At 44.3% G+C, this 1,119,215-nt stretch overlaps 3 protein-coding genes and 1 non-coding gene across 11 annotated transcripts; 3 read left to right on the top strand and 1 right to left on the bottom strand.

Moving 5' to 3' along the window:
- Nucleotides 1-75,975: 75,975 nt before the first annotated feature.
- SEMA5B (semaphorin 5B) lies at nt 75,976-729,537 on the top strand. Of its 5 annotated transcripts, XM_033946985.1 has the most exons (24): nt 183,035-183,146; nt 231,476-231,536; nt 313,213-313,365; nt 402,036-402,248; nt 432,185-432,284; nt 438,205-438,250; nt 526,920-526,982; nt 554,584-554,682; nt 556,298-556,511; nt 566,584-566,869; nt 596,703-596,838; nt 602,155-602,362; nt 625,250-625,457; nt 658,455-658,572; nt 661,925-662,106; nt 672,653-672,796; nt 679,799-679,946; nt 685,915-686,140; nt 687,273-687,491; nt 688,739-688,909; nt 691,754-691,903; nt 694,103-694,147; nt 700,405-700,610; nt 728,264-729,536. In XM_033946985.1, exons 4-24 carry the CDS (start codon nt 402,077-402,079, stop codon nt 728,417-728,419), a joined length of 3,297 nt encoding a protein of 1,098 aa, XP_033802876.1. In that variant the 5' UTR covers nt 183,035-183,146; nt 231,476-231,536; nt 313,213-313,365; nt 402,036-402,076; the 3' UTR covers nt 728,420-729,536. The 5 variants fall into 5 exon arrangements, with proteins under 5 accessions (XP_033802878.1, XP_033802873.1, XP_033802876.1 ...); XM_033946987.1 differs by lacking the exons at nt 183,035-183,146; nt 313,213-313,365 and adding an exon at nt 75,976-75,996; XM_033946984.1 differs by lacking the exon at nt 313,213-313,365.
- On the top strand, nt 329,880-329,986 carry LOC117361682. Its single transcript, XR_004539717.1, has one exon. It is a non-coding gene; the product is annotated as a U6 spliceosomal RNA (small nuclear RNA).
- A 38,294-nt stretch (nt 729,538-767,831) lies between the features above and the next one.
- SLC49A4 (solute carrier family 49 member 4) lies at nt 767,832-906,271 on the bottom strand. Its single transcript, XM_033944637.1, has 9 exons — nt 905,652-906,271; nt 883,182-883,275; nt 850,515-850,780; nt 839,909-840,038; nt 825,181-825,289; nt 821,199-821,266; nt 801,689-801,816; nt 781,327-781,509; nt 767,832-768,732 (listed from the first exon to the last, which is right to left on the bottom strand). The coding sequence occupies exons 1-9, from the start codon at nt 905,932-905,934 to the stop codon at nt 768,617-768,619; spliced, it is 1,377 nt and encodes a 458-aa protein (XP_033800528.1). The 5' UTR covers nt 905,935-906,271; the 3' UTR covers nt 767,832-768,616.
- Nucleotides 906,272-906,327: 56 nt separating this feature from the next.
- Nucleotides 906,328-1,022,744, top strand: HSPBAP1 (HSPB1 associated protein 1). Of its 4 annotated transcripts, none has more exons than XM_033944634.1 (8): nt 906,328-906,821; nt 953,293-953,457; nt 965,618-965,802; nt 994,158-994,294; nt 994,803-994,974; nt 1,016,958-1,017,041; nt 1,020,768-1,020,878; nt 1,021,386-1,022,744. In XM_033944634.1, the coding sequence occupies exons 1-8, from the start codon at nt 906,749-906,751 to the stop codon at nt 1,021,908-1,021,910; spliced, it is 1,452 nt and encodes a 483-aa protein (XP_033800525.1). In that variant the 5' UTR covers nt 906,328-906,748; the 3' UTR covers nt 1,021,911-1,022,744. The 4 variants fall into 4 exon arrangements, with proteins under 4 accessions (XP_033800525.1, XP_033800524.1, XP_033800526.1 ...); XM_033944633.1 differs by having other exon boundaries at nt 906,329-906,821; nt 953,293-953,478; nt 1,021,386-1,022,741; XM_033944636.1 differs by lacking the exon at nt 906,328-906,821 and adding an exon at nt 941,704-941,816 and having other exon boundaries at nt 953,293-953,478; nt 1,021,386-1,022,743.
- Nucleotides 1,022,745-1,119,215: the final 96,471 nt, after the last annotated feature.

Here is a 1,119,215-nt window from a genome sequence, read left to right on the forward strand (position 1 = left end):
CAGCAGAGCAAACAAGAAAGAGGGAATCCAAGGGGTTCACAGTGGAAAAGACTTATGGATTTTTTTTTACCAGAGGATCACGGGAAAAGGACAGAGACTGTGAGTGTGAGAATACCTGAGAGACACTGCTGTAGCAAATCAGATTTGAATGGAAAACAGAACCTTTATACCTGACGACTGTCGAAACCGAAGGAAATTGTAAATAGTTCATTTCGAAGCCTACAATCAAATTAAATTAAAAGTTACTGTTTTCAGTTACCCTTTGATTCTGGCAGTGGGGTAGTAAGTGTAAGAGGTGTCCCCCACACCCGTTCCTGCCACGCGTGTGCGCTTCTTCCCCGTACCTCTTTAACATGCCTGACGCAAGCAGGAACCCCCAACCTGCTGTTCATGACAGCGTCGGCTCTTCCTCTGACATCACTTAGAGCAGTGTTCTTCAACCTTTTGACACCTATGAACCGGCAGAAATAAAATAATTATTTTGTGCACCGTCACCGGTCCACGAACCAGCAGTTGAAGAACACTGGGTTAAGTGGTGGGCCAGACCCCACCCAATCTCCACCCCCATAATAGTAACACCCATTTTTTCCATTCATTTTTCATATAGAAACATAGAAACTGACAGCAGAAAAGGGTCACGGCCCATCTAGTCTGCCCTTACCAATGTCCCACCCCCTAACTCCCTCCGTGAACAAATCCCACGTGCCAATCCCATTTTTTCTTAAAATCTGACACGCCGCTGGCCTCAATTACCTCTAGTGGAAGACTATTCCAGCGATCAACCACTCTTTCGGTGAAGAAATATTTTCTGGTGTCACCATGAAATTTCCCACACACACAATATAAGTGTATTAACAATACATAATAGTTAACCACAAATTAAACTACGCAAAGAATGCTGTATCCTTCTCAATATTCATTCCTACCAGAACACAGATATACGGGACCAAAAACTAAAAGTACTAATATGTACGAACAAACCCTAAGATGCAAGACTGCATGCAGTACAACCCCAGAGGAAAAGAAACAAATGCATTTCTTCCTCAACAGACAGCAGATGTAAATCTATCACCAAATTCAAAAATAAAATAATTCCCCCTACCGTTATTGGCTCCCTCCCTCCATGCTGTGCCTTGCCTTCTGGCCTGCCCCCCCCCCCCCCCCGGTGTTATCTTCGGGCCGGCTCCTTCTTCCTCAGTGCTGCAGAGCACAAAGCCGTGGGCAGCAGCTCCTCGCGCGTCCCGCACCTCATCTGGAAGCCTTCCCTCTGATGTGACGTCAGAGAGAAGGCTTCTGGGTCAGGCGCAGGAAGTGCATAGGAGCCTCTGTCCACGGCTTTGTGTATTGCAGCACTGAGGAAGAGGGAGCCGGCCAGAAGACAACGCCACATCAATCGTACCGTGTACTGGCGGGTGAAGAGCGCTGTCGGGCCTGATGCATGTGCCGGTCCTGTGGACCAGCAGGAAATTTCAGCGGACCGGCAACGGTCCACAGACCGGCGGTTGAAGAACACTGACTTAGAGGAAGAGCCAACGCTGGCACGAGCAGCAGGCTGAAGTTGTTGCTTATGCCGGGGACGCTAAAGAGGTACGGGGGAAGGGTCGTGCATGGGGAAGGAATGGGGGGGGGGGCAGAGAGGAGGACGAGTGCCCTTACCAAGACAGCGCGCTTAATATACCACTGGACTCTGGCTTGAAATCTTCAACTGCAATTGTGGCAAGAGACCGAGTGTGGTGATTTATTTTATTTACAGTGTTCCTTCACTAATTCATGGTATTCTCTGACTGCCTCTTCCTGTACTAAAGTCAGGCTTCACCAATCAGGAGCTGCGTGTCAAAGCAACTCCTAATTGGTGTAGCCTTACTGTAGTAACAGGAAGAAACAGTTGGAGCATACTACGAGTGATTTTCTGCACCCACCGGCGCTCCAGCTGCCCTCTCCTGCCTCTCCTTTTTCAAAATTTGTGGGGGTTCCTAGAACGGAACCCCCATGAATATCAGGGGAGTACTGTATGTATTTTTAAAATTTATCAAACGCCTACTCCTAGGCATTACAAAAGTACCATTCACAAAATGGAGCACACAAGGCTTATACAAACATCTGAAATTACAGACCATTCCATGTAGACTAGGAGTGTCCAACCTTTGGTTTCCCTGGGCCCATTGGCCGTAAAAAAATTTTTCCAGGGCTGCACAAACGCTGCAGCAAGACAGAGGAGGGAGCCGGCAAGACGGTAAACACCCGGGGGCAGCAGAGGAAAACACTGCATTGCCCTCGACCGGGGCCGCACAAAATACTTCACGGTGCCGCAGGTTGGACACCCCTGATGTGGACAATGGGTTCACAGATCCTCACATCACACTCATCCTAAAACCAGCATTGATCATAACATCTTTTATTAGGAATGCCTCTATAAAAAGTGTAGTTTTAAGCATTTTTTTTTTAACTTCTGAATATCAGATAGAGCCCTTTGCGGTCCAGTTAGTTTGTTCCACAGCGTTACTCCCATGATTGAAATAGAAGAGGTTCTCGTACTCTCATAATGTATTTTTGAAAAGTCCATCAGTGACAATCGTATCGCACCCTTTGATCTCAAAGTTCTGAGCGGTCGGTCGATAGCCATAATTTGTGATAGATACCAAGGAATCCCACGGTAAACCAAAGTTAATGTCTTGAAAATAATACGCGATCGCACAGGTAGCCAATGTAGTTTCTTCAGCCAAGGTGTTATCATGTTCAAATTTTCTAACCCCACAAATTAACCTTGCGGCAGCATTTTGGATCATTTGTAATGCTTTACACTGTACTGTTGAAATCCCTAAATAAAGGGCATTGCAATAGTCCAGTTTCGATAAACCTTTCGTCTGTACCACTGGAGTAATTCTGGCCCTGGACCCTGCCCATCTCAAGCGACTGTAAGAACTGCCCCACTTATATATTACTTTTGTGAACCCTGGTCATGGGTGACCTGACCCCATAGATCTGACCAGAACCCACAGACCACATGTGGATGGAGTCAGAGTTTAAAAAAAAAATGACGCTTAACATGGCGCACGAGGATTACAAATCTTGGAGAGATGTGAGGTCGCTGAAACGAGCAACCAAAAGAATATAAATTGCTGACTTGCCTGGAAGAGGTGAATCGAGTGGAAGGACCACGGTGGTTCTTTTGCCGAGGACTGTATCAGTGGGATGGAGAATGGGTGGGAAGACAGATAAAGATGGCACCCATTCCTGCCGACAGGAAGTGGCAGGGATGAGAGGGTGGCATTGCCTCTTAGATTTCAATACATGTGGGAGCGGTGTGATGACATCACTGGAGTGTGTGGAGAGGGTTCTGGGGAGAGTGAGGAGAGTATAGACCAGAACCACACCCTAGATTGCAAGTTGCACAGGGAAGAGAGTAAGAAGAGTGCAAGTGATGCAGCTGAAATAGATTGAGTTATCATGACGTATCGGTTAATTGCCCCTGTGGAGATCTCAGATGAGAATTGAAGCCTAGTGGGATGCGTCTTATGCAACGGGTGTGGAACCCGGGGAGCCAAATTAGCAATTCGACTTTGCTGCCAGAATTGTCAATGAAAGTTTTTCCAATGCGAGGGAGCAACTGGGAGCAGGAGCCCCTCTTGGAGAGGAGACGACACATCAGGCTTGGAGACTGGGGAGGAAGCTTGCGGGGAAGTAGTGAACCCAGACCTGTTCCTTCAACCGACCTGGAAGGTGTGATTCGGGGGATCATAATTTTGCAGCGGGGCTCTTGGTTGTTTTAAAAACTTCCTGGATGCCATTGTGCCTCTGCCTTTATCCTCAGCGTGATTGTGCCGCTGTCAGTGGAGTGGGGCTTATTGAATTTTTGCTTCTAGCTCCCGGACCAGAGAATTAATTGGTTCTTTCATTTCTCCCTCCCGAAGAAGATATCGAAACAGGGCCTTGTCGAGCGGAGATATGGTGCCGATATGAATTTGAAAACATGAAACGGAAAACTCAGCTAAGTTCTCTGATTGATTGACTTTGTAACGTTTTTGTTCATGATCTTTTTCTATCGACTTTTTATTTATCGAAGATTGGAGATATAATGGTGCTTTGATATTCCTGAACTTCTATATGACTTCCTGAAATCTTAGAATCGATGAGTTTAATAACTTCTGAAATTATTTATTTATGAATTTGAAAATTGACTGTTCTTACACAGATTTTGGAGATTTTTTGTCATTGAATTTTTTTTTGGGGGGGGGTTTAAACACTTATTTTTTCCTTTTTCCAGCACTGGGTGCAAATTTGCACTTTATAGTTATTTATTGATCACTTATTAAATGCTTTTACAAACATAAGGGTATTATGATGTACAGGGCAGGGTTTATTTAGACCCTCGGCTCTGGTGCTAGTCACCCATGAATACCTGCCTGGGGCTTTTGGTCACTCGTAGGGATATAATTGAGCCCATACTGAAACCCCTTTATTTAATGATTGAACTTGCAGTGCAACCGCCATCTTAGTGTTGGATTTAAAGGGGAAAATCATACCAATTTTTTGGATTTGAGTCTCTATACTATTGGTATTTATAGATTTGGGGATTTTTGAAGCCTGAAGGAGAGAGAAGCCATACTGAGGGCGCGGAAGAGGCAGGGGTGTACCTATGGCATTGGTGTACCCTAGACTGCCATTGCCGGGAGCAACTGGGAGCCTGTATAACCCTGAATCGGCTGAAAGAGGGACAATTGGCCCAGATATCAGGGTGATGAGTTCCCACCAGCCCTTGGGGCGTCCAGAGTAATGACTGGAGGGATTCCTGCAGTGATCCCATTGCATTTATTGGGAAAGTTGACCAGATCACCATTTGAGGGTGCCTCAAGATTTAGACAAGATTTGGGGACCTTGAGGTATATCCCTAAGGATTTGGAGACAGGACTACCACTGCCCGAGACAGTTTTCCGGTTCCTGTGCTTGGCACTGGGGAAAGTGGACCCAGCTGTTTCCTAAAGAGTTGAGCACAGAATGGGCAGTGAGGAGCCCAGATGTGGACCGCTTAATCCAGGATGCAGAAGCTGGCCTGGCTCATGCAGAGGCTGAGGGTACACCCAAGGAGATAACCTGGAGGTGGGGAGGGGGGACAGCTCATGGACATGCATCTGCCAGTGGAGTACTTGCGAGACTCCTGGGTGAAATCGGGGAGAACTGGCAAAGACAAGCTGAGCAGAGCTGAGCGCTATCTCAGGCGCCCGGTGTGGGACCTGTGGAAGTTATGGTATCCATATGTCTCCTTACAGGTGATGGGCATGGTGATGGAGGGTTAGGGTGAAACCTGGATCTTGGAAGAAATTTTACATTGAATGAGGCCCAATCCGGCTTGCAGGGCCTACAGCCCTGAAGACCACAGTTTACTGGGGGGGGGGGGGGGGGTGTCATCCAACAGCAGTGGCCCATCTATCAGGCAAAACTTAGTGGAGGTGGTGAACAAGTTCCACTCAAAAAAGTACTATAGTGTGACAGGTTTCTCCCTGGGGGGGCAGGGTCATAGTGAGGAAACCACGATCCCTTGTGATACGGCTAGATCAGAGTGTGAATCAACCCTATAGTATTACAGGGGGAAGCAGACAGAACTGTCTGTTATTTCAGAACTAAAGTAAGCAGTGTTATGGACCAGGGGCCTAGGTACGGATGGGCCTGGCCCACCCAATCTTGGCAAAGGCCCGGCAAGTCTCTCCCACGTCTAATGTCTGCACAGCTGCAGTGAGTCGGCCTCAGCCTCCAGTGTGGAATGCATCCACAGCACTCGAACGCAGACTCTCTTTGCTGTTTTCACTGGGGCCTGGGTGGAGCTGCTCAGTCCCTCTTTGTTTCTCCGGCAGTTGCTGAGTCCCGACGCGGTTGCACTCCCCACAGTTGTGAGCTCTCCCCATTTCTAATTTCAGGCAGACCTGATGGGCCACAGTGAGCGGAGACTAACCTAAGCAAGCACACTCTGCACAAATAAATAAAACAAAACCGCATAATGCTTGCTGATGGGCTTTGGTGGGGTTGGTCTTCGGAGACTGCCAAGATTTTTTTTTAATGTTTTATATTTAACTAGTCTTTAAGCCCGTTACATTAACGGGTGCTAGAATATGTATGTGTGTGTGTATTTCTTTCTTTCTCTCTCTCTTTCCTTAGCCTGTTTCTGTATTTCTTTCTGTCTTTCTTTTTCCTCGGCGGTCCACCAACACCCCTTGCCTGCTCCCCCTGTACATTCTCCCTTCCTTTTTCTTCCCATGTGTCCATCACCACCCCTTCACTGGTCCCCATATCCAGCAGCAGCCCTTCTCCCTTTGTTTTAACTCCCTCCCCCTGTCCAGCAGCACCTCTTTCTTGCTCCCCCTGTCCAGCAGTAGGCCTCCCTTCCTTTTTTTGCCCCCCCACCCCCTCCATCAGCACCTCTTCCCCTGTCCAGCAGTACCTCTTTTCTGTTCCCTCTGTCCAGCAGTAGGCCTCCCTTCCTTTTTTTGCCCCCCGTCCCTCCCCCGTCCATCAGCACCTCTTCCCCTGTCCAGCAGTACCTCTTTTCTGTTCCCCCTGTCCAGCAATAGGCCTTCCTTCCTTTCCCCCCCATCCATCAGCACCTCTTCCCCTGTCCAGCAGCAACCCTTACCTCCACCGACATCTGCCTAAAGCCGCCACGGCCTGAAGACACCGACAGCCTCTGCAGCCTGCTCCCACTCCTTCCTCGCCGTCCGTCCGTCTGTCCCCCCGGGAAGCTTCGTTTCCGGCTTCGGCAGCCTCCTGTCTACGGGCCGGCCGCCCGCGCTGCAGCTCCTCTCTTGATCCCCGCCTGGTGCGGTTCGAGAGAGGAGCCGCGGCGGGTGGGTGAGGAGGGTGAGAAGATCCTGGCAGGTGCGCCTGTGCCCCCCCTCCCCCTCCGAATCAGCGGCAGACTGCAAACCGCCAAATGCTCCACAGTCACCCGCCTTCAGCCACCGCGCGCGCGCCTCCAGCCCCCGCATGCGCGCCTCCAGCCCCCGCATGCGCCCTGAGGTTTAGAATGTTGCCACAGAAGCACACCTCAGGGCGCCAGCGCTCACAAATTTTCAAGAGCGCATGCGCCTCTAGCATTTTATTATTATTGATGTTGGTGGGTTTCTAGGTAGGGGTAGGCTCCACAGTGCCCACGATAGTTTTATTTTAATGTTTATAGTTAATGTTGAGATGTTTGCCATTATAGTAGGGGATACTACATAAGTCTATCTTAAACTTGATCAGACTATCTGCTCATACCATAACCTCTAGCAAAGCGTTCCAGAGCTTAACTATTCTCAGAGTGAAAAATTTTTTCTTCCTATTGGTTTTAAAAGTATTTCCCTGTAACTTCATTGAACGTCCCCTAGTCTATGTAATTTTTGACAGAGTGAAAAATCGATATTATGATATTGTATAATTTTTGCCTGGGGGGATGGGAAATTTACGTTTGTCCTTTGTTTAGCAACAAAAGAGCGATCAGGATAATTTGTATGTAGCTAATGTGTAAACCGCTTAGTTTTATGCGGTATATAAATTATTAAATAAATAACTCTATATTGTTCCTATGTATAAATTGGAAACCGCTTTGCTTATAAAAGCGGTATACCAAGTCCTAAATAAACTTGAAACATGATACTTTTAAGTTTTGGATTCTGTTACCAATAAAGTGTGGGCCTTGCCGAGCTCCATAAAGTTTGTTGGTTTTGGTGTTTTAAACTCTGAACTCCTAAGTCCACCCTTTGACTCTGGCTTGAATTCTTCAACTGCAATTTAGGCAAGAGACTTGAGTGTGGTGATTGGAACCCGGGATTATAATTCTCCGTCCTACCAGAATACATTACATTAGTGATTTCTATTCTGCCAATACCTTGTGGTTCAAGGCAGATTACAAAAGAAGTTATCTGGACATTTCCAGAGGAATTGAAGAGTAGAGCGAGATGCTTCAGAGAATTGGGATGGGTCTTGCGGTGTTAGTTTGTCTTCAAGGATGTCTTGAATAGGATGGTTTTTATTTCTTTTTTAAACGATTTGTAGTCTTGAGTTGTTATCAGTAAATTGGAAAGTTGGTAGTCTAGTTTTGCTGCTTGTGTGGCTAGAAGGCTATCGTACAGTTTTTTTCGTTTGACACCTCTGATTGGGGGATGAGTGGTCCTGCTCTGTGCCCAGCTCTTGCGACAATAAGAACTGCCCCACTTATAAATTATTTTTGTGAACCTTAGTCGTGGGTAACCTGACCCTGAAGAAAGGGCTGGAGCCCATAGACCGCATTCAGGTGGAGCCAGGGTTACATTGGGAAGAGGCAGGGTGGTGACAGGGGAACGGGAAGGAGATGTAATGAGATACCGATCTACTGCCATGCCTCTCCTCTCAAATGTCATTATCCTAGAAGAAAGCCTAGTTTGCGTAGCGGCATGGCCTGTCCTGGAGGAAGGGGAGGAAAAGGGACTCAAAGAGCAGGAAGGATAAACCTAGGGAGAGGGAAACAGAAAAGAAAAGAGCAGAAAATAAAAAAGGTGATGTGGGATGCCTTATGGAAGAGGAAGAGTGGGATGAATGATCAGGATGGAGGAGCGAGAGGATCCACTCAACACACACAGCCTGATGTCATCCGAAGAACTCAAATCTACACACAAGCATCTGATAAATAAATACGTCTTAATGCTGATCCTTTCACTCACACGCCTGCCTCCCCAAAGCCCTCCAAACCCATCACTCCAAATTCATTGTGATCTCCTCACGGACAACCCCCACCCCTTCCAGTCTCCTCATTCTATTTTCCTCAGATCTTCTGATTCTCTCGCTAGAACCCTCTTCATCACGCCACCCACACTAATTCTCCTACTCTCTTCAGTTTCTTTGCAACTCATATCCGTCTCTTTTCCCCCTCACACTCCCTCCCATATTTCCTCCAATTCCCTAGAACACCTTTCAGTCTTCTGACTTATTCTATGCTCTCCCCCAACCTCTTCACTCCTTTAGCCTCTCTCTCTGTCTCCCCCACCAAATCCCAGATATTCTCTCAATTATGCTATCTGCTCATATTACTCATGCTATGTCATCCGTTTCTTCTCCCTTTCTATCCTTTCTCCATTGCTATCACTAAACCCCTCCCCCCCACACACACACACAATTGTTCAGATCTTGAAAGAGGACAGTGGCAAATGCAGCGCCTTGGACTGCTTCTTTTTTCTACTGGAGCCTGAGTGTCATGGCTTGAATTACTAAGTACGATTACATTTTTGCTTTCCTGACTATTCTTCCAGCTTCTCTTCTCTTTTCCAGATATTTCTGCCTGTTTTCCTCTTTCTACAATCTTTTGTAGTTCATAAAGGCTAACCTATTTTTCTTTACATTTTCAGCTACTATTTTTGAGAACCAAAGCAGCCTTCTCTCTTTTTTTTTTTTTGTACTTGCCTCTCAGTGGAGGTGGTAGAGACAAAAAAATATATTTGAATTTAAGAAAGCTTGGAACAAGTATATTGGATCACTAAGAGAGAGAGGAAGGGATAGTAGATGATACAGATAGGCAGACTAGATAGGCCATATGGTCTTCATCTACCTTCATTTTTCTCTGTTTTCTCTAGGCATGAAGAACAGAGAAGGTGGCCATGGAGTAAGGCACTGCATTGCTTTTTTTTTCTGAATCCCTAGGTGGTATAGATAGCAGAGTGAGAAGATTGTATGAAAGGTAGAAGAGAAGGTATCTTGCTTTCACCATTTCCACCTCTGTAGCTTCTGCTTCGACCAGTCTCCAAGTTTTAAGTGTTATTTAAAATTTGATTTGACCACCTATCAAACTTTCTAAGCGGTTTGCAATTCTAATAATTGGGAAGGACATACAGTGTATTTAAATGATGAAAGACCAAACATGATAACAAATTGACAAACTTGTAGCAACAAGGGGAAAGGTGGGGGAGGAACTCCAGTGATTATAGGACAGAAAACAAGAAAGGTAATAACAGTGGGAAGGGACAAAGTTGGTTTAGGATTCCTAAAATAATGCTAAAATTGGGCTCTTGCAGAATTTTAAGGTTCAAAAGCGTCTTTGAATTTAAAAACCTTTCAGTTTACCCTTAAATCTATCTAAGAATTTTTCCTCCCTCAATGTTGCAGGCAAGGAATTCCAGATTAGGGGGGCTGTGACAGAGAAAATAGTAGATCGCCTCGTGACGGGATAGACAGTAGATTTTGATCATCAGATCATAATGATCTTAAGGGGGGCAATTGAACTTTAAACGTTAATAGAGCTATTTTATAGGTAATTCTGTGGCTGACGGACAGCCAGTGTGCATTCTTCAAAAGTGGTGTAACGTGATTGATTTTTTTTTTGATTTGGTGATAATTTTTATTGTGGTATTTTGGATAATCTGAAGCCATCGTAATTCTTTTTGTGCAATACCCTTGTATAGGGAATTACAATAATCGAGCTTTGAAATTATTAGAGTGTATCAGAATGGTTAGAGAGGACGGATCGAGGAAATTTGCCAATGATCTTTTCATGCGTAGTCTGTAGAAGTTGCTTTTGATGACTGCACTGATCTGTTCGTGATAGCTTAATTTATGGTCAATGATGACGTTCAAGATTTTGACAGAAACGACTTTTTGTAGAGGGATACCATCAATGCATATTGGTGAGGAGAGGGAAAGTTCGTCCTTCCATGGTAAAAGCATAGATTTGGTCTTAGGGATGTTTAGAGACAGCATATTGTCACATGGCCATTGATTTATTTTAGCTAATTTCTGATTGATGTTTGTTATCTCTTCGATGTTATTTGTATTTATTGGGTGAAGAAGCTGAATATCGTCCGCATAAGCAAATACCGAAAACCTGATGGATTGACTCAGTGTTAGTAGTGGGGCCAAAAAAATGTTGAACAGAAAGGAGAGTGGGGGGCAACATGGATCCTTGTGGTATACCATAGTTGTATTTGAAGATGAATTGTTGAAAATTACCTTGGAGGACCTCTCTGAAAAATAGGAACGAAACCATTGTAGAACTTAGTCGCTGAATCCTATGGAAACGAGTTTATTTAGAAGTAAGCGGTGATCTACAGTGTCAAATGCTGTGTCCTGGCCTGTAGCAACACCACAAGCACCATCCAATTCTGCAGCAGTGGACAAATTGTGCAGCCCTTAGCATGGCTGCAGAATCGCAGTAGCCCTGGTGCCCTGATTGAGTTAATTCAATTTAAAAATAAAGCTTCATATACGTCTTGTTTGTTGATTTATTTCTAAGTGGAATAAAACTGTAGCCACACTCCCACATCCTATACTTTCAGAACTGTGCTCAAATAGTTTGCACAGTTGGATAACAAAGGGAAAGACAATTATGAATGGTTGATAATTAGAACACATTTATACATACAGCTCTGCTAGTACAAAGAAATCTTAAGACAATCCTTGTCACTCACAGTACCCCCAGGGTCTCTAACAAAAGAGAAGAGAAAAGCACAGGGCTGTGTATATTCAGTTTTTTTGTTGGGGTGGTTGTTTTTTTTTTTTGCATGATGATAGTGCAGAGTTCCAGAAGTCGAATTGCTCAATAGAAAGACTGAATCTTAGTAGGCTGCAATACCTTTTATTCAATCAGCATGTTTATAAAGATTATGTAGTCCTCAAGATCACAGGAATTCCTTTTTCAAGTGCGACACACAAAAAAGCTTAAGTACGATTACATTTTTTAATGTTGCTCCGTTAAAGGTATCGCAGCTTATTAAGATTCAAAACAACCTTTGATTTGTGAGCCCTTCTGTTCCGGCTGTCCAGGGCTGGTGGAGATGTTTCGGAAACAGAGGGGTGGAGAGGGAGACTCAGTAATTACACAACAGTGACATCTAACGGCCTTAACAAGGGCTCAAGTGTATCAGGTTCCTGAAGAAGCTCAGATCTGTTGCCTCTAGCCATGGACTATGATTGCAGTGACTGGGTTAAGAGTGAGGTGGGGGGAGAAGGTTAAAAGGGAGTGAACTTCAGGTGGTTGTGACCGAAGGCTCCTTTAATGCCATTTCTTTTCATTTTAAAGCATATTTATATTTTACTTAACCATCACCAGCTCAAGGCACAATCTGAAACAAATAACAGCACAGCAAACCACGGTAACACACATTGTAAACAATAAAATCAAATCATAAAAAGACAATAAAATAGACTTGTAAAATAATCTTTTTTTTTTTTTTTAATAAATTCTTTATTCATTTTCAAAATTACATTAAATGAATATATATATTCAAACACATTAACAATAAATATATCATTTTACCTTCTTTCATTTGTACAGTACATAAATTTTTATCCCTCCCCCTTCCCACCCCTCCCAACCATATATTCCATAATCTTATAAAAAAAACAAAAAAAAAACCATATTAATAAAATATTCCTCACCCTACCCAAATTAATTGATACATTAAAGGGAAACATTTTCAACTAATCCTTACAAAATTCTGCTAATGGTTTCCAAAAAATCCTGAAATTTCTTGAAATACCCTCTTTGTACTGCAATAAATCTTTCCATTTTATAAATATGGCACCAAGATGTTGGCACTGCCATCTAGAAGCAGGAACTTTAGATCATTTATTGTTTCACTGCTCCATATATTATGAATTTTTGGAAATCAATTTGGGACCAAATGAATGATTTATTAGATAACCCAGTGGCATTATCCTATGATACTGTGATTTTTGGTATGGAAATGAGAGCAAAAAGTCAGATTTCTGCGAACAACAATAAATTGTTACTTATAATGACTGGGGTTGCCATTCAGCAAATTACATATAATTGGAAGGATTGGAAGAGACTAAATTACAGTTTTTGGTTGTAAAATAATCTTAACACAGAAAAATTTTTTAAAACCCCCCCAGAAAGAATGGTAAACTTACGGAGGTTTTGGGCCAAAACATCCAGGACTTGGCATGAAGAGTTGTTAGGAACCAGGACAGCTCCTTCGTCATTCATTTGGTAACTTTGTTGTTATTAGGAATGGAGGTATCGTGTAGGCCTGGGGACCTGGGTTCAATTAACACTCTATTGCCCCCAGCTACAAAATAAGTGCCTATGGGCTCCTTTTACGAAGCCGCGTTAGCAGCTTTATCGCACGCACATTTTTAGTGTGCGCTAACCCCTGCGCTAGCTGAAAAACTGTCGCCTGCTCATGAGGAAGCGGTGGTGGCTGGCGTGGCCGTCAAATTAGCGCATGCTATTACGTGCGTTAAACCGCTATCGTGGCTTCGTAAAAGGAGCCCTTTATGTAAACCACTAATGATTGTAACCACAGAAAGGCAGTATATTAAGTTCCATCCCCTATCCCTAGGGTTACCGTACGGCTCCAGAAAAAGGAGGACGGATTGAGACATCCGGGCTTTACTTCTACTGAAACAAATGGAAGTAAAACCTGGATGTCTCAATCCGTCCTCCTTTTTCTGGAGCCATGTGGTAACCCTACCTATCCCCACTATTTCCTAACCGGTCCAGGGTGTCCATTTGCCCCTGCATTCCTGCTCCTGCGTTCCTCGTTGTTGGCTGCACTTCTGAGGTACAGTGACATGAAACAGAACCTTAAGAATACACAAGGAATTGGAAGGATTGGAGGAGATTAAATTATAACTTTTGGTGGAATTCTTTATGCCATATCTATAAAATGGAAAGATTTATTGCTTTACAAAGGAAATACTTTAAGAAATTTCAGGATGTGTGGAAACCATTAACAAAATATTGTAAGGATTAAGTAAAATTATTTCCCTTTTAATTATCAGTTCAGGATATAGGGAGGGGGTATTTTATTATTACATATATTATATAATAATGGAATATATGGATGGGAGGGATGGGAAAGGGGAAGGGATAAAAAATTTTTATATAATGTACCAATGATTGTTTATAAGTGATATATTTATGGTTACTGTGAATGAATATATTTTACACTTAATGTAATTTTGAAAATGAATAAAGAATATTACAAAAAAAAAAAAAAAAGAATACACAAGGAAAATGTCAGTGGCATAACCCACTTTGTTTCATGTCACTACGAAACAAAAACAAAATTTGTTTATTTGGGGGATTTTTTAGGGGTAGGGGAGGGGTTACATTTGTTGTCAATAATTTGCACTCTTTAGAAAAGAACGCATGCTTTTATGCACTTTTAAGACTGCACAATCTCCCAAGATTTTCTTGGCAAGTCCCAATAACAAGTGAACACCTCCTTGAGACTAAATGGGTCAGACTACCCAATTAATCCTACAACCAAAATCCTTGGCGTCACACTGGACTGAAGCCCGACTTTTGAAGATTACACTAAAGCTCAAGTCAAAAAAAAAAAAAGCTTTCTCACTTTATGGAAACTTTGTACCATTAAACATTACTTCGATTTCTTTTCCTTTCAACTGCTGCTTCAATCCCTGATCTTAAGTACCTTAGATTACTGCAATATGATATACTTGGGATCTCTCAAGAAAACCATCAAAACGATTGAGAATCATCCAAAATGCTGCAGTCCGTCTCATTTATGGCCTCAAGAAATCAGACCATGTAAGCCCGTATTACAAAAAAAACTACACTGGCTGGCTGTGGAAGCAAGGGTCATTTTTAAGTTTGCTTGCCTTTGCTTCAAATTCCCAGGCACAACTAACACATACAGTACCTACTTGTTCGCTTTTCCATCCCTAAAGGGCTGCACCTACAAGAGATACCTCGATAGAACACTATCATTCCAAGCAGGCAAATGGAACTAATGTTTAACCAACTTCATCTCAAACGCACTTTCGTACCAAACGTTTAGGAAGTCAATCAAAACTTATCTCTTTGACAAATTTCTCTGACCCTCCAACCCTTGATGTACTTCCAAAACACTTCCAGATAAACTTGACCAAACTCTCTATAATGTCATTGTCTATATACAGTCTCTTCCCCTGTAAACTGCTTTGAACTGTTTGTGGTATGGCGGTATATAAAAATAAAGTTATTATTATTGTGTACATGTGCGAATCTAGAGAATGACACGGTGACAAAATTCATCACCGTTCCCGTCCCTGCGGATAACCACGGGAAACCATCTTCATGTCATTCTTTAAGGAGAGAGGGAAGAATCAGAGTATGAATGGCCACAACCACTGACCCTCAGGCTTTGCTTTGAAGAATGCTGATGTAGAAGGACTGAGGTTGAAACAGACACTACAGAATGACAGTCTCTGGTATCCAGAGCAGATATTGTGATGTCATAATGCCTCATTCCACCAGTGCCTAAGAGCCAATCACATCAGTGATGTCACAATGGCTTCATTATCCTTGGCTCACATAAGAATCAGAGTATGAATGGCCACAACCACTGATCCTCAAGCTTTGCTTTGAAGAATTCTGGTGTAGAAGGACCGAGGTTGAAATAGACACTAGAAAATGACATGGGATTATTTCCCGCGGTTATCCGCGGGGACGGGAACGGTGATGAATTTTGCCACCGTGTCATTCTCTATGTGAATCATCGCATATGCATGAACAGTGCACCTTTTTTTTTTTTTCCAAAAAACGTGCACTCTGTGCGAAAAGGGCCTGATTCTACAAGTGTCGCCTACAATTAAGAGAAGCTGGAAGAGTAGTCAGGAAAGCAAAGATGCCGCTGTACTTAGTGATTCAAACCATGATAGGGGCTGAGTAGTGTGGAGCATAGGCATGATTCTATAAACGTTAGGCCCACTTGATAGAGTTGCACCTAGCAGTGCCTAAAGTGGGCCTAGGCATCCTAACCTTTGGCATATCATATTTATACCGGCGTTTTCTTGGCCTAAATGAGTGTGTCATAAGAACATAAGAATTGCCGCTGCTGGGTCAGACCAGTGGTTCATCGTGCCCAGCAGTCCGCTCACGCAGTGGCACCTTAGGTCAAAGACCAGTGCCCTACTTGAATCTAGCCTTACCTGCTTATGTTCTGGTTCAGCAGGAACTTGTCTTGAACCTTGTCTTGAATCCCTGGAGGGTGCTGACATGGACTCTCTTTCATCTTGCCCCTACTGTGGAATGTGGCCGCGGGCGTATGCCCAAAGGGGCACGCCACACCCCATTGGAGCTTCTGAGGAGCCAGGAACTCTACTCTCCAATACTGCTGAGGAAGTGTTATTTCTAGCTTCTGGACCCCTGTGGTCAAAGGCCTCATAGATTAACACATGAAAACTGTGAGTTCTAGCTCTCCTGCTGAAGCCTCAATCGTGTTGGGTGAATTAACTTCCCCCCCCCACCCCCATCCCAACCTATTATATTTTTGGATGGGTCACAGTGTCCTGAACGGAGCGCTCTTTCTTCCTTAGGTGGAATACTTGCACCAGAGATATCCCGTCTTATTTCTTCTATCTTCATCGACAAGACTAATGTTTCAGTTCCATTACCAGTAAAGTTATCACCTGTGGCTAGTTTGGATACTATCACCACATACTTTAAAAAATGTCTAGGCTGTTGTTCCTAAAATAGACTCTACCCTTCAAGTCCAAAATAGGCACCTACATTACAAATGTCCACAATCTGACCCCTAACCACACCTACCTTCTAGTAAGCATCTTGGACTAGTGGATGCTAAGAAGTATGATGGGGGGAGAGGGGCAGCAGAGCCATGCTCAACCAGGTCTGGTCCAGAAACCAGGAACCTGAGAGTGTCTGTTAGGCTCAACCTCACTCTGCAGTCATGAACCTGGGAACGCCAGAATGAACAACCTACCACCTACTAGAGGCAGAGAATATACTAGCATGTTCCACTGAGCACCGGCAGGTTATACCTATGAGCTCATTGGAAGAGATCAGGTTTCTCTACCTCCATCTGTTGATAGGAGAGGGACAACACCCATTTGTTCAGAATGGTATGGTCAAATGACCAGCCGGCTTATATTCAGCACTATTTAACTGGCTAGAAATGGTGCTGACTAGTTAAATAGTACTTAACCAGTTAAATGTTATTGATTGATTGATTGATTTTAGATTTATTAAAATATTTTCTGTGGAGAGATTCACCCAAAGTGGTTTACAATTCATTGAATAGTAATCAGGTACTCTTAAGTAGTTTCCCTATCTGTCCCTGCATGTGAATATTCAGCACAAGATAGCCGATTACCTTCATTGAATATTCCTGATTAGCAGTTAAAAGTTAAATTACTATACTGTGCGATAACTGGCAATTTATTTCACTGAGCATAAATAGCAGTCCTATCTTTGGCCACTATAAATTTAACTGGCCAGCATTGAATATTGACTTAGCTAGTTGACCTTTTAGCAGCCAAAAAAACCACAGATATTCAATGCTGGTCACCCGAAACAGCCAGGCATTGAATGTCAACACCGACCGCCAGAGTTAGCTGGCCTGCCTTCGGTCTCAAAAATATAACTTCATCAAGTGTCCCCTAGTCTTTGTAATTTTTGACGGAGTGAAAAATCGATCCACTTGTACCCGTTCTACTCCACTCAGGATTTTGTAGACTTCAATCCTATCTCCCCTCAGCCGTCTCTTTTCCAAGCTGAAGAGCCCTAACCTTTTTAGTCAGTCCATTGGGCCGCAACAAAATTGGTTAGTGGTCTTTGTCATTAAGCTTAGGGGGACAGACTTAGAGACCTCAATATGTATGCTCTGGAAGAAGGGCGGAAGAGAGGGTATATGGTAGAGACATTTAAATATCTCCGTGACATTAATGGACAGGAGGTGAGTGTGTTTCAAATGAAGGCAAACTCCGGAAGGAGGGCATAGGATGAAGTTAAGAGGTGATAAGCTCAGGAGTAATCTAAGGAAATACTTTTTTTTACCGAAAGGGTAATAGATGTGTGAAATAGCCTCCCGGTAGAGGTAGTGGAGAGAAAGACAGTGTCTTGGTTCAAGAAAGCGTGGGATAGACATGTGGGATCTCTTAGGGAGAGAAGGAGATAGTGGATGATGCAGATGGAAACAATGAATATGTATGAGATAGATTTGCATGCACTGCCTCTTTGATATGCAAATCTATCTCCTGTATATCCAGTGTGGATATCCTGAAAACCTTGACTGGCTGCATGTGCCCCGAGGATTGGATGGAGAAGCAATGATCTAGGTTACTAATTATTTGTCAGCTTAAGTAAAGGCGATAGATATCCCCATAACATTAGAAATCCGACTGCCATCTACCTCCTGGATTCCAAAACACACTTGGGGGGAGGAGGTGGAAGGGAGGAAATGGTGACAAAAGAAGAATGAATTGGGGGACAGCACAAATTGACCCCAGCTTTCTTGCCTCCAGTTTCTGCACTTCACTATTGGAAGTTAACCACCGAGTTCACATTGAGAGACTTTGAGAACCGTACCACGGGCTTTTCTTCTCTTCTAAAGAGTCCTCTTGAAAATGCAGGCGCTTGCCAAATGTTTTTGTGCCAGATCAGTCACTGAGTGCTGTACCTATAATGAGCTCTGAAAAGACCCCGCTTTTATAGATGCCAAGGCTGCAGGCTCTCAGTGCCTCTTATCATGACTGCCAAACTCTCTTCTCTACAGCTGTAGCTAAGTGACGCAAGCGCTCATGACCTCACCTCAGCTGTTTACTCTGGACAGAGGCTGGCTGGGCCACCGAAGCATCCTGCCTGTGTAGAGATGGGGCTGAGGAAGGAGCAGAAACCTCTGGTGGTAAATACCAGGTTTGTTGCAGAGAGGCCATCATAATCCTGCTGCGGTGACTGTGATATTCTCCTTGGAGCATATGGTCTTACCCAGTGGTCTCTCATCCAGGTATTGAGGAAGACAGTTCCCAAGATCTAAGAGCTGTGAGATTTAAGATAGGAGAATCTGGTACCACTGAAAAATGAGAAAGTGCCAGTCTAGTGGCATCACTGCATCCTTCCATGCAGAATGTCCAAGTTCATTTTTTCAAAATGTTTATTTAATATTTAGCTTACACCTTTCCAGCAGGGCTTAAGGCAAGTTACATTCAGGTATTTCCCTGTCTCTAAAGAGCTCACAATTAAGTCTGTACTCGAGGTAGTGGAGAGTTAAGGAACTTGCCCAAGGCCACAAGGGATCTCAGTGGGACTTGAACGTTGATCTTTCTACCGTGTTTCCCCGAAAATAAGACAGTGTCTTATATTAATTTGGAGTCCAAAAAACGCATTAGGCTTTATTTTCGGGGGATGTCTTATTTTTTTTTCATGTACAACAATCATCTCTCCCTTCCCCTCTTCCACCCCAATTCTTCCTCTTTCCTTTCTCCCCCTCCCCCATTGTGCAGCATCTTCCCTCCCCTCTCACCCACACCCTTATGTAGCATCTTTCTATGCCTCCCTCCCATCCCCCTGTGCAATAGAACCCCACTGACCCTCACACTGTGAGACTGACATACCTCCGCTCCGCGGCCTCCAAAAACAGCAGAGGTGGCAATGCTCTGAACGGGCTGCTTCGCAACCTTCCCTGCCGGGGCCTTCCCTCTGCCGCATCGGTGATGTGGCAGAGGGAAGACCCCGGTGGGGAAGGTTGCTGCCGCTGCTGCTTCAGGAGGCCTCAGAGCGGAGGTATGTCAGGTCTCACTGGGGTGGGGGTTGCTGAATTGACAAGTCCGATTTTTTCGGCGAATCGGGCGGGGATGGAGTCAGGGTGTGTCAGGACATTCGTGGGGGAGGGGGCTTTGGGGGGTCAATCTGAACTAGGGCTCATTTTGGGGGTAGGGCATATAGGAGCATCTTTAAAAAATTTTTCGGGACAATCGTGCGCCAGTTACCAGCATGCCGACAATCGAGCGTTGACAATTTGGCACAAGATACAAGCGCGCCACGGGAAAACTTAGTTTTAAAGAGCTCAGATGGGGGGCGTGGGGGGAACCCCCCCCCACTTTACTGCATACTGTTCGCGCTGCCATTGGGGGGTGTGGGGGGTGCAACCCCCCACATTATAGAGAAAACGGAACTTTTCCCCCCAAAATTGGAAAAAGTTCAGTTTTCTCTATAATGGAGGGTTCCAACCCCCCCAACCCCCCCAACAGCAGCGCGAACATTATGCTGGTGTCTTACGCTGAATTGTCTGTCCTCCATTGTCGGCGCGCTGGTGTCTCATGTGCAACTGACTATGAACCTATTTTTGGGATAGGTCTTATTTTCAGGGAAACAGGGTAGTTCATTAGCTGCTGTCCTAATCCCTAGACTCCACATCTGCTTTTTGAGCCAGCACACAGTGGCGGCAGCGGTCAGAGTCCCTAGGCAGAGAAAGAGCTTCAGCCAGCATATAACATGGTGTCTAATGGCAGTGGCATCATGAGGGTGAGAGGCGCCCCTCCATCTGCTCCTTCCCCCCCTCCTGCCACGCACATGCGACCCTCCCCAATACCTCTTTAATGTTCCCGGCGTGAGGAGGAACAGCCGACGCTGGCGCGAGCAGCAGGTTGGGGTTGCTGCTCGCGTCCCAAACAATAAAGAGGTATGAGGGAAGGGGTGCGTGGTAGTGGGAAGGGGCGGGGAAGGAGCGTGAGGCAGAGAGGAGGACGTGTGCCAGCCCCCACCCACCCCGTTCCCACCCAGCCCTCACTACACCACTGTCTAATGGCTAGACTCAGAGTCCATAGTTGTCAGTTTCCAAAGGAAGTCTGCATCTCCTAGGTGAGGACTGGCTAAATACGTAAGGAGGAATCTAGGTAGTTGTCGGGGTTGGGGTGATAGCAGAAGTGTTTTCCATTTTAGATTTAAATACTCACTTTTTAAAAATCCACTCTGAAAGCCCGTTACAAGCAGGTATACAAGTTACTTCCCTGTTCAAGAGGACTTGCAATCTAAGTTGTACCTGAGGCCACGGTAGGTGAACATAAGAACATAAGAATTACATAGTAGCATAGTAACATAGTAGATGACGGCAGATAAAGACCCGAATGGTCCATCCAGTCTGCCCAACCTGATTCAATTTAAATTTTTTAATTTTTTCTTCTTAGCTTTACCCCAGCAGTTCGCTCCTGCGGCGTCCCTTAGGTCAAAGACCAGTGCCCTAACTGAGACTAGCCTTACCTTACCTTAGCCTTACTTTCAAGTTTCAAGTTTATTTAAATTCTTTGATTTTCTCGCATACTCCAAATCCAATGCGATTTACATAAGTTAAGCATTAGGTTAAAATAAAAACACACAAACATAACTATTAGTACTAATTATAATAACACATTTAGGGAAATCGGGACCGACAACAGCTGGCTTAAATACAATTCTAAAAAAAAAAACCAAAAACAGGAGAGAGTGACTTGAATTGCCCAAAGTTCCAAGGGGAAATCAGTGGGAAAAGCAATATTTGAACTCCGCTTCTTAGCCTTCAGGTCTCCTCTCTCTCCTTCTCCGCTCAGATCCAACAAACCGCTGAAACCTGTCACTTCCTCCTCTATAATATTACCAAACTCCAATCTCTCCTGAGCATACTACCAAGGTGTCAGGTCAAAAGAGCGCCGGGACAAAGACGCGCGCAGACAATTGAGCGCAGCGCGGAGGTGCGCGCCGAAGAAAATTATTGTTTTTAGGGGCTCCGATGGGGGGGCGTGGGGGGGAACCCCCCACTTTACTTAATACAGATCGCGCCGCGTTGTGGGGGCATTGTGGGGGGTTTGGGGGGTTGTAACACCCCACATTTTACTGAAAACTTCACTTTTTCCCTGTTTTTAGGGAAAAAGTTAAGTTTTCAGTAAAATGTGGGGGGTTACAAGTTACCCCCCAAACCCCCCACAACGCCGCCGCGATCTGTATTAAGTAAATTGGGGGGCTCCCCAACAAAACCCCCCGTCAGAGCCCCTAAAAACAGTCATTTTCTTCAGCGCGCGCCTCCGTCTTGCGCTCAGTTGTCGGCGCGCTCCTTTACTTTCCGCGATTATGTCTATGAACCCACTACCAAAACCCTTATTCACGCTCTCATCACCTCTCGCTTAAGACTATTGCAACGTTCTTCTCTCAGGTCTTCCGCTCAACCATCTCTCTCCTCGTCAATCTTTTCAAAATGCTGCTGCAAGACTCATATTCCGCGAGAGCCGCCACCCTCGCATTACCCTTCTCCTCAAGTCACTGCATTGGCTCCCCATCCGTTTCCGAATACAGTTCCTCTTCCGTCCCTTCCAGATTCTATATGCTAGGTGTTCAACCCCTTCCCGCAATCTGGGAGTTGCAGAAGTCCAAACACTTTTCTGAGCATGTGCTCAGGTAGGAACCTTAGAGAGAGAGTTAGAGCCCCTTACAGTTTTCAGTTTCTAGAAGCAATCCGTGCAGAAGTCTTTTGATCTGCTCTGCATCTTTTCCTTATTTTTTTTTTTTCGCTTGAAGTTAATTTTTTCTTGGTGGCTTCAGTGCTGTGGATCCCGTGTCCGCTGCTGGAGGAAAGGATGCAGTCCCATGGAGTCGGACTGCTGCTTCATGTTTTTGAAGTCTAAGAAACCCTCTGTTTTGGCTTCTTATGCCACAGCCTAGAATGCTTTCCACAATGCTGTGCCAAGGTCCAGGTAGAACCTGTGCAGGCTCTCATTCTGGTAGTTCTGGCTTTCCTTCAGGCAGGCTTAGATAAGGGTTTAGCTATGACCTCCCTTAAGGTTCCGGTAGCAGGCTTTTCGTGCTTCCAAGCACATAGGGGTTCCAGTTCGCTTACTGCTCATGCCAATGTGTCCAGGTTACTGAAACCTCCGTGTCATCCTTTCCCTATGTGTCATCCTTTCCCTATGTGGAATCTTGACATTGTTCTGCAGGGCCTTGTGGCAGATCCTTTCCAGCCACTGAAGGATGCTTCTCTTCTGGATCTGATGATCAAGACGGTCTATCTGGTCACCATTGTCTCATCACGGCGTATTTCGGAGCTTTAGGCTGAAGCAGGGGTGATTCTCTGTACTGTATCTTATTTTCTATCAATGGTGGTTTCCGATTTCTATGTCAACCAGGAGGCTCATTTGCCTGTGTTTCACTCCACAGGATCAGAGTGAAAGGATTGGATCTTAAGCTATTAAGACGTCAGGAGAGTCTTGCTCCATTATTTGGAGATGACTAATGACTTTTGGCTGTCTGATCTTCTCTTTGTCCTGATTAATCCATCTCGGCGAGGTAGGCCGACTTCTAAGTCCTTAATTACCCATTGGATTTGCATGATCATTTTGGCGACTTACATTGCCTCTGGTAAGCAGCCGCCAGTTTCTCTTACGGTCCACTCAGCTAGATCTGTTGCTGCCTCGTGGATGCAGTCTCGTGTGATTCCTCCAGATGACATTTGCAGGGCGGCTACTTGATCCTCTCTTCATACCTTTAACCAGTTTTCTGAGTGGATGTGGCGGCTCGCTCTGATGCCACTATTGGGACCTCAGAGTTGTGGGCAGGCTCTTCTGTCCCTCCCTAGATGCCGCCATTGCTTTGGTATGTCACCTAGAGCAGCGTTTTTCAACCTTTTAACACCTATGGACCGGCAGAAATAAAAGAATTATTCAGTGGACCAGCATTAGTCCGTGGACCGGCGGTTGAAGAACACGGGGCTAAGTTGTGGGCCAGACCTTGCCCATCTCTACCCAATCTCCACCCCAGACCCTGCCCCCATAATAATACTAATTGCACCTTGCACGTCCCGTGCCTCATCTGGAAGCCTTCCCTCTGACGTTGCAATGTCAGAGAGAAGGCTTCCGGTTCAAGCGCAGGATGGCCGTAGGATCCACTCCCCGTGGCTTTGTGCACTGAATCAGTTAGGAAGAGGGAGCTGGCTCGATTGCATTGATCGCACCTTGGACCAGCGGTTGAAAAACCCTGTTTTGGGCCTGATGCATGTGCTGGCCCTGTGGACCGGCAGGAATTTTCGGTGGACCGGCACTGGTCCATGGACCGGTAGTTGAAGAACACTGACCTAGAGTATGGAATCCGGAAGGGACGTAACAGAATGGAAGATTAGGACCCTCCCTCTCTGTGTAAGCTCAGTTGTTCGCAATCACCTGCTTTCTCTCTGCCTCGGTTATTCTCCTCACAGGCTTCGGAATCTTCCAGCCAGTCAACAGATCCTGTGGGCAGTTCGCTCTTTTGTGAGTAAGTATCTTGCCGATGGCTTTTTCATGTGGGTGCTCATTGCATACAGCAGGTTAGTTCTCCATTGTTCCTCAGTGTCTTTTCTGTGTTGTCTTTTGCCTTTTTATTACTTGTTTTTATGTTTTGCAGAGCTGATCCTAACAGAAATTGTTTATTTTGCTGGGGAGGTTTCCCTCTGCCCCCTTATTTCTCATGGTTTGGTTCCGGTATGGTTGCTTGGCTTTGGGACTGAACTGTGGGGGACCCTCTCTCTCCAAGGAAGGACGAGCACATGCTCAGAAAAGTGTTTGGATTTCTGCAACTCCCTGATTCTGGGAAGGGATTGAACACCTAGACCACAGTTCTTCAACCGCTGGTCCGCGGACCGGTGTTGGTCCGCAGAAAATTTTTGCCGGTCCGCACAGGGCCGGCGAGATCAAGTCGGCAGTTAAATTTCCTGCCGACTGCAGTTCCTCCCAGCCTCAGGCGATCAAGACAGGCTGCAGACGTCGGGGCCTTCCCTCTCTGAGTCTCGCCTGTTCGGAAACAGGAAGTTGAAACAAAATAGGTGGGACTCAGAGAGTGAAGGTCCCAACGTCGGCAGCCTGTCTTGATTGCCGCCCCTGCCGAGTTGCTGAAGAGGGCCGCGGAGAGAGCTGCAGCTTCAGGTGCAGGTGGAGGGAGATGGTCAGCGTGTGCGAGCAAGATCCTGGGGAGCCTTCACAGTGACTTCCTCCCCTCCCACCAGCTCTCCTACTTGCCAGGGCAGTGATTTACCGGCAACGTCCTGCAGGCAAGTACTGAGAGCTGCTGGAAGGGGAGACAGCCACTGTAGGAGGCAGGGAAGCTGCTGGATAAAGGGAGAGCTGTTACTGGACTTGGAGAGAGTTAGAAGGAGAGATGCTGCTGGGAGGGGAGGAGGGAAAGGGATGGGAAGAGAGTCAATGTTGGATAGAGGGAGGAGGGAAGGGAGAAGAAGGAGAGATGCTGCTGGGAGTGGAGGAGGAAAAAGGATGGGAAGAGAGTTAATGTTGGATAGAGGGAGGAGGGAAGGGAGAAGAAGGAGAGATGCTGCTGGAAGGGGAGGAGGGAAAGGGATGGGAAGAGAGTCAATGTTGGATAGAGGGAGGAGGGAAGGGAGAAGAAGGAGAGATGCTGCTGGGAGTGGAGGAGGAAAAAGGATGGGAAGAGAGTTAATGTTGGATAGAGGGAGGAGGGAAGGGAGAAGGAAAAAAAGGAAGGAGGGAAGGGAGAAAGAAAAAAGGAAGGAAACAGTTGGCAGGGAGATTACAGGAGGGGAAGGGGTCAATGTGGAATGGAGAGATCAGATGAGGGAAAGGGGAGAGAGAGGAATGAGAAAGTAGAGAGACTGATGCTGGAAAAGGGGTCAGCAGAGAAATGAAAGAGGGATAAAGATGCTAGATCTGGTGTAGGAGAGATAAAAATGAAGAAGGCAGTGAAGCTGGAATGAATGATGTAAAAAGGAGAGAGGAGGAACAGGCTGGATGGAAGGGAAGAGGGGCATAGAAAGAAGTCAGATACATATGGAAGGGGGAGAGGGCAGACATTGGATGGAACGGGCAGATGCTGGAAGGAAAAGAGTGAAAAGAAGATGAAAGCAGAAACCAGAGACAACAAAAGGTAGAAAAAAATAATTTTATTTCTATTTTGTCATTAGAATATATCAGATTTGAAATATATATCCTGCTAGAGACATAACTGGGGACTGCAGTATTCTGTTAGCATGATATTTCTATGTAGCATTCTATAATAACTTGGCTTGTTCAGTTTTCTTGATAGTAGAGGGGATATATGTGAAGGGGAGGGGAGACAGGGGTTTTGCTGGTCCGTGCTCTGTATATTTGTATTTATAAAATCACAATTGTTCAGAATATTGTTTCTTTTTATACTTTAATAAAATATGTTCAATATAAAATCATAATTGCGGCTTGTGCAGATGGGATCAGATGGTTTGTGGGGACCGAGCTCGCGGAGATGGGGCGTAAACGGGGGTTTTAAATTTTAGTCCTAGTAGTTTGCCGGTCCACAAAATAATTCTTTTATTTCTGCCGGTCCACGGGTGTAAAAAGGTTGAAGAACACTGACCTAGACTATAAAATCCTACAGGGGCTAACAGAAAGATTATCGAAGTTAAAAAAAACATTCCTGACTTACAAATGCATTAACTCTGTAGCCCCTCAATATTTCTCCTCACTTATCTTGCCCTATGCTTCCCTCCCCCCCTCCCCCCGTGAACTCCGTTCATCTGGTAAGTTCCTCTTATCTGTACCATTCTCCTCCTCTGCCAACTCCAGACTCCGTCCCTTCTTTCTTGCTGCGCCACATGTCTGGAACTGTATCCAGTCAAAAGTGCGCGAAACAATATCGTGCAGACAAACCCGCCCAGACAATCGCACGTAGGACGTCAGCGCACTGGATTTCAACACTATTTTAAAGCGCTCCGAGGGGTGTGTGGGGGGGAACCCCTCACTTTACTTAAAAATGTTGGCGCTCCCGTTGGGGGGGGTCGAACCCCCCATTACAGAGGAAACAGCCTTTTTCCCTGTTTTTAGGGAAAAATTACTGTTTCCACCCCCCAACCACCCCCAACAGGAGTGCCAACGTTTCTAAATAAAGAAGGGGTTCCCCTGCCCATGCCCCCTCAGAGCGCTTTAAAATAGTGTTGAAATCCAGCACGCTGATGTCCTGCACGCAATTGTCTGGGCGGGTTTGTCTCTCTATTGTCTGGAACAGGCTGCCGGAGTCAATATGTCATGCTCTGTCTCTAGCAGTATTCAAATCCAAGTTAACCTTTTTCAAAACTGCTTACAACTCTTAACTCCCACTGACTGTCAGATTCCTATACCCATCATATTATTCCTTCTGCTAGAAACTCCCCAACCCTGAGATGTGCTGTCTGTCTGTCCAAATTAGATTGTAAGCTCTTCTGAGAAGGAACCTTCTATTGAATGTTACATGTACAGCGCTGTGTACACCTTTCAGCACTATAGATGTTATAAATAGTAGTGTCAGTAGTAGTTACAAACAGGGCAAATGAGCCAGTGAGGCACTGGCTGAGAACACTGAAGGTTAAGGGTGGGCAAAGCCCGTATCATTGCCCTTCACAGTGTCAGGAACATGTTGATTTGCTCCTGCTGTTCTCAGTGAAATAGCCACGGGGGATCAGGGAGGGGGGGGGGGGTTCTGGAGCATCTTCAGGGCCTTTGCCCCCAACTTTGGGCTCAGGGCCCTCAAACATACAGTACCCTGAATGGCCAAAAAACTCTGTAGCCAAAACCTCTGTTTATTTATTCAATTTTCTATACCGTTCTCCCAGGGGAGCTCAAAACGGTTTACATGAATTTATTCAGGTACTCGAGCATTTTTCCCTGTCTGTCCTGGCGGGCTCACAATCTATCTAATGCACCTGGGGCAATAGGGGGATTAAGTAACTTGCCCAGGGTCACAAGGAGCAGCGAGGGTTTGAACCCACCACCCCAGGGTGCTAAGGCTGTAGCTTTAACCACTGCGCCACATACTGTACTTATAGTCTACCAACTCCTAGTTAAGGCTCAAAGCGGATTACAGAAAAATAAAAATACAGTAAAACCTTGGTTTGCGAGCATAATTCGTTCTAGGACTTTGATGGTAAGATAGGACTCAATAGGAAACCAAGGTGGCATGGGGGCCCCTTCTGGTGATTTGGACAGGTCGTGACCTGTTTGGGCCGCCGCGGGAGCGGACTGCTGGGCAGGATGGACCTATGGTCTGACCCGGCGGAGGCACTGCTTATGTTCTTATGTTCTTATGAGCATGCTTGTAATCCAAAGCACTCATATATCAAAGCGAATTTCCTCAATTTGATCCACAACCCAAAAACTTTAATACAAAAATACTATATGACCTCACTCATTCAGAACACTCTTGCAGCGTCCGAGAGAGAAGAGCCATCAGCTCATTTGTGATGATGTGACGCGTGTATACTGTTTTGTATTGCAAGACTTTGCTCGTTTAGAACAGTCACTACACTCTTGCAGCGTCCGAGAGAGAAAAACCATCGGCTCAGTTGTGATGATGTTGACGCGTGTATACTGTATGTACTCGTATTGCAAGACCTCGCTCATTTAGAACAGTCACTACACTCCCATAGAGTCAGGGGAGAGAAGAACCATCGGCTCAGTTGTGATGATGTTGACGCGTGTATACTGTATGTACTCGTATTGCAAGACCTCGCTCATTTAGAACAATCACTACACTCCCATAGAGTCAGGGGAGAGAAGAACCATCGGCTCAGTTGTGATGATGTGACGCGTGTATACTGTATGTACTCATATTGCAAGACCTCGCTCATTTAGAACAGTCACTACACTCCCATAGAGTCAGGGGAGAGAAGAACCATCGGCTCAGTTGTGATGATGTTGACGCGTGTATACTGTATGTACTCGTATTGCAAGACCTCGCTCGTTTAGAACAGTCACTAAGCCCACGCAGCATCCGAGAGAGAAGAACCATCGGCTCAGTTGTGTATATTGTATGTACTTGTATTGCAAGACATTGCTTGTATATCAAGTTAAAATTTAATAAAATGTTTTGCTTGTCTTGCAAAACACTTGCAAACCAAGTTACTTGCAATCCAAGGTTTTACTGTACTAGGAAATAAAAGATATTTTAATAAATACTTTCTAAACAAATAAACCTTTTTGAAAAACCTACCCTGATATTCAGCTGACAGCAGGCAGCGCTTTGACTGCCTATCACTGATGTTAAACCCGGATTATCAGTGCCGGGTTATTTCCAGAGATTCAACGTCAGCTAGTGTATGGCCTGGTTAAGGCAATACTCAGATTTGACCAGCCATGGCTTAATAAGGCATAGATAAGGCTACATAAAAAGCACGTCTATTTGCCCACTAAGTCTAGCTACTTAAGTTCTGAATATCGGGACTTAAGTGGCAACATCCCTAATATTGCTGGCTTTTTATTTTTGTATGTGTGCTAACCAGGCGTTTTCAGTGGCATTTAACTGGTTTAATGGCTCACATTTATAATAATAATAGTTTATATACCGCAGGACCGTTAAGTTCTATGTGGTTTACAAAGATTAAAAGATGCTACAAATTGAGTAGAATTAACAAAGTTAAAAGCTAGCTTAACTCATTCCCTCTAAGCCCCAGTTCCTTCCCTGTCACTTGGCATGCCTGGCAACTAGGCCCTGGATAAATGCCACTGAAAATGAGTGGCTTAGCCACTGAGACATGAGTTAACTGGTCGTTCCCAGCCGTTTTACTCATGCTGAATCTTTGTCACTTAGTTCTCAGCTGAATGGGCAAGTAAAACCAGGTTTGGACGGCTCAGTAAGGTAAAGATACCGTGTTCCCCCCCAAAATAAGACCTACCCCAAAAATAAGTCCTAGTTAAGATCTCTCCCTCCCATCCCTTTGTGCACCAGAACACCACCAACCGTCTTACATACCTCCGAAGACTCAAAACCGGTGGCAACACTCTGAACGGGCTGCTTCACTGCCTTCCCCGCCGGGGCCTTCCCTCTGCAGCATCACTGATGATGTCAGTTATGTTGGTGGTGTTCTGACGCACAAAGGAATGAGAGGGAGGGATAGGTATAACATAGTGGGAGGGTCAGTGGGGTTCCGGTGCACAAAGGGATGGGAGGGAGGGATAGGTATAACACGGTGGGAGGGTCAGTGGTGTTCCGGTGCACAAAGGGATGGGAGGGAGGGATAGGTATAACACAGTGGGAGGGTCAGTGGGGTTCCAGTGCATAAAGAGATGGGAGGGAGAGAGGGATAGGTGTAACATGGCAAGTGTCAAGGGTAGATACCGTGTTTCCCCAAAAATAAGACATTCCCTGAAAATAAGCCCTAGTGCGGTTTTTGGAGCACAAATTAATAAAAGGCCCTGTCTTATTTTCAGGGAAACATGGTACCTATAGTACGTTCTTATATCTTACGCTGGACCAAGAGGGAAAATACATGAGGCATGATTCTCCGGCTCAAGATAGGCGAGGAAAAGATGGAAAGGAAAATAGACCAATCAAATATTCTGGACTTACACCTTTGGATATTTTAAAAATCAAACAGGTCAGTTTAAAAATAATGCAAGCTTGAATAGGTAACCAGTGTCATTTTATTAAGGAAGGGGGTAGCTCTATGAAATTTCTTTAAACAGAAAATCATTTTGGCTACTGTAATTTGCATCATTTGCAATCTTTAAAAGTGATTGAGCAGAGAGATCAATATAAACCACTGCTCACAAATAAAAAGATGTTTCCATCAGGCTGCTACCTGGGATAGAGAGTTCAGTCGTATGATAGCTGGTTCAGAAAATTGTTGAAGACTTATTTGTTCGTATAAGTTATAGACGCTTCACATTTGTATTTCACAGTGATTGTTCAGTTTTTCTTCCTTTCTTAACCACATAGAACTTCAAGGTATTGCATTATACAAATACATTTTTTTGGTTACGTTAAGTAATCTAAATGAAATAGAATAATGGCTTGAAATAGATTAGAAAATTGTATTTCTTCAATTTTCTATACCCAAGGGAGCTCAGAAGGGTTTACATGGATTTATTCAGGTACTCAAAGCATTTTCCCAGCCTGTCCTGGTGGGCTCACAATCTATCTAATGTACCTGGGGCAATGGGGGGGGATTAAGGCCCAAATTCTGTAACCAGAGCCTAAAGTTAGGCACCCATTTCGGAGGCTCCCAACTAGATAGGCGCCTATCTAAATCGAATAACAAGCTCAATTAAGCTTTTTAATCAGCACTGATTGAAACATAGGCGCCTATCAAGAAAGCGTGATTCTGCAATAAGGCGCCTCTAAAATTTAGGCGGCCTACAAAAAAAATAGGCGCTATGCATGTTAGGCGTGGCTACATGATAGGCGCCTTGTTGCAGAATCACTGCTCTTTAGCGTGCTTAAGCGCTCAGCTAGGCGTCTAACTTTTAGTTGTGCCTAGAACTGGCCTATTTCTTGGGGGCCTCCAAAATAGGTTCCACTCGGCGCGATTCATTAAACAGCACCCAATTCTACTTGAATCGCGCTGAACAGTGCCTCATTAGGCGCTTCGTATAGAATTTGCGCTTAAGTGACTTGCCCAGGGTCACAAGAAACAGTGCGGGTTTGAACCCACAACCTCAGGGTGCTCAGGCTGTAGCTTTAACCACTGCACCACACTCTCCTGGTGAAAGGTCACTTGGACACACAAAGTCAGAGGCATGAAGAAAGTACAAGAGGTTTATTACAGCATGCCGGACTCTAGTGCAGTTAACAGCCTGCCTACTAGAGTGTTAGAATCAGGAAATGCATGGACTTTTATGCCCTTTTCACTAAACATATGCAAACTTAATATATGCAAAAACTACAATTTTTATTTGTTACTTCTATAATTTTTCTACAATTATTATTGGTCCTAAGCCAGCACTTATGATAGGTTCAGGGATACAACTTATAGTCCTATAGGAAACTAGCTCATTTCTCTGCTTATCTAAATCTTACAGTTCTAAATATTAAATGTACAGAAGGGCAGGGTACATCATGGCTCAAACTCTTATCTATTTAGCTTACAATGTGGTAAGGTAGGGACATACATTTTAGGCAGATGAGGTCAGTAGATTGTACACTGTTTTCAGCTATGTAGGCCAGAGCAATATTTTAAACAACAGTTAACCATTTCATGACCATGGTGTTAGTTCATGGTCTAAATAACACCATGAACTTTAAAAATCTGTTCAATCTGTAAAGTTAAACCATCAAAAAGAGATAACTTTTTGGGAACTGAATCTCCATTATGAGTCAAACCAAAGTAATTTAGTTTTGTCTTTATAGTGCTTGAAACCAAATGGAACACTTTGGCTTTCGATCAATCTAATACAATTAAGAACCCTTGGCAAAGTTAAGTTGTAAATTATCATCGGCTTCCATTAAGAGAAACATGTCATCTGGGTAAGAGTAAAATTTAGCACCAAATGCATAAAAAAACTGAACAAAATGAAGTCATATATATATACATGGTATATAAAATAATATTGGAAAAGACGGGGAACCTTGAGGAGCTACTCCAAACTAGAACTAATACTATTAATTACCTCTATAGAGCTACCAGATGTACGCAGCGCTGTACAGAATCACAAAGAAGACAGTTCCTGCTCCAAAGAGCTTACAATCTAAACATTGCACTACTTCTCGACTTATTACATTACATTAGTGATTTTTATTCCGCCATTACCTTGCGGTTCAAGGCGGATTACATAAGAATTGTCATGATATTAAGAAGTACATAAGGAATAGTTTGAACATTTTCTAATTTGCTAAGGAGTAGATAGCATTTCAGGTGAAGCTTGGGACAGATCTGGTAGTGTTATATTGGTTTTATGTATTTTTTGAAGAGTAGGGTTTTTGTTTCTTTTTTGAAGGTTTTGCAGTCTGTGGTCGAAATCAGCAGATTGGTGAGTTGTCTGCCCAGTTTCGCTGCACAAATATTTATTATGAAAAATGGAGAGAAAGAGAGACTTAGCCTGGAACGCTTTGCCGATCTATTTGAGAGAAGAAAGAATTTTAGATAAATTTAAGAGTAATCTTAAAGGATTCCTTTTTAAAAATGCTTTTATTGATTAATTGATCTTTATATTTTATATTCTAACTTCTTCAATCATTTTAAAATCCCCTGCCTTTCCCCATTGTTTTTATCCTTAAATGTTTCTATTATATTGAAATGTATTTCTACTCCTCATCTTACCTATTGTTTTCAAGTTTGTCTAGTTATGTTATGTATACTTCGGATATTTTAATGTGTCTTAAATTGTTATAAATATATATAATTTTGTAATTGCTGATGTACATCGCCTAGAACCTGGAATAGGCGATTAATCAAATTTTATAATAAACTTGAAACTTGAAACTTCAGGTCCTCAAAAGGTATATTTGACCTTCATGAGATACATAAACCTGATGTCTGTTAGAAGTCTCTCCGTTGTGTGCACAATATGCAAATCATCTCTCGGAGAGAGAAAGAGATCACGATTACTGCGGATGGGCAGACTAGATGGGCCATTTGGCCTTTATCTGCCATCATGTTTCTATGTTTCAAAACTGCCCTGGATTATCATTTATTGTGAAACAAGGAACTGGTCACTTCTTTTACATCACAGAACTGAAAGGGCACTTAACTCGATGTCCTGTTGGGGACTGCTTCCATTTCACCAATCTTAAATTGGCTTCATCGAGAGATACGTTCTTGAAGCGCCCGAACAAGTTATTTCATCTGTTAAACAATAGTTAAGAGGTTCTTTCTGTAACCAATATTGCAAAATGCATTTGTGACCAATCATAAAGGGCTCCTTTTACGAAGCTGCGGTAGCGGCTTTAACACGCACGACATTTAAGCACACGCTACCCCCACGCTAGCCAAAAAACTACTGCCTGCTCAAGAGGAAAAAGGCTGTTTCCTCTGTAATGGGGGGGGTTCGACCCCCCTTCCCCATGGGAGTACCAACATTTTAAAGTAAAGTGGGGAGGTTCCCCCCCCCCATACCCCTCGGAGCGCTTTAAAATAGCATTGAAATCCAGTGTGCTGACGTCCTGCGCATGATTGTCTGGGTGGGTTTGTCCGCGCCCAATTGTCTCACGCGCTTTTGACTGGATACGATTCCAGACATGTGGCACAGCAAGAAAGAAGGGATGGAGTCTGGAGTTGGCAGAGGAGGAGAAGGAGCCAAAGTTATTGGCACCGGAGGAACCAATTTCATCGTTTTATTTGAGGTTTGGGAGGTTCATAAATTTCCTAGATGAACTCGTTTTTTTTTTTTTAAATTTGGGACCCTTATATACAAAAATTATCCTCTAGAGCAAGAAGTATGATTCTTAATGCTTTACATTGAAGCTTTATAAACATTCTTTGCATTTTAATACCTGGTACTTGGTGTAACCTTTAATTCTGGGGTAGGGGTGGGAATAGGAGGGATGATAGTAATATGGGGGGAAGGGAAGGGGGTAGTAAACAGGGGGAGTGTATGTAAGGTAATTTGGAAATTTATTTTGAAGGAATGATAGACATATGTTTGAAAATTAATATTGTGAATATAAATGTAATGACTATTTTATTGTATTATATTATTGTATATTTATTGGGTTCCTTCAATAAAATGTTATAAATTAAACTAAACTAAACCTTGGGTTTATATACCGCACCATCTCCACGAATGCGGAGCTCGGCACGGTTTACAGGAAGAAGGATGAGAGAGGAACTACAGTGGAGAGATTAAAGAGTTAGGTGTAAAGGGGAAGGTGAGAGGCCTAAGAGGGGGGAAGTGTTACAGTTTTGAGAATAGCCAGGTTTTTAGGTGTTTGCGGAAGAGTTGGAGGGAGCTTGAGGTTCGGAGTGGGGAGGTGAGGTTATTCCAGATCTCAGTGATTCTAAAGGGGAGGGATGACCCAAGTTTGCCTGCATGGGAAATACCTTTTATGGAAGGGAAGGATAGTTTAAAAATTTGGGAGGATCTGGAGGAAGTAGGGGTTGGGGAGTTCCAGGATAGAGGGATAACGGCAGGAAGGATGCCATGTAGGATCTTGTAGGCCAGACACGCACATTTGAAGTGGATCCTGGGGATTACTGGGAGCCAATGGAGCTTAGACAGGAGTGTTGAGACGCGATCAAATTTGCTTTTCGCGAAAACAAGCTTAGCTGCAGCGTTCTGAATCCGCTGAAGTCTGTGGAGGCTTTTCTTGGTTAGGCTGAGGTAGATAGAATTGCAATAATCCAATCTGGAGAGGATGATGGATTGTACTAGGACTGCGAAGTGTTTTTGGTGAAAATAGGGTCTGACTTTCCTTAGCATGTGAAGGCTGAAGAAGCATTTCTTCACCAGGGATTGGAGATGTTCGTTGAAGGATAGAGAAGAGTCTAAGGTGACACCCAGAACTTTGCTTGAGAACTCGAGCTGTAATGGGGGGCCGCAGGACAATGGGATGGAGGAAGGTAGATGGTCTAATATTGGGCCGAGCCAAAGGAGTTTTGTTTTGGACTCGTTTAGTTTCATATGCATTGTGAATGCCCAGGATTGGAGGTTCTTTATGCATGAGGATATGTTCGTGGAGAGGTTAGTGAGGTTCGAGTCGGTCTCAAGGAGGACGAGGATGTCATCAGCGTAAGTGTAAAGAGTTTCAAGGGGGGATAGTTGGAGTAGTTTCAGGGAGGACATGTAAATGTTAAAGAGGATTGGGGAGAGGGGTGAGCCTTGTGGGACACCACAAGTCGGGGTCCAGGGGGAGGATGAGGTGCCGCTCATGTTAACCATGTAAGAGCGGGAGCGCAAGAATTTGGAGAACCAATCAAGAACTATGGAGCTAATGCCTATCTCGGAGAGTTGGAAAATTAGAATGTCGTGGTGGACAACGTCAAAAGCTGCGGAGAGGTCGAATTGTAGAAGGACAGCAAACTTGTTACGAGAATGCAGTTGCTGAACCTTAGAGATTAGAGAGGCCAATAGGGATTCAGTGCAGAAGTTGGGTCTGAAGCCATATTGGTAAGGTAAGAGGATGGAGAATCTTTCTAAGTAGGAAGAGAGCTGGGTAGATATGATAGACTCGAGCAGTTTGGTGAGGAGAGGGATATTTGCTATTGGACGGTAGTTGGATGGTATGGAGGGGTCTAGGGCAGCTTTTTTCAGTAAAGGGGTCAATGCGATGTGTCCCATTTCAGTGGAGAATAGGCCTGATAATAGGGCAGAATTTGTGAGTTTGGTAAGAGATTTGATGGCCTGTGCAGGGATTTTCTCAAATAGGTAGGAGGGAAATGGGTCCAGGATGCAGTTGCATGATTTTAACTTGAGGCAGAGTTTAAGGGTCTGAGAATCAGATTTGAGCTCGAAGCCAGTCCAGGATCTGTCGGCAGGGATGGGGTTGAGAGCAGCTAGGGTGGGGTTGGGTTCGGGGGGCACCAGAGAATTGTAGGAGATTGCGGGCGGGAAGGAGCGCCTTAAGGTAGAGATCTTATCATTGAAGAATTTTGCTAGGACCTCGGCTGAAGGAGATGAGGGAAGGGTGGAGTCATTTTTAGTGGTTAGGGAGCGCCAAATGTTGAACAATGTGCCATTCTGAACAATAGTTAAATCCTATAATGTAAAAAATCCAATTAAGAATCTTAGCAAAATGGGGATTTCCAATCAGCAGATAGGCCATCTTGCATTTTAACTTTATAATAAAATTCAAGTAAACCGTTCTGAGCTCCCTTGGGAGAACGGGATAGAAAATAGAATGAATGAATGGCTATTAATCCAAAATTCTCTTAACCAATTTAACATATAACCTGTGATAACTAGAGAATTTAATCTTACATAACAGAATGTTGTGTTTCACTGCGTCAAACGCTGCTGTAAAATCAAACGGTAAAAGAATCGCAGCGCTGCCTCTGGAGAGAACAGATCTGGCCTTTGTAACCGGTGCCAATAAAAATGGCGTGGTTGAGTGAAGTGTTCTAAATCCAAATTGCAGTGGGCCAAGACGATTATAGCTTCCCCCAAAATCGGCCAGTGATTCTACTTCCATGGTTTCAGCTAGTTTAGCAAGCATTAGAATGCTAGTTACAAGTCTGTAGCTCAGGGCTGCCCAAGTCCGGTCCTCGAGATCTACTGGCAGGCCAGGTTTTCAGGATATCCACAATGAAGATGCATGAGAGAGATTTGCATACCAAGAAGGCAGTGCAGGCAAATCTCTGTCATGCATATTCATTGTGGAGATCCTGAGAACCAGTAGATCTCGAGGACCGGACTTGGGCAGCCCTGCAGTGTAGCTAATTGGTTGACACGCATCCAGGGTGGCATTCTTGAGAGCAGATGTCAACGTGATACCTCCGAATGTAGTAGAAAAAGGTCTGGTCTTTAACAAGCTGTTTTGGAAGGAAGCAAGCTATTTAACAATTTGATTAAGAGGATGAACCATTAGGTAAGCTGGACAGTTATCTGAAACAGTGGTTCCCAACCCTGTCCTGGGGACCACCAGCCAGTCAGGCTTTTGGGATAGCTTTAATTAATATGCATGGGGTACATTTGCATGCCTGTCACCTTCATTATAGGGCAATCTCTCTCATGCATATTCGTTAGGGCTATCCCGAAAACCCGACTCTCTTTTGGTCCTCCAGGACAGGGTTGGGAACGACTGATCTAAAAGACAAGAGGAGGAGGAGGAGTGCCAGTGTCAATGGCTGGAAAGTAGGTCACCGCCTTATTTGCACCAGGGGAGGTTCAGGCTGTGGAACTCTTTAGCTGGCGGGGCTCGAGCATCCCCAACAGCAGGGGTGTCCAATGTCGGTCCTCGAGGGCCGCAATCCAGTCGGATTTTCAGGATTTCCCCAATGAATATGCATCGAAAGCAGTGCATGCAAATAGATCTCATGCATATTCATTGGGGAAATCCTGAAAACCCGACTGGATTGCGGCCCTAGAGGACCGACATTGGACACCCCTGCCCAACAGCAAAAGTAAAATTTTTAACGGAGGGAAGAGAACAGAGAGGAATGGATGGCCTCCCCCAGTCTACCCTAGAGCTTCCTCCCCTCCAAAAAAATTGGGCTGCTGGCTATGCCCCTGATTATTTTGCTGGAAACACAAAGGGGCGGATTCTGTATAGGACGCCCTGTCTCAGAAGCTGCCTAAGCAGCTTTTGAGAATCGCACAAGGGCGTCCTATAGAGAATCGCCTAAGCCCGTCTAATAACCCGATTCTCTAACCGACATCCATTTCACAGGTGCTGGTTAGAGAATTGTGTTGCCACTGAGCAGGAATGCTAATTTTTATAAAGGGTTCCAGGGAAGATCTGGGAAAATTAAAGAGTCATAGGATAGGTGGCAAAGTTTAATTGTGGATTAGGAATTGGTTATTGGATAGAACACAGAGGGTAGGGTTAAAGGGGAGGGGTAAGAAAGGGGGAGAGATGCTTGGCTGGGGAAGGAGTGGAGAGAGAGATAGTGGACCAGGGAAGGGAAGAGGGAGTGATACTGGACCAAGAGAGGAAGGGGGGGGGGAGAGAGAAGCCAGACCACAAAGGGTGGTTAGGGGGTCAGGGGGCACAGGAGGAAGGGAAGAAAGGGGAAAGAAGCCGGACATAGGGAAGGAGGGGGATAAAGAAAAGCAGAAGAGAGATACTAGGACTAAAGTATACTCGGACAACAAAGTTAGAAACTTTTTTTTTTTTTTTTTTAAGAATTTATGAATTGTTATTATCGTTGGGAAATGTGCACCCTCCCTCCCCCTTCTCCCAATCCCCACTACTATGGGTGTAATGGTGTTATAAGAGGACCCATTTTAATTTTTATGCCTGGAGCCCATTCAGGCCTAGGTATGTCACTGTAAGTAGAAGTGAAATCCAGCTATCAGGAGAGGGGGTGGAAATAAAATAACAGAAGAAAGAAAGAAGGAAAAAGACGAACTGGAAGGATCAATGTCAGAGATGTCGGGGGAGGAAGCATAGAAGAAAAGAGCAGAAAATGGAAATGACATCCTAGAAAAGGGCTTAGGAAAAAACAGACAAGAAAAGGTAAAAACAGACCAGGCCCAACTGGGAAAATAAAATGATCAAAGAGCAGAAGTACTTTCCAAAGTTTGGGCCATTTTCATATGAACCCCAACATCTGTGTATTTTGTACCGCCAGACTGGCCCCAAGATGGCAACACAAAAGCAACAGACAGCCGGGGTGAGAGGCACCCAAGACTCAGAAGAGAGTGCAGGGAGACACTGAACCAGTAGAGGGCAGAAGATCCAATTGCTGTTTCATTTAACAGTAACATTGGTAGGTATTTAAAAGTTTTCACAATTAGTGTAAGGCTTTAAGCTGGCTGGGAGTTGTTTCATTGTCATTTCTTTTCAAGAATTCCACTGCTTGCCTGAGTATTCTTCATTTGATTATGGAACTTAGCTAAATAAATAATTACTATTCGGTTTTACCACCCTACCCTGCCGCCTTCATCTGTTTCCCTGTGCACTGCCAATAAATGTAGAATTACAAAATAAAACTAGATTATTATTCAGGTCTGGGATTATGGTTTATTTCCAGTCCTTCATTTGAAAGCTTCTGTGTAGCAGGAAAATAATCCTCATTGCTTTTAAAGGGAAAGGCAACAGCAGAAAAAGAAATCACAGAAAGAGGAACTGTTTTGTCAACAGAATGTACTGGTACAGAACTGCTGGCCTCACTGTGTTTTCTCCTGTGGGCTTAGCAACAGCAGTACCATTGTGACTGTACAATCAGCCCTCAAGGTCCACAACCCACTAGGGTTTCCAGGATTTCCCCAATGAGTAGATTTAAAGCAGGAGTGTCAAAGTCCCTCCCCGAGGGCCGCAATCCAGTCGGGTTTTCAGGATTTCCCCAATGAATGTGCATGAGATCTATTTGCATGCTAATAGATCTCATGCATATTCCTTGGGGAAATCCTGAAAACCCAACTGGATTGCGGCCCTCGAGGAGGGACTTTGACACCCCTGATTTAAAGTGTCTTCACTCAACGTGTAATTAAACTCTGGAATTTGTTACCATAGAATGTGATAAAAAAAAATTAGCACTGCAGAGTTTAAAAAAGATTTGAATCATTTCCTAAAGGAAAAATCCACAAGCCATTATTAAGATGGACTTGAGAAAGTTCACTGTTTATTCCTAGGCTAAGCAGCATAAAATCTGTTTTACTCTTTTGGGGATCTTGCCAGGTACTTGTGGCCTGGATTGACCACTGTTGGAAACAGGACATCACTGATGAGTTTGGCTCTTAGGCATTGCTGGAATGAGGCATTATGACGTCACAATCTCAGCTCTGGAATGTTGCTACTCTTTGGGTTTCTGCCAGGTACTTAGGACCTAGGATGGCTACTGTTGGAAACAAGATAGTGGACTTGATGGACCTTCATTCTGTCCCAGTATGGCAACTCTTATGTTGTTAGGATTTTATGATTTGCATGCAGTGCCTCCATCATATTCAAGTAAAGTACATATACATATTCACTGTGGAAATCCTGAAACCCCGACTGGGTTACGGACCTTGACATTAAGTATCCCTGTCATAGAAGTTCTGAAAGACTTTTTACAGGATTGTTGGGATGAGGATGCTATAGAGAAGATGCCCTTGGTCCTAAGCAGGGAGGACAGACTACTACTGCTATGGTACTACTGATGTCTGGACAAATAAAGCTAAAGGTATCCCTTATGGCTGGTTCACCCAGGCATGTCATATTAGATGAAGGGGATAGAGAAAATATGAGAAAGAGAAGGGGGAATTTAAAAAAAATAAGATTCCCTTAATGTTTCAAGTTTATTTAAAATTTCTTATACTGCCTAATCAAACCTTCAAGGCGGTGTACAAAAATACCAAAACAGTGTAACAAATAGAGTCAGAGTGTAGTCAAAGACAAATTTGGGAAAAAGACAAATTTTTAAAGACATTGACGAAGGGGAAGAGGGGTGGAACTACAACTGATGGAAAGAGAAAGAACATTTAAGGAAAAGAACAAAAGGAAGGGAGACTGGAGTTAAAAATCTTTCCAATCTGGTTTGTCCTGAAAAGGGCAGTTTAAGTAACAAGGACATCAAGGAATAAAAATGTCTTTAACTTCGCCTTAAAATTGGCAAGACTTGTTATTTCGCGTAAGTGATTTGGAATACTATTCCAAAGCAAGGGGGCACTAACGGAAAAAATTGTAGCCCTCATTGTACTGATATACTTCAACGAGGGAATAGTTAAAAGGTTGTGAGCTGTGGATCTTAAAGTCCTAGATTGATTATATGGAACTAGCTTTATAGCCCGTTACATTAACGGGTGCTAGAATGTATGTGTGTCTGTCTTTATTTTTTTCTCTCTCTGTCTCCTTAGCCGCTTTCTGTATTTCTGTCTTTCTTTGTTTTGGCTGTCCATCACCACCCCTTGCGTGCTCCCCCTGTCCATTCTCCCTTCCTTTTACCTCCCCTTATCCAGCAGCAGCCCTTCTCCCTTGTTTACCTCCCCCCTGTCCATCAGCACCTCTTCCTGCTCCCCCTGTCCAGCAGTACACCTCCCTTCCTTCCCCCCATCCATCAGCACCTCTTCCTGATCCCCCTGTCCAGCAGTAGGCCTCCTTTTTTTTCCTCCCTATCCATCAGCACCTCTTCCTGCTCCCCCTACTCCCCCTGTCCAGCAGTAGGCCTCCCTTCCTTTTTCCCCACTGTCCATCAGCACCTCTTCCTGATCCCCCTGTCCAGCAGTAGGCCTCCCTTCCTTCCTTTCCCCCCCACCCCCTGTCCATCAGCACCTCTTCCTGATCCCCCTGTCCAGCAGTAGGCTTTCCTTCCTTTTTCTCCCCTGTCCATTAGCACCTCTTCCTGCTCCCCTTGTGCAGCAGTAGGCCTCCCTTCCTTTCCCCAACCCCCACCAAAGCAGAATCTCCCCTCTGTCTATCCCCCCCCAACAGTCCAGCATCTCCTATCAATCCATCCTCACCTCTGTCTGCCGTTCACGGGGTCCAGCTCCGGCGCGTCGTTCGCGCACAGCAGCAGGAGCAGCGTCACCAGCAGCAGTGCCGCCATTGGGAGCCCTTCTCGAGGGAGCAGGACAGGTTGCTGAGGAGCTTTGGGGGCTGCTGAGATGGCAGAGACGGAGCGGCCGAGCTGAACTGGCATTCCCCACCCCTCCCCGGTGCCAGCGACGCTCTCCCTCTCAGCGAGCCGGGCTGTAAAAAAAGGAGACTGTGACGTATAAGCGCGCATGCGCACTCGTGCCGTTGCAACGGAACAGGGAACATGCGGCGCGAGTGCGCATGCGCGCTTAACTTTTTATTATTATTGATAAGTAGGTTGTTAATAAATTCAGGTTGATTATTTGCTCTGGTTTTAAAAGTAAGTAAAAGGATTTTGTAAGTGATCCTATGCTCTATTGGAAGCCAATGAGCTTTCTGTAAGAGGGGAGTGACATGATCATACTTTTTTGCATTGAATATGATTTTTACTGCGGTGTTTTGTACTATTTGAAGTCTTCTTATTTCCTTTTTTTGTAATGCCTTTGAGGAGGGCATTACAGTAGTCTAAGCATGAAATGACAAGTGAATGGATTAGTGCATGGGAGCAGGCTACCGCAGCGTTTTGCGGCATTTTGCCTGTTTGCGCATTTTCAGACGGTGTGTGTCATGGGCAGAGAATGGGCATTCCTATGTTACACAATGAGTGCATTATGATTATCAAACACTAACCAGATAATGTAGAGTTAAAGTGGGAACACTTAGGCCCAGATGATATAAATGGCGCCTGCAGTTGGGCGCCTAGCCCATCTAGGCACCTACCTTAACTATTCAATTAGGTTTAATTGGCACCATCTGATTGCAGGTCGCCCTCTTCGCCAGGTTCCTTCGATCTTCCCAAACATAATGTCCTTCTCCAACGACCTTTCTCTTCTGACAGTGTGACCAAAATACGACAGTTGTAACTTCGAGTGACATAGCCGGTTTGATCTCTTCCAGAACTGACTTGTTAGTTTTTCTGACGGGCCATGGCACGCATAAAATCCTTCTCCATCACCAAAGCGCAAATGAGTCAATCTTCTTTCTGTCTTGTTTCCTTAGTATCCAGCTTTCGCATCCGTAATTGACCACTGAGAAATTAAGTATGTGGACAAGTCTGATCTTTGAAGTGTTGCCATATTCCCTTGCCTTTGAATACTTTGTTAAGGGCCATCATTGAAGAGCATCCCAGTTGAGGATTTCTTCCCTGCTAGTTGCCTCTTTGTTTACAAAAGAGCCCGGAAGATTGAAATTCTTTACAACTTCTATTCTATCGCCTTCAAGCTCGAAATCTTCATCATTTTCCGTGTTCATGATCTTCGTCTTCTTTATGTTGAGTTCTAATGCCATGTCGTGACTTTCGGCTTTGACTTTTCTCAGTAGATACATCATGTCGTCTTTGCTGCTGGTGATGAGCGTTGTATCACCTGCTTAGCGCAGGTTTGTTTATATTTCGACCACCAACTTTGAAACCAACGCTCTCCTCTTCCAAGTTTCAAAGTTTCAAGTTTATTGAGATTTTGATTTAAACGCAATATCAAGTATTTTCAATGCGTACAACAATAATAATTTGGGGGGGGGGGGGGACAAATAAAACAGTTTAAAACCATATACATACAATTTTATCCATAATTACATTAAAGATACGTAAAGAATTAGAGGTTAAATTACATTTGATTTAAAATAAACAATTAAAATAGAATAACAATTAGGGAAGAACAATTTTTTATGAAGACTTAGTCTAAGAGTAATTGTTAAGGAGAGACCTGATCTAAAAGTGAAGAGGAGAATCAAAAGGATTGTCTGATCTAAGATTCATAAGCATCTTTATAAAGATAGCTTTTTAAATTACTTTTAAATTTTTCTAAGGAGGTTTCAGCTTGCAAATAGATTGGAAGTTTGTTCCAAAGCTGAGGTCCGAAAATAGAAAAGGTTGTGGTTCTTCCGGTGCCAATTACTTTCAATGATGGAATGGTCAACAAATACTGATCTGTTGATCTAAGAGATCTAACTGGGGAGTAGGGTATTAAATATCGATATAAGAATATTGGAGTATTAGTTTTCTGAATTTTGAATGTTAACAATGCGATTTTAGATGTTATTCTATGTGAAATAGGTAGCTTTTCTGAAGATGGCTTCGCTGTAAAGGTTGAACAGGTAAGATGACGGTGTCAGGTCAAAAGCGCGCCGGGACAAAGGCGCGCCCAGACAATTGAGCGCCGCTCAAAATTACTGTTTTTAGGGCTCCAATGGGGGGGCATGGGGGGAACCCCCCCACTTTACTTAATAGACATTGTGCCGCATTGTGGGGGCATTGTGGGGGGTTGTAATCCCCCACATTTTACTGAAAACTTCCCTTTTTCCCTGTTTTTAGGGAAAAAGTTAAGTTTACAGTAAAATGTGGAGGGTTACAACCCCCCAAACCCCCCATAACACCGGCGCGATGTCTATTAAGTAAAGGGGGGGGTTCCCCAACAAAACCCCACCGTCGGAGCCCCTAAAAACAGTAATTTTGAGCGGCGCGCACCTCCACGCTGCACTCAATTGTCCGGGCACGCCTTTGTCTTTCGCACCATTGTCTATGAACCATGATGACAAGATGCATGCTTGCCTGACACCATGTTTGATTGGAAACCATATTCTGTTCTCACTGCAGCTTCTTGATGTTCATAGAGGCTCTTTATCAGCTGAGTTATGTGTTTGGGTATTCCCATTTGTGCTAGAGTTCTCCGTAGTATATCATGATCCACGCAGCCAAAAGCCAAGAAAAACCCTGGCGTAAATGGAAGGGCACTTAAGGTTTCAGTTCCTGCTAGGCATGTTTCTATAAATGTTGTCTAGCAGATGATTGACAATTGAAGTCAACAGCACCTACAAATTAAGCACTGTTTAAATTGTAGAATCAGGGCCTTAGCTCATTCTAAATAAGAGGTGGTAAATTCTCCCACATTAATTTTTTGTGGGTACCGTGTACTAATGGAAATATTAATGTAAAATCTGCAAATCAAGAAAAATCAATCAATAAATGCCCTAAAAATTGTTCTGCTAAATCTGGGCACTGCATTTTAGTAAAAGTCTGCACAAGATATTTGTTGGGGTTTTTTTTTTTTCCTCTGAGTATTTCCTAAAGGGGAATATTTTAAGAGAAAGATGGGTTAAGAAGTCGTTTTCTGATTTGATGGTTGAAAAAAAAAAAAAGATGCATCCCAGTTTAAAGAAAGTTTTACAAATGCTAGATGCAGGCTCCTGTACACCCTGAAGTCTTGCAGACTGGGCATCCTTACTGCTGTCTGCATTCATTTAAGGGCTTCCTTCAAAGAGTTAATATAATAATTATTACTGTGACTGGTGGCACAACCTTAGGCTTGAACAGGTTTCTACATGAACTTAGATGAAGCCCTGTTGGCCAGAATGCTAGAAAGACTCCATTAAGTTAAGCAAATGCTACAGAAATGTAAATACCTTGCTGGAATTTTCATTCTGATTTGCTGACTTAGCTAACACTGACAGCAATTAAAGACAAATTCCAAAGGTTTTAAGATTCTGTTCTCTCAATCCCTGAAGTTTCCTCACATTATTCCTTCTGATCTCTTTGTTCATTTTTAATTCTTGCACATGCTTTTTCCCCTGCGTGTTCTGTCTGTGGTCCAGGTGTCTCATGTTTCTTTTTTTATGCTGTTTCTGTTCAGTGGGTGTGTACAGAGGGGGGGGAGGAGGGGAGGTGCTGAAAGGTTCTCAGCCCAACCAAGAAGAGAATGACGTGGATATGATTAAATCAATGATGTAAAACAATGTCGAAAACATAGAATTATGTTTCTGCAAATTGGCACTTAACGAAATATAATGCTCACAATTTAGAGTTGGTTGGTTGGGCTGAGAACTTTTCAATAACCCCTTGTATATAATAAAAGTGAGTCAAGTATAGGAGAATCAAGCCATTGTGACATCACTGATGAGGTTGGCTCTTATTGGTGGAATGAGGCATTATGACATCACAAGCTCAGCTCTGGTTACCAGACACTGAAAAATCTTCACACTACCAGGGGGGGGTGTGCTGAAAAGTTCTCAGCCCAACCGAGAATGAGGTGTATTTGGTTGAATCAACGATCTACAACACTCTTTCCAGTTACAGCGGCAAAATAACGCTCAGAATTTAGGAAGTTGGCTGTGTGGGCTGAGAACTTTTCAGCGCCCCCTCATAATAGCCTAAAGCTTGTCTTCTCGTGTTTGCTGATGAGCCAATAAGAACTTTTAAAATGGCTTTAATGATCAAACATCAGATTGGGCTGGAGCTCGTCAGGGTTATCCAAAATCCGGACAAATGCTGGGTTTTGGAAAGTCCATCCGGGAGCCTATAAAAAGAAGACATGTCTGGGTTTCCCCGGACTTCTGGTAACCCTAAGCAGTGTATAAATACTACAATAAATAAATAAATATATTCATTATTGCCACCTATCCAAGTTTTCAGGTTTATTAGTACTTTCTATCCCGCACTTTATGGTAAAAACCTTCTCGGCGGCTTACAATTCTAAATAGTAATTTAGGGGATGTGCCAATTAAAGACTAGATAGCGAGGGCAAATAATTAAATTACATTCATTAAAAAAAACATGATTGCCACCAGCTTTAAATGTTGAGCAAAAAATTTTCTCTGCATTAAATGCACTGACTTAATATTTTCCAGACTAAAATGCAATGGAAATGGTTAAAAAAAACAAAAAAAACCTCGGCAGTTTTCCTTAAGGTACAGAAATAAAATACTGAGTAATTCTTTTCACGGAGAGGGTGGTGGATGCCTGAAATACCCTCCCAGGGAAGATGGTGGAGACAAACCCAAACAGATAGATTTCAAACACCCATGGGATAAGCACAGAGAATCCCTATCTAGAAAGAGGATAGAGTCAAAGCAAAACTTAAAAGAGTTTCACACTTTAAATAGGGCAGATTGGATGGACCATTCAGGGCTTTATCTTAGGATTTCCAGACATTCAGGAAAACCTGGACATGTTCTTTTTGACGGACTTTCTAAAACCTGACTTTTGTCCAGCTTTTGGAAAGCCCCAACAAGCTCTGGCAGCAACTGGAAGGTCTCTGAGCATACAGAGATGATGCCACACACATCCACACATGCTCCAGGCCCTCCAGACATGGCTGGAGCTCATCTGGAAGAAGAGAGGAGGCTTTATGGGGGTGGGGCTGGAGGTAAAACTGGGCGGGGCTTGAAGTAGGACAGGCAGGGTCATATAAATATGGTAAGCCTACTTTATCTGCCATCTCTAAACTCTGCCTCAGACTGAAATCCTGCAAATGCATCTTAGATCCTTTCCCATCCCACCTTTATGAAAACATTCCTGCACAGGCCATCTCCTCCCTTACGAGACTCATTAACTCTGCTCTACTATCAGGCTTGTTCTCCACAAAAATGGGCCACATTGCCTTGTCACCTATTCTGAAAAAAGCCAATCTCAACCCCTCCCTACCATCAAACTACCGTCCCATAGCAAATATCCCTCTACTTACCAAACTTCTAGAAACCATAGTTGCTACCCAGCTCTCCTCCTATCTCGAGAGATTCTCCATTCTTCACCCCTACCAACATGGCTTCAGACCCTGCTTTAGCACTAGTTTCCCTAATTTCAAAGGTACAACAACTACACTCACATAACAAATTCGCTGTCCTACTACAATTCCTGTACCTAGAAGCCCACAACATCCTACATCCATCCCAATCTGGATTCAGAACTAACCACAGTACAGAAACTCTCCTGGTATCTTTACTAGATATAGCCCGAAGACACCTCAGCCAAGGAAACAGATTGCTAATCATCCAACTTGATCTCTCAGCGGCTTTCGATCTAGTGGACCACTCCATACTCCTCCAGATTCTAGACGCAATAGGAATCTCAGGTAAAGTGCACAACTGGTTCCAAGGCTTCCTTAAAACAAGAACATATAGAGTCAAGTCAAAAGAAATACTATCAGAACCATGGTCTAACCCCTGTGGAGTACCACAAGGCTCTCCCCTCTCTCCCACACTTTTCAACCTATTCATTGCTTCCCTAGGCAGCACCCTAGATGCCCTAAACATAACATCATTCAGCTATGCGGACGACATAACCATCCTCCTTCCATTCGACATCCACGACCCCATCTCCACAGGACGCCTGAAAACTACAATGGAAACAGTAGAAAAATGGATGACAAATCATAAGTTGAAGCTGAACACGGACAAAACTAAATTCCTACTACTAGAGAAGGACAAAAAACCATCCCTAACTGAACTGGAAGTAAACTCAATCAAGTACCCAATACAGAGTTCCCTCAAAATCCTGGGAATACAACTAGACAGATGCTGCACTATGCAAACACAAATCCATAAAACCATCCAAAAAGCATTCTTCACAATGCGAAATCTGAGAAAAATAAGAAAATTCTTTAATAAAGACCAATTCAGAATCATTGTCCAATCCCTCGTACTAAGTATGGTAGACTACTGCAACAGCCTTTACCTACCTTGCCCAATCAACACAATAAAAAAAACTACAGACCGTCCAGAACACAGCCCTCAGACTCATATACTCACTCAGCAAATACGACCACATTACCAATGCATACTTAGAATCTCACTGGCTACCAATAAAAGCAAGAATACAATTCAAACTCTACTGTCTCCTATTCAAAGTAACCCACGGCGCGGCACCCAGCTACCTAAACAACCGCTTTCACTACTATCTCTTATCCAGAAGAAGGAGAACACAGAACATTTTCACCTACCCTCCTCTCAATGGTACCCGACGTAAGAAACTTTATGACAACTTACTAGGGACACAGGCAGCTAATATTGACTCCGATATCTCAAAATTACTGATCGAAATTACAGACATAAAAGAGTTCCGAAAAGAAATAAAAACACTACTGTTCAAAAAATATCTCCCATCAATATAAACCGCCATCTAATGAGTTCCCAACCAATTCCTTGGGAATAGAATCTCTTTATCCAACCCAAACTAAATACCCCCACTGTCCATATCATCAACATTAATTACCCAACACCATGCAATCATCAAAACAATAAATACACTTCCACTTATAGGCATATGATGCTACTCTCCATCCGAAGAAACTTGACTCATCTCATGTAACATCTTTTGTAATCTAGAATATATTGTAATTCTTATTCTCCACCAGTTATAAATTGACTCAGTTGCTATGTAACATCTCCTGTGATATTGAATGTACTGTAATTCTTCACTATTACCTGTAATTAACACTTCTCCTGTAATGTAATTCTACTGGAAATGCCCAGATATCTTCCTTATTGTAATCCGAGGCTATGTTATCTCTGCTGCGATGTTGAATGTATTATAACTCTTCACAGTTACTTGTAATCTACTCTTCTCCTGTAATGTAAATCTACTGGAAATGTCCAGATTCATCTTTATTGTAATCCGCCTAGAACCGCAAGGCACAGGCGGAATAGAAATCCCTAATGTAATGTACAATTCGATCTTTCCGCTGCTTTTGATGTCGTCCATCACGACATACTACTTTACCAACTTTCCGAGATTGGAATCGACTCCACCGTCCTAATGTGGTTCTCAAACTTCTTACGCTCCCGTTCCTACACCGTCAACACAAATGGCACCATGTCCACTCCTTGGACTCCATCTTGCGGTGTCCCTCAAGGATCACCCCTTTCCCCTATTCTCTTTAACATCTACATGTCCTCCCTGAAACTCTTTCAACTATCCCCCCCTGGAAACAATCTACACTTATGCAGATGACATCCTTGTCCTCCTTGAGACTGACCAGAACCTCACCAACCTCCACGAAAACATTACAGCTTGCATAATGAGACTCCATGCCTGGTCCCTCTCGGTACAGATGAAACTAAACGAATCTAAAACAAAACTACTCTGGCTCGGCCCAAAATTCGAACACCTGCCCACACTTTTCACACTACCCACAGGCGATACACTACAGCTCGAGTTCTCATGCAAGGTCCTTGGTATCACTATCGATTCCTCTCTCTCCCTCAATGACCACCTCAACTCCTTGGCAAAATCATGCTTTTTCAGCCTTCACATGCTGAGGAAAGCTAGATCCTACTTCAGCCAACAACACTTTGCCATCCTTGTCCAATCCATCATCCTCTCCAAACTAGATTACTGCAACGCCATCTACTTAAATCTATCAAAAAAAAGTATTCTAAGACTCCAGCTAATCCAGAATACTGCAGCCAAACTGATCTTCTCAAAACGCAAGTCTGACCATGCCTCCCAACTCCTTGCCAAACTTCATTGGCTCCCAATAATCTCCAGAATCCATTTCAAATGTTCCTGCCTGGCTTTCAAGATCATTCACGGAATCCTGCCTCCTCTTATCCCACTGTCTTTCAACTCCTCCAGTCCCGACTCCTCCAGAACTGCCCAAAGGCTTAAACTAGCCTTCCCCTCTCCACGCGGCATCCACTATTCCGGCAAACTGGGAAAATCCCTTCTCTTCAAAATCACAGGTCTTTGGAACGACTTCACCACTCTGCTGCGGAACCTGAGCTCCCTTCAGTTATTCCGCAAACAACTGAAAACCTGGCTTTTCAGCAAATTGTAGCTCTATCCTTCCCCCCTTTCTCTCCCCCCTTCTACACATAAGTTCATGTAATCCTTTTTCTTCTTCTCTACCCACTATTTTAAGTTCTTGTAAACCGTGTCGAGCTCCATTCTCATGGAGATGATGCGGTATATAAACTTAAGGTTTAGATTAGATTAGATTAGATCATTTACTATATTAATAGGCTAGTTTTTTTAGCCCGTTGTGTAGTTATGCAATTCTTTCTTTCTGTCTGTCTTTCTCTCTCCCTGCCCCCTTTCTTTCTGTCTCTTTCCCTGTACCCCTGTCTGTCTTTCTTTCTTTCTGTCTCTCTCCCTACCCCTGCCTGTCTGTCTTTCTTTCTGTTTCTCTCTCTGGCCCCTTGTCTATCTGTCTGTCTTTCTTTCTGTCTCTCCCCCTGTCCAGCAGCACCCCTTCCCTGCTCCCCCTATCCAGCAGTAGCCCTTCTCCCTTCCCTGCTCCCTGTCCAGCATCCTCTAGGCTGAGCAGCCTCGGGGCTTTTGCTAGGCTGGCCCACCTCACATTATCAAAGTGGGTTGGCCCAGCAAATGCCCTGCAACTGCTTGATGAAACTACGGCTGCTGCCGCTGCTGGTCTGGAAGTGAGAAGAGAAGAAGAGGCGTCCTGACAGCGGCAGTGTAGTCAGAAGGCAGAAAGTCAGCCGGCATTGGAGATCGGGGCAGGAAATCAGCTGAGGCAGACACTGTGCATGAGTAACACGGAAGCACGGATCACGAAGCACGAACGCACGGAGATTGAAGTGTGCATGCGCGCTAAGGGTTTTTTTTATAGCGGATGTATTAGATATACTCCTAATACTGCAACAAGTCCTCCAACTGCACTGTTGCCAGTGGGGGGAATAGTGCTTCAATATTGTGTGTTTTCCTTCTAAAGGTAGGGTTACCAGATTTTACATTAGTAAAATCCAGACCCCTAGACCCTCCCCCAGGTCTGCCCAGTTCCACCCATCCCTGTCTTGTCACGCCCCAGCTCTGCCCTCAGCTTCGCCCCCAGCCCCACCCCCGCTGCCTGTTTGTCGGGCAGGAAGGCATCTGTACATGCACGGATGCAATGCGAAGACATCACGCACATGCACGCGTGTGCATGATGTCACTACGTTGCATGCGTGGATGCCCCCTCCCGAAGCAATTACTTTTCCAAACCCAAAGTGCCGGGTTTTGAAAAGCCATCCAGACCCCCGGACATGTCCTCAAAAGGAGGACATGCCGGGGAAATCTGGACGTCTGGTAACCCTATCTATAGGGTTAGGCAGACTCCCTGAAGTCCTGCAAAACTTGCCTGTCTCTCATTATTGAAAATGTGATAGTGAAACAGCACCCCCTGCTGGCATGACTGTAGATGGAGGACTCCGGCTTAGCTTAGAGAGAACAGTGCATTCAGTGTCTCTGCTCCTCCTCCTCCCACTTATCATTTAGCCAATAATATCCACCTGTGTTTTATACTGGTATTTATACTGGACATGTCAATTCCTTCCCTTTTTTCACAGACCATTTTCTCCACATTATGCAGGGTTGCTACTCTTGAAAAAGAAAAAGATGACTGAGGAACTACGGCATGGAAGTAGCTGTAAAGGGTTCAGGGGCAGCCTGCGGTTCTTCTGATGTGAGGTTTCTCAGATCAGATACTCAGCTCATCTCCTTGTCAAATATGTTTATGTTTAATTAACATTTGATACACCGCTTAAGCATATTACAGATCTAAGCGGTTTACAATAAAATGCAGGTACTTAGAACGTCCCGAAGGCTCACAATCGAGCTAAAGTACCTGAGTAAACAATTATTAAAATAGAAAAGATATAACAAAATTCCAAGAATGGTGAGGGAAAGGTACAATTCAAATACTACTATGAATTATTTCTATAGCGCTACCAGACACACAGAGCACTGTACAGAGTCATAAAGAAGACAGTCCCTGCTCAAAAGAGCTTACAATCTAAACAGCCAAGACAAACAGGATGTCATGGATACAGTTAAGGGGAACGGTTAATCAGCTGACTGGGTTGGAGGGCAGAGGGGAGTACAGGACAATCAAGCCATTGTGACATCACTGAGGAGGTTGGCTCTTATTGGTGGAATGAGGCATTATGACATCACAATCTCAGCTCTGCTTCCCAAAGACCGAAACTCTTCACACTACTACTACTACTATGAATTATTTCTATAGCGCTACCAGACACACACAGCGCTGTACAGAGTCATAAAGAAGACAGTCCCTGCTCGAAAGAGCTTACAATCTAAACAGCCAAGACAGACAAACAGGATGTCATGGATACAGTTAAGGGGAATGGTTAATCAGTTGACTGTGTTGGAGGGCAGAGGAGTAGGGTTAAGGATTGAAGGTTATATCAAAAAGGTGGGTTTTCAGTCTGCTTTTAAACAAGGAAGGGAAGGGGCTTGACGGACAAACTCAGGTAATTTATTCCAGGCATAGGGGCAGCTAGATGAAAGGAACAAAGTGTGGAATTGGCAGTGGAGGAGAAGGGTACAGCTAAGAGCGGCTTATCTGAGGAACGGAGTTCTCTGGGGGGTGTTTAAGGAGAGAGAAGCGAGGGGCAGCAGAATGAACACACTTGTAGGTCAGCAATAAGATCTTGAACTGTGTGCGATGGCAGATGGGGAGCCAGTGAAGTGATTTAAGGAGAGGGGTGACACGAGCATAGCAAGGTTGGTAGAAGATGAGTCGCGCAGCAGCGTTTTGCACGGATTGCAAGGGGTAGAGGCGACATTGCGGGATACGTATCCAAAAGGATTTATCATTGCTCCCACAGTTTTGTTGATGCTTTTTTTTTTTTTTTAAATTGCCTGCCCTTGTTTCATATTGTTCTACTGTATAGAAGTCCGGGAGGCGGGGGTGGTTCCGGGTTTTAAAAAAATCGTGAATAACCAAAGTCACGAGTCTTAAAAGCGTGAATCGGGAGGGTGAAGTGTATTTTATATTAAAGTTTTTGGGTTGTGGAATGAATTGCCTCAGTTTCCATTACTTCCTATGGGGAAATTCGCTTTGATAAATGAGTGCTTCAGGAATGAATTATGCTCGCAAACCAAGGTACCACTGTATTTTTTTAAAAAAGTGTCTTCGGTCCATGTTGGAGGTAATTTGTGAGTTTACAATGCCTCCAAGAGCCCTGTCAGTTTGGCTCAGCAGATATTTTAAACATTTTTCTGGAGTGTTCAGAATATTCTTTGGACTCACTTTCTCAATTATTAGACATCTGTAGGAATTGAAAATGTATTTATTCAATTTTCGATACTTTCTCCCAGGGGAGCTCAGAATGATTTACATGAATTTATTCAGGAACTCAAACGTTTTCCCTGTCTGTCCCGGTGGGCTCACAATCTATCTAATGTACCTGGGGCAATGGGGGGATTAAGTGACTTGCCCAGGGTCACAGGGAGCAGCGTAGGTTTGAATCCACAACCTCAGAGTGCTGAGGCTGTAGCTTTAACCACTGCGCCACTCTAGAAATCAAAATGTAGCAAAAGTGAACCACGTATAGGGCAATCAAGCCACTGTGACATCAGCTCTTATTGGTGGAATGAGGCATTATGATGTCACAATACCAGCTCTGGTTATCAGAGGCTAAACCTATTCACACTATTTATTTATTCAGTTTTCTATCCTGTTCTCCCAAGGGAGCTCAGAACAGTTTACATGAATTTATTCAGGTATTCAAGCATATTTTCTTGTCTGTCCCACAATCTATCTAATGTACCTGGGGGCAAGGGGGGGATTAAGTGACTTGCCCAGGGTCACAAGGAGCAGCGTGGGTTTGAATCCACAACCTCAGGGTGCTGAGGCTGTAGCTTTAACCACTGCGCCACTCTAGAAATCAAAATGTAGCAAAAGTGAACCACATATAGGGCAATCAAGCCACTGTGACATCAGCTCTGATTGGTGGAATGAGGTATTATGATGTCACAATACCAGCTCTGGTTATCAGAGGCTAAACCTTTTCACACTATTTATTTATTCAGTTTTCTATCCTGTTCTCCCAAGGGAGCTCAGAACAGTTTACATGAATTTATTCAGGTATTCAAGCATATTTTCTTGTCTGTCCCACAATCTATCTAATGTACCCAGGGGCAAGGGGGGGGATTAAGTGACTTGCCTAGGGTCACAAGGAGCAGCGTGGGTTTGAACCCACAACCTCAGGGTGCTGAGGCTGTAGCTTTAACCAAAGCGCCAGACTGCTTCATTTATGCTGGAAATGAATTCTGAAATCTGAATCCCTTTTGGAAGCTTCATTTTGAGGCTAGGCCCCTATTTTCCCTGGTATTTTAAAAGTCCTCAGAACACGCAGGGAGTTTTTCTTTCTCTGCAATGACTGAAGCACATTTTCTTTCTTAGCTTTTCTTGTAAATGTTTGACAATGTTTCAAGGGGCTAGTTATATTTTTTTTGGGGGGGGGGGGAACCCCAATCAGTTGAGGATTTTTCTCCATCTTCAATTGATTGGGTTCCCAGAGTAAAGCACCAGCTGAAGCACCTGATCCAGTCTCAAGTGCGCTTTTTTGGCGGTTTGACAAGTCATTTTATTTGTCCCACATTCTTTCTTTGCTTTTTTTCTTGTAATGTTTTTATAGGGGGGGGTCTTTTCTACTCATTTTTCTATAATCTTCCTTCTCTCAATTTCCTTTTGTCTACTTCTTTTTCCCTTGCGAGTTTAATGAGCATTGGGCTTTTTTATCCTCGGCGTGAACTGGTAATAATGGAAATGTTCCATAAATGAAAATTGTATTAAAAGTGACTACACTTCTGCCTCCATATTCGCGGTTTCAGCATTCGTGGTTTCGATTATTCACGGGTTTTAGCTTGCTGGCTCCTCCCCCAAACTATATCAGCTTGCATAGAGAAATCGCTGATTCCAAGCGTTTACAGAGAAAATCGCCGATTCCCAGCACTTTCTTCACCGTGTTTTGCCTCTCCTTCAGGAACAGGCCAGGTCTCCCGCCATGTTATTCGCGGTTTCATCATATTCACGATGGTTTTTAATAGAAAACAGCGAATAACATATGAAAAAGTTATTTGCAGTTTTTCTGTATTGGCGGTTCTGTTAATCCCCTATCACAGCGAATATGAAGGGAGAAGTGTACAGCCGCTCCTGCAATTCTCTTGCTGTGCCAAACCCTTCCAGGCTGCCACGAAAAAAGCATGGCAAACAAGCCTGCAAGGAGAACACGGGTAGTGCTCCCTAATAGCACAGAAGAGAGGTTGCAAGTGACCAAGACGTAATTAATTAGAACTCTTCAGCTCCTCGGCATCTCTCCTCCCTCTCTATACTCCACCCCGGAAGCTCCATCTCTCTTGTCGATGCCCTTCTCTTTTACTTCCAACCTCCAATCCATCCCTTCTGCCTTGCTGCACTTTATGCTTGGAACAGTGGTACAATATGGGGAGGGGGACGGTGCCACCACCAAGATGCTGTTTTGGTGGTGGCACCGGCATCTCTCCTCCTCTCTGACCCCTCGCCCTTCCCTTCCCTTTGACACCCCAAACACCTCCCCCCTTGCCTTCCAATCCCCCCGACCCCTCCCACAAAATCCTGGTGGTCTAATGGGCTGGAGGGTTTCGGATCAGACTCGCCCCAGCTTGAGAACCCTCCATCTTGACACCGCCCCCTACCTTTCATCGAAAATCAGGCAGGATAGATGCCCACTCCCTCCTGCATTGAAGGGCTGCCTCTTCATAATGGTGGTCCCTCCCTCCTCCCAGTTAGATCTGAGCCAATCAGGACCTAAGCCCCCCCCCCTACATACCGGTAATGCATTAGGAGGAGGAGACTTAGGCCCCTTCCAGTGCATCCAGGATACACCAGAAGAGGGAAGGGCTACCATGTTGAAGAGGCATCCCTTTAAGGCAGGAGGGAGTGGGCAAAATCGCATCAGGAAGGGGCATCCACGGATGCAACGCAGTGATGTCATGCATGCGTGGATGCCTTCTAGGGGCGGGGGGGGGGAAACTGGGCAGTCCTGGGGGCGTGGCCATGATTCCATATTTTCCAGAAGGAAAATCTGGTCACACTAACCTTGCACCCATCATTCCAGTTCTTAATTTTGTTCTGCTTTTTCTTGAATCTACCCCCAAATGGTTAGACGAGGCCTTCTCAGGTAATGCTAATTCAATGGCTCCCAAAGCAGATTTTGTGGCAAGTCAGCTGTTGCCTGATAGAAGAGTGGAGGTGGGTGAGAGCCTCGGCTGCCACCTGTGGACGGTCTGTCCATCCTGTCCAAGCCCTGTGCTTTGTCTTTCAGTTGGCAAGAGGAGATAGCAAGCTGCACGTTATACCTATTGCATCCACCACACAAGTCCCATCTGTGTGATTTTTTTTAATATACATCTATTTGTGTGTGTGTTGGGGTGTGTATGTTAGTGTGTGTGTGTTGTGTGTGGTGTGTGTGTGTGTGTGTGTTGGGGTGTGTGTATGTGTGTGTGTCTTGGTGTGTGTGTGTGCATTGGGGTGTGTATGTGTGTGTTGTGTGTATGTTGGGGTGTGTGTGGTGTGTGTGTGTGTTAGGTGTGTGTGTGTTGGGGTGTGTTTGTGTGTGTTGGGTAGGTGTGTGTGTCTTGGGTGTGTGTTGGGGTGTGTATGCGTGTGTTGGGTGTGTGGGTTGGGGTGGGTGTGTGTGTGTTGGGTGTGTGTGTGTTGGGGTGTGTATGTGTGTGTTGGGTGTGTGTGTGTTGAGGGGAATGTTGTGTGTGTGTGGTGTGTGGTGAGAGTGTCTTGGGTGTGTGTGTGTTGGGGTGTGTATGTGTGTGTTGGGTGTGTGTGTTGTGGGGGTATGTTGTGTGTGTGTGTGTGTGGTGTGTATGTCTTGGGTGTGTGTGTTGGGGTGTGTTTGTGTGTCTTGGGTGTGTGTGTGTTGGGGTGTGTATGTGTGTGTTGGGTGTGTGGGCTGTGTGTGTGTTGTGTGTGTGTATGTTAGGTGTGTGTGTTGGGGTGTGTATGTGTGTGTTGGGTGTGTGTGTTGAGGGGGTATGTTGTGTATGTTTGGTGTGTGGTTTGTGTGTCTTGGGTGTGTGTGTATTGGGGTGTGTTTGTGTGTGTGTTGGGTGGGTGTGTTGTGGGGGTATGTTGTGTGTGTGTGTGGTGTGTATGTCTTGTGTGTGTGTGTTGGGGTGTGTATGTGTGTGTTGGGTGTGTGTGTCTTGGTGTGTGTGTGTGTGTGTGTTGAGGTGTGTATGTGTGTGTTGGGTGTATGTGTATTGGGAGGGTGTGTTGGGGTGTGTGTGTGTGTGTGTTGGGGTGTGTGTGTGTTGGGGATGTGTGTTGTGGTGTGTGTATGTGTGTGTGTCTTGGTGTATGTGTGTGTTGGGGTGTGTGTATGTGTGTGTCTTGGTGTGTGTGTGTGTTGGGGGGGGTGTTGGGGTGTGTGTATGTGCATGTGTCTTTGTGTGATGTGTGTGTGTCTTGCTGGGTATGTGTGTGTTGGGCTGTATATCTGTGTGTTGGGTGTGTATGTGTTGAGGGGGTATGCTTTGTGGGTGTGGTGTGTGTGTGTGTCTTGGGTGTGGGTGTCTTGGGGTGTGTATGTGTGTGTTGGGTGTGTGGGTTGGGGTGTGTGTGTTGTGTGTGTGGGGTGTGTGTGGGTGTATTGGGGTGTGTTTATGTGTGTTGTGTGTGTGTTGGGGGATATGTTGTGTATGTGTGTGTGTGTTGTGTGTGTCTTGGGGGTGTGTATGTGTTGGGGTGTGTATGTGTTGGGGTGTGTATGTGTGTGTTGGGTGTGTGTGTTGGGGGTGTGTGTGGTGTGTGTGTGTTAGGTGTGTGTGTTGGTGTGTGTGTGTTAGAGTGTGTATGTGTGTGTTGGGTGTGTGTGTTGGGGGTGTTGTATGTGTGGTGTGTGTCTGTTGGGGTGTGTGTGTATTGGGGTGTGTTTGTGTGTGTTGGGTGTATGTTGGGGGGTATGTTGTGTGGGTGTGGTGTGTATGTCTTGGGTCTGTATGTGTTGGGGTGTGTATGTGTATGTTGGGTGTGTGTGTTGGGGTGTGTGTGTTAGGTGTGTGTGTGTTGGGGTGTGTGTGTTGGGATGTGTATGTGTGTGTTGGGTGTGTGTGTTGGGGGGTGTTGTGTGTGTGGTATGTGTGTGTGTTGGGTATGTGTGTATTGGGGTGTGTTTGTGTGTGTTGGGTGTGTGTGTTGGGGGTGTGTGTTGTGTGGGTGTGGTGTGTATGTCTTGGGTGTGTGTGTGTTGGGGTGTGTATGTGTGTGTTGTGTGTGTGTGATGGGGTGTGTGTGTGTGTTGGGTGTATGTGTATTGGGTGTGTGTTGGGGTGTGTGTATTTGTGTGTTTCTTGGTGTGTGTGTGTGTGTTGGTGTGTGTGTGTGTTGGGGTGTGTGTTGGGATGTATGTGTGTGTGTGTTGGTGTGTGTGTGTGTTGGGGTGTGTGTTGGGGTGTATGTAAGTGTGTGTTGGGGTGTGGGTGTGTGTTGGGGGTGTGTGTGTGGTGTGTATGTCTTGGGTGTGTGTGTGTTGGGGTGTGTATGTGTGTGTTGGGTGTGTGTGATGGTGTGTGTGTGTGTAGGGTGTATGTGTATTGGGTGTGTGTGTTGGGGTGTGTGTATGTGTGTGTCTTGGTGTGTGTGTTGGGGTGTGTATGTGTGTGTTGGGTGTGTGTGTTGGGGTGTGTGTGTGTTAGGGTGTTGTGTTGGTGTGTGTGTGTGTATGTGTGTGTTGGGGGTGTGTGTTGGGGGGGTGTTGTGTGTGTGGTGTGTGTGTGTGTTGGGGTGTGTGTATGTGTGTGTGTCTTGGTGTGATGTATGTGTCTTGGTGGGTATGTGTGTGTTTGGGGTATGTATCTGTGTGTTGGGTGTGTGTGTGTTGAGGGGTATGCTTTTTGGGTGTGGGTGTGGTGTGGTGTGTGTCTTGGGTGTGGGTGTGTTGGGGGGTGTGTGTGTGTTGGGTATGTGGGTTGCGGTGTGTAGGGGGTGTGTTTATGTGTATTGTGTGTGTTGAGGGATATGTTGTGTGTGTGGGGTGTGTGTGTGTGTGTGTGTGTTGGGGTGTGTGTGTGTATGTTGGGGTGTTTATGTGTGTGTTGGGTGTGTGTGTTGGGTATGTGTGTTGGTGTGTGTGTTGGGATGTGTATGTGTGTGTTGGGTATGTGTGTTGGGGGTGTGTTTGTGGTGTGTGTGTGTTAGGTGTGTGTGTGTTGGGGTTTGTTTGTGTGTGTTGGGGGGGTTGTGTTGGGGTGTGTGTGTGTAATACATTATTTGCCTAGAGCCTAGCAGAGGGTTAATCTTCCTCTGGTGGTATCTATGTTCATATTTATTAAAGCAACTTCTGGTTAAAATTAACTCAGCAACCTTTATAGGACATCCTAATTACTATAATGCATTAAATTCCGGAGCTCAGAAGCATCAGATTATGTGCTTACAGCTGGTGAAAACCACTGCCGCCTGGATATTGAAAGGACTTAAATTATCTGATCATATCATACTGGCCTTTTAGGGAATTGCACATGTTACTGATGGCATATAAAGTTCGATTTAAAAATCAAGGTCTCCAATGCACAGCTTCAGGAGTGAAGGAGTCTATTGGTTAGTGCAGTGTGACCCGCGAATCAAGGGAACTGGGTTCGATTCCCGCTGCAGCTCCTTGTGACCCTGGACCACTCCCTTAACCCTCCTTTGTCCCAGGTACAAAATAAATATTTTTATGTAACGTGCAAGCCACTTTGCATACATACACACACAATCATTCATGGCATTCAAACCTTATTACTTTCCACCTATTTTTAATGGGCAACCATACTTTATCGAGAGTACACCAACATGGTAAACTGATCTGTTCCGGCATTAGCCAACACATGGCCTGTCTTAGCATAAAAACACATAAGAACATAAGAATTGCCTCTGCTGGGTCGTGCCCAGCAGTCCGCTCACGCGGCGGCCCCCAGGTCAAAGACCAGTGCTTTAAATGAGTCCAGCCTCACCTGCATACGTTCCAATATAGCAGGAACTTGTCCAACTTTGTCTTGAATCCCTGGAGGGTGTTTCCCCCTATAACAGCCTCCAGAAGAGCGTTCCAGTTTTCTACCACTCTCTGGGTGAAGAAGAACTTCCTTACGTTTGCATGGAATCTATCGCCTCTCAACTTTAGAGAGTGCCCTCTCGTTCTCCCTACCTTGGTATTCGTAAAAAGCGTGGTAGATTTCCTCCTCCATATTCTCTGGTAAGCTGTAAAGTTCTAAAGGCAATCCTCAGCTGTTTATTCTGCCAGATGAATTTACTAATCTCCTTGTCCAAATCCTTGTCCACTTCTCCCTCCGTATTCGTCGTTTCAGCAACCGCGGTTTCGATTATTCGCGGTTTTCGGTATGCTGGCTCCTCCCCCCCCATTACATCACTGAAATCGCTGATTCACACCTTTTACAGAGAAAATCGTTGATACCCAGCATTTAAAGATAAAAACGCTGATTCCCAGCACTGCCTGAGGAGGGACCTGGTGCTCACTTATTCTCTTTTTCCCCTCCTCCTGCACTGCATGCAGTACATGTACTGGACGATGAGGAGAAAGACACCTACCGAGTAAGAGATAATTCCTGTACAGTACTCTATACACTGTGTTATTCAAAAGTTGCAATAAATGTTTTCAACTTAAATGGCCAATCTCGCCTTTTTTGTTCTTCGCGATTTCTCCTTATTCGCTATGGGTTTCACTATGAAACCGCGAATAACAAACGAAAAGTTATTCGCATTTTTTTCAGTATTCGCTGTCTTGCTATTCCCCTATCACCGCGAATATGGAGGGAGAAGTGTACACTGTCGATGAGAAGTAGATAGGGAATCGCATTTAAATAATATAAGATTGTAGGAGCTATGGTCATTCTAACAGTTTCCCCACCGAGATCGCCATTTTGGCGTTAACTTTTTGACTAAATCTTTGACAGTAAGTAATAGTTTCCTTTCATTTGCTCTAAGTTCAAATTTGCTTATGTAGGACAGTGACAAATGAACTGCAGGAGGACATAATTTGAGGTTGAGGGGTGGTAGATTCAGGGGCAATGTTAGGAAATTCTACTTTACGGAGAGGGTGGTGGATGCCTGGAATGCGCTCCCGAGAGAGGTGGTGGAGAGTAAAACTGTGACTGAGTTCAAAGAAGCGTGGGATGAACACAGAAGATTTAGAATCAGAAAATAATATTAAAGATTGAACTAGGCCAGTTACTGGGCAGACTTGTACGGTCTGCGTCTGTGTATGGCCGTTTGGAGGAGGATGGGCAGGGGAGGGCTTCAATGGCTGGGAGGGTGTAGATGGGCTGGAGTAAGTCTTAACAGAGATTTCGGCAGTTGGAACCCAAGCACAGTACCGGGTAAAGCTTTGGATTCTCGCCCAGAAATAGCTAAGAAGAAAAAAAAAAAAAAAATTTAAATTGAATCAGGTTGGGCAGACTGGATGGACCATTCGGGTCTTTATCTGCCGTCATCTACTATGTTACTATGTTACAAAGAGGGGATGCAGGGAAAAAGAGGAGAATGGGAAAAGAGCAAGAAAAGATAAGGAGAAGGGAGAGGGAGAATGTGGGGTGGACGGGCTGGGGAGGAGAGGAGAGCTGAACACCAGCTTGAGGTATGGAGTGGAGGGGCCAGGGCAGGAGATAGTGGGGTGTAGATGAGCTGTAATGAACAGGGGAGCTGTGCTTCCCTAACCTTTCTTTTTTGCCACAGACTCTTCCCTTGTCTATATCACCTGTTTTGCTCTGAACATTTAAGAACAGGCTGGCCATTTAAGCCCATGACCTCTGCCTTGCTTTGATTTTTATGATTTTCTGGGGGAATGACAGGGGAGAGCAGAGAACATCGAGTTCACATACCCCACTTTCACTTTGAAAAGCTGTTGTTTATCCTTCTAGCCTCAGGTGCTAATTACAAGATACTCAATGTTGCTTTAACGCCGTCGCTAAACCTAGGGTTGCCAGATTTCCTCTTTGAAAAAAAGAGGATGCCTGGCCACGCCCCATTCCACACACAGCCCTGCCCTGTTCTGCCTCTGGCTCCGTCCCATTCTCCTAGCCCCACCTCCCCACAAACCTCCCCGAGCTTGAAAGCCGCATTTGAAAGCCTTCGCACGTGTGCGGACATTGATGCAATGATGTCACACGCACATGCTTATGATGTCATCATGCTGACGGCCACACATGCGCAAAGGCTTCCAGACGCGGCCTCCGAGCTCAGAACTTCCAAAACCCGGACAAACTGCCGGGTTTTGGAAATCCCACCGGACGCCTGGACAGTCCTCTACGTCTGGTAACCCTAACTAAACCTGCTCCATTCAGTTTAGCCATGCATGTATTTTAGCCTCAGCCCATGCCATAGACTCAGGACTGTCCTCCTTTCCTACTTCAGTGAATCCTATTAGAGAATGACATGATAACAAAATTCATCACATTTCCCGTCCCCGCGGATAACCGCGGTAAACAATCTTCATGTCATTCTTTAAGGAGAGAGGGAAGAATCAGAGTATGAATAGCCACAACCACTGATCCGCAAGCTTTGCTTTGAAGAATGCTGGTGTAGAAGGACTGAGGTTGAAACAGACACTACAGAATGACAGTCTCTGGTATCCAGAGCAGATATTGTGATGTCATAATGCCTCATTCCACCAGTGCCTAAGAGTCAATCACATCAGTGATGTCACAGTGGCTTCATTATCCTTGGCTCCCATAAGAATCAGAGTATGAATGGCCACAACCACTGACCCGCAAACTTTGCTTTGAAGAATGCTGGTGTAGAAGGACTGAGGCTGAAATAGACACTAAAAAATGAAATGGGATTATTTCCCGCGGTTATCCGGGGGGGACGGGAATGGTGATGAATTTTGTCACCGTGTCATTCTCTAAATCCTATCCCCCCTGCCCTGGGGAGGAGGGAGAACAGGTGCAAGGCCCAAGCTCATCTGACTTTCCCTGGTCAGGTGGTATAACATATTGATTTCTCATTCTTACCCAAGGGAATTGGGCTTCCTCTCCCGGAGGCTCCCCCTGGTGCTTAAGTGGGGAAACTACAGAAGGCAAATAGGTATTTATCTTTCCTTTTAGGGGAGTGATCCTCCAGAATTTCCCTTGCATGCCTACCATATCCTGAGTCTTCAGGGGCCACTGAGGAGAAGGGGCAGTTCGGGTGCCCCTGTATATTTCTCACATATATGTATTCAGCAGTGCTATAAACATTTTATTAAAGGTGTGACCTAATTTTATTAGAGGTCTTTTATGCATGTTAATTAGCATTTTGTGTAGAAAAAAAAGCTCTAACTTCAAAACCTAAAGGCAGCATTAAGTTCAAGTTCATTTTTATGTGCTGTTCACAGTCTCCAAGTTTCCCAGCGTATTCAAAATTTCTTATACCGCTCAATCATCCATCCATACACCAAAATCAGTGTTAAAACTAGACAAAAGGTGACGACGGGGGAAGATAGTATAAAAGGCATGAGACCAAGAGAAACAGGAGCGAGAGGCAAAAAGGGAGAACTACAAAAATGTTGAAGGAAAAGAAAAGAAATAAGGGTCAAACAATAGATAAGAAAGTGAACTCTGTAGGGAGAGAAAGAGAAGATGAGCCCTTAAAAGGGCCTGAAATAGAAATGTTTTTAATTTTGTCTTCATTTTGTCTTCAAATGGGGGTGCAGATGTTTCTTCACGCAGATAATGGGGTACTTTAAGCAGTGGCGTAGTAAGAAGGGTGAAGCAGTGGCGTAGTAAGAAGGGTGAGGCAGGGCGATCTGCCCTTGGTGCAGTTTTCTTCAGGGTGCCGACACCCCCCCCCCTCATTCCCACTCCTCCCCTGCCACACGTGCGCCTCGTCCCTTTCCCCATACCTTTATAACTTCAGTGCGAGCGGCCATTGACTCGCTGCCTGCGTCAGCTTCGGCACTCTCTCTGGTATCGCTTCTAGGACCCACGCCACGGAAGTGACATCAGTAAGGCTAGTCTTATGGTCTCATTGGTTGGCTATTTTTCTTGCACTGTTGTTGCGCTATGGGATTTGCACCGCCAGTAGATCGCCGGAGCTTTGAGCATCAGCCCTTTAGTATTTATTCAATTTTCTCTACTGTTCTCCCAGGGGAGCTCAGAACGGTGTACATGCATTTATTCAGGTACTCAAGCATGTTTCCCTGTCTGTCCTGGTGGCCTCACAATCAAGTTTCAAGTTTCAAGTTTATTTATATTTAATGGTTCGCTTAATAATTCTAAGCGAATAACATAACAGTAAATATTGGGATAAAAACAGTTAAAAATATTATTATAGCTTAAAAATATTATTAACTTAAAAATAAAAAAACATGGTCATGACAAACTAACACTACAGACAATACTGGAATGGTTGGAAAAAACATAGGGGGATAAAAGTTACAAAATTGTTGTTTCCCCGCAGGTAAGAGAAGAAAACTGGATAGGGTAGGATAGAACACTGGGGTTGGGGTATAAGTAAAGTAAAACCTTTTCACATTTTGATTATTTTAAATTATCGAGGAAAAAATTCCTCTTTAAAGATTGAAAGAAGCTTTAAAAAGAAATGTTTTTAGATTGGTTTTAAATAAAGTGAGGTCTTTGATATTTCTGATATATAAAGGGAGAGTATTCCAAATAAGCGGGGCCTTGACTGAAAAAATATCGTGACAATCTATCTAATGTACCTGGGGCAATGGGAGGATTAAGTGACTTGCCCAGGGTCACAAGGAGCAGCACAACCTCAGGGTGCTGAGGCTGGAGCTTTAACCACTGCACCACACTCTAAGTAACTGTGGAAGTGATAAATGCTGGAGTTATTCTTTGCATGGAATGTCTTTAATTCGATACATCCAGTGACATAGCAAGGGTAGGTGGCGCCCACGCTCCTTCCGCACCTCCACTCCATACTCGTGCCTTCCCTTAGTACCTCTGTACCTCTTTAAATCTTCGCCAGTGCAAGCAGGTTCTCCAGCCTACTGCTCTCACTGTCATTGGCTTCCTCTGATGTCACTTCCTGGCCCCCCCGACCCAGAAGTGATTTCAGAGGCATGTGGGGCAGGGAAGGGAGTGCACGAGTGTGGTGTGTGTGGGGGTGGGGGTGGGGTGGAGAAGTGCCAGTGCCCAGGGTGGTCTGTCCCCCCCCCCCATGAACCCTCACTACGCTCCTGGATACAGCCTTGTCCTTTCCCTCTTCTAACTCTCCCTTTCAGGAGATCCTCCTTCTTCTGTACAATTCCTGACAAACTGCATCTTCTACCATACGAGTAAGAATTTTCTCAGGTCAGATTTTTTTTGAACTCCAGCAAACTAAAAGAAGCTTAGGACAGGAATGATTTGGACATCAAAATTGCTTAGCAAAAGAAAATTGAGGGTCCTCGATGAGCCATTGTTTAGATAAACATAATCATGCCTTTTGAAGGTTTCCATTGATTTTCGAGACAACATTAATGCCTCTTGACAAGGTGGTAACAACGACTTGACATTGATTTGGCCTGAGCAGAGGAAGCTCTTCTGTTCGAATACACTTTTATTAAATGATCATCAGAGCGGGGAGACAATAGGGCGGTTTAGATTTTGTTCCTCTACATCAGGGGTGTCCAATGTCGGTCCTCGAGGGCCGCAGTCCAGTCGGGTTTTCAGGATTTCCCCAGTGAATATGCATGAGATCTATTAGCATACAATGAAAGCAGTGCATGCAAATAGACCTCATGTATATTCATTGGGGAAATCCTGAAAATCCGACTGGACTGCGGCCCTCGAGGACCGACATTGGACACCCCTGCTCTACATCTTTCTTGTAAGCTGTTGGGTCTTTGTATATAGGCTCCTCCTTTTCATTTTTGGGGGTGCTGGTAAGTCTTTGGCTTTACCTGTTTCACCTACTTTTAGACTAACAATACCTTCATCACATCAAAGTTTATTGTTTTGTATGTGTCTGATCTAAATTTCATATTTTTAGCCTGATGACTTACTCCTCCTTTTACAAATCACTAGCACGGTTTTTACCACCGGTCGTGACGCTCATAGGAATTCTAAAACCATGCTACTGTTTTGTAAAAAGCGGGGGTCATTTTTTGGGGCAGATCTGAAGTGAAAATGGTGCAAAACAACAGAGATTTCACTGGAAAAGTGCCAAGTGGTGATGTTATGTTATATGCGATCTTATATCCTGCCAAATCCTCACAAAGCAGAGTTGAAGGAGAGTTACACATAGTATTATCGCTACACAAGCATACTGTAAGTATACGGCGTAAATGAAAATCTGGCTGGGTTCCTAGCGGAGCCTTCTGAATCAGTGGGTTATAAGCAGCATTTTTGTTACACCAAACATACGAGGGGAAGCTGAAACGTTCTCGGCCCAACTTCCTAAATTCTGAGCATTATTTTGGAACTGTAGCTGAAAAGAGTGTCAAGTTGCAGAAATGAAATTCTATCTTTTGCCATCGTTTCAGATCCTTGATCGAACCATATCCACATCGTTCTCTTCTTGGTTGGACTGAGAACTTTTCAGCACCCCTTCCATAGTGTGAAGAGTTTCAGTCTCTGGTGAACTGAGACTGTGATGTCATAATGCCTCATTCCACCAATAAGAGCCAACCTCATCAGTGATGTCACCATGGCTTGATTGTCCTATACTTGGCTCATTTTATTACATAGGAGGAGATGCTGAAAAGTTTTCAGCCTAACCAACCAACTTCCCAAATTCTGAGCATTATTTTGGAACTGTAGCTGGAAAGAGTATTATCTTATTTTGTTGAGTGTCAATTTGCAGAAATTAAATTCAACTGTCAGATCATTGATTGAACCATATCCACATCTTTCTCTTCATGGTTGGACTGAGAACTTTTCAGCAACCCCTCGTACAGTGTAAGATCCGGTCAAGCTAAACCTTTAACAGATTTCTGAAAAAGCCTTGTTTTCAGATTTTTTTTGTCTCAAAACAGAGCATACATACATGGCGGTAGTACAAATCTCTGTAGGAAGTGAGTTCCAAGCTTTTATAGTCCGATTTGCAGTGGGTTGTCGTACATTTTACACCTATCTGAGACGGGAAGGATAAAATCAGAGTCGCAGTGTTCAGCAGCTCTGCCTAATAATTCAGCGAATCTGGAGAAACAGTCAGGAGCATCACCGTTCAAGATCTTGAATGCCAAACAGCATGGCTTACATTCAACTCATTTTTCTACAGGGAGCCAATGTAATTCCATGAATAAGAAGTGCAATGTGGTCAAATCTTTATTTGTAAAATAGGAGTTTCACTGCAGTATTCTGTGTCAGCTGAAGTTTTCTCAAAAGAGTGCCATGATCAGGCCATTAGCAAAGGTATTAGACCCATCAGCACTCAATATACTTATCCAATCTCTGGTTATTTTGAAACTCGACTACTGTAATTCTCTGCTAAAAGTTATCACCCAAAAACAAATAAGGAGACTCCAACTTATCCAAAAAACGGCAATAAAAATCATAACAAATTCAAAAAAAGTGCGACCATGTAACACCTCTCGTAAAAAATGCACATTGGTTGTCAATACCCCATCGAATTACCTATAAAATAGCATTACTTTCATTTAAGATCCGCCAATCTAATCTGTCTATCTTTTTGGACAGGTTACTTATCCCTTATACTCTGCGGTCCTCTGACCAAAATCTTTTTTCAGTACCATCTCTTAAAGTTATCGGCACGAGACGAACAGAAATATTCTCAATAGCTGCGCCTCAATTATGGAATTCTTTGCCAAGATATATTAGAGAAGAATCCGCTCTAGATAAGTTTAAAAGTTTTTTTGAAAACATTTCTTTTTAAAGATGCCTTCGGAAATTAGAATTCACCAATCAAACTTATTTTATATAGGTCTTTTTTCTTTTTTAAAAAAATATATATATGCTTCTGCTTTTAGCCCTTCCACATTGTTTGACCCTTCAACGTTATCTTTCTCAAAAAGTTTGGAGTTCCACCTCCCTTTCCCCATTGTTTTCTGTAGGTCTGTCTATTTTTTGTTAATATATGTGTGAAATGTTCTTATTACCCCTTTTTATATTTGTAATTCGCTTTGAAACTATGTTATAAGCGTTTGCATCAAATTTTAATAAACATGAAACATGAGATATCTTTTCCTAATAGGGAACTTGGCCAAACAAATTTAGGATGATGTGTCGGTTATATTAGGGGTTAAGTGCCTTTCCTACTCCACAGTCAAGAGCTAGGTTGCTGCGTTTCGAACTGGGCATCGGAGCACGGAAGATGAAGAACGTTCTGGGAGACCGACTCGAGTGACAATTCCAGAAAACGTGGATGCCATTCATTCCATATTCCTGGACGGTTGAAGAATATCTGCTAAAAAAAAAAATAGTAGAGACCCTAGAGATATCCTGAGAACGAGTAGGCTATCAATAATAATAAAATGTTAAGCGCGCATGCGCACTCGCGCCGCATGTTCCCTGTTCCGTCACGACGGCACGAGTGCGCATGCACACTTATACGTCACAGTCTCCTTTTTTTACAGCCCAGCTCGCTGAGAGGGAGAGCGTCGCTGGCACCGGGGAGGGGTGGGGGACGCCAGTTCAGCTCGGCCTCTCCATCTCTGCCGTCTCAGCAGCCTGTCCCGCTCCCTCGAGAAGGGCTCCCGATGGCAGCACTGATGCTGGTGGCGCTGCTCCCACTGCTGTGCGCGAGCGACGCGCCAGAGCTGGACCCCGCGAACAGCAGACAGAGGTGAGGATGGATTGATGGGAGATGCTGGACTGTTGGGGGGGATAGACAGAGGGGAGATTCTGCTTTGGTGGGGGTTGGGGAAAGGAAGGGAGGCCTACTGCTGCACAAGGGGAGCAGGAAGAGGTGCTAATGGACAGGGGGGTAAAAAGGAAGGAAAGCCTACTGCTGGACAGGGGGATCAGGAAGAGGTGCTGATGAACAGGGGGTGGGGGGGAAAGGAAGGAAGGGAGGCCTACTGCTAGCAGGGGGATCAGGAAGAGGTGCTGATGGTCAGGGGGGAAAAAGGAAGGGAGGCCTACTGCTGGACAGGGGGAGTAGGGGGAGTAGGAAGAGGTGCTGATGGATAGGGGGGGGAAAAAGGAGGCCTACTGCTGGACAGGGGGAGCAGGAAGAGGTGCTGATGGATGGGGGGGTAAGGAAGGGAGGCATACTGCTGGACAGGGGGAGCAGGAAGAGGTGCTGATGGACAGGGGGGAGGTAAACAAGGGAGAAGGGCTGCTGCTGGATAAGGGGAGGTAAAAGGAAGGGAGAATGGACAGGGGGAGCACGCAAGGGGTGGTGATGGACAGCCAAAACAAAGAAAGACAGAAATACAGAAAGTGGCTAAGGAGACAGAGAGAGAAAAAAATAAAGACCGTTCTAGCACCCGTTAATGTAACGGGCTATAAAGCTAATATTATTCATAAGATTTTAGACATGAGAAAGGTGTCAACCAAATAGGTACCTAAGTGTCTCAGTGCTGACCAGAAGCAAGACCTCCCCAGCTGCCCTCTCCTGCCTCCGATCCACTCATAAACCACATTCACGGTTTTTTGAAATTCACGGGTGTTCCTGGAATGGAACCCCTGTGAATTTCAGGGGAGTACAGTGCTCCCCCGCAAATTCACGGTCCGCAGTTTGTGGTCCCGGTCATTCGCGGTATTTTCCGACCGCGAAGGGGAGGCAGGAGAGGGCATCCGGAGTGCCTGCGAGTGAAGGAAATCACTCGCGGTATGCTCCGACCGCCTCTCCCTGTACTGAAGTCGGGCCTCACCAATCAGGAGCTGCGTGTCAAAGCAGCTCCTGATTGGTGAGGCCCGACTTTAGTACAGGACGAGGCGGTCGGAGCATACAGCAAGTGATTTCCTTCCCTCGCCGGCGCTCCGGCTGCCCTCTCCTGCTGCCCTCTCCTGTCTCCCCTGCCTAAAAAACGTATTCGCAGTTTTTCGACATTCGCGGGGGTTCCTGGAACGGAATATCGGGGGAGTACTGTACTGTATTAGGAAAACATGAAAGCATTTCAGGGATAGGAAGAGGACTGGGTGGGTGGGTGGTTTTTTTGTTTTATTTCTTTATATTACCTTGGAAAGTGGACTAACACAGCCACCACACCATTTCACTCATAATTAATGATGAAATTTGTATGTATATATATATATATATATATATATATATATATATATATATATATATAATGAAGTTGACAGAGAGGAAACTAGAACTTTCAGGGATGCTTATAAAAACATTATATTTAGTTGAAATGGTCAACCTCCTTAGGAGGTGTGGAAATATAGTGCATTTAGTTGCAATAGTAAACCTAGTAGTCTCAAATACGTAGGACGATTGATTTGGAATAAACCTCTGTTTCATCTCTCCCTTCCTCTTCTCCACCCCAATAATTCTTCCTCTCTCCTTTCTTCCCCCATGTGCAGCATCTTTCCTCCTCCCACCCATCCCCCTGTGCAGGGGGACCCCACCAATCCTCCCACCGTGAAACCTGACATACCTCCAAGGCCTCCTAACGCAGAAGCAGTGGCGCGATCTGAATAGGCTGCTTCACAGCCTTCCCCACCAGGGCCTTCCCCCTGCCGCATCACTGATGCAGCAGGGGGATGCATCAATGATGCAGCAGAGGAAAGGTCCCGGCAGGGAAGGCCACAAAACAGCCCATTCAGAGCACTGTCACCTCTGCTGTTTTAGGAGGCCTCAGAGAATGCCAGGTTTCACCAGGGTGGGGGTCGCTGAATCGGTGAGTCCGATTTTCTCAAACAATAAATCGATTTGAATCGATTTACCAATGTGAATTAGTGAATTCATTTGAATTGGCAAATACGGCAGAACTAGTCCCGACCTGGCATCCTCTGACTACCCTCTTTTCGGTTTTCTGAAGGAACAGATGTGAGGCCAACACTACGATACGGTGGAGGATGTCCAGAAAGCAAGTGCGACTATGTCTTCAGGCAGTTGGAATGGAGTTCTACCACAAGGGAATTTTCAAGCTTGCAGAACGATGGGAAGAATGTGTGCAGAGAAATGGCGACTATGTTGAAAAGTGAAGAAAAGTCTGTATATTACGATGATGTACTTGTTTGTACTGTATTATACAACAAAATGGAAAACATAACCTCACGTGTAGTAATGCAAGACCCAAAATGGAGTGGAGAAGGGACACAGTACATCAGCCACAAGGACAATCAATTTATTAAAAGCATATAAATGGGAAAAACATATACAAAAAATAATAATAATAAAAATAACTTTATTCTTTTTATACTGCCATAACCAAAAGTTCTAGGCGGTTTACACTAAAAAGAGCTGGACTATCAGCGAAATACAATAATACAGTAAAAAATACAAATATCTGTAAAATAGAATTTCAATAATAAAACTCTCATTACGTAATAAACTTATCAAACAAAGTGGTCTTAAATAATTTCTGAAAACAGCAATAGGATAACATAGCTTGCTGAATACATTTACCTATCAAAGAGTCTATTATCCTTTTCGTCCTGGAGCCCAACAAGGTCTGTGTTTCGGCTATGAAAGCCTTCCTCAGGGGTGTGCTTATGAAATCCAGTAGATGGCGCCAACGTACACGTAAAGACCAAAAAGAATGCTCTCAATTTGTATATAAAAACTTGCAAATCAAAGTGGTTACTCAGTACCCAAAAGCTAAATGCAAGCGCATCTGCTGTGCCCCTTCCCCACTCTCTTTTGTACTTGTTTTTACTGCATTAATAAATTCTGATTTTTATAAAATTGTTGCTCATTAATTTCAGTATGACCCTCATGTGTATATATATATATATAATCCAGAGACAAACAATCCAGTGAATGGAGACACAGTGGTTCTCCCCATATCCCAAAAAGTTCAAGACCCAGAAGTCATCAAGCAAGGTGTTGGCATCTGTCTTCTGGGCTAAAGACTGAATTTTGCATCTAGATTACCTGGAAAAGGGTGCAACCATCACAGCAAAGTAATACATTGCACTTCTTGACAAACTGAAGTAGCAATTGGTCTCCAAACACTGAGGAAAGCTTTAGAAGTGAATCTTGTTTCTTCAAGCCAATGCTGCTCCTCACAAGGTAGCCATTACACAAACACCAAGGTTGGGAAAGGCCGTGTTGGCCTCTCAACCCCCCCCCCTTTGAAATCTTATCTTCGTTATACCAATTCCTGCTTCTCCTCCTACACCCCACCATCCTTATCAGCATATGTGTCACTTGACAATGTTCCTGCAGAAATCAAAACACAGACACTTCTGTTGGGAAAAAGCAGGCCACGGCTCTGTTTATTGGAAACCAAAATTGGTGCAAACATTAATTGTAGAATAATAACTCCCGAGCTACAACATAAGTGCCATGAGAAACCAAAATAAATAGTCCCCTGGCCCCCAAATCTCAGTAAGAGCCTGGGGGATGGCATGGACCTTCATGCCCCATTTCCGGGTCACCCGACCCAATGGCATAAGCTCCCATAGCTTACTGCCAGCTAGCTGCTGATCGCCGAATGAGCCCAGTAGCTCAGGATCACCAGCCACCACTGTGATATCCCAGGCCCCGGTGTCCATTTACACCAAACCACATAGAAAGAAGGGCGGGAGGGAGGGAAAACCACTTCCGAGGATCAGGAACAGGCCCTGAGCCTCAGAGGTCCCGGCCTTTTATTCTCCTCCCAAGACCCATCGCTTCTGTTCTCCCAATCAATCAGCTCAGTCTCCTAAGGCGGGAAGCTAATCTTCCTGAACGCGCCTCTGCCGGCCCAATCTGCTTCCTTCTACAACACCTGCCCTACCCCTCTTGTACGTCAACAGTTCCCCCCTTCCCTGCACCTACAGCCCAAGCAAGTCACGATTAGTGCCGAGGCCTTCCAGCTCCGTATTATTGACGCCCATCGAGACACGCTCTCGGGCTTTTATAAACTGGCAGATCTTCATTTTGAAGTTGTGACGCACCTGACCTACTCACCTAATTTGACCCCTTCAGACTCTACCTCTTTCCTAAGTTCAAGAAACACTTCAAGGGAAGAAAGTTTTTTCAAGCACTGAGGATGATGCCACATTTGCTGAGAATGAATGGTTTGCAGTAGAGAATGACATGGGGAAAAATATGTCCACGTCACTGCCCCATCCCAGGACCACCGTCCCCTTCACCACCCTGTCCCCGCCATCCCCTTCACTGCCCTGTCCCCGTCCCCGCAGCGTCCACCCTTCCCTCTCACCACCTCATCGCCCTTCAACGGCCCGAGAATCTCCCTCCCTCCCCCTTACCTTCACGGCGCGCTAGTAAAGAAACTTACTGAAGCCGGCCTAGACTGCCTGCCTGTGCCTGCAGTCGCGTGTGTATGGGCGGAAGCTTCTCCTCTGATGCAACTTCCAGAGGAGAAGCTTTTGTCCAAAAATGCGTGACTGCAGGCAGGCAGGCTTCGCCGGCTTTAGTAAATTTTTTTACTAAAGCGCCACGAAGGTAAGAATGAGGGAGATAGATTTGGCTGTAGGTAGGTAGGGAAGGAGGGGGCCGTGTGTGATCGGTGACTGCGTGCCTTCCCTCCCTTAACTGCGGGGACAAGGCCATTCACCGCTCCACGGGGTGGTGGATGGCCTTGTCCCCGTGCCCGCAGTGAGCACTTTTCCCCCCCACTGTTTCAGCGGGTAACTGCCACCGTGTTATTCTCTAGTTTGCAGTACAACCAAAAGAATTTTTCTTGGATGGGTTAAGGAAGTTAGAACAAGGAAGTCATAGTGTGTGGAGCTCTAGAGTAAATCATTTTTGCCAATCTGATAGCTTGCTGTTTCCTTTACAAAGCTAAGGACTTATCAGTACCTTTTTGTACCGTGTGATTTTTCAGGACTATTGAAGGGATATTTAAAAATCAACAACAGGAAAACAGTGTCCCGTTATTGGCTTTCTTTCTTGTTCTTTTCCTTGTTTTCTTTGCAGTCAGAGGGTCATTCTCAGGGAAACCAATTTTTGTGTGCGTGTGAATTTAGGACTGGCCTGTCACTTTACAATCTGTCCCCCTCTTTCTCGTGCCTGAAGTCATAAACAAGATTATGACATCAGATTATTTCATGGCTTCTGCGTTCCAAGCGTTTTCAGTTAAGGTACTTGGCCAGTAGACGTCTGAAAACCACATCGTCGTTCAACAAATGTTTCTAACTACTGACTTTGTGCTGCAGCCTAGGAGTCTCCCTTTCCATTAAACTTCTGTTGATCTTCCCTCGAGTGACCCCGGAGCCTGACCTCCAGTGCAGAAGAGGGACAACAAGTGTAGCACGATGGACACAACCTTTGGAACATCAACAGCATATGCTTTTTAGACCTGGCACTGTCATCTAGATATAGGAACCCTGGATCATTTTTTATTGTCCTATGATACTGAGTTTTTGGAAGTCGATTTAGGGACATAATAATATTTTGGAGTTTGCGATCCCTCTGACGTATGAGGTAGTGGTTTGCGGAACAGTACTGCATGTTAAGCCCCCGTTGGATAGATATAAAGGCCGGCTCTTCTTAATTATGACGGGAACAGCTATGCAGTTGATCACGCGGAAATGGAAAAACTGGGACCGTCTTAATTTCACTTTTTGGTGGGCAAATCTATGTTTAGTGTACAAATACGAAAAAAATGAATGCGGATTTGTCAGGGAACGCAAAAATATTCAAATTAGTGTGGGGTCCATTGGCATCTTTTGTAGAATTGTTGTCGTTTTATTTTTGCTGATATAGTATTTGCACATCCAGGGGTGGGAGGGTGGTAGGTGGGCTATATGTTTATATGATTCTTTGTTCTTTTCTTTGATGGTTGGGAAGGGAAGGGGATATTTTTGGGCATTGATAAACTGTTTCTGAATGTTTATAAGTGCTTAATTGTTATGGTTATGACAGGTATGTTATGATGCACTTTTTGTAAGATCTGAGAATTTAATACAGATTTAAAAAAAAACAAAAAAACCCAAAAACCCCAACAAAAACCATATGCGTTTTTTGGTCTTTGGGAAAACAAACAAACCCATGCTTAAGCCGAAGTTTATTTTCTCCGGCAAAGTTTGACAGCCTTGATTGAGAACGAGCATCCATTGTCCTGGGGAAATAAAATGCAACACGCAAGGAAACAAGAACGATCACTTGTCTTAAGCCTAAGATGACAGTAGGATCACTTAAACCTAGGATCACTTAAGCCTAGACTAGCCTAGATGGGCGACCGATCTCTTTTTTTTTTTTTCTCTTCCCTTCCCTCTCAAGTGCACCACGACGTAGATGGTGGTAAACACTAGGGAAAGACTCGGAAGCCCATCCTATGCTATTGGGTTTGGGTCGGGTTTCTTTGTGCAAATACTCTGCTTGCCAGGCTGTCCCTTGAAAAGAGAGATCGGCTCCTATATAGGCAAAATACTGCCGCTCTGTTCGAGGGGAAGCAAATGCCCGGGTAGGAAAACCCCCCTCCACTGGGGCCGAACCCCAAGAGCAGGCGGGGGGGGGGGGGAAGTTGGAAGGAGTCCGGCGTGGTTCGAGCTCCCGGCAGGTATGTGACTGTCAAGAGGAGGGCGGACAGGGGGCAGGCTGAGACTGCGGCTGCGGCTGCAGGGTCCCTCTCAGCTCCCTCCCCCCCCCTCCTCCCCGAGTCCCTGATAGGAGCCGCTGCAGCCGCTGGACTCGGGAGCGCTCAGTGCTGCCGAGTTCGGCCGGCCGAAAGCAGCGGGGGTTCGGCGCGGCGGCAGCGATTGCGCTTCGGCCGGCTCTGCTCTCCCGGGCCGACTCCTCTCCTTGTGGGCGATCCGGCGCCCCCGCCTGCCCGGGGCTGTAGGTCCGAGGGGGAGTCTCTCCTCTCCCCCTCCCCAGGACTGGGAGACCCAGCGAGGGCTGCAAACTTTACAGGAACTTTCCGCTCAGGTTCGGCTTTTTCTTGGCAGAAGTAGCTGGGTTTCGCCGAAACAAAAGGACTAGTAGAGAACGAAACGGCTGCTTTGGGTGAGTTTTTATTTTATTTTTTTAAATAAATCATCATCTATTTGTTATCATACCCTCTGCATCTCACACCTGTCAACGGGGAGTTAGTTTCCTTGTGTGTTTGGGTTTTTATTACATGTATTCATAGGGATGCAAGCAGGATTATTGGAGAAGGGTTGTGTTTTCCGAGCGATCGCTAGGATATTGCGCGTCTAATTTCTGGCTCAGCCCATTTGACCGAAAAAGAGGGTTTCGGTGTAGGGGGGACGACTACGAAGCCGAATTAGCAAGCGAGGATGTCGGCGGCTCGGGTGGAGTAGACGGCAGAGATTGTGGTTTTCAGATGCTAATGGAGATCTTTGTGGAAGGGGTTGGCCCCCATTAACTTGCAGCTCACGTCCCGGTGAAGATCAAACGCTGAGAGGGTGAAGAAGGAAGCCCTCCTCCCATCCACCCTGTCTGCTTGGGAACTTTTCTCAAGCCCAGATGTTGGATTTGAAAAATACAATGCAAAGAGAAAAAAAGTGCTTCATTTGTTTTCTGCAAAGGGCCATCGAGGAGGCTAATATTTCAAACGAAACAGAGCAGTTTTTTAATTCTTTTCTGGGGTTAAATCATTGTTCATTGAAATATTTGGCTGATGTCGGGTTTTAGCTGCTCTTTCTAATCTCTTTTTTTTAGGGGGGAGGGCAAGGGGCTATAGAGGTTCTTTTTTGATCCTGTATCACACAGTTTGGGATGAGGGAGACAGGGATCCATTCTTGTAGCTATGTAAAAATCCATCTCTAATTTGTTATCTTTAATTATATAGGGGGGGGGGGAGATTTTGAAATTTGGATTGCCATTTGCTCCCCCCTTCCCCAAGAAACAAAATCTCGCTAAAAACAGATTCCAGAGCCTCCGGGATTCAATTAGTGAGCGTCAAGCGGAGCTCATCAATAAAAAAGAAATGGAAATAAACCGAAATCACCAAAAACAGGGTAAAGCCAGGATCTCTCCCCCCCCCCCCCCCATTCCTGTTGGCATCATAGCTCCTCAGGGACAGACAGAACAATGTTAGCAGATGCAAAAAGTGTCCAGTGCCTGGAGACGAAGCACCAACTTTTCTGCTGGCTGCCTGATTTATAAGGGGGAAAACTCTGCCCCTAAAGCTTAGGTCACAGGGGTAGGCAATTCCGGTCCTCGAGAGCCAGAGTCAGGCCAGGTTTTCAGGATATCCACAATAAATATGCATGAGATAGATTTGCATCTCAAGGAGGCAGTGCATGCAAATCCATCTCATGCACATTCATTGTGGATATCCGGAAAACCTGACCTGGCTCCGGCTCTTGAGGACCGGAATTGCCTACCCCTGTCCTAAGGGGTCGCCGAACCTTGGCCTGCAACCTCTGTAATGCGAATATGGAAGTCTATAGATCGGAATGGTGTGAACTAAGCCTGTCTGCTATGCCTGCTGTCCAGCCTCCGATCAGCAGTCTTGTCCCGGAAAGATGCATCATGGTGGCCCTTCTGGCACAGGAAGGGAGAGTCGGGCAACCCCACCACTTCTCAGTGTGTCCTGGCATCTAATGCGATTTAATCTGAGTGCAAAGGTTTTGAGCAAGGCTCCCAGGAAAGAAAGCCATTCCGTTAATTGCGTTGAGATGGAAACATCTGTGCATCCTTTGACTGCTGGCTATGGATCAAACTAAACCTACTCATTAGACAGGTGCCTTTTACTGCTCTTTCCAGCGGCAACAATGTGCTTACGGACTGGGAGAAAGAGCAGGTCAACATTTCCAATGCTGGCAGCAGTACCTAATTTGCAAAAGGTTTATATATATCTATATTATAATAATAATAATAACAGTTTATATACCGCAGGACCGTGAAGTTCTATGCGGTTTACAATGATTAGAAAGATGCTACAAATTGAGTGGAACTTACATAGTTGGAGATTAGTGGCTAACAGTTGAAGAGATCAGTTGAGATGGAAGAGATTGTACAGATCAGCTACCTAGGTACTTCAAGAACAGGTATGTTTTTAGGTGTTTCCTAAATTCACCATAGTTATTTGCGTGCATAATTAGTTTTTTCGTCCTTCTGTGCTATGGGAAAGAGCTTTAAAAAAAACAAACAAACCCCAAAACCCCTCAGTATTTTAAGCAGAAACACCTGCCACTGGTTTGTGTAACAGACAGATTAAACCCGTGGGGTTTTGTCTTGGTAAAAAGTATATTGCACTTGTAAATTTAATTTTCCGGTGTTCTTCACTTAAATTTTACTGTATTGCCATCTCATGCTGATTCTGTCCTGATCTGAGAAAGGTCCTGCCAAGCTAGTCAAGAAATGTGTTTAAATTGGTTGAATAAACCTTATATGCATTTATATATATTAATGTTTTTAATGCATTCAGAATTTTGCAACAGTAAATTAGACAGTCATAAAAGTCAGTTGTCTTAAAATGGAGATTCATTGGGTGGGAGAGGGGGAGGATGTGCATTTATTTTTCTTTTCTGCCAATTGTTTTAACAGAATATATAAATTTATGTACAAAGCAGACCTAGGGCATTTTATCTCAGAGCATGCAGTTGACTTGTTTGGCAGAAAGGGGGCAGCACCAAACCAAGAGCCTGCAACAGTCTTATTGCACTATTTACAAGTACCATATCCTGATGTATCCAGCAGATTACATTGCATTGCATTATCCATAGTTTATATTCCGCCTATACCAAATCTTGGTTTGAGACATATTACAGAGCCAGCAAAAAAAAAAAAAAAAAACTCCAAACAAACCAAACAACCCTGGGAATTACAAATTTGAATTAATAATCATATACTTTTGGATAAAATAATTATAATACTTAACCGGAACAACATAGTTATTCTAACAATTCTAAGATCTTAAGATTGTAATTAATTAGTAATTACATATTTTTTAAATAAAATCGTTTTATAACTTTTATGAAAAACTATATAGTTTACCAGGAAAATGAATGCTGGGTTTTACTAAAAGGCGCTAGAGGTTTTCAGCAAGGACTGGTGAGATAAATGATCTGACACTCATAGGAATTCTATGTCATAGCATTTACCTTGTCAGCTCATGCTAAAAAAACCCCAAAACTCTAGTGCCATTTAGTGAAAGGTGTCCTAAGTGATTAGGCAAGGCATTTTAAAATTTAGCTGCCTGATTTAAAAAAAAAAGTGAAGAAAAAACTCTTTTAGACTTTAAGGGCTCCTTTTATGAAGCTGCGTTAGCGGTTTAACGTGCGTAATAGCGCACGCTAATTTGCCGGCCATGCTAGCTGATACCGCCTCCTCTTGAGCAGGCGGTAGTTTTTCGGCTAGTGCGGGGGTTTAACCAATAGGCCAAGTAGGCACGTGCCTAGGGCCCAAAATGGTCAGGGGGGGGGCCCGATGAAGGAGGGCATCAACATTGTTTTTTTCCAAATGGCGGCCCCTCCTGCATCGATCAGCAACGCGGGCCCCCCCCCCAATCAGCAACACGGGCCCCACCCCGATCGGTAACGCGGCCCTCCCCATCGACGGAAAGTAAGACAAGCAAGCAACGCGGGTAAGAAAAGCAACGGGAACTGTAATTTTGCAAGCGGTGCTGCTTGCCCAAAGCTTCCCTCTGACGCAGCTTCCTGTTTCCGCCTGGTCGCATGGTGGGGTGGGGCGGCGCAGGGGGCCCAGTGTACTTGTGTGCCTAGGGGTCCTCGACAAATTAATCCTGCCCTGAGCGCACGCTAAAAATGTGTGTGCGATAAAGCTGCTAACGCGGCTTCGTCAAACGAGCCCTAAGTCCTTGCAAGAAGGGAGGGATAATGAAAAAAATTGTGAGTTCTGTATTTGCAGTGAAAAACTGTTAACAAAGACATGTAAATTGGAGCCATTCCATGAATGATTTTGAATATTAAGCAGCATAATTTTTTTTTTTTTTTAAAAAGGGTTCTTCTCTCTTTAGAGTAAAAATTGAACATAATAGGGGGTAATTCTATTAAATTTCTTTAAAAAAAAACATATCGACTGGGTAGCTGTGTTTTTGTATAATTTGTAACTTTCTTGTCCGAACCTTAGGACACCCTAAATAAACTATATGACAGTAATCCAACCTAGTGTCTGCATTACCAGTCTGAATTTGTCCTGAAGTAGATATTTCTGAATTCGTCAGAGCTCGGGGCTCAAGGATCTATCGTACGAGGAAAGGCTGAAAAATTTGCGGCTGTACTCACTCGAGGAACGTAGGGAGAGAGGAGACATGATCGAGACGTTTAAGTATATTACCGGCCGTATCGAGATGGAAGAAGAGATTCTCTTTCTCAAAGGACCCTCAGCCACCAGAGGGCATCCGCTCAAACTCAGGGGCGGGAAATTTCATGGCGACGCCAGGAAATATTTCTTCACCGAGAGAGTGGTTGATCCTTGGAACGAGCTCCCGGTGCAGGTGATCGAGGCAAACAGCGTGCAAGAATTTAAGAGCAAATGGGATGCCCATGTGGGATCCCTTAGAGGGTTAAGCCAAGGGAACCTGTCACCAGGAGTGAGATCCCTATGATAGTAGACTTGGGGGTGGGTCAGTAGAGTGGGCAGACCTGATGGCCCTTATCTGCCGTCATCTTCTATATTTCTATGTAACAGAAAGCAACTTCTGCCAAGAGGGCTAATGTGCTCTTCCATGGTTAAATTCTGATCTAGAACTATGCAAAGAATCTTCAAAGAAGACGTCAATCTGCAAAAGGGCGATTCTTTTTTCTTTTATTTATATTTTTCTTATAACAGTGAACAGTGATAAACAAAGCTATCAAGCATAATCTAAAAGGCATCTGCTTTTGACCCAATCAAAAGGAATTTTGGTTTTTTCACTATTCAACTTAAGCTGACTAGCGGTCAACAAGGAGACAATAAGACCGAACAACAAAAGAACCAAAAGGTCCAACTTCGTCTGCAGTGAAAAAACAGACCAGAGCAAACAAACCAAAACTGCAGACTTGTACACGGTGCAGGCAAATTTTATTTTGACAAATAAATCTTAACTAAAAACCTTTTACCAGACAGGGGACCCAACACGGTCCGTGTTTCGGACAACCTTCATCAGGGGTCCATGGTAATAAAGATAAAAAGAAATATATCACAAAAAGAAGCCTGGAAAAATAGCGTTTGGTAGCACACCAGTGAATCTCTGAAATGCACTACAAGTTCGTCACAGTGCATTTCAGAGATTCACTGGTGTGCTACCAAACGCTATTTTTCCAGGCTTCTTTTTGTGATATATTTCTTTTTATCTTTATTACCATGGACCCCTGATGAAGGTTGTCCGAAACACGGACCGTGTTGGGTCCCCTGTCTGGTAAAAGGTTTTTAGTTAAGATTTATTTGTCAAAATAAAATTTGCCTGCACCGTGTACAAGTCTGCAGTTTTGGTTTGTTTGCTCTGGACAATAAGACCGATACATTTTTCAGCCTTTTCTTTAATGCCAGAAATATCAACATAAGCAGGAATTAATACTGTGATGTCCTCAGCATATATAAACACACGCAAACTGGCCTTTTGTGATTTCAGATCCCAAAGAGAGCATGAAAACATTAAACGAAACTGGAGAACGTGTGGATTCATTGAGCAGTCCACTTGTCCGAATGTGATCCATTCATCTTTACCAAATATATCTAACATTGGTTGAATTGGTTAAATCTTGAAATTGGTTCAACATGGTGTTTACGACATTTTGCCGGATTATCTAGCAAAATGTTTGTTAATATATAGACCATCGAGAGCAGCGAGGTCTGAAAATCGTTTGTTACTTGATACAAGGAGAATGAATAATGTTCGATATGTAAGAACTAAAAAAAATCCTGGTTTTCTATAACTGGGCCGCTGGTAACTTAAGATTTTGCAAAAACTTGCTGCAGTTCAGAAAACTCCTTAAAACTTACCTCTTTGCACAGGCGTTTTTCAGTTAATGCTATTAGTTCGAATTATATACCCCTTTCTTTGATGAATAGGGTAAAGTTTCTTAAACTTTGCCCCGCCTTTGTCTGTTTAATTTTTTTTTTTCTTTTTAACTGTATATGGTTAAAACTCTGCATGTAAATTGTGAGCCACTTTGATCGACAGTAGAGAATGACACGGTGACAAAATTCATCATCGTTCCCGTCCCCACGGATAATCGCGGGAAACCATCTTCATGTCATTCTTTAAGGAGAGAGGGAAGAATCAGAGTTTGAATGGCCACAACCACTGACCCACAAGCTTTGCTCTGAAGAATGCTGGTGTAGAAGGACTGAGGTTGAAACAGACACTTCAGAATGACAGTCTCTGGTATCCAGAGCAGATATTGTGATGTCATAATGCCTCATTCCACCAGTGCCTAAGAGTCAATCACATCAGTGATGTCACAGTGGCTTCATTATCCTTGGCTCCCATAAGAATCGGAGTATGAATGGCCACAACCACTGACCCGCAAGCTTTGCTTTGAAGAATGCTGGTGTAGAAGGACTGAGGTTGAAACAGACACTTCAGAATGACAGTCTCTGGTATCCAGAGCAGATATTGTGATGTCATAATGCCTCATTCCACCAGTGCCTAAGAGTCAATCACATCAGTGATGTCACAGTGGCTTCATTATCCTTGGCTCCCATAAGAATCGGAGTATGAATGGCCACAACCACTGACCCGCAAGCTTTGCTTTGAAGAATGCTGGTGTAGAAGGACCGAGGTTGAAATAGACACTAGAAAATGACATGGGATTATTTCCTGCGGTTATCCGCGGGGACGGGAACGGTGATTAATTTTATCACCGTGTCATTCTCTAATCGACAGCGGGTTTTAAATAGATAACAGATCCCCACCTCCATCCCAGGAAGAGCCATGTAGGTCAGCATAAAGAAACGTGATTCAAAACATTTTCTTACCGACTATGTGCAATATAACATCTATTAATTAAAGGGTGTAAGGTGTTTGTAGACATACATTTAAGTACATCCAACAAAAATTAATTTCTGTTCTTCCCCCAACCCATATCCCTGCCATAATCTGTTAAGAGATTGGAAGCCTAGCAGAAATAGTCCTCATTAAATAATGAAAAGTAACATAGTTCTTTGTGAATTCCATATGTTACTTTTATTTGGAGTCAGCTTTACAGAACTGGCCTTAGGTGCAAAGTTCCATGGGTACAAATGAATCTGCTGACCTGGTAAAACAGTTTTCAAAGAAAATTAGCTGATACTTTGTAATGTTTCTGCAGGGCCTGATTCTTGACAACGCATGTCCTGGTGGCAGGCGGTGGCAGACATCCTACTGCCGTTGGGCAGCCAACAGGAACAAATGTTTAAAAAACCCCCCAAAACTCTCCCCGAGGCAGGATGCCCACATTGAAGGCCTCCGCAGTATGTCTAAAGAGACGCATACTGATGCTTAAGCATGCACAAGGCAGGGTGTGACTTTACTTAGAAATGGGCTTAAGCGCAGGTACGCCTCCTCCATAGATGGGAGACAGGGGCCTGAAATGTAGGCCTGAACCGGAAGCTTTCTCTCTGACGTCGCAACGTCAGAGGGAAGGCTTCCGGATGAGACACGGGATGCGCGAGGAGCCGCCGCCCACAGCTTTGTGCACAGAAACGATTGCAGCAGTGAGGAGGAAGGAGTCGGCCAGAAGGTAAAACACCTGGGGGCGGCAGCGAGGAAAATGCTGCATTGCCCTCAAACTGGCGCACAGTCACCGCGGGCCGCATAGAACGGCCACGCGGGCCTCCCACGGGCCTTGTATTTGACACATGTGGTTTAGAGGGCTTGAAGGGAAATATATATCATGAGACAATAAATGACAACAGATGGTCCATCCACTCTGCCAAACAAGGTGACCAGAGTTATATTTGCAACTCTATGTAGGTTAGACCTCTTTATGCCCTGTGTAAAGCATGAAGTTTTGCTTTGTTTTCATCCTATTTCTCTATAGGGATCCTCTGTGTTTATCCATGTATTTTTGACTTTTGGTTTGGTTTCCACAACCTCCACAAGAAAGGTATTCCAGGCATCCACCACCCTTTCCATAAAAAAGTACCATATTATACTCAAATATAAGCTGAGATTTTTGGGCCCAAAAATGGGGGTCTCAGCTTATATTTGGGCCAACGCCCACCCCCACTCCCTCCCAGACTTGTTGCAGGCCTCCACTGCACTTGCCGTAAGACCTGGTGGTCCAGCGGTGGGCTGGGACAGAAGGGATCCCACTTGCCTCCTGTCCCGGCCGACTGTTACAACTTTTACCTCCCTCCCACCTCTCCTGCATACTGTTAAAATCCCCAGTGGTTCATTGGTGAACCAGAGCAGGAGCGGTCTTCCCGCGCTCCTGCCCCATGCAGAGCCGCTAGTGATTGGCTGCCGCGAGTCCTCTCATGGATTAGAGCCCATGATGTTTAAATATAGCCAAATTAATAGTAATGTATTCCCTGTCCCTTTCTGTTCCACCATAGAAACATGACAGCAGATAAAGGCCAAATGGCCCATCTAGTCTGCCCATCCACAGTAACCATTATCTCTTTCTCTCTCCAAGTGATCCCACGTGCCTTTCCCAGGCCCTCTTGAATTCAGACACAGTCTCTGTTTCCACCACCTCTTCCGGAAGACTGTTCCATGCATCTGCTACCCTTTTTGTAAAAGAAAATATTTCCTCGGATTACTCCGGAGCCTATCACATCTTAACTTCATCCTATGCCCTCTCTTTGCAAAGTTTCCTTTCAAATGAAAGAGACTCGACTCATGCGCATTTACATTACTTAGGTATTTAAATGTCTCTATCATATCTCCCCTCTCCCGCCTTTCCTCCAAAGAATACAGATTGAGATCTTTTAAGTCTGTCCCCATAGGCCTTATCACAAACACCACACACCATTTTAGAAGCCTGCCTCTGGACCGACTCCATCCTTTTTGTATCTATTTGAAGGTTCAGCCTCCAGAATTGTATAAAATATTCTAAATGAGGTCTCGCCAGAGTCTTATACAGAGGCATCAATACCTCCTTTTTCCTACTAGCCATATCTCTCCGTATACAACCTAGCATCCTTATAGCTTTCACCGTCACCTTTTCAACCAGTTTGGCCACCTTAAGATCATCACATACAATCCCGCCCAAGTCCCGCTCTTCCGTCATGCATATCAGTTCTTCACCCCCTGAACTGTTTTTGCAGCCCAAATGCATGACCTTGCATTTCTTAGCATTCAATTTTAGTTGCCAAATTTCAGGACCTACAAGGTAAGTGTAGATGCCTCGCTCCATTCTTGGCGTCAGTGTGTGATTTTGTTCTAACGCGGATCAGATGCGCAGTGTTCTTTGCAGAACTGGGGATCACCTCCGGAGCACATACCAGAAGGAGCACATGAACTGTGGCTTAGCGAGGGTGAAAGGCACCCGGGTGCTGGCGCCCCACCCCCATCCACTCTGTCCCTGCCCCCTCCTGCTGCATATGCGTTCCCCTTCCCTTCCCCCAAACCTCTTTAACGTTCCTGGTGCGAGCAGCAACCGCAACCTGCTGTTCATGCCAGCGTCAGCTCTTCCTCTGACGTCACTTCCCAGGTGCAGGTCCAGGAAATTACATCAGAGGAGGAGCTGATGCTGGTACAAACAGCAGGATTTGGTTGCTGCTCGCACCAGGAACGTTATAGAGGTTTGGGGGCAGGGAAGGGGCGTGTGTGTATGATAGTGGGAGGGGGGATGGAGAAGCAACGAGGGGAGGGGGAAGGCAAATAGGACGGGTGCTGGCGCCCTCTCCAAGATTCCTCCAGGGACGGACTGCTCCCTCCCCCTTACTATGCTACTGTGTACACGGACTACAACCAAATGCATTCTGGGAGATAATGGATTGGCATGACCAAAGACCCTAGTCCTACTTCTCATGTGGGGAGTGTGTGGCGCAGTGGTTGAAGCTATAGCCTGAGAACCCTGAGGTTGTGGGTTCAAACCTACCCTGCTCTTTGTGACCCAGGGCAAGTCACTTAATCCCCCCATTGCCCCAGGTACATTAGACAGATTGTGAGCCCACTGGGACAGACAGGGAAAAATGCTTGAGTACCTGAATAAATTCATATAAAATGTTCTGAGCTTCCCTGGGAGAACAGTATAGGAAATTGAATATATAAATAATGTGAAAAGCTTCAGCCTCTGATGACCAGAGCTGGTATTGTGACATCATAATGCCTCATTCCACCAATGCCTGAGAGCCAACCTCATCAGTGATGTCACAATGGCTTGATTGTCCTATACTTGGCTCACTTCTGCTACATTTTAAAGCTACAGTCTCAGCACCCTGAGGTTGTGAGTTCAAACCTTGTGACCCTGGGCAAGTCACTTAATCCCCCCATTGTCCCAGGTACATTAGATAGATTGTGAGCCCACTGGGACAGACAGGGAAAAAAGCTTGAGTATCTGAATAAATTCAGGTAAACCATTCTGAGCTCCCCTGGGAGAACAATATAGAAAATTGGATAAATAAAGAAATGCCTAATGGTCAGTCAGATGGATGACACAGCTGCTGTACAACGCACCAGACCCTTTTCTTCCCAACTGGCACCTTGCACTGGCTAGCAAATGTTTTTAGCTCACTGAAATAACCTTAGACACAGAGTTAATTGACTACACAGGCTATTAGTCAGCTAGATGAGGCAGTTGGTCCAAGTTAAATTCAAGGGCAGATGTTAAACAAAAAAATAATGCCTTACCAAACCCTCTATTTTCACATAAAATAGAGCTGTTTCTCCTTGTATGTATGTAAATGATAATGATGCTCATATATTGAAAAGGACACAATTAATTGGGTAGTACTAGGCCAGTGGTCTCAAATCCGTGGCCCGCCAAGTCCTATTTTGAGGCCCTCAGTATGTTTATCATAATCCCAAAAGTAAAACAGAACCGTTTCTTGATCATCTGTCTCTTTATTATTAAGGGGGTTTGGTTTGTGCACACGTAAGAGTACTCCGTTTGCTTTGCTGTGTGATTTTTCTTTATACTTTATTGAAAATCTTAATAAATATATTCAAACATAAGACTTAGCCAAAAGGAAAGATTTATAAACTATAAGATAGGAGTCTTTGAAAATAGCTCTTGTATAAACGACCCTTTACCGATGGAAAAGCAAACAAATTACAGTTATGTCTTGGGCGTTGTGAATTAATGAATAAAAAAATGATCCACAAGATAATCAGGTGATAACCATGTAAGACTTTATAGCATGTACAACCAAACTTAAATCTGACTCTGGCCTCGACTGGTAACCAATGTTGTCTTTGGCAATAAGGTGTGACAGGATCTGATTTTTTTTCGGATTGAATATTAATCCAACTGCCATGTTTTGTACGATGAAGATTTTTCTGATAACTCGCTAAGTAAACGACACTTCTCCTTCCGAATCCGCGGGTTTATTTCCCGTGAATTTGGTTATTTGCGATATTTTGAGCCGGATTTTTTTTGTCTAGTTTTTAAGAACATAAGAATCGCCACTGGCCGAGTCAGACCAGCGGTCCATCATGCCCAGCAGTCCGCTCACGCGGCAGCCCTCTGGTCCAAGACCAGCGCCCTAACTGAGACTAGCCCCACCAGCGCACGTTAAAGGCTTCCGGACCTCCCCAGACCTTCCCTGGTGGTCTAGCGATGACGCAGGGCAGGAGCGATCTTCCTACGCTCCTGCCCCGTGCAGAGCTGTCATCAAAAATGACTGCCCGTGAGTTCCCGTTGTAGTCTCGTGAGACCACGGGAACTCACGGCAGATATTTTTGATGATGGCTTTGCACGGGGCAGGAGCGTAGGAAGATCGCTCCTGCTCCACATCACCGCTAGACCACCAGGTAAGGTATGGGGACGCCAAGGAGGCAGGAGGGAGGTGGGGGGAGAGGTTCTGGAGGCAGGCGGGAGGCAGGGGAGGGTCAGAGTCGGCCCTAAAAGTTTTTTTAATATTCGCAGGTCGGCTCTGCCCCTAACTCTCGTGCATTTGGAGGGAGAAGTGTATATTGCAGTAATCCAAAATACTTAGAATTGGATTGGATTTATTGCATTTGATATACCACTTGAATTTAGGTTTTAAGTGGTTTACAAAATGGTAGCCGAGCTGAGAAGGGAATGCAAGAACCCAAACACCATAGTTATGGGAGATTTCAACTATCCTGGGATAGACTGGTGTCTTGGAAATTCAAAATGTGCAAGGGAAACGGAGTTCCTGGAAGCAGTCCAGGACTGCTTCATGGAACAACTAGTCGAGGCACCAACGAGAGGATCAGCGACTCTGGATCTGATCCTCAATGGGCTGAAAGGCCCCGCGAAGGATGTGGAGATCATAGGACCACTAGGAACCAGTGACCACAACATGATTCAGTTTAAAGTGCAAGTAGGACTACCTATGGGAAAGAGAACCAAGGCAACATCATTTAACTTCAAGAAAGGGAACTATGATGCCATGAGACAAATGGTGAGAAAGAAGCTCAAAAACAGCTCCAAGGAAACTCGGACTGTGGAGCAAGCCTGGTCCCTATTCAAGGACACAGTAAACAAGGCACAAAACCTATATATACCAAGATTTAGGAAAGGTTCCAAGAAGAATCAGACAAAGGACCCTGCATGGATAACCAGTGAAGTAAAGAAAGTGATAGGAGACAAGAAAAAATCATTTCGGAAGTGGAAAAAGGACAAAACTGAAGGAAACTGGAGAGAGCACAGGAAGCAACAAAAAGAATGTCACCGAGTAGTCAGGAAAGCCAAGAAAGAGTATGAGGAGAGACTAGCAAAGGAAGCAAGAAATTTCAAACCATTTTTCAGATATGTGAAAGGGAAACAGCCAGCGAGGGAGGAGGTGGGGCCCCTGGATGAGGGTGACCGGAAGGGAGTGGTGAAAGAGGAAAAAGAGGTGGCTGGTAGGCTAAACAAGTTCTTCTCGTCGGTCTTTACAATAGAGGACACATCCAGTGTGCCAGAACCGGAAAAAATCTTCAGGGGAGACCAAGAGGGGAAATTATCATGCATGGAGGTAAGCCTCGAAGACGTTCTCAGGCAGATAGATAGATTAAGAACGGACAAAGCTCCGGGCCCAGACGGGATCCACCCGAGAATACTAAAAGAGCTCAGAGATGAAACAGCAGAGTTACTGCAGCATATTTGCAACCTGTCCTTGAGAACAGGGGTAATCCCGGAGGACTGGAAGATAGCGAATGTTACACCGATCTTCAAAAAAGGATCGAGAGGCGACCCGGGAAACTACAGACCGGTGAGCTTAACCTCTGTTCCGGGGAAGATGGTCGAATCAATGATCAGGGAAGGTATCAATGAGCATATAGAAAAAAATAATCTGATGAGATCAAGCCAGCATGGTTTCTGTAAAGGCCGATCATGCCAAACAAATCTACTGCATTTCTTTGAGGGGATAAGTAAGCAATTGGACCAAGGTGACCCAGTAGACATTATATATCTAGATTTCCAAAAAGCCTTCGACAAGGTGCCCCATGAACGCTTACTGAAGAAACTGTGGAGTCACGGGGTGGAAGGGAACGTGTACAGATGGATCAAAAATTGGCTGGCGGACAGGAAACAGAGGGTAGGAGTAAAGGGGCACTACTCTGACTGGATAGGGGTCACAAGTGGTGTTCCGCAAGGGTCAGTGCTGGGACCATTGCTGTTCAATATATTTATTAATGATCTAGAAACGGGGACAAAGTGCGAAGTTATCAAGTTCGCGGATGACACAAAACTCTCCAGCAGGGCCAGAACTGTTGAGGAATGCAAAGAACTGCAGAGCGACCTGAACAAGCTGAGTGAGTGGGCAAATAAATGGCAGATGAGCTTCAATGTGGAGAAATGTAAGGTATTGCACATAGGGAAGGGGAACTCCATGTACAGCTATACGATGGGAGGGAGGGTACTCGGGGGAAGCAGCCAAGAAAAAGATCTGGGGGTATTGGTGGATAACACAATGAAGCAGGCGGCACAATGTGCAGCGGCCTCAAAAAAAGCGAACAGAATGTTGGGCATTATCAAAAAAGGTATCACTACCAGAACAAAAGACGTTATCCTGCCACTGTATCGAGCAATGGTGCGCCCACATCTGGAATACTGCGTCCAATACTGGTCGCCATACCTCAAGAAGGACATGGCAATACTCGAGAGGGTCCAGAGGAGGGCAACGAGGATGATAAAGGGTATGGAGAACCTTTCATATGCCGAACGGCTGGACAGGCTGGGGCTCTTTACCCTGGAGAAGCGGAGACTGAGAGGGGACATGATAGAAACTTATAAAATCATGAAGGGCATAGAGAAGGTGGAGAGGGACAGATTCTTTAGACTAGCAGGGACAACTAAAACAAGAGGTCATTCAGAAAAACTGAGAGGAGACAGATTCATAACGAATGCAAGGAGGTTCTTCTTCACTCAGAGGGTGGTGGACACCTGGAACGCGCTTCCCGGAGAGGTGATAGGACAGAGTACAATTCTGGGGTTCAAAAAGGGACTGGATGATTTCCTGGAAGCAAAGGGAATAACAGGGTACAGATAGAGGTTTACCTTACAGGACATTGAGCGAATAGGGTATGGATATTTTAGGTTAGGTAGGGAACACTTTCAGGTCATGGACCTGGGGGGCTGCCGCGGGAGCGGACTGCCGGGCACGATGGACCCCTGGTCTGACCCGGCAGAGGCAACGCTTATGTTCTTATGTTCTTATGTAAATATAGGCACCGAGCTACTCTGTCCCGAACGGACTCACAATCTAATTAAGCATACAAGAGAAGACATCACTAACATTATGGCGATATATAATAAGAAGGAGGGAAAGAAAGTACCCCGTGGAAAATAAAGAACATTGAAGGCAAAGAAACCCCCCCCTCAAGATTCAAGAAAATAAGTACAGTTTAATCTCGTTATAACGGACCCGCTTATAATGGAACCTCGCCTATAAGGTCCGAGCGCCATTATAAACATACAGAAAATCATTGGATATAGCGGATTCGCATATAACGGACTTTCGGATATAATGGACAAATATTTTGGTCCCCAGAGCCCTTTTAGCTGTAGTTTTATTTGGCTATAATGGGCGTGCAGGCTCTGCCTATAAGGCACGTGGCATGCCGGTGATATAGTATCAAAATGCAGCCCAGAAAAAAAATGGCAGAGTATTTTTCTTTCCAGTACAGTGTTCTGGTTTGCAATCATTTTGTGCCATACCAACGTTTTGCTGAGTTTTGTTCTTGATGTTGCTGATATGGTTGTGCAGTGACTGTTGTTCATCAATTTACGTTGTTTCAAGTTGCCCTAAATAAAGTTTTAAAAAAATGCAACTCTGGATATAACGGACCGTTTTTCCAGGTCCCTTGAGTCCGTTATAACGAGATTATACTGTACTACTATTTTAGCCCGTTACATTAATGGGTGCTAGAATATATGTCTGTCTGTCTGTCTTTATTTCTGTCTCACTCTTCCTCCCGCTGTCTTTCTTTCTGTCTCTGTCCCTGGCCCCCTTTGTCTGTCTGTCTTTCTGTGTATCTCCCTGCCCCTGTGTCTTTCTTCTTTTCTTTCTGTCTCCCTTCCTCCCTCTGTCTGTCTGTCTGTCTGTCCAAAGCAGCATTCCCTCCCCCTCCATTTCCCTCCCCCCACACCACTTCCCTGTGCAGCAGCATTAGCGTTTCCTCTACCCCCCTTTCCCTTCCCACGGTCCCGACTACGAACCTGGCGATTCCAGCAGCGTGTGCAGCAGTCTTCACACGCTGCTTCGGGTCCTTCTATTGCCCTGATTTACTCTGGCACGTCCCTGATGACATCATCAGAGACGCGGCAGAGCAAATCAGGGCCGTAGAAGGGCCCGAAGCAGCATGTGAAGACTGCTGCACACGCTAGAATCGCCAGGTTCGTAGTCGGGTCTGCGGGAAGGGAAGGGAAGGGTGGGGCGGCAAAGGACTCAGGTCCCGGGCGGCGGGGTCATCGCAAGAGCCGGTTTGGAAAGTTGCTGGACTCCTCTCGGCTCCGTTTTTCGGTTTGTCTCGGGGGGGGAGGGGAGGCAGGAGGCGCTCTTTGTACCCCAGTCCCGGCTTGTGGAGGCGATCGTCGGCTGGCTGGGATCGGGCTTGTGGAGGCGATCGTCGACTGGTGACGTACAACGCGCTTGCGCACTCTCGCCTAGCACGACAGATCAGATCTCAGGGAACACGCGGCGAGAGTGCGCATGCGCAGCTAGCATTTTATTATTATAGATTATAGTTACATTATAAGGAAAGATTGTTAGTTTAACCATTCTATCTAAATTTATAAATATGAATAACAGGAAAACAAGAAAGATTAAAAATTAAACGAAAGTCAACTCTTGACAGTTTATAGATCAGAGTTTCATTCCGGCCCAATAGACCAACTGAGGCGTTTGTTCTATCATCCAAGAATGGTGTCAGGTCAAAAGCGCGCCGGGACAAAGGCGCACGCAGACAATTGAGCGCAGCGCGGAGGTGCGCGCCGCAGAAAATTACTGTTTTTAGGGCTCTGACGGGGGCTTGGGGGGGAACCCCCTCACTTTACTTAATAGAGATCGCGCCGCGTTGTGGGGGCGTTGTGGGGGGTTTGGGGGGTTGCAACTCCCCACATTTTACTGAAAACTTTACTTTTTCCCTGTTTTTAGGGAAAAAGTTAAGTTTACAGTAAAATGTGGAGGGTTACAACCCCCCACAACGCCGGCGCAATCTCTATTAAGTAAACTGGGGGGGCTCCCCAACAAAACCCCCCGTCGGAGCCCCTAAAAACTGTAATTTTCTTCGGCGCACACCTCCGTCTTGCGCTCAGTTGTCGGCGCGCGCCTTTGTCTTTCACATGGTTGTCTATGAACCTCAAAGAACGGCTAGTGCCAGATACCATATTTAGCTAGAGATCCATAGAGAAGATGAAAGAGAATAGGTTTCAATAGTTTCCAGAAGGAGGAGTACAATATTTCCTCGAAGCAGTTATGAAGTATGAAATTCCAAAGGCAGGCACCCGCAAATGAGAAGCCTCTTTTCGTTGCGATCGCTTGCATCCAGACACTAAGTATGATCTTCTTTCCTATAACCGCAGCCTTCCGGATCAGCATCTGATGTCCCCGAGCAGACACCCTCAAAGATTCATACCGATCCAGAAGCAAGCCCACCGGCGACATCGGAAGAGATTCACCAAAAAGCCTTTCCAGAAAGCGGAGTACAGCCCTCCAACACCGACAATTTAAAAAAGGGGAGGTGTGTGTGTCACATGACAAGTGCCGTAGTCATAAGAAATCGATGGTCACATGATGAATTAAAACCCGATTAAAAATAATAAATAAATAAATAAATAAATGAGAGGTCTAAAAACAACCGACACACATCGTGAAGATAGTTTAGCTGTCTTACATTGATATATCCGGTGAGCCAGCTCTAGTAGACATTTGGTATTTTCTCGCGGGGCAAATATAATTACTCTGCGGGCCTGAGTGTGACACCCCTGATCTAAGGGGAGGTGGCTGTTTAGGGATAGGAAGCCAGCCTGAATACAGAATTGTGAGAGGAACTGCTGACTGAAGAGTTGGAGAACTTAAGAGACAGGAACACACCGTGGCTTGGGGAAGAATGGAAAGGCTGATTCATTGGAACTGCTAAAATTTTAATTACCAGAGCCTGGGGAGGCTAGTGAAGCTAATTTACATATTTGCTGATCAATACCAACTTGCCTTTCTTTGTTCCTTTTTCTGAGAGGAAAAGAGACACAGGAAGCTCTTAAGGTCTAAGAACATGGAAGGTATTTTGTACAGTTATTTTCAACTCTAAAGAAGTTTATGTTGTGGATTTGAATTTCACCCTGAGGTCAAAAGGATTAGAAACTAATGGGGAATTCATCAGCAGGCACTTATGAATAGCGCACGCTAAAACTAAAGACGCCCATAGGAATATAATGGGCGTCTTTAGCATTTAGCATGTGCTAATCGTTAACGCACGCTAATGTGGTTAGCGCCCAGTGATGAATTCTCTCCTTAATCTACTGGAGAAGGTAAAGAATATCTTGGTTCATTGGTGTTAAGTCCTTAGCCCTGATGGGCTTGTGGCTGGTACATGTCTAAAATAGGCATGTATTTGCAGAATGGCACTTATGTGTACACATATGCACCCAAAAGCCATAATTTCACCAAAGTACATCATAAACCCTATATAACGCGGCTCAAAATAATGCAGGGCCACTTAGAACATGGTCAAGGGGTAGACCCCTTATTTTCTTTTTGCTATTATTATTCTTTGGACCCCCCCATATAACGCGGATTCACTTACAATGCGGTCAAATATCTTGGACTCCAATATCAGCGTTATATGGGGCCTATGGTGTACTTGCATGCCATTATTTTAATCATTTGTGTGTGTACTTAGCACATAAATGTTAGCACCCACTTTAGAGAATTACCTCCTCCCACTTGTATATGTAGCACTCCTAGATTCATCTTCAAGAATGCAAAAAGTTAATAAAATACACATTTCACTGTCATACTGTTTTTGTGCCAAGGGTAATTTTATAAAAACACTTGTTACTGGAGGGGGGGGGGGGGAAGGTGATGCACAAAGCTGCTGTGAGCAGAAATGCAGAGTTAGGCCCAAATTCACTACGCAAACCGATCGTGTACCGATCGGTTTGCGACCCCTTAGCGACCCCGGCCCGATTCACTTACCTGTCTTTCGACCATCCTCCAATCCACGCATGCAAATGAGGGCAAAGGCATGCAAAATAGGCAGGGACGCGATTCACTAAAGAAAACCCTGCAACACCGACTGGACTGGCTGATCAAAAAAAAAAAGCGACTACTGAGGACCAGTCGCTGAAGTCCTTTCCGGCTGCCCTGCCTTCTGCCGCCCTGCTCTCTACCCTGTCAGACCCTATCCTGCAGCCCCGAACACGCTGCCTGCCTTCCTGCCTGCCTACCCTGAACCCGAACACCCTGCCTGCCTGCCCCGACTCTCCCACCCTTCCCCGCACTGCAAGCCCATGGTTTTAACCCATGGGCTTAAGCGGGTTAAAACCACAGGCTCCAAAAAGTTCCTCGATCGCCTATTTTAAAAAAGTCTATGCCGGCCCTGAGATTCAGCATTTTTCAGGTTCCCTGGCTGCGCTCAGTCATTTAAAAAAATAGAAGAAACAAAAAACAATTCTGACGGCCTGGAGGTCCAACGCATGCTCAGACCATCTGCATGTTGGGGTTTGCTGAATTCGTCGGACCTGCCCGGATCGGACCCGATCAGGCAGGTTAGTGAATCCTGGCCTTAGTGAACAGTTTATCTGCTCATTACTGGCCAGTAACAGTAAAAAAAAAGGGTTTCAGTCCTGAAGTAAACTCGTGTGGTAGACAGCGGCAAAGAGAATTTCATCTGCACCGATAGCTACCTTGCAATCACAATGAGAAAAATCTACCGCCAGATCTGAGGTGGTATAAATAGGGTTATCAGATGTCTGGGTGCCCAGGTGGATTTCCAAAACCCAACAGTTTGTCCAGGTTATGGAAGGCCCCGAGCTCAGGGCTGCATATGGAGGGCTTCTGAGCTTTTGTGGTCCCGAGTTCAGGGAAGAAGAGACGAGGTTCATGTGGGAATGGGGCGTGACTGGAGAGGGGTGGGGCAGAATGGGACGTGGCCATGTGTCCTTTTTTTTAAAGGAGAAAATCTAGTAACTCTCAGGTGTAGGAAGGTAAGGAGACACCTCCTTTCAATAAGTTTGTATTGTTTGAAGTTGAGGGACAGGATAAGTTACTGGTAACCGTTTCCATGTGCCTACTCAACTTGGCCCCCAAACATCTCCTCCAGAGTATCCTGCCACGTGCTCCGCCTCGATTGCTTCAGTCCGCAGAACATTTTGATCTGCAAATTCCATCTGCAAGAGATCTGAAGTTAACATCATCCAGAGATAGCATTTTCCATTGTATTGGGCTCAGGGAATGGAATAACCTCCCTGAGCATATTCGCCAACAGCAGAATATACAGAATTTCAAGAGATTATTCAAAAGGCATTTGTTTTGTCAGATAAAATACAGGGTCTGAGATTGAATAAATAAGGAAGAGTAGAGATTGATGATAGCAAGGTGTTGGTCACTGTTGTATTTATTGTCTGGATTGTTTTTTTCCTGTTTGTAGGTGTGTTTGTCATTGATTCGACTTGTCTGTTATATGTAATTTTACATTTTTGTATGTAAGTGTTTAACTCGCCCTGATTAAGGGCGGGGATAAATAAACAACCAACCTGAACTCCATACCGCCAACACAACTTTCTGGATTGGCCATAGCATCCAGTATGTTTAGGGTACTCCCTTAACCTGACCTTCCCTTCCTCTGTTTTTAAAATAAGTTACTCATTTATTTTTACTATAGCCACTTCTCCTGTTGTAATTAGATATACTTGATGGGTGTTATCACCCGGTTTATAACCTATGCTTCCTCGGAAGCTCTTCTATTTGTCTTTGTGTTTTTCTGCTTTCTAAAACCAATAAAAATATTTTGAACTAAAAAAAAAAAAAATAAGTTTTCTGGTGTTTAGTGGCAACCCCCACCTCAACTCCTCCGCCAGACTCCCCAGACCTTGGGCATACCTGGAAAAAAAGGAGGAGGGATGCTGACTCGTTCCTGCCTTTGGTGCTGCCATCTTGGAAAATGGTGGCTGACCCCATTCAGTGCATTCTAGGATACATTTTACAAGATGAAAGCCTGCCCCAAAGCCCACCCATAACATGCCTTCAACACCCCCCCTTGAACTTTGGATGCTCAGTGGGAAAAAAAAGTCTAGCAAGACATATAGAAAGCCATTTTGAAAATGAACACTTGGACATTTTGGCAAGAAAAATGTCCAAGGGTTGATTTTGGATGTCTTTGAGTTCTGAATACGAGCCCCAATATATTTTAAAATTCCTTTTTGCTATTAAATTCATTCAGCTCTTATGTTAGGAATGTGGCAATACAGATATCCAGTGCATATATCTTACCAAGACAGGATGTGTTCCTTTAAGAGATTGTAGGGACTGGACAAGGGTCTAGAACAGTGGTCTCAAACTCGAGGCCCGGGGGCCACATGCGGCCCGCCAGGTACTATTTTAAGGCCCTCGGTATGTTTATGATAATCATAAAAGTAAAATAAAACAGTTTCTTGATCATGTCTCCTTAGCTATAAATGACAATATTATTAAGACTTAGCCAAAAAGAAAGACTTATAAAGTGTAAAGAGTTTTACGTCATGCAAAAATTTTCATTTCTTTAATAAGACATCAACTATTTTTTCTGAGGCCCTCCAAGTACCTACAAATCCAAAATGTGGCCCTGCAAAGGGTTTGAGTTGGAGACCACTGGTCCAGAACGATTCATCAGGCCCATTTCAGTTCAGCTGTTTCAGCGCTGAATTGTCCCATGAAATGTTCTGCGATGAACAGCTTATTAAAAACAAACAATATATCCCCAATTCAGTGATTTCATATATCTACTATTTTCGATCCTCAGCTGGCTCTCCAGGTACGATGTTCATACATCGTTTGAATGAGCCACTTTCGTCATTGGATCATAATTTTCACTTTTTAAAAATTTTTCTTTTTATACTTTATTTATTTCTTCTTGATTATACTTTTATAATTATTCATTGTCAATAATTTCCAAATGAACTTATCTGTTTGTTTCTTGGTTTTTTTAGTGGAGTATAATCAAGAAGAAATAAATAAAGTATAAAAAGTAAAATAAAATAAAAAAAGTGAAAATTATGATCCAATGACGAAAGTGGCTCATTCAAACGATGTATGAACATCGGACCTGGAGAGCCAGCTGACGATCGAAAATATTAGATATATGAAATCACTGAATTGGGGATATATGGTTATAGGTTGATATTATGAATAAGTCCCCTTAAGGAATAGCAATTTAAATGTTTGATTAAAAACAAACACCCCAACCCAAATAGGCTGCCCTCACATGCCAAGCACTTCTCCTCAAACACATTCAGGGATCGAGCTCCCTGGCCCATCCCTGAGTGGCAGCAATGCAGAAACCAGCATCTTTGGAGAGGTACATACCTCCTGCCGAGCCCCCCCCCCCAAGGCTCTTAATTCACCGCTGCCCCAATGAATTGCTCCTGAGGTGAAGACCTATGTCACTGGGAGAGTAGCACATACCCAGCGTTGCCGTGACTGCTGGTGCTAAAGGTCGGTATCGCTGCAGGGTTCTGATACAGAAAGTGGAGGGCGATACAGGTCTATTCCGGAGAGCTCTCTCCATGCTGAAAGCTGCTGCCACTGGGGGAGGAGCACAGCGGATGAATTGCAGGCCCTCCTGAGAAAAAACATGCCTCCCCCCCAAGACGTTTCCCTTTAAGCGACTCAGCGTTCAGGGGTGCGAGGTCCCCCGTACCCCTAAAATTCTACCCTCCCTCTTTCCTCCTACTAGATGCCATGCGATCCGTCACCTCTATCTCAGCTTTCCTTCTCCAGTGTCCCTTCCCCTTTTGGAATGGGACGATTTAGCACGGCCGTTTCAGCACAAGTGCGATGAACCGTCTCATTCCGCTGGACAGCCCTGCTTCAATTTCATTAGTGGAAGTAATTACGCAACTTGAAAGGAAAGTTTGGATGCACTATGGTGGCTTCCTTTGTGAGAAAGCCTTAGGCCTCCTTTTACGAAACTGCGATAGCAGTTTCTAGCGTGGGGAGCCGCGCTGAATAGCCCGCACTGCTCCCGACACTCATAGAGTTCCTATGAGTGTCGGGAGCAGTGCGGGCCATTCGGTGTGGCTCTCTGCGCTACAAACTGCTATTGCTGTTTCGTAAAAGAGGGAGTTACTGTTTGAGGGTTGATGTTCACACAGCCATGGTCCATTTTATGTATCCTTTCTTGCTGCAGTACAAAAGTTGCTGGCCTGCCCACTTCAGACAGGCCCTCTTGCTGAGGATGAGCGTGAATCAAGATAATTCCAGCCTGAAGATGCTCCTAACACAATCTCTTTTGGTAGATCTTATCATTTAATGAAAACTTTTTGTTTTTCTTTTTTCTGGCCGCCTTGTTCTTGGCATGTTTGGTTTGAATGGAGCTCACAGAAGTGCGGCCACCCAGCAATGGCATTTACTGACTGTCGACGGGGCAAAATCTATATAGGCACGTCAACGCCCGTCAAAAGTCATTTGCCACCATGTCTCAATGCATGTCATTTGTTTGGAATTTTTGTGCTTCTCAGTCTGGTTGCGGTGTTAGACACTTGTAAAAGGTAGATAAAGGAAAAAAAAAAACCCCACCGGCATTGTTATCAGTTGTCCAAGTGGAAAAAAAGAAATGACTCAGAACTGCCTTTTCCATTCAGGTGTAGCATAATGCATTTTTGGAACAGAGCATTCGCACTGCTGTTTGGAAAGAGCTTTCTATAATGGTTGATTTCTGGATGAGAAGATGTTTTGTTCAGGGTACAGTTCACGAGTGTGGGGAGCACTTCAAAGTAGAAATTAAGCAGGGCATTTTGTCTAGAAAGTGATGGCTTCTCTGGGGTTGCAAAGGCACTTTGACGTGCCCTTTGTGTAGTCTCTAATTCTAGGAGCTCTCAGAAATATAAACTTGGCTTTCCCACTGTTAAAGGAATAAAAACTATGGCCAATTTTTGTCAATCATTTTCTTTATTATTCATAAAAGTTTGGAATGACCTTCTATAATTTTGAGTTCTCTCTCATCTACCCACTTTTCGTAAAGTACTGAAGACATATTTATTTCAGAAATTTACTAATGATCCTTCTTTTTCAAATAATCAGGAGAACCAAACAAAACTGCAGATTATGTACAAGATGCAGGCAAAAATTTATTGTACCAAAATTAAAATGCAACAAATAATAATAAATAATATAATAAAACCCTTTTACCAATCAAGGGACCCGACACGGTCTGTGTTTCGGACAAACCTTCGTCAGGGGTCCATGGTAAAAAACATACCATAAAAATTTTTTGAAGATAACAACAAAATGCCTGTATGTTGAGTTTGCCGTGTCGGGTCCCTTGATTGGTAAAAGGGTTTTATTATATTATTTATTATTATTTGTTGCATTTTAATTTTGGTACAATAAATTTTTGCCTGCATCTTGTACATAGTCTGCAGTTTTGTTTGGTTCTCCTGGTTGGTTTTTTCTGCAGATTAGGTTGGACTTTCTCCTTGTTTTTCAAATAATCAATCATAAATGATAAAATTCTGGCCTAAAAGGTATAGTTTCTGTTCTAATCTCCTGTATAATTCGGTGTGTAATAGTCCTTCTAAGGACGGTAATGGAAATCTGTTCCTTGCCATAGTCTAGCTTATCTTACATTATTCTAGACTATTTATTTTTTTGCTCCCCTTCCTTTTGTTTTGGTCCTTTTCCCCCTCTTTCTCTTTATACAAATTGTATTTCTGCCCTTCTCCATCCTGTATCGGTAAGTTAATGTTTGTCAGTGCGTTTGATTGTAGCATTATTTATAATTTGTTTTTAACGTACGCTCTTTTTATACTTTGTTTTTGTATTATGTAAAACCACTTTGAATTTTAATAAGGTGGTATATCAAATTTTTAAATAAACCTGAAACCTGAAACCTTTGTTAACTGAGTCGAGCCCTCCTGTTGGGATGAATCGGTATAAAAAAATAAAAGATTAGATTTGGTTTTGGGGAGGTAGCCATTTCTTTGTCTTCCTGGAAATCTTTTACACCCCCAATCAGAAGGTGACCTGATATGTGCATAAGTTTTTTTTAGAGCAGCAGTGTTCCTCCTTATTTCAAAGAACAGTTTGATTTGCATTAGAGAATGACACGGTGACAAAACTCATCACCGTTCCCGTCCCCGTGGATAACCGCGGGAAATAATCCCATGTCATTTTCTAGTGTCTATTTCAACCTCGGTCCTTCTACACCAGCATTCTTCAAAGCAAAGCTTGAGGGTCAGTGGCTGTGCTTATGTGAGCCAAGGATAATGAAACCATTGTGACATCACTGATGTGATTGGCTCTTAGGCACTTTTGGAATGAGACATTATGACATCACAATATCTGCTCTGGATACCAGAGACTGTCATTCTGTAGTGTCTGTTTCAGCCTCAGTCCTTCTTCAAAGCAAAGCTTGTGGGTCAGTGGTTGTGCCCAGTTATACTCTTATTCTTTCCTCTCTCCTTAAAGAATGACATGAAGATGGTTTCCCGCAGTTATCCGCGGGGACGGGAATGGTGATGAATTTTGTCACCGTGTCATTCTCTAATTTGCATGTAATATTCTCATTGGCCCAGATTCAGGAAATGGCACACAACAATTTTATGAAGGGCTCTCCAGGTTGAGTGCCAAATCTGGAGTACATCTTTGGATGCCGGCATCCAACTTAGCATTTGGGCATGGCAATGGCACTATTCTAGAACTCCACCTGCAGTATTTTTGGAATGCCTCTGCCCCTCCCCTGTCTCTCCCCTCCCCCCTTTTATGAGTTGTGCACTATGGGCCAGATTCTGCAAATGGCGCCTATATCGGAAGACTTTTGCATTTGAGCGTTCTCTGACTGAAACTGGTCGAGCAGAGAATTTCTCAAATTAGGTTCTTTATGGCACAGCCCCTCTTTATTTGGTTAACAGATTTTCCTTAGCCTCTTACAGACATAGTAGAAGAGACCACCCTCTGTTTAACTCTCCTACAGTTCAGGGTTGTAAAATTTCTCAATCATACTTTAGCATCTCAAGCATCATATCATGATAAAGACTTCCGAACTAGAGAGTTGCGCGGGGACAGAAATCCCACCCATCCCCGCCCGTCACCGCCAGGATCCTCTCCATCCCCACCCATCCCCGCAAGGAATTACCTCCATCCCCGCCCGTCCCAATAAAAAGCAGCAATTACTTCTGACAGGATCATCAATTCCAGTTTCTTTTGTGTTTTCGCTGCTGTTTTTCTTCTGGAATCTCTTTGGTGGAACCCTTTTTTTGTTTTCTGTTCAGGTAATTAACTTATAAACCCCCTCTTTTAATAAGGCTGATGTGTCCATTATATTATATGGACGAACTCTGCTTCCAAAGCCTTCCATCCCCGTGGGAGTCCCGTGGGTTAGGGGGGATTCCCGCGGGAACCCTGCGGGACCCGCGGGATTCCCGCGATCCCCGTTCCCATGCAGACCTCTATTCCGAACCTTATTGTTAACAGCTCATTGTTATAGATATTTTAGAATACAATTGAAAACTTATCTATTCTACAAGTATGTGACTAATTAATTATTTTTATTTCTTGCATTATGTTTTCTATTGATAATCTTTTCTAAACCGCGTTGAACTAATGGTTATACGGTTAATAAGTACAACGGAATTGAAAAAGAATGTTTAGTCACAAAATTAAAACCAATCAAAAAAAGGATTGGATCCAGCTTTTTTAATATGATTTTTAAAAAAACCAAAACACTCCATTTAACGAGCACTTCAGCAGTGAACAATTATATATAAAGGGAGAATGATGAAAATCAAAAGACAACTGTTCCATAATGCTATATGTGTCATATTGGTGAAAGAAATAAACCTTGGTCTTTGAATTGAATCAGTCAGTTTCATCTCGAGTATCATTGACACTCTTTGGTTTCCAGACTGTGGTGTTTGAATAACAATTCCTTATTGACTTCAGACGTGCCTGTTTCTGTTCTCTGATAAACTGTATCTGTTGGGCTCCCAAGATTTGCTGGTTTCATTCCTTTCAGGATAATTTAAGTTTCAGGCGTCACCCCTCGTTCTCTCTGGTCTCTAGTGAGTGGCTCTGGGTCTTTTGTGTTATTATCCCTGGAAATGATCTCTCTTGCTCCTACCAGGTTTCCTCAGTTCCCTGAGTGCTATGCGCATCATTTTTTTTTCATTCCACGTGGAGTGTCCAGCCTCTCTGCGATATCACCTATGAAAATATAACAACGAGCAACTTCAAATCATTTCGAAAAGAAATCAAAACCCTGCTATTCAAAAAATTTATCTAGCTATCAAAACTCATCCCCTTGTCCATCCCCTCTCTTGTAAATCTCCCCTCAAAGTCTCTCCCACTCCTGTAATTTTCTCTTCAAAGTCTCAATCATGTAAACAGCTCCCTAAATTGTAATTTTCCTGGAAATGTCCAGTTATCCTCTTTTGTAATCCGCCTAGAACTGCAAGGTACTGGCGGAATAGAAGTCACTAATGTAATGTAATGTATAGGACTGATCCTTGAGGCGTTCTACTAGGAAATCTCTTACCCTCTCTTTTACAAAGGTGCACTAAGCATTTTAGCGTGGATGTAGCGCGCAGTAAGGGCTCCTTTTACTACGCTGCATTAGGGCTTTAACGCACGGAATAGCGGGCGCTTAGTTTTGGCCGTGTAGCGCAGGGTTAGCGCATGCTATTCTGCTGCGTGCGCTAAAAACGCTAGTAAAAGGAGCCCTAAATCAACACGTGCGCAAACCGCTAACGCGTCCATAAGATAACATGCATGCATTAGCGTTTAGTGCATGTTTAGCGTGCACTAATATTTATCGCGCGCTGAAAAGCACGAGGGGGTTAGCGTGTACACCACTTGCTACTATGCTGTCTATCACACAGCCAGTTTCTAACCCAGTCTATAACTTTATGATCCACCCTAGACTGCTTGGCTAATTCAAGAGCCTCTTGTAGGGGGTAGTATTTGAAATCAAGGGCTTGTCTTGATTTAATTCTTTGATCACCCAATCAAATAATTTAGAATTGTTTAACATGGTCTCCTTCTAATAAAACCACGTTCTGGATTGTATTTATTTATTATTTATATATTTTAAAAAATTCTATAAATCGCTTAAAATCAAAGCGATGTACAAAATAATGTACATATTTGTACAAAATAATGTACAAAATAAAGACAAACCAAATGTACATTGAACAAAATTATCATTAACATATCAAACTTTATCAAGCTGGAGTTTTTACTTCATCTTGTAACATCACTACATTAACCCACGGGGACAGCATTCAGGCTATACATATTACATGTGTATATACCCCTTCCTCTCTCCTATGGTCTGGCATCTTTCTCCTCTTCTTCCCATAGATTGGAATCTCCCTTCTCTCCCATGGGCTGGCATCTCTATCTCCTTCCCTCCCTCTTCCTGTAGTCTAACATCTCTCTCCTCTCCTTTCTGCAGTCTGGCACCTCTCCTCTCTCCTTCCCTTCCATTCCCTAGTTTGGCATCTCTCTCTCCTTCCCATTCCAGTGGTCTGGCATTTCTTTCTTTCCTCCTTCCAACACCCTTCTCCGGAATCTGACATCTCTCCCTTCTTTGAATAATCTGTCCTCCCTCCCTATGTAACATTTCTCCCTCCCTCCTCTCCAACACTATCATGTCCAACAATTATCCCTTTTCCTTTCTCCGTGTATACCGTCTCTTTCCCTCCCAATCCACACACCTATGTCCAACAATTCTTTTTCTCTTCCCTCACCAACAGCATCTCTCTTTTCCTCCTTTCCCACCACCCCACCTATGCATCGCTTTCCCTCCCTTCCTAACCCCCAGCCCAAGAAGCATCTGTCCTTTCCAACCCGCTCCCAGCCCATGCAGCATCTGTCCTTCCTTGCCTTCCCAAAGCCCTTCCAGTACGTGCAATATTCACAACCCCAGCTCCCCCCCCCACCCCACTGGATCCCTAGTTCCCGACTCCCCATGAACCACCTCCCCACCGCTACAATTTTAAATCTTCAGGCAGCTGGTGGCACAATGAAGTGAGCTTCCCGCTGCCCCGGAAGTGTTATTTCTGCAGCACTTCCTCTTCCCGTATAGGATGCCCATGTGAAATTCACAAAAGCCGCTTAGGTGACTGCTGTTACTGGGCGTCCTATACAGAATCAGGTCCTCACAATTCACAGTTCATGAATAAGATATCACGATAGACTGGAGAAGATTGCTCTCAGGGCTTAGCAGGTACAACACAGAGCATGACTCCCAAGCTATTTTATATAAAAATATAAATAATAATAAATTTATTGATATACCACAATAACTCTTGGTTCAATGCCGTTCACAATAAGAAGTAAAACTGTAAAACACAGTGAATTTACCCAGTTAAACTGAATACACAGGTGATAAAGAATGACATTACTGTATATGGCAGACTTCAGAGGGTGGTGGTTAATGGTACCCTCTCTAAAACATCGGAGGTGACCAGTGGAGTGCCGCAGGGCTCGGTCCTGGGTCCACTCCTTTTCAACATATTCATAGGGGATCTGACTCAAGGGCTTCAAGGTAAAATAACACTATTCGCCGATGACGCTAAACTATGTAATATAGTAAGTTAATGCAGTTTATAGAATTATATGGCGCAGGACCTGCTTACATTGGAAAGTTGGTCCTCAACCTGGCAGCTAGGCTTCAATGCTAAGAAATGTAAGGTCATGCACCTCGGAAGCGGAAATCCACGCAGGACGTACTTCTTGAATGGAGAAACTTTAACTAGGACTTCAGCAGAATGAGATTTAGGAGTAATCATCAGTGCAGACATGAAAACTGCCAATCAAGTGGAGAAGGCTTCATCTAAGGCAAGGCAGATATTGGGTTGTATCAATAGAAGTTTCGTCAGCCGAAAGCCTGAAGTCATAATGCCGTTGTACAGGGCCATGGTGAGACCTCATCTGGAGTACTGTGTGCAATTCTGGAGGCCACATTACAGTAAAGATGTGCGCAGAATTGAATGGGTTCAACAGACGGCCACCAGGATGATCTCGGGGCTCAAGGGTCTCTCGTACGAAGAGAGACTGAACAAATTGCAGCTCTACACTCTTGAGGAACGTAGGAAGAGGGGAGACATGATCGAAACATTTAAGTACCTCACGGGACGTGTCGAAGTGGAAGATGATATTTTCTTTCTCAAGGGACCCTCGGCCACAAGAGGGCACCCGCTCAAACTCAGGGGCGGAAAATTTCATGGCGACACCAGAAAGTATTTCTTCACAGAGAGAGTGGTTGATCATTGGAACAAGCTTCCAGTGCAGGTGATCGAGGCAGACAGCGTGCCAGACTTTAAGAATAAATGGGATACCCATGTGGGATCCCTACGAGGGTCAAGATAAGGAAATTGGGTCATTAGGGCATAGACAGGGGGTGGGTAAGCAGAGTGGGCAGACTTGATGGGCTGTAGCCCTTTTCTGCCGTCATCTTCTATGTTTCTATGTTTCTATATTTGACTTATCCAAGTTATACATATTTATCAAACAGATAAGTTTTTAACGATCTTCTAAAAACCTGGTAAGAAGAAAAGTTTAAAATCAACCCACTTAGTAACATAGTAGATGACGGCAGATAAAGACCCGAATGGTCCATCCAGTCTGCCCAACCTGATTTCAATTTCAATTTTTTAATTTTTTCTTCTTAGCTATTTCTGGGCAAGAATCCAAAGCTTTACCCGGTACTGTGCTTGGGTTCCAACTGCCGAAATCTCTGTTAAGACTTACTCCAGCCCATCTACACCCTCCCAGCCATTGAAGCCCTCCCCTGCCCATCCTCCACCAAACGGCCAAACACAGACACAGACCATGCAAGTCTGCCCAGTAAAACTTTTATTCCATTTTCCTGCCTGAAAATATAAAGTCCTATCAAGAAATCTTTTATATACACAGCCTCTTATTTAGGGGAAGGGAAATTAGGTAGTGCTACGTGAAGAATGACTATTTTCTACCAGTTCAAAGTGATTTGAGAGGTGAGCCAATACAATTTCCTATGAGCGTCTGAGCTGTTACCGCCGCAGCTGGCGCCAAAAATGCTAGTGCAGCTTTGTAAAGGAGGACATTAATCCCGACAGTTTATTACCCAGAGATACTAGATAAACATTAATGAGTGAAGGAGAAAGTGGAGAACCCTGTGGGACTCCCAAAAACAACAGAAAAGGCGACCAGGTGGTACTCAATATCTTTATTCTATGAAGACTCGACACGTACGTGTTTTGTCCCGAAGGCCTGCCTCGGGAACTGGGTTCATCTCCACATCGTACACACATTTTTTAGTGATCATTCTGATTGATGCATTTGGTGAATGACTCAATCAGTATAATTTTATAAGATAGAACAGTCAACATATACTGTATTGATAAAGTATTAAGACTCCTGAGGCAGGCCTTCAGGTCGAAACACGTACATGTCGAGTCTTCATAGAATAAAGATATTGAGTACCACCTGGTTGCCTTTTCTGTTTTCTTTGAGTATTTGCCTTGATAAGGTCTGTTTTCAAACGATTGTGAATGACTACTTGTAACCCATTCTGAGCTTCTGGGAGAACAGGATAAAAATCAAAATAAATACAGTGGTACCTTGGTTTACGAGCATAATTTGTTCCAGAAGCATGCTCGTAAACCAAAATACTCGTATATCAAAGCGAGTTTCCCCATAGGAACTAAGGGAAACTTATTTGATTCGTTCCCCCATCCCCCGAGGCCAGCGGCGCTGTTCTACTCCCCCAAGAACCGGCATTGCTCCCCCCGCTCATGAAGGCCCCCCCGTGTGATCCGCCATCCCCCCGCTCTTTTTGCCCCCCCCCCCCCGCGATCCGTCCACCCCCCTCCCGCCGCGATCTGGCATCCCCCAGGCATCCACCCATCCACCCGAACAAATTCCTTACCCCCATTTGGCACCGACACCAGCACCAACGCACAGGACATACCGGTGCCGGTGCCCGAAGATCTGCCTCCTTCGCGCTGGGCCTTGAGCATCTGCGCATGCTCAAGGGCTTCGGGTTCCCGGTCCCATTGCAAAACACAACCCGAAATTCCAATTGCATCTAGACAGTTGAGCAAAATTCCATGATCAACAAGGTCAAATGCCCTGCTCAAATCAAACAGTAGAATTAGTGCACTCTTTCCTAAACTGAATAGCTTGGCACCCCTTATCATTCGTGCCCTGGCCAGGGCCTCATCTGGTCCACAGGCTGAGCTGGCCCTAGTGATGGCTTTGAAGTTTAGTGGGGATGGGGTGGTAATTGGTCTGAAAGTCATTTGATTTTAGTAAGAAGGTTTTTACAGGCTCAGGGGCTGTGCCAAGTCTGCTTTATGATGACATCAAATGGCTCTCAGATAATATATGTTGTGACTCTGATTGGAAGTCTGTTATGTTTTCTCATGGCTCCAACTAGTGCCCTCTAAGCCCGTTCCTCACCCTGTTTATTTTTACGGACTTTATTCATTTTTCATGGGAAACTGAAGTTCAGTTTATGAGTCTTGTGTTTTCTTTTCTCTCCTCTAGAAAGGAATGCACAAATATAGCTGTAGTGTGTGTGCTGAAACAAGCAATCCTACATGGAACTGCCTAGTGGTACATTTCTGGATTTGGTCCACAATTGCTGCATGGCACATTTTTTCTGCCTAATTTTCCCAGCCTGAGAATTAGCAGATTCTTTCCTCCCAGCCCCCACTCGTCATTAAGAAAAAAAGCCTTTGCTTATGTGGGCTGCCCTTGGTAATACATCATTTGCGTTCCCACAGGCAAGGAATACCGGTGGCAGCTGCCATGGCGCCGGCACCTGCGAAGTAAAACTGCGTCACCGGGGCATAGAAATGTGCCACCGTGCCAGTTGCAGAGGCTCCGTCACAGAGAGTTTACGGAGCTTTGATTAAGAATAAGTGGGTGGTGCAGGCCCTGGTGCTCATGAACAGAATTACAAAAGAAAAGGCCCGAAACAAGTCATCAAGGACCATTATTACATCATTTACCCGCCTTGGCTCCCTTCTGTTCTCCTCGCATCAGCCATGTACTAAGGCTTCATTCATGGGAAAACAGACCCCCCCTCTTTTACAAAGGTGCAGCGAAACACACGCTAAACGCTAACGTGTGCATGTTATCTTATGGACGTGTTAGCGGTTAGCGCATGCATTGATTTAGCGCATGATAAATGCATGCTAAAACGCTTAGTGCACCTTTGTAAAAGAGGACCAGAAACTCGACGCTCTAGCGTTTTTAGCGCCGGCCACAGCGGTAAGACCTCCGACGTTCATAGAGGAGTCTTTTAACTAAGGCGCGCTAATCGATTTAAAATCCAAAATATCACCTTAAGCTGGTCTGTATGGCAGAAGCGTGAGATCTTCACTCTACGAGATCTTCTTACTCATAACAACTGGATGTTCTTTGAGGAAATTTGGAATAAATATATCTACCACCCAACCAGTATAGTACATGGATGCAACTAAAGCAGTGTGTTAGTGCAGCATTTCCAGATTGGAATAAATTAAAGTCTACGCCTGACTTTCTACACCAAAGTATTACTATCACTCCTCCCAAAGGCGGAGGATTACTGTGTCGAGCTCTACTGGTATCTGTATCAATGCTGATGAGTTCCTGGCAACCTGATTTAGATATATCCACTAATGATGAAGTATGGCAAGTGGTGCAGACAAGATTACTGAAATCAATTCGCTCTGCTTCAGTACTTCAATCAACCTACTTTTTTTTTTACATTGGGCTCGCTGGACTCCACAGCAGATTGCCAAATTCTCACATAAAGTTTCTACATGTTGGTCATGTGAGAAATCTGTGGGTACATGATAGTTCAATGTTCTCAGCTCAAGATTTATTGGGAAAGAGTTTGGAATACCATTTCCTTGATATTAACGATCCAAGAGCCGCTGAATCTTAAAATGATTGTTTTAGGACAACAGGGCCTCAAGCAACTCCTTTCGGAGCCCGATGCTCGCTTACTTAACATACTATTGTAGTTGGCCATCAAAACCATTTTGCACTTTTGGAAGAATCTCTCCAAGGTAGAGTTCATGGCATGGTGGAACACTGTATGTATTACTAACAAATATGAAAATGTAATTGCAGGAAAACATCGTTCCACTAGCACATTCCTCAAATTATGAAGCCCTGTTCAAACTTATTGCGCTTTAGACCATTGACAAACAGATTTTCGTAATATATTGCTAATCTTAATTTATATTACTGATAATGCCTCTTGAAAGTTCCATATTTTAATATGACTGTTGTGTATCATATGCTGACAATATATGCTGGTCCCCTTATTCATTTGATATATACATTTTATGTAATTATATAGATACATATATACATAATGATTTGTACATTTGATCTAGTTTTGCCTTATTTATTATCTGTATTTGTATTGTTTTGTACATATGATTTGTTTCTTGTTTTATTTAATATTAGTCTTTAAGCCTGTTACATTAACAAGTGATAGACTAGATGTGTGTGTATGTCTTTCTTTCTTTCTCTCTCTCTCCTTGGCCGCTGTTTGCCTGTCTTTCTTTCTCTCTCTTTCCTCGGCTGTCCACCACCACCCCTTGCCTGCTGCCCCTGTCCAGCAGCAGCCCTTCTCCTTTCTGTTTACCTTCCCCCTGTCCAGCAGCAGCCCTTCTCCCTTCATTTACTCTCCCCCCTATCCAGCAGCACCTCTTCCCTGCTCCCCCTGTCCAGCAGCAGCCCTTCTCCCTTCGTTTAACCTCCTCACTGTCCAGCAGCACCTCGTCCCTGCTCCCCCTGTCCAGCAGCAGCCCTTCTCCCTTCATTTAATCTCCTCCCTGTCCAGCAGCACCTCTTCCCTACTCCCCCTGTCCAGCAGTAGCCCTTCTCCCTTTGTTTAACCTCCCCCCTATCCAGCAGCACATCTTCCCTGCTCCCTTTGTCCATCAATACCTGTCGAGCAGCAGCCCTTCTCCCTTCCTTTTACCTCCCCCCCCCTGTCCAGCAGCACCCCTTCCCTGCTCCCCCTGTCAAGTAGTATCCCTTCTCCTTTCCCTGCTCCCCCTGTCTAGCATCCGCTAGCCTGGGCAGCCTCGGGGCTTTTGCTAGGCTAGTCCACCTCGCATTATCGAAGTGGGCCGGCCTAGCAAATGCCTCGCGGCTGCAAGATGAAACTGCAGCTGCTGCATTTGCTGGTCCGGGGGTGAAAAGAGGCGTCCTGGCAGCGGCAGCACAGGAAGTCAGCCAGCATCGGAGATCGGGGCAGAAGGCAGGCAGCACGCATGTGTGGCACAGAAGCACACATCATGGCGGCAGGGATCATGGCATCGTAAGTGCGCATGCGCACTTAGGGTTTTATTATAGAGGATTTGTACATTTATCTTATAAAATTAATAAAAACACTGGAAAAAAGAAATGCTAAGTTGCCCATAGAATATAATGGGTGCCGTAGCATTGTAGCGTCCGCTAATCTTTAGCTGTAGTGGGAACTGAAATCACAACTACAGGGTGCCGAGACAGCTGGTGTAACCACTAGACCACACCTCCACTCTGCTAATAGCATATAGATCTCTTACTGCCTATGCAGGACTTGTGCAACTTATACACTAGGCACTCCCTACAGGGAGGCACCCACTTAGGAGGTACCCGGATGTATTTTACAGTGCCAGCAGCATTGAATTGCCACCTAAGTGCTTGTTTACACCGGTTCAGGGTCATAAAAATACCTGGGGCTCAAACATATAGGCAAGGGTCAAAGTTGAAAGGGGTTATTAAAACCAGGATCGATATTAAAAAGGGTTTAACCCTCTCTCTTGACTGGGGTACACCCTGCTGAGCTGGCCATCCCCGGATATTCAGCGGCACAAAACCGGATACTGACGCTGAATATCTTCTCTGACTGCTAAAGCATTAACTGGTTAGATTAGGGGTGGTCTGTGCGTGGAGTATGGGAATCCAGCATTTAACCAGTTAGTGGCAGTATTTAGTTTCTTAACTGGTTCAGTTGAGTAGACAAGCTTCCGGGAGTGGAATAAGCTTCTCGGATACTTATGACAGCAAACAAGTTTGAGTAGTTTTAAGAAAATGTTGAAGAAGCCACCTTTTCTGTAAGATGAAATATGGGACTTGATCTATGTTTTTTTGATGTGAGGCGCTGGTAGCCTCTTTGTAATTTTAGGAGACTTTATATTGAAGGAGATGGAAATACCTACATCTTCTTCCTGAACTCTCCACTATAGGCCATATTGCATCTCAAATTTACAAAATTTTCATTAATTCACAGTCTATTGCCCACGTCCCCCTACAAAAATCTTGGGAATCGGGCTTGAATTGCCAACTTCTAGATCGTCAATGGGCAGTTTTACGGTCCAAAACAATTCGAACCATCTCTTCAGCTAATTCAATGCAATCTATGTTCTTCCTCCACCGCAAAGCTAATTGGACTCCACAAAAATTGCATGTTGCAGGCCTACTACCTTCAAACAAATGCTGGTACTGTAAAATACATCCGGGTACCCTACTGCACATGCTCATTGACTGTCCATATATACAAGATTTTTGGATCAAGATTTGGTCCATCATACAAAAAATTTTTAATCTAGATTTGATTTTCTCCCCAAACATATTTATATTTAAATCAGAGGCTCCAAGGTTTAATAGATCAACATCTCATCATGCACTATTAAACACACTCCTTATTATAGCTTTACGACTTATACTATCTAACTGGAAATCGCTAGACTCTCTCAATGAACACTTTTGGTTTCAATCTGTTCTATTACAACACAAATGTGAGAGTTTGATATCTGCTACCATGCCTCATGCCTCTTTCCACCAAAGTTCGTTCAAAATGGGCTGTCTTCAAAGATTATCTAGATTCTCTTTAATATCTTAACCCATTATTAATTTTCATATCTAATGCAAGCCCTTTCTCGCTCTCTTCTTTCTTCTCTCTCCTTTTTAGGCCTCCAGGGGACTCTCTCTCTCTCTCTGCTCTCCCCTCTCTTTTTGCTTTAATTCTTTTCCCACCCTTCCTTTTCCCTCTTTCTTTTTTTAACTCCTCTCCTCCCTTCCTATTTTTCCCAGTTAGTTTTCCGATTTTCACCACAACAACTGGAATTTATTTCCATCATACATTTCTATCCTTTTCTCGTTGTGTAAACAATTTTGTATTTTTACAACACTTTATTGTTCATTGAACTTACCATTGTTATAAAATTCCTTGTTATTCCCTATTTTCTTTGTATTATACTAAAACATTTTAATAAAATTTCATGGAAATAAAAAGGAGACTTTATATTATCATTATTTTGTGCTATTGGTGTTCTATCTGCTGTAATGTATGTCCATTATTGTGACCCGCCTTGGGAAAGGCAGGGTATAAATAAATACAAATAAAGTTAGGACAGCTGAAGGGCAGGCCTAACTTTATTCACTGAATTAACTGGGCGCTGGTCTAAATATCGGCCAGTGCCTGGTTAACTTCTAGGCTGCCACACTAGCCTGGATATTCAATTCTACTGGCTGGACATGCTCTGGCATTGAGGGTCTGGGATTAACTGAGCCTGTGGCTTATTGCCGCGCGATGAATATTGGATCCTCTGTGTCTAAGCACGGATATTTGCCCTTCACACAAAAAAATTATATCTCACAAGCTGTTGCTTAGCACAATATGTTTTCTTCAACAATTGAGAACAGAGTGCTCCTTCACAAGTGCTCCTGTTAAGTTGCCTCCTCGCCGACAAAGCTACGGCTATGGGTCTCCTTTATTGCTTTTTTCACTTTATTTTCTTTCCTGTAAGGATAACAAATTGCCTCTAGAGGGATGCAGATCCAGTGATGGAGAGATTTTCCCTGGAGTCCGTGAATGCCTATTTATCTTGCTGAGAGATCTGAAGGTTCCTGCTCCCCTGGAAGCAGCAATTCATTTTTACTAAGCATTTTGAGATTGGGGGAACCTCCCCCTCGTGTTGGGCTGTGATTCAATGATGGTTGGCCCTCTGGACTAAACTAAACGAAACCTTAAGTTTGTATACCGCATCCTCTCCACAATCGTAGAGCTCGGCACGGTTTAAAGGAACTGGTAAAAAGAAGGAACTCCAAAGTAAGGATTACAGGAACTTAGTATAAAGAAGGTTTAGAGGGACTTAGTATAAAGATGAAATACCACAGAGGGAGGAAGTATTACATTTTTGAGAATAGCCAAGTTTTCAGATGTTTTCGGAATAATTGGAGGGAGCCCAGATTCCGAAGTGGGATAGTAAGGTTATTCCAGAGCTCTGTGATTCAGAAGGAGAGGGATGTCCCTAGTTTTTCTACATGGGATACGCCTTTTAACGAGGGGAAGGATAGTTTGAATTTTTGGGTGGATCTGGTGGTATTAGGATTCAAGGAATTCCAAGATAGTGGAATAAGGGGAGGAAGGATGCCGTGTAGGAGCTTAAAAGTTAGGCAGGCGCATTTAAAGTGAACCCTGGAGATTACTGGAAGCCAGTGAAGTTTGGACAGGAGCGGGGAGACATGGTCAAATTTACGTTTTGCGAAGATTAGCTTAGCCGCGGTATTCTGAATCCGCTGAAGTCTTTGAAGGCTCAAGCACTAAGTGGATTCATTTTCACCAGCTCACACTCTCTGGAACTAAGCCACAGTGGTGCAGTAAGGGGGGAGGTGCAGTTCGCCCTGGGCGCTGTCTTGGTAGGGGCGCTGGCACCCTTCCTCCTCTCTGCCTCCACTACTGCGCATGCATTCCCTTTCCCTTCCACCTCTTTAATATTTGCAGCGTGAGCAACAACCCCAACCTGCTGCTCGCACCAGCGTCGGATCTTCCTCTGATGCCACTTCCTGGACCCATGCCCAGGAAGTGATGTCATAGGAAAAGCCGACGCTGGCGCGAGAAGCAAGTTGGAGTATGGGGAAAGGGAAGAGCCATGCATGCGCAGTAGTGGTGGTGGAGTGGGGAAGGGGTCGGGGGTGGAGACGAGGACAGGTGCCAATGCCCCCACCAAGAGAGCGCCCCAAAATATCCTCCCTCTCAAAGAATCCCTTCATCAGCATCTACTTCCCCCCCGAAGAACCCCCCCTCCACAAGAGCATTTATTCTCCCAACTCGCTCGGAATTTCTTACTCAAGAAACCCCCAAGGTTGTGGCTGCCATTTTGAATCCATCATAGTGGCGCCATCAGCAGCAACTAGAGGTTGCTGCTGCCTGTCCTACACTAGACCACCAAGACCCCTCTGGCCTACCTGAAAGATGCCCTGGTGGCCTAGACCAGTGTTTCTCAACTTGGTCCTGGAGTCCCCTTTGACAGTCAGGTTTTCAAGATATCCACAATAAATATGCATGAAAAACATTTGCATAGAATGGAGGCAGTGTATGGAAATCAAGTTTATGCAAATTCAATGTGGATATCCTGAAAACCTGACTGGCAAGGGGGTACTCCAGGACCGAGTTGAGAAACACTGGTCTAGAATAGGACAGGCAGCAATCCCCAGCTCTCGCTGCTGATTAATTGCAGTTAATAATTTTAATTGCCATTTAAACTTTTGAGCTAGTCACGATAGTTAACTGGGAATTAATTGACAGTCATACTCGGATCTCCTTTGCAAGTTCATCTTTTTAGCATAATTCCTCATTTGCATAAACGGTGCAGCGGCTGGAAATAATCGATCCATGGCATTTCTTTTCCTGTGCTCTCAAAAATGCGTCATCTTAGGGGGTATTCAGATCTGATCATGTTCATGGGTTTTACATCTTCTTTCATCCCACACTCACTCTTGAATATCACAAAAGAGAAACTCAGATTACTGGCCTAAATTCAAAATGAAAAGCACATAAAACTTTAATGAAACACGCAGCCCATGATTAAATAGCTATGATTTCCAGTTGGGCTAGGTTATCAAAGTATCAAATATTTTGTCGCTTAGAATGTGATGACAGAATGTTACCATAAAATCAATATTATCTGTCCCCAGTGCCAGCATTTCCATTATTTACCATTCCATAGTGGTCTCCCCACCATCACAGCATCCAGCATCCCTCCCTATCTCTGAACAACCCCTCCCCATTAAGATGCTCATCATTTCTCTCCTTCCCTCCCCTTATAGTCTTCAGCATTTCTCTCCCTCTCTAAGCCTTCCTACATTTATCATACCTGCCCTCCTCTCCCCTCCTGTATCCAGCTACCCCCAACACACCACCGCTGCTACCTTTCCAGACTAACAGCCGCAACCGTGGCAGTGGCAAAACAAAGATGAAGCCATCGCGAGGTTGCTCCACCCATCCTTGCGGCTGCCTGCTCTACCTGGGAACTGAAAGTAACATCAGAGGGAGGTGGGTCCAGCGTCCCTGAGGATGAACGGAGCAGCCCTACGATGACTTCATCTTTGATTTGTGGCTGCTGCTGGAGAAACAGCAGCAGCGGGGGGTTTGAGTGCGGGCGAGTGGGGTGATCTTCATGCGCCCGGCTCTGATTTTTAGGGGTGCCATGGCGCCTGTGGCTCCCCCCATTCTGACACCTATGGTTTGCCCATTCCTGAGTTGCAGTTACTCAAGGCTGTAGGTAAATCTGGCTCAATGGGTTTGAGTAGTTGCACATCATCGGCATAGATAGACTTTTGTGTCCATTGACCGATGCAGTTCGGCAAGAGGCTTAAGGTAGATATTAAATAAGATGGGAGACAGTATGGACCCCTGTGGCATCCCACAGTTTAGTGCCCAAGGTAATGATATGCTACTGCTGAACAGAACTGATTGGAACCATGCAAATACTGTGCCACAGATATCTGTTTCTGTCAGTCTTGTAGGCCTGATATTATGATCCAAAGTAGGGTTACTAGACGTCCAGATTTCTCCGGACACGTCCAGGGGTCCGGACGGCTTTTCAAAACCCGGCACATTGTCCGACTGGGGGTGTGATTAGGGCATTACAGGGTGGGGATGGGCTGAACTGGGTGGGCCTGGGGACGGTTCTAAGGGGGGTCCAGATTTTCCGATCGAGATCATCAAGAAGGGATATAAGAACTGTCTCTGTTCCATACCCTGGTCTGGAGCCAGATTGACATGGGACTAGGCCATTCGTTAAGTTAAATGTAGACTGTTCGTTCTTTAAGTTTTACCAGGAAAGAAATGTTAGTGACTGGTCGGTAGTTTTCGACCTTGTCCTCATCAAGCGAGCTCTTTTTCAGGAGTGTTGTTGGCAGCTTGCTGTTCCACAAGGGACCTTTGATGGGACTGTCTATAGGTCTTGGTGGAGACCTTTAATTTTGGTGGCAAAATCATTATACATTATTTGCAACTGGGAGGGTTGATTTTGTTGGGGGGGGGGGGCACACACACAAATTGTGGTGCCTAATTCTGGATGCCATGCATAGAATCTGGAGATTATTGGTTAGTTCACGGCTAATGTGAAAGCCATAACAAGGTGACGGTAAGTGCTCCTGTGGTAATCTAAAACGACCATAAATGAAACTAATTAAAAAAAGCTACTATGTGGGGTTTTGCCAGGTACTTGTGACCTGGATTTGCTACTTTTGGAAACAGGATACTGGGCTAAATGGACCATTGGACTGACCCAGTATGGCTATTCTTACATTCTTATGTGAGCCAAGTATACATTATGACATCACTGATGTGTTTGGCTCTTAGGCATTGGTGGAATGAGGCATTATGACATCACAATAAGAGCTCTAGAATGTTGCTACTTTTCGGGTTTCTGACAGATACTTGGGACCTGGATTTGCCACTGTGGAAAAAGGATGGACCTTCAATCTATCCTAGTACGGCATTTCTTATGTTCTTACATAGAAACATAGAAATAGACGGCAGATAAGGGCCCACAGCCCATCCAGTCTGCCCACCTTAATGTCCCTCCCCTACCTTTGCCCTACCTTTCTTATGCTTTTTTTTACGGTTGTGGTACAAATGGACTTAGTAGTGCATGGGAAAGATCTGCATAAAGATCCCAAAAGGAACTGAAAAAGGGAAATTCACTGAAATGTTCCTGTTCTGTTTCCAAAGACGACACATTTCTATATTCTACCCGGTTCTTTCTGGTCCATGTTGCCAGTGTGAACCCATGGCGGGTTTCATGATCTCCCTGGGCAATTCTTGGCCATTCTAGGCGTTTAATCCTACACCTAGTTTTCCTCTAATTCCTCCCTCAGACCACTGCTGTACAGGTAGCGCCTCTAACTATGTGCCCTAGCCAGCCTCTGTCTATGGGCACTGCCTTCTGGCACATTTGTGCCATCTTTAGATCACCAGGCATGTGCGTCCCAAAATCCCTTTCCTTCTCCCTCACCCTCTCCCCCTTCTGTAGTGGTCTGTTGGCAAATATTTAACCTTAGAACATTAAACAGACTATTTTATGAGCACCGAATAAAATGATTTATGTCATGGCACCTGTAATATGAGTTGTGTTCATGATATATTGTTTTGCAGTGTCTGTCCGTTGGTATAAATTACATTTGTTTTAGGAAAATGCTGAACACAATATCTTTCAGCTTTAGTATCTGCATTTCAAAAGCAGGAACCGCTCATTTTTTTCCCCAGTTTATCAGCAGCCTGAGCGTACTGTGCGCTGGCAGGCAGATGGTCTAATCCTCCTTGTACTGTGCTGATTCCACTTGCCGAGTGTTTGAAAAGCTTATTAATTTTCCTCGTTCTTTGGCAGTAAGAGCCTGCTTGGGTTGTTTGTTTTGTTTTTTATGGTCTGGATGAGATTTGTGCAGGTTTCCCGATTGCTGCTGTCTGATTTTTGTCCATTCGTTTTCCTGTGCAAGCAATGATTCAGAAGAACAGCGAGAGTTGTTTCAAGACTGGAAGCTTCACACCGGAACAGCGATTGTGGCTATCCTGCATGAAACTCCTCCGATCTTGGTACGAGGACTTGCCGTGCCACCGGGGCTTGCACACATCTGTGAAGCTGAAAGCTATGCCTTCGATAGTTTCACTACCAGCAGGGCCTCCCAAGGCAGACAGGTTTCAGCTGAGATTAGGGTTACCAGAGGTCCGGATATACCCGGACATGTCCTCTTTTTAGAGGACCGTCTGGGTGACTTTTCAAAACCCAGCACTTTGTCCAGGTTTTGAAAAGCTGTTGGGATCGGGGTTGAGTCTGCTCATGCCCGAAGAGATGAGGTCTGCGTGGGGCTGGGGTTGTGGGGTGGAATGGGACAGGGCTGGGGGCTGAAAGGGGTGGGCCCGGGACAGAACAGGGCAGGGCCACGCGTTCTATTTTTCCAGATGCAAAATCTGGTAACCCTAGCAGAGATGTCAGACTAACGATGTACCACCCATCTGGGCAGCAACAGATGGGAAGTGTTGGAGGCAGAAGCATCGAATTTATACAATCTACTGTATTCTGCCACGAAAACATGATATCATGTTCAAGTCGCTAGGACTCAAACATTTTATTTGTTTATTTCTTCCATTTTTAATCTATACCATTCTCCCAGGGGAGCTCAGAACGGTTTTACATGAGTCAATGGCACCCAACAGAGGGTAGGGATAAATGGTCATTTTTCTCAATGGAGGAGAGTAAACAGTGGAGTGCCGCAGGGGTCTGTACTGGGACCGGTGCTATTTAACTTATTTAAAAATGATCTGGAAATTGGAATGATGTGTGAAGTGATTAAATTTGCAGATGACACTAAACTGTTCAAAGTTGTTAAATTGCACGCAGATTGTGAAAAATTGCAGGGAGACCTTAGAAAGTTGGAAGACTGGGCATGCAAGTGGTAGATTCAATTTAATGTGGACAAATGCAAAGTGATGCACATTGGGAAGAATAACCCAAGAACAGGATTTGGGTGTCATTGTAGACAATAAGATGAAACCTTCGCCTAATGTGCGGTGGCGACCAATAAAGCTAAGAAGATGCTAGGAATTATTTAAAAAAGAATGGTTAACAAGACTAAGAAGGTTATAATGCCTCTGTGTCGCTCCATGGTATGACCTCACCTGGAGTACTGCGTTCAGTTGTGGTCTCCTTATCTCAAGAAAGATATAGCAGCACTAGAAAGGATTCAAAGAAGAGCGACCAAGATGGTGAAGGGGATGGAACTCCTCTCGTATGAGGAAAGACTAAAACGGTTAGGGCTCTTTAGCTTGGAAAAGAGTTGGCTGAGGGGAGATATGATTGAAGTCTACAAAATCTTGAGTGGAATAGAATGGGTACAAGTGGATCGAATTTTCACACCTTCAAAAATTACGACGACTAGGGGACATGCGATCAAGTTACTTGGAAACACTTTTAAAACCAATAGGAGGAAATATTTTTTCACTCATGTTTACCTGTTCCATTCCATTTTACAGGCCACTATCATATCTCCCCTCATCTTCAAGATGAAGAGCCCTATCCTCTTTACCTTTGCCTCAAATGGGAGTTGTTCCATCCCCTTAATTATTTTGATCACCCTTGTTTGTATCTTCAGTCATCTAATGGCGCCAAGACAGAATTGCTCTCCCAGAGTTCAGAACTTAAGTTCTAAGCATGCTTGGCGCCTCCTACCATGACTGCTAAAGTCGTGGCTTGCATTAATTGCTTTTTCAGATCACTCAAAGAAAAGTAGCATATAGGAGGAATTATTTTTTCACTCAGAGAATAGTTAAGCTCTGGAACGCATTGCCAGACGTTGTGGTAAGAGCGGATAGCGTAGCTGGTTTTAAGAAAGGTTTGGACAAGTTCCTGGAGTCTGTTTTTGAGAAAGACATGGAGGAAGCCACTGCTTGTCCTGGATCGGTAGCATGGAATGTTGCTACTCTTTGGGGTTCTAGAATCTTATTACTCTCTGGGATTCTGGAATCTTGCTATTCTTTGAGATTCTGTATGGAATGTTGCTACTCTTTGAGTTTTGGCCAGGCATTAGGGACCTGGATTGGCCACCATGAAAACCTGCTACTGGGCTTGATGGACCAAATTAAGAGGAGGCATTTGAAATATGAAGTGCTTTGATACAAAGTTTAGATCACACACCTCCGGATTTTGCCCAACATCTTTTGAGATGCTACAAACAGCCTTGGTGGTTCTGTTAGTCTTTTGGTGAGCTTAAAAACAGATCAGCTACTCAAGAACCTTTACAGTCCATCCCTGCATTTGCTGGAAGCACGGTCAGTATGCCTCACATTAACTGGAATAAGTAGACAGACTAATTCAGTTCAGTGGCTGTTGCTAATTAAAGTGAAGGACTTGTAATTAGAGTTGGAATCTTAAAACCCATTGCACCGTTGGCCAGAATGGACACGCTAAGGATCAATGGGATAGTAGTATCTTTTGTTCCTTCCTCATTGCCGAAGACCCACCTTTCACTTTCTGTGAATGTTGAATTGGTGTTCCTACAGACTCCAGCAATTTGAAATATTACTAGCCAAATCACTTTTGATCAACTGTGTTTCTATCGCCATAGTATGCTAAAAATGCCTATAAAGTCAAGATAGCTTTAATCAGTTCTAGGATTTGTATGCATTTACTATGAATTATTTCTATAGCGCTACCAGATGTACACATTACTGTACAGAGTCACAAAGAAAGCAGTCCCTGCTTGAAAGAGCTTACAATCTAAACAGCCAAGACAGACATACAGGATGCCATGGATACAGTTAAGGGGAACGGTTAATCTACTGGCTGCGTTGGAGGGCAGAGGAGAGTACAGGACAATCCAGCCATTGTGACATCACTGCTGAGGTTGGCTCTTATTGGTGGAATGAAGTATTATGATGTCACAATACCAGCTCTGCTTCTCAAAGACTGCAACTCTTCACACTACTACTACTATGAATTTTTTCTATAGCGCTACCAGATGTACCCAGTGCTGTACAGAGTCACAAAGAAGACAGTCCCTGCTCGAAAGAGCTTACAATCTAAACAGCCAAGAGACAGACAGGATATCATGGATACAGTTAAGGGGAATGGTGTATCTGCTGGTGCATTGGAGGGCAGAGGGCAGTACAGGACAATCAAGCCATTGTGACATCACTGAGGATGTTGGCTCTTATTGGTGGATTGAGGCATTATGACATCACAATCTCAGCTCTGCTTCCCCCAAATGGAAACTTTTCACACTACTACTATGAATTATAGCGCTACCAGCTGTGCCCAGTGTTGTATAGAGTCACGAAGAAGACAGTCCCTGCTCGAAAGAGCTTACAATCTAAACAGACAAACAGGATGTCATGGATACAGTTAAGGGGAACGCTTAATCTGCTGGTTGGATTGGTGATAAACACATTAAGAAAGATGGATGTGTAAAGTGATTTCTCTCTGCTATGTTAGATGCACCGTAGTCAAATCTGACATATTTGATGTGAAGTTGTTTTTCACCTGTACTTCCACAGAGCTCCCAGCGAAGAGTTTTCCAACATGGAAACAGAAAAGCCATTGATATTTCAAAAGGGTCGTGATTTGTTTTGCCTTTGCATTCTGCTTCAGTTTCTCCTTTTAAATTGTTTTTAGTACTCGGCCTTTCTGTATGGAGAGTAATCCATCTTTCTCACACTTTTCCTTGCTGAACTAATTTACAGAGTGAAAGAAAAATGCATGAACTTCACAGAGTCTGCTTACCCAACTGTACCTTAAGTTAGACATGGAGCATAATTCTCCAACTTCATCTGGTTGCTTTGGGAAATGGATCATTCAACAAATTGGACTGTTCTGTACATGGCTAAGTGGGTTGAGGAATCCCTTGTCTCGGTGTCAGGTCAAAAGCACGCCGGGACAAAGGCGCGCGCAGACAATTGAGCGCAGCGTGGAGGCATGCGCCGAAGAAAATTACTGTTTTTAGGGGCTCCGACAGGGGGGGCGTGTGGGGGGAACCCCCCCACTTTACTTAATACAGATCGCGCCGTGTTGTGGGGGCATTGTGGGGGGTTTAGGGGGTTGTAACCCCCCACATTTTACTGAAAACTTCACTTTTTCCCTGTTTTTAGGGAAAAAGTTAAGTTTCTAGTAAAATGTGGGGGGTTACAACCCCCAAATCACACACAACACCACCGCGATCTGTATTAAGTAAAGTGGGGGGGCTCCCCAACAAAACCCCCCCGTCAGAGCCCCTAAAAACAGTAATTTTCTTTGGCGCGCGCCTCCGTCTTGCGCTCAGTTGTCGGCGTGCGCCTTTGTCTTCCGCGATTATGTCTATGAACCCCTTGTCTCTCATCTTGATTTCTTTTCAGCTCATCCAATGGCTTGCTGCATTAGCCATTCCAAACTTGTTTCCAAAAGCATCGTAGCACCACAGAGCATCTCAAAGAAAAAGTCGAGCACCAAATTTTTAAGTGACATAAGAATAGCCTTATTCGGTCAGACCAGATTCCAGAACCCCAATGAGAGCAACATTCCAGAGCTGAGATTGTGATGTCATAATGCCTCTGTCCACAGTGCCTCAGAGCCAACCTCATCAGCGATGTTACAATGGCTTAATTGTCCTATACTTGGATCACGTAAGAACATAAGAATAGCCTTACTGGGTCAGACCAATGGTCCATCAAGCCCAGTAGCCTGTCCTCACAGTGGACAAGCCAGGTCCCTACTACCTGGCCCAAACCCAACGAGTAGCAAAAGTGTGGTGCAGTGGTTAACGCTACAGCCTCAGTACTCACCCTGCTCCTTGTGACCCTGGGCAAGTCACCAGGTACATTAGATAGATTGGGAGCCCACTGGGACAGACAGGGAAAAAAGTGCTTGAGTACCTGAATAAATTCATGTAAACTATTCTAAATAAATAAATGCTACTGATCCAGGGCAAGCAGTGGCTTCCCCCATGTCTTTCTGAATAACAGACTATGGACTTTTCCTCCAGGAACTTGTCCTAACCTTTCTTAAAACCAGCTACGCTATCCGCTCTTACCACAACCTCTGGCAATGCGTTCCAGAGCTTAACTATTCTCTGAGTGAAAAAATAATTCCTCCTATAAGCTACTTTTCTTTGAGAGATCTGAAAAAGCAATTAATGCAAGCCACAACTTAAGTTCTGAACTCTGGGAGAGCAGTTCTGTCTTGGCGCCATTGGACGACTGAAGATACAAACAAGGGTGATCAAAACAATTAAGGGGATGGAACAACTCCCATTTGAGGCAAGGGTAAAGAGGATAGGGTTCTTCGTCTTGAAGATGAGGGGAGATAAGATAGAGGTCTGTAAAATCCTAAAGGGAATGGAACAGGTAAACATGAATCGATTGCTTACTCTTTCGAAAGTATAAAGACTATGAGACACTCCATGAAGTTACAAATAGGAGAGAATATTTTTTCACTTAGTAGATAGTTAAGGTTTGAAACCTGTTGCCAGAGGATGTAATAAAAGAAATTAATGCAGCTGTGTTTAAAATGGTTTGGATAGATCTAGGGAAAACCACTGCTTATCCCTGGGGATAAATAGCTGGTTTTAAGAAAGGTTTGGACAAGTTCCTGAAGGAAAAGTCCATAGTCTATTATTGAAAAAGACATGGGGGAAGCCTCTGCTTGCCCTGTATTGGTAGCATGGAATGTTGCAACTCTTTGGGGTTCTAGAATCTTGTTACTCTCTGGGATTCCGGAATCTTGCTAGTCTTTGAGATTCTATATGGAATGTTGCAACTCTTTGGGGTTCTAGAATCTTGTTACTCTCTGGGATTCTGGAATCTTGCTATTCTTTGAGATTCTATATGGAATGTTGCTACTCCTTGGGTTTTGGCCAGGTACTAGGAACCTGGATTGGCCACCGTGAGAACAGGCTACTGGGCTTGATAAACCATTGGTCTGACCCAGTAAGGCTATTCTTATGTACTTTATGAGATTCTGCCAGGTACTTGTGACTTGGCTTGGCTATTGTTACAAGTAGGATACTGGGCTTGATGAACCTTTGGTCTGACCCAGAATGGAAATTCTTACAGCCTTGTGACATCACTTGCTTGTGTGCCTCACTCACTCCTGCTTGTTAACAGAAAATAACTTGTTTTGGTATCTTGAATTCTATGTGCCTTCATTTGCACATGGAAAGGAAGTGCACAAAAATTCCAATGGTGTGCCAATGAATCACAAGGGCGGGGCAGGTCTCCCCCATGAAGCCACAAGAGCAGCGAAAATAGACTGCCACCTCTCCAAGATACTGACCAAGACGACCAACTACAAAACATTCAGGAAAGAACTGAAAACTATTCTCTTCAAAAAATTTGTCGAATGATGTAAGAAAAACCTTATAAACCCTTCCCCAGATCCCATCGCTCATGAATTATTTCTATAGTGCTACCATATGTACCCAGTGCTGTATAGAGTCACAAAGAAGACAGTCCCTGCACGAAAGAGCTTACAATCTAAACAGACAAGACAGACAAACAGGATGTCATGGATACAGTTTAGGAGAACAGTTAATGTGCTGGCTGGGTTGGAGGGCAGAGGGAAGAACAGGACAATCCAGCCATTGTGACATCACTGCTGAGGTTGGCTCTTATTGGTGGAATGAAGCATTATGATGTCACAATACCAGCTCTGCTTCTGCCTTGATTCATTGGCTCTTGTAAGATCATTCTATCTAACAACTTTGTAAACTCCCTGGAAATGCCCAGATCAGTTCTTTTTTGTAAACCGCCTAGAACTGAAAGGTATTGGCGGAATAGGAAAACAATAATGTATTATAATGTAGTGAGATTTACTCCCTTTTGGTTTCAGGACTTCAATCGTATTACTTCTGGAAACCAGGATCAAATTGGGAAGCTTTTCTTTTAAAAATGATGTCGGCTTTGAAAAACTATGGGCTCCTTTTACAAAGCCATGGTAGCGAGTCCCACCTATTCAACTTCTGTGGGCTGCGTTGCATTTGCCACACCAGTACTTGCTACAGTGGTTTTGTAAAGAGGGCCCTACGTTTTTCAAAAGTGGAGAGTCATCTCGTAAGTCTGTTCTCCTTGGGAGAATATGTAAGCCTCCTATCCGTTTGAGAGATGTATGGGGAAAAACCATTTTCCTCACCAATCTCTAAGCAGCAGAGGTGAAGCAGATGTTGACCCTAATTCTGGTCTCAGCATGGTGACTACACGCTATTTAAATAATGCAGAAGGTGCACTTTGATTCATTACCTTACTGCCAGGTTGTAAATAAATCCAGTAGTCAGTTTTGTGAGTCAGCGCGGTGCAGGGAAATTTAACCCTTGTGCTGGTCTTAATACAATTGCAATTTGTAAATCAGTCCATTTGTCATTATGACAATAGATTCAAGCTGACCAGTGATGTGATGAAACACAAGAATGTTTATGAGGTAATCCTGATTGTTATAATTCACATTCTGCAGTACAGAAATCTAATGGTCGAGCTTACCCTGGAGAAAATCAAAAGCGATGGCAGTGGTCTCACAAAGGGACCTATGTGTCCTTGAGAATGTTATTGCATAATTTTCCTGGCAGCCAATAGTGTTACAACTTGAAAAGAATCCACACAGCCAATGGCCAAAAACCAACCAATAGAAAACAAGCATTATTTAAATGCATAGTGGGTTGTTGGTTTGTTTGTTTTTTAATTGATTACATATTCCTGGCTCTTCTCTTTCCAGATTTTACTTTCAGGATGGTTCTAGTGCAGGGGTGTCAAAGTCCCTCCTCGAGGGCCGCAATCCAGTCGGGTTTTCAGGATTTCCCCAATGAATATGCATGAGATCTATTTGCATGCACTGCTTTCATTGTATGCTAATAGATCTCATGCATATTCATTGGGGAAATCCTGAAAACCCGACTGGATTAGGCTCTCGAGGAGGGACTTTGGAGACCCCTGAAATAGCACCTTAATTACCATTTACACACGCACTTGCCCTAAGTCAAGGGTAAGGAACTCCGGTCCTCGAGGGCCGGAATCCAGTTGGGTTTTAAGGATTTCCCCAATGAATATGCATTGAAAGAAGTGCATGCAAATAAATCTCATGCATATTCATTGGGGAAATCTTGAAAACCTGACTGGGTTCCAGCCCTCGAGGACCGGAGTTGCCCACCCCTGGGTTAGATGCTACATGCGCATTCAAATAGCACAGGGGTCTCCAAAGTCCCTCCTTGAGGGCCGCAATCCAGTCGGGTTTACAGGATTTCCCCAATGAATATGCATGAGATCTATTTGCATGCACTGCTTTCATTGTATGCTAATAGATCTCATGCATATTCATTGGGGAAATCCTGAAAACCCGACTGGATTCGGCCCTCAAGGAGGGACTTTGGAGACCCCTGAAACAGCACCTTAATTACCATTTACACACGCACTTGCCCTAAGTCAGGGGTAGGGAACTCCGGTCCTCGAGGGCCGGAATCCAGTTGAGTTTTCAGAATTTCCCCAATGAATATGCATTGAAAGCAGTGCATGCAAATAGATCTCATGCATATTCATTGGGGAAATCCTGAAAACCCGACTGGAATACTGCTCTCGAGAACCGGAATTCCCTACCCCTGCCCTAAGTGCTAATCTACAAGGACATGTGTAAATGGTATTGGTTACATCTGTGAGAGGGAGTATAGGTGGGTGGAGTTTGGGCAGAACACGGGTGTGTCTTCCACTGACGCACGCATGACATCTTCTAGAACAGTATAAGATATGCACAGTAAACTTGCCACATTTACACCCACCAATTTATGTCAGCCATTAGCCCGTCTTAAGTGGGCATGGGTACATTTTGGGGCAACAACAACAAAAAAATCACAAAGGCAAACCCCTCCGTAACTCACCACAAAAAATTCCAAAGTAAAGGGGGGGGGAGGGCAGATCCAATGACTTCCAGACACACGGTAAGTACAGCAGCTAGTTTATCCGCATCAAAGTTTTGAGCAGGAAAATCATGACCTCAATGCGGCACTGTGTTTTGGCGGCAAACCGCATGCATCAGGAGTCAAGATATTACATTACATTACATTACATTAGTGATTTCTATTCCGCCATTATCTTGCAGTTCAAGGTGGATTACATCCACACTAAAACAAGAATTACATTCAAAATTTGAAGGAATAGAATAAGCGATGACATAGAATTTTTAAGGTAATAAAACGTTGGGTAAAGAGTTACCCAAGGGAAGTGGAGGTCTTTAGGAGATAAGAATAGGGTGAAATTATGGGTTTTAGATAATGTTTGGTAGATAAAAGAGTATTAGAGAGTTCTAAGAGTAAATAGAGTGTTGGATATTGGGTTGGGATTGGTCGTGCTGGATAGGTTTAATGTGTTTTTTGAAGAGTATGTTTGTCTCTGGTATTGCAGCTCTACGCAAGCCGAAAGAAATCCAAATCGCATTGGGTAAGATAAGCCAACAGGATGGCCCGTTGCCGTATCTGACAAACAGCGTCTAACCGCCAATGCTAGTTTGTGCAAGGGAATCTGGACGCCCCCCTATAACCCACCCGGTTCCCAACTCAACCTGCGCTAAGCAGTTGCACGAGTTTTTTATTATGCTGGTTGGTACTAGCATAAAATCTGCCAACCGATTAGCTCAGTTTAACCCTTTAATTGGCAGACGGTGAAACGGCTGCTTTACGTAACTTTATGTTGAACGAGAGCAATGGTGCCAAGTAACAGTCATATGTAGATGCAGATGTCCCATAAGAGCCATAGAAACACACTCTGCTTCTGAGCTACAATGACAAATAAAGGGTTAATAACATGCCCCTTATTTCGTAGATCAGTGTTCATGAAATCATTTTAGCATGACCTAAATTTAAGGTCCACTAATGAATGCATATCCTTATGGAATACAAAGGAGGAAGTCGAAACAGACTGTTCTGGGGAAGGACAAATCTCGCAGGTGGCAACAGGGGGATTGGACAGAATGACCGGGCAGACTGGATGAGCCAGATGGCTTTTTTTTTTTTTTCTTCCGTCATTTACTACATTACTGTACCGGGGAAATCCTGAAAGCCAGCTCTGGCTGGAAGTCACATGGATTACATTTGGGAAACCCTGGTACCTTGCCAGGGCAGGGAAGGTCTCCAAAATATTCCTTGCCAGTTTTAAAATCTCGCACGCAAGCATTGTATCAATATTTCCAGAGGCCGCCTTGATCTTTCCCCAAGAAAACAGGCCAGTTGTTTTTTTTTTTTAATGCTATGCAATGAATAGCTGAGGAACATATTACCTTTTTCATGAAAATTGGTGTGCATAATTGTAATTGATTGAACCATGTTATTATTTAGACTGTATCATCTTGTTCTTGTAAATGATAAAGTCTGTACATGGCTCAGTCAATTACAATTATGCATGCCAATTTCCATGAACAAATTATAGTCTTTTCTTTGGCAATATACTTTATTGCTGGACTGCACAGTGTTCCCATACTGATTAAGCCCCCTAAAAAAAAAGAAATCCCTGTATATTAAATGTAGGTTTATAGTGATTTAGCAGAGCTGTAGTTTGTGCCTCTGACTCAGAGAATTATCACAAGTGCTGGGCTAGACATGAAGAGAATAAAGAAAAGACAATGTTGAAGAAATTCCTGCTAACAGTGAATAATGCCTCATGTTACTACCATCCAGGGGCATTCTGAGCTCAAAATCCACCTTGTGTAACTCCCCCCTAGTGCTCCTGCATAAGAACATAAGAATAGCCTTACTGGGTCAGGCCAATGGTCCATCAAGCCCAGTAGCCCGTTCTCATGGTGGCCAATCCAGGTCACTAGTACCTGGCCAAAACCCAAGGAGTAGCAACATTCCATTATCTCAGAGTAAGCAACGTTCCGGAACCCCAAATAATAGCAACATTCCATGCAGAATCCACAAAGAGTAAAAAGATTCTAGAACCCCAAAGAGTAGCAACATTCCAGGCTACCGATCCAGGGCAAGCAGTGGCTTTCCCCCATGTCTTTCTCAATAACAGACTATGGACTTTGCTTCCAGGAACTTGTCCATACCTTTCTTAAATCAGCTATGCTATCTGCTCTTACCACATCCTCTGGACGAAAAGTACATAGTCTGTTATTGAGAAAGACATGGGGGAAGCCACTGCTTGCCCTGGATCGGTAGCATGGAATGTTGCTACTATTTGGGGTTCTGGAATGTTGCTACTCTTTGGGGTTCTAGAATCTTTACTCTCTGGGATTCCAGAATCTTGATATTATTTGAGATTCTGTATGGAATGTTGCTACTCTTTGGGGTTCTAGAATCTTTACTCTCTGGGATTCCAGAATCTTGATATTATTTGCGATTCTGTATGGAATGTTGCTACTCTTTGGGGTTCTAGAATCTTTACTCTCTGGGATTCCGGAATTTTGCTATTCTTTGAGATTCTGAATGGAATGTTGCTACTCTTTGGGTTGTAGCCAGGTACTTGTAACCTGGATTGGCCACCGTGAGGGTGGGCTACTGGGCCTGAATGACCATTGATCTGACCAAGTAAGGCTATTTTTATGTTCTTATATGGCTTGTCTAGTACTACCATTGGCTAAATCTAAGAGGCCTGATTACTCTGGCAGATAATTTGACCTTTGATGATTGGCAGGCTGCAAAGAAAACATGAGAAGGAAGAAAGAAAGAAAAGTATTTCCTTCTCTTTAAGGAGCTCCTTTTTATGACTTTTCTTTGTCAGTTTTGCTGGTTGGATTCTATAATTTATAATGCAGAATTGTTTATTCAATATATGGTTTAATTCTGTGAGCTCGAGGACACCTTACTGTTTTCATGGTTGCATTGCTTTATTGTAGTTTATAAGGTAATAGCATGAAATGCACAAACAACTGAGACAACATCATAGCACAAGGCTGATACTAAACCATACAGAGGACACAAAAGCCACCCACAAAAAAAAAAGAGAAAGAAACCTTTAGAGAAATGATAGGTTTCATTTACATGTTTATTAGAATTGCTTTGGAAATGTGGACCTTATGGCTGCGGGGAAACGAAAGATAAATCTTTGCTTACCAAGCTGTGAAAGCAACGGGTTTTGGTAACGTGAACAAAGCCTTTGCAGGTCAAAATGAGACCCTTCTGTCTTCCTGTCTGTTTCTGTGTGTTCGGCACAGTAGGCGCTTCACACAGTGTCTGCTGTATTCATTGCAGAAATGCAATGCCGCTTAAACCTTAGTTTTTTTAAGAACTGCAATGTCAATTTTTTTTCTCTCTCCCTAACCAGAAAATGCTTCCATCTTTCTTGGCTGTTACACTCAAGTAAGCAAGTCAGATACAGGATCTCTTGGCAAAGGGACGTGTCCGACAGAATCTTTTTTGGGTTTTCTTCTAAATACAGTAGGATCCATGTTTCATAAGTACAGTAAAACCTTGCTTTGCGAGCATAATTCGTTCCAGAAGCATGCGTGTAATCCAAAGCACTCTTATATCGAAGCAAATTTCCCCTTAGGAAATAATGGAAACTCAGACAATTTGTTCCACAACCCAAAAACTTTAATACAAAATACTATACGTACTTGTATTGCAAGACCTCGCTTGTTTAGAAGTCACTATGCTCCCGCAGCGTCCGAGAGAGAAGAACCATTGGTTCAGTTGTGATGATGTGACGTGTGTATACTGTATGTACTCATGTTGGAAGACTTCGCTCGTTTAGAACAGTCAAAAGACTCCCGCAGCGTCCGAGAGAGAAGGACCATCGGCTCAGCTGTGATGATGTGACGCGTGTATACTGTATGTGCTCGTATTGCAAGACTTTGCTCGTTTAGAACAGTCACTACACTCCCGCAGCGTCCGAGAGAGAAGAACCATCGGCTCAGCTGTGATGATGTGACGCGTGTATACTGTATGTGCTCGTATTGCAAGACTTTGCTCGTTTAGAACAGTCACTACACTCCCGCAGCGTCCAAGAGAGAAGAACCATCGGCTCAGCTGTGATGATGTGACGCGTGTATACTGTATGTGCTCGTATTGCAAGACTTTGCTCGTTTAGAACAGTCACTACACTCCCGCAGCGTCCAAGAGAGAAGAACCATCGGCTCAGCTGTGATGATGTGAAGCGTGTATACTGTATGTACTCATATTGCAAAACCTTGCTTGTATATCAAGTTAAAATTTAATCGGATGTTTTGCAAAACACTTGCAAACCAAGTTACTTGCAATCCAAAGTTTTACTGTAGTTTCTTTTCTAAGCTTAAATAATTTGCACTGTTTTTTAATAGGCAACGGGGAAGGAAAACTGTCTCTAGGATTAGCAGTATGTGGGTAATTGTATAAGGTGGAGCCTCCAAGCAGATTAATTTCCATATTGATGAGTTCTGGGTAGTTAACAGCATTTTATGAGTATTTGACATGTGTGGAAAGATTTTCTCCTAATTTGAGCAATTGCTCTCTATGCCCCGAAGCAGCCTTAGGGCAAAACATGGTTATTATGAGCTTCTAATGTTTGAATACTGTATATGGTTTTTGGATGTCGTAAATTTATGCCCGTTGGTTCCCTCTTGCATCTTCTCTTTCACTGGATCAAACCTGTTGGGTCCAAATTCAGGATTTCACAGATATATTGTCAGCATTTTAACTAGGGTTACCCGATTTTCCTTCCGGGCCCATGGCCACGCCCCCAGGACTGCCCAGTTCCACCTTTGTCACACCCTGTTCCAGCCCCCAGCCCCACCCCCAGACGGCATGCACAGATGCCCCTTCCCGACGTGATTTTGTCGGGAAGCTTTTCAAAACCCAGACATGTCTGGGGAAATCCGGATGTCTGGTAACCCTATATTTGGCTCTTTTCTCGATATGACTGTCATAAAGGCCACGGTATTGAAGGACTCCTAATTTCCATATTCTATGAATTGCATCATGGATTGGATAAGTGTTCAAGTTTCAAGTTTATTTACAACGTATTATACCGCCTAATCAAGCCTTCTAGGCGGTGTACAAAAATGCCAAAACCCTGCGCCAAATTAATTTGCAATATAAACAAAGACAAATCGGGGAAAATGACAAATTTTTATATACATTGAAGAACGGGAACGAAAGGGAAGAAGGGTTGGAGCTACAATTGATAGAGAGAAAAGGAACATTCAAGGAAAAGAACAAAGAGAAGAGAAACTGAAGGTAAAATCCTTTTCTGAATCTAAGTCGCCCTTAAAAGGCATCAAGGAATAAAAATGTCTTTAACTTCGCCTTAAAATTGGCAAGACTTGTTATTTCACGTAAGTGATTTGGGATACTGTTCCAAAGAGAGGGGGCACTAACAGAGAAAATTGTAGCCCTCATGTTCTGTTCTCCTGTTGGATATTTTAGATATCTCTTTTGATACCATCAATCACACCATTTTGTTGAATCATTTGAGAAGCCTGGGGATCTTCATTTCCTAGTGTATTTCTTTCTTAAGGAGAGTGTGGTGTGAGGTTGTGGGTTCAAACCACGTCCTGCTCCCTGTGACCTTGGGCAAATCACTTAATCCTCCACTGCCTCCAGGTACAATAGATAGTGAACCCACCAGGACCGATAGGGAACATACTTGAAGTACCTGTATGCAAACCGCATTGAGTGTGGTTGTATAACTACAAAAAGGCAATATATATGTCCCAATCGCTTTCCCTTCCCTACTCCCCTCCACACACACTTCAGCAAATTAACTTAGGGAGTGACCACTCAGCTTGGATGATGTTATATGCTGGTGTTCCCCAGGGCTCTTAGCTCTCTGAAATACTATTCAGTATTTCATGACCTTAGAATTACAGGGTTCTAAGTGACAATTTTCAGTATTTTTAACTCCGATGACTTCCGGGTTCTATCTGACATGTAGATGTTACAACACTCGCGAGGATTTATTGCAACTTAACCGTTCCTTCATTTCATAAGAAATTACATGGTTCTATGTACAGAAATTAGTTTATGCATGGGATTACAAGGTTCTAACTGCGAGCCAACGTTTGGTACAATTAGAACCATGTGTTTCCTATTTTTATGCAAAATATTGTCTTTAGAAGTCCAATATCGTCTTTATGCAGAAGAAATTCTATTGCTCTTCCTGCTGAAAACATCCCAGGACTTGATGACATCTACCATTTCCACTTATGTTAGTCCTCTTGAATGTGAAAAAGACAAAAAGCGATGGTAATCTCCATTACACCTGTCCTAAGCAACTAGTATATATTCAGACAGGTTCTCGTTCTAAACTAAACCTTAAGTTTATATACCGCGTCATCTCCACGGAAGTAGAGCTCGACACGGTTTACAGGAATTACTAAAGAAAGGAACTCCAAAGGGAAGGAGAAGGGCTTGGTAAAAAGGAAGGAAGGAGGGGACTAAGTGGAGAGGAGAGGGAGGGAGAGGTTACATTTTAGAGAAAAGCCAAGATTTCAAATGTTTTCTGAAGCGTTGGAGGGAGGACGAACTTCGAAGAGGGGCAGATAAGCTCGATGATCTTGAAGAGGAGGGATGTTTCAAGTTTTCCTGTATGAGTGATGCCTTTTATAATAATAATAATAATAACTTTATTTTGTATACCGCCATACCCATAGAGTTCTAGGCGGTTCACAGCAGTTAATAAGATTACACCCGAAAATAACCTTGGAATTTACAATTTTTTGGAATGTACATGTCATTGAAGTTAACAGGAGTTTAACAATTTTTTTTTTTTTTTTTTTGAGAGTTCAGGTCAATGAAGTCGACATAAAATGCCATCAGTAGGAATATACAAGGAGTGAACCGCCGACTGCAAATTCGCAGGGGAGCACTGTACCGCCTAACCAGCAGTTCATAGCGATTTACACAGTAGGTACTCGGCATACAATAATAACATCATCCATAATAAAATTCTAAGTAACTAATAAAAGCATTAAAATGAATAAATAAGGAAAACACAATATAACTAAAATAAGTATAGGTAAAAAGATTAAAAGTCCATTATGTTGTTTAAATAAGTGGGTTTTAAGATCTTTTCGAAACTGATAGTAAGTAAGAAATGGAGAAACGAGAAGATTGAAGCATGAATTCATTAATCCTGCTTGGAATGCTAAGGTCCGATCCAAAATTTTTTTGTAACGACAAGCATTTGCTGAACTAAGCAAAATAAAACCAACCAGATCTGCAAATATTTTTCTTAGAAATTTAAAAACTAAAATGAGAAACAAGGTAGGCCGGCACTAAGCCAAATAAAACTTTAAAACAAATGCATCCAAATTTAAATAACACTCAAACGGTAGCCAGTGAAGCTTTTGATAATATACACCAAAAGCCTACTGGAGCCTCTAGCTCCTGTTTCTTAATGATTTGATTATATGAATCCTTTTTTAAAGTTCACCTTTCTTCCCTTCTCGCATCTTTCTAACTTCTTTCTTATCTATATGATTGGACAATGTATTCCATTCTGTGTAGTATCCTTAATCTACTTAGTATCTGTATGTATGTACTGATTCTTTTCCTCCGGTGTATCTCTCCGTTATTTAATCTGCCTTGTGCGTCCCACTAGAAGAAGAAATGCATGCAAATAAGAGTGGTGAACTCTAGCTGTTATATGTCTTCTGCAGAGCAGGGTTCAGAATGATATATGTGCACATTAGCTTAGATGACAGAGAATTGATATGACATAGTAATAATTGGTGTGGATGACTCATGCTTGCTAATACAGCATTGGTGGGGGGGGGGGGGGGCGTGCTGAAAAGTTCTCAGCCAAATCAAGAAGAGAATGACGTAGAGGTGGTTCAATCAATCATCTGAAATAATGTCGAAATATAGAATTTCGCTTCTGCATATTGGCACCTAATGAAATAAGATGACATTCTTTTCAGCTACAGTGGCAAAATAACACTCTTAATTTCTGAAGTTGGTTGGTTGGGCTGAGAAATTTTTAGCACCCTCTCATACTATTTGGGTTTCTGTCAGGTTCTTGTAACCTGGATTGGCCACGGTTGAGGACAGGATACTAAGCTACATGAACCATTGGCCTGACCCACTATGGCTATTCTTATGTTCTTATGAAAGCCAAGTAAAGGACAATCAAGCCATTATGACATCACTAATGAGGTTGGCTCTTATTGGTGGAATAAGGCATTATGACATCATAATCTGATCTCACGAGAGAGTGAAACTCTTTGCACTTCAAGGGGCTTCTGAAAAGTTCTCAGCCCAACCAAGAAGAGAATGATGTGTTTATGGTTCAGTCAATGATCTGAAACAATGCCACAGCATAGAATTTCATTTCTGCAAATTGGCACTTAACGAAATAAGTTAACACTCTTTTCGGCTACAGTGGCAAAATAACGTTCCGAATTTGGGAAGCTGGTAGGCTGGGCTGAGAACTTTTCAGCACCCCCTCGTAGTTAACTTGTCAATAAGGCCAGTATCTTCTGATTTCTTGAATTCCTGGGGATCTGTATGAATGGGATTTAATTAAAAAAAAGCTGAACGATGTATACCGTGTGCGATAAAATGTTTGCATGTAAGTAGAAAAGATATGGGATGCACCTGGGAGTGTACGAGGTAACATAAGAGTTTCTGAATGAGGGGGATGGGGGAAGGGAGGAGAAGAAAGTACAGCAAACCTGCTCTATTTTATTTTATTTCTTCCATTTGTATGTTGCACATACCTATACAAGCTCTAGGCGACATTACAGAGGAAGGAGTTAGAAGAGGGTAGGGAGGACTATGGAGGGCAGGAAGGAGTGGAGAGGAGAGAAGCATGTAGAATATTTCACAGAAATTCCTAACTTTACAGATAGGAGCACCATCTATGTAAATGATATGCAAATAAATTTTAGTAATATGTAAAAAGGAATAGAAGGGAGGAACCGTTAAACAATAGAATTCAGTTAATAAAATAAAAAGAACAGGGGTAAAAACAATGGAATAAAAGTTAAAATAATTCATAAACTGGAAGAAAAATTTGAAAACCAAAATCAAATAAGTCTGGCACAAGTTCAATTTCCTGAAGAAGCTCTGTTGCCTCAGCATATTTTAAATAATCCCAACGGCAAAAGTCCGGACAGGACAGATATCAGATAAGTTTGTGCACTAAATCAGAGCTAGTGCTAGTATAGTTCCATGTATCTTTGTTTTAGTGTGCATTTGTTATATGTGCCCTTCTGGATATATGTGGATCTTCAGAGAAAGTTCAGTCTTTTTCTGGAGGAGTAAAAAAAGGGTTCATAGACAATCCCGCTAAAGACAAAGGCGCGCGCCGACAACTGAGAGCAAGACGGAGGCGCGCACCAAAGAAAATGACAGTTTTTAGGGGCTCCGACGGGGGGTTTTGTTGGGGAGCCCCCCCCAGTTTACTTAATAGAGATCACGCCGGTGTTGTGGGGGGTTTGGGGGCTTGTAATCCTCCACATTTTACTGTAAACTTAACTTTTTCCCTAAAAACAGGGAAAAAGTGAAGTTTTCAGTAAAATGTGGGGGGTTACAACCCCCACACCCCCCACAACGCCCCCACAACGCGGTGCGATCTCTATTAAGTAAAGGGTGGGTGGGTTTCCCCCACACACCCCCCGTCGGAGCCGTAAAAATTATAATTTTCTGCGGCGCGCACCTCCGCGCTATGCTCAATTGTCTGCGCGCGCCTTTGTCCCGGCACGCTTTTGACCTGATACCAAAAAAAGTGCACAGTCAAGAGGAGCAAAATGCTTATTTTGGCTGAGTGCGGGAAACTCTGTCTCTAGCTCCCACTTGGATTGCTCACTTTATATTTACACTTAAGGGCCCCTTTTGTTACTAAAACAATAAGCACTTTTTTCCCAGATTCTCTAAATTGTGCCCAAATTTGGGGACCCCAAATGGCTTACGATCCTGAGGTCCGCAAGCAAATAAATGAATGAGTCTTAACAATCAACAATTAGCTGTTGAAGATCGAAGGAACCAGGTCAAGAGGGCGCACGTTGAAAACAACCATGGGGATGACGCTGGAGGACTTTAACGGACTAGCACAAAACCAATCTCTTTTTAGATCTTTAATTCATTAGGTCGCTAGGACTCGAATACGAGTCAATGGCACCTAACTAACCAATTAGCTGTTAACAATCAATTGTTTTCGTGCGCTTTCTAAATCTGAAGTAGTGGATAAATCGCTGTCAGTTTTCAGTAAAGTAGGAGAAGGCAGAAAGATGTATTACCGCAGGGATAGTTTTTATGATTTTATTTTTCTTATTTGTGTCTGAAATTTTGTTAGGTTGTAAATCGTTATTTGTATGCCCTCTTGTATTTTGGATGTCTTTTGTTCTCCACATAGAATTGTAGGATAAGCGGAATATAAATTTTTTAAAATAAATAAAACTAAATCAATAAATTATTGAAGTTCATTGGCTCTAATTTGGATCTAAACTAAACTAAACCTTAGGTTTGTATACCCCGCCATCTCCGCATGCGTGGAGCTCGGCACGGTTTACAGAGATTAGGATGGAAAGGAACTCCAATGAAGGGTTATAGGATAGGAACTAAGAGGGTATGGAGGGGCCAGGGTAACAGAGAGGGGGGAAGTGTTACATTTTGGAAAAGAGCCAAGTTTTCAGGTGTTTGCGGAAAAGTTGGAGGGAGCTTGAATTTCTAAGCGGGAATATTAGGTTGTTCCAGAGTTCTGTGGTTCTAAAGGGGAGGGATTTTCCTAGTTTTCCTGCGCGGGATATACCTTTTGTAGAAGGGAATGATAGTTTTAATTTTTGGGCGGATCTGGTGAAATTAGGGTTTGAGGAATTCCAAGAGAGTGGGATAACGGGAGGAAGGATGCCGTGTAGGATCTTGAAGGCTAAGCAGGCACATTTAAAGAGGATCCTGGAGGGTACAGGAAGCCAGTGGAGCTTGGACAGGAGTGGTGAGAAGTGGTCGAATTTGCTTTTCGCGAAAATAAGCTTAGCCGCGGCATTCTGAATCTGCTGAAGTCTGTGGAGGTTTTTCTTAGTTAGGCTTAAGTAGATGGAGTTGCAATAATCCAATCTGGAGAGGTTGATGTACAAGGACGGCGAAGTGATTTTGATGAAAGCAGGATCTTACTTTCCTCAGCATATGATCTGGCTGCAAGTGATTCGATAATGATCCATGCCCAAATTCTCTCATCTGCAAGCTAAAAGGGGGTGTGGCCATGGGAGGGGCATGGATGGGTCAGGGTCATTCCAAAGAATTATGAGTACACTTCCCCCTCCGCATTCGCGGTGATAGGGGAACAGCAATGCAGCGAATACAGAAAGACCGCAAATAACTTTTTTGTATGTTATTTGTTTTTTTTGTAAACCCCCCCTAAAAAAGACCCAAAACCGCAAATCACCTGACCTGCAAGTGTAGCGATTTGCTCCGTACAACGCTGGGAGCATCGATTTTTCTCTGTGAAGCGCTGGGAGCAGCGATTTCCTCTGTGCAATGCTGGGAGCAGCGATGTCCTGTGACGTCAATTTGGCGGCAGAGCCTGGGAGCGAGAAACCGCGAATAACCGAAACTGCGGTTAATGAAACCGCGAATACGGAGGGGGAAGTGTAGTGCTCTAGAATGTGGGGGCTGCACTGCACACCCAACTCATGCGCCAGGATTTACAGTAGATCTCAGGCGCTGTAAGTCCTCATGCCCAAAGCTGTGTGCTGGAAAATGTGCTAAGTGCTGGAGTGATTTTTGACACTATTTACTGAATCTGACCCTTAATGATAACTTTTTTTTTTTAGCTAGTATGTGGCAAACTGCACCAAAAAATATTTTTGGTGATAGGGGGCACGATAAGGGACAGAGAATGGGCGTAGAAAATGTTTTGCAACTAGTTCACCGCAAATAAAGCGTACGAATTGCCACTTTTGTAGTTTGCTTGGGACCAATTACCATCTCCCAAATAGGAGACACTATGGCACAAATTCTGGTAAACGGCACCTAAAACAGAGGCACCGAAAAACACGGCGTATAGCGCAAGTCAATCCTAAGTTAGTCTAACATTTCCAGGTTTATCATAGCTGAGATGAAACTGGATCAAATACTGGTATTTTAGTATACCTTTCTTCAAATATTTGAGTGTTGCTAGTTTATTCACTCAAATAAAAGGTTTAACCCCCCTTCCCCCCCCAAAAAAAAATGGCACAGCACAAAAGTATAAATGAAAGCAACTGTATGTTTTACAGGAAGACAAGGCTGGTGGTTCGATAAACAAAAGCTAGCTGAATATAAAAAGATGAATGTCAGTTGCATAGTAAATAAATTGATAATTGTTTTCAAGTGAGACAAGATGGACTTGGGGCACACACAGCAGAGGAGACAGGGAAGGGGGAGGGGGAGGGGCGCAGCTCACCCTTACGACGCCCACTGAGTTTATGTTTCAAGTTTCAAGTTTCAAGTTTGCCCATACTTACTCGAAAGGATCCTGGAGGATGAGGTGCACCTAGTCTAATAGTCAGATGGAGCAAGCAGGGCGAGGGTCGTCGAGAGTCCCTGTGTTCGGGCGCCATTTGTAGGAATGCCCCACAAAGGAAACACACACACGCAGTCTTAGAGTCGGGAAGGAGGCGCTCCAAATGAATGGTCCAAATGAATGATTTTTATTGAGAATCATAGTTCCATTAATTACTTAGTTAATGCTCTACAAAGTTATAATTTCATAATGCATTTACAGTGAGGATTAGACCAAGGTAACTTATTGTTTATCTATTTCATGTGTTTCTCAAAGCTATCTCACGTGACATCTGAATACATAATAACAGTTACAATAAAGTGATTCCCAATGTGTCTCAAATCTTACTATCTTTGTTTTAGGGGAGGGTATGTTTCAAGTTTCAAGTTTAATAATTGTTTTGATTAATCGCTTAATCATATTTCTAAGCGATGAACAAATTAAAATTACAGTTTATGGGAAAACAATACATTACAGAACAATACATAATGACATTCGAAATAAAAAATTTAACTTTACAAACTTATATACACAAGGAAAGGAGGGAGATGAAATACAAAATCAATATAGAAAAGTAGTACAAAAAGGGAAAAATGCAAAATGAGCATCAAAAAGACAATATAATATAGTACAATAAAAATAATCTGAGCTGTGGAGAGTTTTGTTAATTATCAAAAGCATCTTTAAAGAGAAATGTTTTTTAAATTCCTTTTGAATTTCTCAAGATTCTGCTCTTCCCTTAAATTAATTGGAAGGGCGTTCCACAACTGAGGTGCGGTGACAGAGAAAATGAATTGTCGTCTTGTATTGATAACCTTAAGAGATGGAATAGTTAGTAAGTTCTGTTCGTTGGATCTCAGAGTTCTGTTTGGAGAATATGGAATTCATAGTTTATAAATAAATGCTGGGGTTTTATTAAGAAGGGCTTTGAAAGTGAGTATGTATAGTTTGTATGTTATCCGATGGGTGACTGGAAGCCAGTGCGCATCTTTTAAAAGGGGTGTTACATGATCAAATTTCCTAGTTTTAGTTATAAGTTTAATGGAAGCATTTTGAATGATCTGTAAGCGTATGCATGTCTGAAACACAAATAGCTCTTCCAAAATAAGTGCCACAATCTGCTCTTGAATCTGTGTAACTCAGGCTGGAACAAATCTGGTGTCCGTCAACTTTTAAACTGTACAAAGTGACTTTTATTGGAACTCGCTGCCATTTTGCTTTTGGAAGGTGCATAAAAGGACTCTGATTTTATTTGACACTTGTGATGTTCTGCTTTAATTTTCAAACTCTAAGAACTGGCAGGTTTTGAGCCCTCGCGCCGCAAGAGTTTATCTTTATTCAGAATGACAGCAATAATGCACTGGCTTACAAACCAGCAGCTTTCAACCACAAAACGATGTCTTTTATTTGCAACGATATTTGCATAAGGAGGTTTTCAATTCCAGGCAGCGATACAGCAGTCCAGTATGCAGGATTCAGGTCACGTTCAGTCCTGGGTCAACTCTCTAGGGAATTCGCCCCACACACAGACAGACAGCGTAACCAATAAGCATGAACAGATCTCCCACTGGGTCTTCCCCTAGACAAATTAATGGTCCATGAATGGCTGGGAACTCTTTCTTGTAAACTCAGTTTCCCAGGGGATGCGTTGCAGGTCTTACCTCATACTGTAGGCAAAACATTTCTGGTTGGTCTCTGCTTGAACTTATCGGAGCCGAGAGCTCGAGAGAAGAGCTCCCGGCTCCTCTGCCCACAAGGTCCAGCCAGAATGCTCTTGCCCTTATAAGAACCGTTTGGGGGGGGTTGGTTTATTTATTTATTAACCGCCTTAATGAAGAGATTCACCCAAGGCAGTGTACGGCAAGTGCAGTTCAACACAGAGCTTACAATTTTAGTTACCAGCATAACAGTAGTAAAAAGACCAAATATAGACATAATGAATAAGGTAAACTCAATGTAATGTAATGTAATTTATTTCTTATATACCGCTAAACTCTGTTAGGATTCTAAGCGGTTTACAGAAAAATAGACAATAGGGTGCTTTAAAATTATAAGTAAAATAGGTACTTAGAAATTCCCTTACTGTCCCGAAGGCTCACAATCTAACTAAAGTACCTGGAAAAATGACAATTAGTAGAGTAATGAAGAAATAAAATAGAGAATAGATGAGAAAAATAAGAAAATAAACATTCTAATCAGAATCAAAATCAGAAAAAAATGAAACTCACCCCCTGTTTTACAAAGGTGCGTTGGACGTTTTAGCACGCGCTAAATACACATGCGTGCTAACCGCGTCCATAGACTAACATGCATACATTAGCGTTTAGCACGTGGTTAACGTGCGCTAAAACGCTTAGCGCGCCTTTGTAAAAGCACCCCTTAATAATAGGACCACCATGAAACAGTTTCAAAAATATACTTATAGCAGCACTGAAATTGAAATGAGCGAGAAATAAGACAATGAGGCTCATTTTCAAAAGAGAAAAACGTCCCCAAAATTACATAAAGCGGCATCTGGACGTTTTTCTTGGTAAAATGTCCAAATCGCTATTTTGAAATCCCGTATTTTAGAGGTTTTGCTAGGCTGGTTGTCTCCAAGGGGGCATGTTTTGGGCTTAGGACTTGGGCTTAGGGGTTCATAGACAACGGCGCGAAAGACAAAAGCGCGCACCAACAATTGAGTGCAGCGCGGAAGTGTGCGCCGCACAAAATTACAGTTTTTAGGGGCTCCGGGGGTTTTTGTTAGGGAACCCCCCAGTTTACTTAATAGACATCACGCCGGCGTTATGGGGGGTTTGGGGGGTTGTAACCCTCCACATTTTACTGTAAACTGAACTTTTTCCCTAAAAACAGGGAAAAAGTTAAGTTTTCAGTAAAATGTGGGGGGTTACAACCCCCCACAACGCCCCCACAACGCGGCGCGATGTCTATTAAGTAAAGTGGGGGGTTCCCCCCCACGCCCCCTGTCGGAGCCCTAAAAACAGTAATTTAGAGCGGCGTGCGCCTCCGCGCTGCGCTCAATTGTCTGGGCGCGCCTTTGTCGCGGCACGCTTTTGACCTGACACCGGGCTTAGGACTTGGACATTTTGCAGTGATTATAATGTCCAGGGCACCATTTAGACATTTGGGGCTAGATTAGTTTTAAAAATGAACAAGGGCTACAAACCGCTTTGAATTGACTCCCCAGTCATTAGCGGCAGTATAGAATCTCACAATAAACAATAAACTGACCAGACGGCCACTGGAGGGGTTAAGACATGACCCCCCCCCTTACTCCCCCAGTGGTCACCAACCCCCTCCCACCACCCAAAGATGTGAAAGAAACAGTACATTCTGGCCTATATTACAGCTTCAGAAGGCCACATCTCAGCAGAGCAGAGGGCCACTCTAGGGGGGTACTGCAGCGAACGCCATGTTAAAATGTCCCAGGTGCAGAACAGACAGGCAAACAGAAGGACACCTTGCCTTGGTATACGGACAGTCAAACAAAGAAAAGGCAAGGGAGGCGTCTTTTCAACCAACGATCTATCTTTATTACAAACACTGGTCCCAACAAGGATCCCAGTTTCGGCGTACAGATGACGCCTTCTTCGGGGGACACTTTACTGAAACGGCGCTGTGATTTATTTCACTTTTGGCAGCGTTTCCAGCGGCGCGGTTTTCTCTGCATTAGTGTAATAAATCACAGCGCTGTTTCAGCAAGTGTCCCCCCGAAGAAGGCGTCATCTATACGCCGAAACTGGGATCCTTGTTGGGACCATTGTTTGTAATAAAGATTGCTCGTTGGTTGAAAAGACGCCTCCCTTGCCTTTTCTTTGTTTGACAAAATGTCCCAGGTGCACATATCACCATAATTTGCTTATATTATATGGTGAGCTCTCCATAACCCACCCAAAACCAACTGTACCTAAAGTTCTCGTCTTCTTAGATGTTGCTTGCTGACTCTACTTGGCCATTTTTCTGTAAACTGCCTAGAACTGGAAGGCATTCGTGGCATATAAATAAATATTTATTTTATATTATGTTGTGTTACATATGTAAAAATGACACCTGTAGGCATAAAGGTTTTGTTGTGGTGTACAGGCGCCTACCGCATGTCAATCAATGGTAGGCGCTGCGTCCAGAACCACGTCTATGTTTTGTACGATGCATTAAATGTAGACCAGCGTTTTACAGGTCTATATTTAAGGCATCTGACTCATGCCTAGGTGCGCCTACGGCTACTTCCGGCATATGCCATGTCTATGCTGGCCTTAGGCATCCATAGGCGTGCCTAGGCGCTTCTGTAGGCGCTAGCCAGATGCCTACATTGTAGGCGTTGTTTGCCGCATCGATTTAAAAAAAGTGTGTCCCAATTAGTACATTAGATGGCAGTAGGATGCCTACCACTGCCTACAATCGGGACGCCGATTTGAGAATCAGGCCCCTAAATGTGCTAAGTGCCATTGAATGTTCAGAGTTAGCACTTGACAAGTGATTTAATCGTCCAGAGGCCTCTCTGATCTGTTTAAATCACTTTGAATATTGGACTATTTATAGAATGGAGGCTAGTGCTTACATGTGTAGCTACCGATTTCTGGTGTCATAATAATAATTTATTTTTTTATATACCGACAAAGCCATAAAAGTTTGAGGCGGTTTACAACAAGAAGTGCTGGACAATCAGGGAATAAAACACAATATAAAATCATCAGAAAAAGTAAAACAGTAAATCCTTAACTTACAAATCGATTAAATAATTTTGTTTTTTCTAATTTTCTAAAACTAAAGTAAGATGAGGAACGCCTAATGATATTACCCAACCATTCATGTAATTTACCTGCCTGGAAAGCACGAGTTTTATCCAAGAATCTTTTAGAACAACAGGCCTTTATTGTAGGATAAGTGAACATATGAATTCTACGAGTAGGCCTGTTAGAACAGTTCAGTTTAAAATGAGAGACCAAATACGTCGAAGCCAACCCAAATATTGATTTAAAACAAAGACAAGAGAATTTGAACAGAACTCTTGCTTCTAGGGGCAACCAGTGTAATTTTTGATAATAGGGTCTTATATATTTCCATTTTTTCAAACCAAAGATCAACATATTAGCATAGTAGATGATGGCAGATAAAGACCTCTGTGGTCCATCCAGTCTGCCCAACGGTCACATTCAACCAACAGTCAACCAACGATCCAGTAATTATTCATTTTTACTTGCTAAATTCCACTATACGATCTTTTTCCCCTCTCCCCTGAGGTAGGAGTGAGATATGTGGCCACAAAATTGAGAATGTTCTCGATTGCTGGGATGTCTCTCTGACACATGTTGTCGGGACAATTTGGATTATGTACTGACTGCCTTAATCTCAAGAAATTGTTAAAGACCAAGGTGCGCTAGCGGTTTTCGCTCACGCACAAGTTTAGCGCACGCTATTGCACGCGCTAGCCGAAAAATTACCGCCCGCTTCAAAGGAGGCGGTAGCGGTTAGCGCACGTGGGTTTCCAGTACGCGCTAAAACCGCTGGCGCACCTTTGTAAAAGGAGCCCCAAGCTGTTTGTTGACGCCTACTTGTGGGGGCAATACAACTTAGGATATGTTTGATCCTTATGAAAGAAGCATTTTCTGCATTGGTTGCTGAAGTCTACAGGTTGACCGTTTCGTGATCATCCATGTTGTGAATAGACTGTTTGTAGGGAGTGAGTGAGGTTTGTTAGTTTTCACTTGGAAATGAGTGGCAAGCAGTCTGTTCGTTTTAAGCTATTGAGATGTAATGATGAATGTTCAATTTTATGGAAACCGCTTACAGAATAGGCGGTATATAAATTTTTTAATTTGTAAATAAATATATGAATGTGGTTTAAAAAAAAAAGTGCTTTCTTGCTCCTGATCCACATTGCTCCTGATCCATATTGCTCATTATTGCTTCTGATCCATATTGCTCCATATTGCTCCTGATCCATATTTTGTTCCTGATCAATATTGCTCCTGATCCATATTTTGTTCCTGATCCATATTGCTCCTGATTCATATTTCTCCATATTGCTCCTGATCCATATTTTGTTCCTGATCCATTTTGCTGGGACACAGGCCATGGAAGTCCAGCCGGCATGGGCTACAGTACCCCTCCACTAGAGTCGCCATCCAATCTGACTCCGGCCTATCCCGATCTGTCTTGCCACGTATTGGACCCAGACTGTAGAAGTCCGTGTGGCATCGGCTTCGCTTCTGGGGCTGCCAATTATGCACCACTCCTGCTCATCAGGCATGTAACTCTAGTGGCCCCATGGCGCCAGCTTCGAGCATTGCTTTTAAGTGAGAAATAAAGTGATTTTCCCAAAGTCACAAGGAGTATCACTGTAAGAAGTGGGATCTGAATACTAGCTTCTCTAATTTGAAGCCTGTTTCCTCTAGCCATTAGGCCACTTCCTCTCTATGGGCTGAGTTTCAAAAAGGGGAATGATAGCACCCCTCTTCAGAAAAGTACTCCTGAGTGCGCTTCAAAATAGACAGATACTTGGTTTAAGATAACAGAATAGATAAAAAGTACGCTTTCGATTTGTAATACGCTTTGAAATTATGACAATGTGTGTACATCAAATTTTAAATAAAACTTGAAACTCTTAACTTTGCTTTGCTATATTTTTTTCAAAAACTGAGTCAAACGTGTTTCCGTAGCAGAGATAAAACTATTGGACGTCAGAGCTCCCAGAGGCAAATAAGATTGTTCATACATGTGGACAGAGTGGAAGGTGTCAGAAGATGTATTTTGACTTTAGCTCCATACCAAGGGCTGTGTGAGTGGTGTAACCATATAGGGCAGGAGTCTCAAAGTCCCTCCTTGAGGGCCGCAATCCAGTCGGATTTTCAGGATTTCCCCAATGAATATGCATGAGATCTATGTGCATGCACTGCTTTCAATGCATATTCATTGGGGAAATCCTGAAAACCCAACTGGAATGCAGCCTTCAAGGAGGAACTTTGAGATCCCTGATATAGGGTACAATTATGGAAGGGTGCAAATATTGCCCCAATCTTACCATTTCCTCTCCTTGGTGACAATGACAATATCACTATGTTTACTTTACAGTATATGTTATATTTTATATCTTTTTCAGTTGTATTCGTTTCGCCTCTTATAAAAATTTAATGAAATGTTTGAGCTAAAAAAACGAAAAGTGATAAGAATCAGAACAACAAGACTGGCTAAAAATCTTATGAGATCTGGAGCTAGGGTAGATGGGATCATCTAGACTCCAGCCAAGCAGGAGAAAGGTATAAACGAACAACACAAGAAAGGCTGGAAGGGAGATAGAATGTGGAACTGGAAGTGGCCATAAACTGACCATTGAGCTCTTTTTATATTGAGAATTAGCCTTAATTGGTTGTCATTTCTGTGTGCCGGGCAGCAATTCTTACTTTTTTCTGTTTTCCTTTTCACGGGGTCATTGTGCTAGTAAGGTTGTCTGCCTAATAGTCATAAATCCTTTTTTTTCTTTTCTCGTATGGTGGATGTTAACTGGGCTTTAAAATAAAGACCTAATGGAACAGGAACATTCCATTAAAAGCAGAATACATTATCAGAAGAATTCCTGATCAGAGGGAGCAGAATTTGTGTCTGGCTCGGCAGGTTTCTTCCTGCACCTCGGGGTTTTTGGCTGAATCAAAAGGCAGAATTGGCCTCTGCTCGGGCTCTGGCACCCCACCCCAGACCTTCATGTGTGGCTTAAGCAGGTTTTTCTTGATATCCTTTTATAACCTTCTCCTAAGTAGCCCGAGCATGACAGGAGCATTCCCCCGACTGAGGGAAATAAATCCTGTTTCCCTCTGGAAGCTGACACATGCTAATAGGTTCTCGTTGGTTGATGGCTGGGGCTCTCTCCCAGTACGAGCTTGATTTTTCATCAAAGGGCCATTTAAATGCAGCTGGCAAAGCTGAAGAATCCTGCTGCTTTTATTCAGAAAATCATGGTTTATAGAGTGGGGCATGCTCAGTTATGGGATTTGGGCTATTCATAGACATGTGCAATGTGAGGGCTTAGTATAAAATTGAAATAGATTTTTTGGCAGAAAGTTATTTATCTGCTTTGGGAATGGCAATATCTTGTGTTTAGCAAATGCAAGTCGGTGGTCCTGGGTATGTGGTGAAAGGCAAATCTCCTGTAGATCGCTCCATATTTTGAATTGCATAACATGCGTGAGCCGCATTATCCCTTTACCAATATTCTGAGTCCATAGGCAGCGGAACGCTTTTTTGTTTGGGGGGGGGGGTCCCACAAGCTCCGCCCTAGACCCCGCCCAATAATAGTACTAATTGTAATACCATTTTTTCCATTCATTTTTCATATATACACACAATATAATCTTATTAACAATACATAATGGTTAACCACAAAATTAAACTACACAAAGCACACTGTATGTATCTCAACATTCATTCATACCAGAACACCTGGCCTTGGTCACACATGCAGAGCACAGATAGCCCCTATGCAAATATAGGACCACAAACTAAAAGTATTAATATATACAAACCAAACCCTAAGATGCAAGACTCTGCATGCAGTACAACCCCAGAGAAAAAGAAATAAATGCATTTCTTCCTGAACAGTGCAAAATATAGACTGCAGATGTAATTTCTCAAAACGGACACAATTCAATCACTAAATTGAAAATAAAATCATTTCCCCTACCTTTGTTGTCTGGTGATTTTGGTTTTCAAACCATCTTTCCTAGCCTCTGGCTACACGTCCTTCTGTCTGTGCTCTTAACTGTGTATCCAGGGCCACCTTATCCATTTGCTGTTTTTCTCTCCTTCACTTTCTGCCATACTTCCATGCTTATTAATAATGACAAGTCTGTGGAGAGTGATCAAACAAATGTTTATAAAAATACTCAGAGATATGAAACTCTGAAGAGAAGGCTGAAAAACCTCCCTTGGAAAAAGAGTTTACCTTCCAGTCATTGTTATTTCATAAAAAATCTTTGATCACTGACTCCAAAGGCTGTATATGAAACGTTTTCAAAGATTCCAAAAAGTCCAACTACTTTTTCTTGTTCTGATGCCTTGCAAACATCACTGCACATTGAAAGCTAATGAAAGTTATACTTAAGTTATAAGCAGGATTGAGGGGGTCCCAATGTGGCCCCGTTTCGATCCCTGCTTCAGGGGACCCGAATGTTGTATGTTCAAACAGGTTCCTGGTTGAAATTCATAATGAATACACTAAGCTTCGTGATTTGCGCCAAGCGATTCTAATAAAAAACAAATAAACATATCATGTCAGGTGTGAGTAAACCAAAGTAATATGCCCACACGAGTACATGTAACTTTTTGTACTACCTAAGGCAAAACTAAAGGAGAGAAGCACAAACTTCGAAACGGCTCAAAAAGCTCCTCGGAGCTGGAACGTTGATGAAGTAACTTCTGAAGATTCAAACCGCCAGACAGGGAGCGATTCACTAGCGTATTTTATCCACAAAACGTCATGATGACAAAGCATGTGATGACGTCATGACGCTGAAAAATTTCTTCCATCAAGGCTGGGGAATGTCTCCAATGTTTGAGATTCAATGAAGGTGAAAAATGAACTAAGAAAGTTGAGAATATATATTTATAACCGAACGCTGATGATATATAATGGATGAATTAGAGGAATGCCAGCCACTCAATCTCATTGTTGAGGCCGTGAGGATGTAATGTATTCAAAGTGTAAATCCACTTTTGTTCCATTCTCCATAGAATTCGTGCTATGTCGCCCCCCCCCCCTCTCGTGACTGTAACAGTATCCAAAATGGAAAATTTCAGATCTGACAAATCATGTTGAAAATCTGTCCAGTGGGCCACCAAAGGGGCTTCCTTCACTTTGGATCTAATCCTACTGATGTGTTCTCCTTTTCTAACTCTAATGTTCCGAATAGTGCAGCCCACGTAGTGGAGGTGACATGGGCACTGTATGATATATACAATCCGCTCAGTGTTACAATTGGTGGCTGAACATCGTGATCTAAACTGAGTCCTGAATGTCATATCAGTCAATCTTACACTGGGCTTACACATTCTGCATTGACCACACGGGCTGTGTTCCCCCAGTGCATTCCTGTGTGGATGACTTAAGAACTGTGAGTGTACCAACAGTTGTTTTAGGTTCCGCTGCTTAGAAAACTCAAACCTAGGGGGTTCTTGAAACTCTGGGTGGTATCTCATGACAGTCCAATGTTGTTTAATAATTCTTTTAATGTGACATGCATGAATAGAATATGGGAGTACACATACCAGTGATGGTGAGTCTTGAAAACTTGAGGGTTTTAGCAGTAATTCTCGGTTGGCATAAAGTGCCCGTTTGAGCGGCAATGAGCAGGAGCACGCTTTGATGCTCCTGCTCGGTGCTCAGTGGCTTCTTTGACTGGCAGTGATTTTTTTTCATAGTTTCATAGTTTATAAAAAAACTTGATTAAACACTTAACATAATATTCCAAACGTTGTACATTTAAAAGGTTAAAAATATAAAATGGGGAAACGAAACAACAAGTAATAGACAAAATCTTTATATAATTAGACATAATTGGGAAAGGATGGTTGTAAACAAGAGGAGAAAAGGGAGAACTACAATTCTTAAGTAAAGTAAACATGAAAGGATAACACAGTAGGGTAAGGAGAAGTAGGAAGTTAGTTTCAAAATTAAAAAAAAAATTAAAGAATTGGAAATCTCATTCGTAGGCATCTTTAAACAAAAAAACATTTTAAATTACTTTTAAATTTGTCCAAACTTTGTTTAGCTCTGATAAAAAGTGGGAGGGAATTCCAGATTAAAGGGGTAGTGACTGAAAAAATGGAGGCTTGACGAGTGCCGATTATTTTAAGCGAAGGAACATTTAGGCTATGTTGCGAGGCGGACCTTAGTGTTCTGGGGGGATCATATGGTATTAAAAGTCTGTCTAGAAAAGTGGGGGCATTAGTCTTTTGAATTCTGAAAGCTAGCAAAGCAATTTTATATGTTATTAAATGGGTAACCAGTGTGCATTCTTTAATAATAGGGTGACATGATCAAATCGTCTAGAATTTGTGATAATTTTTATGGCCGTATTTTGGACGAGTTGGAGACGCCCAATCTCTTTTTGTTGAGGGTTGTTCATTTCTTATTTTTTAATGCATTAATAGTTTAGAACAGTGATGTAGCCAGATAACCAATTTTGAGTGGGCACAACATTTTTTCTCAGCCTCCACCCTCTCCTCACCCCTCCTCTGGCATATCCAAACTCAAAATATAAATACTGTAGCTAATGAGGATCCCTGACGGTGGCCAGAACTCCCTTCTATCAAGCTTGGCAGACAGCAGAAATGTCCATGAGCCATCGATGCCAGACCTCATGACTACAGAGCTTGATAGAAGAGGTCCTTAGCTGGTGATGCTGGGGATCCCCCTTCCCACCAGATACAGCAAAGATCAGGGCTTGTGTTAGAAAATTCTAGGGCCCAAATTAGAAAATAAAGGAGGGGAGCCCCCACTGGATCCCCTCTCCTCCCTGTCTCCTCTCTGATCTTCTCACCTGCCAGTACTATCACACTGACATATCCTCACCAACTACAGAACAAGATCACAAATTAGAAATAAACATATGTAGACAAAATTGAACTGTAAACCCCAAGAAGTTAAACAGCAACACCGGAGAAATAAAAAGGAAAATCCATTTCCTTTTCTAATGAACACAATAGAAAGACATCTGCTATGTAAATTTCCCAAAGCTAACACATTTGAGTTAACAAATTAAAAATAAATCATGTTGGTTACAGTTTCTCTGTTCTGCTCTTCTGCTAATTCTCCTTGAAGCATTTGTCCATTTGTCTTTTCTCCTCACTCCTGTCGTGTTCCAGTCCATCACTACACCTGCCTCTGACATATTGGTCTTTCCTTTTTAGCTCTTCCCTCTCTTTTATCTGTACTGCTTCTCTGTTCACTCAAATTTCACCTCTTTCTCACCTTTCTCCTTCTTTATACTTTCAGCTACTTATCAAATTCTATCTCTTACTCTCACCCATTAGTGCTCCCATTCCTCATCTCACTCCTTCCCCTGCCTTCCATTCCCTTTAATCTAACTCCTTAAAAGGAGATTCATCTCCTTACTTCTAGCACATGGTTCCAAAATTCACAGCAGCTTCCTCCCTCTACTAGCTAAAGCAAGTGCTCCCTATTTTTCCCCTCCCCACTTTCCCTGTCCCTTCCACTCCTCCTTCAGGACCTTCCTGCCCTTTTTATCTTCTTTCCTATCTCCCTTCCATTTGGTCCAGCATTTCTCTCCCTCCCACCCATTGTCCAGCATCTCTCCCATCAATCCCTTCTACCCCTGAATCCAACATTTCCCTCTCTCTTCCCTCCCACTCCTAGACATCTCTCCCATTGTCTACCATCTCTTGCTCTATCCTCCCCCTCCCCCCACTGCATGCAAATCTCTTTCATGAATATTCATTGTGGATATCCTGAAAACCTGACTAGCTTGTGTGCCCTAAGGACAAGGTTTGGGAACCACTAGTCTATAGAATTGTTGTCTTTATTTTTCTCCCTTAGTTCCCATTAATGTGGGTTGGAATGTTTTCTTTAATTGCATATTATATGTATGGCAGAAACCTTTTAAATGCAAATGTTAAAGAGTGGGGAATGTTTCTGGATTTTCTTGCTGCTCTTTTGGCTTTTTAAATCAGCTCTCTGGCACATCTCCATGTCGTTATCACTATATATATATAGAGGGATTAGGCTCTGAATTATTTCATGTTTGTAAGTTTGTAACACTTGCGTCAAGGAATCCATAATTGTGCATTGGTAGAAGTTAACCAATAAAAGTCATTCTAGTCATATTTACGGCTTAAAGCAAGTTCCTTGAGAGGAGAATTAATGATCTTCACAGAAACATTTTATGGCTATTTGGCCACAAGGTGTGATCTGGTTTGATCTTTTATGCACCATAAATCGGTTTAATGTTTGAGTGCGTTCAGCTAGCTCAGGAATTTTAAGGAAGGCTTGGAAATGAGCTATGATGCCTTTCTTGCCAATAAGGACATTGAGCAGGTGCAACATAGAAATGGTAGCTTGGTGGGAGTTCTACCTAATCATTCAGAACACCTCAGCGTAGACAGCACAGACGACTGTGTGCGTCTGCCTGAAGGTTTTAAACTGTAGTGCTTCCAGGGGCATGACGCGGGCAGCTGCAGAAACACTGCTCGGAATTTTAAAGGTACATTTTTAACCAGAAATGCAGGGAAACAACTATAAATATACTGGAGAACGGTTAACACTCGACGGGATACGGTCTTTTCCGTGACAGCTCCCCACATATGGAACGCTTTTGCCTGCACATTTGAGAGAAGAAACTAACCCCCTCTTTTACAAAGGCGGGCTATGCTTTTTATCGCGTGCTTAATAAGATCACGCGCTAAACGCTAAAACTTGCCTGTTATCCTATGGATGCGTTAGCGGTTAGCCCACACGTTGATTCAGCGTGCGCTAAATCCACTCTAAAATGCTTGGTGCGCCTTTGTAAAAGAGGGCCTAACCCAGATAGATTTAAAGGAAATCTTAAATGCTTTCTTTTTAAAGATGCATTTGAACCTTAAAAGCTTCAAGGCCACTAAATTAGGCATATTTTACTGTCATTCCCTTGTATGCTCTCCTTTTCTTTACAAAAACAAAGACGAAAACTGCAGTGATGATGTGCAGGATGTCAAGTCTTTATTGCACCCGACACGATCCGTGTTTCGAAGACAGAAGTCTTCCTCAGGGTCCTAATCTGTAGTGTATCACTACAAGAAAGCCTGATGGATAACAACTGGATAAGGACAGCTACGAATAGCCGGACAAGCATAGAGAACTCCTTCGTGTTGCAAGGCAAAAAAAATGTCTGATGATTTTATTTTTTAAGGTTATCCAATACAGACTTGGCCTCCTGGACATCATCACTGCAGTTTTCGTCTTTGTTTTTCTTCCTTGACTTTGTTCACTGCAGTCCCGCTGGGTTTCTTTTTTGCCTCCTTTTCTTCCTACTTCCCTTTTTGTTCCTGTCACCGCTTTTTTGTCTGTGTTAAAGTCTTTTAATCCCCCCCCAAATATTCTGTTTGTCTCTCCCTTTTTTAATCTAATGTAATCTAAAGCTTAACTTTATATACCGAGTCATCATTCTAAGAAAGCTCAACTCGGTTTACAGCAGTTAAATAAAAACAGAGAGGAGTTACATCGCATTGAATTTATGATAATGCGTTTTAATCAAAAAAATTTTCTTAAACTTGAAACTAGAATAATTTATGACTGTTTTATGTTATAGTTGCAGAGATTAAGGTTCAGGTTAGTCAAAGATCAGAGATGGACAATCCAGGCACCATACATAGATTGGCATGTTTTGAGAAATTCCATGGTCTGAGTGAAGACTGTTGATTTATGGTGACACTTGACAGCTGAGATAGTCCATGGCTTTGATGGTCACATTTGATTGAGGGCAGTGTAGCAAGATTCCCCAGTTGTGCCTCTATACTTTTCAACAGGTGAAAGTTCTGGAGCCTGCTTCTAATAAGAACATAAGAGTTGTCATATTGGGACAAGAATGAAAGTCCATCAAGCCCAACCGTGGCCAACCCAGGTCACAAGTACCTAGCAAGATCCCAAAGAGTAAAGCAGATTTTATGCTGCTTATTCTAGGAATAGGCAGTGGATTTTCTCAAGTCAATCTTAATAATGGCTTATGGACTTTTGTTTTAGGAAATTATCCAAACCTTTTTAAAACCCTGCTAAGCTAACTACTTTCACCTGCGCATGTGTGGATGTCCTCCCAACATGGCCCTGAGCATGAGAATAGGTTGAGAAGGCCGGGGCTGGGGTGTGATTCGGGTGGAACAGGGTGGGGCTGGGTAGAAAAAGGCGGGCCTGTGGGCGTGGCTATAATACGGATTTTGCAATAGTAAAATCTAGTAACCCTATGCAAGAGGGTCTTATGAACCCTGTGCAAGAGGGCCTTATGAAACTGGGTGTCTAGGAATTTGAAATCACAATCCGCGATGAGGTTGTCGCTTGATGTATTAGGCGAAACACGTTATCAAAAAACTCAAGCAAAAGCTCTCTCTGCTGTAGGTCCACGTTTGTGGAATATACTTCCAGGGTCTTTAAGATTACGTAGCGAGAAACTCTCATTTAAGAAACAGTTGAAAACTTATCTGTTTATTAAAGCATTTCATTGGTTTTTGAATAGAAATGTATTTTACAGTTCATATGGGGTGAACTTTTTATTAGCGTTATGCTATTTTTTTTTTTAATATAATTGTTTATTAAAGTTTTAAGCAAAAAGACAATTTGAAACACAATGAAAACTGCAAAAGTCAAATACAGCCATGAGTCATGACATCTCTCATAGACACATGCCATCTAGCGATATACATAAATCATCACGCAAAAGAAGGAACCATGAACACGACTAATACCCCTCCCAGATTGAAACAACCCACCCCCCAAACACCCTCCCACTCAAAACCCCAACCCCACCCCAATCCCCCCTCCCTCCTAACCCAATTCTAGTCCCATGTGGAGTGAGGAAGTCCGCCAAGCCAGACCACATTTTCCGATAGGGTTCCATGCGCATCCGGCGCATAGCAGTCAGTTGAATAGTATCCAAACGATTAAGTAATTGTCCCCTCTCTGGTACTTTAGCTGAGCGCCAACAACCAGCTAAAGCCACCCTTGCTAGGGTCACCACAAAGATAGCCAGACGATGTTCCTGGGGGAGAAACCCCGGGAAAGGCATATTAAGCAAATAGCATTCCATCAAGACCCGGGACATGCTTTCCCTCAATTTGGACCAGTAATTGCCCCACCATGTTCCAATATTCCTTAACCTTGGGGCAAGTCCATCAAATATATCGGAAGGAGCCCACCTGTCCACACCACCTCCAACAGTGATCAGAAAACGCAACCCCAAAGGAAAATAGTTTCACTGGTGTCAAATATCAGCGATAATAAATTTTATAGCGTTATTGATTATATTTGGAAGGAATGGATAGGATGTGCCTGTTGTACTTATGAGGTCCTTTTACTAAGCTGTGCTAAATATATAATATAGAATATAATGGGTGCCTTAGTATTTAGAGCACGATAATCTTTAGTGTGCGCTAAATCGAATAATGCGTGCTAAATCGGTTAGCGTGCCTTAGTAAAAGGACCCCTATGTTTGGGGAGGTTTCAATTATTATATGTTTTCTACTGTAACCCGCTTAGTAGATAGGCGGGGAAGAAACTTTTAAAATAATAAAAAAAAAAATAAACAAATGGCAGATGACATTTGATGTGAGCAAGTGCTGGGGCATGTAGGAAAGAGGAACCCATTATAGCTACATTAGGAGTCACCACCCAGGAAAAGGATCTCGGTGTCATCGTTGATGATACATTGAGCCCTCAGCTCAAGGACAAGGAAAGCAAATGGGAATGGAGAACAAAAGTGAGAATGTTAAAATGCCTTTGTGTTGCTATATGATGAGACCGCACCTCAAATATTGTGTGCAATTCTGTTCACTGCATCTCAAAAAAAAAAACGATATCGTGGAATTAGAAAAAATACAGAGAAGAGCAACAAACATAGATGAGATGGGATGACTTCCCTATAAGGAAAGGGTAAAGCGTCTAGGGCTTTTCAGCTTGGCTCAGGGGAAATATGATAGATGTCTATAAAATATTGAGTAGATTGGAAAGGGCAGATATGAATCACTTGTTTACTCTTTCCAAAAATAAAAGGACTAGGGAGGCATGCAATGAACCTACTAAGTAGTAGATTTTCAAACCAATTGAAAATACGAAGGGGTATTGAAAAATTCTCAGTCCAACCAAGAAGAGAATGATGTGGATATGGTTCAATCTATGATCTGAAACAATGCCAAAGCATAGAATTTCATTTCTGCATATTGGCACTTAACGAAATAAGATAACACTCTTTTCAGCTACAGTGGCAAAATAACGCTCAGAATTTAGGAAGTTGATTGGTTGAGTTGAGAACTTTTCAGCACTCCCTTGTATGTAATAAAAGTGAGCCAAGTATAGGACAATCAAACCATTGTGACATCACTGATGAGGTTGGCTCTTATTGGTGAAAAGAGGCATTATGACATCACAATCTTGGCTCTGGTTTCCAGACACTGAAAGTCTTCACACTACCAGGGGGTGTTGAAAAGTTCTCAGCCCAATCAAGAAGAGAATGACGGGGAAATTTAAATCAATGATCTGAAACAACGTCAAAATGCAGAATTACGTTTCTGCAAATTGGCACTTAACAAAATAAGATCACACTCTTTTCAGCTACAGTTGGTTGGATGGACTGAGAACCTTTCAGCACCCCCTCATAAGGCTGTTGAGGCCCTTACCAAATAGCATCCCCTTGTATCTTAGCAAATATACATGTACATCCGAATTTTGACCACAACTCTGCTTAAACTACACCTTCAGGAATGTAAAAATAGGCCTAATCTTGCAGTGCACTTGCATGCCTCATATAGTTTTATTAAATTCCCCGTAGCTTGAAACAATAGTCTATTAGAAGTGTCAAAATAGTATGATATAAGAGGGGTCTATAGTATAAGCTCCCCTTCACCAACTTCTATAAACAAAATATTTGCAATTCTTCCCGGCCCTCAGAAGTGCCACCAAACGTTCAACAATTCTCATAACATTTGGCTTTATGCACCCACTCGTCACCGGGTCGTTTTTATAAAGATATGTGCATATTATATAAATCATTTTTAAATAGTTTAGTTATAAGAGCACTGCTTAGCTTGGGCAGTGGGTCTGGAGGGATAGAAACGCCAACATGTTTCACCCATCGGGGTTTCCTCAAGGCAATATTCCCTGAGCCTTGGGTGAGGTGACTGCTTGGTGCTTTCCAGCCCTGAATGGAATAATAATAATAATAATAATAATAACTTTATTCTTATATACCGCCAACAATCTTGCGACTTCTATGCGGTTTACAATGAAGATAAATTGCACAGACATCGAATTACAGAGTGTAGCGGTGAATATCTGATAGTAGCAACAATAAAAATAACAACAGTTTATATATTGCAGGACCGTGAAGTTCCATGCGGTTTACAATGAATTAGAAAAATTCCATAAATTGTGAGGAACATTCATAGTTAGACTTTCTTCAGAACCATTCAGTCTGTAGTAGGACGCTAAGATAAGCTTCCCTTCTGAGGTTATACTATAGACCCCTCATATAGTTTTATAACAGTCAAACATGCATGCAGAAATGCTTTATAACATTAGGGTTATTTATGTATTTATTTAATTCGTTTTCTAGTCCGTTAACCCGTTCTGAGCTCTTTGGGGACATCTTGGCATTTAGAGGTAAGCAGTTTGGATGACCAAGCCCAATCAAATGTTACATTGATTGGGTGATCACTACTGGCCTATTGTAACTTGGATGACCCACTCAGGGCCGGATTCTCTAATATCGCTGGTAAAATCCGCCGGGTCACTGTAGTGGCCGTAAATCTAACAATTCAAAAAAAGACGAACCATTCTCAAAGAACCACACATGCAAATGAGGTTCACCAAATTTACATGAGCTCGCGATCGGCACTTGCTCAGAATAGTTCACGGAAAGCGGCAAGGGTGGATAGGAGGGGAGGAGAACTGCCAGCAAGTGCTACAGTACGTCGTTGTCAAAACATAGGCATGCCAGCGCTACTGGATGGAGGGGAGGTGCAATCAGCTTCCAACAAGTGCATATAAGACGCGCCTTTAATACACGTGCTCAAGATGCGTGCTTTTGAGGGGGGGTTTTCCCCATCACTATATTACTATTATTTATGTGTATAGTGTGGTGTTTTTTGTTTTTTTGTTTTAGTTCATCCATTGTAATAGCGTGTTTTAAAAAAATTTTTATCGTGAGCCACAGCCAGAAACGTGCCTGAGATGCACTTTTCACAGTACCGGCTCCCCCGGACCAGCCGTTAATTTGGGTGATAAAATACTAGCACACTAAACTGGCTGGAACCTGTTTAGCGACCATTGTTAAAGGCACGGTAAGTTCTGAGAATCCGGCCCTCAGTGTATTTTTATTTAAAACTTTGTAGCCCGCTCCATCCAATATACTAGGCAGGATAAATTTAACATACATAAGATTACAAAACATACTACCAACAGCACAACATATATACACTTCTCGTATTCGCGGTTTCTGCACTCACGGTTTCACATAATCGCGATTTTTCATCGGGTGACTCCGCCCCCCAAATTTACTTCATGATTAATTTTCCTTTCCTTTTGCTGTAATGTAAAAAAAGTTAAACTTTTAACAATATTCACTCAGCTTCCATGATTTATCCTACAAAATTGAAGTTCAAAATCTTTAACCCTGAAAATCGCTGGTTCACATCGTGGACAGGGAAAAACGCTACTTCCCAGTATCCATAGAGTGAAATGCTGCTTCCCAGCATGCATAGAGAAAATCGCTTGCCTGCTTAACCCTTTCAGGACCATAAGGATCGTAGGCCAATTTTTGTGGTTTTGACGACATTTTCATGGTAAAAAGGGCTTGCAGATGCCAAAAAATAGATATTTTTTTGTGAAATATCATTATTTTTTTTTTTTTTTAAATCACACTTCTGGCTTATGGACAGTGTGGCAAGTGAATCTTCTCGTCAATCTGGCAACGACGCTAATGAATGAATGTCGGAACCAGTTTGTTTACATAAAGGCAGTATCCTATGGAATCCGTACATATCAAATTTAGAACTGTAGACTATCCCAATCAAAATTTATAGGATTTTAAAGTTATGGGACAAATATGTCCCTTGGTCCTGAAAGGGTTAAAGCTTTCTATATTGCTGCTGGCTTGTCCAAAGCTTTCTGAATGCTGCTTTCCTGCCAAAAGAATTCTCAATCGCTGCTGGCCTGCCCATAAACCGCGAATATGAATTTTATATGTTATTCGCGGTTTTATTAACAAAACCGCTATTTTTTACAAAAAACCGCAATTAACAAATACAATTCATATTTGCGGTTTTTCCATATTTGCGGCTATAGCTGGAACGTATCTCCCGCAAATATGGAGGGAGAAGTGTAAGACAATAACATACAGTAGACTGATTATGACCGATGCCATTTTAGCTATCCTGCCAGTGAGGCTCCACTAACCCCCTCTTTTACTAAGGAGCGCTAATCGAATTAGCTCACGCTAAATGCTAACGCGTCCATAGACTAACATGCACGCATTAGTGTTTAGCGTGTGCTAATTTGATTAGCGCTCCTTAGTAAAAGAGGGCCCAAGTTTCCAAGTTTATTTGTAGCTTGATATACCGACCCTCAACGTGTATCTGGTCGGTTTAAAATGCTAAAAATTTAAGTAATAAAATGTAAAATAAAATGAAAATAGGGTGGAATGAGGACAGGACTCTGACAGAGACATTGGCAAAATAGATACGAAAGGTGCTGGGTGGAGGGGAAGATTTAAAAATACTGGACATCAAAAAATAAAATTAAAGGGAGGTAAGAGAGGAAAGGAAAGGGAAGTCGCTTCTTAAAAGTGGTTCTCATGGTTTGTTGGATGCGGTAGGACTGTGTTCTTCAACCTTTTGACACCTATGGACCGACGGAAATAAAATAATTATTTTGTGGACCGGCATTGGTTCACGGACCGGCAGTTGAAGAACACTGGGCTAAGTCGTGGGCCAAACCCCGCCCATCTCCACCCAATCTCCGCCCCAGACCCCGCCCCCATAATAGTACTAATTGTAACACCATTTTTTCCATTCATTTTTCATATATACACACAATATAATTGTATTAACAGCACATAATGGTTAACCACAAAATTAAAATGCACAAAGCACACTTTTCAACATTCATTCCTACCAGAAAACAGATAACCCCTATGCAAATATGGGATCAAAAACTAAAAGTACTAATATTTACAAACAAACCCTAAGATGCAAGACTCCGCAAGCAGTACAACCCCAGAGGAAAAGAAACAAATGCATTTGTTCCTGAACAGACAGCAGATGTAAATCAATCACTAAATTAAAAAGTAAAACAATTCCCCCTACCATTGTTGTCTCCCTCCCTCCATGCTGTGCCTTGCCTTCTGGCCTACCCCTCGGTGTTATCTTTGGGTCGGCTTCCTCTTTCTCAGTGCTACAGTACACAAAGCCATGGGCAGAGGCTCCTCGCATGTCCTGCGCCTCATCTGGAAGCCTTCCCTCTGACGTTGTGACATCAGAGAGAAGGCTTCTGGTTCAGGCGCAGAACCAGAACGTGTAGGAGCCTCTGCCCACGGCTTTGTGCACTGCAGCACTGAGGAAGAGGGAGTCGGCCCAAAGACAATGCCACATCGATTGCACCGTGGATTGGCGGCTGAAGAGCACTGTCTGGGGCCCTGCGGACCGGCAGGAAATTTCTGCGGGCCGGCACCGGTCCACGGACCGGTGGTTGAAGAACACTGCGGTAGGAGAAAGGATCTTATCTGGTATTTTGGTAATCATCTTGAAATAGAAAGATTTTAAGATTTATTTTGAATTTGTCAAGAGAGTTTTCATGATGGAGGTGTGACGGCAATGACGTAGTAAGTGATGGGTGGCCTACCTAAGGGCTTGGCACGCTTCTCCTCTCTGACACCCTCCCCCCTCCCCCCACTCTGCTTTTCTCCTTCAGGCATGCACGCCCCATGCCTTCCCCTGTACCTTTTTGACTTCCCTGGCGCGAGGTTGTGGCTCGTATTGGCATCGGCGCTCTCTCTGACATCACTTCGGGACCCACGCCTAGGAAATGACATCAAAGGGCGAGCCTACACCAGCGTGGGCGTGCTGCTCAAGTTGAAGAGGTTAAAAAGGCGCAGAGAAAGGCAAAGGGGTGGGGAAGAGGGCGGGGGAGGGGCGTGCTCACCCTTACTGCGCCACTGACCAGTGGTCGTGTCTCATAGAAGCTGATACTATGAATTGCCAGAACTAGGCAGAGGAATATATTTCTTAGACACCTGAAAGTAAAATACAGTACAAAGTTAAAAGATGACTTATCAGAAGACTGTACTTGTGAAATAAGAGCTATAAGGGGAAAGGAATTGGGACTTGTACAACCACATTCAAAGTGGTTTACATACAGGCACTTCAAGCATTTTCCCTGTCTGTCCTGGTGGGCTCACAATCTATCTAATGTACCTTGAGCAGTGGAGAATTAAATGAGTTGCCCAGGGTCACAAGGAGCAGCACAGGATTTGAACCCACAACCTCAGGGGAGGCTGAGGTTGTAGCTCTAACCACTGCACCACACTCTCCTCCAATACAATCTCAGAAGCGAGCTAAGTATAGAACAATGAAGCCATTGTGACATCACTGATGAAGTTGGCTTTTATTGGTGGAGTGAGGCATTATGACATCAGGGAAAGGTATTGGGACTTGTATACTGTCTGTTTGTAATTTTACAACCACATTCAAAGCGGTTTTACTTCAAGCATTTTCCCCTCTCTGTCCCAGTGAGCTCACATTCGATCTAATGTACCTGGAGCAGTGGAGGATTAGGTGACTTGCCCAGGATCACAAGGATCAATGCGGGGTTTGAACCCACAACCTCAGGGGGTTGCTGAGGCTGTAGCTTTAACCACCACACCACATTCTCCTCGACAGAGTTCTTTTAACTTAGCCCCTTCAACAGTGTAAGCCTTGGAGGATTTTTGGGTGGAGTAAATGATCTGCTCAGTACTATCAAAATAAAGGTATGACAGTAAGTGAAAGAGGGAAATGGGTGGATTCCCATCAGTGTTCCCTCTAAGCGGGCGGGTGTTGTGAGCAAACTTTTTTCACCGTGAGCCAAAAATATCGGGCGCCAGCAAGTTATGAGCCAACTCGCCCGATTCTCCTCTCGCCGCCCTGCCATCTGCCGTACGCCTCTTCCGATCGTGCGCTGTGACGAGAAACGTGTGCGCTGCGATGTAATATTTTGTGCGCCAGCGCACGCCAGCGCAGCTTAGCGGGAACACTGGTTCAAATGGTTTTATTTATTTCCCCAAATTTATTTTTGTTATACGCATTGAAAATATTTGATATTGCGTTTAAATCAAAATCTCAATAAACTTGAAACGAGTGCCCGTGAGATTGTGGGAGGGTTAAATACTCAAAACTTAGAAGTTTTTGCTACGCCAGCTTTCTGGTATCTTTACATACAGTGGCGTACCTAGCATATGTAACATCCGGGGCCCATCATTTTTTGGCACCCCCCCCCATCTGTAAGAAAAACATGATTTTTAGTAACAAACCACACGTCACACATGAGTACCTAGGAAAAGGCAGCATCTTACATATTGCAGTGAGCAGTACATCAATACACCCATTGTAAAACTAAACAAGCCAGACCAGCACAGATCAATCCTACACCGTCAATCCTAACAGAAAACCATGTCTTTCGAACACACAGAACACAGAAAACACCTTCGCCTAGTAAGGAATATGTAATCACAAACTAACCCCTCCCTCTTTTACAAAACTGTAGTGTGGATTTTAGCTACGGAGGTAACAGCTCTGATGCTCATAAAATTCTGAGCATCAGAGCTGCTACCACCAAGGCTGGTGCTAAAAACGCTTCACAGTTTTGTAAAAGGGGGGATAAAATAAAAATACATAGACAAAGGTTAAATTGAACCAGCAAGAAGCTGGACTCTGCATACAATGCTTCACAGAAACAGTGACACATGTCTCCTAAAGCAATCAATAAATAGAAATTTTTTTCTACCTTTGTCTTCTGTGGTTTCTCCTTTCCTCATCTTCTTGTAACTCTCTTCCTTCCATCCACTGTCTGCCGTCTCTCTTCCCCTATATGGCATCTTCTCTCCTTCTATGCCCCTTCCAGAAACTGTATGCCTCCCCCTTCCATCTCTCCTTTCACCCCATTGGTCTGGCATCTCTCTCCTCGCCTTCCCTCTCCCACACCTCTCCTCATAGTCTGGTATCTCCCCTTCCCTGATTCTCTGGCATCTCTCTCCTTTCCTTTTCTTCCATCTTTCGCTCCCCCTCCATGCTCTCACATCTCCCCCTTCCTTTTCCCTTAGACTGGCATACCTTCCTCCTACGCTCCAAGCCCTGGCATCTCCTTTAATTCCCTCCCTCATCTTCCTTCTCCCTCCAGCTGGGTACCGCAACACTCTTCCCTGCAGCTCTGCACTTCCCCACAATTGCCATGCTTCGGTTCCTCTTCTTCCTTCCTTCCTCCCCCCCCCCCCCCGCGGGACCCTGCGGCACCATCAACTCTTACTCCCTCTAATGTCGGCCCTGCAGCTCCAGACTTCCTCGCACCTTCTCCCCTCCCCCTTTGGATCGCTATTATTTTAAATGTTATAGCCGCGGAGCTGTATCCATCAGTGGAGATGTCTAACCTCGGCCTGCCCCGGAACTCTTACTGCAGCAGCCGCCCGTCTAGGCAGGAACAGGAAGTCACTGTTGCAGTAAGAGTTCCGGGGCAGGCCGAGGTTAGACATCTCCATTGATGGATACAGCTCCGCGGCTATAACATTTAAAATAATAGCGATCCAAAGGGGGAGGGGAGAAGGTGCGAGGAAGTCTGGAGCTGCAGGGCCGACATTAGAGGGAGTAAGAGTTGATGGTGCCGCAGGGTCCCGCGGGGGGGGGGGGGGGAGGAAGGAAGGAAGAAGAGGAACCGAAGCATGGCAATTGTGGGGAAGTGCAATCCCCCCAATGCGTCCCCTTACCTTACCGACGCGTGTGTGCGCTGTGAAGAGAAACTTTGCGCTGCGATGTAATATTTTGTGCGCGAGCGCAGGCCAACGCAGCTTAGCGGGAACACTGAATTTCCCATCCCCCCTCCAAAAGTCATCAACAGGAACAGGCAATGTCTAGGTTACTCATATGGTGTACAAATTCTGAATTCCCTCTATATTCGCTGTGATCAGGGATTAACAGAACCGCCAATACTGAAAAACTTTTTCATATGTTATTCGCTGTTTTCTATTAGAAACCATCGTGAATATGGTGAAACCGCGAATAACATGGCGGGAGACCTGGCCTGTTCCTGAAGGAGAGGCAAAACACGGTGAAGAAAGTGCTGGGAATCGGCGATTTTCTCTGCAAACGCTTGGAGTCAGCGATTTCTCTATGCAAGCTGATGTCATTTTGGGAGGAGGAGCCAGCAAGCTAAAAACCGTGAATAATCAAAACCGCGAATGCTAAAACCGCGAATACGGAGGGAGACGTGTACTACTCGTTTCTTTTCTCATGCATTGGTTTCCTCTCGCTGTCTTAGTGATACAACTGTGTAAAGGCAGGAAAAGATTGCTTTTCTCTAGTCCTACCCTCGGTGTTTGTAAAACTGGGAATTTTGTGCTTTTGCCATGAGCTTGCAAAGCTTTGCCAAGCTGCATTAATCATCAAGCAGAGGTTATGCGAAGGATGTGCTCTGTGTACAGGCCTGCTTATAAATGAAAGACATGATACATCTACATGTAATTTATTGAAGACACTTCACTCCTTATTATTTTAACGGCCTCTTTTACAAAGCCGAGCTAGCGGCGGCGCTGTGCTAATGGCCCCGAAGCCCACAGAGATTTAAAGGACTTCGGGGCTGTTGGCGCACGGCAGCCGCTAGCCCGGCGTTGTAAAAGAGGCCGTGTTGTTGGGTTTCGCAACATATAGAAGTCATTTGCTGTTTAGTTGCAAGAAAGTATGGTCAGAGAATTATCCCATAGATACTGGCATTTGGCATATTCCGATTCCAGAGAAAGAACAACCTCTGTTCGGGTCTTCCCTAGGCTGCCAAAAACAAGGAGGAACACACACAAAAAAACTTGCTCTGCTTCAAGAGGAAGGGAGCGGCAACCTGTTTCCTGTCTGCTCTTAGTTGTTCAGGGTGAAAGTGCAAAAACGCCTTATGAGACTCTCATAAAAGTGGTATCGATGGAAAACACATGAGTTTTATGCCTAACGCACTATAACTTTCACAAAATGTTTTCAGCTTGCTGAAGGTAAAAGTTCATACTAAAATGTCACACCGGGTGGTGGACATATTCGTAATTGCCCATCCATGCAAAAAATTACTGCATGTTAGAAATCTACCGCACCAATTTTTTTAAAATTGCAATTTCAAATAATACAAGTAATACACTTGTCTTTTAGAGAAACAGAGTCTAAACATATATAGGGAACTCCTTTGGATCCTCAAAGAACGCTATCACCATGCCCGTCCCTCGCTGTCCTGGGACTTGAATAGTAGACATGCGTGTCAAAGCAGCTCCTGATTGGTCAGGCCCGACTTTAGTCCAGGAAGAGGCGGTCGGAGCAAACTGCGAGTGATTTCCTTCACTCGCCGGCGCTCCGGCTGCCCTCTCCTGTCTCTCCTGCTAAAAACTGTATTTGCAGTTTTTCAACATTCACGGAGGTTCCTGGAACAGAACCCCCGCGAATATTGGGGGAGTACTGTACTCCAGACGAAGTCGCACCATGGAGCAATACAGGGGCATTATAACATTCTTAGTCTTGTTAACCATCCCTTTTTTAAATAATTCCTAGCATCCTATTTGCTTTTTTGGCCTCTGCCGCACATTTCAATTAGGTAGTTCTTGAAAAAAAATCCTTCCAAGTAATAAGAATAGACCTGGGAAAATTCAATACTCTAAGATTAAGCCTTCTATTATAATTTTCTATCTGTTAGAAGTCTACTGCACTAGTTAGCAAAGGAGATTTTATCCACCAAACCTCCAAGACTTATCCATGAAGAAGTAGAGAAATAGATTATTCTGAGTTTGGGAAGAAACATTAAGAGGACTTTGAGTTACCGTAAACTGGATGACGGGTTGCTACCTCCCATTCTCTTATGACAACCAAGGGGAACGTGTTCCTCGAATTCTCCCACCTCCTGGTAGATTCCTTCCTCTGACTTGGAGTCCCACCCATTGAGCATCCCTTCTTGGCTACCCAGAATCCTCTTAGTAGAGCATCACTTCCCCCTCCCTCAGTCTCCTGCCTTATTTCTGCATGACCCAATGACAACTAACAGTGATTTCACTCTATCAGTTCCAAAATGCATACAGATATGCAACTACATTGAGTATGTTCAGCTGGATCTTCAGAATGCCAGCAAAGTAATGTAACTTCAGCTGGCTGGGTTCGTCATTGATCCTTATGCTGTAGTTAATACCTTTTTTTTTTTCGATTTCAAACAAATCGCTTTTCTTCTTTTTTTATATATTTTTTCTAGAGAATCAGTGATAACTTTTATTTTCTACTATACATCATGAAGGTTTAATATTTGTTTCTTAGTTACATCGGCCGTGGGTGCCTGGTAGGGTGCGGCTGGTGGGGGAGATATCTTCGGTTGCGACTTCTCTGAGGGTTTGGAATCAGACCCGAGCTAGTTTATTGGGGCGTAGGTGGCATTCCTGGTACACACCGTTGAGACATAATCCTGACTTTCCACCGGGAAGGGATAGGGGAGTGTTTACAGACTGGGAGTCTCGGGGCTTAGTCTGTGTGGGACAGTTGTGGGATGCGGTTCTGGGTAGGATTAGACCCTTCACAGAACTCAGGGGCAAGTTTGAGTTTGGGGTACGGGATTTGTTTCCCTACCTACAAGTTCTCCATTATATCAGGACCTCGGGCCTTCTGGGGGACTTAAGGGGTGGTAAGACGCCCTTTGAGCTGCTATTGGGTCCCGTGCTCCGGAAGGGAGTTCTCTCTGCGGTATACAGGTGTCTTAATTGTCGGGGGGCTCCCCTTCCCTACATGAGGGCCTGGGAGGGTGATGGTGGTTCCGCTATTTCCTGGGACACTTGGGGTGACATCTGGTCGGAGATTTCCTCGGCGGGTATAGCTGCTTTGCTGATCGAGAATGGATACAAGGTCCTCTTCCGTTGGTATTATACCCCTCAGGTTGTGGCTCGCTGGCAGGGAGGTGCGAGTGTTCTCTGTTGGAGGGGCTGTGGGGAAGTGGGTACCTACTTTCATATGTGGTGGCAGTGTGGGCAGGTGTGTGGATTCTGGACTGAGGTCTTTGTTCGGGTGTCCCGGATCCTGGATGTCCAGATACCGGCCGATTGGCGACACGCCTTGTTGTTTTGGCATCAACTGGACCTGGCTTGGGGTGACTCTTTGTTTTGTAAGTTGGCATTCACTGCTGCTCGATTAGCCATTGCCTCTTTGTGGAATCAGGCGCTCCCTCCCACGTGGGCCCTGGTGGAGCAACGTTTGCTTAATTGGCAGAACCTTTATCACTTAACGGCCTTGCGACATGGTAAACTACATGGCTATGCTCATGTGTGGCGTAATTTTCGGGCTTCTGTGGGGGTTTGTGGTAGGGGTGGTCAGGGGCTTTGAGTTGGCCTTGGAGTCGGAATGGATGGGCGATGCTTGGGGGGATCCCATAACCATATTCCTTTTCAATTTTTGGTTTATGTTTGGAATTGACTGTCTCTCAACCATATTGAGAGTTGTAGATATTGTGCTTTGTCCCTGGGGGGGGGGGGGGGGGGGTATTGGCTGTGTATTGGGGGATATTCTAGATTGTTCTTATTAGTTTGTAGGACTCGCACATGTCTATGTTGTCGATTGTACTTATGTGTGCTATTTTGGAGTGTGGTACTTTGCTCTATGTATTTTTGTTCTTGCATTTCATGTGCAATTGTTATGTACTGTTTGGAGTGTTTTTCAATAAAAGCTTTTCAATTGAAAAAAAATATTTGTTTCTTAGCTTTTGCAAAGGCACCCCATCCGACGTGACATCCGTTTCGCTCACTTTCATCAGAGCTGAGCCGAATCAAGAAACTGGCGCGCATCTAGCGCTGTGCTGTCCATCCGTTAGTTGCAAAGATAATCAAGAGCATTGATTATCAATAGCAATTGATCAAGAGCATTGATTACCAACGACAGTTAGGCATTGTACCCCATCCTGCAGCTTAGCTTTGTGACTGAGTATGGCATGCATGCTTGCAGATACATCCATGATGTAATCTGTGGCAGAATAGTACCGGTCTGCCTCATTTGAAAAGGATAAAGAAGCCACGTTCAGGGCAATCTGATCCTATGTAGGTCACCAAAAGTTACGCACCAAACTCTGAACGTGCAAGGCAGAGGCACACGTAAATTAAGTAGTTAACGAGATGCTAGCAATCAATAATTAGAGTTAATTGTTAACAATTTGCAGTTACAACTGCGCCTAGATTTCATAGCATGCTATGGGAGGGGCATAGGCGGATCAGGGGGGCATTCCCAGTAATTAATAATAATAACTTTATTCTTCTATACCGCCACAATCTTGCGACTTCTAGGCGGTTTATATTCAAGAGAGCTGGACATTCAGCGAGTTATAATATGCAGATAGTCAGAGGAAATACAGAGTACATCAACTTTAAGAATGCGAAAAAATAAAATATACATTTTGCTAAGAAATTTCCGAGAGGACCTGTTAGGAAAAGGTCGTGAATTACCAAAAATACATCGAAAATTACAATATACAGTTTAAGAATTTTCAGGGGGGACATATTAGAAGACATGTCCCGAATTGCAAAATACGGTTTGATTAGGATTTCAGAGGGGGCATATTGGGAACGAGAAAAGAGAGAAGTGTTCGGTGAAGATTCTGTTTAGGTGATATATTTGTCGAATAAGGCAGTTTTTATGAGTTTTCTAAAAGCGTTGTAGGTCAGTCTAGCTTTATTAATGCAGTTGTCTAGCCAGTGTTGTTGTTTGTTTGCTTGGTACGCGAAAGTTCTATCCAGAAAGATTTTGTATTTACAATTGGTAATGCTTGGGTGTGCGAAAAGATAGCGGTTTCTGGTTTGTCTTATAGGGCTGTAGAATACGAAGTGTGATAGCAAGTACGTAGGAGCTAGTCCCCAAACTAGCTTGAAACATAGGCAGGAGAACTTGAAAATTATTCGTGCCTCGACTGACAGCCAGTGCAGTAATTTGTAGTAGGGGGTGACGTGGTCGCTCTTTTTTAATCCAAATATCAAGCGGACCGCTGTGTTCTGAATAATTCTAAGTTTCCTCACATTAGGCTCAATGTTATAGAAGGTTCATAGACAATGGCCGCGAAAGACAAAAGCGCGTGCCGACAATTGAGCGCAGCGCGCGCCGCCGCGCCGCTCTAAATTACAGTTTTTAGGGGCTCCGACGGGGTTTTTGTTGGGGAACCCCCCCAGTTTACTTAATAGACATCGCACCGGCGTTATGGGGGGTTTGGGGGGTTGTTACCCTCCACATTTTACTGTAAACTGAACCTTTTCCCTAAAAACAGGGAAAAAGTGAAGTTTTCAGTAAAATGTGGGGGGTTACAACCCCCCACACCCCCCACAACGCGGCACGATGTCTATTAAGTAAAGTGGGGGGGTTCCCCCCACGCCCCCCCGTTGGAGCCCTAAAAACAGTAATTTAGAGCGGTGTGGCGGCGTGCGCTGCGCTCAATTGTCTGGGCGCGCCTTTGTCCCGGCGCGCTTTTGACCTGACACCGTTATAGAATACTCTCGATTGGGCGCCAGTATTTGCAACATGTTTCAGCAGGCGCTAATGCTGGCAACCACGGTTAATGTGGATCTTTGTGACTCCTATCTTCGGGCACCATCTATAGAATACCCTCATTGCGTATAAATTAGAAGATCTACGAATGTTCAAGTTCAATTTATTTAATATACCGCAAATATAAAACCAGAGTGCACGTCAAGTCAGGTTGGTTTTTTGTTTTTTTTTTTTTCTTCCTTTGTACAGGAACAGAATGTCATTTTCCGGATGCAAATTTTCAGGTCTGTGAATGTGTGAATTTTTATACCGTTGCGTGTGAAGAAACAGTGTGAATCAGCATCTGATTGCTTGCCTAATTGTCATCCAGCCACAGTAATAAAATGTAAAGTCAGGATTCTCTTTGTCTTTTGCAAGGCACTTTTTGTTTTGAGATTTGTTTTTTCCCCCAGTCAGAAAAAATGATCATTTTTAGCTGCTGCACTCAGGGAACAGAGGTCAGATTGCTTTGGGTGGGGTGGGGGCTGCATAGAGACCGTTAAGAAGAAGTATAACCGCGGGACCTGGAGTGACCTGCCTCTATATAACACATTACCCCCTTTTCACCCTACCTTTTACCTATCTCAAAGAGACAAGACACTTTTGTTGGTAAGACCTGGCCGCAGCCCCGTTTATTGAATATTAACATATTCAGATAACATTTTAACATAAAGCAATATATAAATTAACAGCCATAAATAAGCATTAACAATAACCCATAACAATGGTATCACCATTGTGACCTTGATCCCGAGCTACCATTAGATGTAATAGGCCCCCGACCCCGCCGTCTAAGCAAGGGTCCGAGGGGTGGCATGTCCCACACATGCCCCATTATCCCGGGTCATCCGACCCACCAGGCACAGCTCCCAGCCGGCCCACCGCTCATCCCTTGATGAGCCCATTAGCCAGTAGCTCGGGATACCGCCACCTTGACTTCCTTACTCCCCCCCCAAAACTAGAGGGCGGGCAGGCGGGAAAGCTGCTTCGGAGGACCCAAACTGTTCAGGTCCTCCGCGAGCCTTGCTTTTAACCCCTCCCTCCCCCACAGTTCCTTTCGGCCGCGACAGCCAATGATCTTCCTTCCGATGGACCGTCCCCCTTTTTGGGCACGCTACCCCGACCCCCCCCCCCTTCGGCCTTACTAGTCCGATGGGCGATCCCGCGGGCCACCCAGCCCCGCGTTAAGTTCGCCCATCGAGACTAGCTCTCGGGCTTTTAATTTCTTCATTGGGAAGGTGAAAATTGAATACAGGTCAGAGTAGGAGATAACGCTTGGGTTTTGCTAATGGTCAGTCCTACTTACATAAGCGGGGCATGAGGAAGTTGTACGGTGATGGGACTAAAGTGCTCCAGATAATCGTGTGCGGACAAATGAGCAGAGACAAATGCGCGCAGGACGTCAGCGCTGGATTAAAAGTTAAATTTAAAGCGCTCCGAGGAGGGGTTTGGGGGGAACCCCCCAGTTTACTTAGAAGTGTTGGCGCTGCCAATGGGGGGGGGGCTCTGTAACAGGGGGTCTCCTCCAAATCCCCCAATGGCAGCGCCAACACTTCTAAGTAAAGTGGAGGGGTTTCCCCCAAACCCTTCCTCGGAGCGCTTTAAATTTAACTTTTAATCCATCGCGCCTTTGTCTCAGCTCATTTGTCTGCGCGCGATTGTCCCACGCGCTTTCATCTATGAACCAAGCTGTACACAGGATGAATCTCTCTAGTACAGTCATAAGAACATAAGAATAACCTTACTGGGTCAGACCGGTGGTCCATCTCGCCCAGTATCTTGTTTTCATGGTGGCCAACCCAAGTCACAAGTACCTGGGAAAAACCTAAATAGTAGCAGCATTCCATGCCACCGATCCAGGGCAAGAGGTAGCGTCCTCCTTGTCTGTCTCAAGAGCAGTTTATGGACTTTTCCTCCAGGAACTTGTCCAAACTTTTTTAAAAACTAGCTACATTAACCACTCTTACCACATCCTCTGGCAACACATTACAGAGTTTAACTGTTCTCTGTACGTGCGCAGATGGCCTCCAGACCTCGGGGAAAGAGACAGGAGGTTCTGATGGGGGCAGGGCTGAAAGTGGAAATGGGCGGAGCTGGACGTGGAATGGGGCGGGGCGGAGGAAGAACAAGGCGGAGCCAGGTGCCCTCTTTTTTTTTTAAAAGAGGAAATTTGGCAATCCTCCACTTAATGGAGGATTAAGTGACTTGCCCAGGATCAAGGAGCAGTGCTGGGATTTGATCCCACAACCTCAGGGTGCTGAGGCAGCTGTCAGAATACTTGAGTATGACGGTTGAAAACTTTGCCAGAGAAGTTACTGGCTTTATTTATTTATTAATTCATTCAATTTTCCATACAGTACTCCCCCGGAACTCGCGGTGGTTCCATTCCAGGAACCCCTGTGAATTTTGAAAAACTGCAAATATGGTTTTTTTAGGCAGGGGAGACAGGGGAGGGCAGCAGGAGAGAGCAGCCGGAGCGCTGGCGAGTGAAGGAAATCACTCGCGGTGTGCTCTGACCGCCTCTTCCTGTACTCAAGTCGGGCCTCACCAATCAGGAGCTGCTTTGACACGCAGCTCCTGATTGGTAAGGCCCGACTTTACTACAGGAAGAGGCGGTCAGAGCATACCGCGAGTGATTTCCTTCACTCGCCGGCACTCCGGCTGCCCTCTCCTGCCCGGTCGGAAAATACCGCAAATGACCGGGACCGCAAACTGCGAATTCGCAGGGGAGCACTCTACTGTTCTCCCAGGAGAGCTCAGAACGGTTTACATAAGTTTACTCAGGTACTCAAGCATTTTTCCCTGTCTGTCCCGGCGGCCTCACAATCTATCTAATGTACCTGGGGCAATGGGGGGATTAAGTGACTTGCCCAGGGTCACAAGGAGCAGTGTGGGATTGAACCCACAACCTCAGGGTGCTGAGGCTGTAGCTTTAACCACTGCGCCTCACTCTAGAAATCAAAATGTAGTAAAAATGAACCAGCTATAGGACTGTGAAGCCATTGTGACATCACTGATGAGGTTGGCTCTTATTGGTGGAATGAGGCATTATGATGTCACAGTGCCAGCTCTGGTTATCAGAGGCTGAAACTTTTCACATTATTTGTTTATTCAGTTTTCTATACTGTTCTCCCAGGGGAGCTCAGAATGGTTTACATTAATTTATTCAGGTACTCAAGCATTTTTCCCTGTCTGTCCCGGCAGGCTCACAATCTATCTAATGGAGCTGGGGCAATGGGAGGGATTAGGTGACTTGCCCAGGGTCACAAGGAGCAGCGGGGGTTTGAACCCACAACCTCAGTGTGCTGAGGCTGTAGCTTTAACCACTGCGCCACTCTAGAAATCAAAATGTAGCAGAAGTGAGCCAAGTAAAGGACAATCAAGCCATTGTGACATCACTGATGAAGTTGGCTCTTAGGCATTGGTGGGATGAGGCATTATGATGTCACAATACCAGCTCTGGTTATCAGAGGCTGAAGCTTTTCACACTATTTATTCAATTTTCTATACTGTTCCTCCTGGGGGGCTCAGAATGGTTTACATTCATTTATTCAGGTACTCAAGCATTTTTCCCTGTCTGTCCCGGCAGGCTCACAATCTATCTAATGGAGCTGGGGCAATGGGAGGGATTAGGTGACTTGCCCAGGGTCACAAGGAGCAGCGTGGGATTGAACCCACAACCTCAGGGTGCTGAGGCTGTAGCTTTAACCACTGCGCCTCACTCTCCCCTTTTTGCTTTTGGTGTATGTGTTTCCTGGTTTCAGTGTTGCCCACAAATAGATTTTTACATGCACTCAAAGCTTTAACATGTGCAAAAACAGTGGCTGAAGGTGTATGTGGGTGGCAGCAAAAAAAAAAAAAAAACGCTAAAAGCAAGAACGTCACAAGTGCCTCTATGTAGGGCAAATGAAAATATACACAGCGATACAGGTGATCTGGTAAAATAGATGCATTCTCTTTCTTAGCGCCCCCAGATATATCACTGGGTCATGTTAACTACTGGGAAGAAGTCACTAGATTTGGTGGTATTATGCAGTGAAGGAAATTTATTTTGATTTATTCATGCATTCGATTTTCTATGCTGTTCTCCCAGAGGTGTTCAGAACGGTTTACATGGATTTATTCAGGTATTCAAGCATTTTTCCTTGTCTGTCCCGGCGGGCTCACGATCTATCTTTATGTGAAGAAGAACCACCAAATTATCATTTCTTTTCCATTTTTTAAAACTAATTTATCAGATGGAGCAGTAGCTGACAGAACTATGAAACTCTGGCTTAGAATCAAATAAAAAGAAGACCTTCATTTCTCTTTATACTGGGTAGTCAGTTTGCCAGCAAACAGAACAGAAAAAATATTTCTTTAGAATTTAGAAATTCTTCCGCTTGCTTGGAGTTCCAGCTCGCTTGGGAGTGGCCTCTTTTGGGCTACAGTGGCAAGAGTCTTCATTTGTACATAATTGGGGGCGGGAGCTCCCATATTTTATATTTCTACCAATGTACTGTGGGTTACTGATGATCAAGGCCTTGAGTCAGACATGTAGGTACCCAAGGTCAGCCGAAGAGTATCCAACACTCTAGGTGCTCTCCCACCCCCACCCCAGGACCAGCTCATGGTGTTAAATCCATCCCTATAGCCCAGCATCATACCTTCCCCCCCCCTACCCCTATAGTCTCCCATCTCCTGTTCCCTATCTGCCAACAGTTCAGCATCGCCCTTTTCCTTCCCAAACCCCATCCCCCAGCATAAGTCTCTGTAAAAATGAAATATACACGTTTATATTAATAATGATGCCAATTTTACCATCCCATCTCCTCAAAAGTCCAGCATCTCCTCCTTCTTTCCTCCTTCCAGATATGCTGCTTCCCAGCTAAAGAGATGAGGATTTCAGCAGTGGCCAGTATTGAAGCACTGTTCCCCTCTGAATTGGGAGGTGGGGCAGGACATGATAATGCTTCTGCGCAGGGCTGTGCTTCAAGGCCCTTGCATTTGTCCTGCATCCTCTTTCCTCGAGAGGGGGGGAAGGTAAATGTGAGGAGGTGAGATGCTGCACTTCTCTCCTGCTGCTCCCTTAGGTGGATGCCTGGACTGCCCAGTGGTGTGCTTGCTCAGTAAGTACTAGTGCCGCCTGGTTCGCCGATTCGAAACGATTCGTTGTCCGAGAAAATTGGACTCACCGATTCAGTGACCCCCCACCCCCACCCCTGGTGAGACCTGACATATCTCTGAGGCCTCTGAGGCCTAAAGCAGTAGCATCGCTCTGAACAGGCTGCATCTCAGCCTTCCCCGCTGGGGCCTTCCTTCTGCTGCATCACTGATGACATCATTGGTGACGCGGCAGAGGGATGCCCTAGCAGGGCAGATCATGAAGCAGCCCATTCAGAACGCTGCCGCTGCTGCTGCTGCTGCTTTAGGAGGCCTCGGAGATATGTCAGGTTTTACGGTGGGAGGATTGGAGGAGTCCCCCTGCACAGGGGGATGGGTGAGAGAGGAGGAAAGTTGCTGGGGGGAAAAAGGAGAGAGGAAGAATTGTTGGGGTGGAGGAGAGGCAGGGAGAGATGAAACAAAGGGGTAGAAAGGGGTGAGAGGAGGAAATGGTGGAGGGGAGGGAGAAATGCATGGAGAAGAGAGAGAGGGAGAAATGTTGAACACAGGGTGGAGGGCAGGGAGAGATAGTGCATGGAGAAAGAGAAAGAAATGTTGCATATGATAATGGAGGGGAGGAAAGGAGAATAATGAGGTTTGACCCAGGGCACAAGGCAGGGAGAGAGAGAGATGGTAGACAGTGGGAAAGAAACAAATGTTGGATATGACAGTGGAAGGTAGAAAAAAATAATTTCATTTTCTATTTTAAGATTACAATATGCCAGTTTTGAAATGTGCATCCTGCCAGAGCTGGTGTTAGACAGTGAGCGTGAGCCAGGACCTAACAGAGAGAGAGGAAAAGTATTTTTTATTTTGTTTACACCACAGTGCCGGCATGGGGTTGGAGAGGGCAAAGAGGGGTAGGGTGGGTGGAAAAGCTACAAAATAAACCTGCCAGGACATTTGAAAAAAAAAAATGCCCGATTGGGCAGGAAAGTGAATCGAAAAATTGATTCAGTAGGCTGAATTGAATTAAATAAATTTTCCCTGAATCGGGCAGCACTGTTGAATGATGTCTGGGGTTGCCCTCCTGCCCCGGGGGTACCTTTGTGACATTTCTTGGAGGTGTAGATTGCAGGGTTCTGGCCAAGGAATCAAAGCCAGCTCTGCAGGACAGCAGATGGTGGTGCCAGACTGTTTTGCGTCATTGCTAAGCTAGATCCTCCAATAGCCTCGCACTGCATCCTGCAAGCACACTTTTTGCTTTTCAGTGGGAAAAAGACTTAACGTGACTTCTATTTGTGTAAGTCTCGCACTAAGTTCATGGGAAAATGAATCTGGAAGAGTGACAACCATGCATGGCTTCTGTGTACTGTAAACAGTGCTGGATTCGCATCCATTTGCAAACAAGCGCGGATTTGACTCTTGCTGGACATCTTAATTTTTCTGCTGAAAGCTCCTTCTATCAAGCGTATACTTTTGAAGTTAATAACATTAACAGTTTTACTTGGGTAAAACACCAGCTCGGATCATTGCAAACATGATATGTCTGAGGGGGGGGGAGTAGGGGTCATCATTTTCCTAATTGAAATTGTATTCATGACCTTTTCTGTTTGCAAATGCAAGTTCCTTGCTTGCAAGGGTCCTTTGTTTTTTTTATTTCTGCAAATGTTTGCAGTTCATGAAGGTGTAATAAAAAAAAATTGGTCATTAATATAACAGACTAGGCAGAACACCTCAAGGACTCCCACCCCCATTCCCAGTGAGAATATCTAGAAATAAACAAAAAAAAAACCAGGCACAAATCATTTTCAAGGTTTTTGTTGTTAAACTAACTTAAAAGCGCAATATTGTTACTGGCTGCTTTACACATTGAAGGCCTGGGGTGGGATGGAGTGGGGTGGGGAGGGTGTCTGGAATACTTTAATTTGAGAAAGATGTGCAGCAGTAATTTAGAGCACTGGTCCCCCAACCCTGTCCTGGAGGACCACCAGGCCAATCGGGTTTTCAGGATAGCCCTAATGAATATGCATGGAGCAGATTTGCATGCCTGCCACTTCCATTATATGCAAATCTCTCTCATGCATATTCATTAGGTCTAGCCTGAAAACCGAATTGGCCTGGTGGGCCTCCAGGACAGGGTTGGAGACCACTGATTTAGAGGATTTTAAGTTTTTCAAACAGCACATTGACTTAATGGGATTTTGAAAAACTAACTGAGCTGAAACCATTCATACTTGTGCAGCTAAAAGAGAACACTATTTGGTGATAGATTGGAGAGGATTCTATGCCAGTGTTCTTCAACCACCAGTCCGTGGACCGGTGCCAGTCCACAGAAATTTCCTGCCGGTCCACAGGGCCGGCACGTGCATCAGGCCCAAAACAACGTTCTTCAACTGCCGATCCACGGTGTGATCGATGCGGCGTTATCTTCGAGCCAGCTCCCTCTTCCTCACTGATTCAGTGCACAAAGCCACGGGCAGTGGCTCCTACGCCTGGGCCGGAAGCCTTGACTTCCAGATGAGGCGCGGGACGCGCAAGGAGCCGCTGCCCACAGCTTTGCGCACTGCATCAGTGAGGAAGAGGGAGCCGGCCTGAAGATAACACCGGGGGGGGTGGGGGGTGGTATAAAATGGCCCGGCAGGAGCAGGCCAGAAAGTAAGGCATAGCATGGAGGGAGGGAGACAACAAAGGTAGGGGGGGGGAATGATTTTATTTTTGAATTTAGGGATTGAATTATGTCAATTCTGAGAATTTACATCTGCTGTCAGTGTGCTTTGTGTAGTTTAAGATTGTGGTTAACCATTAGGTGTTGTTAATAAGATTATATTGTGTGTATCTATGAAAAATGAATGGAAAAAATAGTGTTACAATTAGTACTATTATGGAGGCGGGGTCTGGGGTGGAGATTGGGTAGAGATGGGCGGGGTCTGGCCTACGACTTAGCCCAGTGTTCTTCAACCGCCGGTCCACATAATAATTCTTTTATTTCTACTGGTCCATAGGTGTAAAAAGGTTGAAGAACACTGCTCTAGGAGACCCTGGTTGAATTTCAAGGACCAAAATAGAATGTCTTACTAGGCACATTAGAGCTGATAATATCCCTTGATAAGAATTGTTATCATATCATTAGTGGATCACACCTGTTAGGCAGCTGGATTAAATAATGTAGAGATGGCTAAAGTTCAGAGGTGTAGACATAGGGGTACCAGACGTCCATATTCCTCCAGATGGCTTTTCAAAACCCGGCACTTTCCTTGGGGAGATCATGACAAATGTGGAATACCATCCATGTCTCTGGTCTTCATTGGCTGTCCTTCGTTACACCCCACTCTTCTGCTGTTATCAGTAATCTTATGCACCTCCTTATTTTTCAGATGCATAGGAGTCGTCTTTCTTTCAGTGTATTCAGCTGAAATAACACAGCAAAAAGACTCGACTTTATTAAAGATCCTGTAACAGATGTTAGACAAAGGCCCTTTTTATGGAAGCTCTAAATACCAGTATTTACACATATATATTGCAAACATAAGCCAGAATTAACAAGTGAAAATTAGCACTGTGTGTAGATTGCAAGGTAGTTGGTGGGGTGGGGGGTGCATAGTGCGAGCAGGTCTTGGGTGGAACCAAATTCTAGATGTGCATTCTGCATTTCACCAGCAATGCCTGTGAACAACTTAAACGTTTCTTACCAAGATCACATCATAGATAATGAGATACTGAAGAAAAGCAACTCCAGAAGATCACAGGGTCTTGCCACCAAACGGAGAGTTTGGTAGTCGGGACACATTTTACATAGGCAAGACTCATCGTCATCCTAAAGAGGAACCAGAATGGAGATCAGTTAGTGGAGCGAGAAGAAGTGGAAGACCGAAACTCGCCTGGAGAAACACGTTCAAGAGCAGGGGTGCCCACACTTTTTGGGTTTGCGAGCTACTTTTAAAATGACCAAGTCAAAATGATCTGCCAACAATAAAATTTTAAAGAACTACAAAGCACACTGTACGTAGAGAAAATGTTCATTATCATTTATATTCCGCGGGTTTTCAAAGAGATCAAGGCAGATGACTTTATGCAATGTCACCTCAGGAACAACTATACAAAAATAGACAAATATACCCCCTCCCTTTTTACTAAACCGCAATAGTGGTTTTTAGCGCAGGGAGCTGCGCTGAATGCCCTGCGCTGCTCTCGATGCTCATAGGCTCCCTGCGCTAAAAACTGCTATTGCGGTTTAGTAAAAGGGGTCCATAGTGCAAAATATAGGCAGCAGATATAAATTCAGACACATTTTGATCACTAAATTGAAAATAAAATCATTTTTCCTACCTTTGTTGTCTGGTAATTTCATCAGTCTCTGGTTGCACTTTCTTCTTCTGACTGTGCATCCAGTATTTCTTTCCTTCTTTCAGTCTGCTGTATGCTTCCAGACCTCATTCCCTCCACCAGCTTTTTCTTCCTTTCTTCCTGACCCCTCCCCTTTCTTTCTTTCTGTCTTTCTTTCTCCCTGCCCCTCTTTCTTTCTGTCTGTCTTTCTCTTTCCATTCCCCCTTTCTTTCTTTCTTTTTCCCTTCTTTCTGTCTCCCTGCCTGTTCCCAAGCCACTGCCGCCACCATCGGGGAACAGGCCTCCAAACCACTGCCACCCTAAGCTCTCCCTGCTTCCCCACACAGAAGCGTCAGGCCGACCAGATTTCCTCTCCCCGACGTCATATCTGAAGTCGGAGAGGAAGTTCCGGGCCAGCCAGGCAGCGATTGGCTGGCCCGGAACTTCCTCTCCGACACCAGAATTGACGTCAGGTGGGGGAAGTTGGTTGGCTTGGCGCTTCTGAGTCAGGAAGCAAGTAGAACGCGAAGGCAACATGATCGACTCGTATTGCCTTCGCGATCTACCGGTCGATTGCAATCGACCTTTTGGGCACCCCTGCTAAAGAGGGATCTATGTCATGGAGACACTGTTAGGGAGGAGATGGAAACCCCTGAGGCCGATTCAGACAGATGGAGAAAGCTTGTGGAGAGAAGCACGAAAGGAACTAAGAAGAAGAGTTCCCCATATGCCATAATATTTCAGCCTCAGGATTTACAGCTGCTCCTTCATTTGTAGATGTTTTGGAAAAGTCCTTATTTAGCCAGCCATTTATAGGAAGGATTACGTAAGGGAGTTATTCTCCTTATACCACATGATTTTCCTACTCCAAATTAAATATAGATAGTGATTGCAGACTTTGTATTTAAGTAGCAGCAAACACATATTTATTTATTTAATTATTTAATTTATTTAATTAATTAATTAATTTCTTTTCTATCCCGCTGTCCCCAAAGAGCTTAAAATGGCTTACAGGTTAAACATATATATTATATAGTTGACAGGTTACAATTTGATATAATTACATTACATTAATGACTTCTATTCCGCCCGTACTTTGCAGTTCTAGGCGGTTTACAAAAGAATCTAGCTGGACATTTCCAGGAGAATACAATTTAGGATTTTTGAATTGCAAAAAAAAAAAAGATAACTGGACAAGTCCAGGAGAATTATAACTTAGGGATTTGTAATTACAGAACAAGTTTACGATACAAGGTTGTATCCTAACTTGATACAAACTAGGGGTCTAGTACAAAGAATTAGATTTTCCAGGTTACAATTTGCAAATTGGCTGCTATACATATGCATATACCAACATTTACAAGTTGTGAAATACCATGGGAGGGGGAGGGGTTCAAGTTTTCTCCACTGATTTTTTCCACATTCATAATTGTATAATGGATGCCTCCATGGCATGAGCTTCAAATGAACCCGACATAGGCCATGCTTTGGTAAATGCCTGCTTCAGAGGTTCACAATCTCCTTAAATTGTAATACTGTATGCAGTCCGTTGTTTAGAATGGGTACCAATCAGTGGCGTAGCAAGGGTGAGTGGCAGCTGGTGTGGTGGTGCCCCTCCCCTTCCCTCTTCTCTGCTCCTCCCCCCCCCCACTCCTTCCTGACCCCCTTCCCTTTTTAAGCTTCCAGGCGTGAGCAACCTCACAAACTTGCTGCCCGCATCGCATAGGATATCCTTCTGATGCCACTTCCTAGGCGTAGGGCCCGGAAGTGATGTCGGAGAGAAGCAACACAGACGTGGGCAGCAAGTTCATAATGCTGCTAGCATAGGGAAAATTAGAGGTGTGAGGGAAGGGAAGGAGCGCACATTTGCAGCAGCGGAGTCAGAAAGGAATGGGAGAGGGGGCGGAGAAGAGGACGGCCCCTACCACGACCACCCCCGTTTACTACGCCACTGGTACCAATGGATAAGCAGAGCCAGCACCTCAGTGATCTCAAATACTACCATATTTTCTCTTATGCTCTTTTTCATTTTTTTGCTGGTCTTTAATTACTTGTAAACCAAGTCAAGGTCTGTTGGGAGATGACTCGGTGTATAAATAAAAGACTAGATTAGATTAGAATTGTACACTTGTTGGCCTGGACATATCAATTTCAGTTTCTAAGTTCTATCTAAAACTGGACTTCTCAAAATTTGCAGAGGTTTGGTTGGAGATAACAAATATGTGTTCACTCTGATTATGCCACTAGAGATGACTCTAGCCATAGAAGATCCATCGAAAGAGGAGTCAACGTCAACTTAGACGTTGACAGGGATTAAGTAAATTACCGCAAAAGAAACCAACAAACCAAAACAATGAACCACAAAGAATGCAGAGTCCTATCGCAGGGAGAAAATAAGGATAATCAATAGCATAGCCAACGAGATTCACCCTTGGAGAGCGATTCAGCCTTTTCTCTTAACCACGTTTTCAGAATACTCTACTTCAACAGGATTCCCTGTAGTCTTGCTTCCCCAACTATTTTCTTTTTGAAACCAGGAGCGATTCATTTTGCAGTTCAGCTGATATGATGTGATGCTGGTTGTGCCATAACACATGCATCTGACAGATGGCACGGACAGCATCCAAACAGCTGTTGAGCACGAACCCCTATCCCTTATATCTGGAATGGCTCCTTTGGGGATCCCGCTGCCATTAAGTGCAATTAGCCACTTCAGCAGCAGCACCATTCTTGCTTACTAATTAACAAATAGTCTAGTTCCCCAGATCAGCACAGTTCTATATCCTGTTCTATCAAACTATATCTCCCATAGACCAGTGTGTCTCAAACTGTGTGCCACGGTGCAGTGGCGTGCCCCAAAGAGATTCTGGGTGTGCCACGAGAGATTCCAGAACTTTACTTTATTTAAAAAAAACAAAAATTCCCTTCATAAGTATACACTAAAATAGATACATCACGTATTGTAACAGGGAGAGTCCTGCCATACCGGAAGAAACCCTGCAGTGCTCTAAAACTATCCCTAAACCTACCCCTAGAAGCAGGCAGATTAGGGAAACTGCCCTGCAGAATTTATCCCCAATGAAAGACAACCCAAAAGGGACCCGATTATACTTGCCTAGTTCTAATGTAGGAAATGCTAAAAGCAAAAAACTACAAGGACCATCATGCACCAGGCAGGTGATATCAAAACCCACAAAGGAATTAGCTCCTGCAATCAGCTCTGCTGGGGGCAGGGATAATGAGCAGGGAAGCTATCCAGGCTCATCAGCAAGGCACCAGAGAACCACAGGTGTTGTGAGGGGCAATCAGCCCATGCTAGGGAAAAGGGTGTGTTCTCTAGGCCAAGGGAGGCAAAGCAGACCTGTGCCAGCCAGGATTCAGAGGACAGAAACCAGCATTCCCCACAGAAAGCAAGGAGTAAACCTCAGGACTGAAACTTCTAATTATTCTTCTGAAGGTAATAATGAATTTGATACAGAACTGCCAGAAGAAATGTTTACAAATGATGTTGAAATGGAACCTGAGGAGTCATGCTTATTTGAGAGCATGATTACAGAGTAAAGCTTGGGGAAGGTAAAAATGTGTATCTGATAAGGTGGTGTTGCCTCACAAAACTAAGAATTATGGCCTCTAATTGAATTAAGAATACCATGAGTTAATAATCACTGCTTCTGAATTTTCATACTCGCAGGAGAACATTGGGGAACTTGTCCAAGTAGTGCAAACAGGTTGCAGGTTCCAGGACTTGAAATTGAAAAGTTATTTTTGTGTTTTGCTTGAACTTTATTAGTGAATAAAGCATGGTGGGCTAACAGGCTGTTTAGCCACCAATGAGAGTTTTCGTTTTGTATGTTTTGGAATTGCACTACAAGATAAGACCAGAAAATAAAATAATCTTAAAATTCACACTAAACACCTGTACTGGACCTTTTATTTTGAAGCAGACACCCCTCTACCCCTCCATGCCTCATTCAACTGCTTGGCTGAGGCTTGGATGACCCAGGTCAGGGCTTGGGCTACTCCAATCCAGGTCTTACCCGGTCACAGTATGTAAGAGACTGTCAGTGTTATGAGCATCTGTGTGGGTAAGGATACAACCACCCAGACAAGCATTGTTGTTTGACGTGATTGGTCTTGAAATCTAATGGCAAGTAATTTTATTTTTATTTTCTATGTAGTAGTTATCCTAACTTGAGCAACAAAGCAATCAAGGCTTTGTTACCGTTTATCTTCTTATCTTTTTGAACTTGGATTTTCAGCTCTGACATCAATTAAATTGAAAAAAAAAAGAGAGAATGACTACAGATGGTGGATGATGAAATGCGTGTTTGCTTGTTGACTATCGAGCCGCATTTTGAGTTTATTTGCACCCAAGAACAAGCACATCCATTCTATTCTATCTAGTTTCACAATTGTTACAATTACTCAAACATAGCGTATAGAATGTTAAATAAGTAGCTCTCAAGTTTAATTTTTTGTTGGTTTTGTAATTTTATTATTTATTTATTAAGAAATTTATATACCGCATACAACTATGCGGTTTCCATATGACATACATAGAATCTTGTTTCCCTCCGATTATCACGTATAACATAGACATATCAAGACAACATCGTTAGTCATCCCTGTTATAATAGGAATAGAGCACAAATCCGATCAATTCAGAAGTACAAACAAGCTTTAAATCATACTTCGATGTCAGAAAAAAAATTCTTGAAGGCGATTATCAACTGAAATAATACATATTAGCATATAGAAACATAGAAAATGATGGCAGATAAGGGCCATAGCCCATCAAGTCTGCCCACTCCACAGACCCACCCCTAAGTCTGCTCTAGAGACCCCGCTCTAACTGACCCATCCGTAACTTCACCCTCTCAGGGATCCCACATGGGCATCCCATTTACCCTTAAAATCTGGAATGCTTTTGGCCTCGATCACCTGTATCGGAAGCTTGTTCCAATGTTCAACCACTCTTTCGGTGAAGTAATACTTTCTGGTGTCGCCATTAAATTTTCCTCCCCTGAGTTTAAGCGGATGCCCTCTTGTGGCTGAGGGTCCTTGGAGAAGGAAAATATCTTCTTCCACTTCGATACGCATAAGAAGGCATTAGCAAACAACTGAGTTTTCAGCATTTTCTTAAAATTCATCCTCCCCACACAAAACCGCAGGATACCAGGCAAGGCATTCCATAGTTCTATGCCAGCCACAGATATCATTGATGCTCCGATCCACCATGCATAGTTGACCTACCCTCCAAACTTAATTTCATCCCATTTACATCACTAAGCTCTCTTCTCGGTTTATAGATATGGAAGAATTCTTGTAAGATCTTTGGGGAAGCGTGATCCAATGTTTGATGTATAATCGCAACAATCTTAAACTGCGCTCTTTGTTGCCTAGGTAACCGGTGTAGTTTCTTCAACACAGGAGTTATATGGGTACTCCTAGGAGCCCCTGTGATTAATCCTGCAGCGGAGTTGATAAGCATCTGCAAAGCCCTCAACTTCCCTTTCACGACTCCTAGGTATAGTGAATTACAACAATCCACCCTACTCAGGATCAACGTCCGAATCACAGTACGGGAATCGTGTGTTGGTAATATTGGCTTCAATCTATAAAGCATTCGAAGTAGCATGTATTCCACCCTCATTATTTTATATATTAGTTCATATTTTATCATTTCAATTATAATGTGCGGCGAAAAACACTTGCTCCGTTTAATATGCCGGAGTTAAAAATGTTTGAGAGACAGTGCCATAGACACAGAATAGAGAGGCCATTCAGACTGGCGGGGGCAACAAAAACTAGAGGGCACCCAAACAAATTGAAGGGGGATAGGTTCAGAACTAATGCTAGGAAGTTCTTCTTCACTCGGAGGGTAGTGGACACCTGGAATGCGCTTCCAGAGGAGGTGGTAGAGCAGAGTACGATTTTGGGTTTCAAAATGGGATTGGACGAGTTCCTGAAGGAAAAGGGGATTGAGGGGTACAATTAGAAGGTTACTATATAACGCTTTAGAGCAGGGGTGTCAAAGTCCCTCCTCGAGGGCCGGAATCCAATTGGGTTTTCTGGATTTCCCCAATGAATATGCATTGAAATCAGTGCATGCAAATAGATCTCATGCAGATTCATTGGGGAAATCCTGAAAACCCGACTGGATTCTGGCCCTCGAGGACCGACTTTGACACCTGTGCTTTAGAGTAATAGATCACTTACAGGTCATTGACCTGCGGGGCCGCCGCGGGAGTGGACTGCTGGGCATGATGGACCTATGGTCTGACTCGGCAGAGGCGATGCTTATGTTCTTATGATAGATTTTTGTTTTCTGGTCTTGGTGTGGAACACCAGGCAATATAACAGTGTTTTTTCTAGAGCTACATGCAGTAAGGGGCTCATTTTCAAAAGAGAAAAACGTTCCAAAAGTGGCATTTGGACATTGTGGGGTCCTTTTATTAAGGCATGCTAACCGATTTAGCGCGGGCTAGAGTTTAGCGAGCGCCAAATGCTAAGGCGCCCATATAGAATATAACGGATGCCATAGCATTTAGCGCACGCTAAATCGGTGAGCACATCTTAATAAAAAGACCCCTGTGTTTGCTTAAATGTCCAAACTGCCATTTACAGAACACATTTTTAGATAGTTTTCTATGTTGTCTGTCTGAAGCGTGTCTAAGGGCTCCTTTTACGAAGCCGCGTTGGGCGGCTTTATCATGTGCACCTTTTTAGCGCGCGCTAACCCCCCTGCGCTAGCCAAAAAATTACCACCTGCTAAAGAGGAGGTGGTAGCGGCTATCGCGGCCGGCAAATTAGCGCGCGCTCGTAGCTGCGTTAAACCGCTAACGTGGCTTCGTAAAAGGAGCCCTAGATGTCGAGGGGCCACGCCGGGGATGTGGTTTGGGCAGGATTAGAGTGGACTTGTGATTTGGACGTCTCTGTTCAATAATGGAACATTGCAGAAAACGTCCAGGACAAACCTCGGATTCTCGAGGCCTAGACCTGTTTTCCAGCAATGTTGTCGAGTCGAAATGATTCTCATCGCTCCAAATATCTAATTCACTTTCCACCTCATTTGCTATCTGAGACGTAACAGGAATATAATAACAATTGGAACTATTAATCTCGCCGTGTTTAGAGCCCAAATCTCGTTAAGATATTCAATCAAAAGGAGTTTTGCAGTAAGCAATCTAATAACGGGAAAATTAAGAAAATGCTAATCCTGGCTTCTCAGGGAATTCTCTAAAATTTCTAAGTTTTGATGGACAACATAATTATTTTTAATAGCGGAAACTCCAGGAGACTGAAGGGAAGTAAACAAATTCTCCGCCTTCTGGTTGCACTTATCAAGTAAGGAAAATTTGTTGTACAGCTCAACCAATTAAGCAACAGTCTTCTGGGTAAGAGTCTATAGCCGAGCCGCTGTCCCATGAAGTATAAGTGCAGTGTTTTTAATTACCTTCCAAATATCTAATAAAGAAATATCAAGGGAACTCGCAGCAGTTCCAGAAACAATAGGGTTAGGTAAAGTCACCGCTTTAGGAATAAGCACCGATGCCCCTTGAGTTAGTGAGAACAGTTCAGGCATGACTTCAACACAGACTTCTGGGCTGTCAATTGAATAAAAAAAAAAAAAAAAATCAAGGTGATCTCAAGTTGAGCAGGTAACGTCCTTTCAGAGGAGTTTAAAAAGGCACGACTATCATACACCTCAATGGTTTGGGTTCAATCATAGGATGGCAAAAAGGTCTTCAAAGCCATAATTGGGTTCATAGACAAAATTGCGCGAGACAACGGCGCGCCGACAACTGAGCGCAAGGTTGACGGCGCGCCGAAGAAAAGCACTATTTTAAAGGGTTCCGATGGGGGGTGTTGGTGGGGAACCCCCCTATTTTACTTAACAGACATCGCGCTGGCGTTGTGGGGGGTTTGGGGGGTTGTAACCCCCCTCATTATACTTGAAACAAACTTTTTGCCTGTTTTTTAGGGAAAAAGTTCAGTTTTAAGTATAATGTGGGGGACTACAACCCCCCAAACCCCCACAACGGCAGCGCAATGTCTGTTAAGTAAAGTGTGGGGGGGTTCCCCCCACACCCCCCGTCGGAGCCCTTTAAAATAGTGCTTTTCTTTGGCGCGCCGTCAACCTTGCGCTCAGTTGTCTGCGCTCAGTTGTTGGCGCGGCTGTTGTCTCGCGCGATTTAGTCCCGTCGCCCATAAGGTTCATGGACAAAATCGTGCGATTTAGTCCCGTCACCCATAATTGTACACAAGACTTGTAAATGTCCAGCTTTGGCTCATCTGTTTGCCTCCTTATAAAAGTGTAGCTTCTTTGCTTACCACCGTGTTGCTTTCTATCACTTTTCCAAAATAAAGACTAAACGGCACATACTATTTTTTAACTTATCCTTTTAAACCAGCGTCTCTAGCATGCCCCAAACAAGAAAGGAAGCTGCTAAAGAGCTCCTATAAGAGCCCTTGAAAAAGCCCTCGTGCACGAGTCCACCAGATTTCGACCTTTTTCCAAAGTTGAAACAACCTATGCGTGGACATCATTTTGCATCTCTGGAAGAGCTTTTTTTCCCGCCGGTACCCGAGCCATTCGGCAACTGAACAAAATCGGTGTTTTGGATGGAATAATGAAGCTTCCCGGATGTTGGGAGTCAGTCATTGTAAAGCAGGGAGACTATATTGAAGGATTGTAATGAAATACTTGGGAAAAAAAAACAAAAAACATTTAAATTTTTCTTTTTAAAAATAGTGTGCATTATTTATGAAATGACCCTCGTATTTATTGGCAGGAACTCGCAAAATATGCCCAGGTGTGCTGCAGGTTCTTCTCTTTTTTTAACATTTTTGTGAGTGATATAACATAAAGGCTGTTGGCTAAGGTCTGCCTCTTTAATATGGTGGACACCCCTGATGATAGCATGAGGAGGGATTTAGCAGTGATTGAAGAATGGTCCAGAAATTGGCAACAAAGATTCAGTGCTTAAATAAGCAGGGTCATGCATTTGGGCTGTATGAAAACCAAGGGAGCAGTATGGTTTAGGAAGTACTTTTTATTTGAAAAAAGAGCAGGACTTGGGGATAATCATAGCTGATGATCTCAAGGTGTCCAAACAGGTAGAAAAATCAACAGCCAAAGCCAGAAACATGCTCTGGTACACAGGGAGAGGAATGGCCAGTAGAAAAAAAGGTGATAGTGCCTTTGTATAAGTCTCTAGTGAGGCCCCATTTGGAGTACTGTACTCTTCTGGAGACTAACTTAGTACCCCCCATCCTGTTTGAATTCATAATAAAATGTATTGGGACAGACTTATAGACTTCAGTATTTATAGAAGAAAGGCATGAGAAAGAAGCTATTATAGAGACCAGGGCCGCCATCAGAAATTTCTGGGCCCCTTACTGAGCAATCCTATTGGGCCCCCCACGCCCCCCTTCCCCCCCCCCCCCCCCCCCGACACCACCACCACCCCCATTCTTCCATGGGCCGAATACACACATACTTTTCTGCTAATGCTCCACCTAAGCCAGTCCCGTAAAATCTTCTCACGTCCATTGGGTGATTTGGCATAGAGGAGATATTCATAAAAAGAACGTCCGTCAAGATCTTTACTCATAGACTGTGCCATTTGCTTTAAATCATCTTCCATCATTAATCCAAATTGCACAATTCTTTCTGTCTTTGTCCTGAATGGCATCTGGCCACATTGCTGGATCCTTCCAGTCAACAAATTTATGAGCAGGCGCGGAGAACGCATTTTTAAACAAATGTAGTTTATCCTTGTACTCCTTATGTAATTTTAATCATCTATGGATATGTTTGTATGTTTATTGTTCAAATGGTTTTATTTATTTCCCCAAATTAATTTTTGTTATACGCATAGAAAATATTTGATATTGCATTTAATTCAAAATCTCAATAAACTTGAAACAAGTGCCCGTGAGATTGTGGGAGGGTTAAATACTCAAAACTTAGAAGAATAACAATTTACTTAAAGTTTTTGCTACGCCAGCTTTCTGGTATCTTTACATACAGTGGCGTACATAGCATATGTAACACCCGGGGCCCATCATTTTTTGGCACCCCCCCATCTGTAAGAAAAACATGATTTTTAGTAACAAACTACACGTCACACATGAGTACCTAGGAAAAGGCAGCATCTTACATATTGAAGTGAGCAGTACATCAATACACCCATTGTAAAACTAAACAAGCCAGACCAGCACAGATCAATCCTACACCGTCAATCCTAACAGAAAACCATGTCTTTCGAACACACAGAACACAGAAAACACCTTCACCTAGTATGGAATATGTCATCACAAACTAACCCCTCACTCTTTTACAAAACTGTAGTGTGGATTTTAGCCACAGTGGTAACAGCCCTGACGCTCACAGAATTCTGAGCATCGGAGCTGCTACCACCACGGCTGGCGCTAAAAAACGCTCCACAGTTTTGTAAAAGGGGGATAAAATAGAAATACACAGTTTCAACGCTCTAGCTCAGAGGTGCCCAAACTTTTTGAGCTTTAAAATGACCAAGTCAAAATGATCTACCAACAATAAAATTAAAAAACACAAAGCACACTATACGCTGAGAAAATGTTAATTATCATTCCTATTCTAGGTTTTTTTCAAAGAGGTCAAGGCAGATGACTCTATGCATTGTCACCTCAGTAACAACCATACAAAAATAGACAAATATACCCTCCATCCTTTTTATTAAACCACAATAGCAGTTTTTAGCGCAGGGAGCTGAGCTGAATGCCCAGCGCTGCTCTTGACGCTCATAGGCTCCCTGCGCTAAAAACCACTATTGCGGTTTAGTAAAATGGAACCATATTGTAAAATATAGACAGCAGATATAAATTCAGAACTGTGCATAGTAAGTGAAGGGAAGTTTTCATTTCTGGGAATTTACCTAGTTAACTATTAAGTTATTTGGGCAAATTCCTTTGAAAACTGTGGTAATACTGCCTCCACTTTGCTAAATTTAAAATAAAATCATTTTTCCTACCTTGTCTGGTGATTTCATGAGTCTCTGGTTGCACTTTCTTCTTCTGACTGTGCATCCAATCTTTCTTCCCTTCTATCAGCCTGTATGCTTTCTCTCCTCCACTCCTCATTCCCTCCCCCAACTTTTTCTTCCTCTCTCCCTGACCTTTCTTTCTTTTTTTCTGTTTCTCTTCTTTCCTTCTGTTTCCCTGCCTGCCCCCTTTCTTTCTTTCTCCCTGCCGTTCCCCAAGCCACTGCCACTGCTGCTGCCATCGGGGAACAGGACCCAAATGGATAACAGGCCCCAAAGCCGACGCCGACGCATGCTCTCCCTGCTTCGGGCCGATCAGTCTTCCTCTCCCTGACGTCAATTCTGCCATCGGAGAGGAAGTTCCGCCCAGCCAGGCAGCGATTGGCTGGCCCGAACTTCCTCTCCGACTGCAGAATTGACGTCGGGGAGAGGAAGACTGATCGGCCTGATAGATTAGATCGCCAAGACAAAGTGAGTCCTGGGTGATCGACTCACTTTGCCTTGGCGAGCTACTGGCACCCCTGCCTTAGAACACTGCCTAGGACCCTGGGGGAGCCCAGGCCCCCTGTCGGCTCCATGCCCCTGAATGCAGGACTGGTAGTACTGCCCTGATGGCGGCCCTGATAGAGACATTCATAAGAACATAAGAATAGCCTTACTGGTCAGACCAATGGTCTATTAAGCCCAGAAGCCCGTTCTCACGGTGGCCAATCCAACTCTCTAGTACCTGGCCAAAACCCAAGGAGTAGCAACATTCCAGCATCTCAAAGAATAGCAAGATTCCAGAACCCCAATGAGAGCAACATTCCAGAGCTGAGATTGTGATGTCATAATGCCTCATTCCACAGTGCCTCAAAGCCAACCTCATAGAAACATAGAAACATAGAAAGATGACGGCAGAAAAGGGCCAAGGCCCATCAAGTCTGCCCACTATAGACCCTCCCCTTAAGATTAGCTAGTGTTTTGCCCTGACCCTCTTAGGGATCCCACATGGGCGTCCCATTTATTCTTAAAATCTGGCACGCTGCTGGCCTCGATCACCTGCACTGGAAGCCCGTTCCACCGATCAATCACTCGCTCCGTGAAGAAATACTTCCTGGTGTCGCCGTGAAATTTTCCGCCCCTGAGTTTGAGCAGGTGCCCTCTTGTGGTTGAGGGGCCTCTAAGAAGGAAGATGTCATCTTCCACTTCTATACGTCCGGTGACGTATTTAAACATCTCAATCATGTCTCCCCTCTCCCTGCGCTCCTCTAGAGTGTAGAGCTGCAAATTGTCTAGTCTTGCTTCGTACGGGAGACATTTAAGCCCTGAGACCATTCTGGTGGCCATTCTTTGGACCGACTCGATCCTCTGCACGTCTTTGCGGTAGTGTGGCTTCCAGAATTGCACGCAGTATTCCAGATGAGGTCTCACCATGGCCCTGTACAATGGCATAATGATGTACAATGGCATCAGTGATGTCACAATGGCTTGATTGTTCTATACTTGGGACACGTAAAAGCATAAGAATAGCCATACTGGGCCAGACCAGTATGGTCCATCAAGCCCAGTAGCCTATTCTCACGGTGGCCAGTCCAGGTCCCTCGTACCTGACCAATACCCAAGGAGTGGCTACCCCCATGTCTATGGACTTTTCCTCCAGGAAATTCTCCAAACCTTTCTTAAAACCAGCTACGCTATTCAAGTATCTCCATGGCATAAATACACAGGAGTTGAGTTTTTAAATTGAAAGAAAACTCTGCAATGAGAGGGCATAGGATGAAGTTAAACGGTTTTAGGCTAAGGAGTAATTTAGGAAATACGTCTTTACAGAAAGGGTGGTGGATACATGGAATGGCCTCCTGGGAGGTGGTGGAGGCAAAGATTGTAATTGAAATTAATGAAAGCGTGGGACAAGCACATGGGATCTCTTAGGAGGAAGAAGAGATAGTAGATGGTATTGGCTGGGCAGACCGAATAAGCCATATGGCTTTTATCTGCCATTTTTTTCTTGGTTTCTGTTTGGAAGGAGATGGTAAAACTGCATTGCCCTGATGAGGTTCATTATGGCTCTCTTCTCTCAATGCAGTCTAAGTCAATTCCCCAGGTAAGAATATGTCAATGGTACCTTACAGATTATTTTTTGTAGTTAAAAAGAAGGGTGGATGACTAATTGAATGACATTAGACAAGCTCTTTGATCCTTTAAAGGCCTCTTCTATTACATTACAGATTTCTATTCCGCCATTACCTTTCGGTTCTATAAGGCCAGTTAGCTTTATTACCATATATATGAGGCTGACAACTGCAGGAGGAAGTGCCTTGAAAATATGTATTGCAGTGTTAATTCATATCATCTAGTGCAGTGTTCTTCAACCTTTTGACACCTATGGACCGGCGGAAATAAAATTATTTTGTGGACCGGCACCGGTCCATGGACCGGCAGTTGAAGAACACTGGGCTAAGTAGTGGGCCAGACCCCGCCCATCTCCACCCAATCTCCGCCCCAAGACCCCGCCCCATAATAGTACTAATTGTAACACCATTTTTTCCATTCATTTTTCATATATACACACACAGACACACAATATAATTGTATTAACAACACATAATGGTTAACCACAAAATTAAATTACATAAAGCACAATATTCATTCCTACTAGAACACAGATAACCCCATGCAAAAACTAAAAGTACTAATACAGTATGATTCCATTATAACAGACTTCAAGGGACCTGGAAAAACAGTCCGTTATAACCAGAGTTGCATTTTTAAAAAACTTTATTTAGGTCAACTTGAAACACCGTACAATCAATGAACAACAGTCACTACACAAGCATATCGACAACATCAATAACAAAACTCAGCAAAACATTAGTATGGCACGAAATGATTGCAAAAGCAGAACACTAAAAGATGTTCTAAAGCATTATGTCATACTGTACTGGAAAGAAAAATAATCTGTCATTTTTTTCTGTGCTGCATTTTGATACTATATCGCCAGCACGCAACGCGCCTTTTAGGCGGAGCCTGCATGTCTGTTATAGCCGAACAAAACTATAGCTAAAAGCAGTTCTGGGGACCAAATTGTTTGTCCGTTATATGCAAGTCTGCTATATGCGGTGATTTTCTGTTTGTTCATAAAGGCGCACGGCCGGGACCAGCGGACCTCGTCTGCTATAAATGATATTCCATTATAAGCGAGTCTGTTATAACGAGATTATACTGTATATACAAACAAACCCTAAGATGCAAGACTCTGAATGCAGTACAACCCCAGAGGAAAAGAAACAAATGCATTTCTTCCTGAACAGTGCAAAATACAGATAGTAATCAATCACTAAATTCAAAAATAAAACCATTCCCCCTACCGTTGTCTCCCTCCATGCTGTGCCTTGCTTTCTGGCCTGTTCCCGCCTGGCCGTTTTATGCTGCCCCCGGTGTTATCTTTGGGCCAACTACCTCTTTCACACCGACGCAGTGCACAAAGCCGTGGGCGGCGGCTCCTCGCGCGTCCCGCGCCTCATCTGGAAGCCTTCCCTCTGACGTTGTGACGTCGGAGAGAATAATAATAATAATAATAATAATAATTTTATTTTTTATATACCGCCATACCCAGCGAGTTCTAGGCGGTTTACATCAATTCAAAAGGATCTACGTTATCTAGCAGATTTACAAACAAATAAAATAAAACAGTTCGGTAACAAGTAAAAACTGAAATTGACCGAGGATGGGGGAGGATTGTTGAAGACTTGGAAGAGAGGAGCAGAAAAAAAGGGGGGGTGAATGTTGGGGGGGGAGAGGAAAAAGTGAGCGGGTAGGGCCATTAGAGGTCTTGTTTGCTGAAAAGGTAAGTTTTGAGAGATTTTCTGAAGTCGAAGTAGGAGGGGGCTTCGAGGATCATTTGGGCCAGCCATGTGTTGAGCTTGGCTGCTTGGTAGGCGAAGGTTTTGTCTATGAATCTTTTATAGTGGCAGAGTTTTAGTGAGGGGAAGGCGAAAAGTTGAGTTCTACGGGATTTCTTGTTTATGTGATAGAGGTTAAAGTGGGGGTTGATGTAGCTTGGAGTAGCACCATTAACCGATTTGTAGCAGAAGCATGCAAACTTGAAAAGGACTCTGGAATCGAATGGCAGCCAGTGTAGTTGGTGGTAGAAGGGGGTGACATGTTCCCATTTCTTTAGGCCGAAGATGAGACGCACGGCGGTGTTTTGGATTAATTTTAATCTCCTGGTGGTTTTCTTCGTGGCGTTTAGGTAAATGATGTTGCAGTAGTCAAGAGTGCTGAGGATGGAAGATTGAACCAGCAGACGGAAAGCGGAGTCGTCAAAGTATTTTTTTATTGTGCGTAGTTTCCATAGTACGGAGAAGCTTTTCTTGACCATGTGTTCAGTGTGGTTTTCTAAGGATAAATTTTTGTCCAGAAGGCTTATGGTTCAGGCGCAGGACGCGTGTAGGAGCCCCTGCCCACGGCTTTGTGCACTGCAGCACTGAGGAAGAAGGAGCCGGCCCAAAGACAACACCGCATCGATCGCACCGTGGACCGGCGGCTGAAGAACACTGTCTCGGGACCGGCAGGAAATTTTCTGTGGATCTGCATCAGTCCACGGACCGGCAGTTGAAGAACACTGATCTAGTGCACATGTATGGGTTTACGCTTACAGAGGGGTGGGGATTCTTTTACTTGGTATTCATGTATCCTATATAATAAAACCCTAAGCGCACATACGCACTTAGGGTTTCGTGTTCCCTGCCGCTGTGTTTTCTGATCCTTGGCCGGATTCTATTTTAGAACACTCTGGCCACTCCCCTCCTCCTGCCTTCACTCACCAACTGCTGGAGAAGCGCAGGCAAGCTCTCTCCCTGCATGCGTCCTGGCCGCCCCGATTGCCCTCTGTGGCTGTATTCGGCGGAGGCGGCTCTCAGTCCTTCCTGCCAGGCGTTGCCGGAGGAGCGTCTCTAATCTTCCCGCAGTGGACTCGGGGGGGGGGGGGGGGTGCTGACATTGCGCCTTAGAGCCCGGGCATGAGCTGGCCATGGCTCTGGGGGCGGGTCCGAAGGCGGGTCGCTCAACGCAGGAAAGCGTCCCGTGGCTGGAAGCCTTCGTCAGCCCGCTGAACGCAGGTACGGTGCGCGGCCCCCTTTGCTTCTCGCCTCGCTGTGAGGAGGGGGGAAGCCGCGGGCCTTTAAATGCGCTGGGTTTGAAGCTGGGGCAGAATTTGGGGACATGTGAGGGAAGGAGGCTTTACTCTCACCCGTTAATGTAACGGGCTTAAAACACTAGTAGTACATAAGTGCTTTTCAAGAATGTTATTGATTAATAATCTGTTACACTTTCTTTAAGATGTTTTTATAAAATCAATAAAAAATTTAAACACAACCCCCCTCCCCCCATGTATTGCTTATGTGATTGCCTGATTTTAATCAAGTAGAACATGGCTAGAGAAGACCCACAAGTCAGGCTGGAAAGTGATAGCTTGGCATTAACATTCAGTATCTGTGTGGAGCTGACCTTAGTTTAGATGAGACAAATTAGCTTCCACTGACAGATGTTCTTGGCATCAGATAGAAATACTTGTGTAACTTGCTCATCTGCAGTTAAACACAAATGTATCCATGTCAGCAAAAAAAGCATGCACTATAAGCTTATCAACAGGAAACCAAAATATATTTCCATAATATTATGGTGGGCTGGTATACACTTAACTCAGCATTTGGAAGAAAAGCTTAGAGGACAGAGCAGTGTGTGGAGAACTAGGCAGGACGACTAAAAGAAGAAAAAAAAAACTCCTCCATGAGATAAAGAATACCAGAAAACGACAACGGAGTGGACGGCAAACAGAGAGGGTGTTAATGTAGATGACAATCAAAGGTTTATTGGACAACATTGTTAAATGACTATCATAAGAACATAAGAATAGCCTTACTGGGTCAAGCCCAGTAGCCCGTTCTCACGGTGGCCAATCCAGGTCACTAGTACTTGGCCAAAACCCAAAGAGTAGCAACATTCCATACAGAATCTCAAAGAATAGCAAGATTCCGGAATCCCAGAGAGTAACAAGATTCTAGAACCCCAAGGAGTAGCAACATTCCATACAGAATCTCAAAGAATAGCAAGATTCCGGAATCCCAGAGAGTAACAAGATTCTAGAACCCCAAAGAGTAGCAACATTCCATACAGAATCTCAAAGAATAGCAAGATTCCGGAATCCCAGAGAGTAACAAGATTCTAGAACCCCAAAGAGTAGCAACATTCCATACAGAATCTCAAAGAATAGCAAGATTCCGGAACCCCAGAGAGTACCAAGATTCTAGAACCCCAAAGAGTAGCAACATTCCATACAGAATCTCAAAGAATAGCAAGATTCCGGAACCCCAGAGAGTACCAAGATTCTAGAACCCCAAGGAGTAGCAACATTCCATACAGAATCTCAAAGAATAGCAAGATTCCGGAACCCCAGAGAGTACCAAGATTCTAGAACCCCAAGGAGTAGCAACATTCCATACAGAATCTCAAAGAATAGCAAGATTCCGGAACCCCAGAGAGTACCAAGATTCTAGAACCCCAAAGAGTAGCAACATTCCATGCTTTATCAACTCGACATGAGTTGTGTTTTGGCCAACTGGTCTGCATCAGGAGTCAAGAGTCAAACTTGCTGATGGGAGAAATGTAGAAACATAAATCTATTAACTCTTTTTCAGTAGTGATGACAATACACTTCTCCTTCTGTATTCGCAGTGGATGCGGGCGGAACATAGCCGTGAATATGGAAAAAAACGCAAATAACTTCCCCATCTCTCCCTCTCCAGTCCACCAACTCCCCAATGCAAAGTCTAGCTGTGGGCGCCCTGGTCCCTGCTAATGAATGAAGAAGCGAGGTTCAGTTGCTCCCTGGATCCTTCATCTCCTCTGAGCGTGGCTCCACCTGAGCTTCAGACACCCAATGTGGGGAGCCGGGACCTGAGCCCACCCTTTTCCTACACGAGGCAGCGGGAGGGACAGGGGAGCCCGCATCACTGTTGGAGGATTGGAGAACCGAACCAAGCCAAGCTTGAAGCTGCTGTCACTTACCCTGAGTGGCCTGTGCTTCCCTCCTGCTGCTCTTGGCACCGGAATGCCTCTTGCGAGACCTGAGCCCACTGTCACTTAACCCGAGTGGCCCACTGTTCCTTCCTGCTGCTCTTCTTGGTGCTGATAGCAGTCAAGCAGCGATTTTTAGGCTGGGAAGCTGGGATGCAGCGATTTTTGTGGGTGAAAGCACGGAAGTGGCGATTTTCTGAGTGAATGTTGATAAGCGCTTAAACTTTTTTTATCGGTACAGTAAAGAAAAGGAACTTTACTCATGATGTAATTTTTGGGGAGGAGTCAGCATACAAAAAAAAAATCACGAATAAGCGAAACTGCGAGTGCAGAAACCGTGAATACAGAGGGAGAAGTGTACTCGCATTGTAGCAACTTTTAGCTGTGTTGGGCACCATTTTGATATGTTTTCTTCACAGACTAGTTGTCACTACAGGAAAAGACCTAATGGATTTTTGTTTCTAACATTTCTCCATCAGCAAGTTTGACTCCTGATGCAGGCCTTCTGTTTTGGTGGCGATCGGAATATCATGGTTTAAATGCAATAATTATAAATACTTTCATGACTAGCATTGAGTGAGCAAGTTTGTAGGACAGAAATTCCACCAATGACAAATACAACCTGATCAGCAACCGTATGAAAATAAGAACATAAGAAGTTGCCTCCACTGGGTCAGACCAGAGGTCCATCGCGCCTAGCGGTCCGCTCCCGCGGCGGCCCATCAGGTCTATGACCTGTGAAGTGGTTTCTGACCATTTCTATAACCTACCTTTTACTTCTATCTGTACTCCTCAATCCCCTTTTCCTTTAGGAACCTATCTAAACCTTCCTTGAACCCCTGTAGTGTGCTCTGGCCTATCACAGCCTCCGGAAGCGCGTTCCATGTATCCACCACCCTCTGGGTAAAAAAGAACTTCCTCGCATTGGTTCTAAACCTGTCCCCTTTCAACTTCTCCGAGTGCCCCCTTGTACTTGTGGTTCCCCACAGTCTGAAGAATCTGTCCCTGTCTACCTTCTCTATGCCCTTCATCCTAGAGGAATCAAGATACGAAACTGTTCACTCCACAACCTTTCCATACCTGGCAGCCAAATGGTGGAATCCTTTACCAGCGCAAGTAAGGAACATTCCCTTCTACCAAAACTTTTGTAAAGGCCTAAAAACTTATTTATTTGGAAAATATCTTGCTTCCCCTGACAAACAGGTTATGACCAACAGAAAGCAAACAAGACACAAGCCATCTTTATAGATCAGGGTGCCCACACTTTTTGGGCTTGAGAGCTACTTTTAAAATGACCAAGGCAAAATGATCTACCAACAACAAAATTTTAAAAAACACAAAGCACACTGTACGCAGAGAAAATGTTAATTATCATTTATATTCCGTGGGTTTTCAAAGAGGACAAGGCAAGTCACCTCAGGAACAACTATACAAAAATAGATAAATATACCCCCTCCCTTTTTATTAAACCGCAATAGTGGTTTTTAGCGCAGGGAGCTGCGCTGAATGCCCCGTGCTGCTCTCGATGCTCATAGGCTCCCTGCGCTATAAACCGCTATTGCAGTTTAGTAAAAGGGGGCCATAGTGCAAAATATAGACAGCAGATATAAATTCTCAAAACGGACACATTTTGATTACTAAATTGAAAATAAAATCATTTTTCCTACCTTTGTTGTCTGGTGATTTCATGAGTCTCTGGTTGCACTTTATTCTTCTGACTGTGCATCCAATATTTCTTCCCTTCTTTCAGCCTGCTTCCAGACCTCATTCCCTCCGCCAACTTTTTATTCCTCTTTCTTTTTCCCTTCTTTCTTTCTGTCTCCCTGCCTGCTCCCAAGCCATTGCCGCCATTTCGGGGAACAGGCCTCCAAACCACCATTGTCCCAAGCTCTCCCTGTTTCCCCACACAGAAGCGTCGGGCCAGCCAGGCAACGATTGGCTGACCCGGAACTTCCTCTCCGACGTCAGAATTGACGTCGGATGGGGGAAGTTGGTCGGCTCGGCGCTTCTGAGTCGGGAAGCAAGTAGAACGTGAAGGCAACGCGATCGACTCACGTTGCCTACACGATCTACCGGTCGATCACGATCGACCTTTTGGGCACCCTTGCTATAAATGATCAAGCTCTCTACATAATCTATCGTCCCACAAACCAGGAAAGTGACACTCATACCAGAACTCGTAATGTCAAGATTACAACAACAGATATGGCCAATCTTCACTCCAAATTATATACAAAATCATGAGCTTACATGAACACAAACCAAAATATCTATGTCATGAACCCTAATGAAATCATATAAATCTTGGATATGACCAAGCTCTTCTAAATTGTAAATCGCATTGAACTCCTTCTGAGGCATATTAGCGACCCATAAATGCACATGTAATAAAATGTAATATATTGTAATATTACTAGATTGTGTGTTTATCCTCCTATTCCCCTATTAAGATAGAATTAATCTCGGATTTGCCATCAGAGTGTACTAACATACTTGAATCAAATATTGCAATTCAGATCGTTTTCATCATACTTTAGATTAACGTCCTACAAATCTGAGCAAAAACATCTGGATTATAGGTGGTGGTTAGAATAGCAATTTTTCTGGCCCATCTCCATTGTCAAGTTTCAAGTTTGGAATAGAGGTCTGCACGGGAACAGGGATCGCGGGAACCCCCCTAACCCATGGGACTCCCACGTGGACCCCTCTCTAGCCAACGGGACTCCCACGGGGCTGGAAGGCTTTGGAAGCAGGGTTCGTCCATATAATATAATGGACACATCAGCCTTAGTAAAAGAGGGGGTTTATAAGTTAATTACCTGAACAGAAAACAAAAAAAGGGTTCCACCAAAGAGATTCCACAAGGAAAACAGCAAAAGAAACTGTGGAATTGATGATCCTGTCAGAAGTAATTGCTGCTTTTAATGGGGACGGACGGGGATGGAGGTAATTCCTTGCGGGGATGGGTGGGGATGGAGAGGATCCTGGTGGGGACGGGTGGGGTCGGAGAGGATCCTGGCGGGGACGGGTGGGATTTCTGTCCTCGCGCAACTCTCTAGTTTGGAACCTAGGAATATATTTTATTTATAGGGTTTTTTTTCTGGCCTCCTGCTCATTTATACTTCCAGCTTAGTTGGACTCGAGTTTGGGATCTGATGTCAGGGACTGAGGTCATGCACCAAAATTCATTCAGGAACTCTAGGGGCTTTTACAGACACTTCCCCCCTGTTTTACTAAGGTGTGATAACCGATTAGCGCACACTAAACTCTAACGCGTCCATTGACTAACATGCACGCGTTAGCGTTTAGCGCGCGCTAATCGGTGAGCGCACCTTAGTAAAACAGGGCCTTAGTATCAGTCTTAAACAATACTCATTGTTTAGGATTTCCTCCTAAAATCTGTGAACTCTGTCTCTGCAGTGCCTCAGCTCCAGTTGATTCAAGGTCCTCTGCATGGCAGTGCCCGGCACTTACTGCCTGAGTGGCCCCGTTTCCCTAGTTTTATAAAAGCACCCATCTAATAACTTTTGAATGCATCTATATGTACTTTCTCTATGGCACACTTGCCAGGATGCTTTACAGAAGCACAGCAAACCGTAGCTGAGTGAAGTAGTCTAGACTAATTTATTGATTTACGAAGGCCTGGATTCTCTTAAGTAGCCTCCAGCAAAGGTGGGCACCAGAAATGTAGGCCAGGTTTTTCAAGGCCTACGTTTCTGGTGACTAGCTTTGACATGAATCATGGCTCCAGGTTCCTCATGCCACTTCCGGTGTTAGCCATGCCTAAGGTGGCATTAAGCACTGGTAGGCAACTCCAGAGATGCGATTCTGGTGCCATTTGTTTAGGCATTGATAGGCGCCTTGAAATTTTAAGCACTGTTTGAAAAGTCATTTCCCTCTTAACTTAGGGCACCCAGAGGCTCATAATCAAAACTTTGAAACTTCCAAAAACCAGCCTAAGTTGGCACTTGGAACGCCCTAATAGCAGGGACGTCCAAGTGCCGATAATCAAAACCAACTTTCTGGATGTGCAGCGGCACTTCTAAGCTGCTGTGCGTCCAGAGAGCAAAGGGGCGTGTTAGGAGGCGTGTTATGGGCGGGAATTGGGCGGCCTTAAATCTGGACGTACTGCAGCAATAATCAAATCTTTCCCAGAGGGAACTTAGACGTCAGCAGTTAGACCTGTTTTAGTTGCATCTATGTGCCCAAAGCTGCCCAAACTGACCAGATGAACACTGGATGGATTAAAGCATGATCCCCCCCCCCTTGCTCCCCCAGTGGTCATCGACCTTCCCCCCCCCTTCCCACCACCCACAGATGGGGAAAAAATAGCATATTGAGGGCTTGCCAATTCAGGGTCTTAGGCCCCTCCCACTGTTTCCCAAGGTGCATTGATAGGGGGAAGGCCTATCATTCACAGCATGCAGCCCTGTAGGCAGGAGGGAGTGGACTTCCCTCCTGATGATTTTACAGCTTAAGGTACGGGAGTATTGGTTGATGTGGGTGGTATTGCCAGTGCTGTCAGGGGTGTTGGGTGATGTGTGTGTGTGTGGGGGGTGTTGCCAGTGCTGTCGGATGATATGTGTGTGGGCGGGTATTTCCGGTGCTGTCAGGGGTGTCGGGTGATATGTGGGAGGGTGTTGCCAGTGCTGTTGGGGGTGTCAGGGGGTGTCAAGGGATGTTGGGAAGGAGGGGTGTAGTGCGGGGGCTCTCTGTGGAGGAGGCTGAGGGATCGGTGCCTGGGAGGGAGAGAGGAATCTCCCTGCCAGTTCAGCTGATCCTGCAGGGGAAATCCCCCATTAGCTGAGCCAGCAGGAATCTCTGAAACTGGCTCAGCTGATGGGGATCCCCCTGCCAGGATCAGACAAGGTTAGGTACATCTACAAAACTTGTTTTTGTGCAATTTTTCATGTGGGCCAAAATTTAAATAAGAGACATTTGTTCTACTAGATATGTGGACGTCTTGCCCAAAACATCCAGCCTCAGACTTAGGGCTCCTTTTATGAAGCTGCGTTAGCGGTTTTATTGCACGCAACTTTTTAGCGTGTGCTAACCCCCCGTGCTAGCTGAAAAACTACCGCCTGCTCAAGAGGAGGCGGTAGCGGCTAACGCGGCCAGCAAATTAGCACGCGCTGTTATGCGCGTTAAACCGCTAATGCGGCTTCGTAAAAGGAGCCCTTATACATCCTATCAAAAATGCCGCTCCTAAGTTAAGGTGCTGTTTATAGAATTTCCCAAAAATGTAAATTCTGCACTATCTTTACGTTCTAGGCGGATCACAAGTTAACATACAATTTCAGGTGCATAAAATAAAAACATAATTATGAATAATGTCATAAAAATATCATGTCGTGTATTGCACATCCCGGTAAGTCTAGTTTCCTGTCATGTTCCTAGTGGGGAGTAGCCAGTTAATTCCTCCGTAACGCTGATCCCCCTGTTTGTTGCATTATTAGTTAAAGTAGTCTATGACAAGGATGGTCTTTATCCCTTTCTTGACTTTTCCGGTGTCCTTTTCTAGTTTTAATTCCTTCGGAAGGGAGTTCCTCAGTGTGCCATAGAAACATAGAAGATGACGGCAGAAATGGGCCACGGCCCAACAAGTCTGCCCACTCTACTAACCCACCCCCTAATTTCTTCCGTGAAGCGATCCCACATGCCTATCCATTTTCTCTTAAAATCCAGCACGCTGCTGGCCTCAATTACCTGAATTGGAAGTAGAGAGTTGTGCGGGGACAGAAATCCCACCCATCCCCACCAGGATCCTCTCCGCCCCACCTGTTCCAGCCAGGATCCTTTCCCTGCCAGGATCCTCTCCGTCCCCAACCATCCCCGCAAGGAATTACCTCCATTCCCGCTTGGTCCCCATAAAAAGCAGCAATTACTTCTGACAGCATCATCAATTCCACAGTTTCTTTTGTGTTTGCGCTGCTGTTTTCCTTGTGCAATCTCTTTGGTGGAACCCTTTTTTTGTTTTCTGTACAGGTAATTAACTTATAAACCCCCCTCTGTTACTATATGGATGAACCCTGCTTCCAAAGCCTTCTATCCCCGTGGGAGTCCCGTGGGCCAGAGGGGGGGTCACCGTGGGAGTCCCGTGGGTTAGGGGGGATTCCCGTGGGACCCCCGCGGGACCTGCGGGGTTCCCGCGATCCCCGTTCCCGTGCAGATCTGTAATTGGAAGACTATTCCAATTGTCGACCACCCTTTCGGTGAACAAATACTTCCTGGTGTCACTTTGAAATCTCCCACCCCTGAGTTTCAACGGATGTCCTCTTGTCGCCGAAGGTCCTTTAAGAAAGAAGATATCCTCTTCTACCTCAATACGTCCCGTGTACCTCAATACGTCCCGTGACATATTTGAACGTCTCGATCATGTTACCTCTCCCTCTAATATTACATGTTAGTTTCCTGGCTACTGAGTATGAATTTTCTGAGAATGAAATCTGCAGGAGACGTATCAGAACAATAGTGTTAAGGACTCTGGATCCTCTAACACTGTTGAGATGGTTCTTCTCTATCCCCGGACCCCATCCTAAAACAATCCCCCTCTTCTACGAAACTGCGCTAGTAGCTTCTAACGCGGGGAGCCGCGCCAACCGGCTCACACTGCTTCAGACGCTCGTAGACCCCCCGCCTCTTTCACTAAGGTGTGCTAACGATTAGCGTGCGCTAATTGAATTAGTGTGCGTTAACTGCTAACGCGTCCATAGACTTAACATGCACATGTTAGCGTTTAGCGTGCTAAGTGGTTAGAGTACCTTAGTAAAAGAGAGCCAGAGTTCCTACGAGCGTCGGGAGCAGCGTGGGCCATTCAGCGCGGCTCTCTGCACTAGAAACTACTAGCGCAGTTTCGTAGAAGAGGGGCGTATGCCAGTATTTGATAAAATTGTTATTGTAGTTTAGCTTCTCTGTACTCTGGATCAGCAGCAAAGCTTTGCCTGACAACACCATTTATGTTTCAACCCTGGAGAGTTTTTTCTGGATATCTATGATGTATGAGTTGTGTTTCTGGCCTAGAAAAAAAAAAGAAGCCTAACCCCCCAGTTTGAAAGAGCTCGAGTTTCTTTTGGCAAACCTTAACTTTTAAGTCTGTGAAAGCAGTTGCTTTGAATGCACTAGCAAACATTTTTTTAAAAAATACTGCTTCTACCGGAAGGAGATCATCTAGATAGCATCTGGAAACGATAGTTTCAACTTGATGAACTGGAAGCTCTCGGAACATTCGTTCTACTGCGCCTGTGTTTTATAACCTTGTTCTACCCCATGAGCCTAAGCAGGTGGAATGTGGAGACTGAATTTACTACTCTGTCTCTCTATCACTTACCCTGCGCCAGCCATTCATTAAAGAAAGTGCTAGGAGGTGTCTGGAACTCATTCTTAGAGGTTGAACCTCGGCAATGCTCCATGGTGGTTGAGTGGAGCAGTTCATCACCCTCGAGATGGGAAGCTGCTGTCCTGCGATAATCTCCCAGCGATTTGTTTTGGCTTGGGCAACGCCTGGCAGCCTTCCTAGGCGTTACAGCCGTACGGATCTGTTCTCTTGTAATGACAGAGCAGTAGTTATTGGGGGGAGGGGGGCTTGGAGACATCACCAAAGAATGGAATGTGGGAGATTTGCGGTTTTGTAAATAAATGTAGGATTTTCTTTCTTCAGTATATCATTTTGCTATCATTCCCTTTCATTGTCGTCCATCCTTATGCTCAGCACGGGGCAGTATTCTTGTAAATCTCTTTCAAACCAGAGCGATTCCAGATCTCTTGAAACTCATCCGCGCGCAGTGTACTCTCTGCTCCTACAAACTGTCTTTCTAGTTAAGAGGTCTTGGACTTTGAGCCTTTAATGGACAGGGGCATATCGGCTGAGAAAAAGGAGCAGCTGCCTCGATCGTGCCAGCGAGACGCCTCGATTTAATCCAGCCAAATTGCTTATTTATTGTATTTCTTTAAAATGTCTATTACTAGCCGAGTTACAAAACCTCTCCATAAAATCAAAATATTAAAGCAAAGCACAGAAAAAAAAATCCCTTAGGTGCCCTTTGTACTAAGCAGTGGTATGCTTGCTGCCACTTAAAACAGCAATTCATGGCGTGCTTAGGAGCCATGTGCTAACTGTGGGCTTGGCATGTGCCACCCATGCACGGAAAGTAGGTGTGCCCTGCGCTAGTTGGTTGGCATTTGGGCATTGATGTGCGCTGACCAGTTAGTGCAGGTTTAATGTGGAAGCCCATAGAAACATAGAAGATGATGTCAGATAAGGGCCATAGCCCATCAGGTCTGCCCACTCTACTGACCCACCCCCAAGTCTACTATCCTAGGGATCCCACTCCTGGTGACAGGTTCCCTTGGCTTAACCCTCTAAGGGATCCCACATGGGCATCCCATTTGCTCTTAAATTCTTGCATGCTGTTTGCCTCGATCACCTGCACCGGGAGCTCGTTCCAAGGATCAACCACTCTCTCGGTGAAGAAATATTTCCTGGTGTCGCCATGAAATTTCCCGCCCCTGAGTTTGAGCGGATGCCCTCTGGTGGCTGAGGGTCCTTTGAGAAAGTGAATATCTTCTTCCATCTCGATACGGCCGGTAATATACTTAAACGTCTCGATCATGTCTCCTCTCTCCCTACGTTCCTCGAGTGAGTACAGCCGCAAATTTTTCAGCCTTTCCTCGTACGATAGGCGACGGTAAGGATCATGCGCTAATGGCCACACCCTAATTTCTAAATGAACGCCTTTTTATAGGGAAAGCCAAATTGCTGCCATTTTAGAGCTGCGCTAAAAAAAAATGGCTCAGGCACATGGGCAACCCAGGGCTAATAATAGCGCGGGCCGCTTTTTAGCGCAGCTTAGTAAAAGGGCCTCTTACTTCATAATTGATCACTCGAGACAAAAAAAGCTTCAATGTGCAGATGTAGCTTCCAGTTTTTCTTAAAGAAAGAAAATTCTGTAATATTTCTCAAATAATTAGGCCTCTGATTTCCAATGTCGATCTTCTAAGACGTCGGTGTTTAGTCCTTTTGTGAAATATGGAAGAAATGTCTGAACTTGCCGCGTCCTTGACCTACCCAAAACACACCTAGACCCAGTAGCATAGCGAGGGAATTTGCTGCCTGGGGCGGTGGCGCCCGACATCACTGTGCCATGTGCCCCCCCCCCCCACACTCTTCCCCACTGATTGAGCGCTCCACCCTGCCCCCGCATACCTCTTGAAATGTCCGCTGGTGCGAGCGTTTCCACCCACTGCTTGCACCGGTGTCGTCTCCCTTCTGACATCACATCCTGATCCCACGACCAGGAAATGACATCAGGGAGCTGCCGCCTGAGTGAGCAACAAGTAGATGATGCCGCTTGAGCTGGCGAACATGATCGTGGAGGGGGGAGGAGAGGTGCCAGTGCCAGCGCTCCCAGCGAAGATGGTATCCAGGGCGGACTGCCCTCCTGCCCCCCCCCCCTCCTCTTACTATGTCACTGCCTAGATCACATCCCTTTGCCAGCCTCACACACTTGAGTTTGATATGTGCATGTTGTGGCTTTGTAAACGTTTAAGTGATGGTTTATGCAGGTATCGGATATGAATAGGGCTTGTAAAATAAGGTCAAAATATTGATTTACATGGGTAAGTGGACTTTTACGAAATACTAAGAGGATTCATCGAAGGGCAATAAGCACGTTAACATGCACTATCATGATAGTGCGCATTATAGGCGTCGGAACAGGGGCGGCCACAGGGACCATAACCTCCCCAAAATCTGGTGCCTGCATGCCCTCCCGGCTACGAGGGTTTAACATAAAATGATCGGGCAGCTTCAAGGAGCAGGCCTGCCCCCGGAAGTAGAATGAAGACTTCCTGGGGGCAGGCCTTCTTCTGGATGCTACGTGGCGGCTGCCCGATCATTTAAAATTGAAGCTGCCGGACGATTTTGCTGGGGCTAGGGCGGAGTGCCTTGGCCCACCCCCCAAAACCAGACAGCATTCCGCTAACCCTGGTGCGCAAAACTGTGATAGCATGCGCTAACTGCTAAAGACGCCTATAAAAAATGATAGGTCTTTAGCGGTTAGCTTTTTGCTAATACGCTTCTGTCCCTCTGATGAATCTCCCCCTGACTGGCATAAAAGCTTGTGCCCGTAAACCGCATTGCTACTTTTGTGCCCCTTCGGTATATGAAATTTTACAAAGAAATACATTCTAATCTCTTGTACAATTTATTAATATTTAGTTAACCGAGTCGAGCCCTCCTGTTGGAATGAATCGGTATATAAAATCAAAGATTAGATTAGATTAGATCAGTGGTTCCCAAACCTGTCCTGGGGGACCCCCAGCCAGTCAGGTTTTCAAGATATCCCTAATGAATATGCATGAGAGAGATTTGCATACCTGTCACTTCCATTATATGCAAATCTCTCTCATGCATATTCATTAGGGATATCTTGAAAACCTGACTGGCTGGGGGGGTCCCCCAGGACAGGTTTGGGAACCACTGGATTAGATTATTGAGTTGTTTTGAGAATAGGATGTGAAGGCCAGTTGGGTAGGGTTGGTGGTTAGGGTTGTTACCTTTTTTATTATTAACTAGGCAGATTCCAAAAATATGTATAAGGTCAACGGAAGAATGAAGTCTTCCTGACCTGGCACATGACTTTTTGAGCTCTGGGTTAGATCGGTAGCCTGGGAACGGTGTTCAAATCCTGCCTCTCCTGCTGCCAGTAGTTCTGGTCTTATGGCTTTGATTACAAGCAAATTGAAGCAGTGCTTCGTTACACCTGTGTGCAGTGGTTTCCAGCCCTGTTCTGGAGCCCCATCCAAAATAGTCTGGATATCTGTAAAATACTTCGACACCTCATTTCGCCTATTAGTACAATCCTCCATTCTCAGCATCCTGGACTACTGCAACATCATTTTACTTAGGCTCCACAAAGAAAACCATTAGGAGACTAAAATTGATTCAGAACACCGCCGTCCGCCTTATATTCGGCTTGAACAAATGGGAACACGTCGCCCCCTTCTACCATAAATTGCACTGGTTACCATTTGAATCCAGAGTCCTATTAAAGTTCGCATGCTTCTGTTACAAAACAGTATTTGGTATATCTCCAGGTTACCTCAACCCACACTTCAATTTAAACTACAACAATAAGAGCTCCCGCAGAATTCATCTATTCGCTTTCCCCTCTCTAAAATTGTGTCATTTTCAAAAGGTTCCTTGACAAAACCTTCTCCTTCCAGGCGGCCAAACTGAACCCATGGCTAACCCAAATAGTGCTCGATGCCCCCACCTACCTCGACTTAAGAAAACAACTCAAAACACACTTATTCCATGGACAGAACCCTTAATTACACCTTTTTTTTTTTTTTTTTACTTCTTTCTCCCCAATCTGGAATCTCTACCTACTCCTTTTCATTGTACATTCCTAACCTGTTAACTTCAATGACTTCATTGTTTGTATCTTTGACTAACAGATGTGAACCACCTAGAACTCCCTGGGTATGGCGGTATACAAAATAAAGTTATTACTATTATTATTATTAATGAATGCGCATACGTGGACTTGAATACTTTACAGACCAGTATATGCAGATCCGTTTCATACATATTCATGGACACCCCCCTGAAAACCAGACTGGTTACGTGTACCTTTAGGCCTGAACCGAGAATATGAAACGCTGCCTGCCTGTAATTTCGGAAAGCTCTATTCCTGGCTACTTTCTAAATGCTGAAATAATAACCATAACTTTTATTAGGGGGGGGGAGTCACTTTACATTCCTTCTTGCCAATATACAGACTGCAGGACATCACCAGCTATACTGGAAATCAATGCCGACGCCATATCCTGCGACTGGTATTGAATTTCTGGTCTGCTTTTGGCCAGCCAAGACATAGCTAGCTAGGCCAATATTTAGCGGCTAGCTGGCTAAGTATTAATGGCTTGTACCGGTAGCATGGAATGTTGCTACTCTTTGGGGTTCTAGAATCTTGTTAGTCTCTGGGATTCCGGAATCTTGCTATTCTTTGGGATTCTGTATGGAATGTTGCCACTCCTTGGGATTCTAAAATTTTGTTACTCTCTGGGATTCTGGAATCTTGCCATTCTTTGGGATTCTGTATGGAATGTTGCTACTCTTTGGGGTTCTAGAATTTTGTTACTCTCTGGGATTCCGGAATCTTGCTACTCCTTGAATTTTGGCCAGGTACTAGGGACCTGGATAGGCCACCGTGAGAACGGGCTACTGTAGTTGATGGACCATTGGTCTGACACAGTAAGGCTATTCTTATGTTCACCCTTTTAGGCAGCTCTATCTGACTGGCGAGCTGCTGAAGATTAGCGGTGACTGGCTATGTCACATCATATAGCCAATCGTCGTCCAATCCGCTAAGCCAGATACTCAGTGGGAAGCAGCCGCCTATCTGCTGCTGATGCTAACAGTGGCATAGTAAGGGAGGTTGGCGCCTGGGACAGTGGCACCCAGCATCGCCGCACCATGCACCCTCCTCACTCTAACCCACCATACTGTGCACTCCCCACTCTTCTCCGCCATGCTGTGCACCCCCGTCTCCCACCTACCTCTTGAAATGTTTGCCGGTTCAAGCAGCATCTTCTACCTGCTGCTTGCTTCAGCCTTGGCACCCTTCCGACATCACGTCCTGGTCCTGCAACCAGGAAGTGATGTCGGAAGAGAGACGGAGCCATCCCGAGCAGCAAGTGGTAGATGCTGCTCGCGCCGTCAAACTTCTACAGAGGTACGTGGTGGGGCGGAGAGGAGGAGAGGCACCAGTGCTGATGCCCCTGAGAAGATGGTGCCCAGGTTAGTCCCCGCCCCTTTGCTACGCCACTGCCAACTCTGTGCTATTTAGCCAGCCAGGTGCCATTCCTAGCCTGCCAAACAATGCTCAATTTCAGGCCCTTTATCTCTGTTAGGATGAGTAAAATCCGGACCTCTAGACTCGCTCCCAGGTCCACCCAGACCCACCCATCCCCTGATCTCTGTTCTCATCAGGCAGGAGGGCATCTGCGCCCAACGCAATTTCAAGGAAGCTTTTCAAAACCTGGACAAAGTGCCGGGTTTTGAAAAGCTGTCTGGACCCCCGGACATGTCCTCGACAAAGAGGACATGTCCGGGGAAATCCGGACACCCAGTAACCCTAGTTAGGATTATTTTTAGTGACCAATTGCAATTTTTCTCCCCTATCCTCATGGCTGCCATCTCACCCAGGTGAGGTCAGAAAGGTTGACCCCCATCCTGATTGTACCCATAATGCATCTGAATATGTAATCTATCGTGGCGAACCAACCCTGAAGAATACGTATGCGCATGTTTCTGAAATACGACTCTGGAATTTTGTTGTAGCGGGAGTCGCTATAATTAACGAAAAACATTATCTGCAAATATAGACAATGAATAGAAATGCCCCATCTGTCTGCACTGAGAAATCATTAATAAAACAGCAAAATAAGGAATATACTGCAGGGCTGCCCGAGTCCGGTCCGTGAGATCTACTGCCAGGCCAGGTTTTCAGGATATCCACAATGAATATGCATGAGAGAGATTTGCCTGCACTGCCTTCATATGCAAATCTCTCTCATGCATATTCATGAAAACCTGGCCTGTCAGTAGATCTCGAGGACCGGACTTGGGCAGCCCTGGTATACTGTATTAAAAACAGTGACAGAGAAAGGGGAGGGGGGGGGGGAGAATGGAGAAATGTGGTCTTGATATAATAGGCCTTGTAAAGAGATTATCTCCAGTTTTCCTTTCCATCATGTTTTCAGATGAGACCAGTCATCATCCCAATACACAGAAGCAATTTTTCTTTTCAATGGATTTTGTGATTCCAATTTAAACCTCTGTTCTCCCAGGAACACTTTTGAAATGTTTACTTACTGCTTGATTCCTGATGAGAAGTTTGTTTCCTCGCCGTCAAATTGACTTCACAATGTGGTACTGGTTTGGCTGTTTACAGACCAGGCCTCGGCTCAAAACGTACACGCTCATGTTCAAATGCCTGATGTTTTATGGATGTGAAATTTGGGGGCTGATTCAACAAACGGCATGGCGATTGTAGGGGACGGTAGGCGTCCTACCACTGTCTCACCAGCCAATTGGGATGCACGTTAAATAAAAAAAAAAAAAATGGATGCAGCGAATGTAGGTGTCTGTCTAACGCCCATGGAGATGCATAAGGACGCTTATGGATGATCAAGGCCGGCATGGGCATGGTTTCCACCGGAAGTGGCCTCAGGCATCCATAAGCGTCCCTATGCGTCTCTGTGGGCATGAGACATACGCCTTAAGGGTAGGACTGTAAAATGCTGACCTATTATTTAAGGTATCTGTTAGAAAAAAAAAAAAGGCATGATACTCTAAAGCAGTGTTCTTCAACCTTTTTACACCCGTGGACCGGCAGAAAAAAAATAATTATTTTGTGGACCGGCAAACTACTAGGACTAAAATTTAAAAATCCCGTTTCCGCCCCATCTCCGCGAGCTCGGTCCCCACAAATCATCTGATCCCATCCACACAAGCCTCAGTTATGATTTTATATTGAATGTATTTTATTAAAGTATAAAAAGAAACAATATTCTGTAGAATTGTCATTTTATAAATACAAATAATTCAGAGCAAGGATCAACAAAACCCTGTCTCCCCTCCCCTTCACATATATCCCCTCTACTATCAAGAAAACTGAACAAGCCAAATTATTACAGAATGCTACACAGAAATATCATGCTAACAGAATACTGAAGTAACACATGACAGGAATAGTTTTAGGGGAGTGCAACTAGGGCAACTGCCCCCTGGTCAGAGAGCGCCCTAAGCCAGCTGAAAGCTAAAGAAGCACTGCCTGGGTTTTGCAGTCCCCAGTTATGTCTAACACCAGCTCTAGCAGGATATATATTTCAAATCTGATATATTCTAATCACAAAATAGAAATAAAATTATTTTTTTCTACCTTTTGTCGTCTCTGGTTTCTGCTTTCAATCTTTTTTTCACTCTCTTCCTTCCAGCGTATGCCCTCTCTGTCTCTTCAATCCAGCATCTGCCCCTTCCATCCACTATCTGTCCTCTCCCCCTTCCATATGGTATCTGTCTTCTTTCTATGTCCCTCTCCCTTTTCCATCCAGCTTGTGCCCCTCTCTCCTATTTACATGATTCATTCCAGCTTCACTGCTCTCTTCATTTTTATCTCTCCTACACCAGATCTATCATCGTTGTCCCTCTGCTTATTTTTCTGCTGACCCCTTCCTATCATCAATCTCTCTACTTTCTCATGCCTGTGTCTCCCCTTCCCCTCCTCTAATCTCTCTGCCAGCTGTTTCCTTCCTTTTTTCATTCTCCCTTCCCTCCTCCTCCTGTCCAGCAGTAACTCTCTTCCCTTCCTCCCCTCCCAGCAGCATCTCTCCATCTCCCTCTCCAGTAGCAGCTGTCCCTTTTTTTTCCTTGCCCAGCAGCTTCCCAGATTCATTTCCCTCCTCCCCTCCCAGAAGCATCTCTCCTTCTCCCTCTCCAGTAGCAGCTGTCCCTTTTTTTCCTAGCCCAGCAGCTTCCCAGATTCCTTTCCCTCCTCCCCTCCCAGAAGCATCTCTCCTTCTTCTCCCTCTCCAGTAGCAGCTGTCCCTTTTTTTATCTTGCCCAGCAGCTTCCCAGATTCCTTTCCCTCCTCCCCTCCCAGAAGCATCTCTCCTTCTTCTCCCTCTCCAGTAGCAGCTGTACCTTTTTTTCCTTGCCCAGCAGCTTCCCAGATTCCTTTCCCTCCTCCCCTCCCAGAAGCATCTCTCCGTCTCCTTCTCCCTCTCCAGTAGCAGCTGTCCCTTTTTTTCCTAGCCCAGCAGCTTCCCAGATTCCTTTCCCTCCTCCCCTCCCAGAAGCATCTCTCCTTCTTCTCCCTCTCCAGTAGCAGCTGTCCCTTTTTTTATCTTGCCCAGCAGCTTCCCAGATTCCTTTCCCTCCTCCCCTCCCAGAAGCATCTCTCCGTCTCCTTCTCCCTCTCCAGTAGCAGCTGTCCCTTTTTTTCCTAGCCCAGCAGCTTCCCAGATTCCTTTCCCTCCTCCCCTCCCAGAAGCATCTCTCCTTCTTCTCCCTCTCCAGTAGCAGCTGTCCCTTTTTTTATCTTGCCCAGCAGCTTCCCAGATTCGTTTCCCTCCTCCCCTCCCAGAAGCATCTCTCCTTCTCCCTTTCCAGTAGCAGCTGTCCCTTTTTTCCCCTGCCCAGCAGCTTCCCAGACTGATAGTGGTTTTCTCCCCTCCCAGCAGCTCTTCTTACTTCCCAGCGCAGCGATTCACGAAGGCAGCCTCGGGTCCTTTGTTGGGTCGCGCCGCCTCTGAGGAAAGAGGAAGTTGCATCATCAGAGGCAGCCGCGACTCAGCAAAAGCCCCGAGGCTGCCTTCGTGAATCGCTGCGCTGGGAAGTAAAGGAGAGCTGCAGAGAGGGGAGAAAGCCACTGTCGGAGGCTCCCCAAGATCTCTCCGGCCCAGCGCACGCTTCCGATGCTGATCTTGCCGGTCCTGCGCGGACCGGCAGGAAGTTCAAATGAGTCAATCTTGCCGGTCCTGTGCGGACCGGCAAAAATTTCCTGCGGACCGGTACCGGTCCGCGGACCGGCGGTTGAAGAACTGTGCTCTAAAGGACACGGATGCGTGATTGACATGTAATTAGCGGCCGCTGAGATCGGTTTCCTTTAGAGAATTAGGCCCTTAGATGTATGTTTTATTGTAATCTGCTTAGGTCTTAAGTGGACTAGAAATTTTTAAAATAAATAAATAAATTTTTCTACTTTCCAGCAAAGTATCCCATAGGAGTTTTTAAAACATGGTTTCAGCACCTCACAAATATGTTAATTAACACATTAAACACGCTTTTAATTTACTCTAAGATGGAGGAGTACGAAAATCCCTGGTAGCATGTTTAGGGTAACCAGATGTCTTCCTTTTGAGGGATCCGGACAGCTTTTCAAAACCCGACACTTTCTCCGGATGCAGCAAGGTGCCGTTGCTCATGCAGGTAGAGGGGGCGGGGCATGGGGGTTGGGCTGGGCCTGGGGGCGGAACGGGGTGTGGCTGGCCAGATCAGGGCGGGGCCATGGGTCCGGATTTTCCATTTGGAAAATCTGGTAACTCTCAGCTTGGGTGGCTGTGGACTTGACAAATTATAACCCCTCCCTCCTAAAACTCACTGCAGTAGGCACTCTTCAGCACAGAGCAGCATTATAGTTTATTTATGTCCCGCTTTTATACAAAATGGGTCACAGCAAAGCCAAACACAATTATATCATCTTTACACGCAGTACGAACCAAGGACAATCCAGCGACCAGCGCTTAAAGTTACCATAAAAGCTCACTTCTCATACTTCGTCCTGCAAAATAGAAACGTCTTCAATCATTTCTTAAAATTATACAGATTTCCCTGCTCACGTATATATGTAAGAATCTCATTCCATGCTTGTGGTCCTATACTGGAGAACATGCTTTCTCTGGACATTCTCAATCGTATTTACTTATCTGGTGGAATATACAAATCTGCACATTCCATAGTTAAACTGTACTAGGGTTACCGAGCCTTCTGCTGCTAATTATGTCCTGATTTTACTCAATGACACTGAGATCAGGGCCTCCCATACCTGTCCGGGGACCCCCACAATCAGTTGGATTCTCAGGATATCTATAATGAATATGCATCTTTCTTGTGCCGGGTTTCCAACATATGTAACTTATCTCATGCATGTTCATTGCTGATATCCTAAAAAAAGAAAGATCCCCGTTGGGAAGTTAATTTTGAGATAAGTGCTTGATTATTTTGTATAACCACATCAAGGCCTTTTATGTGGAAGAGTTACAAATTATACAATTCACATGAAATCAAAGTGGAGTAGTGAACACAAAAATAAAGAAGAAAAATGAGTATTTATTTATTTATTTATTTAGGGCTCCTTTTTACTAAACTGCGGAAGAGCTACTTATCGTGGGCTGGTGAGGTATTCCTATGAGCGTCGGAGCATTTACCTTGCTGGCCCATGATATGAAGCTCTTCTGTGGTTTAGTAAAACCCAGTGTTAATTAAAAAAAAAACCCTTATATTCCACTTATTCCTAAATGGGTTACAGGAACCCCCCCCCCAAACCGAATCCTAAGATAAAAACACCAATAATACCCCCCGAAAACTGTCTAAAACACAATAAAGTAAAACAATATACAGATAACTCGATTACAGCCTTCATCAGGCAACTTCACTGGCTACCCATCCCATCACGAATAACCTTCAAAACTTCATGCATCATTCACCGTATACTTTACGGAAACTGCGCGGCTCCAGCTCTTTTCCAAGACATGGTCTACTTCCTGTAGAACCCTCAACAGAATAATTCTAAATCTCCCTTCCACAAAAAATCTACAACACAAGCGTGTTTTCCACTCCATGTTCACCTTTCTAGGTGTAAAAACTTGGAATGACCTTACTGAAATGACCAGGAGGGAACCTAACCACATCAAATTCCATAAGAAACTGAAAACTCATCTATTTGACACCTAATCACATGTATTCTCTTCTCCTCCTGTATCTTCCTGCCCTCCATTGTCCTCCCTACCCTTTCCAACCCCTTCCTCTGTAATGTCGCCAAGAGCGTGTATAGGTATGTGCGACGTACAAATGGAAGAAATAAAATAAATAAATAAATAACATTTCCATTAATCACTTGCGGAAAACTTACCCCGATAATTTTACCACGTTGGTGGTTTAAAGAGATGAATTCCATGTATTTGCTTGCACACATCTGATATTTCTTGTTCCGTAAATCAAGCATTCAAGGCATGTGCAAAGAATGTACAAAATTACTCAAAAACAATAAAAATGCATTGCCCGCCTCCAAAAGAGCCTTCATCTCCACCATATGCAATAGTAGCAATGAAACCCTCAATATCTATACTAGCCACCATAATCTTTGAAATATTGCTTAAAGAGCCATGTTTTTTTCTTCTTGAAGTGCAAATTCAAATTCCAGAAATCTGATCCTACGTAACTATAAGTTGACATCCTTGTACATTCTAATAGTATAGAAACATAGAAAAATGAAGGCAAAGAGAGACTATATGGCCTAACCATTCCATCTACTATCTCCTTCTCTCCCTTAGAGATCCAGCGTACTTCTTCCAAAGTTTCTTGAATGCAGATACATTTTTCATCTCCATAGCCTCCACTGGGAGGCCATTCCATGCTCTTTCCGTGAACAGGTATTTTCCGAGGTTGCTTCTAAGTCTGTTCTCTTTCACATTAATCCTATGCCTCCTCATTCCACAGTTCCCCATCCCAGCTGACAGATCCTGGACCACCTTTGAGCTCGTATCTGAATCTCTGCTCCTCAATCTCTGCCTCAAACTGAAATCCTGTAATTGCTCATTGGACCCTTTCCCCTCCTACCTATACGAGAACATTCCCGCTCAGGCTATCTCTTCTATCACTAATCTCATAAACTCCGCCCTTCAGTCGGGCCATTTCTCCCAAGAAATGGGTCATATCGCCTTGACCCCACTACTGAAAAAATCTGACCTTGACCCTTCCATACCATCCAACTATCGCCCAATTGCAAATATCCCTCTCCTAACCAAGATGCTAGAGTCCATCATTTCTACCTAACTTCAGCACCGAATCCCTACTGTCTTCCCTGATTTCAAGGGTTCAGCAACTCCACTCTCGAAACAAGTTCGCTGTCCTCCTACAATTTGACCTTTCCGCTGCTTTCGATGTTGTCCACCATGATATACTTGTTTATCAACTCTCTGAGATAGGCATCAACTCCACAGTCCTAGATTGGTTCTCTAAATTCCTCCACACTCGTTCTTACATTGTTAACATGAATGGCACCTCATCCTCCCCCTGGAAACTGAATTGTGGAGTCCCACAAGGCTCTCCATTATCTCCTATCCTTTTCAATATCTATATGTCCTCCCTAAAACTCCTCCACCTATCCCCCCTTGAAACAATTTACACTTATGCAGACGACATCCTTGTCCTCCTCGAGACCGACTCGAACCTCATCGACCTGTCTAAGAATATATCCTCTTGTATAATGAACCTACAATCCTGGGCCCACACTGTGCAAATAAAATTGAATGAGTCCAAAACTAGACCATCTACCCACCTCCATCCCACTACCCTCTGGCTTCTCTCTGCAGCTTGAGTTCTCGAGCAAGGTCTTGGGCGTCATCATTGATTCCACATTGTCCTTTAATGACCACCTCCAATCCTTGGTAAAAAAAATGCTTTTTCAACCTTCACATGCTGAGGAAAGTTAGATCCTGCTTCCATCAAAAACATTTTACTCTCCTTGTCCAATCCATCATCCTCTCCAGATTGGACTATTGCAACTCTATCTACTTAAGCCTAACCAAGAAAAACCTCCACAAACTCCAACGGATTCAGAATGCTGCGGCCAAGCTCATCTTCGCTAAAAGCAAATTTGACCATGTCTCCCCGCTCCTGGCCAAGCTCCACTGGCTTCCGATAATCGCCAGGGTCCACTATAAATGCGCCTGTTTAGCTTTCAAAATCCTACATGGTATCCTCCCTCCCCGAATTCCTCAAACCCTAATACCACCAGATCCTCCCACAAATTAAAACTATCCTTCCCCTCGCTAAAAGTCATTTCCCACACAGGAAAGCTAGGGACCTCCCTCCACTTCAAAATCACTGAGCTCTGGAACAAGCTTACTTCCCCTCTTCGGAACTTGAGCTCTCTCCAAGTTTTCTGCAAGTTTCTGAAAACCTGGCTTTTCTCAAAAATGTAAGTCTCCCTCCAAATTAGGAATCAAGGAAACTCTTTATCTTAGCATCCCAAGTCCTCTAAATTTTTCTTCACACTTCTACCTCTAACCCTTTGTTGTAGTCCCTTCCTGTTTCTCCTACTGTAAACCGCTCTGAGCTCTACGAACGTGGAGATGATGCGGTATACAAACCTAAGGATTAGATTAGATTATAAAGGGGCATCATTACCTCCTTTTTCTTACTGGCCATTCCTCTCCCTATGCAACCAAGCATCTTTCTAGTTTTCACCGTTGTCTGACACCTTAAGATCATTACATAAGATTACACCCAAGTCCTGATCCTCTTTCATGCTCAAAAGTTCTTCACATCCTAAACTGTATTGTTCCCTCAGATTTTTGTAGCCCAAATGCATTACACTACATTTCATAGCATTAAATTTTAGCTGTCAAATTCTGGACCATTCTTCAAGCTTTACCAAGGCTTTCCTCATGTTATCCACACCATCAAGTGTGTCTACCTAATTGCAGATTTTGGTATCCTTCGTAAAGAGACAGACCTTACCAGATGGCCCTTTAGAAATTTCACTTATTCCTTCCAGTTTCCATTAATTTACTTACCCAGAAGTCAGACTTACTGGTCTATAGTTCCTTCCTCTTTTTTACTTTCACTTTTGTGGAGCGGGATCACATCTACCCTTCTCCAGTCCTCCAGTACCACTCCCGACTCTAGAGAAGCATTGAAAAGGTCAGCCAGCGGAGCCTCAAGAGCCTTCCCTAAGTAGCTTCAGTATCCTCAGATGCACACCTTCTAGCCCCTTTGCTTTGTCCACCCTGAGTTTAGCTAGCTCCTCATGAACACAGACCTCTGAAAATTATTCAGAGTTTACCACATCTCCGCTTCTGACCCTTCTGACCCTTCAGCCGTGAACACGGAAATGAAATATTTGTTAAGCAATTCTTCCTTATCTTTATTATCTTCTATATATTCCTCCCCTTCACCTTTGAGTCTCGCAACTCCATTTTTGCATTTCCTCCTATCTTTGCTGGAAATATTTGATGCCTCATGAAGCATTTCATTGATGTACCTCTCGCTCTCGCAAATGTTTCTCAATCTTGCCACCTCCCATCTAAGTTCTTTCACTTCCTTCATGAGAAACTCGAGCTGAAGACATTTTGCACGTGGAACCAGCCTTTTTCCCTTAATAATTTTTTTTGTCTGCACGGAGGCAGAAACTGTAACCAGGGCAACAGCTTTGGTGACACAATGTTTCCCATGATGTATCTGCCTTCATTTTTCTCTGTTTCTATTTGCTGCCCTCTACCTTCCTCTATCTCCTAGTCCTGTCCCCATCCATCCACCCCTTGGCATGGCCAATATCTCCTTTTTAACTAGTGCACAAACTTCATGTAAACAAGATTCTGTTTCAATAGTACTTGAACTTGATGAAAGAGAAGAGAAAACAGAAAAGCCCACCGAAAGATGGAAGGGACAACAATTTCTGTCCATTTGACCATCATGGCCACAAAGGCTCATATGATTTTAATAAATCTGCAAAATATACTGGACGGCCCAAACAAAAATCTTTAAGACAATGATAACGATTTTAAAATGAACTCTGATTTAAAATTAGAGTAACCGAATCATGTTTCCATGAAGTTTGTGAACTAGTTGAAAAGGAGATGGTGGCCATGCTGAGGGGGTGGATGGATGGGGACAGGACCAAGAGTTAGAGGAAGGTAGGAGGCAGAAAATAGAAACAAGAGAAACATGAAGGCAGATAAAGACTATGGCCTATTCAGTCTACCCATCCAACATAACATAACATAAAAACCTTCTTTTACATTACATTGCATTAGAGTTTTTTATTCCGCCATTACCTTGAAGTTCAAGGCGGGTTACAAAAGAGTTATAAAAGCTGGATTACAAAAGAAGATATCTGGTCATTTCCAGGAAATGATAGAGGAGATCAGGTAGTTTCGGGGAGTCGAGAAGTTGGGAAAAAGGAAGGAATTTGTGGTATTAAGACTTTTTCAGGGATTTCTTGAAGAGTATAGTTTATTTATTTTCTGAACATCTTGAAGTCTGGGGTCGTTATCAGTAGATTGGAGATTTTGTTGTCCAGTTTTGCAGCTTGAGTGGCTAGGAGGCCATCATAGTTTTTTCCATTTAACTTCCTTGATTGGAAGGTGTGTGAATGGAGTATGAGTTTTCGCATAACAGTAAAGATCCATGTAGTTTACAAAAGTAAGGAGACATTCAAGATGGATAGTCAATTACCTATAAATTTAGTGAACAAGTAGGTTTTTAAGTTTTTCCTGAAATGTTGATAAGATTCAGCAACGGAAATCAAGGAATTTAAATCTTTATCCCAGGAAGCTGCTTGATACGCTAAAAGACGTTGGTGGTATCTCTTATATTTACATCCTTTGACAGAAGGGAATGAGAAGAATGTAACTGATCGTCTTGAACGTTTTATACTAACAAAAGTAAATGACTCGACTAGGTAGCTAGGAATAAGACCGAATTGTAATTTATAATAGATGCAAATGAATTTAAACATCATCCGAGCCTCCACCGGCAAACCTTCTAATATCCCTACCTCTCCCTTGTCCCAAGTTTTCATGAATTCAGATAGCGTTGTCATCTCCACTTCCTCCACTGGAAGGAGGTTTCACAAATTCACCGCCCTTTCTCTAAAGAAGTACAGTACTCCCCCAATATTCGCGGGGGTTCTGTCCAGGAACCCCTGCGAATCTTGAAAAACCGCGAATACCGGGGGAGATTGGAGAGGGCAGACAGAGAGGCAGGAGAGGGCAACCGGAGCGCCGGTGAGTGAAGGAAAATCACTCGCGGTATGCCCCGACCTCCTCTTCCTGCACTAAAGTTGGGCCTCACCAATCAGGAGCTGCTTTGAGACACTGCTCCTGATTGGTAAGGCCCGACTTTAGTACAGGAAGAGGCAGTCGGAGCATACCGCGAGTGATTTCCTTCACTCGCCGGCACTCCGGCTGCCCTCTCCTGCCTCTCCAGCTGCCATCCTGCATGGTCATTCGCGGTCGGAAAATACCGCGAATGATCGGGACCGCAAATCACTGATCGCGAATGACTGGGGGAGCACTGTATTTCTTTAGGTTACTTCTGAGTCTGTCCACTTTCACCTTCATCCTATGCCCCCTCGTTCCCTTTCCATTGAAAGAGACTTGTCTCCTGTGCATTTTTGCCCTGTAGGTATTTAAACACCTTTTCTCTAATTTTTCTTCCATTCATTTTTAGGTCCATCTCTGTTATAATTTCTGCTCATAAGGGTGTGACTTGGAGGGGAAAGGTACACCAGAACCCACTCTGAAAAGTGCTAGAAAATCAATGCAAACGCAGGGCTGTCACTCCTTGCCTTGTTGGAATAAAAAAGCGGGACCCTTTTTGTTGTGGCCACATGTCGCTTCTGGGCTTTTTTTGCTACAGTATTTTCTTCTCTAAATCTACGCACCATGTGATCGGTTTTTCCCTATTCTAAATGTGAGAAAATCTCCAGTTCAATGGTTGCCAAGATCACCCTGCAGGTATTTAAACGTCTTTCTCTCCTCTCTCGTTTTTCTTTCAAAGTATAGATTTTGAGATCTTTAAGTCTGTCCCCGTATGCTTTCTGATGAAGACCACTGACTGTTTTAGTAGCTGTCCTCTGGACCAACTCCATCTTGGTTATATCGTTTTGAAGGTGTGGTCTCCAGTATTCTAATTGGGGCCTCGCCAGAAACTTACACAGACGCACTATTGCTTCCTTTTTCCTGCTGACTGTTCCTTTCCCAATGCACTCAAGCATCCTTCTGGCGCTATCTATATTTTTAGATAAAGAGAGTAGTTTTTGTTTTTGCAGATAATGTATTTACCTAGGTAAAAACACCTCTCTCAGATATGAGAGCCCCCCCTCCCATGTACAACCACTTGCTTTTGTCTGCATGAAAATAAGGCGAAGTTAGGTGAGGGGAGGAGAAATACTTAGGATAATTTCCTTTTTCAAGTCACTTCACATCCTTGCCGAGGTCTATTTTGCACAGACAGCAGACAGTGTACGCATAATGTATATGGATACTATGTGCCAACCTAGATTTTTGGGAAGCATAGAGTGCCCATGTAGCTGCCAGCTCGCAGCCATGGGGTTTGATTACCTCCAATGTGTAAGGAATGCTCTTTTCCAGCATCCAGAAGTCAAGCTTTTTTTCTCTTTCTAACTGAAGTGTGAATAACAGAAATGTTAAAGGCATGCATTCTAGTATAGGGTCTGAGAACTTCTTCTGTTGCATTCATGAGATCATTGCCAAAGCTCTCTTTGGTCTTCTCTGACATGCCTTAATGGCTTAATTTGCATCCCTTCTTTGATGCGGTGTGAGCGTCTACATCTGTCACCCACCCTTGCCACATAGTGAACACTGTTGCAGAGGGACTCTTTCTAAATCGCCATTAATTAAGCACCTGCTCTAATTCATATTTCATGCACCAATTTGGGTGTCTTGACATATCACTCATGAAAATGCTGGGCCCATTGATATTTTAATTGGCACAATAACCAGCGTGCCTCCCGAAACCCACTAAATCTTCGCTTGGCCAAATAAGCGGCGAGCGTGATTTATGTGGAGATAAACAGCCTTGGCGCTCATTCAGTCCCGGCCTTGCTTTTAATTCAGCTGCCTAATCAGTAGCCGGCAGGGACATTTACATCACTGTCCCTTCAGATGGCTTGGCACATTACCCAGGGTGATGTGGCTGTCCTTCCTTTCTCATCAGTTCTTCGTGAAAGACATCTTTTTCACTTTTGAAATGCTAATAGACATCAGAAGCCAAGACCTGCCTGCAGGCTTCGCCAGTATCTAAGGAACCAGCGAAGATATGCAGCTTAGAAACAAAGTCTGCTCTCAGATGGAATGCAGGAATACCCACCAGCATCAAGAAAACGAACAACCTAACTCCTTTGGTAAATAGGTATGTTCCGGCTGAAAACATCTTTTTTGCTGTCTCTTTACCGCAGATTTGTTAACTTATCAAATTGCTATATCGCTCCTACCTCTCCTTTGAACATTGCTAGGTTCTAGTTTATTTTCCCTATATTTTTATGCTTTTATATAGTGCTTTCCAAGGCATGCCAAAAGTGTGCATACACTAGGTCCATCTCTGTCATAACTTCTGCTCAAAAAGGGTATGACTTGGAGGGAAAAGGTACACCAGAACCCATTCTGGAAAGTGCTAGAAAATTAATTAAAATGCATGGCGGTTACTCCTGCCCTTGTTGGAATACAAAGCGGGACCCTTTTTGTTATAGCCACATGGCACTTCTGGGCTTTTTTTTTTTTGGTACAGTATTTTTTTCTCTGAATCTATGCATCATGTGATTGGTTTATTGTAAATGTGGAGAAATCTCCAGTTCAATGGTAGCCAAGATCGCAACAGAGATCCTTGCCCGCGTCTGGCTATTCTACAGGACTTGTACTTGGTCAATAAGTGCTCTTCTCAAATACATTAGCTCACCGCATAGATGTAATTAAAAAAAACCCTATTATGCCCGCATTGAATAAGAATAATATTCACACAAAGACCGATGATGACTATCCAACCCCAGTAAGAGCATGAAAAATTATATAAGTAGTGCTTCGGGTGTTTGAGGTCTTGCGACAAATAGGATTGCATACACAGACTGTTCAGACCAAGTATGATTTACATGTTTTTCCTTCTCGTGGTTTGGTATGTTCTACAGGATTACCATAAGTCCTGCAACCCTGTGGTGTGGTTATCCAAGTCCAAGTGGGATGGTGAAGGAACAGCAATCTCTTGTGAAAACAATGACACAGGGGAAAGTCTTGTTCTGGACGTCCAATGAGACAACAGGCCGATCTAGAATTGCAATTCATTGCGATAAGGGAGTCTGCTGAAAATTATTGTGGCGACGATATACCGTAGTTAATTCAAAAGAAACCCATTGATGCCCTTGGAGCTCGTTGTCTTTAATTGAAACGATTGATTTCAGTTCAGCTCATTCATTCTTAAATGACCCATTGACTTTAATTGTGCCAATTCGTTTCTACTGGGTCTATCAAGTTAATTTATTTGTATGAAGTCTATTAATCCCAGTGAGGGCCATTCGATTCCGTAAAACTTATTGATGTTGATGACTCTATTGACATCTATTGTGCTTTAATTTAAAGTGGGAAGTCTTGCTGAAAATAGCTTTGTTGTTGTTGTTCATAGCTCAGAACTTTGGTCTGTTTTCACACTTTTTTATAAGGCCAGGGATGATGAGAAAAATATCATAGAGTGGAAATGTATCTAAGGGTTAGAGCAGTTAGCTGAGAACCCTATTGCAAATCCCATTGCAGCCACTGGGTTGTTTCCTCTAAGCTGAATGGGAGTCCTCCAATTGCATTGCTGCCTGTAGGGGGTGGTGCTTCAGTATTATGTTTTCAATGGCTAGAGACAGACAGGTTTCCTGGAGTCTTGCAGAGCTTGCCTATCCCTCACTATTAAAAAGGTGATCGTGAAACAGCACCCCCCACTGGCAGGACTGTAGGTGGAGGACTTCCACGCAGAGGATCTTGGGCAAGTAACTTCACTCTCCATCGTCTCGGCTACAAACCAAGGGGCCTCTTTACCCAAAATGTGTTACAATTGGGAGTTAATGTGCTTTGATGTTGGATTATCCTGCATGCTAACTCCATGTGTAACCTGGCACTTTTTAGAGTGTTTTCTATTTTTGTTTTATTCAGGTTGTGTGCTAATATTGTTATTAGGACTCGTATGTACCTGCTATGAGCTAATACGGGAGCACGCCTTTTTAGAAGGTGCTAAATGTCCCCACATTAATGTTGCATTATCCAGTTAACATGCAGTACATATAACGTGTTTCGTACTTCACTCATGCCATGTCCCCTCCCAAGACTATTTTTCAAAACGTAATAATGCGCAGATAGGCAAACTCTTGCAAAACACTTTTAACAGGTGGTTTTTGTGCTCTAATTGCACATCAAGGGCCTGATTCTGTAAAGGATGCCAGTATCGGCGATGGCACGTCAGCAACGAATTGGCATCCTTTACATAATCGCGTCTACATTGCTGAACAAATGCAGGCCTACATTTAAGGCATCTGTCTCGCGTCTACGGAGACACATAGGGACACTTAAGCACGCCCATGGCCACTTCCGGGTGAAACCGCACCCATGCCCCCCACCCTGGGCATGCTTAAGTGTCCTTACGGGTCTCCGTAGATGCGCTACCGACGCCTACAATGTAGGCGTCCTTCCTCGCACAATTAAAACAAAAGCGTGTTCCGATTGGCTGCCAGACGGCGGTAGGACGCCTTCTGCCGCCTGCAATCAGGACGTGTGTTTAGAGAATCACGCCCTAAGGGTTTAGCGTTCATAGTTAGAGGACCCTTTAGATTGCAAATCCTCAAGGGGCAGGGAAATGCCTAGTGTATTTGAATGTAGAAAAAGAAAAGTAAACATAAAACCTCCAGAGGCAAGTCAAAGAATAAAGCTCCAAGCTGTTAATTTCTTGTCAGGGCAGCACAACTAAGATCTTTCACAGGACCATGTTTTGGCTAGGGTAGCCTGCATCAGCAATCATAGAGGGAGTGTGTGGTGCAGTGGTTAGAGCTACAGCCTCAGTACCCTGAGGTTGTAGGTTCAAATCCCTCGCTGCTCCTTGTGACCCTGGGCAAGTCACTTAATCCCCTCATTGCCCCAGGTACACTAGATCAGTGTTTTTCAACCTTTTTTGGGCAAAGGCACACTTGTTTCATGAAAAAAATCACGAGGCACACCACCATTAGAAAATGTAAAAAAATTTAACTCTCTGCCTATATTGACTATATATAAAGTAATTCTCTTGAATAGGAATCAAATAAACACAAAGAAAGTATTTTATAATTACTTTATTACGAAATAAAAATTATAAAAATTATAAAATACTTTATTCAGTGCGAAACCTGGGCCTGTTTGGCTGAACACAAAGCTGATATTCTGGCTGGAATGGAAGAAAGACACACACGTAGCTCTTCGTCAACAGCTCTCAGTCTCTCTCTGTATTTGGTTTTTATAGCATACAAAAATAGACAAATATACCCTCCATCCTTTTTATTAAACCACAATAGCAGTTTTTAGCGCAAGGAGCTGCGCTGAATGTCCAGCGCTGCTCTTGACGCTCATAGGCTCCCTGCGCTAAAAACCACTATTGCGGTTTAGTAAAAGGTGACTATATTGTAAAATATAGACAGCAGATATAAATTCAGAACTGTGCATAGTAAGTGAAGGGAAGTTTTCATCTCTGGGAATTTACCCAGTTAACTATTAAGTTATTTGGGCAAATTCCTTTGAAAACTGTGGTAATACTGCCTCCACTTTGCTAAATTTAAAATAAAATCATTTTTCCTACCTTGTCTGGTGATTTCATGAGCCTCTGGTTGCACTTTCTTCTTCTGACTGTGCATCCAATCTTTCTTCCCTTCTATCAGCCTGTATGCTTTCTCTCCTCCACACCTCATTCCCTCCCCCAACTTTTTCTTCCTCTCTCCCTGACCTTTCTTTCTTTTTTTCTGTTTCTCTTCTTTCCTTCTGTTTCCCTGCCTGCCCCCTTTCTTTCTTTCTCCCTGCCGTTCCCCAAGCCACTGCCACTGCCGCTGCCATCGGGGAACAGAACCCACCAATGGATAGCAGGCCCCAAAGCCGACGCCGACGCATGCTCTCCCTGACGTCAATTCTGCAATCGGAGAGAAAGTTCCGCCCAGCCAGGCAGCGATTGGCTGGCCCGAACTTCCTCTCCGACTGTAGAATTGACGTCGGGGAGAAGAAGACTTATCGGCTCGATAGATTAGATCGCCAAGACAAAGTGAGTCCTGGGTGATCGACTCACTTTGCCTTGGCGAGCTACTGGCGCCCCTGCCTCGGGCCCCCTGTCAGCTCCGGGCCCGGCGGCCCTGCGGCACACCAGGCAACATCTCGCGGCACACTAGTGTGCCGCGGAACAGCGGTTGAAAAACACTGCACTAGATAGAGTTTGAACCCACCGGGACAGATAGGGAAATATGATAAAGTACCTGAATGTAAAACCACTTAGGATATAAGTGGTATAAATAATTGAAATAAATAAATAGTTTAATTTTATTTGATATACTGCAGCTATAAAAATAAAATTTAAAATCTAAGCAGTTAAAATAAAAAGATATAACCAGAGGGGAAATAAGAATAAATAAGTGAGGCATTGACGTGGACAACATAAAACAGACTGGAACATATGGATAATACGTAAGGGTTGGTTACAATAATTCCATCCTGGGGGGGATGGTAAAAACATAAGGAAATGGGAAATCGTGTAACATAGTAAATGATGGCAGATAAATAATAATAATAATTTTATTCTTATACTGCCAAAGCCATGCAAGTTCGAGGCGGTTTACAGCAAGAAGCGCTGGACAATCGGCGAAGAGGTTACAATCAAAGTTAACAGTACGATCTTACATGATGAAAGAATTGGAAAGCTATATAGATCTTAGCAGAGCTGTATAGATTCTTAGTTTACAAATCGATTGAACAAACTCGTTTTTACTACAGACCCAAATGGTCCATCCAGTCTGCCCAACCGCACACGCTCTATAAAGTAACATTTTAATTGAAATGGTCCTGTATCTTAGATATTTCTGGGCCAGAAACCCAAGCTGTGCTTAGGTTCTACCTACTGGCAGTCTCCACCAAAGCTCACTTCAGCCCATCTAAACCATCCCAGCCGTCGAAGGATAGGGACAGATTCTTCAGGCTGAAGGGGACAACAGGTACGAGGGGGCATTCGGAGAAACTGAAGGGAGATAGGTTCAAAACAAACGCAAGGAAGTTTTTTTTCACCCAAAGGGTCGTGGACACTTGGAATGCGCTACCGGAGGAAGTGATCAGGCAGAGTACGGTACAGGGATTCAAACAGGGATTGGACGGATTCCTGAGGGATAAAGGGATCGTGGGATACTGAGGGAGGAGCTGGGATGTAACACAAGTATAGAAAGCTAACCAGGTAATAAGTATAGAAACCCAACCAGATCGTGCATGTGCAAGACCAGAGGGTTAAGACTTCGATGGGAAGATAAGACTCAATGGGAAACCAAGGTGGCAAGGGGGCCCCTTCTGGTGACTCAGACAGGCCGTGACCTGTTCGGGCCGCCGCGGGAGCGGACTGCTGGGCGGGATGGACCTGTGGTCTGACCCGGCAGAGGCACTGCTTATGTTCTTATGTTCTAAGCCCTCCCCAGCCCATCCTCAAATGAATGGCCACATACGGGACACAGGCCGTGCAAGTCTGCCCAGTATTGGCCTTAGTTCTTCAATATATACCCATTATTTTCTGTTTTGAGATCCTTATTTATTTATTCGATTTTCTATACTGTTCTTCCAGGAGAGCTCAGAATGGTTTACATGAGTTTATTCAGGCACTCAAGCATTTTCTGTATTCATCCCATGCTTTTTTTTTTAACTCTGTCACTTCTCCACCACCTGCAAGAGAATGAGAAAGGGATTACTGTAAATTAAATCATTGGATGAAAAAACGAGCTATGCACTAACGGCTTGTCAAGAAGTAACAAGCTTTAAGCTGGAATTGAATCTTAAGAATGAAGTTTCTGTTCTGAGATAAAGAGGGAGGGAATTCCATAAAACTGGTGCCATGACGGAGAATGATGAATTTCTATGTGTAACAAACAGTGAAAGTAGGATTGGTCAAAGGTCTCTCCAAATCATGGGTCCCAAAATGCAGATTCTGAATATTAGGGTCATGCTACCTCTTGCATAACAATACTTTGTGATTCTTTGTGTAAAGTGCACAAATTAATAATAATAATAATTTTATTCTTATATACCACCAAAACCATAGAAGTTCAAGGCGGTTTACAGCAAGAAGCGCTGGACAATCAGCGAAGAGGTTACAATCAAAGACAGCAATACAATCTTACATAATGAAGGAATATGAAAGCTATATAGTTCATTAGGGTTACAGTGGAAATGTTATCTAATGAGACTCCAGTCCTTACAACAAAGATTTCTAGAGGGATGTTAGAATAGGTAAGCAAGGTGTAAAATGATTGCAGCAGTTTTCCGGGTCTTGCCGCATCTGAGTGGAAAGAGCCGACGTTTCAGCCATCATACTGTGGCTTTCTTCAACGAACTTTCCCGCCAAAATTCAAATTCATGACCAACAGTCTTTCCTGTTCTCAATGAGATCAGCTCAACAAACTTTCCTGCCCAAAAAATTCAAATTTCATGACCCACAGACTGCCCTGAAAAAAAAGCCACAGTGAAACGTTGGTTCTTTCTACTCAGCCGTGGCAACACTCGGAAAACTGCTACAATCATGATGCCAGTCGCGGAAGCCTAAGAGAACGAAGGTGTAAAATCTTCAAAATTTGACAGTACTTTAAACTTCATCTGGGCACCTGCTAGAAGCCCGTGTAAAGATATCCAAGCTGAAGTGATAAGCTCACAAAAAAGCATCCCTAAGATAAGCCTTGTGGCTGTGTTTTCTATTCTGTGCCAGGCACTCGGAAAGTCAGCAGGCCTCGAATGCTTCCCAGGAACGAGTAGAATTTAAATATAGTAATGTAGACCTGCAAAACCAAGCATCAGCTTGTGGAATAAAAGTTCTTGGCTTGAATGTTGCATATCTTGTTGCTAGAGCAGTGCACTTGGGGGACAATTCAATAAGCTTGCATTCGATTTGTGCGCTGACACTCGGGGCAGGATTAATTTGTCGAGGGACACTGGGCTCCCTGCCCCGCCCCGCCCCACCCCACTATGCGTCCAGGTGGAAACAGGAAACTGCATCAGAGGGAAGCTTTGGGCAAGCAGCACCGCTTGCAAAATTACAGTTCCCGTTGCCTTTCTTACTCACGTTGTTTGCTTGTCTTACTTTCTGTCGATGGGGGGGAGGGGGGGAAGCTGCGTTGCTGATCGATGCTGGAGGTGCCCATCACCATTTGGAAAAAACAATATTGATGCCCTCCTTCATTGGGCCCCCCTGACCATTTCGGGCCCTAGGCACGTGCCTACTTGGCCTACTGGTTAATCCTGCCCTGCTGACACTTAGGGCCCCTTTTACTAAGCCGCGGTAGCGATGCTGCCACTTTAAAAAGCACGGAAGCCCATTCAATTCCTGTGGGCTTCGGTGCGTTTACCGCGGCAACGTCGCATTGATCCTTCAGCTGCATCTATTCAACTGCCTCATCTGCTTTGATACCAATCGGTGAAATTACCGGAATGTTTAGCTGTGTAGTATATTTTTGTTATTACGCTACGCTGTCATAAATTTATCAAGGAAGGTGTTACTGCTAGTAGTAAGTGCTCTGCCAGAGAAGGGCATTCACTCTTTGGAAAGCAGGCACCTTTCCGCTTCGTATTTACTGATTTTAATTAATTTGACTAAGCATAAAGCCAAGCAAATGTGTCAGAACGTAACTGCTGACTTCTGCAAACACTTCTCTCGGAGCGCTGTCTCGCACATGTAGTGTTTGTCTTTTATCTGCTAATTTATAAAAAAAGAAAGCCTTGAACTGCTAGGAGTGTTTCAATGTCGTCTTAGGCGCCTCTAATAGATGCCCACGTGTGCTTCTGTTACAATAGTGTATCGCAAAGAGCTGGTTCAGTCATCTTTGTGTCGCTTGCTGAGGCAGCTGGCCCTCGTGGGTAGCATTTTCAGTTTCCGTCTTCTCCCAGATGATTGACAAGACTGCACTATAAGTCCTAGAAGAAGTGCCTGTTTTGAGCTGAGGGCAGTGTCCAGAGGGGAACTCTTAGGAATTTAGTAAGAAGACGTCTTTTGTGTACTTTTTTGTTAAAAGTCACCCCTTTGTCCTGCTGAAATTTGCATTATGTGTGCTCTGTGCTGGTTCATACATCCTAAGAGCTTTTTTTTTTTTTGCCGTCTCTCTTCTAGGTTGCCACAGGATTATCACCCAGCCTGGTCTGGAAAAGGGCACGCCAGTGATGCCTGGGCGGTAAGTAACTCCGCCTTTCCTTTTTTTTTTTTTTTTTTCTGTCAACTTTTCGTTGAGAGCTAAAACAATTTGCTCTCCTGCTTTTGTGTGCTTCCATGGCTTGGCATTCCAGTTCACTGTTGTTCCGAATTTTTTCGTGCAGACAGTTGTCCAGGTTTCACTTGCACTGCAAGAAGAAATGATGACGTGACTACTTTGGATCTTAGGTCCTTTGTGCACTGTGTGGTACTTCTCTGTGGGATATGATCACAAGTGATGCAACGGTGGTCGGCACCTTAACCTTTAACCTCCAAGGCTCCCCCCCCACCAAGATTTTGCTAAACTCAACAATCGTGATCATCATGCAAACATGCTATTTTTTTTTTTTTAAAAGCAGGTTATACTATGCGCTGATAATTCTTTGAGTTATCTGCTTCGAAGAAGCTGCTTCTATAGGTGATCGCCTAATCATGCCTAGTGCTGGGATTGGCCCTGGATATGGCACTGCGGTCTCTTGCAGATCAGTGTTTAAAATGCCCGTGTCCGAGTAACGGAAAATTCATTAGTAACGAAACGAGAAAAGACAAAAAATGTCTTAAAGGATTTAGTAAAAAAACAGTAGTCAGTTTGGAGGCAGAATGGGGCGGAACCAGTGACGTGCGTCCAGGTTTTCATGTCACTAAACCTACCCATTTCTGCCCATGCCACAGAAAAATTCATTAAAAAATCACTAATACACGGTTAGAACTCGTAAACATGGAAAATACTGCAAAATGCTTTAAAAATGTTTGGGTATTAATCTCCAAATTGTATAAACTTGTGCACCCAAATTTAGGCTTGGTGTGGAAATTTGTGTGCACAATTTATAGAACTTGGGTCAGTTGCACGCACAACTTAAAGTTCATAATTGATTATTAATTGGAATTAACCTCCACTTATTGGCTTTAATCTATGTTAATTTCTGCTAATAGGCATCAGCTAGCAATTGCATATACATCTGAGGTTAGTTGTACAACTTCTAGGGGCATGGATGTGCGCGGGGCATGGGTGGGTCAAGGGTGAGCCTAGGAGTTAGTCATGCAGGTTACAGAATATTAGGATGGGACAAACAGGTGGGGGTGCAAGAGAGTTAGGCATACAAGATGGGTACTCCAGGGAGGGAGGGTTCTTGAGTGGGCAGACTTGTTTGGCCGCCGGCCCTCTTCTGCCGTCATACTCTATGTTTCTAATTGTCAACAGTTAGACATGAGCACTTAAACCAGGCTTTGACATAGCATATGAACTCGCACCTAAAATTAGGCGTGAAACTGTGGACACAGGGTGGTATTCTCTACGGCAGTACCACTCGGAACTACTGTTAAAGAATTTGCATTTAGGCCCCAACTCTGTAAATGGCAACAAGGAACGTGACACATTCTGCTAGATGCACTAAAATCAGCGATCATTTCACAGCTTTAGCGACAATGGCTTTTACCGAGCCGCTGCAGAAAACGGCTCACCGGGTGTTTTTCCCCTCGATCACCCATTTTCCGATCCGGCCATGCAAATTAGCTAAAATCCCGTACAAAGTAGCCACGCAATTGATGCACTAACATCGCTTGGCTATGCAAAAAATCAAAAACAGAGGTTTTAGCTATCAGAAAAAAAAATGACAGGTCTAGACGGTAAATGTGTTATCGACAGGCCTGCCTGTTTGTTTTTTTCATTTCTTTTCAATGGCACAGATATTTTGTGTGTGTTACACACACACACACAATATCTGTCCCATCAAAACAAAGAAAATAAAAAAAGTCCCCCACTGCCGATAATGGCCCTCCCCGATGACTCCTGACAAACACAGCACCGGGAATCCTTCACATGAATGAAAATTAGCAGGAGGGAATGCCCACTCCCTCTTGCCATGCCAATCCCACCCCACAAGAGAAAATTGACAGGAGAGATGCCCACTCCCTCCTGCCAATAGAGCCCCTCAAACTATCCCCTACCCTCCTCCCTTCTTCCCAAGGAAAAAGGGCAGAAATGATGCCCACTCCCTCCTGCCACCGGATGCTCTCCTGAGCCCCCTCCTCCCCCCCCGGGTACCTTTGGCAAATGTTGTGAGCTGGAGGAAAGAATGGTTCTTCCAGCAACGAGGCCTGCCAGTTGAAAATGATGGGCCTTCCCCTCCTCGGTGCACCATGTGATGTATGGGGAGGAATCTAAGGCCTCTCCTCTTGGGGCAGATTTTGTGCATGTGTAACACATGTAATAATAATAATAATTTGATTTTTATATACCACCAAAGCCATGATAGTTCGAGGCGGTTTACAACAAGAGGTGCTGGACAGTCAGCGAAGTAGTTACAATACAAAGAGATCGAAGTAGTTACAATAAAAATTTGAAGAAGTTACAAAGCCTTTGGTTACATAGAGTCACAATGTGGTGATATCGAGTACATGTGAATAAGAGTTCAGGAGAAGGTACAACATCTGTCCATTAAAAAACATAAATAAATAAAGGTTTCCTGCCTCAAACAGCTGAGTGGCAAGAGGCTACTTTCAGGGCTTCCCCTGCCTCTCAGCTGCTCGGGCATCGCTTTGCCAGCTTTCCACACGTGTGAGTCGCACCTAAAATTAGGCGTGAAACTGTGGACGAGGGAGACGGGGATTATGGCGAACCTCCCGAGTAAATCATTTGCGTGCAATCTTTTTGGTACATCGATCGCTCTTCCACAATCGGCCAGAGAATCGGCCAACAGCGAACGAGCTGGTATTGGCAATTATGTTTAGTGCATCCAGACCATAGTGCATGTCAATCTTAAGTTAGGTATCATTTATAGAATCGCACCTAGCGACAAATAAAGTAGACTTAGGCGTTAGTAGACATCCTAACCTAAATACCAACTTCTAAATCCAAAACAGGTGGCTGACTACATGCCAAACAAACACACAATCTGCCCCTAACCAGGCCTACACGATGGAGCAATGGACCACAGATTTCAAACTGAAGCTCAATTCAGAAAAAACTAAATTCTTCATAGCCTCGCCACACGCACAGAATACGACAATATCATTACACATTAACAATCTAAACTACCCCATTCAACCAACGATGAAGATTCTAGGAGTAATACTAGACCAAGGACTAACCATGAAAGATCACATAGACTCCTTAATCAAAAGAGGGTTTTTCACTCTCTGGAAACTTAAGGCCATTAAGGTGTACTTCCACTCTTCAGCTTTCAGAATTCTAGTACAATCCCTAATACTAAACCTCCTGGACTATTGCAACATCACCCATCTGACAATCCCCCAGAAGCAAATGCAAAGACTACAACTGATACAAAATGCAGCAGTCAGGATGATCTTCGGGCTGAAGAAGTCCGATCACATAACCCCCTCCTACCGACTCCTACACTGGCTGCCGATGGAGGCGCGCATGAAATTCAAGCTAGGATGTCTATGCTTCAAGGTATTAAATGGTCTAGCCCCAAAATACATTACAGACCTCTTCTTATTCCCAACCAACAGACATGAAAGAAAAACACACATGAAATTTGTCTCCCCACCGGCTAGAGGGTGCAAATATAAGAGACACCATCAACAACTGCTATCATATCAAGCAGCCATATGGGGTAAAGACCTAGAAAAATTAATTATGCACACAAACAACTATGAAGAATTCAGGAAACACCTAAAAATTTACCTATTCTTGAAATACCTAGGTAACGAACCGGAACATCAACCCCCCCTCGTAACATCACCACATACCTGAACTTGCAAACTGTTAACCCCAACCCCTCAATCACTAAATATGAATACTCTATGAACCTACGGAATATTTCTACTTCTGTGTAAACAACTTGGCACTTCCTGGCCTTGCAACACACAAACTAACGTTAACAATACTAATGTTATCAGATGTACATTGCTATACTCTTTTAGTCGTTGTACGAGATATACACTGCTATACTCTCTAATTCGCTGTATGTAAAACTTCTCTTGATTGTATTTACAGTTTCTTTTATTGTAAACCGCCTAGAAGTCGCAAGATTACTGGCGGTATATAAGAATAAAGTTATTATTATTATTATTACATTCTGGTAGGCGCCTTGGACTAGGCTTCTACCTGAAAGTGGCAGGTGCCTACCATCCAATTAGATTTAATTTAAGCCAATTATGAGGTGCTAATTACTTGTTATCAGCACCAATTAAGCTTTTTAAATATTTAAGGCCCTGTTTTACTAAGCCGTGGAGGTTTCTACTGCAGCCTAGAGCGCGAAAGGCTCTGACGCTGTTCCGAGGCTCATAGGAATTCTATGAGCGTCAGAGCAGCGTCGAAGCATTTAGCACGCCCAACCATGGTAGAAATCTCTACCGCAACTGAGTAGAAAAGGGGGTGGGGGTGGGGGTGGGGGTGGTAAGATAGGTGCCTAGATTGGCTAGGTGTGCCGATCTAATTGCCTAACATTAGGCATCTTTTTTGGATCTGAGCCTTGGTGCAAATCATTCTGGTGCCTAAGTTTTGGCACTCATTTTGAAATCTAAGTGCTTAACCCCTGTTAGTAAAAGGGCCCCTAGCCAGGCAAGAAATAGGCAGTTCCAGAAGTGATCTTGGGTCCAATATTCAGACCATCGGAGAAAGCTGGCTATCTCCCATGGTCGGCAGCAAACCCAGAAATTCAGTGCCGGCTCTGTATCTGGCAACGGGCATTGAATTTCCGTGGGGATTTTTGGCCGTTTAAGACGTAGCCAGCTAAGCTGATGTCCGGCAGCTGGCTGGCTAATTCCTAGTGGCCAAAGAGAGACTTGCTTTTTAGGCAGGCCTATCTGGCTGCTGAACTTAACCAGCATGCAATTGAATATTGGCAGTAACCGACCATGGCTTGCAACAAAGTCAGTTACCGGCCAATCTGCCAAACGGGATATTCAGCGGGAGATAGCTGGGTAGTGTTTTCTCTAGGGTTACCAGATATCCAGGAAGACCCGGACATGTCCTCTTTTTAGCGGACTGTCCGGGTTGTCCGGATGGATTTCCAAAACCCAGCGGTTTGTCTGGATTTTGGAAGGCCTTGAGCTCGAGGCCGCATCTGGAGGACTTCTGAGCATGCACAGATGCGGCATGATGATATAGTGTGCGTGAACGCAGGCGTGTGATGTCATCGCGTCGCATCTATGTTTGCTCTGAGGCTCTCCAGACGCGGCCCAGATTCGGAGAAGAAGAGACGAGGTTTGTGTGGAGGCGGGGCTGGGCAGAACAGGGCGGGGCCATATGCCCTCATTTTTTCATTAAGAAATCTGGTAACCCTATGTTTTTTTTTTTTTTTTTTCTGAACTTACTGGTTATATTTTGCTGCTGAACCCAGCTGCACGGATAGGCCTAAATTTAAGCACCTAATAGGAGGCTAGATCGTGGCCAATTTTTAGCCGAAAACCTATCCGTCTATTTCTGTGTGTTCTACAAAGTTAGACAAGTTCATTCTGAACCAGAACGTACGCTAGTTTCAGTTAGGGCACTGGTCTTTGACCTAAGGGCCGCCGCGGGAGCGGACTGCTGGGCACGATGGACCACTGGTCTGACCCAGCAGCGCCGCGGGAGCGGACTGCTGGGCACGATGGACCACTGGTCTGACCCAGCAGCGGCAGTTCTTATGTTCTTTATTACTTTAAAGAAGAAATTCTAGTTGCATAAAATAAACAAGCAGTGCTCTGACTATTGAAGTCTGATAGCCAGTGAAGTCCCTAATGACCAGGCCTTACACTGATACTTTTCCTGATAAAATATTCAACTCTGGTGTTGAGGCCTTTAAATGCCAGAAGTGATGTGGTGTAGAAAGGAAGCACCGTTCTTTGCAGCCAGGATGTAAAAAAAAACAAAAAACCAAAACAACAACCCACCTCTAAACTGAACTGTAAGCTGTTTTAGCTTGGAGATCAGTTTATCATTCCACGACCATATAAGTTCAGTCGTAAAAACTTGTTTCTATAAACTCCGCTTAATACGCTCATTAACCTTAATTTTAGAAACTGAATCTATCAAAACTCTTGTTCATTCATTGATTATTTCTCATTTAGACTACTGTAACTCCCTCTTCAACGGATTACCACAAAAAGAAATTTGACGCCTTCAATTAATCCAAAACTCGGCTATAAAACTTATCTACAACCTAGGCAAATATGATCATGTCACACCAGCTTTGAAAGATGCTCACTGGCTTCCTGTGACACATCGTATCACATACAAAATTATTCTACTGACATTTAAAATAAAATCTTCACACTTACCATTATTTCTTCACAAACTTCTCATTCCTCAGTACTCCTCTCGAACTCTTAGATCTACAAATCAAAATTTCCTACTAATTCCTTCTATAAAAGAATTTTACTACACACGAAAAATAAATTTTGCGGTATCTGCCCCCACACTTTGGAACTCTCTCCCACAACCACTCCGAGAAGAACAAAATCTCGATAAATTCAAGAAAAGCTTAAAAACATTCCTATTTCATGACGCATTTTCTTCAGTCTAAACTTCTCTTTAATTTCATACTACATCACATTCATTTTTCCCCACCCTATATGTTATAACCCCAACCCCTCTATCTCCTTTTTCTCTCTACAATGTAACTTTACCCACCCTTTCCCCTTTTGCCCCCACTATCTAGTCTGTTATGTTAAAGTCTTGAATGTTCACTACACACTCTAATTTATTTAATATTTTATATTACTTGTACCTCTTTAAATTTCTTTTTTTTTTTTTTCTTTCTTTCTTTTTAAAATTTTATGTAAACCAGCTAGATATTAGCTTGATAGTCGGTATATTAAAACTCCAATAAACTTGAAACTTGAAACTATCCATAGGAATTCTGAAACATTACTGTTTTTGGGCTTGTTAATGTTTTGCACAGAAGTAAAATTCTCACTGGACAGAGTCAAATATATCCACACGCCCCTTACCCCCTCGTTTGCCAAGCTGGCTTATCTTTTTTTCCAGTGTGAGAACAAAAGCTTCCTTCTAGATATCCACAAATGATCAGTCATTTGTGACCCAGGAATTCTGACCGAAATAGAGACCAGTATAATCTTGAAAAATGATTGACTATTTCTTATAACAATTTCTTTCTAAAATACCGGTTTCTGAAATTGCCTTCAACCCTCCTTTTGTCCCACCCAGCTAAAATGTCTGTAAGACACTTGTGTGTGTATTATTTGGCCTTGTACCACATACATAGCTTAGCAGAATGGTTAAAATCACTTCGTTTTTATGTTTTTGGACAGCACACTGTAAAGGTGGTGTGCAAAGCTGACATGGGCTCCTTTTTTATCAAGCCACGCTAGCGGGTTTAGCGTGTCGGACATTTCATCACGCGCTAACCCCCGCGGAAAGCAAAAAAACTAATGCCTGGCCAATGGAGGTGTTAGCGACTAGCGCGGCAGGCGGTTTAATGCGCAATATTCCGTGCGTTCAACCCCTACCGCGCCTTGATGAAAGGACCCCTATGTATTAGAAACATAGAAACATGACGGCAGAAAAGGGCTATAGCCCATCAAGTCTGCCCACTCTACTGACCCACCCCATTAAGTCTGAGTACTAATGACCTAGTTCCTTAACTCGACTCTCGTAAGGATCCTACTAGGGCATCCCATTTATTCTTAAAGTCAATAGCGCTGGTGGCCTTGATCACCTGCTCTGGAAGCTTGTTCCAGTGATCTACAACCCTTTCTGTGAAGAAATACTTCCTTATGTCACTATTGAATTTCCCTCCTCTGAGTTTGAACGGATGCCCCCTTGTGACCGAGGGTCCCTTGAGAAAGAAGATGTCTTCTTCCACTTCGACACGTCCCATGATGTATTTAAATGTCTCAATCATGTCCCCCCTCTCCCTGCACTCCTCTAGAGTGTAGAGCTGCAATTTGTTTAGTCTTTCTTCGTACGAGAGACCCTTGAGCCCCGAGATCATCCTAGTGGCCATCCGCTGAACCGACTCAACTCTAAGCACGTCTTTACGGTAATGTGGCCTCCAGAATTGTACACAGTACTCCAGATGAGGTCTCACCATGGTTCTGTACAGTGGCATTATGACTTCAGATTTGCGGCTAACGAAGCTTCTGTTGCCTTGCTTTGGATGAGGCCTTCTCTACTTGTTTGGCGGCCTTCATGTCTGCACTGATGATTACTCCCAAGTCCCTTTCTTCTGAAGTCCTAGCTAGTGTTTCTCCATTTAAGGTGTAAGGTTTGCATGGATTTCTGCTACCGAGATGCATAACCTTACATTTCTTAGCGTTGAAGCCCAGCTGCCATGTCGAGGACCAGTTTTCCAACGTAAGCAGATCCTGCGTCATACTATCCTGCAGATTGCTTTCACTTACTATATTACATAGTTTGGCGTCATCAGCGAATAGTTACTTTACCCTGAAGCCCTTGGGTCAAGTCTCTTATGAATATGTTAAAAAGGAGTGGACCCAGGACCGAGCCCTGTGGCACTCCGCTGGTCACCTCCGATGTCTCAGAGAGGGTGCCGTTGACCATCACCCTCTGACGTCTTCCACTTAGCCAATCATTGACCCATGCAATTAGTGTCTCACCTAACCCCATCGATTTCATCTTGTTTAATAGTCTACGGTGTGGGACGCTGTCGAAAGCCTTACTGAAATCCAAGTACACTATGTCTAGAGACTCTCCCGAGTCTAGCTTTCCTGTTACCCAATCAAAGAAGCTGATAAGATTGGATTGGCATGACCTACCCTTAGTGAATCCATGTTGACTAGGATCCCTTAGATTCCCCTCATCCAAAATCGTATCTAATTTGCATTTAAGTAATGTTTCCATGAGTTTACACACTATTGATGTGAGACTCACTGGTCTGTAATTCGCAGCCTCCGCTCTGCAACCCTTTTTGTGCAGAGGAACGACGTTAGCTGTCTTCCAGTCCAGGGGGACTCTTCCCATACTTAGGGAGAGATTGAAGAGCATGGTTAACGGTTCCGCCAGGACATCGCACAGCTCCCTGAGCACTCGTGGGTGCAATTCGTCTGGTCAAACCATGTTCAGTCAACAATGATTTGGAAGCAGAATCGCTAAACTAGGGCTACCATATTTGGAGCCTCACAAACCCGGATGCATAGCCCCGTCCCATTCCACCTCATCGTGCTCCACCTCCAGACCTACCCAGTTCTGCCTCAAGTCCCACCTCATTCTGTCTCAACCCTGCCTCCTCAAATGCTTGTCTTCGTCCTCAGCGAGCTCCGGTCGTGTCTGGAGGGCTTCTGGCACATGTAGATGTGTGTGACATCATCACATGTACTCGGAGGCCCTCCAGATGCGGCCAGAGCTTATTGGGGCTTTCTAAAATCCAGACAAACTGCCGGGTTTTGGAAAGTCTGTCTGGGAACCCGGACAATCCTCTAAAAAGCAGACATGTCCAGGTTTTCCCGGATGTCTGGTAGCCCTACAAAAACGTGGTTCTGGCAGGACAGAATGAGCACTCGGGCTCAGATTCTCGGTAGGGCACTGATATCGTCGGACGTCTAAAAAGGGGCCGCCGATCGCCTGATATTTGTGTTTCAGGGCTTCAGGAGTTTTTAAATGTCTGCGCTGGCATTTTCGCACATGAGTCTGCCGGTTACGTGACCAGCACTACACCAGCCACAGCGAGCAGATAAATTTTTGATTTTCTGCTGTGTTTATAATATCTAATGAGAGGGGCGGTAAGACATCATTAGTGTGATGATGATGGTCTGATGGCAGCCTATGTTTGGTTTATCTCACTTCAACATTGCCTTTATATATAAATACCTTTATACCTTTAAATACCTTTATATAAATACCTTTATATATTTATATATGTGTATTTCATTTTTGGATTATTGATTCTGTGATTTTTGTTTGTCTACACATGTATCACAGATAATTATATAGTTGCTTCCTAAGATATATGGTTATAGAAACATGATGGCAGATAAAGGCCATCCAGTCTGCCCATCCGCAGCATCCACTGTCTCCTCCTCTCCCTATTGGCTAAAGATCTTTACATCTGCATTGTGATGTCATAGAACTTTATGGTTATAGAAACATAGTAACTTGATGGCAGATAAAGGCCAAACGGTCCATCCAGTCTCCCCATCCTCACTATTTCCTCCTCTCCCTATTGGCTAAAGCTCTTTACATCTGCATTGTGATGCTGCGATTGTTGCGGGGGAGGGGGGAACGGGACGGTTCCACGATTCTCTAAGCAGGGTTGTTTGACAGATGCCGGTTAGAGAATCGTGCTTTTAGGTGAAAGAATGGCCCCCTCCTTCACCTAAAAAGTCTTGTTTTGGGCCTTTGAGACTTGGGGCAATTTTTTGGTCGTGAATGTGTTCTAAACATACACATGGTGGCAGTCTGGACGATTAAACTTGCTGAACGTTCAAGTAGGTCATATAAAAAAAAATAAAACACATTTTGGACGTTTTTATCGAGAATGGACATTTCCCTGCTACCTACTTTGTGCGTCAAGGGCCTTAGGCCAAAAGGGGACTTAAACGTTGTTTTTGATTATGCTCCTGCACGTAAGCAAACTTAGAAAACACCTAAGAATAACCAAATGGTATACTAAACTCTACTCTACCTGTATATCTACCTAAGAGAGTCCATCTATAATGTACAACTGTATCCTGTTTGTCTAAGCCAGGGGTCTCCAAAGTCCCTCCTCGAGGGCCGAATCCAGTCAGGTTTTCGGGATTTCCCCAATGAATATGCATGAGATCTATGTGCATGTACTGCTTTCAATGCATATTCATTGGGGAAATCCCGAAAACCTGACTGGATTCGGCCCTTGAGGAGGGACCTTGGAGACCCCTGCTCTAAGCATTAGGCATGTCAACCTGTAAGCAGTTCTGAGCTCGTTAGGGAGGACGGGATTGACGGAGACTTCAGTAGTTAAGCACAGTACCGGGCAGAACTTTGGATTCTTGCCCAGAAATAGCTAAGAAAGAAAAAAAAAATTAAATTGAATCAGATTGGGCAGACTGGATGGACCATTCGGGCCTTTATCTGCCGCCATCTACTACGTTACTATATAAAACGAACCAAATAAATAAAGAATTGGTTTGAAGCTACCGAGTCGCGCTCTCTCTGTTCTCTTCAGTCGGCTGTGAGAAGAATGACGGCTCCTACAGTGCACATAAGGGAGTCACTGAAGTGTCCTACAAAGGCAGAGCCATCTTAGGTAGGCCAAGTGACAAGGAAAATACCACCCTCACTGGGCCTCCTTTATACAGGCTGCTGTTAACTGTGAGAAAGATGTTTTTCAGCTGTGCCAAGTGACCACCCCTCTTCCCCTTAACATTTATTTATTTAACAGCATCTGATATCCCACTTCTCAAGTAAATTACATGAAAATGGTTACAACGGAAACAATCGTAACACACATATAGAACCAAGCAATAAACTGGCATCTAATGATTCCAATTACAAAGAGTATACAGCTGGGCAATGCTGGTGGTGGCTGCTGCAATGTTTGTGGTACTGTCCAGTAGGAACTCTTCCCTGCACTTCCTGTCCAGCAGTACCCCTTCCCTGCTCCCCCCTGTCCAGCAGCACCCCGTCCCTGCTCCCCCTGTCCAGCAGTAGCCCTTTTTCCCTTCCTTTTACCTCCCCCCTGTGCAGCATTTCTCTCCCTCCCCTTCCCTGGTTTTCCTTCTCCCTCATTCCCTCTGTCTCCCCAAAAGGATGCTGCTGCAGCATTCCTCCCGCGGTCTCACACAGCTGTCGGCAGCATTTCTCCCCTCCCCCCCATGGTCTCACATAGCCATCGGCAGCGTTTCTCATTCCTCCCCCCTGTTCCCGGGTCTCACACAGCCATCAGCAGCACAGCATTCACAACTCGCTGCTCTTGCTTGCTTCGGTCCTTCGTCACTGCGGGGTCCCACCTACTTTCTATTTCTGTGTAAGCAGGACCCGGCAATGAGGAAGGCCCGAAGAAAGCAGGAGCAGCGAGTTGAAGCCTCCCTCCCTGCCCTATCTTCCTTCAGTGCCGCCCTAGCCAGGAAGCAACTTCCCCTTAGCTGGGGGCTCTAACACTGTGCTTGCCGGCTTCGCTTCTCCTCCCTCCCCCCATCTCTGGTTTCAGAGGAACAGGGTCAGAAAGCCGGCATCGGAGATCAGGAAATCAGCCGAGGCAGGCACTGCGCATGCGCGGGCACGGAGCCACAGATCACAGACCCACCAACTTTGAAATGCACATGCGCGCTAAGGGAATTATTATAGCGGATACTATGTTTGCCATGCTATGTTTTGTCATACAATGCACATCGTACTATGTTACCTTACCATGTTTGTCATATTATACTTTACTATGCTTTGTTAGCTATGTTTTGCCATCTCTGTCAGACAATGTCCTGCCAAATGGACAAATGCAAAAGCACATCACGAAGAATAATCCAAATCATAGTTAGCGGATGCTAGGGTCTATCTTAGGTGTCAGAAGCCAAGGAAAAGATCTGGATGTCATTGCATTGTAGATTCTATGCTGAAATCTTCTGCCCATTGTGTGGCTGTAACAAAAAAAAAAAAAAAAAAGAAAGAAAACAGGGTGCTAGGAATTATTAGGAAAGGGATGTTGAATAAGACCAAGAATATTATAATGCCTCTATATTGTTCCATGTTGAGACCTCACCTTCAATATTGAACTTAAGAATAGCCTTACTGGGTCAGACCAATGGTCCATCAAGCCCAGTAGCATGTTCTCATGGTGGCCAATCCAGGTCACTAGTACCTGGCCAAAACCCAAGGAGTAGCAACATTCCATGCTACTGATCCAGGGCAAGCAGTGGCTTCCCCCATGTCTTTCTCAATAACAGCCTATGGACTTTTCCTCCAGGAACTTGTCCAAATCTTTCTTAAAACCAGCTACACTATCTTTTCTTACCACATCCTCTGACAACTCGTTCCAGAGCTTAACTATTCTCTGAGTGAAATTTTTTTCCTCCTATTGGTTTTAAAAGTATTTCTCTGTAAGTTCGAGTGTCCCCTAGTCTTTGTAATTTTTGACGGAGTGAAAAATAGATCCACTTGTACCCGTTCTACTCCACTCCGGATTTTGTGGACTTCAATCATATCTCCCCTCAGCCGTCTCTTTTCCAAGCTGAAGAGCCCTAACCATTTTAGTCTTTCCTCATACGAGAAGAGTTCTGATCACCATATCTGAAAAAAAAGATACAGTATAACGGAATTAGAAAAAGTTCAAAGAAGAGCGACTAAGATGATAAAGGGGATGGAAGGAACTTCTCTTGTAAGACTACATTGGAAAATTTCATAGGTCCAGATTCACTAACCTGCCTGATCTGGCCCGATCCAGGCAGGTCCAACGAATTTAGGAAAGAAACATATGCAGATCGGAGGAACGCCCCCATCTGCCTGCACGGATCGCTGTTGTGCGATCCGCGCACATGCGCAGATCATCTGTAGATGGTCTGCGCATGCCCGTCAGAACCGCCATCTTTTTTTTAACTTTTTACTGGACCTCTGAGCCGGCTTTTTTATTTTGCCCGTGGTTTTAACCCGCTAGAAGCCCATGGGATAAAACCACGGGCTAGCACTGCGGGGCAGGCAGATCAGCGCAACGGGAGGCAGATTGGGGCAGCAAGAGATCGGGGCTGACAGGGCACAGAGTAGGGTGGCAGAAGGCAGGGCAGCTGGAAAGGGCTTGAGCGACTGGTCCCCAGCAGTTGCTTCTTTTGTGATCGGCCAGCCCAGTCGGTGTGCCTGAAAAATGTTGGTGAATTGCTAGATTTGCATGCCATTTCCCTAATTTGCATGCGTGTATCAGATCGGGTGAGGCCAGAAGGTTAGTGAATCGGGTCGGGGTCGTAAAGGGAATCTAGCCCATACTCTACTAGTGAGGCATACATGGGGAAAGCCACTGTTTGCCCTGGATTGGTAGCATGGAATGTTGCTATTATTTGGAATTTTGCCAGGGACTTGTGACCTGGATTGGCCACTGTGGAAACAGGAAAGTGGGTTAGATGGACCATAGATCTGACCCAGTATGACTATTAGCTGTCTTTTGTCATTTACGGGACACAGACCATAGAAATCTGTCTGGCACTGGCCTTAGATCCTCTGATCTATACAGACCTTTTTTTTCCATTTGCAGGACACAGACTGCAAAACAGGGTAACCAGATGGCTTTTCAGAACCTGGCACTTTGTCCGGGTTTTCAAAAGCTTCTGGTAACGAGCACCGTCGGGACGGCATTCACGCACGCACGGACGCAAAGCGGTGACGTCATGCGTATGACATCATCGCGTCACACCAGCACATGCGTGAATGCCCTTTGACGTCGCTCGTTGCCCATGCAGGTCGAGGCGGCGGGGCATGGGGCGGAGATGGGGGTGGAACAGGGCGTGGCCATCCAGAGCGGGGCGGGGCCATGGGTTTGGATTTTCTGTTTGGACAATCTGGTAACCCTATTAAAACTCCACCTGGCACCAACCTTCGTGTCCTAATCTACACCTTTCTTTGTAGCCGTGTGCAGAACGCAGATCCTTGAAGTCCGATCCAGCCAATGGCCTTAATTCCCAGCTACTCTTGTTCAGCATAATACCTCAATAGCCGTGTTTTGTTACCACCTTCCTTTTTTTTTTTTTTTTTTATATCTTTATTGGCAATTGCAAAGGGACATACAACCAGAGGGGAAACATGGAGAAAGAGTTCAATCAGGGGAATCAACATTCGAGAACCATGATAACAGATGAATCACAGTACAGAGACTTGCTGGCTGGAAGCCCAACACAATTGACATTTTGAAATATCAAAAAACCCCAAGAAAACACATACAAACCCCCAAACACCCAGCCTCAAGTCACAACAAGCATATAGCAAGCATCCCACAGTCATACCATTTGGGCATCCCTTGTGCTTATCCCTCACATTTCTTCCTGTAAACAGCGTTGATCTCTTGTATCTTGTTCACTTTGTAATATCCTGTATCTTATTGTAAACATCTCTTGTACCTGTCCACATTGCAATATCCAGTATCTTATTGTAAACATCCCCCAAAGTACTACAAACAATTGATAAAAGAAAAACGAAAAGCATTCTACTCATCTAAAATTCATACATCCAATATGAGTTCAAAAGGAGTCAACACTAAAGAACTGTTCAACTTGGTTACAAATTTATTTTGATACCACACGTCACAATCAATCCATGCACGACACGAAACTTCCATCAGCAGACGATCTAGCACAACACGTTGACTCAAAAATTATGAACCTAAGGAACAATTGTCCAACAAACAATATACATGCACATCAAATAGCCAACATACATGAAAATGAAATACCAGTGGATATGTTTTGGAACTCCTTTCAGGATCTAGAATGGAATAACTTCATAAAACTCTATAACAAGTATACTAAATCACACTGCATTCTAGATCCCTGTCCCCCTGACATTATGAAAGCAGCCCCATTAGACTTTAAACTAACACTGTGGAGTTATCTGACCAATAAGTTCAAAAATGGAAAATTCCTAACGAATAACGGTCACATTATAATCACAATTCCAAAAAATCATAAACAATCCCTAACATCAGTAACCAACTATAGACCGGTAGCATCCATTCCATTCTTCGTAAAAATAATGGAAGGTTTAGTACATACCCAATTGATGGACTACCTTGATCAGTTCTCTCTACTACATGAAACCCAGTCTGGCTTCAGACCTCTGTTTAGCACCGAGACGGTAATTGCAGCGACCCTAGAATACTTACGCAACTTATTCAGCAAGGGCCATAATGCCTTAATCATGCAATTTGACATGAGCTCGGCCTTCGACTTGGTGGATCATGAGAAATTGTTACAATGTTTAGACGCAATCGGCATCAGAGGTGTGGTATTTGACTGGTTCCGAGGATTCCTTACGACCCGCACCTATCAAGTACGTTTCAACTGCAACCTCTCTAAAACATGGAGAAACCCATCAGGCGTTCCACAGGGGTCTCCATTATCCCCACTACTCTTCAACGTGTATATATCATCACTAGGCATGCAGCTGGCCCAGCGGGGTATAAAATTATTCAGTTATGCGGATGACTTTACAATCATTATCCCATTCAATACTTCTCCCTCCGAAATCACCCCCACGGCAACAGAAGCGCTAAACCTGATGGAACAATGGACCACAGAATTCAGACTGAAGCTTAATTCAGATAAAACTAAATTCTTTATAGCCTCGCCACACCCACCTGTCACTACAACACCACTACACATTAACAATCTCAACTACCCTATTCAACCTACAATGAAGGTCCTGGGGGTAATACTGGACCAAGGTCTAACCATGAAAGACAATGTGGACTCCCTAGTCAGAAAGGGGTTTTTTACTCTCTGGAAACTTAGGTCCATTAGATCATACTTCGACACTTCAGCATTCAGAATTCTGGTACAATCCCTAATATTAAGCCACCTTGATTATTGTAACATTGCCCATCTGGCAATCTCCCGGAAGCAAATGCAGAGACTACAACTGATACAAAATGCAGCAGTCAGGTTGATCTTTGGGTTGAAGAAGTCCGATCACATAACCCCTTCCTACCAACTCCTGCACTGGCTGCCAATGGAGGCACGTGCGAAGTTCAAGCTGGGATGTCTCTGCTTCAAGGTACTATCTGGTCTAGCCCCTAAAGATATAACTGACCTCTTCTCCTTCTCAACCAATAGACATAAGAGAAGAACACACCTGAAGTTCGTTTCCCCACCGGCTAGAGGATGCAAATTTAAGAGACATCATCAACAACTTCTATCGTATCAAGCAGCCTTATGGGGCAAAGACCTGGAAAAACTAATTTCACACACAAACAACTATGGTGAATTTAGGAAACACCTAAAAACATACCTGTTCTTGAAATACCTAGGTAACGAATCTGAACAATAGACCCCATCACAATCCCACCCCCAAATCTGATCTTGTAAACTGTTAACCACTAATCTCTAACTATGAATGTTCTATTCAATTTGTAAAATCTTTCTAATTTATTGTAAACCGCATAGAACTTCACGGTACTGCGGTATATAAACTGTTGTTATTATTATTATTATTATTATTATTATTAATATCTTATGCACACTGTAATATCCTGTATCTTATCCACATTGTAATTATCTTCCTGTAATCAGCTTTGATCTCTTGTACCTGTTCTAAACCCTTTGTTCTGTAACTTGACCCAAAACATCTCGCCTCATATTGCTAACTCCGGTATTCTCATTGCCTGTACCCTCTTGCAAGCTGCCCCAATAGTTGTATTTTCATTGCCGTATCTTCTTACAAACTGCCCCTTCCAGATGTACCCTGTTCCAAGCCAATGTATCTGTTCCAAAGCTTATGTATCTCAAATTCCTGGTTCCAAAGCTTGTAGCTTATATTTTGTTCCAAACATATGTATCTTGTTGTAAACATATGTCTCCTTCTGTTAACACTGTACTTATCTCTCGGCACGACTCTCATTGTAAACCGCTTCGAACTTAGGGTATAGCGGTATATAAGAAATAAAATTATTATTATTTTTGAATCATTTCACTGTTTTTGACTCCACCACCTCTCCTGGAGGGTTTTTCAGGCATCCTCTACCCTCTCGGAGAAAAAGTATTTCCTGACATTATCCCTATGCCTGCCCTGCATCTTCCATTCGTGTCTTCTAGTTCTATACTCCGCACATCTCTGGAAGAGGCTTGTTTGGGCACGGTAAGAAAGCTGGTGCGTAGGAAATTGCGGCGAGAGCACAGGCGAATAAAGAATAAACGGGAGAGAGCATCGATCAGTGGCAGAGATGGTACACGAATGCCTTTTCAGATTAGCTAAACTGATTTCAGTTGTGTCTCTTTCCAGCCGTGAACTTTTTGCATTGTTTGCTGTTTGATTAATTTAAAAGAACACTAAGGGAACATTATTTTAAATGAACTTGCACGCTTCCAGCTTTGTGCTTTCTGATGAATTTTGTGCTTTCAGCCTAATGGAACCTACTTATCTTGCACCCTGCCTGTCCATAAAATGCTAAATTGTCTTCGGTGCAGATGTTTGGCTTGTAGATGTAAAGATCAGGCTTTTACAAATAGGTTTTTAGTTTAATAAGATGAATCCAATTAGCCAGAAAAAGTACTGCCAATATATATATATATTTTTACAAGCGCTGTGTATAATAAGATATTGCTTACCTTGAGCACTTCATCACTGCTCTCAATTTGTCTTTTCTTTTTATTTGGGAGAGGCTAGAATGCCAAAAGATTTATCTTGAAGACGCTCAGGAAAAAAAAAAGGTAGATTGATGCATACTTCTTTTGTGCCAGTTTGCATTTTGATCTGGGTGTTGAGCTGGGAAAATTTCTCATTTTTCTGCTTGCACTGCAGGAAATCATTGCTACCATTCTCCAATCCACAAAAGTGGGACATGTTGTGACTTTAGCCATAATGGAAAAAGGCATTGGTGGCGGGAGGCCTGCAGTGACTAACAAAGAAATGGAAAATTGTACACGCTCGACAGAAGCCTTAGCCTGTATGTTTTCTACACAGAAACCACAAATTGAGCACATTGTTGTAATCATTTCCTTTTATACGATGGGGATCATAATCAAAAAAATATAAAACATCCAGAAAGCATCCTAAATTGGCTCTTGGATGTCCTGGTGATTAGGACATCCAAGTACCAATAATAGAAACAATTTTTCTGGATGTCTAGCGAGGTGTCCTGGCCTCGGTATGTCTGGAGCAGGGGTGGGCAACCCCAGTCCTTGAGGGCCGGAATCCCAGTTGGGTTTTCAGGATTTCCCCAATGAATATGCATTGAAAGCAGTGCGTGCAAATAGATCTCATGCACATTCATTGGGGAAATCCTGAAAACCTGACTGGGATTCCAGGACTCAAGGACCGGAGTTGCCCACCCCTGGTCTAGAGTTTGAGATGGGCATGGTGGAGGTGTGTTACGGGCGGGCTTTGGACGTGCATAAGGACGGATTAGATTTGGGTGACTTGCAGTGACAATTGAACATTTTGCAATACATTGAAAAGGATTAGGTCCCAATTCCTGCCCCATACTTTCTCTCTGTCATTTGGATAGTCAGATGCATCTGGGGACATATTGTAGAGGCAAGAAATGATCTCCGAAACATGTCCGCTTTATTGTCAGCTTTACATCTCTTTTATATCATTTTACATGAATCAGTGTTGTCAGCATGTGACATAAATACAAACCATATATGGACACAGGTCACATGAAGACTGAAGTCCAAAGAGTGCTGTGGCCAGCAGAGCTGCCTTTTTCTTATCTAAAGCTGTTTGGAAATACGGCTTATAAAAACAATTGAAGTCACTTCACAACAAGATAAGAACACATCTTTTCAAACATAAATGTCCTTGTACTATTTCAGAGAAGGAAAAACAAACAGGGTCTGGTTTTCTTACAGCTTCAAAACATAGCCTAAGGAAAACTACCAAGGTACATGATACGTGTCCCTTCATACATCCTGGATGGAACTTAGATGTTCGAAGCTAGAGATGTTTTAGAATCGTCTTAAGTGCTACAAAAGTGCCCAAAACTGACCAGATGACTACTGCATGCATCAAAGTAAGACACCCCCCACACTTTCCCAGTGCTCCCTGACTCCCATCCACCACCAAAAATTAGAACAAAAAGGTAACATACCTGGCTTTACAACAGCAGCAAATTGTATGCGACAGTCTAGTACAGTGGTAGGCAATTCCAGCCGGAGCAAGGTCAGGTTTTCAGGATCTCCACAATCAATATGCATGAGATAGATTTGCATCTCAAGGAGGCAGTGCAGGCAAATCTATCTCATACATATTCATTGTGGATATCCTGAAGACCTGGCTCCAGCTCTCGAGGACTGGAATTGGCTACCCCTGGTCTAGTAGAGCAGCACACAGGTGTCTTAAGTAGCTTTGTGGGTGGGCTAGTGAACCATAGAGAGGAGAAGCCAGGCACTTTAACCACAACATCTATGGTACTAAGTATGAGCCCATCAAAATCAACCCCAAACCTACTGTACCACCTGTAGCAAAAGGGGTGGTACACAGGTGGGTATAGTAGGTTTGGGGGGGCTCACCATAAAGGGGGTTATGGTGAGATATACATCTGGCACCCTATATGTGAAGTTCACAGCGGTGCCCTCCAAGATGCCCCCACTGCTCTGTTGGGATGTCTGTGTGGCCAGTCCATGACTATGCTGGCCCCTCCCATGTCCAAATGGTCTGGTTTAAGACATCTTGAACATGGACATTTTGGTAATTGAAAATGGGCCCGAAAATGTAGACGTCCTTAGGGGTCAAGATGTCTAAATAGGTCATTAAAAAAAAAAAAAATTTGATGTCTAGCTACTTCGAAAATGGATGTTTTTCTGCCTCGATATCTGGACGTCTTGCGGGATGAATCCAAAGTCAGACTTAGACACACTATTGAAAACGCCCTTCTATGCATTTAATTATTTAAAATATTTATATCCTGCATATCCCAAAATCTATGTGGGTTACAATAAAACATACATAGTAAAATAATCAAAGCATACTACTCGCCCACTGAACTAACACTCACAAGTTCAAGTTCAAGTTTATTTAATCTTGATGAATCGCCTATTTAAATTGCTAGGCGATGTACAACATAAAAAAAATATACAAATAAAAATATACAAGTGAAAAAATGCTAGTATTAACATATAAAATAACTTTTACTCACCTATTACTCACTAAAGGACAGCAAACAACAAACCAAAGAAAAGGACCGGTATTCCACAAACAAAATCGAAAGTCTGAAAGCACAAGGAGGAACACGGAAATATTAGTTTATTCAAATGAATCAAATAAAAACAATCTCGGGATTTATATCACATACAATGTTATGTGTAGCTGATGCTTAATGCTAATGAAGTGGGTCTTGGACCTTGCACGCTCTGTGTTTCGGCTACATTCAGGCTTCCTCAGGGGTCCTGAAGCCTTGGTAAACTGAAGGTCTTCATTTTAGTGGTTCCCGGAGGCAGTGGTCCCCCTAATTCTCTGCCTCAGCCAGGGTCCAATATGTCCACCATGAATCCTAGTTGTAATGTCATGGTAGGAGGTATCCTTCCAGGAAGGACTACTGCTAAGGACCAAGGTGCCATATTGGATTCTGGCTGGGAGGGAGCAGAGAGGGGGGGGGGGGGACAGTTCTTAGCCAGAACCACCGAAATACCAATGAAGACCTCCTGTAGGTCCTCAAGATTGGGGAGGATGAGACAGGAAGGGAGAGTGGCACAGTGGTTAGAACTACAGCCTTAGTACCCTGAGGATGTGGGTTCAAACCCTGCGCTGCTCCCTGTGACCTTGAGAAAATCACTTAATCCTCCACTGCCCCAAGTACATTATTAGATAGATTGTGAGCCCACTGAGACTGATAAGGAAAATGCTTGAAGTACAGTACCTGCATATAAAGCACTTTGAGTGTGCTTTTATAACTACAAAAAGGCAGTATCCATTTTCCCAATCCCTCCTCCCCTTCCCTTAATCTCCATGGGGTGGGATCTTTTACCTCAGCACAGCATTCACAACTCGCTGCTCTTGCTTGCTTCGGTCCTTTGTCGCTGTGGGGTCCCAGCAACAAGGAAGGCCCGAAGCAAGCAGGAGCAGCGAGTTGAAGCCTCCCTCCCTGCCCTATCTTCCTTCAATGCCGCCCTATCCAGGAAGCAACTTTGGAACTTCAGAGGGTTTGAAGTAAGGGAGGATGTTGGAGGATGGGGATCTGACTGCACTGCGGAACTCATTTTGACAATAGTGCACGGTACTGACCCATGTGCGAGCTGTCCCAGTCCCTTCTCTGACTCATCCATGGCAGGCCCGGTTCCTGCTCCCGAGAGTTAAGCAGCTAGAATGGCCGTTTGTACCAGGCTGCTGGTTTTAACGTGAAGTAGGATTAGTGTGGGTCTGCGCTGACTTCTACTGTGTGTTAAAACCTACGTTAACTAATACAAGTTTCAAGTTTATTAAAAAAATTTTATACTGCTTATCCAAATTTCTAAGCGGTGAACAGCAATAATAAAAGAGAAATCTTTAAAAGAAACAAAACCAATTAGTGTTAAAATATTATACAATACAGTATCAAGTAAGTAGACTTTAATATAAACACATATACTAACTGGACACAATTGGGAAAGTAGGACTGAACTACAATAATTTAAGATAAAGCACACTTAGGGATAAAACAACAGGTAGGGAAAGGGACTGTAGTTACCGTATTTTCACGCATATAACGCGTGCGTTATACATGATTTTGCAAACCGTGTATAACCATGCGCGTTATATGCGTGAGTGTTATATGCGTTATCCCCCTTTTTTTTTTACATAGTTCCCCCCCCCGACGTCCGATTCACCCCCCCCCCCCCCCGCAGGACCGCTCGCACCTGCACCCCGAAGGACCGCTCGTGCTGGAACACGCACCCACACCCCCACCCCGAAGGACCGCTCGCACCCCCACAGCCTCCCCACTCCCCCCCCATCATGTAGAAGTTTCCTACCGTCGTCCTGCTGCTTCCTCTGCCGGCGGTCCTGCCCCTTCTCTTAGCCCTGTGTCTACGCTGCTTCCTGTTCCGGCGGTCCCACCCCAGAGAAAGGGCGGGACCGCCGGAAGAGGAAGCAGCGTAGATGCAGGGCTAAGAGAAGGGGCAGGACCACCGGCAGAGGAAGCAGCAGGACGACGGTAGGAAACTTCTACATGATGGGGGTGGGGTGGGGAGGCTGTGGGGGTGCGAGCGGTCCTGCGGGGGGGAGAGGAGAGTCGGGGCGGGCGAAAGGAGAGTTGGGCAGCGACGGGAGAGTCGGGGCAGCATGCGCGGTATACAGGTGTGCGCGGTATATAAAAATGTATTTACATAAATTACAGTTCCCCGCGCACTATACCCGTGTGCGCGTTTTACACGGGTGCGCGTTATCTACGTGAAAATAAGGACAGTTTTATCCAAAAGCATCCTCAAATAAAAATGTTTTTGAGTTTTGCTTTAAACTGCTTTATTGAGGTTTCCACACGTAAGTGACAGGGCAATGAATTCCATAGGGTCGGCGCAGTAACAGCGAAATTATTAGATTTCAACGTATTAATTAATTTCAGAGACGGTACAACTGAAATGTTTTGTGATATGGTACGAAGAGATTTAGCGGGGTGATAAGGAGTAAGCAGTCTATCAATAAACTCTGGTTGGCTGTATGAACGAATAGTAAATGTTAATAGTAGAATTTTATAACTGATTCTGTGTTCGATAGGCAGCCAATGAGCATCGATTAGAAGGGGAGAGACATGATCGTGTTTCTTTGTGCCATAAATGATCTTACCAGCAGTATTAGCAGCAGCTTAGCAAAAGGCTCCCTAAGAATTGTTGCAGTGAATCAATGCACTGATTAAAACATTAAGAACACCAAAGGTGCAAATACAAAAATGCAAGTGCAAACCTCAAGGTGAAAACCAAGACTGCACCCTGGAGACGATCACAGAAATGATATAGAAATGATACAGTGACATTAGAGGTGCCGAGGAGGACTATAATAAAAATGATTTTTAAAAAACCACATTAAGAGAGGAATGTAGATCTGAATTGTACATTACATTGACACAGGTTTGTTTGGGTTTTTTTCCATGAAATTTTATTGAGTTTTTAAAAAAGTTACATGAAACAAAGAACAATAACAGAATATCAATGGGTTTTTGTAAAGCAAAGTATTTCTACATTTCTAGAGGCTCACATGCTCAAAATAGAAGTAAACCTTACAGAAGCAAATCTGACAATGTAAACTGAAGATAATTTCGGCTTACTGTTTTCCTGTCTCAAAAACAAAATATTACTATTGCAGATTTGAAATAAACCTCAGCATGTGCTCCAGTAGTCCGACCCCCCCGGGGCTTAGCTTAATCGCAGATTTCCATAGTCTCTATTGAGAATTTGATTTCAAGGTAAGTTCACTGCAGCTTCTGAAAGAGCCCCAGAGGAAACATTTTGGGCTCCTTTTTACAAAGCCGCGCTAGCGGTTTAATGCACGTATAGCGCACGCTAAACCGGCGGCCACGCTAGACGCAACCGCCTCCTCTTGAGCAGGCGGTAGTTTTTCGACTAGCGCGGGGGTTAGCGTGTGATTAAAAGTCGTGTGCGATAAGGCCGCTAACGCGGCTTAGTAAAAGGAGCCCTTTGTCACAGTGATGGGATAATCGCGCGCCAGACGCCAGCGTGCTGACAATCCAGTGCCGACAATTCGGCGGAAGACAGAAGCGCGCGGGGGAAAAAATAATTTTTAAAGAGCTCTGACTGGGGGTTTGGGGTGGCAACCCCCCACACTTTATTGGTTAGTGTTTGCGCTGCCGTTACGGGGGGGGGAGAGTGGGGGGTGAAACCCCCCACATTATAGAGAAAATGGAACTTTTCCCGAAAAAAATCAGAAAAAGTTCCGTTTTCGCTATAATGGAGGTTTCCAACCCCCCCAACCCCCCTCCAACAGCAACGCGAACACTAACCAATAAAGTGGGGGGTTGCCACCCCAAACCTCCCGTCAGTGCTCTTTAAAACTTACTTTTTCCCCACGCGCTTCTGTCTTGCGCCGAATTGTCGGCGCTGGATTGTCAGTGCGCTGACCTCTTGCACTCCACTGTCTATGAACCCTATGTTACCTATCAGATGACTTTCCTGTAGTATCTTTTTTCTTTTTTTTTCACCATATGGAACTTTAATATTTCTATTGCAGAAGCTATTTCAAATAATAGGACTTTTTCTTTTTTAGAGCTATAATGACTTGATAATAAAAAATGCCCCTCAATATAGTCATCATATGGCAACTATGACAAAAGAACCATTTCTCTAGGCTGTCTTCTATGAAAGTAGTTCTAAATAGGTTAGCTTGTATATAGATGTAGGGGACACTGGGGAGCTTGATCCAAAATGGCAGCCAGTAGCATAGCGAGGGAGGTTGGCGCCTGGGGCAGTGGTGCCTAGCATCGCCATGCTGTGTGCCCCCCCCCGCCCACTCTTCCCCGCTGCTTAACGCTCCCACCCTCTGAATACCTCTTGAAATGCTCGCTTGTGCGCGCAGCATCCTCTATCCGCTGCTCATGCCAACCTTGGCTCCCTTCTGACTTCACATCCTGTTCCCATGACCAGGAAGTGATGTCAGAAGGGAGCTGAGGCCGAAGCAAGCAGCAAGTAGAAGATGCCACGTGCCCCGGCGAGCATGTAAAGAAGTACGCGGGGGAGACGGAGAGGAGGAGAAGCGCTGGTGCCCCCTGCAAAAACGGCGCCCGGGATGATCCGCCCCACTCCTCATTATACCACTGATGGTAGCATAGTGCCATGATTCCTATATACTTGGGAAAATTTCCCTCTCCCATAATTATCATTATGCGTTATTGAAGATTAAATTTATGTGATTTAGTAGTTACAGTGGCCAGCTTCAAGCCGATTTGGCCACTCGACTTAGCCAGAGGTCCGAATATTGCGGATAGCTGGGTAAATCATGTGATATAGCTGGCTATATGTTAACCGCTAATATTCAGTGGCCATCTCATCTAATATAATAAAACGGTAAGCCGCGCATGCGCACTTCCTATGCGTGCGTCCGTTTTCCGTGAGCTGTAGCTAGGAAGTGCGCATGCACGGCTTACGGTCTGGCCTCGGAGCGGCAGCTGCCGGCCGCTAGCACCCCCTGCCTTCTCCGTTCGCCTCCCGGCTCCAGCGGCGTGACAGTTTTCAAAGAGGCGCGGCTAAAACTCCTGGCGCTGACTCCCGACTCCAGCCTCCAACAGATGGCTGCTTCACATTGGATCCGGCCGCTGGCAGGTCTCGCGTTGTCCCTCCCCCCGAGGCGGATGTCGACCGCGGCGGCCCGAATCGTACACAAGTGCTTGCATCATTTAAACATACTGGAATACAGAGTTCTCTTTTTGTCACAGGCTAAAGCTTTGGAACACATTGCCTTAGTTTACTTAAGGGGTGGTAGTGGACAGCCAAGGAAAAAAAAAAAATGACAGACAGAAATACAGAAAGCGGCTGAGGAGAGAGAAAAAAAAAATAAAGACAGACACACACACATATATTCTAGCACCCGTTAATGTAACGGGCTATAAGACTAGTATTGAATATTAGCACATAGGCAGCTATATACTATTTAACTGACCAAGGCCATTCCTGGCCTGCTAAATAGCTCTGAATATTGGGGTAGTTTTGTGCTCAACTGATTTTTGTCTGGTAATAGAAGATTGTTTTGTGATATTTAATTTGATGCAATGTGTGCATTTATAATTCTGCAGCTCATGACATTCCCAAAGTGGCATTAGCTCTTGATGCCAAAAAAGCATTCAATGGCATTGAATGGATCATTTGTTCAAAACATTAAAATGGTTTGGAATGGACCAACATTTCTTTAAAAAGTTAAAGATCTTATCTATTGTGTCAGCAGCCTGAGTTTTCGTTAATGAGCCCCTTTCAGACATTATTTGGCTTAGCAGAGGAATAAGGGTTGTCCCCCTTCGCCCGTAGCATTTGAACATTTGTAATGGCTCTAAAATGTCATCCTGATATAAAGGGAATCACCCATCTGGGAACTGAGAGTAAATTTATCCTTATGCTAATGACTAGCTGCTTTTTTTTTTTTTTTTTTTTTTTTGGAAGTAACCTTTATTCTGAGTTTGCTTCAATTAATTCAGCTCTTTGATAGTTCTGGACCAGCTGATCGTGTAGCCAGAAAATCCAAGATAAGGCCACTCATCCTCTAATTCTATATAGAACACCACAAGCCAGGTGCCAAGCCTTACTGGGTCAGACCAATGGTTCATTAAGCTCAGTAGCCCGTTCTCACGGTGGCCAATCCAGGTCCCTAGTACCTGGCCAAAACCCAAGGAGTAGCAACATTCCATACAGAATCTCAAAGAATAGCAAGATTCTGGAACCCCAATGAGAGCAACATTCCAGAGCTGAGATTGTGATGTCATAATGCCTCAGTCCACAGTATCTCAGAGCCAACCTCATCAGTGATTTTACAAAGGCTTGATTGTCCTATACTTGGATCACATAAGAACATAAGAATAGCCTTATTGGGTCAGACCAATGGTCCATCAAGCCCAGTAACCTGTTCTCACGGTGGCCAATCAAGGTCACTAGTACTTGGCCAAAACCAGGCTGAGAGTTGAACTCATGACCTGTGGAAGATCATCGTACGGCTTTAAGCCATTGAGCTATAGCAGCCATGGCAAGCATTTACAAAACGGGTGCCTGCCATGTGCCAATCACTAATGGCCACTGCTTCCAGAATCGTGGCTTGACGGGACCCTAGGCACTGGAAATATAGGCCAGGGTTTCACAGGCTTACAGTTTTGGCGCCTAGGGTCATGTCAGAATCGCTGCCAGTGGCGCATAGTGATGCCAAAGTCCGGCCCTGCCTCTAACCTCTACCGCTTCCAGGCTTCGGCATTACTATGCGTCGCTAGCCACCAGGGAGATAGGCGCCAGCTGGGGAAGCTGCTTAACGGTAGCTATTTTTTTTTGTAAATCACCTTTTAATTGGTTTCAAATGATGCAGTCAATTACCGTGTCACTTGTCACCAATTAAAACAATTAAGTTAGGCAGCAGTAGGACGCCTGCTACTGCCAAACTTTCAGCCACCTGACGAGAATCAGCCCCTAAATGGAAGTTAATGGGGGAAATGATAGATTAATTACTGCACTTAGGTTCTCTTCTACAAGTTAGTGTCTAAATGCTTTAGTGCATAACTGCAAAGGGGCATGAAAGAGGGTGAGTCACACATTTAGATGCCAAACTTATAGCATGCTCTTTCCAAAAATACTAGGCCTAGGGGACATGTGATGAAGCTACTAAGTAGTAGATTTAAAACAAACTGGAGAAAATATTTCTTCACACAAAGTGTAATTAAACTCTGGAATTTGTTACCAGAGAATGTGGTGAAATCACCCCGTTCTGAGCTCTTTGGGGACAACGGAATAGAAAAAGAATTAAATAAATAAAAGTTAGCTTAGCGGATAATTTCCTAAAAGAGAAAATCCATATATCATTATTGAGATGGCTTGGGGAAATCCACTGCTTATTCCTAGGATAAGCAGCATAAAATCTGTCTTACTACTTGGGATCTAGCTGGATACTTGGGACCTGGATTGGCCACTGTTGGAAACAGGATACTGGGCATGATGGACCTTCAATTCTTATGTTCTTGTGTGAGCCAAGTATAGGACAATCGAGCCATTGTGACATCACTGATGAGTTTGGCTCTTAGGCATTGGTAGAATGAGGCATTATGACATCACAGTCTCAGCTCTGGAATGTTGCTACTCTTTGGGTTTCTGCCAGGTACTTGGGACCTGGGTTGGCCACTGTTGGAAACAGGATACTGGGCTTGATGGTTCTTCAGTGTGTCCCAGTATGGCAATTTCTTATGTTCTTCTTAGTAGTTGGTATTCAGTGTTATTTATACTGGCCAGAAATGGCACTGCCAGCCTGAATAGTGCCTAAATGGGAATGTTCAATGTGAGATAACCAGTTATCTCTGGTGAATATTCCTGGTTAACGGCTAAAAGTTAACTGGCTATGGTATGCAGTAACTGGAAAATTTTAGGGTTCATAGACAACTCGGCAAAAGACAAAGGCGCGCACCGACCACTGAGCGCAAGACAGAGGTGGGCGCCGAAGAAAATTACAGTTTTTAGGGTCTCCGACGGGGGGTTTTGTTGGGGAGCCCCCCAGTTTACTTAATAGAGATCGCGCCGCGTTGTGGGGGGTTTGGGGGGTTGTAACCCTCCACATTTTACTGTAAACATAACTTTTTCCCTAAAAACAGGGAAAAAGTGAAGTTTTGAGTAAAATGGGGGGGTTACAACCCCCCAAACCCCCCACAACGCGGCGCGATCTCAATTAAGTAAAGTGGGGGGGTTCCCCCCCACACACCCCCGTCGGAGCCGTAAAAACAGTAATTTTGTGCGGCGCACGCCTCTGCTCTGCGCTCAATTGTCTGCGCGCGCCTTTGTCCCGGCGTGCTTTTGACCTGACACCATTTTTAGTGTTGACCAGCTAAGTTTCGGCAGGATGTTTAGGTCTTACATAACATAACATAACTTTATTTTTCTATACCGCCTTAATCAAAAGAATTCTAGGCAGTTTCCACAAAAGAAAAAAACCAGGACAATCAGTGAAGTTAAAACTGAACCCAGAAAAAACCAAGAGTTTCTTGGCAAGTCCTACAAACAAGTTAACAAATACCTCTTTGAATTTAAACGGGTTAAACTACCCAATCAATCCTACTATCAAAATCCTTGGAGTCATCCTGGACCTGACTTTCGAAGTCCATACTAATGCTCAGGTACAAAAATTCTTTTGTACCCTCTGGAAACTCCGCACCATCAAACACTATTTCGACTTCCTCTCCTTTCGACTGCTGGTCCAATCACTAATCTTAAGCATCATAGATTACTGCAACATTATATACCTGGGATCCTTTTAGAAAACCATCAAACGCTTGCGAATCATACAGAATGCTGCCGTTCGCCTCATTTACAATCTTAAAAAATCAGATCATGTAAGCCCTTATTACAGAAAACTGCACTGGCTGCCGATGGAGGCAAGGATCATCTTCAAATTTGCTTGCCTCTGCTTCAAAACCTTAACAGGCTCTTCCCCTATTTACTTGTCGGATCGTTTTGAATTCTCAGGCCCCTCCCGCACACTTAATGCCTACCTGTAGGCCTTCCCGTCCTTAAAGGGCTGCATCTACAAGAGATTCCTTGATAGATCTCTGTCATTCCAAGCAGGCAAATGGAATAAATGTCTAACCACCCTCATTTCAAATTCACCCTCCTACCATACTTTCAGGAAACCTATCTCTTTGATAAATTTCACTTGACTCCCCCTCCTGCCTTGTATCTCTGATCTACCTCTGGAGATACCTGACTAATCCCGACTTGCTAAGCTAATCTGAATGTCTTGTATGTAACATCGCTGTCTGTGTACAGTCTCTTCCTCTGTAATCCGCTCTGAACTGTTGTGGTACTGCGATATGCAAAAATAAAGTTATTATTAAATGCAAAATAGTAAAAAATCAATACAACCTATTGCATTAAAAAGACATTAAAAATTTAAAATTAATGGAATAAAATTAATTATGTTAAAAATGAAAGCACAGATTAAGAGATAAATTTATCAAATAATACTGTCTTAATTTCTTTTCTAAAAGTGCCATAGGACAGCATGGCTCCACTGATATAATTACGCAACCAGGACTGTTGTTTGCTTGCTTGGAAAGCAAGCATTCTGTCTAAATAAGACCTAAGTTTGCAGCCTAAAATCTTCGGGTAAGCAAATGGGTTGCAATTCCTGGTTACCCTCAAAGGATTATATAGCACAAAATGAGATAGCAGGTATGTAGGTGCCAATCTGTTGGATACAGTTGAACCTCTTATAAAATATTAATGTATTTATATACAGTACATTCAAAGTGGTTTACACGTCTCTCGCTTTCAGCGGGAGCCTCCCACATTCCCTCTGAGGATCTGGGATCTCCTGCTGAGATGGTTTTCCTTCCAGCAGCAGCAAGAAAGGCCTTCATAACCGCTGGTCCCACGGCAGCAGGAAATGGTAGTTTTAGGAAGGCCTCTTTGCTGCCGCTGGAAGGAAAAGCAAGAGTTATGGCAGGAGTTGGGTGGAGTTATGGGTGGAAATGGGTGGAGTCGTGGGCAGAGCAGGGCAGATTGGGGGCAGGCCCTAAATCTCCCACTTAGGAGGTTGCCCCCCTTGGCAGCTCTGGTATTAACTGTGCACTTCTTCCCATGGTGGGTCTCTGCATTGGCCCCTCTGTTAGCAACCAACTGATTAACCGTTCCCCTTAACTGTATCCATGACATCCTATTTGCCTGTCATGTCTGTTTAGATTGTAAGCTCTTTCGAGCAGGGACTATCTTCTTTGTGACTCTGTACAGTGCTGAGTACGTCTGGTAGCACTATAGAAATAATTAATAGTAGTAGTGTGAAGAGTTTCAGTCTTTGGGAAGCAGAGCTGAGCTTGTGATGTCATAATGCCTCATTCCACCAATAAGAGCCAACCTCCTCAGTGATGTCACAATGGCTTGATTGTCCTGTACTCTCCTCTGCCCTCCAACCCAGACAGCAGATTAACCCTTCCCCTTAACTGTATCCATGACATCCTGTTTGTCTGTCTTGCCTGTTTAGATTGTAAGCTCTTTCGAGCAGGGACTGTCTTCTTGTGACACTGTACAGCGCTGCTTAGGTCTGGTAGTGCTATAGAAAGAATTCCTAGTGGTAGTAGGTAGTAGTGTGAAGAGTTTCAGTCTTTGGGAAGCAGAGCTGAGCTTGTGATGTCATAATGCCTCGTTCCACCAATAAGAGCCAACCTCATCAGTGATGTCACAATGGCTTGATTGTCCTGTACTCCCCTCTGCCCTCCCACCCAGCCAGCAGATTAACCATTCCCCTTACCTGTATCCATGATATCCTTTTTGTCTGTCTAGATTGTAAGCTCTTTCAAGCAGGGACTGTTTTCTTTGTGACTCTGTACAGTGCTGCTTACATCTGGGAGCGGTATAGAAATAATTAATAGTAGTAGTAGTAGTTGCTGCAAAACATGCATTTTTTTTGGGGGGGGAGGAGGCAGGACTAGTAAATGGCTCCTGCAAAGGCAGACCAATTTTTTTGTTGTTCTTGCTCAGCCACAGTAAGTGATGATGGAGAAGAAAGAGAGCCGAGTACAGGAAAAGACAGACAGATCTCTGTTAGAAACCGAAAGAAAAGATAAGGGAGTTTGAACTGGAAAGAGTGTGGAGAGGGATTGAAAGAGATAAGAAATTTAAGGACTGAGTGAAATTATTGATTTGTTTTGAATTCTGTGGAGCTTTGAGAACTTTTCTTTGGCGTGTTTCGCTGAGGATACGGAAAGGTTGCTTGAGAGAGAATGTGACTGGAAAGGTTACCCGCAGTACAAAAAGATTATTTTTGTAAGAAGATTGTCAATTTAAAGACTGGTTGTGAGGTAACAGTTTCTAAAGTTCAGTTTTTTTGAAGTCTAGAAGTATAATTGAGATCTGGAAGGAAAGAGGGTTCAAAGGAATATTTTTTTCTGAAACTCTGAAGAGTGTGGATAAGTGATTATCTGCATGGAAAAAATTATTTAACGTGCTAAATGTTTGGAATCTATATATATAAAATCGGAGGTATGTGTGTGTGTGTGTGTGTATGTGCCGCGATCACGCAAAACCGGCTTGACCGATTTGAACGAAACTTGGTATGCAGATCCCTCACTGCCTGGGGTGATATGTTCTGGGGGTCTCGCGGCCCACCTGCACACATGGGCGGAGCTACAAACAGAACATCAGATTTCACCCATTCATGTCAATGGAAAAAATGTAAAAAGCTGCCATTCTCACAGTAATTCACAAACGGCTTGACCGATTTGAACGAAACTTGGTATGCAGATCCCTCACTACCTGGGGTGATATGTTCTGGGGGTCTCGCGGCCCACAACTCTATGTTGCTTGCTCAAGGGTGGGTTCACCCAAGAATTTATATGTTCTTGCTCCTGGAGGTGAAACTAAAAATGTTGTTTATAATCAAGTTTTGTGTTAGTAATATTTCACATTATTATTTGAATATTGTACTTTTTATAAAGCTGTATAATTTCATTCACCACTATAAAGTATCTTTATTTGAATCCATTTACAGTGTTATTGCTATAATTAAATACCCGTGCAACGCCGGGGCATCAGCTAGTTATCTCCTAAAATAGAAAGAAATTTCTGACTGAAACAGGAATTTGTTGTGAGACAGAGAAAAGCAATGGTGTCTCTAGATTAGAAGAAGTTGTTTTAAATCAAGATAGCTTTCCGCCTAATTCTATAGAGGGCGCTTAAAATTGCATTTAATTGAATGAGCCAATTAGACCAATACTTGGGCACTAGTTGCCATTAATTTGAATTTACATGTGTATCTTTCTAGTTGGTACTCAAAGATGCATGCATAATTTTACACACGGATCTAAAAGAGGAGGTATGGGGTGGGGTGGGGCGGGGCATTCTTACAACTTGTGCACAGTGCTATAAGAAATAAGAATAGCCTTAGTGGGTCAGACCAATGGTCATTCAAGCCCAGTAGCCCGTTCTCAAGGTGACCAATCCAGGTCCCTAGTACCTGGCCAAAACCCAAGGAGTAGCAACATTCCATACAGAATCTCAAAGAATAGCAAGATTCCGGAATCCCAGAGAGTAACAAGATTCTAGAACCCCAAAGAGTAGCAACATTCCATACAGAATCTCAAAGAATAGCAAGATTCCGGAATCCCAGAGAGTAACAAGATTCTAGAACCCCAAAGAGTAGCAACATTCCATGCTACCGATCCAGGGCAAGCAGTGGCTTCCCCCATGTCTTTCTCAATAACAGACTATGGACTTTTCCTCCAGGAAATTGTCGAAACCTGTCTTAAAACCAGCTATGCTATCCACTCTTACCACATCCTCTGGCAACGCATTCCAGAGCTTAACTATTCTCTGAGTGAAGATAAAATTCCTCCTACTGGTCTAGAGCAGGTGTCTCAAAGTCCCTCCTCGAGGGCCGCAATCCAGTCGGGTTTTCAGGATTTCCCCAATGAATATGCATGAGATCTATGTGCATGCACTGCTTTCAATGCATATTCATTGGGGAAATCCTGAAAACCCGACTGGATTGCGGCCCTCAAGGAGGGACTATGAGATCCCTGGACTAAAGGGTGGCTATTAAAATGGTCAGCGGTCTTCATCATAAAGAGTACCAGTGATTTAGTGAGGTTGAGAGGCCCCTTCCCCCACCCCCGTCTCTGCCCCCCCGGCCACGCCCTCTTCCCTTCTCCTGTACCACCTCCCTTACTGCTACTGACGAGGACTTAAAGATCTCACTATGTATATTTTGAAGGAAAGTGGGAGAGTAGAGATACGATAGAGATATGATAGAGACGGTTAAATCCCTACATGGCATAAATGCACACGAGACGAGTCTCTTTCAGTTGAACGGAAACTCTTCCCTCTCCTCCCCTCGCCATGCGTGCGGCTCCCTTCCCTCCCCCTTCCCTCTAGTTTTTCGCCTCCGTGAGCAACAATCTTCAATGTTTTCTGCGACCATATCGGCTAACGTCACTTCCAGCTGCTGCACCTAGGAAGTTATGTCAGACTAGATGGGCAGACTAGGTGGGCCATTTGGCCTTGATCTGCCAGCATCATGTTTCTATGAAATGATATAGACTACGAAGTAACGCCTGAAAATACTTTTTCACAGAATGCAGGAGACTAAAGGTGTACCTGAATTCAAGAAAGCTGGGAACAAGTACGATTGGATCGCTAAGGGAGATGAAGGAATAGTAGCGCTAAGGTTGAATGAGGGGGAAAGCAGAAGGAGAGTGTGTCGCAGGCCTCTTTGCAGGCACTGCCCTCTTTGTTTGCAGATACGCTTCGTATATATTCATCAGGCAGATCCTGAAAACCAAGACTAGTTTTGAACAATTACATCTCCAGACAAAACTATTTGCCGCGGCTACAGGGACGCAAGTTGGTTAAAGAAAGGGGCAAGCTGAACTACCTAGGAAGTGACGTCGGAGGAAGAGCCAATGCTGGCACGACCGCAGCTTGGGGGTTGCTGCTTGCGCCAGGAACGTTACAGAGGTACGGGGGATGGGAAATGGCGCACGCATAGCAGAAAGGGCTGGAGCATGTGGAGGTGGGGCGGGGGAGGGGCGAGGGAGGGGTGCCTCTCACCCTCACTATGCTACTGACTCCAGGACCAGCATGGCAAATGCCGACCTAGACCAGAGATCCGAGTTACCTGCTTCCAGGCTTGGAGACTTTGGGCAGTCCTGGTTTTGAATTTGAATCTCAAAACAGTTTGGGACTTGTAGGCCCCGATTCTGTACACTGCGCCTAACTTTAGGCGTGCTTTAGGCATCCGATGTAAGTGGATAATGAGCGATTTAAGGGTCTTAAGCGTTAATTGGGACTTAGACGGAGTTAGGCGTCAGTTAGGCGTTCTTAGAACACAGACGCGAGATAGATGCAGGTTTAGGGAGTAGTCGCGTCTAAGTTTGTAGACGTGGGCATAACAGGGGCTTAAGTGGGCGTGGTTAAGGATAGGTACCACATAGACGCTACTTAGGCGGCAGACCGCGTCTAAACAGCGTGGAAAATGTAGGCGAAGGAAAAGCTGGTCTAAGTGTGGTTTACAATTCTGAAATAAAGAAGAAAAAGGATATAACAGATCTACCTTGTTCTGTCTCCTAGCAGAATTAACTGCCATTCACTACTTATAAGGAGTAGTATAATCAAATCAGAATTGCTATTATTGTATGGCTCATTGTATAGCACAGCGGATTAGAGTGAAGATTAGCATGTAAACATGTCACATTTTTTTCAATATGCACACTGATGTTCTCAGATCAACTCCCACTGAAACTAATATCAATAATAATAAAAAGCTAGAGGCGCATGCGCTCTTAAAAACTTGTGAGCGCTGGCGCCCTGAGGTGTGCTTCTGTGGCAACATTCTACACCTCAGGGCGCATGCGGGGGCTGAAGGCGCGCGACTGTGCTCTCCAAACCTGGCTCCAGCGGCCCTCCACAAACCTCCCGGCTCCAGCGGCATAAGCAGCATTATAAACACGCTGCTTCGCCCTTCTACTGCCGATTTCCTCTGCCGTCGTCTCTGATGACATCATCGGAGACAGATGCGGCAGAGGAAATCGGCAGTAGAAGGCTGAAGAGCAGCGTGTTTAAAGTGCTGCCTACGCGGCTGGAGCCTCGAGGTTTGTCGGCGGTGGGAGGGTCAGGAGCAGGCCAGATCGAGCAGGACAAGGCAGTAAAAGAAGGGGGAGGGGCCGAACGGAGCAGGGAAGAGAAGGTAAAATGCTGCTACTGTTTCTGCACAGGAAAGGGGGGGGGAGAAAGGAGGGAAATGCTGTTGCTGCTGCATAGGGAAGTGGGATGGACATGCTGCTGCACAGGGAAATGGGGAAAAATGACAGACAGAAAGCGGGAGGGAGGGAGGGAGACAGAAAGAAAGAAAGACAGGGGAAGGAGAGGGCCAGAAAGACAGACAGAGAAAGGGGGCCAGAGAGAGAGTCAGCGGGAGAGGAAAAGGGGGCTGCTTTGGGGGGAGGGGTGTGCTTGAGGCAAACAGCTTTGCTCTGGGGGGGAAGACAGAAGGGGCCATGGAGAGACGGGGAGAGGGAAAGGGGGCTGCTTTGGGGGGAGGGGTGTGCTGGGGGGGAGACAGAAGGGGCCATGGAGAGATAGGGAAAGGGGGCTGCTTTGGGGGGAGGTGTGCTGAGGACAGACAGCTTTGCTCGGGGGGAGGAGGAGACAGAACGATACAGACAGCGGCCAAGGAGAGAGATAAAGAAACACAGACAGACAGACACATCTATTCTAGCACCCGTTAATGTTACGGGCTTAAAGACTAGTATTATAAATATCCTTTTAAACATGGTATACTGTGTTTTTTTATTATCCTTTTAATGATGGTATACTTTGGGTTAATTATGTTAAAGCTTACAGTCCTGAAATAATGATAACAAATCAGTAAAAACCACCTTTTTATATATAACATCGTAGGGGCGTCTATATGGTGTTTTTGGGAATGCGTGCCTAACACACGCTTAAGATACGCATAGCGCATTAGAGATGTCTATGCGATGCCTATGTAGTGCCTAAGTAACGCTGATTGGCACTTGCGCTACAAGGACGTCTAAAGCACGCCTAATGTTAGGCGCAGTTTACAGAATTGGGGCCCTAGTGCCTAATCGTGCCCATTGATATCAGTGCCACGAGTTCCGTAATAGGTGGTCAGAAGTCCAGGACCATCCCAAAATCTCCAGCAGTTTGCTATTTCTACTAGGGGACGGTAGAAGGATGAAAAAGAAATGCACAGTGGAACACCCGGAATCTCAACCGCAGGAAACTATTGTGAAAAAGCGGCTGCTTCCGTTGTGTCTGCTGCGGTGGAAATACAAGCAGACAATTTGAGTTTGCCTTACATAAGGGGAGTATTTTTCCAGTCTATTCCTTAGTTGCCAAACTGGGAACAGGGGACAGAACAGAAAACCTTAAATTTTTTTGCTGCTTATAAATTTAGCTTTGTTTAGCACATAGTGTTATTTAGAATAGAGAATGACACGGTGACAAAATTCATCACCGTTCCCGTCCCCGCGGATAACCGCGGGAAACCATCTTCATGTCATTCTTTAAGGAAAGAGGGAAGAATCAGAGTATGAATGGCAACAACCACTGACCCGCTAGCTTTGCTTTGAATAATGCTGGTGTAGAAGGACAGAAGATGAAATAGACAGTAGAAAATGACATGGGTTTATTTCCCGTGGTTATCCGCGGGGACGGGGACGGTGATGAATTTTGTCATTGTGTCATTCTCTAATTTAGAACTCTTGTTGACAGTCATCTAATTTAAGGATATTGCCTACGGGTGTGAATTATTTATTTTATGTATTTATTTATTTTTAAAAAAATTTATACCGCCCAAAAAACTCAGTGGTTTCCAAAATTGACACACACAAAAATATATAATGCAAATACACTAAAACAAAAAAACTCTAAGTCATCATACGTGTAATTACTGCAATAACTGATGCCCCATCGATCAATAGAGAAAGACAGGTTTAGCATATTGTTTCAACAATCGGTAGGGTTTGCCCAAAAGGGTTCCTTTTACGAAGGTATGCTAGGGCCTTAACGCGCGGAATATCGTGCGCTAAAATGCCACGTGCGCTGGCCGCTACCACCTCCTCTTGAGCAGACGGTAGTTTTTCGGGTAGCGCACCATTCCAGTGCTTGCGCTAAAAATGCTAGCGCACCTTGTAAAAGGAGCCCCTAGAGTTACTTTGACAAATGCTGACGACTCCTGCCCTGTGGAAATTAGAACGGCTTCAGAAATGAAGGATGAATTCTGGTGGAATTAGAGTTGACTGGCTGTTATCACTAGCAGGTCCTCTGACTCCTTGACTAGGGGCTCCTTTTACTAAGGTGCGCTAGTGTTTTTAGCGCACGCAGGAAATGACCGCGTGCTACGCTTCTATAACTGATGCTGGCGTTAAGGTCTAGCATGCGTGGCAATGTAGCGTGCGCTGTTCCACGCGTTAAAGCCCTAACGCGGCTTAGTAAAAGGAGCCCGAGATCATCTTTACAGGTGGCCTTGCATCTGGAGTGCTGCGTCCAGTATTGGTCGCCCGTACCTTAAGAAGAATTTGGCGATACTCGAGAGGGTCCAGAAAAGAGCGACACGATTGATAAAAGGTATGGAAAACCTTTGATATGCTGAAAGATTAGAGAAACTGGGGCTCTTTTCCCTGGAAAAGCGGAGACTTAGAGGGGACATGATGGAGACTTACAAGATCATGAAGGGCATAGAGAAAGTGGAGAGGGACCGATTCTTCGAACTTTCGAAAACTACAAGAACGAGAGGGCATACGGAAAAATTAAGAGGGGACAGATTCAGAACCAATGCTAGGAAGTTCTTCACCCAAAGGGTGGTGGACACCTGGAATGCGCTTCCAGAGGGTGTAATAGGACAGAGTACGGTATTGGGGTTCAAGAAGGGATTAGATGATTTCGTGAAGGAAAAGGGTATAGAAGGGTATAGATAGAGGATTACTATACAGGTTTTGGACCTGATGGACCATCGCGTGAGTGGACTGCTGGGCATGATGGACCTCTGGTCTGACCCAGCAGAGGCACTGCTTATGTTCTTGGCTTGATTCATTCTCTCTCTATCTACCTCTACCTCTTCTGAGCATATAACTTTCACCAGCACAGTCCAGGGATGATGGAGGTATTTCCAAAACCCAGCAGTTTGTCTGGGTTTTGGAAGGCCCCCGAGTTCAGGCCGCGCCTGGAGGGCCTTTGAGCATGAGCGGACGTTGACGTGAGTGTATTACGCACATGCGTGTGATGTCACCGGTTGACGTCTGTGCATGCTCAGAGGCCCCGTAGATGCGGCCCCGGGTTTAGTGTGCCGCGGCGGAAAAAGTGTGCGACACACTGCTCTATCCAGTCATCGGTCAGAATAAACTTCACTTCCACATGTGTCAAATATAACAAGAACAACCAAACACCTACTAGGAGTACAGGAGCCACAGTGAAAGGAATTCAGGTGAAAGATGGAAGAGTGAAAATCACATCATTGCTTTCATAAACACTGTGGGCCTGATACTATTAACAGCACCTGATTTGGTAGGTGCCTATGAAAATGGCTTCTACTGTATGTCATTCAAAATTAGACGCTGTTTATAGAATTGGCCCTGTGAATTCCCTCCGAGTCTGCACTGCCTGTTTTGCAGAGCTTGAATATACTATACATTTTTATTTATTTATGTAGGTGTGCCTTAAACCAGTGTTCTTCAACCACCGGTCCATGGACCAGTGCCGATCCACAGAAATTTCCTGCCGGTCAACAGGGCCAGCACATGCATCAGGCCCATAACAGTGTTCTTCAACCGCCGGTCCACGGTGCAATCGATGCGGCGTTATCTTCGAGCCAGCTCCCTCTTCCTAATTGATTCAGTGCATAAAGCCACGGGCAGCGGCTCCTACGGGCATCCTGTGCCTGAACCGGAAGCCTCCTCTCGTACGTTGCAACATCAGAAGGAAGGCTTCCAGATGAGGCACGGGACGTGCAAGGTGCAATTAGTACTATTATGGGGCGGGGTCTGGGGTGGAGATTGGGTAGAGATGGGCGGGGTCCGGCCCATGACTTAGCCCAGTGTTCTTCAACCGCCAGTCCACGGACCGATGCCGGTCCACAGAATAATTCTTATATTTCTGCCAGTCCATAGGTGTAAAAAGGTTGAAAAACACTGCCTTAAACTGACAAGTTGAGAAAGACTTGTCTAATGTGTCTCAGGTCATTCCTGGAGTAGTCTCTTGCCAATCTGGTTTTCAGGGCAGCCAGATTGGCAAGAGACTACTCCAGGCGAGAGACACGTCCTGCAGGCAATCGGTAGGTGCCAGCACTTATCCTTCTCTCTGGCCCTCTTCCCTTCTGGTATCCCCCCACTGTTGTCTCAGGATCCGCCTGGAGGGCCTTCATGCGGACCTCGACGTGATGATGTCACGCATGCGCATGATGTCATCACAGTGATATCCACACCCTTCCAGGTGCCTCGAGCCACAGCCACTACCTTTTGTGTGCCGCAGCTTGAGAAAGTTTGCGGGACACTGGCCTGGTTTGTTCTTGGTCTGTCTTGCCAAAAATCCATTAGTCATGGATGAAAGAATAAACCACAGAATTCTCATTGATGAACCAAAGAAGGATTTTATTGAAGCAATCTGACACAAACTGTGTGTCATCAACAGATTAAAGAATGAATCATAGGAATCTCATTGATGAACCAAGGAAGAATTGTATTGAAGCAATCCAATAAAGACCATGTTTCAGCAATGAATCAAAGGACGAACCACAGGAATCTCATTGATGAATCAAGGAAGAATTGTATTGAAGATATCCAATATAGACTGTGCTTTGGCAATGAATCAAAGGACGATCCACAGGAATCTCATTGATGACCTAAGGAAGGATTTTATTGAAGCAATCCAACATAGACTTGTTTTGGCAACAGATTGAATGATGAACCAAGTTGGCAGGACTGAAGTTGGAGGCCTCCTGCTCATTTAGAGGGAGCAGTGCTCTCTATCATGATGGATTTTCAGATTATCCCACAATGAATATGTGTGCAGCATAGGAACCAGCTTTCCAAAATTATTGAGGGTGCTCAACTCAACAGAAACTCTCTTCCTGGATACATTCAAGGAGTTTATTCAATATTGGTTGTGCTCAAGCACCTATAGAGCTGGCTCCTGTAGTGTGCAGTAGAGGTAAGCCAATGGAGACATCTCATACAAATATATCTCAAGTTTCTTCATTGTGCGTAGCTTGAAAACCAAATTGGTTGGGTGTGTCCCATGGACTGAGCTGGGATCTGCTGCCGCAGAATGGGTAGGGTTACCAGACATCTGGATTTACCCAGACATGTCCTCTTTTTAGAGGACTGTCCAGGTGTCTGAACATCTTTCTAACCCGTAAGGAGTTTGTCTGGGTTTTCGGCTCAGGACTGTGTCTGGGAGGGCCTCCGAGTTTGCGCGATGATGTCACATGCAAGTGGACATGCATGCGACATCATTGTTTCGCATCTGTGCGTGCTCAGAGGCCCAGACACAACCGTGAGCTTAAGAGGAGGTTTGTGTGGGGACGGGGCTGGGGCGGAATGAGGTGTTGCTGGGGGGCGGGGCCACATGTCTATGCTTTTACTTTGTGAAATCTGGCAACCCTAAGAATGGAATGCAACCACGTCCAGTTCATCCTGCGTAGATGAGCATCCAAGAGCACTGTTTTGTAAGTTTAGCAATATTTCAGATCCCAGTTCAATGAACACCAAACTGGGGCCTCCAATAGAATTACAAGCACTCCTCTAACCCCTGTGATATGCTTGAGAAGGGGCAGAATTGTTTGGTAACTTATGGTAAAGCTTCTTTTATTGCCAGGAGCTGAAAACAAAGTATTATTTTTCCACCTACAAATGAGGTGACAGGAACAGCATTAGTGCAAGGATGGATCACAGAGGGTTCTTATTTACGAGTGAAGGTGAAGGTAGGGGTTGGACTGTGGCATCTGTAGCCCCAAATGCTTTATGTCAGGGAGGTAAATCTGTTTGCAGAAACCCAACTGCATTACAGAAGTTCTTAATCAGGCCTTGTAAGTTATAACCGTTGTTCTCTGGACAGAGGACAGGTCCTATAAAGTATAAACCACTGTGGACTGATGTGAGGATTATAAATTAGAAAGTGTGAGGTTTTAAGGTTTGCTTGGTTTTCTGTGATTTACTGAATTTTGCAGCATGTGCTCTGGCATTAATGACATCTGGCTTCGCTCAGATTGATTGCAAGGGAATCATTTGCTGAAATCAACAGGGAATGGGGCTGAGATGGTTCACTAGCTGACTAAAAACAAGTTTTTAATCATTTCTTCTTTGAGGGCTCTTCTATGGCAAGTGGTCTACTGTGGTTGGGGGACACAAGGGTCCTTATTCTATAAAGACTGTCTAAAGTTAGACACCAATATTGGGGCCTAACTTGATCAATAGGCTCAATCTAGGGTTATCAGATTTTCCATCTGGAAAATCCAGACCCCTAGACCCGTCCTCGCTCTCAGTGTCCTAAAATTTAGGCATTCCTAATTTATGCCAGGGTTCTCTTCGCCTAAAGTTAGGTGCCAATATCACTGTTTGCCAGTCACGACGGACCCAGGACTGTTCTTTTATAGTTGATAAAAGCTGTTTTTTATACACTAGCTCTCTGCTACGTGTTGCTTGTGGAAGCTGTTATCTCACCGTAGCTAGAAATATAAGAACATAAGAATAGCCTTACTGGGTCACAGAGGCTAATCCAAGTCACAAGTACCTGGCAAAAACCCAAATAGTAGCAGCATTCCATGCCACCGATCCAGGCCAAGCAGTGGCTTCCTCCATGTCTTTCTCAATAACAGACTATGGACTTTTCCTCCTGGAACATGTCCAAACCTTTTTTAAAACCAGCTACATTAACTGCTCTCACCACATCCTCCGGCAATGCATTCCAGAGCTTAACTATTCTCTGAGTGAAAAAATATTTCCTCCTATGGGTTTTAAAAGTACAATAACTCTGTAACTTCATCAGGTGTCCCCTAGTCCAGTGGTTCCCAACCCTGTCCTGGAGGACCACCAGGCCAATCGGGTTTTCAGGCTAGCCCTAATGAATATGCATGAGAGAGATTTGCATATAATGGAAGTGATAGGCATGCAGATCTGCCCCATGCATATTCATTAGGGCTAGCCTGAAAACCCGATTGGCCTGGTGGTCCTCCAGGACAGGGTTGGGAATCACTGCGCCTAGTCTTTGTAAATCTTGATGCAGTAAAAAATCGATCCACTGGTACCCGTTCTACACCACTCAGGATTTTCTGGCCTTCGATCACATCTCCCCTCAGCCGGTCTCTTTTCCAAGTTAAAGCACCCTAACCTCTTTAGTCTTTCTTCATATGAGAGGGGTTCCATCCATTTTATCATCTTGCCTCTGAGGCAGCCTGGTTGGCGAAAAATGTCAACACAGCATCCAATATGGACAGATGGATAATGCGATTCAAAAAACTGCTTACAAAATATTTTACATGATCTCAATGCCTATTATTATGTGCTCATAGATCAATGCATTTTCAGGAGAATAACCATGAAGCCTTAGCAGGCTACTGGTTCTCTTTGATGTTCTAATCACAGCACAAATTATTTCCATATAATCCAAAGTGTTATATATTACTTCTTTGATCGGGGGAGGTGTGAATGGGGAATGCGTTTTTCTGTGTCTGGTTGTGGTTGCTTGGATGAGGCGGTTGTTCAGATAGGATGGGCTGTCTCCGTTTAGTGTTTTAAATAACATGCAGTAGAATTTAAATTGAATTCTTCCTTGGATTGGTAGCCAATGTGATTTGATGTAAGCTTCTGTGATATGGTCATGTTTTCTTAATGAATAGATGAGTCTCAAAGCTGTATTTTGGATTGTTTGTAGTTGTTTGGTCATAGTAGCAGGGCATGGAAGGAAGAGGATGTTGCAGTAGTCCAGCATACCTAGGATTAGGGATTGTACTATAAGTTGGAATTGTGTTCTTTCAAAGAATTTCCGGACTAGTCTCAGGTTTCTCATGATTGCGAAGGATTTCTGTATTGTCTTATTTATTTGCGGTTGCATGGTACAGCATCTGTCTATAGTCTTCTGTCCATATTGGATGCTGTGTTGACATTATAATTTCAAGACAGTCATCATAGTCTGTAGTTTCCCCGTGTGTATGTTGGGTAAAAAAACATTGTTCCTGGGAGCATCTTGATTAAACCTTGTTTTTATCTCCATATGGTCTGTTAATGTCGTCTGCTCCATATTAGTGGACCAAATGCCTTGTTGTTTTCCTACCCTTGTCCTGAATGAATGTGCATTATCTCAATATTTGAGTGGTGTAGCTACAGGTTAGGGTTAGCAGAGGTCCGGATTTACCCGAACATGTCCTCTTTTTAGAGGGAAAGTACAGACGTCTGGATGGCTTTTCAAAACCCAGAACTTTGTCTGGGTTTTGAAAAGCTTCTTCTTTGGGACTGCATCGGGAGGGTATCCCCCCTCCTGAACAACGAGAACAGATTGAGGGGGCGGGCTAGGGGTGGGGCTAGGGTGTGATGTGGGCATGGCAGGATGGAACTGGGCGGGCCTAGGGGCAGGGCTATGGGTCCAGATTTTATTTAACTAAAATCTGATAACCCTACCACAGGTGGACCAGGGCCCACCACTTTGGACTTAGACCCACCCAAAATTTATTTTCCCTTAGTATGGCTAGCAGGGATCCTCACACCTTACCAGCTGAAGACATCCTCTCCGCCAAAAGAACTTACATCTTGGATGGCTATCGACGCTCTCCCTGAGCTGCTGCTGCTAGTCACAGGCCCCCATGCAGGCTCAGTTTTCACGCATATGCAGAGGCCGGCTACCAGCAGCTGAAGCTCTGGGACAATGCCTGTGGCTGCCCAAAATTTAAGTTCCTTCGGCAGGGAGGAGGTCTTCAACTGCCAGATATGGCGATCCCTACCAGCATAGGTATTTCATTTATATAGGGGGGGGGGAGAGATGAGATGAAATTTTTCGGCCTACCAATTTGGTCTCAGGCCTGACCTAGATTTGCTGTCTGGCTCTGCCACTGGTGCATTGCCATTGAGGATATCTTGAAAAGTAGACTAGGAAGGTTGGTTCAGTACTGAATGTGATTACAGTATTTTGAGACTATTGTTAACATAGCTGTTTCCAGAGGTTTAGGGAAACTGAATAATTTAAAAAATGACTTTGGTAAAAGAATCTTAAGTGGCATTTGTTCTGTGTCTGTCTGAGACCCTGCACTGTAGAAAGAGCTGTCTTTCGTTTAACACACAAGTCCTTTTTTTGGCTCCATGGGCATTAATGCCAGACAAAGAGGAACCCTTTACTTTGGCGAAGGGAAGAGGTGGACCTTTAATCACGTTAAGCCATCCTGCTGGCAAGTAACTCTGTGAGCTCGGCGCTGGAGTTGTCAGGACAGCATCCCACAAGTATCTAGGCCTGTTGTTAGCGGTAGGTGACATCACGGATGACAATAAGAAAAGGACTTGTGAACCTTGAGAATAATAATGATAAAAGAAAAGCCGCTGACAAGTCATAAAAAATGTTTCACGCAGGCTTGTTTTCCAACAGGGACTGCATTCTAGCCATGAGCCTGGCATTCATCAAGACCCTAGTGAGATGTGAAGCTGTGACTTCGTCTGCAATATGCTTTACTTCACAGCGATATCCAAAGGATTTATTACACTTGAGTAATAACATTAAGAGACCGAGCCAAGTTAGAACAAAGTTCAGGGCATTAGGAGCCAATAACTAGCCGCGCAAGAGCAGGCATTTGGGTTCAGGGCACGGAAGTGAAATCCTACAAACAGTGGTGTAGTAAGGGTGGGCGGTGCCCCCTTTCCCCGTACCTTTTTAACTTCTCCTTCCTGCGCGCGCCCGCCCCTTGCCTTCCCCTGTATCTTTTTTTTTTTTACTTCCCCGGCGCGAGGCTGCCGCCCGTGTCAGCGTCGGCGCTCTCTCTGCCATCACTTCTGCGACCCGCGCCTAGAAAGTGACGTCAAAGGGTAAACTGACATCAACGTGGGCGTGCCTTAGGGCCTATTCTATAAAGGGCACCTAGGCTAGGCACTGCTCATCGAGGATGCCTAGCAACGCCTAACCTAAATCCATGCGTAACTTAATTGGATTTTTTGTAATCGGTCAATTGGCGTAGCAATCAACCATGCCATTAAAAACCCAATTAAAAAAAAATTAATTGTTAGAGTTTCACATGGATATCTGTGTGGCGCCTAAGTTCAGGCGCCCTCAGACGCATTACAGCGCCTACCTGAAAAGTAGGCGTGGTAAACTAGGGCAACGCTAGGTGTGCAAGATAGGCGCCAGAAAAACCTGGCTTAATATACCAACTCCTACCTCAACAACGCCTAGCGACATTAAGGATGCCTAGGTACTGCTAGGCATGATTCTATAAAGGACTCCTAGCAGTTGATTGACAGCCATGCGGATCGACGATTAGGTGCCGTTTATATAATCAGGTCCTTACTGCTGCCAGCTCGAACTCTCTTGTTATCGGTGAGTGTGCCATGTACAAAACTAGTGTAAAGTAATACAGTGGTTTTGTTGGTCCACCTGAATGGATGGAAATAGACATGAGCAGTGTTCAAGGCCCAATTAAAAGCCCACCTCTTCGAGAGTGCTTTCGACTCCTAACTCCTCTCACCTTGGGTTCTGCATCCCCAACCCTTTATGTCATGTTTGTCTGTCTAAGTTAATTGTAAGCTCTTCAGAGAAGGGACCATCTATAAATGTCAGCCCACCTCTTCGAGAGTGCTTTCGACTCCTAACTCCTCTCACCTTGGGTTCTGCATCCCCAACCCTTTATGTCATGTCTGTCTGTCTAAGTTAATTGTAAGCTCTTCAGAGCAGGGACCATCTATAAATGTCAGCCCACCTCTTCGAGAGTGCTTTCGACTCCTAACTCCTCTCACCTTGGGTTCTGCATCCCCAGCCCTATATGTCTGTCCAAGTTAGATTGTAAGCTCTTCTGGGCAGGGAGCATCTACAAATGTGAAAATGTACAGCACTGCACACGCTTTTCAGCGCTATATAAATAAGTAGTAGCAGTAGCAGCAAAGAATAACATTAGGTATTTGTGGATATTTTAAAAATTAGGTTAACTTAATACATTTCTTGATGAGTTCTCATTGTTGCTCATTTATTTTTGGACTGAGAAAGAGCGTGTCAACTCCCCAGTCCATTAAGCAAAATAAGCACCTGCTTATGTCCTAATCCTTCCAACTTCTAATACTCTATATCTGTTTCTCATTCCCTCTGTAGCCCCCACCCCCTCTCTGCCTCTTCATTCCTTCATATTTCTCTTCATGAGCAGCAAATATTGATTTGTCCCTTTGTCCTGTATCCTGTGTAGAGAATGACATGGGGGACAAATTTTGAGGCTTTTCAGCTCGCTGCTGGGGAGTGTCTTTGCGCCAGCAGTAAGTGGTGAAGTGGTGTGAGAGCTTCAGGAGCACGATGGGGTCTGGCACACTCGGATGTGAAGCAGTGGAATTATCACCCCTGACGCAGCGAGACGACGCGAAACGGAGGGTTCCCCGTTGGGTGCAATGGCTGCCCGGCTTTGGTGGCAGCTAAGTTCTTTACTAGTTTTTGCGTCTGATGTTATGAGCTGGATTATAGGGTTCATAGACAACGGCACGAAAGACAAAGGCGCGCGCCGACAACTGAGCGCAAGACGGAGGCATGCGCCGAAGAAAATTACAGTTTTTAGGGGCTCCGACGGGGAGTTTTGTTGGGGAACCCCCCCACACACTTTACTTAATAGACATCGCGCCGGCGTTGTGGGGGATTTGGGGGGTTGTAACCCTCAACATTTTACTGTAAACTTAACTTTTTCCCTAAAGACAGGGAAAAAGTGAAGTTTTCAGTAAAATGTGGGGGGTTACAACCCCCCAAACCCCCCACAACGCGGCGCGATGTCTATTAAGTAAAGTGGGGGGGTTCCCCCCCACGCCCCTCCGTCAGAGCCCTAAAAACAGTAATTTTGAGTGGCGCGCACCTCCGCACTGCGCTCAATTGTCTGGGTGCGCCTTTGTCCCGGCGCGCTTTTGACCTGACACCGGATTATAGTGCTTTTGCTCGATTTACCCACCGATATCATCATCTTCTTTTTGGAGGCGTGCTAACTGATACTGCTTTGCAGGCTACTCTAGTAGAGACATTTTTTGCTTCCATGCAGGAGAAGTTATTACAGGAGAAGTTATTGAAGGAGTGGAGGTTTTTTTTTTTTTTGGCCATATGAAGCTGAACGGAGGCCTTTTTCTTTTTCCTTGTTGTGTCCCCTTTGTGTGGTTGACTGCGTGGGTGAATGTGTATACGATTAAGGCCTTGTAGTGTTGCAGAGTTTAGATCATTATTCATATAGGGTTCTGATATTGAGTGTAAAGATTGGTATAAGCGGGCCCTGATCCTTAGATATAGTGATTTAGTGGGACAAATTTTTCCCCATCCCCACAGGAACTCATTTTCCCATCCTGTCCCCGCGAGTTTTGTCCCTGTCCCTGCCTCATTCTTTTAAGCACTGCCTTAACCGCACAAACCTCGAACACTTATAATTTTAAAGTGTTTGAGGCTTGTGCAGATGAGGATGGAGCTTAGGCATTGGTGGAATGAGGCATTATGACATCACAATCTAAGCTCTAGAATGTTGCTACTTATGAGTGTTTGAGGCTTGTGCAGATGAGGACGGAGCTTAGGCATTGGTGGAATGAGGCATTATGACATCACAATCTAAGCTCTAGAATGTTGCTGCTTATGATTCTAAAGTGTTTGAGGCTTGTGCAGATGAGGACGGAGCTTAGGCATTGGTGGAATGAGGCATTATGACATCACAATCTGAGCTCTAGAATGTTGCTACTTATGAGTGTTTGAGGCTTGTGCAGATGAGGACAGAGCTTGCAGGGATGGGGCAGGGACAGGAAAAGAACTCAACAGGACAGGAAAATGAGTTCCCATGGGTTGGGGAAAAATTTGTCCCTGTGTCATTCTCTAATCCTATATGTCTGCCATAATTAGATTGTAAGCTCTTTCAAGCAGGAACCGTCTCGTATGTGTTTAATGTACAGCGCTGTGTGCATCTGATATTGCTTTAGAAATAATAAATAATGGTAGTAAAGCACCAAGGGAAGGGGGCACCATAGAGTTTCCCCCATCATGCCGTTAACTCTTCCACTGCCGTCCGCCACACCTGTTCTCCAACATGAATTTTAGTGTTTTTCTAATCATTACAAATATATGATTTGTTTTGTGCAATCATGATATTTCTCAACACTTAAGTCTTACCCTGCCCTTTTACTAAGCCACAGTAGAGGTTTCTACTGTGGCCTGGAGCGCTAAATGCTCCGACATGTAGAATTCCTATGAGTATCTGAGCAGCATCAGAGTATTTCATGCCCTGGGCTGTGGTAGAAACCTCTATCATGGCTTAGTTTTTTTAAAAAAAAAGGGGGGGGGGGTAATGTCTTATCAGTTAAAAAATGGAAGGGTGTGGGGCTAATGTCTTGTCAGTTAAACAATGGAAGGGGGTGGGGCTAATGTCTTGTCAGTTAAACAATGGAAGGGGGTGGGGCTAATGTCTTGTCAGTTAAACAATGGAAGGGGGTGGGGCTAATGTCTTGTCAGTTAAACAGTGGAAGGGGGTGGGGTTAATGTCTTGTCAGTTAAACAGTAGAAAGGGGTGGGGTTAATGTCTTGTCAGTTAAACAATGGAAGGGGGTGGGGTTAATGTCTTGTCAGTTAAACAGTGGGGGGGTTAATGTCTTGTCAGTTAATGGAAGGGGGTGGGGTTAATGTCTTGTCAGGTAAACAATGGAAGGGGGTGGGGTTAATGTCTTGTCAGGTAAACAATGGAAGGGCTGAGGGGCAGGCATTGTTGGCCTGTGTTTGGGCATCAGTTGGCCTTAATCTGGCCCTGCAGCTCCCTCAAGCTAATGAAGAAATGTATTAAGTTAATCCGATAAAAAGTATCACCTTATTCTTTTCTGTTAACATTTATTTCCATTTATTTCTATAATTGTAGACTGCTAATAACAGTTTAGGTGCTCTTCAGTTCTACAATTTGTTGCTGTTAATTATATGATATACTGTACCACATTTCTCTAAATTAGCAAATGAGTTTACTGAATTGCAATTTCCAAACAAGAACATAAAGCTGTGGTTACAGACCACAGAAGAAGGTGACAAAATATGAAAACTAAGGGGGAAACCTGTGAAATCCAGTAGATAGAGATAACTAAAGGGCACTAAGGCCTGGATTCTTTATAAAGCGCTGATATCAGCGGCTGCCTGAAAAGTAGCCGCCAACTGAATGCCAGTCACGCGATGGCACTGTACAGATAATCGCACCTTCAGGAAAGATAGGGACTACCAGGCCTACATTCCCATTGCCTATCTTTGCCTTGAATCATGCCTATAAGGGAGAGAGCGATGCAGTGGTTAAAGCTACAGCCTCAGCACCCTGAGGTTGTGGGTTCAAACCCACGCTGCTCCTTGTGACCCTGGGCAAGTCACTTAATCCCCCCATTGCCCCAGGTACATTAGATAGATTAACAAAGAAACATAGAACATGACGGCAGAAAAGGGCCACGACCCATCTAGTCTGCCCGCACTAATGGCCCACCCCCTAACTACCTCCATGAAGAGATCCCACATGCCAATCCCATCTTTTCTTAAAATCTGGCACGCTGCTGGCCTCAATTACCTGTTGTGGAAGATTATTCCAGCAGTCAACCACCCTTTCGGTGAAGAAATTTTTCTGGGGTCGCCATGAAATTTCCCACCCCTGATTTTCAACGGATGCCCTCTTGTTGCCGTGGGTCCTTTAAGGAAAAAGAGATCCTCTTCCACCTCGATACAGCCCGTGACATATCTGAACGTCTCGATCATGTCTCCCCTCTCTCTGCGTTCCTCGAGTGAGTACAGCTGCAACTTACCCAGTTGTTCCTCATACGTGAGATCCTTGAGTCCTGAGACCATCCTGGTGGCCATTCGCTGAATTGACTCAACTCTCCGCACATCTTTTTGATAATGCGGCCTCCAGAATTGTACACAGTATTCCAGATGGGGTCTCACCATGGATCTGTACAACGGCGTTATGACCTCGGGCTTACGGCTGATGAAACTTCTACGGATACAGCCCATGATTTGTCTAGCCCCGGATGAAGCTTTCTCCACTTGATTGGCAGTCTTCATGTCTTCGCTAATGATCACCCCCAAGTCACGTTCTGCTACAGTCCTTGCTAGAATCTCACCATTTAGGGTGTAAGTCCTGCATGGATTTTTGCCGCCAAGGTGCATAACCTTGCATTTTTTGGCATTGAAACTTAGTTGCCAAGTCTTTGACCAATGCTCCAGGAGGAGTAGGTCCTGCGTCATACTGTCGGGCAATGAGCTTTTGTCGGGCACTATGCTTTCATCTGTTGTGCGGTTGCCTATGTTGCATAGTTTGGCGTCATCGGCGAATAATGTAATTTTACCTCGAAGCCCCTCAGCCAAGTCTCTTATGAAGATGTTAAATAGGATTGTGAGCCCACTGGGACAGACAGTGAAAAATGCTTGAGTACCTGAGTACGGTAAATTCATGTAAACCATTCTGAGCTCCTCCGGGAAAACAGTATAGAAAATTGAATAGATTAATCGTGTGACAAGTTTCAGCCTCTGATAACCAGAGCTGGTATTCTGATGTTTTAATGCCTCATTCTTCCAGGAACTTGTCCAAACCTTTCTTAAAACCAGCTACGTTCCAGAGCTTAAGCATTCTCTGAGTGAAAAAAAATTTCCTCCTATTGGTTTTAAAAGTATTTCCCTGTCACGTCATCAAGTGTCCCCTAGTCTTTGTAATTTTTGAAGGAGCGAAAAATCGATCCACTTGTACCCGTTCTACTCCACTCAGGATTTTGTAGACTTCAATCGTATCTCCCCCTCAGTCATCTCTTTTCCAGACTGAAGAGCCCTAACCGTTTGTCTTTCCTCTTACGAGAGGAGTTCCATCCCCTTTTCAATCTCGGTCGCTCTTGTTTGAACCTTTTCTAGCGCCACTATATCTTTCTTCAAGTTTCAAGTTTAATAATTATTTTGATTAATCGCTTAATCATATTTCAAAGCAATGAACAAATTAAAATTACAATTTTGGGAAACAATACATGACAGAACAATACATATTAACATACAAAATCAAAAAAATTACCATTACAAACTTATAAACATAAGGAAGGGGGGGGGAGATGAAATACAAAATCATTATAGAAAAGAAGAACAAAAAAAGGAAAAATACAAAATGAGTAACAAAAAAAAACAGTATAATATAGTACAATAAAATAATCTATGCTGCGGTGAGTTTAGTTAATTATCGAAAGCGTCTTTAAAGAGAAATGTTTTTAAGTTACTTTTGAATTTCTCAAGATTCTGCTCTTCCCTTAAATAAATTGGAAGGGCGTTCCATAGCTGAGGTGCAGTAACGGAGAAAATGAATTGTTTTGAGATAAGGAGACCAGAATTGAATGCAATACTCCAAATGAGGTCGCACCATGGAGCGATACAGGGGCATTATGACATTCTTAGTCTTGTTAACCATCCCTTTTTAAAAAATAATTCCCAGCATCCCAGCAGAAGTTAGTTGAGTGAATCCAAGGGGACTATGTGGAAAAGGGATATGTTCAATTGCTCACAGTTACTTCTATTAAAGGCGTTAAATGTATTTTGTCTTTACTTTTTGATTTACCCTCATATAAGCATATATGTGCTCCTATGCACACAAATGCCATAATTCTTCCAAAGTGTTATTCTTACATATACATGTCTCTTAAATCATGCATATATTACAGGTAGATGTAGGTGGACTCTGTGTGGGAATTACACTTAGATGTATATCACCAGAACTTAAAGAGGTGCACACACCAGAAAAGGCTCCTACTAGGCAGCCAGTTATAGAATGTTACCCTATTAAGGTATCTAGGAGAGCATTTCAACAGGTAGACCATCAAGACCTGGAGATTTTCTGATCCCCAAAGCAGCAATAGCTTCTCTGATTTTCTCAACTACATTCAAGATCCTGAAGGGTATAGAAAAGATAGACAGGGACAGATTTTTCAGATTATGGGGGAACCACAAGTACAAGGGGGCACTCGGAGAAATTAAAAGGGGACAGGTTTAGAACAAATGCCAGAAAGTTCTTTTTCACCCAGAGGGTGGTGGATACATGGAACGCGCTTCCGGAGGCTGTGATAGGCCGCAGCACGTTACAAGGCTTCAAAGAAGGTTTGGATAGATTCCTAGAGGATAAAGGGATTGAGGGGTACAGATAGGAGTAGAGGTAGGTTATAGGGATAGTCTGGGACCACTGCTCAGGCAATGGGCCTGATGGGCCGCCGCGGGTGTGGACCGCTGGGCGAGATGGACCTCTGGTCTGCCTCAGCGGAGGCAACTTCTTATGTTCTTATATGGGTTTTCCAGATTATGTATTTTCCTCGCATAATCCCTGCAGGTAATCCTTTATAGATGCATGTGAATAGATTTTGTGGATTTGGACAGATGGCTATAAGAATTCCTAAATCTGTCTTTTAACAAGTTGTGAAGAATTTTCTACTATACCAGAACCAATTAAGGAAATACAGCAATTCACTTTTAGCTCTGAGCAGTTAGGCTAGTGGTTCACTGGTTTGGATTCTAAATTGTTACAGTTTGTTTCCCTGAACTAGTCAGTTTTACTCTAGAATCTGTGCTCGATCTCTGCCATAACCCGTTTATAATCTTGCAAAGCTTCCAAAGATCTGCTCTCAGCATAACACTCCTCAGAGGGCACAAATCTTTCCTATCAACATCTTAGCATTTCCAGGTTGATTTATTTTGTATAGTAAGAAGAGGAGGTTATGTGTTCCTAACGAGCTGCTTCAAAGGCATTCTCTTAATGCTCATTTTCCAAAAACTAAAACTTTATGTGAGATGGAAGCAGTAGGTAGCCGGAACCAATTTTTTTGAGGGAGCTACTCTGCTCTTTCCTGCCAGTGTATAGGTCCCTGTGGACCTTCCCACCTCTAGGCTTTACTCTAGGGCACCTCCAGCTCTTTCTTGCCAGTTTATAGATCCCAAATATATATTGGGAAAAAAAAAAAAAAAAACTGGTACTCTACTAAGAAGAGTGATTAAAGGGAAACATACAGAAGTAAAAAAAAATCACTCAATAGGTGTAATAGTGAAATTAATACTTCTATAACACACACTTAGAATTCAAAAATATACTCAGAGATCCCTGCAGACCCTCCAACCACTAGGTTTTCATTCTCTACTGCACCAGTTCCCCCTTCAGGGCTGGTTAACCTGATCACTCAACTCTACTGCACCAGAGCCCCTATCAGCACTGGTCAGTAGGGGCCTGCTGGGCTTACTGGGAGTTAGGATGAAGCCATCATTCTTCCTCCCAAGGGTTGGACAGCTCCCAAAGGAGCTTCTTGAGTTCTCTGTGCTGGGAGCTGTTCTTTTCAGCACCACAATCCACTCAGAATGTGTGGACAGCTCCCAGCAGCATTTGCAGCTCTATGCAGATTAGCTCTACTCTCAGGCTTCCTCCACAGGCTCCTCTGCTCAGGCTCCCTCCATTGGCCTGGGAGAGGAACTTCACCCTATCACAGTAACACAAAATTCAATGCTCCAACTGTTCAGCCACTGTTTTCTTCTCTTTTGAAGAAATAGTGCACTGATTCCCTGTTCTAGATTCATACCTCTAAGAAAGTACAGAAGCCCTAAGCAACTTGTATCACTTATATTACTTATAGTTTTTTGATGTGAGGCGCTGGTAGCCTCTTTGTAATTTTAGGAGGCTTTACATTATTATTACTATAGGTTCCTAAGATCAACAGCTAATAACCTTTTCTCTATACCGTCTCTGAAGTTTATATACACAATGAGATCTACCATCTACCATCTTCTCTGTCACTGCCCCCTCTCTTTGGAATAGTATTCCAAATTATTTATGCGAAGAATCTAATCTTAATAATTTTAAGACGAAGCTAAAAACATTTCTCTTCTGCGATGCCTTTGAGGCCTAACTGTCCTTTTAAGGGCAATTGAGTAAAAATACTACTGAGCTTACAGCAGCCCTCTCTTGTTTTTTCCTTAATTATTTCTTTTACTTTGCCTTATGTAGTTCTTGCTTGTCTGTGCTTTTAATAGTTTTTAAAAAGTTTTTATAGTTAGAGTTTGGTGACGTAGTGTCACTTCAAACTTTTATTTTAGCTAAAGTTTGTCCTTTGTTTTTACAAATTTGTACACCGCCTAGAAGACTGATTGGGTGGTATAAGAAATTTTAAATAAACTTGAAACTTGTATTGTATGTGATTTTGTTTGTGTATGTATTTTACTGTGACTTGCCTTGGGAAAGATGGGGTGTAAATAAAGAAATACAAAATACTACTTCACTCCTTATGGCACCATGATTGGGCTAACAAAAGCCATTGATTCTCTCACAATACTGGTGCAATGGCTAGGCAAAGTCAAGGACAAAAATATTCAAAAAGGGATGAGTTTTATACCAACCCTAGTTTTCATCCAAAAGAGATTGTATGGAAACTGGAGGGGGGGGGGGAGAGAGCATTTATAAGTTAAAATTCACTACATTACAAGAGCCACTTTCCTATCCACCTAGACCAGAATGTTAGAGGATTGTACAAGGTGATAGTCCCTTTCACCCTCCCCCATAAAAAAAAAAATACTAGAGAAATGCAGTAAACTAAACTAAACCTGCAAATGCAAGCAGTGTTTCACTTCCGGCTCACCACATAATTGTTTCCCACGTATTCACCTTTATAGAACCCCCAGGGACCCCCTGAAGAAGACTTTTTGTCGAAACGCGGACCGTGTTGGGTCCTGTATCCCTAGCGGACTAGGTCCTTTAAGGCTCTTAGGTGGATGATTTATTTTTATGTGGATGGAATTATTTTATGTGGATGATTTCAGTGTACCTTTGGAACTTTGCACTTTCAAATAAAGTCCATTTAGGAACATCGTCACTCCACAGAGTTTTTTTGGTTTTCTCTGGATTTTTTTCTTTGTTGATATTTCGGGGTCAATTCCTTTTGTTTTTTAATAAGTGATACAGAACCAAGTTGCTTGTTCTCTGTTGTATTATTGTTTTTAAGAACATAAGAATAGCCTTACTGTGTCAGACCTTGCAATAAAAATATTGAACTAAAAAAAAAAATTTAATCTTCCTGCAGCCCTAAAAATAATCAATTTTTTTCATTAGCTTATAAAGTTAGTCCGATAAAAAGATACCAGTATCATCTGATTTTTCCTTTTTTTTTTGTTTTATTTCTGTTTATTAACATTTAAAGGTATTGCCACATGTAAGCCACACCGGTACCCATGACACCAGACCAGCGGTCTCAAACATGTGGCCTGTGGGCCGCATGCGGCACCCCAGGGACTATTTTGCGGCCCGCGATCTGTCCTCTCTACTTCACAAGTTTTCCGATTGTGGAGACCTGTAACTGTTAAAGGAAAGATTTATAAACTATAAAGAGTTTTACCTCATGCAAAGTTGTAATTTCTTGAATAAGACATTAACTATTTTTTCTGCGGCCCTCCGAGTACTTACAAATCCAAAATGTGGCCCCGCTAAGGGTTCGAGTTTGAGACCTGGTTCCAGCTGAGCTGAAGTGGAAAGGGCTAGGGGAGTGGGAAGGGCAAGGGAAGGCAGACGCTTGAATCTTGCAGCAGAATCTGTGATTTTTCTGGAGAGCGGTGCTTTTCTCTGAGCCTGTGGGAAGGCTGTTGATTAGCCGTAAGCGGGTTAAAGACCTCTTATTCCTATTGTAAGGGTTCAGGCACCGTGGCAATCTTTCACCCAGTTATAAAAGCGTTCCTTTTATGATGAGCTGCATTTGGTCCATCAGCTCTCTGGTTATAGAGATTGCTTGTATCGCGCTCAGTTTCTTTACGTTTCACCACCGGTCCAGAACATTGCTTAACCCTTTCAGGACCATAAGGATCGTAGGCCAATTTTTGTGTTTTTGACAACATTTTTATGGTAAAAAGGGCTTGCAGATGCCAAAAAATTGATTTTTTTTTGTGAAATATCATTATTTTTATTTAAAAAAAATCACACTTCTGGCTTATGGACAGTGTGGCAAGTGAATCTTCTCGTCAATCTGGCAACAACGCTAATGAATGAATGTCGGAACCAGTTTGTTTACATAAAGGCAGTATCCTATGGAATCCGTACATATCAAATTTAGAACTGTAGACTATCCCAATCAAAATGTATAGGATTTTAAAGTTATGGGACAAATATGTCTCTTGGTCCTGAAAGGGTTAAAGATATCCCAGCATTCTTGGTTCAGGTTCTATGGTTTGGCAATAGGACTGGGATATCTATTTAAGCAACTCTGGGTAGGATTAACATTCTGAGCGTTGATGGCGCCATGGAGCAGTTGGCCTTTTTTTTAAACGCTTTCCACTTGAAGAGGTTTCCTCAGTTTGCAGTGACTTGTCACCAGGGCCAAAGAAATGCTGCTTTACAGTCTTCTGGAGGGAGAGAAGCTTCCAAGGTTATCAGCATGTCCTTTCCGGTGTGATATAAGGCAGAAACGATACTGCACCGCCGCATAGGTGAAGGGGATGCCTATTACACAGTCTTTTCTCTAGGGAGATCACTGATGGGATGATGGTGGCTGTGTTTAGTAAAGTTATTTATTTATTCAATTTTCTATACCGTTCTCCCAAGGGAGCTCACAATCTGGAGCAATGGGGGGGGGGGATTAAATGACTCGCCCAGGGTCACAAGGAGCAGCATGGGCTTGAACCCACAAGCTCAGGGTGCTGAGGCTATAGCTTTAACCACTGCGCCACTCTAGAAATCAAAATGTAGTAAAAGTGAGCCAAGTATAGGACAATCAAGCCATTGTGACATCACTGATGAGGTTGGCTCTCAGGCATTGGTGGAATGAGGCATTATGATGTCACAATACCAGTTCTGGTTATCAGAGGTTGAAACTCTTCACACTATTTATTTATTCAATTTCCTATATTGTTCTCCCAGGGGAACACAGAATGGTTTGTGTGAATTTATTCAGTTACTCTAGCATTTTTTTCCCTACTTGTCCTGGTGGGCTCACAATCTATCGAATGTACCTGGGGCAATGGGGGGGATTAAGTGACTTGCCCAGGGTCACAAGGAGCAGCATGGGCTTGAACCCACAACCTCAGGCTGCTGAGGCTGTAGCTTTAACCACTGCACCACACTCTCTGTGCAGGCTGCGGGGCTGTGGAGACCCTGATTCATGCACTGCTTTCATTACGTGCAAACAGGTCTCGTGCATGGACATGGTGGAAATCTTGAAAACCCTGACTGGATTGTGGCCCTTGCTACAGACATAGGCCCTGATTCTATACATGGTGCCTAAAACATAGGTGCTGAGGAACACGGCACATAGTGCATGGCAATCCTGAGTTAGGCGCCGTATACAGAATTGCGCCTAGGCATGACTATGCATGCCAGGGTTTTCTTGGACTAAACACCGACATGTACCGTAAATTAGGCACCTACAGGTCCTTAAGTCCAATTTAGGTACCTACACACAAAACACATCCAAGATCCACTCAGGAAGTGCCCCCTAACTATGCTCACTTTCTGGTAGGTGCCTTGGAATAAGCGCCTACCTGAAATTCATAGAAACATAGAGTATGACGGCAGAAAAGGGCCATCGGCCCAATAAGTCTGTCCACTCGAATAACCCACCCCCCTAAGCACTTCCTTGAAGTGAACCCATATGTTTATCCCATTTATTCTTAAAAGCGAACACGTTGTTGGCCTCTACTACCTGAAGTGGAAGATCATTCCAACGATCAACCACCCTTTCGGTGAAGAAATACTTTCTAATGTCCCCATGAAATCTCCCACCCCTGATTTTTAGCGGATGCCCTCTTGTCGCCGTAGGTCTGTAAGGAAAAAGATGTCTTCTTCCACCTCCATACGGCCAGTAACATATTCGAACATCTCTATATGTCTCCCCTCTCTCTGCGTTCCTCGAGAGAGTATAGCTGCAACTTAGTTAGACGTTCTTCATAAGAGAGATCCTTGAGTCCTGAGACCATCCTAGTGGCCAATCTCTGAACTGACTCTGTTCTCAGCACATCCTTTTGAACACAGTATTCCAGATGTGGTCTCACCATGGACCTGTAAAGCGGCATCACCACTTTGGGCTTTCGTCTGACGAAACTTCTCCGGATGCAACCCAGCATTTGTCTAGCCTTGGATGAAGCTTTCTCTACTTGATTGGCAGCCTTCATATCTTCACTAATGATTACTCCCAGGTCCCTGTAACAGTTCTAGTTAAGGTCTCACCGTTCAGAGTGTAGGTTCTGCAAGGGTTTCCGCTACCAAGGTGCATAACTTTACACTTCCTGGCATTAAAGCTCAGCTGCCAAATAGTAGACTATTGCTCCAGTAAAAGTAGGTCCTGTGTCATAGTGTCGGGTACGGTACCTCCGCCTACTACATTGCATAATTTAGCGTCATCGGCAAATAATGCAATAAATGCCTACCACCCAAATAATTTACATTTTTGCTAATTATAAGCTCATTATTGCTCACTATTGGCACTGATTAAGCTTTTTAAATAATTAAGGGCTCCTTTTGCTAAGGTGCGCTAGCGTTTTTAGCGCGCAGCTGCACTGCCCAGCGCGCTAACCCCGCGCTACGCGCCAAGAACTAACGCCAGCTCAATGCTGTCCTTAGCATCTAGCGTACTAAAAACGCTAGCGCAGCTTAGTAAAAGGAGCCCTAAGTTAGGTGCCCAAATCGGTGAGGCATGCCGATATAGGTGCCTAACGTCAAGTGCCATTTATAGCAGGCGGCCCCGGTCGAGGGCGATGGCAGTGTTTTCCTCTGCTGCCCCCGGGTGTTTACCGTCTTGCCGGCTCCCTCTTCTGTCTTGCTGCAGCGTTTGCGCGGCCCCATAAACATTTTTTTCGGCCAATGTGGCCCGGGGAAACCAAAAGGTTGGACACCCCAGATTTATAGCATCTGGGCCATACTATATAAGAGAGAGTAACAGGAATTAGAAAACAGGGAACTAACTTAAAAGAAAGTTGCACATGTGAGACAGAAAGGTGCATGAATATTATCTCATCTAGGGAATATCAATGAAAATATAGAAACATTGAAATATGACGGAAGATAAAGTCTACCCATCCGCAGCATCCACTATCTCCTCCTCTCCCTATTGGCTAAGGCTCTTTACACCTACATTATGAGGTCATAGAACTTTATGGTTATAGAAACATTGTAACATGATGGCAGATAAAAGCAAAATGGCCCATCTGCAGCATCCACTATCTCTTCCTCTCCCTATTGGCTAAGGCTCTTTACACCTGTATTGTGAGGTCATAGAACTTTATGGTATAGAAACATAGTACACTATATACTAGGGAGATTCAAATTACCCAATGGTGATAAACTAACAGCTCTATCACTGATCACCTTAAATAAATAATAATAAATATAATATATATAATAAAATTACACTATCAAACTGGCTTCAAATAGTGCTATTAAGTGAACGCTCAGACCCACAACCTGAACTCTAGTGATTTTTCACGGAGCCAGTTGCAAGTGAGACCATCATAGCATGTTCATTGTCTCTGCCCCTTCTCATTCATTACACCTAAAAACTCTACATAGACAAGAAGATTGTTACTTCTTTGTATTGCATGGTGGCAAAAATTCAGCTCTGCAACTGCTCCAGGTACATTCTTAAATTCTAAACTGCTGTCATACTCTCTCAGACCCTGGGTCTGAGCATCCACTTAATAGCACATTTTGAAGCCAGTTTGATAGTGTAATTTTATTATATATATTATATTTATTATTATCCCTTTAAGGTGATCAGTGATAGAGCTATAGTAACATGATGGCAGATAAAGGCCAAATGGCCCATCCAGTCTGCCCATCCACAGCATCCACTATCTCCTCCTCTCCCTATTGGCTAAGGCTCTTTACACCTGCATTGTGAGGTCATAGAACTTTATGCTTATAGAAACAGAGAAATATGACGGCAGATAAAGGCCAAATGGCTCATCCAGTCTGCTCATCTGCAGCATTCGTTATCTCCTCCTCTCCGTAAGAGACCCCACATGCCTATCCCACGCTTTCTTGAATTCAGACACAGTCTTTGTCTCCACTACCTTTACCGGGAGTCTATTCCACGCATCTGTCACCCTTTCTGTAAGAAAGTATTTCCTTAGATTACTCCTGAGCCCATCACCTCATAATTTCATCGTATGTCCTCTGCCCATATATGCGTGTTTCACACTTATAGTTGGTTTCTGAAAATTCAGAGTATCTAAGAGCACTGTAAGCTGATCAATAGCTTTATAACGAGCACATTTCTTGCCAGCAGACACTGCGCTGGAGGGTTCCTGCTTTTTCATGTATTCTGCGTAGGACAATAGGAGTCCTCAGTGGGAAAACTCTCTGTGAATATTCAAGAGGGAGCTTTTGGGAAGCTGATGAGGCCTCTTTTCAAAGCCAGCCAACCGCACACACATTCCAAAGGCATTACCTCATAGCGAGCCCCCCCCCTCCCCCCCTGCGCTACTGTGAGGTGCGTGGGGGCCTCACTGGCTGCCCAGCATTTCCACTTTCTCGGCTACACTTCAGGCAAAGAAATTGAGGTCAGAAGTAGTCTTCACTAAGCCCCATCGACAAAGCTGCCCTTCGGGAAGTAAGTAGTATGGAACAGTCTAAAAGGAGGAAATTAAAAAAACAAATTTGAAATTTGTTTCTCTGTCATCTTTTTCTTCTATGCTAATACTGCCCGTGTTTTATATATATACTAGCGTTTAAGCCCGTTACATTAACGGGTGCTAGAATAGATTAGTCTGATCCAGTATGGCTATTCTTCTTATGTCTTACCCCTGTTTTGAGGCTCCCATTTCCCCTTTTACCTTCCCTAGTTCCACCTTTGCTCACCAACTTAAAAAATCTGTCCCCTTTCTCTGTCCTTCAGCTCCATAGAACTCCCTCCCCATCAACCTTCACTTATTCTTCCAGCTCCTATCTTCAGCCCCTTTCTCTCACATGCCCGTCCGTTTCTCTCACATGTCCCTTTTTGTAGCCCCACCCCCCTTTAAAGCCTCCTTCCCTCACATGTCCCCTTTTTTCAGCCCCAGCTCCAATCCCCTTTTTAGCCCTCCCAGCCCCCTTCTCCCATTTTTTCCCTTTCAGCCTCCAGCCCCAGCCCCTTTTCTCACATGTCCCTTTTGCAGCCCCCTTCTCCCACCTACCCCTTTTTTCAGCTCCTAGTTCCCTTCTATTTGACCCCTTTTGCCTCTGAAATGTGGTTTGGATCCTGGTCCATTCCAAGAACCCCCCCTTTAAAGCCTCTTTCCCTCACATGTCCCCTATTTTCAGGCCCAGCTTCAAACCCCTTTTTACCCCCCCAGCCCCCGCCCCCTTTTCTCACATCCCTTTTTTGCCCCCAGCCTCCTTCTCTTATACGGCAGCGGTTGTTTTTACTTTTCGCGGGTGGGGGGGAGTTGCCACCGTGGTGGTCACCGGCTCCGGGCTCGCAGCATCGCCGAGGGAGGGTGATGGGGAAACCGCAACAGGCTCCTTCTACTGCGCATGCGGAGGCACGAAGGCAAGGAGGCACGGAGTTTCAATCGCACATGCTCGGTTAAGGGTTTTATTATTATGGATTACTTTCCCTTTTTCCTTTGCACTTTTAAGTACAATAGTTTCTCTTATTCAAAGTAACTTATCTGGTTGATAAAAAGAAACAATGAAAAAGAAAATACAGTGGTACCTTGGAATCCGAACGCCCCAGAACTCGAACGTTTTGGAATCCGAACTGTTTTTTTGTATAAATTTTGCCCCAGAATCTGAACTCTGCTTTGGAATCTGAACGCCCTGCACATTGTATGTGTGTGTTTCTGCCCCTAAAATCCAGTGTATTTACTCTTAAAATTTGAGTTTGTGGGACCCAGGAATGGATTAATCCAGTTTCCATTATTTTCAATGGGAAAAATTGTCTTGGAACTCAAACGTTTTGGAACTTGAACTGGGTTCTGGAACGGATTAAGATCGGATTCCAAGGCATCACTGTATATTATTTCTCATCCCCATCAATTGTGTGATTAGAGTAATTTGTTTTCAATTTCATAAGAAATTCTACTTTACGGAGAAGGTGGTGGATGCCTGGAATGTGATCCCGAGGGAGGTGGTGGAGAGGAAAATGGTGATGGAGTTCAAAGAAGCGTGGGATGAACACAGAGGATCTAGAATCAGAAAATAATATTAAATATTGAACTAAGGCCAGTACTGGGCAGACTTGCATGGTCTGTGTCTGTATATGGCCGTTTGGGGGAGGATGGGCTGGAGAGGGCTTCAATGGCTGGGAGGGTGTAGATGGGCTGGAGTAGGTTTTAACGGACATTTCGGCAGTTGGAACCCAAGCACAGTACCGGGTAGAGCTTTGGATTCTTGCCCAGAAATCGCTAAGAAGAAAAAATTTAAATTGAATCAGGTTGGACAGACTGGATGGACCATTCGGGTCTTTATCTGCCGTCATCTACTATGTTATTATGTTACTATGGTGAAATGCATTTTTCTTTTCCTTCAACATCCATAAAAAAAGACGGGATGCTAACTAAAAAAAAACCAACAACCGACCACCACCCCACACCAAACAAATGAGTCCATGAAATATTTTATAATATTCTGAGAAAGTAAGATAAGTATTGGAGTTGTCTATGTGATTCATATTTTCACAATGGCCACCTTTTACTAAACCGCGTTAGAGTTTTTCAGTGCCGGGAGCCGCGCCGAATGCTCCATGCTGCTCCCAATGCTCATAAAGTTTCTATGAGCGTCGGGAGCTGCACGGGGCATTCAGCGCGGCTCCTGGCACAAAAAACCGCTAGCGTGTTTTAGTACAAGGGGGATCAATGTTTTTTGGTTCTTTACGAGGGGGGGGGGTTCTGAAAAGGTCTCAGTCCAACCAACCAACTTCCTAAATTCGGAGCCTTATTAGCTGAAAAGAGTGTTATATTATTTCGTTAAAAGCCAATTTGCAGAAACAAAATTCTACGTTTTGAAATTGTTTCAGATCATTGATTGAAGCAAAAAACAATGTGGAGAAATGATGTTCCTGAGATGGACTTTATTAATATTAAAATAATGTTAAAACTTGACAAACCACATTAAAACCTCTAAGACACAGTCCGCAGAAAAGCTTTGGATCCTGGACCCAACACGGGAAATAAACTGTTCCGTAGAAGCTGTGTGTAGGACATGGGATCAAAGGTCACTCGCCTTTTTGAGCCAGTGTCCTGCACTCAGCTTTTACGGATCAGTTTATTTCCGACTGGCATTTTTATCCACGTATCTTTACCATAGGACTTCATAGGGACCCCTGAAGACATTCTGTCAAAACACGGACCGTGTTAGGTCCAGGGTCCAAAGCTTTTCAGCAGACTGCGTCCTAGAAGTTTTAATGTGGCTTGTCAAGTTTTAATATTATTTTAATATTAATAAAGTCCATCTCAGGAACATCATTTCTCCACATTGTTTTTTGTTTCTTCTTGGATTTGTCTGTGGAGATCATTGGGTCAGATCATTGATTGAACCATATCCACGTCCTCCTCTTCTTGGTTGGGCTGAGAACTTTTCAGCACCCCCTCATAGTGTGAAGAGTTTCAGTCTCTGGTAACCAGAGCTGAGATTGTGATGTCATAATGCCTCATTCCACCAATAAGAGACAACCTCATCAGTGATGTCACAATGGCTTGATTGTCCTATACTTGGCTCACTTTTATTGCATATGAGATGGTGCTGAAAAGTTCCTAGCCCAACCAACCAACTTCCTAATTTCTGGGCGCTATTTTGCCACTGAGGCTGAAAAGAATGTTATTTCATCTTCTTGCATCAATACTTGTGTAACTTAGGTTTACTGACTTACAAATCTTTGTAACATATTTAGTTACAACAAAATGAAAATAGATTAAGATTGAGGGTTATTCTTGCAGGTGACCTTCCTGCTTTTTCTTGAAATCAATTTCTAAAACATTTAGAGGCTTACCTCCCCTGCCCTCCTTTTACTAAACCGCAATAGCGGTTATTAGCGCATGGAGCCGCGCTGAATGTTCTGTGCTGCTCCCGACACTCGTAGGAACTCTATGAGCATTGGGAGCTGCGCAGAACATTCAGCACGGCTCCCTGCGCTAATAACCGCTGTCGCAGTTTAGAAAAAGGAGGGGCTAGTTAAGCTGCATTAAGGCAATAACCCATAGTATTCACTAGTGCTGCCTGATTCATGATTCGAATCGATTCACCGATTCATTTTGGGTGAATCAATTTGAATCGAATTACCCCGCCAAAAAATCGGCCTCCCGATTCTTTGACTGACCCTTCCCACTCGCCCTCTAAAGCAGGAGCGGCAGCGCTGCCTTTTGCTGGCCTGCCGCTCCTGCTTTAGAGGACGAGTGTGGAGGGTCAGTCAGGAAGTGGCTTACCTGCTGGCCTCCCACTGCTGTGCTGTCCTGTCCGTCTTCCCCACTGGCCTCCCGGAATCAATCTTCCTAACTTCAGTAGCCTGCAATAAGATCGCTGGCGCTAGCGATCTTTGCAAGCTGCTGTATGGCTTCGGAGTGTCTTCTCTCTGCCGCGGTCCTACCCCTTCTCTGATGTCAGAGAAGGGGCGGGACCGCGGCAGAGAGAAGACGCTCCAAAGCCGTACAGCAGCTTTCAAAATCGCTAGCGCCAGCGATCTTATTGCAGGCTGCTGAAATTAGGAAGATTGATTCTGGGAGGCCAGGGGGAAAACGCAGGCCTTCCGGAGGGGGGGTGTAGTCCTTCGGGGAGGGGTGCTGCCTTCCTGGGGGGGGGGCGCAGCCTTCCAGGGGAGGGGGGTATAGACCTTCAGAGGAGATAGGCAGGCAGGCCTTCGGGGGAGATGCAGGCCTTCAAAGTGGGGGGACAGACAGGCAGGCAGGCCTTTGAGGGGATGCAGGCCTTCAAAGGGGGGGGGACAGGCCTTCAGGGGGAACAGGCAGGAAGGCCTTCAAGGGGGGGACAGGCAGGCAGGCATGCCTTCAGGGGGGATTCAGGCCTTCAAAGGGGGGGACAGGCAAGCAGGCCTTCGGGGGGGATGCAGGCATTCAAAGGGGGGGACAGGCAGGCAGGCCTTCAAAGGGGGGACAGGCCTTCAGGGGGAACAGGCAAGCAGGCCTTCAGGGGGGATGCAGGCCTTCAAAGGGGGGACAGCCAGGCAGGCCTTCGGGGGTATGCAGGCCTTCAAAGGGGGGACAGGCCTTCAAGGGGGACAGGCAGGCAGGTCTTCAGGGGGGATGTAGGCCTTCGATGGGGGGGACAGGCCTTCAGGGGGAGGTACAGGCCTTCAAGGGGGGATAGACCAGGGTAGGGGGACCCTGGTGTAGAAGTACACGGAGGGAGGGAGGGAAGGGGGGGGGTTCAAAGAGACATGCATATGCCGGACTTTGGGGGGGAAGAAATAATGGGTCTGAAAATAGAGGAGAGGAAGAGAGATGATGGACAATGGGATTTAGGGAGGGAAGGAACAGAAAGGGAGAGCAGTTGGACACAAGGGATGGTGTGGAGGGGGGGATAAAAATACTGGATAGGAGGGTAGTTGGGAAAAGAAAGGGAGAGATGGTGGATCATGGGGTGGTGGGGAAGGAGAGAGAGATGCTGGATGAAAGGGGTAGTTAAGAAAAGGTGGATCTGTGGATGGAGACGAAAAAAAAGAAAGATGCCAGACCTCCGGGGGAGGGAAGAGAAATGGAAGGGGAGGACAGAGATGGCAGATGGATGGTTAGAACCGAGAAAGAAGAAAGAAGGAAACCCTGGCAAGCAAGTTATCAGAAGACAACCAGAGCCTGGGACCAACAAGATTTGAATGACCAGACAACAAAAGGTAGAAAAACTAATGTTATTTTCCCTTTTGTGATTACAATATGTCAGATTTGAAACGTGTATCCTGCCAGAGCTGGTGTTAGACCGCAAACATGAGCTAGGATTTAAGAGAGAGAGTATTTTTTGTTTATTTTGTTTTCACCACAGCGCCAGTGTGGTTAGGAGAAAGCAAAGGGGGCAGGAAAATTGAATCGAATCGAAAAACCAATTCAGTAGGCTGAATCGAATCAAAATTTTTTTTCCTGAATCGGGCAGCACTAGTATTCACCCCTTAATTTGTGTTAAAAGGCTCTAATGCTGGTTTCAGTGCCCTAAAGTTACCCTGCAATACACAGCAATGAGATGGAAATCATGCTTATTATTTTGTAAATTCTATAATGTGGCTGGTGGTGACCATTGGGTGCAAAGGATTGGAGTTATTTTACCATCCTGGGAACACTGGGCTGTAAAGCCACAGCCTGTGCTCCTGGGCCACATCCTAAAGCACCCTCACTCCCCCAAGCACAAAACCCCTCCTGAGGACTTCCTCCCAAATAAGGGGTCTCTCCTAAACAAGCCCCCCAGTCTGAATCCTCCCCAAGTTATTTCAAGATGCATACCAAAATTCTGGATAAGATCCCCGTTTCCTTTCAACTTTTAATTGCTCAAAACAACCGCTTTTATGAAGTGACCTCCCTCCCCTCTCCTTTTTTCTCTCCCTTCCCCTTCCTACCTCCCTTTTACTTTTATTTTGACTTTGATGCAATTTTAAATCTTCCCCACCCTCAGTGCCTTCCGTACCCACTTTGTCCTAATCTGGTTTTCATGTTCCCTTATTTAATTTTTTTTATTACATTTTTTTAAACTATAATTTGTCCAGATATTTGTTTGATGACCGGTATATCAAATTGCAAATAATCTTGGAAACCTGGCCATTTCCCTCTCCTAGCAGTCCTCCCCCTCCCCCAAGAACAGAAAGATCTGGCTCCCTGTACTTCCAAAGGGCCTATTCTTCAGATGTACCTTAAATCCTTGGTTCTTAGTGGGTATGGGCAGTAGCAATTCCCATTCGCACCTGCCTTTTCTGCATGGCACAGTATTACATTTATAGTAGAAGCCACGTGCTCAGACATCCACATTAGAGAATGACACGGTGACAAAATTCATCACCGTTCCCGTCCCCGCGGATAACGGCGGGAAATAATCCCATGTCATTTTCTAGTGTCTGTTTCAACCTCAGTCCTTCTACACCAGCCATTCATACTCTGATTGTGGCCATTCATACTCTGATTCTTCCCTCTTTCCTTAAAGAATGACATGAAGATGGTTTCCCACGGTTATCCGTGGGGACGGGAACGGTGATGAATTTTGTCACCGTATTGTTCTCTGATCCACATCTACCGCAGGCCTCTACTCAGTCTTTATTTGTCTCTCAAGTTAAAAATCAGTATCTGAAAGGGCTTCCCTTTAAAGTTATGGATAAGAAATTATTTGCTTGCAACAGTGAACCTTACTGATGGACTATGCTTATATAACAGCTGTGGAGGTGACATGTAATACCTTCTGGGCCATATAAGCATACCCTGAAAAAAAAAAAAGCCCATTTGGCTGTGATTACAATAAGTTTGTGACCACCAGAGTGGAATTGTCCAAATTAGAGAGATGTTCACTGTAAAAAAGTGTCCTCCAATCTGTCTGATGATATGAAGATCTTTATTGTTCAAAACAATGAGTCGTGAATGTGACATTTAGATGTTTTGAACAATAAAGATCTTCATATCATCAGACAGATTGGAGGATATTTTTTAACAGTGCACATCTCTCTGATTTGGACTATTCCACTCTGGTGGTCACATATTCAGTCTTGTGGTGTTGTTTCACCCAGTTTTTTTCTCTTCAGTACAATAAGTTTAGCATTTGACTTATTTTTTTAATTTCTTGCCTTCCTTCTTTCGAGATGGTGGAAAAATAACTTAACCCAGGTCAGATGGTGTCCCCCCCCCCCCCCACTCCTCAAGATAGGCCAACATGATGAACAGTTATAATTGCCACTTCAAGCTTGTACAATCGACCCCGCTTCTAATTACAGAAAAAAAAAATCATAATTCTTGGTACAGCTAGAGACTGCGCCTTTGCCTGTAATTTACTGTGAATCTGACGTTGTCAGAAAATGATACCATTTGGGCCAAAGCCCAATTTAGTGCGTTATCAGCCTGGTTATTTCTCTAGTGACCTGGCTTTATTTAGTTAGGTTGGATTCCTTATTGAATATCTCTACATTTATATTTAAGAGAAAGGCAATTTAAAATAGTATTGTCGAATAGATACTTTAAAAAAAAAAAATTTTTATTAAAGTTTTCAAGTTTCCATGATCAGAACAATCATGCAAAGTTAACAGAAACAAAAATATAATTTTTAAACATTACGAAATAATTATAAAATAGGAAAAATGTTTCCCCTTTGTTCTGTTATTCGGTCTACAATTATGAGGAGAGAACTTAAAGAAAAATCAGATATAATTAATTCTACCACATAATTAAGCAAACAGATAAGCGAAGCGAAGGGAATAACGGGGTACAGATAGAGGTTTACCTCACAGGACACTGAGCAAATAGGATATGGACTTTTTAGGTTAGGTAGGGAACATTTTCAGGTCATGGACCTGGAGGGCCGCCGCGGGAGCGGACTGCCGGACGCGATGGACCCCTGGTCTGACCCGGCGGAGGCAATGCTTATGTTCTTATAAGCACCTGAGCATAACCTAGCTCACTAACGACAAGCCTACTTCTTTACCCGAAATAAATCTAGACAACTGTGAAGATTCAAAACAGGTATATCTAACTCCTTGAAAATGAACAAGACATTTACAAGGAAATCTGAGTACAAAGTAGCACCCAATTTTAAGACCTGAGGTCGCAAAAGCAGAAATGGTTTCCTCTTCTTTTGAGTTATTCTAGACACGTCGGGGTACATTCTGATTTTTTGACTCGTAAAAAGTTTATCTTTATATTTGAAAAACATCTGTCGTAACCAATCCTTGTCTGAATCCAAAGCTAATTGAACAAAGGGCTCCTTTTACTAAACTGCGGTAGCGTTTTTAGCGCGTTGCTAACCCCTGCGCTACATGGAAAAACTAACGCCAGCAAGGAGCCCAAAGAGTGTAGCTACAGACACCTGTTCTGACTCTGATTTCTCTAGTATATTTGTCAAATCTAAAATATCAAATGCAGGGTCGTCTTCTTCTTCAGCTAACTTCTTCAGCTAACTTCTTCTTTCCAACGGGAGCATAATAAATTTTTGAAACTGGTGGGTAGGATGTTTATGAAACATTCAGAATCTCTGAAAGATATCTCAAACATATCAAGAGCTGAGACTGTCGTTAACTTAGGAAAAAAACAGATACTTTCTAAAACTGTTCATCCCTACCCTTTGCAGTTGAAGCCTGAAGGGAAACCTAGAGCATAAGAACATAAGAATTGCCGCTGCTGGGTCAGACCAGTGGTCCATCGCGCCCAGCAGTCCGCTCATGCGGTGGCCCTTTTGGTCAAAGACCAGAGCCCTAACTGAGACTAGCCCTACCAGTGTACATCCTTGTTCAGTAGGAACTTGTCTAACTTTGTCTTGAATCCCTGGAAGGTGTTTTCCCCTATGACAGACTCCGGAAGAGCGTTCCAGTTTTCCACCTCTCTGGGTGAAGAAGAACTTCCTTACGTTTGTACGGAATCTATCCCCTTTCAACTTTAGAGAATGCCCTCTCGTTCTCCCTACCTTGGAGAAGGTGAACAACCTGCCCTTATCTACTAAGTCTATTCCCTTCAGTACCTTGAATGTTTTGATCATGTCCCCTCTCAATCTCCTCTGTTCGAGGGAGAAGAGGCCCAGTTTCTCTAATCTTTCGCTGTACGGTAACTCCTCCAGCCCCTTAACCATCTTAGTTGCTCTTCTATGGACCCTTTCGAGTAGTACCGTGTCCTTCTTCATGTACGGTGACCAGTGCTGGACGCAGTACTCCAGGTGAGGGTGCACTATGGCCCGGTACAGCGGCATGATTACCCTCTCCGATCTGTTTGTGATCCCCATCATTATCATTCCTACCATTCTGTTCGCCCTTTTCGCCGCCGCCACACATTGCATAACAATAAAACCTTACGTCAAATCATAAAGACTCCTGACGCAGGCCATAGGGCCGAAACATGTACGTAGCAAGTCATTTGAATATGTATAACACGGGGACGGGATGGGAAATTGAGTTCCTGCAGGGACGGGGAAAAATTTGTCCCCATGTCATTGTCCAGTGTATATGAATTCCGAAAGGTGCATGAAAATCATATCAGCTGGGGTAGGAGTGAATAAGCAAGTCCGTATTAGTCCTTGTATATATGAGACCAGCTAGTTGGTTGCTTCTTCCATTAAAGGCTTCAGAGAAGAGACTAACTCCCTCTTCTACTAAACCGCGTAAGCGGTTTTAGCACGGTGAGCCGCACTTAATGGCCCTCGCTGCTCCCAACGCTCATAGGAGCTCAATGAGCGTCGGGAGCAGCGTGGGCCATTCAGCGCGGCTTCCCGCGCTAAAAATGCTAGCGCGGTATAGTAGAATAACAGAGTTTGCACAATATGGGGGCAGTGGTGTTGCGAGGTTGGGTGGTGCCCCTCCCCTGCTCCCTTCTCTGCCTCCCCCAGCTCCTTCTTGACCCCTTGTGCGTGTGCCCCCATTCCCTTCCCGCGTACTCTTTTAATTTTACAGGAGCGAGCAACATCGCGAACTTGCTGCCCGTGTTTTGTTGGCTATCGCTCTGATGTCACTTTTTAGGCCCAGGGCCCAGAAGTGACATCAGAGAGAGGTGACGCTGACGCGGGCAGCAAGTTCGTAATTCTGCTCGCGCAGGGAAATTGAAAAAGGTACAAGGGGGGTCGGAAAGGAGTGAGGGGGGTTGGAATAAAGGAGGATGGGTGCTGGCGCCTGTACCAAGACCATACACAGGGTGGATCGCCCCTTGTTTACTATGCTATTGATTGGGGCACAGAGCTGGCATCTATGGGCATGCTTGGGGGTGGTGTTTTAGGTGGAGCATGATAATATATACTCATATGTTTTGAAATACCTGTATAAATATATAATGTGCACAGTAACAATGTCGGTGCCTTCAACCTAGGCAGGATTTCTGCAGGAGTTGTGCTATTGTTATATAAAGACACATAGGTGCCTGTTTTGTCCTTATAAATTAGGCTCAAACCAGGCACCTTATTCACTTCCAAACCTGGGAAGTCTGTTATAAAATTACCCTCAAGACATGATATCAGCATAAAAATAAACAAACAGTGCACCAGATAGCAAATACATACAGTACAATGATCACAAATAAAGTGGAAAACAAAGAAGAGAGAAAGAGATAATGGTTACTGTGGATGGGCAGACTAGATGGTCCATTTGGCCTTTATCTGCCATCATGTTCCTCTTTTTCTATAACCATAAAGCTCTATGACCTCACAATGCAAGTGTAAAGAGCCTTAGCCTATAGGAAGAGGAGATGCAAATGCTAAGAGCCTTAGCCAATAGGAAGAGGAGGGGATAGTGGATGCTGCAGATGGGAAGACTGGATGGGCCATTTGGCCTTTTATCTGCCATCATGTTCCTCTGTTTCTATAACCATAAAGCTCTATGACTTCACAATGCAGGTGTAAAGAGCCTTAGCCTATAGGAAGAGGAGATACAAATGCTAAGAGCCTTAGCCAATAGGGAGAGGAGGAAATAGTGATGCAGCGGATGGGCAGACTAGATAGGCCATTTGGCCTTTATCTGCCGTCATGTTTCTATGTTAAATGTGCATCGTAGATGCATTTGTATTTTGTTCCATAGAGGAGGAAATGCAGTTTGTTCTTATTTCTCCCATGCCTGGTTTGACTTCTTTGGGTTCCCACTTCAATCTCTGTATTTGATGAAGGTTTTTCCGAGGAGTGATATTTTGTTTGCTTAGTTTTGCTGTAGAAACTCCATAGCAGTCCCACTTATTCTGTTTTACCAGTAGTAGGTGTCTTGGTGTTCTAGGGCCCTATGCAATCTTTGTGGAGCTGCCTGTTCTTAGGTAGGGCGCATGCTGTTTAAATCAGGAATTAGTGCTGTTGTAGGGTAGGTTCAAAGCAGGCATGTTGAGCTAGGATTTTTTTTCAGGTTTTGTATTATTTCACAATGGGGTCTTTTTACTAAGGCACGCTAACTGATTTAGCGCGCCCTAACGATTAGCATGCGCAAAATGCTAATGCGCCCTTTATAGTTTATGGGTGCCTTAGCATTTAGCATGTGCTAATCTTTAGCACATGCTAAATTGGTTAGTAAAAGGACCCCAATGTGCCTGGTTTGGAGAGATTTATGTTGTTATTATGACACGAGAATCGGCATGCATATACATCAGTTATCTCCAACTCAAAGCCTTTGCAGGGCCACATTTTGGATTTGTAGGTACTTGGAGGGCCTCAGAAAAAATAGTTAATGTCTTATTAAAGAAATGACAATTTTGCATGAGGTAAAACTCTTTATAGTTTATAAATCTTTCCTTTTGGCTAAGTCTTAATAATAAAATTGTAACTAAAGAGACATATGATCGAGAAACTGTTTTATTTTACTTTTGTGATTATGATAAACCTACCGAGGGCCTCAAAATAGTACCTGGCGGGCCGCGAGTTTGAGACCACTGATACACATAGGGCTCCTTTTACAAAGCCGCGCTAGGGCCTTAACGCGTGGAACGCAGAGAGAGGGGAGACATGATAGAGACGTTCAAATATGTTACTGGCCGTGTGGAGGTGGAAGAAGACATCCTTTTCCTTACATGACCTACGGTGACAAGAGGGCATCCGCTAAAAATCAGGGGTGGGAGATTTCATGGGGACATCAGGAAGCATTTCTTCACCGAAAGGGCGGTCGATCGTTGGAATGATCTTCCACTTCAGGTAGTCGAGGCCAACAACGTGCCCGCTTTTAAGAATAAATGGGATAAACATGTGGGTTCACTTCGAGGAAGTGCTTAGGGGGGTTGGGTTATCCGAGTGGGCAGGCTTGTTGGGCCGACGGCCCTTTTCTGCCGCCATACTCTATGTTTCTAAATTGCCACGCGTGCTAGCCGCTACCTCCTCCTTTTGAGCAGGCGGTAGATTTTCGGCTAGCGCGTGCTATCTAAATCTTTTATGGTAAATGTGCTAGTTCTGATGTGCACTTGATGGGGGGGGGGGGGAGATAGGTGTTTTGTGGATGCAGAGCATGTTTGTATTTCATTTATAAGACCTGTTGCGTCGGAGCAAAGGTCTCTGAGGGAGATCTTTGCAGTGGATCATGTATTCAAGCATTGTCCATCAGCTATTGTATGTTATTTTATATAATACATGCGAACATAGTAATTCCATTCCGCCAATACCCAGGCTCTGCCCCTGGGAACTTCCCTATGCTCAGATCCACATAAATGCACACATGCTCTTCTTGGCACATGTGTTATGCAGGTGCACATCTGTACAGAAATCGTAAGAGCTCTCTTCTATTTGGGCTCCTTTTACTAAGGTGAGCTAGCGTTTTTAGCGCACCCAGCAGATTAGCGTGCGCTAACCCCACGCTACGCGGCTAGAACTAACACCAGCTCAATGCTGGCGTTTGCGTCTAGCGCGTGCGGCATTGTAGCATGTTCTGTTCCGCGCGTAAATGCCCTAACGCTGCTTAGTAAAAGGAGCCCTTTATTTTAAGTGGGATATAAGTTTGTTAAATAAATAAATAAATAAAATGTTTTACGTGCAAAAAAAAATTCTAAAATCGCTCTTTAAAAGTCCTTCCATAGCGGACAGTGAATTCAATATGAATCATTCTTAACTTGCTGCATCTGCGGTTTCCAGCTGCTTTTTTATTGACCGAGGGAGGGGGAGGGGGGGAGTGGGAGGACATGAGCAGTGAATGACAGTCATTTTCCTTCTCTGGTGTCCTTAGTGGCACGTTGTGACCCCTGAGGTAAAGGCTCCTGGATTAGCAATCATATAGCCTAGTACATACAGTATAGGAGAAATACAACAAAGATTTAATAAAATGCCGAAGTACACACTCTCTCTGCAGTTTATCAAATTCAAAGAGAGTGCACAGGCAGCTGGTGCTGCCTACTGAAAGCTTTCTTTGTGAAATGGAATAAAAAAATTTACCAACGACGGAGCTAATTCTGGCCTTGAGGCACATAGAGCCGATTGTTTAAATCCTTTACTTCCCTTTACCTGGATGGGGAAGACCAAACAGGCTGGCTTTGTCTAATTTCCAGGGATTCAGGCCCAGATTCTCAAAAGTTTAACGCCATCGCTAAACTGTTTTCGGGTGGTTTAGCCTGTACGCAGTTTAGTGGAGTATTATCAACAAGGGATTATCTCCGTGGTTAGAGAGGTTTCTAGCAGTCACCGACACTGACATGCAAATGGGCTCTTCGACATTGAAATGAGCCCTCCGGTAGATTCTTTAAAAAATGCTGAGCCATTTTCAGAAAGCGGCGTCGGCTTTTGGCGACAAAAATAAGCGACTGGGCAAGGGGTGCCGGTCAGTGTCAGAGACTGCTAGAAAGCCCCTGTGTTGTGATGCAGTGGGCACGTGCAAATTTTGCAAATCATCGCTGCTGTCCGCCGACCTCCATATGCATGCACGATTTTTTGAGAATGTCTCCCGATTTTTAGTTTCAGTATCGAAATAGCTGCGATAGCAGACTGTCCCTTTTTAACGCGGGTTTTTGAAAATCCTGTAAAGTGGGAATGGGGGAGTAGCTTAATGGTTGGTGCAGCGGCCTGAGAACCAGAGGAACTGGGTTTGATTCCCCGTGATTCTGGGGAAGTTTTCAGTTTGATTAATCTTAATATACCGCCCTACTGTTTGAAGTTAGTCATTATGTGTCTTACTAATCTATTTTGGTATCGTTTAGTATCCCTAACTTTTAAATTGTTTTTATGTAATTTTTATAATGTACATGGCTTAGAAACCGTATATGCTGGGAGGAGAGAAGCTGATATGCACGGACGGGGAGAGGGACCTTGGGGTGATAGTGTCCGAAGATCTAAAGGCGAAAAAACAGTGTGACAAGGCAGTGGCTGCTGCCAGAAGGATGCTGGGCTGTATAAAGAGAGGCGTAGTCAGTAGAAGGAAGAAGGTGTTGATGCCCCTGTACAGGTCATTGGTGAGGCCCCATTTGGAGTATTGTGTTCAGTTTTGGAGACCGTATCTGGCGAAAGACGTAAGAAGACTTGAGGCGGTCCAGAGGAGGGCGACGAAAATGATAGGAGGCTTGCGCCAGAAGACGTATGAAGAGAGACTGGAAGCCCTGAATATGTATACCCTAGAGGAAAGGAGAGACAGGGGAGATATGATTCAGACGTTCAAATACTTGAAGGGTATTAACGTAGAACAAATCTTTTCCAGAGAAAGGAAAATGGTAAAACCAGAGGACATAATTTGAGGTTGAGGGGTGGTAGATTCAGGGGCAATGTTAGGAAATTCTACTTTACAGAGAGGGTAGTGGATGCCTGGAATGCGCTCCCGAGAGAGGTGGTGGAGAGTAAAACTGTGACTGAGTTCAAAGAAGCGTGGGATGAACACAGAAGATTTAGAATCAGAAAATAATATTAAATATTGAACTAGGCCAGTTACTGGGCAGACTTGCATAGTCTGTGTCTGTGTATGGCCGTTTGGTGGAGGATGGGCAGGGGAGGGCTTCAATGGCTGGGAGGGTGTAAATGGGCTGGAGTAAGTCTTAACAGAGATTTTGGCAGTTGGAACCCAAGCACAGTACCGGGTAAAGCTTTGGATTCTTGCCCAGAAATAGCTAAGAAGAAAAATTTAAAAAAAATAAAATAAAAAAAATTTAAATTGAATCAGGTTGGGCAGACTGGATGGACCATTCGGGTCTTTATCTGCTGTCATCTACTATGTTACTATGTTAATAAACTTGAAACTTAATAATAGTAAAGTTGATATGTTTGTACTACTGTATATGGTATTTTTGTATTACAAAGAAGTTGTGTAATAAAACTGTTAAAAATCTTCTCTGGAAATCCAGGAACGTGTTCCACATTGTTTTGCTTTGGAACATTTTTGTTGAGATTGTGGAACTTTGGACCATTCCTGAGGAGGTTTGGACCGTCTTTTGACATAGGCCACTCCAAAGGTACCCTTTGTCTATGTACGGGTCTACATCAGATAGAGTGATACACAATGATAGGACTGGGCTGTTTGCAATAGAGAATGACACGGTGACAAAATTCATCACCGTTCCCGTCCCCGCGGATAACCACGGTAAACCATCTTCATGTCATTCTTTAAGGAGAGAGGGAAGAATCAGAGTATGAATGGCCACAACCACTGACCCGCAAGCTTTGCTTTGAAGAATGCTGGTGTAGAAGGACTGAGGCTGAAATAGACACTAAAAAATGACATGAGATTATTTCCCGCGGTTATCCACGGGGACGGGAACGGTGATGAATTTTGTCACCTTGTCATTCTCTAGTTTGCAACAACATGAGAAATGTCAACAACATATACCTTGTTATGAACAAACAAAAAGCAAGTAGGAAAAAAAAATCTTGTTTTTGTTATTGATAACAGTGCACACTTTTTTAAAGAATGCACAGTATTTGCAAAGAAGGCACATTCTGGTAATGCATCCATTTGAACCATTGCTTGAACCACTGTGAGTATGCAAATAGTGTATACATTCTTTCCGGACAAATGCGCTCTCTTTGCAAATACTATGAGGCTCACAATATGTATGCATGTAATTTTGTAAACCGCATAGTTTTTATGCGGTATATAAATTTTAAATTAAATAAATAAATAAATAATAATTTTTAAAAAACATTCAAAAAGTGGCCTAAATTGGTACTTGGATGATCAAAGAGGTAGATCGTCCAAGAACCGATAATCAAAGATAATAATAATAATAATAACAGCTTATATACCGCAATACCATGAAGTTCTATGCGGTTTACAAAAGATTAAGCAAAGGTACAAATTGACTGACTTCAAGAGGGGAAGAAGAAAGAGAAGTAATTAGACAGGAAATTCATTGTTGAGGAGAAAAGTGATCAAAAGGACAGTAAGTAGGTCGCTATTGAGAGGAAAGAGATAAGTGGATCAGTTGTCAAGATGTTTTAGGAACAGGTGTGTTTTTAGACGTTTCCTAAATTCCTCATAAGTAGAGGGTGAAAGTAATTGTTCTAGGTCTTTACCCCGTGATGCTGCTTGGTGTGAGATAAGGAATTCATGGTGTTTTTTCAGTTTGCAACCTCTCACTGGGGGGGAAACCAGCTTAGGCCTTTACCCTGCCTCAGAACGCCTAGAGCGAAAAGAGGTGTTTATAGAGGAGGGGAAAGGGTGGGAGGTGGGCCGACCTAGACTTAGTCATACTGTATAACCCACCCGAACTCCCGAATGGCCCCTCCACTACCCGGCCCCCCTAACCCCGAACAACCCCCATGTTACCTTAATGTTGGTCAGATGGACGGTTCCCTAGTCTGTCCGTCTGGCAGGCCCGCCATCCTCGGAATGGCGGGCCTAGGGCCTGATTGGCCGATGGGCCTAAGGCTCCACCCATAGGAGGGGCCTTAGGCACTGGGGCCAACCGGAATTGGGCCAGTTGCCTAAGGCCTCTCCTATGTGGTGGGGGGTGCGCCAGTTACAGGATTCTGTAACTGGTGTTGTTTTTTTGACAGACACTGGTTACAGAATCCTGCTTTTAGGTGAAGTACTGGCCCCTCCTTCGCCTAAAAGGTCTGGATTTGGGCGTTTGGGACTTGGACGATTTTTTTGGTCGGGAATGTGGTGTAGGGATAGATGTAGTGGCAGTCTGGGCGAGTAGATTGCTGAATGTGCAAGTAGGCCATTCTCAAAAACAACCTCAATTTGGATTTTTTTTTTTTTTTTAGAATGGACATTTCCCTTCTGCCAACTTCAGCGTCTACTGACTTAGGCCAAAAGGGGACTTAGACGTTTTTTTTTTTTGTTTGTTTTTTTATTACGTCCCTCCACGTTCTTTAAACAAATATAAATAAATAAAGTGAACATTCCTGGAAATGACACCAAATGAAAACTTTTCTGGCTGTCCATTTCCACTTATTGATTTATTTACTAAATGGTAAGTATCTGCCCTGTGGTAAATGCAGGGCAACTCAGGGCATTTCCCCTCCCACACACACATTGATTTCGGAATCTTGCTACTTTTGGGAATTCTAGAATTTTGCTGCTATTTGGGTTTCTGCCAGGCACTTGTGGCCTGCATTGGCTACTGTTAGAAACAGGATAGTGGGCTAGTTGGACTGTTGGCTATTCTTATGTCTACGCTCGCAGCTGAAAATTTACCTAAGTCTGACCAGGCAAAATTAGTTTGATCAGACTTGGGATAGTCACTCCTGTGATTGCTGGTGTACAGTCAAATGAAAATATTGAAAATCCACATGGACTGGTTAAATGAAAAAAACATGCCCCAGAACTAGGGTTACTATTGAAGAATTGTTGGAACGCCATACTTCACACCAAAATGGAGAAAACAGATCTCAATAACTTTGGCTCCCAGACCCACTAAGTGTCCGTTGGAGCCCGTATCATCATAGGTCTGTAATAAAATTCCACTTAATCATGAATAATAAACTTTCAATCGCGGTAACTTTTCAATTTTTGAAAGCAATTGCGATGTATGTGGTACACATCTGAATGGAGTATTGATTGGTTCTCCCTTGACTTAGCCACTATGAAGGAGCAAAACAGGAGGACCTCTGTTGGGAATACACTGGGGGACGCGTTCCAGTTTAAGGAGATGAACAATTTTGGAACAGAGATTGAGACATGGTGATGCTTGAGAGGGTTCAGAGAAGAGCGACAAGAATGATAAAAGGTATGGAAAACCTCTCCCACGCAGAGAAGCGGAGACTCAGAGGAGACATGATAGAGACTTACAAGATCATGAAGGGCATAGAGAAGGTAGAAAGGAACAGATTCTTCAGCCTATTGGGAACTACAAGAACAAGGGGGCACTCGGAGAAATTGAAAGGGGACAGGTTTAGAACCAATGCTAGGAAATTTTTCTTCACTCAGAGGGTGGTGGACACCTGGAATGCGCTTCCGGAGGATGTGATAGGACAGAGACTACATTAAGGGGATTCAAAGAGGGATTGGACAAGTTCCTGAAGGATACGGGGATTGAGGGATATAGATAGAGGTAGAGATAGAGATAGGACCTTGAAAGGGTATAGATAGAAGAAAAATGGGGATTAAAGGGTTTTAGACAAAGGATCACTTACAGGTCATGGACCTGATGGGCCACTGCGGGAGCGGACTGCTGGGCGCGATGGACCCCTGGTCTGACCCAGCAGAGGCAACTTCTTATGTTCTTATGTTCTTACACCCTATAAGATGTCATGAGCATTGCAGCCACTAGGAGCACTTAAAGCTTTCCTTTGAATAACCATCACATCTAAGAAGTTTTATTGTTGGAGACTTTCAGGAAGAATATAAAATTGAAAAGTTACCAAGTTGTGAATGAAAGTTTATTATTCATGTTTCAGTGCAGTTTTTTGTTTTTTTTTATAGACCTATGAGGATATGGTCTCCAATGGACACTAAGTGGGTCTGGGAACCAAAGTTATTGAGATCTGTTTTTCTCCACTTTGTCTTTATGATTTGGCTCTTGGTTTTGAATGGTCCCCAACAATTCTTCAATAGCAGCACATTTGGATTTTGAATTGATGTTAAAGATTTAACGTCTGCATCTACACAAGTCAGAGTTTCCAGAACTAGGGTTACCATATGGTTCCAGGGAATGGAAGATGGATTGAAACATCTGGGTTTTACTTCTGTTGTGCTCCATGGAAGTAAAACCCAGATATCTCAATCGTCCTCTTCTTTTCTGGAATCATATGATAATCCTACACTGAACTATCTGTAGCCCTGTCCTTTTTATATATTTTAAGAAGATAACTCTGTCTGCCTTATTATTTAAAGTGCAGAAATAAAGCCAGATGGGCAATGATGAGGAGAGGGAACTTTAACCTGGTTAGATTCATCCAGCACAAAGCTCTTCCAAGATGGAGACTTTTAGGCCAGTCCTGGTTTTGAACTCGCATCCCAAAGCATTGTGGTATGTATAGTCCCTGATTCTACTCATTGAAATCAGTGCTGCAGGTTGGAGAATGACACGGTGACAAAATTCATCACCGTCCCCGTCCCCGCGGATAACCGCAGGAAACCATCTTCATGCCATTTTTTAAGGAGAGAGAGTATGAATGGGTACAACCACTGACTCTCAAGCTTTGCTTTGAAGAATTCTGGTGTAGAAGGACTGAGGTTGAAATAGACACTAAAAAATGACATGGGATTATTTCTCGCGGTTATCCGTGGGGATGGGAACGGTGATGAATTTTGTCACTGTGTCATTCTCTACTGCAGGTCGCATAATGAATCAGGATACAATTAGCAAAAAAAAAAATCCAGCACTGGCCTAAAATTTCCCTCCTGGAACTGAGATGAACAGAGCTCGGGCAGCCTGATGGAAATCACCAGTTTAGGAGCGAGTTTCAATTTCCTGGCGATGCTCAGCTCTAATAGCATGCAAATTCTATGCCTGCTGTTTGTGCTGAGTACCACGGTGAAAGGAGGAGGATCTGTGCCTTCCACTTGCGCACAAGAGCTAAGCATTAGGCAGAGTTGAAAGGGGATATATTCCGTACAAATATAAGGAAATTCTTCTTCACCCAGAGAGTGGTGGAAAACTGGAACGCTCTTCCGGAATCTGTTATGAGGAAAACACCCTCCAGGGTTTCAAGACAAAGTTGCACAAGTTCCTACTGAACTGGAATGTACGCGGGAGAGGCTGGACTCATTTAGAGGCCGCGTGAGCGGACTGCCGGGCAGGATGGACCACTGGTCTGAGCCAGCAGTGGCAATTCTTATGTTCTTAGCTCTTGTGCGCAGGCCCAGTACAGTACAGGGCTGTTCTCATTGAGCATTTTTGGCTGCAGCAAGTTCAGAAGTCTTTTGTTTTTTTTTTAGTTTCACAATGTGATTTGGACGCAGCTGTGTGCGAGTGTCCCACGCCTTTGGTCAGAATGCGGGACACTCCACGCATAAAACGTGCACACACAGTTTCTATTCAAGCAAAATTCAAGCTGACAGCACCTACCAAAAAATTTTGACCACTGAAAGGTAGGTGCTTTTGTGTTATGCATTACTCGGAATGCTCATTTTAATACTTGCGAGCTCCTTGTGATGCATTTGCATAGGAAGCTCCGTGGTTGCTACCACGCTCAGTAAAAGCCCCCTAGAACCCTTATTGTGCGTCGGAGGCTGAGCTACAATCAGTCTTACTTGAATGGAAAATACGTGACCGTCAGTAGTGTAGCGAGGGTAGGAGGAGCCTGGGGCAGCTGCGCTTACACGCCCCTCCTCCTCTTCACCTCCCCATTCCCGCACCTTCTGTGCCGACCCCCTGAGCCCTCCTCTCCTCATTCCTTACGCACCATACTCGTGTCCTCTCTTCCCATCCCCGAACCTCTTAAAATTTTCGCCAGCGCGAGCAGCTTCTCCAGCCTTCTGCTTGTGCCGGATTTCCCTCTGATGTCACGTCCTGGCCCCACAACCCGGAAGTGATTTCAGAGGGAGCCAGCAGGCTAGAAGTAGTTGCTTGTGCTGGTGAAGATTTTAAATAGGTCCAGGGGGGGTCAGGGAAGTGAGGGCGCGAGTGTGGCATGGAGGGGGGGCGGAGAGATGCCGGTCCACTCCCCCCATTCCTATGCTACTGGTGACAGTTTCTCTGTGTCCCCAAGAACCCATTTAGCTTTGGGATGTTTTCTGTTTAACCCTTTAATTGGCAGACGGTGAAAATGGCTGCTTTACATAACTTGCTGTTGAACGAGAGAAACCGTGCCAAGTAACAGGCATTTGGAGATGCAGATCTCCCTTAAGAGCCGTAGACTTCTGAGCAACAATGCCAAATAAAGGGTTAAGAAAGAGAAACTTCCCTTGTATATAACATCCCATAGGAGGTTTTTGGCCATCGGGAGCATTTAAAAAGTGCATAAAACAGCTCCTGTGACATAATTTTTAATAGCAATTTCTGCATAACTCCTAGCGCCTTGAGACTCAGTCAGATTAATGATTTAATCGGGAAAAAAAAATCATAGTAAATCTTTCTAGCATTTGGAAGAGAATTCACTTTTAAACTTGGCAAGAGAATTTACTTAAAAAAAAGCACTGATTTGCACCAAAGAGGTCCTGCAATGTTTGTGTCTTAACGACCTTGACAGTGGAACTGACTTCATGGCTGGAGTGTCCCTACTGAATCTATGTGGAAGGCTACTGGTCTTCGTCATAAGACGTATGGGGACACACTCAAAGATCTCAATATGTATACTTTGGAGGAAAGGCGGGAGAGGGGAGATATGATAGAGATGTTTAAATTAAATAAGTATAAATAATGTTACCAGCTAGTGGTAAAAGGCGTGACCGAAAGAGAACTATTAAACTAAAGATTGTGGAGAAAAAGCCTCAACACTAGAAATTTTGACAGCAATTAGATCTGATTATAAGCTGGTCAACCTTTACTTCTTATTGGCATAAAAACCTCCACAAGTTAATGAAAGTTGCTCTCAAATCGGGCAACAGCCCACCACTGTGCAGAGGGCAAAAGAGGGGAAGTGTTTCTACTGAGCTGTACGACATGGAGTTATGTGTGCGCCATCCACGTCGGTCCGCTGTAATCCTACAAGAGCCTTGTCTCGCCGTGACTGGCTGCCTCAGGGATGCCAACAGAAGCTCTCCATACAGCCGTGCACTAACGGCGTCAGATGAAACCCACGTATATAGCAGGAAATAGGAACCAACTTCCGGAGGCCCGGGTAATGTTTAAACTAGGCTGTTTCTGTTACAACGCTGTTTATGGTACAGCTCCTTACTCCTTACTTAGTCAATAGATTTTCTTTAGCATTATACAGACATAGGGGGTCCTTTTATCAAGCCGCACTAGCGAGGTTAGCGCATTGGACCCCCACAGCAAGCAAAATAACTAACGCCTGGTCAATGGAGGCATTAGCGACTAGTACGGCAGGCAGTTTAACGTGTGGTATTCCATGCTTTAAACCCCCACCGCGCCTTGATAAAAAGACCCCCATAGTAGAAGAACTCATCCTTTGTTTAATTTTCCATCTGTCCAGGGTTGTAGGAGTAAGAAATTTCTGAATCATACTTTGGCATCTCAGGCAGCTCTTCATGACAACGAATTCCGAATACTGTTGCTTACTGCCCATTCTTATGGACACTTCAGAAAACAATTGAAGAACCATCTTTTTTCTAAATATTTGACTGCTTAATGAATTATCTTATTCTATGTAACATGTTTACTTTTTTATAACTTTTTGTAAACCGCGTTGAACTTTTGGTTACGCGGTCAATAAGCACAATGTTATGTTATGATCAGAGAGCTCACACGATATGGACGTCTGAAGGAAACCAATCAAAATGAACATAAATACTTTCAAAAAAACTTTCACAAAGTCCGTCATCAAAAAACTCATAAAAAATTCATCCCAAATATGCACACCATTCAATCCGCAGATTAAGGCCATAAAGTGTTTAAAAAGAAAATCCAGCGTTGTTCCTGTTCTTTTTAAACACCTTACCACTACCTCGAAAAAGATTGAGAGCCACTGCAATAGGGAGAGAAGGAGATAGTGGATGCTGCGGATGGGCAGACTGGAAGGGCCATTTGGCCTTTATCTACCGGTATATGATACAGATTGAAATGGTGCAGTACTTAACAGATACAAGAACAGAGATACTCTCAAAAGAAAAAAGATGTCCATGTTGGTCATTTGCTTGATTTGAGAAGGTTATTGGGACTCCCAAGGTATGGCATAAAACATTTTCTCTCTCATTTAACATCATTAGTTTTTTGTGTTTTTTTTGAAAATATTTTTATTAAAGGATCAGTGGGTTTGATATTAAAAATTGGACTTTGCATGGGAGCTCTTTTGCTGTTGATTTGACTATTTTCTTGCTGTAACATCATTAGTTTTAACATCTTTGTAAATGAGAGATCTGATGAATAATTTGCAAAGTAGAATAACTGCTCTGGGTATGCAATTTATTGTCATCAGATGTGGAACATTTTCCAGCCTAAAGAGGGGGGGAGAGGATAATATGCTGAATGAAAATACAGAAAAGGGGGAAGGATTTCTCTGCGCAGAAGTTAGAAGAAGAAAAAAAAAATGCCGATATGCTGTGGGGTGGCAAAACCAACTGATGCACCAAGAAGAGAATTTTCATGTGCCAACTCCAGTTGCATTTTTGCCTTTAATGCTGGGTTGCTTTCCGCTTAGCCCAAATGCTCATGACTGTTTAAAGCAGTGGTCTCAAACTCACGGCCCGGGGGCCACATGCGGCCCACCAGGTACTATTTTGAGGCCTTCGGTATGTTTATAATAATCACAAAAGTAAACTAAAACAGTTTCTTGATCACATGTCTCTTTAGCTATAAATTACAATATTATTATTACGACTTAGCCAAAAGGAAAGATTTATCAACTATAAAAAGTTTGACCTCATGCAAAATTGTCATTTCTTTAATAAGACATTAACTATTTTTTCTGTGGCCCTCCAAATACCTACAAATCGAAAATGTGGCCCTGCAAAGGGTTTGAGTTTGAGACCACTGGTTTAAAGATAGTTTGCTTGCTTCAGAATTTAGGGCAACTCATGTCTCCTGAAACTGGAGTGTCTCTCATCCACTAAAATACCAGTCTTGGAGGCAAGATGGCAGCGGCATGAAAACTGTGAGAGCCGGAGCTCTGTCTTTTCTTGTATTTTCCGCTTACCGGATTTACTTACCGATATACCCCACAGCAAATGCAACGGCATTCTTCGGGCAGACCCCTTCAGGCCCGGGCAATTGCAGATGGACCGGTTTCTCACAAGCTCACCAGTCACCAGTCAGCGTCGGAACCTTGGGATTCGAGACATCTTTGTCCCCCCCCAGGAGCTAGACTACCTCCGAATCCAGCGCAGGACTGTGAGGAACGTGAGATAGCCGGGACCTCGAGTAGCTCGATGCTATCGCGCGGAGGGGGAGACCACACAGCCCAGGACACCGAGTCAACATCCTATTCAAGAGCGGAGACGACCGACTCCTCAAGAGTGACTTTGAAGGTGCTTCAGAGGCTCGAATCTGCTCTTACAAAATCTGCTGACGATACCGCTAAGGTAGCGAGTAAACTTGATGATTTGTCTAACTTAGTACAAAATATTCAGTTAGAAACATCTACGAAATTTGATCAAATAAATAAAGAAATATCTTCATTACAAGCTCTTTCTGCCAATATGGTTAAGGATAGACTTTTCATACAAAATGAAATCGAGCAATTGGAAAATTTCCAATAGAAGATTAAATTTGCGGCTACTAAATTTCCCTAAATTTGCTTTGTCTACACCTACTGAAGTTTTCATGAGATACCTAATGGAAAGCCTTAAAATTCCCTCGGAACCCTCATGTTGGTCTTTAAAATCAAATCTTCCCGTCAACCATCTTTCCTCGACAAACTTCTTATCCCTCTTCGCCCTTCTCGGACCCTCAGATCAGCTGATCAGAATCTACTATCCGTCCCTTCAATTAAGGAATTCTTTTATACCAGGAAAACCAACTTCTCTGTAGTCGCTCCAACTTTATGGAATGCTCTACCATCTCAACTTCGCCATGAAAAAATAATCGATAAATTCAAGACAAACCTAAAACCATTTCTATTTCAAGATGCATTTCATTGCTCCTGAAGCCCTCATCATTAAGTCCATCCCTAATGTTTCACCCCCTTTCCTTCCAACTCTTTTTTTTTTTTTTCTTTCATTCATTCTTTCATTCACCACTAATAATGTACTATTTTTATTTTTAAGTTTAATAAATTTACAATATCAAATGATATCAAAGAAAAAGGTTTCTTATACATAGTTACAACACTTCTACAACAACAATAACAAACAATCCTTTTAAAGCCCACAATATTGGGGAGATACATTTGCATCTTATAAACATAATTTTAAGGAAAACAAAGAAATGGGTTGAATTCAAATGAATCCTAATCATTCCCTACTATATAGGACTGACCTATACAATCTTAGTCCTCGACAAATGATCTTTAGAACTGTTATTCACTAACTCTGAACTTTGTTTATGCCACTTGATCTGTAATACCTTTTAATCATTGTAAACCGCATAGAACTTCACGGTCCTGCGGTATATAAACTGTTGTTATTATTATTATTTAGGCCTCTGCTGAGATCAGCATCTTATAGAAAACCAGGCCCCATATATGGAAAAACTGCCTATAGCCTCCCGTTTTCTGCCAGCCCCAGCTCTAGCCCTGGTCCCAATCAATAACTTCTTTATGTGAGCTGCCCTCCATCCAGTTTTCAGGCAGACACCTAAAGCACTGTTTTAAGTATATTTTTTTAAAAAAATTTGTTTTCTGTTCTTTTCTTTTTTCTTTGTGGTCATGTCCTCTGTTTTCTTACTGCTTTTTATAAATTAAAATTAGGAATTTGCATATGAAATTAGAGGTCTTGATATTGAAAGAGGCCACCTACAGAAAGTTAAGTGTCAGTGCTTAACTTTTTATAAATATACTGTATATAGGGAAAATACTTAAAAGTAATGTGTATTACTATTGAATATTCAACGCTTTGGGTGAAACTCTTCATTAAAAGGTGGTTAATAAAAAAAAATAATAATAAAATTATATATATTATATATATATGGCTCCTTTTACGAAGGCGCGTTAGCGGGTTTAATAAGCGTGACTTTTCATCACGTGCTAACCCCTGTGCTAGCTGAAAAACTACCACCTGCTTAAAAGGAGGTGGTAGCGGCTAGTGCGTCCGGCGGTTTAGCGCGCGGAATTACGCGCACTAAACTGCTAATGCGCCTTCGTAAAAGGAGCCCTTTAGTTGCACTTTTTCAAATAGTACCATCAAATATGTGCATTAAATCAGTGCTCTTAAATCACCGGTGCATGGACCAGTGCCGGTCCACAGAAATTTCCTGCCGGTCCACAGGGCCAGCACGTGCATCAGGCCCAAAACAGTGTTCTTCAACCGCCGGTCCACGGTGCGACTGATGCGGCGTTATCTTCGAGCCAGCTCCCTCTTCCTAACTGATTCAGTGCACAAAGCCACGGGCAGTGGCTCCTGCGGGCATCCTGCGCCTGAACCGGAAGCCTTCTCTCTGACGTTGCAACGTCGGAGGGAAAGCGTCCAGATGAGGCACGGGACGTGCAAGGTGCAATTAGTACTATTATGGGGGCGGGGTCTAGGGTGGAGATTGGGTAGAGATAGGCGGGGTCTGGCCCACGACTTAGCCCAGTATTCTTTAACCGCCAGTCCACAGAATAATTCTTTTATTTCTGCCCGTCCATAGGTGTAAAAAGGTTGAAAAACACTGCTTTAAATGACAACCACATCACTGTTCCTAGGCCTAAATTAGGCCTGCTTTTTTCTCAGCCTAAATTATGGGTATGAACTATATGCAGAGCAGCTGAATTTTGCCCCTCTGTAACTCTTGTGCTGGCCCCAGGCGAGCTGCCTCGACCCGGGATAAATATCAGGCCCAGATTTCTTGCAGCCTTTCAACCTGTCCTAAAGTGGAGCATGATTATAATAATATTGTACCCAGCCTGTGCAAAGGGCCAGGCCCTGCTTCTGAGTGGCTGTTTCACATATGGCCCTGCTTTTCAAGCACCATTTTCAGCCCCTACTGTCTTATGCAAACGAAGGCACAGGGCCCTGCATCCCTTTGCATGTCCATATCCGTGCCTGTGCATTTGGGATACAGAGCCTTGTATATAATTTGCATGAGAAAATAACGATTATAATGGAACACCATGAGTCCAGTTCTCTCCCTGACAATATGGTAACTCGTTGCTGGAATTAACAAGGAACTGCTGCTCCTAAAGACTTTTTCTGAATGTAGTACGCTTAGGCAAGGACCTTGAAGTGACATTTAACAAAAAAAAAAGCAACTTCTCTCATCTCTAGAAATCCATGTTGGTGCATTTTAGTGAAGATAACTTTTGGGTGGGCCTAGCTGAAATTCTGCTTTAAATTGAAGGGCTGTAGGTAGGGTTGCTAGATTTTCCAGTTGGAAAATCCGGACTCTAGAAATGCCCCCACGCCCACCTAGTTCTGCCCATCTCCGCCCTGTAAATTCCCTAATCCCGCCTTAGTCCCATCCCCCGCTGCCTGCTCGTGTCAGGGAGGGAGGAAGTCTGCACATGCGTGGATTTCCTCCCTGCCTGACACGATTTCAGGAAGCTTTTCAAAACCCAGACAAAGCCCTGGGTTTTGAAATGCCCTCTGGACCCCCGGACATGCAGGGCAGGATTAACCAATAGGCCAAGTAGGCACGTGCCTAGGGCCCGAAATGGTCAGGGAGGCCCGATGAAGGAGGGCATCAACATTGTTTTTTCCAAACGGCGATGGGCCTCTCCAGCATCGATCGGCAACGCGGGCCCCCCCCTCGATCGGCAATGCGCCCCCCCCCCCCCAAAATGATGGAAAGTAAGACAAGCAAGTAACGCGGGTAAGAGAGGCAACGGGAACTGTAATTGTGCAAGCGGTGCTGCTTGCCCAAAGCTTCCCTCTGACGCAGCTTCCTGTTTCCATCTGGATGCATGGTGGGGTGGGGCGGGGCAGTGGGCCCAGTGTACTTGTGTGCCTAGGGGCCCTCGATCAATTAATCCTGCCCTGCAGACATGTCCTCAAAAGGAGGATATGTCCAAGGAAATCCAGACGTCTGGATTAGGAATTCATCTGCAAATTCCTAATTCCTAGCTTTGTGTCTACCATCAAATTCAAACATAAATTGGCTTTGAGGCAAGATAAACTGCTTGACCTTAACGAGGATGGCCCAGGACAAAAGGAACGACCATATAACTGTTACCAGCTCCAACAGTGTTCTCTCACCTAGTGCAGGGGTAGGCAATGCCGATCCTCGAGAGCCGGAGCCAGGTCAGGTTTTCAGGATATCCACAATAAATATGCACCAGACAGATTTGCATCTCAAGGAGGCAGTGCATGCAAATCCATCTCATGCATATTCATTGGGGATATCCTGAAAACCTGACCTGGCTCCGGCTCTCGAGGACCGGAATTGCCTTCCCCTGACCTAGTGCAAAGAGGTACAAACATTTCACCGTGGCTTAATTCGGGCCGAAAGAATTCTATTTCTGATCAGCCAGAAAAGTGGCCCTTTTTAAAAAATGGAAAACCAGCACGTAAGAGCTAGGGTTAATTAGAGACGATTCAAAACTGTCTCTATAGTATCTTTACAAATACGGCCTTTTCTTAGGCAGTGTTTCAATTTTTGTTGAACAGTCCAAATTAGGTTGCAAGGGACAGCTGATGCACCGCATTTGTTGATGCCCTCTGAGAACGGCTGCAATAGCAGGGCAGCAGTCTGGGTTCTCTAATTACCGTCTGAAAAAAATAATGACCTAGGTAGACAGGGTCAGGAGTAAGTTATATTGTATATGAGGGGAATGCTATTTTTCACATCTCTGAAATGGCTAGAGATACCAACATCATGTGCCCCCTGCACCTCATTTAGATCAAGAATGAAAATGTACGCTAATCTCTAAAATTGCTTTTTAATTTGATCATGAGAGGAAGGACCAGGGCTGCGCAGAAAGCTCGCACAGACAGCAGAGCGAGGTTAGCCTAATGGTCTGTCCACAATTTTCTGGGTGCACAATAGAGAAAAGGGTTTTGCGCAGATGCTAACCCTGGGCGAAAACTTGGGCTAGACACAGTACACAGCAATGGTAATGAGACTGTTGACTATTTTCCCCTGACGCGCAGAACTGCGCAGGTGCGTGAACGTTTGACGGCTTAGGGCTAGATTCACTAAGCAAACTGATCCTGTACCGATTGGTTTGCGGCCCGATTTTACTCAGGCCCGATTCACTTACCTCTCTGCCGACCATCCTCAGATCCGCGTATGCAAATGAGGGGAACGGCATTGCAAAGTAGGCAGGGATGCGATTCACTAACCGAAACCCTGCAACACCGACTGGGCTGGCCGATCACAAACAAGTGACTGCTGGGGACCAGTCGCTCAAGCCCTTTCCGACTGCCCTGCCTTCTGCCGCCCTGCTCTCCTGCCTGCCCCAAATCTCCTGCTCTCTCCTGCCGCCCCAACTCACCCTGAATCTTCATGCCTGCCGCCCCAACTCGCTCCGAATCTCTCCTGCCCTTCCCGCAGTGCAAGCCCGTGGTTTTAACCTGTGGATTTAAAGTGGGTTAAAACCACGGGCTCGCAAAAAAAGTTTTAAAACCGGTTTAAATAAAATTAAAAAAGGACGCTGCTCTTAAGCATGCGCAGACCATTTACAGATGGTCTGCACAGGCGTCGGGATCGATAGAGAGCGGCCCTAACAGTCGGATGGGGGCGTGATTCCGATTGCTCCTCATTTGCACGAGGGCGATTCGTGAATCTAGCCCTTAGTTTGTTTTTCTGCAGAAGCATTTGCTCCTTTTTTCTTTCCAGAGAGCATCTGTCTATTTATTTGGTCAGTTTTATATCCCTTCCTCCCTAACGAGCTAAGAGCGGGTGACGAGGTTGCCATACATAATGCATGGACAAACAGATTATAAATTTACACGCGTGCAGTGACGTTAGACATACAGAGAGTCAGGTTTAGCATACGATTTGGTCATCTGGCCTCCGCAGAGAGCGGGAGTAATAGCTCCGGCTACGAGCAGTTGCGCCCAGCACTACATGGGGAAGGGGTAAAACATGGACCTCACGGATCTAAACCCTCACATCCTTAAAAATCAGAGGACCGTGCGGCTTGTAGTTAATTCCTGGCTCTGACAGACCTCGGTGACAATTTAGCGCTGACGGATCCGTCTCAGCATAGGGAGGGAAAAGTATTAGGATCCGTCAGCGCTAAAATGTCACTGAGGTCTGCCGGAGCCAGAGACTAGTGCTGGAGCAGCTCTAAAATGAATCCTTTAAACTGGTTTCCTGCAGCCCCAGTAAATTTAAAAATCTGAGGTCCGCGGCTCTGACAGACCTCGATGACATTGTAGTGCTGACGGATCCTAATACTTTTCCCTCCCTATGCTGAGACGGATCTGTCAGCACTAAATTGTCACCGAGGTCTGTCAGAGCCAGAAACTAACTACAAGCCGCACGGTCCTCAGATTTTTAAGGACGTGCGGGTTTAGATCCGCGAGGTCCGTAAGGTCCGCCTTTTACCCCTTCCCCACTACATGCGCTTAGTACAGAACCTTGTGCGCTCTCACTGATTAGTGCACAGGTCCTCTTTGCCCATAATTTGATTCCTGCATCAGCAAGCAAAACGTGAGCGTTACGCTTGCCTTAGAAGCCATGTGGTCAGGCACCGGTGCACAGCTCTAATGCAAGCTTTCTGCGTGGACTCTTTTTAGATCTTCAAGGTATTGGGATTCTGATGTCCGATATGCTAGAGATTAATAATAATAATTTTATATTTTATATACCGCCTATCCAAAAATGGTTCTAGGCGGTTTACAACAAATAAGCACTAGTCATACAGTGAAGAGTACAATTTAAGGAAAGTACAATTCTAAACAATGTACAGTAGTACCTTGGATTACAAGCATAATCCGTTCCAGGAGCATGCTTGTAATCCAAAATGCTCGTTTATCAAAGTGAGTTTCCCCATAGGAAATAATGGAAACTCGCTTTGATGCGTTTACCCCCCCCCCCACGAGAACCGGCATTGCTCCCCCCTGCGATCCGGCACCCTCCCCCCCGCATTCTGAATGTGAACTCTCAGGCCTTGAGCATGCTTAGATGCTCAAGGCCCAGCAGAAGAGGAGGCCGATCTTCGGGCACCGGCACCAAGCACAGAACATGCCGGTGCCGGTGCCCAGATGAGGGTAAGAAATGTCGGGGGGGGGGGGGGCGGATGGCGTCGGGGGGGTGTGTGCCAGATCGCGGGGGGACAGTGCCGGATTACGGGGGGGGGAGGGTGCCGGATTGCAGGGGGGTGCTCGTAAATCAAGCCATGCTCGGTTTCCGAGGCACCGATTTTGCAAATGTTTTGCTCGTCTTGCAAAACACTCGCAAACCGGTGCACTTGTAAACCGAGGTACCACTGTACAATAAATAAGAACTAATCCTACAGTGAAGAATATGATTTTTTTTAAAAGTACAATTTAAAAGAATGGTTCTGAGCGGTTTACAACAAATAAGAACCGAGCATATAGTAAAAATGCAATTTAAAAGGTAATACATTACATAACGGAAGCATAAAATTTTTAAATGAGAAAACCAGTTAGGATACAAATTTTTCAAATAGTTGGGACTTCAATCATTTTCTAAAATCAAGATAAGAAGAGGATCCTAACATAATTTTGCTGAACCAACCACTCAGTTTGGCAGCTTGAAAAGAGAGAGTTCTCTCCAGAAATCTTTTGTAACGACATAATTTAACAGAAGGAAATGTAAACAAACAGACTCTGCGTGGGACCCTTATTTGGGTGATTCAAAGAAAAATGGGAGACGAGGTATCCAGGTGACAAGCCCAAAATTGATTTGTACCAGATACAAGCAAACTTAAAACAAAACGCTGGCCTCAATCGGCAACCAGTGAAGTTTCAAATAATATGGTGTAATATTCTCCCATTTTTTTCAATCCAAAGATCAATCGAACTGCAGTGTTTTGAACCACTCTCAATTTTCTTAAAAGCACCTGCTTAGATAACATTACAATAGTCAAGAATGCTTAAAATGGATGACTGCGCTAACAGATGAAATGAAGCTTCATCAAAGTATTTCTTAAAGAGTGCGAAGTTTCCAGAGCACAGCAAAGCATTTCTTCAATAGTAGGGAGGGGGGAAATGCTGATGCACAAGGCAATGGAGGGGGAGGGAATGCTGATATGGCTACTGTACAGGAAAGTGGACAAGGGGAGATAAATGCTGCATAGGGGCCAGAAAGAGAGACAAATAGAAAGACAAATAATAGGAGGGAGGGAGACAGAAAGAAAAGAAGAAAGATACAAGGGCAGGGAGTGAGACAGAAAAAAAGAAAGACAGACATACATATATTCTAGCACCCGTTAATGTAACGGGCTTAAAGACTAGGTTCTTCAATAATAGATCAGTATGATGTTCGAAAGTGAGATGTTTATCTATAGTCACTCCCAATATTTTTATAGTATAGTCGAGGCCTGTGGTCTGATAGACCTTTACATCATACTCCATGTTGTGGTAGTGTGCACAAGGGTGGGCCTGGAACCAGGACAAACAACAGTCACACAGCAGATTAAGGTAACCCTAGTTAGCAGACATCTGGATTTACCTGGACATGGCCTCTTTTTAGAGGGCGTATCCGGACGGCTTTTCAAAACTCGGCACTTTGTCCGTGTTTTGAAGAGCAGATCGCATCTGCTCATGCGTGGATGCCTTCCTGACTGATGAGAACAGGCTAGGTGGCAGGTCTATGGGTCCAGATTTTACGTAAGTAACATCTGGTCACCCTAGGTTAAGGCGAACCAAATTGTGCTTATTTTGGAGCGTCAGGTAGGGGGTGCTGTTGGAACTCGCAGGTAGAGGAGAGAACGTAAATGAGTTCTTTCATGCATGATGTCCTTCTGTGGTGAGATAGATGACAGAAGCCTATGGGAGACTTTTACAGGTTGATTCCTACACCAACCAGTGCCGGAAAGAAAGTGAGGTCAGGCTAATGCGCTCAGGCACTGATATTTATGTACCCGTGTGAAGAATGGAAACTTCAAGAAGAAGAAAGTTCTAGAAGCTACGCCTGTCCAGGGTCCCCCAGGGAACAATGGAGGCTTGGACTAGGAGAGGGCTAGATAGGCATTTGGTTTATCCAATAGGGTGGTACATAATAGCCAGGGGAAGGTCTTACTAGAAAAAGATACTTTCTGTATAAAAACCCCCATGCTCTGGCAGAGTTTCTTTAGAGAGACTGCGCCATGCTTACAGATGCCAGCACTGTTGGTATGAGGTTTTTTTCTCTCCATTGTATATGTCCAAACTGATTTATTTCTGATTTGACAAATGCTGCTATAATACTTATTACTAGAAAAAAAAGGTATTTGCTTTGGAACATACAATGTAATGTTGTAGAGGTTTTTTTTATTTTTTTTAATCACATTGGATCGATCTCCGGTGAGGAAAAGTAAGCAGCCTTTCCCTTCAGTGGCCTCCTTCTGCATGGCCTCAAAATGCCGTTGGGCTCTGGTTAGCTTCCTAGCTGCCAGCAGCAGTGGCATAGTAAGTGGGGGGGATGAGGGGGTGGTCTGCCCCAGGCCCCATGTTGGTAGGGGTGCCAGCACCCCTCCTCCTCTCCGCCCTTCCACTTCTTCCCCTCACCCATGCCTCTGGTTCAACACCGCGAGCGACGACGTCAACGTGTTCCTCGCCACCGCGTCGGCTCTCCCCTTGACGTCACTTCCGGGTGCCTTGCTGAGGAAGAGCCGCTGGGATGGCGAGGAGCACGTGAAGTTGTTGCTCGTGACGGTGAACAACTGGAAGTAAGGGGGAGGGAAGGGGGTACGTGTGAAAGGAGAGGGGGATGGGGACGAGGGCGGGGGGAGGAACGCCTCTGTCCCAGGCGCCTCTCACCTTCGCTACACCACTGGTCAGCAGTCCCTCTAATCAGCCTGTGTCCAGCTGGGTCCAAGATGTCAAGTTGCAAGGTTCCAAGTCAAACTTGGCCAACCTGACTGTCACGGTCACAGCTCATATGTAGGTGGTGGAAGCCAACGCTGTTTCCCTCTGAGCCTTCAACTTTTATATGTCCTAGTTCCTGCTCTCCTGGTTCCACTTCTCCTGTGTCACGTCCCCCTTGGGCTGGATCATGGATCTTAAAGTGGTTCTCCAAGACAAAAAAAGGGGCAAGAGACTGTGGATTCCAATGATCTTGACAAGGCATTTATTTAATCCTTTGGGACAGTCAGGGAACTCTAAGTACTTTCTCTTCATCTTAATTAATCTTACTTATTGCATTTCTTCTGTTTCTACTGTAAACCGCTTAGAACCTCACGGTACAGCGGTATATAAGAAATAAATTATTATTATTATTATTAAAATCAGAAAAAAACAGAACAATCTCCACTTCATGGTCAATGTTTCGGCTTATCGAAGCCTTCCTCAGGGATCCTAATGGGATAAAATGATGAAGCATGAGGGATTGTGTGCTTCTGTTGATGACTGTGAATAAGTGACCATAAATGAGACCATGAGAGTGAACTCAGTGAGGAATTTATGTTGAAAATGGTGCACTAAAATTTGAGAAAATGTTGGAAAGTAGTGAAGTACCATGCCATGGGTAGTATACATTAGAGATAAATGGGTGCTCTCTTTTGTTTGTTCTTAAGCTTGTTCTGACATTGTGAAGGAGTGTCCTTAAGGGGAATTGTCAACATCCTATAGACGAGGGGTGCCCAAAAGGTCGATCGCGATCGACCAGTAGATCGCGAAGGCAATGCGAGTCGATTCTGGAGCCCATCCCGGGCTCCGTGATAGACTTGCATTGCCTTCGCATTCTACCTGCATCCCGATGCCGTAAATAGGATGCAGAAGATCCGGGCTGACCAGCCTTCCTCTCCCTGACGCCAATTCTAGCTGGCCCGGAACTTCCTCTCTGATGTCAGAATTGACATCGGTGAGAGGAAGGCTGGTCGGCCCGGCGCTTCTGTGTCGGGAAGCAGGAAGAGCTTGGTGTGGCGTGGCATGGGAGCCTGTTCCCCAATGGTTGTGGCAGGGGCTTGCGGGAGGGCAGGGCGAAAGAAAGAAAGGGGGCAGGCAGGGAGACAGAAAGAAAAAAGGGAAACAGAAAGAAAGGGGGAATAGGGAGAAAGAAAGAAAGGGGGCAGGGCGACAGAAAGACAGATAGAAAGAAAGAAGGGGGCAGGGACAAAGAAAGAAAGAGGAGGGGCAAGGAGAAAGGAAGAGAAAGATGGGGGAGGGAATGAGGTCTGGAGGAGAGGAAGCATACAGTAGGCTGAAAGAAGGGAAGAAATATTGGATGCACAGTCAGAAGAAGAAAGTGCAACCAGAGACTTATTAAATCACCAGACAGCAAAGGTAGGAAAAATGTGTCTGTTTTATTTTAAATTTAGTGATCAAAATGTGCCTGAATTTATAGCTGCTGTCTATATTTTGCACTATGGCCCCCTTTTACTAAACTGCGATAACGTTTTTTAGTGCAGGGAGCCTATGAGCATCGAGAGCAGCGCGGGGCATTCAGCGCAGCTCCCTGCGCTAAAAATTGCTATCATGGTTTAGTAAAAAGGGAGGGGGTATGTTTGTCTATTTTTGTATAGTTGTTACTGAGGTGACATTGCATAAAGTCATCTGCCTTGACCTCTTTGAAAAAAAAACAGAATATAAATGATAATTAACATTTTCTCTGCTTACAGTATGCTTTGTGGTTTTTTTTTTAAATTTTATTTTTGGTAGATCATTTTGACTTTGTCATTTTAAAAGTAGCTATAGACTATGGTGCAACCTCATCTGGAGTATTGCATTCAATTCTGATCTCCTTATCTCAAGAAAGATATGGTGGTGCTAGAAAAGGTTCAAAGAAGAGCGACCACGATGATAAAGGGGATGGAACTCCTCTCGTATGAGGAAAGACTAAAACGGTTAGGGCTTTTCAGCTTGGAAAAGAGACGGCTGAGGGGAGATATGATTGAAGTCTACAAAATCCTGAGTGGAGTAGAACGAGTACAAGTGGATCGATTTTTCACTCTGTCAAAAATTACAAAGACTAGGGGACACTCAATGAAGTTACATGAAAATACAGTGGAACCTTGGTTTACGAGCATAGTTCGTTCCAGAAGCATGCTCGTAAATCAAGTTACTCGTATATCAAAGCGAGTTTCCCCATAGGAATGAATGGAAACTCGCTTTGATTCGTTCCATCGGGGGGTGGGGGTGGGGGCGTTCGCGGGGGGTGGGGGGGGTTGCAGTGCCGGTTCGGGGGGTGCGATGCCATTTAGAGCGGGGGGGGAGGTGCTCGCATATCGGAACATGCTCGGTTTGCAAGGCAAAAGTTTGCTGAGTGTTTTGCTCGTCTTGCAAAACACTCGCAAACCGGGTTACTCGCAAACCGAGGTTCCACTGTACTTTTAAAACCAATAGGAGGAATTTTTTTTTCACTCAGAGAATAGTTAAGCTCTGGAACGCGTTGCCAGAGGATGTGGTTAGAGCGGATAGCGTAACTGGTTTTAAGAAAGGTTTGGACAAGTTCCTGGAGGAAAAGTCCATAGTCTGTTATTGAGAAATACATGGGGGAAGCTACTGCTTGCTCTGGATCGGTAGCATGAATGTTGCTACTTCTTGGGTTTTGGCCAGGTACTAGTGACCTGGATTGGCTACCATGAGAACGGGCTACTGGGCTTGATGGGCCATTGCTCTGATCCAGTAAGTCTATTCTTATGTTCTTATATACAAGAGCATTGCCAGCAATAGAAGATAGTTTCTAATGGTATTTTATAAAATCACCATCCCAGCCTTAGTTTATTACGAAAAAGTAAGATAATTTAGGTACTCGTGAAAACCCTAGCTAGGAATAAGATTCAACACAGAGGCAAATGGGATCGTAATTAGGGTCCAGGCAGAGATAGGTATCTGGCCTGGTGCTTTAAAATTACAAAGATGTGCTCGCTTCGGCAGCACATATACTAAAATTGGAACAATACAGAGAAGATTAGCATGGCCCCTGCGCAAGGATGACACGCAAATTCGTGAAGCGTTCCATATTTAAAAAAAAAAAAAAAAATTACAAAGATGGTTTTCCCTTCCATAAAAAACGTTTCACCATTTAATCTTAGCCCTGAATATGATATATCATGTGCTACTTTTTCCAATATGTTTTATGTCTCATGCAGGATGACTGTGTTTTCTCAGGAGAATATTCAAAAGGAAAATAAAGCGCTCACAATTTTTCAGGCATGACTAACCACAGGCCACCATTAATCATGTTTTACCTTTTTCTGGAATATTAAGTAACGCAAATGTTTCAGGTACGCTGTTTCTATTTGCATGCTCTTGTCTACTGGGCTCTAACCTCATAGTACACGCTGGATCATCATTTCATAGGACCTGGGGAGCTGCACTCAGCAGTCCAGGAGAAAAAAAAAGAAAAACCGTAACAATAAGCATTTTCTTTTGCATTCTATAGAAATAATCCAGTCTAGAAGTGCAGACAGGATTTGTTGCAGAAGGGAATATTTTTCCACAGATATGATTGAACCTTTAAAAAAAGAGAATGAATGCATTAGTAAAGAGCTTTACAAATCTGTTCCAGTGACCCTACAGGGAATCAGGTTTTATCTACAGTTAATATGTATGACATAAAGCAACATTGCACTTTTTTTTGTTTTTAATACATCTTTATTAAGTTTCAAATCTTAACCGTGCAGTGCATTAAATCTTAACATATGACAAATCAAGAAATGCACTTTAAAAATACAAATTTTCAAAAAACCAACCATTCTCCCCCCCCTTAATCAATCAAAAATATAAATGCATACAAAGTTCCAATAATCTGGTTATAATAAATAATAGTGCATTCCCACCTCCCTCCCTCCCCCCGGATGCTCTTAACAGGTATTCTCTATATACATAGTAACATAGTAACAGATAAAGACCCGAATGGTCCATCAAGTCTGCTCAACTTGATTCAATTTAAATTTTTTTAATTTTTTCTTCTTAGCTATTTCTGGTCAAGAATCCAAAGCTCTACCCGGTACTGTGCTTGGGTTTCTACTGCCGAAATCTCTGTTAAAACTTACTCCAGCCCATCTACACCCTCCCAGCCATTGAAGCCCTCCCCAGCCCATCCTCAACCAAATGGCCATATACAGACACAGACCGTGCATGTCTGCCCAGTACTGGCCTTAGTTCTTCAATATTTACTATTATTTTCTGATTCTAGATCCTCTGTGTTCATCCAACGCTTTTTTGAACTCAGTCACTGTTTTGCTCTCCACTACCTTTCTCGGGAGCACATTCCAGGTATCCACCACCCTCTCCGTAAAGTAGAATTTCCTAACCTTGCTCTTGAATCTACCACCCCTGAACCTCAAATTATGTCCTCTGGTTTTACGATTTTCCTTTCTCTGGAAAAGATTTTGTTCTACGTTAATACCTTTCAAGTATTTGAACGTCTGACTCGTATCTCCCCTGTCCCTCCTTTCCTCTAGGGTATACATATTCAGGGTTTCCAGTCTCTCCTCATACATCTTCTGGCACAAGCCTCCTATCATTTTCGTTGCCCTCCTCTTCAAGTCTTCTTACGTCCTTCGCCAGATACGGTCTCCAAAACTGAATCACCAATCAGGAGCTGCATGTCAAAGCAGCTCTTGATTGGTGAGGCCCGACTTTAGTACAGGAAGAGGCGGTTGGAGCATACAGCGAGTGATTTCCTTCACTCACCGGTGCTCCGGCTGCCCTCTCCTGCCTCTCTAGCTGTCCTCTCCTAGTAGGCGGTTGGAAAATACCGTGAACCACCGACCGCGAATTCGCGGGGGAACACTGTACCTATATGGCTCAAAAAAGAGGACAGATTGAGATATCTGTGTTCTTCTTCCATTGAAAGCAATTGAAGTAAAACCGGATGTCTCAATCCGTCCTCCTCTTTTTGGGTCAAAACAACATCCACACAAAAAAAGTGAGTTCTAAATACACAACCTAGGAAGGTGATGTCAGCGGGAGAGAGAATTGGGTTGCGAATAGCACGTTGAAATTCTTGTTGTTCATGGCAATGAATAACTAGAGGTATGAGGAAGGGAAGGGGGTGAATGTGTGGCTGGGGGGATGGAGGAAGAAGCGGGGGGAGGGGGAGGGTGGGATGAGGGAAGGGAAGCCATCACGCCGGGCGCCTCTCGCCCTCCCTATGCCACTGCCTTGAGGATACCCTCAATAAAAAGTAGACAAACCTTGATCAGCAGTGTCGTGGCCGTGCAAGGAAAGATATTTGGTGGCTCTCCTTCAGCTCCTTAGAAATGAATGAAGACCACCGACAGAAGGTTAGGTCAGCCTTTTTGTTCTCCTATCTTGATGCAGTTACTTAGTTGGTTAGCAGGCTGAAAATGGCAGCTAACCAGCTAAGTTTGTGCCCTGCCCATGGGCCCACCCATAACTTAGCTTTCAGCGCTATAGAAATGATAAACAATAGTAGTCACTGGCGTAAAAAGGGAGGGGGTGCTGTCTTTGAAAAGGGTATCCTCTGTCCTCCTCTCCACCCCCTTCCTTCCCCCCCCCCCTCCCTGTCACTTGTATATGCCCCTTCCCTTCCCTCGCACCTCTTTAATTTTTCCTGCAGTGAGCAACATTACGGACTTGCTGCCCGAGTCGGTGTCGCCTCTCTCTGACGCCACTTCCGGGCCCCAGTCCTAGGAAGTATCTTCAGTGGGATAGCCGACATGACACGGGCAGCAAGCTCATGCTGTTACGCTCGCCTGGAAAAAAGGGAAGCGGGGTGCAGGCACGAAGGAGGGGGTCGGGAAGGAGCGGGGAGTGGAGAAGAGGGCGGGAGAGGGGCGCTATTTACCCTCGCTGTGCCACTAGTAGTAGGGTACACCGTCCAAAGCGCGCCGTACTTTGGCACGCTGATAATCTCACAGTGACATTTGCACGTAGGACATAGGCACACCACTGCTTCCACCACTTTTAAGCCTTTCCGTTAGTGCTGTGAGGGGGGGTGTGGGGGGAATCCCTCCACTACATTTACAAGTCCTCGTGTTCCCGTTGGGTGGAGGAACCCCCCTCCAAGTATACTGAAAACTCCCATTTTCGCTGTTTGGGAGTTTTTAGTGTAATAGGGATGTCCGTCCCCCCCCCCCCCAATAGTAGCACGAGGCTTGTAAATGTAGTGGCGTGGTTTCTCCCCTTCCCCACACCCCCCCTCACAGCACTAACGAAAAGGCTTAAAAACTGCAGAAGCAGCAGCACACATATGCCCTGCACACAAATGTCGCCACGGGATTGTCGGCGCGCCAAAGTCTGGCTCACTTTTGACGGGTCACCGGTAGTAGTAGCATGATTAGGGGATGGCTGGTTAGAGGGAATATCCAGTGGCACTAGCAAGTACCACTAAATATCCCTGGATAGTCCCGGGCAATTTGAGTATCAGGTCCATTATATTTCGATAAACTGGATCTGCAATATATGCCAATTTATCTCGGGCACATTCATTCTAGATAAGCTCAAAGACTGAATGACTATGGGATTTCCAGGAGGGGTTAGAGAGATCTCAGTTTGCATTTCATAGTAACATAGTAGATGACGGCAGATAAAGACCCGAATGGTCCATCCAGTCTGCCCAACCTGATTCAATTTAAATTTTTAAATTTTCTTCTTATCTATTTCTGGGCAAGAATCCAAAGTTCTACCCGGTACTGTGCTTGGGTTCCAACTGCCGAAATCTCTGTTAAGACTTACTCCAGCCCATTTACACCCTCCCAGCCATTGAAGCCCTCCCCTGCCCATCCTCCACCAAACGGCCATACACAGACACAGACCGTACAAGTCTGCCCAGTACTGGCCTTAGTTCAATATTTAATATTATTTTCTGATTCTAGATCCTCTGTGTTCATCCCACGCTTCTTTGAACTCAGTCACCGTTTTGCTCTCCACCACCTCTCTCGGGAGCGCATTCCAGGCATCCACTACCCTCTCCGTAAAGTAGAATTTCCTAACATTGCCCCTGATTCTACCACCCCTCAACCTCGAATTACGTCCTCTGGTTTTACCATTTTACCTTTCTCTGGAAAAGATTTTGTTCTACGTTAATACCCTTCAAGTATTTCTGAATAAAATATCCAGTCTTCAAAAAACATCTCTTTCCCCCACTGTGTTTTGATTTGTTTTGTTTTGTCATATTCATATTGCACCTAAAGGGTTTTAGAGTTGATTCAGGAAAAGGCTTATGTATGTCTGCTTTTTTTTTTTTTTTGGTCAATAGTAGAGTTTATGTTACAAATTGCTAGGCTACATATTCAGGTAGAAGTTTGAAATCCATAAGACAAACTATTTTCTGTAGTTAACCATGTCAAAATTGTGTTGGCGTCCAACAATGTCTTGCTTTTCAACTTGGCTAGTGGAGTGTATCTCAACTCTTTATAACAGTCACACAGAAAGCGCTTTATTTTCACAAGTTAACGAGCCGGTGAAGTGGTATTCTCTTGGCCAAAGAATTCAGAGAAATTGGGCATGGTAAATTAATGAAGGCTGCCTGACGTATTATCATCGGTGAATGCACATGCCACAAGAATCAATGGGTGACTGAGAAGAGTTAACGGTTATTAAGTGACTGTTAAAAAAGGATGGGTGGGAAGAATCCTCTTCCCGCCCAGTCTTCTGGTTGGACTGGGGGACAGAGAGGAACTGCAGATTGCCTTTGGCCATCTGAGAACCTTCACCGTCTCTTTCGTCTTGCCCATCCCTATCTAGCGATGGTTCCTCACTGGCACTGGCCGATCCACAAGAGGTCAAGACGGAGCGGGAGTCAGGTAAAAGACAATTTACAACTCTTCCTCATTTACTTTCAGTTGTGCAGAGAAGTGTATATATTTCAATACTTTAAGGCTACGTCATATTAAGGAGGCTTTTTATTTTTGCTTATCAATCACCAAACAGGCCAAATAAAGGCCTCGAAACTTATCTAATCTGTCCTTCTGGCATTCTTGAGACACAACTTGTGTTTTCAGTTAAAAGTGTTAGTTTCTAATGCAGTGCTGTTTAGACTAGATCAGGGGTAGGCAATTCCGGTCCTCGAGAGCCACAGGCAGGTCAGGTATTCAGGACATTCACCATGAATATGTATGAGATGGATTTGCATGCACTGCCTCCATGAGATGCAAATCTATCTCATGCATATTTATTGTGGATATCCTGAAAACCTGACCTGGCTCAGGCTCTCGAGGACCGGAATTGCCTACCCCTGGACTAGATTCTGAATGGATTTATTTATTTTTTTTTTTTAACAAAGCATATATATTGTTTACCTCTCCTACCCAGTGAAGCCATGATGAACTTTGACCCCTGCATGGACAGTGCCTGAATATTACCTCTCTCTGTATCATAAGGTAGAATGTCCTCACTCTGCCTGGCCCTATTCAGATAAAGCCGGAACGGTCAAAAAGACTTTTGAGTAACGTTATGAAGAGTTTTCAGTAACACCATGGAGATAATACTAAAAGAGGTTAATTCAATATGGGCACTAGGAAAATGCTTATGTGAAGTCTATTCTTTACAGAAAAGTAGCCGACCGATAGTCAGAGCTATTGAACCAGCCCGGAACGGCGCCAAGTGGTTAAATAGCGCTTAACTGGTAAAATGCAAATATTCAGCGCAAGATAATTAGTTATCTCTGCTGAATATTTGCGATTAGCGGGTAAACGTTAACTGGGTGTGAGATAAGTGGCAATTTTCAGTGCTAAGCGGCTAAGTTCAGTGGCTGAATATTGACTTAGCAGCCAATTCCACCCCCCCTGCGTGAGTGGACTGCTGGGCATGATGGACCACTGGTCTGACCCAGCAGTGGCAATTCTTATGTTCTTATAAAATGTATGTTTGCTTTCCAACTATCGAGTCGCGTTCTGAGTTAATTTGCACAGAAAAACAAGCACATGCATCGCATTGATTAGCAATTCGATTCTATATACTTTAATTTCACCATTGTTACAATTCAAGTTTATTTAAAATTTGTTATCCCGCTTTTCAGATTTCTAAACAGCGTACAATAGTTAAAATATAAAATTTTGGGTTATACAGATTGGTAACAATACACGACATATAGTTACATTAATATATCCATACATAGCTTAAAGAGCTTTAAATAAATAGCTCTCAAATTTTAATTTTTTGGTTGGTTTTGCAATTTTATAATTTATAAAGTGCCGCGAAAAACATTTGCTCTGTTTAGTGTGCCAGAACTAAAAAAGTTTGAGAGACACTGATATACTGTCAAACTCAGGCCCGCAATGTAATTATATTTGGCCCGTGAGAAAATACCAAGGGCTCCTTTTACTAAGCTGCGTGAGGGCATTAACGCGCGCTAAATTGCCCCACGCACTAGACGCTAATGCCAGCGTTGAGCTGGCATTAGTTCTAGCCACGAAGCGCGGGTTTAGCGCACGCTAAAATGCTGAGTGCGCTAAAAACGCTAACGTAGCTCCGTAAAAGGAGCCCCAAATGTCCACTGAGCTGACCCGCAGGGGATGCCAATGTAGGACAGTTTGACTGTCTTCACGACTGTCGACCTTTCACTTTTATTTATTATTTTTTAATCGGGTTTTAATTCATCACGGGGTCCTTTTACTAAGGCGAGCTAGCCATTTTAGCGTCCGCTAAAGGCTAGCGCATCCATAGACTATAATGTACATGTTAGCATTTTGCACGTGCTAAAACAGCTAGGGCGCTTTAGGAAAAGGACCCCCATGTGACCATCGATTTCTTTAGCGTCCAACCTTTTTATTCAGATCTTTGGGCGTTTTTTTGTGCCACTTTTTGCTTATGATTACGGTTGTGACTACGGCACTTATCATGTGACCCTCCCCCCCCTTTTTTAAATTGCCGGCATTTTTCGAGCCGGTTTTACTTTCGACTTGCTCAGCTCAGAGCGCTACAGATTGTCTCTCTCTCCTAGGTAAGAGCCACCATGGCTTTATTTCATTCTTCCTTTTTATTTTTAACATGCACAAACTTATTTTAAGTTATCTTAAATTCCCCTAAAATATTAGCTGATGGTTTTTATGTTTTCTGTAGTCTATTGCAGGGCTAGGCAATTCCAGTCCTCGAGAGCCGGAGCCAGGTCAGGTTTTCAGAATCTCCACAATAAATATGCATGAGATAGATTTGCATCTCAAGGAGGCAGTGAATGCAAATCCATCTCGTACATATTCATTGTGGATATCCTGAAAACCTGACCTGGTTCCAGCTCTCTAGGACCGGAATTGCCTACCCTTGGTCTATTGCCACGTTTGTTAGTGCAGGACAGCTACACTTTTTTCACGCTTTGCAGCAGAGACTTTTTATTTATACATTTTTAAACTTTTCTGCACGCAAGGTTTTGTTATTTATTTTTCACTATTTATATATATTTGTTGTTGGGTTTTAGTGCCCGCGATGCTTCTTTGGCCACTTTTAGGTTTACACTCTTTTAGTCTTGTAGTTCTCTACTTTTGGCTTCCTCAATCGTAGACATTTTTTCAATAAATATCAAGGTTGGCCCACGACTTTGTCCAAGTTTTTCTTTTGGCCCACTGTGTATTTGAGTTTGACACCCCTGCCGTAGAGGGATAAGGTATTTCAATGCTGGCATCTGACAGGGCCCAAGAGTTTTCATGCAACAAAGTGCTGCAAACATGATTTCACAAAACTTTTTTCCCCTAAAAGTACAGTGACAACCTTGATTTAAAAAATGTAGAACAGAAATTGGCTTGCATGCACGCAGTTGTAAAACCTTGAATGTACTTTGATCAATATATAGAATAGTTTTATCTTCCTGTTCACTGCTGAGCTGTACGGCTGCGTCCCTTCCCGTCCCTTTTGTGGCGAGCTTGCGAATTTGACTTTGACCTTCCGCATTGTCCTTGCAGCTTTCAATAATTTTCTTACAAGCCTTGAATTGAAGAGGGAAGCTGGGAGCAGCTGATCTACTTCAAATGATGGTTCATCTCCAGCATGAGCAATGCTTTGTCTGTCCTCATTTCCCAAATGGGAAGAAAAAAAGATTTGTATAAAAATATATAACTAGATAGGAATGATCATGCTTGACCTCTAAAAATAATAAAAAAAAAACAACCAAAAATCCTACAATATGTGAACTGGCTCAGTGGCTACATGTGGAGGTCCCTGCTTTGATTCCTGGAGCTGGTCTTCCACACCCCTGACTGACTGGAGGGGGGTGGGAATCTCAGTTATAGGCATCAAAGCTGACTTCTGGTTATTGAGTTTGGTTCTCATGATACAGGGTTTCCAACCTCAGGGCTGCGATGACCAGACTAGGAAGACTTGGAGGTTGCGTCTTTTGTATAACAGAAAAATCCTTGGGTTGGTGAAGATAAATGCTCGTGGTCTTCATCATAAGGCATATGGGGACAGACTGAAAGATCTCAATCTGTATACTTTGGAGGAAAGACGGGAGAGGGGAGATATGATAGAGATGTTTAAATATCTATGTGGCATAAATGCGCATGAGTCGAGTCTTTTCATTTGAAAGGAAGCTCTGGAATGAGAGGGCATAGGATGAAGTTAAGAGGTGATAGGCTCTGGAGTAATCTAAGGAAATACTTTTTTACAGAAAAGGGTGGTAGATGCGTGGAACAGTCTCCCGGAAGAGGTGGTGGAAAGAAAAGACTGTGTCTGATTTCAAGAAAGCCTGAGATAGGCACGTGGGATCTCTTAGAGCAGTGTTCTTCAACCACCGGTCCACGGACCAGTGCCGGTCCACAGAAATTTCCTTCCGGTCCATAGGGCCAGCACGTGCATCAGGCCCCAAAACATGTGTTCTTCAACCGCCGGTCCACGGTGCGATCGATGCGGCGTTATCTTCGAGCCAGCTCCCTCTTCCTAACTGATTCAGTGCACAAAGCCACGGGCAGTGGCTCCTACGGGCATCTTGCGCCTGAAAAGGAAGCCTTCTTTCTGACGTTGCAAGGTGCAATTAGTACTATTATGGGGGCGGGGTCTAGGGTGGAGATTGGGTAGAAATGGGTGGGGTCTGGCCCATGACTAAGCCCAGTGTTCTTCAACCACCGGTCCACAGAATAATTATTTTATTTCTGCTGGTCCATAGGTGTAAAAAGGTTGAAAAACACTGTCTTAGAGAGAGGAAGAGATAATGGTTACTGTGGATGGGCAGACTGGATGGGCCATTTGGCTTTTATCTGCCATCATGTTTCTATTGCTACTGTGCCTTCCAATATAAGGGCCACACTTTACTGTCAGAGCGGTACACCATATAAGAAAGCAATAAATACTTGCAGAAACCTTTGCAACTCAATCGCTGAAAACTGCCTCGGTGTCTAAGCGAGCCAGCATGGGAGAAGGCTTAGTAGCATTCAAGGATTGTGTTGTGATTCCTGATGCAGGTGGTTTCTTGCCGAAACACGGCACTTTGCCGAGTGCTATACTGAGCCTTTCATAGTTGTTCGGTAAACGCTGCAATTGATCCTGCGCTCTGGGCTCTAGGACTCATTATTTCCCTTGTGGAAAGTCATTGTCTAATTCCTACCTTATGTGTATTTTTTAGGTAAAATTGCTGTACACATGTAGTGGCACCATGGAAGTCATTTATCTGCACGCAGAAAGGGCAGTTCTTTAAAGTCCATTTCCATTTAGTAAAACAAGTTTTACATGTCGAAAAGGCTTTGATAATATGAGTACAAATTGTCATGTTAACAGATAGGTTAATTTTACAATTAGGCCAGTGGCGTACTAAGTGGGGGGGGGTGAAGAGGCAGGCCTCAGTCTCTGCCCCCACCACGCTCGTGCCCTCCCTTCCCCATCCCTTACCTATTTAAATCTTCCCCAGCACAAACAACTACTCTGCCCTACTGCTCGTGCTGGTCTGGATCCCGGTGAAATCACTTCCGGGTTGCAAGGCCAGGAAGTGATGTCACAGGCAAAGCTAATGTCGGCCTGAGCAGCAGGCCAAAGAAGCTGCTTGTGCTGGCAAAGATTTAAAGAGGTGCAAAGGGTGGGAAGGGAGAGTGCAAGTTTGGTGCGGAGGGCGTGAAAGGAGCGGGGGCAGAGAGGAGGGCGCAGGGGGCTGCCACAGTTCCAGGCGCCTCCTCACTAAGCCACTGAATAAGGCAGCTAGGTCTAGAAAGCACATAGGTTCACTTTTGGAGTGAAAATGTAAAACAGCACATCTACTAGACGTGCTGGTTATTTCACCTACTTTTAAGCCTATTCTATAGAGAAAAGAAGGCTCCTCCTACTCGTAAGCAAATAGCCAAAATATGCGTACATTACGATACAATCAATGAAGTCACCTAAGATATAATGTAAATGATCGCACCTAGATTTCTATAATTTATGCATATTACAAGGTACCGCGCCCAGGTCCATCAACTAAGTTCGCACCATCAAATCGCAGCTCATACTCTTCCAATAAGTGATGTTCTGTAAGTGGCCACTTAAGTATATAAATGACCAGAACACCACCATTTACGCATAGAAACATAGACATAGAAACATAGAACATGACGGCAGAAAAGGGCCACAGCCCATCCAGTCTGCCCACCCTAATGGCCCACCCCCTAACTACCTCCATGAAGAGATCCCACATGCCAAATAGAAACATAGAACATGACGGCAGAAAAGGGCCACGGCCCATCCAGTCTGCCCACACTAATGGCCCACCCCCTAACTACCTTCATGAAGAGATCCCACATGCCAAATAGAAACATAGAACATGACGGCAGAAAAGGGCCACGGCCCATCCAGTCTGCCCACCCTAATGGCCCACCCCCTAACTACCTCCATGAAGAGATCCCACATGCCAAATAGAAACATAGAACATGACGGCAGAAAAGGGCCACGGCCCATCCAGTCTGCCCACCCTAATGGCCCACCCCCTAACTACCTCCATGAAGAGATCCCACATGCCAATCCCATCTTTTCTTAAAATCTGGCACGCTGCTGGCATCAATTACCTGTTGTGGAAGATTATTCCAGCAATTCGGTGAAGAAATATTTTCTGGTGTCGCCATGAAATTTCCCACCCCTGATTTTCAACGGATGCCCTCTTGTTGCCGTGGGTCCTTTAAGGAAAAAGAGATCCTCTTCCACCTCGATACGGCCCGTGACATATCTGAACGTCTCGATCATATCTCCCCTCTCTCTGCGTTCCTCGAGTGAGTACAGCTGCAACTTACCCAGTCGTTCCTCATACGGGAGATCCTTGAGTCCTGAGACCATCATGGTGGCCATTCGCTGAACCGACTCAACTCTCCGCACATCTTTTTGATAATGCGGCCTCCAGAATTGTACACAGTATTCCAGATGGGGTCTCACCATCTGGAATACTGTGTACAGTTCCTGCTACCAAAAACGAGGTGTCCTCTTATGGAATTACGCATTCCCCCCAGATTCTATATATGGCGCTTTGAGTTGCATGTGTAAATTTGTGTGCTTCTTCCCCATCCTCCTTGCCGTACACGCACCCCTTCCCTGCCCCATACATAAGAACATAAGAATTGCCGCTGCCGGGTCAGACCAGTGGTCCATCGTGCCCAGCAGTCCGCTCATGCAGCGGCCCTTAGGTCCAAGACCAGTGCTCTAACTGAGACTAGCCCTACCTGCGTACGTTCTGGTTCAGTAGGAACTTGTCTAACTTTGTCTTGAATCCCTGGAGGGTGTTTTCCCCTATAACAGCCCCTGGCATGAGCAGTTTTACCAGCTCACTACCCGCGTTGGCTCTCCCTCCGATGTCGCTTCCCTAGGCGCAGGACCCAGAAGTGTTGTCGGAGGGAAAGGCCGACACTGGCACGAGCAGCAAGTTGGAGTTGCTGCTCACACCAGCGAAGAGATAAAGATATGGTGGGGGAGAAGTGAAGGCGCGCGCGTGGCGGGGGAGGAGCGGGAAGGAGATTGGGGACAGAGAGGAGGAGAGGTGCTGGCACCCTCACCAAGACGGGGGAAGACCAACCCCCCATCCCCTTACTACGCCACTATATACACTTCTCCCTCCGTATTCACGGTGATAGGAGATTAACAGACCTGCGAATACAGAAAAATCGCGAATAACTTTTCCATATGTTATTCACGGCTTTCTATTAAAAACCATCGTGAATATGGTGAAACCGCGAATAACATGGTGGGAGACCTGGCCTGTTCCTGAAGGAGAGGCAAAACACGGTGAAGAAAATGCTGGGAATTGGCGATTTGCTCTGTAACCGCTTGGAATCAGCTATTTCTCTATGCAAGCTGATGTAAATTTTTTTTGGGGGGGGAGGGGAGCGGGAGCCAGCAAGCTAAAACCCGCAAATACTGAAACGGCGAATACGGAGGGAGAAGTGTATTGATGTTCTACTGCTCACTGCAGTATGTAAATTTCTGCCTTTTCATAGGAGTGGATGGGAGGAACACGGTCTGAAACTAAACGTGGACAAAACTGAAATAATGTTTGTAGGAAAGCCCAATGATCAGTGGCCTGAAGAAGTGAGAGCTATTGATGATGTTCTCCCTGTAAATGAGTCTCTGACCATTCTAGGTGTAAGGCTTAGAAACATAGAAACATAGAAATAGACGGCAGATAAGGGCCACGGCCCATCAAGTCTGCCCACCCCAGTGATCCTCACTATCTATCTTTGCGGATAGATCCCACATGTCTATCTCATCTGGCCTTAAAATCCGCCACACTGGTGGCCTCAATAACCCGAAGTGGAAGACTATTCCAGCGATCAACCACCCTTTCAGTGAAGAAGAACTTTCTAGTGTCACAGTGCAGTTTCCCGCCCCTGATTTTCCACGAATGCCCCCTTGTTGCCGCGGGACCCTTGAAGAAGAAGATGTCTTCTTCCACCTTGATGCGGCCCGTGAGATATTTGAATGTCTCGATCATGTCTCCCCTCTCTCGACGCTCCTCGAGTGAGTAGAGCTGCAAATTCCCCAACCGCTCCTCGTACGGGAGCTCCCTGAGTCCCGAGACCATCCTGGTGGCCATTCTCTGGACCGACTCCAGTCTCAGCACATCCTTACGGTAATGCGGCCTCCAGAATTGCACACAGTACTCCAGGTGGGGCCTCACCATGGATCTATATAGTGGCATAATGACTTCAGGTTTACGGCTGATGAAACTCCTGCGTATGCAACCTATGATTTGCCTTGCTTTGGATGAAGCTTGCTCCACTTGGTTTGCCGACTTCATGTCTTCCCTGACAATCACTCCCAAGTCTCTTTCTGCTACAGTTCTTGTCAGGATCTCGCCATTTAGGGTGTAGATCTTGCATGGATTCTGGCTTCCCAGGCTTGATTCTGGTCTTACAATGAAGTCGCTAGTAACTAAGACAGTACAAGCAGGTTTTGCACAAATGCATTTGTTACATCGATTAAAACCCCTGCTATCGCCATATGATTTTCATACAGTAGTTCAGGCTACGGTTGTGTCGAGACTTGATTACCACAATGCCCTGTACCTTGGAATAATAAAAGCAAGGTGCAGGGCGCTCAAAACACAGCAGCAAGATTGATATTTGGATGGTTGAAATATGACCATATTTCACCCTATCGCCAACAATTACATAAGAACATAAGATTTGCTGCTGCTGGGTCAGACCAGTGGTCCATCGTGCCCAGCAGACCACTCACGCGGCAGCCCTTAGGTCAAAGACCAGTGCCCTATTTTAGTCTAGCCTTACCTGCGTACGTTCTGGTTCAGCAGGAACTTGTCTAACCTTTCTTGAATCCCTGGAGGGTGTTTTCCCCTATAACAGCCTCCGGAAGAGCGTTCCAGATTCCTACCACTTTCTAGGTGAAGAAGAACTTCCTTACGTTTGTACGGAATCTATCCCCTTTTAACTTTAGTGAGTGCCCTCTCGTTCTCTCTACCTTGGAGAGGGTGAACAACCTGTCTTTATCTACTTTGTCTTGAATCCCTGGAGGGTGTTTTCCCCTATAAAAGCCTCCGGAAGAGCGTTCCAGATTCCTACCACTTTCTAGGGGAAGAAGAACTTCCTTACGTTTGTACGGAATCTATCCCCTTTTAACTTTAGAGAGTGCCCTCTCGTTCTCTCTACCTTGGAGAGGGTGAACAACCTGTCTTTATCTACTTTGTCTTGAATCCCTGGAGGGTGTTTTCCCCTATAAAAGCCTCCGGAAGAGCGTTCCAGATTCCTACCACTTTCTAGGGGAAGAAGAACTTCCTTACGTTTGTACGGAATCTATCCCCTTTTAACTTTAGAGAGTGCCCTCTCGTTCTCTCTACCTTGGAGAGGGTGAACAACCTGTCTTTATCTACTTTGTCTTGAATCCCTGGAGGGTGTTTTCCCCTATAAAAGCCTCTGGAAGAGCGTTCCAGATTCCTACCACTTTCTAGGTGAAGAAGAACTTCCTTACGTTTGTATGGAATCTATCCCCTTTTAACTTTAGTGAGTGCCCTCTCGTTCTCTTCACCTTGAAGAGGGTGAACAGCCTGTCTTTATCTACTAAGTCTATCCCCTTCAGTACTTTGAATGTTTTGATCATGTCCCCTCTCAGTCTCCTCTTTTCATAGTACATAGTAGATGACGGCAGATAAAGACCCGAATGGTCCATCCAGTCTGCCCAACCTGATTCAATTTAAATTTTTTAATTTTTTCTTCTTAGCTTTACCCGGTACTGTGCTTGGGTTCCAACTGCCGAAATCTCTGTTAAGACTTACTCCAGCCCATCTCCACCCTCCCAGCCATTGAAGCCCTCCCCAGCCCATCCCCCACCAAACGGCCATACACAGACACAGGCCGTGCAAGTCTACCCAGTAACTGGCCTTAGGGAGAAGAGGCCCAGTATCTCTAATCTCTCACTGTATGGCAACTCCTCCAGCCCCTTAACCATTTTAGATGCTCTTCTCTGGACCCTTTCTGTTAGAATCATAATCAATGACTTTTTCCAGCAGTTATTTTGATTCTTTTTCTAAACTTCATAGCTACTTTGATGAACAATTTCTTCAAATCAGCTACCACTTGGTTGCCGTGTTATTAATGGCAGAAAAGCGCCAGCTTAATTTTAAAAATCTATGACATCTAACTATGCTTAACAGGTCAATATCTTTAATGCAATCATAAATTGGTACACATATATACAGTATAATATAAGGGTGTAATCTATTTACCATGCACCAAATTGTGTATTTAATTATATCACCGTAATTAATTTCTGCAGCTTCAATTATCTCTCTTGTGCTTCAAATATATTAGCTTTACCAATGTCTTTTTAATCTTAATAATTGAAGCCCATTGAACCAGATCTACCCACAGCTTTGAGTAAATTGACTGCCGGTCCAACAGCAGCTCAGGAATCGGCAAAAACAAACAAACCCCAATAAACTCTGCCCGAGCCCAAGCAAAACAGATTCTGTGGGTTCCTAACACAAATGGGCAAATATCTGACTTCAAAATACAATTTTGGGAAGTATAAATGCCCCAAAATCCACAGGGCAGGAATCTTGGGATCAGGACTGTCCCGAGCCAGAAACGCACCCCATTCAGCTCCTATCCTGCCCACTGAGTCACAGCCAAGCAAGGAAAGCAATGGACAGGACTCCTTTTCGGAGGCTCTGTATCCCTTGTGCCCTATGCGGCCGCACTACCCGCCCTGCTTGGGATACTCCTAGACTCGTCACTTAACTTTGATCTTGCACATTCAGACAACCTTTAAAACGGTCACCTGCAGCAACCATGAAATCTCTCCATATATCAAAAACATCTGACAACAGTTGTCCAAGCTGTGATAACATTATGATGACTGTATTGCGATGCCCTTGTACGTTGGACAAACCAATAAGAGTTTGTACCACTTCCATCTAATACAGGATACTACGACACAAGTGATAGAAGGCTCTCAGCAGGATGACCACATCATACCCTTCGGCTACCAGTCCTGTACAGGCAGTGGCACCTCCAGATGCTCCTTTCCCATCTCTTCACTGCCGCGTGTGCCGCTTCCCTTCCTTACCTAGGAAGCGACGTCAAAGGAAGAGCCGACGCTGGCGCCACAGCAGGTTGGGGGTTGCTGCTCGCGCCAGGAACGTTACAGAGGTATGGGGGAAGGGAAGTGGTACGCATGCGGCAGGAGGGGGCAGGGAAGGAGCATCTGGAGGTGAGTGGGGAGGGCGGAGACGAGGGTGGGAGAGGGGCACTGCCGTCCGAGGTGCCTCTCACCCTCGCTATGCCATTGTGTACAGCAGGCCAAGTCCGGTCCGCGAGATCTTCTGGCAGGCCAGGTTTTCAGGATATCCACAATGAATATGCATGAGAGCGATTTGCCTGCAATGCCTTCTTGGTATGCAAATCTCTCTCATGCATGTTCATTGTGAATATTCTAAAAACCTGGCCTGTCAGTAGATCTTGAGGACCGGACTTGGGCAGCCCTGGTGTACAGGGCTATCATATTGGCTACCAGTCATTTAATTTACAACTCTATCTTTGATTTTCAAGGTCCTCAGACAAAAGATGAAGTTAGCCTTCTACACATCTTTGAAACCTCAAAGGTCCTCTCAAGGAGCATCACTATCCGGACCCTCAACAAAAGAAAGTGTAGGACGTGAGCTTTCTCAGTAGTACTTCTCACCCTCTGGAACTCTCTCTCAGAAGGACTATGCCTAACTCAAGACTATCTCTCGGGAAGCAGATGAACGCCCTTTAATACACATGGCAAGTGATCAAAATTATCACTTCCTCTGTATCAGGACTAGCTTAATGCACCCCCTGGAATTAAGACCAGTTCCATGTACTTTATTCAGCTATACATGTAATTTGCCTTCAGTTTTGCCACCCATCTGTTTATTTCAACAACTTTGTCCTACCTAGCTCTTCCGTATATGGGGAAAGTTATCAACATGGGCTACTGTTAAGACATGCTATTTTGCTGTTAATTTGTTATTAATAACTAGGTTTCATATCATAAAATGGGACCTATGCTTAACAAGCCATAATGATAGTCCATTCTGATATCTTTGCTCCACATATCTCAACTACACTTGCATAGAAAGAGAAGCATGCTGGCAGATAAAGGCCAAATGGTCTTCCCATCTGCAGCATCCACTATCTCCTACTCTCCCTATTGGCTAAGGCTCTTTACACCTGCATTGTGAGGTCATAGAACTTTACGGTTATAGAAATATTGCAACATGATGGCAAATAAAAGGACAAATGGCCCATCCAGTCTTCCCATCTGCATCATCCATTATCTCCTCCTCTCCCTATTGGCTAAGGCTCTTTACACCTGCATTATGATGTCATAGAACTTTATGGTTATATTGTAGAAACATTGAAACAGACACATGATAGCAGATACAGGGCAAATGGCTCATCCAGTGTTCCCATCCGCAGCATCCACTATCTCCTCCTCTCCCTATTGGCTAAGGCTCTTTATATCTGCATTGTGATGTCATATTTATGGTTATAGAAACATGATGACAAATAAAGGACAAATGGCCCATCCATTCTGCCCATCTGCAGCATCCACTATCTCCTCCTCTCCCTATTGGCTAAGGCTCTTTACACCTGCATTGTGAGGTCATAGAACTTTACGGTTATAGAAACATAGAAACATGATGGCAGATAAAGGCCAAATGGCCCATCCAATCTACCCACCACAGCATCTACTATCTCCTCCTCTCCCTAAGAGATACCACATGCCTGTCCCATGCATTCTTGAACTCAGACACACTTTTTGCCTCCACCTCCTCTGCCAGGAGAACACAGCTACCACCCTTTCTGTAAAAAAAATGTATTTCCTTAGATTACTCCTAAGTCCATTACCTCTTAATTTCATCCTATGCCCTCTCATCCTGGAGTTTCCTTTCAAATGAGAGACTTGACTCATGCCTATTTATGCCCCATAGGTATTTAAACATCTCTATCATATCTCCCCTCTTCCACATTTCCTCCAAAGTAAACATATTGAGCTCTTTAAGTTTGTCCCCATATGCCTTATGATAAAGACCATGATTGGATGACCAGAGAACTGGATCGAGAACATATGCTAAATGTAATTTACTTAGATTTCAGCAAAGCCTTTGATATGGTTCCTCATAGGAGGCTGTTGAACAAACTTGAAGGGCTGAAGTTAGGACCCAAAGTGGTGAACTGGATTAGAAACTGGCTGTCAGACAGACACCAGAGGGTGGTGGTTAATGGAAGTCGTTCGGAGGAAGGAAAGATGAGTAGTAGAGTCCCTCAGGGTTCGGTGATGGGGCCGATCCTGTTCAATATGTTTGTGAGTGACATTGATGAAGGGTTAGAAGGAAAAGTTTGCCTTTTTGCAGATGATACCAGGATTTGTAACAGAGTAGACACCGAAGAGGGAGTGAAAAATATGAAAAAGGATCTGCAAAAGTTAGAGGAATGGTCTAATATCTGGTAACTAAAATTCAATGCAAAGAAATGCAGAGTAATGCATTTGGGGATTAATAATCTAAGGAGCCGTATATGCTGGGAGGTGAGAAGCTGAAATGCATGGACGGGGAGAGGGACCTTGGGGTGATAGTGTCCGAAGATCTCTCGGGTAACTCAATCTCTCAGGTAACTCCAATTTTCATGTATTCTTTACCCATGGAACTCCAATTAGCATGTAACTTTTCTATTTATGCTTCCTGTTATTCGCTGACTGTCCAGCCTTCTTTCAATGTGAACCACCTAGAAGTCGCTTGACTATGGTGGAATAGAAAAATAAAGTTGTTGTTATTATTATTATTATAAAGGCGAAAAAACAGTGTGACAAGGTGCTGGCTGCTGCCAGAAGGATGCTGGGCTGTATAAAAAGAGGTGTAACCAGTAGAAGAACAAAGGTGTTGATGCCCCTGTACAGGTCGTTAGTGAGGCCCCACTTGGAGTATTGTGTTCAGTTTTGGAGACTGTATCTGGCGAAGGATACATAAAGGCTTGAAGTGGTCCAGAGGAGGGTGACGAAAATGATAGGAGGTTTGTGACAAAAGACATATGAGGAGAGACTGGAAGCCCTGAATATGTACACCTTAGAGGAAAGGAGAGACAGGGGAGATATGATTCAGACATTCAAATACTTGAAAGGTATTAACGTAGAACAAAATCTTTTCCAGAGAAAGGAAAATGGTAAAACCAGAGGACATAATTTGAGGTTGAGGGGTGGTAGACTCAAGAGCCATGTAAGGAAATTATTCTTTACGGAGAGGATGGTGATGCCTGGAATGCACTCCCGAGAGAGGTGGTGGAGAGGAAAATGGTGGCGGAGTTCAAAAAAGCATGTGATGAACACAGAAGATCGAGAATTATAGAATAATAGTAAATATTGAAGAACTAAAGGCCCGTACTTGCACGGTATGTGTCTGTATATGGCCTTTTGGTTGAGGATGGGCTGGGAGGGTGTGGATGGGCTGGAGTGAGCTTTGACGGAGGCTTCAGCAGTTGGAGCCCAAGCACAGTACCAGGCAGAGCTTTTGATTCTCGCCCAGAAATAGCTAAGAAGAAAAAAAAAAATTAAAAACTTTAAATTGAATCAGGTTGGGCAGACTAGATGGACCATTCGGGACTTTATCTGCCGTCATCTACTATGTTACTATGTTATCATTTTAGTAGCCTTCCTCTGGACCAACTCCATCCTTTTTTATATCTTTTTTGAAGATGCAGTCTCCAGAATTATAAAGAATATTCTAAATGAGGTCTCGCCGGAGTCTTATACAGAGGCATCAATACCTCCTCTTTCCTACTAGCCATGCCTCTCCCTATGCACCCTCGCACCCTTCTAGCTTTTGCCATCGCCGTTTCAACCTGTTTGGCCACCTTACGATTATCACATACCATCACACCCAAGTCCTTGTCCCCTCAGCTGCCCATTAAGATGTTACAGTCTATGGTAATGACATATCCCTGTTGTATTCTAATGCGTGCCTATTCAGGTATAGCAATTGTGCTGAGCAGATGTGAGTGTTTATCGTCTTTATGTTATTCGGATGTGCTCTCTATGCTGCCAATTATGATCTATCATATGTACCCTACTGTCATAGCTTCATTCTATGATTGTTGGACTGTGCTGTTGAGTTAGGTGATTCTCTGATACTGTAGCACTTTGCTCTTATTTCTAGGATTCAGTTTGTGATCTCCAAGTTTATCTCATTGATTCTACTGTATTTATGCCTTCATTTAATCATTTTATGGTGAATCTCTTCAGAAAGCCAAATAATAAATTCCAATAAACACTTTATAGATTTTTAAAATTTATATTCAGCCTTTAAACTAGGCAGATTATATCCATACTAGTGTTTTAGCCCGTTACATTAACGGGTGCTAGTAAAGCCTCCTTCCCTCACATGTCCCCTATTTTCAGCCCCAGCTCTAAACCCATTTTAACCCCCCCCCCCCCCATCCCTCTTCTCCCATCTGTTCCCTTTCAGCCCGAGCCCCCTTTTCTCACCAGCAGCATTCCCCTCCCCATTCCATTCCAGCACCTCTTCCCTGCTCCCCCTGTCCCTCTTCCCTGCTCTGTCAAAAAACAGAAATGTGCAGCCACCCCTGGATAAGACGATTAACATACCTTTTGTAAAAAGACTTCCACATTGCTGCAAATATTCAGATGCCTGAGCTCTTGAGAGGACAGATCATGGCTTACTTGTGGTTTCTTCCCCCTCCCCCGTTGCCAAGTCGCTGCTAATACTCAGATGCCATCTCTCTGTCTCGCAGCGGGCTTGCCGGCTCCGGCCAGACAAAGTTCATTTTTTAGTTCAAAGCCGACGCTGCGTCTCCTCTCTCGATCCTCGCCAGAGTCGGAAGTCTTCTCCGACACTGGTGAGGTTCGATAGAGGAGCTGCCGCGGCGTCTTTGAACTAAAAAATGAACTTTTGTCTGGCCGGAGCCGGCAAACCCGCTGCGAGACAGAGAGATGCATGGTAAGCACGCTTGCACACTCTGCCGTCCACGGAGCTACAGATCAGGCAACACGGCAGTAAGAGTGCGCATGCGCGCTTAGCGTTTTATTATATTAGATATACACGTATGCTTTCCTTGGATGGATCACTTCATGAACATACCCCCTCTTTTACTAAGGTGCGCTAACCGATTAGGGCGCGCTAATTGAATTAGTGTATTCTAAATTCTAATGCATCCATAGACTAACAGGCACGCGTTAGTGTTTAGTGCGTGCTAATTCGATTAGCTCACCTTAGTAAAAAAGGGCCATAGTTAATAAATCTTAATGAGTATAATAGAAAAGTTTTTCAAGTGATTTATTTGAATCAATTGTTATGTTATACTTGTTGTGAGATGTAAAAATGAATAAAGATTTGAAAAAAAAAAAAAAGAGTATCCTTATTCTTGGTCATCTTACCCCCTCTTTTGCTAAGGTGCGCTATGCTTTGTAGTGCACGATAATCAAGCACTAAACGATAACATGTGCATGTTATCCTATGGACGCGTTAGCGGTTAGCGCACGCGTTGTTTTAGCACGCTCTAAACCCGCGCTAAAACACTTGGCGCACCTTGGTAAAACAGGGCCTTAGTCTTACGCTTCCCTTACCTGAGCACAAAGCTCGTCCACTTAACATTTTGCTGTTTTGGCTGTTCAAAATATTTTACACTGCTGGAAAGATCTGCCCAAGGTAGAAGTCATTCGCGATCGGCGATTCGCGGTCCCGGTCATTCGCGGTATTTTCTGACCGTGAATGACCGGGCAGGAGAGGGGCAGCCAGAGAGGCAGGAGAGAGCAGCCGGTGTGCGGGCACGTGAAGGAAATCACTCGCGGTATGCTCCGACTGCCTCTTCCTGACACGTAGCTCCTGATTGGTGAGGCCCGACTTTAGTGCAGGAAGAGGTGGTCGGAGCATACCTGTGAGTGATTTCCTTCACTCGCCGGCGCTCTGGCTGCTCTCTCCAGTCTCTCCCGCTAAAAACCTTATTCGCGGTTTTTCAAGATTCGCGGGGGTTCCTGGAACGGAACCCCCGCGAATATTGGGGGAGTACTGTATATGTAAACTGCTTTGAATGTGTAACCACAAAAAGGCAGAAATATTTCCTCAGATTACTTCTGGGTCTATCTTCTTTTACCTTCATCCTATGCAGGATGAGAGGCATTTAGGGAGGTGGTGCCCTCTTCTCTGCCCCCCCCCCCACCACCTCTACATGCTCCTTTCCCGCATCCTCCTGCCATGCGCGCACTGCTTTCCTTCCTCCTTACCACCTTACCACGCCTGTGTCAGCTCTAACTCTGATGTCACTTTCTAGGCGCAGGTCCAGGAAGTGATGTCAGAGGAAGAGCCAATGTTGCTCACGCCAGGAACATTACATTCTAGAGCTTCCTTTCAGTTGAAAGAGATTCCCACCTGTGCAATTATGCCATGGAGGTATTTAAATGTTTGTTATTCACTTAGAAACATTTCAATCTCTCTTTTTCTTTTTGCTATGATAGTACTATTTTCAGGGTTCTGACTAGAGAATGAAATGGGGACAAATTTTTCCCTGTCCCTGCGGAAACTCATTTTCCCGTCCCATCTCTGTGAGGTTTTTTTTCTGGCCCTGCCCCATGCTTGCAGGCTCCATCCTCATCTGCACAAGCCTCAAAACTATCAAATCATAAGTGCTTGAGGCTTATGCAGTTAAGGCAGAGCTTATAGGAACGGGACAGGGACCGCGACAAAACTCGTGGGGACGGGAGGGGGAAATTGAGTTCCTGCAGAGATAGGGAAAAAATTTGTCCTCATCTCATTCCATAGTTTTGACTTCATTGCAACTTGGATCAAATATATGTGACTACTGTATTACCCAATAAAAAATCCCCAGCAGACTCCAGCGGATTCAGAATACCGCTGCTAAGCTTATCTTCGCAAAAAGCAAATTCGACCACGTCTCACCCCTTTTATCCAAGCTCCACTGGCTTCCGATTATCTCCAGAGTCCACTTCAAATGTGCCTGCCTCACTTTCAAGATCCTACACGGCATCCTCCCTCCCTTCATTCCTCTTTCTTGGAACTCCTCTAACCCCAATTCTGCCAGATCCACCCCAAAACTGAAACTTTCCTTTCCCTCTCTAAAAGGCGTTTCCCTTGTAGGAAAACTAGGTTCTTCCCTCCCTTTCAGAATCACTCAGCTCTGGAACAACCTTACCTCCCCTCTTAGGAATCTGAGCTCCCTCCAACTCTTCCGTAAACATCTGAAAACCTGGTGATTCTCAAAAATGTAACTCCTCCTCCCTCTCTGGTTATTCCATAGGAAGGCTACTAAAAGGATTGGTGGTCTTTCTTGGAACTCCTCTAACCCCAATTCTGCCAGATCCACCCCAAAACTGAAACTTTCCTTTCCCTCTCTAAAAGGCGTTTCACTTGTAGGAAAACTAGGTTCTTCCCTCCCTTTCAGAATCACTCAGCTCTGGAACAACCTTACCTCCCCTCTTAGGAATCTGAGCTCCCTCCAACTCTTCCGTAAACATCTGAAAACCTGGTTAATCTCAAAAATGTAACTCCTCCTCCCTCTCTGGTTATTCCATAGGAAGGCTACTAAAAGGATTGGTGGTCTTTCTTGGAACTCCTCTAACCCCAATTCTGCCAGATCCACCCCAAAACTGAAACTTTCCTTTCCCTCTCTAAAAGGCGTTTCACTTGTAGGAAAACTAGGTTCTTCCCTCCCTTTCAGAATCACTCAGCTCAGGAAAAACCTTACCTCCCCTCTTAGGAATCTGAGCTCCCTTCAACTCTTCCGTAAACATCTGAAAACCTGGTTATTCTCAAAAATGTAACTCCTCCTCCCTCTCTGGTTATTCCATAGGAAGGCTACTAAAAGGATTGGTGGTCTTTCTTGGAACTCCTCTAACCCCAATTCTGCCAGATCCACCCCAAAACTGAAACTTTCCTTTCCCTCTCTAAAAGGCGTTTCACTTGTAGGAAAACTAGGTTCTTCCCTCCCTTTCAGAATCACTCAGCTCTGGAACAACCTTACCTCCCCTCTTAGGAATCTGAGCTCCCTCCAACTCTTCCGTAAACATCTGAAAACCTGGTTATTCTCAAAAATGTAACTCCTCCTCCCTCTCTGGTTATTCCATAGGAAGGCTACTAAAAGGATTGGTGGTCTTTCTTGGAACTCCTCTAACCCCAATTCTGCCAGATCCACCCCAAAACTGAAACTTTCCTTTCCCTCTCTAAAAGGCGTTTCACTTGTAGGAAAACTAGGTTCTTCCCTCCCTTTCAGAATCACTCAGCTCAGGAAAAACCTTACCTCCCCTCTTAGGAATCTGAGCTCCCTTCAACTCTTCCGTAAACATCTGAAAACCTGGTTATTCTCAAAAATGTAACTCCTCCTCCCTCTCTGGTTATTCCATAGGAAGGCTACTAAAAGGATTGGTGGTCTTTCTTGGAACTCCTCTAACCCCAATTCTGCCAGATCCACCCAAAAACTGAAACTTTCCTTTCCCTCTCTAAAAGGCGTTTCACTTGTAGGAAAACTAGGTTCTTCCCTCCCTTTCAGAATCACTCAGCTCTGGAACAACCTTACCTCCCCTCTTAGGAATCTGAGCTCCCTTCAACTCTTCCGTAAACATCTGAAAACCTGGTGATTCTCAAAAATGTTAACTCCTCCTCCCTCTCCGATTATTCTAGTCCTCTAAATTTTCTCTTCATTTTGCCTCTTCCCTCCCCTGGAGTTCCTTTCTACCCTAACTCTTGTTAACCGTGTCGAGCTTTACGAATGTAGAAATGATGCGGTATACAAACCTAAGGTTTAGATTAGATTAGATTAGATTAGCAGACAACAAGAGACTGTTGTCCTGGTGCGCAAAATAAAGCCACCGTCAATAATTCCAATTTGAAATCCTGAGAGTCAGTATGATCTGCAAGAGAAAAGCTCCAGAGCGTCCATGCTCACGCTCTCCCCAGGAAGAGCGAGAACAATTCGATGTCCCTCTCAGAACTGGTTATTAGTGAGAAAATGTCTTCTTCATCGTAACAAGACAGGAAATGCAAATCTGTAATGAGCACCGCGCACAGGAATTTGCCCCATGTATTACAAATCTTACCAAATGAGTTTAGGGGCTCTAAGTTATTCACGGGCTTAGCTGTTCAGCCTGGCCTTGGAGGATTTTCTCTCATTATGGCTTTTATGCAAATTCTGTCCTCCAAATCTCTCCTGAATCAATTATTACTAGATTAATTTAAACATGTCCACCTGGGGTGCCCGTATATCATGTATCTTGTGGTAAAAAGCGCAACGGATGGTAATGAATTCAGGAGGTGACTGAAACAGATTTCCACTTTGTGGAAATGCGACCTTTTTACATAAAGTCATAAAAAGAAAGAAGTTCCCTCAAGACACCCGACACACAGGGTCATTAACAGGATCAGCAAGGCTTTTAATCACCTTTTAGAAAAAAAAAATTGGTATGCCACACTATAAATATTTAAAAGACAAAATTATTCCCTTTGCTTCGAGGGTCTGGCCTATTAAAATGTTTAATAGACTACTAATTGAAATCTAATGTTTAATTTTAAGCAGCACTCTTTTATTAATGATCTCAAAAATATAATCACCATTACATGATGTTACTATTACAAATGCCCTAAACTACAGAAAAGAAATAATGATATTACAAGGAAAAAATATATTAAATTGAAGAATTCATCTGAACCCCCCTTTTAAATATATTATTAGTCCAATAAGAATACATTCTTTTTAAAAAAAAATTATTTATTAACCATTATTCTGTGCTAGTCCTTTTGAGAATTTGTCATTTGAAACTTGTAATAGCTAAGGAGAAAAAGAAGGGAAAAAAAACCCCAACAAAGTTTTAGATTGAATCAGGTTGGGCAGAAGACTGCCAATCAAGTGGAGCAAGCTTCATCCAAGGCAAGGCAAATCATAGGTTGCATACACAGGAGTTTCGTCAGCTGTAAGCCTGAAGTCATTATGCCATTGTATAGATCCACGGTGAGGCCCCACCTGGAATACTGTGTGCAATTCTGGAGGCCGCATTACCGTAAGGATGTGCTGAGACTGGAGTCGGTCCAGAGAATGGCCACCCGGATGGTCTCGGGACTCAAGGATCTCCCGTATGAGGAACGGCTGGATAAGTTGCAGCTGCACTCACTCGAGGAACACAGAGAGAGGGGTGACATGATCGAGACATTCAAGTATCTCACGGGCCGCATCGAGGTGGAAGAAGATATCTTCTTTTTTCAAGGGTCCCGCGGCAACAAGGGGGCATCCGTGGAAAATCAGGGGTGGGAAACTGCACGGGGACACCAGGAAATTCTTTTTCACTGAAAGGGTGGTTGATCGCTGGAATAGTCTTCCACTTCAGGTTATTGAGGCCAGCAGCGTGCCTGATTTTAAGGCCAAATGGGATAGACACGTGGGATCTATTCACAGAGAAAGGTAGGGGAGGGTCATTGGGGTGGGCAGACTAGATGGGGCGTGGCCCTTATCTGCCGTCTATTTCTATGTTTCTATGACCATTTGGGTCTTTATCTGCTGTCATCTACTATGTTACTATGTAATCATTCTTTCTGCAAGAAACTCCCCAACCCCTATATGTCCTCCAGTCTGTCTGTCTGAAGTAGATTGTAAACTCTTCTGAGCACAGACTGTCTATTATATGTCAAATGTACAGCGCTGCATATGCCTTTCAGAAACTATAAATAGCAGTAGTAGTAGTATTTGTTTTGCATTTGTTAATTTGATTCTACTATGGAACATGAACACGGAAAATGATGAAGATTTTGAGCCCGAAGGCAATAGAATAGAAGTTGTTAAATGATTTCAATCTCTTGGGCTCTTTTGTAAACAAAGAAGCAACTAGCAGGGAAGAAATATACCACAGAATAGCACTGGGTCGCTCTTCAATGAAGGCTTTTGACAAAGTATTCAAAGGCAAGGAAATAACTCTCCAAATGAGGATCAGACTTGTGCACACGCTCATTTTCTCAGTGGACCTTACGGAAACAAGACCGAAAGAAGATCGACTCCTTTGAGCTTTGGTGCAGGAGATAGATTTTAGGCATGCCGTGGGCCGCCAGAAAAACGAACAAATTGATTCTGGACGAGAACAAACTGACTATGTCACTGGAACTTCACCGATGATGAAGTTATGACTGTTATTTTGGCCATACTGTCCGAAGAGAAAGATCATTGGAGAAGGGCATCCTTTTCAGAACTACACTCGTAATGTGACTCATTCCTCTGCCTCCTTCTCTGCATTCTAGCCAATTTTCTCTCTCATCGCATACAGGCCTTACTCCTTTTCCTTTTTCTCAGCAAGTCTGTCCACAGAGTGAATTAAAATGACATACAGCGAATAAGATGATATAAGAGAGCTTTCAGAATGACTAACATTCCCGCCGCCCGTCTACTGACTGGGTAATCAAGGCTTTTCTGAAAGCTCGCCTCACTCCCAGGCTGACAGCTTCTCTCGCCCATGCATTGAAGAAATTAGGCGAAGAGAGCGACCTGCCATCAGATGGCTGAAAATGTTGAGACCAACCATGGGGCTGGTGCTGGAGGACCTTGCCGGACTGGCACAAAGCCAATCTCTTTCTAGATCTGTAATTCATCAAGTCGCTAGGACTCGCGCACGAGTCAATGCCATCTAACTATGGCATCTCCCAACACGGACATAATGGAGCAAATCTATAACAGTAGATTTGGCACCTCAATGCAGTATGAGGTGCCACTAGGCACAATTTATATAATGGAGCAAATCTATAACAGTAGATTTGGCACCTCAATGAGTATGAGGTGCCACTAGGCAGTAGGCAGTATGCAGTATGAGGTGCCACTAGGCACAATTTATAAAATTGTGCCTAGTGGTGATTAGGCCCCAGTAGGCATTAAAACCTTAGGCGTATTGCCATTTAGGTCGGGGTTTTCTTGGCTTAAATGAGGGCACCTAAGTGAAACTATGCCCCAAATCCACCCCGAATCGGACCCAAATCCATCGTAATCATATCTATTTGTCGGTAGGTAACTCAGTGTAGATGCCTACCTCGAAGTTGGGCGCTTAGCGGCTTATTAATTTTTAAGAAATTCGTAATTGGTTTTTTCAATGGCATTTCAATTATCAGCACTGATTATGCTAATTAGAAATTAACTCCCCTTTTCTATTAAACTGCGATAGAGCCGTGCTGAATGGCCCGCGCTGCTCCCGATGCTCATAGAGTTCCTATGAGCTTCTCTGCGCTAAAAACTGCTAGCGCAGTTTTGTAGAAGAGGGAGTAAGTTAGCTCCCTGGATCGGCACTTCCAGCACCGTTTATAGAATCTGCAACTTTTATGTGCACTTGAACACGCAAAGTTATAGAATTACTTTTTATTCCTCTGCTATCCCTTACTCCCGCTCCTCCACCACCACCACCAATATCCCCATGATCCTTTGGGCTTATATTAATCAGAATCAGCGGTAGGATTCTGAAGCCATCAGCCTTGCTTCACAACTGCCTGTGGATTTTCCCTCCGTTTTAATAGACCCTCCTTCCCACCGTTTCTAGGCTGATCAACGCAATAGTGGTCCAAGGTACATGGGCTTTAAAACCAGACAACTGGTGCTGCCCTGAATAATAGCCATGGTTCCTTCTCCTAAACTAAGAATGGAATTCTATATATTACATCTAAAAATCGGTGCTAAAAAAAGGCGCTATTTTATAAATTGTGCGTAAAGTTAGTCGCTCACGCCCAGGAACAGGTGACTATATTTAGGCATGCCCAATATAACAACTGGGTGAAATTCAAACAGAAAAAGTTCCCAAAAGACTATGAACTAACAAAAACAAAAAAGAAAACAAAATGAAAATGCCTTTAAATCACGAAGGTGCTCAGAATCATTGCATGGTAAGAAAGTGACCAAACCAGGGCTGCAACCTTTGTAGGGACTTTCATAGAGTCTATCATAGCACGTGGGAGCGGCGAGAGAGTGCTTGCAGGGAGCGAGGGCAGGCAGGCAGGCTGAACCAGTGAGAGAGGCTCTTAGCAGCGGCGAGAGGAGCAGAGTACATACGGAGAGGTGGAGGAAGGGGCGGAGAGCGTGCAGGGAGACGGAGAAAGGGGCGGAGAGCTCACGGAGAGGAGGAGGAGGCGGAGAAAGGGAGCGGAGAGCATACGGGAGCGGAGGAGACAGAGAAAGGGTCAGAAAAAGTAGCGGAGGAGCTTACAAGGGACGGAGGAGGCAAAGCAGGGGAGCGGAGAGAAGCGCTGAAATCGCCAGAGTCGGAGGAGGAGGCGGACGGGACGCGCTGGTAACTCCGCCCACCCACCCCCGACGTCACAGCAGATCTCCCCCCCATAAAAGGGCTCGAGCCAACGGCGCGTGGCAAAGGCGCTCGCCTTAGCGAGAGCGCCTTTGCGAAGGGCCTCAAGAAGGGCATCAAGGAAGGGCCATCAATTTCAGCTGGTCTCTAAAATCCTACAACTAGCTAATTTACCAATCAACTTCAATCTTTCCTTCTTCCAGGTCTTTCAACTCTCTACTCCTACCTAACCAACAAGCACACCTAACAGGTGGACCACACCAACCACTCTATTCTAACAGGCAAACCACGCTATCATCTATCCTCTAATATTTAATAATATTTAAATTAGTCTGTCCTCTCTAGCTCACAACAGGCAACCTATCAATTAACACACTAATATATCCCTCTGACCTAAACAAACTAACTAATTTATCCCTCCAACCTCAACACATTCTGACCAACACCCCCATTCTGACATATCTATAAAAAAAAAAAAAAAAAGATAAATAAATAATAATAAAAAAACCTTTATATATGGCAGGCAGAACTAGAGGCAGCAAGACTTCAGTCAAGACAGGCAGCTCAGTCACTGAGAGTACCCAGGGGATGGCTACGGTCTTCGTACAGATAGAGGGGGAGCATGGACAGAGGGCAGAGGTCTCTGTACAGACCGAGGCCATCCCCTCAAAGATGTCTTCAGTCTCCACGCAGACGGAACCAATTGATCAGCCAGAGGAAAGCCTTCTGCTAGAGCTGAGGAGTCTGAGAGAAGAGATTCAACGCTTAAGGAGCATCCGTGATGACGAGACCTTCATCGATGGAATAATCCAGGAACTGTCTCAGATCACCGAACGAGAGCCTGACAAGACCATCCTTGAGACACCCAAAGCTTCCAGAACTTCAGACTTGAATCCAACCGTCGGAATTCAGGAAGTCACTGGAGACACTGATTCCTGGCAGCTGGTGACTTCCTCCACAGGAAAACGCAGAAAACCTAATTCTGTTTCTCTCTCTCACATACAGGGCAGCTCTACATCGACACCACATATCCCCCTTAAGAACAGATACCAGCTGCTACAGGAAGGTCCTGACAACGAGGTACAAGAAGTGGTTGAGCAGACGGTTCCGGTTCCAGAGTCCACAGGTCAGCCCACCCCTAGGAAGCGCAGAGTTGTGGTCATCGGGGATTCACTGCTAAGGGGCACCGAGGGACCAATTTGTAGACCAGATCTGCAATCAAGAGAGGTCTGCTGTTTGCCGGGGGCCAGGATCCGGGATGTAACTGCTAGCCTGAGCAGACTCATCAAGCCCCAAGATCACTTCCCTATGATTCTCATCCATGTCGGAACCAACGACACTGCCAGGGGCACCCCGGAGAGCATATCCAAAGACTTCAGAGCCCTGGGAGAGAAGCTGAGGAGGATGGATGCGCAGGTGGTCTTCTCCTCGATCCTCCCAGTGAGGGGCAAGGGCAGTGCCAGGGAGGATCGAGTCCGGAGGGTGAACGACTGGCTGCAGGAATGGTGCAAGGAGATGAACTTTGGGTTCCTGCACCACGGAGAGGCACTGCAAGGACTGCTGGGACCAGACGGGTTACACCTGACCAAGAGGGGGAAGAACGTCCTTGGACACCGTCTAGCCCGCCTACTACACAGGGCTTTAAACTAGGTAAGTTGGGGGAGGGTATGGGCTACCAATACTCTTTAGAGTCTGAACTAAGTAAACACTACATTTCTGGGATACATTACAATTCTGGGTCTAGGGGGAGTACACATAGCAATTCTGGGTCTAGAGGGAGTACACACTGTAATTCTGGGACCAGCGAGAGTGCACACACTGCAAATTGCACTAAAGGAGCTCAAGTAGCCCAAACGGGAATACCCCCACAGGGTACACACATTACCGAGTCTGAGATAGGAGCACACTGTAGTCATGGGGAGTCCGGGATAGGTACACGCTGTAACTCTGGGTCTAGAGAGTGTAAGAGACACGCGAAAAATACTAATGGTGTCCTAGTTGATAAAGAGGGATTATCCCCATTGAGATATAACAAACACACAACATGGAGGGCTATGTACGTCAACGCCCACAGTCTGGGAAACAAGATCCTAGACTTGGAAACAGAAATGAAGAATGCCGACCTGGATGTGGTGGCGATATCTGAGACCTAGCTCACAGACTCCAACGGGTGGGACATGGTCATACCAGGTTACAACTTGCTTCGCCGGGACAGGGAGGGCAAAATGGGAGGTGGGGTAGCATTATATACTAAAGATGACATTAAGGTCACCAGAATCACAGATGTACAGTACACTGGGGAATCCCTTTGGGTAAATTTGGCCAGAGGGAAGGACAAATGCCTGTATCTTGGCGTAGTATACAGACCCCCAAGACATCAAGAAGACCTAGATATGGAATTAATCGGAGATATAGAGAATATCACCTTGCGGGGGGACACAGTATTGGTAGGTGACTTCAACATGCCCGATGTGGATTGGGTCACGCTTACCTCTGCTTCCGGCAGCAGCAGGAAGCTATTAAACTCTCTGCATGGAGCAGGACTCAGGCAACTGGTATTTGAGCCAACAAGGGATCAGGCAATTTTGGACCTGGTACTTACCAATGGAGAAAGTATCACAGAGGTCTCGGTGGGTGAAACTTTGGCCTCCAGTGACCACAATATGATATGGTTCAATCTCAGGAAAGGTTTCACGAAATCTACCACACTTACCAAGGTTCTCAAGTTCAAGGTTACAAACTTCCAAGACATGGGAGACTTCGTTCACCAGGCGCTACAAATCCAAGCAGACACCAACAGCGTGGAGGAAATGTGGTCAACTTTGAAAACCACCATACAGGAAGCAACCAACCTCTATGTTAAATCAGTAAGCAAACGGAGTAGGAACAACAAGCCACAGTGGTTCTCTACGGAGATCTCGGACCTCATCAAAGAGAAGAAAAAAGCATTCATCTCTTACAAACAATCAGGGACACAGGACTCCAGAGAAGATTATCTGACCAAGTCAAGAGCCGTCAAAGCAGCAGTTAGGGAGGCCAAATTCCGCATGGAGGAGTCTCTAGCAAAGAACATCCAGAAGGGAGATAAATCTTTCTTCAGGTATATCAGTGACAGGAAAAAGAACTCGGGCGGGATAGTACGACTCAGAAAACCAGACGGAGACTATGTAGAAACGGACTCGGAAAAAGCCCAACTGTTAAATGAATACTTCTGTTCAGTCTTCACCCACGAGGCGCCGGGAATCGGCCCTCAACCACAGACAAGGATTAAATCAGTAGACCCGTTTAGTAATTTCAAATTTACACCCAGCAGCGTCTACTGCGAGCTGTCAAAAATCAAGGTCAACAAGGCAATGGGGCCCGACAACCTACACCCTAGGGTACTCAGGGAGTTGGGTGATATCTTGGCGGAACCGCTATCCGCGCTCTTCAATCTCTCCCTTAGTACAGGTAACGTCCCGATGGACTGGAAGACGGCTAACGTCATTCCACTACACAAGAAAGGCTCCAGGATAGAGATGGCAAACTACAGACCAGTGAGTCTCACTTCAATAGTGAGCAAACTAATAGAAACCCTAATCAAACGCCAATTGGATAGGATCATGGACGAGGAGAATCTACAGGATCCCCGCCAATATGGATTCACTAAGGAGAGATCCTGCCAATCCAATCTGATCAGCTTCTTTGACTGGGTGACGAGTGAGCTGGATGTTGGTGAGTCCCTGGACATCGTCTACCTAGATTTCAGCAAAGCATTTAATAGCGTGCCACATCGCAGGTTGCTGAGCAAGATGAGTTCTTTAGGTTTGGGCGACACATTAACCAAATGGGTTGGGAACTGGCTTGGGGGTAGGCTTCAGAGGGTGGTGGTGAATGGCACCCCCTCCGAAATGTCGGAGGTGATAAGTGGAGTGCCACAAGGCTCCGTCCTTGGCCCGATCTTGTTCAACATCTATATAAGAGACTTGACAGAAGGGCTCCGAGGTAGAATAACATTATTCGCCGATGATGCCAAACTGAGCAATGTGGTGAGCAAAAGCACAACAGACAAGAAAGCAATGGCAGACGATATGGTGCATGACTTACTTCTGCTGGAGCACTGGTCTAGGTCCAGGCAACTCAGCTTCAATGCCAAAAAATGCAAAGTCATGCACCTGGGAAACCAAAATCCATGCAAGATTTACACCCTAAATGACGAGATTCTGACAAGAACTGAAGCAGAAAGAGACTTAGGGGTGATTGTCAGGGAAGACATGAAGTCTGCAAACCAAGTGGAGCAAGCTTCATCCAAGGCAAGGCAAATCATAGGTTGCATACACAGGAGTTTCATCAGCCGTAAACCTGAAGTCATTATGCCACTGTATAGATCCATGGTGAGACCGCACCTGGAGTACTGTGTGCAGTTCTGGAGGCCGCATTACCGCAAGGATGTGCTGAGACTGGAATCGGTCCAGAGAATGGCCACCAGGCTGATCTCGGGACTCAGAGAGCTCCCGTACGAGGAGCGGTTAGGGAAATTGCAGCTCTACTTGCTCGAGGAACGTCGAGAGAGGGGAGATATGATCGAGACATTCAAGTATCTCACGGGCCGCATCGAGGTGGAAGAGGACATCTTCTTCTTCAAGGGTCCTGCGGCAACAAGGGGGCATTCGTGGAAAATCAGGGGCGGGAAACTGCACAGTGACACTAGAAAGTTCTTCTTCACTGAAAGGGTGGTTGATCGCTGGAATAGTCTTCCACTTCAGGTTATTGAGGCCAGCAGTGTGCCAGATTTTAAGGCCAGATGGGATAGACATGTGGGATCTATCCGCAAAGATAGATAGGGAGGGTCACTGGAGTGGGCAGACTTGATGGGCCGTGGCCCTTATCTGCCGTCTATTTCTATGTTTCTATGTTTCATCCTCAAGCGGTAGAAAGGTATTTAAATATTGGTGAGTGTCTTTTTATACTATTTTTCTTTTTTCTATTAAATGTCCATTTGAAGTGTCCAATACTTAAGTGAAAACTAAGATCCTCAAAATAGGCAAAACTTAGCTGTGAGAGTTTAGGAAGCCAACTTGCTACAGCAGGTACAGGTGGGCTCTAACGCGTTTCGCCGACAGGCTTTTTCAGAGAACCCCTATGCTGGATGGAACATCAAGTTCAACAACTTCCTGATTCTTCACTTCTAGACAGGAAATGCAATCGGTCAACAGGAAATGCAATCGGTTTAGAAGTGAAGATTCAGGAAGTTGTTGAACTTGATGTTCCATCCAGCATAGGGGTTCTCTGAAGAAGCCTGTCGGCGAAACGCGTTAGAACCCACCTGTACCTGCTGTAGCAAGTTGGCTTCCTAAACTCTCACAGCTAAGTTTTGCCTATTTTGAGGATCATAGTTTTCAATTAAGTATTGGACACTTCAAATGGACATTTAATAGAAAAAAGAAAAATAGTATAAAAAGACATTCACCAAAATTTAAATACCTTTCTACCGCTTGAGGATGGTGCTATGATAGACTCTTTGAAAGTCCCTACAAGGGTTGCTGCCCTGGTTTGGTCACTTTCTTACCATGCAATGATTCTGAGCACCTTCGTGGTTTAAAGGCATTTTCATTTTGTTTTTTGTATATTTAGGCCTGGCCATTTCCACCAAGAAAAACATGGTGCCAATGCCTGCACCTAAATCTAGGTGCATATGCTCTTATGTTAGAATTATGTGCATAATTTAAATATCCCCAATCTGCCCATGAGCCACTCATGAGCCACCCATGTCCATGCCCCCTTTTTTGATTCATGCAGAAAGTTTATGTGCTAATTTGTAATTATACTAATTAGCACCAATAATTGCTTGTTAAAAAGCCAATCAGCACTAATTATCTTGTTATTGAATTAAATTGCACACACAATTTTCAGCACTTTTTAGAGACTTAGAGGGCAAGTGTTGCGGACATTGCCGTGTTACACTCCCAACCCCAACAAACCTGGGGTGCAGAAGACCTGGCCTGGCACCCTCCCCATGGCGGTGCACAGTGTTGATACCTGTAGATGACACGAGGAAGGACATAGCAAAGCTCAAAGAATGGTCCACAGTTTGGCAGCTGTGACTTGATGCTGCAAAAAAACACAGGGTTATGCATTTAAGCTGCCAAACCACAAGGGATTTAGGTGGCAAGAACGTTTGTGCATGAAAGAGAAGCGGGACTTGGGGGTGATTGTATGTGAAGATCTTAAGGTGGCCAAACAAGTAGAAAAGGTTACAGTGAAAGTTAGAAGGATGCTTGGTATGGCCAGTAGGAAAATGGAGATATTGATGCCCCTGTAAAAGATATACCGTATATACTCGAATATAAACCGGGATTTGTAGACCAAAAAATTGGCCCAAAAATGGGGATCCTGGTTTATATTCGAGCCAACGCTCTTCCCAGAATTTTTCAGACCGCCGCTGCCACCAGGCCCTGCCCCCCCCTCCTCCCTGCCCTATCCTCATACCTCTGCCGATCCCCGGTGGAGGTGCAGCGGGCAGGAGCAAGCTTTCTGAACTCCTGCCCCGCTGCCGCAGATCGAGTTTCTTCGGCTGCCGAGCAGCACCAGCAGGAGTGTGTTTGGCGCTGCCGCTGGGTGCTGAGCGGCTTCCTTACTGGCTCCCGCAAATTCTCATGAGCGACACTGTAATCCCTCATCTAATTAGTCGATGCCTTTGAAACCTAAGAGCTCCTTTTCCTAAGGTGTACTTGCGGTTTTAATGCGCGCATTAGACGCTAACGCCAGCATTGAGCTAGCGTTAGTTCTTGGTGCGTAGCGCGGTGCCGCGTGCACTAAAAATGCTAGCGTACCTTAATAAAAGGAGCCTTAAGTGTTCTTGTAAGGGCAACACATGCTCTTCCCCAACCCATCAATCATTCCTTAATTATTCTCTCTTTCTCTATAATATTGTAGTTCCAACTTTTTTTTCCTTTTGTTCCGGTTTGTCCTTGGTTAAAGCGTCCTTGGATGTATTAACTATCCCTAAAGAACATAAGAACATAAGCATCGCCTCTGCCGAGTCAGACCATAGGTCCATCGTGCCCAGCAGTCCGCACCCGCGGCGGCCCCCCAGGTCAGTGACCTGTAAGTGATCCTTTACTTAAGACATTTTGTCCTATATAGTACCCCTCTAAATATACCCTTCAATCCCCTTTTCCTTCAGGAACTTGTCCAACCCCTTTTTGAAGCCTAAAATCGTACTCTGCTCTACCACCTCCTCTGGAAGCGCGTTCCAGGTATCCACCACCCTCATAAGTTAAAGATGTCTATTAATTAAGATGTACAACTATCAATTATTTAAGGCTCAAAACAAAAATAATTACTAAATGTATGAAAAAATATGTTTTGTAAGATTTTAGTTATTAGTAGGGAAACATCCAGACCATATGTACCAAAAACCAAAGCTGACAACACATAAACCAAAAATTGAAGCGGAGAAAAAATAAACCTCAATTGAGGAAGGTTGGGACTACACAAGTACCCAACCACTCACTCATCATCACGGGTTTATAAAAAAACTCCGTAAACATATATATGAGAATAATTGCTTCACTCGTTTTCATTCATACAAAATCTTATATAAGTCACTTTTTTTCTTCTTTTCCTCCAAAATTATTGTTGTGTGTAAACGTCAGTATGTAATGATACCGGCCAGAATCCCAAACTTAACTGAAATAATCAGCAAGGGCTACAGCTTAATTGCATTAGTGTAAGAGTTCTTAACAATATGGAGCTCACAGTCACCAATAATATAGAAAAAATACACTCATCTGAAAAAGGCTTTTCACCAAAGGCTTCCAACTCCTATTCCCGACAGAAAAGACTTTCTGTTTCGCCCAACACAGGCTACTTCAGGGGAAAAAAGCCATCTTCTGTTGTCTCCATGCCTCTTACAATTTGTTGGTAGTGAAGCCGACTCCTCTCGAACAGGTACTGGGACTGTGAGACGCGCCCAGCTCGAACAAAAAGCGAACCGGGCGTCATGACGCATCCACTACGTGATGCGTGATAGGCTAAACACAAGCACTACTAAGAAACTTCCAAAAGGGACATGAAATCCGATCTTCAAAAAGAATTCACAATTCCAGAGAGATTATTTTCAAAAAAGGAAAAAGAAACTACTGTTCATAAGTGGAATTCAAAAAAAAGGTTGCCATTCATAAGTAGTATTCAAGCCCAACGGCTCCAAAGTTTGCAAACGATTGATCCACTGTTGTTCCTTCTGCCATAATATTCTTCTACTATCACCTCTTCTCTGGGTTAAGGGCAATTTCTCAATTACCCAACATTTTAAATTTCCAAACTCATGACCCAATTCCATACAATGAGCAACTATAGGAGCTGTTAACTTTCGGGTATTCAAACAGCTCTTATGTTCTGTGATTCTAACAGTTAGTGTACGTGATGTTTGGCCAATGTAGAGTAAATTACATGGGCATTGAATAGCATAAACTACGTTTGTGGACTGACATGAGGACGCCTGATATAAACCAACACTTCTGCCATCCGTTGGATTAATAAATCTAGAAATGGTCATCATTATATCACAATTTGAGCAATGGCCACAAGGTCTGTGACCATAAACCTCATTTAGATCTTCTTCTGTAAATTTTTCTTTAGAAGTATGGCATAACCAGTCACTTAGGTTTTTGTTTCTCAATTGGGAAAAAATAAATCGCTTATTAGTGAAACAAGGAAGAGTTTTTAATAACGGGAGATGTTTCTTATATTTCTTAATTATTCGTGATGACATTCGGGTCTGTTTAATTACACATGGAATTATTGTTTCTTCTAATTGAGGTTTTCTATAATCTAACAACATATCCCTAGGATTGTGTAACGCACGTTTCTTAGCTTTTTTTACTATATTATCCGGATAATCCCTGGACAATAATCTTCGTTCTAATATTTGTGCTTCCTGAACAAACTTTTCCTTAGTATTACAAATTCGGCGATATCTGAGGAATTGAGCAAAAGGAATACTAGCTTTAAGATGAATCGGATGCATACTGTCAAACTTTCTTACTCCTCAACACTTTAAAGTACCTATATTTTACTTGTTACCCAAGATCCATAAAAATACACAATGTCCTCCGGGCAGACCTATTGTATCAGCCCGTGATTCATTGTTAGAAAGGACAAGTAAATATATAGATAAGCAACTTCAGCCTTTTTTGAAATCTATTAAATCATATTTGCAAGATACCACACAGTTCTTAAAAATGCTTAATGAGTTAGAATCGACTTTACCCATGAATTACATCATGGCTACATTTGATGTGTGTTCATTATATACAAGCATTCCGCAAGAGGAAACTCTTCGAGTATTGGAAGCGTTATGGAATTCCCAATCAATTCAGGACAATCTGCAAACTTCTTTTTTGAAAGATCTGTGTGAAATTGCCTTAAAAAATAATTATTTCATCTTTAATGGGGAATTTTTTAAGCAACTGTCGGGGATAGCGATGGGAGCGTCTTTCGCTCCAACAATAGCTAATCTTTATATGTCATGGTTTGAAGAAACTTTTATTTATACATTACCGGAGTTTCACCAGGTCTTGAAATGGTGGAGATTTATAGATAATATTTTCATCATTTGGTTAGGTAATGTACAACAACTCTTAGAATTTAATGAAAAAATAAATCAATGTCATCAATTTATTAAATTCACCATGTCATATAGTAAGGAAAGCATTAGTTTCTTAGATGTTGCTATCCATAGGAAAGATCATAATATTGAGACTTCAATCTATCATAAAAAGACTGACAGAAACACTTTATTGAAGTTTGACAGTATGCATCCGATTCATCTTAAAGCTAGTATTCCTTTTGCTCAATTCCTCAGATATCGCCGAATTTGTAATACTAAGGAAAAGTTTGTTCAGGAAGCACAAATATTAGAACGAAGATTATTGTCCAGGGATTATCCGGATAATATAGTAAAAAAAGCTAAGAAACGTGCGTTACACAATCCTAGGGATATGTTGTTAGATTATAGAAAACCTCAATTAGAAGAAACAATAATTCCATGTGTAATTAAACAGACCCGAATGTCATCACGAATAATTAAGAAATATAAGAAACATCTCCCGTTATTAAAAACTCTTCCTTGTTTCACTAATAAGCGATTTATTTTTTCCCAATTGAGAAACAAAAACCTAAGTGACTGGTTATGCCATACTTCTAAAGAAAAATTTACAGAAGAAGATCTAAATGAGGTTTATGGTCACAGACCTTGTGGCCATTGCTCAAATTGTGATATAATGATGACCATTTCTAGATTTATTAATCCAACGGATGGCAGAAGTGTTGGTTTATATCAGGCGTCCTCATGTCAGTCCACAAACGTAGTTTATGCTATTCAATGCCCATGTAATTTACTCTACATTGGCCAAACATCACGTACACTAACTGTTAGAATCACAGAACATAAGAGCTGTTTGAATACCCGAAAGTTAACAGCTCCTATAGTTGCTCATTGTATGGAATTGGGTCATGAGTTTGGAAATTTAAAATGTTGGGTAATTGAGAAATTGCCCTTAACCCAGAGAAGAGGTGATAGTAGAAGAATATTATGGCAGAAGGAACAACAGTGGATCAATCGTTTGCAAACTTTGGAGCCGTTGGGCTTGAATACTACTTATGAATGGCAACCTTTTTTTTGAATTCCACTTATGAACAGTAGTTTCTTTTTCCTTTTTTGAAAATAATCTCTCTGGAATTGTGAATTCTTTTTGAAGATCGGATTTCATGTCCCTTTTGGAAGTTTCTTAGTAGTGCTTGTGTTTAGCCTATCACGCATCACGTAGTGGATGCGTCATGACGCCCGGTTCGCTTTTTGTTCGAGCTGGGCGCGTCTCACAGTCCCAGTACCTGTTCGAGAGGAGTCGGCTTCACTACCAACAAATTGTAAGAGGCATGGAGACAACAGAAGATGGCTTTTTTCCCCTGAAGTAGCCTGTGTTGGGCGAAACAGAAAGTCTTTTCTGTCGGGAATAGGAGTTGGAAGCCTTTGGTGAAAAGCCTTTTTCAGATGAGTGTATTTTTTCTATATTATTGGTGACTGTGAGCTCCATATTGTTAAGAACTCTTACACTAATGCAATTAAGCTGTAGCCCTTGCTGATTATTTCAGTTAAGTTTGGGATTCTGGCCGGTATCATTACATACTGACGTTTACACACAACAATAATTTTGGAGGAAAAGAAGAAAAAAAGTGACTTATATAAGATTTTGTATGAATGAAAACGAGTGAAGCAATTATTCTCATATATATGTTTACGGAGTTTTTTTATAAACCCGTGATGATGAGTGAGTGGTTGGGTACTTGTGTAGTCCCAACCTTCCTCAATTGAGGTTTATTTTTTCTCCGCTTCAATTTTTGGTTTATGTGTTGTCAGCTTTGGTTTTTGGTACATATGGTCTGGATGTTTCCCTACTAATAACTAAAATCTTACAAAACATATTTTTTCATACATTTATTAATTAAGATGTCCATAAAGATGTCTATTAATTTTAAATTTGTATTATAGTCAATATCTGTTTTTGCTAAAATTGTACACCGCCTAGAAGGCGGGCTAAGAAATTTAAATAAACTTGAAACTTGTCCTAAAGCAAAGAAGAGAATCTTTACACCCTTATTATATAACTTGGCGCCAACAGTTAGGCGTCGAAGACCAGATTCAGTAAAATGACGCTGAAATGTAGGCACCAGGAAAATTTTGCACTAAAAAGTTTCTGGGTCAGAAAGTACAGATTTTTCCGGACGTTACCAAAGAGACTCAAAAACGAAGAAAGCACTTTCTGTTATTAAAATCTGGAGTAATTTCAGTGGGAGGAAAATTCTTCCTTAGATTTCCTTGTAAATGTATTGTTCATTATGGTTCAGATAAATATGTTTCCTTTGATCCGACACACCTAACTAAATTTGTGGCGTTGAAACATCTTGAGAAAGGTGAAATAATGGAAGTAACAACTGAGATTCATGATTAGCTCCCCGCGATTTCAGTTACTTAGATTTTCTTAAGTTTTAGATTATATTGATCTTCCAGATTCTTTTTGTCACTCTATTGAAGTCTTAGACCCAATAATTGTGGACTAGAGATTAGAAACATAGAAACATCGAAAAAAGCAGCAGAAAAGGGCTGTAGCCCATCAAGTCTGCCCATTCCAAGTATCCCCTCCCCTGAATTTACTCCCTTAAATATCCCACGTGAGTATCCCATTTTCTCTTAAAATCCGTCACGCTGCTGGCCTTTATCACCTGGAGTGGGAGTCTGTTTCTATAACCATAAAGCCCTATGACCTCACAATGCAGATGTAAAGAGCTTTAGCCAATAGGAAGAGGAGATGCAAATGTTAAGAGCCTTAGCCAATAGGGAGAGAAGGAGATAGTGGATGCTGTGGCCATTTGGCCTTTATCTGCCATCATAGAAACATAGAAAAAAGCAGCAGAATAGCCCACCAAGTCTGCCCATTCCAAGTATCCCCTCCCCTGAATTTACTCCCTTAAAGATCCCACGTGAGTATCCCATTTTCTCTTAAAATCCGTCACGCTGCTGGCCTTTATCACCTGGAGTGGGAGTCTGTTCCAATGATCCACTACTCTTTCGGTGAAGAAGTACTTCCTAGAGTCGCCATGAAACTTCCCTCCCCTGATTTTCAGCGGATGCCCTCTGGTGGTCGAGGGTCCCATGAGCCAGAAGATATCATCTTCTGACTCGATGTGTCCCGTGATGTTTCCACAAGGAGAAGATGTTAAGATGTTAATATCTTCTATACTGTATTTATTTTCTTTGTCACTATTTGTTTTATTATAATCTTACTGTACAAGATGTTATGCTTGGGAATATTGTATAAAATTATTAATTTAAAAAAAAATAATTTCGCACTAAGGCCCTGATTCTAAAAATGGTGCTTAGGGACGCACTGACAATTTCCACGCGCAGCATAAAAATTTTGTAAATTGGCTTACTTGGTGTGATAATTGAAAACACCAGTAAAGAACAATGAAAAACAATTTGTTTAAGTTCTGTGAGGAAATTGGCGCAGCGCCTACCCAAAAAGCCCACACCCACCCAAAAAGTGGTTATGGCTTAATATACCGACGCCTAAGTTGAGATAGGCACTGCTAGCACAATTCTATAAACAGTGCCTAACTTTGATTGGCATGTGAAGTATACTCGTGGTTTGAACATAAGAAGTTGCCTCCACTGGGTCAGACCAGAGGTCCATCGCGCCCAGCAGTCCGCTCCCGCGGCAGCCCATCAGGCCTATGACCTGTGAAGTGGTCCCTGACTATTCCTATAACCTACCTCTACTTCTATCTGTACCCCTCAATCCCCTTATCCTTTAGGAACCTATCCAAACCTTCCTTGAACCCCTGTAGCGTGCTCTGGCCTATCACAACCTCTGGAAGCGCGTTCCATGTGTCCACCACCCTCTGGGTAAAAAAGAATTTCCTTGCGTTTGTTCTAAACCTGTCCCCTTTCAATTTCTCCGAGTGCCCCCTTGTACTTGTGGTTCCCTACAATCTGAAGAATCTGTCCCAGTCCACCTTCTCTATGCCCTTCAGGATTTTGAAGGTTTCTATCATGTCTCCTCTAAGTCTCCGCTTTTCCAGGGAGAATAGCCCCAGTATTTCCAACCTGTCAGCGTTTGGTCAAACCCCTGAGGTGTTCCCCAAGGATCCCCTCTATCTTCTAAACTCTTCGACTTCTATACGGCCTCCCTCAGCACCCACCTGGACAAACAAGGCATAACCTCCTACAACTATGCAGATGACATCGCCATTCTCGTACCTTTCAATCAACCAAAACTCTCCATGACAGACACAATACACCAAACACTAGAATCAGCAGCGACTTGGATGAAAGATCATAAACTGAAATTGAACCCAGACAAAACTAAAATTCATCCTCCTCAAAAGCAACAAAATACCAACCATAACCAACATTGAAATCAGTGCAATCAACTACCCCATACAGCCCACTCTAAAATTACTAGGAATAACAATTGACAGATGCTGCACCATGCAATCGCAAATCAATAAAACAATACAAAAATCATTCTCAGTCATGAGAAACTTAAGACAAGTTCGGAAATTCTTTGAGAAAACACAATTCCAGCTCATAGTACAGTCCCTAATACCAGGCCTGCTAGACTACTGTAATATTCTCTATCTCCCCTGCCCTGCAACAATAACAAAAGAACTACAAACGATCCAAAACACAGCACTGAGACTCCTCCTTTTCCTTTCCTCTTATCGTATGCATTTAATATGTTAACTTCAATGACTGCACTGTTTCTAATTTGATTAACTGATGGGAACCGCCTAGAACTCCCTGGGTATGGCGGTATACAAAAAATAAAATTATTATTATTATTATTATCTACTCATTGATGAAACATGACCACATTACAGAAGCATATCTCAAATCGCATTGGCTTCCAATCCCAGCAAGAATACAATTTAAATTCTACTGTCTACTATTTAAGACTTTATACGGAGACAGCCCAAACTATCTGAACAACCGCCTCTCTACAACACCTCAACCAAACATAGGAAAACTCCACATCCCATTCTCATACCCCCAATTAATGAGATCAAACGGAAAAAACTATATGATGGCCTCCTAGCCATTCAAGCAGCCAAACTAGACAACCAAATCGCCAATCTACTGACGGCATCCCCAGACTACAAAACATTTAGAAAAGAAATAAAAAGGTGACGGGTCAAAGCGCGTGAGACAGACACGCGCCGACAATTCAGTGCAGGACTTCATCGCGCCGAAGGAAAACCTTCTTTTAAAGGGGCTCTGATGGGGTGTGTGGGGAGAACCCCCCACTCTACTTAATAGGGATTATGCTGGCATTGGGGGCCGTGGGGGGTGTAACCCCCATTATACTGAAAACGTAACTTTTTCCCTATAAAAATAGAGAAAAAGTTAAGTTTACAGTATAATGTGGGAGTTCCAATCCCCCCAAAGCCCCCCCAACGCCAGCGCGATCACTATTAAGTAGAGTGGGGGGGGTTCCCCACCAAGACCCCCCGTTGGAGCCCTTTAAAAGAAGGTTTTTCTTCATCGTGATGAAGTCCTGCGCTGAATTGTCGGCGCTCATTTGTCGGCGTGCGTCAGTCTCGCGCACTTAAGACTATGAACCAATAAAAACCATATTCTTCAAGAAATCACTGAAAAAGAAATAGCACCGCAAATTTCAAATCCCGTCTCTCATTAATGCCATACTCATTTCTTACTCTCCTTGAAAATGACCAGATATCTTTTTGGTAAGATCTTTTTGTAATACTTCCTTGATAAGTTTTTTGTAATCCGCCTTGAACCGCAAGGTAATGGTGGAATAGAAATCCCTAATGTAATGTAATGTGGTAGGTTCTGTTTTCAATGACACCTACCAATTAAATACCATTAATAGAATTAGGCCCTAAATGCTATTCTATAAAGAGAGCTCTGGGGGGTTTTCTTGGTGGAAGGGGGGGGTTGTGTGTGTGTGTTTTTTAATAGGCTGAATGCTAAGATTAAAAAACCTTTTCTGTCCATTTGTTTCTGCTGGCTTAGGAAAAGCTGGTGGGTCAGATTTTGATTGCCTGCACAAAAGAATATCCTTCCAATCTTCAGAGAGCGTCTCAATAAATTTGTGCATGCCTAATTTAGTAGCAAATTAAGCAGTCAGTGCTGATTGCTTGGAAAGTGCCTGCTTTTATCAAAAGTCAGAGTTACAAGGCTCAGAGCAAAAAGGGACACGTTGGGAGGCGCGTGTGCTGTCTGAGTGCCTCAAATCAGAGGTATGTCAGCTCATCCTAAATGAGCAGTTTCTTGTCTTCATCATGTCATGCCTGAATTCCATTGATGACTGGCTCAATCAAAATAGGTTAATTCTCAACCGTGTAAAATCATCTGCTCTTTGGATTTCTGCTCTCTGTAGTCCTCAGTCTCCATCTCCCCAGCCCTCTGCATCAGAGAACTCAAACAGTCCTACTAGGACCACACAAGTCAGAACCCAAACCTATCAAATATGGTATTCCCCAAGGTGCCCTGTTGTCCTCCCTCCTATTTAACCTCTACATCAGACCAGTCATTGATATAGCCCCAAAATACATCAAAATCCACTCCTATGCCGACAACATTCAACTACTCCTCCCACTAGATGAAAATCGATCAGCCCAAATTGCCAACCTCCAACTTTGCCTTTCCGACATGAAAAACTGGATGACAAATAACAAACTGCAGCTAAACGCCACAAAGACCGAACTCTTATGGATTAGAAAGAAAAAACCAAATACACCTGCCCAACACTATCATGGAAATCTACCTCCCTAACAGCAGCAGACTAGGTACGTAGCTTTGGAGTAACATTGGACGTCCACCTGTCCCTATCCATCCACATCTCCCATGTGGTCTCTGCTTCCTTCTACTGCCTCCGCCAACTGAAAAGGATCAAACCCTATATCTCCAAACTGGACCTATCTCAACTCCTCTACACCTATGTTCTCTCCAGGATGGATTATTGCAACTCCATCTTTAATGGAGTAGCAAAAAAGGAACTCATATGCCTCCAGCGCGTCTAAAATGCAGCGATCTGCCTCCTATACAACCTCAATTATCATGACCCCATCTCCCCAGCCCTCCGCACAGAGCACTGGCTACCAATCAACAAAGCTGCACATTCAAGGCTCTTGTAATAGTGCATAAAAGATTCCATGCCACCACCCCAGCCTACATAAGATCCAAGCTACACCTGCATGCCCCTACCCGCCCCCTCCGCTCTAGAGCAGAGAGATGACTGTGCATCTCCCCAGGAAGGTCTCTCCTGATAGAAACCGGAAACCGCCAGCAAACGCTCCTACAGCCACTTCATCCCACAGCTCTGGAACCAACTCCCCCCACAAATCAGATCACAGAACTCATTAATGATCTTCCGAAGAGCTGTGAAGACCTCTCTCTTCAACTAAAGGTCCAGCCGCAAACAATCCCCTCAACTCTCCCACCAACAACCACTAGTTGGTGACCCTCTGGTCCAATCTACTGTATTATCTCCCCAGGAATTTCCTATGAACGTCCCCACCCAAGCTGTCCTTAAGTTACTGTACTGTCCAGCCTTGTCCTTATGTATTGTATGGTATTGTATTGCCAAACGTACTGTCCAATGTAACATACTGTGAATGTTGGCTTGTAACCCGTTCTGAGCTCCCGGGAGGACGGGATAAAAATCTAATTAAATAAATAAATTAATAAATAAATTAACACATATGATACATTACCTAGGAGTCCTTTTTGGCAGTGCTCTTACTTTCAGTTCACAGATTTCAGCTGTGGTTAAATCTTGCTTTTATTCACTGAGATTCATCCGCTTCATTCGGTCCTACATTGACGATATTTCATATGCTACATTACTTCTAAGTTAGACTACTGTAATATCATCTACGCAGGTCTCCCTTCATTCTGTACCAAGAAACTTCAAACTATTCAGCACACTTCAATCTGACTACAGTAATAACACATAAATGTCGGTTTGACCATGTTACCCCTCTATTGAAGGAACATTACTGGCTTCTAGTGAAATATCACATTCAACACAAATTACTTACTTTGACATTAAAGATAATGCATTCTGGTTTATTGGGCAGCTGTTTTATTGGGCAGGAACTTGGTATATACACATTTGCTAGCCTCCTTCCCACACTTCTTGACTGTAGGCAGGCTCTATTTCAGAGTATAGAGCATTTTCAGAGTATAGTGTTTTAATAGAAAAATACAATGGAGATAGGTTTCATAGCTAACACAGCTCACAGATCTCTGGTTAACAACCCCTCTCCCCCTCCCAACATGCATAATAAAAGCACAAGAAAAAGTACAATTTAGGAACATAATAAAAAAACAACAACACCCATTTCTTCAAAGGCAGTTATGGTGGCAAGAACATTACATCAGAAAATAGTTAAGTTCTGGAATGCGTTGCTAGAGGATGTGGTAAGAGTAGTTAATGTAGCTGGTTTTAAAAAGAGGTTTGGACAAGTTCCTGGAGCAAATCTCCATAGGTTGCTATTGAGACAGACATAGGTTGCTACTATATAAGGTTGTTTTGCCAGGTACTTGTGACTTGGATTGGCCTCTGCGAAGATGGGATACTGGGCTAGATGGACCATTGGTCTGACCCAGTGAAGCTATTGTTATGTTCTTATTGGATATTGAATTGTTAGTCAATGCCATACATGGTATATATTTCAATGGTGTTACTTCTGATGTTCTAACCACGTAGGAGCAAATTGTATATGATGTTCTGTCTTAATATAAAAGCAATATGATATTCATAAAAGCTGGGAAAATTAACTCCACCTTTGGATTTGTTGCAATTTAATTTTTCCAGGCTGAAGTAGAGAACTTTATTCTTCCTCAGAGTGGTTTTTAAAAAAAAATTTTTATTTTTTTTTGTTGCCTCCACTGGGTCAGACCGGAGGTCCATCTCGCCCAGCGGCCCGCTCCCGCGGCAGCCCATCAGGTCCTTGACCTGTGAAGTGAATTCTTGACCTTTATAATCAACCTCTACTTCTATAACCTACCTCTGCTGCTATCTGTACCCCTCAATCCCTTTATCCTTTAGGTACCTATCCAAACCTTCCTTAAACCCCTTTACTGTGCTCTCGCCTTTTACAACCTTCGGAAGAGCATTCCATGCGTCCACCACCCTCTGGGTAAAAAAGAACTTCCTAGCATTGGTTCTAAACCTGTCCCCTTTCAATTTCTCCGAATGACCCCTGGTGCTCGTGGTTCCTCGCAGTTCGAAGAATCTGTCCTTATCCACTTTCTCTATGCCCTTCAGGATCTTGAAGGTTTCTAACATGTCTCCTCTATTTTTTTTTATATATATTGACTTGTTAAGGAAAAAAGACAGCATGCTAAGTACGTAATTAATAATGGGTAATATGATCATTTGATAGTGTCCAGGTGACCCCACCAGGACAATTTCACGGGAGACCAACAACTGTTTATCAATTCCATTATGTAGTTGATTTTGTATTCAGTTGTTTCTTCTATTGTAGGTCCAAAATATATGTCCAATGATATCTCCAATTTCAGAACAATTAGAAGGCAATATCTCTGTTTTTGATGTATTCCGTTTATATCTTGACACTCTAGCATATTGCTTAATTGTTTCCATAAAATGTATTATGGAATCAAGTGTAGTGTATATGAAGATATTGCCAGCATATGCCTAAATTTTAACTTCATCATTTCCATGTGGAATTCCTTTCATATTTTTGTTATGACTTATCGCTAAAAGTAATGGTTCCAAGACTATGTTGAATAACAGGGGTGATAGTGGACAACTTTGTCTTGTTCCCCTTGATAGATGAAAAAGTTCTGATAAACCGATTGTTGATTTCTATCCTTCTAGTCAGTTGGCAATGAAGAACTTTAATAAACGGGGTTGGGACATCAAACCAATTGAAAACCTCAAATATAAAAGACCATTCTACCCTATCAAATGCTTTATCGGCATCCAATCCCATTGTTAGGATTTGTTGCTTATTATTGTTATTGGCAAACATTCTACGAGGGGGCACTGAAAAGTTCTCGGGCCACCCAAGAAGAGAATGACGTGGATATGGGTCAATCAATGATTTGAAACAATGTTAAAACATAGAATTTTCTTTTCTGCAAATTGGCACTTAATGAAATAAGAAAACAACACTCTTTCAGCTACAGTGGCAAAATAACACTCAGAATTTAGGAAATTGGTTGGTCGGGTTGAGAACTTTTCAGCACCCCCTCATAGTATTGTCACAGGATAATCTTCTGTTCATGAAGCCATTTTGATCTGGATGTATTATAGTTAGTCAAGAGAACTCGGATATTGTGAAAACCAACAGTAATTAAATAAGACACTTCCACAATAGTAAGATGCACTATGTCAGAGGGTGTGTTAATAACGGGATCCGGAAGGTTCGCCCCCCACATTTCGCCCCCAGCAATTCGCCCCTCACATTTCGCCCCCCACATTTCGCCCCCAGACACATTTCGCCCCCACACATTTCGCCCCCACACATTTCGCCCCCCGGATGTTTTGCCCCCACACATTTCGCCCCTGAGCGTTGGATTATGACCCCCATCTTCTTTCTTCCTCCCTCCCCCCCCCAACGCGGGACCCTGTGGCACCATCAGCTCTTACTCCCTCTAACGCCGGCCCTGCAGCTCCGGACTTCCCCACACCTGCTCTTCCCCCCCCCCCCCCGATCACTATTATTTTAAATGTTATGGCAGCCGCGGCGCTGTATCCATCGGAGGAGACTTCTAACCTCGGCCTGCCCCGGAACTCTTCCTGCAACAGCAACTTCATGTTCCTGCCTAGGCGGGTGGTGGCTGCAGGAAGAGTTCCGGGGCAGGCCGAGGTAGCGTTGGATTATGACCCCCATCTTCTTTCTTCCTCCCTCCCCCCCCCAACGCGGGACCCTGTGGCACCATCAGCTCTTACTCCCTCTAACGCCGGCCCTGCAGCTCCGGACTTCCCCACACCTCAGGCCGAGGTAGCGTTGGATTATGACCCCCATCTTCTTTCTTCCTCCCTCCCCCCCCCAACGCGGGACCCTGTGGCACCATCAGCTCTTACTCCCTCTAACGCCGGCCCTGCAGCTCCGGACTTCCCCACACCTGATCTCTCCCCCCCCCCCCGATCACTATTATTTTAAATGTTATGGCAGCCACGGCGCTGTATCCATCGGAGGAGACTTCTAACCTCGGCCTGCCCCGGAACTCTTCCTGCAACAGCAACTTCATGGCCGAGGTTAGAAGTCTCCTCCGATGGATACAGCGCCGTGGCTGCCATAACATTTAAAATAATAGTGATCGGGGGGGGGGGGGAGAGAGCAGGTGTGGGGAAGTCCGGAGCTGCAGGGCCGACATTAGAGGCAGTGAGAACAGCCAGCTGTGCACTTTGAATTTGTAGCCTGCCGTCGTGTCGGCAAAGAAATCGCCTGCGAGAGGAATAGTCTGACACTCAGGGGCGAAATGTGCGGGGGCGAAATGTGTGGGGGCGAAACATCCGGGGGGCGAAATGTGCGGGGGCGAAATGTGTGGGGGCGAAACATCCGGGGGGTGAAATGTGCGGGGGCGAAATGTGAGGGGCGAATTGCTGGGGGCGAAATGTGGGGGGCGAAACTTCCGTGAACCGTTAATAACACAGTACAGGCTAGATAACCATTTTCAAACGGAGGAAAAAACCTCAGACAAGGGCCCTCCCACCTCCACAATGGTGGAATAACGGTGGTGGAGCATTCACCTCACTGGCTAAAAAACCTCCTTCAAATGAAACAAGCACTGCACTGTGTTATGCTTGACTTGGAAGATGCTGCAAGATAGATGAAAAAATAAATTCAACTTATCTTCCGTTGATCGGTACACCAACGATGGCCAGCGTTTCACAATTCAGCTGCCTCGGGGAGTAACGTACCCGATCAAACTTTAGTTTGGACGCTGAACGCGTCTCCTACATCTTTGGATCCGATCAACGGAAGATAAGTTTAATTTATTTTTTCATCTATCTTACAGCATCTTCCAAGTCAAGCATAACACAGCGCAGTGCTTGTTTCATTTGAAGGAGGCTTTTTAGCCAGTGAGGTGAACGCTCCACCACCGTTATTCCACCATTGTGGAGGTGCGAGGGCCCTTGTCTGAGGCTTTTTCCTCCATTTGAAAATGGTTATCTAGCCTGTACTGTGTTAGTAACACACCCTCTGACATAGTGCATCTTAATGTTATATTATATTTAGTAACCCTTTTTGCATATATCCCCTTCTTTTACGAAGGCCTAGTGCAGATTTTAGCACCGGCAGTGGCGGTAACTGCTCCAATGCTCATAGAATTCTTATAAGCGTCGGAGCAGTTACCGCCGCTGCCAGCGCTAAAACCCATGCGATGCCTTAGTAAAAGAGGGGGATAATTTTGCATCCATATTTATCATGAGAAACCTCAGACAAATCCGGAAATTCTTTGAAAGAACACAATTCCAGCTTATAGTACAATCCCTAATCCTAGGACTACTGGACTATTGAAACATCCTCTACCTCCCATGCCCAACCTTTATGACCAAACAACTACAAACAATTCAAAATACAGCTTTAAGACTCATCTACTCATTGAGAAAATATGACCATATCACAGAAGCCTACATCAACTCACATTGGCTACCAATCCAAGAAAGAATACAATTCAAATTCTTCTGCATGTTATTTAAAACTCTTAACGGAGACAGCCCGTCCTACCTGAACAACCACCTCATCCCAGCATCCACAACCAGACATAGAAAAACACACTCCCCATTCATTCCCCCCCCCCCGACCAAAGAAGTAAAATGATCAAAACTACACGACGGCCTCCTGACCACTCAAGCAGCAAGACTGGACGGCCAGATCTCCAACCTCCTGGTGTCCACCCCAGACTACAGGACATTCAGAAAAGAACTAAAAACCATACTTTTCAAGAAATTCCTGAAACAGCCCTAACCTCACGCTCTCTCAACAACACTAATTATAGACAAAGGATCGACCCTTTACTATCATAGCAAGGACAATTGTAGTTTACAAATCTTCTGCTAAGCCTCCCCGTTCTTAACTACCAAAGAAATGTCAAAAGATCTACTCTCTACCATTCTAGCAATTCTATTGTTATCCCATTGTAACCCTGTTTTATAATTCTTTAGTAAGCCGCCTTGAACCGCAAGGTAATGGCGGAATAGAAATCCCTAATGTAATGTAATGTAATGTAAAACAGACGATAGTTCTGAACATGTGTGGCGTCTTTACCTGGTCTTGGCAAAACAATGACTGTAGCTTTAAGTACCACATACCTGACCGATTGGATTAGGTGTTTGAAGAACTCTAGTAAGTGTGCTACTAAAACATGTTTAAAAGTCTGATAAAATTCTGATGGAATCCATCTGGTCCATTGTTAAATTACGCGATAACCAGAACAGAGCTAGCTAAATGCAACATAAGTACTCGTACATTGCCTGTTGGATAGTTCATCCATGCACAGTGCAGCGCTCAGCTTTTAATCATGTTGCAGCCACGAGGTCAGAAACATGGATGCTCATCCAAGATGGCATCTTGCTGAGAGGCTGGAGAGGTCGGCTTTTTTGGAGCTCCGTGGTGGTGAGCACATTAGTTCTCTTGCTGGGAAAATGGGCAAGAGAAAGGGAATGGCGAAAGTCCTAGTCCTGGTGGTGAGCCAAGTACCGCCGATGAAACAAACTACCTTGGAGGATTACAGAATGTCGACTGGACCCACGTCAGTTGTCTCTTCTGTGCAAGCACAATGCTCACAAAATGTGCATGTGAGTTGTGCTAGTGGCAATAGGATCTTGTTGAGTCTTGAGAATAGAGCGGCCCACCTGCAGCCTGAAAGGAGTCTACTGGATAAAGAGTGTAGGCATGGAAGCTTGGAGGGAACTCAAGCTTCTCTATCGCTGTCCGTGAACCTCTCTCTGATAGAGTTTTCCTCCCCACAGCGAGGCGTGTCAGTGAGGGTATCCACTCCACAGACTTTGGATCCAGCTGAAGCTATGAGTGGGGCATGTTGGGGGAAAGACCCTTCTGAAAGTTCTGCAGGTGTGAAAAATAAGAAGCCAGCTGTTGTAACCTTAGATGTACTTTGGGAGGCTATACAGGACTTAAATTCCTCTTTTTTGAGAAGAGTGGACAAAATGGAAGGTGAAATGAAAAATGTTTCCGAACAAATTGCTTCTCAGTCCCAAGGCTTAGTTCAACAATTGGAGAAAGTAACAACTATGGAGTAGAAAGTGGAGGAGGTACAGAATCTGGAAGTAGCTTTGGTGAAAGATAAGACCTTAACCCAACGAAAGATTGAATGTTTGGAAAATCAATTAAGAAGGAATAATTTGTCAATACTCTATGATTTCTTGCTTTGTACGGCATATTGTTTTCATGCCCTATTAACAATTCCTGTACTTACTATATATTAAAATCAATAAAATCTTTGAACTAAAAAATAAAGAAGAAATAATTTAAGATTTTTAAATTATCCCAAGTCCCCTTTGATATCAGTAGTGGACTTGGTGAGATGATATTTGAAGGAGATCCTTAAGATACTGAATGAAGCACTTCAACCGATTGTTAAAGCTCAGTATGTTTCTGGGAAAGAAACGGGAGGTGCTGGGACATCGGGGAGACCAGATCCAATGGTGAACTTAACTGACTTTCTGGAATCATCTCTTGAAATAGTTACCCAGAGACTAACCCTAATTGTAACATTTGCTTTGGAGCTGGATCACAATAATGTTTCACAGAACCGGAAAGCAACCGAAAACAAAAACACTGTGGAGAAGATGATGTCCAAGAGTTCTCGACCAGGATCGCTTTACTCTCATATTTGACCATCTTAGTTTTTAGCCTTTGATCCACGTTTTTTTTTTGCATTAGGACTTTCAAGGACTCCTGAGGAAGACAGGGTTGTCAAAACACGGACTTCATTGGGTCCATAGTCCCCAATCATTTGGGTCCTAGATATTTCATCATGTGGATTAATTGACTGTATTGTCAATAAAGCCTACATCTTGGACATCATCTTCTCCACAGTGTTTTTATTTTCGGTCACAATAATGTTTTACATTTGTATTTCTGTAATATTAATCAGCAGTTTATGGATTCAAATATTTGGATTTTTCCTGATTTATCTAGAGACACACAAAAGAGGCACCAGTCATTCTTGGCTTATAGACCAAGAATGATTGTTTTGGGGGCCAATTAGGTATTGAAGTTTCCTTGTATTTGTTTTGTTTTGCTTGAGGGTTTAACTTGTACCTTTTTTGACCTTAAACAGCTTTTGGATTTTTTTGTAGCTAAAGAGGAGATTAAGGTGTCTGTGTGGCTCTCCAATGGGGAGGGAATGCTGTGATTGGGCTGAGACAATGTTGCAGGAAAGCCTCCAGAGAATGATTTTTTTCCTCCTTATTGATTATTCTTATGTATCTTGGATCCTATTTCTGACAAATTGTGGACTGTTTCAAGATGATATTTTTTTCCCAATATTTTGATTTCCTTTTCTTATACAGTGGTACCTTGGATTACGAGAATAATCCATTCCAAGAGCATGCTCGTAATTCAAAATGCTCATCTTGCAAAACACTCGCAAACTGAAATTTGACTGTATATAGATAGATAGATAGATATAAATATATATAGATATATATATGTTAAAGACTCAACTCTTTGATAGGCTGGTATCTTAATGCATTCTGCTTCATTTTTTCAATCAAGTTCCTTATATTCAACTTGATGTATTTGATCTGTTCTATGTATTACTTCTTTCCCTGCCATGCCGGTATTTTCTGCATTATATTGCAAATTCTTTCTGTCTTGATCTGTTTTTAAGTCCATTATTCTAATTTGTATTTTATCTGTATCCCATTTATTAGCTCACCTTGTTGTGAACCGCCTAGAACTTTTTTGGTATGGCGGTATATAAGAATAAAATTATTATTATATTACTGAAATGTCATTATCATGGATATATTAAAGAGATTGTAAATTTGAAATGTTAGAAAAAGAAAAGAAAAATGGATGCTCCATTGCAAGATTGCACCATTGAAGAACAACATGAGTAGTGCGCTTTCTTTGGGCAGAGGGAGTGGAAATTCACTGTCGGATATTGACTCGCTGTGGACATAGCACCATGAATCAACGAAAGGTTTATGAGTGGGCAAAAAGGTTTAAAACGGAAAGACCAGGTATAACCAACAAAAGTCATTCTGGTCACCCATCAACATCAGGCACACAAGAGCACATTGACAGGGTGGATGCTTTGGTCCAGTTTGGAGATAACGGTGTCTCAATTGGCTGCAGATTTGGATATCAACTATGGATCTGCATTTGCCATAATGCATGATGAACTGGGGATACAGGAACGTCTGCGCACAATGGGTTCCCAAGCAGCTTACTGATCTGCCCAAGCAACAGCGTGTGGAGGTTGCAACCTAGTTCCTGAGAAGCTTTGAAGAAGATCCAAGTTTTCTGGAGAGAATTGTCACCGACAACGCGAGATATGGGTGGATCACTGCGACCCCGATAACAAAAGACAAAGCATAATGAACAGCCGAAAAACTTCTTTGCAGGAATGCAGAAGCCAGTTGAAACACATGGGGACCATGTGGAAAAATTGCTCACACTTGACTTAAGTGTAGTTTTGCCTTTACTTTTTGATTTATTATTTTATTCATTTTTATATACCGTTCTCCCAAGAGAGCTCAGAATTTTCCCTCTTATATTAATATCTATAGGATGGTTCTTATGGGGGAATTTTCCCAGTTTCCTTGATGGTTTTTTTTCTAATTCGTGTAGTTCATTATTTCTTTCTTTTTTATTATGTGCTGTAAATGAGATGATGCTACCTCTGATATATGCGCTCGGTGACTCACGATGACCTACATTTTCCGCCAGTGAAACAGCTGTGGCTAGCCGTGTCTTCAGCTAGCATATTTTCATGTGTGAGTCCTCGCGAGTGGAATAAACATCCGGGATATTTACGACAGCAATCTAGTTTGAGTAGTTTTAAGAAAACGTTGAAGAAACATCTGTTCTGTAAGATGAAATATGGAACTTGATTTATAGTTTTTTGATGCGAGGCGCTGGTAGCCTCTTTGTAATTTTAGGAGGCTTTACATTATTATTATTTAAATGTTATATTGACATTGGATTTGTTGTATTGTATGTGATTCTGTTTGTACTTTACTGTGACCCGCCTTGGGAAAGGTGGGGTATAAATAAAGAAATACGAAATATGTTTAAAACCATCCAAAAGAAAGACAAGGGAGGTGTCTATTCAGCCAAACAAACAGTCTTTATTGTAAATCAATGGACCCAACAAGGATCCTAGTTTCGGTCAGCCATCTAATCCAAGTGTCTTCTGAGGAAGGCATTGTTTTACACACCGAAACTAGGATCGTTGTTGGGACCATCGATTTCCAATAAAGACTATTTGTTTGGTTGAATAGACGCCTCCCTTGCCTTTCCTATTGTTTGTCTATATCTCAAGGCGAAGTGTTCTTTCCTTCACTTTTTCATTAAAGCCATCCTCCAATAATACGGCAGTATTAAATCGTCATTGATATTCATTAGCAGCTCTGCATATATTTATAAGTTTTAGCATTACTGGAGCATGATCTACTAGAGTTATGTCTTTACTTTCTGATGACTCAATATTTTTGGCCAGAGAATTGCTAATGAGATAAAAATCAATTCTTGTATAAGTTGAGTGTGGAGCAGAGAAAAAAAGAGTAGGCTTTTTTCCATAAGATGGGTGATTCTCCATGGATCAATCAATTTAAACTGCTGTATCAGATCTTGCAGTCTATACCAAGATTTAGGGCTCCTTTTACGAAGCCACTGGCTGCGGCGGCATTAGCTCCGATGCTATAGAATTCCTATCAGTGTCGGAACTAATACGGTCATGGCCGACGATAAAAAGAAGCCTAAAGGGGGGGGGGGGTAGTTTTTTTGAATAATGCAGTTGATTTTCTATCAAGCATGGAGTCTAGCACATTGTTGAAGTCATCGCCAACTATAATTGTAATATCATAATCTCTTACTGGACAATCTGCTAACTCATCATAAAATATGATTGTCTATATTAGGGCCATATATATTTAATAACATAGCATAAATTTTTATTTATATATCACAAAACCCTTCTGGTTCTATGCTGTTTGCAAAAGAGATAAAGCTGACCAATGGCAGTGAGCTACAACATAACTTGGCAAAAATGGTTAACAAGGGAAGAGCACGATAACAAAACAAAACAGCAGGAAAATGTACAGGGTGCAGAAATTTTAAGTAAGCAAAAAAAAAAAAAAAAAAAAACCCAACTAAAACCAAACACATAAAAGTCCATAAAATAGTATCAAACACACGAATATTAGGACCAGAACTTTGAAATTATTATATGGATTTTTATGTGTTTGATACTATTTTATAGATTTTTACGTGTTTGGTTTTTGGGCTCCTTTTACAAAGGTGCGCTAGCGTTTTTAGTGCATGCACCGGATTAGCGCGCGCTATGGTGCATGCTACCCGAAAAATTACCGCCTGCTCAAGAGGAGGCGGTAGCGGCTAGCGCGCGTGGCATTCCGCGCGTTTAAGCCCTAATGTACCTTTGTAAAAGGAGCCCTTAGTGTTTTTGCTTAATTAAAATTCCTGTACCCTGTACATTTTCCTGCAGTTTTGTTTTCTTGTTGTGTACTTGTACTGTAGGCCCTGTTGTTTTTTTGTTTTGTTTTAACAAGGGAAGAGCAACATGGAGGAAACAGCAGGCTACCCCCCTTCCCCCATCAAAGGGTGAACTCACAAATAATACAAAGAAAGACAAGTACAGTGGTACTTTGGATTACGAGCATAATCCGTTCCAGGAGCATGCTCGTAATCCAAAATGCTCGTTAATTAAAAGCAAAGATCCCCATAGACAATAGTGGCAACAGCAACGATTGGTTTCAGAACCCAGGATATGTACCTGTCGGGGCCGGGTGCTGCAGCGCTGTCTCCTCCGTCTGTCATGAAGAACAACCCCACAGTGCCACTTCGGGGGGATGCCTTTAATGTGCCAGCCGCCGGAGAACCTGCAGTGCCGCTTCAGAGGGCCTCCTCCATCTGCCGGCCAGCCCTCCACGTCGGATGCCCCTTGCATGCTGGAAAGCCCCCACCCGAGTCCACGCAGCCGAGCACTGCCCCACCCGCACGCCGTGCACGACATGCACAACACCGATGATTGACGCTGTGCGCGTCACACGCAACGCGCAGGGGGGATGGCACCCGGCTGCGCAGGTCCAGACAGAGGTCCTCCAACCTGCGGAAGGCACCCGACGTGGAAGGCCGGCCGGAAGACGGAAGAGGAATCCCCCAAAGCGGCGCTTCCTGGACTGTAAGTGCTCGTTTATCGGGGCAGTGCTCGGTTTGCGAGTCAAAAGTTTGCTGAGTGTTTTGCTCGTCTTGCAAAACACTCGCAAACCGGGTTACTCGCAAATTGAGGTTCCACTGTATATGACAAAATACAGACACAATAATTAGATGTATATAGATAGTATAAATAGGTAAGATAAAAACAAGAGAACTGATCCAATGATCTCCACAGACAAATCCAAGAAGAAACAAAAAACAGTGTGGAGAAATGATGTTCCTGAGATGGACTTTATTAATATTAAAATTTGGCAAACCACATAAAAACCTCTAGGATGCAGTCCGCTGAAAAGCTTTGGACCCTGGACCCAACACGGTCCGTGTTTCGACAGAATGTCTTCTTCAAGGGTCCCTATGAAATCCTATGATAAAGATACGTGGATAAAAGTGCCAGTCGGAAAAAAACTGTTCCATAGAAGCTGTGTGCAGGACATGGACCGAATAGGTGAGATTCACATATTTAACTCATGTATTGTAACACTTTGACTGAAGCTCAAGCAAACCACTCAGAATTGACTCCCCAGTCATTAGTAAAGGTATAGAAGCTCACAATAAGCAAATACTGATATTGCTTTTCCATTGACTTCCAAGTTGACTTTTATGTTTAAATCTATTTTATTAAGCAACAGTAAGTACAACAGCAATAATAACCATGGAATGCATTTTCATCAAACACCCGCAGAGGACTGGACTCTTATGTCCTCCCCGGACCCACCATACCCCCACCCCCCAACAAAGACAACCCAACCCCCCCCACCCACCCCTCCCCATCCCCCCCCATATACAGAAGACTTGCATGCAGGGAACAGCAGAGACATCTAGAAGCACAGTGTCAGAGATGGAGTCTATTCAAGACCCGGCTACGACTCTCAGGAGGCAAAATGTTCAAATATGGCGTCCAAGTGTGAACAAAGTCTCTGCTCCGGCGTCGGGAAGAACGAGCCAAACGGGCTTCCCAACCCATAAGTTCATGGAGGCGATTCCTCCAATACCAGAATGAAGGTGGTTCAGAAGACAGCCAGCAACACAAGATACATTTCTTCCCCAAAATAAAACATTTACTAAGAAATAATTTTTCATAAGAATTGTACATATACAAGAAGGAAAATTGGCCATCTGCCTCTTGCATCAGCAGGGATGACACTATAATATCTGGTCTATTTCTCACTAATGTTGCCACTCCCAATTTTTTCTTTCTGATGGAGAAAATAATGCTGGTAGAGGCCATTTTGTTTTCAGTCTTATGGATTCACTTGCTGATAAATGCTTTTCTTGCAGCAGTGCTAGGTCTGGTTTAAATTTAGAAACATGATCCAATATTTTCTTACGCTTGATAGGGTCGCTCAGACCGTTCACATTAAACACAATGCAATTCAATTCCATTTTAAATTGTGTAGAATAGATAGATAGATATATTTTTAATATTGATACACATTTCTACTAGGTACCTGTCACCAATTTATTTCATTGTCGATGAAAATAAAAAATACTGCCTGACATGTCGAGTAACGAAAATAACTTTACAAGTAGATCAGACAACCCCCCTCCCCCTATTACAAAACCGTAGCACGGTTTACAGCGCTGGCCGCGGCAGTAACAGCTCTGACGCTCATAGGAATTCTATGAGCACTGGAGCTGTTACTGCCGCAGCTGGCGCTACGATTTTGTTAAAGGAGGGGGGGGAGGAACTAAACATATGTAAGATTAATGGTACTATGCGTAATAAGTGCATATTATTCAACCACCAGTAAGGATCAATATCACCATAGAGGGAGAGTGTAAACTGGCATCATGGAAAATCTTTAGTGAAAATATATATCTTTACTACAATAAATCCACCCCCCCTTTTTTACAAAACAGTAGCGTGTTTTTTTATCGCCGGCCACATTGGTAATAGCTCCGATGCTCATAGGAATTCTTTGAGCATCGGAGCTGTTACCGCCACGGCCGATGATAAAAACCGCACTACTGTTTTGTAAAAAGGGGGTTGGGTAAAAGATATATTTTTTACTTCCTCTGCAGGCGAATGTTATGCTTTTTTCACAATTTTCTTCTTTGGAACTGTCTAGGGGTCATTCTCAACTGTTACAAAAAGCTTCCCTGTTGGCTAGGAAATGTATTCTTTTATTGTGGCCTACCGTTACCATGTGGAGAAATGAGGTGTTTCTTTTGTTAAAATATGAATATTTGGATGTTAAACATGGTGGTCCTGGGCATTGGAGGAGATTTCGGGCTATTTGGGCGCCAGTTTGGGACAATTTATCCCATAGAGCCCGAAGTTCTCTCCTGAACTTTTGACACTGGAGTGCTGGGGGGGGGGGGGGTTGGGAGAGGGTAGGGGGTAGTTGCGGTCTGTTTTGGAGTCTTTAAGGTCTGCGCGAAGAACAACGCGATAGACTTTCTTATCACTTGATTTTTTGGGTTCTATTTCTAAATGTTGTGGTTTTGTTTTGTGTTCAACCATTTCTAAATAAAAAATATTTTTTAAAAAGATATATTTTTGAAGAGACACTATTAATATCTACACAATGATGTAATTGTAAGTAACTGTTATGAGTGTGCTTAGCGCATGGACATCAAGCAGGTTGCTTATTAAAAAAGTGCCCGATTGCATTAAAAGAAAGCATAGTTTCATGTTACCTTAGATGTTTAAAGATTCAAGTTTTGTCGATAGTACTCGATTGAATTTCTTCTAAGAAGTTGACTAGTTCTGTAAGATTTGTAAAGTCTTTAGTTTTATTATTAACCGGGACTCTCATTTCGCTGTATTTGGCGCCCTGTTGTTTCAGACGTGGCTTGTATTCCAAAACCTGCTTCCTCGTTTTCACCTTGTGTTTGCTCAAATCCACTACAAAAAGCAGAGAATTTCCTCCAAATTTGATGGGCGCTTTTGTTTTATATGAGAACATAAGAATTGCCGCTGCTAGGTCAGACCAGTGGTCCATCCTTCCCAGAAGTCCGCTTACGCGGCAGCCCTCAGGTCAAAGACCAGTGCTCTAAATGAGTCCAGCCTCACCTGTGTACGTTCCAGTTTAGCAGGAACTTGTCCAACTTTGTCTTGAAACGCTGGAGGGTGTTTTCCCCTATAACAGCCTCCGGAAGAGCATTCCAGTTTTCTACCACTCTCTGGGTGAAGAAGAACTTCCTTACGTTTGTACGGAATCTATCCCCTTTTAACTTTAGTGAGTGCCCTCTCGTTCTCTACCTTGGAGAGGGTGAACAACCTGTCTTTATCTACTTTGTCTTGAATCCCTGGAGGGTGTTTTCCCCTATAACAGCCTCCAGAAGAGCATTCCAGTTTTCTACCACTCTCTGGATGAAGAAGAACTTCCTTGCGTTTGTACGGAATCTATCCCCTTTTGGCTTTTAACATAATATCAAACACCTGATTATAACAGAGGAAATTTACCTCTATTGGTAGCAGGTATCTGTTGTTGCTTATTTGTCATGAAGGCATGTGGAATGCTGTATTTCAAATTTCTTTTGGAACATAAGACTAGCCTTACTGGGTCAGACCCCAATGGTCCATCTAGCCTAGTAGCCCATCTTCATCGTGGTCAATCCAGGTCACTAGCACCTGGCAAAAATCCAAATACGGTAGTAGCAACATTCCATACTACCGATCCGGGGCAAGCAGTGGCTTCCCCCATGGATTTTTCCTCCTGGAACTTGTCCAAATCTTTTGTAAAACCAGCTCTCGCCACAATCTCTGGCAATGATTTCCAGAGCGTAACTATTCATTGAGTGAAAAAAATATTTCCTTCTGTTGGTTTTAAAAGTATTTCCCTGTAACTTCATTGTGTGTCCACTAATCTTTGTTATTTCTAAGAGTAAAAAAAAAATCAATCCACCTGTACCCATTCTACACCACTCAGGATTTTGTAGACTTCAACCTTGTACACTTCAACCGTATCTCTATCAGCCGTCTCTTTTCCAAGCTGAAGAACCCTAATCTCTTTAGTCTTTCCTCATATGAGAGGAGTTCCATCCCCTTTATTATCTTGGTCACTCTTCTTTGAACCATTTCTAGTTCTGCTACATGAGATAGGGTGACTAGAACTGAATGCAATACTCAAGGTGAGGTTGCACCATGGAATGATACAGGGGCATTCTAACATTCTTAGTCTTGTTAACCATCCCTTTTTAAATAATTCCTAGCATCTTGTTTGCTTTTTGGCCACTGCCGCACATTGGACGGGAGGTTTCAGCACCCAGATCTTTTTCTTTGGTGGACTCTAGCGTCTGGTACCTATGATTTGGATTAGTCTTCTCAATGTGCATCACGTTGCATTTGTCCTCATTAAATTTCATCTGCCATTTGGATGCCCAATCTCCCAATTTCCTAAGGTCTGCCTGCAATGTTTCACCATCTGCATGTATTTTAACAACTTTTTGCAGTTTAGTGTTATCTGCAAATTTAATCATCTCGCTCATCATTCCAATTTCCAGATCATTTATAAATAAGTTAAATGGCACCAGCCACTGTGACACTCCACTATTTACCCTTCTCCATTGAGAAAAATGGCCATTTAACCTCCCCTCTGTTTTCTATCCGATAACCAATTCCTAATCCACAACTGAACTTTGCCATCTATCCCATGACTCTTTAATTTTCTCAGGAGCCTCTCATGAGGAGCTTTGTTAAAAGCTTTCTGAAAATCTAGATACACTATATCAACCGACTCATTTTTATCCACATGTTTATTCACACCTTCAAAGAAGTCTCTCTTATGAGTATGTGACTTACAGTACACTGGAACACTAATGGAAAGAATGCGAGTATTTTCAAAGCACCTATATAGTTTTAATTTTAATAAAGGTTATGGAAATTTGAAAGAAAAAAGAGAATCATTAGAAGCAAAAACGCAATCCGTGTTCTAACATAACATAACTTTATTCTTCTATATCGCCATAATCAAACAATTTCTAGGCGGTTTACACAGAAGAAGGCTGGACAATCAGCGAAATACAGATAATTACAAATACACGTTACTTAACAATATTTAGTATAAAAATTTTTTGTTAACCCTGATATCCACTTTTAGGAAATGAATTTGTCAAACAACGCTGACTTAATTACTTTTCGAAATGCACCATAAGACATCATGACTCCACCGATGCAATTACCCCACCAGGACTGCTGCTTACTTGCCTGGAATGCAAGAGTCCTATCCAAAAAAGTCTTGTATCTTCAGCCAGTAATTTTTGGGTAGACACATACATTAGAACTCCTAGTTGTCCTCATTGGGCTGTATAACGTAAAATGAGTTAGAAGGTAAGTTGGGGCAATTCCCCAAATCAACTTAAAACAGATACAAGAAAATTTGAATAGTACTCACGCCTCTGTCGGGAGCCAATGTAACAGACGATAGAAGGGATTTGTATATTCCATTCTATAACGGAAACTGTAGTGTCCCTGGCACTCTTTAGTATAGAATGAAAGGGGAAAATAGGTAATAGAGTGATACATGTGTGGCCTGCAGGCTAAACGAGGACTTTGCTATTTGCAGTGTTTTCAGTATGATGGTGGAGCTGGTTAAGAGGATGGTGTATTTGAATAACCACTGTGTTTGCATCTAAAGGGAATTCAACTGAGAAGGGAGCATTCTCTTCTAGTTGATTGTCACCACTGGAAGGTACCAAGGGAGGCGTCTGTGGGGTCACTGAGTTATTATAAACGATAGTATTTTGTCTCTCTTCTGCCTCCTAGAAGCTCAGTATACATTAGTCAAAGGCCTGGTGGAGAGTTAAACCTTAAATACCAAAGTTGGCGTTGGGGTAAAGGGCAAAGAGAATTGTCGGTCTTTGTTCCTTTCTGCCAAATGCTCAAGAAAGCACAGGACGCTTGAGAGGCTGGGTCCTGGGAACGGAAATGAGTCCTCGAGTAAAGGGAAAGGAGTTTTCTTTTCGTTTGGCTCCTTTTTGCCTTACTGAGAAAACGGAAGGTATTCTGCCCTTGGTCTACAGCGAATGTAGAGACTCGCTGGCGAACAGGACACGGCGTGGCCGCTGCACCTCCTCGGATCGGGGCTGATAACAGTTCAAAATGAAATGCGATTTCAGTGTAATTAAACTGCAATAAACTGTTTAACACACTGCTAATTAGTATGTGGCTCTGATGGTGTTTAATCAATTTTCAGGCATTAAAACTGCTAGCGTGTTATTATCAGCTAATTGAAAAGCAATGGATTTTACTTGCAGTAAATAATGCACATTTAAATACAAGTGAAACATTTATTAAATTGCAGGCCTTTAAGAAGGGGGTGGGGGATAGAGTACAAACCTCTTGTGTTAAAGGATCTGGATTTGGGGGGCGGGGGCAGGCCAGGAAGGGAGAGAGTGTATGTGTGTGTGGGGGGGGGGGGGGATGGTGAATAGGGTAGAATAGAGATATGATTAAAAAGAATTATTCACTACCAGAATCCTACACTTTTGTAATGTTGTACAGCCAATCGTTTCCTTTCTTTATTCTTTTCTATATGATGGTATTATAGGAGAGATAGAGGTGCAGTGTAGGGCAGTGTTTCTCAACTTCTTCAAGCCAAGTACCCCCTAAGACTAACAAATACCAACCCGCCCCAGACCCGTCCAAGCTCTGCCCCAGACCCACCCAAGCTCCGCCCTAGACCCACCCAACTCCACCCCTGACCCCACCCCCATAATAATAATACTAATTGTAATGCAATTTTTCCATCCATTTTTCTTATACACACAATATACTCTTATTAATACATAATGATAACCACAAAATTAAAAAAACACAAAGTACACTGTACGCAGAGAAAATGGTAATTATCATTTATATTTGGGGGGGGGGGTTCAAAGAGGTCAAGTCAGATGACTTTAAAATATGCAATCAGTAACAACTATAGAAAAATAGACAGATACAGAACAAAATATAGACAGCAATCACTGTTTAAGTCCAAGACGGAAGGAGGCTTAGGCTTACCTTCATTGGAAAATTTGGAAAAGTGTTAAGAAAAAACTTTTACATAGAAACATAGAACAATAGAAACATAGAAGGTGACGGCAGAAAAGGGCCACGGCCCAACAAGTCTGCCCACTCTAATGACCCACCACCTAAATTCTTCCCTGTAGGGAAGAAAGGTAGTGAAAAAGGCTTTTTTATCTCTCCTGTAATATATGCACAAGATTTCACACCAGGCAGAGAACGGGAAATTTTTAAGAAGTGGGAGGTAAAAGGATTAGCATGTTTTGGCCAACTAGTTGAACATGGCGAGGTAAAGGCTTTTATAGATATTCAAGAGCATTTTCAATTAGAAAAGAGAGATCTTTTCCCATATCTCCAGATAAAAAATTATATATTAACATATAAAGCAAAGGACAATGGAGTTTTAGAAAATCTGAATTCGTAAAAAGGTTAGGAGAACCAGTAGCAAAAGGGTGTGTCTCTTGGTTATACAAAATTATAAATAAAGACAAAACAACCAAAACATTATATATGAAAGCATGGGAAAAAGATCTGGGGAAGGAATGGTCCATAGACGAGTGGGGGGTAATTACATCACATCTTTTTCAGACAGCTAGGGCGGCCATCTTAGTGGAAAATGCTATTAAATCGTTAGAACGTTGGTATACTACCCCTGTTCTAATTAGCAAATATACCAAGCAGAGTGATACTAGTTGTTGGAAAGGATGTGGCCAAAGAGGCACATTCTATCATATGTGGTGGGAATGTCAAAGGGTCCAGAAATTTTGGGAGCAAGTATTTGAGTATGTAAGCAAACTTATTCAGACCCCCACTTGAGCTTAATGCGGAAAGGGCTTTGCTGGGAGTAAGAATAGAAGGCTTAACATCTTTTAGATCTAAACTTCTGGACCTGGTATTCATAGCTGCTAGATTAACGTTAGCCCAGCAATGGCGCTAAATGTACCTACTTTTAAGAGATGTAAGGGAACGTTTAAGAATTGTATGTGAAAAATATAAATTATCGGCCCTTTTAACTAATCAATGGGCAAAATTTAATGACATATGGGGGAGTTATATTGAATTGGAAAAAGAAGAACTATCTAATTATTGTGGTTTTGGAACCAGGTTTCTTGGGGGGGGGAGGGTTGACACAATGAATGAATGGGAATGCTTTAATTCTAGCACTGATAAGTTGTATTAAAACAAAAAGAAAAAAAGAGAATCAGCTTGTCTTGCGTATCTGGATGTGCCCCTCCTAGAAAAGGAAAAAGGGGTACAAAGGACACGTGGAACCCTATTTTACATAGAACACAGAGACCTGCTGACACAGATCTTTCTAAAATACCTGCAGGAACGCACGTGTGTTTTGCCTGCATGTGGAAGAGAGGGGCCAACCTACTTGGTGGGAGATTGAGGGTCAGCCCCTAGCCTGCCTCACCCCACCCATCACTCTACCCTGCCCCACTCATTGCTCCGCCCAGCCCCACCCATTGCTCCATCCCTGGCACAGCTGATTGGAGGTCAGAGGCAAAGGGCGTTGCCTCCCCGTGCCATGGCAACGGGAAAGACCTTCCTGAAAGGACATCTTCCTGCTGCAGGTCTTTACCGCTGCCGCAGCACAGGGAGGAAACTCCGCGGGAGATCCCAGTCTGTTGGCAGGAGGACAGGGAAAGACCCGCAAAAGCGGAAGACTTGGGAAATCTGCTATTCGTTTTACATTGAAAAACTTAATGGTTGCACCTGACAGATTCATTTTCCTTTTGGTCTGACCATAGGAGAGAATCACATGCATTGTTTAATTTTCTGTCTTCTCAAGGTTGTAAGAGCAAGGAATCCTCGGAACATACATTTCAGGCCGCTTTCTATGACAGGGAATTTAGGCTGCCGTTGCGTCGTGCTTGCTCTTACAAGCACTTTAGAACTCAATTGAAAACTCATCTTTTTTCAAAATATTTAGCGAACTAATTTAAATCATCCTTAGGTTATGTTATTTTTAATCTTTTGTTCACCGCATTGAACTTACGGTTATGCGGTTTATAAGTACAATGTTATGTTATGACCCAGTAAGGCTATGCTTATGTTCTGATAGTGACTTCTAGTACCTAACAATATTTTGGGAGAAACCTATAAACTTATTTGTCTGCTAGTTTTTCGGGTAACTCTCACTGAAATTTCCATTAAATTGTAAGAACATAAGAAATGCCTGCACTGGATCAGACCCGGGGTCCATCTAGTCCGGCGATCCGCACACGCGGAGGCTCAGCCAGGCGTACCCCGGCGAATACCTTAAGTCACTCGAATCCCTCAACGTGTCCTGCAAGAAGATGTGCGTCCAATTTTCTCTTAAATCCTAGAATGGTGGTTTCCTCCACCACCTCTTCCGGGAGAGAGTTCCAGGCGTTCACCAATCGCTGTGTGAAGCAGAACTTTCTGACATTTGTCCTGGCCGTGTCCCCTCTCAGCTTCAGGCCATGACCTCTGGTCCGAGTCTGAGTCACATTTGCCAATGTGAATAACGCTGATTCTTGCTCACCATCCTTTCCCCCTGCTGGTGAGTGAGCTTGCTCCATTGTATCGATTCCTTTTAGTATTTTAAAAGTCTCTATCATATCCCCTCGCAGTCTTCTCTTCTCGAGGGTGAACAATCCCAGTCTTCCGAGGCGTTCTTTGTAGCTCAAGTCCTCCATACCTTTTCCTAGCTTTGTCGCTTGCCTCTGCACCCTCTCCAGCAGTGTTATATCATTCAGATATGGAGACCAGTGTTGGGCATTCCAAACTTCTTTTGTAAACCGCATAGAATTTCACGGTATTGCAGTATAGAAATAACAATAATAATAACTTTATTTTTGTATACCGCCATACCCCGAAGAGTTCTAGGCGGTTCACATTAGTTAAACAGAGATTACAAGTGGTTACATATCCAATTGATCATAGAGTTGCGAACCGCAAGGAGAGAAGTAGGGGGGGAGAGGAGGGGGATGGGGGAGGGGAGTAGATCAGAAGGGGGGGAGGAGGAGGAAGCAAAGGGGCATTAAGGGTCTTGGTCTCGAAAAAGGTGAGTTTTGACTAGTTTTCTAAAGTCGAGGTAGTTGTAGGCCTTGAGGACCATTTGGGCTAGCCAGTGGTTTAGTTTGGCGGCTTGGAAGGCGTAAGAGTTGAATTTTACGGGAGTTCTTATAGTTGTGGTTGAGGGTGGGGGGTGATGTAGCTTGGGGATAAACCAAATATTGTTTTGTAGCAGAAACAGGCAAATTTGAACATGATTCTGGATTCTATAGGGAGCCAGTGGAGTTTGTAGTAGAAAGGGGTGATATGGTCCCATTTTTTCAGGTCAAATATGGTTTTATGTTTATGTTATGTTATCGCATCAGGTAGAAACAGAAAGAATCCGGCATTATATTCCTCACTAGACAGTTCTGGTCCTTAGTTGTGTAGTCTGGGTTCAGTCCTGCAAAAATTCAGAAAACAATGCAGGAAAGAGAAACTGCAGGCGAAGCCCTTTAGACTCTGACTCACAATATCACGGAAACTCCAGGACGGAAGGCAACAAATTATGTGAGCGGATATTTTTGTATAGTGGAATAGCAGTAGCAGCAGCTTAATTTAGCATTTAATGCACTCAAACACACTTGCCTTGAATTTACGGCTCGTGTTTAGTTTGGCAAGTTTGATTTGTGGGAATCTGAAATGCCAAACCATTCATCCTTGGCTCAAGGCTTCCTCTTAAAGGAAAAAAAAAAAAAAAAAAAAACAACAACCCCACAACAGTAGAACAAAACGCAGACCACTTCTTTTATGTAGTAATGGCCTAGCGCAATTTGTCTAATACCTGTAAAACCTGAATTTATTAGTGTCAAGCATGGTCACGCTGTTGGGAGTAGAGTAATACAGGAGATGTAATACGGCTGTGCTACACATCTTTGATGACTGTGAAAGAAGGCCCTTGCTTGGTCTGTAATGAGGCTTAAATTGTCAACTGTGCACGGACCTTCAAAAATCTTTACTGACGATCAAGGTAGGATTAATTCGTCGAGGGCCCCTAGGCACACAAGTACGCTGGGCCCCCTGCCCCGCCCCACCCCACCCAACCATGCGCCCAGGCGGAAACAGGAAGCTGCGTCAGAGGGAAGCTTTGGGCAAGCAGCACAATTACAGTTCCCGTTGCCTTTCTTACCCGCATTCCTTGCTTGTCTTACTTTCCGTTGATGGGGGGGGGGCCGCGTTGCTGATCGGGGAGGCCCTCGTTGCCGATCGGGGGGGGGCCCTTGTTGCCGATCGATGCTGGAGGGGCCCATTTCGGGCCCTAGGCACATGCCTACTTGGCCTATTGGTTAATCCTGCCCTGCTGACGATGCATATAGGGGTAATTCCATAGAAAGGCCATCAGCATTTACATGCCAGGTTAATATTTAATTACACTTGATAGAGCACAGAATTCAAAACAGGTTAAGGCAGTGCACACAAGAAAATTTAAAATAGGGAAGAAAGGAACTCCAAAATTAAGAGAGAAAAGAACGCATCCGTCCGGGACCCAATCATTGGACGGTTCATAGACAACGGCGCGAAAGACAAAAGCGCACACCGACAATGGAGCGCAGCGCGCGCCGCCGCGCCGCTCTAAATTACAGTTTTTAGGGGCTCCGACGGGGGGTTTTGTTGGGGAACCCCCCAGTTTACTTATTAGACATCGCGCCAGCGTTATGGGGGGGTTTGGGGGGTTGTAACCCTCCACATTTTACTGTAAACTGAACTTTTTCCCTAAAAACAGGGAAAAAGTGAAGTTTTCAGTAAAATGTGGGGGGTTACAACCCCCCACATCCCCCACAACGCCCCCACAACGCGGCGCTATGTCTATTAAGTAAAGTGGGGGGTTCACCCCCCACACACCCCTGTCGGAGCACTAAAAACAGTAATTTAGAGCGGTGTGGTGGCGCGCGCTGCGCTCAATTGTCTGGGCGTGCCTTTGTCCCGGCGCACTTTTGACCTGACACCCATTGGACAATAGCAGAAAGCCAGTGAAGTAGGTACACTCGGTGCCCTAGGTACCAGTCAGCAACAAAATATCAAATGAATATGAATGATTAGAATACTGTGTGAACATACCAGTACATGGGTACTGTAAATGCCAAAAATCTGCTCAAGTGCTGTCCTTTAAATGCACATAATTGTGGAGGCGTGGCCTAATGGTTAGAGTAGTTGCCTCAACACCCTGAGGTTGTGAGTTCAATTCCCACTGCAGCTCCTTGTGACTCTCTGTAAGTCATTTAAGGCCATATTCCATAAATGGCGTCCTGATTGTAGACGACGGTAGATGTCCTACCGCTGTCTAACCAGCTAATTAGGATGCAAGTTTTCTAAAAAAAAACAAAAAAAAAAACAACCCAAGGCAGGCCACCTACAGTGTAGGCATCTGCCGTGGTTGAGAGAGATGCGTAGGGATGCTTAAGTTGCCCAAGGCTGGGCGTAGGCATTGTTTAGTCCGGAAGTGGCCTTAGGCGAGCTTAAGCGGCCTTAGGTGTCTCCCTAGGGTTGTGATAGGTGCCTGAAATATAGGCCATTGAAATGCTGGCCTACATTTCAATTAGATGCGGCCGCTAAACTGATCGCTGCAAGGAAATCACCCTGCCACGATCATCTGAGCGGCCATGGCAGTGAACCCCTGAACCCCATCGCAAGTCAGCTGGCAAGAGGGATGCCCACTCCCTCCTGCTGCCCCTCTCCACAACATCCAATGGAAGTGGCCTAAGATTACAATTGGCCAGATACCTAAAGCCATTCCCAGTGCATCACTGGTGCATGCTTTTTTTTTAATTTATGCGTATCAAATCCCATCCCATTTATCCCTATCACCCAGTGGTGTGCAGTGAGGGCTTTCAGGGGATTCAGTGAATCCCCAGCTCTACGATCTGCTTTTTAATTTTTTGTTTGTTTGTTTTTGTTTACTTTTTGCTTGATGTAGTTTGATTGGTTGAGTAGAGAGCCTGCTAAACCAGTCAAACCACATCAAAGCAAAAGTAAACAAACAAAATAAAAACCCCTGACGGACCTGACAGTACTAATCTGAATTTGATTGGCTGAGCAGCATCTGCCTGTTGCCTGCTCAACCAATCAAGTTCAGAGCAGTGCCCTGAGGGCCTTTAAGGACTGGGGTGAATCCCCTGGAGGCCGTGACCACACACCACTGGTCTTTGTACTACTTTTATTCTGTTAACAAAATTGTAAGAATTATGTTGCATTGTATTTGCAGTACACCGTCTTGGGTGAATCTCTTCATAAAAGCGGTTAGTAAATCCCCCCCCCCAAAAAAAAAATTAAATCAGTGGTCTCAAACTTGTGGCCCAGGGGCCACATGCGGCCCGCCAGGTACTATTTTGCGGCACGCAGCCTCTACTAGTGCTGCTCGTTCTTTGCAGTTTCCTCTGGCTTCCCCCTGGCCTTCCACTCTTACCTTCAGATAATTACCGCGGCCTGCAGAGAGGATTGCCGGTGCTTCAGCGATCCTTGCAGGCTGCCGTGGTCCTCGGCAGCATGTTCCCTCTGCCGCAATCCTGCCCGACGTCAGAGGAGGGGCAGGACTGCGGCAGAGGGAACGTGTTGCGGAGGCCGATGGCAGGCTGCAGTAATTAGCTGAAACTAAGACTGGGGAGGCCAGGGGGTAAGCTGGAGGACGCTACAAGGAAGTGGGGAACATGCAGGTCTTCAGGGGAGGGGGGAAGATTTATAAACTGCAAGGAGTTTTACCTCATGCAAAATTGTCATTTCTTTAATAAGACATTAACTATTTTTTCTGCGGCCCTCCCAATACCTACAAATCCAAAATGCGGCCCTGCAAAGGGTTTGAGTTGGAGACCACTGAATTAAATAGTAGCTGCTGGTTGTTCAGGATATGATGAATATTGTCATGGATGGGGAGATAGTCCATGAAACAGGCACTGAAAGACAAAATTTCCTAAGGCCGAAACATTAATAAAGCTTAGTTTCTCGGTATTTGTTTTTATTACAGGAATCTTCTCAGGCCTGACCTTGGACATTAGATCGGTGGACATGCCTTCCATCATGGGAGTGCCAAGATTAAGGGTTATTTCTCAGACATTGCCAGGCTTGTTACTGCTGACATTTCATCTCTCTACATCGCAGAGTACACAAACGGATTTCTCCGACACCGAGCAGGAGCAGCAGTGCCTCAGGCGAGAACACCCTACAATCACCTTTGAAAGTAAGCTGTCTTCTCTTATCGCCTCTACGAATTTAGGATATGCTCATTAATTCATTTCTGTACTGATCTCTGTTTATTTATATATTTAAAACCATTTATAATCTGCTGTGTAGGCCCATGGAGCATAGCTAAAAACTTATGAAAAAAGCTGAAAAGTTGGCTGGGTTATAGTGTAATTAGTTCAAGAAGCCGCTGATTTGTGTTGATATTATAGTAATGGGGATTGAATGTTTTTCTTTATATGAAATTATGTTTTGTATATGAACATGATATGAAACTGGGGGAGCTTTTTACAAAGATGCAGTAGAAAATAGCCTTAGTGTATCTTTACGCAGGTCAGTCCCACGTGCTAAGGCCATGAAATGGACAATTTTCCATTTCTTTGTAAAAGCCTGATTCTATAAACAGTGCCTTGGCCCTGATTGCGGACACCTAGCTGAGTTCCATGCGGAACTCAAAGGGCTTGATTATAGGATGCCAGTCTCAGCAGCCACCTAAGCGGCAGAGGAGAATCGCACACCGGCGTCCCAAATGGACAGACGCCTAACACCACCTAACCTGCCAGATTTTGTAACCGGCACCCATGCCATAAACGCATTGCTGCTAAGCTAATCGCGGCAAGGGAATCCTCCTGCTGCGATTAGCTCAGTGGCTGCGGCAGGAAAATCCTGCCCCCCCCCAAACAACCCCGGCAGGAGGGATGCCGAATCCCTCCTGCTACCACCCCCCCCCCCCCCAACATCCCCAGAAGGAAGGATGCCCGCTCCCTCTTGCTGGCAGCCTCCTCCAAACACATGACCCCCCCGCCGCCCCCCAGAGCCCACCGGATCCCCCCCCCCCCGGACCCTTTTCATCAAGGCTGGCCGGAGGGATGCCTACTCCCTCTGGCTGGCAGGCCAACCTCTTCAGAATGGCAGGCTTTCCTCTTCCCGGTTTTATATAAAGTAATAGTCTAGCGGTGACGTGGGGCAGGACCGATCTTCCTACACTCCTGCCCCGCGCAGAGCCATGCCGCTGAGTTCCCGTGGTCTCACGAGACTACAACAGGAACTCCCTGTTGTAGTCTCTTGAGACCACGGGAACTCACAGCTTGGCTCTGCACAAGGCAGGAGTGTAGGAAGATCGCTCCTGCCCCGTGTCACCGCTAGACCACCAGGTAAGGTCCATGCGCCGATCGCCCCCACACCACCTCCGATCGCCCCCCCCCTCCGCCTCTGATCACCTCCCCTCGCCGCCTCTGATCTCCCTCCCTCCGCCTCCGATCGCCCCCCTCCGTTTCCAATCGCCCCCCTCCCCCTGCCGCCTCTGATCGCCCCCCCCCCCTCCGTTTCCAATCGCCCCCCCCTCCCCCCGCTGCCTCTGATCGCTTCCCTCCGAGCCCTAGGGCCGTTTTTTTGTCGATGACAACGAGCGATTCTCAGGGGGGCATGGGGAAAAACCGCGGATAATCGAAACCGCAAACATCGAAACCACGAATAGGGAGGGGGAAGTGTACATCAGGTTGAAGTGGGATCAGAGAAATTTGTCCAAGAGATAAGTTTTGATTGACTTCCTAAACGTTTGGAACGACAGTGCGTTTGAGATGAAGTTGGTTAAACATTTGTTCCATTTGCCTGCTTGGAATGAAAGTGTTCTGTCCAGGTATCTCTTGCAGGTGCAACCCCGTCAATTGCACTGACTTCCAGTTAAGGCCCGAGTTAAATTTAAGTTTGGTTGTATTTGTTTTACGGCACTAACAGGCTCAGTTCCTGAGTATCTTCTGGAATCTTTTATTATCACAAACTCTAAACATTCTAGAAAAACTCACTCATTATTTTCATTCCCTGCTACAAAGGGATGTAAATATAAGAAATTCCAGGAACGATTACTATCTTTTCAGGCAGCCTCATGGTCCAAGGATTTAACTCATCTATTTATATTCCCAAACTCGTATCAACAATTTTGACGCACCTTAAAAACGCATCTTTTTAGGGAATCTTTCGGAAGCTAGATATTGGTTGTTTAGTCATTTGTATTACTAGTCTTTGTGAACCACATAGAACTTAATGGTAATTGCAGTATACAAGTGAGTTTTATGTTATGTTATGTTATGTTATGTTATTCAGAGACATGGGGAAAGCCACTGCTTGCTCTGGATTGGTAACATGGAATGTTGCTCCTCTTTGGGGTTCTAGAATCTTGTTACTCTCTGGGATTCCGGAATCTTGCTATTCTTTGAGATTCTGTATGGAATGTTGCTACTCTTTGGGGTTCTAGAATCTTGTTACTCTCTGGGATTCTGGAATCTTGCTATTCTTTGAGATTCTGTATGGAATGTTGCTACTCTTTGGGGTTCTAGATTCTTGTTACTCTCTGGGATTCTGGAATCTTGCTATTCTTTGAGATTCTGTATGGAATGTTGCTACTCTTTGGGGTTCTAGAATCTTGTTACTCTCTGGGATTCCGGAATCTTGCTATTCTTTGAAATTCTGTATGGAATGTTGCTACTCTTTGGGGTTCTAGAATCTTGTTACTCTCTGGGATTCCAGAATCTTGCTATTCTTTGAAATTCTGTATGGAATGTTGCTACTCTTTGGGGTTCTAGATTCTTGTTACTCTCTGGGATTCCGGAATCTTGCTATTCTTTGAAATTCTGTATGGAATGTTGCTACTCTTTTGGGTTCTAGAATCTTGTTACTCTCTGGGATTCTGGAATCTTGCTATTCTTTGAGATTCTATATGGAATGTTGCTATTCTTTGGGCTTTTGCCTGGTACTAGGAACCTGAATTGGCAACTCGACCATTGGCCACTGGACCAAGCTACTGGGCTTGATGGACCATTGGTCTGATACAGTAAGGCTGTTCTTATGTAAAATAACATGTTAAAAAGTGCCAAACATTCATGTGTACACTGATTTTCATGAACTTGAAATGTGCTCAGTTGGTTCTTGGTCCCTTGCTTGCCCAGCTCCCTCCCCCCAAAAAGGAAAATATACACCTCCTCTTCTACAAAACAGACGCTCATGTACTCATAACTGGGATGTGTGTGCTATTCTTTAAGGGGTATGAAGAGTGACACACACCCAAGTTATGCGTGCACGATTGCTTTGTAGAATAGGTGGTGTATATTTTCCTTTGGTGGGGGGAGGTTGCTGGGCAGGCAAGGAAGCGGTTCTCATGTTCAGTAATTTGACCCTTTTCTGGTGGTGCAGATTAAATAACTCCTATGGCCTTTCAGCTGAATCTCTGAAGTGAGTGCAAAAAAAAAAATCCTGAAGGGTCCCTACTTGACCTTTTGTGATTCATTCACGGCCTTAACCTTTCCAAGGGAGAGAACTTACTTATTGCAATTATAGATTGAAATTGTAAAGCTTCTTTGCCAGTATTATTTTATTCAAGCTCTAACATTTAATTAAACGAAGGTAAATTAGCAGAACCATTACATTTACATAGTAATGCGGTGACAGCTCTTGGTCATGTTGAATTAACAAATAAGCCCCGCGTTTTATAATGCGATAGACTAGCTCCTGCAATTTGTCTGAATTTCACTTATAATTAGAGGCTCTGATTCTAGGGATTTATAAACTGGAAATTTAGGTGTTGATTTTCGAGCCAATTAGATGCTAAAAGTTTGTGAATATTGGTGGCTCTGCCTAAATTTTAATGTCTTTTGCAATTAAAATTTTAAAATCTGGTATACACTTTCACTCTGCTCCTCTCGTCATACTCAACATATTTTGTCAAGCCTCCTCAGGATTACCAGCAATCACATTTAAGAGGTGGGGAGGGAGGGAGGAGGGAGCAAGGAACAAAAGAAACGAACTCTCTCAAGCACACACCACCTAACATATCCCTCTAACTAACCTGGCTCCAGAAATGTCACCACTCTGCTCCTGAACCCCACATACGTTTCCCCATTTCTCTTTCCCTCTCCATATTACCAGCTTCACATCTCTCCCTCTCCTCCTCACCTAGTTTGCAGAAGCACAGTGGGGAACATTTACTACTACTGCAAACTAACCAGGTCTAGCAATGATAGAGTTATTCTTTCAGACCCTGAATAACGGCTGCAGAACATGCTTTAGACAAGTGTTCTTCAACCTTTTTACACCCGTAGACCGGCAGAAATAAAAGAATTATTTTGTGGACCAGCAAACTACTAGGACTAAAACCCCATTTACGCCCCATCTCCGCAAGCTCGGTCCCCGCAAACCATCTGATCCCATCTGCACAAGCCGCAATTATGATTTTATATTGAACGTATTTTATTAAAGTATAAAAAGAAACAATATTCTGAACAATTGTGATTTTATAAATACAAATATACAGAGCATGGACCAACAAAACCCCTGTCTCCCCTCCCCTTCACATATATCCCCTCTACTATCAAGAAAACTGAACAAGCCAAGTTATTATAGAATGCTACATAGAAATATCATGCTAACAGAATACTGCAGTCCCCAGTTATGTCTCTAGCAGGATATATTCTAATGACAAAATAGAAATAAAATTATTTTTTTCTACCTTTTGTTGTCTCTGGTTTCTGCTTTCATCTTCTTTTCACTCTTTTCCTTCCAGCATCTGCCCGTTCCATCCAATGTCTGCCCTCTCCCCCTTCCATATGTATCTGACTTCTTTCTATGCCCTTCTTCCCTGTCCATCCAGCCTGTTCCTCCTCTCTCCTTTTTACATCATTCATTCCAGCTTCACTGCCTTTGGACATGGGAGGGGCCAACATTTTAACGGACATGCCAACAGAGCAGTGGGGCATCTTAGGGAGCACTGCTGTGAGCGTCACATAAAGGGTGCCAGGTACACATTTCACCATAACTTCCTTATAGTGTATGGTGAGCCCTCCAAATCTCCCCCCAAACCTATTATACCCACCTGTCTACCACCCCAATTGCCCTTATGGCTGCAGGTATCACCTATATGGCAGTACAATAGGTTTTGGGTGAGTTTTGGTGGGCTCATACTTTCCAACATAAATGTAGTGAGTAGGGTGGGATATGGGCCTGGATCATAAGAACATAAGAATAGCCTTAGTTAGTCAGATCAATGGTCTATGAAGCCCAGTAGCCCATTCTCACGGTGGCCAATCCAGGTTCCTAGTACCTGGCCAAAACCCAAGAAGTAGCAACATTCCATATAGAATCTCAAAGAATAGCAAGATTCCGGAATCCCAGAGAGTAACCAGATTCTAGAACCCCAAAGAGTAGCAACATTCCATGCTGCCGATCCAGGGCAAGCAGTGGCTTCCCCCATGTCTTTCTCAATAACAGCCTATGGACTTTTCCTCCAGGAACTTGTCCAAACCTTTCTTAAAACTAGCTACACTATCTGCTCTTACTGCATCCTCTGGTAACGCGTTCCAGAGCTTAACTATTCTCTTGAGTGAAAATTTTTTTCCTTCTATTGGTTTTAAAAGTATTTCCCTATAACTTCATTGAGTGTTCCCTAGTCCTTGTAATTTTTGACGGAGCGAAAAATTGATCCACTTGTACCCGTTCTACTTCACTCAGGGTTTTATAGACTTCAATCATATCTCTCCTCAGCCGTCTCTTCCAAGCTAACCGTTTTAGTCTTTCTTCTCTACACCGCTGGAAGAACGATGATAGCTGATTCTCTTGCTTTACCCACAGTATTATTCTCTGTTTGCTATGTCTTCTTAGTGTAGAGGCTCTTTTAGTTAACTCTTTTAGTTAACCGCTTTGATTGTCCACAGATATCTAAATTTGGTTCCTTTTTGTTGGAGGTTTAGGAAAGGGGTAACACTTTTACATATACTGTACTCAGTTATGGAACAGAATCTTTAATATAATAGCACCTGTGAACATTACATCATAGAAACATAGAAAGATGACGGCAGAAAAGGGCTATAGCCCATCAAGTCTGCCCACTCTACTAACCCACCCAATTTAGTCTGTGTGCTAATGACCCAACTCTTTAACTCGACCTTCGTAGTGATCCTACGTAGGTGTCCCATTTATTCTTAAAGTCAGGCACGCTGGCGGCCTCGACCACCTGCACTGGAAGCTTGTTCCAGCGATCTATCACTCTTTCCGTGAAGAAGTACTTCCTGGTGTCTCCATTAAATTTCCCTCCTCTGAGTTTGAGCGGATGTCCTCTTGTGGCCGAGGGTCCTTTGGGAAAGAAAATGTCATCTTCCACCTCGACACGTCCTGTGATGTATTTAAATGTCTCAATCATGTCCCCCCTCTCCCTACGTTCCTCAAGAGTGTAGAGCTGTAGTTTGTGCAGTCTCTCTTCGTACGAGAGCCCCTTGAGCCCCGAGATCGTCCTAGTGGCCATCCGCTGAATCGACTCGACTCTGAGCACGTCTTTATGGTAATGTGGCCTCCAGAATTGCACACAGTATTCCAGATGAGGTCTCACCATGGCTCTGTGTGGAATACTGTGTTATCTCCAGCTTATTAAAGATAACTTAGGCTGTCAGGAATCAACTCCATGAACAAGCAGTATAATGACTTTATGGTGAGAATATGAAAAGGGGATTTTGAAACTATCCGGGAGCATAAAACCTTTGAAGTTAAAATGATGAAATATTTTGACACCCACCAGACAGGACTTAACAAAGATGTGGGTTTCCTATCATGTAATAAGCTATACAGTTATACTGCTATCACCCATCCATTTCTCTCCCCATATCCTGGCCTACCCCCCACCCGCACTCCTACCCTTCCCCGTGAAACTTTAATTGTTGCCCATATATATTCTGATATATGTCATCATTTGTCATTTCTGATCTGAAGAAGAAAGTATTGACTTCGAAAGTGAATCGTCTTTTTTTTTTGTTTTCTGTTTGAGAGTGTGGTGTAGTGGTTAGAGCTACGATCTCGGCACCCTGAGGTTCTGGGTTCAAACCCCATTCTGCTCCTTGTCACCCTGGGCAAGTCACTTAATCCTCCACTGCCCGGGTATATTAGATAGATTGTGAGCCGGCTGAGACAGGTAGGAGAAATGCTTGAAGCATTTATAGGTAAATTGCTTTGAATGAGGTTGTAAAAATTACAAAAAGGGAATATAGAGATCCCTTCCCTTCTCTTTCTATGTATTACCTTTACGAGGGGCCACTGAAAAGTTCTCAGCTTAACCAACAAAGTTGGGGCAGTCTCCATCAAGGACTATACGCTTAGAGGGGAATTTTTTGATAGGACGTATGTCTAAGGTTGAATGTTTTGGGCAGGACGTTCACAAACCCCGGAGAAAAAAAATGTCCAATTTCAAAAGCTAACAAAAAATGTAGGAACACTTGTAATGTATAATGTGCATTTTTATAAACAAGGGAAAAAAGACCTCAAAATACCCCTTATATGTGATCAATGAAGTCACAACATTTTCGGGGTGGGTATCATCACTGGTCAAAAACCCTTGATATTTATTTTTTTAAGACAATTTCAAAAGCTGCCAGTAGGAATCCCTGAAACCAGCTCAGCTAATGGGGGGATATCTCTGTCCCGATCAGACAAGGTAGTTGGGTACGTCTATAAAACTTTCTCTTGTGTGTTTTTCACATGGATGTTTTTATTTTTGCAAATGACCTAGGTATATGTTTTGGTTCTTAGGACGTCTACCTTTTTTGGCCATTTTCAAAAATAACATCCACACAAGAGCAAGTTTTATAGGCGTGCCCAACTACCTTGTCTGATCGGGACAAAGATATCCCCCATCAGCTGAGCTGGTTTCAGGGATTCCTACCGGCTCAGCTGAAAGGGATTCCCCTGCCAGGATCAGCTGGAGTCCTATACCACTCCCCCGACCCCTCCATCACCCCCCCATCCCTGCCCTCCATCACCGGACACCCCTGACATCAGAGAACACTTCCTCACATCGGCGACACCATCTGACTTAAGGCAACCCCCCCCCCCCCCCACACACACACACACATCACCCAACACCCCTGTACCTTGCAGTGCAAAATCGGCTGGAAGGAAGCCCACAGCCTCCTGCATATAGGGCAATGTGCTGCAAATGATGGGCCTTCCCCCTCCCAATGCATCTTGCAATGCAGTGGAAAGGGCCTAAGGCCCTGATTTCACCCCCCCCTCCCCGATTCTACTTTTTTTGGTTCCGTTGGAAAAATACAATGGAAAAAGTGGAAAATCGCTGAACTATGTGTATAGCCCTCAATGGAGCCTGCCCCAACTTTGTTGGTTGGGCCGAGATAGGAAATCTGGACCCCCTAGATCTGCCCCCCAGGCACGCTCAGTTCTACCCATCCCCGCCCTGTAACATCCTAATCCTGCCTCCAGCCATGCCCTATCCACGCCCCCTCACTTCCTGCTCTCATTGGGCAAGGAGGAAATCCGCACAATCCTCCCCGCCCGACGTGATTTTAGGAGGCTTTTCAAAACCCGGACAAAGGAGGACATGTCCGGGGGAAATCCAGACGTCTGGTCACCCTAGATCAGGGGTGTCAAAGTCCCTCCTCTAGGGCCGCAATCCAGTCGGGTTTTCAGGATTTCCCCAATGAATATGCATGAGATCTATTAGCATATAATGAAAGCAGTGCATGCAAATAGATCTCATGCCTATTCATTGGGGAAAACCTGACTGGATTGCGGCCCTCGAGGAGGGACTTTGACACCCCTGATTTAGTGCATCTAGCTCAGGGATGGACAACTCCGGTCCTCGAGGGCCGGAATCCAGTCGGGTTTTCAGGATTTCCCCAATGAATATGCATGCGATCTATTAGCATACAATGAAAGCAGTGCATGCAAATAGATCTCATGCATATTCATTGGGGAAATCCTGAAAACCCGACTGGATTGCAGCCCTCGAGGAGGGACTTTGACACCCCTGCCCTAGGCTAAGAACTTTTTCAGCAGCCCCTCGTAAAAGAGGACTAACATGGCTACCACTCCCCTTCATTCAAAACTGAATGAAAAATCCACACTTCCTGTTTGTTAACTTACATTTTTGCTTAATTTAATACTTTCTTTTTGAAGGAGGTTAGACCAGTGGTTCCCAACCCTGTCCTGGAGGACCACCAGGCCAATCGGGTTTTCAGGCTAGCCCTAATGAATATGCATGGAGCAGATTTGCATGCCTGTCACTTCCATTATATGCAAATCTCTCTCATGCATATTCATTAGGACTAGCCTGAAAACCCGATTGGCCTGGTGGTTCTCCAGGACAGGGTTGGGGACCATTGATATATTCCATGGGGGAGGGGGATGAGGCAGTTGCGTACAGTTTCTGCTGCTGCTGCTGTCACTGCCATCTAGATCAGTGGTTCCCCCACCCTGTCCTGGAGGACCACCAGGCCAATCCGTTTTTCAGGATAGCCTTAATGAATATGCATGGAGCAGATTTGCATACCTGTCACTTCCATTATATGCAAATCTCTCTCATGCATATTCATTAGGGCTAGCCTGAAAACCCGATTGGCCTTGTGGTCCTCCAGGACAGGGTTGGGAACCACTAGGTTAGAAGGACAGGCTTACGATTTCCTTTAAATTCTGTTGACGTCCAGAGAGCTAGTCCTAACAGAAAGCATGTTGAATTTAATTATCTCTGACTGTGTGTCTAGGGGGGGGAAAAAAACCTTAGTTTGAGAACGAAGATACATGCCTCACAACCTGTAATTTAAATAATCATAAATGTTTCTTTTAATTGGGCCACCTGCAGTAAGAAATAGAAAATGAAGGCATGATCTGTTATTTCAGGATCTTGATTGACACTGGCCTGACATTGAATATGAATAATATCACCAACCTTCCCTTCCTCCCCCCACGCCATAGTTTCCCTTTTGCTAGAGGACAGAGAAAACACTTGAAAAAAATCTATGCAATGAAGTGTTTTCACCGGCGGTGAGATTTTCAGTGGACGGATGGAGTTGTAATCACGGATCTTGTTGTAAAAGAAGATGGTGGCAGAAAGCAAAGAGGGGGGGGAAAAAAGTGAGTTAAAGTCATCCCGCCAGAATTGATAACTGCAATGTCCTTAGGGAGGGAAATAGGCAGCTCTTTCAGGCATTAATCATAAAGGCTACCTTGTTATAATTTCTTTGCTGCCTGCCAAAGTTACTGAATGCCTCTCTTCTGTCTCCGCTGAGCATTTGGAGCTTATGAAAAACCTCATTATTTATTTATTTATTTTTCATTTTATTAGGTATTTATATGCTGCCTATCAAGTTATCTAAGTGGTTTACAGTCAAGTATGTCAAGCATTTTCCCTATCTGTCGCGGTGGGCTCACAATCTATCTAATGTACCTAGGGCAGTGGAGGATTAAGTGACTTGTCCAGGGTCATAAGGAGCAGCATGGGGTTTGAACCCAGAATCTCAGGGTGCTGAGGCTGTAGCTCTGACCACTAGGTCACTCCTTTCTCCTTACAGTCTACAGTGGTGAAATCAGTTAGCTTAGCCGGGTTTAAAAAAAAAAAAAGGCTTGGCTAATTTCCTAAAAGAGAAGTCCATAGGCCATTATTGAGATGGCTTGGGGAAATCCCCTGCTTATTCCTAGGATAAGCAGCATAAAATCTGTTTTACTTCTTGGGATCCAGCTAGGTACTTGGGACCTGGGTTGGCCACTGTTGGAAACAAGACACTGGGCTTGATGAACCTTTAATTCTTATATGAGCCAAGTATAGGACAATCAAGCCATTGTGACATCACTGATGAGTTTCTCTCTTAGGCACTGGTGGAATGAGGCATTATGACATCACAATAAGAGTTCTAAAATGTTGCTACTCTTTGGGTTTTTGCCAGGTACTTGGGACCTGAGTTGGCCACTGTTGGAAACAGGATAGTGTGCTTGATGGACCTTGGGTCTATCCCAGTATGGCAATTCTTATGTTCTTATGTTTATTAGTTAATGTATTTCTATTTCTGGGATGATGAATTTTATTGATAAGTTTGTTATGATGTATTTGTTTGTTGTGAGATCAGTTTTCAGACTTGGAGGTCAGTGTATTCAAATGCTGGCTTCAACATCTGAAAAATACACACGAGGGATCTTCAAAAAGTTTCTGCACTTTTATTTATTTAAACACTATTTATTAAATCTCTCAAAAGCAAATTACATCACTTCTGCTTAATCACCCTGTTTTGCGGTACATTTTTCCCTACTAACATCCTACTAACACACCCTCTTACCACTTCTCCCACAATTATATGAAAGCGCAGAAACCTTTTGAAGATCCTTATGTATTCACTAGTCTTTAAGCCCTTTACATTAACGGGTGCTAGAATAGATGTGTGTGTCTGTCTTTCTCTCTCTCTCCTTGGCCGCTGTCTGTCTGTCTTTCTTTCTCTCTCTCTCTTTCCTCGGCTGTCCACCACCACCCCTTGCCTGCTCCCCCTGTCCAGCAGCAGCCTTTCTCCCTTCGTTTAACCTGGCCCCCTGTCTGTCTTTCTTTTTGTCTGTCTCTCTGTCTCTCTCCCTGGTCCCCTGCCTGCCTTTATTTCTCTGTTGTTCCATGCCTGCCTGTCTCTCCATGGCCCACTTCTGTCTCCCACCCCCCTCCCAGAGCAAAGCATGATTGTTGTCTGCCCCCCAGCACACCCTCCCCCCCCCCAAAGCAGCCCCCTTTCCCTCTCCTCCTCCATTTCTTACAAGCACGGGACACCTTGCAGCACCCGCATGACACCCTCCTGCCGTTGTAGAGACAAACCACCGCTCAATCCGTGCCCCAATCCAGCGCACATGCCACGCGCCGCCAATGGAATTCGGCCTAGAGGCACACATCAATCATGTCCCTCCTTTCCCTGTGTTCTTCTAGAGTGTAGAGCTGCAATTTGTTTAGTCTTTCTTCGTACGAGAGACCCTTGAGCCCGGAGATCATCCTAGTGGCCATCCGCTGAACCGACTCAACTCTAAGCACGTCTTTACGGTAATGTGGCCTCCAGAATTGCACACAGTATTCCAGATGAGGTCTCACCATGGTTCTGTACAGTGGCATTATGACTCCAGTAATTCAGCATGGCTGAAAAAGGTCCAAATAACATTCTTCCTGCACTCACTAACCGCAGATGTAATAAGGGGCAGTGGTTGGACAACAAATCAGAGGAAGCAAAATTCCTTAATCTATTTCATCCTCTCTAACCTCTGGTTCGCATTGATTTATATTGTAAATAACGTACAAGTGACTGTGACACATCCAGTAGCAATTACTAAAATATTATTAGTCATGATTGCAGTAGCAATTACCAAAACGTTATTTGCGATGCATCCAGGGGCAGTTGCCAGCTAACTACAGATAAAGCGAAGTTATTTGTCAAATGGAAATGTTTCGTCACTGTAGCCGTTGATTTTTGGGACCAATTCTGATGGATGTGCTAGACTCCTGCTAGACGCCTATTAGTATCAAGTGGATCTAAGTAACTATTTACGGATCAATATTCTAAAGCAGGAGTAGGGAACTCCGGTCCTCGAGAGCCGTATTCTAGTTGGGTTTTCAGGATTTCCCCATTGAATAGGCATTGAAAACAGGGCATGCAAATAGATCTCATGCCTATTCATTGGGGAAATCCTGAAAACCCGACTGGAATACGGCTCTCGAGGGCCGGAGTTCCCTACCCCTGTTCTAAAGCAACGTGTCGCAAACTGTCTAAGGCACAGCACACTAATCTCGCGGCCTCGGCTGGAGGGCGCCTGGAAATGCGCAGATGTCGATGCGATGATGTCACGGGAATGCTTGATGTCATCAAGTCAACGTCTACGCATGCGCGGATGTCCTCCAGCCGCAGCCCTGAGCCTCCTATTACCGCCAGTGGAGGGGGGGGTGCTACACAAGGAGAGGTGAGGAGAAGGAGCAGAGGCGCAGGCGCAAAGCCGACTGACTACAGAACGTAGCTCTCACCGCGAGAGGCACGTTCTGTAAGCAGTCATCCGGTGCCTCTCCTCCTCGCCAGCATCTCACGGCACACCTGGAATCTGCTGGGGCACACAGGTTGCGATACACTGTTCTGAAGCATTTATCCGAATAACAGCACCTGCTGTTCAGATAAGCCAGAGGGGAGAGTGTGGCACAGTGGTTAAAGCTCCAGCCTCAGCACCCTGAGGTTGGGGGTTCCAAACCCACGCTGCTCCTTGTGACCCTGGGCAAGTCACTTAATCCCTCCATTGCCCCAGGTACATTAGATAGATTGTGAGCCCACCGGAACAGAGGGAAAAACCTGAATAAATACATGTAAACCGTTCTGAGCTCCCCTGGGAGAATGGTATAGAAAATTAAATAAATAAATATAAATAAATGTGGTAAGTGTGAATAGCGTAGTTGGTTTTAAGAAAGGTTTGGACATGTTCCTGGAGGAAAAATCCACAGTCTGTTATTGAGAATGGGAGAAGCCACTGCTTGCCCTGGATCAGTAGCATGGAATGTTGCTACTCTTTGGGGTTCTAGAATCTTGTAACTCTCTGGGATTCCGGAATCTTGCTAGTCTTTGAGATTCTATATGGAATGTTGCTACTCTTTGGAGTTCTAGAATCTTGTTACTCTCTGGGATTCTGGAATCTTGCTAGTCTTTGAGATTCTGTATGGAATGTTGCTACTCTTTGGGGTTCTAGAATCTTGTTACTCTCTGGGATTCCGGAATCTTGCTAGTCTTTGAGATTCTATATGGAATGTTGCTACTCTTTGGGGTTCTAGAATCTTGTTACTCTCTGGGATTCCGGAATCTTGCTAGTCTTTGAGATTCTGTATGGAATGTTGCTACTCTTTGGGGTTCTAGAATCTTGTTACTCTCTGGGATTCCGGAATCTTGCTAGTCTTTGAGATTCTGTATGGAATGTTGCTACTTCTTGGGTTTTGCGCATGTACTAGTGGCGTAACATGGTCATATTTCTTGGCATTGTGGATTAATTTAATAGCTGTATTTTGGATAATTTGTAGTCTTCGTTTTTCTTTTTGGGAGATGTTAAGTAATAGTGAGTTACAGTAGTCCATTTTAGCTATAATCAAAGAATGAACCAGAATGTTAATCGATTTGGGCTCAAGAAATTTGGCGATTGATCGTTTTAAACGTAATTTATTAAAACATGTTTTGACTATATAAGTGATGTGTTCATGGAACAGTAGTTTGTCATCAATTATGACCCCAATAATTTTTAAAGTGGAGACAGACTCTAGGGGGATGTTATTAAGGACAAATGGGGTCTTCAAGCCTATGTCCTTTTTCCAGGTAAAAATCATGGATTTTGTTTTTTTTTATGTTTAATGCTAATTTGTTTGAATTGAGCCAGGTTTGTATTGTTTCTAGTTTTTTATTTATAGAAAAAATATCATTATTATTTTCTGGGTCAAGAGGATGGATAAGTTGAATATCGTCCGCATATGAGAAAGAACGCTCATCAAATGTGGTAGAAAAATCACTTAACCGCTTCTCAGCTGAGTAATCCTTCAGGCAGCCAACACTGGCAGAAGCAGAATAATCTCCAACCATCACCAGAACCGAAACAATTCCTTTTGCTGCATTTTTCACTATAGTGTTGCTACCATTGCTACTAAGGGATAGGGAAACAAGCTAAAAGAGTTTAAATGAAAAAGAAAAATAAGGAGGTTTTATAAATTATTTATTTATAATGATGATCAAAAAATCAAAACACAAGTATCATTGTAATGCGGATAAGTAAAAGTACAGAAGTAGGAAAAATCTTTACGAAAAGCAATAAATTTATATCCTCCTTCGACCACCATAAGGGGGAGAGTTAAACCTAAGATAAGAAGAAGTTCAATTGTCAAGAAAAAAAAAAAATACAGTAAAACCTTGGTTTACGAGCATAATTTGTTCCGAAAACATGCTTATAATCCAAAACACTCACATATCAAAGCAAATTTCTCCATAAGAAATAATGGAAACTGCACAACCCCAAAACTTTAATACAAAATACTTTAGGTGCTTAATTTGCAAGACCTCACTCATTTAGAACAGTCACTACACACCCGCAGCGTCAGAGAGAGAAGAACCATCGGCTCAGTTGTGAGGATGTGACTCGTGTATACTGTATGTACTCATATTGCAAGACTTTGCTCGTTTAGAACAGTCACTACACTCCCGCAGCGTCAGAGAGAGAAGAACCATCGGCTCAGTTGTGAGGATGTGACTCGTGTATACTGTATGTACTCATATTGCAAGACTTTGCTCGTTTAGAACAGTCACTACACTCCCGCAGCGTCAGAGAGAGAAGAACCATCGGCTCAGTTGTGAGGATGTGACGCGTGTATACTGTATGTACTCATATTGCAAGACTTTGCTCGTTTAGAACAGTCACTACACTCCCGCAGCGTCAGAGAGAGAAGAACCATCGGCTCAGTTGTGAGGATGTGACGCGTGTATACTGTATGTACTCGTATTGCAAGACTTTGCTCGTTTAGAACAGTCACTACACTCCCGCAGCGTCAGAGAGAGAAGAACCATCGGCTCAGTTGTGAGGATGTGACGCGTGTATACTGTATGTACTCGTATTGCAAGACTTTGCTCGTTTAGAACAGTCACTACACTCCCGCAGCGTCAGAGAGAGAAGAACCATCGGCTCAGTTGTGAGGATGTGACGCGTGTATACTGTATGTACTCGTATTGCAAGACTTTGATCGTTTAGAACAGTCACTACACTCCCGCAGCGTCAGAGAGAGAAGAACCATCGGCTCAGTTGTGAGGATGTGACTCGTGTATACTGTATGTACTCATATTGCAAGACTTTGCTCATTTAGAACAGTCACTACACTCCCACAGCGTCAGAGAGAGAAGAACCATCGGCTCAGTTGTGAGGATGTGACTCGTGTATACTGTATGTACTCATATTGCAAGACTTTGCTCGTTTAGAACAGTCACTACACTCTTGCAGCGTCAGAGAGAGAAGAACCATCGGCTCAGTTGTGAGGATGTGACGCGTGTATACTGTATGTACTCGTATTGCAAGACTTTGCTCGTTTAGAACAGTCACTACACTCCCGCAGCGTCGGAGAGAGAAGAACCATCGGCTCAGTTGTGAGGATGTGACTCGTGTATACTGTATGTACTCATATTGCAAGACTTTGCTCGTTTAGAACAGTCACTACACTCCCGCAGCATCAGAGAGAGAAGAACCATCGGCTCAGTTGTGAGGATGTGACTCGTGTATACTGTATGTACTCATATTGCAAGACTTTGCTCGTTTAGAACAGTCACTACACTCCCGCAGCGTCAGAGAGAGAAGAACCATCGGCTCAGTTGTGAGGATGTGACGCGTGTATACTGTATGTACTCATATTGCAAGACTTTGCTCGTTTAGAACAGTCACTACACTCCCGCAGCGTCAGAGAGAGAAGAACAGCGTCAGAGAGAGAAGAACCATCGGCTCAGTTGTGAGGATGTGACGCGTGTATACTGTATGTACTCGTATTGCAAGACTTTGCTCGTTTAGAACAGTCACTACACTCCCACAGCGTCAGAGAGAGAAGAACCATCGGCTCAGTTGTGAGGATGTGACTCGTGTATACTGTATGTACTCATATTGCAAGACTTTGCTCGTTTAGAACAGTCACTACACTCTTGCAGCGTCAGAGAGAGAAGAACCATCGGCTCAGTTGTGAGGATGTGACGCGTGTATACTGTATGTACTCGTATTGCAAGACTTTGCTCGTTTAGAACAGTCACTACACTCCCGCAGTGTCAGAGAGAGAAGAACCATCGGCTCAGTTGTGATGATGATGCGTGTATACTGTATGTACTCGTATTGCAAGACCTTGCTTGTGTATCAAGTTAAAATTTAATCAAATGTTTTGCTTGTCTTGCATACCAAGTTACTTGCAATCCAAAGTTTTACTGTATATAGTTCCTAAGGCCTTAGCATTAATACAGCGATATTGCCTAATTCAGTTGGCTCTATACTTCTCCCTCCGTATTTGCTGTGATAGGGGATTAACAGACCCGCGAACACAGAAAAACCGCAAATTAACTTTTTCATATGTTATTCGCTGTTTTCTATTAAAAACCATCGTGAATAGGGTGAAACCGCGAATGACATGGTGGGAGACCTGGCCTGTTCCTGAAGGAGAGGCAAAACACGGTGAAGAAAGTGCTGGGAATCAGCGATTTTCTATGTAAATGCTTGGAGTCAGTGATTTCTCTATGCAAGCTGATGTAATTTTGGGGGGAGGAGCCAGCAAGCTAAAAACCGTGAATAATCAAAACCGCAATTGCTGAAACCGCGAATACAGAGGGAGAATTGTACTCTAATCTTTAATGATCTTCTTTAAATCAATGAAGGCTTTCAACTGTTCTGGAATGGAAAAAAACATACTTGAAACCAGTCATTTCCAGGCATAAACCAATCTAAATGACGCTCCCAAACTCAACGTCTCTTGCCTATAAGTAAGAAATGCCTTTTTATATTCTTGTGTCACTTTAGTTATATCAGGATATATCCAAACTCGATGGCCATTAAAATTTATTTTCAAATTACAGAAGTACAGTTTCATCACATTAGTCAGGTCTTGTTCAAAGATGAAAGAAGCTATCAAAGCAGATCTTTGAGCGAATTCTAATAAATAATCCTCTAATATTGCTGGAGCATTACTGTATATACTCGAATATAAGATGAGATTTTTTTTGGGGGAAAAAAAATGGCCCAAAAATAGGAGCCTTGTCTTATATTTGGGTCAGGGCCCACCCGCACTACACCTGGACTTGTTGCAGGCTTGTATCGGACCTGCCGTTTGACCTGGTGGGCCGGGAAAGGAGGGATCCCTCCCGTCTCCTGTCCTGGCCGAATCTGAAAATTTTTTCCTCCCTCCTCTTCCCCTCCCCCCTCCGTGTACCTTTATGAATCTCTGGTAATTCAGCAGTGTACCAGCTTTCTGCGCTCCTGCCCTCCTGCCCTGCGCTGAGCCCCTTTGAATGGCTGCCATGAGTTCTTGTGGTCCAGTGGTGTACTGGGCAGGAGTGAGCTTTCTGCGCTCCTGCCCGATGTTGAGCCGCTCTCTGAATAGCTGCCGTGAGTTCTCACGGGACTCATGAGAACTTTTGGCAGCAATTCAGGAAGCGGCTCAGGGCTGGATAGGAATGCAGAAAGCCCGCTCATGCCCGGTACACCGCTGTGCTGCGAGAACTCGAAGCAGCCATTCAGGGAGGGGCTCGATGCGAGGTAGAAGCACAGAAAGCTTGCTCCTTCCCGGTACACCGCTGGACCATCAGGACTTCAAAAAAGTATGCGGGGGGAGGTGGGAGGGAAGTAAAAAAAATTGTCAAAGTCGGCCGGGACAGGAGATGGGAGGGATCCCTCCTGTCCCAGTCCACCACTGGACCACCAAGTCATACAGCAGGGGGGGGCAGGATTCAGGGCAGGGAGATGAGACAGGGTACAGAACCTGGCAGGGAGTGAGGGGGGCTGGGTGCAGATCCTGGCAGGGCTGGGCACAAAAATATTAACCCCCTAGCTTATATTGGAGTCAACCTCCTTTTTTAGGGAAAAAAGGGTACCTCGGCTTATATTATCTTATATTTGAGTTTATATGGTATTTAAATCCAGTTTCTTTTGTTCTAAGGGTTGTACCGAAACTTTCTCTCCCTGTAGATTCTTCTTGGGCATATTCAAATAAAATAATTTGCTCAAAGGAGAAATCATGTCAGAGGAAAATGCAGAACTTTAACAAGGTATTTTTTAAACATGTCCATAGGCAAGATCACTGGATCCATAGGAAAGTTCAAAATCCTAAGATTTAATCATCTGTTGTAATTCTTGATTTGCTCAATTTTCATTAGTAACCACATTTCTAAATTCTTAGAGAGTCTGAACATCGGTATATATCTACTGGAGCTTGTTGGAAAATTCCTGTTTAACTTCTTCCACAGTCTTAGCCAAATTATCCACTTTTAGAAATCAATGAGGTCAATTCAGCGATTGCCTTCCAAACTGAATTAAGAGATACTGCCATGGAGGAGCCAGGCTCTTCTGTTCTTGCTCCCTCACTGCTCATAAACGTCTAGTGTCCAAGAAGTGGCAATTCATCCCCACCAAAGATTTCAGCCAATTGCTCATAATGGACTGCTGCTCTTGCGACAAAACGGCAGTGGACGCTGGGTATGGCTGAAGAGTTGAATCCGGGGGAGATGAGCTGACATCAAGCCCCAAAACCACAGCCATTTCTTTCAGCTGAACTAAGGCAGGGCTTTCGCCCGTGGCTTGTACTTCTATTGCAACAAAAAACATGGTGGACAGGTGATGTATATGGCCTTTTGGTTGAGGATGGGCTGGGGAGGGCTTCAACGGCTGAGAGGGTGTAGATGGGCTGCAGTGAGCTTTGACCGAGACTTCAGCAGTTGGAGCCCAAGCACAGTACCGGGTAGAGCTTTGGATTCTTGCCCAGAAATAGCCAAGAAAAAAAAAATTAAATTGAATCAGGTTCGGCAGACTGGATGGACCATTCGGGTCTTTATCTGCCGTCATCTACTATGTTATTATGATGTTCCTGATATGGACTTTATTAATAATTCAACTTGACAATCCACATAAAAAAATTTTAGGACCCAGTCCACTGGGAGCTTTGGACCTAACACGGTCCTTGTTTCGACAAGAATGTCTTCCTCAGGGGTCCCTGTTAGTCCTAAAATAAGAAATTGTGGATTATCTAATCAGTCCTGATGAACAAGTCCGCAGGAACTCCGCGTGAGTTGGCCACTCCTCGCGTCTTTTCGAAAAGGAGGTTTCTATGTCCATGATTAGAAAGCGTGAAGTAAAGAATATCGTGAGACTTTTATTAAAAACTTCCCTATGCTTCTGAGGCTTTTCCTACCCCCTGTTGTTATAAATAGAAATATTGTTTGATAGCAGTGTTGGTTTACCATTATACAGTGGTTTCTCTTGTGGTGGATTTTTTTTTTTTTTTTTTAATGTTATGTAACACTGTTCAAAGCAGTAGTGAAATGAATGACCATATAGAATCCAGGTGTAAGTGACCTAAGTACACCACTTACAGAATAATGCCTAGCTCTTATGTGCTTAACGTTCAATTACTGTCACCAATCACTCAGGTAACTACTGATATTCCGTAACAAATGTATACTGGCTTATAGAATTGCTTTTCATGTGTTTTGCAACTGCAAACCGAGCAAAAAAAACTTCCACTACAAATGTGTGCTCACAGTAAAACAGGGGTGTCAAAGTCCCTCCTCGAGGGCCGCAGTCCAGTCGAGTTTTCAGGATTTCCCCAATGAATATGCATGAGATCTATTTGCATGCACTGCTTTCGTTGTATGCTAAGAGATCTCATGCATATTCATTGAGGAAATCCCGAAAACCCGACTGGATTGCGGCCCTCGAGGAGGGACTTTGACACCCTTGCCATAGAGCAGGGGTAGGGAACTCCGGTCCTCAAGAGCCGTATTCCAGTCGGGTTTTCAGGATTTCCCCAATGAATATGCATGAGATCTATTTGCATGCACTGCTTTCATTGTATGCTAAGAGATCTCATGCATATTCATTGAGGAAATCCCGAAAACCCGACTGGATTGCGGCCCTCGAGGAGGGACTTTGACACCCCTGCAGTAAAATCTTTTGGGAGTCGATATACAAATATTCAAAGCAATTTAATTGGCAAGAAACAGCTCCTGGCTGGTTAAATCACCTGCTAATTTTCAGAGGCACAAAGACAATTAGGTATGGACCATGGTTGATGCCTGGAATGTGCTCCCGAGGGAGGTGGTGGAGAAGAAAACGGTGACAGAGTTAAAAAAATGCGTGGGATGAACACAGAGGATCTCTAATCAGAAAATAATGATATACCGTATTTGCCGGCGTATAAGACGACTGGGCGTATAAGACGACCCCCCAACTTTTACAGTTAAAATAGAGTTTGTTATATACTCGCCGTATAAGACTACCCCTTCTTCCGATTCGCGACCCCCCCCCCCCCAAGCCGGCAAAAACAGCTTTGCACCGCAGGCCCAGCCGCCCAAGACGAGTCGGAGGCCCCTACCCGCCGCATCCTGCACGTGGGCAGACTCAGCACAAACGCTGCTGATGGCCCCAATCGACACGCTGACCTCCCCGCGCACGCTGACCATCTTCTCTCTGCCTGCACTTTCCCCGCGGCCCTCTTCGGCGACTCAGCAGGGGCAGTGATCAAGACAGGCTGCAAACGTCGGGACCTTCCCTCTCTGAGTCCCGCCTATTTTATTTCAACTTCCTGTTTCCGCATAGGCGAGACTCACAGAGGGAATGACCGCCTGTCTTGATCGCCCGAGGCTGGGAGGAACAGAAGATTTTTGCAAACACCATCGGGGCAGAAAATTTAACGGGTCCATCTCGCCGGTCCTGTGCGGACCGGCAGGAATTTTCTGCGGACCGGCACCGGGTGATGTAAACAGTACCCGGCGTATAAGACGACCCCCGACTTTGGGGAGGATTTTAAGGTACTGAAAAGTCGTCTTATACGCCGGCAAATACGGTATATTGAACTAAGGCCAGTACTAGACAGACTTGCACAGTCTGCGTCACATATATGGCCATTCAGTTAAGGATGGGCTGGGATGGTGTAGTTGAGCTGGAGAGAGTTTTGACGGAGACTCCAGAAGATTCACAGTGCCGGGCAGAGCTCTGGGTTTCTGGCCCACAAATATCTAAGAAAAAGAACAATTTAAATTAAATCATTAAATTAGAGAGAGTGCATGTTTGGGCAGACTGGATGGACCCTTTGGGTCTTTATCTACCGTCATGTACTATGTAAAATTAGCCAGCTGGTGCCGAACTGCAAACCGGCCATTTGAGGAGGGGAGTGTTAATAATAATAATAATAATAATAACAACAGTTTATATACCGCAATACCGTGACGTTCTATGCGGTTTACAAAGATTAAGCGAAGGTACAAGTTGATTGAGCTTGAGAGAGGTGGAAGAATGTGATTAGTAGGACAAGAAAACCATTGTTGAGGAGAAAGGGTTGAGAGGGTCAGTTGTCTAGATGCTTTAGGAACAAGTGTGTTTTTAGACGCTTCCTAAATTCCTCATAAGTAGTGGATGATAGCAATTGTTCTAGGTCTTTACCCCATGTTGCTGCTTGATGAGAGAGAAGGTGTTCATGGTGTTTTTTTCAGTTTGCAACCTCTAACTGGGGGGGAAACGAAGTTGGAATGTGAGCTTCTCTTGTGTCTGTTGGTTGAGAAGGAGAAAAGGTCAGTTATGTATTTAGGGGCAAGTCCGTATAGTGCTTTAAAGCAGAAGCAGGCGAACTTAAACTTTACGCGTGCTTCCATCGGCAGCCAATGCAACTGACGGTAGTAGGGTGTCATGTGATCGAACTTCTTTAGCCCAAAGATTAGTCTGACTGCTGCATTTTGCTAAAGTGTTCCGGGGACAGAGTCAGCTCTTGGCAGTTAAGTGCCAACATGTAGCACTTAACCGCCAGGTTAACGGCATAAATCAGTCCTATCTTTATGTGGTTGTCCGTCGCCGGTTAAGTGCTGAACATTGGACTTAAAGTGGCTATGCGTTAGCCGGTTTGGCAAAACTGGAGATTCAGTGCCAAAGCTCGGACATGACCCAACATTGAATATCTGGGCCTTAACCGCCCAGTAAAATGCTGGTTGCCGCCGACTGAATAATCACTCCCTTGGTTTCCATGTGGTGCACAACGCGGTAATCGATGCTCAGAAGAACACTAGTCTCTTTCAACCTAAAAGCGTTAAGGGAATTGATAAGCAATTGGTTTTATTTTGCCTGAATGCTGCATGTTGGTTTCCCATAATATTTTTTTTTTTCCCAATGTTCGGTCGATGTGACTTGCAATTACAAAGACTCATATGCACTCAGGTGTAAGAGCGTTGACATCAGAGCGCTGGATCGATTCTTCTTTTCCTGCTCTCACCATGGTGATTTTGTTTTAACTTCATAACTAATTACTGCCTTGTTCATGCCCCATAGGGGGAAGGCACTTTCTGGTAATAGAAGTTCTTGAACTTCTCAGGGAAGTTTTATGTGTTGTAGCAGATGAAGACAGAATGAAACAGCAGGTCTTCAAGTGCCTCTAAAAACAGCTGGAGAACGAGGCAGGGGTGGGTGAGAGATGATGAAAACCAAGTTCTCGCAAAAGAAACGCTTGTAATATTTATGCCTGATTTCTTTTTTTTTTTTTAATAATTCTTTATTGTTTTCCATACTTCAAAAGTGCAATGCATGAATATATAACACATAAAATATCAATTATCCCAGGACAAGCAGGCAGCATATTCTCTACATGTGGGTGACGTCATCCACGGAGCCCCGACGCGGACAGCTTTTCAAGCAAACTTGATTGAAGATTTCAAGTTTGCTAGTGCTGCACCACGCATGTGTGTGCCTTCCCGATCCACTAAAGGGCGCATCCCCTCCTCATGGTCCTCAGTTCTTAGTTTTCCGCGGAGCCAGAAAGCCCTGTCTCTCTTCTCTGCGTTCTTCTAAGTGCCTTTCTAGCACCGCGGCTTCTTTATTTTGTTAGGGAATCGCTGTGCGTTGTTGATTTATCGTGTATTTTCTTTGTTTCAAAAAAAAAAAAAAAATAGGATTTTTTCTTGTGATTTCACCGGCAGGCCCTTCTCGGGCTTCAGCCATGCTGCTAGGCCTCGTTTGGCTGCAGATGTGTTTCTTTTTCCCTGGCCTCTCTGGGCTCACCTCGTGTGAGCTGAATGGCCGGGACCCAATTTCCTTTGATCGGATCGATCCCCGGTAAGTATTTATTTCTTTCTAGGTGTGTTACCTTGGTAACGCCGCCGGCTGAGTCTCAGGCATTCCGGGCATCGCGTGCTGTCAGGCCTGCCTCTCAGAGACCTTCGAAGCGTGCCTCCTTTCATGGGAATACTCTTCTCGAGGTTGCCCTCATGGAGTGCACTGCTGCACCTTCATTACCAGTTTCATTGGTACGGTGCCGACTTCTGAACGACTTCGGTGGTCCTCGATGTCGACTGGAGCTTTGTGCCTCGACCTCGACTGGGGCTTTGTGCCTCGACATCGACTGAGGCTTGGTGCCTCGACATCGACTGAGGCTTGGTGCCTCGACATCGACTGAGGCTTGGTGCCTCGACATCGACTGAGGCTTGGTGCCTCGACGTCGACTGAGACTTGGTGCCTCGACGTCGACTGAGGCTTGGTGCCTCGACGTCTACTGAGACTTCGTGCCGTGACGTTGGCTGGGGGCTTCGTGCCTCGACGTCGGCTGGGGCTTCGTGCCTCGACGTCACCGGGGGCTTTGTGCTTCGCCATTGCCTGGGATCGACTGGGGCATTCTCAACTGGGTCTTTGTGCCTCGGGGTCGACGGGTGCTTTGTGCCTTGCCGTCGCCTGGAGTTTTGTGCCTCGACCTCGCCTGAGGCTTTGTGCCTCGACGACGCCTAGGCCTTTGTGCCTTACCCTCAACTGAGGCTTTGTGCCTCGCCGTCGTATCGGGCTTGGTGCCTCGACATCGACTCGGGCTTTGTGCCTCGCCGTCCTCTGAGACGTGTGCCTTGGCGTCGACGGGGGCTTGGTGCCTCGGCGTCGACTGCAGCTTTGTGCCTCGCCGTCGACTGGGGCTATGTGCCTTGACGTCGACTGAGGCTTGGTGCATCACCGTCGATTGAGGCTTGGTGCCTCAACGTCGCCTGGGGCTTTGTGCCTCGCCGTCGACTGGGGCCTTGTGCCTCGCCATCGACTGGGGCCTTGTGCCTCGCCGTCGGCTGGGGCTTCGTGCCTCGACGTCGGCTGGTGCTTCGTGCCTCGACGTTGACTAGGAGCTTCGCGCCTCGACGTCGCTTGGGGCTTTGTGCCTGGACGTCGACTGTGGCTTGTTGCCTCGGCGTCACCTTGGGCTTGGTGCCTCAATGTCGACTGTGGTTTGGTATCTCGCCGCTGCCTGGGGCCTTGTGCTCGATGTAGACTGCGGCTTTGTGCCTCGACATCGTCTGAGGCTTTGTGCTTCGATGTTCTGCCTCGACGTCGACTGTGGCTTGGTGGATGCTTTGTACCTTCGACATTGGCTGCGGCCGTGTACTCCGCGTCGCCTGACGCTTGTGCTTCGACGTCGCCTGAGGCTTGTCCCTTCCCGTCGACTGGGGCTGGGGGCCTCATCGTCGGCTGGAGCTCTGTGCCTCGTTGTTGACGGTGGCTTCGTGCCTCGCGGTCGACCGGGGCTTTGTGACTTGACGTCTTCTGGGGCTTTGTGCCCCTTGGTTGACGGTGGCCGGGTGCCTCGACGTCACCTGTGGCTTGGTGCCGCGATGTCGCTGGGGGGCTTTATACCTCAGCATCGGCTGAGGCTTGGGCCTCGGCGTAGACTGCGGTTTTGTGCCCCGTTATAGACGAGGACTCTGGGCCTCGACGTCTCCGGGTCCTGTTTGGGAGGGTTCCCCGCTTTTTCTCGGTGCATTCCGGGCGGAAGTGCCGGAATCTTGTAGTACGGAGTTTGGTCTCCTGGAGGAGACTCTCTCCCTGCTCGGGCTCTATTGCTCCCGCCAGGCGGCGTCTCGCTTGGCGCAGAGTGTGGCTGGGGATCCGAACCTCCAGGATCATCTCGCCATTTTACTTGCGTGAGTACTGCGTTTCTTGAACCTCTCTTGCGGCGGACACTAACCGCCTCTCAGAACGCGACCGGTCCTTCGCCTATCTGGACGCCTGCAGGTTAATCCCTTCTGCCTTGGCTCCTTCTCCGGCGGGGCCCTCCGGATACCTTTCCTGTGTTATCTCGGCCTCTTTTGCAGCGGCCGTAATAGCTGCAGCAGCGCCGGGTTATGGTCCAGCTGCCGGCTTTGGCGGCTCCTGGCCGTCCTTTGGACTATTCTCGCATAGCCTTTGGACTGCTCTCCTTCTGGGGATTCCTCACCTCCCTTCAGGTGGGGTGTCTCCTTCGGGTCTATGCACCGGGGGGGGGGGGGGGTAGCCTCGCCTCTATCGGTTGGGCGTTCCTATCTGCCCATCTGAGTCTTGTCCGGGCCCTTCCTGCCCTGCACTAGGCTCTTGTCCGGGAGCTGTTCGGCTTCTGTCCGCCCCAGTCTTGGGAGTCCGTCGGGGCGGACTTGAACCCAATTTGCGCTCCTTCTTGTCTCGGCCTCGGGGAGGCCCTTGTTTGTTTATTCCGGGAGGTGGCCCCTCTGTCCTCGGTCCACCTCTGGTCTTTTCGGCGCTGCCTCGGCAGGCCGCCCGTTTGCGCCTGAGTCAGCTGGTGTTTCAGCGGTCTTCGGTCTCGGCTGAGCCGATGTTGATCCTTTTGGGACCATGGGCTTCACGGTTCAGGTCCCGCTGTTCGCCTGGTTTCCTCTTCGTGGTCCCCACTGGACCTGAGCGTCTCAATGGTGGCAGGATCAGGATCCGGCTTCCCAGCACATTTCGGTGCCTCCCTCCTTGAAATGCTTGCTCATTGGGGGGTCACCTCGTCGTATCAGAAGATTCTGACGATGGACTCCTCTGCATAGGCTTAGAGGCCCGCTTCGGGGCCTTCGGACTCAGGGTCTTTGGTCGAGAGCGAACCGTCGCTGCCACATCAGCCGGCTGGAGCGCCGGGCCATTTACACTGCCGTGGTGGATTTTCGCTCTTGGCCGCAGGATTGCAGGGTCCTGGTGCGTAAAGACGTCCAGGTGGCGATGTATTCTGTGACCCAGCCAGGGGGTACGGGTTCCCTGTCACTTTGCAGGGAAACCCTTCGTTATTGGTAGGGGACGTTATGCCGCAACCTCTTTCTTCGGGTGGTGTATTTCCAGGGCGATCAACGTTGTTTGGTGGACACGTTGGGTCGCTTTTCGGCCGCATGAATGTTCGCTCCATTCTCAGACTCTGCGGCAGGTAGTTGTTCGGTGGGGAACTCCACAGGGGGTTCTGTTCTGTTCGCCCCTCATTCAATGGTTGCCTCGATATTGCTCGCGGATGTTCTCCCGGGTTCGCCTCGAGGCGGATGCTTTCTTCTCGATTGGACGGGCAGGTTCCTCTATGCGTTCCCTCCCTTTCCTCTGATTCTCAGGTCTTTGGTTCATCTCCTGTCGGTCTGTGCCACCATGATCTTGATGGCTCCTCTGTGGCCCCGGCAGCCGTGGTTCTCCCTTCTCCCTGCTCAGTGTCAGGGAGCCTCTGCTTCTACCGATGTTTCCTTCTCTGATGTTTCAGTGTTGAGGTTTTCTGTTACATCCCAATCTGCAGTCTCTACACTTATCAGCTTGGTTCCTCACCACGTGCTTCCCTCCTGTTTCTCTCAGTCGGTAGGAATGTTCTCTAGGCCTCGCGGAAGAGCTCCACTCGGCAATGCTATTCCCAGAAATGGCCCAGATTTGCTGCGTGGTGTGCTGAGCACCACATGGATCCGCTGTCTGCCTCCTTGCCTTCAGTGCTGGATTATCTGTTCCACTTGTCTCAATCGGGTCTCGAATCGATTTCTCTTCGAGTCCACCTCTGTGCGTTTCCTGCCTTCTTTGGCCACTTGATGGGCTGCTATTCTCCGTCCATCCGACGGTTTCCCGCTTTATGATGGGTCTCTTCAATGTTCATCCTCCGTCAAGTCCCCTCCGGTGGGTTGGGATCTTATTGTGGTCATGGCGCCATTGGTGAAACCTCCGTTTGAACCCATTGCTGAGGCTCTACTTCCCCTGGCGGGTGGTATTCCTGGTTGGTCTCACGTCTGTTCGTAGAGTCTGTGAGCTGCTAGCTCTGGTTGCGGACCCGTCTTTTGCTGTATTTCATCATGACACGGTGGTCCGGCGTACTCATCCCAAGTTCTTGCCTAGGTGATTTCGGACTTTCATCTCACTCATTCCATTGTTCTTCCGGTTTTTTTTTTTCCGCAGCCCACTCGCCCCCGGGCGAGGGGTGCTTCACACTCTGGTTTGTATGAGGGCATTAGCCTTTTCCCTGCATCCTACTGAGCCTCATCGGACGGCTCCTCCACTGTTTATCTCTTTCGATCCTCGTCCGTGGGGTCGCCCTGTTTCCAAGCGCACCTTATCCAACTGGTTGGCTGCTTCTTTTTCCTTTTGCTACGCTCGGGCTGGTCTCTCGCTGCACGTTCAGGTCATGGGACATTATGTCCGAGAGCTGGCGGCGTCTGTTGTTTTCCTCAGAGCCTTGCATATTGAGGTGCTCTGCGAGCTGCCACTTGGTCTTCGGTTCATACCTTCACCTCTCACTACTGTTTGGATGGTTTTCCCGGCGCGACGGCCATTTTGGCCGGTCGGGGTTCCATGCTCTGTTCTCATAATTGCCAACTTTCCCTCCGTCCCTTTTTGGTTAGCTTGGAGGTCACCCACATGTAGAGAATATGCTGCCTGCTTGTCCTGGGATAAAGCACAGTTACTTACCGTAACAGGTGTTATCCAGGGACAGCAGGCAGATATTCTCGCAACCCTCCCACCTCCCCAAGGTTGGCTTCTTTGCTAGCTATCTGAACTGAGGACCATGAGGAGGGGATGCGCCCTCTAGTGGATCGGGAAGGCACACACATGCGTGGTGCAGCACTAGCAAACTTGAAATCTTCAATCAAGTTTGCTTGAAAAGCTGTCCGCGTCGGGGCTCCGTGGATGACGTCACCCACATGTAGAGAATATCTGCCTGCTGTCCCTGGATAACACCTGTTACGGTAAGTAACTGTGCTTTTAAGCACATCCACTTATAATTATATATATAACCACTCATTTTCTCCCACCTATCCCCACTCAATGATTATACAATAAAACATAGCGACATTTATTTGCCCGGTAACCTTACCCTCTTCATATTAATATCTTCCCACCCTTCCTCTCACCCCAAATGTAACTATTCTAGGACAGAAATATCCCCCCCCCCCCCATTTTGAATGTGTATGAAAGGGTGACTGGTCAAAAGCGCGCGAGGACAAATGCGTGCCGACAACCGAGCGCGGACAACTGAGCGCAGGGCTTAATCGCGCCGAAGAAAACCTGTATTTGAAAGGGTGTGAGAGGGGAACCCCCCCCCCCCACTCTACTTAATAGGGGTCACGCTGCCTCACGCTGCCATGTTGGGGGAGTGTGGGGGGTGTAACCCCCAACATTATACTGAAAACTTAACTTTTTCCCTAAAAAACAGGGAAAAAGTTAAGTTTCCAGTATAAGGAGGGGGGTTACAACCCCCCAAACCCCCCCCCCAACGTCAGCGCGATCTCTATTAAGTAAAGTAGGGGGGTTCCCCACTAACACACCCTGTCAGATCCCTTTAAAATACGGTTTTTCTTCGGCGCGATGAAGTCCTGCGCTCGGTTGTCGGCGCGCCTTTGTCCTCGCGCGCTTTTGACTATGAACCGTATGAAAGTAAACAAAACCTGACTTAGAATCAGAGACCTGCTACAGAGAAGTAACATACGATGCCAACGGACCCCCAAATCAATTTAACCCTTTCAGAACCATAAGGATCGTAGGCCAATTTTTGTGGTTTTGACGACATTTTTATGGTAAAAAGGGCTTGCAGATGCCAAAAAATTGATTTTTTTTTTGGTGAAATATCATTATTTTTATTTTAAAAAAATCACACTTCTGGCTTATGGACAGTGTGGCAAGTGAATCTTCTCGTCAATCTGGCAACGACGCTAATGAATGAATGTCGGAACCAGTTTGTTTACATAAAGGCAGTATCATATGGAATCCGTACATATCAAATTTAGAACTGTAGACTATCCCAATCAAAATTGATAGGATTTTAAAGTTATGGGACAAATATGTCCCTTGGTCCTGAAAGGGTTAAAAAGGATATTGTGCCCTGGACTTTCTGCATTCATTTTCTCATATCCATAACTGGAGCACAGATTGGCCCACCAGAAAGGGAAATTCAGACGATCATAGTTTTTCCAGTTTTGGGTTATCATCCTGGGTCGTTGTGGTTTGGAGGGTTTTATCTGCACTTGGCTATGCTGAAAGCACTCAGAATGTAGTCGGAGTATTGATTGTGAATGATTATGGTACTGACGGGCCTTTAAATATCGAACAGGAAATCCATTAGCATCCCTGTGTCTTCTTTTGAAACGCCTCAGTAACTGCTGGTTTTTTTAATTTTATTTCATGTGGTTTTCTTCCCAGATCTGAAGCCATGGGTGTCAAATTTCACGTATGCAGGTGCAAAGGACTTTTCACAGCTGGCCTTGGACGTCAACAGAAATCAGCTCATTGTGGGGGCAAGGTAAGGCTAAAGTTTCAATCAAAGGTGGATTCATGCTTTGAACTCTTCCTTCAAGCAGGTGACCGGCTGGGAACCCTGTTGTTTGCCTTTGACTAGACAGAGGTCACAAGACAGCAGTTGGCTTTGGGATAACTAAGACAGCATTTAAGGACTGACAAGGTTTTCTTTCTTGGGAGAATGGACCGCATTGTCCTGTTTTTGTGAGCATAGCGTGCAGTTGGCGTTCAGTTTACACTGCTTTCATTGGCATCCTGCAGACTCTTAAACTGTCAAAAAAACAAAAGGAATTGACCCCAAAATATCCACAAAGAAGAAAATCCAGAGAAAACCAAAAAAACTCTGTGGAGTGACGATGTTCCCAAATGGACTTTATTTGAAAGTATCAAAGTTCCAAAGATACACTAAAATCATCCACATAAAATAATTCCATCCACATAAAAGTAAATCATCCACATAAGAGCCTTAAAGGACCTAGTCCGCTAGGGATACAGGACCCAACACGGTCCGCGTTGGGAACATCGTCACTCCACAGACTCTTAAACTGTTGCATCATTGAGGAAGTATTTCCGTGCAGAAGGTTGAAAATCAAGAATAAGAGGTCACACATAACTGGAAGAGCCACGACAGAATAAATGACACATTTTGGTGGGCAAATGTGTGTACCACATATAGATATGAGAGAATGAATGCGGAATGTATGGGGTTTAGTAGTTCATTTAATAAAGTGTGGAGCCCATTGAATATGTTTGTTACCTCGCAATAAGGGTCACGTATCGCTCCTTTTCTTAGATTCCCTTACACATCCAGGGTGGGTGGGTGGGGGGAGGGAAATGTATTTTGAGGATTAAAATGACTTAATCACATCTGTCTTATTGTATTAATAATTGGGAGGAGGATGGGAGAAAAAGATTGTTTTATGTATTACTTGTGTAGTTAATAGTGCGTTTTATGCAGTGTTTTATGTTCAATTAATTGTATTGCACTGTCAAAGTTTGAAAATCAATAAAGATTTAAAAAAAAAGAATAAGAGGGAGGTGCAGCACTGTTACCAGTGATGCTGACTCATGAATGAATGCAGTTGGCCGATGCTGACTCATGAATAAACGTGGTTACCATATAGGCAGCCGTTAAATCACATCGTTGGCAACATGACAGGGCTGAGTAATATTTTCCTAAGTGTTTGCCAGTGTGATAGGCACAAGCACACTTCCCTTCAAGTATCGGCACACATGCAGTCTTTACTGTGAACAGTGGCGCAGTAAGGAGGTGCGGGGGAGGGCAGGGGGGGCGCTGGCACCCATCCTGCTCAACGCCCCTCCTTCCCACTCCCACTCGTACTTTTCCTTCCCCCCCCCATACCTTTTTAACTTCGGCGTGAGTAGCCATGAACTTGCTGCTCGCGTCGGCTTCGGCGCACGCTCTGACGTCACTTCTGGGAGAGAGAGCGTCGAAGTCAGGATGAGACTTATCATTGCCTGTGCACGCAGTGTTATAAAGTGAGCTTGTTCTAATATAGATGCAATGGGAATTTGAAACAATTATGAATACTGTCTCCTCTTTGCATTCCTGCTTGCATTTTAGAAAAGCCTCTAAATCAGCAGATCCTTTTCTAAAACATTGCCAGAATCTCACATATTCTAATGGGGACATCTTGATTCTAATTTTTATGTTGAATCTAAAATAGGGGCTGTATGTGTAACAAATCCACTAAAATGAAATACACTGCCCCCTCCCGATTCGTGGTTTTAGGACTCACAATTTTGATTATTCGCGATTTCCTATATGCCTTGTTCTTCTGTCTTCTTAAGCACACAACTATTATATCTTGTTCTACCATATCTTTGAAAACTAATAACAACTTTTTGAACAAAAAAAACCCCCGGAATCACCCCCACCTCCCTCCCGCCTCCCAGATCTCCCCAGACCTTATCTGGTGGTCTAGCGGTCTTTTGGGGCAGACGCGATCTTTCTACGTGCCTACCGTGTGCAGATCGCTCATCCAAAATGGCTGTCGTGAGTTCCCGTCGTAGTCTCGAGAGACTACGGGAACTCACGGCAGCCATTTGCGATGAGTGATCTGCACGGGGCAGGCGTGTAGGAAGTTTGCACCTGCCTCGAAAGACCGCTAGACTACCAGGTAAGGTCCATGAGGCTGGGGGGGGAAGGCGGGGGAGGGTCAGAGTTGACCCAAAAGTTATTAGGGAATTTTTAATATTCGCGGGCCGGCTCTGCCCCTAACCCCCACAAATACTGAGGGAGGAGTGCAATTCACTAATCACCCACACAGACTGCTTATTTTGGGGCCCTTTCACTAAGTAGCAGTAAGCACTAACACATGCTCAACACTGGTGAAGAAAAGCGGGTCACACTTAGGAGCCACACGCTGAGTGCGGGCTCAGTGCATACCACCCATATGCCAAAAATGCATTTTGTTCTTTTATGAAGCTGCGTTAGTGTTTTTTAATCATTGGCCATGGCGGTAAAAGTTCCGACTCTCGTAGGAATTCTATGAGCGTCGGAGTTTTTTACCTTCACAGCCGGTGATACAAAATGCTAACATGTCTTCATAAAACGGGGGGTTTAGCTTGGGGGGGCACATTTGGGGATGAAGAGTAGGTGTACCCTGCACTATTCGGTTAGCACACAGGCTTTGGTGCGTGCTGATTAGCACAGGATTGGCATGGCAGCCCTTACCATCTACAAAATAGGCGAGGACTCGCATGCTAATGGCTATGCGCTGATTTCCAATATTAGCTTGTGGCAATTAAGGATCCCTTTTATCAAGCTGCGTTAGGGATTTTTATCGCCGGCTACTGTGGTCTGTGAGCATCGGGGCTTTTACCACAGTGGCCAGCGATAAAAAAAAAAACCTAACGCAGCTTGCTAAAAGGGAGCCTAAGGGGGACAGCCTCAGCATGTGGGGTAACCCATGTGCTAAAAATAACGCAGGCCACTTTTTTTTTTAGCACAACTCGGTAAAAGGACCCCCTTTACTTCTTTAAACCACGAGCTCAATTTTTCATCAAAGGCTGTGCTCCTAATTTGTCTCCTAGAAGTCTCAGGTTTTCTGCCGAAGAGTCGCCCGAATTAAGGAGCTTAAAAGAGTTGTGCCCTTAAATGTAGACCTGCCATTCATTTGCCCATGTTTGTAAGCCTAATTTAGGTGTCTTGTGCTTGAAATCAGAGATAAAGTCCTGACTTTTTTCCCCCACCATAAACCCACTACTGTTGACACCCATTTCTTCAGCTCCTAAATTTTCATAGCCAGGTAAAATACATAGTAGATGACGGCAGATAAATATATGTCCATCCAATATGATAAACTTATAGCATAACACATGGGTCAAAGCGGTTAACAGAATTTAAAAAACATAAAATTAGGAAAGGAACTCCAAAATAACACCCCCCACCCCTTTATAAAGATGCGTTAGGCTTTTTTATCGCCAGTCTTGGCACTATTAGCTCTGGCGCTCATACGAGTGTCGAAGCTAATTCTGCCATGGTTGGCGATAAAAAAGCCTAATGTGGCTTCATAAAGGGGGGGGTTTAAAGACTGGAAAGAGTGACATCTGCATACTTGGTCTTGATTTGTCCTTGCCAATTTTGGCACATAGATGACAGAAGTCTTCCCAGCACTGGTCCTCAGTTATTAGAGCTACCCTTGAAGCCCACTCCAAACCAACCCAACTTGTCTAGCCATAATCAGAGCATGGACCGTAGATGTCTGCCCAGTTTTCGGAGTTGTCATCAAAGCACTGCTAAGTTTTGCTTTGCTTCCATTCTCCTTCCAGATAGGAATCCTCCGTGTTTGTCCCGTGCAAATGTAGGAGTTTAGTGAAAATTTGAGACTAAATCTAAGTTCTCCGTCCTAGTCAATGTTCGAAGAGGCCAATTTAGGACCTGTAGCCCTTTCAGGACCAAGGGACATATTTGTCCCATAACTTTAAAATCCTATAAATTTTGATTGGGATAGTCTACAGTTCTAAATTTGATATGTACGGATTCCATATGATACTGCCTTTATGTAAACAAACTGGTTCCGACATTCATTCATTAGCGTCGTTGCCAGATTGATGAAAAGATTCACTTGCCACACTGTCCATAAGCCAGAAGTGTGATTTTTTAAATAAAAATAATGATATTTCACAAAAAAAAAATCAATTTTTTGGCATCTGCAAGCCCTTTTTACCATAAAAATGTCGTCAAAAATTGGCCTACGATCCTTATGGTCCTGAAAGGGTTAAGGGGGAAATTCATCAAGAGGTGCTAACCAGTTTAGCATGCACTAACGATTATCGCATGCTAAGATGGCCCTTAGCATTTAAAGGGAAATTCTATAAATGGCACCCTATGGGCGCCTAAGTTAATAGGAAAATGCCACACGAAATGGCAAGCAACATCGAATTTGAAGTGCCAGTTAGGTTAGGTGCCATCGACTCGTTCGAGTCCTAGCAACTTGATAATGATATCAAGTTCTCATGGCATGAAAGCGCCTACTAGTGCCTAAAGAAAAAGCCACTGGAATCACGTCTCCAGAGGCACCTACCAGCACGTAACACCACTATAGACATGGCTAACACCGGAAGAGGTGTTAGGCACCACAAAACACCTACATAGGCATGATTCACGGCAAAGATAGGCACTGGAAATGTAGGCCTTGAAAACCCGGCGCCTATCTTTCTCAGAGGCGCAATTCTCTAAATGGCACTGTTGTATGATTAAATATACGTGGAAAAATATCTCAGAGGAGAATTTGTATCCAACATTAAATGTACTGAAAATTCCAGTGAAATTCACATACACTCAGAATTGTGTAATTCGACCAAGAGCCTGAGCTCCTAAAGCCAACCCCACCACCCAACCACTGTGTATGGAATGATATTTCATTCTAACTAGACAATTTACACTTTCATATGCTTTTTCAAAAAAATGGCAAAAGAAAAACTTTCACTTAACTTTGGGGGGTAGTAACAGGTCCCGACATGGGCCATGTTTCGAAAATCTCTGTCAAGGAACCCAAAAGTAAGAATGAGTGACTAAGAATGCCAAGCCAGTCAGGCAGGGTGCTTTCAAACGCGTGCTATTCTGTCATATGACGTTCTTATAAGTTGGATGCTACTTAATCGTATTACTGCTATAATTCTTAGTCACCAACTCTTACTTTTGGGATCCTTGACAAAGATTTTCGAAACATGACCCATGTCGGGACCTGTTACTACCCCAAAAGTTAAGTGAAAGTTTTTCTTTTGCCATTTAAAAAAAAAATATGAACAAGTAAATTGTTTAGTTAAAATTAAGTATCATTCCATACACAGTGATTGGGTGGTAGGTTTTGCTATAGGAGCTCAGGTTCTTTGCCGAATTACACAATTTTGAGTGTGTGTGAATTTCAGTGCATTTAGAGCTCCTTTTACAAAAGCGCGTTAACATTTTTAGCGCGTGCTATAGCGCCCGCTAGCCGAAAAACTACCGCCTGCTCAAGAGGAGGCGGTAGTGGCTAGCACGCGTGACATTTTAGCCTTTGTAAAAGGAGCCCTTAATGTTGGATTCTAATTCTCCTTGGAGATCTTTTTTCACGTATATTTAATCTAATTTGATCTCCTGTTTCTTGGTAACAGCTTCAATCCACAGCTCCCCTACTTGCATTTTTTGACTGTTGTATGATTGACACATGATTGGTGGTTGCCAATATTGGCACTGTTTAGAGAATCGGAGCCCTCGAGCGCACTAATCTTCAGCGGGTGCTACATCGGTTAGCGCTCCTTGACGAATTCTCCCCCCCCCCCGGGTCTCAATATTAGGAGTTTCAACCCTTTGAATATCGGCATCATAGCTTTTTAAAAAAAAATGTATTATTATTAAGACAGAGCGTGTATATTTTTACAGTTATACTGAATATAATGTTGTCTTTTCTTTCCAGGAACTACCTCTTCAGACTAAGCCTTAGCAACGTGTCTCTTCTTCAGGTATGTCGATCTCATTTCCCACGTGATTTCCCTGCTGCTGTTTTCCTGGAGGGTTGTGCCAAGGACATTCTCAGAAGTGCTTGATGGGGTGGCAGAATATGGTTTTGATTGTGTGGTTTGCCGCCTTTCAAATGATGAAGAGGTGAATTCCACGCTTGTCCTTTTGTGTAGGTCCTGTACTTCAATGCTCTCTCTTCCTCCCCTCCCCCTCCCTCGGGGTCGGAGTTCTTTTTCAATGGGCAGGTGCCAAAAATATGGCATGTGAAATACACAAAGCAGAGCTGTGTGATGGATAGCTAGTACAGATTTAACTGAAACAATGAAAGAAAGAACTCCTTGGCTTCCACTGGCAGAGGGGTCAGCCATTTTGCAGCTAAGTCCCACTCTTCTTGTCCATCACCACTTCCAGCTTTTGTTAGTCCCTTGTGAGTGTGGAATGCTGAGGAACTGAGTTTTGCTGAATACCTCGGTAGGAAAAAGAAAGAGACAAGAACAAGACCAAACTTGCAGCCGTTCTGTGGGTGAAACTGAACTATTTGCAGATGGTGTTCTGCTTGGTATCACCGCACTGTTCGCAATGGAAAGAGGCACCTTTTTATTTTTGGGAAGAGATTTTCTGCAGTCACCAGAAAGGAAGAGAAAGGTGTGTCCTTTTGAACATTATATTGAGGTGAAGTGGTGTGAGGGCACAAACAAAACAAGCTGCTTTTCAAATACAAAGATATCAGCATCAGTTAGGTGGTCATGCAAGATGCAGCTAAAATTTGCAAGACCATATCGTTACCTGCTGTATTTTTTTTTTTTTTTTTAAATTGGATTTATTCATTCACCTTGTGCTATACCGCTACAATAGACATGCAGAACTAAGCGGTTTACACGTGGAATCTCTGAGAGTGAGGAAGAGATCATGGTTACTGCGGATGGGCAGACTGGCCGGGCCATTTGGCCTTTATCTGCCATTATGTTTCTATGCTCTGATGCTCATAGGAATTGAATGGGCGTCGGAGCATTTACCTCGCGGGCACATGGTGAAAAGCTCTACCACAGTTTAATAAAAGGATCATTTAGGCCTGGATTCTATAATTCCATGCACAACGTTTGGGGGATGCCTCCTTTTCAGATACTTGCTATAAAAGTTACGCGTAGATCTTTATAGAACAGCACGCAGCAAGGTGCACATGCACCTGCCAACCAGAGCCAACTAACTGCAATGATGGTTGTTGGCACCCAATTATCGTTAGTTAATTGTTAATCAGTTCAATTGTGGGTGAATCTCGGGCGCACGCTCCAAATTCAGCACACAACTTTTCGGCACGCACTATAGGGATTTTGGACTTATGCACGCATTTTATCTGACTGAAAATCCACATGAAAACATAGAGGTGCACAAGTGACGTAGTAACATGGTAAATGACGGCAGATGAAGACCTGCTTGGTCTGCCCAACAGTTGTACTCATCAGCCAGGCAGCAATTATCCATTTGACTTGCTAAGCTCCACTATAAGATGTCTTCCCCTCCCCCCCAAGATAGGCATGATCTGTGTTTGGATGATATGAATATGGTACGAAATACGCATCGCTGCTCCTGATCCATCCTGCCATATAGGAGAATAGATTGTAGGAGTCCACCCAGCATCGGCTACACTGCCCCGCTGCCGGAGTCACCGTCAAAGCTAACTCCAGTCTGTCCCCGATCTGGCTTGCCATATATTTATTTATTTATAGGACAAAAACTGTATAAGCCCAGCATTGGTCTCACTTCCAGGGCTGCCCTCTAAACACCACTCTTGTGCGTCATAAGCAAATTGATTTTATAAGCTATGTAATGCTAGGCCAACATTAGTCCAGTGAAGGGATGTGAACAGACAAGAAAAATGTGGTTAGTTTTAATTTCTTTCACAAATATTTCCCATTTTTGTGTTTTTTTTCAGACAGTATCAGAAAGTTTTAGTAAACATAGAATCATGAAGGCAGATAAAGGCCAACTAGCCCATCCAGTCTGCCCATCCGCAACATTCACTATCTCCTCCTCTCCTTATTGGCTAAGGCTCTTAACATTTGCATCTCCTCTTCCTATAGGCTAAGGCTCTTTACACCTGCATTGTGATGTCATAAAACTTTATGGTTATAAAAACATAGTAACATGATGGCAGATAAAGGCCAAATGGCCCATCCAATTTGCCCATCCACTATCTTCTTCTCTCCCTAAGAAATCCCAAATGCCTGTCTCATGCTTTATTGAACTGACACAGTCTCTGTCTCCACTACCTCTTCTGGGAGACTGTTCTATGCATCAACCACCCTTTCTGTAAAAAAATATTCCTCTAGATTACTCCTGAGCCTATCACCTCTTAACTTCATCCTATGCCCTCCCATTCCGATTTAGGAGGTTATTTTACAAGCCTTATCCAAATGGAAATTCTGGCACTTAACTCATATATAGTGAATATATACACGAAAACCAATTTCAGAAAGTTTTTATTTACACATGGAGTTCCACACCACATAGCGATTACAAGATGGTGTGGTTTGGGCAGATGAAAATCTACATGTGTATTTCAGAGAAGATGTGTGAATAGGGAAAAGTTCCATGTCCGCTTATAAACTTGTTCAGTGACAGTCGGGACTTTACTAAAACAATATTCTTGTAGCCCAAACTCCCACATAAAGCACTAAGGAAAGCTAGCACAAAATAACATACACGTCTTTAAAGACACTAACAAAGAGATAGACAGATAGGGTTGCCAGATTTTCCTTTCCTTTAGCCCTGCCCCCAGGCCTGCCTATTTCTGCCCATCCCCACCACAATCACGCCCCCCAAGCCCGCCCTAGCCCTGCCCCTCACCGCCTGCTCTTACTGGGTTTTGAAAAGCCGTCCGGACCCGTGTCAGACCTCCTCAAAAGGTTAGACATGTCCAGGGGAATCCGGACGTTGGTAACTTTAGACAGAGAGAATATTTGGGAGTCTATCCTCCTGGTTGGGTGAAACACCCCCTGAAACCAGAATGGGAACAGAGTCCTATTTGCTGGACCCAGAGTCCAGTCTTTATAATATTCTGTTGCATATTCATTAGCCTATATGACCTTGAGGTCAAAGAATAAACTTTGTTTTGTGCTATTCATGTCTTTCAAGTGTTTCTTTCCCAGTTAAAGTACATCATATCTTTTAGAAATAACAAGGTATATCTTAGCCTTTTTAATTAGATTATGGAAAATCATTGGCAAGGAAATATATAGTCAGGATATCAGTAAAAATAAAACATTATTGCTCACCTGTTCTGACCAAATATTAATTGCAAGGCAAAAGTTTTATCAGAAGACTATAATTGATTTTTGGCTATTGCATCTTTATGGTCCAGGTGCCTGTCGTACATTCTCCATAACCTCGTCGCGTGATATCTTATCAGAGAAATAAAATTGCAAATGTTACGGAACAGAATAATGTGAATTTCTGAGGAGTAGAAGTAGGCCCAAAAAACAGGCCTCAAACAATTAGTTTTTTTATCAGCGAAGAAAGAAAGCTCACAACAAAGGAATGAAGGCCCTAATTAGCGGCATTACCGGATTGTAAGAGCGGACAGCATAAGAAAAAATAACCCCATAGAAATAAAAAAATATGAGTCTTTTAGAGAATTAGGGCCTGATTCTTGAAATGCAAGTCCCGATTGCAGGCGATGGCAGGCGTACTACCGCCATCTGTCAACCAATCGGGATGCACATTTAAAAAAAAAATTGAGCAAGGATGGACGTCTACGTTGTAGGCATCTGTAGTCCATCTACGGAGATGCGTAGGGATGCTTAAGCACATTCAAGGTGGGGCGTGAGCATGGTTTTGTCCAGAAGTGGCCTTGGGCATGCTTTAGCGACCCTAAGCGTCTTCGTTGGCGCAAGACAGACGCCTTAAATGTTGGCCTGCAAAATTCTGGCCTACATTTAAAGCGTCCGTTCAGCGATATAGACACGATTCTCTTTAGGATGCTGATGCGTGATTGACACGCAATCAGCGGCCGCCTCTTAGGCATCTGCCGAGATCGGCGTCCTAAAGAGAATCAGGCCTTCAGTGTACATGAAGCCCATATATGTTATGTTACTGACATCCAAAAGACCCAAGAATATATACATAGGTGTATCAACAGTGCAACACTTCTTACATATATACCCAAAAAGAATCTTTCAAAATAATCACGAGTGGTGTTCATTGACCTTAAGAGTTGAGTTCTTGGGATGTATTTTATCAAATCGATAGTCCCTTCGGGATCACATCAACTTCTTCATTAGGTCACCAAGATTAATAATAATTTTTCAAACTTTTGACTATATTTTTGAAAAGGGTTTATCTTTTATCTTTTCTGTTTCAACATGTTGTTATGAAGAAAAGATAAAAGATAAGTCCTTTTCAAAAATGTAGTCAAAAATTTGACTAATTATTATTGATTTTGGTGACCTGATGAAGAAGTTGATGTGATCTCGAAGGGACTATCGATTTGATAAAATACATCCCAAGAACTCAACTCTTAAGGTCAACTCGTGATTATTTTGAAAGCTTCTTTTCATTACCCCTTTAAATGTTGACAATGTAAGAACGGCAGAGCGGCACAAGTCTTGGTTAACCAGTTAACAGTCACACTGAAGAACTGCAATTGTGACTTGTCCAGATATCGGTACTTATGCAAAGATATGAAGGCCAATATTTAGGCCACGAGAGGTAGCCCGTCAATGTCCCACGGTCAGCGATGAGTCGGATATTCAATGTCGGGCCTTTTCCAGGGACTGGCATTGAATATCCTTTTTTTGGGGGGGGGAGGGTAATACCAACAAGTGGCTAAATCAATGTTCAGTGATGGCTGGTTGTTAATAGTGGCCAAAGATAGGTCTGCTATTTATGTGGCCTGATTTGGCCACTAAACTTAGCCAGCCAGCGCATGAATATTCACAGCTAGCTAGCTGAGTTGTGCAATTAGCAGAGATAACTGGCTATCTTCTACTGAATATTAGTGGTTAGCTGGCCAGACACTATGTAACCGGCCAATTATTGGCTATAATTGGCCTGAATTGGCACCCATTAACCGTCTTTAGTTACTAGTCTATAAGCTGCTCCCGATGCTCATAGGAACTCTGAGTGTCGGGAGCAGCGCAGAGCATTCAGCGTGCCATCCTGCTGTGCTAAAAACAGTTTTGTAAAAGGGTGGGAGGGGGGGATATAAGGTATGGATTCAATGAGGAACAAAACATGTGAATATACATTGTGAGTGTTAAGAATAAAGTAAGGTATGAATCCAATGAGGGATAAGTGAAAACACTGTATAAAAGGGGTGTGGACAAATAAAGATATAAGAAACTATACAAATACTTAAGAACATAAGAATAGCCCCACTGGGCCAGACCAATGGTTCATCAAGCCAAGTAGCCTGTCCTCACAGTGGCCAATCCAGGTCACCAGCACCTGGACAAAACCCAAGAAGTAGCAACATTCCATGCTACCGATCCAAGGCAAGCAGTAGCTTCCCCCATGTATTTCTCAATAACAGACTATGGACTTTTCCTCCAGGAACTTGTCCAAACCTTTCTTAAAACCAGCTACGCTATCCGCTCTAACCACATCCTCTGGCAACATTCCATACAGAAACTCAAAGAATAGCAAGATTCCGGAATCCCAGAGAGCAACAAGATTCCAGAACCCCAAAGAGTAGCAATATTCCATACAGAATCTCAAAGAATAGCAAGATTCTGGAATCTCAGAGAATAACAAGATTCTAGAACCCCCAAGGAGTAGCAACATTCCATACAGAATCTCAAAGAATAGCAAGATTCTGGAATCTCAGAGAGTAACAAGATTCTAGAACCCCCAAGGAGTAGCAACATTCCATACAGAATCTCAAAGAATAGCAAGATTCCGGAATCTCAGAGAGTAACAAGATTCCAGAACCCCAAAGAGTAGCAACATTCCATACAGAATCTCAAAGAATAGCAAGATTCTGGAATCTCAGAGTAACAAGATTCTAGAACCCCCAAGGAGTAGCAACATTCCATACAGAATCTCAAAGAATAGCAAGATTCCGGAATCCCAGAGAGCAACAAGATTCCAGAACCCCAAAGAGTAGCAACATTCCATACAGAATCTCAAAGAATAGCAAGATTCTGGAATCTCAGAGAATAACAAGATTCTAGAACCCCCAAGGAGTAGCAACATTCCATACAGAATCTCATAGAATAGCAAGATTCCGGAATCTCAGAGAGTAACAAGATTCCAGAACCCCAAAGAGTAGCAACATTCCATACAGAATCTCAAAGAATAGCAAGATTCTGGAATCTCAGAGTAACAAAATTCTAGAACCCCCAAGGAGTAGCAACATTCCATACAGAATCTCAAAGAATAGCAAGATTCCGGAATCCCAGAGAGTAACAAGATTTCAGAACCCCAAAGAGTAGCAACATTCCATGCTACCGATCCAGAGAAAGCACTAGCTTCCCCATGTCATTTTCAGTTCATAAAATTATATTGAAAAATTTGAAATACAGAAGGAAAAAGAGCATATCCAATAAAGAAAGGAGGTGATCAACATGTATATCAGAACCATACAAAGCAGATATCAACAATGGGTTTGGAGTAACAATGGATATATATGTGATCAAACCTCTGCATAATAAACAGGTAACCTGGAGTGGGAAATGCAGGCAATTAGTACAATGAGAAGTATCACATAAAAGAATACTGATCCAATGAAGGGGAGGAGGTTTAACCTATGGTGTACTCAACTAAAAGTCAATTAAAGGTCAGTAGCCAAATGAAGGGAAAAAAAGGGAAGGAAAAACCCAAAAGATTTCCCTTCAAGAAGACAAAAGCAGCAAAACAATATAGGAATACAGAAATGTTCCTGAAAAATTCAGAATAGGGACCCAGATTTTATCTCATGGTGACCAATCCAGGGCCCTAGTACCTGGCCAAAACCCAAGGAGTAGCAATATTCCATGCTACCAATCCAGGGCAAGCAGTGGCTTCCCCCATGTCTTTCTCAAAAAAAGACTATGGACTTTTCCTCCAGGAACTTGTCCAAACCTTTCTTAAAACCAGCTACGCTATCCGCTCTAACCACATCCTCTGGCAACATTCCATACAGAAACTCAAAGAATAGCAAGATTCCGGAATCCCAGAGAGCAACAAGATTCCAGAACCCCAAAGAGTAGCAATATTCCATACAGAATCTCAAAGAATAGCAAGATTCTGGAATCTCAGAGAATAACAAGATTCTAGAACCCCCAAGGAGTAGCAACATTCCATACAGAATCTCAAAGAATAGCAAGATTCTGGAATCTCAGAGTAACAAGATTCTAGAACCCCCAAGGAGTAGCAACATTCCATACAGAATCTCAAAGAATAGCAAGATTCCGGAATCCCAGAGAGCAACAAGATTCCAGAACCCCAAAGAGTAGCAACATTCCATATCCACTCTTACCATATCCTCTGGCAAAGCATTCCAGAGCTTAACTATTCTCTGAGTGAAAAAAATATTTCCTCCAATTGTTTTTACAAGTATTTCCCTGTAACATCATCCCAGTGCCTGAATATTGGTGACCTTTTGAGAATTTACCTCTGGAAGTGTGTGTACTGTTCTATTTAGCAAGTGCCTTTATTAGAATAATCCCATAATCATCTGCCTTAGAAACTGAGGCCACCGAGGACGCTCTCTTTAGAAGAAGTCACGGGTAACAACACGGTGGAACATGCGACTAAAATGCAAGTGAAATTTTTTCTAAATAAAAAAGAAGCATATGGACAAAGTCCCAAATAAGAAGAGAATGGCTCTGAAAATTAGCTAAACTAAAGCAACGCAGTGTTGAGGGGAACTTTGTCCACTTCAATTTTCTTTCTTATTTTATGCCATCATTCCTCAAGCCCCCGTGCTCCTAGCTCTTCATCAGGAATGAACATTGCATTTAAAGTCTGCTGATGGCATTCAGAAGCTGGTACACCATTAATGTACCTGAAGTACGCTTCAAGTAAATTGATTTTCTATTTAGAAACCATCTTTTTCTGTATTGTTTTTGCTCTTATTAGCATACTGTAATTTAAGTATTCATCACCATCTGTGGATTTATAGAGCAGGACAAGCTTGATTTGAAGAATCTGAAGTAGAAAACAGGGAACTTTCTCTTTTTTACTGTTTTATAAACTTTTTTCTTGCATAGAGGAAAAGCACAGTTACTTACCGTAACAGGTGTTATCCAGGGACAGCAGGCATATATTCTCACATGTGGGTGACGTCATCTACGGAGCCCCGATGCGGAAGCATTTTCAAGCAAACTTGATTGAAGATTTAAGTTTGCTCTGCTGCTCCACGCATGCGTGCCTTCCTGCTCCACTAGGGGGCGCATCCCCTCGTGGTCTCCAGTTCATTTAACTAGCAAAGAAGCCAACCTTGGGGAGGTGGGCGGGTTGTGAGAATATATGCCTGCTGTCCCTGGATAACACCTGTTACGGTAAGTAACTGTGCTTTATCCCAGGACAAGCAGGCATGATATTCTCACATGTGGGTGACCTCCAAGCTAACTGAAAAGGGATGGAGGGAAGTTGGCAATTTAGGCAAATAGATTTCGCAAAACTGATTGGCCGAACCGGCCATCGCTCCTGGACAGAGAGTCCAGACAGTAATGGGAGGTGAAAGTATGAACCGAAGACCATGTGGCAGCCTTGCAGATTTCCTCAATAGGTGTGGACCTGAGGAACGCTACGGAGGCTGCCATCGCTCGAACCTTGTGTCCCGTTACTCGGTCATGCAGTGCGAGACCAGCCTGAGCGTAGCAGAAGGAGATGCAATCGGCCAACCAGTTGGACAAGGTGCGCTTGGAGACTGGGTGACCTAACCGGTTTGGGTTGAAGGACAAAAACAATTGTGGGACTTTCCGGTGTGGTTGAGTGCGTTGGAGGTAGAAGGCCAACGCTCTCTTACAGTCAAGAGTGTGGAGCGCCACCTCTCCGGGATGAGAGTGGGGCTTGGGAAAAAACACAGGTAAGACAATGGACTGATTGAGATGAAAATCAGACACTACTTTAGGTAAGAACTTTGGATGAGTGCGGAGTACCACCTTGTCGTGATGGAATACCGTGAAGGGTGGGTCCGCCACTAGAGCTTGTAGCTCACTAACCCGCCGAGCGGAAGTGAGCGCAAGCAGGAAAATCACCTTCCAAGTGAGGAATTTTGGATGGCATTTGTCTAGGGGCTCAAATGGAGGTTTCATTAGTTGAGCCAGAACCACGTTAAGGTCCCAAACCACCGGAGGAGGTTTGAGAGGAGGGTGGACATTCAGAAGACCCTTCATGAAGCGAGAGACTAGGGGGTGGAGCGAGAGGGCTTTCCCTTCCAGGGGCTGATGGAAGGCTGCAATCGCACTGAGGTGTACTCTAATGGAGTTGGTCTTTAGGCCGGAATGAGATAATTGAAGTAAATAGTCAAGGACCAGGGGGATGGGGACCGACACCGGGTCCTGGCTGTGAGAGGAGCACCAGGCTGAGAATCTGGTCCACTTTTGGGAGTAGCAGGTTCTCGTTGAGGTCTTTCTAGAGGCCTCCAATATCTCTTGACTGATTGAGACACGGGGAGAGAAGTCAGGGGGAAAGAAACCAAGCATTCAGATGAAGAGATTGAAGATTGGGATGTAACAGCGAACCCTGACCCTGTGATAGTAGAGAGGGAAACCGAGGTAGAGGCAGTGGATCTCTGACACTGAGTTGAAGTAGAAGGGAAAACCAAGGCTGGCGTGGCCAGCGAGGAGCAATCAGGATCAGGGTGGCTTGTACTGTTTTCAGGTGGACAAGCATCCGCAGGATCAGAGGAAACGGCGGGAACGCGTACAGGAACCTTCCCTCCTAGTCGAGGAGGAAGGTGTCGGCCTCGAGCCGGTCCGGGAAGTACATCCGGGAGCAGAAGAGAGGCAGTTTGTGATTGTGGGGGGATGCGAACAGATCTATTTGAGGTGTCCCCCACTGTTTGAACACCTGTCGTAGGGTTTGAGAGTGCAGTGACCACTCGTGTGGCTGGAGGAGGCGGCTGAGTCTGTCCGCCAGACAGTTTTGTTCTCCTTGTATGTACACCGCTCGAAGGAAGGTGTTGTTGGAGATTGCCCATTTCCAGAGGCGCAGGGCTTCCCGACAGAGGGACCAAGACCCTGTTCCTCCTTGTTTGTTTACATAGTACATTGCTACCTGGTTGTCGGTTCGTATGAGGACCTCCCGGTCGTGGAGCAGATGTTGAAAGGCTACAGCTGCGAGATAGATGGCCCGGAGCTCTAGCACGTTGATGTGACAGCGGCGGTCTTCTGCTGACCACATCCCCTGTGTGCGTAGGCCGTCCAGATGGGCTCCCCAAGTGTACTCTGACGAGTCCGTGGTGAGAACCTTGCTGTGATGAGGGGCGAGGAAGAGTAAACCTTTGGAAAGATTTGAAGAGTCGGCCCACCAGCGGAGCGATCTTTGCAAGGAAGGAGTCACTGTCACGGGACGGTCGATCGGGTCCCGGTCTTGACGCCATTGAGAGGCCAGGGTCCATTGAGGGATTCTCAGATGGAGACGGGCGAAGGGTGTGACATGGACGGTGGAGGCCATGTGGCCCAGGAGAGTCATCATCTGTCGAGCTGATACCGAGGTCATCAGTGAGATCCTTCAGCTCAGACTTACTAATGCCTCTAGACGCGGAGGGGGGAGGAAGGAACGGAGGCGAACCGTATCCAGCGTGGTCCCGATGAACTGTAGGGACTGCGAGGGGCGTAGTTGGGATTTTGGGAAGTTTATTTCGAACCCCAGACTTTTTAGGTAGGTAATAGTCTGTTGGGTCGCTGAGATAACCCCTTCCCTGGACGGGGCTTTGATCAGCCAGTCGTCCAGGTAGGGGAATACCTGGAGGCCCTGGGAACGTAAGGTTGCTGCGACCACCACGAGGCACTTGGTGAAGACCCGAGGTGATGATGCTAGGCCGAAGGGGAGGACTCGGTATTGTAGGTGCCAGTCCCCTACCTGAAAACGCAAGAACTTGCAGTGAGTGGGGTGTACTGGGACATGTGTGTACGCCTCCTTCAGATCAAGGGAGCAGAGCCAGTCGCCCTCGTCGATCAGGGGGTAGAGGGTCGGTAGGGAAAGCATCCGAAATTTTTCCCGTACTAGAAATTTGTTGAGGCGTCTCAAGTCTAGTATTGGGCGTAGGTCTCCCTTTTTTTTCGGTACCAGGAAGTAACGGGAGTAGAAGCCCTTCCCCCATTGGTCGGGGGGAACCTTCTCCACTGCCCTGAGGCGAAGCAGGACTCGAGCCTCGGAGAGGAGTAGGGGTAGCTGCGTCCGGTTGGGAGGGCAATTCCTTGGGGGGTTGTCTGGAGGAATGGCCCGAAAGTTGAGAGAGTATCCTGATGAGATCACGCCAAGGACCCATGCGTCCGACGTGACTTGTTCCCAGCGAGGGTAGAAGGCTTTGAGGCGGCCCCCGATGGGAAGGAGACCTGGGACTATGGCGGAGGGGGCCCGCCCCCTTCCGCGAATCCCGTCAAAAGGACGGGGATGGTTTGGAAGTCGCAGGCGGTTGGGACTTGGGCATGGCCCGGTGGTGGGCTTGCGGACGCCTGGGTGGAGGCCGCGAGAAGGGAGGGGTGGATTTTTGTGGGTAGCGGTGTGGAGGGGCCCTGAACGGCCTGGGCGCGGGCGGTTTAGGTTTTTGCCGGATGAGGGAGGCAAACGAGCGTTCGTGTTCGGAGAGGCGTTTTGTAGCCGCCTCGATCGTGTCGTTGAACAGTTCTTTTCCCACGCAGGGTAGGTTAGCCAACCGGTCCTGTAAGTTGGGGTCCATGTCGACCAGGCGCAGCCAAGCTAGTCGGCGCATGGCGATAGCAAAGGCTGCCTCTCTGGAGGAGAGTTCGAAGCCATCGTAGGCCGCGTGGAATAGATGGAGGCGCAGGTTGGAGAGGGACTCTAAAAGCAGGCCAAACGCTCCTTGGCGGGAGGCCGGTAGGTCAGTCTCAAAGGCTCTCAATAGTCCAATGAGGTGTTTGAGGTAGGATGTGAAGGTGAAAGTGTAGCTATGCACCCTAGAGGCCATCATGGCATTTTGATATAGTCTCCTGCCGAACTTGTCTAGGGTTCGGCCTTCTCGGCCTGGGGGGACCGCGGCTGAGACCCGAGATGGGTGGGCCTTTTTCAAGGAGGATTCTACTAGCAGCGACTGGTGGGAGAGCTGTGGTTGTTCGAATCCCGGGTAGGGTACTGTGCGGTACTTGGCCTCCATTTTGGAGGGTACGGCTGTGACCATGTAGGGGGTCTCCAGGTTCCTGAAGAAGGCCTGTTGGAGTACCGGGTTAGGCGGTAAGCGGAGGGACTCCCTGGGCAGTGATGGCATGTCCAGCTCCGCTAGGTATTCCTTAGAGTATCTGGAGTCGGACTGGAGGTCTAAGTCCAAAGCGTGGCCCATGTCCTGGACAAAGCGAGTGAAGGATGGGCGAGATGTTCCCGAGGCCCCGTGCAGGGTCGGTGAACAAGACCTCCGTCGGGTGGAGAAGGATGGGGAGGCTTCCCTCGAGTATCGAGGTTCCTGCTCCGATCCACGCTCCGAGACTGGGGAAGTACTGTGAAAGTGTTCCGGGTCGTAGATCTTCGACGTCTCGAGGAGCCCCTCGGAGACGATGTCGGGGTTCGAGGTACCAATCAATGTCGAATCGGTGACCTCGACCCGGACTCCCTCGGTGAAGACCTACAACCTCGGGTCGGAGTCCCGGTCCGAGGGGGAGTTCGGAGGATGCGCGGGTTGGAGAGTGATAACTCAGCCACCCTTAGCGGTCCCGTACGAGGTGTAGGTGAACGGCCTCGTAGAGTGGGGGAACCCCGGGCCTTCTTGGAGGTACGGCGGTTCGAGGTTTCTGTCGTTTTAGCACGACGTTTTGCACCGCGGCGGTCTGTGGAGGGAGAGCGCCTCGGGTGCCTCGGTGAGGAGTCCGAGGAGGATGGAATGCGGCGAAGCTTGTGCGCTTTTCTTCGAGGTGGCTCGACGCGAGGCTCAGGCTGGTCTGGCACATGCGGGGTCGAGGTCGAGGCCGGTTGCAAATGGGCCATTGCAGCGGACAGCTCCGATGAGATCATCGCTCGGAGTAGGTCCTGGAAAACGGGCACGGACAGCATCGAGGGCATGTCCACTGCCTCGGTGCACTCCACCGGGGGCGACCTCGTATCAGAGTATTCCCGTGTGGTGGAGGCACGGCCCGAAGGCTTGGAGGGCTTCGCCAGGACTGTAAGCATGGGACTTCCGCCATGCATCGCCGGTGTCCCCGAGGCCAGTTTCTTTGCTGGTACAGAGCCTGAAGAGGGAAGAGGGGACTTACCCGGAGCCGAGGTTTTCTGTTGTCCCGAGGACTTCGGGTTTGAGTCTCGAGGCGATGCCGAGGTATTCGGGGCCGAGGTCAAGGCCGGGGCCGAGGCCGGGGCCGACCTCGAGGCCGAGGTAGAGGGTTGGTCCGGGGCGAAAAGATCCGCCATGCGGGCTTTCCTTCGACGGAGGGCCCGGTTCTGGAAAGTAGCGCACTGGGGGCAGGAGTCGGTTGGGTGAGCGGCCCCCCAGGCAGAGGATGCACCGGCGATGCGGGTCTGTGATGGAAAGAAGCCGCTCGCACCGGGAGCACTTTTTAAAGCCAGTCAAAGGCCGGGACATAGAATCGAAACTGGCCGCGGCTCGAATAGCCACGCGGCCATGGGGACCCGGAAGCCTCCGGGTCGGTGAAAAACGAAGCAGGAACAGTTGAAACAAGAAAAAAACTCGCGCACAGCGACTAAATCGAGAAAAACAAGAAAAAATTGCGGTGCTAGAAGGCAGTTGGGGCAGAGCCTGAAAAAACACGACTTCTAGGCTCAGCGGAAAATTTTGAACTGGAGACCACGAGGGGATGCGCCCCCTAGTGGAGCAGGAAGGCACACATGCGTGGAGCAGCAGAGCAAACTTAAATCTTCAATCAAGTTTGCTTGAAAATGCTTCCGCATCGGGGCTCCGTAGATGACGTCACCCACATGTGAGAATATCATGCCTGCTTGTCCTGGGATAATACCTATGCATGGTCGTACTCCATGTGCAGGGTTGGTGCAGATACCTGGATGGTAATTGCATAAAATGCTAGTAAGTTCTGTGACAGATATGTGCACAAGTGACACCTAGTTTTATAATGGAAACATAGGCACACATCTGCTTTCATAAAATTACCTCTTGTGAAGCTCCTGCACAAACTTGTACTTGCTCTGCGGCATGCCTGGCTTTTCCATTTCATTTTCCATGCTTATACAGTAAAACCTTGGTTTGCGAGCATAATTTGTTCCAAAAAGCATGCTTGTAATCCAAAACACTCGTATATCAAAGTGAATTTCCCCATAAGAAATAATGGAAACTCCACAACCCCAAAACTTTAATATGAAATACTGTATGTACTTGTATTGCAAGACTTTGCTTGTTTAGAACAGTCACTACACTTTCGCAGCGTCAGAGAGAGAAGAACCATCGGCTCAGTTTTAAGAATGTGACGCGTGTATAATGTATGTACTCGTATTGCAAGACTTTGCTCGATTAGAACAGTCACTACACTCCCGCAGCATCAGAGAGAGAAGAACCATCGGCTCAGTTGTGATGATGTGACGTGTGCATACTGTATGTACTCGTATTGCAAGACCTCGCTCGTTTAGAACAGTCACTACACTCCCGCAGCATCAGAGAGAGAAGAACCATCGGCTCAGTTGTGATGATGTGACGCGTGTATACTGTATGTACTCGTATTGCAAGGCTTTGATCGTTTAGAACAGTCACTACACTCCCGCAGCATCAGAGAGAGAAGAACCATCGGCTCAGTTGTGATGATGTGACGTGTGTATACTGTATGTACTCGTATTGCAAGACCTCGCTCGTTTAGAACAGTCACTACACTCCCGCAGCATCAGAGAGAGAAGAACCATCGGCTCAGTTGTGATGATGTGACGTGTGCATACTGTATGTACTCGTATTGCAAGACCTCGCTCGTTTAGAACAGTCACTACACTCCCGCAGCATCAGAGAGAGAAGAACCATCGGCTCAGTTGTGATGATGTGACGCGTGTATACTGTATGTACTCGTATTGCAAGGCTTTGATCGTTTAGAACAGTCACTACACTCCCGCAGCATCAGAGAGAGAAGAACCATCGGCTCAGTTGTGATGATGTGACGTGTGTATACTGTATGTACTCGTATTGCAAGACCTCGCTCGTTTAGAACAGTCACTACACTCCCGCAGCATCAGAGAGAGAAGAACCATCGGCTCAGTTGTGATGATGTGACGCGTGTATACTGTATGTACTCGTATTGCAAGGCTTTGATCGTTTAGAACAGTCACTACACTCCCGCAGCATCAGAGAGAGAAGAACCATCGGCTCAGTTGTGATGATGTGACGTGTGTATACTGTATGTACTCGTATTGCAAGACCTCGCTCGTTTAGAACAGTCACTACACTCCCGCAGCATCAGAGAGAGAAGAATCATCGGCTCAGTTGTGATGATGTGACACGTGTATACTGTATGTACTCGTATTGCAAGGCTTTGATCGTTTAGAACAGTCACTACACTCCCGCAGCATTAGAGAGAGAAGAACCATCGGCTCAGTTGTGATGTGTGTATACTGTATGTACTCGTATTGCAAGACCTTGCTTGTATATCAAGTTAAAATTTAATCAAATGTTTTGCTTGCCTTGCATACCAAGTTACTTGCAATCCAAGGTTTTACTGTATCTTTATTATAGAAAATACATTCCTAAGGGCTAGGTCTCGGAGAAACATATGCATTTGCAAAGGGTCTGATTCTGTATATAGCGACCAAAGTTGCGCATGCAAATCTGTTCCTATTGTTGATTTGCATGTGCAACTTAATTGTTTAATGAGCTAGTCAGCGCTAGTAATTGGCAATTGACAAATAATAATTGGCATAGATTAGAATTTTAATGCACAACTTTCTAAGTGTGTTTTATAAAGCAGTGTTTTTCAACCGCTGTTCCGCGGCACACTAGTGTGCCGCGAGATGTTGCCTGGTGTTCCGCAGGGCCGCCATCAGGGCAGTACTACCAGTCCTGCATTCAGGGGCCCGGAGCTGACAGGGGGCCCGAGGCAGGGGCGCTAGTAGCTCGCCAAGGCAAAGTGAGTCGATCACCCAGGACTCACTTTGTCTTGGCGATCTAATCTATCGAGCCGATAAGTCTTCTTCTCCCCGACGTCAATTCTGCAGTCGGAGAGGAAGTTCGGGCCAGCCAATCGCTGCCTGGCTGGGCGGAACTTCCTCTCCGATTGCAGAATTGACGTCAGGGAGAGCATGCGTCGGCGTCGGCTGTGGGGCTTGTTATCCATTGGTGGGTCCTGTTCCCCAATGGCAGCGGCAGTGGCAGTGGCTTGGGGAACGGCAGGGAGAAAGAAAGAAAGGGGGCAGGCAGGGAAACAGAAGGAAAGAAGAGAAACAGAAAAAAAGAAAGAAAGGTCAGAGAGAGAGGAAGAAAAAGTTGAGGGAGGGAATGAGGTGTGGAGGAGAGAAAGCATACAGGCTGATAGAAGGGAAGAAAGATTGGATGCACAGTCAGAAGAAGAAAGTGCAACCAGAAATCACCAGACAAGGTAGGAAAAATGATTTTATTTTAAATTTAGTAAAGTGGAGGCAGTATTACCACAGTTTTCAAAGGAATTTGCCCAAATAACTTAATAGTTAACTGGGTAAATTCCCAGAGATGAAAACTTCCCTTCACTTACTATGCACAGTTCTGAATTTATATCTGCTGTCTATATTTTACAATATGGTCACCTTTTACTAAACCGCAATAGTGGTTTTTAGCGCAGGGAGCCTATGAGCATCAAGAGCAGCGCTGGGCATTCAGCGCAGCTCCCTGCGCTAAAAACTGCTATTGTGGTTTAATAAAAAGGATGGAGGGTATATTTGTCTATTTTTGTATGCTATAAAAACCAAATACAGAGAGAGACTGAGAGCTGTTGACGAAGAGCTACGTGTGTGTCTTTCTTCGATTCCAGCCAGAATATCAGCTTTGTGTTCAGCCAAACAGGCCCAGGTTTCGCACTGAATAAAGTATTTTATAATTTTTCACTATTCTGTTTACTTAATATTTCATAATAAAGTAATTATAAAATACTTTCTTTGTGTTTATTTGATTCCTATTCAAGAGAATTACTTTATATATAGTCAATATAGGCACAGAGTTAAATTTTTTAACATTTTCTAATGGTGGTGTGCCTCGTGATTTTTTCCATGAAACAAGTGTGCCTTTGCCCAAAAAAGGTTGAAAAACACTGCTATAAAGTATCAAGTGTAAATTCTAGTCTGTGAATCTCAAAAGAGGGTGTGGCCAAGGGAGGAGCAAGGGCTGGTCATGGGCATTCCTGTTATAGAATATACTCAATCCACGCATAACTTAGGCGAAGGTCTGCTTTTCATTGGCCTAAATGGGAGTTCCTACTACTACGACAGCTACAACTCATCATTTCAAGACATACGCAGCGCTGTACATCAAAACACAGAAGAGATAGTCCCTGCTCAAAAGAGCTTATAATCTAGTCAAGACAGACAAACTGGAGAAGAAAGTACATCAATACACAGTGCTCAGTTGGGGGAGCCATATACAGCTGCATTATGATGTCATCAAGAATTTTGGGTATGGCCCAGATGCAGTATGATGTCAGACAGCTTCTTCTACTACTAATCATTTCTATAGCGCTACTAGACATACGCAGCGTTGTACATCAAAATAAGCTCATAAGAGCTTACAATCTAGTCAAGACGATAAACTGGACAAGAAGGTGAATCAAAACATAATACTCAGGTAGGGGAATTATAGAGCAGTGTTCTTCAACCTTTTTACACCTATGGACCGGCGGAAATTAAATAATTATTTTGTGGACCGGCAAACTACTAGGACTGAAATTTAAAAACCGTGTTTCTACCCTGTCTCTGCGAGCTCGGTCCCCACAAACCATCTGATCCCATCCGCACAAGCCTCAGTTATGATTTTTTATTTATTTATTTATTTTTATTTTTTATTATTTTCAACTTAAATTTCAAGTATTACACTTGTACAGAAAGCAAGAATAGAATAGATATCAAATACAATAGTAATATAATTCCTAAGTTAACAAATATACTATTTATGCTCAAGTCCACAAATTAAGATCCAAGAATTAAAGAAGCTTGGCGAAATTATATAGAAAAACAGTAATAATAACAAGAAACTGAGAGCTATAGCATTGAGATGGGGTCACAATATCCAAATTATAGGGCTCAAGGATTGTTAACATTCAGACGAGACATAGCCACGAAGTTGGTCAGTTGTGATGGTTCAAAAAACACATATTTAAAAGTACGGTAATATACAATACACTTACACGGGTGTCTCAAATAAAAAGTTGCCCCAGAGATAAAACCCCAGGTTTCAAAAGAAGAAATTCACGGCGGCGCCTTTGCGTCTCCCGTGCCAAATCTCAGTTATGATTTTATATTGAATGTATTTTATTAAAGTATAAAAAGAAACAATATTCTGTACAATTGTCATTTTATAAATATAAATAATAGAGGAAGGATCAACAAAACCCCTGTCTCCCCTCCACTTCACATATATCCCCTCTACTATCAAGAAAACAGAATAAGCCAAAGTATTACAGAATGCTACACAGAAATATCATGTAACAGAATACCACAGTCACACATGACAGGAATAGTGTTAGGGGAGTGCAACTAGGGCAACTGCCCCCTGGTCAGAGAGAGCCCTAAGCCAGCTGGAAGCTAAAGAAGCACTGCCTGGGCTTTGCAGTCCCCAGTTATGTCTAACACCAGCTCTAGCAGGATATATATTTCAAATCTGATATATTCTAATCACAAAATAGAAATAAAATTTATTTTTTTCTACTTTTTGTCGTCTCTGGTTTCTGCTTCCATCTTCTTTTCACTCTCTTCCTTCCAGCGTCTGCCCTCTCTGTCTCTTCAATCCAGCATCTGCCCCTTCCATCCACTGTCTGTCCTCTCCCCCTTCCATATGGTATCTGTCTTCTTTCTATGCCCCTCTCCCCTTTCCATCCAGCCTGTGTCCCCTCTCTACTTTTTACATGATTCATTCCAGCTTCACTGCTCTCTTCATTTTTATCTCTCCTACACCAGATCTAGCATTGTTGTCCCTCTCTGCTTATTTCTCTGATGACCCCTTCCCATCATCAATCTCTCTACTTTCTCATGCCTGTCTCTCCCCTTCCCCTCCTCTAATCTCCCTGCCAGCTGTTCCCTTCCTTTTTTCCTTCTCCCTTCCCTCTTCCTCCTGTCCAGCAGTAACTCTCTTCCATTGTCCAGCAGCTTCCCAGCCTCCAACTTGAAAACCCCGGTGAAAAAAGTGTCCAAATAACAACTTTAAAAATGTTTTTCCTTTCCTTAACACGATTTCTTGTTTCACTTTAAAACAGGGGTGTCCAACCTTTTGGCTTCCATGGGCCGCATTGGCCGAAAAAGATGTTTCTGGGGCCACACAAACACGCAAACGCTGCAGCAAGACAGAGGAGGGAGCCGGCAAGATGGTAAACACCCAGGGGCAGCAAAGGAAAACATTGTATAGCCCTCGACCGGAGCCGTACAAAATACTTCACGAGGCAGGTTGGACACCCCTGCTTTAAAGCTTCCTCAGAAGGAAAGACCTTGCTCCTAAAAGGCAACACTTGATTTCAAAATACAAAACACAAGTTAAAAATAAAAAAAAACATTAAAGCTGGAGAAACTACAGGGGCCACAGATACCGAAGTTCCAATTGACAAGTTGGATCGTATCACATGGCTTACGGCAAGATCAATTTATATTAAGAGGAGACAGCCCAGCAGCCTACCAAACCGTCCATTCCACTTCCCTATTAAGTCCCTCCGGGATCACAGTACCCCAAGCAAAAATCATTCTCTGCTCCTGTTAAGTTAAACAACGAGTAATGTCACCTCCCTGTACAAAATTAAACTTCTTAAGAGCTGCAAACTTCAAATCAGAGAGACTGATGTTTATCCTGCCAATGCAGCACAAAAAGAGCTTCTGTTCTCCCGTCTTATGCAGCTTAAATGCTTTGCAACACGTAATTTTAATTTCCTCTGTTCAGAAAAGAGCGACACGTTTAATGAAAGGTATGGAAAACCTTTCATTTGCTGAAAGATTAGAGAAACTGGGACTCTTTTCCCTAGAAAGGAGGCGACTTAGAGGGGACATGATAGAGACTTACAAGATCATGAAGGGCATAGAGAAAGTGGAGAGGGACAGATTCTTCAAACTTTCGATAAATACAAGAACGAGAGGGCATGTGGAAAAATTAAGAGGGGACAGATTCAGAACCAATGCTAGGAAGTTCTTCACCCAAAAAGGGTGGTGGATACCTGGAATGCGCTTCCAGAGGGGGTAATAGGACAGTGTACAGTATTGGGGTTCAAGAAGGGATTAGATAACTTCCTGAAGGGAAAGGGGATAGAAGGATATAGATAGAGGATTACTATACAGGTTCTGGACCTGATGGGCCACCGCGTGAGCGGACTGCTGGGCATGATTGACCTCTGGTCTGACCCAGCAGAGGCACTGTTTATGTTCTTATGCCCGATGTACATTTTCTGACAGGGACAGAGGATGCAATCAGTGACCCCCCTCAAACAAAAGATTTTACCACTCGAGAGAATCACAATCCTATCAGTCTATAGAGCATGGCTACAATAAATGCATGAACCACAAGGACTGTGACTATCTTTAATCCCAGAAGCTCTCCTTACTTGCCAGCGCAGCAATTCACTAAGGCAGTCTCAGGTACTTTGATGGGTTGCGCCACCTCTGAGGAAAGAGGAAGTTGCATCATCAGAGGTGGCTATGACTCAGCAAAAGCCCCAAGGCTGCCTCAGTGAATCGGTGCGCTGGTAAGTACCGAGAGCTGCTGGGAGGGGAGAAAGCCACTGTCGGAGGCTTCCCATGATCTCGCTGGCCCTGCGTGGACCAGCAGGAAATTACATCTCATCGATCTCGTCGGCCCTGCAGGAAATTGAAGTTCAATCTTGCAGGCCCTGCATGGACCGGCAGAAATTTTCTGTGGACCGGCACCAGTCCATGGACCGGCGGTTGAAGAACAGTGTTATAGAGGGAATAAGACAGATATTGGTGGGTTGGAGTTTGGAATTGTAGGCAGCTTCAAAGAAGTGGGCTTTGAGTCTGGATTTGAACACTGCTAGAGATGGAACTTGACGTATCAAGTCAGGCAATTTTTTCCTAAATACCTAGATCAGGGGTGCCCAATACGTCGATCGCGATCGACCGGTAGCTCAGGAAGGCAACGTGAGTCGATCACAGAGCCCATCCCAGGCTCCGTGATAGACTCGCGTTGCCTTCAAAATCTACCGGCCGATCAGCCTTCCTCTCCCCGATTGCCTGGTGAAAAGACAGCTTCCCTCCCTTCCACTCACTCACTGCCCTCTTGCCCACAAGCAAATTGAACTCAGGCTGCGGGGCTTTAACACTGCGTGCGCTGGCTTCCCTTCTTCAAAACAGGAAGTTATGTCATTCCTGTTTCAGAAGGGAAGCCGGCACGTGCAGTGTTAGAGCCCGTCCCCCCCCTGCCTGGGTTCAGTTCCTCTAACAACGCGTGCAAACTCCGGCCTTGGGGTGCAACACTCTGGTAGCTGGCTGCAGCCGCAGACGCATCCCGCACTGCCACAGCGGCAAGTATTTGGACTGCCGAAGGGGCAGGACGTGGCAGCCATGCTCTGAGCGTCGCCTTCCCTCCCCCGTGGAACGTTTCCATTCGTGTCCGCCCCCAAGGAGAGCACCGTCGAACATAAATGGGTGAGTGCCGTTCTCCCCACATATTTTTCTGTCACCTTCTACCGCTCCAGCATCCCCAGAGCCAGAGAAGGCAAGTGGCTGTGTCCGTTCCTTCACTGGGGCTTCTCCAAAAGGCAGGGCAAGTAGGGATTAAAAATAAAACAAAAAATATTATAATGCATCTATATTGCTTGGCCACTAGTCGGCAAGTCTGAGAGGCCCAAACCGGACATTATAACTGTGGGGTGATGGCGCCCTTCACCTCCAGCCTGTCTACCAAACATGGAGGCGACAGCAGACGCACAGTAAATGCCACAGGCTTCCAAGAGAAGGGAAGGAAAAGAGAAACCAGACCATGGAAGGAGAGAGAAGGGAAGGAGAGAGAGGGGAAGGAGACAGATGCCAGACCAGGAGCAAGGAAGGAGAGAAAATGCCAGATAATGGAGGAGGGAGGGGGAGATAGAAGAGAAGGAGAGGAAAAAGATGCCAGGGCATGGGGGGAGGGACGGGAAATTAAGAAGACAGATGCCAGACCAGAGAGAAAGGTAGGAGAGGAGATGCCAGAGCATGGCAGGGGAGGAAGAGATAGAAGGAAAGGAGAGAGATGCCAGGCCATGGGGTTGAGTAGGAAGGAAAGGAGGCATAAAGAGAGAGAGAAAGAAAGGGCAGGGAGAGAGCAAGAAAAAGTTTAGGGAGGGAATGAGGTCTGGAGGAGAGGAAGCATACAGGCTGAAAGAAGGGAAGAAATATTGGATGCACAGTCAGAAGAAGAAAGTGCAACCAGAGACTCATGAAATCACCAGACAACAAGGTAGGAAAAATGATTTTATTTTAAATTTAGTGATCAAAATTTGTCTGAATTTATATCTGCTGTCTATATTTTGCACTATGGCCCCCCCTTTTACTAAACCACAATAGCGGAATTTAGCGCAGGGAGCCGCTGAGCATTCAGCGCAGCTCCCTGCGCTAAAAACTGCTATTGTGGTTTAGTAAAAAGGGAAGGGGGGTATATTTGTCTATTTTTGTATGGTTGTTACTGAGGTGACAGTGCATAGAGTCATCTGCCTTGACCTCTTTGAAAAAACCCAGAATAGGAATGATAATTAACATTTTCTCAGCGTACAGTGTGCTTTTTTTTTATTTTATTGTTGGTAGATCATTTTGCCTTGGTCATTTTAAAAGTAGCTCGCAAGCCCAAAAAGTGTGGGCACCCCTGACCTAGATGCTAGTCATACTTATGGGTGCTAAGCGTGATTCTGTAAACTGCAGATAACTTCAGAGTTATTTCATAGAACCACACTAAGTGCAGTCATTTTTGGTGCCAATTTTTTAGGTGTCATATATAGAGTTATGGCCCAAAGTGTATATTCATAACTTTAAAAAGGAAACAGAGTAAGCCCAACATACAGTGGCGTACCAAGGAGAGGGGGGCGTCTGCCCTGGGAGCATGCTCTAAGGGGGGGCACAGCCAGCACACTGGGTACAGGACCTCCCACCCTACTCTGCCGCTGCTGCTTTCCCAAACCAGAAGCAGTGGCAGTAAATTTTAATTTCAGCCATCATGGGACCTTCCTGTACCTCCCTTTGGCTGCTGGTTCACCTCCTCTGATGTCACTTCCTTGTTCCAAAACAAAGTCGGCAGCTGCGGGAAGGTGCAGGAAGGTTCCACGATGGCTGCATTTAAGTTCACAGCTGCTGCTTCTTTGAGAAGCATACAGCAGTGGTGGGGAGGTGATGGGGCAGGATAACGGATGGCATTGAGGTAGAGGGAGAGAGAAGGGAACAGGATACTGGTATGGAAGGGTGGTGGAGGGAGAGAGAGGGGGCAGATGCTGATGGAATTGGGGTGCAGGGAGAGAGAGAGAAAGACAGAAGGGGAAGGATACTGTATGAAATTAGATTGGAGGAGAGAGGCAGATGCTAATGGAAGTGGGGTGAAAGGAGAGAGAGAAGAGGACAGACATTGGATGTTAGTGGGGGATGTGAGGGGGAGCAGATGATGAGGGAAGACCATTGCGGTGTGGAGGGAAGGGAAGAAGGTGGATTCCAGACAAATGGGGATGGAGGGGGAGATGGATAGGGGAGACAGACATTTTCTGGAAGGGGCATAGAAGGAGAGAAGATGCCATATGGAAGGAGCAGAGAGAGGGCAGAGAGTGGATAGAAGGAAGAATGTGATGAGAAGATGAGGAAAGCAGAAACTAGAGTCGACAAAAGTAGAAATTTTTTTTCTATTTCTTTATTATTTTGGGGAGGAGTGGGGATAAAATAGTATTGTAGATGAGTTGATAAACCTTTATAAATAGAAAATGGAAATAAGGTGATCCATTTATTAAACTAATTTTAATACATTTTTGACTAATTCAGAGACACCAAAACCCCCTTCCTCAAGTCAGGACAGTATACCATAACAACAGTATACTTTACTGACCCGAGGAAAGAGGTTTTGATCTCTGAAAGTTAATTGAAAAATATATTAGTTCAATAAAATGGTATTATCTTATTTTCTATTTCTGTTTTATTTTTATTTATTAATTTATAAAATGATAATTGCTATTTCTCAGTATTTTCAAATTTACATCTGCTATCTTTATATTTTGCACAATATTAACGGAGATTCATCATTGTTTCTGTGGTGTTGCATTGTAAGCAAAGTTTGGCTTCTTGGTGGTTCAATTTAACTTTTGTCAACATATTTCTATTTTTAGTTTGTGATTGCATATTCCATACTGGGCGAGGGTGTTTCTGTGTTCTGTGTGTACAAAAGACATGGTTTTCTGTTAGCATGGACTGTGCAGGATTGATCTGTACTAGTCTGGGTTGTTTAGTTTTACAGTGGGTGTACACTTCCCCCTCCGTATTCGCGAATTCTGCATCTACGGATTTGGTTATTCGCGATTTTCATTTTTCAGGCTATTTTTAGCCCTGTAAGCCCCTCCCCCCTAAGCCTTACCTGGTGGTCTAACGGGTTTTCAAGCAGGAGTGATCTTCCCCTAATCCTGCCCCTTGCAGATTAAAGGTCTGCACGGGAACCGGGATCGCGGGAATCCCGCCGGGATCCCCTTAAGGTCAATGGGACTCCTGCGAGGACCCCTCCCAGGCCAACGGGACTCCCGCGGAGACCCCTCCAAGGCCAACAGGACTCCCGTGGGGATGGAACTGGGATCTCCCATTCTGAGGTCTACCTAATTTTCAAGATGATACCAGTCCGGCGCCACGGCGGGAATAGCGATTTTGAGCAGTGAGCTCAGCATGAAGGCGCTCAGTCTGCCTACATGCTGAGCTCACTGCATTGCTGCTGATTGGTCGGGCAATGGCATGTGCAAGGCTAGAATAGGAAATCAGCATGTATGAAGTCCACCCTCCCCACCCCATGCATTTACATAACATCCGCCCTCAACCCAGCTGTGGCCAATTGGAAAGAAAGACACGTGACAGGGATCCACCTCCCCTACCTCCGCCTCTTCCCCTTTTGGAGGAAGGCTGAGAAAGTTGAATTGGGGCTTTCCAGTGTGCAGGGAGTACATGAGGTGGGCCGGGAGAGGAACTTCTGTTATTCTTAGAATGCCTTCATTTTCAGCGTTTACAGATTTCCCTTTCGTGCAATAAGGTATCAAGTTAACCTGCGAGGCTGGTGCAGTCAGATTGCGGAGATCTTTATTCGCCTTATGTGTATAATTGGGGGTGGGGAGGGGGCAAATACTATGTCCGACTCACTTCGAGCTTCTTGCATTTCTCAGAGTTATCCTTTGTGCAGTTGTGAGGCACTCACACGCACATTGCGCAAACAAAAGTATGTCTTCGCAGTGTAGAAATTATTTCAGAGGGCTAAGGCAGGGGGAAGAGGAGAACTGGATGGAAGAAGGGTCGATGGACAGCTGAGAATGGCATGCATGGTGATGGTGTAAAGAGAGACAGACTGCAGGAAAGGAATTCCCTGTTAGAATCTCTCATTTAACTTTTTTTTTTTTATGACAGCAAAGAGCGATAGCAAAGAAAAGCTGGCCAGAAGCCCTTGATAAGACATTAGTAGCACACTGCATACTTATGGAGAGAGATAGATAAATGAATGATGGAGTGGAGGGAGTGATGGTATGATAGACAGATTCAGGCTTCTTAGTCAACTTCTTTAAGATCTTAAACAATATGGCCAAATAGTGTCAGATAGGTTAAAGAGTAGCCTAATAGTGCAGAGGCCTGAGATCCAAGGGAACTAGGTTTGATTCCCACTGCATCTCCTTGTGATTCTGGGAAAGTCACTTAACTCTCCACTGTCCCAAATACAAATAAGTACTAAGGGGACAGGTAACTTTTAGGGGGGGACGGGCGGGGACAGTGGGAATTCCTCGTGGGGACGGGCAGGGACGAGGAGAATTCCTCATGGGGACGGGCAGGGACGGAGGGAATTCCTCGTGGCGACGGGCGGGGATGGAGGAGATTCTGACGGGCGGGGACGGGTGGGGATGGGTGGGATTTCTGTCCCCGCGCAACTCTCTAGTGCAGATCTCTTACAGGAAATGGCTCGAGGCAGCCATTTCCTGTGAGCGATCTGCACAGGGCAGGAGTGTGGGAAGATCGCTCCTGCCTGAAAACCTGCTAGACCACCAGGTAAGGCTTAGGGGGGAGGGGCTTACAGGGCTAAAAATAGCCGGGGGAAGCGGAGGATAAGGGCCGAACCAGCCCGAATATTATTTGCGTTTTTTCTATATTCGCAGGCCGGCTCTGCCCCTAACCCCCACGAATACGGAGGGGGAAGTGCATTGATGTTCTACTGCTCTCTGCAGTATGTAAGATGCTGTCTTTTCCTAGGTACACTCTTGTTGTGCGATGTGTGGATTGTTACTAAAAATCATGTTTTTCATATAAAGGAAGGGGGAATTTAAAAAATGATGGGCCCCAGGTGTCACATATATTAGGTACTAGCAATAACCAACCAATAGATATATTGAAAACTAATGTATATAAAGTAAACACTTTCAATTGAAGACTGTTGTGGTATGGTGATGTTACAGTTTTGCAGAAATAGTGAAGAAACAGTAAAGCTCAATGTTCACTCAAAAAGAAGGAAAAAGCCTCAGAACGGGCCCTCCCACCACCACAAAGGTGGATATAACAAGTGGTTAGAAACATAGAAACATAGAAATAGACGGCAGATAAGGGCCCACGGCCCATCCAGTCTGCCCACCTTAATGTCCCTCCCCTACCTTTGCCCTGTGAATAGATCCCATGTGCCGATCCCATTTTGCCTTAAAATCAGGCACGCTGCTGGCCTCAATCACCTGTAGTGGAAGACTATTCCAGCGATCAACCACTCTTTCAGTGAAAAAGAATTTCCTGGTGTCACCTCGTAGTTTCCCGCCCCTGATTTTCAACGGATGCCCTCTTGTTGTCGTGGGACCCTTGAAAAAGAAGATATCTTCCTCCGCCTCGATGCGGCCCGTAAGATACTTGAACGTCTCGATCATGTCCCCCCTCTCTCTGCGCTCCTCGAGCGAGTATAGCTGTAATTTGTCAAGCCGTTTTTCGTATGGTAGATCCTTGAGTCCCGAGACCATCCGGGTGGCCATTCTTTGCACCGACTCCAGTCTCAGCACATCCTTGCGATAATGCGGCCTCCAGAATTGCACACAGTATTCCAGGTGGGGCCTCACCATGGATCTATACAATGGCATAATGACTTCCGCCTTACGACTGACGAAACCCCTTCGTATGCAGCCCATGATTTGTCTTGCCTTGGACGAAGCCTGCTCCACTTGATTGGCAGACTTCATGTCCTCACTGACGATTACCCCCAAGTCTCGTTCTGCTATAACGATAACCTCACAGGCAAAACCTTCATTCAAAATTGAGCACTAAAACACTTGAGCAAAAACTGTGCTTCACATAAAAAGTTTTTTCAGATAGAGGAAAAATTCCACTTATCTCATTGCCGATCGGCACACCAACGGAGGCCAGCGTTTCACCGACAGGCTACATCAGGGTGTGACCCGACCGATCAGTCTGCAGAGCAAAAAGAACAGGAGAACATGTAGTTCCTCGCTTAATTTAAACTTCTTTAAATAAAAATTGAAAACATACCTTTGTGAGAACGTGAAAAAAACGTTTCGAAAGTCCAGAAAGGGCTCCCATGGGGTGGCTCCAAGATTCTGGTTTTAAATCCTCCCGGTGGGGGAAAAACGTCGCCACCAGAAGTACGTCAAAAAATGATGACACGACTGCAGAGACATGATTGGTTCAAACAAAAACAGCTGACAACAGTCCACAACATACCATACCGCAACAGTCTTCAATTGAAAGTGTTTACTTTACATATATTAGGTACGCCACTGCCAAGATGTAAATGTCACATCAGTTTCCGGCACAGCATAATCACATAAGTTAGACTATCAAAAGACATGCTGTTATGTTGTGCAAGTAATATTATCAGAGCAGTTTCACACTACCACAGAGACATTTCTTCTGTTCTGAAGAAACACCTAATCTTTATATCACATTATTATATACACCGGACTGATAACAATAGTAATTGTGCTGGACTCCTGATGCCGAAACACAGTTGTGTTGTCTCCCGTGTTATGACAATATGAGTATTTGTGTATTTCTAATTTCACCGCTCATTTTGGATACACTATGATTATTAATAAATTAATGTGACTTTTTCAGCCTGGACTCTTTTCATTGTTGGACCTTACTTCTTTTCGCTACCTTAGACATGTAGGAGGTAACTTGATAACTGGAAACCTCCTTTTAGGTTCACCCATGCTCCAAAGGGAGAGACGATTCTATCTTGGCACCTAGAGGTCCACAAATCATTATAGAATACTAGTATAACCCAGTATTAGGATACCTAAAAATCCAACATAGAACATTAGAATCGCCATACTGGGAAAGAACGAAGGTACCATCCTGTTTCCAACAGTGGCCAATCCAGGTCACAAGTACCTGGCAAGGTCCCGAAAGAGTTTAGAAATAAGCCGTGGATTTTTTTCCAAGTGTATTTAATAATGGCTCATCGACTGTTTCTTTTAGGAAAACGGCCAAACCTTTTTTTAAAACCTGCTAAGCTAACTGTGAGTACCAAGTTCTCTGGCACTGAATTCCAGAGTTTAATTGCACAATGAGTGAAGAGAGATTATTTTCAGCTTGTTTAAAATTTACTTCTTAGTAGCTTCATTGCAAGCCCCCTAGTATTCTTGGAAAGAACAAACAAGCAATTCATATCTACCCATTCCATTCCACTCAGTAATTTATAGACCTCTATCATACCTCCCCTGATCCTTCTCTTCCCCGAGCTGAAGAACCCTAGCCACTTTAGCTTTTCCTGATAGGACAGTCCTCTTATCTCCTATATCATTTTCATTGCCCTTCTCGTAGATCAAAAGAACATAGCACAAAAACAAAGATGAACCCGAATGTAAAATTGATTCATTCAATTTTCTGTACCATTCTCCCGGGAGAGCTCAGAATGGTTGCGCGCGAATTTTAGGCAACACGGAAGGAGTCGTGAGGATAAGATGTCAATAATTCAGCTACCGGTATACAGTTCATAGTACACTTTATTGGCGGTAGCAATGCGAAGACTCGAAAACTTTGAGTCTTCCCAGTGCTACCACCAATAATGTGTACTTTAAACTGTATACCCAAATTATTAACATCTTATCCTAACGGCTCCTCTTTGTTGCCGTGCTTCTGTCGTTGAGGCCTTTTTGGGCTTTCTCTTCAGTGTTTACATGAATTTTATTCAGGTACGCAAGCATTTTAATCTTAAAAGTAGTTTTTCAATTCTAATTTAATTTAATTCTTATATACCGCTAATAACCGTGAGGTTTCTAAGCGGTTTACAAAAATGATGCATTAAAGATACAAAAAATAAAAACTAAATACATAAGATAGGTGCTTGGAAATTCCCTAACTGTCCCAAAGGCTCACAATCTAACTAAAGTACCTGAAGAAACGGTATGAGAAATAAAAATAAAAAGACAAGAAGTAGAGATAGAGATAGAAATATTCCAACAAGTAATGAATAAATAATTTAAAGATAGAATGAAAATAATAATTAAAGTAAACAAAAAATTCTATCAGTACTCTGGGATGTATACCAAAGATATAATCTGTTATCTTCATCTTATCGTAACTTTACGTTGCTATTTATCCCCAACGGGTCCTGTTGGACATTACCTACTAAAATGTACATATTACATTTTCGCTCAGCAAATTGTATTTCTATACTATTGCCTCCTAAGGTCTCTGATCTCTGTATTTCCTCTGAATATCTACTTATTGTATTTTGCTGAATGTCCAGCACTCTTGATTGTAAACCGCCTAGAAGTCGCAAGATGGTGGCGGTATAGAAGAATAAAGTTATTATTATTATCACACAATTTGCTACTGTTCCGTTTGTCAAATTGCCCCATTCCATCATCTGGGCCAGGGGTGTCCAACCTTTTGGCATCCCTGGGCCGCATTGGCCACAAAAAAATTTTCTGGGGCCACACAAATGCGCAAACGCTGCAGCAAGACAGAGGAGGGAGCTTTCAAGACCGTAAACACCAGGGGGCAGCAGAGGAAAACACTGCAACACCCTTGACCGGGGCTGCACAGAATACTTCCCAGGGCCGCAGGTTGGACACCCCTGATCTATGCTTACAGAGATATAGTTCGGTTTCTCTGACTCATCAGTATTGAATACCATTTCCGGTACTGGTATCACCCCTACATCTTCCTCAACGAAGACCAAAGCAAGGATTAATTTGATCTCTTCACCCTGGCATTGTCTTCCTTAATATAGCATAACATAATTGCAGATTTATAGACCGCATAGCTGTAAGTTCAATGCGGTTGACAAAAATTATGCTATGAAAAAATACAGGAATAATATGATATACAGAAATCTAATTGATCAGAAATTTAGAAAAAAGAAAAGTTTTCAAGAGTTTTCTGAAATGTTCATAAGACATAGTAGATGATGACGGCAGATAAAGACCCGAATGGTCCATCCAGTCTGCCCAACCTGATTCAATTTAAATTTTTTTTTTTTTTTCTTCTTAGCTATTTCTGGGCGAGAATCCAAAGCTTTACCCGGTACTGTGCTTGAGTTCCAACTGCCAAAATCTCTGTTAAGACTTACTCCAGCCCATCTACACCCTCCCAGCCATTGAAGCCCTCCCCAGCCCATCCTCCACCAAACGGCCATATACAGACACAGACCGTGCAAGTCTGCCCAGTAACTGGCCTAGTTCAATATTTAATATTATATTTTCTGATTCTAAATCTTCTGTGTTCATCCCACGCTTCTTTGAACTCAGTCACAGTTTTACTCTCCACCACCTCTCTCGGGAGCGCATTCCAGGCATCCACCACCCTCTCCGTAAAGGTGGTGGATCTATTTAATAATAGACGGAAATCTTTGTCATAGTAAGCTGCTTGGTAGGAAAGACCATGCTCATTTTTCCACTTGGTTATCTAGCGGTCCAACCGATAACAACTTATTGCTTCTAATATACTGTACCTAAAAATTTTTTACTTTGTACTTTTGCCTCTGACGCAATCTTCTTTTCAAGGTCTCTCTTTGCCTTCCTTATCAGCGTTTTGCATTTGACTTGCCTTTCCTTATGCTATTTCCTATTATTTTCAGTTGGAGCCTCCTTCCATTTTCGGAGGGATTTTCTTTTATGCCAACTTTCGTTTTACCTTTCTCCTTTTTTTTTTTTTTTAATACATATCTGGTCTGGGATTCCAGAATGGTATTTTTGAACAACATCCACACCTGATGTAAATTTTTGACCTTTGTAGCTGCTCTTCCAAGATTAATTTTTTTTTACTATTCTCCCCATTATGTCATTATATTATTCTCACAAATGATATTCATATATTCTTAATATCAGAAATTCTGTGCTTCAATTTTTTTTTTTTCTTTAGATGAAAATCATTGAAGCGGTGGCTCATAACTTTAAATAATCCCCTGATGCAGCCAAAGGGCGAAACAGGGCCTGTCGGGATATCTCTTGGTGTAAGGAGATTGAATTGCTTTTTCCAAGCGTAGTTGATTGGTACCGCGCTGGACCTTTAACTGCACGACTGCGGTGATTTTTGCAATATCAGAAGAAATTACTAAGATAAGTGCTTACTTTTAACTTCACCTAAGTGTGATAAATTAAGAATGAAATAGTGAGAAAAGAAATAATGTGAATGGTGAAAATAGTGAAAATTGAAGCGGTGTTACATGAGACCAAGGATGTATTTCTCTATGACAATATTTTTGTTGCCATAGAAGGTTTCACAGGAATTTTCCTGGGAAACACTGAGGTCTCTTCCGCATTTTTTGAATTGAAAAATTGAAGCACATGATTTCTGATATTAAGAATATATGAATATCATTTGTGTGGTGATTAATTTTGGAAGATATTCAGCTTGCATTGTGAGAACAATTATATTATTCTTCCCATTATATATTAGTCTCCATTTTGAAAGTTAAATACTAACATATTGGATTTCCTGTGTGTAATTACTTCAGATGTTATACCAAATATGATCATGTTATAATCAGTGTTCCCGCTAAGCTGCGTTGGCCTGCGCTCACGCACAAAATATTACATCGCAGCGCAAAGTTTCTCTTCACAGCGCACACACGCGTCGGTAAGGTAAGGGGACGCATTGGGGGGATTGCACTTCCCCACAATTGCCATGCTTCGGTTCCTCTTCTTCCTTCCTTCCTCCCCCCCCCCCCCCCCGCGGGACCCTGCGGCACCATCAACTCTTACTCCCTCTAATGTCGGCCCTGCAGCTCCAGACTTCCTCGCACCTTCTCCCCTCCCCCTTTGGATCGCTATTATTTTAAATGTTATAGCCGCGGAGCTGTATCCATCAGTGGAGATGTCTAACCTCGGCCTGCCCCGGAACTCTTACTGCAACAGTGACTTCCTGTTCCTGCCTAGACGGGCGGCTGCTGCAGTAAGAGTTCCGGGGCAGGCCGAGGTTAGACATCTCCACTGATGGATACAGCTCCGCGGCTATAACATTTAAAATAATAGCGATCCAAAGGGGGAGGGGAGAAGGTGCGAGGAAGTCTGGAGCTGCAGGGCCGACATTAGAGGGAGTAAGAGTTGATGGTGCCGCAGGGTCCCGCGGGGGGGGGGGGGGGAGGAAGGAAGGAAGAAGAGGAACCGAAGCATGGCAATTGTGGGGAAGTGCAGAGCTGCAGGGAAGAGTGTTGCGGTACCCAGCTGGAGGGAGAAGGAAGATGAGGGAGGGAATTAAAGGAGATGCCAGGGCTTGGAGCGTAGGAGGAAGGTATGCCAGTCTAAGGGAAAAGGAAGGGGGAGATGTGAGAGCATGGAGGGGGAGCGAAAGATGGAAGAAAAGGAAAGGAGAGAGATGCCAGAGAATCAGGGAAGGGGAGATACCAGACTATGAGGAGAGGTGTGGGAGAGGGAAGGCGAGGAGAGAGATGCCAGACCAATGGGGTGAAAGGAGAGATGGAAGGGGGAGGCATACAGTTTCTGGAAGGGGCATAGAAGGAGAGAAGATGCCATATAGGGGAAGAGAGACGGCAGACAGTGGATGGAAGGAAGAGAGTTACAAGAAGATGAGGAAAGGAGAAACCACAGAAGACAAAGGTAGAAAAAAATTTCTATTTATTTATTGCTTTAGGAGACATGTGTCACTGTTTCTGTGAAGCATTGTATGCAGAGTCCAGCTTCTTGCTGGTTCAATTTAACCTTTGTCTATGTATTTTTATTTTATCCCCCCTTTTACAAAACTGTGAAGCGTTTTTAGCACCAGCCTTGGTGGTAGCAGCTCTGATGCTCAGAATTTTATGAGCATCAGAGCTGTTACCTCCGTAGCTAAAATCCACACTACAGTTTTGTAAAAGAGGGAGGGGTTAGTTTGTGATTACATATTCCTTACTAGGCGAAGGTGTTTTCTGTGTTCTGTGTGTTCGAAAGACATGGTTTTCTGTTAGGATTGACGGTGTAGGATTGATCTGTGCTGGTCTGGCTTGTTTAGTTTTACAATGGGTGTATTGATGTACTGCTCACTGCAATATGTAAGATGCTGCCTTTTCCTAGGTACTCATGTGTGACGTGTGGTTTGTTACTAAAAATCATGTTTTTCTTACAGATGGGGGGGGGGTGCCAAAAAATGATGGGCCCCGGATGTTACATATGCTAGGTACGCCACTGTATGTAAAGATACCAGAAAGCTGGCGTAGCAAAAACTTCTAAGTTTTGAGTATTTAACCCTCCCACAATCTCACGGGCACTCGTTTCAAGTTTATTGAGATTTTGATTTAAACGCAATATCAAATATTTTCAATGCGTATAACAAAAATAAATTTGGGGAAATAAATAAAACCATTTGAACCAGTGTTCCCGCTAAGCTGCGCTGGCGTGCGCTGGCGCACAAAATATTACATCGCAGCGCACACGTTTCTCGTCACAGCGCACGATCGGAAGAGGCGTACGGCAGATGGCAGGGCGGCGAGAGGAGAATCGGGCGAGTTGGCTCATAACTTGCTGGCGCCCGATATTTTTGGCTCACGGTGAAAAAAGTTTGCTCACAACACCCGCCCGCTTAGAGGGAACACTGGTTATAATACTGATATCAAGTGGCCCCATCACCATCTTGGTACCATAGACTTGGAGTAACTGAGCACCCCAAAATAGAAGGATGCAAGTAACTTACAGTTTTCTGTGTGTGATAGCACCACCCATAATACCCCCATGCTTCACCATGTGAATGTCCCCTTGTATATATGTGCTATGCCACCTAAATGCACCCTTACAGTATAGCATTTAACTGTTTTTCTGTGACTTATATGTGTTTGGTGTAGACTAATGATTAGTGCAGTGGGCTGAGAACCTGGGGAACTGAGTTCAATTCCCACTGTGTTTGCTTGTGACCTTGGAAAGTCACTTAACCGTCCATTGTCCCAGGTTAGCACATTTGGGTTTAAAAAAAGATTTGGATAAATTCTTTCCTCCAAGTTCCTGGAAGAAAAGTCCATAATCTGTTATTGAGATAGACTGGAGAATCAATGTAGGTTTTGGTTTTTGAGAATGAGATTGGGGACAGAAACTATGTTGTAGGTTTTATTGTATTTGGTTACTTCTTGTGATTTGCCTTTGATAATGATGTCATTTTGCTCTGAATCATTCTACGGGAGGGCAGGATTCAAATGCAAATGTGCAGGGCTTTCTTTGGGAAAGAAATAATTGGCACAGAAGACGTCCTCCGCCGTCAAAGTTTAAGATGACATAATTGCAAATGGAAGCAGAAAACAATGCTGTGTGAATGATTAGTTCACCGCCGTATTGATTTCAAATCTCTGTTTAGTTTTGACCCTTTTTATGGCTCAACCTCAGAATTGCTGTCTGGGGAGTCGTCAGGTTGGCAGCTCTATTTTCTTTGACTCAGGACCTTCTGGTACTCATTTATACAAAAGTCAGGATCAGGGGCAATCAGGCCGTTTCAGAATGTGCAGCGCCTTCCTTCCCTGCTGGAGAGTTTTTAAAAGTCATAAATGCAATATATGTCAGACTTTTTTTTTTTCCATTGCACTTTTCTTCTGCTTTAACTCTTTCAGTACCAGGGCAAACTTCTATGCAGCATGTACTTCTAGAATTTACACACATCTCTTTATAAAATATGCCTAAAAAGATGCACGCATAAATTCTAATTATTGTCAATCAGTGCCAATAATTACTTGTTATTGCTCAATTATTGGTGCTGGTCGACTCATTATTCAATTAAGTTGCGAGTAAAAATTGGCCACTTGGCCAAATTTGCATGCATAAATCAAAACGCCATATATAAAATTCAGGAAATATTGTTCCTGTCTCCACAGCCTCCAAATATCCCCTCCCTGCCTGACATTGATGAGGACCAGATAGTAATTGACAGTATCTAAAGCAGCAAATAGGTCAAGGAGAATGAGAATGAGGTTAGGTCCTTTAATTCTGGCCATGAAGAGGTCATTGGCGATCTTGTTAAGAGCAGTCCTCATAGAATATAGAAGGCAAAATCCAGATGGCAGATGCCAGGAAATAAAGACAGTAAAAGTAGATTCACCATGTAACATGATTTTTGATCCTGGGCAGTAATTGTAATTTTCTAAGTGCTCATGCCTAAAAAGTACACAAAATATCTGTGCCATTAAAAAAAAGAAGGAAAAAAAAAAATCTGGCAAATGCCCTAACAGCAGTGACAGGAGGCTGCTTCTCCTGTCACTATTGTCAGGGCTCTGCACCACTCAATCGCTCACCGAGCGATTGAGTCGGTGAGTTTGCATGCAAATGATTTGCACCTCCGTGCAAATCATTTGCATGCAAACTGATAGTGAATCAATCGCTGTTTGAAAATCGGCCAGAGAGTTGACCAACAGCGATTGAGTCGCTATCTGTAGTGAATCTGGGAATAAGTGAGTTGCCCAGGATCACAAGGAGCAGCATGGGGTCTAAACCCCCAACCCCAGGGGGCTGAGGCTGTAGCTCTAACCACAGTGCCACACTCTCCTCCAATACAATATCAGAAGTGAGCCAAGTATAGAACATTGAAGCCGTTGTGACATCACTGATGAGGTTGGCTTTTATTGGTGGAATGAGGCATTATGACATCAGAGAAAGGGACTGGGACTTGTATACCGCCTTTTTGTAGTTTTACAACCACACTCAAAGCGGTTTACATGAAGGTACTTCAAGCATTTTCCCTGTCTGTCCCCGTGGGCTCACAATCTATCTAATGAACCTGGGGCACTAGAGGATTAAGTGACTTGCCCAAGGTCACAAAGATCAGCACAGGGTTTGAACCCACAACCTCAGGGTGCTGAGGCAAACATGCATTATAAACGTGAATGTAGACCAGAGCACAGCTAATTCTGAAACAGAGTATTACTATTCTGAATGTAAACCTCTGACCTTACAACTATTACCCATATAGGAAGGGAATACCAGCAGTTGATCGTGGTGGCTGGCCCAAGGAACAATGTTTCCAATTTAGGATGATCAATGACTTGCCATCGATCTCTCTGCAGACTCATTTATATACTTCCATCTCTCAGCCGTTGAGGTTGTAGAAAAAAAACCATATACCTACACAAGCAAAGGATTTCCCAGAGGCAGGAGACTAATACAAGCAGTACAAGCAACAGTGGGGTAGTCACCTTCACATTACGTGTATTACATTACATTAGAGATTTCTATTCCGCCAATGCCTTGCGGTTCAAGGTGGACTACAAAAGAATTACAAAAAGGTATTACATGAGGAAGATATCTGGTAATTTCTAGAGGAGATGAAGAGTGGATGAGGTTGCTTTGGGGAATCGGGAAGGTATTGGGAAGTGGGAAGGAGCTAGCAGTATTAAGTCATTTGTAGGAATTTCTTGAAGAGCAGAGTCTTTATTTCTTTTCTGAATGTTTTGTAGTCTGGGGTCACAATTAGTAGATTGGAGATTTGGTTGTTGAGTTTTGCTGCTTGTGTGGCTAGGAGGCCATCATATAGTTTTGACTTCTTTGATTGGAGGGTACTTGAATGGAATGTGGGTTTTCCTATGTCTAGTTGATGTAGTATGGATGAGACGGTTGTTTACGTAGGTTGGGCTGTTGTCGTTTATGGTTTTAAATAGTAGACAGTAGAATTTGAATAGTATTCTTGCCGGGATTGGAAGCCAGTGTGAGTTGAGATATGCCTCTGTGATGTGGTGGTGTTTCCTCAATGAATAGATAAGTCTCAGTGCTGTGTTTTGGATTGTTTATAGCTGTTTTATCATTGTTGCTGGGCAGGGGAGGTAGAGAATGTTGCAATAGTCTAAAAGACCTAGGACTAGGGATTGTACCAAGAGCTGGAATTGTGTTTTATCGAACTCGTGTATCTGAACTCTTACATCTTACAGGAAACTGGAAACTGTTTTGGCCAAAATCCAGCCAGTGGCGGTCAAAGTTTTTTTTTTTAAATGCCGGCTGCCATAATCTTTGCATCTGGATATTCAGCAAAAGAAAGCAGATAAAGCAGAGTTTATTAAGCTCAATCAATCGTTAAAACAAAACATGTCATATCGGACAATATCCACTAAATATGAAAACTTAAGAAAATGTCCAATAGATACAAATGACAGATAATGAGGACAAATCTATGTTAAGTGAATTTTTTGCAAGATCTCAAACACCCAAGGCACCACTCTCTGATTCCATTCGTGCCCTTACTGGGGTGGTGTTTTCATCATTGGTCTTAGCATGGCGTATGCAACTAACTTTTTTTTGTCTTAAAAGTAATTTTCAACAGGTCTGCATAAATTCTAAAGTGCTATAGAGTGCTGTAAAGGAAAGGCACTTATCTTTATGCCCAATGGCTGCCCAACCGTTTCACCCCTAGTCTCGTCAGGGGCTTTGCCTCCCTTGATGCAGACACCAACCTATTTAACTAAAGAAACCCTCACTTTGGGCTAAAAGATGCCGTTATTCATAGCACCCTTACTTCCTTGTGCAAAAAAGAGAGCTTTTCAACAGATTTTTTTGCCCTCAGAGATGCCACCAGAAGATCACCATATCATATCTTCTGGCTTTATGCACCTAATCGTCATAGGGTCACAATATATAGTGTGTGTCTAATTTATTTATTTTTTAATTTTTTAATTTTTTAATTGTTTAAACCTTAAAACCATAAATATTTTAAAGGAGTTTTTCAATATTGGAATACTTAGCTGGCTGGTGGTTGGTGACTGATAAGAGATTAATCCCTTATCAGTCACCAACCACCAGCCAGCTAAGTATTCCAATATTGAAAAACTCCTTTAAAATATTTATGGTTTTAAGGTTTAAACAATTAAAAAATTAAAAAATAAATAAATTAGACACACACTATATATTGTGACCCTATGACGATTAGGTGCATAAAGCCAGAAGATATGATATGGTGATCTTCTGGTGGCATCTCTGAGGACAAAAAATCTGTTGAAAAGCTCTCTTTTTTGCACAAGGAAGTAAGGGTGAGAAAACGTTGTCACCTGGGTTATATTTATAGATACCTGATCCTTGTGAACAAACTTTATTGTACTATATACGGCCAGATATATCAAGTTATTCATAGCACTGCATTCTGCTGTTTTGGCCAAAATCCAGCCAGCGGTGGTCAAAGTTTTTTTAAAATGCCGGCTGCCATAATCTTTGTATCTGGATATTCAGCGAAAGAAAGAAAGTGGGAAAGGAACCTTTTATTAAGTGCAATCGGTCGTTAAAAACGAAACATGTCATATCAGACAATATATCATGACCAGTCAATCTTGCAGATCCTTGTGGACCCGACATGGCCCGTGTTTCAGCTTCGTAATGAAAATCTGCCTCAGGGGTACAGCTGGTGATCCGGTAGATGGCACAGAAGTACTTCAAAATCAAATAATAATCAGTACTATATGTAGATGTATAAAACATGTATCACGAGTAGAAATATATCGTGAAAGAGCTCACAAACATGATATATTTCCACTCGTGATACATATTTTATACATCTACAGTACATACTGTATACTGTAGTAGTGATTGGTATTTGATTTTGAAGTACTTCTGTGCCATCTACCGGATTGCCAACTGTACCCCTGAGGCAGACTTTCATTACACAGCTGAAACACGGGCCATGTCGGGTCCACAAGGATCTGCAAGATATGTATTTAAAAGATTTATCAACCGCCTATTCCTAGGCGGCATTACAAAAGTAGCATACACAGAATAAAACAGGCGAGACTTATACAGACATCTTGAATTACAACGGAATAGTTACATTTTAGGGAACCGTAATTAAACAAATCCTTACAGCCAGTATTAAACAGCACATCATTTAAGGAAAAGCTTCTAAAAATAGTGCAGCTTTAAACTTCTGCTCATGATATATTGCCTGATATGACATGTATACAATCTGTATACTTTGGAGGAAAGGCGGGAGAGGGGAGATATGATAGAGACGTTTAAATACCTAAGTAATGTAAATGCGCATAAGTTGAGTATCATTTGAAAGGAAACTCTGCAATGAGAGGGCATAGGATGAAGTTAAGAGGTGATAGGTTCTGGAGTAATCCGAGGAAATACTTTTTTTTACAGAAAGGGTGGTAGATGTGTGGAATAGTCTCCTGGAAGAGGTGGTGGAGACAGAATCTGTGTATGAATTCAAGAAAGCCTGGGATAGTCACGCGGGATCTCTTAGAGAGAGGAAGAGATAATGGTTACTGTGGATGGGCCATTTGGCCTTTATCTGTTATCATGTTTTTATACGCTATAGTAGAGTCCCCCAATGGGAAAAAAACCACTAGTATATATATTATCTAAATATTCCCATATACTTAAGAGAAAGTGTATAACACTAATAATTCAACTATACTTAGGAAGAGACCTCAGTAACGGAGCCCACGCACAGTCGTTTTTCATAGACCGAAATTTCAACGTGGTTGTATGCTCCTTTGCTCCAATCATCGGTCTCCTTCCCACGTGTATTCTACCCTATATTCTAACTATCTTATGAATAGAGTATCATTATTTATTCTTAATATTTATTTTTTAATCCTTTTTTTCAACAGTGAAATATCCTAATAATTTTACTTTAAAAATGATCATAATTCATTTAATATAAGTCAGGTGTCTACACTCACTCATTAGAGACCAAACTGACATCATTCATACACTTCTAATTTCAAATTGTTGTTAAACATTCGATATTAGTCTATAATATTTTTGAAAAAAGTACTTAGTACGAGCCTGCCGTTTTCTCAATTTTTGAGAATCAGACGTATATGTACTTCTGATTGTGAGTTTAAAAAACAAGCCACTCACTTAAAGGAAAAGCTCTTACAACGAGGGTATCCCTCTAATATTATAGCCAGGGCTTATAAAAGAGCGTATTATAATCATCGGGAACTTTTATTACAACCGAAGCAGATGACTACCAGCTTAACAGATGACAAGCAGATGACATGTGTACTAACTTACTCAAAGAATAGTTATCAAATTGCACGTTCACTCAGGAAGCACTGGGCGATGTTAAAAATAGCTGGGACATTTAAAGATTACTCTTTAAGAATTGCCTATCGTCGCACCAGGAATTTAAAAGAAATGCTTTGCCCGTCTCAACTTCCTCAGCAACAAACTACTGAAGTTGTAAATTATTCGGGCCATCATGAGTGTGGGGAGTGCTCTTTGTGTAGTATAATGGAATGCACTAATCGATTTATTAACCCAAGAGATAAAAAAGAATATATCCTCAAACATAACTCAAACTGCAAAACTCAGGGTGTGGTTTACGTCCTAAGATGTCCGTGTGATCTGATATACGTTGGTCAGACATCTCGTAAATTTTGCGTCCGACTTACTGAACATAAAAGCACCATTAAAAATCACAATCTAGGTGCTCCGTTGGCGAGGCATTGCATAGCCAAACATCATGAATTTTCAACTTTAAAAGCATTGATTATTGAAGTATTGAAACCAAACATACGAGGGGGAGATTTTAGTAGAATTCTTGCTCAACACGAGCAAAGATGGATCAATCGTTTGAACACCCTATATCCCAATGGATTAAATAAACATATAGAGTGGCAACATTTTTATTGAATATTATGAATGAAGTAACGGGGAATGTTAATAGGCTCTCTATGGCTATCGGTTACGTTGTGACGTTAGTGATCCTTTGCCTGACGTCATCACGTTGCCGTGTTAAATAGAGGCTGTCGCCATTTCGAGTGTGATTGAGATGACTGATAGTGTGTGTTAAACAAGTAAGTAGAATTGTTAGCCTTTAAGGTTTGCAAGGGCTAACTTATGTTTTAAAAATTAATTCTAATATATAAAAATGTATTTTTGTTGTAGTAGCTTGTTATACGTGAGAAACAGCCCTGAAGCAGTAGACAAACATTTAAGTCTACGAAACGCTGGCCACGTTGGTATCACAAGATATACGAGCTCTACTAAAAAATGAAAACTAAAAGTTAAAAAATGAAAGCTAAGTACTTTTTTCAAAAATATTATAGACTAATATCGAATGTTTAACAACAATTTGAAATTAGAAGTGTATGAATGATGTCAGTTTGGTCTCTGAGTGAGTGTAGACACCTGACTTATATTAAATGAATTATGATCATTTTTAAAGTAAAATTATTAGGATATTTCACTGTTGAAAAAAAGGATTAAAAAATAAATATTAAGAATAAATAATGATACTCTATTCATAAGATAGTTAGAATATAGGGTAGAATACACGTGGGAAGGAGACCGATGATTGGAGCAAAGGAGCATACAACCACGTTGAAATTTCGGTCTATGAAAAACGACTGTGTGTGGGCTCCGTTACTGAGGTCTCTTCCTAAGTATAGTTGAATTATTAGTGTTATACACTTTCTCTTAAGTATATGGGAATATTTAGATAATATATATACTAATCATGTTTTTATAACCATAAAGTTCTATGACATCACAATGCAGGTGTACAGTGCCTTAGCCAATAGGGAGAGGAGGAGATAGTGGATGCTGCAGATGGGCAGACTGGATGGGCCATTTGGCCTTTATCTGCAGTCATGTTTCTATGTTTTGTTTTTAACAATTGATTGTACTTAAGAAACTCTGCTTTATCTCAGGTGGATGTGTATGGTTCCTTCCCCACTTTCTTTCTTTTGCATATTTGTCGTGGGGTTGTTTGCCTTGTTTTTCTGGATATTTACCACCAGGCCACATCCGGATACCAGTGCTGAAAAAAAAAACCCAATTATAAAGTGGCCTCTGGCACTTATTCGGTACTATCAAACCAGTACCCTCTATAACTCCCCAGATAAAATTAAAGCATCTTTTTTTTTTTTTTTTTTTTTTTGCTATTTTAACTTTATCCAAGACTGAATTTTTCTGCTAACTGGGTAACTCCCAGCTCCACCTTGCTTCACCCCTGAACCACCCTGACACTATCTAGATAATCCTAAGATGTTGATGTTACCCTCTGCCGCATCACTGATGATGTCATTAGCAACGCGGCGCACGGAAGGCCCCGGCGGGAGAAGGCCGTGAAGCAGCCTGTTTAGAGTGCTGCTGATGCTGCTTTGTGGAGGGAGGTTTGTCGGTCTCGCGGTCGGCAGGGTTCGATGGGAGGGAGAGATGGAAGGATGGGATGGTCAGCGGGGGTTCAGCTGCGTAGCAGGGGGGGCCTGCTCAAGGGTTCTGCTGCAGCTGCATGGAAGGGAGGGATAGAAGCTGGGCAAGGGTTCTGCTGCACGAGGGATGGGAGGGAGGGATAGAAATATGATGTGCACAGTGCAAGGGTTCTGCTGCATAGGGGGATGGGAGGGAGGGAGGGAGGGAGGGAGGGATGCTGCAGGGGGAAGGCACAAGGAGATGGGTGAGAGGGGAGGAAATATGCTGCGCATGTGGGGGAGAGAAAGGAAAAAAGAAGAATTGGGGTGAAGGGGAGGAAGGGAGAGAAGACCATGTACATGAAAAAAAATAAGACCTACCCCGAAAATAAGACCTAGTGTGTTTTTTGAGTCCCAAATTAATAGAAGACACTGCCTTATTTTCAGGGAAACACGGTAGTTCTGAGACAAAAGTTTTCTATTTGCCAGTTTGAATTTCCAGTCTGATAGGCTACAGGCTCCCAGGACCAATTAGTGAGAATGAGAGTTCTGCCTTCAGCGTCCTGTGAAGCCAACATTTGTCTGTTGCTCTGGCAACCCAGCCATAAACCAACATGAACGTTTGTGTTTTTCCAATGCACATTTTATCAGAAATATAAGCTGCTGTGCTTGAAATTGGGTGCTAAAATAGCTCAACATTAGACAATTATTGCAAAAACCTGACTATTGCAACAAAACTGCTTCACATTAACTTTGCAGTATGGGATTGAAAAATATAATGACAGCTTTTCTTCTTTGAAAGTTCACCTCTGTATCAACTCTTACTAAGAGACAGCGGGGGCAATTACAAGGTAAATTCTCCACAAGAATATAAATGTTTTATCTCGGCAAAGGAGGGAGTTGTTTGTTGCACGTTCAACATTGCCCTTTTGTAGGGGAATACAAAGGAGCTCTCTGAAAGCCACTGTTCCCTCTAAGCCAGTGTCTCTGTGCCCCGAAGAGATTCCGGGTGTGCCACGAGAGATTCCAGAATTTTACTTTATTTTTAAAAAAAATTGCACTCAAAAACAAGCACATCTGTCGCATTGATTAGCAATTCTGTTCTAAATACTTTAATTTCACAATTACCCATACATAGCTTAAAGAACTTTAAATAAATACACTCCTCCCTCAATATTCGCGGGGGTTAGGGGCAGAGCCGGCCCGTGAATATTGAAAATCCATGTATAACTTTTGGGCCGACTCTGACCCCCTCACCTCCCTCCCGTCTCCCCCCCCCCCCCCACATCCCAGACCTTACCTGGTGGTTCAGTGGTCTTTCGGGGCAATAGCGATCTTCCTACGCTCCTGCCCCGTGCAGATCACTCTTGAGACTACGGCGGGAACTCACAGCATCCATTTTGGATGAGTGATCTGCACGGGGTAGGAGCGTAGGAAGATCGCTCCTGCCCCGAAAGACCACTAGACCACCAGGGGAGGTCCGGGAGGTGGGAGGAAGGTGGGGGTGATTGTGGTTTTAGGAAATCATGAATAATCAAAATTGCGAGTCCTAAAACCGCAAATCAAGAGGGGGGAAGTGTAACTCTCAAATTTACTTCCCCTCCCCCAGCCCTTTATGAAGCTGCACTAGCTTTTTTTATCACCGGTCATGATGGTATTAGCTTTGAGAATTCCTATGAGCGGAACAGTACCTGGGATGCGCTTGTGCTGAGGAAGGGCAATTTGAAGGGTCAATTTACATGAAAACATTGCTACATGCCCCCATAAATGACTGAAAATTGTTCTCTGAGCAAAATGGAGGTATGAAAATATTGGGAGAAGGACTTTCAAACTGGTGGCAGCAAGGAGTAAATTTCATCTCACTGTCTAAAGAAACCCAAATTGTACAAAAAGCTGAAGAAATCTCTGCGTTGACCTCTATGTGCTGGGGAGTTATAAAATAGAGGTTTATGGTTGGTATAAATAATGTAAAATTGAGGGGGATAATTAGCACCTGCTTTACATGCGTTGTGTTTTCAGATAGATTTTCAGTGGCTGGACCCCGGAATGTAAACAGGTTGGAATTAGTGAGGAGGATTTGGAGTCTGTTGGCAAACATTTGAAACAGTGGATGAATATTGAGGGTTTAATGAGTTGCTGAAGTCTCTTGCTGACGTTAGCCTTTTTTTTTTTTTTTTAAACAATAAAACAATGCCTGAAGTTTTTCATATATATTCATATTCTGAATAAAAACCACAATCCTTATTCCTTACATGCGAGAGGCTGAAGCATTAGTCTTTTGGGGAGGGGGGGGAATGGCAATCTACATTTTGTTATCCTAAAGATTATTTCTTCAGAACCATAGAATCTAACAACCCCTGGGTTCTTTCACTGCGCAGATGGACTTTCTGATGAGTCCTCCAGAGAGCTTTTGGCAGTACACTCTATGATCACACCCACACATAAAAATCGCCTCAAGGACAGAGTGGAAAAAGATTGTGATCCTCTTATGGCAGGTCATATCAAATCTCCAACCTGGAACTGTTTTGAACTTGCAGAGTAGAAGGTAGGGTCTGCCACTGGCTCCAGCTCAGTCCCACTGGAAAAAAAAAAAGGTTTCTATATAACTAGTGTTTAAGCCCGCTACATTAACGGGTTCTAGTAAAGCCTCCTTCCCTCACATGTCCCCTATTTTCAGCCCCCGCTCCAAACGCATTTTACACCCCCTCCCCCAGCCCCCTTCTCCCCCGGTCCAATAGCACCTCTTCCCTGCTCCCCCTGTCCCTCTTCCTTGCTTTCCCGGCCCAGTAGCACCTCTTCCCTGCTCCAGCAGCACCCCTTACCTGTTTCCCCGGTCCAGTATGCAGCGTTGTGAGCATCGCGGCCGGCTTTTGCGAACCTCGTAGGCCGCTCTGCCCCTCAGAAGTGCGTTCCCTCTGACGCGATCGCGTACGTCAGAGGAAACGTTCTACTGAGGTGCTGTGCGGCCTGTGAAGTTTAGTAGGGCCGGCCACGATCTTCACTGGAGCAGCGCCCGACCCTCAGCGGCTCGAAGCCCTCCTCCCGGCAGCCGCCGCCAGCACCGCTGCACGAAGCCCTCCTCCCGGCAGTCGCTGCCAGCACCGCTCCGCACCGCCTCGCCTCCTCAAGCCGCCGAATATGGCCGGCTTCCTCCAGCGGTTGGTGAGTGAGGGCGGGAGGAGGGGAGTGGCCAGAATGTTCCCTGCCGCCGGGTTCTAAAATGGAACACGGCCACGGATCACACACCACAGCGGCAGGGATCACGCTGTTTTCAAAGCGCATGCGCCGGTAAGCTTTTATTATATAGGATGTCCATAGCGAAAAAGGGCAGCACGAGAGAGGAATTCCCAATAACAAACTGGTTTATTTAAATAACAAATCAAATTGTAGTAGGAAAATAAGATGCAAAATCTTGCCTGTAATCCAGATATTCCTTGCTAGGCAGGTTTAAGTGGATTGATGAAACTGAAGAACTATATTAGCTCTTAATTCAGTTGGTGGTTTAAGTTCCTGCCATACCTTGACTTTTTCAAAACTACACAGGAGGAAAATAACTTCAAAAATCAAACCGTGAAAAAATTCAAGAAAATAAACAAAAAACACCTTAATGTAACTTCTTTAAAGTCCTCTTGAAACTCCATATTCCTTATACTTTAATCAGTGGATAGATTGTGCTCAGAGACCTGGAGGAAAAAGGGGACAGAAAGTCCCCAAAAAACCTCACCACCCAATCATTGCAAAACTTCCACACTTTTATATGTGGATGACTTGAAAGATTATATTATTGAAAAAGCACTTATCTTTTGTGTATAGTTCTTTGGCCTCGACGTGCCACGTTTCAAAATTTCTTCAGGACGTCAAATGGTAACAGCGAAAGACTCTTAAGTCTTCCAGAACGGGTGTCAGCCTCTGGTCTAGCTTGCAATTCAGCTTTCAGTGAACTTCCGACATCTGCGGACTTTTGACAGATTCAGCTGTCTTCTCATCGCTATAGCTAACGTCTCAGATGATCATGCAAGAAGCATGTGTTGAGACTAGTGGCGTGGCAACGGGGGAGGGGTTCAGGGGCCTCAGCAGCCATGTGAGGCTCAGGCTCCCTCCAACACTGTGGCAGCCAGTATATGGCTGACGGGGATGTTCAAGCCCCACCAGACATAAGAGTTTTCCAGCAGAAGCCGCTCTGGCCTTGCGCATGCTCAGTTCAAATATGCGCCTGATCACCCACTGCTTCCTTCCGTCATTTCGCCATCCGCGTCCAATCCATCATCCTCTCCAAATTAGACTACTGCAATGCCATCTACTTAAGCCTATCAAAAAAAAGTCTTCAAAGACTCCAGCTAATCCAGAATACTGCAGCCCAGTTGATCTTTGCAAAACGCAAATCTGACTATGTCTCCCCACTCCTGTCCAATCTTCACTGGCTCCCAGTGGTTTCCAGAATCCTTTCATATGCTCCTGCCTGGCTTTTAAGATCATTCACGGCATCCTTCCTCCCCTAATCCCACTATCCTTTAACTCCTCGAGTCCTGACTCCACCAGACCCGCCCAAAGGTATAAACTATCCTTCCCCTCTCTATGCGGTATTCTCTATGCAGGTAAACTGGGAAAATTTCTTCTCTTCAAAATCACAGGTCTCTGGAACGACCTTACTATCCTGTTGCGGAACCTGGGCTCTCTCCAACTATTCCGCAAGCAACTGAAAACTTGGCTCTTCTCTAACATGTAATTCTATTTTCCCCCTTACTCTTCCATTCTATATATAAGCTCATGTAAACCTTTTCCTTTCTCTTCTTATATTTTAAGTTCTTGTAAACTGTGCCGAGCGCCACTTCCGTGGAGAGGATGCGGTATATAAATTTAAGGTTTAGTGTAGTTTAGTTTAGTCAGAGACAGTATCGCACATTAGATAGAAACAGGCTTGCAAGAAAATCACGTGAGGATTGCGTGTGCTACTTTAATGGTGACAAATTGTTCAAAGGACATCTATGACCAGTGGTGTAGTAAGAGAGAGGGGTGGACCGCCCCGGGCGCCATTTTTGCGGGGGAACTGGTGCTGGCACCTCTCCTCCTTTCCAGCCCCCATGTACCTCTTTAAATGTTCGCCGGCGCAAGCAACATCTTACGCTCGTGCAAGATCCCGCAGGAGGTTAGCGGGGGTGGGGAAGAGGGAGGGGGAAAGGGGGGTGCATGGTCTGGCAATGCAGGGCGCCACTGCCCCAGCCACCAACCTCTCTCACTACGCCACTGTCCACGACATCTGTTTTCTTTATATTAATCAGCTGGTCACTCCGTATTCGCCGTATTAACAGGCCCGCGAATACAGAAAAACCGCAAATAACTTTTTCATATGTTATTCGCTGTTTTCTATTTTTTAAAAACCATCGTGTATATGGTGAAACTGTGAATAACACGGTGGGAGACCTGGCCTGTTCCTGAAGAAGAGGCAAAACACGGTGAAGAAAGTGCCGGGAGTTGGCGATTTTCTCTGTAAACGCTTAGAATCGATGATTTCTCTGCGCAAGCTGAAGTCATTTGGGAGGGGGAGGAGCCAGCAAGCTAAAAACCACAAATAATCGAAACCGTGATTGCTGAAACCGCGAATACCTATCTCAAAAACATGACCATGATCCACCCTGAACCACACCCGCCTTTTACTGCACGCTTTAGACTAGGCACCTACTTTTTATATAATCACTATTTGCAAGTCGTGCGCCTAACTTTCAACTGAGACCAGGTAACGTCAATATGAGGTGTTAATTACCCATTATAGGCGCCAATTAAGCCTACTAATCAATTAATTCCCCCCCCCCCCCTTTGTACAAAACCGTAGTGCGGTTTTTAGCACCAGCCGCGGCGGTAAAGCCCCAACGTTCATATGAGCGTCAGAGCTGTTACTGCCACAGCTGGTGTTAGAAACCGTGCTACGGTTTTGTAAATGGTGGGGTAAGTTAGGCGCCAACGTCAGCTAGGTGCACCAATGTAGGTGTCTAACTTTAGGCGGAATTTGTAGAATTTGGGGGTAAGTGCTCTCACATTAATTTTTTTGCAGGTACTGTGCACCAGTGTTCCCCTTAGAAAGCCCTGAACATAAGAACAGCCTTACTGGGTCAGACCAATGGTCCATCAAGCCAGTAGCCCGTTCTCACGGTAGCCAATCCAGGTCACTAGTGCCTGGCCAAAACCCAAGGAGTAGCAACATTCCATACAGAATCTCAAAAAATAGCAAGATTCCGGAATCCCAGAGAGTAACAAGATTCTAGAACCCCAAAGAATAGCAACATTCCATACAGAATCTCAAAGAATAGCAAGATTCCGGAATCCCAGAGAGTAACAAGATTCTAGAACCCCAAAGAGTAGCAACATTCCATACAGAATCTCAAAGAATAGCAAGATTCCGGAATCCCAGAGAGTAACAAGATTCTAGAACCCCAAAGAGTAGCAACATTCCATACAGAATCTCAAAGAATAGCAAGATTCCGGAATCCCAGAGAGTAACAAGATTCTAGAACCCCAAAGAATAGCAACATTCCATACAGAATCTCAAAGAATAGCAAGATTCCGGAATCCCAGAGAGTAACAAGATTCTAGAACCCCAAAGAGTAGCAACATTCCATGCTACCGATCCAGGCCAAGCACTGGCTTCCCCCATGTCTTTCTCAATAACAGACTATGGACTTTTTCTCCAGGAACTTGTCCAAACCTCTCTTAAAACCAGCTGCGCTATCCGCTCTTACTAGAACCTCTGGCAATGCGTTCCAGAGCAATAATGCTGCATTAAATCTGCGTTTTGGCGTGCAGGAAAGACCCACGTTAGAATGTGCTAAGCCCAGATTTTACTGCACTTTAATAAAAGAGACCCTTTTTCAGGACAGAGCAAAATGAGCAGGCCATAGCAAAGGATAACTATCCCCCTCTTTTACCAAGCCGCGGTAGTGGCTGCCACGCAACAAATGCCCCAACGCCCATTATATCCCTGCGGGCGTTGGAGTGGTCACCGCAGCTTTGTAGAAGGAGCCCCATCGGTGTTCCTGAAATTGTTTTGTGAATCGCGTCCTTCCTACTTTGCATGCTGTTCTCCCCTCGTTTGCATGTGTGGATTGGCTCGGATCGGAGGATGATCGGCACAGAGGTTAGTGAATCGGGTCGGTACACGATCGCAAACACGATCAGTGGGCTTAGTGAATCTAGCCCTAAGTTTTATATCTGGGGCGATGGAGGGTTAAGTAACTTGCACAGGGTCACAAGGAGCTTCAGTTCCCTAGCTTTTCACCCCACTGCTCTAGGCATTAGGCTACTCCTCCATTGTTGTAAAAAGCTTTTGTCGTGCCTTTGTTTGTAGTTGGGCGAGTCATTTTTTTTTTTTCTTTCTTTCTTTCTTAACTTGGCTGCACAAAAGCCCTCAGTGGGACTGTGCAGAATTCAGCCGGCCCATCCATGCTGGAAAGAAGAGTGTAAGGAGAGCTTCCCTGATCATATACCCCTCTTTTTTCCCCCTTAACATTTCTGATCTGCATTTGACTTCAAAGAACAGTTCAATAGGACGGATATCCAAAACCAGAAACAAACCAAAAAAAAAAAAAAAGCGAGGGAGACTTTCGAATGCAGGAACACAAAAGCGGCTACTGCCGTGGTAAATTGATTTTGTGCTGAATGTGGACCTGTCCATTCACAGGGATTTGAACCCATCTCTTGCAGGGATCATTGTGCAGGACGTTCAGAGGGGCTCTATTGGAAATCCTATCGCATCTATCAGCAGGGGGTGGGGAAGGTTTCGTGCTGAATGCCGATGTTTGCCCCGTCGCAGCCCAACAAAAGATGGAGATGGGCATCTCTTGGGAGCGCTGAAGCCCCTGAAAGAAGTCTGCGCGTAGGGAGGGGATTTGTGCGTGCCAGGATGAAGACGAATCGCAGCTGTCCCACCCTCTCTTGCGGGCTCCTTTATCAAATAGGCCCACAATCCTTTTGAAATCAGAATCACACGTCTATTCTTGTCTGGCTGCTGCTCTTTAAAGAACAGACCAATCTGGTTGGAGCTACAGTGTGTTTTTTAAACAGGGTTTGGAGATGAAAGTTTAATTTTTTTATTTCTTTTATGTATTCATCCAGCATTTACAAAGCAAGGCAGTGTACAGTCAAAAAACTAGGAACATGACATCCACACAGCATTCAGATCATCTCAAGTAGAATAAGGATTTTTAAAAATTCTACCATACCCTAGAGCAGGGCTGCCCAAGTCCGGTCCTCGAGATCTACTGGCAGGCCAGGTTTTCAGGATATCCACAATGAATATGCATGAGAGAGATTTGCATATCAGGAAGGCAGTGCAGGCAAATCTCTCTCATGCATATTCATTGTGGATATCCTGAAAACCTGGCCTGCCAGTAGATCTCGAGGACCGGACTTGGGCAGCCCTGCCCTAGAGCAATGCTCTTCATTAGTTTTCTAGCAAGAGCCACACTGGCAGAACGGAGTTCATTGTAGAAGCCAAGATCGTCACTGGATAAAGCAGACAGACCACTGGGTAAGGGTTGGGGGTGGGGGAGTCCTTTTCCAATGGCACAGCTGCGCTGGGAGTTGAGGGGGCCTCTGATGGAGCGAATCTGGCTGCTTAGCTGAATTCAGAATAATACGTGTAACTCAAATGAAATCTGTTCCCCCCACAATTTCTCTGTCCTTAAGCCCACCGCCTCCTCTGTATGTTTCCCAGCAGTTATCCCCAAACATAATTTCCTCCAGCTCCATCTCACTCGGTCCCAGTTCTCCATCAGTCCTGTCTCTACCTCCGACCCCCTTCAAGCTAGTTCTCTCCTTCATTTTTTTTTAAATCCCCCTCCTGTATTTGTACCAGAGGCTTGCTGGCAATTCCACCTCTGAACAGCTGATTCTGTTGTTTCGTCAACAGTTTTGGGGACAGTAGGATTTAAGCTACTGCAAACCCTCTACGGAGTTACTGCCATGGCGACCAGTTACGTGTTTTTTTCACACAGGCCTAAGTTTATTTAAGTTTTGGTTTTTTTTATTCGATACATTTCAAATTAGGGAGCCCTGAGGAAGGCATGTTAATCGAAACATGGACTGTTGAGCCTCCCTGGTTTATAAAAAAGGTGGTGACACTAACCGCAACCAATAATTGTTTCAATAAACTTAACCTCCATCTTGTACTCTTGTCTGCAGATTTTCTTTATCTTACGACACCACATGACTCTCGGTGAACTGCATATTGCTGAAGATGACTAAGTACATCTTTGTTTGCAATGTATATGCAATGATTAAGCGTTGGTGAACTATTAAATTTCCATGTTGTATTTGTATTTTCGAGGGTCATTTCATAAAAAACGCACACTATTTTTTTTAATTTACATGTTTTTTTTTTTTGTTTTTTTTTTCAAGTATTTCTTTACAATCCTTCAATATAGTCTCCCTGCTTTGCAATGACTGAGTCCCAACGTCTGGGAAGCTTCATTATTCCATCCAAGACACCGTTTTAGTTCAGTTGCCAATGGGCTCAAGTAATGGCGGAAGAAAGCTCTTCCAGAGATGCAAAACGATGTCCACGCATAAGTTGTTTCAACTTTGGAAAAAGGTCGAAGTCTGGTGGACTCGTGTCTGGACTGTAGGGAGCATGAGGTAACACCTCCCAGCCTTATTTGCGTAATTTTTCAATGACGACATTCCCTATGTGCGGGTGAGCATTGTCGTGAAGAATGAGTCGTCCAGCCAAGAGCAACTGAGGTCGGGTTTTGTACATTTTCTGCGCATTTTTTGAAAAAACTCACGATAATGCATTGCTGTGACACTTCTTCCACATGGAACTTTGTCAGTGATGATGATACCTTCATGATCATAAGCAAAAATCATCTTTTGTTTGACTTTTTATTGAGCTCGTCGAAATTGTTTTGGTCGTGGGGAAGATGGAGCTCTCTACTCGTTGGACTGTGATTTCAGCTCCGGCTCAAAGTCTCTGACCCACGTTTCATCAATAGTTTCAACAGTCTAGACATGAATCCACCAAACTTTGACCTTTTTTCCAAAGTTGAAACAACTTATATGTGGACATCGTTTTGCATCTCTGGAAGAGCTTTCTTTCGTCGTTACCTGAACCATTCGGAAACTGAACTAAAACGGTGTCTTGGATGGAATAATGAAGCTTCCCGGACATTGGGACTTTGTCATTGCGAAGCAGGGAGACTATATTGAAGGACTGTAAGAAATACTTGAAAAAATAAAATAAAACATGTAAATTTAAAATAATAGTGTGTGTTTATGAAATGATCCTCGTATACTGTTGTAAGATTTTTTTTTAATTATATATTTATTCAATTTTCGATAAACTTCCAAGCATATTAATCTTGTACAGATAGTGTGGTTAACCAATTTAAAAAATTAAGGAATAGTTCTTAAACAAACAGCAAAGATACCATACCAAATAAAAAAAATAATATAGTTGCAAATAATTAATCACACTCAAGTCCACTATCAGATCCAAGAATTACAGAGAAACAACATTTCAGGAACCAAAATTATAATGAAGCTTAAATGTCTGCTGCTAAAACCAGGAACCCAAAATTTATTCATGAGTGATTGTTGTTATAGTTCCTTCCTTTTCTGCTCGTTTTTGAGATATAAATGATGTCAAATGGCTCGGATTGAGAAAAACATATTTAAATGAGTTATATCTAACTAAGCATTTGCAAGGATAACAGAGGAAAAAAATTCCTCCGATCTGAATCAGGTTTTAACAAAAGAGGACTCATGACGTCTTTTTTGAGTTTCCTTTGAGACATCAGGAAATACTTGGAATATTCAATCCCAGGAATTCTTTCCTCCTATGCTTGAAGAACATATTCAACAGCCAATCTTTTAACAAATTGTTATAAGATTTTATTATGCGTGGTTTTATGTGGAAGCTGCCTAGAACAATTAGATTGTGCTGGTTACAAGTATTTCAAATACTCGTAAATAAATAAATAAATAAAACAGTAGTAACAAGACAGGAGACACCAGCGCATAGGGATATCAAAACAAGTCGGCCAGAAGTGACAATATTTATTCGCGGAATAAAGGCCAACACGGCCAATGTTTTGACAAATGGTTGCCTGCCTCGGGGGGATTCAATGTAAGTTTTCTCGGTCTGGTGATAAGGTTGGCACATCGCAATCAGCATGATTCTGGTGTCGTAATGGGTTCGTTAGAGCAGCTCATTTAGGGAAAATTTATACCAGATCCAGACTTTTGATGTTGAGCAGGAGTCACGCTACCCATGAGAGGTTTTTTTCCCCCTAAACAACATAGAGCAACACAGTGAGCTGGAAATGTGAATTGCTCACTATAACATCACATAAAATTTAATTTGTATACCGCGATACACCATGAGATTAGCAAAAAATTAACTAGGGACCGTACATAGGCGATTAGTGTACAAATGCAATCGGTACAGTACACATACAAGGAAAAACAGACTAATGATCAATATTTACACACTTTAGGAATAACTATTAAAGTTATTGAATAAAGTGCCCCTGAAGCAGCCAATGCCAGGCGAAACATACCCCCTCTTCTACGAAACTGCGCAGAGAATCGCACTGCTCCCGACACTCATTGAGTTCCTAGTGCAGTTTCGTAGAAGAGGTGGATTGTTGTGCCATGCACCATTACACATTAACATAGTAGATGGCAGCAGATAAAGACCCGAATGGTCCATCCAGTCTGTCCAACCTTACCCTTTCTTTAAATTACAGATTTAATTGAAATTTTCCTTCTTAGCTCTGCCCGGTACTGTGCTTAGGTTCCATCTACTGAATTCTCCATCAAAGCTCATTCCAGCCCATCTAAACCATCCCAGCCGTCGAAGCCCGCCCCAGCCCATCCTCAACCAAACGGCCATATACGGGACACAGATCGTGCAAGTCTGCCCAGTACTGGCCTTGGTTCTTCAATATATACCATTATTTTCTGATTCGAGATCCTCTGTGTTTATCCCACACTTTTTTGAACCCATTTTAATTTAAGTTCTTGTTTTCTCTTCAAACTATGTTTGCTTCAATAATTTCTTTCCTTCTGGAACTAGCAGACCACCTGCCTGTCTGTTGTTTGAAGTAGAGGTTAATAAAATTGCAGGGCGGCTCTTGGTCCTCTCTTCATACTTTTACCTGGTTTTACCGAATGGATGTGGTGGCGTGTTCTGCTGCCATTCAGGACCTCGGTTTTTTGGGCAGGCTCTTCTGTCCCTCCCTAGCTTCCGTGGCTTTGGTTCGTCACCTAGCGCCTGTATAACTGATAAGTAGCAGTAGTAATAAAACACACATACTAAATACAGGTAATTGAAGCTGGTTAGGGGATCAGGAAAAACTCCTCACCCGAATATCACTGGGGGAGTCTAGCCTTGAGCTCCCTGAGTTTCAGATCCATCAGTCATTTAGTGATGTAGGGATTCTATCCAGGAGGAAAAGTCCATAGTCTGTAATTGAGAAAGACATGGGGGAAGCCTCTGCTTGCCCTGGATCGGTAGCATGGAATGTTGCTACTCTTTGGGGTTCTAGAATCTTGTTACTCTCTTGGATTCAGGAATCTTGCTATTCTTTGAGATTCCGTATGGAATGTTGCTACTCTTTGGGGTTCTAGAATCTTGTTACTCTCTTGGATTTTGGAATCTTGCTATTCTTTGAGATTCCGTTTGGAATGTTGCTACTCTGTGGGTTTTTACCAGGTCCTAGTGACCTGGATTGGCCACCATGAGAACGGGCTACTGGGCTTGATGGACCATTGGTCTGACCCAGTAAGCCTGTTCTTATGTTCTTATCTTGGTCTTATGGCTGAGAGGAGAGATATCAACAGTTTGGTGGGACAGTAGGATTTAAGCTACATTGGATTGAGACTGTGTGGTAAAAAGTAGAGCATATGTTTTTGTTATATGTAATATTTGATGATTTATGCTTGCTTTATTGATTTGTTTTAAACTATATATTTTTTGTACTCTGCTTAGGTGTAGGTTTAATATAAATGAGTAAACATAAACTGAATCCCCAATGGGCTGCATTTGCCAGTGTTGGCTGATGCTATACCCTTATTGGCGGAATGAAAATGTCCAAAATGAATACAGGGATTGTAAATGATGGTTTTTCCAGCATATATATAGCTAGGATCTAACAGGCAGGTTTTTAAACAACAATAAAGAAATGGTGAAATTACAGTTCAAGGCTTGATGTGGTGCCATTTGTGTATAATTTCACTGCAAACAAATAGGCAAGTGATTTCCTCTCTACACTGCTGTAATGTTAATAATATTATTATTCGTTCGAGTAATGTTTCTCGACCTGGAAACTCAAGAGTAACTGGTCTGCTCTTCTTTGCTCAGTTTCTGTCTTGAAATGTGATTCTTTGAAACGTATGTGGAATTATTTTTCGAAGAAATGTTTAATCCTCCATGTTTGAAATTAATTTGCACTATAGAATTCTTCTCCTGATCTCTCTCATTCACAATTTAAATATTCATTATCTCTCCAGGCTCCTTGGCAAAACTTCTAGCCATTAAGGCAGACTGCTTGGGCTCTTCACACAGACTTTGTTTTACCAGATAATCTACATTAATTTAAACCTAGCTGTCTCTCTACCTGGAAACACAAGACTAACTGCTTTGCTCAGAAACGTGTGTCTCTGAAAAATACATATTTGACTTCTTGAACACCTCTAGAGGTAGTTTCTACAGCTACATCATGCTCACAGACCTGAGGCCTGTACAAAATGCGGCAATCAGACTCCTAAAAGACCTATGTGCCCGCGGCCCTGTCTCCCAGGCTCTATTGTTGGCCCTAACCGAGACCAGCCCTACCTGCGTTCGTTCTTGTTCAGCAGGAACTTGTCCAACCTTGTCTTGAATTAGAGAATGACACGGTGACAAAATTCATCACCGTTCCCGTCCCCGCGGATAACCGCGGAAAACCATCTTCATGTCATTCTTTAAACAGAGAGGAAAGAATCAGAGTATGAATGGTCACAACCACTGACCCGCAAGCTTTGCTTTGAAGAATGCTGGTGTAGAAGGACCGAGGTTGAGTAGCAACATTCCAGAGCTGAGATTGTGATGTCATAATGCCTCATTCCACCAGTGCCTAAGAGCCAACCTCATCAATGATGTCACAATGGCTTCATTATCCTTGGCTCACATAAGAATCAGAGTATGAATGGCCACAACCACTGACCCGCAAGCTTTGCTTTGAAGAAGGACTGAGGCTGAAATAGACACTGAAGAATGACAGTCTCTGGTATCCAGAGCAGATATTGTGATGTCATAATGCCTCATTCCACCAGTGCCTCAGAGCCAATCACATCAGTGATGTCACAATGGCTTCATTGGTTCACATAAGCACAGCCACTGACCCGCAAGCTTTGCTTTGAAGAATGCTGGTGTAGAAGGACTGAGGTTGAAATAGACACTAGAAAATGACATGGGATTATTTCCTGCGGTTATCCGCGGGGACGGGAACGGTGATTTATTTTGTCACCGTGTCATTCTCTATCTTGAATCCCCGAAGGGTGTTTTCCCTTATAACAGACTCCGGAAGAGCATTCCAGTTCTCTACCACTCTCTGGGTGAAGAAGAACTTCCTTACGTTTGTATGGAATCAATTCCCTTTTAACTTCAGAGAGTGCCCTCTTGTTCTCCCTATCTTGGAGAGGGTGAACAACCTGTCTTTATCTACTTTGTCTTGAGTCCCTGGAGGGTGTTTTCCCCTATAACAGCCTCCAGAAGACCGTTCTAGTATTTCACCACTCTTTGGGTGAAGAACTTCCTTACGTTTGTATGGAATCTATCCCCTTTTAACTTCAGAAAGTGCCCTCTCGTTCTCTCTACCTTGGAGAGGGTGAACAACCTGCCTTTACCTACTAAGTCGATTCCCTTCATTATCTTGAATGTTTCGATCATGTCCCCTCTCAGTCTCCTCTTTTCAAGGGAGAAGAGGCCCAGTTTCTCCAGTCTCTCACTGTACGGCAACTCCTCCAGCCCCTTAGAGTGAGAGATTAGGAAAGCTGGGCCTCTTCTCCCTCGAACAGAGGAGATTGAGAGGGGACATGATCGAAACATTCAAGGTACTGAAGGGGATAGACTTAGTAGATAAAGACAGGTTGTTCACCCTCTCCAAGGTAGGGAGAACGAGAGGGCACTCTCTAAAGTTGAAAGGGGATAGATTCCGTACAAACGTAAGGAAGTTCTTCTTCACCCAGAGAGTGGTAGAAAACTGGAACGCTCTTCCGGAGTCTGTTATAAGGGAAAACACCCTCCGGGGATTCAAGACAAGATTGGACAAGTTCCTGCTGAACCAGAACAAACGCAGGTAGGGCTGGTCTCGGTTAGAGCACAGGTCTTTGACCTGGGGGCCGCCGCGTGAGCGGACTGCTGGGCGCAATGGACCACTGGTCTGACCCAGCAGTGGCAATTCTGATGTTCTTATGTTCTTAATGTTGGGTCTTCAAGGACCTGATGGTAGCATTCAAAGTACCGGGTTACATGACGACCAAGCTCCCTCCTTATGTGCCGAACAGGTCCCTCTACTCCCAGGATGAAATATGCCTCAAAAAAAACTCTGGTCGTGCCCTTCAACTGCAAGCTGCCAAAAAAAACGCTCCTACTCCCACTTCATACAGAGCTACTGGAATCGACTGCTCAAGTTTAAGAAAGCAATAAAAACATACCTCTTTGCCTAACATCCCTGTCCATGACCAATCGATTACAAAGAAACATATATTGGTACTAGATCCCGGTATATGTCGAGTTAGGATAAAAACTTATATCGATAAACCTTGCACCGTATCTATGGCAAATTGTAACCTGTTAACTGCATATTATGTATGTTTAACCTGTAATCCGTTCTGAGCTCTCTGGGGAAACTGAGAATAGACAACAAATTAAATAAATAAGTAAGAAAATATATCCAGAACATTGCCACCAACAACGGACCTGTTGATAGCGCTTTGAAAAATAATTTACATGGTTATGACATCCAGGACCTCTTGAATATACAGCATAACTTTAAGCAGAGGAAAGACTAAGGCCCGGCTTCTATAAACAGTGCCGGTATTGACAGCCACCTAAGAAATAGCCTCCGATTGCAAGTCAATCACGCACTGGCGCCGTTTGTAGCACCTTAAATGTAAGCCGGCATTTTAAAGGCCCAAATTTAAGGCATTGGTCATAGGACATGACCTCCTATCCCATGACTTTCTAATTAGAAACATAGAACACATGAAGGCAGATAAAGGCCAAATGGCCCTTCTAGTCTGCCCATCCGCAGTAACCATTATCTTTTCCTTTCTCGAAGAGATCCCACGTGCCTGTCCCAGGCCCTCTTGAATTCAGACACAGTCTCTGTTTTCACCACCTCTTCCAGGCGACTGTTCCACGCATCTACCACCCTTTCTCTAAAAAAGTATTTCCTTAGATTACTCCTTAGCCTATCACCTCTCATTGCAGAGTTTCCTTTCAAATGAAAGAGACTCGACTCATGTACATTTACATTACGTAGGTATTTAAATGTCTCTATCATATCTCCCCTCTCCCACCTTTCCTCCAAAGTATACATATTTAGATCTTTAAGTCTGTCCCCATATGCCTTATCATGAAGACCACACACCATTTTAGTAGCCTTCCTCTCGACTGACTCCATCCTTTTTATATCTTTTTGAAGGTGCGACTTCCAGAATTGTACACAATATTCTAAATGAAGTCTCACCAGAGTCTTATACAGAGGCATCAATACCTCCTTCCTCCTGGCCATACCTCTCCCTATGCAACCTAGCATCCTTCTAGCTTTCATCGTCACCTTTTCAACCTGTTTGGCCACCTTAAGATCATCAAATACAATCACACCCAAGTCCCACTCTTCCATCGTGCACATAAGTTCCTCACCTCCTCAGAAGTCTTTCATGAAGTACTTTGCCAAATGACTTCTGAAAATCCAGATGCACAATATCAACTGGCTTATCTTTATCTATGAAGAAATGCAGCAGATTGGTGTGGCATGATTTCTTTTGGCTTAATCTATGTTGGCTTTGTACCATTAATCCATGCCTATGCATGTGCTTAATAATATTGTTCTTTATAATAGTTCCTACCATTTAGCCCGACACCAAAGTCAGACTCGGGAGTATAATTTACTAGGGTCACCTCGGGAACCCTTTTTAAAAGTTGGAGTTGCATTAGCCACCATCCAGTCTTCCAGTACCATGCTTGATTTCAAAGATAAATTACAGATTACTAATAACTCTGCATGTTCATTTATAGTTCTATCAGTAGTGCATCTTCTTCGGTAAATACAGACGCAAAAAAAATGTGTTCAGTTTGTCGGCAATTGCTTTGTCTTCTTTTAGTGCTCCCTTTATTCCATGGTCATCCAACGGTCCCATCGCTTCCTTCGCGGGTCGTTTCCCCTTAATATATCGAAAGAATGGCTTGAAGTTCTTTGCCTCCGTAGCTATTTTTTCCTCGTAGTCTCTTTTGGCCCCTTTTACTGCCTTGTGGCACCTGCATTGATGTTGTTTGTGCTTGTTCCAGTTTTCATCTGTTTTTGACCTTTTCCATTCCTTAAATGAAGTTTTCTTGTCTCTGATCGCTTCCTTCACCTCTACAGTGAGTCACGTCGGTTCTTTGTTCTTTTTCCTCTTGGATCCCTTGTTGATACGCAGTATATATAGATTTGTCAGTTCCTCCAACTTATCACCATTAAATGCTATTTCTGGCACAGGTATCTCTTCCCCCCCTCCCCCCCCCCCACACACACACATACATCTTCCTCAGTGAAGACTAAAGCAAAGAATTCATTTAGGCCCAGATTCTATAAATGACGCCTTAAGTTATGTGCCTAGATTGGCGTGCTTAACCAATCTAGGCGCCTAACTTAATTAACTGGCTTAATCGGTACTGATAATTGAAAGCACCATTTAAACCAATTAAAATCCATGAAATTAGCTGCTAGGCGCCTACCACTTTGAGCTAGGCATCTACACTGAGGTGCCTACCAGCAAGTGGGCATGGTTTGGGGGCAGATTTGGGGTGGATTCAGAGCGGAGTTTGGGCATAGTTTGACTTAGGCACGCTCATTTAGGCACGCCACCAGCAAATCGCCTCCACTTGGAAACGATTCAAAAATGTTCATACTCCCACAGCGTGCCCAAACTGTGGAACCAGCTCTCCCCGTCCATCAGGGCAATAGACAAATTGCTTCCCTTCAAGAAGGCAGTGAAAACCCTCGTATTCTCAAGACAGCACCTCTCTGGCCTATGACCCAAACCGCCCAAGACTTGGTGCCCCCAAGCTGCACTTAATGTTCCCCTGTCTTCTGTAACCATGTCATCTACCGTCTTAAATGCTTCTGTGTATGTACCTTTTTTTAACCCATTCTGGGCTCCTGGGGAGGACAGGCTATAAAACTAATTAAATAAATAAATTTAGGCCAAGCAAACCCTGGCCTAAATAGCAGTGCACCTAAGGATTCAATGCCGCGCTCAATAATGCCTAGGAGTTAGGCGCTGTTTATAGAATCAGGCCCTAAGGGGTTGTTTTACTAAGGCACGCTAATGCGTCTTAGCACATGTTAAATGCTGACGCATGCTAATGCATCCATAGAATATAATGGACGCGTTAGCACACGTTAGCATGTAGCACGCACTAAGACACACTAGCGCGCCTTAGTCTCTCTGATATAGCCCTGTCCTCCCTGAGTTACCCCTCTAGATGTCTAATTCTTTTACTGTCTTCTTGCTGCAAATGTACCTGAAAAAAGGTTTTTATTCGATGTTTTTGCCTCCAAGGCAAACTTCTTTTCAAAGTCTCTCTTATCAGTGCTTTGCATTGGACTTGCCATTCCATATGCTGCATCCTGTTATTTTCCATTGGATCCTTCTTCCCTTTTCTGAAAGATGTTCCTTTTGGAAATGTGTGATGAGAAAATTCTGTGGTAGATGTTTTTATAATTTTGGTTTTGTTTTAAGCTTGTAAATAACTCATTTTAATATATTTATTTTGTTTGAAGGTTAATGTGTTTTAGAGTGTTTGTTTGTTTATTTATTTATGTGTATGTATATTTTGTAACATAGAAACATAGAAATAGACGGCAGATAAGGGCCACGGCCCATCTAGTCTGCCCACCCCAATGACCCTCCCCTACCTTTCTCTGTGAATAGATCCCACGTGTCTATCCCATTTGGCCTTAAAATCAGGCATGCTGCTGGCCTCAATAACCTGAAGTGGAAGACTATTCCAGCGATCAACCACCCTTTCAGTGAAAAAGAATTTCCTGGTGTCCCCGTGCAGTTTCCCGCCCCTGATTTTCCACGGATGCCCCCTTGTTGCCGCGGGACCCTTGAAAAAGAAGATATCTTCTTCCACCTCGATGCGGCCCATGAGATACTTGAATGTCTCGATCATGTCACCCCTCTCTCTGTGTTCCTCAAGTGAGTACAGCTGCAACTTATCCAGCCGTTCCTTGTACGGGAGATCCTTGAGTCCCGACACCATCCGGGTGGCCATTCTCTGGACTGACTCCAGTCTCAGCACATCCTTACGGTAATGCGGCCTCTAGAATTGCACACAGTATTCCAGGTGGGGCCTCACCATGGATCTATACAACGGCATAATGACTTCAGGCTTACGGCTGACGAAACTCCTGCGTATGCAACCTATGATTTGCCTTGCCTTGGATGAAGCTTGCTCCACTTGATTGGCAGTCTTCATGTTCTCACTGACGATCACTCCTAAGTCTCGTTCTGCTTCAGTTCTTGTTAGGATCTCGCCATTAAGGGTGTAAGTCTTGCATGGATTTTGGCTGCCCAGGTGCATGACTTTGCATTTTTTGGCATTGAAGCTGAGTTGCCCGTATAGATTTTGTGATATGTGGGATATAAGTGATACAAATAAATAAATAATATCCTTTTCCAATGGAATTACTATCCATGACGATTCCAAGGTATATATTGCATCCTGCAGAACTTTTTGGTCTATTTGAGTCAAGGCCTTCTTAAACATATAGCACTACCACTCCATCAATTTTATTAATTGGAAAGTTGTTTATTGAAAGCTTCTATACCGCTACTAATGACTGAGAAGTTAATTCAGAGCGTTTTACATGAGCTTCTGTAATGGAGTTACAATACATGAGCTTCTGTAAAGGTGTCACAATACCGAATTAGCATTTTCTGGGAAAGCTTTTGATTCTGACATAATGTTATGCACTATCATTTATGCATTAACATTTATGCACGCCTTTTATATGGCGTAAGTGATAACACCTAACCTCCCTCTTTTACTAAGGTGCGCTAATCTATCGAGTAACATGCGCATGTTAGCATTTAGCGCCGCGAAAACCAGATAGCCCACCTTAGTAAAAGAGGGGACCTAAATGTCAACTTACTCTGCATTCTATAGCAGAATCTGGGTCAGTACCCCGCATTGTAGCATCCAGATTTGGGTGTTCCTTTTAGAACTGCCCACCTTGGTGTATTTTCATTCACGTCTACGATTCAGAGTTTGAGAGTTTCCCCATCTACATCGCGATGTGAGCCTGCAGTGAAACAAAAATGGAAATATTATACAGAAAATTCTTGAGCTGGTTTTTACTTATGGGTTCCTCCCCTCCCCCTCCGGAAATATAATATCTTTATTGTCAGACTTTCTACCAGCGTAAATATGTATGAACAGTTTTGCCTTTAGCAATCCAAGCGTATTTCTGCTGTCTACTCTATTCATCTTGCTAGTTTCCGTGTTACTAAGCACGCGGATGGATTTCAGCTCAGTCATTTTTTTTTTCTCTAGATGCGAGATGTTTTCCTCTTTCTTGATTTTAGGAAAAAAATTCTTTGTTGCATCGTGAGATCCGTTTTTCAGCCACTCCATTATATGAAACGTCCTTCCGTCAAGCGGAACGCGAGACCCCATTTTCTCAGAGAATAAGGACATTGATAAAGACGTCAGAACTGAAAAATGTATCCTGGTTGCTGAAGCAAATTAAGATTGTTGGATGCTTTGGGACTTGTACATGAGTCTGCAAAGGAGAAAAGTTGGATCATTTTTTTGTTTGTACAACTTACTCTCCCATATAGGACTTCTGGTCTTACCCTTTAGCATCTGGTACTCGTTAAGGCATCATCATTGCGTTCTCTGTTCATTTCCTTATTTCATTGTCCGTTCCCCCATACTTCTCAGATGAGTCGAGGAACGAGGCCAAGGAAGCATGACGCAGCTCCCTGAAGAGTCAAATCTGAATGACTTCAAGCGTCCCTTGCAAATGCATTTGAAAGTCAACTCCATGACCATTTCCTTTGAGACGGGATGAAGGTTAAATAGAAAGACCTGTAAATGTTGAACTTATGCGAACCCTAGAGCAATAGCAGACCAGCAAACCAATGAGGAATTTTTGGGTATGAAAGGAAAACCAACTAAGGCCTCTATTTGGTTTTTATTCTTATTAATTATTTTTAAGTGAGCAAAACAAATTCTCACACAAAACACTTCTTATTTCAAGTTGGCCCTCGTGGATTATGACTCAGTTTTCAGAAGTGAGTAACTTGAAAGATGCACAATTTTCCTGTTGCTATGTTAATAATGTCTATGCCTGCTTTGGTTTAATCTAACAAAAAAATGTGCCTTAATGGCTGAGGTAACAGTGGCATAGAAAGTCAGTTAATTTTGGGTGGGCCTAAGTCCAAAGTGGATGGGCCTATTCTCACCCCTCCCCCCACCTTCCTGGCCTATGCAGCAACCTCTCTCATTCCCTCCCTTCCCACCTCCCCAGCCTATGTAGTCTCTCTCTTTCCCTCCCCAAGCTCGTGCAACCTCTCTCTTTCCCTGCCTTCCCCCCCCAGCCTGTGCAGAAGCTTCTCTTTCCCTCCCCCCAAACCATGCAGCATCTATTTTCCCTCCCTTACTCCCCCTCCTGAGCTTTGCAGCACTTCTATTTCTTTTCAGGTTACTGGCAGCGGTTCCTACATGCTGCTTCCGGCTGACCCAGAAGCCTTTCCTTTGCCGCAAAATGCAAATATGTCAAAGGGAAGGCTTCCAGGTCAGCCACCGGCAGCATGTAGGAACCAATGCCAATGGTCTGTGGCTGCTGGATAGACGGGCATGAGCCCAAAGTGGACGGGCCAGGCCTGCCCCATGACTATGCCCCTGAACCTTTCAGTGAGTTGCTTGGGGACTTCATTCTGCTCATATTTAGAAGCAGATTCATGTCTGCACATACATAAAATTTAGAATGTGTTAAGGTCTTGGTCCCAATAGGGCAACTTTTATACAATCCATGGCATTTTTTCGGTCTGTAGGCACATTTTCAAAGTGACACCCTGCCATAGTTCCTCCATATACCTGTTTTAAAGGAGGGTGCAGATGTACCATATTTTTCGCGCCATAAGACGCACCTGACCATAAGACGCACCCTAGATTTAGAGGAGGAAAAAAGAAAAAAAAAACCCATTCTGAACCAAATTCTCCCTGCCAGGCTCTGTACGCTGTCCCCCTTCTGGTTGTCTAGTAGTGGACAGGGCACAGGGCAGGCAAGCCTAGAGGCAGGCAGGCCTAGTAGCCTAGTGACAGGCAGCGCCCCCCTCCCCCCCCCCCCCCGAGGCAAGCATGCAGGCAGGCAGGGCCCTCCAAAGTACATAATTTTTCTTCTCTTCTTCACTATCCATGTATACCATTTCCTCCCCTTCCATTAAGTATCACATCTCTATCTTTATTCCTCCCCTTTTCAGCATTATTTCATGTCCCTGTCCCTATGCTCCCTCCTCCTTCAGCATTTCTTTGCTGTCTCTTTCCCTCCCCTGGTTGCCCTGGTTCTTATGCTGGGATTGTCATTTCCTTCCTCCTGTTCTCTTCATCCCCACCCCCCACCCCGAGGCAGGCAGGTAGGTTCCCCCCCCCCATACCCCTTCTGACCTCTCCCCCGTACCTTTAGTTCCTCTGGTGCAGCTTGATGGGCCCGTTCCTCCATGTCCTGCCCGAACGCAAAGGGAGTCAAAGGAGCGGCGGTGGAGGCAGCTGAGGCCCAGATGTGCCACCCAGCACTGCCATGGGGGATAGGAGGGAGGAAAACGGGAGGCCGGAACCAGCTGCCTCTGCTGCCATTTCCGTAGCCGCTCACACTCTTCAGGGCTGCACCGCCATGCTGGGACTCCTAGCATCTTCCGGATCCGATGTCTGCTGCTCGTACCCAGCCCGCGGGGAGTGTGTGGGAAACAGGACTCGCTGTCTCCAGTGGGAGTGCGGTGCGCAAGGCTGCCTGTCTGGTCAGCTGACGTGGCTGCCTACTCTTCCCTTCTGCAGCGGCAGAGCAGCGCACAAGGCTGCCTGCCTGGTCCTGTGCCACTTCCCGCGAGAACGGAAGTATCGCAGGACTAGGCAGGCAGCCTTGTGCGCCGCTCTGCCGCTACAGAAGGGAAGAGGAGGTAGCCATGTTAGATGACCAGGCAGGCAGCCTTGCGTGCTGCTCTGCCGCTAAAGAAGCAGTCGCGTCCAGTGAGTTCGGGCACCAACATTAAAAAAAGGTAACTGGGGGGTGAGGAGGGTTTGGGTATTCGCTCCATAAGACTTACCCTTATTTCCACCAAATTTTTTTTGGGGGAAAAAGTGCATCTTATGGAGCAAAAAAAACGGTACTTGTACAAATTCCACATGGGGCTTTGAAAATGAGAGCCTCATATCATCTTTCCCTCCCCTAACCTTTCATTACGCGTTGTCAGAGGTTGAGGTAAAAGCAGATAGCGTAGCTGGTTTTAAGAAAGATTTGGACAATTTGCTGGAGGAAAAGTCCATAGTCTGTTATTGAGAGAGACATGGGGGAAGCCACTGCTTGCCCTGGATCGGTAGCATGGAATGTTGCTACTCTTTGGGGTTCCAGAATCTTGTTACTCTCTGGGATTCCGAAATCTTGCTATTCTTTGAGATTCTGTATGGAATGTTGCTACTCTTTGGGGTTCTAGAATCTTGTTACTCTCTGGGATTCCGGAATCTTGCTATTCTTTGAGATTCTGTATGGAATGTTGCTACTCTTTGGGGGTTCTAGAATCTTGTTACTCTCTGGGATTCCGGAATCTTGCAATTCTTTGAGATTCTGTGTGGAATGTTGCTACTCTTTGGGTTTTGGCCAGGTAGTAGAGACCTGGATTGACCACCGTGAGAACGGGCTTCTGGGCTTGGTGGACCATTGGTCTGACCCAGTTAGGCTATTCTTATGTTCACCGTTTGCTGCCTTTCTAGATATAAAACTACTCGATACTCTTATCAGCATGAGTACTTTTATTGCAGTGAGGGGCAGTTTTCAGCAGATAAACAGCTATTTACCCATAAATACAGCTTGAAAAATTGTTCTGAAAATAGTTAATTTAGATTGTAGGGATTTTTGTAAGTTGTGTTTGTTACAGTGTGCTGAAATGTATGAGTATTTGAGATTATGTATGTTGTATAGGTTAGTTGCATTTTCTGTAGAAACAGAAACATGACAGCAAATAAAAGCCAAATGACCTACTCAGCTTGCCCATCCGCAGCATTCACTATCTTCTCTTCTCCCTATAGGCGAGGCTCTTTACATCTGCATTGTGAGGTCACAGAGCATTATTGTTATAAGCTAAGGCTCTTAACACTTGCATTGTGAGATCATAGAGCTTTATGGTTACAGAAACATGGAAACAAGATGGCAGATAAAGGCCAAATTACCTATCTAGTCTGCCCATCCTCAGCATCTCCTCCTCTTCCTAAGAAATCCCATGTGCCTGCATTCGGACAGTCTTTGTCTCCACCACCTCTACCAGGAAACTTTTCCACGCATCTACCACTCTTTCTGTAAAAAGTATTTCCTTAGATTGCTCCTGAGCCTATCATCTTTTAATCTCATTCGGTGCCCTCTTACTCTGGAATTTCCTTTCAGTTGAAAGAAATTCACCTCCTGTGTATTTGTGTCACATAGGCAATTAAATGTCTCTATCATATCTCCCCTCTCCTGCCTTTCCTCCAAAGTATACATATTGAGATCTTTAAGTCTGTCCCAACACACTTTATGACCTTAAACTGTACCGTTCCTTCGGGATTTTGCAGCCCAAATGCATGGCCTTGCATTTCTTAGCTGCCAAATTTCAGACCATTCTTCAACTTCGCTAGGTCTTTCTTCATGTCATTCACACCATCCGGGGTGTCTACTCTATTGCCAATTTTGGACTCATCCGCAAAGAGGCAAATCTTACCTGACAGCCCGTCAGCAACATCGCTTATAAAAATGTTAAAAAGAAGAGTCCTAAGAACAGAAGCTTGAGGCCCACCACTGCTAACATCCCTTTCCTCAGAGCGATCTCCATTGACCACTACCCTCTGTCATCTTCCACTCAACCAGTTCCTGACCCAGCCCGTCACTTTGGGGTCCATCCCAAGAGCACTCAGTTTATATATTTGGCGTCTTGTGTGGTACACTATCAAAGGCTTTGCTAAAATCTAAATACACCAAATCTAGTGCATTCTCTCTATCCAATTCTCTGGTCACCCAGTCAAAGAAATTGATCAGATTTATCCGACAAGACCTACCTCTAGTGAATCCATGTTGCCTCAGGTCCTGTAATCCACTGGATTCCAGAAACTTCACCATTCTCTGTTGTAAAAGCATTTCCATTAATTTGCTTACCACAGAAATCAGACTTACTGGCCTGTAATTCCCTTCTTCGTCCTTACTTCAAATTTTGTGCGGAGGGACCACATCCGCCCTTCGCCAGTCCTCCGGTACCACTCCCGACTCTACAGAAGGATTGAAAAGGTCAGTCTGCAGAGTCACCGGAACTTCCTTGAGTTCCTTCAGCTCCCTCGGATGTACAGGTATACCATCCGGCCCCATCGCTTTGTCTACCTTTAATTTAGTTAGCTCCTCACGAATACAACCCTCTGAAAATCAATCACTCCTCCATCCCTATTCACATTTGTTTTCTGTGGTCCCGGATTGTCAGCAGTGAACACAGAACAGAAATATTTATTAAGCAATTCAGCCTTTTCTTTATCAGCTTCTACATATTCCTCCCCTTCACTTTTGAGTCTCACAATGCCACTTTTGCATTTCCTCTTATCACTAACCTATCTAAATGATACCACAATCATCTCATGTAGCTCCTCCTCTATAGGGCCCCACTTCTATCTCTTGTAGTTCTCCTCTCCCTGCCCCATTCCTAGTACATTTGATCTCCCTTCCCTGGTGGTCATATGTCCAGCTCTTCTCCTCCTGCCCCCTTTGTCTCTCCTTGGGTTTAATAGTGAATCAGTTCTCTCTATTATGGGGACCAACTATTCTAGAAATTTGATCATTTCATGGACCGATATTGTGACACAAGACCCAGGTGACAATCAATGCACTTTCAAGTACCACCTCTTGTGCAGACCACCCTTATGAGAGGGTAAAGTGATAAAAGGCAAGAAGATAGATCTCACTCACCAGGCATTGGGGAGACTTAGTCTCTTCAAGCCACTTATATATGGCAACTGTGAGCACCCTGATGCTTGGCTCACCATTTGAGCAACTCAACAGGTGAAGCCAAAGGTGTTCCAGCAACCAACCAGCTCACCCTTCTCAAACATTGCCTTGCTGTGCTCTGAATAAGTTCTCAGAAGTTAGAGTAATTTAATCAATAATTTGTCTAGTGGATTGTGAAATTGAGTTGCGTAAATATTCTAAATTAATTATACTAGAAAGAAGTCTTTAACAGAAAGGAAGGAGGAATATCCATCATCTCTGGAAAAGCTCAGAGCAGCAACCCTCTGAATGATCCTTATGTTATCCTTGAGCTGATTGCTTGATTTGTTTAATGGTAACAATTTATAAACCCCCCCTGGAGAGAAAAAATCTTAAAACTATTCAGTCAATATTTAGTTGTGACTGTCAATGGATTTTTAAACGTCTCATTTTTTCTATTGTAGGTATTTATATACCACCTGTCAAAATTATCCAGGTACTCAAGCATTTCCCCCCTATCTGTCCCAGTGGAGCAATGGAAGATTGAGTGATTTGCCCAGGGTCACAAGGAGCAGCATGGGATTTGAACCCATAACCTCAGGGTGCTGAGACTGTTGCTCTAACCACTATGCCACTCCTTCCTATTCACTATCACTATCTGAAAGTTCTGTATACTAGAAGGTCAGTAGAAAGGAACTATTAGGGGTATTTTCAAAACATTAAAATCTCCAAAAAAAATGGCATAAATCGGTACTTGGACATCCTAATAGCTGGGTATCCAAGTGCAGATTTTCAGAACCAACTTTCTGGACATCTTGCGAGGCATCCTAGTCACTGAGTAAAGAGGAACAAACAAAAAGAGAGGCACTGGAGATGCCAAAACCAACCTACAGTCATAAATGCTTTATTGATCGTTTGTACCAAAGTTCAATGGTGAATCCTTAAAATGCTAAACAAATATAGTCCCGACTAGGATCCAAGTTTCAGCGACACCATCGCCTTCCTCAGGGGACAATTGTAAACTGATGATACGCTGCAAATGGTGCGTATAAACGCGTCAGCATCTTGACTTCAGAAAAGAAGCGCTTCATTTTTGAAGTTGAGATGCTGACGCGTTTACACGTAGCCTGATGAGTGGGCTAGCGAGCCATAGAGAGGAGGACCCAGGCCCATAAGCCATTCTTACCACTACATTTATGGTGGAAAATGTGAGCCCACCAAAATCCTACTATACTGCCATATAGATGCCACCTGTAGCCATAAGGGCTATTGGTGGATAAAGTAGGTCTTGGGGGAGTTTTGGAGGGCTCACTATATATTAGAAGGGGGTTATGGTGAGATGTACCTCTGACACCCTTTATGTGAAGTTCACATCATTGCCCTGTAAGGAGCCCCACTGCTCTATTGATATGTCTATGTGGCCAGTCTGTTACAATGCTGGCCCCTCCCATGTCCAGATGGTCTGAATTTTGGATGTTTTGAACTTGGACGGTTTAGTGGTCAAAATGTTGAATAAAGTTGGACGTCCTAAGGGTTGGACATCCTGGCGGCCGAGATATCTAAGTACGCAATTTTCAAAAAATAAATTGGATGGCTTGCAGTTTTGCCGGTTTCGAAAATGGCCGTTTGTCCACCTCCGATTTTGGTCTTCTTGTGTTTTTGCTAGGTACCTGTGACCTGAATAGGCCACCATGAAGATGGGATACTGGGCTAGATAGACCATTGCTCTGACCTAGTAAGCCTATTCTTATGTTAGCCAAAGTTGAACTTAGACGTCCTATCGAAAATGACCTGCCACGTAATATTTTCACAGCTTTGATATTTTTCATGTTATACAGCCTAAAACCTATGGGGCATATGATTTCCATGGTTAATTACTTTTTTATTGGTAAACATTTCTCATTTTTTTAAAGATGCAATTAGTTCATACCTGAGACTGAAATTGTGCAGGATCATGCAGTTGATATCTCTCTATCTCGTGGTATAACTAAGTCATGTACCCTGCTTTTGGTAACTTTTCACTCAGCAGGTCACACATATAGTCAGACAAGATGGCTGCCATGTTCCCTTCTCTTTTCAACTCTGCTCAACTTTTGCTTCCCCCTTCCCCCATTCCTCTGTGCCTGCACCAAGCTCTCTGCAATTCTAATTTGTTGGATTTTTTTTTTTTTTTTTGGGGGGGGAGGTTTGCCTTTACCTTCTCCATTGGGTTTCCATGGTACAATATCCCCAGTCCATTTTTACAAAGCTCCAAGGAGAACTATAGATCCAGATGACAGCTCAGGACGCTTTTGTCCATAAATAAATAACACTAACCCTACAGAATTCCTCATTATGCGTACCAGTATGCCAACGAGTATTACTAACGGTCAACTGAAACAAACAACCCTGGAGGTGCAATTGTCAACAGCTACCCTCATTTTTAATTGCCAGAAACAAATACCCTCCATGTTACTCTTGAGTAAAAAAAATATCACAGCACTTAAAGCATGCAATCGCTTTTCTTGCTAACATTTATTACCGCAGTCCACAGATCAATTTCAAGAAATACTATTTCAGGAAAAAAAAACCCCAACAAAAGCAAAGGTTTGTTTTCAAAGTCTTTGAAACTCATGTAAAATGTTTCCCATTACGTGGGTCTTGACAGCCTTAACAGGATGAAGTGAAATCCAAAATCAATGGTTAACTTCATAAATCAATAGCCTGGGTAAATATTTTATATCCCACCTGTCAGGATCAAATTTCTCACACACAGAAGAGCTCAAGTTTATGCTGCTTGTTCAGTTTTAAAGTAAACATGATTTGTCTAAGTTCCACTCCATAAATTATATCTGTCATGTCTTCTTGGGGAAAATTTTCCTCTCATGAGCTTTCGTGAAAGCCTGGTAAAAATATTCAGCTATCTAGAAAAGTGAATTTACAGATAAGTGTGAATGTGGCTGATCCATCAGTCAGTATGAATTCATTATTATCAAAATGCCAAGATAGGCTGAGTAACAGTGTTGTACACTGCCAACTGAGGACCTGGGTCTGATTCTTAGGGTCGTCTGGTAAAACCAGAGGACATAATTTGAGGTTGAGGGGTGGTAGATTCAGGGGCAATGTTAGGAAATTCTACTTTACGGAGAGGGTGGTGGATGCCTGGAATGCGCTCCCGAGAGAGGTGGTGGAGAGGAAAACAGTGACTGAGTTCAAAGAAGTGTGGGATGAACACAGAAGATTTAGAATCAGAAAATAATATTAAAGATTGAACTAAGGCCAGTACTGGGCAGACTTGCACGGTCTGTGTCTGTATATGGCTTTTGGTGGAGGATGGGCTGGGGAGGGCTTCAATGGCTGGGAGGGTGTAAATGGGCTGGAGTAAGTCTTAACAGAGATTTCGGCAGTTGGAACCCAAGCACAGTACCGGGTAAAGCTTTGGATTCTTGCCCAGAAATAGCTAAGAAGAAAAAATTAAAAAATTGAAATTGAAATCAGGTTGGGCAGACTGGATGGACCATTCGGGTCTTTATCTGCCGTCATCTACTATGTTACTATGTTGGAGCTCCATGGGCCATCCAAATCTGGGGATGGTGCAGAAGTCGTATTCACAGCCGCTAATGAGGTAGAGGAATCCCAGTCATCATGTCACTTACTGGCTGGATGTGGGATCCATGACTGTGGACTTCAGAAGGAGTCCTGTTGATCATAATGGCTGCGTTAAGTGATTATAGAGGAGTGATGAAGAAATGGAGAATCTCCCAACTAAATTTATGGCACAGGGTATGCAATTGGAGGTCAAAAGAGAGATGTTAATTCTAGGCGTCTGTTTAGATTATGCACTTTCAATGGGAAAACAAATCCTCAGGGTTGTCCAGGGCAGGTATTCGCAACTGTGAACACTTTATCGATTGGAATCGATGCTTCTGCCATATGACTTTTGGTCGGTGGCTAAGGCATCGATGTTAGCACGTTTGGACTATTGTAATATGCTCCATCTAGGTCTACCCAAAGCCAAATGTAAAGCACTACAACAGCTAATGAATTTGACTGTGAGGCTGATTGCAGGAACACCAAGGATGGCGCATATTGCTCCGATATTAAAGATCCTACATTGGCTCCCCATACCGCAAAGAATTTTCACACTCTATGGAAGATATATTAGCCTAGCAGAAAATTAAGATCTGAAGGAGGAATGAAACTGATTTCCATGAAGGAAAACGGTGTTCGATATGTAAGATTTAGAGCAGTGGTTCCCAAACCTGTCCTGGGGGACCCCCAGCCAGTCAGGTTTTCAAGATATCCCTAATGAATATGCATGAGAGAGATTTGCATACCTGTCACTTCCATTATATGCAAATCTCTCTCATGCATATTCATTAGGGATATCTTGAAAACCTGACTGGCTGGGGGTCCCCCGGGACAGGTTTGGGAACCACTGATTTAGAGCATCAGTGCTGGGGTGAAGCTCTGGAATGCCCTCCCTAGAATCCTGAGGATTTGTATTAATTGTCTGTAATTTTAAAAAGATGTTAAACACAATTATTTGTTGATGCCTTTTTATGAAATTGCACTGAAGAATGATTGAGCATCAGTATAGATTGAAGAGATTTTAAAAAAAAAAATTTTTTTTTTTTTTTAGTTCAAATTTTTTATTGAAAATTTTTTCAAACAAAGGCATAACACAAATGTATCGAAACAAACATTCAAAATATCAAAACAGCATTATTTTTAAGGATCTGGAATCCTTGAAATTTACCTAGAGAGTTATATTTAATTGTTGGGTGTGTAGATATTTTTAGTGTTGATTTTAAGTGGAATATACTATATTAGATTTTGACTTTTTTATATATACAGTGGTGCCTCACACAACGAACTTAATTCGTTCCAGGAGCAAGTTTGTTATGCGAAAAGTTCGTTATGTGAAACGCGTTTTCCCATAACAATACATGTTAAAAAAAATAATTCGTTCTGCAGCATAAAATATGCTAAGATGACATAAAAAAAGATAAATTTGTCAAAATGGTGAAAATGGTGGTCTTGCTGAGGTCAAACTCTTTGACGAGGTCACACTGTTTTACCCCACATTCACTCCTTCTAATTATTTCCCGTTTCATTTCAACAGAAATCACCTTCCTGCTTTTTTTAGAAGCCATGATATATAAAAAATATTGAGTTTATCTTAAAAGGACGACTGTATACAGTGAGAGAGGGCAGTTAAGCGCAGTGACTAACGACTGCCTGCAGTGCCTGCGCGGAAGGATGCAATACATCGGCAGCTCGGGCGACTTCGTTGTGTGAAACGAAGTTCGTTGTGTGAAACGAAGTTCGTTGTGTGAAACGAAGTTCGTTGTGTGAAGTTCGTTGTGTGAAACGAAGTTCGTTGTGTGAAACGAAGTTCGTTGTGTGAAGTTCGTTGTGTGAAACGAAGTTCGTTGTGTGAAACGAAGTTCGTTGTGTGAAACGAAGTTCGTTGTGTGAAGTTCGTTGTGTGAAACGAAGTTCGTTGTGTGAAACTCGTTGTGTGAAACGAAGTTCGTTGTGTGAAGTTCGTTGTGTGAAACGAAGTTCGTTGTGTGAATCAAGACATGAAGTTCGTTGTGTGCAGCGTTCGTTGTGCGAGGCGTTCGTTATGCGAGGCACCACTGTATATATAACATGTGCAATGTACTGTCTGATGAAATACGAGGGTCATTTCATAAATAATGGACAGATTGGCAACATTGGAGAGTGGATGATGCAATTGCCGTAAACCTTGTTTCACTTTCACGTCAGTGCTTGAAGCACCAGGACGTGTGCTTAGGAGCTCTGTAGTGTTACATAGTGTGGCTGTGACAAGTGTGGGAAATGAAGACTGCAGATGTCTCGGGTACTGTGTCTGTTGACGATCAGAGGTCGTACATCAAGATTGAAACTCTATGTGGCAAAAACCCAACAGAAATCCATAGTGCGTTATGTGAAGTTTGTGGTGAGTTAACAGTGGACCGTAGTACAACTCGTTTTCGGAGTGGTCGTGTGAGCGTAGATGATGATGCAAGACCCAGGAAGGCCGAAATCAACAAACGCTGAACGATGTATGAAACCTGTGGCTGATGCTCTGAACAAGATCGTCGTGCGACTTGCGAGGAACTTTCTGAAACCACAGGGATTCCACCGACATCAGTATACCACAGAAAAATGTACAAAACCCGACCTCCGTTGCTCTTGGCTGGGCCACTCATTCTTCACGACCACGCTCATGAAGGGAGTGTCATCACTGAAAAACTACATGAATACGGCTGGGAGGTGTTACCTCATGAACCCTACAGTCCAGACATGAGTTCACCAGACTTCGACCTTTTTCCAAAGTTGAAACAACCTATGCGTGGACATTGTTTTGCATCTCTGGAAGAGCCTTGTTCTGCCGTTACCTGAGCCATTTGGCAACCAAACAAAAACGGTGTCTTGGATGGAGTAATGAAGCTTCCCAGACGTTGGGACTCGGTCATTGCAAAGCCTTCCTAGATTCACACTGGCTTCCAATACAAGCCCGCATCCAATTCAAATTATATTGCATGTTATTCAAAACATTAAACGGAACGGCACCCACCCACCTAAACAACCGTCTAAACAGGAACCTCTCAACCAGACAGAGGAGAACCCAATCCCCTTTCTCCTACCCCCCTTTTAAAGGAACTAAACGCAAAAAGATGTATGACAACTTACTAGCAACACATGCAGCTAAATTGGACCCCACCATCACCAACCTACTGACAGCTTCAACTGACCTCAAGGCTTTCCACAAAGAAATCAAGACTGTACTATTCAAGAAATACACCCAAATGTCCTAACCCCTTCCTTTTCCCCTCTTGCCCCCTCTTAGCATCCTTACTTCAAAATTGTTTTAGACCTTACGTCTTTAATTGTATTCCTCTTCCCGGAAAAGTCCAGCTATCTTTTTGATGTACTAGGTCCAACGTCTTTAATTGTATTTCTCTTCCCGGAAATGTCCAGCTATCTTTTTGATGTACTAGGTCCAACGTCTTTAATTGTATTTCTCTTCCCGGAAATGTCCAGCTATCTTTTTGATGTACTAGGTCCAACGTCTTTAATTGTATTTCTCTTCCCGGAAATGTCCAGCTATCTTTTTGTTGTACTAGGTCCAACGTCTTTAATTGTATTTCTCTTCCTGGAAATATCCAGCTATCTTTTTGATGTACTAGGTCCAACGTCTTTAATTGTATTTCTCTTCCTGGAAATGTCCAGCTATCTTTTTGTTGTACTAGGTCCAATGTCTTTAATTGTATTTCTCTTCCTGGAAAAGTCCAGCTATCTTTTTGATGTACTAGGTCCAACGTCTTTAATTGTATTTCTCTTCCTGGAAATGTCCAGTTATCTTTTTGATGTAATCCGCTTAGAACTGCAAGGTACAGGCGGAATATAAGCCATTAATGTAATGTAATGTAATATTGAAGGATTGTAAAGAAATATTTGGAAAAAAAATAGTGTGCATTATTTATGAAATGGCCCTCGTATTATGAATGTTTTATGTGGAAACCGCTTTGGTTCAAGTAGTTTAGAAACTGTAGAAAAATAAATAAATAATAAAAAAGCAAAAAAACAAAACAAAAAAAAAGTCCCTTTGCAAGTATTAATTTATCTGGTTTTATATCCCATCCTTCCAGAAGAGCTCAGAACGGGTTACAAGTTTATATACATAATAAAGTGTAATTTATACAAAGTGATGGCAGGACATTGTCTGACAAAGATAAACATAGAAACATAGAAAATGAGGGCAGAAAAGGGTCACGGCCCATCTAGTCTGCCCACACCAATGACCCACCCCCTAGTTTCCTTCATGAAGAGATCCCACATGCCAATCCCAAACATGCTCCCCCCCCCCCCTTTACAAAACCGAAGTGTGGTTTTTAGCGCCGGCCACTCGTAGGAATTCTATGAGCGTCAGAGCTGTTACCATTGCGTCTGGCACTAAAAACTGCGATATGGTTTTGTAAAAGGGGGGGTCGTAAACAAAGCATGGTAAAAACATAATATGACAAACATGACATGGTGAGACATAGCATTGCATTATATTACATTAGAGATTTCTATTCCGCCATTACCTTGCGTTTCAAGGCGGAATACAAAAGAGTTATAGAAGGAGGGTTACAAAGTAAGATCACTGGTCTTTTCTTGTGAATGTAAAAAGTAGATCAGGTAGTATCGGTGAGATAGGGAGAAGATGGGAAGAAGGAAGGTACTCTTAGTATTAAGCCTTGACGAGCATACTATGGCAAAACAGTGTGGTTAACCTAGTATGACACGCAGGGCAGGATTTATTCTTTGAGGGCCCCTAGGCATACAAGTACATTGGGACCCCCTGGGACTGCCCCGCCCACACTTGACTTGGGTGCCCAGAACATGGTGAGAAAGGGCTGCCAAAGAAAGAAAGGAAATTGTAAATTAACATTGGCTACGTACTAGCAACCAAGATGGTGGCGGAGATGGCTGCACGCGAAGAGCTCTCTTCCTAAGTTACGTCTGGAGAACGCTGCTGTTTACCTACCTGTCCTTGTAATGGGGAAGCAGAAAGGATTGTCTCGGGCTGTGCCTCCAGCGGCCGCGACTCTTCGGCGGCTAGTCCAGACAACCTTACAAGGATTGACTCAGCGCGGAGAGCAGGAGACACAGCCAATTACAAAAGCGACCCTGCAACAAGCGGAGGAGCTTAGCACGGAAGGGGCTTCGCTAAGCCCTGATCAACGTCAGGCCCCTCCCCAGCCCGCATTGGTCAGTCCCACGCTGCAAGCTGTGGTCGGGTCTCCTGGAAGAAAGAGGGAAACGCCAAGACCTGGAGGAACGTCTGGGTGACCATTTTTTAAATAGATTAATGTTGTCGGGTGGGGGCCCGTTGCTGGGGGGAGGGGGGAGAGGTGGGGGCCTGTTGTCTTCTGAAAAAAAATGGCCTGGTAAGTCGTCCTTCAGCGGGCCCCCCCTGACTATTTCGGGTCCTAGTCACTTGCCCACTGGGCCTATTGGTTAATCCGGCCCTGATGACACGACAGTATGATATGTACAGGATAGAACCTAGCACGGTAGGCATGGAACGGCAAATATTGCATAGCACAAAATCAAAAAAGAACTGCAGAAAATATACAAGGTTCAGGAATTTTATTCAAATAAAAGTATAAAAATCAATAAAAACACTGATAACAACAACAACAAGGGCTCCTTTTACTAAGGTACGCTAGCGATTTTAGCACACGCTGCATTTCAGCACATGCTAATCCCGCGCTACGCGCCAAAAACTAACGCCAGCTCAATGCTGGCATTAGCGTCTAGCGTGCGCGCTAAAACCCACTAGCTCAGCTTAGTAAAAGGAGCCCTAAAAGTTGATATCCAAAAATTAGTTCTTGACGTAAGACATTCCGGACCCGACACGGTCCGTGTTTCGAAAAACACTTCTTCCTCCTGTAGAAAATGCTGCTCCGAGAAACCCTGATTGCAGTGTTTGTCGGAGCAGCATTTTCTACAGGAGGATTTATATCGCCTGCGCTCCTAGACCAATTGTTTTTATCCCTACGGTTCTTGGAGAACCTTATGTACTGAATATTTTGGACCCCTGAGGAAGAAGTGTTTTTCAACACATGGATCATGTCGGGTCCGGAATGTCTTACGTCAAGAACTAAAACAAAAAACAAAGAAACCAACAAATCTGCAGTGAAAGGTGAACACCAAAAACAAGAAAAAAAAACCCTGCAAAATGGAATGTACAAGGTACAGTAATCTTTATTTAAAAAGCATGCAAAATTGACTCTCATATACATGGAATACGGACCCAAAACGGTCCGTGTTTCAGAGAAACACTCCTTCCTCAGGGGTCTGGGATGTCCAATGTATCACATGTAGAGAGTGAATGTGGAAAACAACATTGTGTTAAAGTCATCAAAATTTTTGTATCGCAAGCAAGAAATTCTCCTTCTGAGCTGACGTACAGAGTGAGTACAGCTACCGAAAGTATGTCCAGGTTTAGGTCCGCCTGATCTCACCCATAACACACCTCCCAACACGCTCCTTTGATCTCTGGACATACAACTTCTTAGAAGTGCTGCTGTACATCCAGAAAGTTGGTTTTGATTATCGGCGCTTGGACGTCCCTGCTATTAGGACATCCAAGTGCCTACTTAGGCTGGTTTTTGGATGTTTCAAAGTTTTGATTATAGATAGAAACAAAGAAACATGATGGCAGATAAAGGCCTAATGGCCCATCCAGTCTGCCCATCTGCAGCATCCACTATCTCCTCCTCTCCCTATTGGCTAAGGTTCTTAACATTTGCATCTCCTCTTCCTATAGGCTAAGGCTCTGTGCACCTGCATTGTGAGGTCATAGAGCTTTATGGTTATAGAAACATAGAAACATGATGGCAGATAAAGGCCAAATGGCCCATCCGCAGCATCCACTATCTCCTCCTCTCCCTATTGGCTAAGGCTCTTAACATTTGCATCTTCTCTTCCTATAGGCTAAGGCTCTTTACACCTGCATTGTGAGGTCATAGAGATGCCCATCCGCAATAACCATTATCTCTTTCTCTCCCTGAGTGATCCCACGTGCCTATCCCAGGCCCTCTTGAATTCAGACACAGTCTCTGTTTCCACCACCTCTTCTGGGACACTGTTCCACGCATCTACCATCCTTTCCTTAAAAAAGTATTTCCTCAGATTACTCCGGAGCCTTTCACCTCTTAACTTCATCCTATACCCTCTCATTGAAGAGTTTCCTTTCAAATGAAATAGACTCGACTCATGCATATATATATTACGTAGGTATTTAAACATCTCTATCATATCTCACCTCTCCTGCCTTTCCTCCAAAGTATATAGATTGAGATCTTTAAGTCTGTCCCCATATACCTTATGATGAAGACCACGCACCATTTTAGTAGCCTTCCTCTGGACCGACTTCATCCTTTTTATATCTTTTTGAAGGTGCGGCCTCAAGAATTGTACACAATATTCTAAATGAGGTCTCACCAGAGTCTTATACAGAGGCATCAGTACCTCCTTTTTCCCACTGGCCATACCTCTCCCTATGTAACCTAGCAACCTTCTAGCTTTCGCCATCACCTTTTCAACCTGTTTGGCCACCTTAAGATCATCACATACAATCACACCCAAGTCCTGCTCTTCCGTCTTGCACATAAGTTCTTCACCCCCTAAACTGTACCGTTCCCTCGGGTTTTTGCAGCCCAAATGCATGACTTTGCATTTCTTAGCATTCAATTTTAGCTGCCATATTCAGACCATTCTTCAATGTTCGCCAGGTCTTTCTTCGTGTTATTCACACCATCCGGCGTGTGTACTCCATTGCAGATTTTGGTATCATCCACAAAGAACCTCATAGTATTTCAAGTATAGGTATAAATGAAGGCTAGTGATGCCAGATTCCTAGAAGCCCAAAGAATCAGGAGGAAATGCAATTTTTCAAAGCTTTATGGCCCTTATTCTTAATTGATGGTAATTGGCACTAATTAGCAGTTATGCACGTAACTGCCCTGACAGTATTCTATAAATTGTGCGCGCAAAAGCCAAAGTCACAACTGCAAGGGGGCGTGTAACTGGGAGAGGTATTGGCAAATTGGGGCGGGTTTGGCATTTGTGCACATAAGTTCTAGAATACTCAAGTTTCAAGTTTAGTTTCAAGTTTCAAGTTTATTAATTCTTTTGATTAATCGCTTAATCATAGTTCTAAGCGATGAACAATTTAAAATACATTCAAAGGGAAACAATACAATACAATACAATACAAACTTTGAACAATACAATAAGGTTAAGAATTAACTCATCATATTCATAACATAAGGTAAAAAGGGGTAGTGAAATACAATTTAATATAGAAAAGCAGAACAAAAAAGGAAAGGTACATGAGGGAAAAAAATAAAAGCATATTAATAGAATAAAATCAATGACCTGGGTATTAAGAAATTAAATATCAAAGGCATCTTTAAAAAGAAATGTTTTTAAATTACTTTTGAATATTCCCAGATCCTGCTCCTTTCGTAAATAAATTGGAAGAGCGTTCCAAGTCTGTGGTGCGGTTACTGAAAAAATAAATTGTCGTCTTGTGTTTATAATCTTAAGTGAAGGGATAGTTAATAAATTTTGTTCATTTGATCTTAAAGCTCTGACTGGATTATATGGAATTAGGCATTTATATATGAATGCTGGTATTTTATTGAGAAGAGATTTGAAGGTAAGCAAACAAAGTTTGTATGTTATCCTATGGATAACTGGAAGCCAATGTGCATTTTTTAAAAGAGGTGTAACATGATCAAACTTTCTAGAATTGGTAATAAGTTTAATGGAAACATTCTGAATAATCTGAAGGCGTTTAATTTCATTTAATGATATTCCCTTGAAGAGTGCATTACAATAGTCTATTTTAGAGATCACCAAGGAGTGAATTAGAATATTTAATGATGTTGGACATAAGAATTTGGAGATTGAACGAATTTTACGTAATCTATAGAACAGGGGTGTCAAAGTCCCTCCTCGAGGGCCGGAATCCAGTTGGGTTTTCAGGATTTCCCCAATGAATATGCATTGAAAGCAGTGCATGCAAAGCGATCTCATGCATATTCATTGGGGAAATCCTGAAAACCTGACTGGATTCCGGCCCTCAAGGACTGACTTTGACACCTGTGCTATAGAATGTTGTTTTAACGATATTGCTGATGTGATTGTGAAAATTTAATTTGTTATCAAAAATCAATACTATCAAGTTATGTGCCTAACTGGCTACCAGGTTAGGCGCTGCCAGGCGCCTAAATCTTGGCTGCCTAGCCAAGTTCCGCACGGAACTCAAAACTCTTTAATTAGCTTAATTGATATGGTACGTGACCATGCCATTAAAAAATTTTTTAAATGATTAATTATAAGTTCTGCATGGAACTCGGCATAGTGCCGACTGGCGCCTACAAAGAGACAACATACCTGCACCTATTCACACCTATCCACAAAGTGAGGAAGAATCAGCCTGTCTTTAGGGAGGGGGCAATAGGTGTGATATGACTTAGGCATCAGTGGGCATCTGTGTTAGGTGCAAATAAATTAGGCCAGGATAACCCTGGCTTAATATATCAGTGTCTAACATTATGACGCCTAAGGGCGCCTAAGTAGAGTTAAGTGCCGTTAGGCGTGATTCTATAAACATCTAGCGGTTGACAACCACGCTGAATGGTGCCTAGGAGTTAGGTGTGGCTAGTCATCATTTATAGAATCAGGCCCTCGGTGTGTACACAGTGGCGTAGTGAGGGAGGTTGGCGTCCGGGGCAGTGGCGCCTGGCATGGCAGAGCCTTGGGTCCTCCCCTTCCCCACTCTTCCCCACCACATGTACATCCCCCTGTAGACCTCTTGAAATGTTCACCGGTGCCAGCAACATCTTCCACCTGCCGCTTGCACCGGCCTTGGCTCCCTTCTGACGCCACGTTCTGGTCCCGCAACCAGGAAGTGGCATTAGGTGCCACAGGCCGCGATGCTATAAACAGTGCCTAAGTGTGATTGGCACTTGGCCGGTGCCATTTTTCTAGGCGCCATGTATAGAATCAACCCCTGAATTTTCAGAGTTTTTGGGGGGGGAGGGCAGCTAAAATCAGTTAAGCTGATATTTGTCCAGCACCTTTCGTTGTAACCTGCCTCGAAACATCATGACTTATATTCAATAACTCTTTATTGTAACCACTTCGCTGATTGGCCAGCTCATCTTGTTGTAAACCGCCTCGAACTATCATGGCTTTGGCGGTATATAAGAATAAATTATTATTATTATTATTAATTTTCTAACCAACTAAGTTATAGCAGCCAAAGATAGAGCTGCTTTTTATTTAATTATTGGGCTTTTTTCTTTTTTAAAATAAATCTTTAATAATTTTCAAATGTTAACAGTGCCATACAATGAATTTAAACATAAACACTACACAGAACGCACTTTAAATACACAAATAATTCAAAAAACAATCATTTTCTCCCCCTCCTCCTTCCCATAATAGAAGTACATATTTAATTTCAATAATATAGATAATTAAGTATAGCAAACAATAATACATTCCCCTCCCCCCACCTTTATAAAGAGATTCACCCAAGGTGATGTACAGCAGGTATAATACAATTTTGTTAACAGCATAAAAACATAAATACAGTGAATGAGGTAAAGTCAAAATTAGAAAATTGAAACTTATTAATAGGATTACCATGGAACTGTTCAAAAATATACTTATTAATAGCACTGAAATTCAGATAAGAGAGATATACCGGTAATACTTATGATGCATCTAATAAGCACAAATCAGAACATGCAATAACATAGTTATGACGCTAATGTTTTTCTATAATGCAGCTTATCCTTATAATACAGCCAAGGGATCGAATGCAGATATTAGATGCGTTGGGATAAAGAAATGCAGACGTAGCTGGTCAGCCAATGAATATCAGCCATCGACCAATGACCAGGCTAGCCAATAAGGGGGATATTCTATAAACGGTGTTGAAATTTAGGCGCTACCTAAGTTAATTGAGAAACACCATTTAAAACGGCGAAAACAGTTAAAATAAAGCACCTATGATGCCTATATCAAAGGCGTCAGGATCATGCCTACAAAGGCGCTATACGGCACATAATACCGCTAGAGGGGTGGCTAACGCTGGGAGTGCTTATGTAGACTCGATTCACTGCATAAATAGGCGCCAGAAATGTAGGCCTGGGAAACCCTGGCCTACATTTCCGGCACCTACCGTTCCCGGACGCACAATTCTCTCTACGGCAGGGATCTCAAAGTCCCTTCTTGAGAGTCGCAATCCAGTCGGGTTTTCAGGATTTCCCCAGTGAATACGCATTAAAAGCAGTGCATGCACATAGATATGTACATTCACTGGGGAAATCCTGAAAACCCAACTGGATTGCGGCCCTCAAGGAGGGACTTTGAGACCCCTGCTCTACGGCATCTTCGTGTGATTGGCACGAGCGACCACCGATATTGGCACCGTAAAGAGAATCCGAGCCTAACTGCTACTATTCAGCGGCCATCTTGTGCTGAATATTAGTGCGTAGCCAAGTAAGTGCGACTTAAGCGACCAGGAGCTATTCCTGTCTAGTTAAACAGCGCTGAATATCAGGAGAAATATGCTTCTCTTTGCTGGTGAGAGGAGGTCGCACATTTATTTGGAGCAAAATCATCTAGATGGGATTAACTGGCGCCCTGAATACAGCATGAAATGCCAAAACCCAGCCTCCGTAGGGGACCCTTGAAGCATCCAGGGGGCTGTCATTTTCATTGTGCTGCGTCTCTAATTACAAGGCTGATCATAAAAGCTGTTTCGGAGCTGTCTGAACGGATTAGAACACTCCAGGGGTGGCACCTTTGCTCATCCAGTGTATATAACTCGGGGAACAAAAAAAAAAACAAAAAACCAGCAGACTTTTATATCGTATGATGGCTATGTATTACTTTTTTCCTTAAACAAAAAATAAAACAGAGAGCTACAACCAATAAACAACGGGATTCAAAAATAGATCTCAAAGATAAGAAAAAGAAATCCCTAAAGAGTATATACCACAGAAAAATACTATAATATCAGAGCAATGTACTCAAATTGCAAAATTAGAAATATTGTACATATTTGTTAATTTAAAATTTGCAAAAATATCACAAAATTTTCATAGAATAGCATACAAAGAACACCATACAAACACTACAAACAAACCAGACAAGATATAACAACATATAACATATAACAGGCACTATCAAACCAGGCTGGAAAAAGGCCACACAAAAAATCATTGTTCTGATATTATGGTATTTTTCTGAGGTATATACTCTTTAGGGATTTCTTTTTCTTACTTTTTTCCTTGCCATGCCGGTATTTTCTGCATTATATTGTAAATGCAACCTGTCTTTATCTGTTTTTAAGTCCATTATTCCAATTTGTATTTTATCTGTATCGCATGTATTAGCTCACCTTGTTGTGAACCGCCTAGAACTTTTTCGGGATGGCGGTATATAAGAATAAAATTATTATTATTATTAATACTGCATTTATTATCTATCAGGGAGCCGTATTCAGTGCAGATTGGTTCTGTGGGCACAGAATGGGGAAAAAGAGTCTATTTGAATAAGGTTCATAATCTTTCCTTTTGGAACAGCAAAGCAGGTTTTTAATTTGCAAGTAGAATGTGATAACCATGCCCTTTGATAATCGGAGAACCTCGTGTAGCTTTTCCTCAGGAACAATTGCAAAGCAGGAAGCCTTTGAAGTCTTCAGTTATTTCCTAAACTTCTTTGCCTCAGTGACTGGTGTAGGCTTGAAAGAACCGGGTCCTGAACAATTTTCTTGTATTTTAAGGCCAGGCCTATCTGCCAATGTTGTCAGTCATAACCGTTATTTTAACTTGTCACTGTTGGTTGTCTGAAATACAGTGAATAGCGTTGGCATAATTTTAAGAAATTGTTGAAGAAAGTGTTTTCAATCAAGGAACTTAGCAAGTGTGTATGGGTGATTCTGTCTTGTATAGGTAACTTGGAACCCTCATCAAGCACACACTGTCCCGTCCCCCCCCCCCTTCCCCTATGACTATACCGCGATAGGGGTTATTAGCGCAGGGAGCCGCGCTGAATGCTCCACGCTGCTCCCGACGCTCATAGAGTTTCTATGAGCGTCGGGAGCAGTGCAGAGCTTTCAACGTGTCTCCCCGCGCTAATAACCCCTATGGCGGTATAGTAAAAGGGGATATTGTAGCTTTTTTAAATGGCAGTGGCTTAAGATAGGGGGCCCTGTTTGCTGAATTTTAACCACCTAAATTGCTCAGAAAACCCAGAGACGTAGGAAAGAGTTCTTGTCCTTGAGGCCAAGAGCTCTTGTTTTGGGGGCATTATTTCTTGTTAAATTTCCTGCAAAGTATTATGTATCTTACCAAGATAAGAATTTTCTTTTCTTTGAGCCTAAACATCTTTTAGAATTTATTGAATCTGCTTTAGCACCAGATAAGAATTGGATTATGAAGTTGTTCTTTAAAAATAGAACTAAAGAGTTCCTGGGTCAAAAAGTACAGATTTTTCCAGATGTTACCAAAGAGACTCAAAAACGGAGAAGGCAGTTCTTATTGTTAAAACCAGGAGTAATTTCAGTGGGGGGAAAGTTTTTTCTTAAATTTCCCTGTAAATGCATTGTTCTTCATGGTGTAGATAAATATGTTTTCTTTGATCCAATGCACCTAACAAATTTTGTGGCTTTGAAACGTCTTGAGAAAGAAAGAACAACTGGAATAATAACTGACTCATGATTAGAAAACTCCCTTTGATTTCAGCCACTTTGATTTGCTTATTATTGTTATTTTCTTTTTAATTTGTAAGTCACTCTTTGAAAATCTTGGATTCAAAAATTGGGGAGTACAGATTGCTTAAGTGTAAGAGAATATGTTATATGTTTTCTTCTTATTATATATGTTTTAGGATACAATCTTACTGTACAAGATATAATGCTTGATAATTTTTTGTGTAAAATGATAAATAAATAAATAAATTAAAAAAAAAAAGAATTTATTGAATCAAAAGAAAGGTTGGTAGCCATGTCTAATGATGTATGACCTACCATCTGGCTGTAATTCGGGAATCTAATGCCGTGACCTTAAGTTAATTTTTATTTCTGATGGAAGTTTATTTCTTTTCTTGATCCTCATTTTTGTGGACTAAATAAGAGATAGTTAATGTTTCCTTTATATGTTTTATTGAATATAATTTCTGGATCTGTAGCAATTTGCAAATGCAATGCTTGTATTAAAAATTGAAAATCTTATAAATTTAAAAAAAAAAACCCACCTAAATTATAATCAAACTTTGTATTTTCATGCAAATTGAAATCTGTTCCCCCCTCTATTAACTTGTTGGTTGTCTCAAACCCCGAACAGTTGGTCTCTTTACCATATGTTTGCATCGCAAATATAGCACGAAGAATATCACAATATATTTAACACGGCAACAGCTGTTTCTGATTGAATTTCATTCACTGGCTTTAAATATAATAATAATAATAATAATTTTATTCTTGTATACCGCCATACCCAAAAAGTTCTAGGTGGTTCACATTCATTAATTAAGGTCCGCGGTGACACACAAATTTACAAAATTTTAACAAAATTACAAAATTACAGAATTTTAACAAAACTTACAGGCAATGAAGAGGGGGGCGTGGGGAACTCTATAACTGAGATTTAGCAGAGGTAATGGTAAGACAGAAGGTAGGGTTGGTAAGCAATAACGAGAGTGAGACCAAGTGTGGAGAGGGAGGGGGGAAGGAGAGGGAGCAGAAGGAACGGGGGAGAGTGGAAAAGGGGAGAAGTCGGGGGCACGGGGGATTAAGAGCCCTGTTCATATACATATAAATATGTATCTCTGAGCTCTCCCCACCCTCTTCTCATTCCAGTATATATATATATAAATGAAGCATAAGAAGAGTGCATGTTTTAACACTGATTTAAATGAACAAAGTTTATCAGATGATAAAATGCGCACAGCAATTTCTGATTTTATAAGTGCATGTGTGTATGCATGTATAAGTATACCTTAAAACTTTGACGTGGGGTTGGTTACCCAGATGGCTCCAATAAAGGGCGGACGGCTTGAGACATCCGGGTTTTACTTCCACTGAAAGCAATGGACGCAAGGGGAACCGTTAGAGACATCTGGGTTTTACTTGCATCGAAAGCAACGGAAGTGAAACCCGGCTGTCTCGATCCGTCCTCCTTTTTCTGGATCCATACGGTAACCCTAGAACAGGGGTCTCAAAGTCCCTCCTTGAGGGCTGCAATCCAGTCGGGTTTTCAGGATTTCCCCAATGCAAATGCATGAGATCTACGTGCATACGCTTCTTTCAGTGCATATTCATTGGGGAAATCCTGAAAAAGCCGACAGGATTGCGGCCCTCAAGGAGGGACTTTGGCATCCCTGCCCTAGAATATGGCTAGTCCGAGGTGCCTTGTAAATCGCATTGAACTCCTTCTGGGGCATATTAGCGATCCATAAATACTGATGTAATGTAATCTGTACGGAGGAGGGTCCTTGAAGAGACAACAGAATTTCCCGCCTTTCAAAGCTGGGGGGGGTGGAGGGCAGAGTTGGCACCTTCTGAAAAGAACGCACGGAGGTCTGAACCCAGCCTAGCCAGAATGCCAGTCTTTCTACTTGTTATGCACACGCATGTGCGGATTGGCCGAGGAGCAATGGGCCGTGGGCTTGTCATGTGACTTGTGCATTTTCTTTGTTTCCTAGGCAACCGAATGGGGCTCAGATGAGGACACCAGGAGGTCCTGTCAGAGCAAAGGGAAAACCGAGGTAAGACGCAGTTTCACACCAACACAAAGGGAGTCCAAGCGAAGCTCTTTTATTTCCTAAGCTTCGGAAACTTCACACTGGCTGCGTCTGCATTTTATCCATCTGGCACGCTTTGTTGTTCCTTTGTTTACGAGGAACGGCAACAGATATAAAAAGGCCACATTTCAAAGCCCTCGTTTCCCCCCTCCCACCGCTGTTAGATCAGCTCAGCATCAACTTTCGGTGCTGGAAGAGGCATAATTTTGTGACAAGCCGGGGGTCAGCACGGTGGCACTGCTGGGTGGGTAAGCTTTTGATTAGCCTTAAGCGGCACATGTGCGGAAGGCGGCCTTGCCCACTCTATGCGCCTGGTGTAGTGTGACCATATGGCTCCAGAAAAAAGGGGACGGATTGAGACATCCGGGTTTTACTTCCGTTGAAAGCGATGGAAGTCAGGAGAACAGATTGAGACATCTTGGTTGCTTTCAACGGAAGTAAAACCCGGATGTCTCGATCCGTCCCCTTTTTTTTCCTGGAGCCATATGGTCACACTAGCCTAGTGTGATTTGACATTTGCCGGTGACCTCATAGCTCCGAAGAATGTTCCGCTCCAAGAAGTGTTATTTATTGCACTAAATCCTTTATATACTGCCTTTCTGTGGTACAATCAAAGCGGTTTGCATATTAAATTCAGGCAATTTCTCTGGCCCTAGTGGGCTCAAAATCGAAGCTTTTTTTGCCTGGGGCGATGGAGGATTAAGTGACTCGCACAGGGTCACGTGGGGCTGCAATGGGAATTGAACCTGGTTACACTATTACGCTGCGATGTTGGGCTTGAAAAGAGCAGTTCTATAATCTAGGCTACTATTATGTATCACTTATATAGCGCTGAAAGGCGTACGCAGAACTGTACATTTTGACATTTATAGACGTTCCCTGCTTGGAAGAGCTTACAATCTAACTTGGACAGACAAAGATGTGACATAGAGGGTAGGGGATGCAGGACCCAAGGTGAGAGGTGTTAGGAGTCGAAAGCACGCTCAAAGAGGTAGGCTTATAACTGGGCCTTGAACACTGCCAGAGATGGAGCCTGACGTAGGGATTCTGGCAGCTGGCTCCAAGCATACGGTGCAACAAGGCAGAAAGGACGGGGTCTGGAGTTGGTAGTTGAAGAGAAGGGCACAGATTAGGAGGGACTTACCAGCTGAGCGGAGCTCATGGGAGGGGGGGGTGGATCATAGGGGGAGATAAGTGAAGAGAGATAGTGAGGGGCAGCTGAATGAGTGCATTTGAAGGTCAGTAAGAGGAGCTTGAATTGTATTTGGAAATGGATGGGAAGCCAATGGAGTGACTTTAGGGGAGAGGTAACGTGAGTAAAGCGGCTCTCCCGGAATACGAGTCGTGCAGCCGAATTTTAGAGGGACTGGAGGGGAGCGAGATGGCTAAGCAGAAGGCCTGAGAGTAGCAAGTTGCAGTAGTCTAAAGCTCTAGTGTACCAAGGGCAGGGCGGTGCAGGCGGTCTGCCCCAGGTGCTGGCAGTAGGGGGAGTGCATAGAGTGGTGGTGGGGCTGTGGGTCCATATGTCCATGGCTGTTGGTTCTGCTGCCCCTCCCCCTGACCTCAACTTCCTGTTCCGGGGCAGGGGACCAGCAGGGCTGACAGCCACATACCTTCAGACTGCAGCCCTATAACTACTCCGCGCACCTCCTTCCCCTCACTGCCTGAAGGAGGGGCATGCTTTGGTCGGAAGAGGAGGTGCTCTGCCCTGGGGATCCGTTGATCCAAGTGCGCCACTAAATCTAGGCACCCACATTGAAGCACTCCAGGGCTTGCATTAGGGGTGGGCAAACAGGGCAATTGTCCTGGGCGGCCTTTTCACAGGAGGCCCCAAAACTTCCTGATGTTGAAAGAGGATCAGCCTGCATGCAAGCTTTGGGGGCCCCCGTCCCTAGAATCTGCCCTGGGCCCGCTCATATCTAGCACTGGCCCTGATACACACAATGTGCAAGTAAACGTTTTGAATAATAGCACACTAGCAGGGAGTTTCCATGCTAATCTGCAAATGCCAGCAGGATGACCAACTTTTAAGGTACTTTGGGGTCCAGGTGGGCTTGGGGGGATATCTGGGTGGGCTTCGGGGGATGTCCATCCGGGTAGGCTGGGGGGGGGTTCCAGCAGGAGGGATTGGGCATCCCTCCAGCCGGTGATGTTTGCGGGGGCGGGTTCCCCAATTCTCTAACTGACGCTTATGACAGGCGGCGGTTAGAGAATCGTGGTGTTAGGTGAAGGACTGACCCTTCCCATGTCTAAAAGGTCTTGTTAGGGGCGTTTGGGACTCGGACAAATTTTGGGTCCAGAATAGTGTAAAGATAGACATAGTAGCAGTCTGGGCAATTAAACGCCTGGACATACAGGTAGGCCATTCTTAAAAAAAAAAAAAAAAACCCCACCTCATTTTCAATGTATTTTTCGAGAATAGACATTTTCCTGCTGCTGACTTTGGGGGTGTCAGGTCAAAAGCGTGCCGGGACAAAGGCGCGCCCAGACAATTGAGCGCAGCACGGAGGCGTGCGCCGCTCTAAATTACTGTTTTTAGGGCTCCGACAGGGGGGCGTGGGGGGGAACCCCCCCACTTTACTTAATAGACATCGCGCCGCGTTGTGGGGGTGTTGTGGGGGGTGTGGAGGGTTGTAACCCCCCACATTTTACTGAAAACTTCACTTTTTCCCTGTTTATAGGGAAAAAGTTCAGTTTACAGTAAAATGTGGAGGGTTACAACCCCCCAAACCCCCCATAACGCCGGCGCGATGTCTATTAAGTAAACTGGGGGGGGTTCCCCAACAAAACCCCCCGTCGGAGCCCCTAACAACTGTAATTATGTGCGGCGTGCGCCTCTGCGCTGCGCTCAATTGTCAGCGCGTGCTTTTGTCTTTCGCGCCGTTGTCTATGAACCGACTTTGGGTGACTAGTGCCTTAGGCCAAAAACAGACTTAGACGTTCTTTTTGTATTATGCCCCTCTGTGTGTATCACCTAGTGTAAAAGCTCTCCATCTTCTCCACATCTCCTCTCATTCCTGTCACTCACCTGGTTCTACAGAAAACCGAGGGGGTAATATTCGGCCTACAGCCGCTGGCAGTTTTTAAGCCACGGCCCACCATGGGCTGAACTGAGCCCGAATATTCAATGCAGGTCCTTGTCCTGACGCCGGCATTGAATATCAAGGTCGCGGCGGCAGCCACCTGGAAGCTAGCCAGTTCGCGGATAAACTTGGCAGATAAAATTAAAGCAGCTTTTTTTTTTTTTTTTTGTCCTAACTTTTCTTTCTTAATCCGTTAGCAGACGGACTATCGCTGCTCTCCGGTTAACTACCAGCTCCTCTCAACCTCCACTCCACAGGACACTCGCCTTCGTAGGTGGTATAGGGTGTTAATGCAAGGGGTTGTTCACACTGGCAGTGTATGGGAGGGGCACGGACAGGGAGGGCGGGGCTGTAATGAACATGTGCAATACATGCAATACTGCAAGTTACACGCACCCGTGCTGTATTTAGATGGCTGATGTTACACTAGGATCAAAGTGAACTGTTGATTAATTAAAAAAAAAAAAAATGCTTCGCATTATAACATGTTCATCGTTATCATAAATCGTCTGATCAGGACCTTCAGATATATACTAGATGTTTAATGTATTAAAATTTATGCATTATTGGCTGTTAAGGAGGGTTTTTTTCTGACCTGTGATTAAAGTGACCCCATTTGAGCAGGCAGTGTTTGTTCACTTTGCCATTAAGGGGCGTCTGAGGCCTTTTTTCCTGCTCTTTAATTATTTTTTTGCCAGCCTGCTATGTTGTGTATGACGTTTTGGGTTCATAGACAAACCCACGAAAGACAAAGGCGCGCGCCGACAACTGAGCGTAAGACGGAGGCGCGTGCCGAAGAAAATTACAGTTTTTAGGGGCTCCGATGGGGGGTTTTGTTGGGGAGCCCCCCCAGTTTACTTAATAGAGATTGCGCCGGCGTTGTGGGGGGTTTGGGGGGTTGTAACCCTCCACATTTTACTGTAAACTTTACTTTTTCCCTAAAAACAGGGAAAAAGTGAAGTTTTCAGTAAAATGTGGGGGGGTTACAACCCCCAAACCCCCACAACGCGTCGCGATGTCTATTAAGTAAAGTGGGGGGTTCCCCTCCACGCCCCCCACAACGCCCCCACAACGCGGCGTGATCTCTATTAAGTAAAGTGGGGGGGGTTCCCCCCCCACACACCCCCCGTCGGAGCCGTAAAAACAGTAATTTTCTACGGCGTGTGCCTCCGCGCTAAGCTCAATTGTCTGCGCGCGCCTTTGTCCCGGCGCGCTTTTGACCCGACACCGACGTTTTACTTTAATGCACGATATCAAATTTTCCCCACATTGGTAGTTGGTTCCTAACATTATCGTATAGCCATTGAGCATGGCCAACTTTTTCTTCAGCTTGGTAAAAGGACCGCATATAAATACCGTGTTTCCCCGAAAATAAAACCTAGCCCGAAAATAAGTCCTAGCATGATTTTCGGGGTTGGTCTTAATGTAAGCCCTACCTCTGAAAATAAGCCCTAGTCGCCGGCGGCAGCAGTGCTCCCCCCGCGACCCTTCCATCTCTCCCACCCATCCGAATCCGGACCGCGAGACCAAAATACAGTACCTTATAACCGCATCGTCAGCAGCACAGGCCCCATCGCGGATGATGTCATCAGCAACGCTTCAGAGGAACGCCCGGATGTGAGAAAGCCGCGATGGGGCTTCTGATGATGATGATGCGGTTTGTTATAAGGTACTGTATTTCGGTCTTGCGGTCGGGGTTCGGATGGGTGGGAGAGATGAAAGGATCATCAGGGAGAGGGGGGAGTGCAGCGGTGGCAGGGGGGATGGGAGGGATTAAAAAATGCTCCACGGGGGGATGGGAGGAAGGGAGGGATATAGGCCTGCATGGGTTCTGCTGCACTGGGGGATGGGGCGAGGGATAGAAAGATACTGCACAAGGAGATGGGTAAGACGGGAGGAAATATGCTGCACATGTGGGGGGAGAGAAAGGAAATAGGAAGAATTGGGGTGGAGGAGAGGAAGGGAGAGATGATCATTGTACATGAAAAAAAAAAAAATAAGACCTACCCTGAAAATAAGACCTAGCGCCTGCACTGCCTTCTTGGTATGCAAATCTCTCTCTCATGCCTATTCATTGGGGATATCCTGAAAACCTGGCTTGCCAGTAGATCTCGAGGACCGGACTTGGGCAGCCCTGTTGTAAATGAAACAATTCATGCAACTGCATAGATGCTTAGATAACCTTCTTATTCTTTTCAGTAGTAATGGAATACGAAGCAGGTACAAATCACTTACAAATATCTTACTTTGTAGGATGAGATGCATGGGAACCTACAAGAGGAGAATTATTTTAGATCTAAACCTCAGAAGAGTGCAGGACTTGGAGCAAAATGTAATAGTGTGGATCCCCTTGGCAGTAGTGATCATAATATGGTCAAATTTAGCTTAATAGAGTGAAGACACTGAGGAAATTGACTGCATTAGCATTTAACTTTCAAAAGGGCAAATATGATAAAATGAGGAAAATGGTTTAAAAAAAAAAAAAAAAAAAGCTAAAAAGAGAAGTTGCAAATGTTAAAAGTTTAAATCAGGAACAAAACCCAGGAGAAAAGCCTCCACACACGAGTCTAGAACCAACTAACGACAAAGTAGATGGTGTGCAATTTTATTAGTCAAATCACTGTCATGTGCGGTGGCTCGACACGCACGTGTTTTGGCCTCTACGGCCTGCCTCAGGAGCCTTTGTAAGCCAAGAGCGGCGATTGTTTGTACGAACAAGATAATGGTTGATCACAAACACTAAAAAAATTTTGATCATAAAATTTCTGATACGTACTGTATGGTCGAAATTTTTTTAGTGTTTGTGATCAACCGTTATCTTGTTCGTACAAACAATCGTGGCTTTTGGTTTACAAAGACTCCTGAGGCAGGCCATAGAGGCCGAAACACTGTGCGTGTCGAGCCACTGACTGTGATTCGACTAATAAAATTGCACACCACCTACTTTGGACCTCCACTGTTGTTAGTTGGTTCAAGAGTTTAAATCAGGCATGGTGTTGTTTAAAAAATACCATCTTGGAAGTCCTGACAAGATATAGTCCATGTGTTAAAAAAATGTGCAAGGAAGCCCAAATGAAAAGCCTGCACGGTTTCAGGTATGTTAGAAACAGGAAGTGTGTGAGGAATTCAGTTGCATCATCTAATATCATAAAACCCTAAGAAGCGCATGCGCACTCCCACCTGCGTGCTCCCATTTTCTGTGCGCTGAGGGCACCGCAGGTAGGAGTGCGCATGCGCGCGAATCTCTCTCTCTCTTTCTCTCTTCCCCCAAGGCAGATGTCGGCCGCGGCGGGTGCCGGCGACTGCAGGACACGGCGGCTGCAGGCTGCGCTGGCCGAGCACAGAGCCACTAGCAGAGGGTGGCGGTCAGCCCGAGAAACCCCTGATCTACAGGCCGGGCCGAAGTTTAAAGGTGTGAGTGTAGGAGGGGCATTAGAAGCTAGACTGAGGGAAAAAATGATGAAGCACAGGGAAATGGAGGGAGAGGGAATGCTGCGGCTGCTGCACAGGGAAGTAGGGAAGAAGATAGGAAGAAAGACACAGGGGCAGGGGCAGGGAGAGAGACAGACAGACAAAGGGGGCCAGGGAGGGAGAGAGACAGAAAGAAAGATAGCGGGAGGAAGAGAGAGACAAAGAAAAAGACAGGGGTAGGGAGAGAAACAGAAAGAAAGACAGACATATATACTAGCACCAGCGGGAGGAAGGGAGACAGAAAGAAAAGAAGAAAGACACAGGGACAGGGAGAGACACAGAAAGACAGATAGACAAAGGGGGCCAGGGAGAGAGACAGGCAGACAGAAAGAAAGACAGCAGAACAGAGAGAGAGACAGAAATAAAGACAGACAGACATATATTCTAGCACCCGTTAATGTAACGGGTTAAAATACTAGTTAGATCATAAGAGAATAAAAGGAGCACCCAGATAGAACATGACCTTAGTGAGAGACTTAAGGGCTCCTTTTATCAAGGTGCGGTAGGCGGTTAACGCACGGAATACCGCGCTAGTCGCTAACGCCTCCACTGACGAGGCATTAGTTTTTAGGCTTGCCGCGGGGGTTAGCGCGTGATGAAATGTCCAACGTGCTAACCCCCGTAGCGCGCCTTGATAAAAGGAGCCCTAAATGAATTCTTTGCTTCAGTCTTTACTGAGGAAGATGTAAGGGAATTGCTCATGGGCAAGGAGGTAGGGGGGGACCAAGAAAAACTGAATTGCACAACCTTGGAGTAAAAATTGATAAACTTATTATGAGTAAAAAAAAAAAAAAGACTGTAGGTGCAAATAAACCAAATCCTCAAAAATAAATAAAACAAATCCTCAAAAATTCAGAAGGTAGACTTGACACAGTTCTGTGTTTTTGTGCTAGACGCCTGCATCAGGAGTCAACAATCACTGGAATAGTTTTAAACACAAATAACTGTGCTTAGAGGTTAGGTGATCTTCGAAGAGAAATGATCAGAATAAATACTTTCTGCTTCATGCTCATGCAAAAAAAAAAAAAAAAGGTATTTAAAGATGACTATTTGGAAGAACTAAACAAAGCTTGGTGAACATAATAAGCCAAATTGACAAGCTGAAGAGGAGCAAATCACCTGTACCACATGGTATCGTACACCCAAAGTTATGAATAATAATAATAATAACTTTATTTTTCTATATCGCCATAATCAAACGACTTCTAGGCAGTTCACATTGAAAGAAGGCTGGACAATCAGCGAATTACAGAATGCATGAAGAGAAATATTAGAGAATGGAGTTAAATGGGGAAGGAAAATATGAGAGGTTGGAGTTACCTGTGAGATTTCATCAGGGATTGCAGCGGGGAAATAACATAGTGAGAGAAGGTCAACTGTTTAGGTAATAAATGTGTCGAATAGAGTGGTTTTAATTGATTTTCGGAATGCGTTGTAGTGCTGTTTGGCTTCATTCCAGCCAGGATTGCTGTCACATAGTAGAAGCCTATTCTATGACGGCATCTGGTGCACAGGTTCTATTATAGAAAGCTAACATGTCTCCCACAGATACACCAGTCATAAACCTGGAATAACTGGAGTTCCTAAATGCCCTGCCCATGCTCTGTCTTGCATTTAAGCTCTTTAGAAAATGAAATAAATAAATACATAGGTAGGCAAACAACTACAGAATGGAGAAAATCAGGCTCGTTTTCAAAAAAGATAAAGACGTCCAAAAGACTGCATAAGCCAGCACTTGGACATCTCGCCAGTCAAAACACCCAAGTGGGCATTCTCAAAACAGATTTTCTAGACTTCTTTCTTGTTGTTTTGGCTCGAGTGCGTCCAAATCTTAAGGGGGCGTGTTAGAGGTGTGTTTTCGGCGGGGCTTAGGATGGGCTTAGGACTTGGACGCTGGTCAGGCATAATCAAACCTTTAAAAAAGGTTTCTGGACTGTTTTTTTTAAAGACGTTTGCAGCTAGTCCTGTTTTAATAGCGTCTAAATGCTTAAAAAAAAACAGGTGCCCAAACTCACCAGATAATAATAATAATAACTTTATTCTTCTATACCACCACAATCTTGCGACTTCTAGGCGGTTTACAATCAAGAGTGCTGGACATTCAGCGAAATACAATAAGTAGATATTCAGAGGAAATACAGAGATCAGAGACCTCAGGAGGCAATAGTATAGAAATACAATTTGCTTAGCGAAGATGTAATATGTACATTTTAGTAGGTAATGTCCGACAGGACCTGTTGGGGATAAATAGCAACGTAAAGTTACGATAAGATGAAGATAACAGATTATATTTATAACAGTGCTGTAAGTTCAGGTGGAATAGGGAGGGGGGAGGGAGAGCGGTCAATTGTTTAGGTATTTCTGGATGACCACTGGAGGGATTAAGGCTAGCACTGCTCTCTCTAAGCTGAGCAGGATTCCTCCAACTGCACTGCTGCAGGTGGGGGGGGAGGTTGCTTCAATATTGTGCTTTCAATCACTAGGGTCAGACAGGTTCCCGCCCTGCAGAACTTACCTGCCTTCATTAGTGAAAATGTGCTAGTGAAACAGCACCCCCCGCTGGCAGAACTATAAATGGAGGACTCCCGTTCGGCTTAAACACTGGACCCTGCATGCTTGGAAGTGTTCAGAATGCAGCTTCAGGTCTCAACTAAAATCAGTTTGAGTTGGATGCGAATCAATACTCTAAACCACTACTTACAATTTTGTCCAGCGTGCTGTGACTAGTCGTGTTTGCTCCGGAGATATAGAGAGCACAGCTAAAGGGTAAGAAGTGAATTATTTCTAGCTTTCAGAAATGGCATTTCTTTTTCTTATACGCTGAGATCCTCGGGGTCAAGTTGGAGCAACTACTCGTGAGGCCGTATGCAGTGTGCGATGAATTTCTTACAAGTAATTCCTAATGTATAGCTCTCAATAGTCCACCGAAGTGAAATGCTGATCAAAATGTAGCCATCTAGAAGGAACGCAACGCCAGGAAATATGAAAAGATTGGTGAATTCAGTCCTTGTGAAAGGTATTAGCAGAATAGCCCTGGACAAGTGTTTTGTTTATCAACACAAGATGTCCAGACTGGGCAAAAGCAACTTCCCTATACTGCCCTGACAACATGCTTCAGCCTTCTTCCAGAAAATCGGTGGGGGTGGGGGTGGGGGGGGGAGACTTAGGGACCCTTCTACCAAACAGCAGTAAAAAGTGACCTCAGCACATCTGTACATGGGTCATTCCTGCATGCTAAAGCCATTGTTACCGCTGGGATAAATGGCCAGTTTTTCCATTTTCCATATTAATGGCCATGTGCTATTTTTCCCATTAGCACATGAGCTCCTACTGCCACCTATTTACTAGGCTGTAAGGGCTTCTATGCTAACCACACAGTAAGAGGTTAGTGCACGGCCATGTAGGCGCGCTAACCGATTGGGACAGAACACACCCACTCATAAGAACATAAGAATAGCCTTACTGGGTCAGACCAATGGCCCATCAAGCCCAGTAACCTGTTCTCACGGTGACCAATCCAGGTCATCAACACCTGGCCAAAACCCAAAGAGTAGCAACATTCCATGCTACCAATACAGGGCAAGCAGTGGCTTCCCCCATGTCTTTCTCAATAACAGACTATGGACTTTTCCTCCAGGAACTTGTCCAAACCTTTCTTAAAACCAGCTACGCTATCCGCTCTTACCACATCCTCTGGCAACGCGTTCCAGAGCTTAACTATTCTCTGAGTGCAAAAATATTTCCTCCTATTGGTGTTAAAAGTATTTCCCTGTAACTTCATCGAGTGTCCCATAGTCTTTGTAATTTTTGACGGAGTGAAAAATCGATCCAGTTGTACCCGTTCTACTCCACTCAGGATTTTGTAGACTTCAATCATATCTCCCCTCAGCCGTCTCGTTTCCAAGCTGAAGGGCCCTAACCATTTTAGTTTTTCCTCATATGAGAGAAGTTCCATCCCCTTTATCATCCTGGTCGCTCTTCTTTGAATCTTTTCTAGCGCCACTATATGTTTCTTGAGATAAGGAGACCAGAATTGAACGCAATACTCCAGATGAGGTCGCACCATGGAGACATACTGGGGCATTATGACATTCTTGGTCTTATTAACCATCTGTTTTTTTAATAATTCCCAGCATCCTGTTTGCTTTTTTGGCCACTGCTGCACATTGGACAGAAGATTTCACTGTATTGTCTACAATGACACCCAGATCCTTTTCTTGGGCGCTAATCCCCAAGGTGGACCCTAGCATCTGGTAACTGATTCAGGTTATTATTCCCAACATGCATCACTTTGCATTTGTCCACATTAAATTTCATCTGCCATTTGGACACCCAATCTTCCAATTTCCTAAGGTCCGCCTGCAATTTTTCACAATCCGCATGCATTTTAGCAACTTTGAACAGTTTGGTGTCATCTGCAAATTTAATCACCTTACTCATCGTTCCAATTTCCAGATCATTTATAATAAGTTAAATAGCACTGGTCCCAGTACAGACCCCTGCAGCACTCCACTGTTTACTCTCCTCCATTGAGAAAAATGACCATTTAACCCTACCCTCTGTTTTCTATCCAATAACCAATTCCTAATCCCCTGGCGCTAAAGACTAAATTTTGTTTTGTAACATGTGAGTAATGCATGCCAATCCCAGAACTACCAAGGGACGCCTGGGCACGCCCCACACAGGGCTACCAGACGTCCGAATTTCGCCGAACATTTCCTCCTTTTTGAGGACACGTCCGGGGGTCTGGACGGCTTTTCAAAACCAAGAGCTTTGTCTGGGTTTTGAAAAGCTTCTAGCAACGAGTGACGTCGGGATGGCATCTGCGCAAGCGTGGATGCAATGCGGTGACGTCATGTTTATGTATATGACATCATCGCATCACACCAGCGCATGCACAGATGCCATCCCAATGAGCAAGCAGATTGAGGGGGCGGGGCTGGGGAGGCAGAACGGGGCATGACTCGGGCAGAATGGGGCATGGCTGGACAGAACGAGGCAGATGAAAATCTGGTAACCCTAGCCCCACAGTAAGACTTTTTAGCTGAAGTAGGCATGCATTAGTGTTCTCTCAGGGTTTCTGTAGCTGGTATCATGCCATCCGCTTTTAAGAAGCATCATCCCTTCCTCCTTTGTTTTCTCCCTGCCATGCTTTTTTATGTACGGTATTTTATCTTGATGTATTTTACTCTTGCATAACCCTTGATCCTTTTGTTTCTGTACATCTATGTCTTGTCTACAGAATATATATATACTGTATATATATATATATATATATATATATACTAGTGTTTAAGCCTGTTACATTAACGGGTGCTACAATAGATGTGTAAACTTTTAGCACGTAGGGCGCTGAGGCCTTTCTTTCTTTGCTTCCTGCTCCCCCTGTCCAGCAGCACCTCTTCCCTGCTCCCCCTGTCCAGCAGTAGGCCTTCTCCCTTCCTTTTACCTCCCGCCTGTCCAGCAGCACCCCTTCCCTTCTCCCCCTGTCCAGCAGCAGCCCTTCCCCCTTCCTTTTACCTCCCCCCCTATCCAGCAAAACCCCTTCCCTGCTCCCCCTGTCCAGCAGTAGGCATTCTCTCTTCCTTCTACCTCCCCTCCTATCCAGCAGAACCCCTTCCCTGCTCCCCCTGTCCAGCAGTAGGCCTTCTCCCTTCCTTTTACCTCTCCCCTGTCCAGCAGCACCCCTTCCTTGCTCCCCCTGTCTAGTAGTACCCCTTCTCCCTTCTCTGCTCCCCCTGTCCAGCATCCGCTAGCCCTGGCAGCCTCGGGGCTTTTGCTAGGCCAGCCCGCCTCACATTATCGAAGTGGGCCGGCCTATCAAATGCCTTGCAGCTGCTTGATGAAACCGCAGCTGCTGCCGCTGCTGGTCTGGGGGTGAGAAGTAGAGGCATCCCGGCAGTGGCAGCGTAGTCAGAAGGCAGGAAGTCAGGCGTCGTCGGAGATCAGGGCAGGAAATCAGCTGAGGCAGGCACTGCGCATGCGCGGCACTCCGCCACAGAGGCATGGAACACGGAGATTGAAGTGTGCATGCGTGTTAAATGTTTTATTATAGCGGATTATTTTTTTTTAGTTTCTTCTTTTTTACCTTCTTTTAAATTTTTTAGTATTGTAAACCGTCTAGGTACAAGTTGATAGACGCTATATCAAATATGGAATAAACCTGGAAGCTTGATGCAGGCTTCCAGGTCTCGCTGCGTCTTGTCAAGTAGAACTGATGTTTCAGCCATCCTGCCGTGGCTTTCTTCAGGGTAAGCTGCGAGGTCTGCAGTTTGTCTTTATATAGTAGGTCCTCAAACTTGATTGGTTGCGGCTTGAGGTGAACGAGGGAAGAAAGTCCGTTGTTCACCAATTTGAATGTTGGTGGGAAAGACAGGTAGTCACAAATTTGAACATCTTCATACTCACCGGAGACTTTTCCATTCTATGGAAGAAGAGACCAACTGGCTATGAGCATCGGAGCTGTTATTAATGTGGCTGGCGCTAAAAACCACGCTACAGTTTTGTAAAAGGGGGGGGGGGGGCAAATTGTAACCCATTGAATCACTGGTCTCAAACTCAAACTCTTTGCAGGGCCGCATTTTGGATTTGTAGGTACTTGGAGGGCTTTAATGACAATTTTGCATGAGGTAAAACTCTTTATAGTTTATAAATCTTTCCTTTTGGCTAAGGGTCTGTTTTACAAAGCCGCGCTAGCAGCTGCTGTGTGGCAACGGCCCCGAAGCCCTTTAAATCTCTACGGGCTTTGGGGCCGTTACCGCGCAGTAGCCGCTAGCATGGCTTTGTAAAACAGGTCCTAAGTCTTAATAATAATATTGTCATTTATAGCTAAAGAGACATATGATCAAGAAACTGTTTTTTTTTTTTACTTTTGTGATTATGATAAACATAGCGAGGGCCTCAAAATAGTACCTGGCGGGCCGTGAGTTTGAGACCAGTGCATCTAATATAATAAAACTATAAGCGCGCATGCGCACTCTTACCTGCGTGTTCCGTTTTCCGTGAGCTGTAGGGCCCTGCCGGCAAGAGTGCGCATGTGCGCTTCTACTCCCTCCCTCCCTCCCTCTCTCACTGCTGTCGTCGCCCCCTTCCCCCTCCCCGTGCACCCTTTCCCGGTGCACACAAACCCCCACTGACCCTCCCACCGTGAGACGCACAAACCTCACGGCTCCAGCAGCGGCCGCATCACACTAAAGACACTGCTTCGCAGCCTTCCCATGCTCTGATTTCCTCTGCCGCATCTCTGATGACATCATCAGAGACGCGGCAGAGGAAATCAGAGCATGGGAAGTGATGTGGCCATTGCTGGAGCCAGTAGGTTTGACGGTCGTCTCGCGGTGGGAGGGTCAGTGGGGTTGGGTGCACGGCGGCGATAGTGGCCGGGGGGAGAGGGTTCTACTACACAGGGGGATGGCTGGCAGGCAGGTTGGCTTCGGAGGGTGCAGGAGGGACAAAGTATGGAAGGCAGTGAGGGGGAGCAGGGAACAGGTGCTGCTGGATAGGGGGAGCAGGGAAGAGGGACCGGGGAGCAAGAAGAGGAGGCCGATCTTCGGGCACCGGCACCAACGCACAGGACATGCTGATGCCGGTGCCGGTGCCGAGGCCCAGATGACAGTAAGAAGCAGGTTCGGGTGGGTCTGGGGGACTTCAGATTGCGGCAGGGGGGGGGGGACGAATCGCGCGGGTTGGTGCCAGATGGCGGTGGGGAGGGTGCCGGATCGCGGGGGGCGCCACTTGCAAATCGAGGCACGCTCGGTTTCCGAGGCGCCGATTTTGCGAATGTTTTGCTCGTCTTGCAAAACACTCGCAAACCGGTGCACTCGTAAACCGAGGAACCACTGTACTGTATTTTTTACTAATAAAGTTCATTTCAGGAATATCGTCTCTCCACAATGTTTTTTGGGGTTTTCTTGGACTCTTTATTCTCTGTGGTTCGGCCAGGGTCAACTTCTTTGTTTTCGTTTAATGCAAACTAATGCATGTTAAAGCAATTTAACACACATCACTTAATGCAAGCACATAATTTGATTCAAACTAGCAATATTTTTTTAACAACGTGTATTCTGGTGATTTTCTATTGTGAGGGCTCTACATTTGCAAAGGAGTCATGCGATTAAACCCAGGAGGCATTCAAGAATTCAAATAAAAGTTGAAGCGGTCCAAACTGGAGCACTGTGTTCCTTTAAGTATAAAAAAGAGGGAATGAAACAAAGAAACGGACAAGTCCCCATTTGTTGATCCTGATCCTTTCACAATGGCTGTTTTCAAGCTAGATCTCTGCATGCCCGTTCTTGAGGTTCATTAATCCTGCTACCTCCTCAAGGGGTCATAAATGCTGTTATGTAGCATGAGGCATGCAGTCACTTGGAACTCTGGCTTGGCCGACCTTTCCGTGTCTTCTCTAGAGCATCGCCGAGTCCCTGACGTTGGAGGTGCCTTTCATGGGAAAGGATGTTACTGTTTCAAGGCACGGGACTGAGCGAGAGAAAGTTGAGGTGAGCAGAGCATCGGTGCTTGACTGAGCATTGGTGGGGGTCTCAACTCGGTCCCGGAGCATCCCCTTGCCAGTCGGATTCTACGCAAATTTCTTTCATGGATATCCCTTGTTGATATCCTGAAAACCCGACTGGCAAGGAGGTGCTCCGGGACCGAGTCGAGAAACACCGGTTTAGCGTCAAGGCAGTGGCAGAACAGGGTCGCATAAAGGTTTCAGTCCTGTACTTCAAGAGTATTGGCTTCTTTTAACGAGGGGTATAAATTTAAGGGGTCTTCCAGAGGATGTGATAGGACAGAGTACGGTATTGGGGTTCAAGAAGGGATTAGACAATTTCCTGAAGGAAAAGGGGATAGAAGAGTATAGATAGAGGGTTACTATACAGGTCCTGGACCTGATGGGCCGCCGCGTGAGTGGACTGCTGGGTGCGATGGACCTCTGGTCTGACCCAGCGGAGGCACTGCTTATGTTCTTATGTTTTACTAAGGCGCACTAGCCAATTTAGCTCGCGCCAAAATGCTAACGCGCCCATAGAATATAATGGATGCGTAAGCGTTTAGAGCGCGCTAATCTTTAGTGTGTGCTAAATCGGTTAGCACGCGCTAAATCGGCTAGCGCGCCTTAGTAAGAGACCCCTATAATGATGCACTGGCTGGATGTAAGAATCTGTTTGTAGCAGAGCAGTGAGAGTGTGGCGCAGTGGTTAAAGCTCCAGCCTTAGCACCCCCAACCCCCGCTGCTCCTTGTGACCCTGGGCAAGTCACTTAATCCCCACATTGCCCCAGGTACATTAGATAGATTGTGAGCCCCCTAGGAGAATGGTAGATAAAACTGAATAGATAGTGTGACAAGCTTCAGCCTCTGATAACCAGCGCTGGTATTGTGACATCATAATGCCTCATTCCACCAATGCCTAAGAGTCAACATCATCAGTGATGTCACAATGGCTTGATTGCCCTACACTTGGATCACTTCTACTACGTTTTGATTGCTAGAGTGGCACAGTGGTTAAAGCTACAGCCTCAGCACGCTGAGGTTGTGGGTTCAAACCCCCGCTGCTCCATGTGACCCTGGGCAAGTCACTTAATCCCCCCCATTGCCCCCAGGTACATTAGACAGACAGGGAAAAATGCTTGAGTACCTGAATAAATGTACGTAAACCGTTCTGAGCTCCCCTGGGAGAACAGTATAGAAAATTGAATTAATTAATTAAAACAAGCCATAATAAAGTATAGGATTATTTCTATTAAGAGGAAAATAAGAGGAAATGGAAACTAGTACGTAGCAGTGCATTTAATACAAATAGGAGAAACTGTTTTTCCCTCAACATAGCTAAGATCTAGAACTCGTTGCCAGAAGATATAGTAAAAGCAGGTATCATAGGTGGGTTTTAAAAAAAAAAATGCTTTGACAAGTTCCTGGAGGAAAAGTCCACGAGCTGTTATTAAGGTAGACCCAGGGAAAGCCGTTGCTTATCCCTGGGAGTAGGTAGATTGGACCCTTGCTACTTTTGGGAATTCTGCCAGATATGTGCAATGTGGCTTGGGCACTGTTAAAAGAAGGATATTTGGCTAAATGGACCTTTAGAACTAATGTTCTAAATAAGTACTAAATTATGTAAATGCTTCACCAGAAATGCCTTACTCTTGCTGCATCGCTAGTGCTTATGTTCTTATGTAGTATGATTTTCCAAGGAGGTGCCTGACCAAGGAAGGGGCAAAAGATTAGCATTTAGAAGGTACCGGGGATCACAGGAAAGAACGCTGGAAAAACTGAGAGAACAAGGGAAGAAATGAAGACAAAGATGTGAGTGGGAGGGAAGGTTATTAAAGCAATAAGATATGTATTTTCAGGTATGCCAGGAACAGTAAGAAGTAGAGAGGAGGGTGTGTAAATCTGAGAAGAAATTGCAAAAAGATGTCGAGGCAAAAGCAGAAATGCTAAATAGATACTTTGTGCTTGTGTTCACTGAAGGAGAGAATTGAGAAGGATCACAATAGGAGGGTTTGTGGGATTTTTTTTTTACAGTAGATGTCCTACTATTTAGGGTAGAGTGCCTCCTGAAATTTCAGCTGTGCCGCGAGACACTGGGGAGGAGAGGCACCGGCTGACTGCCTATGGGACGCGCCTCTTGCGGCGAGAGGCACGTCCTGAGGGCAATCAGCCGGCCCCAGTGCCTCTCTTTCTCTCCGCACGTCTTCCCTGCCAGCATCCCCCACTGGTGGCTGAGGGCCTTCACGCATGTGTGATGTCAACATCGCACACTTCCGGGATGCCTCGAGCTGCGGCCACTACATTTAGTGCGTCGCGGCTTGATAAAGTTTGCGGGACACTGATTTAGGGAATAGAATGAGAGTGGGGGGAGGGGAGGATTTGGATTTCGCTCTTGTCTATTCAGTAGTTCAAGCTGAGTTATATTCAAATACGGTGGATATTTTCCTGTTTTTCAGAGGCTTACAATCTAAGGCGGTGTCTCGCAAACTATTTCCAGCCATGGCACACTAAACAGGCAGCCGCGGCTTGAGGGCACCCTGGATGCGTTTCCTGGATTCTCAGCCTACTTCTCTAATTACTAGGCTGCTTGGAACTAGTGAAATTAAAAATAGACAAACATGTGGGACCAGATGTGGTTCTTAAACCTGCCCTGGGGGACCCCCAACCAATCAGATTGCGTGAGGCAGATTTGCATATAATAGAGGTGACAGGCATGCAGATCTGCCTCATGCATATTCATTAGGGATGTCTTGAAAACCCGACTGGTTGGGGGGTCCCCCAGGACAGGTTTAAGGAAGTTCATAAGAACATAAACATAGTCGTACTGGGTCAGACCAATGGTCCATCAAGCCCAATAGCCTGTTCTCACAGTGGCCAATCCAGGTCACTAGTATCTGGCCAAAACCCAAGGAGTAGCAACATTCCATATAGAATGTCAGAGAATAGCAAGATTCCGGAATCCCAGAGAGTAATAAGATTCTAGAATCCCAAGGAGTAGCAACATTCCATGTTACTGATCCAGGGCACGCAGTGGTTATCCCCCATGTCTGTCTCAATAACAGACTATGGACTTTTCCTCCTTCTTATAAAAGCAAAGATGAAAAAAAAAAAAAAGAGTAAATTCCAAAACCCCATAAAATACAAATTTCCAAAGGTCCCGAGAAGCTGAAAACAGAAATGTTCAGGAATGTTCTAACAAGTGAAAGAGGTGCTCCATCAGTCTTTGGAGACAAGACTGGTTCTAAAGGACTGGAAAAGGATAAATGTCCTTCATAAGAGGTGGAGATTTATAAGCTAGTTAGCCTCATTTCAGTGCTGGGTAAATTAATCCAAGTTCCCAAGCGGGAGTTTACTCTCCCACCCAACAGAAAATCTTCTGAGTGACTTATATTCTAAAACATAAAAGTATACAACTAAAACTGTAGTTATAACACATGCAGGCATGGTAGAAAAAAGGAAGGGTTTTTTTTCAGTTTCTATCTGGAATGAATTACCTTTAGAATTAAAGATGGCTCCTTCGCCTTTAGAAAGAAGCTGAAAACTTGTCTTTTTACAAGATTGGATCACTCTAGATCAGGGATCTCAAAGTCCCTCCTTGAGGGCTGCAATCCAGTCAGGTTTTCAGGATTTCCCCAATGAATATGCTTGAGATCTATGTGCATGCACTGCATTCAGTGCATATTCATTGGGAAAATACTGAAAACCCGACTGGATTGCGGCCCTCAAGGAGGGACTTTGAGACCACTGCTCTAGATCAGTGGTTCCCAACCCTGTCCTGGAGGAACACCAGGCCAATTGGGTTTTCAGGCTAGCCCTAATGAATATGCATGAAGCAAATTTGCATGCCTATCACTTCCATCATATGCAAATCTCTCTCATGCATATTCATTAGGGCTAGCCTGAAAACCCGATTGGCCTGGTGTTCCTCCAGGACAGGGTTGGGAATCACTGCTCTAGATTGTATTAGTATGAATTGATTTTGCAGTTTTAATTATAACATTGGATTCCTTTTATTACGGTGCGTTAGGGCCTTAACGCGTGGAATAGCGCACGCTAGATCTTAACGCCAGCATTGAGCTGGCGTTATTCTAGAAGCGTACTGCGTTGTAATTTTGTGCGTGCACTAAAAACGCTAGCGCACCTCAGTAAAAAGAGTCCATTGTATTTTAGCCTATTCTGTTTTTTATGGATTTCACTAATTGTAAACCTTTTAGGACCTGTGGGATCAAACGGTCTAGAAACCCTTGGATTAGATTAGATTAGTTCAATTTATAGTTTCAGAGAAGGAATGGGCACTGTCTCTCAGCACATAAATTGAGGTTCCTAAAACAATGGGCAGCTACAAGGGGAGAGTTTGGATGAGGAAAGATCTAATCTAATCTAATCTAATCTAAACCTTAAGTTTATATACCGCATCATCTCCATGAGAATGGAGCTCGACACGGTTTACAAGAACTTAAAATAGTGGGTAGAGAAGAAGAAAAAGGATTACATGAACTTATGTGTAGAAGGGGGGAGAGAAAGGGGGGAAGGATAGAGCTACAATTTGCTGAAAAGCCAGGTTTTCAGTTGTTTGCGGAATAACTGAAGGGAGCTCAGGTTCCGCAGCGGGGTGGTGAGGTCGTTCCAAAGACCTGTGATATTAGTTGCTATGCTTTGGGTTTTAGTACCGGAGCCTAAACTTAAGTTCCTAACTCTATGCAAATAACCTGCAGGCTTAAATTTAGGAAAATTTTACACTAACAATACAGTACTCCTCCAATATTTCTGGGAGTTCCGTTCCAGGAACCCCCGCGAATGTTGAAAAACCGCAAATAAGGTTTTTAGTGGGGAGACAGGGTAGGCAGCCGGAGCGCCGGTGAGTGAAAGAAATCACTCGCGGTATGCTCCGACCGCCTCTTCCTGTCCTAGTCGGGCCTCACCAATCAGGAGCTGTGTGTCAAAGCAGCTCCTGATTGGTGAGGCCCGACTTTAGTGCAGGAAGAGGCATACCGCCAGTGATTTCCTTCACTCGCCGGCGCTCCGGCTGCTCTCTCCTGCCTCTCCCACTGCCCTCTCCTGCCCGGTCATTCGTGGTCGGAAAATATTACGAATGACCGGGACCGCGAATCGCCGACCGCGAATGACCGGGGGAGCACTGTATAGGTATCTAAGTTAGGTTGAAATTTTTCATAAACTCAAGTGCCTAACCCCCTCTTTTTCTAAGGTGCGCTAACTGACTAGCGCGCGCTAAAAAATAACGCATCCATAGACTAACATGCACGCGTTAGTGTTTAGCACACGCTAATAGGTTACCGCACCTTAGTAAAAGAGGGCCTAAGTGAATCTTTGAGCGTTATTTGTAAATTAACGACATGCCCCCCTCATTCACGAGTCACCTAAATTTAAGTCTCTTTTGCACTTAAATTTATAGAATACTGCCATTCACATGGGTAAATTATACCGTTATGTGCATCAATGGCAGGAGTGCACATAAGGCCTGGTCTATTAATACACGTTAAAATGGCGTAGTGCGTAATTGATAGAGGAGCATTCACAGAGAAAAGCTATGAACAGGGCTTAAGTCAGGGCCGACATATATGCACACAGGGGTCGATATTCGTTGCGATTTAACTGATCGTTTTCAGCGGTACTTAAATGATTTGCGCACTGTGCAAAATAACCAGTCAGCGCAGAACTGAAAACCAGCATTTTGGGGGTGTTCCAGGGTGGAGTCAGTACTTGGCAGTTAAGTGCTGATATTCAGCAGTTAAATAGGACCGGATAAAAGTCCGTCCTATCTTTATGGCATAACCCATAGCCAGGATATCGGACTTAACCAGCTATGGTTTTGCCAGCTCCACAAACCCAAAATTTCAGTGCCGATGCCTGGACATGTCCCAGCATTGAATATCTAGGACTAATGCTGGTGACCAGGGCCGGATTGAGATGAAAAGAGGCCCTAGGCTATTCCACTTATGAGGCCCTTTCACCTCCCGTTTTTAAGTTTGTAAATTACCTGAGAGATAATAAAATGCATCATTACTGTGATATATATCAATATGTTAAATGAAACATGTTGTTATTGGTACTAACCTTTATAAAAAATGTGATACGGATAAAAAAAAAAAAAGTCGAAAACACTTATTTGGACATTTATTCTCAGCACTATATATAGTACTTGTAACAATAACTAATCAAACATAACACACAACATTGGGCTTCCTATGTCCATAGTACCCCCAGTGCGTCCTTCCTCACCTCATCCCCCCCTCCGATGCCCGCCTGCTTCCCATCCCCCTTCCATTGAACACCCCCCATGCCATCCTGCCTGCCTGCCTTCCATTAACCCCCCCCTCCGATGCCAGCCTGCCTTATTCCCATCCCCCTTTCACTGAAACCCCCCCACCCCACCCCACCCCTGATGCCAGTCTGGGCCGCCCTGTCCTGATGGATCCACATTTTGCCTCTCTCCCCGCGGGACTGGGCTTTGCCCAGCTGTTTCCGGACTGATGTCTTTCCCTCCCCGATCCTCCTCCCAGGGCAAGAAAAAGAAAGGGAGAAGCCGAGTCGGCGCCCCGTTGCGGCCGGAGCCGGTTCCGATCCCGAAGCATAGAATTTCTCCTTATTTTCGGTTCAGTGTTTTAGTGTTCACTGTTTTTAGAATAGTGTAATTTTTATTTTGCTAACAATTTGAATGTAGGCCCCTCTTGATCTTGAGGCCCTAGGCTGAAGCCTAGTTAGCCTAAAGGAAAATCCGGCCTTGCTGGTGACAATCGGCAAAAAACCCCACAATTTACGGTACACCGTTACTCATGAAACTGTCTCATTTGGGTAGTAACATCTACCTGAGCCGTAGGGCTGTGATAAATGCCAGGGTTATGCATTACCCTTGTAGGATAGACTCACTACCCCCTGGGGGTGATTCTTTACAGATCACCTAAAGTTAATCACCAGGATGGTGCGTGCTAAGTGCTTATTCTATAACTTCATTTGGGTACTAACATTTACCTGAGCCGTAGAGCTATTATAAACGCCAGGGTTATGCATAAATGGCCTTGGAGAATAGACTCACTACCCCCTGGGGGTGATTCTTTACAGATCACCTAAAGTTAATCGCCAGGATGATGCGTGCTTATTCTATAAGTGCAATTGAGCTTGTAATTGCCTTTGTGGAATACTAGGGTAAGTCTGCTTTTATGCAGTTAACTTTAGGTGTCAGCACTCAACGCTGACTCAAAGGACAGTGTGCACTGTGTACGCCCTTCAGTGCTATAGAAGTGTTAACTAGTAGTAGTGGTGCTATAATTTGAACGTAAGTGCTAGGCACACCCCTGCCCCACCTAGATCCATGCCCCCCTTGTGGTTGCGCACTCTTCATTTCATGTGTGCAATTTATAGAATACTGATTAATGGCAGTTGTGCATGTAACTTCTTCTAATTCCAATTCCAATTAGGACCAATTAAGACCTACAACTAAGACTACTAATTCCAATTAGGACCAATTAAGACCAATTATAGTCAATGGGAAGGGTTTATTTCCAAAACCTATTAAGTTCGCTTTCAGGAAAAAAATGAGCAATAAGAACATAAGAATAGCCCTACTGGGTCAGCTCAATGGTCCATCAAGCCCAGTAGCCTGTTCTCACAGTGGCCAATCCAGGTCCCTAGTACCTGGCCAAAACCCAAAGAGTAGCAACATTCCATATAGAATCTCAAAGAATAGCAAGATTCCGGAATCCCAGAGAGTAACAAGATTCTAGAACCCCAAAGAGTAGCAACATTCCATATAGAATCTCAAAGACTAGCAAGATTCTGGAATCCCAGAGAGTAACCAGATTCTAGAACCCCAAAGAGTAGCAACATTCCATATAGAATCTCAAAGAATAGCAAGATTCCGGAATCCCAGAGAGTAACCAGATTCTAGAACCCCAAAGAGTAGCAACATTCTATATAGAATCTCAAAGAATAGCAAGATTCCGGAATCCCAGAGAGTAACCAGATTCTAGAACCCCAAAGAGTAGCAACATTCCATGCTACAGATCCAGGGCAAGCAGTGGCTTCCCCCATGTCTGTCTCAATAACAGACTATGGACTTTTCCTCCAGGAATTTGTCCAAACCTTTCTTAAAATCAGCTATGCTATCTCCTTTTACCATAATTTCATATGGACAAAGAATGTTGTAATCTACCAGTATAATTAATTGTTGAGATGGAAAAGTGTGTTTGTTATTTGCCTGTAACTGTTAAATAGGATTTGTTTCCCAACTCACCTAACTCCAGGTGGATGTTAATCCCAAATCAGTTAAATCTAGCACATTCTAAGGCCGTAACCTACCAGGTGGAATGGCATGCAGTAGTCAATAATGCGGTATGCCAGCTTTGTCACCTGTTTGCATAAACAGGCAGTCGAAAAATGTTTTGCAGTTTTAATCTCCACTAACACGTTATACGATTCATTATCAAGATTTATGTGATGAGACTGGCAGAGAATGAAATGCACAGGTTTCTCAAAAGTTCTCGGCATTTTGTTTACCTATGCAACACATAACTCGTGCAAGATTTTAAACACCGTATACTTGTTAAGTTTTAGCGTTTTGAATGTATATTTATTCCACCTTTTGCGGGAAATGAAAAATATTTATGGGTACATGAAAATTGGATTTTTCTCTGGTGCAACTAATATGGACTTACAGATTTTGGATATCGGCCCTTGAATTGGTTGTTAATGCTAATTACCAGCTAATTGTTAAATTATGTGTGCAACTTTGTGAAGTAAGCATAAAATTGGGTGCAGAACAGGATATTTTATTTATTTTGGATTTTATTCCATCCTCCCCAGAGAACTCAGAACGGGTTACAGCTTAACATACATAAGATACAGTTAACAGGTTACTATTGCCATAGTTATAGTACAAGGTGGTGGTAGTGGGGGGGGTTTCGGTACAAGTTTTTATCCTAACTCGACACCTACTAAGGATCTAATACCATATCTCCGAGAACTGCATTGGCTGCCAGTTGTATTTAGAAATTTTTATTTATTTATTTTTTTAATTCTTTATTCATTTTATAACTTACATCAAGTGCACAGTAAATATTAAACAATTATAATACAACATCACTTGAAAAGTCTTCAATATCATACACCAATAAGATTTAACCCCCACCCCTTCCCAAATTCATATATATTTTAATTCTTTATTAAGCTTTTGAACTAAATGGTCCTGGAGATTAAGTCAGCATCTATGAGTCAAACTTGGATGTTTTTGTTACATAGAGTTTTATGGACCCCTACGCGCTTACAAAAGATAGATAGCACTAGATTTAATAGATGCTGGCATTGTAGAGTAAAAGTTGGGACGTTAGACCACTTAATTTTTTTTTGTCCCTGTGTAAATGCATTTTGGAAATTAATTTGGCCCCAAATTAATGAATTACTAGAAAATCATGTAGGACTTTCATATGATACTATATTATTTGGTACAGCAATGAGAACTCAGAGTCCGATTTCAGCAAAAAATAACAAACTATTATTAATATTGACAGGGGTCGCCATGCAACAAATAACTCAAAATTGGAAGGATTATACCAAATTAAATTATACATTTTGGTGGAATTCAGTCTGTCATATATACAAAATGGAAAAAATAATAGCATTACAACAGGGAAATATTAATAATTTTAAGAAAATTTGGGAACCATCGACTCGCTATTCCAATGATCAGATTTCATAGCACATTAGTAATAGTTATATTAGAGTGGGGAGGGGAATGTATATTATGTGGAAATAAGAATGAAAAAAGGGGAGGGTTATATTTTATATGATAAGATGAATTATTTGTAATCACAATTTTCATGTATTAATTGAATATAATATATACAATTCAAATATTGTAAGAATGCAAAAATCTATAAATAAAAATAAAAAAAAAGTTTTTCAACTAAAAATTGTGCAACAAATAATTCAAACAAGCACAATGGAACTTACAGACTTCAACGTACAATTATATTATCCCCACCCTTCCACCTGATATACAAGTAAAATAAAACCTTAATAAAACTATTCATGAAATCCCTAAATCAAGTTCCCATTCCATTTCCTCCCCCCACCCTCCCCCCCTCCCTGGATGTGTATGTTTCCATGTCTATAAAATAAAACTCATTTATTCCTCCTTACAAAATTTAGCCAATGGCCCCCAAGCATCCATAAAACTCTTGTACAAATACAATACAAAGCAATTATGTTATGTCGTCAATTTTTCTATGGTACGATCCCTGAACTTTTTAAGAGTTTGATGTCTGGGTATCAACCATTAAGATCATTGCGCTCTGAAAGTTCAGCATTGCTAAAAACAAAAGCTAATCCTGAATATGTGGAAACGAATGCCAAGACTTTCACATGTGCAGGGGTTAAGTTGTGGAATAGCCTTGTTGGTCAAATTCGAAAATGTAGAGACAGGAGTTCATTTAGGAAAATGTTAAAATTTCAACTATTTGTAGATGCATTTCTTTGAGCAATTGACCTTATGTGAGGATTGAATCTGTCTGGTTTCTGTTCCTATCTTGTTCTGATTTTTTTTTTTAATATATAATATTTTATGTAACATAGAAACCTAGAAAGAGACGGCAGATAAGGGCCCACGGCCCATCTAGTCTGCCCACCCTAATGTCCCTCCCCTACCTTTGCCCTGTGAATAGATCCCATGTGCCGATCCCATTTGGCCTTAAAATCAGGCACACTGCTGGCCTCAATCACCTGCAGTGGAAGACTATTCCAACGATCAACCACCCTTTCAGTGAAAAAGAATTTCCTGGTGTCACCTCGTAGTTTCCTGCCCCTGATTTTCCATGGATGCCCTCTTGTTGTCCTTTTGTAAACCATTTTAGATAAAAACGGTATAGAAATTTTAAAAATAAATAAATATACATAACTAGTGTTTAAGCCCGTTATATTAACGGGTGCTAGAGTAGACGACTGTCTGGGTTTTTTTTCCCTTTCTCTGTGCTTGGATGCTGTCTGACTGTCATTCTTTCTGTCTGTGTCTCTCCCTTGCCCCCTGCCTGCCTATCTCTCCGTGGCCGCCTTCTGTCCCCCCCCCCCCCCATGATTGCTGTCTGCCCCCAGCACACCCCTCCCCCCCAAAGCAGCCCCGTTTCCCTCTCCCCCTGCCCCCTCTTGTGCCATTCCTGGGTCCCAAATGTAGAGTACGCTGGCAGTTTTCTTCCCTCCACCTTCCGCTTGGAAGGCTGCACTCCCTACTCCCCACAGGAAATACAAAGGGAAAGCCATAGGAGCTACAGCAAAGCCCCTGCTGCCCAGTCTTCTGCCTTCATGGGGACTAAATACTTGAATAGGTTTTCTCAGAGCTTCAATTTCTGTCAATGATTAGCTTAACTGTGAGCCTCTCGATGGATCGCAAAAAAAGGAGGCGGGGGTGGGTACTCCGAGAATATCTGTCGGGGGACTGTCGCCTTTGTGACTCTCTGTAAAGCGCCGAAAGGGAGCCGTTTTCAAAGCCGCCACCGCGGCTCCTCTCATGAGCTGCACTTGCGTCGGAAGATGAGAGAGGAGCCGCCGCGGCGGCAGCAGCTTTGTGGGTCCGTAGTCCGAAGCTCGATCCGACGCGCTTGTGCAGCTTAGAAGGACTGAAGGGGACGGAGAAAAACAAAACAGTAGTTCGCGGATGCTGGGAAGTAAGGCTGGGGAGTCGCGCATGCGCACTCCTGCGGCCACAGACTTACTGATCACGGAAGCACGCAGATAGGAATGCGCATGCGCGGCTAGGGTTTTATTATATAGGATATACAGTTTGCAATATGCCATTGTTACAGTGCAAGGTTTTTCCAATTCATGTTTTTATCCTTAGGGTTACCAGACGTCCGGAGGACATGTCCGAGGGTCCAGACAGCTTTTCAAAACCCGGCACTTTGTCCAGATTTTGAAAAGCTTCTATCAAGTAGCTGTTGGGCAGGAGGGCATCCACGCATGCCACGCAATAACATCATATGCATGTGCCCGCACGTGTGTGTGATGTCATTATGTCGCATCCGCGCATGCCCGGATGCCCTCCTACCCAACAAGAGCAGGCAGCGGGGGGCGTGGATGGGGCATGGCTAGGGCGGGGCTGGGTGGAACTGGTCGGGCCTGGGGGTGGGCCTAGGAGTACGGATTTTCCATTTGGAAAATCTGGTAACCCTATCCTATCTTGACGCCTACTGGGGATCTAATACCAATATACATAATATACAGTTTACAGGTTAAATTTGTCCTAGTTACAGTGCAAAATTTGTCAGTATCAGTTTTTATGCTAATGTGACACATACCGAGGATCTTGAATAGAAATAGAATCAATATAGGGCACCTCAGTGTCGGTGCCGGGTTTTAGAACTGCTCTTCTTGGTGACTAGTTTTCATCAAAAACTGAAATGCAAACCTCTACTCCTTTTTTACTATCTTTTGAGAAAGGCAGAGGAATCTACTGATCGTTCATTAGGTGATAGTTTCCTTAGGACCCAAAGTAAACTTGAAATGATTTTAATTATAGGAGGAGTGCCAGAATTACGTTCGAGTGCTGATCGTTTATGGAAAGAAGGTGTTCACGTGTGGTACCAATGCGTTTTCACCGGTTTGCACGAGCAGGCAGGTGGGTTTCCTCTTTTGTTCTTTGTTTCTGGATAATAGCTGGATGCTATCACGGAATATCATGTCTGGTTGTCGCCACACTATCTGGTTAGTGCCGGCACAGTCTGGGGGTGGAGTCGGAAGTAATCCAGGCAGTGCTGATAGTCAGGGCCATTGCTCATATAATTATCCAAGCAAGAAGTACCTAAGCCCACCTAAAGCCACTTCTAGGCGAAACCACTCCCACGCCTATCCTTGGGCGAGCTTAAGCGGCCTCACGCACCTCCCTAGGCTCGTGAAAATGCCTACAATGTAGGCAGGCTGCCTCGGGGTGTTTTAAAATAAAATAACTTCCGTCCCAATTGGCTGGTTAGACAGCGTTTAAAGAATTTGCAGGCCTTGAGCATGCGCAGATGCTCAAGGCCCAGCCAGAAGAGGAGGCCGATCTTCGGGCACCGGCACCAACACACAGGACATGCCAGTGCCGGTGCCCAGATGACAGTAATCGGCGGGGGGGGGGGGGGTGCCCAATCGCGGCAGGGGGGTGCCGGATCGCGGGGGGAGGGTGCTGGATCGTGGGGGGAGGGTGCCGGATAGTGGGGGGAGGGTGCCGGATCGCTGGAGGGCGCTCGTAAATCGAGCCATGCTCGGTTTCCGAGGTGCCGATTTTGCGAATGTTTTGCTCGTCTTGCAAAACACTCGCAAACCGGTGCACTCGTAAACCGAGGTACCACTGTATTATAGAGCAAGAAGTGATGGGCTTTAGTGGTTTGTTGGATCTGAGCGGAGAAGGAGAGAAAGGAGTCAAAGATGATCCCAAGGGAGGAGGAGAGTGGTGTTCACAGAAATAGAGAATGGGGGGGAGGGGAGTGGGTTTAGGTGTAAAGATAAGGAGCTTGGTCTTAGCCATATTGAGTTTTAGATGGCAATGAGGCATCCAAGCGGCAATGTCAGGCAGGCAGTTTGAGACTCGGACCTGGATTCCTGTAGAGCAGCGGTCTCAAACTCAAAGCTTTTGCAGGGCCACATTTTGAATTTGTAGGTATTTGGAGGGCCTCAGAAAAAAATAGTTAATGTCTTATTAAAGAAATGACAATTTTGCATGAGGTAAAACTTGTTATAGTTTATAAATCTTTCCTTTTGGCTAAGTCTTAATAAAGATATTGTCATTTATAGCTAAAGAGACATATGAGCAAGAAACTGTTTTATTTTACTTTTGTGATTATGATAAATATACCGAGGGCCTCATAATAGGATCTGGCGGGCCACATGTGGCCCCTGGGCCACGAGTTTGAGACCACTGCTGTAGAGATATCTGGTGTGGAGAGAAATATATTTGCAAGAAAATATTAATTGCAGGTAGGTGTGAGTTAAAACAGATAAAACACGGATTGAGGTAAAAAAAAAAAAAAAAAAAAAGAGAGAGAGACAGAGGGAATTAAAATATATATAATCAGAAACATATGAAATATATGAACCAACTAATAATATAGACAAATAGAACAAAATACAGAAAATTAAAAAATTGATAATTGTGAAGTAGTAAAGAAGAAGAAAAAATTCAAGGAAAACAGAGCAGATCTGTCAAAAATGCCCTTTCACTACTGTATCAAACTGCTTCCTTTATTTTAATGCAGGTAGGAAATCTAAGCCGAACGATTGACAAAATAAATGGAGTGGCTCGGTGCCCGTACGACCCTCGACACAACTCCACAGCTGTGATTGCATCACGAGGAGAGCTCTATGCGGCGACTGTCATTGATTTTTCTGGACGGGATCCTGCCATTTATCGCAGCCTTGGAAACGTTCCCCCACTTAGAACTGCACAGTACAACTCCAAATGGCTGAACGGTAACATTGCGAAAGTCTTTGTGCACAAGCGCAGGCAGTGAGATGAACAGAGTGAATTGTACCGAAACCTTGCTGGCTTTCAGTTGGGGATCGGAAATTGGAAGTTGTGAGGATGACGGGCCAGTTCTGCTGATATATAAAGGACAGAGACAGACAGACATCGTTCAGGTCATTTGGGGTAATGGAAGGCGGGGGAATGAGCCAGCTCAAGTGATAAAAAGAAGGGTTGAAATGATGCATTTGGTTGCAGTTAGAATATTGACTTACTCTTCATCTCCTCGGGAACCAAGATATTGGCTGCAATTGGCTGTATCCTGACTTTACGGCTGATAGTAGTTTCAAGTTTCAAGTTTTCAAGTTTATTAATTGGCTTGTTCAATCGCTTAATCGAATTTCTAAGCGATGTACAATAAAATATACATCCATAAGGAAACAAAAACATTACATACACTTAATTAATTATAATATAAACAAAAGGTAAGAGGGGATGAAATACATTTTTTATAGTAAAGAAAGAACATACAGGGAAAATACAAAAGGAAGTTGAAAAAAATAAAAAAATAAAAAAGCTGAATAATTCACTAAAATAACACTTTTATAATAAAATTTAATTAATTTGCAAATGCATCTTTAAACAGAAAGGTTTTTAATTCGCTTTTAAATTTCCCAAACACCTTCTCCTCCCGTAAAAACATGGGAAGCGCATTCCAGATCTGGGGAGCTGTACATGAGAAGATAAATTGTCTTCTTGTACTAATAATTTTTAATGAAGGAATTGATAACAGGTTCCGTTCACTAGATCTTAAGGTTCTTTTAACTGAATATGGAATAAGAAACCTAAATAAAAATGCTGGAGTCTTATTTTCTAATGTTTTAAAAATAATTGTACATAATTTATGCGTAATTCTATGAATGACTGGAAGCCAGTGAGCCTTTTTAAGGAGTGGTGTCACATGATCAAATTTTTTAGATTTTGTTATTAATTTAATAGAAGCATTTTGAATAATTTGTAATCGTTTAATTTCTTGTAAAGCAATTCCTGTAAATAATGAATTGCAATAATCGATTTTAGACATCACCAGAGAGTGAATAAGAATATTAAGTGCTTTGGGACAGAGGAATTTAGAAATAGATCGAATTTTCCGCAACCTATAGAAGGTAGTTTTAACAATACTACTAATGTGATCATGATAATTAAGTTTATTATCAAAAATTACTCCTAGAATTTTAGTATTTTTAACTAATTGAAGAGGAATATTTTGAATCAAAATAGGAGCAAATAAGGAAAAACTTTCCTTCCAAGGAAAAAGCATGATATTTGTTTTTTTGATATTGAGGGCCAATCTGTTTTTGTCCAGCCAATGATGAATTTGCTCGAGTTTTTCATTAATTGTCAAAATTTCATTTATGTTGTTATTGTTTAGGGGCCAGGTTGTGTAATTGGCGCCTAAAGAAAATAGGCACCTATTGCATGTCAATCACAGGCGCTCATTATAGAATCACGCTTAGCGGCATCTCACTTAAAACTTAGGCACCTGTAATGAAGGCCGGGGTTTTAAAGACCTACATTATAGGCGGCCCTGGAGGTGTCTAAGGTCCTCTTTTACAAAGGCGTGCTAAGCGTTTTAGCGCGGATTTAGCGCACGCTAAATCAACGCGTGCGCTAACGCGTCTGTAGGATAACATGCACGCGTTAGCGTTTAGCGGGTGTTTAGCGCACCTTTGTCAAAGTGGGGGTAAGTCTTTCCCCACTCCTAAACATGCCTACTTTGGTAGAATCACGCCTAAGAAGATAGGTGTCTATCTCCCAATTAAATCTTTTTTTTTCCCTATTATATAAGATTGTTGCTCATTATTGAAGCCAATTTACTGACTGATTAGGTACCTAACTTTAGGCGCCTTTCGTAGAATTTCCCCCAGTTTTGCTCACTCTAGCCCACAGTGTTTCGCCAAGGCATGCCTACACGAATGAACATGCTGCATTGCACTCCAGCCACCATGAACTAGGCCGTGAGGGCCAGTGCACACTCATCTTAAAATTGTGTGTGCAAGATTATAGAATTAGGTGGACGGTGTGATGTCATTGGACGTCTAGTTTAATTACTGACCTGGTCATTTTCTCACGGAACTCATAGGAGTCCTTTTACGAACAATAAGCCTGCACTAAATGTCATTCAGCCTATTATACTCCCAGGAGCTGCATGGCGTTTAGGACCAGTTTCTATAAATGGCACCATAGTTAGGCCTAACTAAAATCTGCGCCTAACCTAAATTAAATCAATTGACTTAAATGGAAATCGACCGCGCCATTGAAGTTAATTGAATAATTAATTTGAAAAAAAATTCAATTAAAAGTTAGTCGTGAAATTATGCATGGTGCCTAGCGATACCTAAGTTGAGGCACCTAACAACACCTAATGATGCCTACCTGAAAAGTAGGTGTGATTAGGGGCAGAGAATAGGCGTGGTTGACTTAGGTGTCGCTAGGCTTCCAAGTTAGATGCCATTAAATTAGGCCGATAAAACCTGGCCTAATAATAATGCCAGGACACCTAGTGATGCCTAAGCATGCCTAGACTCCGCTAGGCAGGATTCTATAAACGGAGACTAGCGGTTGATTGGCAACATTGCCATAGCACCATTTATAGAATCTGGCCCTTAGTGTGTGTGCTAATTGTTAGTATGCACTAAGGCAGGGGTGGGCAACTCCAGTCTTCGAAGGCCAGAATCCTATCGGGTTTTCAGGATTTCCCCAATGAACATGCATGAGATCTATTTGCATGCACTGCTTTCAATGCATATTCATTGGGGAAATCCTGAAAACCCGACTGGATTATGGCCCTCGAGGACCGGAGTTGCCCACCCCTGCACTAAGGGCTTGATTCTTTAAAGGATGCCGATCTCGGAAGCCACCTGAGAAGTGGTTGCCAATCGTGTGTCAATCACGCATTGGCGTCCTATAGAGAATCAGGTCTACTTTTACTAACAGACACCTTAAATGTAGACCAGCATTTTAATGGCCTACATTTAAGGTGTCTGTCTTATGCCTACAGAGATACATAGGGACGCTTACAAATGCCCAAGACCACTTCCGGTGGAGGAACGCGCCCATACCACGCCTCGGGCGTCCGTAAGCATCTCTACATGTCTCCATAGGTGTGCGACATACACCTACAATGTAGGTATCCTTCCTCGCCTGCATTTTTTAAAACAATGTGTGTCCTGATTGGCTGTGAGACAGCGATAGGATGCCTACCACCGCCTACAATCGGGACGCCCGTTTGGCGAATCAGCCTCCAAATCTGTTAGTGTGCCTTAGAACCCATAGTCTAGTTTAAAATCTATCCATTGTGGCAAAGTTGGCAAGTAATTTTAACCATGGACTTTGAGAATTAGTTTAATGTGAAAATATAGAAATACTTTTGTCATGAAACTTGCTGCGGGCATTTACGCTTACTTTATGACTGGGTACCTTTTTCATGAAAACATGCATAGATTTGAAAATGCACTATAAACACTATCCCCCTAGTTCTATAGATGGTACCAAAAGTTGTGTGCGTGGCCAAGGTACACGCACAACTTAATTAATCGATTGGCTTAATTGGCGCCAATAATTGACAATTAACACCTCATAAATGATGCTAATTGGGACGAATTAAAAGTTACACGCACAACTTGGAAAGTGCAATTCTGTAAAATGTATGTGCCAGTTGCAGTATGCAAATTTTGAAAAGGGGCGTGGCCAGGGGGGACATTCCTAAAAGTTAGGCGCATGCATAAATTAAGTACAGGTATTTAGGTCTGTTTATAGCTGGTCTAAATGCCTGCTCCTAATGTAAATCAAACAACCGGCTCCGTTATTTTTCAGACCTCCACTTAGTCAAAAGAACATAAATATCATATGAGGAGTCTTAAATGATTTATCAAATTTAGACTTCTTAGCTTCTTAGCTTATAGACCTCAGCGGTACCACCTGTATGCCACTAAACTTTTAGATCATACAGAGCACTGGCACCCATAGTCGTCATCGGCCTCTATTATAAATCTTTTTTATCTATGGCTTTTTAAATATTTAGAAGGTTAGATAGATATACTCATCTTTAGCTACGTGGGTGGGGGTAGGCACTCCGACGTAGACCTACGTTTCGCCCCTAAGGGCTGTATCAAGGAAATCCCCCTTAAAGCCAACAGCTCATGCGCCCCACATTTTAGATTTAATCCAGGAAAATGTAAGCATTGCACAGCGGTGCTAAGCGCAATTCTATACATCTACCTTGTAGAATCACGCTAAGCGCTGTTCTAATCGGTGCCAACGTTTTAGGCACAATATATAGAATCTGGCTTTAAGTGTCTTTGAAAATTGTCATCTCACTGTCCCCCCTCTTGTACAAAAGTGCGCTATGCTTTTTAGCGGGTGCTAAATATTAGCATGCGCTAAACGCTAATGTGGACATTGATTTAGCGTGCGATTAGCCTGCGCTAAAACGCTTAGCGTACTTTTGTAAAAGAAGGCCTGTATTTCTGTTCAACTTAAAATATATAAAGAAGCAAAACAAACAAAAGAACAATTTGTCCTCCGCGAAAGAAATGCCACCAAGCAACAACGGAGCGGACGGCCACAATGAAGGTGCTGGTGTCTGCAAAAACAAGTTTTATTGAACCGGCAATGTTGCAAACATGATTCGGCATGAATTATGTTGTGGCCACCTGGCCTGCATCAGGAGTCAATACTCGCCCCCTCCTTTACAAAGCCACGGTAGTGTTTTTTGCGCTGGCTGCCGAGGTAACAGCTCTGAAGCTCAAATGCGCTAAAAATAGTCGTGCGGCTTTGTAAAGGAGGGGGTAAATGAGAAAAAAGAAATAAAATAATGCGAATAAAAATTAAACACTCTTTAAAAAATGCTATAAACAGCAATCGCTTCAATGGATACATTAAAATTGTGTAAATAAATCGTACATAAATTAGCATATAACAAATATAACCCCCCCCCCCACCGTGGCCTGGAGCACTAAATGCTCAGATGCTCATAGGAATTCTTTGAGCGTCGGAGCAGCGTCGGAGAATTAAGAAAAAATAAGCCAAATACAAACATATGATTAAAATATAAAAAGAATTGAATTACCATGTGTAAATAATAAATGATAAACTATGGACTAATATATAAAACATAAATAAACTATATCTCCCTCCTCAAATATTGCTTACAGCAGGGATCAAACACACCCCACGAAACTAATAAATAGCACTTTTCAGACAAATTGGAGAAAGTCCTTTTTCACTAAATGCACAATTAAACTTCGGAATTTGTTGTTGGAAGAAGTGGTCGAGACAGCATAGTTCAGGGATCTCAAAGTCCCTCCTCGAGGGCCGCAATCCAGTCGGGTTTTCAGGATTTCCCCAATGAATATGCACTGAAAGCAGTGCATGCACATAGATCTCATGCCGATTCATTGAGGAAATCCTGAAAACCCCGACTGGATTGCGGCCCTCGAGGAGGGATTTTGAGACCCCTGGTATAGTTGGATTTAGAACGGGTTTGGGAAGTTCCCATTTTTCTTTTCCCCATTTTTCTTTTTTCCCCCCTTCTTTTCTGCGTAAACATAACCCCCCTTCCTATCGTGTCATTCCTTTTTTTGGGTGGGGGGTGTTTATTAGGCAACTACTGTAACTAATATCCCCTCCCTACCTCTTGTTCCAAGTCTTGCCCAAAGTTTATATGTATGAGGCCCTTAAACAACCATGTTTTTGCTTTTACATATGTATGTACACCGCAGTTAGGCAGTATATCAAAATATAAACTTGATATATATAAATTAGATAAATGTGTGATCATTTTAATATAGAGGTACCACAGAGTTATAATAGAACCCACAAAGTCAAATTCTTACTTTTGCAAAGGATATTACTGCATTAGGCTTACACATGAATGTAACACAGCGGAAATTCTGAAGTAAAAAACTGATTAAGTTTTTTTCTTTTTTAAATTGATTGATTTATCGCCCAATCATAAATTCAGGGCAATGCACAATTCTAAAAACAGTTTACAACAATATACAGGGGAACAAAAAGTTCATATAGCAAATACATGACTTTCAAAACAGACGGGTCCAATAGGGTAAATGGGATAGAAATACAGTAATTGAAGGCAAATGAGACAATCAAGGAAAATAAGAAAAGGAGAGATTTTTGGTTTGGTTTTGTTGTTTTTTCAATGTCTAGCAGTCAAATGCATCTTTAAAAAGAAAGTATTTTAGCTGACTTTTAAATCTGTCAATGTTTCTTTCTACCCTTAAGTAGATTGGTAAGGAATTCCACAACTGAGGGGCCACAAAAGAAAAAAATGTATTGTCTTCGAATATTAATAGTTTTAAGTGATGGAACGGTTAGCAAATGTTGGTCATTAGACCGAAGTGTTCTAGTGGAGGCGTAGGGAATTAGAATCCTGTGTGTGTGTGTGTGTGGCACAGTGGTTGAAGCTACAGCCTCAGCATCCTGGGGTTGTGGGTTCAAATCCAGCACTGCTCCTTGTGACAATGGGCAAGTCACTCGGTCCTCCATAGCCCCAGGTACGTTAGATAGATTGTGAGCCCACCGGGACAGAGAGGGAAAATGCTTGAGTACCTGATTGTAAAAACCGCTTAGATAACCTTGATAGGCGGTATATAAAATCCTAATAAAACTTGAATGTAGAGTTGAGTCTTAAGTGATAACAGACATATTTTGTAAATTATTCTATGTGATACTGGGAGCCAATGAGATTATTTTAAGAAGCGGTGAAACATGGTCAAACTTTTTTGCATTCGTGACAATTAACATAAATGTAACACTGTAGGGATTCTAAAGTGAAAAACCAGATGGTAATAAATAATAATAAGAGAGCAAATAATGATAAATAAATAATATCGTTAAGTCATTGTTGGTTCAATAAAGCTTTGTTTTTGTGCCCGACTTAAAATATTTTCCTATTAGAGGGAGCGCTACTGAAATATTTTGATTTTGAAAAAGTTTAACAACCTGGTTGTTTTCACAATAGTTAATTTGATTTTAGTTGTCGTATAGTAATTTTAAGCAATTCAATATACTTTTTTTCCATCCATCTAATCTAACCAATTTCTGTTTTTATCCCACAGTTTTTACTTGTTATGTTTTTCATTTTTTACGAACTGTAAACCGAGTCAAGCTCCTTGGGGAGTAGATTCGGTATATAAAATGAAGTTTAGATTAATTAATCTGGCATAACAGTGTACATTTTACCAACACATTTGAAAATGATTCTTATGCAGCAAAGGTTTTGATTTGGAACCTTTAAGGGACGGTTGTGTACTGCAGCTCAGGACTTTCTAAACTAAACTAAACTAAACCTTAAGTTTATATACCGCATCATCTCCACAAAAGTGGAGCTCGACACGGTTTACAGGAATTAATATACCGTATTTTCTCGCATATAACGTGCGCGTTATAGGTGGTTTTTACAAACCGCGCATACCCTTGCGCGTTATACGCGTGAGCGCATTGTACAAAATTTTTTTTACATAGTTTCCCTCCCCCCCCCCGACGCCCGATTCATCACCTGGAAGGAGTGCTCGCACTCCCACCCCGAAGGACCGCTCGCACCCCCACCCGAAGGACCGCTCGCACCCCCACAGCCTCCCCCCCTCCCCCATGGAGAAGCTGTCTACCTTGTTTCCGGATGCCAGCCCAGCTGCTTCCTCTGCCGGCGGTCCTGCCCCTTCTCAGAGCCCTGTGCTGCGCTGCTTCCTCTTCAGGCGGTCCCGCCCTTTCTCTGACATCAGAGAAAGGGCGAGACCGCCGGAAGAGGAAGCAGCGCAGCAGGGCTCAGAGAAGGGGCGGGACCGCCGGCAGAGGAAACAGCTGGGCTCGCTGGCATCCGGAAACAAGATAGACAGCTTCTCCATGGGGGAGGGGGGGGAAGCTGTAGGAGGGGGGGCGAGCGGTCCTTCGGGGTGGGAGTGCGAGCGCTCCTTCGGGGTGGGGGTGCGAGCGGTCCTTCAGGGTGGGGGTGCGGGTTCGTGCGAGCGGTCCTTCGGTGTGGGGGTGCGAGCGGTCCTGCGGGGGGGGTGAATCGGATGTCGGGGGGGGCATCAGGCTTTCAGGGTAGGGACAGGACTTCAAGGGGGAAAGGAGAGTCGGGGCGGGCAAAAGGAGAGTCGGGCAGCATGCGCAGTATACGGGTGTGCGCGGTATATAAAAATTTCTGTACATAAATTTGTGTTTTTCATGCACTATACCCGTGTGCGCGTTTTACACGGGTGTGCGTTATCTACGTGAAAATACGGTAGAAAGGAACTCCAATGGAAAGGAGAAGGGCTTAGTAAAAAGAAAGAAAGAGGGGACGTAGTATAGTGGAGAGGGAGGGAGTCCCGTATTTTCACCCATATACCGTGCACCCGTGTAAAACGCGCACACGGGTATAGCGCGCGGGTAACACAAATTTATGTAAAAAAATTTTAATATAGCGCGCACACGCGTATACCGCGCATGCTAAAACCTCCTCCCGCCTACTCCGAACCGGCATCCGTCCCTCCGCTCGCTTACCCGAGAGAGCATTTTTTTTTTCATTCGATTCCGGCATTCCCCCTGCGAACCGGCATCCTCCCCCCCCGCTCGCGTCACCCCCCCCCCGCGATCCTACATCCCCCCCAGCACCGCAAAACATCTCTTACCCGATTGGGCACCGGCACCGGCACCAGCACCAATGCACAGGATGTGCCAGTGCCAGTGCCCGAAGATCCTCCCTCGTTGGGTTGGGCTGGGCTGGGCGGTGCAGTGCGAGAGAGATCCTCCTTCTTCCTGCGCCGGGCTGGACTAGGCTTTGAGCATGCGCAAATGCTCAAAGCCTAGTCCAGCCCAGCGCAGGAAGAAGGAGGATCTCTCCTGCACCGCACCGCCCAGCCCAGACCAGCCTAGCCCAAACCAACGAGGGAGAATCTTCGGGCACTGGCACGTCCTGTGCATTGGTGCTGGTGCCGGTGCCCAATCGGGTAAGAGATGTTTTGCGGTGCTGGGGGGGATGTAGGATCGCGGGGGAGGGGGGTGACGCGAGCGGGGGGGGGGAGGATGCCGGATAACTTTTATTGGTTATTCCTACCCTTAAAATGATTAATACACGAAGGCAATATATTTTTACCGTTACAGCACCACAAACTTGGAACTCTCTCCCACTTTACTTAAGACAGGAGAAAAATTTTGATAAATTTAAAAGCCAACTTAAGAGCTTTCTTTTTAAAGACGCTTTCAATATCTAATTGAAATGCCAATTGCTCTTTATAACTGCCGTTCATTTTGTTTAATTGTGTATTTTACTCCCAATAAACTATTTCGTTTTCCCTTTCCCTTTGTATATTACCCTTAAATGTTCTTCCTTACCTATCATAAAATGTATTTCCCTCCCTTCTATCCTAGTGTTTCCTGTTGTAATTGGTCTATTTTTAAAAGATTTTTATATTTTTTATATATTCTTGTTATTGTTTACCTTATATTTATAGTTTATGTACATCGCTTAGTAACTGTGACAGGCGATCAATCAAATAACGAATAAACTTGAAACTTCGCAGGGGGGATGCCGGATCGGATTGAAAAAAAAAGTTGTAAAACGCGCTCACACGTATAACGCGCACGGTTATGCACGGTTTGTAAAATCGTGTATAACGCGCGCATTATATGCGTGAAAATACGGTAGTTACATTTTAGCGAAAAGCCAAGTTTTCAAATGTTTTTGGAAGAGTTGGAGGGAGGTCAGGCACCGAAGCGGGGTAGTAAAGCTGTTCCAGAGTTCGGTGATCCTGAAGAAGAGGGAAGTCCCAAGTTTTCCTGTATGGGATATGCCTTTTAAAGAGGGGAAGGATAATTTGGAGGTGGGATTCGAGGAGAGCCAAGATAGAGGAAAGAGGGGAGGAAGGATGCCGGGTAGAGATTTGAAGGCTAGACAGGCGCATTTGTAGTGAACCCTGAGGATAACTGGGAGCCAGTGAAGCTTAGACAAAAGCGGGGAGACATGGTCGAATTTGCTCTGTTAAAAATAAAATCCAATGTGTGTCTCGTCTATTCTAGAACCGAACTTTGTGGCAGCATATGACATCGGCTTGTTCACGTTCTTCTTTTTCCGTGAGAATGCCGTGGAACACGATTGTGGGAAGACTGTGTATTCTCGCGTGGCAAGAGTTTGTAAAAACGACATTGGGGGAAGATTTTTGCTAGAGGACACCTGGACGACATTTATGAAGGCAAGATTAAACTGTTCCCGTTCCGGAGAGATCCCATTTTATTACAATGAATTGCAGAGCACCTTCTATCTCCCTGAACAGGACCTGATCTATGGCGTCTTTACAACAAATGTGTGAGTTAACGATTCATTTTTCTTTTGCCAGTCCTGTCGATTTGATACAATCCGTTTGGGAGTTGATTCGCCCTCATCCTTTTGAACGCCAGGAAGTGAATCGCTGATAATTTAGGATTTGACTAATAGTGACTGCCATAATAGAGAGAGAGAGACAAATTCAGATAACTTTATTGGCATGACACTTGGACATTTAAAGCTCCATTTTGCATAGAACGTCTAGGTTGGAAAAAGACCGTACAGGTTGGGATGCTTACAATTTCCTGCATATGGATATGGATAACCAAGAAAAACAATAAAGGAGACCTGTGATGTTCAATCCTTTTATTATATCGTACAAGACTCAACACTTACATGTTTTGGCTTTTATGACCTGCCTTAGGAGTCTGAATTTTGACCTTATGAATTAACTTAATTAACATCACCTATATTGATAGCCTTCTTACTATTATTCTTGCAAAAAGTTAAAAAAAAAGGTAAGAAGGCTATCAATATAGGTGATGTTAATTAAGTTAATTCATAAGGTCAAGATTCAGACTCCTGAGACAGGTCATACAAGCCAAAACTCATACATGCCAAGTCTTGTATGATATAATAAAAGGATTGAGCATCACAGGTTGTCTTTATCTACAGTTTTTTTCTATCTTGGGAAGATAGCATCATCTCCTGTTTCGTTATGGATATGGTTAAAATGCATGTAATATACTACTTTTACTTTACAAAAGGCTTTGTGTTAAGGATTTATTTATTCAAACTATGTATATTATAGTTTATTAATATTTATAGCCCACTCTTATTCAGAGCAGAGAACAATCTTACATACACAATATAAAAAATCTGCCCAAAACAAATCATAACTAAATACAAAATATACAAATGCTCAGTCGTGTTTCCTTACAAAAAAATCCAGAACCATTTCATTGATCATTCGAAATTAAGCAAATGTCTGAAGTAGTAAGTTGAAAGGGGATAGATTCCGTACAAACGTAAGGAAGTTCTTCTTCACCCAGAGAGTGGTAGAAAACTGGAACGCTCTTCCGGAGGCTGTCGTAGGGGAAAACACCCTCCAGGGATTCAAGACAAAGTTAGACAAGTTCCTGCTGAACCGGAACGTATGCAGGTAGGGCTAGTCTCAGTTAGGGCGCTGGTCTTTGACCTAAGGGTCGCCACGGGAGCGGACGGCTGGGCATGATGGACCACTGGTCTGGTATCCAGCAGCGGCAATTCTTATGTTCCGCAACTGTTTCTTAAATCTAGATAGATCAAATCTGCTTCTTTAATTCAACAGGCAGTTTGTTCCATTCATAAGGTCCAGCTATTGAAAAGGTGCTAATACGTGTTTTATTTCATCGGTTCATAGACAAAATCGCGCGAGACAATGGCGCACCGACAACTGAGCGCAAGGTTGACGGCGCGCCGAAGAAAATCACTATTTTAAAGAGTTCTTACAGGGGGTGTTGGTGGGGAACCCCCCCTATTTTACTTAACAGACATTATGCTGGCGTTGTGGGGGGTTTGGGGGGTTGTAACCCCCTCATTATACTTGAAACCGAACTTTTTGCCTGTTTTTTAGGGAAAAAGTTCAGTTTTAAGTATAATGTGGGGGGGTTACAACCCCCCAAACCCCCCACAACGCCAGAGCAATGTCTGTTAAGTAAAGTGGGGGGGGTTCCCCCCACACCCCCCGTCGGAGCCCTTTAAAATAGTGCTTTTCTTCGGCGCGCCGTCAACCTTGCGCTCAGTTGTCTGCGCTCAGTTGTCAGCGCGCCGTTGTCTCGCGCGATTTAGTCCCGCCACCATTTCATCTCCATCGCTGATACTGAGGAAGCACTAAATTCCCAGCTGTTCTGAATGTAAAACATACCCGTTTGTAATCTCTCTTAAGTAGCTGGCGGAATCCTGATAGAGGCCACAATGAACCACCACCAGCAATTTGAAATGGATGCGGTAACCCATTGGCAACCATTTCAGTTGTGTCACATGCTCTTGTTTGCTTCAATCCATATAGCAGGCGAATGGCCAAACTCTGCATGACTTGCAAAGCCGTGTGGCCAAACCCAAATCAACGATGCTGCAATAATCAAAAGTGCCTAAAATCATAGATTGCAGCACCTGTTGAAAGTCAAATTTTAAAATTAAAGGTTTCAATTTGCTCAGCGGCTGAAGTCTGAAAAACAAACTTCGAATCGGGGCCTGAATCTGTGGTCTGAAATTTAAAATTAGAGTCCAGTACAAGACCCAAATTCTTTACTTGCTGTTTTATCTTGTCACCACTCTGTTGCCGGGTATCGGAACTCCACAGCTCTACTAGTGGTTACACCTTGAAATTGCACGGACGTGTGACCTGGACTGGAGTCACCCTGCAGGATTGCACTGCTACCAATTTGGCAACAAAATCAAAACACACCAATGGAGTTTAAATCAAAAATATTTCACTTTTACTTATTCTACATCAAAGTCAGTGGCTCATAAATAAAGATGAAAATGGCAAAAAGCAAAAACTCCAGTAATGCAAAATACAACAGAGAGTCCAAATGAAACAGCACCAAAAAGCAACAAACAGTCCAAACTTTCTCTGAGTACTAATTTAGAAGACTGTCCGGGCACCCGGAGGGATTTCTAAAACCCAGCAGTTTGTCCAGGTTTTGAAAGTCCTGAGCTCAGAGGCCATGTCTGGAAGCCTTTGTGGATGCGCGGCCATCACCTTGATGATGTCATACATACGCATGCATGTGACGTCATTGTGTCGACATCTGTACATGTGCAAAGGCTTCCAAATGCAGCCTTCGAGCTCGGGGAGGTTGTGTGGGGGTTGGGCCAGATCCTTCCTTAAAATAAGACCCCTCCAAAGCAATCTTCCACCCACCCGGAACAAACCCTCATCTGAATGGACTCTTTTAACCTCCCATAGGACCCCCACCCCAGCCTACTTTGGTGTCAGGTCAAAAGCGCGCCGGGACAAAGGCGCGAGCAGACAATTGAGCGCTGCACAGAGGCGCGCGCCGAAGAAAATTACTGTTTTTAATGCTCCAACTGAGGGGGCATGGGGGGGAACCCCCCCCCACTTTACTTAATACACATTGCGCCGCGTTGTGGGGGGTTTGGGGGGTTGTAACCCCCCAAATTTTACTGACAACTTCACTTTTTCCCTGTTTTTAGGGAAAAAGTTAAGTTTACAGTAAAATGTGGGGGGTTACAACCCCCCAAATCCCCCACAACGCCGGCACAATTTGTTTTAAGTAAACTGGGGGTGCTCCCCAACAAAACCCCCCGTCGTAGACCCTAAAAACAGTAATTTTCTTTGGCGCACGCCTCCGTCTTGCGCTCAGTTGTCGGCGCGCGCCTTTGTCTTCCGCGTTGTTGTCTATGAACTGCCTACTTTACAGAAATCCTTGGTCTTTAGTAGGGTCAGCAAGAGCAATTCCTGGTTGGTCCTGCCTTTGCTGGCCCTAGGTTCAAAATGGCGCTGGCAACTCTTAGCAGTACTCTTGCAAAATACAATGGAATGCCGATTATCCGAACTCCAATTATCCGGATGTCTAATTATCCAGATTGCTGCGGGGATCATCAGCCCAGCCCAGCGCCCCTCCCCCCGAACTGGGAAATTTTCCCCAAACAATGATTAGACACTATTTGTTTTTCTTTGGTTTTAATAATTGTTAATAAAAAAAATACCTTCAGCGCACCCCCTCTCCGACAAGAAAAGGCAGCATTCCCCCTCTCTCCCTGAACATGCACCACCAACCCCCTCCTGGACCCAGAGGAAAAACCCCAAGCCTACCTTGCTTCCCTGGTGGCCTAGCGGGAGCACTGGGGCAAAAGCGATCGTACTCACTCCTGCCCATGCTCTGTCAGTGATGAAAATAGTTGCCGAGATTTCCAGCAGCAGTCTTGTGAGGCTACTCATAGCTAAGGTCAGCATAAGTCCCGTTTTGAACGGGACCGTCCCGTTTATGGATCCCCTGTCTCATTGTCCCCACACACAGCTTAAGGATGCCGAAATGTCCCGTTTTCAGGGACAGCGTCCCGAAGCTGTGCGCGGGGACAACGGGACACGCGATTGCTTCCCCACCCTCCCTGCCGTGCCAGACTTAGCCTCCCTCCATCGCCCGATTCAACCCCCCCAGGTCCACTGCTACCACTGCTTACCAGTCTCCCTCCAATGCCGATTCAACCCTCCCCCCCACCCCCCGGTTCGCCGCTACCGCAGCTTACCAGCCTCCCCCCAGCGCTGGGGATCCTGTCCCGTTTTGAGGAAAAAAAAATAAATGATCACGTTATTCATAGACTGCCGAGGTTAGTCTAGATAATTGGCATTTCACTGTATGTTATAAGTTTCACAAGACTACCACTAGAGGTCATTGGTGCCATTTAGAACCTGGTGCTAGCAAGGGCAGGAAAGAATGGGGATCACTCTTTCCCAACCCCGCTAGATTCCAAAGTCTTTTGAGAAGGCAAGCCCAGAGGAGGGGGGGTCTAAAAGTTGTTGGGGGAGCCATTTGAGATTGGAGGGTTCCTTCTAGCTGGGAGGGTCTTATACTGGGGGTGGCCCTGGCCTAGAAGTACCATGCTGTCATATAAGGGGGCAGCCTGGGAACACTGGACCTCAGTTTTCTGGTCTGACATTCCCAAGACATATGTGTAGCGCAGTGGTTAGAGCTCCAGCCTAGCACCATGAGGTTGTGGGTTTAAAACCCCACACTGTTCCCTGTGACCCTGGACAAGTCACTTAATCCCCCATTGCTCCAGGTACATTAGATAGAGTGTGAGCCACTTAGGCTATAAGTCGTATATAAATACTTAAATAAAATAACCCCAGCTTTAGCATGACTTGTGGTGTTCAATGCAAGTTGTATTATAGAATTTACTTAGTAATGTGTTTTGCATGCGTTTACATGCTTTGCACCTCGGTTATTTTTGCGGAAGGCTGGATTGGTAGCTAAGGATATTATTTTGGGGGAATGGGTTTCGGATCAAGCTCCTTCTTATTGGGCTTGGAGAGGGACAGATTCTTCAAACTTCCCAGAAACTACAAGAACGAGAGGGCATGCGGAAAAATTAAGAGGGGACAGATTCAGAACCAATGCTAGGAAGTTCTTCTTCACCCAAAGGGTGGTGGATGCCTGGAATGCACTTCCAGAGGGTGTGATAGGACAGGGTACGGTATCGGGGTTCAAGAAGGGATTGGATGAATTCCTGAAGAAAAAAGGGATAGAAGGGTATAGATAGAGGATCACTATACAGGTCCTGGACCTGATGGCTCACCGCGTGAGCGGACTGCTGAGCAAGATGGACCCCTAGTCTGACCCAGCAGAGGCACTGCTTATGTTCTTATGTTCTAACTGTTTGAATGCTTTGATGTTGCTTTAGAGGGGTCAGGTGTGTCATTTATTGCACCAATCTAAGTTTGGGGTTTTTTTTTGCAGGTATGGGATCCTTATATTCCTTCCTTGTCTCCTAGAACCTGCAGTTGATCGTTAATACTTTGCCTGTTTGATTTGTACTGAGCGGTGAGGGGTTAGCGGCCTTGGGGTGGCCTCTCTCCAGCTTCTCCTTTTTTTCTCTCTTTCTTTCTTCTTTGGGAGGTCCTCTGCATGGACCTTTGGGGCTCATCAGAGTCCAAGGCCCTGAAGATTCTGCTTGGTTTTTGTTCAGATCTCCTTATTTGGATGGGTTGGGCGTCTTGTTCTTTCTCTGCTGTCTTATCGTTGGTAATTCTTTTGTTATGCTTGCAGCATTTTCTACTGCATTCTCTCTTGGTTTAGGTTCCTTTGGCAGCATCTTCCAATTTTGTATATTATGGTCACTGTTGTGCTGGGTGGAGGGTGGGGAGGCGGGGGGAGGGGGATATTGGAATTGGGAGATAATTGCTGTATAGATTTTATTGAACACTTGTATCTTCTGTTCTATTCATTGTCTTTTCTCTATTTCTGGAGTGTTCAATAAAAAATTGCTCCAAGTACATGTTTTGCACCTCATGCTAATAATAAACACCCTGAATTATGATAATATAACTAGCATTAATGCCCTTTACCATGCTTTAAAGTAGCAAATAAGTCATATTATACTGTATTTGTAATGCAACCCGATGATCCCCCCCCCCCCAGACTGCTGTATTTGGACCCCTGTTTTATGTTTAAATCTCTTTATTAAAGAGTCATAAGTCAACATCAAATACTGCATATAAATGTTCAAAACCAATCCTCAGTTACAACGTAACAACAACCAATCCCACCCCCTCCCACCCACCCCGGGAGCAGCAGCAGCAAGTATATAGACCGGGGACATCCCCTTCAAGGAAGGACCCCTCAGTTTTAAAACCAATTCATAATCCAGTAACATTCTGGTAACTGGGAATTCTCAGACTGGTTTTATCTCATTCTTAGTTTAGGTGTCAAAAACCAAACTTTAATCTTTCCAGTCTTCTTCAAGGACTAGACTTACAGGACCCGACAAAGACCTCCAGTAGTAGATTTTGTTTTCTGTTCGTACTTCAAATAAATTGAATCCAGTACTGTCTTAAAGGCTATAAAGCTTCTTCTGTAAATCTCAAAGCAACTCAGTTCTCTTCAAAGACTCTCCCGGAGCTACTTTCACTCCTAAACCCTGGTACTGAAGTAGATGGCAATAGGCCAGAAATTCCACTGCTTTAGCTGGAATTTAACAAGTGCAAATTACTTGCAAGCTTGCCTATTCCTAATGAAGTTTTGAAGCATTGGAGATATTTATGGCAAAAGTTCAGTTTACAGTAAAATGTGGAGGGTTACAACCCCCCAAACCTCCCATAACGCCGGCGCGATGTCTATTAAGTAAACTGGGGGGGGGTTCCCCAACAAAACCCCCCGTCGGAGCACCTAAAAACTGTAATTTAGAGCGGCGCGGCGGCACGCGCTTTTGTCTTTCGCGCCATTGTCTATGAACCGTCACTCCCACCTGCCACCATGCAACCCCCCCCCCCCCCTGACAGCGGGAGAGATGCCCACTCCCTCCCGGGCACTTTGCAACACAGAGAGAATATAAAGTTTAACATACTGCAGCTGCGAGCTCACAGGGAAGTTCTCGCTAGACACAAGCATATGCTGGCCTTAGAAAAGCGTGACATTCGTGCACCGAGAATGAAAGATGAGAAAAGAGTTACCAACCCTGAAGATAGTCATGGATAAGGGGGAAGAGTTTACAAAATCTTGGAACTGCAATTCTTGGCAACTGAATGATTCCATTTATTTCCCCCAGTGCTGAAACTTTGACAAATGAATGGCATTTGTTATTTATTGCAGTCTGTAACATTTTTAATCCACATTTGCAACTCTCATTACTTTTTTTTCCTACAGTACTTTTTTTTATCGCTCCTAAAGTTAATCAAAGGATGATGTTGTCTCAAACTGGATTAATCATGCCCGTGATATAGGTTTGCAAGAGAATGAAAACTTGATCTCTGCAGTTCTTACTCTTCATGCTTGGCCATCTTGTAAGGCGGAGGTTTCTAAGCCTATCTAAGCCTATCCTGAGAGAACCCCAGCCAGTTAGGTTTTCAGGACACTCACAATAAATATTCATGAGTTTGATTTGCATGCACTGGGCAAATCACCTAATCCCCCCCCCCCCCTTTGCCCCAGGTATATTGGATAGATTGTGAGCCCACTGGAACAGGCAGGGGAAAATGCTTGAATACCTGAATAAATTCATGTAAACTGAGCTCCCCTGGGAGAGTGGTATAAAAAATTGAATAAATAAATAATACTCATGTGCCTGTTGTCACTTTTGCGAGAATGTATACATATATTATTCTAAACATTCGAAAGTGTTTCAGTGCCCCTTTGTGTGTTGTTTTGAGGTTTTTTTTTACTGTTAAGAAAGGATTGCATCTTTGATAATTCATTTTCATATAAAATTATCTGATCACCTTTAAGCTCAATGTGGTGGCACAGACTTTCATCTTAAATGAAAACAGAACATACCATGCTTCTCTTTACTGCCCCTTCTGGTAGTCTTATGGAAAGACTGATGGGCATGGAACTTAATGCAGAGCCACTGAGAGCTCCAGTGAATAGAGGTTTTGTCTTTGCCTTGATGTCCGTCAGCAATTTGCAATATACCAAGCTCAAAGTCGGAGCATGCAAGAAAACCTTTGTAAATCAAGCCCCATGAGTTTAATTCAATGACTAATTATTTAGTAATGATACCTCAGGAAAGATAGTGGATTTAGCAGATTCTGAAGAATGTGTTTTCTCAGGGGTTCCAAAAACATTCTCATTTATCATCCAACTAAAGACAGGATTATTTTTCTTTAAACATCCATTAGTAGTTTGTGTGTGTAGTATAGAGTATATAAACAGCAACTTTAAGATATTATTCACACAGATGTAGAATGCTTCGCAAAAGTCTTTACCAGGAACATTGCACGCACTATGACCCTGATTCTGTAACTGGCGCCATAAGATAAGCGGTGATAGGTGCCTTATCGCTACCTAACTTAATTGGTTTAATTGCCTTTAAATAATGAGGTAATTGGCCACGTCATTTAAAAGCAATTAAAAGCCTACATTTCTGGCACCAGAATCTTATCTACTGAGGGCCTACTGGCGCCTAAGATCGATGGAGGCGTGGTTAGGACTGGAAAAGGCGCTGGTCGATGCCTCTGTAGATGCAATTCACATAAAACATAGGCACCGGACCTTCGAAACCCTGGCCTACATTTCCAGAGCCTACGTTTGACCTGGCCGCAATTCTGCAACTGGCACCAATTCTGCAACTGGGTTTTGGGGTGCTCACATTTTCCACAACAAGTGTACCGATTAGAGTGGGATATAGGCTCAGATTCCCATTTGTCCAGTCCACTCCAGGGACCTGCATGCTGAAAGATGGTCATCAATCCTGGTATGTTATCTCACTTTCACCTCTTGGGGGTAGGGAGGGGTTCCGTTATCACTGAAGGATTAAGGAGGACTCATGCCTGTATCCCTCCAGTGATCATCTGATCTGCGATGGATGCCGGTTTTGGAGGTGCCATTCGATACCGGCGTCGGCTGCAGAATCGATGTTGTTCGCTCCTGCCCCGCCCACTTTAGTGACATCAGCAAGGGAAGCCAATAGACGGCTTCCCTTGCGCCTACACTGACAGCACATAAATTGCTACAGTCCTTGCATTACAGCATGATCTAAACAATATATATTCTACTCTTTCAATCTGAAAGAGCAATTGTGACCCGCTGAGTGAAAAGGTACCAAGTGGGATATGTGTCTTATTTATACCACAAGATAGAGGAATATCAGCTGCATAGTCCTGTCACATTTCAACCTCAGATATGGACTAATTATGTCTTTAAAAAATGAGAAACATTTATCAATAAATACCTCACTTTAGATACCTGCAATTTTAGGCTATAGAACATGGAAAACATCAAAGTTGTGAAAAAAAGTACATAGTTCCATTCTGTTGACCCTATAGAATACACTTTTCTAGTCTTTGGGGCTCATTTTCCAAACAGAAAACCATCCACAAATGGCACAAAGCAACAGATGGACACATTTGTCACAAAAATGTCCAAATTGCTATTTTCAAATCTCATTTTTAGACATTTTTCTATGCAGTTCATCTAAATCTCAAGGGAGCATGTTGGAGACGTGTTTTGGGTGGGACTAGGGTAGGCTTATGATGTGAATATTTTTCTGAAATAATGGAACATTGTGTTTAAAAAAAAAAAAAAAGTCCAGGGCAAAAAAATAGCATGTTTTTAGCTAGACCTGTTTCAGTACCAAAAAGATGCCCACCAGACCAGATCAGATGATCACTGGAGGGATACAGGCATAAGTCCTCCTTAATCCTTCAGTGATCACTGAACCCCTCCCTACCCCCAAGAGGTGAAAGTGAGATAACATGCCAGGATTGATGACCATCTTTCAGCATGCAGGTCCCTGGAGTGGACAGGGGTCGGTGCAGTGGACTGGACAAATGGGAATCTGAGCGCATATCCCACTCTAACCGGTACACTTGTTGTGGAAAATGTGAGCACCCCAAAACCCACAAAATACCTACTGAACCCAAATATAGGTGACCCCTACAGGCATAAGAGCTATTGTGGTGGTATCTAGCATGTTATTTCCTATTCTTGGAAGGCTCACCGTACAGTATATGGAGGTTATGAGATGATGTGTACTTGGAACCTTTTAACTGATGTTCACTGCAGTGACCCCCTAGGGGTGCAGCTCTACTCTGCTGGGATGTCTGTGTGGCTGGTCTAGGAAGACTGCTGACCCCCAGGCTGGGTGGATTTAATTTAAATCAAATTGATTTAAATCGCTAGTCAGAAAGGCATGATTTAAATCATGGTTTTCTACAGAGAGGCCCATTCTTGCTGGTAAGAACATAAGAATAGCCATGCTGGGACAGACCGAAGGTCCATCAAGACCAGTATCCTGTTTCCAACAGTGGCCAACCCAGGTCCCAAGTAGTACAACAGATTTTATGCTACTAATCCTAGGAATAAGCAGTGGATTTCCCTAAGCCATCTCAATAATGGCCTACGGACTTGTCTTTTAGAAGAAGGTGGAGGTGGAGCGTTATATGTTAAAGAGGGCCTTGAATCGAATGGACTGAAAATTCTGCAGGAAAAGAAACACACCTTCGAATTCCTATCAGTAGAAATTCCACGTATAAAGGGGGAAAAGGATAGTGATAGGAGTGTACTACTGTCCGCTGGATTAGGATGAACGGACAGGTGCTGAAATGTTATCAGAAATTAGGGAGGCTAACAAACTGGGTAACACAATAATAATAGGTGATTTCAACTACCCCGATATTGACTGGGTAAATGTAACATCAAGGGATGCTAGGGAGATAAAATTCCTTGATGAAATCAAGGACTGCTTTATGGAGCAGCTGGTTCTAGAGTGCATGAATTGGTGTGGGAGGTAATGGTGCTGGGGTTACTTGACCAGATTTGATATAATCCCTGGAATAAGTTTGCACAGAAAATCCAATGCAACAGCACTTCACTTTAACAAAGGAGATTATGATAACATGAGGAGAATGGTAAAAAGAAGCTTAGAGTTGCAGCTGCAAAGGTCAAAAATATACATCAGGAGTGGATGTTATTTAAAAAAACACCATCCTGGAAGCCCAGACTAGATATATTCCATGTATTGAAAAAAGAGGAAGGAAGACCAAACAGCAGCTAGCATGGTTAACGAGTGAAGTGAAGGAAGCTATTAGAGCTAAAAGAGAATCCTTCAGAAAGTAGAAGGATCTGACTGAAAATAATTGTAAATAACACAAGGAATATCAAATCAAATGCAAGGTGCTAATAAAGGACCACTTTTGTGAAGAGGGACCACATCCGCTCTGCTCCAGTCCTGTGGAACCTCTCCTGTCTCTAAGGATTTATTGAACAAATCTTTAAGAGGACTCTCCAGAACCTCATTGAGTGCCCTCAGTATCCTGAGATGGATCCTGTCTGGTCCCATGGCTTTGTCCATCTTCAATTTTTCAAGTTGTTCATAAACACTTTCTTCCGTGAACAGCATGGTATCCATTCCATTCACACGTATAACTTTGCCAGCCAATCATGGTCCTTCTCCAGGATTTTCTTCCATGAATACAGAACAGAAGTATTTGTTTAGCACTTTTGCTTTTTACATTACATTAGTGATTTTTATTCCGCCATTACCTTGCGGTTCAAGATGGATTACAAAAGGAGTTATCTGGCCATTTCCAGAGGAATTGAAGACTAGAGCGAGTTGCTTCAGAAAATTGGGATGAGTCTTGCGGTTTTAGTTTGTCTTCAATGATTTCTTGAATAAGATGGTTTTTATTTCTTTTCTGAACAATTTGTAGTCTGGAGTCATTATCAGTAAATTGGAGAGTTGGTAGTCTAGTTTTGCTGCTTGTGTGGCTAGAAGGCCATCGTACAGTTTTTTTTGTTTGACGCCTCTGATTGGGGGATGCGTGAACGGTTTGTGAGTTCTCTTATGTCTGGTTGAGGTAGTTTGGATTAGGTGGTTGTTTAGGTAGGTTAGGCTATCTCCGTTTATAGTTTTAAATAGTAGGCAGTAGAATTTGAATTGTACTCTTGCTTGTATTGGGAGCCAGTGTGAGTCGAGGTATGCCGCCATGATGTGATCATGTTTTCTCAGTGAATAGATAAGTTTTAGCGCTGTGTTTTGACCTGTTTGTAGTTGTTTTATCATGGTTGTGGGGCAGGGGAGATAGAGTATGTTGCAGTAGTCTAGAACAGTGGTTCCCAACCCTGTCCTGGAGGACCACCAGGCCAGTCGGGTTTTTGGGATAGCCCTAATGAATTTACATGGGAGAGATTTTGCATATAATGGAGGTGAAAGGCACGCAAATCTGCCCCATGCAAATTCATTAGGGCTATCCCAAAAACCCGACTGGCCTGGTGGTCCTCCAGGACAGGGTTGGGAACCACTGTTCTAGACTACTGCAACATACTCTATCTCCCCTGCCCCACAACCATGCTTTAGGTGAAATGCTTCGCTGTTTCTGTGATGTTGCATTGTGTGCAGAGTCCAGCTTCTTGGTGCCTCAGTTTAACTTTTATCTGCGTATTTTTATTCTATCTCCCCATTTACAAAACTGTAGAGCGTTTTTTAGCGTTGGCATCTGAGCTGTTAACACCGTGGCTAAGAACCACACTACAGTTTTGTAAAAGGGGGAGGGGTAGTTTGTGATGACATATTCCATACTAAGCGAAGGTGTTTTCTGTGTTCTGTGTATTCGAAAAGACATGGTTTTCTGTTAGGATTGACTGTGTAAGATTGATCTGTGCTGGTCTGGCTTGTTTAGTTTTACAATGGGTGTATTGATGTACTGCTCACTGCAGTATGTAAGATGCTGCCTTTTCCTAGGTACTCATGTGTGACGTGTGGCTTGTTACTAAAAATCATGTTTTTCATACAGATGGGGGGGTGTCAAAAAACGATGGGCCCCGGGTGTTACATATGCTAGGTACGCCACTGCTGGTTCTGACTGACCCGAATGCCCATAAGAGCAGGAGGATGCTCTCAGTTCTTCCCTCCCTCTGCTCTTCTCTGCAACAGGAATGGAAGAGCTTTTGTTCACTGGCAGATTTTCGCAGTCTTGGTGTCTCAGTCTAAATGAGAGCAGCTTTCTTGTAAGAATTATCGCACATCAGTGGAGAACAGGGATAGATTTACTGCCCCTTGTTATGCAATATCAGCTTAAGTCAGCAGAAATGAGGCTTTTACAGAAACACTAATGCAGTGCGACAAGGTTTGTTATTCCAAAGTTTATTGTAAGACTATGGAGCAGACATTAAGAAGTGTTTTACATCTGATCATTTGGGAAATACCACTGCTAACTATGAATAGATTTAGATTATGTAATATAATATTTCTCAAGCCACTTCTGGAGTACCCTCTAGCCAGCTGGGATTTCAGGACGTCCACAATGAATATGCATGAGAGAGATTTACATATTGCATCCAAATCTTTCTCATGCATATTCATTGTGGATAGCCTGAAAATCAGACTGGCTAGAGCAGGGATCTTCAAATCCAGACCTTGAGCTCCACACCCAGCCTGGTTTTCAGGATTTCCACAATGAATATGCATGAGATCTATTTGCAGGCAGTGGCACAGTGAAGGCAAATAGACCTCATAAATAGTCATTGTGGAAATCCAGAAAATCAGACTGGGTCGATTTGAAGATTCCCTGCTCTAGCAGGTCTGATTTTCAGGCTATCCACAATGAATTTGGCAAAGGTTATATCAAAAGAGGTGGAACGTGGCAGAGGAAAGTTCTGGGTCAGCCAGAGACAGCATAATCCTTAGTGCAGGCAGCCACAAAGACAAGTTTGAAGGGCCACGTGGAGGAAGTGAGAGTGAGAGATGCTGAACCCTGGAGAAGGGATGGAGGGAGGGAATAAAGGGGGGGGGGGGGAGGAGATGGGAAGCCAATGCATGACAGGAATGTTTTGGTGAAGCCAGGGCCTGGGTTCTCTCTTTCTCCCTCTCCCCTGTTCTAACACCTGTGCTTTGTAGACTTTGGCCCAAATTCTGTAACCAGTGCCTAATGATAAGCATCTATTTTGGAAGCGCCCAATTAGATAAGCGCCTTTCTAAATTGAACAACAAGCCCAATTAAGCTTTTTAATCAGCAATAATTGAAACTTAGGTGCCTGTCAAGAAAGAGCGATTCTGTAACAAGGCGCCTCTAAAATATATAGGCGGCCTTCAAAAAGACTTTAAGAATAAATGGGATACCCATGTGGGATCCCTACGAGGGTCAAGATAAGGAAATTGGGTCATTAGGGCATAGACAGGAGGTGGGTAAGCAGAGTGGGCAGACTTGATGGGCTGTAGCCCTTTTCTGCCGTCATCTTCTATGTTTCTATGATGGGTCATTTGGCCTTTATCTGCGATCATGTTTCTAATCAGAAAGTTCTATGACATCACAATGCAGGTGTAAAGAGCCTTAGCCTATAGGAAGAGGAGATGCAAATGTTAAGAGCCTTAACCAATAGGGAGAGGAGGAGAGAGTGGCTGCTGCAGACACCAGAAAGTATTTCTTCACAGAGAGAGTGGTTGATCATTGGAACAAGCTTCCAGTGCAGGTGATCGAGGCAGACAGTGTGCCAGACTTTAAGAATAAATGGGATACCCATGTGGGATCCCTACGAGGGTCAAGATAAGGAAATTGGGTCATTAGGGCATAGACAGGGGGTGGGTAAGCAGAGTGGGCAGACTTGATGGGCTGTAGCCCTTTTCTGCCGTCATCTTCTATGTTTCTATCTTCTATGCATGTTAGGCGTGGGTGTGGCTACGCGTTAGCCGCCTTGTTACAGAATCGCTGCTCTGAAGCGTGCTTAAGCGCTCGCATGGCCGCCTGACTTTTAGTTGGCCTATTTATTGGGCGCCTCCAAAATAGGAGCCGCTCAGCGCGATTCACTGCACACCACCCAACTGTAACTTGAATCGCACCGAACGGTGCCTATATCGGTGCCTAACGTTTGGGTTCTTCTTATAGAATTTGCCCCCTTTATGCTTTAGGCCCTGTTCGCTTCGGCGTCTCAACCGCTTTCATTTTTTTCTCAGCATTTTGATAAAGGCTTTTCCCTCTGAAATGAAGGCAGCACTCGAGACAGACTCTGAACACGTTGCGCCAGTTTCCAGCTCACGATGCCGATCCTTATGCAATCAACCGTGCTGTTAACTTTCCCCTGTTGCTTTATTACATCGACTGTCTTCAGGCCATTTGAGATGCGTATTCCTAAATGTATTTCTTCTCTAACAGTTTCCAGTTCTTGTCATTCTAGAATGATACGTAGCTAATGGATATCTGTACCCCTGAATGCATGCTTTTGCACTTTCCAGCACCGAAGCTTATTTTCCAAGCCATTGACGGTTCATTTAGTACTTCAACTCCCCTTTCACTTTCTGCATTCCTTTCGATATGTCTGCCCTGCAACAGATTTTATACAGTCTGCAAATAAACATATTTCCCCCCTCTAGTCCTTCTGCAGGGCTGCTAATAAAGATGTTGAATTGAGCTCGTTCCAGCACTGATGTATGCCACCATTCACTTTGCCTTCACCACAGCAGACTGCATTCCCCTGTATACATTTATTCATTCAATTTTCTATACCATTCTCCCGGGAGAGCTCGGAGTGGTTTACATCAGTGGTCTCCAACTCAAACCCTTTGCAGGGCCACATTTTGGATTTGTAGCTACTTGGAGGGCCTCAGAAAAAAAAATAGTTAATGTCTTATTAAAGAAATGACAATTTTGCATGAGGTAAAACTCTATATAATTTATAAATCTTTCCTTTTGGCTAAGTCTTAATAATAATATTGTCATTTATAGTAGAGAATGACACGGTGGCAGTTGCCCGCGGGTAGCTGAAAAGGTGGGAGGGGGAAGTGCTAACTGCGGGCATGGGGACAAGGCCATCCACCACCCCATGGAGTGGTGAATGGCCTTGTCCCCGCAATTAAGGGAGGGAAGGTGTACAGTCACCGATCACACACGGCCCCTCCCTTCCTCCTTCCTTAACTAACTACGGCCAAATCTGTCTCCCTCCCTCCCTCCCCCTTACCTTCGTGGCGCTTTAGTAAAGAAATTTACTGAAGCCAGCGAAACCTGCTTGCCTGCAGTCCCATGTGTGTGGGCGGAAGCTTCTCTGAGGCAACTTTTGGTTGCGTCAAAGGAGAAGCTTCCGGCCACACACACGCAACTGCAGGCACAGGCAGGCAGTCTCCGCCAGCTTCAGTAAGTTTCTTTACTAAAGCACCGCGAAGGTAAGGGGGAGGGAGGGAGATTCTCGGGCCGCTGAAGGGCGGTGAGGTGGCGAGAGGGAAGGGTGGATGCTGCGAGGACGGGGACGGGCGGTGAAGGGGACGGTGGGGACAGGGATGGGACGGTGAAGGGGACGGCAGGGATGGGGTGGTGAAGGGGACAGATTTTTTTTTTTCCCCGTGTCATTCTCTAATTTATAGCTAAAGAGACATATGATCAAAAAACTGTTTTATTTTACTTTTGTGATTATGATAAACATACTGAGGGCCTCAAAATAGTACCTGGCAAGCCGTTTGTGGCCCCCAGGCCGCAGGTTTGAAAGCACTGGTTTACATGAATTTATTCAGGTATTCAAACATTTTCCCTGTCTATTCCGGTGGGCTCACAGTCTATCTAATGTACCTGGGTCAATGGAGCGATTAAGTGACTTGCCCAGGGTAACAAGGAGTAGCGTGGATTTGAACCCACAACCTCAGTGTGCTGAGGCCCATTGCACCACTCTAGCAATCAAAATGTGGTAAAAGTGAGGCAAGTATAGGACAATCAAGCCATTGTGACATCACTGATGAGGTTGGCTCTTAGGCATTGCTGGAACGAGGCATTATGATGTCACACTATCAGCTCTGGTTATTAGAGGCTGAAGCTTTTCACACTATTTATTTATTCAATTTTCTATACCATTCTCCCAAAGGAGCTCATAATGGTTGGCATGAATTTATTCAGGCTCAAGCATTTTTCCCTGTCTGTCCTGGTGGGCTCACAATCTGTCTAACGTAACTGGGGCAATGGGGGGATTAAGTGACTTGCCCAGGGTAACAAGGAGTAGCGTGGATTTGAACCCACAACCTCAGTGTGCTGAGGCCCACTGCACCACTCTAGCAATCAAAATGTTGTAAAAGTGAGGCAAGTATAGGACAATCAAGCCATTGTGACATCACTGATGAGGTTGGTTCTTCGGCATTGGTGGAATGAGGCATTATGACATCACAATACCAGCTTTGGTTATCAGAGGCTGAAGCTTTTCACACTATTTCTTTATTCAATTCTCTATACCGTTCTCCCAAAGGAGCTCATAATGGTTGGCATGAATTTATTCAGGCTCAAGCATTTTTCCCTGTCTGTCCTGGTGGGCTCACAATCTGTCTAACGTAACTGGGGCAATGGGGGGATTAAGTGACTTGCCCAGGGTCACAAGGAGCAGCTCTGCGTACTCAGTTGGTTGTTGTTTTTTTATAGCATAATTTTGCTGGCTCTGGTGTGGGTAGCGTCCTGGGCTGGAAATGTCAATGGGTGGTAAGCAGAAGGGATAGGAGCAGTTTCCTCTTCTGGTTCACACATGTTTTCACTCTCTTATCTCCATATTCACCAGTGCCGAAATTAGCTCAGAGCTCCCCATGGTGCCCCTAATCACATGACACATTGCGTGGCCACCCTGTTCACCCTACTTCTACTCTAGCCCTGAGCACTACACCTGTCTCCAAAATCATGAATTAAAATCCTGAGCTACATTTTCCCTGTTGGTACCAAGTTTATGAACATCCTCTTTGAATGTGCTATATTAGGTCTTCTTTGATTTTAAAGAATGACACGGGGGAAAAATTTTTCACCGTTCCCGCCCTGTCCCCATGAACTCAGTCCCCATCCCCGTCCTGCAAACTGTCAGATCTCATCCGCACAAGCCTCAAATAGTTATGACAATATTCTGTATAATTGTCATTTTATAAATACAAATAATACAGAGCAAGGATCAACCAAACCCCTGTCTCCCCTCCCTTTCACAAATATCCCCTCCACTATTGTGAAAACTGAACAAACCAAATTACTACAGAATGCTACATAGAAAAATCAAGCTAACAGAATACTTCAGTCACAGGTGGCAGGAATAGTGTTAGGGGAGGTCAACTGCCCCCTGGAAAGAGAGAGAGCCCTAAGTCAGCTGGAAGCTAAAGAAGCACAGCCTGGGCTTTGCGGTCTCCAGTTATATCTAATACCAGCTCTTGCAGGATACATATTTCAAATCTGAAATATTCTAATCACAAAATATTTAAAAAAATTATTTTTTTCTACCTTTTGTTGTCTGGTAGTTTTATTCTTCAAATCACATTGGTCTCAAGCTTTGGTTTTGGGTTCCTTCTGTCTTCATCATGGCATGGCTGGCTCTTAAAGGTAAACTAGGCACAAGAGGAGCTGGGGAGGAGACGCCAAGTCTGACAAGGGCACAATTTTTTTACCACAGGAGCAAGACTTTTCACCGCTCCCACGAAGCAGTAAAAGGTCTTGTCCCCATTCCCGCGGGGCAGTGAAAGATCTTGTCCCCATTTCTGCAGTAAACCAGTGGCAAATGTCTCCATTCCTGTGGATTTACTGCGGTGACCATGGTTTACCGCGGTAAATGGTCCCCATGTCATTCTCTATTTGATTTCTCTCTGTCTTCCCACCTGCTGGTGTCAATCACATTGCAAATTTGGGATGTCGTCGTAGCCTTAGAATGTGTGCAGCCAGATGGATCCTTTGCTAAGATACAATATCTTAGAGTTGCTTCTTAGGATCTCCTTATTGACAATATGGTCATGATAGGCGACATCAAGGACCCTTCACAATCAGTAGCGTAGCAAGGGTAGGAAATACCTGGGGCACTTCCCCCCTTCCCCCCTCCCCCTTCCTCCCACTTCCCCCCTTCCCCCTCCTGATTCTTACATGCCAACTTCCCCCACCCCCACACATACCCCACGCCACACTCGAAGGCTCCCTTTCCACCCCTCTTTAAATCTTTACCTGCATGAGAAGATTCTCCGGTCTGCTGTTCGCGCTGGTGTCAGCTTTCCCTCCGATGTCACTTTCTGACGCTATGACCTGGAAGTGATTTCAGAAGGAACCAGGCTGGCGCGAGCAACAAGCTACGGTAATTGCTTGTGCTGGCGAAGATTTTAAAGAGGGGCAGGGAAGGGAGCGCATGAGCTTGGCATGGGGGTGTAGAGGTGTTGGCGCCCCCACTAAGACGGCGCCCAGGGCGGCCTTCCCCCCCCTCCTCTTACTATGCCACTGTTCACAATACATTCAGGGGTAGATATGAATCTAGTGCAATACATTTAAAAGGGTTTAACTGGGCAGAAGAGGCTTTTGCCTGGTTAAACCCTGCTAAGCTAGCCAGCTACTAATATTTAGTGGAACGTTACACAGATAGCGCCACTGTTAACTGACCAACCCGTAACCGGGTAGATTAGGGGCAGAGCAGATATTCAGTCCACTAACCAGCTAAGTAATCGCATAAAGTTAGGACAACAAAACGACTGTCCTAACTTCCTCTCCTCCCTCCCCCTTTTTACAAAGCAGTGGTAGCGGCTGCCACACAGCAAATGCTCCAACGCCCATGAAATCCCTAAGGGCATTCAAGTGATTACTGCAGCAGCCGCTACTACCGTGGCTTTGTAAAAGGAGCCTTTTATGTGGCAAGTTAACCGGTCTGAATATCAAATCTGTGCTCGTTTAATTTCTAGGTTAGCTGACATAGCTGGATAGTCGATGCCAGGAGCTGCTCATGTCCCAGCATTGAATAGCCAGGACAACCCATACCAAGAAGTAGCTTACAAGCCACTTACCGCCAAGGGCTGAATATCAACCCCCTCAGTTTTTATGCTATCTAGACAATGACACGAGGGACAAATTTTTCCATCCCATCCTGGCAAGAATGACACGGGGACTCATTTTCCCATCCCATCCCAGCAAGTTCTTTTCCTGTCCTTGCCCCATTCCTGCACGCTCTGTCCTCATCTGCACCAGCTTCAAACGCTTTAAAATCCTAAGTGGCAACATTCTAGACTCAGAGTGTGATGTCATAATGCCTCTTTCCACCAATGCCTAAGCTCCGTCCTCATCTGCACAAGCCTCAAACACTTTAAAATCATAAGTAACAACATTCCAGAGCTCAGATTGTGATGTCATAATGCCTCTTTCCACCAATGCCTAAGCTCCGTCCTCATCTGCACAAGCCTCAAACACTTTAAAATCATAAGTAGCAACATTCTCGAGCTCAGATTGTGATGTCATAATGCCTCATTCCACCAATGCCTAAGCTCCATCCTTATCTGCACCAGCCTCAAACCCTTTAAAATCCTAAGTAGCAACATTCTAGAGCTCAGAGTGTGATGTCATAATGCCTCATTCCACCAATGCCTAAGCTCCGTCCTCATCTGCACAAGTCTCAAAAACTTGTTTGAGGCTTGTGCGGTTAAGGCAGAGCTTACAGGACAGCGACAAAACACACGGGGAAAAATCTGTCCCTGTGTCATTCTCTAATGCTATCTTTGGGGTAATTTTCTGTGTTTCACAGGCATTGATTGCAGTTGAAAGGACAATATAATTTCATAGAGCATAATTTTCTTCATTGTGTTGACTGCTGTTGCCCATATTTGAAATGTTCACTTTAATGTCAATGCAGCCTTGCCAAGGCTACATTTGACATCCCTTGCAATGTTTCCATCACTGGACATAATGCAGCCGAGATAAGTGAACTTGTCTGTGTCTTTGAAAGATCATTGGTTAGCGGTTATTCATGTACAGGCTTGACCATTAACTGGAAAGAAATGATACTGTTGCAGCCGATCATACACCCTGGAGAATACTTGCTTATTGATGTACCCAGATGCACAGAAAGACCTAAGCCTAAGCCAGGGGTGTCAAAGTCCCTCCTTGAGGGCTGCAATCCAGTCGGGTTTTCAGGATTTCCCCAATGAATATGCATGAGCTCTATTTGCATGCACTGCTTTTATTGTATGCTAATAGATCTCATGCATACCGTATTTTTATTTTTTTTTACAAACCGTGCATAACCTTGCGTGTTATACGCTTGAGCGCGTTTTACAAATTTTTTTTTACATAGTTCCCCCCCGACGTCCGATTCACTCCCCCGCAGGACCGCTCGCACCCCCACCCCGAAGGACTGCTCGTACGTACCCGCACCCCCACCCCGAAGGACCGCTTGCACGCACTCCCACCCGCACCCCCACCCTGAAGGACCGCTCGCACCCCCACAGCCTCCCGACCCCCCCCCCCCCTCATCATGTAGAAGCTCCTACCGGTGTCCTGCTGCTTCCTCTTGGCGGTCCCGGCCCTTCTGTGAGCCCTGCATCTGTGCTGCTTCGTCTTCCGGCGGTCCCGCCCTTTCTCTGATGTCTGACGGGTGGGAGTGCGTGCGAGCGGTCATTCGGGGTAGGGGTGAGGGTGCGTGCGAGCGGTCCTTCGGGGTGGGGGTGCGAGCGGTCCTGCGGGAGGGTGAATCGGACGTCGGGGGGGGGCATCAGGCTTTCAGGGTGGGGACAGGACTTCAAGGGGGAGAGGAGAGTCGGGGCGGGGGAAAGGAGAGTCGGGGTGGCCAGAGGAGAGTCGGGGCGGGCGAAAGGAGAGTCAGGCGGCGACGGGAGAGTCGGGGCAGCATGCGCGGTATACATATATGTCGGTTTCCCGCGCGCTATACCTGTGTGCGTGTTATACCCGGGTGCGCGTTTTACACGGGTGCGCGTTATCTATGTGAAAATACAGTATTCATTGGGGAAATCCTGAAAACACGACTGGATTGTGGCCCTCGAGGAGGGACTTTGACACTCCTGGCCTAAGCACTTTGGGTGACGAGGAATGATTTCAAGCTTTCGTTTCTGCAAAAAAAATAGACAACATTGAGATATGTGTAATTCTTTTGGAATCGATCAAAAATAAGCACCTTCAAGCTCAATTACCCTAGGGTTGGCCATTCCGGTTCTCGAGAACCGGAGCCAGGTCAGGTTTTCAGGATATCCAAAATGAATATGTATGAGATGGATTTGCATGCACCGCCTCCTTGAGATGCAAATCTATCGCATGCATATGTGATTAGCTCAGCGGCAACGCGATTCTCTAAGTGGCGCCTGTGACTTGGACGCCGGTTAGAGAATCGGGGTGGTTCGGCGGAGTTAGGCGTCTCCGTTACGACAGACACAAGTCTCAAAAGCCGCTTAGGCGTCTGCTGAGACCAGGTGTCCTATACAGAATCAGGCCCTTAACGCCTCTTTTCAAAGCCCGTTTTGTCTGTTAAAGGCAAAAATCATTCTACGTGAGTTATAAAGGGGTTTCACCCATTCTTCCTTAAGTGGGAAGAAACAAAACTTCTATATTGCTTATGTTTGACTTATTCTTGCTCTACACTAGTGTTTTTCAACCTTTTTACACCTATGGACCGGCAGAAATAAAAGAATTATTCTGTGGACCGGCATCGGTCCGTGGACCGGCGGTTGAGGAACACTGGGCTAAGTCGTGGGCCAGACCCCGCCCATCTCTACCCAATGTCCACCCCAGACCCCGCCCCCATAATAGTACTAATTGCACCTTGCACATCCCGTGCCTCATCTGGAAGCCTTCCCTCTGACGTTGCAACGTCAGAGAGAAGGCTTCCGGTTCAGGCGCAGGACGCCCGTAGGAGCCGCTGCCCGTGGCTTTGTGCACTGAATCAGTGAGGAAGAGGGAGCTGGCTCGAAGATAACGCCGCATCGATCGCACCGTGAACCGGCGGTTGAAGAACACTGTTTTGGGCCTGATGCACGTGCTGGCCCTGTGGACCGGCAGGAAATTTCTGTGGGCCGGCACTGGTCCATGGACCGGTGGTTGAAGAACACTGCTCTACACCACCTTGAGTGAATTCCTTCAAAAAGTCGGAACATTTAAAAAAGAAAAAAAAATAGAGCTGTACCAAGGACTCCTTTTCCTAAGGTGCGTTACGTTTTTAGTACATGCAGCAGATTAGCGCACGCTTACCCCACGCTACGCGGCCAGAACTAACACCAGCTCAATGCTGGCGTTAGCGTCTAGCGCGTGCGGCATTGTAGCGTGCGCTGTTCTGCACGTTAAGGCCCTAACGCAGCTTAGCAAAAGGAGCCCCAAATGTGGCTTTGGTCAGTTGACCTTCCAAGCGCTTTCCGAGTGACGTGAAATACTCTTGAGGTTGCGGCAGTGCACCGAAGTATGACCTCACTCCTATGCCCCCTACTTGAGGATTTGTCCTCGTTGGTGTGTTTTATGCATCTCAATTATTTTCTTTTAACGTCTGTGATTAAAGTGTGGAGGAGATGATGACGGATCAGTATCATTTGCCGTTTCCTTTCATTTGAGCTATTCTGTTGAGTGATTGTTCGCTCTACAGAACAGCGGGTGGCGGAGGGGGGTGGAAGAGACATGAAGAGCCGAGTGGATTGTTTGTCGATGAAATGGGATGTAAGTACATTTAACTGATCGAGCCCCTGGGATTTGGGATAAAGTCACTGTGTCAGGGGATTCTCTTCAGCAGGAGCAGCTTGTCATTGAGAACTTATGTCATACCTTCAGAATCAATATCAAACAATATTAATTTTATTTTTTTAAGAAAGGACTCTAAATGACAGATTGGAAAACGGGGTAATTGAAGCAGTGATTTTATGACATTTTGGAATTTAATTTTTCTTTTCTTTGTAACCGGCGCTGGGAGTGTCACAGAGCTACAGGAAGAACACAATTTATTTCGATGAATTTGCTCAGTCTCTTTGTATAGTGAACCACATAGAAGTGGAAGGTATGGCGATATGCAAATAAATTTTTATGTTATGTTTTATGTTATTAAGGTTCTATTTTGATAAAGATAAGCAATCTTATGTTAAGTTCTGAAACGCGTTGCTAGAGGATATGGTAAGAGCGGATAGCGTAGCTGATTTTAAGAAAGGTTTGGACAAGTTCCTGGAGGAAAAGCCCATAGTATGTTATTGAGAAAGACATGGGGGAAGCCACTGCTTGCCCTGAATCGGTAGCATGGAATATTGCAACTCCTTGGGTTTTGGGCAGGTACTAGTGGCCTGGATTGGCCACCATGAGAACGGGCTACTGGGCTTGATGGACCATTGGTCTGACCCAGTAAGGCTATTCTTATGTGTTTGGAAGAGGTACAGACAGTCCCCGAGTTACAGACGACCAACTTAAGTACAACTTGTACTTAAGAATGTAGTTGCAGCTTCATCTGATTTCACTGAGCAGTATTTCCAGTGGCAAAGATTCCTACACTTGGCCTGTAGCAGATTCAGGAATGATGCATGGCCACATTAAGAACAGTGTGTGGTTGTGCATGCTGTACCTTAGCAGGAACACTGGTAGGGACTGTTGGCCCTTTTGTCAGCTGGGAGCAGAGAGAAGCCACAAGAATCTTAAAATCTACCAGTTCTGAGTTATATACAAATCCGACTTAAGAACAGCTTTAAAAATGTAACTCGTCCTTAACCAAGGGAATGCCTGTACAGTAGCTTTATGCCAGTCTTCAGTATCAGCTCAGAGTGGAGGAATAGTCTAGGATAGAGGTTCTCAACCCAGGCCTTGAGGCCCACCTAGCCAGGGAGGTTTTTAGGGTATCTATAATGAACATGCATGGAAAATGGTAAAACCAGAGAACATAATTTGAGGTTGAGGGGTGGTAGATTCAAAGGCAATGTTAGGAAATTCTACTTTACGGAGAGGGTGGTGGATGCCTGGAATGTGCTCCCGAGAGAGGTGGTGGAGAGTAAAACTGTGACTGAGTTCAAAGAAGCGTGGGATGAACACAGAGGATTTAGAATCAGAAAATAATATTAAATATTGAACTAAGGCCAGTACTGGGCAGACTTGCACGGTCTGTGTCTGTGTATGGCCGTTTGGTGGAGGATGGGCTGGGGAGGGCTTCAATGGCTGGGAGGGTGTAGATGGGCTGGAGTAAGTCTTAACAGAGATTTCGGCAGTTGGAACCCAAGCACAGTACCGGGTAGAGCTTTGGATTCTTGCCCAGAAATAGCTAAGAAAAAAAATTACAAAATTTAAATTGAATCAGGTTGGGCAGACTGGATGGACCATTCGGGTCTTTATCTGCCGTCATCTACTATGTTACTATGTATGAGATAATTTTGCAGGCACTAATGCGTGTGACATCATCCGCGCAAACTCAGAGGTCCTCCAGACACGGCTGGGATGTCGGGGCTTTCCAAAACCCAGACAAACTACCGAGTTTTAGAAAGTCCATCCAGGCACCTAGAAAGTCCTCTAAAAAGAGGACATGTCCGGGTTTTCCCAGATGTCTTGTAACCCTAAGCAGTATTCTCTAAGGGTGTACATAAGTGACACTGCTCATTAATGCAAAGAAACATACACAGGGATGGAGGAGGAGGGGGGGAACCTCCCACTTACATGGTTAACTTACAGAATATTGTAAGTTATGTACATCCCTATTGCATTTAGATGTCAACCAATATGCCAGGTCTGTAGACATGTAAAAATGTAAGGTTCATCGATACTTGGTTTCACTTGTCCTATATAATAAAAGCTTACCACCGCATGCTGTGGTGTGTGATCCGTGGCCGTGTTCCATTTTAGAACCCGGCAGCAGGGAACATTCTGGCCACTCCCCTCCTCCCGCCCTCACTCACCAACCGGAAGCGCAGGCAAGCTCTCTCCCTGCCCACGTCCTCGGCAAGGAACACACCTCCCGCCCTCGCTCACCGCTGCCGCTGCCGCCGCCACTAATGATCCTCCTCTTCAGAGCAGCCTGCGATCGTGGCTGGCTTTAAAGAACCTCGCAGGCCGCTCTCCAACCTCAATAGCATGTTCCTTCTGACGCACGGGATCGCGTCGGAGGGAACGTGCAGAATTTCTCCCTTTCACCCCTTTCTGCCTCTGTTGCATCTCTCCCTTCCTCTCCTCCAACCCATGCCCAACAATTCTTCCTCTCTCCTCTTTCCCCCTGTACAGCAGTTTTCCATCCCATCCAACCCCCTGTGCAGCACTTCCTGACTGACCCTTCCCCCATGCGATCTGACATACCCTCGGGCTTCCTATAGCAGCAGCAGCGGTGGACGGCTGGCTGTGAACAAGCTTTTTGCAGCCTGCCCTGCCAGGGCTTCCCTCTGCCACATCATCAGTGGCATCATCAGTGATGCAGCAGAGGGAAGGCCCCGGCAGGGCAGTCCACAAGCAGCCCGTTCAGAGCGCTGCCTCTACTTTCCATTCATCCATCGCCGCTGCTGGTTTAGGAGGCCCGGACGTATGTCAGGTCTTACCAGGTGGGTGGGTGTAGTGGGGTTGGTTACTAAATTTGGGGGTATGATTTGGGGGGGGGGGGGAATGAATCAATTTGCATCAATTCACCAAAGTGAATTGGCGAATTGGGCAGCACTAATCTGTACTAAAGAAGGAGAATACGATGGGGGACATTTAAATTCTCAAGGAGTGGTACCATCATGAGGCGCAGTCACTGATCAGCTCAGCTCAGCTCTTGCATCCTGCTCCTAATTCCCTCTCTTGTGGTCAATTTAGCAGTGCAGTTCTATAACTAGAGGAAAACGCTTTCATCTAAGGACCTGATCGTTGGTAGCAGCACAACGATTTAGTGTGATGGCTGCAAAATTACATCAAAAGAACAAAGCCTGTCCTCAGCTGGGAAAAGCCCAAATGACAGCCCCTTCTAATCCACCTAGTTATTCCTTCAGCTCTGCGTGGTCAGGAGAGATCATGGCAGAGGTAACAACGGCGTTGGAAGTGATGCTAGCAGCGACATTGCGACGTATCGTAGATTGGGTTGATGTGGTTCATGAAAAACTCGATAGTTTTGGATTAGAACTGGGTGGATACAAGCAATGCACTAGTGACCTGGAGGATAAGCGGCTGACGTCCAAAGCCCTACCATAAAAGCTTTTGGAGAAATATTCAAAGTTTTCTGGCCTAGGTAATGGGTAGGAGGATCACACTTACTCCAAAGGTGTGTTTATTGGACTGAGATGCTTGGAACATACAATCTAAGGATGATAAATTATTTCTGCACCAAACATACTTGAGAGAGTAAAAATACATGATTTCTTGCCCCCTGTCTTATTGGGGGCAAGGAGAAATTGGGGCATGCCTATGGAAGGGGAATGGGTGGATCTGGGGCATTCACCAAAGATGCTTGCAATATTCGAGAATTCAGGGGATCCAAGGCCAGGAACAGGTCATTAAAGACTTTAGCAATTTTTTTTTGTGCCCAAATCTGGCACCATTTACTGAACCTAAAAAAAAGCATCTAAATATTTGCTTCCAAGACTTTACTCACTGATGGTAGTTTGTATTATATTTATCTTTCGTTCTGATATTCTACTACTGCAATTTCAATTATTATTAATTGTAGTGCTACCAGATGCACGCAGCGCTGGGAAGGCTTCTACTGTTCTTTGAAGTAAATGGCAGCAGCCAATGGCATTAATGACTCTAGAGCAGTGGTTCCCAACCCTGTTGTGAAGGACCACCAGGCCGGTCAGGTTTTCAGGCTAGCCATAATAAATTTGCATGAGAGAGATTTGCATCTAATTGAGGTTTCAGGCATGCAATCTGCTCCATGCATATTCATTAGGTCTAGCCTAAAAACCTGACTGGCCTGGTCGTCCTTTAGGACAGGGTTGGGAACCACTGCTCTAGAGTACTGTAAGACATTGAGAACTTCATTTAAAATATAATTACCTCTTGATTTTCCTTCCTCCAATGGCCTGTGCTCCAGGGACTCTGCCCTGCCTGCTGCTGTGTGTGTTCTTGATACACTGCTCTGGAGAACTGCTGGCAGGCTGGCATTCAGCTAGTCGTGGATAGAATTGGTCTATGCCCTCTCAGACTGTCCTGTTAAATGAATCTTAACAGCAACCCAAACTAGAAAATGGTAACTCGGCACTGGTCACTTGTATTGGTTTTATGCACCTGTAGAAACCCCATTAAACCATATTAGCACTGCTATCCGCTATAATAAAATGCTTAGCGCGTATGCGCACTTCAAACTCCGTGGTTCTGTGACTCCGTGCCGCCACATACACAGTAGAAGGAGCCTGTGGCGATTTGCGACGCATGTGGTGGTTTCCCCCAGCGGCGGTGAGGGTTTGCGGCACGTACGGCGGTTTCCCTAGCTGAAAAAGGAGCCAGCTGAATAAGGAGCCTGCGGCAGTTTGCGTGCGGTGGTTTCCCTATCACTCAAGGAGCGTACGGTGGGTCCTGGCAGAGCTGCTTCACAAAACATGGGAGACTGGTCAGATAAGAGCGGGGTAGGGGTCCTGCTGGACAGGGGGAGGTAAAAGGAAAGGAGAAGAGCTACTGCTAGACAGGGGGAGCAGGGTAGGGGTGCTGCTGGACAGGGGAAGAGACAGAAAGAAAGAAAGAAAGAAAGACAGACAGACAGTGGGCAGGGAGAGAGACAGACAGACAGGGGGCCAGGGAGACCGAAAGAAAGACAGACAGACAGGGGGCAGGGAGAGAAACAGAAAGAAAGACAGACAGATAGGGGGCCAGGGAGAGAGACAGAAAGAAAGAAAGGGGGCAGGAAGCAAGAAAGAAATGCCTAAGTCTACACATCTATTCTAGTACCCGTTAATGTAATGGGCTAAAAAACTAGTATGTTAATAAATCCTTTATCATTTATTTAGCCTTAAATACTGCCTTATATGCAGAGTATGTTAAAAACAGTTTACATCATATAAAATAGTTTAACAGAGGAAAAAGAACTCCATAATTTTATTTATTTATTTAAAAACTTAGGCCCTCTTCTATCAAACTGTGATAGCAGTTTATAGCGTGGGGAGCCGCGCTGAATGGCCTGTGCTGCTTCCGACGCTCATAGGAACTCATAGGTTCAACGCGCTAAAAACTGCTATCACAGTTTGATAGAAGAGGGCCTTAATATACCGCCTGGAGTCACAGCGGTTTCCAAATAAACATAAAGCAAAAACAAAAAACAATACAAATCGTTCATCAAAATAATATCAACACATACGAAAATAAAACCTACAAATTCTTCAGTAATGTATTTGATAAAATATTACAAAAATGACCAAACAATGTTAGGAAAGACAAATCAAAAGAATGCGTCTACAACTTGGTTTGCAACATCTTCTTAAAGCCGTAGTGATCGGCACATAATCGTAGGAAAGAAAGCAATCGATAAGAAAACGCATTCCATTCATCTTTTTCCGTGTTTTAGACTCCAGGTCCATCTGGCCAGAAGCATGCTTTATCCAGAATTTTTTTTTTTTTTTAAATAATGATATGACTCTCTCAAGCTCTAATTTTGAAAAGCAGTTTGAAACGTGTGTTTGTGGAGCTGATTTGAATCATGCATAGGACGGTTCTGCCCATATTAGGGGGCAGACAAGGGGGGGGGAAGGGCATTCCAAAGGCACGGTGTCAAACAGAAGACTACACTATGCCTTATGAGTGTCCATTTGGTCTTGGAAGGTCCAGGAAGAATCAACCATATAAGTTAAAAATCAGAATTCTTAACTGCGCAAAGGAAAAATATTGTATCTAGTCTTTTTTTTAATGTTAATATGGTCTTGTATTATAAAACACCTGACGTTTCAAGGACAAACAGTGTTCGGTCTAATAAAACAGCTAAAGTAGTACAAATTTTGACCTGGCTGAGAAGTAAGTCTCTTATTAGTAATTTACATGCCTATTATCCTGTTGGAAATTAATGTCTGTTATGATTGAGGTGCCAATTTCTTAATCATTAAATTGATTTCTTTTTCTCCCTTCTAGGAATAGTATAGCTGCTTCAGCTGTGTGTGCTTTTAATCTCAGCGCCATTACTCAAGCTTTTAATGGTCCTTTCCGATATCAGGAGAATCCAAGATCTGCCTGGCTGCCAACAGCAAACCCAGTTCCGAACTTCCAGGTACACACTGCAGGCTGTTAATTAGCTTCAAGCACTGCTTGGCGTTTCTAGGAATGACCTTAATAGTGCTGATGGAAGATAAAAGTGACTTCATTCCCCCCCCCCCACCCCAACCAAACCGCGATAGTTGCGCAGGCCGGAGCGCTGAATGCTCTGCGCTGGTCCCGATGCTCATAGGAACTTTATGAGTGTCTGGAGCAGTGCAGAGCATTCAGCGCAACGGCCTGCACTAAAAACCGCTATCGTGGTTTTGTAAAAGGGGGAGGGGTTCCTGTGCATTCTGAATACAAACTGGTCAATATTTAACCTATGCCTCTTCCATAGCCTCCTTTTCAGTTGAGCGCTAAGGGTCTGATTCTATAAATGGCACCTACCTTGTGTCTAACTTCTAAACACCACTAAGTGCAGTTGTCAATCAACCACTAGGCGGTGCCTAGGCGTGCTTAGGTATCACTAAGCATCCTTGTGGAAGAAGCAAGTATTTTAGGCCAAGGATTTCCTCGCTTAACCCTTCCCCCCCCCCATTTACAAAACCGTAGTGCGTTTTTTCAGCGCAGGTTTTTCAGGAATTCTATGAGTATTGCAGATGTTACTACCGTGGCAGGGGCTACAAACCGCACTACACTTCCCCCTCCCCATTCGCGGTTTCGGCAATCGCGATTTCACATATTTGCGATTTTTGGGGGAGGGGGAAAGAAAAGGAAAAAACCCATAGTTTAGCCTTCCCCCCAGTGTCTCGGTCTTACCTGGTGGTCTAGCGGGCTTTCGGGGCAGGAGCGATCTTATTACGCTCCTGCCCTATGTAGATCACCAATAGGAAATGGCTGTGGGGAATTCCCGTCGTAGTCTCAAGAGACTACAGGAACTCATGGCAGCCATTTCCTATTGGCGATCTACACAGGGCAGGAGCATAGGAAGATCGCTCCTGCCCCGAAAGCCCGCTAGACCACCAGGTATGGCCGGGAGGTGGTGGACTGCTCCGGATGCCATCTTGATGAGGGCGCCAGCACCTCTGCCTCCCCCCTTCCCACTCCTCTCCTTCTGAGGACCCGGAAATAGTGTCAGAGAGAGCTGACACCGACACGGGCAGCAAGTTCGTGATACTGCTCGCGCTGGGAAAATTAAAGAGGTACGCGGATAGGGAAGGGGCGCACACGCACGACAGGGAGGGTCGGGAAGGAGCGGGTGGGGAGGAGGACGGGTGATGGCACCCCCATCAAGAGGGTGCCCGGGCAGACACCCCACCCCCGCATATTTGAAATTGTAACCAATGAGCAGAAGGCACTTTTCAGTCTAGAAAATTTATGCAGGTAACCACATGGTTACGTGGGCCCATTCTTTTGAAAATTGTCTCTGTCTGTATCCTTTCAGAGGAACTAAAGAAAAGTAGATAGCATTTTACCTGGAAAAAAGATATCGGCCTGAAGTCGCCATTCATTCTTAACAATACCCCAATAAAAATCGTTCCCAAATTAAAAATCTTAGGAGTTATAATCGATGACAAATTAGAATTCAAAGACCATATCAATAATATAGTTAAAATATGTTTTTATAAACTACGCTTGATACGATCTATTGCCAAATTTCTTGAGCCCAAATCGCGTAATATTTTGATCCATTCATTAGTAATAGCAAAAATGGACTATTGTAATTCTTTCCTGCTTAACATTACTCAAAAAGAAAAACGTCGTCTGCAAATTATCCAAAATACCGCTATCAAATTGATTTATAACGTTAGGAAATATGATCATAGAAACATAGAAGATGACGGCAGAAAAGGGCTACAGCCCATCAAGTCTGCCCACTCTGCTTACCCACCCCCTGTCTATGCCCTAATGACCCAATTTCCTTATCTTGACCCTCGTAGGGATCCCACATGGGTATCCCATTTATTCTTAAAGTCTGGCACGCTGTCTGCCTCGATCACCTGCACTGGAAGCTTGTTCCAATGATCAACCACTCTCTCTGTGAAGAAATACTTTCTGGTGTCGCCATGAAATTTTCCGCCCCTGAGTTTGAGCGGGTGCCCTCTTGTGGCCGAGGGTCCCTTGAGAAAGAAAATATCATCTTCCACTTCGACACGTCCCGTGAGGTACTTAAATGTTTCGATCATGTCTCCCCTCTTCCTACATTCCTCAAGAGTGTAGAGCTGCAATTTGTTCAGTCTCTCTTCGTACGAGAGACCCTTGAGCCCCGAGATCATCCTGGTGGCCGTCCGTTGAACCGATTCAATTCTGCGCACATCTTTACTGTAATGTGGCCTCCAGAATTGCACACAGTACTCCAGATGAGGTCTCACCATGGCCCTGTACAACGGCATTATGACTTCAGGCTTTCGGCTGACGAAACTTCTATTGATACAACCCAATATCTGCCTTGCCTTAGATGAAGCCTTCTCCACTTGATTGGCAGTTTTCATGTCTGCACTGATGATTACTCCTAAATCTCGTTCTGCTGAAGTCCTAGTTAAAGTTTCTCCGTTCAAGAAGTACGTCCTGCATGGATTTCCGCTTCCGAGGTGCATGACCTTACATTTCTTAGCATTAAAGCCTAGCTGCCAGGTTGAGGACCAACTTTCCAATGTAAGCAAGTCCTGCGCCATATAATTCTGTAAACTGCATTCACTTACTATATTACATAGTTTGGCGTCATCGGCGAATAGTGTTATTTTACCTTGAAGCCCTTGAGTCAGATCCCCTATGAATATGTTGAAAAGGAGTGGACCCAGGACCGAGCCTTGCGGCACTTCACTGGTCACCTCCGATGTTTTAGAGAGGGTACCATTAACCACCACCCTCTGAAGTCTGCCACTCAGCCAATCATTGACCCATGCAGTTAGTGTTTCTCCTAACCCCATCGATTCCATCTTGCTTAGCAGCCTGCGGTGTGGGACACTGTCAAAAGCTTTCCTGACAGCTTTTGTAACACCATTATTTATTGATCATGTAACACCATTATTTATTGACGCTCACTGGCTCCCTATTAGCCATCGCATATGGTTTAAGGTTATGTTGCTTATATTTGGCTTACAACGAACCCCAGTTTATATCGAAAATGCTAATTCCCCACAGCTCTGCGCGTGCACTCAGATCATCTTTTCAAAATCTATTAGTTGTTCCTTCTCTAAAAATAATAGGCACTCGAAGATCAGACATGTTTTCTGTAATTGGTCCCCAATGGTGGAACTCTTTGCCCCAACATATCAAAAACGAAAAAGATATCTCTTCTTTTAAAAAATCCTTGAAAACACACCTTTTTAAAGATGCTTTTAACATTTAAACTTTCTTGATTTTATGATATTTCTTTTTTTTAATAATTACCCTGTTTCCTTTTGTTTTTTCCCTTATTTGTCTTTCTCGACATAACAGATGTATCTTTTACCCTCCTCCCCTTCCAACTAACGTCTGTCTTATCTTAATCTCAATGTTTATGTATTTTGTATTTATTTTTAATTCTATCCTATTTTATAATTATGTACATCGCTTTGTAAACAGATTCAGCGATTCATCAAATATTTAATAAACCTTGAAACCTTGAATTTTAGGCTACTATTTATCATTTGAGAATAATATGACACTTAGGACTCCTTTTACTAAGGTGCGTGAAATATTAGCACGCGCTAAACGCTAACACGTGCATGTTAGTCTATGAACATATCAGGGTTTAGCGCGCGCGTAGATTTAGCGTGCACTATACATGCGCTAAAATTCTTAGCGCGCCTTAGTAAAACAGGGGGTGAAATCTTTCTAGATTTATATCATGGGCGCCCCACTCTTTGCCATTCCATCTCATTCACTGGGATAGATCATCTTTTACATTTCTGGACTAACTAACCCAAACCTGTCCTACTTATGTCCAATATTTTTAAAAGTAGCAGTAGCAGAGCTAAAATCTTGAGTAATTTAGGCGTAAAAGAATTGGAATGTAAGAATGCTGCAAGTCAGGGTGCTGGGCTGATTCACGCTGTTACATCCTGAGGAATTGGGTTCAGTTCCTGCTGTAGTTCCCTGTGACACTGGGCACTTAAACCTCCATCATCCTAAGTACAAAATACAAGAACATAAGAATAGCCTTACTGGGTCAGACCAATGGTCCATCAAGCCCAGTAGCCCATTCTCACGGTGGCCAATCCAAGGTCTCTAGTACCTGGCCAAAACCCAAGAGTAGCAACATTCCATACAGAATCTCAAAGAATAGCAAGATTCCGAAATCCCAGAGAGTAACAAGATTCTAGAACCCCAAAGAGTAGCAACATTCCATACAGAATCTCAAAGAATAGCAAGATTCCGGAATCCCAGAGAGTAACAAGATTCTAGAACCCCAAAGAGTAGCAACATTCCATACAGAATCTCAAAGAATAGCAAGATTCCAGAATCCCAGAGAGTAACAAGATTCTAGAACCCCAAAGAGTAGCAACATTCCACACAGAATCTCAAAGAATAGCAAGATTCCGGAATCCCAGAGAGTAACAAGATTCTAGAACCCCAAAGAGTAGCAACATTCCATGCTACCGATACAGGGTAAGAAGTGGCTCCCCCCATGTCTTTCTTAATAACAGACTATGGACATTTCCTCCAGGAACTTGTCCAAACCGTTCTTAACACCAGCTACGCCAGGGATCTCAAAGTCCCTCCTTGAGGGCCGCAATCCAGTCAGGTTTTTAGGATTTCCCCAATAAATATGCACTGTAAGCAGTGCATGCACATAGATCTCATGCATATTCATTAGGGAAATCCTGAAAATCCGACTGAATTGCGGCCCTCAAGGAGGGACTTTGAGACCCCTGAGCTACGCTATCCGCTCTTACCACATCCTCTGGCAACGCGTTCCAGAGCTTAACTATTCTCTGATTGAAAAAAAATTCCCTCCAATTGGTTTTAAAAGTATTTCCCTGAAACTTTATCGAGTGTCCCCATGTCTTTGTAATTCCCTTAGATTGTGAGCCCGCCAGAGAAAGAGAAAGCACCTGCATATAATATATACAGCACTGCGTATGTCTAGGAGCATCGTAGAAATGACAATTAGTAGCAGTGATAATTGTGTGCATAATTGTGGGTGAATGCAGCCAAAGATATTCTGTAGGAGAGGCAATGCGGGTTGGATAAAAAATAAAGGTTTGTGTTGCGCAAAAAAAAACAAAAACAAAAAACAAACATACAGAAATTCATTCAGGCCATGAAAACGATAATTTAGGAAAGAAAGTACAAAAGCAAAATAAGAGCCAGGAAGCCAATGTCTCTGAAAGCATAATTCACAGCGGTGCTGTCAATTTCTGCTCCTCCACTGAATGCAATTCATTTGTCTGCCCATGCTCAGTGTGGTATCTTGAACGATGAGAGTCCCAATGAAAACCTGACCGAGAGGAGTCTGCAGGACGCCCAGCGCTTGTTTCTCATGAATGATGTGGTCCAGCCTGTCTCCGTTGACCCTCTTGTCACTCAGGACAGCATTCGCTTTTCCAAGCTGGTGGTAGACATTGTGCAGGGCAAGGATACGCTCTTTCACGTGATGTACATCGGGACAGGTAAGGACTTTCCTGCTCAGTACATGAATCGTACTCGCTATAAATCCTGCTTTGTCAAGTCTAGATAGTAACACAGAAAAATGAAGGCAGATAAAGACCATATGGACCTATCTGGTCTGGGTATCCATGCAATTAGGGTTACACAGACGTCCGGATTTCCCCGGACATTTCTTTTTTGAGGACATGTCCGGGGGTTCAGATGGCTTTTCAAAACCTGGCACATTGCCTGGATTTTGAAAAGCTTCTATCAAATAGCCATCAGGCAGGAGGGCTCTGGATGCCCTCCTGCCCGACGAGAGCAGGCAGCAGGGGGCGGGGCTGGGGCAGAGCTAGGGCGGGAATGGGGGCAGGACTGGGGCATGACGGGGCGGGGATGGGTGGAACTGGGTCTAGGACAGGGATCTCAAAGTCCTTCCTTAAGGGCCGCAATCCAGTCGGGTTTTCAGGATTTCCCCAATGAATATGCATTGAAAGCAGTGCATGCAAATAGATCTCATGCAGATTCATTGGGGAAATCCTGAAACCCTGAATGGATTGCGGCCCTCAAGGAGGGACTTTGAGACCCCTGGTCTAGGAGGTCCAGATTTTCCAAACAGAAAATCTGGTAACCCTCTTTGCAATCTTCTATCCCATCCTCTCCCTTAGAAATCCAATGTGGGTGGGTGGGGGAAGGAAGTGTATTTTGAGGATTAAAATTATGTAATTATAATATTGTAGTCACATAATATGTCTTTTTGTATTAATAATTGGGAGGAAGGTGGGAGAAAATGATTGTTTTATGTATTACTTGTGTGATTAATAGTGCGTTTTATGCAGTATTTTATGTTCAATTAATTGTATTGCACTGTCAAAGTTTGAAAATCAATAAAGATTTATTAAAAAAAAGAAATCTAATGTGCTTGTCCTAAGCTATCTTGCATTCAAATACTTTTTCGTCTCTACCACTCCACCATGCATTCACCATCCTTTCTGTGAAAAACTGCTTTCTGGGGTTACCTCTTAGTCTTCCCCATTCATGTTCATCCTATGCCCCACTCATTCCAGCTCCAGAGTGGTACTCCCTGCTAATTCCAAGCAGAGGCATAGCAAGGTGGGGGGGGGGGCAGATCTCCTCGGGCGCGCAGGCGCCATCATCGTGGGGATGCCAGACCTCTCCTCCTCCCCCCTCCCCCTCCCGCTACTTCCAACTCCTCTCCCAACACGTGTGCACCTTCACCTTAACTGTAGCTCTTCACCAGTGCGAGCAGCAAATCCAACCTGTTGCTCGCTGCAGCGTCAGCTCATCCTCTGATGTCACTTCCATGTTCCGCGCCGAGGAAGTGATGTCAGAGGGAGTGCTGATGCCAATGCGGGCAGCAAGTTGGTGATGCTGCTCATGCCGAGAAAGTTAAAGAGGTATGGGGGAAGGGAAAGGGGTGCATGTGTGTGGCGGGGGGGGGGGCAGAGATGGAGGGGGGGGCCAGAGATGGAAAATACGGCGGATAGGGGCACCACCACCCCGGGCGCCTCTCATCCTTGCTACGCCATTGACTGTAAGAGGCATAAGATAGAGAATGAGACGGGGACAAATTTGTACCCGTACCCGCAGGAAATCAAATTTTCCGCCCCGTGAGTTTTGTCACTGTCCGTGCCCCATTCCTGTAAGCTCTGCCTTAAACGCACAAGCCTCAAACACTTATGATTCTAAAGCGTTTGAGGCTTGTGCAGATGAGGACGGAGCTTAGGCATTGGTGGAATGAGGCATTATGACATCACAATCTGAGCTCTAGAATGTTGCTACTTAGGATTTTAAAGTATTTGAGGCTTGTGCAGATGAGGACGGAGCTTAGGCATTGGTGGAATGAGGCATTATGACATCACAATCTGAGCTCTAGAATGTTGCTGCTTATGATTTTAAAGTGTTTGAGGCTTGTGCAGATGAGGACGGAGCTTAGGCATTGGTGGAATGAGGCATTATGACATCACAGTCTGAGCTCTAGAATGTTGCTACTTAGGATTTTAAAGTGTTTGAGGCTTGAGCAGATGAGGACGGAGCTTAGGCATTGGTGGAATGAGGCATTATGACATCACAATCTGAGCTCTAGAATGTTGCTGCTTATGATTTTAAAGTGTTTGAGGCTTGTGCAGATGAGGACGGAGCTTAGGCATTGGTGGAATGAGGCATTATGACATCACAGTCTGAGCTCTAGAATGTTGCTACTTAGGATTTTAAAGTGTTTGAGGCTTATGCAGATGAGGACGGAGCTTAGGTACTGGTGGAATGAGGCATTATGACATCACAATCTGAGCTCTAGAATGTTGCTACTTAGGATTTTAAAGTATTTGAGGCTTGTGCAGATGAGGACGGAGCTTAGGCATTGGTGGAATGAGGCATTATGACATCACAATCTGAGCTCTAGAATGTTGCTGCTTATGATTTTAAAGTGTTTGAGGCTTGTGCAGATGAGGACGGAGCTTAGGCATTGGTGGAATGAGGCATTATGACATCACAGTCTGAGCTCTAGAATGTTGCTACTTAGGATTTTAAAGTGTTTGAGGCTTATGCAGATGAGGACGGAGCTTAGGCATTGGTGGAATGAGGCATTATGACATCACAATCTGAGCTCTAGAATGTTGCTGCTTAGGATTTTAAAGTGTTTGAGGCTTGAGCAGATGAGGACGGAGCTTAGGTACTGGTGGAATGAGGCATTATGACATCACAATCTGAGCTCTAGAATGTTGCTACTTAGGATTTTAAAGTATTTGAGGCTTGTGCAGATGAGGACGGAGCTTAGGCATTGGTGGAATGAGGCATTATGACATCACAATCTGAGCTCTAGAATGTTGCTACTTAGGATTTTAAAGTGTTTGAGGCTTATGCAGATGAGGACGGAGCTTAGGCATTGGTGGAATGAGGCATTATGACATCACAATCTGAGCTCTAGAATGTTGCTACTTAGGATTTTAAAGTGTTTGAGGCTTGAGCAGATAAGGACGGAGCTTAGGAATTGGTTTCTATTCTAGTGTATAATTATGAAGGGAATATTTAAAAATAAAGTAAAATTTCTGGAATCTCTTATGGCACATCTGGAATCTCATAGGGGCACAACACTGTGCCGTGGCACACAATTTGAGAGACACTGGGTTAGGTAAAGAGGATGGGACTGGTATGCTGCTTTTCCTGTGTAGCTTACACAATGAAAGCATACATCTGGTGGTACTCTGGAAATAATTAATAGTAGTACTTGTTTTGTACCTGGGATAATGAAGTTTTAAGTGACTTGCGCAGAGTCACAAGGAGCCGCTTTTGAGAATCACACACAGGCGTCCTATACGGAATCGCGTCTGTCCTAATGGACAAATGCCTAATCCCGCCTAACCACCGTGATTCTCATGTCACAGACGTAGTTCAGAGATTTGGGTTGCCACTGAGCTGATTTAGGCAAGGAAATCTTCCTGCAGCGATCAGCTGAGCGGCAGTGGCAGGGAACCCCACGAAACCCACCACAAGTCAGCCAGCAGGAGGTTTGTCCACTCCATCTCGCTGCCATCCCCGAACCCCACCACACTGTCCGCGGCAGGAAGGATGCCCAATTCCTCCTGCTGCAAACCCCTAAACAATCCCTGGCAGGAGGGATGCCCGCTCCCTCTTGCTGGTACCCCCTGAACCCCCCACTCCCCCAAAGTCCACCCAGACCCCCCCTCCCCAGACTTTTAATAGGAAGACCGGCCGGAGGGATGCCTACTCCCTCTGACTGACAGGCCTGCATCTTCAGAATGGCGGGCCTTCCCCTTCCTGGTGCATCCTGGAATGCACAAGGGAGGGGCCTAAAACCCTGATTGGCCCAGGTGCCTAAGACCCCTCCCATAGGAGGGGCTTTAGGCACCTGGTCCAACTGGAGTCTTAGGCCTCCTTTCCAGTTCATTCTGAGATGCACTGGGAGTGGCCTAAGACTCTAATTGGCCAGCTGCCTAAAGCCACTCCCATAGGCATCCATCCTGCTACAGACAGTGTGTGTAGGTGTGTGTGTGTGGGAGGGTTCGGAGGTGGCAGTGGAAGGGAGTGAGCATCCCTCATGCCAGCCGACTTACGGTGGGGTTTGGGGGTTTCCTGCCAAGGCCGCTCAGCTGATTGCAGCAGGGAGATTTCCTTGCCATGATTAGTTTAGCGGCCACATCTAATTGAAATGTAGGCCAGTATTTCAATGGCCTACATTTCAGGCACCTATCACGGCCCTAGGGAGATGCCTAGGGCCGCTTAAGCTCATCTAAGTTTCAAGTTTTATTAAAGTTTGTTATATACGCAATATCATATACTTCAATGCGTATAACATTTTTAAAAATAGGGGACAAAACAAAACATTTTTTATACAATTGAATACAAATTATATACGTTCTAATACATAACTGATACAGAAGGCGAGGGGGAAGAACTGCAAAGAAACATTTAGGCCACTTCTAGGCAAAACCATGGCCGAGCTTAAGCATCCCTGCGCGTCTATTTCAACTGCGAAAGACGCTAACAGTGTAGGCGGCCTGCCTAGGGGTTGTGTTTTGTTTTTGTTTTTTTTGTAGAAAGCGTGCGTCCCAATTGGCTGGTTAGAAAGCAGTAGGACACCTACAATTGGGATGCCATTTATAGAATATGGCCCTTAGGGCTCCTTTTACAAAGCCGCACTAGCGGTTTTAACGCACAGACCGGATTAGCGCGCGCTATAGCATGCGCTAGCCGGAAATCTACCACCTGCTCCAAAGGAGGCGGTAGCGGCTAGCGCGTGTGGCAATTTAGCGTGCGCTATTCCGCGCATTAAGGCCCTAGCACAGCTTTATAAAAGGAGCCCTTGATTGTATTTACAGTTTCTTTATTGTAAACCGCTATACTCTCTAATTCGCTGTATGTAAAACTTCTCTTGATTGTATTTACAGTTTAGTTTATTGTAAACCGCCTAGAAGTCGCAAGATTACAGGCGGGATATAAGAATAAAGTTATTATTATTATTATTATTATTATTACAGCAGGATGTCTGAGTTTATTCCACAATTGGTTATTTTAAACTGCATTAGGCAGACATTAGTGTCTAACCCAGCTTAGTAAAAGGGCCCCTAATTTCCTTATATTTAAAAAAAAAATTATTGATACAGGTAACTCATTCCGCATATCTAACACCCATGAAAACACAAATGTATTTATTTATTTGAAGTACTTTTATCTATAAAATATAAAATACTAGTCTTATAGCCCGTTATCTTAACGCAGGGGTGTCCAATGTCGGTCCTCGAGGGCCGCAATCCAGTTGGGTTTTCAGGATTTCCCCAATGAATATGTATGAGATCTATTAGCATACAATGAGTGCATGCAAATAGATCTCATGCATATTCATTGGGGAAATCCTGAAAACCCGACTGGATTGCGGCCCTCGAGGACCGACATTGGACACCCCTGCCTTAATGGGTGCTAGAATATATGTGTGTGTGTCTGTCTTTAATTCTTTCTCTCTCTCTGTCTCTCCTTTGCGCTTTCTGTCTTTCTTTTTCCTTGGCTGTCCACCACCACCCCTTGCCTGCTCCCCCCTGTCCATTCTCCCTTCCTTTTACCTACCCTGTCCTGCAGTAGGCCTCCCTTCCTTTTCCCCCCTGCTCTGGAGCACTGGGACACTGAATGGTACATCTTTATGTAAATACTTGAAACTTGATTTCTCATTCCCTGCAGCCCTCCCCTGTCTGTCCAGTCTAGTCTCTCTATTTTGTTCCCTTCACCTATTCCCTTCCTTCTACCTTGCAGATCTCTCTCTACCTCCTTCTTCCTCTCCCTAGCCCACAGTCGTCAGTTTGGTACTTCTCTGAAATATCCTGCTCAGATGCCGGTGGTACCGCTCCCCACCCGCCACACCCGCGCTCGGTCCTCCTTGTGGGGGGTGCAGCGGGGAACGCGGAAGTCATAAGGGCAGAGTGGAGGGGGGGGAAGAGAAGGCTCCGAACGGGAGAGCCGGCGTCGGTTTGCGTTTTTTCCTTTAGGCAGCCTCGGTCAGCATTAGGGTTTCGCCGGCCGCCAGCGGTAGACATAAAACTTTCGCGTCAAGCCGCCGCGGCCTCCTCCCAGCAGCTGCCACTCCGCACTTCCTTTGCACGGCCTTTCGCCTCGAGAGCAGGGAAGGGCGTGCATGCGCACTTGTCTTGCCTCGCGTGAGGCCAGACCGTAAGCCGCGCATGCGCACTTCCTAGCTACAGCTCACGGAAAACGGACGCACGCATAGGAAGTGCGCATGCGCGGCTTACCGTTTTATTATATTAGATAACAAACTAAAATTAAGAGTAAGGTAAATTTCACCTTTTTTTCTCCTATCTTCCCCTGTTAACCACAGTTTGAAGAAAACAGCGTAAACCAGCAACAGATAAATTCTTAGCTAGATGATCCTTAGCTTATTTCGGAAAAAGCCAGGTGCTTAATTTCTTTTGGATTCCCTTAAAGACAAAATAGGAGGAATTCATCAAGTAGTGTTAGGGTTTTAAAGTGACAGCAAATGGCCCTTACCGTGACTTAAACAGCCCTAACACGGCAGGACCAAAAATAGCGTGGCAATAGTTAAGTCGCCATGCAAATGCATGTTTTACATCTCATTGCTATGCAAATTGCCTAACACGGCTTGCAGTGATATATCGCAGGTCGCGTTAGGGCCCAGACGGGTAGTAAAATAACCCCAGCTCTTTGTGTGTGTGGGGGGTTACCCTCCCCCATGGCCTGAGTCCCCCCATGTAGGGCTCCCTCATGTATAAACTCCCCGAGCCCCCTTGTGGCTATTTTCTTATATGGAAATATGATCCCTAGTAGTCGTCTCACGAGATAGCCACTAGGGGCACCATTTTCTTTGCGGCACCAGAGAGGCCAGGAGTGAGGGAGCATTGCTCCTGGCTGCCCCCCCCCCTTCCCCACTAAATCCCACCGGACACCCACTGGACCACCATAGATTATACAAGTAGTTTACTAGAGGGGTTTTGGGTGACTGGGGTTTGTACAGGGGAGGTTGGAGATTGTGAGGGTTCAGGTCAGGGGGATCTGTACTTTGAGGGGGGTTAGGTTGTGTGTGTGTGGGGGGGGGATTTATCCCAGCAGGCCGGGAACATTGGGCTGTGGTTTTGTGTGGCCCGATGCTCCTGGGCCACAAAAATAATGTTGCTTGCTCACAGGCAGCATTATTCCTATAGGATGGGATTCATCAACCTGCAATACTGGGATATCGCAGGTTGCTGAATCCCGTGGTAAAGAGCGAACCTTTACTGTACCTTGATGAATCTCCCCCTAAATATACAATCATAAGAAAGAAAAGCATATAATAATAATAATAATAACTTTATTTTTTTATATCGCCATAACCAAAAGTTCTAGGTGATTTACACTAAAAAGAGCTGGACAATCAGTGAAATACAATAATACAGTAAAAATTAGAAATATTTATAAAATAGAATTTCAATAATAAAACTCACTAAGTAATAAACTTATCGAACAAAGTGGTCTTAATTAATTTCCAATATCATAGCTTGCTGAATACATTTACCTAACCAAGATTGTTGCCTACCAGCTTGAAATGCCAGGGTCCTATCTAAGAAGGTCTTATATCTACACCCATTAATTTTTGGATAAGCAAATAAGTAGAAGTTTCTAGTTTCTCTTGATGGTCTATGCCAGTGTTCTTCAACCACCGGTCCATGGATCAGTGCCGGTCCACAGAAATTTCCTGCCGGTCCACAGGGCCAGCAGGTGCATCAGGCCCAAAACAGTGTTCTTCAACCGCCAGTCCACGGTGCGATCGATGCGGCATTATCTTCAAGCCAGCTCCCTCTTCCTAACTGATTCAGTGCACAAAGCCACGGGCAGTGGTGCCTAAGGGCATCCTGCGCCTAAACCAGAAGCCTTCTCTTTGACGTTGCAATGTCAGAGGGAAGGCTTCCAGATGAGGCACGGGACATGCAAGGTGCAATTAGTACTATTATGGGGCGGGGTCTGGGGTGGAGATTGGGTAGAGATGGGCGGGGTCTGGCCCATGACTTAGCCCAGTGTTCTTCAACCGCCGGTCCACGGACCGATGCCGGTCCACAGAATAATTATTTTATTTCTGCCGGTCCATAGGTGTAAAAAGATTGAAAAACACTGGTCTATGCAACACAAAATGAGGAAAAGGGTAAGCTGGAGACAATCCCGATATCAGCATAAAGCAGATACTGGAAAATTAGAATAATACTCTTGCCTCCAAAGACTTGAAAATGGCAGTGTTGCTCGACTTTCCCCCTCAGCAGCATAATAGCCCCCACCAACCTGGGGAGCAGAAACCTAGATAGAGAATGAAGCCTTGATCAAGCTTTGCACAGCACTTTCTACCGAGCCACCAGGCCAGCCAAGCCACTCGATCTTTTGTCTTTATAACCAATGTGCATTTCTTTTACATTTACATCTAAATTATTTATCAACCCTCGTTGGCACAACTTATACATTTTATATTTGAATTGGCCTTTTGTTGCTCACACATCCTTTTTTCCTGTTTATAGATGTTCAAGTGCAGGATATTTGGGTTTGTCTTGATTTATTATTTAATATTCAGTCTCACATACTAAAACACTAAATCAGGCTTAAACAGCACTATAAAAGCTGATATAACAGTCTATAAAACATCTTAAAATCATGGTCAGCTGGATATTTTTGCTTACGGTGCTGTGTGACAGTGTTTTCTCCTGCTTCTTTGGTTTCCCAGCTTACTTGTACCCAGCTTCCATTTGACCTGTGGAGCCATCAGCCTTCATTCATAAATATTCAGTAATGCTGCAGGGCTAGTGTTCACATCCCCTAGGGCAGTGTCTCGCAGACTTTTTGAAGCTGTGACACGCTAAACTCAGGGCCTCGTCTGGAGGGCGTGGACGTCCATAGGCGTCGGAACGGGGGAGGCCACAGGAGCCATGGCTTTCCCAAAAATTATCAACCGGAAGTATAGTTCTCCCGACTCCCCCATCTACCACCTCCCCACCGCTGTAATTTAAAATCTTCAGCTTCTCTATTTTACTGTTTTATGACTTCCTACAGGACATGCCTCTTGCCGCGACAGGCACATCCTGTCGGCAGTCTGCCAGTGCCGGCGTCCTGTGGCACATTCAGAATCTCATCACGTCACACAGTGTGCGATAACATTGCCCAAGGAGGGAGTCCATATCATTCAGCAACTGAAGCCGTGAACATTCCCTTCACGGGATCCCCAGCTCCAGTTACAGAGTCCTGATGCAGAATCAAATCCAGGTCTTTTTATAGCAGCACACGCGTCCCACTGAGTGCCTGGCCTTTGACTGATGTATTTGAAGCTCTGAAAACTCATGCATTAGGAGAAAAAGGAACATCTTACCAGGATATCAAATTACTCATTTCATTTACTTCACTGGCTCTCTACCTTTCATCTGTTGTGACCCACCTGACAAGACAATATTCACGTTGCCGTTAGCATGTGGCCATTAACACGAATTAAATGGTAAAAGCTCACGTGCTGATCCTGCATTATGCAGTAATTACATTACATTACATTAGTGATTTCTATTCCGCCATTACCTTGCGGTTCAAGGCGGATTACATCCAAACTAAAACAAAAATTACATTCAAAATTTGAAGGAATAGAATAAGCGATGACATAAAATTTTTAAGGTAATAAAAACGTTGGGTAAAGAGTTACCAAAGGGAAGTGAAGGTCTTTAGGAGATAAGAATAGGGTGAAATTATGGGTTTTAGACAATGTTTGGTTGATAAAAGAGTATTAGAGAGATCTAAGGGTAAATAGAATGTTGGATATTGGCTTGGGATTGGTTGTGCTGGATAGGTTTTATGTGTTTTTTGAAGAGTATGGTTTTAATGTCTCTCCTGAAGGCTTTGTAGTCTGTAGTCGAAGATAACAGAGTGGTGATTTGTCTGTCCAGTTTAGCTGCTTTGTAGATACACTATCTACTGTATTTTCACGCATATAACGCGCGCGTTATACACGATTTTTGCAAACCGTGCATAACCTTGCGCGTTATACGCGTGAGCGCGTTGTACAATTTTTTTTTTTTTCATTCCGATCCGGCATCCTCCCCCCCGCTCGCGTCACCCCCCCCCCCTCGGAGAGAGCGAGACCAGAAGGCTTTGAGCATGCGCAAATGCTCAAAGCCCAGTCCAGCCCGGCACGAGGAAGAAGGAAGATCTCCCTCGCACCGCCCAGCACAGCCCAGCCCAGCAACAACGAGGGAGGATCTTCGGGCACTGGCACATCCTGTGCATTGGTGCTGGTAATGGTGCCGGTGCCCAATCGGGTAAGAGGTGTTTTGCGGTGCTGGGGGGGATGTAGGATCGTGGGGGAGGGGTGGGTGACGTGAGCGGGGGGGAGGATGCCGGTTCGCAGGCCAGAAGAGTAAGCGGGAGTGGGAGGAGGTTATAGCAGCATGCGCGGTATACGCGTGTGCGTGCTATATAAAATTTTTTTTACTGAAATGCTTTGGACCTGCGCGCTATACGCGTATGCGTGTTATACACGTATGCGCGTTATATGGGTGAAAATACGGTAATTAGCGCAGAAGCGCCCACTCTCCAATCCTTCAACACGTCTCTTGTGTGCACAATGTGTGTGTGCAAATGTCAAACTTACCACGCTGCAGGACGCCAGAGCACATCTAACAGGTGTATATTAGTCCCTAATGCAGCTTAGTAAAAGGGTCCCTATGCTAGCGAACTGACTGGCAGGATTTTGCTTCATTTTGTTTTTGGGGTTTTTTTTTGCTTTACCTTTGCCTGAAACTTATATCTGGTTTCAAAGATTATAATTTCTAAAGCCATTTACAAGGTAAATACTAGTTTACCCCTGAAAGTTTTCTACTAATTTCCATCCCTCAATCCAACAAAGGTTGCGTGTGGCACTCGCAACTTCCCCGGCATGTAACCAGATTGAACAAAGATGCGCTTGGTGGCTGTGTTTCTTGCAAGGAGGTTTAATAACAGGAGACGGCATCATGTGATAACTCTGAAGCTATCCTTAGATCATCTGACCATCAATTGATTACAATCCCTTCCCTTCGAATAATTGGAACTAAGAGGCACGACATTTTCTCAGTTGTAGCCCCACAACTTTGGAATACCCTACCAGCTCCAGCAAGGAAGGAAGCTAACCTTATGCGGTTCAAAGGCCTACTTAAGAGTCATCTATTCAAAGAAGCTTTCAACACTTGATTTAATTCCTCAGAGTATCTTTCTAATTCCTTCTCAGAAACAAGTAGTATTGCTCCCTTTCCTTTTGTTTTTTCCCTTATTTGACTTCCGTTCCTATCAAATTTTGTAGTTCCAACCCTTTTCCCCTTTTGTCTCACATTTGTCTGTTACATCTGTCTTCCCTCATTATGCCATTCATTAGATGATGTTTCTTTTAATTGTATCTTCCCTGTTAATGTCAATGGCATTGTTTTATTTTTTTTATGTTTTCGTTCGTGTTTTTCTTGTTTTTTAACCTGTAAATTCGCTTAGAAATTGGACAAGCGATCAATCAAATTGTAATAAAAATTTGAAACTTGACTGCTGCCATCTTGATGAACTCAAAGCACAGTCTCTAATTGGTGTAGTCTAGGGTTACCAGATTTTGTGGAGCCAAAAAACCGACATATGGCCCCCCCCCCCCCACCCCCAGTTCCGCTGCAGCCCCGATGCATTCTGCTCTGGCCCCGCCTCCACACAAAATTCTTCTCCTCTCTTTCCTTGAGCTCGGGGCCATGTCTGGAGGGCTTCCGAGCATGCGCGGAGGTGAAGCAATGATGCGCACGTGCATGCGATGTCATCGAATCACTTCTGCGCACGCTCAGAGGCATTCCAGACGCAGCCCCGAGCTCGGTGCTCGTCGCAAACCTCGACAAACAGCTATTTTAAAAAAATTTCAGGTTATTTGGGAGCCGTTAACAAGATACTGTAAAGATTGAAATTACTGCATAGAATAAATATTAGTTTTTTCCCTTTTGTTCATACACGTCCAGGGTGGAGTGGGGGGGTGGGAATATTTCATGATTTCTTTTGCTTATGAATAATTGTTGGCTATAAGGGAGGGGGGATATTTTATGCAAGTTAGAATTTGATGATATATTAAGTGATGTTAAAGTATAAAATGATTGTATTTTATGTTACACTTATTGTAAGTTTTAAAAATGAATAAAAATTTATTAAAAAAAAAAAAAAAATCTGTCCGGTCACTCCTCCAAAGAGAGGACATGTTCGGGTTTTCCTGTACATCTAGTAACCCTAGTGCAGTCTCCTGTCAATTAAACCTGCTTTCTAATTGGTTGTTTTGGGTGAATCAATTTGGCAAACAGGCTTCACAGTAGGTAATGGGCCAAGCCCACTTCCGCCGTCTCTTGTTAGTTAAACCTTCTTGGGTTTGTCCAGGGTTGAAAGCAGCATATATAGACCGACATTTAAAAAGCAATGGGCCCTATATTCAAAAGAGTTTATTGAGGCATGAGAAGCTCCTGCCCAGTTCAACCCCATTAAGCAACCTGGGAGCAGATATTCAGTGGGCATGAAGGAGCGGAAAACTCCAAACAAAAGACTGGTGAACGCCAGATATTTCACAAACAACTTTCCTTTATTTTCAAATAAAACATCAACTCAAGAGTCTACTATCTTCCCACCAAGTCCCCATTCAAAGAAGAAGAAAAAGTTGAGGAACCCCCGGGATAGACCATTGGACATTTCCGCAATTCTGGAACAATCGGATAAAGAATTGGATGTTTCAGCCACTCTCTTGTTGTCTGTGGCCTTGGCTCCAGGCAAGGATTGGATATTAAAACTTTTCTTTAAAAATAGATCCAAGGACTTCCTGGGACATCATATTCAGATCTTTCCTGATGTCTCTAGAGAGACTCAAAAGAGAAGAAAAGAATTTCTACTTCTGAAACCTGGAGTGACTCAAATAGGGGGTATTTTCTTTTTGAGATATCCATGTAAATGTGTAGTTAGATACTTATCCTTGAAGTACATTTTCATAGAGCCATCTCATCTGATAAGTTTTCTCTCAATGAAACGTCTTGAGAAGGGAATAACTGCGCCTAAGGAAGATTAGCTCTCTGTACTGCAGTAGACATGGCTTTCCTGATAACTTTATTTGACTTATTTTGTTCTACTCTTTTAAATCTTGGATCCAATTATTGAGGACTAGTGTGCGATCAAATTAGATTATCTTCATTTTATGTATTTTTATTTTTAAATTTAATTGTGTATTACTGTACATTTCATATTTCAATTTTGGACTCAGTTTATTATGTTTTGACCGCACTTTGCTGTACAAGATGTATATGCTTGGTAATATTATAAAATTATATAAATAAATAATAATAAAAAAAAAAAAAATCAACTCGACATGTGCATGTTTCGGCCTAACGGCCTGCATTTTGAGTCTTAACAGTTTGTGCAAAAGTAAATGGATTGTCATCCAATGGCTACTCCAACCTCACAAAGGTAGATGAAAAGAAATGCAAGCAGTGTCTCACTTCCGGTTCACCGCACAATTGTTTCCCACGTACTCACCTTTATAGGACCCCCAGGGACCCCCTGAAGAAGACTTTTTGTCGAAACGCGGACCGTGTTGGGTCCTGTATCCCTTGCGGACTAGGTCCTTTAATAATAATAATAATAATAATAATAATAACTTTATTCTTATATACCGCAAACAATCTTGCGACTTCTAGGCGGTTTACAATAAAGAGAAGTGGTTTACAATAAAGAGAAACTGTAAATACAATAAAGAGAAACTATACATACAGCGAATTAAAGGGTATAGCATTGTACATCTGGTAATTCCAACATTAATAATATTAACAACAGTTTGTGTGCTGCAAGACCAGGAAGTGCCATGCTGCTAACACAAATTTAGAAATATTCCATGAATTGAATGGAGTGTTCATGGTTAGTGATTAGGGTTGGGGTTTATAATTTACAGGGTCGGGTATGTGGTGGTATTATGAGGGGGGCTGATGTTCTGGTTCGCTACCTAGGTATTTCAAGAACAGGTAGGTTTTTAGGTGTTTCCTGAATTCGCCATAGTTGTTTGTGTGTGCAATTAGTTTTTCTAAGTCTTTGCCCCATGTGGCTGCCTGGTACGATAGCAGTTGTTGATGGTATCTCTTATATTTACACCCTCTAGCCGGAGGGGAGACAAATTTCAGGTGTGTTTTTCTTTTATGTCTGTTGGTTGGGAATGAGAAGAGGTCTGTAATATATTTAGGGGCTAGACCGTTTAATACCTTGAAGCAGAGACATCCTAGCTTGAACTTCGTGCGTGCCTTCATCGGCAGCCAGTGTAGGAGTCTGTAGGAAGGGGTTATATGGTCGGACTTCTTCAACCCGAGAATCATCCTGACTGCTGCGTTTTGAATCAGTTGTAGTCTTTGCATTTGCTTCTGGGGGATTGTCAGATGGGTGATGTTGCAATAATCTAGGTGGCTTAGTATTAGGGATTGTACTAGGATTCTGAAGGCTGAAGTGTTGGAAGTACGCCTTAATGGACCTAAGTTTCCAGAGAGTGAAAAACCCTCTTATCCCAGGACAAGCAGGCAGCATATTCTTAACACATGGGTGACGTCACCGACGGAGCCCTCGGTACGGACCTTTTTAACTAGAAGTTTCTAGTTGGCCGCACCGCGCGTGCGCGAGTGCCTTCCCGCCCGACGGAGGAGTGCGTGGTCCCCAGTTTCTTCGTTTCCGCGGAGCGAAGAAGACGCGTGTATTTTTTCAACGGCCGTTGAAATCACTTTTTGCCTTCCCGCTCGCACTTTTGTTCTCAATTTTTCTCCTTCTACCTTCGGGTTTCCTTTTTATTTGAATTGCAAAAAAAAAAAAAAAAAAAACTTTGATTTTTCCTTTTTCTTTCGTTTTTGCCCCGGCGGGGCCTGTTGCCATTATACAGGCCTCGGACTTCGATTTTGCGGAGGCTATCTTCCCCTTCATGCCCCCGCAGGTCGGCTTTAAGAAGTGCCAGCGGTGTGCACGCCCGATCTCCGTATCTGACCCACACAATTGGTGTTTGCAGTGCCTGGGTCCGGAGCATCGGGCGGACTCCTGCACCCGCTGTGCCACTTTGCAAAAACGAACTCTTAAAAACCGAAGAATCCAGCAAACCCTTCTCTTCAGCACCGAGTCGGCGATGGATTCCTCACCTTCAACGGCGGTACCGCAAAAATCGGCACCGTCAAGCTCGACACCGACCGACCCCGCATCGGCGCCACTGGCGCCAGGTAAGCCGGCTAAGAAGCCTTCCTCTTCCCTCGAGCGCCCTCCTGCTACGGTGGCGACACCGTCCCTACCGGCATCGCACCGGTCCCGTAAACGCTCCGCCCCGATATCGGTGAGTGCCTCGTCATCGGCCTCCTCATCGCCGGGGCGTGGAGCGGCATCCAAGGAACCGAAGAAAAAGAAAGCGGTTCCGATGCCACCCCTAGATGACCGTATCTCGGCCATTCTACAAACTCAGCTTCAGGAGCAGTTGAAGAAACAACTTGAACAACTGCTACCCTCTATCCTGGCACCGCTCCTTCCGGTACCAGACCGGCCCGAGCCCCGCACCGAGCCCCCGGTGTCCACTCCTTCGGTACCGGTAAACACCTCTATGCCGATCCTTTCAGCCCAACAACTTCATGATGATCCAGTGGTTCATTCTCAACCCACAGTGGATCCTCCTCGGCACCAGGCGGTACGGCACTCTTCTCGGGACCGAGAACGACGCCGATCGTCCTCCCCCGGTACCGTTTCGGTGCGCTCTGGTAAATCTTTGTCCAAGACTCGCCACACCGCACCCTCCACCCCGGTGTCCCGACATGCACCAGAGGTCAGGGACCCTGATTTATGGGAGGAGACTCCCCTCGGTACCGAGGAGGATCCCTCCTCATCTGATGAGGAACCATCGGCACCTGATGCCACCTCTAAACCTGAACAGTCCTCTTTTTCTAAATTTCTGAGGGAAATGTCTGCTGCTCTGTCCCTTCCCCTGGAATCTGACTCCAAAAAGTCCCAAGCCTTTTTAGAAGCCTTAGACTTTGAGCAACCTCCTAAGGAGTTCCTCAAGCTTCCCGTGCATGACATCCTACGGGAGACTTTCTACAAAAACTTGGAAAATCCCCTCACGGTACCGGGTGCTCCCCGTAAACTGGACAACCTTTACCGTGTCATCCCTATTCCTGGATTCGACAAATCTCAATTGCCCCATGAGTCCCTTCTGGTGGAATCCACCTTAAAAAAGACTCAGGGCTCCAGTGTCTATGCCTCTACCCCTCCTGGCAGAGAAGGTAAGACCATGGACAAGTTTGGCAAGAGGCTTTACCAAAATGCCATGCTTGCCAACAGGGCAAACAACTATTCCTTCCATTTTTCCTTCTATCTCAAACACTTGGTCCAACAGCTGTCTGCCCTCCAGAAGTACCTACCTGAGCGCAAGGTCCCGCTATTCCAACAGCACATCTCTGGCCTTCTCCAAATGCGCAAGTATATGGTCCGCTCAATATACGACTCCTTCGAGCTCACCTCTCGGGCCTCTGCCATGGCTGTAGCCATGCGTCGCTTGGCCTGGCTCAGAGTCTCCGACCTGGACATCAACCACCAGGACCGTCTGGCCAACGCCCCCTGTCTCGGGGATGAGCTTTTTGGAGAGTCACTGGATTCCACCACCCAGAAACTCTCTGCCCATGAGACCAGGTGGGACACCCTGATCAAGCCGAAAAAGAAGGCACCGCCTACCCGACCTTATCGGCCACAAACATCTTATCAACGGAGGTTCTCAGCCAGGCCACTCAATCCGCCTCCCCAGCAATCTAGGCGGCCCCGTCAACAGCAACATCACGCTCAGGCTCGATCTCAGGCCTCTCAACCCTCTAAGCCTCCTCAGCCTACTAAACAAACTCAGCCCTTTTGACTCTTCTCTCCAGGGCATAGCCAGTCATCCACCCTTGCTACCTCTTCCACAACCCATCGGAGGTCGTCTCACCATTTTCTCCAGCCGTTGGGAAATCATTACATCGGACCAGTGGGTCCTCAACATCATCCGCCACGGCTACTCTCTCAACTTCCAGACTCTACCTCCGGACAACCTTCCCGTAGAGTCTGCTTCAAACTCATCTCAAACCCCCCTCCTCCTGAGGGAGGTTCAATCCCTCCTCCTTCTCAATGCCATCGAAGAAGTACCTCCAGATCAAAGGGGGCAGGGATTCTACTCCCGCTACTTCCTGGTACCCAAAAAGACGGGAGACCTCCGTCCCATTCTCGATCTCAGGGACCTCAACAAGTGTCTGGTCAAGGAGAAGTTCAGAATGCTCTCCCTTGCCACGCTCTACCCTCTTCTTTCTCAACACGACTGGCTATGTTCCCTGGACCTCAAAGAGGCCTACACTCACATCTCCATCAATCAAAATTCTCGCCGCTACCTGCGGTTCCAGGTACTGCACCATCACTATCAGTACAAGGTGCTACCGTTCGGCCTCGCTTCCTCACCCAGGGTCTTCACCAAGTGCCTTATAGTGGTAGCGGCCTTCCTCAGGTCTCACAACCTCCAGGTGTTCCCCTACTTGGACGATTGGTTGGTGAAAGCACCTTCATCTCAACTCGTGCTACAAGCCACTCATCACACCATCTCTCTCCTCCACCTCCTGGGGTTCGAGATCAACTACCCCAAGTCGCACTTGCTTCCCACCCAGCGACTTCAATTCATTGGAGCAGTTCTGGACACCACGCTAATGAGGGCCTTTCTCCCCTCCGATCGCCAGCGAACTCTGCTCCATCTCTGCCGTCAGGTACTCAGGCACCCCTCCATCCCTGCCCGACAGATGATGGTCCTACTGGGTCACATGGCCTCGACGGTGCATGTCCTTCCTCTGGCACGCCTCCACCTTCGTACACCTCAGTGGACTCTCGCCAACCAATGGTCACAGACTACGGACCTTCTTTCTCATCCCATATCTGTGACATCATCTCTTCAGCAATCTCTCCAATGGTGGTTGAACTCCTCAAATCTTTCCAGGGGTCTGCTTTTTCATCTGCCCCCCCACTCTATGATCATCACCACAGATGCGTCCCCCTACGCATGGGGAGCTCACCTAGGAGATCTACGCACCCAGGGTCTGTGGACCCCACAGGAGCGTCGTCATCACATCAATTTCCTGGAACTCAGAGCCATGTTCTACGCTCTCAAGGCTTTCCAACATCTCCTCTGCCCTCAAGTCCTCCTCCTCTGCACGGACAATCAAGTCGCCATGTACTACATAAACAAGCAAGGCGGTACCGGATCTCGCCCCCTCTGTTTGGAAGCTCTGCGCATCTGGACCTGGGCCACGGACCGCAATCTCTTTCTCAGGGCGGTCTATATCCAGGGCGAACAGAACTCTCTGGCCGACAATCTCAGTCGCATCCTTCAACCCCACGAGTGGACGTTGGACCCCCCGACTCTGCTCTCCGTCTTTGCTCGATGGGGCACTCCGCAGGTGGACCTCTTTGCAGCTCCTCACAATCATCAACTGCCCCTATTCTGCTCCAGACTCTTCTCTCCTCACCGTCTGGCCCCGGATGCATTCCTGCTCGATTGGAGGGATCGGTTCCTGTATGCCTTCCCTCCACTTCCTCTGATGTTGCGGACCTTGTCCAAACTCCGCAAGGACAACGCCACCATGATTCTCATCGCACCTCGGTGGCCTCGCCAACACTGGTTCTCCCTCCTGCTCCAACTCAGCTCCAGGGAGCCCATTCCTCTTCCTGTGTTTCCTACTCTACTTACGCAACAGCATCAGTCTCTGCTACATCCCAATCTGTCTTCGCTCCACCTGACAGCTTGGTTTCTCTCGGGCTGACCTCTCCGGAGAACCTATCTCAACCGGTCCGCCTCATTTTGGACGCGTCCAGGAAACCGGCCACTCTCCAATGTTACCATCAGAAGTGGACCAGATTTTCCTCCTGGTGTCTCCGGCATCATCAGGAACCCACCTCCTTAGCGGTGGAAACTATCTTGGAATATTTGCTCTCTCTGTCCAACGCTGGCCTCAAAACTACCTCCATCAGAGTCCACCTCAGCGCCATCACTGCGTTTCATGAGCCTATTTTTGGAAAACCTCTCACGGCTCATCCTCTGGTTTCCAGATTCATGAGAGGCCTCTTCAACATCAAACCGCCTCTCAAGCCTCCTCCTGTCGTCTGGGACCTGAATGTGGTTCTCTCAGCTCTTATGAAACCTCCGTTTGAGCCTCTTGCCACTACTTCTCTCAGGCTTCTAACCTGGAAGGTGCTTTTCCTAATTGCCATCACCTCTGCCAGGAGGGTTAGCGAACTACATGCACTGGTTGCCGACCCACCTTTCACTGTTTTTCACCATGACAAGGTTGTTTTGCGTACCCACCCTAAATTCCTTCCCAAGGTGGTCTCAGCTTTTCACCTCAACCAGTCCATTGTGCTGCCCGTCTTCTTCCCTAAGCCTCACTCGCATCCTGGGGAACAGGCGTTGCACACGCTGGATTGTAAGCGTGCCCTTGCTTACTATCTTGATCGTACCGGAGCTCACCGAACAGCCCCTCAGCTCTTTTTGTCTTTCGACCCCAACCGTTTGGGTCGTCCTGTCTCCAAACGGACACTTTCAAATTGGCTTGCTGCCTGTATTGCTTTCTGCTACGCTCGGGCCGGTCTCTCACTGGAAGGAACTGTCACGGCCCACAGAGTCCGAGCTATGGCTGCTTCCGTGGCTTTCCTCCGCTCCACGCCCATCGAGGAAATCTGCAAGGCGGCCACTTGGTCCTCAGTTCACACGTTCACTACTCACTACTGTCTGGATGCATTCTCCAGACGGGATGGCCACTTCGGCCAATCTGTGTTACAAAATTTATTTTCCTAATGGCCAACCATCCCACCTCCCTCTTTGTTAGCTTGGAGGTCACCCATGTGTTAAGAATATGCTGCCTGCTTGTCCTGGGATAAAGCACAGTTACTTACCGTAACAGGTGTTATCCAGGGACAGCAGGCAGATATTCTTAAGTCCCACCCACCTCCCCGGGTTGGCTTCTTAGCTGGCTTATCCTAACTGGGGACCACGCACTCCTCCGTCGGGCGGGAAGGCACTCGCGCACGCGCGGTGCGGCCAACTAGAAACTTCTAGTTAAAAAGGTCCGTACCGAGGGCTCCGTCGGTGACGTCACCCATGTGTTAAGAATATCTGCCTGCTGTCCCTGGATAACACCTGTTACGGTAAGTAACTGTGCTTTATGTGGATGGAATTATTTTATGTGGATGATTTCAGTGTACCTTTGGAACTTTGACACTTTCAAATAAAGTCCATTTAGGAACATCGTCACTCCACAGAGTTTTTTTTGGTTTTCTATGTAATATAAATATCACAGTAAAAAACACCAACAATAGCGATCTGCATACTTTTCCACTCCTTCGTGCCCACGTCGTGTTTGTGGATTTGATTCTCCTGTGTTACTCTGACCAGATATTTAGTGACATGTAACTGGTTAGTGCTACTGAATATTGCCGCTAACCAGCCATCTCCTAACTGGTTAGGCTTACGGGTGAGCTGGGAGCGGAGCATGGGCAGAGTTCCTTCTTAGCCAGTTAGCAGCGATTTTCAGTCTGCTAACCAGCTAATTAACATCCCCAAAAATACAAGAAATTCGGATCTTCATAAATTCATATCCACCCCACACTAAAATTGTTCCTGAGAATAGGAGGTTAATGGATAATCAAATATACCACTTTTTGTATTTTAATTGCAAACTAACGCTAACTACTCACCAACCTCAATGCTCACTACTAACCAATTCTCACTACTAACCAAGTGAGCTGTTAGCATTAGCTTGCAATTAAAATACAAAAAGTGGTATTTATGCAGCTAAATTTAACCAGTATATCAAACTTGTTTCCCTTTTAGAAACTAGTCATTGAGGTCCTAGAGATTAAGGTCTACAAGGTCAGCATCTATGAGTCAAACGTGGATGGTTTTGTTACATCGAGTTTTATGGACCCCTACACGTTTACAAAAGTTAGATAGCACTAGATCCAATAGATGCTGGCATTGTAGATTAGAAGTTGGGACGCTAGACCACTTGATTTTTTTTTTGGCCCTGTGTAAATGCTTTTTGGAAACGAATTTGGCCCCAAATTAATAAATTATTAGAAAATCATGTAGGACTCTCGTATGACACTATGAGAACTCAGAGTCCGATTTCTGCAAATAATAACAAGTTGTTATTAATATTGACAGGGGTCGCCATGCAACAAATTACTCAAAATTGGAAAGATTATACTAAATTAAATTATACATTTTGGTGGAATTCAGTTTGTCACATATATAAGATGGAAAAGGGGATAGCGTTACAACAAGGGAATATTCATAATTTAAAAAAAATATGGGGGCCATTGACTAGTTATTCTAATGATCAGACATTTTAGCACATGGGTAGAACATATGTGGGGTTGGGGTGGGGAATGTATATCATATGGAATAGGAATATGGATAAAAAGGGGGTATTTAATTAATCATATAAGAATATTTGATTGTAAATACAAGTGAAATGTGAAAATGGTGTTATTATGTTTAATTCAATTCATGTAAGATTCAAAAATGAATAAAGAATTAAAAAAAAAAAAAGAAACTAGTCATTGATATACTGTCATTGATGAATGAATATTGAGCATAATTTATAGAAAAGGTGCAGTTATCTGGGTTAAATTTAACCAGGCACTGGTCTGAATATTAACTTCCGGTTGACCCAGATAGTCGATAGCAAGAGCTGCGCAGGTCAATCCATGGCTGTGAGTGGCTCCGATGCCGCACAGTGCTGAGGCCTGAATATCGGGCAAAACATGCCTTAATTTTAGGATTACCAGACATCCGAGAAAACCCGGACATGTCATCTTTATAGAGAACGGGCTTTCCAAAACCTGGCAGTTTGTCTGGGTTTTGGAAAGCCCCGACGAGCTCTGGCCGCACCTGGAGGGCCTCTGAGCATGCACAGATGACGTCACACACACCATCGCAGGCTCGAGGCCCTCCAGACCCGGCTGGAGCTCTTTGGGAAAGAAGATGAGGCTTGTAGGGGGCGAGGCTGGGAGCGGGACTTGAGATGAAACTGGGCGGGGCTGGAGGCAGAACAAGGCAGGAATGGGGGCAGGGCCAAGCATATGGGGGTTTGTGAGGCTTCAAATATGGTCATCCTGCGTATTTTCCCTGGTCCCTGCAATAAAATTAGGTGCAATTTGGCTCCAGGATCAGCATCCGTCCACCAAAGCGGTGCCGATCGCGTGTCAGTTGACACAATGGCGCCTTGTATAGAATTGCTGCATGTTACAGATAGGCACCAGAAACGTAGGCCAAGGTTTTCAAGGCCAACATTTCCAGCGCCTATCTGTGATGAAAATCGCGACTGCGGAGGCGCCTACTGATGCCTAAGTGTACTTCCCATGTTAACCACACCTATTTTTCCCTTAGGCACCAGTAAGCGCCTCTGCAGTCATAGTTCTGGCGCTGTTTGTGGAGGCGCCATCTTTTTTTTATTTTTAATGACAGTTTAATTGCTTTTAAAGGACAAGATCAATTATCACATTGATTAAAGGCAATTAAACCAATTAAGTTAGGCGGCGGTAGGGCGGTTACCACCACCAAACTTTCATCAGCTCTTGTAGAATCCGGGCCCAAAAGTCCAGAAGTACTTTGTATTGCAGCCGTTGTCAAAGGGAAAGTATGTGAAAGTGAAAGTATGTGAAAGTGAAAGTATTATTCTCTCTGAAATTCTGGACAAAGTTTTGGGGTAAAGAGTATCCGCAGATTTTTCCACCGAGGCTGCAGTTTGAAAATGGCTCCTTTCCTGTGATGAATATTATAGCGATCTCCTTGCTTCCTCCATCAGAATATGGCACTATTTTGAAGGCGCTCTCCAACGCAAACCGGAGCCTGAAGAGTTGTTATTTAGAGGAAATGCAGATTCTTCCCACTGGTCAACAAGGACAGATCCGAAGCCTCCAAATTCTGCACAGTAACAGATCGCTGTTTGTGGGTTTAAATAATGGTTTGCTGAAAATTCCTCTGGAGAGGTGCTCAACATACAGAACAGAAGGGTAAGCAAATGTACTGCCCAGACCATTTCTTGCAGTCCTTAAGCTTTTATGCATCTGTTGAAAATACTGTGCAACATTAAAATTGTCAACTGACTCCAAATTTTCAGGGCAGGTTGATTTGGTCCTGGCTGATTAGGTCCAGGATAGATAGTAGTTTGACATAGGGAAATCAGAACTACAACTTGTACATATTAAGAACGTAAGAATTGCCATACTGGGACACACCAAAGTTTGTTTCCAAACATCCTGTTTCCAAAAGTGGCCAACTGAGGTCCCAAGTACCTAGCTAGATCCCAAGTAGTAAAACAGATTTTATGCTGCTTATCTTAGGAATAAGCAGTGGATTTGCCCAAGATATCTCAATAGTGGCCTATGGACTTCTCTTTCAGGAAATTATCCAAGCCTGTTTTTAAACCCCCGCTAAGCTAACTGATTTCACCATATTCTCTGGCAACGAATTCCAGAGTTTACTCCTTCTTTGCATGCACAAGATATAATGATGGTAGGTTCCACGTTAGCAACCACTACCAAGTAAAAGGATCTAGGCCACTGTGGACACCACACTGAACACCCACTGTGCAGAGTTTGGGGACAGACAAAAGAACAAACAGGATGTTAGCAATTATTAGGCAGGAACAGGGAATGAAACAAATAGTATAATAATGCCTCTCTATCGCTCCATGGTGCAACCACACCTTGAGTAGTGTGCAATTCTGATCACCACTTCTAAAAAAAAAGGAGGACATAGTGGAATTAGGAAAGGTACAGAAAATGGTAACCAAAATGAAAAATGGAGATGGAATGATTGTCCTAAGAGGGCTTGGAGAAGAGACAGCTGAGAGGAAATACGATAGAGGGCTATCAACTCCCGAGTGGAGTGGAATGGCTAAATGCAAATCAATTCTTTACTCTTTCAAGAAATATAAAGATTAAGGAGCAGGTCATGAAGTTACTAAGTGGTACATTGTAAACAAATCAGAGAAAATATGTTTTCGCTCAGTGCGTAATTATGCTCAGTAATTCATTCCCAGAAGATGTAATAACAGCATGCCTTCTCTGGAGTAGCCACCACATGGTGGCATGTACTCCCTGAAAGGCTTTGCTAAATTCAAGATTATTTCTACTTGAGGAAGCAGGTGAAAGCTTGATTCTTCAACCAAGCCTTTAACGGAGAAGCAACTAACTTGCTAGTCACATATACAGGGACTGGCTGCACATACTAGAGTAGAAAGATTTGCTTATCCATTCCTACCATGTCTGAGATTATATTTGTGCACCTTTCTGACATCACATGCGAGTTTCTTTAAATTAGTCCCCTTATTCTCGAATTCCTGTTACTCTGGTTAGGGGCCAATCGTGGGCTTGTTTTTCATTTAGCTGCCTGTTTTGGACTTAGGACTGATGACATCATCAGTGATGCAGCAGAGGGAAGGCCCCAGCGGAGAAGGCCACGAGGCAGCCCGTTCAGAGCACTGCCGCCGCCGCTGCTGTTTTTGGAGGCTTCGGAGCAGGTCTCACGATAGGAGGGTCGGTGGGGTTCTGCTACACAGGGGGAGGGGAGGGAGGGATAGAAAGATGCTGCACAAGGAGATGGGTGAGAGGGGAGCAAAGTCGCTGCACATGGGGTGGGGGGGGGTGGAGAAAAGAAAGAGGAAGAATTGGGATGGAGGAGAGGAAGGGAAAGATGATTATTGTACATAAAAAAAATAAAATTAAAATAAGACTCCGGTCTTATTTTCAGGGAAACCCAGTAGTAGGCATAAATATGGTGCGCCTAAGGTTCAGACTCCTACTGTTGCCTAAATCCACTTTAGGTTTCACTAGGCACGATTCTATAAACAGCGCCTAACTTTTGCTATGCGCTATGTGTCGCGTTCCTCAGCACCTATGTTTTAGGCATCATTTATAAAATCAGGGCCAAATTGGCTATAATTAAAGGATCTTTCAGGATAACTCAACTGACAACCAATTTGCCATCTCCCTCCCCCCCCCCCCCAGCCACAAAGAATAAGGAAACCCAAGAATAGATGGATTACAGTAGGTTCAGGTAGATTAATACTGTGACAAAGGCGTTCTTCCCATTCATCGACTCTAATTCTTTTGCTGCATTGAAGCAATATGATGCTCTGAAAATAAGAACTAAGGTGGAGCCAGTGACCAAAATAATAACTCATTCCAGAGATATTTCCACCCTACTGTAAGGAATTATACTTATTATTCAGCTGTATACTCCATATACTCTCACATTGATATGTGGTTTGCTTCTAAGGGAACATTGCAAAGAGTCATAAGAACATAAGAATTGCCGCTGCTGGGTCACGCGGCGGCCCTCTGGTCAAAGACCAGCGCCCTAACTGAGACTAGACCTACCTGCGTACGTTCCAGTTCAGCAGGAACTTGTCTAACTTTGTCTTGAATCCCTGGAGGTTGTTTTCCCCTATAATAGCCTCTGGAAGAGCGTTCCAGTTTTCTACCACTTTCTGGGTGAAGAAGACCTTCTTTATGTTTGTACGGAATCAATCCCCTTTCCATTGATGTCGAGGTGCGAGTATGGTCAGATCATTCTCCAGTGGTGATGCATTTGCTTACGGGGCCCTGGGAGGCGCATACACCGAGATGGCGTCTTAATGAAGCCTTGCTCTCAGACTCCTCTAATGTTGCACAACTGGAGAGTATACACAATTCATTGAGCCAGATGAGATAAGTATGCTTTCGTTTTGGGAAGGCAGTCATGCAGGGGAAAATTATTTCCCTCGCTACATATAGGACTTGAATAAAAATTCAGAGGGAGAAAGACCTCAGAGAACATCTTCAGCAGTCAACATCCAAAAAACAGGGAGGAAAGAGCAAATTATTTCTGCAAATTGATTGCATTCGCATGGAGCTAAAAGAACTAGAGCTGGACTTTAAAAATTCTAATTTGCAGAAGCAACAGAAAACATATTATGAATCAGGCAACCAAGCAGAGAAACTCCTGGCACAAAGGTTTCAGCGAAGCAAGATAGGTCCTGGATAGTATGGATAGAAGACCCTTATGGTCATATAATGCAAGATAAGCGAATCTGTCCGCTAAGCCAGTGTATCTCAAAACTGTGTGCCTCCTGAGACTCCAAGTATGCCATGGCATACTGAGGAGGAAGAGAGGCACCGGCCAGCTGACGGTACGGTGCCAGCTATGCGGTACGGTGCCAGCGCTGCCCGATTCACCAAAGGCCTGCATGTTTCCCCCTTCTCTCTAGCGTCCTCTGGCTTCCCCCCTGGCCTCCCGGCCTCACCTTTAAAGCTAATTACATCAGCCTGATCACTGGTAGATAAAATGATTTTATTTTCAATATAGCGATTGAAATGGGTGAGTTTTGAGAATTTATATCTGCTGTGTATATTGTGTGTATATGAAAAATGAATGGAAAAAATTGCATTACAATTAGTAAAGGGGATGGGATTTGGGGGCAGAGCTTGGGTGGGCTTAGGGAGGCTTGTGTTTTGGGTACTCGGTTGATATTTGTTAGACTTAGGGGGTACTTAGCTTGAAGTAGTTGAGAAACACTGCTGTAGGCAATCAGCTGGCGCCAGGGCCTCTCCTTCTCTCAGGCCCTCTTCCCTGCTGGCACCCCCCTACTGGCGTATCAGGGCCCATCTTGAGGGCCTCTGCCCATGGACGGACGTCGACATGATGATGTCAAGCATATGCGTGATGTCATCTCAGCAACGTCCGCACACTTCTGGGTGCCTCAAACCATGGCCACTACCTTTAGTGTGCCCCGGCTCGAGAAAGTTTGAGAGACATAGCGCTAAGCCTTTGTGAATTTTTATAAAGAGTTGTGTATAGAAGACTCTATGCCTTCTGAACAAGATATAGGTGCCTATCTTGAAAGTACAGATCTCCCAAAGTTAACCCCCATGGAAAGTGCCCAACTACACAGGGGGCTCCTACAAGCAATAGGACAACATTATGAGCCTAAAAATTGGGAGTGTCTACCTCTAGCTCATTGGTGGAGAATGGATACAAATGCCCAAATATATATATAAAATGTATTGTACAGGTGATGGACTATGTTGGAGACAATGTGAACAGGAAGGAACATTTCTGCACATACGTATGGTAGCATTGTCCAAAAGCGCAACAGTATTGGGGATCAGATTTTGGTCAGGATGGTTTGTAAAAAATTGGAATGGGCCTACTAAATATAAGACCTAAGGGACTATGAGCAAAGGAGAAATGCTTGTGCATATAGTCACAGCGGGCAGGCTATCTCTTCCCAAAGACCTAGAAGCAATCTGTCGTGCCAACGATGGCACATGTTCTAACCAAACTACATTGTATATACCTGATAACGAAATTACGTTTGAAATAATTTGGCAACTATTCCAGATCTGGCAACAGACACACTGAGGGCTAAAGAACTGAATAGATATTTTTTGTATTCTATGTACTAATTCCTTTTGATACATCTTAGAAATTGTAGAAATTAAGGGTGTTGAACACTGCATTGTTCACACATTCTTATATAACATTAGAGCATGGCCATTAACTAAAATAATGAGAAATTGGTCATTTTACTGCTGTGGTAGAAAGTGGCATAACACTGACCGCCACCAGCTGAATATCGATCCATATCTGAATAGCTATGTGGTTTAATTTAAGACAGAAAAAATGGGAAATAGATAAAGCCTTCTTCAATAATGTTAATGAAAATATTGAACAGAGCTGAAACTTGAGGCACTCCCCTGATGAAATTCCTCCCCACACCACACCGTTCATGGTTTGAATTAGAGAGTTGCACGAGGACGGAAATTTCACCCTTCCCTCCCGACAGCCTCCTGTGGTATATTTCGAAATATTCACTCTTTAACCAATGAGCGTTCCAAGCTTCAGTCTAACATTCCAACTGACGCTCTGTACATTCCAAGCTTCATTCTGGTGCTCTAAATGTCTCTCTCAGTGCATTCCAAAGCACTCGATAAAAGTGCACTTATGCCTCCTTTCAAGATAGTCTTTGCAAACGGACGCCTTGGACCTCCTGCTTCTGTGGTCAGGCAAGGCATGGAGCAGCCTGGACTGGTGGCTGGAGCCTAAGTCCTTGAGCATGGGAATGCCGCTACACATCTCCTAGTGGACATTTCTGATGATGGATGCCAGTCTACTGGGGTGGGGGAGGGGTGGGGCTCATCCCAGGGTAATGAGAGGTGGAGCATGAAGACACCTTCAGCCCTTGCACCTAATGAGGGTTTTACCTGCTGGTCAAGACTACCATTCCTGATTTCCAAAAATAAGATTAGCAATGTAAGAACCTAATCTTTCCAAAGCACTCATCCTGGAGTCGCCAAAGATTTTGACTACACTCCCATGGGAATCCCACGACAACTTCGTCCATCACTGCAAGAATCCCACGCCAACATCTTCCATACCTGTGGGATTCCCACAGTCCCCATTCCCATGCTTCTGTCTAGTTTCAAATCCATTTACCACCTCTCTTTCACAACCAGCTTCTAACCCAATTTTCCAATTTAGGATTCAACCCAACCTAATCTAATATAATAAAACGGTAAGCCGCACATACGCACTTCCTATGCGTGGGTCCGTTTTCCGTGAGCTGCAGCTAGGAAGTGGCATGCGCGACTTACGCTCTGACCTCGTGGCCAGAGTGCGTATGCGGAGGACAGATCGTGAAAGCACAGCCGGCGACTCCCCCCCCTCACTCACTGCCAAAACCACCACCTCCTCCTTCTCGCCGGCTCACCCGCTTTTAAATGCTGTCTTCACCTTGCTTTGCTGTCTTCTGTCCACTGCGGCCCGCCCTCTCTGACTACTTCCTGTTTCTGCTAGGGTTGGCCGCAGTGGATAGAAGACGCCGAAGCCAGCGACTGTAACCGCCGATCTCCGTTCCTCTGTGGGGGGGGGGGGTCTGGGAGGAGAGGGATCGCGGCCACTCAGCGCCCCCACCGAGGAGCCCAGCAACTTTCCGCTGCCCGAGACCCGACTCATTTGCCGCCACCTCTCTTCCCTTACCGCAGGCCCGACTGGCGATTTAAGCAGCGTGTCAGCAGTCTTTACACGCTGCTTCGGGCCCTTCTACTGCCCTGATTTGCTCCGGACAGCCAGAGTAAATCAGGACAGTAGAAGGACCCGAAGCAGCGTGTGAAGACTGCTGCACACGCTGCTTAAATTGCCAGTCAGGCCCGTGGTAAGGGAAGGGAAGGGGGGGCCGTAAAGGAGTCGGGCCCGCGTTTGTAGTCGCGACTGTGGGAAGGGAAAGAGGGTAGAGGAAACGCTAATGCAGGCACAGGGAACTGGTGTGGGGGGAGGGAAATGGAAAGGGGAGGGAATGCAGCTTTGCACAGACAGATAGAGGGAGGAAGGGACACAGAAAGACAAGAAGAAAGACACAGGGACAGGTGCACAGGGAACTGGTGTGGGGGGAGGGAATGCTGCTTTGGACAGACAGACAGAGGGAGGAAGGGACACAAAGACAAGAAGAAAGACACAGGGGCAGGTGCGGGACAGCGGGAGTCACGTCAGGAGGGGTGCGGGATGCCGCAGAGGGAACTTTTCCAATGGGTGCAACTGGGCGGCTGTCGGGAGCCTCTGATCAGGGGCAGAGCAAGGTAAGTGTATCATAGGGATAAGAAGAAGGAGGGGGGGAGAAAAAGGAAGGGACGCCTACTGCTGGACAGGGGGAGAAGGAAAGAGGTGCTGATGGACAAGGGGGGTGAAGAAAAAGGAACGGAGGCCTAATGTTGGACAGGGGGAGAAGGAAGGTGCTGCTGGACAGGGGGGAGGTAAAACAAAGGGAGAAGGCCTGCTGCTGCATAAGGAGAGCTGTGAAGGGGTGGTGGTCGACGCAGGAGAGGTAAAAGGAAGGGAGAATGGACAGGGGGAGCAGGCAAGGGGTGGTGATGGACAGCCAAAGAAAAAGAAAGACAGAAAGAAAGAAAGCGGCTAAGGAGAGAGAGAGAAAGAAATAAAGAGACACACACACACATATATTCTAGCACCCGTTAATGTAACGGGCTATAAGACTAGTTAACTAATAAATGAACTTCTGTGTGGAACATTTTCCAGAAAGCTGTAAAATGACAATCGTTTTCCAGCACATTCCACCTACTTTTTATCCATGGAAATACTTCACAAGAAAGCTTGTTATAAATATTTTCACAGTTCTCCACATTGTTCTAGAACAGGGGTGGACAACTCGAGGGCCGCAATCCAGTCAGGTTTTCAGGATTTCCCCAATGACTATGCATTGAAAGCAGTGCATGCAAATAGATCTCATGCATATTCATTGGTGAAATCCTGAAAACCCAACTGGATTCCGGCCCTCGAGAACTAGAGTTGCCCACCCCTGTTCTAGAATATCTTGGCAAAGATTTGCGAAATAAATAAAAGTATGTTTTTTTTTGCATATCCTTGCAAATTTGATGGCCACATGAGATCCAGTGAAAGAGATTTCGACAGTTGGAACCCAAGCACAGTACAGGGTAAAGCTTTGGATTCTTGCCCAGAAATAGCTAAGAAGAAAAAAATCATAAAATTTAAATTGAATCAGGTTGGGCAGACTGGATGGACCATTCGGGTCTTTATCTGCCGTCATCTACTATGTTACTATGTTAAATCAGTCTCTTTATAAACAAATAAATAGGAAGCTGTACATTGCCCGTTCAGTCAGACTCCCTGGGATACAAAGCCTTGAATCTTTTTAAGAACCTTTATGCACAAGGCAGAATTTTGCACGGTGTTCTCTATGTGTTTCATGCTGCAAAAGACGATATGAATTGTAAACTGTGCTCTGGTGCAAAGATTTATTGCTGGCCTGTAATTGAGCTTGATATACAGCAATTCATAATTCCAGTTAACAAGTCAGGGTTACACTAGCCTTCTATCTCTCCTGTTCCTCTCTTCCCAATCTTGTGACTCTCTGACAAACCTATAAGATAGCTTTGGTTGCAGTGATTTCTTTTTGATTTTTTTTCTAATTGTGGTCAAAAGCCAGATGAAGAAAAATAGCAAGGCCTTTGGAATCCTTTGCCCAGTGCAGAGCTGATGCCCTCTGGGCCAGAACCAGAGAACTGTCCCCCTCTCCCTGCTATTGAGCCTGCGGTGATCAGCAATTTTTTTTAAACACTGGCTGCTGCAAGCAAAAACATCCTTACATTCAGCAAGAGAACAGGAAGAGTCGGACTCTATAAATGCAGCTCAGAAATGGCTACCAGAAAAGATCAGCGCTAAGCGCAATTCTATAAAGGGCGCATGGCCTTTATAAAATAATGCTTACTGCCAGTTCCTGTGTCCAAACTGTAAGCGTCAGACCTTATGCGTGCTGAAACCAGCTGTCTGCTCTGCCAGTCTCCTGACTCCTCTGATGTCAACTTCCTGGCGCCCAAACTGGATACTCTGAACCAGTATTCTATAATTATGAGTGCAACACTTTGTAGCGCCTCTGACATGCCTATGGCCACGCCTTCTTTTGAGATACACGCTATGGGAGTTAGGCGTACTGTCTTATGGAATACTGCGCAGCCAGATGCACGCACAGATTCTAATGGGTTCCAGTTAACTTCATTAATTGGTTGCTGGAGGTGGTGTTATGGTATCATGGTGTTATAATATTTACTGCTTGGTATCATTAGTTACTTCTCAATAACTATTAAAGTTCAAAAAAAATAATTGGCTGTCCAATTATTGATGATTAACAGTTCATTAGGCAGTTAATGTGCACATGCATTTCAGAAGCATGCATGATTTCTGGCACGCGAATCCAGCTGCCATTTACGGATAGTGGCTGCCCTTAAATATCCAGATAGTGTGATGAGCTGGTATTGGTATTGGTACAAAGAAACATAGAAACATGATGATAGATAAAGGCCAAATGGCCCATCCACAGCATCCACTATCTCCCCTTCTCCCTATTGGCTAAGGCTCTTTACACCTGCATTGTGATGTCATAGAACTTTATGATTATAGAAACATAGTAAAAGAAAAACCAAAATACAAGCAGGATATAAAAAAAAATAAAGTATAGCCACCAATAAATATTCTTAAATTATAACCTTTTCTCGGAGATTTTAGATAGAGCATGTATTGAAAAATACGGAGAAAACACCTGTGTTTCCTAAGCATAAAATCCGGAAACTACTAAGACAAGTACAAAGTTGTCATAGATAACACATCCTCGGTCTGAAAAAAACTCTGTTAGAGTTCAATATAAATTCAGATCTTAAATGTTCAAAATCTTCCAAAATAATATGAATAAAATCAAAAAAGACCCGCACTTATCTTATATATCCTCTGGTGTAGGCAAGATCACCGCAGTGAACAAACTCCCGGCGCTGTCTTCTTTCAATATACCATCGCACTGGGAGTAATCTTAGTATTCCCAACAGGCCCTGTTTCGCGGTCAAGCTGCATCAGGGTAATATTCAAAGAACAAAAAACATACAGAAGTAGTGCTATAATAAAAAGCCTGTTCATATCTTAGAAACAGTCCAAAAATATTCACCTTTATATAACGAGCTCCTGTTTCAACGATCTTCATTCAGAAAATGGCGTCTCAGCGTCTGACTCAACTTTTAAAAGGATACTGACTGGCTAATCCACTAGCCAATCCCGGCTCATGGAAGGGAACTGCACCAATCACCAACCCTTTTTCAACATTTAAACAGAATAACTTTATAACCAGCTGGAATGGGAAAAACTTACAGCAATATTAGAAAAAAGCTCGCCATTCCACTCTGGCATTCAGGCCAGTCGGGATACAAGAATGTAGTCTAAAAAGCCATTTTTGTTCCCGGTGTCTTAACATTAGCTTAAAGTCCCCTCCTTTGCTAGAAGAAAAAAATCTCTCAATAACCCAACCCTGCATTTCTTCAAATGAATGGTGAAAATCCACACAATGTTGTACCATGGGTGCCTCCCATTTTCTTACATGTCGAACATGATCGATGTTCAATCAATCTAGTTTTAAACGATCTTGAGGTCTGTCCCACGTATAATAGTTTGCAAGGACATTGCATCGCATAGATAACTCCACTGGTCTCACAGGAAGAAAAAAATCTTAACATATATTCTTTGTCGTCTACTGGATTTACAAATGAAATACACTCTAGTAACGGAGCATATTGAATAATGCCCGCATTTAAAGTGACCCACTACTTCGCCCTGTGTGTTCCGTCCAATTTCCTCAGTTACAGCACCTCTGCTCGTGGGACATATGAGTTCTTGTAAATTCTTATTCCTTGAGTATGCTACAGTCATCTGCACTTCTCTAAAACATGGATGTAAAGACAGGCAATTCCAATACTTTCTCAAGATTTTCTCAAAGAAGCGTGCTTGTTGTGAATACCTAAGTACACATACTATGTTCTCAGTCTCTGGTTCAGGTTTTCTATACTGCAATAATAAATCCCTTTGATTATACAATGCTCTTGTATATGTTTTCCTGATACAAATATCTGGATAACCTCTTTTAGATAGTTTATCAGCTAAGACTTTTGATTGAATCTTAGTCAGTCTTCGTAGAACAGAGTCGGCGATAGCGGAGGAATTGAGAATTTGGTAAACTTTCTTTTAAATGCTGTGGATAGGAACTGGAAAAATCTAAAAATGTATTCCTATCCGTGTCTTTACGGAAGACTGAGGTCAAAAAGTCTTCTCCTTGAATTGTAATTAACACATCTAAGAACGAAGTCTGGTGGACATTAGATATCATTTCAAACTTTATAGTCGGTAGACAGTTATTCAAACAAGAAAAAAATAGTTGTAAATTAGACATCGAATCTTCCCATAAAAGAAAAATGTCATCGATGTACCTACACCATAAAGACACACATGGGAACCACACTGAATTATATATAAATCGTTCCTCAAAATTAGCCATAAAAAGATTGGCTAACGATGGAGCACGCGTAGCTCCCATGGCTGTACCTGATAGCTGTTGATAAAAAGTCCCTTGAAACACAAAATAATTTTTTTTCAAGGATACAGACAATAATTTAATTTAAAAAATCTGAACGTACTTGATGTGGACGTATCCGTTGTTCCAGACATTGTTCTTCTAAAATTACTAGAGCAGAATCTTGAATATTGTATATTGAAAGAAGAGTTTGCTCACTGCGGTGATCTTGCCTACACCGGAGGATATATAAGATAAGTGCGGGTCTTTTTTGACTTTATTCATATTATTTTGGAAGATTTTGAACATTTAAGATCTGAATTTATATTGAACTCTAACGGAGTTTTTTTCAGACCGAGGATGTGTTATCTATGACAACTTTGTACTTGTCATAGTAGTTTCCGGAGTTTATGCTTAGGAAACACTGAGGTCTTTTCTCCGTATTTTTCAATACCTGCTCTATCTAAAATCTCCGAGAAAGGGTTATAATTTAAGAATATCTATTGGTGGCTATACTTTATAGAAACATAGTAACATGATAGCAGATAAAGGCCAAATGGCCCATCGGCAGTAACCATTATCTCTTCCTCTCTCTAAGAGATCTCACATTCCTATCCCAGACTTTCTTGAATTCAGTGTCTGTCAACAGCACCTCTTCCGGGAGACTATTTCACGCATCTACCACCCTTTCTATAAAATAATTTCCTACAAGAGAAGTCCATAAGCTATTATTGAGATGGCTTGGGGAAATCCTCTGCTTATGCCTAGGATAAACAACATAAAATCTATTTTACTCTTTGGGATCTTGTCAGGTCCTTGTGTGATCTGTGTTGGCCACTGTTAGAAACAGGATGCCGGGCTTGATGGATCTTTGGTTTATCCTAATATGTCAACTCATGTTTTTATGTTAGAGAGCATTTAGTTGTTTTGTTTTTTATGTATTTTGGCTGAATATGTCATTAAGGGCTAGCACTGAAGTGCAAACACACGCATGCTAATAATATGAAAGACCAGTATTCGGAGGTGATGAACCTTAATTACCCTCAATTTCTTATTTGTGTAATGATCTTCAGACCCTCAGAAATGCCACCAGATGTTCAAATGTCTTTCTTAACAGCTGGCTTTATGCATCAAGTCTTCACCGGGTCACTTTTAACAACTGTGTTTGCTTACACTATATGCAATATGTTACGCTTTCAACTTAGTAGATTAATTAATATGACTGCTATACTCATACTTAGCTTAGGTGGTAAACGATAAGGGATAAGTACGCCGACATGTTTCACCCTTAGGGGGTTCCTCTTGGCCACAATCCCTTAACTGAAGTTTACAACACTCGACGTGACATTTGAACATCTGGTGGCATTTCTGAGGGTCTGAAGATCATTACACAAATAAGAAATTGAGGGTAATTAAGGTTCATCACCTCCGAATATTGGTTTGATACATATCCTCTTTTATACTTGCATTATATATTTGAAGAGCAAGACGTTAATTTATTATAATGATATGAAAGATGCATAATTGTACCAAACAGAGGGTTTTAAGATACCAGTATAAATCAAATAAGACTTCTTGCATATACCTTTGTATAGTGAATGGTGGTGTTTTTTTGAAACCTCTCTAAGCCTAAATTTCAGGCAGATCAATTGGTAAAATACAATTGAAATATGACCCAGGAAGGATGTACTCTTATCCGAGCTCAGTGAATATATCTGCTGTGTTTACTCTAAGCTTTAGCATACCAGAAAATCAGTTTCCTGACATTAAAATCAAACACTCGCCCTGCTGCTCTGCAATTTGAGTCAACATCTGCTTTCTCTGCCTAGCAAACACGATTTCATTGCTTCTGCTTTCCAAGTTTTCCCAGAAGTTGGGGGTCAGCCAGATGCCTGAATTTCAAAGAATTCAAGATACTAGTGTACAGAGACAGATTTATCGCAGTATCTTTTGCCACCAGAGCAGCAAAACTGGACAGGCAACTCGCAAACCTGCTATCCTCGACCACAGACTACAAAACCTTCAAAAAAAAAGAAATAAAAACCCTACTCTTAAAAAAAGTACATTCAGGGCTCCTTTTACGAAGGCGCATTAGCGGTTTAATGCGCGTAATAGCGCGCGCTAAACTGCCGGCCGCGCTAGCCGCTACCGCCTCCTTTTGAGCAGGCGGTAGTTTTTCGGCTAGCGCGGGGTTAGCACGTGATTAAAAGTCGCGTGCGCTAAAGCCGCTGATGCGGCTTCGTAAAAGGAGCCCTAAACCTTTATAACGGAACCAGACCCCCCCCCCCAAACTTCTCCCAAAACACAATCTACACAGCAAATCCAAAATATTCAAACAACTCATTAGACATTTACTAGTGGCGTGACAATGTATTTCGCAACGTCATGACAATTCTTGTGTAATCCACCTTGAACCATAAGGTAATAGCGAAATAGAAATCACCAATGTAATGTAATGTAAAATTGTTCAAAGTATGAACCTGCCTATGCCTTGGCTCTGTTTGCTTTTAGGGGGTAATTTTATAAAGCAATTTCTACTTGTAAAATAGGGTGTTACATGCAAAAAATTCCAGAGTTATAGGCACCTAAATGTAGGGTTACCTGACGTCCGGATTTTCCTGGACATGTCTTCTTTTTAGAGGAATGTCCAGGTGTCCAGATGGCTTTTCCCAAAACCCGGCACTTTTCCTGGGTTTTTAAAAGCTGTTGAGATCGGGGCCAAGTCTGGAGGGCATCTGCGCATGTTCGGATGAGACGCGGTGACCTAGAAGACATGGATGTAAGATCTGCTCAGAAGCATGTGTAAATCTTAGTACGTTTGAAAGTGCTCTTATTATAAAGTTTCCCCCCAGATTCTACAGTATATACTGCAACCAAAATGACATGTGCCAATCTGTGTGCAATGCTGATTTGCGCACACAACTTAATTGGTTAACGAGCAATTAGAATTTATGCACCCAAATTTCTTTTTTTTTTTTTTTAAATCTTTATTGATTTTCATACTTTAATAGTGCAATACATGAAAGTATAACATATAATACATCGACATAAGCACCTTCAACTTACAATTATACTTAAGCACTCATTTTCTCCCAACCAACCCCCCACTCACCCATTCAATAATTATACCAGAAACACTACAACATAGAGTTCCCCAATAATCTTACCCTAAACAATTTAATAAATCCTCCCATCCTCCCACCCACCCCGAGTGTAAATACTCTAAGATCAGATTAGGACAGAGATAACCCCCCCTCCCTCCCACCCTTCCCTGGATGTGTATGAAAATAAACAAAAAGTGACTTATACAAGACCTGCTATAATAAAGTAACATAAGATGCCAACGGACCCCAAACCAATTTTAAAAAATTACTGTGCCCCAAACTATCTGCATTCATTTTTTTCATATCTATAGCAGGAACACAGACTTGACAACCAAAAAGGTTTTTGACTATTGTCTGGTCCGGTCCTTTCTCTGCTGGACGGGCTCTTGTTCACCACCTGCCTATCTGTTTTCTTGGACCTTGTTTATTTATTTTACATAAGAACATAAGAATTGCCGTTGCTGGGTCAGACCAGTGGTCCATTGTACCCAGCAGTCCGCTCACGCGGCAGTCCTTAGGTCAAAGACCAGTGCTCTAAATGAGTCCAGCCTTACTTGCGTACGTTCCGGTTCAGCAGGAACTTGTCTAACATTGTCTTGAATCCCTGGAGGGTGTTTTCTTCTATAACAGCCTCCGGAAGAGCGTTCCAGCTTTCTACCACTCTCTGGGTGAAGAAGAACTTCCTTACGTTCGTATGGAATCCATCCCCTTTTAACTTTAGAGAGTGCCCTCTCATTCTCCCTACCTTGGAGAGGGTGAACAACCTGTCCTTATCTACTAAGTCTTTTCCCTTCAGTATTTTGAATGTTTCGATCATGTCTCCTCTCAGTCTCCTCTTTTCAAGGGAGAAGAGGCCCAGTTTCTCCAATCTCTCACTGTACGACAACTCCTCCAGCCTCTTAACCATTTTAGTTACTCTTCTCTGGACCCTTTCGAATAGTACTATGTCCTTCTTCATGTACGGCGACCAGTGCTAGATGCAGTATTCCAGGTGGGGGCGTACCACGGCCTGGTACAATGGCATATAACCTTCGATGATGATATTCATCCATCAGCAGTAAACATTTTGCTCACTTCCGAGGGAGTTATTCCCGGATATTTGAAGCCGGACCCTGTGCGGGCTTCAGCTTTGAATATCTTTTTGAGCCAACTACTTAAGCAGCCATGGGGTAGCGCATAAAGTCCCTCTTTTACTAAACCTCAGTAGAGGTTTCTACCGCAGTTCCAGGGCACTAAATGCTCCAACGTTCATAGTGAGCATCAGAGCAGCGTCAAAGCATTGAGCGCTCCCAGCCGCAGTAGAAACCTCTATCATGGCTTAGTTAAAGGGGAGGGAAAGATAGACTTTTATGCGGTCCCATTTACGCACTAAACTTGGCCACTTAAGGGCTGAATAATAGGACTTAAGTGGCCAAACGCTGACTCTGTTCCCAGAACGCCCCCAATATAGCCGGCTTCGAGTTAGGCGCCAACCATGAATTTCAGCAGCACTTAGCTAGTTAAGGGCCCTTTTTATCAAGTCACGTTAGGATTTTTTTTAGCACCGGCCGCTGCAGTAAAAACTCTGACGCTCATAGAGTTCCCGGCTTGCTAAAAGAGGGCCTAAATGCGGCTGAAAGTTAGTGGCTAGCCCTGACCACATGATTTAACAGTTACTGGCTGGCTGAATCGCTTTGAATATCTCAGTGAAACAAGTTCATTCAGCGTGTTACACTTCTCCCTCCGTATTCACGGTTTCGATTACCATATTTTCACATAGATAACGCGCACCCATGTAAAACGCGCACACGGGTATAGCGCGCAAAAAACACATTTATGTACATAAATTTTTATATACCACGCACACCCGTATACCGCGCATGCTGCCCGACTCTCCTTTCGCCCGCCCCGACTCTCCTCTGGAGACCCCGACTCTGTTTTCGCCCGCCCCGACTCTCCTTTCCTCCTTGAAGTCCTGTCCCTACCCTGAAAGCCTGATGCCCCCCCCGACGTCCGATTCACCCCCCCGCAGGACCGCTCGCACCCCCACCCCAAAGGAGCGCTCGCACTCCCACCCCGAAGGACCACTCGCACCCCTACCCGAAGAACCGCTCGCACCCCCACAGCCTCACCCCCCTCCCCCATGGAGAAGCTGTCTGCCTTGTTTCCGGATGCCAGCGAGCCCAGCTGTTTCCTCTGCCGGCGGTCCCGCCCCTTCTCTGAGCCCTGCTGCGCTGCTTCCTCTTCCGGCGGTCTCGCCCTTTCTCTGACGTCAGAGAAAGGGCGGGACCGCCTGAAGAGGAAGCAGCGCAGCACAGGGCTCTGAGAAGGGGCAGGACCACCGGCAGAGGAAGCAGCTGGGCTGGCATCCGGAAACAAGGTAGACAGCTTCTCCATGGGGGAGGGAGGGAGTCTGTGGGGGTGCGAGCGGTCCTTCGGGTGGGGGTGCGAGCGGTCCTTCGGGGTGGGAGTGCAAGCGCTTCTTCCGGGTGATGAATCGGGCGGTTCGTGGGGGTGGGAACTATGTAAAAAAAATTTTGTACAACGCGCTCACGCATATAACGTGCAAGGGTATGCGCGGTTTGTAAAAACCACGTATAACGCGCGCGTTATATGCGAGAAAATGCGGTATTCACGGTTTTTAGCTTGCTGGCTCCTCCTCCCAAATTACATCAGCTTGCATAGAGAAATCGCTGATTCCAAGCGTTTGCAGAGAAAATCGCATCATGTTATTCGCGGTTTCGCCATATTCACGATGGTTTTTAATAGAAAACAGCATATAAAATATTTAAAAAAGTAATTTGTGGTTTTTCAGTATTTGCGGTTTTGTTAATCCCCTATCCCAGCGAATACGGAGGGAGAAGTGTATAGCTTTTTTTCTGGAAAGGGAAGACCTGAGAAGCGAAGCCACCCAGATTAATGAAATTGACCCTAAAGCTGAAAGATAAAAAAGTCGACCGCACACGAACCAGCTCAGACTCTAAATTCCAAAATGCTGCTTTTTCCACGGTGTGCGAGAACGCATTTCATTGTCTGAGATGATGTTTTAAAATGGAGACCGTGGTAAAGAGTTAAGGGATTGCTTGAGCTCTTGCCGCGGTGGCGGCTCTGACCTGTCAGTTCTTCTAATAGGTTTCCTTGCTAAAGCTGATTCAGATGATTGAGTTTTTTTTTTTTATTTCCAAGTGCAAAAGACAAGGTAACTGTTTGTTTTGCAACAGATCCGTTCTTGGCAGCCGCCACTCACACAGCAGTCGCTCTGCTCCTTCTGACTGATGTTCTAAATTGCAGTATTCTGTGCTGGTGATGAACTGATAGCATTGGTGGAGGGGAGGGAGGGTTAAACGGCAGGAAGATAAATGATACTTCATTCATTTGATTTCTGATCCCGAGATATCAGGTTGGTAGGAGACACAGTGTAGGTTAAATTTACTGAACTGGAAACCGGTTGCACTGGGGTAGGCCAATATTCAAAGCATATTATGCGTTCACCAAAAGCTAATGTGTGCATAATTTTTCTTTGAATATTTTCAAAATGTCTATGCTGCTAGCCATACTTACAGCTGTCACACCATACCCTTTCCTTATAGATATGTGCTGGTCTGTTCCCACTCGTTCCCTCTGCTCATTGGAATCTTGTCCCAGTTTAAGAATAGAGGACCAGCTGCCATATTTCAGCCGTCTCTGAGCTGAATTGTTGCGCTTTCTGCTGGAGTATCTGTGATTCACTGAGTTGACGTTCAAGACAGGAAAGGCATATTAAGTAGGCCACCAGTTTATATTACAGAACAGTACCAGTAAAGTGGCCAAGGTCTAACTGGAAGACATTTTAGGTTGCAGAAAGCAGACAACGGGTCAGACAAGATAAAGAACAAACTTTTATTAACATAGCCTTATGGCATAGCCTATGGCAGGCTGCTTCAGGGGAAGCAAGTAAAGGGGATTCTAAAGGCTCACTTCTCCGTAGAGGGAAGGACTGCAGGCACCATCCATTTTTGCCTTCTGCTGCTGTGGTCTGTAACATACAAGAAAAACAAGAGTGGAATTGTCCAAATCGGAATGATGTGCACTTAAACAGCATCCTCCAACTCATATGATGGTACAGAAAATCTTTATTCTTCCAATGATGCAATAATACATTCAATAATTCAATAACTCAATGACTCGACTCGACATGTACACGTTTCGGCCCACAGGCCTGCCTCAGGAGTCTTAGAAGTCAATAATGATGATATTCAGAATGCACTGTGGTCCAAAGAGGGGCACAACCCAAACACAAAAATAGCATGTCCTATCTCCGATGGTACGAATGCATGCACCTGCCACAAGCGTGCCTTCATGTACATGTCGAGTCGAGTCATTGAGTTATTGAATTATTATTGCATCATTGGTTTTCTTGTTTTTTTTCCTTTGTGGTCTGTAACCCAACATAACAGTAATCTTATATACCGCTACAATTTAGACGCAGGCATTTAAGTCTAGTTTTTCATTAGAAACATAGAAACATAGAATATGACGGCAGAAAAGGGCCTTCGGCCCAACAAGTCTGCCCACTCAAATAACCCTCCCCCCCTAAGTTCTTCTTTGAAGTGAGCCCACGTGTTGATCTCATTTGTTCTTAAAGTCAGTCACGTTATTGGCCTCAACTACCTGAAGTGGAAGATCATTCCAACGGTCGACCACCCTTTCGGTGAAGAAGTACTTCCTAGTGTCACCATGGAATCTCCCGCCCCTGATTTTTAGCGAATGCCCCCTTGTCGCCGTAGGGCCTGTAAGGAAGAAGATGTCTTCTTCCACAATACGGCCAGTAATGTATTTGAACGTCTCTATCATGTCACCCCTCTCTCTGCGTTCCTCAAGAGAGTAAAGGTGCAACTTACTTAGTTATTTTTCATAAGGGACATCCTTGAGCCCTGAGACCATCTTGGTGGCCAATCGCTGAACCGACGTGTCAGGTCGTCTAGAAAGAAACACTTTTACAGCACCGTTAGAAGAAAGAGAACTGCGTATGCGCAGGGAAATGACAATTCTATATCAAAAAATTCAAGGGGAAAAAATGGAAATATAACATTTGAGATACTAAGGGCTCCGTTTACGAAGCTGCGTTAGCAGTTTAACGCATGTAATAGCGCATGCTAATTTGCCGGCCGCGCTAGCTGCTACCGCCTCCTCTTGAGCAGGCTAGCGCGGAGGTTAGTGCGCACTAAAAAGGTGCGTGCGATAAAGCCGCTAACGCGGCTTCGTAAAAGGAGCCCTAAGAATTCTTTGTAAAGAGATGAGGTTTTAATAATTTCCTGAAGTTAATGTAAGATTGAGAACTGGAGATCAACTTACCAAAGATCTTTTCCCAAAGGGCGGCTCGGTAAGCTAAACTTCGGCTGAAAAATCTTTTAAATCAGCAACCCCTAACCGCAGGAAAAGCAAAAAAAAAAAATCTTATTTCACGAACAATGGCTACCGTTTGCAAAAAGGAAATACTGTGGATCACACCCGCTTCTTTTGTCTGGACATCTTAGGTTGCCAACAGCCTTGGGTAGCTGCTGGCTAAAAACATACTAGGATGACTTTTGCCTTAACCCGGAACTTACATGACTCATAAATACAAAGCATTTCTGTACTGAGACAGAACAAAGGTCCATCATGCTCAGTATCGTTTTCTTCAACGGTGGCCAATCCACCGGACAGGGTATCAAAACAGTGGGATAGATTCTATGCTTCTTCTTTCAGGAATCAATGGTAGATTTTCCCCTAGTACGGTTAATTGACTTTTCTTCCAAGAACTTGCCCACACTTTTTTTTTTTTAGTTCATATAGTTTATTGAATTTTATATTAATAACCAGTACCAACATTGACGGTGCTTCCAACTTTTTTAAACCCTGCTTGCGTACAGCTTTTAACATAATGTCTGGCAATTAATTTCAGAGCTCAGTTATTTGTTGAGTGAAGAAATATTCTCTTTGACTTGTTTTTAATGCACTGCTTAACTTCTTTGAACTTTTGGAAAGAGTAAACAAGCAATTTGCATCTACCTGTTTCACCCCATTCTTTATTTTATAGATCTCTATTATATTTATTTTGTTTTCTATCCCGGTGTCCCTAAAGAGCTCAGATCGGGTTACAGGTTAAACATATTTGCCATAATTTTAGTACAAGTTTACGATACAAGTTTTGATCCTAACTGTACACATACTAGGGGTCTAATCCTAATCACTAATAATTAAACCCTAATCGTGCATGCGCACTTCTACCTGCGTGATCCGTAGCTCCAGTGGGTGGGCTGGGAGGGGAGAGGGAGGGAAAAGGAAGGGAAGCGGGGCGCAGGCGAGGAACGGGAGGGAGGGAAAGAGACAGAAAGACAGACAGACAGTGGCCAAGGAGAGAGAGACAGAAGGTGAGAAAGTCATACAGGCAGTGGCTAAGGAGAGAAAGAGACAGAAAGACAGACAGACAGCGGCCAAGGAGAGAGAGAGAGACAGACAGAAAGACAGACAGACAGCAGCCAAGGAGAGAGAGACAGAAAGAAAGACAGACATACAGAGAGCAACAGAGGAAGACAGAAAGACAGATAGTGGCCAAGGAGAGAGAAAGAAACAGAAAAACAGACACACTCAGAGGGAGACAGAAAGACAGATAGACAGCGGCCAATGAGAGAGAGAGAATGAGATAGAAAGACACACAGACAGCGGCCAAGGAGAAAAAGACACAGAAAGACAGACAGACACACAGACAGCGGCCAACGAGAGAGAGAGAGAAAGAGACAGAAAGACACACAGACAGCGGCAAAGGAGAGAGAGAGAGAGAGACAGAAAGACAGACAGACAGTGGTCAAGGAGAGACACAGAAAGAAAGACAGACAGACAGTGGCCACAGAGAGAGAGGGAGACAGAAAGACAGACATACAGAGAGCGACAGAGGAAGACAGAAAGACAGACAGACAGCGGCCAAGGAGAGAGACAGAAAGGCAGACACACACAGAGAGCAACAGAGGGAGACAGATAGACAGCGGCCAAAGAGAGAGAGACAGAAAGAAAGACAGCGGCCAAGGAGAGAGAGAGAGACAGAAAGAAAGACAGACAGACAGACAGTGGCCAGAGAGAGACAGAAAGAAAGACAGACAGACAGACACATCTATTCTAGCACCCGTTAATGTAACAGGCTTAAACACTAGTATGCATAATATAAAGTTTACCAGTTACAATTTACCCCAGTTATCCTTACAGTACAAGTTTTATCCTAATTGACATACATAGACAGTTTACAGGTTGGATTTGCCAAGTTACAGTACAAGATTTTGCAAGGCAAGTTTTCTTTACGTGACATATACTGGGTTCTAGTATCAATACAGTATACCTTTCTTTGTAATCCATTGGTCAAGGGCAGGGGAGTTAGGTGAAGAGATATGTTTATATTGCTTTCCTAAAGTTGAGGCATCCTTCAAGGAGTCTGATCTGGGAGGCAGTCGATTCCAGTGGCTCAGTATGAAGTGGGAGTTGGAACGTCGTTTGACGGTTTGCAGTTGCAGGGCACAACCAGGGAGCGTTTTGAGGTATATTTCATCCTGGGAGTAGAGCGACCTGTTCGGCACGTACGGAGGAAGTTGTCTCTTCTTTAAGCTGAAATGCCCTATTCTCGTAGGGCAGGGGTGTCCAACCTGCGGCCCAACGACGTATTGGGCTCCCCTGTTCTAAAAGATATAAAAAGGATGGAGTCGGTCTACGTCATAAGATGTACAGACACAGACTTAAAGATTTCAATATGTATACTTTGGAGGAAAAGCAGGAAGGGGAAATATGATAAGAGATGTTTAAATACCTAAGTGGCATAAATGCGCATGAGGCGAGTCTCTTTCATTTGAAAGGAAACTCTGAAATGAGGAGGCTCAACGATGACATGTTAGCACTAAACATCAATAAAACAAAAACCATGATCTTCCCAAGGAAAGAGAGAATAACCCCATGCCCCAATCCTATTTGACAATCTACCTCTAGACAACGTCTCGTCAATAAAAATTCTAGGGGTCGTTTTCGACAAAAGACTAACTTTTCACTATCATATTAGTACCATAGTTAAATCCTGCTTCTTTAAACTTAAGATGATTCGCTCTATCTCCAAATTCTTAGAGCCAAAATCTTTGAATATTCTAGTCCATTCTCTTGTAATCGCAAAATAGATTATTGAATAGTTTATTTATAGGAATCGCTCAGAAGGAAATGAGATGACTTCAGATTATCCAAAATGCTGCCATAAAACTCATATCAAAGGCTAAGAAATTTGACCCTGTGACCCTCTCTATTACGTAAAGCTCATTGGTTACCTATCAAATAGCTTTATTGACTTTTAAAACATTAACAAAATCTCCTCAATTTAAGAAAAATACTTAATTCCCCACGAACCATCCCGTCTTTTAAGATCTGCGGACCGCAAATTACTAACCGTCCCCTCTTTATGTATAATAAGCGCCAAGCGTCACATCTTCTCAATGGTAGGTCCCAGCTTTGGAACACTCTTCCTACCCCTGTCAGAGAAGAAAATAACTTAGATCGTTTTAAAGATCTCCGTAAACCTCGCTTATTTAAAGATGCCTATAAATATTTAAGTCAAAAATAATAATTAGAAGAGACCGTTTCAACTTATGAACACAAGTTGTTGTCCAAATCACATAGCAACTATTTCTCTGGCATTTGAAGTTTTGCATTTCTCCTTTGGGTTCCTTGAAACAGACCCTCGAAACATGGTCCATGTCGGGACCCGCTAACACATCTTAAAGCTAAGTGGAGTGGTTTTTCCTCTTATTGCCATTGAGAACAAAGTTAATAATCAATAGAGCATGCAGCCTCACTCACTATTTCGTATATCAAAGTCATGCACAGTGATGGGACGGTGGGTTCGGCTAAAGGAGCCACGGCTCTTGGTCGGATTACACAAATCTGAGTGTACTAGTTGTTTAGCCCGTTACATTAATGAGTGCTAGCAGCCCTTCTCCCTTATTTTTACCTCCTCCCTGTCCAGCAGCACCCCCACCCATTCCCTGCTCCCCCTATATAGCAGTAGCCCTTCTCCTTTTATCTCCCCCTGTTCAGCATCACCCCATTTCCAGCTCCCCATATCCAGCAGTAGCTCTTCTCCTTTGCAGGAGCCCTTCTCCCTTCCTTTTACCTTCCCCCCCCCATCTAGCAGCACCTCTTCCCTGCTTCCCCTATCCAGCAGTAGGCCTCCCTTCCTGTTACCTCCCCCCCCCTGTCCAGAATCACCTCTTCCCTGCTCCTCCTGTACTGCAGCACCCCCCTTACCTGCTCCCCCTGTCCAGTCCGGTGATCTCCAGCCATCAGGCTGGCTCCTGCAGGGAGTCTAGTTCCTGTCCGGTCCCCGCCAGGCGTGCGAGCCTGCTCCGCCCCCTCCCGACCTGCCGGGAGTATTTGAATTAGACCCGACGGTTCCTGTTGAGGGAAGCACTCCTCACCGGACTCAGCGGTGAACTCCAGCCATCGGGCCGACATCCGCCTTGTTTTTTTTTGTTTGTTTTTTTAGTTGAAAGACGCGGCGGTGGCTCCTCTCATGATCCCCGCCTGCGTCGGAAGTCCGACGCAGGCGGGGATCGTGAGAGTAGCCACCGCCGCGTCTTTCAAAGAATCGTAAGCCGTGGATGCGCACTTCCTATGTGTCGCTACAGCTCACGGAAAACCGGCACACACTTAGGAAGTGCGCATGCGCGGCTTACCATTTTATTATATTAGATGTGAAAAATTGCATTATTTTACATTCTCGGCATTCATATTTAAGTTTCACTATTTGACTCATATATTGAGATGTCTTGGTTCTAGTTATATTTTATAAATATTTAAGGGCAAATTTTATAAGAAGCGCCCAAAAGTTAGACGCCAATATAGGCACTGTTCAGCGCGATTCAAGTAAAATTGGGCGCTGTTTAGTGATTCACGCTGAGCGGCACCTATTTTGGAGGCGCCCATTAAATAGGCCAGCTCTAGCTATGCGCCTAGCTGAGCGCTTAAGAGCAGTGATTCTGTAAGAAGGTGCGCCTAACATGCATAGCGCCTATTTTTTTTGAAGGCCGCCTAAATTTTTAGAGGCGCCTTCTTGCAGAATCGCGCTTTCTTGATAAAGCGCTTATTTTTCAATCAGTGCTGTTTAAAAAGCTTCATTGGGCTTGTCCTTCAATTTAGATAGGCGCCTAGGCACTGGTTACAGAATTTGGGCCTTAATTCCTCCCTTCGGAGACTCCTGCTCTTCTGCTAAAAGAATCAGATCAACATTCTCCCCTTCCTTTTGTTCGTTCCTTGTTTGTTCTCTTTCCTATACTGATTTTAGTTCTACCCTAATCCCTTTTGTATCATGTTGGTTCTGTTCCTGTTGTAAAACCAAAAATCAAATACTAAAGAAGTGTGAATCAAGTAATAAACAAACAAATTCACTTCCAAAGGTAAATGCTGTGAGAAATCACACAGTAATTTTATGCCATGCCTCAGAGACCGAGTATTCAAGCAGAAACTGCTAGATACAGCTTTCGGTCAAAGTCTCAATCATTGGCCAATGGCATGTACCTATAGTACTAATTAAATTTTATACTTTTTGTATTTTTAAATAATTTTTAAATAGATTGTTTAAATATTTTTCTAAGAAAGATGTAAAAACATCTTGTGTCAGACATCAAACATCTAAACAATTTTTATGATGTTTGATGTCTGACACAAGATGTTTTTACATCTTTCTTAGAAAAATATTTAAACAATCTATTTAAAAATTATTTAAAAATACAAAAATATAAAATTTACTTTGTACTATAGGTACATGCCATTGGCCAATGATTGAGACTTTGACCGAAAGCTGTATCTAGCAGTTTCTGCTTGAATACCATATTTTCACCCATATACCGCGCACCCGTGTAAAACGCGCACACAGGTATAGCGTGCGGGGAACAGAAATTTATGTAAAAAATTTTACTATAGCGCGCACACGCATTTACCGCGCATGCCGACTCTCCACTCACCGCCCCAACTCTCCTCTCGCCGCCCTGACTCTTCTCTCGCCGCCCCGACTTTCCTTTCCAAAGGACCAATCGCACCCCCACCCGAAGGACCGCTTGCACCCTGACAGCCTCCCCCCTCCCCCTCCCGCATGGAGAAGCTGCCTACCGTTGTTTCCGGATGCCAGTGAGCCCAGCTGCTTCCTCTGCCGGCGGTCCCGCCCCTTCTCTGAGCCCTGCGCTACGCTGCTTCTTCTTCCGGCAGTCCCGCCCTTTCTCTGACATCAGAGAAAGGGCGGGACCGCTGGAAGAGGAAGCAGCGCAGGGCTAAGAGAAAGGGCAGGACCGCCAGCAGAGGAAGCAGCTGGGCTCACTGGCATCCGGAAACAACGGTAGGCAGCTTCTCCATGTGGGAGGGGGAAGGGGGGAGAGGCTGTGGGGGTGCGAGCGGTCCTTCGGGGTGGGGGTGCAAGCGGTCCTTCAGGGTGATGAATCGGACGTCGGGGGGGGGAAACTATGTAAAAAAAAATTTGTACAATGCGCTCACGTGTATAACGCGCATGGTTATGCACGGTTTGTAAAATCGTGTATAACGCGCGCGTTATATGCGTGAAAATACGGTACTCGGTCTCTGAGGCATGGCATAAAATTACTGTGTGATTTCTCACAGCATTTACCTTTGGAAGTGAATTTCTGTTCCTGTTGTCCAATTTATGTTGCGCTATTTACTTAAGTTGTTTTGATCTTTTTAATTGTACTTTTACTGGCGCTTTTTATTTTAATTTGTTTCCCCGTTTTTACCTGTATATTGCTTAGACATTGTATAAGCGATACCATCAAATTTTAATAAAAACTTGAAAACAGGTTGCAGAAGTAGCTTCAGAAAATACTTTCATGGAAAGGATGGGGAATGTGTGGAATGGCCTCCAGTGGAGGTGATAAAGACAAAAAGTGTATCTAATTTCAAGAAATCATGGGACAAGTACGTTGGATCTCTAAGGGAGAAGAGGGGTTTGTAGGTGGCACGGCTGTATGGCATGGATAGGCCTTCATTTTTACATGTTTTCTTATTCAGCTATATAAAAAATTACATTCTGGAGAAATGCGCTGCCTGATTATGAGATGCTTATCTCTCACTTTTCATGCTGAGAATTCTAATCACAGGCTCCCGGCAGGAGCAGCTTTGAAGAATAAAAAGTGCCAAAAGTACGCTTGTTCTGTCTCAAGGGCTGAAGGACACACGGCTCCGCAGAGCCATCTCTTCATTCTTCTTCCCTCAACACAGAGAGCCCTCGCTTACAAGACTCTAGTCCCAAAGTGGTCATGTCACAGAGGTGTGGTACATTTGTCTGAAGGCTGACAGATAAATCACTGCTACGATAGACAGTTGTAGCGCCTGTATTCACTGGCTGTTGTACAGTAACTTAATGGAACTGTTCCCTGTATATTAATAGCATGTGCTAACTTGTTGGTGAACAGTCATAAATGAATTAGTGTAGCTCCCTAGTCCTTTATTTGTCCTGTTTATCTGTCTTGAATAGTCTTTAAACTCTGTTGAGCAGGAGCTGTCTTGTTACATGGTTTTGTACAGTATCAGCCTAATTATATCAATTGATCAATTGAGTGTAGTAGATTTGGATTAGACAAAATTTTTAGAAGACTCTCAAGAATTGATCCCAACCCGGGCTACTTTGTTAATTACCTGTGTAAATGAATCAGAAAAAGCTTTAATTTTGAAACTATACAGTGGTACCTTGGATTACGAGCATAATCCGTTCCAGGAGCATGCTCGTAATCCAAAATGCTCGTTTATCAAAGCGAGTTTCCCCATAGAAAATAATGGAAACTCGCTTTGATACGTTCCCACCCCCTCCCGATAACCGGCACCCCCCCCCCCCCCCCCGCTCGCAAAGGCCCCCCCCGCCCGAACAACTTAAACTTACCCCCCCCTGTCTAGTGCAGGCACAGATCGTGTGCCTAGAAGATCTTCTGGCTTCCGCTTCTGCCTGCCTGCCTTGAGCATGCATCTGCGCATGCTCAAGGACTTCTAATTCTCCCTCTCGCCGAGATTCTCGATTGGTGCAAAAAAGTGTCTTTCAACTCATCTGATAAATCCAATGGTCTTTATTAATCCAAAATAGCTCATACATCCAAAGCAACTCAACGACTCGACATGATCATTAATAAAGACCATTGGATTTATCAGATGAGTTGAAAGACACTTTTTTGTGCACCAATCTGATTGGACATTTCCACTTTGCTCTTGCCTGTTTGATTTTTGTGGAATTGTTTCCCCTGTTTTATTGTGGCAGTGCATGCAAATCCATCTCATACATATTCATTGTGCATATACTGAAAACCTGACCTGGCTCCGGCTCTCGAGGACCGGAATTGCCTACCCCTGGCCTAGACTATCAACCTCATCATTCTTATTTATCTATTTCCTACATTTCTACTCTGCTATCTAAAGTTCTAGGTGGATTACAACAGACATACACAGCATTAAATGGAACAATAGACGATAAACTGTTAGTGATAATTAACAAAAACACCGAACGAAGACAGACAGTAGGAACACTCATGAAGACCCCATAGGCATGAAGGAAAAGAATAGTCTTAAGCTTTTTCTTGAAAGATCCAAAGCTGGACAATGTACAGAGAGTTTGCAGGGAAATACTTTTAAAACCAATAGGAGGAAAAAAAATTTTCACTCTGAGACTTGTTAAGCTCTGGAACGTGTTGCCAGAGATTGTAGTAAAAGCAGATAGCGTAGCTGGTTTTAAGAAAGGTTTGGACAATTTCCTGGAGGAAAAGTCCATAGTCTGTTATTGAGAAAGATACGGAGGAAGCCACTACTTGCTCTGGATCGGTAGCATGGAATGTTGCTACTCATTGGGATTCTAGAATCTTGTTACTCTCTGGGATTCCAGAATCTTGATATTCTTTGAGATTCTGTATGGAATGTTGCTACTCATTGGGATTCTAGAATCTTGTTACTCTCTGGGATTCCGGAATCTTGCTATTCTTTGAGATTCTGTATGGAATGTTGCTACTCTTTGGGGTTCCAGAATCTTGTTACTCTCTGGGATTCCGGAATCTTGCTATTCTTTGAGATTCTGTATGGAATGTTGTTACTCTTTGGGGTTCTAGAATCTTGATTCTGTATGGAATGTTGTTACTCTTTGGGGTTCTAGAATCTTGTTACTCTCTGGGATTCCGGAATCTTGCTATTCTTTGAGATTCTGTATGGAATGTTGCTACTCCTTGGGGTTCTAGAATCTTGATTCTGTATGGAATGTTGTTACTCTTTGGGGTTCTAGAATCTTGATTCTGTATGGAATGTTGTTACTCTTTGGGGTTCTAGAATCTTGATTCTGTATGGAATGTTGTTACTCATTGGGATTCTAGAATCTTGATTCTGTATGGAATGTTGTTACTCATTGGGATTCTAGAATCTTGTTACTCTCTGGGATTCCGGAATCTTGCTATTCTTTGAGATTCTGTATGGAATGTTGCTACTCCTTGGGTTTTGGCCAGGTACTAGTGACCTGGATTGGCCACCGTGAGGGTGGGCTACTGGGCTTGATGGACCATTGCTCTGACCCAGTAAGGCTGCTATTATGTTCTTACCTTCTTGGGTAGCCATACTCTTCACATACAGTTATGTGCTGGTCTGTTCATACTCTGATAGTTGTTTATGTGGCAGTGTGTTCCTGGTGTTTCTGCCATTCCTGCTGCTGCTTGTTCAAGATACCGTGGGCGGTGTTATTACACTTTCTTCTATAAGTTTATTTAAAATTTGATCTACCGCTTAAAAAGTATCTAAGCGGTGTACAAAAATATAAAAATTTTTAGTTCAGGGAAATCACATATTAAATCACAAACAGGGACAAAACGTTCATATACATGTGACGAGGAGGGTGAAATACAATTGCGAGGATAGATAAGGTGCTCTTCATACAAAATTATAGATTGGAGTTCTGGATATTACAGATTGGAGGCATCTTTGAACAGAAAAGTTCTTCCCTGAGAGTTGATGGTAATAAATTCCATAGGGCAGGTGCTGTCACTGAGAAGATTGTTTTGCACGTGGTATCATAAAATAAGTGGCGTAAGGAAGGAGTAGTTAAAAGATGGTGATTACTTGATCTAACCTCTTTTATGAAACTGCGATAGCAGTTTCTAGCGCGGGGAGCCGCGCTGAATGGCCCACGCTGCTCCTGACGCTCATAGGAACTCAATGAGCGTTTGGAGCATCGCAGGCCATTCAGCACGGTTCTCTCTGTGCTAAAAACCACTAGCACGGTTTCGCAGAAGAAGGGGGTAAGTGTTCTTGAAGAGCAGTAAGGAATAATCAGCCTATCCATGAATCATAGAGAATGAAAGGTTTTTATTTTGAATGTGAAAAGTAAAATTTTGTAGGTTATCCTGGAGGAAAGTGGTGACCACTGAGATTTTATCAGAAGAGGAGTTACGTGGTCACATTTTTTTCTGACATATTCCTTGGTATAGTGCAGGGGTAGGCAATTCCGGTCCTCGAGAGCCAGAGCCAGGTCAGGTTTTCAGGATATCCACAGAGATGAGATAATATTGCATCTCAAGGAGGCAGTGCATGCAAATCCATCTCATGCATATTCATTGTGGATATCCTGAAAACCTGACCTGGCTCCGGCTCTCGAGGACCGGAATTGCCTACCCCTGGTATAGTGCGTTCCAGTAATGAAGTTGAGAAATTACTAGGGAATGTGGTAGAATGTTGTTTTTTTTAATTTTTATTTTAACCTAATTTGTAACTAAATGTAAATCACATTGGATTTGGATTTTGCGATTAAATCAAATATTTTAAATAAACTTGAAACTTGAATAAAGATGAAGGTTCTAGAACAGTGGTTCCCAAACCTGCCCTGGGGGACCCCCAGCCAGTCAGGTTTTCAAGATATCCCTAATGAATATGCATGAGAGAGATTTGCATATAATGGAAGTGACAGGTATGCAAATCTCTCCCATGCATATTCATTAGGGATATCTTGAAAACCTGACTGGCTGGGGGTCCCCCAGGACAGGTTTGGGAACCACTGTTCTAGAAGATTAGAAATTGACCGGATCATATGTAACCTATAGAACCTATATGTTTATGAGCAAGTCCATCACAACTGACTCTGACTCCTGAGGCAGGCACTTTGCACCGAAACACACTTTTTTTTTTTTTTTTTTTTAAGTGGATGTATAATTAACATTAACCTTGTGTTAGAATTAGAGTGGTCCCCCCTTCTTATTTTTTTTGTGGGGGGTTACTTTATTGTTGTCATCTGGGGGCTTTTCCTCCTAATGCTTGTCTCTTACTCCACATTATGGGCTCCTTTTACAAAGATGTGCTAGCGTTTTTAGCGCATGCGCAGGATTAGAACGCACTATAGCGCACACTAGCTGAAAAATTACTGCCTGCTTAAAAGGAGGCGGCAGCAGCTAGCCTGCCTTTGTAAAAGGAGCCCTATGTGTTGAACGAGTTCATATGTTGATTCCCATCTTAGCATGTTCTCCAAACCCGCTGTCTTTCACTTCACAGATGCTGAGCAAGTAATACTCGACTTTCTTATCTAAATATTGGCGTTCTTTTCTTACTGTAAGAAAGTTTTTAGATTGTAAGCTGCATAGACCTGTCGGGTACAGAAATTGCAGTATATCAAATGTTAAATAAATAAATTCTTTATTCTGTTCTCACTCTGTTCATCGGAATGCTTGTTCCAAATTTAAGATTGGAGGCCAGCTGCCAAACTTCAGCGCTTTGGGGGCGTTTCTGCTGGATTGTTGCATCTTCTGCTTCTCTGTATACCTACATCGTTAACTGAGAATGGTGAAAACTATTTTAAAGAAATGGTCAACAAGTCTGAAAGTGGCAAATATTTTAGAACAGTAAAACTGGTGCAACATTTGTTTAACGAACTAAAGTAAAATTTTTAAGAAAATGCTCTTTTAAATAAGAGATTATTTTGGGCACAGGTGCTCTCTTTAGTCTGGATCTGGGTATATCTTACACTGCTCTTCCTGTGATAGGCACGAGGGATCTCTCAGAGAGAGAAAGAGATAATGGTTACTGTAGATGGGCAGACTAGATGGGCCATTTGGCCTTTATCTACCATCATGTTACTATGTTTCTATACTTCACCACAATAATATATTCCAAAAATCCCACTGCCTTAGAGGAATATAGAGAAAATTTCCAACCAAAAATGGAGAAACGACCTCAGTTTCTTCCAGGGAAAATTCTCACCTGAAAGAACTCTATTCTAGCTGGTCGCCGTACCTGAGAAGGACACGGTACTACTCAAAAGAGTCCAGAGAAGAGCGACTAAGATGGTTAAGGGGCTGGAGGAGCTGCCGTACAGCGAAAGATTAGAGAAACTGGGCCTCTTCTCTCTCAAACAGAGGAGATTGAGAGGGGACATGATCGAAACATTCAAGGTACTGAAGGATATAGACTTAGTAGATAAGGACAGGTTGTTCACCCTCTCCAAGGTAGGGAGAACGAGAGGGCACTCTCTAAAGTTGAAAGGGGATAGATTCCGTACAAACGTAAGGAAGTTCTTCTTCACCCAGAGAGTGGTAGAAAGCTGGAACGCCCTTCCAGAGGCTGTTATAGGGGAAAACACCCTCCAAGGATTCAAGACAAGTTTCTGCTGAACAAGAACGTGCGCTGGTGGGGCTAGTCTTAGTTAGGGTGCTGGTCTTAGACCAGAGGGCCGCCGCGTGAGCGGACTGCTGGGCATGATGGACCACTGGTCTGACTCAGCAGTGGCAATTCTTATGTTCTTATGTGCTTAACTATACAGCTGCATAGAAAAAAACATCCCAGGTGAGAATTTTCCCTGGAAGAAACTGAAGTCTTTTCTCCATTTTTGGTTGGAAATTTTCTCTATATTCCTCTAAGGCAGTGGGATTTTTGGAATATATTATTGTGGTGAAGTATTGGTGTATTCCACTTGTATTTATTATATTGTTTGTACTATGTTTCTATAATCATAAAGCTCTGTGACCTCACAATGCAGGTGTAAAGAGCCTTAGCCTATAGGAAGAGGAGATGCAAATATAAAGAGCCTTAGCCAATAGGGAGAGAAAGAGATGGATGGTGCAGAAGGGAAGGCTGGATGGGCCATTGGCCTTTATCTGCCGTCATGTTTCTATGTTATTCTAGTTGCTTTCCACTGACCCTAACAAACGTCAATGCAACACTTAAGCAAAGATTCTTTGGGATGTGAAGGTAATGGGATTTAGGATTTTTCCAGTGAATGAGCGATAAGATCAACAGGGGGGGACAGTAAAGAATCTATGATATTTTCAAAACCACTCGCAGGTCCTGCAGCTTTAAACAGTGACTGCAGACGTTCTGTCCTGAGTGATTGTATAGAAAACGCCAATGAAATTAAGCAATAAAACTTTAGGCTGGCCAATATGATGAATGATTCCCACTGCCTTAGCTGAGCCCTAGTCCTTTTTATCTACGTCGGGAGAACAATTAGACTGTAAATATGGATTCGGGAGCGGTATTGAATGCCCCAGTGTTCAGGTCAATCAGAGACACAGGAATAATGTTCAGCTGTGGTTTTTTCTTCATCACAGTTTGAACTTTTGCATCATAAAAGAGATCATTGTTCCAACCCAAGGCCTGGGCTAATTGAAAGCCTTTATTATTGGACCACTGGGTAATTTTGCTTGTCTAACCTCTGCGGATGGACAGAATGGCAGAGGACACATGCTAACAGAGGGTGCCTTGTTTGACATTTGGCCCAGTAATAAATTAGCAGAGTGGGATTTGGAAAGCAAATTTTCTTCTTCTGTGTCTCACCAAGTCTGAAGGAATAATATTTGCTGACGTGCCTTTGCCGCTGTGTTATCGAGGTGACATTTCCTTGTTCAAAGATGCGCACCCTCCTCCCCCGGAAAGATCTGTACCAGCGAGCAGTCATGGAATTATTTGGAGCAAAAGACATTTGTTTTATGTTTCTTGAGTTGTAATGAGTGCTGTGATCTTCTGTTCTCCCACAGGATGTGTCTGGCAGCCAGGGACCCCTACTGTGGCTGGGACAGCAAACAGAAGCGCTGTACTACCATCGAAGACAGTTCCAACATGAGTTTATGGACTCAGAACATTACCGAATGCCCAGTGAGTATGATGTGAACCCCGTAACATGGTGGATGAGAGCAGATTAGGGCCAGTTGGCTTAGCCTGTCTGCTGCTTTGGTAGATAAACATAGGAATTCCCTTGCATTTTGCCCACCTTCTGAATCCTGTTCTCTTTTTGTTGGTTGGTTGGTTTTATAATTCTTTTTTTTTTTTTTTAGTTCAACCAAGCATAAACATCAAACAAAAACAGTGTTAAACATGGAGCATAGATTGTGTGGGCAATTCAGGGGCGTTCCTTGAATTTACGCACATAGTTATAGAATAAAGAGGATCTACACCTCATTTAGGCATGAAACTTTGCACCACGTTTAAGTTTGTGCAAATGGCCATACTTAAAGTTAGGGAGAGGGTCTGGGCGTAAACGCTATTTCTATTAACCATGCTATGTATAGTGGTATTAGATCCCTAGTATGTGTCGAATTAAGATCAAAACTTGTATTGAAAAAACCTATGCTGTAACTACTACTGCTATTAATTATTTCTATAGCGTTATCAAATGCACACAGCGCTGTACAGAGTCACAAAGAGTAAGAAAACAGTCCCTGCTCAAAAGAGCTTACAATCTAAACAGCCAAGACAGACACACAGGATGCCATGGATATAGCTAAGGGGAAGGGTTAATCAGCTGGCTGGGTTGGAGGGCAGAGGGGAGTACAGGACAATTAAGCCATTGTGACATCACTGAAGAGGTTGGCTCTTATTGGTGGAATGAGGCATTATGACATCACAAGCTCAGCTCTGTTTCCCAAAGACTGAAACACTTCACACTACTACTACTACTATGAATTATTTCTATAGCGCTTCCAGACGTACGCAGCGCTGTTCAGAGTCACAAAGAAGACAGTCCCTGCTCGAAAGAGCTTACAATCTAAACAGCCAAGACAGACAAACAGGATGTCATGGATACAGTTAAGGGGAAGGGTTAATCTGCTGGCTGGGTTGGAGGGCAGAGGAGTAGTGTTAAGGATTGAAAGCTGCATCAAAAAGGTGGCAAATTATAACCTGTTAACTGTATATTATGTACGTCAACCTGTAACCCATGCTGAGCTCTTTGGGGAGAGCGGGATAGAAAACGAAAGAAATCAATTACCACCTCTTAACTTTAAGCACTATTTATGGAATAGCACCGAGAGAGTTTTTCTCATCACCAATTGTATAAGAGCGGATAGCGTAGCTGGTTTTAAGGATTTGGACAAGTCCCTGGAAGAAAAGTCCATAGTCTGTTATTGAGAAAGACATGGAGGAAGGTTGTCTGTGCAGGATATTCAGATAGTGAAATCTTCCCTTTTTTCCACACCTGTCCGTTATCCAGATTGAAATCTAGGCTTACTGCTAATGACTTTAGATCTGATACAACGATTGGTACTACAAAGAATTGATTGTGGTAATGCATTATCCCCCATTTTACAAAACCGTAGCGTGGTTTTTAGCACTAGCTGCGGTGGTAACAGGTCTCTCATTGAATTCCTGTAAGCATTAGAGCTATTACTGTCGCAGCCTGTGCTAAAAACCAGAGTACGGTTTTGTATGGGGGGGAGGTATATCTTGGTGTTACTAACACCAGGATGAGTGCATTGTAAGTTGTACAAAATGCTGTGGTACAAGTGATCTTGGGTTCCTCAAGATTTGTGGAGGCTACGCTTTTGCTAAAACAACTACATTGGCTTCCTGTGAAAGCAAGTGTGGCATATAAAATTTTGAGAATACACCAGATATTGTATTCTGTTGCACCTTGGTATTTTCATGATGTATTGAAATTATATTGACCAAGAAGACATTTAATATCAGAGGGAGCTATGCTGCTATCTGTCGATGGACTGAGTCAAGTGAGAAATGTAGAAACTTGGTCGGCAGCTTTTCCAATAGCTAGGTTACTCCTATAGAACAAATGGAAAAGTCCATAGTCTGTTATTGAGAAAGACACGGGGAAGCCACTGCTTGCCCTGGATCGGTAGCATGGAATGTTGCTACTCTTTGGGGTTCTAGAATCTTGCTACTCTCTTGGATTCTGGAATCTTGCTATTCTTTGAGATTCCGTATGGAATGTTGCTACTCTTTGGGGTTCTAGAATCGTGTTACTCTCTGGGATTCCGGAATCTTGCTATTCTTTGAGATTCTGTATGGAATGTTGCTACTCTTTGGGGTTCTAGAATCTTGTTACTCTCTGGGATTCCGGAATCTTGCTATTCTTTGAGATTCTGTATGGAATGTTGCTCTTCTTTGGGGTTCTAGAATCTTGTCACTCTCTGGGATTTTGGAATCTTGCTATTCTTTGAGATTCTGTATGGAATGTTGCTACTCTTTGGGGTTCTAGAATCTTGCTACTCTCTTGGATTCTGGAATCTTGCTATTCTTTGAGATTCCATATGGAATGTTGCTACTCTTTGGGGTTCTAGAATCTTGTTACTCTCTGGGATTCTGGAATCTTGCTATTCTTTGAGATTCTGTATGCAATGTTGTTACTCCTTGGGTTTTGGCCAGGTACTAGTGACCTGGACTGGCCAATGTGAGAACGGGCTACTGGCTTGATGGACCATTGGTCTGACCTAGTAAGGCTATTCTTATGTTCTTAAATTACTGGAAATGTTGAGACTTTGTAAGGGAACAGAACAATTTTTAAAAAGGTTTGAAAACCCATCTTTATATTAAAGACTTTTTTGAGATAATGAAAAGGAGAAAGTGTTACCTGTTGGATTGATTTTTAAACTGTCGAATTGTTTTGAATTACGTATGTGATTATAATCTGCTTAGTGTTTTAGCAGAATAGAAATGTTTTAAATAAATAAAATTGTCACGCCCATCTCTAGGTTCCAGTGGAATGCCCAGGATGGCGAAATAAGGGTTGCAGAGCTGCCAGGTGGCCCAGCTTCAAGTTGGGGGGATTTTTGCCAGCCCTGGTGGTAGAACTTGCATCCAGTGCACTGTGGATTGCACAGCCCTAGCTTCTGCCATTTGAAATCAGCCCTGTCGGCCGCCTGGAGTTTGTCTTGTCCTTGTTTAGTCCACAGAATGTAAAGAATCATAGCAGGGTAATGAGCGAGGGGTTATATAACATCATTGTGCAGCTCGGCGGGTACTGCTTACTGAGTAATTGCATCTTGAAAAATCAGGAAGTCTTAAACCTTGATGAAATAAATAGCATTTTACATCCATTGTACAGCAGGCCTGATTAGCAGCGGACATAACTCTTGGGATTTCTCTAGACAAAATCACATTTTCTGCTGGATTATCTCGTTCTGTATATGTGGTCTCTCTGAACCTCCTCTCCCTTTTTCTGGCAGTTGGATCACTTATCTATAAGTAAACAATGTTTTTTTATTCTTTTAATTAGGTGAGGAACCTGACTACAGATGGTGGTTTTGGGCTGTGGTCTCCGTGGCAACCATGCGAACACTTTGACGGTGACAGCTCAGGTTCGTGCACGTGCAGAGCCAGGGCATGCGATAGCCCTCACCCGCACTGTGGAGGTCGTGGCTGTGAAGGACCCAAGATTGAGATCGCCAATTGTTCAAGGTACATTTCTGGGTCTGCCTTTCTAGATGGGAGAAGTCGGAGGGGGGTGGGGAGAAAACACCGAGTAAAGGCTCGGAAAACAAGGGAAATGGAAATAGATTATTATCAAATTTCCTCGGAGCAGAGGTTCTCAACTCAGCCCTCGGGGTACAACCAGCCAGTTTGGTTTTCAGGCTATCCACAAGGACGATGCGTGAGAGAGATTTTGCATGCACCGCCTCCTTGGTATGAAAATCTATGTCATGCATATTCGTTGTGAATATCCTGAAAATCAAACTGTCTGGATGTGCCCTAAAGACTGAGTTGAGAATCGCTGCCTTGGGGTGAGGCAAAAAGAAAAGGTAGGGAAAACACTTCTTTGCAGAGCGAGAGAAGTACTGTAGATGCCTGGAATCACCTACCAATGGAGGTGGGAGAGTACAGGCATGAGAGGGAGTGTAGGATAGATATATGCAAATCCAGTCCTCGAGGACCAAGATCCAGTTTGGTTTTCAGCATTACCAAGTCATGCAGATTAGCCTAATTAATGGCCATATGTGCAGATAATTATCTGGCTGAATGTGGAATGTCAATGTTCTGAAAATGAGGAGGATTTAATTTCAGTGGCAATTTAGATCAGTAGGGAGCAGGGTGACTTTGATTTAAATGAAATGCATTTAAATCATAATTTAAATCACTAGTCGATGAAAGGAATAAATCTGCCTGTTTTACCTTTATTAAAAACAATTGTACAAAAAAAGGAATAATTATGGGGAACGGGATGGGAATCTTGTAAAGATGTACAGATAATTTCCCCTGTCTTTAGGCAGATTTTTAGCAAAGCTCTGTGTTCCAAGTCTGAATGTCAAATATGCCAGCATAACTTATCTGTTTAAAGTTATTCCCAGTATTTCTGCATTCAGGCTTCAACAAGTAAGTTGTACAGATCCAGAGGAGTTCTGTTTAGTCACTCAAAGTTGGTGCTCAGTTTTGCTTTCGGATCTTCAAAGTAATTGGCTTTCAAGATCTGCACCATTGGGAAGGGAGGGAAAGGAAGGAGAGGAGATGTCAGAGCATGGAGGGGGAAGGATGGAAGGAAGGGAAGGAGAGGAGAGAGATTCCAAGGCTGGGAGGAGGGAAAGGAAGGAGACAGATGCCAGACCATTGCAAAGGGAGGGAGGGAGTGAAAGGAAGAAGAGATGCTAGAGCATGGATGGAGAGATGGAAGGAAAGGAGAATAGAGAGATGCTGCGGCATGTGAGGAGGAAAGGAAAGGAGACTGAGATGCCAGACCATCAGGAAAGAAGGGAGGGAGGGAAAGGAAGGAAAGGAGATGCCAGACCAAGGAGGGGAGAAAGATTCCAGGGTATGGGGGGAGGGAAGGGAAGGAGATAGATGCCAAACCATCGCAGAGGGAGGGAAGGAGTGAAAGGAAGATGCTAGAGCATGGATGGAGAGGGAGAGATGGAAGGGAAGGAGAATAGAGAGTTGCTGGGGCATGTTGGGAAGAAAGGAAAGGAGACTTGAGACACCAGACCATCGGGAAAGAAGGGAGGGAGGGAAAGGAATGAAAGGAGATGCCAGAGTATGGAGAGAAAGGGAGAGATGGAAAGGGAGATCCTAGGGCATGGGGGAAGGGAAGCAAATGCCAGACCATGGGGTGAGTTGGAGTTGGAGTGGGAAGGAGGGAAGGGGAGATGCTGGAGCACGGGGAGGAAGTGGAGACAGAAAAAACTGGAAGGGACAAAGAAAGAAGGATGGAATGGAAAGTGAGGAGAAGATGAGGAAAGCAGAAACCAGAGATAAGAAAAGGTAGAAAAAAAAAGTTTTTGTTGCTTTAGAATAAAGTATTATTGTAGCTGTATTGATAAAATTTATAAATAGAAAATGGAAATAAGGTAATCTTTTTATTGGGCTTATTTTTGGAGACCAAAATCCCCTTCCTCAGGCAGTGGTCTACCAAAGGGGAGAGTTACTTAAAAAAAAAAATATTTGGGGGGAGGGGGTGTTAAAAAATGATCGGCTTTGGGTGTCACATACCCTGGGTAAGCCACAAGGAATATGTACTATATGCATTGGCAGCACTGTATAAATTTGTAAACCTACAGGTTTGTCCTTGGGCTTCAGAGATTTCTTTGGGTCAAATATGGCAGACGGTAATAAGAGTAGCAGACGCTGGAGAGCTTTCTGTTTCTCTCTCTCTCTCTCTCGTTTCCCTCCTGCCCTTCAAATGCACTTCTTCCATATCAAAAGGCAGAAAGATGCTTAAAAATATTCTGGAAGCACAATTAAGAGAGACTGCCAAGAAAAGCAGGGTTGCTGATGGACAGGGTGTCAAGACAATGTCTGGGTTTTAAATTCCGCCTGGCTCATAACAGGTCAGTCCAAAATACACAGGCTGGAAATGTTAGCCGCACGTTTTGTAGAAAAAAAAATAAAACAAATGAAAACACTCATTAATTAGGAAAAGTGAAGCAAATGAAGGGATCCTAGTATCACCTTTTTGGCACAGTTTCTTTATTGGCTGTATTTAAACGTGTGGTTTTAAAAACGTGTCACTTATACCCGTGTGTAAAATAAAGACCTGCGTGATTCATCCAGTCTGCCCAACAGTCACATTTATGGGACAAGGATTTGGAACATTTGATCATAGAAACATAGAAAATGACGGCAGAAAAGGGCCACGGCCCAACAAGTCTGCCCACTCTAATGACCCACCCCCCTAATTTCTTCCTTGAAGTGATCCCACATCAGTGGTTCTTAACCTGGGTTCGACCGAACCCCAGGGGTTCGGTGAGTCAGTCTCGCGGGTTCGGCGGAGGTCAAAACATACCTCCGACTCATATAGCGCGCAATCCTTTTCGAGGATGCTGGACATAAAAACGAAGAAAAGGAACAGACTTTGTTGCAAAAATGACACGAGAGTGGCACTTGCCAAGGTAAAGCCGCGCATTTCTGAACTGGTCTCTGAGAGGCAACAGCAGAAGTCACACTGATTTGCAGTAAATTTCATGATTATGTTATTATTATTCGAAATATAGGAGAACTTTTTTGTTTTCAAAATTTATATTATTTTTTCCCTCACTGTATACCTATGTTTTGAATTTGTAAAAATCATATTTTATTTTTCCAATAAAGAAGGGTTCGGTGAACACGCATTTGAAACTGGTGGGGTTCAGTACCTCCAACAAGGTTAAGAACCACTGTCCCACATGCTTATCCCATTTTTTCTTAAAATCTAGCACGCTGCTGGCCTCAACTACCTGCAGTGGAAGATCATTCCAATGATCAACGACTCTTTTGGTGAAGAAATACTTCCTGGTGTCGCTTTGAAATCTCCCACCCCTGATTTTCAACGGATGCCCTCTTGTTGCTGTAGATCCTCCAATTCTTATTTGGAATTTAGGAGGCATTCAAAGATATATCCTTGTTTTCTAAATGCTTGGGTAACTAATTTTCAACCTAATTGCACATCCTACTGTTTGTAAACCGCATAGAATTTCACGGTCCTGTTTTCTAAGGTGTACATGTTCAGTTCATCAAGTCATAAGAAAATAAGAGATGTCATATTGGGACAGAAAGCAGGCTCATCAAGCCCAGCATCCTGTTTCCAACAGTGGCCTACCCAGGTCACAAGTACCTGGCAAGATCCCAAAAAGTAAAACATATTTTATGCTGCTTATCCTAAGAATAAGCAGTGGATTTCCCCACATCCATGTTAATAATGGTTTATGGACTTATCCAAACCTTTTTTAAACCGTGCTAAGCTAACTGCTTTCATCGCATTCTCTGGCAACAAATTCCAGAGTTTAATTACATTTTGAAGTCCCTCCTTATCCTGTAATTCTAGTGGTGCAAACCCCTTACCATTTTCATCGCTTTTCTCTGAACCACTTCAAGTCTTTAGACTATGTCCTTAGCAAGATATGGCCTCCAAAACTAAACGCAGTACTCCAAGTGGGACATCGTCTTTCTCATCATTATCATTCATATATAAAACCACAACAAGAAGGATACAATGACATCATTGCTCAATAACATATGAGTAGTAGGGCCTTATTTAGAAAGGTGTTTTTCCTTTATTTTGTGCTTATGGACATAAAAGAGCTGCGTAGATTCAGGCAACAAGTTTGAACATAAATGCTGGGATTCTAGACATGTACATGCATTTGTGAACACACATAACGATAATCTGGTTATGCATTATCTCATAAGCATGCACCAGTCTTTGATAGCACATACATTGCAGGTGAGCATTGACATAGGTGGAACGTAGATGGAGTGCACAGGTATGCATATAATTTATAGAATGCTATAAGCTGAGCATCGTATTTCCCCCAATCTGGGCACAAGAATTAACAGTCTGTTATTGAATATCTGGGCTTACCGTCAACCACGAACTTAGGCAGACTGTCTCCTGTGGCCTGAACATCGGGTCCACTGTGTAGGTCTCGCACGTTTTTTGAGGGATATTCAAATGACATTGGAATCTCTCTCCAGAGTCTCCCTGAAGTTTGCGCCTCTTCGAATCTCCTCATTTGGTTATGCCAAGCCAGCCTAGGGCAGCTCTTCTCTCAGTACAAATCCTAGCCAACTATGAGGAGAGGCAGCCTGCTGCTGTTCCTGAATCCAGGTTCAGATTTAGGAAGAGGCCACTGCCTCTGGCACCAAGTTTTTAATAACCGCTGGAGCACTGCCTCCGTCCAGGCTTGCTGCTGTAGGCTATAGTCCTCTAATAAAATTAGCAACACGCTGCAGCATTGGAAGGAAAATTGAGCACAGGGCCTCCCAGCCTTCACAGGCCAAACGACTCTACAGCATCTGCCCTGTTCTTTTTGTGGTTGCCATAGCGACAGGAAGCCAGCACTAGTGGGTTGGGCCTGGCAGAGCTTTTCAGCACCATGTTGAATTTTCCTTCTGATGCTGTTTAACAACCATGAAGTAAGGGGGATGTTGGGAGGGAAGGGGGTGGGAGAAGGGCTCATTCTCCTCTTCCTTCCTACCCTGCGGCGGCCATGCTTCTAATCCAGCCTGAATCCTGCTGGGCTCCCTCAGCACCCACCTTGTGCTGGAACCAAAGTCCAACGATTTCCTACATCTCAGTTCCAGGGTATTATATAGTTTCCTTTCAAACCTAAAAGAATAAACCCAGAACCTGGTGACGCCCATCCTATAAACATATACTGATGTTCCTCACTCAAAATGGGAGGACATTTTTACAGCTACCTAACTCGTAAAAATATCCTTGAAGGGTGCTATATATTTCTTTCTTGCATTAAGCTTTTTCCATTGTTCCCATGGTGCAGACCTGGATCCTTTCTCGTCTAGCCCTGGCTATAATTACTTGTGGAGAATGACCTTCTCTTGACCTCTCTGCATTGTCCCCTAAGTTTGCGTGGTAGCCTATAATATATAATGTTAAATTGCATTTTTCTGCAACTATGTTTTCACATGACGCAGCAGGAAATTTCAATTAATGTAGCTGTTTGTCATAATGATATCACACCTTCTGGTAAAATGTCTCTTTCCAGGCACACACACACACATCACTTCTCGTCTTATTGTTCACTTTCACATAATATGACATCATTACTGCATATAGTTGTTCCAGATAGGTGACATGAATGATTTTAATGTAAACCTCCACTGACATAACGGAATCCCTCTTCTTTCACTGAACCTCACAATTGAAAATTATAGCTCTGCAGGGACGAACATGAGCTCACTTTTTTTCCCGACTGCTTTTTGTTTAGATTTAAAATGGAAGCAACCTCTCTCTTTTTGGTGTTTTTTCGTTTACAGTCGGGTTAATATTCAGCCCGGGCAATCACCCCCAGATCCTACATATGGCACCTTTAGTCGTGTTTGCAAATTGACACAAATAGCCAATTTATAAGCACAGCTTGTTTGGTTAATTGGCCTAATTGTTGCTGATAGTTAACCATTAACGCCTCATATTTTATGCTAATTGGCACCAAGTCAAAGTTGCGTGCACAACTCAGCGTGATTCTATAAAAAGTAGGCGCCAGTTCTAGGGTGTAGTGAGGGGGAAAAGGGGGATTGAGGTCATTCCTATGTACATGGTTTTAGAATACATTCAATCATGTACAAAGGAGAGAAAGGGCACAGGATATACAGTTTATTGAAGGGACATAGAAAGAGAGAAGATGCCATAAGGAACAGAGAGAGGGTGGACAGTGGTTGCAAGGGGCAGAGAGAGGGTGGACAGTGGATGCAAGGAGCAGAGAGAGGGTGGACAGTAGATGGAAGGGGTAGAGGGAGAGAGAGAGAGAGAGGGCACAAGCTGGATGGAAGGGGCAAAGAGAGGGCAGATGTTGCATGGAACGGAGGGAGGACAAATGCTGTATAGAAAGAAGAGAGCAAAGAGAAGATGATTAAAGCAGAAACAACAAAAAGTAGAAAGATTTTTTTGTTGCTTTACTTAGAATCAAGTAGTATTGTAACTGTATTGATAAAATTTTATAAATAGGAAATGGAAATAAGGCAATTTTTTGAACTAAACCCTTTTCCTCAGGTCAGGATACCATAACAGTACTGTTCTGAAGAAAGATTTGACCTCTGAAAGCTAATTTAAAAATGGATTAGTCCAATAAAATGGTATTTTCTTATTTCTCATTATTTGTTTTATTTTTATTTGTTTATTTGTAAAGTGGTGATTGTTATGTATCAGTTTTTTCAAATTTACATCTACTGTCTTTATATTTTGCACAGTATTAGAGGACATGTATTACTGTTTTTGGGGTGTTGCATTGTATGCAGAGTCTGGTTTCTTGGCGGTTCAGTTTAACTTTTGTCTACATATTTCTATTTTTAGTTTGTGATTATTCCATATTGGGCGAGGGTGTATCTCTGTTCTGTGTGCATGAAAAGGACATAGTTTTCAGTTGGCATTGACTGTAGGATCAATTGACTGCGGGATCTGTCTTATTTAGTTTTACAATGTATGTGTTGGTGTTCTAGTGCTCATTTGGGGGGGTGTCAAAAAATGATGGGCCCCGGGTGTCACATATGGTAGGTACGCCACTGGGCATGCCTAAGTGTGCCAAGCAATGCACACAACAGATAATATTCTGTAAGCGGCACACATTGCTCATGCTCTGTCCATATATACCCCCTTGTGGTTACACAGTAAGCGATTTTAGCATATACATGAGTAACAACCAATTATTGGTTCCACTGATGCGAACAAGTGCTATTGGTCAATTACTTACACACACACTTGGTACCAAATTACAGAATGAGGAAGATTATTTCTGTGAGGATGATCAGGGGCTGCACTTGACCATGTAATTGTACTGCTGCTAGTTTGGTGGCTCAATATATGTATTTCTTTATTTTATTCCCTGCTGACCTCAGCGAAATCGTCATCACCCCAATCCAAAAAGACCCAAAAGCACCACAAAACCACCCATCTAACTTTAGACCTATAGCCTCAATTCCGCTATATGTCAAAATTATAGAAGGCATAGTAGCTAAACTCCTCACCAATTACATAGATGACCACAACCTACTCCACCCCATGCAATCAGGCTTCAGAACAAACTTCAGCACAGAAACACTACTAGGCTCCCTTATGGATACCGTCAGACAACACCTTAGTACAGGAAAAAAGATGCTTCTCATACAACTGGACTTAACTGCGGCATTCGACTTAGTGGATCACAACATCCTTCTACAGATCTTAGACGCAGTGGGTATTTCAGATAAAGTTTACTCCTGGTTTGAAGGATTCCTAAAACTCAGATCCTACAGTGTAAAATCAAACAAAGAAAAGTCAGAATCCTGGTCAAACCCCTGCGGCGTACCACAAGGATCTCCACTATCCCCTACCCTCTTTAATCTCTACACTGCATCTCTAGGAACGCATCTGGACAATCTGGGCATAACCACCTATAGTTATGCGGACGACATCACCATCCTCATCCCATACGATCATTCCAAACCTACCATGACAGACAAACCTCACCAAACACTTGAAACAGTCACAACCTGGATGAAAAATCACAAACTTAAACTCAACCAAGACAAAACCAAATTCATCCTTCTCGAAAATGACAAGATCCAAACCACAACCAACTTAGAGATAAACGCAATCAAATATCCCATCCAAACCACCATAAAACTACTTGGCATGACCATAGACAGATGCTGCACTATGCAACCGCAAATAAATAAAACAATTCAGAAATCATTCGCAATCATGAGAAACCTGAGACAAGTCCGAAAATTCTTTGAAAGAACACAATTTCAACTTATAGTACAATCTCTAATACTGGGTATATTGGACTACTGCAACATCCTCTTCCTTCCTTGCCCTGCAACTATGATTAGACAACTCCAAACAATCCAAAATACAGCTTTGAGACTCATATACTCATTGAAAAAACATGACCACATTACGGACGCCTTCATCAACTCACATTGGCTTCCAATCCAAGAAAGAATCCAATTCAAATTCTACTGCATATTATTTAAAACCATACACGGAGACAGCCCATCATACTTGAACAATCGCCTTATCCAAGCACCCACTACCAGACACAGAAAAACGCACTCCCCATTCATACCCCCCCCAATCAAGGAAGTAAAAAGAACAAGACTACACGACGGCCTACTAGCCACTCGAGCCGCAAGACTGGACAACCAAATCTCCAACCTTCTGATGACCACCCCAGACTATAGGACATTCAGAAAGGAAATAAAGACCACACTTTTCAAGAAATTCCTGAAACAGCAATAACATCACGACCTCTTAGTAACACCAAAACTGACGATCAATCTAACCATTACTCACTAATAATAACAAAAGAACCTCCACTTTGACCACCTATCAACTCTACTACAAACCACCTCACCCTCAACAACCCGCTAAATGTCTATAAGATCTACAACCTACCTCACTAGCTAATCATTGTAACTCTGTTTTTAATTTAACCTTTTGTAATCCGCCTTGAACCGCAAGGTAATGGCGGAATAGAAATCCCTAATGTAATGTAATGTAATGTATTGTGCTTGATATACCACTGTTCACATTACAGATGAAGCTAAAAAGGTTAGAAGAGAGGAAAAGAAATGGAGAAAAGGAAGACTAAATTTTATCTATGTATTTGTTGCACTTTTATTCCATGCTATCACTTGTTTCTAGGTAGATTGCAATTAAACATGCATAATCTATGTAAAACAATACAATTATAAACCGCTTATGAAGGGGTATATATGATTAAAGAGCCAGGTCTTCAGCAGTTCTTTTGAAAATGGGGTGAGAGAATTCAGTCCTGCGCTCCAGTGGGAGAGAGTTCCATAGGGTGGGGCAATGCAGTTTTGCATATATAGCGGCCTGTCCAAGAGTTTCTTCTGCGTTTTGAGCCATTTGCTGCAATCTCTTAATGAGGTGTAGAGACTGCTGATGGATAATTAACGTCTCAGCCCTTGATAAAGCTTGAGGCGAAACAGGGCTACTGTTGAGCTTTTTTGTGAATGCGAGATAAAGAATGCAGCTGGATTGTTGCTTTTTTTTTCAACCGTTATGGTTATAAATTGTGAGTGATATGGGATTGTGTGTATGAAAACGGTGCAATTCTTTTTGAAGATTGTAATAGTGATAAAATATATTCAGTCTCTTGAAGTTGGGACTTGGAGCAAGATATCTGAGGTCTTTTTCAGTGGCGTAGTAAGGGGCAATGGGGGACTGACCGCCCTGAGTGCCATCGTAGTGGGAACGCCGGCATCTCTCCACCCCCCCACTCCCACACCCAACATGCTCATGTCCTCCCTTCCCCCACCGTATCTCTTTAAATCTTCATCAATGCAAGCAACTTCTCTGGCCTACTACTCGTGTCGGCCTGGATCACTTCCGGGTCACAGGGCCAGGAAGTGACGTCAGAGGGAAAACCAAAGCCGGTGCAAGCAGCAGGCCGGAGAAACTGCTTGTACTGGTAAAGATTTAAAGAGGTATGGGGGGAAGGGAAATTGCAAGTGTGGAGTGACAGAAAGGAGTGGAAGGGTGGCAAGGAGGGCATGGGGGGGCTACACCACTGGTCTTTTTCCCCTACTATCTGAAACTTGTGCAGTCTCTATTGATATGTATAATTGTTAATGCTCTTAGCCTGTTTTCTGGTTATATTCTCTATCCCCCCTCTTCTACAAAACTGCAATAGTAGTTTTTAGCGCAGTGAGGCACTCTGAATGGCCCGCACTGCTCCCGATGCTCATAGAGTTCCTATGAGCGTCGGGAGCAGCGCGGGCCATTCAGTGCAGCTCTCTGCGCTAAAAACTGCTCGCGCAGTTTAATAAAAGAGGGGGTATATTTTTTAAGCTTTGCTAGTAAGATTATATAGTTTATTCCTCTTTAAAACGTTAGTCAGCCTATTCAAGAACCATTTCAGCTCTGGTATGACCAGACAAGATGAAACGTGGCATGGAGCAGTAAGAATAAAGGAGAAACACTGCCCAATACTAGTGTTTATTCTTGGAAAGGGAAAAAGCCAGAATGGGCTTTTCTGAAAGAGCCACTCACTTCTCCCGTTTCCTTCCCCTGCTTCCACAGAAACGGAGCGTGGACACCATGGTCCTCATGGGCTCAATGCAGTACCAGTTGTGGAATTGGCTTCCAGGTCCGGCAGCGATCGTGCAGTAATCCGGCCCCCAGATTTGGGGGCAGAGTTTGTGTAGGGCAGAGCAGAGAAGAACGGTAAGTAGGATCTAGTCAAAAGCTGACAATACACTTCCCCCTCAATATTCGCGGGGGTTAGGAGCAGAGCCGGGCCACGAATATTTTAAAAACCGCAAATAACTTTTAGGGCTGGCTCTGATCCACCCCCACCTCCCTCCTGCGTCCCGGACCTTCCCCAGACCTTACCTGGTGGTCTAGCGGTGACACGGGGCAGGATCGATCTTCCTAGGCTCCTGTCCCATGCAGAGCCGTCATCAAAATGGCTGATGGCTCTGCACGGGGCAGGAGCCTAGGAAGATCAATCCTGCCCCGTGTCGCCACTAGACCACCAGGTAAGGTCTGGGGAAAGTCCGGGATGCAGCATTTCTTCCCCTCCCCCACCAAAAAAAAAAATAGCGAATAAATGAATCCATGGGTACTGAAACCGCGGATTCGGAGGGAGAAGTATATATTCATCCTCTTGTTTCCTTTAATTCTATCATACTGGAGGAGAAATAAGCAGTTATCTTCTGAAAGCTGGATCTGCATTCCTGGTAATAGGCTAATTAGAATACTTTCCACTGACTCTTATTGAAATTAGTCATATTTTGATATTTCCAATGTAGAACAGCTAGGGCATGACCTATAAAGAAAAGAGGTACATATATCATATTTCTTAAAAGATGGGCTGGTACGGAACACCGGGACTGATAGGGAAATATGATAAAATACTTGAATGTAAGCCACTTAGGATATAAGTGGTATATAAATAGTAATAATAATACCCTAATTAACTGTACATGCTTTGGTGAGGACTTAGCGGCATGACCTAGTTTATGAGTTTATCTGAGTTCATGTAGGCGTAGTCTTTTTTCATAGTGCTGGGTTTGTGAAGGTTTTCGAGGCCTTCCTAAAGTTCCATAGATGTGATAGATGAGGGGATGAAGTTCCATAGTTTGGGCATGAAGTGCGAGTAGGCGTGCCTATGGGCTGATTCTGTTTTGAGGGCGCGTCCAGAAGGTAGGGACAGCCATCTTTCTTTCAGGGATCTTAATAGTCGGCTTGGGTTCTAAATTGGTAGTTTGGGAATCATAGAACCTGGTACCAGTTTCTTGAAGGTTTTGAATGCCAGGACTAGGGCTTTGAAGATACGGCGCTTCTTGATAGGCAGACAATGAACCGATGTTAGCGCTGCTCAAGTTTTATAATAGGCGGACTGCCGCATTTTGGACACATTGGAGGCAAGATAGGTTTTTGGCAGATAGGCCTACTAGTAATGCATTACAGTAGTCCATGCGAGACAACACAAAAGTGTATAGTAACTGGGCAAATTCAGGATCTGAGAAGTACACACGGATGCTCTCAGCTGGTGGAGGTAGTAGAAGGAGGTTGACACTATTTGGGAGACATGGTCTATGAGCGATAGACTTGAGTCCAGAAGTATTCCCAGGCTGCAGATGCTATCTTTGGCTGTGAGGGTGTTATTTCCCCAAGAAAGGTGGGGACGAGGGGATATGCAGTTTTATTTATGAACCCGGAGGAGTTCTGTTTTTTATGCATGTGGAGGGGCATAATCAAAAAAAACATCTAAGTCCCCAAAGCCTAAGGCCTTGCCCAAAGGAGGGGCCTAAGGCTAGAGGGCCTATTCCGGTTGGGCCAATCAGGCCCTAAGGTCAGCCATTCCTGGGATGGCTGGCCTGCTGGATGGACGGGCTTGGCACCCGTCCATCCAGCCAATGATTTGAAGGTATGGGGAGGGAGATTTGGGGTGGGGGGTTCGAGGGGGTCGGTGGGGGGTCTCACAGGTTGGGGGGGGCAATTGGGGGTTCGTGGGAGAGGGGGGGGCGAGGGAAGGAGGGCGTCGGATCCCTCCTGCCCGTATCTTACGGGGGGTGGGGGGTAGTGGGTTCAGGGCTCCCTCCTGCCCAATCATAATCAGCGGGGGGGATGGTCGGGTGCTGCGGGGCAAGAAGGCTTGGGCTCCCTCTTGCCCCGATGGAGTCGGGGTGCCACGGGGCAAGAGGGCTTGGGCTCCCTCTTGCCCCGATGAAGTCTGAGTGCCGCGGGGCAAGAGGGCTTGGGATCCCTCTTGCCCCGATCTTAGTCAGGGGTTGGGTAGTCGCCGGGCCAGGAGGGCTTGGGCTCCCTCCTGGCCCGATTGGATCAGCCGGATGGGGTTTTGGCGGGGCAGGAGGGCTTGGGCTCCCTCCTGCCCTGATCATTGTCAACCTGACAATTAGAACTGGACAGATACCAGATGACTGGAAGATAGCGAACGTCATGCCAATTTTCAAAAAAGGATCAAGAGGTGAACCGGGCAACTACAGACCTATGAGTCTTACGTCTGTCCCTGAAAAGATGGTTGAAGCACTGATCAAGGATAGCATAGTCCAGCACTTGGATACACACAACCTGATGAAAGCCAGTCAACATGGCTTCAGAATAGGGAAATCATATTTAACGAATTTACTTCAATTTTTTTAGACCGTGAACGAACAAATTGATAGTGGAGAACCGGTGGACATAATATACTTAGACTTCCAGAAAGCGTTCTACAAAGTTCCACACAAAAGACTTCTCAGGAAACTACAAAGCCATGGAATAGAGGGAGATATACTAAGATGGATAGGCAAATGGCTGGAGAACAGAAAGCAGAGAGTGGGCATAAATGGGAAGTTCTCAGACTGGGAGAAAGTGACTAGTGGTGTACCTCAGGGCTCGGTACTTGGGCCGATCCTATTTAATATTTATATCAATGACCTCGAAGAAGGAACATCCAGTGAGATCACAAAGCTATGCCGGGCAATCAGATCGCAGGAGGATAGCGAGGAACTCCAGAGCGACTTGTGTCAGTTAGAGAAATGGGCAGAAAAATGGCAGATGAAGTTCAATGTGGAGAAATGCAAAGTAATGCATTTAGGCAGCAAGAATAAGGAATACGAGTATAGAATGTCAGGTGCAACTCTGGGTAAGAGCGAACAAGAAAATGACCTGGATGTACTGATAAATAGGACCCTGAAACCGTCAGCACAATGCGGCGGCAGCAAAGAAAGCAAATCGAATGTTGGGCATGATAAAGAAGGGAATCACAAGTAGATCGGAGAGGGTCATAATGCCGCTTTATAGCAATGGTCAGACCCCACTTGGAATACTGCGTCCAACATTGGTCTCCCAACCTAAAGAAGGATATAAAACTGCTGGAGAGGGTGCAGAGATGAGCAACGAAGCTAGTAAAGGATATGGAGAAACTGGAATACGAGGATTGATTGAAGAGACTGGGATTGTTCTCCCTTGAGAAAAGGAGACTACGAGGGGATATGATCAAGACCTTCAAAATACTGAAAGGAATCGACAAAATAGAGCAGAAAAAACTATTTACATTGTCCAACGTGACACGGACAAGAGGACACGGAATGAAGCTAAGGGGGGGACAGGTTCAGGACAAATATCAGGAAATTCTGCTTCACGCAGAGAGTGGTTGACACCTGGAATGCCCTCCCAGAGGAGGTTATTGCGGAATCGACTGTCCTAGGATTCAAAAGCAAACTAGATGCACATCTCCTTTCGAGAGGCATAGAGGGACATGGGTGACTAAAATTACGCCAGGTATACACCGGGCAGGGCCTCCGTGTGTGCGGATCACTGGACTTGATGGACCGAAGGTCTGATCCGGAGATGGTGCTTCTTATGTTCTTATGAGAGATGGCTCATCTCTCCTGCCGCGATAGCGATAGTCAAGTGCCGAGTTTGACGGAACTTGGTGGTATCGCTATCGCGGCAGGGGAGATGAGCCATCTCTCCTGCCGCGATCATTACTTTAGGGGGTAGGCAGGTTGCTGGGGCTGCTGAGCTGATTGCAGCAGCTGCAATCAGCTCAGTGGTCCTTTTCAGCACTTATACCTGTTTTGACTTGGTCTAAGTCAAAACGTATAAGTGCCGACTAGGCAACCTGCCTAAAGTTTTGGTTATACCTGCTGCACACCCAGGTCTAGGTTGGCCCACCTCCCGCCCTTTCCCCTCCTCGGATAAACAGCATTGAAGTTTTTTTATTTGCTCGATTCAATTTAGGCCCAGAGGAGGTAAAGTTGGGCTATCGTCAGTTAAATGAATGGATTTGGATTTGGTGTTTTTTCCCAATGTCAATTACTAATCTGACATATATGTTTAAAAGTAGCGGAGATAGTATAGCACCTTGGGGCACTCCATAGTTGAGTGGTTTTGGTTTGGATGTGGTCTGGCCCAGTGGTACGCTCTGCGATCTTTCTTTTCGGAAGGAGAACCATCCTGGTGCAACATCATGGATTCCGATATGCTTCAGCCTGGACAAGAAATGGGAATGATCTATGGTGTCAAAGGCGGCGCTTAGGTCCAAAAGAATCAGTAATACGTCTTCTCCTTTATCAAGAAATTTCCAGCAGTCATCTATGATGTCTAATATGACTGTTTCTGTGCTATGATATTTCTAAAACCTGTTTGGTAGGTAGAGAGGGAATCTTTTTCCTCTATGAAATCCCGTAGTTGTAGAAGAGCTGCCTTTTCCAGGATTTTGGACAGGAACGGGAGATTTGAGACATGTCTGAAGCTACTTGGTAAATTTCCTAGCTTCATTGTTAGGGAATGTGGTGTGTTTTACACAGAACTGGGATTGAAACATTCCAAATACTTAAGGGAACAGACTTAGCAGATAAAGACAGATTGTCCACCCTCTCTAAGGTAGGGAGAACGAGAGGGCACTCTCTAAAGTTGAAAGGGGATAGATTCCGTACAAACGTAAGGAAGTTCTTCTTCACCCAGAGAGTGGTAGAAATCTGGAACGCTCTTCCGGAGGCTGTTATAGGGGAAAACACCCTCCAGGGATTCAAGACAAAGTTGGACAAGTTCCTGCTAAACTGGAACGTACGAAGGTGAGGCTGGACTCATTTAGAGCACTGGTCTTTGACCTGGGGGCCGCCACGTGAGTGGACTGCTGGGCACTATGGAACACTGGTCTGACCCAGCAGCGGCAATTCTTATGTTCTTATGTCTCCAAACTTCACTCCCATATGGAAGAATTCATTGACTGCTGCTATCAAATAATATTTATTCTTTGTGTGGATGAAACTAAATAAAGAGGTTTCTAAGGCCTTTGGAACATATGAAATTTCTTTTATAGCAAATTTAAAGGGGAGGAAGGGGAGGGTTGTGATGTGCAAAAATGTGACTTTGGTTTGTCTCTTGCCCTCCACCCCAACACTTTTGTCTAGTGTAGTGACACAACTGCTTAAAAACCCAACTGGCTGTATGGTTACCAGGACTAGTTTTGGAAGTCCCAGACTTAAAATACTGGACTAGCTGATAAGGAAAATTAATGAGAAATAAAAGCTGCTTTTGGACAAAGTAGAACTATACAAAGAGGAACAGAGCAATGGAACGGCTCAAGGAGTCTATAAGCCAATTTACCGTTCAGACTGAGCAACAGACCTGCGTGGTTAGTAAGACTGCGTTCATTTAGGATAGGTGACACATACTAAACCAGTGGTCTCAAACCTGCGGCCTGGGAGCCACATGCGGCCCGCCAGGTTCTATTTTGAGGCCCTCAGTATTTTCATCATAATCACAAAAGTAAAATAAAACAGTTCTTGATCATATGTCTCTAGCTATAAATGATAATATTATTATTAAGACTTAGCCAAAAGGAAAGATTTAGAAACTATAAAGAGTTTTACCTCATGCAAAATGGTCATTTCTTTAATAAGACATTAACTATTTTTTTGAGGCCCTCCAAGTACCTACAAATCCAAAATGTGGCCCTGCAAAGGGTTTGAGTTGGAGACCACTGCCTTAACTATATCCATGTATCCTGGGATGCAGAGCTGAGATTGTGATGTCATAATGCCTCATTCCACCAATAAGAGCCAGCCTCATCAGTGATGTCACAATGGCTTGATTGTCCTGTTCTCCCCTCTGCCCTCCAACCCAGCCAGCAGATTAACTGTTCCCCTTAACTCAGTGATCTCAAACTCACAGCCCGCTAGGTCCTATTTTGAGGCCCTCGGTCTGTTTATCATAATCACAAAAGTAAAATAAAACAGTTTCTTGATCATGTGTCTCTTTAGCTATAAATGACAATATTATGATTAAGACTTAGCCAAAAGGAAAGATTTATAAACTATAAAGAGTTTTACCTCATGCAAAATGGTCATTTCTTTAATAAGACATTAACTATTTTTTTCTGAGGCCCTCCAAGTACCTACAAATCCAAAATGCGGCCCTGCAAAGGCTTTGAGTTTGAGATCACTGTACTAAACGGTTAATCCAGACTGCATATTTTATTCATGCAATTAATGCGTTGTTATACCTGCTACTGTTGGTTCAGATATTTGTACTAGAATGCAAATGCAGATGTCTTTCTTCCCCGAGTCTGCCCTGAGAAAATGTGTTTACATGATGAATGGATGATGCTACACGATTTTCATGACTTCCTGTCACTTTTGATTTTCTTATCTTGAAAAAGTGCAGCGATAAAACTGCCTCAAAAAAATTAGATCTATGGCTGTAGGTGGTTGGGGAGGGGGGGGGGGTGTTTGCCAGTAAAAATATCATCAAATAGTATAAATGATCAGAATTATTTTTATAGCGCTACCAGACGCACGCAGCATTTTGTTCCAGCTGGATGTGCCTGGGCTACTTCAGCTGCTCCATGTAGTTTTATATTCTGTGAAAAAAGGAATTGGTATGCCACACCATGATATGGGTCTTTATCTGTTGGGGGATGAGTTGAACCTGGGCACAATAGAGGCGATTTGCTCAGGCCTAGAGAAAGAGGAAAGGTGACTGCTTAAAGTACGGCAGCCCTCAGCAGCCAATCAGCAGTGCTTTCTAGGTCCTAGGGACAGCTAGCATTCCTAGTGCTGGCTGGGCTTGTTTTTTTATAAGGAAAGGGTTTATCTGTCGGTGCTGGGCCTCTTTACTGCAAGTTTATAAGAAATGAGCCATTAGGCTAGTGAGTCTTATAGGATAAGGACTGTAATATTTTCAAACACAGATTGAATTTCTTTTCAGCTTCTGCAATGAAAACATCCCCTGTCCGTTGCCGATATTTTGGTCATCGTGGGGCTCATGGAGCAAGTGCAGCGCCAACTGTGGTGGCGGGATCCATTCGCGACAGAGGTCCTGTGAGAATGGCAACACCTGCCCCGGCTGTGCTGTGGTACGTTATGCGCTAGGTTATTGTAGGAACTTGTCTTGCACCTCCTCACTCTTTTGGTACCCGTTTTTCAAAAGGGACCATCTTCTGCCTCTTGAGAGGAAAAAGGGAGCCAAAAACTAAGAACCTTCTAGTGATATTTGTGGCAATATATTAATTTGTGATGCCAGATGCAGAGAACCACCCAAAATGTGTTTTTTCGTTTTAAAAAATGTGTATTTGAAAGAAAAATGTTAGATTATAAATATAACATTAAAACAAAGTCTTAAATGGAATATCACCTAATGTAGAACACGTGTCCTGTGAAGAATTCCTGTCCTAGTAATCTAATCAGGCAAGTGATACACATTTTGAGATTGTGAGAGCTGTTTACCTAACCCCCTCTTTATCTAAGGTGCGCTAACCAATTAGCGCACGCTAAACGCTAACGCATCCATAGACTAACATGCACGCATTAGCGTTCAGCGCAAGATAAATCAATTAGCACGTGCTAATCGGATTAGCGCACCTTAGTAAAAGAGGGCCTTAGTGTGGCACGTTTTTGCACTTCCCGTGCCTTGACCGCAAAACACAGGGAACGTGCTCAGCATGTCCGCTGCACTTAATTGCAAAGAAAAGTTCTTTTTCCGCATGTTGCGATTATTTAGTTAACCGTCATGCCTGCGTGGTAACAGTTTCTGCTCTAGTGCGCTAGAAAGATGTAATTCGCACACAAAGTTGTGCGGACAAATTTCCAACTAGAAAGCAACTTTCGGCGTGCAAGTTATAAAATAGTGCCTGTTGCTTGCCTTAGTTAATTGTTAAATTAGGTACCAGTTGGCCTTAAGTGCTATTAATAGAACTTAAGTGGCATTAATTTGTGTTAATTGGCACTAAATTTGAAGTTATGTGCCTAACTGCACTTAAGTGCTGTTCTATAAACTTAGGGCCCGATTCTATAAACAGTACCTAAGCCTTAGGCATCTAGGAATGCGGCACTTAGCGCGTGTCAAGTTAGGTGCCATTTATAGAAGTGGACTTAAGTGCCAGTAGGTGCCCTGACCGTAGGCCCAATGTATTTTCACCAGGGTTTTCTTGGTCTAAATACCATCGACGAACTCCAAAACAGGCGCTCTATCTTCCCCTAACCACGTCTACTTTAGGTCTTCACCTGAAAGTGGTAGGTGCCTACCATCCAATTAATGTTAATTGAAGCCAATTATCAGGTGTCAATTGCTTTTTAAATAATTAAGTTAAGGGTCTAGATTGGTTAGGCATGCTGATCTAGGCACCTACCCTTAGGCGTGTCTTATAGAATCTACCAATTAGCGCCTAAATGCTATAGCGCTAAACTATAAAGGGGGCACGCACATGGATGGATTAGGGGCGTGTCTTATATTTACATGTGTAAGCTATAGAATACTATCACTTATGCACATAACTGCCAAGTTTAGATACAACCATTTACACCAGCTTTTGACGTAGGGTAAGTGTTTGCTTCTGCAGTTAGGAGCATACACGCTCACTTATACTCTATTCGGTAGCAGTAATTTCACACACAATTGCTGTTACAGAATTGGTGCTTAGCGCCCATATTTTTCACGTTTAAGTTTTGGTGCGCTTGCTTGAACCTACCTCTAACTGCTTATTACACTTTGCAACATTGATGGAAGTTCAAATCAGGGGAAACCACTGCCAAAGGGGCCTGCTGAACGGTCACAGAACTTACGCAATGAAAAGAATGACAGGGTAGTCGTGTGCATAGGACCCAACTCTATGGGTGATTGAGTACCCCCAATATCGAATAAACTCCTTGTCCAGGGAGATGTCATTTCATTTGGTATAGCACCCCCAATAATTCTGAAAAGTTGACCCCTATGGTCACGTCTACAAAATAGTTAGAGCAGCAAGTTGAGAACTAGATAATGGCACGGAGACAAATTTTTCACCGTCCCCGCAGGAACTCATTTTCCCGTCCTGTCCCCGCGAGTTCTTTTCCTGTCCCTGCCCCATTCCTGCAAGCTCCGTCCTCATCTGCACAAGCTTCAAACACTTTAAAATCATAAATGGCAACATTCTAGAGCTCAGATTGTGATGTCATAATGCCTCATTCCACCAATGCCTAAGCTCCGTCCTCATCTGCACAAGCCCCAAACACTTTATAATCCTAAGTAGCAACAATCTAGAGCTCAGATTGTGATGTCATAATGCCTCATTCCACAAATGCCTAAGCTCTGTCCTCATCTGCACAAGCCTCAAAACACTTTAAAATCCTAAGTAGCAACATTCTAGAGCTCAGATTGTGATGTCATAATGCCTCATTCCACCAATGCTTGTGCAGTTAAGGCAGAGCTTACAAGAATGGAGCAGGGACGGGTAAATTGAGTTCCTGCGTGAATGGGGAAAATTTGTCCCCGTGTCATTCTCTACTAAGAACCAAGGAAACCAGGGTCCAAATCCTGCCCTTTCTGCAGATGCTCCTTGTGAGTTGCTTCACTTCCACTGCCTCAGGTCCCACTTAGATTGTATGGACAGGGCGAAAACTTCCTGCCATGAAATGAGATTTGGCAAAGGCAAGTAATTAAATCCAAGAAACAAAAAGAAGGTGGAGATGCTAGCACTCTTAGTTCCGATGACCTATATTATCAGAGCTGCTATCAATACATGCCCAAATTCCACTCCATACATTGAAGCCTCGGAGCAAACTGCTTAGACCACTGTGCTAATGTAACTGTTGAATTGGACTTCTGAGGAAGGCACCCTGTGCTGAAACATGGGCAGTGTTAGGTCCACAGGGATCTGTCCTTGGGCCTGCTCTATTTAACATCTTTGTGAGTGATATTGCAGAAGGACTGTATGGCAAAGTTTGTCTTTTTGCAGATGATACCAAGCTCTGTAATAGGGTAGATACTCCAGAGGGTGTGGATAACAGGAGGCGAAATCTGGCGAAGCTTGAAGAATGGCAATTGGTAACTTAAGTTTTAATGCTACAATATGCAGGGTCATGCACTTGGGCTGCAAAAATCCAGGAGAACAGTATATTGTATAGGAGGCAAAATACTTCTGTGTGCGGAAGAAGAGCAGGACTTGGGGGTGATTGTATCTGATAATCTCAGGGTGTCAAAACAGGTAGAAAAGGCGATGGTCAAAGCCAGGAGGATGCTTGGGTGCATAAGGAGAGGAATGGCCAGTAGGAAAAAGGAGGTGATAATGCCATTGTATAAGTCTCTAGCGAGGCCCCATTTGGAATATTGTATGCAATTTTTGGAGACCCCATCGTCAAAAAGAGGATGGAGTCAGTCCAGATGGCTGCTACAAAATTGGTTACTGGTCTTTGTATATAAATCCAAGATTTAGCTTAGACTAGATTAGATATGTATACTCTGGAGAAAAGATGGGAAAGGGGGGATATGATAGAGACGTTGAAATATCTCCGTGGCGTTAATGTACAGGAGGCGAGTCTTTTATAAAGTCTTTTATGAAGGAAAACTCCGGAAGGAGAGGGCATATGATGAAGTTAAGAGGTGATAGGCTCAGGAGTAATGTACGAAAATTCTTCTTTATAGAAAGGGTGGTAGATGCATGGAATAGTCTTCTGATGGAGGTGGTGGAAATGAAGACTGTATCTAAATTCAAGATAGCATAGGACAGATATGTGGGATCTTTTAGGGAGAGGAAATAGCATATGTTGTGGATGGGCAGATTGGCTGAACCAGCTTTTATCTTCCGTCATGTTTCTGTGTTTCTACCTTTGTGGAATTTGTGCATATATTGATAGCTGCTATCAAGATCTCTGATAATCAAGGTCAGCTGGAATAAGAATTTATTATTCTATTGTCCATTCATTATGAATTTTTGGAAATCAATTTGGGACCAAATTAACTGTTTATTAGATAACCCTGTGGCATTATCATATGATACTATGCTGTTTGGTATGGCAATGAGAGCAAAAAGTCAGATATCTACAAATAATAACAAATTATTACTTATAATGACTAGGGTTGCCATTCAACAAATTACATATAATTGGAAAAATTGGAATAGATTAAATTATAATTTTGGGTGGAACTCCTTATGTCATATTTATAAAATGGAGAGACTTATTGCAATACAACAGGGTTGTTTCAGGAAATTTCAAGATATTTGAGAGCCATTAACAAAGTATTGTAATGATTAGAAAAATCTTGTTTCCTTTAAATTTACAAGTTCAATTATGGGGTGGGAGGGAGGGTATTTTTATTGTTACATGTTGTATAAGTATTGATTATATGATAGATAAGGGTGGGGAGAGGGGAAATAAGAGAATATTATATGTATCATTGTTGATAATTAAGTGATATATTTATGGTTATTTGTATGGATATGTTATCACACTTATTATAAGTTTAAAAATGAATAAAGATTTAAAAAAAAGAAAAAGAATGCTAGTTTCCCTGCCTTCTTTTTGCTTCTTGGTTACCCTTCACATAGATATTTTTGTCACTTTTATCTCTCTTAATTAATTGAATCCAAAATATTTCTATTTGATTATTCCACATTTGGGTACATTGGCCAAGGTCAAGTAGGAAGTGTTGCTGGTCATCTATGTATAAATGGAGAGACACGGCACGATGTTCAGGCCGCGGGAGGCAGCTTGGCTAGCTTCTGCAGTCAGCGGTAAACCTGAAAATTCAATGCCAGTGATGACATTCAATTTCCAAGGATTTACTGACCGCTGTACACATAGCTGATTAAAAGTCAATATTCATCAGCTGGAGCTAAGTTATATTGGCTAAAGATAGACCTACTAATTATGCAGCTCTATCTGGCCACTAAATTTAACTGGTCAGCCAATGAATATTGGCCCTAGCTGGCAATTTCACGGGATATGGCCAGTGACCAGGCTAAGCACTAATATTCGGCGGCCATCTTGCTCTGAAAATTGGTGCTTAACTGGCTGTGTGCTATTTAACCGGTCCAGAGCCCTTCCAGGTTGGTTAAATAGTGCTGAATTGCGAGCACCTGACTGTTCATAGAGGGAAATATTTATCAAAAACATATTGTAGATAATGATTAGTAGCAGGGAATCATTCAAGCCACATATACACGAATTGCTGGCACAACACAAACTGTATGAAAAATCATAATACAACGGAGAAAAATAAACCTCAATTGTGGAAGGCTGGGACTACGCAAGTGCCCAAACCTATGCACATCATCACGGGTTTATATCAGCACCATTTTGAGAGGAGCCGGCTTCACTATTGTCAGGTTGTAAGAAGCGGGGAGAGATTTGGACACTGCATGGATCCCCTGACGTAGCCTTCCCAGGCGAAACAGAAAGTCTTTTCTGTCGGGACTAGGAGTTAAAAGCCTTTTTTGAAGTTCTACGCCTTCAGATGAGTGTATTTTCTCTGTCATTGTGATTCTTTGCTCTACGCCTCCACAACCGCTTACATAAGTGAAATTGAGCTGTAGCCCTCGCTAATAATTTAGTTAGTTTGGGATTCTGGTCACTCCTTTTTGGACACGATTAATGCATTGAACTTTGTGCACACTGCTTTCACTAAAAAATTTTTGGAAGCAAAATGGATTCTGTATGAATGGAAATTATTTATTTATTTATTTACATGTATACGGAGTTTTTTTTTTATAAACCCGTGATGATGTGCATAGGTTTGGGCGCTTGCGTAGTCCCAGCCTTCCACTATTGAGGTTTATTTTTCTCCGTTGTATTATGATTTTTCATACAGTTTGTGTTGTGCCAGCAATTCGTGTATATGTGGCTTGAATGATTCCCTGCTACTAATCATTATCTACAATACGTTTTTGATAAATATTTACTAGTTATTACGATTGTATTCCTGAATTCTTTTAGTTGTTCATAGAGGGAGCCATAGCAGTGGAGGCGCAATGCTCCATAAACCTAGTCTCTTGAACTCGTGATGCACCTGTTGTGGTGTGCTTCATATTATAGTCCAAACACCTCTTAACATTCACGTCTTTCACACAGGAGTATAAAACTTGCAACCCAGAGACCTGCCCAGAAGTCAGGAGGAACACACCTTGGACTCCTTGGATGCCCATCAATGTCACACAGAGTGGTGCGCGGCAAGAGCAGCGCTTCCGTTATACGTGCCGGGCCGCCCTTGCCGATCCCCACGAACTGCAGTTTGGAAAGAAGAAGACGGAGACTCGATTTTGTCCAAACGACGGCTCTGCAGTTTGTGAAACAGATTGTACGTCCTTGTGTTCCTAGAGGCTGTATTACCCACAATGCCCGGCCTGGATAGACCTTATGAATTGCCATTTCTAAAAGAGTAGCTCCTTCATGGTGGAATCCTCAAGCTGGGCCCAGATAATCACCAAATCAAATCCCAGCTATCTCATATTCAGAAACCAGACTGCTCTACTGCAAAGTATAATGGTCAAGCAGAAAAGCAACCAGTACATTTGCATACCTATATCTGTTGAGATATACTGGACTTCATTTCTTTCCAAACCTGCCCTTTGGGACTCCTCAGCCTGTTAGATTTCAAGTTATCCGCAATGAATAGCCTGAAATAAATTTGCATACATCAAATATCCACTACATACAAATTTAACTCTTGGACCAAACCTGAGGATTCTGCCACTGAAGGAGCACCTCTCCATATCAAGCTATTTTCTTCTTTAGCCCTGGTCACTTATCTCCCTCTCTCTAGCAGGTCAACCTATGATATGTTCTTATAATTAATATTTTAAATAAATTAAATGTGACCTTAAGATTCTCAACATTTACAATCCCATTTTCTGTGGGGAACCATGCCAGTTCAGTTCAGCTGAAACTTCAAGGAAGTCAGAGCACATGATGATGCCACTGGGCATTAGGAAAGCTGACCCATTATTCATAAGAACATAAGAATTGCCAAACCGAGACAGATTGAAGGTCCATCAAGCCCAGTATCCTGTTTCCAACAGTGGCCAACTCAGGTCCCAAGTATCTGGCAGAAACCCAAAGAGTAGCAACATTCTAGAACTCTTATTGTGATGTCATAATGCCTCATTCCACCAGTGTCTAAGAGCCAAACTCATCACTTATGTCACAATGGCTTGATTGCCTATACTTGGCTCACATAAGAATTAAAGGTCCATCAAGCCCAGTGTCCTTTTTCCAACAGTGGCCAACCCAGGTCCCAAGTACCTAGCTGGGTCTCAAGAAGTAAAACAGATTTTATGCTGCTTATCCTAGGAATAAGCAGTGGATTTCCCAAGGCCATCTCAATAATGGCCCATGGACTCTCTTTTAGGAAATTATCCAAGTCATATGCTCAAGCAAGGAAACTAAGTATTCTAACACACCTCCTTGTTATGTTATTTTTGTGCTTTCAGCTCTAGTTGGTGATCTTCTGAAAAGCGGTAAGATAACAACCCGTATCATCAATGGTGGCTGGTCTTCCTGGGGGACATGGTTGTCCTGTTCTAGAGACTGTGAGCTGGGCTTTCGGACCCGAAAGAGAACATGCACAAGCCCAGAGCCTAGAAACGGTGGCCTGCCCTGTGTGGGATCAGCAGCAGAATATCAGGACTGCAATTCACAAGCTTGTCCCGGTAAAATCCTTTTATCCTTCTCTAAGTAGAATAATATACAGTACTTTACTTCTCGCTTTCTCTCCCCTCTCCTTTTATAATATAGAAAACCATAAAAAATAGAAACAGTGAAGTGTGTTGTATTCTCCAATTACTCATTATGGTGACGAGAAAACTAAATGAACTATGTTCAGAATTTTCTAGTGGAACACTTTGCACTGCGTGTCTGATGCTCCTTTTCCCCATGCCTCGTTGCATCCTAAGCTTCTGATTGGACAGTTGCTAACCTTAGCACTATGGAGGAAGCCTGGGAGACGAGGGCATCATTTCACTGAAGGATGAGGCGGAAGAATGGCTGAATAGAAGTTGTTTTGCCAAAATATTGAACCCATTAAAAGTCTCGGGGGTTAGTTCTAGCAGAAAGAAGTAATAATGCTTTAATGTTGGAATTTGTGTGGGGATTTATGCTTCCCTATAGCCGAGGTTAAGAAAAGTAGAGATGTGCTCAACCAGTAGAAAATTTAGGTTGTTCTCTTTGAAATTTATTTTTACTGTTACGGCGCCTCAGACCTGGAATTCACTCCCGCTATACTTAAGAGGAGAAGAATTTGGAAAAATTTAAGAGCCAACTTAAGAGCTTTCTTTTTAAAGATGCATTCAACACTTAATTGAAATGTTAATTTGCTCTTTCGTTAATTGCTCTTTTGTCTACTTTTTATTTTACCTATTTATTTGTCCTTCGATTCCTGTTGTGTTTTACCTTTAATTGTTGATTCTTTCCTATCTAAGATTGTATTTCTATCCCACCTGTCCTATTGTATTCTTGTCTTATCTTAATTAGTTTGTTTTGTGACTTATCCCCTTGTTAATTATATGGTCTATTTTATGTATATTTTAGACAATTTATTTTACTAATTTGTACATTGCTTAGAATTTGGAATAGGCGATTAATCAAATAATAAATAAACTTGAACTTGAAACTTGAAATTCACTAGTTTCCTGTTGCAAGTGTTCCTCTCACGTTCAGGCAGCGAGAGGCAGGATGCTGTCTCATGAATGTAGAGGTTATGGGCTGAGTAATCTCATGAGGGGGGCAGTTCTGTCGTCACAGGCAAGGAAATATTTGCCCACAGAAGTTTGCTTCTGACATTTCTTGACTGTGTGATGCCTGTATCCCACAATGATAGTATGCCTAGGGGTGGAAGACTGAGATAACATAAAGAAAAATCCAAACAGATAAAATAAATAGGCTTTCTTTGGTTGTACAGTGAAAGGCTCTTGGTCTTGCTGGTCTTCCTGGTCCCAATGCTCAACAATGTGTGGTGGGGGGCATTATCAGCGCACACGCACGTGTACGAATCCGGCACCATCCAATGGAGGGGATATCTGTATTGGTCTCCACACAGAGGAGGCACTTTGCAACACTTATCCATGTGAAGGTATGGTTTATTGTCATGCAAATTTAAACTGTTTGCTTCGGTTGTCTAGAAAAACCTGAAGTTGGAAAAACTGCGAATTGACGTTTTTCCCATGAATTTGATTGTGCTTGATCAGAAAATAATTTTTTTTAAAAAATGCCCATCCTGGGATCGCTCAAAGCCACTGATTACATAAAGCTCTGTTTTTCTTAAAATTTGCTATTATTTTTGCTTAATGGAGCAAATTTCTTGGTATTACAACTATAACTTTTATGTTTTCGCACTCAGCAATGATAGATTGATAAAAAGATATTTTATGCAAAAAAAACCCCTAGCAGTATTTTATTAAATGAACCTTCAATATCTGCACTTTATTGTGAAAAATAACTAAAATTTAATATACTTCGCCAATACCTAAACACATGTACTTTTGGGTAGTCATCTACCAATGACGTTCCAAACACTCAAGCATTCAGGGCCATATTCTATAAAAGGTGTCTACATTAGGCATCACTAGACATCCTAATTTCAGCCGCCTAGCAATGCCTAAGTTTGGGAGCCGCACCTTTTATATTTTAATGAGCTTAATTGGTGTGGTAATTGACCATGCCGGTTTTCAGCCGAAAAAAATTAATTAAACTATTTAAGAGTTCAGCACCAAACTCTTAGGATGCCTAGTGACGCCTAAGTGGAGACACTCTCCCATGCCTAAGGATGCTTAATGTTGCCTATCTCAAACAGTATGGGTGGTTATGGGTGCAGACTAGGCGTAGTTGAGTTAAGCATCATTAGGCATCCAACAAAGGCGAGTGAAAAGCTGGCCTAATGGAGCGGTGCCTATGCCTTGGACGCCTAGTGACGCCTAAGTGGAAACACTTTCCCATGCCTAAGGATGCTTAATGTTGCCTATCTCAAACAGTATGGGTGGTTATGGGTGCAGACTAGGCGTAGTTGAGTTAAGCATCATTAGGCATCCAACAAAGGCGAGTGAAAAGCTGGCCTAATGGAGCGGTGCCTATGCCTTGGATGTCTAGGGATACCTACGTTTGCATAGGCGCCGCTAGCAGTGATTCTGTAAATGATGCCCAGCAGTTGATTGACAACCACGCCAAAAGATGCCTATAATGTAGGCACCACTAGGGTTCATTTATAGAATCTGGCCCTCAATGTCATCTTGAAATAGAATAAAGCCTGTGATGCTGTTCAACTGAGGCCTTGTTGCAAGGAGTTGAACAGCATCACAGGCTTTATTCTGAGTATCTCAAAAAGACATTGAATGCTTGAGTGGTATGTATGAATAATGTGACCATACGTCCCATTTTGAACGGGACCGTCCCGTTTTCAGCTCGCCTGTCTCGTTGTCCCCATGCACAGCTTCAGGCCGCCAAAATGTCCCGCTTTCAGAAAGAGCGTCCCGAAGCTGTGCCCAAGCCTTCTATTTCACCAAGCCAACGCCGCACTAACAGATCATCTTCGTGCAGCGACTGTACAAGCCTTTCCTCCCCCCCTCCCCATGTCAATTCTGACGTCGCAGAGGAAGTTCTGGGCCACTCAGGCTCGCACTGCAGGGAAGGCGGCAGAGTCGGGGCAGCAGAGATCAGTCTGGGCGGCAGAGAGCAGGGGGGAGTTTGGATTCGGGGCAGAGAGCAGGGCGGCAATGGAGCTGGGAGAGTGGGAAAGGACTTTTGCGACTGGTCCCCAGCAGTCGCTTCTTGTGTTGATCGGTCAGCCCAGTCGGTGTGCAAAGTTTGTATAGTGAATCGCGTCCCTGCCTACTTTGCATGCCGTTCCCCTCATTTGCATGCGCGGATCGGAATTGGATCAGCACAGAGGAGGTAAGTGAATCGGGCCGGAGTAAAATCGCGTCGCAAAGAGGTTGCAAATCGATCGGTACACGATCAGTTTGCTTAGTGAATCTAGCCCCAAGTGAATGTGGTACGTAATTTATACAATAGCACCCAGCACTTAAGTGTGCATATCAGTGTGCCAGGGCGAGATTCCGGGTGTGCCATGAGACACTGGTGAGGAGAATAAGCACCGGCTGACTGCTTACAGGATGTCCTGTAGGTAGTCAGCTGGTGCCTCTTCACACCTCCTCCAGTTCTTCCTGCCAGCGTGGTAGTTGCAGGCTCAGGGCCTATCTGGAGAGCCTCTGCCCATGTGCAGATGTTGAGGAGATGATATCATGCATGCATGTGACATGATCGCATTGACGTCCACGCATTTCCAGATGCCCTCCAGCCGCGTCCCTGAGTTTAGTGTGCCACAGCTTTAAAAAGTTTGCGGGACCCTGGTGTACGGTTCATAGACAACGGCGCGAAAGACAAAAGCGCGCGCCGACAATTGAGCGCAGCGTGGAGGTGCGTGCCGCACAAAATTACAGTTTTTAGGGGCTCCGATGGGGGGTTTTGTTGGGGAAACCCCCCAGTTTACTTAATAGACATCGTGCCGGCGTTATGGGGGGTTTGGGGGGTTGTAACCCTCCACATTTTACTGTAAACTGAACTTTTTCCCTAAAAACAGGGAAAAAGTTAAGTTTTCAGTAAAATGTGGGGGGTTACAACCCCCCACACCCCCCACAACGCGGCACGATGTCTATTAAGTAAAGTGGGGGGGTTCCCCCCATGCCCCCCCGTCGGAGCCCTAAAAACAGTAATTTAGAGCGGCGCGCGCCTCCGCGCTGCGCTCAATTGTCTGGGCACGCCTTTGTCGAGGCGCACTTTTGACCTGACACCCTGGTGTACACGTTAATTGGTGCCAAAAATGCAGGTAACATTAGGCACCAGCTTATAGATGTGCCCCCTGTAAGTTATTTCTCCTCTTCTTGTGTATCTTACTTTTTATCTCCTCCTGTTGAATCTTAAGGTGGTTGGGCAGACTGGTCAGACTGGAGCCTTTGCAATGAAGATGGAGTCCAGTATCGTAGCCGCTACTGTGAAATTCACAATCCAGGGCCTTCTCAATGCACTGGAAATAGTACACAGTACCGTGACTGCATATTCAACGAAATTCCGGGTAGGTCTAGCCTGCATTTGTGGGAAATGACATGGGAAATGTTAATGACACCACCCCTGAATTTAAAAAAAAAATAAAGTTTTGAAAAACTTTATTATAAATGACAAAAGACTTGAAATAAAACATAAATGTTTGGCCTGCACAATCCTCGCAATACAATACAATAAATTAATTTCTAGACCGCATAACCAAATAGTTCTATGCAGTTTACAAAAGATTACCGTATTTCCCCGCATATAGGCCGTCCCTCTGTATAGGCCACAGAAAAGAGCGGCCGTTGTTTAAAAACCAGAAAATAAGCCGCACCATTGTATTAGCAGTGGCTTATCTTCCGGTACCTCCCCTGCCTTTTAACATCATCCCCCCACCCCCGGTACCTTTAACGAAGCCCCCTGGACAGCAGACAGTGAATCTCCAGCGGTGCAGGGAAGCCGCGATCTCTTCGGCATCCGGCCTGCCCGCTGAATGGCCAACATCAGCTCTCGCGAGAACTGACGTCAGTCACTCAGCAACTGGTGCAGGGGCAGGCCGGATGCCGAAGAGATCGCGGTTGCTCTGCACCGCTGAAGATTTGCCATCCGCCGTCCAGGGGCCTCCAATAAAGGTACCGGGGGTGGGGGAGATGATGTAAAGTCCATACATAGGCCGCTCCATATAACTAGGCCACGCCCAATACATGGGTTTGTAAAACCCATGTATAGACCGCGGCCTATATATGGGGAAATACGATAGTAAAGGATACAGAGGAATCTGAATGTAAGAAATCTAGTTGCCTATGTATTTATTGAAGAGATGTGTCTTCAATTGCCTTCTAAACTGAAGATAAGAAAGGGACTTGAGCACAAATGCCTGAAATCACCATCGAGCAGAGCCTCCCGTTTGTTTCAGGTTTCTCCCTCTCTCTATCTTCCTTCTGCTAACATTTTGAGTCCTCCCACCTTTGTTCCAGGTCTTTCTGTCTCTCTCCCACTCTTTGTCTTCCCCATCCCCAGGGCCTGGCATCTCTCTCTCCTCAGTCCAGGGTGTTTCCTCTCTCTACCCCCTCTAGTCCAGCATCTGTCTTGTCTCCCCCCTCCCTCCCTTTTGGTTCAAGTCTGCTTCCCCTCCCCCCCTCCTCAAGGTCCTTTTCTCTCTCTCTCTCTCCTCCCCCCTCCAGTGTCCAGATCCAGCATCTCTATGGCAATCCCATTCCCACCAGGGCCCTTGTGACATGCAAGGCCTTACCTCCGCTGCTTCCCACACCCAGCGAGAGAGGTCATTTTCCACGCTGTGACTGCCGCTTGTCCAGGACCAACCTTTAAAGCTAATTACAGCAAGCGCCCGGCTTTCTTCTTCCAATGACATGCTTCCTCCTCATGGCCTCACCTTTAAAGCTAATTATGGCAGCCTGCAGAGGATTGCCGGAGCTGTAGCGAACTTAGCAGGCTGCCGCCAGCCTCCGCAGCACATTCCCTCTACTGCGTTCCCACCACTCCTCTGACATCGGGGATGGTCTTGTTCTGGGTGTTTGGGACTTGGACGAAATTTTGGTTGAGAATGTGGTATAAAGGCAGACATACTGGTGGTCTGAATGAACAATAGGCTGGACGTCCAGATAGAGAATTTTCGGAAGGAAAAAAAATGTAGATGTATTTTTCGAGAATGGGCATTTTCCCACTGCCAACTTTGGGCATCTAGTGCTATACAACCCAATCGGACGTAGATGATTATGACCTTCCACAGGCGTGCCTAACAACAGAAGTGGCGTACAGCGCCTACATAGGCATGATTTGCGGCAAAGATAGGCACCGGAAATGGCCTTGAAACCCTGGCCTACATTTCCAGAGGCACAATTTTCGAAATGGCGCCATGGCATGATTGACATGCGATCGGCGGCTCCTTTATAGGCAACCACCGCTATCAGTGCCATTTAGAGAATCCGGGCCTTAGAGTGTCCCCAAATAACGAAAGGGTAATCTTGTTTCCTGAAAGCATTAACGATTCAATTGGTTTGGGCAACGAACTCGCAACCCAATTACTGGTGATAATTACCTCATTTCTCAGTTAAATTACGCACGTAAATTGGGCACCATTTATAGAATCTAGGGGCATGTTTTTAACTAAAAAAAATGTACATTGGCTTGTTAACACAGCTCAGTAAATAGAGCTCCTTATTTCAGTATTACTTTCTTTTTTTTTTGCTTGTTTTGGTTTTTTTAGTGATTCTGCCAGCATCCAGCGTTGATGAAGAAGTGAACTGCAGAGGTAAATTTCCTTCTTTGTCCAGTGTTCTTACTTTGAAACCATCAATCTGTATCTATACTTGCAGCAAAAAGGTGAAGTCTCGGTGACATCCATGTCTGAATTAGACTTCAAGCGTTCGTAATGCCAGCAATTCAATTGCTTTATTTATTTTTTAGTTTCATGTTTTGCTCAGCTCTAGTAGGCCCATTCCTAAAGAGATCCAAGAAATTGGGTTTCTGCTTTATTTTTGCCCGGCATTTACCTTCCCTGTCATTTTTTTTTTAACCCTTTAATTACTTCAAATACTAGCGTGTACCATATCGTGCGTGCAAGGTGGCTAAGTGAGATTTTGAAAAGGAAAACAAATGTCACCACATTTCCAAGTTTCCACGTTTTATTTAAAATTTGATGGATCGCTTAATCTTAATACAAAGCGATGAACAAATCTTTAAAAAATAGTACATCACAATATTCGGGGAGACAGTACAAGTAACACAGACAAGTTACGTAGCGTAAGGGAAATAACAAAAGGAAGGGTAAAAAAAAATGATCAGAAGCTGGAATTAAAAAGTATGTCCTAACTCCATAGAACTAGCAGTCAAAAGCATCTTTAAAAAGAATATATAGGGGGTTAGGGAGGGTAATTTATTTTATTTGGATATAGGAATATTGACAAAATGGGAGATATTTACTTTATATTATAAGAGTATTTGATTGTAATTCAAGTGTTATGAAATAATTGTCTTTTAATATGTATTTTTCACTTGATGTAAGAAATGAAAAGGAATAAAGATTTACAAAAAAAAAAAAAAGAAAGCATTTTAACATGCTTTTAAATCTGTCAATTAGACGTTCAAGTTTCAAGTTTATTGGCTTTTAATATACCGACCATCAGCAAGTATCTGACCGGTTTACAATAAAAATTTGAAAGGAAATATTAAATAAATAGATAAATTTAAAATAATCAAAGTGTACACTGAAGACATTAACTAGACAAACTTGAAAGTGAGGAAAAATGGAAGGATAGGGGGAAAGTTACATGTTAAAAGAAGAAAGGAGAAAGAGGGAAGAGGGTAAAACAAATAGGGTTCTTCCCTTATGTGTATTGGGAGGGAGTTCCACAATTGCGGAGCCACAAAAATGTATTGTCTGCGTGTATTGATGGATTTGAGAGAAGGAACCACCAGCGTCATCAGAAAAGAGGGCAAACCAGAGACGAGTCTTAAAGACATTTGGAGCATTGAGATCAAGCAGCATATTTCTGCAGCTCAATGGCCACGAATTTGGACTTGGAGGATGAAATGTACAATGTCAGCGTCTATGAGAAAAACCTGGTTTTTTTCTGTTACATAGAAGCTTTTGGACCCCTGTGCGTTTACAAAAAAATAGATAGTTCCAGATGTAATAGATGCTGGCATTATCATACAGATATTGGGACATTAGATCCTCTGATACTCAGCTTCTGGAAATCGATATGGGGACAAATCAATGTAATACTTGATTCAGCAATTCCATTGTCATATGAGATGGTGATATGTGGTACCTTATTGTATGTTAAAACCCCCATTTGACCGGCATAAAGGCAGGCTTTTCATAACAATGACAGGGATAGCCATCCAAATGATAACAAGAAATTGGAAGAGTTCTGATACTTTAAATTTTCCTTTTTGGTGGGCAAATTTGTGTTCTAGTTACAAATATGAAAAAATGAATGCAGAATTTTTGGGGAATAATAAGGTATTTACGCTAGTGTGCAGCTTTTGTTGCATCTATTTAAGATATGTAGTTATATATTTATGTCATATATCTCTTTTAAATTAGGTTTCGTTCCCATACACATCCAGGGGAGGGGAGGGGGGGATACTGCATATATATTTGATTTATGTTTACATTTCTGAGTTATACAGGGATGGGGTAATGATGTCTTTTAATTTCTGTAGTTCAAAAGTGCTTTGTAATGGTTTGATATATTTCAGATGTATATATTTATATTGCACTGATCATATTGGAAAATAATAAAATTTATTAAAAAAAAAAAAAAAAAGAAAAGAGGGTAATGGAAACTGACAGTGTGCATTCGTAAGTCCACATTAAATTGGTTAGCTCATCTTAAAAACCTTAAAAGGGTAATTCTGCAGCTCTGGGCCTGCATTTACACATCTCTTGCGAGCGTTAATGCACAAAATCCCGGCAATTTCACGGGTCAGTGTACACTACAAAGGGCAGTGAAATGACTAAGCACTATTCTGTAATGCCGTGTGTTAAGTGGCATACCTCCAAAATTATATAAACATTGTGCAAAATTGCGTTCCCAAATTTAATTGCTTAATGAGCCAACTTGTACCAATAACTGGGCGCTAACAATGATTGGCACTGATGGAGAACGATTTGGATTCACACGTGCTTCCTACTAGGCACTATTCTGTGAAGATCTACATGTACATTTTTAAGTGTGCGCGTGAAGAGGAGTGTGGCCATGGGAGGGGCATGGGCGGGTCATGGATGTGTACTACAGATGCGTACAGTGTTATAGGATGCGGGAGATCTGCGCCTAATTTAGCCACAAGGATCTGCACCAGGTTTCGGTTGGTGTAAATCTCGCCGCCCAAAATTGGGTGTGGAAGTGATCCTGATGCTAAGCGCTAATCTCTCAATGGTAGCTAGCCTTACTGGCCAATCCAGGTCACCAGTACCTGGCCAAAACTCAAGGAGTAGCAACATTCCATACAGAATCTCGAAGAATAGCAAGATTCCAGAATCCCAGAGAGTAACAAGATTCTAGAACCCCAAAGAGTAGCAACATTTCATACAGAATCTCAAGGAATAGCAAGATTCTGGAACCCCAGAGAGTAACAAGATTCTAGAACCCCAAAGAGTAGCAACATTCCATGCTACCGATCCAGGGCAAGCAGTGGCTTCCCCTGTGCCTTTCTCAATAACAGACTATAGACTTTTCCTCCAGGAACTTGTCGAAACCTTTCCTAAAACCAGTTACGCTATCCGCTCTTACCACATCTGGCAATGCTTTGCAGACAGTCAGACGAACATTCTCAACTACTTCTCTATCATTCTTTTTGACTTCCATTCAATTGGGAAAAAATGAAAATACAAAAAAAGGAGACTCACTTTTTGACCCTAGCCCTGGCCCAGGAGACGGGAAGCCTGGACAGATTGCTCGAATGTGTGGGAAGTGGGGTGGAAGCTATAATAGGAAAGAAGGGGGAGAGCAAGGACTGAGTGGGGGAGTTTGATTGGGATCAAGTAGGGGGCTGAGGATTTGGAAAATTTGGTAAGAACTCATGAGAGTGGAGGCATGAAGTTTGAAGGGAGAGGGCTGTAGTATGCATGAGGACATAAGTAAGAAAGAAACTGGGTCTGAGAGATAGTGTGACGATCTGGGAATGGGGGAAAGAGGAAGGTTGAGGGATTGAGCATGAGAGACAGTGACAAATGTGGAAATGGTGGAAAGGGAGCAAGGATGAATATGGACAGGGAAATGGAGGTAGGGTAGGAGGTAGAGAATGACATGGGGACAAATTTTTCCCCGTTCCATACCAGGGAAGAAGGTCAATACAATCAGCGTAAAGGACATGGTGAGATAGAAGGGGCCAGGGTAGGGCTTAGGGGTCTTAGGGTGTGATTCGGGTGAAAAGATTAGTTTTTAGAAGTTTCCTGAAGTTTAAGTAGGATGAAGTGCGTGAGATGATGTGGGCCAGCCAATTATTGTGCTGAGCTGCTTGGAAGGCAAGAGTTCTGTTTAGATATCTTTTGTAACGGCAGGCCTTTAGGGTAGGGTAGCTGAACTGCCCTTACAGCTCAAAAACTACTCACCTGCAACTGCCCCATCTCCCCACAAACTAATCTCCCAAACATTCACACCACCCTTCATATTGCCCCATACCTAAAACCTAATTCCCCTGGCTTTGACCAGCCAACCCCACAAACTGTCCCATAACTGCCTCACCACCGCACAAACTGCCCTGCCCTCTAAAACTACCCCTTGCAACTACCACACTACTCCACATACAGACCCCACACCCAAAATCTACCCTCTACAACTGCCACAGAACTCCAGATATTGCTCCCAAGCCTCCCTAACACCTTGTGCATCTGTCACACCGCCCTCAAACTGCCTCACCCCATAAAACGATCCCCTGTAAAATGCGCCACTCCATAAAAACTAACCCCAACTGGCCCGTCACCAGGTAAACTGCGCTACCAACAAAACCTATGCTCCTGTAGCTATGCCACCACCATGTACACTATCCCAAACCCATCTCTGTATATGGCATAAGTGCTCACACCTTAGTATACACTTCTCCCTCCATATTTGCTGTGATCAGGGATTAACAGAACCATAAATACAGAAAAACCGCAAATAACTTTTTCCTATGTTGTTCACTGTTTTCTATTGAAAACCATCGTGAATATGGTGAAACAGAGAATAACATGGTGGGAGACCTGGCCGTTTTCTGAAGGAGAGGTAAAACACGGTGAAGAAAGTGCTGGGAATCAGCGATTTTTCTCTGTAAACGCTTGGAATCAGCGATTTCTCTATGCAAGCTGATGTAATTTGGGGGGAGGAGCCAGCAAGCTTAAAACCGTGAATAATCAAAACCACGATTGCTGAAACCGCGAATATGGAGGGAGAAGTGTATAAATGCATGTATGCCTTCTTTAAGGGAAGTAGGTGCCTATCCGATCAGAGAGTTAAGGACAGAAAATGCAATGAGACTGACCATTGACAGAGTAAACACTATATCACATGTGTGTATAGGGTTGTTAATGTTCTCCCCGCCATGGGTGTCAAGCTTTGGAATGGTTTGAGCAGGCACATTTGTTTGTGTAAGCCCAGGGATGCTTTTAAAAAAATGTTGAAGACATGTTTGTACGTGTCAGCTTTTCTGTGAAGCAGGAGAGTTCAGGTTCTGGAAGAGTCTCTTGCTTAATGTACGTTTTAGATTTTGTAAGAACATAAGCAATGCCTCCGCTGGGTCAGACCTGAGGTCCATCGTGCCCAGTAGTCCACTCACGCGGCGGCCCAACAGGTCCAGGACCTGTGCAGTAATCCTCTATCTATACCCTTTTCCAGCATGAAATTGTCCAATCCTTTCTTGAACCCCAGTACCGTACTCTGCCCTATTACGTCCTCTGGAAGCTCATTCCAGGTGTCCACAACACGTTGGGTAAAGAAGAACTTCCTAGCATTCGTTATGAATCTGTCCCCTTTCAACTTTTCTGAATGCCCTCTTGTTCTTTTATTATTTGAAAGTTTGAAGAATCTGTCCCTCTCTACTCTCTCTATGCCCTTCATGATCTTGTAAGTCTCTATCATATCCCCTCTGTCTCCTCTTCTCCAGGGAAAAGAGTCCCAGTTTCTCCAATCTCTCAGCCTATGAAAGGTTTTCCATACCTTTTATCAGATGTGTCGCTCTCCTCTGAACCCTCTCGAGTAACGCCATATCCTTCTTAAGGTACGGCGACCAATATTGGATGCAGTATTCCAGGTGCGGGCGCACCATCGCCTGATATAATGGCAGGATAACTTCTTTCGTTCTGGTTGATTGTACACTGTATATAAGTTTTTAAATAAATAAATAAAATGGTGTCTAAATATAGGCACACAGTTATAGAATTATCCCCTAATTGGGTTCAAAGTCTCCATATTAACCATTAGACCAGCACATTTATTTGCTCTAAAGGCCTATGATGTGTTTCTTCTAAGAGTCTTATCACTGTATTCTTTATGAACGTTTTCTTGGACATCTAACCTTGGTTCCTTATAAAGGTATCTTGCTTATTGCTTCTGATGGTCTGCGGTGGTTGGGTTGGTTGGGATGGATTATTATAGGAAAAGGAGATTTGTTCAATTTAGTATTATAAGGTTAAGACTTTTTGTAGGGGTGTGCATTGCTGGATTGGATTGAGGGGTTGAGGGTGAGAATATAATTTTGAATTTGTATTTTGTAATTGTGCTGTAACATACTTTGAAATTTATAGTGAAATGTGTTATCAAATCTTGCTAAATAAATAAATTAGAGTCTGTTAGCCATTTCCAATAATCTGGCCCCATGAGTCCTCTAAATATTTGTTGCATGTTCCTTGTAAAGGACTGTTGTCTATTGACTATAAAACTCTTTCCCGTTCTTCCTTCTACAGATCTATTGTTCGTTCCATCTAAAGATCTTTGGTTCCTTCTACAAACTGTCATTTCTTGGTCTCCCAAGCGATGCGTTTCCATTACTTCTAAAATCTGCTGCTTGTTCCGTCTTTTGCAGGTTTCAGTCTTATCCATCTAATAGCCACTGGCGTTTCCTGCTTCTTTGGTTCCAGTCTTCTCACGTTTGTGATTTATGTCTACTGTCAGCGATGTCAAAGGCAGTCGCAGGAGTCAACGGTCATCCACCCAACTACTCCCAACCATCTTCAATTTAAAGGCAACACGACCCCCAAAAATGAGAAGTATACACCAATGGAATTCAAGGTAGGATATCATACAAAGAACCCTATAGGACTGCTGTTTTTGTAATACTTGGACTCAAGGATTTGGATTTTAGATTTATTGCTTGTCTTTCAAAAATCCAAACTCAAGTCAAATTATTTATTCAAGTATAGGGGCCATTTTCCTGCTCAAATTGGTACGCAGTCTAGTTGTGTCTGACACGGTGGAAGGTAAAGTGACTTACCCAAAGTCACAAAGGGGATAATTCTATATAGGTTGTCTACAGCACCCTGACCTATGCCCCCTCCAACCAGTTCCCTCCTCCCTCCTCTGATGCGACTTCCTGGTTCCAGCAGGAAGCGACTTCATCAGCCAGTTACTGCAAGGAGGGAGGGCCAGTGTCAAAGTAGTAGTATCAGAGGAGGGAGAAATGAAGTACCGCACTACCCCCTCTGATGCTGGCGCTGGCCCTCCCCTCACGTGGCAACTGGCCTATGAAGACATACTCTGCCGGGACTTTTGCAGCAGCATCAAAATAGGGAGGAGAAGAGGTGTTGGTAAGTTAACTTATGAGACAATAACGTCACAGCCCTGGGCATTTGACACCCTTTAGCACCAGCACCCTGAGCCAGAGACTCATCTGGCCCATAGGTTAAGCTGGCCCTAAGTTGCCCACAGTTAGGTATCAGGCTGGGGCAGGTAATGGGTTTGAGGGGCATCCCACCTGCCTATCGCTATTGGGGGGGTGTACTTCAGAGGTTATGGTAAAAGGGAGTGGACATCCTCCTGCCTATTGTGGTTGGGGGGGGGCCCTGCCACAGCCGCTCAGCTGATTATGGTAGGGGAAGTTCTGCCACAAGTTATCCCCAATCAGCTGAGCCAGAAGGACTCCCCAAAGGTACGTCTTTTCAGGGAGCACTGCAAGCTCAACTGATCGGGGATAACTTCTGCTGCCGCGATCAGCTTATGGCTGCTGCGACCTGACTTTGGAATCCTGTGGTGGCATAGATAGGTGGCTGAAATGTAGGCAAGGATTTTCCAGGTCTACATTTCAGCCGCCTATCTTGGCTAAAATTAGGCATGATTTTGTAACCGGCGCTTGACATATGACCAGCAACCGCTTTTAAGGCGGCCACCGACATAGGCACTGGTTATAGAATCTGGCCGTAAGTGTGAATTCTACAGTGGCAGTTTGGCACTGAGCTGCTTTTATATACCGTATTTCCCCGAAAATAAGACAGTGTCACATGAGGGCTTATTTTCAGGGAATATCTTACTTTTTTCATGTACAATTGTCTCTCCCTTAGAGAATGACATGGTGGATGTTACCCGCGCCTAGCTGCGGGTAACCCGCCAAAACGGTGGAGGGGGGAGAGGTGCTCACCACAGGTACAGGGACAAGGCCATCCACCGCCCCATGGAGCGGTGAATGGCCTTGTCCCCGCAATTAAGGGAGGGAACGCGTGTGGTCACCGATCGTGTGCGGCCCCCTCCCTCCTTCCTACCTACCCACCCAAATTTATCTATATCCCTCCCTTCCCCTTACCTTCACAGTGCTTTTTAAGGTTTCAGACTTGTTGAAAGCCGCTGGAACGTACATGCAGTTGCGCTTGTGTGAGCAGAAGCTTCTTCTCTGATGCAACTTCTGGTTGCATCAGAGGGGATGCTTCCGCCCATACACACATGCGACTGCACGAACATCTGGCGGCTTTTAACAAGTCTGAAACCTTAAAATGCGCTGCGAAGGTAAGGGGGAGGGAGGGAGATGCACGGACCGCGCGAGGGATGCCGAAGGACAAGGACAGTGAGGTGGCGAGAGGGAAGGGTGGATGCTGCAGGGACGGGGCGGTGAAGGGGACGGCGGGGACGGGGCAGTGAAGGGGACGGTGGTCCAGTGACAGGGCAGTAACGAGGACAGATTTTTTTTCCCCCATATCATTCTCTACTCTCCCTCTCCTCCACCACATTTCTTCCTCTTTCCTTTCTCCCCCACCCCATAAATGCAGCATCTTTCCTCCCCTCCCTCCAATCCCCCTGTGCAGCAGAACCCCCCCAAACCTCCCACCATGAGACTGACATACCTCTGTTCCGAGGCCTCCTAAAGCAGCAGAGGTTACTATTTGAAAATTTGCTTCAGCGTAGTGTATGATGGTTTCCTGTCTACAAAACGATACAACTTTGAGGTTTACATGAGAATGTGTTTATCTTGCAATTTGGTATGTATTTTTGTGTTGTCTTTTCAAATGCCCGTTAAGCAAGAAATTCAATGAAGTATTCGTTGAAAAAATTGCTTCTTGGACCTTTCAAGAAGTAGCTGTGATATAAAAGTTTTGAAATTGTAACTCTGTTTAATTCTTCCAAAAGATTTTAATTATGCATAGTCCTTCGAGTCACGCAAAAAAAAAATTTTTTTTAAATGGAATTGAGGAAAACCTGAGGTTGAGAGAAAGTCACTGGAAGCCATTTTCTAAAGCTGTCTGTTATAAGTAGCCTTGACTCCCACCTCTATTTCTCCTGCTTCTCTGCTTAATTAGCTCTTCCTTCTTAGTCTGTATTACTTTCAAATAACGTTCAGGTTTGAATCATTGTTTTGCATGGTGCTCAATGCTCAATTTCTTGAGTTTCTCTGTTTTAGTTGCTGTGTCAAACTGAACGTTGCAGGCAGGGTGGTAACCAGTGTTCCCGCTAAGCTGCGTTGGCCTGCGCTCGCGCACAAAATATTACATCGCAGCGCAAAGTTTCTCTTCACAGCGCACACACGCGTCGGTAAGGTAAGGGGACGCATTGGGGGGATTGCACTTCCCCACAATTGCCATGCTTCGGTTCCTCTTCTTCCTTCCTTCCTCCCCCCCCCCCCCCCGCGGGACCCTGCGGCACCATCAACTCTTACTCCCTCTAATGTCGGCCCTGCAGCTCCAGACTTCCTCGCACCTTCTCCCCTCCCCCTTTGGGTCGCTATTATTTTAAATGTTATAGCCGCGGAGCTGTATCCATCAGTGGAGATGTCTAACCTCGGCCTGCCCCGGAACTCTTACTGCAACAGTGACTTCCTGTTCCTGCCTAGACGGGCGTCTGCTGCAGTAAGAGTTCCGGGGCAGGCCGAGGTTAGACATCTCCACTGATGGATACAGCTCCGCGGCTATAACATTTAAAATAATAGCGATCCAAAGGGGGAGGGGAGAAGGTGCGAGGAAGTCTGGAGCTGCAGGGCCGACATTAGAGGGAGTAAGAGTTGATGGTGCCGCAGGGTCCCGCGGGGGGGGGGGGGGGGAAGGAAGGAAGAAGAGGAACCGAAGCATGGCAATTGTGGGGAAGTGCAGAGCTGCAGGGAAGAGTGTTGCGGTACCCAGCTGGAGGGAGAAGGAAGAGGAGGGAGGGAATTAAAGGAGATGCCAGGGCTTGGAGCATAGGAGGAAGGTATGCCAGTCTAAGGGAAAAGGAAGGGGGAGATGTGAGAGCATGGAGGGGGAGCGAAAGATGGAAGAAAAGGAAAGGAGAGAGATGCCAGAGAATCAGGGAAGGGGAGATACCAGACTATGAGGAGAGGTGTGGGAGAGGGAAGGCGAGGAGAGAGATGCCAGACCAATGGGGTGAAAGGAGAGATGGAAGGGGGAGGCATACAGTTTCTGGAAGGGGCATAGAAGGAGAGAAGATGCCATATAGGGGAAGAGAGACGGCAGACAGTGGATGGAAGGAAGAGAGTTACAAGAAGATGAGGAAAGGAGAAACCACAGAAGACAAAGGTAGAAAAAAATTTCTATTTATTTATTGCTTTAGGAGACGTGTCACTGTTTCTGTGAAGCATTGTATGCAGAGTCCAGCTTCTTGCTGGTTCAATTTAACCTTTGTCTATGTATTTTTATTTTATCCCCCCTTTTACAAAACTGTGAAGCGTTTTTAGCACCAGCCTTGGTGGTAGCAGCTCTGATGCTCAGAATTTTATGAGCATCAGAGCTGTTACCTCCGTAGCTAAAATCCACACTACAGTTTTGTAAAAGAGGGAGGGGTTAGTTTGTGATTACATATTCCTTACTAGGCGAAGGTGTTTTCTGTGTTCTGTGTGTTCGAAAGACATGGTTTTCTGTTAGGATTGACGGTGTAGGATTGATCTGTGCTGGTCTGGCTTGTTTAGTTTTACAATGGGTGTATTGATGTACTGCTCACTGCAATATGTAAGATGCTGCCTTTTCCTAGGTACTCATGTGTGACGTGTGGTTTGTTACTAAAAATCATGTTTTTCTTACAGATGGGGGGGGGTGCCAAAAAATGATGGGCCCCGGATGTTACATATGCTAGGTACGCCACTGTATGTAAAGATACCAGAAAGCTGGCGTAGCAAAAACTTCTAAGTTTTGAGTATTTAACCCTCCCACAATCTCACGGGCACTCGTTTCAAGTTTATTGAGATTTTGATTTAAACGCAATATCAAATATTTTCAATGCGTATAACAAAAATAAATTTGGGGAAATAAATAAAACCATTTGAACCAGTGTTCCCGCTAAGCTGCGCTGGCGTGCGCTGGCGCACAAAATATTACATCGCAGCGCACACGTTTCTCGTCACAGCGCACGATCGGAAGAGGCGTACGGCAGATGGCAGGGCGGCGAGAGGAGAATCGGGCGAGTTGGCTCATAACTTGCTGGAACCCGATATTTTTGGCTCACGGTGAAAAAAGTTTGCTCACAACACCCGCCCGCTTAGAGGGAACACTGGTGGTAACCCAAATGACAGCATCAACTGTGCACCGAGCTTGATGTGCATTCACCTCCTCCCCTCCCCTTTCCTTGGATAAACTTTATTTGAATCATGTTTTACACTTGAAGGTGCCTGTCTCTCCCTCTGGCCTCCAATAAATCACCCTCAATAACACTGAATGAGAAATGCTACAGTTCCAATTATATTGTTCTCCTCCCTGTACCTGGTCGCGGTACAATGCCCACGGCACTGCCTCGTGTGAGAAAAGCTTACACTTTTGTGGCTATGACCCCTACATTGCCTTGTTGAGGCTTCAATGATGGGCTGCAAAGTTCAAGCATTAGTCAACTGCTGACACAACACAGCTGAATGAAGAAAATTCGGAGCCATTCTCTTCAGAATCATAATCAGCCATGGCCCTTAAGCTGTAGATTGAACTCTTGTACTCAGTGGGAGCAAAAAAAAAAATGGTAGATCGGATTGAAATATACAATTTGGGGATAATTTGCAAATGGTGTCAGGTCAAAAGTGCGCTGAGACAAAGGTGCGTGCAGACAACTGAGCGCAACGCAGAGGCATGCGCCGAAGAAAATGACTGTTTTAAAGGGCTCCGATGGGGAGTGTGGGGGGGGAAACCCCCCCCACACACACTTTACTTTATACAGATCGCGCCGCGTTGTGAGGGCATTGTGGGGGGTTTGGGGGGTTGTATCCCCCCACATTTTACTGAAAACTTCACTTTTTCCCTAAAAAACAGGGAAACAGTTAAGTTTACAGTATAATGAGGGCGGTTACAACCTCCCAAAACCCCCACAATGCCGCCGCGATCTGTATTAAGTAAAGTGTGGGGGGGTTCCCCAACAAAATCCCCCATCGGAGCCCCTAAAAACACTCTTTTTCTTCGGCACGCGCTTCCGTCTTGCGCTCAGTTTGTCTTCGGCGGTTTTGTCTATGAATCTTTGCAAATGATGCTTTATGTAAAGAAATTTATTTTAACAAATGGGAAATATCTATTATAAAATTTTACAAGCATTCTACAAGCATTGACAAGAGCGTTGGACTTTTCTGCAATCTATCTGTAGACCTTTCTGGAATTAGCATTTGAGTACGGCATGCATATACTCACTTAGTATACATGAACCTAATTGGCTCTCTCTTGGTTAAGGTATAGCTTTATGTGATAGCATTTCCATACAGTTAAGAATTGCTACTACTATTAATTATTTCTAGAGCGCTATCAGACATACTCAGCACTGTACAGAGTCATGAAGGAGACAGTCCCTGCTCGAACGAGCTTACAATCTAATCGATCAAGACAGACAAACAGGGTGCCCAGGTAGGGGTTACAGTTAGTGGAGGATGGTTAGGCAGATCAGATCAACTTTAGGAAAGCAATGAAAACATACCTCTTCACCTAACTCTCCTGCCCATGACCAAATGATTACAAAGAAATGTACATTCTTGTACAATTCCAATTTATTCCGGGACCAGCGGGTTATTTCCTTCTACCCCGCAAGGATCTGTCAGAAACCTCAAACTTCATAGGCTTTTACCCCCTCCCCTTCATACCTCATCACTGAGCATGCTCTCCTGCTCACAAGTCTTTCTTCCTACAAGCTAGGCTGTAGGAGCTTATCTTTTCTGCTCATGTTTTAATTTCATGGTATTTCAGTATTTTTCATTCGCGGTTTTTGCCCTTGTGCTGTGGAGGTTCCTTGCGGGGACATCCTTGACTGCGAGAGATCGCAGACTCTTGGAGAACACCTGCTTCTGGGAGGTTTCCCTGCTTGGCTGTAAGCCCCCTGGACAGCCTGCACATCGGATCAGGGCTCAGGAACCATTCCCTTGGGAGCTTGCTCACCCCAGATTCATCCACTAGTGTGTAGAGTACAGGTTGAGCGGTTCCATGGAGGTGCAACTGGGATCAGAGTCAGACTGTGTTCCTCCACCAGGCATTTCTTCAATGTATCCAAGGGTGACAGAGGTCTCCGGCCGTGATGGTCAGGCTGGTGGGGCAGTCAGAAGACTTGAAAATCCAGTTTCTAAGTTCACTTGTGAACTGTTTCAGCTCTGCCTGCAGTTTCTTTCATTCAGCACATGTCACAATGAGTAAGCCTATATCAGCGATTTGGGGGGGGGGGGGTTAAAAAGGGTGTTTTGGGTGGCTTCCCTGCATGCCCTACCCCTCCTCACCTCTAAAATCCCAAAATCACTGTTTTGGGGGTTCCTGTGATTTTCCCGGGCTATTTTTTAATCACAATCGGCACCTGTGGTGGCCATCTTGAATTTTTCCCGATTTGAATTTAAAGTTATTTTTCATAGTTCCCAGCTTCAGTTTTTCAAGAAAACCTCATATATGATCTCCCCATGTCAGGATGGGATGGATTCATGCCTCATTTGCGGTGGATGGCTGTCGGATGTGCAGCCGTGTTCTACATGTGCTGTGGCCTGCAAAAGGGGTGAGATTTGCCCAGATGTGGTGCCTTCTACATCCAGGGAGGATCTTCAAGCACTTTCTGCCCCAACACCCATGAAAATGGCATCAGGGGCCCCTAGGGAGTGCGTTGGTGACATTTTGGTGAAACGCAAGCACAGCTCCGGCAAAAACCCTCAGAAATCTTCCAAGCATTACAAATCTGAGGGCAGAAGTCAGCTCCTGCAGAATTTTTGAATGTGCTTTATCAGGCATACTTAGTTAAAAGGTCTCTGCCTGTTTCCCTTCCACCGGTTTCTGTGCTGGTCACAGGGACCCCTGCTCTGAGTGACCAGGGTCTTTCTTCTTGCCTTCCTGTGGGGGTACCGGAGAGTAAGTCAGTTGTGCCCACAGTTGCACCAGACACTTTTTTCATTCCTCTGCTTTTGCAGGGCAGCTCTGTGACACCCACGGACGTGGCGAATCTGGTGGTTCTCCAGGATCTGGACCTGTTCAGAGCCTGTGATTATGGGGGAGGACCCCACTTTGCGCAGATTCTTTAAACCTGTGCATCTTGTGGTATTTAATCTCTGAATCTCTGCAGGAATTGAAGCTGCAGATGGAATAGCCGGTCACTGCTGAATGTTCCCTCATGTATGACCAGAGGCCACAATCTGCCTCTTTTCCTGATCATCGTAACATTGTTCAGATTCTTACAGATATCTGGGAGACTCCTGAGGGTCCCTTGAAATGTGTTCGAGTCATGGCGTGGTTTTATCCCATGGCAGATGGCTTTAACCAGTGCTTTACTGGTGGATTCTTCGGTGGCAATGGTCACCAAGTGCACATCCCTCCTCAACAACAGGGGGGGGGGGGGGGGGGAAGGGTCCTGAAGGATGTCTAGGACCGACGTGTGGATTTCATCATTAAGCATCTGTCTGATTCGGCCACAGCTAGTGTTAAAGTGGCGTTGGTCTCTTCTTTCGTGGCTCAGGCATGCCATTCCAAGCTGCACCTTGCTCCTGACACTGTGGTGCTTCATTATTTGGATTTTCTCATCTCTGGAGTGGATCACATGGCTGATGCCTTGTATGACATCTTGAAAGTTTTCACCAAGCTTGGCGCCTATTCTGTTTTTGCTCGCAGAATGCTCTGGATCCGACATTGGTCTGGTGGTTCATCTTCTCAAGCTACATTGAGCCGGTTGCCCTCCAAGGGTCATCTCCTGTTCGGTCAGGGTCTGGATGACTTTATGGTCAGTGTTCAGAATCGTAAACCCAAGGCATTGCCTGGGAGTAAGTCCTGCCATTCTAGGAAGCAAGAATTTGGGATGCAGAATGGAGGGAAAGATGACGAGGGGCACGTTTGGACACAGAAGGGAGGAGGAGGGTCATATTTGGACAGGAAGGGAGGATGAAGGAGCGTGTTGGCACAGGAAGAGAGAAGCAGGGTCGTGTTGGGACACAGAAGGAAGGGAGAGAGCACAAACTTTAAACAAAGGATGGAAGAAAGAAAGAAAGGAGGGAGGAAGCATGAACTTGAGAGATAGGATGGAACAATGGAGGGAGTGAGGGAAAGAGATGCTGAGATGGGGAGGGAATAGAAAGAGAGAATTGTTGGGCATAGGGAGGGAGAAAGAAATATTGGACATGGTGATGGGAGAGGAGTGAGGCACACATGCGAGGGGAAAAGATAGATGAGAAAGAGAAATGTTGGATGTGGTGGAGAGGGAACAGTAAGATGGACGAAGAACAAAAGTAAGTGTAAGCCTCCTATCTTTTCTTTCTATTTAAACTACAGTAGTTTGATTGAAGACTGTTTCTTTAATGTTTTTATAGACTGTGTACTGTACAGGATCCGAGTTGCATACAAATTCAACTTAAGAACGGTTTTTAAAAAAAGGAACTCATTCTTAACCTGGGGACTGCCTGTAAATGAATAAGGTGATGAGCTAGAAAAAGACTTGGACGGCCTTTATGAAGCAGGAGAATACGTTAATTCCCAGTTGCATTGACATGCTGTTGCTTAAGTTCCACCTGCATGGTCCACCCAGTCTACCCAAGATAAACTCCTAGGATATTATAGAGAACTGGTTAATTGGAGCACCTTTGTGTAACCTGGACAAGCCAGGTGTCAGGTCCATCTGTCTGAACACATATGTCCCTTTCCCTTCTGAAACTGGAGCTAGATGTCCATTCCAACTCTATCAAATCAGGATTTGGATGTACAATGTGTCCATACAATGTGGATGTCTAAATGCTGGATTTTAGGTGTCCCAAACATAGAGCTTCTAAAATAAGGACCAATATGTCAATTCCAGTCTAGTCATAGAAGCCTGATAAACTTGAAAGAACATGGTCACAGCTAGCATACAAACAAAACTGCAGACTATGTACAAGATGCAGGCAAAATTTATTGTACCAAAGTTAAAATGCAAAAAATCATAATAAATAAATATAATAAAACCCTTTTACCAATCAAGGGACCCGACACGGTCCGTGTTTCGGACAAACTTTCGTCAGGGGTCCATGGTAAAAAAGGGTCTAAAACATACCATAAAAATTTTTTGAAGATAACAACAAAATGCCTGTATGTTGAGTTCGCCGAGAATCGCTGACAAAAGTAAAGCGTCTCAAAGAAGCAATAAAAACTTTGAGACGCTTTACTTATATCAGCGATTTTCGGCGAACTCAACATACAGGCATTTTGTTGTTATCTTCAAAAAATTTTTATGGTATGTTTTAGACCCTTTTTTACCATGGACCCCTGACGAAGGTTTGTCCGAAACACGGACCGTGTCGGGTCCCTTGATTGGTAAAAGGGTTTTATTATATTTATTTATTATGATTTTTTGCATTTTAACTTTGGTACAATAAATTTTGCCTGCATCTTGTACATAGTCTGCAGTTTTGTTTGTTTCTCCTGGTTGGTTTTTTCTGCAGACTAAGGTTGGACTTTCTCCTTGTTTTAGTTGCCCACAGCTAGCATACATCAAATTTCTGTAGTTATGGGAGCTCTAAATAGATAGCTCATAGCAGGAAAATTCTCAATTTTGTATTCTAAATAATCTAGCAGCTAGGGCAGGGGTGGGTAAACTTTTTGACTTGTGGGCCACGATGGGTTCTTAAATTTGACAGAGGGGCCGGACCAAGAGCATATTTCTATTCCTCCAATCCCCCTGTGCAGCAAAACCCTTGCCCAGCTTCTATCCTTCCCTTCTTCCCTCCCATCCCTCATGCAGCAGAACCCTTGCCCAGCTTCTATCCTTCCCTCCCTCCCATCCCTCATTCAGCAGAACCCTTGAGCACCCGCCCCCGCCGTGCAGCTGAACCCCCGCTGACTCTCCATCCTTCCCTCCCAACTGAACCCCACCGACCATGAACCCTACATACCTCCCTCCAGAGCAGCATCAGGCCGACAGCACTCTAAACAGGCTGATTCACGGCCTTTTCTCGTCAGGGCCTTCCGTGTGCCGTTACTGATTACATCATCAGTGATGCAGAAGAGGGAATTCCCAGGCGAGAGAAGGCCGCGAAGTAGCCTGTTTAGAGTGCTGCTGGCCCGACGCTGTTCTAGAGGGAGGTATGTAGGGCTCGCGATCGGTGGGGTTCAGATGGTCGGCAGGACGGATTAAAAAACTAAACAGGCTGGATATGGCCCGCGGGCTGTAGTTTGCTGAGCTAGGGGTATGTGCTTGCTTTGAAAATGCCCCTCCATGTGTCTGCGTGCCAAAGCCGCTTTCAGCTAGTATTCTGTAATGAATTAGCCATTAGAGAATTATAGCTAAGCGCATCCCAGGGTGGCACCCCCAATGTTTAATAAAACAGTTTAGTTGCCTGTATACTTCCAGGAGGTTCGGAAAATCCAGTTTCCCACTGCCACAAGATTAAATGACAGTTAATACGATATATTTTATATTATATCTTTGACATCTATCTCACAACATCCTGATTTTTCCTTATCAATATACATTTACTCTTGAGCATGACTTTGATTAATGGGTTCTGGCCACATTAAAGCATTTTGCTGACATGCTTTCTGCAGAAAAGATCTTCCATCATGCTTTGTGATAGATAGATGAATCTGAAAGCAGAGGTGAAGTGCACGGTGCTGACTGCGCTTTGCAGTTACTGCAGTTGTCCTAGAAAAGAAAGTGGTAAGATAGGTGAGGTTTGATCCTTGCATTTCTATTCCCTATTTATGTTTCTGAATTAAGTAGCATTAAAGTGATCTATGGATGATACATTGAGACTTATCTGCTTACTGTGCAGCAGCAGCTAAGAAAGCAAATAGGAATTATTAGGAAAGAAACAGAGAACAAAGCGGAGACTATTATAATGTGCAATTCTCAGAAAAGATAGAGCAGAATTAGAAAAGGGTATACAGAAGGCCATCCAAAATGATAAAGGGGATGGGACAGCTTTCTTATGAGGAAAGGCTAAAGAAGTTAGAGCTTTTCAGCTTGGAGAAGAGACGGCTGAGGAGGAGACATGATACAGATCTATTTAATAAATTACTGAGTTTTCTTTCCCAAAATATAAGGACCAGGGGAGTGTAATGAAGCTACTAAGAAGTACATTTTTAATAAATCGGAAAAAAATATTTCTACACTCAACTTTTAATTAATATATCTCTCTCTCTCTCTCTTTTCTCTTTCTTTCTTTTTCTTTCTCTCTCTCTCTTTTTCTATCTGTCTGTCTCTCTTTTTCTCTTTTCTCTCTCTCTTTATTTTTCTCTTTCTCTCTCTTTCTTTCTGTCTCTCTCTTTCTTTCTGTCTCTCTCTCTCTTTCTCTCTCTTTTTCTCTCTTTCTCTTTCTTTCTCTGTCTCTCTCTCTCTCTTTCTCTCTCTCTCTCTCTCTCTTTTTCTTTCTCTCTCTCTTTTTATCTCTCTCTTTTTCTCTCTTTCTCTTTTTCTCTCTTTCTCTCTGTTTATCTCTCTCTCTCTTTTACTGTATACCCTTTATTTTCTGATTAGAGATCCCCCTGTGCTCATCCCATGCTTTTGTGAACTCTGTCACCGTTTTCCTCTCCATCACTTAGGAAGGCTCATACCTGGTTACTTTATATTCCACTAGCCCGTTCTGCCTATGATATTTAACCATTCAGTGCTACTGAACATCAACACAGACCATCCTAGCACTATCCAATTAGTGCCGAGGTCAGTGGCGTAGCTGGTGAGGTTGGGACCTGGGGCGGTGACTCCTGGCATCAATGCACCATGTGCCCTCCAGGCCCCTTGAGTACATCCCGCTTTACTGCCCCTCCCCTCCCCTTGCATACCTCTTGAAATGTTTGCCAGTGCAAGCAGAATCTTCCACCTGCTGCTCGCACTGGCCTTGGCTCCGTTCCGACATCACATCTTGGTCCCTTGACCGGACAGCAATGTCAGAAGGGAGCTGAGGCTGGCACGAGCAGCAGGTGGAATATTCTCCTCAAACACGCCGGGGGGTGGAGAGGTGCTGGTGCCCAGGGCAAACCCCCCCCCCCAACACACACACATACTGCCCCTTACTACACCATCAGCCTGGGTGATCAGGGAATGACACAAACCCAAAACTTACCCAGTTAATGGCAATTTTCATTCCACTAACTGCGTTAATGCCCTTTGAAATCATCAAAAAATGTACTAAGTTGGCCCAATAAAAAGGTGTCATCTTTATCTTTTGTTTCATTTCCATTCATTACATGTAAAAGTACACTAACACAGCCACCACTCCACTTTATCCAAGATGTAAAGGAAAAACTTGTAGCTGCCATGTAACGGGTGTTATCCGAGGACAGCAGGCAGATATTCTCACATGCGTGGGTGACGTCACCCACAGAGCCCCAGTGCAGATAGTGAAAGAGTGATCTGTCACTTTAAATCCTTGAGGTCGCCTGAACCGTGCGTGCGTCAGCCCCTTTATAACTGCCCTGGGCTTCTTGGACATCCGGTTGAGTAACAAAGCTAAGAAGCCAAGTAGGGGAGGTGGGCGGGATTGTGAGAATATCTGCCTGCTGTCCTCGGATAACACCCGTTACAGGTAAGTAACTGTGCTTTATCCCAGGACAAGCAGGCAGCCTATTCTCATATGTGGGACTCACTAGCCGCCAGTGCCGGTATTAGACATGGCTAGGTCCCAGGGCAGAAATTTGGGAGGGAACCCCAAAGCCGACTACCAGCCCATGCCATCTTCAGCTTCCTGAATCAATCTTATAGCGCGGGGAGCATGAGCTGTTTGAATTGAAGGGGATTTCCTTGATACAGCCCTTAGGGGCGAAACGTAGGACTACGTCAGAGTACTTACCCCCACCCGCGTAGTATAAGATGAGTATATCACTTTAATATATTTATTGAAATAATTTAAAAATATTTAAAACTATATAAAATGACTATAAGAGACCAATGACAATTAGGGGTATCGATATTCTGTATGATCTAAAAGTTTAGTGGCATACAGATGATACCACTGAGGTCTGTGAGTTGTAAACTACTAAGATAAACTTACTTAAGATTCTCCTATTGATATTTATGCTGGCGATCTTCAGCTTCCAGCAGGCTTAGGGCTCTCTCTAACCATGGGAAAGTTGCCCTAATCGCACTCCTTGGTCTAACACCATCCCAGGCAGGTGTGATCTTTATATTTTGCACAGTCTAGGAGGAAATGGATCTTTCTATTTCTTCGGTGGTGTACTACGTGGAAGGTGTGGCTTCTTGGGATTTGGGTTTAATTTACTTTTTATCGTTTTTGGATCTTGGGCGGGTCTGGGGCAGAGCTTTTGCCCCTCCCAAACAAGAATAGTGATCCGCTGCCTATGTCATAGGCAGAAAAAGAGTGCTCCTGCGTTATCCAGCTGGTGTATTATGATTATTGCATGCTAACTGAATAATACAGAATTAATGGTGATATTCAGCAATTAGCGTCTCCTAATTAGGAGTCAGTACGTGCTCTCACACATGATCTGCACCCGTCAGTGCTGCATGAAATCTGGGTTTAGCGCACTGGAAAGTCCCACAATACAACAGGTATCTGGCCGGTTTACAATAAAATTATAAAAAGAGAAAAGAGTCATAAATATAAAAAGCCGATGGGTGAACATTAAGAACATAACTTGACTAACATGAAAGTGAGGATAAGAGGGAAAGGAGGGGGAAAGTTACATGTTTTGGAGAAGAAAGGGAGAAAGTGGGAATGGGGAAAAACATATTGGAAAGGGTTGCTTTTTTAAAGCTGTTGGTTAAATAAATTGGAATCAGCGAAGTGAAGGAGAGAAAAAAAAAAAAAAAAAGAAAAAAAAACCAAGAGGAGAGAAATAGAGAAGAAGAAGAGAAGTATAGGAAGGTGGCTTTAAAGACAGGCAAAGGCGTCACGAAATAAGAACGTCTTCAAGTTGGTTTTGAATTTATCTAAATGTTGTTCTTCTCTAAGTTGTTGTGGTAGGGCATTCCATAAAGTTGGGACACATTAGTAAAAGAGCCCCAAGGTTAGCTGAATATCCATCTGTTCGTATCTGAGTCACAGATTTCAAGTGTTCTTTGGAAGGGAAAGCTTTCTAGCCTCGTTGGATTGATTGGGGGGGATCATTACCTCAAACCTCTGCTACTATTTAATGCTTATTAAAGCTCTCTAGTCTCTATGAAAAAACAAAATTCTTCATTGCCTCCCCTCACCTGCTTGACAATAAAACCCCACTATGCATCAATAAACTCAACTACCCTATTCAGCCCACCATGAAAATACTAGGTGTTATTCTAGACCAATGCCTAACAATGAAGGAACAAGTGGATTCCCTATTCAGAAAAGGTTTCCTTACTCTCTGGAAACTCAGAACCATTAAATCATACTTCAATACGTCAACATTCAGAATCCTAGTGCAATCCCTCATACTGAGTCAGCTTGACTACTGCAACATCACCTATCTAGCAATCTCACAAAAGAATATGAGACGTCACGTCTCCAAATAATGCAAAATGCTGCGGTCAGACTTATCTTCGGGCTGAAGAAATTCGACCACGTGACACCCTACTATCGGCAGCTGCACTGGCTACCAACGGAAGCTCGAGTAAGGTTTAAATTTGCCTGCCTCTGCTTCAAAATACTATACGGCCTGACCCCCAAGTACATAACGGACCTTTTCACATTTTCTAATAACAAACTCAAGAGAAACACATACCCAAAACTCATTTCCCCTCCAGTTAGAGGCTGCAAAATGAAAAAAACACCACGAACACCTTCTCTCTCACCAAGCAGTCCTATGGGACAAAGACCTAGAGTCTTCTAGACCAACTGCTTTCGCCCACTACATACGGGGAATTCAGGAAACGCCTAAAAGCATACCTGTTCCAGAAATACCTAAACAATTGACCCGCTCTCCCTCTCCCTCCCCCCTCCCTATTCCACCTGAACTTACAGCACTGTTATAAATATAATCTGTTATCTTCATCTTATCGTAACTTTACGTTGCTATTTATCCCCAACAGGTCCTGTCGGACATTACCTACTAAAATGTACATATTACATTTTCGCTCAGCAAATTGTATTTCTATACTATTGCCTCCTAAGGTCTCTGATCTCTGTATTTCCTCTGAATATCTACTTATTGTATTTCGCTGAATGTCCAGCACTCTTGATTGTAAACCGCCTAGAAGTCGCAAGATTGTGGCGGTATAGAAGAATAAAGTTATTATTATTATTATTATGATCTTGAAGTGGGGGGCAGAAATGTCATCTGTATTAAGAACATAAGAACATAAGAAGTTGCCTCCACCGGGATCAGACCAGAGGTCCATCGCACCCAGCGGTCCGCACCCGCGGCGGCCCATCAGGTCCATGACCTGTCAAAGTGTTCCCTGCCCTAAAAAAAAAACCTATCCTTACTTCTATCTGTATCCTTCAATCCCCTTTTCCTTCAAGAATTTATCCAAACCTTCTTTGAATCCCTGTAGTGTCTTCTGCCCCACCACAACCTCCGGGAGTGCGTTCCATGTGTCCACCACTCTCTGGGTGAAGAAGAACTTCCTGGCATTGGTTCTAAACCTATCCCCTTTCAGTTTCTCCGAGTGCCCCCTTGTACTTGTTGTTCCCCACAGTCTGAAGAATCTGTCCCTGTCTACCTTATCTATGCCTTTCAGGATCTTGAAAGTTTGTATCATGTCTCCTCTAAGTCTCCTCTTTTCCAGGTAGAACAGCCCCAGCTGTTCTAGCCTGTCGGCATATGAAAGGTTTTCCATACCTCTTACCATTTTCGTCGCTCTTCTCTGGACCCCCTCAAGCAATGCTATGTCCTTCTTGAGGTACGGCGACCAATACTGGACACAGTACTCCAGATGCGGGCGCACCATTGCACGGTACAGTGGCATGATGACTTCCTTTGTCCTGGTCGTGATACCCTTCTTGATGATACCCAGCATTCTGTTTGCTTTCTTTGAGGCTGTCGCGCATTGTGCTGATGCTTTCATTGTTGTATCCACCAGCACACCCAGGTCTCTTTCAATGGTACTTACATCTAGCAATGTTCCCCCCATTGTATAGCTGAACATCGGGTTCTTTTTCCCAACATGCATGACCTTGCATTTCTCTATATTAAAACGCATCTGCCACTTTTTGGCCCACTCTTCCAGCTTCGTTAGGTCCCTTTGCAGGTTTTCACAGTCTTCCGTGGTTCTAACCCTGCTGCAGAGTTTGGTGTCATCTGCAAATTTGATAACCTCACATTTCGTCCCTGTCTCCAGATCGTCTATAAATATATTGAACAGGAGCGGTCCCAACACCGACCCCTGCGGAACTCCGCTCGTGACCCGTTGCCAGTCTGAGTATTGGCCCTTCACTCCAACCCTCTGTTTTCTGCCCGCCAGCCAGTGTTTAATCCATCGGTATACATCCCCCTCCACTCCGTGGTTCCACAGCTTCCTAAGCAGCCGTTCGTGGGGTACCTTGTCGAAAGCTTTTTGGAAGTCGAGGTAAATTATGTCTATGGGTTCCCCTTTGTCTATCTGGCTGTTTATTCCCTCAAAGAAATGTAGTAAGTTTGTGAGGCAAGACCTTCCCTTGCAGAAGCCATGTTGGCTCTCCCTCAGCTGCCCATTTTTTTCCATGTGCTCGCAGATGCTGTCCTTAATAAGTGCTTCCATCATCTTACCCAGAACCGAAGTCAAGCTCACCGGCCTGTAGTTTCCCGGGTCTCCTCTTGATCCTTTCTTAAAGATAGGCGTGACATTTGCTATTTTCCAGTCCTCCGGGATCTCCCCAGTTTTCAATGATAGATTACATATTTGCTGGAGTGTTTCCGCTATTTCCTTTCTCAGTTCTTTTAGTACCCTTGGGTGGATTCCATCCGGGCCCGGTGATTTGTCGCTTTTTAATCTATCTATCTGTCGTAGGACGTCCTCATGGCTTACTTCTATTCGCTCCAGCTTTTCATCTAGATCCCCACTTATAATCTCCTCAGGTTCTGGTACATTGGATGTGTCCTCGCTCGTGAAGACCGACGAGAAAAACTTGTTTAACCTGTCTGCTACCTCTTTTTCCTCTCTTACCACTCCCTTTCTGGTTCCATCATCCAACGGTCCCACTTCCTCCCTTGCCGGTTGCCTCCCCTTCACGTACCTAAAGAACGGTTTGAAGTTTCTCGCCTCCCCAGCCAGCTTCTCTTCGTATTCTCTTTTTGCTTCCCTAACCACTCGGTGGCACTCTTTCTGGTGTTTTTTGTGTTCCTTCCGGTTTTCCTCAGTTTGGTCCTTTTTCCATTTTCTGAATGATGATTTCTTGTCGCTTATCGCCTTCTTCACTTCCTTTGTTATCCACACCTTGTTTTTTGTTTGATTTTGTTTGCGCCCTTTCCTAAACCTGGGGATGTACTTGTTTTGTGCTTTTTGCACCATGTTCTTGAGTAGGGACCAGGCTTTCTCTACGGTCTCCATCTTCCGTGAGCTGTTTCTGAGTTTATGTCTCACCATTTTCCTCATAGCTTCGTAGTTCCCTTTTCTGAAGTTGAGTGCCATCGCTGTGGTTCTCTTCACTTTTGATGTTCCCATTTCTAGTTTGTACTGGATCATGTTGTGATCACTGTTTCCTAGTGGCCCTACTACTACCACCTCCTTTGCGGGGCCCCCTAGACCGTTGAGGATTAGGTCAAGAGTGGTATCTCCTCGTGTCGGTTCCTGGACCAGCTGCTCCAAGAAGCAATCCCTCACAGCCTCCAGGAACTTTGTTTCCCTCGCGCTGCTGGAGTGTCCAATGCTCCAGTCTATCCCAGGGTGGTTGAAGTCTCCCATAACCGTCACCCTTCCGCTTTTGCATTCCTGCCTCAATTCTGCTTCCAGGTCATTGTCACTTGTTTCCATCTGTCCAGGTGGGCGATAATAAAGTCCCAATTTTGTGTCGGCTCCCTTTCTTCCTGGTAACTTAACCCATAGCGATTCCAAACCTTCTGCCCTTGTTGCCGTATCCATTCTGGTCGAGTGAATGGAGTCCTTTATGTATAGCGCTATTCCTCCTCCCTTTTTACATGTCCTGTCTTTCCTATAGAGTTTATAACCTGGTAGTACTATGTCCCATTTGTTGTCCTCAGACCACCATGTTTCTGTGATTCCAATTATGTCTAGGTCCTCTTTGTTGGCCATGACTTCCAGCTCTCCCATTTTGGTCCTTAGACTCCTTGCATTGGCGTACAAGCAATTTAAGTTTTGGTTTTTTACTTTCCCTGTTGTTCTTCCTTGTGGGTTGATTCTCTTGTCGTCCCCTTCTTGGGGTGCCAGCCCCTGAGTCCCATTTTGTTCGTCCCCTTCCCATGGTGTGATGTCTTTGTCCTCAGCTGTCTTCCTCATTTCTGCATGTCCTTTTAGTTCCTGCTGTTTTTCCTTCTTTTCGCTCTCTAATTTCACTTGTTCCTTGAACTCCTGTAGTTCGTCTTTGAGTTCTTTTTCGCAATTTTCCCGCTTGCCTTGGAGGCCTACTTTGCATTTTTCCCTTTCAGTGTCTTCCTTAGATATTCCTTCCCGAAGCGTCGACACCAGATCGACTGTCAGCTTTCCCCCTCTCCTCAGTTTAAAGCCTTGTCTATTGTGCTCTTGACGTTATTTGCCAGCATTCTTGTTCCTGTCGTGCTCAGGTGCAGTCCGTCCCTCCTGTAGAGCTTATTCTTACCCCAAAAAGTTGACCAGTTCCTTACAAAGTGGAAGCCTTCCTCTTCGCACCATCTCCTCAGCCATGCGTTTATGGCTTGCAGCTCGGTCTGCCTCCTTACATCTGCCTTCGGTACTGGCAGGATCTCTGAGAAAGCTATCTTCCGTGTCCTCAGCTTCAACTTCCTTCCCAGGGTCTGGAACTGCTCGGTTAGTGTAGTCCTGCTGTAATTTCTTCTGCTGACGTCGTTTGTTCCAACATGGATTATCACCGCTGTCTCCTCTGTCTCCGCTCCTTCCAGGATCCTCTCGATTCTGTCGGTGATGTCCTTCGTTCTTGCCCCTGGGAGACATGTCACTAGCCGGTCCTCTCTCCCTCCTGCTACGTGACTGTCAACTTCTCTCAGGATTGAGTCACCCACTATGACTGCAGATTTCCCCTTCTTCAGTTTCCTTTTTGGTCTTAAATCTGTATCTTTGGTATGGTCCTCTACTTCTCCCTCAGAGTTCTGGTGGGTCTTGGCCTCCTCTCTCTGCTCGGGTATTCCACAAAGTCCTTCTCCCCCAGCGTCTGGTGGATTCCGTCCTCCATCTGGTGGATTCTGTCTTTCATCAGTTGGGTCCTGTCCGACTTGCTGGTGATCCTGTACCCCCACCATCCTGCAGGCCTCCTCGATGAATTTCTCGAGCTCCCTAACTTGCTCCTCAATGTGGCTGTCTCTGGTGGGGTCCTCAGTTGCCCAGCATGGTTCTTCTAAAGCACGGAGCCCCTCCAGCTCCTGGACCTTGACCTGCAGTCTCCCGACCTCATTCTTCAGGCTTTCCAGTTCCTGACACCGACTGCATATGTACGCCTGCCTCCCGGAGGGGAGGTAGTCGTACATATGACACTCTGTGCAGTAGACTGGAAAGCTCCGCTGGGTGCCTGCTGCCTCCATTTCTTCTTCTCCTTTCTTTAGTCTCTCAGTGTGTGTGAGGTGTAAAAGTGGTGCCTGGCGTGCAGCTACCTGAAAAAGAAGAGAAAGAGAATGAGTAAGAGAAGAAAATACCTACAGTTTGTGGTTTAGATGTAGCTGCTGGGCGCCTGGCTCCTTCACAAGGCTCCTTCGCAAAGGCGCTCTCGCTAAGGCGAGCGCCTTTGCTGCTCGCCTTCGCTGCGCGCCGAACGGCTGCGTGCCGTTGGCTCCCCCCCTTTTAAGGGGGAGTCCGGGCGCTCCAACGCTACTGGTGACTCGTGGGGGGTGGGCGGAGCTTTCTCTCGCCGCTACCCCACTCTGCCTGCCTTTGCCTGCTGTTCCTCCCTCGTGTCCTCCTCGCTCTCTCCTAAGCCTCCTCCACGCTCTCTCCTGGTGCCTGCTTGTGCCTGCTACCTCCCCGACTCGGCCCGAAGCAAGTGCCCTGGCGCCGCGGTTCTCCTCCTTTTAAGGGGGAGTCCGGGCACTCCGACGCTACTGGTGACTCGTGGGGGGTGGGCGGAGCTTTCTCTCGCCGCTACCCCACTCTGCCTGCCTTTGCCTGCTGTTCCTCCCTCGTGTCCTCCTCGCTCTCTCCTAAGCCTCCTCCACGCTCTCTCCTGGTGCCTGCTTGTGCCTGCTACCTCCCCGACTCGGCCCGAAGCAAGTGCCCTGGCGCCGCGGTTCTCCTCCTTTTAAGGGGGAGTCCGGGCGCTCCGACGCTACTGGTGACTCGTGGGGGGTGGGCGGAGCTTTCTCTCGCCGCTACCCCACTCTGCCTGCCTTTGCCTGCTGTTCCTCCCTCGTGTCCTCCTCGCTCTCTCCTAAGCCTCCTCCACGCTCTCTCCTGGTGCCTGCTTGTGCCTGCTACCTCCCCGACTCGGCCCGAAGCAAGTGCCCTGGCGCCGCGGTTCTCCTTCTTTTAAGGGGGAGTCCGGGCGCTCCGAAGCTACTGGTGACTCGTAGGGGGTGGGCGGAGCTTTCTCTCGCCGCTACCCCACTCTGCCTGCCTTTGCCTGCTGTTCCTCCCTCGTGTCCTCCTCGCTCTCTCCTAAGCCTCCTCCACGCTCTCTCCTGGTGCCTGCTTGTGCCTGCTACCTCCCCGACACGGTGGCTGTTACCCGAAACGGTGACAAAAAAAAAAGGTCACCGTGAGTATGGGGACAAGGCCATTCACTGCCCTGTGGAGCAGTAAATGGTCTTGTCTCCGCAGTTAAGGGAGTGAGCACGCGCCGTGAACGGGCGTGCGGTCTGGCAGCCCCCTCTCTTTCATCAACCGTCCGGGCATCTCCCTCCCTTCCCCTTACCTTCCCTTCGTGATGATTTCTATAAGGCTATGTGTTCTATTGCAGCCGGAGCCTTGAAGTTGCGTCGCGTGTAGCTGCTGGAAAGGTTTCCTCTGACACAACTTCCTGTTTCCAGTTGCATCAGAGGAGACTTTTCTAGCAGCCTCACGTGACGCGACTTCAAGGCTCCGGCTGCAATAAAACACATAGCCTTATAGAAATCGCCACAAAGGGAAGGTAAGGGGAAGGGAGGGAGGGAGATGCACGGCCGGCGGGAGGGAGCTGCTGGATCGCACGAAGGGGGCTGGGGGGGGTGGAGAGGAGAAGACGCTGAAGCAGCCTGAAGGGAACTGGGGAAGAGAGAGAGGAGAGAAGATGCTGGGAAATGGGAAAGAGAGAGTGGGAAGAAGACGCTGGGAAAGAGGAATATTTGTCTCACTATCCCCTTTTGACTCTTCCCTATCAATCTCCCCTGCCTTTTCTCCTTACCGCCCCACCTACCTTCCCCAATCCCATCCACTTTGGTTAACTCCTTCTACTGAACATTTTTCTTCTCTCTAGGTTTGCGGGGACGGGGCAGTGACAGGGACCGAGCTCGTGGGGACGGGACGGTGACAGGGACCAAACTCGCGGGGACGGGTACAAATTTTTTCCCCGTGTCATTCTCTAATCTGTACGCAGATACCAAAACTCAAAAAGATCGGTATGTAAGCCAGGCAATTCAGGTGTCAGAAAAACAATATGTGAGAAAAAAATGAAAAGAGCCCTCAAATGAATATTTTGCCCAACATAGGTGACTCACTTGTAGAGCTATTTTTCATGTGGCTCCTTTTCAAGCACCCTACAACTTAAAGTGTTCACTTGTGCTCACAGCAATGTGCCATTAAACATAATAGTCAAATCATAAAAATATATAAATCAGACCAGCAAAAACGATGCCTGGATTTGAATGCAAAAATCAATAAGAGAGTCGCTTATCTAGCAACATTATTACTATTGTGGCTTCTCTCAAGGGTAGTCATTAATGTTGATGCTATCAAAAGTCCCACCATATCCTCCAAAACGTCCAACCCTCCAGGATTTTGTTTCAAGAATTGTTTCAAAGACTTGGGTGGTGACAGTTCTTTGTCCTACTGAATGGAATAAACTCCCATTGGACATCTGGATATTGGACAATTTAAAGCTATTTAAAGCTTGCTTGCATCCATATCTAGTGTACGTAGAATAAGATCATTCTTGAAGAATACTGGATCAGTGATTTGTTCTGTCCTGAGTTATAACAATGAGCCAATAATGATCTACTTGAATCTGCAACTACCGTGTTTCCCTGAAAATAAGACAGTGTCTTATATTAATTTTAGGCTCAAAAAAGGCACTAGGTCTTATTTTCAGGGTATGTACATGATCATCTCTCCCTTCCTCTCCTTCACCCCAATTCTGCCTCTTTCCTTTCTCTCCTCCACATGTGCAGCTTCTATCCTACCCTCCCTCCCATCCCTCATGCAGCAGGACCCATGCCCAGCTTCCCTTCCCTCGCTCCCATCCCTCGTGCAGCAGGACCCTTGAGCGAGCACCGCCCCCCTCCCCCAGCACCCACACCTGCCGCGCAGCCGAATCCCTATCTTTCCCACCCTCCCATCGGAAACCCGCCGCGAGCCTTACTTACCTCCCTATGCAGCGTTGGGCCGGCAGCACGCTAAACAGGCTGCTTTGGCCTTGTCCACTCGTGAATTCGGTCTGCCTAGGCATCAGTAATGTGGCAGACTGAATTCACGAGCAGACAAAGCTGTAGCAGCCAGTTTAGCATGCTGCCGGCCCGACGCTGCTTAGGGAGGTAAGTAAGGCTCGCGGCGGTGTTCTAAATAGAGGGAGGGAAGGAAGGATGGAGATTCGGCTGCGGTGGTGGGGGGAGCAGTGCTTGCTCAAAGGTTCTGCTGCACAAGGGATGGGAGGGAAGGAAAACTGCTGGTGAATCCCGGGACTAGGGCTTATTTTAGGAGTAGGGCTTATATTAAGACCTACCCCGAAAATCCTGCTAGGGCTTATTTTTGGGGAACATGGTATGTATTTGTAACTAAAACCTAACTTTATTAATAACTGTACTTGCAGCTCTGTTGTATGTCCATTGTAACTTCCTGGGTAACTGACCCAAGCTCTTGTAATGTAATCTGACCTTGAACTGAATGGATTGAGGTGGAATAGAAAACCTGATTAGCATAACATAACACTTAAAACTGTATGTGTCTTTCAATTTTTGTTGATTGCTTTTAAATATGTTTTCTTGTAACCAGTGCATTTTTTTCTAGCACAAAAGGTGCCAGAACTCAAACACCAAGCCATTCTTCAGGAGTGGGGTGATCACTGAGGGACCTACCTCACAGCAGCCAGGCCCCCTGCAACCAGCCACAGAATCCATGAGGGCTAGAGTCTCAAACTTTGCGTTAAAAACTGATGGGCTGATGTCACAGCCGTTCTTGTAGCGATTTCAAAATAAAACGAGTCATTCTGAAAAAAATGCTCATGCAAATGAGGTTGGCGGAGAATAGCGAAGGTTCACTAAATTTGCACGTGACCATCTCTGGTGATAGCGATGAGCACATGTGCAGAATAAATGCACAAAATAACCCAACCAAATCAAAGATTGGTAGGAGGGATGCCCACTCCCTCCCAGCGCCCCGACATTCCTTCCCCCAGCAGCGGGAGAGATGCCCACTCTTTCCTGCTATGTCGCACAATCACTCAACACTGCTAATTCCCCCACCTCCCCACAGTGGTAGGGATATCCACCCCCTGCCACTGCCAAGCAATACCCCCCAGGCAGCAGGAGAGATGCCCTCTCCCCCCCCTGTGCCTCCGACAACTCCACCCTTCCCCCTTATCAGAAGGTCCTCCCCAGGTCAGAGAGATGCCTACTCCCTCCGGCCAGCAGGCCTGCCTCTTCAAAATGGCAGGCCTTCCCCTGCACTGGGCAGGCTCCTAAGGCTCTGATTGGCCCAGGTTGTTTAAGGACCCTCCTATGGGAGGGGCCTTAGGCATCTGGACCAATCAGAGCCTTATGCCCCCTCCTCAGTGAATCCGGGGAGAGGCCCAAGGCTCTGATTGACATAGATGGCAGTGTGTAAGGAACTATGATCCCCTTTTACGAAGCTGCATTAGGATTTTTTATCGCCGGCTGTGGCGGTGTTAGTTCCGATGCTCCTAGAATTCCTTTGAGCATTGGAACTAATACCGTTGCAACTGGTGATTTTAAAAAAAAACTTAACGTGGCATTGTAAAAGGGGGAGGGGTATATTATGTTATGATAGAGTGAGGATGTTCCATCCAACTATTTCGAAAGGAAGAATAGTCACCTTTATCCATATAAGCAAGCCATTTAATTTAAATTGTCTCCACCTCTACAGATGGCAGTGTTGAATATTTGTGGATTGCTTAACCCTTTCAGGACCATAAGGATCGTAGGCCAATTTTTGTGGTTTTGACGACATTTTTATGGTAAAAAGGGCTTGCAGATGCCAAAAAATTGATTTTTTTTTTTTTGGTGAAATATCATTATTTTTATTTAAAAAAATCAAACCTCTGGCTTATGGACAGTGTGGCAAGTGAATCTTCTCGTCAATCTGGCAACGACGCTAATGAATGAATGTCGGAACCAGTTTGTTTACATAAAGGCAGTATCATATGGAATCCGTACATATCAAATTTAGAACTGTAGACTATCCCAATCAAAATGTATAGGATTTTAAAGTTATGGGACAAATATGTCCCTTGGTCCTGAAAGGGTTAAACACCACAGCAGGCATTTTAAAGAAATGATCAACACAGGGTTTACATATCGACCCATTTAGTGCTAGTGACACCCATTAAAGACCTTTCTACTAAAGAAAAGCACAGGGCATTCACATCATAACATACAAATGTTAGATCACTAGAGATGAAAAAGGTTGGTCCTGAATTTCAAAGATAGTTTTGCATTGGCTGGCAGGCAGCAAATATATCACTTGCTTATCTGTATGGATAAAATTTGACAACGGTAAAAACTGAGCTGGCAATTATCCATGTGAAGGGCATTTCGATATTACGGTGCTCAAAGGAAGTGCAGATACAGACAGAGACTGTGTCTGAATTCAAGAAAGCCTGGGATAGGCATGTGGGATCTCTTAGATGGAGGAGGAGATAGTGGATGCTGCGAATGGGCCATTTGGCCTTTATCTGCCATCATGTTACAATGTTTCTACAGTCATAAAGTTCTGTACTACTACCACCCACCAAGAAAAAGGAGAACACAGAACCTCTTCACTTATCCACCACTCAACGGTACCTGTCGTAAGAAACTCTATGACAACCTCCTGGGGACACAGGCAGCTAAAATAGACTCTGACATCTCTAAATTATTGACCAAAACAACAGACATAAAAGAGTTCCGCAAAGAAATAAAAACACTACTGTTCAAAAAATATCTCCCATCACTCTAACCACCGCCCAATGAGTTCCCATTCAACGACTTCGGAATCACTCATCCATATCATCTCTTTGTCTGTGATCAAGAATGTACTGTAACTCTTCTACACTACACCCGACTTAACTGATCGAGTTGACATGTATTACCTCTGCAAAATGCATTATCTTCTGCTATATGTATTATCTTCTGTAATAAGTAATATCTTCTGTGAAATTGTAATATCATAACTCTTCACTGTTCCTGTAACTTACTCCTATCCTGAAATGTAATTCTACTGGAATGTCCCAGATATTTTCTATATTGTAATCCGCCTAGAACCGCAAGGCACAGGCGGAATAGAAATCCGTAATGTAATGTAATGTAATGTAACAATGCAGGTGTAAAGAACTTTAACCTGTAGGAAGAGGAAATGCAAATGTTAAGAGCCTTAGCCAATAGGGAGAGGAGGAGATAGTGGATGCTGCGGATTGGAAGACTGGATGGGCCATGTGGCCTTTATCTGCCATCATGTTTCTATGTTTCTAAAACCTTTGTAAGCACTGTTCTGTGAGAGCATACGTGAGTGACATTTCCTGAAAATGCAAGGGTGATGCACGGGGGACGTAGGTGTGCATCCCAGTTATGCATGACACACAGGGCCAGATTCTGCAAATGACGCCATTATCAGTGGCTGCCTAAAAAAGCACCGCTGAGCGCATGTCAGTCGCGTGGCAGCGCTGTCTACAGAATCGCGACTTGCATGAAAGAGGTGCCAGAAATGTAGGCCAGGGTTTTGAAGGTCTACATTTCCGGTCCCTACCTCTAGCGCGAATCACATCTACAGAGGCGCCTAACGGCATTTCTGTCGTTGGTCATGCCTGCTTTGGCCGTAGGTGCCTCCATAGCCGTGATTATGGCGCTGCTTCGTGAGGAGGTTACATTTTTTTTATTTAAAAGAGTTCTTAAGTAGATTTTAAGGATGCTGCCACTTAACTTAAAGTGCTGTTTGTCAAATCAGCCCCTAAGGACCAGATGCTATAAACTACATCGTAGGTGCTGCTCAGGACGGTTGTCAATCAACCACTAGGCACTGCTTATAGAATCCCATCTAACGGCGCCTAGGCATACTTCGGCATTGCTAAATGTCCTAGAGGATTTACTTGGCCTAATTTACCAGCAGTAGGTGTCATAAGGCATCGGAAGGCACCTCCAATTAGGTGTCACTAGGCATCTTAAGAGTTCAGTGCCGAACTCTTAATTAGTTATTTTAATTTATTTTTTTTTTGATTGGCCGAAAACTGGTGTAGTCAATTACCATGCCAATTAAGCCAATTTTTTCAAAAAAGTTGGGTGTGGATTCTGAAGTTAGGCACAACTAGGCATCCTCGATTAAGGTGCTTAATGTAGGCACCCTATACAGAATCAGGCCCTCATAGAATACTATAAGAGACCTATGTGCTTGTTGCATTTGGGTACACTCAGTTACACTAGGTCTATGGCTGGTGTAACTGCACGCAAATAAATGTAAGATGCTCAATGCCGAGTTACGTTAGTATGGCTTAATAGAATTTGGGCACCCAGATGCTGTAATAGGGCTCTCACTGCACAGCACTGGGACACCTAAAAGGATGCACTTATAGAATTGTGCCTATAGTGGCTGTTTTCAACTGATAAAAGATACTATAAGTAGCAAACCAGAAGTAAACAAGATAGTTTCTGGTACAGGCGTAAGTAAATGGATAATCACTGCTTAAAAACATATGTAAAAAAAATTTGTATTAACCACATTTTCCCCCCTTTTTACAGACGCTTAATAAGAACAATTTAATTCCGGATGAAAGGACCAACTTTTACCCTTTACAGCAGACCAATGTGTACACTACAACGTATTATCCTGCTACAATGAACAAATATGATTATAGGCCTGAGGCCTCTCCTGGAAGGACCTTCACTAACAGCTGAGAATTTATAGGTACTATAAACACTGGATTATTTTCTGTCATTCATTTTTTTTTCTCTCAGTTGTTTTGTGGACCAAATCAAGAGCTGTTGCTATGGTACACTGGACCCAGTTCTTCTGTTGCATTCCTTGAATGCACGCAACTGGTTAGTTAAGGAGGATGGCCAGATCCGAGGTTATTCTCTGCAGACTTTTCTGGATACCCAGATGGAGAAGGCACTTTGACGTGACTGTGAATATTTATGGTCAGAAGATCAGCAATTGTCTTGAAGCAAAATATACTGTGAAAAACATCTGCTGTCAAATTTTTCCAAGGGACACAATCATAAACTTCGCTTGGCCTTGAGACTATACATCAAAACGCATAATATAAACAAACGAGCAAAAATATGAAACAGATGGCCTGTGTTGCATGCTGGGCCACTATGGACTTCAGTCCTCCTTCACAACTGCAATCACATTTCTGAGTTGAGATTTCCACTACAGTTACTTCTCAATGAGCATTCACAATATAACCTGAAAATTCCTCTTAGCGCAAATTAGCCTAAAATATTTTCTTTTGGGCAGTATTTAGGTCAGCTTCAAAGGTAACGAGAGAAGCTCCTTAAGTACTCACCTCAAAGAAACCTTTATAAGCATTTAGAACCTACGGCAAAATAAAATTTACATAGACGGTGAAAAGCTAAAGTCAAACTGTGGACTCAATTTACAAAATCTTCCATGTAATCTTCTTACCGATGGAGGAGAGAGTCGAGATGCAGAGAATGGTGGCATCCTTCTAAGGACATTCATTCAGACCCTTGCTTTGTGTACGCTGTCTTCAGGCAGATAAAACTTTGATGGCCACTCTGTTCCCTGGGTAAATGCCCATATTTGCTATTTCCAATATATTTTTTATTTACTACTTGACAGAGAGAGAGAGAGAGAAGGGGAATTCAGAGGTTTTTTTTTGTGTGTGGTGGGGGAGGGGTGTCAATATTTTTTTATAGAAATGCCTTCATAGTAAAATGTACCAGAATATTTGCTGCACATTTGCACGTCTTCCAATTAGTATTCCACTGAAGAATGCAGCTCAGTCATTATTTGCCAGTATATTTTCTATTTCTTAGGGCAAAAAAAAAAAATTCTACTAAAACTAATAAAAACAAGTTTTTCTGTAGAGTTCAAGTGTCCAAACGTGGATTGTTGTCATGTGTCTTCCCAAACAGTATGTCGTCGACCAAAAGGCAATACAATGGACTCCTTTTACGAAGGTTCACTAGCGGTTTTAGTGAGTACTTCATTGCCCCGCACGCTACACGCTAACGCCTCCATAGAGCTGGCATTAGTTCTTGGCGCATAGCGCAAGGTTAGCCCGTATGGCAATGCAGCATGCGATAAAAATGCTAGCGCACCTTCGTAAAAGCCCCATGTGTTTAGAAGTTTGTTGAACTAAAAAAAAAAAAAAAATCTATCCTCTTCGCTTGTCCCTTAAATTCTGTCTTGACGCTTTAGCGAGATGAAATCCTTATGACCCTTTGAATTACATTTTCTCCATCTTTTTCCCCGTACTTCAATTCCTATTACAGAGTTTATTTTGGACCTTGTTACCTTTCTTATCGTGAATACCAGAGTGGAATTGTCCAAATAAGAAAGATGTGCACTGGAAAATATGTCCTCCAATACGTCTGATGATATGGAGATCTTTATTGTTCAAACATCAAAGTAACACATTCAATGACTTAATGATAATAATAATAATAATAATAACTTTATTTTTCTATACCGCCATAGTCAGGTGACTTCTAGGCGGTTCACACTGTAAGAAGGCTGGACATTCAGCGAATAACAAGGTCACAATACAATACAATAAGTCAACATACAATACAAGACAAAACAATACAATACAATACAATACAATACAATGAGTGTATACAACACAGTACAATATAATACAACGAGTCTAAATATAATACAATACAATAAGTCTAAAGACAACACCATACATAAGTCTGATACAGTATCGTACAATGAGTCTAAATATAATACAATAGTGAAGAGGGGAAAGTTACAGATTGGGGTTCAATGGGGTTAATGACTCGACATGTACATATTTCGGCCCTCAGGCCTGCCTCAGGAGTCTTAATGATGAAATACAGAGTATACTGGCACTCAACTGGATTCGACTAAAAGGCCAATCAAGGAAGAATACCATATCGCGGATACAGCTAGTGATAACACTAGCTGTATATTTCATCATTAAGACTCCTGAGGCAGGCCTGAGGGCAGAAACATGTACATGTCGAGTCATTAAGTCATTGAATGTGTTACTTTGATGTTTGAACAATAAAGATCTCCATATCATCAGACGTATTGGAGGACATATTTTCCAGTGCACATCTTTCTTATTTGGACAATTCCACTCTGGTATTCACGTGTTTGGGTTTGTGGTGTTGTTTTCTTCTTCTTTCTACCTTTCTTATGTCATAGTTGCAATTTGCTGGATCAGTGATATTTTTGCGCTATGTTGATTACATCACAAAATAGTCTTTAAAAAGTCTATTTGAGTTTAGTGGCTTTGGAATGTATTTACAGGAAGCAGAAACGCTGTGACGACCGGGAAGTGCTGAAAATCTTGTATCCCTGTGGCATCCCTGTGGCAAAGCATAACTTAGGTCTCCTTTTACTAAGCTGTGATAGCGGTTATAGGGCACTAACCACGCGCCAAACTGCTGCACGCGCTGGACGCTAACGCCACCATTGAGCTGGCGTTAGTTTTGGGCGCCTAGTGCGGGGTTAGCGAAAGATACTGAGATTAACTCCAGGCAGATAGATTATTCCACAAAACACCACCTACTGGGTGTGACTAACAAAAAAAGGGGGGTTGACCTATAAAATGGACTATGAGCGAGGTTATTGACAATGGAAGTGGTGGACCTGGAATGTGCCTGGAATGGACCTGGAATGCGCCTGGAATGCGCTTCCAAGAGAGGTGATAGGACAGAGTACAATGTTGGGTTTCACAAAGGGCTTGGATGACTTCTTGAAGGAGAAAGGGATTGCAGGGTATAGATAGAGGGGTACTTTACATGGTACTTCAGGATTAGGGCATAAACAATTTAGGTGGTGGAGAACTTACAGGTCATGGACCTGGGGGGCCGCCGCGGGAGCGGACTACTAGGCACGATGGACCCCTGGTCTGACCCGGCAGAGGCAATGCTTATGTTCTTATAGGTTGGGATATTTTTAGCTGGACCATGAAAAAAGACGTAGGTCTTCAACGTTTGAGACCCCCCCATCATCCTTAGTTCATATGCTGACCGAATAAAAGGTATCACACATTATTGCAATTCCTGTCTCCTTCAGGATTAGTAGAGCTAAGGGCTTTTAATAAGGGACAATTTTATGTAAAAAGGGGACATACTAAAATATATTTAAACTGCAGTAATAATCTCCTGTGATTTGGATTTGGTTTAGACTAGGTCAGTGGTCTCAAACTCATGGCCCGGGAGCCACATGTAGCCCGCCAGGTACTATTTTGAGGCCCTCGGTATGTTTATCCTAATCATAAAAGTAAAATAAAACAGTTTCTTGATCATCTGTCTCTTTAGCTATAAATTATAATATTATTATTAAGACTTAGCCAAAAGGAAAGATTTATAAACTACAAAGAGTTTTACCTCATGCAAAATGGTCATTTCTTTAATAAGACATTAACTATTTTTTTTCTGAGGCCCTCCAAGGACCGCCAAATCCAAAATGTGGCCCTGCAAAGGGTTTAGTTGGAGACCACTGGACTAGATGGAGTCCCTCCCTGGGGACTGCTGACACATTGCTGAATTAGTGTATCGGAAAGACTTGTATGAAACAGAAACTAATAATTCCTAGGTAACCACAGTTATTATCATTTATAGCACCTTGAAACCTGCATCAGAACAGCAAATGAGACTCTCTGTGCCTGCCGTCCTTTTCGTAATGCTTTCAGCGAGCTACCTACACGAGTTCCATGACACTTCAAAAGCCAGCGAGCTGGAACAAGTCTGTGCATCCACTCGAAATAACAACCTGCCCTTCGCTTGCCTGCGAGTGGTTTTAAAGAGATTTTCTTTGACGCTCTTAATTTAGTAAGCATTCTTCATGTCGTGCAGAGATTGGGAAGAGCTTGTTTAAAATATGTCATGCAAATTCAGAGCCGTGAAATCTAAAACTACTGTATACCTCCAGCTCTTAAGGGCTCCTTTTACAAAGGCGCGCTAGCAGGGTTAACGCACGCGACTTTTCATCACGCGCTAACCCCTGCGCTGGCCAAAAACTACCGCCTGCTTAAGAGGAGGCGGTCGTGGCTAGCATGTCCGGCGGTTTAGCGCCCGCTATTACATGCGTTAAACCGCTAAGCGCGCCTTTGTAAAAGGAGCCCTAAAAGCTAGACGTGGATACAAATGCATAGGGCTAGCAACTCCACAAACGTGCCAAACCCATAAAGCAAATCTTGTACATAAACAAAAAAAATCTCGGGGCTTCTTTTACGAAGCTGCGATCGCATTTTTAGCGCACGCGGAATTTTAACGCGCTAAACCCGCGCTACGTGGCTAGAACTAACGCCAGCTCAATGCGGGCTTTAGCGTCTAGCGTCCACGGCAATTCTGCGCACGCTAAAACCGCTATCACAGCTTAGTAAAAGGAGCCCTCAGTCTGCAGGTAAATGATGCGCTTAAGATTTGTAGCAGTAAATTGCTTCAGTGGGTGTCAGGTCAAAACCGCGGAAGACAAAGGCGTGCGCGGACAACTGAGCACAGCGCGGAGGCGCGCATCAAAGAAAATAACTGTTTTTAGGGGCTCCGATGGGGGTGTGTGGGGGGGAACCCCCCCACTTTACTTTATACAGATCGCGCCGCGTTGTGGGGGGTTTGGGGGGTTGTAATCACCCACATTTTACTGAAAACTTCACTTTTTCCCTAAAAACAGGGAAAAGGTTAAGTTTACAGTATAATGAGGGGGGTTACAACCCCCCAAACCACCCACAACGCCGCCGCGATCTGTATTAAGTAAAGTGGGGGGGGCTCCCCAACAAAACCCCCTGTCGGAGCCCCTAAAAACTGTCATTTTCTTCGGCGCGCACCTCCGTCTTGCGCTCAGTTGTCGGCGCGTGCCTTTGTTTTCCGCGGTTTTGTCTATGAACCCTTCAGTGGTGCTTTTCTGCCACGTTGTTGACTAACAGGTTGTCACCAACCCTGAACCTTTTGCAACCTGCACCCTTTTATCGTTGCGGTTGGAGTGGAAGGTGGAACCTCCTACCAATCCTGATCTTAGTACCTTTTTTTTTTTTTTTTAAGGAAAATTACCATTGAAAAATTTTGGCGCTATAAAGTAAGCAGAGACAAGGTGCTGGCATCAGACCTCATTGAAGCACAATTCTGGGAACACAGAGATAGAGGTTGATGCCATCACTTCCTCAAAGCACCCCTATCCACGAGACCATTCATCCTCTTCCTTTCTACCTGAATGTAACTCTCCTTGAGCTACTGGGAAGCCATGGTCTAGGTCAGTGTCTCTCAAACCTTTTTTTGCTCTGGCACACTAAATGGAGCAAATGTTTTTCACAGCACATTATAATTAAAATGATAAAATTGGAAAACCAATAAAAAATTAAATTTGAGAGTTATTTAATTAAAGTTCTTTAAGCTGTGTATGGGTAATTATAACAACGGTGAAACTAAAGTAGATAGAATTACTAATCAATGCGATGGATGTGCTTGTTTATGAATGCAAATTAGCTCAAAACGGCTTGATAGTCAACAAGCAAACGCACTTCATCATCTGCAGTCGTTCTCTTTTTTTTTATTTCATTTCTATCAGAGCTGAAAATCCATGTTCGTAAAGATAAGAAGATCCAAACGGTAACAAAGCCTTGATTGCTTTGTTGCTCAAGTTAGGATTACTACGGCATAAAAAATAAAACTAAAATTACTTGCCATTAGTTTTCAAGGATCAATCACATCAAAGAATGATGCTTGTCTGGGCGGTTGTATCCCTACGCACATCGATGCTCATAACATTAACAGACTCTTGTGTTCACGATGTACAAGTCATCTATTCTCGTGTATACTTATGAAGGGAATTTTTATTTTTATTTTTTAATTTTTAATTCTTTATTCATTTTCAAACTTACAATAAGTGTGACAATATGTCCAAACAAATTAACAATAAATATATCACTTAATAATCATCAATGGTACAAATAAAATTTAAAATTTTTTAAATTCAAGTAAAATTCTGGAATCTCTTCGCGGCACACCACTGTGCCTTGGCACACAGTTTGATAGACACTGATCTAGATCAAAATTCCCTTCCCCCCTTCCCTCTGATGTAAGTTGATGTACGCCAGCATCTAAGAAGGGTCCCAATTCTGAGGATGATACCATATCTACTCTAGGCCACAGAGTACACACCAGGGAGTCCTTGTGGAGAGTCTGGAGATGGGTTTCTATTGACAATGTGTATTGCCATTGTCTGCCTCGATTCCTTGCCTCAACCCCTACAACCCTGACACCAAGATTTGTTTTGCTGCAGCCAATTTTAGAGACTCGAGCACTGCCTGGAGTCTTAACAGAAAAGTGCCAGTTGCCTTACCAATTATAGCAAGTACTTTAGAACATGACGTTTTATTGGGTCATCATGCAACAGAAAAGATATACCTTGTAGAAGCCTTTTTCTGTTAGCCAGTGCCAAACTCAGAATTTCTTCACATTTTAGTGACATGGAGTCTGTCAAAAGGAAGGCGGTCTCTTAGATGTGAAAAATGACCACACCAATTGGTAGGGAGGGTCCAATGTTGTCCAAAAAGGATGATAAGATACTTCTGGATTATCTTTGGAGAAAGATTACCCAGAACATTGTGTTAACATCTGACATAGCCTCCTACCAACTCTTTATAAGGCCATACATGAAAAATTTATGGAACAGAGTAGGGTATCTCTCACTTTCTTCCTCAGGGCAAACATGAAATATTAGATTGCTAGTAGGAAAAGGAAGAAAGGTGGAAAAGAGATGGTTATTCAATTATTGGTGTTTTGGAGCCTCGGCAGTAGGGCTTGGTGCTCATAAACTGTCATGTCTGTGGGCTTCAAAGCTCTGGACACGTCCTATAAGGGCAATAGGGTCAAGGAAGCAGTGGCTCCACATTTCAAACAGTCTTTGCAGCCACCTTTGTTATAAACTTCTCTGCTTCTAGGAAGAATTGAAGAGATGCATCTAGAAAATACTTCTATCCAACCCTGTTTCAAACCCACAACGACAAAAGGAGCCTCAACCTCAGCCCTGGCAGCCAGGGTCCAAATGCACCAGACAGCTAGCCAGTCAAACTGTGGGATTGATCCAGGAAGACACAGCTAGAACCCCAGTATCAGTGCATAAGTTTGAGGAGTTCTGGACTGGTAATCAAAACCAGGAGACTTTGGTAAGCAAGGGAAGTGTGGCAAAGAGACACTGACATTTTGAGGTGTCAATTCTTACCTTGCTTGCTCCAGTGCTGCTCATCTCACCCTATCCAACAGGAAGTCATCAAAGGGGGCAGGATGTGGGAGCACTGTAGTGTGGGCCTACAGAGGAAGGCCTTGTTTCAGCTGTGAGATAGGTTGGCAGCACCTATAGCAGAAGCGGACCCAGGGGAGGAGAGACAACAGCAGGTCTAGAGGGCACCAGCAAGCCTATCTCCATCCTTGCTAGTGATGAAGCCCTTCAAGCAAAAAAGAGCCAAATGAGTCAAATTTCGAGTGCAAAAGCATGACTTTATTCAGCACAAGAAGCAGAGTAAAAATGCTTGGCTCACTCTTGTAAATTTTACAGCAGGATTTTTTCCATTTAAACAAACTGGACTGGAAAACTCCTCTTTCTCCCACCCTCCAAAGACTAGTTTCTCAGCAATTATTTCTGGTAAGGTGGGCTGTCTTGTTGGCTCCTAAGGATGATTATACACTTCTCCCTCCCTATTTGCGGTTTCAGCATTCACGGTTTTGATTATTCACAGTTTTTAGCTTGTTGGCTCCTCCCCCAAAATTACATCGGCTTGCATAGAGAAATCGCTGATTCCAAGCGTTTACAGAGAAAATCGCCGATTCCCAGCACTTTCTTCACCGTGTGTTGCCTCTCCTTCAGGAACAGGCCAGGTCTCCCACCATGTTATTCGTGGTTTCACCATATTCACGATGGTTTTTAATAGAAAACAGTGAATAACATGAAAAAGTTATTTGCGGTTTTTCTGTATTTGCGGTTCTGTCAATCCCCTATCACAGCGAATACGGAGGGAGAAGTGTAGAGTGCGAGAATCTTTCAATCAGGGAAAGCTGAGGCTTTTCATAAACTGAAACCCCTCCTAATTGCCCACCAAGAGCCTCATGGTCAAACTTTTGACCTGAGGATGTACTTCTAAAGGAACTTTCCTTCCTTTTGTAGGGCAGGATGGTTGGACCCATTCTATTAGGTGAAACAAAGCAGGGGTTTTATTCCAAGTATTTCCTGAGCCTAAAAAAAAATCAACATAACTCCATCTCTTCCTAGACGTGAGGACCTTTGAGCCAGTTATAACTGAGGCAGGTAACAGAGGTTCTCCAAGAACAGCAGTGCCTAAATCCTCAGTAAACCCACCCTTTCCCCTAAGGCTCAGCCTCTCTAACATTACGATTTCTGATCGCTTAGTAAAGAACTGAGTTTGTCTCATGTGACGATGGAAGCCTGCGAAGTCCCACACGTTCATAGGAATCCACAACACTCTGCCGGGCCCTATCAGATAATGTCACCCAAACGTCACCCCTGTAGAACACCTGCCGCGTGTAAGCAGCTTTGTTTATTTCTCAAGAGCTCTAAAGAACTTATTAAATGATTAGGTTGGCATTGGCCATATATAATTTATCATTCTTAATCCACTGGCAAGCAATAATTAACTCCCTGTTTCCTAAAATGAGAAGCCCTGAATTACACTGGCTGAATCTGTCTTTAAGAGTGTATTTAAAAAAAACAACAAAAAAACCATGAAAATCATTTGAAATAGTGGGATTATCATTTTTGTCAATACTGTTATGAGACAAAACCTTTGAGTACCCACTGTGTCCTCTTTTCTTTTCGGATGCTCCTCTGATGCCAGCACAGAGGTAGGATTTTGGTGTGACACTTATTCAGAGGAGCAATCGCCAACCCAGGGCAGAAATAGGACATCAAAATGTGGCACTGTCTCTTTAAGAAAAATCACTTTGTTGTGAATGCAAAGGGGATAGAAATTCGTGTTCATTCTTTGCAGTAATCAGATTGAATTTGCTCTTTGTGTAATTGCCAATTTCTTGTTTAATGCTGAGGACCAGAAATTACAGTAAGAAATACCTGGACTTCTATTACTCAAATAACATTTTAGCTGCGAGTGTAATTCTTCAACAATGTTAAAAGCCCGATCAGAAGTCCTGAAATCTCTGTAAGCTCTACAATGCGTGACAGGCTAATGACAATAGCCAATGATGTTCTTGTATTTCCATTCTCATGGGTAATTCACAAGCCTCATCGTCAATGCTGCATTGCCCTTAGGAGATTGAATTCCTACCACAGACCGCTTGGGTCTCTGGTATTCAAGGTCATCCAAATGTGTGTTTAGTGCCCTGGAAACCAATTTTGCTCTTTTTAATAGCTTAATCTTAAATTTTCATTTTAAGATAGAGGCGATAGAATGTGTGACAGGCTGCTGCTGTCTTCAGCGTGATATACTTGAAGGCACGCGCACCGGTTCAAAGACCCAAGATGTCAAAATCCTACAACATCCCTGCACTTGCTTCATCTCCGTTGCTAGTCTTAAGTACCTTTCTGCCAGTGCATGAAACCCACCTGTCATTCTGTGTGGTGACAATGCAAAGAAAGATGAAATTTACTCATATGTTTCTGTACCATAAGAACATAAGAAGTTGCCTCCACTGGGTCAGACCAGAGGTCCATCGCGCCCAGCGGTCCGCTCCCGTGGCAGCCCATCAGGTCCATGACCTGTGAAGTGGTTTCTGACTACTCCTGTAACCTACCTCTACTTCTATCTGTACCCCTCAATCCCTTTTTCTTTTAGGAACCTATCTAGACCCTCCTTGAACCCCTGTAGCTTGCTCTGGCCTATCACAGCCTCCGGGAGCGCGTTCCATGTGTCCACTACCCTCTGAGTGAAAAAGAACCTCCTAGCATTTGTTCTAAATCTGTCCTTTTTCAATTTCTCCGAGTGCCCCCTTGTGCATGTAGCTCCCCACATCCTGAAGAATTTGTCCCTGTCTACCTTCTCTGTGCCCTTCATGATTTTGAAGGTTTCTATCATGTTTCCTCTAAGTCTCCGCTTTTCCAGGGAGAACAGCCCCAGCATTTCCAATCTGTCAGCGTATGAGAAGTTTTCCATACCCTTAATCAACTTTGTCGCTCTTCTCTGGACTCCCTCAAGTACCGCCATGTCCTTTTTGAGGTACGGTGACCAGTACTGGACACAGTACTCCAGATGTGGGCGCACTATCGCTTGATATAGCGGCAAAATGACTTCCTTCGTATTTTTTCTAATCCATTGGACTAGTGCCATAAATCCAGTCTGTAGCTTCTTATTATATCAGAGTATATCTTCTATTTTAAGTAGGTCTCCTATCTTAAGGTCCAATGGATGTTTATACTGCTGGTCCCATTGGCTGTGATTATGTAGTCATCCACCTTAAGGTCAGCAACCATCTCCACTTTTCGTGAAGACACATTGATCCAGTCTAGGTTTTAGTGCTGGGATTTTGTTAATGGGATCTTGCTGGACCTGTCCCTAGTGATCCTGCAGCCTGGTTGTGTAGGATCTCTACAATTTTACGCAAACTGATGTCGTGCACATTCTCTGTAGAGATCCCAAAAACCCAACTGGTTATGGGATTGCCAAGGGCAAATTTGGAAATTGCTGTTTAAAGAAACAGAGACCAAATATGTTCATGTTTGTGTGTACTGGGTGTGTGTGTGTGGTGGGGGGGGGGGGGCTGATTAGAGAGAAACATGAATGAAATCAGGACTGGATTATCCTAGCCTGATAGCCTAAAGTAGGCTTGTACAGTAATCCTATTCTGCATAGTGAAAGATAATTACAAGCAATGATGCCCCAAGGCATCTTCTTCCAGCATGGATACCCAGTGCAGCAAACAAAATTAGAGAATGACATGGGGACAAATTTGTCCCCGTCTCGTGAGTTTCGTCACTGTTCCTTTCCCATTCCTGTAAGCTCTGCCGCATACACAAGCCTCAAACACTTATGATTTTAAAGCATTTGAGGCTTGTGCAGATGAGGATGGAGCTTAGGCATTGGTGGAATGAGGCATTATGACATCACAATCTGAGCTCTAGAATGTTGCTGCTTATGATTTTAAAGCGTTTGAGGCTTGTGCAGATGAGGACGGAGCTTAGGCATTGGTGGAATGAGGCATTATGACATCACAATCTGAGCTCTAGAATGTTGCTACTTAGGATTTTAAAGCGTTTGAGGCTTGTGCAGATGAGGACGGAGCTTGCAGGAATGGGGCATGAAAAGGAAAAGAACTTGCGGGGACAGGGAAAAATTTGTCCCCGTGTCATTCTCTAAACGAAAAGAGGAGAGTCGCCCCCACAGGTTAACAATGGACAAACAGTGGAGATGTCCAGAGACACAGGTGTGCTTAGTGGTAAAAACACTCTGTTTTATTGATATAATAACCACACACACGTGTTTCGGCCCAGACGGCCTGCATCAGGAGTCTACCAAAGAATATAAGATCTTAATTTAGGAGCCTTTATTAAGGTGTTCAGCCTTCTTTGAATATCAGCTCACTGTTGCTATTTCATGTTTTTACTCATGTCTTGAGGCACTTCGATATAGTGTAAATTTTACTCTTGAAACAGGTTCCAATGGATTATACATCTTATATTCTTCGGTAGACTCCTGATGCAGACCGCCTGGGCCGAAACACGTGTGTGTCGAGTCATTATATCAATAATTTCTTTTGTTATTTTCTTATATAATCCTTTGTAAACTGTGTTTAACTTACGGTTACGCGGTCTAGAAGCACGATGTGATGTTATGTTAGTGATTTTACCACTAAGCACACCTGTGTCTCTGGACTTCTTCACTGTTTGTTGGTCTGATACCCAGTGCATGCATACTGTAGTTCTGACTTTTCATGAGAAAATTAGGATTACAGTTTCCTGCATACAATGGAGAAAAATCAGAGTGAAACCTTTTGAAGACCTTGGAAGGTGGCAGATCAAAAAGTGCGCCGGGACCAGGGCGCGCGCAGACAACTGAGCGCAATGCGGAGCCGCGCGCCGAAGAAAATGACTGTTTTAAAGAACTCTGATGGAGGTGTGGGGAGGAACCCCCCCACACTTTACTTTATACAGATCGCACCGCGCTCTGGGGAGCATTGTGGGGGGCTTGGGGGGTTGTAACCCCCCACATTTTACTGAAAACTTCACTTTTTCCCTAAAAATCACGGAAACAGTTAAGTTTCCAGTATAATGAGGGGGGTTACAACCCCCCAAACCCACCACAATGCCACCGCGATCTGTATTAAGTAAAGTGGGGGGTTTCCCCAACAAAAACCCGTCGGAGCCCCTAAAAACACTCTTTTTCTTCGGGGCGCGCCTTTGTCTTCGGCGGTTTTGTCTATGAACCCCTTGGAAAGATGCTAGCTTTTCAGGATTCTAATAAGTAACCCAAGTGACATTCTCTCCTAATCTCACTTTGTGTTACATGCATTCACCTAGAACAGGGGTAGGCAATTCCGAACCTCGAGAGCCACAGGCAGGCCAGGTTTTCAGGATATCCACAATAAATATGCATGAGAGAGATTTGCATCAAGTTTAACCAAAAGTTTAACGATGCTGCCTAGACAGAACTTTATACGAAGCAACTTAGGCAATTTAAAAACAGGTCTAAAGGTCCAGAAGGTGTCCAAAGTGACCACCATAGAGACAAACTACCTCAGTGATCACTGACCTCCACCCACCCACACCGCCATAAAAATCAGAATAACAACTTTACATATCTGCCTCCAGAACATCAGCACCTGCCATTGAAAGCCTAGTAGAGCTGCACAGAGGTGGCTTAAGTAGTCTGGGCAGTGGGCTAGTGAACCAAAGAGAGGAGGACAAGGCCCCTAAGCCACTCTAACCACTGCATTCATAGTGAAACATGTGCACCCCCCAACCCTATTGTACTGCCTTATAGGTGGCACCTGAAGCCATAAGGGCTATTGGGGTGGTAGACAGGTGGGTATAGTAGGTTTTGGGGGTGTTATGGGGGGCTCACCATGACCTGCAAGGGAGTTGTGGTGAAATGTTTATGTGGCACCCATTTTGTGAAGTTCACAGCAGTGCCCTGTAAGGTACCGCACTACTCTTTAGCCATATCTGGGTGTCCAGTCCATCACTTTGCTGGCCCCTCTCGCGTCCAAAAGGTCTTGTTCTAGGCGTTTTTCACTTGGGCGAGTTTTTGGACGAGAATGGAGTATAAATATAGATGACTTAGCGGCTGGATGATCAAAACGGCTGGACGTACAAGTAGGCCCAAAACTGACTTAGACGTATCTTTTGATTGTGCCCCTCTATGCCTTCAACTCTCTGTACATTGTCCAGCTTTGGAGCTTTCAAGAAAAAGCTTCAGTAAAGCCCTGGCCTTTGTTTTGTGGTAGGTGCTGTTAGCCACAATTCGTTAAATGGCGCCGAATATAGAATCTGGCCCTAAAGGTACAACTTCATTCACTAGTTTTGTAGCAGTAAGTACACTTTCCCCATTAATTGGTACATAAAAGGTTTAGAGCTTGGATAAGGTGTGGCGGTAAACAAAGTGTGGGTAAGTGTTTCGAGCTTTAGTTTGAACACACAGAACGGTGAGTATGCTTAATCAGGAAAGCAACGCACGATGGGAACGCAATATTAAGTCACGCATTTTGTACTAATACGCATGGTTGTCTATCATGAAGATCATTAAGGAGGAGGAAGATTATTTATCATAGAGGAAGTGGTTAGAGTTTCAGCCTCAGCACCCTCAGGTTGTGGGTTCGAATCCTACACTGCTCCTTGTGACCCTGGGCAAGTCACTCAATCCTCCATTGCTCCAGGTACGTTAGATAGATTGTGAGCCCACCAGGACAGATAGGGAAAATGCTTGAGTACCTAACTGTAAACAGCTTACATAACCTCGATAGGTGTTATGTATAATAAATACCTAATAATTAAAAAAAATTTAAAAAGCAAACTGTTAGTTCAAGCATAAGCCTGCAGAAGAGAGTGTCAAAGGTTTGGAAGGTTCAAATTATCTTCCTCTTAGCTGAATTTTGCAGCTGAAGTAACAGTAAACCAACACCTGCACAACTGCTCATGGTTGCTGGTTTAAGCGTAGCAGTAAATGATGACAGAAAAAGGCCTGCCCAGTCCATCCAGTCGGTGGCGCAGTAAGGGAGGGGCGGGGACATCGTCAACCTTCCTCCTTCCCGCTCCTCCCCTTGCCTTCCCCAGAGCGAGCAACATTGCTGCCCACGTCGGCATTGACACTCTACACGACGTCACTTTCAGGTCCAGCGCCAAGGAAGTGACGTCAAAGGCATGGCTGCTCACGTTGGAGAAGGTACGGGGAACGAGAAGGTGCACCTGTGCGGGGGGGGGGGGGAGGCAAGGAAGAGAGTGGGGGGAGGGGTGCCACCACCCCGGGTGCTTCTCACGCTCTACGCCACTGCATCCAGTCTCCCAACAGTCACACGCATTAATTCATGATTACATCAACAATGAATGCAGCATAAAACAAAGTTATACTTGATCCTGATCATCCATTTTCGGGCCACAGACCTTATAAGTCCGCCCAGTATTGACCTTACATCCCAACTACTGGAGCTGCCATCAAAGTCCCCTCCAACCTAACCTGATCCGTTTTGCCTTATACAAGACATAGTATAGAAGTTCACCCTATATTGTCTTTACATTCCAACTACTAGAGTTGCCATTGAAGCTCTCCCCAGCACATCCCAATCTGTCTTGCCCTACATGGGACACACACTGTAGAAGCAGCTGGAGATGCCATCTAAGCACTACTCAACACCAACACGTATAAAAAGAAACCTATTCTTAAGAACATAAAAATTGCTGTATCAGGATAGACTGAAGGTCCATCAAGCCCAGTATCCTGTTTCCAACAGTGGCCAACTCAGGTCCCAAATACCTGGTAGATACCCAAATAGTAGCAACATTCTAGAACGCTTACTGTGATGTCATAATGTCTCATTCCATCAATACCTATGAGTCAAACTCATCACTGATGTTACAATGGCTTCATTGCCCTATACTTGGCTCACATAAGATCATAGGAATTGCGGTATCGGGACAGACTGAAGGTCCATCAAGCCCAGTATCCTGTTTCCAACAGTGGCCAACTCAGGTCCCAAATACCTGGTAGATACCCAAATAGTAGCAACATTCTAGAACGCTTACTGTGATGTCATAATGTCTCATTCCACCAATACCTATGAGTCAAACTCATCACTGATGTTATAATGGCTTCATTGCCCTATACTTGGCTCACATAGGAATTGCGGTATCGGGACAGACTGAAGGTCCATTAAGCCCAGTATCCTGTTTCCAACAGTGGCCAATCCAGGTCCCAAGTACCTGGCAGGAACCCAAATAGTAACAACATTCTAGAGCTCTTATTGTGATGTCATAATGCCTCATTTCACCAATGCCTAAGAGCCAAACTCATCGGTGATGTCACAATGGCTTGATTATCCTATATTTGGCTCACATAAGAACATAGGAATTGCAGTATTGGGACAGACTGAAGGTCCATCAAGCCCAGTATCCTGTTTCCAACAGTGGTCACTCCAGGTCCCAAGTACCTAGCTAGATCCCAAGTAGTATAACAGATTTTATTCTGCTTATCCTAGGAATAAGCACTGGATTACCCCAGGCCATCTCAATAATGGTTTATGGACTTCTCTTTTAGAAAATTATCCAAGCTCTTGACTGCCTTAGACATGACATATATACACTGTCACACAGGCCACTCCCAAAGGTGGGAGCCAGAAGATGATTTTGTTGTTAAACTGCTTGTGTTGAGGGCCTACTTAGCTTGATGAACAGATCTGCAGGTGCCTTCCCTGCTGAAGTGCTCCTTGATACGGCCTAATTAATGGAGAGCTGAACTGAGGCGCCCACAGCTCCAACACATTCTAAAAACAAGACTTTTTACATAAGTATTAGAAGCAAAAAAATTTTGATAGATTCTGGCACTCCGCACTTGAAGGGTTCCCCCATCCCCCCACCCTCCCATTCTTAGTCTGCGGCACAACCCTTAGGCGATGTTTTTTCTTTATCTAGAAATGGCAGCACTGATACGTTGAGATTAACACACTCAAAATGCCAGCCCTAACAATTTTGTGTAGTGGGGGGAGGGGCTTGGAACTGGTTAGAATCCACTGGGAGACACTCATTCACACATTTTTCTAGACAGGAAAGCAGGAGTGTCAAATTCTGGTAACTTAAGCCAGAGTTCTTGTAACTGAAGAAATGGAGCATTACAGAATGCAATACTGGATCTTTACGAATAAAATATGTACCTTACAATTTGACTGTGCAAAAAATGGTTTGCCCCATTATGCAAAACCTAAAAGTATTAGTGGACTCTAAAGTGAAGGCTCGTCACCTTTCCTATGCAAATGACCTTGATGGTGTTATTAACATAATATGACCTAGACTGTATTTGCTGCCTTTAGACACTGTGAATTCCTTTTTTCCTCTTTGGTTTGGTTTTCAAGAGGGATCTTTTTTGTTGGTTTTCATTTGGTACTGTGTGTATATGTATATGTATATGTATATGTATATATATATATATATATGTATATATATATATATATATATATGTATATATATATATATGTATATATATATATATATACATATATATATATATATATATATATATATATATATATATATATATATATATATATACACACACACACACACATACATATGTACATTTTTTTTCTTTTTACACACTGTATGATGTAAAATCAATTCTGAATAAAAAAAAACAAAAACAAACAATCTGATATATTTGGAGTTTTTCTTTTATTTATAAATTTCCAAAATAACAATCACAACCAGTTCTATGACATAGGAAAAATTAAGAAAATTAAATAGGAAATTTAAGAGGTCCTTTTACTAAGGCACATCAGTGCGTGCTAAAAATTAACACGCACTAATGCATCCTTAGGAGAAAATGGACGCATTAGCATTTAGCGTGTGCTAATTTTTAACGCATGCTAAGTTGCACTACTGCGCTTTAGTAAAAGGACCCCTAAGTCTTACATAGCAGTTGAAATTTTTGGCCACAAATAGTAAAAAAGGGACTAAGATCATTAAAAAAAAACCAAAAAAACCCACGGAAATAGACAATTAAAGACAGGGAAGGTCTATGCTGCAGATTTCTTCAGTGTGTAACTCTGGGAAGTCACAACTCGGCCCTTCAATTCCTCTTTAGAAACTAAGGGGTCTTTTTAGTAAGGAGCACTAAATGCTAATGCACCCATTATATTCTATGGGTGCGCTAAATTGATTATCGCGCCTTAGTAAAAAGACCCCTAAATTCCAAGAGTTCTTTTGGGTCAAAAAAGAAATAAGATTCATGTTGAAAAGTAACACAATTACAGGGAATTGGGCTTAGAAAGCCGAGACCTGGCAGCTCTTCTGGGTCACTCTATACTAGAGGTTCTCAACTCATTCCTTGGGCCGTACCCAGCCAGTCATGCCCGAGGATGACATGGGGACAAATTTTTCCCTGTCCCCACAGGAACGCAATTTCCCCATCCCGTCGCCATGGGTTATGTCCTTGCCCCTGCCCCATTCCTGTAAGTCAGGGGTGTCCAATGTCGGTCCTCAAGGGCCGCAGTCCAGTCGGGTTTTCAGGATTTCCCCAATGAATATGCATTGAAAGCAGTGCATGCAAATAGATCTCATGCATATTCATTGGGGAAATCCTGAAAACCCGACTGGACTGCGACCCTCGAGGACCGACATTGGACATCCCTGCTGTAAGTAGAGAATGACACGGTGACAAAATTCATCACCGTTCCCGTCCCCGTGGATAACCGCGGGAAACCATCTTCATGTCATTCTTTAAGGAGAGAGGGAAGAATCAGAGTATAATTGGGCACAATCACTGACCCACAAGCTTTGCTTTGAAGAATTCTGGTGTAGAAGGACCGAGGTTGAAATAGACACTAGAAAATGACATGGGATTATTTCCCACGGTTATCCGCGGGAACGGGAACGGTGATGAATTTTGTCACCGTGTCATTCTCTACCTGTAAACTCTGCCTTAACCGCATGAGCCTCGTTTCCCAGCTGCCTATTTTGGGGTGCCCAGTGCCTTAGGCCCATAAGGGACTTAGACCTCCTTTTCAATTATGTCCCTCCATGCCTTTGAAGAGGTTTTCCACCATTAGTTGCACTCTTATTTTTCCCCACTGTTGCTCACTCATGAGATGCATGTGCATTTAGGAACTAGAAAACACTTGCTACATCAGGAATGTGCCCAGGCCAAAATCTACGGTTAATTTTCAGTTTCATTTCGGGGATGGAGGGTTGGGGGGGGGGGGCTTTGCCTGGTTGCACCACTCTGTGATTGGCTAGTCAGTTACTGACTGCAGTCAATCACAGAGCAGCGCAGGACCACCTTTTTGAGGCTATTTTAAACTCCTATTCACCTCTTCAGTACGCTTATGAGTTTTAAGCATTCCTACAATAAGTAATTCCCTAATGCTTATTTATCCTGTTTGTAAGATCTGTCGAGCAGGGATTGTTTTGTGTTTACCGTGCTGCACACATAGGGTTACCATATGGCCCTAGAAAAAGGAGCAAATAAAAAAAAAACAATTCACAAAACTCAAAAAAGAGACACCGATTCCAAAGTAATTTGTTAAAATTTACTGTAAACCTTAAATCTAATTATTTAAAATATTTCAATTATTAATTAATTATTACAGGGAAATGCCTCGGACTTAGGAGTAAATCTTTCCAACTGGAACTATTCAAGAGAAGAATGAACTAATCTCTTGCCTCCTTATAACATTACACGCTAATTCCCCACCTCCCTACCAAAATATTTATTTTACTAGTGTTTTAGCCCGTTACATTTGTTACAGTAACGGGTGCTAGAATAGCCCCATCTATACCCTGACCCTGACTCTGACCCCACCCATGCCCTGCCTCTGTCATGCCCAGACCCTGCCTCCCACTGATCACAGTCCCACCACCTCACCTTTCACCATTTCCTTTGTACCTTTTGACCCTCATAGATCCTCCATTGCATTTATCACCTGACAGGGTCTTTACTTACCCGAGGTGGCAGCAGCAGTCCTGACATACCAACCTTTCCTCCCTCAGTGCCCCAAAGCAGCAATTCCATTTCCATCTCTCCCTTCCCCCTTTCACACCCTCTACCATCTCTCTCTAACCCTGTTTCACCTCTTTTGCCATCTTTTCCTTTCCTGTCCCCCTCTATCCTTCCTCAACACCATCTCTCTCTCCTGCTCCCTCCATACTCCCTGAAGTCTATCTCTCCCTATCCCCTACCATCTCTCCTGGTCCCCCTAGTAGTCCCTCTGTCCTTCTCATCCATCTGTCTCTGTCTCTCCTTTCCTCACTTGAGTCCAACATCTCTCCCTTCTCCCACTCCCTCCCCTGAATCCATCACCTCCTGCCTCTGCGGAGCTCTCGCAGCTCCTCCTCGTCCTCCTTCAGCCATCTCCACTGGCTCCAGGCTCGGTCGCCGACATCCGCCTCGGGGGAGAGATTCCATGTGCGCCAGGAAGGGGGGGGGAGAGGGGCACGACTGCGGCAAACGACAGCAGCGAAGTTACAGTGAGGGAGGGAGGGAGTAGAAGCGCGCAAGCGCACTCTTGCCCGCAGGGACCTACAGTGCACAGAAAACGGGAGCATGCAGGTCAGAGTGCGCATGGGCGGCTTAGGCTTTTATTATATTAGATTAGTTTAATTAATTAAATAACATAACTTTTAATCTAATTTTAATTAATTTAGTAGAGAATCAACATATAACTTATAATCTATTATAAATTACCTAAATTTAATTTAATTTAATTTACCGTATGGCTCCAGAAAAAGGACAGATTGAGACATCTGGGTATGACTTCCATAGAAAGCAATGGAAGTTAACCTGGACGTCTCAATCCGTCCTCCTTTTTCTGGAGCCATATGGTAGCCCTATGAACACATCTAGTAGCACTATCGAAATGGTAAGTAGTAATAAAGGGCCATAATTTAAAAGAGAACCTGGGGAAACAATGGCTCATTCTACGAACATTAAGAAACCTCCTAAAGATAGTCAACAAAAAAAAAAGTAAAAAGAGAAGGAAAAGACCTAAGTAAAAAAAAAAAAAAAAAAATTTTAAATCATCACTAAGGCCCTCTTTTACAAAGGCGCGCTAAGCGTTTTAGCGCAAATTTAGCACGTGCTAAATCAACGCATATGCTAGCCACTAACGCGTCCGTAGGATAACATGCATACGTCAGCGTTTAGCCCATGCTAATATTTAGCGTGTGCTAAAAAGCTTAGCGCACCTTTGTAAAAGAGGGGGGAGGGGTAAAGCTTTGCCATAAGACACTAACCCCCTCTTTTACGAAGGTGCGCTAACTGATTAGTGCACGCAAATCGAATTAACGCTAATGCGTCCATAGACTAACATGCATGTGTTAGCGTTTAGCGTGCGCTAATTCAATCAGTGTGCACTAATCGGTTAGTGCAATGTTTTTCAACCTTTATACACCTATGGACCGTCAGAAATAAAAGAATTATTCTGTGGACCAGCATCGGTCCGTGGGCCGGCGGTTGAAGAAACACTGGGCTAAGTCGTGGGCCAGACCCCGCCCCCATAATAGTACTAATTGCACCTTGCACGTCCCGTGCCTCATCTGGAAGCCTTCCCTCTGATGTTGCAACGTCAGAGAGAAGGCTTCCGGTTCAGGCGCAGGATGCCCGTAGGAGCCACTGCCCGTGGCTTTGTGCACTGAATCAGTTAGGAAGAGGGAGCTGGCTCGAAGATAACGCTGCATCAATCGCACCGTGGACCGGCGGTTGAAGAACACTGTTTTGGGCCTGATGCACGTGCTGGCCCTGTGGACCGGCAGGAAATTTCTGTGAACCAGCACTGGTCCATGGACCGGTGGTTGAAGAACACTGGGTTAGCGCACCTTCGTAAAAGAGGGCCTAAGTACCATTGGATGGATTATGTCACTGTCAACACACACAGTGAGGAATCCACCCTGGGATGGTTCATGGCAGAGTACAGCAGTGGTTAGTCGTTGCCTTCTCCCAGGCAGTGTGTGGCTCCACTATGTTGCTGTCCCCCCAACATGGGGCCCCTCAGCTTACAGCACCTGGTATTCCCAGGTGGTCTCTCATCCAGGTTACCAGCCAGGCCTGACCCTGTAGGCTCTAAGTACCATTACAGGCAGGTAAAAATGACATCACATAACATGAAAATGACAAATGCTAAACAAAAAACTTCTCTCAAAGCAGATTTATATCCTTCGTCCTCATTTTCAATCACAGAAGTGGCAAGACAACGACGGCCAAGTATTTCACCATAAATGGCTGCATCAGAGAAACTGATTTACAAAGTGTTATAGAAATATGTATCAAGTTAAAAACAATACACGTATGACTTACATATCTCTTATTTATGCATAAAGCAGTTGAACTCCGACAAAAAGCATAATTGTTGTGGCCAATCACAGCCATAAACACTTGCCTGATTGACATCTACAGTACATACTGATTCACCAAGATAAAAGTGTTTGGGGGGGAAGGAGTAGCCTACTGGTTAGAGACGTGAGCTGAGAACCAGGATAGCCCAGACCGCCGGTGGCCAAGAAGAATCAAAGAGGTAACAGAGATAGCAAGATACCCCAGTATCTTCGATGGAGATACAGGGCTCTCCATAAACAAAGCATGGCATTCAAAAGAAATTCAGTGTCTGGCAGAATTCAAAAAAAATGTGACCACAGACTTCCCCACCAGAATTTTAAATTGGGTCCAACGGCAGAATTCAAATCTGTGACCAACGAACTTTCCCTCCATATTTCAAATTAGTGATCAATGAACGTACCTGCCAAAATTCAAATTCAACCCACTACATATAAAAGACAAACTGCAGACCTCACAGCATACCCTGAAGCCACAGCAATGATGGCTGAAACGTCAGTTCTACCTGTACAGATGCGCCAGACTCGGAGAACAGCAACAACCCACTGCAACGTCTTGTGATCTTGGGTAAGTCATATAACCTGCTACTGCTTCAAGTACAAACAGATTGAGCCCTCCAGGAACAGAAATATACACTTCTCCCTCTGTATTCGCTGTGATAGGGGATTAACAGAACCGCAAATACGGAAAAACCGCAAATAGCTTTTTTATATGTTATTTGCCGTTTTCTATTAAAAACCATCGTGGATATGGTGAAACAGCAAATAACATGGTGGGAGACCTGGCCTGTTTCTGAAGGAGAGGCAAAGCACGGTGAACAAAGTGCTGGGAATCAGCGATTTTCTCTGTAAACGCTTGGAATCAGCGATTTCTCTATGCAAGCTGATGTAATTTGTGGGGAGGAGCCAGCAAGCTAAAAACCATGAATAATCAAAACCGCGAATACGGAGGGAGAAGTGTACCTACTATACCTGATACAATTCACCTTGAGCTAAACACCAAATTCTTCCCCCTTCTGCTATGCTTGTAAATAAGGATGATAGATGAAGACTCTCCTTTCAGATGAGTTTTGTTTAGGCCTTTTCACTCTTCACATGCTAAATGATGCATTTTTTGCTCAAGGAGATTTTCCATGACCTGTTATTAGTTTGTCAAAGACTTTTAATGATAACTCTTTCCTGAAGGTTTTTATTCACCTCCTATGCTGTAATGGTTAAGTAAAGGACAAAGACTAGTAATTAAGAACTTCAATAGCTGAAGACCAGTAATTACGGAATTTCAATTGATAAGATGCTTTTTTTATCCAGACAACAAAACTAGAGAGAACACTGAGAACTTGGTGGATGAATACAAAGGGATATAAGGTTCAGATTATAAAGACATACAGCTGATGAATGTGATAGGTTAAAGAGGAAAGAGGCCTAGACAAAACTAGAGAGTTGCACGGGGACAAAAAATCCCACCCATCCCCGCCAGGATCCTCTCCGTCCCCACCCGTCCCCGCCAGGATCCTCTCCGTCCCCACCCGTCCCCGTCAGGATCCTCTCCGTCCCAACCCATTCCCGCATGGAATTACCTCCATCCCCGCCCGTCCCCATAAAAAGCAGCAATTACTTCTGACAGGATCATCAATTCCACAGTTTCTTTTGTGTTCGCGCTGCTGTTTTCCTTGTGGAATCTCTTTGGTGGAACCCTTTTTTTGTTTTCTGTTCAGGTAATTAACTTATAAACCCCCTCTTTTACTAAGGCTGACGTGTCCATTATATTAAATGGACGAACCCTGCTTCCAAAGCCTTCCATCCCCATGAGAGTCCCGTTGGCTAGAGGGGGGGTCCCCGTGGGAGTCCCGTGGGCCAGAGGGGGGTCCTCGTGGGTTAGGGGGGATTCCCACGGGACCCATGGGATTCCCGCGATCCCCGTTCAGACCTCTAGACAAAACATGCTGGTCAGAAAGGGGCAGCAGAGGATGTTTGATGGGCACGGTTGGTCTGTTACTCAGGGTAGAGCAGGGCAGCACTCGTGACAGCCAATCTGCTGTGCTCACTCCTACCACTGATAGCAGACAAGAGATCTAATGTCCACTTGAGAGATTCCTCCTCTTTGGGTAGATGAACTTTCCGCCTGCAGGTTGAACACAAACTCCACTGCCACCTTCTACGCCTTTTACAAGACTTGGCAACTAAGTTTCAATGCCAAAAAATGCAAGGTCATGCACCTTGGTGGCAAAAATCCATGCAGGACTTACACCCTAAATGGTGAGATCCTAGCAAGGACTGTAGCAGAACGCGACTTGGGCGTGATCATTAGCGAAGACATGAAGACTGCCAATCAGGTGGAGAAAGCTTCATCCAGGGCTAGGCAAATCATGGGTTGTATCCGCAGAAGCTTCATCAGCCGTAAGCCCCAGGTTATTATGCCATTGTACAGATCCATGGTGAGACCCCATCTGGAATACTGTGTGCAGTTCTGGAGGCCGCATTATCAAAAGGATGTACGGAGAGTTGAGTCGGTTCAGCGAATGGCTACCAGAATGGTTTCAGGACTCAAGGATCTCCCGTATGAGGAACGGCTGGATAAGTTGCAGCTATACTCACTCGAAGAACGCAGAGAGAGGGGAGACATGATCGAGATGTTCAAATATGTCACGGGCCGTATCGAGGGGGAAGAAGATCTCTTTTTTCTTAAAGGACCCTCGGCGACAAGGGGGCATCCGTGGAAAATCAAGGGTGGGAAATTTCATGGCGACACCAGAAAATATTTCTTCACCGAAAGGGTGGTTGACCATTGGAATAATCTTCCACAGCAGGTAATTGAGGCCAGCAGCGTGCCAGATTTTAAGAAAAGATGGGATTGGCATGTCGGATCTCTTCATGGAGGTAGATAGGGGATGGGTCTTTGGTGTGGGCAGACTGGATGGGCCGTGGCCCTTTTCTGCCGTCATTTTTCTATGTTTCTTTCTTTAATTAAGGCACACTAAATGCCAAGGCATCCATTATATTCTATGAGCACCTTAGCATTGAGCGCGTGCTAAATCAGTCATCGTGTCTTAATAAGAGGACCCCATATTGTCTTTCACCTCATCCATTACTCTCTACTGGTTCCCATATCTATTCCAAGCATGCAATCTGTTGAAAGCACTGCCTTCTGCCATCATCTGCACCACTAGGCCATTTCAGGCCTTAAGTCTAAGACCCAGGTCCCCTTTTCTAGTTTATTACCAACTGCTGCAATCGCCACAGCCAGCGTCTGAACCTGGGCTTCGCTGCTAACTTAACTCAGATTTACAACGGGCTCGGATGGAAGAGACGCTGTGTGTGAGATTTCTCTTTCTTGTTTATTCTCTTTAAACTTTTTGGGAAGTTTGGCGTCGTTGATATACAGCTATGCCAACCGTCTGCCTCGGTCCATTTTATATATTGTACATAACAAACATCTCTATTCCATATTAACTAGTTTTATTCTTCTCTTCTTCGTATTCTGTGTATTAAGAGTTCAAATTAAAAAGCTTTCTGGTCTATTGAACACAATGCTAATGAGAAAATCTCTTTCTTCCCATAATGACTTTATACCATTAACTTTTCACTTCCAACCTGAACTAAGTACTCAACTCCCCCAAAATATAATCACCATTTATCCTGTTAATAACAAGTGCTGATACAAAACTGAACCAAGCAGTTTAAAGCAATTATCATCTATAAATCCTTTTGGTATATTGCACTTTTTTTTAACTTGTTTGTTCTGGAAAGCATTAATACAACACTGGAGTGCATATTGGCTCTTAAACAGGGTTGACACAAAAGCAAAAATAGAGAACGGTCCAAACAATGTAAGAAAAAAAACCTATTTCATACCTGTGTATGAAAACCATGAGTAGACGTGCCAAAATGCCTAAATTACTAGAACTGGGATCTCCTATTAATGTTCTATGTGAGAAGGCAACATTTTAGGCAGTGGCCTAGTAAGGAGGAATGGAGGGGGTATGGACTGCTCTGGGCGCTGGCACCTCTCCGCCCCTTCCCCGCCGCGTGTACGTCTTCCCCCCCCCATGCTGCTAACTCTTTGCCAGTGCTAGCAGCAGCTCCAACCTGCTGCTTGCACTAGCCTCGGCTCTCCCTCTGAAGTCACTTCCTGATGGTGGAACCAGGAAGAGACATCAGAGGGAGAGCCCAGGCCGGCACAGGCAGCAGGTTGGAGATGCTGCTCGTGCTGGCAAAATTAAAGAGGTATGAGGGAAGGGGCATGAGCGCACAGTAGGGGGTAGGGAAGGGGCAGGGGTGCCTCCCACCCTCGCTACGCCACTGATTATAGGGTAGTTATCCAAAGGGGTTTAACCAGTCAAAAGAGGCTTCTGTCCAGTTAAACGATGCTTAACTGGGCAGAGTTTGAACTGCTGAATACCTTCACTAACTGGAGACATGATCGAGACGTTCAAATATGTCACGGGCCGTATCGAGGTGGAAGAGGATCTCACAGCAACAAGAGGGCATCCGTTGAAAATCAGGGGTGGGAAATTTCATGGCGACACCAGAAAATATTTCTTCACCAAAAGGGTGGTTGACCGCTGGAATAATCTTCCACAACAGGTAATTGAGGCCAGCAGCGTGCCAGATTTTAAGAAAAGATGAGATTGGCATGTGGGATCTCTTCATGGAGGTAGTTAGGAGGTGGGCCATTAGTATGGGCAGACTAGATGGGCCGTGGCCCTTTTCTGCCGTCATTTTCTATGTTTCTATGGCTGTTTCCTAACCAGCTAGGTTAGGGACGGTCTGGAGTAGAAGTTGGGCGGTGCCCCAACTCAGCCAGCTAGCGGTGATATTCAATCTGTAATCAGCTGAGTAACTGCATAAAGTTTTAGGCTAACCTCTTTGCTGTCTTAAACTTTATGTACCAAGCTAAACTGGGCACCTGCTTGCAATTCAGCCAGTGCTTGGTTAACCTCCGGGTCCGTATACATGCCCTGCTATTAATTTATTTAAAATTATTTGTAACCCGCCTATCTACAAATCTAGGCAAAGAACAATACAAACATACAAAATCAGCAAATAACAAACAACAAAATACAAAAACACGACACATCAAAACATCATAAAACTAAATGTCACTGCACAATCACAAAATATAGCTTCAAAAAGACAATGCAGTGCTAATACAACCGCAGAAACCCAAAAAAGCATAATCTCATACACTCCCACAGCTACTAAAAGCGTGTTCAAATAACACAGTTTTTACTTCTGTTGACTTGACGCAATGAAACCGACAGGGCATTCCATAGAACCAGGCCCTGGACAGATAGCATAGATTTACGAAATTAGAGAATGACAAGGTGAGAAAATTCATTACCGTTCCCGTCCCCGCGGATAACCGTGGGAAAGCATTCCGTGCCGTTCTTTAGTATCCATCTCAAACTCAGTCCTTCTACACCAGCGTTCTTCAATGCAAGGCTTGAGGGCCAGTGGCTGGGCCCATTCAGACTCTGATTCTTCCCTCTCTCCTTAAAGAATGACATGGAGATGGTTCCCCGCGGTTATCCGCGGGGACGGGAACGGTGATGAATTTTCTCACCGTGTCATTCTCTATTACGAATGCCAGTAAGTTTCACAGTTGCTAGAGACGGAATTTCCAATCTTAGGCTACCAGCAGACCGTAACTCATGGGAAGAATGCCATCGGAAAAGCTGGACTGGGTTTAGTTCAGATGGACTGGGTTTAGTTCAGCCCACAGTCATCAGCAACGAGCTGCTTACCATAGCACATTGAATGCCCCATATACAATTATTGCAACATTCTACTTTGCATCCCTAGGCACCAAATCACTCAAAGGAAGCTGAGCTTTCAGGCAGCAGCTTTGTGGTTTAACATGGGAAAAAGAGAGGTCCCAAGAGCGAACTATAGAGAAAAATCTTATTTTCCCACTTGCCTGATAATAAACTGCCCTGAATAAGGAACATCTTACAAGTGGTCATGCTTTATGGCTAGTACGGAGATAAAGCACAGGAGAAGGAACAATTGGCCTTTTTCTGCTGTCAATTATTATATTACTGTGCTTTTTGTTTTATTTTGGAGGGTTTTAGCTCACACTTTTTCAGTTGTAGTTTAAGATAATTTACATTCAGAGATATTTTCCTGTCCGTGCAGGGCTTATAATCAGTTTGCATCTGATGCAATGGAGGATTTAAGGGCTAGGTTCACTAACCCTCCGATCCTTGTGCGATCCGTTTCCATGCAGGTCGACGAATTCACTAAAGGCCTGCGTGCAAATGGAGACGATCGTTGGCACGCCCCCAGCCAACTGCACAGATCGCTAAAGACCCTGACAGCCTCTTGTCACTGTTGTCAGGGCTTCTGTCGGCTTAAAATTTTTTTTTTTTTAAATCAGGCAGATATTTTGCCCCAAACTTTTCCCCGAACCCTACAAAAAATTTGCCCCACATCCTGCTCTCTGCTGCCCCGACTCTCCCGCTCTTGTCCCGAATCTCTCCTGCCCTTCTCCTCACTGGGAGCCCGTGGTTTTAACCTGCGGGTTAAAACCACAGGCTCCCTGGCCTACTAAAAAGGAAAAAGTTAAAAAAAAAAAAAAAGGTCGTGGCTCAGACACATGCCCCCCCCTGTGCCGATGTCCCCCCACTTCGATACTCCATAAAAGGCAGGAGGGATGCCAACTCCCATGTTAAACCCCTCCTGGCCTAGCCGGACTGGGCCCGGCCCTCCTCCCTCCCTGTGACAAAATCTAGACCAGGGCCCACCCATCCCCACCCACCAAAAACCAAACTGCAGGAGGGATGCCAACTCCTTCCTGCCATCCCTCATGAAGAGTAAAGATGGTGGTAACATCTGCTGAAGAAGATTTGGATGCAAGGTTTTTAAGGCTAGAAAAAGTGAAATTGTTGTACTGCGTCTGCAACTGTCCTTCCCAAACCACTGCAGTTCAATGGAGTCAGACGTGGGAAGACATTATTATCTATTATAGATCAATGCAATGCTATTTTTATTGGATTGACAGTCCGATTCAAAAATTGGAGGCATTGCAGAACATGAGTGGCTTAGCCGATATACAGATCCTCTAGATTTTTTTATTTATTGATCTTCTTTTCATGAACAGACTCGCCCAAAGCAGTTTACAACATACTGAAGAGTAATCTTAAGTATTTTCCCTATTTGTATTGGCAGGCTTATGATTTAACTGGTACCTGGGGCACTTGCCCAGAGTCACAGGGATTGAATTTACAACTGCAGGGTGCTGGGGCAGCGGCTCCAACCACTAGGCCAGGGGTAGAGAACTCCGGTCCTCGAGAGCCGTATTCCAGTCGGGTTTTCAGGATTTCCCCAATGAATATGCATTGAAAGCAGTGCATCCAAATAGATCTCATGCATATTCATTGGGGAAATCCTGAAAACCCGACTGGAATAGGGCTCTCGAGGAACGGAGTTCTCTACCCCTGCACTAGGCCAGCCCTCTACTCCCCTCCAATCAGCCTCTCCATTTCTGCTGAGCCTGCACGAGCTACCTTTAAGGCTTGCATTACTTTTAAATTGTGTATCATGAAGTTTCAAGTTTATTAGGATTTTATATACCGCCTATCAAGGTTATCTAAGCGGTTTTACAATCAGGTACTCAAGCATTTTCCCTCTGTCCCGGAGGGCTCACAATCTAGCTAACGTACCTGGGGCTATGGAGGATTAAGTGACTTGCCCAGGGTCACAAGGAGCAGCGCGGGGTTTGAACCCACAACCCCAGGGTGCTGAGGCTGTAGATCCAACCACTGCGCCACTGTATTATCCTTCACGGGTTTCCCCAAGTATTTGGTAAGCCTTGCTAAACCCACTCACAGGCATAGGGACTCTGATATTGTTGAAATAATAAAGGTTGCCCAAGTTCACAATAAGTAGTCTATAACAGTGGTTCCCAACCCTGTCCTGGAGGAACACCAGGCCAATTGGGTTTTCAGGCTAGCCCTAATGAATATGCATGAAGCAAATTTGCATGCCTATCACTTCCATCATATGCAAATCTCTCTCATGCATATTCATTAGGGCTAGCCTGAAAACCCGATTGGCCTGGTGTTCCTCCAGGACAGGGTTGGGAATCACTGGTTTAGACCACAGGTGTCAAAGTCGGTCCTCGAGGGCCGGAATCCAGTCGGGTTTTCAGGATTTCCCCAATGAATATGCTTGAGATCTATGTGCATGCACTGCATTCAGTGCATATTCATTGGGAAAATACTGAAAACCCGACTGGATTGCGGCCCTCAAGGAGGGACTTTGAGACCCCTGCTCTAGATCAGTGGTTCCCAACCCTGTCCTGGAGGAACACCAGGCCAATTGGGTTTTCAGGCTAGCCCTAATGAATATGCATGAAGCAAATTTGCATGCCTATCACTTCCATCATATGCAAATCTCTCTCATGCATATTCATTAGGGCTAGCCTGAAAACCCGATTGGCCTGGTGTTCCTCTAGGACAGGGCTGGGAATCACTGGTCTATAAAACCAGGGCCAGTCTTAGCAACTGGGAGGTACCCTTGGAGCCCCCTCACTTGGCCCTATCCCTCCACACTAGCTCCACCCACTGCCGACAAGAATTTTTTAAATTTTATTTACAAAATTTCAAATAAAGATAAAAGAAGCAGACATGAGCTTGTTGCAACTATCTATCTATTTTTTTAAGCATTGGGAATGTTTTGGGATATTGAAGGAAAAATGGCTGCCATGAAATCAAAAGGCTATTAAATTAAAAAAAAAAAAAAGGGAAAAACCCTGGCTGGAGAGCTCAGACTAGAGAATGACATGGGGACAAATTTTTCCCCATCCCCGGGAGTTTAGTCGCTATCTCTGTCCCATTCCTGTAAGCTCTGCCTTAACTGCACAAGCCTCAAACACTTATGTAGACATTTTTTTTTTTTTTGGGGGGGGGGGTGGACTTATCAATGTGTGCTATTTTAATACAACAGTCAGCATCAGCAAGATGTTATCTCACCGATTTGCCAAACTTCATTCCGTATTATTTACCAATTTTTACAGGTCCTCAGCGGGCCACCACACACTCAAACCATCTCATTGTGCGGGGCTTTATGCTCCCATTCGTCATCGGACCCAGTATACGTTTCACTGTGTATATATTATAAATATTTTTAAGAAATTTTTTAAATATATGCTAAAAGTACTTAGCTTGTAGATTCGACGCTAATCGGGAGGGTAGAAACACTATTCACCAACATGTTTCGCCCGTATAATTCAAAGGGCTTTATCAAGGCTCCCTCTCCCTAAATAAATATAAAGCACATCTAAGTCTCCATAATATCATTATCTAACATATATTATATTAACATACTTTAAACATTTCTGCAGTAATGCTCTAGTTTACTCTTACCATTCAAACTGCTATCTCCAACCATTGCGTCAGAAACGAAGTTTGGCAAATTGGTGAGATAACATCTTGCTGATGCTGACTGATAAATGATAGTATTCTTCATTCAAATTGATTTCATTAGTGCCCAGGTTTACATTCTATTTTAATACAAGTCATGTTATTTTAGCACAGGGGCCTTGCGCAAAAACAAGACGAGTTATTTAACCACAAGCTGTGCTAACAGTAGCACACATTAATTCCCCCCCCCCTTAGTCCTCTTCTGAAAGGGGACGAAAGTGTGTATAAATTTGCCACACCCTTACCCCACCAAAACATACCAAGGCCATTTGATACATTTGGGTCTAATACATGCATATCCCAAGCTTTGTAAATAATTTGTTCACCTTGTATAAATGCCAGTTAAGTCACATGTTAAACCTGATAGAGCTTGTAAAATGCAGGCCATTGTCTCCTATAAAGGCGGCAGCCTAGCCACCTTTATTTGCAGTACTAGCTCTGAAAATTGTCTTACTCCAATAGCCAGATTTTGCTCCATTTATTTCCTCTCACTTTCTGAAGGGAATGCAGTTTATGAGATTGCCCTGTGCGTCTCCTACTTCCCCATCCAATAACTTGTGTTTAGCATTTTTTAAATGTTGGGGGATTTTTGGGGATCCACATAGGTACATGTCTCATGACGTAGTCTCCAACAACTCTGTGTGGATTTCTTGTTGCTTGTTTATTAGGAAATATTTTCATTACAATACAGATTTATATTACAGATTAAAAAAAGGGAAAACCTACTCATCACAAACATAATTAAAAAAAAAAAAAAAATCAGAGTACAGTGAAATAATTCCAATATTTTAAGTCTTTTCTTCAGAATAAGAGAAGTTACATTCCAAGGCAATATGAATTCAGATAATTAACTGGAATCCCTAAACTCATTGATGACTCACAAGGCATATTAATTTGGTCGTACAAAATTATACATGCTCTTATGTGTAATAGAGGTTTGCACGGGAACGGGGATCGCAGGAATCTCCGCTAACCCACGGGACTCCCATGGGGACCCCCTCTGGCCCACGGGACTCCCAAGGGGATCCTCCCCCCCTCTAGCCAATGGGACTCCCACGGGGATGGAAGGCTTTGGAAACAGGGTTCGTCCATATAATATAATGGACACGTTAGCCTTAGTAAAAGAGAGGGTTTATAAGTTAATTACCTGAACAGGAAACAAAAAAAGGGTTCCACCAAAGAGATTCCACAAGGAAAACAGCAAAAGAAACTGTGGAATTGATGATCCTGTCAGAAGTAATTGCTGCTTTTTATGGGGATGGGCGGGGATGGAGGTAATTTCTTGCGTGGACGGGTGGGGACGGAGAGGATCCTGGCGGGGACAGGTGGGGACGGAGAGGATTCTGGCGGGGACGGAGAGTATCCTGGCGGGGATGGGTGGGGACGGAGAGGATCCTGGCGGGGACGGAGAGGATCCTGGTGGGGACGGGTAGGGACGGAGAGGATCCTGGCGGGGACGGAGAGGATCCTGGTGGGGACGGGTAGGGACGGAGAGGATCCTGGCGGGGACGGGTGGGATTTCTGTCCCCGTGCAACTCTCTAATGTGTAATAATTTCTTCCAGAAGGAAATTCAGTAACACATACCAAGGCCAGAATGCACAAACATTTCTGTTATAATTGCCACCAGTGCCAGAATCATCACCATACAACACTGATGTTTCTGGATTTTCCAAATCACTTCTTTTTTTACACAGATTTAGGGCTCCTTTTACAAAGGCGCGCTAAACCTCCGGACGTGCTAGCCACTACCACCTCCTTTTAAGCAGGCGGTAGTTTTTGGCCAGCGCGGGGGTTAGCGTGTGATGAAAAGTTGCGCGCGTTAACCTCGTTAGCGCGCCTTTGTAAAAGGAGCCCTTAGTCAAAACATATTAAATTACCATGCGATGGATTAAAAAAATAATGCTCTATTATAACACAGAACACTCTTATTAGAGATACCAAGAGAAATCGTACAAAAAAAAAAAAAAAGACCATTAAAGTACAACCAAACTCGTAAAACTACTTCTAGGAGTCTGATTTCCAATGTCATGTCCATGAGCAGCAAATTTAAAGTTCCAGATCACACCCCTGGAGAGTTTGAAGCTAAAATGGTGCAACTTTTTTCCTCTTGCATTACACAGCAAACTTCACTACAGCTAAAACCAAAGAGAAGCATACATGTAGCGTAGCCCTTTCAGGACCAAGGGACCTATTTGTCCCATAACTTTAAAATCCTATAAATTTTGATTGGGATAGTCTACAGTTCTAAATTTGATATGTACGGATTCCATAGGATACTGCCTTTATGTAAACAAACTGGTTCCGACATTCATTCATTAGCGTCGTTGCCAGATTGACGAGAAGATTCACTTGCCACACTGTCCATAAGCCAGAAGTGTGATTTTTAAAAAAAAAAATAATGATATTTCACAAAAAAAATCAATTTTTTGGCATCTGCAAGCCCTTTTTACCATAAAAATGTCGTCAAAACCACAAAAATTGGCCTACGATCCTTATGGTCCTGAAAGGGTTAAAACAATGCTCTTCAGTCTTGTGGACATGCAGATAGCCCAGTAATGCTTTCAGCTGCAGGGGTTCCTTGCAATTTGATCTGAAGAGTTAGGAATTGCATGGTATGTGCAGTCTGCAGCAAATAATAGTAGGCTTATTCTGCATGTAATATAGAAGGCAAGAGCTAAAGCAATCACATTTTAGATTAAAAAGAGCTAATTTTTCACTGAAGCTGATGAAACACATTTTGTAAACATACGATACATGTGGACATATATTATACAGTTCAGGAACAAATACTAACTAGTATGAATAAGGTCCATTTTAGAAATCAGTTTAAACACTAATGAAATAATCCTTTGTGCGTTGCAAGGTCAGATCAAGTGTAACCTTCTACCAGTAAACAACTGCTGCCTTTCTACCATCTGTGCTGTGCCAAAAACTTAATGCATTTATGCAGACTACATGCCATAATTGCACATTATTTTAGGGGAAATATCACAGAACAGTTTTTAAAATGACATTTATACTATTTACATATTAGATCTCTAGTTAGAATTTCTGCCATCCAGACGTGTTACCACAGGTTAACGGTTTTTGAGAGGAGTCAGGCGCCCTGAAGAAAAGCAGGTTATACATCTGGACATTAAATTGTTAATACACAGTACCTCTCGTACTCAGGGCAGGATTAACCAATAGGCCAAGCAGGCACGTGCCGAGGGCCCGAAATGGTCAGGGGGGGCCCAATGAAGGCGGGCATTAACATTGTTTTTTCCAAACGGCGACAGGCCCCTCCAGCATTGATTGGCAACGCGCGCCCCCTGTCCCCCATCGACGGAAAGTAAGACAAGCAAGCAACGCGGGTAAGAAAGGCAACGGGAACTGTAATTGTGAAAGCGGTGCTGCTTGCCCAAAGCTTCCCTCTGACGCAGCTTCCTGTTTCCGCCTGGGCGCATGGTGGCTCGGGGCGGGGCAGGGGGCCCTGTGTACTTGTATGCCTAGGGGCCCTCGGTGAATTAATCCTGCCCTGCTCGTACTGTGAAGTTCTGTTTTTATTACTGGCCAGTTTCAAAAACAATTCTTCTCACACACACACACAGTCCATTCCTGGTGGATTTAACAATCAGGTTGGAGCATTAGAAAGAGATGCCATCTTCATATATCTAAAGCTTTTGAATTCCAATTATGGATAAACACAGATAACTAGGAAAAAAAAAGTGAAGTTCAATTTGATCAGAATTTATTTTCTGATCACGATAAAGCACAGGGCGGTGAAACTCGGATGAGCGTACTTGAAGACTGTGATAGCAAAGGAGGTGAGCTTGCCGCTCTTAGAATAACATTAAATATTTATAGAAATGACATGATCATCTCTGCTGGCGCTGGAGAATGGTTTACACTTGAATTACTGATAAAATGATGCAAGGGTTTGAGCAAGTGACATACAGGGGTCCTTTCACTAAGGCACGCAAGCTGTTTTAGCGCGCGCTAAACGCTAACGCGTCCATTATATCCTACGGATGCTTTAGCGGGCGCTAAATCGGCTACCACACCTTAGGGCTCCTTTTACAAAGATGCGCTAGCGTTTTTAGTGCACGCATGGATTAGCGTGCGCTACCCGAAAATCTACCGCATGCTGAAGAGGAGGTGGTAGTGGCTAACGCCCCTTTATAAAAGGAGCCCTTAGTATAAGGACTACACAGAGTCTGTAGCAAAAAAAAAAAACCCAAAAAGAAATGTGGACTAAAGCTAAATTGTGTCATGATGTTAAGGAATCTGCATTAAATATAGCTGGAAAAACTAAGTTTTATTACGTGTCAGCCTGAAGCAGTACGCAGCAGCATATCACCCTCTAGGGACCTCTCTTCCGTTCTCCCATGGGGTAGAAGAACGGGAGTGTCAGGGGTATTCCTCCCATTCCTCTACAGTGGGGATAGGTGGCTGCATCAGTGACTCCTACTCCTCTCCCTGGGCATTTGACTGCATGCAGCCACTGGAGTTGAATCTCACTGCAGCACAGTGCTCTTGCTTGTTACGAGAACATTCCTAAAAATGCTAAATACAGTGGTACCTTGGATTACGAGCATAATCCGTTCCAGGAGTATGCTCGTAATCCAAAATGCTCGTTTATCAAAGCGAGTTTCCCCTTAGGAAATAATGGAAACTCGCTTTGATACGTACCCACCCCCCCCGAGGCCAGCGGCATTGCTCCCCCCCTGCGATCCAGCACCCTTCCCCCCGAGATTCAGCACCCTCCCCCCCCGGCCATTCGGCACCCCCCCACCCGCCGCTTCTTACTGTCATCTGGGCACTGGCACTGGCATGTCCTGTGCGTTGGTGCCGGTGCCCGAAGATCGGCCTCCTCTTCTTGCTGGGCCTTGAGCATCTGCGCATGCTCAAGGCCTGCGAGTTCAAGTTCTCTCCGTGAACTTGCAGGCCTTGAGCATGCGCAGATGCTCAAGGCACCAACGCACAGGACATGCCGGTGCCCAGATGACAGTAAGAAGCGGCAGGGGGGGTGACCGATTGCGGCGGAAGGGTGCCGGATCGTGGAGGGGGGAGAGTGCCGCTCGCAAATCAAGGCACGCTCAGTTTCCGAGGCGCCGACTTTGCAAATGTTTTGCTCGTCTTGCAAAACACTCGCAAACTGGTGCACTCGTAAACCGAGGTACCACTGTACCATGATATAGAGGACATTAGTTACACTCCATTTTCTGGATGCTCTAACTTGACTGACTAGATCCAAACACTTATTTTTATGTTATTGCAACAACTCGTACTTAATATACACACAAATATTTTTCATGCTAAATACATTTGAAAAGGTGCAAACGCCAGGCCTATTTTCTATGAAGAACTCAGACTTGGTACAGTGCTACATTTCAGATGGAGGTAGTGATATCATTGTAGCTGTGACAGACTTGCAAGTCCCGTATTTAACTGTGTTCCTCTTGGTACCAAGTCCTTTGGAACAGCAATGGGGAACATTTCAAATGGTGATGAAAGTGGCTTTTGTTCTAGGTATACGGTTACGTCGGAAATATGCAACGCAGTTACCAGAAGCATGATATAACATTTCAAATTTAGAATGAAAGAACAAACTTGAAATTAAAGCTTTTATAAATTACTGTTACTCTGATGTAAGATTTAAGGTTGGGCTACCTTTAACTTACAAAACACTTGGTTATGCACACAGCAGTACAGGATGTATTCCTTCTCTTTATAGCAAAAATTCCTTCAAAAGAACATATTTCCTCAATCCCAGAAGCCATGTTTTGCATGTTAACTTTCTTTGCTCTTAATTGCTAATCTAGGAATACTTGTTTTCTTTCTCTGAAAATCAAGGTCTCCTGTGTCTTTTCCTCCATCTCTGCCTAAAATATACCTACAATCCTTGCAGAATTCTCTCCCAATTTCTTGTATAGCATGTCTGTGGCCTCAACTTTCCACAATGCAGAAATGTGGCAAACCTAAAAGTGGAAAAACTGATGCACTGGTAGACATGCTTAAATTGTCCCTGAAAGCATGCTATGCAGGGAGGAAGAGTGTCAGGTTCTTAGGCAGAGAGAAAGTTACCCACTATATATTAATTCAAAGGAAATCCCAATTTGGTGAGTTCAAGACGGTTTATAGACAACGGCGCGAAAGACAAAAGCGCGTGCCGACAATTGAGCACAGCGCGGAGGCGTGCGCCGCACAAAATTACAGTTTTTAGGGGCTCCGACGGGGGTTTTTGTTGGGGAACCCCCCCAGCTTACTTAATAGACATCGCGCCGACGTTATGGGGGGTTTGGGGGGTTGTAACCCTCCACATTTTACTGTAAACTGAACTTTTTCCCTAAAAACAGGGAAAAAGTTAAGTTTTCAGTAAAATGTGGGCGGGTGTTGTGAGCAAACTTTTTTCACTGTGAGCTAAAAATATCGGGCGCCAGCAAGTTATGAGCCAAATAAATATGTTGCTTTCTACCACAGAACTTCCTTACGTTTGTATGGAATCTATCCCCTTTCAACTTTAGAGAGTGCCCTCTCGTTCTCCCTGCCTTAGCTACTAAGTCTATTCCCTTCAGTACCTTGAATGTTTCTATCATGTCCCCTCTCAATCTCCTCTGCTCAAGGGAGAAGAGGCCCAGTTTCTCTAATCTTTCGCTGTACGGCAACTCCTCCAGCCCCTTAACCATTTTAGTTGCTCTTCTCTGGATCCTTTCGAGTAGTACCGTGTCCTTCTTAAAGTACCAGTGCTGGACGCAGTACTCCAGGTGAGGGCGTACCATGGCCCGGTACAGCAGCATGATAACCTTCTCTGTCTCTTCAGTCCAGCATCTGCCCCTTCCATTCACTGTCTGTCTTTCCCTGCCATCTCTCCTCCTGCCCCCCCCCACCCCCCAATTTGGTCTAGCATCCATCATCTTCCTTCTGTTCCCCTCATGGTCTGGCATCTCTATCCTTCCCTCCCCCCTGTGGTTTTTAGCATATCTCTCTTCTCATTTCCTCCACTCAGATCTGATCATTCTCTGCTCTCTCTTCCCTTTTCTTCTCTGGTCTTCCTTCTCTATTTTCTGCCTCCATCTAAATTAAATTCTTTCTTACTATTTAGTCCCGTTTCCCTCTTTTCACTGTGTCTACACACAGCTTGTCACCCCTTTCCCTCACCCCTCCATTATCTTACTATTTTCTTCCCCCTTTATTTATCTCCTCCTTCCATCCAGTATGTGTTCTTTCCCCACTTCCATTCAGCATCTGCTCTCCCTTCTCAACTGACATCCATCTGCCTTCTGCTCTCTCTCCCTTCTTCTCACTTCCATCATCTGTCCCCTTCTCTCTCTCTCTCATCTCCTCCATTCCATCATCTGCCCCTTCTCTCTCTCTCTCTCTCTCCCCCCCCCCAACTTCCATCATCTGCCCCCCTTCCCCTCACCTTTGTGGGTCACTTTCTTTCCCCTGAGGGTGGCTCATGTCACAGGGGAAGCTTTGGCCGAGCAGAACCGCTTGATTGACAGTGGAACTTACTTGATTGATGTCGATGCTGGGGCCCGTTGCCGTTTGAAGGAAAAAAAAAAAGGTGGAAAAAAGGAACCTGTAAAGGCGAGAGGAAGGGAAACCTCCAGGACAGCTGCTTTTTGCCCTCCTTCAGCGGCCCAAGAGTTCAGACCAGCAGCGGCAGCTCTGTATGCTTTTAACTTCGGCACAGAGCTGCCCCTAATCAATAGTTTAGCGCGGTTTCATGAGGCAGCCTCGGGGCCTTTGATAGCCGGCCCGCTTCGATGATGCGATGTGGGCCGGCCTAGCAAAGGCCCCGAGGCTGCCTTATGAAACCGCGCTAAACTATTGATTAGGGGCAGCTCTGTGCCGAAGTTAAAAGCATACACAGCTGCCGCTGCTGGTCTGGAGGTGCGGAGACAAGGCAGGAGGCAAACGCGGTGGAAGGCAGGAGTCCCGGCGAAGGCAGGAGTCCCGGCACAGCGACTGCAACAGGAAGTTGCAAGTCAGCTGACGCCGGCCTTTCGTTGCGGCGGGGACCGAATCCTTCGCGGACCGGCAAGATTTTGTTTGCGGACCGGCGGTTGAAGAACTGTGCTCTACACTGTGTGCGCTGTGACGAGAAACATGTGCGCTGCGAGGTAATATTTTGTGCGCCAGCGCACCCCAGCGCAGCTTAGCGGGAACACTGGTTACAACCCCCCACAACGCGGCGCGATATCTATTAAGTAAAGTGGGGGGGTTCCCCCCACACACACCCCCGTCGGAGCCCTAAAAACAGTAATTTAGAGTGGTGCGCGCCTCCGCGCTGCGCTCAATTGTCTGGGCGCGCCTTTGTCACAGCGCGCTTTTGACCTGACACCGTTCAAGACACTGCTTCTTTAAAGTATGCATTTCATATTGAAATAATTTGGAAAAAATTTTTTCATCATTTTGGTATTGGCACAAAGCTTCCACAGTTTAACAAGAAAGGGACATCTCATCTTAAACTGCATACTTGTGCACTCTTATAATCTGTGCAAAAAAAAACCAATTCTAGCCAAAGAATCATTTAAGAAAATAAAGAGTTGCATGAAACCAACACCACCACACCCTACAGACACCGAAAGGACATTTTTCCAGGATAAAAATTCAGTGCAAAAAAGCCCTTTGGATTATTTTTGTTCCTATTAAATGCAAAACCTGAATGGGGTGTTTTTTTTCCCTTATTTAAATTTTCTTTTGAGCAGCTGACATGTTCCGGGATCAGGAGAGGCCCACAGGTGCTTATTTACCACTCTCTGACCTACCTACAGATCAACGGTCAGGCGGGGTGAGAAAAGCACAGAAAATCAATCGGAACTTTGCCAACACGCTCCATTTAAAATGCCCAAAGATTCTGTTTGCCTGCCTGAGCCGTGATGATAAACAGAGTGTGTACAAAATCAAAGGCATAAAGAAAAGAACAACAACTTTTCGTAAAGATGCTTGAATGAAGTTCCTGTGGTCCTCTTCTTTTGTGCAATATATTGATTCACAGTCTCCTTAAATTGCCTATTGGTTTGCTGTAACTACACAGAGACGAGGACATCAAGATAGAGTCTATCATAGGATTCCCTGAAGCACATAATGAAGAGGAGACTGAGTAAACAGGATCCAGCGAGGCACCAGTTCAACCAGGACAACTCTGCGAATGAGAAAACGGAAAATAATTCAAGATTCGGGCAGCTGCAGCAGCATATTTCTGAAGACAAAAGTTATCACTGGTTTCCATGAGGCACAGAAGACAAAAAAAAAAAAGAGCAGAGAGAAACCAGTGCAAATGGAAACAAAATATACAGCTCAAAATTCAATTAAGATGGTTCCGATGCACCAACTCAAAAAGCAGTGATGCCACTACTATTCAAAAATATATCAGAAGCCATGTTGAACCTGGAGAAAACCAGATTATAATAGGTAAATAGAAAATGTTGAATGAGGGTCCTTTTGAGGAAAACCAGATGATCTCAAATGTTCAGGTTCAACTCACTCATCAGATAATTCATACGATTACAATTTTCTGAAGCCAAAGTCATCATTACTGACAAACCCCCCCCCACACACACACATATCAGCATATTAGTAACACCAACTTTATTTTGCAATGGTGAAGTAGCTTAGTGGTTAAAGCAGCAGGCTGAGAACCTTCTATTAATACCCCTTATGACCTTGGCCAAGCCATCTAAGGGGTAATTCTATGCGAAACTGTCCACCGTTAGATGGCAAGAATGTGTGCAAATTCCCATATTCTAGTCATAACCCACATACACCAACACTTGCACATATGTCCCTGTACAAGTCACTGGTGAGGTCTCACTTTGGAGTGCCATGTTCCTTTCTGGAGGTCTAACGCCCAGATTCTCAAAACTTTAATGCTGTCGCTAAACTGTTTTCCGGTGGTTTAGCCAGTACGCAGTTTAGCGGTGGATTATCAAAAGGGATTATCTCTGGCTTTAGCGAAGTTTCTAGCAGTCTCCAATACTGACATGCAAATAGGCTTTTCAATATTGAAATGAGCCCTCCTGGTAGATTCTTAAAAAATGCCATTTCCAAAAAGCGGCATCGGCTTTTGGCGGCAAAAATAAGTGACTAATCCAGGGGTGCTGGTCAGTGTTAGAGACTGCCAGAAAGCCCCTGTGTTGTGATGCAGCGGGAAGAGATGCCCATTCTCTTTGTGCACACTGCGGCAGTGAGGAGGAGGGAGCCGGCCAGAAGATAAAACACCCGGAGGCAGTAATGAAAATGTAAGACACCTACCGGAGGGAGGTACCTAGTTGAGGTACAGAATGAAAAGAGGCGTGTTGGGACTCAAGAAAGAGGGAGCACAAACTTTGGACAAAAGATAGAAGGGAGGGGGCACGAACTTGAGACATAGAATGAAGGGAAGGAGGGAGCCATAGAATGGAAGGAGGGAGTGAGGAAAAGAGATGCTGAGGTGAGGGAGGGAATAGAAAGGGAGATGGTGCACATGAGATGACGAAAAAGGAGAATTATTGGGCAGAGAGGGAGGGAAAGAGAATTACTGGACATGGTGGTGGGAGAGGAGTGAGGTAACTTTAGGCTTTCGAAATGAAGGGTGCCCTGGAATCAAGAGTTGATTTACCATGATTGGGCAATTCGGAGAGTTCCCCATGATGTGATCGCTTTAAAATGTGCATGTAAGGAAGTTCTTCTTCACCCAGAGAGTGGTAGAAATCTGGAATGCTCTTTTGGAGGCTGTTATAGGGGAAAACTCCCTTCAGGGATTCAAGACAAGGTTGGATAAGTTCCTACTGGAACAGAACATATGCAAGTAAGGCTAAACTCAAATAAGGCATTGGTCTTTGACCTAAGGGCCACCGCCGCGTGTGCAGACTGCTGGGCACGATGGACCACTGGTCTGACCTAGCAGCGGCAAATCTTATGTTCTAATAGCAAATACAAATAACTAAAGAATAGTTGGTAGTAGATGGCAATGGAGACAATTACAGAACACACAGGAATTGTATTGGGAAAAAAGACAAGGGAGAGGTCCTTCCAACCAAAAACAAGCCTTTATTTGTTCAAAAACACGGTTCCAACAAGGATCCTAGTTTTGGCGTTATCTAAATGCCTTCCTCAGGGGATACTACAAAACATATAGAACACAAATAAACTATTAAAGCATATTTAAAATACAGGCATAAGATATTGTATGTGAATATGACCTACATGTACAAAATATTAGGCATGGTAAAACCATGACTGATACAAATATGAACATGGAAATAAGGAAATACAATAACTAGGATCCTTGTTGGGACCGTGTTTTTGAACAAATAAAGGCTTGTTTTTGGTTGGAAAGACCTCTCCCTTGCCTTTTCTTGTACTGTGAGTATTCTAAGGCGAGGCTTTCTCTATCTGTCCGTTTGCAGGACTTGTATTGGACATCTTCCAGAGTATATAGCGGCTTACTTATCAAACATTCTTTATTGGTTTCATAGCTCTTTGTTAATGAACAAGGTACATTTTCCTTGTGAACTATTGTTTTGGGGTGGGGAGGAAGTAAGGGGCACATTTGTATTTCATTTATTTAAATCAAACTATCTTTTTCTCATTTCTTTTTTTGTGGTCACTGCACGCTAGGAACAAACATGAACCAACTTATTTTTTTCATGGCTCTATTGCATATTGTTGTCAAATTAATAATGAAATAAAAAGATTTTTTTTTTTTTTAAATCTAGATGTGTACCCAAAATTACAATGTACATATTTCTTTCAAAAATAGAAACTACGAAACAAAAAAACAAGTGAATAAATAGAACCGAGGTCAAGAAACCGGGAATCTAATCTTCAGAAGTCAATAGTGATAATGATGCTTTAAATAAGGTATGAAGAACAGACATTTATGCCAACTTGGCTTATGTGTCATGGTGCATATCTGTGGAAGTATTTGTAGTTTAACATTCCCCCCACCTCTGTCTGACAAGTTCCTGGAGGAAAAGTCCACAAGTTATTGAGAAAGACATGGGGGAAGCCACAGCTTGCCCTGGATCGGTAGCCTGGAATGTTGCTACTCTTTGGGTTTTGGCCGGGTACTAGTGACCTGGATTGGCTACCGTGAGAACGGGTTACGAACTTGATGGACCATTGGTCTGACCCAGTAAGGCTATTCTTATGTTCTTAACTGGGAAGCTGAATACCTGTTTCCAGGAATTAAACCCAGGTCTCTCCTCCTAGCAGTCCACAGCCACTGACCCAGTGGGCTGTCCCATGGGATATTCCTTCTCAATTTTGCAAAAACAGGATAGAATGGAGAGAGGGAAAAACAAAGTGCGCAATGGGGAAGAATGTCAATTCTTTTACTAGTATATCTATGCCAATATTCCTAAGCTTCTGCTAAGCAATATATGCGTTTTCAAGGATAAATATTTATCTCCCCATTCATTCCCATAGAGTTGGTTTATGTAAGGGGTTGTGAACATATTTAAATGAGGTAGTATGACAGTTCAAGCATAGGTAGATTATTTGGACTTCTTGCCCTTAGTCTGATCTGACAATACAGCAAGAACACATTCACTTCCAGGGGACATCAGGAGAGGAGGAAAGGGGAAGGGATAAGAGATACCATCTTTCTGTGGTACAAAGCAGGTTACATACACACACACACATACTGTATAAACCAGTGGCATGCACCCATGACCTTCAGGGGATTCAGTGAAGGCCCCAACTATGACTGCTGACTCCATGATGCTCTGGCTCCTCCTCTGTGCCGGCCAACACAGTCCTGAGTGTCATGCTGGCATCGTGCAGTCTTCTAGTCCAGTCTCTGACATCAAGGGATTCTCTCATGGAAACTGAATCCCCTCAGGCTGACTGCCTGACCAATCAAAGGCCAGCACAGTATTCAGGGCTCTTCCTCCATAGCTTGCTGCCATCCTCCAGCACAGCTACATTGAGGATTCAGAGCCAGGACTGAATCCTAAAGGCATTTTTTGTTTTAATTTGACTAGCAGAACTTTTGAGCCTGCCCCACCAATCAAATTAAAACAAAACAAAAAAACACCTTTGAGATTCACTCCAGACTCTGAATCCTCTAAGTCAGGACACGCTCAAGTGCTGTCAGTGCCTGTGGGTTCGTGCTTACAAGTGACTCAAGGCTTCCTCTTCCTTCACCAATCCAGGTATGGCTTTAAAAAAAAAAATGTGTTCTTGTAAAGAGGAATGAAGGGGATGTAGTTCAGCTTCTCTGCTTTCTCTCTTCTGTATGATGTACAGCAGTGGTCTCAAACCTGCGGCCCAGGGGGGCCACATGCAGCCCGCCAGGTACTATTTTGAGGCCCTCGGTATGTTACCATTGTTCTGGAATGTTGCCTGCCTCACTGCTGTAACCTCACGCAAGCGCTTTCCTGCTTCTGTATGCAATTGTGAGGTGGAGTGGAGAGGACAATCGCATACAGATGCAGGAAAGCGCTTGTGTGAGGTTACAGCAGTGAGGCGGGCAGTGTTCTAGAATGTAAGGTGACCATTGGAGGCAGTGCTGCTTGTGTGTGTGTACGTTGGCAGTTGTGTACCAGCGCTGGAGAAGTGAAAGCTGAAGGCAGTTGCGGACGCGACCACCAGACACTTAAGGCACTAGTCAGATATTGATTCTCCCCTCTACAAAAAAAGCCTAGAGTTCTACACCAAAATCTTGTCTCTTGCAGTTGATATTTTAGAATCTAAATCCCAGTTCTGCTCGAGGTAAAACTCGTTATAGTTTATAAATCTTTCCTTAATTGCTTCTGATAATTTCAGCTATACACAGCTGAAAGCAGTGCAACATGCAGAAAGTGGAAAAACTATTTGAACTTCACTTTCTGCCTGTTGCACTGCTTTCAGCTGTGTATAGCTGAAATTATCAGAAGCAATTAAGGAAAGATTTATAAACTATAACGAGTTTTACCTCATGCAAAGTTGTCATTTCCTTAATGAGACATTAACTGTTGTTTTCTGCGGCCCTCCAAGTACCTACAAATCCAAAATGTGGCCCTGCAAAGGGTTCGAGTTTGAGACCGCTGGTGTACAGAGATATGTTGGAGAAGTGTGTTGGCGTGCTCTGTCTGTCAGTTTCTCTCTCTGTGGCTTGGTATTTTGTGGGTTTCCCGGCTCGGCAGAGTTCTCTTGGGTCCATTTTTAGCTTTTCCTGATTTGCCTCATCTGTCATTACTATGATTCTGGGCAGAAGCATATAAAATGAAGTTGTTTGTGGTTTTTGTACCTGGAATTATTTGGAGCTGCAGGCTTTATTAAATCATGTTATAGCACATGTTCTCATTTGCATGCTAATTCATTTATATCCTCTGGATTGATTTCTTCAATTCATTTTTAACCCGTTAACTCTTCTGATACGGATTGTATTACCACTTGCAGGAAGACAGAGGGGGGAAGATGATGGTACAAGACAGTTCTGTACCTCTGGCCTTCTCTCCTGTTGCCACTCTGAAACAGTGTGACATCTCTCAGCCCCAGCCAACAGCTGATGATAAAGGTTCACTATCAAACCTTACTGCATTCTGTCATCTGTGAAAAATTACCAGCTCATCTCATAGTGCTTAGAATCAGATTATAACCTTCCATTTAAGCATGCTGAAAAATAAAGAGAGACAGACGGCAAAACTCTGAGGAGTTTGGAGACAAAAATCAAACAGAAACGACAGAGGCAACCACACGGACTGTCTATAAAAGAAAGGAGGGATAGTCATAGAAAGAAGTTGAGAAAGTGAGAGAGACAGAAGGAAGACTCTTGAGAAACAGTAAGAGAAAAAGAAGATATATGATGATCAATGGTATATTCTTGAAGGGTAGAAAATTAACATTTGCAGTAGGTGCTCTGGGGGACAGGAGACACTAGAGACTGTCCCTGTCCTGCAAAGAGAAAGCAAATCAATAAGAGGGGCTGGGAGGGATCAACAGTAAGTACAGGAGGGGTTTTTGACTTTTTTTTTGTAGAAGTGATGTGGTTCAGACCCGACATTATTTTCTTTTGATTTTACTTTTGGTTATTTGGGGGGGGGGGGGGAAGATTTTAAATAAAACAAAGTATAATTGAAACGAATACCAATGCAAATGCATACCTACACACCTAATATATATATTCAATATATTTTGTGTTCTATGCATAGAGTGTCATAGTGGTTTGGTATTTTTCAGGATTTCCCCAACAATATGCATGAGATCAATTTGCATGCAGTGCCTCCATTATATGCAGATAGATCTCACACATATTCATCATGGAAATCCTGAAAACTCAACCTGGTGAAGGCCAGAGTTGGACATCCTTGGTTTAGCACATGTACTGAATCCCCTGCTATAAATGCATGCCACTGATATATGCATATAGAGTACACATACACACACACACACACACACACATATATATATATATATATATATATATATATATATATATATATATATATATTTATATTACACACACACAGAGGTACTTTTTCTGTCGTTAGTGGGCTCACAACTGAAGATGATTTTTTTTAGTACGTGGAAAATGAAGGATTAGGGTTACAAGGAATTGCAGTAGGAATTAAACCTGGTTCTCCTGGATCTCAGGTCACTGCACTATTAGGCTGCTACTTCACTGCATACATCAGGAAAAGCATATACTCATGCTTATTGTAATGGAAGTAATAGGTTGCACAATTTAGAACAAGGGTTACTATAAAAACAAATAGAACAAAACACCACTCAGATGGAGAGAAGCTATTATATTAAGATATAAGGGGCCTCCAAGATGCATATTTTTAAACCGGGGCTTTCCTGGCATCACACCCCCACCGTCAGCAGTAGTTTTTTTCTAAATCTCTCCTCTCTCAACTCCTCTTCCCCCTCCGCTTTGGCCAAAAAGCAGATTTTTTAAAACGTTCAATTGATCCTAACAGGGTTCGGAGAATCACCTCCTCCGTAACAATGCGGCTTATAGGCTACTCCTGCCATCGCGTAGTCCTCCAAATATCTTCCTGATTAAGGTGGTTGCTTCCCAATTTTGTTCTTTCCCTCCCCACCCTAGTTCTCTTCTCATCCCTATTCCTAGCATACACACATCCCCGTGTTTTGCGCGTTCTCTCTCTCTCTCTGCCCTTTCCTCAGCACGGTGACAGATCAAAAGCGCACGCCGAGACAACTGAGCGCAAGGTGGAAGCCCACGCCGAAGAAAAACAGTGTTTTAAGGGGCTCCGATGGGGGTTTTTTTTTGGGGGGGGGAACTCTCACTTTACTGAATACAGATTGTGCCGGCGTTGTGGGGGGGTTTGGGGGGTTGTAACCCCCCACATTTTACTGAAAACTTCACTTTTTCCCTAAAAAACAGGGAAAAAGTTAAGTTTCCAGTATAATGAGGGGGATTACAACCCCCAACCCCCCCCACAACACCGGTGCAATCTGTATTCAGTAAAGTGGGGGGGGGGGTTTCTCCACGAACACCCCCTGTCGGAGCCCCTTAAAACACTTTTTCTTCGGCGCGGGCTTCCGCCTTGCGCTCAGTTGTCTCAGCGCGCCTTTGTCGGCGCGTACTTTTGTCTATGAACCCCCCCCAGCACACATCTCCCCAATAGCTTCTCTGTCCAACCTTACTAGATCCAACTATTCCTGCAAGTTTCAAGTTTCTTTATTTTTGATATACCGTCTATCAAAACAAGTGTCTAAACGGTGTACAATATAAAAAAGATTGTAAAGAACAATTAAAATAGGTAAATAAAGCAATATTTTATCAAAAATTAAAAATACTAGACAAATTTAGGTTAACGTACATGAAACAGAAGGAAAGTAGGGGAGGGAAAGGTTGTTTAAAATACATCGATATAAAATTAATTTAAAAAAAGGACGGTAAATGGGGAGTGGCAAAAACATTAGGATGGGAATCACTTTAAAAGAAGCATTAGATGTTTCAAAGCTTCACAAGAGTTAAGAGGCGGAAGCTGATACTAAAGAGTAAAGTAATCTTTAAAGAGGAAAGTTTTGAGTTTGGCTTTAAATTTTTCAAGCAAGTTCTTTATTCGAACGTCTAATGGGAGGGCATTCCACAGAGTGGGGGTGATGACTGAAAAGATGGATTTGCGAGTAGTAGCGTAAATCAGTTCCCGTATTGACGGTATAGAGAGTAGATTTTGATTATTAGATCGGAGGGTCCTGGATGATGAATAAGGGATCAAAAGTTTATCTATGAACGCCGGTTGGTTAGTTTTTTGTTTTCCAGGCGAGGAGGAGTATTTTATAGGTGAGGCGATGAGTGATAGGTAGCCTTCTCTCTCACTGCCCCAAAACTGCCAGGCACACTGTCTGTGGGCGAGTGATGAGGAGAGCAGTGACGTCTTTTCCACGTCTTCCCTGCTGTTGTAAGAAACAGCTTGCTGTACACATCACATTAAGCACATTACAAAGTGTGCGATTTATAAATGTGAGCAAAGAAAAATTGCAGTTGTTCCAAGCCTGACTCCTAGATCCTAATAAACTTTGTCGAGCCCTGCTTCAAACGGAGCAGCTAATTATACTAAGGAAGATTTGTAGTCCAAGAATTTTAGATTTAGATGACCAAGTCTCAAATTTGGGTGACTCCAGTACTATATCATTAATTTAGCTATTTTAATCAAAAAGCCAGGACATAGAGTCTACCTTTTATTAGTATTTTCTCTGGGCCTTTAGGCTATGTGCAAAGATATCATTTTTGTCATGAATGGTCTTTTGCTCATTCAGTATTTCCACAGAATTCTAAACACTGCCTCCAGCTCCAAAATCATATTAGAGAATTCAGCCTTACTGCCTCCATTCAATCTATAATTCATATGGCTAAAGGTAAGGGGGGATTTATGTTCTGGAACACAAGACGTAGCTCTAAGCTTCTTGACTAAAACCTGAGATTAGTTACCCAACAAAAAAAATTCCCTCATCTTTTCCAACACATTATATATGCCCACCACATTATCACCATTTCTTCTAAAATATTCTTCTAAAATAAGCTTTGTTTTCACTTTTACTACTCAGCCTTCCTTCTTTCTTACTCGTGAAAGGCTATTTTTATGCTTGACTGGCTATAATTCACAAACATTTAGAAAGATTCAGGGTTCTTTACATTCATTTAAATCAGCTATTTTAATCCAAAGAATGATGCAAACAGAAGCAAAGTGTGCATTTATACTATCTACTATAATAAAACGCTAAGCGCGCATGCGCACTCTTACCTGCTTGATCCGTGATCTGTAAGTCCGTGGTCGGTAGGAGTGCGCATGTGCACATACAACGTTCCCTCTCTCGCAGACCCCAAAGTGATGTGCGGTCTTGCCGGCTCCCTTACACTTCACGCCCGGCCGGGCGGCAGCTCCTCTCACAAGCTGCACCTGCGTCAGAGAAGGCTTCCAACGCAGGCAGCGATCGTGAGAGGAGTTGCCACAGCAACTTTAAACTTAAAAATAAACTCCGGCAAGAGACTAAGGGAGCCGGCCAGACCGCGGGAAGGGAAGGGGAAAATGCTGCTGCTGATGCACAGGGATGTGGAGGGGGAGGGAAATACCGCTGCTGCTGCACGAAGAAGTGGGGGGGAGGGAAATACTGCTGCTGCACAGGCAAATGGAGGGAGATTAAATGCTGCTTCAGCTTCTGCACAACTTCTGGGGGGAGGGAAATGCTGCTGCTACACAGAGAAGTAGAGGGGGAAGGAAATACTGCTGCTGCTGTTGCATAGGGAAGTGGGGTGGGGAGGGAATGCTGCTGCGGCTGCTGCACAGGAAAGTGGGGGGGGAAGGGAAATGCTGTTGCTGCTGCACAGGGAACTGGGGTGGGGGGAGGGAAACGCTGCTGCACAGGGAAATGGAGGGGGGAGGGAATGCTGCTGCTGCTGCGGCTGCTGCACAGGGAAGTGGGGTGAGGGAGGGAAATGCTGCTGCACAGGGAAATGGAGGGGGAGGGAAATGCTGCTGCTGCACAGGAAAGTGGGTTGGGGAAAATGCTGCTGCACAGGGAAATGGAGGAGAAGGGAATGCTGCTATGGCTGATGCACAGGGAAGTGAGGGGGGAAGAGAAATGCTGCTGCTGCATAGAGGGCAGGGAGACAGATAGAAAGACACACAGACAACGGGAGGGAGGGAGAAAGAAAGAAACATAGACAGCAAGAGGGAGACAGAAAGAAAGGAAGAAAGCCACAGAGGCAGGGAGAGGCAGACAAAGGGGGCCAGGGAGAGAGAGAGACAGAAAGAAAGACAGACAGCGGGAAGGAGAGAGACAGAAAGAAAGACAGACAGACATATATTCTAGCACCCGTTAATATAATGGGCTAAAAGACTAGTTATAAATATAATTCCATTTATTTATCTATCCCGTTATCCCCAGAGAGCTCAAAATGGGTTAACAGGTTGAGCATACATAAAAGACAGTTAACAGGTTATGATTTGCCATAATTACAGTACAGTTTATAGAAGGTTTTTTAAAATCCTAACTTGTTATATACTAGGAGGTACATAATCAAAACAAAAATATGTCTAAAACAGGTTTTAGACATATCTAGATGCATCTTAGGCCTTCTAACTGCCACTGTGCATCCAGAGTGAACAGGGGTATTTTTTGAGGAGTGGTTAGGGTGGAAGGTGGGCGGGATGTAGGCCGACCAAACTTAGTCATCATGCAGCAATAATCGAAAGTTTGCCAAGACTGCCTAGACGGAATTTATACTTTGTGACTTAGGCGATCTAAAAACAGGAATAAGTGACCAGAATATATCCAAAGTGACCAGATAACCACTGCAGGGACAAAGTATAGACCCCTCCCCACACTCCCTCAGTGATCATTGACCCCTCACACTGCCATAAAAATCGGAATAAAAAAAGTACATACCTGCCTCCAGAACATCAGCACCTGGTATAGGAAAGCCTAGTAGAGCTGAACAGAGGTGGCTTAAGTAGTCTGGGGGGTCGCCTAATGAACCATAGAGAGGAGGACCCAGGCCCAAAAGCCACTTTAACCACTGCATTCATGGTGAAAATGTGAGGCCACCAACCCCCCCCCCCAAAAAAAAACCCCTAGTGTATTGCCATATAGGTGCCACCTGCAGTCATAAGGGCTATTCGGGTGGTATAATAGATTTTGGGGGCTCACCATTACTTATAAGGGAGTTCTGGTGAGATATTACAACTGTGCTCTGTAAGGTGCTCCACTACTCTGTTGCCATGTCTGGGCAACCAGTCCATCACATGATAAAGCACAACAAAGTAACATAATAAAAAACAAGCATAAAATGTGCAATGAACAGAGACACATGATTAAAATAGACATGATATAAAGCACAGCAAAATGACATAATAAAACCAAGCATTGAAAGTGCAATAAACAGAGTCACATGATTGAAACAGACATGATAAAGCAAAACATAGTCACAAAATTAAGCCAGGCATGGAATATGCAATAAACAGAATAAAAAATGATAACGACTGATGGAGCACAGCAAAATAATAAGAAATAAAGAAACAACAATGACAACATATGAAGTAGTGAGTTAAACTGGAAAAAAGTGTGCCCAAGTTGGAACGGATATCAATACGCAATACAAACATGTCATGAAACATGAAGCTAGACAGTGAGAGGAACAGTAGTGAAATGTAGTGGTGAGCAGGGCCAGTGTAAGAATAAATGGTGAAACACAGACCAAGAGACAGAACAAGTTATAAAATAATAATAATAATAACTTTATTCTTCTATACCGCCACAATCTTGCGACTTCTAGGCGGTTTACAATCAAGAGTGCTGGACATTCAGCGAAATACAATAAGTAGATATTCAGAGGAAATACAGAGATCAGAGACCTCAGAAGGCAATAGTATAGAAATACAATTTGCTGAGCGAAGATGTAATATGTACATTTTAGTAGGTAATGTCCGACAGGACCTTTTGGGGATAAATAGCAACGTAAAGTTACGATAAGATGAAGATAACAGATTATATTTATAACAGTGCTGTAAGTTCAGGTGGAATAGGGAGGGGGGAGGGAGAGGGAGAGCGGGTCAATTGTTTAGGTATTTCTGGAACAGGTATGTTTTTAGGCATTTCCTAAATTCCTCGTATGTAGTGGGCGAAAGCAGTTGGTCTAGGTCTTTGCCCCTTAGGACTGCTTGGTGAGAGAGAAGGTATTCGTGGTGTTTTTTCATTTTGCAGCCTCTAACTGGAGGGGAAATGAGTTTTGGGTGTGTGTTTCTCTTGAGTTTGTTATTAGAAAATGCGAAAAGGTCCGTTATGTACTTGGGGGTCAGGCCGTATAGTACTTTGAAGCAGAGGCAGGCAAATTTAAACCTTACTCGGGCTTCCGTTGGTAGCCAGTGCAGCTGCCGATAGTAGGGTGTCACGTGGTCGAATTTCTTCAGCCCGAAGATAAGTCTGACCGCAGCATTTTGCATTATTTGGAGACGTCTCGTATTCTTTTGGTCAGAGCAGCTAGCTGAGAATTAGGGCAGAGAATCTAAGGATGCCAATTCAAGCCTCATGGTAGCTTTCTCTAATGTTGTTTTCTTTTTAAATTGAGAGTCCTCCAGGGACAGAAAAAATACCTACTGTGACTTCCTTCACTGTTTCCCATGGAGAGCTGCTCAAAGCACCTTTCTGTAACCTAGATATGCCAAGCAACACATCTAAATAGAGACATCCATCTTTTTGGACAAGGCCACCTCTTTTCTTGTGAAACAGATGCAAAGATAGAAACGGACTCTGGTCAGAACATGATTTATCTTTAAGGTGAAATAGAATTGTTTCTTACCTATATGATATAAGGTAAGGAAAACCAATAGAACTCCCATGAAAACATTACTTAAAAAGGTAACAAATCCACAAGTTATTCCTTCTGGAATTGGGTAGACTGTTTCCACAAACAATTCAAAGAATATCGGTATGCTACTGTTCAGACAGACTCCCAGCAAGATGCAAGACGTATACAGTGTAGCTGAAATCAAAACAGAAAAAGGAGATAATGAGTTTTACAGTTTTATTCTGAAATTTCATTCTACTCTTTTGGGTTTTCTACTGTAGATCAATCATAACTGGCTTCTCTTGGGTTGTAAACCACCATTTTCCAATTAATCTGGGATTTGTTTCCCCCTTTTTCCCTTATACCCCCCTCTCCTAGCCTATTTTCATCCTATCACTGCAGTAATGGGATTTGGCCAGTGGCCACTGCATCAGGATGCCATTAAGTGTCAGCAGTGCACAATGACTGGTATTCCCTTTTCCAGGGGCTGTTCCAGTCGTGCTTTTTTTGGAACATCATTTTGCACTGTTGGTTCAGATGTTAGTGTTACCTCATCTTGATTACTGTAATTCTTTATATTTGAACGTAACATCAAAACTGATCAAAAAATTTCAGTTACTCCAGAATAGTGCAGTTAGATTAATTTTTGGTCTAAAAAGATATGTAAGTGTAGCATTAGCGCAGGGGTAGGGAACTCCGGTCCTCGAGAGCCGTATTCCAGTCGGGTTTTCAGGATTTCCCCAATGAATATGCATTGAAAGCAGTGCATGCAAATAGATCTCATGCATGCGAATTGGGGAAATCCTGAAAACCCGACTGGAATACGGCTCTCGAGGACCGGAGTTCCCTACCCCTGTTTTTAGCGTATAAAAATCTTCATTGGTTATCAGTTGAGAGGCGAATTAAGTTTAAATCAGCTTGCACAATTCATTGTATATTACAGACTGACTCTTCAGATCATCTGATTTTGCTTTTTTCTAATTTGCATTATTTTTCCACCAGATTATGTGGTACTCCTTTTCCACAGATTAAAGGAGTATGGTATAAACAATAGCTTTTTGCTCACGCTGCCATTACAATTTTGAATAATCTACCTGTTTATATTAGGACAGATATCAATTACAGTGGTACCTCGATTTACGAGTGCACCGGTTTGCGAGTGTTTTGCAAGACGAGCAAAACATTCGCAAACTTGGTGCCTCGTAAACCGAGCTTGTCTCGCTGTATGAGCGCCCTCCCCCCGCGATCCGGCACCCCCCCGCGCATACTCAAGGCCCGGCACAGGAAGCAGATTTTCGGACACAGGACATGCTGGTGCCGATGCCGATGCGGAGGCTACACTGGAAGTAAGAAGAGGGTTCAGGTGGGTTGGGGGATCTCAGGTCGCGGCGGGGGGGGTGCCCGATGGCGGCGGGGGGGGGGGGGACGGTTCGCGGGGGGGGAGGGTGCCGGTTCGCGAGGGGGGCCTTCGGGGGGAGCAATGCCGGTTCTCGTGAGGGGGAGCAGCGCTGCTGGCCTCGGGGGGGGAAGGTGGGGGGGGGGAAACATATCAAAGCAAGTTTCCCTTACTTCCTATGGGGAAACTTGCTTTGATATACGAGTATTTTGGATTACGAGCATGCTCCTGGAACGGATTATGCTCGTAATCCAAGGTACCACTGTATTCAAGGTTTCATAAAAATTTGAAAATTTTATATGACTTGTTATAATATTCATGTTTTGATGATATTTTAATTATTGATTGTTTTTGTATCTTCCCGTAGATTTTACGGCCTCTTTGAATGTAAATCACCTTGAACCTTTTTGGTATAGTGCGATTAATAAGTTGTGGATAAGATTAGATTTTCACTATGTATTTTTGGTAATTGATACGACTCTTCCTTATAATGTTTTTTTCTAAACAAAACAAACCCCCAACAACAACCCAGATGACCCTTCTCTTCCATTTCTAAGCAATGAGCGTCATCTAATGGACAGTCATTCTTAATGTCTCTAAAAATGTGAATATTTCAGTTTAATTAGAGAATGATTTCAGGTGAACTCTAGAACTGATGTGAACCATAAACACTGAAATATATGTGTAACAAAAATGATTGGATAGCTTAAATTTTGAATTACAAGCCATAAAATGTAGTTTCCAGGTTCATTTATTGATTAGGGCATAAATCATTTTCTGTGCAAATTGATTAGTAACAGTTTGAAGAACAAATAGTAAAGTTCAGTTAGTAGACAACTTACAAATGTCAATAAAATATTTAGTGATGAAATTTCCAATAAAAAAACACACACTTGCCAACCCAGTTATTTCCAGTCAGATTTATATGCATATAGATCAAGTGTTCTGCTACCAATTCAGAATTAAAGGACCTGCTGCAATGCTATTAGTTGATTTGTTTGTTAAAAAAATTATTATTTCCCCAATTTTGACACATGCTTGGAAATGGAAAAAAAAATATAGCCAACAGCATCCTAAAAAGGTCACTGTTAACATAAGCTTTGTAAGAATATCATTAAGTTATTTAGTTTCAATTGCTAATTTTACTTTGTGCTTTTGCAGATGTCTTGAGTTTAATCACCAATACCACCTCTGCATTGGTGGACCATTGGTCTGATCCAGTAAGGCTATTCTTATGTTCTTATCTTGGTGTGGCTTCTCCCACAATGCATGTGCCTTAATCCATCTAAGTACCAAGCCATTTGGCTAACCAGTTTCTCTACCGCACCTATGGGCTCCCCTAAACTTGTGAACCAAACAATACCTTGAGTTCCAAAATAGAGAATTACATGGGGACAAATTTGTTCTCGTTCCCCCAGGAAAGTTCATCTATCAAAAAACAAGGAAAAGGACCTCAAACACCCAACCCTCACCCTCCAATGAGAGTCTTACTGGGGTATGATTTTTATCATCGGTCCAAAAAACCTTGCTAATTTTTTATTTTTTAACTATTTTATTCATTTAATTTATTAATTGCAAAAATCAAGTGAATTTTTTCCCCAAGATTAAAAACTACCCGTATTTTTTGCTCTATAAGACGCACCCACTTGTAGAGGAAAAACCAAGAAAAAAAAAAATTCTGAACCAAATGGTATGCCCTGTCCCCTGTCCGCCCTCTGGTGATCTAGTGGTAGGCCGGAATAGGGTACAGGGAACATCTAATGGCAGCCAGCCAGAACCCTCCCCCCTCCACTATATCTTTTTTTTTTTTTTTTTTTGTAAAACCTCTATTAGGCAAAACCATAATGCATACAAGTAACATCAATAGAACTCTGGCAGAACTAGTGCTGAATACAACCAAATACAGAATAACAATAACAAGATGAAGTAAAGATCAAGCATAATGTACGGTATCAGAATTCAAGGCATGCCCAATACAAAATTTTTGTTATGGCGAAATCTAAAGTACCCGTCCCCTATGCACAAACCCTCCAGCAAAACAGAGAAAAGCAGCCCCCATGATCCACAAAACCCTCCCATCCCTCCCCTCACTGTGTGGTAGCCAACCCCCGTACCTTTTTTTTTTTTTTTTTTATTATTTTTTCATTTTCAAGATTACATTAAGTGTTAAAATATATTCAATCACATAAATAATGAATACTTCACTTAAAATTAATCATTGGTACATCTCACATATTTTTATATCCAACCCAATCCCATCCCTCCCCTTCATATTTTTAATTATCATAAAATCATTTGATAATAAAATACCCCCCTCCCTACATTTTAAATTAACAATTAATATAAGGGAATCAGTTTTTAAATTAATCTTTACAATATTTCATTAATGGTTTCCACACATCCTGAAATTTTTTAAGATAACCCCGCTGTACTGCAATAAACCTTTCCATTTTATATATATGGCATAAAGAGTTCCACCAGAAGTTGTAGTTCAATCTCTTCCAATCTTTCCAGTTAATTGTGATTTGTTGAATGGCAACTCCAGTCATTATAAGTAATAGTTTGTTGTTATTTGCAGAAATCTGACTTTTGGCTCTCATTTCCATCCCAAATATCACAGTATCATAAGTCAATGCCACTGGGTTCTCTAATAAATTATTAATTTGGTCCCAAATTGATTTCCAGAAATTCATAATGTATGGGCAATGAAACAATAAATGATCTAAAGTTCCTGTTTCTAAATGACAATGCCAGCATCTATTAGACAAAGAACTATCTATTTTTTGTAACCTAACAGGGGTCCATAACGCTCTATGTAATAGAAAAAACCAAGTTTGTCTCATAGATGCTGAAACCGTACATTTCATCCTCCAAGACCAAATTCGTGGCCATTGAGATGCAGTAATTTCATGCTTAATCTCAATGCTCCAAATATCTTTTAATCCAGTTTTTAATTTCTTCTTAGTAAATCCATTTAATAATTTATACCACTGGGCGGCTTGGTGACCCAAGAAGTCTGTTTGAAAACAAAGAAATTCCATACTATAATGATTATTAAGGTTTTTCCATTCAGGGTGCCTGAATGGCATGCTTCAGTTGCATCCATCTAAAATTTTCTGATTTATTAAGTCCAAACTTTTGTTGCAACTGTGAAAATTCAAGCATAGCACCATTAGAAATGACATCATCTAAAATACGTATTCCTGCTATCATCCATTGTTTCCAGACAAGTTTTTCTCCGCCAATTTGAATCTTGGAGTTTACCCATATAGATTGAATTGTAGATTTGTAAATTGGAATAGTTGTTAAATTATTTACATATCTTAGAGTTTTCCATGTATCTGCTAGTATTTTATTGTCTTTATTATAACTAGGCATTTTGATACTGAGAACATGGGATAATCGCAATGGAGACATGAGTTGCCATTCTATCCATAACCAATCTGGGATTTTTTCCATGAGTTCTGGGAGGATCCAATACATACCATGACGCAAAATATAGGCTTGATGATACCTATAAAAGTTTGGAAAATTTACCCCTCCCTCTGAAATTGATCTTTGTAAAGATACCAAAGCTATTCTAGGAGTTTTTCCCAGCCAAATAAATTTTAACATAATGCTATTTAACTTTTTATAAAAGGACCCTTGAAAAGACACCGTTAACATGCCCAACTGATAACAAACCACAGGCAAAATCATCATCTTAATAGTTTGGACTCTTCCCCACCATGAAAGGTGTAAAGGATTCCATTGCTCACACCTTACCTTTTTAAATCCCTCCCTCTCTCCCTAGATGGCTGTCTTGGTATTTTTAACATCCCCCCAGGTACCTTTCTAAAACACAACCCCCACCCCCCCAAACACCTGCCACCATTGTCCAGCGTGATTCCTCTCTCACTGTCTCCTCCTATTTCTTGGTAAGGAGCGCGGAGGTCAGGTGTGAGCTTTCTGCGCTCCTGCCTGGCCCTGTGCTGCTTTCTGATTGGTTGCTGTTAGTTCTCGCACCAAGATTTCCTTCCACTTTTGGGTGGAAAAAAGTACGTCTTATGGAGTGAAAAATATGGTATATTCACATGTTCATGGAAATCCAAAAAGGCACTTAACTTATAGTGGTGCAGGGCAAAAAGGCCCAAAGAGATCCTTCTTGGAATTTGCTAAGTAGTCCTTTTGTAAGTCCCAAAGGACTACATAGCTATTTTTCAGTCAGGTTTGCTTTATAACAGCTCTATTTGCAAAAAAATAAAATAAAAAATTAGCCATGCCTGTTATATGACTATTCTTTTTCTGTGCATTATATTTCCTTTTCTGTGCAATAGACTTGATTGTCAATTTGTGGATTAGGTGGATCAATACTCCTTTTCAGAATCCTCTCTCTTTTAATATATGTTGAAATATGCATTTATATTGCACACATTAAAGGTTTCACTACTACATTGTAAGGGGCATTTTCAAAACAAAGTCTAAGTCCAACTTGGACTTTTCCAACTGAACGTCCAAAGTTGGAGGTACAAAAATGGTCATTTTTGAATGGCAAACTGCTGGATGTCCAAATAGTAACATACATAGTAACATAGTAGATGACGGCAGAAAAAGATCCGAATGGTCCATCCAGTCTGCCCAACCTGATTCAATTTAAATTTTTTTTTTTTTTTTTTTTTTTTTTCTTCTTAGCTATTTCTGGGCAAGAATCCAAAGCTTTACCCGGTACTATGCTTGGGTTCCAACTGCCGAAATCTCTGTTAAGACTTACTCCAGCCATTGAAGCCCTCCCCAGCCCATCCCCCACCAAACGGCCATACACAGACACAGACCATGCAAGTCTGCCCAGTACTGGCCTAGTTCAATATTTAATATTATTTTCTGATTCTAGATCCTCTGTGTTCATCCCACGCTTCTTTGAACTCAGTCACAGTTTTACTCTCCACCACCTCTCTCGGGAGCGCATTCCAGGCATCCACCACCCTCTCCGTAAAGTAGAATTTCCTAACATTGCCCCTGAATCTACCACCCCTCAACCTCAAATTATGTCCTGGACAAGTTCCTGGAGGAAAAGTACATAGTCTGTTATTGAGAAAGACATGGGGGAAGCCCTGGATCGGTAGCATGGAATGTTGCTACTCATAAGAACATAAGAATAGCCTTACTGGGTCAGACCAATTGTCCATCAAGCCCAGTAGCACGTTCTCACGGTGATCAATCGAGGACCCTAGTACCTGGCCAAAACCCAAGGAGTAGCAACATTCCATACAGAATTTCAACGAATAGCAAGATTCCAGAATCCCAGAGAGCAACAAGATTCTAGAACCCCAAATAGTAGAAACATTCCATGCTACCGATCCAGGGCAAGCAGTGGCTTCCCCCATGTCTTCCTCAATAACAGACTATGGACTTTTCCTCCAGGAACTTGTCCAAACCTTTCTTAAAACCAGCTACGCTATCCGCTCTTACCATATTCTCTGGCAACGCGTTCCAGAGCTTAACTCCTTGGGTTTTGGCCAGGTACCAGTGACCTGGATTGGCCACCGTGAGAATGGGCTACTGGGCTTGATGGGCTATTGGTCTGGCCCAGTAAAGCTATTCTTATGTTCCACCTCTCTATGATTATTAGCCCACGTACCAGGCTAAGACATGTGTACAGCTCTACTAGGCTTCCCCATACCAGATGCTGCTGTTTTAGAGACAGGTATGTACCTTTTTATTCTCATTTTTGTGTGGTGGAAGGGGGTCCTTAAGCACTGGGGGGAGTGTGGGGGTGCATGCAGTGGTCATCAGGTCAGTTTAGGCACCTTTGTGGCACTTAGACCTTTCTAAAACTGGTCTAGTTCTAAACGTATAAGTTCCATCCAGGATGTCTTGCAAAATGTTTGATTATCAAAGCAAAACGTCCATATCAAACTTGCTCTTGAGACCTCCAAAAGTCCACCCATAATATGCCTCCACCATGCCCATCTCGTGCTCTGAACTTAGAGAGGTTGGAACACCTCGCTAGACATACAGAAAGACAGTTTCAATTATAGGCACTAGGACGTGTAAGTGCTGATTTAAGATGCTTTCTGGACGTCTATGTGTTTTGATTATGAGCCTGTGTGTTTATTATTCTCACTGTTCTAACTTTGATATCTTAGTGACTTTGATACCAGAACACTTTTTGTTAGATTTGTGATTTGATAAGTCCTGATTCTATTATCTAGTTGTTTTAAATTAATCTAAATTTATTATTCAAATTTCTCTTATAATCTTTTTATTTGATGTTTAATTTTTTATGATTTTTTCATATTGATTAAATATATATACACACATGTTCACGGTTTTACAGAATGTTTATCCTTTGGGGGTCTTTTAGGTTTTTGATATTTGAATACTATAATATATTTTCTATTTATTGGCTCTGTATTTTGATGTCTATTGTGGTTTTATAGAATGCTTATTCAAGAGGGTATTTTTTTAATAATAATAATAATAATTTTATTCTTCTATACCGCCATAATCGTGCGACTTCTAGGCGGTTCACATTGAAGAGAGCTGGACAATCAGTGAGTTACAATATGCAGATAGTCAGTGGAATTACAGTATGCAGAATCTTAAATTGCAGCGAATTACAATATACAGTTTGTTTAGGATTTCAGAGGGAACATATTAGGAAAAAATAGAATTAGAATTAGTGTTTGGTGTAGTTAATGTTTAGGTGATGTATCTGTCGAATAAGGCAGTTTTTATGACTTTTCTAAAAGCAACGTAGGTCAGTCTAGCTCCATTAATGTAGTTGTCTAGCCAGTGTTGTTGTTTGTTTGCTTGGTACATAAATGTTCTATCTAAAAAGGTTTTGTATTTACAGCCGGTAATGCTTGGATATGCAAATAGATTGCAGTTTCTGGTTTGTCTTATGGGTCTGTATAATGTGAAGTGAGATAGCAAGCATGTAGGAGCCAGTCCACAGACTAGCTTGAAGCATATGCAGGAGAACTTGAATATTATTCGTGCCTCAACTGGCAGCCAGTGCAGCAGTCTGTAGTAGGGGCTGACATGGTCCTAGTATTTGATCAGTGTAATATATTTTGTAATACAGTGGTACCTTGGATTACGAGCATAATCCATTCCAAGAGCATGCTCGGAATCCAAAATGCTCGTTTATCAAAGAGAGTTTCCCATAGGAAATAATGGAAACTCGCTTTGATACGTTCCCCCCTCCCCCACGAGAACTGGCATTGCTCCTCCCGAAGGCCCCCCTTCGATCCGGCACCCTCCCCCCGCGATCCGGCACCCTCCTCCCGCCTCGATTGGGCAACCCCCGTCGTGATTGGGCACCCCCCCCACCGCTTCTTACCGTCATCTGGGCACCGGCACTGGCATGTCCTGTGCTTGGTGCCGGTGCCCGAAGATTGATCTCCTCTTCTCCTGGGCCTTGAGCATCTGCGCATGCTCAAGGCCCAGCAGAAGAGGAGGCCGATCTTCGGGCACTGGCACTAAGCACAGGACATGCCGGTGCCCAGATGACAGTAAGAAGCGGCGGGGGGTGCCCAATCGAGGCCGGGGGGGGGGGGTGCTGGATCGCGGTGGGGGGTTGCCGGATCGTGGGGGGGAGGGTGCCGGTTCACGGGGGGAGAGGGTGCCGGATGGCGGGAGGAGGGTGCCGGATCGCAGGGGGGAGCAATGCCAGTTCTCGTGGTGGGGGGGGAACCTATCAAAGCGAGTTTCCATTATTTCCTATGGGAAAACTCGCTTTGATAAACGAGCATTTTGGATTACGAGCATGCTCCTGGAACGGATTATGCTCGTAAAGCACAGTTACTTACCGTAACAGGTGTTATCCAGGGACAGCAGGCAGATATTCTTAACGTATGGGTGACGTCACCGACGGAGCCCCGGTACGGACCTTTATAACTAGAAAGTTCTAGTTGGCCGCACCGCGCATGCGCGAGTGCCTTCCCGCCCGACGGAGGAGTGCGTGGTCTCCAGTTAAGATAAGCCAGCTAAGAAGCCAACCCGGGGAGGTGGGTGGGTCGTAAGAATATCTGCCTGCTGTCCCTGGATAACACCTGTTACGGTAAGTAACTGTGCTTTATCCCAGGACAAGCAGGCAGCATATTCTTAACGTATGGGTGACCTCTAAGCTAACAGAGAGGGAGGAGGGATGGTTGGCCATTAGGAAAATAAATTTTTTAACACGGATTGACCAAAGTGTCCATCCCGTCTGGAGAAGGTATCCAGACAGTAGTGAGTAGTGAATGTGTGAACTGAAGACCAAGTGGCCACCTTGCAGATTTCCTCAATAGGCGTGGAACGGAGGAAAGCCACAGAAGCAGCCATAGCTCGGACTCTATGGGCCGTGACAGCTCCTTCCAGTGACAGGCCGGCCCGAGCATAACAGAACGCAATACAGGCAGCAAGCCAATTGGACAGCGTTCGTTTAGAGACAGGATGACCCAGACGGTTAGGATCGAAGGATAGAAAAAGTTGAGGAGAGGAGCGGTGAGCCCTGGTACGGTGAAGGTAGTAAGCAAGGGCGCGCTTACAATCCAGCGTGTGTAGCGCCTGTTCCCCAGGATGAGAATGGGGTTTTGGGAAGAAGACAGGCAGCACGATGGACTGATTGAGGTGAAAGGCTGAAACCACCTTGGGGAGGAATTTCGGATGGGTGCGCAGAACCACCTTGTCATGGTGAAAAACAGTGAACGGTGGATCGGCGACCAGTGCATGCAGCTCACTGACCCTCCTGGCAGAGGTGATGGCAATGAGGAAAAGCACCTTCCATGTGAGAAGTTTGAGCGAAGCAGTAGCAAGAGGCTCAAAAGGAGGTTTCATGAGGGCTGATAAAGCCACATTGAGGTCCCAGACGACAGGAGGAGGCTGTAGAGGTGGTTTGATATTGAAGAGCCCTCTCCTGAACCGGGAAACCAGCGGATGAGCCGTGAGAGGTTTTCCGAGGATAGGCTCATGAAAAGCAGTGATGGCACTGAGGTGGACTCTGATTGAGGTAGACTTGAGGCCAGCATTGGACAGAGAGAGCAAATAGACCAGTACGGTCTCCACCGCCAATGAGTTGGGGTTGTGATGATGCAGGAGGCACCAAGAGGAAAACCGGGTCCACTTCTGATGGTAACATTGAAGTGTGGAGGGTTTCCTGGAGGTATCCAAAATGCGACGGACAGGCTGAGACAGGTTTTCTGGAGAAGTCAGCCCGAGAGAAACCAAGCTGTCAGGTGGAGGGAAGACAGATTGGGATGTAGTAGAGACTGATGCTGCTGTGTAAGCAGAGTAGGAAATACAGGAAGAGGAATGGGCTCCCTGGAGCTGAGCTGAAGCAGGAGGGAGAACCAGTGTTGTCTGGGCCACCGAGGGGCGATGAGAATCATGGTGGCCCTGTCCTTGCGGAGTTTGAACAGGGTCCGCAACATCAGAGGAAGTGGAGGGAAGGCATAGAGGAACTGATCCGTCCAGTCGAGCAGGAATGCATCCGGGGCCAGACGATGCGGAGAGAAGAGTCTGGAACAGAACTGGGGTAGCTGATGGTTGTGAGGAGCTGCAAATAGGTCCACCTGTGGAGTGCCCCAGCAAGCAAAGATGGAGTGGAGGGTGGAAGGATCCAGGGTCCACTCGTGAGGTTGAAGGATGCGGCTGAGATGGTCGGCCAGGGAGTTCTGTTCGCCCTGGATATAGACAGCTTTGAGGCAAAGGTTGTGGGTTGTGGCCCATGTCCAGATTCGGAGGGCCTCCTGACAAAGGGGACGAGATCCGGTGCCGCCTTGTTTGTTGATGTAGTACATGGCTACCTGGTTGTCTGTGCACAGGAGAAGAACCTGAGGGTAGAGAAGGTGTTGGAATGCCTTGAGAGCATAAAACATGGCTCTGAGTTCCAGGAAATTGATGTGATGTTGACGCTCCTGAGGGGTCCAGAGTCCCTGGGTGCGGAGAACTCCCTTGTGAGCCCCCCATGCATAGGGGGAGGCATCCGTGGTGATGATCATGGAATGAGGGGGTGGATGAAGAAGGAGGCCCCTGGAAAGATTTGAAGAGTTCAACCACCATTGAAGAGATTGCTGAAGCGACGATGTCACAGAGATGGGATGAGAAAGAGGATCCCTGGTCTGTGACCATTGGTTGGCGAGGGTCCATTGAGGTATCCTGAGGTGGAGTCGCGCCAGAGGAACTACATGGACTGTTGAAGCCATGTGACCCAGAAGAATCATCATCTGGCGAGCAGGGATGGATGGTTGGAGGAGCACCTGTCGGCAGAGGTGAAGCAGAGTCCGGTGCCGGTCGGCAGGAAGGAACGCCCTCATTAGATTGGTATCGAGAACTGCTCCGATGAACTGAAGACACTGCGTGGGGAGCAGATGCGATTTGGGATAATTGATCTCGAACCCCAAGAGATGGAGGAAAGAGATGGTGTGGTGAGTGGCTTGCAGCACAAGCGGAGACGTAGTTGCTTTCACCAACCAATCGTCCAAGTAGGGGAACACTTGTAGGTTGTGGGACCTGAGACAGGCCGCTACCACAATCAGGCACTTGGTGAACACCCTGGGTGATGATGCGAGACCAAAGGGCAGCACCTTGTACTGATAGTGGTGATTCTGTATCTGGAATCGGAGGTAGCGACGTGAAGTCTGATGGATTGGAATGTGAGTGTATGCCTCCTTGAGGTCTAGGGAACATAGCCAGTCGTGTTGAGAAAGAAGAGGATAAAGCGTGGCAAGGGAGAGCATTCTGAACTTTTCCTTGACCAAACACTTGTTGAGGTTCCTGAGGTCGAGGATAGGACGAAGATCCCCTGTTTTCTTGGGTACCAGGAAGTAGCGGGAGTAAAATCCCTGACCTCTTTGGTCTGGTGGAACTTCTTCGATGGCATTGAGGAGGAGGAGGGATTGGACCTCCCTGAGGAGGAGAGGAGTTTGGGAGGAGTGAGAAGTAGACTCTACGGGAGGATGGTCTACAGGAAGAGTCTGGAACCTGAGTGAGTATCCGTGACGGATGATGTTGAGAACCCACAGGTCTGATGTGATGGCCTCCCAGCGGCGTAGAAAGATGGTGAGGCGGCCTCCGATAGGTTGAGGAAGCGGCATCGACGGTTGGAGACTGGCTATGCCCTGGAGAAAGGAGTCAAAAGGGCTGAGGAGGTTTAGTTTGAGGGAGAGGCTTGGTCGCCTGGTGAGACTGAGAACGAGCCTGAGAGTGTTGTTGTTGCTGTTGGCGAGGCCGACGAGATTGCTGTTGAGGAGGATTAAGTGGCCTAGCAGAAAAACGACGTTGGTAAGAGGACTGAGGTCTGTATGGTCGTGCAGGTGGAGTCTTCTTTTTAGGCTTAATGAGGGTGTCCCATCTCGTCTCATGAGCCGAAAGTTTTTGTGTCGTGGTATCTAGAGACTCCCCAAAAAGTTCATCACCAAGGCAGGGCGCGTTGGCGAGGCGGTCTTGGTGGTTCACATCAAGATCAGACACCCTCAGCCAGGCAAGGCGGCGCATGGCTACTGCCAGTGCAGAAGCTCTGGAAGTGAGCTCGAAAGAATCATAGATCGAGCGCACCATGAATTTTCTGAGCTGAAGGAGGGTGGAAATTTGTTGTTGAAATAATGGAACCTTGCGCTCAGGGATATATTTTTGCAAAGCAGAAAGTTGTTGTACCAGGTGTTTCAGATAAAATGAAAAATGAAAGGTGTAATTGTTGGCTCTGTTAGCCAGCATGGCATTCTGGTACAGGCGCTTACCAAATTTGTCCATTGTTTTTCCCTCTCTGCCAGGAGGGGTGGAGGCATAAACACTGGAACCATGAGATTTTTTGAGAGTGGATTCTACCAGGAGGCTCTCATGGGGCAATTGGGGTTTATCAAATCCCGGAATAGGGATGACCCGGTATAAACTGTCCAGTTTCCTAGGGGCACCTGGAACCGTAAGGGGATTCTCCAAATTTTTATAAAATGTTTCCCGTAAGATATCATGTACGGGCAGTTTGAGAAACTCCTTGGGAGGTTGGTCGAAGTCCAAGGCTTCTAAAAAGGCCTGGGACTTCTTGGAGTCGGACTCAAGTGGTATGGAAAGAGCCGCAGACATCTCCCGAAGGAATTTTGTGAAGGAGGATTGCTCAGGCTTGGAGGTGGATTCAGCCATGGAGGGTTCCTCATCTGTAGAAGAGGCATCCTCCTCGGTACCGAGTGGGGATTGCTCCCATAAGTCTGGGTCCCTGATGGCCGGCTCAGTATGGCGGGTTTTAGAAAGGGATTTTCCAGATCGCATGGATACGGTGCCGGGAGATGAAGACCGGCGTCGATCCCTGTCCCGGGAGGAGTGTTGCCGATCCCGGTCCCGAGACGACCGGCGTCGATCCTGGGGCCGGGAGGGGTCTTCCGCAGCGCAAGTCTGAAGTGCGGGCTGGGCAGATAAGACCGGCATGGAAGTGTTCATCGGTACCGAGGGGGTGGACACCGGCGGAGTGGTGCGAGGCTCGGGCCGGACCGGTACCGGAAGGAGCGGTGCCAATAGGGTCGGAAGCAGTTCCTGAAGTTGGTGCTGTAGCTGTTCATGCAATTTGTCCTGGAGGATGGCCGAGATACGGTCCTCCAATGGGGGCACCGGTACCGTTTTAGTTTTCTTGGGTACCATCGGTGCAGCTCTACGCTCCGGCGATGAGGAGGCCGATGAAGAGGCACTCACCGAGATCGGAGCGGAGCGTTTACGGGATTTGCGGGACGCCGGAAGGATCGGTGTCACCGCTGTGGCTGGAGGGCGCTCGAGGGAAGTGGAAGGCTTCTTAGCCGGCTTACCTGGCGCTATCGACCCCGAAGAAGGATCAGGTGGTGTCGATGTTGACGGTGCCGATTTAGTCGGTGCCGTCGATGTCGGGGTCGGATCCATAGCAGAACCGGTGCCGAAGAGGAGATTCTGCTGGATTTGTCTATTTTTAAGCGTGCGTTTTTTGAGAGTAGCACAGCGGGTGCAGGTGTCAGCCCGATGTTCCGGACCCAAGCACTGTAGGCACCAGTTGTGTGGGTCCGAAAGGGAGATCGGGCGTGCACACCGCTGGCACTTCTTAAAACCCGGCTGGGGGGGCATGAAGGGAAAGACGGCCTCCGCGAAATCAAAGCCGGAGGCTTGTATGATGGCAACAGGCCCCGCCGGGGCCGGCTGAAAATAAAGGAAAAAAACAAGTTTTTTTTTTTTTTTTTTTACGAATTAGAAATGAACAAGAAACCCGAAGGGAAAAAGAGAAAAAAACAACAAAATAACGCGAGCGGGAAGGCAAAAAAGAAGTTTTCAACGGCCGTTGAAACCACATGAGTCTTCTTCGCTCCGCGGAAACGAAGAAACTGGAGACCACGCACTCCTCCGTCGGGCGGGAAGGCACTCGCGCATGCGCGGTGCGGCCAACTAGAACTTTCTAGTTATAAAGGTCCGTACCGGGGCTCCGTCGGTGACGTCACCCATACGTTAAGAATATGCTGCCTGCTTGTCCTGGGATAATCCAAGGTACCACTGTACTTATGCTCACTAATACTTATGGGGAATTTAGGAGACACCTAAAAACATCTGGTCCTGAAGTATTTAGGCAACTGACCCGTACAATCTTACTCCACAAATAACTGATCCCTACAGCTGTTGGTCACTAGTTTTTAACTTGGTTAGTTCTACTCAATTTGTAGCATTTTTAATCATTGTAAACCGCATAGAACTTCACGGTCCTGCGGTATATAAACTGTTATTATTATTATTCTAGGCATCCTGTTACAGAATTATTATTGTAGAGGGTAATTTCCAGCTGGCATGGTCACTGGATTAAGGAAACTACTATCACTTAATCCATATATACAATGCTATCTGTACAGGTAACTGTGGTGAATATACTATGTTAGCACTACTACTGTAAAACAGATAATTTCTAGGGCTGCTTCTCCCCTGTCCCTAACCCAGCTCCCATCTATGCTAAATGGCCTAAAACTGTCTAATTTAAAATGGCCCGATACAATTTTTAAAAATCTATGGATAAGCAAAATTATGCCTTCGCTAGTAGCCAGTGAAAGAACAATTTGTGTTCAACAAAGACCCAACAGGTTTTGATTTTAAACAAGAATTTGAACACTAAATCAATAGCAAGAGGCTGGAAGCAGAGAAAACTGCTTGAAGAGACTGGCACTGCCTACTAAGCAACCTTTAAAAAGAAAACAAGATTCATAGATCTACAAGTCCCATTCTTTCATTCACTGGGGAAAATGACTGATCGGTGTTTCTGCATATATGCGTTACAATTACTCATAATCCAGGAAGTCATTAAATACCATGCAGTTCAATTCGCTGTACCTATTTCTGGATCATTAGCTGAATAGTCTGGTTATCTGGTTCAACTTCAATAATAACTGCAGGAATGCTGTGAAACATAAGCTGCAAAACTCGCCAATTATTATTATTATTTTTTTTTTTTTTTTACTGGATCTGCCTCTTTCTTTCATTAGGACAAATCCACAGCTGCTTTCCCAACTTGGAGACGCTCATCTCTTTTACAATGATTGCTATGATCCATTGCCTGTGCTTAGAATATCAAGTCTGTTCTAAGCTTACGGTCAATGGTCTGTATCTCTTATGCTTCCTCGATGTTTTCAAACATTTAGGATGGTAAGCAATGCTACACAGTTCTGGTCCTTACGAGCAGGTGGTAAGATTTCACATGCAGAATGTGTTACCAATAATTTTGAGCTTTTTTGTACTCTTGGAACAGTTTGAAATATTATTTTTTTCCCCATTTTGGGGCTGTTGATGTGCTCACTTGCTGATAATTATGATTTACCGCTAAATCCCGATACCTAAATCACCCTTTATCCTTCAGCTAATTTTTCAGAGACAAAAAAGTGCCCTTTCTCTTCCTCTGCCAACTCCAGACTCCGTCCTTTCTGTCTTGCTTTGCCATATGCCTGGAACAAAATGCCTGAATTCCTACAGTGGGCTACATCTCTGGCACTGTTCAAGTCCAAATTAAAAGCTCTCCTTTTTGATACTGCTTTCAACTCCTAACTCTCCTCCTTGGGATCTGCATCCCCAACCCTCTATATCAGTGTTTCTCAATACAAGGACTGCCGGAGGATTATATTGTAAATGCTTTCTGTCTTTATCTGTTTTTAAGTCCATTATTCTAATTTGTATTTTATCTGTATCCTATATATTAGCTCACCTTGTTGTGAACCACCTAGAACTTTTTTGGTATGGTGGTATATAAGAATAAAATTATTATTATTATTATTCCCTGCTTGCCCGTCCGTCAAAGCACCGGCGGAGATCCCTCCTTCCTGCCCACCTCCCTCCCACTGAAGCTGCTGCCTGGGATCCCTGCCCTCTCCCCCCCGAAGCAGACCGGCAGGGTTTCCCTCTGATGTCAGAGGAAAGCCTTCCAGGTCAACGAGGAGGGGGGGTTCACAGTTACCTCCTTGTTCGAGCCGCACTCACTCCTTCTGCCTTCAGTGGCTATTGTTGCAGGGATGCGTAAGCAGCATTCACACGCTGCACGTAGCTGACCTGGAAACTTCTCCAACGTCAGAGCTGATGTCGGAGGGAAGGCTTTAGGGTCAGCCACGTGCAGCATGTGATTGCTGTCTGTGTGTCCCTGGATAGCTACTGAAGGCAGAAGGAGCAAGTGCAGCTCGAACAAGTAAGGGGACATGATCTTTCTGGGACAAAGGGTGAAAGGAGTGGGGGAGGGAAGGAGCACATTGAGGACATTGGAGGAGCATGATTTTGGGACAAAGGCTGGAAGGCAGGGAGGAGAGGGAGGCATGAACTCAACACAGAAAGAAGGGAGTGGGCATGAACATGGGACACAGAAGGGAAGGAGAAAGAGGGCACTAACCTGGGAGAGAGGAGGGAGGGAATAGAAAGGGAGAATTGTTGGGCATGAGTGTGTGAGTGAGAGGAAAAGAGATGGTGCACATGGGGAAAGAAGAAAGAAGAAAATTAGACGTAGAAAGAGAGGAGTGAGGTAGAGATGTATGGGGAATAGAAGGATGAGAGGGAGAAATATTGGATATGGTGGGGGAAAGGGAAAAGAGGGACAGATTGAAGGGGATGCAAGGGGGGGTGGGAGGAATGTTGGACATAGTGACGGAAGGAGAGATGTGGCATTGTGGAGAAGGGTGATAGGAGTTAGAAATGGGCAAGGGGCTGGTGGGCAGTGGTGAAAAATACTGCACATAATCCGGGGGATGAGAGGGGGAGAAATGTTGGATGTGGCAGTACAGGGGGTGGGAGAGATGCCTAGATCTCTCAAGACAGATGGACAGTGTGAGAGAGAGAGAGAGAGAGAGAGAGGGAGACATGTTGCCAATAGGGGTGGAGGAGAGGAAGAAAAGCTGGAGGAACAGAGAGAGATGTTGGTTGGGGAAGGGAATGAGGTCCGGAGGAGAAGAAGCATGCTGGAGGCAGAAATAAATAAATATTGGATCATAGTCAGAAGGAAGTGAAACCAGAGATTCATGAAATCATCAGACAACAACGGTAGGAAAAATTATTGTATTTTCAATTTAGTGATCGAAATGTGTCAGTTTTGCACTATATTTGTCTATTTTTCTATAGTTGTTCCTGAAGTGACACTGTATATTTTAGTCATCTGCCTTGACCTCTTTGAAAAAACCCCCAAATATAAATGATAATTAACATTTTCTCTGCATACTGTGTGCTTTGTGGTTTTTTTCTTTTTATTTCGTGGTTAACGTTATGTATTAATAAGATTATATTGTGTGTATATGAAAAATGGATGGAAGAAATTGCATTACCATTAGTACTATTATTATGAGGGTAGGGGCTGGGGCGAAGTCTAGGCGGGTCAAGTTGAAGTTCACGTTCAATTTATTTAATATACCGCAAATAAAAAAACAAAAGGTAAATCTAAGCCAGGCTGAGCCTGGGTGGGAGTACTCGGTTGATATTTTTTAGACTTAGGGGGTATTTGGTTTGAACAAGTTGAGAAACACTGGTGCATAACATTCAAACTACTATCTTTCACATTCAAAACTCAGAGGACTGACCTCCCAGATTGTTTAGCATCTCTCAATTCCTTATACTTTTATTGGACTCCTCTGCTCCATAAATGACTATCCCTTAGTTTTGCAGAGTCCCAAATTGGTGCAACTTGATACTACTAAACACTGCACTTTTTACTTTGTTACCCCCTATATCTGGGGCTCTCTTCCAAGGGGAATTATCCTTTCAAAATTTTAAAGATGCCCTTAAAACCTAGCTGATCATCTTGGCATCTAAAATCAATCTGGACCCAACTTAAGCTTGGATAATTTGACAACTACTGTTTTCCAGTTAACCTTCCTTCACTCCCTAACCCTCTTGACTCTCTTTTACTCTCTCTACTGTCAGGGATGCATAACTATTGCAGTTCCATTCAACTGAATATATGTTTCAGATTGTAAACCACTGTGATCTATGCGATAGTTTATTAAAACTTGTTATATTGCTTAAGACTAAGTACAATCAACTCAGTCAGCACATAAAAATCAAAAGGAATATACAGTGGAACCTCGGTTTGCGAGTAACCCGGTTTGCAAGTGTTTTGCAAGACGACCAAAACACTCAGCAAACTTTTGACTCGCAAACCGAGCACTGCCCCGATAAACGAGCACTTACAGTCCAGGAAGCGCTGCTTCGGGGGATTCCTCTTCCGTCTTCCAGCCAGCCTTCCACATCGGATGCCTTCCGCAGGTTGGAGGACCTCTGTCTGGGCCTGCGTGGCTGGGTGCCGTCACCCCTGCGTGTTGCGTGTGACGCGCACAGCGTCAATCATCGGCGTTGTGCATGCGGGTGGGGCAGCGCTCGGCTGCGTGGGCTCGGGTGGGGGCTCTCCAGCATGCAAGGGGCGTCCGACGTGGAGGGCTGGCTGGCGGATGGAGGAGGCATCCCTCTGAAGCGGCACTGTGGGTTCTCCGGCGGCTGGCACATTAAAGGCATCCCCCCCGAAGCGGCACTGTGGAGTTGTTCTTCATGACAGACGGAAGAGGCGGACGGAGGAGACGGCGCTGCAGCACCCGGCCCCGACAGGTACATACCCCGGGTTCTGAAACCAATCGTTGCTGTTGCCACTATTGTCTATGGGGAACTTTGCTTTGATAAACGAGCATTTTGAATTACGAGCATGCTCCTGGAACGGATTATGCTCGTAATCCAAGGTACCACTGTGTAAGAAGATGGGGAGATAAAAACATAGAAGATGACAGCAGAAAAGGGCTACAGCCCATCAAGTCTGCCCACTCTGCTTACCCACCCCCTGTCTATGCCCTAATGACCCAATTTCCTTATCTTGACCCTTGTAGGGATCCCACATGGGTATCCCATTTATTCTTAAAGTCTGGCACGCTGTCTGCCTCGATCACCTGCACTGGAAGCTTGTTCCAATGATCAACCACTCTCTCTGTGAAGAAATACTTTCTGGTGTCGCCATGAAATTTTCCGCCCCTGAGTTTGAGCGGGTGCCCTCTTGTGGCCGAGGGTCCCTTGAGAAAGAAAATATCATCTTCCACTTCGACACGTCCCGTGAGGTACTTAAATGTTTCGATCATGTCTCTCCTCTCCATACGTTCCTCGAGAGTGTAGAGCTGCAATTTGTTCAGTCTCTCTTTGTGCGAGAGACCCTTGAGCCCCGAGATCATCCTGGTGGCCGTCCGCTGAACTGATTCAATTCTGCGCACATCTTTACTGTAATGTGGCCTCCAGAATTGCACACAGTACTCCAGATGAGGTCTCACCATGGCCCAGTACAACGGCATTATGACTTCAGGCTTCTATATTTACATGGGAGGGGGGAGTTCAGACTTGAGGTAACTTATTCAAAATGATATTCTATCGGTGTATGATTCTATTTGATAGCTTTTTTATGGAGTCCAACATATGAACAAACAAATTACTTGGTATATCCTCTATTGTGAGTTGCTATATACAGATTTATCATACAGTGGGTTCTGGCAATTTCCTTGTACATTGAAGCACCTAATTTTTACATACCTGATGTTAAAGGTAGGAGTGTAACATTGCTTAGAGTTGTCAGTGTGAACCACGTGGCTGCTAGCGTGGCTCCAGAAAAGAGCAGCACTAGTATGAGTTTCAGCATGCCTCTGATAAAATCAGCAAACCTGGGAAAGACAAATGCAATAATTTAGCTGCCTTCAGCACAAAACAGATGGAATTTGAAAGAAATGAAAAAAAAATATGACTCATAGAATTTCTCTTTTACATTTGCTATTATATTTAATGATTTTGGCAATCAAAAATCCATCAGGTGGCTCAACGGATTCAATTCTTCATTTCAATGGAAATGGTCCTTTTTTAGAAGAATTGAGAACTTTATTATATTCAAAAATTAAAAAGTGAAATAAAAATTAATATAGGGCCTATTTTGGGTTTAATCTAGTAATCGATAATGGAATCTTGGGGCACAAATGGCATTATAGAATTGGCACCCAGAGCACCTAACTAGAGGCACCAAGTTATAGAATCTGTGTGCAAACCCTCCCCCTCTTCCCCCCCACTAGTCAGTAGAGTAGAGAATGACACGGTGACAAAATTCATCACCGTTCCCGTCCCAGCGGATAACCGCGGGAAACCATCTTCATGTCATTCTTTAAGGAGAGAGGGAAGAATCAGAGTATAATTGGGCACAACCACTGACCCGCAAGCTTTGCTTTGAAGAATGCTGGTGTAGAAGGACTGAGGCTGAAACAGACACTACAGAATGGCAGTCTCTGGTATCCAGAGCAGATATTGTGATGTCATAATGCCTCATTCCACCAGTGCCTAAGAGCCAATCACATCAGTGATGTCACAATGGCTTCAATAAGAATCAGAGTATGAATGGCCACAACCACTGACCCTCAAGCTTTGCTTTGAAGAACGCTGGTGTAGAAAGACTGAGGTTGAAACAGACACTACAGAATGACAGTCTCTGGTATCCAGAGCAGATATTGTGATGTCATAATGCCTCATTCCACCAGTGCCTAAGAGCCAATCACATCAGTGATGTCACAATGGCTTCATTATCCTTGGCTCACATAAGAATCAGAGAATGAATGGCCACAACCACTGACCCGCAAGCTTTGCTCTGAAGAATGCTGGTGTAGAAGGACCGAGGTTGAAATAGACACTAGAAAATGACATGGGATTATTTCCCACGGTTATCCGTGGGGACGGGAACAGTGATGAATTTTCTCACCGTGCCATTCTCTAGAGTAGACATCGTTTCTGCTTATCGGTTCTAAAGTGCTACAAGACATATATGCAGCACTGTACCAAAACACAGGTCCCCAATATCTGTCAAACGATTAGCACATCTACACTTCGGTGCAACCAAGATGATAAAGGGGATGGAACTCCTCACGTATGAGGAAAGACTAAACAGGTTAGGGCTCTTCAGCTTGGAAAAAAGACAGCCGAGGGGAGATAATGATTGAAGTCTGCAAAATCCTGAGTACAAGTGGATGGATTTTTCACTCCGTCAAAAATTACAGAGACTAGGAGACACTCGAAGTTACAGGGAAATACTTTTAAAACCAATAGGAGGAAATATTTTTTCCATTGAGAGAATAGTTAAACTCTGGAACACATTGCCAGAGGTTGTGGTAAGAGCGGATAGCGTAGCTGGTTTTAAGAAAGGTTTGGACAAGTTCCTGGAGGAAAAGTCCATAGTCTGTTATTAAGAAAGACATGGAGGAAGCCGCTGCTTGTCTTGGATCGGTAGCATGGAATGTTGCTACTCTTTGGGGTTCTAGAATCTTGTTACTCTCTGGGGTTCCGGAATCTTGCTATTCTTTGAGATTCTGTATGGAATGTTGCTACTCTTTGGGGGTTCTAGAATCTTGCTATTCTTTGAGATTCTGTATGGAATGTTGCAACTCTTTGGGGTTCCAGAATCTTGTTACTCTCTGGGATTCCGGAATCTTGCTATTCTTTGAGATTCTGTATGGAATGTTGCTACTCTTTGGGGTTCTAGAATCTTGTTACTCTCTGGGGTTCCGGAATCTTGCTATTCTTTGAGATTCTGTATGGAATGTTGCTACTCCTTGGGTTTTGGCCAGGTACTAGTGACCTGGATTCGCCACCTTGAGAACAGGCTACTGGGCTTGATGTCTGACCTTGTAAGGCTATTCTTATGTTTAACCATTTACACCAAGTCAATGATGGGCATAAAGGGGCATGGCTAACAAAAAAGAAGAATGCCACCCCTTTCTGTCCTTTTTCGATTATTGGGAGGGGGTTCTTCAGGGCACAATCCTACTGAGGAGAGATGACTAAGGAGGAAGAAAAGGTAGGTAGGTATTTGGTGTGCCCCCTCCCCCCAATTCCTGATTTGCCACTACTACTTAAACTGTTTTGAGACCTCTCTGACCCAGATACGAGAAAGTCAGAGATTGTCTAACGGCAGTCACTAAACCGTTTTTGACTGGTTTAGCGACGACTGGATTTGCCAACCCGATGCACAAAATGGCTCACCACATGGTTTTTTGCGCAATCGCTCATTCTCCAATTCAGCCATGCAAATAAGCTCTTTAATATTAAAAACACCATGCAAACTAGCCAAGCGAATGTTGCACAAAAAAGTGATTACTTTTAGCCCTGATTTTTATCTCTATTTTGTTTACTTTAATTATTATTTTAATTCTATCTTTAAATTATTTATTCATTACTTGTTGGAATATTTCATTTCTATCTCTACCTCTGTCTTTTTATTTTATTTTTCATACTGTTTCTTCAGGTACTTTAGTTAGATTGTGAGCCTTTGGGACAGTTAGGGAATTTCCAAGTACCTATCTTATTTATTTAGTTTTTATTTATTGTATCTTTAATGCATCATTTTTGTAAACCGCTTAGAAACCTCACGGTTATTAGCGGTATATAAGAATTAAATTAAATTAAAATTAAATTAAATTGGTCCAGATACCTTAGGCCCCTAAGGAGGGAGTTTAAAGTATTAAGGCCCATCAGGGCCTTAGGCCCCTCCCCAGTGCATCCCAGGATGCACCACAAAGGGGAAGGCCCAGCCATTTTGCAGAAACAGGCTTGCTAGCAAGGAGTGGGAATTCCTCTTGCTGGCTTCTATAAGGTACAGGGGAGGGGCTGGTGGGGTTCTGAGTTGACCCTCCCAGACCACCAGGGATGTCTTTTGGGGTCTTGTTGGTTGGGTGGTGGGAGGGGGATCTTTATGTAAGGTGGGGGGAGTGCCGGGGGGAGCATGGGGGAGTGCCAGGGGTGGGGTGGGGGGAGTGTCAGGAGGGTCCAGATTGTTGAGGCAGGAAGTAGTGGGAATCCCTCCTGTCTCTCTGGATGCGTCACTGTCACAAGGGTGGCAGTCATCGTCAAGGGGTTCAGTGACGTGTGTATGGGTTTGGGGCATCCCCTGCCAGCTCTGTGCATATGAGAGTCACTCTCACAGCGAATCATCAGCAACATAGGATGAGGATTACAACAAACCTCCGCTCAAATCATTTGCATGCAAATTTGTTTGAGCATCAATCGCACTTTTGGAGTCGGCCAAAAATAGGACCGCAGCGGATCCACACGGTCTTACCGACCCTATTTAGTGCATCTAGCTCTCTGTCTCCTACTTAACAAAGACGTTGGCTTTCTTTCCCACTACAAAGAAATTCAAACAGTTTTGTCACCTCTTTGTCTCCAACTACCACTGAAATGCTTTCATGGTTCCCTTTTAAATACAGATTTTGCAAACATTTACTTATTTCTGATCTGAGGAAGAAGGGATTACCTTCAAAAGCTAATCATAAACTACATTAAGTGAGTCCAATAAAAAAGGTATTATTTTTTTCCTTTCTGTTTTTGTTTTATTTCTACACAGAAAACTGGATTGCAATAGTCAATTCTAGAAATCAGAAAAGCATGCAACGCATGGAAGGAAAATCTAGATAACTGGAAATAGCTCAAAGCCTGATTTTATAACTTGGATATGAGAGAGTGAAATGATAACTTAAAAGTCGAGAATGTCAAGGTAGTGAAAGAAGCTGACAGTGGGAATAGGTCTATTAAAAAGAACAGAAGTAATAGGCAGAGCAAGATGAAAAGCAATAATCCAACAAGTAACTGTTTAGCAACATGAAGGGCTCCTTTTACTAAGGTGCACTAGGGCTTTAACGCGCTACATCGCTGTGCGCGCTAGATCTTAATGCCAGCATTGAGCTGGCGTTAATTCTAGAAGCGTAGCGCGCGGTAATTTCCTGCGGGCGCTAAAAACGCTAGCGCACCTTAGTAAAAGGAGTCCTAAGTTTGAGTCATTTCAAGACTAGTACCACCCTGGCAAATAAGAACATAAGAACAGCCTTACTGGGTCAGACCAATGGTCCATCAAGCCCAGTAGCCTATCCTCATGGTGACCAATCCAGGTCCCTAGTACCTGGTCAAAACCCAAGGAGTAGCAACATTCCATACAGAATCTCAAAGAATAGCAAGATTCCGGAATCCCAGAGAGTAACAAGATTCTAGAACCACAAAGAGTAGCAACTTTCTATACAAAATCTCAAAGAATGGCAAGATTCCGGAATCCCAGAGAGTAACAAGATTTTAGAATCCCAAAGAGTAGCAACATTCTATACAAAATCTCAAAGAAAAGCAAGATTCCGGAATCCCAGAGTAACAAGATTGTAGAACCCCAAAGAGTAGCAACATTCTATACAGAATCTCAAAGAATAGCAAGATTCCGGAATCCCAGAGAGTAACAAGATTCTAGAACTCCGAAAGAGTAGCAACATTCTATACAGAATCTCAAAGAATAGCAAGATTCCGGAATCCCAGAGAGTAACAAGATTCTAGAACCCCAAAGAGTAGCAACATTCCATACAGAATCTCAAAGAAAAGCAAGATTTCGGAATCCCAGAGAGTAACAAGATTCTAGAACCCCAAAGAGTAGCAACTTCCCATGCTACCGATCCAGGGCAAGCAGAGGCTTCCCCCATGTTTTAATAACAGGCTATGGACTTTTACTGAAGTGCTGTTTAAAAAAAAGGAAAAAAAACATGATTTTTTTTTTCCATACATATTTCTGAACACAAACCTTTCAAGCTATTTCAAATCTCATGGAGCAAAGCCAGACTATAATGTCAACAACACTGCCATCAAAAGTCTGTTTATTCCTTTATGATAGCAGATTTTGTGCATTTATATCTTACAGGTAAAAGAAAAAAAAGAAAAAAGCTATCAAACATTAAGAAGGATCTTCACACATTACAGTAGGACAGAACTCGCAGCATGAAATGTGCAAAAGTTTAATAGTGTGTCAGCTCAGTTGTTATCACCAAAACTACTGAATAAAACGGTTCCTTACTTGCATTTTGTTTAGCATTGAAAAGAAATATTAATTTAGAAAGGTAAATTTACATGCAGTGCTTTGGACTGCTAATATAAATTACCTGTTTTTAAATATGCCTTTTCCTTGCACAAAAAGGAGCAATTTTAAATTTGTATTACTTGTGTAATAATTTTCACTTATCTGGTCTTTGGATAAATACTCCATAAAGTCATCTATTCAGATTTTTGAAGCACTTTTCTTAACTACCTAATATACCGTACACTATATACTCAAATATAAACCCATCTGAATATAAATAAACCAAGGTAACCTTTCCCCCAAAAAAAGAGAGGAAAAAAAGATTGCCTCGAATATAAACCAAACTTGCAGCAGTCTTCAAGGTTACCGTGGGAACCCACATCCGCCATTTTGAGCATGGGGCAAAACCTAGGAGGATCACTCTTGCCCTGGTTCACCACTGAACCAACCGGGCTTACGGCAAACCCAGTGAGAGGCGTGCAATGGGTCCGACATGAGGAAGACTTGAATATTAATCAAGCCCCCTCCCCCCCCCATTTTTTTGCCCCCAAATCTAGGTTTATATTCAAGTAGATAGAGCAACTCAAACTCTGTGCCATGGCAAACTAATGTGCTGCAGCACATTCCAGGTGTACCCCAAGACGCCGGTAAGGAAGAGAGGCGCCGTCTGACTGCTTACAGGACGAACCGCTTGCAGAGAGAGGTCCATCCTGGAGGCAGTCAGCCAGCACCGACGACTCTCCTCCTCGCCAGTGTCGCTGCTCCTCTCCTCTCCCCACACCTTACCACCTCCAGGATCCCCCCACCAGCGAACTGACAGGTTCAGGGTTGCAACTGGATGGCCTTCGCGCATGTGGGTGACGTCGACGTCCGCGCACTTCCAGTGACCTTCCGGCTGGAGTGCCGGGTTTAGTGTGCCACCGCGTGGAAAAGTATGCTCGACACCGATTTAGAGTAACTGAGTTAGTTTCATTGTAGAATAAGTCTTAAGATTTTAAAACAATGGATCTGTGTGCCATGGCGAGATTTCAGGTGTGCTGTGAAAGAGACGAGTCTGTCACTGCCAGCACCGGCGCCTCTCCACCTCTTTGTCCCCCGGCGATGGAGAGATTTCCAAAACCTGGCAGTTTGTCTGAGTTTTGGAAGGCCCCCATGCTCAGGGCTGCGTCTTACAGGGCCTCTGAGCATGTGAGGATGTCACGCACAAGCGTGTGGCATCACCAGTTGATGTTCATGCATGCTCAGAGGCCCTGTAGATGCGGCCTCAAGTTTAGCGTGTCGTGGCGGAAAAAATTTGCAAGGCGTTGTTTTAAAGGGTTTGTTGAAACGATTAGCTAGGTAAGACTACAGGAACACAGTAAATCAAGATAGAGAGGGAATGTGTGGTGCAGTGGTTAGAGCTACAGCCTCGGCACCCTTAGATTGTGGGTTCAAATCCCGCACTGCTCCTTGTGACCCAGGCCAAGTCACTTAATCCCCATTGCCCCAGGTACATCAGATAGAGTGGGATAGATAGGGATAGATAGGGAAAAATGCTTGGTAACCTGAATAATTTGTAATCCGCATAGAATGGAATAATTTATAATCCGCATAGAATTGTAGAATATGCGGAATATAAATTATAAAAATATATATATATACAGTATATATATATATAGCACACATCCAAAATTTTAGACACATTTTTCCTTTCGCCAATTTAATAAAAGCAAAAAAAGGCTCCTAGACTCATCTCCAGTAGTACACAATCTTTCCACACAAAAAGATCTGCTCTGAAGCAGGTATAATTTTCTGCTTGTACAATTGTATTTTTCAAAACATGTGCATGCCTTGCAATTCCACCCCTGCTGCAGTCAATAAACGCTTCTGGCAATACTTGCTGATGGCCAAACAAACGTATCTGTCCTCATCAGCACACATACTTCTATGCATGTATGTTAGGTGCCATCGACTCAAGTTTGAGTCCTAGTGTCTTGATGAATTACAGATCTAAAAGAAATCAGTTTTATGCTAGTCTGGGAAGGTCCTACAGCATGGGTGTCAGAGTCCCTCCTTGAGGGGCCGCAATCCAGTCAGGTTTTCAGGATTTCCCCAATAAATATGCATGAGATCTATTTGCATGCACTGCTTTCATTAGCGCAGATACGGTACTATGAACTAACTGGTTAGAGCAGAATAGCATGCGCGTCCTTACGGTGGTGTAGCGAGGGTAAGTGGTGCCCCTCCTGCCTCTTCCCTGCCCCCCCCTGCCGCGCTCCTTCCTCATACCTTTTTAACTTTGGCACGAGCAACCAGCAAATTGCTGACGCATCGGCTTTGGCGCTGTCTCTGATGCCACATCCTAGGCGCGGGTCCCCGAAGTGATGTCAGAGAAAGCGCCAAAGCTGACGTGGGCAGCAGTTGGGGACTGCTCGTGCTGAAGTTAAAAAGGTTCATGGGGAAGGAAGAGGAGCGTGCGCGGCAGGGGAGGAAGTGGGAAGGGGGGCAGAGAAGAGGAGGGTGCCAGCACTCCAAGGAAGACCACGCCCGGGGTGGTCCGCCCCCTCCCCTTACTACGCCACTGATTCCTTACCACTTACAAAATTAGGATCTTCTCCGACTCAACACAGGCTGTGTTCGGCTACAGTGCCTGAATCTGATTGTGAACCATCCAGATAAAATCTAAAGAGAGAGCTGCTAAGAACCATTCGCAAAGGAACACAAAGAAGGGCATAATCAAAAGAAACGTCTAAGTCCATTTTGGCCTAACTAACAAATTGTCCAACGTCGGACACGGGAAAAGGTCCATTTTCAAAAAATACATCCAGCATTTTTTTTCCCCGAAAATCATCCAACTGTACGTCCAGCCGTCTGATCGTCCACACCGCTAAGTGGTCCATCTTTATACCCCATTTTCGTCCAAAAATTCATCCTAGTCAAAAACGCCTAGAAAAAGACCTTTTGGACGTCGGAGGGGCCAGAAAAGTAAGGGACTGCACACCCAGACATGGCAACAGAGTAGTGGGGCACCTTACAGAGCACTGCTGTGAACTTCACAAAAAGGGTGCCATATAATTGTAATCCGCTTAGAACCGCAAGGCACAGGTGGAATAGAAATCTCTAATGTAAATGTAAATGTAAATATAAACATCTCACAACAGCTCCCTTATAGGTCATGGTGATCCCCCCAAAACACCCCCAGAATCTACTAGTCTCACTAATTTACTACCCCAATAGCCCTTATGGCAGTATAAAAGGTTTTTTTGGGGGTGCACATGTTTGTCCATAAATGAAATGATTAGAGTGGCTTATAGGCCTGGGTCCTCCTCTCCTTGGTTCACTAACCCACCCCCAAGGCCACTTAAGCCACCTCTGTGCAGCTCTACTAGGCTTTCCTATGCCAGGCTGCCAGGTGCTGATGTTCTGGAGGCAGATATGTAAAGCTGTTATTATGTTTTTTATTGGGGGGGGGGTCAGTGATCACTAGGGCTGTGTGGGGGGGTCTGTACTTTGTGTCTGCAGTGCTTATCTGGTCACTTTGGATACCTTTTGTGGACTTAGACCTGGTTTTAGATGGCCTAAGTCACTACGTCCAAGTTCCGTCTAGGCAGTGTTGTAAAGCCTTCGGTTATACATGCAGTACGACTAAGTCTAAGATGGCCCACGTCCCGCCCAAATCCCGCCCTCACCACTCCTCCTAAAATGCCCCTTTTAGCTCTGGTCGTTCAGCAGCACTGTGAAGGCCTAAGTCATTTTTAAATACGTCTTTAACACCCTGTTCGATTATTGGCACTTGGACATTTCTTATTACTGATCGTCCCAAGTGCTGATTTAGGCCGGTTATTAGACGTTTTTCTGCTTCAATTATGAGCCCCATTGTGTATTGCATGAACAGCCTATACTTCGAAACCTGAAACTCCAGATCAGATCCTGCTATTATAAACACAAATGTCTGAACAATGAGCAATCACTTCCTACCTTTCATATTGCAGTACATACATAACCTCAAGAATTTGATCTCTTACTGTAAACCAAAATTGATTCCTTGTAGAGAACACTGTACACTCCTCCCGCGGATTCGGTTATTTGCAATTTTTTTTTTAAAAGAAATGCTGCATCCCGGACTGCATCCCAAGATTACAACGGGAACTCCCGGCAGCCGTTTTGATGACGGCTCTGCACGGGGCGGAGTGTAGGAAGATCGATCACGCTCTGCGTCGCCGCTAGACCACCAGGTAAGGTCTGGGGAAAGTCCGGGACGCAGGATGGAGGCGGGGGTGGGTCAGAGCCACCCCTAAAAGTTATTCGCGGTGCTTTAATATTCACGGGCCGGCTCTGCCCCTAACCCCTGTGAATATTGAGGGGGAAGTGTATTATATTGTTTTGTATAAGCATTTATGAATCGCTAATATACCACAATAGGAGTTCAATAAGAATTCCAAATTAATAAGAGGCTGGCCATCTCCAGGAATTACAATCTTACATTAAAATCAAAACATTAAAAATTGAATATTAAAATCAAAGCACAGAAGATATGCTCATTTGTTAGAGTGAAAGAGGAAAGGATATTTTGCAGACAAATAGGTTTTCAAACCTTTATAAAATCAGCTAAGGGGGGACAAGTTCAGGACAAATATCAGGAAGTTCTGCTTCACGCAACGAGTGGTAGAAACCTGGAATGCTCTCCCAGAAGAGGTAACTGCGGAATCCACCGTTCTAGAGTTTAAGGGTAAGTTAGATGTACATCTCCTTACGAGTGGCATAAAGTGACATAGGTAAGGGTAAGCTTGATGCACATCTCTTATGAGAAGCTTAGAGTGATATGGGGACTAATACTATGCTAGGGTACACCTGGCGGGGCCTCCGCGTGTGCGAATCACCGGACTTGATGGACCTAAGGTCTATTCCGGAGATGGCACTTCTTATGTTCTTATCAGTTAGTGTGAATGAGATTATAAAGCAAACAGGCCTTCAGGCCTTTATGGAAACTGTCACAGGAGGGGATGATTCTTAATTGTATTAGAAGAGATTTCCATTACTTTACTGCTAGATATGGATAAAGATATAAAGTGTATTTTTTATATTTAATACCTCTAGGCTTTGAAAATGTTAACCTCGGATGACTTTAACAGATGGTAGTTCTATTAAATTCATCATATAGTCTGGGCTTTCTCAATGGAAGATCAAGAAACCCAATGTACATACAGTGGTGCCTCGCATAAAGAACGCCTCGCACAGCGAACGCTGCACACAACGAACTTCATTTCATGATTCATACAACGAACTTCGTTTCACACAACGAAGTCGCCCGAGCTTCCACGATCGCTGCCGATGTATTGCATCCTTCCGCGCAGGCACTGCAGGCAGTCGTTAGTCACTGCGCTTAACGCGTTTCACATAACGAACTTTTCGCATAACAAACTTGCTCCTGGAACGAATTAAGTTCGTTGTGTGAGGCACCACTGTAATCTAAAAAAGCCTCTTGCTTCGAAAGGAAACCAATATGTCACATAAAGGACCAAAACCAAGAACAAAGTGAATGCATGGCATCTTCTGGGAGATAATTTGCCTGTAGCTGGATTTTTATTTAATTTCTTGCTGCTTTTGAAAGAAAAGTAACAGGGGGATAAGGGGTAATCTGAACACTGCAAGGTAAATAAAGCAGGTGTTGCCTTGTGCTTACCACTCTTGGATTTAATATAGTCACACAAAACAACTGTCTGGAAACCATCTAGCATGGATGGAAGTTTCCTTCGTGTTGAAGAGAAAAGGGAGGGAGAGCTTTTACAGTGTAAGAACAGATCTTCCTATTACAGTATGGCAAATTAGATAAATTATTATATCCCTTACTGACAGGCCTAATCAAAGCCAGTCACTTTCTCTTTTGAGAGAAAAACAAAAAGGTAAACAGACACTAATTCCCAAGCTGCAATATTTTAGACTTTACAAATTAACAGCTGGTTGAACAAAACAATGAAGCTGTTTAAAAGAAAACGATAACGACTTCTATCATATGTCACCATACTGATGCTAAATACATTTGTCTGTCAAACGTGACAAGAATTACTACCTAATTTTCCTAATTACAACTTTCAGCAGATTGCAGTCAAGACTAGTTATTGATTCAGTCCTATACAGACAGGTGAGTGGGCCCAAGAATGAGTCACTATCCATCAGAAGTGACATGCCCTCCATCTTTCCTGAAAAGCAGTGTCTAAACTGGAAAAAGATATTTGAAGATCTGCTATTCAAACGTTTTTTAAAATTTACTCAAAAGCAAGGGCTTGAACTTTATCAGTCTAGCTACATGGCATGATATGTCACTGCAGTGAAAAAGTAGTATGAATGTCTCAGAGGCTAATAATTGCTACCCTAAAGACTGAGATACGCATTACATGGTTGATTGAGCAAATATTACTTCTCCTTTTCTCTGTGAGGGTACAGAGATCAAATGTTCAGTCTTCAAGGGTCACAAGCAGGCCTGGTTCTCAGGATTTATTTACACTTCTCCCTCCATTTTCGCAAGGGTTAGGGGCACAGCTGGCCCGCGAATATGGAAAAATCGCGAATAACTTTAGGGTTGACTCTGACCCATTCCCGCCTCCCAGAACTGTCCACTGTACTTACTTTTTAAAGCCTGGTGGTCTAGCAGTGAAGCGGGGCAGGAGCGAGCTTCCTACACTCCTGCCCTATGCAGAGCCAGGAACAAAAATGGCTGCCGTGAGTTTCCGCAAGACCACGGGAACTCATGGCAGCCATTTTTTATACCAGTTCTACACAGTGTAGGAAGGAAGATCGCTCTGCCCTGCTTTACTGCTAGACTACCAGGTTTTAAAATGCAAGTAAGTGGAGAGGTCCGGGAGGTGGAGGTGGGTCACCCAGACGAAAATCACAAATAACTGAAGTCGCGAGTTCTGAACCTGCAAATATGGAGGGGGATGTGTATTTATTTATATACTGCCTATCAATGGAGGTCGTCTAAGCGGTTTACATTCAGATACTAAAGCATTTTTCTCTATCTGTCCTGGCAGGCTCACAATTTATCTAATTTGCCTGGGGCAATGGAAGATTAAGGGCTCTTTTTACAAAGCCACCGAAGCGGTTGCTGTTGCAGTAATCGCTCTGACACACATAGGGATTTAATAGGCGTTGGAGCGTTTGTTGTGTGGAAGTCGCTATTGTGGCTTGTAAAAGGGAGAGTAAGTGACTTACCACTTCAGTAGAATGCAAACAAACATCTACACAAACACAAATAAGACAAAGTTTCTGAACAATTAACACATCACATGTGCATTCATATAATAAAAACTGCCAGTGGAAGACATAGTAACATAGTAACATAGTAACATAGTAGATGACGGCAGATAAAGACCCGAATGGTCCATCCAGTCTGCCCAACCTGATTCAATTTAAATTTTTTTTTTTTTCTTCTTAGCTATTTCTGGGCGAGAATCCAAAGCTTTACCCGGTACTGTGCTTGGGTTCCAACTGCCGAAATCTCTTAAGACTTACTCCATCCCATCTACACCCTCCCAGCCATTGAAGCCCTCCCCTGCCCATCCTCCTCCAAACGGCCATGCACAGACACAGACCGTACAAGTCTGCCCAGTAACTGGCCTAGTTCAATCTTTAATATTATTTTCTGATTCTAAATCTTCTGTGTTCATCCCACGCTTCTTTGAACTCAGTCACAGTTTTACTCTCCACCACCTCTCTCGGGAGCACATTCCAGGCATCCACCACCCTCTCCGTAAAGTAGAATTTCCTAACATTGCCCCTGAATCTACCACCCCTCAACCTCAAATTATGTCCTCTGGTTTTACCATTTTCCTTTCTCTGGAAAAGATTTTGTTCTACGTTAATACCCTTCAAGTATTTGAACGTCTGAATCATATCTCCCCTGTCCCTCCTTTCCTCTAGGGTATACATATTCAGGGCTTCCAGTCTCTCCTCATACGTCTTCTGGCGCAAGCCTCCTATCATTTTCGTCGCCCTCCTCTGGACCGCCTCAAGTCTTCTTACATCTTTCGCCAGATACGGTCTCCAAAACTGAACACAATACTCCAAGTGGGGCCTCACCAATGACCTGTACAGGGGCATCAACACCTTCTTCCTTCTACTGACTACGCCTCTCTTTATACAGCCCAGAATCCTTCTGGCAGCAGCCACTGCCTTGTCACACTGTTTTTTCGCCTTTAGATCTTCGGACACTATCACCCCAAGGTCCTTCTCCCCGTCCGTGCATATCAGCTTCTCTCCTCCCCAGACAAACATGTCTCACTCTTTACTCCTGTGTAGCATGAGTAGTCTCCAATACTGGGCTGCCACTGTGGCTGGGAGAAGAAAGAGTACTGGGATGGAAAGGAAAGGGGCGAGTATAGGAGACCAAAGGGCAACTTCCTAGGAGTATGTTAAATGGGCATCCTAAAGACATGCAAGGGTAATAATGACAGGACAGCTTCCTTTACACTGTATAGTTTAGGAAGATTCTTCTACCTAATCCTGTTTCATATCCTCATTGGTCTTCTCAAACCCAGCCCTCCACAAACCCAATCCTCTCTCCCAATGACGGGCGCTATTTTCCAACACAAACCCTTCTCCCCCGATGACTGTTGCTATTTTCAGCACAAACCCTTCTCCCTAGATGATTGTCGCTATTTTTCAGCACAAATCCTTCTTCCCCTGCCCAGTTGGCATTAGGCTTATCGGAGAGGGTGGGATCCGGCAGGACTTGTGCATGCACAGAAGCTCAAGGCCCCACACTGGCCTATAACCTTGGTGTCAGCTTCTTTGAGAACCGGAATGGGAAGTGTAATGCCAGCTGGGAAGGAAAAGACGGCAGCACCAATCATCCGGGAAGAAGGGTTTGTGGATGAAAGTAGCACCTCTCATTGGGGGAGGGTTGAGTTTGTTGAGGAGGGTTTAGTCATCGGGGGCGGGGGGAGGGGGGTTTGTGGAGGACAGAAATGCCAGGCATCGGGAGTGAACAGCAGTGCCGCCGATTATCGAGTCAGGCCGGGAGGACAAAAGTGATGATCACCAATTGGGAACTCGAATATAAACCGAGACCCTCATTTTTGGGCCAGTTTTTTGGCCCCCAAATCTCGGTTTATATTCATTCTGTACTGTCACTTGAAGGCAGGGAAATTCTGTCCCCTGGTTTGTAGACGAATTGAGATCTTTAGAACAAAACATTGGGGGTGGGGGGCAGTGGCACAAGTATCCAGATGAATTTTAAATCGAAGAGTACAAAAAAATATTTGGAAATTTATCAGAAAGGGACTTTAGATGAAAAGAAAGCTCCAACTTCATCTCATGAATTATCTAATATACCATATTTCCACATGTACACCCCACACCCATATATACCCTCAGAGAAAAAGCCAATCTTGTAAATAAAATCATATACAGGCAGTTCCCGGGTTAAGAAAGACTCGTACTTATGAACTGGGATCCTGCCTCTCCCTCCCTTCCTGTCCAAACGAGCTCCTCCTCCTTCCTCCTTGAAGATGATTGAAATCCTTTACAACTTCTAATCTATCTCCTGGGCTCATTCGTAAACAAAGAAGCAACTAACAGGGAAGATATGCTCTGCAGAATAGAACTTGATTGCTCTTCAATGAAGATTCTCGACAAAGTATTCAAAGGCAAGGAAATAACACTCCAAACGAAGATCAGACTTGTCCACACACTCATTTTCTCAGTGGTCAACTACAGATATAAAAACTGGACACTACGGAAAGACAGAAAGAAGATTGACTGATTTGAGCTTTGGTGCTGGAGAAGGGTTTTATGCGTGCTGTGGACTGCCAGAAGAACTAACAAATCAATTTTGGAAGAGATCAAAACCAGCTATGTCACTCGAAGCCCAAATGATGATGTTACAATTGTCTTATTTTGGTCACATCATTAGAAGAAATTGGAGAAGGAAATCATGTTTGTGAAGCTCGAAGGAACCAGGCAAAGAGGGCAACCTGGAATCAGATGGATGGACATAATGAAAACCACCATTGGGACGACGCTGGAGGACCTTACTGACTAGCACAAAAACAATTTCTTTTTAGATCTGCAATTCATCAAGTCGCTAGGACTCAAACATGAGTCGATGGCACCTAACTAACTAATGATTGAGCTTAGTTGATTTTTCTTTTTGAATTTGTTATTGTTTGTTTTGGAAAATTATGTATGTTCACATATAGTCATATGCCTAGACCTGTGGATCAAGCAGGCTATACATTTTTCAAAATTTTCCAACTTAGGTGATGTTAACAGCTTATCATGCATCAAAGAAGTTTGGACTTATTTCATCAGATTCTTCAAACTTTCAGAAAATAAAAAAACAAGAGGGCATTCGGAAAAGTTGAAAGGGGACAGATTCAAAACGAATGCTAGGAAGTTCTTCTTTACCCAACGTGTGGTCGACACCTGGAACGTGCTTCCAGAGGACGTTATAGGGCAGAGAACAGTTTTGGGGTTTAAGAAAAGATTGGACAATTTCCTTCTGGAAAAGGGGATAGAAGGGTATAGATAGAGGTTTACTACACAGGTCCTGGACCTGTTGGGCCGCCGCGTGAGCGGACTGCTGGGCGCGATGGACCTCAGGTCTGACCCAGCAGAGGCATTTCTTATGTTCTTATGTTCTTATGCTGAACCTGAAATCTGAAGTCCAGCTTTGTAAAATTCTAAGCCACTTTCACCTTTGCCTTTTGCAGCTGGCTGTATTGCCGAGAACTGTGGGAAGAACTCCACTGCAAGCCTGCCAAACACCATCTCCGAAGATGTAACCAAGAGGGAGTGTAAAAGGCTAAACTCCCTGCCCCAAAGAAAATCAGAGCCAATCTCACCTACACATCCAGGTGAAATCTGCTTTCCATCGCCATTTCTTGTGCCTTCAAAGGCAGTTCCCCCCCCCTCCGCCCCCGGTACTGCAAGGTGGAAGGGGCTGAGCAAAACCTTACTCCTGATACTTGGGCTTTCCTTCACACCTGTTGGTAAGCCCCAAGCACAGGGAAGTGCACAGGTAGTGATTTCAGCCTGATTCATCAATGGAGCTTTAGATCAGCAGGCAGGAGCTTAATTTTTGCCCTTCTTTTCCGGCATAAAGAAAAGAGTAAAAGAAAATATTTCAAAAAGCAGTAAAGCTGACTTCAGTCCCAAGTCTTTACTTGGCGGCCATCTTGGGCCTCTTTTCAGGATTTGTACTGTGAATACTCTTGAAATCTGTTTTCATATAATGGGAGGTAATGAATGTAAATAGTGTGCTCTTGTATATTTATCATAGGGAATCCTTGGTTTTCGTTAAGTGTGGGTAAACAGCCTATTCAATATTGTGGATTGTCCTTCCCAATTCAGGGACTGCTATTTCCTTGGCTCTGTGCATTAGCAAATGAGTTACAATATTAGTTTATCATACGCGGAATTGATAACTATGTACATTTTGGCTGCAATTTATGCCTTTTCATTTTTTTTGCATCATAAGCAAAACACTTGAGTACCTGAATGTAGGACAGAGTACGATATTGGGTTTCAAAATGGGATTGGATGATTTCCTGAAGGAGAAGGGGATTGAAGGGTATAGATAGAGGGTTACTATACAGGATATTAAATGATTAGGGAATAAAAGATTTAGGTAAAGGATCACTTACAGGTCATGGACCTGGGGAGCCGCCGCGGGAGCGGACTGCTGGGTACGATGGACCCCCTGGTCTGATCCGGCAGAGGCCATGCTTATGTTCACCACTATATAAATGCTATAAATAAATAAATAAAACTGACCAAATTAAAAATATTTTTGTATATTATTTTACCTTTTTTTTTCTGAGGAACCTGTTTTGTTCTACCTTTTGGCCTTCTCAATCAATACCTGAATTTCATTTACAACTGAGGCATTTACCCCTTTTAAACAATCACTTATCCCCTCTTTTACTAACGCATAGCGCGGGTTTTAGCACCAGCAGTGGTGGTAACTGCTCTGATGCTGAGATAATTCCTATGAGCGTCGGAGCAGTTACTACCGCTGCCAACACTAAAACCCGCACTATAAGAACATAAGAAGTTGCCTCTGCTGGGTCAGACCATAGGTCCATCATGGCCAGCAGTCCACTCCCGCGGCGGCCCATCAGGTCCATGACCTGTAAGGTGATCCTTTGCCTAAAACCCTTCAATCCTCTTTATCTCTCTGTCTATACCCTTACATAATCCTATCTCTACTTATATCTGTATCCCTCAATCTCCGCATCCATCAGGAATTTATCCAATCTTTCTTTGAAACCCCGTAATGTACTCTGTCCTATCACAGCCTCCGGAAGCGCATTCCAGGTGCCCACCACCCTCTGAGTGAAAAAGAATTTCCTAGCATTAGTTCTAAACCTGTCCCCTTTCAATTTCTCAGAGTGCCCCCTTATTCTTGTGGTTCCCGTTAGTAAAAGAGGGAGCGAATATACAGTAGGCATTACAGAATAGTTCTTAACTAGGTATCATGCACTAGGGCTTCTTCCAGAGCCCTGTAATCATAAGTCCTCAATGTGGGTCACCAAGGGCCTGATTTTATAATAGAACACTTAGGACTTCCAATCCAAAAGCAAACAAATGCCAACACACACATTATTCCTGCTGTGAGGTGGTTGTCAATGCATGTGTGCATACTCAACAACATGCACTTGCCTGTTTTATAAAATATATGTGCAAATTGCAGATTTTCCACTGCGTTGTACATATAATGCTACCAGGAATGCCTACAGGCAGCGAATGCATAAGTATGTACTGTCTAGTCACCGTGCATACTTCCCAAATAGTTTTAGAAAAGGCAATTTGAGCATGTAAAACCATTTTCATATATAATAATAATAATAATTTTATTCTTATATACCGCCATACCGAAAAAGTTCTAGGCAGTTCACAACAAGGTGAGCTAATACATGGGATACAGATAAAATACAAATTAGAATAATGGACTTAAAAACAGATAAAGACAGAAAGCATTTACAATATAATGCAGAAAATACCGGCATGGCAGGGAAAGAAGTAATACATAGAACAGATAAAATACATCAAGTTGAATATAAGGAACTTGATTGAAAAAATGAAGCAGAATGCATTAAGATACCAGCCTATCAAGATTCCAGAATCCCAGAGAGTAACAAGATTCTAGAATCCCAAAGAGTAGCAACATTCCATTCAGAATCTCAAAGAATAGCAAGATTCCATTCAGAATCTCAAAGAATAGCAAGATTCCGGAATCCCAGAGAGTAACAAGATTCTAGAATCCCAAAGAGTAGCAACATTCCATTCAGAATCTCAAAGAATAGCAAGATTCCGGAATCCCAGAGAGTAACAAGATTCTAGAATCCCAAAGAGTAGCAACATTCCATTCGGAATCTCAAAGAATAGCAAGATTCCGGAATCCTGGAGAGTAACAAGATTCTAGAACCCCAAAGAGTAGCAACATTCCATACAGAATCTCAAAGAATAATAATAATTTTATTCTTATATACCGCCATACCGGAAAAGTTCTAGGCGGTTCACAACAAGGTGAGCTAATACATGGGATACAGATAAAATACAAATTAGAATAATGGACTTAAAAACAGATAAAGACAGAAAGCATTTACAATATAATGCAGAAAATACCAGCATGGCAGGGAAAGAAGTAATACATAGAACAGATAAAATACATCAAGTTGAATATAAGGAACTTGATTGAAAAAATGAAGCAGAATGCATTAAGATACCAGCCTATCAAAGAGTTGGGTCTTTAACAATTGTCTAAAATCAAGATAGGAAGAGACCTCTAACATCATTTTTCCAAGCCATATATTCAATCCTTTCCAGAATCACCCCCTCTCTCCATGTCACCACTAAGCAATGACTTGGATTTTCCCTTTCCCCACCAGTCACTGTGAATGCTGCATCTTTAGCCCTGTCCACCCAAGACCTGACTTGGAAAACTGAATCCAGTCTTTTGCATGTTAGTATGAAGCACAGCAACTTAATCACTTGATTGAGCACATCAACATTTATTGTTTTAGAAATTACAATTTAAAGAGTCAATGGTAGATGTATAAGTAAGAAAAGCAATTTCCACCAATCATATTTCAAAGTTTTATGAGCTTCAAATATAACACAAAATATCCAAACCTTTGATGTTCTCATTTAGTAAACAAAGTATAGCTAGTAATTTCTACCGATTGAGTCATGGCATATTCTTACCTTGCAATAGCTATTCCGACTACACATCCTCCTACTATAGACCAAAACCCAATCCAACCTGCATCCACCTGCAGAGAAACAGATAAAAAGATGAACCCCATTAGTAAACTGTACACTTTTCCCTCTGTATTTGCGGCTTCAGCAATCGCGGTCTCGATTATTCACGGTTTTTAGCTTGCTGGCTCCCCCCCCCAAAATTACATCAGCTTGCATAGAGAAATCGCTGATTCCAAACGTTTACAGAGAAAATCGCTGATTCCCAGCACTTTCTTCACCGTGTTTTGCCTCTCCTTCAGGAACAGGCCAGGTCTCCCATCATGTATTCGCGGTTTCACCATATTCATGATAGTTTTTAATAGAAAACAGCGATTGGGTTTGTTTGGTTTTTAATTGTGTGTGCTATGGAATGTTTTTAATAATTTTGTATCTCATCAACTTAATCACAGCTCTAATTATTATTAAATACTTAAATAATTATAAATGTTTGTAAAGTGCTCAGACCATATAACCCTTGGTTTAGTGATGACACAAAACTGACTCAACCATTAGACCTCCTAAAGGTTAATAATAACCACTTATCTGAAATCGCTGAAAGGTTGGGTACTTCATAATCACAGCTGTGATAAAGTGCCAGTGCTGAATTGTGCTTCAGTGTGAACTAAATATCCATATTAAAATCCATGGCCCTCCGACTCGAGTTTCGGCTCTTCATCAGGAGGGAACACTCTTAACGGGCAGTATGTACCCAGAAGGCAATGAGATAAGGGCACCATTCATCACAGATTATACTATAAATCTCCCTAGTTTGGTGAAGATAAACCGCCTCTAGGTTTTTAGGTTGTGCATAAATTTTTAAATAAATAAATAGATCATGCCTATGGCACCTAACTTAAGTGCTATAATTAGTTTTAAGTGCTGTGATAATTGGCCGCGACATTAAAGACCAATTTAAAACACATTTTAAAAAAATTAGGCACTGTTAGGTGCCCTCCAGGACAGGCGCCTAGTGACGCCGAAGACCAGAAGTGATTATGTTTAGGGGCAGGGTTTAACTTTGGTGTCTCTAGGTGCTTCTGGCTATGATTCTACAAAGCCTATAAAACTCTGGCCTACATTTGCAGTGCCTAGAATCCTTGTTAGCCATGATTCTGTCCATGACTCACACACGGCAAGTGCCACTTACAGAATCAGGCCCGGAATACCCTACGTCGATGCGATCTGCACGGGGTCATTACTGGGTCACAGCTTAGGTGGCGTTGCATCGTAAGCATGCATGTGTGAAGAGTACATGCACAAATTTATACCTTCTTTGGAGTATGTAAAAATTTGTGCAACACTATGGCTGAGAGGGTGCAGATGGGCTGGAGTGAGCTTTGATGGAGACTTCAGCAGTTGGAACCCAAGAACAGTTCCGGGTAGAGCTTTGGATTATTGACCAGAAATAGCTACGAACCAAAAAAAAAAAAAAAGTTAACTTGAATCAAGTTGGGCAGACTGGATGGACCATTCGGGTCTTTATCTGCCATCATTTACTATGTTACTACTGGAGCTACAGATCTTGTTAGGCCATTGTAAAAGGCATCTATGTGGCTTTTATAATCTGGATGTCTTTTTTGGACTTCTCCCTTAGGCATCCTGTTGTAACATTATCACCAAAATATAAAGAATTAGAAAAAAAGACTTAGTTTAACAATTCTCTCCCCATAAGGTTGGTGATAAAAATGTATGGTAAACTGATAGAAATCTCACTCTGAAACACATTAAAAAGCCACTGAAGTACTAATTTCCACATATCTTACAATCTTCATTCAGTGTCCACACCTTTATGCCCTAATTTTTTGTTGATTAGTTTTACAATGTCTATCCAAGAACTTTGTGAAGATTTATTTATTTATTTGCATTATCATGCTTTCCTCTTCCTATCAAGGCTTCAGAAAATTAGTAAAAACGAAACTGTTCAACCATTTGTCACCTAAGAATTTGTTGTTCATTATCTCTCGTATTCTGTATCCAATTCATAGCTATGTCGCTGACTGTCCAGCTCTTCTTATTTGTACTTCTTTTCAGTGTACTTTTATTCATCGATTCTATATTGTAACTTATCGCTGACTGTCCAGCTCCTCTTGTTGTAAACCGCCTCGAACTACCATGGCTTTGGCGGTATATGAGAAAATCAATTATTATTATTATTATACCACAAATATTTTCTCTGAAACAAAGGCTGACAAATCCAAGAGCTTTAGCTATAAAAATTCAATAAACTATTACAGCTAACGGAAATATGTGCATCATTATTACAAGGACCAAATAAACATAGAACATAACTATCATTTTTCTGGATTTTCTTGGTCTGGGTTATTATATTTGAGATGCAATGAACTCTACCAGAGGGTGAAAAGGAACATAATTGCAAGTCATTTGGCCACAGCACCAGAGAACCCAAGTGGTTGAAGACGTGTAGTATCCTGCCAGACCTGACCAGATGCCTGCATATTCCCCAAGCCAGCGACTGGTGGCACAACAGTTTGCCTTCCCTATGAGAAATTGACGCAGCCAGGAAGCCAACCAGTGTTCTCTATTGCCAAGACATGAGCAAATGTCTGGACTAGTGCAGAAAGTGGAAAATCATACCCCTGGGATAGAGACACTATGCTTTTTAAGTCCAACCAGGATCAGTATGAGAGAGCTTCCCAGGAGAATAAGGCAGGTGGCTGAGCCTTGATTCCCCATTTGGAAACCTGTTCAAGCCCAGAGTTTCCTTTCATAGCTATAGGTTAAAAGATTCCACTTCCTAGAGGGAGATGGTTGAATTGTTGAACAGGCCAGGCTGGTAAATGGCAACTGCAAAAATACAACAAACCACATACAGTATATAGTCAAATATAAACCGATCTGAATATAAACCGAGGTAATTTTTTTCCCTCCTAAAAGGGAGAAAAAAGGTTAGCTCAAATATAGAGGGTTTATATTCAAATGCCCTGCCAAGTTCTGCATCTAGCCCACTCCCTCCTTGTCTCTGCACCCCATCTCCATTCCCTCCTTCCCTCCTGGCCGAATCTAAAACATCCTGCCTCTCAGACCTCTAGAAAGCCTACCATGAAAGCCCTGGTGGTCCAGTGGTGAACCGGGGAAGGAGTGATCTTCCTATGCTCCTACCCTGTATGAGCCGCTATCTAAAATTGATGCCGTGAGTTCCCGCAGCAAATCTTACAAGATTGCAGGAACTCACAGTAGCTATTTTAGATAGTGGCTCACATGGGGCAAGAGCGTAGGAAGATTGCTCTTGTTCCAGCTCACCGCTGGACCACCAGGGCTTATGGCAGGACCAGGGGAGGCACTGACTCAAATATAATCCGAGATCCCCATTTTTAGGCCAATTTTTGGCCCAAAAATCTCAGTTTATATTCAAGTATACACAAAGAAATGAGTGGAAATGTCCTATACAGACTGGTGGACTCAATATATTTCATAAAAGTCCTTTTATTAATCCCCAAAACTCCATGATCCAACATGTACATGTTTCAGCCAAGATGGCCTGCTTCAGGAGTCTTCAGTCTTATAGATAATATGATAAATCCATAAATGAACAGGCTGCCAAGTAGCTGATACAGAGCTAGTCCTCTGAATAAAATAATGTAATATATAGGAACCAAAAAGGTCCTTGGCGTTAACATTATTTTATTCAGAGAACTAGCTCTGTATTAGCTACTTGGCAGCCTGTTCATTTGTGGACTTATCATATTAAGACTCTGAAGACTCCTGAAGCAGGTCATCTTGGCCGAAACATGTACATGTCAAGTCATTGAGTTTTTTTGATTAATAAAAGGACTTTTATGAAATATATTGAGTCCACCAGTTTGTATAGGACATTTCCACTCATTTCTTTGCGTCTGAATATGTGGATCTGGGTTTCAAGTATATACAGTACTGAAAATCAAAAGACTCCCAAAACATTACAGCATGCACGCTTAAAAATTCTTACCTGGCTCACTTTAGATGGTGTTAATATCAAATCTAGAACCCCAGACCATCCAGCAAATACTCCTAGGGGTATAGCATAGGCTAAAGCGATCATGAGAAAACGCACGTTGCTGAAAAGAAAGGAATGTACTGAGAAAAAAAATTTCTGTTTAAATTCAAAACACATCGTAAGTAGTCCATAAGGATTAACTCATTGATAATAAATGCTAAAAACGTGCATTAAAATTAAATAAATTAAAAAAATTAAAAAATACACTAAGGGCTCCTTTTACTAAGGTGCGCTACCGGTTTTAGCATGCCGCGTGTGCTAGACGCTAACGCCTCCATAGAGCTTGTGTTAGTATTTTCCGTGTTGCGCGGGGTTTGTGCACGCTAATCTTCAGCGCGAGCTAAAAACGCTAGCGCTCCTTAGTAAAAGGAGCCCTAAGCTGTATAAGTCACAGATTGTAAAAATCAATAACTGACCTTGTCACTTTAGTCTTTCATTCAGAATTTTAATAGCTGAAGTTCATTTAAAGAGTTAACTTAACCTTTTACCCATGCGTGTAGTTATGCGCATACTCCACTGGATTTTCAAAGTGAAAACGTGTATATACTTCCCGCTTTGTAAATTAACCGAGAAAAATACTTTCGGGGTGTACAAATATCCCCTTGAGAACTCCTCCTCAAACAATGGGTAAATGCAGGTGTATACTCATTCCCCTCCCCATTCACGGTTCCTGCACTCGCGGTTTCATATAATCGCAATTTTTTTCTGGGGAGGGGCAAAATTTAAAAAACAGTTTTAATGTAAAAAAAATCCATCTTTTTTTCCTCCCTGTCGCCTTCCTGGCCTTACCTGATGGTCTAGAGCAGTGTTTTTCAACCGCTGTTCTGCGGCACACTAGTGTGCCGCGAGATGTTGCCTGGTGTGCCGTACGGTGTAGACACTGATTAGGCCTCAGGCCGGGTCCCGCACGCGCTCCCATGAGACTCCCCCGGTCCCCGCTGCTGTTCAGTTTCGATCTTCTGCTCTGACGCAACCGGAAACAGGAAGTTGCAGCAGAGCAGAAGATTGAACACTGAGCAGCCGCGCGTGCGCGGCTCTTTGGGAAAGCGTGCATGTCGCCGAAAAACAAAACCTACAAACTAAGGTGAGGCGAAGGGAGAGAGCTGGCTAAACAGTAGGATCGATTGGGCAAGCGAGTGGTGGCTGCGGGGACCGTGCGATCGCTCGTGTTCCCGGCTCAAATTGGAAGGAGGGAGTGAAAGGGAAAAGGATTCTGGGCCAAGGGGATGAAGACGGAAAGAAAAACCCACAGCAGGAAAGAAAGGGAAGGACAGGCAGGTGAGCCAGATGCTAGAAGCAGGGGGGGGGAAGAAAGAGGGAAAAAAGCTAGATGGGGTTGAAAAGAAGAGACACACTGGTATGGAAGAGGAAGATAGGGGAAATCTGGACACAGGAAGGTAACAGAAAGAGGGGAAATTATGTGCATGGGGCATAGGGACAGAGACATAAAGAGACATGCCATGGGGATGGTATATGGACACAGGGGGGGGCAATGACAGATACATAGGGGAGATATTAGAAATGGAGAAAATAGGAGCACAGAAGCGAGATGGTTTGTGGGGATGGGACAGGGACCGAGCTCGCAGGCTCCAGTGGCTTGCACAAATTACATTGTAACGTGCCATGAAAATAAGAGGGAGGAAGGTAGATAGATAAGCCACGTGAGAGGAGCTGAAGGGTAGTAGAAAGGAACAGATGGTAAAGGAGGGAGGGAAGGGTGGTGGTGGAAAGGAATAGGACAGACATTGAAGGAGGGTGGAGAGGAACAGACCCCGAAGGGAAATGTGGAAGACAGAGTGGGAAGAAGACAGATGCCAGACTATGGGGGAGCGGAGGGAAGAAGATGGGTGCTAGACCAATTGGGGGGGGGGTGTGAAGGGAGAGGCACAGTAACAGCAAATGGAAGACGTAGAGAGAAGACACACAGTGGATGGAAGGAATTGAATGAGAAGATGTGGAAAGCAGAAACCAGACAACAAAGGTACAAAAAAAATTATATTTATTTATTTATTTTTTGCTTTAGGATAAAATAGTATATTAGTTGTGTTGATAAAAATTTATAAACAAAGCCCTGCCAGCTGAACATCTCTTTCTCTAGTTCAGCAGCAGGAACTTTGATTTATAAGAAAGGAATAAGCTAAATATTACAGTACTAAGGCTTATATGGATGCAGCGGGGACGGTGACGGGGCGGTGAATGGGATGGCAGTGGCGGTGACGGGGCGGTGAAAGGGATGGCGGTGACGGTGACGGGGCGGTGAAGGGAACGGCTGTTGACGAAGAGCTACGTGTGTGTCTTTCTTCGATTCCAGCCAGAATATCAGCTTTGTGTTCAGCCAAACAGGCCCAGGTTTCGCACTGAATAAAGTATTTTATAATTTTTCACTATTCTGTTTACTTAATATTTCATAATAAAGTAATTATAAAATACTTTCTTTGTGTTTATTTGATTCCTATTCAAGAGAATTACTTTATATATAGTCAATATAGGCACAGAGTTAAATTTTTTAACATTTTCTAATGGTGGTGTGCCTCGTGATTTTTTTCATGAAAAAAGTGTGCCTTTGCCCAAAAAAGGTTGAAAAACACTGGTCTAGAGGGCTTTCGGGGAAGGAGCGATCTTCCTACGCTCCTGCCCTGTGCAGATCGCCATGAGGAAATGGCTGCTGGGAGTTCCCGTAGTCTCTCGAGACTACGTCGGGAACTCCCTACAGCCATTTCCTGATGGCGATCTGCACGGGGCAGGAGCGTAGGAAGATCGCTCCTGCCCCGAAAGCCCTCTAGACCACCAGGTAAGGCCGGGAAGGCGGCAGGGAGGTGGGGGTGGGTCAGAGACGGATAATCGCAGTTTTTCGGCATTCGCGGTCCAGCTCTGCCCGTATCCCCCGCGAATGACGAGGGAGAAGTGTACAGGCTGTGTACATCAAATTTACCCACAGAAATGGCCTGTAAGAAAATTGCCCCACCAGTATGCGGATAAACACTACTTTGCTCTGGAAATGCCTTTCTGTGCTCATCTTGATCTTGTACACTGTCCTGGGTGAATCTCTTCAAAATGGAAATAAATAAATGTTTTCCAAGTATATGCAAAAATTCAAAAATATCACTCCAAAACAAAAGCACCACACAAGTCAAGAAAGCTAGCTTATTACTTAAGCGAAAGAAAAGCCTCAGACAAATGGAGAGGTGGACCCCCCACTGTTTCACCAAAGTATCATAGGCAAAAAACTTTTGCACAAGTTTAAACTTAGCAGGTGGGAGCAAAAAATAGCCGAGAATGATTAATGGTAAAAACCACTGAACACAAAAGAGGCCAGGCAGACGACAATCGTTTCGTGGCCGGTAACCACTGCTTCAGGACCTTAGTGCAAAATCCAGGCTATCAGTACGCAGATCCTAACTGCTGCTTTGTTTTGGAGTGATATTTTTGTACTATACTTCCCCTCCATTCCTCCCTGTTTTTTGTGGTTGTATATAGAGCAGGGGTCTCAAAGTCCCTCCTTGAGGGCCGCAATCCAGTCGGGTTTTCAGGATTTCCCCAATGAATATGCATTGAGCGCAGTGCATGCACTTAGGATCTCATGCATGTTCATTGGAGAAATCCTGAAAACCCGACTGGATTGCGGCCCTCAAGGAGGGACTTTGAGACCCCTGATAGAGGGTTATGCATCAGAGAGCAATTCTCTAATTGGGCAACTGGTAGGAGCCTATTCAATCAAGGAAAAGAGAAATTAGGTCTTACCTGATAATTTTTTTAGTCCCATTAGTCCTTCACACTATTCCAGAACAGTAAGATAGTTATGTCCATTGACCAGCAGGTAGAGATAGAACACATATGAAGAGTTGAGAGATATAGGACCTAGCCAACTCCCAGCTCCTCAGTATCAACATAGACAAGCTGAAGGAAGAAGGAGACTGACCACTCCTGAACACCCCCAACTTTCCTGCACGCTTATAAGCCTCTGTGAGCCATCGCTATAGAAAGCTCAGTCGTGAGCGTAACCTGACAAAGGAATGGAGGGAAGACCACAGAGCCGCCCAGCAAATATCCATTGGCACCAAAAGCGCCACCTCCATCCTGGACACTGCTAGGCATCTGGTCGAATGTAGAGAATGACACGGTGAAAAAATTGGTCCCCGTCACCGCCCCGTCCCCGTCTCACCATCCTCTGCACCGCCCCGTCACCGCCATTCCCTTCACCGCCCCGTCACCGTCACCGCTGCATACATAAAAGCCTCAAACGGGTACGATTTTATATACTTTTCTAATATCTCCCCTATGTATCTGCCATTGCCCCCCCCCTGTGTCCATATTCCATCCCCATGGCATGTCCCCTTTTTGTCTCTGTCCCTATGCCCCATGCACATAATTTCCCCTCTTTCTGTTACCTTCCTGTGTCCAGATTTCCCCTATCTTCCTCTTCCATACCAGTGTGTCTCTTCTTTTCAACCCCATCTAGCTTTTTTCCCTCTTTCTTCCCCCCCCCCTGCTTCTAGCATCTGGCTCACCTGCCTGTCCTTCCCTTTCTTTCCTGCTGTGGGTTTTTCTTTCCGTTTTCATCACCTTGGCCCAGAATCCTTTTCCCTTTCACTCCCTCCTTACAGTCTGAGCCGGGAACACTAGCGATCGCACGGTCCTCGCAGCCCCCACCCGCCTGCCCAATCGATCCTAGTGTTTAGCCAGCTCTCTCCCTTCTCCTCACCTTAATTTGCAGGCTTTCTTTTTCAGCGACCTGCACGCTTTCCCAAAGAGCCGCACACGCGCGGCTGCTCAGTGTTCAATCTTCTGCTCTGCTGCAACTTTCTGTTTCCGGTTGCATCAGAGCAGAAGATCGAAACTGAGCAGCAGCGGCTCTTTGATAGCGTGCGGGTCGCCGAAAAAGAAAATCTACAAACTAAGGTGAGGAGAAGGGAGAGAGCTGGCTAAACACTAGAATCGATTGGGCAGGCGGGTGTGAGCTGCGGGGACCGCGCGATCCTTCATGCCTCACTGCGGGGACAAGACCCATTCACCGCCCCGCGGGCGGTGAATGGCCTTGTCCCCGTCGCCGCAGCGACTGCTAGTTTTCTTCCCCGTTTTCGGCGGTGACCCGCGGCTAAAATGCGGTGGCCGCGGGTAAACCGCCACCGTGTCATTCTCTAGTCGAATGGGCCCTCAAGCTTTCCTAAGACTGCTTCCCTGACAGCAAGTAGGCCAAGGCCACTGACTCTTTCAACCACCTCGCTAGCGAAGGCTTGGACGCCGCCTATTCCCGCCAGATAGGCTTGCACTTTTTGGATGCATGGAAGACAGCCTGGACAGCGTCTGCAGCTAAGTGCTTGTTTCTTTTTTCCTGCTTACCATCGACTGTGTTTGAGACTCGTATATGTGCTGCTTGCTTTACTCACATTTTTTGAAGTTTTGTAATTTGGCGTGCTAGAGTTTTTTTGATGTGGTTCCGAACTTCCTACGAGGGCTACTATAGTGTTTCTCACTGCTGAGTGAACTGATATATTTTGGACCTTGCTTAATGGTTGTTTATAAGTGGAGTTTTTTGCCATATGAATATGAACTGAGGCTTTTTCTCCACTTTTTTCCTTTCTTTTTCTCTTGTTTTTTGTGTGTTAAGTGAATGAGTGGTTCTTTGTATGAGTGCAGTGGGTAGACCTGGTAGTGTCTAGGTAGATCCCTCCTATGGTTTCCAATAGGGCATAATTCATTAGTAAAATTAGGAGTTTTGTATGTTCTTCCTGAGATTTTTTTGGGTAGATATCCGATTACACCCCTGACTTTGTACGACCAAAAGGGGAACTGCTTAATAGGCAAGAGACTTATCTGGCCAAACTGCTGATGGCCCCGCCTATTGCACCTACTTTCATGAAAACAAGACCGAGCAGAGCTCAAGCCCAGATGGGAGCCCCCCGAGCCCTCCCTCCCAAGGCCTGTCCCTCAAGGAAAACGCCGACACTTGATCTCCCCTAGCTCCTTGACCAAACTGGTAAGGTTCTCCTCAAAAAGAGGGACTGACTCATGAAGGGAAGCTTCACAAGTCTGGCCTTAGAGGTTGCATCCGTTGCCCAGTTCCGCAACCACAGTTGCCTGGGAGCCACTACTGTGAGGGAAATTCCTCTCAAAAAGGTACGGAGCATATCATAGGCACCATCAACTATGTAGGTCAACCCAGCCTTCATCTGTTCTGAAAGCTGCGGGTCCTGTTGCGGTGACTAGAGATGCCATTCCAGGCACACTCAAGTCAAGTATGAGGAACAGACCAAGGCTTGAAACCCAGCGCTGTCGCCTCAAAGGCCTGTTTCAGTGGATGCTCAATCTTCCTATCCTGCAGATCTTTGAAAGCAGCACTACCCTACACTGGAAGAGTAGTTTTCTTGGGCACTGCTGACACCACAAGATCCATCCTGGAATCTCTCCTTTTCCTTTGGTAAAAGGGAATAGAGCCGAACCATCACTCGACCCACCTTCAGGCTCATATCAGATTTTGCCACTCTGCCGCAATTAAATCCTGAATGTCAGGATGCAACGGAAATGCCTTAGGCAATGATTTGTGTGTGGAAGGTGCTGTAGCAGACGGATCTTCAATGGAGAGCACTGCCAACACCTCCAAAATGAGGGAACTGAGTTCCTTTCTCTGGAATAGTTTCAAAATTTTAGAGTAGTCCCCTTTTCTAGATGGGAGCTTCCCATCCTCCACAGACTCCCAAATGGATGCCTCCTCAGAGCCAATAGAGGATGCCGCAGAAGAAGCGGACTGAGATATGTCTCCGCCCATCTCTGGAAGAACAGCCTGGATTGCTTTGGTGCAAGGACATAAAAGAGCGCCCCGAAGGGCTAAGCAGAGGTGGACGACCCAGCCTGCGTCTGCTTCAGCAGAAAAGCTTTGTGCAACACCAGGACAAATTCAGGAGAGAACATTGACCCCTGCAGGGAATCCTCAGCCCAACACGGAAAAAGAACGAATACCTGAAAGCCCTACAGACATAGATGGTTGAGCAACTGCTTCCCCACAGGGGCCCAAAATGGATGAATCTCCAGAAGCTCCCCTTCCCCCGAACCTGAGGGCAGTGATGCTGGCTGCTGCTGCAGGTAGTCCACAGCCATGGACTCACCCATCTTCTCCTTCCGCACCTTCCCTATCTTACAGGGGCACTACCCTGAGGCTTCCCACCGAGCCTTGCATCGAGTGCAGGACTTCATCGACTCCGCCAGAGCTGACTTGACTAGGCTGCAAGGCGCTGGTTGTCAGGAAAACTCCTGTGTCTTCTAGCATTTTAAAGGGAATCCCGTACTTGAGCTGCAATGTCACACTGACAGAGGCTCAGTCAATTGAGGATCTCCTTCCTTTGATGACTCGGAGAACCCTCCAACCGCCGCAGAGTCCCTGAGTTGCTAAGCTGCAACAGCCTTGGCTTCGATGAAAGGGGAAACTCTGTCAACCGTTCAGGGAAATTCTCTGACTGCTGGTCAGGGAATCCCTAAAGGCAGCCACTAGATGAAACTGCTGCTGCGTAGCAGTAATAGGCCCTTCGATCGCCAGACTAGGGAATCCCTCCCACTGCCAGCTGGGTGGCCTGAATGCCCATACAGTCTGCGCTGCAGCAGGGCTCACCACAGACTCCTCCCACAGGTTTATCTCCAAGCTCTGACTACTTGCCCAGAACAGCTCTAACTCCATTTCTCCTTGTTTGTTCTGGTTTTAATTTTTTTTAAGAAGCGACAGCAGAGTTTTAAGGAGGGAGGGGCTCCTGGGCAGGTCAGGAGGCATAGGATGACACCACCAAACACATGGGCCTAATCCCAAGAGCTAAACTGAGTGCCAGTTCACCAACTGGACCAGGAGAGGCCTATCTAGAGCACAGAGGTGAAGCTATGTCCTTCCACCTGCTTGGAGATAGAAAATATAGAGGAGCTGAGGGTTGGCTAGGTCCCTATATATCTCTCAGCTCTTCATGTGTGTTCTAACTGCTGGGCGATGGACATAAGTATCTCACTGGTCTGGAATAGTGGGATGGACACTATGGAAATGTCTATTTTTTAAAAAAAATAGAATATTAGTGTAACCACTTAAACTCACACTTTTGCCAGTGATAAAGCTGCAGATACATGCTTATGCTTACAGCAGGGGTGTTCCACCTGTAGCCCAAGGGCCACATGCGGCCCCGTGAAGTATTTTGGGCGGCCCCGGTCGAGGGCGATGCAGTGTTTTCCTCTGCTGCCCCCCGGGTGTTTACTGTCTTGCCGGCTCCTTCCTCTGTCTTGCTGCAGCTTTTGCGTGGCCCCAGAAACATTTTTTTCGGTCAATGCGGCCCAGGGAAGCCAAAAGGTTGGACACCCCTGGCTTACAGTAATCTGCAAGACTGAGCTCCACCCGTGTACATGTACCCCCCTTGAAAATATGCTCTATTTACAGAATAGTGCTTATGTGGCATTCTATCAATTATGCACACATACGTACATGTATAAATGCCAAAACAGCCTGTAAATGCTAATGCCTGTTACTTAATTACCCTCTCAGTGCCATTTCATAATGAAGGGTAAAAAAGGTATACATAAAAGACATAACACATTCAAGTACACACCCAGTCATAAAATAAATGGGTACTTGAATAAAACTAAGCCTCAGATTACATGGCTTTTGGGACCTGGTGTATGGATTACTGCAGTGATACCCAAACATTTTACTATGGCAGAACCACTGAAATATGTTTTCATACAATGAGCCCTCAATTTATGTAAAAATTATGTTCATACAAATTCTATTCTAATTTTTTGAGTAACTCGCTGAAGAGTTGAAGGAACCTAGTTTGATTGGATTACTGGTTAGTGCTGCAGATTAGCTTGAGAGATGGTCATAAGTAGTACCCCTCTTTTAGAGAATGACACAGGGACCGTTTACCGCGGTAAACCGTGGTCACTGCAATAAATCCGCAGTAATGAGGACATTTGCAACTGGTTTACCACAAGAATGGAGACAAGACCTTTCACCGCCCCGTGGAAGCGGTGAAAAGTCTTGCTCCTGTGGTAAAAAAATTGCACCCGTGTCATCTCCTCCCCAGCTCCTCTTAGGCCTATTATAATTTCAGGAGCCAGCCATGCCATGATGAAGACGGAAGGAACCCAAAACCAAAGCCTGAAACCAGTGTGATTTGAAGAATAAAATTACCAGACAACAAAAGGTCAAAAAATTATTTTATATTTTGTGATTAGAATATTTCAGATTTGAAATATGTATGCTGCTAGAGCTGATATTAGACATAACTGGGAAATGCAAAGCCCAGGCTGTGCTTCTTTAGCTTCCAGCTGGCTTAGGGCTCTCTCTCTTACCAGGGAGCAGTTGACCTCCCCTAACACTATTCCTGCCATGAGTGACTGAAGTATTCTGTTAGCTTGATTTTTCTATGTAGCATTCTGTAATAATTTGGTTTGTTCAGTTTTCACAATAGCGGAGAGGATATTTATGAAAGGGAGGGGAGACAGGGGTTTGGTTGATCCTTGCTCTGTATTATTTGTCTTTACAAAATGACAACTGTACAGAATAGTCTCTTTTTACACTTTAATTAAATAAGTTCAGTATAAAATCATAACTATTCAAGTCTTGTGCGGGTGGGATCTGACAATTTGTGAGGATGGGGACCGAGCTTGCGGGAACGGAGCAGGGACGGGGACTGAGCTCGCAGGGACGGTGACTGAGCTTGCTGGGACGGGGCAGGGATGGGGATGAGCTCATGGGCACGGGGCGGGAACGGTGATAAATTTTTCCCCCGTGTCATTCTCTACCCTCTTTACACTTCATTTTCCTCTGCTAGTTCTTTTCTCACCTTCTCATCTGCACTCTGCTGAGATACAGTTATTTTATAAACTGTGTGGCCCTTCCTTGTAGCTTCCAAAATTTAAGTACACTCAGTTAGATGGTCACATCTTCTACCCAGCCTATATAAAATTATCATGTTCCTCTTCCCTTTAAAAAGGGTCCATAGAAGAGCAACTAAAATGGTTAAGGGGCTAGAGGAGTTGTAGTACAGTGAGAGATTGGAGAAACTGGGCCTCTTCTCCCTTGAAAAGAGGAAACATGATCGAAACATTCAAAATACTGAAGGGAAAAGACTTAGTAGATAAAGACAGACTGTTCACACTCTCCAAGGTTTCAAGACAAAGTTGGACAAGTTCTTGCTAAACTGGTGAGATTGGACTCATTTGGAGCACTGGTCTTGACCTAGGTGCTGCTGCGTGAGCGGACCCAGCAGGGGCAATTCTTATGTTATTATGTTATTTTGCTTTTTTTTGTTCTCTCAGCTATTTTACTGTGCAATAGACTGGAGTTGTATTCTTTCATCAAGCTACATTATACAGTCTATTGACTTTTGCTAATTGCCTACTAATGGGAGAAAATAGTAAAACTGCTTGAGTTTCATAAACTGTTATCACAGTGCAGTAAATGAGACTGTAAAAAAATATTCTAACAAGTACATTGAACAAATCTGATCTACAAAAGCAAGAACAAAAGCACTTAGAGAAACCCAAAGGGTTTTGCTTCTAAAATGAAAAATCACCCATCGGATATTGTCGGGTAGACTGCAGAGGGTCAGAGTGAGGAGCCAATATTCTGACTGGCGGGGAGTCACGAGCGGTGTGCCACAGGGATCGGTGCTGGGGCCGTTACTCTTCAACATATTTATCAATGACCTGGAAAAGGAGGCAAAGTGCGAGGTTATAAAATTTGCAGACGATACCAAACTGTGCGGCAGAGTTAGGTCCAGGGAGGAGTGTGAGGACCTGCAAAGGGACCTGGACAAGCTGGAAGACTGGGCAAACAAATGGCAAATGCGCTTTAACGTGGAAAAATGCAAGGTCATGCATATAGGGAAAAAGAATCCGTTGTTCAACTACAAATTGGGGGGGGGGGGGGGCATTGTTGGGAGACAGCAGACTTGAGAGAGACTTGGGTGTGCTGGTGGATGCATCACTGAAGCCATCTGCACAGTGCGCAGCAGCCTCGAAAAAAGCCAACAGGATGCTGGGCATCATAAAGAGGGGCATAACAACCAGGACGCGGGAAGTCATCATGCCATTGTATCGAGCGATGGTGCGTCCACATCTGGAATACTGCGTTCAGTATTGGTCGCCGCACCTCAAGAAGGACATGGCGGTACTTGAGAGAGTCCAAAGGAGAGCAACGAAACTGGTAAAAGGGCTGGAACACTGCCCATACGCCGAGAGGTTGGATAGGCTGGGGCTCTTCTCTCTGGAAAAAAGGAGGCTCAGGGGAGATATAATAGAGACCTTCAAGATCATGAGGGGCATAGAGAGGGTGGATAGGGACAGATTCTTCAGACTGAAGGGGACAACAAGTATGAGGGGGCATTCGGAGAAACTGAAGGGAGATAGGTTCAAAACAAATGCAAGGAAGTTTTTTTTCACCCAAAGGGTCGTGGATACTTGGAATGCGCTACCGGAGGAAGTGATTAGGCAGAGTACGGTACAGGGATTCAAACAGGGATTGGACGGATTCCTGAGGGATAAAGGGATCGTGGGATACTGAGGGAGTAGCTGGGATGTAAAACAAGTACAGAAAGCTAACCAGGTAATAAGTATAGAAACCCAACCAGGTCGTGCATGTGCAAGACCGGAGGGTTAGGACTTCGATGGGAAGATAGGACTTCAATGAGAAACCAAGGTGGCAAGGGAGCCCCTTCTGGTGATTCAGACAGGTCGTGATCTGTTTGGGCCGCCGCAGAAGCGGACTGCTGGGCAGGATGGACCTATGGTCTGACCCGGCGGAGGCACTGCTTATGTTCTTATGTTCATTCATTCATTCATTCAATTTTTTAGCCCATCTTCCCAAATGAGCCCAGAACGGGTTACAAGTTAACATACATAATATAAGTTAGCGAAAGAAAGTTTGAGTAAAGACTTCTAATAGTGATAAGTGAAAAGATAGTTTGAGAGACACTTCTGTACTCATCCTAGACCAGGGGTGTCAATGTCTCTCCTCGAGGGCCGCAATCCAGTCGGGTTTTCAGGATTTCCCCAATGAATATGCATGAGATCTATTTGCATGCACTGCTTTCATTGTATGCTAATAGATCTCATGCATATTCATTGGGGAAATCCTGAAAACCCAACTGGATTGCAGCCCTCGAGGAGGGACTGACACCCCTGTCCTAGACAAAGCCAGAAACTTATTGCAAACAAGTGAATCTAAGCACCTGTGAATTTGCTTTTATACAAAACACAGACCTACTGTCCACTGAAAGGGTTCATAATCAACATTCTCAGGAATGTAAAGCCATTAAATCTGAGTGTTAGCATCTTCGGCCCAAGAAATTAAGTAAGAACTGTCACACGAATCTCATGGCATTCACACGGAAAAAGGTTTACTGCTAACAAACTAAACTAAACCTTAGCTTTATATACCGGGTCATCAATCAGAGGAAGCGTGACAAAACAGACTCAAAGATCAAAACCAGGTTCCAGATTGTTTCAAAGCAATTTTCTTCCCCCTTCCCCCCTACAGTCTGTCTTAGGGAACCAATTTTTAAATAATGTTTTCAAATGTCCATATTTTTAGGGCAAAACATCCTATAATCTAAAACATTGTTCCTGTTTACTTTGTACAGCATTTACGGAACCTAGTACTCAACAAAAAAACAGCAAAGTTATATCCCTGCTATTGCGATTAGAGGTGGCTGAGCACTAGGACATGGCCCAAGTACTCACTCCCACCTCTCATCTCAATTGTGAAACAGATTCAGAAAAATATTATAAGAGAATACTGTCATATCATATTAAACACTGTCTGTTAATGACCCCTTAGAGCAGGGGTGTCAAAGTCCCTCCTCGAGGGCCGCAATCTAGTCGGGTTTTCAGGATTTCCCCAATGAATATGCATTGAAAGCAATGCATGCAAATAGATCTCATGCATATTCATTGAGGAAATCCTGAAAACCCGACTGGATTGCGGCCCTTGAGGAGGGACTTTGACACCCTTGCCATAGAGAAAAAATAATTTTGATGCAACTTTGTGGTATTTATTTTACCATTGTAAATCACCAAGCTTTGCTACATAAATAAATAAGGCGGCCAGAGACCGACACCAATCAGTAACAGCCCAATAAGCACAATTGCCTAAGTGACAGAACAGTAAACATTACTCTCAGTCAGTGGTTCTCAACCCTGTCCTAGGGGACCCCCCCCAGCCAGTTGGGTTTTCAAGATATCCCCAATGAATATGCATGAGAGAGATTTGCATACCTGTCACTTCCATTATATGCAAATCTCTCTCATGCCTATTCATTAGGGATATCTTGAAAACCTGACTGGCTGGGGAGTCCCCTAGGACAGGGTTGAGAACCACTGCTCTAGGTTACAACTGAAGAAACTTGGACCAGTCCCATGGTTTAGGACAGGGGTGTCAAACTCAATCACATAAGGGGTCGAAATCTGGGGAAAAAAAGGCTAAGTTGCGGTACTAATTTTTTTTTTTTTTAAATCTTTATTCATTTTCAAATTGAACAACAAATGCACAAAAATACATTATACAAGTAATTTCAATATAGCACTAAAATATCTAACACATAAAAATCTAGTAATGCAATAAAACCCCACCCAACCACCCACCCTTCATCTCATTTTCAACTGAAATAGAAATATACACATGTTATATAACATATTATAACATATCCTATAAAATAATTCCCAACTCCACCCTCCTAATTTTTTTTTTAAGATACTTAGGGGGTCCTTTTATTAAGGTACGCTAAACGATTTAGCGCACACTAAACGCGCACGTTTATAAAAGGATCCCTTAGTCTTAGTAGAAGTATAGGGTTCAACCTCTCCAACCCCACGTCAGCTCTTTGAAGCAAACAAAATAAATTAAAAAGACAAAGCTGTGCTGTTTCTGAAACACCATTATCAGGATTGTTAACTGAGCTGAGATAAGTGCATTATTTAATGTTGCATAATTATTCACTTACTTTGGGGTAAATGATGAAAAAACTTGTACTTAACTAATGGTGGGATTACATGAAATATGTCAAGCTTATTTAATATCATACCTCTTAACACTTTTATATTAAATATTTATATATCATTTTGTTTTGATTTTTGCCTGACTAAATTATAACTTCCTAAGAACACCAGCCCCAAAATACCTTTCCTCAGCTGCAAGTCTGCTTTGGACATGACTCTGCAGATTCATGCCGCATCATCTGTAGGTTCACGCAGCCTGCAGAGGATCGCTGGTCAGCAGTAGCGATTCTAGCAGGCCGCTGTAGCCTCAGCTGCACATTCCCTCTGATGCAGTCCTGTACATCAGAGGAGGGGAGGGAACATGCAGCTGAGGCTACTGCCGACCAGCGATCCTCTGCAGGCCGCTTGAACCTACAGATGATGCGGCATGAATCTACAAATGAAGCGGCGCTTGTACCGGTGGGCCAGCTTTAGGGGAAATTGGAAATTGTCTGGTGGGCCAAATTTCAGTGCCCCGCGGGCCAGATTTGGTCTGCAGGCCAGAGTTTGACATGTCTGGTTTAGGAAGTTGATTATAGCCTTAAAAGAGCAGGAAAAATATAAAATCATCCCCATTTTATGGTCACAAACTTGCCTCATTTTTATTTCTGTATTCTATACTACTAGTCAGACATCGCTTTGGACTGTAAGACACAAAGAGCTGTAGTATAAGTACCTTAGCAGCTTGCAAATGCTACTCCTGTAGCTGAGTCTTCGGCTGGCTGCTGCCACACTGGGTGGGACTGGAGGGCGAGCAGGGAAGTAGGCCAGGGCTGCCGTAAATACCAGAGAGACTATGCCAAACTCTAGGAAATAAGACAGTTGGGAATGGATTTTATTTAAAAAAAGGTTATAAAAGAACTGTTATATAAAAAAAAATAAAAATAAAGCAACTGTCTCCACAAAGGAAGATGCCCTTTAAACAGAGATCCTATTAATAAAAATTTCCATCTTTCATCATGCTCCAAAGTTGAGGGGGGGTCTTAGAATTACACAAATAAACTCTAGCAGGCTGCAAATTTGTAAGTGCGTTCCTCCTCAAAATAATTCCTCTCTATAGTGAGATACATTTCCTGTTGGGGGGTAGGAAAGAGGATGGGATGCAGTGATGTGAGCGTAGGCCTCTACTGGAAAGATCCATGCCAGCGCAGAGCACTTTTGGAACGGCGAAGGAAGAGATAGTGTGACAGTGGCCATATGAGGAAGGGAAGGGAGAGAAAGCTGAAGCTGTGATTTGGCTCATGTAATGGTTACTCTGACTTCTAAGTTTCAAATAATTCATAAATTTTGAAACCTATACACAAGTGTCTACCTCAACAGACATACATATATGTATGAGACAAAGAGCCAGAATCAGATCGTCTACGAATGATTTAGCTATGGGAGAAAGATGGCCCCTCTTCTGTCTGTGCTGTGGTCCCAAGGCATGTGGCTCTGCTCGCCAGCCAGTCAGGGTCAGCTGGGTATCCCTGACCAACTGAGGCTCCTAGTGTATGGAGGAACATACATCCACAGCCAGAAAAGGGGATATATATATATATATATATATATATATATATATATACACACACACTTGGAACAGGAATCTCATCTATCTTTGTCCTCCTGAAAACTGTTCCTCCTACTTCACCTTTGAAAAGCACTTCTCAGCACAGCTACTTGCTAGCTTGTTCACGCAGCATCTAAGAACTTGTTAGCCATCAGACACAGGAGGTAAACAGGGGTGTGCTCATATTTCTTATAGGTAAGGCTTCTGGCTTTTCAGCTTTCTATTCATCACAGCACAGTACGTGCACTGAAGGCTCTGATGCACATCCAACAAGCTGCAAAAACCTGTCGCTTCTCTCTCTTCAATATCATCAAAATTCGCCCCTTCCTCTTTGAGCATACTACCCGGACTCTTGTCCAAGCTCTCATAACCTCACACTTAGATTAATGCAATCTACTTCTAACAGGTATCCCGCAGTGTCACCTCTCTCTCTTGCAATCTGTGCAAAACTCTGCTGCACGACTCATCTTCTTCCAACCTCGCTAAGCTCATGTCACCCCTCTCCTTAAGTTACTTCACCGGCTCCCGATCTGCAATCGCATATAGTTCAAGATCTTATTGCTGACCTACAAGTGTGTTCATTTTGCTGCCCCTCGCTTCTCTCTCCTTATATGCCTCCCAGAGAACTCTATTCCTCAGATAAGTCGCTCTTACCCTTCTCTTCAACTGCCAATTCTAGCTGCCCCCTATGCCTGGAATAAATTACCCAAGTTTGTCCATCAAGCCACTTCTCTTCTTTTGTTTAAAAGCAGACTGAAAACCCACCTTTTTGATATAGCCTTCAATCCTTAACCCTACTTCTCTGCCCTCCAATCCAGCCAGCTGATTAACCGTTCCCCTCAACTGTATCCAGGCTGTTTACATTGTAAGCTCTTGCGAAAAGGGACTGTTTCTTCTTCTTTGTGACTCTGTGCAGCGCTGTGTGCATCTGGTAGCGCTATAGAAATAATTAATAGTAGTAGATGGGTCTTGCAAAGCCTCACACATTAGTTAAGTTTCACATGGGGGTATTTCTGAATGTACTTGCTCTGGTTACTGGACCAGGACCCACACACCACAGTTCCATCAAGAGGCCCTGAATTCATACACAAAACGTCACTCTTAAGTGGAGTTGAGAAGATAAAGAGAAGAGACTCGAGGACTTAGATATCTATATCCTAAAGAAGGGATACGAGAGATATGATACAGCTGTTTAACTGTTTGATAGTTATGAAGGAAAAAAAAGATGTAGACCTAGGGAACATGATATGAACATGGAAGCAGAATCAGAAAAGGTACCCTCCCAAAGGAGCTAGTGCAAATAAAAGTAGTGATTACATTCTAAAAGGCTAGGGAAAAATGCAAAGGATGCTTTAATGGTAAGATGAGAACCAGGCACAAAGTGGCATCTTAGCTCAAAACAGCAATGGAATGACATTTTTGGCACATCTAAGTTGACAGGGGGTACCTTCCGTTGAATTCCATCTTTAGTCTTGAATGAAAGTATTCAGAGTGGCCTACAGAATTAAGAGCCCTACCACATTACTAAATAGACCAGATGAACTATTTTGGCTTTCATTTGTCATCATCTACTGTGTTACTATGACTTGGGAATAGAACCTGGAACCTTGTCATCAATATACTGCACCTATCACTGTGCCAGGGCTGGCCTGATTAAATCTAACAGTCATCCACATAATGACAAAATTGCTTAAGGCTTTGGTCATAACCCATTTCCCTGAGGGCCACCAACAGGTCAAGTTTTTAAGATTTCCCTAATGAATATGCATGAGAGATCTGCATAGATACTACCTCCATTTTATTTGGTTAATTTCCCCCTTTAGTCATTCTTTATATGCCAGGTGTGAAGACCAACCTGTGTTACAAAGCAAATATTTAAACATCCAGTAGGGGTACTCAAGGACTGGAAGTGAAGTCCAAGTGCTTAGGGCAGTGGTTCTTAACCTTGTTGGAGGTACTGAACCCCACCAGTTTCATATGCGTGTTCACCGAACCCTTCTTTATTGGAAAAATAAAATATGATTTTTACAAATTCAAAACATAGGCATACAGTGAAGGAAAAAATAATATCAATTTTGAAAACAAAAAAGTTCTCCTATATTTCGAATAATAATGACATAATAATGAAATTTACTGCAAATCAGTGTGACTTCTGCTGTTGCCTCTCAGAGACCAGTTCAGAAATGCGCGGCTTTACCTTGGCAAGTGCCACTCTCATGTCATTTTCGCAACAAAGTCTGTTCCTTTTCTTCGTTTTTATGTCCAGCATCCTCGAAAAGGATTGCTCGCAAAGATATGTTGTAACAAACGGTATGAAAATTTCCAGAGCTTTCTTAGCAATAACAGGGTACATTACCAATTGTTGACACCAAAACGTTGAGAGCGTTGTTGTTCTGAAGAGTTGCTGTTGAACCTGGCTCTGCTGAATTTCAATGATTTCATCGAGGTATTCATCATTGACATCTGTAGTCTCAACACTGAATAACTGATAGATGATTGAACGTGACCGAAGCGCTATATGAGTCGGAGGTGTTTTGACCTCCGCTGAACCCGCGAGACTGACTCACCGAACCCCTGGGGTTCGGTCGAACCCAGGTTAAGAACCACTGGCTTAGGGCTTTCAAGAAACAAAGAGAGTTCACAGTGCAAGGCCAGCCGAAGGGAGACTGTAGGAGCTGTGCCTAGTCCTGAGCACATGGTAGCAGAGTTCTGAGCACATGACAGAACAGTGAGCGGAGAGTGTGCTAGCAGGAAGAAGCAGAGAGAGGAGCAGAGAAGGCGGTGCTAGCAGGGGAAGAGGTGAGAGCTAACTCCGCCCACCCCTGACATCACCAGCCAAACTCCCCCCATAAAAGGGGACGAGCCAACGGCACGCAGCCATTCGGCGCGCGGCGAGCAGCAAAGGCGCTCGCCTTAGCGAGAGCGCCTTTGCGAAGAGCCTTAAGAAGAGCCAAACTACATAAGACAACGATACCTTAGGGCAACAAGCGGACCTCTCAAACACACTATCCCTTCACCCTAATCGTACAGGCTCTCATACTAACTCACAGACAGCAACCCTCTCAGACATCTCAAACTCTCAGTCTCTCAGACACCCTTATCTTTCAAGCACTAGATACCCCAATCTTCCAACTCTCAGACACCCTAACTTTCAAAATCTCACACCTGCTCACAGACAGATTTTTCTAATTTTCCTAATTCTCTTCCTTACCGACAGGCAGACCTCAATTACAACTCAGCAATGGCAGGGAGGACAAGAAGCGCGAAGTCTACAATCAAGACCAGTATTCCAGTCGCTATGGGGATCCAGGAAGCGACCACAGACTGCGTGCAGAAGGAGGAAGACCCAGGACGGTGGACAGAGGTCTCTGTGCAGACCGAGATCATCCCCCAGCGCTACACTACAGTCTCTACACAGACAGAGGAGGCTGCGCAGCTGGATGGAGATCTCATGCAGGAACTAAGGAGCCTCAGGGAGGAGGTGATACGCCTGAGAAGCATCCGAGAGGACGAGGCCTACATCGACGGAGTCGTCCAGGAGCTGTCCCAAATCACCGAGCAGGCCCATGACAAGTCCATTCTCGAGACACCCAAATCATCAGCTTTGAAACCAACAATTGGGATACAGGAAATTGCTAGCGGCACTGACTCCTGGCAGCTGGTGACCTCCTCCACGGGCAAACATAGGAGACCCCCCCCCCTTTTTTTCAATCTCTTCATCTTCTCCTTCTTCTTACAAACAGGGCAGCTATACATCAACCCCTCAACTCGTCCTGCGGAACAGATTCCAGATTCTTCAGGAAGGAACTGCCGATGAGGAACAGGAGCAGGAACAGGAGCAGGCCCAACACCCAGCTCCATCTTCAGGGACAACTGACCGGCTCCCTCCAAAGAAGCGCAGAGTAATAGTCATCGGGGATTCCATTCTGAGGGGCACCGAGGGACCAATTTGCAGACCGGATATGCAATCTAGGGAGGTCTGCTGTCTGCCTGGAGCCAGGATACGAGATGTCACCGCCAGTCTGGATAGACTACTCACGCCCTGAGACCACTTTCCTATGCTTCTTGTCCACATAGGAACCAACGACACTGCCAGGAACACACCGGAGACCATCACCAGAGACTTTGGAGCACTGGGTGAGAGGCTGAAGCAGACAGGAGCGCAGGTGGTTTTCTCATCGATCCTCCCAGTTAGAGGCAAGGGAAGAGCCAGAGATGAACGTATCCTGAGGACGAACGAGTGGCTACAGGGATGGTGCCGGGATATGAACTTCGGATTCCTAAACCATGGGGAAGCGCTACAAGGACTTCAGGGACCAGACGGACTCCATCTGACCAGTAGGGGTAAGAACGTCTTCGGACACCAACTAGCCCGCCTGCTTCACAGGGCTTTAAACTAGGTAAGTCGGGGGAGGGTACCCATTCACATATTAGTGCAGAAAGGAATTATCCTGATGAGGTGAGTCGAAACTCCGCTTCCATGTCCAAGGTAAGTACCCACATTGCAAACAGTTCTTTGGGAGTCACACCGACTCGGGTAGGATACGCCTCACAGGGACTTAGCAAACACAAGATATGGAGGGCCATGTATGTCAATGCACACAGTTTAGGTAACAAAATTCTAGAATTGGAGGCTGAAATAAGGAATGCCGACCTAGATGTGGTGGCAATATCTGAAACTTGGTTCACGGACTCACATGGGTGGGATATGGCTATACCGGGCTACAATCTACTTCGTCAGGACAGAGAGGGCAGGTTAGGAGGGGGGGTAGCTCTATACATTAAAGAGGACATCAAAACCACCAGGATCACAGATGTCAAATACACCGGGGAGTCCCTCTGGGTAAACCTGGCAAGAGGCAGAGAAAAATGCCTTTATCTAGGTGTGGTTTACAGACCCCCAAGACAACTGGAAGACATGGACGCAGAATTAATTGAAGACATAGAGAATATCATTCTACGAGGAGAAGCTGTACTGCTAGGGGACTTCAATATGCCTGATGCAGACTGGAACTCATTTTCAGCGACAACCAGCGGTAGCAGGAGGCTCTTAACCTCCATAAAGGGAGCACGTCTCAAACAAATGGTAACGGAGCCCACTAGGGCCCAGGCGATCCTCGACCTGGTACTCACCAACGGGGAAAGCGTTTCAGAGGTCTCAGTAGGAGATACGCTAGCCTCCAGCGACCACAATATAGTATGGTTCAACCTTAGGAAAGGCTTCCCTAGATCAAACACGAAAACAAAGGTACTCAATTTCCGGGGCACAGACTTCGCACGCATGGGAGATTTCGTCCATCAGACGCTGCAGGACCAAGCGGACACCGATGATGTAGAAGCTAAGTGGTTAACACTGAAATCAACCATACATGAAGCAACTAGCCGCTTCATAAAATCAGTAAATAAACTACAAAGAAACAATAAACCCCAATGGTTCACCGCGGAGATCTCGCACCTCATTAAGGAGAAGAAAAAAGCATTTCTCTCCTACAAGCGCACGGAGAAAAGAGAGGCAAAAGTAGAATATAGGACCAGGTCTACAGCGGTCAAAATGGCAGTTAGGGAGGCAAAACTTCGAGTGGAAGAAATTCTGGCAAAAAACATTAAAAAGGGGGACAAATCCTTCTTCAGGTATATTAGTGACAGAAAAAGGAACACAGGCGGGATAGTACGCCTTAGAAGACCGGACGGAAGTTACGTGGAAGCAGATTCTGATAAGCCGAACTACTGAATGAATACTTCTGCTCAGTCTTCACCTGTGAGGCACCGGGACATGATCCCCAGTTGAAGGCAACACAAAGCACAGAAGACCCATTTCAGAATTTTGAGTTCACACCAGGTGAAGTTTACAGTGAACTGGCAAGACTCAAGGTGAACAAAGCCATGGGACCAGACAATTTGCACCCAAGAATGCTCAGAGAATTGAGCGATGTCCTGGCGAAACCGTTGGCTGAGCTATTCAATCTCTCCCTAAGTAAGGGGAAAGTTCCCCTGGACTGGAAATTAGCTAATGTCGTTCCTCTGCATAAAAAGGGTTGCAGGGCAGAGGCTGCGAATTATAGACCGGTGAGTCTCACATCAATAGTGTGCAAACTCATGGAAACAATAATTAAAAGCAAATTGGACACGATCTTGAATGAAGGGAATCTTCGGGATCCCAGTCAGCATGGATTCACCAAGGGTAGGTCCTGCCAATCCAATCTCATCAGCTTCTTTGACTGGGTAACAAGAAAGTTGGACTTGGGAGAGTCTTTGGACGTCGTGTACCTGGACTTCAGGAAAGCTTTTGAAAGTGTCCCACACCGCAGGCTGCTAAGCAAGATGGAATCGATGGGGTTAGGAGAGACACTAACTGCATGGGTCAATGATTGGCTGAGTGGCAGACTTCAGAGGGTGGTGGTTAATGGTACCCTCTCTAAAACATCGGAGGTGACCAGTGGAGTGCCGCAGGGCTCGGTCCTGGGTCCACTCCTTTTCAACATATTCATAGGGGATCTGACTCAAGGGCTTCAAGGTAAAATAACACTATTCGCCGATGACGCCAAACTATGTAATATAGTAAGTGAATGCAGTTTACAGAATTATATGGCGCAGGACCTGCTTACATTGGAAAGTTGGTCCTCAACCTGGCAGCTAGGCTTCAATGCTAAGAAATGTAAGGTCATGCACCTCGGAAGCGGAAATCCATGCAGGACGTACTTCTTGAACGGAGAAACTTTAACTAGGACTTCAGCAGAACGAGATTTAGGAGTAATCATCAGTGCAGACATGAAAACTGCCAATCAAGTGGAGAAGGCTTCATCTAAGGCAAGGCAGATATTGGGTTGTATCAATAGAAGTTTCGTCAGCCGAAAGCCTGAAGTCATAATGCCGTTGTACAGGGCCATGGTGAGACCTCATCTGGAGTACTGTGTGCAATTCTGGAGGCCACATTACAGTAAAGATGTGCGCAGAATTGAATCGGTTCAACGGACAGCCACCAGGATGATCTCGGGGCTCAAGGGTCTCTCGTACGAAGAGAGACTGAACAAATTGCAGCTCTACACTCTTGAGGAACGTAGGAAGAGGGGAGACATGATCGAAACATTTAAGTACCTCACGGGACGTGTCGAAGTGGAAGATGATATTTTCTTTCTCAAGGGACCCTCGGCCACAAGAGGGCACCCGCTCAAACTCAGGGGCGGAAAATTTCATGGCGACACCAGAAAGTATTTCTTCACAGAGAGAGTGGTTGATTATTGGAACAAGCTTCCAGTGCAGGTGATTGAGGCAGACAGCGTGCCAGACTTTAATAATAAATGGGATACCCATGTGGGATCCCTACGAGGGTCAAGAAAAGGAAATTGGGTCATTAGGGCATAGACAGGGGGTGGGTAAGCAGAGTGGGTAGACTTGATGGGCTGTAGCCCTTTTCTGCCGTTATCTTCTATGTTTCTATGTTAAACATCTCCCACATCCTCCTTACAGTCCAGATCTGGTGCCTAGCGATTATCACATCTTTGGTCCACGTGAGCGGACTGCCGGGCATGATGGACCTCTGGTCTGACCCGACAGGGGCAATACTTATCTTATGTTATGTTATGTTAACATCCAAGCGGCTTTTTTTTTAGGGCCAAAACCTGGGCATCTCAGGCCTCTGAATCTTTTTTAATACACATGATAGGTAAAAACACTTCTATATCCATTTTGCTCATTATTGTGTTTAGATTTGTTTCTGAAGCCACCAAGTTCTTTAACTGGAAAATAGAAAAAGCAGAGTACACTGCCTTAACAAAGAACAGATTTTAAAAACAGATCTATCTCCAGAGCTAGACAGGGAGGATACAATAACAAAATGGAGGGAGTTATCTGCTAAATGTTAATAGCCTACAAGGATCCGAGTGATGCTCTCAATGGAAGAATTCACACCTTTTGACTACTTTATGAAATCTCATTTGCAATTTATCTTTTGTAGTCTGAACCTTCTCTTAGCTGAGGGCAAGTAATGAAACTATAATGCTCATGGTTAATAGCTAAGACCTATTATTACTAGGAAAATTCTAAAACCAATTTTCCAGATTCTGTTAACACATTTGCAGAAATATACGCATAGCTGGACAATAACTGGTTAGTATCCATACATTTTTATTTAGAAATAAGGGTTATAGGGTAGGTGATACAAGACTAACTCAGTGTAAATGCGTAGCTTCAAAAAGCTATGCTCCCTCTATCACAGTGGTCTCAAACTCGTGGCCCAGGGGCCACATGCAGCCCGCCAGGTACTATTTTGAGGCCCTCGGTATGTTTATCATAATCACAAAAATAAAATAAAACTGTTTCTTGATCATATGTCTCTTTAGCTATAAATTACAATATTATTATTAAGACTTAGCCAAAAGGAAAGATTTAGAAACTATAAAGAGTTCTACCTCGTGCAAAATTATCATTTGTTTAATAAGACATTAACTATTTTTTCTGAGGCCCTCCAAGGACCTACAAATCCAAAATGTGGCCCTGCAAAAGGGTTGAGTTTGAGACCACTGCTCTATCAGGTCAATGAAGAGAGCAAATACATTAGGTTTTATTTAAATATTAGAATCAGTCATGGGGTAGATATTGTGAATGTGTAACACATGCCATTATAAAAATTTTTTTTAAAAAGCCCCAATAGCTGAGTGGTAAGGAGGCTTCTTTGGGGCCATTCCGCTGTTCAAGCTTTCCCAAACTGGCTCTGTGCATGTATTGCTCTCAGAGCGACTGATAGGACAGGATTACGGCGAACCTCCTAACAAATCATTTGCATGGAAACTTGTTGGAACATCGACCGCTGTTCCAAAATTGCCCTCTCCCCACACACACACAAAAAAAAATCAGCCAACAGCAACTCATAAGGTCTTAGCAACCGTGTTTAGTGCATTAGCCCTTTATCCCTTTAAAAGATTGCAGTTCTGGATAGTAATTGCACGGGTGATGGGACATTGAAACTGGGAACACACTTTCCCGAACAGTGCATTCGTTTTCCTTACTAGGGCACCATGCAATCGGTTCATAGTCATTCGCGCGTGGGATTTCAGCGCGCCGACATTGCAGCGCGGACAAATCGGCGCAAGACCCCAACGCGTCGCCTAAAAAGTTACTTTAAAGAGCTCCGACGCGGGGTGTAAGTGGGGAACCCCCTCCCAGTTTACTTCATACTCTTTGTGCTGGCGATGGGGGGGGGGGTTGGAACCCTCCATTATAGAGTAAACTTAACTTTTTCCCGATTTTTAGGAAAAAGTTAAGTTTTCTCTATAATGTGGGGGGTTGCCACCCTCCCCCCCAATGGCAGCGCGAAGAGTATGAAGTAAAGTAGGGGGTTCCCCACTTACACCCCGCGTCGGAGCTCTTTAAAAGTAACTTTTTAGGCGACGCGCTGGGGTCTTGCGCCGATTTGTCTGCGTTGCAACGTTGGCGCGTTGAAGTCCCACGCGCGAATGACTATGAACCGATTGCATGGTGCCCTAGTAAGGAAAACGAATGCACTGTTTGGGAAAGTGTGTTCCCAGTACCAATGTCAGGTTTACTAAAACGATGGCACTTATCACAATTTAGCGACACACATAGGAAAATGCCTACATTAAAACTATGCACTGGCACACCAGTTTAACATGGCTCATAAAAAGGCTACAGTCTAAAATATCTGTTAGGACCAAAGACAATCAAATACCAGAGGAAATCTCAATGATTTACATTAATAAAATAAAGTTCACAATACCTGCATACATTACAGCCTCTATATGATCCCTGATAAAGCCAATATGCCTAGGAGATGCTGGCCAAAGTGCTGTTTCATTAGGAGCTGGAACCACCAGGGGCCCAACCAGAAACGCACATGCTGCACCGAGGTAATTAAGCATTGATGCAATAGCTGTTGCTGTGGCACGTTCATCTGGAGAAAACCAAGTAGTAGAAAGGTATGGAGCAGCATTCATCACAGTTGGACCACCCAATCCATTTAATAGCTGTCCTGCATGGATAAGCCTGGGAAGACAAGAATTGATTGGTAAATGCAACAACATTCTGTTTCAAAGGTTCAAGTTTTATTAAAATGTTGATGTATCGCAATATCATTAATTCAAAGCGATTTACAATTTAAAACAGGGTCTTAATTATTAACTAAAACCAACACAAACGGACCTGACGTACCAATACATAAGGGTACGTAGGGAGAACTACAATAAGTATAGTAAAGGATGCATACAAGGAAAATATAAACGGAGGGTAAGAAATATTAAAAGTATTGATAAAAGTATAATAGAAAGTTAAGAATTTTTTTTAAATTCCATTTCTCAGAGCCTAAGACAGAGGACTAATGAGTTAAGCAACAAATGGGATCAATAGAGACTCCAGTAACTAGGTCTCAAAGCATCCTTGTACAACCAGCATTTTAACAGTCCTTTAAATTTACTTAGTGATTTTTCTTCCTTAATAAATGATGGTAAGGAATTCCATATTCTGGGCGCTGTAACTGCAAAGATCGTATCTTGTCTTGTATTTATTATATTAAGTGATAGAATTACTAGAAGGTTTTTGTCCTCTGATCTCAAACTTCTAGTAGGAATATATGGAATAATGTACCTTTCTAAAAATGATGGAGCTTTGGTTGTTAATATGTTGAGTGTTAATATTGCTATTTTGTAGGAGATTCTGTGAACAATTGGAAGCCAATGAGCTTCTTTAAGAAGACGTGTCAGATGATCAAATTTTTTCCTATTCATTATAATCTTAATTGTGGTGTTTTGAATTAGTTATAGTCGACGTATTTCTTTAAGAGCTTTTCCTTTATAGAGAGTTGCAATAGTCTAACTTTGAAACATTGATAAATATAAATTTTAGCAAAATATTTTGCTTTATAACACAAGGCAATAGTCACAACAACAACTTTCAAATAATGACTACAGGAGAAATTAACCAAAAACATCAGAATGGCAAATAGCCAGTATTTTAGGCAACTATTGTACTGAAAGATGCAACATTTCCAGTCATAACTGGCAATTAAAATCATAACTAGCAAGCCAAGCACTGAAGAACATTAGATCATATGTGGAAGCATGAAACTTTTCTCAAATGATCCTATCTGCACACGCCCCACTTATTAGAATATGCATGGCTCTTCCTGATCAAAACGTGGGAAATGCCATTGCCATGGGGGACGGGAAGAGAACGTGCAAGCAAATAGGTTAAGCAAACAGAACGAGGGCAAAGTATGGCACAGCAAAAAGTCTGATGCCCTGTATCACTGTATGGAGCAGCTCTTTTTCTCTCCATTTTCTTTCTCCCCCTCCCCTCTTACAGTCGCCTTGAGCCTATATAGGTATAAGCGATGCACAAATAGAAGATTAGATTAGAATATGTTACAGCATAGAGGAGAGAGAGAAAGAACAGCAGGCCGGAGATAGCTAAAAAGGGGCAACGAAGGGAAAGAAGCTAGAAAGGGGCACAAAAGGGGAGGTAAGTGGCAGAGGAGATAAAGGAGAAGGAAAGTTTAGGAGAAACGGGAAGCATGGCACTTATACTGCTTTATAGCTACTGCTGTATAGAGTACAGATTTTTCAAGGTTTCTAATTCTTAATTATTCAGAAATATTTTTAAGTTTTTAGGTTCATAGTTTCTATACAGCACAGTTACTTACCGTGACAGTTGTTATCCCAGGACAAGCAGGCAGCATATTCTCAACATGTGGGTGACATCATCCACGGAGCCCCGAAATGGACAGCCTCGCAAGCAGACTTGCTTGAAGAATTTTCAGAAAGTTTGCGAGTGCTGCACCGCGCATGCGCGAGTGCCTTCCTGCCGAACGTAGGTCGCGCGTCTCCTCTGAGGTACCCCAATTCAGATAACTAGCTAAGAAGCCAACCAGGGGAGGTGGGTGGGTTGTGAGAATATCAGCCTGCTGTCCCTGGATAACAACTGTTACAGTAAGTAACTGTGGTTTATCCCAGGACAAGCAGGCAGCATATTCTCAATATGTGGGTGACTTCCAAGCTAACCAGAATGGGATGGTGGGAGAGTTGGCAAATAAGGAGAATAAATGTTGTAAAACTGCCTGGCCAAAATGGCCATCCCGTCTGGAGAAAATATCCAGACAATAATGAGAGGTGAATGTATGAACCGAGGACCAAGTGGCAGCTTTGCAGATTTCCTCAATAGGAGTTGATCTGAGGAAAGCTACAGACGCCGCCATAGCTCTAACGCTATGGTCCGTGTCTCGACCCTGCAGAGGGAGACCAGCCTGAGCATAGCAGAAAGAGATGCAAGCAGCCATCTATTGGAGATGGTTCGCTTGGAAACCAGATGCCCCAACTTATTAGGCTTGAAGGAGAAAAAAAGTTGAGGAGCAGTTCTGTGAGGTTGAGCGCATTGCAAGTAGAAAGCCAAAGCACAGTTTACAGTACAGAGTATGAAGAGCAGTTTCTCCAGGATGAGAATGAGGCTTTGGGAAAAACACTGGAAGTACAATGGACTGATTGAGATGAAATTCTGAAACCACTTTAGGTAAGAATTTAGGATGAGTACGGAGAACTACCTTGTCATGATGGAATACTGTGAAAGGTGGATCTGCCACTAAAGCTTGTAGCTCACTGACCCATCTAGCAGAGGTAAGCGCAATGAGAAAAACTATTTTCCAAGTGAGATATTTGAGATGAGCCAAAGCCATTGGTTCAAAGGGAGGCTTCATCAATTGAGCAAGAACAACATTGAAATCCCAAACCACTGGAGGCGGCTTGAGAGGTGGTTTGACATTGAAAAGTCTTTTCATAAATCTGGAAACCACAGGATGAGCAGACAGGGATTTCCCTTCGATAGACAGATGAAAAGCAGCAATGGCACTGAGGTGGACTCGAATGGATGTGGATTTGAGGCCAGATTGAGATAAGTGCAACAGGTAATCCAAAACCGAAGACAAGGAGGTAGATTGCGGCTCCTTGTGATTAATGGTACACCAAGCAGAGAATCTAGTCCATTTTTGGGTGTAACACTGCTAAGTGACAGGCTTCCTGGAAGCCTCTAGAATGTCCTGTACAGATTGAGAAAACTGTAGAGCGGCAGTTAGGTTGAGAGGTACCAAGCTGTTAGGTGTAGAGACTGCAGGTTAGGATGAAGCAGAGACCCTTGATTCTGTGTAAGCAGAGAGGGAAATACTGGTAGAAGCAGAGGCTCCCTGGTGCTGAGTTGAAGTAGAAGGGAGTACCATGGTTGTCTGGGCCACTGAGGAGCTATCAGAATCATAGTGGCATGCTCCTGCTTGAGTTTGATAAGAGTCTTGAGAATGAGAGGGAGGGGGGGGAAGCATAGAGAAACTGATTCACCCATTCCAGAAGAAAAGCATCTGCCTCGAGGCAGTGAGGAGAGTATATCTTGGAGCAGAACTGAGGCAGTTTGTTGTTATGGGGAGAGGGAAAGAGGTCTATCTGAGGAGTTCCCCACTGAGCAAAAACGTGATGAAGAGGCGAGGAATTGAGTGTCCATTCGTGAGGTTGCAGGAGATGACTCAATTTGTCCGCCAGACAATTTTTATTTCCTTGGATGTAGACAGCTTGCAGGAAGCTGCGAGCTGTCTACATCCAAGGAAATAAAAATTGCCCAATTCCAAAGATTCAGAGCTTCCTGGCAAAGAGGGAGAGATCCTGTTCCTCCCTGCTTGTTTACATAATACATAGAGATTTGATCGTCCGTTCGAATGAGGACTACCTTGTTATGGAGAAGATGCTGAAAAGCTTTCAGAGCATAGAAGATTGCTCTGAGTTCCAGATTGATATGACATCAACGATCTGCGTTGGACCAGTGACCTTGAATACGGAGACCATCTAGGCGAGCCCCCCAAGCGTATGTCGAGGAATCTGTCATGAGAATCTTCTGATGAGGGGGCATGTGAAATAGCAAACCTCTGGAAAGATTGGAAGAGAGCATCCACCAGTGGAGAGACTGTCTCAACAAAGGAGTCACTGTAATGTGTTGAGAGTGGTTCGCAAGCCTGCTGCCACTGAGATGCCAAGGTCCACTGAGGAATTCGGAGGTGAAGTCTGGCAAAAGGAGTCACATGAACTGTGAGGCCATGTGACCGAGAAGAACCATCATGTGTCTTGCCAAGATTGACGTGAGGGAAGATACTTGTTGAGAAAGGTGAACGAGAGCATCCTGACGTTGTTGAGGTAAGAATGCTCTCAGCTGAACAGTGTCCAGGATGGCTCCAATAAACTGTAGAGTTTGGGAGGGGCGGAGCTGGGACTTTGGAAAGTTGATCTCAAACACAAGACTTTGTAGAAACAAAATAGTCGCTACAATAACCTCTTTGCGAGTCGCTCTTTGGGTCACTACAATAACCTCTTGTTGTGATGAGGCTTTGATGAGCCAGTTGTCCAGATATGGAAAGACTTGAAGACCCTGCGTCCGCAGGGTTGCAGCCACCACCACCAGGCATTTGGTGAAGACCCTGGGAGATGATGGCAGCCCGAAAGGGAGGACTCTATATTGGAAATGAAGATTCCCCACCCGAAATCTCAGAAATCTGCGAGAGGTTGGAAGAATTGGAATGAGTGTAAGCCTCTTTGAGATCTAGGGAGCATAACCAATCTTCGTGATCCATCAGGAGATACAGGGTTGGAAGAGAGAGCATTCGAAACTTTTCTTTGACAAGAAATTGGTTGAGAGCTCTGAGGTCCAGAATACACTGCAAATCTCCTGTCTTCTTTGGCACCAGAAAGTAACAGGAATAATACCCTGTGTCCCGTTGGGCCAAGGGATGGCATGGAGGCGAAGAAGAGCCTGAGCCTCCTGAAGAAGAAGGGGGGAGTTGTGACACATTTGAAGGAACCTCTTTTGGAGGAAGATCTGGTGGAAGTTGAAGAAATTGAAGCGAGTATCCCTCTGTGATGATAGTAAGAACCTAGAGGTCAGATTTCATGTGCTTCTACTGTTGGTAGACATGGTGAAGGCGACCTCCGATGGGGAGAGCAGAGGACTGAGTCATGAAGATGGACGTTATGCTCTGATCTAGATTGTCAAAAAGACTGAGTAGGCTTAGCTACAGCAGGAGTCTGGAGTTTCTGCTGGTGCTGTTGTTGCGGCTGTTTCCTGGGTGGAGGCTGGGAATAAGCCGGAGTAGATTTCACTTGTGTTATTCTAGAAGCGTATAGCGTAATTTCGTGCAAACGCTAAAAACGCTAGCGCACCTTAAGTTTTGGACTAAAAGTCTCCTGGTCATCCAGATCTTTTGTTCCACTTTTTGCATTTTTGCAAATATGCAAAGGGCAGCATAGTGAGAACATGGAAAGATAGACCATGGTCATGGCTTTACAATTTGAACAAGAGCTAAAGGGGAGCCAATAAGAAACTGATTTTTTTCCTGAAATGACAAACATTGAGTATACAAAACTATTCTAACAATGAATAGGCATCACTGATCATGAAGCATAAGGAGGAAAGGTTAAAATCTGTTGATGAGTTAAGTACTGCACATATATAATCCACAAAACCAAATGTTTTTTTCATGTTTTTCAAGAGCTCTGAGAAAAAGGCTAAGCAGTGTTCTTTTAATCTGAGTCTCTTTTGTAACCGAGGCCTTTTATATACATAATTCTGAGAAAAAGCTTTGAAGATATCAAATACCATCTTTCAAAAGACAGATAAAGCTCTCAACACAAAACCATTCAGCTGGTGTCTATGACGGCTCTGATTACCGTGCAGCAAATAAGGATTTGAGTGAAGTCATCATTGCCCTGTCTGAAGTGCTCCATTACTGCTTTCTAGCTGTCAAGACTGTTTGAGAAAAAATGTCAGTGTCTCAGGCTGACATTGCTGCATCTGCAATGAAAGTCATTACTTATAATTTTTTTGAAATTTTTTTTCCAAAATAAGCATTACACTTACAGCCTGTTTTACAAAGCTGCACTAGCGGCTGCCACACGGCAACAGCTCCAAAGCTCTTTAAATCTCTATGGGCTTTGGGGCCGTTACTGCGCTGCAGCCGCTAGCGTGGCTTTGTAAAACAGGTCCTTTGTAAAAGAAAATAAAAAGTCTACATTAAGAGAGAAAGAGGAATAAATCACCATTTAAAGAAATAGGCAAAGAAGTAATCACCTGAAATTACAAAGGGTTAATATCAAATCACTCACCTGCTGATCTTCACTATCAACAACCGATATAGCTTCCCTATCTAAAAGGAATCTTTCCAACTGATCAGGCTCATAAAAAATATATTGAACATTTAAATGAGTAATCATACATTTGGCTGAAAATTTTAAAAAAAGAAAAGAAAAAAAAAAAAAGGTTGCTCCAAGAGCCATAACTCTATATTAAAGAAATGGTTTATGTCTAACTTGTATTGATCTGGAAACATCAAGGAACATTTGTAATTTCCCTCTACAAAACAGGAAATCTTCTCTATGAAAACAACATTGCTTGTCATTTTTAACCTACATTTTTTAAAATGCTGCATTTTAAAAAGCCCCAGTGCTCTAAGATTCAGAAATAATCCAGTCTACAAGGCCAAAATGAAAAAGGAAAACAACAGAAAACAAAAATAACACTCACAAAATAAATAATGAATAAAGGCCTTGGCGTTAAGGGTTTAAGAAAAGGGATGGTTAACAAGACTAAGAATGTATATAATGCCTTTGTACCGCTCCATGGTGCAACCTCACCTGGAGTACTGCATTCAATTCTGGTCACCTTATCTCAAGAAAGATATAGTGAAACTAGAAAAGGTTCAAAAAAGAGCGACAAAGATGATAAAGGGGATGGAATTCCTCTCATATGGGTGTCAGGTCAAAAGCACGCCGGGACAAAGGCGCGTGCAGACAACTGAGCGCAGCGCGGAGGCGCACGCTGAAGAAAATGACTGTTTTAAAAGACTCCGATGGGGGGTGTGGGGGGGAACCCCCCCCACTTTACTTTATACAGATCACGCCGCGTTGTGGGGGCGCTGTGGGGGGTTTGAGGGGTTGTAACCCCCTACATTTTACTGAAAACTTCACTTTTTCCCTAAAAAACAGGGAAACAGTTAAGTTTCCAATATAATGAGGGAGGTTACAACCCCCCACAACGCCGCCACGATCTGTATTAAGTAAACTGGGGGGGGGTTCCCCAACAAAAACCCCCGTCGGAGCCCCTAAAAACACTCTTTTTCTTCGGCGTGTGCTTCTGTCTTGCGCTCAGTTGTCGGTGCGCGCCTTTGTCTTCGGCAGTTTTGTCTATGAACCCTCATATGAGGAAAGACTAAAATGGGTAGGGCTCTTCAGCTTGGAAAAGAGACGGTTGAGGAGAGATACGACTGAAGTCTAAAAAATCCTGAGTGGTGTAGAATGAGTACAAGTGGACTGATTTTTCACTCCATCAAAAATTATAAAGACTAGGGGGAGACTCAATGAAGTTACAGGGAAAAACCTTTAAAACCAATAGGAGGAAATCATTTTTCACTTGGAGAACAGTTAAGCTCTGGAACACATTGCAAAAGGTTGTGGCAATAGCGATCAACGTAGCTGGTTTTAAGAAAGGTTTGGACAATTTCCTGGAGGAAACGTCCATAGTCTTGTTATTAAGACATAGGGGAAGCTACTGCTTGCCGTGAATCAGTAGCATGGAATGTTGCTACTACATGGATTTTTGCCAGGTACTAGTGACCTGGATTAACCACCGTGAGGACGGGCTACTGGGGTCGGTAGCATGGAATGTTGCTACTTTTTGGGGTTTTGCTAGATACTAGCGACTTGGATTGGCCACCATGAGGATCGGCTACTGGGCTAGATGGACCATTGGTCTGACCCAGTAAGACTATTCTTATGTTCTTTACCACTCAATAATTTTTTTAATATGAAGATGGGGTATCAGTGTATAATAATAATAACTTTATTTTTTCTATACCACCACAATCTTACGACTTCTAGGCGGTTTACACTGAAGAGAGCTGGACAATCAATGAATTACAGAATACAAATGGCGAAGATGTCGCTGAACAGTCAACAAATTACAGAATACAATTAGTAAAAATGCACATATTTCTCAAAGTTATCAGCATGGTGTTAATAGTTTTAAAATGGTATCTAATCAGGAGATAAACCTATCGAACAGTGCTGTCTTAATTTCTTTCCGAAATGTGCCGTAGGTCATCCTTGCTCTGTTGATGAAATTGTCTAGCCAGGTCTGCTGTTTACTAGCTTGAAACTTAAAAGTTCTGTCCAGAAAGGACCTGTATTTGCAAAAAGATTGCAATTTCTGGTTGTTCTAGTAGGGATGTATAGTTTGAAATGTGGTAAGAGATAGGTAGGGGCCATTCCCCACACCAGTTTAAAGCAAAAGCAAGAGAACTTGAACATTATTCATGCCTCCATTGGCAACCAGTGTAGCAATTTGTAGGAGGGACTAACATGCTCGCTTTTCTTTAGTCCGAATATTAAGCAGAAACAAAGAAAATACACGATCAATCAACAAACGCACAGCGACTCCCGAACAAAATAAAGAAGCCGTGATGCTAGAAAGGCACTTAGAAGAACGCAGAGAAGCGAGACAGGGCTTTCTGGCTCCGCAGAAAACTAAAAACTGAAGACCACTAGGAGGGGATGAGCCCTCTAGTGGAGCAGGAAGGCACACACATGCGTGGTGCAGCACCAGCAAACTTGAAATCTTCAATCAAGTTTGCTTGAAAAGCTGTCCGCGTCGGGGCTCTGTGGATGACGTCACCCACATGTAGAGAATATGCTGCCTGCTTGTCCTGGGATAAATGATGTTGCAGTAGTCCAATATGGATAGAACCAATGACTGAACCAGTAGTCTAAAAGATAGAGGGTCGAAATATTTTTTAATGGTCTTTAATTTCCATAGTGTAAAAAAACACTTTTTTGCCACCAAGTTCGTGTGTTCGATCATGGTCAAGTGGGTGTCTAATGCGACTCCTCATATTTTTTATGGTTTTTGATATTGGGTAATCGTGACCATTTAGGTGTAATGATGTTCTGGTAATTTTATTCTTTGGGCTTGCCAAGAAAATTTTTTTCTTTTCTGTTTTTAATTTCAATTTAAAATTGATAGTCCACTGTTCAATTTCAGTCATGATATGGGAAATGTGTTCTAAAATTTCATTGGTCACGTTATTTAAAGGAATTAAAATAGAGATATCATCAGCATATATGTAGTATTTTAGGTTTAACTTTTGTAATAGATGTTCTAAAGATGAAATGTAGATATTAAATAAGGTGGTGATAGTGGGGAACCTTGAGGTACCCCTGAAGGATTTTTCCAAGAACTGGAGTATTTCCCATCGCAGACCACTTGATATGATCTTTTGGTTAAAAAACCCTGAAACCAGTTCCAAACTCTTCCCAAGAGCCTCATTGCGTCTAGGCAATGTAGCATTATTTCATGATCCACTAGATCAAAAGCACTGCTAAAATCTAGTTGTAAGATCAGAGCACTGGTACCTTTACTAAAAAGACCGTAAAGGTGGCTGAGGATTGAAGCTAAAACTCTGTGCTGAATCCTTTTCTGAATCCTGATTGGTGTTCACTAAGAACGTTAATAAGTGCACACCAGCACATTGCGGAAAGCTCATTTTGTCAATATATTCACATCATGTGACTACTCAAGATATGAAAGTTAACCTAAATGTCAAATAATGTATTTTCACTCAATCAATTAACCTCAAAATACAAGTCCAAAATAATGGAAAAATCAGTGAAATTGCATGCTATAATGGTAACAAAAAATCATAACATCAAACTAACTTATCTTGGGCTCGATATAGGGAGGGCCAATGTGATCCGATGAAGAACCTCGTTTCGCTATCTTCCTCAGAGATAGTTATGCATCCAAATTACTCAATCACTCCATGAATTGCATTCAATCAAAACCCTGAGGCTCAAAAATGGTTCACATGTATAAGTCCGAATAAGCAGCCCTCACAGACAGCCTTTTCCCACAAGACCTCAGCGAAATCGTCATCATCCCTATCCTAAAAGACCATAAAGGAGCAACGGATCAACCTTCCAACTACAAACCCATAGCATCAATACCACTTTATGTCAAAATAATGGAAGGCCTAGTAGCCAAACTCCTCACTGACTATCTAGAAGACCACAACATACTCCACCATACACGATCTGGCTTCAGAACCAATTATAGCACTGAAACACTACTAGGATCCCTCCTGGATACAGCTAGACAACACCTCAGTATAGGAAAAAAAATACTACTCATACAACTAGATCTAACCACAGCATTTGACCTGGTAGACCATAACATTCTTCTACAAATTCTGGAAACAATTGGTATCTCAGACAAAGTACACGCATGGTTCCAAGTCTCCTTCGTGACTACAGTGCTGTGTACATCTGCTAGAGCTCTAGAAATAATAGTAGGGAGTTATTAAAGGTGCTTGTGTTCAATGTAGTACTAAGGGGATTAGGGAAGATCAATCCCTTGATCTTTCTATGTTCCAACCCCCCCCCCCCCGAAAAAAAATTGGAGACTAAAATAACAGCCTCTGTGACGAGTTGGGGAAGCATAGACATGTGTGTTTTAAAATAGACGAACATGTTTATGTTCTGAAATACTAATGTACACATGACCTTATTGATATTTTAGGTGGTGTTAGGTGCGCCATGGGTGCTGCCAGCGCACGCTTGTCCCATTCCTGTTTGTATGTTAGAAAAGGCTGTCTGTTGGCAGATCCTTAAATGCTAGTGGAAGTTGGTACATCTCAATGCCAATCCATGGGTTCTTTGTAAAATCTGCTTTTTAATGCATTTTGTGTAGTAGCATTTTTCTGGGCAAAATATGAAAAATGGGCAAAGGTTTGAAGACTTTTACAAAGCACTCTGAGGGTAGTTTGTGATTTTGGGTTTCCTTTGGGTTGTGAAATTTTTCTTCTCTTGCCCTAGAAATTGATGGAATGCATAATGCTAATGGTGCTTTATCATTGCAATTTTGTTAGGGAACTGCTTAAAAAAAACCAACAACTCCGTGCTTCCATTGAAAATATTTGGAGAGCACAGATTGGTTTTTGTCTGCCTTTATAAAGCAAGTAGTTTAACTTAGGTTTCCCCTTATTCTTTTCTCCTGGATTTTGTAAATGGTTTGTAATATGTGTATGTAATTTGCGTTTGGAGGGGAGAGGAGAGTTTCCCCCCCTCCCCCAAAGGTGTCTTTTATCCCTACTAGGAAGGTATTAAATTTACATCACAACAGTTTTTTTTCTGGATTGATCTTTTTAAAAATATTTGGTTGCATCAGTACAGAACAGTGGTCTCAAACTCGCGGCCCTTGGGCTGCACGCAGCCCACCAGGTACTATTTTGAGGCCCTTGGTATGTTTCCATTGTTCTGGAACGTTGCCCGCCTCGCTGCTGTAATCTTATGCAAGCGCTTTCCTGCATCTGCGATTGTGAGGTGGAGTACAGATGCACTTGCGTGAGGTTACATCAGTGAGACGGGCGACGTTCCAGAAAGCACAGTTACTTACCGTAACAGGTGTTATCCAGGGACAGCAGGCAGATATTCTCACATGTGGGTGACGTCATCCACGGAGCCCCCCCGACGCGGACAGCTTTTCAAGCAAACTTGATTGAAGATTTCAAGTTTGCTAGTGCTGCACCACGCATGTGTGTGCCTTCCTGATCCACTAGAGGGCGCATACCCACCTCATGGTCCTCAGTTCAGATAGCTAGCAAAGAAGCCAACCTCGGGGAGGCGGGCGGGTTGTGAGAATATCTGCCTGCTGTCCCTGGATAACACCTGTTACGGTAAGTAACTGTGCTTTATCCCAGGACAAGCAGGCAGCATATTCTCACATGTGGGTGACCTCCAAGCTAACCAAAAAGGGACGGAGGGAAGTTGGCAATCCAAGAAAACAGATTATGCAAAACCGACTGGCCAACCGGCCGTCGCTCCTGGACAGAGTATCCAGGCAGTAGTGGAAGGTGAAAGGATGAACCGAAGACCAAGTGGCAGCCTTGCCAAACTCCCCGACAGGCGTCGACCTGAGGAAAGCTACCGAAGCCGCCATCACTCGGGCTCTATGTCCTGTGACTCGACCCTACAGTGCGAGACCAGCCTGAGCATATGAAAAGGAAAAACAAGCAGCGAACCAGTTGGACAAGGTGCGCTTGAAAACCGAGCGTCCCGACCAATGAGGGCGAAGGACAAAAAGAAAAGAGGAACCGTCCAAGGAGACTGACGAGCGTTGAAGACAAAAAGCCAACGCTCTCTTACAGTCAAGTGTGCGAAGCGCCACCTCGCCAGGAGGCGAGTGGGGCTTCGGAAAAAAGACGGAAAGAATAATAGAAAGATTGAAAGGAAAGGCCGAAACCACCCTGAACAAGAACTGGGGTGGGGCACACAGGACCACTGCGTCCCGATGAAATACAGGAAAAGACGGGTCCGCAACCAGAGCTTGCAGCTCACTGACTCTGCGAGCAGACGTGAGAGCAACCAGGAATACCACCTGCCAGGTGAAGTAATTCAAAAGAGCTTCATCAATGGAATCAAATGGAGGTATCCCAATTGAGCCAGGAACACGCAAAGATCCCAAACCACCAGAGGGGCTTTGAGCGGAAGATGTACAATGAAGAGATCCCTCATAAAGCGGGAAACCGTCGGATGGACGGAGAGCAGCGTCCCATTCAGCGGCCGATGAAAGGCAGCAAATGCACAGAGGTGGATTCGAAAAGATGTAGATTTGAGACCAGACCGAGCCAAGTGCAACAGATAATCCAGCACTGAAGGCAAGGAGGCAGAGAACGAATCCATGCGGTGCTCAGCACACCACGCAGCAAATCAGGACCATCTCTGGAAAAAGCATTGCCGAGTGGAGATCTTTCGAGAGGCCTCGAGAACACCCCCACCGACTGAGAGAAACAGAAGGAGGGAGGCACGTTGCGAGGAACCAAGCTGCAGATTGGAATGCAACAGAAACCGCAATACTGAGACAGCAGAGAACGGGAACATAGGTAGAAGCTGAGTTCCCCGATACGCTGGAGGAACCATGGCCGCCAGGGCCACAGAGGAGCCATCAAGATCCTGATGGCGCAGACAGACAATCCGAGTACAGGGAGGGAACGCATAGAAACCGCCCATTCCATCGAGAAGGAAGCATCCACCACGATGCGAACTCGGTAGAACATCCTCGAGCGATCTCGAGGCAACCAGAGAGTGAGGGTTCAAGTGAACAGAACTACCTGTTGGGTTCCCCACCGAACATTCATATGCCGCAGAGTCTGAGAATGGAGCAACCATTCATGCGGCCGAAAAGGGCGACTCAACGTGTCCGCCAGACAATGCAGCACGCCCCGGAATACACCGCCCAAAGAAAAAGCAGTGATGTAACCCCCACTGCCATTGACAAAAGGCTTCCCCGCAAGGAAACAAGGAACACCGAATACATCGCCAGGAGAAGTCGGGATGCACCAGATCACGGTATTGCAAATGGCCTGGAGTTCCAGCAGATTGATGTGGCTGCGACAGGCCGCACCCGACCAAGGACCCGAAGGCCGTCGAGATGCACCCCTACGTCAATGCCAAGTAGTCCATCGGCAGACGTGAAAACGAAGAGGTGGCCCCCCAACGAAACAAGCGTGTCAAGGTGGGCGACACCTCAATATGCTGGGAAGCGGGATCCCGATCCTTTCATCACTAAGATGCTCGGGTCCAGCGGGGAACATGAAGATGAAACCCGGCGAACCACGGGACATCCACCGTGGAAAACCCCTGCTCCCAAAAGGATCAGCAATAGGTCAGCCGAGGCCGAAAAACCGCTGAGACACCAGCCGACACAAGCGCCGACAGGCCACCCGCCGAGGCAGAGGCAGAAAAGACCGAAGGCGGACCGAGGACAGAAGGCCCACCTTCCGGCATAAACCAACAAGGGCCTCCTCTGAGGCCGAGACAAGGCTCCAGGTCCGCCCCTACGGACTCCCGAGACTGGGGCGGGCTGAGATAGACCCACTCCCGTACTAGAACAAGTGCAGGGCACGAAAGGCCAGGACCAAACGCAGATGGGAGGATGGGAATGCCCGACCGACAGAAGGGAGGCTATACTCCCGGTGCGTAGGCACGGAGAAACCGCTCCCGAAGGGAGTGGAGGAATCCCCAGAAGGAGAGCAGCCCGGAGGCAATGCGAGAATAGACGAAAAGACGGCCCGAAGTCGCCGAAGCCGGCGGCCAACCCCAAACCCGGCGCTGCAGCAGCTATTGCGGCTGCTGCGAAGGAGGCCGAGATAACATAAGAAGGGTCTCCAGAGAAGGAGTCCAAACCACCAAGGCAGACGGGATGAAGCCAAAGGTGTCCCGATAGGCGAAGGACCTGTCGCGAGCTGAGAGGCGGTTAGTGGACACCGCAAGAGAGGCCTCAATAAGCGCAGAACTCACGCACGTAAAAGCGGCGAGACGCGCCTGGAGGCTCGGAACCTCAGCCACCCTCGGCGCCAAGCGAGAGGCCGCATGGCGGGAGCAATAGAGCCGGAGCAGGGAGAGAGGCTGAACCCTCTCGAACCGGAGCTGGAGACGCTCAGGTGCAACCCCGGAGTCGACACCGTGGCCCAAAACCAGCCGCTGCCGCGGTAACAGCGACGTTGCTGCACTAAGCCACCGTCGACTTCGAAACACAAGGCCATAGCCCCCCAAAGGGCACAAAGCCCCAAGCGACGTCAAGTCACACGCCCCCGTCGACGGTGCGAAAGCCTCGGCAACGACGAGGCACAGAGCTCCAGCCGACGATGAGGCCCCCAGCCTCAGTCGACGTCGAGGCGCAAGCCTCAGGCGACGTCGAGCACAAGCGTCAAGAGACGCGGAGCACACTGCCGCAGCCGACACCGAAGACACCAACCTCCGCCGACATCGAGACCTCCAGCCCCAGTCGACATTGAGGCAGAAATCAATCGAGGCACCCAGCCGCATTCTACATCGAGGCGCAAGGCCCCAGGCGGCGGGGAGGCACCAAGCCGAAGCCGACGTCAAGGCAGCTGCAGTCGACGGCGAGGCACAAAGCCCCAGTCGACGTCGGGGTACAAAGCTCCAACGACGTCAAGAAACGAAGCCTCAGGCGGCGGCGAGGCACCAAGCCCCACACGACGGCGAGGCACCAAGCCCCAGTCGACGTCGAGGCACGAAGCCCGGGCGACGTCGAGGCACGAAACCTCATTCGACATCGAGGCATGAAGCCTCCGTCGACTTCGAGGCACGAAGCTCCAGTCGACGTCGCGGCACGAAGCTCCCGCCGACGTCGAGGCACATCGAGGGTCAGAAATCAGCACCGTACCAACGAACTGGTAAGAAAGGTGCAGCAGTGCGCTCCATGAGGGCAACCTGGACATGAGTATTCCCATGGAAGGAGGCATGCATTGAAGGTCTCGTAGAGGCGGGCACGACTGCACTCGATGCCTCCGTCGACGTCGAGGCACGAAGCCTCAGTCGACGTCGAGGCAGGAAGGCTCAGTCAAGGTCGAGGCACGAAGCCTCAGTTGACGCCTAGGCACAAAGCCCGGTCGACGCCGAGGCACGAAGCCCCATTCGACGCCGAAGCACGAAGCCCCAGGCGACGTCGAGGCACGAAGCCTCAGTCGACGTCGAGGCACGAAGCCTCAGTCGACGTCGAGGCACGAAGCCTCAGTCGACGTCGAGGCACGAAGCCTCAGTCGACGTCGAGGCACGAAGCCCCAGTCGACGTCGAGACACGAAGCCTCAGTCGACGTCGAGGTACAAAGCCTCAGTCGAGGTCGAGGCACGAAGCCTCAGTCGAGGGCGAGGTACGAAGCCTCAGTCGACGTCGAGGTACGAAGCCTCAGTCGACGTCGAGGTACAAAGCCTCAGTCGAGGTCGAGGCACGAAGCCTCAGTCGAGGGCGAGGCACGAAGCCTCAGTCGAGGGCGAGGCACGAAGCCTCAGTCGACGTCGAGTCACGAAGCCTCATTCGAGGGCGAGGCACGAAGCCCCAGTCGAGGTCGAGGCACGAAGCCTCAGTCGACATCGAGGTACAAAGCCTCCGTCGAGGTCGAGGCACGAAGCCTCCGTCGAGGTCGAGGCACGAAGCCCTCGTCGACGTCTAGGCACGAAGCCTCCGTCGAGGTCGAGGCACGAAGCCCTCGTCGACGTCTAGGCACGAAGCCTCATCCGACGTCGAGGCAAGAAGCCCTCGTCGATGTCGAGGCACGAAGCTCCAGTCAACGTTGAGGCACGAAGCTCCAGCCGACGTCGAGGCACATGGAGGTTCCGAAGTAGAGGTCTGCACGGGAACGGGGATCGCGGGGATCCCGCGGGTCCCGCGGGGATCCCGCGGGTTCCCCCCCTGGCCCACGGGACTCCCACGGGGACGCCCCCTGGCCCACGGGACTCCCACGGGGATGCCCCCCTGACCCACGGGACTCCCACGGGGACGCCCCCTTGCCCACGGGACTCCCACGGGGATGAAAACAACCTACCTAAATTCTGGCGATGCAAGTCTGGCGTCGCGTCGGGAAATAGCCATGTTGAGCAGTGAGCTCAGCACGTACACAGATGAAAGCCTTGCTTGCTGATTGGTCCGGCGGCCCCGCCCCACCGTGCCGCCGGACCAATCAGCAAGCAAGGCTTTCATCTGTGTACGTGCTGAGCTCACTGCTCAGCATGGCTATTTCCCGACGCGGGCATTAGGCTGTTTTTTGTCATTTCGGGTGGGGGATGGTAGCGGCAGCAGCAGCCTGAAAAAGAAATCATCCTGGCCGGGTTCGGTGTCATGCTCCGGAGCTTCTACAGCCTTCCTATCTCCCTCTCCCTTCTACCTGCGGCTCTCTTCGGCAACTTAGCAGCAACGATCGACACAAGCTTCTGGCGTCGGGGCCTACCCTCTGCGAGTCCCGCTTGTTTCAACTTCCTTTTTCCACAAAGGTGGGACTCGTAGAGGGAAGGCCTCGATGTCGGCAGCTTGTCTTGATCACCGCTGCTGACGAGTTGCTTAAGAGAGCAGGGGGGTGTTGCCAGGTGCAGGTAGAAGGGAGAGGGCCAGATGCAGGACTCGTGGGTGAGGGAGGAGAAGAGAGAGGGGAGAGAAACAAAAGGAAATATTTCATACTGGGCTGGGCCGGAGTGGAGAGAGGGTGGAAAGATTCTGGCTACAGGGTGCATTAACAAAGGAAAAAGGGGGAAAGCTGAAAATGGAGATAGTGACACAAAGAAGAGAAAGGGTAAGCAGGACCTTCTGAATAAGGATAGAGATACAGAGGGGACATGAAGAGGAGGTGAAATAGAGACATAGAAGTAATGCTGAAAAAGTGTGTGTGGGGGGGGGAGATAAAGACATTGAAAGGGCAAATGGTGAATATGGGGTAAAGACAAGGACAGAGACAAATGAAGATTCTGAAAAAGTGGTGAGATAGGGATATAGGTGAGATGGACACAAAGAAGGGTGATGCTGGAAAATAGGTGGAATGGTAATTCTGACAGACACAGAAGGGAAATGCTGGATCAAGGAGAGATGGGGCTCAGGCTGGATGGAATGAGGAGAAATGCCTTGTTGGCCCGGAACTTCCTCTCCTACGTCAGAATTGACGTCAGGGAGCGGAATGCTGGTCAGCGCGACGCTTCTGCAGGGAAAGCTTGGGACAGCGGTGGCTTGGGGACTATTCCCCGATGGCGGTGGCAGCAAACCGAGTGGCTTGGGGGAGGGCACGGAGAAAGAAAGAAAGGGGGCAGACAGAGAGACAGAAAGAAGGGGGAACAGGGAGACAGAAAGAAAAAGTTGGGGGAGAGAATGAGGTCTGGAGGAGAGGAAACATACAGGAGGCTGAAAGAAAGGAAGAAAGATTGGATGCACAGTCAGAAGAAGAAAGTGCAACCAGAGACTCATGAAATCACCAAACAGCAAAGGTAGGAAAAATGATTTTATTTTCAATTTAGTGATCAAAATGTGTCTGTTTTGAGAATTTATATCTGTTGTCTATATTTTGCACTATGGCTCCCTTTTACTAAACCGCAATATTGTTTTTTAGCGCAGGGAGCCTATGAGCATTGAGAGCAGCGCGAGGCATTCAGCGTAACTCCCTGTGCTACTATTGTGGTTTAGTAAAAAGGGAGGGGGTGTATTTGTCTATTTTTGTATTTTGTTACCGAGGTGACATTGCATAGAGTCATCTGCCTTGGGAAATGTATATGGCAGATATCTTTGTTTTGTGTTCAAAAGAAAAGGAAATGCATTTCTGGTTTTATTTCTACAGTGTTGAAGTACTTGTTGGCCCTTGCTGTGACTGGTGGGGATCCCCAAGCACCGCCAGCAGAGGACCTCCTCTAGAGATGGTCAGAACTCCCCTCCACCAAGCGCAGCAGTCGCTGGCAGCATCCATGAGCCACTGAGGTGCCAGCATCTGTGACTCAGGGACGCTACTGCTGCCTGCCAAGCTTGGCAAAAGGGACCCCAGGCCAACTGCAAAGGAAGTCCTCAGCTGACAGTTTGTGGGTTCTCATCAGCTGAGTATTTATATTTTATATTTACATTAGAGGTTCTGGTAGAAACCCATTTACAAAGTATGTATTCTTCCCAATTAATATTTCCAAATTAATAGTCTCTTTGCTTATTTGTAAATGGGTCTCTACCAGAGCCTTTAATTCAGTAGCATAATTAAATAAAATAACTATTTCTGAAGTTTATAGGGAAGGATGGTGACGGAGGGGATTCCTCGCGGGGACGGGTGGGGACGGAGGGGATTCCTCGCGGGGACGGGTGGGGACGGAGGGTATTCCTCGCGGGGACGGGTGGGGACGGAGGGATTCCTCACGGGGACGGGTGGGGACGGAGGGATTCCTCACGGGGACGGGTGGGGATGGGTGGGATTTTGGCGGGGACGGGTGGGGACGGGTGGGATTTCTGTCCCCGCGCAACTCTCTATTCCGAAGTCAGCACCGTACCAATGAACTGGTAAGAAAGGTGCAGCAGTGCGCTCCATAAGGGCAACCTCGTGAAGAGTATTCCCATGGGAGGAGGCACGCTTTGAAGGTGCCTGGAATGCCTGAGACTCAGCCGATGTCATTACCGAGGTAATGCAGCTAAAAAACAAAAGGAAGAAAGAAGACTTACCAGGGATCGAAGCTACTCAGTCCGATTCCAACGAAGGAACAAGGGTCCCGGCCATCCTGCTCACATGAGGTGAGCCGAGAGAGGCCAGGGAAGCCGAAAATACAGCTACAGCCAAATGAGGCCTAGCCGCATGGCTGAGGCCCAAGAAGGGCCTGCCGGTAGAAACACAATAAAAAGTCCGTTTTAAACTTTTTTTTTTTTTTTTTTTTTTTTTTTTTTAAACAAAGAAATACACGATCAAGTAACAACGCACAGCGACTCCCTAACAAAATAAAGAAGCCGCGGTGCTAGAAAGGCACATAGAAGAACGGAGAGAAGAGAGACAGGGCTTTCTGGCTCCGCGGAAAACTAAGAACTGAGGACCATGAGGTGGGTATGCGCCCTCTAGTGGATCAGGAAGGCACACACATGCGTGGTGCAGCACTAGCAAACTTGAAATCTTCAATCAAGTTTGCTTGAAAAGCTGTCCGCGTCGGGGGGGGCTCCGTGGATGACGTCACCCACATGTGAGAATATGCTGCCGCCTGCTTGTCCTGGGATAATGTAAGGTATCTATTGGAGGCAGTGCAGCTTGTGCGTATGTGCGTAATCTTGTGAACTCTCATGAAATTTGGCACCTCTCCTGGTGGTGACTGATGTGAGATGGCAGTTGTGTCCGGTGCTGGAGGAGGTAAGAGCTGAAGGTGGTTGCGGACGCGACCACTTAAGGCACAAGTTTTCTAGTCACAAGTCAGATATTGATTCTCCACTCTACAAAAAAGCCTATAGGACTACACCAAAATCTTGTCTCTTGCAATTGATATTTTGAATCTAAATCACAATTTTGCATGAGGTAAAACTCTTTATAATTTATAAATCTTTCCTTAATTGCTTCTGATCATTTCAGCTATACACAGCTGAAAACAGTGCAACATGCAGAAAGTGTAATAAGACATTAACTATTTGTTCTGCGGCCCTCCAAGTACCTACAAATCCAAAATGTGGCCCTGCAAAGGGTTTGAGTTTGAGACCTCTGGTACAGAACATTGGATTACAGATGCACCTTCAGCACCATAAATCTAGAGATAGAGGCTTCCATTTGTTCAGGGAAATACGATAGTCATTGTGGGGGGGGGGGGGGGGGAGAGGGGTCATTGTCATATGCAGGAGGCAATGGTTTCTAAGGGGCAAGAGAATTTTCTTTACCTTAATCATATTTGCTGTAGACTGAGCCTAAATCTTGACGCAAATGAACTTCAGTTTTGGGTTGGTTATTTTTTGTTTATTTGTTTTATTGTTTGTTTTTTGATCCGAAGTTATGTGGTACAGGTTTTAACATTTGCATTGCTGCCCTAAAATGTACGTTACCTCAGCTTGGACTATGATTGAGGGTACAGATAAGAGGATTGAGGGGTACAGATAAGAGTAAAGGTAGATTATAGGGATGGGATTAGAGGTAAGTTACAAAATTAATCAGGGACCACTGTTCAGGCACTAGGCCTGATGGGCCGCCGCGGGAGCGGACCGCTGGGCAAGATGGACCTCTGGTCTGACTCAGCGGGGGCAACTTCTTATGTTCTTATGATTCTTAAAGACCAGATCCTACAAAGTAAAATCAAGCAACGAAAAGTCAGAACCCTGGTCTAACCCCTGTGGCGTACCTCAGGGATCACCTTTATCCCCCACACTCTTCAACCTCTACATCGCGTCCCTTGGCACCTATCTAGATAAATCAAACATAATCTCCTACAGCTATGCAGACGACATCACCATTTTTCTCCCTTTTGATCAACCAAACCTCTCCATGACAGACACTATACACAAAACATTAGAAACAATAACAACTTGGATGAAAGACCACAAACTGAAACTAAACTCAGACAAAACAAAATTCATTCTCCTAGAAAATGATATGATCCCATCCATAACAAACCTAGTAATCAACTCAACCACATTCCCCATGCAACCCACCCTAAAACTACTGGGAATGACGATTGACAGGTGCTGTACCATTCAACCACAAATCAATAAAATAATACAGAAATCCTTCGCAATCATGAGAAACTTAAGACAAGTGCGAAAATTCTGCAACAAAACACAATTCCGGATCCTAGTCCAGGCCCTAATACTGGGTCTACAAGACTAATGCAACATTCTCTATCTCCCTTGCCCTGCAACTATGATTAAACAACTCCAAACAGTCCAGAACACAGCCCTGAGACTCATCTACTCACTGAGGAAACATGACCACATCACCGAGGCATTCCTTCACTCACACTGGCTTCAGCAAAAATACAATTCAAGTTCTACTGTCTTCTATTTAAAACCATGAAAGGCAACAGCCCAACAAACCTAAACAACCGCCTAATCTGAACCACCTCAACCAGACAGAGGAGAACCCACGCTCCATTCACATACCCCCCAATCAGAGAAGTCAAACGGAAAAAACTATACAGTGGCCTCCTGGCCACACAAGCAGCGAGATTAGACCACCAACTCTCTACTTTGCTGATAATGACCCCAGACTACAGAACATTTAGAAAAGAAATAAAAACCATAATATTAAAAAAAAAACCCGATACCCAACAATCGAAATCAACCTAAAGCCTCTCTACTCTCTAAAACAACCTAATCTCTATGAACCAATCTATCTATTCTAGGATTCCTCTGGAAATGGCCAGATAGATCCTTTATGTAATCCGCCTTGAACTGCAAGGTAACGGCGGAATAGAAATCACTAATGTAAAGTAAAATATGTGCTTTTATGTTTATGACAATTCTTCACATTGATCTAACAGTCATGGTATTAATGTATAGAAACAAATTTATATCACGAACAGGATATGTCTGGACCATGAACAATGTAAACCTAGGCACTACTGTGACCATTAGAATGAAGAATATACTAATATATCAGTCAGCAACCGCAAGATGTTATCTCACTCTATGTTGTTTATTAGTTTTACAGGTCCTCAGCAGGCCACCACACACTCAAACCATCTCATTGTGCGGGGCTTTATTTATGCTCCCACTCGTCATCGGACCTGGTAATTCAATTTTATATAATTTTATAAATGTTTTTTAGAAAATTTTTTTAAAGAAATTATTTAAATATATGCTAAAAGTACTTAGCTTGTGTATTCGACGCTATTCGGGAGGGTGATTTTACCTTCCCGAATAGCGTCGAATACACAAGCTAAGTACTTTTAGCATATATTTAAATAATTTCTTTAAAAAAAATTTTCTAAAAAAAACATTTATAAAATTATATAAAATTGAATTACCAGGTCCGATGACGAGTGGGAGCATAAAGCCCCGCACAATGAGATGGTTTGAGTGTGTGGTGGCCTGCTGAGGACCTGTAAAACTAATAAACAACATAGAATGAGGTTTGGCAAGGCTGTGAGATAACATCTTGTGGTTGCTGACTGATGGACCATGAACAATGCATAAACAGCTCAAAAGCAGTTTTGAATTACAGATACTTTACAGGAAAGTATGATCAGAAGTTTAAAAAAAAAAAGGTATATAAGTATTAAATGCTTCCCTTTTTGTTTGTCTGCATGTGGAACATGGCTCATGGAATTCTTTCGAACCCCTGTATGCATATTTATACATGCCTTATCTCTGACTTGGAGCGAGACAGGAGGGATAATCTCAATGGAACACTACGTATTCTCTTCTGGAAAGATTAGAACGAAGTGTGATAAAATAAAATCATTAAATATCAGTGTCAGATTTCAAAGGATGGAGTTTACAGTTTAACCATAGGTTGGTAGAGTAAACATGGCAAGTCTGGCCTTGACAAATTTTCTTAGGATATTAGACCTAGCCTAAACATCTAGAAGCCAGGCTTGAAACAACTGGAATTCTTAACTATCAGATGTATAAACCACACATTCATAATGTTCACAGGAATGTACAGCAAGCTATTTATCACAGCAAAAAGGAAGGTGAAGATAAGAGGGTACTACTCTCTCATTGCCCACTCACATCTGGCAATGGACAGAGGTTTTAGGATATGGTTGCTGAGGCAATAGGGGAGAGGCTAAAACTAGAGCTGCAAAGAGTGGGGGGGGGGAAGGGAAGGGTGGTGCACTCTTCCAGCAGCTGCAGTTTTAGCCTCCCCACTCCAGTACACACAGCCTATCTTCATCACCTACCCAACTACTCCAGCAGCAGCCTTGGCATCATATCCCTAACCCCAGCAATAGCCTCTCTGAATCCCCTCCTCCATAGTAGCATCTCAGAACCAACTCCCCCCCCCAAAAAAACCCAACACAACAGGACCGTTTAGGTCTTTATCTGCTGCTATCATTTACTATGTTACAAAAGAACCAGACTAACATTTTTAAATTTATTCTGCTAATAGGGCTGCCAGAGAATCTCCTCCTCAGTAGCAACACTTATGGGCCATTTCCGTCACTGCTCGCGCTCCAAATGTCCTGGCCAGCAAGGCTTCATTGGGCCAACCTTTCACTTTTCTCTCTCCCCATCCCTGCTTCCCCCAACACCCATACGTTCTATCATAACTGCATAATTCTCCCCTCCCCTTCTCTATAATCTGAGGTAATGTCAATAAATAGATTCAATTCATATGTCCAATTGGCGATACTCTCCTTTCTAAACACTCACACCTTTGATTGCCGATTACAGAGACTAGTAACAGGATGGTCTCCCCACTACTCTCCCTGGCATAGGGTGGTCATATGAAATCAGTTCAAATGGTAGTAGAATCTAAGGTGATCTAGGTATTAAATGCTGCAGATTGATCTGCGTACAAACAGACAGTATATGCAAATCAATCACAAATATTCATTGTGGATGTCCTAAAAGCTCAACTGCCTGGGGTTTCCCCAGGACAGCTTTGGGCATCCATGCTCTAAGGATAGCTCTTCAGGAGCTGAAATCATCTAGGTGGGAAGGTGGTATGAACTTTGGAAAACTACCATGTGTCTTTCTTATTGAAACAAGGTAGCCACTGGAATTGAGACATGGCCCAAGAGGATCAACTTGGAAGGAAGTTGGCCCTACTGATTCCTACTTAGCACTTAAACAATGCTTCCACTGAAATAGTGAGTTTTTGCTCCAATAATTGCTACTCTCCAGAACATTTGAATACAACAATATATGGATAAGGATGATCAACGGTCACTATACTTTTCCATCTGGATCTCAGGGAGGAGAGCAGGAGAGGATCAGCGCAGGGAGGAGAGGTGGTGAGTGAGTCGGGAGGCAGAACAGGGCGCTAGTAGCGCCGGAGAGGCACGTGGAGGACTTCGGGGTAGCGGCGAGAGTAGCTCCGCCCACCCCCACCGCGTCATCAGCCTAGCGACCGGGCTCCTCCATTAAAGGAGGCAAGCCAACGGGCGCAGCGCCGATCTCAGGGAGGAGAGCAGGAGAGGATCAGCGCAGGGAGGAGAGGTGGTGAGTGAGTCGGGAGGCAGAACAGGGCACTAGTAGCGCCGGAGAGGCACGTGGAGGACTTCGGGGTAGCGGCGAGAGTAGCTCCGCCCACCCCCACCGCGTCATCAGCCTAGCGACCGGGCTCCTCCATTAAAGGAGGCAAGCCAACGGGCGCAGCGCCGATCTCAGGGAGGAGAGCAGGAGAGGATCAGCGCAGGGAGGAGAGGTGGTGAGTGAGTCGGGAGGCAGAACAGGGCGCTAGTAGCGCCGGAGAGGCACGTGGAGGACTTCGGGGGTAGCGGCGAGAGTAGCTCCGCCCACCCCCACCGCGTCATCAGCCTAGCGACCGGGCTCCTCCATTAAAGGAGGCAAGCCAACGGGCGCAGCGCCGATCTCAGGGAGGAGAGCAGGAGAGGATCAGCGCAGGGAGGAGAGGTGGTGAGTGAGTCGGGAGGCAGAACAGGGCGCTAGTAGCGCCGGAGAGGCACGTGGAGGACTTCGGGGTAGCGGCGAGAGTAGCTCCGCCCACCCCCACCGCGTCATCAGCCTAGCGACCGGGCTCCTCCATTAAAGGAGGCAAGCCAACGGGCGCAGCGCCGATCTCAGGGAGGAGAGCAGGAGAGGATCAGCGCAGGGAGGAGAGGTGGTGAGTGAGTCGGGAGGCAGAACAGGGCGCTAGTAGCGCCGGAGAGGCACGTGGAGGACTTCGGGGTAGCGGCGAGAGTAGCTCCGCCCACCCCCACCGCGTCATCAGCCTAGCGACCGGGCTCCTCCATTAAAGGAGGCAAGCCAACGGCGCGCAGCCGTTCGGTGCGCGGCGAAGGCGAGCGGCAAAGGCGCTCGCCTTAGCGATCGCCTTTGCGAAGAGCCTTAAGAGGAGCCAAATCTAGGGCGACAGGACACCGTAGGGCAACTAGCGGCAACTCAGGCACCCTTATCTCAATCTCACATCCTACAGGGACCATCATCTTACATCCTACATCTCTCACCCTCAAATCGTTTCCCAAACTCTTCACCTTACACACCCAACTGCTTAGATCTCTCTGACACTCTAATCAACTCTACCTTCAGACGACCTAATCTTGCATACACTCATACTACCATACTATCTCCCTCTCTCTCCCATTTACTCTCTAGCACTTACTCTCTCTCACTTACTCTCTCTCACTTACTCGTTAACAGGACCTCATATATTACCGGATATGGCAGGGCGAACAAGAAGTGCGAAGTCTGCAAGCAAAATTGGCATTCCCTCCACTGAGGGAATCTGGGAGGTGACCTCAGCCTGTGTACAGACGGAGGAGAACCCAGGACCAGGGAAGGAGGTCTCTGTGCAGACCGAGGGCATCCCACAGCAGTACAACACAGTCTCTACTCAGACTGAGGAGGTCGGGCAGCAGGATGATGACATCATGCAGGAACTACGGAGCCTCAGGGAGGAAGTGAAACGCCTGAGAAACATTAGGGAGGATGAGGCCTACATCGATGGAGTATTGCAGGAGCTGTCCCAAATCACCGAACAGGCCCGTGACAGATCCCTCATTGAGACACCAGGAACGCCGACATTGAAACCAACTGTTGGAGTCCAGGAGATGGCTGGAGATGCTGACTCCTGGCAGCTAGTGACCTCCTCCACGGGCAAACATAGGAGACACCCCCCCCCCCCTATTTACACTCTCTTCACCTAATTCTTCTTTTTCTTACCAGGGTAGCTCCTCAACGACTCCACAACTTAACCTGAAGAACAGATTCCAGGCCTTGCAGGAAGAGACTACCGACGCAACACAGGAACAGGTTCAACACACGGCTCCATCTCTGGGGACACCGGATCGACCCCCCCAAAAGAAGCGCAGGATAATAGTCATCGGGGACTCCATGCTGAGGGGCACCGAGGGACCAATCTGCAGGCCGGATATGGAATCGAGGGAGATATGCTGTCTGCCTGGAGCCAAAATACGAGATGTGACTGCCTGTCTTGATAGACTTCTTAAACCCCAAGATCACTTCCCCATGCTGCTCATCCACATCGGAACGAATGACACAGCCAGGAACGCCCCGGAAGACATACCTAGAGACTTCGGAGCTTTGGGGGAGAGGCTGAAGCAGTCAGGAGCACAGGTAGTATTCTCTTCAATTCTTCCTGTTAGGGGCAAGGGAAAGGCCAGGGACGAGCGGATCCAGAGAACGAATGAGTGGCTGCAAGGATGGTGCCGGGACATGAACTTCGGATTCCTGAACCATGGAGAGGCGCTACAGGGACTTCAGGGACCAGATGGACTTCACCTGACCAGCAGAGGTAAGAACGTCTTCGGACATAGGCTAGCCCGCCTGCTTCGTAGGGCTTTAAACTAGGTAGGTTGGGGGAGGGTACCCACTTATATACCAGAGCAGTATGTAACAATCCTGATGAGGTGAGCCAAATCTCCGCTTCTGGGTCCGAGGTAAGTACCCACATTGCAAAAGATTCACTAGGAGACACTTTGACTCAAATGGGAAATTCCCCACAGGGGTTTAGCAAATACAAAGCGTGGAGAGCCATGTATGTTAATGCGCACAGTTTAGGGAATAAATTTCTAGAACTGGAAACAGAAATAGTGAATGCCAACCTGGACGTAGTGGCAATATCCGAAACCTGGTTCACAGACTCTCATGGGTGGGATATGACTATACCAGGATATAACCTGCTTCGCCAAGACAGAGAGGGAAAGTCAGGAGGAGGGGTAGCCCTCTACATCAAAGAGAACATCAAAACAACCAGGATCACAGATGTTAAGTACACCGGGGAATCCATCTGGGTAAACCTGGCCAGAGGCAGAGAAAAATGCCTGTATCTTGGAGTGGTATACAGACCTCCAAGACAATCGGAGGAACAGGACACGGAACTAATTGAAGACATAGAGAACATCACTCTACGGGGGGACACTGTTCTGCTAGGGGACTTCAACATGCCTGATGCAGATTGGAACACACTCTCAGCAACAACTTGTAGTAGCAGGAGGCTATTAACGTCCATGAAGGGAGTACGGCTCAATCAATTGGTACTAGAGCCCACTAGGGCCCAGGCGATCCTGGACCTGGTACTCACAAACGGGGAAAGCGTATCGGAGGTCTCAGTAGGAGAAACGCTAGCCACCAGTGACCACAACATGGTATGGTTCAACCTTAGGAAGGGCTTCCCTAGATCGCAAACAAAAACGAAGGTACTCAATTTCCGGGGCACTGACTTCGCACGCATGGGAGATTTCGTCCATCAAATGCTGCAGGACAAAGCAGTGACTGATAGTGTGGAGGATTGGTGGTCAACCCTGAAATTGACCCTACACGAGGCAACTGTCCGCTACATAAAATCAGTAAATAAACAACAAAGAAATAAGAAACCCCAATGGTTCACAGATGAGGTCTCGTACCTCGTCAAGGAGAAGAAAAAGGCATTTCTCTCCTACAAACATCCCGGGAAAGGGGAAGCTAACATTGAATATAAGATCAAGTCTGCAGCGGTCAAAACAGCGGTTAGGGAGGCCAAACTTCGAGTGGAAGAAACTTTAGCAAAGAACATCAAAAAAGGTGACAAATCCTTCTTTAAGTATATTAGTGACAGGAAAAAGAACACAGACGGGATAGTACGCCTTAGAACACCGGACGGAAATTATCTGGAAGCAGATTCTGATAAAGCCAAACTACTGAATGAATACTTCTGCTCAGTCTTCACCTGCGAGAAACCAGGGCATGGGCCATAGCTGGAAGCAACACCAAGCGCGGAAGACCCGTTTCAGAAATTTGAGTTCACACCAGCTGATGTTTACAGCGAACTGTCAAGACTCAAGGTGAACAAAGCCATGGGACCGGACAATTTGCACCCAAGAGTGCTCAGAGAGCTGGCTGATGTCCTGGCGGAGCCGTTATCCATGCTCTTCAATCTCTCCCTAAGTAAGGGGAGAGTCCCCCTGGACTGGAAAACAGCTAATGTCGTCCCTCTGCACAAAAAGGGTTGCAGGGCAGAGGCTGCGAATTACAGGCCGGTGAGTCTCACATCAATAGTGTGTAAACTCATGGAAACACTACTTAAACGTGAATTAGACACGATCTTGGATGAGGGGAACCTAAGGGATCCCAGTCAACATGGTTTTACCAAGGGTAGGTCCTGCCAATCCAATCTCATAAGCTTCTTTGACTGGGTAACAGGAAAGCTAGACTCGGGAGAGTCTCTGGACGTCGTGTACTTAGACTTCAGTAAGGCTTTTGATAGCGTCCCACATCGCAGGCTGATAAGCAAAATGAAATCGATGGGGTTAGGCGAGACACTGACTACATGGGTCAACGATTGGCTGAGTTGCAGACGTCAGAGGGTGGTGGTCAACGGCACCCTCTCTGAGACTTCGGAGGTGACCAGCGGAGTGCCGCAGGGCTCGGTCCTGGGTCCACTCCTTTTTAACATATTCATAGGGGACTTGACTCGAGGGCTTCAAGGTAAAGTAACATTATTCGCCGACGACGCCAAACTATGCAATATAGTAAGTGAAAGCAACTTGCAAGACAGTATGGCGCAGGACCTGCTTACATTGGAATGCTGGTCCTCGACCTGGCAGCTGGGCTTCAACGCTAAGAAATGTAAGGTCATGCACCTTGGTAGCGGTAATCCATGCAGAACTTACACCTTGAATGGAGAAACATTGGCTAGGACTTCAGTAGAACGAGATTTAGGAGTAATCATCAGTGCAGATATGAAGGCTGCCAAACAAGTGGAGAAGGCCTCATCCAAGGCAAGGCAGATGATGGGTTGTATCAAAAGAAGTTTCGTCAGCCGGAAACCTGAAGTCATAATGCCACTATACAGAGCCATGGTGAGACCTCATCTGGAATACTGTGTGCAATTCTGGAGGCCACATTACCATAAAGACGTGCTCAGAGTCGAGTCGGTTCAGCGGATGGCCACTAGGACGATCTCGGGGCTCAAGGGTCTCTCGTACGAAGAGAGACTGCACAAACTGCAGCTCTACACTCTTGAGGAACGTAGGGAGAGGGGGGACATGATTGAGACATTTAAGTACATCACAGGACGTGTCGAGGTGGAAGATGACATTTTCTTTCCCAAAGGACCCTCGGCCACAAGAGGACATCCGCTCAAACTCAGAGGAGGGAAATTTAATGGCGACACCAGGAAGTACTTCTTCACGGAAAGAGTGATAGATCGCTGGAACAAGCTTCCGGTGCAAGTGGTTGAGGCCACCAGCGTACCTGACTTTAAGAATAAATGGGACACCTACGTAGGATCACTACGAAGATCAAGTTAAAGAATTGGGTCATTAGCACACAGACTAAATTGGGTGGGTCAGTAGAGTGGGCAGACTTGATGGGCTGTAGCCCTTTTCTGCCGTCATCTTTCTATGTTTCTATGTTCTATGTTTATTTCATAGTAAATGAAAGCAGATAAAAACCTGAAGGGTCCATCCAGTCTGCCCAACAGTCACACAATTCATGATTAAATACACTTCCCCCTCCCTATTTGTGGTTTTGATGTTCGCGGTTTCGATTATCTGCGTTTTTTCCCCCCAGGCATCCCCCCCTGAAAATCGCTCGTTGGCATCGAAAAAAAAACAAAAAACGGCCCCAGGACTGGATGCAGAGCCTGACAGGGGAGGGAAGGAGGGAAGGGGGCTGGATGCAGATCCTGACAGGGAAGGGAGGGAGGGAAGGGGACTGGATGCAGATCCTGACAGGGGAGGGAAGTGGCTGGGTGTAGTGCCTGACAGGGGTTGGGAGGGAAGGAGGCTGGATGCAAGCCTGACAGGGGAGGGAGGGTAGGGGGCTGGATGCAGATCCTGACAGGGGAGGGAGGGAGGGAGGGAAGGGGGCTGGATGCAGATCCTGACAGGGGAGGGAGGGAAGGGAGCTGGATGTAGAGTCTGACAGGGGAGGGAAGAGGGCTGGGTGCAGTGCCTGACAGGTGTTGGGAGGGAAGGGGGCTGGATGCAGAGTCTGAATAGAGAGGGAAGGGGGCTGGATGCAGAGCCTAACAGGGGAGGGAGAGAGGGAGGGAAGGAAGGGAGCTGGATTCAGAGCTTGACGGGGGGAAAAGAGGGTTGGGTGCAGAGCCTGACAGGGGAGGGAGGGAGGGAGGGAAGGGGGCTGTCTGCAGATCCTGACAGGGGAGGGAGAGAGGGAAGGGAGCTGGATGCAGATCCTGACAGGGGAGGGAAGGAAGGGAGCTGGATGTAGAGCCTGACAGGGGAGGGAAGAGGGCTGGGTGCAGTGCCTGACATGGGTTGGGAGGGAAGGGGGCTGGATGCAGAGCCTGACCAGAGAGGGAGGGAGGGAGGAAGGGGACTGGATGCAGAGCCTAACAGTGGAGGGAGAAAGGGAGGGAAGAGGGCTGGGTGCAAAGCCTGACAGGGGAGGGAGGGGAGGGGGATGGATGCAGAGCTTGACGGGGGGGGGAGAGGGTTGGGTGCAGAGCCTGACTGGGGGGGTGGGGAAAGAGGGCTGGGTGCAGAGCCTGACAGGGGAGGGAGGGAAGGAAGGGAGCTGGATGCAGAGCTTGACGGGGGGAAAAGAGGGTTGGGTGCAGAGCCTGACAGGGGAGGGAGGGAAGGGGGCTGGATGCAGATCCTGACAGGGGAGGGAGAGAGGAAAGGGAGCTGGATGCAGATCCTGACAGGGGAGGGAGGGAAGGGAGCTGGATGTAGAGCCTGATAGGGGAGGGAAGAGGGCTGGATGCAGAGCCTGACCAGAGAGGGAGGGAGGGAAGGGGACTGGATGCAGAGGTTGACAGGGGAGGGAGAGAAGGAAGGAGGCTGGATGCAGAGCCTACCAGGGGAGGGAGAGAGGGAGGGAAGAGGGCTGGGTGCAAAGCCTGACGGGGAGGGAGGAAAGGAAGGGAGCTGGATGCAGAGCTTGACGGGGGGAAAGAGGGTTGGGTGCAGAGCCTGACAGGGGGGGTGGGGAAAGAGGGCTGGGTGCAGAGCCTGACAGGGAAGGGAGGGAGGGAAGGGGGCTGGATGCAGTTCCTGACAGGGGAGGGAAAGAGGGAAGGGAGTTGTATGCAGATCCTGACAGGGGAGGGAAGGAAGGGAGCTGGATGTAGAGCCTGACAAGCGAGGGAAGAGGGCTGGGTGCAGTGCCTGACATGGGTTGGGAGGGAAGGGGGCTGGATGCAGAGCCTGACCAGAGAGGGAGGGAGGGAAGGGGACTGGATGCAGAGGCTGACAGGAGAGGGAGAGAGGGAAGGGGCTAGATGCAGAGCCTAACAGTGGAGGGAGAGAGGGAGGGAAGAGGGCTGGATGCAAAGCCTGACAGAGGAGGGAGGGAAGGGAGCTGGATGCAGAGCTTGAAGGGGGGGGGGGAAGAGGTTTGGGTGCAGAGCCTGACTGGGGTGGTGGGGATAGAGGGCTGGGTGCAGAGCCTGACAGGGGAGGGAAGGAGGGAAGAGGGCTGGGTGCAGAGCCTAACAGGGGAGGGAAGAGGGATGGGTGCAGAGCCTGACAGGGGAGGGAAGAGGGCTGGGTGCAGAGCTTGACAGGGAGGGAAGGAAGGGTGCAGTGCCTGACAGGGGAGGGAGAGAAGAGGGCTGGGTGCAGTGGGGCCATGCCTGGCAGGGAGGTGGCTGGCTTTAAAGCCTGACAGGGCAGGGCACTTGAATATTAAGCCGCCCGACTTATATTCGAGTCAACTATTTTATTCCTTTTGGGGGGCAATGGGGTTCTCGATTTATATTCAAATTTATACGGTAAATCAACAGCAAAACAAAGATGTCTGGAAAGCAGCAGCAGTTAAAAATATACTTTCATGCATGCAAAAAGAAAATACATAGAAACAATAGACTTTAGGACTAAAGAAATGCAAAATAAAACAAGAAATCAAAGATCAAAAGTTTTTTATTTAATTTACTGGAGTTATCATGCATAGATTATGACACATTGCATATTTTTAGATACAGGCCACTTTATAACCATACATTTAACTGCCTTACCTTCTCTTTATTAATGTATCTGGTACAGACACACATTTTATCCCAGCTCCAGCTACCATCAGGAAAGCAGTTAGCAGCACTGTCAGACGTAGACCTGAGATAAATATATTTATTACAGTATTTGTATCATTTCAATATGCAGAACCAGACATTTTATACACTTACTTCATCAATGCTCTGCAAAAACGTAATAGTAGATGAAAAATAATGAAGTGTCACAATGCTGAACCAAAATACCTTCTAAATTGTATTACTTTTTTCGAATATTACTGGCTGATGTACTGAGTTAACTAAGGCACATTCCACATTAACAGGGCAATTCTATAACCCAGCAGGGGTAAGCAATTCCGGTCCTTGAGAGCCGGAGTCAGGTCAGGTTTTCAGGATATCCACAATAAATATGAATGAGATAGATTTGCATCTCAAGGAGGCAGTGCATGCAAATCCATCTCATACATATTCATGGTGGAGATCTTGAAAACCTGACCTGTCTCCGGCTCTCGAGGACTGGAATTGCCTACCCCTGACCTAGGCACTCGCATTTAAATGCGTCAATGCACACCTATTAAGGTTCCTTTTCTTTATACTGGCTGCATCATCCTGACTGACATGTGCTATCCATTCCTACCAGGTAAAGGAAATAGGAAAGTTCCAGAATACTTCTGTCCAGACATAAGGTCCCAGAAAGCACACCCATGTCCCATCAACCACTGCTGTTTTAAGAAATAATATTTTTTAAACAGCACTGGAGAGAAAGAGAGTCCCAGTAGCTGCAGTCTTATGTGGAAGCAGTTACTTAGCATAACAGGTGTTATACAGGGACAACAGGCAGATACTCTCACATTTGGGGATGTCATCCACGGAGCCCAGTATGGACAGTGAAAAGTGTAGCGCCACTTTAAACTTTAGAAAGCTTTTAGACTGCCTGCACCGCGTATGTCTTCCCACCCTACGCCAGCTCGCAAGGTCATCAGTTCTATGCCCAAGTGAAGAAGTCAACTAGGGGAAGTGGGTGGGTTGTGAGAATATCAGCCAGCTGACCCTGGATCACATCTATTACGGTAAGTAACTGTGCTTTATCCTTAGACACGCAGGTAACATATTCTCACATGTGGGACTCCCTAGCTATTAAAAAAAAAAAAAAAAAAAAAAAAAAGGATGGAGGGTTGGTTTCCAAGAACACATAAAACGTGAGTTGCCTTGCAAAATCCTATGCATAACATCCGATACGAGAGCGCACAGGCAAGGGAAGGAACGTAAAGAAAAAGTGAGCAGAACTCCATGCTATACACTTCTCCCTCTGTATTCGCAGTGGATGCGTTCCGGATATAGGAGTGAATATGGAAAAACCACAAATAACTTTTGTATATGTTATTTGCGGTTTTTTGTAAGAGACAGCGGTTTTGCTATTAAAACCGCGAATAACTTTTCAGCTGTTATTCGCAGTTTTTGGAAAAGACTACTGTGTTATTACTATTAAAATTCACAATGTTGGTAGAATAACAATACAGTACTGTACTATTGAATACTGTAACAATATTTATTGAATAAGATAATATAAGTAATAATCTCAGGGTAAACAAAAAAGTTCAATACTGCTTTCTCAACAAGGAAAAAAAAGAAATGTTCAATACTAAAAGTTCAATACTGGAATACATGTACAATAATCAGGCAATGTCTTCTTCATCGTCCAGTACAAGTACTGCAGGAGGAGGAGATGAAGAGGATAAGTGAGCACCAGGGACCTCCTCAGGAAGTGGGTCTTCAGTACGAGGAAGACGAAGGGGATACCTCCTCATTGGTGGAAGAGGTGGATTGTGAGGCAGTGGATGGAGAGGCAGTCCCTCTCGGTATCTTTTGGAAATACATTGTGATTTCCATCTGGCTCTTCTCCTTCATCATTTCTTTATATATATATTTTTTTGTATGTCGAAATCGCCGCTTCTGCTAACTCCCTCACCTTTAATGCACGTACCATGGATGGGTTGATGTCATAGAAAAAGTCAATCGCACCACTGAACCTGCATATTCCCTCTGCAATATTATCCAGTGTAAACTTGTCTTCTTCTACTCCTCCTTCCTCCTCTTCATCTGGTATTGCCTCTCCTTCAGGAGCAGTCAGGTCAATGAGATCATCTTCTGTTAGTTCATTTGCTCCGGTGTCTATTAAGTCTTGAATACCCTCCATATCTTCAAAGCCTTCCCCACCCACCTGCTATGCCAAGTCAATGATGCCTTCCATAATTTCTTGGCCTGGCTCTGTGATATTTACATCGATATCCCTTTTTACACATTCAGGCCAAAGATTCTTCCAGCACAAGTTCACTGTCTCTGGCTTGACAGCTTTCACCACTCTTTCAATAATATTGATGGCATCCACAATAGTAAATTCCTTCCAATGTTTCATGATATTCTCCACGTTGTGGCTTTCATCCATAGCATGGACAATGCCCTCCAAGGAATACCGGGTGTAGTGTGCTTTGAAGGTCCTTATTACCCCCTGGTCGAGAGGCTGGATGAGAGATATTGTGTTGGGGGGCATGTAGACAATCTCAACACCCTCAATGAAGAACTCATGTGTGTCTGGGTGTCCAGGGGCATTGTCCAATGCCAACAGAACCTTGGATTCCATTCATTTATTGGCCAGGTATTTTCTTACTTCTGGCACAAAACACTGATGAAACCACTCTAGGAACAGAGCTTTTGTTGGCCAAGCCTTCTTGTTGCTCATCCAGTAAACAGGCAGCTGGAACTTATCTATCCCCTTCAAGGCTTTATAAATCAGTGTTGGCTTTATCATATGGCCTACTGCATTTGCACAAAGCAGCATGGTCAATCTATCCCTTGCAGCCTTGAAACCTGGTGCTCGCTTATCCTCTTTGCTAATGAAAGTCCTCTGTGGCATTTTCTTCCAAAAGAGAGTAGTTTCATCGGCATTGAATGCCTGCTCAGGTTCATATCCCTTCTCTTCAATAATTTGCTTAAAGGTAGCAGGGAACTCTCTAGCCACCTCTTTGTTGGCCGATGCTGCTTCTCCTGTCACTCTAACATCACGCAGGCCATACCCGTGACGAAATTTATCAAACCACCCTTTACTGGCCAGAAAGTCGGTGGATTGCGACATTCTACCTTCCCTGCTCTTCAAGTTTTCATACAAAGACTTTGCCTTTCCTCTTATCAGCTTGCGTACGACAGAGATTGGCATCTCGCACAACATGTAATGTCTTCGCACCTGCTGGTGCGGCTGCCACAACAGCTTCACGGATTTGTTTTTCATTCTTTTTTATGTACCTAATGGTCAACTCATTAATTTCATAGTGTCGAGCAACAGCAGAGGAGGACTTTACTCTCTGAAGCATATCCAATAATTCTACCTTTTCTTGTAAGGTTTTCACTTTTTTTTTCCCTTTTGGGAGTACTTTCAGTAGCACTTGAACTCTTGCGCTTTGTAGCCATGGTGGGAGACCTGACCTATTCCTGAAGGAGAGGCAATATCCCAGATATGTTAGTGCTTTTGGCAGGCAAGCAGAGATTCACAAAGCTTTTGGCAGCTTTTAGAGCTTTAAGCAGGCAAGCCGCGATTCAAAAAGCTTTAAGCAGGCAAGCGATTTTCTCCATGCATGCTGGGAAGCAGCATTTCTCTCTATGGATGCTGGGAAGCAGAGTTTTTCAGGGTGAAAGTTTTGAAATTTTGATTTTGTAGGTGAAAGCATGAAAGCAGAGTGAATATTGGTAAATGTTAAAACTTTTTTTTTACAGTACAGCAAAAGGAAAGGAACTTTAATCATGATGTGCATGCTGTGAACCAGCGATTTTCAGGGTGAAAGTTTTGAAACTTTGATTTTATAGGAGAAAGCATGAAAGCAGAGTGAATGTTGGTAAACATTAAAATATTTTTACTGTACAGCAACGGGAAAGGAACTTTAATCATGACGTAATTTGGGGGGGGGGGGTGCGAAGCTAGCCAACGAAAAATTGTGAATACGTGAAACCGCGAGTGTCGAAACCGCGAATACGGAGAGAGAAGTGTACTAGAGGTAAAAGAGAGAACTCCGAGAACATCTATATGCATAGAAGTTGAAAAATAATAAATGACCTCCCGGAGGCAGGTGAATCCAAGTATCTCTTTGCATTCTACCTGCCTCTCGCTGTTTTCATGCCCGATTCTCGGTGCCTTCTAACTGCCTGTCACTTCCCTGATTCTCTCTTTTAGTGCTCTCTACCTGCCTAACACTGCCTTTTTCCTGCTTCTCAGTGTTCTCTGTCTAAGTGTTCTCAGTGATACCCAGTAGAGAATGACACGGGGAAAAAATCTGTCCCCGTCACCGCCCCGTCACCGGCCCACCATCCTCTGCACCGCCCCGTCACCGCCGATCCCTTCACCGCCCCGTCACCGTCACCGCCATCCCTTTCACCGCCCCGTCACCGCCACTGCCATCCCATTCACCGCCCCGTCACCGTCCCCGCTGCATCCATATAAGCCTTTTTCCTTTCACTCCCTCCTTCCAATTTGAGCCGGGAACACTAGCGATCGCACGGTCCCCGCAGCCACTACCTGCCTGCCCGGTCGATCCTGGTGTTTGGCCGGCTCTCTCCCTTCTCCTCACCTTGGTTTGTGGGTTTTCTTTTTCGGCAACCTGCGCGCTTTCCCAGGGAGCCGCACACGCGCGGCTGCTCAGTGTTCGATCTTCTGCTCTGCTGCAACTTCCTGTTTCCGGTTGCGTCAGAGCAGAAGATCGAGGCTGAGCAGCGGCGGGTGTGCGCGGCTCTCTGGTAGCGTGCGGGTCGCCGAGGAGGAGGATCTGCGGACTGGGGTGAGGAGAGGAGAGAGAGCTGGCTGGACACTGGAATCGATTGGGCGGGCGGGTGTGAGCTGCGGGGACCGCGCGATCCTTCATGCCTCACTGCGGGGGACAAGACCATTCACCGCCCCGCGGGCGGTGAATGGCCTTGTCCCCGTCGCCGCAGCGACTGCTAGTTTTCTTCCCCGTTTTCGGCGGGTGACCCGCGGCTAAAATGCGGTGGCCGCGGGTAAACCACCACCATGTCATTCTCCAATACCCAGCTTATCAAAGGAGCCTGAAGGATAAGGATAACTCCAGGAGCACAAGAGCAGAGACAGGGAGGGGTACCTTCCTGCTCCAGTACTGTCTACTTGCCTGTCACCGTCCTTAATCTTCAAAGTAGACAGTGCCAAGTAGAACTCACTGGGTCAGGGAAGAGAAGGCCCCTTGAATGACAGCCCTGTCAATGTGAGTGGACTCTGGCTAGCATATCAGGTCTAATGCTTCACAAAGGAATGCAGCAATAAACCACTTTAGTTGTACCACAGAAAGGTATATCAAATACATGGCCCTTACCCTTAGGAGACAGAGAGAAATGTTGTTTATAGGAGTAGAGGGGAGAAAATGATATTGCATAGGGAGAAAGGAAAAAATGCTGGCACTTTATGGAGAGAGGGAGAGAAGCTGCATGGGGGGAAGAAAGATGTCTGATCCAGGGCACAAGACAGGGAGACAGAGGGATGGTGGATAGTGAGAATATGGCATTGGCATGGAGGAAGGGAAAGAATGTTGAATGGGGTGAGGAGGTAAGAGAGATACTGGACCCAGGGCACAAGGGAGGAAGAGATACACAGAAGATGGGAGAACGAGAGAGATATTGGATCCAGGAGCAAAAGGGGGTGATAGAATGATGCCTAAAAATAGAAGAGAGTGGGAGAAATTTGGACTATGGGGGAGAGTACAGGAGGGAAGAGAGAAGGGACATGGAGATGTTAGGCTACCAGAATAGGGAGGGAAGGAAGAGGGAGAATATACTGGGCTACAAGAGTGAAGGAAGGAAGACGCCAAGAATGGTAGAACCCTGAGGGAGAGGGCAGGATGGGGTGGCAAGGACATGGATGAGAGAATAGTTACTAGAGGGTAGAAATATGATAATAGGGAGTATGTCTAAGACGAAAGGGAATGGAGGGCTGAGTAAGACATGAGATTGGGAATGGGAGAGGAGATGGAAATTTGATAAGTAGCTAAAAGGTGAACAAGAGGAGAAGGGCAAGAGGCAGAAAAGAGCTAAAAAGGAATGAACAATTATGTCAGACACAGATGTAGTGAGGGAATATAGAGGAGAAAAGACAAATGGACAGCAGCCGTTTGAAGGAGAATTAGCAGGCAACACACAGGAAAGAAGAAAAGAGAAACTAGAAAAAATAAAAACTTCCAGACAACAAAGGTAGAGAAAAACCATTTAATTTTGAATGTTTTAAATGGAATATGGATAAAAGCAAAAGAATAGCCTTACTGGGTCAGACCAATGGTCCATTTAGCCCAGTATCCTGTCTCCGTGCAGGCCAATCCAAGTCACAAGTACCTAGCAAAAACCCAAATAGTAGCGGCATTTCATGCTACTGGCCAATATCTGCCTCGGCCTCGAAAAACCAAAAAAGGAATTTTACCAATAATAAACTTACTCAAACCACACAGGAACAATAACTGCACAACCAGCTTAATCCTTTTAAAGAAATGGGTTTCAGTACATATATTCGCATAGGACATGGAAAGCCCAGCTGTTTTGGCTAAGTAGTTGATCTAACTCATGTTCTGCTTTGACTTACTATTTATGAATTGTTTCTTAGCCAATTCGGCTGGGTCAGCTATTTAGCTACTTATTTATTTATTTAGCTATCTATATATTTATTCATTCATGAACTGATATTGATATTGATTTGATACTGGTAGCACATTTGGCATTGGGATATGATTTACACTAGAGCATTCTGGTTATGAACTTTGATACAGCTTTCGGTTATGAACTTTACTATGGACTTTGATACAGTTTTTGGACATGAACTTTGATAGAGACTTTGATATGCACTGTTCACTTTGTACTTTTGGATTTTCTTTGTTTTTTGTATTTTGGTTTTGGATTTTTGATTACTGTTTTGTTTTGATTTTGTGATTGATTTTGGAGGGTTCTTTTCTACACCCATGCATATTTTTTCTTGTTTCCACATTGGATAAGGGTATTATGATGTACGGGGCAGGATTTATTTAGACTTTTGTCTAAGTGCAAGTCAATCATGAATACCTGCCCGGGCTTCCGGTTATTGGAGGGGAAGTTGAGCCCGTACTGAAACCCATTTCTTTAAAAGGATTAAGCTGGTTGTGCAGTTATTGTTCCCGTGTGGTTTGAACAGGAAAAAAACTTTACCAATTATTTTGTTTTTCAATATCTGTCTCAACAGCAGACTATAGACTTTTCCTCCAGGAACTTGTCCAAACCTTTTTTTTTAAAAAAAAAAAAACCAGCTACATCAACTGCTCTTACTACATCTTCTGGCAATGCGCTCCAGACTTTAACTATTCTCTGAGTGAAAAAAGATTTCCTCTTATTGGTTTTAGAAGTATTACTCTGTAACTTCATCAAGTATACCTCTTGTAAATCTGAATGCAGTAAATCGATCCACTTATACCCGTTCTACACCACTCAAGATTTTGTAGACTTCAATCATATCTAAAGTTTCAAGTTTTAATTAAAATTTGATTCTGTACTTATCAAACTTCTAAGTGAATTTACAGATAAAATATAAAGGGAGAAAAAATAAAAATGCAATAGCAATACAAATATTATAAAAGGAAGATAAAACAACTTTTAAACAAATGGCGTAACTACTATAAGACATACTGGACTAGACTGTGGAGTGAGATTCAAAACTTCCTCTTTATTGGCATAAGGGAAGGGGAAATTGTCATGCCTGCCCCCTCTCCCGACCCCCAGCAGCCATGAAGAAATCTATTGGCTAGGCTTTTTGCTATAAAGTGTTGAAAATAGCTATCCCCACTCTTCCTCCAGTCACCCGCTCTGAATTGACTCCCCAGTCAATTAGTGGTGGTACAGAAGCTTTCAATAAATATAAACAAACATTCCCAGCTAGCTTGCAACTGGAAATTCTATACCATTAACTCTTCAATTGATGGGAACAATCGATAAATTTAATCTATATATATATATATATAAAATCGGAGGTATGTATGTGTGTATGTATGTATGTATGTGCCGCGATCACGCAAAAACGGCTTGACCGATTTGAACGAAACTTGGTATGCAGATCCCTCACTACCTGGGATGATATGTTCTGGGGGTCTCTCGGCCCACCTGCACAAGTGGGCGGAGCTACAAACAGAACATCAGATTTCACCCATTCATGTCAATGGAAAAAAAGTAAAAAGCTGCCATTCTCACAGTACTTCAAAAACGGCTTGACCAATTTGAACGCAACTTGGTATGCAGATCCCTCACTACCTGGGGTGATATGGTCTGTGGGTCTCGCGGCCCACCTGCACACGTGGGCGGAGCTACAAACAGAAAATCTGATTTCACCCATTCATGTCAATGGAAAAAATGTAAAAAGCTGCCATTCTCACAGTAATTCCAACTACCTGGGGTGATATGTTCTGGGAGTCTCTCGGCCCACCTGCACACGTGGGCGGAGCTACATACAGAAAATCAGATTTCACCCATTCATGTCAATGGAAAAAATGTAAAAAGCTGCCATTCTCACAGTAATTCCAACTACCTGGGGTGATATGTTCTGAGGGTCTCTCGGCCCACCTGCACACATGGGCGGAGCTACAAACAGAACATCAGATTTCACCCATTCATGTCAATGGAAAAAAAATAAAAAGCTGCCATTCTCACAGTACTTCAAAAACGGCTTGACCGATTTGAACGAAATTTGGTATGCCGATCCCTCACTACCTGGGGTGATATGTTCTGGGGGTCTCGCGGCCCACCTGCACACATGGGCGGAGCTACAAACAGAAAATCAGATTTCACCCATTCATGTCAATGGAAAAAATGTAAAAAGCTGCCATTCTCACTGTAATTCCAACTATAAAACACTTTCTATGACACTATAACCACTAGGGACATCGTTTCTATTCTACCGCGGACACCATACATATAGAGTTTGTATGTTCTAACTGTGTTTGTAACTGTTTCCTTCATGCACCCCAGTTCATAATGTTATTACATTACATGAGTACTCACATATCCTGAATTAGGAACACAGGTTCCATTCTGAACCGGGAACAAACTACATGGAGTTTCTTTTCAACCTGAGTTTCCACATATTGAGTTGTTTAAATCAATACTGAAACTTTTGGATGCCACTTATTCCAACAGATCTTCCTTTTCAGTTTAAGAGATTGCAAATTCCAGTGAGACTTGCATTCTCTATCACAATCAACAAATCACAGGGACAGACTATTACATACTGTGGAGTGGATTTAAAATCCCCTTGTTTTTCCCATGGACAACTCTATGTTGCTTGCTCAAGGGTGGGTTCACCCAAGAATTTATATGTTCTTGCTCCTGGAGGTGAAACTAAAAATGTTGTTTATAATCAAGTTTTGTGTTAGTTGTATTGTATTCATTTTGTCAAATATTTCACATTATAATTTGAATATTGTACTTTTTATAAAGCTGTAAAAAAATAATTTCATTCACCACTATAAAGTATCTTTATTTGAATCCATTTACAGTATTATTGCTATAATTAAATACCCGTGCAACGCCGGGGCATCAGCTAGTATTGAGTAAAAAACTTTTTTTTCAGATGCTAACCAAAATAAATAGTGGTAATTGGCACTATAGAAACTCCTGATAGACACAAGAAGTCCCAACCTACCATGTTTACCATCCATTCAGTTTTTAAATATTGTAGTTCTTTCTTTTTAAACCCTAATCTTGCGTTGTATTTGATTTTATGATACTAACATAATTTTAGATTGTGAGACGCTCAGAAGGGTTTGGTTTTTTTTTACCCTTGGTGTGGGATAGTAAGATCTGAATAAACCTGGAAGATTAGGAATTAACAATTTCACTCCAAAATAACACGAATCCCATGTTGTTCAATATTTATCTTTGCCCTCTAATAGATATTATCAGATTGTTTGGAATTAAATTCCAAATATATACCGATGATATCCAGCTTTACTACACATTGAGCCTTCAGTCAACAGAATTTTTATGAATCTTAAATCAATGTTTAAATGCTATCTTGAATTGGATAAAACTAATCTAAAACCTAATAAAACAAAGATTTTGAAGGACAGGAGGCAAACAGAAAGGAACTGCTTATTAACGCAACTTTGGATGAGGTTATCCCTTCTTTAATTCCTAATCTGAAGCTGAGCAGAATTGACATCTGCTCAGAATACTAAAAAAAAACACAAAACAAACCCACGCTTTTACAGCAAAACCTATATTTTTTAAACTGAATTGTCCAATGTTAAGTATGCCAATACTATAGCATTCAGCTTCAGCAAGACGTTACCTCACTGATTTGCCAAACTTCATTCTGTATAATTTAACAATATTTTCAGGTCCTCAGCGGGCCACCACACACTCAAACCATCTCATTGTGCGGGGCTTTATGCTCCCACTCGTCACTGGACCCAATGTATATTTTTATCTGTGCATGTTTCATAAATACTGATTAGAAGGGAAGCTCATCTTAGCGCCCTACTACAGACTGAATGGTTCTGAAGAAAGTCTATTCCAGTACAGGGCTGGAAAGCAGCAAGCAGTCACCTCACCGAAGGCTCAGGGAGAGGGAGCCTTGATAAAGCCCTTGAATTACATGGGCGAAACATGTTTCTACCCTCCCGATTAGCATCGAATTCACAAGCTAAGTACTTTTAGCATATATTTATATACAAAAAAAATTTCTTAAAAAAATCTATATTTATGAAACATGCACAGATAAAAATATACATTGGGTCCAGTGACGAGTGGGAGCATAAAGCATGAGATGGTTTGAGTGTGTGGTGGCCCGCTGAGGACCTAAAAATATTGTTAAATTATACAGAATGAAGTTTGGCAAATCAGTGAGGTAACGTCTTGCTGAAGCTGGCTGATATATGAGAATATTCTTCATTCAAATTGGCTATATTAAGTGCCTAGGTTTTCATAATACTATAGCATTAACATGTTATAAGAGTAATTGTTTCTTTAATTACTAGTCTCCCGGCTAACATCATGCTCAGGTTGCAACTAGAACAAAATGCTGCCATCTCCATTAATTGCAGGCTAAAGGTTTACATGAATTCCATGGCTTCCTATGTCCTTTTGGACTCAGTTTAAGATCTAGCTCTTAAAGCACTGATCAGCATATAGTGGTGGGGAGGCTTATCTATAGAAAGGATTCCACGTCGGGGGTTGTTTCAGGGTTTCCGGCAGGAGGGAGTGGGCACCAACTCCTACCGCGGACAGTGTGGGAGGTTTCAGGGGTGGCGGCGAGAGAAAGAGGGCATCCCTCCCGCCTGCACTGACGTGATCAGCTCAGTGGCAACGCGATTCTCTAAACAGCACCTGTAACATGGAAGCCGGTTAGAGAATCAGGGTGGTTAGGCATCTATCCTTTAGGACAGACATGATTCTGAATAGGACACCCATGGGCAGGTCTCAAAAGCCATTTAGGCAGTTGCCGAGACCGGGCATCCTATACAGCAGTGTAACTCAACTTCTTCAAGACAAGTACCCCCTAAGTCTAACATATATCAACCAAGTGCCGCTGCCCAAGCTCCGCCCCAGACCTGCTCAGGCTCCACCCCAGACCCCACCCCATAACAACCCTACTCCTCTACCCTCCAACCCAGCCCACTGATTAACCATTCCATTTAACTATATCCATGACATCCTGTCTGTCTGTCTTGGCTGTTTAGACTGTAAGCTCTTTTGAGCAGGGACTGTTTTCTTATTCTTTGTGACTCTGTGCAGTGCTGCGTGCGTCTGGTAGAGCTATAGAAATAATTAACAGTAGTAATACAAAATGGTAACCACAAAATTAAAAAAAAACACAAAGCATACTGTACACACAGAAAATGTTAATTATCATTTATATTCTTTTTTTTCCCTCAAAGAGGTAAAGGCAGATTACTTTAAAATATGTAACAACCATAGAAAAATAGACAAATACAGTAAAACCTTGGTTTGCAAGCATAATTCATTCCAGAAGAATGCTCGTAATCCAAACTGCTCATATATCAAAGCAAATAAGGAAATTTTGCTTGATTGGTCACCCCCCCCCCCCCCCGCATGAGGCCCCTGGCGCTGGTAACTTCCCCCACCCCCCATCCCTGAGGCCACTGGCGCACTTCCACCCCACAAACGAAAACAGATATCGCCCCCATCTGCGAGTCCCCCCCTCCCGAAAACTGGCATCACCCGCCCAAACCCAAACTTCGATCTGGTACCGGCACGCAGCACCAACCCACAGGATGTGCCGGTGCCTGAAGATCCTGTCTCTTGTCGCTAGGCTGGGCCATGAGCAGATCAGGGTAAGGGTTTGGGCAGACGATGCCAGTTCTTGGAGGGGGGGGCTCACGGGCAGGGGGGGCGATGCCAGTTCTCGGGGGGGGGGGGGGCTTGCAAATCGAGTCAACACTCGTGAGGCACGATTTGCTTGAGTGTTTTCTCGTCTTGCAAAACACTCGCAAACCGAGGTTTGACTGTACTGCAAAATATAGACAGAAGATATAAATTCTCAGAACTGACACATTTTGATCACTAAATTGAAAATAAAATAAATTTTCCTACCTTTGTTGTCTGGTGATTTCATGACTGTGCATCTAATCTTTCTTTCTGCCTCCTGCACGCTTCCTCTCCTCCAGACCTCATTCCCTTCCCCAACCAACATCTCTCTTTATCCCTCCATGAGTCCAACTTTTCTTCCTCTCTCCCCCTCTCTCTCACTGTCCACCTGTTTTGAGAGATCCAGGCATCTCTCCCACCCCACCCCCTCTACTGCTACATCTAACATTTCTCTCTTTCCTCCCCTGGATCATGTACAGCATTTTTACCACTGTCCACCAGCCCCATGCCCATTTCTCCTTCTATCACCCCTCTCCAGCACAATGCCACATATCTCCCTCCATCACTATGTCCATAATTCCTCCCTTTTGCACCTCCTTCAATCTGTCTCTCTGTTCCCTCTCTACTACCATATCCAACATTTCTCCTTCTCACCCTTCTATTCCCCATGCATCTCTACCTCACTCCTCTCTCTATGCCCAATTTTCCTTTCTTTCCCTATGTGCACCATCTCTATCTCTCTCACTCACACACTCATGCCCAATTCTCCCTATTCCCTCCCTCCTATGTCCCAAGTTAGTGCCCTCTTCCTCCCTCCCTTCTGTGTCCCAAGTTCATGGCCCCCTCTCCCTGCCTTCATCCCAAAATTGTGCTCTTCCCATGTCCCCATGAGCTCCTCCCTCCCTCCTTATTCCCTTTATCCCAGATAATGTCCCCTCTCTCCCTTACTTGCTCGAACCAAACTCGCTCCTTTTGTGGTTCTCGTTGCAGGGATGGGCAGGCAGCGATTCACATGCTGCACGTGGCTGACCCACAAACCTTCCCTCTGACATCGGAGAGAAGGTTTATGGTCCAGCCATGTGCAGTATGTGAACCGCTGCCTACGCGTCCCTGCGACAAGAGCTGTCTAAGATAGAAGGAGGTAACTGGGGACCACCCCCCCCCCCAGCTGACCCGGAAGGCTTTCCTCTGGCGTCAGCTCTGACATTGGAAGAAAGCCCTCTGGACTGGCTTCAACAGGAGGGTGGAGGACAGGAAAGAGGGATCCCTGGCAGAGGCTTTGACAGGAGGGTGAAAGGTGGGAAGGAGGGATCCCTGGCGGCAGATTCAACAGGAGGGTGGAGGCAGGAAGGAGGGATCCCTGTCGGCGGTTGACAGGCGGGCAGGCAATATTCTTGGCGGCGGCATACCCCCAACAAGCGGCTCACTTACCCTAGAGAATCACTGCAATACAGAATCAAGACCTTATTGTTTTATCATACCACTGCTTACATTGTTGGCTGCTTACTTCTCTGGCTCCCATAGCAATAGAAAGCAAAACAAATCTTGCTATAAGACAGGCATATATAGGTAGGCAGATGGATCTCAATATGTATACTTAGAAGAAAAGCAGAGGAGAGGAGATATGAAGCTCTGGAAGAAGGGGGCATAGAAATGAAGGTGAAAAGGAGACAGATTCAACCATAATAAGGAAACTCTTCTTTGTGGAAAGGGTAGTGGATGCATTGCATGATCTTCCCTAGCATCTGGTAACTATGATTTCAATTAGTCTTCTCAATGTGCATCACTTTGCATTTGTCCACATTAAATTTCATCTGCCATTTGGATGCCCTTTCTTCCAATTTCCTAAGGTCTTCCTGCAATTTTTTAGTCTGCATGCATTTTAACAACTTTGAACAGTTTAATGAAGTCTGCAAATTTAGCCATCTCACTCATCATTCCAATTTCCAAACCATTTATAAATAAAGTTAAATAGCACCGGTCCCAATACAGATTCTTGCAGCACTCCACCATTTGCCCTTCTCCATTGAGAAAAATGGCCATTTAACCCTACCTCTGTTTTCGTGTGATAACTAATTCATTTCCAACACTGAGCACTGCCTCCTGTCCCATGACCCTCTACTTTTCTCAGGGTTCCTCTCACGAGGAACTCTGTCCAAGGCTTTCTGGAAATCTAAATACACTACATCAACCGGCTTACCTTTATCCGCATGTTTATTCACACCTTCAAAGAAGTCAAGCAAATTGGTGAAGCAAGACCTCCCCTTGGTTGAACCCATACTGTCTCCCATTAAATCATGTTTGTCTACGTGTTCCACAGGTTGTTGTTTATTTTTATAATTGTTTCCCACTATTTTGCCACCCTCCAGTCTTCAGGTACTACAGATGATTTAAGCAACAGGATACAGATCACTAAAAGCAGATTAGCAATTACAGATCACTAACAGTAGATTAGCAATTTCATGTTAGGCAGGCACTTATTTTGTACTTGGGGCAAGTGTTCTGTGACTTCCCCAAAGTCAAAAGGAGCTGCAGTGAGAATCAAACTCATAACCTCAGCTGCTCTAACCACTAGGCCATGCCTCCAATTCAGGCAGTTAAATAACAGTGGCTTCCAATCATCCCGACTACAATTTAATCCACCTTCTCTAATAGGTTCAAGGTACAAATAAAAAAAAGAACTGAATAGTTATTTGGTTTTGTTGTCGGTACAGGTTTGGTCCACTCTTTAAAACAGATTAATGTATATTCTGTTTTTCAACAAAATCTGAAAACTTATGACTTTTTATGACTGTTATGACTTCTTTTCAAAAGTGATCTAAGTGTTTGATTAGGTTTCAATTGAGTTCAATTTTTATAGCTGTTCTTGCTGCTATTTGCTGTAATCCACTTTGGATCATTTTAAAGGAGCTGGCAGAAAACCATGCTGGTTGATCCTGAGGATTAGAATCTCCACAAACATGATGCGAAATAAATCACCTTGGTCATTCTTAGATTCATTTGTTCATTCTAACCAGTAGACACTTCTGCCTCTCTATCTATCTATCTCTCTCTTTTTCTTTTTCTCCTTCTTTCTTTCCCTCTCTCTTATTTCACTCTCCCTGCTTTTCTGCCTTTCATATATCTTTTATTAGCAGTTACACATACCCTGGATTCTTTTTATTAATCTGGTTGTATGGAAATGATTGCAGATATAGACTTTTTCTACACCATTGTGTCTTATTCAGATTTTGTGTGTTTGAACTGCTTTCTGTAAATTTCTTATAATATTCAATAAAAATTAATGAACTGAAAAAAAAAAATAAATAAAGGAGCTGGCAGAATATAAAGAACCATGTAACACTTTTCACAAGGGAATAAAAGGCTTATGGAAGCACTTGTGTTCCTCTCTCGATATTCACTTTTTTGTCTGCGTCCAGTCCTCAACAAATCTTCAAGCTGTACCAGGGAAACATGAGGAATTTATAAGAGTTTCTTATGTACGTCTCAAGAAGTTCTCTTGTATTTGGTACGGCTTGGGCGATTTAAGCATACTCCAGATTTTTCGAGAATGGAGAGGAAGTGAAACCTGTTTACGATCTAGCAGGTCGATAAGACTGCTGAAATATTAATTTTTTGTTTTCATTTGGAAATGACTGTGCTACCACTAATTGTAGAGAACACAGGAATAAATTTTTCCCCCATCCCTGCAGGAAAACATTTTCCCATCCTAGCAAGTTCTTCACCTGTCCTTGCCCTATTCCTGCATGCTCTGTCCTCATCTGCACAAGCCTCAAACACTAAAATCATAAATGTTCGAGGCTTCTGTGGTTAAGGCTGAGCTTACAGGAATTGAGAAGGACAGTGACAAAATTCACGGGGACGGGGAAATTGAGTTCCTGCAGGGACAGAGAAAAAATTAAAAATTGTCCCCATTTCATTCTCTAACTATCTGAAGACTAACATAAGAATTGCCGCTGCTGGGTCAGACCAGTGGTCCATCGTGCCCAGCAGTCCACTCCCGCGGCGGCCCTCTGGTCAAAGACCAGCGCCGTAACTGAGACTAGCCCTACCTGCGTACGTTCCGATTCAGCAGGAACTTATACAACTTTGTCTTGAATCCCTGGAGGGTGTTTTCCCCTATGACAGACTCCAGAAGAGCGTTCCAGATTTCTATCACTCTCTGGGTGAAGAAGAATTTCCTTATCTTTGTACGGAATCTATCCCCTTTCAACTTTAGAGAGTGCCCTCTCGTTCTCTCTACCTTGGAGAAGGTGAATAACCTGTCTTTATGTACTAAGTCTATTCCCTTCATTATCTTGAATGTTTCGATCATGTCCCCTCTCAATCTTCTCTGTTCGAGGGAGAAAAGGCCCAGTTTCTCTAATCTTTCGTTGTATGGCAACTAATATGCACTTAGGGAGATAAATCAGCTTCCTCTGTGATAAATATATTGCTTACTCCAAATAATCACAGAATTATGTCATGTTGGTCTGTTCAATAACACTAGCCGTAAACAGAGTCCCCTCCTGATGAAGAGTGCAAAACTCGAGTTAGGGGGGGGCAAGATATAAATGGCTTTAGAAGCATTTTAAGAGCACAAATATATTCACACTGTGGTTGCAATGTGAGCATGAAGATTTGCAGACCGCCATGGATCATCAGATAAGTGCTTCACTATTTTATGATAACATGAGTTAAGAACATAAGAACATAAGAAGTTGCCTCCACTGGGTCAGACCGAGGTCCATCTCGCCCAGCGGTCCGCTCCCGCGGCGGCCCATCAGGTCTGCAACTTGTGAAGTGGTTTCTGACCACTTCTATAACCTACCTCAAGTTCTATCTGTACCCCTCTATCCCCTTATCCTCCAGGAACCTATCCAAACCCTTCTTGAATCCTTGTACAGAGTTCTGGCCTATCACTTCCTCCGGAAGCGCGTTCCATGTGTCTACCACCCTCTGTGTAAAAAAGAATTTTCTAGCATTTGTTCTAAACCTGTCCCCTTTCAATTTCTCCGAGTGACCCCTAGTGCTTGTGGCTCCTCTCAGTTTGAAGAATCTGTCCTTATTTACTCTCTCTATGCCCCTAAGGATTTTGAAGGTTTCTATCATGTCCCCTCTAAGTCTCCTCTTCTCCAGGGAGAACATCCCCAGCATTTTTAACCTGTCAGCGTATGGAAAATTTTCCATACCTTTTATCAGCTTAGTCGCCCTCCTCTGCACTCCCTCGAGTACCGCCATGTCCTTCTTGAGGTACGGCGACCAGTATTGAACACAGTACTCCAGGTGCGGGCGCACCATTGCGCGATACAGCGGCATGATGACTTCCTTCGTCCGGGTCGTGATACCCTTCTTGATGATGCCCAGCATTCTGTTTGCTTTCTTTGAGGCTGTCGCACATTGCACCGATGGTTTCAGTGATGAGTCGACCATCACCCCCAGGTCCCTTTCCAGGTTACTCACCCCTAGCAGTGTTCCCCCCATTTTGTAGTTGAACATCGGGTTCTTTTTCCCTACATGCATGACCTTGCATTTCTCTACGTTAAAACTCATTTGCCACTTTTTTGCCCAGTCTTCCAGTCTCGTTAGGTCCCTTTGTAGGTCTTCGCAGTCTTCCGTGTTTCTAACCCTGCTGCAGAGTTTGGTGTCATCAGCAAATTTGATAACCTCACATTTTGTCCCCGTCTCCAGATCGTTAATAAATATATTGAATAGTAGAGGTCCCAGCACCGACCCCTGCGGAACTCCGCTCGTGACCCATTGCCAATCTGAGTATTGGCCCTTGACTCCAACCCTCTGTTTCCTGCCCGCTAGCCAGTGTTTGATCCATCGGTAGATATCCCCTTGCACCCCGTGGTTCCACAGTTTTTTAAGTAGCCGTTCGTGAGGTACCTTGTCGAAGGCTTTTTGGAAGTCAAGGTAAATGATGTCTATGGATTCACCCTTATCCATCTGACTGTTTATTCCCTCAAAGAAGTACAGCAAGTTCGTGAGGCACGACCTTCCCTTGCAGAAGCCATGCTGGCTCGCCTTCAGTTGTCCATTGTTTTCTATGTGTTCGCAGATTGTGTCCTTTACCATTGCTTCCATCATCTTTCCAGGAACCGAGGTCAAGCTCACAGGCCTGTAGTTTCCCGGGTCACCCCTTGATCCCTTCTTAAAGATGGGTGTGACATTTGCTATTTTCCAGTCCTCTGGGATCTCCCCAGTTTTTAGGGAGAGGTTACATATTTGGCGAAGTGTCTCTGCTATTTTGTTTTTCAGTTCTTTTAGTACCCTTGGGTGGATGCCATCCGGGCCTGGTGATTTGTCGCTCTTTAGTCTGTCTATCTGTCTGTGGACATCCTCTATGCTTACCTCTAGTTGTACCAGCCTTTCGTTGTGTTCTCCGTTTATAATCACCTCGGGTTCTGGGATATTGGATGTGTCCTCTCTGGTGAAGACCGACGAGAAGAATTTGTTTAACCTTTCAGCTATCTCTTTTTCCTCCTTTATCGCTCCTTTCCTGTCTCCGTCGTCCAGTGGTCCCACTTCCTCTCTGGCTGGTTGTTTCCCTTTCACATACCTGAAGAAGGGTTTGAAGTTTCTTGCTTCTCCTGCTAGTCTTTCCTCATATTCTCTCTTTGCCTTCCTGACCTCTCTATGACATTCTTTCTGGTGTCCTTTGTGCTCTTCCTGGTTTTCCTTTGTTGGATCCTTTTTCCATTTCTTGAAGGATGATTTCTTGTCGCTTATCGCCTTTTTAACCGCAGATGTTAACCATGCTGGGTTTCTAGTTTGATTTTTCTTTTTGCACCCTTTCCTAAACCTTGGGACGCACAGGTCTTGTGCCTCGAGCACTATGCCTTTAAGCAGTGTCCAGGCTTCCTTTACGGTCTTCACCTTCCCTGAGTTGCTGCTGAGCTTTTTTCCCACCATTTTCCTCATGTTATTTCAGAACATTTCAGAACATTATTTAACAACGGTTCGGGATGGTGAAAGCAATGATGGTTCCAACGGTAACCCCAGTTTAGTGTTTACACGGAACAGTTTCAGTTGCGGGTCTGAGCACTTCACATAATCCATAATAATAAAAGGCTAAGCGCGCATGCGGTGTCGAAAATCCGTGAGTCCTGGTGGCGTGAGCTGTGCTTCTGTGCCAGTGCTCACGGCGCCTGCGCTAGCGCGTGTGCAAGCAACTCCTCCCTCCCTCCCACTGCCGGTCCTCTTCAAAGCAGCCTGCTGAGGTTCGCCAGCCACTGTAATGAACCTTGCAGGCCGCTCTAGCAAATCCAGGGAGGCAAAGGCGGGACGGAGGCTGCAATCGGCAGCAGCTGCTGCTATTCCTTCAGCCACCTAGCTCCTCTCCGCCGGCCCCGGCTGGCAGCCCCCTCTGCCCAGTCCTCTCTGCTCCGGTAGCCCGCGCAGGAGAAGGAGCGGATGAAGCAGGGAGACTGTGCAAAGGGAAACAAGGGGGTTGACAGGAAGGGGAAAGGGAGGGGGAGGAAGCCGAGGAATCTCTAGCACCCGTTAATGTAACGGGCTTAAAGACTAGTTAGTAATATATTTATGTTAGAAATTCTGTGATTTGGAGTAGGTGGAAGAGTGTGTGGTGCAGTGGTTAAAGCTATAGCCTCAGCACCCTGAGGTTGGGGGTTCAAAACCAAGTCACTTAATCCCCCCATTTCCCCGGGTACATCAGACAGATTGTGAGCCCACCGGGACAGACAAGGAAAAATGCTTGAGTACCTGAATAAATTCATGTAAACCATTCTGAGCTCCCCTGGGAAAACAGTATAGAAAATTGAATAAATAGTGTGAAAAGCTTCAGCCTGTGATAACCAGAGCTGGTATTGTGACATCATAATGCCTCATTCCACCAATGCCTAAGAGCCAACCTCATCAGTGATGTCACAATGGCTTAATTGTCCTACACTTGGCTCACTTTTACTACATTTTGATTTCTAGAGTGGCACAGTGGTTAAAGCTACAGCCTCAGCACCCTGAGGATGTGGGTTCAAACCCACGCTGCTCTTTGTGACCCTGGACAAGTCACTTAATCCCCCCATTTCCCTGGTTACATTAGACAGATTGTGAGCCCACCGGGACAGATGCTTGAGCACCTGAATAAATTCATGTAAAGCATTCTGAGCTCCCCTGGGAGAACGGTGATACAAAATTGAATGAATAAATAAATAAATAAGCAAACAATCATATTAGAAGGCCTATTTGTGTTTGAGAAACGCATAAACTGGAACTTAAGACATGTATCTCATATGAATGTCTAGTTTTCCTTTTAACAAAACTGGGATATGCATATCAAAAACCCTAGTGCCTACAAAAGGAAAGGGATTGTACTGGGTACGTTCTGAGTGGGACTAGGGCCTGCCTAGAAGTTACACTTCTCCTTCTGTATTTGCAGTTTCAACAATCGCGCTTTCGATTATTCACCGTTTTTAGCTTGCTGGCTCCTCCTCCCCAAATTACATCAGCTTGCATAGAGAAATCGCCGATTCCTGGCACTTTCTTCACCGTGTTTTGCCTCTCCTTCAAGAACAGGCCAGGACTCGCACCATGTTATTCGCGGTTTCACCATATTCACGATGGTTTTTAATAGAAAACAGCGAATAACATATGAAAAAGGTATTCACGATTTTTCTGTATTCGCAGGTCTATTAATCCCCTATCAGAGCGAATACGGAGGGAGAAGTGTATATATTATGCCCCAAATCAGACGAGGAATAGAGGTTGAAATCCTAACAAAGGGACATCAGGAGATGCAACTGCTACCATGCACATTTAAGATTGGGCAAACTGCCTGGATTAAGCACAGTATCAGCAACCAGAGCTGGAGCATTGACTGCATAAATTAACGTTTGTTTGCCCCACCCCCCAAAAAAGAGCTCCCATTGTTATGCCAATAAAGAGGAAGTTTGGACTCTCACTCCACAGCCATGGTGCAGAGGCCACTGAACAGCTAGAGCATAATAATATAGCCTTAACTGGGTCAAACCAAAGGTCCATCAAGCCCTGCAGCCCGTTTGCACAGTGGCCAATCCAGGTCACTAGTACCTGGCCAAAATCTAAAGAGTAGCAACATTCCAGCATCTCAAAGAATGCGCTCCCGAGAGAGGTGGTGGAGAGTAAAACTGTGACTGAGTTCAAAGAAGCGTGGGATTGAACACAGAAGATTTAGAATCAGAAAATAATATTAAAGATTGAACTAGGCCAGTTACTGGGCAGACTTGTACGGTCTGTGTCTGTGCATGGCCGTTTGGAGGAGGATGGGCAGGGGAGGGCTTCAATGGCTGGGAGGGTGTAGATGGGCTGGAGTAAGTCTTAACAGAGATTTCGGCAGTTGGAACCCAAGCACAGTACCGGGTAAAGCTTTGGATTCTCGCCCAGAAATAGCTAAGAAGAAAAAAAAAAAAAAAAAAAAAAAAATTATTATTTAAATTGAATCAGATTGGGCAGACTGGATGGACCATTCGGGTCTTTATCTGCCGTCATCTACTATGTTACTATGTTAGAACAACAAGATTCCGGAAACCCAATAAGAGCAACATTCTGGACTGAGATTGTGATGTCATAACGCCTCAGTCCACAGAGCCTCAGAGCCAACCTAATCAGTGATGTCACAATGGCTTGATTGTCCTACACTTGGTACATGTAAGAGCATAAGAACAGCCATACTGGGTCAGATGAAAGGTCCATCAAGCCCAGTAGCCGGTTCTCACGTTAGACTATCCAGGTCATTAGTACCTGGCCAAAACCTAAAGAGTAGCAACATTCCAGCATCTCAAAGAACAGCAAGATTCCGGAACCCCAATGAGAGCAACATTCCAGAGCTGAGACTGTGATGTCATAATGCCTCAGTCCACAGTGCCTCAGAGCCAACCTCATCAGTGATGTCACAATGGCTTGATTGTCCTACACTTGGTACCTGTAAGAGCATAAGAACAGCCATACTGGGTCAGACCAAAGGTCCATCAAGCCCAGTAGCCGGTTCTCACGGTAGCCTATCTAGATCATTAGTACCTGGCCAAAACCCAAGGTGTAGCAATATTCCATGCTAGTGATCCAGGGCAAGCAGTGGCTTACCCCGTATTTCGTAACAAAGCCCCCCCTCCCCCTTACCCTTTTTATCCATCAGCCACATGAAGAAGAAACAGGGAAGGAAGCCGATCGGCCCCCACAGGACCAGCAGGGCGATTTCGAAGCTGGAGAAGCCGTAGGCGGCCTTGGCCGAGTTCTGGATGGGGCCCCACGAGTTCCAGACCAGGCCCTGCACGAAGCCCAGCAGAGAGAAGAGGAAGAGCACGAGCCAGCGCCGCCGGTACACCCGGCTCCGGCCTCCCCCTCCCGGAGCCGGCGCGAGCAGGGCCTCCCTCTCCTCGGGACTGCTCCAGTCCGAGCCCATGACGTGGCCTGAGCCGCCGCTGCCGCTACTGGGGTCGCCGGGGTCAGTGGAGCGCGAGCCGCCTCAGCCGCCGGGATGTCAACAGCTCGTCTCGTGAGTGGGGAATCTTGCGCCAGCTTCCTCGCGCTCGCCGGGGACCGGCGCAAAAGCGCCGCCCTTCACTTCTTTAGAGGGATGTTCCTCTCAGCCCCCCAACAGCTTATATTTGCCTTCGCTTATTGCCGTGGAAGAATTACTCTCTCCCCCCAAAACAAACTGAGGGGTGGGGGGGGGGAAGCCTAGTTCACAGACGTTAACCGGAGTTAAACGTCCTCTCCCGTTCATTGCAATTTGCAGACGCTCCCTGGAAACACCAACCTGGAAGGCAGGCTAATCACATTGAGCCAATGAAAAGCTCCGCTATGGACCAATAGGAAACTGGTTTATATTTGAACCAGGAAGTAGCCAGTAGATTCGTGCTCTTCTTGAGAGTTGCTGGTTTTTCCTCCTGATTTGCCTGGAAGTTCCTGCTGTTATGGAAATAGGGGCTAAGTAAATAGAAGAGAGCTTTTGTAGCCCAGCTGGTGGAGATACAGTGCCGGTGGCAAAGGGGCGACTGGGAGCTGCCCAGCGCCTGGAGCAGCGGTGAGAGCCTTTCGCTCATCGGGGAGTGCAGAGGCGGGAACAGATGAGCGCCTATGTTAGGCGCGCGCGCGCACAGCACGCTAGCAACGGGATTGCCCAGGGAGGCTTCCCCAAAATGTGTATGGCCGCATGAGGAAACCCTGGAGTCCGTGTAAGGGAGAATAGCAGAGACTGAACTCGGTGGCTCGGCATGCAGGGCCGTGCGGGCACAGATGGGCAAGAGAGCGGCCAAGACGGAGACAATAGAGGAGGACCCTGGCAAGGTAAATGCATGGCTGCAGCAGAGGGATTACTCCGAGGGCTGGCAGGCAGAGTACGGTACAGGGATTCAAACAGGGATTGGACGGATTCCTGAGGGATAAAGGGATCGTGGGATACTGAGGGAGGAGCTGGGATGTAACACAAGTATAGAAAGCTAACCAGGTAATAAGTATAGAAACCCAACCAGGTCGTGCATGTGCAAGACCGGAGGGTTAGGACTTCGATGGGAAGATAGGACTTCAATGAGAAACCAAGGTGGCAAGGGAGCCCCTTCTGGTGATTCAGACAGGTCGTGACCTGTTTGGGCCGCCGCGGGAGCGGACTGCCGGGCAGGATGGACCTATGGTCTGACCCGGCGGAGGCACTGCTTATGTTCTTATGTTCTTAATGTTGGTGGCCTGACATCCGTGGTTATGCCTGTGAGGGTGCTGTCTATAGTACTCTAGACCAGTGGGTCCCAACCCTGTCCTGGAGGACCACCAGGCCAATCGGGTTTTCAGGATATCCCTAATGAATATGCATGAGAGAGATCTGCATATAATGGAGGTGCCAGGCATGCAAATCTGCTCCATGCATATTCATTAGGGCTATCCTGAAAACCCGATTGGCCTGGTGGTCCTCCAGGACAGGGTTGGGAACCACTGCTCTAGACAAGTTGCATGGGGACAGAAGTTTCACCTGTCCCCAATGGAATCTGTCCCATATCCATTCTATCCCCACAATTAATCATCTCCATCCCTACCTGTACCTCCAGGAGTCAACACTTTTATTTGCTTGCTCACATCCTGCTGTTTCATTCAAACCCCAACAGCCTCCTGTGGTTTTTTTGTTTGTTTGTTGGGGGGGAGGGTTGGGGGAGAGTATTTACAATTCAACCAATGGTCTGGTATCCCAGCTGCCTCTCCTCATACATATCTTTAAAGCCTCATTCTAATCTAATCTTCCATTTTTGAGTCACACATACCTATACAGGCTCAAGGCGACAGATCAAAGAGGAAGGGGAAAGTAGTGGGGGAAGGGGGCATGGAGAAGAAAGAGGAAGGACCTAGAAGTAGGGGGTGCTAAATAAAATTGAAGACAGTTAATTGTGAAAGAGGTGAGCCTTCAGGTTTTTTCTGAATGTAGTCTAGTTTGTTTCTTTCCTGATGGTTTCTGGTAGGTCAATCCAGGTTTTTACATAGAGTGGAAAATTCATTTGTAGTGGAGATATTTTGTGAATGGCAGGTTTAGTTGGATTCTGTTAAGAATTCTTTTTTTTATGTCGACCAAGCAGCAGAGAATAATTGAAGAGGGGTTGCTGAGTTTCCATATAGAATCTGGTGTAGGATACATGACGATTTGATGGTCCAGTTGCATCTTTCAGTGCATTCATTCTGACTGCACTCCCACAGGATTCCCACTGCAACTTCTTCCACCTTCACGGGCATCCTGTGGCAACGTCTTCCATACCAGCGAGAATCCCACAGTCCCCCATTCCCATCCAGCTCTCTAGTGCTGACAAGCATCTGGAGCCTCATGACTGTAGCAAGGACTTCATCAATCTAAAATAGTCAGTTGGGAGGGTCTGCTTGTTGAGATAGGAGGTTTGCTGTCATTTAAATTTTAGGAAACTTGACAAATTATAACATGTGGATGGAAGTTTTGAGGGTGAGAGAGCACTATAACAAGTGTTCTATTTAATGGTAGCATAAGTCAGAGTGACTGGAAAACAATGCCTGAAGGAGCTAATGCAGGTTTGGAAGCTCCAGGTGACTGAAGTATGTGTTAGAGACTGGCCAAAACTGCTTTTTTTTTTTTTTTTTTTCAGTTTCATTAGAAAATGAAGCTGCCACTGAAATTGTGTGAAAACTTTTGACTCAAACCAAAAATTCAAGTTTGGCGTTGTGAATGTGAACCACTTGTACCTGTTCTACAAAATCCTGCGTGGAGTATAGCGGATACATGTGGATCGACTTTTCACTCTGTCAAAAATTACAAAGACTAGGGGACACTTGATGAAGTTACAGGGAAATACTTTCAAAAACCAATAGGAGGAAATATTTTTTCACTCAGAGAAAAGTTAAGCTCTGGAACGCATTGCCAGAGGTTGTGGTAAGAGCGGATAGCGTAGCTGGTTTTAAGAAAGGTTTGGACAATTTCCTGGAGGAAAAGTCCATAGTCTGTTATTGAGAAAGACATTGGAGTAGCCACTGCTTGCCCTGGATCGGTAGCATGGAATGTTGCTACTCTTTGAGTTTTGGCCAAGTTCTAGTGACCTGGATTGGCCACTGTGAGAACGGGCTACTGGGCTTGATGGACCATTGCAAAGAGACTTGGACAAACTAGGGGAATGGGCAGAGAGATGGCAGATGAAATTCAATGTTGGGAAGTGTAAAGTATTGCATGTGGGAAGCAAAAACTCGAGGTATAATTATGCGATGGGAGGGATGTTTTTGAATGAGAGTACCCAAGAAAGGGACTTGGGGGTGATGGTGGACATGACAATGAAGCCGACGGCACAGTGCGCAGCTGCCGCTAAGAGAGCGAATAGAATGCTAGGTATAATCAAGAAAGGTATTACAACCAGAACGAAAGAAGTTATCCTGCCGCTGTATCGGGCAATGGTGCGTCCACATCTTGAGTACTGCGTCCAGTATTGGTCACCGTACCTTAAGAAGGATATGGCATTGCTCAAGAGAGTTCAGAGGAGAGCGACACGACTGATTAAGGGGATGGAAAGCCTTTCATACACTGAGAGATTGGAGAAACTGGGTCTCTTTTCCCTGGAGAAGAGAAGACTTAGAGGGGATATGATAGAGACTTACAAGATCATGAAGGGCATTGAGAGAGTAGAGAGGGACAGAAAGAGAGAGAGAAAGGGAGACAGAGAGAAATAGAGAGAGAGAGAGAGAGAGAAAGAAAGAGAGAGAGAAAGGGAGAGAGACAGTAATAGAGAGAGATAGATAGAGAAAGATTGGAGAAACTGGGTCTCTTTTCCCTGGAGAAGAAGAGACTTAGAGGGGATATGATAGAGACTTACAAGATCATGAAGGGCATAGAGTGAGTAGAGAGGGACAGAAAGAGAGAGAGAAAGGGAGACAGAGAGAAATAGAGAGAGAGAGAGAGAAAGGGAAACAGAGAGAAATAGAGAGAGTAGAGAGGGACAGAAAGAGAGAGAGAAAGGGAGAGAGACAGAAATAGAGAGAGAGAGAAAGGGAAAGGGAAAGAGAGAGAGTGATAGAGAAAGATTGGAGAAACTGGGTCTCTTTTCCCTGGAGAAGAGGAGACTTAGAGGGGATATGATAGAGACTTATAAGATCATGAAGGGCATTGAGAGAGTAGAGAGGGACAGAAAGAGAGAGAGAAAGGGAGACAGAGAGAAATAGAAAGAGAGAGAGAAAGGGAGACAGAGAGAAATAGAGAGAGAGAGAGAAAGAGAGAGAGACAGAAACAGAGAGAGATAGATAGAGAAAGATTGGAGAAACCGGGTCTCTTTTCCCTGGAGAAGAGGAGACTTAGAGGGGATATGATAGAGACTTACAAGATCATGAAGGGCATAGAGAGAGTAGAGAGGGACAGATTCTTCAAAGTTTCGAAAAATAAAAGAACAAGAGGGCATTCGGAAAAGCTGAAAGGGGACAGATTCAAAACCAATGAAAGGAAGTTCTTCTTTACCCAATGTGTGGTGGACACCTGGAATGCGCTTCCAGAGAGCATAATAGGGCAGAGTAGGTACTGGAGTTCAAGAAAGGATTGGACAATTTCCTGCTGGAAAAGGGGATAGAGGGGTATAGATAAAAGATTACTGCACAGGTCCTGGACCTGATGGGCCGCCGCGTGAGCGGACTGCTGGGCGCGATGGACCTCGGGTCTGACCCAGCGGAGGCATTTCTTATGTTCTTATGTCCTAGTAAGGCTATTCTTATGTGATAAAAGGACATTATAATATTTTCATCTTTGTTTTCCATTCCTTTCCTGATAATTCATAACATTCTATTTGCTTTCTTAGCCGCCACTTCGCATTAAGCTGAGGGTTTCAATGTATCCTCAACAATGACACCTAGATCCTTTTCCTGGGCAGTGACTCCTAACATAGAACCCAGCATTACGTAGCTATAGCACAGGTTCCTCTTTCCTACTTTGCAGTTGCTCAGATTAAACTTCAACTTCTTGTGAATAAAAAGTATTAGTAGTACACTCGGGTGGCCGAGTCCCTCCCCCCTTTCCCCCACCTCCCCATTCCTTTCGAGGTGCCTCAGCTGCTAGATCTCTGCCATAGGACACTGACAGCTGCTTAGAGAGCCTGTGGGACCTGCTCTGTTTGATTTGGCTAAAAAAAAAAAAAAAGAGTAAATAAACAAAAGAAGCCTATGCACCTCTTAAAGCTCAGAGGCTATTTCTGGGGGATGAGTGGAAGGTGACAGAGGGTAGTGGTCAATAGAGATCCCTCCGAAGAAAGGGATGTTATCAGTGGTGTTCCTCAAGGTTTGGTTCTTGGACCTGTTCTTTTTAACATTTTTGTAAGTGATATTGCTGAAGGGCTGTCAGGTAATACAGTACTCCCCTGATATTCGTGAGGGTTCTGTTCCAGGAACTCCCGCGAATCTTTAAAAACCGTGAATACGGTTTTTCATGGAGGAGACTGGAGAGGGGCAGAGGGAGAGGCAGGAGAGAGCAGCCAGAACGCCGGCGACTGCAGGAAATTACTCGTTGTATGCTCCGACAAGTTGGGCCTTACCAATCAGGAGCTGTGTGTCAAAACAACTCCTGATTGGATAAGGCCCGACTTAGTGCAAGAAGAGGCGGTCGGAGCATACAGCGAGTGATTTCCTACATTCGCCGGCGCTCCGGCTGCTCTCTCCTGCCTCTACCGCTGCCCTCTCCTTGTCGACGGTTCGCGGTCGGAAAATACCACGAATGACTGAGACCGTGAACCGCCGACCACGAACGACCGGGGGAAAACTGTATTTGCCTTTTTGTGGATGATAACCAAAATCTGCAATAGAGTAGACATCCCTGAGGGACTTAGCGAAGCTTGAAGAATGGTCTGAAACTTGGCAGCTAAGAAATGCAAGGTCGTGCATTTTGGCTGCAGAAACCTGACGGAACGGTACAGTTTAGGGGATGAAGAACTTTTTTGTATAAAAGAGGAGCGGGACTTGGATGTGATAGTATGTGATGATTTAACGGTGTCCAAACAGGTGCCACGGTGAAAGCTAGAAGGATGTTAGGTTGCATAAGGAGAGCTATGGCCAGTAGGAAAAAGGAGGTGTTAATGCCCTGTATAAGACTCTGATGAGACCTCATTTAGAATATTAAATGCAATTCTGGAGACCGCACCTTCAAAAAGATATTAATAGGATGGAGTCAGTTCAGAGAGAGGCTACTAAAATGGTCAATGGCCTTCATCATAAGGCATATGGGCACAGACTTAAAGATTTCAATATGTATATTTTGAAGGAAAGGCAGGAGAGAGGAGAGATATGATTGTTTAGTACCTAAATGCGCATGAGATGAGTCTCTTTCATTTGAAAGGAAGCTCCATTATTAGACAGCGGTAGATGCGTGGAATGTAGTGGAGACAAAGACTGTGTCTGAATTCAAGAAAGTGTGGGATAGGCACACGGGACCTGCTCTGTTTGATTTGGCTAAAAAAAAAAAAAAAAAGAGTAAATAAACAAAAGAAGCCTATACACCTCTTAAAGCTCAGAGGCTGTTTCTGGGGGATGAGTGGAAGGTGACAGAGGGTAGTGGTCAATAGAGATTTCTTAGAGCAGTGGTCTCAAACTCGTGGCCCGGGGGCCACATGCGGCCCGCCAGATACTATTTTGAGGCCCTCGGTATATTTATCATAATCACAAAAGTAATATAAAACAGTTTCTTCATCATCTGTCTCTTTAGCTATAAATGACAATATTATTATTAAAACTTAACCAAAAGGAAAGATTTATAAACTATAAAGAGTTTTACCTCATGCAAAATTGTCATTTCTTTAATAAGACATTAACTATTTTTTCTGAGGCCCTCCAAGTACCGACAAATCCAAAATGTGGCCCTGCAAAGGGTTTGAGTTTGAGACCACTGTCTTAGAGAGAGTAGGAGATAGTGGATGCTGCGGATGGGCAGACTGGATGGGCGATTTGGCCTTTATCTGCCATCATGTTTCTATGATGTATAGCTGATTTTCTGAGTGGGAGTAACTTTTGTGATAAAAGGGCATTATAACTGATCAGTGATGATATAAAAAATGGTACCTGAGATCCAAAAAGGGCCAGAAGAGATCTGTTTTGTGGCCTAGAGAATTTCATTCTAGCAAAGTATTTATTAAGTTTATTTGAGGAATGAGAACCCTTTCCCCTGTACCAGAGAATTTACGACTGAGTAGTTTGGCTAGAGACAGGGTGAACTTCAGCGCTGTGACAACAGCATGGTAATTATTTACAGACATTTTCACCGACTTCGACCAAGATAAGACAGGCCAAATAAAATCCCTTTTTCTCTCTGGTTCAATAGCTTATTTGAGTAGGGCAGAACAAGGACTTGTTACAAGTCTTTTTAAAGTCTACTCCCTCAGAATTTCTTCATATTCATAAGAATAATTTTTATATTATTCACCCTGAGGTTTTTAAAGTACAGTGAAACCTTGGTTTACGAGCATAATTCGTTCCAGAAGTATACTCGTAAACCAAATTGCTCGTATACAACAGACATCAAAGTGTTTCGAAAAGAAATCAAAACATTTCTATTTAAAAAACACGTCCCCACTAACTAATCTCCTCCCCCTTCGCACAAGCTCTCCCTCAAGTGAATAACACATTAGTCAACTGGGTCATTCCATGTCAAGTGATCAGATTCTTGGAAAGTGCCCTGCATGACCATCACGGATTTTGATGAAACTTCATATGCAGAGTCCACCATGTCTCAAACGAACGTTGGTAAAGTTTTAGTTTCGCCTGTGGAATATTTGTGAGATATAGCCATTTGTTTGACCCCATACCACAATGAAATACAGTTCGACAATGACATTCTGACAACTTTGAGACACAATATCTCCCGAGCTGTGTTTCCAAAAAAACTGAAACTTAGCTACCCTGCACAGCTTTTTGAGCTCTGTTCATTGCTACCAATAACAATTTTTGCCGAGCACTGATTGAATGCCTGAATTACAGTAAACTTGGCCGAAAAAATTAGTGCTCCAAAAAATGTCAAAGTTTGACATTACTTAGCTCCCACAATAATTGAGTAATAAATGCGAAATTTGGCGCATAATGTCTCAGTACAACGTTGTTTTCAAAAGTACAATTGCAACCTCCAAGCTCTTTCCATTAGTTTACAAATTAAGTGTAAAGTTGCTAATTTGTGTAAAAAGGCCAAAAATAGGGTATTTTCAGCCTGCTTTTACAGAAAAATACCTTTTAGAAACTTTCAAATCAGTCTCATTAGAAAGAGCATATTTCAAACCCCCTAGAAAAGTGGACTTCATTTTTCAACGCAGGTTAACAATGGCTGAAAAAGGGGGACAAAGTTGGGAGACGTTGCCTCGGCAACAACCTCTATTTCAACATAGTTCTGTCATTTTTAAAGTTACAGTTTTGTATTGACGTAGTATTACTACTACTCTATTGCGTTGGTCCATGGTGACATTGTCACTACCAGTTCAAGAGTTTGAACTGGCAACCCCATCGCCATAGGGGTCACGCCCGATAGCTGTGCAATACCAGCCACGGGTGGGCCACTTCGTCCAGGTTCCCAAGCCTCGCATTTGGTTTCTTTGTCAAGGTTCCAAAGCCTTTTGTTGGTATCTTTCTGGTTCCAAAGCCAATGATTAGGGTGTCTTATCCTAGGTTCCCAAGCCTAAATTGGGTATCTTATATGGTTCCCAAGCCGAAGTGAAGTCCACTTTGATTTTAACTGCCAGCAATCTTTATAACATTCTGTTAAATTTTTGAGCCACTTTCTTCAATGCAGTTTCTGGAAATTGATATTGGCGGCCGGATGATGTAACTGAAGGGGCACAAAGCATGCAGATGAGGTGTTTCTCTGGAACCCAACAAACGTCTTGCCTTTCTGGCCAATAAAATGAATGAGCTGGACCGTGAGGATGCATAAATTTTATCAATGCATCATTTTGTTCAATTGAGACTTCAACAACGTTGCCTATCCACCATTGATTATCGTAAGTACAGGCAACGTAGCAACCAGGAAAGATTTCGGACACTTTCAAATTTGGAATGGCAGTATCAGAAATTTTGGCAACAAAATTTATTGTGTCATTTGAAACTTTGCTGACACGAACCGAGTTTGAGTCGACTGGTACAAATTGGTGGTGCTCTCTGGTACCGGCTACTGTGCTGCTTTCATGCCATCATTCTTCTTGAAACTTTTTGCTTTCTTCAATTTCTTCTTTTGGAACATAAATGTATTTAACTCCGTGTATATTTTTGGTCACAAAAGTTAAATAGATCCTTTGGCGTCAATATTTGATCCGTTGATGGTCTTTGGAGGCTATCCCGGGCAGCCAGTCGTTTAGTTGTTCCACCAACTCCATCGCAGGGTGATTTTCCGTGGCTAGTTCCAAAAAAATTCCATTCAGCCTCAATGTTGAAATCATTTCTGTGATTGCACAAATTCACAAAGTTCTTGTAGTTTTTATATTGTGCAGCTGAGCCGTCACTGAAGTAGTATATTTTGGTAATGTTTGTTTGAGTTACCAAAAATTCGATCAACTTTTGAATAAACACGTGTACAGATATCGTATCATGTTGCATATGATCAGAAATAATGCAACAGTTTACAACTTGCAATGTGCCCACTTCATTGAGGTAATATGCAACAAAAGGATGTACCGTAGCTTGTGAATTTTCCCAGTGAAAGCCTAGGGCGGCATCCTGTACAACAAATGAGTAATTTTCAGCGAAATCCATCAAAACGATCATTTCCGTTTCTTTTAAGCCTGCCTTCAACATCTTCAAATATTCACTTTGATGTTTTGAAATGAAATGGTGGCTTGTCAACTTCCAAATCTTGCTTGCAAGTCTTTCAATAAAGTTGTCCATGGTTAGTACGCTTGTTTCTAATGTTTCACAGTCAGCGTGAACCCATTGCTTAAATTCTATTGATTCTTCTGGATCTAAATCCTTGAATATTTCTTCCAGGTATGCTGTTAGTGCTTCTTCACCAGGGCAGTTTTGACATCGTTGTAGCATATAGTCCTTGACATTTAGGTCGCACACAGTTTTTTCCATAAGAACTTTGTAGTTCTCTTTGACATTGGCGCCTTGTAGCATGCGCTTTACATTTTGATGTATCGTGCAGACACACACGGAGTGTGCACCTGATGCACCAACGGTTACACACCACTTTGGCCTGAGCTCACAGAATTTGGAAAAACCAATTTCAGTTCCGTATTTGTTACAGTACGCCACGTACAGCTCTTTTAAATTACACAACAGCAGCCGCTTTTGCTTTTGTACTTTTAAACCATTGAGGCGGACTGAAATGCAATCTTTTTTGCCAGGACATATTCTGCTGAATTCATCGTCTTCGTAAAAATCTTGAACTCTATTTGCAATTTCTTTTGGAAGGGACTTGCCAATTTTTGCATCAGGTATAGAACAAATGCCTTTCTCTTTCTTTACTTTTTGGGCTGTTCTGACCATGCACTCTGAAACGCCAAACTTCATTGCTGTTTCCTTTATTGACCAACTTTTTGGGGCCATCGTCAATAATTGAACTTTCATTGACCTGTTGGATATTGCAATTTTCGTTTTCATTTCTTCAATGAGGTCAGTGTAATCTTCACATAACTTGCATTCTACAGTCTGACGAGACGGCCCAACTTCTTCAGCTGAAACTCCAGCAGCAGATGTAATCTTCTTGGCTATCACATTCTGCACACGTTCAATTTTTCGTATCACATAGCCGGCTTTATCTCTACTAGCTAACCTTCGAATTTTCAATGGAGAGGTTCCTAAAGCAGTCAAGCTTTGATCAACTGCATCGGAGATGCTGATATCAAAATCGTCTGAAGATGAAGATGCTGCAGTAGCTTCACTCATTGAAACGTATTGGGCTTTGCACCTACTGCAAAGTTTCTGACCTGGCTTGATATTTATTTTTGCCACTTTTCTAAAATCATTAGACATGGCAAGATCGACTTTTAACAATCCACTTTGAACAATGTGATTTTTCTTTTCAAATGGATTACAACACGATGTTTGCTTTAATTCGTATTTGTCGAGATACTTTGCTTTGTGGTGGAGGCAGATTTGGTCTTTATCCATCAGTTCAACTTCAGAGCGCTGAGTGATAAGCAATTTTTCATCGGTTGACAAATTATGTCAAAAAATGAGCCCACATTTTTTAGAATAAAATGTGCCGTCATGACACTTTGACAACAATTTTTGCCCAATGGCACAGTCTGGCAGAAAAGGATTATTATTAGTCGATTCGTTGGCATCCATTTTAAACTGAATTAATAATAATGTGGATCTGAAAAAGAAAACAAGTTGTAATTTGTGATCTGCATGCAACAAAATTATCACCTCAATTTCTAGTTAGGAATAATCATTAATTAAGAACACTATAATTGTACCCAAAGCTTGAGTAAAAATAAACAGGGAAAAACAGTGTGAAAAGTGGCATAATTGTAAGTTGAAACGTAGGCCGTTGCCATGGTGACATCTCCCAACTTTGTCCCCCTTTTTCAGCCATTGTTAACCTGCGTTGAAAAATGAAGTCCACTTTTCTAGGGGGTTTGAAATATGCTCTTTCTAATGAGACTGATTTGAAAGAGTTTCTGAAAGGTATTTTTCTGTAAAAGCAGGCTGAAAATACCCTATTTTTGGCCTTTTTACACAAATTAGCAACTTTACACTTAATTTGTAAACTAATGGAAAGAGCTTGGAGGTTGAAATTGTACTTTTGAAAACAACGTTGTACTGAGACATTATGCGCCAAATTTCGCATTTATTACTCAATTATTGTGGGAGCTAAGTAATGTCAAACTTTGACTTTTTTTGGAGCACTAATTTTTTCGGCCAAGTTTACTGTAATTCAGGCATTCACTCAGTGCTCGACAAAAATTATTATTGGTAGCACTGAATAGAGCTCCAAAAGTTGTGCAGGGTAGCTAAGTTTCAGTTTTTTTGGAAACATAGCTCGTGAGATATTGTGTCTCAAAGTTGTCAGAATGTCACTGTCGTACTGTATGTCATTGCAGTATGGGGTCAAACAAATGGCTATATCTCCACGAATATTCCACAGGCGAAACTAAAACTTTACCAAAGTTCGTTTGATACATGTGGGACTTTGTGCATAAAGTTTTATCAAAATCCGTGATGGTCATGCAGGGAGCCCTTGATCACTTGACATGGAATAACGAGAACCTTACCTTCCAAAAATATTCTGATTCCTAAATAAGCATCTACCATCAGTATCCATCAAACTTCCTCCTTCATTGTTAGATAATTTTTCTTCTGTAACCAGTATATACTGATATTCTCTACTGTACCCTGTTATCACTTGATTCTCTACTATGAAATTCTTTTGGAAAAATCCAGATCTCTTATAATTTATAATCCTCTACCACACCATAAACTACATGAATCACTGTTATGTAATTCTCTCGGTAATCATTGTTACGTAATTCTCTCAGTAATGTCCAGATCTCTTCTAATTTGTAATCCGCCTAGAACCGCAAGGCACAGGCGGAATAGAAATCACTAATGTAATGTAATGTATATCAAAGCGAGTTTCCCCATAGGAAGTAAGGGAAACTCGCTTTGATTCGTTCTACCTCCTCCCCCCCTCCCCCCCAAGGCTACCGGCGCTGCTCCATCCCCTCCCCCATGAGGCCACCGACGCTGCTCCATACCCCCCTGCAAACCGGCATCCTCCCCCCGCTCGCGTTGCCCCCCCTTCCTCCGCGATCCTACATCCCCCCCCCAAGCACTGCAATGACATCGCTTACCCCGATTGGGCACCGGCACCAGCACCAATGCACAGGAGGTACCAGTGCCCGAAGATCCTCCCTCTTCTGGCCTGGGCTGGGCTGGTAGGTGTGACGGAGATCCTCCCTCTTCCCTGTGCTGGGCTGGACTGGGCTTTGAGCATTGCGCATGGGAAGAGGGAGGATCTCCTTCGCACCGCCCAGGCCAGAAGAGGGAGGATCTTTGGGCACCGGCACCTCCTGTGCTGGTGCTGGTGCCCAATCGGGGTAAGCGATGTCATTGCGGTGCTGGGGGGGGATGCCGGATCGCTGGGGGGGATGCCGGATTGCGGGGGGTGGCGCTCGTAAACCGAGTCAAATTCGGTTTCCGAGGTGCCGTTTTTGCGAATGTTTTGCACACTCGTAAACTGGTGCACTCGTAAACCGAGGTTTGACTGTACTGTACTGTATTTGTGTTTATTTAACCAAGGCAAAAAAGGACAAAATAAAAATTATTATTGGTGACATTCTGAGTTTTTCTGAATTCTTGATGTTGAGAAATACTTTTTTATGTCCATTTGCAGCATGGGGAGTTTCTGTGTCTTTCCTGTCTCAGGGCTGCCTGTCTACCCTTGCCAGCTGTACCAAGGTGGGGTTTCTCTTTTTTTAAACTTTCAGTTTCTCCTGTGATGAGCAGGGAACATTGCAAAAAGTTTTCAGCCTGCTCCTGGAGGAAAGTAGATGATTCTGGCACATGTAGTTTATGTCTGGCGGCTTCCAAGGCAGTTTGGCAGCAGGAAACTGTGTTGGCTTAAGCGAGGGAATCCTCAGATTGCAAGAATTCCCTTACCACTACAGTAACTGGTAATACTGTGATGGCAGCAGCTCCTTCTCTGATGAGAACTGCTGCCATTTTGTCTTTGGCTTCCAATGCTGTGCTTTTTGAGCAGCAGCCCATCATGAGCTGGCTGCTTCTGCTAGGCCTCACCAGACCCCTCTCCTCTCCTTGGGGGATTTTCTCCAGATTTTGTATTAACCCTGTATCAGACTTTTAGTATGCATGTGGCAGAGTTTCTCCCTCTTTGGATTTGGGGGATTCTGGTGGGCCTGCTGTTCCTTCTTCCAATCTGGCAGCCCCCCTCCTCCTCCTCCTCCCTCCCCCTAAGTGCCAGCAGTTGTCCTAAGAGGAGGAGGTATGGATGGATGACGAGTTGTTTTCTGAGGATGATAAGGAGTGTGCTGGGGATGTTCCTTTAGGTCAGGAGGACTTTGGGGCATCTGAGAGTTGGATGGTGGATCTACTGCTGGGAGAGGATTCCTCAGTCATGCATATTTTCCATAGGGAAGAACTCCAGGAGCTCATTGACCAAGGAGGTCTTGTGCTTTGAGGAGGAGCCCAGGGAGATACTGCGTGTCATTGACCCACTTCTTAAGGAGATTCAAATAGTCACAAAGTTCTTTCCTATGCATCAAGATATCAGGGATGTGTTCAGGCACTGGAAATCCCCAGATGCTCCTTTCGGGTTGACCGATCTATGGTGCATCTGTATTCCATCCCTGAGTCAGACAAGAAGACCTTGAGGCCACCAGTGGTAGATGCAGTGCTTTGTGCCATCACTAAGGCTGATTCTCTGGCTGATTTTGGAATAGCAATCGATGCGCTACCAAGGGGCCTTAGGCATCTGAGCCAATCAGGGCCTTAGGCTCCTCCCTGTGCATCACATGTTGCACCAGAGAGGGGAAGGCCTGTCATTTTCCATGGGCGGGGCTTGGAACTGGAGGGACATGCTTCCCTTCAGCTCCCAACATCTAGCAAAGGTATGGTGGGTTTGGGGAGTAGGAATGGGGTTCAGGGAGCATCTGGTGGCAGAAGGGAGTGGGCATCCCTCCTGCCTTTTTTTTTTCGGGAGGAAGGGGGTCTCCTTTTTTTCATGTGGGTAGGGGATGGTTCGGAGGAGCCTCTGTTGAAAGGAGGGAGTAGGCATCTCTCCTGCTAATTTTCTATCGTGAGGGGGATTCCTGGAGCACCAGCGTTATGTCAGTAGTCATTGGGGAGGCTGTCATTGGCGGTGGGGGACTTTTTTTCTTTATTTTATAGGACAGATATTTTGCCATTGGAAAAAAAATGAAAAAATACCAGGCAGACCTGTCGGTAACACAGTTACTAAGTCAGATGAAATCAGGGAACAAGTAACAAACTAGAGATCAAAAGGAAATGCTATAAATTCAAAATAATGATCTCAATTTATATCCATAAAGTTATAAATAACTAACTAATTTGTAACGTGTTCAGAGATGTGTAGCCCTGCCAAAGATCTAGGTCCCACCAACCAATCATTGCATATGTGACATGGTGTAATTTCTAATGTTTAAAATGCTCGTAAATGTAAATTATACTTTTCAAGGGGATTTTTCATTTTTCGCCATGTCACACATGCAATAATTGGTTGGTGGGACCTCGATCTTTGGCAGGGCTACACATCTCTGAGCACATGGTACAAATTAGTTAGTTACCGTATTTTCACCCATATACCGCGCACACGGATATAGCGCGCGGGGAACACAAATTTATGTAAAAAAATTTTAATATAGCGCGCACACGCGTATACCGTGCATGCTAAAACCTCCTCCCACCTACTCCGAACCGCCATCCTCCCCCCCCGCTCGCTTACCCATATTTTACAACTTTTTTTTTTCAATCCGATCCGGCATCCCCCTGCGAACCGGCATCCTCCCCCCCCCCCCGCTCGTGTCACCCCCGCGATCCTATATCCCCTCCAGCACCGCAAAACATCTCTTACCCGATTGGGCACCGGCACCAGCACCAATGCACAGGGTGTGCCAGTGCCCGAAGATCCTCCCTTGTTGGTTTGGGCTGGGCTGGGCGGTGAGGTGCGGGAGAGATCCTCCTTCTTCCTGCGCTGGGCTGGACTAGGCTTTGAGCATTTGCGCATGCTCAAAGCCTTCTGGTCTCACTCTCTCCGACTCAAAGCTGGACTAGGCTTTGAGCATTTGCACATGATCAAAGCCTTCTGGTCTCGCTCTCTCCGAGGGAGGATCTTCGGGCACGGGCACTGGCACTGGCACATCCTGTGCATTAGTGCTGGTGCCGGTGCCCAATCGGGTAAGAGATGTTTTGCGGTGCTGGGGGGGATGTAGGATCACGGGGGAGGGGGGGTGACGCGAGCGGGGGAGAGGATGCCGGTTTGCAGGGGGGATGCCGATCGGATTGAAAAAAAAAAGTTGTAAAATGTGCTCACACGTATAACGCGCACGGTTATGCACGGTTTGTAAAATCGTGTATAACGCGCGCGTTATATGCGTGAAAATACGGTAGTTATAACTTTATGGTAATCAGTTGTTTTTTTCCAATGGTTAAAACCCCTGTTTTGGGGGGGGGGGGTTTGCATAGCCAATCAATGTTAGTGCATCAATCACTTGGCTACTTTGCATGGAGTTTTAGCTAATTTGCATGGCCGGATTGCAAACTGGGCAATTGAGGGGAAAAACACGCAGTGAGCCATTTTGTGAATCTGGTGAAAACAAGTTTAGCGACGATCGCTGACTTTAGTGCATTTAGCCCTCAGAAGAATACTGTAGCGCGCTCCTTTCTCGCTACCAGACCACAACAATGGTTCAAGCTAATGGTATGGTGCTGTCTTTTCATATGGAGACCTTGTGAATAATGATTCTGGCAGTACAGCCGGGAGAGTTTCTGCATATTACGATTCGGGATGCTCATCAGCGATTCCTTTTGCTTTTTGATTTTGGAGAAGCATTATCAATTCTGTGCCCTTCTTTTTGGTCTGGCTATGGCTCCTCATACCTTCTTCAACGTAATGGTGGTGGTTGTGGCAGCATTGCACCAGGAGGGGATTTTGGTTCATCAGTGTGTAACAGTTAAAACATGAAATAAGATGTACTGGTGTGTGTGACTTTGGCCCTGATTCACTAAAGTCAGCGATCGTTGCTAAACCAGCAACGATCGCTGCTAACCGACCCGATTCACCAAACGGCCCACTGAGTGTTTTTCCTCTCGATCACCCATTTTCTGAACCGGCCATGCAAATTTGTAAAACCCCATGCAAAATAGCCAAGTGATCAAGGATCACCCCTTTCCCCTATTCTCTTTAACATCTACATGTCCTCCCTGAAACTCTTTCAACTATCCCCCCTGGAAACAATCTACACTTATGCAGATGACATCCTTGTCCTCATTGAGACTGACCAGAACCTCACCAACCTCCACGAAAACATTACAGCTTGCATAATGAGACTCTGTGCCTGGTCCCTCTCGGTGCAGATGAAACTAAACGAATCTAAAACAAAACTACTCTGGCTCGGTCCAAAATTCGAACACCTGCCCACACTTTTCACACTACCCACAGGCGATACACTACAGCTCGAGTTCTCATGCAAGGTCCTTGGTATCACTATCGATTCCTCTCTCTCCCTCAATGACCACCTCAACTCCTTGGCAAAATCATGCTTTTTCAGCCTTCACATGCTGAGGAAAGCTAGATCCTATTTCAGCCAACAACACTTTGCCATCCTTGTCCAATCCATCATCCTCTCCAAACTAGATTACAGCAACGCCATCTACTTAAATCTATCAAAAAAAAGTATTCTAAGACTCCAGCTAATCCAGAATACTGCAGCCAAACTGATCTTCTCAAAACGCAAGTCTGACCATGCTTCCCCACTCTTTGCCAAACTTCACTGGCTCCCAATAATCTCCAGAATCCATTTCAAATGTTCCTGCCTGGCTTTCAAGATCATTCATGGAATCCTGCCTCCTCTTATCCCACTGTCTTTCAACTCCTCCAGTCCTGACTCCTCCAGAACTGCCCAAAGGCTTAAACTAGCCTTCCCCTCTCCACGCGGCATCCACTATTCAGGCAAACTGGGAAAATCCCTTCTCTTCAAAATCACAGGTCTTTGGAACGACCTCACCACCCCGCTGCGGAACCTGAGCTCCCTTCAGTTATTCCGCAAACAACTGAAAACCTGGCTTTTCAGCAAATTGTAGCTCTATCCTTCCCCCCTTTCTATCCCCCCTTCTACACATAAGTTCATGTAATCCTTTTTCTTCTTCTCTACCCACTATTTTAAGTTCTTGTAAACCGTGTCGAGCTCCATTCTCATGGAGATGATGCGGTATATAAACTTAAGGTTTAGATTAGATTAGATTAGATTGATTCACTAACATTTGTATGGCTATTTTGCATCAGGTTTTACGATCCTAAAACCCGACTGCTGTAGAACAGTTATCAACAACAACAATACACTCCAAATTTGCCAAAATTCCTACTGTGGAAAAAACACAAAAAGGCAACCTAGTCACATCAAGGTTTGTGTGGGGGACGCTCAAGACGCCAAAATTGGCTCGCAACTAACAAACCAAAATGGGGTGAATATAATATAGGGTGCTCTCAGTGTGAACCCTCAGTGATAGGAGCACAGCTCCGACACTTCACTTCTGGGTCAAGGTGGTAAGCCTCCACCCACACACCATCATTGAGCACCCTGAGTGTGCTGAAATTAAAGGGACCTGAGTCCACTAAATCAAACAAATCAAACCATCAAAGTGAGTAAATTAAACTCAACACAAACAACCTGAGCGACCCCCAAACAAACCCTGCCAGCCAGACCCCCCGACTCACACAACAAAATCAAAAATCACCATGCAAAAATCAAATGAACACAATACTTATCTGAAACTATCTCACAAACTGATAAACGCAAAAAACCGCGCCAGGAGAAGAGGTTCGACCGCGCTGGTTTCGGGAGGAGCCCTTCTTCAGGAACCTGACCCCCGACGGAACACGAACAAAGAGGTCGGCTGGAGGGCGGGGTCCAATTTTGGCGTCTTGAGCGTCCCCCACACAAACCTTGATGTGACTAGGTTGCCTTTTTGTAGAACAGTTATCGACAGGTCTGCCGGGGTGTTGTTTTTTTTTTTTTTTTAATGGCACAGATATTTTGCGTGTATTAGCAAAATATCTGCCCATAAAGAAAAAGAACCCCCCCCCCACACACACACACCTGCTAACGGCCCTCCCAAAACGACCCCTGACAAATCACCTCTGTGCAAATCATTTGCATGTAAATTTGATAGTGAATCAGTCGCTGTTTAAGAATCGGCCAACAGCGATTGAGTCGCTATCTTTAGTGAAACTGTACTTTGGATAGTGCTTTGTACTTTGGATAGTGAGATTTGGTATGAATGATGGGAGGAGCAGATGTGTGAAGAAAGAAGAAAATTTAAAAATTTAAATTGAATCAGGTTGGGCAGACTGGATGGACCATTCGGGTCTTTATCTGCCGTCATCTACTATGTTACTATGTATGTTATGTAGTGGGAGCAATGGTTGCCACAGTGGCTGTCAATTTCAGCAGCAGCCATGAAACTGTCTTTTAAAGTGGCATGAAACAGCACCAAGTTGGAATTTCATTCAGCCTTGTCCGGCTGCTTTATGGCTTTCATTCCCATGTCATCAGAGAAGTTCAAAAGGCTTCGTGAATCCTTATTTGCCAGTGTTGTCCATGAAAGGAAAAGAGAGACAAAATTATTTCTTCACCCTATAGAACAGTGTTTCTCAACCTTTTCAAGCCAAGTACCCCCTAAGCCTAACAAATATCAACCGAGTACCCCCGCCTAAATCCTGCCCCCAATTCCACCCCCATAATAATAATACTAATTGTAATGCAATTTCTTCCAACCATTTTCCATATAATAATAATAATAACTTTATTCTTCTATAACGCCATAATCTTGCGACTTCTAGGCGGTTTACAACTGAAGAGAGCTGGACAATCAGTGATTTACAGTATGCAGATAGAGAAATTACAGTATACAGTATCTTAGAAATGCAGCAATTTTAATATACAGTTTATTTAGAAGTGGTGAATTACATAATACCGTTTGTTTAGCATTTTTTCAGGGGGGACATATTAGGTTAAAGAAAAAGGAAAAAGAGAGAGGTGAAGTTGAAGTTTAGTTGACATATGTGTCGAATAAGGCAGTTTTTATGGTTTTTCTAAAGGCGACGTAGGTCAGTTCAGCTCCATTTATGTAGTTGTCCAGCCAGTGTTGTTGTTTGTATATATACACACAATATCTTATTAATACATAATAGTAACCACAAAATTAAAAAAACACAAAGCACGCAGCGAAAATGTTAATTACCATTTATATTCAGGGGGTTTTCAAAGATGTCAAGACAGATGACTTTAAAATATGCACTGTCACCTCAGTAACAACTATAGAAAAATAGACAAATATAGTGAAAAATATAGACGGCAGATATAAAGTCTCAAAACGGACACATTTTGATCACTAAATTGAAAATAAAATCATTTTTCCTACCTTTGTTTTCTGGTGATTTCATGAGTCTCTGGTTGCACTTCCTTCTGACTATGCATCCAATATTTCCTTCTTTCTTTCTGATTGGCTGGCCCGGACCTTCTCTCCGACATCAGAATTGACGTTGGGAGGAAGGCTTGTGGCCCTTCCCTTCCTGGAGTTGCAGCGGGGAATAATTAAATGTGGGTGGCCAGGGTGGTGGCGGACCAGGGAGGGGAGGAATTGGATCACCTTCATACCCCTAACAGGCGGTCCGTACCCCTTAAGATCCGTGTACCACAGGTTGAGAAAACCTGCTATAGGAAACGAAAGAAATTTGCTCCAAGGGATTCTGTCTTGACTTACTTTTCCTGTAGGATAGAGGGCTTTCGGGAAATGATTGAAAGATGCATATATTGGGGGATGGAAAGATGTGTTCAAGGGTGAATGGCACATAAGGGCTACCTCCCCCTTCAGTTTTGATATCATCGGAAGTAGCCTTTGGGAAGCTTCAAAATGCACTGAATAGTGGCCAAATTTCTCCTTTAAAAACATCAGTTATTTGATAAAGCCTGCTGCTGGGATGCTGATAATCTTGTATCCCAAAGAGCTGGGAGTAAATGAACCTTATAATAAACCAAAACCGAGACATATTTTATGTAGTCTGTATATTAAATCTGGATTTCCTAATACAGGAAATCAGTGCGCCCACACCTAAATTTATTTTTAAAAGGAACCCGAGAGAACATCTTTGCTAATCCAATCATGTCTCCCAAGTCTCTAGAAAAAAAAACAAAAACTGAAGGCCTAGCTTCCAAATGTTCATCATAGAATATTTTTATTTTGCATTAGATTATTCAGCCGTGCTTCATAATTCTGAAATTCAATATGCAGATAATATAGCTGTGGGCTTTAATAACCATATAGATCAGGCAGCTGCTTAATTAACAGGGGATAATGTTGCATTTAAATTACTGTTTGTAGGCTATAAAATTGCATGTAGAAAGTGTTAATGCAGACAGTCGTTGTGGGTAAAATGATGGAGATAGCCAAGATCCTCCTGTGAGTTCATTACATCTAACTCATTGCATTATTTCACACAGAAGTGTGCTCCGGCTCCAGTTTACCAAGGCATCCTTCCCATTATGCGCTATGGGAAAGAAAGCTTGGGGCTCCTTTTATGAAGGTGCGCTAGGGCCTCAACGCGCGGAATAGCGCGCGCTAGCCACTACCGCCACCTTTTGAGCAGGCGGTAGATTTTCGGCTAGCGCACGCTAATCCGGTCCATGCGCTAAAAACGCTAATGCACCTTCGTAAAAGGAGCGCTTAGTATGCTTGCACCCAGCGAGTTTCACTGTAGGGATTCAGCGACCGACCTGCATGTTTCTCTAAAGTCGCTTTATCAAGGTTTCTTCCCTTTAATTTCATGTAGCTGACATCTATCCACTGCTCACTCTCGCAGTTAAAAAAGAAAAAAAAAAAGACTGTTTCCAACAGTGGCCATCCTAGGTCACAAGTACCTGGCAAGATCCCAAGGAGTAAAATAGATTTTTTGCTGCTTATCCTAGGAATAAGCAATGGATTTCCCAAAGTCCATTTTAATAATGGCTTATGGACGTCTGTTTTAGGAAATTATCCAAACCTTTTTTAAAAAAAAAAAACCCTTCTAAGCTAACTGCTTTTACCGCATTCTCTGTCAACAAATTCTAGAGTTTAATTCCCTCAACGGAAGCAAGTGAATAGTGGAGTGCCTCAAGGGATCTACACCGGGACCAGTGCTTTTTTAACATATTTATAAATAATTTGTAGATGGGAACAATGAATGAGATGATGATTTGCAGATAACACAAAGCTATTGGGGACCACAAGTACAAGGGGGCACTCGGAGAAGCTGAAAGGGGACAGGTTTAGAACCAATGCTAGGAAGTTCTTTTTCACTCAGAGGGTGGTGGACACCTGGACGCGCTGCCGGAGGTTGTGATAGGACAGAGTACACTACGGGATTTTAAAGAACATAAGAAGTTGCCTCCGCTGAGGCTGACCAGAGGTCCATCTCGCCCAGCGGTCCGCTCCCGCGGCAGCCCATCAGACCCATTGCCTGAGCAGTGGTCCTTGACTATTTCTATAACCTATCTCTACTCCTATCCCTATAATCTACGTCAACTCTTATCTGTACCCCTCAATCCCTTTGTTCTCTAGGAACCTATCCAAACCTTCTTTGAAGCCCTATAACGTGCTCCTGCTTATCACAGCCTCCGGAAGCGTGTTCCATGTATCCACCACCCTCTGGGTGAAAAAGTACTTCCTAGCTTTTGTTTTAAACCTATCCCCTTTCAATTTCTACGAGTGTCCCCTTGTACTTGTGGTTCCCCATAATTTGAAAAATCTGTCCCTGTCTACTCTTTCTATGCCCTTCAGGATCTTGAAGGTTTCTATCATGTCTCCTCTAAGTCTCCGCTTCTCCAGGGAGAACAGCCCCAGCTTTTTTAGTCTGTCAGTATATGAGAGGTTTTCCATACCGTTTATCAGCTTAGTTGCTCTTCTCTGGACTCCCTCAAGTACTGCCATGTCCTTCTTGAGGTACGGCGACCAGTACTGGACACAGTGCTCCAGATGCGGGCGCACCATTGCGCGATACAGTGGCAGGATGACTTCCTTCGTCCTGGTCGTGATGCCCTTCTTAATGATACCTAGCATTTTGTTTGCTTTCCTTGAGGCTGTGGCGCACTGTGTCGACGCCTTCAATGTCATGTCTACCATCACTCCCAGGTATCTTTCAAGGTTACTTACCCCTAGCAGTGATAACCCATTTTGTAAGTGAACATCGGGTTCTTTTTCCCTACATGCATGACCTTGCATTTGCCTATGTTGAAGCTCATTTGCCACTTTTTGGCCTACTCTTCCAGTGTCGTCAGATCCTTTTGGAGATCTTCGCAGTCTTCCGTGGTTTTAACCCTGCTGTATAGTTTGGTGTCATCCGCAAATTTGATGACCTCACATTTTGTTACCGCCTCCAGGTCGTTAATAAATATATTGAACAGGAGCGGTCCCAGCACCGACCCCTGCGGCACTCCGTTTGTAACCCATTGCCAGTCTGAGTAATGTCCCTTTACTTCAACCCTCTGCTTCCTGTCTGCCAGCCAGTTTTTGATCCATCGGTGGACCTCCCCTTGCACCCCGTGGTTCCATAGCTTCTTAAGCAGTCTTTCGTGTGGCACCTTGTCGAAGGCTTTTTGAAAGTCAAGGTAAATGATGTCTATGGATTCCCCTTTATCCACCTGGCTGTTTACCCCCCCCCCCATGCTGACTCGACTTAAGCTGTCAATTGTTTTCGATGTGTTCACAGATGATGTCCTTAATCAGCGCTTCCATCATCTTTCCCAGGACCGAGGTCAAGCTCACCGGCCTGTAATTTCCTGGGTCACCCCTTAAACCCTTCTTGAAGATGGGCGTAACATTTGCTATTTTCCAGTCCTCCGGGATCTCTCCAGTTTTTAAGGATAGGTTGCATATTTGTCGAAGTGGCTCTGCTATTTCTTTCCTTAGTTCCTTGAGTACCCTTGGGTGAATGCCGTCCGGACATGGCGATTTGTCGCTCTTTAGCCTGTCTATCTGCCTGAGGACATCCTCTTGGCTTACCTCTAGTTGGACCAGCTTATCCTCCTGATCTCCATTTACGATCTCTTCGGGATCCGGAATGTTGGTTGTGTCCTCCGTCGTGAAGACTGGATTGGATAAATTCCTGAAAGATAGGGGGATTGAGGGATACAGATAGAGGTAGAGATGGGATATAGAGAGAGTATAGATAGAGACCAAGGGGGATTTACAGGTTCAGACAAAGATCACCGTACAGGTCATGGGCCTGATGGGCAGCCGCAGGTGCGGACTGCTGGGCGCGATGGACCTCTGGTCTGACCCAGCAGAGACAACTTCTTATGTTCTAATCCAAGTTAAATCACTTACAGGCTGAGAAATTGCAGGAGGAACCTTTGGAAAGCGGAAAACTAGGAATTCAAATGGAAGATGAAATTTAATGTGGACAAGTGCAAAGTGATGCACATTGGGAAGAATAATCTCTACCTTTGCTACTTGATGCTAGATTTCGCAGTAGCTGTTGCCACCCAAGAAACAGATCTGGGTTTCATAAGAACATAACTTCTGCTGCTGGGTCAGATCAGTGGTTCATCGCGCCCAGCAGTCCGCTCCCGCAGTGGCCCTTAGGTCAAAGACCAGTGCCCTGAGACTAGCTCCTACATACCCTGGGGACTAGCTCCTATATACCTGCTACCTCACTTCGTTCTATACAGTCCTACAAGACAAACCAGAAACAGCAATCTATTTGCATACCCAAGCATTACCGGCTGCAAATACAAAACCTTCCTGGATAGAACTTTTATGTACCAAGCAAACAAACAACAACACTGGTTAGACAACTATATTAATGGAGCAAGACTGACCTCTGTCGCCTTTAGAAAAGCTATAAAAACTGCCTTATTCGACAGAAATATCACCTAAAAAATATCTACACAAAACTCTAAATCAATTTCAAATATTTCAAACATGTCCACTCCTGCATATAAGTCTGACATTTCTCACATCTGTTAAACTATCTGTATATCGTATTTTGCTACCTTTTTAAAGATTCTGCATGCTGTATTTCTCTTATCTCTGCATATTATAACTCGCTGACTGTCCAACTCTCTTCAATGTAAACTGCCTAGAAGTCTCACGACTATGGCGGTATAGAAGAATAAAGTTATTGTTATTATTATTATCCTTACCTGCATACGTTCTGGTTCAACAGGAACTTGTCTAACTTTGTCTTGAATCCCTAGAGCAGGGGTGTCAAAGTCCCTCCTCGAGGGCCGGAATCCAGTCGGGTTTTCTGGATTTCCCCAATGAATATGCATTGAAGGCAGTGCATGCAAATAGATCTCATGCAGATTCATTGGGGAAATCCTGAAAACCCGACTGGATTCTGGCCCTCGAGGACCGACTTTGACACCTGTGCCCTAGAGGGTGTTTCCCCCTATAATAGCCTCCGGAAGAGCGTTCCAGTTTTCTACCACTCTCTTGGTGAAGAACTTCCTTATCTTTGTACGGAATCTATCCCCTTTTAACTTTAGTGAGTGCCCTCTCGTTCTCCCTACCTTGGAGAGGGTGAACAACCTGCCCTTATCTACTAAGTCTATTCCCCTCATTATCTTGAATGTTTCAATCATGTCCCCTCTCAGTCTCCTCTTTTTAAGGGAGAAGAAGCCCAGTTTCTCTAATCTCTCACTGTATGGCAACTCTTCCAGCCCCTTAACCATTTTAGTCGCTCTTCTCTGGACAATATGTTGAAATCGCCTGCTCAGTGTGTGGTGACAGCCAGAAAAGCAAACAGAATGTCTGGAATTATTAGTAAAAGAACAGAAAACAAGAAAATTTACAATGCCTCTCCTTATTCCTTCAGGGTGCAACCTTACCTCAAGTATTGGGTGCAATTCTGTTTGCTGCATGTTAAGAGCGATATATAGTGAAACTGAAAAAGTTTCAAAGACAGACAACTAAAATGATTAAGTTTCAAGTTTTATTTTAGTTTGATAAATCGCTTATTTAGTTTTACTAAGCGAGGTACAAAATTGATAAAAATATAAACATATATTTAGACATACAATTTAAAATTTAAAATAATGGGTTAGACAAATAGACTTACAGACCGACTAATACACAAGGTAAGAGGGAACAGAACTGCAATTCAGTGTTAAAGTACAGAGGAGAACCACGTGTGGAGCTGCTCATATGAGAGGTTTAAGTGGTTAGGTCTCTTCAGCTTGGAGAAGACATGACTGAGGGGGGGTGGGATAATAATAATAACTTTATTTTTCTATACCGCCATAGTCAGGCGACTTCTAGGCGGTTCACATTGGAAGAAGGCTGGACAGTCAGCGAATGATAAGGAGCCTAAAATAGAAAAGTTACATAAACAAGTTACATATTAATTTAAGTTCCATGGGTAAAGAATACATGAAAAAAATGGAGCTTCCTGAGAGATTGAATAGTGATTACGGGGGGGGGGGGGTTGTTTTCGTTTAAGGGTGGTCTGTTTTAGTCAATGAATTTGTCGAATAGGGCGGTTTTTATTGCTTTTCGGAATGCATTGTAAGTCGGATTGGGTTCATTTATGCAGTTTCGCTAGAGGTCTACAAAATTTTAAAATAAATAACATAATCCTGAGTGGAGTAGAACAGGTAAACATGAATTGGTTTGTACTCTTTCAAACAAAATACAAAGACTAGGGGGACGCTCCTTGAAGTCATATGGTAATACTTTTAAAACAAGTAAAATAAAATATGTTTTCACTCAACAAAGCTCTGGAACTCATTGCCAGAGGATGTGATAAAAGCAGTTAACATACCTGGGTTTAAAATATGTTTTGGTAAGTTCCTGGAGGGAAAGTCTATAACCTACTATTAAGGTAGATAAAGGAAAGCCACTATTTATCCCTTGGGTCGGTAGCATGGAATCTTTCTGCTTCTTGGAATTCTGTAGGTACCTGTAACCTGGATTGACTACAGTTGGATGCTGGATATTGTGGCAATTCTTACATTCAATGTATAAAGTGGTATGTTATTGAATTTTCTTGCTTTAGCAATGAGGATAGAAGGTTCTTTATAGAGAATGACACGGGGACAAATTTTTCCCTGTCTCCACGGGAACTCATTTTCCCATACCGGTGAGTTCTTTTCTTGTCCCTGCCCCATTCCTGCAAGCTCGGTCCTCATCTGCACAAGCCTCAAACACTTTAAAATCATAAGGAGCAACATTCCAGAGCTCAGATTGTGATGTCATAATGCCTCATTCCACCAATGCCTAAGCTCTGTCCTCGTTTGCACAAGCCTCAAACACTTTAAAATCATAAGGAGCAACATTCCAGAGCTCAGATTGTGATGTCATAATGCCTCATTCCACCAATGCCTAAGCTCTGTCCTCGTTTGCACAAGCCTCAAACACTTTAAAATCATAAGGAGCAACATTCCAGAGCTCAGATTGTGATGTCATAATGCCTCATTCCACCAATGCCTAAGCTCTGTCCTCGTTTGCACAAGCCTCAAACACTTTAAAATCATAAGGAGCAACATTCCAGAGCTCAGATTGTGATGTCATAATGCCTCATTCCACCAATGCCTAAGCTCTGTCCTCATCATACGTGTTTGAGGCTTGTGCAGTTAAGGCAGAGCTTACAGGAATGGGACAGGGACAGCGACGAAACACACGGGGATGGAAGGGGGAAATTGAGTTCCTGCTGGGACAGGGACAAATTTGTCCCCGTGTTATTCTCTAGTTCTTTATCCACATTTAAAGTTTGTTGAAAATGCATTTATTTCAGGTTGCTTTTCATACTTGACTTGATTGATTCATGGAGGGCTATTATTCTCCTGGGGTTTGATTGAGCACAATGAACTGATGAATTGTTCTTGTTCTGGATTGTATTTTTAATTTTTATTTTAATCGTTTTTGTTATTGTCGTAACTTAGTTTAATGGCTTGGAACATAGGCAGTTTATCAAATAAATGAACCTCGAATTTTGTTCTGAAGTGAAACCAGAAAATGCATAGTTTTATGAAAATATTCCTGATACAGGTTTCAGAATAGCAGTCTTTAGTTCTTAGTCATGAGAGCTTTCTGTCCTTTGATTGACAGTTCCTCTCCCCCCTCTCCCCCCCCTAATATGACTGGATTACTATGTTTAAAACATCAGGTTTCTCCGGTTCCTTATGAGTGACATGCTCCTCTTTCAAAACATCTGAGAATTGTTTTCTTGGCAATTTTCAAGATCTTGCAGAGAAAACAGCTGGGTAAGGCTTGAGCTATAAATATTTTCAATGGGTCTTTTTCTCTGTGCATAAAGTGGAGAAAGGAACTTTAAAAACTTCCCGTCATCAGGAAAACCGCTTATAGGAAGAGAAGTAATCAAGTGCTATTTTCAAGGTTTGAAACTTCTCAATTATGCTGCTGAATGTTAGACCAATTTCTTGATTCTACCAGACGTCTATCAGCCTTCATTTTATGTTTTTTAAAATGATGAAAGGAAGGAACAATACATTACATTACATTACATTACATTAATGACTTCTATTCCGCCTGTACCTTGCAGTTCTAAGCGGATTACAACAAAAAGATAACTGGACATTTCCAGGAATAGGAATACAATTAACGGCGTTGGGCCTAATACATCTTAACGATAGCTGGACGTTTTTAGGAAGAGGAATACAGTTAAAGGCATTAGGTCTAAATCACATTTTGAAGGGAGGATCCTAAGAAGGGGAGAGAGGGGAGAAGAGTGGGGTTAGGAAATTAGGTTAAATTTCTTGAATAGTATGGTTTTGATTTCTTTTCGAAAAGCTTTGAGGTCAGTTGAAGCTGTCAGTAGGTTGGTGATGGAGGGGTCCAATTTAGCTGCATGTGTTGCTAGTAGGTTGTCGTACATCTTTTTGCGCTTAGTTCCTTTATAAGGGGGGTAGGAGAAAGGGGACTGGGTTCTCCTTTGTCTGGAATAGAGGTTCCTATAAATAGTGATATAGACTGCAAGATGAATACAGGCAAATGAAAATGCTACAGGAAATAATGACTTAATATTTAATCAGCAGAATGCAACTATTGCTGAGAGATTAGTAATCGCTTCCTAATGAATTTCTCTCATTTTTCACTGTTAAAATATTAATGACTATGGGCCTGACTTTCTCCGTTTCCCTCCCTCTCTTCTGCTGCCCACACCCAATAGGCACAGAGCAGGAGAAAAGGCTCAGTGAATCCAGACTTACAAATTGCATTTGAAGTATCTGAGCGAGTGTCATCATTCCTTTTTCCCAGGCCTTGTGATGTTGGGAAGAGAGTGGAGAGCTCAAAATTTGACATTTTGGTCTTTAGCTTTTTTGAAAGACCCTTAGAAGGCCTTTAGCCTTCTCTCTGCAGCTTGAGTTCTCAAGCAAGGTCTTGGGCATCATCATTGATTCCACATTGTCCTTCAATGACCACCTCCAATCCTTGGTAAAAAAAAAATGCTTTTTCAGCCTTCACATGCTGAGGAAAGTTAGATCCTGTTTCCATCAAAAACATTTTACCCTCGTCCAATCCATCATCCTCTCCAAATTGGACTATTGCAACTCTATCTACTTAAGCCTAACTAAGAAAAACCTCCACAGACTCCAACGGATTCAGAATGCCACAGCCAAGCTCATCTTCGCTAAAAGTAAATTTGACAATGTCTCCCCGCTCCTGGCCAAGCTCCACTGGCTTCCGATAATCGCCAGGGTCCACTATAAATGCGCCTGTTTAACTTTCAAAATCCTATATGGTATCCTCCCTCCCTTTATCCCTCTTTCTTGGAATTCCTCAAACCCTAATACCACCAGATCCTCCCACAAATTAAAACTATCCTTCCCCTCGCTAAAAGGCATTTCCCACACAGGAAAGCTAGGGACCTCCCTCCACTTCAAAATCACTGAGCCCTGGAACAACCTTACCTCCCCTCTTCGGAACTTGAGCTCTCTCCAAGTTTTCCGCAAACATCTGAAAACCTGGCTTTTCTCAAAAAATGTAAGTCTCCCTCCAACTTAGGAATCCCAAGTCCTCTAAATTTTCTTCACACTTCTACCTCTAACCCTCTGTTGTAGTTCCTTCCTATTTCTCCTACTGTAAACCGCGTCGAGCTCTACCAACGTGGAGATGATGCGGTATACAAACCTAAGGATTAGATTAGATTAGATTAGATGTATTAAGTTTTTGTTTTTGCTTTCTATATGATAGCAGTATCGATTCTGATTTATGTTGTATTTCTGCAAATGCTTGGAAAAGTTGAGCTGGCTGAAGTGGTTGTGGCGACCTTTGCCCTCCCCAGCTTGAGGCCAGTCATGCATATAAACTGCGCAGATATAAGGGGTCATATTGCAAGAATGGCACCTCACCATAAGAAATCTAATGGTGATGTTTAAATGCCATCACGTACCTAGTTTGGGGATTTAAAAGTATTCTGTGCAGCTTCTTTCCGTCCATGAAGAAGCGCACTCAGTTTCTGCTGTTGCAGCCAAGTTCTGTCTGCTTCCCTACTGAAGTTCCCTTACTGCTCCAGTGAATCCAGTGACAATCAGTGAGAAGACAGCAAGCAGTTAGCTTCTGCAGTAGAAATGTAAACGCAGCTCCAGTTGGCCATCAGGCTCTGTTGATTGGCCATTTCTCATTATATTCCAACCCCAGTTAGTTTCAGCCGCTCGCTAAAATTACCATTTAAATTTAATTTCATTATAAACAAGTTTTAATGTAGATCATGTTGACTATAATTAATTATAATTATTCACACAGAGCATTCCCACACCAACCAGTAAAGCTCACCCAACAATGATTACAGGACAGAAGTATGATGTTTCACTTACAACTCAAGATAGAAAATATAATGTCCATATTCTGGTGTTACATCAGTGACAGCAACAAAAACTCTCTGCTTTCCTTGTGAATAGACTCTTTGTGAAGGAGAGAATGGTTTTTTAATATTTGCGCGCGGCTCTGCCCCTAACCCCCACGAATATGGAGGGGGAAGTGTATAATATAATGTGTGTTAGTGGAAATTTTAGCACTATAATTAGTGTGCCTTCATGGAACAAGGCACTCCTGGCTTATGTATGTCATTGCAAATCTTATTAAATAGCACATAATGACACTGCATGGAATCATAACTTGGTACGAGAAAGTTGGATGCCATAAAATCTCTCAAATGCCTCATAGCGTATAGGATATTTGTGTATTGACTGGAGACAGGGTTGAAACCTGCTATGGTAAAACAAAATTCTATATTTCAATTAAAAAAAAAAACCCAAAGGAAAACCATAAATCAAAACATAATCAATATGCAAAATATCATCATAACAAGAAAGAACATACACTAATATAACTAAATGGTAAAAGGGAAAGATGGGGCAGGGAAGATTGAAAAGATCAGCTACTGAGTACGATAAGACCTCTGTGCCAACATGCAGGACCAGCCATCAACAGGGAACAAGATTAAAAACGAATCCTCTATAATGAAACCCTTACCCGCGCATGCTCTGTTGAAACGGCGTGATCCCTGCCGCCATGATTTCTGCTTCCGTGCCGAATTCGATTTGATGCGCATGGGGCGGCTTGCAGCACATGGGGCAGAAGGAGTAGAGTGCGACTGTTTTGTTCGGTGGTTTCCTCATGCGCAGTAGAGCGTGCGGCAGTTTCCCCATCAGTAGGAGCCTGTGGCGGTTTAAACATTGCCTTTCTTCCATGACACTGCAACCCCGAAACCACTGCAGACCACCACAAAAACCGGGTAAAAGGTAAAATGAAGGGAGAAGGGCTACTTCTGGACAGGAGGAGCAGGGAAGAGGTGCTGCTGGACAGGGGGGGAAGTAAAATGAAGGGAGCAGGGCTGCTGCTGGACAGGGGGAGCAGTGAAGGGGTGCTGCTGGATAGGGGGGAGGTAAAACGAAGGGAGAAGGACTTCTGCTGGACAGGGGGAAGGTAAAACGAAGGGAGAAGGGCTGCTGCAGGACAGGGGGAGCAGAGAAGAGGTGCTGCTGGACAGGGGGAAGGTAAAATGAAGGGAGAAGGGCTGCTGCTGGACAGGGGGGGAGCAGTGAAGGGGTGCTGCTGGATAGGGGAGAGGTAAAACGAAGGGAGAAGGGCTTCTGCTTGACAGGGGGAAGGTAAAAGGAAGGGAGAAGGGCTACTGCTGGACAGGGGGAGCAGGGAAGAGGTGCTGCTGGACAGGGGGAAGGTAAAAGGAAGGGAGAAGGGCTACTGCTGGACAGGGAGAGCAGGCAAGGGGTGGTGGTGGTCAGCCGAGGAAAGAGACAGAAAGAAAGAAAGACACACACACATCTATTCTAGCACCCGTTAATATAACAGGCTTAAAGACTAGTTGAAAATAATGTGACTTGCAGTTTCTTTTTAAAATTCTTAATAGATCATTTTGACTTCAAGTGCACTATCAGATTGTTCCTGAGACTAGGCGCTAGAAAAAGAATGCAGCTTTTTACTTGGATTCAATATGTGCGGACCTGGATGAAGGGAAAGTTAATCACTCAGAATCAAGAGGCCGAAGAGCTTGTGAAGGAAGATACCCCTATGCAAAACTGCTCAAACATGGTGTTTTGTGGGTCAAAAGAAGGATTTTAAACCAGATTCTATATTGTGTGGGTAACTAGTGTAATTATTTTTTTAAAAAGGAGTAACTGAATCATAGCGACGGGCCTTAGAAAGCATTCTGATTATGGAATTTTGTAATGTCTATAGTCAGCGTAACTGAAATGGGGGAAGCCGGCATAAACTGAATTACTGTAATCCAAACAGGAACTAATAAAAGCATGTAACAAGAGTGTGAAATACCTCTAAGAGCCAGTCCCTTTTTGTTTGCTTTTATTGGCTGCTGCTGCACACTGGACAGAAGACTTTAGCAAACTGGTCATGGTAACACCAAGATCTTTTTCTTAGGTGCTGACTCCTAAGGAGAAATCTAATATCAGTTAACTTATGATTTGGATTTTCTATTTCAATGTGCTTTACTTTGCATATGTCCACATTAAATTTCATCTGTTACTTGGATGCCTAGCCTTCCAATTTCCTAAGGTCTTCCTGCAATTTTTCAGTCTGTCTGCATGTTTTAACAATTTTTGAATAGTTTTGTGCGATTTGCAAATCTAATCACCTCCCTCATCATTCCCATTTCCAGTTCATTTATAAATATATTAAATGGCATCAGTCCCAGTACAAAGTCCTGTGGCACTCTACTATTCACCTTCCTCCACTGAGAGAAATGGCATTTAGCCTTAATCCACAACAAAAACATTTCCTCCTGTCCCATGCCTTATTAATTTTTTCAGAAGTCTCCTCATTCTTTTAAGTGGTATTTCAACTAGACAATGTTATCTTGCAGGTGCAAGTTCTAGCCAATCTGAATTGTACGGTGCTAACTACAGAAATGTTTGCCAAATGGAAACAAGCTACCAACATTAGTAATAAGTTATTTAATATACAGTATACCACTAACCCACAATATGAGGCTTATATAAAAATCACAAGTGGAAATATTTTATATCTATAAAAAATTCCACGTGTGCTTTTTGCCAAATGGAAAGCCATTTCTAGCCTGACATGTGTGTAGTGGTTTATTATCTGCCTTAATAAGTTCCTGTTAGTAAAGCAAGATAAAGTCAAGTCTGCATGTCTGCTAAATGGGTTCACACAAATAAATTGACAAGAGACTATGCTATAGAACAGGGGTCAGGAACATATGGCTCGTGAGCCAGATGTGGCTCTTTTGATGGCTGCATCTGGCTTGTTGCCAACGTGACACTCTTGACTTCCGGGGGCGGAGCCAAGGAGAGCGGCTGCACACACTACGAGCTCCTCTGCTGCAGTGGAGAAAAATCTTCTCCAAGACGTGCTCTGCAGCAGAGGACACCCGAGCAGACCTACCCAAACCATCGGGGACATTCTGCCGGTCACCCGGAAGCGGGAGCCGCCGACACAGAGCCGGATCGGATCTGAAGCCAGGACGGGGGACAGCGGCGGCCATCTTCATCGCCGACATTGAAACAGGTCGTTTACTACACTTTGAAAAACTGGGAGAGTTTAAAGATGCATGCACAGCAAGTGACCCTGCTCAACATCTTGATCTTCAGCAGCTAGCGGGCTTCACATCTAATCTCCTGCAGTCATTCAGAGCGCGCTTTGGAGAATTTCATGAGCGCGCTCGTCTTTTTAAGTTCATCACCCATCCACACGAGTGTGCGGTGGACAGCGCCGACCTGAGTTACATCCCCGGTGTCTCCGTCGGAGATTTTGAGCTCCAAGCTGCGGACCTGAAGGCCTCAGACATGTGGGTGAATAAGTTCAAGTCACTGAATGAAGATTTGGAAAGACTTGCACGACAGCAAGCAGAGTTGGCGAGCAAACACAAGTGGGGAGAAATGAAAAAACTTCAACACGCAGACCAGCTGATTGTCAAAACTTGGAACGCGCTTCCCGTCACATACCACACACTGCAGCGTGAGTATTGCTGTACTGACAATGTTTGGCTCTACGTATGCATGTGAGCAGTCTTACTCACATCTAAAGAACATTAAGACCAACCTACGATCACGTTTAAATGATGGAAGACTCAACGCCTGCATGAAACTTAACCTCATCACGTATCAACCAGACTACAAAGCCATCAGCAAAACCGTGCAGCACCAGAAGTTGCATTAATGGTAAGAACTACTTTATTCATCATTGGTTAGCAACAGCATAACAACGTTATTAAAAAGAATTCAGAGACTTATTGTACTTTAAAAATGTTGGTCTTACATAAAATGCACACATTTACTTGCATTTAGTTTTAAACATATTATATGGCTCTCAAGGAATTACATTTTAAAATATGTCGTGTTTATGACTCTCTCAGCCAAAAAGGTTCCTGACCCCTGCTATAGAGCTAAAGAATCAGGACCCCTGACTGCAGCAGTGTGCTACTTCTCACCCTGTTTGCTAGATCCCTTTTTTTTATTCCATGCTGTCCTAAATACCATAAGCAAACTTAGGACTCCTTTTACTAAGCTGTGCTAGTGGTTTTAGAGAAAACCCAAAAAAACCTCTGTGGAGTGACGATGTTCCTAAATGGACTTTATTTGAAAGTGTCAAAGTTCCAAAGGTACACTGAAATCATCCCCATAAAATAATTCCATCCACATAAAAATAAATCATCCACATAAGAGCCTTAAAGGACCTAGTCTGCTAGGGATACAGGATCCAACACAGTCCGCGTTTTGACAAAAAGTCTTCTTCAGGGGTCCCTGGGGGTCCTATAAAGGTGAGTACGTGGGAAACAATTGTGTGGTGAGCCGGAAGTGAGACACTGCTTGCATTTGCAATGAAAAGGCCCATGTACTCATCTTTATAGGACCCCCAGGGACCCGTGAAGAAGACTTTTTGTCGAAACGCGGACCGTGTTGGGTCCTGTATCCCTAGCGGACTAGGTCCTTTAAAGCTCTTATGTGGATGATTTATTTTTATGTGGATGGAATTATTTTATGTGGATGATTTCAGTGGACCTTTGGAACTTTGACACTTTCAAATAAAGTCCATTTAGGAACATCGTCACTCCACAGAGTTTTTTCTTGGTTTTCTAGTGGTTTTAGCGCACGCTACACGCTAACGCCTCCATAGAGCCGGTGTTAGTATTTTTTGTTTAGCGCGGGGTTAGTGCGCGCTAAAAACGCTAGTGCAGCTTAGTAAAAGGAGGCCTTAGAAGCAGCTTTCCAAATTTACCCCCCGGCAATGTAGCACTGATCATTTGCAGCTCGGCCTTCACTCATTAAACCTTTCTAAAGTTTAAGCTCACTTGCTATTCAATCAGCAACTAATTATTTTGAAATATAATGGCAGTGAAATAACTAAACAATAAGAAACATCTGTGCTGCATTATTTAATTAGATTCAAGAAATGAACTTGAGTTAAGCTTGTCAGATTACAGCTCATTTATTACCCTTGTTGATTTAATAAATGTGCTCTATGCGGGACTAGCCATTTATTAGTCTTTTTTTCTGGTAGGTTTGGGCCTGAAACTTTCTTGCTTCTGATGCAGAAAAACAGTTTGCTAATGTCGTTCGTTAAGTACACGTTTGAAGGTTGAGCCTCTTGAAGTTTAAACGGCAAATTATCCTTTCTAAAGGGAACTGAAGAGCCTCAGCAGTCGAAGTATGTTCCAAAGATGCTGCAAGTTCATGAGTGATTCTTCTATAGATGTTTTTAGCTAGACCGCTCTTAATACTGTGACATCAAATTAGTTTCAGCTGTTGTAAGGACAGGAGCTTATGCATATGCAAATATCTGCAGTTTATCTTTAGACGAATGGTGTTTAGGTTTGCAAAAAAATTCCAACATAGACCCCCGAAGCCCCCCCCCCCGAATGTCCTCGAAACTCCCTGACTCCATCCCTGTCATTAGTGGTGGAAAAATTAGACTCGTCAATTCAGCAACCCCTGCTGCTTTAGGATGCCTCGGAGCAGAGGTATGTCAGTCTCACGATGGGAGGGTTGGTGGTGCACAAGGGGATGGGTGAGAGGGGAGGAATGATGCTGCACAGGGGGGGGGAGAAAGAAAAGAAGAATTGGGGTAGAGGAGAGGAAGGGAGAGATGATTGTTGTACATGAAAAAAATAAGACATCCCCAAAAATAAGCCCTAGTGAGTTTTTGAACCCAAAATTAATATGACACTGTCTTATTTTCGGGGAAACACAGTAGTTTCAAGAAACTGTTAAAAAAACATTTTTTTTTGTAAATAAAGTAAAAATAAACATTTTAAAACCTAAAAAAAAAAAAAAAGAGAGAGAGAAAAATTCCAACATATACATAACTTTATGTATAGGGCTTAATTTTGGGTAGCACATCGATTTTAAAAATTACAATTGTTCAATTTATTATGCTTAAAATTTTGAATTGCAAGATTAATCACATAAAATGACCTTTCCCCTCCGCACACTTCCTTCCAAGAACTTTTCAGACTTGCCTTTGTGGCCAGCAGTGCTAAATAATAATAATAACAGTTTATATACCGCAGGACTGTAAAGTTCTATGCGGTTTACAATGATTAAAAGATGCTACAAATTGAGTAGAATTAACAAAGTTAAAAGCTAGTGATTAACAGCTCTAGAGATCAGTTATTGTGGAGTAAGATAGTACAGATCAGTTACCTAAATACTTCAGGACCAGATATGTTTTTAGGTGTCTCCTAAATTCCCCATAAGTATTAGTAAGCATAAGTAATTGTTCCAGATCTTTATCCCATAATGCTGCCTGATGTGAGAAAAGATGTTGATGATGTCTTTTAATTTTACATCCTCTAACCGGTGGAGAAACAAAATTCAAGTGTGAACTTCTCTTATGTCTGTTGGTTGAGAAAAAGAAAAGATCAGTTATATATTTAGGGGTTAAACCGAATAGTACCTTAGAGCAAAAACATCCAAACTTAAACTTTGCACGTGCCTCCATCGGCAGCCAGTGCAGAAGTTGGTAGGAAGGTGTTACGTGATCGAACTTCTTCAACCCAAAAATTAGCTTGACCGCCGCATACTACAGCTGGGAGCCTTCCTCTCTGTCATGTCTCACCTGCCAGAAATGTGAAGTTGCATCGGAGGAGGCGGGCAGCAGCAGAGGGAAGACTGTGGGCCAACTGGAGGCAGCATGTCTATAGCACTGCCAGCCACAAAGACAGGTTTGGAGAGCTGGGAGAGAGATGCAGACCGTTAATCAACTTAAATTTAGTTTATTCTGGACATAAGTCTGATCCAAAATGGATCATTAATTGAAACTAATATAAGCATTAATAGATACAAACAATAATGCAATAGATTACATAAGTATGCATAATGGAAAATTAGTGCTGAGAAGACCATCATAAATGTGTTTAGTCTAATGAAAAAAACAAAAACAAGAAAGATGGAAACAGTTTTCCCAACACAACCCTCTGTCCCAAAAAGAAAAGCTGGAAAAATTTTTTTTACAACTTAAACGGTACATATATAGAGGCAGGTCTTATCAGACAAATCTGATCAATTTCTTTGACTGGGTGACCAGAGAATTGGATAGAAGGAGTGCGCTAGATGTGTTGTATTTAGATTTTAGCAAAGCCTTTGACAATGTTCCATACAGACGTCTAATAAATAAAATGTGTTCCCTCAGGATGGCCCCAAAGTGACAAGTAACTGTCACTTGTCAGGAACTGGTTGAGTAGAAGACAACAGAGGGTAGTGGTCAATGGAGATTGCTCTAAGGAAAGGGATGTTACCAGTGGTGTGCCTCAAGGTTCTGTTCTTGGGCCTGTTCTTTTTAATATTTTTGTAAGTGATATTGCTGAAGGGCTCTTTGTTAATGATACCAAAATCTACAATAGAGCAGATTCCCCTGATAGTGTGAATAACATGAGGAAGGACCTAACGAATCTTGAAGAATGGTCTAAGAAATGCAAGATCATGCATTTGGTCTGCAAAATCCTGATGGAACAGTACAGTTTAGGGGGGATGGGATGATGAAAACCTTTTGTGCACAAAAGAGGAGCGGGGCTTGTACGTGATAGTATGTGATGATCTAAAGGTGGCCAAACAGTCTGAAAGATGACTATGAAAGCTAGAAAGATGCTAGGGTGCATAGGGAGAGGTATGGCCAGTAGGAGAAAGGAGGTACTGATGCCGCTGTATAAGACCGGTGAGACCTCATTTAGAATTTTGTGGAGACTGCACATTCAAAAAGATATAAACAGGATGGAGTTAGTCCATAGGAAGGTTATTAAAATGGTTGGTGGCCTTCATCATAAGGTGTATTGTATATAGACAGACGTGTGTATTTTGGAGGAAATGTGGAAGAGGGGAGATATGATAGAGACATTTAAATATGCATGAGGCGAGAACTCCCAGCAGCCAGTTAACTAGCAGCTCTGCACGGGCAGGAGCGAAAGAAGGTTGCTTCTGCCACGGTTCACCGCTGGACCTTCAAGGACTTAACAGGTATGTGGAGGGGGCGGGAGGGAGATAAAAGTTGTTTAAATTTGGTCAGGGCTGGACCACCAGGGATTTAAAAGGTACCGGGGGGCGGGGGGGGGGAGTGAGATAAAAATTGTTAAAGTTGGCTGGGGCAGGAGATGGGAGGGATAGCTCTTGTCCCAGCCCACTGCTGGACCACCAGGTCTTACTGCAGGCCTGGCAAAGGCCTGCAACAGGTTAAGGAGGGGGGAGGGCAGTGCTGATCTGAATATAAACCAAGACCCCCATTTTTGGGCCATTTTTTTGGCCTAAAATTCTCAGTTTATATTCCAGTATATACGGTAGTTTGCATATTTTGGATATCCTGAAAATCAGATTTGTATGTTGTTCTCAAGAAGCAGAGCATTACACAGTGTAACAATGAATTTCAATCCTGTCCTATAAGCATGACTAAGTAGTTGAGTTTTTAATATAATGGATATCTAGTGTATGGAAAATTTCTTATGTGTATTTATTGTGAGATACAAGTTGATGAAGCCGTCCATACAATGTGCGGCGGCAGCAAAAAGGGCAAACAGAATGCTAAGAATGATAAAGAAGGGGATCACGAACAGATCAGAGAAGGTTATCATGCCACTGTACCGGGCCACGGTGCGCCCTCACCTGGAGTACTGCGTCCAGCACTGGTCGCCATACATGAAGAAGGACACGGTACTACTCGATAGGGTCCAGAGAAGAGCGACTAAGATGGTTAAGGGGCTGGAGGAGCTGCTGTACAGCGAAAGATTAGAGAAACTGGGCCTCTTCTCCCTCGAACAGAGGAGATTGAAAGGGGACATGATCGAAACATTCAAGGTACTGAAGGGGATAGACTTAGTAGATAAAGACAGGTTGTTCACCCTCTCCAAGGTAGGGAGAACGAGAGGGCACTCTCTAAAGCTAAAAGGGGATAGATTCCGTACAAACATAAGGAAGTTCTTCTTCACCCAGAGAGTGGTAGAAAGCTGGAACGCTCTTCCAGAGGCTGTTATAGGGGAAAACACCCTCCAAGGATTCAAGACAAAGTTAGACAAGTTTCTGATGAACAAGAACGTGCGTTGGTAGGGCTAGTCTCAGTTAGGGCGCTGGTCTTTGACCAGAGGGCTGCCGCGTGAGCGGACTGCTGGGCACGATGGACCACCGGTCTGACCCAGCAGCGGCAAGTCTTATGTTCTTATGTTCTAGACGACTGGTTAAATGTGCCTCTAAAATTGGGTTGGGAAATGCTATTCTATACACTGTAGAACCGTGATTCTTAAACCTGTCCTGGGGTGCCCCCAGCCAGTCTGGTTTTCAAGATATCCCTCATGAATATAATAGAGGTGACCGGCAAGTAAATCTGTCCCATGCATATTCATGAGGGATGTCTTGAAAAGCCGACTGTAGTCGAGCATAGGGCACTTGCTAAGTTCAGCGAGAAGATATTGAAACAATGAGAAGATAGATTTTGGCATCATTGCGCAAAACAGGCATGTCATTTATTAGAAAACACACGCCGAGTGCTATTGCCTGAGGCGTGAGGTCTTGTAGTCTGACATGAGTTATTCAGGCTTTGAGGTAACTAATACCGGTTGAACCTTTTCCCTGACGCAGTAAAATATTGTGGGGTTTGATGGCTGATGAATGCTGACAAAGTACTACAAAAGGAAGTGGGAACGGACAATGAACACGCCACTGTAGAACACTGATGTGAAACCAACTTGTTTATATCGTAAAAGGACACAAGCAGAAGCTGTGGACCCGACACAGCACTGTGTTTCGGCGTCTGAGGAACGCCTGCATCGGGGGGGTCACTCGGTCCCACTTCCTTTTGTCCTGTTTTCTACCCATGGGTTCTCTGTCCGGTTGGACTTTTTGGTAAATAGTGACAAAAAACTGGTGCCGCAAGGGGCTAGTTGTGCAGATAACGGGACATTTTACTGGAATCGGTGGGAAGTTTTTCACCAGTGATTATCGGACGGCCACAAATTTTTTTTTTTTCTGCCTTTTATTCCACATATTCATTTACATGTAGCCTGGCTACGCACACTAAAAGAAGTGAGAGAAATTAAGTTTTAACTTTAGGACGTGCAATTCATTGAGTTAGGTAAAGTCCTGAAGGAGGGAAGAGTGGCCTAGTGGTTAGAGCAGTGCCTCGCAAACTTTGCGAAGCTTCGGCGCATTAAACGCGGTGGCCGCGGCTCGAGGGCATCCAGAAGCGCGTGGACGTCGGTGTCTGCGCATGCACGAAGACCCTCCAGACGGTGCCCCTGAGCCACCCGTGGGAGGTGCTGGAAAGGAACAGGCTTGGAGAGGAGAGGCACCTTCGCCGTCTGACTGCCTATGGGATGTGCCTCTCGCTGCGAGAGGCACGTCCTGTAGGCAGTCAGCCGGCACTGGCGCCTCTCTTCCTCCTCAGCGTCTCGCGGCACACATGGAGTCTCGGGCAGCACACAGTGTGCGATACACTGGATTAGAGCTACAGCCTCAGCACCCTGAGGTTGTGGGTTTAAGCCCAGCGCTGCCCCTTGTGATCCTGGGCAAGTCATTTAATCCTCCGTTATCCCAGCCTGCTGGGACAGATAGAGAAAAATGCTTGAGTACCTGAATGTAAACACTGTTTAGGCAACCTCCATTAATAGGCGGTATATAAATAACCAATAAATTGTAAACTTAGAAGAAAGGCTGAAGTATTGCAGCAGAAACCTGTCTACGCTTTTCAAATCTGCCGATTGCATGGTGCTTCAGTGATCTCTCATAAAGAGGAATGATTATTCGCCTAAAGAACGGTTCATCCATCTCTCCCCATGATATAATTGTCACGGCGTGGCGGTAACTACAGGTTCTTATGCTGTCCATATTGATTCCTCAGGCTTCGCAGTTTGTGCTTCTGATTCTGCAGGATGCATCGCTGTGGGTTTCTACCTCCACTTTCTGTATCAATTTCTCCTCCTCCTTAATAACGTCCCAGTCCAGGTGTCTGCATCTTTGACAGCCTCTCTAGCTCTCCAATTGTTGTTGACACACATGGTACTCTGGCTGTCATTTGTTCAGTGCCTTTGTGACATTTTTTTTTTTTTTCTTTTCTTTTCACACAATAGCAAATTTAACAACGCTGAAAATTAATGGTATCCCTGTCTTGTTTAGCGTGTCATTTGTCAGGCTCGTAGACAGGTTTGCTGCTGTGAAAATTCCACTGTGAATAGTGACAGCTAGGGGGACCTTCCTTTTCGTTATTGGGCGGAATGCAGAATACTATGGGCAGGATACCAAATTTCATCTGTTTCCATGCCCCCCAATTATCTTGTGTGTGGGTTATGTTTTTTAAATATTTCGTACTTGCATGTCTTTCCCTGTATAATTGGCAAGAGTGCTTCTCATAAGGGTTCATAGACAGTAACGCGGAAGACAAAGGTGCGCGCCGACAACTGGGTGCAAGATGGAGGTGCGCGCCGAAGAAAAAGACTGTTTTTAGGGGCTGCGACGGGGGTTTTTGTTGGGGAGCCCCCCCCCCCCCACTTTACTTAATACATATCGCGGCGGCGTTGTGGGGGGTTTGGGGGGTTGTAACCCCCCACATTTTAGTGAAAACGTAACTTTTTCCCTAAAAACAGGGAAAAAGTGAAGTTTTCAGTAAAATGTGGGGGGTTACAACCCCCCAAACCCCCCACAACGCAGCGCGATCTGTATTAAGTAAAGTGGGGGGTTCCCCCCCCACACTCCCCGTCGTAGCTCCTAAAAACAGTCTTTTTCTTCGGCGCACGCTTCCGCGCTGCGCTCAGTTGTCTGCTCGCACCTTTGTCCTGGCGCGCTTTTGACCTGACACCCTCATAAGTGTTAGAAAAGGAAAAAAAATTGATGTCATCTAAGATTCTGTAGTGCTATAATTCTGCCTGCACAAATGCTGTATCAATTAAGTTTACAAGAGGGTACAGTGAGGAGCCAATGGTGGTTATGACCTGTGGTTGTATCCATTTAATGCAGACCTGGGCAACTCCGGTCCTCGAGGGCCGGAATCCAGTTGGGTTTTCAGGATTTCCACAGTGAATATGCATTGAAAGCAGTGCATGCAAATAGATCTCATGCACATTCATTGGGGAAATCCTGAAAACCCGATTGGATTCCGGCCCTCGAGGACCGGAGTTGCCCAGGTCTGATTTAATGGCAGCTTAAGAGGGCTGCTTTGTTTTGGGATTTTTTATTTTTTTAACTCTTTTTCTCTTAAGATCTCTTTATGAGAAAATTATTGTAGACCAGCTAAATTTGATAAATTTCTCTGACTCCCTCCCTGCCTTGTAACCCTGCCTTGAATCTCCGACATGCCTCCGGATTTCCTGACTGCTCCCGACTTGCTAAGCTAAGCTGATTGACTTGTTTGTAACATCGCTGTCTGTGTACAGTCTCTTACTCTGTTAACCGCTCTGAACTGTTATGGTACTGCAGTATACAAAAATAAAGTTATTATTATTATTCAAGCTTGCCAGTACTTCAGCTTGTCAATTCCAGTAGTGCATATAAATCTCCCATCAACTGAGCACTAACGGCCTCTTTTACAAAGCCGCACGGCAACAGTCCCGAAGCCCTTTAAATCTCTATGGGCTTCGGGGCCGTTAGCGCAGCCGAAAAGAGGGAGTAAGTTTGAAATCTGTGATTCACGTACTCTTTGAGCAGTCGTTGCTGTTGTCGGGAAAATTTATATTAAACACTTGTCCTGCAGTTGGCTTATTTTTTTCCCCCACTTTTTTCCTCCCGAGATGTGTATGTCAATTGTTATCCACCTGCTGTCTTTAGAAGCGGATCTGAATTTTGGTTCTTTATTATCTCTCTGTAGATATTCTCATATCTTCATCTTTCTTTTTGGCAGTGGAGAGCCTTTTTGTTTTGAAAGATTGGGCATCCAAATGGCAGATGAAATTTAATGTGGATAAATTCAAAGTGATGCACATTGGGAAGAGTAATCCAAATCATAGTTACTGGATGCCGGGGTAATAATAATAACAATTTATTTATATACGTACTGCAAAGCCATGAAGTTCTATGTGGTTTACATCATTTACAAATACAGTGGTACCTTGGATTACGAGCATAATCTGTTCCAGGAGCATGCTCATAATCCAAAATGTTCGTTTATCAAAGCGAGTTTCCCAATAGGAAATAATGGAAACTCGCTTTTTATGCGTTGCCCCCCCCCCCCCCGACGCGATCTGGCACCCCCCCGCCACGATCAGGCACCCCCCCCCCCCGAAACGATCGGGCACCCCCCTGACACGATTGGGCACCCCCCCTGCCACTTCTTACCCTCATCTGGGCACCCCGAAGATTGGCCTCCTCGTCTGCTGGGCCTTGAGCATCTGAGTATGCTCAAGGTTTCCGAGGCACCGATTTTGCAAATGTTTTGCTTGTCTTGCAAAACACTCGCAAACCGGTGCACTCGTAAACCGAGGTACCGCTGTACATCGTTTAAAATACAATAGAATTGAAGCGAATTAGAAAATTAAAACCAATGCATAAAAAACCCTAAAAGATCTGATTATTGCATAATAAAATTTTACAAATTAACTACTTAAATATTTCAAAAACAGATGTGTTTTTAAATGTTTTCTAAATTCCCCATAAATTTCAATAAGCCTAAGCAGTTGATCTAACTCTTTGCCCCATGTTGCTGCCTGGTATGAAAGAAGATGCTAATGGTTTTTTTTTTTAAGTTTAAACTTTACATCCTTTAACAGACGGGGGAACAAAATTCAAATGTGAGCTTCTTTTATGTCTATTAGTTGTATAAGAAAAAAGCTCATTTATATATTTGGGAGTCAAACCAAATAGAGCCTTAAAACAAAAGCAACCAAGTTTGAATTTCACACGTGCCTCCACTGGTAACCAATGCAACGCCCAGTAAAGGGGTGTCATGTGGTTATATTTCTTTAACCTAAAAATCAGCTTGACCGCTACATTTTGTACCATCCGCAATCGTTGCATGTTTTTCTGGGTACACGTTAGGGGTTAGTACCCAAGAAAAAGATCTAGGTGTCATCGTAGACCAGGGGTGCCCAATAGGTTGATCGCGATCGACCGGTAGATCACCAGGGCAAAGTGAGTCAATCAGACTCACTTTGCCTTGGCAATCTACCGGGCCGATCAGCCATCCTCTCCCCGACGTAAATTCTGCCGTCAGAGAGGAAGTTCAGGCCAGTCAATCGCTGCCTGGCTGGGCGGAACTTCCTCTCCGACGGCAAAATTGATGTCGGGGAGAGGAATGCTGGTCGGCCCCGCAGGGAAGCAGACAAAGCTTGGTGCGGCGGTGGTGGCGGCTTTGGGGCCTGTTACCCGATGGCAGCGGTGGCGGCGGCTTGGGGGCCTGTTCCCCGATGGTGGTAACAGTGGCTTGGTGGAAGGTAGGGAGAAAGAAAGAAAGGGGGCAGGCACGGAGACAGAAGGAAAGAAGGGAAACAGAAAAAAAGAAAGGGGTCATGAAGAGAGAAAAAAGAGAAAGGGAGGCAGGGAGAAAGAAAGGGCAGGGAGAGAGGAAGAAAAAGTTGGGGGAGGGAATGAGGTCTGGAGGAGAGGAAGCATAAAGGCTGAAAGAAGGGAAGAAAGATTGGATGCACAATCAGAAGAAGAAAGTGCAACCAGAGACTCATGAAATCCCCAAACAAGGTAGGAAATATGATTTTATTTTCAATTTAGTGATCAAAATGTGTCTGAATTTATATCTGCTGTCTATATTTTGCACTATGGCCCCCCTTTTACTAAACCACAATAGCGGTTTTTAGCGCAGGGAGCCTAAAGCGTGGGCATTCAGCGCAGCTCCCTGCGCTAAAAACTGCTATTGTGGTTTAGTATAGTTGTTACTGAGGTGACATTGCATAAAGTCATCTGCCTTGACCTCCTTGAAAAACCCCTGGAATATAAATGATAATTAACATTTTCTCTACTTTGTGTTTTTTAAAATTTTATTGTTGGTAGATCATTTTGACTTGGTCATTTTAAAAGTAGCTCGCAAGCCAAAAAAGTGTGGGCACCTCTGGTTTAGATGGTGTCTTTTATTGTTTCTTTCATACTACAAAGACTGGATCACAGATGGCCATGAAATAAAGGACTTAATTTAAATGAGAAATGTATATTCTGTCCTTCCTTGTCTTCAGCAGCAGATGAATCTGGTTGAGTGGGTTGTGTCCATCTACCAGCAGGCGGAGTATGATACATAGGGGTCCTTTTATCAAGCTGCGGTAGGGGTTTAACGCACGTAATACCGCCTGCCGCGCTAGCCACTAACAACTGCATCGAGCAGGCGTTAATTTTTTAGCCAGCCATGGGGGTTAGCGCGTGATGAAATGTCCGACATGCTAACCCCGCTAGCGCGGCTTGATAAAAGGACCCCATAATGTTTCTTTTTAAGCATTGGCCAATCAAAGTGGACTGCAGCCGATTAAAAAGAAACACAAAAGACTTCCAACCAAAGCAATTCTCTTTTTAGTATATGTGCTGTCAAAGCAAGCACCCAACCAAAACAAAAACATCTGCAGATGTTAAAATAAATGAGCATAAATAAAAACAAATATTAATCAAAACCTAGACTAAAATGTTTTAAATGAATCCAGTTTATCGCAAACTATGTGCCTCCTGACATTTCAGGAGGAAAATCATCCATACCGGCTGACTGCCTAAAGGGAGGTGCCTCTCGCGGCGAGAGGCACGTCCTGCAGAAAGTCTGCCGGCGCAGATGACTCTCCTCCTGGCCGGCGTCTCTCCTCCCGGATCCCTCCACCAAAGCGGGTCGCAGCTAGACGGGCCTCCGCGCTTTCGTGGACATCAACACGATGACATCACGCATGTACGTGATGTCATCACGTCGATGTCCGTGCACTTCCGGGTGCCTTCCGGCCGGGCCACTGGATTTAGTGTGCCGCCGGCCAGAAAGTTTGCGAGACTTCGTTAATCAGAAAATTCATTCTGCATTAATCTTAACTCCCTTTTATAAAGCCGTACTGCCAACCAGTGCTAATTAAATGCCGAGTTGTGAATTCTAATCCTTCGGGGCGGCTTGGCATTTAGCTCACCCTGCTTGGCAGTGCAGCTTGATAAAAGGCAGGGCTAATTATTTTAGAATTCGTAGCCCTCTTTTTTGGCCGTTGTGTAGTTATATTACCAGATCCAACTGTCTTTCCAATTGAGGTGAAAGCCCAAATGAGAGGAGGAAACTGCGGGACCAAAATCAAATAGGTTTTGGAGAGAAAATCCATAAACAGCATGAAATTGTATGCAAAGATTATATATGTTGAGAAAAATTGCTTAAGCTGCAAATCCTGGTATCAGAATAAATCTTGTGTGCAAAATTGGCCGAGTAAAATTCTGGGGGCAAGGCGGAAGTATTTCTCTGTTCTTAGCTAAGGGCTCCTTTTACTAAGCCGCATTAGGGTTTTAATGCGCGGAATAGCACGCGCTAAATTGCCCCGCACGCTAGACCTTAACGCCAGCATTGAGCTGGCGTTGGTTCTAGCCACGTAGTGTGGGTTTAGTGCACGCTAAAATGCTGTGTGCGCTAAAAACGCTAACGCAGCTTAGTAAAAGGAGCCCTAAGTGTATGTCGAAAGAGTGGTTAATAAACAGAAGAAGAAAAAAAAACGTATCTAGAATGCACATTTATGATGCAAAATTTATAGCTGTATGTTTATCTGTAGGTAAAAATGCCAAACCATTTACTCCTGAAGAAGCCAAAGACATTGTGATGCGTCTTCAACAGCCTGCAGTCTTCTATAACATGGTTTCTGATTGGCCAGCACTGCAGTGGACTGTGGACTGCCTTTCTGATGTACTGAATGGGAAGTCAATACAGTTCAGGATTGGTAAGAAGAGCCATCGCACAGGTATTGCTTTATTATAGGATTACTTTCAGGGGCATCAGTGCCTCCTTTCTTCTGCTGGCTAGGCATCTTTTTCTGCAGCTATGTACCCTTGTACATTTTTCACATTCTGCTGTCTTAACCCTTTCAGGACCATAAGGATCGTAGGCCAATTTTTGTGGTTTTGACGACATTTTTATGGTAAAAAGGGCTTGCAGATGCCAAAAAATTGATTTTTTTTTGTGAAATATCGTTATTTTTATTTAAAAAAATCACACTTCTGGCTTATGGACAGTGTGGCAAGTGAATCTTCTCGTCCATCTGGCAACGACGCTAATGAATGAATGTCGGAACCAGTTTGTTTACATAAAGGCAGTATCATATGGAATCCGTACATATCAAATTTAGAACTGTAGACTATCCCAATCAAAATTTATAGGATTTTAAAGTTATGGGACAAATATGTCCCTTGGTCCTGAAAGGGTTAAAAATAAAATTCAAAATATATTAGAAGTAGGACTTTCACTGATCTTCGCAATAGCTTCTAGAACAATTCTAGAAATATTTTTTTTAAAAATAAGAAGAATATTAAAGCAAAAAAATCTTGATCACATAAGTCTTTACCTCGTTGGCGCAACGGTTAAGTTCCTTTTGCAGCAATAACAGACATGAGTCATTTAAAATAAGTATGAACTTTGCAGCTTGTGCCCATTTTTCTTAGCGGACTAGCTGAGGATTTGTGAGCAGCAGCTTTCAAATCTTGCCACAGATATTCTGTCGAATTCAGGTCTAGGCTGTGAATGGGCCATTCAGGACATAAGACTTGCCATACTGGGACAGACCAAAGGTCCATCAAGCCCATTATCCTGTTTCCAGCAGTGGCCAACCCAGGTCCCAAGTACCTAGCTAGATCCCAACAAGTAAAACAGATTTTATGCTGGTGATCCTAGGAATAAGCAGTGGATTTCCCTAAGCCATCCCAGTAATGGCTATGAACTTCTCTTTTAAGAAATTATCCAAACTTTTTTTAAACCCTACTAAGCTAACTGATTTTCTTCACATTCTCTGGCAACGCATTCCAGAGTTTAGCCACTTTAGCCTTTCCTCATAGCGAAGTTATCAATCTGTCTTGTTTCTGTAGTGTTCAGGGCACAGGATAGGAAGCTGTGACTGGAGGGAAGGGCACAGAAGGGGGGCTGGAGGGAAGGGAGAGAGAGGTGTTTGACCTATGGAGGGTAGGGCTGGAACTGAAGAGATGGGAGAGAGCTGCAGGAGGGGAAGCTGGAGGGAATGGGAAGAGGTGCTGCACCTGTAGAAGGGGGGCTTCTGGAAGGAAGGTAGAGAGGTGCTGGGGGGGAGAGGCTGAAGGGAAGAGAAAGGAAAAAGAGATGCCATACTAAGCGGATGAAGGAAGAGGGAATGAAATACTGATGAACACACAGTAGAGAGAGGGAGAGACACAGGGAGGTATCAGAAATAGAGGGGAAAATAATGGACTTGGAGGGAGAAGCCGCCAGGACTTTAGAAGAGCATGAGGGTCCCCAAAGGGACGGATTGGTAGCAGCATAGGCACCACTAGAAGTAACTGAAGATGAAAGAGACTAAGGGCTCCTTTTATCAAGCTGTGGTAGGGGTTTAACGCGCAGAATACCTGCCGCGCTAGTCGCTAATGCCTCCATTGACGAGGTGTTAGTTTTTTGGCTTGCCGCGGGGGTTAGCGTGTGATGAAATGGCCAACGCGCTAACCCCGCTAGCACACCTTGATAAAAGGAGCCCTAAGTCAAAGAATAAGGAGAGGTCAGGCCAGGCAGAGTAACAGACCAGCTGAGCACCAGGTTTCAACACAGAATAAGGTGGAGCTCTTTAGCAATGATTCCAATTGGGGGTTCTTTTGGGGAAAAGGGGTTCAGAAACGGGGCTTTTAATGTTCGATAGCAAAGGCTGCTATAGTTGAAAAGAAGTGCATCCTTGAGGAGTCCTCACCATTGATCTAGTATCGGAAGAATTGCTTAGGGTGGAATCGCAGCATGCTAATTTAACATTTAAGAGATCCAAGACTTTCCTGCAAATATGGGGTAATTTCTATGAGAGCTTGCAGCTTTATTTTGAATGATCTTAGAGAAGTTGAGCAACCTGCACAACCCAGGAATGTCCTCCTTTTCGGCACTTTGGGTTTTAAAACGTTTCTCGTCAAAATTGCGTCGGGAAGGGGCATGCGCGGATGCCGTCTGGGGGCGGGGCAGAACGGAGCATGATGCAGGCAGAACGGGGCGGGCCTGGGGCGTGGCCATGGGTCTGGATTTTCCTTCAGGAAAATCTGGTAACTCTAGGTATGGGGGAGCTTTAGGGGAAATGAAGCGCACTTGTTAGCAGTGATCTCCAAGTGGCCATAAGAAATCAGGTCACAAGAGGTAAGATCTGGTGTTTTGTTAAACTGACGGGGGAATGGAGTTGAGCTGTTGTCTAATTAAAAAAAAAGAGGGAGGGTGGGTAAGGGATGATTATTTGTTAGGAAAACAGGGTGGAGATGAAAATATTGTTTCTTCAATACATATACAGTAAAACCTTGGATTGCAAGTAACTTGGTTTGCAAGTGTTTTGCAAGACAACAAAACATCTCATTAAATTTTAACTTGATATACAAGCAATGTCTTGCAATACGAGTACATACAGTATACACGCGTCACATCATCACAACTGAGCTGATGGTTCTTCTCTCTCTGACGCTGCGGGAGTGTAGTGACTGTTCTAAACGGGTGAGGTCTTGCAATATGAGTACATACAGTATACACGCGTCACATCATCACAACTGAGCTGATGGTTCTTCTCTCTCTGACGCTGCGGGAGTGTAGTGACTGTTCTAAATGAGCGAAGTCTTGCAATACGAGTACATACAGTATACACGCGTCAACATCATCACAACTGAGCCGATGGTTCTTCTCTCTCTGACGCTGCAGGAGTTTAGGGACTGTTCTAAATGAGTGAGGTCTTGCAATACAAAACGTATAGTATTTTGAATTAAAGTTTTTGGGTTGTGGAACGAATTGTCTGAGTTTCCATTATTTCTTTGGATTACAAGCATGCTTCCGGAACGAATTATGCTCACAAATCAATGTTTGACTGTACATTTTATTTTGGAGCATAATTAGAAAAAAAGATTTAAACAAACATATTATGGGCCCTGGTAATGCAATTTTTAGAAACAGAGCTCATTTGGGTTTCTTATGACAAAGAGTGTGGAGGCTTGTCATGACATTATGGTTTCTTATTTTTAACTACTTTTGTGAATATTTCTGTAATTGTTCTTTCACATTAGAACATGAAGTGTAAGTTGTGTAGATCAGTGAAACATACTCTTATTGTAATTCAAAATTTACAAGGGTATGAAAACATAGAAATTATAAAGGTACTGTATTCTGTTGTGGCCCTCATTTGCTAAGCAAAGCCTTGTGCTACAATTATTTTATGATAAAATACCAGTTATGTTTAGACACCCAGCCAGGGACTCTGGTTGTCAGTTTTTGCACGAATAACAGTAATTGTTTGTGAAAGAAGTACATGATTAATAGGCAGCTACATAGAGAGTAATGACATTCTTTAGAAATAGTTCCCTGTTTCATCCTTTCTGCCCTGAGTCGATATCTTCTGCATGTGACATCACAACCTGTTCTAGGGCAGCAGATTATATCACTAACAACCGCTGAAAGAAATAAAAAAGAATATTTCTAATAATAATACTTACTATTTATGAAGCACTGCTGAATATGTCTTTGTACCAGAGAGCTTACAGTAAGTGGGTTCCTGAGGAAATAGGAGATAGTGAGTAGTCTCAACGAGTGTCAGTAGCAGAAGCGGGATTTGAACTCTGGCTTCGCAGATTCTCTAAATCAGTGGTTCTTAACCTTGTTGGAGGTACTGAACCCCACCAGTTTCATATGCGTGTTCACCGAACCCTTTATTGGAAAAATAAAATATGATTTTTACAAATTCAAAACATAGGTATACAGTGAGGGAAAAAATAATATCAATTTTGAAAACAAAAAAGTTCTCCTATATTTTGAATAATAATAACATAATAATGAAATTTACTGCAAATCGGTGTGACTTCTGCTGTTGATTGATAGATCAAGAAACCGAGTCCACGATCAGTCTTGATCAAAATCACTGAATAACTGATAGATGATTGAACGTGACTGAAGCGCTATATGAGTCGGAGGTGTGTTTTGACCTCCGCCGAACCCGCGAGACTGACTCACCGAACCCCTGGGGTTCGGTCGAACCCAGGTTAAGAACCACTGCTCTAAATGAATGGTACAGAGAATAATTTGTCTCTTTTCTAGACCTTCAGATGGTAGTTGCCAGACCAGATCCAATCGCCTTCAAGTTGGATCCGAGTCACATCATCAATGACCCATTGAAAATTTTATATTAAATAACTATTTGCACCAAATGTTTCATCTAACAGTTCATTGATGTTGAATCGAAAAGGTACAATAACCATTACTTATCTGAGATATGTTAATATTCAGCCATTTCAGTGATTGCTGCACATAATGCTTCAGAGAGCTCCAATTGTTTAGATCGGTGTTCTTCAACCTTTTTACACCTATGGAATGGTGGAAATAAAAGAATTATTTTGTGGACCGGCAAACTACTAAGACTGAAATTAAAAAAAACCATTTCCACCCTGTCTCCGCAAACTATCTGATCCCATCCGCGCAAGCCTCAGTTATGATTTTATATTGAACGTATTTTATTAAAGTATAAAAAGAAACAGTATTCTGTACAATTGTCATTTTATAAATACAAATAATACAGAGCAAGGATCAACAAAATCCCTGTCTCCCCTCCCCTTCACATATATCCCCTCTACTATCAAGAAAACTGAATAAGCCAAATTATTACAGAATGCTACACAGAAATATCATGCTAACAGAATACCGCAGTCACCATGACAGGAATAGTGTTAGGGGAGTGCAACTAGGGCAACTGCCCCCTGGTCAGTGAGAGCCCTAAGCCAGATGGAAGCTAAAGAAGCACTGCCTGGGCTTTGCAGTACCCAGTTACGTCTAACACCAGCTCTAGCAAAATAGAAATAAAATTATTTTTTTCTACCTTTTGTTGTCTCTGGTTTCTGCTTTTATCTTCTTTTCACTCCCTTCCAGTGTCTGCCCTCTCTGTTTCTTCAATCCAGCATCTGCCCCTTCCATCCACTGTCTGCCCTCTCCCCCTTCCATATGGTATCTGCCTTCTTTCTATGCCCCTCTCCCCTTTACATTCAGCCTACGCCCCTCTCTCCTTTTTACATGATTCATTCTGCTCTCTTCATTTTTATCACTCCTACACCAGATCTAGCATCTTTGTCCCCCTCTCCTTATGTCTCTGCTGACCCCCTTCCCAGCATCAATCTCTCTACTTTCTCACTCCTCCGTCTCTCCCCTTTCCCTCATCTGATCTCTCCATTCCACCCTGACCCCTTCTCCTCTAATCTCCTTGCCAGCTGTTTCCTTTGTCCAGTAGTAACTCTCTTCCCTTCCCTTCTTCCTTCCCAGCAGCATCTCTCCTTCTCCCTCTCTCCCTCCAGGTTAAGTAGCAGCTCTCCCTTTATTTTCCCTTGCCCAGCAGCTTCCCAGCCTCCAACAGTGGTTTCCTCCCCTTTCCTCTGCTCCCCTCCCGGCAGCTCTCAGTACTTGCCTGCAGCAGCGCAGCGATTCACTTAGGCAGCCTTGGGTCCTTTGATGGGTCACGCCGCCTCTGAGGAAAGAAGAAGTTGCATCATCAGAGGCGAGCCGCAACTCAGCAAAAGCCCCAAGGCTTCTGAAGTGAATCACTGTGCTGCTGCAGGCAAGTACTGAATCGGGCCCCCTAATCTCGCTGGCCCTGCACGGACTGGCAGGAAATTTCAGTACGTCAATCTTGCCGGCCCAGTGCAGACCAGCAGGAATTTTCTGCGGACCGGCACCGGTCTGCAGACCGGCGGTTGAAGAACACTGGTTTAGATCACTTCCATTACTTCCGACATAACGTTATGTTTTGTCTATGTGTATGTGTGTGTGTGTGGGGGGGGGGGCTGCATCAGGGAAGCACCTTATTCTGCATTTAAACACAGATATTCCTACTCATTCGCAGCCCAGTGACAATGTGACTCAGATTCAACTTGAAGGTGATTGGATCTGGTCTTGCAACTGCCATCTGAAGGTCCAGAAAAGAACCAAAAGAAGTATGAGAAGAGACTGGAAGACCTAAATATGTATACTCTGAAGGAGAGGAGGGACAGAGGAGATATGATACAGACATTTAAATACATGAAAGGCATTAATATAGAGCCAAATCTTTTCCAGAGAAGAAAAAATGGTAAAACTGGAGGGCATAATTGAGTTCACAGGGAGGAAGACTTAGGAGCAGTGTTAGGAAATTCTTCTTCACGGAGAGGGTGGTAGACGCCTGGAATGACCCTCCTGAGGGAAGTGGTGATGGAATTCAAAAAAGCATGGGATAAAAATAGAGGATCTCTAATTAGAAAATGAAGGATGTAAATTAAAAAACTAAGGCCGGTATTGGACAGACTTGCATGGTCTGTGTTCCATATATGGTGATTCGGTGTAGAATGGGCTGGGGTGGGCATCAATGGGAACTCCACTAGTATGGAACAGGAGGATGTTACTGGCCTGACTTTACGGTAGATGTCCTGCAAACAACGGGATGGTTAGATAGGCTGGAGTGAGCTTGAAGGGCAACATCAGCATTTGGAACCTAGGACAATACCAGTCTTTACAGCCTATGGCCCAGAAATATCAAAGAAGAGACAAGTTAATGTAATCATGTATATTTTAATGAGTATAACTTATGGGCAGACTGGATGGACCGTTCAGGTCTTTATCTGCTGTCATTTACTATGTTACTATAAAATATTCTCTGTACCGTTCATTTAGGGCAGGGTTGCTCAAGTCCAGTCCTCGAGATCTACTGGCAGGCCAGGTTTTCAGAATATCCACGATGAACATACATGAGAGAGATTTGCATACCAAGAAGGCAGTGCAGGCAAATCTCTCATACATATTCATTGTGGATATCCTGAAAACCTGGTCTACCAGTAGATCTCGAGGACTGGACTTGGGCAGCCCTGATTTAGGGTGTCACGATTTTGATGGTCAGAATTGTGAAGTGTAGATGATCACCTATTTGAGGTCCTTCTCAGATTCTCAGCACATTGCAGTAACAACTAGGCCACTCCCTCTTCCTGGGACAGGTTTGGCTTGATTTGAGTTTTTCATTTGTAATGTTTTACTCTGCTTTTCCCAGTAATAGGGGAAAAATGTATGTGAGAGTGCGTGCCTATTTATTTCTTTGCACTTATGTACTGTGGTTCCATGAGCCAGTCCCTATGGTTTAACAAAACAGACAATGCACAAAGAATGCTAGACAATGAAAACAAGAGTACTCACTCAACCCATTCCCCAACCCACTTCACCACCTACTAAGTAAAAGCTCATTAATACAGATGTTTCTTTTAATTTGTAAAGATATATATTGAAAAATAGTGCAACTGAAATAAGCACTAATCGCATCAACAAATATACCTCTACAGCAGGGGTCTCAAAGTCCCTCCTTGAGGGCCGCAATCCAGTTGGGTTTTCAGGATTTCCCCAATGAATATGCAAGAGATCTTGGTGCATGCACTGCTTTCAATGCATATTCATTGGGGAAATCCTGAAAACCCGACTGGATTGCGGCCCTCAAGGAGGGACTTTGAGATCCCTGCTCTACAGCATAGACTGAAATATTGTACTATATGACAAGCAAGTCATTTGTCAGCATAGAAAGGAAACATAAGAATTGCCATCTCCGGATCAGACCCTGGGTCCATCAAGTCCAGTGATCCGCACACACGGAGGCCCCGCCAGGTGTACCCTGGCATAGTTTTAGTCCCCATATCACTGTATGCTTCTCAAGGGAGATGTGCATCTAATTTACCCTTAAATCCTAGAACGGTGGATTCTGCAATTACTTCCTCTGGGAGAGCATTCCAGGTGTCCACCACTCGCTGCATGAAACAGAACTTCCTGATATTCGTCCTGGACCTGTCCCCCCTCAGCTTCAGTCTATGTCCTCTTGTCCGTGTCACACTGGACATTGTAAATAACTGCTTTCCCTGCTTCATTTTGTCGAATCCTTTCAGTATTTTGAAAGTCTCGATCAGATCCCCTCGCAGTCTCCTCTTCTCAAGGGAGAACAACCCCAGTCTCCTAAGTCATTCCTCGTAGTCCAGGTTCTCCATACCTTTCATTAGCTTTGTTGCTCGTCTCTGCACCCTCTCTAGCAGTTTTATATCCTTCTTTAAGTATGGAGACCAATGCTGGTCGCAGTATTCCAGGTGCAGTCTGACCATGGCTCTGTAGAGCGGTATTATAACTTTCTCTGATCTACTCGTAATTCCCTTCTTTATCATGCCTAGCATTCTATTTGCTTTCTTCGCTGCCGCCACACATTGCGCTGACGGTTTCAGGGTCCTATCTATCAGTACACCCAGGTCCTTTTCCTGTTCGGTCTTTCCCAGAGTTACACCTGACATACTATACTTGTGATCTTTATTTTTTTCTGCCTAAATGCATCACTTTGCATTTTTCCACATTAAAATTCATCTGCCATTTATCTGCCCACTTCTCCAATTGATTCAAGTCGCTCTGGAGTTCCTCGCTGTCCTTCTGCGATCTGATTGCCCGGCATAGCTTTGTGTCGTCTGCAAACTTGATGATTTCACTGGATGTTCCTTCTTCCAGGTCATTTATGAAAATATTAAATAAGATGGGTCCAAGTACTGAGCCCTGGGGTACACCGCTAGTCACTTTTTCCCATTCTGAGAACTTCCCATTTATGCCCACTCTCTGTTCTCTAGCCATTTGCCTATCCATCTTAGTATATCTCCCTCTATTCCATGGCCTTGTAATTTCCTGAGAAGTCTTACATGTGGAACCTTGTCGAACGCTTTCTGAAAGTCCAAGTATACAATATCCACCGGTTCTCCACTATCAATTTGTCTGTTCACTGTCTCAAAAAATTGAAGTAGGTTCGTCAAACATGATTTCCCTTTCCTGAAGCCATGTTGACTGGCTCTCATCAGGCTGTGTGTGTCTAGGTGCCGGACTATGCTATCTTTGATCAGCGCCTCAACCATCTTTCCAGGGACAGACGTGAGACTTACAGGTCTGTAGTTGCCTGGCACTCCTCTCGATCCTTTTTTAAATATCGGCGTGACGTTCGCTATCTTCCAGTCATCTGGTATCTGTCCTGTTTTGATTGTCAGATTGGCAAGTTTTTGCAATAGTTCTCCGATTTCAAATTTCAGTTCTTTTAGGACTCTCGGATGAATTCCATCCGGTCCAGGAGATTTATCACTTTTAAGTTTGTCGATCTGGTGGTAAATGTGGTCCAAGTCCACTTCTACTGTGGTGAGGCTGTCCTGTACGACTCTCTTGAACACTTTCACTGTGTCAGGTATTGTTGCGGTGTCTTCCTTTCTAAAGACAGACGCAAAGAAGGAATTCAGTCTGTCTGCAATTTGTTTGTCATCCTTAACGTACCCTTTTCCTCCCAGATCGTCCAGCGGTCCCACCGCCTCCCGTGCGGGTTTTTTCCCTTTTACGTATCTAAAAAAGGGCTTGAAATTTTTGGCCTCTCGCGCTATTTTCTCCTCGTAGACCTTTTTGGCAACCCTCACCGCCTTGTGACATTTTTTCTGATCATCTCTATGTTTGTTCCAAGCTTCGGATATTTTTGTGCGTTTCCACATCTTAAAGGAGTCCTTCTTTTCATTTATGGCTTCCTTCACCTCTTTGGTAAGCCACGCCGGCTCTCTTTTGCCTTTGGTTTTCTTTACTTTGGACATCTGCGGAATGTAGAGGCTTTGTGCTTCCGTGATAGTATTTTTCAGTAGGAACCATGCCTATTCCATTGTTATGACTTTGCTCATCTTTTTCTTGATCCGTTTTTTCACCATGGCTCTCATGCTGTCATATCTTTCCCTTTCCCAACATCAAGTTTGAAGTTGATCATGTTGTGATTGCTCGTCCCCAGCGGGACCGTGACTTCTACTTCCTTTGCCGTACCCGTAATGCCATTTAAGACCAAGTCCAAGGTGACGATTCCTCTCGTCGGCTCTACTACCATCTGTTCCAGGAAGCAGTCCCCTAGCACTTCCAGGAACTTTGCCTCCTTGCCACAGTTGGAGGTTCCCAGGTCCCAGGCACTGAGATCATCAGCTTAAAGAGGAGAAGGGCTTATCATGATAATGCTAGAGACACTAGGGAGCATAAGAACATAAGAATTGCTGCTGCTGGGTCAGACCAGTGATCCATCGTGCCCAGCCGTCCGCTCACGCGGTGGCCCTCTGGTCAAAGACCAGTGCCCTGAGACTAGCCCTACCTGCGTACGTTCTGGTTCAGCACGAACTTGTCTAACTTTGTCTTGAATCCCTGGAGGGTGTTTTCCCCTATGACAGACCTGTAGCTGGATTGGCAGAGGGCGAGAACAGAACAGGCCTCAAAGAGAGAAAGCTGCTAGAAGGGAGCAAGATCTCCCAGGGGAGTATCCAGAGTGGCTGCAATTTACCTGGATACAGAAGGAAGAGAAAGCGTGGGCAGTAAGACAGAAGCCAGCTGGGTGAAAGGCAGAGTCTAGAGCCCAGGAGCCACACACAAGGGAAGGAAAAAGAGAGGAAGTGATGGATGCAGGGGTGGAGGGGAAGATTTAAAATATTGCATGTATGAGACAGAGAGAAACTCTGAGATGCTGGCTCAGTACTGCTACTTATCACTTATATAGTGCTGAAAGGCATACGCAGCACTGTACATTTTGACATTTGTAGAGGGTCCCTGCTCGGAAGAGCTTACAATCTAACTTGGCCAGACAGACATGACATAGAGGATTGGGATCAGAACCCAAGGTGAGAGGAGTTAGGAGTCGAAAGCAATCCCAAAGAGGTGCGCTTTTTTGCGCTTTTAACTGGTAGGGGAAGTATAGAAATACGACGGCAGATAAAAGCCAAATGGTCCATCTAGTCTGCCCAGCCACAGCATCCAATATCGTCTATTCTCCCTAAGAGATCCCACATGCCTGTCCCATGCTTTCTTGAATTCAAACACAGTCTTTGTCTGTGCAGGTAAGCCAAATTTGAGCTTCCAGTTTTGGTTTATGAGCTGTAGATACTGAAAGTAGCCACTTTTGTCAGTCTGCATGTACCCCTCGCATCGGATTCTCCAGTTCCGGAAAAAGTACATATCCAAGTCTAATATTTTGCACAGCTTAGGGGTCCTTTTACAAAGCCGCGCTAGCGGTTTTATCGCACGCACCAGATTAGCGCGTGCTAACCGGAAATCTACCGCCTGCTGAAAAGGAGGCGGTAGAGGCTAGCGCGTGTGGCAATCTATTCCGTGTGTTAAGGTACTAGCGCGGCTTTGTAAAAGGAGCCCTTAGTTTAAGACCTTAGGCCAACGCATACATAATATTTCATGGAATTCTGAGTTGATTGACTGGGGACATGTTTCAAAATTGAACCACTAGATACGAAACGATGCACAAATAATTCATATGTTTCAAAATTGAACCACTAGATACGAAACGATGCACAAATAATTCAGGCTTTTTCCACTATCCTGGAACTCCTCTAATCCCAACACCACCAGATCCACTCAAAAATTCAAACTATCCTTCCCCTCTTTAAAAGGCATATCCCATGCAGGAAAATTAGGGACTTCCCTCTTCTTCAGGATCACCGAACTCTGGAACAGCTTTACTACCCCGCTTCGAAGCCTGACCTCCCTCCAACTCTTCCGAAAACATTTGAAAACTTGGCTTTTCTCTAAAATGCAATGACCCCTCCCTCATCGATATACAAAGTCCCTCTAAACTTCTCTCTCTAAGTCCTTCTACTTTTCATTGTAGTTCCTTTCTATACCAACTCCTGTAAACCGTGTCGAGCTCTACTTCTGTGGAGATGATGCGGTATACAAACTTAAGGTTTAGTTTAGTTTAGGCTAGTGCCCTAACACATCTTTACAACTCCCCCCCTCCCCCAAGTAACTCTGTGCACATGGCAGAGTCACCAGCTTGTTTGATTGATTTTACTATCCATGTAATATGCAAATAATGTTGACTTTATTTGCAGCCCCTCTGTTTGAAACGCAGTGCAGTTATGTGCAAGCAACACTGGAAGAGTTCATGGCTTGGAGTTGTGCACAGTCCTCTAGCTCTTCTGGACCATTCGGTTCTTATGATTCTTCTGAATATTGGGCTTATGCAGACTACAAATATATGTCCATTCTCTTTGAAGATCACACAGAAAGGCTACAGGTAAGAAATTATATTGCACAGCTTAAGCTAGAAAAGAGCCAATGAGTTTACCCAGAGTATACCCAGAGTTACTGTATATACGTGAATATAAAATGAGATTTTGGGGCCCCAAAATGGGAGTTTCATCTTATATTCAAGGTCAGTACCCACCCTCCCAGACTTGTTGCAGGCCTCCGCTGGCCTATCATATGACCTAGTGGGCTGGGACAGGAGAGACCCATCCCGTGTTCTGTCCTGGCCGACTCCGACAATTTTTTTTTTTTTTTACCTCCCTTTCACATCCCCCCGCGTACCTTTTTGAATCCCTGGTGCTCCAACAGTGTACCAGTCAGGAACGAGCTTTCTGTGCTCCTGTCCCGTGCTGAGCCCCTCCACGAATGGCTGCCTCAAGTTCTCGTGGCCCAGCGGTGTACCAGCCAAGAGCGAGCTTTTTGCACTCCTGCCTGGCCCTGAGCCACTCCCTGAATTGCTGCCGCCAGTTCTCGCGGGACTCATAGTAGGCAAAACGTGGGTGTACTCTGGTATGGCGTGCCAAGTTTACACTTAAATTTTGCCAGAAATTGATTTTATTTTCATTTTTATTTAAAGTATTAGTATTTCTTAAGATTTTTTTCTGGTTGCTTGAGGGTCCTGGTTAACAGATTTCCTGTAATTTAACATTAGTACAAAAGATATAATGTAACGAATGTAATTGTATGAATGTTTTAGAGCCATGTAGGTCTGTCCTGTTTTAAATGGAGTTCTTTTCTATATTTTGTACCGTATTTTTTGCTCCATAAGACGCACTTTTTCCCACCCAAAAGTGGGTGGAAATCTCGGTACATCTTATGAAGCGAAGGTACCAATTTTGTTACCCTCCCCCCGTACTATGGTAAAACCCACCCGCTGCCACCGCACTTCCGAAAATCTCGGCAAGAGGGAGAATTAGAAGGCCTTGAGCATGCGCAGATGCATGCTCAAGGCCCAGCAGAAGGAGGAAGTTCTTCAAGCGGCACCGGCACATCCTGTGGGCTGCCAGATGGGAGGTAAGTTTCAAGTTGTTTGGGGGGGGAAGTAGCGCCGCTGGCCTTGGTGTGGGGGGGAACGTATCAAGCGAGTTTCCATTATTTCCTATGGGGAAACTTGCTTTGATATACGAGTATTTTGGTTTACGAGCATGCTTCTGGAACGAATTATGCTCGTAAACCAAGGTTCCACTGTAATGTATAAAATACAAAGGACCCAACATGGGCTGTGTTTTGGTAAAATAAAAATGCCTTCATCAGGAGTCTTATACGGTCAGAAGAACATAAGAATTGCCGCTTCTGGGTCAGACCAGTGGTCCATTGTGCCCAGCAGTCTGCTCATGCGGCGGCCCTTAGGTCAAAGGAACTTGTCTAACTTTGTCTTGAATCCCTGCAGGGTGTTTTCCCCTATAACAGCCTCTGAGTCTTTGGCTTTCTTAAATATAAAAACACAAAAGTCACAAAAAATCCAAGTAGCAAACAGCACAGCACACAAGCCTCCAGTGTAGGCTGGTGTCATGTAAAGATTGTTTTGCAGTACAGGTCCTCTCTGAATAGAAACATAGAAACATAGAAATAGACGGCAGATAAGGGCCACGGCCCATCTAGTCTGCCCACCTTAATGACCCTCCCCTACCTTTCTCTGTGAAGAGAACCCACATGACGATCCCATTTTGTCTTAAAATCGGGCACGCTGCTGGCCTCAATCACCTGAAGTGGAAGACCATTCCAGCGATCCACCACTCTCTCGGTGAAAAAGTACTTTCTGGTGTCACCGTGCAGCTTCCCTCCCCTGAGTTTCCATGGATGCCCTCTTGTAGCCGTGGGACCTTTGAAAAAGAAGATATCTTCTTCCACCTCGATACGGCCCGTGAGATATTTGAACGTTTCGATCATGTCTCCCCTATCTCTGCGTTCCTCGAGAGAGTATAGCCGCAACTTATCCAGCCGTTCCTCGTACGGGAGGTCCTTGAGTCCTGAGACCATCCGGGTGGCCATTCGCTGGACCGACTCCAGTCTCAGCACATCTTTGCGGTAATGAGGCCTCCAGAATTGGACACAGTATTCCAGATGGGGTCTCACCATGGATCTATACAATGGCATAATGACTTCAGGCTTATGATTGACGAAACCCCTACGTATACACCCTATGATTTGTCTAGCCTTAGATGAAGCCTGTTCCACTTGATTGGCAGTCTTCATGTCTTCACTGATGATCACCCCTAAGTCCCGTTCTGCTACAGTCCTTGCTAGGATCTCGCCATTAAGGGTGTAAGTTTTGCATGGATTTTGGCTGCCAAGGTGCATGACTTTGCATTTTTTGGCATTGAAACCTAGTTGCCAGATCCTAGACCAGCGCTCCAATAGGAGTAGGTCGTGCTTCATATTGTCAGACATTGAGTTTTTGACCGTTGCACTCCTTTCTACTACATTGCATAGTTTGGCGTCATCTGCGAATAACGTTATTTTACCTCGAAGCCCTTATGCCAAGTCTCTTGAACAGGATCGGGCCCAAGACCGAGCCCTGCGGCACTCCACTGATCACCTCCGTCATTTCAGAGGGGATGCCGTTCACCACCACCTGCTGATGCCTGCCTCCAAGCCAGTTCTCAACCCATTTTGTCAAAGTGTCACCCAATCCTATAGAACTCATTTTGCTCAACAGCCTGCGATGTGGTACGCTATCGAAAGCTTTGCTGAAGTCTAAGTATACGATGTCCAGGGGCTCCCCAACATCCAGCTTCCTCGTCACCCAGTCAAAGAAGCTGATCAGGTTGGATTGGCAGGATCTCCCCATAGTAAATCCATGTTGACGGGGATCCCGTAGATTCTCCTCGTTCAGGATCGTATCCAATTGACGTTTGATTAGAGTTTCCATCAGCTTGCTCACTATTGATGTGAGACTCACCGGTCTATAGTTTGCAGCCTCCATTCTGCAACCTTTTTTGTGGAGTGGAATGACGTTAGCCGTTTTCCAGTCCAACGGGACTATACCCGTACTAAGGGAGAGATTGAAAAGCGCGGATAGTGGTTCCGCTAAGACATCACTTAACTCCCTGAGCACCCTAGGGTGTAGGTTGTCTGGCCCCATCGCTTTGTTAACCTTGAGTTTAGACAGCTCACAGTAGACACTGCCTGGCGTAAACTCGAAGCTACTAAATGGGTCTACTGAACTATCCCTTGTCTGTAGCAGAGGGCCAGATCCTGGCTCCTCGCGGGTGAAGACCGAACAGAAGTATTCGTTTAAAAGTTTAGCCTTTTCCGAGTCCGCTTCTATATAGTTCCCGTCTGGTTTCCTAAGGCGTACTATCCCGCCTGTGTTTCTGTTTCTGTCGCTAATATACCTGAAAAAGGATTTATCGCCCTTCTTGATGTTCTTCGCTAGCGTCTCCTCGTTTCGGAATTTGGCCTCTCTAACTGCTGTTTTGACGGCTCTTGCCTTGGCCAGGTAGTCTTCTCTCGAGTCCTGATTCCCTGATTGTTTGTAAGAAATGAACGCTCTTTTCTTCTCTTTTATGAGGCCCGAGATCTCCGCAGAGAACCACTGTGGCCTATTGTTCCTTCGCCGTTTACTTACTGATTTTATATATCGGTTGGTTGCCTCCTGTATGGTATCTTTCAGAGCTGACCACATTCTTCTACATTATCTGTTACCGCTTGGTTTTGTAGTGCTTGATGGATGAATTCCCCCATGCCCTCGAAGTTGGCGTCCTTGAAGCTTAGGACTTTGGTCAATGTGTTAGATTTGGCGAACCCCTTTTTGAGATTGAACCATACCATATTGTGGTCACTGGAGGCCAACGCTTCGCCCACTGAGACCTCTGTGACACTTTCGCCATTGGTAAGTAACAGGTCCAGTATTGCCTGCTCCCTTGTTGGCTCCAGTACCAGTTGTTTCAGTCTTGCTCCCTTCATAGAGTTCAATAGCCTCCTGCTGCTGCTGGATGCAGAGGAAAGTGTGTTCCAATCCACACCAGGCATATTGAAGTCACCTAACAGTACTGTATTCCCTCGCAAGGTGATATTCTCTATGTCTCCGATCAATTCCATATCCAGGTCCTCCTGTTGTCTCGGGGGTCTGTATATTACGCCAAGATACAGGCATTTGTCTTTCCCCCTGGCCAAATTTACCCAAAGGGATTCCCCTGTGTACCTGACATCTGCAATTCTGGTGACTTTAATGTCATCTTTAGTATATAGTGCTACACCTCCTCCCATCTTGTCCTCCCTGGCTACCATACAATATCTCCAGCGTGGTGGTACTGGCCCGTACTCGGTCCACAGAGGTGCTCCACTGTATCTAGCAGCAGATAAAGAATCCTCCCCTCCCTGCCTTCCCTTCCCCTCCCCCTCCTAGATGCATCTGTTCTTCCTGGTTTCTTATTGAAATGCAATACTGCAGAGCCTGATGCATTTCTAGCTTTATCTTTTGAGCGACCTGGTGTTTAAGAAAGAAGAAGAAATCTTCATTTTTTTTCCTAAGTTTGCGCTTTCCTGGTGTTTAACCTGTCTCTGGTATAATGCTTCTCTTTCCTTAATGCTCAGTCGGATGATATGTTGCCTCATAGCTTGCAAAGTATTTAGCAAGCAATTTTCAAAGCCATTTCTGTCTGTCTTTTTTTTTTTTTTTGATTGATTGATATTATTGTATGTATTACTATAATCTGCCTTGGACTGAAAGGCAAAGCAGATATGAATGTACATCTTACATTAAATTAAATCTCAAAGCAGGAGATACAGAAAGCCATGCGGTAGAGCCATGCATCGATGGCTGCCTGCACTGCTTGTACCATGGAATTACAGTGGTGCCTCGCATAACGAACGCCTCGCACAACGAACGCTGCACACAACGAACTTCATGTCTTGATTCACACAACGAACTTCGTTTCACACAACGAACTTCGTTTCACACAACGAAGTCGCCCGAGCTGCCGATGTATTGCATCCTTCCGCGCAGGCACTGCAGGCAGTCGTTAGTCACTGCGCTTAACTGCCCTCTCTCACTGTATACAGTCGTCCTTTTAAGATAAACTCAATATTTTTTATATATCATGGCTTCTAAAAAAGCAGGAAGGTGATTTCTGTTGAAATGAAACGGGAAATAATTAGAAGGAGTGAATGTGGGGTAAAACAGTGTGACCTCGTCAAAGAGTTTGGCCTCAGCAAGACCACCATTTTCACCATTTTGACAAATTTATCTTTTTTTATGTCATCTTAGCATATTTTATGCTGCAGAACAAATTATTTTTTTTAACATGTATTGTTATGGGAAAACGCATTTCACATAACGAACTTTTCGCATAACAAACTTGCTCCTGGAACGAATTAAGTTCGTTGTGTAAGGCACCACTGTACTATAAAAACGTATTGCAACAATGCAGTAACCAATGAGCATGCAAACTATATCAAATTTAAAGATGTGTATATGTTATAGAAAAAAAAAAAAAGCAGTGCACACTGCATTAGTAATCTGCAGCTCATCGCTGAAGTCTCCCTTCCTGTCAGTGGTGATGATGTCACTGGATCACGCGATGACAGGATCCATGCCCACTCACTCCTGTCTCCGTGATGCCACCTTCAAAAATGGCAATACCTGATCCTGTGCGGTGCTTCCTGGGACACACTATGTAACATAGTACCGTATTTTTCAGACCATAAGACACATATTTTCCACCCCCAAAAAGGGGGTGTGCCTTATGGACTGAATACACTATGCCCCCCCCCCCCCCGTACCTGTGCCTGTGTCTTTAGAAGAGCAAAGCACAACGCAGGAGCATGACCTTTGCGTTTCCTGCCTGGTTGTGCCGCTCCGTGATTGGCTGCATTCAGTTACTGACTGCAGCCAATCATGGAGCCGCGCAGGACCAGGCAGGAAGCGCAAAGGTCACGCTCCTGCGTTGCTCTTCTAAAGACACAGGCAGCCGTCCCAGAGACCGCGCTGGACCACCACTAAAAAAGGTACCGGGGGGGCTGTGGATGGCTTCGGACTTCTGGTGGCTGCGGGCAGCTTTGGGCTTCCCAGCACCAGATATACCAGACCACCAGAGGCATCTACTTATAGAAGAGGAAAAACCAAGAAGAAAAACATTCTGAACCAAATTTTTTTTTCTTGGTTTTTCCTCCTCTACAGGTGGATGTGTCTTATGCTCTGAAAAATACGGTAAATAATAGCAGATAAAGACCTGAACAGTCCATCCAGTCTGTCCAACAATCACAGTGATTATTTCTGGGCAATAGACCATAGAAGTCTCCCAGTACTGTCTTTAGGTTTCCACTGCCGGAGTTGCCATCCTGTCACTAGAGCTTCTATCAAAGCTCTCCCCAGCTCATCCTAAACCAAATCACCTTATATGGGACACCCAGTCCTGGCCTTATTTTCTATGTTCGTCCCACGCTTTTTTGAATTCCGTCACCTTTTTTTTTTTTAATTTATTTATAATTTTTTTCAACAGTTCTACATCCAGAACAGTTTAGGAATGGAATTTTACAATCCAATAAAGTGAATAACGAAAAAATCTTTACATCATAAACTTCCATCTTTACATCATCTACTTCCATCTAGCCCACATTATGGAAGGGCTAACTACTTTAAAAACAAAATTTTTAATACAGGAAAACAAGAACAGTATTTTCCCATACCTAGAAAAAATATAAACTTTATAATTACCCAAAATAAATCTAAAAAGGGAGAGAAAAAAAAAACTCTTCTAAACATTTAGGTGTTTCCTTATTTCTCCTCAAAAAACAAATCAGATATTTAGATCTTATGTTCTTTCATATTTAAGAAACTTTCCAGCTGAATTGAGTCCCAGAAAATATATTCTTTTTCTTGCAATTGAACTATGCATTTGCAAGGAAATCATATTTATTGCACCCCTGGCACCTTCAAAAAGTTCTTGTAGAGTTCATATTGTGGTAGAGTACCTCCTGCTGGAAGGCTTTAGCATCACACATGCTATTCTTGCATCTACCTTGAACTGAGAGAGATCTTTCTTGCTGACTTCTGCAATAAATCATTCACTGAGACAGGGACTTTAATACTCAAGATTAATTTGAATAACTCTGTGAACAGGCCGAGTGGTCATTGCCCTTCACCTCCTCACTCCCAGACTCTTCTGGTCTTCCAGGCACTGCTCTTACAACTCTTCCTGTTTTTCACATGAACTTCCTGGTCTTTTGGGCTGCCAAAGATTGTTCCAGCTTTTTCCGGTCCCTCGGGTTGGCACCGGTCACTCACTGATCACTCTGGTCATCTCCGGACATTCTGATAGCCAGTCCGTTTGGTCACCACCAGTCACTTAGTCTGGGCCCCACCAGTCATTCTGGTTGCCAGCCTCTTGGGTCCCTACCGGTCCTGAGCACCATCAGTCCCTCTGGTTTCTGGCCTGTTGGTTCCAGCCGGTCACTCTAATTCCTCTGCTGGTCATCACCGGTCTCTGACACCAGTTCATTCACACTGGTCTCTCTACCCACCATGTCAGCCCGAATTTCTCGTTACACTGGTCTTTCCACAGACCCTCTGGTCACTGGTCACTCCCTGGTAGGCAATACAGGGCAGGGTCTCTCTCTCTCTCTCTCTCTCTCTCTCTCTCTCTCTCTCTCTCTCTCTCTCTCTCTCTGGTCCTTCAGATGCTCTCTCTCAGTTCCCTCTACTGGTTATCAAGCTTTAGGGCTCTCCAAGCTGTACCAAGTAGGCAGCCTCTCTGGCAGTAGCCTTCTTTAAACCTCTAGAAGCATTATCTCTAGTTAGGCTCCACTCTGACTTGTTGCCAAAAGTATACAGACATGGTGCACACATACCAAAAAGAAAAGAGAGATAGTGGAGGTTTAAGCATTTGAATTAATTCAGTTTAAAACAACATAACTTATAATTCATGACCATTTCTTCCAATGCTTCCCTCAGATTGTGGTGGTTTTGGATGGCTGTGTAGTCCATCTGGGTGCAGCAAACAGATGGGTCTCTCTCTCTCTCTCTCTCACATACACACTCTCTCTCACTCTCACTCTTTTACACTCTCACTCTCACTCTCTGTCAATCTCTTTCTCTCTCACTCTGTCTCTCTCTTTTTCTCTCTCACTCTGTCTCTCTCACACTCACTCTCTCTCTCTCTCATACACTCTCTCTCACACACTCTCTCTCACCACTCTCTCTCTCACACTCTCTGTCTCTCTCTCACACTCTCTCTCTCTCACACTGTCTCTCCCTAACACTCTCACTCTGTTTCTCTCTCACACTCTCACTCTGTTTCTCTCTCACACTCTCACTCTGTCTCTCTCTCACACTCTCACTCTGTCTCTCTCTCTCTCTCTCACACTGTCTCTCTCTCTCTCTCTCTCTCTCGCACTCTCACTCTCTCTCATAAACCTTCCTTGCTCCTAGTTTGTTTTGGGAGGGCTAATTTTAATTAGGTCATCTGACTTATGTTCACCTTTCTTTTGCCTTGAGAGACCTAGTATCGGGTAGTCACGGGAACTGTAGTTCTCCTTGATAGCTGAATTAAACTTAACATTCCCAGGTATGAAGTGAATTTAATTAGATGATTCAGGCATTCCTGTTGTGAGCAAACCCCTGTTTACTTACCACAATATAGACTCTGCACTTAGAATGCTTAAGGACACTAATACTGGATAGTCAATTTCACTAACCTCTTTATGGCTTTGGCTCCCAGAGCAACTATAAGGGTGGTGGGACAATTCTTCAGCTCTGCAGTTACCCTGATTGACAGTACCCTATCCTGTCAACCAGTCACTCTATTCTTGAGTGCTGACTAGAGAGTTGCGCGGGGACAGAAATCCCACCCGTTGCCGCCAAAGTCCCACCCGTCCCCACCCGTCCCCGCGAGGAATCCCTCCTTCCATAGCAAAGCAGCAGATGAATCCAGAGACTAGTGGGTATAGCTCACATCGACCAGCAGGTGGAGATAGAGAACTGATTAACAGTTGGCCTTAAAGGCTGGTGTTCCTTCAGTTAATTCAGTTTTGCTCTATCTCCCAGCAGGGTTGGAGCTATCCTTCTAGCTCCTGGTCTCTGCCTGCTGCAGGATAGATGGAGGTGGTGTTCTGTTAGGATTCCTCTGTTGAGACTAGTTCTCTTCAGTAGGTGGGGGTGCCTGGCTGATTGGTGCCGGCTTTGGGAGGTACACCTGGGCCCTCCCAGGTCCCTGCTCCACCCTCCCCTCCGTTGGATAGAGGGGTTCCTTTCCAGGTGCAGGATAGTGGCTGGCTGCTTCATTCCAGTATAAAAAAAAAAAAAAAAAAATATACACAGCCTGCCTGCTAGTACTGAGCCGGGCAGTGGTTAACGCGGCTTCCAGTACGTTTGACCAACGATGGCCTGGCTTCGGGGGTAAGCGGCGGACCGGGTGAGTGTTGGCTTTGCCTTTTTTTGAGTGGAGTCGCGTTTCCCGGGTGCCGGGCGTATTAGTGGGCGGAGTCGTCTGCCGCCGGCGTTCGCCGCGTGTGTTCAAAAAAAAAAAAAAAAAAAAAAAACCCCGCGTCGGAGCTTTTTGGCAGGCCGAGGGGGGATGGCTGAAGAGGCTGGTCAGATGTGTTCGCGCTGCGGGAAGCGCCGAACACGAGCGGGGCCGTGCTCTGCCGGGTGCTTGGAAGCACCGGCAGACGACCCGTTTTTGGCGGCTTGTGAGGCGGCCATGTCCCGGGTACGGGACTCTTGCGCAATGTCCCCGCCGCTCGGAGTCGATGCTGGATTCCTGCAGGACTCGGCCACGGAGGACAAACGTGAGGCGGCGGGGGAACAGGCGAGAGCGCTGGTGGCCGGCGCGGCCCCTCCCCTCGGCTCGGAGCAGGGCGGGGGAGTGCCTCTTAGTTGGGGTGCATTTTCACCTGAATTTGTTATGTTGCTCCATCAGGCATTTCAATTGCAGCGCTCGCAGCCTACCCAGCCGAGGCTGGGGGCCGGGCAGGCCCTTGCGGTACCCTCTACCTCTAAGGGGGGGGAGGGGACAGAGGATAGGCCCTCGGCAGGGGCGGCAGGATCCCCAGGGCAGTTGCAGGGGGCCAAGAAACGCAGGCTAGTGTCTGCGGAGGCGGGGGATATTTTGCCCAGATCTCCTTTTTCCCTGCCTGAGTCATTGGAGGAAGGGGAGCTCTTGGATTGGGACGCGGAGAGTATCCCGGGTAGAGAGGGGGATGACCCTACGGCTATCCGGTTGTTCCATAGAGAGGAGCTTTCTTCTTTTATTACTAAAGCTTTGCAAAGTTTGAACATTGCTCAGGAAGATGCCACGGGGTCCGGTAACCCCCTGATGGCAGGTACCCGTAGGCCGTCGAAAGCCTTTCCGGTCCATGAGGCCATGCAGGAGCTAATCTCGGCGCAATGGGAGGCGCCGGAGGCCAGTTTGCGGGTGGCAAGGGCCATGAGGCTCTTGTATCCGGTCGTCCCGACCGAATTGGACAGGTTTAGATTGCCTAAGGTGGACGCTCTGGTGGCGGCAGTGACTAAAAGAACTACCTTGCCGGTAGAAGGGGGCGTGACACTTAAGGATGCACAGGATAGAAAGGTTGAAGCCTCCCTAAAGATGTCCTTTGAAGTGGCTGCAGTTACCTTACAGGCCGCAATATGCAGTTCTTACGCGGCGCGAGCTTGTCTGCAGTGGTCACAAGGGATGACCGATAATTTGCTGGAGTGTGGAGGTTCTATCCCTTCGGAACTAGCTGATTTGGAGTCCGGCTTGGCTTATTTGGCGGACTCCTTGTATGATATTATTCGGGCGTCTGCAAAACAGATGGCTCTGTCTGTGGTTTCCCGCAGGTCCTTGTGGCTCCGTCATTGGGCAGCCGATGCAGCATCCAAGCTACGGCTGGTGAGACTTCCATTTAAAGGGGGTTTATTGTTTGGAACGGAGTTGGAGAAACTGGTCAAGGATTTTGGGGATACCAAAACGCAGCGTTTGCCGGAGGACAGGGCTAGGCCTCCGGTAAGGGCCGCATCGTCTAGGCCGCGTTTCCGGGATGTTAGGCGGGCCAGGGCTGGTAAGCCTTTTTCCAGGTCTGCATCTGGCCCGTTTTCTGCTTCGAGACCTCGGTTTCAGCAGAGAAGTTCCTTTCGGACGGCGAGACCCTCTTCCGGGCAGTCAGCCCGTACCCCCGCCAGTCGCCCTCCACAATGACGGGGGCTTGGCTCCCTCCGCCCTGCCCTTAGGGGGTCGGCTTTCGGCATTCCGGGCGGAGTGGGCCAAAGTCACGTCCGACCAATGGGTATTGGACATTGTTCGCGAAGGGTACAAATTAGAATTCGCCGCTCCCGTCGTAGATTCTTTCTTGGTGTCCCCGTGCCGTGGTGCGGCCAAGGGAGCAGAGGTCCGCAGGACACTGCAGGGGCTGCTCGATCTGGGGGCGGTGGTACCGGTGCCCCCAGAAGAGGTAGGCCGCGGTTTCTATTCCCTGTACTTCATTGTACCCAAGAAGGGGGGGTCCTTCAGACCAGTACTGGATCTCAAAGGGGTCAACAGATTCCTCAGCGTGCGCCATTTCCGAATGGAAACGGTGCGCTCGGTGATTGCGGCGGTGAGACCAGGAGAGTTCCTCACGTCTCTCGATCTCAAGGAGGCGTACCTCCATATTCCGATATGGCCTCCGCACCAGCGGTATCTGCGGTTTGCGATTCTGGGCCAACATTTTCAGTTTCGGGCTATGCCCTTTGGCCTGGCGACGGCCCCCCGCACATTTTCCAAGGTCATGGTGGTGGTAGCCGCTTTTCTACGCAAGGAAGGGATTCGGGTACACCCTTACTTGGACGATTGGTTGATACGCGCCTCTTCCCGGCAGGAGAGTCGGGCGGTGACGCAGAGAGTGATCGCTCTCCTTCAGTCGTTGGGGTGGATTGTCAACTTTCCCAAGAGTGTTTTGGCCCCTTCGCAGTCTTTGGTGCATCTGGGGGTAAGGTTCGATACGGCTCTGGGGAAGGTGTTTCTACCCCGAGATCGGGGGGAGAAATTGCAGGCTCAAATTCGCCTCCTGCTCGGGTCACCCAGACCTCGCGTTTGGGATTATGTACAGGTGCTGGGCTCCATGGTGGCGACTCTGGAGGTGGTTCCCTGGGCCCGGAGCCACATGAGGCCCTTACAGCAGTCTCTGCTCTCTCGCTGGTCTCCAGCTTCTCTGAACTACAATGTCCGTCTCCAGTGGAGTCCTCGAGCAGCTCACAGCATGCGCTGGTGGCTCCAGGACTTGCATCTTTGGAGGGGCATGCCGTTGGCCACACCGGATTGGGTGGTAGTGACAACGGATGCCAGCCTGCAGGGCTGGGGAGCCCACTGCATGCAGACGTCAGTGCAGGGAATTTGGTCTTCCCAGGAGGCTCAATGGCCCATAAACTTGCTGGAGTTAAGAGCGATCAGGTTAGCGCTGCGGGCGTTTCAGGCCCGAGTTCACGACAGACCGACCAGGATCTTGTCGGACAGTGTCACGGCGGTCGCGTATGTCAATCGGCAAGGGGGGACCCGGAGCATGCAGTTAGCCGAGGAGGCAAGTCATTTGTTTCGATGGGCAGAGATGCATGTTCCGCTTCTATCGGCGGCACACATTGCAGGGCACGAAAACGTGCAGGCGGACTTCCTCAGCAGAACTCTTCTCGATCCGGGGGAATGGGAGTTGTCGGGTCGAGCGTTCGGCCTGCTAGTCCGTCGTTGGGGGTTGCCAGAGATGGATCTCATGGCCTCTTCCCGCAATGCGAAGGTGCCTCGGTTCTTCAGCCGACGCAAGGATCAGGGATCGGAGGGGGTGGACGCATTAGCTCTCCCGTGGCCTCCGAACTCCCTTCTTTATGTATTCCCACCTTGGCCCATGATAGGGCGGGTGTTGCAACGCATCTCTCGCTTTCGAGGCAGAGTAATCCTGGTAGCTCCGGATTGGCCACGGCGGCCGTGGTACGCAGATCTGATGCTGCTGTCGGTAGGCGAGCAGGTAGCGTTCCAGGTAACTCCGGACTTGCTAACTCAGGGTCCAATATTAATGGACGATCCGGGCCGCTTTGGTCTTACGGCCTGGCTATTGAAAGGGCAAGGCTGAAGAAGAAGGGCTATTCAGAACAGGTGATTTCAACCCTGCTTAAGGCTAAGAGGATTTCAACGTCAGCCTCCTATGCGAGGGTCTGGAGAATCTTTGAGGCATGGTGCGGAAGACACGGAGTTGCGCCTTTCCATGCTTCTCTGCCGGCTATTCTTGCGTTCCTGCAGGAGGGCGTAGAGAAAGGGTTAGCATATAACTCTTTAAAGGTTCAAGTATCGGCCATTGCCTGTTACAGGGGCCGGGTGGCTCGCTCGGCTCTCGCATCACAGCCGGACGTGGTGCGTTTCCTCAAGGGGGTTCAACGTATCAGGCCGCCGGTTAAGCGAATTTGTCCAACTTGGAACCTTAAGCTCGTCCTTGGGAAATTGCAGGGGGCACCTTTTGAGCCCCTGTCAGCAGCCACGTTGAAAGATGTCACACTAAAGACAGTTTTTTTAGTGGCGATGGCTTCAGCAAGGCGAGTATCGGAGCTGCAAGCACTTTCTTGCAGGGAACCCTTTTTGCGTTTCTCGGAGACTGGGGTGACGGTGCGGACGGTGCCGTCCTTCCTGCCTAAGGTTGTTTCGTCCTTTCATGTGAACCAGAGTTTGTTCCTGCCATCCTTCAGGAAGGATGATTGGGGGAAGCGTTTTTTGTCGGTACGGCTACTGGATGTGCGCCGTATGCTTCTCCATTATTTGGAAGTGACGAATGATTTTCGCCGGTCGGACCATCTCTTTATCGCGTTTGCGGGGAAAAACAAAGGGATGGCGGCGTCTAAAGCGTCCATTGCGCGTTGGGTCAAGGACGCTATTGCTTCGGCGTATGTGTTGTCAGGGAAGAAGGTACCGGAGCATCTTCATGCTCATTCCACTCGGGCTTTGGCTACATCTTGGGCGGAGTCCGGGGGGATGTCATTAGAGGAGATTTGCCGGGCGGCCACTTGGTCGTCAGGGAATACTTTTTCAAAGCATTATCGGTTAGATGTAGCGGCCCGTTCAGAGGCGAGTTTTGGCGCAGCAGTGCTGGCAGAGGCGGCATCGGCGTCCCACCCAGTTTGAGTTTGCTTTGCTACATCCCACTAGTCTCTGGATTCATCTGCTGCTTTGCTATGGAAGGTAAAATTATGGTCATACCTGTTAATTTTCTTTCCTTTAGAAGCAGCAGATGAATCCAGAGCCCCTCCCCAAATGCACGGGCTGGGTGTAGGGGGTTTATGTCATTAGGGTAGCCGGGGCGATAGTTGGTAAGTGTATTCTTTCATAACTGAAAAAAAAAAAAAAAAAAAAAAAGAAAAAATTTCAATTGAATTAAAAAAAAAAAAAAAAAAAAAAGAGAAAAATATCAATGGTATTCAGAAGAGAAAGACAAAGTTTTTACTGGAATGGAGTTTGTGGCTGCTCATTCTCCTTTCGGGATGCTTGGGCAAAGTGCATAACTGAATTAACTGAAGGAACACCAGCCTTTAAGGCCAACTGTTAATCAGTTCTCTATCTCCACCTGCTGGTCGATGTGAGCTATACCCACTAGTCTCTGGATTCATCTGCTGCTTCTAAAGGAAAGAAAATTAACAGGTATGACCATAATTTTACCGTCCCCACCTGTCCCCGCGAGGAATCCCCTCTATCCCCACCCGTCCCTGCGAGGAATCCCCTCCGTCCCCACCCGTCCCTATAAACTTCAGAAATAGTTATTTCATTTAATTATGCTGCTGAATTAAAGGCTCTGGTAGAAACCCATTTACAAATAAGCAAAGAGACTTTATTAATTTGGAAATATTAATTGGGAAGAATACATACTTTGTAAACGGGTTTCTACCAGAGCCTCTAATGTTTATAAATTTTTATCAACACAACTAACATAACATAAGAACATAAGAATTGCCCCTGTCGGGTCAGACCGGAGGTCCATCGAGCCCGGCAGTCCGCTCACGCATCGGCCCCTCAGGTCCAAGACCTGATAGTGCTCATACCCTAAAACTGTCATACGCTTTTCGCTTATGACCTGTAGAGTAACCCTCTATCTATACCCTGTAATCCCCTTCGCTTCCAGGAAGTCATCCAGCCCCATTTTGAAACCCAGTATTGTACTCTGTCCTATTACCTCATTTGGAAGCGTGTTCCAGGTGTCCACCACCCTCTGAGTGAAGAAAAACTTCCTTGCATTCGTTTTGAATCTGTCCCCTCTCAGTTTTTCTGAATGACTTCTTGTTTTTGATGTCCCCGCTAGTCTGAAGAATCTGCCCCTATCCACCTTCTCTATGCCTTTCATGATTTTATACGTCTGTATCATGTCTCCTCTCAGTCTCCGCTTTTCCAGGGTAAAGAGCCCCAGTTTGTCTAACCTTTCGGAATATGAAAGGTTCTCCATTCCTTTTATCATCCTAGTTGCTCTCCTCTGGACCCTCTCAAGCATCGCCATGTCTTTCTTAAGGTACGGTGACCAGTATTGGACACAGTATTCCAGATGTGGTCGCACCATTGCTCGATACAATGGCAGGATAACTTCCTTCGTTCTGGTAGTGATACCTTTTTTGATAATGCCCAGCATTCTGTTTGCTTTCTTTGAGGCCGCTGCACATTGCGCCGCTGGTTTCATTGTTGTATCCACCAATACTCCCAGGTCTTTTTCTAGGGTGCCTTTCCCCAGCACCCTTCCTCCCATCGTATAGCTGTACATGGGGTTCCCTTTCCCCATGTGCAAGACCTTACATTTCTCCACGTTGAAGCTCATCTGCCATCTTTTTGCCCATTCACACAGTTTGTTCAGGTCGCTCTGTAATTCTTTGCATTCCTCAACAGTTTCTACTCTGTTGGAGAGTTTTGTATTGTCCGCGAACTTGATAACTTCACACTTCGTGCCCGTTTCCAGATTGTTAATGAATATATTGAACAGCAGCGGTCCCAGCACAGACCCCTGTGGGACACCACTCGTGACCCCTTTCCAGTCAGAGTAGTGTTCTTTTACTACTACCCTCTGCTTCCTATCCGCCAGCCAATTTTGGATCCATCTGTGGACGTCCCCTTCCACCCCGTGGTTCCACAGTTTCTTCAGCAGGCGCTCATGGGGTACCTTGTCAAAGGCTTTTTGGAAATCCAGATATACTATATCAATGGGGTTACCTTGGTCCAAATGTTTGCTTATCCCCTCAAAGAAATGCAGTAGATTCGTTTGGCACGATCGTCCTTTACAGAAACCGTGCTGGCTTGTTCTCATCAGTTTGTTTTTTTTCTATATGCTCATTGATACCTTCCCTGATCATTGATTCGACCATCTTCCCCGGAACTGAGGTCAAGCTCACCGGTCTATAGTTCCCCGGGTCGCCTCTCGATCCTTTTTTGAAGATTGGTGTAACATTTGCTATCCTCCAGTCTTCCGGGATTATCCCTGTTCTCAAGGATAGGTTGCATATATGCCTGAGTAACTCCGCTATTTCGTCTCTGAGCTCTTTCAGTATTCTCGGGTGGATCCCATCTGGGCCAGGAGATTTGTCAATTTTTAATATATCTATCTGCCTGAGAACGTCTTCGAGGCTTACCTCCATGCATGATAATATTCCCTCTTGATTCCCCTTGAAGATTTTTTCTGGTTCCGGTACATTGGATGTGTCTTCTTTTGTAAAGACCGATGCGAAGAACTTGTTTAGTCTATCAGCCACCTCTTTTTCCTCCTTCACCACTCCTTTCCTGTCTCCCTCATCCAGAGGTCCCACCTCCTCCCTCGCTGGCTGTTTCCCTTTTACATATCTGAAAAATGGTTTAAAATTTCTTGCTTCCTTGGCTAGTCTCTCCTCGTATTCTTTCTTGGCTTTTCTGACCACTCGGTGACATTCTTTCTGATGCTTCCTGTGCTCTTTCCAATTTGCTTCAGTTTTGTCCTTTTTCCACTTCCGAAATGATGTTTTTTTGTCTCCTATCACTGTCTTTACTTCATTGTTTATCCATGCTGGGTCTTTAGTCTGATTCTTATTGCATCCTTTCCTAAATCTGGGTACATATAGGTTTTGTGCCTCACTTACCGTGTCCTTGAGTAGGGACCAGGCTTGCTCCACAGACCGAGCTTTCTTGGAGCTGTTTCTGAGCTTCTTCTTCACCATTTGTCTCATGGCATCATAGTTCCCTTTCTTGAAGTTAAACACTGTTCCCTTTGTTCTCTTCCCCTTTGGTAATCCTACTTCCACTTGGAACAGTATCATGTTGTGGTCACTATTTCCTAGCGGTCCCATTATTTCCACTCCCTTTGCAGGTCCTTTTAGCCCATTGAGGATCAGATCCAGGATTGCTGCCCCTCTCGTTGGAGTCTGGACAAGTTGTTCGGAGAAACAGTCTTGGACAGCTTCCAGGAACTCCGTTTCCTTCGTGCATTTTGAATTTCCAAGACGCCAGTCTATCCCGGGATAGTTGAAATCTCCCATAACTATAGTGTTAGCGTTCTCGCATTCCCTCTTCAGCTCAGCTACCATTTCTGTATCCTCTGCTTCCGATTGCCCAGGTGGACGGTAGATCAGTCCCATCTTTATCTCGGATCCGTTTTTTCCTGGTATTTTAACCCACAATGACTCCAGTTGACCATTTGCCGCTGCTGTATCCACACTAGTTGAGTGAATGGTTTCCATTATGTACAGTGCTATTCCTCCTCCTTTCTGATAAGTCCTATTTTTTCGGTAGAGTTTATACCCTGGCAGTACTATGTCCCATTTGTTTTCCTCGTTCCACCATGTTTCCGTGATCCCTATGATGTCTAGGTTCTCATTTTTGGCCATGACTTCCAATTCCCCCATTTTATTCCTTAGACTCCTTGCATTAGTGTACATGCAGTTCAAGTCCTGGCATTTAGTCTTCCTTGCTGTTTTCCCATGTGCTTCAGTCTTCTTTCTGTCCTCTTCCTGGCCAGCCAACTCCTGAATATTTTCTCCTTTGTCCTCCCTTTGTGGTATGTTTCTATTGCCTTGCCCATGTGGCGTGTTCGTATTTTCTTTTTCATGTGCCTTCCCATCTTCCCGTTCCTTTTTGACTTTCCCTTGTAGTATGTTTATCATGTCCTCCTCTCTCTTCTTCTGTCTCCCTTGTTTTTTCATAACCTGATGCTGTCCACATGTGTCTGCCCAGCATTTTTCCCCCTCAGTACCTTCACTGGGTACTGTCTCCCGAACTGTCGATATCAGGTCGACTGTCGGCTTTCCCCTTCTGCTTAGTTTAAAGCTTGCTCTATCGCTCTTCCGATGTTATTTGCTAGTTGTCTAGTTCCCGCTGTGCTCAGGTGTAGACCATCCTTCTTGTAGAGCTTGTTCTTTCCCCAGAACGCTGTCCAGTTCCTCACGAAGAGAAATCCCTCTTCCTCACACCATCTCCTCATCCACGCATTTATTGATTGTAGTTCCGTCTGCCTCTTCGTTTCTGCCCTCGGTACTGGCAGGATCTCTGAGAAGGCTATCCTCTGGGTCCTCATCTTCAGTTTCCTTCCTAGGATCTTGAACTGTTCGGTCAGTGCATTCTTGCTGTAGTCTCTCCTGGTGACGTCGTTCGTCCCGACATGGACTATCACTGCTGTCTCTTCCGTCTCTGCTCCCTCCAGGATTCTTTCAATTCTGTCAACGACATCCTTCGTTCTTGCTCCTGGGAGACAGGTCACTAGCCGATCCTCTCTCCCTCCTGCTAAGTGACTGTCTACTTGCCTTAGGATTGAGTCTCCCACCAGGATTGCAGATTTCCCCTTTTTCAGCCTCCGTTGCGGTCGCAGGTCTGTGTCCCTGGTGTTCTTCGTTTCTTCTCGCTCTAGGCACTGAGCGTGTTCCTCCTCTTCCTGCAGCAAAATTCCCCCATGGGTATCTTCTAACTTGGTGTCAGTTGCTTCTTGTCTTCTGCTCCGTATGTCCTCCTCGCTACTGCGCTTCTCGTAGTCCTGCTCTTCCACTCTCCTGTAGGCATCTTCAATGAACTTCTCGAGCTCCCTGACCTGTTCCTCGATGCGCCCCTCTCGCGTGTGATCTTCATCTGTCTGGAAGGGGTCTTCTAAGGTATAGAGTCCCTCCAGTTCCTGGATCCTCAACTTCAGGTGGCTGACTTCACTCTTCAAGCTCTTCAGTTCCTGACAACGCCCGCACACGTATGACTGCAACCCGGAGGGGAGGTAGTCATACATGTGGCAGTCCGTGCAGTACACTGGGAAGCTCATCCTCTGTGTTCCATCAGCGTCCATTCTTGTCTGCCCTTTAGGAGTCCTAGTTCTAGTAAGTTCACTCCTGCGCCTGGCTCTTCCTTACCTTCTTCGTCTTCCGCTTCCCTTTGCTTGTGCGTGTGTGGTGTTTGCCTTGTATTTGCCTTCTCTGCTTTCTCGTGTATTTGTGTTTTTCCTTGATTCCGCCTTATCTTGTCCTGCTGTGCTTGTTGCTGTCCTTATGTATGTGCTCACGTGTTCTACTTGCTTGGCCTACCTCTACTTTATTTTCTGCCCATGCTTCTTGTCTTCTGCCCCTGCTTCTATTCTTCGGTGCCTTCCTAGCCTGTCGTTTCCCTTTATGTGTGGTCCTCCCTGGGCCTACTTTGTCCTTTGTTTGTTGCCCCTACGCCTTTCTTGTTTGTATGTGCACGTGGATATGTCCTTACCTTGCTTGTTTTCTTATCTTGGGGTCCTTAGATGTAGCGACCCGGCCCTTCGAAAAGGCGCTCTTGCTCTAACTAATATACTACTTTATCCTGAAGCAAAAAAATATATATATATAATTTTTTTTCCTACCTTTGTTGCCTGGTTTCTGCTTTCCTCATGTTCTCATTCAATTCCTTCCATCCACTATCTCTCTTTTCTCTGTGTCTTCCATTTGCTCTGTTACTGTGCCTCTCCCTTTCTCCTCCCTTCCAAATTGGTCTGGCACCCATCTTCTTCCCTCCGCTCCCCCCATAGTCTGGCATCTGTCTTCTTCCCTGCCAGCGTCTTCTCCCCACTCTCTCTTCCCCATTTCCTTTCAGCGTCCTTCTCCCCCCTGTCTTCCCTATGTGCTTTCAGTGTCCTTTTCACCCTCTGTCTTCCCCATGTGCTTTCAGTGTCCTTCTCCCCCTCTGTCTTCCCCATGTGCTTTCAACGTCCTCCCCCGTCTTCCCCATGTCCTTTCAGAGTCCTTCTCCCCCCCCCCCGTCCTCCCCCCTCAGTTTTACCCATTTCCCTTCAGCGTCTTTTCCTCTCCACCCCACCTTCTTTTAGATTTTGAACCACTTAGATTTCTTCCTTGCAAAATAACATCTATGATGTCACATAACTGTTTCTGGCAACACATTTTGATGCAAAAAAATAAAACAGCATACGTAGGCAGCACACAATGTACCAGACAAGTGCGGGATTCACAACGCATGATATTATCTTTTCAGATTCTTTCTGATGATTTCACATCCATTGCTCGAGGGCTATTTTTATATATCAGATACCACAGTCACTTCTAAAGAAAACCATTATATGAAGCATGACTAGATAAATTTGAAAGAAATTCTAAACGTATGAGGAAGCCCAGCACATTTTCATTATGATAGGGTTCGAAATTTCTTTTAAACTAATGAGGTCTCATGCTGATGTCTGTTCATGCCATGACAAATCATTATTTGGGAAGTCTAGTGAATATACAAATGTGTATTTGAGGAACGACTATGCAGTAGCTGTGATTCAACCAGCAGTAAGCATATTGGGTTGATCACATTTTTAAAGGGAAACCCCACATGGGCTGAGATTTAGGGGGTAATTCTATAAGGAAATGCATAGAACAGTGGCAAGAACCTTTCCTCATTTTATCCCTCCCTGCCCCTTACCTTCATGGCGCTTCCCCGCCCGACCAACAGAAAGGCCCAGTCCGACAAACCTTCCTGCCCTGTAGCCACGAATCTAAATTACCTTCTTACAGCTGCTGTAAGAAGGTAATTTAGATTCGCAGCTACAGGGCAGGGAGGTCTGTCGGACCGGGCCTGTTGTCGGTTGCTCGGTCGGTCGGGGGAAGCACCATAAAGGTAAGGGGACCTGGCCGACTGTGCACCCCCCCTAAGGCTGCACCCGGAGCGGACTGTCCCCCCCCCCCCCTTGGTACGCCACTCGAGCCAACCGGAAGTCTTCCCGATGTCAGCGCTGACGTCGGAGGGAAGGAGGGCTTTGCTTAAGCGGCTCGAGTGCCATCCAACCCCGCAGGAACCCCACGACCCTCCTAGGCGTCCCCACGGGATTCCTGCGACCCTATGGGGCGTCCCCATGGAATCCCTGCGACCCTAGGGGGCGTCCCCATGGGATCCCCGTGACCCAAAGGGGGAACTCATGGGTCCCGCGGGATTCCCGTCATCCCCGTTCCCGTGCAGCTCTCTAGTGCTGACTCTACTCAGGCAGCTCATCCTCTCCCCTACTCATTGGGCAGCTTCTTCACACCAGTAGCCTAGAGGCCACTTGACCACTGTTCAGATAATCTGGCAGCTGCACTCTTGTGTTCCAACCTTCATATGAGTGGGGGAAGAAGGGAAACTGTTTCGCATCTTCCTTTGCCTCTAGACCTCTTGGGGACCCAGCTCCTCAGAATTTAGGCACTTTACGCTACTTAAGGCCTGACTAATCTGGGAGGCTTAACATTAAAGCACAAAGGGAAAAGGGTTTTCATACTAGTATATGACATCATCTCCATGTCTCCTCCCACAGACTTCCATGTCAGGGGAATTGCTCTCCTAATACATTTTAGGCTGTAAGAGACATTTTAGGGTGTAGCCTACCTTTAACCTTAGGCTTCAGGTCATGAATTAATCTTAAGATAACAAGACAGTGTCCCAAAACAGTGGCCAGAATCAAAGGAATGTGTGCAAGAGTGCATGTGAAGTATTATATCTAGTAGGAAGAAAAGGATTCTCGCTTTCAGCCTATATTTTAAATTCAGTCTGGAACAATGCTTACCAATCTTTTTCAGGCTGTGACCCCATCACAGCATGTCATAATGACAAGTCTATGTACTTCCGAGCTGAGTTGCAGCCCCAAATGCGGCCACAACCCCAAATGCGGCATGTACAGTTTGAGAAGCCTTGGTCCAGTTTTGATGTTGGTGGTAATTTTCTGCCAGAATCTTTTTAATTACCTTCTGCAGGCCCCAATATAGTTATTTTTGTTTTAGAAAAGCAAAAAGAAGACAAAACTCTCCACAAATCTAAATGGATAAAAAAAGGAGCAGAGAAGACGAGACCCTCAAAACTGGAACAAGAAAAACAGACTCAACATGGATCGTGTTTCAGCTACAAAGCCTGCATCAAGAGTCCTCAGGTTGTCAACTCAACAATTAGATGCGAGTTTTCCTTGAATTAGATTGCCACATTAGCTTATTTTATTGTCTAATTTGAGTGGACAACCTGAGGACTTCTGACACAGGCTTTGTAGCTGAAACATAGTCCATTTTTCTTGTTCCACTTCCTATTGGTGACATTAAAAGCTTGAGTTTTGAAAGTCTGGTCTATGCTTTTTTTTTGTTTTTGAACATTACCATTCTTTTTGGGTGGGAGGGCAGACCTGCAAATAGATATAGACAAAATGAAGACATGGGTTATATAGCACAATAATTCCTTATTTGCAAAAACATGATGGTGAAGATTGTAAAAGGAAGCACATTAGGTATACTAGACGGTCATTAAGATTCTTATATGTCATCACATTCTCTGATTGGCCAGATTGGTATTAATACCGCATGCGGCGAAAAGGGCGAACAGAATGCTAGGAATGATAAAGAAGGGGATCACAAACAGATCGGAGAAGGTTATCATGCCGCTGTACCGGGCCATGGTGCTCCCTCACCTGGAGTACTGCATCCAGCTCTGATCGCCGTACATGAAGAAGGACACTGTACTACTCGAAAGAGTCCAGAGAAGAGCGACTAAGATGGTTAAGAGGCTGGAGGAGTTGCCGTACAGTGAGAGATTAGAGAAACTGGGTCTCTTCTCCCTCAAACAGAGGAGATTAAGAGGGGATGTAATGTAATGTAATGTAATGTAATGTAATTTATTTCTTATATACCGCTACATCCGTTAGGTTCTAAGCGGTTTACAGAAAATATACATTAAGATTAGAAATAAGAAAGGTACTTGAAAAATTCCCTTACTGTCCCGAAGGCTCACAATCTAACTAAAGTACCTGGAGGGTAATAGAGAAGTGAAAAGTAGAGTTAGAGGAAAAATAAAAATAAAATAAACATTTTAACAAGACAGCATTGATCTAAATACTTTGGAAGGTAGAAGAGAGGAGAGAAAGGAATAGAAGCAGAAGGGGGAGCCGTTGAACAGTAGAATTCTGGAGAAATTTAAATGATAGAAATAGAACAAAACAAAGACAAAAGGCAAAACAATAGATAAGATTAAAGATAAATCATAAGCTGGAAAGAAAAATAAAATAAAACTTTGTCTTCAATCCACGGTTTCAGCGTCAGTGATGAAGTGGAGCAAGTAAGTTTAGGAGGAGCGATTGACGTTTCCAGAAAGGGCTTCTTCAGGGAAGAGACTTGGCAGACAGTCCCAGGATGCCTATGTCTCCTCCCCTGCGATGTTCTCCCATCCATGCATTCCCTCCCAGACACACTGCCCGTGCCCCAGCCGCTCCAAGGAGGCTGCCCCAGATGAGGGGACATGATTGAAACATTCAAGGTACTGAAGGGAATAGATTTAGTAGATAAAGACAGGTTGTTCACCCTCTCCAAGGTAGGAAGAACGAGAGGGCACTCTCTAAAGTTAAAAGGGAATAGATTTCGTACAAACGTAAGGAAGTTCTTCTTCACCCAGAGAGTGGTAGAAAACTGGAATGCTCTTCCGGAGGCTGTTGTAGGGGAAAACACCCTCCAGGGATTCAAGACAAAGTTGGATAAGTTCCTGCTGAACTGGAACGTACATAGGTAGAGCTAGTCTAAGTTAGAGCGCTGGTCTTTGACCAGAGGGCTGCCGCGTGAGCGGACTGCTGGGCACGATGGACCACCGGTCTGACCCAGCAGCAGCAAGTCTTATGTTCTTATGACACTGGATAACCTGCCAGATAGGTAGAAATTTGGGATTGCACCTTCTAGTTTCAAACTTAGCCCCTGACGTAGCCCTTGAAGGAGGTGAAACAGGGCCATGTCAGGCTTTTAGAAAATATTGTCTATAATTTATTGAAAAAAATTTTTTTAATAAAAATATAAACCCTACCCCCTCTTTTACAAAACCGCAAAAGTGGATTTTTAGTGCTGGCCTGTGTGCTGAATGCTTTGCACTGCTCCGATGCTCGTAGAGTTCCTTTGAGTGTCAGAGCAACGCACAACGTTCAGCGTGTCGGCCTAATACACTAAAAAACACTTTTGCAGTTTGTAAAAGGGAGGGGTTAAGTGTTTATTACATTGATCTGCTTTGTTTTTTTCTGGACTAGATCTCACATATTTTTTTTTTTTTAATCTTTATTCATTATTAATCTTTCAACAAGTATACAAATTAAAATCATACATATTCTTGAAAACATCAGTTGTAAATCTATCAAGAAAAACAACAATTGTATATATATAAACCCATAACCCACCCCCTTCCCATTATTATTAATAGTATACACAACAAAATAAGAACCCTTCCCCCTCTCTATTATTCATGGTGTATATTTCAATAGAATAACTGGTGTTTAATTATCACAAAAAGATGTCAATGGCCCCCATATTTTAGAAAAGGTCTTATAATTTCCATTTTATACAGCTATTGATCTTTCCATTCTGAACATATGACATAATGAGTTCCACCAAAAGGTGAAATTAAGTTTACTGCAATCCTTCCAATTGTTGGTGATATGTTGAATAGCGACTCCAGTCATGATTAATAAAAATTTATTGTTAAATGATGATATCTGACTCTTTTTTCTCATAGCTGTTCCAAATACTGTATCATAAGAAAGTGCTTATTTTCCAGTAAACAATTTACTTGATCCCAGATGGAATTCCAAAAGGCTAAAATATAGGGACAATAAAACAAAAGATGATCTAAAGTCCCTATTCCAAGATTACAATGCCAGCATCTATTAGACTTTGAACTATTCAACTTCTGTAATCTAACTGGGGTCCAAAATGCTCTATGCAAAAGAAAAAAACATGTTTGTCTCATAGATGCAGACATTGTACATCCTATCCTCCAAGACCAAATTTGTGGCCATTGAGAAGCTGAAATCTGATGCTTAATCTCGCAGCTCTTGAAGATTGTTTGCCTATCTGTTTTTTGGGACCAGATTGGTATTTATACAGATTTTTAATAGAATTAGATTCATGGTGGCAGGAATGTTAAGTAATGGGAACTTTAAGAAAGAAAATCTTTAAATGTTATCATTTACAGAGTGAATTAAAAGCAGATGAACAAAGAGCATGTATAAAGATAATGTTTTAATTGCCAAGTGAATTATCTAAAAATGTTTTTCTAAGTGCCAACAGCTAGACTTAATGGCAAATTGAATGCACAAGGCAATGTTTAATGCCTGTTTATTTTCCTGATTTGTAGTTCTTGTACATTTAAAGCATCATCTCGTTTGATAACTATAGTTAAATTCTTATTGTTTTAAACTTAAGATTAAAGAAATATTGGTGTATCTAATTTGAAAAGTCATATTTTAAATTATTTTCTATTTGTCAGGTACAGTTCAATATATTTGACATAACATTTATCTTGAAAACTTCTCAGAATGCTTTATAACAAATATATCAATAGCCCAATAAATTTTAACATAATGGCTTCAAATTAGTAACATAATTCAAGGTAGAAAGACCATCCTCTTCACAGACTATTTTAACTAATAATGTAACGTAGAGGCGATAGCTAGCTAGTCCCCACTAGGAACACCATAGGGTCAATGAACACAGTCGAAATAATAATAATAATAGCTTTATTTATATCCCATCATACCTTTTCAGTTCAAGACGGAATACAGTAAAGTAGAAATACAATGTGGATACCACAGGTGAAAAGAGCATGGAGGTTACAGCATTGAGATTACGTGGGGGTGCGTAGGTTGGTCCTGAGGATTCGATAAACAAAGTACAGATAACTAGAATTATCAGGTTGTATGTAAATCTAAGATGAAGATAGAACACGATACAGATATTATGTGTGCAAATAAGTAGGATTTAGTATGAAGATTGTACACAATACTAGTATTATATCTGTATATACTTAGCATGATTGATTATGGTAGAAATATGTCTGTATTGAAAACCATCTCAGAAAATGCTAACTCTGTATTGTAACACCTTTACAGAAGCTCATGTAAACCACTCTGAATTGACTCCCCATTCATTAGTAACGGTATACAGTAGAAGCTTTCAATAAGCCAGTGTATCGCAAACTGTATGCCTTCTGAGATTTCAGGTGTGTCGCAACACACTGGCGAAGAGGAGAGTCATCCACGACGGCCAACTGCCTACAGGGTGTGCCTCTCGCAGTCAGCCAGTGCGGATGACTCTCCTCCTCGCCAGCGTCTCTGCTCCTCTCCCCGCACCTGTCCTCCTCCCGGATTCCTCCATCAAAGTGGGTCACAGCCAGATGGGCCCGCACATGCGTGGATGTCGACGCAATGACGCCACGCATGCTTGTGACATCATCGCGTCGAAGACCCTGCACTTCCGGCCAGGGCACTGGGCTTAGTGTGCCGCCAACCGGAAAGTTTGTGAGACACTGCAATAAGCAATAGAAATCCCAGAGCCATCTTAAGCTGGACGGGGTCTAGGGCTCTTTTGAAAGCTATGGTAATAGGCCTTAGATGCTCATATATGGCAGTTTTTCTCTGACTTACTCCTGCCCCTCTGTTTGTATTGTCTCCCTGGCATACCTCTGCCCCTTATAAGTTCTACCTGGCAGCTGCTCAACCCTTTGCTGATCCGCTGCCCTTTCTCCAGCCTTTCCAAAAGGACTTTTCTTTCTACTTAAACCATGACAAAATTGGCTATAGTGGCTTGTCCTCTTCACTGTAATACCATATTCGATCACTTCCTGACTATAGAGATATCACGTTCTGTCTTCCTTCCTTCCATTTTTCCCTATGTAGATTCTCTGACGGGCAAAATATGCTTTTTCCTTGGTCTGCTTTGTTTTGTTGGAGTTTATCATTATTATAAATAGAATACAACCATCCAAAACCTCCTCTTTTAAGTTAATGCAACCTATGTATTATATATTTGTAGATTGTTTGCAAGCATGTGGAGTCTTCATTCCACCGCAGAAGATACATTCCGATTTGCTCCTGAGTGAATTCTCTAATTTAAAAAAATAGTATTCTGTGCAAAATATATTGGAAATTCTACACAGTTTATTTGTAGTAGGGGTTGTTTTGAGCAGAATTTTCCCATCATAAGGCCTAAAGCTTCGCTAACTTTTCCCTCTTCAGGCTCCAGCTTCCTCAGTTTCCTCTCTCACTTCAGCTGCAGTTCTCACTTCTTCTATCTCACAGCAAGAACCCTAAATCTATCTATCCCCATTGTCTTTTCCCTGCACTCAATAGGGACCTTTCTTCCTCTCTGTCAGAACCCAAACTCTACTTATAATTTTCCCTTCCCTTCCCTTCCATCCCATATCCCTCCAATGCCTGCATTTTCTCCTCCTCTTCCCAGCTTTCATTATTTCTTCACCCCACCCTTCCCCATGGTTCTCTTAATTGCTTCCCCCCATTCCCATGGTATACACTGAACCTTGAACCTGCTCTGCCCACTGAATCATACTCTGTCCTGCTTCCCTCTGCATAGCACACACTCAGCTTTTCTTTGCTCCTACCACCCCTTCCATCCCCATGGCACACACTCAAACCTTTCTTTGCCCCCAACACCCCTTCCCTCCTCATGGCACACACTCAAACCTTTCTTTGCCCCCAACACCCCTTCCCTCCTCATGGCACACACTCAAACCTTTCTTTGCCCCCAACACCCCTTCTCTCCTCATGGCACACACTCAAACCTTTCTTTGCCCCAACACTCCTTCCCTCCTCATGCCACACACTCAAACCTTTCATTGCCCCCATCACCCCTTCCCTCCTCATGGCACACACTCAGCCTTTTTTTGTTGTAAAAGGCAATATAGCAAGTTCAAATAAACTAAACTAATCTACTTAACCCTGGAAATTCCTGAATGAGTAGCTTTATCTGCTCCTTTTGCCATTTTTTCATCGTTTGAAGAAGTTGCCAAACCCAACTGGGGCATGCAGTGAACATCATTAAACCCTTGTCATTAACTTGACCTTGATTCTAGAGCCACCTTAAGGCATCTATTCCTCCACATGGCTCATTGTAGCAATGCTAATATAGCTCATTCAGACAGCTTTCTATTTTTCTCTTTCTGTTTCTTAATGTGACATTGGTTTGTCTAACAGGACGTAATGTGGTCTGATTTTGGTTTCCCTGGAAGAAATGGGCGAGAGAGCACATTATGGATTGGCACCAGCGAAGCAAACACTCCATGTCACATGGACTCCTATGGTTGCAACCTAGTGATGCAGGTACAAGGAAGGTAACCAACACCTATGCGATCATGAATATATTTATACAATGCTTATAGCCTAAGGGGCTCATAATTTTTTTAAAAACATACAAAACGTGGCCTAAATCGGTACTTGGACAATCAAAAAGACAGATCATCCAAGTACCGAAAATCAAAGCTGATTTTAGACCTATCTAAAACCAGCTTAGGCCTTTACCCTGCCTCTGAACGCCTAGAGCGAAAAGAGGCGTTTTTAGAGGATGGGAAAGGGCGAGAGGTGTGCCGACCTAGACTTAGTTGTACTGCAAGTACTGTATGACCATAGGTCTAGGGAGATCGTCCAGTCGGAACGTATACAGACATTTGGTACCTAACTTTTAGCACCTCTTATAAATTTAGCCCCTAGGTGACCTCTCAGCCGCTGGTCTCTAGATTCAAAAAAACGTCTGTTATGACCTGCCTTAAAGTATAATCCTGTAAACTGTCCTCCTTTTTATGTTGAAAGTGCCTACGTTCTGTGCTCTTTATCTTATTTCAGGAAACGGTGGTATCTTTTCCGTCCTGAAGACGGGGCTTTCCTGTACCCCACAAGGATCCCGTATGAAGAATCAAGTGTTTTTAGCAAAATAAATGTGGTCAATCCTGATTTAAAATGCTTCCCTCAATTTAGAAAAGCACAGGCGCACGTGGTTACGTTACATCCAGGGCAGGTAAATTAAAATATGCTTCACAACGATTTGAAACATTTTATCCAGGATTCTTTAAAGCATGGGATACTTGCATAGTTGTATCTGCAGTGTGATTTGAGGTCTTATTCAAATATAATAAGAGGCTTCAAATCAAATACAGTAAAATCTTGGATTGCAAGCAAAACATTTCATTAAATTTTAACTTGATATACAAGCAAGGTCTTGCAATATGAGTGCATACAATATACACACATCACAACTGAGCCGATGGTTCTTTTCTCTCTGACGCTGCAGGAGTGTAGTAACTGTTCTAAATGAGCGAGGTCTTGCAATACAAGTACGTATAATATTTTGTGTTAAAGTTTTTGGGTTGTGTAACGAATTGTTTGAGTTTCCATTATTTCCTAAGGGGAAATTTGCTTTGATATACGAGTGCTTTGCATTACAAGCATGCTTCTGGAATGAATTTTTCTTGCAAACCAAGGTTTTACTGTATTGCATTCACATGCAAATGCTAGTATAAAAAAAAAATCAGAAATCATCACTTTTGTTAATAAAAGTTATTTTTAACATAGTAACATAGTAGATGACGGCAGATAAAGACCCGAATGGTCCATCCAGACTTAAGTATTTTTAAGCACAGTGAAAGTTTGCTAAAATGCAATGCTAGCACATCATCTTCTATGCAATGGGTCTGCAAAGCCAGCAAATTTCCTTAATTTCCATTTTGATGGGAAAGAACAAGTCCCTGATGGAAAGGTTTGCCCAGCCTAAGTAGCCTGATATTATAAGGATTTATATATTATCAAATTCTCTGAGATATGTTAATTGTAATTATAGCCTTACTTTTAAATGATCTGTGATGACGAGGATGCTAACCTCAGAATTAATGAACAGAGATGTGCTTGCATAATCTTTTGTTGTTACTGTTATTATTAATTGGTAGGATTTCGATTTTAGAGTTATGCTAATAGACTTTGGGTTTGGTTTGCAAACTTTTAATTTCCCAGGACAAATTAGTTGTATGGGTAAAATTAGCATTAATATGAGTTAATGTATGGGCAGCACTGAAAAATCCCATCGTGCATCCACCTTCCCACTGACAATATTAGATCAGTTCATATCAAATATTGAAAGTAATTAGGCCACAGCTTTATTAAATAATAACCATTACTCATTAACAAACATCCGAGCCAGTTGAGAGGACACTAAGGACCGGATTCTGCAAAGTGCGTCCCGATTTTAGGCAGCTGTAGCCTGGGCCAATCAGGTCTTAGGCTTAGTGGGGATGGGCGGACCCGATAAGCCTAAGTCCTGATTGCTCCAGGATCTAGGAGCCTAGGCCAATCAGGCCTTAGGCTTAGCGGGGATGGGCGGACTTAATAAACCTAAGGCCTGATTGGTCCAGGCTCTAGAAGCCTGAGCCAATCAGGCCTTAGGCTTAGTGGGGATGGACCGGAAAGGGACAGGCCCGCCTCATTTGATGAGGCGGGCCTACTGGACAGACGGTAGCAAGACCCGGCCAGCCGGCCAATGATTAGAGGTTAGTGGGGGGGAGGTTAGGGGTGGGGGTCTGCGGCGGGGGGTGTTAGCATGGGGGGGTGTCCGGAGGGGTGGCGTCCTCCGGCAGGTTGGGTTGGGTTGGGTACCCTCCTGCCAACGATCGGGGGCGTCGGGGGCCATCCTCCAGCAGGAGGGGTTAGGCACCCTCCTGCCGGCGATCGTGGGGGGGGGCACAGGCAGCCACGGCCACTATACTTATCATGGCAGGGAGATCCCTTGCCGCATCTACTCTAACCCAATTCTGTAACCGGCGTCTGTAACAAGAGACGTCAGTTACAGAATTGGGGTTAGTGTAGGCCCAATTCTGTATAGTATGCCCCTCCCGGGCGCCTATACAGAATCCGGGCCTAAAAGCATAGCAAATGACAGCAGCTAAAGGCCATAGGCCTGTCCATCTGTTATCGTCTACTATCTCTTCTCCCTAAGAGATCCTATGTGCTTGTTCCACACTTTGTTAAATCTAGATACACTATTCGACTCCATAACCATCACTTGGAGGCCATCCCATACATACCACCTTTTCTGAAAAGAAGTATTTCCTTATATTACTCCTGAGTTTATCCCCTTTAACATTCATCCTATGCATTCTCATTCCAGAGCTTCCTTTCAGATGAAAAAAACTTGCCTGCTGTGTATTAATGACATGGAAGTATTTAACTGTTTCTATCATATATCTCCTTTCCCACCTTTTTTCTAAAGCAGGGGTCTCTAAACTTTTCGCCACGACAGCCACATTGGGTACTTCAGCACTTTTCAGCGGGCCATAGTAAAAAAAAAGAAAAAGATAAATGACTAGATATACAAGTTTTATTGAAAGCAGAAAACAACATATTACCAGTAATTGGAAAAATTACAGTAGACTAAATTATACCTTCTGGTGGAATTCATTATGCCACATTTACAAAATGGAAAGAGTAATTGCCATACAAAGAGGGAGTTATAATAATTTTTAAAAGATTTGGGTGCCATTGACAAGTTATTGCAATGATTAGACACCATTATCCATTGAAAGTACACTTATACATAGGGGGGGAGGGGGAGGTCATAAAGTTATATTAAGGTTCAATCAATTGATAATATTTTTATGATATTTTTTATTAAAATATTTGTGGGAAGGGTGGGAGGGGAGAGTATAAATGTATTTAAGATGATGTTAAAAGTAATACAAGAGATGTTTATAAGGTTTAAATGATGTACACTTCTCCCTCGTCATTCGCGGGGGATATGGGCAGAGCCGAACCACGAATGGCGAAAAACCGCGATTATCCCAGGACAAGCAGGCAGCATATTCTTTACGCATGGGTGACGTCACCGACGGAGCCCACGGTACGGACCTTTTTACTAGAAAGTTCTAGTTGGCCGCACCGCGCGTGCGCGAGTGCCTTCCCGCCCGACGGAGGAGAGCGTGGTCCCCAGTTTCTTCGTTTCCGCGGAGCGAAGAAGACGTGCGTTTTTCAACTCCGATTGAAATCCTCTTTTGCCTTCCCGCTCGCGTTCTTTTTTCGTTTTATTTACCTTCGGGTTCTTTTTTATTTCATTTCCAAAAAAAAAAAAAAAAAATTATTTTCTTTTTGTTTCGTTTTTTGTCTTTGCCCCGGCGGGGCCTGTTGTCACGATCCAGGCCTCGGGGTTTGATTTTGCGGAGGCCGTGTTCACATTCATGCCCCCGCAGCCCGGTTTTAAGAAGTGCCAGCGGTGTGCACGCCCGATCTCCCTCACTGACCCACACAATTGGTGTTTACAGTGTTTGGGACCGGAGCATCGGGCGGACTCGTGCACCCGCTGTGCCACTCTTAAAAAACGCACTTTGAAGAATCGCCAAATCCAGCAAAGTCTGCTGTTCGGCACCGGCCCGACTATGGACTCGACTTCTTCAACTGCGGCACCATCGAAGTCGGCACCGACCACCTCGACACCGCCTGACATTACATCGGCGCCACCGGCGCCAGGTAAGCCGGCTAAGAAGCCTTCCACCCTTGAGCGCCCTCCCACCTCGGTGGCGACACCGGCTCTTTCGGCTCCACGCCGAACTAAAAAGCGCTCCGCTCCGATATCGGTGAGTGCCTCGTCATCGGCCGCCTCATCGCCGGAGCGTAGAGCGGCACCCATGGAACCAAAGCAGAAAAAAGTGGTTCCGGTGCCAACCCTGGATGACCGCATTGCGGCCATCCTCCAGGATAAGTTGCAGGAACAACTCCAAAAGCAACTTAAACAGCTCTTGCCCTCTATCCTGGCACCGCTGCTTTCGGTACCAGACCGGCCCGAGCCCCACACCGTCCAACCGGTATCCACGCCATCGGTACCTATGGACCCCTCCATGCCCATTCTCTCGGCACCGCATATCCATGCCCATGCCGAGACCGTAGCTCTGACGACATCCGATCCTCCTCGGGACCGAGCGGAACACCGGTCTTCCCGCGAACCTGACCGGCACCGTTCTTCCCGGGACCGAGACAGACACAGGTCTTCATCCCCCGGTACCGTCTCGGTACGCTCAGGCAAGTCTCGGTCTAAAGCTCATCATACCGAACCTTCCACTCCAGTCTCTCGGCACGCACACACCGATGTCAGAGACCTGGACCTCTGGGAGGAATCTCCCCTCGGTACCGAGGAGGATGCATTGTCGTCGGACGAAGAGCCCTCGGCCCCCGATACCACATCTAAACCTGAGCAATCTTCTTTTTCAAAATTCCTCAGGGAGTTATCAGGAGCCTTATCTTTGCCTCTGGAATCCGATTCCAAGAAGTCACAAGCTTTCCTGGAGGCATTAGATTTCGATCAACCTCCTAAGGAGTTCCTGAAGTTACCCGTGCATGACATCCTGCGGGAAACTTTTTATAAAAATTGGGAAAATCCATTAACTGTCCCTGGGGCACCCCGTAAACTGGATAGCCTTTACAGGGTTATCCCAATCCCGGGATTTGATAAACCCCAGCTGCCCCATGAATCTCTCCTGGTTGAGTCCACTTTAAAAAAGACTCAAGGCTCCAGTGTATATGCCTCTACCCCTCCTGGCAGGGAGGGCAAAACTATGGACAAGTTTGGCAAGCGGCTCTACCAGAATGCCATGCTTGCCAACAGGGCAAACAATTACTCTTTCCACTTTTCATTCTACCTGAAACATCTGGTAATGCAACTCTCCGCCATGCAAAAGTACATGCCGGAGCACAAGGTTCCACTATTCCAGCAGCACATCTCCAGCCTGCTTCAACTTAGAAAATTTATGGTGCGCTCCATCTATGACTCCTTTGAGCTCACCTCTCGTGCATCTGCCATCGCTGTGGCCATGCGCCGCCTGGCCTGGCTCAGGGTCTCTGATCTGGATGTCAACCATCAGGACCGACTAGCCAACGCCCCATGTATGGGAGACGAATTGTTCGGAGAGTCTCTGGATACCACCACACAAAAACTCTCCGCCCATGAGACCAGATGGGATACCCTCATTAAACCAAAGAAGAAGGCCCCTCCTGCTCGGCCTTACAAACCACAGTCTTCATACCAGCGCAGGTTCTCCGCTAGGCCGCTTAACCCGCCTTCACAGCAACCTAGGCGGGCTCGCCAACAACACCACAACCAGGCTCGTGCACAGTCTAATCAACCTGCCAAGCCTCTTCCTCCTGCCAAACCTTCTCAGCCCTTTTGACTCCTCTCTCCAGGGCTTAGCCAGTCTTCCACCCTCATTGCCTCTCCCTCAACCAATCGGAGGCAGGCTCCACATTTTTCTCAGCCGTTGGGAGGTCATCACATCGGACCAGTGGGTCCTCAACATCATCCGCCACGGCTACTCTCTCAACTTCCAGACTCTTCCACCAGACAATCCTCCCGTAGAGTCTGCTTCTCTTTCAACTCAAACCCCCCTCCTCCTGAGGGAGGTCCAATCCCTCCTTCTCCTCAATGCCATCGAAGAAGTACCTCTGGAACAAAGGGGCCGGGGATTCTACTCCCGTTACTTTCTGGTTCCAAAAAAGACAGGAGACCTACGTCCCATTCTCGATCTCAGGGACCTCAACAAATGTCTTGTCAAGGAGAGGTTCAGAATGCTCTCCCTTGCCACGCTTTACCCTCATCTCTCTCAGAACGACTGGCTATGTTCCCTGGACCTCAAAGAGGCCTACACTCACATACCAATCAATCCAGCTTCACGTCGCTACCTAAGATTCCAGGTGCACCATCGCCATTATCAGTACAAAGTGCTACCTTTTGGCCTCGCTTCATCACCCAGGGTGTTCACCAAATGCCTCATTGTGGCGGCGGCCTTCCTCAGGTCTCACAACCTCCAGGTGTTTCCCTACTTGGACGATTGGTTGGTGAAAGCACCTACGTCTCCGCTTGTGCTACAAGCCACTCATCATACCATCTCTCTCCTCCACCTCCTGGGGTTCGAGATCAACTACCCCAAGTCGCATCTGCTTCCCACGCAGCGCCTTCAGTTCATTGGAGCAGTTCTCGACACCACACTGATGAGGGCGTTTCTCCCCTCCGACCGTCAGCGGAACCTGCTCCGCCTGTGTCGTCAGGTGCTCCTTCATCACTCCATCTCTGCCAGACAGATGATGGTCCTCCTGGGCCACATGGCCTCGACGGTGCATGTGCTTCCCCTGGCACGACTCCACCTCAGAACACCTCAATGGACTCTGGCCAACCAATGGTCGCAGACCTCGAATCTTCTTTCTCATCCCATCTCTGTGACATCGTCTCTTCAGCAATCTCTACAATGGTGGTTGAACTCCTCCAATCTTTCCAGGGGCCTTCTTTTTCATCTGCCCCCGCATTCCATGATCATCACCACGGATGCCTCCCCTTATGCATGGGGTGCTCACCTGGGAGACCTACGCACCCAAGGTCTTTGGACCCCGCAGGAGCGTCTTCATCACATCAATCTCCTGGAACTACGAGCCATGTTCTATGCTCTCAAGGCCTTCCAGCACCTTCTTTGCCCTCAGGTTCTGCTCCTGTGCACGGACAACCAAGTTGCCATGTACTACATCAACAAACAGGGCGGCACCGGATCTCGCCTCCTTTGTCAGGAGGCTCTTCGCATTTGGACCTGGGCCACGGCCCGCAGTCTCTTCCTCAAGGCTGTCTACATCCAGGGCGAACAGAACTCCCTGGCCGACAATCTCAGCCGCATCCTTCAACCTCACGAGTGGACCTTGGACCCTCCCACGCTCCACTCCATCTTTGCTCGCTGGGGCACTCCGCAGGTGGACCTATTCGCAGCTCCTCACAACCATCAGCTGCCCCAGTTCTGCTCCAGACTCTTCTCTCCTCATCGTCTGGCCCCGGATGCATTCCTTCTCGACTGGACGGATCGGTTCCTCTATGCCTTTCCTCCTCTACCTCTGATGTTGCGGACTTTATCCAAACTCCGCAGGGACGGAGCCACCATGATCCTCATAGCTCCCCGGTGGCCTCGTCAACACTGGTTCTCCCTCCTGCTTCAGCTCAGCTCCAGGGATCCCATTCCTCTGCCTGTGTTTCCTACTCTACTTACACAGCAACATCAGTCTCTACTACATCCCAATCTGTCTTCGCTCCACCTGACAGCTTGGTTTCTCTCGGGCTGACCTCTTCAGGAAATCTGTCTCAGCCTGTCCGTCTCATTTTGGACGCCTCCAGGAAACCGACCACCCTCCAATGTTACCATCAGAAGTGGACCAGGTTCTCCTCTTGGTGCCTCCGTCATCATCACGATCCCACCTCTTTAGCGGTGGAAACTGTTCTGGACTACTTGCTCTCCCTGTCCAATGCAGGCCTCAAGTCTAACTCTATCAGAGTCCATCTCAGTGCCATCACGGCATTCCATGAACCTGTCTTAGGAAAACCTCTCACGGCTCACCCTCTGGTTTCCCGATTCATGAGGGGCCTCTTCAACATCAAACCACCTCTGAAGCCTCCTCCGGTCGTCTGGGACCTGAATGTGGTTTTATCTGCCCTCATGAAACCTCCCTTTGAGCCGCTTGCCACAACTTCGCTCAAATTTCTGACATGGAAGGTTCTTTTCCTCATTGCCATCACCTCTGCCAGGAGGGTTAGTGAGCTTCATGCACTGGTTGCCGATCCACCGTTCACTATTTTTCACCATGACAAGGTGGTTCTGCGCACCCATCCAAAGTTCCTTCCAAAGGTGGTCTCAGCTTTTCACCTCAACCAGTCCATTGTGTTGCCTGTTTTCTTCCCGAAACCTCATTCACATCCCGGAGAACAGGCATTGCACAGTCTTGACTGCAAGCGTGCCCTGGCTTACTATCTTGATCGTACAAGGGCTCACCGCTTGTCCCCTCAGCTCTTCCTGACCTTCGACCCAAATCGTTTGGGTCGACCGGTCTCTAAACGGACGCTATCCAACTGGCTTGCAGCTTGCATCGCGTTCTGTTACGCTCGGGCCGGTCTGTCACTAGACGGCGCTGTCACGGCCCACAGGGTAAGAGCTATGGCCGCTTCTGTTGCTTTCCTCCGTTCCACACCCATTGAGGAAATCTGCAAGGCGGCCACCTGGTCCTCAGTTCACACATTCACTACTCACTACTGTCTGGATGCTTTCTCCAGACGGGATGGGCACTTCGGCCAATCTGTACTTCAGAATTTATTTTCCTAATGGCCAACCATCCCTCCTCCCTCTTTGTTAGCTTGGAGGTCACCCATGCGTAAAGAATATGCTGCCTGCTTGTCCTGGGATAAAGCACAGTTACTTACCGTAACAGGTGTTATCCAGGGACAGCAGGCAGATATTCTTACGTCCCACCCTCCTCCCCGGGTTGGCTTCTTAGCTGGCTTATACTAACTGGGGACCACGCTCTCCTCCGTCGGGCGGGAAGGCACTCGCGCACGCGCGGTGCGGCCAACTAGAACTTTCTAGTAAAAAGGTCCGTACCGTGGGCTCCGTCGGTGACGTCACCCATGCGTAAAGAATATCTGCCTGCTGTCCCTGGATAACACCTGTTACGGTAAGTAACTGTGCTTTATCCAGCTCTGACCCACCCCCACCTCCCTGCCGCCTTCCCAGCCTTACCTGGTGGTCTAGAGAACTTTCGGGGCAGAAGCGATCTTCCTACGCTCCTGCCCCGTGCAGATCGCCATGAGGAAATGGCTGTAGGGAGTTCCCGACATAGTCTCGAGAGACTACGGGAACTCAGCAGCCATTTCCTCATGGCGATCTGTATTGGGCAGGAGTGTAGGAAGATCGCTCCTGCCCCGAAAGCCCTCTAGACCACCAGGTAAGACTGGGAAAGCGGCAGGGAGGAAAAAAATATGGGTTATTTTAAAATTAAGACTGCTTTTTTTATTTTCCCCCTCCCCAGAAAAAATCGCGATTATATGAAACCGCAAATGGAGAAACCGCGAATGGGGAGGGGGAAGTGTAATATTGTGTTCTTGATGTAAGATGGAAAAATGAATAAAGAATTTGAAAAAAAAAAAAAAGAAAGCAGAAAATTTTATAAACTAATTACAGAGTATGTGAGATTAAATTATTGTATATTAATGATGACGAACACTACCAGCAAATTCTCATATTTTCATCACAAATTATAATAAAAACACTAAAGTGAACAATGGAACTGTTTTTGTGTTTTTAAAAATCTTTTTAAACCGAGGTTCAAATTTTGAAATGCTAATTACAAGTAGTGACTTCAAATGTTCATCGGATAAATTTGCCTTCTATATTTCGAACACAATTTTAATTAATGCATTTGAAATCTATCAACACCCCGTGTTTGTTTGTTTTTTGTGGGGGGTTTTTGCGGATTTTCATTGGAAAATTAGTCCAATTGGCGCATTTCCGCACAATTCTTCCATGGGCCGGATGTGACCCTCAGGCCGTAATTTGGAGACTCCTTTAGAGATCTTTATGTCTGTCCCCGTACACTTTATGATGAAGACCACTGGCCATTTTAGTAGCTACCCTCTGCCAACTCCATCCTGTTTATATTTTTATGAAGATGCGATTTCCAGAATTGTACGCAGTAATTCTAAATGGGATCTCACTAGAGTCTTATAAAGAGGGACTATCACACCCTGTTTCCTGCTGGCCATTCTTCTCTCTATGCACCCAAGCATCCTTCTGGCTTGTGTTGCCTCTTTTACCTGTTAAGCCACCTTAAAATTGTCAGATATGTTCACCCCCTCCAAATGGGGATTGGATGAGGAGATGGAATCAGCATAAGGAGCTTCAGATTGGGCTGGGAGGGAGAATCAGCATTAAGGGGGGGGAATGGGGATGGAAGACTTGTCACTTCTGTTTCGGTTTCTGCTGGGAACCTGGATTGGCCACTGGAAACAGGATATTGAGTTAGATGGACTATTGGTCTGACACAGTCTGCCTATTACTGACAGATACCCTTATTCGTGTGCCAGCAACTATTCAGCCAGAACCCGGATAAATATCTTCTGAATATTGGCCAAAACCCGCATGAATATTGGCAGCCAGTAGATCTCTGTCATGCCTGGTCAATGCTGGTTCCCAAATATCTGGGGCTAATTTAGCCAGTGGCTTTCAGTGCTTAAACGCTGACCACTACCAGCTGGATAATAACCAGAGTGGAATTAGAAGTGGTACAGAAAACAGTAACCAAAATGATGGAGGACGGAATGACTTTCTTAGAAGGAAAAGTTAAAGAAGTTAAATGACTGAAGGAGGATATGAAAGACGTCTATAAAATCTTGTGTGGAATGGATACATGGAAATCAATTTTTTATTTTATTTTTTCAAAAAAGCATAAAGACTAGGGGGGGGGCACGCCTTGAAGTTACATTTATTTTGTTTGTTTATTTATTGGAAGCTTCTAGACCGCTACTAATGACTGAGGAGTCAATTCAGAGCGGTTTACACATATATCCATAATTTAAAAAATTAAGTGCCAGTCAGAGTAATGACCATTATGTGCAGTAAATTTCATGTAGAATTAATTGTGTCAATTCCAAGTTTATAGTGGTGTAAAGGAGGATGATGAAACTGCTGAATCCTGTACTTTTAGTAAGCTTGAGTTGAGGAAGTGCATTTAAATCGGAAATAGATTTTTTTTTTTTAATGTGAGCAGCATATAGTTATTCTGAAACATAAGAACATAAGAATTGCTGCTGCTAGGTCAGACCAGTGGTCCATCGCGCCCAGCAGTCCGCTTACGCGGCGGCCCTTAGGTCAAAGACCAGTACCCTAGCTGAGACTAGCCTTACCTGCGTACATCCTGGTTCAGCAGGAACTTGTCTAACTTTGTCTTGAATCCCTGGAGGGTATTTTCCCCTATAACAGCCTCCGGAAGAGCATTCCAGTTTTCTACCACTCTCTGGGTGAAGAAGAACTTCCTTACGTTTGTACGGAATCTATCCCCTTTCAACTTTAGAGAGTTCCCTACCTTGGAGAGGGTGAACAACCTGTCTTTATCTACCAAGTCTATTCCTTTCAATATTTTGAATGTTTCGATCATGTCCCCTCTCAGTCTCCTCTTTTCAAGGGAGAAGAGGCCCAGTTTCTCTAATCTCTCACTGTATGGCAACTCCTCCAGCCCCTGCTTGAAAATAACTGTGTTCAAGAGTACTTTTAATGTGAAGGGGGCTTATTGTATTGGGCCACCTTCTGGCCAGAAATCATTAGGCTGTTCAGCAAATACAAGATTTTATTTTGGTAAGTTGTGTGAAGATGCTGCGTGTGAAGATGTTGTGTGTGTTTGCAGTACTGCTGTTGTCTCGCATCATTTTAAGGAAAATAATCTTTTCTTTCAACATTGTTCTATGAGCCATTTTTGTTGTTGTTTAAAAAGCGTGATCCAAATTCAGTACAGTTCTTCCTTTTCCCCCTACTCCAACCTTGGTATCAATAGCTCCATGAACGTCGCCTTTATTGTTCAAGGACTGTTACAAAATATGTGGCATTGGTCATCCGTTCACACTGTGAGACCCTTGTAAAACCATTCACTAAACAACATCCTACCATGGCTTTTGATTGGCTAAAACTAGACTACTGCAACTCCCTATTCAGTGGCATCGCTGCAAGAGATCTAAAACGCCTCCAAAAAGGCCAGAACTCTGCAATTCGACTCCTATACAACCTCAGCTACCATGATCCCCATTACTCCAGCGCTCTATGCAGCTCACTGGTTACCAGTCAAAACGCGATGCATCTTCAAAGCCATGGTCATGACACACAAGAGATTCTACCAAAAAATCTCAGCCTACATAGCATCCAAGCTACGCCTATACACCCCTAACCGCCCCCTCCACTCCAAAGCAGAACAAAGACTCAGCATTCCTGCAGGGAGATCCCTACGAATGAGTATGGCATACAAATGATCCTACAGCCATTTCCTACCTCAGCTATGGAACCGACTACCCACACAGATCAGGTCGCTAGACTCACTAATGACCTTCCGCAGAGCCTTAAAGACCTTCCTCTTCCACCAATCGGGCCATTAAAAACTGCCTCCTCAATATACTTCTAGTACTCTTCACTTTGATCAGTCTGGTATTTAGAATAAGCTCTGTTATTGTCTACTGTAACCTATTTGTTGTCATGACTAGTCTGTTTTCAAACGATTGTGAATGTCTACTTATAACCCGTTCTGAGCTTCTGAGAGAACGGGATAGAAATCGAAATAAATAAAAACAGCCAGGGTGATGATGTCATTTTGGAAAAAGGTTGCTCTGCAAATGAATGCTAAAAGTAGACTGTCAAGTCACCAGGACTTTTTCTTCTACAGATTTTGGCTCACAACCTCCCACTAGGATGTGGTCTTGAACGTAGATACTCTTGAAGTACAGACTCTCCCAAAATGTAGGAGTTTTTAAAAACAGCAAAGAGCTACCAGCAAGCAACTTTGAGACTAATTTATGTCGGAACGCCTACGGAAGGGTGGAGTTTTCAAAACAGGCTTCCATTAAGATAGGTTATTTTACTACAAGTCATAGTTTTATAGCTAAGTGCCCTATTTTATGCAATGAGACCCTGTGATAAAATAACTGTCTTTAACAATATCCCACATGATAACTCTCCCCTAGCGTGCTACGAGTGGGGTCAGTTCCTGCACCTGGAGAGACCACTAAAGAACCAGGACCACTTCATGCTGCTGCTGCTTCCTCAGGTCTCAAACAAGTAGGGTTCATTCCTGTCCCCCCCCCCCCCCCAAAGAGGCCACTAGACCACCAGAGGGGGCACGTAAGAGCGATTGCAGGGCTGGGGAGCAGAGAGGTTTGGTTTCAATGCCAAATCCAAACCCCAAATTCAGTTGGCTTTTAATAAAAATATTCAGGTCAAGACCTCTGGCAATAGAAACATGCAGGTCAGTTTTTCGTGAGCTGCTGAAAATCAACAGACACAAGACTTGCATGTTTAGGTTTATCCCCCCCTGGTAGAAGTCATAAAATTCAAGTTGAGGCTGAGGCACTAACCAGACAACTATCTAGTCAAATTAATCCAGGGGTCTCAAAGTCCCTCCTTGAGGGTCGCAATCCAGTCGGGTTTTCAGGATTTCCCCAATGACTATGCATGAGATCTATGTGCATGCACTGCTTTCAATGCATATTCATTGGGGAAATCCTGAAAACCCGACTGGATTGCGGCCCTCAAGGAGGGACTTTGAGACCCCTGAATTAATCCAACCAACTGCAAAACATTTACGAATCTATAGAAAGATGCTGTCCCAAATTTACGTTGTTCCCTTGTTCTCGTAAAGCAAGGGTGTCAAAGTCCCTCCTTGAGGGCCGCAATTCAGTCGGGTTTTCAGGATTTCCCCAATGAATATGCATTGAAAGCAGTGCATCCACATAGAGCTCATGCATATTCATTGGGGAAATCCTGAAAACCCGACTGGATTGCGGCCCTCAAGGAGGGACTTTGAGACCCCTGTCGACATAAAGAGCCTTCACATTCTGTTGATATGGAGCTCTGGCTGAGATTTTAGAATACCATCTTAGGACCTGGTTTCCTAAAGTGTTGACTTGTATTTTATATTTCTGGGTTAAAACCTTGATGGATTAGGCCCTTTATGTATCGTCTCTAATATCCTTCCTTTTTATCAGCTCTGCTCCTCAGAGAGGACAGGAAGTACAGGATTTCATGCTTAACCTAGGATCAATAGCATGGAAGGTTGCTACTATTTGGGTTTCTGCCAGGTATTTGTGACCTGGATTGGCGACCGCAAAGATGGGATACTGGGTTAGATGGACCATTGGTCTGACCCAGTAAGGCTATTCTTATGTTCTTTTCACATACAGCAAAGTACACAATAATATATAGTTTGACACATGCCAATGTGTGAGAGGAAGGGGGTACCTATATGAATAAATGGCTGTAAAGCATTAGGTTTTTGAAAAGTATTTTTCAAATTTTAAAGAAACGTGTGGTATATAAGTGAGTTGGAAAAGATGCTCAAAAGATTTTTATTTATTACAGGAATTCATCTTTTACTCTAAAAAAAAATAATCGTGTTTTCAAACCGTGAGATTTATGGTTCATGGCCTCTTTTGTCATATTGAAATACGAACGTAAGCTAAAATTCTTATCTTTCCAGGCTGTGCTGCCTCTGTCATTATGAAATGTAAAAAGAAGATTGTTTTTGTCCTAAATTTTATGTCCATCACAGTATTTGAGCTGTATATCAAGTGGACAGTTTTCAAAATCTTCTCTTGCAAAATATTCAAGGAAAAAACTACTCAAACAATATCCCTTTGCAAATGAGCTTTGGCAGAGTTTGAGTTTATAAAAATAGTTGTGGACTTTGCCCGTGCTTTACCTGAAGGCATATTCCTTATAGGAAACTATGTGAAGGCATTTGGAAATAATATCCCTGCAGGTGCTTTACTTCCCCCATATCGAGGAGCATCCCTTTCTTCAAGACTAAATCTCATTTATCCAGTGAAACTTGGTGGCTGTATTTAGCTCCTGATGGTATAGAAGAAAATGTACTTTTCAGCCCTGTTAATTTACATGAGAAATTCCTGTCATCTAGATAAATCCTCTCTGCTAAAATGATCATGTGTTCTTTTTCACTACTAAGCTATACAGCGATGTCCCGCAAACTTTTTGATGCCGCGGCACATTAAACTTGGTGCCGTGGCTAGAGGGCCTCTGGACATGCATGCCAGAGAGGCAGTCAGAAGAAACAGTCCAGGTTCCAAGGTTTGTTGAGGTAGAGGATCTCCCTGTAAGCTTTTACAGCTTCCATCTTGCATCTGGCGAATTCAATTTAAATGTGTAATTTTTAAAATTTTACATGGAATTTTTTCACCTTTATTATCTCTATCATTTAACTCTCTTAGGTTTCACACTACCAGGAATACACATAAATTTAAATTGCTTTTCCCTTCTGTTAAAGGGATTAAAACCCTAGGTAAATTCTCACATTCCTTAGCCTATTCCTTGGTAAAAGTTTGGAACGATCTTCCCTCGATTATAAGAATGTCATTATCTCTATCACTTTTTAGGAAAAATCTGAAAACGTATCTCTTTCAGAGATTCTTAACTGAGGACTGATCTAATTTATTGAAAATTTTTCTATTACCTTCATTATTGTTTTCTATTATATTATTTTAAACGTTGTTAACCGGCTCGAGTCCTTGCTGGAATGATCCGGTATGTAAGATGGAAATTAGATTAGATTAGCTCCCAGCACATAGCATGGCACAGTGAGTATTAAGGTGTTTTGGGAGGTTTGATGGTTAGTCCTGGGTCCTCCCTCCTGAAAAATCCTATAATCACAGTTTGTTTGTTTTTTATTTCTCAGTTTGGCTTTCCTGGGTCATTTTTGGCACTAAAATCACGTTCTTATACGTGCCTCAAAATTCCTCGTTTTTGCTCAGAAACTAGTGGGATGGACTCTTCGGGGCAGGATGCTGTGGATTCTTGCCCTGTTTGCGGTACGTGAGGAGGACAATATAATAATTTTATTTTTATATACTGCCTAACCAGTAGTTCATAGTGGTTTACACAATAGGTACTCGGCATACAATATAATAACATCATACCTAATAAAATTCTAAGTAACTAATACAAGCATTAAAACTAATAAATAAGGAAAACACAATATAAACTAAAATAAGTATAGGTAAAAAGATTAAAAGTCCATTATAACTACATGATAATATGAAAATCAATAATGTATATTATATTGTTTAAATAAGATCTTTTCAAAATTGATAGTAAGTAAGAAATGGAGAAACGAGAAGATTCAAACATGAATTCATTAATCCTGTTTGGAATGCTAAGGTCCTATCCAAAATTTTTTTGTAACGACATGCATTTGCAGAAGGAAAATAAAACCAACTAGATCTGCGAATATTTTTCTTAGAAATAAAAAAACTAAAATGAGAAACAAGCCCCTCTGCTCTTTCGAAGGTTCTGGTGCCCATCCATGGACCGTCCAAAAAATCCAAATTTGAGCTGGGGGGTGGGGCAGTGCAAAAATGACTGCAGGATGCCTGGCGTGCCCCAGGATAAAGCATTTTTTGCTGAGATAAGCACATGTTATTGCTTACTGCAGCATAGTAAAAAGACCTCTAGGTGTGTTATTCAACTTTTGAATTTGCTACCGTTCAGCCTTTTAGTTCCCAGTACCATAATCAGTGCCCCTACACTCGTTATGTTTAGACAGCTCTGTGCATGTGTCTGTGTAACTCGTAGTTCTTATTGCAGTTCAGCCTTAGTGTCCAGACTAGTATAAAAGGTGAGTGATGCGTCAAAACCGAGGAGGACAACGGCACACCGATAATCCCGTGCCAACATTTGCGCGCAGGACAAATGCACTCCGCCGCATTGAGGCCTTTGCACTCTAAGAAGTTCTTGAGCTCATAGAACATAGAAACATAGAACATGACGACAGAAAAGGGCCACGGCCCATCCAGTCTGCCCACCCTAATGGCCCACCCCCTAACTACCTCCATGAAGAGATCCCACATGCCAATCCCATCTTTTCTTAAAATCTGGCACGCTGCTGGCCTCAATTACCTGTTGTGGAAGATTATTCCAGCAATTCGGTGAAGAAATATTTTCTGGTGTCGCCATGAAATTTCCCACCCCTGATTTTCAACGGATGCCCTCTTGTTGCCGTGGGTCCTTTAAGGAAAAAGAGATCCTGTTCCACCTCGATACAACCCGTGACATATCTGAACGTCTCGATCATGTCTCCCCTCTCTCTGCGTTCCTCGAGTGAGTACAGCTGCAACTTACCCAGTCGTTCCTCATACGGGAGATCCTTGAGTCCTGAGACCATCCTGGTGGCCATTCGCTGAACCGACTCAACTCTCCGCACATCTTTTTGATAATGCGGCCTCCAGAATTGTACACAGTATTCCAGATGGGGTCTCACCATGGATCTGTACAACGGCATTATGACCTCGGGCTTACGGCTGATGAAACTTCTACGGATACAGCCCATGATTTGTCTAGCCCTGGATGAAGCTTTCTCCACTTGATTGGCAGTCTTCATGTCTTCGCTAATAATCACCCCCAAGTCACGTTCAGCTATAGTCCTTGCTAGGATCTCTTCCATTTATGGTGTAAGTCCTGCATGGATTTTTGCCGCCAAGGTGCATGACCTTGCATTTTTTGGCATTGAAACTTAGTTGCCACGTCTTTGACCAATGCTCCAGCAGGAGTAGGTCCTGAGTCATACTGTCGGGCATTGAGCTTTTGTCGGGCACTGTGCTTTCATCTGTTGTGCGGTTGGGGGGGGGGGAATGTGGGAGGGAATGCCCCCACTACACTGAAAACTCCTGAAGAGCGAAAAAGGGAAATAGAATGAGAGTTCTCCAAACAGTAGCGCAAGGAGTTCTAAGTGTAGTCGGGGGTTCCCCCCCCCCAGAGCGAAAAGCAGAAGGCCTGAAAGCGACGGAAGCAATGACGCGCATATGTCCTGCGCTCAAATGTTGACGCAGGATTGTCATCGCGCCATTTTCCTCCGTGCTTTTGACGGTGTACCAGTATAAAAATAAGAGAAGCCTTAATTTATCAAAGGTTTTGCCTCATGTGGCTTCACTGCAGCCTTCTTGGTCATCAAGCTCTCTGTTCTTTCAATTTAATGTGGATCTCTTACTTCTAAGGAGAAATTTCCTTTGTGTAAGTTTCTGGGATTTTGTATGCTCTGGAATATCGATTGTTTTTTTGCCCTCGGATACACTCTTCTTTACATTTATCCTGAAGGTCTTGGCTCTTTGTTTGAAGTGTTTGAGCTTTTGCCAGTCATATCCTTCAGTGTATATTAATTTCAACCACATACTTTGACTCTATAGACCTATTCACTCTGTTGAGAAAATATGGCCTTGTACAGAAACATCATGAGAATTATGTCCATTAACATCTATTTATATATGACTACATTTAAATGGCTCATGCACTGCTGAAATAGAGTTAAGGCTTCACCACAGTGAATAAGAATAAAGCTAAGTGCAATTCTGAAATGAAACATAACAAATGCATAAAATTTTTCTATGGATCTTACTGTATAATTGTTCTTTAGTCCGACATACATTCTGCACACATCACTGTGAGGAATGAATGGTTAACTTTGTCTATAACTTGATCTCGTAAAATCTCTTTGAAATGTTTGTAGCACGTCTGTGTTGATCTCCATACAGCAGTTACCTTGAAAATTGTTAATATAGGCAAGTGTGCCAATTCTAGACAACCCGACCAGTGACAAATCATATATTTTGCTAAGATAAACACAGCTAAAAGGCAGGGAGGAACCGGACCAGGAAGCGCTGAACTAGGATCAGGGGAAGAAACTGAGGGAGCAGCAGATTAAGGGTCATGTAGAGAATGAAAAATATCTCGGGTCTCATCCCGAGGTGGAACTTCTGCTGACCGGCTTCATCAGAGAAGTCCTGCTGAAGAGATCGCAGAACATTTGCAAGTTTGATGCAGACCATTTCACAGAGCCCGAGCTCTCAGAGAAGATTCAAGAGATTGATAGACAAAGAGCAGCAAAGCAAGAAGCAGTGGAGTGGACTGAGATAGTGCGGCGAGATTGATGAGAATATTATGCTGATTTGTGTCTGCATTCCCCTTCCCTGAAAAATGATCAAATTACTATTTTTGAAAAAAAGTTTCCCTTATGGAACCCATGATGTGCCAAGAATCAAAAAGAGGTTCTGTCAAACTGTACAACTTTTGTGATGTTGAAATGTCTACTAGATCCATTGCAGTTGACAATCTTCATGTTTCTTCTTGTTTCACCCTCCCAGTCAAGGTCTTTGTTCTTCTATCAATCTCTTTCTAGTACACCATTTTAGGGGGGGTTAAGAACTTCTGTGCACGACTAAAGAGTGGGACTTGGGTGTGATTGTATGTGATGACCTTAAGGTGGCCAAATAGGTTGAAAAGGTGATGGCAAAAGCTAGAAGGATGCTAAGGTGCATAGGAAGAGGTGTGGCCAGTAGGATAAAGGGAGGTATTTATGTATAAGACTCTGGTGAGACCTCATTTAGAATATTGTGTACAATTCTGGAGGTCGCACCATCATAAGGCATACGGGGATAGACTTAAAGATCTCAATCTGTATACTTTAGGGGAAAGGCGGGAGAGTGGAGATATGATAGAGATGTTTAAATACCTAAGTGGCATAAATGTGCATGAGTCGAGTCTCTTTCATTTAAAGCTCTGGAATGAGAGGGCATAGGATGAAGTTAAGAGGTGATAGGCTCAGGAGTAATCTAAGGAAATACTTTTTTACAGAAAGGGTGGTAGATGCATGGAACAGTCTCCCGGAAGAGGTGGTAAAGATAAAGACTGTGTCTGAATTCAAGAAAGCCTGGGATAGGCAAGTGAAATCTCTTAGAGCAGGGCTGCCCAAGTCCAGTCCTCGAGATCTACTGGCAGGCCAGGTTTTCATGATATCCAGAATGAACATGAAAGCCTGGCCTGCCAGTAGATCACGAGGACCGGACTTGGGCAGCCCTGTCTTAGAGGAAGAGATAATGGGTACTGTGGATAGGTAGACTGGATGGCCATTTGGCCTTTATTTGCCATCATATTTCTGTTATTTTAATTTTCATTTATTTGTGTTCCATGCTAGAATTAGATTAGAGAGGAGTTTCTGCTTAGAAGGCAGGAATAATAAATGTAGCAGCACTGGATTGTCAGCTAGCATCCTTGAATAAGAGAAATGGCAGCAGACCTCTGAAGGCCATGATTGCTGATTTCTGCTTAAAGATCAGAACCAACTACGAAAGCAGTAGTAGGATCTCCATGGAGGAAATTCATGCTTCTCTAAAAGGAATCTAATACCAAAAGATCTCTCACCTACCAGCCCTTTTTGAACTTGGTAAAAACTAGGCAACACACCACTAACCAGCGACTCTAAGCCCCAGTTTGGTTTCTTTTCAAGTTGCTAGATGTTGCTTTCAACAGATAAACACATGTAGGAACTGGGGCTCAAAGAATACTTTGGGATAGGGTTGGGTTGGGTGTGCCTCTGAGGCAGGAAAAGGAAATTGTGTGATAGAGGATGTCTCTACATTTTTCTAAGATAGGAGAATAAGCCGTTGAAGGAGGAACATGAGATGATGGGAATGGATGATACAAGGGGGTGATTGAGACTTGATGGGCAGGTAACTGAGGACGGGATTGAGTTAAGCAGGGGATAAAGAAATGAGAACCAATTGAGGACAGAAGGGAAGAGAGAAAGGACTGAGGTTTGAGCGGCCCAAAGAGACTCCCAGAATGTAAAGAACACCTTTGTAAGATTTACCATATTTTTCACTCCATAAGACGCACCTGACCATAAGATGCACCCTAGATTTAGAGGAGGAAAACAAGAAAAAAACATTCTGACCCAAATTCTCCCTGCCAAGCTCTGCACCCTGTCCCCCCCCCCCCCTGGTGGTCTAGTGGTAGGCCAAGACAGGGCACAGAGCAGGCAAGCGTAGTGACCTAGTGACAGGCAAGCAGGCAGACCTAGTGGCCTAGTGACAGGCAGGCAGGCCCCATACCCCTCACGTATCCCCCAGTACCTTAAATCATCCCCCATACCTCCAGATGCCCCCCAGTAACTTAAATCATCCCCCATACCCCCACATGTCCCCCAGTACCTTAAATCATCCCCCATACCCCCACATTTCCCTAGTACCTTAAATCATCCCATGTCCTTACATAATCCCCCTTGTGCCCCCAGTACCTTAAATTATCCCCCATACAACCACGTGCCCCCCAGTACCTTAAATCATCCCCCCACATACCACCCCAGTACCTTTTTTTAATCACCCTCCCTGCCCCTCGTACCTTTATTCATATCCCTTCGGTACCTTTTTAAATTCCTCCCTGCTTAGACAGCTCTCATTTTTTTGAGCCAGCAGGTGCACAGGCCAGAAGCGCAGAGATCAGAAGCAAGCCCTCCGTGCTCCTGCCTGGGCCCGCGTCGATCTCCGAATGGCTGCCCTCAGTTCTCGTGAGTCCCGCGAGAGCTGACTGCAGCCATTCGGAGATGGGCGCAGGCCTAGATGGGAGCGCAGAGGGCTTGCTCCTGATCCCTGCACTTCTGGCTTGTGCGCCGCTGGCTGGGAAATACACTGGACCACAGGTACAATGGCGGCGGGCGGGTGTTTAAAAGATGCAGCGGTGGCAGGGGGGTTAAAAGTTACGGTGGCAGTGGGCTTAATTTGTATCTTTGCTTCATAAGACACACTTACATTTCCACCCCCTTTTTAGGGGTGGAAAAGTGCGTCTTATGGAGCGAAAAATACGGTATTTTGACCTCCAGCCTTTAGAGTGAGTGTGTACTAGACCATGATATTTTTAAGCTTTCAAATATCATCATTGATGTGACCTTTTTTGTACTTTTGCAAATTGTAGTCTACCACCATGGTATGTATTTTCTTCTCTCTCCTCTTAGTATAAGAGAAAAAAATGTATTAAAAAAAGCTTTTCAACTATGGTCCAGTACAAAGAACAATATACTTGGATTATGTCAGCTACAGACATTCTTTCTGGGAGGAACATGTTAATCAGTTGAGCCCAGGATTATAAAAGCGCTGCATTTTATTTCATACTGTTATTTACACTGAAATAAAATTAGCAGTGCTTCTGGTCATTTGCATTTTGATTCAAATGGTAATAAGATTTACAGAATATTAATGTTTTATTATTTGCAAATTACTTCATCCAGGGTTTTGCTTGCCATGCAGGCTGATGCTTTTTTATTTTTTATTTTTTTAAATTTTAAAAAGGGCAAGAAAAGGAAATTTCTGTTTACATTAATCTGATACTGGAGGATGTAGTGAAAAGAGGTTTGAACAAGTTCCAGGAGTAAAATTCTTAAAAAATCGTTAGCCAGATAGACTCGGGAGAGCCACCACTGATCCTTTTAATCAGATGGGAGAAGCAGATCTGCTTTTTAGGATTTGCAGAGCACCTGTGACCCTCATTGGCCACTGTTGGAACCAAGATGCTGGGCTCACTGGACTTTGGCCTGACTCAGCATGACTGGTTCTAATTAGCTGTTTTTTCTTGCCTTCAGGTCTTGTTTGTTCCCAGCCACTGGTGGCACTATGTGGAATCTATTGACCCCATCACTGTCAGCATAAATTCCTGGATTGAACTGGTACGTTTTTGCTACTGTATTTTCCATGCTAAAAATATTGGGATTTGATATACCGCCTTTTCTGTGTTACAATCAAAGCAGTTTACAATTAATATATACAGCACTCCCCCAAAATTCACGGGGGTTCTGTTCCAGGAACCCCTGCAAATTTCGAAAAACCGCGAATGCAGGGGCAGAAGAGGGCAGCGGGTGAAGAAAATCACTCGCGGTCTCCGACCTCCTCTTCTTGTAGTAAAGTCGGGCTACACCAATCAGGAGCTGCTTTGACACGCAGATCCTGATTGATGTAGCCCGACTTTACTAAAGTAAGAGGTGGTTGGAGCAGGCCACGAATGAACAAGTCCACGATTCGCAAACTGCGAATGAGCGGGGGAACACTGTACAGGTACTTTCTCTGTCCCAAGTGGGCTCCCAATCTAAATATTATACCTGGGGCAATGAAAGGTTAAGTGACTTGCCCAGAGTCACAAGGAATCAAACCCAGTTCCCCAGGGTTTCAGCCCACTTTACTATTCAATAACCCTGCTTTAGATGTTTTCTAATTTACAGCCATTTGCAATATGGAGAGTGGGCATTGGCCAAAAGAAAAAATAACCCATGACACAGGCAATGAAATGTCATTTTGGGTGATGGTACTGTCAGTTCTACATAGATGCAAAGTCTAAATGTAGTGTTCAAGGGAGATAGGATCATGCAGATTAAAGGCTTAGGGGGCATTTTCAATATGATGTCTAAGTCCAAGTTTGAACGTTTTGTGAAATACATCCAAAAACTGGCTACAGTTACAGTTCGTTTATTTGATATACACTTCTCCCTCGGTATTTGTGGGGGTTAGGTGCAAAGCCGGACCGCGAAGTGTGAAATATCGCAAATAACTTCTCGGCCGGCTATGACCCACCCTCCACCTCCCTCCTGCATCCCCGGAACCTTACCTGGTGGTTTATCGGTGAAGCGGGACAGAAGCGATCTTCCTATGCTCCTGCCCCGTGCAGAGCCGTCATCAGAATGGCTGCCGTGAGTTCCCGTTGTAGTCTGTGTGTTGTTGGACAATGCAACAACAGTGGCATATATAAACAAGCAAGGGGGAGACCCACAGCAAGCAGGTGGTGGAGGAGACCAGTTGGCTTATAGACTGGGCAGAGAAGCATCTTCTCTGCTTGTTGGCAGCCCACATTGCGAGAGCTCTTGACATGGAGGCCGGCTTTCTCAGCAGGAACTCCCTGGATTTGGGGAATGGGAGTTGTCCCTGGATGCATTTTGCTTCAATATTGAAGTTTGGCGTACATTTGAAAGCTGGTGTGGACAGCAAAGGGTGATGCCCTTCTTGGCTTCAGTCACTCAGATCTTGTATTTTCCACAGGCCGGCATCCAAAAGGGCCTGGCTTCAGGTTCTTTGCAGGTGCATGTGGTGGCATTGGCCTGCTATAGGGGAAGAATCCAGAATGGCTCCCTGGCATCTCACCCTTATGTGGTGCGCTTTCTGAGGGAAGTGGGTCAATCTCGTTCCCCCTTTTGCACTCTCTGTCCAGAGTAGGACCTGACTCTGGTTCTCAGAGCATTACAAGAAGCTCCGTTTGAGCCTGTCAAGAGAGTGATATCAAGGACTTAACACTCAAAGCTGTGTTCTTGATGTTGTTAGCATGGTGGATTTCTAAACTTCAGGCACTTTCATGTAGGGATTCCTTTCTCCGCTTTACTGAAGCAGGGATGTCGATTAGAACGGTTCCATCCTTTCTCCTGAAAGTCATCTTACCATATTACATGATCAGTCTGTGGATCTTCCCTCCTTCTGCAGAGAGAAAAAGTTGCTTTTTTATGCTTCGTTGCATCTTCTGGATGTCCGCTGCTTGCTACTCAAGTACTTGGGGGCCACAATTGAGGTTTGATGGTCAGATCATCTTTTCGTATTCTTTGGAAAGCAGAATGAGGAGAAAATGGTGTTGAAAGCCACAATCGCAAGATGGCTGAAGGAGGTCATCCTTTCAGTTTACTTACTAAAGGGCAAGCAGCCACAACAGGTCTTGAAGGCACATACCACTCGGCAAGCAGCAGTGTCCTGCACGGAATCGGCATTGACATCCCCAGTGGAAATCTGTAGGGCAGCAACCTGGGCATCGCTGCATTCCTTTGTGAAACACCACAGGGTGGGTGTGGTGACCCGGTCCAATGCAGGATTCAAAGCGGCAGACCTGGGATCCCACCCTGGCTAGGGATTGCTTTTGAACATCACACAAGGTCTGGAACAGTGTGAAGCTGCACTATGGAAGGAGAAATTAACTTCCAACAAACAAGGAACCTCAGTACTCCACTTGACAAAAGAGAAACCACACAATGAAACACCAGCAAACCAAAACTGGTTTTGGTTTGCCAGTGTTTTTTGTTGTGAGGAGAAATGAACTTACCTGATAATTTTCTTTCCATTAGCACTTCACGCTATTCCAACAGTTCACCTGCGTATCTGTGTATTGCTGTCTGCCTTGAGGTGAGTAGGTAAGTGCGATATAGTTTCCCATCCCTCCAGGGAAGGCCTGAGAGGGGAGGATGAGCAAGGCGTGTACCATGTTGTAAGTTGTTGTTGAGGTTCTTATCTGTTATTTGTTGGCTCTTCCTTTGTTTCTTTCTACTTTTTTACATAAATACTGAGGAGCTGAGCTAAAGATCTGGATAGATATAGTGGGCTCAGTTCAGTGTGTTTTCTGTCTCCACCTGCTGGTCGATGGACACAACTCTCCCACAAGTTCTGGAATAGTGTATCTTCAGCATTTAAGTTCCTCCATTTACACTAGCTGTATGGCTGGTGTAAGTGCTCACACCCAAGTGCATATACACGCATATACTCGGTGATGGTAGTAGTCTATAAAAGAAAGTAGACGCCCACTTTCCTTTATAGAATAGGCACCTAAATATAGGTGTACAGTTATAGAACTACCCCCAATGAGACTACCATAGAGCTATAGAGTTCTGCAGGGATGCACAGGTTCAGTCCTCAAGGTCTGTGCTTCCAAGTTTATTTCACAGTTTCCACTATGTCCCATCAAATGTAATATCCGGGCAACTTACGTTCTAATGAAAAAAGGGGAGGAAGTGAGAGGCTGTAATGATAGAACTGGGGTGGGAGGGAGAAAGGGTGAACTAATAATGTTCAATAGAAAACCAAAGTGGTCGAACACAAAAGGAAGGTGATGCGCAGTCCTGGCTGGCAACCAGTGCCCTCAAGAATGTGATACTGGGCAGTGTTAGTTATGGGCATCAGTGAAGAGGAAGATATTGAGATCCATTATGAACTGTTGAAGAGAATGAAAGTGTAAGATAGGGTGGCAATTTATTCCAAAGTTCCGAGACCTGGACTGAAACTATGACGTGTCAAGTGGTTTCATAATTTTATGACCAGTAGGAATGATGAGCAGGTTCTGTTGAGAGACTTAAGTATTCAAGAGGTTGAGCTTTAAGGTATCCTTAATGAATGGCACAAGATGGATGGCATGCAGATCTATTGGGTGCAAATTTTTCTCATGGATATTCATTAAGGATATCCTGAAAACCTTCCTTGTCAAAGCCTTTGAGAGCTGAACTTGTGTATCCCTGCCTTAAGAGTTTATCACATAGTGTGCAGGTAAGAAAAACTTACTGCTTTACCAGGAGATCTTAATAGCCAAATGTGTACCATTAACATGAACAGTATATAATGTAGATAACATGTATCTTTTGGCCTCCTCTAATGATCAGGAAGAAGACCACGAAGCCCGTGTCGAAGAAGCAATAACTCGATTAGCTGTGTGTGCCATCAAATCTGCAGAAGACCCCAATACTGCAGAAGTCTGGTTAAATCCCACAGAAGTATGATTCATTTTCTGTGTATTAATGTCAAATAGCTGCTTTCTTTTTTTTAATATTCTTTATTCATTTTGAAAACTTACAGCAAGCGTACAGGAATATATCATTAGTAACAACAATAACACTTGTAATTCTCATACAATTCTACAAACATAAAAATTATATGCCGTCCCACCCACCTTCTTTCAAATATTATAATCAATTATATCATAAATATAATATAAACACATAATATAGTAAAATTTCCAGAAAAACTCCCTCCCACCCCCCAATGTGTATATATATTCATCCAAGGAAAATGTTTACTCCTTACAATATCGTTCCAATGACCCCCAGATATTTATTTAAGAGACTCAAATAGCTTCTTTCTAATACTGCCCTTTCTGCAAGCTTTCAAAATAAAACTTGTATAATGAAAAAAAAATTAATAATCTACCTCCGACTACAAGTTTTGCAGAAACCGTGATTTTTTTTTCTTTTTCTTAAAGCATGGAATTAACTTTCTTATAGGTTGATGCAACATCCCATGAAGTCAATCTCAAGTATTTGAATGCTGCTGTTGCTGCTTATTTGAAACGCCAAAGGGAAGATGCAATAGATTCCAAACAGCATGGAGCAAGTAGAGAACAGGACTCATTTGCACGATGCAAGAAAAGGAAAATGGAGAGAAGCAATAATACGAGTGACTTCAAGCCCCTTGAGCACGAGCCCAGTCATTCAGCGCCAAAAAGAAAACAGAAACTGCCTTTTAACATGCATCTTGTCCCAGTTGTCCCCCAATCAGAAGGAGCAAATTGCGAAGGAGAAAGGAAAAGTGAAAGTGAAACGGAAGGGGAACACTCTGAGGAAGTTCACAGGACTCAGAAGGAGTCGGTTATGTTTAAAAATGAGACATTGTCAGAACAAGTTGTTTCTGACAGGAGTGCGTGCTCTCCTCCGAAACCCATCTCTACTAACGATTTGCTTGATTGTTTGGTTAATCCTCAGGTAATCCATTTAGTGGCTCATCTTTTGCTTAAGAGGCAAAGTTCTTAATACGAAAGTGTTTCTAAATTGAAGCTTAAAGAACAAAGGGATGCATCACTGTTTTAAAATCCCTTAAGAAATCTAATCTTTTGTATCCCAGCCAGGTCTAATAAAATAACTCAAAATATAAAGTACCTGTTTCCTTTTCCTCCTTTGAAGGTCACAGATGGATGAACCAACACATTCACTGCAGTGTGCACTCGTATAACCTGTACCTTCACATTGATTAGTTTTCATGAAGTGCTTTGTCCAGGAGCAAAAATTTCAAAAATTACATAAATTTAGCATTCTGGGCATGATTCAGATTATACTGCTCAGCCACAAAAGAGTGTTTTATGCTGGCTGAGGCTTGGATCACTCAACCCCCTAAACCAGATGTTCTCAACTTGGGGCTAAATGCACTAAAGCCTCTGATCGTAACGATCGTCGCTAAACCGGTTTGACTGGTTTAGCGACTGATCGTATTTGCCGAACTGATGCTTTAAACAGGCTCACCACGTGGTTTTCCATGTGGTCCTACATTCTCTGATTCTGGCATGCAAATTAGGTCATTAACAGACATCTGATCGATGCCCTAAACTTGCATGCCAAAGTCGGGTTGGTAGGACCGACCCGGAAAAGCCGACAGGTCTAGCCTGTTTTTTCATTTTTTTTTCTATGGGTGTGTGTGTGTATGTGTGTGTGTAAAACATGCACATACAATATCTGGCCCATAAAAAAAAATGTCATGCAGCCCTCCCCAACACCTCCTCTCCAGAATTGCAACCCCCCACTCCCCAGCCAAAATCAACAGGAGGAATACCTACTCCCTCCTTCCACTGTGGAAACACACACCCACACCCCCGGCGCTAGGTACTAAGGTGGATATATTTATTTAAATAACATATCAATTGTCTTAATAAAGTGCCTGCATCAAGTACATCGTTTCTGCAGTTTTCTTTTTGGGTTCCAATAAAATTGCCTCCTCTTTGTGGATATCCTTAAAACTTGACTGGTTGTGGATTGGGAAACATTGGCCTAATGAGCTCAATTGAGATTTGGCTACTTAGGACAGTCTTTCCCAAATCAGTCCTGGAGTCCTCTCTTTGCCAGTCAGGTTTTCAAGATATCTACAATAGAGTATGTATGAGAATCATTTGCATACACTGCCTCCATTGTATGCAAATCTCTTTCATGCATATTCATTGTGGATATCATGAAAACCTGACGGGCAAAGGGGGGACTCCAGGACTGACTTGGGAAACACTGACCTAGAACACCTTTCACATACTAGTTCATATTAAAGTAAAACTATTTTGAGTAGGTCCTGTAACTTTCAGTCCTTTTCTGCTCTGTGTGTAACATTTCCAGAATGATACAGCCGAGTAAAACACAACATTCTCCATGATTTAATTTAATGTAAGCACTTATAGTTAGTTTCACCAGTTAATTTCAAGGCAGATTCCATACTAGATAATCTTCTGGTTATCCAGCAGTAGATAAGCACCTCTACCACTACTATTAATTATTTCTATAGCGCTACCAGACGCACGCAGCGCTGCACAGAGTCACAAAGAAGAAGAAAACAGTCCCTGCTCAAAAGAGCTTACAATCTAAACAGCCAAGACAGACAAATAGGATGTCATGGATACAGTAAGGGGAAGCGTTAATCTGCTGGCTGGGTGGGAGGGCAGAGGGGAGTACAGGACAATCAAGCCATTGTGACATCACTGAGGAGGTTGGCTCTTATTGGTGGAATGAGCCATTATGACATCACAATTTCAGCTCTGCTTCCCAAAGACTGAAACTCTTCACACTACTACTACTACTATGAATTATTTCTATAGCACTACCAGACCTATGCAGCACTGTACAGAGTCACAAAGAAGACAGTCCTTGCTCGAAAGAGCTTACAGTCTAAACAGCCAAGAGACAGACAGGATATCATGGATACAGTTAAAGGGTTAATCAGCTAGCTGAGTTGGAGGTTGAAGTAGCATTCAGATCAATCATCAATAACTTAGGGCTCCTTTTACTAAGGTGCCTAGCTTTTTTAGCGCATGCGGGATATTACCGTGCGCTACGTGACTAGAACTAACGCCAGCTCAATGCTTATGTTAGCATCTAGCGCGCAGTAGTGTAGCGTGCGCTATTCCACGCATTAAAGCCCCAACACACCTTAGTAAAAGGAGCCCTTAGTGTGATGTTAGAAGCCAAAGATATCACTTTCTGTACAAGTCTTTTACTTGATTATAATATTTATTTGTATTTATTTTTTAAATGTATAGACCTCAAGTCTAAGCGGTTTCCATACAAAATATACATAATATTCAGTCAAGCAACACATTACACATGCTATAACCATTATGACCAATTTAGAACATAAGAATTGCCGCTGCTGGGTTAGACCAGTGGTCCATCATGCGCAGCAGTCCGCTCACGCGGCAGCCCCCAGGTCAAAGACCAGTGCTCTAAATGAGTCCAGCCTCACCTGCGTACGTTCCAGTTTAGCAGGAACTTGTCCAACTTTGTCTAATAAAATGTGCTCAACATAAATTCCTAAATTTAAAAAAAAAAATTAAAATATAAGTTCATAAATAAAAAATAAATTTTTTAAAGAGGAGCAGATTTTTAAACACATCTGAAAAAGGTCCTGTAAGAAGTTAACAGTTTTAGGGGTTCTTTTATTAAGCTGCAACAAAATGTGGTCTTCATGTGCCCTTACATGGGTCTTTTCTGCGCACGAAGGCCACTTTTTTGCCGTGACTGGAAAAAGGCCGATTTTCCAACTTAATGGCCGTGTGCCACTGTTGCCTTTAGTGTCTGGCCATTAACAAAAATTAGCACAACCTATTTTGTAGGCAGTAATGGCTCATGCGCTAATCAGCGAATGGTAATATAGTAGACCCACCTAGTAAAAAAAAATAATTTTAATTTTTAGTGCACCAGTAGTGCAAGCTTGTGTCAAAAGTTCTCTGGGCCACTTCAGGGTGCTATTTTAAGCTGCAATAAGCACACATTACTGCGTACCACAGCTTGGTAACAGGGGTCCCTTAATTTGATAGAGAATTCCTTACGTCAGATTCACTAAACTAAACTAAACCTTAAGTTTATATACCGCATCATCTCCACGGAAGTAGGGCTCGGCACGGTTTATAAGAACTTAAAAATGAGAAAGGGTAGGAAAAGGTTTCCATAAGTTTATAAATCGAGTGGAAAAGTAAGGGAAAAAAGAAATTACATGTTAGAGAAGAGCCAGGTTTTTAGTTGCTTGCGGAATAAATGGAGGGAGCTCAGGTTCCGCAACGGGATAGTAAGGTCATTCCAGAGACCTGTGATTTTGAATAGAAGTGATTTTCCCAGTTTACCTGCGTGGAGAATACCATGTAGGGAGGGGAAGGATAGCTTTAATTTATGGGCGGTCCTGGTGGAGTCAGGGCACGAGGAGTTGAAAGAAAGTGGGATTAGGGAAGGAAGGATGCCGTGAATAATCTTAAAAGCCAGGCAAGAGCATTTGAATTGGATTCTGGAAATCACTGGGAGCCAGTGAAGATTGGCCAGGAGTGGGGAGACGTGGTCAGATTTTCGTTTTGCAAAGATCAGCTTGGCTGCAGTATTCTGAATAAGCTGGAGTCTTTGGAAGCTTTTTTTTGTTAAGCATAGGTAAATGGCATTACAATGTTCAAGTTTGGAGAGGATGATGGATTGGACAAGGACGGTGAAATGTTTTTGGCGGAAGCAGGGTTTTGCTTTCCTTAGCATGTGGAGGCTGAAAAAGCATGATTTTGTCAAGGAGTTGAGGTGGTCGTTGAGGGAGAGAGAGGAATCAATAATGATGCCAAGGACCTTGCTTGAGAACTCAAAGTGTAAGGCAGCGCCTGAGGGTAGTGCGAAGAGGGTGGGCAAGTGTTCTAACTTTGGGCCGAGCCAGAGTAATTTTGTTTTTGATTCATTTAGTTTCATCTGTACCGAGAGGGACCAGGAGTGGAGTCTCATTATGCAGGATGTTATGTTATCGTGGAGGTTGGTGAGGTTCTGGTCTGTTTCAAGAAGGACAAGGATATCATCGGCATATGTGTAGATTGTTTCAAGGGGGGAAAGCTGGAAGAGCTTCAATGAGGACATATAGATATTAAAAAGGATAGGGGAAAGGGGTGATCCCTGAGGGACACCGCAAGAAGGAGACCAAGGAGTGGACATGGTGCCATTAGAGTTGACAGTGTAGGAGCGAGAGCGAAGGAAGTTTGAGAACCAATTAAGAACGGTGGAATCAATTCCTATCTCGGAAAGTTGATAAAGTAGTATGTCGTGGTGGACGACATCGAAAGCAGCAGAGAGATCGAATTGTAACAGAACAGCGAATTTGTTTCGAGAATGTAGTTGATGCACCTTTGATATTAGGGAGACAAGGAGGGACTCGGTGCTGAAGCTGGATCTAAAGCCATGTTGATAGGGAGGGAGAATGGAGAATCTCTCTAGGTAAGAAGATAGCTGGGTAGCGACTATGGACTCAAGCAGTTTGGTTAGGAGGGGGATATTTGCTATGGGGCGGTAGTTCGATTGTGAGGAAGGGTCGAGATCAGCTTTTTTCAGAAGAGGAGATAAGGCAATGTGTCCCATTTCTGTGGAGAACAGGCCAGATAGTAGGGCAGTGTTTACAAGATTGGTAAGGGAGGAGATGGCCTGCGCAGATTCACTACCTTTAATGGTCCTGCTTCTCAAATTCTTCAGTTTAATGCATCTTGCACTTTAACAGCAACAAATTTCATGTAATTCTTTTACTAAGCTGCCACAAGTTAAAAAGGCACTACTGAAGAACATGCTTTAAATGTCCCTTGGTAGTTGTAGGATTGGTGCACGCTACCCATGCGCTAAACAATAGATTTTCTTTTTTACTACTATTAATTATTTCTAGCGCGCTACCAGACATACGCAGCGCTATACGGAGTCACAAAAGAGACAGTCCCTGCTCAAATGAGCTTACAAATACAATCTAAAACCAATCAAGACAGACTGGATGTCAGGGTATAGATTACAGTCAGAGGGGATGGTTAAAATGCTGGCTAGGGTGGTAAGCAGAGGAGAGTAGGGTTATGAGTTGACGGCTGCCTTAGAAAAGGGGGAGTTTTCACCCTACTTTTGAATAAGGGAAAGGTCTTGGCGGAATGACTCAGTTTATTTCAGGCATACGGGGCAGTGAGCTGAAAGGAACATGTTTGGATCGTGTTTGGAGGCAGAGAGTAGGCATAGAAACATGATAGCAGATAAAAGCCAAATGGCTCATCCACAGTAACCACTCTCTCTTCCTCTCTCTAAGAGATTCCAAGTGCCATCCTACACTTTCTTGAATTCAGACACAGTCTTTGTCTCCACCACCTCATCTGCCACCCTTTCTGAAAAAAAAAAAAAAAGTATTTCCTTAGATTACTCCTCAGCCTATCATCTCTTAACTTCATCTTATGCCCTCTCATTCCAGAGCTTCCTTTCAAATGAAAGAGACACAACTCATGCACATTTATGCCACGTAGATATTTAAATGAGTAAAGGAGTCTCTACAACAGACTCATCTGGTAGCAGTGATGATACTAATAAGACCGTAGGACTGAAGCCTTTTTTGGGGAAAAGAGGTCAATTCAGAAAAGGCCTTCGGAAGCAAATGCCTCAAGGAGGCCTGATAACGCGGTCAGCCAAAATAGTTCAGATGGAGTAATTAATCTATCCTCTAAACTGCTATCAGAAGATGAGATCTCCTTATTAAATAAAGGCCTCTCATTTATCCCCTTGAAGAAATATGATCCATTTACATTACATGTAGATCTCGAGCGATTTTTTAGAGCTCTTCAGTTAAAATTTTTCTTTTCTGATTCGGAACTGAAAGTAGATAGGTCTGTTATTCATGCAAAAAGTAATTTAGATCCAGTGTTAGCTGGATTTAAAGCATTAGTATATGCAGAATTAGAAAAAATCTCAGAATCTCTCAGTAAAAGAGCGGAAGATGTTAATGGATTTACAAAAGGATCCTACTATAGTCATAAGGAGAGCTGACAAAGGGGGAGGGGTGGTTGTTTGGGGTAAAGATGAATATCTACATGAAGCTTATTCCCAGCTAAATGATACAAATGTTTATTCAATACTACCAGATGATCCTTCAGATATGATATTTTCTGAAATTTTAACTGTAGTTAATGAGGGGAAATCTTCAGGATGTATAATAAATGCAGAATATAAATTTTTGACGTTTCAACAATTTACTATCCCCATCATGTACTTTCTAACGAAAGTTCATAAGGATTTTACCCCACCCCCACCCCGGAAGACCGATTGTATCAGCCAGAGGGTCCTTATTGGAAAGAGTATGTAAATATGTTGAAGTTTTTCTGCAACCATTAATGCTCACTATTCCTTCGTTTTTACTGGACAAGACTGATTTTTTGACCATAATCAAGAAGGTGATGTTGTTATAATGGTTACCCTGGATGTTAAGTCGTTGTATAGTTGCATCCCTCAAGATGAGGCACTTGAGGTGGTGAGAAGAAGCTTTAGAGAATCGTCCTAGACCTCATCAGGAAGCTACAGAAATTCTGCTATCTTTAACTACTATAGCAATGTCAGAGAACTACTTCATTTATGATCAGAAGTTTTATCAACAAAAATCTGATGTGGCGATGGGGGCATCCTTTGCCCCTTCGATAGCGAATCTCTTTATGGCTAAGTTTGAAAAGAACTGGATCTATGAATCAAATTTTATGGTTCATATTAAAATATGGAAGAGATTCATAGACGATATATTTTTTTTTTTTGTAATTGTTTATTTATAACAAAGAAATGCACAACATGGGTGCTGTATGCTGTTACGGGGGGGGGAGGGTAGGGGGGGGGGGTTTCCGGGGGGGGGGGGTTGATCAGTTGATTGACTGATTGTTCTGTTTTGACGATATATTTTTATTGTGGACATAGACTCAAGAACAGCTAGGGAATTTTTTGTGCTATTTAAATGAATGCCATCCTACTATCAAATTTGAATTGAAGAGTGATACTGATGAATTGACATTTTTAGATGTCAAGATCAATCGAGTAAATGGGAATTTTTTAATATCTGTATTTACAAAGCCAACTGATAAGAATACATTATTGCAATATACAAGTATGCACCCGGGTGTTTTAAAAAACCAATCTCCCAGTATCGCAATTCTTCAGATATAGAAGAATCTGTCATTCAACTGAGGAATTTACTAGTAAAGCAATGGAGCTGAAAAACAAATATGAAGTTCAGGGATATCCAAAAATCAGTGATTACTAAGGCGTATAAACAAGCAAAATATAGTCCTCGGAACAATTTTTACAGTATAAACATCGTTCAGAAAATACTGACTTTGTGACATGTGTGATGAGATTTTCTGATGTTTCTCAGCGACTGGGGAGAAAAATTAAAAGCTTATGGCCAGTGGTGCAAACTAAACAAAATTGCCATGAATTGGATTGTAAGGTGGCATTCTCATGAAATAAAAATCTAAAAGACCTGTTGTGCCAGGCAAATATTTGGTCTTGGAAAGGGTGGGCTATTTCATTGTAACAACTGTACCGTTTGTCCTCTGATCAGTGAAGGAGATCTAGTTCTGATCCCACGAGAAAACCTTGGAAAATGACAAGTTTGGTTTCTTGTGAAACTATGGGTGTAGTATATGCAATATTGTGCCCGTGTGATCTCTGCTATATAGGGCACACTATGAGAGGTTTAAAAACTAGGTTGTTCGAACACCGGTCAAATATTAACCATAGAAGACAATATGATGTGCTGACTCGTCATTGTGCTGAAAAGGAACACTCGTTCGAGGACTTCAAATGTTTTGTACTTGATCATATTCCAGTAACAGCACTTAGAGGAGATGTAAAAACCAAATTATACCAGAGTGAGCAAAGATCAATTTACTTTTTTAATACCATCTGGCCCAATGGTTTAAATAAAAAAATAGAATGGTATGCTTTCTATTAAGTTATGAGTCTTTACATTTTTGTTTTTTCAATAAAGTTATTTTTGTTGAGTTTCTGGAGGAAGTGATGTCATGATATCGAGAGCTACAAGTCAGGCACCATTGTGGAGCCAGATTGTGGATGGAATAGGAGGGAATTCCCTGAAGCAGCCATTCATTTGCTTACCACAGAAGTCAGACTTACTGACCTGTAATTCCCTTCTTCTTTCTTACTACCACTTTTGTGTAGAGGGACCACATCCGCCCTTTTCTAGTCCTCCAGTACCATTCCCGATATGGAGCTTGATATTGTCCCCTGAGGAAGGCAACGCAGTCGCCGAAACTTGGATCCTAGTTGGGACTTTGTTCTGTTTTTACACATTTTAATTAATTTTTTTCACTTCAAATAAAAGACTTGCATCCATAAGTTGGTCGTGACATCTCCAGAGCCTCTTTTTGTTGTCCTTTCTACAGTAATTCGAGGCTTGGTTTTTTCTTTTCTTCTCAAATATTCTGGTGCCAATATGATGTAAAATCTTAAATAACATATTCTGAAAGACCCAAAGGGAGCAATAGATCAGCCATCCAATTACAGACTTATAGCCTCAATACCACTATACGTCAAACTAATGGAAAACCTCATAGCAAAACTTCTCACCGAATACTTAGAAACCCACAACATTCTTCACCCCTCACAATCAGGCTTCAGAGGCAACTACAGAACAAAAACACTACTAGTCTGTCTCCTAGACACAGCCAAACAACACCTAAGCAAAGGCAAAAATATGCTACTCATACAACTCGATCTCACAGCGGCATTCGACCTAGTAGATCATGACATCCTACTGCAAACACTGGAGGCAATAGGAATCGCAGGCAAAGTCTACAATTGGCTTGAAGGATTCCTCTGCTCAAGAAGATACAGAGTAAAAGCAAACAATGAACAATCAGAATCCTGGAACAACCCTTGCGGAGTCCCCCAAGGCTCCTCACTATCAGCAACACTCTTCAAGCTTTACATACCCACACTTGGCACATGCTTAGACAAACAAGATATAATGTCATACACCTACGCAGACGATATCAACATCTTCCTGCCTTTCGACCAAACCACCCCCAACACAATGAACAAACTACACATTATACTAGAAACAATGTCAAAATGGATGAGAGACCACAAATTAAAACTGAACCAAGACAAAACCAAATTTTTACTTCTAGAAAGAAACAAAATCCCAACCATAACTAACCTAGAAATAAACTCCATCACATATCCCTTACAACCCAACCTAAAACTGCTGGGAATAATGTTAGACAAAGGCTACACCATGCAACTTCAAATCAGCAAAACGGTTCAGAAGGCATTTGCAACCATGTGCAACTGAAGAAAAGTCAGAAAATACTTCAACAACGAACAATTCAAACTCATAGTACAAGCGCTAATCCTAGGACTCCAGGACTACTGTAACATACTTTAACTGTCATGCCCCACCAACATGCTAAAACAATTACAAACAGTCCAAAATACAGCTGAAAAAATATGACCACATTACCTCAGCTTTCCTAGACTCACACTGGCTCCCAGTACAAGCACGCATACAACACAAATTCTACTGCACCCTATTCAAAGTCCTAAATGGAAATGGACTAAGCTATCTGAACAACCGCCTAGTCAGGAAAAACACATCCAGACCAAGGAGAACTCAAGCACACTTTACCCACCCCCCCAATCAAAGGTATGCAAAGCAAAAAAATATATAATGGTCCACTAGCCACCAGAGCAGCAAAAATAGACCACCACCTCTCAAATCTTCTGCCCACGACGCCCAACTACAAAACATTCAGGAAAGAACTGAAAACCATACTATTCAAGAAATTTGTCAAATGATCTAACCAAACCGTATCGACCATTCCCAGATCTCGACGCATACTATAGCTATCAACCTTGTAATCTCCCTGGGAATGCCCAGGCTAATTTCTTGTTGTAAACCGCCTAAAACTGAAACGTATTGGTGGGATAGAAGACATCAATGTAATGTAATGTACTTCAGTCCAATTCGCTGTTGCGGAACCTGTAACATAGAAACATAGCAATAGACGGCAGATAAGGGCCACGGCCCATCTAGTCTGCCCATCCCAATGACCCTCCCCTACCTTTCTCTGTGAATAGATCTACGAACTTGCTTTTCCGAGAGACCCAAGAAAACCATATTGCAGTAATTTAAGTGGGATAGAACCACAGCTTGCACAAGTATCAGTAAGGTTATAAAAGATTTTCCTTACTACCATACTTACATAAGGTTCCATAGTTTGGTGTCATCTATCATACCTAAAACCTTGATATTCTGCAAAAAAAAAATAGTAGAACCAACTAAAATTGGATTAGCCTGAGGTAATTCATCATTTCTACCACCTATCCACAGAATACAGGGATTTTTCAGGATTTATTTTTAATCCATTATTTTGCATCCATCAAGAACATCACTCGTGATCTTGCATAAAATTTCTTGTTAAAATAAAGGTGGTCATACACCATCCTATGTTAGCCAAAGAAAACTACATCCTCATTCAACACTCTTTTTTTACTGGTAACAATCATTTAGGGCTCCTTTTACGAAGGTGTACTATGGGTATTACCGCACGCACCGGATTTGCGCGCGCTAGACAAAAATCTACTGGCTGCTCAAAAGGAGGCGGTAGCGGCTAACGCACGCGGCATTTTAGCGCGCCTTTGTAAAAGGAGCCCTTAAAGTAACAGACCAAAGGGATAGCCCACAGCCCATAGAGAATGGATGCGTACGTCACTGCCTTTGAATGTTTTCATTCCTAGATACAATTGAGCTCTTCGGATCAAAGATGAAATGCTAAAAGTATGCCATTTATTTCAAGTTATTAATTAGCTCTCACACTTTGGCATAATGTTTTCTGTTTGGAGTTTTCACGTCATCTATATAAACCAGCTGATATGAAATAACATTCATTAGCTTATGTTACAGCGTTATGCAAAAATTTAAATTTTTTTTTTTAACTAATGTGTTTGGCTTATTAAAGGGACAATGTGAATACTCACAAAGCCCTAATTGCCTTTTAAAATTAAATTTAATGTTGCATGCCAGTATTTCTAGCCCACTAATAAGCCATTGTGCTTCCTTTCTTACCCATGCATCTCCACTTAACTGAATCATTTAGGTGCATGGAGTTGGCTTTCTCCCTTTATGACAGTATTCTTTAAAACTGGAAAAAAAAAAATTAGTCTATCACAGGTGGTTGGTGGGTGGCAATGAATCTGGCATTTATTTTTAATTATGTTTCAGCTTGATGGCCCTCATACTTCTCATCCTCTCTACCTTGTTCACGGCAGAAGAGATACACGTCACGGCTTTAGGTTAATTAAATATCTCCTTGGGTCTGGAATACTATCATCTGACCAGGAGAACTGTAGAATTTTCACTTTTATGTATAACCTATAATGGAACATAGAAACATAGAAACATAGAAAGATGACGGCAGAAAAGGGCTATAGCCCATCAAGTCTGCCCACTCTACTGACCCACCCCATTAAGTCTGAGTACTAATGACCTAGTTCCTTAACTCGACCCTCGTAAGGATCCTACTAGGGCATCCCATTTATTCTTAAAGTCAATAACGCTGGTGGCCTTGATCACCTGCTCTGGAAGCTTGTTCCAGTGATCTACAACCCTTTCTGTGAAGAAATACTTCCTTATGTCACTATCGAATTTCCCTCCTCTGAGTTTGAATGGATGTCCCCTTGTGACCGAGGGTCCCCTGAGAAAGAAGATGTCTTCTTCCACCTCGACACGTCCCGTGATGTATTTAAATGTCTCAATCATGTCCCCCCTCTCCCTGCGCTCCTCTAGAGTGTAGAGCTGCAATTTGTTTAGTCTTTCTTCGTATGAGAGACCCTTGAGCCCCGAGATCATCCTAGTGGCCATCCGCTGAACCGACTCAACTCTAAGCACGTCTTTACGGTAATGTGGCCTCCAGAATTGCACACAGTATTCCAGATGAGGTCTCACCATGGTTCTGTACAGTGGCATTATGACTTCAGGTTTGCGGCTAACGAAGCTTCTATTGATACATCCCATAAGTTGCCTTGCTTTGGATGAGGCCTTCTCTACTTGTTTGGCGGCCTTCATGTCTGCACTGATGATTATTCCCAAGTCTCTTTCTTCTGAAGTCCTAGCTAGTGTTTCTCCATTTAAGGTGTAAGGTTTGCATGGATTTCTGCTACCGAGATGCATAACCTTACATTTCTTAGCGTTGAAGCCCAGCTGCCATGTCGAGGACCAGTTTTCCAACGTAAGCAGATCCTGCGTCATACTATCCTGCAGATTGCTTTCACTTACTATATTACACAGTTTGGCGTCATCAGCGAATAGAGTTACTTTACCCTGAAGCCCTTGGGTCAAGTCTCTTATGAATATGTTAAAAAGGAATGGACCCAGGACCGAGCCCTGTGGCACTCCGCTGGTCACCTCCGATGTCTCAGAGAGGGTGCCGTTGACCATCACCCTCTGACGTCTTCCACTCAGCCAATCTTTGACCCATGCAATTAGTGTCTCGCCTAACCCCATCGATTTCATCTTGTTTAATAGTCTACGGTGTGGGACGCTGTCGAAAGCTTTACTGAAGTCTAAGTACACTATGTCCAGAGACTCTCCCGAGTCCAGCTTTCCTGTTACCCAATCAAAGAAGCTGATAAGATTGGATTGGCATGATCTACCCTTAGTGAATCCATGTTGACTAGGATCCCTTAGATTCCCCTCATCCAAAATCGTGTCTAATTTACATTTAAGTAGTGTTTCCATGAGTTTACACACTATTGATGTGAGACTCACTGGTCTGTAATTTGCAGCCTCCGCTCTGCAACCCTTTTTGTGCAGAGGAACGACGTAAGCTGTTTTCCAGTCCAGGGGGACTCTCCCTGTACTTAGGGAGAGATTGAAGAGCATGGTTAATGGTTCCGCCAGGACATCGCACAGCTCCCTGAGAACTCGTGGGTGCAATTTGTCTGGTCCCATGGCTTTGCTTACCTTGAGTCTTGACAGTTCGCTGTAAACATCAGCTGGTGAGAACCCAAGATTCTGAAATGGGTCTTCCTTGCTTGGCTTTGCTTCCAGCTGTGGCCCGTGTCCAGGTGCCTCGCAGGTAAAGACTGAGCAGAAGTAATCGTTCAGTAGTTTGGCTTTTTCGGAATCTGTTTCCACATAAATCCCATCTGCTGTTCTAAGACGTACTATCCCATTTGTGTTCTTCTGCCTGTCACTAATATACCTGAAGAAGGATTTGTCCCCTTTCTTAATGTTCTTTGCTAGAGTTTCTTCCACTCGAAGTTTGGCCTCCCTGACTGCTGTTTTGACCGCTGCAGACCTTGTCTTGTATTCAATTTTAGCTTCTTTCTCCCCGGTGCATTTGTATGAAAGAAATGCTCTTTTCTTGTCCTTGACTAGGTGTGAGATCTCATCAGTGAACCAACGGGGTTTCTTCTTTCTTTGTTGTTTATTTACCGATTTTATGTAGCGGATAGTTGCTTCGTGTAGTGTCCTTTTCAGTGTTGACCACATAGCTTCCACATCATCCGTTGTTTCCATAGCCTGTAGCGTCTGATGGACGAAATCACCCATTCTTGCGAAGTCAGTGCCCCGGAAATTGAGTACCTTCGTTTTTGTTTGTGATCTAGGGAAGCCCTTTCTAAGGTTGAACCATACCATGTTATGGTCACTGGTTGCCAGCGTTTCTCCTACCAAGACTTCCGTGACGCTTTCCCCGTTCGTAAGTATCAGGCCCAGGATGGCCTGGGCCCTAGTGGGCTCTAGTACCATTTGTTTGAGCTGTACTCCCTTAAAGCAGAAAAAGAGCAAATTATTATTATTTTTTTTTTAAGTTTTATAAAACTTTATTTGCACAGTGCAGATCCCATCGACGTTCACTGTCTGCAGCCCTTTGAAAGTGGTGACTGGTACATAGGTGACCAGTGTATACAGCTTATTAGGTGAGTCTTCGTCCTCATTGCGCTTTCTGGAAAGATGCACATGGACGCGGTATGGAACATTCCATATTCCTTTGGCCCAAACAGCTTTGTTCAGTCTGGTGTCAATTCTCACATCTGGAGTCCCCATCTCTTTCATAGCAAATTTACGGATCTCTTTTAAAGCACGGGAGCAAATTATAAGGAGACACTTAATAGGTAATTTATTTAAAAAAAATTAAATAAAGGCCATGGGGCTCATTTTCAAAAAAGAAAAGCATCCCAAATGTGGCATAAAGGAGCAGATGAATGTTTTTTTTACGCCAAACCCACTTTGCTGTTTCAAAGTGTATTTTGTAGATGGATTCCTATGGTACCCGTCCGCAGTGCATCTAAATCTCAAGGTCTCTATTCCCAGTACATGCTCTCAGTTTTCAACTCTCTTTATTCTTTTTCAGGCTTCAGTTTGGGCACCTTTTTGGCACTTATTTGTTGTTAAAACAGGTCTAGCCCCAAACATCCAAACTATGCTCTGGACATTTTCTAAAATGTTTATTACAGAAACGCATCCGAATCATAAGCCTGCCGTAGTCCTGCTCAAGCCATGCCTCTGACATGGCCCCTTGAGATTTAGATCACCATGTCAACTGCACTTAGAAGTTATATCCCAAGAGTCATACAATCACAGTCTCTAGTCATAAGAACATAAGATTTTTTGGCTTAAAAAAATGGGAGCATATCGCTCCCTTCTATCACAAACTGCACTGGTTACCGGTGGAGTGCGGAGTATTGTTTAAATTTTCTTGCATTTGTTACAAAGTCTGGCACCAGGTTATCTCCTTTCTTATTTTTCTTGGAGTCATTTTAATAAAAATACACGGAGAGTGCAGTTATTTACTTATCCTTCTATAAAATCATGCCGCTACAAGAGGTTCCCGGAGAAAACTTTCTCTTTTCAGGCCCCCAAAATGGATGCATGGCTCGGAAAAATGATGCTAGAAGCCTCTTCTTATTTAGATTTTAGGAAATTACTAAAGACTCAATTATTTAATAGGCTGACATCGTAATGGTTTTACCTTCTCTCCTATTTCAACCATGTTTGCATTTTATCTTCATGTTTCTTACTTGCATGGTTTGTCTTTTCACCTTGATCAATTTTATTGAAATGTTTTTGTACCTTTTATTCTGATCAATTTTATTGAAATGTATGTATTGCCTTTTATTGAATTTTATTGTGATTTTTATTGAAAATGTATGTATGTATTTTTTTTCTCATGCTGTGAGCCGCTTATTTATATGCCGGTATGGTGGCATATAAATAAATTATTATTATTATTTGCCACTGCTGGGTCGGACCAGTGGTCCATCGTGCTCAGCAGTCCGCTCAAATGGCAGCCCTTAGGTCAAAGACCAGTGCCCTATTTGAGTCTAGCCTTACCTGCGTATGTTCTGTTCCAATATATGCTCTTGGTTTTCAACTCTCTTTATTCTTTTTCCAGGCTTCAGTGGTGTCGCTCAACACTCAGTTAATCTCAGTGCGTTGAGCTTTACACGCCCATCTCATCCATCAGCCTTTAGGAAGTTTACATTTTTCCTCTAGCCTTAAATGTAAATCAACTCCATCTACTTTATCTAATCTTCACAAAACGTAAATTTAACCATGTCTCCCCACTCCTGTCCAAGCTTCACTGGCTTCCAGTAATCTCCAGGGTTCACGTTAAATGCACCTGTCTAACTTTTAAGATCCTACACGGCATCCATCCTCCCCTTATCCCACTATCTTGGAATTCCTCAAACTCTGATACCACCAGATCCACCCCAAAATTCAAACTATCCTTCCCCTCGTTAAAAAGCGTATCCCATGCAGGAAAACTAGGGACATCCCTCTCCTTCAGAATCACAGAGCTCTGGAATAACCTTACTATCCCACTTCGGAATCTGGGCTCCCTCCAACTATTCTGAAAACATCTGAAAACTTGGCTATTCTCAAAAATGTAATACTTCCTCCCTCTATGGTATTTCATCTTTATACTAAGTCCCTCTAAACCTTCTTTATACTAAGTTCCTGTAATCCTTACTTTGGAATTCATTCTTTATACCAGTTCCTGTAAACCTTGCCAAGCTCTACGATTGCGGAGATGATGCGGTATACAAACTTAAGGTTTAGTTTAGTTTAGAACAAAAGCCTGAATTGTAAACTTATCTTTTTTAAGGCTTTCTGTCCGTCAGACTGGGGGAAATATAGAAACATAGAAACATGATGGCAGATAAAGGCCAATTGGCCCGTCTAGTCTGCCCATCCACAGTAATCATTATCTTTTTCTTTCTCTGGGAGATCCCAGATCCCACGTGCCTATCCCAAGCCCGCTTGAATTCAGACACAGACATGTTTCGCCAAACTGAACCGGCTTTATCAAGAACTTTCTCTTTAGCTGCTGTGACCCACTGATTACCCCCGTGTTTCTGGACAATCTAAGAAAAGCCTATAAAAAAAGATAAGTTTACATGTCAAGCTTTTGTTCTATTGATAAAAGTAGATGGAGTTGATTTACATTTAAGGCTAGAGAAAACATTTAAACTTCCTAAAGGCTGATAGACGAGGTGGGTGTGTAAAGCTCAATGCAATGAGATTAATTGAGCATTGAGTGACACCGCTGAAGCCTGGAAAAAGAATAAAGAGAGTTGAAAGCAGAGCATACTGGTATTAGAGACTGTGATTGTATGATCTTGGGATATAACTTCTAAATGCGATTGACATTGTGATCCTAAATCTCAAGGGGCATGTTAGAGGCATGGTTTGAGCAGGACTACAGCATGCTTATGGTACATGTTTCTGTAATGAACATTTTAGAAAACGTCCAGGGCACAGTTTGGACATTTGGGGCTAGACCTGTTTTAACAAATAAGTGCCAAAAAGGTGCCCAAACTGACCACTGAAGGGATGAAGGCATGAACCCCCCCCCCCCCCTCCACTAGTGCTGCCTGATTCAAGGAAAATAATTTTGATTTGATTTGGCCTATTGAATCGATTTTTTGATTTGATTCGCTTTTCCTGCCCAATTGGGCATTTTTTCAAATGTCCAGGTGGGTTTATTTTGTAGCCTTTCTACCCACCCCACCCCCGTTTCCCTCTCTAACCCCATGCCAGCGCTGTGGTGTAAACAAAATAAAAAGGCTTTTCCTTCTCTCTGTTAGGTCTAGCTAATGCTTGCTGTCTTAACACCAGCTCTGGCAGGGTACGCATTTCAAATCTGACATATTGTAATCACAAAATAGAAAATAAAATTATTTTTTTCTACCTTCCACTGCCATATTCAACATTTGTTTCTTTCCCACTGTCTACCATATCTCTCCCTCCCTCCCTCCCTACTTGCATTGTACCCTGGGTCAAACCTCTCTATTCCCCTCCATGCAGCATCTTTCCCTTCCTCCCCTCCATTATGATGTGCAACATTTCTCTCTCCCATTGTACCATCTCCCCCTGCCCTCCACCCTATGTCCAACATTTCTCTCTTCTTCATGCATGTCTCCCTCCCCTCCACCATATGTAGGATTTCTCCCTTTCACCCCTTTCTATCTCTTCTTTCCCTTCCTCGCCTCCACCCCAACAATTCTATCTCCCCCATGTGCAGTGTCTTTCTTCCTCTCCCATTCTGCTGAGCAGCAACTTCCCTCCCACCCATTCCCTTGTGTAGCAGCTTTCCATTCATCTTTCCCTCCCTCCCATCCCCCTGTGCAGCAGCACCCCATTGACTCTCCCACCATGAGACCTGACATACTTCTAAGGCCTCCTAAAGCAGTAGTAGCAGAAGTAGTTGACAGCAGCAGCATCACTCTGAATGGGCTATTTGCGGCCTGCCATGCTAGGGCTTCCCTCTGCTGCATCATCAGTGACATGGCAGAGGAAAAACCCTGGCGGGGCAGGCTGCGAGTAGCCCGTTCAGAGCGATGCCACTGCAGACTGTCAACCATTGTCACCGCTGCTGCTTTAGGAGGCCTCGGAGGTATGTCAGGTCTCACTGGGGGAGGGTTGATGGTGAATCGGTGAGTCTGATTTTCTCGGACAACAAATTGAGTCAAATTAATTCACCAAAGTGAATTGGTGAATTGATTTATATCGGACAGCACTGATCCCCTCCTACCTCCCAAAGATGTGAATGAAACCGTATATACCTGCTTGTATGATAGCTTCAGATCTTATGGCCAGTCCTAGTAGATCAGCTGCAGGTTCCTGGAGTAGCTTAGTGGACAGTGTAGTCAACCATAGAGTGGGATATGGGCCTAAGTCTTATGGTGGAATCTGTGATCCTTCAGATCCTACTGTACCTATATGTAGGTGACACCTGCCAGCATAAGGACTATTAGGGTGGTATACAGTTAGGTCCAGTAGATTTTGGAGGCCCCACCATATACTACTGAATAAAAGGGTTATGGTGACATGTGTACCTTGGCCTTTTTATATGAAGTTCACTGTAGTTCTCCCTAAGATGTCCCACTGCTCTGCTGTGATTTCTGTGTGGCCAGTCAACTAAAAATGCTGGCCCCTCTTACATCCCAATGGCTGGATTTGTGCATTTTTCTTTTAGACTTTTTTTTAATGGTTCAAAAAGATAGACACACATCTGAAAAATGGGCCATTTTTGAGAAAACAAGCTAGATGTTTTGTAGTTTTGAAAACGGGCATGTTTGTTCCTGAATTTTTGTATGTCTTCTGCAAAACATCCAAACTCCAATTTAGATATCATATTGAATATGATCCTCCATATGGTCTATCCAGTCCACGTATCCATATCATCTACTATCCCTTCCTCTCCCTTAGAGATCGTATGTACTGTCCCAAACAATCTTGAATTCAGATACAGTCTTCATCACCACCTCCACTAGGAGGCTGTTCCATGAATTCACCGCCCTTTTATGAATCTATTCCTGAGGCTGTCCCCTTTTACCTTCATCCTATGCCCCCTTATTCCAGACCTTTCTTTCAATTGAAAAGAGACTCATCTCCTGTGTATTTGTGCCATAAAGGTATTTAAATGTCCCTATCATGTCTCCGCTCTCCTGCCTTTCTTCCAAAGCATGCATGTTATCTTGTAAACCATTTGGATCTGTCATAAGTAGAGTAGTATATTAAATTGTGTAAAGATTAAGGATATTGAGATCTTTAAGTCTGTCCACATATGCTTTATGACGAAGACCAGTGACCATATTAGTATCTGCTTTCTGGACCACCTTCATCCTGTTTATATCTTTTAGAAGGTGACATTTCCAGAAGGATAAAGATAAGAGCGCCTCTAGCTCTATTAAGATATTTATTATGACACCCCTGATATTTTGGGCACCTAAATGGCAGCATTCTCCTTTCTCTCTCCCATGTACTGACCTCTGGTACTCGGGAGCAGGGACCATGCCTCCTCACTGCTGTACCTAGAGGTCCTCAGTCTTAAAGGAGATGTGGGCTGCCTGTCATGGTACTTGTGAGTGAGGATGGTTCTTCAGGACACCTGTTCTGTCCTCATAGGCCTCATCTGGGACAGCCCACATATCCCTTCTGCCCAAGAGCCCCTGGCTGCATCAACAAGTAGGCACCTGCTCTTGATGAGTACTGGAAGTCAGCGCTTGGGGGAGAAGTAGAGGACTTTTTGATGCTACCATTTGGGTGCCCAAAATTCCAGCACCCTAACGAGCAGTGCCGAAATGATAGCACCAAAACAGTGGCACCCAAAGTCTTGTTTTGATGTATTATTTATTAGATAAGAGAGGGATATAGTGAGGAAAGTATACTAACACCCCTATCCTGGTTAAGGTATACTTTCCTCACTATCTTGATGAAATCTTTCCCCATGCTCATAGTTGACATCACCAAGATTGAGTGGGAAGAAGTCGAGGTAAGAAGTGCATTTAAAGTGACATTCTGGCACCCATTAGCTGATATTCTGTCAGCATGTTCTCCACAAGCTCAGCATAATTCCCTGGTCTGTGATTACCAAGAAAATTCTGAACAGCCAGCACAAATGCTTCCCATGTTGCTGATTCAGCTGGGTTCAGCTTTTGTATGAACGCATCATCAAGGATCAGTTCACGCATTTCGGGTCCAACAAAAACCTCTTTGATTTTGGCTTCACTTTTCTCGAAACCAAACGTACTTCTTAGGTGCTGATTGTGCAGTAAATTTTCCGCAGACATAACAGAAATTATCAGGATGGTTAACACAACCTTGTCTGTTCATAATTATAATATAGACAAAAAACAAACAAAATATAAAAATTCAAAGGTAGAAAAAACAGCACAATCACTTTTTAGCATAAACTTTCAAATTACTGCGATCGATGAACTGTCCTAAAATGCAATATTGTGTTACAGAAACAATAAAATACATGCGCTTCAAGTTACATTATCGACAAAAATTATATAAACACAAACTGACACAACTTAAAAACGGGATGTGATAGACGAAAACTGTTTTCAGGTTTAGAGTCAGCATGTTGCCCCTGTTAAGGTACAGGTGACAGACCTCCAGTAGCAAAATGCTTGTTGACCAGTGTAATATAGAGAAATGAAATGATACCTTTTTATTGGTCTAACTTAATACATTTTTTTGATTAGCTTTCAAAGGTAGCCCTTCAAATCAAGAACCCAAAACTTTGAATCTTATTGTTTCTACACAAATTTTGCTCACCAAGTACATTTTAATGATTTAAATGTAATAGAGATGGCGCGGTATTAGTTTAGTTTAGCATCTACAACTGAAAGTTCCATAAGAAATTATCCTGACAGAATATATTAGAATTGCAAAGTATAAATCTGTGATGAAATACTGTTAAAAACTATGAGTGGGACACATTCTGTGCCCAGACGATCTCAAACCTGAGTTTTACTGCATCACCAGAAGGGAAGGCATGGATTCATAACTGTGATTTACGACAGCTTCAGTTCTACACTCATACTTTATGGTGTCCTACAAAGCATTGTCTGCTCTAGCATTTTGCTCTCTTGACACTTCCTGTAGGCCCGTATTTCAAAAGCACCACTGTTCCAATCCAAGAGATTGATTTCGTGCTCGAAGGGATCCAAAAACAAAGGAAAAGAAACTGAAAACTTGAGACGAGACGCAGTGGTACATCCGTAAGGAGTAAGAAGAATTGGAGGCTGCTGTCGAAATACATTTCCATCAAAGTTCTCTGGTGTCATGAGTGAAACTTAAGTGCGTTATCATGGCCAGAGCCCGAAGAAGGAACGTCTGTTTGTATCAAGCGTAGAAAGTTGTTCTTGTTATTTGTGCATCTAATTACATCGAAGTTAAATATGCTAGCAGTGTAAACCAGCTTGCTTGAAAACAGTACTGCTTATGAGCTCTCATACTAGCATGGAGTTTTGTACAATTAATTGATTTAGGATATTTACACACTGCAGTACATCCAGGAGCTGTAATATTACCTGTTGTAATATATTATGCTATTTATTCAATTTTCTATACTGTTCTTCCAGGGGAGCTCAGAATTATGCAGGTACTCAAGCATTTTCCTCTGTCTGTCCTGGCGGGCTCACAATCTATCTAATGTACCTGGGGCAATGGGGGGATTAGTGTAGGTTTGAACCCACAACCTCAGGGTGCTGAGGCTGTAGCTTTAACCACTGCACCACTCTCTAGAAATGAAAATGTAGCAAAAGTGAGCCAAGTGTAGGACAATCCAGCTATTGTGACATCACTGATGAGGTTGGCTCTTAGGCATTGGTGGAATGAAGCATTATGATGTCACAATACCAGCTCTGGTTATCAGAGGCTGAAGCTTTTCACACTATTTATTCAATTTCTATACTGTTCTCCCAGGGGAGCTCAGAATGGTTTACATGAATTTATTCAGGTACTCAAGCATTGTTCCTGGTCTGTCCTGGTGGGTTCACAATCTATCTAATGTACTTGGGGCAAAGGGAGGATTAAGTGGCTTTCCCAAGGTCACAAGGAGCAGCGTGGGTTTGAACTATTGTGCCACACTCTTCCATTTCCACCTTCCCATTGACCTGCAATGGAGTGGATGGAGTAGCGAGGTGGCCCTGCAGGGAATGTTATTTTCTATCCTTGCCTCCTTTCATCTTATTTTTACTGATAACATTCAGGAATTTAACAAGACTAAGGCAATTCAGAAGGTATCTCATCACCTGGTTTCCTGAGGCAGCACTCGCGAAACACAGCTTGTGTTGAAGCCAGGACTAACATCTTCATTGGCCCGAGATGTGTCTGGACTACCCAGTTTTCATAAGAGTAAGACTAAGAGAAAATCTGCATTAAAATGTATGTGCTGTGATTAGAATTCACAGCCATACCACTGTGAACAATTGTTTTATGAGCACATAAGAGGACTTAAAACAGTACTTTAATTTTGGTTATTAGGTTTTGTTCTGTAAATGTTTAGTATATTGAGAGGTTTTTGAAGTAAGGTTCATTCCCTCTTTTCTCCTCAATTAGTTGTTTTCCATAATACCATTTTGGGGTTTTGTTGATGTTATAAGAATAACCCCAAAATAATTTAATGGCAATATAAATTTTTAAATTTTAAGCTTGGAACTTGACCCACACAGCTTTTGGTTTGGACCTTGGCCCTTACAAGTTTTACTATAGGGGAAAAAAGACTTCAAGGGCTCATGAACTAGTCTTAGCAGGTCAGCCACTTGCGAGATGTCATAAGTCAAAAACCCCTTGATTTAAATATATCAATTTTTGAATCGTCACTCTCAATGGATGTAACTTAATAAAACTTATACTTAGCTTATGTCCAAGCTGGATGATTGCGTTCTAGGACAATGTTAATTTGCTCAACGGAGCAACCACGTATCACTCCATTTAGAGCTTCTTTGAGAGAAAATCTGCCCTGTTGGTAACAGCCACTGAGAAGGGATTGTATCTCCTCAGTCGGTGCAGCGTGTCTAGTTAGACAACCATTAAGTTGCATCCATATTTATTGAGAGTGACGCTTCAAAAATTGATATATTTAAATCAAGGGGGTTTTGACTTATGATAGCTCGCAAGTGGTTGACCTGGCAGCCACGAGCCCTTGAAGTCTTTTTTTTCCCTATAATAAAACTTGTAAGGGAAAAGGTCTAAACCAGGGGTGTCAAAGTCCCTCAAGGGCCGCAATCTAGTTGGGTTTTCAGGATTTCCCCAATGAATATGAATGAGATCTATTTGCATGCACTGCTTTTCATTCTATGCTAATAGATCTCATGCATATTCATTGGGAAAATCCCAAAAACCCGACTGGATTGCGGCCCTCAAGGATAGACTTTGGCATCCCTGATCTAATCCAAAAGCTGTGTGGGACAAGTTTCAAGCTTAAAATTTAAAATTTAATCACAGGAAGATGTTTCCACATATTGCCATTAAATTATTTTGGGGTTATTAGTTTATGACAAGATTCTTGTAGGAGGATTGATGTTATAAGAATGGCAGGGGAATTTAGAATAGTTATTAGCCAACCAAAACTAATTCACAACTTATTCTTGCTTAGAAATATAGTTTAGCCACCTTGTGAATGCTGAAACCGAAACCTATTGAGCTTCAGTCCTGCTGCTCTGTCATTATGTTCCCATCTCGTACTTTAGGTGCTCTAAATTATATGAGCAGATCCCTCATTTCTTATATATTTCTGGTAATGTATGCGTCTCTTTTAGGAAATGACCTATACTGATTTTCCAAATGATTTAACAATCATAAAACAATCAAGAGTCAACTACCTGCAAAACTCATACAAAGGGCTGAAAAATTAAAGCCAACATAAAAAAAAATATATAAAAAACGGAATCACTTAGGATGAAATGAGATGAGAAGCATAGCAAATAGTCCAATCTAAAGATATAGAGGAATGTGAATTTAGGAAAGAACACAGTACTGAAACCTAATCTTTTTTTCATACAGAAAGAAACTTCTTGTGATCTTGGACAAGTCACATAGCCCTCCATTGTCCCAGCCAGTTAGGCGTGGCAGTATTATACCGACCAATTATCAGAATGGCTCATGGTGGTCTTTTCTGAGCTTCCTGGCAGACTCTGACTCTGCCATGCAAATGTATTACGAGATCATAAATATTAAAGTGGTATTAAAATGGGCTCATGAATATTTAAAGGAGCACTCCAGGTGATTTCCTATCATCGCCACGTGATCCCCCAAGTGCAACTCCGGCTTTTGATGGCCAAAAATTACTGGCTGGTCTGGGACAGTCAGAGAGACAGAGAGAGGGAGACATGTTGCCAATAGGGGTGGAGGAGAGAGGAAGAAAAGTTGGACTCGTGGAGGGACAGCGCGAGAGATGTTGGTTGGGGAAGAGAATGAGGTCTGGAGGAGAGGAAATGTGCAGGAGGCAGAAAGAAAGAAAGAAATATTAGATGAACAGTCAGAAGGAAGTGCAACCAGAGACTCATGGGTGGGGGTACTCAGTTGATATTTGTTAGACAGGGGGAACTTGGCTTCAAGAAGTTGAGAAACACCGATATAAACCTTTGGAGGACATATGCCTAATTTGTTTCAGTGTTACAGCATTATTAGGGACCCTTATACTATGCTGCAGTACAAAATAGAAACATAGAAGATGACGGCAGAAAAGGGCTACAGCCCATCAAGTCTGCCCACTCTGCTTACCCACCCCCTGTCTATGCCCTAATGACCCAATTTTCTTATCTTGACCCTCGTAGGCTTACCACCAAATTCTGTAAATGGCGTTTTGAGTTGTGCATGCAAATTTGGGCAAGTACCCAATTTGTGTATGCAACTTAATTGGATAATGAGCCAATTAGCACTAATTGGCTTAACAAGCAATTATAAGCATTAGTTGTTTAAATTTAATTTTATCTGCCTAAATTTAGGCATGCAATCTGCACCTATCATTTACTTGTGGCATCCAAAAAGGGGGCGTGGGAATTGGATGGTTATGAGCGGCGAGGGGGGCATTCCTCAAAGTTATGCATGTAATTAAAGAATAAAGGACGTAGGGCTAGATGCACTAAAGTCAGTGATCGTTGCTAAAACCTGTTTTCACAGCTTTAAGGACAATCGCTATTACCGACCCGATTCACAAAACAGTTCACTGTGATCGCCCATTTTCTGATCCGGCCATTCAAAGTAGCCAAGTGATTGATGCACTAACATTGCTTGGCTATGCAAAAAAAAATAAAACAGGGGTTTTAGCTGTCAGAAAAAAAACAACAGTTTAGACCTGTCGGTAACTGTGTTACCAGCAGATCAGCCTGGGGGGTTTATTTCCTTTTTTTTTTCCAGTGGCACAGATATTTTGCATGTGTTACATATGCAAAATATCTGTTCCATAAGAAAAAAAAGAGAAAAAACTGCACAGCCCCTGCCAATGACGGCCCTCCCTCTCCGATGAACCGTCACCATGAAATGGCCCCTGCACCAGCGAAAACAGCTGGAGGAATGCCCACTCCCTCCTGCCAATGCAACTCCCCCACACACACACAAGGCAGCGATGCAGCAGGAGGGATGCCCATTCCCTCCTGCCAGTGTAACTCCCCTCCCTGTGGCAACGATATGGCAGGAGGGATGTCCACACTCTCTCCTGCCACCGAAGGCCCACTCCCATACCAGGTGCATCCAAAAATTCTCTACCCTCCCCCCCAAAAAAAAGGCAAGAGGGATGCCACCAGAGGTCCCCCGCAATCCCAGTCTGATTGGCTTAGACTCCTCCCCTTGTATCCTGGGATACAGAGGGAGGAGCCTAAGGCCCTTATTGGCTCAGCTGCCTAAGGCCCTTCCCAAGGAACAGGGCCTTAGGCATCTGAGCCAATCAGAGCTTTAGGCCCCTCCCCATGCATCACATGATCCACCTGGGAGGGAAGGGCCCGCCATTTGGAAGCAGTGAGCCTATGAGCAGGACGGACTGAGCTTCTGTCCTGCTCCAACATCTCTGAGAAGTTCAGGTAGTTCGGGTGTAGCAGGGGACAGTAGGGGACCTCTTGTAGCAGGAGGGAGTGGGCATCTCTCCTGCCTTTCTTTCCAGAAATGGAAAGGGGGAGGGTAAAGGATGTGTGGGGGCCCTCCTGCTATTTTTGCTGCCATGTGGGGCCATGGTACCCTAATAGCAGTGACAGGAGGCTGCTTCTGCTGTCTCTGCTGTTAGGGCTCTGTGCATGTGTCAGTCGCTCTCTGAGCGATTGATCTGTCAAGTTTGCATGCAAATCATTTGCATGCAAACTTGGTAGTGCATTGATCGCTAGTTGAGAATCAGCCAACAGCGATCTAGTCAGTATTACCGTAATACCGACTATCTTTAGTGCATCCAGGCCCAAGACCTTAAAATGCAGAATGCGAAATATTGTGACCTCACAGACATTGTTTTCTAGAATCTGACAATCTGTTCTTGCCCTGCTATGGTTTAACAAGCTGATTTGATCAGTTAGGTGTCATGTCTATTTGTGTAGACAATATCCAAATAATGGCCCTAGTCCAGAGGGTAGAAAATTAACGAGCAGGAAAAAAGTAATAAATTAGCAGTAGAAATAATCATGATAATACATTATTATTAAATGGATGACTACAGTGAGAAAATCTGAAAGTGGGAATGGTTTTATTGCTGAGATCCTGGCGCTATTAGCACTGAAAATGATTTCTACTACAAATTAGTTGTACTTAGGAATAATAACCAGCTTATTTAATAACTCAGACTGTATGACTATAATGTCCTGCCCCAGGAGATTTCTAAAGACAGCAGGGAAGCCAAGTCACAGGCTTTAAATCAGTGTTGAGGTAAGAACTGGATTTGTTACCGCTAGAGCTATTCTTGTTCTCTCCAAAGAACTCTGCCGAATTGGTGCCATTGTTGTTCATACCCCAAACAATTGATGCATTAACCGCCTGCCACAGTGAAAGCCACGCTAATTAAATCGGTCTCTCTCTGCCACAGTGCATGCTTTGCTAGATTAAACAGGGAACTTGGAAATGTGATTTGAATCACTGTCTTCAGATTTGCAACATTAACTCAAAAGATTCTCAGCTGGTCATTAGTTCTTATGTAGGAACAATTAGGGTCTGATGCTCAAAATTACTTAGGTAGAGTGGTAGCTGCTATGCATGTTCAGTGGCACTATCTGTATAGTGCTACTGAAAATTCTTACAGAGCGCACCAACACCCTGCGATTGAATATATCACGTGCAAGTATGTTCTCTTGTATGGGTCGTCAGGAATGGAACCAAATATCTATGTATGTTCGACAGCAGGGGAAACTTGGTGTTTTTAAGAAATTAGGGGGTCTTTTACTAAGACATGATAGCCGATGTAGCGTGCGCTAAATACTAATGCGTCCATAGAATATAATGGGCGCGTTGGCATTTAACATGTGCTGCATCGGCAAGTGCGCCTTAGTAAATATCCCCCTTATTGAAGAGACATTTGTTTTCCAGTATGAAATATGGGAATTGATGATTTGTAAGGTCTGAGCACTGTTCACTTTTCTTTGGATGTCGAATATTTACAGTACTCCCCCGATATTCGCGGGGGTTCCGTTCCAGGAACCCCCGTGAATCTTGAAAAACCGCGAATACGGTTTTTTGTGGGGGAGACTGGAGAGGGCAGCGGAAGAGGCAGGAGCAGCCGGAGCGCCAGCGAGTGAAGGAAATCACTCGTTGCATGCTCCGACCGCCTCTTGCTGCACTAAAGTCGGGCCTTACCAATCAGGAGCTGCGTGTCAAAGCAGCTCCTGATTGGTGAGGCCCGACTTTAGTGCAGGAAGAGGCGGTCTGAGCATACAGCGAGTGATTTCCTTCACTCGCTGGTGCTCCGGCTGCTCTCTCCTACCTCTACAGCTGTCCTTTCCTGATCGGCAGTTTGCGGTTGGAAAATACCATGAATGACCGGGACCGCAAACCACTGACCGCGAATGACCGGGGGAACACTGTATTTATTGTTTATAATTTTTATTGTGTGTGTTCTATTTTGTGAACCGCTTTGTAAAAACCGGGTTATAAATAAATAGTAACATAGTAGATGACGGCAGATAAAGACCTGAATGGTCCATCCAGTCTGCCCAACCTGATTCAATTTAGATATTTTTTTTTTTCTTCTTCTTCTTAGCTATTACTGGGAAAGAATCCAAAGCTCTGCCCGTTACTGGCTTGGGTTCCAACTACTGAAGCCTCTGCCAAAGCTCACTCCAGCCCATCTAAGCCCTCCCCAGTTCATCCTCCCCCAAACAGCCATATACAGACACAGACCATGCAAGTCTGCCCAGTACAGGCCTTTAGTTCTTCAATATTTACTATTATTTTCTGATTCTAGATCTTTTGTGTTCATCCCACGCTTCTTTGAACTCTGTCACCATCTTCCTCTCACCAACCTCTCTCGGGCATTCCAGGCATCCACCACCCTCTCCGATAATGCAGATTGGGGTGAGAGCAGAACGTGGGTGTTCTTCCCAAATGGATGAATAGAAGTAATATTCAGTTGTTAACCACCTAGCTATGGTAACTGAAAGATAAGGAAGGCTTCCACCTATATCACATGGGATTTCATTTCTAGCAGCGAACTGAAACGGTGCTGATTATTTAGGAATACTTTTACTAAGCTGTGTTATGCTCTAATGAAGTGACTCACAAACTCTCAAGGTGAGAGGCACGACCTGTGGGCAGTCAGCCAATGCCTCTCCTCCTCTCTGCGCCTCTTCTCTTCACACACCCCTCCCCCCACTGGTGGCTCCGGGCCCCACCTGGAGGGCTTTCATGCATGTGCGGATGTCGACTTGCTTTTAAAGGGTTTGAGGCTTGAGCAGATGAGGACGGAGCTTAGGCATTGGTGGAATGAGGCATTATGACATCACAATCTGAGCTCTAGAATGTTGCTACTTATGATTTTAAAGTGTTTGAGGCTTGTACGGATGAGGACAGTGCTTGCAGGAATGGGGCAGGGACAGGAAAAGAGCTCGTAGGGACAGATTCTTCAGTCTGACACCGAATCTGTCCTTCTCCATCTTCTCTATGCCTTTCATGATTTTATAAGTCTCTATCATGTCCCCTCTAAGTCTCCGCTTCTCCAGGATAAAGAGCCCCAGCTTCTCCAACCTTTCAGCATATGAAAGGTTTTCCATGCCCTTAATCATCCTAGTCGCTCTTCTCTGGACCCTCTCGAGTATCGCCATATCCTTCTTAAGGTAGGGTGACCAGTATTGGACACAGTACTCCAGATGTGGGCGCACCATTGCTCGATACAGCGGTAGAATAACCTCCTTCGTTCTGGTAGCGATACCCTTTTTGATTATGCCCAACATTTTGTTTGCTTTCTTTGAGGCCACTGCACATTGCGCCGCCAGTTTCATTGTTTTGTCCACCAAAACCCCCAGGTCTTTTTCTAGGCAGCCTTCCCCCAGTACCCTCCTTCCCATCGTATAGCTGTACATTGGGTTCCCCTTCCCCACATGCAAGACCTTACATTTCTCTACATTGAAGTTCATCTGCCATCTTTTTGCCCACTCACTCAGTTTGTTCAGGTCTCCTTGTAATTATTTGCATTCCTCAACAGTTCTGACTCTACTGGAGAGTTTTGTGTCATCCGCAAATTTTATAACTTCGCATTTGTCCCTATTTCCAGGTCATTTATGAATATATTGAACAGCAGCGGTCCCAACACTGACCCCTGTGGGACCCCACTTGTGACCCCTTTCCAGTCCAAGTAGTGCCCTTTTACTCCTACCCTCTGTTTCCTGTCCGCCAGCCAATTTCTGATCCATCTGTGCACGTCCCCTACCACCCCGTAGCTCCACAGTTTCCTCAGTAGGCGCTCATGAGGTACCTTGTCGAAGGCTTTTTGGAAATTGAGATATACGATGTCTATGGGGTCACTCTTGTCCAATTGCTCGCTTATCCCCTCAAAGAAATGCAGTAGGTTTGTTAGGCATGATCTTCCTTTACAGAAACCATGCTGGCTTGTTCTCATCAGATTATTTTTTTCTAAATGCTCATTGATACCTTCCTTGAGCAATGATTCAGCCATCTTCCCTGGAATTGAGGTTAAGCTTACCAGTCTGTAGTTTCCTGGGTCGCCTCTCGATCCCTTTTTGAAGATAGGTGTAACATTCGCTATCCTCCAGTCCTCCGGGATTACCCCTGTTTTCAAGGTTAGGTTGCAAATCTGCTGCAGTAACTCCGCATTTCGTCTCTGAGCTCTTTCAGTGTTCTCGGATGGATTCCGTCTGGGCCCGGAGATTTGTCAGCTTTTAGTCTATCTATCTGCTTTAGTACATCTTCGAGGTTTATCTCTATGCATGATAATTTTCCCTCTTGGTCTCCCCTGAAGATTTTTTCCGGTTCCGGCACGTTGGATGTGTCTTCTCTTGTAAAGACTGACGAGAAGAACATGTTTAGTCTGTCAGCCACCTCTTTTTCCTCCTTCACCACTCCCTTCTTGTTGCCCTCATCCAGAGGTCCCTCCCTCGCCGGCTGTTTTCCTTTCACATATTGGAAGAATGGTTTAAAATTTCGTGCTTCCTTAGCTAGTCTCTCTTCATATTCTTTCTTTGCTATTCTGACCACTCGGTGACACTCTATTTGTTGCTTCCTGTGTGCTTTCCAATTTTCTTCGGTTTTGTCTTTTTTCCACTTCTGAAATGTCCTTTTCTTGTCTCCTATCACTTTCTTTACTTCAGTGGTTATCCATGCTGGGTCTTTTGTTTGATTCTTTTTGCATCCTTTTCTAAATCTGGGCATGTACAGGTTTTGCGCCTCGTTTACCATGTCTTTGAATAAGGACCAGGCTTGCTCCACAGTCTGCGCCTTCTTGGAGCTGTTTTTGAATTTTTTCCTCACCATTCGTCTCATGGCATCATAGTTCCCTTTCTTGAAGTTGAACGTTGTTGCATTGGTTCTTTTTCCCTTTGGTAGTCCTACTTCCACTTTGAACTGAATCATGTTGTGGTCACTGTTACCTAATGGACCCACTACTTCCACTCCCTTTGCAGGTCCTTTCAGCCCGTTGAGGGTTAGATCCAGAATCACTGACTCTCTCGTTGGTTCCTTGACAAGTTGTTCCATGAAGCAGTCTAGTACAGCCTCCAGGAACTTCGTTTCCTTTGTACATTTTGAAATTCCAAGACTCCAGTCTATCCCGGGATAGTTGAAGTCTCCCATAATTATGGTGTTAGTGTTCCTGTATTCCCGCCTCAATTTGTCTTCCATTTCTGTATCATCTGCTTCAGTTTGCCCAGGTGGACGGTAGTACAGTCCCATCTTTATCTCAGTTCTGTTCCTTCCTGGTATTTTAACCCATAGTGATTCCAGTTGGTCATTTGTTGCTGCCGCATCCACGCTGGTCGATTTAATGGTGTCCTTGATATATAGTGCGATTCCTCCTCCTTTCTGATATGTCCTGTCTCTTCGGTACAGCTTGTACCCTGGCAGAACTATGTTCCAGTTGTTTTCCTCGTTCCACCATGTTTCCGTGATCCCTATAATGTCTAGACTCTCATTATTGGCTATGACTTCTAATTCCCCCATTTTTGTTTTTTAGGCTCCTTGCATTAGTGTACATGCAGTTCAAGTCCTGGTATTTTCTCTTCCTTGTTATTTTTTCTTGTGCTTCGTTTTTCTTTCTGTCCCCTTCCTGACTTGCCGATTCCTGATTTCTGTCTCTTTTGTCATCCCCTTGTGGTATGTGCCTATTGACCTTCTCTTGTTCCTTCCCTTCATCCTGTTCCATTTTGACTTCACCTTGTAGTACGCTCCTCCTATCATCCTCTCTCTTCTTCGGGCTCCCTTGTTTTTTCATCTTCTGTTGTTTGCCATTTGCGTCTTCCCAGCATTTTTCCCACTCAGTATCTTCTCGGGATACTGTCTTCTAAACCGTCGACACTAGGTCGACTGTCGGCTTTCCCCTTCTATTTAGTTTAAATCTTGCTCGATTGCTCTTCTGATGTTATTTGCTAGTTGCCTAGTCCCCGCCGTGCTCAGGTACTAAAAACTAAAAACTTGAATAAAGAAATATATGTAATAAACTTGTCTCTTTCTAAAGATCAATGGGTAAATGATTCCATTGTTGGGGAGCTGTAACAGAGAATATTTTATTCCGCTTTCATACCATGAGACTGGCGTCACATCCGAATGTACCTGTTCTGTCTGTTCGTTTTGTTTTTCTAATTGGGCTGGTCTTTGTCTGTCATTTCCACGTTCTCTTGTTGGTTTTTACCTACTGTAAGTCTTCCAGGATCTAATTTTCATTCTTTTCTGTCTGCTTCCTTTGTGTTCCTACATCTTACTTTGATATTGATCCTTTTGTTTCATCATTTTTCTTTTTTGCATCTGCTATTTTATCTACCTATAGATAATTTTCACATTTCCTTGTTCCCTCTCCACTCTTCAGCCTTTCTTTTTTCACCTTCACCTACTTAGCAGTTTTCCATAACCTACTCTTAAGCCTCTGCTGCCTGCTTAATTCGCTCTAAATATTGGACAGATGGTATTTATCTGCCATCATTTTCAATGTTTCTGTGAAATACACCTAAAAAATGATTATTCTTAATATAAGCCCTAGTTATCTTGATATTGCAGTCAAAAGAAATAGAGCTGCTTTTGAAGCCTATATCTTTAGACAAGAGCCAGCTGGAAATAATGTTTACAGTTTGCAATTCAATCCCCCTGGCAGCTTCCTGACTGAAGAGATTTCCTCACACATATATGACATTAGGATGCTTATCCCAATGAGTGTATTTGGATGCAAACTTTCTGGCCGGCGGCACACTGAACCCAGTGCCCCGGCTGGAGAGCACCCGGAAGTGCGCGGTCATCGACGCGGACATCATTGCATTGATGACCGCGCATGCACGGAGGCCCATCTGGCTGCGACCCGCTTCGGTGGAGGGATCCGGGAGGAGGGGAGGTGAGGGCAGAGGAGGAGAGTCATCGGCGCCGCTGTGAGAGGCACATCCTGTAGGCAGCCAGTCAGCGCGGATGACTCTCCTCCTCACCAGTATGTCGTGGCACACCTGAAATCTCAGGAGGCACACAGTTTGCGAAACACTGATCTAGAGAGTGGATTATATTTGTTTCTCTTTCTTCTATTTGTGTTTTAGTGTATTTTATCATGGTTATTGCAAACCGCTTTCCAAATGGCAGTATATCAAATTCTTGAATAAACTAAAAATATACGCAAAGGCGAGATCATGTGTCCTTCTAAGGTACTTATGGGTAGGCATCTGTGGAGGTGAACTGATTTATGTGCATTCTTTTACAAAATATATGCATTTGTGTCCATTGCATATGCATAAAGTTACATGAGCTGCCTGGCATGTGGAGGGGCATTTTCGGAATCCCCCCCCCCCCCCCCAATAACTGTCATGTACCTTTCCTTTTATTTGACTTCCTTACACATCCAGGGTGGTTGGGTGGGGGGAGGGGAATGTACTATTGTTTGCTATACTTAATTATCTATATTATTGAAATTAAATATATACTTATTCTATTAATTATGGGGAGAAGGGGGGAGAAAATGATTGTTTTTTGAATTATTTGTGTATTGAAAGTGTGCTCTGTGTAGTGTTTATGTTTAAATTCATTGTATGGCACTGTTAACATTTGAAAATTAATAAAGATTTATTTTAAAAAACCCATCTAAGTCCAACTTGGACATTTCCAGCTGAACGTCCAAAGTTGGAGGCACAATAATGGCCACGTTCGAATGACAAATTGCTGGACGTTCAAATATAAGTTTGGGGTTTTTAAAAAAATCATCTGCGTAGATGTCTCGGTGACCAGGATGTTTAGGTCACCAGAACATCTCGTTTTATACCCCATTATCGATCAGAAATACATCCAAGGTTGAAAATGTCCTAATTCTGACCATTTGGATGTGGGTGAGGGCCTCATAGTAATGAACTGGCCACATAGACATCCCAGCACAGCAATGGGACACCTTGGAGGACACTGCTGTGAACTTCACATAAAGGGTGACAGCTGTATATCTTACCATAATCCCCTTATAATTTAGGATGAGCCCCCCAACACCCCCCCCCACACACACATACACACCTACTATACTGTCCTGTGTACCACCCCAATAGCATTTATTTATTTATTTTTTTAATTCAATTTTTCTATACCGTTCTCCCAGGGGAGTTCAGAACGGTTTACATGAATTCATTCAGGTACTCAATCATTTTTTCCTGTCTGTCCCAGCGGGCTCACAATCTACCTAATGTACCTGGGGCAATGTGGGGGATTAAGTGACTTACCCATGGTCACAAGGAGCAGCGTGGGTTGGAACCCACAACCCCAGGGTGCTGAGGCTGTAGCTTTAACCACTGCGCCACACACTCCCCATTTATGGCTGCAGGTGACACCTATTAGAGGTTAGAGGTTGTAAACTGAAAAAACACCATGAACACCTTCTTTCACATCAAGCAGCATTGTGGGGTAAAGACCTAGATCAACTGCTTTCGCCCACTACTTATGAGGAATTCAGAAAACGTCTAAAAACTCAACTGTTCCTAAAGTATCTAGACAACTGACCCACTCATCTTCTTTCTCCTCCTATTAATCTCTTTCTCCTCAACAACGCATTTCCGGTCCTATTAACTCTCCTCTTCCCCCCTCTTAAATTCAATCAATTTGTACCTCGCTTAATCTATTGTAAACCGCATAGAACTTAACGATATTGCGGTATATAAACTGTTATTATTATTATTATATAGCAGTATAGTAGGGTTTGGGTGGGCTCACACGTCTACCATAAATGTAGTGCTTAGAGTGGCTTAAGGTCCTGGCTCCTCCTCTCTATAGTTCACCAACCCATCCACCAGACTACTTAAGACACCTTTGCGCAGCTTTTCTAGGCTTCCTCACACCAGATGCTGCTGTCTTAGAGCCAGGTATGTACCTTCTTGTCCTCATTTTTGTGTAGTGGAAAGGGGGGTCAGTGAGCACTGGGGGAGTTTTACCTTGATGCATGTAGTGATCTGGTCAGTTTGGGCACCTTTGTTGCACTTAGACCCTTCCAAAATAGGTCTAGTTCCAAACGTATAAGCTCCGTCCAGGATGTCTTGCAAAATGTTTGATTTTCACTGCAAAACGTCCATGTCTAACCTGCCCTTGAGGCCGCCCATAGCCCACTCATGTCTCCACCACGCCCATCTTGTGCTCTAGATGTACAGAGGCTGGAACAGCTCGCTAGACATACTGTTTCAATTATCGGCACTTAGACATCCTGGTGATTATGATGTCCAAGTGCCAATTTAGGACGATTTTTGGATGACTGTTTTTTGATTATGAGTCTGATAGGTGTCTTCCCTTTCAGCTCTGATATTTCATAATTCCTTTAAGAATCTCTAGTAATTTACGATTTCCCTCGGTGGCGTAGCTGGGACTCATTGGGCCCTGGGCAGGAGGATATACAAAAATTATCTGTAGAATGTCAGAAGCTGGTTGGAAGGTAATGGGAAAATCAGAATCTGTGTTTGTTCTTCTGTTACCCTCTCTGAGCTTCCTGAGATGTCCTCCCCGTTTCTCTCCTGAGCCCTGGTTCTTATGTCCTGCCAGGTCCTCCAAATGCTACAGCGGCAGAGACAGCATTAGAAGCTGCATCTCTGGCTAGTAAGGCCTTTCTCTGCTCTACCCAGATATCTGATGCAACTTCCTGCAAGTGGTACACAGCACAGGAAAGATCTGCCAGCTAGAGAGGCAGCGTTTAGCAATATCTCTGCTGCTGTAGCATTTGGAGGACCCGGTGGAAGGGTAAGCAGATGTGAGGGGAGAGGCTCAGACCCAAAGAGGGTTCAACTGCAGGCGGCCCCCTTCTACTGAGTGGCCCTGGGTATTTTTCCAGGCTCACTCACTCAATGGTAGCTACGCTATTGATACCACTGTTCTTACCTCCTGATATCCAGTACAATCCCAGTCATTCCAATTCCTTTATTCCATTATTATGATCTTTGTTCTCTATATTGCGTAGGGAAAAAAATTTCAGTTGTTTTTTAGAATGTTTGTAAATTTTCTCAGCTTTTTGGGTGGTGCGTTTTGGTTCATTTCACACATTCAGTTTAATAAAAACAAATTTAATGCCTATTGGAACTTTTAACACACGTGTTAGTTTCTTAGGGAGCCTTTTACTAAGCTACACTGAGACATGGATTTAGCATGTCTTTGCAAGGGTCTTTCCCATGTGCTAAGTTCATTTCTAGATAGATTGATAGCATTACCGTGCAGCCATTTTTAAAAATTAACACAAGAGCACTTATCACCTCCTATTTAGGCCAAAATGCAACAGCGAAAGCCAGAAGAATGCTTGGGTGCATAGGGAGGTGTATGGCCAGCAGAAAAAAAGGAAGTGATAGTGCCTCTGTATAAGTGTCTGGTGTGACCCCATTTAGAGTACTGTGTACAATTTTGCGGACCACACTTTCAAAAAGATAGAAACAAGATGGAGTCAGTCCAGTACTAAAATGGTTGGAGGATGTTATAAAGCGTATAAGAGCAGACTTAAATATCTCACTTTGGAGAAAAAGGGAGGAGCAGGGAGATATGATAAGAGACATCATTTTTGTGAAGCTCGAAGGAACCAGGCAAAGAGGGCGACCTCCGATCAGATGGCTGGACACGCTGAAAACAACCATGAGGATGATGCTGGAGGACCTTTCTGGACTAGCACAAAACCAATTTCTTTTTAGATTTGTAATTCATCAAGTCGCTAGGACTCCAACATGGTTTCGATGGTACCTAACACAGTTCTACTACCTTCCCGTCTCTGGAAAAGGTTTGCTTGTACATGAATACCTTTCAAATATTTAAATGTCTGTATCATATTGCCCCTATCCCTCCTTTCTTCTAAGGTATAAATCTTCAGGTCAAGTGTCTTCTGATACGTCTTGTGGTGCAGACCTCACGATTTTCGTTGCTTTTCTTTGAACTGTTTTAAGTCTTTTTAAATCCTTAGCAAGACACGACCTCGAAAACGGAACACAATACTCCAAGTGGGACTTCACCAATGACTTGAATAGGGGCATGCGATGAATCTACTAGGTAGTAGATTTAAAACAAACCAGAGAAAATATTTCTTCACACAATGTGTAATTAAACTCTGGAATTCGTTGCCAGAGAATGTGGTGAAATCAATTAGCTTAGCAGGGTTTAAAAAAGGTTTGGATAATTTCATAAAAGACAAGTCCATACACCATTATTGAGATGTCTTTGGGGGAATCCACTGCTTATTATAAGAACTTATTACAAGAACCTACACTGGCTACCCATCAAAACTTGTATCACTTTCAAACTATCATGTATAATATCTAATTTTTCTTCAAAAGATTATACCCCTCTCTATGCAGCCCAGCATCTCTCTAGCTATGACCACCAGCTTCTCACATTGTTTCATCACATTGGATGCAGTTTGCCTCGGTGGAGAATGGCAGAGATGGGCATGCTTGGATATGAATAGATAACACAACGGTTAACAGCAGATGTCCGTCCTTCCAGCTTTTGTATTTATCTCGAGACTTAACATCGAAGAACATAAGAATTGCCTTACTGGGTCAGAACAATGGTCCAAGAAGCCCAGTAGCCCGTTCTCACGGTGGCCAATCCAGGACCTTAGTACCTGGCCAAAACCCAAGGATACAAGAGAGACACCTGTCTTCAGGGTAGCCTGGTCTATTCTGGAGCACCAGCCCAGCCTCTGTACACAGTATACTGATGCTTAGAGAATAGAGAGCCCTAGACTCGGAGAAAAGGCTGCAGGAGAGAAGGTACAGCTTGACAGTGGTGGGATTTGAACCCACGTCTCCAAAGAGACCTTAGACCGCTCGGCCACACTGCCAACATCTATATATTTATCTGTATATTTCTTTATTATATATTATGGTACAGACAACTCTAATCTCCAAATGTGCTGCTCTGTTATGAATACTTCAGCTTGGAGGAAAAAAACCGTACTTGCTCTTCTAATATAGCATCTGAATGGAATCAGACTATTCAGCTTCTCATTTGGAATTATCCAGTACCCATTTTATTTTAGCTATGAACTAAGGTAATTAGTTTGTAAACTGAGCATAATACATACACTGTATTCAGCTGAATTGTAGCATTAAACTATTGACGGTGTTTTCCCTTTGTGCCTATAGGGGGGAAATCCATCATAAATCCTATGAGACTATTAGACTTTTTACAGTTAGATAGCTGTAATCTAATTCAAATTCTTTTATCGAGAATACTTCATGAGATTCCTTTATAGGAAAAATGATCTTTACAAATAATCAGATTGTACAGAGTAAATTACTATGCAACTCTTCCTGCCCGTTTTGTCTTCATTGTTTTAAAAATGGCTTCCAGGGATGAATAGAATTTGTATAAAATGATGACAGAAGGAGCTTTTGTTGTCATTTCAGTGCCGCAGTGTGTTAAAATTAAGTTACCTCTGTGCTCAAGCGGTGTTGGTGTATTTCAGTGCATCTCGAATAGAAATTAACAGTGGCAGAACACAGAGAAAATATTTTGGTAACAATTTTTGTATACTGTAGTACCTGGCTCAAGGCATCTGAAAACAAATATAGTATGGAATTAGAGCAGTGTATCTCAAACTGCGTGCCGCGGCACACTAGTATGCCTCCTGAGATTTCAGGTGTGCCGCGGTTCACTTGGGAGGAGGAGAGGCACTGGCTGACTGACTACAGGACATGCCTCTTGCGGTGAGTGGCACATCCTGTAGGCAATTAGCCAGCGCCTCTCCAGCCCTCTTCCCTGCTGGCACCCCCCCACTGGTGTCTTGGGGCCTATCCGAAGGGCCTTCACGCATGCTCGGACATTGACCGTGCACTTCCGTGTGCCTTGAGCTGCGGTCACTACCTTTAGTGTGTCGCAGCTCGAGAAAGTTTGCAGGACATGTTATTCGAATATAAATCTGAATAAAATGGGGTTAAAAAGCATCATAGTATGGAACATTTAACTCAACTGTTTAGATCACAGGCAAAACACCTCCTTCCTTCCTATTAATCAAAATTAAATAAATCACTTTTTACCAGGTAGCACAGCATACGGCAAACAATGTGGTATACCAGTTTTGTCACATGGAATGCCATTTTTGGGTTAACAGGCAGCCCTGCTCTTACCACTGGTATTTTTTTTTTGGGGGGGGGGGTTTGAAGAGAGAATTTCTTATGATTTTTCATTTGTTTTGGAAATGGAAGGAAGCCCATGCAAGCCTCTAAATGCTGGTACCGAAGAACAAATGTGTGCGAATCTGATCAATCCTGAAAGTGAAAGCACACCAGTTATCTTAAATATAAGCTTTTCAAGTGACGTGGAGGGGCATAGTCGAAAGGAATGTTTAAGTCCGTTTTCATCCAAGTCGAAAGTCGTCCAAAGTAAAAAAATAGCCTAAGACACATTTTCGAAAAATACGTCCAAATTTTTTTTCGTTTCGAAAATCGTCTAACTATACGTCCTGCTGATCTGATCATCCAAGCCGCTAAATGGTCCATCTTTATACCACATTTTCGTTCAACTTTTCGTCCAAGTCAAAAACGCATAGAACAAGCCCTGTTGGACGTGGGAAGGGTCTGCAAAGTGATGGACTGAACACCCAGACATGGCACCTAAATAGTGGGGTACCTTACAGGGCACTGCTGTGAACTTCACAAACAGGGTACCATGTCATCATCTCACTACAGCTCCTTTATAGGTCATGGTGAGGCCCCCAAACCACCTCCAGAATCCCCTAGACCCACTTATCTACCACCCCAATAGCCCTTATGGCTGCAGGAGCCACTTATATGCCAGTAAAAAAGGGTTTTGGGGGTGTATAGGGGAGTGCACGTTTCAATATCAATGCAGTGATTACAGGGGCTTATGGGCATGGGTCCTCCTCTCTATGGGTCCCTAACCCACCCCAAGACGGCTTAAGACGCCTCTGTGCAGCACGACTAGGCTTTCCTATGCCAGGCGGCCAGGTGATGATGTTCTGGAGGCACAATTTTCAAGTTGTGATTAATATTTTTATGGGAATGGGGGGGTCGGTGATCACTGGGGTAGTGTGTGGGAGTCTGTATTATGTGTTTGCAGTGCTTATCTGGTCACTTTAGGTGGGTTTTTGTGACTTAGACCATGTTTTAAATGGTCTAAGTCACAACGTCCAAATTCCGTCAATCCTGTGCAGTATAACTTTAGGTTATACATGCTGTACGACTATGTCTAAGCTGGCCCATGTCCCGCCCAAATCCTGCCCTCGACACTCCTCCTGACACGCCCCATTTAGCTATGGTCGTTCAGCGGCACTATGTAGGCCTAGATCATTTAGAAATACGTCCAAAACCCGGTTTGGTTATCGGCACTTGGACGATGTCCAAGTGCCGACTTAGGCCGGTTTTTAGACATTTTTCTCTTTCAATTATGAGCCCCAAAGCTTCTATTTAAAGGTGCAGAAGAGCAGTGACGATGTATGCTACACTTTCAGGTTTGCCTGTCACATTGCTTACACTGATACTCATCTGTACACGCACCAAGCACGTCCTTCCCCCTTTCACTTTTACAGTGAACATATAATTTGAATGGTGTTAGCATTCAGCATTGGAGGACTGTGTGTTGCACTGTTATCGCAGTATGGGACCAGCACTATTCGCTTCAGTGTTTATCCAAGCCTATGCTGTGTGATTTTCTGGGTTCATTGTCAGTACTTAGCAATCTTGTCCCTACACCCCTCCCTTGCTTCTTCTACCCCCTTTCCAATCTCCTTCTATACTGCATGTCTCTCCATTCTATCATTATTGCCATACTGAGACAGACCGAAGGTCCATCAAGCTCAGTAATCCTGTTTCCAACAGTGGCCAACCCAGGTCCCAAGTACCTGGCAGAAACACAAATAGTAGCAACATTCTAGAGCTCTTATTGTGATGTCATAATACCTCATTCCACCAATGCTTAAGAGCCAACCTCATTAGTGATGTCACAATGGCTTCATTGTCCTATTCTTGGCTCACATAAGAACATAAGAATTGAAGGTCCATCAAGCCAAGTATCCTGTTCCGAACAGTGGCCAACCCAGGTCCCAAGTAGTAAGACAGATTTTATGTTTCTTATCCTAGGAATAATCTAATCTAATCCAATCCAGTATTTCTGGATGCCTAAAGAGGTTCAAGGAGACATACAAAATAATAATAATAACTTTATTTTTGTATACCGCAATACCATAAGCAGTTCGGAGCGGTTTACAGAGGAAGAGACTGTATACAGACAGTGATGTTACAAAAAAAAAAAAAAAGACTTTCAAATTACATTAGCAAGCCAAGTATAGTCAGGATTTATCTGGAAGCATTTCAGAGATACAACAAGACAGGAAAGGAGTCAGAGAAATTTATCAAAGAGATAGGTTTTAATTGATTTCCTGAAGGTTTGGTAGGAGGGTGCATTTGAAATGAAGTTGGTTAACCATTTATTCCATTTGCCTGCTTGGAATGATAATGATCTATCAAGGAATCTCTTGTAGATACAGCCCTTCAAGGATGGGAAAGCAAACAGGTAGGCACTACGTGTGCAAGTGGTGCCTGGAAATTCAAAATGGTGCGACAGGTAGACTGGGGACGAACCTGTTATGGTTTTGAAGCAGAGGCAGGCAAACTTAAAAATGGCCCTTGCTTCCACCAGCAGCTAGTGTAATTTTTTGTAATATGGGCTTACATGATCCGATTTTTTGAGACCGTAAATGAGACGGACGGCAGCATTCTGAATGACTCTCAATCGTTTGATGGTTTTCTTAAAGGGTCCCAAGAATATAATATTGCAGTAATCTAAGATGCTTAATATCAGAGATTGAACCAGCAATTGAAAAGAAAGGAAGTCAAAATAGTGTTTAATGGTACGGAGTTGCCATAAGGTGGAAAAACATTTTTTAACCTGAGCATTATTATGGTCTTCAAAAGTCAAGCATCTGTCCAGGATGACTCCAAGGATTTTGATAGTAGAATTAATCTCAAAGATGTATTCATGATCTTGTAATTAGGACTTGCCAAGAAAATCTTGGTTTTTTCTGAGTTCAGTTTTAATTTAAATTGCATAGTCCATTGTTCTACCTTAGTGAGGACAGATGAGGTGAGTTGTTCTGTCTCTTGCGTCAGTGAGGTTATGGGAATGATAATTGTAATGTCATCTGCGTATATATACGATTTCAATTTTAAGTCAGATAGCATAAGTCCCAGTGATGCCATGTAGACATTGAAAAGTGACGGGGAGAGAGGGGAGCCCTATGGATCTCCACAGGGATTACACCAAGAGTGAGAGAAGGTTACTTCACTATGAATCTGGTAGATGCAGTTTTTGAAGAAGCCTGCAAACCAATTTAGTACCTGTCCAGAAGTGCCAATAGAATCGAGGCATCTAAGGAGAATGTCATGGTCAACAAGGTCAAAGGCAGAATGTCATGGTCAACAAGGTCAAAGGCACTGCTCAAATCAAACTGAAGTACCAGTGCGCTTTTTCCCAGGGAAAACAAATGGAAGAGGTAATCAGTCAGTGAAACTAAGACTGTTTCCGTCCTGTAATTTGTGCAAAGACCAGACTGAGAGTCGTGTAGAATGCTGAACTTCTCTAAATATTTCATGAGATCAGTGTTAACCAGTCCTTCCATTAGTTTAAGAAAAAGTGATATGTTGGCAATAACAGAATGTATATGCTACATCAGGGGTGCCCAAAACGTCGATCGCGATCTACCGGTTGATCGCAAAGGCAACGCCGGTAGCTCCCAGAGCCAATGTTCTCCCTAGCATTCCCCCGGTCACTGTCTCACCTTTAAAGTAGTGGAATTATGGCAGCCTGCAGAGCGAACGTAGCAGATTGCCGTCAGCCTCTGTAGCACATTCCCTCTGCCGCTGTCCCGCCCCCAACGTCAGAGGAGGTGCGGGACCACGGCAGAGGAAACGTGCTACAGAAGTTGATGGCAGCATGCCACGTTCGCTCTGCAGGCTGCCGTAATGAACTTTCAACTGTGGTAGGCCCAGAGGGAAGAACGGAGGTGAGGGATCCAGTCTGAGGGAAGCAGCGGAGATAAGGTCCCACACGTCGAGGTAAAATCGGGCCCGTTGCTAGGGCCCCGGCAGGAGGGAGATTGCCTTAGAGATGCTGGATCGGGGAGGGGGGGGGGAGAGAGAAGAGACAAAAGGACCTTGAGGAGGGGCAGGAAAGCAGCCTTGAACAAAAAGGGCAGATAAGGCAGATCCTGGACTACTAGAGGGCTTAGAGAGGTTGAAACACTCTGAACCGAGGAGAGAGAGATGCCAGGCCCTGGGGAGGGGGAAGACAAAGAGAGTGAGAGACACAAAGACCTGGACCAAAGGTGGGAGGACTCAAAATGTTAGCAGAAGGAAGATAGAGAAGGAGAAACCTGAAACAAAGGGGAGGCAGAAGAGAGGGGGCAGATGTTGAACTATGGGACAGAAGAGACAGAAGGGGAGAGACCCTGAGGAAGAACAAAGAGTTGCAAGATCAGAGCAGAGGAGGGAGACATGTTGCCAATAGGGGTGGAGGAGAGAGAAAGAAAAGCTGGAAGGACAGAGAGAGATGTTGGTTGGGGAATGGAGTGAAGTCTGGAGGACAGAAGAGGTGCACTCGATATATATATAAACTAGCTGATGACCCGGCATTGCACGGGTATTTAATTATAGCAATAACACAGTAAATGGATTCAAATAAAGATACTTTATAGTGGTAAATGAAATTATATTTTTACAGCTTTATAAAAAGTACAATATTAAAATTATAATGTGAAATATTTGACAAAATGAATACAATACAACAAACACAAAACTTGATTATAAACAACATTTTTAGTTTCACCTCCAGGAGCAAGAACATATAAATTCTTGGGTGAAGAGACCCCCAGAACATATCACCCCAGGTAGTGAGGGATCTGCATACCAAGTTTCGATCAAATCGGTCAAGCCGTTTTTGATTTACTGTGAGAATGGCAGCTGTTTACATTTTTTCCATTGACATGAATGGGTGAAATCTGATTTTCTGTTTGTAGCTCCGCCCACGTGTGCAGGTGGGCCGCGAGACCCCCATAACATATCACCCCAGGTAGTGAGGGATCTGCATACCAAGTTTCGTTCAAATCGGTCAAGCCGTTTTTGCGTGATCGCGGCACATACACACACACACACATACATACATACACACATACATACCTCCTATTTTATATAGATAGATAAATATGGGGGGGTCTTTTACTAAGGCACGCTAGCTGATTTAGCGTGCACTAAATGCTAATGCGTCCATAGAATACAATGAACGCACGCTAAATCGGCTAGCGCACCACAGTAGAAGAGGGGGTATATGTTTAGTATTTTTATTGTTGGTAGATCATTTTGACTTATCCTTAGAAAACCACACTGACCACTTGGTCAAGAAAAGCTTCTCCGTACTATGGAAACTACGCACAATAAAAAAATACTTCGACGACACCGCTTTCCGCCTACTGGTTCAATCTTCCATCCTCAGCATTCTTGACTACTGCAACATCATTTACCTAAACGCCATGAAGAAAACCACCAGGAGATTAAAAATAATCCAAAATACTGCCGTGCGTCTCATCTTCAGCCTAAAGAAATGGGAACATGTCACCCCCTTCAACCACCAACTACACTGGCTGCCATTCGATTCAAGAGTCCTTTTTAAATTCGCATGCTTCTGCTACAAATCAGTAAATGGTTCTACTCCAAGCTACGTCAACCCCCACTTCAACCTCTATCACATAAACAAGAAATCCCGTAGAACTCAACTGTTCGCCTTCCCCTCACTAAAACTCTGTCACTATAAAAGATTCATAGACAAAACCTTCGCCTACCAAGCAGCCAAGCTCAACACCATGGCTGGCCCAAATGATACTCGAGGCCCCCTCCTACTTCGACTTCAGAAAATCTCTCAAAACTTACCTATTCAGCAAACAAGACCCCTAGCGGCCCCACCCGCTCACATTTCTCCTCCCCCCCCCAGCTCTCAACCTCCTTTACAGCTCCTCTCCTCCCTTTCTTCAACAACCTCCCTCCATCCTCTGTCAATTTTTTACTTGTTACTTAATTGTTTATTTGTTTGTAAATCTGCTTGAAAACGTAGATCCTATTCTAATTGATGTAAACCGCCTAGAACTCGCCGGGTATGGCGGTATATAAAAAATAAAATTATTATTATTATTATTATTGGTCATTTTAAAAGTAGCTCGCAAGCCAAAAAAGTGTGGGCACCCCTGTGCTACATTATAGCAGTTTGAGAAGGAGAGAGTTATGAATGGAGTAATGAGGAAGGGAGGATTAAGATTCCATGACCGTACTGGTATAACACGAGTTGAGTAAGGGATTTAGTGACACTAGGTGTTTTGAGTTAGTTGTCTATAGTGTTTATGCTTTCAAAGAAGAGAGTTTTTAATTTTATTTTTTAATCTGTTGTAGAATGTTTCTATCCTTATGTCAGTTGAGAAATTGTTCCAGGTCTTGGCGAAGAGTGAGTCGAATGTGTTTGTATTTAACTCCTTTGGGAGATGGAAGAAGTAGCTGAACTGATTCCATTTTTCTGGTTGAAGTTGAATCAGGAATTGATGAATAAGGTTATGAGTGGCTCTGCGTTTTTTTGCATATAAAAATTAGACATTATACATGATAGTTTGAAAGTGATACAAGTTTTGATGGGTAGCCAGTGTAGGTTCTTGTAATAAGTTCTTATAATAAGCAGTGGATTTCCCCCAAGACATCTCAATAATGGTGTATGGACTTGTCTTTTATGAAATTATCCAAACCTTTTTTAAAACCTGCTAAGCTAATTGATTTCACCATATTCTCTGGCAACGAATTCCAGAGTTTAATTACACATTGTGTGAAGAAATATTTTCTCTGGTTTGTTTTAAATCTACTACCTCGTAGATTCATCGCATGCCCCCTAGTCATAGTATATTTGGAAAGAGTAAACAAGCAATTCACATCTACCCTTTCTACTCCACTCAGTATTTTATAGACCTCTATCATATCACCCCTGAGCTGTCTCTTCTCCAAGCTGAAGAGCCCTAGCCCCTTTAACCTTTTCTCATAGGGAAGTCATCCCATCCCTTTTATCATTTTTGGTCGCTCATCTCTGTACCTTTTCTAATTCTGCTATATCTTTTTTTCAGATACATCGACCAGAATTGCACATAGTATTCAAGCTGTGGCTATACCATAGAGCAATACAAAGGCATTATAACATTTTCATCCTTGTTTTCCATTCCTTTCCTGATCTTTCCTAACATTCTATTTGCTTTCATAGCTACCACCGCACATTGAGGCGAGGGTTTTAACGTATCCGCAACAATGACACCTAGGTCCTTTTCCTGGGCAGTGACTCCTAATGTCGAACCCTGCATCACCTAGCTATAGTTTGGGTTCCTCTTTCCCACGTGCACTTGCTCAAATTAAACGTCTTCTTGTTTCTCATTTTTAGCGTGTACACCGCTTAGCCCTGCCTTGACAATATGAGTGGTATAGCAAGTTTTAAATAAACTTATCTCTTCTGCTCCCATCCCCTTTCCTTGAATCTACTAAAAGCAAATGAATTGTAAAGTTTCCCTGTATATCATGAGATACATAGTTAAAACTGCGCGAGACAATGGCACGCAGACAAAGCCGGGCCAACAGTCGCACGCGGGATATCAGTGTGCCGGATTAAACTCAATTTGAAAACGCTCTGAGGGTGTGTGTGTGCGGGGGGGGAACCACCGCCCTTAACTTAGTAGTGTTGGCGCTACCATTGGGGGGTGTTATGAGGGGGGAACCCCCCATTATAGAGGAAATAGGCTTTTTTCCCTATTTTTTAGGGAAAAAGTTCAGTCTCCTCTGTAATGTGGGGGGGGGGGTTTCCCCCCACACACACTACAAACGGCAGCGCCAACACTACTAAGTTAAATGTGGTGGTTCCCCACACACACACACACACACACCTTTCAAATTGAGTTAAAATCCGGTGCAATGATGTCCTGCATATGATTGTCGGCCCGGCTTTGTCTGCGCGCGATTATCTTGTGCGGTTTTGACGCGTCACCATATCATGAAGTCCTCAAAATATTGTGATGGACATCACATAATTCCATGAAATAAATTGAAGACATTCTAATAGCTGAATGGATATGACAGTATCTGCTAATAGAGAATGACACGGTGACAAAATTCATCACCGTTCCTGTCCCCGCGGATAACCGCGGGAAACCATCTTCATGTCATTCTTTAAGGAGAGAGGGAAGAATCAGAGTATGAATGGCCACAACCACTGACCCTCAGGCTTTGCTCTGAAGAATGCTGATGTAGAAGGACTGAGGTTGAAACAGACACTACAGAATGACAATCTCTGGTATCCAGAGCAGATATTGTGATGTCATAATGCCTCATTCCACCAGTGCCTAAGAGCCAATCACATCAGTGATGTCACAATGACTTCATTATCCTTGGCTCACATAAGAATCAGAGTATGAATGGCCACAACCTCTGACCCATAAGCTTTGCTTTGAAGAACGCTGGTGTAGAAGGACTGAGGTTGAAACAGACACTAGAAAATGACATGGGATTATTTCCCGCGGTTATCCGCGGGGACGGGGACGGTGATGAATTTTGTCACCGTGTCATTCTCTATCTGCTAATTCTAAGGTGTAGAGATTAACAGGAAGTGGAGGTTCTTCCTAGGAAGTCTGTTTCCCAGCTAAAAATAAAGTCAATCGTGGATCAAAAAAGACGCATCTTATAACACTTTTACACAGTGCATACCTTATTAGCCATGATAATCCTACTGAGCTGTTCTGGGTCAAGGACCCCAACCTTCTATAGCCCCTGGAAAATCTTTCAGAACATTTTCTCTCAGCTCAGCCGATGGCATAAAAGTGAGGAGCTGGAAGGGTGTCTAGTAATTGAAAACGCATGTTGTGAAAGTTACAAACCCAGGTTTAATAACCCAGTTCAGCAGTGAGTTTGTGATTATTATTTTTTTTTTTTTTAACAAGTCATTTATTCCTTCCTCTCTCAGATAAAAAAATGTTCCTAATAGAACCATCTTTGCAACTCTTCCTAGATACAATCTTCAAGTAATGGCATGTTTTGGTTTTATTCCCAAACCCCCTTTGGGTGCAAAATCAATTAGTAAAATGAATCCCATTTGTGAGCCAGTGGTCAGCTGGATTTAACTGATTGGCTTTCTCAAGTCGCATTAGGCTACTGCCTGTACATTTTCCAGTGTTACTAGCATTTTGCCCTGTAGTTTTTTTTCGACACTCCTGCTTCTGGTTCTCATGGGGAAGGCGAACATATGATCTTTTTAACTGTACTCAAGAGAGCCCGCTGTTCAATCCCTTACATAATAATATCTGGCCTCGCTGGGCTTCGAACATCATCAGTGGAAAACCTGGTGGAAAAGCGAAGCCTGTGGCGGAACTTAACAAGACCTGGCTTGACGTCAAATTGAAACCACCTTCAAAGCCCAGCGTCCCCCATGAAGCTTGGCTGCGTTTTAATGAGACCAGATTTTTAAATGCTGCCAGCAGCATTTCTGTAAATCTTCCTGCTTCTTTTCAACAAACCAAAATAAAATAAATTAGCAATAAATCAGAGAGCAGGATTTAATAGGAAAAAAAAGCAGCATCTTGAAAATGATTCCATTTTAATTTTTCTGTTGCAGAGCTAATCAGCAAGGTTCATTTGGTGTTTTGATAAATAATACCGCCTTTAAACCTCAGTCTAGGGATAAAGAAAAGCATTTTACAAGTGACCTAGAAAGCTATCACATTGTAAATACATTTTGGTTCCTTCTTTATAGGTGACAGAAGTGAGAAACTGAGACAGACATGCTACAAAATTCTGTTTTGAAGCACTTGGAGGTGTGAACTTGAGAATTTGTCTCCTAAGGGTGAAAAAATGTTTCTGTTGTTGGATTCCAGGAGATAAACCTGCCTAATTCACAGTCTGCTGGTTCCATGTCCCCGTCAGGAAGGCTGAATTTGGTGCTAAATTAGTTTTTGCTTTAAAACAAACAAACAAAAAAAAAAAAGCAGGGTGGCAAGGGATGGGCATAGCTGACAGCCTGTGTTACTTACCCCTGAATTACGAAACCGATGTTCATTCTTTTCTTTCTACATATGAGGCATATGGCACTTCTCTTTTCTGTAGAAACCTGATCTAGGATACAGGGTCGCATCGAAGTGGAAGAGGATATCTTCTTTTTCAAGGGTCCGCGGCAACAAGGGGACATCAGTGGAAAATCAGGGGCGGGAAACTGCACGGTGACACTAGGAAGTTCTTCTTCACCAAAAGGGTGGTTGATCGCTGGAATAGTCTTCCACTTCAGGTTATTGAGGCCAGAAGCGTGCCAGATTTTAAGGCCAAATGGGACAAACATGTGGGATCTATCCGCAAAGATAGATAGGGAGGGTCATTGGAGTGGGCAGACTTGATGGGCCGTGGCCCTTATCTGCCGTCTATTTCCATGTTTCCATGTTTCCACAGTTACCATAATGGCTCCAGAAAAAGGACAGAAGTAAAACCCAGATGTCCTCCTTTTCTGGACTAAAGGCCAGATTCACCAACCTGCCCGATCAGGCCCAATCCGGGCAGGTCCGACGAATTCAGCAAAGTAAAATATGCAGATGGGGGCGATCGGAGGTACACCCCCCATCTGCCGGCACAGATCGCTTTTCAGAGCTGCAATCTTTTTTTTTTTTTAACTTTTACTGGACCTCTGGGCCGGCATAGATATTTTTTTCCTTTCTTTTTTTAACTGGAGCCCGTGGTTTTATCCCGCTTAAAACCACAGGCTTGCACTGCGGGGAAGGGTGGGAGAGTTGGGGCAAGCAGGCGATCAGGGCGGTTCGGGGCAGTCAGGAGATCGGGGCCGACAGGGCAGAAGCAGGGGGGCAGAAGGCGGGGCAGCCGGAAAGGGCTTGAGCGACTGGTCCTCAGCAGTCGCTTGGGAGCGATCGGCCAGCCCAGTCAGTGTTGCAGGGTTTTGGTTTGTGAATCGGGTCCCTGCCTACTTTGCATGTTGTTGCTCTCATTTGCATGTGTGGATAGGAGGATGGTCGGCAGAGAGGTAAGGGAAATTTGGTCGCTAAGGGATCGCAAACCGATCGGTACAGGATCGGATTGCTTTGTGAATCTAGCCCTAAGTCAAAAAATCAAGGGGAACGTGAAAAATACCATAAGACATAAGCAACAGGGAGTGAAAAAGTGTGAATATTAGTCCAAAATGATAAAGCTTTACATATGGTAGGATTAGCTCAGAGACACGGAGGGGTAATCAACGGGACAAAAACCTCCAACCGTCTCACCACCCAATCATTGCCGATATCCTCCACACTTTTTAGCTTTTTTTTAATTTAAATTATGAAAAAAAAACTGGTGAACTTCAAAATCACTTCAGTAAAGCTTAATTTGTGAAAAAAAAACCCCCACTTAGCTATAACATGGTTCTTTGGTTCCAACGTGAACACGTTTCGTTTACTGCTTCAGGAAGCCAAAACGCTGACAAGCTGAACCACTATTATCGTTAGCAGCAAGGAAAGTAAATATCTGTTAAATGCAACTTCTCTTAGATTCTAAAAGGCTCCAATACGCTGCTGAATGGCCTTTTTGAATACATGTATTGTGTTTTATTATATCTTAGAAGTATTATCTTCCTCAGTCTAGTTTCCTGAGCCTCAGCTCTTGGTCTATTTATATCCTACTAGTCTTATAGCCCATTACATTAACGGGTGCTAGAATATATGTGTGTGTGTCTGGTTTTTTTTTTCCTCTCTCTCTCTCTCTCTCTCCTTAGCCGCTTTCTGTATTTCTGTCTTTTTTTTTTTTTTTCCTTGGCTGTCCACTACCACCCCTTGCCTGCTCCCCCTTCCTTTTACCTCCCCTGTGTCCTCCACCACCCCATCACTGCTCACCTTATCCAGCAGAAGCCCTTCTCCCTTTGTTTTACCTCCCCCTGTCCGTCATCACCTCCTTCCTGCTCCCCCTGTCCAGCAGTAGGCCTGTCTTCATTTTTCTGCCCCCCTCCCTGTTCATCAGCACCTCTTCCCCTGTCCATCAACCCCTTTTCTGCCCCTCCATTTCCCTCCCACCCCACTTCCCTGTGCAGTATTTTCCTCCCACCCATACCTTCCTCCTGAACTGCATGGCCTACTTATGTTGAAATGCTTTCCGGGTTTGGCTGCTGCGGCCTGCAGCCGCCGACAGCCGCCGCGGTCAACATCCGCCTTGGGGGGGGGGGGAAGAGAGAGAGCGAGCTTCGGGTGTCCAGCAGCCGCCACGGCCGACATCCAACTCGGGCCGCCGCGGTCGACATCCGCCTCGGGGGGGAGGGAGGAAGAGAGAGAGCGAGCTTCGGGCGGCCAGCAGCCGCCGCGGCCGACATCCGCCTTGGGCCGCCAACAGCCGCGGCAGCCGACATCCACCTCGGGGGGAGGGAGAGAGCTTCGCGCGCATGCGCACTCCTATCTGCGGTGCCCTACAGCTCACAGAAAACGGACGCACGCGATGGGAGTGCGCATGCGCAGCCTAGCGTTTTATTATATTAGACTATGTTCTTCCTATTGAGTTCCTGACTGGGGGGAGGGGGAAGGAAGGGCTGGCCAACTGCCTCCTCTATGTTGTTTGATTGCCTAAAGTAGTCTACGAAGAGGACGGTCTTGATCCCTTTTTTGAACTTTCCGATATCTTTTTCTAGTTTTCGTTCCTTCGGAAGGGCATTTCACCAGCTTGGAGCCATCACCAAGAACATTCTTTTCCTGACGCTTTTGTATTCGATGTCTCTGAAAGAGGGAATTTCCAGCAGGTGATTTTGGCTCTAGCGTAGTGCGCGTGTTCTTGTGTGCTGGTGCAGTCTGGCCGCTAGATATTGGGGTTCAGAGAAATGAATGATTTTGTGCGTCAGCAGTAGGATCTTGAGTCTCACCCTGCTTTCCATCGGGAGCCAGTGTAGTTCTTTCAGTAGGGGGGTGGCACTCGTGTGCCTCGATTTTCCCAGCAGAAACCTTTCTGCTGGGTTTTGTACCATTTGTATCTGTTTTATCGTGTATTTTGGAACGCCCAGTAGGATTGCGTCGCAGTAGTCAAAAATTGACAATACCAGGGTTATTATTACATTGGACATTGCTTGGTGGGTAAGGTAGGGTTTGAGTCCTCTGACCCAGTAGAGTTTACCATATGCATTTTTCACGATGCATTTAATCTGCATTGACATGTCTAGGTTTGGGTTCAACCATACCCCTAGGTTTCTCACCCCATCCATCCATGCAAATAGCATGTAAATGCAGGTTTGTTATAAAATGAGAGGGTTAAAAGTCTATTTGATATGATCTGGCTAGTTTGGTAGCTTGTGAAGGACCCAATTTGGCACTCTCACCTCCCCCCCCCCTCCCCCGAGTTGGTTCTTCATTTCCCAGGTTAACTGGGCTATTGCAAAGGCATTATTCACAGCCCTGAGGAAGGAGGGATTTGGGGTTATTGCTTAAAGACGTATATAAATCTCTGTACAGCATGACACCCAAATATTTAAGAACATAAGAACATAAGCATCGCCTCTGCTGAGTTAGACCATAGGTCCATCATGCCCAGCAGTTCGCTCCCGTGGCGGCCCCCCAGGTCAATGGCCTGTAAGTGATCTATTACTCTAAAGCATTTGTACTGTATAGTACCCCTATAATTGTACCCTTCGATCCCCTTTTCCTTCAGGAACTTGTCCAGTCCCATTTCTCAGACAAACTTCCTCTCTACACCCCAGAAAGAACGCTATGCTCCCAGGATGAAATATGCCTACATACACCATCAGGACACTCCCTCCAACTCCAGACAGCCTGGAAACGATCCTATTCCCATTTCTTACCAAACCTCGGGAACAGCCTACCTCTTCCTATCAGAGCTCTTAAAGGACTTCTTAACTTTAGAAAAGCTGTAAAAACTTCCCTTTGTGCCTAGTCACTCCCTCAGCATTGGTTAATAATCCTATATGAAGATATATTGCAACACACTGTATATAAACCTTATATTGTAACCCATTCTGAGTTCTATGGGTAGGACGGGATATAAATCTAAATAAATCAATCTAGTAGCTAGATTTAGAGCCCATGCTAGAAGGTTCCAAAAAGATCCTTGGTGAATGGTCCCCGGACCAGGGCCATTACTACAATGAGCAGAGCAGGTATGTCGGCTGAAGGAAATGAAGGCTTACAGGGGCAGATTAAAACCCTCATCACAGCTGAGCTGACGAAAGAAAGGAACAGGAGGAAACTGTCCCACCAAAGAAAAAATATTTGCCATGCTCCACGGTCTTTCCGAGTGATCATTACAGGAAAGCCTTGTTATCTGGCATGCATGGAGCATAGACAGTGCCGATCCATCCCATAGACTCTCTACTCCAGTGTGCAGGGAACAGTAAAGAAAAGGATGGGGTTGAACTGTTCAGAGCTGAGCTGAGTATAACTGGTCTGTGCCCTAAACCAATCCCTCCCCTCCTCTTCAGTGACAGCAGTGCCCAGGAGAGAAGCTGGTTCTGAATGGCTAAGCGCTAGGTAAAGGGGTTTTAGCTGTATTTACAGAAAAACCTCAGGTTCATGCAGTGTATCTGCCCTTAGGGCATTTGAGCACTGTGGGATGGATAAAGGAATTGCACTATGATCCCCTGATTCACCGGTCTAATTCCTATGTTGCCAAGTTTTGTGTAAAAAAAAAAAAAATTTTTAAAAGTTGCAGTAGGAAATTATCTTTACACTAGTGTTTAAGCCCGTTACATTAATGGGTGCTAGAATATATGGCTGTCTGTCTTTCTTTCTTTATGTCTCTCTCCCTGCTCCTGTTTCTTTCTTCCTTTCTTTCTGTCTTTCTCCCTCCTGTAATTTTTTTCTCTCTCTCCCTGGCACCCTTTGCCTGTCTGTCTTTATTTCTGTGTCTCTCTGGTCCCCTGTCTGTCTTTATTTCTGTCTGTCTCTCTCCCTAGCCTCCTTTGTCTGTCTGTATTTCTTTCTGTGTCCCCCCCCCCCCCCCCCCCACTTTCCTTTGCAGAAGCAGCAGTGCTATTTCCCTTCCCCTCCAGATCCCTGTGAAGTAGTAGCAGCATTTCCACCCACCCACCCCCCATTCCCTTCTCTCCCCCCCCCCACTTTCCTTTGCAGAAGCAGCAGTGCTATTTCCCTTCCCCTCCAGATCCCTGTGAAGTAGTAGCAGCATTTCCCCCCACCCACCCCCCATTCCCTTCTCTCCCCCCCCCCCACTTTCCTTTGCAGAAGCAGCAGCGGTATTTCTCTTTCCCTCCAGGTCCTTGCTGAAGCAGTAGCAGCATTTTCCCCCACCCCCCATTCCCTTCTCTCCCCCCCCCCACTTTATTTTGCAGAAGCAGCTGTGATATTTCCCTTCCCCTCCAGATCTCTGAGAAGTAGTAGCAGCATTTTCCCCCACCCACCCCCCATTCCCTTCTCTCCCCTACCACCACTTTCCTTTGCAGAAGCAGCAGCGGTTTTCCCTTCCCCTCCAGGTCCCTGCTGAGTAGTAGAAACATTTTCCCCCACCCCCCATTCCCTTCTTACCTTGAGCTGCCCTGCTCCGTTCGGCCCCTCCCCCTTCCCTTCCCGTGTGCTGGCCTGCTGCGGCTGAAGGTTTTTTTCGGCGACTCCTCCTGTTAAAACTCCCCCCCCCTCCCGCAACCGCTCCTGTTCAAAGCGGCCTGCTGAGGTTCGCGGCCGCTGTAACGAACCTCGCAGGCCGCTCTCCAACTCGGTAGCATGTTCCCTCTGACGCGATTGCGTCAGACGGAACGTGCTACCATGTGGAGAGCGGCCTGCGAGGTTCGTTACAGCGGCCGCGAACCTCAGCAGGCCGCTTTGAACAGGAGCGGTAGCGGCTGTTGCAGGAGGATTGGGGGGGGGAATTCTTGAGCGGCGGCAGGACCATGAGGCGGGATTGAGTTTTTCGGCTTCCCCTATCTGGGGAAACCGCCGTGCCGAACTGAGCTGCGCGTGGGGCCGTAGTAAGCGCGGGGCATGCTGCAGTCTTGGCGGCCACGGACATACGGATCACGGAAGCACGCCGATAAGACTGCGCATGCGCCGCCTACGGTTTTATTATATAGATAATGTACCTACTTGCATTCCTCTGTATTAAATTCCGCCTTCCCCTTTTTTTTCTTTCTTTAACAGACAATAGTAACAACCAGGGTTGGTTGGTTGGTTTTGGGTGGGGGGGGGGAATCGTTACTGTATAGCCATTTCAGCTTTAGAAATGCTTGTGATCTGGCTAAAATTCATCCATTCAATTTTTCTATTCTGTTCTCCCAGGGGAGCTCAGAATGGTTTACATGAATTTATTCAGGTCCTCAAGCATTTTTCCCTGTCTGTCCCGGCAGGCTCACAATCTATCTAATGGAGCTGGGGCAATGGGAGGGATTAGGTGACTTGCCCAGGGTTGCAAGGAGCAGTGGGGGTTTGAACCCACAACCTCAGGGTGCTGAGGCTGTAGCTTTAACCACTGCGCCACTCTAGAAATCAAAATGTGGTAGAAGTGAGCCAAGTATAGGACAATGAAGCCATTGTGACATCACTGATGAGGTTGGCTCTTAGGCATTGGTGGGATGAGGCATTATGACATCACAATATCAGCTCTGGTTATCAGAGGCTGAAGCTTTTCACATTATTTATATATTCATTCAATTTTTTTATACTGTTCTCCCAAGGGAGTTCAGAATGGTTTACATTAATTTATTCAGGTAATCAAGTATTTTTTCATGTCTGTCCTGGCGGGCTCACAGTTTATCTTATGTACCTGGGGCAAGGGGGGGGATTTAGTGACTTGCCCAGACACAAAAATCAAAGCTATCATCACATACCAAAGAATCTTTTCTAGATAGTGAGAAACCACCAGGAATATAAAAATGCAGGACCTGAGCCATGTTTGACATGCCCAAGGCTACGCATCGATCTGTTCACATATCAAATATGATTAAAGTATCCACATGGTCGATATCAATGTAATATGTACAGAAATATCTCTAGTAACACTGCTGAAAGGCTGCCCTATTATAGGTAATCAAATTCAATTACTGTGCATCTAGCAATCCCATATTTAATATTATGAGATTTCCAATTGCATAGCTAAGTGGCAGTCAGCTCAATAAGGCAGTGCAGTCTTTACCTACTTCAGGACTTTCTAAACACAGAGGAATCCCCTCGTTCCAAAACTGTAATCTTTCAGTGTAATACAAATGAATAAACATCCAATATCTAACTTCCGAAAGATTCCTTAAAAAGATACGTTTTTAAGGCACGTCGAAATTGATGATGTGAATTTGGGAATATGAATATATGAGTTAAATCCCTAGTCCATAAGGCTGCCTGAAAAGATAGCAATCATTCCTGAAATTTCTTATACAGTATTTACATCCCTTTACAGAGGGGAATGAAAATAATGAGTCAGATTTTCTAGAATGTCTAGAATTTGTAATGATAAAATATTCTATAAGATACTCAGGAATTAAGCCTTAAAATAAATACAGCCGAGCTTAAATTTAACCCGTGCCTCAACTGGAAGCCAGTGCAGTCGACGATAAAAAAAATCAGTGACATGATCCTACTTCTTTAAGGTGAAAATCAATCTGACTGTTGCGTTTTAAATTATGCGCAGTCTTTGAAAATTTTTCTGAGTACCAGCAATAGTCCAACTGACTAAGGACAAGTGATTGAACCAACAATCAAACGGAGTTAATATCAAGGTATGCTCTAATCCAGGGCTGCCCAAGTCCGGTCCTCGAGATCTACTGGCAGACCAGGTTTTCAGGATATCCACAATGAATATGCATGAGAGAGAGATTTGCATACCAAGAAGGTAGTGCAGGCAAATCTCTCTCATGCATATTCATTGTGGATATCCTGAAAACCTGGCCTGCCAGTAGATCTCGAGGACCGGACTTGGGCAGCCCTGAAAAATAGTTCTTAGTTTCCATAAAGTATAGAAAGCCTTTCGAACTAACGAGTCAACCTGATTTTTCATAGTAAGGGTTTGATCTAAAATTACACCAAGTATCTTTATGGTTGACTGGATACTATAGATTGTATCATTTAAAACAGGGGTCTTCAAAGTCCCTCCTTGAGGGCCGCAATCCAGTCGGGTTTTCAGGTTTAGATCTCATGCATATTCATTGGGGAAATCCTGAAAACCCGACTGGATTGCAGCCCTCAAGGAGGGACTTTGAAGACCCCTTTCCCGCACATAGCCTTTCCCGCACATTAGTACACGGGCATAAGGACAAAAAGGCCACTTAAAGCTGCGCTATAAATACTGTGTTTCCCCGAAAATAAGACCTACCCCGAAAATAAGCCCTAGCATGATTTTCGGGGTAGGTCTTAATATAAGCCCTACCCCCGAAAACAAGTCCTAGTTGCCCGCGACCCTTCCATCTCTCCCACCCATCCGAATCCCGACCGCGAGAACGAAATACAGAACCTTATAACAAACCGCATCGTCGGCACCACAGGCCTCATCGCGGCTTTCTCACGCCTGGGCGTTCCTCTGCTGCGTTGCTGATGACGGTTTGTTGTAAGGTACTGTATTTCGGTCTCGCGGTTGGGATTCGGATGGGTGGAAGAGATGAAAGGGTCAGTAGGGAGAGGGGCGGTGCGCTCTGGCAGCGAGGGGGGGGATGGGAGGGATTAAAAAATGCTCCACAGGGGGATGGGAGGAAGGGGGGGAGAGATAGAAAGATACTGCACAAGGGGATGGGGGAGAGAAAGGAAATAGGAAGAATTGGGGTAGAGGAGAGGAAGGGAGAGATTATTACATGAAAAAAAATAAGAACTCTCCGAAAATAAGACCTAGTGCCTTTTTTGGGCCCAAAATTAATATAAGACAGTGTCTTATTTTTGGGGAAACATGGTAGCCTTAGCTCTTGGGGAAACCCTCCGTAAGGGCATGCTAAGGTCCTTTTCTACCACAGCTTAGTAAAAGTGCCCCTTTATTTCTGCAAGAAGGAGTTTAGCTCTAAGCTAAAGGTACTTTATCAAAAGTATTTCAATTTTTAGCTTTAAAATATTTATCTGACCCTGTTAAATATACTCTACCTCCTTATTTCCCTGTACAGCAACGGATTTAATGTTATATTCATCTGAAGAACTCCATAGGGCTCTCAAACACATTGCTGCCTCTTTTTTCCACTTAAAAAAAATATCACTGGCTATGAAAATACCAGTTTTTTCCAGGACTAAGATGGCTGCTATAACTTTAAATGTGCATAAAGTACAATTCTTTCAGGTTCTCCCTTTATATCAGAGAATACTCATTAGATGAAGCTTTACTAGAAGAGATTGTAGAGGTGGAAAATGAATGGGTTGAAATGGAAAATCTTTTGTCATCCCTAACGGCCTTTCTCATAAAACTTCACACAATAAATTCCTCTTTTTCCCCCTGGGGGGCCTAAAATACCTGAAGATTCATGAAGTAGTAAAGGGCTGATAAAAACCGCTGAAGCAAACGGTCCACAGAGAAAATATGTGTGGAAATAAATGGATGGATTTTTCTACAAATCTCTGCAGAAGTGCTTTGAAATAACAAGGACGCAATAAAGCCTCACATCTATGCCTTTATGATGAATCCCCTTTTTAAGCCTGGCTATGTTTTCTAAGTGCCTATTCTCGGCTGGAAAGTCCAGGGCGAAATTTTGGTTAGGACAGAAGTCAGCAGCCAAAGCGATAGATCTCGCGAAAGAATCAGCAGTCCAAGGAAATATGGGGCACTTAGGCCCAGTTTCTATCCAAGACCTGGCCAATCTAGGCGCCTAACTTACCCCACCTTTTATCAAGCCGCGCTAGAGGTTTTCTGATGCTCATAGGAATTCTATGAGCGTCAGGGCATTTACCACGTCGGCCCACGCTTTAAACGCCTAGCGCAGCTTGATAAAAGAGGTTGTTAATTATTTTAAAAGCTTAGGGCCCCTTTTATCAAGCTACGCTAGAGGCTTTCAGCGTGAGCCGGCGAGGTAAATGCTCTGACGCTGCTTAAATAATAACATTATCTAATACAGGCATACCACTGATTTTCCGTAACCCCTCCTCCCCCCCGGATCCAAACATTTGCAGGATTAACAGTTTTGTCGAACCAATGGTGGGTACCTTTAGAACACACAGTAACCCCGGCAACTTTCCTACTCTCCGCCTCCCCCACTCCCTCCTTCCCTCGGTAACCTGTTGCTCGTGCCGCCCTTGGCTGTCCCTCTAATGTCACTTCCTGACTGCGGGACCAGGAAGTCACATTGGAGAGAGAGAGCCGAGGCCAGCACGAGCAACAGGTTGCAGATGCTGATTCCGCCGGACTAAAGGAGGTGCCAGGCCATCCATTGCCCAAAAAATCATTGCTGCATTGTTGCAAACACATGTCAATCCAAAATATGCAGAAGCCGATGCAGTGGCCTTTTCGTGTGCAGGAGTAACATTATGGAATACCCTTGTTGGCCAAATTCGGAAATGCAGTGATAGGAGTTCATTGAGAAAATTGTTAAAAGCACAACTATTTGTTGATGCGTTTCTTTGAATATTGACTTTTTACTGTTGTAAGAATTAATTCCGTCTGTTTCTACTTGTCCTGTTTTATTTTAATATTTTATGTATGTAATCATTTTGTAAACCATTTTGATATAAAACGGTATAGAAATTTTTAAAATAAATAAATGATTTTAGATGAGGTATGTGCTGTTTGTACATGTATAATAATCTTGGATCCAATATTTGAAATGATTTAATTGGCCAGGAGAGGCTCCTAGAAGCTGAAATCATTTGTCCTTGGTTAACCAGTCATATTCAGCGGCATTTAACCAAATAGTGTTGCTGGAAATGTCTGGTTAGCATTGTGAGGGCTTTCCAGGGCAGAATTAGCACTTAACTGGTTATGGTATGGCTGCCAACTGGATCCAGATTCGCAGGGCAGAATTGATCCAGTCCTGGGTTGATCCCAGTGCATGCTGGAACTTATGGTCTTGCCTTTCTTAGGGAGTGCAATGGAGAAATCAGAACTACAAGTCCCTGCATGCAATGAGTAATCCCAGGCCTGGATCAACCCTGTCCTGTGAATCTGGATGCTGTTGGCCGCCTTTGGCTAAGGTAACCAAATAAATAGTAAACATAGTAACATAGTAAATGATGGCAGATAAAGACCTGAACGGTCCATCCTATCTGCCCATTAGTTATACCCATTAAAATACATGATTAAATTAAGTTGTCTCTTCTTTGATATTTCTGGACTGTAGACTGTAAAGTCTGGTATTGTCCTAGGTTCCAAACGCTGAAGTTGGCATCTAATAAAGCCATTGTGACATCACTGCTGAGGTTGGCTCTTAGGTATTGGTAGAATGAGGCATTATGACATCACAATCTCAGCTCTGGAATGTTGCTACTCTTTGGGTTTCTGCCAGGTAACATAGTAAATGACGACAGATAAAGACCTGAACGGTCCATCCAGTCTGCCCATTAATTATACCCATTAAAAATACATGATTAAATTAAGTTGTCTCTTCTTTGATATTTCTGGACTGTAGACTGTAAAGTCTGGTATTGTCCTAGGTTCCAAACGCTGAAGTTGGCATCTAATAAAGCCATTGTGACATCACTGCTGAGGTTGGCTCTTAGGTATTGGTAGAATGAGGCATTATGACATCACAATCTCAGCTCTGGAATGTTGCTACTCTTTGGGTTTCTGCCAGGTAACATAGTAAATGACGACAGATAAAGACCTGAACGGTCCATCCAGTCTGCCCATTAATTATACCCATTAAAAATACATGATTAAATTAAGTTGTCTCTTCTTTGATATTTCTGGACTGTAGACTGTAAAGTCTGGTATTGTCCTAGGTTCCAAACGCTGAAGTTGGCATCTAATAAAGCCATTGTGACATCACTGCTGAGTTTGGCTCTTAGGTATTGGTAGAATGAGGCATTATGACATCACAATCTCAGCTCTGGAATGTTGCTACTCTTTGGGTTTCTGTCAGGTAACATAGTAACATAAAAATGCATGATTAAATTAATGTGTCTCTTCTTTGGTATTTCTGGGTCATAGACGTAAAGTCCACCTGGTATTGTCCTAAGTTTCAAATGCTGAAGTTGCCGTCCAAGCTCACTCCAGCCTATCCAACCATCCCGTTGTTTGCAGGATATCTGCCGTAAAGTCTGGCCAGTAACGTCCTCCTGTTCCATATTAGTGGAGTTCCCGTTTCTCATTCTACACCGAATCACCATATATGGAACACAGACCGTGCAGGTCCTATCTTTAGGCAATTCTCCATAGCTGGTTAAGTGCTGAATATTGCACTTACCAGAGTCGAGAAGAGAGATAACTTGCCTCAATAAGGAGAACATAAGAACATAAGAAATGCCTCCACTGGGTCAGACCAGAGGTCCATCGTGCCCAGCAGTCCGCCCACGTGGTGGCCCAACAGGTCTAGGACCTCTATCTATACCCCTCTATCCCTTTTTCCAGTAGGAAATTGTCCAATCCTTTCTTGAACCCCTGCACCGTACTCTGCCCTATTACGCCCTCTGGAAGCGCATTCCAGATGTCCACCACACGCTGGGTTAAAGAAAAACTTCCTAGCATTCGTTTTGAATCTGTCCCCTTTCAGCTTTTCCGAATGCCCTCTTGTTCTTTTATGTTCTGAAAGTTTGAAGAATCTGTCCCTCTCTACTCTCTCTAAAACCAAGCTGAGAAAAGGCGAGCACGAGGTCCAAACTCGCAGCGATCATTTTCTTCTGAAAAACATATGTCCCAACAAGGATCCTAGTTTTGGCATATGAAAATGCCTTCCTCAGAGGACACTGGAACTTGAACAAGTGAGCTAATAAAAGACGTGAGTACAGAAGTCTCTCTCTCAAACTATCTTTTCACCTATCACTAAGAAAAAATGGGATAGGCATGTGGGATCTCTTAGGGGAAGAAGTTAGGGGGGTGGGTCATTAGAGGGGCAGTCTTGATGGGCCGTGGCCCTTTTCTGCTGTCATTTTCTATGTTTCTTTGTTTCTATTAGAAGTCTTTACTCAACTTTCTTTCGCTAACTTATATTATGTATGTTAACTTGTAACCCGTTCTGGGCTTATTTGGGAGGAGAGGCTAAAAATCTGAATGAATGAAATTAATTATTTGCAACACCATGAGAAGGGTGTTGCACCAATTAAAAAAAAACTTCACAAGTTGTCAAGTTTGATTATAAAAGGATTGGTAAACATAAATATCACCTCGGCGTTTCTGTAGAGTTTCTGCATCATCACTCTTGAATATTGCATTTAAGCGGCTATGTTTTCGCTAGCCCCATAAACCAGGATATTCAGTGCCAGAGCCTGGACATGGCTCAGCATTGAATTTCTGGGGATAACGCCAGTGCCAGTCAGCAAAACATTAATTGCTACCAGCTGTCATCATGTGACTGAGCCAAGCGGTATTCCAGTCACCTATCCACCCCTAGGAACCTACTAACACTAAACACAACACATACAGGGTTACATCTACATTGATTCCCTTAAAACCTGAGTCCTTCCTGGACGCCTTCTCCCCAGAGTCCTTCCTGACCCCCTATTGGCTCTCCTGATTTTTGGCGGCCAGTTCCTCTGCTGCACCGCTCCTCAGTCCTTTGGCCAATGCTTCCTGGGTCCTTGGACTCTCCCAGCTCTCCGTCACTTGGTCGTCTTATCTGGCACACATGCACTGAGGGCTCTCCCAGCCAGCACCTTGGTCATTTTCTTGCTGATGCACGCACTGAGGACTGTCGCTCAGTTGTCTTATCCTGCATACATGTACTAAAAGCTCTCTCAGCCCCTCAGCCGTCTTCTCACAGACACACACACACTGAGGACTCTCCTGAATTCTCCTTCACCAAGCCTAAGCCCCTCAACTCCAGGCTCTACCAGGACCCCGGCCACTTCTTCAGCTCTTTCCCTACCAGTGCATAGGTCCCTGCAGACCCCTCCCACCACCGGGCTTTCTCTGCTTCACCAGTCCCCCCCCCCCACCCCCCGTCAAAACTGGTCAGGGCCATATCTATCTATCTGTATGGTAATTTGCTTATTATTCTTCATTAAACCACACATTATTGCATTTTTATGAATTTTCCCCTGACGGGGAATGGCATGGTCAGAGAGTGGACATGGAAGAGTTAGCAAGTTTGCACATTATACTTACTACATACTAGCGGGCTAACACGGAGTTAATGTGGAAGCACAGCACCCCCTGAATAAGAGGCGATGCTTGCTCCTGCATTAACATTTAGCAACCCTTGCACCCGTTCTGCCAAAAAGGCCTCAAAAAGTTCCACGGAGAATGTGCAGCTATCATGCAGTAAATTCCCATGTTAAACCACATTAAATAGAAATTGTAGCACACTTGAGCAGAAGAATACCAAAGTACATCAGCCTTCAGTGGTCAAAAATATGTTCTTTGTCTTCTAAGAAACATTTTGCGGTTTTGCTTCAATCACTGAATATATCATACTTAGATTATTGTAACGGATTATATTGTTCTTTTTCTTCCAAACTGCGTTCTGAACTCCAGATGTTTCAAATGCTATAACCAACATGATCTTTCATCTCAAGAAATTTGATAGGGCGACGCTATCGTTGATAAAGTTACATTGGCCTCCCAATTCAGGCCTGTACTGAATTTAAACGAGCATGTTTGATATTCAGATTATTTGAGCCCAGAATATCTATTGAGTTTATTCTCATTTCCCTTACATCCCAAATCTTCTCGTACAGGGGTAGCTGACAATATTTTCTTCTCCTTCTTCAGTGGTGTGCAATATAAGAAAATATTGCAGAAATTAGACTCACCAGGCTGTTAAGATCTTTCATGACTTAACATGTGAGTTAAACATTCAGAAGGTGTCACCCAATATTACTCACTGGGAAATGCAATTGAAAATTGTTCTTAGACTTTACATTCCACCGGAACGTGCAGCCCGGATGGGGATTACTGCGTCGCATTCTTGCCCGAAATGCAATCAGGCTCACGCATCTTTGAGTCACATGTTTTGGGCCTGCCCCGCAATCCAACAGTTTTGGAGACATCTTGGCCTATATACCACATCGCTTTGGGGAAGGCAATGGCTTCCGCAACCGAGGGCGTTATTTGGATTTTATAATATAGCCTCGCCCAAACCCAGGGGAATGTCAGCATTTATCTCCTCACCAACTGGCTCTCCCGTGATCCCCCGTCATGTGCACCATGGAGATCCCTAATGATAGTGCACGCAACACTGGAGAGACGCATGGTGGGAGACTTGACTCTTGGCCCGGGTCGCAAATTTTGTCAGGTGTGGGAGCACTTCTGGCAGGACCTCACATCGCGTGCTCGCAGTAGACTTTTTTGAATCTTTAAGATTTTATTCCCACTCTCAGCTGTTGGACTGGCCATGGATTCTTGGGGAGGGGAGGGGAGGGAGGGATGGGAGAGGAACTGATTATATTGTTGAAAATGTTATTTCCTGAATGGTACTACTGTTTGTATTTGCTTCTTACTGCTGGAATAATAAAAATCATTTAAACATAACATGTGAGTTAAGAACTCCCCCCCCCCTTTTTATGAAGCCGCATTAGGCTTTTTATCACCAGCCATGGCGGTATTAGTTCTGACGCTCATAGGAATTCTAAGAGCATCGGAGCTGATACCGCCCCACAGCTGGCGATGAAAAAGCCTAATGCGGCTTCATAAAAGGAAGCCTTTATCTTCCTACTTCATTTAAGAAAAATTTGAAAGCATATTTATTCCGAAAATATTTATTACAATAAATTTCTGTTGTTGATTTTTGTGATTTTATTTATTGAAAAAGCTTATAGTCCACCTATTACTAAGCGGGTTCCAACATACATATATTTAATTTAATTTAATTTTATTTCTTGTACTAAACTAAACTAAACTAAACCTTAGGTTTGTATACCGTGCCATCTCCGCAAGCGCAGAGCTCGGCACGGTTTACAGAGTTAAGAGGAAAGGAACTACAATAAGGGATAAAGGAGAGGGACTAAGAGGAAAGAGAGGGACAGAATACTGGAGAATGGGAGGAGATTAGATTTTTGCAAAGAGCCAAGTTTTCAAGGGTTTGCGGAAGGATTGGAAGGAGCTTGAGTTTCTGAGTGGGGATGAGAGGTTGTTCCAGAGTTCTGTGGTTCTAAAGGGGAGAGATGTTCCGAGTTTTCCTGCGCGGGATATACCTTTTATAAAGGGGAATGATAGTTTCAGTTTTTGGGAGGGTCTGGTGGAGTGTGGTTTTGAGGAATTCCAAAAGAGTGGAAGGAAGGAGGAAGGACGGGAGGAAGGACGCCATGTAGGATCTTGAAGGCTAAGCAGGCACATTTAAAGAGGACTCTGGAGTATACTGGGAGCCAGTGAAGCTTGGAGAGGAGTGGGGAGACATGATCGAACTTGCCTTTTGCGAAAATAAGCTTAGCCGCGGCGTTCTGAATTAGCTGAAGTCTATGGAGGTTTTTCTTAGTAAGGCTTATATAGATGGTATTGCAGTTATCCAGTCTAGAGAGGATAGTATACTATACTGTTATATATTGATTTCTTGTAACCCACTTTGGACCTTTTGGGGGGTCTCACGTACTGAGTGTGCTCCATCCTATTCCTATCATTATATTTGGATTTATTATGATTTCCAACACAATTATTTTAGAATTTAAAAGATCTTTATGATTTTAATTTTAATGTTACAAAGGATTTTAATGAGCCTATTCTTCAAAAGTATGTGGATGAACACTTGCAAAGTACAGCAATGAGCCATTAAAGGTTTTTTTTTTTTAATGCGTTAGCAAATATTGTTTCTTGTTACATGCATAAGTTGGGTAAGAGCTGGGTCCATACAGACATACGAGACCCGATAGAAAAAAGTTTTATTTATTTATATTTAATTTAATTAATTTAAGTTTTTTTAAAGTCAAATATAATATACTTTTGGACTGCATAGTAATCAGAAGATAGGTCTTTCATCTAAAAATTAATAACAGTTTAAAGATTTTCAAGGAAAACTGAATGGAACTGAATTTTGAGTGATAAGGTTGATGTAATAAATGGTTTTAGTTTCAAAAATATTTTTGAAAGAAAATCTTCCCACTGCTTTGGCTTTGCATGGTGCTTTCACAACGGCTATAGCTAATCTTGAAATTCCAAAGTGAAATAGCTGCTCAGCCGCATTCACAGTTGAGAGTTCCTGAGTCAGCAAAAATGCTGGCCTGTGTCAGCACAAAAAAATCAATAGCAATTAAGATAAAAGGGATAACCGAACAACCAAACCCTCCCTTTCCTAATATCAGTTTTGGAGATCAAACGAAAGGAAAGAAGTGGGGGGAGAGGGGTTGGCTCGGTGGCTCAACAGCAGTACCTGAAAGTCACAGATCTGATTCTCACCTTTTACCTCTGTTTCCTGGACGAGGGGGGGGGTCTGATGCTGTTGCTGAGTTAGAGTTGCAGCAGAATAAAAGGAACAGAAACCCCACGTAAGATCCAACATAAGGAGAACAAGTGGGGAGTGGGCTAGAACATGTCAATCTTGGGTCAAACAAACTTTTATTTCCATAAATTCAAAATAAATACAAGAGCACATAAATAAAAATACATGTATAAAAAGTACTATGAATGTAATGTCCTTATGTTGAAAGGATTCAATCAATGACCCAAAGCTGCGGTTCGTGGTCAGAAAATACCGCGAATGACATGGACCATGAACTGCCAACTGCGAATTTGCGGGGGAGCACTGTATGTGTTTTTATTTATATGCGCTTGTATTTATTTTGAACTAGCTGATGACCCGGCGTTGCACGGGTATTTAATTATAGCAATAACACAGTAAATGGATTCAAATAAAGATACTTTATAGTGGTGAATGAAATTATATTTTTACAGCTTTATAAAAAGTACAATATTCAAATTATAATGTGAAATATTTGACAAAATGAATACAATACAACAAACACAAAACTTGATTATAAACAACATTTTTAGTTTCACCTCCAGGAGCAAGAACATATAAATTCTTGGGTGAAGAGACCCCCAGAACATATCACCCCAGGTAGTGAGGGATCTGCATAGCAAGTTTCGATCAAATCGGTCAAGCTGTTTATTATTTACTGTGAGAATGGCAGCTGTGTACATTTTTTCCATTGACATGAATGGGTGAAATCTGATTTTCTGTTTGTAGCTCCGCCCACGTGTGCAGGTGGGCCGAGAGACCCCCAGAACATATCACCCCAGGTAGTGAGGGATCTGCATACCAAGTTTCGTTCAAATCGGTCAAGCCGTTTTTGAATTACTGTGAGAATGGCAGCTTTTTACATTTTTTCTATTGACATGAATGGGTGAAATCTGATTTTCTGTTTGTAGCTCCGCCCACGTGTGCAGGTGGGCCGCGAGACCCCCAGAACATATCACCCCAGGTAGTGAGGGATCTGCATACCAAGTTTCGTTCAAATCGGTCAAGCCGTTTTTGCGTGATCGCGGCACATACACACATACATACCTCCGATTTTATATATATAGATTTATAGAAATAAAAGTTTGTTCCAAGATTGACGTGTTCTACCCCATTCCCCACTTGTTTTGCAGCGTTTACAGACTCGGAGCGATGGTATGAGCGTTTTACTTTAGACCATTTGCCATTTAAAGACTACTTGCTATCCAAAGACTCCTAAGACTCCTGATGCAGGCCGGATGGCCGAAACATGATCATGTCGAGTCATTGAGTTGCTTTGGATGTACGATTTGTTTTGGATGAATAAAGACCATTGGATTTATCAGATGAGTTGAAAGACACTTTTTTTGTGCACCATTCTGATTGGACATTTCCACTTTGCTCTTGCTTGTTCGATTTCTGTGGAATTGGTTCCCCTGTTTTATTGTGATGGTGCGGGACTGGGGCAGAACAGGGCAGGGTCATGTGTCCGGGGTTTTCCTTTTTTTTAAAATATGGTAACCCTACTCTAGTGTGCTTGCCTAGACAAAAATAGAAATGCCAGCATGCATTGGTACTTTTTCTTCAGTGGTTAAATATGAGTCTCGCACATATTACTACCCTGTTTCCCCCTCCCCCCAAAAAAATAAGCCCTAGTTAAGATCCCTTCTTCCCATCCCTTTGTGCACCGGAACACCACAGACCGCCTGACATACCTCTGAAGCATCAAAACCGATGGCAGTGCTCTGAACAGGCTGCTTCGCGGTCTTCCCCGCCGGGGCCTTCCCTCTGCTGCGTCACTGATGATGTCATCAGTGATGTTGGTGGTGTTCTGGTGCGCAAAGGGATGGGAGGGAGGGATAGGTTTAACATGGCAAGTGTCAAGGGTAGAAACACGTTTCCCTGAAAATAACAATAAATCTGCGCCTCAGTTGTATCTCCGATAATATCATGTACTATAGTTGTCTAAGTTGGTTTCACATCAAGGATTCACAGTACAGTGAACACTCTTCAAATGTATGGACCTTCAGACCATCATCAGGGTAGAAACCACTGACTGTTATACTCTTCGTCGGTCCAACTAAACTAAACTAAACCTTAAGTTTATATACCGCATCATCTCCACAGAAGTGGAGCTCGACACGGTTTACAGATACATGGAACGCGCTACCAGAAGATGTGATAAACAGGAGCACGCTACAGGGGTTCAAAGAAGCTTTGGATAGGTATTTCGAGACAAAGGGATTGAGGGGTACAGATAAGAGTAGAGGTAGATTATAGGGATGGGATTAGAGGTAAGTTACAAAATTAATCAGGGACCACTGTTCAGGCACTAGGCCTGATGGGCCGCCGCGGGAGCGGACTGCTGAGCAGGATGGACCTCTGGTCTGACTCAGCGGGGGCAACTTCTTATGTTCTTATGAACTCCAATGGAAAGAAGAAGGGCTTGGTAAAAAGGAGGGAAAGAGGGGACTTAGTATAGTGGAGAGGGAGGAAGTAGTTACATTTTAGAAAAAAGCCAAGTTTTCAAATGTTTCCTGAAGCGTTGGAGGGAGGTCGAACTTCGAAGATGGGCTGTGAAGCTGTTCACAAAACAAAACTGCAGATCTGTACAAGACGTAGGCAAAATTTTATTGTGACAAAATAAATATATGCAAACCCTTTTACCAATCAAGTGACCCGACACGGTCCGTGTTTCGGACAAACCTTCGTCAGGGGTCCATGGTAAAAAAGGATAACAAAAAAAGTCACAAAAAATTGTAGGGTAGCAGCAAAGTGTAAACGTCGTTTCCTTGCATTTGGTGAATTCTGACGTCGTTTACACTTTGCTGCTACCCTACAATTTTTTGTGACTTTTTTTGTTATCCTTTTTTACCATGGACCCCTGACGAAGGTTTGTCCGAAACACGGACCGTATCGGGTCACTTGATTGGTAAAAGGGTTTGCATATATTTATTTTGTCATAATAAAATTTTGCCTACGTCTTGTACAGATCTGCAGTTTTGTTTTGTTTGCTCTTGTTTGGTTTTTTTGCTGCAGTTTAGGTTGGGACCTCCCTTTTCTCCTTGGTTTGTTGCTCTGTGAAGCTGTTCCACAGCTCGGTGATCCTGAAGAGGGGGGATGTTCCAAATTTTCCTGTATTTATTCATTTTTTTGTTCATTTTATCCAAGTTTATAACTAAATTATTTTTTATTTTTTTTTAAACCAGTAACAACATCACATAGCTTTAGCTTTTAGTGATACTGTCCAATCTTCACCTCTCTCGACATGCATGTTTCACACAAGAAAACTTTCTTCAGGGTCGATGGAAACTGCAACAAAAAATAACACTCTGCCTTACTTTTTCTCATTTCAACTGACAATCTAAACCAACCAAAGTGCCTCCTTCTCCTAATAATAAACTTACTCTTTAAACCCATGACAGAGCCTACAAAAACTAACAAAATTGTAAAAATTGAAGAGAAGCTTACCAAATAAAGGGGCTAGTTCGAGATCAAAACATGGCCGCGGTTTGTAATTAAAGCTTGTTAAATACAGCTGGCCTAACGCACATCGCCTGGCGTAAGATGACGTATCACTATAAGCTAAAGCTAAGTGATTAAGTTGTTACTGGTTTTAAAAAAATAAAAAATAATTTAGTTATAAACTTGGATAAAATGAACAAAAAAAAATGAATAAATATAGGTTGGACCGACGAAGAGTAAAACAGTCAGTGGTTGAGGGTGCTTATTCTTTGGGGACATAAGAGTCCAGGTCCCTGATGGGGTTAGTAGTGTTTTGGTATAGTTGGAGGGTGTGGGAGTTGGGAGGGTGGGAAGATGGTAATGCTTTTGTATACCATAAAATGTGATGGTTCTTGTATTGTGTGATTATCCTTGCTCGCTGTTTATTGTGCCTTGCGCTGTACTTTGGTGTTCCTAGCGTTTCTTGGCTTGTTTTACCATCAATAAAAATTGTTTTTATACATAAAACTTGCAGTAGCCTCCTTGCCCTTCCGCTTGTGAGAGAAGATAAAACCGGCGGTTCAATGTGGAAAGAAAAGACAAGAAGTTCTCTCCTCAAAACTTTCTCCGCTGCTCCTGGCCTGACGCAAACATTTCAGCATTCTAGGCCATCGTTTCCTTCGAAGCATTCCAGTGCTCCTGTCTGTGCATTGCAATGGAATGCATACTGACCTCATTACCATACAATTCAATACTCGTACAATTTGGAGCCATCTATACTGTGCATCTTAACACTGGTCCTTGAGCCTTCTGACCGTTTGGCGCATAATAACGTGCATGCAAATCCGCTGTTATTCGCATATTAATGCTGGCCGTAGATTCGAACATCACCCCTGTGTTTCTTACTGTTCCTTTCTGGTTTTTGTATGGCTTGAAGGTTATTTGGGGGACTGGGAAATGGTTTTACATAGTTTTCTAGGTGTACAGGTCACTTTCTTTCTTTACCATATATCTAAACCAACACGAATCCCTTCAGATGTCACCTGAGGAAAAAAAGAGTGACGATCTTTGCCAGGAAACCGGGCAATTTATACTGTGCATTAATATGCCCAGTGCAGAGATGCAATTTCTCAAGGGAATGACGGTGTATGGAGGAGCAAAGCTTAATGGAACAGAAGAAAAACAAATCTTAAATAACTAATTTCATAAAAATGCTAAAATAAATATTTAGATAGGCTTTAGTAGGGTCACGATATATCTCATTCTGAAATGTAGGCTGGCTAATGATCCTTGGCTGCTAATTAAAACTTAGCTGTGCTCATTTAAGCATGACCCTGCATCTTCCACAGAATATCTATAATTTTTATATGCACATTCTGTGTCAGCAAAGATTAAAAGGGAAAAATGGCCTAGGAGAAAGTTCTTTATATTGTAGCTGCCAAGTGAGCCAGTTCAAGGACGGAGAACTTTTGGCCAGTCCTAGTCTTTGAGCTTGCGTTCCAATGCGTCAAGGTGGTTGCAGGCTCTCATTCTACCTCGTGAAATCAGTGCTGCTTGCGGCCTAGGCGTCGGAATGGGGGAGTGGGGTGGCCAGAGGGGCCAAAAAGTGGCAGTCAGTAGAGTCGGCTATAGTTCTACTCCCCCACTCACCTCCTCCCGTCCGCTGTAATTTTAAATCTTCGTGCAGCTGCCATGCAGTATCGCTGAAGACTTCCGGGACATGTCTGCTCATTGACGCTGCACAGCATGGCTGCCAAAAGATTTAAAATTACAGCAACCGGGGAAGGTAGGTGGAGGAGGCAGGAACTGGAGAGACAGGTCGTGCCACAGGGTCCTGCTAGGGTGGAGCCTTTGGGCCCCCCAAACGAAAAAGCATCCCGAGTAAAGATGGATGAAAATGACTACGGTTCCCTCCTGGAGTCTGGCGAGACTTGTTCAAAGGGAGAGGCTTAGGGTGGCGATCTGCAACACTGGTGATGAGGTCATCCAGACCTTTGCCAAAAAGAAGCTGACCCTTGAAGTTTGCTCAAAGTGGCTTTGGAGGCAGTGTCCCCAGCCCAATGATGGACTATTATGGGGGCAGGGTCTGGGGCAGAGCTTGTGGGCCCACCCAAACAAAAAAGCGTTCCCTTGCCTATGCCAACATCTATCCCTTCCCCCACTCCCTCCCCCAAGTCCTATACTGCTCCCTCTCTGCCTTCTACCCCTCTCCCGAATCTGAAATGTCTTGAGAGGGGCCTTATTTCTAGGCTGCACTCCGGTGGAAGAAGCATCTTGCTGCGTACCTGCTGGTCGGCTCTCTCTGCCGCGTCCTTTCCCCAACATCTACTTCTTCCCCCCACCCCAGCTGCTGCTAGTGCTATCGCAAGTGTACCTCAAATTTTGTGTAAAAACACAGCGCTGCCCTGATGTCGGCCCCGGCGTCTTCTCTCCACTGCGGTCTGCCTTCTCTGACAACTTCCTGTTCCCGCTGGGGTGGAAGATGCCGGGGTTGACATCAGGGTGGCGCTGTGTTTTTTAGAAGAAATTTGAGTAGACACATGCCGGTGCCGGTAGCTGTGGCTGCTGGGGGAGGGGGGAGAGAAGGAAAGGAGTAGATGTCGGGGTAGTGGCAGAGAAAGACAACCAGCAGGTATGCTGGTCAGAAGCAAGATGCCGCTCATATGCCTGCCTAGGCACACTATTGCACCCTCGGAAGAAGTATTTCTAGCCTGCAATTTTTGGGGAGGCCATGGCCTCTGTGGGCCCCCCCTCCATTCAACACCTATGGCTGGACTAGAGTCTGTCAACCCATGCTGTCTGCTTCTTTAATTCAGTCTTTGTATTATGTGGCACATCAGGCCCTTTGAACTCTTTATAAGGTGTATAAATTGTCAAAGAATGGGTCTGGATTGAAACGTGTATTGTGTGCACCAGTTGTGGGGGTTGGCTTTGGGAAGAGTTCAGGACATTTTTAAATTTCAGGTTCCGTTCACTTATAAGGTTGTGAGGTCAGTTCCCCGTCCTCTATTTTGAACAGGGGGGAAGCTCAGTTGTTTGATATATGAATGGGGATAGCATTACGGTGTACCTTAGCTGAATAGAAAAATAGTTCTGAATTAACTATGCATACCCGATGGAATGTGGTTGGTACAGTGCAGACGTCTGAAGAAGTAGCCGCTGTAAAAATACAAAGCTTGCAATATTTAAAAAAAGGTTTGGGGTATATTGGATGGGTCTCGGGTATTGTTGTTGCCCTAGTGGGGTATTTGTTTTTGTTGTTTGTTATTGGTCAGTGTTAATTAAGAATTTGAGCTAAAAAAAAATAATCATTATACTGTATTTCCCCATGTCTAGGCCGCAGGAAGCGCCTATTCTCATTTTAAAAATCCTAGATAAGCCACCCCATTAGATAAGCCGCGGCGCTACTGGAGTCCCCCGTACCTTTTAAAATAACTCCCTCGCTGGACGGCTGCCGGCTGCCTCCTCCAATGTCACGGCCAGCGGTGCAGGGCAGGAGCAATCTTTTCGGCATCCAACCTGGCCCCGCGCTGCTTCCTCAATGCCTGCCATCAGTTCTCGCGGCCTATGCATGGGGAAATACGGTAATTGTGACTGAGATGGCGGAACTATATCTTCATTGCAATAGCGGATGTAAAGCAAATGTTTTGGAAGCTTTTGCTCGCTACGGTACTTCACTTTGGTCCATTTGAGAATCAAACGCTGTTTGGTAGTTAATTGGATGGCATGATCAAAAGTCACTTCTATGAAATTCCAGTTAATTAAAAATCCAGAAGCGTGTGTGCCTATCACATCAAAGTGTTTACGCTTAGAATTCATAGCCCAATACCACACGTTGTAGCAAACAGATTGCAAGTTAAATTTGACGCGTTTTGTATGGAAATGGATACATCCTCTATTGAATCAGATTTATTGCCTTATTCAGACACTCTACGCATTAATTCACAGTCACACTGCCACCTTGTAAATGAAATACTTCACAAGCACTTCAGATCGTCTAATAAATTAGGCCCCTTCCTAATTAAATGCATTGTGTGAGGAACACATCCATCAGTGGTAAGTGAAATAAATGTGTGGCAAGTTAAATCTGGCCTCGCTGGAGTTGTACCAACTGCAGAAGTAACTTATAGAAGTTTCTTCCTGACAGGAATGGTCAACCGCGATGGAATTTTAATGTCGTTCTTGCAGCTGCACATCTCCCTCGGAGCATGACACATATTTAGTTCAACTTCATAGCCTGCGGTCAGCGGGGCCTGTGAAACTGGGGCTGAATCAATGGAACCTGAGGATTAATGGAAACGGTTCTGGCAGTCGGTCAAAAGGAGACTTCTCATTGAAGATAAGCAGCAGAAGGTCTATTATCCTTTGCTATAACACTGTCCTCTTTGGCACTGGGTTGCTGATACCAGCTCAGTGTTAATCTGCAGCTGGGATAAATGAGCTCAGATTTAATCACTAATAACTGCCTCTGGTGCTAAATTTCATCGGTGCATGGATGCTGCTGCTATTGCAAAGCCGCCATCTAGGACTGCTGTTTGAGTTGCTTTGCTTTTCCAAGTTGGCATGCATGCTTGTGTTCGGCAGAAGCCACCCCTTATCACAACTGATTGCACGGAAGAAGAGACAGGGCTACCTAGGGCCTATGAGTGGAAGCACTGGCTCACAGATTCTGTGATGAGGTTACTTGGAAGAAGAGACGTAACCAGAAGCCTACGCAGGAAGAAGAGACAGGGCTCCTGGGGCCTGTGAGTGGAAGCACTGGCTCACAGATTCTGAAGAGAGAGGGGTGATATGATTGAGACGTTTAAGTACATCACGGGCCGTATCGAGTCGGAAGAAGATATCTTCTACCTCATGGGACCCTCGGCCACCAGGGGGCATCCGCTGAAAATCAGGGGAGGGAAGTTCCAGAGCGACTCCAGAAAATACTTCTTCACTGAAAGAGTAGTGGATCATTGGAACAAACTCCCACTGCAGGTGATTGAGGCCAACAGCGTGTCGGACTTTAAGAGAAAATGGGATATTCACATGGGATCCCTAGGGGAGTGAAACCAGAGGGCGGGCATTTGGAATGGGCAGACTTGGTGGGCTATAGCCCTTTTCTGCCGTCTTTTTCTATGTTTCTACTTCAGCAGAATGTCATGGATACAGTTAAGGGGAAGGGTTAATCAGCTGGCTGGGTTGGAGGGCAGAGGAGTAGGGTTAAGGATTGAAAGCTATATCAAAAAGGTGGGTTTTCAGTCTGCTTTTAAACAAGGGAAGGGGCTTTACGGACAAACTTGGGTAATTTATTCCAGGCATAGGGGGCAGCTAGATGAAAGGAACAAAGTGAGGAATTGGCAGTGGAGGAGAAGGGTACAGCTAAGAGCAGCTGATCTGAGGAACGGAATTCTCTGGGAGATGTATAAGGAGAAAGAAGCGAGGAGAGAGATTGAGGGGCAGCAGAATGAACACACTTGTAGGTCAGCAATAAGATCTTGAACTGTGTGCGATGGCAGATGGGGAGCCAGTGAAGTGACTTAAGGAGAGGGGTGACACGAGCATAGGGAGGTTGGTAGAAGATGAGTCGCGCAGCAGAGTTTTGCACAGATTGCAGGGGGGAGAGGCGACACTGAGGATACCAGTTAGGAGTAGTTGCAGTAATCTAAGCGTGAGGTTCCATTATTGATGAGTGTGAACCCTAGGGAGAGCCCAGATAGCCTATCCTAATTAGATTCAGGTGAGTAGTTTTCCCTGACCCCCTAACAGGCTTCAGTTTTCTTCATTTACCCCCCAATTTTAGGAATCATCCCCAAAGTTTGCCTTTTCTTACTGTGAACAATTTACATATCCAGACTTCATTCTTTTCAGCTCACTGCCCCGTATGCCTGGAATAAACTACCTGGGTCTGTCTGCCACACCCATTCTCTTATTCAAAAATAGGCTGAAAACCTACCTTTTTGGAGATAGCCTCCAAATCATAACCCTACTGCCCTCTGCTCCCACCCTAGCCAGCAGTTTAATCATCCCCTCTAACTGTAATCCTTATCCTGGCATTTGCCTGTTTAGATCAGGGGTGCCCACACTTTTTGGGCTTGCAAGCTACTTTTAAAATGACCAAGTCAAAATGATCTCCCAACAATAAAATTAAAAAAAAAACCACAAAGCACACTGTACGCAGAGAAAATGTTAATTATCGTTTATATTCGGGGGGGTTTCAGAGAGGTCAAGGCAGATGACTTTATGCAATGTCACCTCAGGAACAACTATACAAAAATAGACAAATATACCCCCCTCCCTTTTTACTAAACCGCGATAGTTTTTAGCACAGGGAGTTGCGCTAAATGCCCCACGCTGCTCTCAATGCTCATAGGCTCCCTGCGCTAAAAAACGCTATTGTGGTTTAGTAAAAGGGGGCCATAGTGCAAATTATAGACAACAGATATAAATTCTCAAACGGACACATTTTGATCACTAAATTGAAAATAAAATAATTTGTCCTACCTTTGTTGTCTAGTGATTTCATGAGTCTCTGGTTGCACTTTCTTCTTCTGACTGTGCATCCAATATTTCTTCCCTTCTTTCAGCCTCCTTCCTCTCCTCCAGACCTCATTCCCTCCCCCAACTTTTTCTTCCTCTCTCCCTGCCCCCCTCCCCTTTCTTTTTTTTCTCTGCTCCCTTCTTTCTTTCTGTCTCCCTGCTCCCCTTTCTTTCTGTCTGTCTTTCTCTCTCCATGTCCCCTTTCTTTCTGTTTCCCTTTTTTCTTTTTGTCTCCCTGACTGCCCCCTTTTTTTCTTTGTCTTCTTTTTCCCTGCCCTCCTCCAAGCCACCGCTGCCGCAATCGGGGAACAAGCCCCCAAGCCACCACCACTGAGTTCTGAGCTCTCCCTGCTTCCCAACGCTGTAAAGGACGCAGAAGCGCCTGGCTGACCAGCCTTCCCCCTCCCCCATCAATTCTGATGTCAGAGAGGAAGTTCCGGGCCAGCCAAGCAGCGATTGACTGGCCCTGAACTTCCTCTCTGACATCAGAATTGACGTCGAGTCGAGAAGGATGGTCGGCCTAGCGCTTGTGCATCCTCTTTACGACGTCAGGAAGCAGGTAGAACGTGAAGGCAACACGAGTCTATCACGGTGCCTGGGATGGGCTCCGCGATCAACTCACATTGCCATCGCGATCGACCTTTTCAGCACCCGTGGTATAGATTGTAAGCTCATTTGAGCAGGGACTGCCTCCTTTGTGACTGTACAGCGCTGCGTATGTCTGGTAAAACTTTCATTTTACTGCTGTGGTACAAATGACCTTAATGCGCAGGTAAAACCCACATCAGGGCATGCTAAGGCCAACGTTTACCACAACTTAGTAAAAGCACTCTTAATTTAGGGCTCCTTTTACAAAGCCGACGTATAGGTTTCTACCGTGGGCCAGTGAGGTAAATGCTCCGATGCTCGTAGGAATTCTATGAGTGTTGGAGCATTTAACTCGCCATCCCACGGTAGAAACCTCTACCGCAGCTTTGTAAAAGCTAGCATTAGGAACATAAATTTAGGAATTCGGCTCTCCTAAAATATTGGGCCCACTATTTTCATTGTAGAAAACATTTATATCTGCTGATCTAATATAAAAATGCAAGTATTTAAGCATGTTTATAATCATATCATTTGTAACGGTTATTTGAAGTACATTGTACTTGTGACATCTAAAATCACCACTAGTTAAATGGGAATGAACATAAGGACACAAGAATAGCCTTACTGGGTCAGACCAATGGTCCATCAAGCCCAAAACCCATAGAGTAACAACATTCTGCAATCTCAAAGAACAGCAAGATTCCGGAACCCCAATAACAGCAACATTCCGGACTGAGATTGTGATGTCATAATGCCTCAGTCCACAGTGCCCTCAGAGCCAACCTCATCAGTGATGTCACAATGGCTTGATTGTCCTATACTTGGTACATGTAAGAGCATAAGAACAGCCATACTGGGTCAGACCAAAGGTCCATTAAGCCCAGTAGCCCATTCTCATGGTGACCAATCCAGGTCCTTAGTACCTGGCCAAAACCCAAAGAGTAGCAACATTCCAGCATCTCAAAGAACAGCAAGATTTTGGAACTCCAATGAGAGCAACATTCCAGAGCTGAGATTGTGATGTCATAATGCCTCAGTCCACAGTGCCTCAGAACCAACCTCACTAGTACCTGGCCAAAACCCAAAGAATAACAAAATTCCATGATCCCAATCCAGGGCAAGCAGAGGCTTCCCCCATGTCTTAATGGACTTTTCCTCCAGGAATTTGTCCAAACCTTTCTTAAAACCAGCTACGCTATCCACTCTTACCACATCCTCCGGCAATGTGTTCCAGAGCTTAACTATTCTCCTAGTGAAAAAAATTTCCTCCTATTGGTTTTAAAAGTATTTCCCTGTAACTTCCCTAGTCTTTGTAATTTTCGATCCACTTGTACCCGTTCTACTCCACTCAGGATTTTGTAGACTTCAATCTTTCCCAAGCTGAAGAGCCCTAACCGTTTTAGTCTTTCCTCATACGAGAGGAGTTCCATCCCTTTTATCATCTTGGCCGCTCTTTGAACCTTTTCTAGCGCCACTATATCTTTCTTGAGATAAGGAGACCAGTCTTGAGCGCAATACTGCAGATGAGGTCGCATCACGGATAATATGGTTAATACAACACTGTGTATGTCTAACAGCGCTTTAGAAATGATAAGTAGTAGTAACTAGTGAATAGTTTACTGTTGAAATCTGGAAACATTCTTATTTTTACAGTCATTACTAACCATATAACAGAGATGATATTATATTTTAGAGACAAAAATCTTAGCTATTCATAAGAAAACACGAGCGCTTATAAAGTTGCAACGAACCTGCAAATGAATGATTTTTAGTTATTAGTTTTGGCTATAGTATTGAAATTCATTGAACTAAAAAAAAATCAATTACCATAGTACAGTTTAGAGATTATAACCATGAATGATGATATCATCACAAATTAATTACTATGAGCAAGTTCAGTTAATAGCCCGGTTCCTTTTGGCTGGGTTGATTTCTGATATACAGCTGTTGGCACGAGTCTATTAGGTAACTGGGCTTTTCTTATCACTGGCATGTTTATCTGGTAATTGTGCTCCAGAAACTGTGACTAATGCCTTTTTTCTTTTCCACGTTCTGCTCTCCAATAAGCTCGGCGAGTCTGAAAAGAGCAGTAATAATTAAAAGCTGATACTAAGAGAGCTTTATGAGCGTGCCGGTGGTTTTAGAGCTGACTAATATTTACAGGAAACCCCTCGAAAGCTCTGTAGAGAATTCCCAGAGATTATTCGTAAGCAGGGAAAGTTTTAGCAAAGTTCCAGCAGGCAACAAGAGAGTAATTTAATTACACCCGGGATGCATTTGGAGAAGATGGAAAAGTGACTAAATAAAAATAATTAGCTTGGTTGATGCCTAGTTGTTTCTCAATGAAATTATTTTCCAGTCCCATTCCTAAATCGCGGCTCCGGTTTCTAGTATACATAACGTGAAATGTATTTTTTTGCCTCAAAACGGGACAGGACCATCTCCCCGGATCCTCCCCTCTCCCTGGACCCTTCCCCCCGATTCTCCCTGGACCCCGTTAAATATAGTGCAAAATATAGAAAGCAGATATAAATTCTCAAAACTGACACATTTTGATCACTAAATTGAAAATAAAATCATTTTTCCTACCTTTGTTGTCTGGTGATTTCATGAGTCTCTGGTATTATTTCCTTCTAACTGTGCATCCTTTCTTTCTTTCATTTATTTCTCTTTCTTTCTCTCTCCCTGTCTCCTTTCTTTCTTTCTCTCTCCCTGTCCCCCTTTCTTTCTTTGTCTCTCCTTCTCCCTGCCCCCTTTCTTTCTTTCTGTCTTTCTTTCTCTCTCCCCGCCCCCCAAGCCGTCGCCGCTGATTTTGCCAAGCTGACACAGTAACAGATCAGGTGCATGCAGCAATGACTGCACCAGCGTCCCCCTCCCCCCCCCCCCGACGTCAATTCTGATGTCAGAGAGGAAGTTCCAGGCCAGACAGGCAGCGATTGGCTGGCTCAGAACTTCCTGCCTGACATCAGAATTGGCTTGGGGGGTGGGGGAGGGAGGCTTGTGCAGTCAGTTTGATTGGCAGCCTATTCAACCAATCAAGCTGCATCAAGCAAAAAGTAAACAAACCTCCCCCCCCCCCCATAGTACAGGCACTGACTGCATGCCACTGGTGGGGTGCCACCAGACACTGGGAATATTTGGGGTGTTTAGAGCAGGAGAGGGGTCAATCATTTCAGAGGGGTTGCTGCTAGACACAGGGGATATTTCAAGGGGATTAGGGCAGTGTAAGGGACTGGTGTTGAAAGCAATCCAGAACAGGATGGTTGGGTTTGAAGGAGAGAGAGTATGCCGCTAAAACCCACTCCTCTCTTGCTAACCCTACTATACTGCCTTAGATTTGTCCAGATTCACCCTTTTGTCCTGTTCGTCTGTCATATTAGATAGTAAGCTCTTTCAAGCATGGACTATCTCTTGCATGTTTAATGTACAGCACTGCGTGTGTGGTAGCGCTATAAAATAATAAATAGCAGTAGTTTTCCACACACAATATGCATCAGAAACATTTTTTCAATGGCTGCAGAATTGTTAATGCGGTGTGGTACATTTTAATGCAGTGTTTGGCCAGTAAAACCCTTGGTAGAAGCAGGTTAATTGGTGACGATGCTTTCTGCTTGGGCCCTTCGACATGCTAGAGGAGTTCTCCCTATTTTCCTTTTCTCTCTTCTGATGTCATGCCCTTATGATCAAGGGCTGACATCGAAGTCTTGCACCAGCCAGAGTCATTGCAATAGCAATAGAAGAAGATAAGAATAGCCTTAATGGGTCAGACCAATGGTCCATCAAGCCCAGTAGCCCGTTCTCACAGTGGCCAATACAGGTCCCTAGTACCTGACCAAAATCCAAAGAGTAGTAACATTGCATATAGAATCTCAAAGAATAGCAAGATTCCGGAATCACAGAGAGTAACAAGATTCTAGAACCCCAAAGAATAGCAACATTCCATACAGAATCTCAAAGAATAGCAAGATTCCGGAATCCCAGAGAGCAACAAGATTCTAGAACCCCAAATAGTAGCAACATTCCATACAGAATCTCAAAGAATAGCAAGATTCCGGAATCCCAGAGAGTAACAAGATTCTAGAACCCCAAAGAGTAGCAACATTCCATACAGAATCTCAAAGAATAGCAAGATTCCGGAATCCCAGAGAGCAACAAGATTCTAGAACCCCAAATAGTAGCAACATTCCATACAGAATCTCAAAGAATAGCAAGATTCCGGAATCCCAGAGAGCAACAAGATTCTAGAACCCCAAAGAATAGCAACATTCCATACAGAATCTCAAAGAATAGCAAGATTCCGGAATCCCAGAGAGCAACAAGATTCTAGAACCCCAAATAGTAGCAACATTCCATACAGAATCTCAAAGAATAGCAAGATTCCGGAATCCCAGAGAGCAACAAGATTCTAGAACCCCAAAGAGTAGCAACATTCCATACAGAATCTCAAAGAATAGCAAGATTCCGGAATCCCAGAGAGCAACAAGATTCTAGAACCCCAAAGAATAGCAACATTCCATACAGAATCTCAAAGAATAGCAAGATTCCGGAATCCCAGAGAGCAACAAGATTCTAGAACCCCAAATAGTAGCAACATTCCATACAGAATCTCAAAGAATAGCAAGATTCCGGAATCCCAGAGAGTAACAAGATTCTAGAACCCCAAAGAGTAGCAACATTCCATACAGAATCTCAAAGAATAGCAAGATTCCGGAATCCCAGAGAGTAACAAGATTCTAGAACCCCAAAGAGTAGCAACATTCCATACAGAATCTCAAAGAATAGCAAGATTCCGGAATCCCAGAGAGCAACAAGATTCTAGAACCCCAAAGAGTAACAACATTCCATACAGAATCTCAAAGAATAGCAAGATTCCGGAATCCCAGAGAGCAACAAGATTCTAGAACCCCAAAGAGTAACAACATTCCATACAGAATCTCAAAGAATAGCAAGATTCCGGAATCCCAGAGAGCAACAAGATTCTAGAACCCCAAAGAATAGCAACATTCCATACAGAATCTCAAAGAATAGCAAGATTCCGGAATCCCAGAGAGCAACAAGATTCTAGAACCCCAAAGAATAGCAACATTCCATACAGAATCTCAAAGAATAGCAAGATTCCGGAATCCCAGAGAGCAACAAGATTCTAGAACCCCAAATAGTAGCAACATTCCATACAGAATCTCAAAGAATAGCAAGATTCCGGAATCCCAGAGAGCAACAAGATTCTAGAACCCCAAAGAGTAGCAACATTCCATACAGAATCTCAAAGAATAGCAAGATTCCGGAATCCCAGAGAGTAACAAGATTCTAGAACCCCAAAGAATAGCAACATTCCATACAGAATCTCAAAGAATAGCAAGATTCCGGAATCCCAGAGAGTAACAAGATTCTAGAACCCCAAAGAGTAGCAACATTCCATACAGAATCTCAAAGAATAGCAAGATTCCGGAATCCCAGAGAGCAACAAGATTCTAGAACCCCAAATAGTAGCAACATTCCATACAGAATCTCAAAGAATAGCAAGATTCCGGAATCCCAGAGAGTAACAAGATTCTAGAACCTCAAAGAGTAGCAACATTCCATACAGAATCTCAAAGAATAGCAAGATTCCGGAATCCCAGAGAGCAACAAGATTCTAGAACCCCAAAGAGTAACAACATTCCATACAGAATCTCAAAGAATAGCAAGATTCCGGAATCCCAGAGAGCAACAAGATTCTAGAACCCCAAAGAGTAGCAACATTCCATACAGAATCTCAAAGAATAGCAAGATTCCGGAATCCCAGAGAGCAACAAGATTCTAGAACCCCAAAGAATAGCAACATTCCATACAGAATCTCAAAGAATAGCAAGATTCCGGAATCCCAGAGAGCAACAAGATTCTAGAACCCCAAAGAATAGCAACATTCCATACAGAATCTCAAAGAATAGCAAGATTCCGGAATCCCAGAGAGCAACAAGATTCTAGAACCCCAAAGAATAGCAACATTCCATACAGAATCTCAAAGAATAGCAAGATTCCGGAATCCCAGAGAGTAACAAGATTCTAGAACCCCAAAGAGTAGCAACATTCCATACAGAATCTCAAAGAATAGCAAGATTCCGGAATCCCAGAGAGCAACAAGATTCTAGAACCCCAAAGAGTAACAACATTCCATACAGAATCTCAAAGAATAGCAAGATTCCGGAATCCCAGAGAGCAACAAGATTCTAGAACCCCAAAGAGTAACAACATTCCATACAGAATCTCAAAGAATAGCAAGATTCCGGAATCCCAGAGAGCAACAAGATTCTAGAACCCCAAAGAATAGCAACATTCCATACAGAATCTCAAAGAATAGCAAGATTCCGGAATCCCAGAGAGCAACAAGATTCTAGAACCCCAAAGAATAGCAACATTCCATACAGAATCTCAAAGAATAGCAAGATTCCGGAATCCCAGAGAGCAACAAGATTCTAGAACCCCAAATAGTAGCAACATTCCATACAGAATCTCAAAGAATAGCAAGATTCCGGAATCCCAGAGAGCAACAAGATTCTAGAACCCCAAATAGTAGCAACATTCCATACAGAATCTCAAAGAATAGCAAGATTCCGGAATCCCAGAGAGCAACAAGATTCTAGAACCCCAAAGAGTAGCAACATTCCATACAGAATCTCAAAGAATAGCAAGATTCCGGAATCCCAGAGAGCAACAAGATTCTAGAACCCCAAAGAATAGCAACATTCCATACAGAATCTCAAAGAATAGCAAGATTCCGGAATCCCAGAGAGCAACAAGATTCTAGAACCCCAAAGAGTAGCAACATTCCATACAGAATCTCAAAGAATAGCAAGATTCCGGAATCCCAGAGAGTAACAAGATTCTAGAACCCCAAAGAGTAGCAACATTCCATACAGAATCTCAAAGAATAGCAAGATTCCGGAATCCCAGAGAGCAACAAGATTCTAGAACCCCAAAGAGTAGCAACATTCCATACAGAATCTCAAAGAATAGCAAGATTCCGTAATCCCAGAGAGTAACAAGATTCTAGAACCCCAAAGAGTAGCAACATTCCATACAGAATCTCAAAGAATAGCAAGGTTCCGGAATCCCAGAGAGCAACAAGATTCTAGAACCCCAAAGAGTAGCAACATTCCATACAGAATCTCAAAGAATAGCAAGATTCCGGAATCCCAGAGAGTAACAAGATTCTAGAACCCCAAAGAGTAGCAACATTCCATACAGAATCTCAAAGAATAGCAAGATTCCGGAATCCCAGAGAGCAACAAGATTCTAGAACCCCAAAGAGTAACAACATTCCATACAGAATCTCAAAGAGTATCAAGATTACGGAATCCCAGGAAAGTAACAAGATTCTAGAACCTAGCAACATTCCATACAGAATCTTAAAGAATAGCAAGATTCCAGAATCCCAGAGAGTAACAAGTTTCTAGAACCCCAGAGGGTAGCAACATTCCATACAGAATCTCAAAGAATAGAAAGATTCCGGAATCCCAGAGAGCAACAAGATTCTAGAACCCCAAAGAGTAACAACATTCCATACAGAATCTCAAAGAGTATCAAGATTCCGTAATCCCAGAGAGCAACAAGATTCTAGAACCCCAAAGAGTAGCAACATTCCATACAGAATCTCAAAGAATAGCAAGATTCCGGAATCCCAGAGAGTAACAAGATTCTAGAACCCCAAATAGTCTCAACATTCCATACAGAATCTCAAAGAATAGCAAGATTCCGGAATCCCAGAGAGTAACAAGATTCTAGAACCCCAAAGAGTAGCAACATACCATACAGAATCTCAAAGAATAGCAAGATTCCGGAATCCCAGAGAGTAACAAGATTCTAGAACCCCATAGAGTAGCAACATTCCATACAGAATCTCAAAGAATAGCAAGATTCCAGAATCCCAGAGAGCAACAAGATTCTAGAACCCCAAAGAGTAACAACATTCCATACAGAATCTCAAAGAGTATCAAGATTACGGAATCCCAGGAAAGTAACAAGATTCTAGAACCCCAAAGGGTAGCAACATTCCATACAGAATCTCAAAGAATAGAAAGATTCCGGAATCCCAGAGAGTAACAAGATTCTAGAACCCCAAAGAGTAGCAACATTCCATGCTACAGATCCAGGGCAAGTAGTGGCTTCCCCCATGTCTTTCTCATTAACAGACTATGGACTTTTCCTCCAGGAACTTGTCCAAACCTTTCTTAAAACCAGCTACGCTATCCGCTCTTACCACAACCTCTGGTTTAGCGTTCCAGAGCTTAACTGTTCTCTGAGTGAAAAAAAATTTCCTCCTATTGGTTTTAAAAGTATTTCCCTGGAACTTCATCGAGTGTCCTCCTTCCACAACCTGGAGACTAAAGCAAACTCTTCTGCCCTACAGCTGAGCCCCAGGTCTTCCTCTGAAATAGGAGTCTAATCTATTCCATTCAGGAATATGTTTTCCTCCTTGTAGCTTTATCTGTTGCAAACAGGAACGATAAGATGGCTAAATAGATTTCCATGAAATATGACTCTGTTTAACACTGTCAAGGAATTGTGGTTCTACATGCCCAGATCTCCATTTGTTTAGACGTGAGCTCTTTATTATAAGAAAGATTATGCATTCTAAAAGGGAATCGAGCTTCCTGATTATTGAAGCATTATTTCTGTACACCTTGTGATTAAATGCTCCTTTTTTGGAAGGGGAAGGGGGGCGATTTGTCAAACAAACAGAACCACGGCATGATGAAACATTGCATTACCAATTCAGACACGCTGACCTGTGAGAAAAGTGAGTGATGAAATGAGTTAAAGGCAAAGAAAAAAGCCTACTCTTAAAAAGGATGGAAAGCAATGAGACCTTTGTTAATGATACCATTAGCACAGCAGAGCTTTAGTAACAGGGCCCCTTAAAGAGGTCACTATAGGACAACCTATAGACCTTTCATCAGAAGAAGCCAAGAGAAAAGCAGAAATCACTGAAGTTAGGGACCTCCCTGTTAAATAGCTATAAATATTCAAAGAATTTGGAAAAAATGCCCTCTGGCCAATTTTTTTAACTTTTTTTTTTTTAATTTATGCCCCTGTATCGCTCCATGGTGCGACTTCATCTGGAGTATTGCGTTCAATTCTGGTCTCCTTATCTCAAGAAAGATATAGGGCTCCTTTTACTAAGCTGTGATAGCGTTTTTAGCGTACACAGAATTTTAGCGCGTGTTACGCAGCTAGAATTAACGCCAGCTCAATGCTATCGCAGCTTAGTGAAAGGAGTCCATAGTGGCGCTAGAAAAGGTTCAAAGAAGAGTGACCAAGATGATAAAGGGGATGGAACTCCTCTCATATAAGGAAAAGCTTTAACAATTAGGGCTCTTCAGCTTGGAAAAGAGATGGCTGAGGGGAGATATGGTTGAAGTCTACAAAATCCTGAGTGAAGTAGAACGGGTACAAGTGGATCGATTTTTCACTCCGTCAAAAATGACAAAGACTAGGGGGACACTCGATGAAGTCACAGGGAACTACTTTTAAACCCAATTGGAGGAAATTTTTTTTTCAATTGGAGAATAGTTAAGCGTTGCCAGAGGATGTGGTAAGAGCAAACAACGTAGCTGGTTTTAAGAAAGGTTTTGACAAATTCCTGGAGGAAAAGTCCATAGTCTGTTATTAAGAAAGACATGAGGGAAGCCACTGCCCTGAATCAGTAGCAAGGAATATTGCTACTCCTTGGGTTTTGGCCAGGTACTAGTGACCTGGATAGGCCACCGTGAGAATGGGCTTCTGGGCTTGATGGACCATTGGTCTGACCCAATGAGACTATTCATATGTTTTATGTATATGGGGCTGTACTCTTTTTCCAGTTAATCTGACAGTGCTATCCATCACCTACCTATACAGTGTCTGAAATTTGTTGTAAAGCACCGTGCTTTGTATAAAGGACTACACAAATGTCTTAAGAACTAAATGGGAAAGCTTAGGTGAAGGCGAAAAGAAAAATATGAGTAAACTTCACCGAACACCTAAGGAAACAGACATGCTCCATGCCCTTGGCTAGGCTGTTGGAAGCAAAGATAAATGGATCACTCGAAAAGCAACATCATAACAGTTTTGGAGGACAGAGTATTAAAAGTTAAATGGCTTTTTCATGGCCCTGTTCTCTTTTGAATTTTATGTGCAGTGACTTTCTAACCCAGGAAGGCAAGACATAGATTATGAGGAGACACTTTCCAGCCAGTTTCCCTTGTTCATCCTCTATCTCTTCTAACAAAAGCGCATTTGCAACACCCAAAAGGCACCATTCTATGTGGGAGCCTCCGTCTAGGTACCCCGAGAACACGTGATAAGAGGATTGCATAGTAAGATCCCCGACGCACTTCTGAAGCAGGTGGGGATCGTGAGAGGAGCCGCTGCCACGTCTTCAGTGGCGTACCAAGGGGCAGGATCTGGCCGGCGGTGCACCCCCTAAGGCTGCCGTCGGAGAGAAAATTCGGGCCAGCCAATCGCTGCCTGGCTGGGCGGAACTTCCTCTCCGACGGCAGAATTGACGTCGGGGGAATTCTGGTCGGGCCGACGGTGGGAAGCAGAGAGAGCTTGGGGCAGCCGCGGCGGTGGCTTTGGGGCCTGTTTCTCCCGATGGTGGCAGCAGTGGCTTTGTGGAGGGTAGGGAGAAAGAAAGATATCTTCTTTCTTAAAGGGCCCTTGGCCACAAGAGGGCATCCGCTGAAAATCAAGGGTGGGAAATTTCATGGCGACACCAGGAAGTATTTCTTCACCAAAAGGGTGGTTGATCATTGGAATGAACTTCCACTTCAGGTGATTGAGGCCAGCAGTGTGCTGGATTTTAAAAAGAAATGGGATACACATGTGGGTTCTCTAAGGAGGTAAAATCAAGGGGGGTGGGTCAATAGAGTGGGCAGACTTGTTGGACTATGGCCCTTTTCTGCCGTCATCTTCTATGTTTCTAATGTTCATTCCTGTTCTTGCTTGTTGGTTTCTCTTTGATATTGTGAAAGTTCTTAAGAGATAAGAACATAAGAAGTTGCCCCCGCTGAGTCAGACCAGAGGTCCATCTTGCTCAGCGGTCCGCTCCCGCGGCGGCCCATCAGGCCTAGTGCCTGAACAGTGGTCCCTGATTAATTTTGTAACTTACCTCTAATCCCATCCCTATAATCTACCTCTACTCTTATCTGTACCTCTCAATCCCTTTATCGTCGAAGTACCTATCCAAAGCTTCTTTGAACCCCTGTAGCGTGCTCCTGTTTATCACATCCTCTGGTAGTGTGTTCCATGTATCTACCATCTTCTGTGTGAAAATGAACTTCCTGGCGTTCATTCTAAACCTCTCCCCTTTCAATTTCTCTGAGTGCCCCCCTGGGCAGAAAGAAAAACTGGTAAATTTGATATTTTGAGGACAATTTCCATGGTAAAAAGCATTTTGCCTGTGCAAGATGGATATATAAAAATTACCCTCCTTCAATAAGATCAAAAGCCCACTTTTGGGTGCCTGTTTATGGTGGGGGAGGTAAAGTAGGCACCTAGATGGTATTTTAAAATCATTCAATGCTGTTTTCAAGTAAAGTTCTAGCCATACGAGGGGCAGGTGTCAATTGACCAGGCACGCTGTCTACCCGTGGCAGTTTTCAGAGAGAGGCACAACAAAGGAGTCGCGAGGATGAGATGTCGATAATTCAGCCACGCTTTGGATACCAGATATTTTTCTGCTCGCTTCTAAATATGACCTGCATTGAATGCTCTATGTAGGCGATAGAACGACCAGCCATTGAGACTCTTGACAAAAGTGTGGTGTCAGGTCAAAAGCGCGCCGGGACAAAGGCGCGCGCAGACAATTGAGCGCTGCGTGGCGGCGCGCACCAAAGAAAATTACTGTTTTTAGGGGCTCCGATGGGGGGGAACCCCCCACTTTACTTAATACAGATCGCGCCGCGTTGTGGGGGCGTTGTGGGGGGTTTGGGGGGTTGTAACCCCCCACATTGTACTGAAAACTTCACTTTTTCCCTGTTTTTAGGGAAAAAGTTAAGTTTCCAGTAAAATGTAGGGGGTTACAACCCCCCAAACCCCCCACAACGCCGCCGCGATCTGTATTAAGTAAAGTGGGGGGGCTCCCCAACAAAACCCCCCGTCGGAGCCCCTAAAAACAGTAATTTTCTTCGGCGCGCGCCTCCGTCTTGCGCTCAGTTGTCGGCGCACGTCTTTGTCTTCCGCAATTATGTCTATGAACCCAAAAGCGTAGATGCCGAAATAGTCAGCGCCGAGTCTTCAAGTCCTCGCAGTGCTATCAATAAAGCAAACTTTGAACTTTACACCCGTGGCTGAATTATTGACATCTGATCCTCACGATTCCTTTGCTGTGCCTTGATTGTCTCATCGTTGAGGCCTCCTTGGGCTCCCTTTTTAGTTTTCAGAGAGAAACTTAGGCACATTGTTTTACTTTCAGAACTGGTGCAAAGCTCATGGGTAAAAAAAAAAATAATAATAATAGGGCCATATAATGGCCTAAAGGAAAGAAAATAATAACATCTTCTCTTTCTGAATGAATTGTGCTTAGACGTTCTTCTAACCCAGGGGTAGGGAACTCCGTCCTTGAGAGCAGTATTCCAGTCAGGTGTTCAGGATTTCCCCAATGAATATGCATGAGATCTATTTGCATGCACTGCTTTCAATGCATATTCATTGGGGAAATCCTGAAAACCCGACTGGACTAAGGCTCTCGAGGACCGGAGTTCCCTACCCCCTGTTCTAACTCCTCGTAAAACTTATAGTGACATTCTGGCCATCTCTAGGAAGGGGACAAATGTTTTCTTGTTTTGGCTCACCAGTCCAGAAAGAAATTAGCTTTTAATGTCCTTTCTCTCCAGCACATCAGGGTTCAGTTACTGACTCGGCCACAGCATTAATTGCCATATTCTTTTTTTCTCTCCCCTTTTGATTTTTTTCACTTTACATCTAAGTTTGCCACAGAATAATCTTATTTTCAAGGACGCTTTTGGGCAGATTTACTTGGAACATCTATTAAATCATGTTTTTGGCTGATTAGTTTTCACATTGTGCATAATTAATAACAAAGGCAGGTAGGGAACCTTTATCCTAGCTATAAAAAGGGTAAAAGGAATTATCTAGCACAGAGATCATTTAGGCCAAGGCTGCCCAAGTCCACTCTTCGAGATCTACTGGCAGGCCAGGTTTTCAGGATATCCACAATGCAGTGCAGGCAAATCTCTCTCATGCATATTCATTGTGGATATCCTGAAAATCTGGCCTGCTAGTAGATCTCGAGGACCGGACTTGGGCAGCCCTGATTTAGGCAGACAGGAATGTGTTGTAGTGGGGTGTTGTGTCTGGGTTCTGCCAATAGGTGGCAGGGCACAGTCTGAGAGAGGAAACCTATAAACTCGTGTGCCACTGCACCATGCTGTGCCCCAGAGAGATTCCAGAATTTGTTTTTAAAAATTCCCTTCATAAGTATACACTAGAATAGATGATATGTACATACATTAGAGTCTGTCAGTTATGAGCATCTGTGTGCTTAAGGATACAACCACTCAGACCAGCATCATTCTTTGATGTGGTTGGTCCTTCCATACTAACAACAAATAATTTTATTTTTTATGCAGTATTTATCCTAACTTGAGCAACAAAGCAATCAAGGCTTTGTAACCCTTTGGTTCTTCTTATCTTTGCAAACTTGGATTTTTAGCTTTGAAAGAAATTAAATAAAAAAAAGAGAGATGGGAAGAGGAAGTAACGTCATCGCCGCGGATGGGAGCTTGAACTGAGAGCTCCGTTCGGGCCGGCGTTTTAACTATCATATTGTTGTGTAAACGGCGCGATTTTCTTACCCCCGGGTGCTGGTGATGTGTGTGGGGAGACAGCGGACACCATGGCAACGCGAAAAAAGTTGCCCGGCGAAAAACCTGGCCAGCGCACGATGGAGCAAGCGCTGGGCCGAGCTGCACGTGGCAGCGTGGGCCTGGAGACGAGTAGCGGGGAGGCGGCAAAATTGAGCGGAGCCATCGCGGCTGTGGCTGACATGGTCACGGACCCGCTGCCGGAGAGTGCCTCGCTGGAACCGCTTACTAAAGCGGACATGCAGCGCTGGATTGCAGAAGTGAAATCCGAAATCTCGGCAGTGGCGGTGCAAGTTCGGGAGGCAGTGCAGGAGCTGCACACTGACCTGGTGGAGGTGGGCACGAGGGTCGAAGTGGTAGAGATGCATCTAGATAGCTGTGAGGAAAATGTGACTGGAGTGCAGAGATCTCTGGAAATTGCTTCTGCAGACTACCAACTTCTCCTGGACAAGGTCGAGGACCTGGAGAACCGCACCCGGCGTAATAACTTGAGGGTGCGGGGCCTACCGGATCTGCCTGAGTTTAAAGATGTTCGTGCTACTACTATCAAGCTGATCAGGTGGCTGCTACAGGATGACATACTGGAGCCGGGAATTGAGCGAGCACATCGAGCTCTGGGACCCCGGACAACAGATCAATCTAAGGATATTGTGCTATGTCTGCAGAGCTTTGTCCTTAAAGAGCAGATCTTCCGCAGAGCCCGGGAGTTGGGCACGGTTACTTGGGAAGGTCATCGGTTGGAGTTTTATCAAGACCTGGCTGCGGGCACGCTCCAGAAACGTCGGGCATTCAGAGAGGTGACCAAGGCTTTGCAGCGCAGCAATTTGCGCTACCGCTGGACTTACCCTTTTGGAGTGGTTATCACCATCAATGGAGTTCATACCAAAGTTACCACAGTTCGGGAGGCTCGTGGTCTGTTGCAACAAGCAGGTATCGAGATTCCGGAGGAGGCGGCCCCTGCAGGGGGTGCAGTACTCAACCGAGTGGGGCATCCCGCACCCTCCCGATGGCAACGCGTGGAGAGTGGATCCAGGAGCGGGAGGGGTGGCCGAGGGGGAGGACCCCCTCTCCGAGCTACCGCTTCTTCCTCGAGTGCCCCTCCCTGAGGGCTGATTGACTGTGTTTGTTTTGTTCCAGTTTCTTATGTACTTTTCATGCCTGTGGGGGGTGTTTCTTGAGGATGGGTACCTGGGTTTTGAGTGTTGGATGGGAGCTTTGTGGGGGAAGCCCATGGACTGGTTTTGGACTATGGTGGGAAGGGGGGATGTTGAAGGGTTGTACTTGTGATATGTAGGGGAGCATTGCAGTGTGGGGGGGGGAGGGGGAGTGCGAATTGTGGTGTGGGGACAAGTGGGGTTGGTGGGGTGGTTCATGGGGATTGTTGTGGGTGCTGTTCTTGATAGTTGACATTTGGTTGTGGGGTTTGTGTAAGGGGCCATGGGGATGGTTCACTTCCTTGTATGCTGGTAGGTTTGGTTGCGGTTACAAGGGGCGGGTGGTGGCTCGGAACAGAAATTCTGGCGTTTTAATGATAGTCTCCTAGACGACCCGGAGGTGGGAGAACAGATTGAGGGGTGGATACAGGACTATTTGGATGTGAATGTGGAGTGTGGAGCTTCGTTGGAAGCGGTTTGGGAGGGGTTAAAGGCTACCCTTAGGGGCAGATTGATTGCCCTGGCCTCGGCCCGGCAGAGTAAGAGACGGGAAGATGCGGCGGCGTTGCTGATTCTGATTGGTCGGTTGGAGAGCTTGCATAAGCGTAGCCCTTGGGATGTAGAATTGCGTGGGCGATTGTTTCAAGCGCGCCGGGATCTCCAAGCTTTAGATTTAGAGCGATTACACCATAATTTGCAACTTCTTCAACAGAGATACTTTGAGTTTTCTAATAAAGCTAGTCGACTGGTTGCCCATCGTCTGAAAGTGCGGCAGACGCGCAATCAGATTCTCTCGCTTCGGGCGGCCTCAGGTGAGCTGTTGCAGAAAGAGGATGCTATTCGTGCCCGCTTTGTGGAGTACTACTCCCATCTATACACTCCGGAAGCTCCTGGGCCCTTGCAGGACCTGGATGCTTATCTAACTTCGACGGCGTTGCCCCGGATTGCACATGATGATGTAGTGCAGTTGGACCGCCCTCTCACGCTGATCGAGGCTCGTGGAGCGCTGCGTTCTATGAAACTTGGTAAGTCGCCTGGGTTGGATGGTTTTACCGTTCGGTACTATAAACGTTTTCAGGATCTTTTGCTACCTCCTTTGTTGCGCTTCCTTAACTCTTTGCAAGAGAATAGTGCCCTTCCCTTCTTCATGCGACTGGCGGGTGTAACGGTGTTGGCCAAGGAGGGGAAGGACCCCCTTCAATGTGCTTCCTATAGACCGATCTCGCTTTTGGGGGTTGACACTAAGATTTTCACGTGGATTTTGGCGGACAGAATGATGAGCTGGATTCCCCGGCTGATCCATCCGGATCAGTCGGGCTTTGTAGCGGGACGTCAGGTGGGCGATAATACTCGCCGGGTTTATAATCTGTTTGAACGGGCCAGGGAGGGTGTGCGGGAAACGGTGTTTCTATCTATCGATGCTGAGAAAGCGTTTGATAGGGTGTCCTGGCCTTTCTTGTTTCGGGTATTGGAGTCGGTGGGTTTGGGTCCGCGCATGCGTGATTGGATATGGGTCCTTTACACTTGTCCTCTTGGTTGTATTAAGGTGAATGGGGGTTACTCGGAGACTTTTTCATTAGCACGGGGAACACGTCAGGGGTGTCCTCTTTCCCCGCTCCTCTTTGCTTTGTCGGTGGAGCCCCTGGCGCAGCGGGTGCGGATGAATCGGGATATTAAGGGAGTTGTGGTGCCGGGAGGGGATTATAAGTTGGCTTTGTTCGCGGATGATATTTTGTTCACGGTGGAGGATCCTGAAAGTTCCTTACCTGCTATATTACGGGAGTTGGAGGATTTTGGTAAGGTATCGGGCTTTCGAGTTAATGTTGGAAAATCTGAGCTCCTTAATATTAACCTGCCTGACGACCGAGTGTCTTACCTCCGAGACCGGTTTTCGTTTCGGTGGGTTCAGCATTCACTGCGATACCTTGGGGTTTGTTTCGGACCGCCGGGAGTGGATCTCTATGATCTGAATTTTCCTCCGCTCTTTCGCCACATTCGACAAGACTTGCTTAGTTGGAAAGATCAGTACTTTTCTTGGTTGGGCAGGGTGGCAATTGTGAAGATGATGATTATACCTCGTCTTTTGTTCTTATTCCAGGTATTGCCGCTCTGGGTGGGCAGGGGAGCGTTGGAGGGGGTCCAAAGGCATATCTTCAATTTTATTTGGGCCGGTCGGAGACCTAGAGTGAGTAGGAAGGTCTTATGTATGGGGAGGAGTGATGGGGGATTGGGGGTTCCCAATGTGGTAAAATATTACCAGGCTGCCCAGTTGCGCGCCCTTTTAGAGTGGCAGACGCAGATACCGAAGCCGTGGGTGGTGATAGAGCAAAGTTTAAGTGATGGGGTGCCTTTGTTACATCGGCCATGGTTACCTGGCAGGGTGCGGTTGGTGGGTGGCCTGTCCTCGGTTAGAACTTCTTTGAGGGTATGGAACCAGACAGAGATTTCGGCAGTTGGAACCCAAGCACAGTACCGGGTAAAGCTTTGGATTCTCGCCCAGAAATAGCTAAGAAGAAAAAAAAAAAAAAAAAAAAAAAATTTTAAATTGAATCAGGTTGGGCAGACTGGATGGACCATTCGGGTCTTTATCTGCCGTCATCTACTATGTTACTATGTTACTATGTTACTATGGTTTATTGTTGGGTAGGCGCCATTCCTGGTATACCCCATTGAGACATAATCCAGACTTTCCACCGGGAAGGGGTGGGGGAGTGTTTACTGATTGGGAATCTAGGGGCTTAGTTTGTGTGGGACAATTGTGGGATCCGGTCTTGGGCCGTATTAGACCCTTTGCAGAGCTCCGGGGCCAGTTTGACTTTGGGGTCCAGGATCTGTTTCCCTATCTACAAGTTGTTCACTATATCCGGACCTCGGGTCTACTGGGGGATTTGAGAGGTGGCAAGACTCCCTTTGAGCTGTTGCTGGGTCCGGTGCTCCGGAAGGGAGCTCTGTCTGCTGTATATCGGTGCCTTAATTGTCGGGGAGCCCAGCATCCCTACATGAGGGCCTGGGCGGGTGACTGGGGCTCTGCTATTTCCTGGGACACTTGGGGGGACATCTGGTCAGAGATTTCCTCGGCGGGTATAGCTGCTTTGTTGATAGAGAATGGATATAAGGTCCTCTTTCGTTGGTACTATACCCCTCAGGTTGTGGCACGTTGGCAAGGGTGTGTGAGTGTTCTTTGCTGGAGGGGCTGTGGGGAGGTGGGTACCTACTTCCATATGTGGTGGCAATGTGGGAGGGTGTGTGGGTTCTGGACTGAGGTTTTCTCTCGAGTGTCCCAGATCCTGGATATCCAGATTCCGGTTGATTGGCGTCATGCCCTGTTGTTCTGGCATCAATTGGATCTAGCTTGGGGGGATTCTCTGTTTTGCAAGTTGGCATTCACTGCTGCTAGACTGGAAATAGCCTCCTTGTGGAATCAACCGCACCCTCCCACATGGGACATGGTGGAGCAACGCTTGCTTAATTGGCAGCTTCTTTACCATTTAACGGCCCTACGGCATGGCAAACTCCATGGCTATGCTTACATTTGGCGAAGATTTTGGGCTTCTGTGGGGGTTTGTGGCAGGGGTGGCTTGGGGCTTTGAGTTGAGCTTGGGGCTGAACTGGAAAGACTGGGATTAGGGGGACCCTATAATCATCTTTCTCTTCCATTCTTTGTTTACGTATAAAATCGGATGATTCTCAACCTTTTGGGTGCTGTAGGTATGGTGTTTTGTCCCTGGGGGGAGGGGGAGGGGGGTATTGGCTGCGTTCTGGTGGGTGTTTTTGTTGGACTGTAGGGATTGCACATGTCTTTGCTCTTGGCTACACTTCGGGCGTTTTCTGGAGTGTGGTGTATTGCTTGTTGTTTTCTTGTTGTTGCATCTCCTATGTATATGTAATGCTTGGTGTGTTTATTTTAATAAAAGCTTTTATTAAAAAAAAAAAAAAAGAGAGATGGTGGATGATGAAATGCGTGTTTGCTCGTTGACTATCGAGCCCCGTTTGGACTGGAATTAATTTGCACTCAAAACCAAGCACATCCATCGCACCGATTAGCAATTCTATTCTATCTACTTTAGTTTCACCGTTGTTACACTTACCCATACATAGCTTAAAGAACTTTACATAAATAACACTCAAAGTTAATTTTTTGTTGGCTTTGCAATTTTATAATTTCAAGTATAATGTGCCACAAAAAAACATTTGCTTTGTTTAGTGCGCCAGAGCTAAAAAATTTGCGAGACACTGCTGTAAGTTCTGAGCTGGCCTAGGACGTTCCAAGACTTTCACTAGACAGGCAAGCAAACATTTCCATCTCAACAGCAGCATTTCCAGAGGTAGTTTGCAAAGCTGTAAAGTTAATTTTTTTGTGCTTCTGAAACAGGACTCTATGTTTGTTTCCCCTCCAGAGAAGGAAATGTTCCAAGGACGTGTGTCTAAAAAGGTCCATCTAAGTAGGTAACTAACCATTGGCTCTTTTGTGTAACAAGTATCAACAGTTCTAGAAGACTGATGCTGTTGTGGGAAAGGGAAAGGGACCAGGACATGTATACCACCTTTTTGTAACCACATTCAAAGTGGTTTACATACAGGTACTTCAAGCATTTTCCCTGTCTGTCCTGGTGGGCTCACAAGCTATCTAATGTACCTCAAGCAGTGGAGGATTAAGTGACTTGCCCAGGGTCACAAGGAGCAGCACAGGGCTTGAACCCACAGCCTCAGGGGGCTGAAGCTGTAGCTCTAACCACTGTACCACACTCTCCTCCAATACAATCTCAGAAATGAGCTAAGTATAGAAGAATGAAGCCATTGTGACATCACTGATGAGGTTGGCTTTTATTGGTGGGATGAGGCATTATGACATCAGGGAAAGGGACCTTTTTGTACTCATACAACCACACTCAAAGTGTTTTACATACAGGTATTTCAAGCATTTTCCCTGTCTGTCCTGGTGGGCTCACAAGCTATCTAATGTACCTCAAGCAGTGGAGGATTAAGTGACTTGCCCAGGGTCACAAGGAGCAGCACAGGGCTTGAACCCACAGCCTCAGGGGGCTGAAGCTGTAGCTCTAACCACTGTACCACACTCTCCTCCAATGCAAAATGAGCTAAGTATAGAAGAATGAAGCCATTGTGACATCACTGATGAGGTTGGCTTTTATTGGTGGGATGAGGCATTATGACATAAGGGAAAGGGACCTTTTTGTAGTCATACAACCACACTCAAAGTGTTTTACATACAGGTACTTCAAGCATTTTCCCTGTCTGTCCCGGTGGGCTCACAATCTATCTGATGTACCTGGGGCAGTGGAGGATTAAATGAGTAGCCCAGGGTCACAATGAGCAGTGTGGGGTTTGAACTAGAGAATGACACGGTGGCGGTTACCCGCCAAAACGGTGACCAAAAAAATGGTCACCGCAAGTTCGG

This window comes from Geotrypetes seraphini, chromosome 5, assembly GCF_902459505.1.
Source record: "Geotrypetes seraphini chromosome 5, aGeoSer1.1, whole genome shotgun sequence".
Classification (NCBI taxonomy): Eukaryota; Metazoa; Chordata; class Amphibia; order Gymnophiona; family Dermophiidae; genus Geotrypetes; species Geotrypetes seraphini.

Coding starts and splice junctions, on each gene's coding strand:
- HSPBAP1 (XM_033944633.1), top strand. CDS start 906,749: ATGCAGGGCCGTGCGGGCACAGATGGGCAAGAGAGCGGCCAAGACGGA. Junction 994,975..1,016,957: donor TTACGTTACATCCAGGGCAG/GTAAATTAAAAT, acceptor TCTTGCCTTCAG/GTCTTGTTTGTTCCCAGCCA. Junction 1,020,879..1,021,385: donor TCTGGTTAAATCCCACAGAA/GTATGATTCATT, acceptor ACTTTCTTATAG/GTTGATGCAACATCCCATGA.
- SLC49A4 (XM_033944637.1), bottom strand. CDS start 905,934: ATGGGCTCGGACTGGAGCAGTCCCGAGGAGAGGGAGGCCCTGCTCGCG. Junction 821,267..825,180: donor CACCATCTAAAGTGAGCCAG/GTAAGAATTTTT, acceptor GTTTCTCTGCAG/GTGGATGCAGGTTGGATTGG. Junction 801,817..821,198: donor GTCGGAATAGCTATTGCAAG/GTAAGAATATGC, acceptor TGTCTTTCCCAG/GTTTGCTGATTTTATCAGAG.
- SEMA5B (XM_033946982.1), top strand. CDS start 183,002: ATGCTAGGGAAAAGGGTGTGTTCTCTAGGCCAAGGGAGGCAAAGCAGA. Junction 402,249..432,184: donor CCCTACAATCACCTTTGAAA/GTAAGCTGTCTT, acceptor TTTTCTTCCCAG/ATCTGAAGCCATGGGTGTCA. Junction 686,141..687,272: donor TGCAGTTTGTGAAACAGATT/GTACGTCCTTGT, acceptor TTGTGCTTTCAG/CTCTAGTTGGTGATCTTCTG.